Source organism: Artibeus jamaicensis, unplaced genomic scaffold (assembly GCF_021234435.1).
Source record: "Artibeus jamaicensis isolate MK-2021 breed Jamaican fruit bat unplaced genomic scaffold, CSHL_Jam_final contig_288, whole genome shotgun sequence".
NCBI lineage: Eukaryota > Metazoa > Chordata > Mammalia > Chiroptera > Phyllostomidae > Artibeus > Artibeus jamaicensis.
Window position 1 is genome coordinate 176,775 of NW_026521645.1, and position 1,153,433 is coordinate 1,330,207.

Below are 1,153,433 nucleotides of genomic sequence, written 5' to 3' on the forward strand. Positions count from 1 at the left end.
AAAGCAGTTCTTTTGAATTGAATATAATTTTGAAAAGATCTGATTCATGCCTTCCTGGTTCTTTCAACTTGTGCCTATGTTCTCCTCTTCCATGCTGTGCTCTGAAGATATGTGCACCATCCTCCCCAGCAAATGGTCCCCACCTGTAGAGGAGAGTGGTGCAGTATCCCAATATAGCTAGCTATCAGAGAGATGCAAAATAAAAGCACAGTGAGATACCACTTCTCCTGCTCCTTTGTGTATTGGAGTGGATGAAACTCCAAGTAATTGTTCACAGCTTTCTGTAATGATTCTTATCTATGGTGTCAGTCAAAGACATTTTTATGAAGTTTTGTTTATTTATTTGTCTTTTCTGCTTGGTATGTTACAAGAAGCTTCTAAATTTTAAACATTTTTTCAAAGAATTAGCACTTAGTTTTACTAGGCTTTTCTTTGTATCCCAATTGTATTTATTTGTACTCTGATATGTTACATTTATTCTTCTACATGAATTGTTTGTTACTTTGTCTGGTTTCTTCAAGAACAAATTGTAATGTGTTTTTCATATTTTCTCCTGTTGAAGTAGTCCTGAAAGCTATAAATTTTCTTCTATAAATGCTTTTGCTATCTCTTAGATTTAGTTAAGTTGTTTTTCTATTTTAATACATCTCACAGTAGATTCTATGTCATTTTTTTAGTACCTTTACTGGTTGTTTAAAAGAGTATTAGTTAATCTTCAATTACTTGTGTTGTTTATTTTCTTGATATTTGATGTCAAGTTTCTAACAATTAGGGTCAGATAAAATGGTAGAAATAATTTTATATTTTTTAAATTTATTGGGACTTGACTTGTCACCTAGTACCAGGTTTCTCTTTCTCTCCATGTACATAAAAATATGCATAAAATGTAGTTTTTCTTTAAATGGTCTATAAAGTTCAATAACAATCTGGTCCAATGTTGCAGATAGTCATTAGTATCATTTTAAATATTTTTTACTCTCAACTGAAAATATATTTTCATTCATTTTAATGAATAATGAAGGGAAACAGGAAGTTGGAGAAAGTGAGAGAGAGAGAGGGAGAGAGTTGAAGAGAAATATTGATATGAATGACAAGCATTAATCAATTCTTTCCTGTGTACCTTGAGTGGGGATCAAACCTGCAAAAGAGGTATATATCCTAACCAATTGAACTCACAATCTTTTGGTGCAACACTTAAACCAATTGGGCCACCTGGCCAAGGGGAGTACTTAAATGGCTAACAATACAGTAAAAATAAGAACTGTACTTGAAAGCAATAAAAAAGGTAAAAAAGTAAAAAAAATAAAATAACATTACTTTTAAAAAGCAACTCATACTACATTTAACTCTGATGGAGAACATTAGGTGACTTCACTTTGTGTGATGGGCACAATACAATATACATATGCCTTATTAAAGCATTATACACTTGAAATATTTATAATTTTAATAATGAATGCCACATCAATACATTTAACATTTGATTAAAAATGTTAAAAAATGACCTATTAAGGTAAGTTGTTGGGCGCCTCCCCGCCTCGTTTCAGGAGCTGTAACCGCCCCCACCCCCATGGCTAGGGCTGAGTAAGCAACCTTCAGACCATAAACCACTAAGGAGACAAAGCTTATCTGCCTGGCAGGAGCACTGCTTCTGCTCCTTTTTTCATAACTGGTCCTCAATGCTTGATCAGTTAGCCAATGATGGGTAAGATTCCCCAAGGGGGGAACAACCTAAGATATGCATGATCACATGGAGGCCCCAGGAAAGGACTTGGGGGCTATGGAGAAAGGGGATAATGAACCCTCGCCCCTTCACTTTGATGAAGTCTGACTCCCCTGAGTCTTCAAGAAGTCTCTGAAATTTCCTTGGCTCTTTTCCTCCTCTGCCTGACTTAAGCCTGAAATAATGACAAAGGGTGGTGCAGCCCTGTGCTGGAAAGGGCGGGCTCCCCAGGTGATCAGGCCTGAGAAAGGATATGTAAAATCCTGTGAGCCTGCTTTGCTAAGAATGCTCTTAGTTAAATTATAAAGGTCCAAGCAGGAAATGAGTTTGTTTCCCAAAGTTTTGTAGCCTTTTAGCTGATAGACCCTGACTCACAAGAAGCCCTAACAGTTCTTTGTATGCTATCTACTGTTTGATTCTTACTGTCTAGCAATGATTAATAAGCTGTACCTGTACTCCTGTGCAAATTAAACCCAACAAAAGCCTTTCTAGGCAAGGGTCAGCACACTCTCCCCTTGAGAGAGTGGCCAGACCCTTCTCAGGCGCTCCCCCCTGGAGGGAGTAACCATGCTTGGTAGTCCATGTGAATTTGTCTCATATCTCATCCATGACACTGCGGGCACTGCAGGCTGGTGTCCATGTGAGTAAGTGTTTTTTAATCATGTTCTTATATATGAGAATACAATCAACAAGTTTTCAACTTTAAGTTTTCATCCCTTATCAGGGGCAGGTTCAAGTTTGAATGTGCAGTTCTCTGCCTCATCAGTACTTCATATCTCCCAACAGTGTAGCAGTTAACTTCAAAGAGAGTAAAAAACACCCTGATAATAGGAAATAGGAAATGGGGTGTTCTCGTCAGGGTGCTCTCATCAATCTTTGCACACCTAACTGTGTGGAGCTCACTTCATAAATTCTGGCCATAAGTTCTCTGTATAGTATAGGTCAGTGATGGTAAATGTGAGAGTGAAGGGCAGCAGCACTAGGCTAACTGCTTCAGTGGGAAAGAAAAGAAGAGTGCACACCTTCACAATGGCTCAGATCAAGTGCAGGGTTATGCCAGGCCCTTCTCATGTACATTTATAAGCTCTTTCCCAAGCTAGCTTCTGTAGACATATGCAGAGTTTATTATGGATACAAAATCAATTAATTTTTTTACATCATCTTGTGATCCATCTTTTGGGTCAGTCAGCATTTGGAAATGCATCCAGATGCACAGAAGGCTATGAGGATACCATCTGTGACATGTAAAAAGGAGACTTCAATGATGTCTAAGGTGAATGACACTTTGACTAAAACTAGAGACCAGGGTTGTGTCCACTTGCTTCACTGAGTTATGATAAATGAGTCACAACATGTCTGGAGGTAGAAGGTGTATCATATGCATTCTTGCAAGAGGAATGAACCCAAATTTATCCCAAATATATGATTTGGCCTAGAGCTTCATTGCCACTTTCAGAGATTCCAAATTTGGCCACACATATAGGACAAGAGAGAGGACCCCATGGATGACATCTGAAAATACATATTGACAGGTTGCTTTCAATATGCATTTCCAGACTCAGAATGTCAACAAGCCTGTGAAGAAATAGACAGATGGCTTTTCAAGTGAGAGTAGAAATTCATGTACCTGCACAGTGACAGCAGATCCAATTGTTTCTTCTGGAGAACTAGACACTAGAGAAGTAACCTGACATAGCAGGTGTTATACTAGATTATTTACTAATGTCTCCTTTTCATATAAGCAAATTAAAGCCCATAGTGATGAGGGGATATTCCCAACACACAATCTGGAGGTGAGCAGAGTCAGTTTTTATTGAGAAGGTGTCCAGTGTTCACCTAGTAAAATGTTGCACTAAGATATGTTGAATGGTATTGAATGCTATATAGGTGATTAGCTAGCTAGTCATGTAAATAGTTCCACATTGAAACTCAGTACCAGAGACAATATGGAACACCTCTGGGGACTCTAGAGATAAGAACCCACCTTAGGGACAAGGAATTGTCATTTTCACACAGAATGAACCAGAGAGCAATCTATTGTAAGCAACATCACCATGAACCACCAAAGAATTAGCCTTTTGAGCTCACCCCAAAACTGACAGGCTTTCAGAACATGTGTGGGGGACTGGTTGGACACAAGGTTTAAAACATTGACTTTTAAATGTATAATTTGAGTTCAGTGGGTGGGGGAGGATAATCCAATTACGATTGTTGAAGAATTTTTTAAATGTATTAATAGCTTGTAATAAAAGCTTTGCCCCAAAAGTCTGCAACTAAACCAGTTTTCTAAGCTGTTCTTTTTTCTTTTTTTAAATATATTTTATTGATTATGCCATTACAGTTGTCCCATTTCCCTCCCTTCATTCCCTCCACCCTGTGCATGCCCTCCCCCACCATTCCCTCCCTTTAGTTTATGTCCATGTGTCACAAGTTCTTTAGATTCTTTGTTTCCCATACTATTCTTGCCCTCCCCACTGTTTATTTTCTACCTACTGTCTATGCTACTTATTCTCTGTACCTTCTCCCCCTTCTCCTCCTCCTACTCCCCTGTTGCTAACCCTCCATGTGATCTCCATTTCTATGGTTCCACTCCTGATCTAGCTGTCCTCTTAGTTTGCTTTTGTTTTAGGTATGGTTGTTAGTTACTGTGAGTCTGCTATCCATTCACTGTTCATATTTTTCACCTTCTTTTTCTTAGGTAAGTCCCTTTAACATTTCATATCATAAGGGCTTGGTGATGATGAACTCCTTGAATTTGATCTTCTCTGAGAAGCACTTTATCTGCCCTTCCATTCTAAATGAAAGCTTTGCTGGAGAGAGCAATCTTGGATGTAGGTCCTTGCCTTTCATGACTTGGAATACTTCTTTCCAGCCCCTTCTTGCCTTTAAGGTCCCTTTTGAGAAATAAGCTGACAGTCTGATGGGAACTCCTTTGTAGTTGACTGTCCCCTTATCTCTTGCTGCTTCTAGGGTTCTCTCCTTCATTTGAATTTTGGCTAATGTTATTATGATGTGCCTTGGTGTGTTCCTTCTTGGGTCCAACTTCTTTGGGACTCTCTGAGCTTCCTGGATTTCCTGGAAGTCTATTTCCTTTGCCAGATTGGGAAAGTTCTCCTTTATTATTTGTTCAAATAAGTTTTCCACTTGTTGCCCTCCCTCTTCCCCTTCTGGTACCCCTATAATTCGAATGTTGGGACGTTTACAGATGTCCTAGAGGTTCCTAAACCTCTTCTCATTTTTTTGATTTCTTGTTTCTTTATTCTTTTCTGTTTGGTAATTTTTTCCTTCCTTCTGGTCAACTTCTGGGACTTGATTTGAGTCTCAGTTTCCTTTCCATCACTATTGGTTTCCTGTGCATCTCCCTTCATTTCAATTAGTTTAGCCTTCATTTGTTCTTCTAATTTGTTATTAAAATTAACCAGTTCTGTGAGCATCCTGATCACCAGTGTTTTGAACTGTGCATCTGATAGGTTGGCTATCTCTTAGAAGCATTAGCTCTAGGGATTTGAGCTGTTCTTTTTGAGCCATAATGTTTTGGTCTGTTTGTGCCTGTTTTGTATGAGGGGCAGAGCCTTAAGTGTTCACCAGGGTGGGGTGACCCAGTAGCTGGGTTGTGACGCTGTATGTGGGGGCAGGGTCAGAGAGGGGCAATGGTGTTTGTTCCACTTTCTCTGGAATTTCGGTCCCCTCTGCTGCTCTCTGCAAGCAAACTGGGCCCGCCTGGTGCCAGTTCCCAGGTGTGTGGGCCTGTGCACCCTCCAGGACACTGTGGGTCTCTCCAGAAAACTCTCTGTGAGCCTGGGAACTTCTCCCAGCACCTCAACCCTGAAAGTTTTTCTAATTGGTGCTTTTAGGCTTTAATTCCTGTCACTGGGGCCCTGATTTGTGAGGTCTGACTCACTGCTCACTCCTCTGCCTGGTTTATCTGGGTGTGAATGTGTGACCGAGGTCAGCCACCCACTTTGCAGCCTCATTGGATCTGCCCATTGCCACCCCATGCCTGGGATCTGCCAACCACCACCTGTGTGCCTGGGTGGGTCTGGCCACTTTTTCCTGTGTGACCCCTCTCCACCAGCCACTGACTCCACCCCTCTACTGGTCTGGATGAATAGTTCGTTGTTGTCAGACTTCCATACAGTTCAATTTTCTGCGTTTTAGTTGCGTTGTTGTTGCTAAAACTTTGTTGTCTTTAACCTTGGATGTGCACATGAAGAGATGCTCAATATCGCTAGCTACCAGAGAGATGCAGATTAAAACCACAATGAGATACCACTTTACACCAGTCAGGTTGGCTATCATAAAAAGAACAACAAAAAACAAATGTTGGAGGGGATTGCAGTTCACTGTTGGTGGGATTGCAGACTGGTACAACTATTATGGAAAACAGTATGGAATTTTCTCAGAAAAATAAAAATCAACCTGCCTTTTGACCCAGCAATTCCACTGCTAGGATTATATCCTAAGAATCCTAGAACATCAATTTCAAAGAACCTATGCACTACAATGTTCATAGCAGAACAATTTACAATAGCCAAGAGTTGGAAGCAACCTAGGTGCCAGTCAGTAAATGAATGGATCCAAAAATTGTGGTACATATACACAATGGAATTCTATGCAGCAGAGAGAAAGAAGGAGCTACTACCCTTTGCAACAACATGGATGGAACTGGAAAGCATTATGCTGAGTGAAATAGGTCAGGCATTGAAAGACAAATACCTTATGATCTCACCTTTGACAGGAAGCTAAAGAATAAAACAAGCAAGCAAACAGAATAAAAACAAAGACACTGAAATAGAGAACAAGGGGACAGTGACCAGAGGGGAGAGGGAAGGGAATTTAAGAGGGAAAATGGGAGGGATTTAGAGGAACAAGTATAAAGGACACAGGGACAATAACTAAGGGGGGTGGAAAGGGGAGAGAGGTGGGGAGCATGGGGCAGGGTGGGCTGGGATGGGAGAAATAAACAGAAAACTGTACTTGAAAAATAACTAAATAAAAAATAACCTTGGATGTGCAAGGAGGCACAGTGTTTCACCTTTGTCTCCATCTTGGCTGGAAGTTTCTAAGCTGCTTTTGTTTCCTTGCTTTGTCTAGAGTCCTGGAAATTGCCTAGTAACACAATCATTGTTAACAGCGTGAGAATTTATATTTGTCATGAGAAATCCATTTGTTTTGTTATTCAGAACTTACAAAGGACATCTATTGTTTGGTGCTTAGAGTGCTATCAGAAAACCTGTGTGGCTTGGGGCTTAGCAACAATTATTGAGGAAATAAGGGGAAACATACCACATGGAGAAGAAAAACTTTTAGTGAAAATTTTTTCATGTGATGACTATACCTATCAGCTTGGTCTTGCTTTAAGATGTGTATTAAAGGATCCAATACAAGATATGTATTCCAGGATCCTAAAGCTTTACCCTCACTATAGACTTGCACACACACACACACACACACACACACACACCATCACACAAACTCAACTAACTGCATGTAGGTGGAAATAAGGATGCCCTTCTCATTTTAAATTTCAGGGTTTGGTAACTTTACAGCATGGACACTTAGAGCATAAAATTTTTTCTTATTGATGGATACTATTTGTAGTGTTAAAGTATCATTTCCCTTTGTGTATTTTTTTAGAAATGTTTTTCGCTGGTCCTGTAGCAAGGTGGATGAGAAGAAGTTTTCTAGGATCATCACAGTTTCTGCATAATGTCCCAGTGTGGGAAGGCAGAATTGTCTGGTACCCAGTTTTCACACTGACAACTCATAGGCTCTTGTAGCACCATTGCATGCAGAGTACAGAGCCTTGCAAAACCAGAACTGTGATGCCAGAGTACTGGTTCTGTGTAAGGATGTGCTTTTTCATTCTTTGTCAGAAAAAAAAAAAACTGTAAGTAAGAAGCTTCTTCAAACACCGCTCCAGTTGACAAATGGTTCAAATGATTTATCTCACTGCATAGCCTGTGTGTCCTGGACAGAATTCTTGCCCATGTCATTTCCTAAAGAACCCCAAAACAAAAACAATAAGGAAGAGAAAAGGAACTGCTGCAGCTAAAAATGAGTGAATTCTATAGGAAAAAATAAAAGGGAGAAAAATGATGAAAGCTGCTAAAAACCATCATTCTGTTGTTGTTGTCTGTTCATTTCTTTTGTTTAACACAGATGACAAAAGGATCCAAAACTTGCACCAAAAACCTCTAGTTTGCCCCTTCTGCTTTGCTCTGCATCTTGGGTGCTGTCTTTCTGCATCATATGTGAAATAAACACCAAAAGACACAAGTATCAGAAGAAATAAGAATCCATATCTATATCCTTTATCCATGCTGTGAGACAGAGGGAAATATATCAAAATTCTTATCTAGATATTTTTTAATATACAGCTTTTACACACTCCTTTTCAACTGGTAGCAAACTAGAGCATTTTTATCCAACTGGCTACAAGTGGATTTAACATTGTTTAATTAGAATGATAGCCAGTCACATTCCCCAGTATCTCTCTTGCACAGGTATTCCCTAATTGTTGTCTTAATGGCATCTCCTTTATTTATTCTATGGTACATAATTAAAGATACTTTTTCTTTTCTATCTCAGATACTTTAATTCAATATATAGGCAGCTATCCAGAGATTTCCTCTGTCTTCTGATGGTCATTTTTAAATACAAAAAAATTAACTACTGTGGCACAGACTGTTTCTAATTCAGAAATTTGATAGACTGTGCTTTCCATTCTATGGGTTTATTTAATTGCCTACAAGCATATCACACATAGTGGAAGTTATACTCACATTCAGTTAAGGAGTACAGAGAACAAACATATAGATTAGAATTTTCTCCTCTATATCTGAGGCTGAAAAAAGAGAAGAGGTCTTGATCCTGTTGATGTTGCCCTTACTTCTTAAATACAGAGAACACAAATACCAATGACAGTAGTTCACCTTCCAAATAAAGCACTGTTTAGGTTTTGGATCCAAATGAGAGATCTCAGAGAAACTGCCCCAATGTAAGTATGAACTAGCTTCATAATAATTAAACATAAATTATAACATATATAACAAAAATAAACTGTTTGCAATGTGGGGGTATTTTCCCACCACAAACACAAAATATGGCCAAAAAATGAGGTAATAAGGTTAACCAAAGGGGAAATGTGGAGCAGTGGATTCAGAGCAGTGTCTGTACTGGACTGAGGGTGAGTCCTAATTTGTTAAGCACACGCCAAATGTTGGACAGTGCACTACTATACTACAGATTTCTAAGTCCAAGTGGCAGATAAGTGAACCTTCTCAACACACACTTGAAAAATAGCAATGCATGTTTCTATTTCTCAAAACAGGAAATAAACCCCCAGGGGACTGGACAACCTCCATAAGTCCATAATACCTGAGTTTCTGAGAGGACTGGTGCTTTTCTCACTTAGGGTGGTTGTGGCTGATCAGAAGTGATTAGCCTGAGAAGCCCAGTGTGGGATACAAGGGAAATGCCTCCTCCCTGCTCATAGGTGGCAGAATTGTAGAAATTGACCTTGGAGATTTCTGACTTCAACTCATTGATGATGACACTTATTCTCAAGAGTTCCAGGCTTGATTTTTGTTTTTTGAAAGACTGTATATTTGGGGATAGCTATTTTAACCTCAGGTTTTGGTTTTTGAATTCCAGAACAAGAACCAAAGAAATATGTGGAGGAGTTTGTATTTATTTATTTATTTATTTATTTATTTATTTATTTATTTATTGTGTATTTAATTTATAGAGGTGATGTGGCATAATAAATCAATAAAGGTTTCAAGTGTATAATCTTATTAGACATTATTGATGTACATTGTTGTGTTTTCATTATCCAAATTGAAGTCTTTTTCTATCAATACTTATTTTTGCCTATTCTACCTGCTTCCCTTCATTGATCATCATACATTTCTTCTCCGTGAGGTTTTTTTCTTTCTAGTTTTTTTTCATTATTTATGAAGACTTTCAAACCCATCTCTTATGGTATCTATCAGTCTCTATTTAGTTTCTATGATCTACATTTTGCTTGTTTGTCTATGTTGTTCATTATATTATACTTATAAATGAATCTGTGTGGTCTTTTTCTTTCTCTATCTTATGTCAATTAGCATAATACACCCTACGCCCATTGGTGCCATTACCAAAGATTTCTTTTTTATGGTTGAGGAATATTGAATTGTGTAAATTTTTTCATATACCACCTTTTTAAAAGATTTTTAGTTACTTATTTTTAGACAGAGACCAGAGAGAGAGAAAGAGAAGGACAGAAACATCAATGTGTGGCTGCCTCTCATGCACCCCCACTAGGCTCATGGTTGGCAACCCAGATATGTACCAATACTGGGAATCAAACCACCAACCATTTGGTTTGCAGGTTCATGTTCAATCCACTGAGTCTCACCAGCCAGGGCCTCATGCACTATTTTGAGAATAAATATTACCGCAGAAACCATAGAAAACTCTAGGTAGTTTCTTCAAAATATTAAAAATTAAATTGCCAAATGACCCAGTATTTCCATTTTTAGAATTGAATCTGAAGAAACTCAAAACACTAATTAGAAAAAATATATGCCCCTTGATACAGATAGCTCTGATTAAGATAACTCAGACTATTGGGGAAGCAGAGAGGGGCTATAGTGGAAGTTTGCCTAGACAATTATGGGTAGTCTAGAATGGGATTGTCCAAGAAAACAAAAGCTTCTAGTGAGGGAAAAAAAAAAAAAAGCATACTGGCTCTCTCTAACTGGGACACTCTGGGACTCATTGAAACTCTCTGGCTCATGAGGTGGGGCTCACTGTCTTGTGCTTTCAGGCTCTTCTTCCAGAAGGAAGCCTGGATAGTTGTGCTGCAACTGCCCGAATTTCCCAATGGACTGAATTTTCTATGGGTAGGAACTTGGGGCAAAGCCTAGGGTCAGGCCGTCCTGGTAGAGGGTGGCAGGTTTATTTTTCAGTATTCTGCAGGGAAAGGATCTGAGGTAGTTGCCTGCCATTCTTCCATAATTGTGTGGGTTTTGTATATTATGTTGTTTTTATTGTGTAAGCTAACCCTATAGAAACAAGACAACCACTGAAACTAACAGGGAAAGGTAGAGTAACTCAGGTGTTAGAGTTTAGCCTTAATTGATGGGCTTAAGTGATTAAAGCTGTGACGTTGTAGACTTTAGTGTCTCCTTTTGAAAAGAGGCCTTTCCCTCTGACATTTTTGCCTCTGGAGAGTGGCAGTGGGCAGCAGAACCCACAGTACTGTTTAGTAACACCCCTATTTATTGCAGTAAGATTTACATTAGCCAAGATTTGTAGGCAGACTTAGAGCCCATCGGTATATGAATGGGAAAAAAGCCTGAGGAATTCTTTTTAAGTTATGCTCCTTCACTTATTTTGTTTACAATTTTGGACTTTCCCAGAAAACACAGTTTGTGGTAATAGTAATTAGTTTAAATTTTCCTTTTTTAATATAGCTGATTCTAGTTTCCTACAACTCTGGCCATTATTATCTTAGTAATATTTTTAAAACTCAGTACTTTAAGATAAAACTATTGTTATTTGACCATTTTAAATGCTCAAAACAGCCCTCTGAGATAAGTGCTTTTAAAATCACATTATTAGAGAAAAAATAGGCAAAATACAATTTCTGTCCTCTGTGGCAGTTTCCAGATTCTGCGGTGAAATTTTCAGCCACATTATCCCTCAATATCTTATTTAAACTGTAGCAGAAAAACTCAAAGAGTACAGAAAATGTAGGGAAAATAGGAGTATCCTTCTAAGTTATCTCATAGTGTTTTGTACAACTGTCTTTGTGGAGTAGAACTCCAGAGACTCTGGCCTCACAAACTGGTTGGTGCAGGCCAGTAATGAAGAATTTGTGTGCGAAGGGCATAAGAACAAAGCCATCAGCTGTGGTGAAAAGCATAAAAACACTGCACCCCATAAGATAGGTTTGGACAGAATCCAGAGTTTGGCTAGGACATCCTAACTCACAATGCAAGGCTTTTCTTTCCAACACATGCTCTGTGGTAACATGAGGTCCTTTTTCTAAAGTCAAAGCTTAATCATATTGTTAAATGTTCCTGTGATTCATCATTATAACCAGTGTTGGGAACATGCCTCCGGATTCATAAAAGGCTCTAAAGATACCATCTGTGCTACATGGACAAGAGCATTTTTTAGAGAGAATATGATGTGTATGTTCTCTAAATTTCTACTGAAACTGAAGCTCTGGAATTGTGTGAATTTTTTTCATAAGTTATGCTGTCTCACAGAAAGTGCCTGTAGCTAGTGTGTATATATATATGAATAAATAAACTCCATCCAATTATACCAGGTATCTGAGTTAGTCTGGGGCTTCTCTGCAGCTGCCAGAGACTCTTAATCTGTCACAACAAGGACAAAATGAATTACATATGCTAGAAAAGTAGCATATATAATTTCTTAACAGGTCGCTTTCCATGTGCTTTTCCAAACTCTGAATGACCACAGGCCAGTGAGGAAAAAGGCAGAAAACTTCTCATGAGAAAGTAGGAAGTTATAACTATGAAGAACCACCATAGTTCCATCAGTATATTTTGCACAGCAAAGCACTAGGTATGCACTGGCCATGGCTGATACAATTAATCCCACTAAAAATTACACAAACTTTATCTAACTCCCCTCTTTCAGAGAGGCAAAATGAGGCTCAAAGGGATGACGATTATTCCTAAGAAAGAAGCCAAAGGTAGACAAGGTCACCTTGTGCTGTGGAGAAAGCCAGTAATCACCTAGTGAAAAGCTGGTCCACAATATACTGAATGGTATTAAATGCCAGGTAGTTGAACAGCTAGGTAGTCATGTACATGGATGTTCTACATTGAATGGTTAGTACCACAGATACATGGGACACCTCTTTCTAATGCCTCCTGGACAGCCCTCAAGGTACAAGTTTCATTCACACATAAGCTGGTATTATCTTCACAGTAAGTAGAAAAGAGACATAATGCAGACAATATCCCTAGGAACCACCAAAAGAATCATGGTGTGAACACTGCCCAGGAACTCTGGGTTCTTTATGGACATGGGAGAAGGAATGGAGTTTTTTAACATAAAAATATTTTGAGCTATAAATGTACAAGTTCTGTTTGCTGGATTGAAAAAATACATAAAATTATTTCTTTCAGGACATTTTATTAGGTGAGGAACAGCAGATCTTCCCATAGCAATACTCTGTCTTAAGAGAATTGTCTCAGTGAATCTTCAAGAAACACCCTGAGTACAAAGACTAGAAGAGAGAAGCTTATGGATTTGAAAGGCTGCTCAAGCTCCATCAGGTCAGAACTGACAACCCTCTAAAACACATCTCTCCACATTCCCTCAAAGCTACTGAGGCTTGTCCCTGACATGAAGCAAAATGATCTACAAAGTGTCATATTTTTAAATTTGGAGACAGTGGAGGGGAAAGACGCATTATAATAACTTTAAAAATTTCAAGTAAGGGTGTTGATTGTTCTTCCTTTTGGAGTAAATCAAGTTTTCATATTCTCATCATGAACATTTTAGATTTAGCAAGAAGGTAATTGGACAATTTAGTTAGCAAGATAGTCCATTACAGGGAAAGAATTTGAGTCAATAACACAGGAATAGACAAGCCTTTATGTGGCCAATGAACATCTGATAAATCCTTATAGTGCCAATGAAACAAGGGGCTATGAAGGAGTATAGGAGACCATTCTGTGTGGTGTGGGTCCACCTCCCAGTGGAAAGCAAGGTCTGATGCACAGGACTCATGCCCACAGATAGGTTATCTTGTGAGAAATCAGGCCTGCACTGTACCTAGGCTGCTTTGAGACTTGCTTTTGCTAAAACTCCCTCTCTCTGAATTGAGGCAGAAGGGCCTACTGTAACTTCCTAAAGTCTGTGCTAAACCTCCCCAGAATGGAGTGTAACTAGTTCAACCACTTTTCCCTTTACATTTGCAAATATCCTTCTTCTGCAATGTGATTAGCGGCATCGTCTCCTTTGTTTTCTGTAAAAGGCAACCACCTAAAGTGAATCTGTGCATAGTAAACGAGGACCATCACATAATGTGCAGAGAAAAAGAAATAAAGGCCTGTCATGGCAGAGGCCAAGGTTTTTTCTCCCCTTGAGAAAAAACCATGCCATCCCCTTTCCTCCACAGGACTCAGTAGTCTGTGTGAATTTCTCGTGCCTCATCCACAATGTGGCAGACCCCACAAGTTGGGGTCTGCATCAAAGGAGCACTGAAGGATCATGAACAACCTGACACTGGGTAGGTTTAAAATAAAAGAACAATTATGCCTGCCTTGTGAGTCAGGTCCCCACAAAGGGGGTACACGAGAGGCAACCATTCATTGGTGTTTCTCTTTCTCTCTTTCTCCTTCTGTTCCCCTCTAAAAACAAAGAAATAAACCTTTAAAAAAAGAACTCAGAACCAGATGCATATTCTGGCCAAGACGGAGACATACGTAGAAACCCTTTGTTTCCTTGCACAACTAAAAAGAGGATAACAAACAATCTAAAATCAATAAACAACCAGAAGTGTCAGAAAATCAAACTACATGGAACTCCAACAACCAAGAAATTAAAGAAACAGTTAACCAGACCAACCAGACCAGTAAGATGGGCAGACAGAACACACAGTGAGGCTTTGGAATGCACATGTGCAGTGGGCTGACAGAAATCACAGTGCTGCAGCACTGATGTGGGTGGGGCTGGTTTAGTGGTAAACTGAGAATCAGAGTTGACTCTGGAGTATGGTGGGGTGTGTTGCAGTGGGTGAAACTCGAGGTCTCACACGAGGGTTTGTTGGAAAGTGGGCTAGAGCTGAGCAAGTGACCTGCACTCTTCCCTATCTGGCCCCTCCCCCACAGGGTGGAGGAGAAAACAGGGTCAGCCACAGTGGATAGGACTTATAGCAGGGCATTGGCTGCAGTACTGGGTCAGGTGAGGTGGTGGCTGGTGGAGTTGGTGGTCCCACATTTGCTTATGGATAAACCTGGAGGAACACCTGGGCAGTGAGACATACCATGCAACCCAGGGATCCAGCTTGATGAAATAAAGCCTCAAAACTTCTAACTGGTAAAAACCTGTGGGGAATGTGGTGCCAGGAGAAACTCTCAGACTCACAGGAGAGTCCAATGGGAAGACCCACAGGGTGTTGGAATGTACACAAAAACACCCACACAGAAATCAGCACTAGAATAGCCCAATTTGCTTGCGGGAAGCAAGGGAAGTGACAGAAAGCAGCTGAGAGTCAGGCAAGCATCACTGGTTCCTCTCACATCCCTCTCCAACATACAGCCCCACTACGTAGTAACCTGGGTTGTCCCTACCCTTGCAAATACCCAAGGCTCCACCCCTTACTACATAACAGGCACAGTTAGAAAAAAAATATGACCTGAATGAAAGAACAGATCAAAGCTCCAGAAAAAGTACAACTAGGCAGTGAAGAGATAGCCAACCTATCAGATACACAGTTGAAAACACTGGTAATCAGGATGCTTACGCAAATAGTTGAGTATGGTCCCAAAATAGAGGAAGAAGTGAAGGCTATGAAAATAAAGGAAAATATATAGGGAACAAACAGTGACAGAAAGGAAACCTGGACTGAAATCAATGATGTGGATCAAAAGAGAGAAATAAACTTTCAAAAAGAACAGAATGAAGAAACCAGAATTCAAAAAAGTGAGGAGAGGCTTAGGAACCTCTGGGAGAATTGTAAACATTCCAACATCTAAATCATAGGGATGCTAGAAGGAGAAGAGGAAGAGCAAGAAATGGAACATTTATTTGAAAACATAATGAAGGAGATGTCCCTAATTCAGCAAAGGAAATAGACTTCCCGGAAGTCCAGGAAGTTCAGAGTGTCCCAAGAAATCTGGACCCAAGGAAGCACACCCCAAGGCACATCATAATTACATGACCAAAGATAAGGAGAGATCAAAGATAAGGAGAGAACCTTAAAAGCAGCAAGAAAAAAGGAGACAGTAACCTATGCAGGAGTTCCCATAAAACTATCTGCAGATTTCTCAAAAGAAACCATACAGGCAAGAAGGGGCTGGATAGAATTCCATTGTGTATATGTACCACAATTTTTGGATCCATTCATTTACTGACTGGCACCTAGGTTGCTTTCAGCTCTTGGCTATTGTAAATTGTGCTGCTATGAACATTGTGGTGCATAGGTTCTTTGAAATTGATGTTTTGGAGAGAAAGAAGGAACTACTACCCTTTGCAACAACATGGATGGAACTGGAAAGCACTATGTTGAGTGAAATAAGCCAGGGGTTGAAAGACAAATACCATAGGATCTCACCTTTAATAGGAAGCTAAACAACAAAACAGACAAGCAAGCAAAATAAGGGCAAATACACTGAAAGAGAGAAGAGGGAGACAACGACCAGAGGAGAGAGGGGAGGGAATTTAAGGGAAAAAATGGGAGGGATTTAGAGGAACAGGTATAAAGGACAAAGGGACTAGAGCTAAGGGGGGTGGAAATGGGAGGGAGGTGGAGAGCACGGGGGAGGGGTAGGCTGGAATGGGAGAAATAAACAGAAAACTGTACTTGAAAAATAACTAAATAAAAATTTTAAAAAATAAGGGGCTGGAAAGAAGCATTCAAATTCATGAAAGTCAAGAACCTACAAGCTAGATTACTCTATCCAGCAAAGCTGAATTCCATTTAGAATGGAAGAGCAGATAAAGTGCTGCCCAGACAAGGTTAAGTTAAAGCAGTTCAACATTACCACATCCTTATTATATGAAATGGTAAAGGGACTTATCTAAGGAAAAGATTAAAAAAAACATGCACAGTAAACTGATAAACTCACAAGTAGCAACAACAGAACCTAAAACCAAAACTAAAATATGTACTAAGGAAACAAGTAGAAGAGAAACGAATTCACAGAGATGGAGATCATATTGAGGGCTATCAGTAGGGGATGGGTAGTGGGCAGAATGGAGGTAAAGGTGCAGGGACTGAGAAGCATAAATGGTAGGTCCAAAATAGGGAGAAGTTAAGAATAGTATAGGGAAAGAAGAAGCCAAAGAACTCATATGTATGACGCATGGACATGAACCAAGGTGGGGGAATGCTGGTGAGAGGTGGGGTACAGGGTAAAGGGAAATAATAGGGACAAAAAATGGTACAACTGTAATACCATAATCAATAATATATATTTTTATATATATTTATTACATATTTATATAATACATATTTATATATTATATTTATATAATATATTATATTTCTATATACATTTATATATATTTATATATATATATAAAACTGAAAAGGAAAATCTCAAAGGATGCCATGGGTTTAAAAAATCATGAAAAAACTTTATGAACACATAAAGGCATTTTATTTTTTTAGGCAATAAAATTTACACAGTGATTCTCATAGTAAATTGTTAATAAAAGCCTTTATTTTAAAAGATTGTGTTTATTTACCTTTGGACAGAGGGGAAGGAAGGGAGAAAGAAAGAGCGAGCAACGCAAATGTGTGAGGGAAACATTGATCGATCGCCTTTCAGGTGTTCCTCAAAGGAGACCTGGCATGCAACCCAGACATGTGCCAGTGACCTTTCAGTTCACAGGCCAACACTCAATTCTCTGAGCCACACTGGCTAGGACAATAAAATTCCTTATAAATATTTATGATGTCAAGTGTTTTAATATGACAGTTAAGACCATTATTTATAATTAATTTATTAACATAAGTATTATAATTGAAAATTACTGCTCTTTAAAAATTTCATTCCACCTTTATTACCACAAGGACATTTTCAGTCAAGTCCATTTAATTTCAGATAAAAAACACAAAAGGTAAGTTTTGTACGTTAAAATGACCAGCTATCTCTGGCAGTTCCAAAATTTTAGATTTGGAACTATGTACCTTTTTAGCTCTTCATATCCTCTATAAGTGTAGAAAAAAGAAACTCAAGGAGAGTTTGGATAAACCTGGAAAAAGAAATGGGCTTTGTCACCAGTGGTTCTAACCAGGTTTTGTACAAGTGACTCTGTGGAACTTGACTTTACAGGGTCTGGCCAAATGTCCTTTTATGGCACAAAACAATGATGGTGAAGGTATAGGTGATGGACACCAGACCAGGGCCAGCACCTGAAGTGAGATGAAATAGAAGAAGACATAAATCAAGATGAACTTGGAGCAAATCTAGGATTCTGCCATAACTCCTTCACTGACAAACTAATGCTCTTCAATTAAACCTATGTTTTGTAGAAACATGAGGTTTTCCTTCTGGACACAAAAATCACTCCCTTTGTATATGGTCCTGTGATCCATCCTGATCCATCCTGATCCATCCTTCTAGTTATCATTCAAAAAATGTCACCATATGCAACAAAGGCTATGAAAATACCATAAGTGACCTATGACAAGAGATTTCAAATAATGTCTTCTACAACTGTCTGCCTCTTCTAGTAAAACTGAGGTTAACAGATTTTGTTCTGCTTCCTCCACTAGTGTTGCAAGTTGTCTCAGAATGTGTCTGCATTATCAGGTGTATAATGTATAGTTTTATGAATAAAGTATATTCAAAATCATATGAAATATCAGTGGGCCTTGGGATTTTGCTGCCTGCCTGAATGCTTAATCTGGGCACCCCCAAACACAAACCAGGACCCCATAAATGGCATCATAAGCTCTTTAAATGTTGCTTTTCATGTAGTTTTAAAAACTCTTAATAGCCACAGGTAAATAAGGAAAAACATAAAAAAGTAGAAATTTATGAAATACAACAACCACAGCTGGGCCAGCTGCAGACTCTGCAGGAAGAAGCATCAGGGGGAAACCTGCCATGACTGATCCATTTAATCCATCTAAAATTACACAAGGTTTATTTTATACAACCCACTTTTCAGAGATGCAAACTGAGTCTCATACAGATGAGGGGATATTCACATCACGAAAACTAGATGTTGGCAGGATCACCTTGAGCCAGGGGGATGACCTAATGCCCACTTTCTGAAAAACAAGTCCAGAATGTGTTGTTTGGTGTTATGCCAGATAAGTGAGCAGGTAGGTAGTCATGTAAAGGATGGTTTTACATAGGAAGGCTGGTATCATACAACACATTATCTCAACAAATTCACTCAGAAATGGGGCTGCAGAAAGAAAGATAGTCATATGAAATATTTTTATATATTATAGCTATAACGTGATTCTAAACTGAATAGGCTGTAGCTGTCGTATTGTCATTATCTCTCTCTGATTTTACCTACTTTGTTGCAAACAGCCAGACTGTGAATTTATCATTCTTTTAAATGGAAACCACCCTCATGTTCTAGTCCTCAAATGTGTTTTTCCATTGGTCATTGATGAGCACTTGTTTTAATGATACTTTGAGGCACCTGTAAACTGCTTTCCCAGCAAAACTGATTTCTTCCATCCAAAGTCATCATACAGATTCTTTGTTGGAATGTGCTATTTCTCTTTCTGAACTCATTAAATATTTGCCATTTTTAGAAATTTGGAATCTTAATAATAGGAATATCAGAATTCAATTTAAAGTAAACTAAAAAGGACTCAGTATCTTCATTTGAGATCAAGAATGTTTTGTGTTGTTCCTGCACACTGTCTCTGATTGGGAAGGAAAGGCATTGTGCACAAATTTCCCTGCATTTCACAGGGAGATGAGGGTACAGAGCTCAAACAAAATGTAGCTCATCCAAACTTTATGGGGGTTATAGTTCTGGCCTGTAAGCCTTTGAAAAACAATTTGAAATTTTTAGGCCTCTCTTTTCTTTCCTTTTTTATTGTAGTCTTTCTACAATAAAAGTCTTTTCTTTTTTTCTAAGCCTTTTTTATTGTAGTCTTTATCTATTTACTTTTTATTTTATTCATTTCTTTATTGTTGTTCAAGTACAGTAGTCTTCTTATTTTTATAATCAGGTTGTTGGTGTTAGACTCACTGAGACAATGTTCTTAATACAGACTACCCATAAAGGGGAGCCGGTTATTCCTCAGCTAACAAAATACCTTGAAAACAATAACTGAATAATTTTCCTCACCATTAAACTCAAAGTATACAGTTACAGCTTCGAGATTTTTCATCTTGTGTACACCTGTCTTTGTGAAAACATCTTTGAAGTGCTGAGTGTTCCTAGGTACCTCTGGAAGTGTATACTTCTCCTTGTTAAACGTAATATGTCTGACATTGTATTCCTTTTTGTATCATTTATTGTGAGGATGACATCAGTTTGTCCCTGGATGAGGCTTGCACACTAAGGTCTCTCTGAAGGAATAATGCTGAAGTGCCCATACTGTCCATGGTACTAAACTTCACATATAGGACCTTCGTTTACATGACTACCTACTTTTTTTCCTTCTGACATTCAGCAACACCCAAAATAATCTGAACCAGTTTTTCACTAAGTGAGGACTGGCCAACTCCATGTCACATGGTGATGCTGCCCATTTCTAGGATGTCTTGGGGCTAAACCCTCATGTCTCTGAGCTTCAGTTTGCTTCTGTGAAAGTTGTTAGAAAATATATTTTATCTGAGTTTAGATAGATATTTTGGATCAGCCATGGCTGGTGTTTACCTGATACTTGGTTTTGCAGAATATATTGCTGCACCTACTATGCTTGTTGATCTTTATAAATTTTCACTCACTCATAAAAGGCCTTCTCCCTTCATGTTCACTTGCCTGTGGCCTTCCAAAGTTGGACAAAAATACCTAGAAAGCAACTGCCAAGGAGTTTCAGATGCCATTTATCTAGTATATGTTTTTGGTTTTGGTGTGGCCTGTTCAGAGATTTCTGGGGGTAGCTGAAAATCCCTAGATGCACTCAGATATTTGGTGTCATTTTGGATGCACTTTACTCCTTCAGCACTGTATCTTACATACCTCATTCAAGCAGGCCCACCCTGAAACACTTAACATAACTTGGAAGGAAGGAAGGAAGGAAGGAAGGAAGGAAGGAAGGAAGGAAGGAAGGAAGGAAGGAAGGAAGGAAGGAAGGAAGGAAGGAAGGAAGGAAGGAAGAAAGAAAGAAAGAAAGAAAGAAAGAAAGAAAGAAAGAAAGAAAGAAAGAAAGAAAGAAAGAGAAAGAGCAGACACAACTATTGATCTTCAGTTTGCATCAGAGGATCAGACAATCAAACCACACATCACTTGATGTCTCCTCCACATATGTCAGATATGGTATTTTCTTAGCATTCTTTGTATGTGGATGCATTTTTCAAATGTGGACTTCAGTGAAAGATCACAAGACATTAGATACAGGTTAGTGATCTTTCAGTCCAGAGAAAGCACCTCTCATTTTTACAGTACCTATCCTGAGGAGGAGATTACGGCATTATGGGTGAGAAGAACCTGCAAGTACCCTAGATTTGGTCTAAATCTTTTCTAAACTTGTTGCCACTTTGTTATTTTTTTACACTTCAACTGCTGGCCTATTCTTATGCCTTTGCATGATCAACTGTATCATCTTCATCCTGTGTCATATAGACAACCTGCAGCTAGACTCTGTGAACTTCAAACTCACAGTCAGTTGTACAATTACTGCTAAGAGCCCCTTGCTAGAGGCACCTAATTCTCACTCATCCATCTTGCTAATCTATGTAAACTTCCTTACTGTATTATTATGTGAAATGGATGGCTGGGGAAACAGACAGTTTATGGATGAAAATTAGAAATGGTATTAAGGTGTTGTGAATTTAAAGTAGCTAAAATGCCTTTTACTTTCCTTGTCTGTAATGCTGAGGTAAAATAGCATTCATTTCAAGGGTTCCTTTTGAGAATTAAATGTGATATTTAATGATTAAAGAAGAATAAGCTTATATTAAAACACGGTATTTTAAACAATTTTTAAAAATTAGACTAACTCCAAAACAGATATCCTTGATAGATATTTATAGACCATTGCATTTAAAAATGCGGGGTACACATTTTTTCTCTATTTCACATGGAAAACTTTTCAAAACAAATCTTGCACTAGGAGAAAAAACAACCCTCAATAAATTTAAAATTTTAAAGTTATTTAACCATATTTTCCTTTTCTTTTTCTAAAAGATTTTATTCATTTATTTTTAGAAAGAGTGTAGGGAAGGAAATAGTGAGGGGAAGGGGGAAATGAGAATTCACACCCTAGAGTGTGGAGAGCCATCATGCATGGGCAAGGCCAGCATTGGGTTCCAGCACCCAGAGGTGCCTGCCTGTAGACCAGGCAGACCACAGGGGGAAGTGTTCACTACTTAGATAGCCACACAACCTCCACAGGAGTTCTGGGCTTGGCCTCATGGGCCTATCCCCAGCTGTGCCTTGGTTTCCTCCCCTGTCAAGTGAGAGGGGATCACCTGCTTCCCAGGGAAAGAGAATCCATGCACCTGGACCCAGCAGTGCTACCCCACACCATCGCTCCTCTGCCCTACAAACACAGCTCCAGCCTTGTTGCATCACCAGGCTAGAACAGGGCCTGGCGTACAGCAGGCACTCCATGATTACACGGTGAATGTATGCGACCCCAGGAGCAGTTGGGCTGGGGCTCAGGGGATCTAACTTGCTGATATGGCACTGCTGCAGTTTATGGCCTTGTGCTAAGGGTACCACATCCCCTCTCACAGATGGGGAAGCTGATCCATAGAGAGGTCCAGCCACCTGCCTGAGGCCTCACAGCTACTGGCAGTGATTCAGAGTCAGAGTCCCGCAGCCTAGCCCCACCAGGCCTGGAGAGGGACCGTAGCACCTCCCTAGGGCAGCTGGGAGGATCTGCTCGGGGCGCGGGGGGGGGGGGGGGGGGACGCTTCAGTACAGACATCAGCAGATATGGTGGGAGAAGACAGAAGTCCAGGGCTTCATTCTGGAAGGGGTCAAAAGCAGCCGTTCCTAGCAGCCCAGTCAGGATTAGGGTCAGGACAGGACACAGTGCCCCCCATCTTGGAGTACCAGCCCTGGGAGAGAATGCCCCGGCCCCTCCCGCCCCACACGCCTTGGAGTCCCAAGCTCTGGGAAAGCTGACCTAGGGCTGGAGAAACCAACGGTTCTGGCTGCCCCCACCCCATGGACAGGCACAGGGTGCTGCTCCAGGCAAAGGGGTCCTGCCTTACACCTGGGGACACAGAAGCTGTTCCACTGGGCGAGGGGGAGCGTGCGGGAGGCCTTTGTACCCGATTTCCTGGATGGAAAGGTCCGGGCTTGGAGGCTGGAGACCGAGTCAGGGAGCACAGGCGGCCTGGTTGACGCAAGGTGTGCTTGGCGGACCCCCAGGGTTTGCAGCCGCAGTGGCACCACCACGCTTTCCTTCAAGGGGCTCCCGGCAGTTTGCGAAGTGGCCAGGATCTTGGCCTCATTTTACGGCTTAAAAGTGTCCGTGACGGGGAACGCGGAGGAGGACGTGCCTCCCCCTGGACCACCTGAGGCCAACGCTGAGAAGCCAGGAGGCAGCGCGGAGTCCCACTAAGTGGGAGTGCAGTTGTTAGTGTTTCCCTAGCAAGGCCTCCAGGGCCCAGACTAGCCGCGACTGGGGGCGGAGCCTAGGACCACAGCGCTGGGTCCCGGCGGCTTAGGCGTCCAAGGGCGGTCCCGGGCGGTCCGGGGGAGGGCCCGGGCGGGCGCGGTCCCGGGCCGAGCGCGTACCCTGGTGCCCGCGGGGAGGTACGGGTAGCGTGGTGCCTTAGAGTGAAGCGGTCCGGAGGCCGCGCCATGGACTCGGTCCCTGAAGAGTACGAGCTCAATGGCGACCTGCGCCCCGAATCGCCCCGATCCCCGGACGCCTCGGTAAGCCCTGCCCCGGCACCGCTGAACGATCCAGGCGCGTCCCCGCCCTCTACCTCTAAGGGCTTCGCGCCCAGTCTCCCGGGCACGATTGGGCTATGGCCAGCTGCGCACCGCCGACATGCTGTGTGGTGCCGGGGGTCGCAGCGCCCAGTGCGCCCTGCGCCTCACTCGCACCCTCAGGTGCCCGAATGGTGGCCCGGGCTCCAACCACTCCAGCCAGTGAGCGGGAACGCGGGACCAGGGCGCTGTCGGGCTGCCAGCTAGGCCCAGCTAGGTGGTGCTCACGCCTATCACACGGTCTTCCCCGCTCCCGCACTACCCTCTAACTTCCAGTCGCCGTATCTCCTCCCACTGTGCGCACTGGGTCGGCAGGGAGTACCCTAGCCTCCGGGCCCTAGGCCAGCAGCGGGTAGACAGTTACGTCACCCAGGGTGTCCTCGGGGACCGCACAGTCTGTTGCCTGCCTTGATGTGGAACTTGGGGCCACTGTGGTCCTGCCCCTCTCTCCTCCCGAAGCCCCCTGCAACCTGTTATCGTCTGCCCTATCGATCAAAGAGTGTGGTAGGCACCAGGCAAGCACTGGCAGTGGTCCTGCCCTCGCATTAGAGCCGGTGCCTTCCCGCTGCTGAGTCGGGTCCCGCTGCTGGGCGGGGCCTGAGCAGTGGTCTGCCACTTCAGAGGCCTAGCAGTCCCTGCTTGCGAAGCAGTCCTGGGCACAGCCCTCTGCTTGGTTGACTTAGGACATTCAGTTTCTGATCCCCTGGGGATGGGGGTAGAGCCAGTGGTGTCTCTTCAGTGTGAACCTGACTGGGGCAGAGATGATAATGCCCAGGTGTGAGTGACTAGACAGGCTATGTTGGGGTTGGGGGAAAGGGGAGTCTGATGTGGGGCAAGCAAGGTCCAAGGCAGCCTGGATAACCCTCCAGGGAGCCCCTGGTCCCACACAATAATCATCTCCATTCTTCTCCATAGTCATTCCAGGGCCCCAGCCACCTTGCTGGCCCTTTAGTAAAGCCTGACCACCCTGAGATTGCCCAGAATGTTTGTTCTGGGTTAAAGATCAGAAAACTGAGGACTGAGAGGAGCCCACATGTGTCCCTGCACTGACATGTGAACACTGGAACAGAGGGCTTGGTGTGCTTGGGGAGGCTGCCTCCCCTCACTGGGCCTTCTGTCCATGGTCTGAAAAGGAAGAACAAATGACCACTGCCTGCCTTCAGGGAGTGGGGGGAGCAGGTCAAATAACAAACAGGGCAGGTTAGTTGGAAGTTGGTTTGAAAAGGAGGGATCCTATTAACCTCCCAGCCTTGGCTACACCCTTCCCTCTAAACCTGTTCTGCTCACCTCATCCAGGGAGCACTGCATTGGCTCTGGGAAGGGATGGGGGGCTGGGAGGAAGAGACACTGCAACCTGCGAGCAGAGCAGACAGAGAAGCCTCTGCCAAAGCTGTGAACTCCCAGGGGCTGGGCGTAGTAGTCATGGGAATGTAACATCAGCTCTGGGCCTTGGAGGACTGGAGTGGGGTACAGGCATGGCCCTCCACCATGTGGGGAAGGGCATCTCAGGCAGAGGGAGCTGGGAGAGAAAGGCCCAGAGGCTGGGCCACCCAGCACATTGGGGCTAGAAAGGAGGTGTGATAAGAGTGTCATAGGTCAGGCCCTGCTAGGAGCCCATGTGAGTAAACACATTCATCCAGCAGTCTTCAGTCACAGGCAGGGAAACTCCTAGAGGGGTGGCCAGCCTCAAGGCCACTCAGCTTACCAGCCCCCTGGGAGTGAGTTGGTGTCTTTATTAAGTCAACTCACTTTTGCTGCTGGCAAGGGAATGCTTTTAATTTTATTGTGAAAGTGGCTCAGGGCTGTGTCATGCCCCAGATGTCTTGGTTTGGGAGCTCTGTTGGACCCTGCAGCAGATGCTGGGATTGTGGCCCCCTGAGGACACAGCACGGCGGAGGTGGTGGGACAGTGTAGGAACAAGGCTCTAGAGGCCACATCTGGGCCATGCACAGCCTGAGTTGTTGGGGGAACTTTGCTCTTCTCATTTTTGCTTTTCCAGCAGATCCCTAGGCTAACAGGGTCCTGGCCAAGTTCTAAAAGGTGACTCTTATGTGGCCACAAGGTCACTGACGGTCAGTGCTGAGCCCACAGGAAGTGGGTGTGCCCAGCGCATAGCCCAGCTGCCACCGGAAATACCCCATCCCCCATCCCCCACCAAACTTCCTGCATGGAGCAGGAGACTTTTTGGCTGGTCAAGTGGGGACAGTTCCTGGGTGTGGGCCTGTGTGGCCCCAGGCAGTGCCTTTGCACAGCCTGTGCAGTGGGTGCAATGGCAGCTCAAGCCCTGGTGGGTCAGACAAGGGACACTCAGTCCCTGCCAGAGCCAGTTTGTTCTCAGTTCCCACCCTGAAGGGAAGGACACCAGAGCCTCCACGTATACTGGTGCTGAGCCCAAGGTGGGGGTTCCCTGTGCAGGAGGGGCTTTGGTGTGCCAACAGCTGGAGCTGGACACCTATGTCCCCCCTGTGTCGTTTGGCTTGCACAGTCCTGTTCCCCAGGCTTGTTCTTTTTCTTCCTTGTTACAGGTTTGTTTTATGAAGTTATTTAACTGATGTTGTTCCTTTGGGAGACAGTCTTTGAAAGTTATGAGGGTTGGGTGGCAAGGAGGACTGTCTGGCCCTGCCCCAGCTGACTGTGCTCTAACTAGCCCCCAGGTCTCTTGAGCCCCTCCTTCAGTTCTCTGTCAGCTCAGTTTACAGATGTGAGGAAACTGAGGCACAGGGCAGTCACCCTCAGGTCTATGACATGGTGGGATGCAGGAATGATAGAGGGGAGATGCCAGTAGCAGCCTCACCTAGCTCCTAGCAAGCCAGCTGATGAACCTCATAGATTTGTTGGGACCCTTGGTCTCTCAGCAAACATGAAAATGGACTGTGGGAAGACAGGCGGGAATTCCCATGCTGTCTCCATGTTCCATACTATACTCAGGGTTTGGGGTCCATGGCAGAGTGGAGGTCAGGCAGGATTGATAGGAGTCAGTAACCAAACGTCTCAGGTCTGCAGGACTTCAGTGGGCCTCAGCCCTGGCCTGGCCTCCCAGGGGAACCAAGGGTGTGGGGGCTGGAGGCTCAGGTTGGGTCAGATAATCTGGGGCCAGCTGGTGCCCCAGGCAGCCCCCCATCTTTTCCCATTTGAGCCTGGGTTGGACCAGAGCATACTTTATACTGTGACCAGAACTGGGTGCCCAGGGTGCCACAGACCTGAGTTCAAATCCAGTCCTAATTCCCCTTCTCTCAACCTGAGGATGCCCACCAGTGTGTTTTTGGACGAAATGGCCTGGGTCCCTGCAAACTGCTTGCAAAGAGCAGCTATAAAACCCTTTGTCCACAGAAGGTGGGCAGCTCTGCATAGAGTCAGCTCCTTGTCTCCAAGGCTCCTTCCTGGCTTTTAGGGGGGAAAATCCAGTAGCCCAGCTCCTGGGACCATAGTTGACATTTTGGGAAGTTTTGTTGTCCCAAGAAACACAGGGTATCAAAGGCAGGGGTGTCCAGAGAAAGTTGCCAGACCACACTCTGGCAGGCAGTCACTGGTGGCACTTTCCAGTCTGAAATCAGTGTGCTGAGGTTATATTTATGTTTCCTTTCTCTCCCAGGACTTGATTTCTAGGGAGGTTCTTGCAGGGGCTGCACAGCCTTCTCTGGGCCTCTTGTTCTGTTAATAAGCACTTCCCTGTCAAGCCTCACCTGGGCCCACACCTGCAGGCCATCAGCCCCCACTTTCCTGCCCATTTCAGGAGGAAATCTGGGTGGGGACCTGGAATGGGCTCAGGCCTGCAGCACCTGCTTGCTCCCTGTGGCCAACCAGCTAACTGCCCCCTCCCCACAGCCACCCCGCTGGGGCAGGAGCCAGCCTATCAACGTGAACCATTATGCCAACAAGAAGAGTGCAGCAGAGAGCATGCTGGATATCGCGCTGCTGATGGCCAATGCCTCTCAGTTGAAGGCCGTCATCGACCAGGGCCCTAGCTTCGCCTTCTTTGTCCCTTTGGTGGTACTCATCTCCATCTCCCTTGTGCTGCAAATCTGCGTGGGCGTGCTGCTCATCTTCCTGGGTATGTGCTTAGACAGGTGCTAATGCTGAAAGGGCCATGCAGCTCTGCCCCATGCCTGGCTGATTCTGTTTGCAAACCTCCTGGGATAGGGTGCTTACCACCTGACACCCTCTGAGCATGGAGCTCTCACAGAACTGCACAAGGTAGGGTGGGACTCTTTACTTGATTATGAAGTCCAGGATGTGGCCCCCAGAGAGCCTCCCATGGCTCTGTCCTTCCAACCCCCCAAGCTGAGAATGCAGAAAAATATCATAACATACTGAGAGTTGACATGTATTGAGTGCCTACCATGTATGTGTCTAGTTCTTACAATGGTCTACAAAGACTAGATGGTGTTCCCAGGATCCCTGTCCCCCGAGTGAAGGTCAGGGCTAGGAGCAGTAAAGACTTCAGGGTTGCCTCCACCTCCTCCTGGCTGTGTAACCTCAGGTAGGTCACTTGACCTCCTGGCCTTGGTTTCCCTGCCTATAAAGTGGACATAAAGACAGGGCCTTGAGTAAATGTGAGGATCACTACATCACCACATACAAGACACTCATTAAATGTGCTTGTCTCTGTGTGCTCAGCACATTGTGCCTTGAAATCCAAACCTGGGCCTTGGGTTGGTGCCTCCCACTCTGTGTCCACAGGTGCCAAGCCCCTCTGAGGTCCCATCCAACCAATGTCACAGGCCATACCCACTGTCAGTAGGGCATTAGAGCAGACATGTCTCTCTGATGGACAGAGTGGGCCCTGCAGCATTCTTGGATCCAGTGCAGGTAGCCTGGGCAGTGTCCATACCTTCTCTCCCACAGTCAGATACGACCTCAACAACCCAGCCAAGCACGCCAAGCTGGACTTCCTCAACAACCTGGCCACTGGCCTGGTTTTCATCATCGTTGTGGTCAATATCTTCATTACTGCCTTTGGTGTCCAGAAGCCTGTACTGGATGTGGCACCACGGCAGTAGGGATCAGGTGAGTTGTGAGGGCCAACCTGGGCACTCCACCCCACAAGCCTGCCCCCAAACCCTGCTGGCCACTGACACATGAGCAGGGCTGAGGCTTGGGGCCTTTCATACAGAGCCCCCTTGACCTTATGTTTGCTCCTGCTCTGGCTTCATGGGGTGGGCATCCCAGCTGTACATTCCCATACCACACTCAGCCCTCACCCTTCCTCATAAAGGCTGAGTACCTTTAAAAGTCACCTCACTGGGGAGCAGGAGCCAAGGGAGGCCAGGTGACCCTTATAACATGCTCAACAAAGCAGCCCCTACTGTGTGGAACCAGTGAGTTCAGACACAGGCACCCTGAGTGTTGCGAAGGCAGATACAGAAGGTCAGCCGAATTCAACACTCTCCTGAGCTTGATGTCATCAACCAGGCCTTGGGGTACCAGTGTCTTGCAGTTGGGACCCTGGCCAGGGCTGCACACCACAGATCCATGTGACCTGTGGCCCAGTGATCATGCCACAGGCCTGCCCCAGAGACAACTGTTTATCCCCCAGGGATGTCCTATGTATGGCAGAATGGCAACCCCACCCAACCATCTGGATGCCAGTTTGTCCCCTCATTCTTGGCATGACAACCAAACCATTAATTGCTCAATGTATACCCCAAACACACCCTGACTTCCCAAGCATGTCCTTTTGGCATGATTCCCTTGCCAGTCCCTGCTCTCTGAGGTCACCCAGCAGAGTGTGCTAGTACCTAGCCACTAAATCTTCACAGTGACCCAAGAGGGAAAACTGAGACTTGCCTAGATCAGAATTGGGACCTTTTGGAGTCAGTGGTCCTGACACTTTATGGACTGATCACAGAACACATCACTAAGGCAGAGTCACCAGTATGGCACCGGGGCCCCACTGACCTGGGCTGCCCTCACACCTCTCCTCTCCTTTGCAGTGGCCTGGAAAGCCGTCTCACCCTTGAGGCCTTGCCTGCTTACATGCCGCGGTCCCTGGAAACACCAAAGCTGGGACTGGACTAGAGGACACTTGGGCCAGTGTGAGGCCTGCTCTGTGCTTGATTGCTCCTCCTCCTGGAACAGGGATAGTGAGGTCCAGCAAGGCCCAGCGGGCAGAATTGGAGAACCCCAAGAAAGGTCACAGCCAGCACAGACACACAGCAGGCCTGAGGAGGGGCAGCAAGCAGCCAGGGCCAGCCTTAGTCTCAGGATCTTCTCAGAGGGACCAGGAGATGCCCCCCTTAGCCAGTGTACCCTTGGGAGACCCATGGCCTCTGCTCTTCCTGACCCAGGCCCCAGCCATGGCTGTGAGCCCTGCATATACCTTCCACCAGTAGTAACTGGGTGAGGTCTGGGGCCTGAGCCCACTTTTCTAAGCACAAATGACCAATAAAATGGATGCGTCTTCTGTGCAGCTTCCAGCACCACTGTCCCTCCCCTGGGCCTGGCCTTCACTGCACCCTGAGCCCCAGCCTGGGCTAGCCTCCCTCCTGGCACTGAGCAGTCATGGAGACATGCTTTCATTTCTGGGCCTTCTCCAGAACTGTGAGCTTGGGCAGCTCCTTGGTGCCTGACGTCTTGGGTCCAATATTCAGGCTGAGACCAGGGTTTTGGGTCTCCAGTGTCCAGTGTCTTCTATTTTTTTACTTCAGAGCACAGAAGAATGGTTCCAGGAGCTTCCAGTAGCCCAGCCCAGAGGCTGCCTGGCAGAGAATCCCACCATGGCCATCATTTGCTGTATTGGGAGCCTGCCCGCAAGTGTCACTTCCCACCCAGCTGGGGCTCCAGTGAGTGGCACACACTGATGTTAAAAACTTCAGTTGCATCCTGCCATAAATGGGCTCACTGCCCTGAGCATACATGATGACCAGGTCAGAGGAACAGCCCGGACACAATGTTGCTGTCTACACAGCAGACTCATTCATGTGTCGCCAGGCTTCCCACTAGCTCATTTGTAGCAGGACAGAACAAAACCCCAAGGTCCCACCCCCTGCTCTGGTTCAGGGGCTCCCAGGAACTTCCTTGGATCTGGTTCAGGTGGGGCATTTTTAAGGTGACTGGCTCTGGGTGCCTGTGTCAGGGCTGGAGGTGGGCATGACTGATCCCCATGTCACCTTGGGGGTCAAGCCAAGACTGGACCCTCTGCAAGGTGTTAAGGGAAGAATGGCAGGCAGGATGAGCTATTGGGGAAACTCCCTCCATTGGCACCTCCAGATGTCACCCCTACTGTCCTCAGGGCACTTAGCCTGGTGAACCCTGACCAGACCCTCAGGAAAAATTCCAGCACTCTCACCATTTCCTGCAGCCCACATGCCACCTGTCTTCCCTCAACACCCACAGCCGTGACCCACCCTGATGTGGTGCCCAGCATTGCTTTTCAGTCATGCTTAGTGGGCCAAGGAGAGTAGGGCTGGTGCCAGGTAGGCTGAGACCCTACAGAGACCCCCAAGGGCCAGGTGCCATCTCTGGGGTTTGGCCCATCTTGAGGGTCTTCACCTCACCTGACTGGAATCCCCCCTTCCTCTATTCACCCCAGAGGCCTCCAGGACCTGAACCCCCCCCCCTCTCTGCCCCTTATCCCCTCCATCATGACCCTGCTGCCCCACCTCCTCATCTCCTTGAGGTGGCAGTCCTGGCCACATCTGGTACCCTCCAAGAGCCTGGGATACCTGGGAACCCCTGTGGGCTTTGCCCCTCCTCCTCTCCCCATTGCTTCTCTTCACACCCATCTGAGCCTGGGGTAACTCTGACACCCTGTTTCCTTAAGATGTTCAAGTGACCCTGCCATCTGATCTGTGGAGCCGAAAGATCAGCTTGGCACCACATGATGGATAAACATTAAGTGCTTGTGGGTGAGACATTCAGTCCTGGGCTTTGCTTTTAAATACTCCAGGAATAAGCATAGGAAATGATGAAAGAGTGTTAAGAAGTACTGGTGACTAGAGTTGGTGCCACAGGATGAGACCGCTCTGGTGAGTGAGTACCCCAAAAAGAGGGTTTTTAAAGGTGAGCCCATGAGGGATGAGGTCCAGGAAAAAGCAAGTGGGCAGTGGGTGGACACATTTCTGGCTAGTGGGGCAGGTATAAAGCTGTACGTGGGACCAGGCTCTGGAATGGTAAGGTTCTCAGACTCATGCCACTTCTCTTGCTATCACTGTGAGCCCACATTACCTTCCCCTCTTGCTTTTTGACAGGAAGCAGCAGGTGGTTAGGCTCCTAGCTATGAACTGCCCCAGCTTCTGGCCCTTGGCCCAACCTATTTGGTGTGCCTTGTTGCATCCCCTTTGCCCATGCTCCTAGCTATCGCAGTATGTCCAGAAGTGTCTGGGCCCATCCCCCCCCCAGGTCGAGCTCTACCCAGGGCCTGGCACAGGTGGACTCCACCTGCGCCTTGTTCCTGAAGTGGCCTGTGGTGTGGCTAGCCAGCAGCCACAAGGGAGAAATATCAACCTGTGTGCTGGTCTTATGAGGCAGCACCTCAGATGTGGCCAACAGATGGCTTGGCTCCTCCTTTAGCCATGATCAGGAGTTTGCCCAAACATAGTAGCCAGAAGGAGATAGCCCCAGGTGGCTGGACAGAGTACTGGACCACCAAACCAGCCTGGCTTCCACAGGTGCTTGTGGGCATTGGGGACAGGTCAGGGTGTGCTTCCCAGCCCCAACAGCCCCATCCTAAGGTGCCTTCACCAGGCACACATGATGACACTTCATCCCCTCCCACCCACTAGCTCCCAGGATCAAACCTCAACTGCCACTCTGGCACCCTGATCCCTCACTCCACATATATCCTCATGTTGGGACTTGAAATATTCTGCTACTTTCTGAAGATAGAGCTCAGCCCTTAGTTCCTTCCCATAGGCCCCCCAACTCCCCTCCCCTACTGGTCACTGTCACAGGGAGCCATTGGGGTTTACTTGGCTTTTAGTACTATGAGCTAGCCTCACTGACCACCATGCCCCCCTTGCCATTGTCTGAAGCCCACCCATCCTTGCCATGCTGGCCTAAGACCAGGGCTGTCCCCCACGAAGGAAGGTCCTGCCCACCAGTCTCCCCAAGGGCAGAGGGGTTCTGCCTGAAATGGGGGAGGTGGGCCCCATTCATGCCTGTGCTTCTGCATAGGACTTTGGTCTAGCCTGGGTCTTCCACCAGATGCCACCACCCATGGCCTGTGTCTAGCATACAGTAGGTACTCAGTAAGTGTCAACAGCATTTGCTCACTCATGCATGTGTGCTGAGGCCCAGGGTGGGTCAGAGCAAGGCCAGCCTCCCTGGTGTGACAACTCTCAGGAGCTTCTCCTGAGCCCTAACACCCTACTCCTGCCCTCCACCCTGTGCTCCCACCCTGAAGCTTTATCCTCCCAGGGGGACATCAGAGACCCTGAGAGTGAGCAAGGGACTTGAGGAGCAAGAAGATGCAAACGTGGAGATGGGGGGATGTCATGGAGGGACACACATAGAGAAGGGCATTTGGGGAAGTCTCAAGAATGATGCTTGATGTCTGATGACAGGATGGAACCTTGTGGAGGATAAGACCTGAAAGCTTGTGACCAGGGCCTGGATCTGAGCCTGGGCTGGTCAGGTGGGGGAGGGAGCTGTCATGTGAAGCTGGAGTGGGGTGGTAGGTGAGACATGGTGGGGAAATTGTATGCTTAACCTTCTTACTGTAAAAGATAGATGATGATGGATGAGTGGACCAAGAAATGATCAATTAATTGATTGGTAGGTAATTGATTGATGATAGATGAATGATAAGTGGATGGATATAGGGAGATACATAATTGAATACTTGATCAACAGAGAAAAGATAAATGGATAAATAAAGGAGAGATGATAGGTGGTAGATTGACAGATAAATGATAGATGATGGACAGATAGGAATAGGGGTGAGGAAGTAGCTATGTAACAGTTAAAATCCAGGCAGGGCCCCTCCATCCCTGGGGAGCTGGTATCTCCTCAGGCTCAGGTCCCCTACATACAACCCAAGACACCACAGTTTACTCCTGCCCAGTTCAAACCCTGGCTGTCCCCTAGGTGTGGGTCACTCTACAGGCTTCCCTCACCTGCCTCTTCATCCTCACCATCCACATTTGAGACCCTGGCCCACTTGACAGGTGCTGAGGAAGGAGAAAGGACAGGACAGGTCAGGTGATCCTCCTCACCCCAAGGAGGTGACAGCCACAGAAGGTGAAGCCAGTGGATTGAAAAGGTGACCATTTGCTTTCACATCTGCCACACTCACCTGCCTGTTTTCCTCCTCCTTCCCTCAGGTGCCTTCCAACTACCTTTAATTGATTTTAATGCTTTTTCCTCATGCCAATACTTTTAAAAATCAGGAAGCTAAATGTTTGAATTTTTTTCTTCTTTCTCAAGGATTTATTTCAGTAGTAAACTAAGTAAGCTTCTGGGTCTATGGGGCACAAGGAACTGCCCCAGGGCAGCAAGGCCCCTCCCTAGCCCCCAGCCCCTGTTCTTGGTGTCCTCTCAGTTGGGAGATAGGCTCAGTCTGCCTTCAGATAGGACAAAAATCAATTGTCCCAACTGCCACCTGGCCAGTGCTGAGGAAGGGCCACCAGTCCCTAAAATGGGTCCCCTACTTGCCCCTACATGTAACCTGACCTAAGCTCCAGCAGGCAGGCCTTGGAGCAGGACAGGCCCATCTAGATTTTCATCTCCTGAGCCCCCTCCAAGTCAAACCCCTCACAGATGCTCATCTGTGGGTCCCAGGGCCCTGGCCTAGGGCCTGGGGTTTGAGTAGAAATTTGGGCAGGGGGATACAGGCGAACATGGCTGGGCCGGGTTTACTCTGAACACTGCCTCAGAGTGCTGACTAGTGGAAACTATAAATACCACCCCCAATTCCAGCAGAGTCAGCGCCCCCTGCTTGGACCCCGTGCCTGCAGAGTCAACAGCACCCTCTTGCCAAGGGGAACCCTGAATTGTGCAAGATGCAGCTGCATTCCAGGCTCTGAAAACATGACCTCATGTCATACACAGCTCGTGACCATCTCTCTCCTGGGCAGGAGTAACTGGGACTCAAACTCCCTCCCTCACAGGCACAGTCATCAATCACATACATGCCCTCCTTCACAGTACCCTGCTCCCAACACACTCACCAACTCCCTGCCTAACCAACTCTTCACACTAGTGGGTCATGGTCATTGACATCAATTTAACACAAACAGGAATCCCCAATTTGGGGTGCAGTGTAGAAGTAAATGAAATTATTGAGTGCAAACAACTAAATTATCAAGAGTGGCTATGAGGCCCTGGGGAGGACAGCTCTGCTCTGCTCAACTCTGGTCTGGTGAGATATCTTGGGTGTTATATCTTTGGTGTTTCAACTCCAGGGAAAAGCAATCTTCAGTTGAAAGGGAAAGTGTAACCCAAGGGCAAGCTGACTATATATATATATATATGACAAAAGTCCCCACCACTGGTCCTTGATTGGTCTGTCTTCATTTAAATGAGGACTCCAAATCCTTGTAGTTTGATTGGCCCAAAGGCACTGTGCTAATTGGTGAGAATGGAACCTCTATGGTCAGTGAAGAAGGTGATAGGAATATAGGTGCACAGCTCCAACTGGATGAGGAAAGTCCCAGTCCAATTCATTGACACAGGATTCCAGGAACTCCTTTAGAAGGGTTCACTTCAATGGCAGAAACCCAGTGCTGGCAGGCAGATCAGTTTAAAGACTTTTCCACACAGTGTAGTTTGTGTGAGAGGTCCCATGTGGAAATGGCTGCTAGGCTCCATTTTTCATATTTGAGCCCAATTAGTCAACAGGAGTCCCTCTTAGCAGGTATCTTCTCTCAGAGTCCACAAGATCCTACTCACACACTCCCTCACACACCATCCCTCACAACTGTCATCACATTTCGCTTCACACACCCTCTCTCTGACACACACACCCAACTCCTTCCCTCACAAGTTCCCTTATATACTCCTTTCACACACCTCTTACCTGCTCACTCACATCCCTCATGCACCTCTTCCCCACCCCAGCAACCTCTCCAAGCCTCTGCTCAGCTTTGGAGGTGTCTACCAACACTGGAAGACACAATGAAGAACTACAGTCATGGGTCCCTTAAGGACAGGGACCCATTCTAAGAAATACCCCATTAAGTGATTTCATCATTGTGTGAACATCACAGAGTGCACTTACACAAACTTGGATGGTGCAACTTGCTACATACCTCAGCTGTATGGTATAGCCTATTGCCCCTGGGCTACATACCTGAACAGCTGTCACTGTGCTGAATACTGCTGACAACTGCAATACATGTAAGTACTTGTGTATGTGAACACAGAAAAGGTACAATAAAAACATGGTACACCTGTACAGGGCACTTCCCATGAATGGAGTTGTTCTGAGTGAGTTGGTGAGTGATAAGTGAAACTGTGTACACTACTGTATACTTTATAAACACTATACACCTAGGCTATACTAAGTTTATAAAAATACTTTTCTTCAATAATAAGTTAACCTTAGATTACCATAACTTTTTACTTTACATATGTTTTTTTAAATCCTTACCAGAGTATACTTCTTTCATCACTTTTAGAGAGGAAGAGAAAGAGAGAAACATCATTGTGAGAGAGAAGCAGGTACCCATAACATAGATATGTGCCCTTATCAGGAATCAAACCCTCAAGCAACCCTTTGGTTACAGGATGACACTCCAACTGAGCCACACTGGCCAGGGCTACTTTATACACTTTAAAAAGTTTTTTTAACTTTTTGACTCTTTTTAGCCTAAAACACACACACATTTCCCTGGCTGGTGTGGCTCAGTGGATTGAGTGCTGGCCTGCAAACCAAAGGGTGATGGGGTTTGATTCCCAGTCAGAGCACATGCCTGGGTTGCAGGCCAGGTCCCCAGTAGGGGGTGCATGAGAGGCAACCACACATTGAAGTTTCTCTCCCTCTTACTCCCGCTCTCTAAAAATAAGTAAAATCTTTAAAAAACACAAGTATATTGTACAGCTATACAAACTTCTTCTTTCTTTTTTTAAAATTTTAATTTTTTACTTTAGAGAGAGGGAGAACCAGGGAGGAGAGAACACTGATGTGAGACAAGAAACATCAACTGGCTGCCTTCAGTGTATCCCCTGACTGGGGACTGAACCTGTGCCCTGACTTCAAAAAGTGACCTTTCAGTTTGTGGGATGATGCCCAACCAACTGAGCCACACCAACTGAAGCCATTTTCTTTCTTTATATCCTTGTTCTATAAGCTCTTTTCTATTAAAAAATTTTAATATGTTTTATTTTTTAAACTTTTGTTTTGCTAAAAACTAAGACATAATAAACACATGCTACACTAGCCTAGGCCTACCTAGGATCAGGAACATCAATATTACAGTTTTCCCACTCTATATTTGTCCCATTGGAAGGTCTTCCGGGGCAGTAACACACGTGGGGCTGTCATTTCCTATGATAACAATTCTCCTGGAACACCTCCTGAAGGACCCATCTGAGGCTCTTCTAGAGGAGGTCATTCTTCAGAAATGTCAACGGTAGTGTACTTGGTTCCTTTCTTTTTCTCATCATAGATTTGCCTGTAAGCAGGTAATATACTATGGACATTCCTCTCTATTAATGAAAACCTTTCATTTTTGGGGTCCACATTTTCAAACTTTTTAAGGAGCATGCTGAGTTCTGAAAAAGCTTCTAAACTCTTACTTCTATCCTCACCTGAAGACATGCTTATTGATTTTAGAGAGAGGGAAAGGAAGAGAGAGGGAGGAGAGAAACATCGATGTAAAAGAGACACATTGATCAGTTGCCTCTTATACTCTCCCTGACCGGGAACCAAACCTACAACCTAGGCATGTGCCCTGACCAGGAATAAAAACTGTGATGTTTCTTCGGTTTACAAGACACACTCCAATCAACTGAGCCACAGTGAGAGAGAAGTGACCAGAGCTCTTCTAAACTCTGCATTGTGAATTTTCTTGGAGGGTTTTCTTCTTTTTCTTTCCCTGCAGTTTCCTTTTCTCTGGTTTCTTCTTCAGCTAGGTGTTCCTGTTTCAGTTCCAACCACTTCTTATTAGTCAGTTCCTCAGGAACCACCATGCGGAGTTCCTCAGTGTCATCCTCATAAACACCCAGGTTAATGCTGATTTCTGCATCCATCTTATGCACCCATCTTATCCTTGGCAAATCCGTTGAAGTCATGGATGAACCTTTTGAGTATCTTCTTCTGGATGACACTCATACACCCCTTGGTGACATCACCCCAAGTAAAGTTCTTGATGTTGTCATAGATGCTATAATATTTCCAGAATTGCATCAGTGTCTTCCTCAGCTGCAGCAATAGCCACGGCTAATAGTATGCTTTAAAAGCTGCTACAACTCCTTAATCCACTAGTTGAATTAAAGAGGTAGTATTTTGGAGGGATAAACACCACTTTGATCATTGAAATGAAGATCACCAACAAAAAAAGGATGTCCAGGAGCATTGTCAACTGTGGGGGCGACTACTTTCACAAGGTCCCCCTAGTGCCACGGACACAGGTGAATGAATAAATATGGCCAAGACATGCTGGATCTGTTTAGGGGATGGAGGAGTGGGCTGTGGCCAGTTTCTCTGGGGAGAAAGAGGCCAGCAGCAACCAATTTCTCCGAGGAGAAAAAGGTCTCGAGCACCTTTCTCCATAGCCTTTTATCGGATTGTAATACACAGGAATACAGGGCGGCAAGGATCAAATAGTTGATAACATTTCAAAGAGGTCTGAGGGTTTCAGTCTGAGTGTCAGGAAGAGAGTTGCAGAAACTTTGGGAGACATACTCATTTCCTCTTGAACCCTTATCATATGAATGAAAGCACTCTTAGCAGAGCAGATTTCACAGGTTTATCAGCAAGTCTTTGTGATGCCAGATTTTCCCCCAGGACACACTCTGGCCAGGCAAGGAGCTGCACCTCTCCCCATCAGGTATTCAGGCTTAAGGGGATTAGAGCCAGGAAGTACTTCTACTAGAGAACATGGGGACTCAGGCTTTGTCAAAGCCCACAGGCGAGAGTCCATTGCTCCTTATTACAGCCCCCCAAGTCCTTCCATGAAGGCCCCCAGGTGATCGAGTCTGGCTTAGATTGCCCCCCGCTGTGAGGGGTCTTACCCGTCATTGACTTCTGACCAAGCTCTGGGAGCAGGGAGAAGAACTGAGGCCGCATTTGCTACCAGAGACAGGCTTTGTCTCCTGTAACTGGCATTCCAGAGGTCATCTCTCACCCTTAGCCACAAGGGGTAGAGATACAATTCCTAAAATCAGGCAGAGCGGTCAACAACAGTCAACAACAAACAAAATCTTGCAAATTCTTATTCTCTAAACAGAACTTCTCCATTTCACTGGCACAGCAATGCAAGAGGACATCATGGAAGATGAGCTGAGTTATCATGACTTCTTATTGCTCCTGTAGTAATGTACTGGCGGTGTGTGCTTACTGACATGCTTGAAGGCTCTGGAGTTCTCACTGTGCCAGATCACAAGGGGCTTCAGTTTGTAGCCTGTGACACTGCCCTCAAGCAAGATTGTTAACTTGTCCTTAAAAGCCTTAAAACCTGGTATTGACTTGGCCTTCTTATAAATGAAAGTCCTTTTGGGCATTCATTTACAGAATATGGACATTTCATCCACATTGAATATTTTCTCTGGCAAGTAATTTTCCTCCACAATCAGCTTCTAGAGTTTCCAAAAATTCTTTAGCTGCCTTTCTATCAGCATCCTCAGACTACCAGTCATTTTTACATTATGTAATGAATAACAATTCTTGAATTGTTTAAACCACCCAGAGCTAGCAGTAAATTCAACATCATAGTAGATCCAGCCTTATCTTTCAACACCGCAACTTTTACCTTTGGCTGTGGTCATCACAGTGTGCACAGGGACCAGCCTCTGTCTGGTCTTGAATCCAGGTCATTAGAAGTTTCTCCATGTCTGATATGGGCTCTTCTTGAACTTCTCTTAGTCTCATTTCCTTCAGTGAAGCAGATCCTGTAATAGCTTCTGTCACTTTTTTCTTGTTGGTAAAGATTGTGGCTGTGGTGGAATGAGACATGCCTGACTGGCAAACAATAACCATCATGGGCTTACCATGTTCCTAGTCGTTATCACCTGATTTTATTTTCAGGTCAGTCATTGAATGTGGCCTCTTACTGGCAACATTAGCAGTGGATTGTATGTGTTTAGTGGCCATGATGAACAAAACAACACAAGATTAAATCAAGCATGAGGAAAAAATGATACAATCAAGAGACTTGGTAAACATGAGATGTATGAGGGTACTGGCAGGTTAACTTGGCATATTGTTTTATAGCAAACTTTTTATTTTATAAGTAGAAAGAGTATACTCTAAAGTAATGATAAAAATATAATATAGTAAATATATAAGCCAGTAGCAGTCATTTGTTATCATAATCAAATGCTGTACATAATTGCATGTGCTGTACTTTTATGACTGGCAGCACAGTAGGCCTGTTTACACCTGCATCACCATGAACATGTGAATAATGCATGGCACTATGATGTTACAACAGCTCTGACATCACTAGATGATAGCAATTTTGCAGCTCAGTTATAATCTTATGAGACCACTGTTTTATATGTGGTTTACTGATGACCAAAATGTTACGTGGTACAACTCTGCTCTTACTAGAATGTTAAGAAGGGCTTCCTGGAGGAGGAGGCATTTTCTCCAAGACCTGAAGTATGAGTAAATAGGGGGTTAGTAAGGAGTGTTCCAGCCAACAGGGAACAGCATGTTCAAAGGTGCTGAGGCTTGGATCATGAGCAGTTACCATCACTGGAGTGTGAAGGTGAGAAGCTGGGGACATTGAGGGCCTTGAGGGAAAAGTGTCAAGAGGGCCGTGGTCACCCATGTCCTGATGGACCTAATTCATTCTGGGTCACAAGCACTGACTGATCAGGTGGTGTGCAGGGTAGGGGCCTCATGAGAGGAAGTGCTGATCCTAGACAAAGCTGCCACATTTTCTTTCCTCCCCAAGTCCCAGCCTAGGAGAAAAGGCCTTTAAGAGAAGCCTGGACAGTGGTCTGAGCCATTGTAGATCTCAGCTCCAGGCACAGAGTCAAGGCAACATCAAGGAAGGGACCAACAAGGCAGAGTTGGGGAATGGTCCACAGCCTGGGCTTCAGTAGGTCATGGTGGAAAGAAGTCAGCAGTCATGGGCAGTAGCCTAGCCCAATCCAGGAGATAAGCACCCTGGACCATCACAGCTAACCAGACAGGTGCTGAGGCCCTGGGATAGGAACTGACCAGCCTCACTCAGGGATGTAACCTGCCACAAACCCTAAAGTCTCAGGTCTCTGTCACCTGAGACCTACATGGGCCCTAAAGACTTGTGGCCTTGTAGGTCTCAGGTGACAACTGGGCCCACTTGTCTGATGGACATTTCCTCAAAGGCACTGCCTTAGCCCATCCAAGCTGCTATAACCAAGTCCACAGTCTGGGCAGCTTATACAAAGGGCATTTATTTCTCACTCTGGAGCCTCCAAGTGTGAGGTAAAGAAGCATGCAGGTCTGGCAGGTCTGGCATCTGTCACTTTCACCTGAGTGTCTCCATCATCCTCACCCTGGCATCTGTCACCTTTACCTAGGAGTTTGTCACCTTCACACAGGCGTCTCATATCCATCACATTTCCCCGATGTCTGTTACCTTTTCCCAGCTGTCTCTCAAAGAGTAGGACAAGCATGGAGAGCACCGCAGGGCTCCTGCCCACAAGATATTTAGCTAGGAATCAGGATCTTGCCTAGTCATGGTGGCTGCAGGAGCTGCAGACTTGACAGAACATGCCAAGCTGAGCCACAGGAGTCAAATGACCTTGAGAACCTCTGCTGCACTCCCACCCCAAAGCTCAGAGCCCAGAGGAAGCACAGGGACTAGTATTCCAACTGGCTGCCAACCAGGAGGCAGCCTCCAGCCTCACCTCTGTAGCATGGGAGATGGTTCATATGGGGCTTGGATGGTTGCAAGGGATGTACAGCATCATGCATCCTCCCAGCCCTAGACAGGCCCCAGGGAAGGCCTGGAGGGGAGTGGTCAGATTCACATCCCTCACCTAGGACCCTATGAAAGGTCCAGAAGGCTTCCATGTGTGGCACAGCTGGCAGGCTCAGCCGGCCTAGCTCAGGGCAATAATTGGTCTTGCTGCACCAGAAGCCTGCATGAGTAACAACTTCCAGCCAAGTGGTCAATTAATGGAGCAGTTCCCAATCTGTGCTCAAGGAGCACACCCAGATTAGATGCTCATTGCACAGATGTGCAGCACCTGTAGCCCAGGGGTGGTGGACAGGTCAGCCACTGTCCTCAATGCGTGGCAGGCAGGAGGGCTCCTACATAGAGCTCTCTCTTACAGGCACCCTCATGTCTCTGAGGGGCACACAAATGAGTGCTATCCTGAGCTGGCCACATGGGGCCACACGGGGCCACACACCATATCCTGGAGCTGATTCCTCTGCTCCCATTTTGTTTGCCACTGCCTGTGCCCAGGCCCCATGGTGTTATTCCTGGGGTCAGCCTGCCTAGCATCTCCAGAAACCTCCGAGGAAAAATGCAAACTCATAATTTCAGGTTGACAAATATGCTTGTTTCCCTTAAAAGAGGCTGTAAGGTGGGGAGCTGACAGAGGGAGGCAATCAAAAGAGGAACCCACTGGGGGCCAGGCTGAAGCACAGAAGCATGTTCTTCATACATATGTACATGTGTACGGAAGAGCTATTTATGTGTACACATGTTTGCATGTGCACATGTGCATATGGCTGCCTGTGCATGTGCCTGTGAATATGTGAGGAGGGTGGGTGGAACTCTACTTTTGTCTGCTGTGTGGTCCTGGGCTCTGAGCCTCAGATACCTCACCTGTAAGGAGGGTGGTGACAGGGCACTGAAAAGGGAAAAGTACTGTTCAATTAGGTCTTCAGGAGAGCACCCCCCCCACCCAGGGGTCTGACATTGAAAATCAAGGGCAGCACCAGACCCTCTAGAACTTGCATCCTCACCCTCTTCTGTCCATGAGCAATATTTCCACAGCATGAGTCCAGCATGAGTCTAGCATGTCTCCTGCTGAGGCTTCTCTCAGCCTCAGCAGGAGACAGAGGGTTGTGAACAGCCTGGTCAAGTGGGGGCCCAGCACTAAGGTCAGAGGTTGGTGCTAACACACTGGTCCAAAGGGGGCATGCACTGAGGAGAAAGTAGAAAGGCTGCAGCCAAGCCCCAGGCAGAGATTGAGGAGCCAGAGCTCAGGACAAGGAAAGCACAATGATGCTTTTCATTCCAAATTTCTAGAATGTTCCTTGGGCTGTTGTCAGTCTGGCTTCCCTTTCTCCTGGGATCCCAGGAAACTTTATAATCAGTTCCAGGCTCTGAACTACTAAAGAACCTGTCATCAACTTCTGTGAGGGTGAAGGAAAGAAGAAGCTGTCACAGGGATGATCTTGTGTGATCAGGCAAGGGCCCCAGGAAGGGACAAAGGGCTGAGGGAGGATCTCCTGGGGACAGGTTATGGAACAGGAGAAAAATGTGGTTGGGCTCACACCCTCTCAAGTGCAGGGTTCCCCATTGTTGGCTGAATGACCTCCCACCTTGGCCTGTTTCCTCATGAGAAAAGCAGGGACAGCACGGGGGCCCCACAAGGTCCAGGAGGCAGAAGTGAAGGGCAGGGATGGGTGTGGGGAGGCGTGAGCTCTGGAGAGCTGTAGGAGAAGGCCATGGAAGGAGGGATGGAGGACATATAGCATGAGCAATGTGTTGGGGGTACTTTGGGGAACAGTGGGGTGGGAGGATATCTGGGTGCAGGAGCTACAGCAGGTAGCACAAGTGGAGGGGTGGGGCCCAGTCCCACAGTGACTGGGAGTATGGCCTGAACATGACCTGGCACCAGGCTGATAAGAAACTTCAGGGGTCCTCGGGGTCAGCCTCTGCTAGAGACATGTGCAGTTTCAAGTCAGAATTATTCAGAAAACACTCCTGACAGAAGGGAGAAGACTCCCACTTTTAATATCACTGACCACCATTGTAAGTAGTAGGTGAAGTGCTTCTTTGAGTAACTGTAAAGTGAGAACAGTAATTGTAAAGTGAAATATAAGCATTTAGAAAAGCAGTAGGACCCTGGATGGACAGAACAGCGGGGGCTCTTTGGTGTGAGTTGGGCAGCGGGGGTCCTGGTCCATCAAAGGCCTCCCAGGTTATCTGTCAGGAAGGCCAGCAGAAAGCGGCTGACGTGCCTGTCCACAATGATGGGGGTGAAGCCCAGGACACGCCGGGCCCTTGGCAGCACCTTGGAGTCTGGAACACAATGGGGATGGGGGCATGTCTCAGAACCCAGCAGAGATGCCTTCTCTCAGCCTCACAATATTTGCCAGCCCTGAACCTGAGTGGCATGGGGTCAGCACCCCCAGGGGGGGCCTGCCAGGCACCGACACCACATGACCTCAGCAATTTCAGCATGGTTGGAAAGGGACGGCAGGGATGCCATACTGGGCCTGGAGGGGGCCTCAGCCATGGGCTCCAGTCCACCCATCAGGGCCCTGACACTGGAGCAGACCTGAGACTGTGGGGGATGCTCTGCTCCAGGCAAGGCTTTCTAACCCAAGCCCTGCTGCACTCCTCCTCCCACAAGGGGCCACCATTCTCTGACCCCTGGGTTGGTGGTCACTGAGAGTCATATGTAGAAAATGATACCCACCATCACTGGGTTTGGTGGGCTCAAGTCCCACACTTCCTATTTCTCCTGAGCCCAGTCCCTGTCCCATTCCTGGTGAGCAAACTGAGGCATGGTGACACCAGGGACTCGTGCCTTCTTGCAGAGCTGAGTGGGCAATGTGCCCAATGTGCATGGGAACCACCTCTGCCCTGTGGTCTCATGTGGACTGGACTGAGGCTGAGCAACACCCACCTGAAGGGCAGCAGTAGATGAGGAGTGCCAGCCCTGCAGCCAGGCCGAGACAGGCCAGAAAGGCCATGGGTCCTGGGGGAGAAATAAGTATCAGCGGCTACTTGCACCTGAGGGTGGGGAGAGGTCCTCGGGCCACAAGCGACAGGCTAGAGCCCCACACTGGAGTCAGCTGGGTGAGGATATCCCCAATGAGCACTTTGGGTGGGGGGAAAGCTGTCCATGGGAAGCCAGGAACAGAGCCCAACTTAGAGTGGAGAAGACCCCAGGTAGAGATGGGGCCCTGGGTAGGGGGACAAAGGGGGAAGCAGAAGGCAGTTACCCCTGTCACTGAGCTCATGGCTTGCGGTGCCCGAGTCTAGCTCTGTGCAATCTGAGATCTCTGGAAACAAAATCACAGGGTGCAGTTAGTCGTGGGTGGGCCAGAGAAGAAAGTGGTTGCCTGCCCTCAGGGAACCAAGGGGGCTGACAAGGTCCCTCATTCCTGGTACCACCCAGTCCCTGGCTGAGCTGGACCAGACTGTGCTGTCACTGAGTATGCTGGCCCTGCTTGCTGGAGTAAGCACTGGGAAGGGGACCTTGCACAGTTTTTGGTCATCCCCTTTAGTCCACTTCCTGGTACCTTGAGGGTCATGGAGTAGGAGGAAGGCATTGTTCCCTGGTGGCCATGGGGCACCAAATGCAGTGGGAAAACCTGCCTGTCAAAATTCTGACACTGTCCATATGTCAGCAGGGTGCTTTATCTTTCCAGGACTTTCCAAGGAGCCACATGCCAGACAGCCCTTGAGGGCAGCTGTAAGCAGGGAAGGTGCTTGACTCCCAGCAGGGTGTGGGGCCATGAGGGCTAGTGTAACAGGATCATCCAGTGCCAGAGCTCAGAGGTAGTGCTTCAGGCCTGTCTTTGGGGTCAGAGACACCAGCCACAGGTCATGGCTGAGTGGCGTGGGTGAGCCACCCCATCCCTTGGGGCCTCTGGCCTCTTCTAAGAACTGGGAGAGAGCAGCCAATCCTCCTGGGGATCAGGGCACAGAAGCCTAAGACTGAACTGCCTGCACCTCCCCATCCTATTTCCAGCACATCATAGGGACCCTCCCATACCTCCTAGGCCCAAAGATGGGACCCTCTAAACTGAAACACACATACCCTGAGCTGGCTATCTAGGCCTGAGACCAGGCATCCACCTGGATGAAGGGTGGTCACGACATCAGTATCCAGCATGGGGGCTAGTTCACTCAGGCTGGTGTAACCGTGAGCCATTGCGATCATAAAGGGAAGAGTTTCCATAGTGCATTGGGTTAAAGATGGAAGAGGCAGATTCTACCTTTTGTGTAAAAGCTAGCACAAAAGAGACAGAGACACACAGACAGGAAGACAGAGATATCTGTGTTGCCAGAAATACTCTCTCTACTCTCTAGGGGCTACACAAGATGAGATGTGGCCAGAGGAGGTTAATGCTAAGCCCTGAAGACTGGGACATGCACTTACGCAAGGTGCGCCGGCTGGGCAGGCAGCGGTGCAGGGACTGGGCGTGGATGTATAGAGCTCGGTAGAACTCCTGGCAATCCCTCTCGTTGCTCCGTTGCAGGTGGCCCAGGAGGTCACAGAGCCGCACATGCAGGGATGCCTTGGGGTTCCGGAACTGGGGGCATAAGGGACACAAAGGAAGGTCAGTCTACAGAGGACTGGGCCAAAGGTGGCTGTGAGATGGGGATAGGTGGGCTCCAGGGTCAATTCCTCCATTCCTTCTGGCTCCAGCTTCCTCATGGAGGGTGGGGAGGGGTGATTCCATACAAGTGCTCCAAACACCCCTGAGGGAGTACTGGCTGTGAACCATGGCCTCATGGTGCCCAAGAATGTGCTGGGTTCACAGCACAGCTGCTAATCCTTGCATTCCACGTGAAGGTGGAAACAAGTCACCAAGAAAGGCAGCAGTGACATCATTGCAAGTGTGGAAATTTAGTAGCTTGCTGTGTGACTTCAGTAAGTCTCTTCACCCTCAAAGACTTGGTTTGTTCATTTGTAAAAAGGGAATAAGCCCATACTGTAGTGCTTATTGCAGGAAATCAATGTGATGGTGTGGTAACTTCCAGTAGCTTACAGTCTACAGGAATGTGATTCAAGTGCTTAAAAAATAAATCAAGGGTTAAGGAGAAAAGAATTGGCTCTTTCAATATGTCGGACGGAGAAATGCATGGTCCTAAAGGTCAGTGGACAGGGCACTTGGCATTCACCTCCAGGCCCTGGAGCATGTGGCCTGGTGCTGCCACCTAGTGGCAGCATACCATTCTACATGGAATCAGAATTCAGTACCCAGGAGGAAGGGACTGTGCTGGTCTAAGGGCAGCTGCTGAGGAGTTTCCTTTTTCTTGTACAAAACTCGAAAATGTTTCAAATTTATTTTACAATGAATATATTTTAGGCTTTTAATTACAACAGTAAGATACAAATTTGAGCTCCTACTTTGTAACTTCCTGTAATACTTTTATAAGCAATACCAGGTCCACGTGCATTCCTTTTGTCAGGGATCAACCTTACCTGTCCCCAAGACAGGCATGAACCCTCCAAACAGCCCTACATCTGGCACCATTTACCTGTGCCATGGCAGGAAGCTGCAGCTCTAAAAGGGCACTGGCAGTCACCTGTCTGGGAGGCAAGCCCTGAACCCCAAAGCCCTGGCTGGTCTCTGGAACCCATCCTCAGCCCCACACAAGAGCCAGAGAAGCAGTGTAGCAAGCCAATGTCACCCACTCTTACCCAGTGTCCACAAACAGGACAGACCAGATTACATCTAAGACATGTGCCCACCCTGGCTAGTACCTGGACAAGTAGCACCTGGATAGTATGGCTCAGTGGATTGAGCACCAACCTGTGAACTGAAAAGTTACAGATTCAATTCCCAGTCAGGGCACATGCCTGGGTTGTGGACCAGGTCCCCAGTGGGGGAGTGTGTAAGAGGCAACTGATCAATGTATCTCTGGCACATCAATGCTTCTCTCCCTCTCTTTCTCCCTCCCCTCCCCTGTCTCTAAAAATAAATAAAATCTTTAAAAAATAAAATAAAATTTTTGCCCATTTTGAACTTTTGTTAAAGTCAAAAAGAACTGTCTAGGACTGGCCAGTGCCCCTACACCCATCCCCTTGCACCACTCTCAGGCTTGTCACGTTGTGGGTTGTTGTCACATGTCTCCTGTGACACTCCTATCATTTCTGAAGGAGGCTAGTAAGCACAATGAGATATAAAAAGATTGAGACCGAGAGAGTTGGTGTTCTGGGCCCAAGGTCACGACAAAGAAGTAAGTTTTCACCTCTGAGCTCTCCTTCCTCCCGCTTTCTTCCAGCACTGAAAGGAAGGAAGAATAGTGATATGTCAGGCCCACCCCTCAGCACCTTTTCTGCATCCTTGTTACTGAGGATCTGGGGGTAGTAGCGGTTAAGCTGAAGGATGATCTTGTCCACCTGCTGCTCACTCAGGCACCCGTGGCCCATCAGGAAAGGTGTGTCCTGGACCAGCCGGTCACAGTAGGTCTGCTCTGAAACAGGCAGAGAACATGGGGGACATGAGCCAGCATGGCCAGAAGAGGGCAGCAGGTCTACCATGAAGACACAGCCTTGGCAAGAACTTCTCACAGCAATGGCCCCATGCCCATGGGACGCACACCAGCTATAAGCACCTGGACAACTATTGACATCCCAGCCCGCATGGGCCTCATGCACAGCCCAGAACCCTCCATGTCTTCAGAAGACGGGGCAGAGGGGTATGGTGAGAACTGTCCAGAGCGCTCAAAAACAGTACAGAGCCTCTGCTCCCTTTCTTCTATTAACATAAACTCTGAAGGGCTAAGAGTTTGCTGTTCATAGGACCATATAGGGTCCTCTAGAAATATCCAGGCCTAGGGAAGGGCATGGGCAGTTTGACCCACAGCTTCCACAGGCACCACTATCATGGGGACAGAAGGCTCAGGGTGGGCTGAGATGGCATGGCTGCAGGACCAAGCAAGCAGCAGGTGGACAGGATCACCCTTCACACTGTCTGCACAGCCCTAAGAAGTACCAACAGCAGACCGTTAAGTGTGCCTGCCCAGGGTGCAGGGAAAGGGTTTTTCTGTCTGTTCTTTAAGAATCAACATTAAAACGTCACTGTTGAACCTTCTTTTCCACTAAAAACATTCTTTAGAATGACAAGCCTTTACAGGAACTAGTATAAAGGACACATGAACAAAAACTAAGGGGGATGGAAATGGGAGAGAAGTGGGGAGCACTGGGGAGGTGGGCTATGATGGGAGTAAAAAACAGAAAACTGTACTTGAACAACAATTAAATAAATTAATTTTTTTAAAAAAGAATGACAAGCCTTTAAAGGTGAGGGGTAGGATAGAGGTAGGCAGGTGAGGGACACAGGGTATCCAAGGGAGGATCCTGAGTCCCTTTGGCACCAGCTGCCTGAATCAGTGCACCACCTTATTTACCTACCTGTGGCAGCTTGTCCTGTTTTCTGGTGGACACAGGGGTTAGGGGGCAGGCAGAGCTCTATAGGAGAAGAGTTTTTGTATGTGATTGGAGTTAAATTGGTATCAACTCAAATTTGATTGTTATAACTTTAGGAAGTTATGTATAATCTCATGTTAACCACAAAAAAATATCCACACAATATATTCAAAATGTGTTACTATAAAAACTCAACTAAACACAAAAGAAGGCAGTAAGGGAAGAGATGAAGGACAAAAACCTACAAGATATACAGAAAATAAACAGCAAAAGGTAAAAACATGTTTTTTCTATCAATAAATTAAATGAATTAAATTCTCCAATCAAAAGGCAGAAGTTGGCAGAATGAATCTGTGATGTGATTTATAAGAAATACATATTTGGTCTTCAGCCCACTTCCTGGCACACCAGTCCCTAATCCCTGGATATTCTTAACTGATGAATGATTAAGTCTTTTTTTACACATAACAAGCCCCTTTCAACATCACCTCAGTTTGTGTATTGAGATGACTTTTGGAAAGCTCCTGAAAAAGCAGAGGATGGGAGCTAGTTACCAGGAGAACCAACCAAGTGACTAGAGGGCTGCAACTTTCAGTCCCACCCCAACCATTGGGGGAGAGGAGAAGAGAGGTGCTGGAGGTTGAATCATTCGCTATTGGCCAATAATTTCATTAATCATGCCTATGTAATGAAGCCACTATAAAAACCCAAAGGATAAGGTTTGGAGAGCTTCTGAGGTGCTCGGAGGGTGGCCCATGCGGCAGGGGCATGGAAGTTCTACACCCCTTCCCACATGTGTTGCTCTATGTATCTCTTCCATCTGACTGTTCATTAGTATCCTTTGAAATATCCTTTGTAATAAGTTGGCAGTCATAAGTAAAATGTTTCCCAAGTCTTGTGAGTCACTCTAGCAAATGATCAAACCCAACAGGGGGTTGTGAGAAGTCTAATTTATAACCAGTTGGTCACAAGCCCAGGCGAAAACCTGGACATATGATTAGCATCTGAACTTGGAAAAGTCTTCTGGGACTGAGGCCTTAACCTGTGGGATCTGATACTATCTCCAGGTAGACTGTGTGGGAATTGAGTTAAATTGTAGGAAACCCAGTTCACGTCCACCAGACAACTGGACAATTGTTTGGGGATGAAGAGCAAACCCCACACATTTGGTAACCAGAAGTGTCAGAAGTATTAAGAAGTGGAGTGTTTTGGGTAGAAGTAGAGAAGAAACTGGTTTTCCCACAGGATTAAAAAATATATGGTATGACTCAATATATGATGTCTTCAAAAGACTCACATTAGACTTGTGTCACAAAAGACACAAATTGGATGAAAATGAAATGATGGGAGAAGACATTCCATGCAAATAGTAACCAAGAGAAATTAAGTGGCCATACTAGTATGAGGAAAAAAAACTTTAAGTCAAAAATTATTATATGAGACAAAGAAGCACATTTTATTTGGTTTTGGCCAAGATGGAGGTATAGGTACAAACCCTTCACTTCCTTGCACAACCAAAAGGAGGATAACGATGAACCTAAAAACAAGAAATAACTAGAAGTGCCAGAAAATCAAACTGCACAGAACTCTGACAACCCATGAATTAAAGAAACAGTCAACCAGACCAACCAGACTGGTAGGAGGGAGATAATGGAGACGGGGGCAGATGGGCTGATGGAGAGAACCTGCAGCAATTCGGTGGACCCGAACAGGAAACTGAGACTCAGAGCTGACAGTGGACTACAGCAAGTGTTGCCACAGTGGAAGAAACTCCCAGTCTCACAAGAGAGTTCATTGGAAAGTTGGGCTAGAGCCAAGCAAGCGAACTGCATTGTTCCCTCTCTGACCCCTTCTTCACAGGCAGCACCACAACACAGCAAAGAGGGTTGCCCTGCCCTGATGAATACCTAAGGCCCCCAACCCCTTACAACTTAACAGGTACACCAAGAAAAAGAAATATGGCCCAAATGAAAGAACAGAGCAAAACTCCAGAAAAAAGAGCTAAGCAATGAGGAAATAGCCAACCTATCTGATGAAAAGTTCAAAACACTCGTAATCAAAATGCTCACAGAACTAACTAAGCTTGGTCAAAAAATTAAAAAACAAATGAAGGATACCTAAAGTGAAATAAAGCAGAACATTCAGGGAACCAACAGTGGTAGGAAGGAAACCAGGACTCAAAGCAATGATTTGGAACAAAAGAAATAAACATCCAACTGGAACAGAATGAAGACACAAGAATTCAAAAAAAAATGAAGAGTCTTAGGAAACTCTGGGACAACTTTAAACATTCCAATATCTAAATTATAGGGGTGCTAGAAGGAGAACATGAGCAAGAAATTGAAAACTTATTTGAACAAATAATGAAGGAAAACTTTCCCAATCTGGCAAAGGAAATAAGACTTCCAGGAAGTCCAGAAGCCCAGAGAGGCCCAAGAAGTTGGACCCAAAGAGGAACACACCAAGGCACATCATCATTACATTACCCAGGATTACAGATAAAAAGGGAATCTTAAAAGCTGCAAGAGGAAAGGAGACAGTTACATACAAAGGAGTTCCCATAAGACTATCACCTGATTTCTCAAAAGGAACCTTACAGGCAAGAAGGGGCTAGAAAGAAATATTCCAAATCATGAAAGGCAAGGAACTACATTCAAGATTGCTCTATCCATTGAAAAGCTATCATTTAGAATGGAAGGGCAGACAAAGTGCTTCCCAGATAAGGTCAAGTTAAAGTAGTTCATCATCATCAAGCCCTTATTATATGAAATGGTAAAGGGACTTATCTTTAAGTCCCTTCAGTAAGAAATTGAATAAGATAAAAAACTATGAATAGTAAAATGACAACAAATTGACAACTATCAACAAGTAAACCTAAAAAAAAGAAAAACAACAAAAACAAAAACTATGCAAACAAGTGGAATGGGATCAGAATCACAGAAATGGATATCACTTAGAGGGTTTTCAGTGCAGAGGGGAAGGGGGAGGGATGGTGGGGGAAGGAATAGGAAGAATAATTGGTAGGCATAAAAAAATGAGAGGTTAAGAGTGGTATAGGAAACAGAGAATTCAAAGAACTTTTATATACAACCCATGGACATGAACTAAGGGGGAGGTAATGCTGGAGGGTTTAGGGGTGCAGGGCATAGGGGAAATATGGGGGGAATTGGGAAAACTGTAACAGCATAACCAATAAAATATACTTCAAAAGTAATCAGAACTTCATGAAAAAAAGCACATTATATAAAAGGGATAGTCACAAATATGATACAACAAACATATATGCACCAAATATCAGAGCCCCAAAATATATGAAGCAAACACTGGCAGAATTGATGGGAGAAATAAACAGCTTTATAATAATAGTTTGAGACTTTCAAATATACCACTTTCATTAAAAGATACAACAGACAGAAGATGAGGAACAAGAGAATGTAAACACCTCTATAAACCAACGATACCTAACAGACATATAAACAATACTGCACTAAACAATAACAGAATATACTTTCTTCTCAAGTGTATTTGGAACATTCTCTAACATAGACCTCAAAAGAAGTTTGGCCACAAAACAAGTCTTAATAGGCTTAAAAATATTAAAATTCTACAAGGGATCTTATCTGGAATTAAAGGAATAAAGCTAGAAATCAATAATAGAAGGAAAACTGAAAATTTCACAAGTATGCAAAAATTAAACAACCAACGGATTGTTTCTTCCAAGAAGAAATCACAAGGGAAATTAGAAAATACACTGAGACAAGTGAAAATAAAAACACAGCATATCAAAACTTAAGGTTTATAGCCCTGGCTGATGTGATTCAGTGGACTGAGCACTGGCATGTGGACCTAAGAGTTACTAATTCGATTCCCAGTCAAGGCACATTTCTGGGCTGCAGGCTGGGTCACCAGTTGGGGGTGCATGAGAGGCAACCAATTGATGTTTGATGTTTCTCTTGCACACTGATGTTTCCCTCCCTCTCTATCTCCCTCCTTTCCCCTCTCTCTAAAAATAAATCAATAAAATATCTTTTTTCATTTTAAAACCATGATGTGGTGAAAGCAGTACTAGAAGGGGAATTAATAGCTGTAAATGTGCATAATAAAATAGAAGGTCTTATATCAATAACATAAAGTTACACCTCAAGAAATCAGGAAAAGAGCAAACTAAACCCAAAGTGTCAAGAGCAAGTTGCCACTTTGTCCTTCCATAATATCCTTCCTTAATAGAGACTAGAGTCTTATCATGTCCTTCCATAATAGAGACTAGAGTGCAGGTAAATGAAATAAGAGGAAATAAAATTATCTGTTTGTAGATGACATGATCTTATTATAGAAAATCCCAAAGTAAAAAAAAAACTGTTAGAACTAATATAGTCACAGTAAAGTTGCAAGATACAAAATCAACAACACAAAAATCAACTGCATTTCTATACATTAACAATAAACAATCAAAAAAAGAAAAAATACAATCTCATTTACAGTAGCATAAAAAAGAATAAAATACTAAGGAATAAGTTTAACCAATGACGTGAAAGACTTGTACACTGAAAACTACAAAAAAGAAATTGTTGAAAGAAGTAAAATAAGACACAAATAAGTTGAAAGATATCCCATGTTCATGGATTGGAAGACTTAATGTTGGGAGGATGACATGTTACCCAAAGTGATCTACAAATTCAATATAATCCCTATCCACAACCTAATGATGATTTTTCCAGAAACAGAAAAAGCCATCCTAAAATTCATATATCAAGGAACATTCACAGCAAAAACAATCCTGAAAAAGGACAAAGTTGGAGCACTCACATTTCCTAATTTCAAAACTTCATACAAAGCTACAGGGATCAAAACAGTGTAGTCATAGCATAAGTTATAGAAATATAAACCAATGGACCAGGATAAAGAGTTCAGAATAAATATTATTTTGAGTGGAAAAAAAACCAGAGTGAAAAAACAACCCACAGAATAGGAGAATATATCTGCAAAACATATATCTAATAGGGGAATAATATTCAGAATATATAAAGAACTCCTACAACTCAACAACAAAAACCCACAAACAATTCAACTAAAAAATGGGCAAAGTACCTGAATAGGCATTTCTTCATTGATATACAAATGGCTACTACACACATGAAAAGATGTTCAATATTATTAGTCACTAAGGAAATGTAAACCACAATGAGATATCACTTCATACTCATTAGGGTGACTGTGTATGTGTGTATATATGTATATTACTACTAATGTGATTATTATATTGATGGATTTTCATATGTTGAAACATCCTTGCAGTCTAGAAATAAGTCCTTTTAATGTGCTGCTGAATTCATTTTGCTAGTAATATACAGGGCTCAGTAGAAGTAAGGCCTGCTTGGGTAGGGTAATAATACGGGTGTAATAATTTATATTTTTAATTTGAATATTTTACTTAAAATGTCATATGACATGCTTTAGTGTGATATTGTTATATGACAGAATTGCATGCTTATAATTTTGCAATAAAAGATTTTTAATAAAAAGGGGCATTATTTGTGCCAGACTATCTATCTATCTATCTATCTATCTATCTATCTACATACACACACACCTATATACATACACATATACAAAATACTGGAAATATATGTATATGAAGAATGATGATGTAAAAATTGGAACTCTCATGCATTGCAGGTGGGCATGTAAAATGGTGTACCCAGTATGGAAAAACAGTATGGTAGTTCCTCAAAAAGCTAAACAGAGTCATCATAAGATTGTACAATTCCACTTCTAGGTACACATCAAAAAGAATTGAAACAGGAACTAAGACAGATACTTGCACATCAATGTTCAGAGCAGCATTATTCACAACAGCCAAATGGTGGAAACAGTGATGGATGGATGAGTAAACCAAATGTGGTGTATACATACAAGGGAATGTTACTCAGCTTTAAAAGGAAAGGAAAGGAAATTCTGACACATGCTATAAACATAGGTGGACACTGAAAACAGTATGCTAAGTTTAAATCAGTCAGAAACAAAAGGACAAATATTGTATGATTCCACTTATAAGATATGTCCAAATTCTAGAAACGGAATTCTAGAAACAGGCAAATTCTAGAACAGGCCAATTCTAGAAACAGAAAGTAGAATGATGATTATCAGGAGCTGGGGGGATGAAAGAAAGAAGAGTTACTGTTTAATGGAGATAGGGTTTCTGTTTGGGATGATAAAAAAGTTCTGAAAATGGATAGTGGTAATGGTTTCACAACATTGTAAATGTATTTAATGCCACTGAAATAGTTAAAATGGTACCACACACACAAAAAAAGGTTAATGGATAATTAAACTGTAGTTGATGTATATGATAAAACATAATTCAGTGATAAAAAGACCTATGAAGTCACAAGACATGGAGGAAATTCAAATGCATATTTTTTATGTATTGATTTTAGACAGAGAGACAATTTTTTGTCCCACTTATTTATGTATTAGTTAGTTGATTCTTGTATGTGCTCTGACCAGATTTACAAACCTGATGTTTTGGGACGACACTTTAACCAACTGAACTACCTGGCCAGGGCTTAAATGCATATTTCTAAAAGTGAAAGATGCTTATCTAAAAAGGCTACATACTGCATGATCCAACAGAAAATGCAAAACTCTGGAGACAGTAAAAAGATCACTGGTTGTCAAGGGTTAGGGAAGAGGGAGGGTTGAATAGATGGAGCAAAGAATTTTTAGGACAGTGAAACTACTCTGTATGACACCATCATGGTGCATACAGGATATTATGTATTTTTCAAAACTCAAAGAATGTACAACACAAGGATTGAATGTAAACCATAATGTAAACTAGAGTTAGTACTACTCTATCAAATTGGTTTATCAAGTGCAACAAATGTACCACACTGATACAAGATGTCAATAATACTGAAAACTGAAGCAGTTATTTGAAGCAGTCCTAAGTTAATTTTAGGATTGTTTAAATGTAACTACACCTTAACTGTTAAGGAGTTGAAATTACATTCGGCCCTTTGAATTCAACTGTGAGACTGATGTGGCCCCCTGTGAAAATGAATTTGACACCCCTGTGACTTAAGTAAGATGAGGCTCCAGGTTACGCTGCACCCTGTGCTTCCTGTGGTCACTATAAACTGTGTGCGTAAACCACACCAGGCAGCCACTGAGAAGCACAAAAGGGCACAGGAAAAAAAAGAAACACTTTGGTCCCAGGTCCTGATAAGCAGTCCCAGATAGTTTTTACAGGATAAAGGAAGAAAAAATGCTCTGGTACAAAATCCAGCAGAACTTTGACAGTTCCCTTTGTTAACCCCTTCCTCCCTCACCTTTGTGCCCAGCTGGCACCAGACAACAGACTCAACCTGTTACCTGTGCCTGCACTAGTGGCCTTGTGGGAACCAGCCTCACCTGGCCTCACCTGACCCACCAGACCCCTAAGCCTTCCTACATGGCAGCCCCTAACTACACCACACTGCCCAGGACCCCCACCTCAGGCAAAGAGCACAGTCCCGGTGGTTTCCATCTGGCTAATTCATATTCAGCTTCCTGTCCTCCCCACAGGGGATTTCCTGAGTTCCCCTGGCCCCTCCCCCCACTGCAGTTCAGATGCTTGGGCCTCAATCTCTTCTTCTGAATGGAATCTCACAAAATTCCTTCCTATCTCAGAAGTGGACCTGACCTTGGGCATGGAAGAGCTGGGATTGCTCACTCTCCAGCACACCACAAGGCAGGGACTGGTTCCACAGCAACAGTAACAGCTGCAGTAACATCTGGCCAGTACCTGCCCTGTGCAGACACAGCAAGTCCCACACATTCACTCCACAACCCATCACAGAGGCCCCAGAACCAGCATGAGGCAGGCTTCTGTCAGTGACAGGGGCAATGAGCCCTGGATGACAGACCTACAGCCTGGCAGAGCTGTCCATTTGATCCTCTGGGGCAGTGCCCTCTGGGCCTCAGTTTCCCATCCCAAAATGAAGGGCTGTGCAGGGAGGGGTCTCTAGAAGTCCAGCATACAAAGATGGCAGGGAGAGAAGAGATCAGGGGACCTGGGACAGAACACAAGTCTAGTCCCAGCTCTGCCACTGACCACCAGAGGGGCTTGGAACTTGGTACCTGCCCCATCTGAGCTTTTGTTTCCTTATCTACACATAGATATGACATTCTATATGTCCCTACATGGTACTGCTGGATGGGAGGTGCCCACTGCTGGGCCAAAAGCATGTTAGGTCCTCGGAAATGATAGCCACAAATAAAAAGGGTTCAGAGAAATAACAGGGGAGCAGGTGGCAGCAGGGGTCTCTTCTGGCCTAGTTTGGGACACTGCTGTCCTGGAAGTCACCAGTTTCCAGCCCATGAAATCCTATGTGTGCAGGATCCATTCTGAGACTCCAGGGAGTTCTGGGGAAAAAAGGTCTGTGGCTTCCCTGACCCGCTGGTACACCATTAAATGCCTTCTGTCCTATAAGGCAGAAGAGTGGCTCCCTTAGGGATGAGGAGTAGCTTTTGGGAGCCCTCGCCTTCCCTGGCCTTTCTGCCCTGGGTCCATCACTGGTCTATCACCCTTGGGACTTCTCCAGCAGGGAAAGGTCCACAAAGCAGTGTGGCCCTGCTTGGTTAGGGTCAGGAGGGAGGTGAAAGCCCCAGTTCAGAGAGGCACTAGGGGGATTGCTGAGCTGGAAAATGAGTTGGAGTGGCTGAGGCAGACCACCGTGGAACACAAAGCCTTCGGGGGCTCAATCTGTGTCCCCAATTCCTCTGGGCCTGTCCTTGAGCTAGGAGTGCAATCCAGAGAGTTTCTGGGGTTGCAAACACAGCCCAAGAACGCAGCGCCTGTCTGGCCTCTTGGTCAGGTGGCTGTGAGGATGGTGTCTGTTTCTCCTACTGAAGGCACAGTAGGACCACAGTAATTCTCGCACCGTTTTTACTTTCACCTCCCACTCTGTCCGTTGTTACACTCACCCAAGAACAGATGCGCATCGGCCTTTGTTCCCCAGAGCCCTTTAGGGCCTGGCCACGCCCCCAGTTCGCTGAAGTCCCACCAACGGAGGAGGCGGACAAGGACATGCGGTTACGGACAAGGTCACTAGGCCAACACAGCCAGGAGCAGCCCTCCGGGGAGACATCGAGGTACCCCTGGGGACCAGCGGGGTCTCGTGCCTTTCCCGGGACTGCAGGCGCAACTGCAGCCAGGCCCACGCTCACCTGTCATGGCGACAGCACTGCGTGAATCCCGCTGATACAGGCCTGTCCCCTCAGCAGCTGACCTCCAGTCCCTAGGTTGGCCCTCCTCCGTCAGACCCTGGATAACCTCCGCCCACCTGCTCCGAGCGACTTGCCCCTCCCAGTCACCTCCGCAGCCCTAACCAGGCCCTCACTGATGCACTACATTCCCATTAGGACACTCCGTCAGTGCCTCTAAACCCTGCCCCCTACCGAGCCCTGCCTTCTCCAGTGTCAGCTACTGGGTCTCCGGTAGCCCTTAGCTCCGCCCCCAACTGAACAATGGCCCGGCAGTCCTGGGCCAGGATCCCTACTCTTTCCTCTAAGCCCCGCTCCCAGCTGGGCTACCAGAGCCCTGAAACCCGCCCCCCCCCCCGAGCTCCACCCTCACTGACGTCCCCAAGATCCTTGCCACTGTCCTGAGCTGCACCGTACGCTGAACCCGCCCTCGCCAGTTGCGAAACCTGCTGGAACTCGGTGCCGGGATCCAGCTCGCACAGGGCGTGGGGTCCTCACAGGCCCTCAGCCCCGCCTCTCCCTCTTGCCCCGCCCTCAGCTCAAAGGCAAGATTTGTCAGAGTGGTTTCGTGCCTTCCGGGCTCCGCCCTGCCCTCTTACTGGCTCGGTTTCGGTGTCGGTCCCTTCCTGGGCCCCACCCGGCCTGGCTGCAAGGCTAGGGTCCTGGGGGCTAAACGATGCCCAGCACGATCAGCCACCCAGGCCGGCGCCACTGTGCCCTACTTCCGAGTTGAGAAAACTAGGTCTCTGAGAGAGGAAATAGTTTGCCTAAGGTCATGTAGAAGGTCAGGTTGTTGTGGGGTACAGGGCCAGGCCTGGAGCAAAAGGTGGTGAGAGTCCACTACTCTAAAGGGATCAGTCAAAGGGGGCCCTGCATGCACAATGACGCTCACCAATCCAGAGAAGGAGTCGGACTCCACGGTGTAACCCGGATGGCCACACTCCTCTCCGGGGCCCTGTATGCAAAAGAGGGATACCAGCCTGCCAGTATGACCCTGACTAGGAGGTAATTTAAGTTGCCTGAACCTCAGTTTTCCAATCTGTAAAATGGGTCACCTTGGGTCCACTCCCCCTTCTGTCACAAGCTTGGGCTTCTAGCTCTGGCGCCTCTCCCGAGAAGCTCCCAGTCCCATGATATGCGAATGTGCAGGGCTCCCGTCACAAAATGGGGAAAGCAGTGCTTTAACAGTGGCTATTGAGGACAGGGTTTTGTTTTAATACCTGGTTCCTTCTCTGCTTGTACTGGCTGTTCCCCCATTAGCATGCTCAAATTTGAGATGCTGGGGCTGGACCAGGAGTCAGGACCCAAGCTCAGTATTCACTTCTTGGATACTACAAGCGATGCTTAGGTCCCCAAGTCAATGCAGTCCACACCCCAAGTCTGTGCCTCAGTTGTTCCCTGTAAAACAGAGCTGGGACCAATGATCAAAGGTTTGTGCAGGTGAGACATCCAGAGAATGGGTGCAGTTATCTCCTGGAAATTCCAAACCTCTCAGGCTGAGTGGTGGTGGTCACTACCTGAAAGACACCTCCTCCCCAAACACTGAGGGTGCACCTGGCTTCACTTCCCTGAAAGGCCCAGGCCAAGCCTTCCCTCCTTGGGAAGGCTGCACACGTCCTCCCAGGTGCCTCTGGGTCAGGCCTCTTGAGCATAGTAGAACTCAGCCTGAACCCCATTACTTCGCACTTTTTACCCAGTGTCGCAGCTCCTAACATTTACCTCTGGAAGTAATGGTAGTGCCATAATGGTGGGATCTGGATGGACAGGACACAGTAGGGTAGGGCAGGGGTTTCCAACCTTTTGGTGTCTCTGGGCCACACATTAAACACAAACACTAACAAAACTGATAAGCAGAAAAAAGGTCCATGCATAGTTTTCATGATATCTGCCACCACAGATAATCAAAAAAGTCCTCACATAATAACTCAAATTATGCAGCATCCCTTTTGATAATCTTTTAAAATTGTTGAGCACATCCCAAGTTTGTGATCACCAATACAGATAAACGTACATATCTAAGTAATAAAACTTGGTAATAAAATTAAGTAATGTTTTAAGTAAATTTACAGTTTTGTGTGGGGCCACATTCATAGCCATCGTGGGCGATGGCACGGGTTGGACACCCCTACAGTAGGGACAGCAAGGGGACTGGGAGTGAGGGCTCCCAGCCCCATTCACATCAGGGAGCCCACACCCCTTCCCAAGTGACCATCATTCCAACCTTCCAAGCTTCTGCCACAGAATGGAAAGTGAAACAGGTGTAGAGAGATGGAGTTCCTCACAGGACTGAACCTCCAGGTGCAGGATTCACTCCAAGGGCCCCAGAGCTGACTGATAGAGCCCAGTGTCCCCAGATGGGCACTCAAAGCCAGCAGTGGTGGAAGCCTGTGACACCGGCTAGGCTACCAGCCTGGATCCCTACCCCAGGTGGCAGGTAGGTACACACAGCACCCCCAGGGTCAAAGGGTGGTCCATAGTCACTTCTCTCCTTGGCTGAGGGGCACAAATCAGAGATCTCCCCTCTCACTTACTCACTGCTGCAGAAGTGAGTGCTTGGGTCTGGAGGCTCAGCCATTCACAGTGGGAGTGCAGGGGATCTTGGAAATTCTCACCTGCTTCACTAAGCACTGTGGGTCTTACACATGGAAGGGACTGGATCTCCCCTTGCACTGTGCAAACTGAGGTGGCTCACCACCTGACCCTGGATGTTATAGATGCACTGGCCCAGATCGCCCAACCCAGACAGCCTCCACCCGTCTTTTGTTTCTTTCATATTATGTAACTATGGCATGCTTTACCTGATCAAAAAGTAAATACAATTTTAAACCACCAGGAAAGATCATGCAACATGGTGTCTTCACTTGCTATTCCCCTGATTTTCTCAAAATTCCTTTTGTTATTGAGGCCTATTTTCAGTCTCCACTCCAACAGGTCATCAAAGTCAAATAGCAAAGAAGAAACCTGGGAAATGTTGGCAGCTCATCTCTCAAATTAATAAAGAGCTTCTGGAAATCAGAAAGAGAGAGGTCAACACTCCTGTGTTCAGAGAAAGAGGAAACCATACTAAGCTGCTCAATTCCATTCATAATAAGAATGTCATGTTTCATGGATCCATCTGGCACATATCCAAGGGCCTGATCAGACCCTGAGCAATACCCTGCCACAGGGCTTTACTCTAGGTTCCTGGTCCTGCCCTGGGCATTTCCTGCTATCTCTCTCCCCACCAGAGCATTAGCTCCCAAGGACGGGGCCACTGCGGGTCTCAGACTCCAAGATGGCCCCATGATCATCATATCTTAGGTCACACTTTTCTGTAGTCTTCTCCTGTGGCAGGCATGTCTGTGCAACTGGTGAAATGTGGCAGAGGTGATGGTGTGCAACTTCTGAAGCTGGGTCATAAAGGACATTGAGGCCACTACCTTTCTCTCCGGAGTGATTTGTTCTGGGGACCCTTTCATTTTGTCATGGGGAGAGCCCTGTTTAGGAAGGAGCCAGGGCCCCCAGCTGGCAGCCGGCATCAGCTGGCCATGAGGGAGGGAATCAGATGGGATGTGATTCACTGGGATCCACAGCCCCAGTCAAGCTTTCAGATGAAACCACAGCCTCAGGAGAGACCCCTCCAGCCAGAGCTATCCTGCCAAGCCTCACCCAAAACTGTGTGAGACAGTAAATTATTATTATTATTTTTTTAGCCACTACATTTGGGGGCAACTGGTTGCATGGCAATACATAATACAGTAGACATCTGAGCAGAGGCCTAGCTAAAGTGAGGGAGCAAGCCACATGATAGCTGGGGGAAGTTCTAGAGGAAACAATGCTCATAGGATTCTCAGGTATGCATGACCTTTCTGTATTTGAGGAACAGTCAGTTTGGCTGGAGTGGAGTGAGCAAGGGGATGAAGTCAGGTTATGATGAGTGGATGATGCAGGCCAAGCAGCCAGGAGCCCTAGTCTGAGGGCTTATGAGCTTAGGGGTGAACATGGTGATCTGCTCTGATTTGAAAGCAAGGTCTCAAAAAGATATTTGCACACCCATGGTCATAGCAGCACTATTCACAGTAGCCAAGAGGTGAGAACAACCCAAGTATCTATCAACAATGAATGGATAAACTGTGGTATAGCCATGCAATAAAATATTATTCAGCCTTGAAAAAGAAAAAACCTGACACATGCCTTAAGGATGACCTAAAGACATTATACCCAGTAATATAATCCAGTCAGAATAAGACAAATGCTATATGATTCCACACATATGAAGTTCCTAGAGTAATTGATTCATAGAAACAGAGAGTAGAATGCTGTTTGCAGGACCTGGGAGAGGGGGAATGGGGACGTAGTAGTTAATGGGCAGAGTTTCTGTTTGGGAGGATGAACAAGTTTCAAATGTTGGATGGTGGGGATAGTTGTACAATAATGAGAATGTGCTTAATGCCACTGAATTTTACACTTAAAAATGGTTACGATGGCAAGTTTTATGTTATGTATAGTTTACTACAATAAAAAAACTAAAGCTTTGTTAGCTGTATAGAAATTGCAGGGGAGGTGGAGCTTGAATGGAGACAGGGATACCAAGGGGAGACCAGGAGGAGGCTAACTACAATGGTCCAGGCAAGAGGAGACAGAGGCTGGAATCAGAGTGGTGGTTGTGGAGGAGGAGGGACTGGGTGGATTCCAGCTGAATTCTGAGGTTGAGCCAAAAAGACTGCTGCAAGATTATATATGGAGTCTGAGAGAAAGCAGAGTCAGGATTTTTGGCCTGAGAGAAGGGAAGGAGTTAGTTCTTCTCTGGCAAGCTGGCTTCAGAAGTCTGAGTGCATCCACATCTCTGACTGCTCAGACAGTAGGGTACTAGTCTGCGCTTAGGCCTTAGGAAGTCAATAGCACTCACTTTCTACTTCTTGGGACATTTACCCTTGAAGCCCAACCACCATACAGGAAAGATGTTCAAGCCACCTGTGGTTTCCTGCTGAGCACCCCAGCTGAGATCTCAGACAGCTAGTGTCTACTGCCAGACTTGTGAGTAGAGACGCCTATGGAAGATTCCACTCCAAGCTTCTGCCAACTGTACTCATGGAGGAAAAGTGCCAGCATGACAACATAGCTGCTGTGGTTTTAAGCCACTAAATCAGGGTGACTCACTATCTTGCAGTGAATAAATGGGGCACTTAGGTAACTAACTGCGAGGAATTAACTCATGAGGCACAATCTTTTCCAACCACTGTCTCCCAGCTGGGGATGTTCTGCCTGGTAATGAGGTCTTCTTTGTGACATCTTAGCCCTATCTGCTCAGCCTCATCTGGGGACAAGAATGACACTGCTTCAATACTTAAGGCTGACTGGTGTTTTCTCTGATAACCTAGTGGTCACATCTACTGAAAATCATGGGTCTCACTATCACCATATGTGAAAAAGCTATGCAGGACTCAGAGGATGACATAGCTGTAACAGTATTGCTCTCTCCTGGCTGTTTCCTCTTCCTTTCCACACCCAGGAGAGTTACCATCCTGTCCATAAGGTCAATGCAAGCAGTGCATTGCACCCACAAGTGAGGTATGTCCCCTCCAGATCAGATCATGCTGTTGCTGATGCAAGCCCTTGGGCAGGCCTTCCCCTCCCAGAAATCTTGGAGGTGTAACCGCATAGAAACTATATTTCTTTAGTATGACCTTTTCTCCTTTCTTTCCTTTAGATCCAAATTGGCCTCATCCAGCACCCTGACTCACCTGCTTCCTCCCTTTCATGTGCACTCCCTTAATCATTAAGCCCTCAGGACCATGAAGTTCTGACCAGCACCACATAATCTTAGGAACAAACCTAGGGTCTTTTGATTTCAGATATTGAGTTTGGTCAAACTAGAGATAACATTGAGGTCTCAATTGTGTTTCAGCTTCAGACCCAGAAAACACTGAAACCAGATGAAGTGATGCATAGCTGACATCAGGACCAGGTGCACTGATCAACTACCCTCTACCACAGCACCAACCAATCAGTGGAGACCACAACCCCAACCACCACCCTAGCTTCCTTAGTCACCATGACCAAGGGTCTCCTCCCTTTATAACACATCCCCTGGAAGCCATCAAGGGGAGCAAGGTCTTTGAGCATTCGTGGTCCTCTGGCTGTGGGCCACTTCCTAAAATTAACCCTTGCTTTCTTTGCTACAAACTCCTGTTCATGTATTATTGGGTTTTAGCATGCCCAAACAGACCCCTTTAGTCTAGTTACAGAGGCCTGTGTTGGAGTGGACTAGTCCATCAGCCTCCACTGAGCAGAGCCCCTGCCTATCACACTGGACACGAAAGAAATAAATGAAGTTGTTTGAACCTTTGAGACTGGTGGAGGGAAGGGTTTGTCATAGATTGAATGTGCAACCCCAAAATCCATGAAATCAAAGCCCTAACATCCCTTGTGGCTGTATTTGGAGATGAGTTTCTAAGGAAGTAATTAGGGTGTGATGTCTTAAGGGTGAGGCTCTCATTCCATAGGGTTCACGTCCTCATAAGAAGAGACATCAGAGTTCACTTTTGTCTTCTTCTCTTCTCTCTGTACATGAACCAAGAAAAGGCCATGTGAAGCCATAGGGAGAAGGAGGCCATCTGCAAGTCAGTAAGAGGGCCCTCACCAGAAACCAAATGGATCAGCACCTTGACATTGAATTTCTTGTCTTGAGAACTATGAGATAGAAATTGTTGTGACATTTGTTATGGCAGCTCAAGCTGACTGAGACAAGGGTTATTTGTTTCAGCAACATGACCTCACTGATCCTGAATGTTATAACAGCAAGAGAAGTTCATATATCTCAAGCTGAGAAGGAAAGTATACCAGTGAGCCATGTAGCCTGCAAGGGCAGTGTTGCAGGCAGAGGAACAGTAGGTGCTAAATCTTCTCGGTAAGGTAGGGTTTTCAAGAAACAGCAAGAAAAGGGGTTTCTCTCTTCTCAGTACAAGCTAGAATTGGTTTTAGGGGGAATTTGGGGCTGGCTCCCCTTCCCCCTTCTCATCAGCGGCCGGAGGAGGCCACTCTGCTCTGAAATGCCTGTGGGAAGGCATAGCTCTCTCTCTCTGCTCCTTGGTGGTTCACCTCTGAGTCTACCTGAGACCCCAGACCACAGCACAGCCAGGGGGCCAGCATGCTGCACTGCTGAGGTCTCTTGACTCCCAGCTATCCTGGGCAATGGCTCTGCATCCAGGCTGCACCCTCTGCTGCTGGGCACCACATCTTTTCCCTCCCTTCTGACTCCATACCCCTGCAGCCCCCTTGTGACTATCTGGATACCTGTCTCTGTAATTCTCAGCTTATGGGAGCTGGAGTGGGAGGGGGCTACCTCTTTTTGCCACTTCACCCCCAATCCACCTGTCTTCTGATTCAATAGCCCAGGGTCAATGACCTAGGGACAAAATACTGGCCTCCCCTTGAAGTCATCCCCAAATACAGCAGGCCTCTTGCCCCTCAGATTCCCACCACTTTCTCTTAATGAGGGCCGGGGCATGCAGGGCCTGGTAGGGCTGGCTCACACTGAGGACTGAAGATGAAGCCAACTCAGAGCCTTTTCTCATCAGTGCTGACCTTTGGCACAGTTGCTGAGCCCTGTAAGGAGCTGAGCAATTTATGACAGTTATGACACCTATCCATGCCACTCTGGCATGGGATTCATGCCAGAATCAAGAAGCAGAGCAGCTGTCCACCCCTGCCTGGTCCACAGGACCCTCATAAGCACATGGTAGAGGGGTCTCACTTACCACTCTGGGACAAGGCAGGGGAGCCAAGTCTGTTAAGACCTCAGGAACACTGCTTGCACTAGTTTAGGGTAGAGTCTGAGCTTTCCCACTTGGAGTCCCTGCTGGATCTGTCTCCCCAGGAGCCCAAGTAAAAACCACCACAGACCTAAGTGAGCACCATAGCCACCTTTTGGCCTCAGGATCCCACTCTGGAACCCACCCAGAACAACACCTTGCACCAAAATGAATGTCAGCACCAAGTGTAACAGTTGAAAATGTGGGAACATCCATCAACCCTTGCTGGGAGCTTCCTAATGTATCACAGGACAGAGAGACTACTCTGTGTAGTCTGTATCAGAACATGTATATAAGCGATGGAAAACATAACGGATGTGGCTTCACGGGCAGTGCAGGCTCCTTTGGGACTGCCTGCTTCTTTTCGGCAGACTCCCCTCCTCATAGCTCCAAAACAACTGCAGAGCCTCCAGACAGTGGCCTCTTGGGGGCCATTCTGAAAGTCAGCTCTCGTCAGTGCACATCCAGGCAGGAAATAGGGAAGAAATAGGAAGACAAACCTTAGCTAGTACCTGCGATGTCCAGACAGGTCACACTGCACATTGCAGAAGGCTAGAGGTCAGATTTTAACTGGCTTGGGACATGTGGGCTCTGCTGGTGAGAGAGATATGGAGGCTGGGGCCATTCAGAGCAGGTGGATGTACATTGAGCCCCACCTGAGAGCTCCCACCAACTATTATCCTTTGGGAACAGGGCTGAGGGGGGCGAAAAATATGGCATCTTTTTTATCTAACTGCTTTGACAGTGACAGGTTAGGGGACTGTGATGGCTCAAAGGTGTCGGCCCATGCCTGGTACTCTCCACCCAAGAGTGGGGTCTAACTGCCTCCCATGTTGATCTACAGTGGCCCAGTATAACTTCCTGGGGCCTGAAAGGGAAGGTTTGTACTTGGGATTCTCACTGTGAAAACCAGCTACCCTGTGCAAGGAGGCCCAGGCCATTCAATTTGCTACCACCCTGTGAAGTCTCTGACAGCCAGCAGCGACCTCCACATGTAAGCCAGCCCACCAGACTTCATATGACCCAAAGCTAGCCACCAGCTGACTACAGCCACCATGGGGAGGGCTCCCCATGAGAGGCTCCCTTGAGACCGGCCCTCCTGAGCCCTGGTTGCCAGAGGTCCTAGTGTTAATTCAAGGGACTGTAGTTTTAGACCCCTATGCTTGAGGTTTTGTTATGCAGGGACTGAAAACTGAGCCAGTGATTTTTACCTTTGCAATTTTCAGTATTAGAATTCTTTATTTCACAGCCTTCACCACAACTTTACAATTAATGGATAGAGCACTCAGCTAGGTTCCTTTGTGTGGGTAACTGGTCCTATGGAAGAAGATTCATGTCTGTGTTGCTAATAATGTTGAGAATTTGGTTGTCCTCTTCCTTTTTTGCTGTGCAAAACCAGACATGCTTAAAATGTCCCCAGTCTCTTTAAAGGTCCCTGGCTAGAGCAGGGCTGTAGTTAGATTTGTAAACCTCAGTGGTGTTTCAAGGAAGCCTATCTATAAAAGCTGCTACAGCTGAGCTCCCCAGGACAGGTCACTCCCAGCCTTCAGAATCAGGAAGGCATCCTGAGGAATTCCTAAACCCAGAAGCTTACTTCACTGTCCAATCTCAACTTGAACACATGTCAAGGTGTAGGCAGCCAGCTGAATGGTGGGCTTGGTCCTCTCAGTGTGGAGGGCATCTCTGGACTGGGCCTTAGTCATCCTGGGACATAGGCCATGGCCTGTCTGGGCATTTTAGTGGCAGGCAGGGTCTTCCCTGGGTTCAGTGTGTGCACCATCACCTGGGCCCAGGGTGAGCAGGCAAGGCTGCTGGGGGTCCAGTGGTCCTTGCCCATGCTGCAGGCTATATCAGCCAGCTCTCTGGTACTCTCACCAAGGTCTCTGCAGGGAAAAGACGTGTGAGCTGGGGGAAGAGCAAGGACCCCATTTAACTCCAACCCTGCTCCCCTGCCTGGCACCCAGGTCCCCAAGCCTAAGGAGGCCCTTCCATCAGTGCCTTGCCCTAAGCTGGAGTCCCAGGCCCAGGATTCAAGAGGCCCAGGACTTGGGGACCTTGCCTCCATAGGGCTGTTCCAAGGGTTGGGAGTGGGATGGTTCCCAGGGCTATGTCAAGGAAGAGAGCTTATTCAAAGTGTGTGAAAACCACAGAAGTCAGGCTGTCTCCCTGGGCCAGGACACTGAAGGACCATCCAAGGAGACACTTTGCCTCCTGCCAGGCTATCTTCTGGGGTCTGGTGGCTGGATCACCCACCTTCTACATCTTCAGTTCCCTGAGGCTACCCCACTCCTCAAACCACAAACTAAGACATTCTCCAGGCTGATCAGACCTTGGCCAGCTGACTCTGTCACCTGGCTCACCCTGCCTTCCCCCTACCTGCCTGAGAGAAGCCATGTTGTTCCACCTTGAGCCCTCTGCAGGGCTGCTCCCTCCCGTAAGATGCTGTCTCTCTCCTTTCCTGAAACTCAGGCTCTCCCAATCTGTTCATTTCAGGCATTACCTCCTCTAAGAAGCCTTCCTGATCTCTGTTCCCATCCACACCTAATTCTCAGAAAAGCTATAGGAAGTAGTAGGTTAAGAATAGTATAGGAAATGGAGAAGCTGAAAAACTTATATGTATGACTTATGGGCATGAACTAAGGGGAGGAAATGCTGGTGGGCAGGGGTTGCAGGGCAGAGGGGAATGAAAAGGGGGATGGGAGAACTGTAATAGGGTAATCAATAAAATATATTTTTAAAAAGATTTTATTTATTTATTTATTTTTGGACAAAAGGGAAAAAAAGGGAGAAAGAGAGGGAGACAAATGGCAATGTGTGGTTGCATCTCATACACCCCACACCGGGAAACCTGGCCTGCAACCCAGGCATGTGCCCTGACTGAGCCAGCGACTCTTTCATTTGCAGTCTGGTACTCGATCCATGGAGCCACACCAGCCAGGGTAAATATACTTTGTTTTAAAAAAGTGCTTACCACTAAGGTTAGAGCAGGGAATATCTGAAAGGGCTTGGAATAGCACCTGACATGTTTTGAGTCCTGAGAAGTATTTATGTAATAAATGCAAGGTCAAGGGGCAAACCATGTCTTGCTGATGACACCATTTGGTGGGAGAATAGAGGCACCTGGACCTTGCCTAGTATGACACATTCAGAGGCCTTGAGGACCTTGCCTCCTCCATCAAGCTGTGAAGCCCTGGGCAGAAGCCATCTTCTCTGGGTCCCCATTGAGCTGGGCTCACAGCTGGGGCCTAGGAGATGTATAGGAGAGCTCAGGGGCAGTGCTCTGACCCCAGTGTTCCCTCAGCCTCATCTTGTACTTTCTGCCTTGCACTGCTGACTAAAGCTTACTCTGGTGCCCCCAGGTTGTCCTCAGAGAAGCTGGCCACACATTTTTCTTCACAGTTCTGTGCTGGCCAACAGAGGGAGAGAGAACAAGCCCCCCAAGTTTAATAGAAGGTGTATATGGTGCAGACACAGGCCCACTGCTGTCCTTCTGGAAGATCCAGAGCCTCATTGCAGCTAATGAAGGCCCTGCAGCAGCTGTGTAGCCTCATCCAGGACTCCAGTTACTGGGACAGGCAGTAACTCTTTCCCTCATTCCACTGACATGCTTCCCAACTGAAACTCAGAACCATCTGACATAGGGCTATACTGAGGAGGGTCTGTCACCTTGCATGGGAAAAAGGGGCTACTTGGAAGGAAATCTGACTGTATAAAAAGGAAAGGCATGAGCAAGAGCACCATAACATGACTAAAACAAAAAGGAAAATACTTGCAGCCAGCTCTTGAATGAGGCTCATTTCCACACAGCATACAGAGCTCCTAGAATTTATTAGAAAAATGCCAGCAGGCTATTCAGCACAACAAACACAAAATGACTAAAACCAGGAATGCAACTGGTAAGTAAAGGGCTGAAGAAAATGCTCTTCTTCACTATTAATCATAGAAATGGAATGAAATACTGATGAAAACTACCTGTGAAAATGATACTTGCTAAGTCAATGAGTAGAACTCAGCACTAACACTCAGCGATGCACAGCTATGAAAATGTCGCCACTCACTTGTGCAGGGTCTCTGAAGAAAGAATTTGGTAATAAAAATATTGAGACTATTTGGTCTAAACAGTCTGTTCCTAGGATCACCCCAAAATTTCAAGAAAAGTAGCTTTAATCACCAACATTTACCAAAACCAGAGCATTTACCAAAACCAGAGTCAGGGAGGGTCTTACAAACACTGGAGCAAAACTCTGGGGCTCTCTGACCACCAGGGCAACATGACAGCCTGTCACATCACATGGAAAGGACATGAAGCAGCAGGCATGAAGCACCACCATGAGGCAGGCATATGTCTGATGCTTGAGAGAGTTGGGACCAGTTCCTCCCAAAGGGCATGCCCAGAGTGTCACAGGCAGACAGACATGAGACCAGATGGACCCACACCAAGCCCAAACAGGTCTCTACCTCCTCTATTTCCTCATCTGTGCAGCAGGGATAAGAGCAGAATTAATAGCGGCCGGCACTCACTAACCTTGCTCTAATCACTTCCTCAGGGCCAGGGGGTGAGCACTGCCAAGATCCTTACTGTACAAGTGAAAAAACTGAAGCTGGAACAAGTACCTGCCTCCCCAGGAAGTTTCCTGTGGGGACAGACCACCTGCCTCTGTGAGGCAGGCCCTGTTTCTGAATGCTGCCCTCCACCCAACTCCATGGAGGGGCAACCACCCAGGGCTGGGCAGAGAAAGCACTAGATGGGCTGGGATGTCTTGTGAGAGACAGGAATGAAAGGGGCATGAGTAGGGACCAGGACACCAGGACACCAGGTCACCAGCACCACCCACAACACCTGCAAAAGAAACACAGCCAAATACCAATGCCAGACAGTCTGAAATATGACCTCTGTAGAGGACTACTGGCCACCAAGACAAAAGCCTGTCCCCATTTATGTAGTCTAGAGATCTGGCTGCCAGTGCCACATGGAATCCTGAGTAAGAGAGTGCACGCTCAAAGCAGGTGTCTCTATGGGGATATGTACAATACCGCAATCCACATTCAGCCAGGATTAAATTCCGAGTCAGCAGTGGGTGCATAAGAAAAAATCCTGTGTTGAAAGGGAGAGAAAGGGAGATAGGAGGACTCAGTGAGCCTGTGTGCACACTGTGGAGACCTGCTGAGTCTACACAAGAGAATACTCATGTTCAAAAACTTTGCCCTATCCTCAGTTTGAATTCTAAAGATAAAGATGTGGGGTGGGTGGTGGCTCTGTGTGCTAAGGTGCAAGGTCAGGACTGGGTGGAGCAGGATCATTAGCCTGTCTTTGGGCCAGGATTTGAAGCCCAAATGAGCTTGCTCAGCATATCGGGCCAGCCAGTACCCCCAGGGTCCTGGTCTTTGGCACTGTCTTGACAAAACCAGGGATCCTTTCACACCCTGACCCCAGCTCTAGGCCTGTGCCCCTGTGGTAAAGCTGTGGTTGTCACACCCTTGGCCAGGCCAACTCCTAGACTCATAGTGGCCACTGTTGTTATTCAAGCCCTTGAGGCCCAGGTAGGTGGCCTGCACTGTCTCCCAATCTTCACTTCTCAGCTGGAGCCACAGCTGGGAAGTTCTGCAGAAAGATGCAGGAGGATATTCAGGTATACGAATGTCTAGGCTGCCCCCCCGCCCGAGCCTCTACAAGCCACACTGTGAGAATTTGGTGGCCCTGTTCCCACTCCTCAGCTCTGCCACCGGAGGGTGGAAGCAGTCACCAATGATCAGCAGCCAGAACACTCTACTTTCAAAGGCAGGCAGTGGAAAGTTCTAGAGATGGACTGACTCAATGGTAGCACAATACTGTGAATGGAACTAATGTCCTTGAATTCTACTCTTAAATATAATTTAAATGGTAAGTTTTATGTTATAAACATTTTACCACTATTTAAAAAATACTCCCTCAGAATACAATTTATAGTGAAAAAGCAGCTGGCCGTGGACCAGTCTCCACCTGCAGCCTATAGATAATTGCAACTCACCAGCCCTGCACACCCAACACAGCAGAGCACACACTGTGTGCAGACAGACTGTGCTACAGGATGACACAATCACCATACTTGCAGCTCATGTGCCCTCCATGACTGTAATGCTCAATGACCAGAATGCTAAGCTCCAACAGCAGTGGGGAGACCCTAACTGACCTCATCTGCAGCCAGTGTGGGCTGTCAGGGCAGCTCTTGGTAGGGTGATCCCATTCCTCATGCCCCCTGGACACCCTTACAAGGCCTAAAATGGCCTTGGGTGCTAGCACCCCTTGGGTAGTGCTGGGCCAGCTCCTGGCTCTGAGGAGTAGTCAGGGCTCAAAGTCATAGGCACACCTCCTGCAAGGATGCTGGGGCTACTGTACCTATCAAGGTGCTGCTGCTTAGTCCTCTTCAAACACTTCAGGAGGCAATAGGAAGACCATGGAAATGAGCAGGATGATGGCACAGCTGATGATGGAGGCGATCACAGCCACCCTGAATCCGAAGGTCTCATGATCTGTCACAGCTATGGGAGACAAGAACAGCTCCTAGGCATGGCTCACCCAGGCCCTGCAGTGGTTGCCCAGCCTGCCCTCAGTGAGCCCCATTCTGTAGGGGAAGCGGGGAGGTGTTGGCTGCTAAGGCTAAGATCTGTGCACATTGTCATAGGAGTGGGACTGTCAGAGAAGACTTCCTCCCAATAAAGGGGTGTTTGAGTAGAGTTTTGAAGGGTATATAAGAGTTCACAGTGGCACACTGGGAAAAGCTCTGACAGAGAGTTCAGTGAGGCCCCTCTGACTTTCACACACACTGCAGCCTGGGCTCTGAAGGCCAGATGATGGCAGAGAGTTCTCACTCTGCTTTCACAATGCCCCAAGCTGGCAAAGACCTTTAGGGACCCATCCCAAGAAGGCAAAAATCAAGAAAAATGCCCATCTTTGGGGACACAGCCTTTGCCATATATCAACTGTGTGACCTAGGCTATGGGCTAAGAACTAGTTCTATTATGTTCTAAAGGATATTCTGGGAAAACAAGGCCCAGAATCCTAATTTAAGAAATGCCAGCTACTCTCCCCTGCAGCACCGTTCACAACCCCAGCCCCTGGCACTAGCTGGACACTGGCCATTGAGACTGAGGACTACATTTCCCAGCCTCCTTTGCAGCTTCATGTGGTCAAATAACCATGTTCTAGCCAGTGGTTTACAAAAAGAAGGGGTGTGAGACAACTTCTAACACCCTTCTTTGCCCTGACCCTAAACCCATAACTACTGCCTGGAATACAGTTGACATTGCCTGGATCACAGAGTTGAAGTCACACCCAACATAGCCACATCATGGAAAGGGCCTGGGTCCCCACTGTGGGGTACCATATGAGCCTAGGACTGCCTAATCTGAGGGCTATGGATAAGAGAAAACTCCTATAGCTCCTGTTATTTTGGCTAACTCCTGTTATGTTGGGTTTTGTATCTCTAGGAATCTAATCCTAATAGATCCCCTCTTTCTCAGAGATTCACCTAGCACATGAGCATTTAAAGGCACTAAGAAGTCCTGCAGCCTATTAATGTGGCCTTTTCCAAACTGTTGATTACTGAGCCTTTTTTCTTGCATAACACACATGGCCTCCCCTTAAAAAATGCTGTGCTGGGTATTATCCTTTAACACCGTCCACAACAAATAAATAAAAAACCATCTTCTCCCCTAGACTGGGGATCCTGGGCCTGATACATCCTGGCCCTCAGTGTCCCCAGTTCTAGAATTCTTGGCATATGGAATATCTTACTAAGGTTTGCCATGTGCATGCTTAGAGAATAGATAAGTGCCAGCTCAGACAGCACAGGTAACCTCTTAAAAGTGACAGGCCAATTCAGTGACAGACCTAGGATTTGGAGCACCTACTAGAACTTGCATCCACACTGTGGATGTGGAGCCACCAAGGGCCACCAGCACCATGAGCAGGGCCTTACACAGAGGCCCAGCTGGGACTTGGCACTCACCACACCTTTTCTGTGGACACCACACTGTTCATGTGACAGCATCAGGCCCCTCCCACCCAGGGCAACAGCTGATTTGGGGATATCTCCAGGGATCAGGGCTCACACTTGCACACAGGGGCCCCTGAGGATCACTCAGCGATACTCCCCTTCCAAGTATAGGTGAGGAGGCTGGACCCCACCATCTGGTGTCCTGAGGGGCAGTGGAATACAATTACAGTCCACACAGAGGTGCCATCACCATGAAGGACTTGCAGGGTACCCCTTTTGGGTGGCTGCACTTGGGTGCACATACCTAGGGAGAAAGAGATGAGACAGCATGAGGACCCCACCCTGGAAAGTAGGGGCTTGGCAGGAGTCCCTACATGGGACAGGCACCACTGCCCCAATGGCTGTGTGATGCTCTGGAGCTGAACCAGCCACCCAGACCAGGAGTGGCAGCCACAGAGCCAGTGGCCTGGGAACAAATGCAAAACTAATCCCTATATTAAGTGAACGCTCAATATTCTGAGGTCCACAGTGTGGAAAACAGAAACATGCTAGAATATTATTCACCAATATAAACAGTAAAATCTTGCCACTTGCCACAACACTGATGGACCTAGAGGGGATTATAGTAAGGGATATAAGTTAGCTAGAGAAAGACAAATACCATATGATTTCACTTACATGTGGAATCTAAAACACAATACAAATTAATAAACAAAAACCAGAAACAGACCTATAGATACAGAGAAGAAGCTGATGGTGGCTAATAGGGAGGAGAGTTGGGGGATGGGTGAATTTTTGTTTTAAAGACAAACTGATATAAAAAAAAAAACAGAATTTTGAGCAGAGGGTCCTTAGAAAAAGAAGAAATATAACACAAACCTACAAATCAAAAGGTAGATTTTTAGGTATAGGAAAAAAGTAAAAAATAAAATGCATGTGCAAATCTTGGCACACAGGAAAAAATAAAAATAAAAATGTATCATGCATCAAGAGGCAATAAAAGCAAATAGACAATGATTACCCAAGTGTTAGGACAAGGATCTCAAGGTCTGGAAGTTTCTTACTAAATGCTATTCTAGCTATAAATGTTAAAAGATACAATATTTTGCAGACTATCTGTAAACAGAATGACTTTGACAGGAACCCAACCAGTACTGTTTATGTATGCAATGGCTAAGTCTCCCTTTGAGGAGACAGAGCTCTAGAATCTGGTCTCCTTTACTTGCTCCAAGTAAAATCTACCTTGCAACAAGACAGTCACATCTTGTTGTTACAGGTGGACAAGCCTGTACCCTCAGTTCTCGGGCTGGGCTGCAGCAGAGTGTTCTCCTGGAAATGGCTGAGCCTCCACAGCCACTGTCATGTGGTCTGAGGCCCCAAGGGCAGGGAAGCCATGGAGGGAGTAGAGTCAGGGGGAGTCTCCCCCACCAGCTGGGTTGGTGGTAGGGGAAGTTTTGTGGGTTTTTTTAAATTGTTGTTCAAGTACAGTTGTCTCTGTTTTCCTGCCACCAATGGTAGGGAGAGTTTCTTACACAGAGCACACCGAAACCTAGGAAGATAAATGGATGGGGCTCAGCACTACAGCACTAGGGGCTAAAAGGATGAATAGATAGGGCCCCAGCCCTTGGAAAGGTAGAAAGAAGAATGGATACGGAGAAAAGCCCTTGCCCTTGCTATTCTGGTATCAGATTGGGGGTAGGATCAGGGGAAGGCAGGCACATACAAGTCAGAAGGGCAGCAGGGAGTGGTGCTGAACTAAAGAGGCCTGCCAGTCTAGCCTAGAGAAAGAAGAGATTGGTTGGGAGATGGACATACCCAAAGCACAGGAAAGTTTAGGAAGTTAATTGGTCTTTCTGAAAAAGCACATGGCTGGTCCCACACCAGAAACAGATATTGCCCCAGGGGAACAGAGAAATGCATGTTCTCTCTTCCTCATTGCCTACTGCTTGAACCAGCTCTGCTCTTGCTTGTCACTCATTGCTCAGGCTAACTCTGCTCTTGCTCATCACTGGCTACTTGGGACCAGCTCTGCTGTTGCTCACCAGTTGCTGCTCCAGACCTGCACTAGGATAGTGCACTGGCCTGTCCTCTCCATGGGCCACATGATGTTAGCAGTCATGTTGCCCTCAGTATCCAAGAGGGAGTCTCTCTCTCTCTCTCTCCCTCTCTCTCTCTCTCTCTTTCCGTTCTGACCTGGTGAAGCATTCACTGGTATGTTCACATGCTCTCCCTTCCAGAAGCATGTGACTTTCTAGCCCCACAGCCACATGGTCATGGCCATGCCAGCTCCACACATAGCCTCCAGGAGGGAGCCTGAAGCCAGATGGCAGCTGAGAACAAGCTAAGCTACCTGGATGACCACTTAGCAGCTGCCTCAGGCTCCAAAGGATGGTACTTTAAAATGGAGCCGGAATTCTGAGCACTGCCTTTTGTTCTGGTCTTGCTGAGTATGGCAGAGTTTTGTCTGGGTTTTGCAGAGGAAATGAGATTTGAAACGGGGAGTCACCCATTCTCCAAGATGGCACAGCATCCAAATAAAACCTTTTTCCTTTTGAATCAGCACTCACCTCATGAGTTTGGCTTTTGTCGTAACAGACAATTGAACCCCCATTTTTTGCTCTGTAACATTGTTCTTGAGTACAGCAGCATGAGTAGAGCACCCCAAGCAGTGAACCCCTTGAATTTGTTAACACAAGCATAGCTCCAATAACAGAATCAAGAAATAAAAATGAGGGAGAGAGAGCAACAGATGTGATTGTATAAGAAGTAAAAAGCAGAAACCTTTGTTACACCTTAATAACTGAAAACAAATATAAATTTAGATGAAAAATTTTGAAAAAGACAGTTGGAGGATACAGGACAAAGATTCAAACCTTAGTTTATAAAGATATCTTATACATCCATAAAAGCTGAACATCCAAATAAAAAAGAACAGATTGATGTGTGGGCAAGCATTTTACAAAAGAGATAGTCAACACACATGGAAAAAAATCTTGCCCTCACAATAACTGAAGAAACACCAATTCAAATTAATGCAAATCTTTTACTCCTCAACTTGGCAAAAAGAAAAACAACAAGCCAAGTGCAGAGTTAGCAAGGTCCTGGGAACAACTTCTCTGGGACTTTGCTGATGGGTGCAGATCCAAACCTTCTGGATGGACTTTGGTAAATGTAAAAGCTAAAACTTTAAACCTTTTAGAAAAAAAGCATAGGGCTTGGATTAGGCCATGGTTTCTTATGAAAAACCAAATAACAATAACAGAAAATAAGCTGGGCTTCATTAAAGTTGAAAACATTTGTACTTAAAATAATGTGATCAAGAAAGTGAAAAGGAGGCTGTGGCCAGGTATCTCAGTTGGTTAGCACTTCCTCCTGATACACCAAGGTTGTGAGTTCAATCCCAGATCAGGGCACATGCAAGAATCAACCAACGAATGCATAAAAAGATGGAAAAACAAACTGATGTTCTGTTTGTCCCTTTCTCTCTCAAAGTTAATAAATAAAACTCAAAAAATAAAAGAATATTTTTTAAATATGAAAATGTTTACAGACTGGAAGAAAATATTTGCAAATCATATATCTCATAAGGGACTTGTATCTAGAATGTATAAATTATTACAACTGAATTCTAAAAGCACAAATAACCCAATTTAGAAACAGCCAAAGTTGCTAACTAGACATTTCTCTAAAGGTTTACTGATGGCCACCAATATGCACATAAAGAGATGCTCAACATCATCAGCTTCAAAGAAATGCAAACCAAATCCACAGAGCCTCTTTCACCTCCACTGAGTTGGCTGTACACAGAAAAGGCAGCTGTACTAAGACTGTGCAGAGACCTAGCTGTCACATGCTGCAGGGGGTGGAATGTAAACCCGGGCAGCTGCTTGGGCAATTTCTCCAACAGTTACATGGAGCATTACCATAGGAGGCAGCAACACCCTTCCTAGAAATATAAGCAAAAGAAATGAAAACACATGTCTACACATGAAGTTATATACAAATGTTCACAGCTCTATTAGTCACAGCAGCCAAGAAGCAGAAATAACTCAAATGTCCATCTACCAACAAATGGATAAATAAAATATGCCCCAACCATACAATGGAATATTATTTGGCAATATAAAAACATGAAGCTCTGACACACACTACAACGTGGAGGAACCTTCAAAACATTTTGCTCAGTGCATGAAGCCAGTCACAAAAGACCACATATCTTACTATTCCATTTACGTAAAATGTCCAGAAAAGGCAAATCCAGAGGCAGAAAGTAGATTAGTAGTTGCTGAGGGGTGGGGGAAGGAGAAGTGACTGTGCTGAGGGGCATGAATCTTCTTTCTGCAGTGATAACAATATCTTAAAATTGATGGTGGTGATTGATGGTTGCACATATCAATGAACGTACTAAAAGCCATTGAGCTGTACATATTTAATGTAAAATTTAAATGGGTGACTCATATGACATGTGATTTATACCTCCATAAAGTTGTTAGAAAAACTGAGGAAAAATATATATGGCAAGAAAATGTAAATTTGAAACCTAAAATACTGTTTTTGGTCTCTTAGCTTGTTCAGGATTAAAAAGACAAATAGCCCACCAGATTGGTAAGGGTCCAAGGGAGGAGTATATAACCCTGGGGTGGAGGGCAGGGAGGGCCTGAGAGGCTATCTCACCCTACAGAAGTAGGAGCGGGGTAGGGGGTGGCAGCTGAGCTGGGTGCCCCAGGCAAGCAAGCTAACTGAGAACTCCTGTGCCCCCATCTGGACATTTCCAGGAACCTGCCCTCACCCTCACTGTCCTGAGGGCCACCCACCACTCCACGGTATACTGGGATGCCAAATCTGAGCCTATTCTCTGGGCTCTTAATTAACCACCATGTCCTCACAGGGGCCAAAGCAGGAGTGAGTGAATGCATGCAAGAATGAATGAATATATGGATGGATGATCTAATAGATGAGAGCTATGATTAGTACTACCCCAAGAAGAACCTCCTTTCTTTTCCAGGATCTGTGGACTTGAACATGTGTTGTCCTTCTGACCAGGATGGTAGACATGGGTTTGGAACAGGGTAAACAAAGCAGGGCAGCCATAGGCTGGCCACGTGGTCCCTTTCCCAGGATTACCAGGAAGACAAAACTTTCCAGTCCTCAATTTAGAGCTGTAATTTCTCCATTTTTCTGTAGCTAAGCATCTTTTTTTTTAGTGTACATTTTTAATACAATCTTATATTGTTTTAATACAATCTTATATTGGTCTTATTAGTTTCAGAAATACAATATAGCAATTTGACATTTTTATACCTTACATGTGATCACCCCATTAATTAATTCCAGTAATTATCTGTCACTGTGCAAACTTACCACAGTATTATGGACTATATTCCCCTTCCCTTTTTCATCCATCCTCCCACCCCCTCCCTTCTGGAAACCATCCCTTTGGTCTGTTTCTATGAGTCTGTTTTTAGATTTGATATGTAAGTGAAATCATATGCTATTTGCCTTTCTCTGACTTATTTCATTTAGCATAATACCCTCTATATCCATCCATGTTGTTGCAAATGGCAAGATTTCATTTTTTTTCTAAGTCAAAATAATATTTATTCGATAATTACCAAGTATAGGCACTGCAGAGAAAAAACTGTTCCAAAAGATATAGAAAAGATTTTTTTCAAGTACAGTTTTTTGTCTATTTCTCCCATCCCAGCCTCCCCAACCCCGTGCTCCCCACCTCTCTCCCATTTCCACCCCCCTTAGTTCTCATCCCTGTGTCCTTCCTATTTGTTCCTCCAAATCCCTCCCCCCTTTTCCCCTTAAATTCCCTTCCCTCTCCCCTCTGGTCACTGACCCCTTGTTCTCTATTTCAATGTCTTTGTTTCTTTTTCTGCTTGCTTGTTTGTTTTGTTGTTTAGCTTCCTGTTAAAAGTAAGATCATATAGTATTTGTCTTTCAACACCTGGCCTATGCATACTCAGCATAATGCTTTCCAGTTCCATCCATGTTGTTGCAAAGGGTAGGAGCTCCTTCTTTCTCTCTGCTGCATGGAATTCCATTGTGTATATGTAGCACAATTTTTGGATCCAGTCATTTACTGATGGGCACCTAGGTTGCTTCCAACTCTTGGCTATTGTAAATTGTGCTGCTATGAACATTGTGGTGCATAGGTTCTTTGAAATTGATGTTTTAGGATTCTTAGGACATAATCCCAGCAGTGGAATTGCTGGGTCAAAAGGCAGGTCGATTTTTATTTTTCTGAGAAAATTCCATACTGTTTTCCATAATGGTTGTACCAGTCTACAATCCCACCAACAGTGAACTAAGGACCCCTTTTCCCCACACCCTCTCCAACATTTGTTGTTTGTTGCTTTGTTTATGGTAGCCATCCTGACCAATGTAAAGTGGTATCTCATTGTGGTTTTAATTTGCATCTCTCTGATGGCTAGCGATATTGAGCATCTCTTCATGTGTCTCTAGATGTTCTGTATGTCCTTCTTGGAGAAGTGTCTGTTCAAGTCCTTTGCCCATTTTTTAATTGGGTTGGTTGTCTTCTTAGAGTGGAGTCGTGTAAGTTCTTTGTATATTTTGGAGATTAAACCTTTGTCTGAGGTATCATTGGCAAATATGTTTTCCCATACAGTTGGTTGTCTTTTTAATTTAATACTGTTTTCTTTAGCCATGCAGAAGCTTTTTATTTTGATGAGATCCCATTTGTTTATTCTTTCCTTTATATTCCTTGCTCTAGGGGACATATTGGTAAAAATGTTGCTGCGTGGAATATCTGAGATTTTCTTGCCAATGTTCTCCTCTAGGACTTTAATGGTGTCACGGCTTATATTTAGGTCTTTTATCCACCTTGAATTTATTTTGGTATATGGTATCAGTTGGTGCTCAAGTTTCATTTTTTTGCACATAGCTGTCCAGTTCTTCCAACACCATTTCTTGAAGAGGCTATCTTTACTCCATTTTATCTTACTGCCCCCTTTGTCAAATATTAATTGACTGTAGAGAGTCGGGTTTATTTCTGGGCTCTCTGTTCTGTTCCATTGGTCTATGTGCCTGTTTTTGTGCTAGTACCAGGCTATTTTGATTACAGTGGCCTTGTAATACAGTTTGATATCAGGTATTGTGATCCCCCCTACTTTGTTCTTCTTTCTCAAAAGTGCAGCTGCTATTCAGGGTCGTTTATGGTTCCATATAAATTTTCAAAGTGTTTGTTCTATGTCTGTGAAATATGCCATTGGTACTTTAATAGGTATCGCATTGAATCTGTATATTGCTTTGGGTAGTATGGACATTTTGATGATGTTAATTCTTCCAATCCATGAACATGGTATATGTTTCCATTTGTTTGTGTCTTCCTTGATTTCTTTCTTCAGGGCTGTGTAGTTTTCTGCATACAGGTCTTTTACCTCCTCAGTTAGGTTTATTCCCAGATATTTTATTTTTCTTTTTGCTATATCGAATGGGATTTTTTCCTTGATTTCTGCTTCTGCTGATTCATTGTTTGTATACAAAAATGCCTTTGATTTCCGGATATTGACTTTGTATCCTGCTGTTTTGCCAAATTCATTCATTAGTTTGAGCAGTTTTTGAGTAGAGTCTATAGGATTTTCCATGTACACTATCATGTCATCTACAAACAGTGACAGTTTTGCTTCCTCCTTTCCTATTTGGATGCCTTTTATTTCCTTTTCTTGCCTGATCGCTGTGGCTAAAACTTCCAATACTATATTGAATAGAAGTGGTGAAAGTGGACATCCTTGTCTTGTTCCTGATCTTAGTGGAAAAGCTTTTAGTTTTTGCCCTTGAGTATGATGTTGGCTGTAGGTCTCTCATAAATGGCCTTTATTATATTGAGGAATGCTCCCTCTATTCCCACTTTGCTGAGTGTTTTGATCATAAATGGGTGTTGTACCTTAGCAAAAGCTTTTTCCACATCTATTGATATGATCATGTGGTTTTTGTCTTTGCTTTTGTTTATGTGATGAATTACATTTACTGTTTTGCGAATGTTGAACCATCCTTGCATCCCTGGGATGAATCCCAGTTGGTCATGGTGTATAATCTTTTGGATATATTGTTGGATGTGATTTGCCAATATTTTGTTGAGGATTTTAGTGTCTATGTTCATCAGTGATATTGGCCTGAAGTTTTCTTTCTTTGTTGTATCTCTATCTGGTTTTGGAATTAAGATGATGCAGGCTTCATAAAAAGAATTTGGGAGTTTTCCATCCTTCTGGATTTTTTGGAATAGTCTGTGGAGATTAGGGGTTAGGTTTTCCTTAAATGCTTTGTAGAATTCTCCTGTGAAACCATCTGGTCCAGGGCTTTTGTGTGATGGGAGTTTTTTGATTACTGCTTCAATTTCTTTTGCTGTTATTGGTGTGTTCAGAATTTCTGCTTCTTTTTCATTGAGTTTTGGAAGATTGTATTGTTCTAGAAATGTGTCCATTTCCCCTAGGTTTTCAAATTTCTTGGCATACAGTTCTTCATAGTAACTTCTTACAATCCCTTCTATTTTTGTGGTATCAGTTGTAATCTCTCCTGTTTCATTTCTGATTGTGTTTATTTGCGTCTGTTCCCTTCTTTTCCTGATGAGCCTACCTAAAGGCTCATCTATTTTGTTTATCTTTTCAAAGAACCAACTCCTGGATTCATTGATCCTTAGAATTGTGATTTTAGTCTCTATGTCATTTAGTTCTGCTCTGACCTTGGTTATTTCCTTCCTTCTACTTGCTCTGGGCTGTTTTTGCTGTTGTTCCGCGAGTTCTTGCAGTCATAGGGTAAGGTTGTTTGTTTGAAATGTTTCTATCTTCTTTAGGTAGGCCTGTATTGCTATAAACTTCCCTCTCAGGACTGCCTTCCCTGTGTCCCATTAGTTTTGGGTTGTGTGGTCATTTTCATTTGTTTCCAGAAACTTTTTTATTTCTTCCCTAATTTCATTCTTGACCCATTCATTGTTTAATAGCATACCATTCAGTCTTCATGATTTTGGATGCTTTGGGTTTTTTTCTTTGGGGTTGGTTTCCAATTTCAGTCCCTTGTGGTCAGAGAAGATGCTTGGTATGATCTCAATTTTCTTGAATTTTTTGAGGCTCGTTTTGTGTTCTATCATGTGATCTATCTTTGAAAATGTTCCATGTGCATTTGAAAAGAATGTGTATTTACCTTCTTTGGGATGAAGGGCTCTATATATATCAGTTAAGTCTATTTCATCTAGGGTGTTGTTTAATGCTGCAATATCTTTGTTGATAATTTGTTTGGAAGATCTGTCCATTTTTGATAGTGGGGTGTTAAAATCCCCTACTATAATTGTGTTGCTGTCAATATCTTTCTTGAAGTCCTCTAAGATTTTCTTGATATATTTGGGTGCCCCTATGTTTGGTGCATATATGTTTAAGATGTTAATGTCTTCTTGGTGGATTCTTCCCTTGAGTATAATAAAGTGACCTTCTGGGTCTTTCTTTATGGCCCTCTTTTTGAAGTCTATTTTGTCTGATATGAGAATTGGTACCCAGCTTTTTTTTCTTGTCCATTTGCTTGGAAAACTTGTTTCCAGCCTTTCACTTTTAGTCTGTGATGGTCTTTTGTCCTGAGGTGGGTCTCTTGTAGGCAGCATATGTGTGGGTCATGCTTTCTTATCCATTCAGCTATTCTCTGTCTTTTGATTGGAGCATTTAATCCATTTACCTTTAAGGTTACTATTCATAGGTACTTATTCATTGCCATTTTTGTACCTGTGTTCCTTTCTGTCTTCATCTTTTCCTTCCTTTCCTTAAAGCAGTCCTTTTAGTATTTCTTGTAGAGCTGGTTTGGTGGAGGCGTATTCTTTTAGGCTTCTTTTGTCTTGGCAGCTCTTTATTTGGCCTTCTATGTTGATTGAGAGCCTTGCTGGGTAAAGTAGCCTTGGTTGTAGGCCTCTGTTTCTCATTACTTGGAATATTTCTTGCCATTCTCTTCTTGCTTGAAGTGTTTCCATTGAGAAGTCAGTAGCTAACCTAATTGGGGCTCCCTTGTATGTTACTTCTTTTTTTCTCCCTTGCTGCCTTTAATGTTATCTCTTTGTCTTGGAATTTTGCCATTTTGATGATGATGTGTCTTGAAGTGGGCCTCCTTGGGTTCCTCTTGATTGGAACTCTCTGTGATTCCTGGATTTGTGTGACTTCATCTCATCAAATTAGGGAAATTTTCTCTCATTACTCTTTCAAATACATTTTCTATCCCTTGTTCTTCTTCTTCTCCTTCTGGTATTCCTATTATTCGGATATTATTACGTTTCATATTGTCTTGCATTTCTCTTAATCCCTCTTTATTCTTTCTGAGCCTCTTTTCATTTTCTTGCTCTTTCTGTGAGATGCTTTCTACTTTGTCCTCCAACTCACTAATCCTATCCTCCGCCTCATCTATCCTACTTTTGAAACTTTCCACTGTGTTTTTCAATTCGGAAATTGTATTCTTCATTTCCTCTTGTCCCTTGCTGATATTTCCTATTTCCTTTTTCATGTTGATGTAGTTTTCAGAGAGATCATTGTAGTTCCCCTGTAGGTTCTGATAGCTCATTGTGAGCTCTTTGAACTTCAGAATAACCAGTGCTTTGAATTCACTATCCTATAGTTAATTAGCCTGTATTTCATCTAAAATTCTTTCTGAAGTTTCTGCTTTTTCTTTCATTTGGGGATTGTTTCTTTGTCTTCCCATTGTTTGAGACTCTTCTTGTTAGTCTCAGCTTCTAAAATTGATCTGTTCTGACACCCTGGGTTTATGGTGTGAACTTCTGTGGTATGATACCTGTGAAGTTCAGTGGTGCAGACTCCTTCAAGTATCTTGATGTTCTCTGTCTCCACCTACTCTCATGCTCGTCCTCACGCTGGTCCCCGCGCTGGTTGCCTACCACTGCTGAGTGTCCCGGCTCCAGTAGCCAACTCCTCCAGCCGCCAGGCCTGTTTCTACGACAGCAGCACAGGGGCCAAGGATGTCCCCGCTCCCGTACCTGACTCCCCGGCTCCCAGGCCTGTTGCTATGGTGGCAGCACAGGGGCCACGTGTGTCCCAGCTCCCGTAGCTGACTCTGTGGCTTTCTGGTGTTTCAGCACTGGTCACAATTTCTGGTCTTTTAATTTCATAAATGCTGGGTAACCGATGGTTTATTGTGCTGTTTCTCTATAGATCTGCCAGGATTTTCACCCACGAGTACAGGAGCTAGAATTTGCTCCATCCTACTCTGTCTCCATCTTCCCAGCATCCAAGATTTCATTTTTTATTGCTATGGAATACTCCATTGTATATATGTTCCACCTCTTCTTTATCCACTCATCTATCAATGGGCACCTAGGTTTGCTTCCATATCTTGGCTATTGTAAATAATGATGCAATAACATAGTGGTGCATATATCTTTTCAAACTAGTGTTTTCATTTGGATAAACACCCATAATGAAATCACTGTGCCATATGTTTTATCAATCTTTTGTTTTTTGAGGAATATCCATACTGTTTTCCATTAGTGGCTGTACAAATTTACCACCCCACCAACAATGCATGAGGGTTTCTTTTTCTCCATGTCCTCACTTGTACTTGTCTGTTGATTTATGGCTGATAGCCATTCTGACTGGTGTGACATGATATCCCACTGTGTCTTCACTTGCATTTCTCTAATGATTAGTGATGTTAAACATCTTTTCATCTAGCCATTGGTCATCTGTGTGTCCTCTTTGGTGAAGTGTCTGTTCAGTTCCTCTGCCCATTTTTCAATCAGATTTTTTTGTTATTGAGTTGTATGACATATTGTGGATATCAACCCCTTATCAAACGTATCATTTGAAAATATATTTTCTCATTCAGTGGGTTGCCCTTTTGTTTTGTCGAAGGTCTTTTTTGCTGTAAGCACCTTCTTTCTTTCTTCCCAATCCTATGTGGCCCTCAGGGAGGGGAGGCCCCATGGAGGAAGTGGTTAGAAAGGGTGACAGTTCTGGTGGTGCTTGTGGCTGTCTGCCCAGGACCCACACTAGAGCCTGGTGAATGTAAGGAAGAAGGGATGAATTCATGTTCATCCTTTAAAGATACAATTAGCACTTCATCAAAAAAATAAGTAGTCTTGAGGGATGAACAAAGAGATGTGGTGAAGCAGGCCTAGTGACATGTTAAAGGTAGGATTGAGCTGGGGGAGGGAGGGGATGTGATTACAAATATGTTGGAGGAAGCCCAACCACTGACTAACTATGATGTCCATACCCACCAGGTCCAAGGTGGTGGCTGTCTTGCTCCTGGCCAGGGCAAGGCAGGATAGGGGCTCACCGAGATGATGTGCAGCCCAGCCCAGTGAGGAAACATTACTGTCATCTTAGAAAGAGTGCCTGGAGTGGGGCCCTCAAGGCAGTGGGGCCAGGACTGGCTGTCAATAGCCATGATGCTATAGGTGGTTTCACCACCCATGGAGGCCACTCATTGGAAAGGACAGAACTAACATTCCCTAAGATGCCTTGAGTCTGTCCTGCCTTTTGAAGGCCACCTCAAGACTAGAATCCTTTGGGAGCTGGGGATGGAGTCTCTCAGAAGTGCTGGAGGTGGGGGGGTTTGCTTCCAATGTGGTTTCACCCTATCTCCCTGTTTCTGCACTTCCAACAGAGGCAGGGAGCCCCTGCTCTGGGAAAAGTGTGAGAAGTGTGTTGTTTGAACTGGTCTTTCCAGAAAAAGGAAAATGGAAAGTCTGAGGAAATGACCCTTGTAAGGAAGGGTGGAGGGAGAGAGAAGCCCTTGTTCAGGGCCACCCTGTGGTGAATGTTACCTACTGGAGCCTTTTCCCACCTGGGAGAACAGAGCTATACCCCATTATGGCCAGTCTGCTCAGACCACCCCCTAACCTCCAGGCTCCATCACACAAGGTCTAACCCTGGCTCAAACACCTCCTGGCCACAAGTACTGGACCTGACCCTCACCTTACTCAGACTCAATTTTCCCAACTGCAAAATGGGGTGACCTGCTCCCTGAGGGTCACAGGAAGGGGGGAACAACCCCACAGAGACTTTAGAGCAGTGCCCAGAGCTCAAGAATGCTCCCCAGGAGGGGCCTTATGGCCACAGCATCCAGGAGACTTCTACCTGCTCCCGCCCCTCTGGCCCTGATGGGATTTTCTGAATCTCCTACCTGGACCTAGAAGGCCAACAAGAACTCCCCAGGGCTGAGCCAATTTTCCAGATAAGAAATTCATGCCCACAGACATGCCCAAAGTCTTGGATGTACCCTGATAGCACCCCCACCAGATCTTTCTACAGGACTCCTGATCCAAGTCATGATGAGCAAGGAGGTGCTGGGGACTGTAGGGGCTTCAGTCATGATCGCTACAATTCCCTAGAGACTTCAGAACACCTCTTACTTCCACCCTCCCCAGCCTGGAGTCACAGTCCTCTTGTTGCCCAACCCGCAGCCTGCAGACTTCAGCCCATCCCTCACTGAACCCCCAATAACCCTTGCTGCCCCTCCTCAGCCTGGGGATCCCTCAACTCCCAGACACTCCTCACTGGCTCCCAACAGCACCCCCACACACTTGGTGCCTAAGAAGCAAATCCCATCTCCTCCCTCCCCTGCTGGAAAAGCTTCATAGATACCCAGATGCCCTAGAACACCCCTCCTAGCTCCCCTACCCCCCAGCTTCACCCTGCCTGGAGCCAGGCCACCCACCTGCAGCCCCATGCAGCAGGACACCCTTAGCTATATTTTTCCTCAACACCCTGATGACCCCTCTTTTTTACTATGTGAAAATAAATCTTAACTGAGAGGAAGCAGAAAAAACAAAGGGAATATACTTGATGTAAACAAGAGACCAAAAACAACCCTATGGGCTCAATGAACAGTGAAGAGGGCAAACCTGCCCATCAGGGCAGCCTGTTGTGCCCAATGTCCCTTCTCACTCCCTAGCTCTCTCCCTCTATTCTTACCCCTCTTGTTCCCAGACCCAGCCTTCCCCAGCTGGCCTAGCCAGTGGGAGTGAGAACAAGTCTTGCCTGTTAATCTTTTATCTGGAAACCAGGACCACAACTCTGCTCCTCTCATCCTCCCTCCTGGAGCTCACAGAGTCCCCAAACCTTGACCTCACCATGTGCAGACCAGGTAAATAATTTATATTTTACACTGGCCATGGTAGGGGAGAGGCAGACCACTGGCCAGCTCACAGGGCTTGGTGCCTAGCCTGGTCCCTGTGAAACCAGCAAGTCACTTCCTCCCTCTGAATCTCAGTTTCCCCAAATGGAAAGGAGATCCTCAGGAGGAATTTCTCAGGCAGTTTGAAAGTATGAAAAGACCCTTGTAGTGGGGATAGCCACATGCAAAAGGCCCACAGCCCTGGTTGTGTGTTCTTAGGCAAGACATTGCCCTCTCTGAGCCTGTACTCCACCCATGGGGGAGGGGCATGGGGTTCAGAGCCACTACAGACCTGGACTATGGCCACAGCCAAGACCACCCAGGAATGGAACCAAGCTAATTACAAGCCAGGAAGAATGTGCCCCCAAATTTCTCAGGGGACAGCACTGAGGCTCCAGCAGCTGCCTTCCTCCAGCAGGTCTGCCTGTACCCTGATAGGAGGCCAGAGCCAGTCTTGAGGACACACACAATTCATCTGGATTACACTGCTCCCTCTGGGCCTCAGTGTCTCCTCCTTGAAATGGTCCCAGACCAGTTGTGTAGCAGGGCTGTGGGAGTAAAGCCAAGAGGATGCCAGAGCATGCCCTCACCAACTGGTGGTCCCCCTGCTGCTTCCTTTCCAGGCCCTTCCTCCAGCGTCCTTCCAGGGTACTGGGTATGCAGGGGTCATCCCTGGCCACTGGAACCCTGTGTTCCTCCTCCCATTAGGCCATGTTCCTGGATAATCTCCCAGATCAGGGAGTGCTAGAGCTGCCCTGAGAGTAGGGCCAGGTGCCTGTGGGCAGTGGTGGGGTGGTCTCTACAATGAGCTGAGCACCAAGGTCCTCCTAGTCAGCCATTCAACAAACATTTATACTTGCTTACACCCTGCTCTGAGCCAGCCTCCCCTCTGAGCCTTGTATGGGAGACGAGAGAAGGACATAGACCCCAAGACACCCCATCCATCTGGCTGGACTTTCAAGACAAGCAGAGTAATGCACCCATTTTACAGATTGCAGAAAAAACCACAAAGCCCATAGCTATGTTTCAGACAGTGCCAAACTGTCTCCAAAAGATTCCATCCCAACTGGAAAGCATTATGCTAAGCAAAATAAGCCAGGTGGTAAAAGACAAATACCATATAATCTCACCTTTAATAGGAACCTAAACAACAAAACAAACAAACAAGCAAAATATAACCAAAGACACTGAAATAGAGAACAGGCTGACAGGGACCAGAGGGGAAATGCGAGGGAATTTCAGGGGAAAAGGAGAAGGGTTTACAAGAACAAGTATAAAAGACACATGGACAAAAACTAGGGGGAGTGGAAATGGAAGGGAGGGGGGAGGGCTGGGATGGGAGTAAAAGACAGAAAACTACTTGAACAATTAAAATTTGAAAAAAGATTCCATTCCTTTACAACCACAGGAAGAGGTGGACTCCCATTTCACAGCTCAAGACACTGGGGCCACAGGTTAGGGGAGTGGTGGATTCCTAAGAATGGTGTTACCCCAGAGCAAAACAACCATAGCCAATGTGATGGCTCTATCTTGCCTGTCCAAGGGCCTGGGGGCAGGGAGACACTGCCTACCATTTAACAAACCTGGAGACTGAAATAAAGAAGCAGAGATGCTCCCTAGGAAAAAGTCAGGGTGGGGGGTAGTTCCAATCTCAAGTTTCAGGGAAGGGCTCATGGGTAGGACCCAAGGTCTCTCTCGTCTGCCAAAAAGCTAAGCTACAGCAAGTCATCAGGGCTGGGGCAAGGCTGGCAAGCCAGAGGTCAGAGACTGTTTTGCACTGTGCATCTGATAGGTTGACTATCTCTTGGGCACTTAGAGTTATTGGCTCTGGGGCTTTGAGTTCTTCTTGAGCCATAATGTTTTGGTCTGTTCCCACCTGTTACGTATGAGGGGCAGAGCTCTTGGTTTTCACGAGGGTGGGGCAACCCAGGTCACTGGGTTGTGACACTGTATGTGGGGGCGGGGTCAAAGAGGGGCAATAGCAGTCCCCTCTGCTGCTTCCCACCGCTGGGGCCTTCGTGGTCTGTCTCACTGCACGCTCCTTCGCTTGGTTTATCCGCGCTCAAATGTGTGACCACAGTCAGCCTGCCACCTTGCGCCCTCACTGGGTCTGCCCATTGCTACCCCACACATGGGATCTGCCAATGGCTGCCTGCACACCTGGGTTGGTCTGGTGGATCTTTCCTGCTGGACTCCACTCTGCCGCTGGCTCCGCCCCTCTTACCTCTGGAGCTGAATGGTTTATTGTTGTCGGACTTCCGTATCATTAAGTTTTCTGTGTTTTGGTTGTGTTTTTGTTACTAAAAATTTGTTGTCTTTAAACTTGGTTATGCAAGGAGGCACAGTGTTTCTACCTATGCCTCCATCTTGGCGGGAAGTCTGTTATTATTTTTTAATGATTTTATTTATTTATCTTTAGACGGAAAGAAAAGGAGAGAGGGAGAGAAATATCAATGTATGGTTGCCTCTCCTGCATCCCCTGCTGAAAACTGGCCTGCAACCCAGGCATGTGTCCTGACTGGGACTCGAACTGCAGTCTTTTGGTTCACAGGCCTGCACTCAATCCACTGAGCTACACTAGCCAGGGCCCATCCTTGCTTTCTTAAATCCTTCTTCAGTCCTCCCTGACACACCAGGTGCTTTTCTAAGGGTGTGCTTCACTTTACCATGCAGGTTAGAAACCCAGCGTGTCAACAACAGTATGCTCCTAGGGCTCTGCTGTGAGTGTGGGTGCCCAGTGTTCCCCAAAGCCAAGCTCCAGTTGCCTCCAGACCTAAGTTGCTTGATAACACACTTTCTGTATCAGTGTCCTGGGGCCACTACAACAAAGTACCACAATCCAGGGAGCTTAAAACAGCAGATAAATGTGTAGGGCTCCTGGGCCTGTAGCTGCCCATTGCAATTCCTGCCTCCAACATCACATCTCTATGTGTCCTCTCCTTCTTCTTATAAGGACACCAGTAACTAGATTTAGGGACCACCCTAATGCAGTATGAGCTTAACTAACTATACCTGCAGATACTTTATTTCCAAATAATGTCACATTCTGAATTCCAGGTGGACATGATTTTGGGGGGAACACTATTCTACCCACCACAATCTCCTCTCTATCCCCATCAAAAATCACTTTGGTCCCATGTTTAAAATACATCCCCCATCTCAACATCTCTCAAAGTCTTAACTCATTCCAAAAGGGAGAAAAATGGAAAGAATAGCTACTCCAAAGCAAGTATGAAACCCAACAGTGCTACTTTCGTTAGAGCTGAAGGCCTGAGAATCCTTTGTGGCTTGGTGTTCTGTTGCCTGGGTGCATGGTGGTGCCCTGCTCTTTCGGGCCTAGGCAGCAGCTGCAGCACCACCTTATCTGGTCTCTGCCTCTGCATGCATGGCTATGAACTTCAAGTTATTCTTCCTTTACTCCATTTATCTCTGTGTCCCTCAATCCAGGCTGGCAGGATTTCTACTGGAGTAACATTGTCAAAAACCTTGTTCGTCTCACCCTGGCCAGTGTGGTTCAGTGGCTTGGGCATCATTCCATACACTGAATGGTCATGGGTTTAATTCCAAGTCAGGGTACATGCCTAGGTTGTGGGTTCAGTCCCTGGTGGGGTTACATACAGGAGGCAACCAATCAGTTTCTCTCTCATCAATAAACAGATCCTCTTTAAAAAAAAAAGAAAGACCTTGTTGGTCTCCTGTATAATTCACAGGGGTTCACACCATCAATCCAGGGGTTTTCCTGGGTATCCTTATTTCTATTCCTTTATTCCACTAAGATGGTGGAGTGAACACACCTAATCTGCTTGGTAGTAGGTTCTCCCACGACACTTTTGCTGCTCTCTTCAGACCCCACTTTCTGAACAGTGACTTTTCTAATTTTAACAATCTGGACAGGCTAAGGATTTCCTAAATCATCAAGTCTTGGTTCCTTTTTACTTAATAGTTCCTTCCCCAATTTATTTCTTCTCAGATTTCACTACATTCAGCAAGGAGAATGCAGGCCACATTGTCCACACTTGGCTTAAAATTTCCTCAGCTAAATACTCATTCCTGAAAATTTCTATTTTCTGCTCAACCCTAGAACACAATTTAGCCATGTTTCTGCCACTTTACAACAAAAATGGTCTTTCTCCAGTTTCTAATAACCTGTTTCTCATTTTTCTCTGAAGCCTCACTGGAAGTACTTTTCATGTTCGTACTTCCACCAACATTCTGTTCATGACAATATATGTATTCTCTAAGACAACAGAAACTTCCTCTACACTCTCCTCACTTCTTTCTGTGCTCTCACCAGAATCACCTTTAACATTAATATTTCTGTCAACAGTCTTTTCAAAGAAATTTAGGCATTTTCAATCATGTGCCTCAAAACTGTTCTAGCACCTACACATCACCCAACTCTGGCTATTTCCACATTTTCCACATTTTTATAAATATTCTTTTTCCTAATACAAAATTTGTATCACCTTGCTAGGGCTACTCTACAAAGTTAACAGCTTAAAACAATAAGAAGTCAGCCTCTCATTACTTTGGATGCCCGGAGTCCAAAATTAAGGTGTTGGCAAGGCTGTAACCTCCCTCTGAAACCTCCAGGAAAGGATTCTCCCATGCCTCTTCCAGCTGCTGGCCACTCTCAGTGATCTTTGGTGTTCCTTAGCTCATAACTGACCATGCCAATCTCAGCCCCCATCATCAGTTGGCCTTCCCTATATGTCCTCTATTCTTATAAAGATGCCAGTCACTGGTTTGGGACCCACACTATCCCCAGTAACTAACTGCATATGCAAGGACCTTATTTCCAAATAACATCACATTCTGAGGTTTGAGGAGACATGAATGTTAGGGTTACACCATTCAACCCAGAAATGCTGTGTTGGTATTCTGCCCTTCTTTGCCTCACTCTCCACTAACCCTACTACTTTTCCTGGGCCACCTTCCAAATAAACTCCTTGCATTCAATACCTGTAGCAAGAGCTGCTACTGGTAATGGAAAAAAGGAGCTACTACCTTTTGCAACAACATGGATGGAACTGGAAAGCATTATGCTGAGTGAAATAGGCCAGGCATTGAAGGACAAATACCATATGATCTCACCTTTGACAGGAAGCTAAAGAATAAAACAAACAAGCAAACAGAATAAAAACAAAGACGCTGAAATAGAGAACAAGAGGGCAGCGACCAGAGGGGAGAGGGAAGGGAACTTAAGGAGAAAAAGGGGGAGGGATTTTGAGAAACAAGTATGAAAGACACAGAGATGAGGACTGGGGGGGGGGGGATGGGAGGGGGGAGACCGGGCGGGCGGGTGGGGTGGGATGGGAGAAATAGATAAAAAAAAAATGTACTTGAAAAGTAACTAAATAAAATTAAAAAAAAAAAAAGAGAGCTGCTACTGGGAAAACTTTACCTAAACACAGCCTCCTTCCTACTTTGAGCTACTGAAGAGCCACCTAAGAACAGACCCCCTGCACTAATCTACTAAAGACTCACCTAGACACAGGAGCCCCTCTCTGAGCTACTGGGAACCAACTTAAGGTATAATCCTCCTCTGAAATAGCGAAGATCCACCTAAAACACACACCCCTACTTTGAGCTACTGGAGACTCACTTAAGATGCTACCCTCCACTCAGAACTACTAGACGCACATAAGGCATGCCCCCTCCCCCTCTCTGAGTTACTGGATACCCACCAAAGACAAGAGCCCCTGCTCTAACCACTGGGGACCACTTCAGACATAAACCCCATGCTGTGGGCTACTAGGGAAACACCCAAAACACCATCTTTACTCTGAGCTTCTGGAAATGCACCTAAATATGGGCAACCCATACCGAACTTTGGGGACACATCTAAGACACACACTGTTTCTCTGAGCTACTAGGGACCTGCCTAATGAGGCAGGAAATAGAAAATCCTGAAACACTGCAGCTGTCATCAGTCAGCATCCTGATTGCTGAGAATTGCCTTCTGACACCTGATAACAATTAGCATTGTGGTTTTCCTCCAAGTGAGCAATCTAGGAAGATTATGGGAAATTGTATGTATAGAAGCTTAAGTAAAAACCCTATAAAACCTGTAGCTGTTTAATAGAAGAAAGCCATTCCCTGATCAGAAAAGACCCACTCTCTTATCTTTGGGTAATGAAGTGGAGAGAACCAAGGCTGAAGCCACTGTCCCTTTGGTTCCTGGAAGAAATGAAGATTTGTGAGTCAGGATGATTTTGACTTTGGAATTTGTAAGGTATATATTTACTTTGTAATTAAATATTTTGGTGTAACTTTCATTTCTGCACATAATCCTTAATTGTTAGGACTCAATTCTTGATATTTTCTGTATAATCAGAGTCCCTACTCCTTTTTCCTTTTTCTCTTATCTCTTGATTAAGCCAAGGGGCTGGAAGTAAGAAACAGATTAGCTACTAAGAGCAAAGAAAGAATGGACTTGGAACTTTTGAAATGATTTCTAACATACTGTAATGATGTGCTTTCTGCCTGGTGGTTATTCACCTTGGTTTGTTATGTTAAAACTGTAAATAGAACAGATCGTGGCTTCCCCTTTAACTGGCTTGGGTTTTTCCTGTCTTTGTGTCTGACCACTTCAGCTGCAGAAAGGTACAGGGCCATTTCAGGAGTTGGTCTCTCCCTAATTAAGTGGACCCTGATTGTCATTTTTTCCACTTACTTCCCGGGATATTTTGATGGTCAGTATCAGCTTTGATGGGTGTTCATGGTTTTAGACTTTCTCCTGTTTCTCAGAGGATTTATCAGTTATGATACCAGAAACTTTCTCTTACTTACCTCACTTATCTTTGTGTGCTCCATTAAATTCTTTGTTCATTACCACCAAGAGCCTGGATCCTGTCTCCATCTGAAGCATGTAAGACACAGTCCACCATCTTGAACACTGCAGACCCACCTGGTACAAGCCCCCCCACTCTTAGCTACTAGGGACCCACCTTAGACATAACCCCTTGCTCTGAGCTGTTGGGTTCCCGCCTAAGACAGAAGTCCCTTATTTTGAACTACTGGGGACGCACCTAAAACATAAACCTTCCGCATTCTAAGATTCTAAGGACCCCCTAAGAGAGTCCCTCTGTGTCTTACAGTCTTCCCCTCAGTAAGTCCAGGCCCCCCTTTTTTAAAGATTTTTGGGATGATAGAGGAGAAAACACTGTGGGACTCTGGGCTTAGGGCCACATAGTCATTGGCCACTCCTTTCCTCTGGGAAGTAGGGGCCTCGGAAATGACCCAATTATATTTTTCCTAGAAATGGACTGCTCAGTTATCATCAGTTTTCTGATTCCCCTTTGGGGGCATGTTATTTGGGGGGTGTCATTTGCTCTCTGAACTTTGGTAAGGCCCTGGGAAGCATAGCTCTGTGTCCAGGATGATTGCACAGAAAGTGTGTGCATATTTACAAACGCAAAGCTGAAGCCCTGAAGATTGGGCTCCCAGGCAAAGCCTGGCTCTGACAGTAAAGGTTATGGTATTGTCCCTCTTAGAGATACTGCCAGCCTGGATCAAGGTGGGGAGATAGCATCAAGGCAGGAACATTATGGAGGATGCAGGTTGATCCCTGCAAATGGTGTTTTGGGATGGTGTCAAGGCCACAGTGAACATGAAATCTGACTCCAAATATTCTTTATTCTCACATCCCTGCATAAGGTTAAGTCAAAGGTGGCTTTCTTTCTGCCTTTGCTCCCCTATCCTGGTTTGGGCCCACAGGGGGCCCTTCCATCTGGTTCCACGATGGCCTCTTGAGCACAGATGTGCTGGCTTGGTCTACCCACTGTGGCTGGGGGCTATCTTGGGTCATATGGGCAATCTGGACCAAACTTGGTTCAGGGAGTTGGAAAGTTGGCCAACAACCTGTGACACAGGAGGTTGAGGTGAGGTTCTTCTCTTTTTCAGGACCTCTGGGGCCTGGTGACTCACCCCAGCTGCCAGCTCCTCTCCTCTGCAAGACATTTCCCAGGCACAGCCTCATGTCTTTGCCCCTGATGGTCAGACAGGGCCAAGTCTAGCTAGAGGCCAGCACGGGGCAGGGATAGGGATGGTTAGGGAGGGATAGAGTGGGGTGTGGACATTGAGAGTGTGGGGAATGGCTAAGGGAAAAACATGGGTGTGCCACTCTCTCAAGGAGCCCTGAGATGCTCCCACCAGTGCTGCCACTGAGACACAGTAGTCAGGGGCATGAGCACACCTGGGCTTCAAGAGGAAGAAACCCAAAAGTCAGAAGGTGGCACAGGTGCTGAGAGACCATGCCTTCCCAGCTCAAGGGGCCTCCATCAGAACTTCGCACCTATAAGCAGGGCGCTGACACCAGGGTCAATCTGGTCAGAGATGAGGATGTGTGGCCAGGAAGACATGTGCAGAATGTGAGGTGGGGCTGTTCCCATGCCTACCTTGCTCCCTCCCATCTCCTGAACCATCCCTCACCCCCAACCTTCATATTTCCGCCTTGTAAATGGGAAAGCGGTCTTGGTGGGAGAGAGTGTAGAAAAGAAACAGCAGGTTTTTTCAGAACTACCTGGAGCCTCTCGGGATCACTTGGAACAACTTGGGATGATTTGGTGCCCCTCAAGGACTACCTGAAATCCCTTGGGATCATCTAGAGCCTCTCAAGGACCAACTGGAGCCTCTGGGGGCCACCTAGAATAGAACTCCCAGGGATCACCTGGGACCACCTGAAGCCCCTCAGGACTCACAGTTGGCAGCTGGCCCTCCCCAGAGGGATCATCCAGTAAAATCATGTCTGTAGACATGTTCCAAGCAGCTCTGGGGTAAAGCATGCCTTCCTTCCTCCCTCCCTGAATTCTCAGCATCAGGACTAGTTTCTCAAAGGAACTTGGATTTCCAGGCTTCATCAGACCCAAGGATTGGAGAGGCTCCTTGAACAGGGGTGAGGGTTTGAGCCCCAAGGCCTGGGTTCTAGGACTGCAGGTAAGTTGGGACTTGAGGGGACTCATCTTGCCACCTCACTTTGCATAGTGGTGACCTGCTAACCCCTGAGAGGGTTGTGAGTGGGCACAGCTGTAAGTTGAACCCAGCTGTGTCCAAATGCCCCTCTGCTAGTGTTCTGGGCCATGGCAGCCCCTCTGGGTCTCATTGTGCTGATCTCTGCAATGGGACCAGGTGTCTAAGGACGAACTGGCTCTGGGTCCCTGAGACTTGGGGACCTTAGGGGAGTCAAGAGAGCACTGGGCCTTTACAACCCCAGGCAGCCACCACTTCTCTCTGATCCTTAATTTCCCCATTTGTAATATGAGGATTCCAGACCCAAAGTGATTAGGGGCCACACAAGGCTGCTGGCAGATATTATCTGAGCATCTTCCACATGCCAGACACTGTTGTAGGTACTGCATCCTGCCCTCAGAACTATATGGGGAGATGTTAAACAAGAGGGAAAATACCCAAACACAAAGTAGAGAGACTGGGGTAAGGGCTATCTGTGGAGATGACACTGAGCAGTCTTGCAAAGACCTGCAGGAAGAGTGAAAGAACAGCATGTGCAAGGGCCCCAACATGGCAAGGAGCTAGTGTGTTCTGAAGGCCCACTGGCTGGAGCCCATGGGGAAAGAAGCAGGAGAAAATGGACTGGAAGTGTGGCGGGCCAGAGGCTACAGGGCTTCACCCAACCCTCCAGTCCACGAAATCCAAGGGATTGGCCTCCCAGTGCCTGCTGCGTGAACAAATAGATGAAGAGTGGACAAGTGATTCCTGCAGGGTCCCTAACTTACTGTGTCATCTCAGGCAATTGTATTTCCCTCTCTGTGCCTCAGTATCACTACTGCTAAGGTGCTCTCTGGGTCATAATTCTTTTTAGTGTGTGGCTGGGCCAGGTGCCTGGCTACAGTAGGTCTATGTGGAGGCTGGCTCCTTCCTTTTCCCAGGACTGAGGGGGCCATTACCAACACCTACTCTGGGACTAGTGGGGATATGTTTTACCCTGGTAGAGCAGTCAACAGCCCCTCTGGAACCCATGACAGAAGCCTGGGCTCCAACCACCATGTAGGAACTTCTGCCAAGAGCCACCACTCACCTACTACCTCATTTTCTCCTTTCTTTTATTTCTACTTTTGCCACTGTGTGGAAACTCTTCTGCTCAGGTGCACACCGTACTCCAACCACAGTCCCTGGATCTGTTACCAGGGTTACCTGTTCTACAGGCTGGGTAGGCAGCAGCCTCTGGGGGCACAAAAGGCCACTGCCTTAAGTCCCTGACTCCCACAAGTGCAGAATGAGTGAGAGCTGATAGGGTGGGCAGTGTGTTGAGCCCCAGGAAGGGAAGCCCACTCTTCACAGCACTTCCTGCCCAGTGGGAGTGGGACAAGGCAGATGTTTTCAACCAGAGATCCCTGGGGACAAATCCTAGGAAGGTCAGCCCCCAAAAGGGTGCAACACAGATCTCTATGTAAATGAATCCCTCCTCTGCCTCTCTGAGCGTCAGCTTCCACTTCTGGAAAAAGTGGAGACAGCCTGTGGCTAAAATGAACTCAGATCTTGGCTGTCCATGGGTCCAGGCCCTTGGGCTGAGTGTCCACTCTGGGGGCATGCCCTATCCCCACTTTCCAGCTGCCAAGTAGCTGCCCACCCCAAGATTTCAGATTTTGCAATATTTGCTAATATCTTTCAGGATATTTCATAGGAACATCTGGGTTTCTTTCATCTCTTGAAAAACTGGAAGCTCTAGCCACACAGGTCCTGACTGTGTGGAGACAGTTGGTGGGGAGTCCCCACATTGCCTTGGCTGCTGTTCTCTGGGTACCTGTTGCAGGGGTCTGCATCAACACCTGCTGAGGATATGGGACCCTGTCACCTCTCCACTCACTGCACCCACCCAAGCCTGGGTCACTGTGCCCTTCTGTCACCCTCATCCCCCATCCAACTACCAGAAGGCCCGCTTGGTGGGACCCTCCTTACACTGAGGTTGCGCTCACCTCATGGCTGCCAGCATTTATTTAAACAGATAAGCACTGCCCACTGCCCTCCAAGCCTTACTCTCAGGCATCCATGTGACACTGGGGGCCTCCCACTGAGTTTCCCAATGAGGTTGTCTCTCCTGGTTGGCCCAGGACCACTACTCGCCCTGTCCTGTGCATATGGGAAGGCAGTGTGGGGACAATGGGATGCTTGGTAGCCAGGAGTAGGCAGAAGAGGAGGTAGAGTCTGGGGACTGGTCACAGCTCAGCTCACATGCTGTTAATGATGTAGACAGGCAGACGGTGGCCTGGAGAGATGGCACGACTACAGATGTCCACCAGGTGTCCCTGGGCACCATTGATCCATAGATGATATTCTTCTTCCTTCAAAAGCCTCCCCACCCCACCAGACAGAGTTCACTTGACAGTTGCCCTGTATCCCTCTCTGAACCACATTGCTGGACCTGAGAGTGGAGGCTGGGCTCTTCTCTGAGACACGTTAGGTATCCCAGGACAGGTGACCACCCCTTTCTGTGCCTCAGTTTTCTTCTCTTGAAGCAGAGGCACCTTGCAGGGCCAAGTGTCCTGTGGCAGTTGGGGCACACTGTACCTCTGTATGTGGCCTCCACAGCCACCTCCCAGATGAGCACAGGCCCTGCTGTGATGGCTGTAGAGCTAGAGATCTGGCCAAGACTCAGCTCATAGGGCTGTTGGGGCCTGAGGCTTCAGGAGTCCTGAGCTAGCCCGGGGCAGAACCCCATGGTGATTGTGCTCAGAGCCTCCAACCACCACTGCTGCAGCTTGGTGGATGGGATACTTGAGCACAAGGACTGCTGGGCCTGCTGAAGCTGCCGAATGTGCCCAGCGCCTAACCTCTGTTCCAGGTTCGGTGCATTCACTGTGTAGCCAGAGAGGGAATGGTATATGGTGGCCCACCGTCCTGCAACAAAGGAGAGGAGAGTCAGCACCCCAGCCTCTGGAGTCCTGGCATCACCAAATAATGCCACCCACAAAAGAGCAGAGAAACAGTGATTTAAGGCGGCCAGGAAACTGAGGCCCCAAGGTTATGTGAGCCATCCATGAGAACTTGGTCCCAGGCAGCATAGTCTGGGCCCCTTCTAAGCATGTGGGCCTGAGGTCCTGGATTGTAGAAGCAGTCAGACTCTCAGCACAACACCAGTTCTAGGATATCCAATATGAGAACAGTGGTCCAAACCTTTATTCTAGGCCATGCCATCATCTGATACCCACAGAGGGCCACAGTGCAGGCTGGGCTGGGGTCCCACAGAGTCTGGCTTCTGGGGACATAGAGATTCGGTCAAATGCAGACTTTCTGTTGACATTACTCTCATGGAGGGTGCCAGGGCTGCCTCTAGAGACTGAAGTGGGAAGGAAAGATGAACTGGACTAGGACATGAGCAGCTAACCCTTCATAGGGTCACCTCAAGGATACTTGGATTAGGCTGTAGCCCCTGGGAAATGAAGCTACCACTTAGATCAAGACAGGTATATAATAAAACAAGAAAAAATAAAATAGCTAGGGTCAGAGCACAACTCACTGGGAAAGTTCTCTGACTCAGCTGTTCACACACACGAATTCACATACACACTGTGAACTCTGAGAAAGAAGACACCTACTAAGAAGAGATCCTGGTGGCTAACTGAGCTCAAATCAAAAATAATTTGGACTTCCGCCAAGATGGAGGTGTAAGTGGAAACACTTTGCTTCCTCTAACAACCAAATCTAAAAATAATCAAGTTTTAACAACAATAAACTCAACCAAACCACAGAAAATCGAACAATACGGAGTCCAAAAACAACGAACAGCTCAGCTAAACCGGTGAGAGGGGCGAAGCCAGCAGTGGAGTGGGTCAGGCAAAAAAGATCCCTGACCCGGGCAGCGCACAGGCAGCCAAGGGTGAGGATCCCAGGTGTGGGGTAGCTACAGGTGGACTGAGAGAAGGCGAGGCCTGGATGGCTGTCTGCAGTCATACATTTGCATGAAGATAAACCAATGAAGAGACGTGCATTGAGACAGACTGAGCAGGCCCCAGCTCAGGTTGGTGGGCTCGCACATTTGCGCTCAGATAAACAGGCGGGGGCGAGTGGTGAGGTGGACTGGGCGAGCAGAGAGGACTGCCATTTCTCCCTGTCTGACCCCGCCCCCACATACAGTGTCACAAACCAGCGCCCTGGGTGGCCCCACCCTGGTGAACACCTAGGGTGCCTCTCCTCATATGTAACAGGCACAAACAGATCAAAACATGGCTCAAGAACAACTCAGAGGCCCAGAGCCAATAAATCTAAGTGATAAAGAAATAGCCAAACTTTCAGATGCACAGTTCAAAACACTGGTGATCAGGATGCTCACAGAACTGGTTGATAACAGTCACAAATTAGAGGAACATATGAAGGCTAAACTAATTGAAATGAATGGAAATGCACAGGAAACCAATAGTGATGGAAAGGAAACTGGGACTCAAATCAAAGGAGTGGACCAGAAAGAGGGAAAAAAATGACCAAACAGAAATATATGAAGAAACAAGAATTCAAAAAAAAATGAAGAGAGGCTTAGGAACCTCCAGGACATCTTTAAACACTCCAACATCTGAACTATAGGGGTACCAGAAGGGGAAGAGGAACACCCACGAGTGGAAAACTTATTTGAATAAATAATAAAGGAGAACTTCCCCAATATGGCAAAGGAAATAGGCTTCCAGGAAATCCAGGAAGCTCAGAGAGTACCAAAGAAGTTGGACCCAAGAAGGAACACACCAAGGCACATCATCATTACATTAGCCAAGATTAAAATGAGGGAGAAAATTCTAGAAGCAGCAAGAGATAAGGGAACAGTCACCTACAAAGGAGTTCCTATCAGACTGTCAGCTGATTTCTCAAAAGAGACCTTACAGGCAAGAAGGGGCTGGAAAGAAGTATTCCAAGTAATGAAAACCAAAGACCTACAACCAAGATTGCTCTATCCAGCAAAGCTTTCATTTACAATGGAAGGACAGATAAAGTGCTTCTCAGAGAAGGTCAAATTCAAGGAGTTCATCATCACCAAGCTCTTATTATATGAAATGTTAAAGGGACTTACCTAAGAAAAAGAAGATAAAAAAGATGAACAGTGAAAGGACAGCAAACTCACAGTTATCAACAACCACACCTAAAACAAAAGCAAATTAAGAGGACAGCTAGATCAGGAGTGAACCATAGAAATGAAGATCATATGGAGGATTAGCAACAGGGGAGTGGGAGAAGGATAAGGAGGGAGAAGGTACAGAAAATAAGTAGCATAGACAGTAGATAGAAAATAGATAGGGGGGAGGGTAAGAATAGTAGGGGAAATATAGAATCTAAAGAACTTGAGACATGTGTTCATGAACTAAAGGGGGGGAATAGTGGGGGTGGGGTGTGCAGGGTGGAGGGGAATGAAGGGGGAAATAGAACAAATGTAATGGCATAATCAATAAAATAAAAAATATATTAAAAAATTATTTTTAAAGCCCTGACTGGCATAGCTCAGTGGATTGAGCTCGGGCCTGGGAACCAAGCAACCATGGTTCCATTCCCAGTCAGGGCAAATGTCTGGGTTGCAGGCTAGTTCCCAGCAGGGGACACATGGGAGGCAACTATACATTGATATTTCTCTCCCTCTCTCCTTCCCTTCCCCTCTAAAGATAAATAAAATATTTTAAAAATAATAATAATAATTTTTTAAAAAAGGATTAGTGGCCATTCCTATACAGGGGTCTCTGTCACAAAAGCCTGCACTGAAACTGCCTTCCTGCACTGCGTGGCCGTCTTCTGAGCAAGCCCTTACAAAGGAGTTCCTAGAATCCTATTCCAATCAATAGGACTGAGGCTTTCCCCACCCAGTCAGAGTTTCACTGTGCTGAACAAAACAAAGTAGCACCATCCTGACCAATCAGGACAGTGCCTTTGGGACCAATCAAACTGCAAAGATTTGGAGTCCTCATTTACATAGAGACAGACCAATCAGGGACCAGGAGCAGGGACTTCTTCCTCTATGTAAGCCAGCTGCCCTGTGGGTTGGAGAGTCTATGAATGCATTTTTCCTTTCCATCCAGGACTAAAACACCTGGTTGAGCTAAAACACTCAAGGTGTCTCACAGGATCAGAGTGGAGCAGACCAGCACAGGCCACAGTAGGCTGGTATAGAACAGAGCAGAGCTACCTAGTCAGGGGCCTGGAGTATAGCCATGTTGCATTCACAGCTGTGCTGTATCACAAGTGAGCTGTTCTATAGCCGTACTGGTTTCACAGCTGCACTTCTTTTTACAGCCCTGCTGTACCACAACTGAGCAGTTTGGCACTGAATAAAGTTTTCTTCTTCACTGCATCCATAATTGGGGATTCCTGTTAGCATTAAATTGACACCAGTGACCACTGGCTGACAACACACACACTCACACTCAAATACATGCATCCAGATACAAAGACATGCACACACACTCACTCGTATACACATCCACACATGCATACACACTCACACACACATAATCATATACAGTTACACATACACTCACATACCCACATGCATTCACATGCATGCACACACACTCACACTTAGACACATGAACATACATATGCACATGTGCATATGCCCACTCGCACTCACAAATACACATACACACTCACACACACTCATACACATGCTTACACATATACACACATTCACACTCACACATACATATGCACATCCACACATATTTGTGCACATACATACATGCTTATACTCACATATACACCAACACACACACACCATACACCACACACACTCCTCTCCCTCTCTGATATGTTTAGAGCAATGATGAACACAACTCCTGTGTCATTTGGAAGTACCCCAGACACAACTGGCAGAGCTGGTCCCTGCTGAGACTTGGGTCTTCCAAATTCTCAGTGTTTAAAGTACAGGGCCATAAGAGATGCTCCCCTGTTAATGTCATTCTTTATTTGGTTCTTGCAGCATCTGGGAAGGGAAGCCAAACTTATAAACCACTTCCCAGGAGACCCCAACATAAATCTGGCTTAGAACCATGGACTGTGTTATGCACAAAGAATGAAACAATGCATTTTTTTGAAAGCTACATTTTCTCTTTTTCATCTTTCCTGTCACTCCATAAAACAGGGACTGTGCCTTTGAAGGAGAACCACAAAGGCAGTGGCCATACTCAGAAGGGCAGGAAGTGAAGAGAAAGCTAGTACCCACCTTGCTCCTGGCCCTCAGTGGCTTCTGTGAGGCACAAGCAGCATCTCCCCTCCAGGCCTCCAATTGCAGGGACCGTGAGTGAAGATGACACTTGTTCCCATCTGCTATGGGCTGAATTGTGTGCCCCCAAATCCATGTGTTGCAGCCCTAACCCTCTATGTGAATATATTTGGAAATAAGGCCTTTTCCAAAGGGCTTTTAAGGAGGTAATTAAGTCAAAATGGGGTCACCAGTCTTTATGACTGGTGTCCTTATAAGGAGAGAAGATTAGGGCACAGATATACATGGTTCAACTGTGTGAAGGTTCAACCTTGAGAGGTTCAACTGTTGAGGACACAGGAAGAAGATAGCCATCTGCAAATGATGGAGAGGCCTCAGGAAAAACCAATGATGTCTACACCTTGACCTTAAACTTCCAGCCTCCAGGACTGTGAGACAATAAACTTCTGCTTGTAGGACTTGTTACACAGTTTGAGCTGACTAATAACCATATAACTCCTGAGTGCAAGTAGCTTTCAAGGCCTTGGCTGTGACCAGACCCTGAGAATCCCAACACACATAGGCATGATATTAGGAATTCCCTTGCTGGCTGCTCCAACAACCTGTGGGCCCCATGAAGCCAATTAATTCTGGTTCTAGGGAAGCCAGCAAAGCCTGCAAGGTTGCCAGTGTGGGAAACTCAGGTCTGGGAGGCTCCAGGATACCCACCTCCATGCTCTCCTTGGGTTCAGTGGGCCCCTCAGGGCTGGGGCTTGCAGTCACCACTGGCTGTGTCAGAAAACACTCTCGGCAAACTCGACTCTGCCTGCTATTCTCTGCCTTGAACTCGGAGCATTTCCCACAGATGACCTGCCAGATAGAGAGCACCTGTGACCCTACCTTCCAGGAACAAATGACTGTCCTGGAAGAGGCTAGAAGGGCCACAAGGCCAGGAGAGATGGAACACAGCAGGCAAACAGGAAGGGCTTCTCTGAAGCCCTTGGGGGCCTGGAACCTTGCTGGAGGGTAGAGACCCTGAGGCTGGAGGGCTCAGGGTCCAGGTATCTGTATGCACAGAAAGAAGACTGGGAGGAGGTACCATGAATGAGATGGCCCAGGACCAGCCTCCTCCTGCCCAGACTCACCACCCCACATGACTTGCAGTGGTGCCTCCTCTTCGTGATGGAGTTGAAGGTCTCACCACAGATCCTGCAGCTCTGTTTATCCTTGTCACGCCTGGTCTTAGAGGACCCTTTTCTGGGCTCAAGCTGTGGGGTCAAATGGTGGCAGTCAGCTTCTCAGCACATGGTGGGCAGCTGTGCGATACATGAACAGTACACACACAGGGCAAAAAAAGCCAGATGTAGAGCAGGGAGTAAAGCAAGAGTTCTGTGGGCCACTGTCTGCCTAGCATTTTCCCCAGAGGCTATCCTGCTGTCACACAGAGTAAGACTCTAAGTGTATCAGAACTATATGCTTGGGACAACTGGCCCTACATGGAGGCCAGTGACTTAACCTACTGTATCTGAAAAGATATCCACTGGAACACCTGCTGAGAGAGATAGTGCTTGTTCTGCCCAGGGGCCCAGAGTCAGGCACCCAGAGTATCTGGCTATGTGGCCCTCACTCCCATGCTCTGCTCTTCATGGGTCCCTGGAGCTTGAGACACACTCCTCACTGGGTACATGTGTGAGAGTGGTTTCCTGAGGCCAAGGAGCAAATTTCCAGCCTCCAGATCCGAGACGGGGTAAATGTCTGTGGTCTAGGTCACCTGGTCTGTGATATTTTGTTACAGAAGCTTGAGCTGACTAATACTGACATCTTGGTACAAATTCTGATCTGTATTTCCCAGGTGTGTGGGCTCCATTCACAAGCTCCCTATCCCCTCACCCCCACCCCATATGCCACACCACTGTGAGGCCTGAACCAGTCTGGAAGGAGGAACCCAGATGCAGGATGGCTACTCTGAGGGTGAGGGAGATGCTTGCTCTGCCCAAGGCCCCAGCTTCTCCTCTATGTCATGACTCCCTGCCCCCATGTAAGAGTCTTGAGGCTCCTCTCAATTTATCCCACAGAAGACCTGCCAAGGGGAGAATGGGCATCACAAAAACCATAAGCCATGTGTTCTCCCTGGGGTCACTTCTGGCCTTGGGCACCAGCCACACTGAAGCCCCTCAACCCACTCAAGCATCTTCCCTTGGAGACCATCTCTCAGGATTGCTGGGGGCCAGATGTGAATAGAGAGGAGAAGGGAGGGGTGTGAGGCCCAGAGAAGGAAAGAAGAGGAGAAAAAAAAGGCCATCCAAGGGACTGCTGTGGCTAGGCAGCCCCTGTCCTCCACTGGTGTCCAGGACAAATCCACTGACCCTGTTTTCCAGATGAGAACATGGGAGGCCAGGAGAAGGGAGTGGTTGGCAGTAGGGCGGCTAGACCTACTATCTTGCCTGTGAGCCCAGACATGCACCTTAGCCCAAAGGCAGAACCATAGCTCTCAGGCTCCTGTAGGCAGAACTGCATGTCTGCTGAGAACACAGGGAGGCCATGGGGGCCAACAGGGTGTCCCCAAGGGATGAAGTGTAGGGCCAACCCACCTGGGATGGAAAAGAAGCAGTTGTGGGCTGATGTATGGAGCCAGGATTGTGGCACCTGATGGCCAGCTAGGACAGAAGGACAGAAAGCAGCTCCCGGAGCAGGGTGGCTTGAGGATAGGGTCTGGAGAAGTGTTCCACCCAGTATCCTTTGCCAGGCAAGTTCTCCACCAACCAACAGAGCAGCTGACTTGAGTCAGGCACTCAGACAGGGTCCCAACTGGGTGCCAGCTTCCTTGGTGCTGAGCACCATGGCCCACCATCACAGACTCTTGAGGCCATTCCTGAAGACAGTTGTGACACCGAGGTCTTGCAGGATTATCAGATGGCTGGTGACTAAGTGGCTGAATGGCAGGGAGCCCAACAGCATCTCAGGCACATGTCTTCCTGGTCAACCCTACTTTCTTTTTGAGTGAGGATATCTGACAGTTTAGCCAAAGGGAGCAGCTCATATTTTCTGTTTGGATGTCAAGATAGAGAGAGGCATGGGCCAAGTCTTCTCAGAGAGGTGCAGCACTAGCTTCTGTGGTCACAGCCTAGTGAGTCCACACAGAACCCCCTAAATATGCCAGTATGAATCTGATTCACTCAGCATTTTATCTTCAAATTTGGTTACACAGCAGGGAGGTAGGAGTCACATTAGTAAGAATCAGATCCCAAAGGGCAGCCTTGATAGCCAGCACTGAGGATGGAGTCACATGGCTATCCTCTGGTCTCAGGCCTGGCCCTCTGCCCCTGCAGGCAGCTCCATCTAGGTGCCCTAGAGGGTAGGTGAGGAGTAGAGGGCAATGCAAGCTTTGTGCACACCCAGGTTATTCGAGGAGCTCCTTGTAGGAGCTCACTCAACTCCAAGGAGAGGTCCCTATGTCACCATGGAGAGTTTGGGCCCAGGAGGGAAGGGTAAAAAGGTGTTGCATTGTGATGTTTCTATGCTTCTGCAAAGAGCGACACAACTAGCAGAGTGGAAAGGATCTGGTTTGTGTAAGACCCCATTGCAGAACTCTCTGGGAAGGGTTTAGCCTCCCTTAGGAGAGAAGGGCTTATGGGGACTGTGTGTCTGAGAACACCAGGAAATCAAACCAGCACCCCATGAATGGGCTCAATTTTCCTCTCTAAATATGCTAAGAAAAAGCTTATATCTGACACATTGTAGCAAAGATCATTCATTTTGGTGTCAAAATTAAAGCCCACTTTTGGGTACCTTCCACAAACATCTACTGAGCACGTCTGAGTCTTGTCAAGCAAGGCAAGAGAGGTCGACCTGCATAGTTTTTCCAGGTCCACCAAAACCTCTGCTCACAGGAGACGCCAATAAAAAAACTAGGCCAGGCCATGTGAACCAGAATCCAAGCAAGTTGTCTGTTGCTCTTTGTTTGTACTGACTTTGTTTGTACTGACTTTACCCCAGACTTGGGATGGGTAAAGGGTCAAGGACAAGGAGACCTGAGCTTGAATTGTGATGTCGAGCATCCAGCAAGTCAGGGATGCTTCAGATCCCTTGGAAGGCTGAGCCCCAAGGCAGGAGAAGGCAGGGAGGCCTATGCATCCACCTGGATGAGTGTAGCCATTACCACCCAACAGCTCTGCTGACAAAAGCCTGGCCTGGGAAGACCCCCAAACTTCTCACCCATCAAAGGAGTTGAGTAACCAATTAAAGAAGCACCAGTGTAACCAGTAGGTACCGGAACAGCTTCTCTCTTATGTCCCTGCCCAGGGAAAGGTGTAGTCAAGGGGGAAATGGTGGGGTGGGGAGGATGACACTTGCTGAGGCCCTACTCTATAGGTTAAAACATTTAAAACACACCCTGGCTTGTGTGGCTCAGTGGACTGAGCAACTTCCTGTGAACCCAAAGGTTGCTGGTTCAATTTCAGGTGGGGGCACATGCCTGGGTTGCTGGCCAGGCCCCTGGTTGGTGGTGGTGGCATGTGAGAGGCAAGTGATTGATATTTCTTTTCCTCTCTTTCTTCCTCCCTTTCCCTCTATTTATAAAATCTTGGGGGGGGGGACATTTAAAACATGGCCTTAAGGTCTCTTTGAATATCTGAGGAGGCCTCACTTGCTCTGCCTACCACCCACCTCCTGCTCCTCTCCTCCTGCGTTGGGATTGGGTTCTCTCCAGCCTAGCTCCCCTGACCATGGATGGGCCCATGGGCTTCACTCCCATGAGCTTCACTCTGCATTCAGGACTCAAGCCCATCTCCAGCTGCCTGTGGACTCACCCTGGGAAGTGCACAACAAAGAACAGGGTCACACAATGGCTAGATGGTAAAGAGCCCAGCATGGGGTCCAGCTCAGCTCCCCAGCTGAGCTGCCCAAGTGTGGGTGGCAGGGGGGTTTACAGAGGTTGTAAGAGATGCCTGCCTTGGCAAAAGCAAAGGAGCAGTTAAAGAGTGCCTTATATACCTACATCTGAGGTGCAGAGGTCCCACCTGTGGTTTCCTCAGGGCAGTTACATGCTTGATGCTTGGGTGTGTGAGCTGCTTTTCATTATGTTCCTAGCTGTTCCACAATGAACCTGGCCATGCTTTTCCTGCCCACACTATACTGCCCAGGCTACAAGAACCCGAGCAGGCTCAGAACAGGGATCTTAGTTAGGCACAAACACCTCCTTGGACTCATCCTCCTGGGTAAGCATTGAAAGCTTCCCTCTATCCTCCAGAGTCCAACTGACTGGTAAGATGCTGCCTCCAGGAAGCCTTCCCTGATAGTACCCACGCAGGCTCTCCTAACAGGGCCCCTGGCTGCCTACCTGAATCCCCAGTCCACAGGGCCATTTAAGGCTGGGCACTGCCTTGATTCACATATATTCAGCATATTTCACATGAGCTGAAGAGTTTAGGTCTCCGGAACTCAGCTGGGACCTCCACCCACCTGAGGACATGGACATTTAGATCCCCCTGCCTTCTCCCTAGACCTTTACCAACAGGCCTCAGGGTCATCACTACGGGGACCTGTGTCACACAGGTCACCCTGGTCATACCTCACCCTCCAGGCTAGGCTTGTCTGACCCAACCCTCCTCCTTCTGCTTCTCCTGGCACATAACTCACCCCTGTGGCACTCCCTCTACTGTCCACTGCCATCGCAGGTTCCTCAGAGCTGGCACTCACCATCTGAAAGGGATAGAGACAGCTGGCATGAGTGGAGGTTCCATGGCCATATGCTAACATCCAGTGCAGTGTTGGGATGGCCCCAGACCTCCATCTGATTATCACAGCCCCACAGGGAGGCAGACCCAGTTCTTGCTCTGCCCTCAGGTATCATGTGGGGAACTTTGCACCTGCCTTCTACTTCCAGGCTTGGCCCCTGTGCTAACTTTAATCGCAGACACTGGGGGCGTGGGATTTGTTTCCAGGTCACCTCTGTTCAAGGCAGGGGATAGTACATTCCCTGTCCAGAAGTGATATAGTTTTCTTTCAAAATACTCCAGAAAGCAGAAAAAAGCAAGTAGATTTGATGCAAACATTAATTAGATAACAAGGTGCCCTCATTAAGCTGAAGACCCAGTTAAGCCATAAATAAGTCCAGCTAGGCCTGGCATCTGGGTCTCTGGCTGCTAGGCCAGGCTGAACTGGGCATCTGCCAGGTTCAGGGACATCTCTGATGAGGAGCATGGAATGAGGTAACCTCACTTGGAAGCCCAGACTGAGGAAGTGCCCCCAAGGAATAAGGGATGGCTACAGCCCTGACTCCCCTGCATTCCCTGCCCCAGGTGGCTCTGAATGGGGACCAGTGAACTGCCCTACTGATAAGATTACACTGTTCAGGTTCATGTGAGATGAAGAAACTCCTCATTTGGCAGTCTCACCTGGGCCCGTCCTTCATTCCTGAGCCTAAGTAACACCTGGCCTCAAAGCACACTGGTCCCCATGTGGGTACTCAGTAAAGAGTGGACAATAAGTGTACACCACCTGTCTGCCATCCTCCTGGTCCTAGGCATGAGGGTAATTTGGCATGAAGGCCCAGCTTCCCTCCCTGACACCAGCCCTTGTATAAAAGGTCTGTGTAGCTGTGGTGGGCACTGGCTCCCTGCAGCCATGAGCCCATCCAGGTGAAACTCATGAAGTAGGCAGGCGATCCCTCCCATAACTCCCAGGGATCTAGTTCTCACAGGTAGGTCTGAAGAGAGGGAGGGGTCCTCGTCCTGGCTGAAGGAGCAGCTGAAGGCCTTGAAGGTCTGGCTGTTATGTTTGTGCTTCTCAATGGTGGCCTCAATGACCTGAAATCAGACCACAGAGAACAAAGGCCCTCAGCATGTGTGCACTTAAGGGAAAACCAACATGGTGCCTCTGTCACTGAGGATGGGGGGGGGGGGTCCTGTGGTCACCATGGTAACCCTTGACTTTGCACATTGGCAAACCCCTCTAAGATGAGGAAATATATAAGGCCCAGGGACATGACCAAAGGCCAGGCAGGCCCCCACAGGTACTATCTCACAGGTACCAGTGCCACACCACAAGTGGCCAGGTTCCCTCTCTTGATGCTTCAGGCCATGGGTTGATGCTTTCTGGGAATGTGGATTTGAGTCTATGTTTCTATTTTCTATATCAGCATTTCCAGGTTCGTCAGCATCTCTGAATTTCTTTTTACTTCTCACCCAGATATCTGTTCTGTGCATTTTAGAAGTCACAGTCTCTCACAGTGTTTGGCCTACCCATGGTGAATCTGGGCTCCTTATGGCTTTAACACAGCCTGCTAACTTTTGCCCTCACAGGCTTGTCTGAACCCTGTATCCCCACTGTGGCCAGTCCTAAGCAAGTTTGCTCTGGCTGTTCCAGGACACTTCCTTCCTCCCTGCCCAGCCTGTCCCTGGAAGCATAGGCTCTATCCTGTAAGTCACAGTGTTAGTCCTGCTCGAACTGCTGGCCGTGAAGAGAGGATAACATGGGCTCTGTCTGAAACTGTAAGACAACAGAGATCCACCCCCGCGGGTGAGGGCACCTCCTTACCTGCCCACCTCTAGGCCCTTTATATTTATTTATTTACTAGGGGGCCAAACAAGCAAATGGCTTGGAAGGCTTGTGCCTAAAGTGGGCACTAAAGGTGCTTATAAACTTGGTTACTCCATCATTTCAAGGTAGACAGATAGGTACGGCAATGTCTAGAGATCATGGGGCTATTCAATTCCTTGTTCCAACAGGAAACAGCTACACTGCTTGAGAATTTTGTGGTTTTGTTCCTTTGAAACTTTAGGAGCTTCACCTGAATCCATTCTTTCTTCTCCTCTTCTGTCCTATGAAAAATGGAAGCAGTATGCTATTAATTCAGTCTTGGATACTGACTATAAACCACCAGACTCCTCTTAGCCCTGTAGCATATGCCTGAAGTGCTCACTGTGTTGAAGTGCAGTTCAAGGCTTAGAAGATTGGTACTGAAGGGCTCCAGAACACTGTGGCAATATGGAATCAGGGGCATCCAGGTGGGGTCAGGTGTGTTCAGGTAGAGTCATGTATGTCCAGGTGGGGTTAGTTGTGGCCAGGTGTGACCAGGTGGAGTCAGGTATAGACAGGTGGTCATGTGGCCAGGTAGGATCCAATGTGTTCAGGTTTATCCAGGTGACTCATGTGTGTCCAGGTATGGTCAGGTGTGGCCAGTGTCCATCCAGGTGTGTTCAAATGTCATCAGATTTAGCCATATGAGGTCATATATGGCCAGGTGGGGTCAGGTGTGACCAGATGCAGTTAGATATAGTTACATTGGGTCAAATGGGGTCAGGTGTGGCCAGATGAGGACAGGTATGTCTAGGTGCAGATAGGTGTGGTATGCAGAGCCCTCTTTCCTGGATGTAAATCAATGCCTCCCTTGGCCACAAGGGGTTATAACAAAGGTCCTTGGTAGAATTTAGAGGAGGGATCTCCCACATGTTGCCACTAGTCAGAGCCCAACCCTGGAGCTGCCTTACAGGGTATTTTGACAACAGCTACAAAAACTTAAAGCAGACATGCTACCCAATAGTCAGCAATTCTATTTCAGGAGTCCATCTGACAGATAGAATGCACATATGCATGAAACCTGGTGTGAAAATGTGACAAGACCCCAGAGGAGCCTAGGTGCATGTCAGTGAGAACTGATCAATGATCATAAGGAAGAATTATGCTACTTTAGGAAATGGTGCTCAGATTAAGATGATTTCAGATAAATTAAGTAAAAAAAGCTAGATGCAGAATAGGCTATACAGTAAATAAATAGTCATCTGTGATTTTACAAATAAATACATATGTACGAGCACAGAAATTTTGGAAGGATATTTAAGGGATGGTTAAGAATGTCCACTGTGGGGAGAAACAGGTAGGCAGAGATTTAACTTGTACTGACTTCCCCTTATTCTGTCACATTTTAAACCACAAATAAGTGAATACAATTAATAAATAAAAACACATAGCAAGGTTATCTGGTTTATAAAAAGAAGACATTTGCTAAAATTCTAGTTCAAAGATACTCAATTCACACTGCAACAGACACTAACACAGCTGGGCCTACCGGGTTTGTAGCTCCAGGGACCTTTTCCTTCCTGTTATGATGAATGTATGGGCTGAGTGTGGCTTGCTGATATCCTGCACCTAAAGGCACATGACGAAGGACAAAACAAAATAGCCAGTCACTTAGCATGCCCTGAGCTGTGACCTCATGCTCTCAGACATGGAGGTCTTTTCTGAGGAGGGGGCAGAGGTGTTTCAATGTATCTTCCGGGTGCCTGGCTCAAGGTCATGGTTGGGGGACAGCTGTTCTATGAGCAAGTCTGTAGGGGAGGGTGGACCATCCTGTGAAGGAGTACCTAGGACCTCTCATCTACCAAACCTGCCTGCCCTCTGGGATTCCTGGGAAATCAGAAGCCAGCCCCTGGACAAGTTGAGGATTTCTCTACCCAGGAACCCACAGGCATGACACCTGATCGAGGGATGGGACTCTTAGGAGAAGGGCCAGGATGATCTCCACTGCTCTGCAAGAATGAATACCTGAGCTCCATGCCTAGATGTTGCCCTTAGGCAGGTAGCTGTCAGAACCAGCACCTGCATGTGAGGTATATGGGCCTTGCCTGCTCTGGATCTTCATTGGGCCTCACAGAACTTTCCCAAAGAGCCCAAGACTGAGAAACTCTGCTTTAACACACCCAGTTAATTATACACACTGCCTTTTTTTTTTTTTTAACAGAGTAACACTAGAAAAGTGTTTCTTTAACTCTGGGACAGAACCTAGTTTTTCTCTAGTTAATCATTACTTTAATGGTATTTTAAAAACATGGATTCAGAGAATTGCAAGGTAAGAAGGGATTTTTTGTGTGTATCTCTAAGGAAAAACTTCACTTTTTAGAACTATTTAAATACTTTTATATAGCCATTATATTTTTGAGCACCTACTAATTCACATTCTTTCCCCAGAGGGGAAGGGACTGATTCCAGCTCCTGGAGCCCCCCCATGCCAGGAGACACTGACAGGCTCAGGGAACTGGGACAGTGAGGACAACAGGTTGTCTGGATCTCAGGCTCAGGCACCTGTAGAAACTTGTTTGGGCACAGAGGTGGTGCAGGAGTGGGGAGAGCATGGGTTGGGATCAGGCATTCATCCCATGCTTTGTCTTTAGGTCTGTAAATGGGGTCCTCAGTGCTGACCTCACAGGGCACAGGGGTCAGCCAAGGTCCTAGGCTCATCCTTCACCCTGTGAGCATAAAGCTCATAGTGCCCTGGCAGATGGGCAAAGAAGAAGGACAGGGCATCCTGCTCACCCAGCCCAGTATGACAGGTCAAGGCACCTTCAGAGACAGTCCAGCCATGCCTGGGTCACACTATAGAGCAGAGGCTCAGAGAAGTGGTCCAGCAGCCAGGTGTACAGCAGGGGCTGGAGACTGCATCCCCACCTCCCCACCCCTGGTGTGTGCCTTCCCAGGGAAGTGGGGAAGAAAGGAGGGGTTCACCCACCTGAAGGTCTGAAATGTCTATCTTCTCCCGGACGCTGAACTTCTGGCCCATGAGCCACAGTTTGGGCATACAGTAAAGGATCATACTGTTGAACTTTGACAGAAAAGGCAGGGTAAGGGTCAGGCAGGCTGCCGAACTACCCCATAAAGAAGGAATCCCAGGGAGGAGGTATGTAGTGGCTCTGGGGCTGGGCTGGTGTGGAGTTAGGCAGGCCTGATGGGGTGGGGCTCACCAGGAAGAGGTGGCGGTCCTGGGCTGTGCCATTCTTGGCGGATAGCTTCTGGATATGGCCCTCCTTGATCAGCTCATTGGCAGGGTTGACAATGTTCTCCTCCCCACCCAGTTGCTCATACACTTCCAAGAGCTTATGCATTTTCTCCTGCAAGAGACATAGGGCTCAGGCAGCTGTGTGGCCACTGAGACTGGAGGCCTGTGGGTCTGCTAGGGACCAGAGATGAGTGGAACCCTGCCATGCAAGCATGGTTCAAAACCAAGACAGGATAATGAGACTACTGATGGGGTAGGAGGAAAAACATGGGGTAACTAATGCTCAAGTTGAGTGCTGAAAGACAATTAGAAGTTCACAGTGCATAGAACAATAAATGACAACAATAGCTAATGCTGCTGCTATATGCCAGGCGGTGTTCCATGCACAATATAGGTATTAGCTTATGCAGTTTTAGCATTGACCCTGTTAAGTGGGTGCCATTATTATCCCCAACTTACAGATAAAAAACTAGGGCACAGAGAAGTCAGGTGGCATGCTGGAGGTGCAGCTGAACTGGACCTGGCCCTCTCAGCCTCTGCACTGCATGCCAGCTCCTTCTATGGGGCTTCTATGAAAGCTTTCAGGGAGACCCATCAGGAAGCTGCAACTTTTACCTCAAACAATCCTTCTTCTTCTGGTAGCCTTGCCTTGTTTCCTGCTCTACCAGGCCCATTATAAGACCAGACCTTTGCCAATCTGCAGCTTATCTCCCTTTGGACTCAGAAGTGGATGGGAGGTCACATGACCCACAAGTGCCCCTGGGGAGCAATGAGAGATAGTTAGCAGCTATGGCCCCAGCTCTGAGCCAAGAGGTCATGGGCCCTGACTTGTCACTGTTACCATCTGGGGCCTGAGCCAGGAGCAAAGGAGTGCATGCAGCAGAGGCTGAGCTGAGCCTGCAGGAACCCCAGCACAGTAATACAGAGCATTGACCCACCATGCTGCAACAGCTCCTGCCCTTGGACCTGGTCTCAGTCTGCACACTTCAGAGGCAGATTGGTTTGGCTGAGCCTTATGTTTTTGGTACAGAAATAGATGGTGCATGTGGGTGTGGCAGGGGGCAGGAAGAGAGCTGGCAATGAAAGTGAAGAGGACCAGAGGGCAGGACTGAAGGGCCTTGTATGTACCGGAGGGCTTGGAGAACACCTGGGGTGTACTAGGGGCCTGAGCATGCACCTGGTATGTACTAAGGGGGCTAGGTGTGCACCTGGTATGTATTGGAGTCCTTGGCATACATTTGGGATATACGGAGTATGGTGGGTGTGTACCTGGTGTTTACTTGGGGGGCTGGATGTGCATCTGGTGTGTACTGGGTAGGGGACTGTGTATCTGGCATTTACTTCGGAGGATGGGAGTATACCTGGTGTGTTCTGTGGGTCTGGGAGTGTACCTGGTATGTACTGGGTGGCCTGATGTGCACCTGGTATGTACTGGGGGGTAGGCATTCACCTGGTAAGTACTGGGTGGGCTCGGTGTGCATGTGGTATGTATTGGGTGAGCTGGTATACATCTGGCACGTTGTGAATGCTTGGTACACACATAGTGTGTACTGGGGGGCTGGGCATTCACCTGGTATGTAGGAGAGCTGGTTTGTACTTGGGAGGCAGTTGCAGTCCAGGAGGGTTCTGAACAAAAAATATTAAGATAGGTGCCCCTTAGAATCTCTGAGGTGGAGAAGGATGGATCAAAGACCAGGGAGACTGGTGGCTTGAGGAGGCTTGGAGAGATTGTAGAGGCTGAGATTGAGGGTAAGCCTCTATTCTAAGAGGCTTAGAATAGATGAAAGCATGAAGAGGCACCAGTAAGGACACACTGATAAATCCCTGGGGCTACCAACTGGGTTTTCATGGGGCCCTCCCACTGGAGCCTCCCACCTATCATTCCTAGCAGGCAGAGGCCTCACTGGACATGGTATAAGAACCACCTCGCAGCAGGTGTGCCACAAGTGGAACAGAAATCCAACAGAATGGAAGGCCGCAGGTCCTGTCCATCCCCTCAGTGATGTTGGCCTATGGAAGCTCCCCAACATGTCCACAGGCTCTATATGGGCTCATGACCATGGAATTCTGCAAAGCAGCTTTCCCTCCTTCACCATATTTAGTCTTGGGTGAGAAAAATGAGGGAAATTAGATTTTTAAAAGACCCAGAGTAAAATGTGGCCTGTTTAGGGTTGCCATGGGTACTCAACAGTGGACCTGACCTCAGGCCAGTCTGGTCTAGGGGCCCCAGACCCAGACCTGGGGACAGATAGGTAACGATGCTGGAAGTAGACCATACATAACAAGAGTTGTCCCAAAACAAGCTGTCTAATTCTCAATTTTCACTTTTGAGAAATGTGAGATTTAAAAAAATATTTTACTTTCTTTTTATCTAAAAAACAACGGTGCCCTACAGAATAATATTGAATGCAAACTGTAATTGGAAAAGAAAAAAACAGCATTTGTGTGAAGGTAAATAGCTCTCAGGACTGGGAGACAGACACCAGAGCTGGGTGGAAACTGCAGTGACCTGGAGAGCTGGACAGTGTGCAGGACAGAGCCACCTGAGTCACAGGGTATTGGGGTGGGCTCAAGGTTGTCTCATTACCCACAACCCCATTACACACAGGTATTAGATCCACAGGGAGACAAGTCTCTTCCACCTTTAGGCTGTATTTGGAGGTAGGGTCTTTGGAGGTAATTAAGTTTAGGTAAAGGCACAGTTGGGAAAACAGATCCTCATGATGGGATTAGAGCCTGATAAAAAGAGACCAGAAAGCTTTGTTGTTCTCTCTCACATATTGCCACTTGAAGACACAGTGAGAAGGCAGCTGCCTGCAAGCCAGGACTGAATCTGCTGGCACCTTGATCTGGGAATCTCAGCCTCCAGAACTCGTAGACTACATGTGTGTTGTTTAAGCTGCCCTGTCTGTGGTATTTTGTTATAGCCAACAGAGCTGACTGAAACAACTGGAATAAACGAATAAATGAAAAGGTGATGGGAACACTGAGAGCTAATATTGTGCCTGGTCCTGTTCCATTTTATGTAGAGTGATTTACTCCCCACAACAGTCCAATGAGACAGGTTCTGTCAGTAGCTGTGTTTTACAGATGGGGAAACAGAGGCACAGAGTACTAAATAACATACCAACAATCATCGAGCTAATATGAGGTAGGCCTGTCTGGTTCTCAACAGAGCCCCTGTTTGTCCTGTGGGACATGTGGGTGCATGTGCACACTGATGGAGCCCATCTGGGAACAGGTGGGAAGGTGTACACACCAGTGGAGCCAACTCAGGGACAGGTGTATATGTGCATGACGATGGAGCCCAACTGAAGACAGGTGGGTGAGCATGCACACTGATGGACATGTGTGTGAGTGTGTGTTTGTGTATGTGTGTGCATGTCGATAAAGCCTACCTGGAGACAAGTGGGTGGGTGTGCATGCAGAAGAAGCCTACCTGGGAACAGGTATTTGTGTGTGGTGTGTGTACATACTGATGGCTCCTGGCCCACTCCACACTCTTCCTTTGTCATACTATAGGTCCCTCAGATAACCTCCAGGAGTCACCTGCCCACTCACCATTTTCTGAATGGCAGCATTGGAGTGGTTAGCAGCAGTGGAGATGAGCTCCAAGGACCCTGCAGGAGGAAGATTTGGAGTTAGGCTACAGGATGCCTGGTGGCTCCATACACATGCTGGACCAGTGAGGCTAAGAATTATGTTCTGCCCTGCTCTCCCATTTCCCAGAATATTGGGGTTGCTTAAGAGGCTCAAGAGGCCTGACTAGTTGGGAGAAGGGGAAGTAACCCTACAAGCCATACCTCATTTGCTGGGCCTGGGGAACTAACACCAAATTTCATGGGTAGCCCCTGCACTGTACTGTGTGCTGGTCACTATTTTTGGGCCAGCAGTGACCCCTGCTACTCAGTGAGGTCCTTCCTGAGGCCTAAGCATTACCAACACTTAGTAGCTTCTCCCCAGAACCCGTGTCTGCCCTTCACACTGTAGCGGAAGCAGGGGCATCCTCCTCTGTTTCAGAGATGCTCAGTCACTTACCAAAATGTGTTTAAGGGACACTTGGAGCTCTCTCCCTCTCCCTCTCCCTCTCCCTCTCCCTCTCCCTCTCCCTCTCCCTCCCCCTCCCCCTCCCCCTCCCCCTCTCCCTCTCCCTCTGTCTCCATCTGTCTCTCTCTGTGTCTCTCTCTGTCTCTGTCTCTCTGCTTCTGTCTCTATTTTTCCATTTCTCTCCATCTCAGTCTCTCTATCTCCCTGTCTCCCCGTATATATTTCTGTTTCAATCTCTCTCTGTCTGTGTCTCTTTCTCTCTGTCTCCTTCTCAACATAGGTTTTAAGAGGTGCCCCTGCTCCCACTTCCCAGGAGCCTAATGGCCTAGTGGTGGCTCTGCTCACTTTCTGCATCCCTCCGGTCTGGGGCATCAGCTGGGAGACGCTTCACATAGTCCTTGAGCAGCAGTTCATAGCGGGGGACCCTCTGCACAGGCTCCAGCATGTGGTGCTGCAGTGTCAGGTTCCCGCATACCTCCTGCTTCTGTAGGGAAGATAGACAGTGCAAGCCACCTGTGGGCAAACGTGTGAACCTGGTCCCCACCCTTAGTTCAAGCCATCCAGGAGGCTGCCCTGAACCTGCTGACTGCAGACCACATACTGTGGAAGGGGGAACTATGCTTGAAAAGGCTGAGCAATGAAGCAAGGACAGAGAACCCAGATGGGCTGCTCTAGACCCAGTGCTGGCTCTTTTATATACATACTTGGGGGAGAAAATAAAAGCTTGGACAAAGACCATCTCCTTCCCTCATGAGAGACTTCCCCACTCACATTCACCCAGGGGCCTAAACTGAGCCTCTTTCTCACACTGGGAAGTCAGGAGATTCCCCAACACTCCCTACAGGGAATCCTTAGGGACCATGCCTAGACACTGCTCTAATGACATCAATTTCTTTCCTATGAACATGACAGTGAGTGTAGGGTAGGGTGACTGGCTGAGACCCTTCTGGTTGCCCCTGCCCAGCACTGCTCCCAGGCTCCTACCTTCTTTCTTAAACATAACCCTCCTTCTGGCCCTTTAGAACCTCCTCCAGACCAAATTGGGCATCTGCACTCCAGACCACATGTGCTGAACAGTGTCACCTGCCATCTCTGTGCTTACCCACCAGGGTCCCTGCCTGTGCTGCTCTCTCTTCCTCCACTGACGAATGTCCCAGCACCTGTGTCTTGGCTTATAGGCCTGCCTGCCTCATACAGAATCTATCCCGCCCCTGTGTCTACCTGGGGAATCACTGCAGTCATCCAGGTTTTCACACAAGCCATTTACCAACACCACCACCACCACCCCCGACCACCACACACACACACAGACCTGTCACCCTTGCCTAGCTCAGGGCCTGGAACAAAATGGCTTCCAGCTGAATTGAGCTCAGAATGCCTTGGACCTAGCAGGGCTGAAGAGCATTAGTCTGCAGCCACCAGCTGTTTCAGGCAAGATGTATCCAGCAGGATGAGGAACAGGGCATTATACCATCTCAAAGCATCTCCCTATAAGAAACTTATTAATAGGGAAAAATGTAACTTCACCCTGGAAAGGTCTGGCAGACATGCCCCAAATCAAATGAGCATCCCCCAGAAGTGGGACAACAGGAAGCATGGCATCTCATCAGATTGGGACACTGTGTGAATGTGAGGTTTGCAGCTGCTATATCAAGGAGGAACAGGTCCACAGAATATGCCCTCCTTCCTTCTGGAGTCTAAACAGTTGTTGTTGGCTGGTGAATGGGGAAGCACACCAAGTGAAACCTAATTTTGTCTTTTCTTCTCTTCATCCTCAAAACAACCAAATCAGATATCAATTGCCCAGTGCAAATTAGACAGATCTCAACTTCCTCAATTATAGTTATTATTATTATTGTTGTTGTTACTATTATTATTAAGAAGAAGAAAAGATGCAGGAGGAGAAAAGAAATGCAGGAAATATAACAAATGCAGGCATCTGTGCTGGGAAGGATAGTGCAGCCATGGGGAGTTTGGGTCTATAAGGCCCTTTGGGTGGGTCCACAGTTCCCCTTGAAAATCACAATGCCTCTCCAAGGACAGCAGTTAGCTTGACAGGGAACTCTAACAAAACCACACAGGTACACACTTCCTGGGGAAAGAGATGTTGCTATAATTTATGTCCAAGGAAATGGGGCTTTGTTCTCCATCTGTCAGCTTTGACAGGAGTGTGGAACTATGGCACTCATACCAGCCTAAACCTTTATTTTTAGGATGCCTTGCATGAGCCAACCCCAGTTAGCCCTGCTACTGGGTGACCAGCCCCTGAAGACTGGGACAGCATGAATGTCTGATCTCCAGTCACTCAGAGCTGTGGGTAAACCACATGTACAGCTCAGGGAGGCTGGAGGAAACTGTGTTGTGAGGAGAGCTGGGAGTTTCCAGAAACAAGTGAGGGGGTAAGGATTCATTGGGTGCAGGCAGAAGGGAGAAGGAAGAATTCAGTATCCGAACTGTTCTTTCTGGGGAGGGACAGGGATTCTGAGGGACACTAGGAAATCATCGCTGACCTGATGACAGAGGATTTGAGAAAATTTAGAAAGTTATGGAGGGGCCACCCCAAACCTAAGTCTGGTCTCTAAACCCTCAGCACAAAGGATCTCTGTACCCATTAACCCTCTAGGATACATTAAGGAATGTGTGTGTGTGTGTGTGTGTGTGTGTGTGTGTACTAGTGACATTGAGACAAATGGCTAACTTCACAAAAATAAAACTAGATTCTTACCTCATACCTGGAACATTCTCACAATATACAAGGAAACTACTCTGGAATAACATTTTTTATTTTTAATTTTTAAAATGAATCCATACATTAGAAGAAAACATAATTTCTATAACTTTGAGGGTGAGAAGTAAATTTTTTAAAGCATAACTTTATTTAAAAATGGGCAAATGTGGTTAATTAAAAACCAAAAATTTTGTATAAAAAAACAGCACCCTAGTCCTGGCTGGTGTAGCTCAGTGATTGAGTACAGGCCTGTGAAGCAAAGTGTTGCTGGTCTGATTCCCACTGAGGGCACATGCCTGGATTGGCCAGGTCCCCAGTGAGGGCCACATGAGAGGCAACCACACACTGATGTTTCTCTCCCTCTCTTTCTCCTTCCCGTCCCCCCTCTCTGAAAATAAATAAATAAAACATTTTTAAAAAAACATTTGAGTAACTAAAAACTGCTCACAGTTTTTAAAAAAACCAGCACCCTAAATAAAATTAAAAAACAAAAGTCAATAAGAAAAAATTATTTGTAACACATATGACAGACAACACTCTTAACATATAAAAATGTTGTGAATCAATAAGAAAAAGGGCAAGACAGCAGTAGATAACAGCAGCCAAATGTGAACAGGCTGTTTGTAGAAAAAGAAAGACCAATGTAACATCTGCCTAAGTGCCTGCTCTAGCCATTGAGGAACACTGTGGAGGAAGAACTGGCATTTGGATCCAGGTTCTGTCTACAGTAGTTTGTGACAACACAGATCACACAGCCTCTTTGAGCCATGGTTTCCCCACTGGTGAAAGAAAAATGATTTGTCTCTGAAAGTTATTTTAAGAATCAAAGCATCAATAGAGCACCTAGACACATCTCACACGGGTACCAATTTTCTCCACGTGAAAGCACCAATCTAGCGCTCTGCCCCTGAGGCCATGGTAGGACCCTACCTGGATGCTGTGGACGATGTCTCTGAACAGTGGTGAGCGCTGGGTCCAGGCACTCACCAGCTCCACAGCCCGATCAAAGTTTTTGACATATTCACCATACATCTTGAGGAAGGGGGCCAGCTTCTGCAGGATGTCTCCAAACCGAGGATTCATGTCCCTTTGTGGAGGAGTGAGATCATTAGAGAAACAACTCAGGTGGGGGGTCAGAATGGGACAGGGACTTCACCAGGGAGTTATGAGTGGATGGCCTGACTTGAAGCTCTTTGTGACAGTAGGCAAACTCGTCACCTTGTGTGAGCCTTAGTTTCCTTCCCTGTATCACATGGAGTAGAAAATAGTGTATTACTGCATGGCAAATGAGAGGATCATATAAAGCACTTCAGCAGTACAGAACCATTGCTCAAAACTAGGTGGTAGTAATGGAAAGCCACTCTCATGATGGGTCACAGTTATCAAAGAGAAGCAAAGAAACTCTGTTTTACTCCCTGAAATGAGAAAAGATTAGAAGCAGTGGGACAACCCAAAGTTGGCACCATCATGGAAGAGCAGTATACCACACTACTGATAATGATTTGGACAGGGATTTAGAAGTGTTTAGAAAAGCATAAAAATATATTGATACTCTTTGACCTTAGAACTGTGATGGGTATTTAACCTAAGAAAATTAACAAAAAGGAGAAAAAAGGCACACATGCAAGCTATCCACTGCAACGTCACTGGAAATGTGCACTTGGGATTTCATTCAAAGCTCCATCCCCCACCTGTGAAGAGAGCAGGCAGACACTGAACTCCTGCACCATATTGTATCAGGACTGCATGGGCAGTCAAGCACTAACAGTCTCTCCAAGGCCTGGAAGAGAAGACCCATTTAGAGCCATAAGGACTATGTCAGCCAGAAGACTAGTCCAGCCCTGAGCTTTAACCCCATGGCCTAGTGACACCTGCTCTATAGGTGGAGCCTGCCCCTCTAAAGAGCTACAAATTGACACAGGGTCTGGCTGAGCCTTACAGGTGAGGGGACAGCCTCTTCATCCAGCACTGGCTTGCCTCTCCCTGGCCTGGTTCTACCTTGGAGTGGGCAGGCTTCTGGTATTCCTGATGCTACAAGAGAACAGCACAGTGGCTCAGGCCAGGCCAGCAAAACAAAGCTGGAGCAGTACCCAGGACAGAGCAGAAATCACATGAGGTGGAAATGGCCAGGAGGGGGCCCTGCCTGTGATGTTTTATTATCATGACTTGCAGCTGAGCTAAGAATGAATGGAAGTGGCAGAGAAACAGAAGGACAGCCCCCAGGGACAGAGGAAGGATCCAAGGTGTACTATTGAGGGGGGAATCTAATTTTTAAAGCAAAAGTAGAGTATACCCTAGGAGGAAAAATGAATCGACTAGCACTGTTTGCTGGCTGTTTGGTGCTTGCAGATGTCTAAATCCATTTAAATCCCATGAAGCCCTAAGCAGGTATTAAAGTCCCTTTGGTCTGTAGATGAAGAAGCTAAGACTGGGAGATACTAAGAAGCAGTGGAGTTGGTAGGGTCAAGATTGGCCCAGGACCTTGTGGAGGAGCACAGAACACCATGAGATAAGTACCTGCCTGGCTTTAGATCATAAAAACTCCAGAAATAGAGGCCACTTGGCAAAGAAAATTAAAAAAAAAAAAAAAAAAAACACTGTGACAAAATCACCAGGACACTCAACTGTCAACTTTGTTGAAGCCAAACTCCCCTGGAGATGCTGGTCCCCCATTTCTCAGGTGCTGTGAGCCACACTCACCATTCTTCTGTGATCCTTGTCTGCAGCTCAGGCAGGAGGAACTGTCCGTGGAAGTGATAGATGGAAGAGATGTTAGAGAAGATGCCTGTGGTGACTTCCAGAGGGATTCCTGCTTCTGTCAGCTGGGTGCAGAAAACCTGGGCACATAATGGTCACTGAGTGTGGGTCACCATTGATAGGATCTTCCCATTTCATTGAAGTGGCTCAAACAACCTTATGGCCTTAAAGCAAGCTTACTTATGGCTAAGGATTGGGGACAAGGCAAGGACAGTCCCCTCCATATGGATATAAGCCATCTTTCCTCCATCAAACTTTCCTCCATCTTTCCTTCCCATCAAATTGGGAAATGGGAGTTCCCAATTTTCTTTCTTTGCTAGTGAGCAGCAAAGATTCCTTTGGAGTTACTTCCTGTGCTCATAAACACTATGTTGCTGCATGGACAGAGGAAGCGTCACCCACAGTCCCAATTATTTATGCAGAAAGATATCCAGAGGCCATTTACATGCTCATATAATGTGACTGCCAGGAATAAAGGCCTCCAAGGGCCTCCAAAGACCATACAAGACCTGTGTCATAGCTCTGAAAGAAAAAGTACAAGTTTCTGGAAGAGACTTAAATTTGTCTGAAATTTACTACAGTCATTTGTATTTTAAATGTAAGGACTAGCCAATGCTCAGATAGACAGTTTCCCTGTGAAACTGTCAACTGAAACTCTGGAAGTAGACAAAGGCATGCCCCAGCCAGAGGGCTACCTGGTCTAGCAGGTGCAGCCGCCTCACATAGGTCACCTCGGTGTGCAGAAGTTCCTGGGCAATGTGAAGCAGCTCTTGCGGCTTAGGGCACTGGGGAGAGAAAAGCCACAGGTCACCTGGGGAAAATGAGCCTTGGTGAGGCAGATCTGACAAGAGCTATCTGCTGTACATTAGGGAAAACTAGGGGTGCTGTGGGGCTAGAGGAGACTGCTAGAGTTGGAATGTGGGGCTCAGTTCTTGCAGATGGAATTTCCAGGGAAGTTTCTGGGGAAGGCACAATAGTTCCCACCAATCCCCCAAATCTTTTGCAGTCTAGAAACAACTCTACTTTCCTGGAGCTTTGAAGACAGAGCAGCTGCAGCAGCCACATCAAATACATTGTGTAGTGAGCCAGCAAGATGGCAATCTAGAAAGCTACAGGTCCTTCTTCCTTCATAAAGACATATATTTAACAGCAATATATGGACTAGAATACCTCTGTGAAAACTCTGGAGACCAGATGAGAAGCTACAGCTCCTAAGCCATCCTAAACCAAGAAGAGATTCTCATAAATGCAGTAGGAAACTGGCAGTATTTAGCATGCCCTTTCATGTCCCTTCCCACACAGCACAGCATGGCACAAGTGAAAGGAAACCCCCTTTATGGGGGCTCCTCCCTCAGGATGAAAATAAAAGAATTAAGTATGTATCCAATGTTCTGACCTATTTGAGGGCTGCTTGAGGGATTGGTTTCTCTCTTTTATGACTTGGAGAACTGACAAGACCAGCGCCAGGATTTGAAAACAAAGGCAAACAGCCCATCAGAACTGATATTCTTCAGGCAGGTGTCAGGGGAGTGAGAGATCAGAAAAGGATTAAAAAGATCCCAGGATTTTAGTCAGACTGATGGTGCTTTTGGCTTGTACAAAGACAGCAAGCAAAGTATGGAGAGGTGATTGTTTTCCAAATGCCCAAATTACAGCCAAAAATTACCAAAAAAGAGAGGAAAATGACTCAATCAGAGGAACAAAATAAAATTTCAGAAACCAACCCTAAAGAAACACAGATCTATTGTCTGCTTGACCAAAAAGAAAAAAAAAACAAAACCCTGTCATATAGATACTCAGTAAGCTAAAAGAAAACAGATAAACAACTGAACAAAATCACAAAAATGACGCTTGAGCAAAGTAAGAATATCAACACATGGGAACTATAAAAAAGTTCCAATTAAAAATCACAGAGATGAAAAATAAAACAAATAAACTTTTTTTAAAAACCTCATTAGAGGAGTTTAATACAAGATTTCGTCAGCCAGAAGAGTCAGCAAACTTGAAGATAGGTCATTTGAAATCATCAAGTAAGAGGAACAAAAAACAAAACAAACAAAAGAATGAATAAAAACAAAAAGTACCTAAGGAACTTATGGGGCACTAATAAGAAAACTAATACCTTATGGGAGTCCTAGGAGGAAAAGAGAACTTATTTGAGGAAATAATGGTTGAAAAATTCCCAAATCTGAGTTAAAAAAATGGACATACAAATTCAAGATGTTCCAGGAATTTCAACCAAAATAAATCTAAAAACAAACAAACAAACTTCCAGTCAAGATGGTGGCATAGGCAGACAGAGCTTGCCTCCATCCACAACCACATCAAAATTACAACTAAAATACAGTATAACCATCACACAGAACCATCAGAAATTGAGTTGAATGGAAGTAGATTTCTGTACTCGTTTCAAAACTGGATGGGACACACACACAGCATATCAGTAAGAAAACAGAGGACTTGTACAACACTAAAACCACAGGGACCCAACAGACATACACAGAACACAGCGGAACACACATTCTGCTCAAGTGCACATGACATGTTTTTCAGGAAAGAGCACATGTTAGGCCCCAGAACAGATATTAACAAATTCAAGAAGATTGAAATCATATAAAGTACCTTTGCTAATCCAAATAGAATAAAACTAAATTCATACAACAAGGAAAACTGGAAAAATCTATAGCTGTGTGAAAATAAGACAACATACATTTAAGAGTCAAAGAAGTCATAAAGGAAACTAGAAAATATATTGAGAAAAATGAAATTGAAAACACAATATACCAAATGATGGAATGCAGCATAAGCAGTGCTGAGATGAATATATATATAGCTGTAAATGCATACATGGACAAAGGATAAAGATCTTGAATCAGCAACCTAACTTGACACCGCAAGAAACTGGGAGAAAAAAAAACTCAACCTAAAGCAACCAAAAGGAAGGAAACAACAGAGATTAGAGCCAAGATAAATGAAACAGAGAATAGAAGAACAATAGAAAAATCAGCAACATTAAGAGTTGTTTTTTGAAAGATAAAATCAACAAAATTAATAAACCCTGAGTTCAACAAGGAAAAAAACAGAAGACTCAAATAACTAATATCAAAAATGAAAGAAAAATATGACAATTGATGCCACAGAAATAGAAAGTAGTATAAGAGAATATTATGATGGCCGTTCTCACCAGTGTAAAGTGGTATCTCATTGTGGTTTTAATTTGCATCTCTCTGATGGCTAGTAATGCAGAGCATCCTTTCATAAATCTCTGAGCCCTCTATATGTCCTCCTTGGAGAAGTGTCTGTTCAAGTCCTTTGCCCATTTTTTTCCGACCTGGGCAGGTTCATCCCTCCTTAGGCAACCTGGTGGCCCCCCGCTCCCAGGAGGTCACCATATTGATGCCAAACTTAGTGCAGACACCCGATTGGCATAGCACACTACAGCCCAGAACTCCTGGGCTCAAGCGATCCTCCTGCCTCAGCCTCCCAAGTAGCTGGGACTACAGGCGCACGCCACTGCATCCAGCTTTGCCCATTTTTTAATTAGGTTGTTTATCTTCCTGGAGTGGAATTATGTGAGTTTTTTATATATTTTGGTGACCAAAACAAATCAACAAAGAACAAGTGTTGGAAAGGTTGTGGAGAAAAGGGAACCCTAGTACACTGTTGGTGGGAATGCAGACTGGTGAAGCCACTGTGGAAAACAGTATGGAATTTTCTCAGAAAACTAAAAATGGAAATGCCTTTTGACTTAGCAATACCTTAAGAATTCGGAAACACCAATTCAAAAGAACCTGTGCACCCCAATTTACAGCACAATTTATAATAGTCAAGTGCTAAAAGCAACCTAAGTGCCCATCAGTAAATGACTGGATGAAAAAGTTGGTAATTTACACAAAGGGATATACAACCAGCAAGAAAGAAGGAGCTCCTACCCTTCATGACAGCATAGATGAAACTGGAAAGCATTATGCTAAGTGAAATAAGCCAAAGATTGAAATGGAAATACCATATGATATCGCTTATAAGTGGAACCTACTCAACAAAGCAAACAAGCAAGCAAAGTAGAACGAGAGACATTGAAATAAAGAACAAATTGACAGTAACCAGAGAGGAGGGGGAGAGGGATGATAGGGGAAAGGACATCAAAGAACATGTATAAAGGACACATGGACAAGATCAAAGGGGGTAGGTTTGAGAGTGAGAGGTGGGGATGGGTGGGGTGGGGGGTATGGGGGGGTAAAAATGGAGGCATCTGTACTTGAACAACAATAATTTTTTAAAAGATAATATTTTGAACAATTGGATACCATAGAATAAATGGACAAATTTCTGAAACATGCAACCTACCAAGACTGAATAAAAAAGAAACAGAAAATTTGAATGGACTTATAATAAGAAAGGAGATTGAATAAGCAATTAAAAATTTCCCAACAGAAAAAAACCCAGGGGATTTCATGAGAAAATTAATAATACTAGAGAATATTTTTCTCAGATGCTTCCAAAAAATTGAAGAGGATAGACTATTACCAAGATTACTTTATGAGTCCAGCACTACCCTGACACCAAAGCCAAAGAAGGATACAACAAGAAAAGAAAACTACAGGACAGACTTTCAGCCAAGATGAAAGCATAGGTAGATACACTTTGCCTCCTCGCACAACTAAAAGAGGATAACAACAACTATAAAAACAAAAATAACCAGAACTTCCAGAAAATCAAATTGTATGGAGGTCCAACAACCAAGGAGTTAAAGGAGAAACATTCATCCAAATGGGTAGGAGGGGCAGACACAGGCGGCTGGGGTGGAGAGGAATAACTGCAAGGCAGTGACTATCCAGTCACTGGGTGAGCAAGGCAGTGGCTGGTGGAGTAGGCAGTTGCACATTTGCCTCTGGATAAACCAGGAGGAACAACTGGGGAGTGAAACAGACCATGCAACCCAGGGTTCCAGCATGGGAAATAAAACCTCAAAACTTCTGACTGAAAAAACATGTGGGGGTTGAGGCAGCAGGAGAAACTTCCAGCCCCACAGCAGAGTTCGTTGGAGGGACTCATAGGGTCCTAGAACATACACAAACACCACCTGGGAATCAGCACCAGAAGGCCCAATTTGCTTGTGGGTAGCAAAGAAAGTGACTGAAAGAGAGGAGAGACCTGAGCAAGTGGCATTGTTCTCTCTCAGACCCCTTCCCCATATACACTGGCACATTGCAGGGATGTGGGTGGCCCTGCCCTGGCCAATACCTAAGGCTCCACCCCTTACTATATAATAGGCATGCTGAGACCAAAAAAAAAAAAAAACACAAAAACATGGCCCTAATGAAAGAACAGATCAAAGATACAGGGAAAAAAATGTACAACTAAGCAATGAAGAGATAGCTTACCTATCAGATGCAGAGTTCAAAACCCTGGGAAGCAGGATGCTTACACAAATGGTTGAGTATGGTTGAAAAATAGAGGTAAAAGTGAAGGTTATGAAAAGTGAAATAAAGAAAAATTTACAGGAAACCAACAGTAAAGGAATGGAAACTAGGACTCATATCAAGGATTTGGAGCAAAAGGAAGAAATAAACATTCAACCAAAACAGAATGAACAAACAAGAATTCGAAATAATGAGGAGAGTCTTAGGAACCTCTGGGACAACTTTAAACATTCCAACATCTGAATCGTAGGGGTGAGAAAAGGAGAAGAGGAAGAGCAAGAAACTGAAAATTTATTTGAACAAACAATGAAGAAGAACTTCCCTAATCTGGCAAAAGAAAGAGACTTCCAGGAATTCCAGGAAGCTCAGAGTCCCAAAGAAGTTGGACTCAAGGAAGCACAAATCAAGGCACATCATCATTCAGTTACCCAAGATCAAAGATGAGGAGAGACTCTTAAAAGCAGCAAGAGAAAAGGAGATAGTTACCTACAAAGGAGCTACCATAAGACTATTAGCTGGTTTATCAAAAGAAACCTAACAGGAAAGAAGGGGCTGGAAAGAAGTATTCAAAGTCATGACAGGCAAGGACCTACAACCTAGATGACTCTAACCAGCAAAGCTATCAGTTAGAATGGAAAAGCCGATAAAGTGCTTCCCAGATGAGGTCAAGTTAAAGGAGTTCATCATCACCAAGCCCTTATTTTATGAAACGTTAAGGGGACTTATCTAAGAAAAAGAAGATCAAAACTACAAACAGTAAAATTACAAACACAACTATCAACAACTGAACCTAAAAAAAATACAAAATCAAAAATGAAGTAAGCAAACAACTGCAATAGGAACAGATTCATAGAAACAGAGATCACATAGAAGGTTATCACTAGGGAGGGGAAGATAGAAGAATGGGGGAAAAGCTATAGGGAATAAGAAGCATAAATGGTAGGTATAAAATAGGGGAAGGTTAAGAATAGTATGGGAAATGGAGAAGCCAAAGAACTTACATGTATGACTGATGGACATGAACTAAGGTGGGAGAATGCTGGTGGGAGGGGAATGAAGGGCAGAGGGGAATAAAGGGGTAAAAAAATGGGACAACTTTAAATAGACTAATTAACAACACATATTTTTTTAAAAGAAAACTACCCTGATGGGGTAGGAAAATATCCCTGATGCAAAAGTCCTCAACAAAATATCAGCAAATTGAATTCAGTAGCATATTAAAAGGATCATACAAAGGGGAACCCCCCAAAAAACCAAATTGGAGTTGCCTTCTGGAGGGTGGGCCCCTTGTAGTGTAGGCTTTTCCCCCCTTGGTGAGTGTTCTAGAAACTCATCCGTATCAGTGTATCAGCTGGCATTGTCATGAGAGGCTGCATTTGGCTTTAGTGATTTTTTTGTAGACTTTTTTGTGCCCATTTAATGATGGGTAATTTGTTAGTATGCCTGTCCACACCATGCTGAGTGCTCAACAGATTTTTTTTTAAAAATTGCATGACCTATGTCCCCACCATCCCTATTCACCTAATCTCACCCCAAGCAACTTTTTTGTTGTTGTTGTTTCTCCAGATGAAAAACGTCCTCAAAGGGAAACATTTTTCCTATGTGGAAGAGGTGAAACGAAAAACAGCAGAAGCACTAAAAGTCGTCAAAATTGACTAGTTTAAAAATGATTCTGAGCATTTAAAAAGTCTTTATAGTGTATCGTGTCAAATAAAGAGTACTTTGAAAGTGACTGAAGTTTAAACATGTAAAATTGTGTATCGTGTCAAATAAAGAGTACTTTGAAGGTGACTGAAGTTTAAACATTAAAAATTGTGACTAAATCACAATTTTTCATAAATAAATTTCTAGTTTTGGGGGTCCCTTCTCATATACCATGACCAAGTGCAAATTATTTCTGGAATAGAAGAATTGTTCAATAGATGAGCATCAATCATATTATATACCACATTAACAGAATGAGGGGAAAATGCATGAGTATTTGAAATGACACACCAAAAGTATTTGATAATATTTAACATCCATTTGTGATAAGAACAGTCAACAAATTAGTATTAGAAGAAGAATATGAACTTCACATAATAAAGGCCAATTTGACATATGTGTACACCTGCATCATCTCCCCATGTCAGCATCCCTTTATTCTACATGGATAGGGAACATGAGGCAAAGGGTCCCTGGGCTCCTGGTTCAGAGCCTCACCCTGAGGGTGGGACCAGTGTCTGATAAAAGGCATTCTAACCACAATCCCATTACAGAAAACATAGACCCATTCCCACCAGTTGCAATGTAATATGATATTTTCATGTCACAAATACAGAGGTTTGAGCCTTCCCCAGCAAGCCTTAGGCCTCAGGAGCCCCACAGATTCTGTGGAGGCAGGATGGGGCCAGGCCTTGGGTCTGCACTTGCCCCCAGTATGTGGGATACTGGGGCTGTCAGCTTCCCTGGAATGCACCTTGAGAGTCACAGGTAGTAGTCAATACATCATTTATTTTTATTTTATGATGTTTTGACATCTTGGGGCATTGCTTACCCCAGAGGAATTATTCCTCCCAGGGATAGCTGATTCCTAGGAATATAAAAGACTAGCCTAGATGCACATCTTTCCTATGCAAACCAATCCATTCCTAACCCACACCCCAACCATCTCCTTCATATTTGCTATTCCCACTATCCCCCTACCCTAATCACCAAGGGACAGTTCTGTGCACAGAGCCCACTGGACTTAATCAAATTGGTGTCCTGAATGTAGTAGCTGCCTCACCTGTTCCTTTCCAAAGAAACTACAATAAAGGCTCTTGCCATCAATTCCCCTGACTGCCTCCTGACCAATCCTTATGCTTCCCCACAGGACCTCTGTGGTGTGGTGTGAGTAACAAACTATTTTTCAGTGGTTGTCATCTCTTGATCTATTGGCCTCACCATACTCAAATAATGATTAAAACATGACCCAGTTCATCTGCCAGAAATCTGGCTTTCATGTGTGTAGGCCCACAGCTGCCCTTTGCCTTCCCAGGCCTATCTCCTAGTGCTGCCACAAGAGCCAGCACCATAGTCATCAAGAGCCAGGAGGCCTAACCCCTCAAACACCACCTCACTTCTCTTTGGACACATTCACTTACAGCTTATTCATGCCATTTTCCCCATCCACAGGTGGTCTCCCCTAGGCAGGGGATACCTAATTTATTTCTATGTCCCCAAAAGTACCAGTATAGAGCACAGAGACCAAGATGCTAAAGGGACACCAAGGAGCTTTCTCTCAAAGCCAACCCATCACACTGTGGACACAGCTGCTCCCCAGGCCACCTACTCTGGGCTCCATACACGTGCACAGACTCCCTTTCCACTTCTGCCCCACCCTGTGGACTACTCTGGGGTTTCCCCCTTCACAAAACAGGTGACACTCATGCTGCCTTCCTCATGGGGGTTCTGCAAGGTGGCCAGCAAGCAGGGGCAAAGAGTGCTAGTGGTACGACTGTTCATACTAAGACTGATGGTCAGGTTATCCTGGGACAGGGTTCCTGTGCCACTGTGTATCTGTGGAAACCAGGCTCAAGAGTGAGGTTTTCATCCAAAGTGTCAGGGGAGGTTGCCTGTGTGGTACTTCCCCAAGACCTGCACACTGAGCCATTGAAGGGGACTCTCTGAACATGGTATCTGAGCAAGCACCCAACTACTAGCACCAAGTGTGGTTGATGCCACAAGCAAACCTCACACCCCCTTAGAATAACCCTACCACCCTGGTCAGGAGGGCAACCTACCTTGGCTGTGTCCGCATGGGCCCTTGGGGGGCTGTTCTTTGGCTTAGGCTCCTCGCTGCTGTCCCTGTCCACATCACTGTTGGCCTCCTTCTGGGGAGTCTTGCTGTCTGGTGCCATCACTGGGCACAGCCCCAGGATGGTAGAGCCCAGGCCTGCCTCATTGCCCTTATCACAGGGAAAGAGCTCACTGGCAATGCTGCAGGATGGGCTGTCAAACCCGCTGTCCCTGTTAGGGATCTTAGTGCTGTCTGGGAGGCTATTCCCCACAGCAGCCTGGCCACCAGGGTTCCTAGTGGCATGGTCCTCATGGTGGACTCCAGGCCCAATGGGAAGCACTTGGAGCTTCCCTGGGTCTGTGCTGGGCAGCTCCAGGGAGGAGCAGCCAGGCCCAGAGTCTGGCCTTCCTAGGGTGGCAACAGGGGCTGGAGCTGTTGATGCCCCCTCTCCTGATTCCATCCTCAAAGCTGTCTCCGAGCTCTATGGAGGGCCTGGCCAGGTGTAGGGCAAGATGGGGAGAGGTGAGCTTCCTGTAAGAGAGAAATGAGCACAGTCAATACCAGCAGGGCTGTGGACCACTTCTGGTGCAGCCCCCTGAAAGCAGCATCCAGATGTGTCTCCTGGAGAAAGTCAATAGGAGGGAAATGAGCTGGGCCTCGTTGAACTGAATAGCTGGCCAGCTTCAGCTGGCTCTATCTAAACAGGCTTTTGGGCAATGGCAAATAGAAAGCATTATATTTTGAAAATAAAATTTTACATAAAAAAGAAGAAAAGAGAGAGAAGAAGGGAGGAAGGGAGAGAGTAAGGAAGGAAGGGAGGAAGGAAGGAATCCTTTAGTATGAAGCTATCTGCTGCTCAATGAATTCAAAATATATGCACAAAGTAATAGCAACAACCATTTTGAGTATAGGGTATCAGGTCTACAATGTGCATTGCCACAGTGCTTTTTATGCTATGATGTGGCTCTGAGGTGAGGCAGGATCTCTGTCAAGATCCTGATTCACCACCACTACCAGGCACTTCCCGGAGACACCAGCACCTTCACATCCCAATGGTACACCTTGCCTGAAAGCCCTCACTCAGGAGAGGCAAGTTCAAGCATCATTCTAGGTGCACAGAGAATGTGTGCAAGTTCTGCCAAAGAGGGTCAAGTGTGAGACTCCACAAAAGTGAGACAGCCCTGGCTGGTGTGGCTCAGTGGACTGAGTGCTGGCCTGAGAACCAATAAATTACTAATTCAGTTCCCAGCCGGGGCACATGCCTAGGTTGTGGGCCAGGTCCCTGGTGGGGGGGCGTGTGAAATGCAACTACACATTGACGTTTCTCTCCTCTCCCTCCCTTCCCTTCTCTCTGGAAATAAACAAATAAAGTCTTTAAAAAAAAAGAATGAGATAGGCAGTTCATGAAATCTTCCTTTTAAACCTTCAGTGGTGTTGCAGAGGAGGACAGGAACCAGGAGCAACAATCCTTATCCCTGAGGGTCAGGCCACTTACCAAATGCCCAGAGACTTCAGGGGCAGTGCTGAGGATGGTGAGTGGATGCCTGCTCCCTGCTGGCCAAGTTCCGAGGGTCTAACCTTGCTGCTCAGGGCTGGGACAATTCACTGAAAGTCTTTTTCTTGCCCAGCAGGTTTGAAGTAGAGCAGTTCAGGAGGTTCTAAAGGAACATGAAAGGAAAATGAAAACCACCTCCACTGATGCTTGGAGTGGCCAGGGTGACAAGCCCAGTTCTAAATGGAGAGGATGGAAAGGCAGGCAGCTCCTTGTTATCACCCTACTTGGTGGACCACAGGCAGGTCACAGAGGCCCACAGGTAGTCAGAGCATGCTGCTTCTCTGGCTCTGAGCACCTGAGATAGTGACCCCTGTTGTAAGGCAGCTTCTAGGGCCCAGCTTGACACTCTCGGGTTAGAACTAAGTCTGTCCCTGGCCACATGAGGTCCACACCTGGGAGGCAGGGTGCCCTTAAGTGTGCAGAGCCCACCCAATGTGGAGAGCTGGTGGACACCACCACGTACCTTCCAGCCCATACCCTGAACACCTCGCTGACACACTCTCACTTGGCTGTGCTGCCAGGAGCTTCTTCAAACACTCTGCTCCTCACTCATTAAACAGTAAAGAGCCCTCAGTGAAGATGCAGGTCCCACACACACAACCAGGCAGGTGTCCCATAGTGTGCCCTTTGGCTGCTCACATGGCACAAATGTCTCTTGGCAGAGCTCAATGGGAAGTAAAGCATCAGCCCCAGTGGTTCAGCACCAACTCCAACCCTGCAACAACCCCCCTGCCTTCACATTCTCTTGTGGCCTCACTACTTCTGAGCAGACATTAAGTGACACCAAAACCAGTGGAGGGTGCACGTTTATCATCGGCCACTGACACATTCTTAACAAGCTAATCTAGGAGAAATATTAAGAGTTATAAACATAAAATATATGCTTTGCTGCATTCTTCTCATAGCACAAGAGGTAACCTCAAATTTCCAGAAACCAGACATGACACAACAGTAAAAATATGCCAGATGGAATCCAGGCCTGGCACTCAGCCACAGGATGTGCAGCTGCTGCCAGCTGGCACCAGGTGGAACCTGGCCCAATTCCACCACAGGGTCTCCTGCTTCCAGTCAAGATATAGTGACAGAAACAGCCCTTAACTTCTTGTCTGAAATCAGAAAAACCTGGATAAAACATGTGAAACAATGGTTGGACAGACACCCTACACCAGGCAGTGAAGCTCCATGCTCCTGAGATGCAGTAACTGGTACAGTGTAGCCCATGTCACCCCAGCTGCCTAGAGAAGGGGACCCCAGGTAGATGCCTGAGTGCAGAGATGGAGCTGGGAGTCTAGAAAGACCAGATGGCTGGGGGCCACAGGGTGGAGCACTGGAGAGGAGAGAGCAGCACAGAGAGAGGGAAAGTGAAGAGAGCCCTTGAGGAAGGCTCAGCACAGATGTGCGGAAACCATGAGGCTGGAGAAAGAATCTCCTGAGAAGGTGAAGGGAACAGTACCTGGCATTCAGCACCTGACTGAAAACCCCAAGATACAGGGCATTAGACAACTTGGAAGGGTCTTGTGTCAGTGTGGGGGACAGTTAACTCCACAGTGAGCTCTACTCAGGTCCTACCTAACAAATATTGATGAATCTTAACAGGAAGCCACTCTGTCTACAAGCAACTTAACTGCATCCCTGAACAGCACTCAAGAAAATTATAGGAACACAAACATAGCCAACACCCAGCAAGGTGAGATTCACAGTGTCTAGTCCCAATCCCAAAATTATGAGGCACACAGAGGACCGGAGTACACAACCCACAATGAATAGGAATAGTCAGTGAAGGAAAACTAACCCACAGTGGGTCCCAAGGTGAGAAATAGCAGACAAGATCATTAAGGCAGCTGAGGTGCCTGCATTCCATCATGTTCAACAAGTAAGCAGAGATGTGAAGGATACACAAGATGCACATTAAACTTCTGGAGGTGAACTCACAGATTGTGAGATTAAGATCGACTAGAAGGGTTCTTGATGGCAGATTAAACATTGTAGAAGAAAAAGTAGTGAATTTGAAGAGATAATATGTACTATCCAAAATGGAGAGAGAGGGAGGGAAGGAGGAAAGGAGAGAGAAGGAAAGTTAGCGAGATGTGGGGAAAACTTCAAGCAGCATAATATATGTGTGATAAGATTCTCCATATGTAATTAAAGTCTCAGAAAAGGAAAGAGCAGGAAGAATGTTTGAGGAAATGATAACCAAAGTTTCCCCCTATATGATGGAAACTATAAATCCACAGGCCTAAGAAACTCAGTAAACACCAAGCACAAAAAATATTTACATTTAAATATTTTTACACAGAGAAAACTCTAGGATTAGGTGGCTTCACTGGTGAATTCAATCAAGCATTTAAGGAAGAAATGGTGTCAGTTCTACATAAATCTTTTTCAGAACATTCAGGAAAGAAAGGATATTTCCCCACAACATGGATCAATCTAGAAATAACTGCTGAGTGAAAGGAGACAGACAAAAGAGAAAGTACATACTTGCTTTTCAATTTACATAGAATTTTAGAAAATGTACAGTAATCTGTGTTGTCAGACTGCAGACTGAGGGTTGCCTGGAAGGGGTGGTGGGTAAGGTGAGATGTGGGGGTTACAACAGAGCTTTTAAAGGGTAACAGACTGTGGTGATGGTTTCAAGGGTTTATATATATGTCAAAACATTGCATCATACACTTTAAACATGCAGTTCATTGTGTGTCAGTTGTAACTCATAGGTGAAGCCTCTGAGTTGTGCAAAGTAGACAAGTTGCTGACATTCCCAAGTGCCATTTTTCTTATCACAGAAGGGACCATGAATCATGCAGAAGATGGTGGTAAGGCAGGCATGGTGGTCTCATCCAAAGGAGAGGTGCACATCCTTCCAGTGGAGCCATGATCGTCTCATCTTCCAAGGACTTTTATGCAAAGGCAGCCAAACAGCCCTTGGGCAGACAAAAGAGCCCAGGGGTCAGGGAGAGGGCCTGGTGGGGAACAACCAAAACCACAACCAATCTGATTCAGGAAGCTGAGGTATGCAACCCATGGCCTCACTCAGCTAAGGATTGGCCTCCCGGAAGCCTTACCCAGGCCAAAGGAAGCACCAGAGCTGGTCAGGCCAGTTTCAGCCTCCCCTCCACACTGCCCAGGGGAGCCAGGGGGCTTTGGAGGAAGGGAGATACACATGCACATATGCCACACATACATACATACCTCCACAACACACATATATGCATGCATAGACACAGTTACACACACCCTGTGTCAGGAGCACTGTGTCAAGGACATGAGGATGATCCTGGCCACACATTGGTCTGGAGGTAAACAGCCCCCAGGACCTGGGCCCAGCAGACATCCTGTTCTGAACCTCAGGACTTGGTTCTGGGCTCATTCTGACACTCTCAAGGCAAGGAACATGTCACCACATAGGTAACAAAGAGCTGTTGTCAATTCTACCAGATCACTCAGCTCTCCCTTTAGAAACCCTCAGCTGCCTGAGCTGAGTGAGGCTGTCAACTGCCTACTCCAGGGAGTCCAGCCCAGATAAGTTACACACAGGTAAGCCAACCCGAGGTGAGCTGTGTATGCTGCAGAACTCAGCCAGGGCTGCTGTAGTAGACCGCTCTGCCTGATTTTAGGAATTGTATCCCTACCCCTTGTGGCTAAGGGCGAAAGATGTGACCTTTGGAATGCCAGCCGCAGGAGACAAAGCCTGTCTCTGGTAGCAAATGCTGCCTCAGTTCCTCTCCCTACCCCCATAGCTTGGTTGGAAGTCAATGACGGGTAAGACCCCCCACAACGGGGGGCAACCTAAGCCAGACTCGATCACCTGGGAGGCCTTCATGGAAGGACTCAGGGGGCTGCAACAGAGAGCAATGGACTCTCGCCCCCCTGCTTTGTCAAAGCCCGAGTCTCCATGTCTCCTGGGAGAAGCACTTCCTGGCTCTAATCCCCTTAAGCCTGAATACCTGATGGGGAGGGGTACAGCTCCTTGCCTGGCCAGAGTGTGTCCTGGGGGAAAATCTGGCACCACAAAGACTTGCTGATAAACCTGCGAAATTTGCTCTGCTAAGAGTGCTTTCATTCATATAATAAGCGTTCAAGAGGAAATGAGTATGTCTCCCAAAGTTTCTGCAACTCTCTTCCTAACACTCAGACTGAAACCCTCAGACCTCTTTGTAATGTTATCTACTGTTTGATCCTTGCCGCCCTGTATTCCTGTGTATTACAACCCAATAAAAGGCTATGGAAAAAGTCATTCAGGGCCTTTTTCTCCTCGGAGAAACTGGCCACAGCACACGCCTCCATCCCCAAACAGATCTCATCGCTTCTCGGCCATATTTATTCACTCACGCGTGTCCGTGGCACTGGGGGGATCTCTCGAAAGAGGTAGCATCAACAGGCTGCCATCACTCAGCATCTGGTTTCAACACTGGGACTGGGGAGGTATGAGGACTGCACAAGTATAGAGAAATTAAATTCATCCCACTCTCCAAGGGCTATGTGGATGCTTGCTGGAATTGGAATGAGAACAGGATGTCTGCTGGGCCCAGGTCCTGGGGGCTGTTTACCTCCAGACCGATGTGTGGCCAGGATCATCCTCATGTCCTTGACACAGTGCTCCTGACACATGGTGTGTGTAACTGTGTCTATGCATGCATATATGTGTGTGGACCATTTAAGTGGCTTCCTGCATAGCAGCAGGTGGAAGGGTAACATGAATGCTGTGGTCTCTCCCATATATAGGAGACCATTCTGCATAGCATGGGCAGAGTTCCCTGTCAGAGGACCCACACCCATGAATAGGTTCTCTCACACCTTCACTATACCTAGACTCCTATGAGACTTGCTTTCACTAAAACTCCCTCACCCTGAATTGAGGCAGAAAACATTTACTGCACACTAACTTCCTAAAATCCATGCTAAGCCTTCCATGGATGAGTGTAACTGGTTGGACCAATTTTCTCTTTTCATTTGCAAATATCCTTCTTCTGTGATGTGATTAGTGGCAGTGGCTCCTTTGTTTTCTGTAAAAGGTAACCCCTTAAAGCGAACCTGTGCATAGTAAATGAGGATCATCATGTAATGTGCTGAGAAACCCAATAAAGGCTGGTCGAGGCAAAGGTCATGGCTTTTTTTCCTCTTGAGAGAGAAACCATGCTGTCCCTTTTCCTCCACAGGACTCGGTAGTCTGTATAAATTTCTTGTGCGTCATCCACAATGTGGCAGACCCCACTAGCCGGGGTCCACATCACCCATATAGCTTGGTGCCTGCTGGAATTGGAATGGGATGATCCCAAAGATGGGTCATGAGACTGCCTACTGCCCCCCTGTACCTGCCGTCAGACATCTCCTTAGGAAACAGCACAGGAGCCCTGCTGAAACCATGACCACACCCATCTCATTTGTTCCTGTTACCTGGCACCCTAGAGGTCCTGAGAAGGCATAAAACTCCCCTCTCCAGTCACTGATGTGGCCCAGTGGCCTTGGCACATGGGACCCCAGCTGATGGCCCAGAGTAATCACCTGAGACAAGCCTTTGGAACTATCCCATCCCTGTTTGACAACAAGCCCAGTGAGAGATGCTCAGTTGCATCTTGCCAGCCCCATAATTTTGAGAGATGACAATGCTCAGTGGGATTTCTCTTTACTCCACCAAGTTCAGATGGTTGGTTACATGCAGGAGGTAATAATGAAAGTGCCAGGGGTGAACACCAGGAACCCCTGTGTGGCACACTTGCATGCAGGTCCATACACTGGGAGATAAGTCTGCAGAAACCACCAGGCCATAGCAGCAGTGTGAAAGGCCCAGCCGCACTAGCCATACAAACAGAACAACCTATGGCTGGTCACCCCATTATCCAGAACAGGGAACTTCACTCCAGGGTCTGGATCTGGAAGTGCTCTGGCTACAGCCAGCATGACCTGGGGTGTTTATCCTGTGTGCCTAGAACACAGAGATGGATGAGATGCATGAGGTGCCACATGCTTTGGCATGCAGTGGAGGCCAGTGGGACCTTGAGGAAAGAGGAGGCCAAAGGACACAATGAGCAAGGAAGATGCTCCCATGTGCTGCAGTTTGTCTTAGGGAAGCTGCCTTCATTTCAACACCAAGTTCCGACATGAACCCAACTGTATCCTCAAGGATGCATTTCTCCCAGAAAAATTGAAAACAGACACTTGAGCAGATATTTGCGCACCCATATTCACAGCAGCACTACTCACAGTAACCAAGAGGTAGAAGCAGCCCGAGTGCCCATTAACAATGAATGGATATAAATAAAATGTGGCAAGAACAAAGGAAGGGAATTCTGACACATGGTACAACATGGATGATCCTTGAGGACATTATGCTGAGTGAAATAATCCAGTCACAAAAGAACAAATACTATATGATTCCACTTATTTGAGGTCCCTAGAGTAGTCAAGTCATAGAGAGTAGGATGGTGGGTGCCACGGGCAGGGGCAAGAGGTATGGAGGGTTAGTGTTTAATGGGGTCAGAGTTTCAGTTTTACATGAGGAAGAGTTCTGGAGATGGATGGTGGTGAAGGTTGCACAATGATGTGAATGAATTTAATACCACTGAATTGGACACTTACAAGTGGTTTACATGGTAGATTTTATGTTACATGTCTTTTACAGCCATTTTTTAAAGTTTTATGCATTTCTCATCAGAAGTTCTCTGAATTAGTGCCAAGATGACAATGACTCAAAAGTACCTAAAATTTACTTTCTGCCCTGTAGCCCTATCACCCTAGGCCTCAACCCCTGGGCCTTTTTCTCTGCACTTCCACCTGGGAGACCCCTGGCCTGGCCTGGATCCAGCACTACTTATAAACCCCTCAGTCCATTGCTGATGCTCACTACCTGCACTGCCTGCCTTGCTCCTCAGGAAACAAGTCGGAGTGGGACTGCACACAGACCTGGGGTGGGGGCGGCAACTGTGGCCCACACTTGGTATGGGTCTGGCCTCTAGTTCTCCACCTGAAGAAGTAAGGCTCAGGGACAGCTTAGGGGCCAGCACAGAGTCTGGGTATCATTATGAGAGGCTCAGTAAATGATTTTTGGGAAAATACAGGATGATTTCTTGTATCAGTCTCAGGATGATTGCATTCTGAGAGAAAGCGGAGCAAGGGCCATTGTTCCCTCTCTGACCCCTCCCCCACATATAGCATCACAACCCAGCTACTGGGCTGACCCACCTTGGTGAACACCTAAGGCTCCGCCCCTCATACATAACAGGCGCAAACAGACCAAAAACTAAATATGCAACACCTCGTGGTTTCTCTGCTATAGGAGAGTGAACTTTGTCTCTCTGTTTCTACTGTTGAGATGCCCCCTCTTTAAGTCCCACTCTGGTCCTTTCACAGTTCCCAGTTGTTCGTGTCTCTTGTGGATAACAGAAAACGAAGCAACAAACAAACAAACGAAAAGGCAGGAGAAGGGAGGCAAAAGTGATGAGTTTGAGAGGAAAGGAAGAAGGACTAAAACAGGGAAAAAGAAAGGAGAGGAACAAAGTATAGAAAGATAAAGCAATAATAAAATTTAAAAATATCTAAGATTACTAAACAAATGCAAAAAAGATACTAAAAAAACAAAATAAAACAATAACAACAACAGCAGAAAAACCCTTCCCTTGTTGGTTTCAAACTGTCCAGACTGGTTTTTCTGGTTGCAGCAGGATCTCCTGTGGGCTGGGATGCCGTGCACACCAGCCAGGCTACCAGACTGGGGTGTGGGCGCCCGCACACTCGCCAAGTTGCTTGGGACCCACGGGTTCTGGTAGGGTCCTTCCCAGTCCTGTGGCGGGACTCAACCTCTTCTGCGCCTGTACACACTGGCCAGGTGAAACTGGCAAGGCTCTTCCCAGGCCTGTGGCGGGACCCAGAAGCCTCCACGCCTGTGCTCGCTCACACCAGGCTGTCTGGGACCCACAGAGCTGGCTAGGTGCCTCCTGGTCCCGTGGCAGGGACCTAGAATCCTCTGCTTTCTTCCTGGCTCACCGAAAAGCCAGGTGGGAACCAAGTCAAGCTGCCCTGGCAGGAGAACACCTCAGTCCACTTTCAAAAAAAAGAAAAAGAAAAAAAGAAACTCTCCAGACAGCCTGCCTCTCAGCCCAGCCCAGTCCCCAGCCAGACCAGTGAGGACAATGTGCTTCTCAAATCTCCCAGGCTGATGACCACAGAGTCTGCAGTTGCACATGGACCTCTGTCTTTGTAACCTTCCCTGATAATGCAAGCAGGCAAGCAGACAGGTCTCTGCCCAGTATTGTCCAGTTTTGCTTATATGGTGAGCGGGGGAGCTGCTGTCCCATGCTGGTGGCCACTGGGGCCACTGGGTGCCCAGACTCCAGTGGCAGACACCTCTGGTTGCTGGTCTCTGACTGACGGCTCTGGACTCTGACTGTAGAAGCAGCACCGGGGCCACCTGGCCAGGGCGCTGGCCCCCAGCCGCTGCTTTGTCTCCACTCCTGTCCCCAAGACCCCACTGACCTTCCCCTGTCTGGTGTTTCAGTGTCCATCACAATCTCTGTTCTTTTAATTTCACAAATGCTGGATAACCGATGGTTTAGTGTGCTGCTTCTCTATAGATCTGCCAGGATTTTGACCCAAAAGTACGGGAGCCAGAGTTCGCCCCATCCTACTCTGTCACCATCCTCCTCCAGTCCCAAAAACTAAATAAATAAATGGCTCAAATGGAAGAACAGATCAAAGCCCCAGAGTCAATACATCTAAGTGACCAAGAGATAGCAAACCTATCAGATGCACAGTTCAAAGCACTGGTGATCAGGATGCTCACAGAATTGGTTGATTCTGGTCGCAAATTAGATGAAAAAATGAAGGCTGCACTAAACAAAATGAAGGGAAATGCACAGGGAACCAATAGTGATGGGAAGAAAAATGGGACTCAAATCAATGGAGTGGACAAGAAGGAAGAAAGAAACAACCAAACAGAAAAGAATGAAGAAACAAGAATTCAAAAAAAAAATGAGGAGAGGCTGAGGAAACCCAGGATGTCTTTAAACATTCCAGCATCTGAATTATAGGGGTACCAGAAGGGGAAGAGGAAGAGCAACAAATGGAAAACTTATCTGAACAAATAATAAAGGAGAACTTCCCAGTCTGGCAAAGGAAATAGACTTCCAGGAAGTCCAGGAAGAAGTTGGACTCAAGGAGGAACACACCAAGGCACATCATAATTACATTAGCCAAGATTAAAATGAAGGAGCGAATTCTAGAAGCAGCAAGAGATAAAGGGACAGTCACCTACAAAGGAGTTCCCATCAGACTGTCAGCGGATTTCTCAAAAGAGACCTTACAGGCAAGAAGGGGCTGGAAAGAAGTATTCCAAGTCATGAAAGGCAAGGACTTACATCCAAGATTGTTCTATCCAGCAAAGCTTTCATTTACAATGGAAGAGCAGATAAAGCACTTCCCAGATAAGGTCAAGTTCAAGGAGTTCATCATCACCAAGCTCTTATTATATGAAATGTTAAAGGAACTTAGGCAAGAAAAAAAAGATAAAAATATGAACAGTAAAAAGGAAACTCACAGATATTGACCACACCTAAAACAAATGCAAACTAAGTAAACAACTAGAATGGGAACAGAACCACAGAAATGGAAATCACATGGAAAGTTAGCATCAAGGGAGTGGGAGAAGGAGAAGGGGGAGAATATACTAAGAATGAGTAGCATAGATGGTGGGGAGAAAATAGGGGGAGGGCAAGAGTAGCGTGGGAAATTTAGAAGCTAAAGAACTTATGACACATGGACATGAACTAAAGGGGGGAATGTGGGTGGAAGGGGGTGTGCAGGGTTGAGGGGAATGAAGTGAGGGAAATGGGACAACTGTTAAAGCATACTCAATAAAATATATTGAAAAAAAATAAAATCACACCCTGGCCAGGTGGCTTAGTTGGTTGGAACATTGTCCAGTGCACTCAGAGGTGGTGGGTTAGATTCTTTGTCAGGGTGTGTACATAGCTTGAGAGTTTGATCCCTGGTTGGGGTGCATACAGGAGTCAAAGTTTCTCACATCGATGTCTCTCTCTCTCTCTTCCCTTTCCCCCTCTCTAAAATCAATAAACATATCCTCAGGTGAGGATTAAAATAAAAAACTCTGCTGATATAAATAGCTGTTTATATTAAAAGATAATAATAATAAATAAAATCACAACCTTTAAATTAAACAAATCTTTACCTGTCCAGGTAGCTGGATGTGTGACAAAGCATATCAAAACTTGGGTGGATACTGCAAAATTGCTGGAGTTTTGCTGTATATTTGAAAATTTGTATAATAATGTTTTTGTATGAAACAGTTGACCCCTGCAGCACCTCATATGCCAGGTCCACACTTTGAGGCAATGGGGAGGGGGACTCCTCATTCCACTGTTTTTTTTGCTCACATTTTTTATTGTTGTTCAAGTACAGTTATTTCCATTTTCCCCCCACCACTCCATGAGTTCAGGCTGACTTCCTGATGGGCACCCTGGGCTCACTACATAATTCTCTCTACTTTTGATTATGTTGTAAATTTTTTTTGTTTTAAAAAGTAATGAGACAAAGCAAACAAGAATCTTCCAAAGGCTTCAATCAACACTGAAGTCCTTACACAGATGCAGCTCTGTGTAAGACGTAGCCCCTCTTTCAGTATTGTCCTGGCTCAGGCTTCTTAGATCACAGCCTGATCCACTACCTGCACCTGCCCTGCTCCCCAGGTATCCACAGATTCCCACTGTACTCCACACCAGGATATGACCACTGGAGGAAACAGGTGAAAAGATCACCTTTTTTACATGGTCCCAGCATAGTAAACAGGACCCAGTAAGCATTTTGGTAAATAAATGAATGGATGAATTGAATCAGCATTTCAAGCAGCCTTTATTTCTTTTCTAATATGTACTTTTATTTTTATTTATTTATTTATTTATTTACTTACTTACTTACTTACTTATGTACTTATTTATAGAGGGGAAGGAGAGAGGGAGAGAAACATCAATGTATGGTTGCCTTTTGTGCATCCCCTGCTGGAAACTGGCCTGCAGGGAAGCAGTCTGCAACCCAGGCATGTGCCCTGACTGGGAATCGAACCTTGATCCTTTGATTCACAGGCCTGCCCTCTATCCACTGAGCTACACCAGCCAGGTAATATGTACTTTTACATAAACATACAAAAATTCCCTCTGGCTAAGTCCAAATCTTGAAAATAAAAACTACAAATCAATATTGCAGAAGGTCACAGCCCACTTGCTATACCCTATCACTAGACCTGGCTCCTCTAGGATGCCTCACTTAACTTCACTGTCACTCAATCAGGTTATTTGCAGTAAAAGGACTGCCCAGATGGCAATTCACCCTTCCAAGCCACATGCCTGACCAGAAAGAACTCTGTGTCCTGAGCAATGATAGGCTCCACTTGGGCTTCTAAGATATTGGTGCTAACTTGTAAGGTTGGTCACCATCCACTAGAGACCTGGGTGACCAGTCTTACCACCACACATGGGGAGTCAGACAGAAGAAACTCCCAAACCAAGGGAACAGACAGAGGGAACAGTGTCCCAGGAAGAGGGAGCAGTGTCTCAGACACAGGAAAAAGTGTCCCAGTCAGAGAAAAAATTGTCCCAGACAGAGGAAACAGTGTCCTAGACAGAAGGAACAGAATCCCACAGAAAAGAAACTAGCGAACAGCATCTCAGACAGAAGGAACAGTATCTTGGAAGGAATCGTGTCCTAGACAGAGGAGCTGTACCTCAAACAGAAAAAATAACATCCCAGAGGGAACATATCCTATACAGAGGAAACAGTGTTCTAACAGAGGGAAGGGCACAAAGGCAAGTAAGATTGGACCAGACCATCTACAGAGCTAGTAGTGTGTTAGCAAGGGCCAAGTCCAGAGTGGGTGGAGGTGGGACCTAAACAGTGGAGCCAGGATGGATCTCACTGTGGTGGACAGACAGGGCCATGAAGGTGAATGACATTCCTTTCAGATCTGGGTTTCACCTCTGCCACTGTCAGTAATGCCCCAAGGTTGCACTTTGACTCCCAACCTCACCCTCTTTATGCTGGAGCCTCAGTTTCTTCAACTGTTGTTGGGGGCCATCAGAGCCCACCTGGGACAGATACAGAAGATACAGCAAGACAGGAACTCCCACTACTGTGGTTACTATCCTGGGGCTTAGGGCAGCAAAGCCCCACCTGTCCTCTGGTATCTCACTGAGCACTTCATGTCAGCTCTGACCTTAAAAAGACCAACTTCAATCCAGGCCTCTACCTGTGCAGTGTATATAGTCTTGTCCAGCTTCAGGAGCCACTGAACATGAGGAGGTGCTGGTCTTTGAGCATAGACAAATGTTAGCCTGGAGGAGCAGAACTAGGGCTTTGGGCCTCCTGCAACTGCACAACTGGGGACAAACCACTTCCTCCCTCTGCACCAGGCCCCACCCAGCCCTAGCAAGCTGTCAAGCACCAAGGTGTGGGTTTGGGGGATCTGGGGACAAGCTTGGGGCACAGTGTGTCTCAGTTTCCTTTCCTGCAAGAATGGCTGAGCTAGTGGGCCTTGGGTGCTATTGGGGACCATGCCCTGAGCACACCAGCCTTGGAGCTCTGTGCTCTGAGCAGGAGCCTGACACCACTTGGGCCCCACATCAGGAGAGCGAGACAGTCAGAGCAGTCAGAGCGGCAAGAGCAAGACAGTCAGAGCAGCTGCCCAAAGTCATGGAGCTGCAGCTGTGCACCTGGCGCTGCCCCACACTGTCTGGGTGCATCATGGGTCCTGAGGAGGTCCTGGTGGGACCTCCAGGAGGTCCTTGGCCCTCTTTCCCAGTAGCATTACCACAGACAAGCCCTGGCTGTCGGTATCAAAACTGCAGATTGCAGAGCAACCTTTTGGAGCCACATTGTGTGAAAAGACCTAGCCCCCTAGGGACTGTGTCTGGGACCATCCACCCCTCCTTGGCCCAGGTGAGGAAGACCCAAATAGCCCTGGGCCTGGCAACAGAAGAAGAGAAGCTGGGCATTTGGCCAGTGTGCTGGCCAGACTGAAGCAGGGATCCCCTCAACTGATCAGCCACTTGGACCCCGGCCCCTCCTGGGCTCAGGTTTAAGACTGAGATGCCCCAGATGACATCCAGCACTGTCCCAAACCTCTGCGTTTACAAAGGATTGCACAGTTGCCATTCCACAATAACCTGACTTTTAACAGCAGTATCAGAGGCACCACAGGAAGACCAAGGGACAAAAACAAGACACCATACAGTATCACCATGACAGCTTCCTGCCTTGAAGACAAGTCCCCAACAGTTCCTCCTCTGAATGTCCCCTGACCCAAAAGTGCCCCTTACAGGATGAATCCAGGCTCTCAGGGCTGCAGAGACCTGGGAGATAGCACCACTCACCTGCCCCTGAGGACACTCGAACTTCTCTCTGAGGCTGACTTTGGGCAACAGCAGAACATACTTCCTTTTGCTAGTTTTCGCAATATGGGTCACAAAATGATATGCATGTGCATTTCCGCATTGTCACACACCCAAGCTTGCTGGTGCTCCAGCTGAGTCATTTGTGAAAGCTCAGCCAAGACTGGTTGAAACCCAGGCTGTCTGAGACCTGGGCAGCAGCAGTCCACTGCAGCCTGCAGTAGCTTTAAGTTTAACAGGATGCTGTGGTGCCCCTGAGTGGTTCTGGGCTAGAGGAAGCAACCTCCACCGCAGTGGGCTTTTCTTAGCAAACCTGCACACACTCTCCATTAGAACTCTCAGAGAGGGGCATGTAGCAGACTTGAGAGGTGTGACTAGCCCCAGAACACAGGCGACAGCCCCCTGGGCTGAAATAAAGGTCCCAACCACCCTTTAACTCAGATGCTTTCATCTCAGGGCCTTCTTTGTCAGGAACAGTGAAAATGGCCACAGATGGTTAAAAAATTGAGAGACCCCACTGAAAATGGGTTATTTCAAGGTGTTCCCAGGGGTGAAGTCAGCCCTCCTCCCTAGAGAGACCTGCCCTGTGATGGCTGCTCCACCCATGGGGAGGGTTCTGTGTCTTTTAGGGAGAAAGTAAATATAGGAACAGGCAAAAGTGTGTTTACAGTTGTAATAGAAATAAATAATATAATAATTAATACATAATTATTTGAGTATACTGTGTTTTGCAGTATAGGTTCATAATTGTAAACCGACTTTTGCCAACCCCTTTACATGAAGACACAGAGGTCCAACAAGGCTTAGATCACAAATTCTGAACAAGTATAAATAATGGTTTCTTCATCCAACCCTGCGGGCTTTTTGAAAAACAAAGCCATTTCCCTGGGCATTGTTTTTCTTATTGTTATATGGGCTCATTGCAGCGTCCCCCTTGGGGATACCACCTCACACACAGGTAACTTGTGTGACAAATGAAATCTACAAGGGGCCACAGCTGATTCCTTCACCCCACACTGACCTCTCCTGGCATGTACCCTGAATGCACAGCCCTGTTTCTGCACAAGTTCCCAAGTGAGGCAGCTGGAGAGAAGACTTGTTCCCTCCCTCAGTTCCTCTAAATATTTACCAGTTGTTTGACAGAGGCAATAGGCTGAGAGATACTACCCACTTTCACCTCCAGATACACTTTCTTTCAACCCAAGATTTTAAAGATTCTACAAACAAGACTGATGAGCACACCATCACCTCCATAACAAATTGCCATGAGAGCCACCATGTGCTTGGCCCTGGGGGTTCTGCAGCCCCACATCATGCCTGGCTCCACACAGGTGCAACTCCTTCCAGGAGTCTACAGAACAAAGTGAGGACAAGTCTGGTTTTTCTGGCTACCACCATTGCTGAGGACTCAGAACCATCCCACCCAGCAGGTGACAGAGGATGGGTAGCCAGTCTCTCAGAGGCACTTGAGTTCACTTCCCAGCTCACAAGTTTTCAATTGTGCATATCACTGAGCCTCTTGGAGCCCCAGTTCTCATTTCGTTAAATAGCAAGAATACCAGATTCACAGTTGGAGTTTATGATGAACAATGGCCTGTCCTGCGGCAGGTAAACCATCCAAATGTTTCCAGCTCAGGTGGGGAAAAACAGCACCTGACACCATCCCCCAGCATAACCATTCCCCAACTGATGTCCGTGAGCCAGGAGACTGGTAACAGGACCCCATCAGGGCCTGGGGACCCAGGCCTGTGTCCCTGATAATCAGAAATTCTCTAAAAAGACAGAAGTGAATACTGGCAGCATGGCAGCTGGCCAGATGTAATGACCTGAAAGGTGATGGGTATTGGTGGGTGACTAACAGAAGAAGAAGTAGGGTAAGGGGCATGGCCAGAAAGCAGAATTGGAGTCTAAGAGTTCTATCATCCTGAAAGGTATTTCCACCAGGAAGGTGACACCCTCTAACAAGAAACATCCCTATGGCAGCTACTCCCAAGATGGCCCAGTGATGGTCACCTCATGGTGATCCTGAATCTGTGCAGCCATGTCCACCTTGCATAGGGTTGCCCTTATAACATAGCCAATAGGATACTGCAATAGGTGACTTCTAAAGCCAGGACATGTACCACATTGCAACTTCTGCTTTTCTCTCCTGAATCTCTTGCTCTGGAGAGCCAGCTGCCATGTCATGAAGAGAGCCCTATGTGGAAGGAGCCAGGGCCTCTAGTGGGTAACCAGCACTAGCTGTCCATGAAGGAATGAATCAAGTGGAAGTGGATCCTTAGCCCCAGTGAAGCCTTCAGATGAGACCACAAGTCCAGCCAACATTGGACCCCAGCCTCAAAAGAGACCCTGAGCCTAAGCCACTCTGCACCAAAATACCTGACCTACTCAAACTAACATAGTTGATAAGTGTTTGGGAATTGATATGCAGTGATAGATAGGTGATATAATATGGTTACCAGAAAAAAAAGAGGAAGGGGTGATCTAAGATTGGGCATCAGTCCACAATGGACAGATATCCACAAGGAATCAATGGCATATATTCCTATTTCTCTGTCCAATTATTTCACCAGTGACTCAATGGTCCAAACTGAGTCCTCAATCCTGAAGGATTTACTGCTGACCAATCTTAGATCACCCCTTCCTCTTCACCTGGTGACAGTGGTGAAGATTCATTTGTGCTGTTCACTCTGAATGGACCCAAATGCTACACACATCAGAGACTCTTCAGGAAAAGGCCTCATGACTCCCTCCCATCATCCTCCTGCCTGCCGAGGGTGGTGGAGTGGGGCTGCCTTCTCCTTCCCCAGGCAGCTTGCTGCATAGGAGGCAGCTCTGATGGGGATGTATTTCCCCAAGGATAGCCAGCAATGACTTGTGGACTGCCCATCTGCAAAAGGCAGAGGAAGCCTCAAATCCAGGTAGCCAAAAGTGTCTGTGTGGAACTAAATGCTGAAAAAATAGGTAAGCAGAGACCTTTGCACTAGGGGGAATGTCCATTTATTTCACTGAGGATGACCCAAAGGGAAAAGGCCCCAGACCAGGCAAGAAAAACTGGTCAGGGGAAGGCTGAACTTGGAAGAGCCCACATCCTGAGGGGAGACTCCTGCCCAGCTCAGACTCACAGAGATCATGGGGCCACCTCTAGGGAAAAAGACAAGCCAGCAAGGAACCAGAAAGGTCTGCATAAAGGGCCATAGACTGATGAAAGGGGCTGCATGTGTGGTGGAGTTCAGGGTGTACGGAGTCTCTCTGGGTAGTCCATTGTTTGTTTACCATTTACCATGGTCGTCCCTGGTTTACCATTCACTCTAAGAGCAGTTACAGCACCTGCCCTGTGGTCATCTTGACAACAGGTGTAGAGTACACTCCATGTATCACATTAGCCCTTCTGGTATTATTTGATCTAATCCTCATAAGAAATCCACCAATTTGGCATATTATCCCTATTCCAGATGAAGGACAGAAGCTCAGACAGATGAAGTTAACCTGTCCCAAACTGCGTAACTAGTGAGTAAAAGCGTTACGGCAGATCTGAGTCTAGGCTGAGTTCTGAAGGCCTCAGGCTACTCAGAGACTGGAGAAGAGAGACCTGCACACAGACTGTCCAGGTGCAAGAGTTCAGATGAGGAAGGGTATATGCACATGTGCGTGGGGCACAGAAGCAGACATGGTAGAGATGCCATTACAAATCGGGAAGGAAAGGATGGATCACTCAATAACTATGGAGAGGGATACAAACAAGATCACTGCCCCTCACCATTCATGAAAATAATTTCAGATGAATTAAAGACCAAATATGAGAAGCAAGAAAACCTGAAAACTTTTGGAACAAAGTATGTGGAAATGTCTTTATGACTTCAGGTTATAAAAATTTTAAAGCATAGACCATAAGTAAAAAGATTTGATATATTTGATGTGAAAATTTAGAATGTCTACATAGTAAGTAAGTAAATATATATATATATATATATATATATATATATATATATATATATATTTTAACTAAAGGGAGATGCTAGCAATGGTCTGAGAGGACTCCATCCAGGGGCCCAGTCATAGCTAGAACACAAGAGATGGTGCTAGATTTATAAATTCTCAGGATCATGAAGCAGCCTGGCATTTAAAGAGCTCTATGTAGCTGATCTTGGACAGGACATGATGGAGGGATTTAAGAAAAGTGATCCTGAAAGAGGCCAGGGGCTAAGTTCTAAGGACTTCTGGGCACATGTTACCTAGTCTGTGTGTCTTTAGGTAATTTTGGCTTTTCAAGTAGGATATGTTGTATAAGGCACACAGATCCCAAAAGTTTAAAGATTCTAAAGGCTGGTATGCCAGCCTCTCTTACCCTCTTTGGGAGTCCTGATTTGAGCCCCCTGCTATCATGCCAACTGGAGGCTTTGTGCAGTAGAGATAAGAAAACCCAAGTCATTTCTACCCTAGCCAACATCTGCCATCCCTGCCAGTTACATACCTGAGCTTGCAGTCACAGACTTACCTGAAAACAAAACTTTCCCATTGAAACACTGTTTGGCTAAGTGACCAGAGTTAGCAAATAAAAACACAGTATGCCCTATTATTCAAATTTTTGATAAATGAGGAATAATTTTTAAAATAAAATTATATTCCATGCAATATTTGGGACATTCTTATGTTTTCAAAAAAGGATTAATTATTCATCTGAAATTCTAATTTAACTGGGCATCCTGTATTTTATTGCTAATAATGCAGAATTACCCAGCCTATATGAGCCCAATAGACAGTTTATGGCAGCCACACCCAATCAGATGCACCCCCCCCCATTTTAGGTGACTATCCATCCCTTTGACACCAATGCCTTTCCCAGCCCTTCCCCACCCCACCCCCTGACCAGTTTGTGGCCACTCTAAGCCATGCTGTTAGCTCTGGACTCCTCTCTAGGTACAAACTTTAACTTCTCTGCAACATTAGCTAAAATCAGAGCAATGGACCCAGTGAACACAGCGGCACTGACCAGGTTCTGAAAAAAATCTCTCAAGTCCATTCGATGCTCTTATAACTCTGGCCATTTGAGAGAGGTGTTAACTTCAAAAAGCATCACCATTTTGATATCCTTTTGGGAAATGCTGCTGCACTCTTACAGGCATGACTCACTGGATTCCTCACAGGCAGTGGAGTGAAGAATGGTGTGTATTGACAGGCCACCTTGCAAAGCATCAGGACAATGGACACTGAAAACCACAGTGACAATTTCAACATCCTTTGTCAGTAATGAGTACTTTACTATATAAAATATTAAACTGTAAAATAGCACCTCTTAGTTGTTCTTTGTCTACACTTGTTTGAGTGCAACGAGTAGAGAACAGTAGTACTGCTCCCACCACCACTTCTTCTGAAAAGCTGAGTGACCCAGCAGGTCCTATTATTACACCCTGCCTTCCCTGGCAAGGAATGCAGAGCCATGTGACCCAGCATCAGACAATGGATGATGCTCCCCTCTAGGTCTGACCCCTCAAAATTTCCCAGCAATCTTCTAGGTCCCTCTTCCTAATGTGCAGGGCAAATGCATAGAAGACAGGCCAAGAGCCACCACATGAAAGGGATTGGGCCCCAAACCATGGATGGGCTGAGCTAGACCTACATGGCCCAGAACCTTTTTCCCCTGAGAATCTTAATTAGAGCTGGCCACATGGGAAGTTTTCTGGAGATCTGGGAGGTAGAAGCAAAGAGGTTCCTTTCTCTCTGAAAATCACTGTGTTTAGATGGAAGAGGCCCACACAGGTTCCAGCTTGTTCCCATTTATCTCTGCACTCTGCATCCTCTACAACAACCACTTTTAACCCAGGATCAACCCCAGGTACAAGGCCACAACTGTCCACGAGGGGCCCCACCAACTCCCTTCACAGTCAGTCTGCTGGTAGGCTACTGGACCCTTCCTTCCTAGCCTCTCATATGGTGGACAGTCTTGTTTCTACAACAAAACCTTTACTTGATATAGCCCTGCACTCTCCCATTGCCAGCACTGGGCCATGACCAAATTTCTGGACTGCTTCTAATAGCACCCAGCCCACCCTCACTGTTCCACCCACCTTCTCTTTTTTTTTAATGTTTTATTTATTTATTTTTAGAGAGAGAGAGAAAAAGGAAGAGAGAGAAACATGGTGTGTGAGAGAAACAGCAATTGGTTATCTCTCTCATGCCCCCAACCGGGGACCCAGCCTTTGAACCAGGCATGTGCCCTGACTGGGAATCAAACCAGTGACCTTGAGGTCGGCAGGCTGGCAGTCAATCCACTAAGTCACACCAGCCAGGGCTACCCACCTTCTTTCCCAGAGCTGTTACCAGTTTACCCTTTGTGGGGGGAGATGTCTTCCTGGCATCCAGAAGTAAGACCCTGCAAAACTGTTACTCATGGTGACTTTAGAGCCTTTCAATGGAAAGTTTTAGGAGAAAAGCAGCTGATATTTATAGTTGCCACCCCTTATCCTCAGGGGATACACTCCAATAACCCCAGTGGATTCCTGAAGCTGTAGATAATATCAAACCCTCAATACGCTATGTTTTTTTCCTATATACATATACCTATGATAAAGTCTAACTTATAAATTAGGCACATAAGATATCAACAACTATAACTACTAAAAAATAGAGCAATTACAACAATATCTTATAATAAAAGTTATGTGAATGCGGTGATTTGTTTCAGGGGGTCCCTTGCTGAAATCTTCATGTAGGCTCAGTGCTTTCTAGGGCAACACATTGATGTCAATTAGAACAAATTTTCTGTTCATATCACCCACACAAATTTAATATCTTTTCTAGTCTAAGTACTTATGCACTGTGGCCATAAGTTTTACAGTTTCAAGTACAATAGAAAAACTAGCATGAATTTCTTTTTAACATATAGAAAGTTTACTCTTATTATACACCTTAGCAACCTCAGCATAGAAATTTTCTTCTTATTAAGTAAAAAACTTTTGCTTTTTTACTTAGAGGATGCATTTTACAGCTTCTCTTTGACATACCCAAATCACCAGCATCACTGCTCTTGTGCTTTGGGGTCGTTACTAAGTAGAATAAAGGTGACTTGAACACAAGCACTGTGATACCTCAACAGTAGATTTGATAACCAAGATGGCTGCAGCTGAACAAAGAAATGGCTCACATTTAGGCACAACAGAGCAGGATGGAGATTTCATCATGCTACTCAGAATGATTTAATTTAAAACTTATGAATTGTCTATTTCTGGAATTATCCATTTAATATTTTTGGACTGTGTTGACTGCAGGTAAGTGAGATCACATAACATGAACCTACAGATAAGGGGGAACACTGTACTAAACATACATCTGAGCCAGATCCTGCTTGGGATGGATTTGTGGGGTAACTTGGCACCCACTGGGCTCACCCCAAGTGCTGCTCAGAATCAGATCACCCACCAGGGCCCATCCTCCAGGCATGGAGGGGTGTCTCTGGCTGTGGATATCTACTGGCTGCAGAATATTCAGAACCAGGAGTATGACCATGCTTCGCCGAGGTTCTCCTACACATGCAGAGGCCAGAGGGCAGCAAAAGTATTTAGTTACAGGTAAAAGTCATCTATCAACTGTAAAGCATTGAGCTTTGACATCTTAAATGAGCTGCCTCTAAAACTCTGAAGATGTTCAAGTTACCTCTCCATGGACACAATTCAGATTTTACTCATAGACCTGTGATACCCAAGTATCTCCTGGAAAAAAAGGGGGGCATAATCCACCCAAGTATGTTCTGGATAGTGCTCAGAGATCTCATGAAATCCTCTAGCCCTTGGTGGAGTGGGGAAACCAAGGTTCCTGAGGATGATGTTCCTTAACCCTGGTAAGTGGTGGGCTGGAGTAGACCAGTCTTCCTGCTCAGACTTGAGCTGACGTGGTCCCACTCTCCTGCAGTAGGTGACCAGCATCTCCTGAGAACACTCTTGTGAACCATTAGCATGAATGTTCTAGACCACAGACTTAGGGCAATCACTGCTTCAGCACTAGTTGGGTCAGGTGATATATAGAGTACACAACTTTCTGGATCTTCCAGGTGCTACCAGGACCCACCTGTCTTCTTTCAGAGCCACTCAGCACTGCTGGCTGACTCCACATATGTCCTTCCACCCATGGCCCCCTCTGTGTCTTTGGGGATTGTGGCAGAACTACACAGCTGACATCACTTCAGCATCCCTGATGGTGCATCCCTGCATGAATGCAATGACCTAGAACAAGTAGCAGCAAATACCTCCCAAGAGGCCAGGGAGAAGGCAACCCCCGCTACTCAGTAGTGCAGGACCAAGAAGATGGCCTACAAAATGGCCCTGACCAAAGGGAAAAGGTCAGGTTCCAACATTTTTAGAAATGTTTGTCAGAACAGTGAAAATTCTCTCATTGTTGCTATAAATATAGAGATGAAAAAATGGTAAAACCGACATTTATTCTAAGTAGGCTATGACTTAACACATTGAGAATTAAGGTGTTTTTCTTCTTTGTAAAAAATACTTATCAAGAGAACCTAAATTACTCTCCAGTCTTTTAATAAAATTCTGGGCACACACAACATTAAAATTCAATATTTACTAAACACGACATGACACCCCAGACTGGATGTTGGTGAAATCTGAGTAGTCTACAGTTTGCAGTAGTCTACCAATGCCAATTTCTTGACAAATAGAGCCAGTTATGTTAACATTGGAGTAAGCTGGGTGAAGGGTATACAGGAACTCTTTATATTTTTGCAACTTGTCTGTACATCTAAAATTATTCCAAAATAAAAGGTTTTTAAGTTCAAAATTAAATGTTTTAGTGAGATGGAACAGTTCTACTGGGGGGCTATGCACAAACTGGCTTTATTTCAAAATCTTTTCTCTCACAGACTTTCATGTTCTGAATAACTTCCTGGCTCATCTGTCAGTCACTGTGGTAGCATAAGGGACAGAAGAATGATTTTTAAAAATTACCAGATATAAAACAATTGGTCTGATGTTTATATGTGTGGAGTTAGCTCAGTTGATTCTACTTAACCCACATTTGGTTTATTGCAAAATGGTTCAGTTTTTAATTTTTTAATATTCAAATGGCTGAACCCCCATCACATGAGTCACCCTCCACCATTTAGTCTAGGTAAGAGGTGGAGCAGGAGCGGTCAGTAGAATAATCCAGAAACTGATAACTCTGAGCAAAGGTCAGGAACAAATAATTCACAGAAAAAAGGCAAGGAATAGACTGGGAGAAAATCTTTGCAAACTATGTATTCAATAAAGGACTACTTCATAATATATGTAAAGAACTCTTAAAAGTTAATAGTAAAGCAAAACAATCAAAATTGGAAAATGAGCAAAAGACACCAAGAGATATTTCATCAAACAGGATACACAGGTAGCAGAGAAGCACATGAAAAGATGTTCATCATGTTAGCCATCAGAGAAATACCAATTAAAGCCATGATGAGATATCACTCCTTTACTATCAGAATGGCTAAAACAACGATAGTGGCAACACCAAATGCTGGTGAGAATGTGCTGAAACTGGATCACTCACACACTGCTGGTGGGAATGTACAATGGGGCAGCCTCTCTAGAACACTGTTGGGCAGTGTTGGGCAGTTTCTTTTACAAAAGAGAACATGCAGCTGCTCTACCACACAGCAATTGTACTCCAGGGCATTTTTCCTAGAGGAATGAAGACCCATGTTCACACAGAAACCTGTTCATGAGTGTTCAGAGCAGCTTTATTCTTCATAGCTTCAAACAACCCACATGTTCTTTGAGGGCTGCATGACTGAGTTGTGGCACAGACAGTGCTCATCAGTAAAAGGAACAAACTCATGCAACAGTCTGGATGAATCTTCAAAATTAATGGTTAGTGAAAAATTTCCGTACTCTATGATCCATGTATAAAGTGATGTGTGCACCAGCCTGTGGTGCCCGTGGTGTCCTGGATGAGATATGAGACAAATTCACACAGACTACCGGAGGCCAGGCAGCAGGCAACACCCCCGCCCCCCTGCTATTCAGACTACCAAGTCCTGTGGAGGAAAAGGGACAGCATGGCTACTCCCTCAACGGGGGAGTGCTTCAGAGCAGCTTGGCCACCCTCTCAAGGGGAGAGCACTCTGACCCTTACCTAGACAGGCTTTTATTGGGTTTAATTTGCACAGGAATAAGCTGTACTATTACTAAGTACAGCTTAGTAATAATTGTCAGGCAGTAAGGATCAAGCGGTAGATAGCATACAAAGAACTATTAGGGCTTCTTGTGAGTCACGGTCTATCAGCTAAAAGGCTACAAAACTTTGGGAAACAAACTCATTTCCTGCTTGGACCTTTATCATTTAACTAAGAGCATTCTTTAGCAAAGCAGGCTTCACAGGATTCTACATATCCTTTTGCAGGCCTGATCACCCAGGGAGCCTGCCCTTTCCAGCACAGGGCTGCACCGCCCTTTGTCATTGTTTCAGGCTTAAGTCAGGCAGAGGAAGCAGATAGCCAAGGAAATTTTGGAGACTTCTTGAAGACTCAGGGGAGTCAGACTTCATCAAAGCCAAGGGGTGAGGGTTCATTATCCCCTTTCTCCATAGTCCCCCAAGTCCTTCCCTGGGGCCTTCACATGATTGTGCCTGTCTTAGGTCAATCCTCCCTTGAGGAATCTTACCCGTCATTAGCTAAGGGACCAAGAACTGGAAGCCAGTTATGGAAAAAGGAGCAGAAGTGGTGGTCCTGCCAGGGAGATAAGCTTTGCCTCCTTAGTGGCTTATGGTCCGAAGGTCACTCACTCAGCCTTAGCCATGGGAGGTTTACAGCTCCTGAAACCACACAGGGTGGTTCCCAACAATAAAGCATTCTTGAAATGACAAAATTTAGAAACAGACAGCAGATTAAAGGGTGTCAGGGAGGAGGGAATTAAGGGTAGTTATTAAAGAATATCAGGAAGGATTCTTAGAGATGGAAGGGTTCTGGATCTTAGCTCTGTCATTGCCAGCATCCTAGCTGTAGCCTGGCACTCTACAGTTCTGCAAGATGTCACTAGTGGGGGGGGGACTTCCGCCAAGATGGAGGCGTAGGTGGGAATACTTTTGGTCCTCGCACAACCAAATCTAAAAATAATAAAGTTTTAACAACAATAAACACAACCAAACCACACAGAAAATCAAATATGGACTCCAGAAACAACAGACCACTCAGCTAAACTGGTGAGAGGGGTGAAACCAGCAGCGGAGCCAGTCTGGCAAAAAAGTTCCAGGTGGTGCACAGGCAGCCAGGGCTGCGAATCCCAGCTGCGGGCTAGCTATGGGTGGAACCCAGGGAAGGGGCGCTGCTGGCTGTCTTCAGTTGGTCACGCATTTGCATGCAGATAAACCAGTGAAGAGGTGAGCATTGAGACAGATTTCACAGGCTCCAGTGACTGGTGAAGGGCCCCGGAGTCGCGCATTTGCGCTCGGATAAGCAGGCGGGGGCAAGCAGTGCTGTGGACTGGTCTCGTGGAGAGGACCAACATTGCTCCCTCTCTAGCCCCGCCCCCACATACAGTGTCACAAACCTGCGACCTGGGTGGCCCCGCCTTGGTAAACACCAAGGCACCTCTCCTTGTACCTAACAGGCACAAACAGATCAAAACATGGCTCAAGAACAACTCAGAGGCCCAGAGCCAATAAATCTAAGTGATGAAGAAATAGCCAAACTTTCAGATGCACAGTTCAAAACACTGGTGATCAGGATCCTCACAGAACTGGTTGATTACAGTCACAAATTAGAGGAATATATGAAGACTAAACTAATTGAAATGAATGGAAATGCACAGGAAACCAATAGTAATGGAAAGGAAACTGGGACTCAAATCAACTGAGTGGACCAGAAAGAGGAAAAAAAATGACCAAACAGAAAAGGATGAAGAAACAAGAATTCAAGAAAATGAGGAGAGAGACTTCCGCCAAGATGGAGGTTTAAGGTGGATGTGCCTTGCCTCCTCTCACAACCAAGTTTAAGGACAACTAAATATTAGCATCAGAAAACACAACCAGAACACGGAAAACTGAACTTTTCGGAAGTCCGCAAACAACAAATTCTTCAGCCCGACCGGTAAGGGCCGGTAAGGGGCGAAACCGGCGGCGGGTGAGGAGTTACAAAGGAGAACTCGATCGACCCGGGCGCGGGCGCGGAATCCAGACGCGCGAATCCAGTCGCACGCGTTCCAAACCCAGGATTGGACCTAGTGAGCAGCCCACCGGGTGAGCGACTACGGAGGAGTCAGCGGGGAGGCGGTGGTAGCGAGTTGACTGTGGGTGCCCGGATACCCGCGGGTGAGGGAGTGAGCGGTGGGACCGGCGGCGGCAGCGGCGGGGCCATTTTCCCCGCTCTGACCACGCCCCCACATACAGCATCACAACCCAGCGACCTGGGACTCCAAGGCGCCGCTTCTCTCACTTAAAGGGCCAGAACAGACCAAAAATGTCGCAGGGGGACCTCAAAGTCCCGGAGATAAATCTAAGGCGAAGAAATAGCAAATCTCTCAGACGCACAGTTTAAAACACTGGTCGTCAGCTTCCTCACAGATCTGGTGGACTATAGCCACAAATTAGAGAAACATATGAAGGCTAAATTAAGGGAAATGAATGGAATTCCACAGGAAACCCATAGAGATGAAAAAAAAACTGGACTCAACTCAATGGAGTGAACCAGAAGGAAGAAAAAAATGATCAGTCAGAAAGGAATGAAGAAATAAGAATTCAGAAAAATGAGGAGAAGCTTAGGAACTTCCAGGACATCTATAAACGCTCCAATATCCGAATTATAGGGGTACCAGAAGGGGGAAAGACAAAACCACCAGTGGAAAAACTATTTGAACAAATAATAAAAGAAAATTTCCCCAATCTGGCAAAGGAAACAGACTTCCAAGAAATCCAAGAAGCCCAGAGAGTACCAAAAAAGTTGGACTCAAGAAGAAACACACCAAGGCATATAATAATTACATTAGCCAAAATTAAAATGAAGGAGAGAATTCTAGAAGCAGCAAGAGATAAGGGGACAGTCACCTACAAAGGAGTCCCCATCAGACTGTCAGCAGATTTCTCAAAAGAGACCTTACAGGCAAGAAGGGGATGGAAAGAGGTATTCCAAGTCATGAAATCCAAAGACCTACAACCAAGATTGCTCTATCCAGCAAAGCTTTCATTTACAATGGAAGGACAGATAAAGTGCTTCTCAGAGAAGGAGTTCATCATCACCAAGCCCTTATTATATGAAATGTTAAAGGGACTTACCTAAGAAAAAGAAGACAAAAAAGATGAACAGTGAAAGGACAGCAAACTCACAGTTACTAACAACCACACCTAAAACAAAAGCAAACTAGGAGGACAGCTAGATCCGGAGCAGAACCATAGAAATGAATATCACATGGAGGGTTAGCAAAAGGGAAGTGGGAGAAGGAGAAGGGGGAGAAGGTACAGAAAATAAGTAGCATAGACAGTAGATAGAAAATAGATAGGGGGGAGGGTAAGAATAGTAGGGGAAATATAGAATCTAAAGAACTTGAGACATGTGTTCATGAACTAAAGGGGGGAGAATGGTGGGGGAGGGGTGTGCAGGGTGGAGGGGAATGAAGGGGGGAATTAGAACAAATGTAATGGCATAATCAATAAAAAGGTTAAAAAAAAGATGTCACTAGTGGGGGAGGCTGGGTAAAGGGTACCCAATATCTTGGCATTATGCCTTACAACTGCATGTGAAAGTTTAATTTAAGGAAAAGTACCAATGGCTGTTAAGAAAAACAATAAGTTATCAAGTGAAACATGGCAATTCCTGGAAACCTTGGTTAGTATTCCAGAGACAGAGGTGGTCGAAACCCAGGGCCCTCCTGAGCCATAGCCCTTGCCCCCTTTTTCCCACCTCTATAACTGCATTACCTGCCTCATATGGGTGTGGTCCTAAAATCCATGCACCCCAGCTAGTATCTCTCACCCACTCCCATTCAACTCAAGGGTGTAGGGTTGGTCATTCCTGCCCTGCAGGCATCTAGCTTGATTGCCTCTCCTTACAGTCATTTAGACCTGGTGTCAGTCATTCTCTGGCTGGACTGTAACCACCCCCCCCCCAAACATAGTGAATGATGGGCAACCTCAAAGCTACCCTCCATTTCCCTATTTCTAGAACAGAGAGTTGTGGTTCAGAAGGTGAAATAACTGCTAAGGCTATAGGGGTCTGAGAATTGCAGAGGGTGCAGCTGGCCACTAGGGACAGCTGAGGTACAGGGTACTGAGGAGGCTCAAGGGTAAGTGATAGCCCTGGAAGTAAGAACCACAGTACCAACCAGGCAACTGAGGGTCAGAAATGCCAGGTGCCTTTAAGTAGTCAATGACCTTTTATAGAGCAGCCATCAGGTATAAAAGAAGAGAGGCAGGCTCTGAAAGCAGGTCCCCAAAAAGGAGGTGACACTTGGTGCTGCCAGCTCCCCTAGGACAAGTCACCCCTGCACCTAGACTCCTTATCCTCACTTGTCAGCATCACAGCTGATCACAGAAGCCACACAGTCACTGGTCACTTGGGAATACCGTTTAAACCCCAAGGAGGGACAAGTGTCTAGAACTGGCATTCTCCTCTCCATGAGGCGAGAGCCACAGAAGTGCCAAACTAGCTAGGGTGGGGAATCCAAAGGGCTTTGAGTGTGGAGGGGGACACCTTTGTTGACTTTCAGGACCCAAGACAAATCTTAATGAACATTCCATCTAACAGTAGACAAGACACAGGAAAGGACAGCTGATATTGCCAGCTCTGGGTGGTGAGCTTCTGGGGATTTTCATTTTCCTCTTCATTCTTCTTGGTAATATATAACTTTCTGTAAAGAACACTCATTATATTTGTAATCAGGAGAAAAGCCAACCTATCGAACAGAGAATACAGCTTCTGTCTTGCTCATTTGAGACTGCAGTCCTCCAGCAATCACTGTCAGAGCCGACTGTCTCCATGTTGTTTATGTATAGGAAATTTAATCTCCACTTAGCTGTCCTGACTCTCTCCAAAAAAAAAAAAAAATGTGGTCAAGAAATAAAAAAGGGGTATTGAATGTAATTTTGCTTTCTGAAATCATTCTTTTGAAAAAATCCTCTAGATTGCTTTAAACTGAAACTGCATTTTGTTCAGACAGAAAATAGTTCCTAAACATGGGTACTGCCTTGAATTTCATCAGTCAGGTAGTGCCAGAGGGTAGACAGGCCAGCACCTGGAGCCCATGAGACCATACCCTCCCAGGTGACTGTGGGAGAGTACTTTGCTCCAACACCAGGCTCCCTGGGGGAATGCACATCAGATACAAGGTGTGAGCATTAAGAAGCTGATTTATCATCACTCACTTTACCACCTTCTGGTTAAAAAAAAGGGATCACTAAAATATTTGATGGTTTACTCAACTCAGCCAAAAGGAACCTCTGGCTGTGCACTGGAAAAGCAATCATACCTCAAACCCTTAGAAGTGGCATTTGAGAGCTTCCATACAGGACAGGATAATTACAGAGGCCCTAGCATGGGCTAGGAAGACATTTGAGAGGGAAGATAGAAAGGTGAGAGGGGAGACAGAGGGAGAGACAGGAGAAGGAAAGAGAAAGAAAGTGGGAGGTACAGGGGAAGAGCAGGAAAGAGGGAGAAAATGGAGTGCCTCTCACAGGGGTCCAAGGGACACATATTCAACATTAACAGTGCTGAGGACTCCCATGGGGCTTTACGTGTATTCATGACATTTTGACTTTTACAGTAATGTGTGTATGCATCCTTTTCCTAATTGAGAATACACATGGATGGGCTGGCCCCCAGTGCATGTAAGCCAGGAAGCCAGGGGCCATTCTCACAAAGCAACAAGCAGACTCAGGAGAAGCTATACCCTCCCTCCAATTATTTCTTAAGAAACATAGTTTGTTTTGTAGACACAATTTTTTGGAACATAGTTTAAAACAAAGAATCATGGGGCAAAATCAAAGGACCAGATAGATGCCCCCTTTACTGCTGAAGATCTTAGACTCAGATTGCACCTGCTCCAGATATCATCTGTTAGGGGCAAGGAGCAGCAGCTCCTGTCATTAGCAAGACTGCTACCTCCTCAGGTCCCTGCAGATCCCCCTGAACATGATAAAAACATACAGACACAGGCCAGGTCCCCATCAGGCCAGGGGTCATGACCAGTCAGTCACCCAGGACAAGAAGGGAACTCCCACCCTGCCCCAGACCCAGTCTGTGGAAAAGCAACACAGGCTTCTGAGAAGTCTCAGCCTGCTGACCAGGATACTTCTTATGTCAGCAGTTCATCTCATTCACAGTTTGCAGCCACAGCAGCAACAATGGAGAATCATTGGAACACAGATGTTTCAAGAAATAAGAACACAGGAGTGAACAGGGAAAAAATAAACATCAGCATGAGACAGCAATTTATTTTAGCATGTTACAAATGAAGCAAAAGATGCATTCGACAAAAAATATATAGCCATGTCTAGCTCTGTCCAGGTGGAATGTTCTGAGATATGAAATTATGTACCTGGAGAAGACAGGCTGGGAATTACTAGAAATTAATTACTGGAAAACAATAAGGCTTTTCTTACTTATCCATTTAAGCAAATAGCACTAGAAGCTCTTCATTTTAAAAGTTCCCATTAGATCTCTAGAAAGCCATTTGGAATTCCCCCCACATTCTTGAGCTCATGGACATGGCTCAAGAGTCTTAGGCTTGGAGCACAGCCTTCACCTCCCATCCAGGCAGACAAGCCAACTGTCTACCCCAATGCTGCCCCCTCTCCCTTGTTTGTGCAGGGGCAGGTACTGACAGCTGAGAGAACAGACCCTGAGGAGCAGCAGAAGTGGGTAGCCTGGGATGAACTAACCCTTGGGTGAGGACAACAGCTTCCCTGCTCTCTAGTCAGCATGAGTCCCAGGGGAAGAGGGGCAGCACTGTCTTCGAACAGCCTGAGGTTCCTGTTCCAAAGTTTCTTCTAAGTGGCTCTTTGTCTGTGTCTGGGTTTCTTTCTTTAGCGAGGTCACCAGGCGCTCACAAGCCCCAAAAGCTCACAAGGGCAGGCCTGGAGGTGGGGAGGGGCTTGAACTAATCTGGCCAACCTTGAACACATGGGTCAGAGCCCTCCCTTCCCTTGCCTTCACCCAGTGCGCTAGGCTCTCTAAGGGTCGACTCCCTATAAGTTCTGATAAATACAGTTGCTCTTATGCTGCATGTACCTGCTTCTCTTTACCTTGCATACATTAGCTGAACTAACCCTTTCTGGAACAAGGTAGAAAGGGAGAAAGGAAAGAGGAAGGAAAGCAGAGAGAGAGAGGGAAAAAGGAAGTGGGTCAGTTAGTTAATTGGTTAGTGGTTGGTTGGGAATCAGCAGCAGCTGCCTGGTCAGTTAGTCAAGCCCTAATGAGGATTCTGCCTCTGACTGGGTCCAGAGAGCTGAGACCCTCTCAGAGGTGGTGGTAGGAGGATGGGGGTGACCACACCTCTTGGCTGCACATTGGACAGGTGTTTGCTTGGGAGGGATGGATTGCTGCAAACACGATGTCCTGGAGAAGGTGTACACCCCCATAGTCTTCAGGGCTGATGTAGAACCAGTGCCCACAAGCCTGGAGAATGTGGCCCTGTGGCTGAGGTAGACACTTCAGTCAAATGAGCCACCCACACCACAATGTGTACCCCTTAGCTTCTTTCACTCACAGCAAGTCCAACTGGATAGCTGGGGAAACTGAGGCATTTGCCCAAGGTCACATGATAGGGGTGGAGTGGGACCACCCTCCTCCCATGGCAGGCAGAGGTGTCCTGCTCTGAGCCCCCAAGATGTGTGTGAGTCGGTCTGTTCTGTGTTCCAAAACATGATCAGGCCCCATGGCACTGGCTGAGGTCACTCTGCAGCCCACTGAAGGCTGGAGGATGAGCTGTCATGAACACTGTGCTGCAGATGAGAAAACTGAGGCCACAGTCCAAGGTCTGCTCAATGGGTCCTATACCCAAGAGACACAGGCCAGCCTCTCTCACCCATCACTGCATCACTAATTAGGTGGTAAAAGCTGGGACCCTAGCCTGTGGAACCCTGGACCTCAGAACCTTTAGCTGGCCTTCTGGAAACCTACCCACTGGCCTGACAACACAGGGGTATGGACAGAAAGACCACCCTCACCAAGATATGTTTAACTTTCCTGCACAGTACGAACTCTGTGGTAGCCTCTCTGGGGCTGAGTTGTGCAATAGTGTACAAAGTTGCCTCTATATGTATGTGTGCACATGACACAACCACACATTCATTCTTTTTTCACATCAAGCAGACTCTGGCAATGAAGCTGTGCTCCCTAGTTACCTTAGAAACCCACACATCAGCTAAGACATTCTCACTGTCCTGATTCACAGACACAGCATCAGGAACACACCACCAAAGAGCCAGGGACAGCCTGGCATCCTCAAGGACCCATCAATTTGCACCTTACTGCCTCTTTGAAGAAAAAATCCCCTTGCATTCATCCAAACACTTGCTTGTCCTACTAAACCTCACACTCCCATAGTAACAACAAAGCACCAGTTCTCACCTGGTTTTATTTACAAGACGTGACACTTAAGGGAAATGTTCAATGTAACACCAAAAAACTAAAAAACAAAATTAAGTTAGAAAGAAAAGAAGATAATCCCAGAAATTTAAATGTATCCTGAGAGAACCCAATCTGAAAAGGCTGCAGACTACGTGATCCCAGCTATAAGATGTTTTCAAAAAAGCAAATCTATGGGAACAGTAAAAGATCAGGGGTTACCTAGGGTTAGTGAGGAGGGGTGAAGAGGTGGAGCAGGAAGAGTTTTTAGGGCCATGAAACTATTCCATATGACACCTTAGTGGCGGATACATGCCATTACACATTTGTCCAAATGCACAGAATGCACAAGGCCAAGGGTGAGCCCTGAGAAACATTACAGACTTGGGTGACACTGATGCAGAAGTGCAGGTTCACCATGATGCTGGAGGATAGCGATTATGGGAGGCTATAAGGGTTGAGGGGCGAGAAATCTCTGTGCTCTCCTCAGTTTTCTGTGAACCTAAAACTTCTGTAAAAATAATTTATTTTCTTAAAAATGACAATCTTGACATCTGAAATGGGATCCCTGTTATCAGGACAACTTTGGGCAACAGTACTTCTAAAGCACACTTCATCCCTTCCTGTCCATTTAAAAAGACACAGGAAGAGGGGTGAGGATAGGGAAATTCAGTAATAAATCAGGTGCTGTTGCAGGTCCAACAGCCTACATTTGTTATAAAAATATTCTGGGCAATTCTGTTCGAGAGCCATGGACCTCAGATTCCTCAGGGGAGCCAGGGCAGGTCAGCAGCCAAGGGGCTGGTGGAATGCCTTTGCTGGAGAACAGGCAGGACCACACCCTTTAGTACTCCAACCTCCCCCTGAAACCTGGGTAAATCTCTCCATTTGCAGACACCAGTCTGCTCACCTCTGTCCCATGAAGGGAAAATCCATGAAACAAGCACACAGAGCCAGGAGGTCCCCATCATTATTCCTGCTGGGGCCACTTGTTGGAGGCAACTGCAGTGAGTCACCTAGGAGTGGAACTCAGCCCCAGAGTCCTGTGCTGTGCTTTGCTGTGGGCAGTAAGTCTAGGGTGAGGCCAGCAGGTTCCCCACCAGCCTGGAGCTAGACCAGAGTGGCAATTTCCTCCCTGTTAGGGAGGCCTGTCATGGGACTCCTGCAGCACCAATAGACAGTCCATTTTCTTCTTTGTTTGGCAACTGCAGGGAGACAAGAGCCCTGACAAAGCCCTCCTGCTCATCCTCAGCCACTGGGAGGGGTAAGGGGAGCACAGCCCTGGGATGCCCACTGTTGCCACAGCAGTGCAGGGTGGGGAGTGTCCTCAGCTGGTGGAGGCCAAGAAGGCTGGGAGGGTATTAGTCATTGTTCTGAATACCTCTGCGACCCATCCTCCCTCTTATAATCTTTTTTGGAGGTCCTGTGACAGGATCTGGGGTATTTTAAATACCTCATCACCCTAATGAACTACCTTCTGTTGGATGACTTTTGCAGCCATGAGCATATCTGCTTCCTTAGGCCCAGTGCTGAGAACTTGACACAGTCTTACCTGTTAAATCTCTGCTGCACACCTATAAGGTAAGTGCTATTATCACTGTGTTTTCAGCCAAGGGAGCCGAGGTACAGAAGATATCATTGTCCTACCAGGTCATTCCCTCTGCACATGAGGAGCGGAGACTGCCTGGCCACATCACACAATGTAAGTGCTGAGATCACAGCCTTGAACTGGCAGCTCTGGCAGACCAGCCTAGGCCAGCCCTCATATGTGCTTGAAGCTAAAGCACGGTGCCTCAGCTTCCCACCAGGCCCCGACTGCAGGAGTCTGAGTATCTGTCACCCTAATACCATTTGTCTCAGCCTAAGTCTTTGAAATGTATCAGGGAAGGCCTGAAAATACCCCACAATTTCCCTGGAAACAGTTTGAAACTCCAAAGCTCTAACTTCTCACTTTGTAATTATATATATATACATACATTATATGTATATATACATATATATGTATATTATATGTATATATACATATACATTATATGTATATATATACATATATTATACATATATATGTATATATACATACATATACATACATATATATACATACAATATATATATATACATACATTCCTGGTAGCATTGAAACACCTTGCAAAGAGGTTACACTAATAAATTACTTCTGAAATTAAAAATAAATGCAACAAAGACAGAACATTTTAAAGGAAAAAGACCCACTGTGGTCCCAAGGGCTAAGTGAATGGAGGCATCTATCCTGGTGCCTCTCTAACCTCCTACATTGTGTACAAATGTAGGGGAACCAGCAATCAAGTGATTTCTCCTTCTTCAGTGGGCACTTCTCCCCAGCACTGAACTGCAGACCTCACTCAGTACACCCTAACTACAGTCATAATGCGGTGAACAATGGACCATCTTACACTGTAACACAAACAGAGAAATTATTCTGAGGCCAAGATACCACTCCCTGCCCAGACTACATGGACCTAAATGGGGGGAACTCTGCCTACTTGGCCCCCCATCCACCACAGATGAGAATAAGTCTACCAAGAAATGATCTGCTTGGGGAGGAAAGGTGGCCAGTCTCTCAAAGGAGAAGGGCCAAGAGCCTTTTCCTCAATGGGCTTTTACTGGCTTCAGTTTGCACAGGAATGCAGGTAAAGCTCATCAATCATTGTCAAACAAAAGACAGCATACAAAGAACTACTAGGGCTTATTCTGAGTCAGGGTGAGTTAGCTAAAGGGCTATAAAACTTTGGGAAACAAACTCATTTCCTGCTCAGATGCTTATCAGAAAATTGAGGGCATTCTCAACAAATCAGGTTTCACAGGATTTTTTGTATTCTTTCTTAGGCCTGATTGCCCAGGGGAACCCACCCTTTCCACCACAGGGCTGTACCACCCTCTGTCATTGTTTCAGGCTTAAGTCAGGCAGGGGAAGTAAGGCAGCCAAGAGATTAGGAGACTTCTTGCAAACACAATGAGGACTCAGGCTATGTCAAAGCTGAGGGGTGAGGGTCCATCACCCCCATTTTTATATAGCCCCCCAAGTCCTTCCCTGGTTGCCCTCTGTGATCATGCCTGTCTTACTTAGGTCATCCCTCCCTTGAGGAATTTTACCTGTCATTGGCTAACTGGTCATGCACTGGGGGCCAGGCAGGGTGAAGTAAAGGGAGCAGAGGCAGAGCACCTGCCAGGGAGATAAGCTTTGTCTCCTTAGTGGCTTATGGGCCCAAGGTCTCTCACTCAGCTTTAGTCATGGGGGGTTACAGTTTCTGAAACCAGGCAGGGCAGTTCCCTGACCTAAGTAAGACAGGCATGATCACAGAGGGCAACCAGGGAAGGATTTGGGGGGGCTATATAAAATGGGGGTGATGTGAATCAAAGCCGAGAATCAAATCAATGATTTGAAACATAAGAAAGCAAAAAACAACCAATCAGAACAGCAAGAAGAAAAAAGAATCCAACAATATGAGAATAGTGTAGGAAGCCTCTGGGACAGCTACAAGCATTCCAATATTCACATTGTAGAAGTGCCAGAAGGAGAAACGAAAGAGCAAGGGACTGGCAATCTATTTGAAAAGATAATGAAATAAAACTTCCCTAATTTGGTGAAGGAAATAGACATGCAAGTCTGGAAAGTACAGAGAGTCCTATCAAGATGGATGCAAAAAGGCCCACTCTAAGACACATCATAATTAAAACACCAAAGGTTAAAAATAAGAGAGAACCTTAAAAGCAGCAAGAGAAGTTATTTACCTACAGGGTACTTCCCATAAAACTATCAGCTGATTTCTCAAAAGAAACTTTGCAGGCTAGAATTGGCAAGAAATATTCAAAGCCATGAAAAGTGGGGACCTACAGCCAAGACTACTCTACCAGCAAAGCTATTATTCATAATCGAAGAGCAGATAAGAAGCTTCTCAGATAAGAAAGAACTAAAGGAGTTCATCATCACCAAGCTATTACTAGATGAAATGTTAAGAAAAAGAAGATCAAAACTGTGAACAATAAAACATAAATGCATACCTATCAACCATTGAATCTGAAAAACAAACTAAGCAAACAAGAAGAATGGAGACAGAATCATGGATATATAGAAGGTTTTGAGAGTTGCCAGATGCCAGGGGTGGGGGTGGGTAGAAAAAAGGGTGAAGAAGTTAAGGCATTAATACAAATAGGTAGTTACAGAATAACCATGGGGATGTAAAGTACAGTGTAGGATATGAAGTAGCGAAAGAACTTACAGGCATGACCAATGCACATGACCAAAACGAGGGGATTGCCTGAGGTAGTGGGGTGGTGATGGATGAGTGGGGAGAGGAAAGGGGGAAATATTGGAACAACTGTAATAGCATAGTCAATAAAATATAATTTTTTTAAAAAGTTTACAGCCTTGGCTGGTGTGGCTCATTGGACTGAGTGCTGGCCTGTGAACCAAAGGGTCACTTATTTGATTCCCTGTCAAGGCACCTGCTTGGGTTGCAGGCCAGGTTCCCAATAGGGGGCACATGAGAGGCAACCACCCATTGATGTTTTTCTCCCTCTCTTTCTCCCTCCACTCCCCTCTCTCTAAAAATAAATAGATAAAATCTATTTTTAAAGAGCTTATAGTATAAGAGACAAAATAGGGAAGCAAAGCATAGCCTTGTTTGATCTCAGCTGGGAATGGGCACATCAATAACTCAGATTTCAGCCATCCTGAACATTTCTGTCAGTGACTAAGAAAGTGTCACAAATATTGACTTGAGGGCTACAAATAAATTTTGGCAAGTAAGTGGATACACAAATATTGCATCTGCAAATAATGAGGACTGGCTTTACATTGACTGAGTTTTGAGTGTTGACTCAACCTGCATTCCTGGGATATATCTAACTTGGTCACAGTGTATAATCCTTTAAATAGCTGCTGTATTTCTTTTGCTGGTTTTTTACTGAGAAATTTTGCATCTATATTTATAAGAGACATTGCTCTGCAGTTTTCTTTTCTTGTGATATTTTTAGTTTTTGTGTCAGGGAAATTTTGGCCTCACCAAGTGAGTTAAGAATCTTTCCTTCTTGTTCTATTTTGTGAAAGGTTTGTGGGGGATTAGTGTTAATTCTCCTTTAAATTTGTGGTAGCATTCACCAGTGAAGTCAACAGGTCTAGAGCTTTTCTCCATGGAAAGTTTTCATTACTAATTCAAGTCTCCCTACTTGTCACAGGTCTGTTGAGATTTTCTATTTCTCCTTGAGTCAGTTGTAGTAGATGGTGTCTTTCTAGGAATTGGTCTGCTTTATCCAGATTGTCCAGTATGCTAGGGTACAGCTGTTCACAGTATTATAGACCCTTAGAAGAAAGATTCAATCTGCTGAGATGGACTTTCCATGGTCAACCAAGGGCCAGAATTTTATGAATAATAAGAGTCTAGGGGCCATTTAATGACAGGGGCTCCTCATGTACCTTTTACACTGGAAAGGATCTCACACTGAGATCCTTAGCTTCCAGCCCTGTGCTGAGCTTCTTTATGCTGTCTGAGCCAACTAGAGCAGGGAAGAGTTCATCCTTCCACCAATGGACTGAGTCCTGCCTCATCCAATCAGAACTGCACAAATTGTATCCTTGTTTGCATTTATACCAACCAATTAGAACTGCATGATTTTGCAGTTCATATAAAATTGGGAACTTCAGTGGGAACTTTCTCTGTAAAAGGCAGCCCCTCTCCCTTTCATCAGTGGAGCACAATTTAGGTGACTACCTGAATCTGTGTCTCCTAGGCTGCAGCTCTTTTTTCTCAGATAAGTGCTTTTTATTCTTTACTACAGTCTAAAACTAATTTTGGATTATGATCTGCCTTTGTAATCATTTTTCCTTCTCTAAGATTGACAATAATGTCTCCTCTTTCATTTCTGTTTAAGTAATTTGATTTTTCTTTGTTTTTCTTAATCTAAAGATTTTATCTATTTTCCTGGTTACTTCAAAGAACAAACCTTTGGTTTCACCAATATTCTCTGCTGTTTTTCTATTCTCTATTTCTTATATTTCTGCTCTAATCTTTCTAAGTTCCTCCTTCTGCTTGCTTCCTGTTGAATGCTAATTTCTTAAAGTGGGCAGCGGGATGTTTTTAAAACACAGGAAACACCTCTCCTTTTCTCTCTCAAAACTTTGCTACAGTTCTCTCCTCACCCTGGCTGGTGTGGCTCGCTTGGTTGGAGCATCACCTGGTAACCAAATGTTGTGGATGTGATTTCTGTTCAGGACACACACCTAAAGTGTGGGTTAAATCTTGGGTCAGGGCACATACAAGAGGCAACCAATCAATGTTTTTCTCTTACATCAATGTTTCTCTTAATCTTTCTTTCCTGTCCTCTCTCTCTAAAAAAGCAAAAATGAAAAAATGTCCTCAGGTGAAGATTTTTTAAAAACTCTCCCTCATCATCATGGCCCACAAGAGCCTGAGTGACCTGGTCTCAGCCACTTCTCTCCTGGGAGTCACTTCACTCCTCCATTTTGTTCCAGTGATGTTGCTATCCTTAGTAGCCCCAACATGTTCTTACCTCAGGGTTTGAATGCCCACCTGCAGGTCATATGACATATGTCAACTCACTGCTATCTTCTCACAGAGGCCTCCCAGGATCACCCTGGTTCCCAACCACATGAAAATCCCAGCCTCATTACCTTTTTTTCTTCCTAGCATGAATCACCATCTGATCTAAGATTGCTTGTGTATTTGCTTTCTTCACAATCTGTTCCTCTTCTTGAGGGCAGCTACACTCACTCCTGCACCATGACCCACAGAAGGAAATAGAAGAAGCAAAGACCAGAGAACTTGGATATTATCCCACCACTAGGCAGAGGGAAAAGACCTTGAAGAAGGGCCACCTCTTTGGAAGCCAGAAGGCATTCCACAGGAAGATTGACTGCCTAGACTTTACAGTAAGTGTGAGGCAAGAACGTGGAGTAGATGATATGGAAGGATAAATAGTCATGATAAATGAAGGCACATAGAGGAATAGGAAGAGGAATCACCAACACCAATGCATGTGTGTGGAAAGGATATTAAATTACTAAGAAAAACGTTAAAATTGTAGTCCAAAATTTCAGCAGAGGAGAAAGTAAAACAAATATTAGGAAGTTTCATTTTGCTTTTTTTAAAATGATTAAAATCACACTGTAACATATTTTAGACTTTCACAGGAAAATGAGAGGTGATGCTCAAATTAGATATTACATAATTAAAATTCAATTTTATTTGACTTGAGGTAAAGTGAATAAAGTACATACCAATTTTACTTTTCCCCTTCAGTTTTTGATTTTAACAAGATAATCTTAAATCATATCCCACATTAAGCTAAAGAATTTAGGCTCAAAAGTTGGAGAAAAAGTAATAAGTGGCAAGGGTTAAGACTTAGGCCAAAGACAAAGAGAGAATGTGATACCACAAGAGGGGTGGAGAAGGATCATTCACACAGAAAGAAGAAACTTGTGGAGTGCCTACATTGCCCTCAACACACAGTCCTAAATATGAACTGTACACAATATACAAAGTGAATGAGATGTTGCTCTTTAATGGATTTACTAAAATGCTATATTTTTAACATAGAGCCTATTTTCTCATGAATCTAATGGGACATTTACACAATGGAATACTACTCGGCTGTAAAAATGAAGAAAGTTTTACTGTTTGAGACAGTATGGATGGACCTGAAAAACATTACGCTAAGTGAAATAAACCAGTTAGAGAAAGAAAAATACCATATAATTTTACTCGTATGTGAAATCTAAAGAACAAACTCAACTAACAAGCAAAATAGAGACAGACTCATAGATAGAGAGCAGGATGACAGCTAAGGGGGTGTGAGGGCTAAGGAGTAGAGGGGGTGAGTAAAAAGGAAAAAGGACTCATGGACATGAACAGCAGTGTGGGGGTTGTGGGGAGGAGGGATATAAGGGGACTAAATGGTAATGGAAAAAACATAATAAAAATATTTAGAGCAAAAAACTCTAATAAACATTTCTTTTATAACCATTCACAGTGTTTTTGTTGATTTCATAAGATCAAATTCTACTGGTTAGAAATAAGGGAATAAAAGCAAAGTCCAGTATAAAACCTAAATTACAAGATGACTTTAACTCTTACCAGTGTATTTTTAAAAATCCTACTCTATTACTTGTTACAAAAAGTCTAAAGTCCTAAACTTTTTACATCTGAATTTGGGGGTCCCCTAATGGGAAAAGGTCACCCGGGTCCTCCTTAAAACATGCTGGCCTTACAATAGCAACAAAACATGCTATTGACAAGACTAGGCAAGTTACCAACTTAGAGATTGTTTTTCTAGTAAGTTCTGTCAACAGTTCTTATTAAACTAAACATCCAGCATCTGAATTAAATTTTGTTTTGACCCACTAATACATTATTATTTTTATCAATATTTTTATTTGTTTGTTTATTTAGTTAGTATTCTATTTTTTTATTGTTGCTCAAGTACAGTTCTCTCCATTTTCACTCCCCACTCCACCTCACTCCAGCCATTCCCATCTCCCATCCCTGATCCCACACCCCTTGGGTTTTGTCCATGTGTCCTTTATAGTTGTTTCTAAAAACCCTTACCCCTTTTCCTCCCATTATTCCCTCATACCTCCCCTTGGTCACTATCAGTTTGTTTTAATCAATGTCTCTGGTTATTTTTTGCTTGCTTGCTTGTTTTGTTGATTAGGTTCCACTTACAGGTGAGATCATATGGTATTTGTCTTTCACCTCCTGGCTTATTTCACTTAATATAATACTCTCCAGTTCCATCCATGCTGTTGCAAAGGGTTGGAGCTCCTTTCTTCTTTCTACTGCATAGTATTCCATCATGTAAATGTAACATAGTTTTTTATTTAGCAAGTGGGACATCTTGAAAGCTCCTTCCTAATTAAAAGCATTGACCTTCTCTCTACTTTCCAAAGTCTAGGCAGAAAACGTAACTTGTAAAATGTAAAAACTAAGAAATTGGGAAAGAGAGAACAAGAAAGAAACAGTATCTACCACCCTAAAATGGTGTAACAAAGACTGCTTCTTTGATTTATTTTTGTTTCCCTATAATGTCTGTGGTCTTCAAAAATGAGTCATACTTTCACTGCATACATTAAAACCCACACAAAGACACTACATTTTATTCTAATTTACAAGTACCCACGTGGTTTGGAGTTTTAAAGTAATACAGGACCAAGTCCTACTTTCTCCCTCCACAATGCACTTCAGATCAGGTCCATGTAAGGTCAGCCATGTATACATCACACAAAACAAGCTTAATTATGGGAATGTTAGAGTTTGCATCTAGGAAATAAGATGCACATTACTACAGAATACATTTATAATTTTTCTATGGAAATTATACATTGAAAATGTGAGCTGTTATTCTGTAGAAAGATAATTTTCCAACCTATAAGTACTCAAAATTTATTTCCTACACTAATGTATGCAAAATCCTAATTTGAAACTTTCTTCTTGACGTTTTTAGGCATTTAAACAAAGATACTAAAGCTGTCAGATTTTTAAAACTGTATATAATTTTAAAACTAGGCTTAGCAGCTAGCCTTCTATATAGGTTTATATAAACATGTTTAAAAATAGAAAAAGAAAATGGTTTTTTAAAATGATATGAAAATTAAAGTTAAATTAAAATTAAGTGTCTAAAGAATAATTTCTGCTTCCAGGATAAAGTAACACAAAAACAGATAAAATATATAAAACAAAAATTTTTCTGACATTTATAAAGTGCTCCAACAGCAGAATATGCATTTTTTCAAGTGCACGTAGAACAATTACCATGACAGACCATATTCTGGGATGTAAAACAAGTCTCAATAAATTTAAAATAATTTAAATCATACAAAGCATGTTTTCTGATTATAATAGAATTACATTAAAAATAAATATTAAAAAGTATCTACAAAATAACCAAATCATTAGAAACTAAACAATGTACTTCTAAACAACTTGAGTCTCAAGAGAAAATAAAAAAGGAGAGTAAAATATTTTGAACTCAGTAGAAAAAACCCACAGTGTATTCAAATTTGAGGGGTACAGTACTCGGCAGTTTTCACAGAGTAATTTATAGTACTCCTCTTATAAGTAGAACAGACTAAAAAAATGACTTACCCAGCTTTCACCTTAAAAATAGAAATAGAGTAAAAGCAAATCAAGCACTAATTGTGCGGGAGGAAAATAATAAAAATAATAAATCTATAAGACATGAAACAATAGGAAAATAAAAGAAATAAAAAACTGGTCCTCTAAGATAAAATTGTAAAACCTCTGGCCATCCTAATTGGGAAGAAAAAGACAAATTATCAATACCAAGAATGAGTAGGCTGTAGTCTTATAGATTTGACAAATACTTTAAAGTAACAGAATTTTATAAAATACCTCATATCAATATATTTGACTACTTATGTGAAATAACACTACCAAAGGTTACTCAAGAAGAAATATATAATTGGAATAGCCCTATCATTATTAAAGAAGTGGATTTTTAATTAAAAACTTTCTTACTATAAAAACTGCAGGCTCATCCCTGGCTGGTGTGGCTCAGTGGATTGAGTGCACCCTGTGAACCAAAGGGTCACTGGTTCGATTCCCAGACAGGGCACGTGCCTAGGTTGCAGGCCAGGTCCCCAGTAGGAAGGCTGTGAGAGGCAACCACACACTGATGTTTCTTTCCCTCTCCTTCTCTCTCCCTTCCCCTCTCTCTAAATATAAATAAATACAAATCTTTAAAGATAATTTAAAAAACAAAAATATGGTATAGTTTTAATTTCAACATTTCACCTAAAATGTCATATGGTGTGCTTGAGTGTGATACTGTGGTTACAGAATCACATGCTTATGATTTTGTAATAAAAAGGGACATTATTTGTGCTGGACTCTGTATGTAGAGGTTAAAACATAGATTATATATATATAGTTTGGTACTATCCACAGTTTTAGGCATCCACTGAAGGGTCTTGGAATATATACCTCATGGATAAGGCAGGGGATGACTACATACATCACGGGTTTTTCTGAAAATGAGGAGGGAAATTCCCCGTCTCTTTAATGAGGCAATTAGTTTCCTGATACCAAAGCAAAATATATATATATAACTAGAAAATAAATTAGTTAATTTATTAACTAATTAATAAACTATGACCATATGAGAATTATCCTAGTATGATTTTAATATCTGAAAGATCAATTACTATAATATATAGGAATAGAATAAAATATATACACATTCATCTTAATTCATGCAAAAAATAAAACATTGGGGAAAATCCAACAAACATCCATGGAAAAAATGTTCATTGCAGTAAGAGTAGAAGGAAACTTCTTCAATTCCACAAAAGGTATCTACAAAAAATAAATCAACAGCTACCACCGTATTTAATGATGAAAGGCTGAATGTTTTCCTTCTAACGTTGGGAACAAATAAAGGAAATCATTTCATCATTGCTGTTCAACATAATACTGGAAGTTCTAGCCAACACAGAAAGATAATAAAATGAAAGGTATACATATGAGAAAGGAAGAAATAAAACTGTCCTTATCTGCAAATGACGTGATAGTCTACATAGAAAATACTATTTAATCTGCAAAAAAATTCTAGAACTGATAAATGAGTTCAGCAAAGTTGTAGGAAACAAAATTGATATATAAAAATCAATTGTATATCTGTATACTAGCAATTAACACACTGAAATCAAAATTTAAAAATAATACTATAGTTCAAAATGAGATAAATTATTTAGGTATAAATCTACAAAACATACACAATATTTCAATGCCCAAAATGATAAAATTCTGAAACTAATCAAATAAGATCTAAATAAATGATGACATACTGTGTTCATGTTTGGAAAACTCAATATAATAAAGCTGTTGATGGTGTCCAAAGTAATATACAGATTTAGTGCAATTTCTATCAAAATGTCAGCAAGAATGTTTTTGTATACAGACAAGATTATTCTAAATTTATGGAGAGGGGTGGCAAAGGAACAAGAAAACCTAATAAAATGTTGAAAATGAAGAATTAATTGGGAAGCAATCTGAAAAATTTTTACCAAAAAAAAAATTTGTCTCTGAAAACGGAAAAAACAAAAGAATTTTTACATAGGTATGGTAATCAAGACTGTATGATACTGGCAGCAACAGACACACACAAGATCTGTCCAGAAAGTACTCAGCCGTACCGTTATGTAAACAATTGATTTGTGTGTATTGATCTTGTATCCCACTACCTTGCTCAATTCACTTAATTCTAGTACTTTTTGTAGATTATGTAGGATGTTCTATATAGACAATCATGTGGACTGAAAATAAAGATAAGTTTACTTCTTCCTTTCCAATGTGGATACCTTTTATGTGGAGTAGAAGTCGTGAGAGCAATTTCCATATCATTTCTGATCTTAGGTAGAACATAAAATCTCTTAACATTAAATATGTTAATTGAACTTTTTCTTTTTTATGTCAGAAATAATAACATTTTTTAATTTTTTATTTTAATTTTTTAACTTTTAAATTGTATTGTTGTTCAAGTAGTTTTCTGCCTTTCCCCCCACCCCTCCCACCTCCCAAGTTATCCCCACCTCCCTCCCCTGCTTCCACCACCCCTTGTTTTTGTTCATGTGTCCTTTATAGTTGTCCCTGTAAACCCTTCACCCTTTCCCTCCCATTATTTTTCATCAATCCTGTTTCTCAGGTTGAGAAATTTCCCTTTTATTCCTAGTTTGCTGAAAAATTGCAACTTTCAGAAATAGATTTTGGCAAATGCTTTTTCTGCATCTACAGAGATGATTATATAGTTTTTATTTCTCAGTCTGTTAGTATAGTGAATTACAGTGATTGATTTTTTTAATGTTTAACCTGCATTTTTGGAAGAAATCTTACTTGATTATGATGTATAATCATTTTTAAATATATTATTTGATTCTCTAGAAGTTTGTTACAAGTTTTTGCATGGTGATCTGCAGTTTTCTTTTTTTTTAATAATGTTTCAGTATGGTTTAGGTGTCAGAATATTGATGGCCTCATGGCATGCATTAGTTCACCCATCTGGTCTGAAAGAGCTTGTATAGAACTGGTACTATGTATTTCTTCCTTAAATATTTGGTTAGGTTCCCCAGTGAAGTCATTTGGGCCTGCAGTTGTTTTTTGTTTTTTTGGTTTGGTTTTTTTTTAGATTTTTTTGTTGGTTTTTTTTTAAAGATTTGTGTTTTTTTAAAGATTTTATTTATTTATTTTTAGACAGAGGGGAAAAGAGAGAGAGAAAGAGAGGGAGAAAAACATCAATGTGTGGTTGCCTCTCCCACATCCCCTGCTGGGGACCTGGCTTGCAACTCAGGCATGTGCCCTGACTGGGAATCAAACCAACAGCACTTTGGTTCATCGGTCAGAGCTCATTCCACTGAACCACACCAACCAGGGCTATTATACCCATATTATTATCCTACCAACCACACTTGCGCAGGCGTTACTTCTGCCAGACTCAGTATATAACTTTTCACTTAAAGGAAGCATTTTGGGGCTCCCCTTCTGCATATCTGACCTACCAACATCACTAGTCTTGTGTGTAGGGGCTATTATTAAATAAAATAAGAATTGCTTGAATACAAGCACTGAGATACATCAAGAATTAATCTGATAATTGAGACAACTACTAAATGACTAATAGTCAAATGGTGCATACAGCGTAGAGACAATGGACTAAGAGATGATTCATGCCCTGTGTAGAATTGAGCAGGGTAGTGAAAGATTTTATCACACTACTCGGAATGGTACACAATTAAAAACTTATGAATTGTTTATTTCTGAAAATTTTTATTTATCATTTTCAGACTGTGGTTGACTGTGAAAGAAATTGCAGAAAGAAAAACTGCACTTAAGGAGGAACACTGTATTGTTATTATTATTATTATTACTTCTTCTTTAAATATTTGATAAAATCCACCAGAAAGGCCATCTGGGCCATGCTTTTCTTTATGGATTTTTTAAATTCCCAATTAAACTACTTTACTTTTTATCCTGATATTTTATTTCCTCTTGGGTCAATTTGTGTAATTTGCATCTAAGAATTTGTCTCTTTTAACTAAGTTATCTAATTTGTTGCCATAAATAGTTCAAATGATCTCTCACAATCATTTTTATTTCTATAATATCAATTATGAATCCACTTTTCACCTCCTGTTTTGATGATTTGTGTCTTTTGAATTAGTGTTTCAGGATTCTTAGGGTATATTCCCAACAGTGGAATCACTGGGTCAAAAGGTAGTTTCATTTTCAATTTTTTTAGGACATTCCATACTGTTTTCTACAGTTGCTGCACTGGTGGGAATGCACCAATTTGTATTCCCACCAACAGTGCACTAGGATTCCCTTTTCTCCACACCCTTGACAGCACTTGTTTATTGACTTATTAAAGATAGCCATTTTGGCAGGTGTGAAGTGATGTCTTATTGCGGTTTTAACTTGCATCTCACTGATGGCTAGTAATGTTGAACATTTTTCATATGTCTATGGGCCACCTGTATGTCCTCCTTGGAGAAGTGTCTATTCAGGTTGTTGTCCTATTTTTTTAAATTGGATTGTCTTCCTGGTGTTGAGTCACATGACTATATTCTCAGGGATCATTTCTGTAGTTTGTTACAGTGTTACAATGCTTCATGCATTGTTATGCATTTTAACTAAGTTAAGAGAATAAATGAGAAAAACATGCCATAGAATGTTTGATATTTACTTATGTATTTCTTCATTTATTCCTGTATATTAAAATTACTATCTGGTATAATTGTCTTTTAGCCTGAAGGACTTCTTTTAGTAATTTTTGTTAGGCCAATATACTAGTATCTCTTGATCTTTATTCATCTGGAAATAGCTTTATTTCATCTTTATTTTTAAATGATAATTTGGGGACCTGGCCTGCAACCCAGGCATGTACCCTAACTAGGAATTGAACCAGCAGCCCTTTGGTTCGCAGGCTGGCACTCAATCCACTGAGTCACACCAGCCAAGGCTGGATATAAAACTCTCGATTGGCAATTTTTTCCTTCAGCACTTTAAATGCCATTTTGATTACACTTTATGTTCTTCATTATTGCTGATGGTAAGTCATTTGTTAATTATATTATCATTTAAGTATATGTAATTTTCTTCTTGCTTTCAATATTTTCATTTTTTATTTGTCTTTCAACATTTGGGATATGAAGTGTCTATCTATGTATGGATCTTTTTGTGTTTATCCTTGTAGACATAGGTTGTTTTTCATTAAAGTTCTGAAATTTAGCCCATTACTGTATATCTTTGATTTTTCTGTCCTTTTCTTTATCTCCTTTTCTCTGGAACTCCCATTATACTTATGTTGGTACACTTGATGTTGTCTCAGAGATGACTAAAGCGGTCTTCATTTTTCTTGTTTTTTTCTCTTTGTTTTCAGATTGGACTTTTTTATTGATCTATTAAGTTGGCTGTTTCTTTATCTTGCCATGTTAATTCTTTATTTGAGCCCCTTTAGTAAAAAGTTTAATTTCAGTTATCATACTTTTTTATTACACAATTTCCATTTTGTTGTTTTGTATAAGGGGATAAAGCAGAAATTCTATATCATTACTTCTATATTATTACTGAGATTCTCTATTTGTTGAGTCAGTGCTGTATTACAGTTCTTTCATTATTTAAACATGTATTGCTTTAGCTCTTTTAACTTATTAATAATAGCTGCATTGAAGGTTTTGTCTGCTGAATCCAATAATCTGGGGATAGTCAGAGCCAATTGCTATTGACTCCCTTTTTTTTGAGTATGTGCCACACTTTCTTGTGCTTTGCAGGTCTTTTAATGTTTTGTTAAATAGTTAATATATAGTATCAACTCTGGATTCCAATTCCTCTTTATCATGAAATATTGTTTTCTTTCTTTTGTTTGTTTGTGAACTCTGTCCCTCCAGCAGTATATGGCCGTTAATGTTTCTGCTCAGTTGTTTGTTTATTTTTACTGTATGTTTAAGCACTGCATCCCAGGTATTGTCCCTGTGACTACATAGTTTAGCATTCAGCCAAGGGTTAGTAAGATTATGTTTAGATCCAATTAGGTTTTTTCACCTTCTGCTGATGGGTCTATTTGTGGGCAGGGAAGCACCTTCTAATCTCATGTGACTTTCAGATTTACCCTGGCCTTCACATTCCACTAGGATCTCTTACACCTTCTCTTCATACAAAGTCATACTCTCTGAAGTCATACTCTCTTGGCCAGAGGTGTGTGAGTGTCCTCAGCCTGCTCAAGTCTTTTCCACACACATTAATACCCTGTGGCATATGGAGCAATTTTATCAAGGTTCTATTGCTATCTCACCTGCTAGAACTCCCTAATAAATCCTCAACTTTTCTTCTAATCCATTGATTGCTCAAAACAGTTCTGAAATGCTAGAAAAGATGCTGGGCTTCTCTGAGCACTTGCCAATGAGATGTACTTTAAATGACAAAACTCCAAATCAAGTGAGATCACTCTGGTAGTGGAATCAAATCACTGAATTACAGGAATGAGAAGTGATTGCAGCTTCTTAAAGCAAGAACATCACAGACTCTTGCTGTTTGTAGCTGAATAAACACTTCCTAATTTTATGTGTGCATTTGGTGAATTTCCAAGCAATGAAATAGCTGTTTTGGACTGTCTTGATAGTTTTCTCCAGCTTTTATAGATGATTTTTTAGAAGAGGATTTGTAGACCTGGACTTGGATTTGTCATGTCAAAAATACAAATATCAAAAGAAATACAAATATCATTTTGTTGCAAGAATTCTCTTCTACAATACCATTGCAATGCTAGATATTGTCTATTTTCACTTGCCATATATTTCTACACCATTTATTCTTCCACCCTCTGTGTTGCAAGGTCTTGAAGGCTAAGAACTATATTTCTAAGAGACCTTTGCTCTAAGAGCTCTGGATTGATGAACTAGGGGTCTGCCAATAAGATATGATTGTATGAGATATGGAAGTCAGAGGAAGCAGGACACTATTCTTTTGGCAGTTGTGGCATGTGATATGCAGGCTCTAGCTGATGTAAAGTTTTTCAGTGGCTCAAGTCCATGTCCCACTGACTTTTCATCAAGCTTCATGGGCCTAGGCATCTGTGACCTTGGCAATGGTTTTCTGTAGCTTTTGATCTCTGGATTAGAGCTCCTATGACATGACTGTGAGGCCCAGTCATATAGCCCTACTAACATTGACTCTTTCCATCCTTCCCATGGTTTTGCAAGCAACGAATTCTCTGTATCAAGCCCCTTTCTGTTTGTAACATCTAGACTGATTTCTATTTCCTTATTTATACAACTATATCTTGGGAATTTAGAGGCGATTAAACTCTTCTTTTTACCAGTGGTCACTGTCCTTTGAGAAGCTGTATTAAAACCTGACTAAGATCACAAATCACCCATAGTTCCTGAACTAGGATGTGGCAAATACATGAGACTTGGGTTGTCTCCATTGGGCAGGGTTGATATATATTTTACATAGGCATGTGCATTATTTAAAATGCATGTATGGGAAATGGGTTGTGAGAAGTTGTTTGTTGAAATCTAAAATATATCAGTTCGGGTGCTCAGCCCCCAACTGCTCATATCCTGGGAGATGAGGATCTGACCCTTCACTGGGCTTCAATACTAGGAAGTTGACTCATCTTCCATCAAGACTCACATGATGCAGAAGACTCCCAATAGGGAAAGTTTCCAATCTTATGGGCTTTGAAATAGCACAATTCTTCACAGTGGAAATTTGGTTAAGAGCCTAAAAATATGGGAAGTCCACATAGAGCAAGTTGTGTTTAACACAGCCTTGGAAATCCAGCCAAAAACACCATGTTTGCTGGGGATCCAGGAGGACCCACACATGAGGTAAGACATAACAAATAGTTTAGGTTGTAGTAGAATGATGATGATGGGTGCAAAGGCTGCCCTCTCTTTCTTTCAGGGCTCAGGAGTTCAAATTCAAGGCTCTATTATTCTAACTCTGTACCCCAGGTTTTTTGTCTGAAAAATGGGGATATAACTAACCCATGAGGCTTTTGTAAGAGTTTAATAAGGTCAATGCTGGTAGTTTAAAGATAATCTAAAACAAAGTAGGTGTTCAACAAATGACAGCTAATTATTATGAAAATAGCAAAAGCAATAAAGTATCTATGTATGTGACCCATAGAATGGAGTCAGTGCATGTTGGAGTTAAACCACACTGGCTAAAAGAGCCCACTGTAAAATCTGTGGGAATGTTGGGACCTTGTGGCAGACTCCAGCCAGTAGAGTCCACCTGTTGTGGCTGATAACGAGAATGAATGCACAGGCAACAACAATCCTGTGGAGAAAAAGGGATTGGCACAACTACTCTCTCAAGGGGAGAGCGCCTATGGATGCCTCAGCCACTCCCTCAAGAGGAGAGTGCCCTTATGGCTTTTAAATACTCGACCTGTTCCTGTGGGTGCGGTGATTGCCAGAGAGAGAGCAAGGCTTCTGCTTACTAAAAAGAGTGCAGACTCAAGAGAGGGTGGCCTTGGAAAGATACTCTTTTTCCCTGAAATACAACACACCCTATGACCTCTGAAAAGCACTCGGGATCATCAGCCCTTACCTGGGCTATTGCACATGTTCCACCCCTGTTGGTGTGTTGACCACAACGATGGCTGATAGCTTTTGCGTCTCTGTTCCTGGGTGCCATATGTGGCGAACTCTGGCAGCAGAGTCTGCCTGTTGTGGCTGATGATGAGAATGAATGCACAGGTGACAACAATCCTGTGGAGACAAAGGGAACAGAACAGCTACTCTCTCAAGGGGAGAGAACCTACGGTTGCCTCAGCCACTCCCTCAAGAGCGGAGGGCCTCGACCCTTGCCTAGACAGCTTTTTATTGTTTTCTTCAGGTCTTACATCAGAGAAAGATTTATTACCTATTACATAGAAAATTATTGTCTACATTTCAGGTACAATCAAGGAAATGAAAATAACATGCAGAGGGGGATGGCAATGAGCTGATTAGCTTTGTCTTTAGGGAAGTTTATACAGGTTTTGGATATTATCTAGAGGATAGACAATACACATTTGTTTTAGACCAGGGTGATGGAGTTTTAGCAAGACCAAGCCATAACAATCTCTATGCATTTTCTAAGTCTGATTCCCACAGGAAAACTCAGTTTGAAGGTCTGGCTCCTGGCCACCACTTCACTTCTATAGGTTTTCCATATGGAGTTGAGTCACATTTGCCAGACTTAAACAAACCTGTCTGCTACAGGGCCTGTTATTAAACTCAGCCTCCATTAAACATTCAATTATATACATGTACAAATAAATAGATTGTGGTAAATGTACAAGATTCTTTGCTTCCAGTTACTTTGCTACATTTTACTATTACTGTGCTCTCAATGTTATTTATATCTATTTATTTGTGTGGGGAAATGTGGGGGCAACTTTGTCCGCAAGTTCCCCCATCTGCCATGGATGAAAATAATACTACCAAGACATGATCTGCTTGGGGAGGACAGGTGGTCAATCCCTCAAAGGAGAAAGACCAAGAACCTCTTCTTCAACGACTTTTATTAGGTTCAGAACACATAGGAATACAGGTAAAGCTCATCAATCAATGTCAAGTGGCAAGGATGAAACAGTAGATAACATTTCAAAGAAATCTGAGGGCTTAATCTGAGTCAGTGTGTGTCAGGTAAGGGGGCTGCAAAAACTTTGGGAGACATACTCATTTCATGCTTGGACCCTCATCATATGAATAAAAGCACTCTTAGTAAAGCAGGCTTCACAGGACTTTAGGAACTCTTTTTTATGCCCTATCACCCCAGAACCTGCCCTAGCCCGCAAAGGGATGTACCACATTCCCCATCGTAGGTTTTTAGGCTTAAGCGGATTAAAGCCAGGAAGTGCTTCTCCCAGATGAAAATAGGGACTCCGGCTATGCCAGAATAGCCTGGGGACGAGGGTCCATCACTCCCTTTGCTTCAGCCCCTCGAGTCCTTCCTTGAAGGCTTCCCAAGTGATCATGTCTGGCTTAGGTTTCCCCGCTCTAAGGGGTCTTACCCATCTCTGACTAACGGACCAAGCGTTGGGTGCAGGGGATAAAGCAGAAACAGCGCTGCTGCCAGAGACAAGCTTTTTCTCCTTAGTGGCTTGCAGCCCAGAGGTCTCTCACTCAGCCTTAGCCATGGGGGGCAGTTACAACTCCTGAAACCAGGTAGAGCAGTTCCTAAAAGGGCAATACTGTGGAATGGTTGTTCTGTGCATTTCTTCCCATGGCCATTCAGTATAGTTGCCATTGGTAACTTAAAATTGACTATTGGAGGATAAGAGTGGAGAAATCACAAAATTCTACAAATCAGGGTCTTTAAAAAAAACAGGTGAGCATATTGTTAGATATCTAACAACATACCTCTTGATATCCATTATTCTTGTTGCTCTGAATTGAATAGTGTGCCCCTAAAATTAACATGTTGAAGCCCTAACACCCAATATGACTTTATGTAGAGGTAGGGGCCTGTGAGGAGGTAATAGAGATTAACTGAGGATATTAGGGTATGGCTCTAAGCCATTAGTGTTAGTCCCTTCTAAGAAGAGGAAGAGACATCAGAGCTCTCTATATGTCTCTCCCTGTCATGTAAAGACACAGGGATAATGTGGCTGTCTGTAAGATAGGAAGAGAGCTCTCACCAGAACCCACATGCTGGCATCGTGCTCTTGGACTTCCAGTCTCTTGGACTATGAGAAATAAATGTCTATTGTTTATATCATCCAGTTTAGCCAGGCCCAGTAGCTCAGGTAGTTGGAGAGTCCTCCCATACACCAAAAGTTTGCAGATTCAATCACTAGTTATGGTGTTTATGGGAAGCAATGGATCAATGTTTCTGTCTCACATTGATGTTTCTCTCTCAATCAAATCAATAAACATATCCTCAGGTGAGAATTTAATTTTTTTAAGTAAGTAGGACTTCCCACAAAGATAGAGGGTTTGCTAGATGCACTTTGCCTCCTTCCACAACCAAAAGAAGGACAACAACAAATTTTAAAACAAAAAAATAACCAGAACTGCCAGAAAATCAAACTGAATGGAAGTCTGACAACCAAGGAGTTAAAGAAGAAATATTCATTCTGACTGGTAGGAGGGGTGATTATGGGCAGCTGGAATGGAGAGAAAGCATGGCAAGGAAGTGGCTGGTGTACTGGGAAGCCCCACATATAAATGCAGATAAACTGGATGGAACAACTGGGGAGCAACACAGACTGTACAACCAAGGGTTCCAGCATGGGGAAATAGATCCTCAACAGCTCTGACTGTAAAAATATGTGGGGTTTGTGGCAGTGGGAGAAACTCCTAGCCTCACAAGAGGGTTCATTGGAGAGACCCACAGGGTCCTAGAACACCCACAAATCCACCCACCCAGGAATCAGCACCAGAAGGGCCCAATTTGCTTGTGGGTAGCGGGGGAAGTGACTGAAAGTGGGGCAAGAACCAAGCAAGCAGCATTGTCCTGAGGAGGACTTCATCCTACAGACTCCCCTGACACTGAAGATGAAATAAAAATACCCAACACAAGATCTGCTTGGGGAGAGAATTCTGGCCAATCTCTCAGAGAAGGGCCTGGAGCACTTTCTTTCCTTGGTTTTTTATTGATTTTAGCTTACATAGGGATACATAGCATGCATGTAAAGCTCAACAATCAGTTTCAAACAGTAGTGATCAAAGAAAAAAGTTGTGGTTTAAAGATAACAATTGTGGGATCATGAGGGTCTTTTTGAGTTAGGGTCTGGTAGACTCAGTGATGCCAATTATCCATAAAATTTTGTCTGAAAAGGTTTTTTATGGTTGGACCCTTAACATTTAAATTGAGGATATTCTTAGCAAAGCAGGTTTTACAAGATTTTATGTGTTCTTTCTCAGGCCTAATTGCCCCCGGCAACTGTGCATTCAAGCACAGGGCTGTACCTGCCTCTGTCATTGTTTCAGGCTTGAGTCAGGTAGGGAAAGCAAGGCAGCCAAAAGATTAGGAGACTTCTGACAGATAGAATGAGGACTCAGGCCATGACAAAGCTGAGTGATGAGGGTCTCTTTGCCCCTTCTCTGTAGTCCCCTAAATCCTTCCCTGATGCCCCCTTTTAGACTATGCCCGTCTTAGGTTATTTCTTCCTTGAGGAATCTTACCCATCATTGGCTATCCAGCCATCCTCCAGGGCCAAGAAGGGTGAAGTAAAGGAAGAAGAGGCTGCACCTCTGCTGGGATAATAACTTTTGTCTCCTTAATGGCTTATGGTCCCCAGGTCTCTTTACTTAGCTCTAGCTGTGAGACCTTTTTGCCTGTGGGTGAGGCTACAGCTCCTGAAACCAGGCAGGACAGTTCCCAACATCATTCCCTCTCTGACCCCTTCCCTACATACAGCACCACAACAAGCAACCAGGGTTGAATCACTGTGAGTACATAAGGCTCCACCCCTTACAATGTACCAGACACACCCAGACAAAAACATATGCCCTAATGAAAGAACAGATCAGAGCTCCAAAAATAGAACTAAGTGATAAATAGCCAACCTGTCAGACACAGAGTTCAAAATGCTGGTAAGCAGAATGCTCACAGAAATGGTAGAGTATGGTCACAAAATGGAGGAAAAAGTGAAGGCTATGCAAAGTAAAAATGAACTAAAATGTACTCAAAACCAACAGTAAAGGAAAGAAAACTGGGACTAATATCAGTGCTTTGGACCAGAAGGAAGAAATAAACATTTGCCCAGAACAGAATGAACAAACAAGAATTCAAAATAATGAGGAGAGGCTTAGGAACCTCTGGGACAACTTCAAACATTCCAATATTTAAATCATAAGGGTGACAGAGGAGAAGAAAAGCAAGAAATGGAAAACTTATTTGAACAAATAGTGAAAAAGAACTTCCCTAATTTGGCAAAGAAAAGAGACTTCCAGGAAGTCCAGGAAGCTCAGAGAGTCCCAAGGAAGTTGGACTCAAGGAATCATGCACCAAGCCTCATCATAATTACATCACCCAAGATCAAAGATAAGGATAGAATCTTAAAAACAGCGAGAGAAAAGGAGACAGTTACCTATAATCAAGTGCCCATAAGACTATCAGCTGATTTCTGAAAAGAAAGATTGTAGGCAAGAAGGAGCTGGAAAGAAGTATTCAAAGTCATGAAAGGCAAGGACCTACATCCAAGATTACCCTGTCCAGCAAAGCTATCAGTTAGAATGGAAGGGCAGATAAAGTGCTTCTCAGATAAGGTCAAGTGAAAGGAATTCATCATCACCAGCTCTTATTATATGAAATATTAAAGGGACTTATCTAAGAAAAATAAAATGATTAAAACTATGAACGATAAAATGACAAGCTCACAACCATCAACAACTACAAAAATGAAAACAAACTAAGCAAACAACTAGAACAGGTACAGAATCACAGATATGGAGATAATATGGAAGGTTATCAGCAGAGAGGCAGAGAGGGGAGAATAGGGGAAGAGGTACAGGGAATAAGAAACACAAATGGTAGGTATAAAATAGACGGAGAGTGGTGGTTAAGAACAATATGTGAAATGGATAAACCAAAGAAGTTATATGTAGGACCCATGGAAATGAAGTAAGGTGGGAGGCACAGTGCAAAGCGGAGTAGAACAAAGAGGAAAAAATGGGACAACTGTAATAGCACAATCAATAAAATATACTTTAAAAATAAGTAAATAAGTAAGTAAGTAAGTAAGTAAGTAAATAAATAAATAAATAAATAAATAAATAAATAAATAAATAAAATCATCTACTCTATGGTTTTTGCTGTGGGATATTGACCTAAGATTCTTGGTGTTCCTGGTATGAGTATTAAAGTGCAGTGTCTGCATGGAGAATTTTTTCCTTTCTGTTCATCCTCTCTCTCTCTTTCTGGTCCCCTTCTTCTAATCACCTACTCCTCCTGTCTCCCAAACCTTTCCTACTCCTGTTCCTAGGTGGTAAAACTTCCCTCCAGACCCAGCTGTGGTCCTCAGGTGCAGAGCTGCAAGGGGCCAGCAGAGGATGCCAGAATGCCAGCCCCAGCAGTGGGCTGATAGTCTTGGAGGTTGACTTTCAAGTTAACCTGTGCTTAGAAAATGCTTGACATTTATTGCATATTAATTTTTTTCTCCCATTCTATTTTTTTAAGAATTCACACTTATTTATTTGTTTGTTTGTTTGTTTATTCTTTTAATTGTTGTTCAAGTACAGTTTTCTGCCTTTTCCCCCAACCTGAACACACCCCCCAAGCCCTCCCCACTTTCCTCTCATTCCCACCCCCTGCTGTGATTGTCCATACTTGTTCCTGCAAACCCTTCACTGTTTTCCCCCCAAATTCCCTGCCTTCTCCCTTCTGGTCACTGTCAGCCTGTTCTCACTTTCAGTGTCTTTGGTCATATTTTGCTTGTTTGTTTGTTTTGTTGATTATGTTCCTGCTAAAGGTGAGATCATATGGTATTTGTCTTTCACCATTTGGCTTATTTCACTTAGCATAATGCTCTTTAGTCCATCTATGTTCTCCCAAAGGGCAGGAGCTCCTTCTTTCTTTCTGCTACATAGAATTCCATTGTGTAAATGTACCATAGTTTTTTGATCCATTCATTTACTGATGGGCACCTATGTTGCTTCCAGCACTTGGCTATTGTAAATTGTGCTGCTATGAATATTGGGATGCATAGGTTCATTTGGATTGGTGTTTTAGGGTTCTTAGGATATAATCCTAGCAATGGAATTGCTAGGTCAAAAGACAGATGCATTTTTAGTTTTCTTAGAAAAATTCCATACTGTTTTCCACAGTGGTTGTACCATTAAACAAAATATCAACAAAGATATTGTTTGTTGCTTTTTTAATGATGGCCATTCTGACTGATGTAAACTCTTATCTCATTGTGGTTTTAATTTTCATCTTTCTGATAGCTAGTGATATTGAGCATCTTTTCATGTGTCTCTTGACCCTCTGTATATCCTCCTTGTAGAAGTGTTTGTTCAAGTCCTTTGCCCATTTTTTAATTGGGTTGCTTGTCTTCTTAGAGTGGAGTCATGTGAGTTCTTTATATATTTTGGAGATTAAGCCCTTCTCTGTGGTATCATTGGCAAATATATTTTCAACATGGTTGGTTCTTTTTTATTTTAATACTGTTTTCTTTAGCCATGCAGATGCTTTTTATTTTGATGAGATCCCATTTGTTTTTTCTTTCCTTTATGTCCCTTGCATTAGGGGACATATCAAGGAAAATACTGCTGCGTGGAATATCTGATATTTTCCCACCTATGTTCTCCTCTAGGACTTTAATGGTGTCACCACTTATATTTAAATCTTTTATTCACCTTGAATTTATTTTGTGTATGGTGTGAATTGGTGCTCATTTCATTTTTTTTTTTTGCATGTGGCTGTCAGTTCTCCCAACACCATTTGTTGAAGAAGCTATTTTTACTCCATTTTATGCTGTTGCACCCTTTGTCAAAAATTAATTGAGCATAGAAACTTGGGTTTATTTCTGGATTCTCTGTTATGTTCCACTGGCCCATGTGTCTAATTTTATGCCAGTGCCAGGCTGTTTTGATTACAGTTTGTAATACAGTTTGGTATCAGGTATTGTGGCCTTGTAATACAGTTTGGTATCAGGTATTGCGATCCCTCCTACTTTGCTCTTCTTTCTCAAAATTGCTGCAGCTATGTGGGGTCATTTATGTTCCACATAAATTTTTTAGGTGTTTGTTCTATATCTGTGAGATATGCCATTGGTACTTAAGTAGGTATTGCACTGAATCTGTAAATTGCTTTGGGTAGTATGGACATTTTGATGATGTTAATTCTTCCAATCAATGAATATAATATATGTTTCCATTAGTTTGTGTCTTCCTTGATTTCTTTCTTCAGTGTTGTGTAGTTTCCTGAATACAGGCCTTTTACCTCCTTGGTTAGGTTTATTCCTAGGTATTATATTTTTCTTGTTGCTAAAATAGGATTTTTTTTCTGAATTCTGGTTTTGATGTTTCATTGTTGGTATACAAAAATGCCTTTGATTTCTGGATATTGACTTTGTATCCCACTGTTTTCCCAAATTCATTAATTAGTTTGAGCAGTTTTTTAGTAGAGTCTATAGGATTTTCCATGTACACTATCATGTCATCTGCAAACAGTGACAGTTTTGCTTCCTCATTTCCAATTTGGATGCCTTTTATTTCCTTTTCTTACCTGATCGCTGGGGCTAAAACTTCCAATACTATATTGAATAGAAGTGGTGAAAGTGGATAACCTTGTCTTGTTTCTGATCTTAGTGGGAAAGTTTTTACTTTTTGCCCTTGAGTATGATGTTGGCTGCAGGTCTTTCATATATGGCCTTTATTATATAGAGGAATGCTCCCTCTATTCCCACTTTGCTGAGTGTTTTATCATAAATGGATGTTGTACCTTGTCAAATGCTTTTCCTGCATCTATTGAAGTGATCATGTGATTTTGTCTTTGCTTTTGTTTGTGTGATGTATTATGTTGATTGATTTTTGAATATTGTACCATCCTTGCATCCCTGGGATGACTCTCACTTGGTCATGGTGTATGATCTTTTTAATGTATTGCTGGATGCAGTTTGCCAATATTTTGTTGAGGATTTCAGTGTCTATGTTCATCCGCAATATTGGCCGGAAGTTTTCTTTCTTTGTCGTGTCTTTATCTGGTTTAGGGACTAGGATGATGCTGTCTTCATAAAAAAAGTTTTGAAGTTTTCCATCATTTTTGAATTTTTGGGATAATCTGTGAAGTATAGGGGTTAGTTCTTCCTTAAATGCTTTGTAGAATTCTCCTGTGAAACCATCTGGTCCAGGGCATTTGTGTGTCAGGAGTTTTTTTTATTACTGCTTCAATTTCATCTGCTGTTATTGGTCTGTTCAGGCCTTCTGCTTTTTCATTGAGTTTTGGGAGATTATATTTTTCTAGAAAATCACCTAGGTTTTTTAATTTCTTAGAATATAGTTCTTAGACTTCCGCCAAGATGGAGGTTTAGGTGGATGTGCCGTGCCTCCTCACACAACAAAGTTTAGGGACAACTAAATATTAGCATCAGAAAACACAACCAGAACACGGAAAACTGAACTTTTCGGAAGTCCGCTAACAACAAATTCTTCAGCCCGACCGGTAAGGGGCGAAACCAACGTCTGGTGAGGAGTCGCAAAGGAAGGCTAGGTCGACCCGGGCGCGGAATCCAGACGCTCGAATCCAGACGCACGGGTTCAAAACCCAGGATTGGACCTAGTGAGCGACCGAGCAACCCACCGGGTGAACGACTGCAGAGGAGACAGTGGGGAGGCGGTGCAGCGAGTTGACTGCGGTTGCCTAATTGCGCGCAAGCGAGGGAGTGGGCGGTTGGACCAGCCGCAGCGGGATACAGGGCGCGGCCATTTCCCCGCTCTGACCACGCCCCCACATACAGCGTCACAACCCAGCGACCTGGGAGTCCAAGGCGCAGTTTCTCACATTTAAAGGGCCAGAACAGACCAAAAATGTCGCAGGAAGACCTCAAAGCCCCAGAGATAAATCTAAGCGACGAAGAAATAGCAAAACTCTCAGACGCACAGTTTAAAACACTGGTCATCAGCTTCCTCACAGATCTGGTTGATTATAGCCACAAATTAGAGAAACATATGAAGGCTAAATTAAGGGAAATGAATGGAATTCCACAGGAAACCCATAGAGATGAAAAGGAAACTGGGACTCAAATCAATGGAGTGGACCAGAAGAAAGCAAATAATGGCCAAACAGAAAAGAGTCAAGGAGCAAGAATTCAAAGAAATGAGGAGAGTCTTAGGAACCTCCAGGACATCTTTAAATGCTCCAATATCCGAATTATAGGGGTACCAGAAGGGGGAAAGACACAACCACCAGTGGAAAAACTATTTGAACAAATAATAAAGGAAAATTTCCCCAATCTGGCAAAGGAAATAGACTTCCAAGAAATCCAAGAAGCCCAGAGAGTACCAAAAAAGTTGGACTCAAGAAGAAACACACCAAGGCACATCATCATTACATTAGCCAAAATTAAAATGAAGGAGAGAATCCTAGAAGCAGCAAGAGCTAAGGGGACAATCACCTACAAAGGAGTCCCCATCAGACTGTCAGCAGATTTCTCAAAAGAGACCTTACAGGCAAGAAGGGGCTGGAAAGAAATATTCCACGTCATGAAATCTAAAGACCTACAACCAAGATTGCTCTATGCAGCAAAACTTTCATTTAGAATGGAAGGACAGATAAGGTGCTTCTCAGATAAGACCAAATTCAAGGAGTTCATCATCACCAAGCCCTTATTATATGAAATGTTAAAGGGACTTATCTAAGAAAAAGAAGTTAAAGAAACATGAACAGTGAAAGGACAACAAGCTCACAGTTATTAACAACCACACCTAAAACGAAAGCAAACTAAAAGAACAGCTAGATCAGGAGTGGAAATATAGAAATGAAGATCTCAAGGAGGGTTAGCAACAGGGGAGTGGGAGGAGGAGATGGGGGGAGAAGGTACAGAAAATAAGTAGCATAGACAGTAGATAGAAAATAGATGGGGGGGCAAGAATAGCATGGGAAATATAGAACCTAAAGGACTTGAGACACATGGACATAAACTAAAGGGGGGTAATGGTGGGGTTGGGGGGGCAGGGTGGAGGGGAATGAAGGGGGGAATAGAACAACTGTAACAGCATAATCAATTTAAAAAAATAAATTAAAAAAAGAAAGAAAAGAATATAGTTCTTTGTAGTAATTTCTTACAATCCCTTCTATTTCTGTGGTATCAGTTGTAACCTCTCCTCTTTCATTTTTTATTGTGTTTATTTGGATTCTCTCTCTTTTTTCTTGATGAGTCTGTTTAAAGGTGTGTTCATTTTGTTTATCTTTTCAGAGAACCAGCTCCTATATTCATTGATCCTTAGAATTGTGCTTTTAGTCTCTATGTCATTTAATTCTGCTCTGATCTTGGTTATTCCTTCCTTCTACTTGGTCTGGGCTGTCTTTGTTGTTGTTTCTTGAGTTCATATAGGTATACGCTTCGGTTGTTTGTTTAAAATGTTTCTATCTTTTTTAGGTAGGCCTGTATTGCTGTGAACTTCCCCTCAGGACTGCCTTCGCTGTGTCCCATAAGTTTTGGGCTGTCATGAGTTCATTTTCATTTGTTTCCAGAAACTATTTGATTTCTCTCCTAATCTCATTCTTGACCCATTTGTTGTTTAATAGCATGATATTCAACCTTCATGAGTTTAAGTGCTTTGGGTTTTTTTTCCTCAGGGTTGGTTTCTAGTGTTAGTCCCTTCTGGTTGGAGAAAATGCTTGATGTAATTTCAATTTTCTTGAATTAATGGAGGCTTGTTTTGTGTTCTATCATGTGGTCTATCTTTGAAAATATTCCATGTGCATTTGAAAAGCATGTATATTTTGCTTCATTGGGATGAAAGTCTCTTCTATATATCTATCAGTTAAGTCCATTTTATCTAGGGCATTGTTCAATGCCACAATATCTTTGTTGATATTTTGTTTTGAAGATCTGCCCATTTTTTTACAGTGGGGTGTTAAAATCTCCTACTATAATTGTGTTGCTATCATTATCTTTCTGGAAGTCCTCCAAGATTTTCTTTACATATTTAGGTGTTCCTATGTTGGATGCACATGTATTTACAATGTTTATACATTCTTGGTGGATTCTTCCCTTGAGTATTATGAAGTGACCTTGTGGGTCACTCATTACAGTCTTTTTTTTAAGTCTATTTTGTCTGATATGAGTATTCCTACCCCAGATTTTTTTCATGTCCATTTGCTTGAAATATTTGTTTCCAGCCCTTCGCTTTCAGTCTGTATAGGTCTTTTGTCCTGAGATGGGTGTCTTGTAGGCAGCATATGTTTGGCTTATCCTTTCTTATCCATTCAGCTCTTCTATGTCTTTTGATTGGAGCATTTAATACATTTACTTTTAAGATCATTGTTGATAGGTGCTTATTCATTGCCATTTTTTTCATACTTGTGTTTCTCTCTCTCTCTTTTCCTTACTTTCCTTAAAGCAGTCCCTTTAGTATCTCTTGCAGAGCTGGTTTGGTGGAAGTGCATTCTTTTAGACTTCTTTTGTCTGGAAAACTCCTTATTTGGTCTTCTATTTTATTGAGAGCCTTGCCGGGTAAAGTAGCCTTGGTTGCAGGCCTCTGGTTCTCATTACTTGGAATATTTCTTGCCATTCTCTTTTGGCTTGGAGTGTTTTCATTGAAAAGTCAGTTGCTAGTCTTTTTGGGGCTCCCTTCTATGTTACTTCCTGTTTCTCCCTTGCAGACTTTAAGATTCTCTCTTTGTCTTGGAATTTTGCCATTTTGATTATGATGTGTTTTGAAGTAGGCCTCTTTGGGTTCTTCTTGATTAAGACTCTTTGTGTTTCCTGGATTTGTGTACGTTTTTCTCTCATCAAATTAGGAAATTTTTCCATCATTACTTTTTCAAACAGGTTTTCTGTCCCTTCCTCTTCTTTTTCTCCTTCTGATATCACTCTTATATGAATATCATTATGTTTCGTGCTGTGCTGCATTTCCCTTAACCTCTCTTTATTCCTTCTGAGCCTCTTTTTCTTTTGTTGCTCTTTCTGGTTGATTTTTGCTACCTTGTCCTTCAGCTCACTGATCCAATCCTCTGCTTCATCAAGCCTGCTTTTGATTCCTTCTACTGCGTTCTTCAGTTCAGAAATTGTATTCTTTATTTCCTCTTGGCCCTTGCTGATAGTTTCTATTTCCTTTTTCATGTTGAGATAGTTTGCAGTGAGTTCATTGTAATTCCCCTATAGTTTCTGGTAGCTCATTGTGAGCTCTTTGTACTTCCTGATAACCAGTGCTTTGAATTCAATATCTGATAGCTGACTTGCCTCTGTTTCATCTAGCATTCCTTCTGAGGCTTTCTCCTTTTCTTTAATTTGGGGATTGTTTGTTTGTCTTTCTATTGTTTGAGACTCTTCTCATTAGCCTCTGCTTCTTAAATCGATTTTTTCTGACTCCCTCAGTTTATGGTGTAAACTTCTATGTTAGAAGAGATGTGAGATTCAGTTGTGCAGTCTCCTTGATCTCCTGAGCTTGCTGGTCTTGTGTTGTCATTTAAATTGCCACTCTGTATGTCTTTGGGTTTTGATTGTTGTTGGGTCTTTCTTTGGTCTTTCCTTCCCTTCAGCTGGTTAACTGAGGATCACTCCATCCCCCACATCTTATATTCTCTTGTTCAGGTGTGGACAGGTTGTGTTGAAGCTGATTCTTCTGTGTATATAAGATTTTGAGGCTTCTCTCTCACTCTTGTTCAGTTGCTTGTTGTGGGTAATTTCTCCACCTTTTAGTTGTCTTTCCAGATAGGTCCTGGATTGAGGTTACTGTGACTTCCACTCTCTCCTTCACTTTCTTCCATTGTTATCTGTTGGTGGTTCCTTTGTTGGTGGGTTTCCTCTTCCAGCAGTGTACTGATGTTCACCGCTCCCACCTTGCAAGTTGTGTGGAGTAGCAAAGTGAAATTTGTTTCACTGTCTTTGTTGTTGGGATTACCCCTATTTGGGTCTAACTCTAGTCTTTTCTCCACTCCAGGTATTCCTGTGTCACCTGTGAGAAAATAAGGGAAAAAAGGGAAGGAAGAGGAGAAAAGAAAAAAATGGGAGAGAGAAGGAAAGGTAGAAGAAATTTTAAAAAAAGAAGAAAGGGAAAAGGAATAAAAAAAGAAGAACAGAAAGAAAGAAGGAATTTTTTTTAAAAAAAGCCTTCTCCCTTTAAACTGGTCAGGCCAGTTCTGCTGGTCTTCCTTGCTGTGTCAGATTGAGGAGGGAGGAGACTTCCACCAAGATGGAGGTTTGCTTCCTTGCACAACCAAATCTAAAAACAACAAAGTTTAGCAACAATAAACTCAACCAAACCACAGAAAATTGAACAATACGAAGCCTGAAAACAACACACAGCTCAGCTAAACTGGTAAGAGGGGCAAAGCCAGCTGCGGAGTGGGTCAGGCAAAAAAGGTCCCCCTACCCGGGCATTGTGCAGGCAGCTGAGGGCGCGGATCCCAGGTGCGGGGTAGCTACGGGCAGACCCAGGGAAGGCGTGGCGTGGCTGGCTGTCTGTGGTCGCACATTTGTGCGAAGATAAACCAGTGAAGAGACGTACACTGAGACAGACCCTGCAGGCCCCGGTGCAGGGCAGTGGGCTCCCACATTTGCGCTCAGATAAACAGGTGGGGGCAAGAGGTGGGGAGGCCCACGCAAGTGGACAGGACTGCCATTGCTCCCTCTCTGACCCTGCCCCCACATACAGCGTCAGAAACCAGCAACCTGGGTGGTCCCGCCCTGGTGAATAACTAAGGCAATTCTCCTCACATGTAACAGGCACAAACAGATCAAAACATGACTCAAGAACAACTCAGAGCCCTAGAGCCAATAAATCTAAGTGATAAAGAAATAGCCAAACTTTCAGATGCACAGTCCAAGACACTGGTGATCAGGATGCTCACAGAACTGGTTGATTTGAGTCACAAATTAGAGGAACATATGAAGGCTAAACTAATTGAAATGAATGGAAATACACAGGAAACCAATAGTAATGGAAAGGAAACTGGGACTCAAATCAAGGGAGTGGACCAGAAGGAAGAAAAAAATGACCAAACAGAAAAATATGAAGAAACAAGAATTTTTAAAAATGAGGAGAGGTTTAGGAACTTCCAGGACATCTTTAAATGTCCCAACATTCGAATTATAGGGGTACCAGAAGGGGAAGAGGAACACCCACGAGTGGAAAACTTAATGGAACAAATAATAATAAAAGAGAACTTCCCCATTTTGGCAAAGAAAATAGACTTCCAGGAAATCCAGGAGGCTCAGAGAGTCCCAAAGAAGTTGGACCCAAGAAGGAACACACCAAGGCACATCATCATTACATTAGCCAAGATTAAAATGGAGAGAATCCTACAAGCAGCAAGAGATAAGGGGACAGTCACCTACAAAGGAGTTCCCATCAGACTGTCAGCTGATTTCTCAAAAGGGACCTTACAGGCAAGAAGGGGCTGGAAAGAAGTATTCCAAGTCATGAAAACCAAAGACCTACATCCAAGATTGTTCTATCCAGCAAAGCTTTCATTTAGAATGGAAGGACAGATAAAGTGCTTCTCAGATAAGATCAAGTTCAAGGAATTCATCATCACCAAGCCCTTATTATATGAAATGTTAAAGGGACTTACCTAAGAAAAAGAAGATAAAAAAGATGAACAGTGAAAGGACAGCAAACTCACAGTTATTAACAACCACACCTAAAACAAAAGCAAACTAAGAGGACAGCTAGATCAGGAGTGAACCATAGAAATAGAGATCACATGGAGGGTTAGCAACAGGGGAGTGAGAGAAGAAGAAGGGGGGAGAAGGTACAGAAAATAAGTAGCATAGACAGTAGATAGAAAGTAGATAGGGGGAGGGTAAGAATAGTAGGGGAAATATAAAATCTAAAGAACCTATCATACGTGGACATAAACTAAAGGGGGGACTGGTGGGGGAGGGGTGTGTAGGATGGAGGGGAATGAAGGGGGGGAATAGAATAATTGTAATGGCATAATCAATAAAATAAAAAATATATATTAAAAAAAAGAATGAGGAGGGATTGGTTTCATTTTTCTACCTTCCTGAGCCATACTCTTCACAATCTTTGCTGTTGTCCAGCCTCCAACCCAGTTCCTCAGTGCTCTGCTGCGCCCAGCCTAGGCCTTCAGTCCACCAGTTGCACTGTCCTTGAGTTGCACCAATTAGGGGCAACTCATACCCCATCTTCTTGCTTTTTGCTGTCCTAGATGCCAAGGATTCTCAGGGTCCCTTCAGGGTAGTTCAGCGCCCCACTGAGTCAAGTCTTTCTGGGGACTGCAGCTACCCTCTTCAGGGCTTTTCTGCCTTCCTCCTAGAGAGCTGGTTGGCCTTGCAGGGCTCTGGGTGCCCCTGCCAGGTGGGAGGCACTCTGTGTCCCTGGTGCCTCCAGCACGAGCGTGGAAAGGCAGCTGCAGACCTCAGGCCACGTGCGCACAGTCCCTGGTGCTTCTGGAGTGGGTATGGGTGGGCAGCTGTCAGCTGTTGATCAGGTGCACACTGACCCAGAGACTGCAGAGGGAGGGGTGCAGGAGGCAGGTGATTGCTGTGGAGAATTCCCCAAACAGCCACGGAGTGCCTCTTTTTTCTCTTTCTCTTTTTGAAAAATTCCTCCTATTCAAATCCCCCAGTCTAAACAAGCACCTGGCCTCTCACACAGCCCTGCCTGGCTCTCTTCTAAGAATCTTGCAGTAGACCCCGCGGGCACTGGGCCTGGGGCTGCAGCTGCCTTGTGCCCGCGCTGGTCCCAGGGACCTTATTGTCCTTAAACACTCTCCTTACCATCTGATTTTTCAATGTCCTCTATAATTTTTGGTCTCCAATCTTCATATATCCTGGAATACCATTGGCTGTTTGCTCTGTTCCTCAGAAGATCAGCTAGGTGTTTCACCCGTGCTCAGGGGGAAGTGGACTCTGCTTTTCACCTACCTCGCTGCCATCTTTTCCCCATTTATTCTCTCCCATCCTATTTTTAATATTGTTTTTTGAAGCACAGATTTTAAAGTTGATTAAATTAGAAATATATGCATTCTTTTTGCCTGTGCTTTTGGTATATGTAAGAAACCATGCTTAATCCAAAGTCACTAAGATTTTTACATATGTTTTCTTCTAAGAGTTCTTTCATTTAGGTCTTTGATCCATTTTTGAGTTACTTTTGCATCTGGTGTGAGGTAGGGGTCCAATTTCATTCCTCTGTGTATGGACTTCCCATTATCCCAGGACATTTGCTGAAAGGTGTGGGTTAATTTCTGGACTCTTGATTCTACTATGTTTATTAGTTTCTGCAAAAAGAAAAAAGCCAGCTGCAATTTTTATGAAATTTTTTAAATCTATAGATCAATTTGAGAAATGTCAGAGCTTCAAAGGGCAAAGGGAGCCATATGGAGGAGTAAAGAATCTTGCAGACCACCTCAAAATTGGATGATTGTCCCAATTGGACTCCTCCTTCAGAACAGTCCTGGCTCAAGTAAGAGGATTCCTGCCACTGGACATTTAAGGACATAGGTGAGGTACTGGGAGGAAAGTCCAAGAAAAAGAGGTGTCCATTCATTAGTTGGAAGATAAATGGAGAAAGTTGCTCAAACCACCATCTCCCTTCCAGAAACAAGAGAACTATGAAATCTCAAAGATGATGGGCAGGGATATTTATCGCTTCACTAGTATATTTGTAAAAGACCAGAAACAATCTAAATGCTCATTGATGGAAAGGAAGTATGGCATATTTATGCCATGGTGTAAAATGCAGCCTAAAAACATGCTGATTGGAAACCATGTGTATCATACTATCATTTTTTCTAAATATTTTATTTATTTATTTTTAGAGAGAAGGGAATGGAGGGAGAAAGAGAGGAAGATAAACATAAATGTGTGGTTGCCTCTCATATGCCCTCTACTGGGGACCTACCCAGCAACCCAGCCATGTGCTCTGACTGGGAATTGAACCAGCAACCCTTTGGTTTGCAGACCTGTGTTCAATCCACTGAGCTACACCATCTAGGACCAAATATGTGTAACTTTAATATTATTAGTTTCTTTTATATCTGATATAAATGAGCATGTTGGGTTAAGGTCTTATTCATCAAATTAAAAGTCACATCATGTTTTCTCAGTTTATATTTATATTTCTCACAATAACTATAGTATAATATCACAACCAAGAAGCTTGTATGATGCAAGTCACCCATTTAATTCAGATCCCAGTAGGTTTACATGTACTTGTTGTGTCTTAATTCTGTGCAAGTTTATCATGTTTATAGTTAGGTTACACATCACAGCAGGATACAGAACATTTCTATGACCATAGGATTCCTCATATTGCCTTTTATACCCTCACACACCCTTCCTCACCCTAACCTCTGGAAACCAATAATGTGTTCTCCACCTCTTTAATTTTATAATTTCAAGAATAGTATATGCTCAACAATAAGAAAATGAACAACCTGATTAAAAATGGAAAGAACTCTGGCAGGTAGCACAGTTGGTTAAAGGGTCATCCTGATATGCCAAGGTGGTGGGATCAGTCAGAACACAAGGTTGTAGTCAGAGCACAGGAGTCGACCAATGAATGCATAAATAAGTGGAACAACAAATTGATGTTTTGCTCTCTCCCCCACTCTAAAAAACTAATAAATTTAAAAAATGGACAAAAGATCTGAAGAAACATCTTACTGAGAAGATATATAGATGGTAATTAAGCATATGAAAAGATGCTCTTCATCATATATCATTAGGGAATTGCACATTTAAACAATGAGATACTACTATACACTATACACTATACACTATATACTACTACACACTTTGTAACAGAATTGCCAAAATCCAAAACACTGACAACACTAAATGCTGGTGAAGATGTGGAGCAAAAGAAACTAATTCATTGTTGGTGGGAATGCACAATGGCACAAAGATGTTGGAAAACTGTTTGGCAGTTTCTTACAAAAATACTCTTACCATATGCCCCAGAGACAACACTTCTTGGTATTTATACAAATGAATTGAAAACTTATGACTACACAGAAACCTGCATATGAATGTTTTTAGCAGTTTCATTTATAAGCATATGCCCTTATAATTGGCCTCCCTTTGCAGATGGAAATTCTTCAAGTTCAATGCTGGAATACCTCAATTATTATGAAGACAGTTACCAAAAACATAAGACTATGTTTTTAGATTTAATTTTTTAAAATCCTCAGCTGAAGATATGTTTATTGATTTTGAGGAAGGGAGAGAGGGAAGGAGGAAAAGGGGGGGAGAGAGAGACAGAGAGAGAGAGAAGAGAGAAGGAAGGAAGAAAGGAAGGAAGGAAGGAAGGAAGGAAGGGAGGAAAGGAAGGAAGGAAGGGAAGAAAGAAGGAAGGAAAAGAAAGAGAAGAGAAAAAAAGAAAAGAAAAAATTGGCTGCCCTAACTGGGAATCAAACCTGAAACCTAGGTATATATCCTGACCAGGAATTGAACCTGCAGCCTTTTGGTGTAAAGGATGATGCTCCAACCAATTGAGCCAATCAGCCTGAGTTTTATTTTTCAGGTTTAAATACAATCTATCCTTTCAGAGACTACCCAGATGCACGCACAAACAGTGAAGATTCTTGGAATTGTGAGAGCATGGATGGGACCTCTTACTATATATATTACTCACAGTGGGAAAGAATACCTAAACCCCATGCCTCAGTGGGACATCAGAGTCTTGGAAAAAGTCTTAATAGCCCCTATCAACTCCTTTTAGCATCCAGCAAGTCAATGTCACGAATAATTATGAGGAGGAAAAAGAAAAAGTGCTCAGGATTTTATCTTTGTAAAACAAATATGCACAAAAAATAATCATTTGTTTTTTTATCCTTACCTGAGGACATTTTTTTCATTGATTTTAGAGAGAGAAGAAGGGAGAAGGAGAAAAAGAGAGAGAGAGAGAGAGAGAGAGAGAGAGAGATCAATTGGTTGCCTCCATCGTATTCTTTTTTTTTATTATGTACATCATTTTATTTTGTTTTTACAACTCTTTTATTTATTTTTTTTTATTTAGTTATTTTTCAAGTACAGTTTTCTGTTTATTTCTCCCATTCCCAGCCCACCCCGCCCCATGTGGGCGCCCCCGCCCCACCTCCCTCCCATTTCCACCCCCCTTAGTTTTTGTCCATGTGTCCCTTATACTTGTTTCTCTAAATCCCTCCCATTTTTCCCCTTAAATTCCCTCCCCTCTCCCCTCTGGTTGCCTCCATCATATTCTGATCAGGGATAGAACCTGCAACCTATGTATTTGACCTGACCAGGGATCAAACCTGCAACCTTTTGGTTTATGGGCGGATGCTCCACTCAACTGTTCCACACCAGGCAGTGCAGAAAATAAACATTTCTTAAAATATATTCTGGGTTAGTTTTGTAAAAAAGGGGAAAACAGGCCTAGAATTCTTTGCTAAGAGTTTTCAGCCACAATTGCAGGAGTCAAGCCAAACACAAATTATGCCTTCATAAGGTTTTTATTAGTGAAACTGGAGTTCTAATGTTTCATTGTAGGAATATTTAAGATATGAACCAGTTTAATTTTCCAGTGGAAATTTGCATCTACATATATTATCATCACTTTAACTTGTAACATGCAAAACACTGAATCTTCACAATTATTAATATACATGAAGGAAAAGGGAGTATATATCTGTCATGACAAGTGTAATTTGCATTTTTTCAGAATACATTTATTTATTTTTCTTATACAGTTTTTGTTTGGTCTCTATATTCTATTTGCAGATATCAGTTTTATGTAACATTTTGAAAATATTTTGGTAATTTTAGTAGTGAATTATGACCCAGTTTTTAAATTTAATTTGTATGGATAACCAATTATAAGTCACAAATGTGTTTTAATGTTACCTGGGTAATTCCTTCAGCTATATTAGTTATTTCTGGTTTTAAACATTTTCCTCATCTTTTTTGGATATCTTTTTCTATTTGGTATTCATTGTTCTATTTGTGTAGTAATTAAGCAAACACAGATAAAGTTGTCATAAAAAAGAATATTATATGAATGAAATCACACATAGAGTAACTTTGGGGGATTGTTTTTTTCACACAGCATAAATCCTTGGAGATTTGCTCAGCTTGTTGTGTCCATCAGAGTTTATCACTTTTATTGCTGAGTAGTATTGCATTGTATGGGACCACAGTTTGTTTTAACCATCAACTTGATAATAGATATTCTGGGTTATTTCCAGCTTGCAGATTTTTATGAATGAAGCTTCTATGAATATCTGTGTACATATTTTTATGTGAACACAAGTTCTCATTTCTCTGAGATAAATGTTCAGGAATGAAACTGCTAAGTTCTATAGTAATAGCAAGTTTAGTTTTGTAATAAAAAATCAAATAGCTTTTCAGGTCAGCTACACCATTTTACCTTCCCCAAAGCAGTGTATGAGTGGTTCTGTTTCTCTGCATCTTTGCCAGTATTTGTTGGTACTACTGTTTTATTTTTCTATTTTAGCTATTCTTTTTTAAAAAATATTTTACTTATTTATTTTTTAGAGAGAGGGGGAGGAAAGGAGAAAGAGAGGGAGAGAAACATCAATGTGTGATTGTCTCTCCCACACCCCCTGCTCGGGGCCCGGCTTGCAACCCAGGCATGTCCCCTGACTGGGAGTCAAACCAGCAGCACTTTGCTTCACAGGCCCATGCTCAATCTACTGAGCTACACCAGCCAGGGCACTATTTTAGCTATTCTGATAGGTGTATAGTTGTACATTCTTCTTTTAAACTGAAATTTTAAACATGTGCATATTACAAAAAACAATAACACTATCTTTTAAAGAAGAAAGTCAGATGGGAGTAAAAGATAGAAAACTGTACTTGAACAATTGAATAAATTAAAAATAAATAAATAAAGGTCAGGGATAAAAAAAAAGGAGAGAAAGTCAGGCAAGCAGGCACATGATAGCACCTGATAAATAGGATATCTATGGATTCATTAAAAATAGGTAAATCAGAAATCATGTCACTGGTCAGGTACTCTGTTCCTAGCAGGGACAGCCACCTAGAAGTCAAGTGGTGCTCAATGGCAGCCTGACACATTTCTGAACAGACAGGTAAATGATTTATTTTCCTTTTTAATGTGTTTATTGGAGTCACACTGGTTAAGAAGATTATACAGATTTCAAGTATAGCATCCTACAACACATCATCTCTGCACTGTATTGTGTGTTCATCACCATTTATCCCCCCATACACTCCTCCACCTCCCCCACTGCTCCAAGTAAATAATTTTTTAATCTGTCATCTCATGTTTTGTGAAGATAATGCCATTTACAATGGCATTAAAACATTTGAAAGTGTTTAATATTTCTTCAAAATAGACCCCAAAGTTAAGAGCATAATGTAACTGTGTGCATCCATACAGCTTCAAATGTAATCAACAACTTCTGCTTGTTTCATTATCCCCACCCCTCCTTTCATCTAGAGTATTTTAAAACACATACCAAACACCATGTCCTCCACTTGTAAATACTTCAGGGTGTGTTTATATTAACCCCTCCCACATTTTCTTACATAATTACACCTAAAATTAACAATAATTCCTCAGTAAACCAAACAATCGCGGTTTGATTCCCAGTCAGGGCACATGCCTGGGTTGCAGGCCAGTTCCCAGCAGGGGGCTCACGAGAGGCAACCACACATTGATATTTCTCTCTATCTCTCCTTCCTTTCCCCTCTAAAGATAAATAAATAAAATCTTTTAAAAAAACGATTTCCCATACTTCCACCACTATTCAAACCACAGTGATTCCACTTCTCTTCCTCCAGTTCTAGAGGAAGTGTGCAAGGTTAGTTTCCAGAGTTGCAAGCACAAGAACTCTCTCTCCTGTTTCTCCTTCTTCTTAACATGGTATCATGCTCAGTTCCATGTAGCCCCAACATCTTAACTACGGTAGTTGGATGATTTTCATATACTTTAAAAAATACCTTCCTTATGGACCATTTAGCCCTTATTAATATTGCTACAAAAGTTCTCAACAAAATACTAACCAACTAAAGTCTGCTGCTTATTCAGAGGATCATATATTACGACAAAATGGGATTTGTTTCCAAATTGCAAAGATGGTTCATCATATTAAAATTAACCAATGTAATATAACACATTAACATAATGAAGGGAGAAAATTGCCACATGATCATCTCAATTAATGTAGAAAAATTTGACAAAGTCCAACACCCTTTTATGATAAAAAACACTCAACAAACTAGAAGTGGAAGGAAACTTCCTCAACATGATAAAAGGCATATATGAAAACCCCACAGTTAACATCATACTCAATGGTGAAAGACTGAAAGCTCTACCTCTAAGATCAGAAACAAGACAAGAATGCCTGCTTTTGCCACTTTTATTGAACATAGTACTGGAAGTCCTAACCAGAGCAATTAGGCAAGAAGAATAAATAAAATGCATAGATATTAAAAAGGGAAAAATAAAATTATCTTTGTCCAGAGATGACACAATCTTATATGTAGAAAACTCTAAAGATTTCACATCAACCTCCTACACACAAAATAACCTACTAGAGCTAATAAACAAATTAAGCAAAGTTGTAGGATACAAAATTAACAGACAAAATTCAGTTGCATTTCTATAAACTAACAATAATCTGTAAAAGAATTAAGAAAACAATTCCATTTAAATAGGATAAAAATACTTAGGAATTAACTTAACCAAACATGCAAAAGACCTATAGATTGAAAATTGCAAAACAATGCTTGAAGAAATGAAAGAAGATATAAATATGGAAAGGCATTCTGTGTTCATAGACTGGAAGATGATATTGTTAAGATGACAATACTACTCAAAGCATTCTACAGATTTAATGCAATCCCTATCAAAATCCAAATAGCATTTTTTTTTTACAAAAATAGAAAAGCCTATGCTAAAACTCATATGCAATGTCAAGGGATCCTGAACAGTCAAAGCAATCTTGGAAAACGAACAAATTTGGAGGACTCACTCTTTCCTATTTCAAAACATACTACAAAACTACTGTAAGCAAAACAGTGTGGTGCTGGCATAAACATAGACATATAGACCAATGGAACAGAATAGGGAGCCCAGAGACAAATCTTCACACATAAGGTTAATTGATTTTTGAAAAGGGGTCAAGACTATTCCATGGGGGAAATGACAGTCTTTTCAACAAATGGCACTGGAAAAACTGGATATACAACATATACAAAAATTAGCTCAAAATGGTTCAAAGACCTCAATGTAAAAGCTAAAACTATAAAAGTCTTAGAAGAAAACCTAAGGGGAAATCTTCATGATATTGGATTTGGCAATGATTTCTTGGATATGACACTGAAAACTTAGGCAACAAAAAAAAAATACACAAACTGGACTTCATCAAAGTTAAAAATTTGGGGTATCAAGAGACACTTTCAAAAAGTGGAAAGACTCTTCAAGATAGAAGAATATTTGTACATCATACATCTGATAAGGGATTAATATCTGGAATATAGAAAGAACTACAACCCAACAACAAAAATATAACAACTCAATTCAAAAACTGGCAAAAACTTAATCACTTCTCTAAAGATGATATAAAAATGTCCAATGATGCAACATTGGTAGTCATTGTGGAAATGTAATAAAAATCACAATGATATGCCATGTCACACCCATTTGTTTGGCTGTTATTTCTAAAAACAGAAAATAACAAGTGTAGCTGAGGATGGAGAAAAACCGGAGCCCTTGCACATTGATTGTAGAAAAGTGAAATGGTACAGCCATTATGCAAAAACAGTTTGGCAGTTCTCCAAAAGGTTAAACATAGAGTTACCACATGATCCAGTTATGCCCTCCTAGGTATACACTCCAAACAATTGAAAGCAGGAACTCAAACAGGTATCTGTACACTAATGTACTGGTATATGGCAGCATTATTCATAATAACTGAAATGTGCAAACAACCCAAGTGTCCATTAGCAGATGAATGGATAAACAATTGTGGTATATCTATACAGTGAAATATTATTTAGCCATAAAATAGAACAAAGTTCTGGAACATGGTTACACCTTGACGTCATTGTGCTAAGAAAGAACAATCACTATTCTAGAACCTGTCCAAGCCGAGCTGACTGAAGCTCCTACATGGTAGGTGTGAACACTGAATGGGGCTTGCAGGTCTTGCTGAAGGCTACAGTGAAATTCAGCTTCTTCCCTGTCCCATCTTGCTACTTCCTTTTTTCTTCTACAGGCCTTGATCCCTAACAAACATCTTTCATCTCCAACTTTATCTCAGCAGTTATTTCCTGCTTTCCAGAGAATTAAAATGGTAACACCATAAGCTGGCCAACACCAGCTTGAAACTGATGAGGCAGATATTTGGCTACGACAGTTTTACAATCTGATGCTAATAGGTCCCCCTCATCACCTACTGATGCATGTATGTACATACTTTGTCATGCTCTGAATTCAACCCTTGCCCTCCCATCCCACCAAGCTGTGGGCCATGCTCATCCATTATTCCACTCTGGGATGCTCTTCTCCATCTTCTGTGCCTGAAAAGCACCTAAGTATCCTTCAAAACCCAACCCACTGCCATCCATTCTGTGATGTGTTTTGGGTCCTCCGGACACAGTGCTGCCTCTTGCTACTCTCAACTGCCCTGGGTGCATCAGCTGAGTTAGCTGGTTAACTGTTTCCCCCTGCAATGTGAACATCCAAGGGCTGTGTTCTGTTCCCCCCAGGGAAGGCTGGGAGCTAGGCTCTGGATTCATGAATACCTGGGTTCAGATTCTATGCTTCTCCCTTATAAGGTATGTGAACTCTTTGTGTCTCAGTTTCCTTTTCAATAAAATGAAAGCATTGACATCTGCCTTGTAATTTGTGAGGCTTTGAGAGATGGTGAGTGCATGCAAAGTATTTGGCATCAGGCTTGGAGCAGGGTAAATGCTCAGTAAGTACATTGGGGTCCACCTTCATCATTACTGTATCCGAACCCCCAGGGCCTGGCACAGAGAATTGTATTGAATGAAGAACATCTGGGCCAAAGACTCAGCCTACTGAATGTACAGTGAATATGTGGGGGACACCACACCATTTACTGTGCTGGCAACTGAGCTAAGTACACTTGGGTGGGCTGTCACCTAAGAGGCTTTGCAACTCAGCCCACAACAGATAGCCATGGGCAGAGAGGAGACAGGAATCCAGGAGAAGGGGCTCACTCTGGCACAAGGAGCTCACGACGACGTGGAGGAATGGAGTTGCAAAGCTACCAAAGTGCCCACACCCAGGCTAGGCCCCAGCCAGGACACCTGTGCACATGAGCATCCTGCCCCTTCCACCAGATTGGAAAGAGTGGGAGACTGGAGTTTTTGCTTACAAAGGCAGAGTAAATTTCTGGAATGATGTCATTTCCTTTTGTCCCCAGGCTAAAAGTCACCTAATCATTCTTGAGAGGACACTGCAGATATTTACTGGATCCTCCGATGCCAAGGTGTGGGCCCAGAAGTCTGGTCAAAGTCCCTGCTCTCCTGAAGCTGATATTCCAGAGGACACAAAGGTGCAAAGGTGAATAAACTACAGCATAAAGGAGGCATGGAGGGAGATGACTGTAGAAAGGGGAGCACAGCCTAGACCAGGGTGTCAAACTCATTTTCATCAGGGGCCACATCGGCCTTGCAGTTGCCTTCAAAGGGCTGAAGGTAATTTTAGGACTGTATAAATGTAACTACTCCGTAATAGATAAGTAAGAGCTCGGCACTGCCGCTGGGTAGAAACAAGGTGGAGAGCCAGATTCAGCCCTTGGGCCTTGTGTTTGCAACCTGTGACCTGAAGTGTAGGAGAGGGGAAGGAGACCAGGACAGGACTAACACCTGCATACTGGGCAGGGGCTTGGGGGCAGTGGCAATAATTAGGCTTTGCCTCTGGGAGGGGCTATGGTCTGAAGGTTTGTGCCCGCCCCCCAAATTCATATTTAAATCCTAACCCCCAAGGTGATGATGTTAGGATGCTCTTGGGAAGTAATGAGGTCATGACACTGGAGCCATCGTGATGGGATTAGCGACCTTATAAAAGAGACCTCTGAGACCCCTTTACCTCTCCTAGCATGTGAGGACGTGGGAAGTGGAAGTAGTTTCTCAACGGACCCTGAATCTTGTGGCACTATGATCTCATACTTCCAGCCTCAGAATCATGACAAATAAATGTTCAAAAGCTTCCCAGTCTGTATTATTTTTATAGTATCCTGAGTGTACTCAAAAGGTTTTGAGCAGAGGGGGTGTGACTTGTGTCTAAGGAACACTACTGCCCTGAGAGAAAAGACAGTTTGGGAGCTAGCTGAAGGTCAGTAGGAAGATGACTGCAATTGAACAGGAAGGAGGTGATGGGGCTCAGGCTACAGAGGGGCAGCCAAAATGGCAGGAGGCTGAGGCTGTGTCTATCCTTTGCTGTCAGATTGAGAAATCAGATGAGGATGTAAGAAGTTGAAGAGAGATACTGAGGATTTTGCCCTAAGTTTCCTCCTTTGTCAAAGAAAATAGCATAATACCCACCTCATGGGGTGATGTGAGGACTCAGTGAGATCATGTAGATCAAGTAACTATCCATGTTGGAGGCCCAAGCAGGGGTGACCCTGCTTCTTTTTTTAAAAATTATGTTTTACTGTTTATGCTATTATGGTTGTCTAAATTTCCCCTCCACCTAGCACCTCCACTCCCTCAGGCAATTCCTACATCTTTGTTCATGTTCATGAGTCCTGCATGTATGTTTTTCAGCTACTCTGTTCCCTATGCTGTACTTTACATCCCCATGACTATCCTGTGGCTATCAATTTGTACTTCTCAATCCCTTCACCTTTTTCATCCATCTCCCTGAACCCCCTTTCATCTGACAAACATCAAAATATTCTCTATATCTATGATTCTGTTTCTGTTTTGCTCGTTTTGTTCTTTAGATTCAATTGTTGATAGATATGCATTCATTGTCATTTTATAGTTCATATTTTTTATATTCTTCAAGAAGATCTGACCCTTTGGCTTCTGGCCAAGATGGAGGTGTAGGTGGAAACACTGTTCCTCCTCCCACAATCAAGTTTAAAGACAACAAAGATTTAGTAACAAAAATGCAACCAAAACACACAGAAAATTGAACTGTATGGAAGTCCAACAAGAACAAACCATTCAGCCAAACTGGTAAGAGGGGCAAAGTCAGTGGCTGGCAGAGACAGATTGGGCAGGAAAAAGTGGCCAGACCGACCCAGGCACGCAGGTGGCAGTTGGCAGATCCCAGGCATGGGGTGGCAATGGGCAGACCCAGTGAGGGTGCAAGGCAGCTGCTGATAGTGGTGACACATTCACACACAGATAAACCAAGAGCGAGCGGTAAGACAGATCACCCAAACCAGGGCCCCAGTGATGAGAATTAAAGCCTAAAAGCACCAATTGGAAAAACTTTTGGGGGCTGAGGTGACGGGAGAGGCTCCCGGGTTCACAGAGAGTTCATTGGAGAGACCCGCAGGGACCTGGAGGGTGCACAAGCCCACACACCTGGGAACCAGCACCAGAAGGGCCCAATTTGCTTGTGGAAAGCAGCAGAGGGGACCAAAATCTGAGAGAAAGAGTGTGGAACCAGTGCCATTGACCCTCTCTGACGCGCCACCCCCCACATATAGCATCACAACCCAGCAACTGGGTTGCCCCACCCTGGTGAACACCTAAGGCTCAGCCCCTAATACATAATAGGCACAATCTGACCAAAAAATTGTGGCTCAAGAAGAACAGCTCAAAGCCCCAGAGCCAATACTTTTAAGTGAACTGTGCATCTGACCTATCAGATAGGCAGTTCAAAATACTGGTGATCAGGATGCTCACAGAACTGGTTGATTGTCGTCACAAATTAGAGGAACAAATGAAGGCTACACTAAGTGAAATGAAGGGAAATTCACAGGAAAGCAATAGTGATGGAAAGGAAACAGGGACTCAAATCAAGGGAGTGGACCAGAAGGAAGAAAAAAATGACCAAACAGAAAAGAATGAAGAAACAAGAATTCAAAAAAATGAGGAGAGGTTTAGGTACCTCCAGGACATCTTTAAATGTTCCAACAACCAAATCATAATGGTACCAGAAGGGGAACAGGAAGAGCAACAAGTGGAAAATTCATTTGAACAAATAATAAAAGAGAACTTCCCCAACCTGGCAAAGGAAATAGACTTCCAGGAAATCCAGGAAGCTCAGAGAACCCAAAGAAGTTGGACCCAAGGAAGCACACACCAAGGCACATCATAATTACATTACACAAGATTAAAGATAAGGAGAGAATCTTAAAAGCAGCCAGAGAAAAGGAGACAGCTACCTACAAATGAGTGCCCATAAGACTGTCAGCTGATTTCTCAAAAGAAACCTTACGGGCAAGAAGGGGCTGGAAAGAAGTATTCCAAGTCATGAAAGGCAAAGACCTATATCCAAGATTGCTCTATCCAGCAAAACTTTCATTTAGAATGGAAGGACAGATAAAGTGCTTCTCAGATAAGGTCAAGTTGAAGGAATTCATCATCAACAAGCCCTTACTATATGAAATGTTAAAAGGACTTATCTAAGAAAAAGAAGATAAAAACTATGAACAATGAAAGGACAGCAAACTCAGTTATTAACAACCACACCTAAAACAAAAGCAAACTAAGCAGATGGCTAGATCAGGAGTGGAGCCACAGAAATGGAGATCGCATGGAGGGTTAGCAACAGGGAAGTGGGAGGAGGAGAGTGGGGAAGAAGGTACAGAAAATAAGTAGCATAGATGCTGGGAAGAAATAGGGGAGGGAAAGAGTAGTGTGAGAAATGTAGAACCTGAAGAACTTATGACACATGGACATGAACTAAAGGGGGGGAATGTGGGTGGGAGGGGATGTGCAGGGAGGGGAATGAAGGGGGGGGAATGGGACAACTGTAATGGCATAATCAATTAAATATATTTTTTAAATTTCACAAGTAAAATTATAACATTCTTTTCTTACAAATGAAACATTAAACCATTAAAAGGAATTAGGGTTCCTTGGAGAAATGGTTGATTCCAGATCTGTGACAAAGTACATGGCAAATCTGGAACAATTTGTGCTAGAAAGTAAGAAAGTGCTAAAAAAATTACGACTCACTGAAAGAAAAAAGAAGCCAGTTTGGAGCAGCCCCCACTGGCTAAATCTGCCATTTGAGCATCTAAGTAATTAAGAGTAACAATAAAACTCATTGAGTAAAGTAAGAATCCACTAGTCCATACCGCTAACGAATGAAATTAAATCCCTTCTCTAGAATACAAAGCTAGTAAATAGAGAAAGAATGATGGAAATAGAAAAGAAATAGAATGGTAGTAATTCGTTTGACAAGAAATATCAATGAATAGTAGTGGGTTAAAAGCTTGAGGAGTGAAGGGATATTGGCATAGAATCAAAGTATCTTCTCACAAGTAATAATTACAAAGGAAAACCCAGCATCAATCTGAGTGATGCAACTGAGTGCTGACAATTCAGCACCATATGCCAAAGTGCATCGCCTAATCTGATGTATACCTCTGTCCTGCGCGCCTCGAGATCAAGGTCATAAAGACAAAGAGGATCGAATAGTCAGTCTATCCCGGTTGGACGGGGAGTAAAGAGACACGACAGCAACGAGAAGCGTGATACACGGCTAGGGCCGTGCTGAGAGCGGCATCAGTGTTGGCTGTCCGGAATGGGATCACCGGACTGAACACGGAAATGTCTAATTATTAGGAAACAGGCCGGTAGCATTTCATAATTAGTTAGGGGTGAAGGCGCCCTCAATCAGCGTGCTTCATTTCCCTCAGAAGGCGGGTCTGGTTATCGGGCTTTACTAGAAACCTTAAACCGCGTGCTTGACCATTTCTCCCACTACACAACTGCTGGGCTAGGACCTCCTAGCCCGTACGTCCAAACTGGTTGCCATTCCCTAGACCCCTGAGGGGCTCGAGAGGTGGGGCCGATCCGACGCCAAGACTCAGCCCGGCAGCCCAGGACCACCCAGAGAACCACCGCCAGCCTCCAGCCTCGCGGGACTGGGGCTCCGGCACCGGAAAATAGCTTGCTTCCGGCTCTGTGACTGGGGGCCTTGCGGTCCAATGACGGCCAGGGACGGGCAGGCGCGGGGCATGGCGGGCCTTTTAGTCGGCGCGCCCTGGGGACTTAGGTACCCAAAATGTCTCCGGGGGAAGCAGCCCGGGCTTTGGAATTGGAGTGGGTGGAGGTCAATCGGCGTAAAGCCCAGGCCAATCGCGGGCTGGGGCAAGTGTGCTCCGGTTACAAAGGACCTTGCAGTCGTGCGGGTGGGACTACAGCACCCACATTGCCCCGCGCGGCGGGAAGCCTTCTGCGGCTGCGCGGCGGCCTAGGAGCCATGGGGCTGGGCGGTGGTCGGGTGGACGAAAACCGGGTTTGATACTGGTGGAAGTAACATGAGTCTGGCCATCGCTACCATGTCGACGCCGGCTGAGGAGGAGGAATACGCGCGGCTGGTGATGGAGGCGCAGCCCGAGTGGCTTCGCGCCGAGGTGAAGCGGTTGTCACACGAACTAGCGGAGACCACGCGCGAGAAGATCCAGGCGGCCGAATATGGGCTGGCGGTACTCGAGGAGAAACATCAGCTCAAGCTGCAGTTCGAGGAACTGGAGGTGGACTACGAGGCCATCCGCGGTGAAATGGAGCAGCTAAAGGAGGTGAGCGCGGACAGCCGCCGCCACACCCTCCGGCGTCTCCGCAGGGGCCCGGACCTCTTACATCTGAGCCTACCCCTTACCCCGGCCGGGCTGAGCTGACACTCGAGCGCATCCGTCACCCTCAGCTGTGCAGACTATGGAGTCGGCAGCCTCAGGGCTCCTGGGGTTGGTTTGCACGGCCGGCTGTCCTGCTTTGGACAGGGCTACAGTGAGGCCGCGTCGCCAGCTTGCCTGCTTCTGGTGGCAGGCCTCGGGAACAGTGGGGTGGTTTTCTCTGCAGTGTTTGGCTTCCCAGGTTGCGGGGTGGGGGAAGTGTGGGCATGGGATGGATGCAGAGAAAAGCCAGACCTGGTCCTGCGTCACCTACCTCCAGGCAGATCACTTCGTCAATTTCGGTGCAGTTGCCTTCAGCGGTTTCCGTGTTTCCCATGGGTGTTGTAAGGCCAGGAAAGGGCTGGAACTGGGGCTCACCTAGAATGTGGCTCTCATCACCGGCTGGGATCCCCCAGTATTTCTCCCAGAGACAGCTTTTTGACCATACCATGTAATGACTTCTCTGGGCTACTGTGCTTCTTCCACCCACTTCCAGTCTTGGATGCTCTCCCAGGCACTTCCCTGCAGACTGGTTACAGATCTGTGGGTACTTGTCCCAGAGAGAGCCTGTGTCTCCCGTGTGGTTTTCACCCTGGGATGAGGAGGTCAGGTCCCAGGGCAGCCCTGTGAAGTAGTTCTCAGTGATTTGAACAGCTCTTCTCCCAGCTCTGTCGTGGGGAGTGAGGAGAGAATTGTTGCTTTTTGGGTGGAACACCCAGGTTTGGACCCAGGCCCTATCCCTTGCTCATATGTAGCTGTGGGCAGGGGCCTTAGCTTCTTCTGGAACATTGCCCACCCAGAAGGTTTGTTATATTTGAAAAGGGTCTTATATTTGAAAAGGTGGGCATGGTGTCGGGTGTGGCCTCTCAGTTTCTGACAGTGTCCCTTCCCCACCTAACTATTCCCTTGTCTGGGTGGACTCTTGGCCCTGGGTCTTGGGATCTACCATACTAGTTGCTTTCCCTATCATACCCACTTCCTGGCACCATAGCTTCTAGTGGCCTTGGACAGGTTCAGAGCCTCCCTGCCTCACTGGGAGACCAGTGAGTCCTCTTTTGAAGGTGGAGGTAGGGAGAATGAATGAATCTATGACTGGTGCTTAAGTCTATGCCTGGCAGAGGAGGTGCTCAGTATTAGCATCAGTAAATAACTGAAATGGTGATGGTGGTGGAAGGCAGGTAGCAGCAGCACATTGACCAGAGGTTCTGACATCTCTCAGCAGGTGCTGTAGCCTCCTTTGAGCCAGGCTTGGCTGGCACTGGTTCTACAAAAGGGGTAACATGTGGCTTCTCTTACAAGAACCCCATTTTGGTGTGGCAGGATGTACCCATGATCTTACTGGGTGGGGCTTACCCCCTCTCCCACTTAAATCCCCTTTTGTGTTCATAGGCTTGGATTTGTGTTCCTATAAGAAGGGACTAGATCAACCAGCACAGAGGGAACTAGTCTTCATTCAAGCACCACTCAATTGTTAGCTCTTTACTGTTATGGACACAAACATTTTGGCCACTGCAAGAATCTTGGCTTCGTTAGGGGGTTTATCTGGAGGGTGGGTCCCAGGGGAATGAATCTGCGGGAAGGCTTGTCAGTCTGCAGTTATTCTTCAGGTGCTTGCTTAGTTTGTTGTCACATTCTGGCTCCTGCATGCACTGGCCACATGGCCTTGTACATGTTGTTTCACTGCCCTGAACTTGAGTATCCCTCATTGTAGATGGGAAGTACTGACAGAAGCTAGAGGAAAGTGCATCAGTCTCAGTAGATGTTACCAGAAAGGTTGCACCAGTTTACTCACACCCGTGGCAGTACAGGCTCTTGTCAACCTGTGTATTTTTGGCCAATTTCATATGTAGAAATACTCTTACTTAAAAAATCAAGATTTAACTAGACAATACAGGGTGGGGTAAAAGTAAGTTTACAATTGTGAGTACATGAAACAGTTTATTTTTATATTTATTAGTTGTATTATTTTCCATATGAACAACTATAAACCTGTTTTTGCCCCACCCTGTATTTGTTGGGTCTTTTTTTTTCTCCTGTAGGGAAGTGAACCATCTTCATTCTTTTAAATCTTTATTTCTTAAACTAAAGTGGGTTACTAGCAAATCATACTGCAAACCGAGTTGGCTGTGCTCCTGCCCAGCATTTGTAGATCATACTGCCTTTGAGGGTGGGAAGCTGGCTGGCCAGGCACAGGCCCTGTGTCCTCAGCTGCAGCTTTAAGAGTACAGGTATGCTGGCCTGGCAGCTCCATAAGTTGGTGGTTCTCATGGGTAGGGAAGTGAGGATTAGAGGGTATTCCTCAGGCCAGGGGTGGGTTCCTGATGCATTCTCAGCCCATCCTCTGTTGGCTCCCAGAGAGTAGGAATACAGGTCTGGACATCCTCTCTGCCTCTGTGTCACCTCAGGATCTTGAATGTGTGGTGTACGTACATTTTGGGGAAGGAATGGGTGTAATTTGGTGAGCTTTGGTGTGTTACCAGCTGCACATGGTTCCCAGCACACAGGAAGTGCTAAGTTAGTAAGTCTGCTGGCTGGTGTCCTCAGCTCCTTCTCTCCACTTGTCAGGTCTGGATCCCCTCCCTCTTATCCCCACAGCCACCTAGGCTCTGTTCCTTGGCCTGGTGTGGTCTTGAGTGGCCTCACTGCATCTCCCAGAGGGCAGGCCAAGCCTGCTGCCTGGGCCCCCCAGCCTGGCTTGCCTGCACTGCCTTTACCATCTGATGCTTCTAAACCTCAGCCACTGCCACTGGACTTGGCTGAGCCCAGCTCCCAACACTCAGGTGTCCCACCTGTCCTGCAGGCTCAGTGGCTACATGAAAGGCTGGGGCAGAGCTGGTAGAAGCAGTTACTCTGTCCCCTTTGCTCCCTCTCTCCCATTTGTTTTGTAATTTCTTCTCTCAGAGGATGGAGAGACTGAGGTAGAGATGGGTGGAGGCAACTAAAGAAGGCTTAGCAGCTCAGACAACATAGGAAGGGGTCCTTGGCACCAGGTTCCCCAGTCCATATGTTTTCCTAGAAGTCATGGCTAGGAGAGGTGGTGCTCCTGCCATAGCGTCCCTGTGCCGCACTGACTCCTGCATTTCCCACACCAGCCCTTAGGGCACCACCTTTTTTGTGTCCGTTGTACAGAAGGAGAAACTGAGGTGGAAGCAGAGAAGTTGTGTTTTTCTCAAGACTGCAAGCCTGGGCAGCCAGCCCCCAAAGGGCAGGTACCTGAGTAAAGGGCGATTGGAGGCCTTGGTGTGTGAGGCCCATCCTTGAGTGTTTGCTTCAGGTCAGGAAGAGTCCTGATTTTTGCTAAAGCCTGTAGGGATTCTCCTGCTCCTCTTGATACTACCCTCGAACTTGGAGCATAGAGTGGTTGGCGGCTAGGAGTCTTATGGCCCTTTGGAGTGGGAGCTGGGGTGTGCGTCGTTCTAGTGTTGGCATGAAGAGGTCAGACTTGGGGTAGAAGCTGTGGTCTGGGGATTCCTGGAGGTGCTGAGGTGGCTCTGCTGTCTCCTGGTTGACTGCCAGGAGAGGCAGCTACAGGCATCCAAAGGCCGACTCCAGGGCCCACTGTGGCTGTACTGCTGGGCACTCCCCACTGTCCCACAGGTAGAATGTGTGTCAGGTGGGGGGGTTGTGGATTGATCTTAAGGGGCTTTTTTACTTTTAAAGGTGTTGGAAACTGCTACGTCACCTGGGCCATTTACTTCTGCGGGACCGGGAGGTGAACAGCAGTGCACCTCAACATCTCCAGGGCATGTCTCTGGACTCAAGACTGGCATGCTGTGACAAAGCTGTTTTTGTAGGAAAGTAGGACAGGAGGAAGGCCAAACCCGGGACCAGGAACCTGTATCCCAAAAGTGCCCTACCCGGGCAGGCAAGAAGGAGCAGCATGTGGTGTCCAGGGCTGTGGTTTTCACACTGGCTTCAGGAAGGGCCTGGACCCTGCCTGGGATCCGGGACCCCTGCCCCCTTAGGCCCACTTTTCCACATCAGTACACTGAGTGAAGGGCCACTACATACACTGGGGTGTGAAGAAAGATTTGGTTTCTTAGACAGTGAGGTGAAGAGGATTAGTGGGTTCCAGGTGGCCAGGAACCTGCAGACTCTGACAAGTGTGGCCCTCTGGGGCCTCAGGCCCTGGGCCCTGGGCTCTGGGGCTCTGTGTTGTCAGGCATTTGGAGTGTGGCTTCTTGAGTCATTCCTCAGAGCAGAGGGCCCTATGTTGCTGCCCAGCTGCTGTCCTGGCCATTAAACCTAGCCATTCAGCTGGCCTCTACCATGGGAGGTAGACTGAGAGATGGGACTGCAAGGGTAGGGTGGGGTCTCAGAGTGGAGCAGCTAGTTCATGCTCAGGCAGGTGATGGCATTGAGGAGGATTAGGCTGCAGCTTCTGTTTTTAGAGTTTAATATATTTAAAAATTGTTTATTCACATTAAGAACAGAAGAAAGTAAAAATGAGCAGTGTCTCTGCAGGAATTACGAAGATGATGACCAGTGGAAAACAACTAGCTATTTCTACTTGTGGCATTTTCCTTCCTTTGTTTGTGTGTGAGATACAGTACCATAAAAAAATAAAAAATGCTTAGAGTATCTGTAACAGTTGCTTTTAAAAAGACACAGAGTTTGGTGTTAGCCTTTGAGTTGCTGAAAAGCAGGTTTCATTCAATAGTGGATAAAGACATGGAAGTTTCCATAGATTCAGAAGGTGTTGTGCATTTTCAGTCTGTTGTATTATGTGAAATAATTGTTGTGGTTTGCACTTCAAAGATTTGCTTTTTCAAAGGCAGTTTTTCTGCACTGTTTCCCTCATAAACAACTTCCACCTTCTTTAGGGGAAGTTTTAAGTATAACTAGAGCAGAGAGAATGGTTGGCCTCTGCGTTCTCCTGCCTGCTCTGGCAGTTAGTTCCCAGCTCTGGAAGCCTTCTCTTTTCCTCACTTCCTCTGTAAATACAGTGATGTATTATGCTGAGAAAATAACTTCTTTTTTTAAATAAAAAAAAAGATTTTTTAAAAAGATTTTATTTATTCTTAGAGAGGAGAAGGGAGGGAGAGAGGGAGAGAAACATCAGTGTGTGGTTGCCTCTCGAATGCCCCCTACTGGGGACCTGACCCAAAGCCTAGACTGGGAATTAAACCAGCAACCTTTGGTTCACAGGCTGGCAGTCAGTCCACTGACCCACACCAGCCAGGGCTTAAAGAAAATATTTATTTATTTATTTTTAGTGAGAAGGGAAGAGAGGGAGAGAAACATCGGATATGTGAGAGAAGTAGTTAATTAGCTAGCTGCCTCTCATGTGCGCCCCAACCTGGGACTGGGCTGCAACCCAGGCATGTGCCCTGAGTGGGAATTTAACCGGCGACCTTTCACTTTGTGGAACAATGCTCAATCAACTGAGCCACACAGGTTAGAGCAGTAACTCTATTTTATAAAACATAACCATAGGTGAATTTTCACACCTAACAAATTTGACAATGATTCCTTAATGCTGTTTCCTAATGAGTCATTGTTTGGATTTCCTGTTTTTGGCTCATAAATGTAGCTTTCTAGTTGCTTGGCTTGCATTGGGAGCCAAGCAGTATCCACTCCATGCAGAGGGCCTTGCTGCTGTACAAACAGAGCTGCATGTGTCCATCTGGTGGTTGCCCATTCTGCCTCCTTGCAGAAAACCTGGAGCTGCTCTCCTATCCCCATTTAGGGCTGGCACCCCTCTCTTACCTTTTCTTAACTTTTTCTTTTTAAAAAATTTGGCCAGAATGATTGTCTACAGCTGATATGTGGCCTGGCACTTGGATTGCTGGGTCACTGTCACCCATCCAGTCATTACACCAGCCGTTATCACACCCACTTGTTCCTGATGGGGCTCATGGCCACCTACTGAGTTTGTCTGGACTGTGATACTGAGAGCTGCCCAACTCTCTCTGAACCAGGAGGGGAGGCTCTTGTCTTTGTTCCACAGGTGGGGGTGACAGCCCATGCTGTGTCCTAGCAACGCTTGATGTGACCCCAAGCAGTCTCCTCCTTTGGCCTTGGTTTCCTTGGTTTAGGTCAGTGCATTCCTGAAGCCCTGTCAGTGGACCAGGACCCCATTTTGTAGACTCTTGTGGTTTGCTGCCTGGGATTGCCTGGGCATTTTCCTCCCTCCTTTCCCCTCATACTCCGCCATGCACACACTGGCAGGGGGCGGTGTCCAGGATTTTCCACAAGCATTGTAAACTGTGATCTGGGGTGGTTAAACGGGACACTGTCCCTGGAAGGGGGTGCACCAGGAAGGCTGTGTATAATCCTGAACCCAAAGCCTCACCTGCCATCACCATGTCACCTGGTGCAGGTGGCTGGGATTGCGAATGTTCTGCCCAATCCTGGAGGACAGACTCCTGCAGCAACCTTGGAGGAAGTCTGTATCCTTACCAGCACTTGCTCTGTTGTCATTGTGGCCAGTGTGCCGAGGGAGAAATGGTGGTTTGCAGGGGGTTGATTTATTTCTTCTTCTGTGAAGCAGTCAGTTCTGCTGTACAGAAAGTATAAGTTTTTTTCCAGAGTAGATAATGTTTGAGGGAACAGTGTGAACATAATGAAATTTTAGCATTGTGTGTGATTTTTGTCCCCAGAATGGACCAGGTGAACACAAAACCTGCATCCAGTGACCACCCACACAAATCTGGTGCATTTTGCCATCCCACTTCAAAGGCACACTTGCCTCACCAGAGACACCTCTCCCACTGGCAAACCACAGGACTTTGTCAAGATAAAGTGCCATGTATATTGTAGCATTTATGTCTTTTTAAAATTATTTGATGTGTAATGCTGTGCTGCCTTTTTTAGTTAATTTTTAAAATTAAGCTACGTTAGAAACGTTTTAGACTTACAGAAAAATTATGAAGCTAATAAAGAGTGCCAGTGTGCCCAGCGTGGTTTTCTCATGTTACTAACGTCTTACATTAGTGTGCCTTATTTGTTACAGTTGGTTAGCCAGTGTTGATGTACCCTTATAAACTAAAGTCTATACTTCATTTAGATTTTCTTAGTTTTTACCTGCTGTTCTTTTTCTACTCTGGTACGTCATCCATGATTTCACATGGCATTTAGTTGTCACATCTCCTGTTCTTGGTTATTATGGTTTCTAAGAATTTCATTGTACTTGGTGATTTAGAAAGTTTTCAGGAGCACTAGTTAGGTATTTTGTTTAATGTCCCTCATTTGGGATTTGTGTGATATTTTTGTCATAATTAGAATAGGGTTCTAGACCACAGAGGTGAAGACCACAGAGGCAAAGTGCCATTCTCCTTACACCCTATTAGGGGTCAGTGACTTTTCCTATTGGTATTGACTGAGGTGTTTGTCAGTTCTTACTCTGTAAAGGTATTCTTTCCCACTTTCCAAACTGTGAGTCCCTATGTAAGGGTCATACTTCCCTTCTTGAGGGAAGTCTACATACGTTATTTGGAATTTTTCTGCATGGGAGACCTGTCTCTTCTCAATCTCTCTCTCTCTCTCTCTCTCTCTCTCTCTCTCTCCCCCTCTCTCTCCCTCTCCCTCTCCCTCCCTCTCTCCCCCCTCCCCCTCTCCATCCATCCAACCATTTATATGGTGTGAGCTTATGTTTTTTGGGTTATGATCCAGTACTGCTTTATTTTGTTGCTCAACTTGTTCCAGATTTGGTCTTGGCGGCTCTTTCATTTGCCTCCTGTGCCCCATTGAGATGCCTGTCATGATTTTCCCCCCTCCCTTCCTTTCTTAGTGCCTCTTTGCTTTCCACTGCTATAACACTCTTCAGGCTCATTCTTTTTTTAAAGGTTCATTTGAGGTTAGTCTTTGGGGATTAATTAATTTTTGTTTATATTTTTAGTCCTCACCTGAGGACATGCTTACTGATTAGAGAGACAGACAGAGATCAATGTGACAGAGAAATACTGATCATTTGCCTCTCATATGTGCCCTTGACTGGGGATCAAACACACAGTCTTTTGGTACATAGCACAGTGCTTAATCAGCTGAGCCACCAGGCCAGGGCTTCAGGCTCATTCTCTCTGTCCCCTCCCCCCGTCTTGGAATCAGCTCCAAGGAGCCCTGACGTATCACTACTTTTAGGCCTTCTCAGCTGGCAGAGCTAGGAGAGAGATCTGTGTACTCTGGCCCATATATTCATGTACATATAAACATTTCTAGATGTAGCCAACTATATATATATATATATATATATATATATATATATATATATATATATAAAGCTGAACATGGATTCGTACTGACGTCTTCAGCTCTGATCCATCACCACATGGATTGTTCCCACCGCCTCCCCTTGCTTGTCTGTAATGTTCCTACAGCAGTGAGATACCTGGGTCTCCTGTGGGCCAGTTATGAAATCATTCCGTTCCAGCCAACATCATAGCAGTGTGAGAGGTGTTGACCTCAACACCCTTGTGGAATAATTTATCATCTGGAGTACAATCTTACATCCAGTTTCTTTTGCTTTGCTCTTATATATCCTATTTCCAAGTAAGTTACTTAATCAAGCACTTTATTCCCCATCCCCTTCAGTGAGGTGGTTTTATCTATTTGTAATGCAGTTAGATTGTTTTACCACATTCAACATTTCATCCTGGAATCCATTAACTTCCTAAGTGATTTTTTAAAATTTGTATACATTAATGTTCAGTCTTTGGACTATGAAGTTATCTGGGTTTTGACAAATGCACTGTTATTTATCTGCCGTTAAAGAATCATGCAGAATTGTTTTACTACCTTAAAAAAACCCTCTGTACTTCACCTACCTACTTGACACCCTGCCTCCAGGAACCCCTGATAGCCAATGATCTTTTATTTTCTCCATAGTTTTCCAGATTGTCATATAATTGGAATGATAGCATGTAGCCTTTTAACACTGCCTTCTTTCACTTAGCAATGTTCATTGAATTCATATATGTCTTATGTGATTTGATAGCTTAACTTTTCTTAAAATCACAGAATATTTCATTGTCTAGATGTACCACAGTTTATCTGTTCAAACTGGAAATCTTGGTTGCTTCCAATTTGGGGAATTATTAAGAAAGTTGCTATAAACATCCATTTGTAAAGGTTTGTTAGGACATAAGTTTTCAACCTATTTGGTTAAACACCAAGGAATGTGAATGCTGGATCGTTGGGTAAGAGTATGCTTAGTTTTGTATGAAACTGCCAAACGGTCTTCCAAAGTGGCTGCACCATTTTGCATTCCCATCAGCAATGAGTAAGAGTTCCTGTGGCTCCATATCCTTACCAGCATTTGGTGTTACTGTTTTGGATTTTAGCCATTCCAGTAGGTTTGTAGTGGTATATATTTTTTAAATATATTTTATTGATTATGCTATCACAGTTGTCCCATTTTTTCTCCCCTTTATTACCCTTCTACTTATACCCCCTCTAGCATTCCTCCCCCTTAATTCATGTTCATAGGTCATACATATAAGTTCTTTGGCTTCTCCATTTCCCACACTATTCTTAACCTCCCCCTGTCTATTTTGTACCTACCAATTATGCTTCTTATTCCCTGTACCGTTTTCCCCATTCTTCCCCCTCCCTGATGATAACCCTGCATATGATCTCCATTTCTGTGATTCTGTTTCTGTTCTAGTTGTTTGTTTAATTTGTTTTTATTTTTGTCTTTTTTTTTTTAGGTTCAGTTGTTGATAGTTGTGAGTTTGTTGTCATTTTAGTGTATATATTTCCTATCATCTTTTTTTTTTTTAGATAAGTCACTTTAACATTTCATAAAAATAAGGGCTTAGTAATGATGAACTCCTTTAACTTGACCTTATCTGGGAAGCATTTTATCTGACCTTCCATTCTAAATGGTAGCTTTGCTAGATAGGGTTATCTTGGATGTAGGTCCTTGCCTTTCATGACTTTGAATATTTTGTAGGCCCTTCTTGCCTACAAGGTTTCTATTGAGAAATGGGAACTCCTTTGTAGGTAACTGTCTCCTTTTCTCTTGCTGCTTTTAAGACTCTCTCCTTATCTTTGATCTTGGGTAATGTAATGATGATGTGCCTTGGTGTGTGCTTCCTTGAGTCCAACTTCTTTGGGACTCTCTGAGCTTCCTGGACTTCCTGGAAGTCTATTTCCTTTGCCAGATTGGGAAAGTTTTCCTTCATTATGTTTTGAAGCAAGTTTTCCATTTCTTGCTTTTCCTTTTCTCCTTCTGGCACCTTTATGATTAGGATGTTGAAATGTTTAAGTCCTGTTGGTCCATAAACCTTACCTCATTTTTAAAAATTCTTGTTTCTTCATTCTGTTCTGGTTGAATGTTTAGTTCTTCCTTCTGCTCCAAATCATTGATTTGAGGTCTGGTTTCCTTCCCTTCACTGTAGGTTCTGAGTACATTTCTCTTCATTTTACTTCGCATAGCCTTCACTTTTTTCTTTATTTTGTGACCATACTCTACCATTTCTGTGAGCATCCTGCTTACCAGTGTTTTGAACTCTGCATCTGATAGGTTGGCTACCTCTTTATTTCTTAGTTGTATTTTTGGAGCTTTGATCTGTTCTTTTATTTGGGCCTTAATTTTTTTATTTTTTATTTTTTCTGTCTCAGTATGCCTGTTACATTGTAAGGGGCGGAGCCTTAGGTATCTGCCAGGGTGGGACAAGTCACTTCTCTCTGTTGTGGTACTGGATGTGGGGGAGGGGGTCAGAGAGAGAAAATAGTGCTTCTTGCTTGGCTCTCTGCCAGCTTTCAGTCACTTCCCATGCTACCCAGAAGCAAACTGGGCTCTTCTGGTGCTGATTCGCAGGTTGACAGGCTCATGCATGTTTCAAGATCCTGTGGGTCTCTCCAAGGAACTCTTCTGTGAGGTTGGGAGTTTCTCTCACTGCTGCAACCCCTCCCAGGTTTTTACAGCCAGAGGTTTGAGGCTTTATTTCCCCATGCTGGAAACCTGGGTTGCATGGTATGTCTCATTCCCTAGTTGTTTCTCTCAGTTTATCTGCACGCAAATGTAGGACCACTCCATACCTTAGCTGCAGCCTTTACCTCAAGTCCTGTCCACCCCGTCTTCCTGTCTCCGAATCTCCTAGCAGTTTGAATGAATGTTTCTTCTTTAATCTTTGGTTGTTGTACTTCCATATAGTTAGATTTTCTGGCAGTTCTGGTTATTTTTTGTTTCTAAATTTATTGTTGTCCTTCTTTTGGGTGTGCAAGGAGGCAAAGTGTCAGTATCTTGTTTTAATTTGTGTTTCCCTGATGACATATGATGTTGAGCATCCTTTTATGTGTTTACTTGCCATCTGCATATCTTCTTTGATGAGGTGTCTGTTTTGATCTTTTGATAATTTTAAAATTGAGTTGTTTTCCTATTGTTGAGTTCTTGTCTATTTTGGATACAAGTTTTACTTTGCAAATGTTTTCTTGGCTTGTCTTTTCATTCTCTTAACAGTGTCTTTCACAGAGCAGAATTTTTTTATTTTAATACCATTCTGCATATCGTGCTTTTGGTATTAAGATTTTCATCACCAGCCCTGGCTAGTGTAGCTCAGTGGATTGAGCGCGGGCCTGTGAACTAGAGTATCGCAGTTCGATTCCCAGTCAGGGCACATGCCTGGGTTGCAGGCCAGTTCCCGGCAGGGGACACATGAGAGGCAACCACACATTGATGTTTCTCTCCCTTTCTTTCTCCTTCCCTTCCCCTCTCTTGAAAAATAAAGAAAATATTTAAAAAAAAAAAGATTTTCATCACCAAACTCAAGGTCACAGATACTTTTCCCATATTTTTATTTAGAAGTATTATAATTTTGCATTTTACATTTAGGTCTGTGTTTCATTTTGAGTAGTTTTTGTTAAAGGTTTAAGGTCTGTCCAGATTCATTTTTTTGCTTCCAAATGTCTAGTACCATTTATTGTAGAGGCTATACTTTTTCTATGAAATTGCTTTTGCTTCTTTGTCAGTAATCAGTTGGCTTTATGTGTGTGGGTCTGCTCCTGGCCCTGTGACCCAATTTTCTATCCTGTTGATCTGTGCAATTGTCCTCTTGCCAGTATCCTGCTGTATTGATTGTTCATTGTTGAATTTCTTTTTCCTGTGTCAATGACGAATCTTTCTCATCAGCTCTGTAGTTTTTACTGTGTGACTGCACACCTGCCTTGGGTCTGTGGCCCAAGACTTCAGGGTTGGTCCTAGTTACTGTCAGTTGATAATGCCCACCCCCTTTTTAAATCTTGCCAAAAAATAGTAGAATGCACATGGCTAAAAAGAAAAATCACATGTATAGTTGGTCAGATTCTCAATAGAGAACAAGTGTGAGGCTTCTCTCCTCCATGTCTGTTAAGGTGGTCCATGGGACCTTCCATTTTGGCTTAGCTCTGTCAGTGTTGACTGCTTCTGGTGAGCCACTAGCAAGCCGCTTAACTTATTACCTTGTGCATTTGACTCTGGCAGCATTTAGGGGAGGGGTGTGGTGGCAGCTACTGGTGAGACCTGAGATTGAGTCCCGCTTGGGCGTTCACTGGCTGCTTGCCCCACAGGTAGGGGCTGGCTGCTAGGTCCCTCCCTTGTGACCAAGGCCCCCTGTTTGGGTTGCAGTTGTCTCTGCTGTCATTTCAGGTGCCCACCATGCTCCAGGAGCACCTTTCTGTGTCTGGCTCCTTCTTTGGTACTAGATACCAGCTCAGCCTCTACCCATTCCTGCTCCTCCTCTTTAGTGGCTTCAGGCCAGCTGTGCAGGAACCCACTATCAGATTTATGGTTGGTATAGGTGGTGCATACCACTTTTCCCCATGCTGTCTTGGCATCAGTGTCTCGCCTGCACTGTGGCATGCCCTTCCATGCTAGCTGAAGTCTGGAATGCCACCATATTTCCAGGATCCAGATGGCACAGCAAGGCACAGAGAGGGACTGTGTCTGGGCCAAACATGTAAAGTGGTAGGTCAGGTCCTGACATCACACTTTCTTTGTCTGTAATTTGCATGATGGCTACCGCAAAGTTGATGCTATTGTGATTGGGCTGCTACATTGCCCTGGGCAGTCTCCGTGGATAGTGTTCAGGATGAGTCAGGAGTGGTGGGCCCTGGGCCCTCATGCTTATGCTATGGTGGAATGGACCATGTGTATGAACATGTCACAGATGGCACAGGAGGGATCCTGCAGGCCTTACCCCTCCAGCAACTTCCATGTGTTTGGGGTGGAGGGTTAAGGCTGGGAAGACTAGACACTTGGGTTTAGTTCGGGATCCTGGCTATCCTTCCCTGAGCCTCAGTTGTTTGCCTCTTTTCATAGTCAACATCCTCATTTTCTCGGGGTGTGGGAGCCCATTATGACAGGTGATAATCAGTTCCTCAGAGCACCTGGAACTGACACTGCCAGGGCGACTGTGAGAGAGTGCCAAATGTGGGGCACACTCAGTCCCTGAGACCCTTTCAGCCTGGCTGCTGCTGCCGACAGGTCCATCTGCCTTTAGAGCCTCTTGAGGCTCATGATCATCGAATGGTCACTGCAGCCACACCTGCCTTCCCCACAGGGTCCATTCTCATTCTGAGGCCAGGGAGCCCAGCCTGAGTCCTTCAAGGACATGACCTGAGTTAAGAGTCTTTGGGAACTTGTTAATCTTGAAGTTTGCTGATTGTCCCCTCCTAAAATGGACTAATAACTTGAGGGAATGTGCTGAGACTAGAGATGAAGTGAGGAAACCCAGCCACTCCAACTTGGCTGCTCTCCTGGTGTTCCCAGCCCAGCACAACCCCAGCTACTTTGCCCTAGTCATCCCTGAGGCCTGGGACATATGGGAGCTGGACAGCCGCTTCTTCTGCCCTGACTGCAGACTGTTGAGTAGAAGTTTATGTCAGGCAGCCAGCTGCTGTGGAAGAAGAGACCAGGATTGGCCTCTGTGTCTCTGGGTGGAAGAGACAGGATCTGTGGAGACTGCCACCAGCCATGGGGCTCAGCTGGCTAGAAGCCTATCTGTTGACACTGAAGCAATTAGGGTGTAATCTTTTCTAAATAGCACCTAATTCTGGCTAAATCCCTCCTGCCCAAGAGTGGATGCCAATTTTCTAAAAGCAGCTTAGTGTTTGGACACTGCCCAGGAGAGCTGGGGTGAGCAGTAGGCAATGGGACAGATTTAGGCATATGGGACAGACATGGTGGGGGTGGTGACAATTACCACAGCCCATTTTTTGACTCCCACAGCCAGTGTATAGGTGCTCTTGAGGGGAAACATGAGTCTGGACACCACATGATGGGAAGGGTGGGCTAGTGGAGAGGACAGATGTTACATATATGACCCTTTTGGGACTGGGATGGGTGTGGGCCTTTGGCACACTGGTCTGATGGATGAGGGCTGTCAGGTAGGGTGTGTGCAGTTGTGCCCACAGCCTGTCTTGCCCACCACACCCCCCATTTCCAGGAGGAGTTTGCCCATTTCTACAGGGACTTGATCAGTTTCCTGGGTTCCTCCCTGCCCTCCTGCCATATGAGGCTGTCGAGACTTCTTGGGGTCCAGCTGCACCCCTGACCCACTCTTTCTCTAGTGCACTGCAGCACCCTTCTCAGGATCTCCTCAGTTCTGGGAAGAGGAAATGTGGTTTTTGGGATGAGAAATCCTATGGTGCCAATCAGGCAAATTATCGGACATCGCTGAGCCTTGGTTTGCTCACCTGTGAAATGTAAGTGATGAAAGTTTCTACTTTACCGGCCTGTTGGGAAGATTCAATGAGATTGTTACCGAACAAAAAAGGGGTTTGTCTGCTTGCTGCCACAAAAGCCAAACTCATGAGGCAGGTGCTGGTGCTAAGCTGCACCACCTGGGAGAATGGTGAACTCTGTCTCAAAGACCATCTCCTTAACAAGACCAAAACAAAAGGCAGTGTCCAGAGTTCCTATTCCAATGTAAAATACAGTCCTTTGGAGCCTGCAGATGTCTGCTAACTGGTCATCCCTATAGCTTAGCTTCTTCCCAGCTGCTCTCTGTTTTAGGCTTCCTCCAGGAGTCCATGAGCCACGTGGCTGCTAGGGATATGAGGTCATGTACTCCTGGACAAGAGAGTACAACAATGCACCGGTCCTGCATCACTAGGTGGGTGAGAGAGTGATAGAGGCTTCTTCCTAAAAGCCATGGGTGCATAGCTCATGGAGAAAACAGGTGAGTACTCTGTGTGAGTCCAGGTCATGAGCAAGAGCACGAGAACATTCCTTTGTTCCCCTGGACTTACATTAGCTTGGGTATGGGACTAATCAACTTCCCAAACTTTTATGCACTCTGGTCCATCTCCCAACCAATCCCTTCTTTCCCCAGGCTAGATTGACAGGTGTCTTTGGTCCAGAACCTCCCCCGAGGCCAGGCTGGCTGTTGGGGGCAGACTCAGGGCTTTAACTGAGCCTTCACTGGTAACGATCATACCAACCTCACTAGCCAGGCCTTCCTAGGATGCCTGTAAACATGCCCAGGTACTTGTGGCCATGCCCATTACCACCTGAAGGAAAGAGTAGATCTGGGAGGGTCCTTCTTGGAGCTTCTCACCAGGTGGGAGAATGGGAAGAGCAGGCTGAGGGTGGTAAGCTGAGGTCTCTCCTGGAGTGGTTATGGAGGGTCCTTTGGGTAAGTTGGCAAGTCTCTGAGAACTTGTCTCTGGGTTTTTTGGCTGACTTGGGTTCCAATGAAAGCACCTGTAAAGTCAGTGTGATACTGCATTTTCTGCAGGTCAGGATCACCTGCTAAACTTTCAGGAATTCCAAAGCCTCCCCCCACCCCCCACTACCTATGCCCAGATGGATCAAATCAGTCCCAGGGTCGGCCATGAGCAGGATGAAGGAGGTGGGAGTGTTTGTGCTTCTAGAAGGAGCCCAGGGGAAAAATGAGTTTGGGAGCCCCATCCAGTCTCTGCAGCTTACCATGGGATCTGAAGACTCCCTGCCCATATGGTAGAGGGTCAGTCTGCATTTGTCAGCCCACTGGGGGCCCAGGAATGCTCCCAGCCCTTGTTGATGTGCTAGTTGGGAAGGCCTGCCTCTGTGTCTGCATTATCTTGGTAGGTCGGGGCCAGCAGCTGCCCTGAGCTGGGCCTGGAGAGAATTCCTTCCTGGAGGTGTACATGAGCGGACAGTAGACCTAGCTAGAGAGGAAAGGCTGGGGGCCATTCTGCCTCTGAGTCACTGGTAGTATGTCCTCTGCTGGCTAAGGGGAGCAGTAAAAAAGGGACATCTGTAATGCCTCTCCCCCAGAACCTGCATACCCCCAGCCTCCCCAGCAGACTTGGGGAAACACCTGTTGTTCCTACTGTCCACTTGTGCTATGGGCCTCTCAACCCCCTGCAGTGTCCCTACATCCTCCCTTGTCCTCCAGTTTGTCCACAAGTATTTTTTGAGCTCCTGTCACTTGCCAGGTATGGGTGCAGACTCAGTGCCAGACATGGGGTGCCCAGGTGTACCAGTGCTTGTGCTCCTCCTTGTGTGAGAAGCTACCTTGGCCCACACTGTGTGTTTGGGTGTTGGGCTTTGCCTCTCCCAGGCCCCACTCAGTAGGGGTCATCCTAATGCTCCTTCCAGTTCCATCTCCCCCTGGGGATGGGGCCTCGATATGGTGATCAGTTTTTGTTCTAGACTTCTGTGTTGAGGGCTGCATCCAGGTGACTTTTGTGTCTGGCTTTTTATGAGAGTCAACAGAGTTGTACATGTTGGTGGTAGTTTTCTTTGAGCACTATGCCTAAGTCACCAGTGCCTCCCATTAGTGGACATCGGGGTTGCCCGTGTCTGACTCAGGATCACAGTAACAACACCCATAATGTGAGGCTCTGTGTGGGCCTGAACTTTCACCTTTTTTGGCAATTCCAGTGAGGTGAGCCCATCTCCTCTTGTCCAGAATGGAAACACAGACAGCCACCCTGGTTCTCTGGGAAAAAAAGGCCAGCCTCGTCTTGGCCTCTGCCACTTCAGTTACCCAGACCTGGGGGTGGCCGGGCTGAGTGCCAGGAGGGAGAAAATCCCCATAAATCTGTGTGAAGTAGGTCTGGCTTTACTAACAGGCACTATCCCACTAAGCCAGATTGCAGACCCCAGAGCCCAAGATTGGGAAGGGCCAACTGGCAGGTATGCCTGCACCTGGGAATGGATGTTTCTGAATCCCTGGGTAATTCTGAGGCTTAGACAGCTGAACAGTGGGGCTTTCAACAAACTCTTCCGCCTCTTTCCTGTCTTTTCTGGTGGGTCCACTGGGAAACAATATGGATTTGTTTGTTTTCACAGTTCAGTTTCTCACCTGTGAAAGGAGATCCTTCCCAGGAGAGAAGTTAATGTACTCACCTAGGACTGTGAAGTGCATAGGCCTGGGTTATTGTCTGCCCTCCTGGGCCTCTCCCAGCTGTTCATCTTCTCGCTAGATCCCTTAGCGCTGGCAGGGTGCAGAGGGTTTGGTGGGGGCCTGGGAGCAGAAAGCAGAGTTGGTCCAGCTGAGCAGGGGTACTGGCTGGGCCTTGGAGCTGCTTTGTTTCTGGGTGCTGCAGGGTTTCCCATGGGGCCTTCTTTAGGACGGCTATCCTGAGTGCTTCTCCACTGGCTGGAGGCTCCAACCCTTCTTACACCCCTCTCCCCTACCTGTTTGTGCAGGTGTCTTGTAGGAGTGTAACTTGTTTCTCTCCAGTGACGCAAGGCTGTGTTCCTGTGTGGGTGATGGGAAGCATATGGGCTACAGTGGACCTATAGTTTGTTTCTTGTCCCCCTTCCTGCTGACTGGACTTTGAAATTTTTTTTTTGTATCCTCACCTGAGGACATGCTTTATAGAGGTGGGAAGGAGGGGGGAAAGAGGAGGGAAACATCTATCGTTTGCTTCCCTCACATACCCCAACCAGGGGCCAAATGCACAACTAGGCATGTGCCCTGACTAGGAATTGAACCCGTGACCTTTTGTGTTATGGGATGACACTCTAACCAACTGAGCCACACTGGCCAGGGAAGGACCTTATGTTCTTGTATCACATATTTGCTGAAGTGCATTTATGGGAAATTTATCTTTAATTTGTTTCTGGTGCCTCATCTATCTCGTCGGTAAGGAGTGATTGGGCTTCCTGGGGTATATTCAGGCTAGAGGTACATTCAGTTGGGTTTCACTGATCTTTTAGCTATAATTACATGCAGGGAAATGCACAGACTTTAACTGCGTGTACACACCATTTCTGGTCACACTTGCTGTTCTACTGCCTGTTTTTATCTCACAGCCAGTCTCTGAGTGTCTTGTCTCCTAGTATTATGCATTTGGATAGCCATTCAGATATGTCGTTTTTAATGGTTTGCTTCTATTTCAATATTCAGGTTTAGAAAGCATTTTATTTATTTACTTTTTATTGAGATGTAACTTACTGTTTATTTTTAAACCCTATTTTTAATAGTTTTGAAGATTGTCATATTGAACTCCTTTTTTCTTTAAATGAGCTTTTTTTTGTACTATAAGATAAATACAGAAAGTATGCAGATCATAATTATACAGCTTGATGGCCCCACATAGCCCCACAGATGGAACAGTGATGTTGTCAGCTTCCCAGTGACTGGTCCCTGTCTTTGTCCAGGGGTAATGGTGCTGGCTCTGAATTTCCCTATTTTTAATTTACTGTAGGCAGTCCCATGGCATGGTTTTTGTGTGTTTACTCACCTTTTTGTGTCATGAGGTGCTGTTGCCTGAATTTGCAGATTGTTGGCATTTGTTGCTAGCAGGGTTCTTGTAGACCTACTTTGCTTTCTTAGCCAAGGTTTGGGTTGCTGGAGTCTGTGCCACTGTGAGCATGCGTGTGGATGGCACCCGGGTGGAGCTGTCAGGTGAATGGAGGATACTCCGGTTCCAGGGAAGTTGCATTAGTAGTGTGGGTACTCCTGGCCTTCACCCTCCTCCCCACCCAAACTATCACTTTCTGTGTTAAATTCCAGCCCTTCTGATATTGTCTTAGTTGCCATCCTGATTCTGATTTGCATTTCCCCGCTTGGAGACTCTTGTAAAGGGCCTGTTCAGGACCTTGGCCAGTTTTCCTATGGAGTGTCTGCCTTTTCCTTACTGACATGTCAGACTTTGTTTACCCTGGGTATAGCTCCTCCTGCCCACTGCCAGTATTTCTGACACTAGTGCAGTGGAAGGAAATGGCGTGAGGGGTCTGGATGGCCCAGAGTTCCATATGTGCTTCTGCCTGAAATAGCTGATGCCTCGGCCTTTTGGAGCATTAGCTTCTTTGTCCATAAAATGGGAATGTCAGTTTTCCAGGCAACTTTGAGATAAATATTAAGTGAAATAATGTAATTACAGATAATGGTAAGAGTGGTAGCCATTATTATTACTAATACTAATTTTTTTTTTAATGGGAGGAAACCTCGCACCCACTAGATGGCTAAAATCAAAAGATAGATAATAACAAATGTTGATAAGGAAGTGGACAAATCAAAACTCACAGGTTGCTGGTGGAATGAAAAATGGTATTGCTGCTTTGGCAAATAATCTGTTGGTTCTTCAAAGTGTTAAATATAGAGTTGCCAAAAGACCCAGGTGTTTACTCCTGTGTATATGTCCAAGCGAACTGAAAGCATGTGTCCACACAAAAACGTACATATGTAAGTGTTCGCAGCAGCATTATTCATAACAGCCCCAAAGTGGAAATTACCATGTACATTAACAGATGGATGGTAAATGTGGTCCATTCATACAGTGGGGCAGTGTTTGGGGATAAGAGAAGCGAAGTGCTAGTGTCACTGATTAAGGGGTTCTTGCTCCCCTACAAGATAGAAATCAAGAGAGGAGGTGAAACAGATTCAAAAGGAGGTATACTGAAAACAAGGTAGCAGAAAAGGAGAAAGGGAGGGAGCTCAATTGCATTAAGGGAGCACATGCTAATGTAGAGTGTGGCTCCCTAGCTGCTGTCAGGGTCTGTCTTATGTAGGGCCAGGTTCTTCATGCAGATGCACAGTAGATTTCTCTGCTTTCTAGGTTCTCGCCATGAGCGGGCATCAACTGGCACAGGTGTGAGCAGAGCTCTTTGGGGAGTGTCTGAAGAGAAACTTTAAACTTATGCAGGAGAGGCTTAAAAAATAAGTGGAGAGCATTCCCATCCATTTAAGAGAGGCTCAGCCTGTCTTACTGATACATGCTGCACCATAGATGAACTTTGAAGTCATTATATTCAGTGAAAGAAGCCAGTCACAGATGATCACATATTGTGAGGTTCCCTTCATATGTAACATCCTGAGTAGGCAAATCCATAGAGACAGAAAATACATATTTATGGGTTTTAGGGTCTGGGGGTGGAGGAAGGGGAGCTGGTGAGTAACTAGTAATGGGGATAGGTCTTTCTGGGATGATGAAAACATGGAATTGAATAGTGGTGATGGTTGCACAAAGCTATACTAAAACCCACAGAATTGTACACACTGAAAGGGTGACTGTTAAGGGATGTGAATTATATCTTTACATTTTTTCAGTGGAGAGGAGGGGGAGAATCTCTTTGCTTCATAAATGTGCTAGATAAACTTTACTGTTACTATGAAGTAATCCTAGAGAATTTGGATAGCTTCCTTCAGGCATAGAGAGAGCTGTGTTGCCCATGTTTGGTGAGCTCCATGTAATGACTAAATTCAACCTTTTCATTAGCATATTTATCATTTCCTTTGAATAAGACTTGTGTTTCTAGTTAAAGTAATATTCTAGTGTTAATATGTTTTGATGCTGAGGTTATAAATATTGGTGGTTTTTAAAATTATTTATTCCTGACCTAATAATTTAGTTTGGGGGGATCAGAGATCTCTAAATAACCTTTTGGGGGTATTTCTTAGTGCATTTTCTTAGTTGAAATAATCACCTGCAAACAGTATGGAATTTATTCTTTTTTCTGTTCTTCTAGTCTCTATGAAGTGTGATGGGAAGTTTTCTTGCCTCAGCCTTTTAATTAAGGGGAGTGACACCAGTGCTTGTCCATTATTTATTAATGCATTCTGTTCTCTGTTAATGTTTGCTGTCATTTTCAGTCTGTTTGGGAGATTTACTATATAAATGCTCTTTTTATAACATTAAGAAAGTAAGTTACCACATATATTTTTCTAAAGCTTAAGTTGAAAAGTGAGGTCAGGTCATAGTGAATTCATCTTAGTGTAGATGGAATTCTTCCTTTCTAAATATTACTCTGTGGTTCCACTTCTGACACACTACATTGTATGGTTTACATATTGTACTTGGCCTATTTTGATTACTGGTAGGTGCTGAATCAATTTTTAAGTTGAATGGGTACCACTGGTTTTGTGTTTCTGGGGCACATGAGTGAATGATTCTCTGGGTGGATTGTTGTTTCTGTTTGCTGAGGTGCTACCTGAGGTTTTGTGTGCATGGTCACTGTGGATGTTCAAGAACCCCACTTTGAAGGGAGAATTTGTGGAGCTCCTGAAGGAGTTCTGGCATGTCCATTGAGCCGGAACTACTATCCTCCCTCCCCTTCCTCTGTTTTGTCTCCTGCTGTGAGTGGATGTGGCAGTAGACAAGAGAAGCCCTGGGTTCCAGCTCTGGTTCTACCATCCCTGGTTTAGTGACTTTGCACAGGTTGAGAAAGTATACTAACTTAGTTGCTTTGGCATTTTTCTTTAGTGTTGGGTTTTTGTTGTGTTAATTCCCCTTTGTGAGACTTGTTACCTTGTTCAGTTTCTGTATTTCTTTATCTTTAATGTGTATTTTTAGTGCAGCCCCTCCCTGAGCACATTACCACTTTGGCAGTGATTCTCACTTTCTGATGTACCGTGTTTCTATCTTTTGTTTATTCAACTTCCTGTTGTTGTTTTGTTCTTTATGCCCTCTCTGATACAGACATTGAAGAGATCAATTTCCATGTGTTTGGCTGCATGCTAATATATATTTAGTAGTTTTTTTAAAAGTACAGTTTTAGATGTACAGAAAACTTTTAAATATATATTTTTATTTTGTTATAACATGCGTGGATTTTCTTCCCTTTTTATATCACTGTAATGTTACTCCATTCCATCATGATATCATTTCCTTAGGGAAAATGTCTGGGAAAGGAGGCTGTGCCCTTCATCCTGCTGTTAATCTTCTCTGTGTTGTGTTGATGTTAATTCTGATTTATTTGCATATTGCCAAATGATTGCAATTGCTAAATGCCAGATCTCTAGTTGACACATTCTTTTTTTTTTTTTTGCAGTATATTTTTATTTTATTTTTTCTTTTTAAATTAATTTTATTTAGTTATTTTTCAAGTACAGTTTTTTGTCTATTTTTCCCATCCCAGCCTCCCCCGCCCCTTGCTCCCCACCTCCCTCCCATTTCCACCCCCCTTAGTTCTCATCCCGGTGTCCTTCCTATTTGTTCCTCCAAATCCCTCCCCCTTTTTCCCCTTAACTTCCCTTCCTTCTCCCCTCTGGTCACTATCCCCTTGTTCTCTATTTCAGTGTCTTTGTTTTTTTTTTTCTGCTTGCTTGTTTGTTTTGTTGTTTAGCTTCCTGTTAAAGGTGAGATCATATGGTATTTGTCTTTCAATGCCTGGCCTATTTCACTCGTCATAATGCTTTCCAGTTCCATCCATGTTGTTGCAAAAGGTAGTAGCTCCTTCTTTCTCTCTGCTGCATAGAATTCCATTGTGTATATGTACCACAATTTTTGGATCCATTCATTTACTGATGGGCACCTAGGTTGCTTCCAACTCTTGGCTATTGTAAATTGTGCTGCTATGAACATTGTGGTGCATAGGTTCTTTGATATTGATGTTTTAGGATTCTTAGGATATAATCCCAGCAGTGGAATTGCTGGGTCAAAAGGCAGGTCGATTTTTATTTTTCTGAGAAAATTCCATACTGTTTTCCATAATGGTTGTACCAGTCTGCAATCCCACCAACAGTGGACTAAGGACCCCTTTTCCCCACAACCTCTCTAACATTTGTTGTTTGTTGCTTTGTTTATGATAGCCATCCTGACTGGTGTAAAGTGGTATCTCATTGTGGTTTTAATTTGCATCTCTCTGATAGCTTAGGATATTGAGCATCTCTTCATGTGTCTCTGAATGTTCTGTATGTCCTCCTTGGAGAAGTGTTTGTTCAAGTCCTTTTCCCATTTTTTAATTGGGTTGGGTAGTTGACACATTCTTGAATGTGTGCCATTACTAAGTATTTTCTACTAAGCTGTTTGGGCCAGCGAATTCAGTGTTGATAGGTTTAATCAAAGACTTTAATCTCTTAATGGTATAAAATCTTTACTTCATAGTAATGTCATTGACCTTGTAGCTGTGTCTACTTCACAGGTGTGATTCCCTTCTTGAGTGTGATGAGTCTTTCGTGGAAATGGGGTTTTACAGGGCTGATGGGCTCTTGCAGAGGGAGTTGGCCACACAGAAATGTCCGAGTGTGGCCCCATGTGACAGGTAACCTCCACCATACTATGTGTTCTTTCCAATCCTCAGAGTTGCCAGATCTGCCTATGACTTTAGTGAATGGTGAAACCCTGTGGTTTGGGGGGAATCCATCAATATCTATTGATCCATCAATATTTATTGAGCACAAACTGGCAGGACAGCAAGGAGCTTGTGTTGCTTTTTCCTCTTCCTTGCCTAGTTCCATGCTCTTCTCTCCCTCAGGATAGAAGCAGTGAATTACTGCTTCAGCTAGTTAGGTGGGGCTGGCAGCAAGTCTGTTGGGTATAAGTGTGCCAGCAGATGGTGACTACATGGTGTGAGCCCTCCCTCCCTACCACCATCTGCCAGATGGCCTAGCTCTGCCTAAGCCAGTGTCCTGCCCAAGGTGGTGCACACTTGCTCTGAGAATCTGCTCCTGAGGGCAAGGATCTGGTAGGGATACCACTTTGAACTGGCAGAGGGACACCGGACACTTCAGGGCCTCCTCACTCTGGTTGGGGGATAGAGAGGCTGTGGTGCTGATAGTGATTGATCAATAGTCAAGACTATTGGTGAGCCGAGGTGGCAGTGATTCTGTTCATTTGGTAGATCCCCAGGATTCCAGGCTTTGGCCTGGTAAATAAAACAGTATGGAATTTTCTCAGAAAAATAAAAATTGACCTGCCTTTTGACCCAGCAATTCCACTGCTAGGATTATACCCCAAGAATCCTAAAACATCAATTTCAAAGAACCTTTGCACCACAATGTTCATAGCAGCACAATTTACAATAGCCAAGAGTTGGAAGCAACCTAGGTGCCCATCAGTAAACGAATGGATCAAAAAATTGTGGTACATATACACAATGGAATTCTATGCAGCAGAGAGAAAGAAGGAGCTACTACCTTTTGCAACAACATGGATGGAACTGGAAAGCATTATGCTGAGTGAAATAGGCCAGGCATTGAAGGACAAATACCATATGATCTCACCTTTGACAGAAAGCTAAAGAATAAAACAAACAAGCAAACAGAATAAAAACAAAGTCATTGAAATAGAGAACAAGTGGGCAGCAACCAGAGGGGAGAGGGAAGGGAAGTTAAGGGGAAAAGGGGGGAGGGATTTTGAGGAACAAGTATGAAAGACACAGAGATGAGGACTGGGGGGGGGGGAAATGGGAGGGAGGGGGGAGACTGGGCGGGGGGGTGGGGTGGGATGGGAGAAATAGATTTAAAAAAATGTACTTGAAAAGTAACTAAATAAAATTTAATATTAAAAAAATAATAATAAAATAAAATGTTAAGAAGCTCTGATCCAGAAAAAAAATAATACCCTGGAATATAATAATTGGTCTTATATATAAATAAAAAATTGAATTGAAAAATTAAAATGAAAGATTTTTTCCCTGAAAGTTTGGGCCAAAAACATGGGCGTGTGTTATACACAGGAGTGCATTATACACCACAAAGTACAGTATTTGCAGGCCTAGAGTAGTTGTGTCAGACTAAGTGTGAGCTTGGACTGGTGACCAGTGCTCATTGCAGAGATGCCCCAAGGCCATTTTCTTGAGCAAGGAAGAGCAGACACACCACTTCATGGGGGCCAAAGGGTCTGACCTGCATAGGTTCAGGGACAGAACTCACAGGGTTGCTCTTCAAGCCCTGGCACACTTCATAGTTATAACTAGGCCTGATGTGGCTTGTTTCACCTGTGCACCTGGGTCCATACAGCCTCCTCAGCACTGGGCTTTCCACACACACAGCCAGGCGCACTGAGTGGGAGGAACTTGCCTGGCTCATGGTTAGGATGGCTTCCCGGCAGCAGGTGCCATTGTGCTTCATACCTGCTCTTCTGCCTGCTGGGTGCTGGTATCTGCCACGACCAAGGAGGAAAGGGGCTTCTTGTGCAGGGCTCAGGCATGGGGTTTGGCCACACTCATACCTTCACCTAGATAAGCCCCATCCTTCCAGGTTGTGACCTGATGCGCGTTTCTGCCTCTGCAGTTGGCTTAGTGATACGTCTTTCCATCACACACTTAGTTTTTCTGTAGTGAACCACAGGAGGTTGATGCCATATGTTGTTGAGGTGCTGGCCCCTGCAGTCCATATCTGGCCCTCAGTCTGGTCTTGTGAAGAATGTTTTACTTAGTCTTGCACATGTCAGTGGCTGCTTTCAACCACAGCAACGGAACTGAGAGTTGTTAAGATAGACCCCAAGCTTGCACAGTGGTTAATTCTGTGTGTCCACTTGGCTGGATTGAGGGAGCCCAGCCAGCTGGTGAAGCATCATTCTGGGTGTGTCTGAAGGTGATTCTGGAAAGAGAGCAACATTTGATTCAGGACATGCCTCCCTGTGTGGGTGACATTGTCTACTCTCTTGGGGCCCAAATTGAACAAAAGGCAGAGTTCTGTCTCTTCTTGAGTTGGGACATCCATGTCCTGCCCTTGTGCATTGGAGCTACAAGATACATGTTTATATGTAGGTATCTCCATGTCCTCTTGGTTCTGTTTTTCTGGGGAACCATGACCAATATAGATTTTGGTACCAAGAGTATGGAGCCGCTTGGGCTCTCTCCCTGTTTGCCTCCCTGTTTCCACCCTCCCATCCTTGTCCTTGTCCTGGGCACCCCACCCAGAGGGGCATTCTGGCTCCTCCCTTAGTATTGGGGTAGGACTAGGGCCAGAACCACTACGGAGGGACTATCTCTCCCCAGAAGGCCTCTGCCCTAAAACACATGGTTAGGAAGAGGCAAATGGGGCCTTTTGCTTGGAAAGTCCACATATTCCTTGTGGACACCAGGTTCTCAGTCTCTATCAGGTTGCTGACTGACCCTGGTTTGGGCCTGAGAACCAGCAGACCTCACTTGAGCCCCAGCTGTTGTGCACAGGGACTCTAGCCAGTGGTCTCAGTATCACATTGGCCTGAATCAGCTTTCTCATTTAGCTGTATTACAGCAAACTACCTGCAGAACCAGGCTTGGGCCAGACATATCTGCAGGGCTGCAGCATCCTGACCCCTAATCTAGGAGTGCTTCTCCTCAGGTGGTCAACAGATACCCATTCCCTATAATTGTTATTTTTGCTTCTATGTCTGCTTCTGTCTCTGGATCTCAGCCTAATCGGGGCTGTAGTGGCTTGAGTGTCTGGTGGGGCCTTGGGCTTGGTACGATGTGCTTGTTAACCCCTTTCCTGGAGGGGCGTGTTTCTCAGCTTGTTGATTATGGTCAGAAGTGCTGGCTGGAGCAACGCTAGAGGCATTGGTTCCTCAGGAGGTGGGAGCGGGGACGGGGGTGGAGGGAGGGCGCTGCCCAGCCACTGGGTGAGCAGAGACTTGATGTGCTGCAAGAAGATCTTCATGACAGCTACATCCACATCAAGCCCTTGTCCTCATCAGTGATCTCAGTTGCTAACTCTGTTGTCTCCAGTTCAGCACATCTCTAGTTGGAACCATAGCCCAGGGCCCCTGTGCCTACTCTACTCCTGCTGTGTCCTGCTCTGTGGGCACCCTGAATACTGGGCCCCACTGCCCTTGGCATCTTGTCCAGGCTACTATGCCACCCACCTTGGGCTCTCCCAGAGGCAGCTGCTCCTGTTACACCACGCTGCATTGCTGGCGCCTTCCCTGAGATTTGGGAAGATTCACTCAGTCTGGACCTCTGCACAGTGTCCACCTTTGTGTGGATGAACTTGAAGGGGAGCCAGCTGTGACCTCACACCTGGGCTCACTGGGTGGTGTCAGGGCTTGCCCAGTCTGTGCAGCTTCACAGCAGTGGGTAGGGTGTGGGCTAGGAGTCTTTGTCACAAACAGCAATCAGCCTACCCACAGCCAGGGCAGCTCTGGGGGTGGTGGTGCTGGGGGGGAACATCACAGAGGGGGGGAACACCACCACCTGTTGAAGCCAAGACCAGTGTGCTGTATTCCAGTAGGTGTTGCCTTCCTTTGTCAGAGCATCTGGGGAAGTTTGTGGGCAGGACTAGGTTAGAGGGCCGGGCTGGATCCCTATCTGGAGACTCTCTGCCAGTCATATGGTAGATGTTATTTCTCTGAGTGCTTCACAGGATGGGTAGGCAGATTTCGAGATGGACTCAAGGTCACACAGGGTGGTGGGAGGTGGGAATGAGGATGCCTTGGTCAGAAATTGTTTAGACAGGTGGGCTGAGTGACCAAGAGCACAGTTTCCACCTGACTTTCAGCCTCCTGGCCTATGATTAGAGCAGTGAGCACAAGGATGGGGCTCTTAGGTTCACATTCTTCAGGTTGGGGTTAGGATGCTTCAAAAACATTCGAGTTCTTTTAGACAGCTTTATTGAAGTAGAATTGAAATGCAGTAAGTTGAATATGTTGAAAGTATTCCATTTGATCATGAGATCACCAACATAATAGAGATGATGAAGGTATCCATCACCCCATGTGTTCCCTAGATGCATTTGTAATCTCTTCCCTCTTCCTCTCCAGGAGAGCTCAATACATATTTATTTATATTTTCTGGTTTTCATATAAAGAAAATCATATAGCATGCCCTGGTGGTTGTTTTGGTTTTGGTTTGGCTTTCCCCTAAGCATAATTTGAGATGAATCTGTGTTGATATGGTTATCAATAGCTCCTCCCTTTTGATCACTGAGTACAAGCATACCTCAGAGGTATTTAGAGTTCGGTTCCAGACAACCGAAATAGAGTGGGTATATAAAGTGAGTTGTTGTCTTTTAGCTGGTGGAGGGTCTTATCTTCAGTTTGTAAAAAACACACACTGGTGAAGCACAATAAAGCAAAGTCCAACTAAATGAAGTGTGCCTGTAGTATTTTATAATGTGGCTGCCCCATGCTTTTTAAAAAAGCCCATTTTCCTATTGGTGGACATTGGGTTGTTTTCAGTTTTGTTTTGTTCTGTGAGTCTTTATATGGATATGTGCTTTCATTTTTTTCTTGGGTGAATACTATGGGGTGGTTGGCTATGCTATAATAGATCACATACATGCTTAAATTTCAAGAATCTGAAAACAATTTCAAATTGTTTTCCTAAGTGTTGTATCATTTTACATTCCCCACCAGCAGCATGTCCCAATTGCTCCACCTCGTGCCAACAGTTGGTAGGGTTAAGCATTTTAATTTTCAACATTCTTGTAGGTATGTAGTAGTATCTCATTGTAGTGGTCATTTTCCAGTTTTGAACATCTTTTCATGTTATCCTTTTCCATACGTACATCTTGGATGAAGTATCGTTCAGGGTTTTTTTGCTCATTTTTTACTGGTTTTTTTTTTTTTTCTTTTTTAAAAAAGATTTATTTTTAGACCCTGGCTGGTGTGTAGCTTAGTGGATTGAGCGCGGCCTGCGAACCAGACAATCGAGGTTCGATTCCCAGTCAGGGCACATGCCTGGGTTGCAGGCCGGTTCCCTGCAGGCCAGTTCCCAGCAGGGGACGCACGAAAGGCAACCACACATTGATGTTTCTCTCCCTCTCTCCGTCCCTTCCCCTCTAAAGATAAATAAATAAAATGTTAAAAAAATAAAAAAATATATTTAAAAAAAGATTTATTTTTAGAGAGAAGGGAAGAAGGGAGGGAGAAAGAGAAAGAGGAAACATCAGTGCAAGAAAGAAACATTGTTTGGTTGTCTCCTCTCTCGGAATCCACAAGCCAGGCAGTACCCTGACTGAGGATGGAACCAGTGACCTTTCGCTGCACAGGAGGGCACCCAACCAACTGAGCCACCCCAGTCAGGGATGGGTTGTTTTTCTTACTGAGTTTTGAGAGTTCTTATATTATGGATACACGTCCTTTATCATATGTGAGATTTGCAAAGACTTTATCCTAGTCTATAACTTGTCTTTTTATTCTCTTAACTGGTCTTTCATCTTAGTGTTGAAGTCCAAATTACCAATTTTTCCTTTTGGGTCTTGTCCCAGATCACAGATATTTTCTCTTGTTTTCCCCTAGAAGTCTTATACTTTTAATGTTTAAGCCTATGATTCCTTTTTAATTATTTACATATATGCTCTGAGGTATGGGTAGGTATACTTTTTCCAGCAAATTGCCTTGTATCTGTCAAATCAGTTGTCTATATGTGTAGGTCTATTTCTGGACTTTCTATTCTGATCAGGACTATTTATCAATCTTTATGCTGATACTATATTGTCTTACTATAGCTTTATAAATATTGAAATCAGATAGTGTTAGTCTTGCTACTTTTCTTTCAAAGTTATTTTTATTATTCTAAGTACTTTGAATTTCCAAATGAATTTTAGAATCAGATGGTCTATTTCTACTGAGAAATTGGCATTGTGATGAATTGAAAGATCAATTTGCAAAGAAATAGCATCTTAACAATACTGAGTCTTCTGGCCCATGAACATGATATAAGCTATGCGTGATGTATCTCTCCATGTATTTAATTTCCCCCAGCAATATTTTGTGACACTTAGTGGGTATGTCTTGTATGTCTTCTGTCAGATCTAAATATAAACATTTAATATTTTTGATGCTCTTATAAATAGCATTAATTTTTTGCCCTTTCTGATAGTTTATTCCTAGTGTATTGAAATAAGTTTGACTTTTGTATATTGATCTTGTATCTTGTAACGTAGCTGAAGTCACTTACTAGTTCTAGTGGCTCCTTTATAAAATAGATTCCTTTGGATTTTCTATGTATAGACTGTCGAGTGATGCATGATTAAAACACATCGCATGACAATTTTACTTCTTTCTTCCCAATCTGGATGACTGATTTTTCTTGCTTCCTTGCACTGTAGGCAACTCCAGAATGATGTTGAGCAGAAGTGGGAAGGCTCAGCTTTTTACCATTAAGTAATGTTAGCTATAAGGTTTTCGGAAGATGCCCTTTATCATGATGAGGAAGCTCCTTTCTGTTTGCTGAAAGTATCAGGGATGGATGTTGAATTCTGTCAGATTGCTTTCTGCATATTTTGAGGTCATACGAATTTTCCTTTTTGTCTGTTAATCTATTGAATCACAATTGCTTTTTTCCCTAATGTTAATCAATCCTACATTCTTTGACTAAGTTCCACTGTATCATGATTCCTTATCCTTTTTATATTTTGGTGGATTCTGTTTGACAGAATTTTGTGAAGACTTTTTTACATCTCTGTTTTTCTAGGACATCGGATTTTAGTTTTCTTTTCTTTGTGTGATGTCTTTGGTTTTGGTTTACAGGTTAATGCTGGTCTCACAAAACAAGTTGTAACGTATCTCTTCCTTTTCAGTTTTATGGAAGAGTTTGTGTACAGTTGAATTTCTTCCTTTCTTAAATGTTTTGTTGAATTCACCAGTAAAGCCATCTGAGCCCAGCATGTTCTCTGTAGGTTTTTAACAGTTACACATTCATTTCCAGGTTATCTATTTTTTTCTTGAGTGGATTTCAGTAGTTTGTCTCTCAAGGAATTTGTTCATTTTATCTAAGTTATCAAGATGGGGTGGGGGGAAAGAAATACTGATATGAGAGAAAAATTTGTTGGTTGTCTTCCATATGCACCCTGACCAGGGATCAAGCCCACAACCTAGGTGTGTGCCCTTACCAGGAATCAAACTCAATCTTTTGGTGTCTGGGACAATGCTCCAAATAACTGAGCCACACCAGCCAGGGCCCAGGCTTCTTTTGATGAGTATTGGCATGGTTTGTCTTTTTTTGTCCTTTACATTTTTAAAACAGCTATATTTTAACAGCTTTACTTATTTCAATACTTCACATACCACACAGTTCTCTTATTTTAAGTATACAACTCAGTGGCCTTTGGTGCATTCACAGAGTTGTGCAGCGGTCACCACAACCCATGTTAGATACCCTGCATCCCTCCCAACTCCAACCTCCCAACTCCATCTCTAGCTCAGGGCAACCACTAATCCATTTTGTCTCCATAGATGTGCCTGTTTTGGACATTTTATGTATAATAAATGGTATTATACAATAATAAATGGTCCTTCATGACTGTCTTTTTTTACTTAGAATGTTTTCAAAGTTCATGTATGCTGTATCATGTATTGGTGCTTCATTGCTTTTAATTACCAATTAGTACTCCATTTGATGGGTAGACATTTTATTTATCCATTCATCAGTTGATGGACATTTTGGATTGTTTCTACTTTTTGGCTATTATAAACATTTTTGTACAGTAAGTTTTTGTGTGGCTGTATATTTTTATTTCTCTTAGATCTGTGCCTAGGAGTGGAATTGCAGGATTATCTGGTCACTGTATGTTTAACTTTGTGAGGTACTTTTATTCTGTTTTCCACAGCAGCTTCACCCATGTATGGATTCCAGTTTTTCCAAATCTTCACCACCACTTACCTTCCATTTAAAAAAAATTATGGCCATCCTTGTGAGTATGAGGTGCTATCTCATTGTGGTTTTGACTTGCATTTCCCTAATGTCTACTAATATTGAACATCTTTTCATGTACTTTTTGCCATTTGTTTATATTTTTTTAGAAATATCTATTCAAGTTCTTGTCCCTTTTTTAATTGGATTGTTTATTCTTTCATCATTGAATTTTAGGAGTTCTTTATATGTTCTAGAAAGTAGACCCTTATCAGCTATAAGATTTAAAATAGTTTCTTCTAATGTGTGAATTATATTTTCACTTATAGTGTCCTCTGATACACAGAGTTTAAAAATTTTGAAGTCCAATTTATCTGTTTTTTTTTCATTGCTCATGCTTTTAGTGTCATGTGTAATAGCCCATTGCTCACACGGTCATGAAGATTTACCTGTTTTCTTCTGAGCATTGTTTTAGATCTCACATTTAGATCTTTGATCCATTTTAGTTAACTTTTGTATATGACATATGTGATCCAATTTCATTATTTTGCACGTGGATTTCCATTTGTCTCAGCAGCATTTGTTGAAAAATTCTTTCATCATTTAATTATCTTTGTGCCCTTTTCAAAATCAATTGATCACATACGTGAGGATTTATTTCTGGACTCTTTTGTTCCATTGGTCTCTATTGTCTATTCTTAATGCCAGTTCCACTCTGTTTTGATCACTGGAGCCTCATATAAGTTTCAAAGTCGAGAATTTCAGGCCTCTTACTTTGTTCTTTTCAAGTTTTCTTTTAGCTATTCATATTCCATATGGATTTCTATTTGTGCAAAAAAAGTGCCATTGGAATTTAGGTAGGGGTTGCACTGAATCTCCAGTTAATTGTCTTTTAAAGGGATTTAAATAATAAGAGAAAAACAAGTCTTATATTTACTCAATATAGTTACCATTTCTGGTCCTGCTTCCTCCTCCTCATAAATGTACATTTTCACCTGATATATATATATATATATATATATATATATATATATATATATATATATGTTTGGTTTTGCCCAAGAATTTTATTAACATCTTGTAATGCAGGTCTGCGGGTGATAAAAATTTTTTAGCTTTTTTATGTTTGAAGTCTTTATTTCACCTCTTTTGTAAAAGCAGTTTTCACTGCATGTAGCACTCTCGTTAATTGGCTTTTTGTTTTGTGTTTTCCAAGAGGTTGCTCTACTATCTCTAGGCTTATCAGAGAAACGTGCTGTAGTTCTGTTTGCTTCTTTATAAGGAATATTCTTTTTCCTGGGGCCGAGTTTAGTATTTTCTCTGCATCCCTTGTTTTAAACAGTTTTGTGGTATGGCTTGGTGCAGTTTTCTTTATATTTCTTGTCTTTGGGGTTGATGAGATGCTAGTGTTTGTGGATTTTATAGTTTTCATCAAATTGGGAAATTTTTCAGCCATTATTTCTTCAAGTATTTTTCTATCTTCACCCCTGCCCTGGGACTCTAGTTACCTGTGCATTAGTCTTCTTGAAATCCCACAGCTCACTCATGTTGTTTGGTATTTTCATCTTTTTTCTGAGTGTTTCATTTTGGGTAGCCTTTTTTTTACTATTTCTTCAGTTTTTTTTTTTTTTTTTTTATCTTTTCTTTTGTACCATGTATTCTGCTGTTAATCCCATCCAGTGCCCTTTTCATCTTACATGTCCCTCCCTCTTCTATACCTCTGCCTCCTGACCTTGTGCAGTCATTCCTGGCTAGTGTCCCTATCTGTTACTTTGTCTCAGGTACCCACATCCCTGCTGGGCCATTCCCTGCCCCCTTGGTGGGCTGTGTGACCTGTGATGGAATACTGGATTTTGACTGGGAGATGGTGCTGTTATTCCTGTGTGTATTCTCATACTTCATTGTGGGATATAACTCCCGGATCCTTTCAGGTTTTGCCCTTAAGTTTTGTTGGTTAGGACCAGAGAGGATTTACCTGGCTCTATTTTGGCCAGGGCTTATTGGAGTGATGGGATGATTCCTTCTGTCCTGCTGGTGGCTTTTTCTTACTCAGGCTTGCACAGACCATTCCCTGTGAAGACTCAGGGCTCCTCTGTCTGCAGGTCTGCTGCCATCACCGCCTGTCTACCTTCTTTCAGCACTGCCTCATCCTCTTAGACTAGCTCACTACCTTGTACTCTTTCTGTTCCATGGCTGGAGTTCCTTCTGAGAGGGGATGGGGTTGACCTGGAGCTTATATGTGTCCTGCCTCTCACTACCTGATGTCCAGTGACTTGAAAACCAGTGCTCAATCACATCAACTTCCTAGTTATTTTTAGTGTTTCCACATAGGACGTAGATCAGTCCCTGCCATGGCTTTGTGTTGATGGCAGGTGGGGGGAAGGGTGCAAGTCTTTCATATTTATAGTCTTTGGAAAGCTTCCTGGGTGCACAGGCTGTCTTCAGCAGGCCTGGACTCGTGTGTGTGTGTGTGTGTGTGTGTGTGTGTGTGTGTGTGCGTGTGTGCGTGCATTGCAGCATCGAGCCATTCCACTTCTGGACAGCCTCTGAGCGTGACTCAGTGCCTCATGGGATGTCTGCATTTTTGGCTTAAGGTTCGTGAGCGTGTTCTGCTCTGTCCACCCAGTTAGGCTTGTCTGGAGGTTTGGAAAGACACCATGAGCTTGATGCTTTCCTGCCCTCCTGGGAGCCTGGCAGGTTCTGGTGTGCAGCTGGGAGTCAGGTAGCCACCCAGGATGGGGCAGGTCCTGCATAGACACAATTTGTGCTCTGGGTTTTCCCTGACCTGGATGGAGGAGGAGGACAGCAACAGAAATCACAGGGTTGAGCTTACTTGGTTCGAAAATAAACTGAACGGCTGTGTCAGTGTCTGGGGGCAGATGAGCAAGACCCGCCAATGGGAGGGCAAGCTGTTAACCTAACCAGGCCCTGCTTTATTTAGGCAGTCCCCCAACTGCAGAGAAACAAGTCATTTTCTTGTGTTAGAAACACTCCTGCCTAGTAACATCTTATACATAGCTTTGCACATTTTCCCAAGTGTTTTCTTAGATTAAATTCCTAGGCTTATATTAATGTACTGTATTAGTCTGGTTGTATTGGCATATTAGCCTAGACACTCATAGGTAAGTGAGTGAAAATGTTCCTATTTCTGTCAAGAAATAAAGGCATCAGTTTTCTTGCTGTCCAGGAGCCCTGTCAAGGACAGGGTCTCTCTCAGATTTGCATGGGGCAGCCAGTGGGAAGCACACACTGAAGAGGACACACAAAATTGGTCTGTGGGGATCCTGTCTTGGTTGCTGGGATGTACAGGGCGGGGAGAAGGAGAAGCAGAGGTCCTTCCTGGGGGCCTGGCTCCTTGCTTCGGGGACAAGACATGATGGGAAGCCCCCGCTGGTCCAGGACTCTTGCCTTGTTGCTCTTTCCCATGGGGGCTTCTCCCTGTGCCCTTTTGCCTCTCAAAACCCAAAGCCCTCCTGGGTCCAGGGGTGACGGCTTGCTCTCTCCTGTCTGGCAGTTTTAGCTCCACACCCAGGTCCTGGGAGGGCAGGTGGAGTCTCTTGAATCAGGCACAAGTAGTGGCTTGGCAGCAGGCTCTGAGAGTCCTGGTTCAAACTGTGGTTCCCTCCCTCATGCAGGCCTGGGCTCCTTTGGGCATAGGTGTCACTAGGATGAGTGGACAGATCTGGAATCAGCTGCCCCCAGGTCCAGCTCTGTGCACACTTGGAAGAGTGCTGCTTGGCCCACTCTCTTGGTGTCTGTTCTCAGGCGTTTGGACAGGTGCATACGAACCACAGGAAGGTGGCTGCGGATGGTGAAAGCCGGGAGGAGAGTCTGATCCAGGAGTCGGCCTCCAAGGAGCAGTATTACATGCGCAAGGTGCTGGAGCTGCAGACGGAGCTGAAGCAGTTGCGCAACATGCTTACCAATGCACAGTCGGAGAGTGAGCGTCTAGCCTCTGTGGCACAGGAGCTGAAGGAGGTACTTCGGGCTGGGAAGGCTGCCCTATGGGTGAGGAGACAGTTCCCATGTGCCTGTGGAGGGTGGTGGTGTGGGGGCCACACCACTACCCATTCCACCTGCCCAGCTTCAGCCTCACCTCGTCCAGGGTCTGGTAATTGTCCTGGCTCTAGGTGTGAGTTGGTATGCATCCTGGGTCTCAAGGGAAGCTCATTCCTCTGGTAGAAAGTGGGACTATAGCCTCCATCTGCCAGCTCCTGACAGAGAAATCAGAAGGGGTTGCTGCAGACAACACCCAGGATCAGCCTGGCTCCTGACAGGGACCTAGCTATGAGAGGCCTGACTAAGTGGAGAACAGAGGGAAGTAGCTAGTGACCTCTCAGGGAGGTGGAAAGATGGGTCACTGACCCCAAAACAGAATTGGACAGGGATGGTGGGTGGAGCTAGAAGTCTTTATGAGCTGCAGTCCTAGCCATGGTTTGGGGGCTCCTGGTCCTCAGAGTCCCAGGGTTCTTAGGAAGGCAAAAGTCCATCTTTTGAGCCTCAAGAGAGGCACACCCTCTGTTCTGAGAGGAGGGCAGTGACAGGTGACCAGACAGGCAGGTGGTTCTGAGTGCTGATCAGCTCTGATGTCCACATCTCAAACATGATGGTCCCAGAGGGCTGGGAGGGGACACTGGCAAAGTTTGGGACAGAGTCCAGGGACTAGCAGTAGCAAGAGAGCAGTCACCCTTCCTGCTTGGGTTCATTTGGGGCAGAGATCATTGAAGCCTGTGGGCCTGGGAGGATTTTGGCTTGGATCTGAGGGTGGACTGAACTTCAAGGCCTACAGCCAGAATATGTGATCTCATTTCCTCTCACAGGATCACCCTGTGATCAGGATGGGGAGGAGAGCCTGTCAAAGTGAGGAGTTGACCTCCTCACTGCCCAGCCCAGGTTCATTCTGCACATACCTTCTCCCAGAAGGGCCTATCCTGGGCTGTGAGGAGAGTGCTGGGACCTGCTGACTCCTGGTTGTGCGTGCCAGGAAGTGAGCTCAACTAGTCCCACAGGATGTTAAAGAACAGGTCTGGTGGGGCGGGGATCCTTGCTGTTCCTGTTAGTGCTTCAGGAGAAAGTCTGCCATTCCTCATGCTTCCTCAGCTACCTCTTTCTCCCAAGGCAGAGCTTGCACCCCTGAAGTCCCTGTGAGGCAGGCCATGTGGAGCCTTCCTGGGTTTCCTGGTTAGGGAGGAGGTTCCCTACTGTCACCAGCTTCAACCAGATCCCTGGTCAACCCCCTCGGTTGCTGGCTGCATTTGTACCTCACTCCCATCCCTCTTCCCCTCCCTCTCCTGTGGCTCTTCCACCAGTCCTGCCCTGCTGTTTCTGTCCTGGCTGCCAAGCCAAGCTCCTCTGTAGCCTCTGGCATGGCTGTGTCTTTCATGCACGGGCATGCATAAGTCTCATGCCCAAGGCTCATACCTGGCTGAGGGCCCTGGACCATTAGGACATGATACCAAGCACTGTCCCCAATGAATACCAGCTTGGCTGCCTCAGGATAACCTAGCTGCACAAGCCTTTCAAGGTTACCCCCATGAGATGCCCCTTTCACAAGGAGTGTATCTGTGTCCCAATGCCCAGTCCTGACCTGTCACATTCAGTGACTGACGAGCCAGCCTGTTCATCCTCCTTGTACAACTAACTTAGAAGTTTGTACCCCCATGCCCAGCTCACCACATGGCCCTCTAGCCTTGGGTCCTAACCTCTATACTGTATGTTGTCTGGCCAGGTAGCTTCTGTCCTGGGATGTGGCCCTGAGATCCATTTTGTAGGTGGGGAAGTAGAGTCCCAGGAAGCCAGGCATGTCTGCAACTGGCTGGAAGCTGAGTCAGGGCCTATTCCTATGCTGGGGGCTACCGTTGAGAAATAGGCCTGCTGGTTGTAGAGGGGTCAGCCTCATCTGCCAAGGCGGGCACCCGGGTGATCTTGCTGTCCAGCTATATCCTGCTTTTCCTGTTCTAATGGACCCTTCATGTGTCAGGCCCTGTGCAGCCCCCACAGTGAGTGATAGGGATGCCCCAGTAGCAGTCCCCTCCAATCCAGGCCAGGAGCCAGGAGCCAGGAAAGAACTTATTTCCTTCTGTGGTGACAGCTGGGTTTCCAGGACTAGCTGGAGGGAAGCTGGGCATTTGGTCACAAGGTTGAGGTATCTGGGAGGTCAAGAGCAGCAGCATCAGGCACCAGGTAAGCTCTGCAGCATGGAGTGGACACCCATGTCCAGAACCAGGTGATGGGATTAGGGGGCTTGTCATGAAAGTGGACAGTCTGGGGGCAAGAGGGGGAGCCCTGGGTATGGAGGAAGCAGCACAGGTGGGGCCCAGCAGGGGTGGAGGAGCCATGGGGCTCTGATGGTTCTGAGGGAACAAACCCCATGAAGAAGCACACATTTCTCCAGGGAGCAGGGCTGGGCCTGAGTCACTAAGGTGTGACATCTAGCAACGTCTCACCAGGAGATCAGGGGAGTTGGTGAGGGAGGATCTGCAGGGGGCAGGGTGGACGCCCCTGCTTGGGCAGCCTACACAAGGTAAGCTCATTCCACTCTCAGCCTCTAGAATTACACATGAAAAACACTCATCTTCCCAGACACCCAGGAAGAGGTGCCCCTAGCCCCAGGCAGACACACCTGCTGCCTCCATCCTGCTCCCCATTCAGAGCCTGGTCTTTGCCAGGCAGCTGCAGCCATGGTCACTGGGACGTCCTAGGAGCTGAATTCTAGTTTATTACATTACTTAATTTTTATGAAGCACAACTGGTCATGCATGCCTTGTGGCTGCAGTGTGTACAGCAGAGCTATCAGACCTTCCATATCCCTGCAGAACCACATTCCTTGGCCTGTCCCAGGATTCTCTGGTCAGACTGGCTTCAGTGTCTGCTTCAGGATCACAAGTGCAGCCTGAGTGGTCATTCATCATCTAGTGGAACCTGTTGGAAGAATGGTAGCAGGAGGTGTGGCTGGGGACCCAGGCCTATGGGGCCACGAGGAGATAGCCCTCACCTGTGGAATCACAGCCCCAGCCCTGCATCACACTGCCTTGTCTGTCTAGCTTGCATGGTCATCATGGGCACCGGTGTGAGGCTGGTCCCCAGGTTCCCTTCTCTGATGCTCCCTCCTGTTCCTTGTGTCTTTGTTCCCCCCAAGTCCCTACCTTATCTGTCCCAAGGCCTAGCATGCCACTGTGGTTCTCAGTCCCTCCTGGGGTGGACAGGGAGAGTGGGTGGAGGTCTGGCCAGAGGACAAAGGCCTGGCTTGGTCTGGATCCTGCTCTTATGATCTGCTGGTGCATTCCCTAAAACCACTTCTCTTACGGTTCCAGGATGGCCATTCTCTCTGGTGTGTGTCCTCTCTGCACATTCTTCCATGGGCCTTTGCATGGTTTCCTCATTGAAGGGGGGGTGCCTTCCTTTCAGGAAACCTGAGGGGTCAAGGTGTGATTGTGCTGGGTAGACAGGGAAGGAGCTCCGAGGGGCATAGGAAAGGGTGACTGACATACCAGGTGCCTACTGGGCCCCTGAGGCTAGCATTGTAGTCACTTTTTTTTCTTAGGCCAACAAGTAACCTGAGGTCAGGGGTCCTTTGGAAAGGGGAGCTGAGATGAGACCCCCTACTAGCCCACCTTCTTCCTCCATCAGGGATGCCATTGACAGCTGTGAGAAGGTGCTTTCCTGGGGGAAAACCACACTCCATGGTGGCTAGTTGGAGCTTGTTTGAGCCCACGGATTTGGGGTGTGTGTTGGGTGGAGGTTCCTGAACCTGTAGTGTGGGGTGGGAGCTTGGTCACTGTGGAAATCAAGGTGCAGGCCTGCGAGTCCTGCAGTGTCACTAAATGGTACCTTCTGCTGCTGTGCGGTGTCCTAGGCCAGTTGTAACCTGGGTGTGCCTTGCCTCACTGCCCACAGGGCCCACTGTGGGCTTGGCAGTGGAGCAAGGCAGGACAAGGCTCTCGGGGCCCTGGGAGACCCGCACAGGCTCTGCCCCAGGCATGTCTGCCCCAGTACTGAGTTAGGAAGGTCAGGTCTGCCCCAGCCATATGGGAAGCTACACTTGAGTTTTTGTTTCCGCAGCCTAGAGGTCCTGTTGCAGAGATCTGTGGGGAGCTGGTGGGTTTTAGATCTTCCTGTTTCCACTCTGCTAGGTGGCTATGTTTGGTGATGCCACCTGTGTTTGGGCACTTCCTGCAGGTTAAGCATCCTGACTTAGCAAGGAAAGAGGGAGGATTTCACCAGAGGTTTTTGGCAGAGAGATAAGCAAGCCCCAGCTTGTGTGTTCACGGGAAGCTGGAGGCTCTGTGTGTGGAGGTGGTGGGCAGCGGCTTGGTACAGCAAAGGGCTCATGGCCACAGTCTGCTGAGAGCAGTGAGACCAGTGAGGGGCTCCAGCAGCATTTGAGCAGAGGAGAAACAATATAAGAGGAAAACCAGTTGTGTGAGAGCATCCCCTCTGACTGGAGGTGGGGAGACTAGTTCAAGCAGATGAGCTAGTTGTCACCTGCTGTGTGACCTACAGCAAGGTGGGATGGTGCATGGATGTTTGTGAAGGCTGAAGCTTCCCTGCCAGGTTTCCTCACCACACTCTTCACGATGGAGAAGAGGCCCTGAGAGGTGCACTATGCGGGGGCAGTGGCCCTCACAGGCTGCTCCCTGCCTCCTGTGTCCTCTTGGCAGCCCACCCAGGTCCTGGGCCCTGCTCCTATCTGAATCAGTTTGAGCTGTCACCACATCAGTCTCATTAAGGGGGCCACTTGGAGCAACAGGGTGAAGGGAGATGGTTTGTCTAGGGAACAGTTCTGTCCCAGGGACATTGGCCATATCTGGAGACATTTTCAGTTGTTAACAGCAGGGGAGGGGGCTGCTAAACATCCATCAACATGCAGAATGACCGTAGAATGTTCCAAAATCTGGGGCCCAGGGACTGAGGTTCTGGCACATGTTGCCAGGGGCAGCCTTCTCCCTGTAGGACATCTGAACCCTCAAGGCAACTTGAGTCAGGAAAAACTTTTTAACAGCTTTATTGAGATAGTTCATATTCTTATTGAGATAGTTCACGTTCTTACTTAAACTGTACAGTTGAATGGGTTTTAGTATATTTAGATTTATGTACCATCTCAAACCAGCTGTAGAACATTTCCTCACTCCAGAAAGCAGCCCAGTTAGCAGTCTCTGCCCACTCCTCCACTTAATCCCTCTGCCCCCCACAAACACTATTCTGCTTTCTATCTCTGGATTTGCCTTTTCTGGACATTTAATCTGTGTGGAATCACACAGTATGTGACCTCTTGTGTCTGATTTTTTCCAGTCATAACATTTTTGAGGTTCATGGTGTAACGTATGTCAGTTGTATGAATGTACCACATATGTTTATCTGTTCTTTAGTTTGTTTTAGTAATTTCTCAGGGTTGCACTCCAAGAAGCAGCATTGCCAGGTCTGGTGGTAACTGTGAAACTGTTGGAGCAGCTGCCACCTATTTCTACTGCACCGTACCACTGTAACCCATTTTGCAGATGAAGAAATGGAGTCAGACAGCTGAGGCCCTGTGCTGTTCACCTCTGCCTCACACTGCCCAGGGCCCCAGCTCCCCTCCAGCCAGCCACACTTGCCCTGACTGCACTGAGCCACTGAACTTTAAGGGTAGCAGGGCCAGCTGGGGCAGGCTGCTCACCTCACCTTCCTCCTGGCAGATCAATCAGAACGTGGAGCTCCAGCGGGGCCGCCTTCGGGACGACATCAAAGAATACAAGTTCCGGGAGACCCGCCTGTTGCAGGACTACTCAGAGCTGGAGGAGGAGAACATCAGCCTGCAGAAGCAGGTGTCTGTGCTCAGGCAGAACCAGGTGAGTGTCTGGCTGGGATGGGTGAGTTGTCTCTGGGTCATGGACCTCGCACCACCTCACTTTGCCATTTCACGTGGTCAAAAGACCACACACTGCTATGAACCAGGTGAGTGGTGGCAAGGTGTGGCTCCTCGATGACCATAAATGAGAACAAGGCCTCTGGCTTTAGTGTTGGCTGACATTAGCATGGCCAGTGTGTCCTGGCCAGCAAAAATGGGGGGAAATGCAGGAGCTGGTGAAGAAGTGATAGCAAAAACTCCAGGGGCTCGGTATCCAGCTCAGTCCCCTCTGAGGTGCTGACAGGAAGCCCAAGATACTCCATGCCCTGTGGGACCCTGGAACTGTTGGCATGCTTATCCCTCCTGCTGTCTCAAGTTTGCCAGTCCCCTTTGATTTTTTGTGGTCCTGGACCTTGAGGGGCCCTCTGGGTGAAGCCAGTGGGCCTTCCCTGAGGAGCAGTGTGGAGATGTTCAAGCTGTCAGCTCTTGCTCTTGAGTAATCTCAGCAATGGGTGGGACGAGGAGGGTCACCTTCACTTGTGTCAAGACAACAGGTAGTTTTGGACACTCAGGTCCCTCAATGCCTGTCCCTGTTACCTACCCCTCCACAGGGTAGGTACTAGGGAGACCTTTTTCCCAGTTTAAATTCTGCATAGGGAAGTGTGGACCCATTTGTTTACAGAACCTCTGTGTTTGCAAAAGCCAGCAGAGAATACACTTCTCCCCAAGAATGCAGGTACAGGAGCTGCACGGGAGGCCCACTGTGACACTGTGGGTCACACACAAGGGTCCCGAGGAGAAGGAGACCTCACCCTCAGGCAGCACATGGTAGAGTCAAGCCCCCTCCTAGGAATCCTCCTCCCCCAGCCTGCAACCATCAGAGATGTACTTACTCTGCCTCGGAGTGGCTTGTTCCTTATATTTTCTGCAAATGTTACAGAATAATTAGAATGTTTTGTTAAATTGCACATAGACTGATTCCCCCTATCAAGCACAGGTTTCTGCCTACTTCTTTGTCCATTTGCAAATACAGTTGTAGCAGGATTCTGCCTCTCCTATTCACTTGGGCATCTAGAGGTGGGGGTACTGAGTGGCTATGGCAAATCCCACTTCAGTGGGAACTGTAGTTTCTTTGTTTTGAAATATCCTTGGAATTCATGGTTATAGCACACATTTAGATACATATTTTGTATTAAAATATTTAGTTAACTGTTAATATTAGGTAATTTTGTAGAATTTAAGATCAGTATGCAGTTGGTAACATATTACATCATCTAACAAATTTGCAGTGTGGCTATTTCTGTTCTGGCTTTTGCATTGCTCACACAACATGCACACTTGTTCTGACTGTTAACACCTCATGCTCAGAACCACTACAGCAGCCACGGAGTCAGCACACTGATGTTTCCTCCTGATCACTCAGGCTCAAAAGAGTATCAACCCTTCTTTCTCAGGTGGAGTTTGAGGGCCTCAAGCATGAGATCAAGCGTCTGGAGGAGGAGACCGAGTACCTCAACAGCCAGCTGGAGGATGCCATTCGGCTCAAGGAGATCTCAGAGCGGCAGCTAGAGGAGGCACTGGAGACACTGAAGACGGAAAGGGAACAGAAAAACAGCCTGCGCAAGGAGCTGTCGCACTATATGAACATCAATGACTCCTTGTATACCAGCCACCTGCATGTTTCCCTGGAAGGTCTCAAACTCGATGATGCCGAGACCCTGGCTAATGGCTTTGAGCACAGCTGCCTGGCCAAGCTGCCGCTGGACAGTAAGACCTCCACACCCACCAAAGATGGCCTGGCCCCACCTTGTCCCAGCCTCGTGTCTGACCTCCTCAGTGAGCTCAATCTTTCTGAGATCCAGAAGCTGAAGCAACAGCTAATGCAGGTGAGTGGGTGGGTGTGTGGGTGGGGGTCCACCTCTATTTCTGCCCTCACAACCCACACTTTGTTGATATTACCCACCTTATCTTACATTTGTCTTAAACTCTGTTATATAAGTGGAACCACAGCATTACAGGTAGAAGGAACCCAGAGAAGTGGGTTCCTGTTTATGAGATTGAAGTCTCAGTGCTGCCCAAGGTTTTCTCATATCCCTCTGCATTGTCTACATGCAGTCTTCGTCTCTGTTTTGTGGACATGTCACATCTGGGTTTTGTGTCCCGACTGAATGGAATTCCAGGGTTTGTAATGTGTCCCCTCAGTTTGCATGTCTCTGAGGAGGAACCCACCTGGCCTCCCGAGCCTCTGTGCAGGGGAGGACCAACAGTGGCCCCACCCATTGCACCCCCACCTAGACATGTTACTGAACTCAAGAGGTCTGCCATTTGGGGTGTTCTGTTCAAAAAGATAGTTATATTTACTTATAGCAATTAAAGGAGACAGGATTCATATCCAAAGCTCTGCCTCCCTCCCAGAAGGGAAGCTTAGCTATTGCTTATATGCACTATTTGGTCAATTACACATTGATTTCTTCTTTGCAGACATTTACCCTATTCAATTACTGTCAAGCTCATCCTATTTATAGCGGGTTCTGAAAAATACTGTGCTACATTTTAACATATAGCAACAACAGCATTTAGTAAGAACTACCCAGACCCTGAGACACTTGTCCTAACAGTGTCACAGACTGGCCAACAGGAAGGTGGGTGGGGTCACTGCTGGGACTATCTGGGGGGTCCCTGCAGGCTTTTGACAGGCCCATCTCTGTGCCTTTGCAGGTGGAGAGGGAGAAGGCAGGCCTGCTAGCAACACTGCAGGATGCACAGAAGCAGTTGGAGCAGGCTCGGGGGACCCTGTCAGAGCAGCGTGAGGAGGTAAAACGCCTCACGGAGAGGCTGAGTGCTTTGCAGCACCTGCAGGCTGGCAAGGAGCGGCGCACAGCCCTGGACAGTGAGAAGGAGCACGACAGCCATGAGGATGGTGACTACTATGAGGTGGACATCAATGGGCCTGAGATTCTGGCCTGCAAGTATCACGTGGCTCTGGCAGAGGCTGGTGAGCTCCGGGAGCAGCTGAAGGCCCTACGTAGTGCACATGAAGCCAGCGAGGCTTGGCATGCTGAGGAGAAGGGCCGACATGAGGCAGAGAGCCAGGTGCTTACCGAGAAGGTTTCCCTGCTAGAGAAAGCCAGCTGCCAGGACCGTGAGCTGCTGGCCCGGCTGCAGACAGAGCTGCAGAAAGTCAGTGATGTCGCAGGTGAGACGCAGGGCAGCTTGAATGTGGCCCAGGATGAGCTGGTGACCTTTAGCGAGGAGCTAGCCAGCCTGTACCACCATGTGTGCATGTGCAACAATGAGACACCCACTCGTGTTGTGCTGGACTACTACCGTGAAGGTCCAGCTGGTGCTAGCCACTGCAGTCCTGAAGCATGTGGGCACCACTCACCTGTCCTGCCCAAGGGGCCACTGGCTGCAGAGGGCGGGGCTGGGGACAGCAGCCCCTCGCTGTCCTCACCCCTGAGTGACCCACGTCGGGAGCCCATGAACATCTACAACCTGATTGCCATCATCCGTGACCAAATCAGGCATCTACAGGCAGCTGTGGATCGTACCACAGAGTTGTCACGGCAGCGCCTGGCCTCACAGGAACTGGGCCCTGCCACAGACAAGGACCGGGAGGCACTCATGGAGGAGATCCTCAAGCTCAAGTCTCTGCTCAGCACCAAACGGGAGCAGATCACCACACTGCGTACAGTGCTGAAGGCCAATAAGCAGGTGTGTACTGTGCTTGGGCAGGTGGGAGGTTGATGGGGGTGCCTCACCCTCCTCAGCTTCTCAGGGTCTGCGTCATCACAGGTCAGCTCAAGCCTCAGGCTGTGGATAATGTTGGTCATGCTACTTGGGGTTAAAGCCTCAACTTAGTGTTGTGGGGAGGAGCTGGGTACTGAGGGGCCAGGCAGGTTGCAGTCTTGGCCTGTAATAGGCAGACCCTTCCCCCATTCCTTCTACCCATACGCCCTGTATGTCTTTGACCCCCAGACAGCTGAGGTGGCCCTTGCCAACCTGAAGAGCAAGTACGAGAACGAGAAAGCTATGGTCACTGAGACCATGATGAAACTGCGCAATGAGCTCAAGGCCCTCAAGGAGGACGCAGCTACCTTCTCCTCCCTGCGCGCCATGTTCGCCACCAGGTAACACTGACTTCCTGTCACTGCTCAACTAGTGGCCCAGTAGCTTAGTGCTGGGGAAAGTGCCATTCTTGCTGTTTGTGAAAATCTACAGGATACTGATTGTGTCCACTATATATGTAAGATGAAGCTGAAGGTCCCTAGTGGCCAGTCTGCTGGTGGGCAGGTTACACGAGGTAGATCTTGGGGCCAGTAAGTGACAAATGGGTTTGTCCCCCAGAACTTTGCTGGAAGTTTGTGAATTAAGCAAGGCTTTTCTTAGCACCAACCCTCCTCCCTCTCAGTGTCCCCTGTCTGACCCTGTCAGTCAGAGATTGGGGTAGGAGGAGTAGAAGTGGAGTGGGGGTGGTAGAGGCAAAGCTGCGGGCCTTGAGGGAAGTTCACAGCTTTGTGGTGTTTCTGCCACCCACTGGGGCATGGTGCCATCTGCTGACCTGTTTCAGGCAGGTCCTGGGGAATGGCCTGGACGGCCCCTAGACGGTACAAATGCATTATCAAGGGTGGGGAGGCTGAGGCTCCCCAGGTTAAGTAGGGTTGGAACTGAGCTCAAGGCCTGCTTTTCCTCATGCTGGGTGAGGTGGTGGGTGATCCCCACCTCCTGGAGGGTGAAGGGAAAAACAAAGTTAGTTCCAGGCTTCTCCGAAGCTTCCTCTCCTGGGCAGGGTGCTTGGGAAGGATCTGTTAGTAACCTCAGCACTGGTATGTTGACCCCCACTTCCTCAGCTTGTTTAAAAAACCTGACTTCTCCAATGGAGCTGAGATCACAAATGTTTTCATCTCAGGGCCAGAGCTAAAATTCACTGTTGGCCCTGGGCCCTAGGGAAGGGAGAGTTGTGAGGGGGGGGAAGCCCAATACCCCCCCTGCTCAGGCCCCACTCTGCCCCTCAGGGGACAAAGCCTGAGTGTGCATCTATCTCTCCCCTAGCTCCATATTCAGGTGGGGGGGGGGGTGGTCACATGTCAGTTAAGCAGAAGCCAAAATGGGCTATTCACTACACCCACCTGCACCCTTCCTAAGCTCTGGTTTGCCATTTGGTTCAGATTTACTAAACTCCTGTGTGGATATGCTAACCTGGGAACAAGCAAAGTCCTTTCCTTGGATTTATCCCCATACTCTTGAGAGCCAGGTGATGTCTTGCCTCTAACCAACTGCCGCTGGGTTACCTGAAGGCCTTGCCTCCCTCAGTGAAAACCAGCTTCACAGAATCCCTCCCAGAGAAAGCCAAACTGCTGAGGGGGCAGGGCCTCTTCTTCCAGCCTGATGAGCAGAGGGACTCCACTGAGGTCCTCTCACCAGTGCTCATGTTCCCCACCCGGGTCCTTCAGCCATGCTCTCACCTCTGATGTCCCCACAGGTGTGACGAGTACATCACACAGTTGGATGAGATGCAGCGGCAGCTGGCAGCTGCCGAGGATGAGAAGAAGACACTCAACTCATTGCTGCGCATGGCCATCCAGCAGAAGCTAGCACTGACCCAGCGGTTGGAGCTGCTAGAGCTGGACCATGAGCAGACCCGGCGGGGCCGTGCCAAGGCTACCCCCAAAGTCAAGCCCAGCACCCCTAGTGTAAGTCACGCCTGCGCCTGCGCCAGCGACAGGACCGAGGGCACTGGGCTTACTGCCCAGGTGCTCTGTGGTGAGAAGTATAACATTTGCTGTGATTAGGGCCTCAGGCTGCACACTGCAGCTAACCTATTGCTGCCACCTGTCCGCTTCACCTCAACTAACCCAGCAGCAGCGGGACCGCGGTACTAGGCTGGTCTTAACCATGACTAACGTACAGAGGGAAGGATTTAGTTAAGATGGTGTGCTGCTCCACCTGGACAGTGCAAGCTAGGTGTCTGCTTCTCATCCCTTGGGACCGACCACCTTTCACAGCAGCTGCTCTCTTGGTGGGGTAAGGGTTGGGGGTCATGGTGGGGTTGGAGCCATGACTTATTGAAAAAATGTGGCTTCCCAGGACCTGGGTGTCATCAGCTCTGCTGATGAAACTTGCATGTATCTAAAACAGATGTGCTGCTCCAGCACCCAGGGAGCACTGTTAGAGGTTCTAGCTGGGTTCTAGCTCCTTCATCAGAGGACAGAATTACTTTGTAGTTTGTACACCATTTCACTACAAATTCTGTTTGGGGAAAAGGGTAGAATTTCTCCCCTAAACCCAGAGAAAGAGAAGACCTGAGCTGAGTCCTCCAGCCCAGGCATACCCATGCTCCATGCGTCAGTCACACTTGTGCAGCTCAGTCACGCCTGGCTACGCCCCAAGATCAGAGCTTCAGCTTTTCTTTGAGATTTGCTCACTGGTCTGGTGGCCAGTGAGATGACATTTTAGAAGGCACAAAGCCTGGGGTTTTTCCAATGAGAAAAATCCCAAGTGCCCAACTAGACAGCTATCCTCGGGGGAAGCCTGTCCTTTGTATTTAGGAGTGCCTGGCTTTCAGAGCAAGTTTTTCCACCCTTTTTCCATAATCAAGCCTTCCTCCAAGAGGGGCTTTAGTTCTTAAGCAGCAGCAGTGCTCTGGAAACCCCCAGCTGCAGCTGGAGCCAAGCGCAGTGTGGTGAAGACTTGCCTGGGCCCAGTGTCAGTTGAGGATTCACTGAGGAGGGATGTGGTTCTTCCAAATCGCTGTAATTGCAGGGATGGTGACAGGAAGCAAAGGCAGCTGTGGGGTCCTCCTGTTTCCAGAAACTTCATCCATACCAGAGCTTTGGTACATTTGAAAGCAGGACTTTTCTCAGTATTTATCTCCCTTTTATCCCATGAGGCCCATAGGGTGTGAGGCTATAGTCCTCTCCCTGAAGGGCTGTCAGTGGCCTAGCAAGGAGGTTGCATTGCTCTCTCACATAGGTGTCTACTCCAACACTACTCTGCCCCTTGGTTCCTTAGTGTGTCTCAGTTTTCAGCAGACTCCAGATGCTACACAGACCACCTTGGGTTTTACAGACCACGGGAGTGGAGAGGTATGGGTAGAGCACACATGCATGCCTGCTTCTGGATGCCTGTCCCTGGCTCTGGGTTGCTGTGCTGATAGGATATTGGTCTTGGATCCCCTTCCCACTAGAGAAGGGGTCAGTCCTCCACTTACACCCGTGTAAGCAGGACTTTTGGAGAGTTAGGGTTCTACATTACCACTTCTGTTCCCCTTGCTGAGCCCAGCATGTGGCTTCCCTCTATGTCTTCATGAGGTACTTAGAGCTGGAGGTTCTCCTAACACATGCAGGTCTTTGCTGCTGACTAACACACTCATGCTTTCACAGCTCAGCAAGAACTGTAGTTGCCCGACAGGTGACTGGTTCTAACACTGTCTTGTTTTCTCCCGTTTTCAGCTGTAGATTAGCTGCCAGGAGAACTCAGCCACCGGCCCTGTCACACTGCAGCCCCTCCCCTCCCCTCCCCTCGGCCCACGCAGAGGAAGGAAGGGCAGCCTAAAAGTCCACTTAGAAACATTTTTGGATATGCCACTGCAATTCTTTTCAAAATAGCATTTGTGAGTTTTTAATGGCAGAGGGAAAAAGCTTTGATGTTCAGAAAGCTGGCAGCCACTGCTTGGAAAGGCCTTTGTACAAGCACTTGAAGAACCTGCTGGGACAGCAGCACCAAGCTCACTTAGGAACCCACTAGAATTGCTCACTACTGGGGTCTCCCTATTATAGATACTCCTTTTTCATTTGATCAACCTTTGCACTTTTAATATTTTTGATATTATATTTGCTTCCTTAATTCCTCACAGAGACAGTCTCCAATGTTGTGATCTGTCTTGTTCTGTAGCACCCCGTTCTTAGCTCCTGACATGCTGATTTGACATCAGCATGTGGCACAGATGTGTTCTAGTGTGCAGCTCTAGACTGTTTGATAAAGCCTTTGACCCGGCAAGGAGCTTGGCTAAACATCCATGCTGTGGTTCAGCAGCCTTTTAGATTTTACGGCATTGTAGTTCATGTTTGAAATTAACAGTTTTTAAATGCCATGTTCATTAAGAAATCCAGGGTTTTCTGATTCTGGGGTTTTTCATATTGTATTATTATTATTCTTAGGAATAGTTTGATGTAACAAGAAGAAAACTTGACCTTTGCTCTGGTTAAACAGTTATAGGCACTTGAGAACAAAAAAGATAAATTATTGAATGAGTAGTATTACCTACAAATACCAGAATTTTCTGGGTTTTAAGACGTTGTGAAGCATGACTGATTAACAGAATTTTATACAACTGTACCAATGAAATTCCAAATTGGAATTGTTTTGTTACTCTGGTTGTTGTGCCAAATTGTGGTACACTTAGAAAATTCTACAATTGTCAAATTTTAGGGTGTTCTATTTCAACACCTTTTAGTAATCATTGCCAGTTGTGCCTTCATCAGGTAAGGGAGGTGTCCCAGCATAGTTATTCTCTAAAATGGACAGTGAAGAGCTAGTTGGGAATGTTGAAGGCCAGTGTGGACCAACAGGTGTGAAATGCATAATATATCTTCACACTTGAACCTGGGCATCTTCATTGAGGGAAAGAAAACAGCAATTGTGTAAAATTCTGTTAGTCAGTGATTCTTTACTGTATAGATCCTTGGAAATTCAGGGGCTGAGAAATGGAAGTGAACACAGACCTTGAGTGTGCTTTGGGAACCAAATGGACTTTATGGGACAAGCTAAGCAAGTGGTGTGAGTAACATGCCATGTTTGTGAAGAGCCACTGGGTAGCAGGGGAGCTGTGCTGTCAGCGTCATGCAGTAGGGTGAAAGCTAGCCATAGTACTTTGCAAATATGAGAAAAAGATGTTATATATTCTCTTGCTTGGTGTAACTAATCACTGTTAATTTCAGGAAACAGAACTTGCCAAAACTCCTTAGCAAAAGAGGTCTGTCCAATTTGCTGAGTGAGGTTGTGCAAATGGTCAAATCGATACTCAAGGAGGAAGAACAAGTGTCCTTCCTCTCAAAAATAAAGGACAAATTATAATTAGTAAAAATAAAAGAGTTCTGTTTCCTGGAATAAGCATTTCTTATTCCTAGTTGTAGGGACCCCTATTTTTACTTTCTACTACAGTGTTGATTCATAAGAAATAATGTCACATTTATGATAATTTCATCTATATGGGTATTTATTTGCAATGATGTCTGAGTACTGTATTTTTTTCTATGCATTGCCTAGTGTCAAGAGTATTGTCTTTATTAAGATCATATGCATGTTTTCCTGCTAAGAAACCTTTACACAGACCCACACAAACAAATACACAAAAATGGTTTCAGATTCTGAGAAAATGAGGCAGAGAATGGAAAAGGAATTAGGAGAAGAAATCAGTTGACTTAGGACACAGATATGGCATGAAATGCCTGAAAGCCAGTGCATATAGGAACAGTGGGCCTGGGTGAGGGTCATGTTGGTAGGACCAATAAATAAAGAATGATACAAAGATAAAGCACAAGGCTTATTCTCTCTCATTGCTTTGATCCCCTGCCCTGGATGACTGGGTCTGGCAATGCACTGTAATTCCAGTACCTCAAACAAAACCCGCCTGTTGGGAATCTTGATGGTGGGAGCTGGAGGCAACCTTCAGCACAAATTGGTGGGGAGGGGGAGGTGTGCCTCCTGTAATGAGCATCAGGTGTCCTGAGTACCCAGCACTGTGGCAGTGAGAGCACATTGCCTTCACATTGTCCTGACCAGAAAGCAGAGAGATTTGGACAACACAGGACCCTTTGTTGTCCAAACCCTTGCTCACTGAACCGAGGAATGACTAGTTACAGGCAACAAGTTACTTGTTTGTTATCACAAAACCATATTCATCTGCAGGAATGTGTACAAGGCATGTTGACTCCATCTAATGATTGGTTATGGTTGGTGAGTATAGGGGAAACATCCTGGCTGAGGAAACAGAAAGTCCCTGGGATATTCTGCCACTCCAGGGCAGTCTCTTGCCCTGGCATGTCCCCAGGACCCCTCCCTTCCCCTTGGATTTCCCTTGGCCTCTAGGTCACTACGGGCTCCTTACTCTGATGATCCCTCATCCCTCTTTAGTTAGCAGTGGCCTGAACCTATCTTCAACTTGGAAGTTTCTTTTCAAGAGAGAAAGGTTTTCCTATCCTAACTCTGTAGCTTGAACCTATCTTCAACTTGGAAGTTTCTTTTCAAGAGAGAAAGGTTTTCCTATCCTAACTCTGTAGCTAGAAAAATCTTCCTTCCCTGCTGGCCCATGTTGTTACAACAGAACCCTGGAAGAGGGTGAGACTAGAATCTGCAACAGATCTGGAGGAACCTCTCCCTGCAAAGAGTGGACATTGGCAGTGGGCCAAGTAGGGCAGGACCCTTTCCAGGTGGGGATACCATCTGGCCCTTGGTTCCTACCACCTGTGTGGCGCATTTTGGCCCCGGCCCAGTCCCGTGTGTTGGAGTGTTTGATTTGCACAAGCAAAGATGTGCCAAGACCTTCCCTGTTCCCCCAGTGTGCTCTGGGTCCTTGTACATCTTGCTTTTCACTTCAGGGGTAGAGTGGCAGCCTCCCAAGTGGGGAGCATCTCAGGATGCTGTGCAAGAAGGGGCATATGGTGCTGACAGGAATACTCAATCTTCCCCTCCAACAGGGAATATCTTCATTTCCACCATCTCCTTCACCTTCCTATAGCAGTTTTCACCCCCACCTCTCAGAGCTGGAAACAATAGTGCCATGTTGGAGACCTTTAGGTGAATCATCCGTTTTTGGTAGCTGACTCATCCTTACTGACAATCTTACTCTGCCTCAGTTCTCCCCTATAGGTTGGAGACTGTATTTCTTTGCTATGAGGTTGCTATGAAGCTTCATTAAAACCTAGGTGCCCAGCATGCAGCAAATGCTTAATAGATGAATGTTGCTTATATGATTCTTGCTGCCACCGTCATTATTACCAAGATCTAGGATGCTAGGCTATGGAACTGGGCCTTGGTCCCATGGGGAGTGTGATTTTTAAGTCAGCTTTTTGCCAAAGCATAGTTTGCATTTAGGAAAGTGTGCATACTAATGTACAGACCAGATATGCATACAGGAAACACCTGTGTGACCAAAAAGTCACAAAGTTCCTAGGAGTCCTCCTTGGGACACATTAACAGAATGCCTCTGTCTACTGACCCTGGCGAGGTACTGGGAGAATAGATGTGCTAACATTCTGACATCACCTGGCATGGGATGATTTTGGTAGGAATGGGCTGCCATCAGGTTTGCCTCTGTGCTCAACTTTCAGCTGTGTCAAAAACAGCAGAGATATAAGGTCTACATCTTGTCATTTTTGTCAGGCTTCTTGTGGGCAAGTACACTGGCTCTTGTTAATTCACCTTGGTTCATCTAGGAGCCTACCTTTGTAAGACTGGGTCCATGGGGTGAAGTCCCCCACCCTGTGGTGGAGCTCCGTTCCCTAAGCAGGAAGAGGCAACACCTTATTTACCCTAAATTGTTTGTGAAGCATAGCACACATAATGTAAGAGTGCAAACAACTGTCCACTGGCTGGATTTTTGCAAAATGAACACACTGCAGCCACTATCCAAATGAAAAGCAAATGAGGGCAGCCCCCTCAAAGCCCTCATACTCTCTGCATCCAATCTTCCTCCCAGGGATAACTCAGAGTCTGTCAATTTAGGTAACTTGTACCTATTTCTGTACTTTATATAAATGAGAACAGAAAAGAGAGGCCTAGAGCTTTGGTAGTTTTTACTTCCCAAATCTCATTGATTGTTCACACCATTGTTGAACTGCGCATTTACCAGTGACTCATTAGATTCAATGATATAATATAAATTAATTGAATGTAAAGGCATGGAAAAATATACTCCCCACAAATAGTCAAAACAACAGGAATGATTATGCTAATAGATAAGTGAAAGTTGTTGAGACAAAGGACATTATATAATGATAAGAGTCAATTCACCAAGAAGATATAAAAATTATAAACATTTATGCACTAAGCAATAGAGCCCCAAAATACAACATACAAAACTGCCAGAATTGAAGGGAGAAATAGTTCGACAACAATAGAGACTTTAGTTATAGAACAAGGTAAAATATCAAGAAATAGAATACTTCAATAGGACCCTAACCCAAAATTACTTGAACAGAACTATAAGCCAAGCTTAACAACCAACAACAGCACAGTACATCTTTAATGTGTACAGAATTTTTTCCAGGGTGAACACACATTAAGCCACAAGTCTCAGTACATTAAAGATGACTGAAATTATACAAACATTATTGGCCAATGACAATGGAATAAAGTTAGGAATAATGTAGCAATTCAAAAATATGTGTAAATGATAAGACATACTTGTATTATTTTTTAATCCTTACCTGAGGACATGCTTATTGATTTTAGAGAGGCAGGGAGGGAGAGAGAGAGAGAGAACATTGATTGCCCCTGGTGAGTGCCCCAATTAGAGCCTGAACCTACAACCCTCTGATTTATGAGACAATGGTCCCACCAACTAAGCCATGGGCCAAAACAACACACTCCTTAATCACAGTGGGCCAAGGAAGATAATGAGAGGAAAGACAAATAGCTCTCAAATCAATAATCTAAATTCCCACCTTATGAAACTAGAAAAAGGACAACAAAGTAAGCCCAAAGGAAGGAGAGGAAATGAAATAAAGATAAGGTTAGAGATGATGAAATAGGAAATGGGGGGGATGGTGGAGATCAACAGAACCAAAAGTTATTTCCTTCACAACATGAGCAAAAATGACAAGACCTTTGCACACATGAAGATGTGGCAAAAAATTAGTTCCAGCCAAGATGGAGGCATAGGTAGAGACCCTTTGCTTCCTCACACAACCAAAGGAGGACAACAACCAATCTGAAATTGGTAAACCACCAAAAGCTCCAGAAAATCAAACTGCATGGAACTCCAACAACCAAGGATTAAAGAAAAGATCAACCACAAGAGCCAGAGCAGCCAACCAACTCAGAACAATTCTGAAAACAATGTCCACAACTCAAGGACATTGGGGGCGTGGCTGGCTGCCCAGCTCTGTGGGCTACGCAGGAAGGACTAACTACAGGGGGCTCAGAGGTGGCTGTGGGCTATGGCTAGGGTTGCCGGCAGTAGGAGAAGCTCCCAGTCTCAGGAGAGTCCCTTGAAAAGTACGCTAGAGATAAGCAGGCAAGCCACATCATTCCCTCTCTGGCCACTCCCCCACAGGCAGCAGCACTGCGTAGCAAAGAGGGTTGCCCCATCCCCTTATAACCTATCAGCTGCACCAAGGCAAAGAAATATGGCCCAAATGAAAGAACAGAGTAGAGCCTCAGAAAGAGAGCTTAGCAAGGAGATCGCCAACCTACCTGATGGAGAATTTAAAGCCCTGGTAATCAAAATGCTCACAGATCTGACTGAGCCTGGTCAAAAAAGGAAAACACAAATGAAGGATACCCAAAGTGAAATAAAGCGGAATGTTCAGGGAACCAACAGAGATGGGAAGGAAACCAGGACTCAGAGCAACGATTTGGAACAAAAGGAAAAAATAAACATCCATCCAGATCAAAATGAAGAAACAAGAATTCGAAAAAGTGAAGAGACTTATGAACCTCTGAGACAACCTGAAATGTTCCAATATCTGAATTACAGGGATGCCAAAAGGAGAAAAGGAAGACCAAGAAATTGAAAATTTATTTGAACAAATAAATAATAAAGGAAAACTTTCCCAATCTGGCAAAGGAAACAGACTTCCAGGAAGCCCAGAGAGTCCCAAGGAAGATCGACCCAAAGAAGAACACACCAAGGCACATCATCATTAAGTTACCCAAGATTAAAGACAAGGAATCTTAAAAGCTGCAAGAGAAAGGAAAGAGTTACCTGCAGAGGAGTTCCCAGAGAAATCGGCTATCAGCTGATTTCTCAAAAGAAACCTTGCAAGTAAAGGGGCTGGAAAGAAGTATTGTATTCCAAGTCATGAAAGGCACTGGACCTACATCCAAGATCACTCTATCCAGCAAAGCTTTCATTTAGAAGGGAAGGGCAGATAAAGTGCTTCCCAGATAAGGTCAAGTTAACAGAGTTCATCACCACCAAGCCATTATTATATGAAATGTTGAAGGGACTTATCTAAGAAAAAGAAGATAAAAAATATGAACAGTAAAATTATAGCAAACTCACAACTATCAACAAATTAACCTAAAATAAGAGAGAAACAACAGAAACAAAAACTAAGGAAACAACCAGAACAGGAATAGAATCAGAGAAATAGACATCACATGGAGGGATTTCAGTGGGGAGGGGGAAGGGAGGAATGGGCGAGGGGAGGTACAGGAAAGAAGCAGCAAGTTACTAGGCATGAGTTAGGGAGATATTAAAAATGGTATGGAAAACATAGGACTCAAAGAACTTATATGTACAACCCATGGACATGGACTAAGGTGGGAGGATGCTGGAAGGTTGGGGGGGAGGGCAGAGGGTGGATGGAGGGGGAAAATGGGGAAAACTGTAGTAGCATAATCAATAAAAATATTTTTTAAAGTTGAAGTGAAAATGGGAGAAATTATTACTGAATTTATAGAAATATCAAGGATTATAAGAGTACGGTGAATAATTCTACAGAAAAAAATTGGATAACCTAAATCCAAACTAAGCAAAAAGAAGGAAATAATAAAGATTAGAACAGAGATAAACAAAAGAGAAAATCAAGAAAATTAAAGGGAGTGTCTTAGAAAATTGACAAACCTTTAGCTAGACAAAAAACAGATGACTCAAATTACTGTAACTGGTAATGAGAATGGGGACACTACTAATGGCTTTACATAAATTAAGAGATTAGAATATTATAATGCCAACAAATAGGTGACTTTAATGAAGTAGTAAATCACTAGACTCACGCTACCAAAAGTGACACCAAAGGAAATATATTTTTAAAATCCTCACCCAAGATTATGTTTATTGATTTGAGAGAGAAAGAGAAAGTAGTACCAGTGTGAGAGAGAAACATTGATTGGTTGCCTCCTGCAGGGTGCCCTGGTTGGGGACTGAACCTGCAACCTTCCTGGGGACTGGATGATCTTCCAACCAACTGAGCCACCTAGCCAGGGCCAAAGGATAACCTTAACAGACTTATAACAAGAAATTGAATCAGTAATTTAAAATCTAACAACAGGATTTATGGTTTCTGGTCCAATGTGTAAGGAACTTAGAGCTCATGACTTTATCACAACAATAAGTAAAAAGCAGAACAAACTGAAAAAAAAACAACTCTTCTTGATCCATCATAAATGTGAGGATACAGGGTATACCACTGCCCCCAAAATTGTGGAGACAGATAGGTACAGAGAATTACAACTTTCCTGAACACTTATAACCAGTACCTGGGTAGGAAAACCTAAACTCTAATAGATAAATTGCTGGAGGCTCAGTGCAGACAAGTGTGAAAGCTCCAGGAGCTCTAGTAATGGATGGGAAACCTCCCACTTAAATGAGTTTTACCTCTAGGAGCTCTACCAGGTTCCCACAGTGAAGACTGGAGAAAAATCTTCTCAGGCTCCCAGCAACAGAAGGAAAAAGTGGCCATTTGAAAGACCGTACAGCATTCTGTTCTTAACTAGGTCTATTCTCAAGACAAACTACTTTACCACAGACCAATTTGTGGGAGAAGGAAAATATCTAACTCCAGACTTTTCTGGCCATACTTGACCACCTAAAGTGGTGAAAAGAACAAAAAAGTGTGAAGCATAAGGACACTAAAAACAAGTTAATCACAGTCCCACTGAATGCTTCCCCTCCCCCACCGTACCATTCTATTAACTAAAAGTTCCCTTTCTTTAGTATCATGTCTGGCTCTCAACAAGAATTTAGGCATAATAAAATGAAAGAACTCCCCCTCCCCCAACACACACACTTTGAAGACATAGAGCAAGCATTAGAACCAGACTTAAATATGGCAAGAATGTTACAAGTACCAGGCCAGGAATTTAAAATAACTGATTAATACATCAAGGGCAGTAATGGAAAAGAAAAAGTACCAGTAAGAACACACACAGAAAGACAGAATAATTAAGAAAGAATAAAAAACTGGAAATTAAAAGACGCTCTAAGAAATAAAAGAAGCCTGACCTGGCCAGTGTGGCTCAGTGGATGAGCATCATCCTACAAACCCAAAGGTCATGGTTTTGATTCCTGATCAGGGGACCGGCCTGAGTTGCGGGTTCTGTCCTCAGGGAACGTGCAGGAGGCAGCAGACTGATGTTTCTCTCTCAAAGATGTTTCTCTCCTTTTCTTTATCTCTCCCTTCCTCTGTCTCTAGAGTCAAAGAAAAAGAAATAAATAATTTTTTAAAAACACTAAAAAATGGAAAACAATATCCAAGAACTGTGAGACAACTACAAAAGATATAATAAGACACACAAATGGGAAAACCAGAGGAAAAAAGAACAAAAGAAGAATATTTGAAGGCAGTAGTGACTGAGAATTTCCTAAAATTGTCAGACACCAAGCCACAGATCCAAGAAGCTCAGAGAACACCAAGCAGGATAAATGCCCAAATAAAACTATACACAGGCATATGATATTCAAACTGCAGAAAATGAATCTTGAAGCACTGAGGGGTGGGTGGGTGGGGTGGGGGACAGGACACAAAGGCTTACTTATAGCAAAGCAAAGAATTACATACGACTTCTCAGAAACCAATCAAGCAAGAAGAAAGTGGGTGTGAAATATTTAAACTGGTGAGACCAAAACAAATAAACTAGAATTCTGTATCATATGAAATTATTCTTGAAGGTAAAGAATAAAGACTTGCTCAGGCAAACAAAAATGGAGGGAATTTGTTGCCAGTAGACCTTCCTTGCAATAAATGTTAAAGTTTTTCAGAGAGGAGAAAAGTTATATAGGACAGAAATTCAGATCAACATGAAAGGGCTAATATTGGAGAAGAAATAAAGGTAAAATAAAGACCTTTTATTATTACTTGATCTGACAGATAACTATTCAAAATAATAGATATAATGTGTTTAATAATTACAGATTATGTATAAGTGAAGTGAATGACGACAGTGATACAACAGGAGAATTAAGAATATTTTGTTACAAGTTACTTGCATTACCTGTGAAGTGGTATAGTATTATTTGAGAGTGGACTTGGTTAGCTGTAAATGTATTTTAGAAACTCTAGGGCAACCACTAAAAAAGTTTTTTAAAAAAAGACATAACTGATATGCCAGGAAAGGGAGAACACAAAAATAGGAAGAAAGAACAGGGCAATGATCACTTTAAACATTAGTGGTTTAAATACATCAATTAAGAGACACTGACAGACTGGACCAATAATAAAGACCCAACTATATTATATGTTGTCTCAAAAAAACCCACTTTAAATAAAAGACATATAACTTAAAAGTGAAGGGATGGAGAAAGATACACCATGCTAACACTAATGAAAAGAAAGTGGGTGGTGGCTATATTAATTTCAATTGTAACAAACTTCAGAGCAAGGAAAGTTTTCAGGGATAAAGAGGGGTATTACATAATAATAAAGGGGTTAATTTTCCAAGAAGATATAACAGTCCTTAATGAGTATGCACCCAACAGCAAAGCATATCTGAAAAAGCTGACAGAACTGCAAGGAGAAACAGATGATTTACTATTTCAGTTAGAGACCTGAACAACTTTCTATCAGAAATGGACAGATACAACAGTCAGAAAATCAGCAAGGGCATATCTGATGAACTCAACAGCACTATCAATCAATTGGATATAAATGACAACTGCAGACTATTCAATAACAGAATACAATTCTCAAGCTCACATGAAACACATTTCCCAAGACGGACCACATTCTGGGCCCTAAAATTAACAAACTTAAAAGAATAGAAATCATACAATGTCTGCTCTCAGACCACAGTAGAGCTTAACTAGAAATCAGTAACAGAAGGACAAAATACCCAAGTAGTTGTAGATTAAATAATACACTAATAAATGACATGTGGTTGAAAGAAATAACAGGAATTTTTAAATAATTTGAAGTAAATGAAAATACATCTTACCAAAATTAGCAGTATGCATTAAAGCATTGTTTTGAGGGAAATTTGTACCACTGAGTGTGTATATAGGAAAAACAAAGGATCTAAAACCAATAATCTAAGGTTCCACTTTAGGAGAGTAGAAAAAGAAGAGCACTGTAAGTCCAAAGTAAGGAGAAGGAAAAATAGTAATTAGAGCAGAAGCAATGAAATTGTAAATAAGAAAACGATAAAAAATATTAGGTAAAAGCTGATTGCTTGAAAAGATCAGTAAAACCGATGCTCTAACCAGGCTAAGGAAAAAGAGGATAAATTACTAATGTAAGAAATAAAAGGGGACATCACTACAGTTCTCTGAACATCAGAAGGATAATAGAGGAATACTATAAATAATTACGCCCACAAAATTAGCACTGAGCCGAGATGGGTTCACTGGTAAATTATACCAAACATTTAAGGAACAGATTATACCAATTATTTGTATTCTCTTCCGGAAGACAAAAGCAGGGAGAATACTGATTACTATAAAGCTACAATAATCAAGATGGTGGCGTAAGGGCAAAAACAAAAAAAAAAAAAAACAACAAAAAAACCCCAAACCAACAAAAAACCCCAAACAACAAAAAAATCAATGTATCAATACGGAACTGTACCGTAACCACTGGACATGTACTGGCAAAAAGTGAGTCCAGACGCCGACCTTACCCCCCACCTCCTGGGGAGCCTGGACTGCATCTCCCCGTGGGCTATCTCCAGGCCACCTGGACCTCCACCAGCGGTACGCCGGACTCCTTGCTTTCCGCCCCAAGCAGTCCAAGACGCAAGCGCAGGCTCCTAACTTCTCCCTCACTTCCGGCGCGGAGCTGGTAACGTCACTTCCGTTTTTCAGGACTTTGCGTCCGAAGGAGACACTGTGCCCGCACCAAAAATGGTCATTGGCTTTTTTTTTTTTTTTTTTTTTGTCGCTGTAGTCAATGGAGGAAAAGCGGACTCAAGCCCGGAAGTTGCCCGGTTCAGCAATGGCAGCTGCGGGGGCGTGGCTTCCGGCGGGGAGTGCTAGAGAATCAGGGTTGGCCGGCTCCGGCGTAGGCGGTGGCTGACAGGCGCTCCTCCGAAGACGACGGTGCGGCCGGTGCCCCGGAGGACTGGCGACCCCCAGCTCGCGGTCTTACGAGGCGCGAGGGCCGCACTGGGGGATGGACAAGGGCAAGATGGACGAGAATGAATGGGGATACCACGGCGAAGGCAACAAGAGCCTGGTTGTGGCCCACACGCAGGTAAGCGACAGACGGTCGGCTTGGTCCAGGACCCTCACCTTGCCCCGACTGGTTTCCGAGCCCCCACCCCCCTTCCCTACCCCTCAGTGCAGATCGGTTCCGCGTCCTGTCAGACCACCCCCCATCCCCGGGTCGTTTCCGCGTCCTCCAGTGTCATGCCCAGGTTAGTTCCGCGTCCCCACAGAGTGTCATAGACTTCCCCCGATCAGTTCTGTGTTTCCACAGTGTCACCCTCTCTCTCCCAGTCTGTTCTGTCTCTCCCCCAGGGTTACCCCCCTCTCGCAGAGTGAATGCCGCGTTACCGCAGTGTCACCACCCCTCTGTTCAGTTTCTTGTCCCCCAGGCTTCCACCTTGGCCTCCCGTCTGGTCTCTGGCCTCTCGGACTGCACAGTTGCTGTAGGGCAGAGGTTGCATTGGGAAGTCGCCAGCCTGGATGGAGGGTCCGGGCAGATCTGGAGGAAGGAGTGAAGTGCCCGGGATGCTCAGCACTAAGGGAATTCGGTCTCTGAGATGCCAGAATTGCTGTTCTTCCGCCGCTACTGCTCTTAATAACAATGGAGCATTGCCCATAGGTTGTTTTGAAGAATTGAGTTTCCCTTTCTTAATTCCCCTGTTCTTACTCCTCCCTTTCTTAAGTGAGGATGAGAATTTCAGAAAGTGCTATAAGGACTCCCAGGGAGATGATTCCAGAAAGAGAAGCTTGTGGATTTCTGTGAGGGCCCTGATCTCTTTGACATCCTGTCTGATACAAGTGACAGGAATGTGGTGGGCCGGAGGAGGGGTTAAGAGCATGGGAGTTGAGTCACACAGATCAGGGCAGAATCCCAGTTCTGCCACTGCCTGGCCCAGGTTCCATTTTTGTATCTGCAAAGAGAACTAGTAACAGAACCCCCTTTGTGGAATTGCTAGAAAGATGAGGTGAGCAGGAGCAGGACAAATTATACCTGGCAAGTGAGGTTAGCCCTGACCCAGTTCTAGAGCTCCTGTGGGATGGGGCAGGCCTTGGGTGGTGCCTTGCTGTGCCATTCCAGTGCTGGGTGTGTGGGTCAGGTGTAGGGTAAGTTGCAGTCACCCAGGTGGCCCCTATGTTCCACCTTTGCATATTAGCACAGTCAAGAAACTTAAGAACTGAGACCACAAGCTTTGCTCAAGATCTTTAGATGAATTAGTGATGGACAAGGCTTAACCTGAAACCATTCTTTTCTGTGCAGTCTGATGTTTCGAGGTCTGATGTTCATGCTGGAACATGGAATGTTCCAGCATGAGTCCCCTTTGAAGTTGTTGGGCTGTTGTGGTTGTAAGAAAATTTTCCTACCAAGTGAAAGCACTGAGTAAGAAAGGACTGTGCCCTTTGGGTATGGAAAAGCCTTTGTACTTTGCCTGGGTCATAAGGACCAGGAGAATGAGAGAGTCTTGGAAGATGGCCTTTTAGATCTGTGTTGTGCCCAGGGAGAGGCTGTGTGTGCGAGTGGGATAGAGAGAACATGGAGAAATGAACACAAGGTTTCCTTTGCCTGCAGGTGGACTCCCCAGACCCACCTCCTTTATTCTAAGGTAGAGAGCTGCCTTCACCACTTTTTTTTCCCAGATCAGGACACAGTCACTCTCTTGGAAGGGGCATCATTTACTTTCAAATTGAAAAGTCCATATAAAGTGACTAGTCCATACTCTATACTGTCCAGCTTCAGAACACTGCTTGCCTTCAGGCAGCCAGTCCTGGGGCCTGGCATCTTCACTGAAGGAACATGAGATGAGAGACAGCCTTCGAAGCTGGTGTTATCAGGAGCTTTGAGGAGCATGGGACTTGTAAAATGGAGCCTTGAGATGAAAGAGCTAAGTGCAGGCTGTGGCCTGGGAGTGTGCTCAGGGCTGAGCAGTAGGAAAGAACAGTGCGAGACCCTGACGGCAGACCAGTTTCTGGCAGGTTACTGTCAGCTTCCCCATGGTGCCTTTAGGCTTCCTGTGCCTGTCACCCTCAACCCTGATGCTCAGCACCCTTGGGTCCAGCAATGCAGTTTAACCCTTTCCCAGGCATTGGCCCATAGTCCTGGGGCTGACCTTCTTAGGTCCTCTAAGGCTATGGCCAGCTTGACGTTGTGCCCCAGTGGGTGTCTCTCCAGGCACTGACCTCAAGAAAGGTATTTGGCGAGGGCATTTCCCTTGTGGCAAAGTGAGGGTGCTCTCACTTGTTCTGGTGGCCAAGTCACACTACTGTTCACTCTGAGTGGTGCTTAGTGAAGCCTAGGGCTGCCCTCCTGGGTACTGCTAGGATTTCTGTCTGTGTGGTGTCAATGGCTTTCACATTTGCAGCTTATCCTTCACTTTGTCTTGTTGGCTTGGCTCAGTGTCCTGTCCTATGAAGGTCACTGTAAGTCAGGTTTGTAATTTGATCTCAAGTGTTCTCCAGTGGTGGGAGTTTGCAGGGTCAGGCCAGGCCAAGAGTCATCAACAGGCCTTGAACTGCCCTCCAATTGCCCTCATCTATGGGGTACAGGGCAAACAATGGCTCCTTCCCTTCATCACTCTAGTTGTGACAGATAATATGGAAGACCTGCCAACAAAGATCACTTATCAAAAACATGAAGGAAGCTGCTCACATCTCATCTTTCAGGTTTTATATCCTGTCTACGATTCTTTGGTGTTGGTGTTTCTGATGCGCTATGATGTTTCTCTGGGTCCTGAAGATGTGAGGTTCCGGTAGTCAGGGGCCACCTGACTGTTTCCTTCTTGTCTTGCGTTTTAGGATTTCTGGTTTGTACATCATGTATATGTTTGAAGCAAGTAAGACTTACTGTGTTCTGGGTTTGTTTGCTTTTTTTAAATCATCTTAATTCTTTTAAAATATTTATTTATTTTTAGATAGACAGGAAGGGGAAGAGATAGAGAGGGAGAGAAACATCAATGTGTGGTTGCCTATCACAGGCCCTTAACCAGGGACCTGGCCTGCAACCCAGGTATGTGCCCTGACTGGGAATCGAACCAGCGACCCTTTGGTTCTCAGGCCGGTGCTCAATCCATTGAGCCACACCAGCCAGGGCTATTTTTTTTAAATATGACTTTTACCAAGTCCTGGGACCCTCCCTTCTTTAATTTTCTCCTCAATCTAGTTGAACGAGTCTTTTTGTTGCCTCCAGTATTATTTTAAATAAGTAACTGATTCTGTATTTGAAATTTTTAATATTATCCATACAAGTTGATACAGCCGATGTTTCTTTCTTGGTAAGATCTCCTCGGAGAGCTCTGTGTGTAGTTCCCATCTCTTTATTCCCAGGATCACCTGCAGTTGAATAGCTGGAATTTGTTATTTCCCAGCTGAGTTTCCTTTAGTCATTTCCAGTCTTGGCAAGTGCTGAGCTCTTCCTTCCTAGTTTGCAAGGGTCTGCCTGCTAGGCCTGGTCTAGGTGCCTGGTCAAGGGTGCCATGGGTTCCCCTTCCTCCTCCTTTGTTCGAACTCAGCATAACAGTGGCCCCCTTTTATTAGTAAGGTAAGGAATGTTTCTGTGTCTGCAGGAGAAGGACAAGACTGCAACTCCATATCCCCCATTGCCATATGGTATGTGTTTGTATACCTGCTTCATGGCCCACATGTGGCTTGGGAGGGTGTGGAGCCTTGATAGCTCCTCAAAGATTCACTGTACATTTCAGGCACTTTGGTTTATCTTTACAAATCATCTGTTTCTCCTCTGGTTGTCACATTGTTTATCCCTTCAGGGACCACCCAAGCTTTTCTTCTGCTTCAGCCCAAGGATCCTTCCACATGTCACCTGGACTCACCCCTCCACTGTCCCATCCCCACCTCATGGGTTCTGCCTGCATCTGCTTCAGCTGTGCAGCAGATGTAGGTGCAGATGGGGTTACCAAAGCTTTGAGAAGGAAAGGGTCCTCCCTTCTGGCCTGCATGGGGAACTCCAGGCTTTCCTCTGCGAGACATCTTGTCTAACTCCTTTGTTTTGTCTGAGGCTATCCACCCATCACCATCTCTCACCCCGTATGCCATTCCTTGTGCCACCCCTTGTTTTCCAATCCCACTATGAGCCCTGGGGTGTGTTTCTGGTTGTGTCACCAAATGCAAGTGTCTTGCCCAGGTGTTGTTTCACAGGTGTTCTGATAGACAAGCTAGGCTGGGACCAATGGGTTGACTATAGAAGGCAGCCTTAACGAGAAGCATCCTGAGCCATTTCAGATGTCCAGGGCAGCACCTAAAGTTTGCCATCCCTTCTGCTGTTGTGTTTGTTTCTTTCTCCCTTTCCCTTGAAAGTTGCCTGATCATTGATTCCTTGGAGTCTTCTCAGGGCCCTGTTCTGGGTCGTTTCATCATCCTAATGGAAGATTAGGCCTGTTCTGCAGCAGGGAGGCTGTGAGACTACCAGTGCAGGGGTGTCCGCAGGTCATGGGTGACCTTCTCACTGGTCTTTGCCAGGAGGCCCTGAAGCCTTCAATTCCACCCACAGGTTCCCTCTCTCTGGCTTTAGGTGGGCAGGTATCCCTTTTAATATATTCACTTTCATGGTCTTTTTTTTTTTTTTAATTTAATGCCAGCTATAGTGTCCTCCTTCTGTTCCAGAAAATATAGACTATTAGAAGAAAGTAAAAAAGCACCCAATATTTCCACACTAAGGAAATAATTTTTGTTAACACTCTGGTGTACTTCCTTTCATCATATGATTTCATTGGGTACTTAAGAATACTATGTGTCTATTATTATTTTCTGCTTTTTCACTCTACCTTTCAGCCTAAATATGTAGCAAAGCCTTCACACACATCTCCAGGGCTGTAGAGCACTCAGGCGGCCAGGGTCCCTGATTCATGTGCTGTCAGACATTCCTGAGCTTGTGCTTTTAGAGCTATTTTGAGCCATTTGCCAAGCAAATGACTTGATGGATTCTCAGAGTGGATTAGAAGCACCTCTCTTGGGTACACCCCCACCCCACCACACCTGGGACCCTTGCAGTGCTAAATGCTTTTTGCTGCTTTTTATGGGTAACAAGTTGTACCCTTAACTCTGCATGTTTTGAGGTTGTTTAATGTGCATATGTTTATATGTTTCATTCCTGCATTCAGTCTTTTTCAGCTTATTAAAATAACTGATTCTCATCTACTGTTTTGAGGTGTAAAGAAGAGTGCCATGCTTCCCTGTCCTGCTGTGGAGATGAGCAGCCCAGCCTAGGCTATGCAGAAACCCTCATTAAGCTCCTGCCTTCTTAATCTCACCCCTTTCTCTTCACTTTCTTAGCATTTTGGCCTAGACATTAATAAGGAGGTACTAAAATGTACCTGCTTTCAGATATTCATATTAAAAGGAAAGTAGTTTCCTTCACAACTGGTTAAGATCTGGTGAGATAGCATAACACTTCTGATTACTAGGCAGTGCCGGCTCCTTCCTGGGCATCTTTTTATGGGTTTCCGAGGCAGTCCTGCCCTTTTGCTATGGGTGGCCCTTGGATTAATGATGTCTTTCTGCCAATGAAGACTGATAAGGTTGATTTCTCACCTTTCTCTGCTCTCTGTCTGAACGGGTGTTGCTGGCTCCACGGCTGGCATAGCCTGGGGCCACCAGCCCAGCCCAGTCAGGCTCTCATCAGGAACAGGTGGTACTTGTCTTCCAGAACAGACATACCAACCGAGTGCTTGTATTTGTGGGGTTTAGCTCTCAGGCTGACACTCAGCTCCCTGGGGAGGACAGTGGCTTCTGGTAAAAGTTTTTGGATAATAAATAGGTCAGAAGAGAGTGCAATTTTCCTGAAGCAGATTCAATATGGCACTCAGAATTTCTTGGTGGATCTTGAACAGAATGGTGGAGTCCAAGCAAGGAGTTAGTGCACTTTTGGGGACTAAGTTTCTGGAGAATTGCCTCGAATTAGTGTCTCTGCATATTACCTTCTGTTTTTCCTTGAATTCTGAATGGAATTGTAATTCCATGTAAAGAACCTTGGCTGGTTGATACCCATGATTGAGTGTTGATGTGTGCCTGGATGTGGCAGGATATGGTGACACCGGTATGCTGGTGACCTTGACTTCCCCTAAGTCTGGGTTTGGGGCCCAAGCCTGTATACAGGTGTCCCAGGTTTTGAGAGATCATGTGTTTTCTCCGAGTTGGGCAGGAGGTACTAGAAGGGGCTGTCATGCAGGCAGAAGGTTCTGGTGTCCATGGGGCATTCCTTGCTCTCAAATACATTTTGGTTTAGAAAGCTATACTTTCTGAGCCTCTTCAGTTGCCTCCCCAGGTTGCAGGGCTCCCATGTCTTCCTCCTCCTGTTGCTCATGACTTCTCTCTGGGCCCAGGCAAGCTCCCTGACTTCAGCCATCTGCTGTGTGTGTGCAGGACTGGTTTCCAAAGTCATCCAAATGGAGTGAGTCTGCCTGGTTACTGGGACTTCACAGCGTCTCCAGGTTATTTCCTTGGAGAATGGCAGCCTCAAAGGCTGTACTTCTTTAAAAAGTTATTTTTTCGGACTTCCGCCAAGATAGAGGCATAGGTGGAGACACGGTGCCTTCTCACACAACCAAGTTTAGAGACAACTAAATATTAGCAACAGAAAACACAGCCAGAACACAGAAAATTGAACTTTTCGGAAGTCTGTTAACAACAAATTCTTCAGCCTGACCGGTTATGGGCGAAACTAGCAGCTGGTGGAGCGGAGTTGCACAGGAAAACTCAGTCAGACGGACTCAGGCGCGTGGAATCCAGGTGCAGGGTTGGACCTACTGAGAGACCCAGCAAGCAACCGAGCGAGCGACCGTGGGGAAACAGCGAGGGAGCAGGGCTGCGTGTTGACTGTGGTCACGCATTTGTGTGCAGATAGACAAGCGAGGGAGTGGGCGATCAGACCGGGACCCAGCGGGTCCCCGCAGCAAGCGGCAGCGGAGGGCGCCGCCATTTCCTGGCTCTGACCCCACCTCCACATACAGCGTCATAACCCAGCGACTCTGAGTGGCCCGGCCCTGGTGAACCACCTAAGGCGCTGCTTATCACCCAGTGGCTCCAAAGAGCAGAGGGTGCGGCCATTTCCCCGCTCTGACCACGCCCCACATACAGCGTCACAACCCAGCGACCTGGGAGTCCAAGCCTCCGCTCCTCACATTTAAAGGGCACGAACAGACCAAAAATGGTGCAAGAAGATCTCAAAGCCCCAGAGCCTATAAATCTAAGTGATGAAGAAACAGCAAAACTCTCAGACACACAGTTTAAAACACTGGTGATCAGGATCCTCACAGAACTGGTTGATTATAGCCACAAATTAGACAAACATATGAAGGCGAAACTAATTGAAATGAATGGAATTGCACAGGAAACCAATAGCGATGAAAAGGAAACTGGGACTCAAATCAATGGAGTGGACCAGAAGAAAGCAAATAATGGCCAAACAGAAAAGAGTGAAGAAGCAAGAATTCAAAAAAAATGAGGAGAGTCTTAGGAACCTCCAGGACATCTTTAAACGCTCCAACATCCGAATTATAGGGGTACCAGAAGGGGGAAAGGCACAGCCACCAGTGGAAAACTTATTTGAACAAATAATAAAGGAGAATTTCCCCAATCTGGCAAAGGAAATAGACTTCCAGGAAATCCAGGAAGCTCAGAGAGTCCCAAAGAAGTTGGACCCAAGAAGAAACACACCAAGGCACATCATCATTATATTAGCCAAGATTAAAATGAAGGAGAGAATCCTAGAAACAGCAAGAGCTAAGGAGACAGTCACCTACAAAGGAGTCCCCATCAGACTGTCAGCAGATTTCTCAAAAGAGACCTTCCAGGCAAGAAGGGGCTGGAAAGAGGTATTCCAAGTCATGAAATCCAAAGACCTACAAAAAGATTGCTCTATCCAGCAAAACTTTCATTTAGAATGGAAGGCCAGATAAAGTGCTTCTCAGATAAGATCAAATTCAAGGAGTTCATCATCAGCAAGCCCTTATTATATGAAATGTTAAAGGGACTTATCTAAGAAAAAGAAGATAAAAAATATGAACAGTGAAAGGACAGCAAACTCACAGTTACTAACAACCACACCTAAAACAAAAGCAAACTAAAAGGACAGCTAGATCAGGAGCAGAACCATAGAAATGAAGATCTCATGGAGGGTTAGCAACAGGGGAGTGGGAGGAGGAGAAGGGGGAAGAAGGTACAGAAAATAAGTAGCATAGACAGTAGATAGAAAATAGATGGGGGGGCAAGAATAGTAGGGGAAATATAGAATCTAAAGAACTTGAGACACATGGTCATAAACTAAAGGGGGGTAATGGGGACGGGGAGGTAGGGTGGAGGGGAATGAAGGGGGGGAATAGAACAACTGTAATGGCATAATCAATAAAAAATAAATAAATTAATAAAAAAGAAAAAAAGGTAAAAAATAAAAATAAAAAGTTATTTTTTCATTCTTGTATATTATATGAACATTATAAAAATTGGGGAACCCAAATAATAAATAAGCAGAGCTTAAAAAGAAATTGTTGCCCTGGCTGGTGTGGCTCAGTTGTTTAGAGCATCATCCTGATGGGATGGTGCACTGAAAGGCTGTGGGTTTGATTCCCAGTCAGGGCACCTGTTTGGGTTGTAAGTTTGGTCCCTGATTGGAGTACATATGGAGGCAGCCAGTCAATGTTTCTCTCTTTCTTTCTTTCTCTCCCTTCCTCTTTCTCTAGTGTGGGGGTGTGTGTGCATGTGTATATCTTTAGAGGTCCTCAAAAGATAAACAACAAAGAGGTCAGTGCTTTAAAAAAAATTGTTGTCCCAATTTTTGCTACCTGGAAATGCTATTAACTGTGCTGAAGTCCTTTCAAGTGTTTTATACAAATGGAGTGTACACATACTATATATAAACATTTCTATTTTACATACTTTTAAGAATGCAGTGTAGTAAACCTATATAAAAGTGCTGAGATTAGCCCTGACTGGTGTAGCTCAGTGGATTGAGTGTGGACTGTGAACCAGGGGGTCGCTGGTTTGATTCCTGGTCAGGGCACATGCCTGGGTTGTGGGCCAGGTTCCCAGTGGGGGTCACATGAGGGGCAACCATGCATTGATGTTTCTCTAACTCTCTTTCTCCTTCCTTTCCCCTCTGTCTAAAAATAAATTAAAAAATTTTTTAAAGTTCTGAGATTTTAAGTGTATCTGTAGTTTGATTATTACAAAATTACATGGATCAATAATCCAGACCCTTCTGTAACCTTTCTCAGGGACCTTCCCACCTGCCTGAGGGGTGATCATCAACTTTGTCTTACCTATTTTTGAACATCACAGAAACAGAATTGTACCTGCACATTATTCTAATAAATATGAGATCTGTCCAGAAGGTATCCAGCCATGTATATGGAAAATAGAGACATTTATTGAAGAAGATGCAAGATTCAAGAAACATTGTACATAGGACAATGTTACCTCAATGCCCTTCAAAGTAGGCACCCTAGAACCTCACACAGTTCTGCCAGTTACCATCAGCTGCCCTGTCATATTGTCCTGAATCTCATCGATGGTCTGAAATCTCTTCCCTTTCAAAGGTGATATTAATTTTGGGAAAATACAGAGTCTGCAGGGTGCCAAATCTAGATTATAGGTGGGGGGCTGAGTCACCTGGGTGATTTGACATTTTGCTGAAAAAACTCTCCATGAGACGTGATGCACGAGCAGGCACATTGTTGTATGAAGTTGCTAATCACAAGTTGCCCAGAGCTGCGGCCTTCTGAATCATCTGAATAGTTTCTGTAGAGGAATGTTCAAGCTTAACGCAAAATTGGACACAGATTCGTAGCTCTACTCACTCAGCCATATTGTGATGGCCACCCAGTACACATAGTCACTCAATGGCATCTGCTGCCCCCACTGACTAGTACAGTGAAGTCATCATTATTCATGCATGTACATTCCAGTCCACTCTCTTTGGCTGACAGTTTACATCAATGTCACACAAACCATTGTCGTTATATTAACAAAGGCTGGAATTTTTCCAGACAGACCTCATCTCATATACACACACATGATGGTATATGCATATTTATATACACACATGTGTACATATTCACATTCATGCACATGTATAATTATGTATTTATTAAAATGGGCTTATTCTATAAGCCCTATTCTGCGACCTTTTTCATCTGTATCTGTAAATACAGAGCTTCCTATTTTCTTATCAGTGATAGCATGATATTCCATGGTTTGGGAGTGTCCCCCTGTATTTAACCATCTCACTACTGATGGACATTTAGGTTATTTACATTTTATTTAGGATTATAAATACTACTTTTATATGAGTAGCTAAAATCTTTGACATATTCTTAATTATTTCCGTAAGATGAATTCCAGGAAGTGCACTGGCTAGGTCACAGGGCACAGGTTTTTCTGGTTGTCCTGTGGCCCCAGTGTGTCCTCTGGTGTGTGACACAGTGCTGGGCCCCTCCCTGTGGGCACTGGGTATTCCAGGCCAATGGGCTGTCAATGGAGTTTGCAACCTCCCAGCTGCTGAGGAAAGTCCTCAAGTTGCCCCAGCCACTTCTCCACAGCCATCCACCCTTTTTCCCGGGCTTTGGGCTGGTACTAATCAGACTTTATTTTATCTTCCAATAGCGTTGTGTGGTACTACGTTTTCTGAAGTTTCCTCCCAACAGGAAGAAGGTAAGGTCTGTGCAGTTTGACACCCAGTCATTGAAACAATTACTTAAGAAAACTTTGGTTTTATTTCTGATGTAGAAGCATTAATGCGAACTGTAGAAATTTAAATATGACACAAGCATTCAGTGTAGAAAGTGGTGTGTCCCTGATTCCTGCAGGACCCAGTGCTTTGATTTGCTGGGGTCACTATGGGTTTCTATGGTGAGTCCCTGGGTACTGAGCGAGGAGTTACCTTGTTCAGTTCCAAGAGCCCTCCTGGTTAGCCAGGACCCCTAAGACCAGGTCTCAGTTTTCCTATGGTGATTTCCTTACACCCTACTGCCTCTTGGAATTGTATGTATGAGAATAAAGCCTGTGATGCTGCCCAGTAGACTGCGTTACAAGTCACAACAGACAGTTCAGGTGGAGCGTGGGTTTCTATTTGCTGAGTCATCCAAGCAAAGTACCGTGACACCTTCAGAAAGTTGTTGCTGTTTGGTAGCACACTGGCTGAGCACTGAGTTGCAGTGTCTGTCTTCCTGGAGTGGGATGTCACTGTAGTATTTATTTAAATCTCAGTAGTTGTAGAGGTCAGTAAAGAGAGCCTTCTGGAGCCCTTTTTTGTGGTTTTGGGGGTGAGGGAGGGAAGCACAGAAGGTGGTGTGAACTCTGCTCCAAAGCATAGGCTCTTATCTTAAAAAGCAGAGCAAAGGCAGGAGCAGGGTTGGGAGGGTCACAGTCCTCATGGGGGGATGGAGCACAGGTGGTTGGGTGGTAAGTGAAAATTGGGCAGAAGATTACAGCATAGGAGAGGTACATCACTGCTTCATTTGAGTTAAGGAGGGACAGCCAGAAAGGGAGAGGAGGTGACTGCTTATGGGCAGTGGTGGTAGCCAACAGTGGAAGTGAAGGGCACACTCAGGGGTTAGTTGCATAGAAAGAGAAGAGGTCCGTGGGAGAAAGTGAGGAAGGTGCTGCCATGAAATCTGGGGATGGTTTGGTCAGTGCAGAGAAGGATGGCAAAAGATGGGAGAGCATGAGTGGAGGGCTGCCCCTTCTCAGCTGCTAAAGAGAACTGTGCAGGGTGTTGTGTTTCTGTGGAATCCAAGTGGAAACTAGAACCACCTGGGAGGCTGCCTCCAGCTCTCTCCTTCCCCACGCAGCATCTGCAGAGTCCAGACTCAGTGAAGGGCCAGTGTTCCCTAGATGCCTCTGTCAGCTTTTCCTGTTTTGATTTATTGAGGCATTGTCTTCCAAGGCAACACTTTGCCTTTATTTATATGTAAATGGCATGGTGTGATACCAGCTGCATTACCAGTGGGAAATCATGTGGTAATTCCATCTTCAAGAAGAGCTTTTTGTTAGAAGCTCAGTGGCCACAGCTGTATGGAGCCACTGGGTGTGTTCTGGGCTTTTCTGTTAGGCTTCATTCTCATGCAGTGTCACTGTACGTGCCACAGGACGCTGGCTGTGGTCTGCACCTGTTATAGGTGCAGACGGCAGTTCAGTACAGGCCCTTTGTAGAGTTCAAGCCACGTGTCAAGCACCTCCTGATTTGTGTGTGATGAGAAGGGCCCTCTTGTCCCTTAGAGAGACCTGTGATAGACCCTTTGGACTTGTCGTCTTAGGTCAGAGGGAGGGACACAGGGCTGATTCTCTGTCTCACCCAAATCTTCACAGCTCGTTGGGTCCTTAGGAATATTGGATTTGGGATACAACATTTTATTCTCTATTTAGAGGCTGAAGAATAAAATCTAAATACCCGGTGATTTTTGGATAGGAGAGATTTTCAAAGTCCATGAAAGGTGTGCATGGGCTACTATTGGATCCCCAAGGGTTCCGGGTCAGGTAGGGGGTGGGCACTGGTGTGGGCCACATGGGCCTGGGTGGAAGGTGGAGGTGGGTCTGGGGAACTGAGGGCACAGAAGATCTAGTGAGTCCAGCAGTCTGTGGTGAGGCTTACCTTCCTCCAAGTCCAGGGCCACCATATTCTGTTTGTGGCCGCAGATGTGGCAGCCTTGTGAGTAAGGGGCTCTTGATGGTGTTAGAGTCCACTCCTTCCATACTTTCTTGGAGGTCTTGGTCACTAAGTTATGCTTGTGCTTCTTTTTTATAGACCTCGGAAGAAATATTTCAGCACCTACAGAACATAGTAGACTTTGGCAAAAATGTCATGAAGGAGTTTTTGGGGGAGAACTACGTTCATTGTGGGGTAAGTGATTTTTATTTACGTAGTAGTCTAAAATCATGGGAAAGATCTGTATCAATAATACCAACTTCTCAATTTTGGTTTGGAACTTTGTGTTTAAGGAAAACTACTCATATTAATGACAGAATTCCCAAGTGTTTGGTTTTTCTCATTTGCTGCATTGAGACATAGTAGAGCGGAAAGTATTTTCTCATTTTCTACCAGAAAAGCCTGAGGTTCAGAGAGACCATGTGAAACCCCTGCTTGCCAGGCTACCCAGTCTCCTCCACTCTGCCTTCATATAGACATCCAGCTTAGTGAGGGCTCTGGAGTGAGGTCCAGACAGAATCCCTGGTCCTAGTGCATGCGGGTAGTCTTCACTGCTGGCTTTCTCTGGTCTTGGTATTTGAGAGGAGTGCCTATCACAGATGAGGTCTGCAGCTTGGACAGTGGGGAGGGGCAGTGCAGGGAGTCACAGTGGCTACTGTCTACACCTGGGATGGCTGCTAGGCTTCTGCTGGGCTTTCCATTTGTCTTAGATTAGAGCCTTGGTCATACCAGTAGGTTTGTTGCTTTGAACACAGAGCACAATGCTTTTATTTTGCAAATACTGTACCTTGTGTCCACTCTGAAAAAAATGACACTAAGGAGGTCAAGGGAAAGGTTTTTTTGAAGCTTAAGGTTTGCTTGGTAAAGTAGAATTGAAATGGCTCTGACAGCAAAACATCCTCCAAGAAGGACCCTTTGACAAGCTTAGGATGTACTATTGATGGTGCTGCTGGGCACCTTCGGGGCTGCAGTCTCAGTTGAAGGCATCAGACCCCTTTTCAGGGCAGCCCAGCCATGCAGTAGTCAGGCTAGGCTCACCACAGCGCTCTGGATATCCTCGAGACAGCCCTGACTCCCCCCGCACTTCGTCTGAGAAATTACCTGGACCAGAGTTGTGTCTGTCATTTCCACAGTATCTGGTGGCTTTACAGGCCACCCTTAGGCAGTGTAGAAGGGACTACACAGTCACTAGAGTCATTTGGCCATCCTCCATGCTGGCACTACACTCAGTGAGGTCTTTAGCTGTTTAGTTGAATTGTTAAAGCCTTGTGTCTCTGAACTATCTGCTCTGGGTGTTGCCTGCTTCTTGGCCTGCATGGTATCGGAGTGAATGTGAGTAGGCCGATACATACTTCTCTCTATCATAGTGTTGGGGGCTCCAGACCTTTCCCCTGAAAAGGTCACAGTGGTAGGAGCTTGGGTCAACCAAGAATGGCCTGGCAAATGAGAGCAGCATCAAGATGTTTCCCTAGGGCACAGGGCATACATGCCCTGGTTTCAGGTTTGGTTCTTTTTGTCCACAGTAGATGAGGCTCTGGGCATGTGAGGTGAGCCACAAGGTCACATTCTGGGAATATTCATGCCATTGACATGCCTTCTCTACATGAAGACAACACCAAAGTGAATACAGCCTGCTTTTCCTCCAGGTGGGCGTGATATCCCCAGGGGGCTGCCACTGAGGCCCTGGCATGGTTGGAATGTGGCGTACAGAGCACATCTCTGATCCACATAAGACTATGCACAGGCAAAACTAGCATGTATAAATGCCATTGTTTTCTCTGATCACTTACATGAAGTAGGGCAGATTGGACCCCTGGTGAGCATTTTCCTCCTCTGTATGCTGGGATGAGATAACAGACCAGCCTAGTGGTGAGAGCAGGAGGCCCAGACACAGTGACAGACACACCTCTCATGCCCATGCTGCCTCTGGGCCTGCCTAACTGGTTTGGGGACTAGGCTGGTCCAATCTCCGAGTGAGCTGGAGGTTAGGAAATGGGGAAGAGGGTCTTTTTTCATGCCCACAGATGTTTGCTTCTTAAATACTGGGGATAGTTGAGATACTGATGGAATTTTAGAAGTTTACCTCACTTTTATGGACCTGGTCCTCCCAAGGTTGAATGCCCTTGGGTGGCCTTGACTTCTCACTTTATTTTTATTTAATATTTTATTTATTTATTTTTAGAGAGAGGGGAAGGGAGGGAGAAAGAGAAGGAGAGAAACATCAATATGAGAGAGCAACACTGATCACTTGCCTCCCAGGTATGCCCTGCATGGGTACTGAAGCTGCAACCCAAGCATGTGCCCTGACTAGGAATTTAACTGACAACCCTTCACTTTGCAGGATGATGCCCTACAAACTGAGCCACACTGGACAGGGCTTGACTTCCCACTTTAACTTGACATGATGGAAGTATTGGCCTGGCCACCGCACACGAGTGAGGAGATGCTGTTCTTCTGAGGGAGTTTTTACAAGACTGTAGACATGCTGCTTACCTGCCAGGCCCTGTCCAGTCTTGGTGGCCCTTCGTACTTTTCTGCAGCCATCACTTCATCCCTTTGAGGGCAGATGCTTGTCAGCAGGGAAGCTGGTGTGGCCACACCTTTCAAGTTAAACTTTCCTGAAATTTTGTGGTCTGAACTATAATTTTTCTTAAGTTAATACTTTGTGCAGGTGCTGGCCAAGTGCCCTGCTGAGTTCACCATTTTCCCAGGGTTCTGTAGGTGTTGTCTGTCCACCCATGGAGTGGTGTACATGATTCATGAGTCTGAATCAAAGGTTGGTAAATGTAACCAAATGTTAGAAAGGATGCCTACTCTGAACATTTTATTCTGACTTAAAACACAAATAGAACTCATTATAAAATCAGGAATTTAAAATTGCTTGAAGAAGTAGTTCTGTTTTTTACCTAGGTGACTAGATTTAGGCGGGGAAGCTCATAGATGCTGTGTCAAGAGTAGTTGAGCCACTTTTGGCTCCGAACTTGATCCTGTCTGCTCCTCTTCAAGTTTCTGTCAATGCATTGATGATTCCAGCATGGGCCATGACTTCCTTTCCCAGCTGGGGAGCGTCATGACTCCTGCTCTGTGGAGATCTGAGTCAGTGTGCTTGCCCTGACCTTCCTGCATTGCCTTCAGGATGTTCGGGGCTAGATGTTTCTTTGAGAGATGAACTGGATGCATTTTTTTACCTTCCCTGTGCAGCATCCCTTACCTGCCACCTGCCCGCTACATACCTTTGTTTTTTTCTGAAGTGGAGTGAGAACTTGGACTTTTGTGAGATGGTCTAAGTTTTTAATTTTCACATTTTTATAAGTCCCACTCTTTTTCATTGTTTCATCTTATCTAATTCAGAACTAAATTTTTAGCAACTCACTTTTTATCAGTTTATAGCATGTGTAGGTAAATGACAAAATCGTGGGTTAAGTTGGCATAGCAGACTAGGAAGTAAACAATTGACTGGACTAGGCTGACGGCAGAAGTGTGTCTGTAAGACAGGATGGCCTCAGGCCTGAAGGCAGGTCAGCCATGGACTGGTACTGATGCACAGGTGGGGCAGGGTAGGATGGAGAAGGTGTGGTGTGTCAGCATTTAGAGTCTTGGTGTTTATATTCTAGGCTGGTCTCTTGTGTCCCATTGGGACTTCTTCAGAAGTCATAAATCTACTACCCTGAAAACACAATGAAGATAGTGAGCAACATGGAATAAAAACTTATTTCAGGAAATTACAAGGAAATGGCAAATTGGAGAGAAGTTGCTCTTTGTTTTTTCCCTGAATGCATTGCATATTGGACCACCCTGAGTCTAGTGGCTAATCAGCACACTGAAAGTCTCACCTAGAGGTTAATACTCGATTAGAACCTTTCCCTTGAGCTGTTTCTCAAGGAAAAGGGAATGTGAGAAGCCTCAGGTTTTCTGCCCAGATACTTGGTGAGGAGTATTTGCGCTGGCATAGAACTGCCTCAGGCCTTGCTTTGCAGCCCATAGACACTGAGGACAGAGATAAGGTCTCAGTGAGGATAGAGGAGGTGCTTGGTGGAGACTGACTGTGGGTGCCAAGAGGCACGCTGCTGATCATCACCAGCGTGGACACCAGCTGCTTTGAATGCATGAAAAACATTAGTGTCTGTTTCATCTGGACAAGTCCTTAAAATAGAAGAGCAGCTTTATTCCTGAGGCCCACATCTGAGTATGTTTTTTAACGTGCGAAAATATGCATAGCATAAAGTGTACCATTTTAACCATCTTTAAGTGTGTGCTTCTGTGGCATTAAATGTGTTCACATTGTTGTGCAGCCAGACTGAGCATTTCATATTTATCCTTACAGGAAGTGGTTCAGCTGCCTTTAGATTTTGTGAAACAGCTTTGTTTAAAGATACAGTCTGAAAGACCAGGTAAGGGTTTTAACTTATAAGCTCTTTTTGTAATTTAAAATATCTCATGTGAAAGCGTTAGACATTGTTACTTACAATTCTTTTGCCAGAAAGTTTGATTATTGGAAGTAGAAATCTCAAGAGCTCACGGTTTTGGGCATCAGATATCCAGGTCACTGCAGAGAATATATGACCAAGAACTAATTAATAAAAACTTAGCTAAACAACAAAACAAACAAGCAAACAGAATAAAAACAAAGACACTGAAATAGAGAACAAGTGGGCAGTGACCAGAGGGGAGAGGGAAGGGAATTTAAGGGGAAAAATGGGGAGGGATTTTGAGGAACAAATAGGAAGGACACAGGGATGAGGACTGGGGGGGGGGGATGGGAGGGAGGTGGGGAGACGGGGCAGGGGGGGCTGGGATGGGAGAAACAGTCAAAAAACTGTACTTGAAAAATAACTAAATAAAAAAAAAAATAAAATAAATAAAAACAAATATACATTTGGGAGAGAGAGGAAGCTGAAGGAAGTAGGGGAGACAGGGTAGAGACAGTAGGCTATAGGGAAGCTTGGAGGAGGAGTCAAAATGAAAACCAAGGTAGACCCAAACCACAGAGGATGGGCCAGGCCCTAGCAGTTCTGCAGCTGGAGGACCTTCTCCCAGAGCTGAATCCACCCAACTTGCTGATCCCCCTAGGGGAAGATAGAAGATGTGGGCCATGCCAGCCCCCATCATCTCATGTATTTTTCACACCTCCTGTACTTCTCACATACTTACCCCCCATACACTGAATATCTTCACCATTTCACCTTGCATACTCTATGCCCATCACCTCACGTACCTCACCCCACCTTATATATCTCCATCCATTACCTCACGTGCCTTCCCTATCACCTCATGTACCTTCCTTGCACTTGGTTGTGGCTATAATGACAAAAACCATGTCAAAGCCTTTCCTTTCACACAAAGATGTAAAGTCCATGTTACTGAGGATGAATATGTCTCCTAAAGCGCAGCCAGGCAGTCCAGGTGTGTAGTTGGCCAATAGAAAATTCTTTCCTTACTTGGTTAGGAAAATTGAGGCACCATGAGTTGGAGACTCAGGTTTGAGGAGCACTGAGGAGCAGGGCTCTATGTGTTGAAATGGCTAATGAGGGAGAAGGGTGTTGTAGCCATGTTAAAGCCAGGACTGGGTCTTGACTCTGTTGTCCTCATCTATACTAAAACAGACTGAGACTTGTCTAGGGTTCTGCCATCTAGCTATAACAATGCTTAATATCATTATTTTGTTTTACAATTAGGAATTAAGTTTGTATTACTTAACAGTAATAAGAATTGTACCCCCATTGTAATAATGACTCATAATCAGGCTTGTTATGTGAAAGGAGGAAAGTCAACCCATGGGGTCTGGAGACCACATGGCTGTTCTGTGACTGTCCAGGTACAGCTTTTAGAGTCAGTGCTAAGGAAATAGTGGTGTTCGAGGATTCTAAAAGAACCAACAAGACGAAGGCAGAGGCTGGTTCCTCCTTCTACTCTGTGTTTCTGGGTTAAGGGACTCACAGAATTGGGAGGTGGTCCCCAAGACCACCCTCCCTTCTGATCAAAACTGAACCTTTTGGGGATCCCCAGGAACAAGTTTAGGATCTGATAATTTGCTGGAAGGATCCATAGAACTTACTGTTATCCTCATGGTTATGGCTTATCACAGCTAAGGGATAGAGATTAAGACCAGCTGATTGAAAAGGTGCTGAGGACAGGTCCAGGGAAACCAGCATGAACTTCCAGGTGTCCTTTCCCGTTAGAGTTGTGCGGATGGTGCTTACTTCTTCCAGCCACAGTATGTGACCACATGGAGGAATGCCAAGCACGGAGGCCACCCGAGCCTCAGTCTCAGGGCTTTTCTGGGGATTGGGCATGTAGACGCAGCTGAATAGCTGCCCTCAGTCTCCAGCCTTCTGGAGGTTGAGCTGATACTGTGAGACCCACACCCCCATCATGTATCACAGTGTTACACTCATGTGACTCAAATACCCCAGAACATTCCTCAGGTAGGACACCCCAAGGCTTAGAACTAGAGGCCAAGGCCAGCCCTTTTAGGCACAGCTGATCTTTCCCTCAACAGGAATTTGTGAATTATCATGGGATCATCTTGATCTCATACTAATCCTCAGTTAATTTTCTTACTGTTTTCTAGAATCTCGCTGTGACAAGGACCTGGACACTCTGAGTGGTTATGCTCTGTGCCTTCCCAATTTAGCCAGACTTCAGACCTACCATTTTGCTGAGCATCGGCCGATTCTGTGTGTAGAGATCAAGGTGAGTTTTGTCAAGGGGAAAGTGATGTGGGGAGAAGGGCAAGGTGTGTTCAGGTTGTAAATTCATGGTACCTGCCTAGAGTGCACTTTACCACAGAAGCTCCTGGTGTTCCTCACGCTGGGGCCCACAGCTCCTTCTCCGAGATCCCCAACTTCTAGGGACTCAGTTTGCTTCCTGCTACTTTCATGTATGCCACCTGGTTTCTCCCACCAGCCAGATCTGAGGGACATGGCTCCCCAGGCCCCCAGATTTAGGCTTATTCTCAGGTGCTTTGATGGGGAGCCAGCTAGGGACAAGTTCTGTCCAGGGTTCCACCCTCCCTGTTTTCTTTGGAGGGTACAGCTCACCAGTCCCCCTGACCTTCCCTGCCATGTCCTCTTGGCAACATGGTGACACTGCATGCTGTGTTCCAGGAGGCTAGTTTGAGGGTTGCCCTTCAGACTGGGTGGCACTCTGTTCTTTTGTTTCTGTCCTACTCAGTAGAGACCCTCCCCAGAGGCACAGGAACCTATGTGGCTCTCAAGGCCCTGGTTTGTTGTGGTCAGGACTCCCAAGTTGGGGTGACAAAGGGCATCATCACTCTACTAGTGGAGGGAAATGATTGCTGGATAAGGGCCAGGCCGCCAGCTTCAGCTCTGCTGTGCAGTGTTCAGTCTGGCTGCTCAGGTCTTTCTCCGGAAGCTTCCCAGATGTCCCAGGCCACTGTTTGTCTCCTTCCAAATCTCTGTGGTGGTGATTTTTGGGTCACACCCTTGGCTCTGAGCAACCTGTGTGCTCAGTGGGGCCTAATAATCTGTTTCCGCAACCAGAGGCATCTTAGGCATCACAAACAATTGTGGCATGTTCTTCATTGCCCCAGTGCTAAGAGCAGGTCTTACATGTTGTATGTGCCCAGAAACTGTGGCTTTTAAAAGACAACTGGGGTTTCAAACATTTTGGGAGCCTGGCAGCCATTAGATGGGCAACTTCCCATTCACAAATTCTTGTCAGAGGGAACAAGAGTCCTGCTTCTTACAGTTGGGAATGTGGGGGCAAATCTGAACTTTCCAATTTCCTTCTGTCTTGAAAAACACAAAGCAACTCTGTTGTATTTTTCAATCCAGCAACTGAGAAACCATCTTTTCCCAGTAGGAGTTCTGACTCTCTAACAGCAGAGAGATGTTAATACAATATGACAAGGGAAGTGTCAGTTTCCTTGCAGAACTAGAGAGAAAAGCAACTTTGGGAATACTTATCTAACATTTGCTGCTACTCCTCAGTGTTGCCTTGTAGTTAGTTATATCTGTTTAAAGGTTTGTGATTTCTCCGTAAGCAGTGTTTCTTCCTATTTATTTTGCAGCCAAAATGTGGGTTTATTCCTTTCTCCAGTAATGTTACACATGAGATGAAACATAAGGTGTGCCGTTACTGCATGCACCAGCACCTCAAGGTAAGGAGAGCCAACTAGCCCACATCCCTCCCTACAGAGCTGTGTGGAGGGTGGTTGGGCCTGAGGTGTGACCACATAGAGTTATCAAAAGAATGAAAGAAAATGTAGGTATTTATTATTTACTTTTTATTTCACAAGTACTTCATTGTTTACCTTTTTGTTTTGTTTTGTCTTAAATTGGGATAAAATTCACTTACCCTAAGGCTCACCCTTTTAAAGTATAATTTAGTATATTCACAGAGTTGTGCGACTATCACAGTCGTCTAATTCCAGAGCATTTTCATCACTTCAAAAAGAAATTTTGTGCCCAGAAGCAGTCCCTTTGAAATCCCCTGGACTGCCAGCCTCTGCCAGGCACCTGTCTATCAGGATTTGCCTGTTCTGAACGTTTCATAAATGAAATCATATAATATGTGGCCTTTTGTGACTTCTTTCACTCAGTATAATCATAGTGAGGTCCATCCATGTTTTGTATTGTATATCAGCACTTCAGTTCTTTTATGGCTGATTAATATTCCATTGTGTGGGAACATTTTGTTTGTCCATCTGCTGATGAACATGTGGCTTGTTTCCGCCTTTCAGTTGTTGTGAATAATGTTGCTGTAAACATGTGTGTTCATGTACTTGTTTGAATCCCTGTTTTCTCTTCTCTTAGGTAGATTCCTTGGAGTGGAATTACTAGGTTTCAGGGAAGTTCTGTGTTTAACTTTTCAAGAAAACATCAAACCATTTTTCCCAGCTGTTGCACTACTTTGTATTCCCACCAGCAACATATGAATGTTCTGATTTCTCCTCATCTTTGCCAACCCTTGTTGTCGCTGTTTGTGGTTATAGCCATCCTACTGAGTGTGCAGTGGTATCTCATTGTGGTTTTCATTTGTATATCTCTAACACTGATGTTAAGCATCTTTTCTTGTGCTTATTGTGCCATTTGAATATCTTTGGAGAAATATCTATTTTAATTCTTTGCCCACTCTAAATTACTTTGTTTTTCTGTTACAGAGTTTTATGTGTTTTTTATATATTCTGGATATTAATCTCTTATCAGATATGTGGTTTGCAAATATTTTTTCCTCCTCTGTTGCTTTTTTATTCTGATGATAGTTCCTTTGATGCACAAAGTTTTTACTTTTGATAAAGTACAATTTGTCTACTTTTTCTTTTGTTGCCTTTGCTTTTGGTGTCATATCTAAAAAAATCATTGCCTGATCCAAGGTCATGAAGCTTTTTTCCTGTTGTGTTCCTCTAAGAGTTTTATAGTTTTAGCTCTTACGTTTAGGTTTTTAATTCATTTTGAGTTAATTTTTGTGTATGATGTTAAGTAGGTATCGAACTTCGTTCTCTTGCATGTGGATGTTCAGTTTTTCCAGCACCATTTGTTGAAAAGACTATTCTTTCTTCATTGAATGGACTTGGTACCCTTATCAAAGATCTTTTGGACATATATGTGATGGATTATTTCTGGGCTCTCTATCCTATTTTATTGTTCTGTATATCTGTCCTTAATACTAATACTACACTCTTGATTGCTGTAGCTTTGTAGTAAGTTTTGAAATCGGAAAGTGTTAGTCCTCTAGCTTTGTTCTTTCTCAAGATTGTTTAGGCTATTTGGGGGCCCTATATAATTACTGTATTTGGCTGTGTGTGATGTACTCCCTTGTATAATGCACCCATGTTTTTGGCCCAAGCTTTCAGGAAAAAAATCTTTCACTTTAGTTTTTAAATTCAGTTATGTTTATTTATATTTAGATTCTTGCTTTGTATTACAAAGGAATTTTAGCATTTATTTTTTAACATATTATGGTACAAGAAATGTTCTGTAACAAATAATTACAAAGCACAAGAATGGATACAAGGGATTTCAGGCACTACCCATGTATAATGTGCATCCTTATTTTCCCCTCAAAAATTTGGGCAAAAAGTGTGTGTTATACATGGCAAAATATGGGCCATATGAATTTGAGGACTGGATTTTTCATTTTTGGAAAGCATGACTTGGAACTTTGACAGAAACTTCAGGAATCTGTAGATCAGTTTGAGTAGTATTGTTATCTTAACAGTATTGTGTTATAATCCATGAACACAGGCCGTCTTTCCACCTATTAAGGTTTTTTTTTAAATTTCTTTCAGCAATATTTTATAGTTTTTACTATACAAGTTTCTCACCACTTCCGTTAAGTTTATTTTTAGGTGTTTTATTGTTTTTATAATATTACAGATGTGATTATAAGTGGAACTGCTTTCTTAATTTCCTTTTGGGAGTGTTCATTGCTAGTGTATAGAAGCACAACTAAATTTTTTTGGTTTTTTTTATACCCCGCAACCTTGCTGAATTCATTCCTTCCTCCCTTCCTTCCTTCCTTCCTTCCTTCCTTCCTTCCTTCCTTCCTTCCTTCCTTCCTTTTAGAATTTATTTATTTATTTTTTAGAGAGGGGACAGGAATAAGAAAGGGAGGGACAGAAACATCAATGTGTGGTTGCCTCTCATGTGGCCTGCCACCTACGCATGTGCCCTGGACTGGGAATTGAACCCTCAACCCTTTGGTTTGCAGGCCCACGTTCAATCCACTGAGCTGTACCAGCCAGGGCCTTTGCTGAATTTCTTATTAGCTGTACTAGCTTTCTTGTAGATTCTTTGGAATTTTCTATGTACAGGATCATGTCATTTGTGAATAGAGAGTTTTATTTCCTTCTTTTCAATTTAGTTGCCTTTAACTTCTCAATTTCCTCAAAGAAGTCAGAAGGGATTTTTGATAGGGATCCCATTGAATTGCAGGTCAATTTGGGAGGTATTGCTATCTTAACAATATTATTAATACTCTGTGAACAACAGGTTGTTTTTTTGTTTATTTAGGTATTTAGTTTCCTTCATTGATGTTTTATACTATTGTTTACAGTGTGTAAGTCTTCTTTTGTTAAATTTATTCCTAAATATTTTTTGATGTCATTGTACATGGAATTTTCTTTTATTTCATTTTTAGATTTATTGTGTAGCAATGCAGTTGATTTTTTAAATTTATATATTTTAATTTTTTTTCAAGGATTTTTAAATTGATTTGAGAGAGGGAGAGAGAGACATCAATTTGTTGTTCCACATACTTATGCTTTCATTGGTTGTCATGTGTATGTGCCCTGACTGAGGACTGAACCCACAATCTTGGAGTATTGGGACGACACTGTAATCAACTGAAACTACCTGGCCAGGGCTCCAAAATGTATATATATTTTTAATGTACATATATTTAAATGTACATATATTTAGCTATGGTAAAATACTCAAAACATAAAATTCACCATCTTAACTACTACAGGTCACTTGCATTAAGTACATTTACCTGGTTGTGTAACCATCACCATTATCCATCTCTAGAACTTTTTCATCCTGCCAAACTGAAGCTCTATGCCCAGTCCCTGGGAACCACTATTGTAGTTTTTACCTCTGTGAATTTGACTACTGTTGGTACCCCATATCTGTGGAATTGTACAGTATTTGTCTGTACAATTTGCCAGTATTTGCCTGTTGTGACTGGCTTGTTTTCGCTTAGCATATGTCCTCAAGGTTTATCCATGCTGTACCAATTATCAGGATTTCTTTCCTTTTGAAGGATGAATTGTACTTGGGTTTTTTCCACCTTCTGGCTGTTGTGAATAATGCTGCTAGGAAGATGAGTGTACAGATCATTCTCAGTTTCTAAGTATGTACTCAGAAGTCAAATGGCTAGATCACATTGTAGTTCTCTCTTTCCTTATGAGGAGCTGCCATCCTCTTGTCCACAGTGACTGCACCATTTTATACTTCCCTCACAGTGCACAAGAGTTACAGTTTCCCCACATCCTCACTAAGACTCTTCTGTTTTTTATAGTTGTCATCCTAATGAAGTGAGAAATGCAACTAGTTTTTGCATATTGGTTTTTTTAAATGAAAAGAGGCTTATTTCTTAGGTATCGTGCACAATAACAAAAACTCACTGCCTGGTTAACCTGTGCCCTCATCCTCATCCTAGTGCAGGACACTTTCACAGTTGTGATATTGCCTTTCTTAATGTGGCTGTAGCTAGTGACCAATGTGATGTTAACAGCTCCTCTTAGCCTGTAGTCAGCTCCCAAAGTTCTGATGGAGGGCAGGGAATAGAGTGGAGATAGAACACCAACTCTAGTAACTCTTCCATGTGGCCAACTTGTGACTCAGCTCTTCTGAAGCATTTCTTCTGTTCCCTTCCATTGGAGCAGTTACTGGTCCAACTCCACAAAAGCCACGGTAGGGGCTGGACTTTCTTTTATGTTGCTCATTCACACTTAAGACCCAGTCAATCAGAAAAAAATGCAGTCTTGGTCATTGTTGACCCGACAACCTTATCTTGTATATTTTTTAGTGTTCCGTAGAAAAGTAGAAACAATTCTAGGCATTTTAAGCAGAAAAGGTTAAGACAGGAAATTGAGTGTTTTGAGATTCATTGGAAAGCTGGAGGAGTAAGCCATAGGTTGTTCTCCAGGAATCAGAACATCAGAGAACTGACCCAGCAGGGTAGTAGCTACAGCCTTTAGCACATCAGGAACGTGAGTAAGAATCAGGAGACAGATACTGAGTTCTAAAACATCCTGCATGGCTGTAGTTCAGGGATCAGGGAATCCCCATAGGCTCAACTGCCTCTGAAGAACCACAGAAGTAAAGATTGGACCCTCAACACCTGAAGGAAAAAAACCCTCACAGAATGATTACCTACTATGTGCTGCATATTATCTTTAACCCTGTTACTATTGATGAACTGGCTTAGTTGCTCTAATTTTTCTTGATGGTTTCCTAGGATTTTCTATATACATGATCAAATCACTTGCAAATAGAGATAGTTCTAGTTCTTTCTTTCCAACCTGAACACTTTTTTTTTTTTCCCTAGTTGCTCTAGTTAGAACTTATGGTACAGTATTCTATAGAAGTAGCAGGAGTCTTGTTCCTGATCACAGGGGGATAGCTTTTAGTGTTTCACCATTGAATGTCATGTTAGCTATGAGTTTGTCATAGACATTCTTCTTCAGTGTATTTTTTAAGTCACGAAAAGATGTTGGATTTTGTCAAGTACTTGTCCTACATTGAAATGATCATGAAGTGCTTTCCTCCCTCTATCAACATGGTGAATGACACTGATTTTCATATGTTGAACCACTTTTGTGTGTCTGGGATAAATCCCACTTGATTGTAGGTGGATAATCCCTTTAATATGCTGCTGAATTTGATTTGCTAAGGACTTTTTCTTAAATATTGGTCTATTTAACCACTCTGGAGACTGCCAGGGGCAGTCTTTTTTCACCATGGTTGGGGCTATTGGTTTTCAGGGTTCCCTTGGAACTAGAAAGGGGATGGGAATAGGGCGTTAAAAGTGCCACAAAGCTCAGTTCTTACTTAGACTGGGCTGTTTTTCTTTGATAAATGCTCCCCAGGTTGTTGGAAGACTGGTTAATTTTCAGAGTTATGAAAATTGTAATTGATTCTTCTAGTTTTTGCCAGTTTTCTCATTGCCCATATGGAGGAGAGATTTTCTAAAGGTTCTTACTGCACCATTTTTGCTGACTCAATTCCAATGCATTTAACTGATAAAATATGGAATTGTATGAATTAGGTCACCTGTCTTCCAGAGGTAACTCATGTTGTCAGTTTGTACATCCTTCCAGATTTCTTCCTGTGCCAACAAAAATAACATGGTATCCAGTGGAAATGAGGTGATGCCCGTCTCTATGCATATTCTAATGTGTGTTCATATGTGCATGTGTACACATTTCTAAAACAAATATGGGGTCTTGCCATATGTAATTGTTCTGCTAATTCTTTTTTTCACTTAAATAATCATTGAGGATTGTTTATCCTTCAAGAAGGTTTTTTCTTTGCATCTTTGGATATATACATAGTCTGCACATATTTTTTCTTTTTTTTAGCAAAAGTGACATCATATGTTTTGTTCTGTAAGTTGCTTTTTGACTTGAATAAATCTTGGTGATTTTAGCTCTACCTCTTTCCATTAGTAGCTGCATGTCATTTATTCATTCTTTCATTCAGCATGTGTCCTGCTGTGTTCACGCCCCTGAGAGCAGCTCTGCTGTGACTTACTTATTTGTTTCTAGGTCTTGCTGTTATAGTGAGGCAACGGTGAACATCCTTGACCCTGTAATTCCTTGTATATTTTCCAAGTCAGGGGACACCTACATTTTAAATTTTGATGAACACCAGCAAGTTGCTTTTCAAAAGGCAAGTTGCCTTTTCCATTTTTTATCTCACCGACGACATGAAATTTCTTATTAGCCACACCCTCCCCTTCCAAATCAGATTTGTTTATCTGATTACCAAAATGTAGTCATGTCACTTTTAATGCATCCCTGTTCATGTGGAGGGCTGGGCTGGCAGCCCCATGAGACTCTTACAGGAGGACCAAGGTTTCCTGGGGTTGGTGATGTGTATCCAGACATGGTGACATCTGCTGGAACCTTCATCATCTTAGTCACTTCAGCTGTTATGAGTTACAGTTAGCTCAATGCTGTTCTCAGTCCAATTGTTGATACAATGTGGTGGTTTCTTAACAGGTGGCAACTGGGAAGTGGAAGCAGATAAGTAAATACTGTCCCCTTGATCTCTACTCAGGGTAAGAGAACACTTCTACTTTGTCCCAGTGCCATCTTTCTTGGAGGTGGGGTGGTTGGGAGTGTTCTGTGAGGTGGGGTGATATTCTCTGATGGGGAGTTGGTGGGTGTTCTGTGAGATGTAGTTGGGGGTGTTCTGTGAGGAGGGAACCATGGGTGGGAAATTCTGTGAGGTGGAGTAATGTTATGTGAAGGGGAGTTTGTGGTATTCTGTGAGGTGAGGTTGATGGGTGTGTGTTCTGTGAGGTGAGGGAGGTATGGGTTTAGGGGTGGGGCAGGCATTCTGTGAGGTGGGGACTACTGGCCCCTATATAACCAGGGCCCTAGGCAGGGCTCAAGTTTTTGCCTGGGGTCAGGGTTGCCTCTACTGATTCCTGCAAGTAACCTGGCAGAGCCAGCAGCTGGGAAGGTGTTGCCATGAGAAGAGGGCTGAGAGCAGGGTGTAGATTAGGGGTAGTGATGGGGATGTCTCTGCATTAGGGCTGGGGACAGTGCAGCTCCTTAACTTGAAAAACTGGGAGACCTGGAGCAGGAGCTCCTGGGCTTATCCCCTGAGCCATGAGTTGGGAGCCACAGGCAGGTGAGTGCAAAGACTGCTTCTAATTCTATCAGTAACCCTTCCCCCTTTTAGGAATAAACAGAGAATGTACTTTGCCTTGAAAAGCTTGTTGCAGGAGGCACAGAACAACTTAAAGATATTTAAGGTAAGAGTTGCTTATATTTTATGGCTCTTTTAAGGGGGAGGCAGCAAGTGACTGGACTGAGCTGGGTGCACTCATGACACTCTTGTCTCTTTGACCTTGCAGATGAGGATGTCTGGGCTGGGTCTGCCTTGGCATAGTTTTTTGGGTCTATTTTCCAAGTCCCCTTCCATGAGCATGGCATCCTTTGATTCCTCTGTTGTGTGATGTTGACTCCTTGACCACCAGGTGACCTCAGGCTCTCCTGACACACAGACCTGACTGGTTCTTGGATGATGATGGCCCAGGCATGGCCAGGTTGTGTCTCAGGCATCCTTCTCTGTATCTCTGTGTCCTGTGTGGTTGAGGTGGCAGAAGCAACTAGGGTAGCACAGTGGCACAACCTAGAGGATGGCCACACCTGTGCATTTGCTTCCAATTATCTTAAGGAGCTTGTAATTTGAGAACCTCTTTGTCAGTGAGTATATTCTGTCCTGGCCTCACAGGTGGGGTGGTTCATCCATCACCCAGGCCGGACATCCTTGGCTTTCTCCTTGCCACCTGCAGCTGGCACCCTGATTGGGCTCGCTGAGGCCCTGTGGTAACCTGGCCTGCTGCTGGCAGGAATTGGGCCTCAGGGGTGGGTATGGGAAGGGGAGAGGAGGGCTTGCCCAGATCTGGAGGAGAACTACTTGTGACCTCTGTTGGAAATGTGTCCCCTGGGGTCTTCTTTGTCATCTCCTTTTCTCTTTGCCACTGACTGTCCTCAGTCCCAATTATGTCCTAATTAAGTGTGACACATGTGAGAGTTTGCAACAGGGTTGCAGGCATCACATCTGTGGAGAAGCAGGGCTGTTGGATCTGGACAGCTCGTGTCCTCTGTGTCCTGCTCTATGTGGACAGCTCTGTTCTGCACACTGTTGCCCCTCAGAAGGGTGCCGGGTTGGGTGGGGCTTTCCCCCACCTGACTCAGAAATTTGGTCAGAGTGAATTGACTTTATCCTGTTTGCCTCCACTCTCTCAATCTAGAAAAGGGGGACATACTCAAAATCAGTTTATATTTTTAACTTTTATGAGGAATTCAGGAATTTTATGTTTACATTCGGAAGATAAATTTCTTTTCATCTGGGGGTTTATTTAGAACCTATAGTAAGACTGACATTTTGTCTCCAGTGGACCCTTTTTTGACTGCCTGGCCTGGGCTGGACTGTCAAGCCCACAATTAGGCAGAGTGGTAGGTCTGGCTTGGCCCCTGGATAGTCTGCCTTGCCCTGGGCCCATGGCTTGGCTTTGAGAGCCTGGATGTCTGCTGCTTCTGTTGAAATCAGCATGGAAAAAAATTCATAGGTTGATATAATAGGTTCAAACGAATGGCTTTTAAAAATAATATCTGGAGCAACACAGTGCATTTTCATAAGTGCCATTACTTCTAATGAGCAAGCTCTGGTTCTGAATCTCAAGTCTTCCGTCATTGTGAAGTTCCGATGTCATGATCAGTGCTGGCATTATATTGTTTGTCCAAATGTTGTTCATAGACTCCAGGGCTGTGGCTCTCTCCAGCCCAACACTGGTCACTTGTGAAACTTGCAGGGGGACACATGGGATAAGTCATGGACCCTAGGTTGATTCCTCTCCTCCAAAGGTCACATGAGGTCCTTGAGCAACTGTACATGTAAAACTCCCGTTTATCTGGATTCCAGACACTGTGGAGAAGAGGCCTTCTGCTTCCAGGGATCACTCGGCCACTCATGGGCTGGAGGACCAGCTTCAAGATGGGCCAACAGTACAGCCCCATGATTCCTGGCTTTGTCTCGTACTTATTCTTGGCCTGTTTCCTCCTGGGAGCTACTGCCTTCCTTTTGCCTGGCATACCCTTCTCCCGCTATAAGGCTGATCTCAAGGGTCATTGTCTCTTGATGGTTTTCCCAGTCCTGTGGCTGACAGTGGACCTAGTTCTGTCCCTGTCATCCTGGACTCCCATAGTGTGAGCTCTGACAGTACAAAGAGAGGCTTTCTAGGGGTTGGTGCTGCTGAATCCCAGGACCTTGCTGAGGGAGAAATGCCGTTTCTTTTTTTTTTAAGTATATTTTATTGATTATACTATTACAGTTGTCCCATTTTTTCCCTCCCTTTTATTCCCCTCCACCTTACACTCCCCCTCCATCATCCCCTCACCTTCATTTCATGTCCATGGATCATATGGACATGAAATAAAATGGCTTCTCCATTTTCTATACTATTCTTAACCTTCCCTGGTCTATTTTGTGCTTATTCCCCACATTCGCCCCATCCCTGCTGTAACCCTCCATGTAATCTCCATTTTTTTTCTTTTTTAAAGGTTTTATTTATTTATTGTTAGGGAGGGGAAGAGAAGGAGAAAGAAAGGAAGAGAAACATCAGTGTGTGGTTGCCCTTCATGTATCTCCTATTGGGGACATGGCCTGCAACCCAGCAATGTTCCCTGACTGGGAATCCAACCAGCCACCTTTTGGTTTTCAGGCCAGCGCTCAATTCACTAAACCACACCTGGCTCCACACCAGCTAGGGTTTTTAACTTTTTTAAAGATTTATTTATTTTGTTTTAGAAAGAGGGGAAGGAAAGGAGGAAGAGTGGGAGAGAAGCACTGATGTGTGAGAGATACAGGGATTGGTTGTCTCTCACATGCCCCCAACAGGGGACCTAGCCTGCAACCCAGGTGTGTGCCCTGGTGCGGGATTGAACCAGTGACCTTTTGGTTCACAGACCGGCACTCCATCCACTGAGCCACACCAGGACTATGTGATTTCCATTTCTGTGATTCTGTTCCTGTTGTAGTTGTTTACTTGGGTTTGTTTTTGTGTTTTTTTTTAGGTTCAGTTGTTGATAGTTGTGAGTTTGTTGTTATTTTACTATTCATAGTTTTGGATCTTCATCTGTTTCTTAGATAAGTCCTTTTAACATTTCATATAATAAGGGCTTAGTGATGTTGAACTCTCTTAACTTGATCTTATCTGGGAAGCACTTTAACTGCCCTTCCATTCTAAATCATAGCTTTGCTGGATAGTCATCTAGGTTGTAGGTCATTGCTTTTCATGACTTTGAATACATCTTTCCAGCCCTTCTTGCCTGCAAGCTTACTTTTGAGAAATCAGCTGATAGTCTTACAGGAACTCCTTTGTAGGTAACACTCTCCTTTTCTCTTGCTGCTTTTAAGATTCTTTCCTTATCTTGAATTTTGGGTAATGTGATTCTGATGTGCCTTGGTGTGTTTCTCCTTGGATCCACCTTCTTTGGGATTCTGTGTGGTTCCCCGACTTGCATGTCTAATTCATTCACCAGATTGGGGAAATTTTCTTTCTGTATTTTTTTCCAAATAAGTTTTCAATTTCTTGCTCTTCCTCTTGTTCTGGCGTGCCTCTGTTTTGGATGTTGGAATGTTTAAAGTTGTCCTGGAGGTTCCAAAGCCTCTTCCTCATTGTTTTGAATTCTTGTTTCTTCATTCTGTTCTGGTTGAATGTTTATTTCTTCTCCTATTCCAAATCTTTGATTTGAATCCCATTTTCCTTCTCTTCACTTATGGTTCCCTGTATATTTTCCTTTGTATATTTTCAAATATCTCACTTTGTATGGCCTTCATGTCTTCCTTTATTTTGCGACTGTACTCAATCATGTCTATAAACATCCTGATTACCAGTGTTTTGAACTCTGCATCTGATAGGGTTGGCTCTCTCCTTGTTGCTTAGTTCTTTTTCTGGAGTTTTAATCTGTTTTTCATTTGGGCCATATTTCTTTTGTCTCAGCGCATCAGTTATGGGGTGGAGCCTTAGGTGCTCATCAGGGTGGGCCAACCCACTTGGCTGTGTTGTGGTGTTGAAGGTAGGGGAGGGGTCCGAGAAGGAACAATGCCTCTTGCTGGGGTCTCGGTCAGCTTTCAGTTACTTCCTCACTACCCACAAGCAAATTGGGCCCTGCTGGTACTGAATCCTAGGTAGGTTGGTTTGTGTACATTTTAGGACCCCATAGGCTCCTTCCACAGATTCTCCTATGAGGCTGGGAGTTTCTCCTGGCACCACCACTTCCACAGATTTTTATAGCTAGAGGTTTTGAGGCTTTATTTCTGTGCACTGGTACCCTTCGTTGCCCAGTCTGTCTTTCTCCCCAGTTGTTCCTCCTGTCTTATCCATGTGCAAATAGGGGACCACCTGGTTGGCCAGCCACCACCTTGTCATGCATCCTCTCCACCCTGGCTTCCTGTCTCTGTCCCTCCTACCAGTCTGGATGAATGTTTCTTCAACTCCTTGGCTGTCGGGCTTCCATACAGTTTAATTTTCTGGCAGTTCTGCTTGTTTTTGTTTTTTGTTTTTTTGTATTGGTTGTTATCCTTCTTTTAGTCGTGCAAGGAAGCGAAGCATATTTATCTATGCCTCCATCTTGGCCAGAAGGCCAACATTTCTTGTTGGATTGAGTTGACTCCCATCTGCTCCCTGGAGGAGAGCAGGAATCATCCTTATCAATATTATTTGCTGCTGCACAATAGCAGCAGATAATATTTATCTGCTTGTCACCTCATAGCTTCTGTGTCTGGCAACTGAGGAACAGTGTGCCTGGTTCTGGCCCAGGGTCTCTTTTGAGGCTGTATCCCACTGGAACACTTGGTTAGAGCCAGAGTCTGTGCTTCCAGGATGGTACCCTGACCTTGGCCTGGGCAGGAGACTTTGTTCTGGCCATGAGGGGTTCCATGGAGCTGCTTAACATGGTTGCCATGATCTGAGAACAGAGCAACCAAGATGGAAGCCACAATGTCTTTTATAACTTATTTTTGCTTGGGATGTGCTATCACTCTGCCCTTATTCTGTTGGTTACACAGACCAGACCTCTGCAGTATGGTGAGGACTACAGGGTATGAGTATCAAGTGATGGGGGCATTGGGTACCATCCTGGAGACTGTTGACCATACCATCTCATAGATGAGGCAAGAGGTTTTATACACTCCTGGGTTGGCTGCCACTCAGGGGTGTGGAGACTAGGGTTCTTTTAGGGGCTTTTCCACCAGACACCACAGAACCTGTACAGGTCATGGGGTTGGGCCCACTGGGCATTCCTGCCTGCAGCCCTGGGAACATTGGTGCCACAAGATGTCTTTTTGCTGCACTTGAATTTAGAAGGCAAAATGACCACTAAATGAAGGTTTCCACACTAGTAATGCTGAGGACTCACCCACCCTGGCAGGGGTCTGGCCCAGCCTTTCTGAGAGGACAGAAGTGCTCTGGAAAACTGGCCATCTGTAGATGTTCACACTGGCCTAGAAGCCTCCCTGCTCAGCGTCTGATTGATACTGTGTGTCTCTCAGGTACATGGGCATCACTCAGCCTTTTGAGTAATGGGCTGTCAGTGTGCTGTGTGTTCTGGTCTGAGGGCTTGTGTTTTACATCAGGACTTATTTTCACCTTTCAGTGGGATCTGCCTCTGGGTCAGTGACAGAGTGCATGAGAGAGGGTTTCTCTGCAGACTGCAGTGTGTAGGGACCCCACATGGGCATGTGGATGACATTAGGTCCCTTTGCCTGCCTGGGGATAAAGATGCTTTCCTACCCATCTCTTGGAGGTGATACTTCCCTGTTCTTTTTCCTTCCTGAAGAATGGGGAGCTGATTTATGGCTGCAAGGATGCCCGCAGCCCCACGGCCGACTGGAGTGAGTTGGCATATCACCTGAAACCTTTCTTCTTCCCGTCCAATGGTCTGGCCAGTGGGCCCCACTGCACAAGGGTTGTGATTCGAGAGCTGGTGCGCGTCATCACACGAGTGCTGCTTAGCGGCTCAGACAAGGGCTGGGCAAGTGCCCTGAGGCTGGGGCCAGGGTCGAAGGGCCCATGTGTCTGTGAAGCCAGCCCTTTCAGCAGGAGCCTGCCTCACCAAGGTAGGCTGGCTGGATGGTTGGGTGTGTGGGCAGAGCCTGGACACAGCCTGCTGGGGTCCTTCCTGGCCTCACAGAGCTTCTGCAAGAGCAACTTGTGCCCCAACAGGGATCCCCCATCTGGCCTCCCGGCCTCTCAGGCCTAGGTGGGGAGACTCCCTTTCTTATCTCCAATCGGAATTTGTAAATTGCATCACAGGTTTGGGCTGTATGGTTTTGCGTAAAACGTTGTCCCACAAGTCTCTGCATCCTCTGTGGTTTGCTGAGTGCTTTCTCTACATGCCCCTGTTTTATTCTCTCTGCAGACCTGTGGGGCTGGGGGGGGGGGGGGTTTCCTGGGCCTGTTTCTTACACGTGGAGAAATGAGGCACTGAAGTTGGAGTCTACAGTGCAAGCCCTTCTAGGTAGGGTTGGTCCCATCAGGCAGAACTTGGCAAACAAGTGTGAGCACAGGTATGTAGAGCTTGTGACTCTGGGCACCTCCTACTAGAGGACCCGTTCCTCATACATTCAACAGTAGCCAGCTGTGACTTGGTGGCATCTGGGCTTTAAGAAGATTAGTTTGGGTTTTGTCCTGAGTGTTTGTGGGCTCCTCATTTGCCCCTTTGTCACCTGTTAGCAGCTTTACTACATATTCTGGTCTGTGGCATGCAGTACTGTAGCCAGGAACTTACTTTGTAGGGCCAGCTAGGAAGACTGAGATTCTTCATTTTTTGTGTTAAGAGCTCTGTGGTCTCTTGGAGACCACTATGATGGCCACAGCGATGTGATGTAGGAAGACAGCAGCACTGCTCTGTGTGGCTTTTAGGTGTTCTGTGGTTGCCTAAGCACAACAGATCATGACCATCCTCAGTGTGGCACCTCTCTCTGCAAGTAGGCTGAGGATCTGGCCTTCACAGACATGCTCTTACAGATTTGGGGATGTTAATATGATCATTTTAAGTTTTGTGCCTTGCTTTATTTAGATTAAGGGTCATCTCTCGAAACTTAGATCTGAGCAGATGCAGAAGTAGAAGGGTGCCTAGAGGGAAGAGAGGCACAGAGCAGAATGTGGGTCACCTCCCTCTCTGTGCCTGGCCTTGTGCATGCTAGCAGCCCAGCAGTTTCCTGAGACTATGCAGCCTGTATCTGTCCCTTTATTAGTCCTTAACAATAACCTCTTTGTTTCCCTTGATGTTCTTGGTAGGAAAAAGCAGCCTAGAGCACGCGGGGTTACCGAAGGGCTGTCTTCTATATAAAACCCTTCAGGTGCAGATGTTGGACATGCTGGACATCGAAGGCCTCTACCCTCTGTATCGACGGGTTGAGAGGTACCTGGAGGAGTTTCCTGAGCAGAGGTGAGGCTGGGGCCTGTGGTGCCCCTGCCCATTCTGGTCCAATGTGGGGCCCCTGAGCAGCCCTGAGGGTGAGGTGAAGATGAGGGGAAGCGTTACTCCAATGCGAGGATAACACAGGCCTCTCAGGACGATGACCAACCCCTTTCACCTTTCCACCTTACCCTCAGGAGCCAGTTCTGCCCATGGACTCAGTGCTGTGTGAAGGACCAGGGTCCCTTAGATCAGTGGTCACTGGTCCATTCCTGCAAGGGAAGCACCTCCTGTGGATCTGACCGTTTTGAGTCAGGGTCAGGCCTGCAGGGGGCAGTGCTGCTCCACAGACAGTAGCTTCTGTGCCCGGCAGGCTCTGCGTTTTAGTAGGCTTTCCTGAGGGCTTCTTCCCCACTCTCCCTTCTCTAGGTTCTCTGACCTGGACACTGTCACAAACAGGTCATATTCAGCCTCAGCTCCCCAGGTTCTGGTCTTGAGAGTTCTTTTTAAAACTATGCTGCTTCAGGATAAAGTGTAGCACTGGGAAGAGGAGAATCCCTTATGTGTTCTTTAATACCAGATGTGTGATTATTAAACTGTAAACAGTCTAACAAACTATTTTTTGTCAGCTTTGTCATCTTGTTTTTTTGTGCCCTTTCCTTCAGAAAAACATTGCAAATAGACGGGCCTTATGATGAAGCATTTTACCAGAAGCTACTCGATCTTTCCACTGAGGATGATGGGACAGTGGCTTTTGCGCTGACAAAGGTGGGCAGACCTTTCCAGAAACACTGTGTGCTCTTTAGGCTCTTAACATTAACTTGAGGTTTTCCTGAGAAATATTTCCCAGTACCTACCTCTGACAGTTAAAGCAGAAAAACTAGGGATTAGAGAAGGAAGTAGCTAAAGTTTTCCCCAGATGGACTGGGCCTGGTGAGGATTTGTTCAGTTGGCTACAGTTTCCTCTGCTGGGCCCAATCTTTCTTCACTCCCTTCCTGGGGTCCAGGACCTGGGTCCACCTCTCTATGCTTCTTTCTGAGAAACCTTAGAAGGTTTGCACCAACCTTTCCTCTCACGGCCTTCACTGGGGGCCCAGGCCCTCACCTGTAACTGGATGGGGGCTTCCTTCCCCTAGAACTTAGGCCAAGGGAAAGAATCTCTTAGGGAAGAGGTCTAGTTCTGCTCTTTCTGGTTCTTTCAAATCAAGGAATTCAGAAGCTCCATGAAACTGGATAAGAAAAAAGTTACATCTTTTATTAAGCTCTAACTAAAATTCAGCATTTCATTCCATTACGAATTTAGCAACAACCACTGAAGGGTGAACAGGACCCGTGACTGCACCAGGAGAAATCATTCCTTTCATTTCACATTTCAGTTGTTGCAGAGGTCTCACAAAAGCTTTGTGATCATTATTTGAGAGGTTTGGTTGTATAGTTCTGTATAACACATTTGTTTTTAAAAAGTGTGGTATCTGATATGGTCACCTTCTGTTTTTTATTCTCTGCATTTAAAAATGTGAGATTCAGAGAGGGATCCATAGGCTTCACTGGGCTGACAAAGGTGTTGCTAGATGCTGAAATGGTTAAGGAACCATTTTCTTATAGGGGAGAGGTGACCTGAGTGACCTCCTTCTCTATGTGCCTCTGGGCAGCTGCCCTGGAGCCCTTGGCTTACCTGTCCTGGTACTGATGAAGTATCTATGGTTCCCACTTGTGAAAAGAGTCCTTACACCCTGACTGGGTCGCTTAGTAGGTTAGATGATACCAAAAGGTTGCAAGTTTGATCCCCGGTCAGAGCCCATATCTAGATTGCAGGTTCAATCACTGGTTGGGCCGTGTCCCAGAGGCAACTGATCCATGTTTTCTCTCACACTGATGTTTCTCTCTCTCTCCCTCTCTAAAATCAGTAAACATACGCTCTTTAAAAAAAAAAAAAAAGGAGTCCTCACTGTAGTCTCTGGCCAAGGAGGTCCTTCCTGAAGACAGTGCTGTCTTTGAGGTGGGGAGAGATCCAAAAGTGGGGTCTTGGCCTTAAATGAAGTGACAGAATCTGCCCTATGTTGTCTGGCACTTGAATACATTGATTTTGGAATAAATAACAGCATTTCTTGTTTCAAGAGAGAAAACGGGACCTTACTTTCTTTTTTATACATTTCTATATTTTTCAAAATGCCTACTAAATAAGCATGGATTACTTTTTAGAATTATTTCAGTTTTTTAACCTCATATGTAAACATAACCTCACTGTAATAGATTCAAGCAATCATTACATAACCATGAAAATGACCTTGGGAAAATACCAAATGCTGATGCAGAGAAAATGGGACACTCTTACACTGCTGATGGGATGAATAGTGGCACTGGCCACTTAGGAAACAGTCTGGCAGCTTTCTACTAAATTGAACAAGCAAAGAGCCTGTAACCCAACTGGGCAGTTCTCACAGAGAATGGAAGACTTCTGCTCACCCAAAACCTTGTGCAGGAGTACTCAGTTAGTCCTGTATGGAACAGCTAGAATGTGGACATAAATTGTCAGTGGGTGGCCTACAACAGGTTGTCCAGACTGGCATTGCTGAGCATGAAAAGGAACAAACTCTGGATACACATTGCACCCTGGGTGAATCTCCAGGGAATTCTGCTGATGAAAGCCAGTCACAAAAGGTCACCCTGTGTTTCTGGTTCGGTGACATTTTTGAAATGAGAGAGATGTGTCATTGCTGGGCTGGGGAGGAGGTAGGAGGAAAGTGAGTGTGATTATAAAAGGTTGACATGAGGGATCCTTGCAGTGATGGAACTGTATGTAACTTGACTGTGGTGGCGTATGCACAAACCCACATGTGTGATAAAATACACACAGGAGTACATGTAAAAGTTTGGAGATCAGGATAAAATTATGGAGTGTATTGATGTCACTCTCCTGGCTGTGATACTGTATTATACAGTTCTGCAAGATGATACATTTGGGGGAGGCTGAATAAAGGGCATTCAGGATCTCTGCTTTATTACTTCACAAGTGCATGTGAACTTACAATGATCTCTACACAATTTGATGAAAAGATGCAAGCGGTGAATATATTGTGTAAAATATGGCCATATTCCTGCCCAGGCAATAGATATCCATGGCTAACAGTATGTCAGTATGTTTTTAGAACTTCATATGCACACACAAACACACACTCTCACACTCACACCATTCAGGGGATTGTCCACATTATGTGTTGTTTACCAGTTTGAATTTAAATGTAACATGGCTTGAGGTCTCTTGGTGTTGGAATATAAGGGTCTGCCTCTTTTTGTCTTAAGGAGTTAGGTTCTGGTGGTTAGAATCAAAAGAGGGCTGCTATGGAATGGGAAACTGGGGCGTAGGTTGGGAACATTCCTTGGACACAGACTGTTAAAGTTCTTTCTCAAAAGCTCTTTATCTAATGTAACTCTGGTGAAATGAGAGAGGAGGGGATATTGTCTTTATTTCCATGCCCAGAAAATTGCAGCCCAGAGTGGTGACTCTTGCTTTCTGTCTGTTGTATAGTATTCTGTAGTGGGAGTCAGCAAACTTCATAAAGGGCCAGAGAGTAAATGCTTTAGAATTTGTAGGCCATGTGCTCTCTGTTGCATGTATTCAACTCCGCCATTGTAGCTTAGAATCAACCATAAACAAACATAAATGAGCACAGCTGTGTTCCAGTAAAACTTTATTTACAAAACAGGTGGCTGGCTAGATTTGGCTCCCAGCCTGTAGTTTGCTGACCTTTCTGTTTACTTTTGCCTGTTAGCTTTTATTTCTCATTTTTCTTAATTAGTTTGGAAATTACACATTGTTTTTGTTATTTTAGTGGTTACTTGTCCAATTTGACCATGCATATTTCAGGTCTAATGCTAAATGGTAATTTAATCAATCTCTAAACCTCCAACCCTGACCACACAAGTAATATAAGGAATTGGGATACTTTAATTCCAGTTATTTCTCCCAATACGTGCACTTCTATTGTCTTGTTCTTTTTTAAAATCACAGTTTACGATATTATTTTATACAGATGTTTGTTTAGATCTGTCACATGTTTGCCCATATCTTTATCCAACATTCTTGCATCTCAGATCTTTCCTTATTTCCTTTTTTTATAACAGCTTTTTTGAGGTATACCTTATATACCATACTATTTTACCCACTTAAAGTGTACAATTCAGTAGTTTTTACTAGATTCACAAATATGTGCAACCATCACCATAGTCAATTTTAGAGCATTTTCATCAACTTTAGAAGTCCCCTACCCTTTAGCTATTATCCCTTTATCTCTATCCCACTGCCCACTCCCAGGCCTCAGCAACCACTAATCTTTGTCATTATCTGCCTGTTCTAGCTATTACATATAAATGAAACCAATTTGTGGTACGTTATGACTGGCTTCTTTCACTTAGCATAATGTTTTCAAGGTTTATCTGTACTATGGAATATATCAATCCTCTATGGCTGAATAATATTGCACTGCATACATATACAGAACAGAAATTTTGTTTATTCATTCATTAGTTCGTGGGTATTGAGTTGTTTCCACCTTTTGGCCACTGTGAATAATGCTGCTATAAATATTTGTGTACAAATTTTTGTGTGGACATAGGCTTTTACTTTTCTTGGGTACATGCAAGAAAATGGGATTTCTGGGAATGGGATTTCTGGGTCAAACGGTAACTTACATTCCCACTGGCAGTGTAGGAGAGTTCTAATTTTTGCACATCTCTGACAATCCTTGTTATCTGTTCTTCTGCTTTTAGCCATCCTTTTGGGTGTGAAGTGGTACCTCGTTGTGGTTTTGATTTACATTTCCCTGAAGACTAAGCAATTTTTTGTGTGTTTTTGCTGCCCACTTGTGTATCTTCTTTGGAGAACTCTTCAGATCCTTTGCACACTTTTTAATTATGTTATTTGTCTTGTTAATGAGTTGTAATAATTCTGTATTTTGTGGACAGTAGGCCCTTCAGATATATGATTTGCAAATACTTTCTTCCATCCTTTCAGTTGTCTTTTCACTTTTTTGATACTGTCCTTTGATGCAAAAATGTTTTTAATTTTGATAAGGTCCAATTTATCTATTGTTACCTTTTACTTGCTTGTGCTTTTGGTTGTCATATCTGAGAAGCCATTGCTAAATCCAAGGTCATGAATATATTTCCCTTTTCTTCTAACATTTTTATAGTTTTAGGTCTTACATTTAGTTTTTTGATTCATTTTTATTCTTTTGTATATGATTTGAAGTAGAGATCCAACATCATTCTTTGCATGTGGATATCCAGTTGTTACTACCATTGGTTGAAGAGACATTGAATGGTCTCAGCACCCTTGTGTTCCATTGATCTATATTTATACTTATGCCCATATTTTGTCTTGATTTACTCTTGCTTTTTAATAAGTTTTGAAATTGCGAATTATAAATTCTCTAACTTTGTTCTTTTTTAAGATTGTTTTGACTCTTTGAAGGTCCTTATAACTCCATGTGAATTTTAGAATAAGCCTGCCAATTTCTCTAAAGAAGTCAGCTGAAATTATGATAGGGATTGTGGTGAATCTGTAGATTGCTCTGGGTAGTGGGTAGTATGGCCATCTTTACAATAGTAAGTCTTCCAGTTTTTTAACATGAGATGCTTTTCCATTTGGTTAGATCTTGGTTTTTCTTTCAATAATCTCTTATAGTTTTTAGAGCATACATTTTGTATTTTAGCTAATTCCTGAATGTTTTACTCTGTTTGATGCTGTTGTAAATGGAGTTGTTTTCCAAACTGTTTTCAGATTGATCATTGCAAGTTTATAGAAATAAATTTAAAAAAATTTTTTTATTGATTATGCTGTTACAGTTGTTCTATTCCCCCCTTCATTCCCCTCCACCCTAACCCCCCATCCCCACCATTACCCCTCCTTTAGTTTATGACCATGTGTCTCAAGTCCTTTAGATTCTATATTTCCCATGCTATTCTTGACCCCCCCATCTATTTTCTATCTACTGTCTATGCTACTTATTTTCTGTACCTTCTCCCCCCTTCTCCTCCTCCCACTCCCCTGTTGCTAACCCTCCTTGAGATCTTCATTTCTATGTTTCCACTCCTGATCTAGCTGTCCTTTTAGTTTGCTTTTGTTTTAGGTGTGGTTGTTGATAACTGTGAGTTTGCTGTCCTTTCACTGTTCATGTTTCTTTAACTTCTTTTTCTTCGATAAGTCCCTTTAACATTTCATATAATAAGGGCTTGCTGATGATGAACTCCTTGAATTTGATCTTATCTGAGAAGCACTTTATCTGTCCTTCCATTCTAAATGAAAGCTTTGCTGGATAGAGCAATCTTGGTCCTAGGTCTTTGGATTTCATGACTTGGAATACCTCTTTCCAGCCCCTTCTTGCCTGTAAGGTCTCTTTTGAGAAATCTGCTGACAGTCTGATGGGGACTCCTTTGTAGGTGACTGTCCCCTTAGCTCTTGCTGCTTCTAGGATTCTCTCCTTCATTTTAATTTTGGCTAATGTAATTATGATGTGCCTTGGTGTGTTTCTTCTTGGGTCCAACTTCTTTGGGACTCTCTGAGCTTCCTGGATTTCCTGGAAGTGTATTTCCTTTGCCAGATTGGGGAAATTCTCCTTTATTATTTGTTCAAATAAGTTTTCCACTGGTGGCTGTGCCTTTCCCCCTTCTGGTACCCCTATAATTCGGATGTTGGAGCGTTTAAAGATGTCCTGGAGGTTCCTAAGACTCTCCTCATTTCTTTGAATTCTTGCTTCCTGACTCTTTTCTGTTTGGCCATTATTTGCTTTCTTCTGGTCCACTCCATTGATTTGAGTCCCAGTTTCCTTTTCATTGCTATTGGTGTCCTGTGCAATTCCATTCATTTCAGTTAGTTTCGCCTTCATATATTGGTCTAATTTGTGGCTATAATCAACCAGTTCTGTGAGGATCCTGATCACCAGTGTTTTAAACTGTGCATCTGAGAGTTTTGCTATTTCTTCATCGCTTAGATCTACGGGCTCTGGGGCTTTGAGATCTTGCAACATTTTTGGTCTGTTCTGGCGCTTTAAGTGTGAGAAGCGGTGCCTTGAACTCCCTGGTGGCTGGGTTGTGATGCTGTTAGTGGGGGCGTGGTCAGAGCGGGGAAATGGCGGCTCCCTCCACTGCCGCTTGCCGCGGGGACCCGCCAGCCCCGGTCCAACCGCCCACTCCTTCGCCTGTCCACTCGCAGACAAATGGGCGACCACAGTCAACACGCAGCACTGCTTCCCTGCTGTCTCCTCCGCGGTCACTCGCCTGGTGGCTCGCTCGGTCGCTCACTAGGTCCAACCCTGCTCCTGGATTCCGCGCGTCTGGATTCCGTGCCTGAGTCCGTCTGACCGAGTCCTCCTGTGCCACCCCTCACCAGCCGCTGGTTTCGCCCCTTACCGATCAGGCTGAAGAATTTGTTGTTAACGGACTTCCGAAAAGTTCAATTTTCCGTGTTCTGGCTGTGTTTTCTGTTGCTAATATTTGGTTGTCTCTAAACTTGGTTGTGTGAGAAGGCACCGCACATCCACCTATGCCTCCATCTTGGCGGAAGTCTCTATAGAAATAAATTTGTTTTGTATATTGATCTTATCACTTGCAGCCTTGCTGAATTTATTAGTTCTAATAGTTTTTCAGTGGACTCCTTGGAATTCTTTCCATATAAGATAATTTGTGAATAGAGATAGTTTTAGTTCTTTTTTTTCCAAATTACATGCTTTTTATGTCTTTTTCTTTATTTTTTTAATTTATTTTTCTATTGATTATGCCATTACAGTTGTTCTATTCCCCCCCTTAATTCCCCTCCACCCTACCCCCGTCCCCACCATTACCCCCCTTTAGTTTATGACCATGTGTCTCAAGTCCTTTAGATTCTATATTTCCCATACTATTCTTGCCCCCCATCTATTTTCTATCTACTGTCTATGCTACTTATTTTCTGTACCTTCTCCACCCTTCTCCTCCTCCCACTCCCCTGTTGCTAACCCTCCTTGAGATCTTCATTTCTATGTTTCCACTCCTGATCTAGCTGTCCTTTTAGTTTGCTTTTGTTTTAGGTGTGGTTGTTGATAACTGTGAGTTTGCTGTCCTTTCACTGTTCATGTTTCTTTAACTTCTTTTTCTTCGATAAGTCCCTTTAACATTTCATATAATAAGGGCTTGCTGATGATGAACTCCTTGAATTTGATCTTATCTGAGAAGCACTTTATCTGCCCTTCCATTCTAAATGAAAGTTTTGCTGGATAGATCAATCTTGGATGTAGGTCTTTGGATTTCATGACTTGGAATACCTCTTTCCAGCCCCTTCTTGCCTGTAAGGTCTCTTTTGAGAAATCTGCTGACAGTCTGATGGGAGCTCCTTTGTAGGTGACTGTCCCCTTAGCTCTTGCTGCTTCTAGGATTCTCTCCTTCGTTTTAATCTTGGCTGATGTAATGATGATGTGCTTTGGTGTGTTTCTTCTTGGGTCCAACTTCTTTGGGACTCTCTGAGCTTCCTGGATTTCCTGGAAGTGTATTTCCTTTGCCAGATTGGGGAATTTCTCCTTTATTATTTGTTCAAATAAGGTTTCCACTGGTGGCTGTTCCTCTTCCCCTTCTGGTACCCCCATAATTCGGATGTTGGAGCATTTAAAGATGTCCTGGAGGTTCCTAAACCTCTCCTCATTTTTTTGAATTCTTGTTTCTTCATATTTTTCCATTTGGTTGTGTCTTTCTTCCTTCTGGTCCACTCCATTGATTTGAGTCCCAGTTTCCTTTCCATTACTATTGGTTTCCTGTGCATTTCCATTTATTTCAATTAGTTTAGCCTTCATATATTCCTCTAATTTGTGACTATAATCAACCAGTTCTGTGAGCATCCTGATCACCAGTGTTTTGAACTGTGCATCTGATAGTTTGGCTGTTTCTTCATTGCTTAGATTTATTGGCTCTGGGGCTCTGAGTTCTTCTTGAGCCATGTTTTGATCTGTTTGTGCCTGTTACATATGAGGAAAGGCACCCTAGGTGTTCACCAGGGCGGGGCCACCTAGGTTGCTGGTTTGTGACGCTGTATGTGGGAGCGGGGTCAGAGAGGGAGCAATGGGGGTCCTCTCTGCTCACCCCTCCGCCTCACCGCTTGCCCCCACCTGTTTATCTGAGCCCAAATGTGCAAGCCCGCCGCCCTGTGCCGGGGCCTGCGTGGTCCGTCTTAATGCACGTCTCTTCACTAGTTTATCTGTGTGCAAATGTGCAAAAGCGAGACAGCCGTGCCTCGCTACCCCACACCTGGGATCTGCACCCTTGCTGCCTGGGTCGGGGGATCGTTTTTGCCCGACTTGCTCCACTGCTGGCTTTACCCCTCTCACTGGTTTAGCTGAGCATTTCGTTGTTTTTGGACTCTGTACTGTTCGATTTTCTGTGGTTTGGTTATGTTTATTGTTGTTAAAACTTTGTTGTTTTTAGATTTGGTTATGTGAGGAAGCAGTGTTTCCCCCTACACCTCCATCTTGGCCAAAGTCCTCCTTACTCTCTTAATGGAGTCCTTCTAAGAAGGGAAGAGAGCTAAAGGCTATAAATAGGACAGAGAAGGACCCAAGAATTCCATTTCTGGGTATTTATTCAAAGACACTCAAAACACTCATTGAAAAATACATGCATCCCTATGTTCATTGCAGCCTTATTTACAATAGCCAAGATATGGAAACAACTAACAGATGAATGGATAAAGAAGATGTATGTATATACAATGGAATATTATTCAGCCATTAAAAAGTGTAAAATCTTGCCATCTGTACCAACGTGGATGGTTGTAGGAAATATTAGTGAAGTAAGTTAGAGAAAGACAAATACCGTATTATTTCACTTATATGAGGAATCTAAAAAACAAAATAAATAACATAATTGAGCTCACAAGTGCAGAACATTTTGATGAGTGCCAGATGAGGGAGTGGTTGAGGAATGGATAAAAGAGTATGGAATTACTAAGTACAAATTGGTAGTTATAATATAGTAAAGGGCATATAAAGTACAGCAAAGGGAATACAGTCAATAATATTGGCATGTATGGTGTTAGGTGGATACCAGGCTTATTGGGGTGATTACTTTGTAAGTTATATAAACGTCATATCACAGTATTGTACATTTAAAACTAATAATTTGTATGTCAACTGTAATTGAAAAATAAAAAAATACTTGTAGAAAAGAAGGGAAGTTCATAACTTTAAGGTAGTTTAGTTTACATCTTTTTTCTTTTTTAGTCTGTCTTGTCCTTTTATTTACCTTAAAGACCTATAGGTATTATATAAACCTTATTGCTTTGTCTCTCATGTTTGGTGGGTATCCATTTGCAATTGATTTTTGGTATAGCATGAGGAAAGATTTTACTTTTCAAATGGAGTTGTCCTGGTCACTGTAGAATCATAACAAGTCTTGATACCTAGTAGAATAAATTCTACCTTCTTCAAGAATGTCTCTTCTTTAATAAATACCTAACCTTTCTTGACATTTTGCTTGTCTGTATAAGTGTTAGAATCAACTTGTTCAGTTCCACAAGGAAAAGCTTAACAAATCTTGGGATTTATATTGGTTTGACATTAAAATAATGTGTGAGAGTTGACATCTATACAATATTGAGTCTTCCACCACAGGCATTTTTTTCCTTTTTTTTTTTTTTTTTGGTGTTATTTAAAATCTGAAAAAAACATTTTATGGCTGTCTTTAGAGAGGTCTTATGTTTTATTAGATTTATTCCCCAACATTTGATAGTTTTAGGTGTAAATACTATCATAAAATATTTTTATAGTGTTGTAGGTTGAAATTGTTTTTTTTATTTTGACCTTTTATCTGTCATTCTTGCTAAAACTCAGTAATTCTAACAATGTATTTATAGCTTCTTTTGGATTTTCATTATATGTAATCATATTGCATCTGATCTTGATTTTTTTCTATCCAACCCTCATACCATTACTTATTTTCTTTTGCTTAACTGCATTGCTTGCTGTAGATTATTTTGGGATTTCATTTTGTTTATTTTTTAAAGATAACCACTATCAGATTAAGGAAGTTCTTTTCTATTCCTGTCTTATTACAAGTAATTTTTTTATCCTCACCTGAGGACATTTTCTCATTGCTTTTTAGAGAGAGAGACAAAGACAGAGAGACAGAGACATCAATGTGAGAGAGAAACATCGATCACTTTCCTTGTTATACTAACCCTGACTGGGAATTGATCCTGCAACCTGGGTATGTGCCCTTACCAGGAATCAAAACTGCGACCTTTCGGTTTATGGGATGATGCTCCAACCAACTGAGCCACACCTGCCGGTGCCTGATTTGTTAAGAAATTTTTTAATCATAAGTGAATATATAATTTTATCAATGCCTTTTGTTTTCCTATTGAGATGATTACATGACTTTTCCCTTATTTTCTGTTAATGGAGTAATTATACAATCTGTAGTGATGTGTTTTTTCTATATTATATTTGCTTTGCTAATATTTTGCTAGGAGTCTTGCATGTATGTTAGTGATGTACATTTCTGTAATGTTTTGTTAGGTCTTGAGATCAAGTGTGATGCCTGTCATAAAATATTTCAGTAGTATCTGATTTTTTTTTTTTTTCTGGAAGAGGTGAGGTAAAACTTACATTATTTTTTCCTTAAGTATTTTGTAGAAACACAGGTGAAACCATCTGGGCCCATAGTTGTCTTTGTAGGGAAATTTTCAATTCTAATCTCAATTTCAGATTTTCTCTTTTGTCAGTTTTGCTAAGTTATATTTTCTAGAAACCTTTGTTTTAGCTAAAATTTTCAAAATTTTGGTATATACATTTTTTGTAATATTCTTATCTTTTAATATTTTATAACATCTGAAGAAAAGGCACTTCTATTCCTGACATATGCTATTTGTCTTCTAAATATATCCCAAGAGTTTATCAGTTTTATTTTGTAAAAACTAATTTCTGTTCTTTTCATACTGTATGATTTTCTATTTCTTTAGTTTCTGGTCTTATTTCCTTTTTAAAAGTTTCTTTGGATGATTTGTTCTTTCTATAACTTATTCCTGATAAATACTTACCTAATTAAGTTTTGGCTGCCTTTTTTCTAAACTAATATAATTAAAGCTATATGTGGGGTAGGGAAAAGTAAGTCTACAATTGGAAAATAGTGCTATAATTAAATAATACAAGAATAAACTCTGTTTTGTGTATTCACAACTGTAAATCTACAGTGGATTTGCCCACCCCTGTATTTTTCTGTAAACATGACTTTAGCTACATTCCACAAGCTGGATTTTCAATGTCATTCAGTAAAAGTATACTCTAATTGGTATCAAGGTTCTCCTTTGACCCTTGGAAGTAGTTTAGAATAATTAGTGTCAAACATGGGAATTCTATATATCTTTTTTCATATTGATTACTAGCAAAATTCCATTATAGTTAGAGAATATACTCTATATGGTCCTTTGAAATTTGTTGAAATTGGCTTTTTATAGTTTGAAATTTGTTGTGACTTGCTTTATTCCTTTTTTTAAAAAGTGCTTCTGTGTATATTTGAAAAGAAGGTGTCTTCTTAAATTGTTGGATACAGTGTTTTGTATTTGCCCATTAATTAATTTGCCAAATCAATTGTGTTGTTCAGAATGTGTATAACCTTACTGATTTTACTGTTTTGCCTGTTCCCTAAGGAAGATGTTTTGAAACTTTACATGATGATTATTGATTTTTTTCTTATTTATTTTGAGGCTTTATTGTTAGGTGCTTTACATTTTGAATTGTTACCTCTTCCTGGTAAATTGCATTTGTCATTTTCAAGTGTCATTTGTCATTTTCAGTATCTTTATCTGTAGTAATACTTTCTTAAAGTTTACTTCGTCTTATATTTGTGTAACTTCTCTAGATGATTTTGGTTAAAACTTGCACCTATATATTTTTTTCTCTTCTTTCATTTCAATCTTTGTATTTATGATATGGTTTGATTTTCTATCCATTCTAACATTATGTCTTTATCAACTAATGGGTGTTATTCTTGGGTTTAAATCTTTTAATTTTTCCCCTCTTGTTTTAGGTTTCTTTTTCTCTTAATTGTCTTTTGGATTGATTTTTTTTTTTAATCATGCCATTTCCCTACTTTTTGTTTGGAAGTTAATGAGTCTTGTATTTTAGTGTTTTATTATAGCAATTGCAGCAAGCAATAGACTTTTTAAGGTCTAATATTTAGTTCCTTTATTCTCTTGAACAATGAAAGTTCTTAGAGCACATTTTACTATTACTCCTAACTTATGTTGCTATTGTTGCAGTGTATGTTTTATACTATCAGTGTCCATTTACCCACGTTTTCACTTGCATTGCTTTTCATGCTGCCCAGCATTTCTTAGCTTGTATCTGGAATCATTTTGGTTTCTTTGATGAATAAAGAATACCATTTTGTATTCCCTTAGTGTGGGTCTGCTGGTGATTCATTCTTAGTTACTGTTTGATGATATGAGACTCTTCAGTTTCTTCTCATGCTATTACAATTACCTGTTGAATTCTTCTTAACAAATCATTAAAATTTTTTGCAGTCGCAGTTGATACACATTATGTTAGTTTCAGGTGTATTCCCCAATGATTAGACATTATATAATTTAGTAGTGATCATCCTGATAACTCTTGCACCCACCTGACACTATACATAGTTACTAGAATATTATTGACTGTACATTGTACTTCCTGTGTTTTACTTTACATCCCCATAACTATTCTATAAAAACCAATTACCTGTTGAATTCTTATTACTGATTTTTATAGTTTTTAGTTCTGAAATTTCCAAATGGTACACTTTTATAGTCTCCAGTTCTTTGAAGTTCTCTATTTTGTCTTTTATTCTTTGAGCAGAGCAGCACTTGTATCTGGTACTTCCAATAGCTAGAGTCCATGTTTATCTTTCTACTGTCGTGTTTTTTCTTCATTCACATCATCTTGTTTTGTACTTGGATTTTTTTGCTTGTATGTCAGAAATTCTATCTGTACAATTACTTGAGAAATAATTTCAGCCCTAGGATGATATCTTCCTCCAGAGAGAATTTTAAGTTTGCTTTGGCAAGCTAGGGTTATATTAATCCAGTTTTGGTGACTGAGATCACTGAAGCAAAGCTGCAATTCCTGGTAAGTCCTCTCAACTTCTGGCTCACTCATTCTTAAGATATGCAGCATTTTGGTTACCCTCCCAGAGTTCATCATGGTTATTGTCTCCATAGCCCTGGAGGTTGCATTTTTAAAGTGCCTCTTGGCCAACCTTCCCTTTCCTAGGCAAAAAAAGACCCAAATGTCTTTGTGTTGCCCCTGGTCCAGAAATTCTCTTTTGTCTTGTGACTCTGTCTTCACGCAGATGTTTAGGATAGTCTGTCTAGCTTTTTCTAGTTGACCTCAGTGTTGGGTTGGCCCCTGTTACATAGTCCAGCATCACTTGTGTAACTGTCACTCTTTCGTTCTGTGTCTGATATACACATATATTCTTATCCATCTGATGAGTGGAAATATTTCACTATTATAATTTGATATCCTTGGTTACTGTAAGGTTGAGCAATGTTTCGTATTTTATTGGCTATTTTAATTTATCTGGTCCGTATCTTTTTGGAGTACTTTTTTTAAAAAAAATTTAATTGTTGTTCAAGTACAGTTTTCTGTCTTTTACTGCCATCCTAGCCCACCCCACCAGTGCTCCCCACCTCCCTCCCATTTCCACCCCCCCTTAGTTGTTGTCCATGTGTCCTTTATACTAGTTCCTGTAAATCCTCCCCTTTTTCCCCTGAAATTCCCTCCCCTATCCCCTCTAGTCACTGTCCACCTGTTCTCTATTTCAGTGTCTTTGTTTACATTTTGATTGCTTGCTTGTTTTGTTGTTCAGCTTTCTTTTGAAGGTGAGATCATATGGTATTTGTCTTTCACCGCCTGGCTTATTTCACTCAGCAAAATGTTTTCCATTTCCATCCATGCTGTTGCAAACCGTAGGAGCACCTTCTTTCCTTCTGCTGCATAAAATTCCATTGTGTATATGTACCATAATTTTTTGATCCATTCTTTTACTGATGGGCATCTACGTTGCTTCCAACTCTTGGCTATTGTAAATTGTGCTGCTATGAACATTGGTGTTCATGGGTTCTTTTCGATTGGTGTTTTAGGGTTCTTAGGATATAATCCTAGCAGTAGAATTGCTGGGTCAAAAGGCATGTTCATTTTTATTTTTCTGAGAAAATTCCATACTGTTTTCCATAATGGTTGTACCAGTCTGCAATCCCACCAACAGTGAACTAGGGCCCCTTTTCCCCACAACCTCTCCAACATTTGTTGTTTGTTGCTTTGTTTATGATAGCCATTCTGACCATTATGATAGCCATTCTGATAGCTTTTAATTTTGATGAGATCCCATTTGCTTATTCTTTCCTTTATGTCCCTTGCTCTAGGGGACATATCAGTAAAAATGTTGCTGCGTGAAATATCTGAGATTTTTCTGCCAACATTCTCTACTAGGACTTTAATGGTGTCATGGCTTATATTTAAGTCTTTTATCCATCTTGAATTTATTTTGGTGTATAGTGTGAGTTGGTGCTCGAGTTTCATTTTTTTGGATATAGCTGTCCAGTTCTCCCACCACCATTTATTGAAGAGGCTATTATTAGTCCATTTTATGTTGCTGCCCCCTTTGTCAAACATTAATTGACCATAGAGACTTGGGCTTATTTCTGGGCACTCTGTTCTGTTCCATTGGTCTATGTGCCTGTTTTTATGCCAGTACCAGGCTGTTTTGATTACAGTGTCATTGTAATATAGTTTGGTATCAGGTATTGTGATCCCTTCTCTTTCTCAAAATTGCACCTGCTATTTGGGGTCGTTTATGGTCCCATGTAAATTTTTGAAGTGTTTGTTCTATATCTGTGAAGTATGCTATTGGACTTTAAAAGGTATTGCATTGAATCTATAAATTGCTTTGGGTAGTATGGACATTTTGATGATGTTAATTCTTCCAATCAATGAATATAATATATGTTTCCATTAGTTTGTGTCTTCCTTGATTTCTTTCTTCAGTGTTTTGTAGTTTTCTGCATACAGGTCTTTTACCTCCTTGGTTAGGTTTATTCCTAGGTGTTTTATTTTTCTTTTTGCTGTATTGAATGGGATTTTTTTTCTTGACTTCTGCTTCTGCTGTTTCATTGTTTGTATACAAAAATGCCTTTGATTTCTGGATATTGCCTTTGTATCCCACTGTTTTCCCAAATTCATTTATTAGGTTAAGCAGTTTTTGGGTAGAATCTATAGAATTTTCCATGTACACGATCATGTCATCTGCAAATAGTGACAATTTTGTATCCTCCTTTCCAATTTGGATGCCTTTTATTTCCTTTTCTTGTCTGATCACTGTGGCTAAAACTTCCAATACTATATTGAATAGGAGTGGTGAAAGTGGACAACCTTGTATTGTTCCCGATCTTAGTGGAAAAGATTTTAGTTTTTGCCCTTTGAGTATGATGTTGGCTGTAGGTCTCTCATATATGGCCTTTATTATATTGAGGAATGCTCCCTCTGTTCCCACTTTGCTGAGTGTTTTTTATCATAAATGGGTGTTGTGCCTTATCAAAAGCTTTTTCCACATCTATTGGTATGATATGTGATTTTTGTCTTTGCTTTTGTTTATATGATATATTACACTTACTGATTTGCGAATGTTGAACCATCCTTGCATCCCTGGGATGAATCCCACTTGGTCATGGTGTGTGATCTTTTTAATGTATTGTTGGATGTGGTTTGACAATATTTTGTTGAGGATTTAACATCTATGTTCATCAGAGATGTTGGCCCGAAGTTTTCTTTGTTTGTTGTATCTTTATCTGGTTTTGGGATTAGAATGATGCTGGCTTCATAAAAAGAGTTTGGGAATCTTCCATCATTTTGGGTTTTTTTGAATAGCGTGTGAAGAATAGGGGTTAGCTCTTCCTTAAATGCTTTGTAGAATTCTCCTGTGAAACCATCTGGTCCAGGGCTTTTGTGCTTCGGGAGATTTTTGATTACTCCTTCAATTTCATTTGCTGTTATTGGTCTATTCAGGCTGCTTCTTCTTCATTGAGTTTTGGAAGATTATATTTTTCTAGAAATTTGTCCATTTCACCTAAGTTTTCAAATTTCTTGGCATACAGTTCTTCATAGTAATTTCTTACAATCCTTTGCATTTCTGTGGTATCAGTTGTAATCTCTCCTGTTTCATTTCTGATTGTGTTTGTGTCCATTCCCTTCTTTTCTTGATGAGCCTACTTAAAGGCTTGTCAATTTTATTTATCATTTAGAAAAACTAGCTCCTGGGTGCACTGATCCTTAGAATTGTGCTTTTAGTCTCTATTTCATTTAATTCTGTTCTGATATTGGTTATTTCCTCACTTCTACTTGCTCTGGGCTGTCTTTGTTGTTGTTCATCAAGTTCTTGTAGGCGTAGGGTTAGGTTGTTTGTTTGAAATGTTTCTATCTTCTTTCAGTAGGCCTGTATAGCTTTGAACTTCTCTCTCAGGACTGCTTTCGCTGTGTCCCATAACTTTTGGGTTCTCGTAAGTTCATTTATGTTTGTTTCCAGAGACTTTTAAATTTCTTCCCTAATTTCATTCTCGACCCATTTGTTGTTGAATTGAATACTATTCAATCTTCATGATTTTGAATGTTTTGGGTCTTTTCTCTTGGGGTTGGTTCCCAGTTTTAGTCCCTTGTGATTGGAGAAAATGCTTGGGATGATTTCAGTTTTCTTGAATTTGTTGAGGCTTGTTTTGTATCCTATCATGTGGTCTATATTTGAAAATGTTCCATGTGCATTTGAAAAGAATGTGTATTTATCTTCTTTGGGATGAAGGGCTGTATATATACCAGTTAAGTCTATTTCATCTAGGATATTGTTCAATGCCGCAGTATCTTTGTTGATATTTTGTTTTGAAGATCTGTCCGTTTTTGACAGTGGGGTGTTAACATCCCCAGGTATAATTGTGTTGCTGTCAATATCTTCGTTGAAGTCCTCTAAGATTTTCTTGATATATTTTGCTGCTATGTTGGGTGCATCCATATTTACAATGTTTATATCTACTTGGTGGGTTCTTCCCTTGAGTATTACGAAGTGACCTTCTGGGTCTCTTTTTATGGCCCTTATTTTGAAGACTGTTTTGTCTGATGTGAGTATTGCTACCTTGGCTTTTTTTTTTTTTTTCTGGCCGTTTCCTTGCAAAATTTCTTTCCAGCCCTTCACTTTTAGTCTGTGTAGGTCTTTTTTCCTGAGATGGGTCTCTTGTAGGCAGCATATGTGTGGGTCATGCTTTTTTTATCCATTCAGCTATTCTGTGTCTTTTGATTGGAGCATTTAATCCATTTACGTTTAAAACTATTATTGATAGGTACTTGTTCATTGTCATTTTTATACCTGTGTTTCTCTTTGTCTTTTTCTTTTCCTTCCTTTCCTTTAGTATTTCTTGCAGAGCTGGTTTGGTGGAGGTGTATTCTTTTAGACTTTTTTTGCTTTGGAAACTCTTTATTTGGTCTTCTATCTTGATTGAGAGCTGTGCTGGGTAAAGTAACCTTGGTTGCAGGCCTCTGGTTCTCATTACTTGGAATATTTTTTGCCATTCTCTTCTTGCTTTGAGTATTTCCATTGAGAAGTCAGGAGCTAACCTTATTGGGGCTCCCTTCTATGTTACTTCCTTTTTCTCCCTTTCTGCCTTTAAGATTCTCTTTCTGTCTTGGAATTTTGCCATTTTAATGATGATGTGTCTTGAAGTGGGCCTCCATGGGTTCCTCTTGATTGGGACTCTCTGTGATTCCTGGATTTGTGTCACTTTTTCTCTCATCAAATTAGGGAAGTTTTCCATCATTACTTTTTCAAATAGATTTTCTATCCCTTGCTCTTCTTCTCCTTCTGGTATCCCTGTTATTCGGATATTATTATGTTTCATATTGTCTTGCATTTCTCTTAATCCCTCTTCATTCTTTCTGAGCCTCTTTTCCTTTCCTCACTCTTTCTGGGTGTTTTTTTCTACTTTTTCCTCCAACTCACTGATCTGATCTTCTGCTTCATCAATCCTGCTTTTGATTCTTTCCACTGTGTTCTTCAGTTCCAAAATTGTATTCTTCATTTTCTCTTGGCCCTTGCTGATAGTTTCTATTTCCTTTTTCATGTGGAGATAGTTTGCAGTGAGTTCATTGTAATTCCCCTGTAGTTTCTGGTAGCTTGTTGTGAGCTCTTTGAAATTCCTTATAACCAGTGCTTTGAATTCAATATCTGATAGCTGACTTGCCTCTATTTCATCTAGCACTCTTTCTGAGGCTTCCTCCTTTCCTTTCATTGGGGGATTGTTTCTTTGTCTTTCCATTGTTTGTGAGACTCTTCTTGTTAGCTTCAGCTTTTTAAACTGGTTTGTTCTGCCTTCCTGGATTTATGGTCTGAATTTCTGTGGTATAATACCTGTGAGATTCAGTGGTGTAGTCTTCTTGATCTCCCCAGCTCACTGGTCTTAGGCTGTCCTTTATGCTGGCTCTGAGTTTGTCTTTGGGTTTTTGTTTTGGGGGTCTTTTCTTTTTGTGGGCCCTTCTCACCAGCTGGTGAACTGATGGTCCCTCTCTCCACCACCCTTTTTAATTTGTTGTGCTGGTGAGGGCGGATTGTGTTATAGCTAGTTCTTCTGCATGTACAGGGTTGTGAGGATTCTCTTTTGCTCTTGTTCAGTTGTTTGCCCTGGGTAGTTTCTCCACTCTTCAGTTGTATTTCCAGATAGGTCTTGGGTTGAGGTTTGTGTGGTTTTCACCTTCTGTTGTTATATGTTGGTGGTTCCTTTGTTGTTGGATTTCCTCTTCCTGGAGTACTTTTCATCTTGGCCTTCTATCTTGATTAACACTTTATTAATACTTTCCCATATTAACACTTTATTCTTGGTGTTCATCTCTTATATGTTGCAAATAATTTCTCTCATTCTTTCACAGTCTTTTACATTTCAATTATGACTGTCATATTAAATATTTTAATTTTTAGGTATTCATATCTTTTAGTCTTTATGGCTTCTGGGTTTTGTCTTGCAGATTAGGACATAATAGATATTTTATATATTTTTTTTATATTTATGTCTCTGTAATTCTTTGGACTATTTTTTATGTATTTTGTGAAATAACTGATTTCTTTTCTAAATGAACAGTATAAGGAGAGGAGTTCCTGTTTCCTTGTACTTGTAAAGGTTTTTTTCACACTTGAAGAAGAGCAGCAGTCAAAGCTTTGGCCAGGTATCTCAGTTGGTTAGAGTGTTGTCCTGATATGCCAAGGTTGTAGGTTTGATCCCCAGCTAGGGCCCATATTACGAACCAACCAATAGCCCTCACTGGTGTGACTCAGTGGATTGAGTGCTGGCCTGCGAACCAAAGGGTTTCTGGTTTGATTCCCAGTCAGGCACATGCCTGGGTTGTGGGTCAGTTCAGGTCTTTGATAGGGGATGTGTGACAGGCAAACGCAGATTGCTGTTTCTGTCCTCTTCTTGTTCCCACCCTTCCCCTCTGTCTAAAAATAAATTAAAAATATTTTTAAAAAAGAACCAGCCAACGAATGTGTACATAGGTAGAACAGAACCGGAGATTGATGTTTCCCATTCTTTGTCTTTCAAATAAAAACTAAAAAAATAAAGAGTAGTCAGTAGTTCTGAGATAACTTGTATTTGGGGTTCTCCCTGTTCCTTCCCATACAGTCATATCTTGGGGAAAATAAAGCTTGGGTGTTTTCTTGGGGTAGGTTCTCCTGGCTGAGTGACATAGATGGGAATGACTAAAGGGGAGACAGGTTATGGTCTGTTATCAAATGTTGAGACTAGTGATAAAGTGTAAGGCCCACTTTCTTTTTTGTAACTAGTTTATTTTTATAAAAGAGAGCTATTCAATTTTTAAAACTTAACATAATATAGGAAAGTTCAAAGAAGAAAGGGGAAAGACTGCCCCAGATTCCATACAGTGGTGACCATCTTTTAGGATCTGTGTCTGTAGCACACATGTGAGCATACATAGACCTTTACAAGTTAAGATCCTATGAACCATGCTGTATGTCGCTTGAGTTGGCAACCCTAGTGGAAGCCATTCCAGGCCAGCAGGTGCAGATCTACCCATGCTTATAGCCCCAGGGCAAGAGCAAGAACTTCAGAGCCAGGACCCTTATGTTTGAGTCCAGCCCTGTCACCATTCAGAAGTGCAGACAGGATAGGTAGTTCTGTGTCTCAGTTTCCTCATCCATAAGCTTGGATGCTATCAGTGCCAGCCTATGAGGTCTTGGGACGAACTGACTGAACACACAGTGTGGTGACTCCACCGCCTGTAGCATCAATCTGGGTGGCTGCATGACATTCTGGGGTGTGATACAACCTGAGGTACGTCCTGTTGCTGTAGACCAGGAACTCCCCAACCCACTGAGCTGTCTGTTAGAAACTGGGGCAAGTGTCTCAAAGCATTGCTCACCTTACTGCCTGAGCTCTGCCTTCCCCATCCGTATCCCGTGGGGCGTCTGTGGGAAAATTGTCTTCCATAAAACTGGTCCCTGGTGCCAAAATATTTGGGGACTGCTGCTTTAAAAAGACCTTGGTGGATATCTTTGTGCCACCACCTTGAGGTTTGAAGTGATGTTTGCTCAACCCTTTCAATATGGCCAGCCTAGTGGTTGCTGAGGCAACCTTCTACTTTTTGTGCTGAGGCAGACTGTGGTTGCCTTGCTGAAGACAAATTCCAGGGTTTGGAATCAGGGTCCACACACTGCTAGCAGTGAGAAGCCAGAGGGCAGGCTGGCCTCTGAGGAACCTTTTGAACTTAGTGCTTCCTACCCAACCTCCACGTTCTGTGACTGGTTCCCAGGCTTCACTGGGAGAAAGTGTACATGTGGTGGCATGTTGCCTAGGGCTGACCTCTCCTTCTCTTACAGGTTCAGCAGTACCGGGTTGCCATGACTGCAAAGGATTGCTCCATCATGATCTCACTCTCCCCTTGTCTTCAGGATGAAAGGTGAGGTGTCCATGGCCTGCATCACATGTCTTTGGTCTAACAGGATTTTAGATAAAATCTTTTTGCATTGACAAGAGTAGGTTTCCCCATATTTACAGAGCCCCAGGTGGAATCACATTTTTTCAGAAGCTGATCGATCTCTAAGGCCTGCTGGGTATCCTGCTGTATACTAATTCTTGTGGTCTAGAAAGTTGTACAACCTGTCAAAAAGACATTCAGTCAAAAAGACATTTATGGAGAATAATTTTAAAAGATGGTTCTATTAAATTTAAGATTACCATTATTTTCTAAGAAAATACCCTAAGGACTTAGAAGCAGTTTGGCTAGTGTGGTGCAAATTCCATTTTTTTTCTTTTTTTAAAAAAGATTTTACTTATTTTTAGAGAGGGGAAGGGAGGGAGGAAGAAGAGACAAACATCAATGTGTAGTTGCCTCTCACATGCCTCCTACAGGGGATCTGGCTTACAACCCAGGCATGTGTGCTGACTAGGAATTGAACCAGCTACCCTTTGATTCATAGGCCAGCACTCAGTCCACTGAGCCACACCAGCCAGGGTACAAATTCTTTTCTTTCAAAGAAAGCCCCAAGTTCCTGTCAAGGATCTGAGTCCTGAGAAGCTGTAGGTTCCCATAGACCTGTTCCCCTGCCTCTACCAGGCCCTGAAATGTCCACCTTCAGAGTCATTTTGAAGCCTTTAAAACAACATGTGCATTGTTCTGCTGCCTGTTTGCCGTGTCTCTCCCTAGACACCATATTGTCAACCATCTTTTTTTAGGAATTCAGGATGAACCTGATAACATTCTCTTAGTAAATAGATGGCATCTTTAGCATTTATCTTCAGGGTGCAAAACCCCACACACAGTATTTATGGAATGTTCTGCATTCTTCTGACAAATGTTCTTGGGTCAGGGTGAACTTGTTACTGGCTTCTAATCATTCATTTTTTTGCTTTTGAACTAAGCATTTCCAGGAGTCCTGCTGCCTGGAAGGCATATAGAATTGTCCATTTTCTGATAGGAAACATGGAGGGACATTTATAGGGTACAAATGAAATAAAGAAAAAATATTCTACTTATTTGAAAACTCCTGTTATTCCCCTCCCCAAAATGCCCCCAGTGCTTGGTTATGATGAATCCATTTGCTGCATTAAGCTAGTGATGTTGGATGAGAGAAAATCACACAGATGTTATGATCTACCACCCTACCTGAAGCAAGGATGCAGCTGGGATGCAAAGACTGTACATAAATGTGAGGGGCTGAGGGCCCAGGGCCCAGGGCCCCAATACCCTAAAAAAACCCTTTAAAAACTGACACATAGGGATAGGAGCCAGGAAATGAATCCAGGAAGTTCTGAAACACATGGGTACCAGTCTTAGCCCCTGGGTGGCACAGAATTTAGGTGTCAGGGGTCACACACTGGGCACATGAGGAGCTTCTGGTTGACATTTTTGTAGGGGTGGCCCTCTGGCCATGCTCCCACCAGCTGTTGTGTGATGGATTCACATCATCTTGTTGGGTGCTGGCTGGTTCTAAAGTGAGAAATTGAGGTGTCCTTTAACATGTGTAGCCCTGTGAGGGCTGGAGACATGGACTCTCTGAAGCCCAGCTGAGCTGAGCTTGGGTGTTAGGCCCTGACAGGAAACTTTGAAGCAAGACCTTAATATGCAAGTGTGTTTGTTCTCTGCTGTTCAGAAGGAACTGGCTAGAAACCCAGCTGCTGAGCCCTGGTTTGTTTTTCTTGGCTGTATTTCAGAGCAGGAATCAAGTTAGAGTCTCGGCCTCGATTAGAATCAACATGTCTGTTAGCCTTCCTTCTCCCAGGCAGAAGCTTTTGAAATTGTTTTGTTTGATGTTTTTTTCTTGGTGATTTCTGAAAAGTAGTTAAAGCATGGGGAAAAAAGGACTCCTGACTGCTTCCCTTCAGCCACACTGAGCTCATCCAGTGCATGTGACCAGTCACCTGGCCCCAGACTGTGCACTGAGAATGCTGACAGTATTAGCACAAAATTCAGAATTAGTCTCAGTGTTTTTAAGTAAAAGTAATTGTTTATATATTGTTACAAGCATATAATTCTTCTGATATTTAGAAAAACCACACAAACAAGCCCCAAGAAACAAAATACAAAACACTGCAGATGCCATTTGAGAATTAAACATGAAACCAGACATGTGGGAGGTGTGTATGAAATCTGTTCTCGACATTTTATCCATTTGGCTGTTAAATAGCCAGATCAACTTTCTACTTTTCCTTAGCTTTTGTAATACTTGACCTATAATGCAGTATCTTTTTCAGCATTTACTTTTACCACTGGGATATGAGAAATGTCATAAGTATCTGAAGTAATTGGTTTGTCATCTTTCTTCACTTTAACCCTCTCTCACCTGGTGTGGTGGCAGGTTTCAGAGCAGGCACCTATTTGGCAGAAGCTTTAAACACAGGTGCACAAGGGAGAGAGATGGAGATTAGATGCACACAGATGTACAGAATGGGCGCTACTTGTGAGCCAGGATGAAAGGATTTTGGAAGGCTGAATCTTTTTATTTTACTTTCAGGTCTGATCAAAGGCCCATCGTCCCTTCATCAAGATCCAGGTTTGCCTTCTCCGTGTCTGTACTGGACCTTGACCTTAAACCCTATGAGAGCATCCCTCATCAGTATATACTGGATGGCAAGATAGTCAACTACTATTCAAAGACTGTACATGCCAAAGACACCACCATGATGTCGCCTAGGTTTAAGGAAAGTGAAGATTGTACATTAGTTCTCCATAAAGTCTAACTTTTTTCCTGTTGTCATTGAAACTTGAACATAAAATGTGAAGGTTGAACAATAGAGCTCTTTTCTCTTATGTTGGGTGACTTTGGCTGTAAATGGTTTTGTTTTCTGTTGTTCAGGTGGGACTGTTTCTGCGAGACACAGAATAGAAGAAACATCTTCCTGGACAAGGAATGTCAAATGTGAGACCTGTGGCATTCTCTGTCCCAGAGACCCCTCTGGACAGTTTTTCTTTTCCACCAAAGGGTCATGTCTAATCTCTAATGAAAAAAGCCTTATTTTAAGACCCGAGGTTTGGATCTTCTACAAGACTCCTAATGTAGAAAACTTGAATTGTGACATATATCTTATAATTTGGACTTTTAAGAAACTTTTAAGAAAACAGGGATACTACTGGAAATTTCCCAGCTGAGTTTCTTGGGCACTTTTTAATGCAAGCCACACATTATCACAAGTTTAGTGGTTCCCTGCTGCAGAGCAATGTGTTCTTGGTGCAGATGTCAGTTCTAAGCAGTGTGGACTCAGGGTTCCTGTGGAGGGGCCACCTCCACTGTTCTGTTCAGGATCAGCAAGGACCATGGGACTCAGATCAGGGGCAAACACCACTCATGCAAGTACTGACTTTCATGCTGTTCTTTCCTGAATGACTTTAACTTTAGGGGAGACAAGGCATTCTTTCTCACCTGAAGTTGCTGCTGTGGAAGCTGGAAGCAGAGCTGCATCACTGAGCTGCTAAACCTGGGGCGGCGCTGTTCCTCCCAGCTCTGTGTTCAGGGCATTTTGTGGGGTTTGGGGAATCTCAACCAATTCTGCCAGAGCCAGTCTTGAGTTCTCTTCCTCCCTGTACCTGTTTTTTCCTAGGGTTTCACAGAGACATGTACTGTTTGCAGCCTCGAGTGATGTGCTGGACCACTTTCCGGTCAGGGCTACGCAAGGCCCTGCTTATGCAAGATAGGTGACTCCTGGCTGGCACCAAGAGGGTTTGTGATAGGTTCACCAAAAGTGTGCCTCGCTGCTATGAAAATTGTTGGGAATCTTGGGCTTCAGTTTTTTATTCTATGGTAGGTTGTACAGATTTATTATTTATATCATCATTTTGAGGGATTAATGAAGGCTTATTGTAATATAATATTAGCGAAACCATGGAATTATATGAAAATAAGAATATTTTGCTGATTGTAAATTTTTGTGGGGGACATTTTCTGATCACTTGAGAATTACACTTGTTTGAATTAAGCCTGCTTTTCTAGAATTTATTCTTTAATTCTTTCCTAACATTTATTTCTTACTTCTATACTCAGAGGGTTAAAAAGATACTCAAATGACATATGTCTCTCATCCATGTCAGTGTGTTGGGGTCCAGAGGCTTTGGAAACTCCATCTATGGGGACATGAGTGGAGCTGTTTTTGCATGCAAGTCATAGAGTACGGGGAGGGAAGCAGTGGTCGTGTGGTTTTGGCTGGAGGTTTTTCCTTGTTGCTGGCATGGGACGGGGAGGGGGGCGGGACATGATAATGACACACAGTCTTGCCCGGCATCACCATGTGCATAGAACCCTGGGTCCCTGTGCATGGAATTCAGGAACCCCAGCCCCTTGAGGAGGTGAACTGGGCAGCCTCCTGGTTGCCTGTCCTGGTTGGCGTGGGCAGTCCGAAACTCAGGGGAAGAGGATACAGATGGACAGCCTCTGCTAGGAGGTCTTGGTGCAATGCTTTGCTCTATTCACTCCACCATAGCCTCTTCTTACCTGTGGTGTTCACTTGATTGAAACAGTGTTTTCAATAGTTCTAACATTTTAAATGGGTCACTGGGGTCAGTACAGCACTTAGACTCTTAGGGACTTAAATGAAAACCCAGTTTTTTCTGTGTGGAGGAATGGGTACTGAGATCTCCTGTGAAGGGACAATGCAAGCTTTGCTATCTTACTGCATTTTTTAAGCTCTTGCTCCACTTTTTTATGGATAACCAAGAAGAGAGACTGTTAGAGGAGTTGCTGAGAGGCACTGTAAATGCCTCCAAGTGCTGCTTTCCACAGCAGGGAGGTGAGAAGGGTGGTGTACGTCCCCCAGGGTATCTTGGGAATGTCTAAGCAATGACGCTTCAAGAGCCCCAGGTGGTGGGTGCCTGGCTCTGCCCTCAGACTGGGTGTTGGAAGGGTGCACAGCCACTCCCCACAGATCAGTGTTTAGCAGTTTCTATTTAAGTAGCTGTATTTATTTTTTCATGTCCTGACAGTTTATATATGTGTCATAACTGCACAGACACGTTCTGAGGGTATGGTTTCTAGGTGGAAAACAGCAAATGATTATATTCAATAAAAACACATGCTTCGTGGTGTAGCATCTGACTCCTAGGTGTTACTATTTGGGAATTAGTGGTTTTCCTCTGTGCAAAGCGATCTTATTAGGCTTTCTATAGCCACTTCAATGCCTAGCATGCCCAGCAAGGTTCGGAAGCTGAGAGGAGCAGTTTCTATTACTCCCTTCTTGTCCAACTCCAGGGCTGTAAAGAAAAAAACTGGGTAAGAAACTTCATCTAGACCCTTCCCTCCTCCCCAGTTGGCCAACCCATGTCATGGCTGTGAATGTAGCACTCACTGCATGCTAGAAGCAGAGACAGAAGCCCTACCTCTTGTGTACTCAGCCCAGGAGAGCCTTGGGGGAGCAGTCACCCTGCATGTGCTTTTTGATTGATCACTGATAAAAGCATTTCAAAAACTGATATAAAAACACAATAATGAGATTTTCAGTTTCTGATTGCCATGTAAAACCAGATGAAATAAGTAGATGTCTATGTTGAGCACATTAACAAGTTACCAGAACACTCTCACGGGACCCTTCCATACCTTGCTGCGGCACTTCAGTGAGAAGATCCAACTTCGGCAAAACCTTCCCTTCTTCATCTATTTGTATCCTCCAAACGATGACTAATTCAAACCTGAAAGAGGTAAGATCCATCACTAGGTGCCTGTAAAACCTAATTAAAACAATGAACTCTACCCCTTGCCTGGTGGCTCAGTTGGTTGCAGCATAGGCCCAATGCACCAAGGTCGTGGGTTGGATCCCTGGTCAGAGCACATATAAGAAGCAACCAATAGGATACTGGTTGGGGCTAAGGGCTGTATGGGTGAGCAGCCACTGTGGCTGCTCTGGCATAGGGCTTGTGGCTGGCCCCTCCTGTTTAGGCCTGTCTAGTTGGAGCAGACCCTGAAAACCAGCTTGGCAAGATGGGGTGGGCACTGTGGGGCTCTGAGAGGAGAGTGCTTACAGGGCTAATGAGTGATGTAGAAGCTGGTGGTGCCACTGTCTTCCCAGAACCGGGGGCTGTGATTTTGCTCAAGAAGTTTCCAATATGTGCTCCATGTGTGAGGACAAGAGTTCTTAAAGCCATGTGGATCAATAGAAGCTGATTAACATCCTTTTTTCCCCTTCCCCTTCCCCTTCCTGACTTTAAGCCCACATCTTTGAGTTCAGTGTGACAGACACCTTTCTGTGTTCTGGCCCCATTCAGGTACCTCCAAGAAGGTGGCCTAGGTAAACACAGCTCACCTCCTGTACAACCATATCAAAATTACAATTAAACTATAGGACAACCATCACTCAGAACCAGCAGAAATTGAGTAAATGGAGGTCTTGCAACCACGAATTCAAGAAACCACATCCATCCATCCAATCTGATAGGAGGACTGCAGATACAGAGACATGGAACAGGCTGCTCCCACACCCACCTGTAACAGATAAAAACCAGGAGGGATATCTCTGGAGCTATGGGTCCTAAGCCCATGTTAGGCCCCCTGGCCCAGGGTTCCAGTGCTGGGAAGATAAGTCCCTATGGCTTCTGGCTGTACAAATCAGTAGAGATTGAGTCAGCGGAAGAAACTGCTGGGTTCTCAGCCAGTCCTTCCTAAAGGGCCTGCACATGGACTTACTGAGATTCACTCCCACTAAACTGAGCACTGGGGAAGCAGCTTGAAAGGTACCAGAGGCATATGGGGAGAAACTGAAGTATCTGGAATCATGGTGAGAGCTGGGGGACAGCTTTCTCCAAGAAAAAACTGCTGTCAGAGGCCATGGTTCCTCTTCTGAGTCTTTCTCTCACAGAACCACAGAGTGTGGTGAGCACCATATATGAGACTCCATCAACTTGGCTAACACTGTTTGTCCCACCCTGGTGATGCTCTGATACTCCGTCCCACCAAACTCAAAATGGTTAACAATACCTTTTCCATAAAAATGTCTTGCACATGCTTCTGATCTTCATAAATCCTCAAGTAAGCAGCAGCTGGCCTTGGTTCATAGCTAGCCCTCACTAGGATACAAGAAGCATCCAGCTGTGGATTGCTTTATAGCTTATGCCAAGTGGCCCCACAAAACACAAGTGTGCACCAGGGCCCTGCTGAAGTAAGCCCTGCTCTGTGGACTGGGCTGCTGCACAGCTGATCCTCCACGGAGGGCAGAGGTTGGTGGTCACTGGTCACAGCCAGCCCTTGCAGCTGACTGGCCTGGGTAAGTCCCTTTCATTGACCTGCCAACAGCAACCAAGGCTCAACTACAAGAGGACTACCTGCTTTTCAATTGCTGCTTGTGAGATTCTGTCTTTAACCTTCAAGCAGGTAGTTAACCTTTAACCTTTAACCTTCAGCCCATATGCAGTACACACCTCCAGTACCCAGTTTGGGCAATAGGGGAGGCTGTGCTGCTAGAGCCCACAGGACACCTACTACATTAGGCCGTGCTACCACACCAGAGAGACTTAGCAGCTCTACCTAATACATAGAAACAAAGAGAAAGAGGCTGTGAAAATGAGGAGACAAAGAAACATGGCCCAAATGAACAACAAAGCTCCAGAAAAATAAACAAAATGGAGACGAGCAATCTACTAGATGCAGAGTTAAAAACACTGGTTATAAGGATACTCAAGGAAATTAGTAAGTACCTCCACAGCAAAAAAAGGTCTAGTCAGAAATGAAGCGTACACTAATTGAAATAATTTACAGGGAGTCAACAGTAGAGCTGATGCAAAAATTAACTAGCCAGAACAGCAAGAAGGAAAAGAATGGGGAAAAAAAATCAAAGATAGTATAAGGAATCTCTGGGAAAACATCAAGTGTACCAATATTTGCATTGTGGAGGTGCCTGAAGAAGACAAAGAGTTTAAAATTATAAATCTATTTGAAAAAATGACAGGAAACTTCCCTACCTTGGTGAAGGAAACAGACATGAAAGTTCAGGAAGCACAGAGGGTCTCAATCAAGATGACACAAATAGGCCAACACCGAGACACATCATAATCAAAATGCCAAAGGTTAAAGACAGAATCTCAAAAGCAGCAATAGAAAAGCAGGTAGTACTCTACAAGGGAGTTCCCATAAGACTGTCAACTGATTTCTCAAAAGAAACTTTCAGGCTAGAAGGGATTGGCAAAGAATAGTCAAAGTGATGAAAAGGAAGGACCCACACCCAAGATTACTCTACCCGGCAAAGCTATCATTTAGAATCCAAGGGCAGATAGAGAGCTTCCCAGACAAGAAAAAGCTAAAGGAGTTCATAATCACCAAAGCAGTAATATATGAAATGTTAAAGGATCTTGAAGAAGAAGATTAAAACTATGAACAATATAATAACAATAAATTCATATCTGTCAACAACTGAATCTAAAAGCCAAACAAGCAAAAACAGAAACAGAATCCTAGATGCAGAGAATGGATTGATGGCAGCCAGATGGATTGAGTGACTGAGGGAACAGGTGAAAAGGTGAACGGATTAAAAAGCACAAATTGGTAGTTACAGAATAGTCATGGTGATATAAAGTACAAAATAGAACCAGAGACAAGGAAATAAAGAACAAACTGACAGTAACCAGGGGGGAGGGGGATAAAGGGGAAGAGCTGTCAAGAAACGTGTAAAGGACACATAGACAAAGCCAAAGGCAGGTAGGATCGAGGGTGGGAGGTTGGGAGAAAATTAAGACAATTATACTTGATCTACATATATGTATCAACACATATATGTGTATACATACATATTTCTATATATATTATATATGTATATATATTTGTTTAAATGCAACTGTTCTAGGTAGGGGAAAGATGTATACATATTTGTGTGTGTATATGAAATGGAGAAGCCAAAGAACTTACATGCATGACCCATGGAAATGAACAAAGGTGTGGGGATTGCCTGGGGGGGGTGCTGGGTAGAGGGGGAGAATGGGAGAAAAATTGGGACAACTGTAATAGCACAAGCAATAAAATATAATTTAAAAAAAGAATCAACCAATAGATACGTAAATATGTGGAACAACAAATCTCTCTCTCTCAAAAAAAGTGAACACTCTGCAGTGGAAATAGGTCACCCACCCAGGCAGGAGCTCTGTTCTCCTCCAACCATCCTGGGCCTGTGCTCAGCTGACCCTGTTCCTAAAGAAATCCACCCACAGATGAAGAGTATGTATGGTTGGTTAGTCATGAACACATGTTCGTCATCATGAACAAACAGGAAAATGGAAACAGACCTAATTTTTAGTGTGACAGTACAAGTGAAGTACATGATGTAGAGTAACAGGAACTTAAAATATCCTATGGGAAATATAAATTGATAAACTACTTTGCATAGAATTTGGCAGTAACAGCTAAATCTACCCTATGACTCAGGAATTGCATTTCTAGGTATATACCCAAGAGAAGCTTGTTGATGAATAACCCAAATGCTCAAAACCTTAAGAATACAGAACTATGTATATACCATGCATGTGCGTGTGCACACACACACACACACTCCTAGTAGAGGATTAGCACTGAAAATGAATGGTCTGCAGCTACTGGTGCCATCAGAGGTGAATTTTGGAAATATTTTATTACTAAGGCAAGTCCCCGAAGTCTACATAATCATGACACTAGTTTAAGGCTTGAAAACAAACAAAACATATAGGCACTCCTGTGCAAGTTATCAAAGTACATTTACATACACATTCACGGGTGTCCATGACAGCAGAAAATAGACCCCATCCCTTCATTCCTCCTTCAGCACTTGCTGCTTCCTGAACTTTTCTGAAATAAGTTGAAAACAGCTCCACTACTTCCAGGCCTCCCCTCCTTGGTCCCCTGTAGGCCCCTGAAGTGAGAGCAGCACCTTCTGGACTTTTGCTCACCCACAGCTGTGCAGACATTTACTGTCCCTACATTCCACTCCTCCCTCACCCAGCAAAGCCCCTTTCCTATTATCTCACTTTCAGTTGCATATCTGTTATGGTACCACAGGCATTTCTCAACATGTCAGGTAGTTTATATTTGTCCTTTACTAATTATAATCCTTGTTTTAACAGGAAATCACCATCTGATTGCTGAGAAGAGACTTGGCCAGCAAGGAAGGTCCAGGATGCCATGGGGCACCTGCACTCACCCTGGGTGGCTGGTGCTCCGAATGCCCATGTAGCTGGAGGAGGCCCCCTCCAAGAGGTGCACAGCCTCTGGGTACTTTTCCTGTGGAGAGAAGGAAACTTATTATTTTTTAAATCATTCTGTTTTTCAACTAGGGTTGACAACAATATCATATTAGTTTCAGGTGTACACTTCAGTGATTAGACATTATATAACTTACTAAGTGATCAACAGAAAAATCTCATACCCATTTGACACCATACAGTTATTAGAATATTATTGTTGCCCTGGCTAGTGTAGTTCAGTGGATTGAGCACGGGCCTGCCAACCAAAGGTTTGTGGTTGGATTCCCAGTCAGGGCACATGCTTGGGTTGTAGGCCAGTTCCCAGCAGGGAACACACGAGAAGCAACCATACATTGATATTTCTCTCCCTCTCTCTTTCCCTTCCCCTCTAAAGATAAATAAATAAAATCTTGAAAAAAGAATACTATTGACTATATTTCCTATGCTGTACTTTATATCCCCATGACTATTCTGTAATAGCCAGTTTGTAATTCTTAATCCCTTTACTGTTGTCACTCCCAATTCCCCTCCCACTTGGCAACTGTCAAAATGTTTTCTGTATCTATGAGTCTGTTTCTGTTCTGCTCTGCTTGTTTTGTTTTTCAGATTCAATTGTTGATACGTATTTATTGCCATTTTATGGTTCATATTTTTTAGCTTCTTAAAGAAGACCCTTTAACATTTCATATACTGGTTTGGTGGTGATAAACTCCTTTAGCTTTTTCTTCTGTGGATAGATAGCTCTTTATATGCCCTTCAATTCTAAATGATAGCTTTGTTGGGTAATCTTGGGTTAGGCAGATCCTTGCTTTTCATCATTTGAATATTTCTTGTCAGTCCTTTCTAGCCTGCAAAGTTTGTTTGGAGAAATCAGCTGACAGTCTTATGGGACCTCCCTTGTCCCATAAGGGAGGTCCCATAAGACCTCCTGCCTTTAACTAACTGCAGTAACTAACTGCTTTTTCTCTTCCTGCCTTTAAGATTCATTTATTTGTCTTTAACCTTTGGCATTTGATTATGAGGTGTCTTGATTGGCCTCTTTGTGTTCATTTTGTTTAAGACTCTCTGCCCTTCTTGGACTTGTATGTCTATTTCCCTCACCAAGGTAGGGAAGCTTTCTGTCATTATTTTTTCAAATAGGTTATCAATTTCTTCTCCTTCTGGCTCCCCCATGATGCAAATGTTGGTACACATGAAGTTGTCCCAAAGGCTCCATACACCATCCTCATTTTCTTTTTTGCGTTCTTTATTTTCTTCTAGCTGTTCTGAGTGTGTGTTTTTCGCTTCTTTATATTCCAAATCATTGATTCTTGGCTTCATCCACTCTACTATTGACTCCCTGTAAATTGTTCTTTATTCCAATTAGTTTATAATTTATTTTTGACTGGGTCTTTTTTATGTTGTTGAGGTCCTCATTGATTTCCTTGAGTATCCTTATAACCAGTGTTTTGAACTCTGCATCTAGTAAATTGCTTGTCTCCATTTTGTTTAGTTATTTTTCTGAAGTTCTGTTCTTTCATTTGGGCCATATTTCTTTTTCTCCTCATTATGACAGCCTTTCTGTGTTTGTTTCTATGTATTTGGTAGAACTGCTATGTCTCTCTGGTGTGGTAGCATGGCCTAATGTAGTAGGTGTCCTATGGGCTCCAGTGGCACAGCTCCCCCTATTGCCCAAGCTGGGTACTCAAGGTGTATACTGCATGTGGGCTGAGTACAGTCTCCTCTTGTAGTTGAGGCTTGACTGCGGTTGGCACATCCAGGGTTAGCCACCGCCTGTGTCCAGGGCCACCTAGCATAAGCTACAAAGCAACTTGCAGCTGGCTTCTTGTGCTAGGCTTGGAGGTGCCCAGATGAGGCTAAGGCTGGCTGCTATTGGTGCCAGACCTTGGGCCACTTGACTAGATGTACAAGGCTTGCTGAGGACAGATGATGCTTGTTTCACAGATTTTAGGGAAGTGTAAAGCATGAACCAAGTCATTCTTTGGTATGGAAAAGCCACAGAGACAGCTTGGGTAGGCCTGAAAGTTGGGTCAGTCCTCAGTAAGTCATCAGGACAGGCTAAACAGTGTGACTCAGGTTCATGGAGACTGTGATGTTGTGCCCACTGGTCAGCTTTGTAGGTGGAGGACTCATCAGAGAGTGGCCTCTTTGATGGCCTCTGCCAGCACTTCCGTCTGGGAGAAAGCTGCCCCCAGTTCTGAGATCTCACCCTGATGCCAGACAATTCATTCCCTCCCTTGTGCCTCTGGTGTCTTTCAAGCTACTGCTCCAGTGTTGGAGCTCAGAGGGGGTGAGTCCCAGTAAGTGTGTGCATGGGTCCTTTAAGAGGAACACCTGGAACTCCAGAAGCCTCTGTCTCCTTCAGCCTCAATCTCTACTGGTTTTTACAGCCAGAAGTTATGGGAACTTGTCTCTGTGGCACTGGAACCTTGCTCCCTAGGTGAAACCTTTGAAGCCAAGACATCCCTCTCAAGTTTTATCTACCACATCTGGGTGTGAGTCCAGCCTGTTCAACATCTCCACCCCTCCTACCGGTCTCAATGTAGCTTCTTTAATTCCCTAGTTGTAGGACTTTCATTCAGCCAGATTTTAGGCAGTTCTGAATATTTGTTCTGTACCTCAGTTGCAATTTTGATATGATTGTGGGAGGATGCAAGAAAACTACATTCACCTATGTCACCATCTTGAGCAGAAGCACCCCCCCCCTTTTTTTTCCACATAGCAATTTGTAAGGCATAGGCACACTGATCCAGATGACTGGAAAGAAGTGAGAAAACCTTTTGAGGTGTCTCTCACATTCCCTGAAAGTCTAAGTTCCTGATGTGCCAGTCACTTGTCAGCATACAGCATCACGGTGCCCTGGCCACGGCCACCCACACTCTACCTTCGGTGCTCAGTGGCACTGCTGTTCTAGATCTTTCCACTGCCACAAGGTCCCAAGGCTGCCACACTATCAACTCCCCAATGTTAACATGTTACAGAACAAAGTTCATTCTGATTTTACCAGTTTGTCCACACAAGGTCCTGAAGCATCTGGCTGTCCTTTCTCCTTAAGTCCCCTCAGGTCTGAGGCAGCCTCTCTGTCTGTCCTTGAGGAGGCCAGTCAGGCATGCTGTGTAGTCTCCCTTAGGACAGAGAGTCTAGCTGACTCGGGTGATTCTGACCCTGATAACTGAGGTGAGGTGTTACGTGCCAGCTTCCTCACTGTAAGCCAACTATTAGCATTCAATTTTAGAAGGCTTTCAAACTAACACCTGTGGGCTAGCCTCTGCCACAGTGGGTGGCTCCTGCACTGTATGTCCTCACACTTGCCACCAAATCACCCTGGCCTGCCTGTTGATAACCATGGGCAAATGGCTCTCCTGCATAATGCAGGGGCTACTCGGAGCCTATTATCAATGTGGTCATCTTCCCTTCTGCACAGTTCTGGCTATCCTGGGAAATGGGATTTTGGAAAGCAGGCTCTGCAAAAAGTCGGCCTCATGATGAGCCTGTGTCATTTAAGAGTCAAAAGTATACTCTCTAAAACAGGGACATGAAATAGAATTTCATAAAGTTCTAGGCTTGCAAACTCTAAGGTAGAGTTAGTTGCCTTTCCTCCCATGTAATGCAATAATTCTGGAAAAATCTCTATTTCCTACTATTCACAGTAGATCCAGGGTAGGGCAAATGTAGGTTTACAGTTGTATGAGAAACACAGAGTTTATTCTTATACTATTACTTATTAATTATTATATGGTTTTCTATACAAACAACGTTAATCCACTTTGTCCCACCCTGTATATCAGAACTGACTCCACGACTTTTTATTTTACTATTAAAAACAAAGATTTTATTTATTTACTTTTAGAGAGAGGGGGAAGAGGGGGAAAGAGGGCAACAAACCCTGAAGTATGATAGAAACATAGATTGGTTGCCTCTCACCAGCCCCCCAACTGGGAACCTGGCCCATGACACAGTGCCCTGACTGGGAATCAAACTGTTGACATTTTGGTTTGAGGGAGGATGCCCAACCCACTGGGCCACACCAGTAAGGGCCTGACAGGTTAACTTAGATTTGACTTGTAGGCATTAACATGACAAAGTTTTGCAGGGATCTGAACAGAATGTTCCCCGTGGACAGACAGAGTTACATGTCTTTTTGTCTGCTCTTGTGAGAATGGATTGTGGGTTGGGGGTGATATAAGAGAGACTATTAAAGTAGGCCCCACAGTGAGACTTTGAGTTCCTAGGATCAGTTTTTGAAAGACACATTTCTCTGTTCTCACAACTCTTGATGCAGAGAGACACCTGAGCTGATGCTAAAGTTGGATGCAAGCCCCACTATGTTCCAAACCCAAACCCAGCCACTGGGGCCACTCCACCCATCAAGGAAGGACAGTGATGTGAAGCTTCATCTGAGAAATGCTCAGTCTAGAAGCCAGCCTCGAGGTGAGGGGCAGGGCTAAACTGTGGGTGTGCAGAACCTGTGGGCTTCAGAGGATGGGCTTTCCGGAGGCTACAGGTATTTGGTGGGCTGAATCAATTCTGTCAACTGAGGTCTGGTGGGGACAAAGATGGGTCAGAGCTTTTCAAGGACTAGCCCATATATCAGTGAGCTTGTTCCCAGTGTGTGAGATCAGTACTCCCAGATTCCTGTATATGAAAGATGCTGATGGGCCAAGAACATGTCCAAACACCAAGCTGTTCTGACCAAATGCTGGGTGGGCCTGGTTTAAGCTTACAGACCATTTCTAATTACAGCAAAACAGTTTTTATTGGGAAATTCATACCTCAGTGTTTAAAATGGAAAGTGCTGTTTGGTTTTTAAACCTCAAGCTCTTCTAAATGAGTGACAACTGTATAAAGAATGCAGAGGAGAACGTGTGGACGTGGCGTTACCTCTAGGCTTAGCCACTGCAGCATGTGGCCTGAGCTGGCTCCAGCATGGGGCCTAGGGCAGCACAGACTGGCTGCAGGCCCAGCCTCCAAAGCAGACCTCACAGCCTCTCTAGACCTTACCTCCAACACCCCTGCCCAATGAGCAAAAGGAGGGTTTAGATTAGAAGTTTTCGCTAAGAAAGAAATTGTACTCTCTTCAGTTTTTTTTTTTTTAAACACCAAAAATAGAAATGCTGACATTAGGAAAAGTCAGGCATTCAGTATGTGTTTCTAGGGAGTCTTTGTGAGGATTGTGTGGCCAGTTTTTCTTCACACAAGTGAATAATATTTCCCTGTTTGTCCAGCTTCATTCAGTTGCCTGGTGACCTCAAATATGTTCAGGGCACAACCACAGGAAGGAAGAAAGCAGCTAATGGCTAAGGAGCACCCAAACACCAAGAGCGGGTCTCATCAATAGAAATGCATGGGTGGCTTTCAGGGGAAGACAGAAAGTTGTGAAAAATGATACAACTGTAAATGCAAAGTGGGCTTCAGGTTACTTAATATAAGATTAGCACATCTCACCCTGGCTGGTGTAGCTCAGTGGAGTGAGTGCTGGCCTGTGAACCAAAGGGTCATAGGCTTGATTCCCACTTAGGACACATGCCTGGGTTGCAGGCCAGGTCCCCAATAGGGGGTGTGCAAGAGGCAACCACACACTGATGTTTCCCTCTCTTCCCTCCTCTCACTCCCTTTCCCTCTCTCTAAAAATAAATAAAATCTTAAAAAAATGGAAGGACAGATACAGTGCTTCTCAGATAAAATCAAATTCAAGGAGTTCATCATCACCAAGCCCTTATTATATGAAATGTTAAAGGGACTTATCGAAGAAAAAGAAGTTAAAAAAACATGAACAGTGAAAGGACAGCAAACTCACAGTTATTAACAACCACACCTAAAACAAAAGCAAACTAAAAGGACAGCTAGATCAGAAGCAGAACCATAGAAATGCAGATCACATGGAGGGTTAGCAATAGGGGAGTGGGAGGAGGAGAAGGGGAGAGAAGGTACAGAAGATAAGTAGCATAGACAGTAGATAGAAAATTGATGGGGGGGCAAGAATAGTATGGGAAATATAGAATCTAAAGAACTTGAGACATGTGGTCATAAACTAAAGGAGGGGTAATGGTGGGGATGGGGGGTAGGGTGGAGGGGAATGAAGGGGGGAATGGAACAACTGTAATGGCATAATCAATAAAAAATAAATTAAAAAAAAAAAGATTAGCCTATCTCATAGTGGCTGGGTGGCTCAGTTAGTTGGAGTGTTGTCAGTACACCAAAAAGTCGTGGATTGGATCTTCAGTCAGGGTGTGTATGGGAGGCAACTGATCAATGTTTCTCTCTCACATTGATGTTTCTCCCTCTCTCTTCCTTCCTCTCTCTCTAAGATCAATAAATGTATCCTTGGGTGAGGATGAAAAAAAACAGACATCTCAATAGCAACTGAAAGCTTTACATATTACTGTATTTGATGTTCATAACAAATAACTGATTATCAAGAAAGGGTTAAGGTGGATATACACTGATAAGGCAGAGATCTGGCTAATATGTTTTAGAATACTTTCCATGAAAAACAGCTGCACAGACGCAAAAAATTTAACTGGAAAATTATCAGCCTGATCTGGAAAGTGCCTCAGATATTTCACATACTGCCACCAATGAAGCTGAGACCCAGGTGTGTGCATAAGGGGTGTGGATGGGAGGCCTGTGCCCCTAGTGTCACTGGGAAGGCCAGGAAGAAGCTTCCTGAGATGGGTGCTTTGGCACATCGTGTCAGAAGGCCTGACACATCGTGGGCTCTTCAGGCTTCCACAGGAAGCTTGTTCTAAGCAGTGATTCAAAATGGGTGTTTATTCAGCTGCTGGCCATATGCTTGGAGTTTGCATCCAAAAACTTTCCTGGTGTTTATAATAAAAAAATTGTGGCCATGAGAATGATGGCAATCCAATATCCAGTCCCAGTTTTGAGCCTAAGACCCACTTTCTGTTGGAATGTCTGCTGGGTGCTGGTCCAAAGGGAACAAAATTTTTAACAGAGCTTTAGAGAAAACCAGGCTTATATACATTATCAGTCATTACATCCCAAGAGGAATGACCAGACCAACCTCTACCCTCTTCACTGTTAAATGAATGGGAAACCTTGAATCCTGAGTTTAATACCTTTGAGTGTCCACAGATATGTTAATTCATCTTGAGTTTTTAAAAAAGATTTTATATATTTTATTTTTAGACAGAGAGGAAAGGAGAGGGACAGGTGGAGAGAAACATCAATGTGTGGTTGCCTCATGTACGCCCCTCACTGGGGACCTGACCTGCAACCTAGGCATGTGCCTGGACTGGGAATCGAACCAGTGAGTCTGTGGTTTGAAGCCAGCACTCAATCCTCTGAGCCACACAAGCCAGGGCTCATCTTGATTTTAATTTTTTTTTCCAAAGACTATGACTGGCTGATTCAATGATTCTTTTAAAAACAATAGGATATAATTCACATTACAAAAGTTACTTCTTTGAAGTATATAAGTAGGTTTTAGAATATGCACAAGGTTATGTAACGAACACCACTTTCTAAATTCAGAACATTTTCATCACCACATAAAAAATTCCTGTACCCTTTAGCTACAGCCCCTTAACCCCCTCACCTCTACCCAGCCATAAGCAACCAGTAATCTACCTCTGTCTCTATAGATCTCCCTATTTTCCATGCTTCATATGAATGGAATCAGTCTCACAGTACGTGGTCTTTTGTGATTGGCTTCTTTCCCTCAGCATGTTTTCAAGGCTCACCCATGTAGCAGCAGGTGTGTCAGCACTTCATTCCCTGATATGTCACTCTATGTTTATCCATAAGCTAAGGGACACTTGGGTCGTTTCTACTTTTTGGCTATTGGGAAAAAGGCTATGAACATTTGTATACAAGTTTTTGCATGGACATGTTTTTATTTCTTTTGGTTATATACCTAGGAGTCAAAGAACTCAGTGTAACCACTAAAGGAACTGTTAAACTCTTTTCCAAAGTGGCTGTACCATTCTTAGAATTCCATCAGTAGGGTATGAGGGTTCGTTCTGATTTCTCTCCTTGCCAACCCTTATTTTTCTTAAAATTAAAAAAAATTGTAGCCACCCTAATAGGTGTGAGGTAGTACCTCACTGTGATTTTGTCTTGTGTTTCCCTAATGGTCAATGATGTTGAACATCTTTACATGTGCTTATTAACCATTTGTACTCCTTTGAAAAAATATCTGTTCAGATCCTTTGCCTATTTTGTAACTGGGTTATATGCCTGTTTATTACTGAGTTGTAATGGTTCTTTATATATTCCAGGTGTACATCACTCATCAGACATATGGTTTCCTTTCCTTTTAAAATTTCTTAAATTTATTCGGGTGGGGGGAGTGGTGGAGGGTAAAGTGCAGACACCTGTAGTTGAACAACAATAAAATAATTAAATATTTTCTAATTTATTGATTTGAGAAAAAGAGAGAGAAGCATCCATTTGGTGTTCCACTAATTGATGCACTCATTGTTTGCTTCTTATATATGTCCTGACTAGGAATTGAACCCACAATCTAGGTGCATTGGGATGATGCTCTAACCAAGTGACCTACCTAACCAGGGCCGAATATATGGTTTTTAAAAATATTCTTCCGCCCTGGCTGGCATAGCTCAGTGGATTGAGTGCAGGCCTATGAACCAAAGGATTGCGGTTCGATTCCCAGTCAGGGCACATGCCTGGGTTGCAGGCCAGTTCCCAGCAGGGGACACATGAGAGGCAACCATACATTGATATTTCTCTCCCTCTCTCCTTCCATTCCCCTCTAAAGATAAATAAATAAAAATAATAATAAAAATGTTCTTGCATTTTGTGGATTGTCTTTTTACTTCCTTAATGGTGTCACTTGTTTAAAGTTTTTAATTTTGATGAAGATCAATTTATTGATTTTTGTTCTTATTTGTTTGTGTTTTTGGGGTCACAGCTAAACAAAATTAATCCAAAGTCACAGAAATATACACCTATGTTTTCTCCTAAGAGTTTACATTTTTAGCTTTTAATATTGGGTCTTTGATCCATTTAGAGTTAGTTTTTCTTTATGGTATGAGGTAGAGGTCCAACTTCATTCTTTTGCCCATGAATATCCAGTTGTTCAAGCACCAGTTGTTCAAAAGACTGTTCCCTCCCTCATTTGTCTTGGGTGCAGTCACAGTTTAATAACATTTTGTAGTTTGAAGACAGCCTGGTCCAGAGATAATGTGAGATTAGTGAGGTCACACAATGGGACAAAACTCATCCCAGACTTCTCAACAAATGGTGCTGGGACAATTGGATATTTGTATGTAGAAAAATTAATCTCAATGCTTACCTTATAACATACATAAAAATTTACTCAAGATGAATCATAAATATAAATGTTAGAGATAAAAATATAAATCATCTCAAAGAAAACATCAGGAAAAAACACCTTTGTAATCCTGGGATAGCCAAAGGTCTTTCAAATACAACACAAAAAATCAGAATGCATTAAAAAAAATTGGGTAATTGATTAATTGAATTTATCATAATTAGAAACCACTGCTCTTAAAAGCCATTGTTAAGAATATGAAAACTGCCAGCCTCAGACTAAATGAAAATATTGGTAAAAAAACTATCCAGAATATGTAAAGAACACTTTATAACTCAGTAATAAGACAAACAACCCAAGTTTAAATAATCATTAAAAAAAGGATTTAATGGTCAAATAAGAGATGTGGAAGGGAAAAGAATATCACCACTTGTTAGGGAAATGCAGATTAAAACCACAATGAGATACTACCACAAACCTACCAGAATGTCTAATATCAAAAAGACTAACAATGCCATGTTTTGGTGAAGATGTGGAGCAACTGTACCAATTATACATTGCTGGTGGAAGTCAGATAAATCATAAATCTGGCAGCTTCTTATAAAGTTAGACATACACTCACCATGTGATCAAGCAGTCCTACTCCTAAGTACTTACCCAAGAAAAATGAAAACATATGTCCACACAAAGATTTGCATGCAACTGCTCATTACTAAGTACCCAAAACTAGAGACAGTGAGTGATCCTTTCTCCCCTAGTGGGTGTGGAAACAATGAGTTCCAAACACACAATGAGACGATGTTCAGCAACAATATCCACACAACAATATGGATAAACCTCAAAAGCAATGTGCCCAATGAAAGAAACCAGACACAAAAGACCACACACACTGTATGATTCCAGTTATGAGATTCTAGAAAAAAAGAGAACAGACTGGGAGTCACTAGGGGAAAAGACTAACTGCAAATACATCTGTCAGAACTCAGCAAACATTACAGTAAATAAAGTACATTTTATTATTTTTAAATCAGACCTCAATAAACCTGACTTTAAAGAGAGGCCACACCCCTGACTCATAGCTTGTTCCACAAGGAATGCTCCTCCTGTGTCTCAGATTAGAGCAGCCCTGCTCCCCCAGGTGAACAGCAGTTTTTGCAAAGGCTACTTTGTGCCAAGCATTGTTGTAGAAGTGCGGATCTAGTGGTGAGGAGCACATAGATATGTAGTGGTGAGTGCTGGGAGGTGAGTGGTCAGGGGGCCTCCTTGGGTAAGTGACACTCGAGTTCAGAGGTGAATGATGGGAAGACAAGGGGGTAGGAGGATTCCTGGCAAAGAACCAACAGCACAGAGCAAGCCCACAGCAGGAACAAGCTGGCTTGTTGAGACTGCATAAAGCAATACCAAGTGATAATACGGAGGTGGTAAAGCCAAGACATGCAGGCCAATAAACCAGCCCCCACACATGGTTTCACTTGCATTCTGAAAGGATCATGCTGACTGCCATATGGAGAGTAGAGGAGGTAAGGTGGGCAAAGCAAGGGGGCCTGTGGCCAGGACTGACAGATAGTGGCCTGGTTATGACAGCAGTATGTGTCCCAGAGGAAGAATGGACAGGGCTTGCTGGATGTGGGGATATGGAAGACTCAGGGTATAGGAGACAGTGGTGGGGAGAGGTGGTATGGTAGGAAGATGTGGGGCTCCTGGTGCCAGGTCAGTCTGTGCCCAGGAGGAAGTGCCCAGGGTATGGCAGGGATCACAGGCGAGGTTCTGGGAGGAAGGAGTCAGTGACCCTGTAGCTCTGTCATAGGGCGCAGGGCCTTGTCCTGGATTCCAGTGGGTGAAGAACCCAAGAAGAGGAGATGAGACCCAGGGCCAGGCAGTTTCCCAGGAAAATTGCTGCCAGGAGAGGCAGAGAGCTGGTGTGAGTTGGCAGCATGGGTGTGAGGTGTTACGCCTATGTGTGCTGACCAGAATGACCCAAGAAAGAGCATGCAGGAAGCCAACCATCAATCATTGCAGCACAGGGACAGACGGGGTGACATCAGCAGAGCAGAAAAAGGTTTGTAGATCCAGTTCCACAAAATGGAGGTGCCCCTGAGGCCCAGTTGCCCCTGAGGCCTGGCTCAGGGGACAGATCTGAACCTAAGTCATGGCACTGGAGAAAACAGGATCTGCTCTGTCTCCTGTGGTCCTTGTTAATGTTCCCAAACACTCCTCTCAGGTAGGGTGCTCCTTGCTTGCAAGGCACTAAAACCTGCAGTCTATGGACTATTTCCCTTAAATAAAAAAGACATCCAACTCATTACTAAATAGTGTTATTTCTGTCATTTGACACAGCACACAGACTCCAAAGAGATGGGTGCAGGAAGAGGAAGTGAGAGGCTGCCCACCTAGAGCCCAGGCATGGCCCACAGCAGCTCCATGTGTGGTGGGTGGGAGGGAGGCTGGGGGGTCCACTGGCAGAAGGCAAATGAAGTCCTGGGTATTGGGAAGAAGCTGGGCACCTGCCTGTGCTGCACCAGTATCCCAGAATTCTGAGATGAGTGTTCCAACTGACCCCAATGTCAGAAGGCTTAGAAATGCCTACCACATCCATACTTGGCAGAACAGTGATCTGCTGTCATTTTGGAAGATGAAACTAAAAATATTAAGTGGCTCCTCTGTGCCAGACATGGATACAGTTTCTTTACACCATTTTAGACCATATGGTCACAGATGCCATGTAATAGTCATGCTTCTATGTATGGTTCTGGGGTCTCCAGGGAAGCAGCTGTTCTGCTGGGTGGACCTTCTGTCACCTCCCTGCATGCTTACCCACAACCATGACATCCACTGTCACTTGTTTCTAGAGCCAGCTGAAGATACACCCTCATCCCTGGATACTCAGGGGGTATTTTCCCAAATGGGGCCATCTTCCTGCTTTACCAAAACAGCCATCCCAAGCAGAAAATGACCCTTTCAGATGTCCTCAGCTCCTCACTGTGCCCACTGCAGGACCCTTGCCCCCATCTGCCCTGCCTCCAGGCTCAGCAATGTGGAATGTGCAGACCTCTCAGGCTGTGCATGGGCCTTAGTTCACTTCTGCTATGCCAGAGCCCCACAGTCATCCTTTTCCCTCTGTAATTGGTGTTTCCAAGGGGAGATCCAGAGACTAGGCTGCTGTTTGGTTCCTTGCTATATGTGTATTCACAACACAATGGCCACCAAAGGGTGAGCTGAGCGTCCCTCATTCCTTCCACATCAGTGAGTGACTTTCCATTAGAAGAACGAGCCTCCTCTTCTGCCCTGTTAAGTTTGCATTAGCGTTGACTGAGGATACTACTTTATTCAATGGGAGTCAGCATTTCTCCTAGGAGTGAAGTGTCATGGCTTCTGGGGCTTTAGTGCTTCTAGGCCGTCTCAGGGGAAAGAGCTCAGAAAGATGGTGGTGTGACACTGGAACCCACACACATCATGGCCCTTCCCACATTCTCCTGTGCACACATATTAAATAAAAACAAAAGGCATGAGACCAACCCAGTACCTCAATCTATGACTCAGAGTCCAATAGCCTTTCTGGAGTGCTCAATGAATTTACTGGATGGGCCAATTTACAGTCTCCCAGAAGTCCCCCACACTGGCACCTCAGTGAGGGAAGAGACAACATGAACAACATACAATGTCCAACAGCACCGTAGGCACTCATGGCATTCACTGGAAAAGTTTCCCGGGTAACTGCTGGCTAGGGCTTTAACTGCTGGCCAGGGCTTCCTCTTGGCCAGAGGAGGGGCTATGGCTGTAAGGAGGGTCTCAGTCTGTCATCAGCTATCACAGGGAAGGGATGGCTATTCTAGGACAATTCTGAAGAGGAAATCCTTCACATCATCACCACTGTCTGATTAACAGAATCACTGGCTGAAGCATCAACCAGAAGAGGTGGAAGCTTCTCATTTCAACTAAGTGTACTCAGGACACACTAACCAAGTGAATTTTTAACAAAACCCCTCAGGCTACAAGACTGGATAATAGGAGTTCTACTTTTAAGTTTTGATTACGCGGAGGATGAGAAGACTCTGTGTGCACTTTATTTTCACCAGTTTTCCTAGACCATGTGGTTAAAGTAAACATTCCATGAAGTAAGATGAAGTGCTATGCTGTGGAATTACCTCTTGGAAACCACACTACCCCAGCTTTCCTGGACTTGATCCTAGGGATGAGACACAGACATAGTTCCACACATGTCTGCACATGAGAAGTTTTGGTTGGTAAAAATAAGACACAGCAGCAGCTTGCTAGGGTGGGGGCAGAGACCAGACTCATGGGTGGGTTAACAAAGTGTCCCCAACCTCTCTTAGATTCAGACTCCTGGAGGTCCATCCCTCACAAACTGTGCAAGAAATGATTGGGAAATGTTCAGTAGCTCTGTTAGGGATTTCTGATCCAGAGAGAGACAAAAAACAAATGTGTCCTAAAGGTTGCCAAGTAAAACAAACAACTGGAAAACCTGTACTCCAAGCCCATGGTGGCTCATAAACCCAGGAAAGACAGCAAGCTATTACAGTACTGACTGTGAATCATACACAAACCTCTGAGTATGACTTGTGGGCGTTTTCTGGTATTATGTCTCAGGAACCCCCAAGGGCCTGTCCAAATATTTTCCACTGCCCCAACCCAGCATGTGGCCTGCTCTGGCACCTTCTTCACCCCCAAGTCACTCCAGAACAGACCAACCACTTTACTCCATCCTCCCTTCACCCCCTTTTCTTGTTTTATGAGACTTGGGAAGAACCAGAAGATCTCAGGGACTCACTTTATCGGAAATATATTTCACTAGCATTTTTAAAGTAAAGACTTCCAGGGCTATAACTAACAGTTCCATCTGAACAGTTGCTGTGCCACTAGGAAGAGGAAGCATTGGAGCCAGGGTAGCAAACTTCAACTACTCCAGATTCTGTGGCCCTGAACAGTCTAGTGAATGTTCAGTATATTAAAGTAAAAAACTCCTCAAAAACCCTCAGTTACTTATTTTATAAGTACATGTTTAAATTTTATTTGTCATTTGCCTGTAATCTTTGGTAGTAATAGCAATTTCTGTCCCAGCAGACACAACTTGTTCAGAGTTGGCCTGTCACAGAGAATGCCCTGTCTTTTGACTTCACAACTAAAGCTGTTCAATGACAAGACCAATATTGCCTTTTCCAATGTCAGCATAACACTCTCCAAATACCCCGAATAAATTCAGGATGTATTACTTCTCCATCTAATTTCTCCATCCTGACCCAATCCCTACTCACAGGCACTCTGTTACCATAGTCAGAGGACCAGGGGAATCTCCACCCATCCCCCATCCACTATGATGGTGCAGGGGGAGTTTCTTAAGCTGAGCCCACAGAAAGCTAGAAATATGAATGGATAGAGCCCCCAGAACGCCAAAAGCTAGAAAGATAATTGTATTAGGAAAAAAGGCCCTCCCTTCCCTATCTCTATAAGAACTGCTGCCTGAGTAGAAAGAGGAGATGGTTTTTGAGACTAGAGTCCATCCATCATTGTCACAGGTTGCACAACACCTGAATAAAACCTCTTTCCTTTTGCACCAGCACCTGCCTCATGAGTTTGGCTTTTGTGATGGTAGGCAAACAACCCCCATTTCTGAACCTTCATCTTTGTTCAGTAATGTGTCCACAGTTAGTTTTCCCATGGGATTCCTCTACCTTTGCAGGACCCGTTACTTGAAAGCAGCTCTGAGGAGTAGGGATGACAGAGGTGGAGTGGGCATGAACTTGTGTCCTTACCCATTCCTTCCCAATCCCAGGGATCCATGGGAAGAGTGAGAGCAGTCCCTGCCTTGGCCAGCTCAGACTGGGCAGGCAGAAAACCATGTGACTCTTCAACACATCACATACTTGGAACTCCTCCTCAGCTACTTTTTAAAAAGCCCTCCAGAGCAAGCAGCACAGCCAGGAGTTGCTCATAGGAGAGATCACAACATGAAATACAACCTTGTCTACAAAATGGAATTGAAAGAAGGTAGATGGGGATGTGGGAATCTAAGAAAGGAATAGAGCTTATAAATGTAAGTCTTCTACACCTTACAGTTTCAGAATGAGAAGGGGAAAATCAAGCAAGCAAATCAGTCAGATGTACAGTGAAGGGACACATGCCCTGTAGTCAATCTGAAGGCAAATGCCATTAATTCACCCCAGATAAATCAACTTCTGGTCAAGACGGAGATGTAGGTAAACATGCCTCACCTCCTCATACAACTACAGCAAGAATTACAACTAGACTACAAAACAAATCTCACTCAGAACTGTCAGAAAATCAAGCTGTATGGACGTTCAACAACAATGCATTTAGAGAAACCACATTCATTCAGACAAGTTGAAGGAGTGGAAACTCGGGGATGGTCAGAGAGGTGAGGAGAGGCATGGAGATGTGGACTGGGCAGTCCTATATCCATATGTGGTGGATAAAAATCAGGAGGGATACCTCTGGAGCAAGGGATCCCAGCCCCAGACCAGACCACCCAGCCCAGGGTTCCAGCACCAGGAAGGGAAGTACCCATAACTTCCAGCTGTAAAAACCAGTGAGGGATGGTACAGCAGAAGAAACTGTGGGATTCTCCAGAGACTCCTCTTAAAGGGCCAGCAAAAGACTTAGGACTCATGCAGATACAACACTTCTGGGATTCAGCACCAGGGCAACAGCTGGAAGGGCACCAGTGGCATAAGGGGAGAAACTGAAGTCAATGCTTCCTGAGTGCCTGGAAACAGCTTCCTCCCAAGCAAAACTCCAGAGGCCAGGCAGCAGCACTGTCCCCTCTCCAAGCCCTTCCCCACACAGAGCCACAGAATGGTGACACAGGTTGTCCCACCCTGGAAATACTTAAGGCTTCACACCATACAACTTACAGGTGCACTTCCCACAGTGGGCCATGCTACTAAGACAGGGAATCAAAATGTAACAGTCAGAAACAAATACATGGAGGCTGCCAAGATGAGGAGACAGAGAAATATGGCCCAAATGAAAGAACAGAACAAAATTCCAGAAAAAGAATGAAATGAAATGGAGATAAGGAACATATAAGATGCAGAGTTCAAAACACTGGTGACCAGGATGCTCCAGGAACTCACTGGGTTCTTCAAAATATAAAAAAGACCCAGGCAGAAATAAAGTTGATATTAAGTGAAATAAATAAAAATCTACAGGGAATCAACAGTGGAGAGAATGAAGCCAAGAATGAAATCAACAATTTGAAACACATGGAAGAAAAAAGCATTCAATCGGAACAGCAAGAAGAAAAAATTCAAAAAAAACAAGTACAGACTAAGGAGCCTCTGGGACACCTCTACACGTACCAATATCTGAATCATAGGGGTGCCAGAAGAAGAAGAGGAAGAGCAAGAAATCAAAAACTTATTTAAAAAAAATGAAAGAAGACTTCTGTAATATGGTAAAGGAACTAGACATACAAGATCAGGAAGCACGGGCAGTCCCAAACAAGGTGGACCTGAACAGGACCACACCAAGACCCATCATAATTAAAATGCCAAAGGGTAGAAATAAAGAGAGAATCTTAAAAGCAGCAAGAGAAAAGCAGACAGTTACCTTTAAAGAAGCTCTCATAAGGCTATCAGCTGATTTCTCAAAAGAAATTTTGCAGGCTAGAAGGGACTGGCAAGAAGTATTCTAAGTGCTGAAAAGGAAGACCTACAACCTAGATTACCCTATCCCGTAACTTAGAATTGAAGGGTAGATAAAGTGTTTCCCAGACAAGATAATAACTAAAGGAGTTCATCATCATCAAGCCATTATTATATGAAAGGCTGAAGGGAATTATATAAGAAAAATTAGATCAAAATGATGAACACTGAAATGGCAATAAATTTACAACTATCAATAATTGAATCTAAATAACAAACTAAGCAAACAAGCAGAAGTGGAACAGAATCACAGCTATGGAGACCATTTGCAGTGTTTTCAGTTGGGAGGGGGAAGGAGGAAAATGGGAGAAAAGGTGTAGGGATTGAGAAGCACATATTGATAGGTACAAAACAGATGTTAAGACAGGGGATGTTAAGAAAAGTATAGGAAGTGAAGAAGTCAAAGAACTTATATGCATTGCCCATGGACATGAGCTAAGTGGGGGACTGTTGAAGGGAATGGGGGTAGTAGGATCAGAGGGGCAAAGGGACAAAATAGGGACATCTGAAATAGCATAATCAATAAAATATATTTTAAAAAACTCACCCCATTCAGATGACAAGAAACATAACATTGAGGTAGGGGGGGAGGGTGTAAATCCTAGCAGTAGTTCTGTTTTTAAGAGTGTCATTCTAAAGTAATCGGGTAGCACCCATGTGCTTTAAAAAGTACTTCTGTTCCCTCCTAGACTAATTAAAAAGGTTTGAGCCAAATTGGTTTCTTTTAAGAGTCAGAAATATAATTAAGAAGCTGGATAAATACAGACATATAAACAAACATATTAACCAATACTAGAAACTCTTCAAAGGTAAATTCACAATTTTCTCTTCATACAGTTATTTGTATATAATTATGCAAGCAAAATAGCAGATGATTAAAGTAATATTCCAGATATTGCTAGCAATTTTATCATTACTTCGGTTGGGTGTCCGACCCATGGCCCAAGGGCCGCATGCAGCCCAGGATGGCTATAAATGCAGCCCAACACAATATTATTAATTTACTTAAAACATTATGGAACTTTGCTGTTTTCATTAGTGTGTCTGTATTTAATGTGTGGCCCAAGACAACTCTTCTTCCAGTGTGGCCCAGAGATACCAAAATGTTGGACATTCCTGGCTCTCATTAGTTTGTAAATCTCAAAGGACTTTTGTCCAAAACATTGAAACTGATTACAATTTAAATTTATTATGGTTTCATTTACAATTCTTTCATGGAATCACAGACTGTAACTTTCAGGGTGTTGTGCTTCTTTTTTAAAAAGACAAATCATATACATACTGCCACATAAAACCTTTATAGGCCCTATGCCATCTAAATGCATTAGTTCACTCAACCCTCCCAGCAACTGAATGAATCATTGGTATAATCATTTAAATGAAATTGAGGCTGGAAAAATTAAGACACTTGCTCAAGATTATACATGTAAATTGATTGGCAATCATATTCCAAATCCTGAGCTTGTGAACATTCTACCATATAACATTTCTAAATTAAAATACAATTGTTGTACACAGGTCAAGTGTTATTAAAATCTACTTGCAACATAATTCATGTTGGCAACTGATTTTGATGGTAGCCACAAAAACATTTTTCTTGGGAAATATCACTGCTCCTAAAAGTTTGTTCATACTTTCCACATCCTGTGCCAGACATGAATAAGACCTAAGTTCCCAAGTGTAAAGGGTTCTTGATATAGTCAAAAAAACTTGCTGCGCCTTTTCAAAAAAAAATTAGAAGTCCTTGGTTTTTTCTCCTGTCAGGAGATTTCTTTTTCCTTCTCTCAGGGTGGGGATGGACTGACTCTTATGTAGACTTTCCACTAACTCTTCCCTAACCAAAGGCCTATTTTCAGAGTTTCCACAAAACAAATCAGCCTCCTTCAAGGTTTGGGTCTCAGTGTTCTCTGGTTTCTTCACCAAATACCACACTTTTACTTGCTTCCTGGGTTCTAGTACATTAACATATTGTGGCCTTCCTCCAGACCATTCTTAGCTTTATGTGCTGGTGTCTTTTAAAAACCTTTCTATTGTCATTTCAAAAAGGCAGCGTGCTCAAAAAAAGGCTATGTGTTTCAATATTCCATTTTTGCAGCCTGTCATGTTCAATAATATTTTAACCCATGGTCCAGCTCAGACCTGATCAGAGTGGAGCGAGGTCAGAGTGAATTCACCCTGAAACCAATTAACCTTATGCTTCAGGGAGCGTCTGTGCATGGGCTGCAAAAGCTCCTCTATTAAATTTTTTAAAACTCTATTTTGTAGAAAGCTTTAGATTGACAGAAAAATTGGGAAGATAGTACAGAGTTCCCATATTATTATTAACATCAGACACTGGTATGGCATATTTGTTTTTTGGGTTTTTTAAAAAGATTTTATTTATTCTTAGACAGGGAAAGGGAGAGAGAAACATTTATGTGTGGTTGCCTCTCGTGCCCCTTATTGGGGACTTGGCCCACAACCCAGGCATGTGTCCTAACTGGAAATCAAACCAGCAACCCTTTGGTTTGAAGGCCTGTGCTCAATTCACTGAGCTACATCAGCCAGGGCGATATATTTTTATAATTAAGGAACCAATATTGGTGTCTCACTTTTATTCATTTTTAAAATTTATTTATATAATTTTTAGAGACAGGGGAAGGGAGAGAAAAAGAGAAGAGAAACATTGATCGGCTGCCTCTTGTACCTGGTGACCTTTTGGTTTGCAGGACAAAGCCCAACCCACTGAGGCACAGCAGTCAGGGCAGTGCCTCACTATTATAACTAAATTCTATACTTTATTCAGCTTTCCCTAGTTTTAACTTAATGTCCTATTTCTGTTTTAGGATTCCCACAAGGGTCCCACATGACATTTGAGATTAGCAAGAAAGGGAGGAAAATTTACCTAGATGCTTATTCTATATAATCTCTTTTATGTCCTGCCACAGGTTGAAATATTATGCTTAGGTGTCTTAATAATGGGCTCCAATTTTTCACTTGAAGAATCTTAAGGAAAAATGCATAGTTGTTCTTTGGGTCCTGGAATAACACCTGTTGTTGTCTGGCCACAAACCACATAACTAGCCCCAACCCCAACCCCACTGTCACTACAGTCCTCCACTGCTGATGGGCAGGAGGGAGGGGCCAGCTGATCCTGGGCTTGATTTGAGACTCAAAACAGACACCAGGACAGTAGCAAACACTGAAAATGCTTGCATTTATTCATTTCTCTACAGACCATCTATGAATTGGCAAAATGGATGTTATAATGATTCACAGTTTTAGCATATCTGTTCTGCAGAGCAGTGGCAATAACATGTATTAAATACTGTGTACAGATGCTCTGGGATTTGGTAGAAAGAACACCATCTATTTTGTTTTCCCTGATGTTCCTGGATAAGACTAGCAATTTGAAAAACTGTTGATATGAAGGTATCTGAAATACTGTTTTGGGGAGCAGTCTCTATGCCTTTTCTTGGGTCATGGTTAATAAATAAGGGCATATTTGTCAATAGGTAGTTTTTGGATTTTTCCCCCCTGTTGCATGTGAGTTTGATTATTTTTCTGCATGCTCTGAAAGATGTTTTCAGTGCATTCCCATCCTTCTGATATTTCAAAATGTGGAAAGGCTTAAAGTTGTCATTAAAATATGGAGATTTTACTGTCAACTTCTTGGCTCATTTACACAAAAGTTCATTGCTTAACACTTCTCTGTCCTGAAAATACAGTTCACATGATTTTGTTCAACTAGAATTAGTTGTATCATGCTTGAAATAAATGAGCTACAGCTTATCAATCCTTGTTACATGAGCATTTTTTGCTATAAAGACATTTGTTTGCATGTCTGTGAGTTTCCTACTTATCTTTCATAATATCCTTCTATCAAGAATTCAGCTAACCTTTTAAGTTTCAATAATATTTGAAGAAACATACTAATTTCCAGAGGCCAAGGCTGACCAAAGAAATTTTAAAAAGCCTGCACAGTTCTTAGCTTTATTTGGAAACAGAGAGCTGCTGCTAAGTGCTGGAGAGGTACACAGGCCCCCAGTCTCCAGTGGTTTGCACAACTGTCCAAACTGGACTATGTAACTGGCAACCAGAGGATCTAGAAACAGAGCCAACAACATCAAGTTGGCCACCTTTATTTTTTTTTAATTTGTTTATTGATTTTAGAGAGAGAGGAAGAGAGAAAGAAAAAGAGACAGGGAGGGAAGAAACATCACTGTGAGAGAAAAACATCAATCAGCTTCCCATATGCAACTGGCCCAGGGTTGAACCTGCAACCTAGCTATGTGCCATGACCAGAATCAAACCTGCAATCTCTTCCTTAGAGCATAGGAAGGCACTCCAGCCAACTGAGCCACACTGCCTGGGGTAGGTAAGCTGTCCTTGTTTTTTTAAAAAAAGACAAAATGAGATTTCTGGCCAAGATGTCAGCATAGGTAGACATGCTTCGCCTCCTTGCACAACCATAAGAAGCTTCACAACTAACCTCAAAACAAAATACAACTAAAACGGCCAGATAACTGAACTGTATAAAAGTGTGACTACCAAGGATTTAAAGAAGAAACATTCATCTAGCCAGGCAGGAGGGGCAGAGAAGGGGAGCTGGGACAGGGAGGATGCAGAGTGCTGACAGTGAGGTGGTGGCAGCAGTCAGTGGAATGGGTGGTCCCACGTGTGGCAGATAAAAACCAGGAGGGACACCTTGGCAGCAAGTGATCCCAGCCCCAGGCCAGACCACACAGCCCAGGGTTCCAGGGCCAGGATAATAAAGGCTCATAAATTCTGGCTGTAAAAAACCAGTGGTGGTTGGGGTGGCAGAAGAAACTGCTGGTCACTCAAGAGAGTCTGTTTAAAGGACCTGCATGGCCCTAGAATATACACAAACCCACCCACTCTGGGATTCAGCACCAGGGCAGCAGCTAGAAGGGGGCTAGTCACATATGGGAAGTAAGGGAACTGACTAGAAATGGGGTGAGAGCCAAGCAAGTGGCATTGTTCCCTCTCTGACCTCTCTCCCACATACAGCTCCACAAAGCATCCAAGCAGGTTGCCCCACCCTGAATACTAAAGGTTCCGCCCCTTACAACGAAATAGGTGTGCCAAGATGGAATCACAGCAGCTCTACCTAATACATAGAAACAAACACAGAGAGGCTGCCAAATTGAGGAGACAAAGAAAAATAGCCTGAATGAAAGAACAGAACAAAACTCCAGAAAAAGAATTAAGCAAAATGGAGATAGCCGACCTATCAGATGCACAGTTCAAAACACTGGTGATAAAGATACTTTGAAATCTCATTGAGTGTGGCAAATGCATAAGGGAAGAAATGAAGACTACATTAAGTGAAATAAAGAAAAATTCACAGGGAACTAATACTGAAAGGAAGGAAGCTCAGGTTCAAACCAATGATTTGGAACATAAAGAAGAAATAAATAGTCAACCAGTACGGAATGAAGAAATAAGAATTCTGAAAAAACAGTGTGGCTTCATTGGTTAGAATGTCATACTGTAACTCAAAAGTTGAGGGTTCAATTCTTGGTCAGGGCAAATACCTAGGTAGTGGGTTTGATCCCAGGTCTGGGTGTGTATGATAACCTGTCCAGGTGCATTCCCTGTCTAGGTGCTGTTGGGAAGCAACCAATCAATGTTTCTTTCTCACATTGATGCTTCTTTCCCTGCTTTCTCCTTAAAAGCAATGAAAAATTTCCTCAGGTGAGGATAAAATTTTTTTTTAATTTAAGAAAGACAGAACAGCCAAAGGACAGATTCCAATTTCCTAAATGTCAAACTTCAGCCTTGGCAAATAAAGGTGGCACACTTTAAAAATCAAATACTTGCAAGCACAGTGTTTATATATTCATAACAGAGAAAAGCGTTCTTTACTTACAAGTGTCATAAGCAATGAATACTAATCAGATGTCTTTTACTGCCTCTTATAAAAGAAGAAAATTCACAGAGAAGAAAAACTAAAGTTTGAGTTTGAAAAAACTTTACAGTAAGTAGTCAACAACTTGTTATAGTAACAGAATTAGAAAACTTGAAAGCCCTTTGCCTTTACCCCCCACACAAACTTAGTGAACCTGCTCAACCAAGGCCCTCCTATTATTTACAAGAGCACTTACAAATATGTGGGCCTTTTTGTCCATACCTTTACATGTAAAAGTGATTATGAAGTTCCTAAATGACTGGCCTAAAGACTCTGACTTATGCAGACATGGTTAAGGTTCTGTGAAATCATTTAACTAATTATAAGAGGAAGTTGATTAGTTCAAACATGCTTCCCTTGAATAAATTACAAACTTTATGTCCTCAGGTTCTTGGGGATATATATATATATATATATATATCCCCAAGATATATATATATATATATATATATATATATATATATATATATCCCCTGAAGTTTGTGTTTATCAGAAAAATACTACTTTAAACACATTAAAAACCTCATAATCAAGGACTCAATAAAAACTGATAGAGTAAGAGCATCTGAACATATGATTGTTCTTTTCTTTTTATTCTCACATGAGGATATGCTTATTGATTTGAGAGAGAGGAAGGGAGGGAGAGAGAGAAGGAAGGAAGGAGGGAGGGGGAGGGGGAGAGGGAAGGAGGGGGGAGAAAATTATGAGAGAGAAAATTGATAGGTTACCCCCCTATGTGTCCTGACTGGGGAGCAATCCTGCAATCTTTTGGTGTATGGGGATGATGGTCCAAACAACTGAGCCACTTGGGCAGGGATGGCTATTCTTAATGTAAATCACAACTAAACTTTGTAAGATAAGGTAGTTTAGAAAGGCATTCAACAACAATTTGAATCATAAACAGTTTGAAATAGAGTAGTTCTATGTAAAAAGTAGATTTACAGGATGCTTAATATATTTTTGTTTGTTTTTCAATACTCAGTTGTGGATATGTTTATTGATTTTAGAGAGAGAGGAAGCGGGGAGAGAGGCAGACAGGGAAAGACAGAGGGAGAGGAGAGAGAGAGAGATCAGTGTGGGAGACAAACATTGATTAGTTAACTACCCTACGTGCCCCAACCAGGGACTGAACCCAGAACCTTCTGGTGTACAGGATGCTCCAACCAACTTAGCCACTCAGCCAGGGTGCAGGATGCTTAAGTTGAAATCACTTCTTACCCACTAGAATAGCTGTGATAAAGCAGACAGACAATAACAACTTTTTGTGCGAATGTGAAAAAATGGAACCCTCATAGATTGTTGGTAAGAATGTAAAATGGTATAGCTACTTTGTGAAAACAATTTGGCAGTTCCTTTTATTCTTCCCTTTTAAAAATATGTTAGGAAGAATTAGCATCATTAAAATGCCCATAATACCCAAAACAATATACAGATTCAATGCAATTTGTATCAAGATACCAATGGCATATTTCACAGAACTAGAACAAATATTCCAAAAATTTATACGGAAACACAAAAGACCTCAAATAGCCACAGCAATCTTGAGAAAGAACAACAAACATGGAGGCATCACACTACCTAATATCAAACTATACTACAAGGCCACAGTAATCATAAAAGGATGGTATTGGCATTAGCACAGATACAGAGATCAAAGGAACAAAATAGAGAACCCAGAAATAAACCCACACCTTTATAATCAATTAATATTTATCAAAAAAGTCAAAAACATACAATGGACTAACAATAGTCTATTCAATAAATGGTGTTGGGAAAACTGGATGGATACACAACAAAAAAATGAAACTAGACCACCTTCTTATACCACATACTAGAAGACAGTCAAAATGATTAAAGACTTAAATGTCAGACCTGAAACCACATAATTCTAGATGAAAACGTAGATAGTAAAATCTCGGACATTTCTTGTAGCAATATATTTTTCTGATATATACTCAGGCAAGGGAAACAAAAGAAAAAATAAACAAGTGGGGCTACGTCAAATTCAAATTTTTGCACAGAAAAGGAAATCATCAACAAAATGAAAGGACACCCCACTCAGTGGGAAACATAGTCACTGATACATCTGATAAGGGGTTAATACCCAAAATTTACAAAGAACTGATAAGACGAAGCACCAAAAAACAAACAAACCCCCCCAAAACAAACAAACAAAAAATCCAATTTAAAAATGGGCAAATGACCTGAACAACCACTTCTCCAAAGAGGACACACAGATGGCCAATAGATATATGAAAAGATGCTTGATGTCACTAATCATAAGAGAAATGCAAAATAAAACCACACTGAGATATCACCTCACACCTGTCAGAATGGTTACCATCAATAAATCAACAAACACGTGTGGGGAGGATGTGGAGAAAGGAGAACCCTCATGTACTGTTGGTGAGAATGCAGATTGGTGCTGATGGTACAAGAGGATATAGAGGGGTTAAATGGTAATGGGAAAATATATCTTTTATAAATTCTGATATGATACATACATGTATGGAGTTGTAATTGTTCCTTTAAATTTCTTAGTAATACATGTATCATGTTTCTTTCTGTAACCTCATACACATCCAATCCTCATGGGCCTTAGAATGCAGAATGGAAACTGACTGTCCTGACAAGGCGAATGTTCCTGTCTCTCCTTCCTATCCCCAGAACGTTGAGCCAGGATATTGGAACTTCCTTTCAGAGGCACAGCTAGAGGGATAAACAATTGAGGAACCTGACAAGGTAAGATTCTTTATAAATATAGTGTCTCATTCATTCTCTATATCTTGAACTCTTATTAGATTATGTTGAACCACTTCATCCCATATTTCTTAACTGAACTCATATTTTCCATTTCATTATCTTTCTGTTCTTTTGGATAATTTCTTGAAATAAATCTAACTTTCTCTTTAATGATATCTAACCTGTTTGATGTATCCCTGGCTTTTAAATTTTTAAAATTCTAATGACATTTTAAAAGACTTATTAGATGTGAATGTTTCTTTTTTGAATCAGGCTTTGTAAAAAATTGTCTCATATTTTTAATTAGGTTTGTATTTTAGAAATTTTTAGCTTTTTAGTTAGTAGTTTTTGTCCAGATTGTTCTAAAATTCTTAACAGAAATTTGTTTTTTCAATTAATGCATATTTTTTAAAGTGCACTTGCTTCTCCTGGGGTACTTTTCTTCTGTGAGTGTTCTGTGAGTGTTGGTATGAGAATTTCCCTCCAGGGCAGGTTCCCAGTGGCTTTTCTGAGAACCTGGGGAGTCCTTATGTCTGTAATTTACATTCCTTTCTGAACTTGGGCTTCTACTTAGATGGAATGGAGGCAGGGTATAATGATCCCTGTGTCTATGCCAGGGATCTGGAGAGGTAGGTTTCTCTACCAGCTAAGCTCCCTGTAGCTTCCAGGGCTGGTTGCAGTTATTCTCCTCCCCATTCAACCAACACAAGACTTTGAGGAGCAAGATATGGGAGGAGGACCCCTGCAGCTCCATAGGATGCAGTCCAGACTATCCTCCCATTTGCTGGCCGGAGCACACCAACCCCAGCCCAGGCCCAGATTTGCCTTGAGAGCTGTGGGCTGCCCAGCACCAGTGCCTACCCTGGCTTTGATTTTGCTTATTATTTATCGCTCCCAGGACATTTCTGTTGGGAAATGCCCTGTCTGGTTTCAGAAGCTGTAACCCCCCATAGCTAAGGCTCAGTGAGAAACATTGAGACCCTAAGCCACTAAGGAGACAAAGCTTATCTCCCTGGCAGGAGCACTGCCTCTGCTCATTTTACTTCAGCTGATGCAGACACCGGCCCACAGTGTCCACAGCATTATGAATGAGACGAGACAAATTAACATGGACCACCAAAGTCCTGAGGGGGAAAAGGGACAGCACAACCACTATCTCAAGGGGAGAGAGCCTCACAGAGTGCTTCTGCCACTCTCTCAAGAGGAAAGCAGGCTGACCCCTGCCTTCACAGGCCTTTATTGGCTTAATTTGCATAGGGAAACAACTCAAATATCCTTCAACTGGTGAGGTCCATCCATACCATGGACCCAAATACTGATATACACACATAACACCATGGCTGACTCAAATTATATTAAATAAAAAGACTCTAGACTGAAAAACCTACATATTTTATGAGTCTGGAAATGGCAAAATTATAGGTCAGAGATGAGTGGTTGCCAGGGGCTGAAGGAAGGGAGAAGGGTTGTCTACAAAGAGGCATGAGGGAATTTGTTGGGATGCTGGGAGTTCTGTATCTTGATTATGGTGGTGGCCACATGATAGTATGCATTGGTCAAAACTATTGTATGAATTCCATCTCTGACTTCCAGCCAAGATGGAGGTATAGGTGGAAACATTGTGCCTCCTTGCACAACCAAATTTAAAGACAACAAAGTTTTAGTAACAAAAACACAACCAAAACACAGAACATTGAACTATACAGAAGTCCAACAACGAACCTTTCAGCCAGACTGGTAAGAGGGGCGGAACCAGCGACTGGCAGAGCAGGGTTGTGCAGGAGAACTTGGCCAGACCAACCCAGGCGCACGGGGGGGCGGTTGGCAGATCCCAGGCATGGGGTTGTGATGGGCGGACCTAGTGAGGGCGCCAGGTGGCAGGCTAACCGTGGTCACAAATTTGCGCGCAGATGAACCAGGCTAAGGAGTGAGCAGTGAGACAGACAGCAAAGGCTCCAGCGGCAGGAAGCAGCAGAGGGGACCGCCATTGCTCCTCTTTGACCCCACCCCCACATACAGCGTCACAACCCAGCGACTGAGTTGCCCTGCCCTGGTGAACACCTAGAGCTTTACCCCTCATACGTAACAGGTGCGAACAGACCAAAATATTATGGCTCAAGAAGAAGAGCTCAAAGCCCCAGAGTCAATACTTCTAAGTGACCAAGAGATAGCCAACCTTTCAGATGCACAGTTCAAAACACTGGTGATCAGGATTCTCACAAAACTGGTTGATTTTAGTCACAAATTACAGGAACAAATGAAGGCTAAACTAATTGAAATGAAGGGAAATGCACAGGAAACCAATAGTGATGGAAAGGAAACTGGAACTCAAATCAAGGGAGTGGACCAGAAGGAAGAAAAAAATGACCAAACAGAAAGGATGAAGAAACAAGAATTCAAATAAATGAGGAGAGGCTTAGGAACATTCAGGACATCTTTAAACATTCCAACATCCGAATTATAGGGGTACCCTAAGGGGAAGAGGAACAGTCACGAGGGGAAACCTTATTTGAACAAATAATAAAAGAGAACTTCCCCATTCTGGCAAAGGCAATAGACTTCCAGGAAATCCAGGAAGCTCAGTGAGTCCCAAAGAAGTTGGATCCAAGAAGAAACACATCAAGGCACATCATCATTACATTAGCCAAGAGTAAAATGAAGGAGAGAATCCTAAAAGCAGCAAGAGATAAGGGGACTGTCACCTACAAAGGAGTTCCCATCAGACTGTCAGCAGATTTCTCAAAAGAGACCTTACAGGCAAGAAGGGGCTGGAAAGAGGTATTCCAAGTCATGAAAACCAAAGACCTACGACCAAGATTGCTCTACCCAGCAAAGCTTTCATTTAGAATGGAAGGGCAGATAAAGTGCTTCTCAGATAAGATCAAATTCAAGGAGTTCGTAATCACCAAGCCCTTATTATATGAAACATTTCAGGAACTTATCTATGAAGAAGAAGATAAAAAATATGAATAGTGAAAGGACAGCAAACTCACAGTTATAACAACCACACCTAAAACAAATGCAAACTAAGAGAACAACTACGTCAGGAGTGAAACCATAGAAATGAAGATCACATGGAGGGTTAGCAACAGGGAAGTGGGAGGAGGAGAAGGGGGGAGAAGGTACAGAGAATAAGTGGGATAGACAGTAGGTAGAAAATAGATGGGGGGCAAGAATAGTATGGGAAATATAGAATCTAAAGAACTGGAGACATGAGGGAGGAGGTGGCAGGGTGGAGGGAAATGAAGGGGGGGAATAGGACAACTGTAATGGCATAATCAATAAAATATATTTTAAAAAACTATTATATGAAAATTACACCTCAATTAAAAATACTCTGATACAAATATAATGAATAAAATCACACTGCGCCCACACTGTTTTTTCTTGATTTTCTCTGCCCAACAATGTATTGAAGAGCTTTTCCTGTGATGGCACCAAGTTGCTGAGTTCTTTTTAATGGCTAGGTAGGATTCCACTATGTATATTAATCAAGGGTATGTCAGCCCATGAGGGAAGAGAAGATTCTCAAAGGGGATGCTATTAGGAGGGAAAAGGTGTAGGTCACCAACCAACACGTGTTCCCCCTTTCTCTACCCCCACATGTACAGTGTTAAAGCCACCTTACAGAGCACAATGAGCAACCCCATTCAAGCTTGGACAGGAATGTCAGGACTGGTGGTGCTACCCATTACAAGAGGATGCAAAGAGATTTATTATTTACATGAAGAGTCTGGAAAGTGAAGGGCAGCTTCCAAGCTGTAAGAGAGCAGGGGTGGGTGACCAGCTCTGGCTAGGGCTTGTATAGTTTAAACTCAACAGAGCCAAGTAGGGAGTATGCAAGGTTTCTTATCAGCCTGCCCAAATGTAAACAAAGGAGAAGAAGGAAGGTATGGTTCAACAGCTGTCAGGAATCACATCTTAAAAATGGGGTCAACAGCTGTGAGAAACAGCAGAGGGTGCCGCCATTTCCCCGCTCTGACCATGCCCCCACATACAGCGTCACAACCCAGCCACCTGGGAGTCCAAGGCACCACTTCTCACACTTAAAGGGCCAGAACAGACCAAAAATGTCGCAAGATCTCAAAGCCCCAGAGCCCATAGATCTAAGCGATGAAGAAATAGCAAAACTCTCAGACGCACAGTTTAAAACACTGGTCATCAGGATCCTCACAGAATTGGTTGATTATAGCCACAAATTAGACAAATATATGAAGGCGAAACTAACTGAAATGAATGGAATTGCACAGGACACCAATAGCAATGAAAAGGAAACTGGGACTCAAATCAATGGAGTGGACCAGAAGAAAGCAAATAATGGCCAAACAGAAAAGAGTCAGGAAGCAAGAATTCAAAGAAATGAGGAGAGTCTTAGGAACCTCCAGGACATCTTTAAACGCTCCAACATCCGAATTATAGGGGTACCAGAAGGGGGAAAGGCACAGCCACCAGTGGAAAACTTATTTGAACAAATAATAAAGGAGAATTTCCCGAATCTGGCAAAGGAAATACACTTCCAGGAAATCCAGGAAGCTCAGAGAGTCCCAAAGAAGTTGGACCCAAGAAGGAACACACCAAGGCACATCATAATTACATTAGCCAAAATTAAAATGAAGGAGAGAATCCTAGAAGCAGCAAGAGCTAAGGGGACAGTCACCTACAAAGGAGTCCCCATCAGACTGTCAGCAGATTTCTCAAAAGAGACCTTACAGGCAAGAAGGGGCTCGAAAGAGGTATTCCAAGTCATGAAATCCAAAGACCTACAACCAAGATTGCTCTATCCAGCAAAACTTTCATTTAGAATGGAAGGACAGATAAGGTGCTTCTCAGATAAGATCAAATTCAAGGAGTTCATCATCAGCAAGCCCTTATTATATGAAATGTTAAAGGGACTTATCGAAGAAAAAGAAGTTAAAGAAACATGAACAGTGAAAGGACAACAAACTCACAGTTATTAACAACCACACCTAAAACGAAAGCAAACTAAAAGGACAGCTAGATCAGGAGTGGAAACATAGAAATGAAGATCTCAAGGAGGGTTAGCAACAGGGGAGTGGGAGGAGAAGAAGGGGGGAGAAGGTACAGAAAATAAATAGCATAGACAGTAGATAGAAAATAGAAGAGGGGGCAAGAATAGCATGGGAAATATACAATCTAAAGGACTTGAGACACATGGTCATAAACTAAAGGGGGGTAATGGTGGGGATGGGGGGTAGGGTGGAGGGGAATGAAAGGGGGAATAGAACAACTGTAACAGCATAGTCAATGAAAAAATTTTTTAAAATGGGGTCAAACTCTTTATTAGATATCATCCCTAATTTCTTGATTCTTTAAATATCATTCACACATCTCCAAAATTATCTTCCTAAAACATGAATGTTTTTATTTTCACTATTCTCAAAAACTTAGTGATTTTGTAGAGCCTAGAATAAAGGCTAAATTTCTAAAATGTGGCATTCCAGGCCCTCTGTGAAATTTCTCCAAACTTGTTCATAACCATTTTTTGGACTACATCACCCCCAGCCCATTGAATAACCTTCCTTCCAGAACTTATAAAAATTCATTAAAAATTATACTTTCTTTATAGTTTACATTATTATAGTTGTCCTAGTTTTTCATCCTCCCCCATTCCCCCAGCTACCTAATTCATGTTATTCACACATTGTTGTCCATGTCTATAGGTCAGTAATATGAGGGGGAACCCCCGAATACCCAGAATTATCTTCTGGAGGGTGGGCCCCTTGTAGCGGGCTTCCTCCACTAGGTGAGTGTTCCAGGAACCCATCTGTATCAGTGTACCAGCTGCTGTGTTGTGAGACGCTGTACTCAGCTTCACTGAATTTGTTTTGAAGAGTTCTTCAATGTGTTTGCCTATTTCACAATGGATGAGTTAAGAGCACACAGGCCCAGAACACCTTTAGTGTTCAGCAGTTTTTTACAAAGATTTTATTTATTCATTTTTAGAGAGGGAGGAAGAAAGGGAGAGAAACATCAATGTGTTGTTTCCTCTCACCCATCCTGCACTGGGGACCTGACCTGCAACCCAGGCATGTGCCACGAATGGGAATCGAACTGGTGACTCTTTGGTTCACAGGCTGGTGCTCAATCCACTGAGCCATTTTAGCCAGAGCTGTTCAGCAGTTTTTTACCAAAAATGCTGTGACTCCCATGCCCTACACTCCTTATTAACCTGATCTTGCCCTGAGTGTCTTTTTTCGTTTCCACAGAAGAAAAATCAATTAATTCAAAAAGCGTTGTGAACAGTGGGAAAAAAGTCTCAATAGGTGTATAACATCAAATGGAGACTATGTTGAAGGTGACTGATGTTTAAACATGTAAGAACACAGAATTATTTATAAATGAATTCTGTTTTTTGGGGTTCTTCTCCCCTCATATATGTTCTTACACCACTCTGTTCCCTATGCTGTATTTTACATCTCCATTACTATTCTGTAAGTACCAGTTTGTACTTCTTAATCCCTTCACCTCTTCGCTCATTACCCTAAAACCCCCTCCCATCTGGCAACCAACAAAACCCTCTTTGTATCCACAATTCTACCTCTGTTCTTATTTTCTTGGTTTGGTTTTTATATTCAGTTGTTTACAGATATGTATTTGTTACTATTTTATTTTTTATTATTTTGTAACGTTTCATATAATAATGGTTTGGTGATGTAGTTCTCCTTTAGATTTTCTTGTCTGTTTCTTCCACCAACTCAATACCCATTGGTTTGTGCAGGTAGAAGTTACAGGGATTTATCTTTCTGGCACTGGAACCCTAGGCTGGGGGTGACTTGTATTGGGCTGGGATTCCTTATACCCAAGATGTCCCTCCTATATTTTTATCTACTACATATGGATATGGAATCATTATGTTACAGGTCTCTGCCACTCCTACCAGTCTGGATGGATATGGTTTATTTAATTTCTTTGTTGTTGAATTTCCATTCAACTCGATTTCTGATAGTTCTGAGTGTTCTGTAATTTAGTTGAAATTCTGATGTGGATGTTCAAGGCGGTGAGCTGTGTTTATGTATGCCACCATGTAGACCTGAAGTGGATAAGTCTTTTTAAAAAAGGTTTTATTTATTTATTTTTAGAGAGAGGAGAAGGGAGGGAAAAAGAGGAAGAGAAACATCTATCATTTGCCTCCCCATCACCCCCAAAAGGGACCTGGCATGCAACCCAGGCATGTGCTCTGACAGAGAATCTAATCGGTGACCTTTTGGTCCACAAGCTGGCACCCAGTCTACTAAGCTACACCAGCCAGGGCAAGGTTCTTATTTTATTTATTTATTTATTTATTTATTTATTTATTTATTTATTTATTTATTTAATGCACACTGTTACGACAGCTGTCACAATACAATCTAAAAATTATTTTGAATGAAGTTAAAGACAACTAAGTGCTACTGGAGCCATATTATGGAAAAAAACAAATGAACTTTTTGCCAAGTCAATATTTTAAAATACTATAATTTATGCATAATATTAATCTCAACAGTGGTATGATTATGACCATAGTCTTCTTTACATTTTCTAGCAATTTCTTTTTTTAATGTATTTTATTCATTATACTATTACAGTTGTCTCATTCCTTTTTTCTCCCCTTTATCCCCCTCTGCCTGGAACCCTCATTCCCTCCAGCATTCCTTGCCACCTTAATTCATGTCCATGGGTTGTACATATAAGTTCTTTGGCTTCTCCATTTCCTATACTATTCTTAACCTCCCCCTGTCTATTTTGTATCTACCATGCTTCTTATTTCCTGTAGCTTTTCCCCCATTCTCCCTCTCCTTCTTCCCCACTGACAGCCTTCCATGAGATCTCCATTTCTGTGATCTGTTCCTGTTCTAGTTCTTTGCTTTATTTTTGTTTCTTCCTTAGATTAAGTTATTGATAGCTGTGTTTATTGCCATTCTACTGTTTATATTTTTGATCATCTGCTTTTTCTTAGATAAGTCCCTTTAACATTTCATATAAGGGCTTGGTGATGATGAACACCTTTAACTTGACCTTATCTGGGAAGTACTTTATCTGCCATTCTGTTCTAAATGATAATAACTTTGCTGGATAGAGCAATCTTGGATGTAGGTCCTTGCCTTTCATGACTTTGAATACTTCTTTCCAGCCCCTTCTTGCCTGCAAGTTTTCTTTTGGGAAATCAGCTGATATCCTTATGGGAACTCCTTTGTAGGTAACTGTTTCCTTTTCTCTTTCTGCTTTTCAGATTCTCTCCTTATCTTTCATCTTGGGTAATGTAATTATGATGTGTATTGTTGTGTTTTTCCTTGGATCCAATCTCTTTGTGACTTTCTGTGCTTCCTCGACTTGCACATGTATTTCCTTTGCCAAATTGGATAAGTTCTCTTTCATTATCTTTTCAAATAACTTTTCAATTTCTTTCTCTTCCTGTTCTTCTTCTAGCATCACTATGATTAGATGTTTTAATGTTTAAAGTTGTCCTAGAGGTTCTTAAGCCTGTCCTCATTTTTCTGAATTATTGTTTTTTCATTCTGTTGTCGTTGAATATTGATTTCTTGCTTATGTTCCAAATCATTGATCTGAATCTCAGTTTCCTTCCCTTCACTCTTGGTTACCTGTATATTTTGCTTTATTTCACTTTGTATACCCTTCACTTCTTCCTTTATTTTGCAGCCATACTCTATCATTTCTGTGAGATTCCTCATTACCAGTGTTTTGAACTCTGCATCTGATAGGTTGTCTATTTCCTCGTCACTTAGTTCCTTTTCTGGAATTTTGATCCATTCTTTCATTTGGGCTATATTTCTTTGTCTTGGTGCACCTGTTTCATTGTAAGGGGCAGAGCTGTAGGTATTTGCTAGGGTGGGGCAACCTACTTGGCTCCATTGTGGCACTGTATGTGAAGGAGAGTTCAGAAAGAGAACAATGCTAGTTGCTCAGGTCTTGCTCTGCTCTCAAGAGACTGGAAATTTCTCCCCCCACCACAACTCCAAAAGGCCTTATCTTGCCTGTGCTGGATCCCTGGGTTGCGTGGTCTATCTTACTCCCCAGTTGTTCCCCCTGGTTTTTCTGCACACAAATGTGGGACCATCCAGTCTACCAGCCACTGTAGCTGCTGCCTAGCCCACCTAGTCTGCCAGTCGCCCCTCTCTCTAAAAATATATATAAATACATTCTTTTTTTAAAAAGGATGTTGTGGATAGGCTCCACCATGATTCCTCTAAATTGCAGCCTACCATCGTTTAACACCTGGTGTCCAATGTCACTCTGTCAACACAATCAAGTCATTCAAGTATGTCATGAGTCCAAAAGGTTGGACACCTGGAAGGTGTGAATTCATATCCAAGACCAGACTGGTAAACTTAAGGGTCTCCTCCTGACCCATGAACAAGTTCATGAAGATGTTCTCTTTAGTCAACAGAGAACCTACTTGCATCTCACATGTTTATTTGCTGTACATTTTATATCCCTCCAAAAGATTATTTCAGAATAGTTTCCTTGATTTTTGTTATAATTATGATAGTGTTTCCCTTATCTGAAGAGCTAAGTTTATTTAAAAATATAGGGCATCACATGAACCTTCACATGTGTCTCAAGCACATCATTTTGGGGAGTTGAGCTGCAGCACAATAAGACTATCACATCCAAGTCCTTACCATATTCCTATAGAGTTCTCTACCCTAGAACACTGTGCTTACCACTCATGACACTTACTGGCTTCCAATCCTAGTCCTGGAAGACCTGGAAGAGAGGGAGTCTCTGAACTATGCTCCATGCTGCCTTCTTCTGGTCATTCCACTCCCCACTAAACAAGATGCCCACCAACCCTCTCACAGCAAGTGCATCCCCCTCAAGGTCATGTTCTGAGTACGTAACACCCAAGAGGTCCCTGCCTAAGTGGCCTTGTTTCTAGGACTGGCTCTGTGGCCCTGAGGAAACAACACAATGTTAGGTGAGCAAACCCTAGGCCCAAAGGGTTTGCTTGTATGGGGTTGAGGAGAAACTTGGAATCATGGGCTAGGTGCCAACACAAGCAGCTCATAGCTTGGGACAGTACACAGTATGGGGTAGAAGGGAGTAACTGCTCCTTCTGAGCCATTGTGTTTGATCCCAGATTTTCAGGTTATGATAAAGGATACTTGTCAAGATGAGATCATGGAACCCCAGGATATTTATTTAACTGTTTGCTAGCTTGATTAATAACTTGTGCACATGTGGAATATCATATGTGAACCTTCAAATGTACTCTTGCCTCAACACTTTCTTCCTTTCCAGCCTCCCAGACTGAATGTTCCTGCAACAGGACAAGAAATCAAACAAAGCTGAAATGAAGAAATGACAAGTCCCCAGGAACATATGCTATGTCAAATGTCATCTATTACACTTAATTCTCAAAAACTAGGAACTATACTACTTCACTAGATTGGTTCCTCTTATCAAGACTTCAGCACCCTGACATCTTCAAGTTACTCCATTTGTTCATTAGAGTTCATTTGTGCATTACCCAGGTGTAATGCAGAGGAGCCAATCGATGTGTCCACTGCCTGATATGCTCAGTGTGGAGATTCAGGGTCTGTTCCAGACATGTGGAACTTCAAGGGAGGGCTGTGGACTGGATAACCCATAGACAAAAGACCTGACGTAGAACCCACTTCTGACCATTTTAGTCCAAGTAGGCCATTTTACTAAGCCTTCCCCTGATCAAAACTTTGCTCAGAGTGTGAGAGAAGTTGTGCCCCACACCTGGCATACCTTACAGAGCCTAAATCGGGCAGCCAAATGTGAACAAGTCCTTGGTGTGCTTTCTTTTCCACTGCTTTATTGTTCATTTTTATGTCATCACCAAACTGTCTTAATTACTATGGTTTCCTATAATAAAAGTTAATATTTAAGACAGAAATTCCTTTAGGCTTGTTTTTTTTTTCTCTTTTTCTAGCAACGACTTGGCTATTCTCTGGCCTTTGTGTTTCCATATACGTTTAGAATTTGTCAAATTCCAGCAAAAAAACAATGTACAAACTGTTAGAATTTTTAAAAAGATTTTATTTATTTTTAGAGAGGAGACAACAGAAGGAGAAAAAGAGGTAGACAAACATTGATTAGCCACCTCTTGCACACCCCTAAGTGGTGACCCAGCCTACAACCCAGACATGTGCCCTGACCCGGAATTGAACCTGTGACCTTTCAGTTTTCGAGATGATGCCAAAGCCACTGAGCCATACCAATCAAGACTAAACTGTTAGAATTTTTATTGAAATTGCTATCAAGTTGGATCAATTTAAGCAGAAATGCTATCTTTGCAACCCTGAGCATTCCCTTCCCCTGTATAGTCTAATTTCGCTCAACATTTTCTCTTGTTATCTTGCTCATCTTTGGTTAGATTATTCCTATGCACTTGATGTATTTTTAAATATACTTAATACTTAAAATACATCTTTTCCTTGATTTCATTCTCTAACTGTAGAAAAATATAATTGATTTTTGTATATCAAAAAACTCTTTAGATGGTTTAATAATTTATCTGAAAGCTATTTCAGATTTTCTATATATACAACCATAAATGTAAGACTAGGAAAAATTTTAAATTTTGTTCTTACACTGTTTTTTTTTTTTCTTTTTCTTGCTTCACTGCACTGGCTAGAAGCTACTGTGGGTCTGCTTATCTTGTTCCCAGAAAGGGAAATATTTCAATATTTCACCACTGAGTATTTTTTAGTAACAGCCTTACTGAAATATAATACCATAAAGTTCACCCTTTTAAAGTATACGATTCAGGGGTCTTTAATGTATTCATACTTGAGAGCTATCACCACTAGCTATTTTGGGAACATTTTGATCACCCATAAAGAAACTCCATATCCATTAGCAGTAATACCCCATCCTGCTGCAACTGCCACCCGCCTCACCCAGCAAACACTCATCTGCTTTACTCCTCTGTAGATTTGCCTGTTCTGGACATTTCATAAATGGAATCATACAATATGTGGCTCCTTGTGACTGGCTTCTTGCACTGAGCATAATGCTTTTGAGGTTCATCCATGTTGTGGCATGTTTCAACACTTTATTGCTGAATAGTATTCTACATTTTATTTACCCATTTACCAGCTAATGAGCATTTGAGCTGCTATGAATAGTGTAGCTATAAAGTCCAAAATCTATGTACAAGTTTTCATGTGGATATGTTTCTACTTCTCTAGGGCCTATAGGTAGGAGTGGAAGAATGTTGTTTTCTGTAGATACTGTCAGACTTAAGAGTTCCCTTCTTATTCTAGTGTGGTAAAAGCCTGCCTGCCCTCTCTCCCTCCTTCCTCTATTCCCCTTTCTTCCTTCTTTAAACATTAAGATAATCATACAATGTTTGCATTTCATCCTTAAATCAACCAGGTATTTCTTGAATAAATCCAATGTAGTTATGATGCATTATCCTATGTATGTATAGTTGATTTGTTTTTTTAAAAATCTATGTTCATCAATGAGACTGAGCTATAATTTTCCTTTCTTGTAATGTCCTTAACAGTTTATAGGATAGTCACACTGGCCTTAATGAGGCAGGAGATAGTCAGAAGTGAGAAAACTCCGGAGGTGTTTGTACTAAGACAAGACATGGATACAGAACAGAAACCCTGTTCTAAGAGCAGTTCCTCAGGAATGAGAAAACTCCAGAGGTGCCCCAGTGTTAACACAAAGCACATCAATACAGGATAGGGACCCTATTCTAAGACCCATTGTCCCTGCTTTCTAGAAAAGCACTGAATCATGGTGAATCATGACTGTACCTCTGTGAAAAATGCTACATGATCCCCACTTCACTATAATAGCAAGGTAATAAATTAGCATTGTGGGACCCCCTCTCATGGTGGGCAATCAAGGAAAAGGATGGGAGACTGCATGTGCAATAGCTTAAAAGTAATATACCTTATTTTGTCATATATAATGTGTACTCTTTTGCCCACATTTTTGAGGGAAAACTAAGGACATGCATTATACATGGGTATAATAATTACATACCATGGGTTTAAAAATGGGTATAATAATCCCCTGTATAATGCACACAAAACATGGGAGTTTTTGTGCATGTACAAAATTTAGTGCATGTACAAAATTTATTGTGCATGTACAAAATTTAGTGCATGTACAAAATTTATTGTGCATGTACAAGTAGTTACCATAGTTTGCCAAACTATGGTAAACTATGGTAACTACTTGTACATGCACAATAAAAGTCCCCCAAAACTAGCCAGGAAATATCCTCCCTATAAGAATAGAATCCCTCCTGCCACTGAGGGTCAATCTCTGCTCAGAGTTGACCTGCTCCCATGTTCTGTAGAGTGTACTAATGCTTAGTAAGTCTGCTCTCTCTCTTTCCGCTATAAACTCTCTGTGTGTTCAGTTCCATTCATTGTTTGTGACCACTAAGAACCTGGTTACCTGTGCTCACCTGTGACAATAACAGATTCTTGATATAATTTGCTAATAAATAATATAGGCCTATGATATTCTTTGTGGAAAGGATTAAAATTATGAACTCAATTTCCTTAATAGTTAGAGATCATTCAGATTTTTTATTTTCTTCTTCTGACAGTTTTATTAAATTGTATTTTTCTAGAAATTATATCATATAAATTTTCTGGCACAGTTATTCATAATATCATCTTATTTTCTTTTAAATGTTTCAGAATGTGTAGTGAGCAAGTTTTCTAACCTGTGTTTTTTCCTACTCCCCCATATAAGTCTTGCTAAAATTTTAATTAGTTTTTTAAACCCAGCTTTTAGCCATGTTGATCTTGTCAGCTGTGTAAGGGTTTTCATTGATATTTTTGCTCTTTAATATTTCTAGTAAACACTCCCAGGGCAAAAAGCTCCTCATGGGCTCTCTCAGGTCGGGGCCCAGTAAGTTGTCCTTAATGATTTAAAAATATTTTTATAGTGATCCAACTTTTTTAGTTGTCTTTGATGAGAAGGCTGGTATAATAAACCAATTTGCCAATATTAGAAATAGAAAGCTGAATATTTTAACTGTGTACTTTAAAAACTTATGCAACTTAACATGTATTACCTATTCTAAAATATGAAAATAATCTAAAAAATAAAACGTCAGGGAAATGGACATTTTATGGTGGGAGTATATATTACTAGAATCTTTTTTAAAGCAATTGGGAAACATGAACCCAAACTCAAAAAGGGTATATAACCCAAATGTCTACTGATAGAGGGACGGCATATTTTATACATCAGTACTCCACTTAAATGTTAGTATTCCTTTAAGATGGCAAAGAAAGCAAATGCCATACTTCAGTGTGAATTAGCTGAAAGGAAGTTTGACTATCGCAAGAGGTAACGATTCAGGCAGAATATGTAAGACTCCCATTTCTGAGAGGCAGATTATGTAAGACTCCCATTTCTTAAAATTTCCAGAATGTGGCTTTACCTGGGTATTATCCACAGAGTTGTCATATGGAAAGCAACACACCCTTAAAAGAAAGCTAACTCCTGGGTGCTTTATACCACTGAGGTAAAGATACTTTACTTAAACACATTCTGGAGCTGAAACCTGCACTGGCTGCCTTGTGGCCTGGATACTGAGGACCTGCTCACATCCTGTTTGGTGACCGAAATAAACTCTGCAGAGATGCCAGAGCTGAGTTTCAGGACATAGCTACCTGTGTAATGTAATGTAATGTAATGTAATGTAATGTAATGTAATGTAATGTAATGTAATGTAAATGTAATGTAATGTAAATGTAATGTAATGTAATGTAATGTAATAAAATAAAATAAAATAAAATAAAATAAAATAAAATAAAATAAAAAAGGAGAACTCTAATACCAGCATTTTCCATGTACTACTTTTGTTAAAATAGTTTCTGAGGAAAAAGTCATGTAACAGTCCATTCAAACACAAAATTTTACAGCAGGGATCTCAAACTATACAATGTGACCCTCTGCAACCTTGTAAATCAGGGCATGGTGACTGCTGCTACTCCTCTATGCTGCTACTTTAACTTACTTTTTTTTCTAAATTTTTAATTTCCTTTAAAAAGTTACTAGTTTTCTGATCTGGTTATAAAAAGCTCAAAACATTATAAAAATATAGATTTACATAGTGAATTCCCCCCAAAATTCCATCACTAAGATAACCACTATTAACAGTTTGTTGTTTAATCCTTCCAACCCTTTTCTAGTAAGGTGCTAAATTGTATATATTAAAAGAAGGCAAGGTAATAGCACATGTACAGTTTGAAATTTCGTTTTTCCTCTTGGTATATTGTGGATAACTTTGCATGCATGTATAAGAGAGTTACTTCAGTCTCTCTCCATAGATTTATGGTAGCCCATTGTTCCATATGAATATACAACTGGGTGAATTCCTTTGTTTTTCCATGGTTACAATGCTTCAAAATGCTTTTGTATAAGCATACTTCTGCTGAGAAAAATATGTTTCTATAATGGATTCCTAGAAGTGGAAGGCTGGTATGCAGTATGACTGCTTTTAAGCTACCCTCAAAAAAATAAGAGTTTCTCTTTACCCTAAATACTGCATGTCTGCGACATTTTTTCCCTCCTCGAGAAATATATGTATTTTAAGTCAGGCCACATTTTCTAAATGCTATTTTATTAAAGACCAGTTTCATATTCACAGGAAAATTGAGAGGAAGGTACAGGGGTTTCTCATACATCTTTGGTTTCCCTTTTATCTCCAGTTTCTCCTCCAACCTTCCTCATTATCAATATCCCCCACCACCATAATGGTGCATTTATTACAACTGATGAACTGACACTGGCACATCATAATCACCCAAGTCCACAGTCACATTAAGGTTCACTCTGGGTATTATGCATTGTGTGGGTTTAGACAAGTGTATAATTACATGTACCTATCATTAAAATATTATACAGAATATTTTCACTGCCCTAAAAATCCTCTGTGCTCTACCTATCACCCCTCCCTCTCCCCAAACCCTGGGAATCTCTGATCTTTTTAATGTCTCCAATTTTTGCCTTTTCCAGAATGTCATACAGTTGGAACAGTATATATAGTCTTTTAAGGCTGGCTTCTTTCATTTAGGAATATGCAGTTCAGGTTCCTCCATGTCTTTTCATGGCTTGATAGCCCATTTCTTTTTAGCACTGAATAATATTTCATTTTCTGGATGTACGACAGTTTATCCATGTACCTACTGGAAGACACATTGATTGTTTCTAAGTTTTGGTGATTATAGATAAATCTGCTTTAAACATCTGTAAAGGTTTAAACCTGTGTACAGGTTTTTGTGTGGACATAAGTTTTGGTAAATACCAAGGAATGTGATTGGTGGGTTGTAGGGTAAGAGGATGTTTAGTTTTTTTGGAAATTGCCAATTTCTCTTCCAAAGTGGCTGCACTGTTTTCCATTCCCACCAGAAGTGAGTAACAGTTACTATTGTTTCACATTCTCACTAGCATTTGGTTTTGTAAGTGTTTTGGATTTCTATAATTCTAGTAGGTATGTACTGGCACCTCATTGTTGACTTAGTCTCCAACTAACATTGTAGAATACATTATAGAAACACATCTTTCTCAGCACAGGTATGCCTGTACAAAGGGATTTTGAAGCATTGTAACCATAAAATAAAGAGGGAATTCTTTCAGGTGTATATTCATTTAGTTCTTACCCTTTCTGATTGTGTGTATGTATTTTGGCAGGAAGAGGTAAGGGCGATTCTTATTTTCGATGTTGGATTCTTATTACTAAACATTTGGTAATACTGAGCTACCGCCTTATGATTGAGAGGGCAGGGTTAATACACTGACCAAAAGCTCTGAACAGGTGGGTGGAGATGGTCAACTTTGTGCTTGTACTGCATTGTACTATAGTGAGTTTGGTTTTTGAACACTGGGCCTTCCTGTTCCAGCAGCCACCTAAGAACAAGAGACTGAAAACATGGGTTCAATTTGGAGGCAAATACCTAATACTTGAAACAAATCATGGAGACACCAGAGACTTAGGGTCATTTGCCCTGCTATTCTTAATTGTAGTTTTCCAACAAATCTCACCATTCCTATGATCTATAATTTCTAAACCTGGAACACTCACAGACCTACCCTCTCCCACACGTGTTTTGGGCTGTAGTGTGGTCCATCAGAAAGAGCCTATGTGCCTTCAATCTTTAAGAAATTTGAGAGGCAAGATGGCAAAGGAGTGACTGGAAGTGACACTAACCTCCCCCAGGAACAATCTGGAATTACAATGAAAATGTAGAGAAATTACCCAGAACAAACAACTGAACAATACCGAGAGATAAGCCTTCTAACCTAGAACGGACAGAAGAATCAGCTTTGGCACAACCTGTCTGATAAGGAGTGTGGTGGAGACTCGAAAGAACCCACAGATGGCAGCACTGGAGGGATAATTAAGTGGCAGGTTGGATGCCCATAGAAGAATGGGGTCTAAACCTTAAGCTGGGATCCCCAGCCTAGAGCATCAGAGACCAAACAGTACACAGATAACAACCATCAGCAAAAAGAGGCAGGGTTGCTATCTTCCAGAGACAGATGGCTGGAGATGCAGAGCCTTTTAAAGGGCCAACACAGAGATTTTCATTTCCTGTCACTTACCTGGGATTCTGGCAAAAGTGGGCAGCAGAGTGGGCTGGAGACACCTGAGGAGAGACTGGGGAAAGAAGCTTTGGAGAGAGTGCAGAGAGAGGAGCCACAGGGAACCCAGTGCTGAGTCATCCACCCAAATGGTGGCAGCCATTGTGCTCAGGAAGAGCACTACTCTCTGAGCAGCAGCAGCAGCTTGAGTAGTAACAATAGCCCTAAACCCAGGAGGAATTCTGTCATGCACTATGGGGCTACAGTCTGACTGCTGAGTGCAAAGTAACTAATTAACAACTGAAGGAGACAACTACAGACAAAAGATCTCTGGCAGTCTCAGAGTAGGCTGCCTAAGGTCAGATGAGGTCAACATCTGACACCACCAGAGGCAGAACCAGAAAGAAAAAAAAAAACAGTGGTAAATACTAAAGGCTACCAAGAGGAAATCCACTGGGGTATTCTCCATGATTAGTGATATTTTCTTTCCTACAAAGCTTTTTAACATTCCTTTCTTGTTCAGCAAGTTGTGCATATTAAGTTACTAGAATATATACTATAGTTAATTTCTCTCCTTTCTTATAATAGTCTTAATCTCTTTACAATCTTTTTAACACTGGTTCATTTGCTGTTGATACTGAGATTGCCGGGGGCGGGGAGGGGGAGGTATTTTTGTGGATGTGCATTTGTTCCCTGGGCTTTCTTCTGGCAGCACCTGCACAACAGCATACCACACATGATGGGCAGAGTGACTCCCAGTCAACCACCTGGAGGGAAGGACCCACTAAAGAATCACCCAACAACAATCAAACCCAAATATACCCAAAGAGCCAACATAAAAGGTATCCCAAGAGCAGCAAGTTCAGGAGATCAAGGAGACCGTACCACTGAATCTCACAGGTCTCCTACCATAGACATTCACACTATAAACTCAGGGAGTCAGAACGGATCAATTTAAGAAGCAGAGGCTAACAACAAGGGTCTCACAAACAATGGAAAAACAAAGAAACAAACCCCAAAAGAAAGGAGGAAGCCTCAGAAAAAAAGCTAAATAAAACAGAGGCAAGTCAACTATCAGATATTGAGTTCAAAGCTATGGTCAGAAGAAAGCTCAATGAGCTCACTGAGAATTACCAAAAACTACAGGGAATCTAAGATGAACTCACTTCAAGCTATAGCAACATGTAAAAGGAAGTATAAACTATAAACAAGGGCCAAGAGGAAATGAAGAATACATCTCCTGAAGAACAAAGCAGAAGGTAACATAAGCAAGGTTGATAAAGCAGAGGACTGGATTATCGAGCTGGAGAACAAGGTAGAAAAAACACCCAGAAAGAACAAGAAAAGGAAAACAGACTCAGAAATAACAAAGAGGTGAAGAGAACTGCAAGACAACATGAAAAGTAAAAATATCCATACAATAGGGATACCAGAAGGAGAATAAGAGCAAGGATTAGAAAACATGTTTGAAAAAGTAATGATGGAAGAAAAAGTCACACAAATCTAGGAAACACAGAGGGTCCCAATCAAGAAAAACACAAAGAGGCCCACTCTAAAATACATCATAATTAAAATAGCAACATTCCACGAGAAGGAGAGAATCTTAAATGCAGCATGGGAGAAACAGAAAGTAACATACAAGGGAGCCCTGACAAGACTTGCAGCTGACTTCTCAATGGCAACGTTTCAAGCCAGAAGAGACTGGCAAGAAATATTCCAAGTAATGAAAACCAAAGGCCTGCAACCAAGACTATTCTATCCAATGAGACTGTCAATTAAAATGGAAGGTCAAATAAGGAGCTTCCCAGACAAAAGAAGGCTGAAAGAAAACACTTCCAACAAACCAGCATTGCAAGAGATGTCAGAGGGAGTGCTTTTAAAAAAGGAAGAAAAAGAGAGAAAAACACAGGTACAAAGGAAGTAAAAAGGCAATGAATGAGTACCTATCAATAATAAGATTAAATGTAAATGCTTTAAATGCTCCAATCATAAGACACAGAGTAGCTGAATGGATAAGGAATCATGACACACACATAATGCTGATTACAAGAGACCCATCTCAGGACAAAAGATCTATATAGACTAAAAGAGAAGGGCTGGAGAAAAATATTCCAAGCAAATGGAAGGGAAAAAAAGCTGAGGCAGCAATACTCACATCAGACAAATTAAACTTCAAAACCAGGGCCATAAAAAGAGACCCTTCATAATACTTAAGGGAAGAATCAATTAAGAAGACATAAACATTACAAATATATATGCACCCAACATAGGAGCATGCAAATATATAAGGAAAATTTTGGAGGACTTCACAAAAGATATTGAGAGCACCACAATTACAGTAGGGGATTTTAATACCCCAATGTCAAAAATGAATAGATCAGTCCTGGCTGGTATAGCTAGTAGATTGAGCACAGGCCTGTGAAGCAAAGGGTAGCTGGTTCCACTCCCAGTCAGGGCACATGCCTGGGTTGCAGGCCAGGTCCCCAGTAGGAGACACATAAGAGGCAACCACACATCGATGTTTCTCTCCCACTCTTTCTCCTTCCCTTCCCCTCTCTCTAAAAATAAACAAATAAAAAAAAATTAAAAACATAAAAAAAAGACCCTGGCTGGTATACCTCAGTGGATTGAGCGTGGGCATGTGAACCAGAAGATCGAGGTTCCATTCCCAGTCAGGGTATATGCCTGGGTTGCAGGCCAGTTCCCAGCAGGGGACTTACAAGAGGCAACCATACATTGATATTTCTCTCCTTCTCTCCTTCCCTTCCCCTCTAAAGATAAATAAATAAAATCTTTAAAAAATGAATAGATCTTCCAAACAAAATATCAACAATATTTCAGCATCGAACAGTATCCTAGATCAAATGGACTTAACTAATATGTATAGAACTGCTCATCCCAAAGAAGCAAAGTACACATTCTTTTCAAATGCACATGGAATATTTTCAAAGATAGATCACATGATAGAACACAAAACAAGCCTCAACAAATTTAAGAAAATTGAAATCACATCAAGCATTTTCTCTGACGACAAGGGACTGAAACTAGAAACCAACTTCAAGGAAAAAAACTCTGAAACACTCAAACTCATGGAGATTGAATAGCATGCTATTAAACAATGAATGAGTAAAGGATGAGATTAAGGAAGAAATTTAAAAGTTTCTGGAAACAAGTAAAAATGAACTCAAAACAGCCCCAAACTTATGGGACACAGCAAAAGCAGTCCTGAGAGGGAAGTTCATAGTTATACAGACCTACCTAAAAAAAGATAGAAACATTTCAAACAAACAACCTAACCCTACATCTATAAGAACTGGAGGAACAACAACAAAGACAGCCCAGAGCAAGTAGATGGAAGGAAATAACCAAGATCAGAGCAGAACTAAATGACACAGAGACTAAAAGCACAATTCTAAAATCAATGAATCCAGGAGCTGGTGTTTTGAAGACATAAACAAAATACACAAGCCTTTAAGCAAACTCGTCAAGAAAAAAAAAGAGGGCCCAAATAAACAATCAGAAAGGAAAGAGGAGAGATTACAACTGATACCACAGAAATACAAAGGACTGTAAGAAATTACTACAAAGAACAATATGCCAAGAAATTTGAAAACCTGGGTGAAAGGGACAAATTTCTAAAAAAAATATAATCTCCCAAAAGTGACTGAGGAAGAAGCAGAAAGCCTGAACAGACCAGTAACAGCTGATGAAATTGAAGCAGTAATCAAAAAACTCCCAACACACAAAAGCCGTGGACCAGATGGTTTCACAGGAGAATTCTACAAAGCATTTAAGGAAGATCTAACTCCTATCCTTCACAGACTATTCCAAAAAATTCAAAATGATGGAAGACTCCCAAACTCTTTTTATAAAGCCAGCATCATCCTAATCCCCAAACTGGATAAAGACACAACAAAGAAAGAAAACTTCACTCCAATATTGCTAATGAACATACACAGCAAAATTCTCACCAATATGTCCCCTCGAGCAATGGACATAAAGAAAAAAATAAACAAATGGGATCTCATCAAAATAAAAAGCTTCTTCATGGTTAAAGAAAATGGCATTAAAATGAAAAGAGAACCAACTGCATGGGGAAATGTATTTGCCAATGACACCTTGGACAAGAATTTGATCTCCAAAATATATAAAGAAATCATATGACTCCACTCCAGGAAGACAACCCAATTGAAAAATGGGCAAAGGACCTGAAGAGGCACTTCTACAAGGAGGATATACAGAGAGCCTAGACATATTTAAAAGGATGCTCAGCATCATTAGCCATCAGAGAGATGCAAATTGAAACCACAATGAGATACCACTTCACACGTATCAGAATGGCCATCATAAACAAATCAAAACACAAGTGTTGGAGAGGAAGTGGAGGAAATGAAACCCTAATGCACTGTTGGTGGGAATGCAGACTGATGCAGCCAATGTGGAAAATAGTATGGGATTTCCTTAGAAAACTGAAAATGTTTAGAAAAACAAAAGTTTTCTAAACAAAAGTTTAGAAAACTAAACTTTTGACCTGGCAATCCCACTGCTGGAATTATACCTTAAGAATCCTGAAACACCAATCCAAAAGAACCTATGCAACCCAATGTTCATAGCAGCACATTTACAACAGCCAAGTGCTGGAAGCAACCTAAATGCTCATTGCTAAGTGAATGGATGGAAAAATCTATGGTATATTTACACAATGGAATATTACGCAGCACAAAGAAAGAAGGAACATAATCGACAAAACCAACAAGCAAGCAAAATATAACCAGAGACATTGAAATTAAGAACAAACTGACAGTAAGCACAGGGGAGGTGGGAGTGCATAAAGGGGGAATACTGGGAAGGGTTATCAGGAACATCTATAAAGGACACATAGACAAAACCAAAGTGGGATAAGATCAAGAATGGGAAGTGGGATGGCTGGAGTTGGTGGGAGTGGTGGGAGAAAAATGGAGACGACTGTACTTGAACAATATAAAAAAAGTTAAAAAAAAGAAAGTTCTCAGAATTTCTTGTCTTCTAATAGTACTAATTATTTTGTAATGCAGTGTTACATTTTTTAAAACAAATGTACTTTGTGTTTTTTTTTAGGAATTTGGTTGATCAATGTGTTTAGTCACCATCTTGATTTGATCTCTCCAGACTATTTTAAAATTTGGGGAAAACAAAAATGTAGCTCTTACCTGTCAAATAATGGGAACCCTGAGGCAGAATAATCAGAAGTTTAAAAATAGATATTGGGAAGTGGCTATGGAATATGGAAGGGTACAGTCCATACTGGTTTCAGTCCTTCCTGGTTTCAGTCTTTTCATTGGGGGTAATTGATAGCTGTTTTAAAATATAGCACAGTACATAGGGAGTGACTCGTTATTTTAGAAATATAGCACAGTAATTAGGGGGCTGTTTTTCTACAGCCCAGGTTTTTACAGCCCAATGATTTGCCTTGTTTCTTCTAGCTTATCAACTACATACTGGAGATAATGAAAAGCCCTGCTTTCTGCTTCTGTAAATTGTCTCCTGCTTTGGTCTGAAGGACAGGCCTTCCCCCGCTCTATCCCCCTGCTCTATAAAATTAACTGCTTTCCCACTGTTCAGGGCCCAGAATTTGGAAATCAACTCCTCTGGGTCTGCACGTGTAAAAATAAAGTTCTACTCCGTACACCCGAAAAGTGGCTGAGTTGTTTTCTGTAACATTTCTAGTTTAAAACTGAGGAGGTCAGACCATGTTGCTATATGTGTGAAGCCTGAGGGTCGATAAAGGCATAGAAATCCACACACTTGCATTTCCTACAGTAGAGAGAGTAGCCTTTTCAGCATTTCTAGGTCCTTCTGCTTACGAGTGTGGTGGAAACTGATGAAGGGGCTGTATTGATGTCTTTGAAGGCACATCATCAAAATGCAGACTTGACTCCTGAGCAATATCCTGACCTGCGCGAAAAGAACCCGGAGTAGCAGCAGGACAACATGGCTGCTTCTCAGAGCCTCCTCTGCATTGTCTTTATCCTGGATCACTGAGGACATGAACAATTCTCACTATGAATTAATGACCTTCACTTACTGAGAATATACCTGTTCTAACAGATTAACCTGGGAAGGCACCCATGTCCAGCATCCCTGTTGAAATGGCTTCACAGGCTTGGGTATTGGTGAAAAAGGGAAATTTTACAAGAACCTTGGACTTCTGGCCAAGATAGAGGCATAGTTAGATACACTTTGCCTCCTCATACAACCAAAAGAAGGACAACAAAAAATTTAAAAACAAAAAAATAACCAGAACTGCAAGAAAATTGAACTGTATAGAAGTCTGACAACCAAGGAGTTAAACAAAAAAAACATTTATTCGGACTGGTAGGAGGGGCACAGATGGGCAGCCGAGGAAGAGAGGACTCATGGCAAGGCAGTGGCTATAGGACCAGGCAGACAAGGCAGCAGCTGGCAGAGCAGGCAGTCTCACGTTTGTGTGCAGATAAGCTGGGAGGAACATCTGGGGAGTAAGATGAACTGCGCAGCCTGTGGTTCCAGTGTGGGAAAAGAGTGTGTCAAAACCTCTGGTTGTGAAGGTCTTCAGGGACTGCCCCAGTGTCAGAGACTCCCAACCTCACAGGAGAGTTTGTTGGAGAGACCCACAGGGGTCTCCAACATAAACAAAATTACTGATCTAAGAATCAGCACGGGGGGGGGGGGTCCAATTTGCTTGTAGGTAGTAGGAGAAGTGACTGAAAGCTGGCTGAGAGCTGAGCAAGTGGCATTGTTCCCTCTTGGACCCATCTTCCATCCATATACAATGCCATAATGCAGCTACCTGGATTGTCCTTCCCTGGCAAATACCTAAGGCTCTGCTCCTTATAATGTAACAGGTATGATGAAACAAAGAAATATGGCCCAAATGAAAGAACAAATCAATTCCAAAAATAGAACTAAGTGATGAAGAGATAGCCAACCATCAGATGCAGAGTTCAAAACACTAGTAAGTAGGATGCTCAAAGAAATGTTTCAACACACTGGGACTTCTGCCAAGATGGAGGCATAGGTGGATGTGCCGTGCCTTCTCACACAACCAAGTTTAGAGACAACTAAATATTAGCAACAGAAAACAGAGCCAGAACACGGAAAATTGAACTTTTCGGAAGTCCGTTAACAACAAATTCTTCAGTCTGACCGGTAAGGGGAGAAACCAGCGGCTGGTGAAACGGGGTTGCACAGGAAAACTCGGTCGGAGGGACTCAAGTGCGCGGAATCCATATGCGCAGAATCCAGGCGCAGGATTGGACCTAGTGAGCGACCCAGGGAGCAACAAGGTGAGCGACCGCAGGGGAGACAGCGGGGAGTGGTGCTGCGTGTTGACTGTGGTCGTGCATTTGTGCGTGGGTGGACAGGCAAGGAAGTGGGCGGTTGGACCGGAGCCCGGTGGGTCCCCGCGGCAAGCGGCAGTGGAGGGTGCGGCCATTTCCCTGCTCTGACCCCACCTCCACATACAGCGTCATAACCCAGCGACTCTGAGTGGCCCGGCCCTGGTGAACCACTTATTGCGCTGATCCTCGCCCAGCTGTGAGAAACAGCAGAGGGGGTCGCCATTTCCCCGCTCTGACCACGCCCCCACATACAGCGTCACAACCCAGCGACCTGGGAGTCCAAGGGCTGCTTCTCACACTTAAAGGGCCAGAACAGACCAAAAATGTCGCAAGATCTCAAAGCCCCAGAGCCCATAGATCTAAGCGATGAAGAAATAGCAAAACTCTCAGACGCACAGTTTAAAACACTGGTCATCAGGATCCTCACAGAACTGGTTGATTATAGCCACAAATTAGACAAACATATGAAGGCGAAACTAATTGAAATGAATGGAATTGCACAGGACACCAATAGCAATGAAAAGGAAACTGGGACTCAAATCAATGGAGTGGACCAGAAGAAAGCAAATAATGGCCAAACAGAAAAGAGTCAGGAAGCAAGAATTCAAAGAAATGAGGAGAGTCTTAGGAACCTCCAGGACATCTTTAAACGCTCCAACATCCGAATTATAGGGGTACCAGAAGGGGGAAAAGCACAGCCACCAGTGGAAAACTTATTTGAACAAACAATAAAGGAGAATTTCCCGAATCTGGCAAAGGAAATACACTTCCAGGAAATCCAGGAAGCTCAGAGAGTCCCAAAGAAGTTGGACCCAAGAAGGAACACACCAAGGCACATCATAATTACATTAGCCAAAATTAAAATGAAGGAGAGAATCCTAGAAGCAGCAAGAGCTAAGGGGACAGTCACCTACAAAGGAGTCCCCATCAGACTGTCAGCAGATTTCTCAAAAGAGACCTTACAGGCAAGAAGGGGCTGGAAAGAGGTATTCCAAGTCATGAAATCCAAAGACCTACAACCAAGATTGCTCTATCCAGCAAAACTTTCATTTAGAATGGAAGGACAGATAAGGTGCTTCTCAGATAAGATCAAATTCAAGGAGTTCATCATCAGCAAGCCCTTATTATATGAAATGTTAAAGGGACTTATCGAAGAAAAAGAAGTTAAAGAAACATGAACAGTGAAAGGACAACAAACTCACAGTTATTAACAACCACACCTAAAACGAAAGCAAACTAAAAGGACAGCTAGATCAGGAGTGGAAACATAGAAATGAAGATCTCAAGGAGGGTTAGCAACAGGGGAGTGGGAGGAGGAGAAGGGGGGAGAAGGTACAGAAAATAAGTAGCATAGACAGTAGATAGAAAATAGATGGGGGGGGTGAAGAATAGCATGGGAAATATAGAATCTAAAGGACTTGAGACACATGGTCATAAACTAAAGGGGGGGTAATGGTGGGGATGGGGGGTAGGGTGGAGGGGAATGAAAGGGGGAATAGAACAACTGTAACAGCATAATCAATAAAAAAATTTTAAAAAAAAGAAATGTTTCAGTATAGTCTCAAAATAAAGCAAAAGTGAAGGCTATGAAAGGTGAAATAAAGGAAAATGTACACGGAATCAATGGTGATAGGTAGAAAACTGGGACTCAAATCAATGATTTGGAATAGAAGAAAGAAATAAATATTCAACCAGAACAGAATGAAGAAACAAGAATCCAGAAAAGTGAGGAGAGGTTTAGGGACCTCTGGGACAACTTTAAATGTTCCAACATTTGAATCACAGGGGTGTCAGAAAGAGAACAGGAAGAGCAAGAAATTGAAGTCATTCTTTCATTACCTGACAAAATAATGAAGGAAAACTTCCCTAATCTGGGAAAAGAAATAGACTTCAGGAAGTCCAGGAAGCTCAAAGAGTCTCAAAGAAGTTGGATTGAAGGAAGCATACACCAAGGCACATCATAATTACATTACTCAAGATGAAAGATAAGGAGAGAATCTTAAAAGCAGCAAGAGAAAAGGAGACCTACAAAGGAGTTTCCGTAAGACTGTCAGCTGATTTCTCAAAAGAAGCCTTGCAGGCAAGAAGGGCTGGAAAGAACTATTCCAAGTCATGAAAGGCAAGGACCTACATTCAAGATTACTCCATCTGGCAAAGCTTCCATTTACAATGGAAGGGCAGATAAAGTGCTTCCCAAATAAGGCCAAGTTCAAGGAGTTCATCATCACTAAGCCCTTATTATATGAAATGTTAAAGGGACTTATCTAGGAAAAAGAAGATAAAAAATATGATCAGTAAAATGACAACAAACTCACAACTATCAACAACTGTACCTAAAAAAAAAACAAAACCAAAACAAACTAAGCAAACAACTAGAACAGGAACAGAATCACAGAAATGGAGATCATGTGCAGAGTAATCAGCGGAGGTGGGAGAATAGGGGGAAATATACAGGGAATAAGTAGAATAAATGGTAGGTACAAAATAGACAGGGGGAGGTTAAGAACAGTTTGGGAAATAGAGAAGCCGAAGAACTTACATGTACCAGCTATGGACATGAACTAAGGTGGGGAAATACTGGTGGGAGGGGAGGTGTAGGGAGAAGGGGATTATAAGGGAGAAAAAGAAATGGGACAACTGTAATAACACAATCAATAAAATATACTTTAAAAATAAAAAAATAGATATTATGTCATTACCTAGTTTATGAAAGACACTTTATATGTTATTCATTTATTTGCACATAAATGTGAAAGGCAAGTATTATCATACCTGATGTACAAAAAAAAAACTTTAGAAACAGTAGTAGCTCACCCAAAGTCATATGTAAGCAATAATGTGAGCTTTGAACCCTGACCTGCCTCTAACCTGCTCACTTGCAGATGAAGAAAAGGGTGTAAAGTACATAATCAATTTGCCAGAGTAACCATGACCAGAAAACTCTCAGCTCCCTTACATATTTTTTCTGTTATTGCTTCCACGTGTAAAGTTACATAATTTCAATAACATTACTACCAGCTTTATGTTTTGTTAACAATACTGCATGTGAGATTCAGGTGGGCAGAGACAGAGATGATGGGAATTAATTAACATTACTCCAATTTAAGGCATTCCTGGAATGTTGACAACAATGGCATCTCAGTAATCTGATAAAACTCAAGTGGTATCCCTTAGGGTAACATAAATGTTAAGGATTTTTATGCAAATGGCCTATAAACACCATAGATTTCTTGATCAAATTTCATTTTTGTGCTTCCAACTTTGCCTTCTCAGCCTACAGACTAAAGTGACCTGTTTTCTCCCTTCACTGCTGCTTCCAATTTTTCTTGTGATTTAGAAAAACTTTCCCCTAGTAACCATTTTTCCTGGTTACTCTCTTGGCTGATTTTCTGCACAAAGAACTGAAAGGCATTTATCCCCTTGGGAAGCAGTTATTTTAGAGTTTACTAAGAAGTCAGTTAACATTTTTCAACATTCCCTTCTGTTCTTTGTTTTAAAGAAAGCTCTGGTTTTGTTTCATTTTCAGCTGGAGACTTAAATGACACCAAGCAAAGGCTACTTAGTTTAGATTTCCAGGTAAAAAAGTTTTAAATTTTAAGTTTCTACTAAAGCATGTGGAATGATTTTAATATTTGGGTGTTTTATGTTGTGTATATGTTTAACACTTGAGGAAATTAGCTGTTACTAATATATTTTTAAAGTTTAAAATGTTCATATTTTTCTGTTTATTTTTTCTCCTCATCGTGAAAAATTCCCATGTATTTCACACCTTACAGAATTGGGATTAAGTATATTTTTATATGTTTAAATAGAATTAAATGCTCAGTAGAACTATCAGATGGTTTGAAAATTTCTTTCTCTGTTTCGAAGTCCTAAAAGACCACAAAGGATTAATTAAAACTGTTTTTCATTTTAAGCCTGTTGAACGAAGTTAAAGGGATAACAGAAATCTCATGCCTTCATGTAGCAGTTCAAAATTCTAAATTTAATATTGTAAAAGGTTATTTATTAATGCTGATAAAAACTTTAAGGAAGCAGTAAATTAACCAAGATTTACAGGTGACATTTAATGTTGGGATAAACACAGTACATGTTAAAAGAAAAATTTACTTGATCAAAATATATTTACTATGATTAGAGTGCCACAAAATTTTACCTCTAGAAACATATTAACTCAATTGCAAAGTTGCTTATAAGACATTAAATGCAATGTAAAATTCTATAAATCTTTGGAAATAACAAAGGCTGAGGCATCAATTATAAAACTGGTACTGAGAGGCCCCTTGATAAAAGTTATTTAAATGTTTCAATGAGACTGTATAGATTATGATTTTGTTACAATAAGGTAGCTCTGCAACTTTATTTCTGTACATATCTATTTACATTTCTGGATTAGTAAAAGTAGGCTGATTTGTGGAGGGCGAAAGAAAAAGACAAAGGGAGCCAGTTTCCAGGATGGGGAAAACTGCAAGAGAGGTGAGCTCAGGTACCTTGTTAAGTGAGTGCTCACAGGAAGCACAGGGACAACCTTAGACCCTCATGAAGTTTATCTCCAGAACCCTTAATTCCAGGGCCCAGCTGCTCATAACGCTTTCCTACCACAGAAGCACCTACACATAATGACTGTCAAAGCAGGAACATTTCCATGTATGTTTAATGCACAGCATAGCATTTATGCTTTCCATCAGAACTCACTTGTCCTGCCACTCAGCTAAATTGTACTTCTAGCCTATCTCACAGTCCAACTTTTCATAAGCTTTCTCCTGTTGCAATTGCTATTCCTTTCTGATATAAGCTTGCTCTTTGAATTCACTTTAACAATTTTAGCTGCCAATCAGCTAAAGAGTTTGCTCTTTCCTTACATTTTGCATGTTAGTTTTTCTAAAAGTAGATTATAAAAAGTTGTTCCAATACAGTCAATAACCTACAATAAAGACTTCAAAATGCATGCAGTAACTAATGTACATACTGTATTTTGCAGTGTATAATGTGCTCCCATGTATATAAGCATCCACCTTTTTGTGTGCATTATATACAGGATTATTATACCCATTATTGTATCCCAGGTATGTAATGATTACATCCATGTATAATGGACATCCTTATTTTTCCATCAAAAATTTGGGCAAAAAGTACATATTTTACATGGCAAAATACGTTATATACTGAACCAAGATTGCAGTGCTGAGATTAGGTGACAAAGATACCTTAATGGGGGCAAGTCAGAATATGATCCAAAGGCAACCTAACTAAAGGAAAATGATTTTATTGGATAAAGTTATAAAAAGAACTATTGAGATTCAAGAGGGCAAACTGAGCAGATATCACACCTTCGTCTCTCACCAGATTCCTAGAAATAAGAGAAGATATATTACAAATACACACATGAATATATAGCTCCACTAGAAAATAAGAAGAACTGATGAGACAGAAATTGTGAGGAGTCCATCCAAGGCAGTAAAATGTGGGAATGAATTTACAGAGGGAAAATATAGTTGTAGCATGGGAGAGAACTAAGTCAAAGATGGCTTGTGGAAAAAGAAGTTGGTAGATTAAAAGATCCCAAGTAGGATGAATCACAAACACCCACATATACAACCCTGTACATTACAGTAAAACTTCTGAATATTAAAGATAAATTGAAAATATGAAAAACTTCTATAGAAAGAGGGAAAATGAAATTTCTCTAGAAGAAATGAAAATCAGATTCAAGTTAAACTTTTCACCAGTAACACTAGTTCAAAGAAAAACTGAAGAAATAATATCTGTAAAGTACTGAAGGAAAATAATTTTGAAATAATTCTATATCCAACCAAACAATATTTTCTGATATAAGAATTTAAATTTTTTACATCTCACAACATTTTCTTTTAGGAAGTGGCTATATTTCAACAGGAAATAAAATGAATCTGAGGGAACTTCTGCTTCTAATAATGGCAGGCTAGACAATTCATAATGATTGACCTGCTGAGAATAATTAGACAAAGTAATAACAGGACCAACATATGGGGTAGGACTGAAACCCAAAAAGCTTTGGAGTAGCATTTCTTCTAGAGGCTAAGAAGTTTAGTATATAGCTTTAAAACAGCCTCATTAGGCAAGAGAGAGACAAAATTTAAGGAAAAGGGCTAAACAAGCAGCAGGGCCAGCAGGGAAGAATAATGCTGGTGAAATCACCAGGCTTGGCTTAGGACACAAAGTGCTTCAAATCACTCAATTAGTAGTGCCACAGCCTTATATCCAAAGCAGATGTAAATCCTTTTGGGATAAAGAATACATTATCTTAGGCTCAAAGTATTTTCATCATTTTTCATATTCAATGTCTGGCAGTCAAGTAAAAGCCATTAGGCGTACAGATGGAATAACATGGTCTAAAACCTAAAGAAATACAGATTACAGACATATAGATGGTCCAGAATATGGAGTCTTCAGACACAAACTTTGTGACAAATATGTTCAAAAAAGTAAAATGCAAGATGGAAAATTTCAGTAGAGAGTCAGAAGCAATAAGAATAACACACTGAAAACTCATTTAAAAAACCCAACCCCACAAAAAAAACTAAGGAAGTCAATGAGTAGATTTAATAGCAGATAAAAAAAGATTGCAGTCGAAGAGCTAATTAGTGAACTGGAAATACATTAAAAGAATAACCAGGATGAATCACAAAGTCACACAAGAATGAAATATACAAGACGGGGAAAGAGACATTAAAGACATAATAAGAAATGAACAACACAGCCCTGGCTGGTGTAGCTCAGTGGATTGAGTACAGGCCTGCGAAGCAGAGGGTCACAGTTCAATTCCCAGTCAGGGCACATGCCTGGGTTGCAGGCCAGTTCCCAGCAGGGGGCACAAGAAAGGCAACCATACATCAATGTTTCTCTCCCTCTCTCCTTCCCCTCTAAGGATAAATAAATAAAATCTTGGAAAAACAACTTCAGAGGAGAATAGTTTATTGCAGATGTCATTAGATATAATTTTATGCAATTTGGCAGGTATTAAAAAATATGGTCAAGGTATTCTAACAAATTATTGTATTTAATAATAAATTGCTGGAAAAAAAGAAATGAACAACAGAACAGAAACAAACTCATAGATACAGAAAATAAACTGATGGCTATCAAATGGGAGGGAGGATTTGGAGAGTTGGGGGGCTGGGTGCAAAAGGTGAAGGGGTTAAGTGATACAAATTGGCACTTAAGAAACAGTCATAGGGATGTAAAGTACAGCATAGGGAATATAGTAACATTGTAATAACTATGTATAGTGTCAGATGGGTACCAGATATTAGAGGGATCACTTCATAAGTTAAAACAAAAACAAAAGAAGACTGGCATAGATATAACTGGTAGTTCTAAAAAGAAAAAGAAATGAGAAGCAAGAAAGTATTCTTTGAAGAGATAAGGGCTTAGAAGTTTCTAAATTTGATGAATCTGAGGCTATAGGTTCAAAACAGCTACAAATCTCAAGGAGGATAAAACTAAGAAAATCGTAAGTACAATAGAGTAAAATAGACCAAAGCTGAAGCCAAAGAGAATATCTTCAAAGCAGGCAGGAAAAAAGTTATTTTTAATACAGAAATTAGTTTACAGATGACTACTTAATAGAAATGACAGAAACAAGAAGACATTGAAATGAAACCTTCAAAAATGCTAAACAAAAACAATCTCAATCTAGAATTTTATATCCAGAGAATACAGCCTTTCAGAATAGACATAAAATATATTTTCAGATAACCAAAAAGAGAACTGGTCATCAGCATTGGTCATGCAAGAAGAAAGAAAGAGAAACAAGAAGGATAAGTGTTTAGGTAAATCTAAATTAGTGGTTCTCATCTGAGGGCAGGATGATTCCATTCATACCCTAGGAAACACTGGTAATGTCTGAAGACATTTTCGGTTGTCATAACTGAAGGAGCATCTACTGGCTTGACGTCAGGGATGCTACTAAGTATAGAAAGGCCAGTTGCCCAATAAAAAGAATTATCCAACTCAAATGTTAACAGTGCTGAGGCTGAGAGAGCCTAATATAAATGAACTTTGAGTATAAAACAATAATAATAATAATCTTTTGTGTGTTTAACATATATAAAGAAGTAAAATATATGACAAAGCAGCATACATGCTAGAATGAAGCTAAAGGTGTCCTGGTCCTTGCGCTGTGCAGGAAAAGGTAAAGGTACCGATTTGTATTAGATATCGTAAGTCTAGGATGTGTGGGGTAATCTGTACAAAGAACATAAATAATTGCCAATGTAATAATAAAAACTAAGTAATCATTTTAAAAAAAGCAAGCAAGAATAGAAACAAACACAGGCAGATCAAAAGAAAGCAAATAGTCAGAAAAAAAAATGTAAACTGAAATGTATCAGCTATTACATTAAATAACAAGAGACTAAATCTTCCAATTAAAAGACAAAGGTTGTTAGACTGCATTAAAAATGATATGCTGATAGAAAGTATACTGAGCCCTGGCCAGTGTGGCTCAATAGATTGAGGGCCAGACTATAAACTGAAAGGTCGCTGGTTCAAGTCCTGGTCAGGGCACATGCCTGGGTTGTGGGCCCAGTTCCGGGTTGGGGGCATGTAAGAAGCAACCAATAGCTGTATCTCTCCTTCTCTTTCTCTCTCCCTTAGTGTCTCTCTAAAAATAAATAAAATCTTAGAAAAAAGAAAGTATATTGAAAATATAAGACTATAGAAAATTTGAAAATAAAACAATACAAAAAATATGTTAAGCAGACATTAACCAAAACAAAGCAGCTACATTATTATACAAAGTAGATCTTATGACAAAAAGCGCTACTAGAGAAACACAAAGAACCTAATGATAAAAGCACCAGAAAAATATAACAATTATGAATTTTCATATACCTAACAGCCTCAAAATATGGTATTAAATATGAGCAAAATGATTTCTAAATATTAAACTATATCCAAAAATAAAACCAAAAGATAATATAGTTTAAAAACAATAAAGACTCTATTGTTAACCTTATTTGTAAATTAAAATTAAAACACAAAAATACTTCCAGAAGACATATGTACAAGAACGTTGATAATAGCAAAATATTAGACAAATTTTATATATATCAAATTATTTGTTAAATAACTCCTAAAATGAAAATAATGTATACAGACCTGATGGATTTATATACACTGACATACAGGGTAGAGCAAAAATAGGTTTACAGTTGTTCGTGTAGAAAATAATATAATAATTAACAAGTAATAATATAAGAATAAATTGTGTTTTACATACTCACAAATGTAAATCTACTTTTGCCATACCCTGTACATACCAATACATCCAAAATTTATTACTGAGCTTAAAGGAAATAGGATGCAGCGTAACATATATCAAAGAACTCTATTTGAGTATATATATATATATATTTTTTTTGTTGTTGTTGTTGTTGTTGTTTTGTTTAGAAGGGGTCATGAAAGATAAACTGAAAGAGGGGTTAGGAAGCTATGGTCCCCAGGCCAAATCCTGTTTTGGGGGGTTTTTGTTTTTGTTTTTGTTTTTGTTTTAAACAAAGTGCCATTAGAACAGTCATGCCCATCTATTTACCTATTCTTCCATGGCTACTTTTGGGCTACAATAATAGCAAAGCTGAGTAGTTTTGACACAGAGTATCAGCCAGTAAAGCCAAAATATTTACTCTCTGAACCTTGAAGAAAAAGTGTGCCAAACCTTGCACGAAACTATTAATTTTGGTTAAGGAGACTATGTTTTATACTTTATACATATGTGTATCATTTTGAATTTTAAAAAATATATACTATTTTATGACACTTAAACACATCTTTTCTATTTTTGACAGGGCAATGCTATTTTTATTCAACAATCTTATGAAAAGATATAATAACCAGAGTGTGTACACAGGAGAACTAGAAAGGACCTTAAAAAGAAATGCTAAAAAGAAAAGATTACAGACTTAGGAGAGAGTAACTGTGCCAATATGGCTTCTATCTTTAAATCTCTCATGGGCTATCATGTGGACTACAAATGGTAGCTCAACCTAAGGAAGAGTTTTCTCACAGAGCTGTCTAAACATAGAAGATAAAGAGCTCCCCATTACTGAAAAAGTACATGACTTTAAAGATTCATTCAAACTCTGAGTTCTATACAGTGAAGCACCATACATTATTAATGATGTAGAATGCTAGGAAAAATAGCATCACCTGAGCACAACAGAAACACAGACTATAAGTAGGATCACAAATCAAGGAATATGTAGTTCTGACTAAATAAGCATATGCATGAGACTCAGAAACAGATGAAAAGTAAAAACATCTTGAAATTAGAAAATCTTTGGAAAGAGATTACTATACAAAGTGATTTATTTATAAACCCATCTAGTTATAATTCACTAGATTCTATCTGTAAACAACATGTAACTGTTGTGATTAAAAACCTTCAGTAACTATTTCTCCAAACCAGAGTTCCTGGATCTTGGCACAAATGACTTTTTTTTTTTTTTTGCCGGCTAATTCTTTGCTGTGGAGGCCTATCCTAGACACTGTTAAGACATTTAGCAGCATCCCTGGCTTCTATACACTAAAAGTCTGTAGCACAACCCCTCACCAAGTGTGACTACTAAAAATGTATCCAGACATTTCTGAATGTATTAACTAGGGGTAAAATCATCCCCAGTGTAGAAGTATTGTTATAAACTATGCCTGGCAAACTTTTGCTACAAACTATTTTATATTTTAAAGGCTACATTGTTAAGTCTATATTGTAACTATGCAAATCTGCCATTGTAGTGCAAAAGTATAAGCAATATATAAATAAATTACTGTGGCTGTTCCAATAAAACTATGTATGGATATTAAAATTTTAATTTCATTTGGTTTAATCTGTCATAAACTATTCTTGTTTTAAATTTTAAAATCATTAAAATTTAAAAACCATTTTAAACACCCAGTAGGCTCAATTTGGCCTCCGGCCCCTAATTTCCTAATCCCTGATCTAAGATACTATCAAAGTCACAGCTTGGATCTCAAGGCCCTCCCTGATATCACTTCACTTCTGCCTTTGGAGAGGTCTGAGATCACACATCATTGCTAAGTAGCTCAGAGAAGTTGGGATTGTGAATTTTATTCATTACATGATTTAAATGTATGATTTCAAAGAACCACTCTCTTACTCTGAACATCAAAGTGGTAGCCAGTCAGAGAAAGACAAATACACTACAATTAATAGTCATATGTGAAAACAAATAAACAAACTGAACTAACAAGCAAAACAGAGACAGACTCACAGATGGAGAATAGATAACAGCTGGTGGGGGTGGGGGTGATTAGGGGGTGGAAGGATTAAACAAAAAAGAAAAAAGCACTCATGGACCTGGAGAACAGTGTGGTGATTGCTGGGGGGAAAGGGTGTAAAAGGACTAAATGGTAATGAAAAAATAAAGATTAAAAAATATTAAAATAAAAAAACTTTTCAATTACAGCTGACATTCAGCATCATTTTACTTTCAGGTACATAACAGAGTAATTAGACATTTTTATAACTTTCAAAGTGATCACCCAGGTAAGTCTTGGGTGATCTAATACCCACCTGACTATATTTCTTATGCTGTATTTTATATCCTTGCATTCCATATTTATTGATAACTTATTTCTTATTTTAAATTACAGTTGACACTCAATATTATTTTATATTTGTTTCAAGTGTACAGCATAGTGAATAGAAATTTATATATTTTATGAAGTGACTATCCTGCTGAATCTAGTACCCACTTGGCACCATACATAGTTATTACAATATTATTGACTATATTTATTCCATATGTTGTACTTTACATCCTCATGACTGTTTTGTAACCACCAATTTGTATTTGTTAATCCCTTACCCTTCTTATCCAGGCCCAAACCCCTCCCAATCTGGCAACCTTGAGTTTGTTCTCTGTATCTATGAGTCTGCTTCTGTTTGGTTTGTTCATTTATTTTGTTCTTCAGATTACATATAAAAGTAAAATGGTATGATATTTGTCTAAGTCTGTCTGACTTAGTTCACTTAGCATAATACCCTCTAGGTCCATACATGTTGTCACAAATGGTAAGATTTCATTATTTTTATGGCCAAGCGATATTCCACTGTATATATGTATAACATCTTCTTTACCCAATTGTCTATCAATGGCCATTCAGGTTCCTTCCACATCTTGTCTACTGTAAATAATACTTCAGATGAACACTGGCATGCAAGTATCTTTTCAAATTAAGTGTTATGAATTTCTTTGAATAAATACCCAGGAGTGGAATTGCTGGGTCACAAGATGGTTTTATTTTTAATTTTTTGATGAACCACACTGTTTTCCACGGTGGCTGTACTAATTTGCATTCCGACCCACAGCACTGGGGTTCCCTTTTTTCTACATACTCGTCAACACTTGTTTATTAATTGATGATAGCCATTCTGACAGTTATGAGTTGATATCTCATTGTATTTTTTTTTGCATTTCTCTGATGATTAGTGACTTTGAATATCTTTTCATATGTCTGTTGGCCATGTGTATGTCCTCTTTGGAGTCTGCTTCTGTTTGGTTTGTCTTCTGTTTGCTTTGGAGAAATGTCTATTCAGGTATTCTGTGCATTTCTATTGAATTGTTTAAATTTTTTTTGGTGTTGTGTATGTTCTTAAATTTCAGATATTAATCCCTTACTAGATATATAATCAACTAATACATTCTCCCAATCAGTAGGTTTCCTTTTTATTGATGGTTTCCTTTTTGTACAAAACCTTTTAGTTTGATGTAATCCCATGTTTACCTTTTCTTCTGTTTCCTTTTCCTAAGGAAATATATAAAACAATTTTTACTAAGAGCATATCAGGAAACATGCATGTTTCTTTTTAACTTTTATAGTTTAAGATCTTACATTTAAATGCTTAATCCATTTTGAGTTTATTGTTTTACATGGTGTAAGAAGGTAATCTAAGTGCATTTTTTTGCATGTATATGTCCAGTTTTGCCAGTACCTATTACTGAATATGCTATCTTTACTCCATTGTACATTCTTTGCCCTCTTTGTCATATACTAATTGACCATATAGGCATGAATTTATTTCTGAGATCTCTATTCTGTTCCACTGATCTATGTGATTACTTTTATGCCAGTACCATGATGTTTTTCAGCCATCTTGATACAGATTGCTTTGGGTAGTATGGACATTTTAACAATGCTAATTTTTCCAACCCATGCCCACAGTATGTACTTCAATTTAGTTGTATCTTCTTCAGCTTTTTTCTCCAATGTCTTTAATTTTATGAGTACAGGTCTTTGACATCCTCAGTTAAATTCATACTTAGGATTTTTTAAAATTTTAATTGTTGTTCAAGGACAGTTTTCTGTCTTTTACTCCCATCCCAGCCCACCGCTGTAGTCCTCCCCACCTCCCTCCCATTCTGACCCCCACTTAGCTTTTGTCCATGTGTCCTTTACACTTGTTCCTGTAAACCATTCCCCTTTTCCCCTGAAACTCACTCCCCTCTCCCCTCTGGTCACTGTCAGCCTGTTCTGGAGATTTCAGGGTCTTTGGTTACATTTTGCTTGTTTGTTTGTTTTGTTACTTAGGTTCCTCTTAAAGGTGAGATCATATGGTATTTGTATTTCACTGCCTGGCTTCTTTGCTTAGCATAATGCTTTCCAGTTCCACCCATGCTGTTGCAAAGGGCTGGAGCTCCTTCTTTTTTTCTGCTGCTTTGAATTCCATTGTGTAAATATACCATAGGTATTTTTGTTGTTTTTTATGGCTACATTTTTAAAATACATTTTATTGATTATGCTATTACAGTTGTCCCATTCCCCCTTTATTCCCCTCTGCACTGCACTCTCCCTCCCACCAACATGCCCTCCCCCCTTAGTTCATGTCCATGGGTCAAACATATAAGTTCTTTATCTTCTATATTTCCCATACTATTCTTGCCCTCCCCATGTCTATTTTCTACCTACCATCTATGCTACTTATTTTCTGTACTGTTTCCCTCCATCTCCCCCTCCTACTCCCCTGTTGATAACCCTCCATGAGATCTCCATTTCTGTGGTTCTGTTCCTGTTCTAGTTGTTTCCTTAGTTTGCTTTTCTTTTTGTTTTAGGTGTAGTTATTAATATCTGTGAGTTTGCTATCATTTTACTGATCATATATTTTACCTTCTTTTTCTTAGATAAACCTCTTTAATATTTCATTTAATAAGGGCTTGGTGATGATAAACTCCTTTAACTTAACTTTATCTGAGAAGCACTTTATATGCCCTTCCATTCTCAGTGAAAGCTTTGCTAGATAGAGTAATCTTGGATGTAGGTCCTTCCCTTTCATGACTTGGAATAGTTCTTTCCAGCCCCTCTTGCCAGTAAGGTCTCTTGAGAAATCAGCTGACAGTCTGATGGGAACTCCTTTGTAGGTAACTGTCTCCTTTTCTCCTGCTGCTTCTAAGATTCTCTCATTTTTAATGTTGGGTAAAGTAATTATGATGTGCCTTGGTGTGTTCCTCCTTGGTTCTAACTTCTTTGGGACTCTTTGAGCTTCCTGGACTTCCTGGAAATCTATTTCCTTTGCCAGATTGAGAAAGTTCTCCTTTATTATTTGTTCAAATAACTTTTCCACTTGTTGCTCTTCCTATTCTCCTCTGGTACCCCTATAATTCATATGTTAGAATGTTTAAAGATGTCCTGGATGTTCCTGAGCCTCTCCTCATTTAAAAAAATTCTTGTTTCTTCATTCTTTTCTGGTTGAATGTTTCTTTCTTTCTTCTTCTGGTCCACACTGTTCATTTGAGTCCCAGTTTCCTTCCCATCACTATTTTTTGTAAATATTTTATTTGTTTGTTTTTAGAGAAGGGAAGGGAAGGAAAAAGAGTGGGAGAGAAACATCAATGTGTGGTTGCCTCTCATGTGTCCCCTACTGGGGACCTGGCCTGTAACCCAGGCATGTGCCCTGACTGAAAATCAAACTGACGACCCTTTGCTTCACAGGCCTGTGCTCAATCCACTGAGCAACACCAACCAGGGCCCTTTCCATCACTATTAATTCCCTGTACATTTTACTTTACTTCACTTAGCGTAGCCTTCATTTTCTCATCTAATTTGCAACCAAATTCAACGAATTCTGTGAGCATCCTGATTACCAATGTTTTGGACTGTGATAGGTTGGCTATCTCTTCATCGCTTAGTTGTATTTTTTCTGAAGCTTTGATCTTTTCTTTCATTTGGGCCACTTTGTTTTTTTCTCAGTGTGCCTGATTTGTAGTGAGGGGCAGAGCCTTAGGTGTCTGCCCAGGTGGGGCCACCCAGTGGCTGTGTTGTGATGCTGTATGTGGGGAGGGATTTGAGAGGGAACAATGGAGCTTGATCTGCTCTCTGCCAGTTTTTAGTCACTTCCCCCCCACCCACAAGCAAAGTGGGCCCTTCTGATGCTGATTCCTGGGTGGGTGGGCTTGTGTATGTTCTAGGATCCTCTGGGTCCCTCCAACGAACTCCCCTGTGAGGCTGGGAGTTTCTCTTGCTGCTGACTCAACCCACACTGGTGTTTTTAATCAGTGGTATGAGGCTTTATTTCCCTGAGTTGGGACCCCAGGTTGCAAAGTCTGTCTTGCTCCCCAACTGTTGCTCTGGATTTATCAGCATGTGAATGTGGGACCAAAGGCTCCACTAGCTACTGCCAGGTCTGCCAACTGGTGACTTGCTGGACAGTGCTGCCTGCCACACTCCGCAATCCACAGCCTTGCTGGGTCTGCCAGCCACCACTTTGCCCACCCCAGACCTCCATCCACCACCTTGCTGTTAGTATTCTCTGCCTGGCCAGTCTCTGCCCCTCCTACCGGTGTGGATGAATGGGTTTTGTTTAACTCCTTGGTTATCAGACTTCCATACAGTTCCATTTTCTGGCAGTTCTGGTTGTTTTCTGTTTTTAAATTGCTGTTGTCCTTCTTTTGGTTGTGCAAGGAGGCACAGTGTGTCTACCTATGCCTCTATCTTGGCTGGAAGTTATCTACCAGTTTTTTTATCCACTACTTAACTGATGGGCAACTAGGTTGCTTCCAACACTTGGCTATTGTAAACTGTGCTGCTATGAATATCGGGGTGCATAGGTTCTTTTGGAATGGTGTTTCAGTGTTCTTAGGATATAATCCTAGCAGTGGAATTGCTGGGTCAAAAGGAAGATCCATTTTTAGGTTTCTGAAAAAATTCCATACTGCTTTCCATAGTGGTTGTACCAGTCTGCAATCCCACCAATAGTGCAGTAGGGTCCCCTTTTCTCCACAACTTCTCCAACAGTTTTTTGTTGCTTTGTGTATGATGGCCAGTTGAACCAGTGTGAGGTGGTATCTCACTGTGGTTTTAATTTGCATTTTTCTGAAGCTATCAATACTGAGCATCTTTTCATATGAGTTTGGAACCTTTCTATGACTTCCTTGGAGAAGTGTCTGTTCAAATCCTTTGCCCATTTTTTAACTGGGTTGCTTGTCTTGTTAGAGTGGAGTAGTGCAAGTTCTTTATATATTTTGGAGATTAAACCCTTGTCTGAGGTATCACTGGCAAATATGTTTTTTCCATACAGTTGGTGCTCTTTCTATTTTAATACTGTTTCCTTTAGCCATGCAGAAGCTTTTTATTTTGATGAGATCCCATTTGTTTATTCTTTCCTTTATATTCCTTGCTCTAGGGGACATATCAGTAAAAATGTTGCTGCATGAAATATCTGATATTTTCCTGCCTATGTTCTCCTCTAAGACTTTAATGGTGTCACTGCTTATATTTAAATCTTTTACCCACCTCAAATTAATTTTTGTGTGTAGTGTAAGTTGGTGCTTGAGTGTCATTTTTTTGCACATAGCTGTCCAGTTCTCCCAAAACCATTTGTTGAAGAGGCTATTTTTAGTCCATTTTGTGTTGCTGCCCCCTTTGTTGAATATTAATTGACTGTAGAGGGTTGGGTTGATTTCTGGGCTCTCTGTTCTGTTCCACTGGTCCATTTGTGCCAGTACCAGGCTGTTTTGATTACAGTGGCCTTGTAATACAGTTTGTCATCAAGTATTGTAATCCTCCTATTTTGCTCTTCTTTCTCAAAATTGCTGCAACTATTTGGGGTCATTTATGGTTCCATATAAATTTTTGAAGTGTTTGTTCTATGTCTGTGAAATATGCCATTGGTACTTTAATAGGTATTGCATTGAATCTGTAAATTGCTTTGGGTAGTATGGACATTTCGATGATGTTAATTCTTCCAGTCCATGAACAAGGTATATGTTTTCTTTTGTGTCTTCCTTCATTTCTTCTTTCCATGTTGTGTAGTTTTCTGAGTACAGGTCTTTAACCTCCTTGTTTAGGTTTATTCCTAGATATTTTATTTTTCTTTTTGCTATATTGAATGGATTTTTTTTCATGATTTCTGCTTCTGCTGTTTCATTGTTGGTACACAAAACTGCCTTTGATTTCTGAATATTGACTTTGTATCCCGTTGTTTTGCTAAATTCATTTATTAGGTCAAGCACTTTTTGGGTGGAGTCTATAGGATAGTGTACATAGAAAATGTACACTATCATGTCATCTGCAAACAATGACAGTTTTGTTTCCTCCTTTTCAATTTAAATGCCTTTTATTTCCTTTTTTATCTGATCTCTGTGACTAAAACTTTCAATACTATATTGCATAGAAATGGTGAAAGTGGACAACCTTGTCTTGCTCCTGATCTTAGTAGAAAATATTTTAGTTTTTGCCCATTGAGTATGATGTTAGCTGTAGATCTCTCATATATGGATGGCCTTTAGTACGTTGAGGAATGCTCCCTCTATTCCCACTTTGCTGAGTGTTTTTGTCACAAACGGGTCCTGTACCTTATCAAATGCTTTTTCCACATCTATTGATCATGTGATTTTTGTCTTTGCTTTGGTTTATGTGGTGTATTACATTTACTGATTTGCGAATACTGAACCATCCTTGCATCCCTGAGATGAATCCCACTTGGTCATGGTGTATGATCTTTTTAATGTATTGTTGGATGTGGTTTGCCAATATTTTGTTGAGGATTTTAGCGTCTATGTTCTTCAGTGGTATTGACCTGAAGTTTGTTGTGTCTTTATCCAGTTTGGGGATTAGGATGATGCTGGCTTTATAAAAAGTTTGGGAGTCTTGCATCATTTTGAATTTTTTGGAATAGTCTGTGAAGGACAGAATTTAGCTCTTTCTTAAATGCTTTGAAAAATTCTCCTGTGAAAGCATCTGGTCCACGGCTTTTGTGTGTCGGGAGTTTTTTGATTACTGCTTCATGTGCTGTTATTGGTGTGTTCAGGTTTTCTGCTTCTTCTTCATTGAATTTTGGAAGATTATATTTTTCTAGAAATTTGTCCACTTCACCTACGTTTTCGCATTTCTTGGCATACAGTTCTTCATACTAATTTCTTACAATCCTTTGTAATTCTGTGATGTCAGTTTTAATCTCTCCTCTTTCATTTCTGCTTGTGTTTATTTGGGTCCTCTCTCTTTTGTTCTTGATGAGCCTTCTTAAAGGCTTGTCAATTTTATCTTTTCAAAGACAAAAGCTCCTAGATTCACTGATCCTTCGAATTGTGCTTTTAATCTCTATGTCATTTCATTCTGCTCTGATCTTGGTTATTTCCTTCCTTCTTCTTGCTCTGGGCTGTCTTTGTTGTTGTTGTTCCTCAAGTTCTTGTAGGTGTGGGGTTAGGTTGTTGGAAATATTTCTATCTTATACCTAGGTATTTTTTGATGCAATGTAAATTAGATTGTTTTCTAAACTTCTCTTTCTGGTAAGTTATTGGTAAATAAAAATCCAATTTCTGAATGTTAATTTAGTGTCCTACTATAGTACTAAATTAATTTATCAGGTTTAATAGCTTTTTTTTTGGTGGGAACTGTAGGGTTCTATCTATACAATACCACGTCATCTACTAATAATGACAGGTTTACTTTTTCCTTTGTTTTTATATATTTTTTCTTTCTCTGATTGCTGTGCATAGAATTTCCAATGCTATTTTGAATAAAAAGTGATGGAAGTAAACATCCTTGTCTTTTTCCAGACCTTAAGGAAAACTGTTTTAGATTTTCCTGTTTAGTATGATGTTTACTGTGAGCTTGTCATATATGGTTTTTATTATTCTGAAGTATGTTCCCACTATTCCAACTTTGCTGAAAATTTTTATTATAAATGGATGCTGTGTTTTGTGCAATCTTTTCCTGCATTATTGATAGGATCATATGATTTTTATCCTTCATTTTGTTTATGTGTAGTATCACATTTATTGATTTGAGAATATTCAAGCAACATGGCATCCTAGAAATAAATACCAATTGATCACTGTATGTACTCTTTTTAAAACATTGCTAGATTCAGTTGCTAATATTTGAGGATTTTTGCATTTATGTTCATCAGGAATATTGGTATAGTATTTCCTTTTTTGGCAATATCTTTGTCTAGTTTTGGATCTAGGTAGCCTCATAAAATAAGCTTGAAAGCCTTCTCTCCTCTTGAATTTTTTGGAATAGTTTGTGAAAAATAGGTGTTCATTCTTCTTTGAATTATGGTAAAATTCATTTGTAAAGCCAAGCTGTCCTGGACTTTTGTTTTTTGCGTGTTTTTGATTAGTAATTTAATATCCTTGGTTGTAACTGGTCTGTTCAAATTTTCTCTTTCTTCTTTTGAAATTTCATTTCATTTAAAAAATTTTTATTGTATGTTTTCTTCTTAATTCAGTTCTGCAAGACTGTATGTTTCTAGGAATTAATGCATTTCTTCTAGACTGCCCAGTTTGTTGGCATATTTTGTTATAACCCTTTGTATTTCTGTGATGTCATTTGCAACTTTTCTCTTATTTCTGATTTTATTTGATTTTTTCTTTTTTAAATATATTTTATTAATTATGCCATTACAGTTGTTCTATTCTCCCCTTCATTCCCGTCCATCCTGCACACCCCCTCCCCCACCATTCCCCCCTTTAGTCTATGACCATGTGCCTCAAGTTTTCTAGATTCTATATTTCCCATACTATTCTTGCCCTCCTGTCTATCTATTTTCTACCTACCATCTATGCTACTTATTTTCTGTACCTTCTCCCCCCATCTCCTTCTCCCACTCCCCTGTTGCTAACCTTCCATGTGATCTTCATTTCTATGGTTCTGCTACTGATCTAGCTGTCCTCTTAGTTTGCTTTCGTTTTAGGTGTGGTTCTTAATAACTGTGAGTTTGATGTCCTTTCACTGTTCATCTTTTTTATCTTCTTTTTCTCAGCTAAGTCCCTTTAACATTTCATATAATAAGGGCTTGGTGATGATGAACTTCTTGAATTTGATCTTATCTGAGAAGCACCTTATCTGTCCTTCCATTCTAAATGAAAGTTTTGCTGGATAGAGTAATCTTGGTTGTAGGTCTTTGGATTTCATGACTTGGAATACCTTTTTCCAGCCCCTTCTTGCCTGGAAGGTCTCTTTTGAGAAATCAGCTGACAGTCTGATGGGAACTACTTTGTAGGTGACTGTCCCCTTAGCTCTTGCTGCTTCTGGGATTCTCTCCTTCATTTTAATTTTGGCTAATGTAATTATGATGTGCCTTGGTGTGTTTCTTCTTGGGTCCAACTTCTTTGGGACTCTCTGAGCTTCCTGGATTTCCTGGAAGTGTATTTCCTTTGCCAGATTGGGGAAATTCTCCTTTATTATTTGTTCAAATAAGTTTTCCACTGGTGGCTGTGCCTTTCCCCCTTCTGGTACCCCTATAATTCGGATGTTGGAGCGTTTAAAGATGTCCTGGAGGTTCCTAAGTCTCTTCTCATTTTTTAAAATTCTTGTTTCTTCATATTTTCCTGTTTGGCCATTATTTTCTTCCTTGTGGTTCACTCCCTTGATTTGAGTCCCAGTTTCCTCTTCATCACTATTGGTTTCCTGTGCATTTCCCTTCATTTCAATTAGTTTAGCCTTCATATGTTCCTCTAATTTGTGACTATAATCAACCAGTTCTGTGAGCATCCTGATCACCAGTGTTTTGAACTGTGTATCTGAAAGTTTTGCTATTTCTTTGTTGCTTAGATTTATGGGCTCTGGGGCTTTAAGATCTTCTTGAGCCATTTTTGGTCTGTTCATGCCCGTTAATTATGAGGAACGAAGCCTTAGACATTTACCAGGGCGGGGGGCGCCCAGGTCGCTGAGTTGCTAAGCTGTATGTGGGGGTGGGGTCAGAGTGGGGAAATTGCAATCCCCTCTGCTGCTTCTTGCCGCTGTGGCGTGCTCAGTCCGGTCGTCTCACCACCGTTTCCTTCGCTGGTTTATCTGCACACAAATGCGGGACCACAGTTAACCCGCCACCCTGCACCCTCACTGGGTACACCAGTCGCTCACTGGGTCTTCCCTTTGCAACCCCATGCCTGGGATCCGCGCGTCTGAGTCCATCTGACCGAGTTTTCCTGTGCAATCCTGCTCCGCCAGCTGCTGGCTTTGCCCCTCTTACTCGTCAGGCTGAAGAATTTGTTGTTATCAGACTTCCGAAAAGTTCAGTTTTCTGTATTCTGGTGCTAATATTTTGTTGTCTATCAACTTGATTGTGGGAGAAATCACAGCGTCTGCACCTATGCCTCCATCTTGGCGGAAGTCTCTCTCTTTTTTTTCTTGACGAGTCTGTTTATACTTAAAGGTTGATCGATCTTCTTTATTTTTTGAAAAACCCAGCTCATGGTTTCACTGATTTTTTATATTATTTTTCAGGCTGTTTTTCATTGATTTCTATTCTGATTTTTATCATTTCCTTCCTTCTACTAACTTTAGCTTTATTTGTTTTTCCTTTTCTTGTTCTATTAGGTGTAAGGTCAGATTGCTCACTTAAAATTTTTTATTGCTTTTTAAGATTGGCCTGCATTGTTATGCATTTCCCTCTAAGGTCTGCTTTTGCTGTGTCCCATAGATTTTTGGGTTGCTGTCCTATTTTTATTTGTCAGTTAATGAATGACATTTATACCTAGGCAGAGAATCCAGGGTGGCAACCCTGTTTTTTCTATATTCATTAAGGTTCCTAGTGGGAGAAGACCACAATATTTGGCTAGAGTAAAACACTGATCATCCCCATTTTGTATACATTTGGTTGGCAGGCACTATGATGAGGAAGGCTTATTTTAACCCCAGTACATGGTCTTCCATCCAGATGCTCTTGGAATTCCCATAGCTTACTCACAGGTTTTGAAACAGACCTGTAAGATAGTAGCATCTGGATGGTAACAGATCACTTTCAGACAGAAAGGCTGAATCAAAGGCTTAGAGGGTGTTTTGGCTATTTCCTAAGGTCTAAACAAAATTGTTGGTTGACAGTCTCTGGCTACTGTTGGTCCTTTGAGACTTCAAAGTCCCTTCTTTGCAGTTTGACGTTTGAATCTCTGTATGCAACATCACCTTGAACCTTAACCATTCCTGCTCATCACTAGCCAGAGTGGTCTTTCCTGCAATATAACAGCTCTGTTCTGGTTGACAGAGATGATCACGGTAGGTCTGTGAGGACTGGGATCATTTCTTCCCTGAACAAAGGTCCTTTAAAGATTCTGGTTCCTTAGGATCCCTTGAGTTTCATATTCTCTTCCATATACCCTGGCTGTGTGGAGAGGGCAGCTGATCTCACAAAATCATGACAATGAGGAAACCTGAGGGAAGAGCAGCAAGAGAAGGGCCACCAGGCAGTGGTGAGGATGGGGACACTGGCTCTAAGTTCAGAGGGGCAATGGATACTGTACAAACCTTCCATTCAAGGACTAACTGCAGGTCAGAGAGCATGGCTGGGTGATCCTTCAAGAATATGTGTGTATTAAGCTTTGAAGGGTTTCTCTTTACCTGTCCCTACTACTTGACTCTACAGTTCCTGGACCATCCTGTCGAACTACAATGCTACCACCAGAATTAGTCTTTCTCATCAAGAGTACTGAAATATTTCTCAAATGTTTTTTTCAGCTTTACTATGTGTAGGGCCCTGTGGTGCTCTTGAAAGCAGCTGATTAAGAGTTACTCTTTGTCGCTCTTACCTCTTTATAACTGATGGCAGTTTACTGTTATATTTATATACTGCAATCATGTCCCTTAACCTAACAAAGAAAATTACAAAGCTAGAGAATAAAAGAACAAAATAGAAGAACTGGGAAAATGAGTTGGATCAGTCACAAAATGACTTGGTAGACAGTTGGAAAGGAATCTCTTGAGTGACCTCTGAAAACCTACAAAACAATGGTACAGAGAAGCATTGGCAAACAATGGTCCAGGCACAATGGCCTATTTTTGTAAACAGATTTTTACTGGCATACAGCCATACTCACTTGTGTAATATTGTCTGCTTTTGTGCTATATAGGCTGATCTGAGTAGTTGTGACAGCAAACATGTGATCTGTAAAGCTTAAAATATTTACTATCTGGTCCTTTCTTAGAAAAAGTTGGCTCTTGCCGACTGGTCTAGAGATAAAGATATTAGAAATTCTTTGATTCTGACAGAAAAATTCTAAATTCTGATTTGGCAGTACTACTATACCATAGATCCCATAGGTCACATGTGTTATTTCTCAAAGATTTCGCTGCTGAGGAACAGAGGCATTATTACCCAGTTTTCAGAGGTAAAAACATAGTCACCATTAACTCAGAAATTGTTTCATTCTTATTCTAGAAACTGGATGGTGAAAAACCAGCATGAAGTTTGTAAGTTTGTTTTCACTTTTTCTGCTTATAATTTTGCAAACTGATTTTGGAGAAAATGAGGAAAATCCTAGGAAGCAAAGGAAGATGTATAACAGAAGACTGAAGAAAATTTCTTCCCCTGTGCACAGATCCAGTAGACAGCTTAGAATACAGCAAATAATGATGGTGACGCCAACAGCAAAACTTCCCATGGTTAACTTGGATTATAGCACAGAGAAGTTTGAATCCTTTTTAAGTTTTCTTGGAGTAGAATCAAGCTATAATGTACTACCAGGTAAGGAAACAGTACTAGAGATGGGCGGGGGGGAGAGAAAGAACCTCCATGAAGATAATTTTTTAAAAACTCAACTTATCTTTTGGTTTAATCTATGAAGATAAGTTTTCAATTGATTAAAAAAATCATTCATAGAATGCACTTATAAAATTATTGGAAAAAAGACAAACTAATTAATTTTCCTACAACTACACTTATAAAACCATAGTTACTATTTTGTTTTATTTATTTCTAGCCTGTTTAGTCTGTCATGTATTTTAAATAGCTGTAACCATAACATAGAAAACATATACATAAATTTGTAAACTGCCTTTTCACTTGTAATGATATGCCATTAGGTAATAGAAACAAACAATTTAGATGATTCTATGAACACATGGCTATTAAATATTTTCAATAAAAATTTTTCAACAAAAATGGAATTAAGTTATTTCATTTTATACAGACTAAATTACTAAATTTTTAACAGTTGAAGGAATTAAAAATTCTGCCAAATATTTCAACTAGGCATTTTTAAGAACTAGTATTTAATGGTCGACATTTTTGCAGACTTGGAAGGAAAAAGTAATTATACTATACATATGTTACCATTGCATAAAACTTTCAAAAGACAAAAGAAAATATCACCATATTATATTCCACTCAAGAATGAGTGGCCAATACTTCATGTATTGTCTCTAGAAAACGAATGCTTCTATATGATGGTAAGAGAAATAAATCTTCTCTATAAAGTTAAGGGAAATAAATTTTCTATGCAAATATACAACTAAGATCACATGCACAGCATAATTGTGAGAAAAGTCAGAGGCAGGAAAATCTGCTAAGAAGATATGATAATAGTGTACCCATAACTCCTAAAGAATAATGAAGTCAACTTTCCTAATTATTTGGAATGATATCCAAGCTGTAATAGGAAACAAAAAGGTTGAAAAGTAGTATGTATAATGTGATCTAAAATCTGTTTAAAAATATGTAATATAGGGAAGTGTGCATAAAAACACATAGCTGTATACTAAACATTTCTCAGTTGCCCTAAAATGTTTTCCAGTGGTCTTACAGCACTTTTAAAAAAATCATAGTAAAATACACTTAAAACAAAACTTACCATTTAACATTATAAAGTATATAAACCCTCACTGGTGTGGCTTAGTGGATTGAGTGTTGGCGAGCAAACCAAAGGGTAGCTGGTTTGATTCCCAGTCAAGGCACAAGCCTGGGTTTTGGGCCAGGCCACCAGTGGAGGTGTGTGCAAGACGCAGCTGGTCAATGACTCTCACATGTTGTTGTTTCTCTCCCTCTCTTTCTACCTCCTTTCCCCTCTCTCTAAAAATAAATAAATAAAATCTTAAAAAATTAATATTATAAAGTAAACAATTCAGTGGCATTTAGTACACTATGCTGTGTAACAATTATCACATATCTAGTTTCTGAACACTTTCTTCACCCCAAAAGGAAACTCCATACATATTAAGCAGTCACTCCCCATTTCTCCCTAACTCAGCCCCTGGCAACTACTAATCTGTCTCTAAAATATTCCTATTCTAGATGCATCATATTAAAGGAGTCATATAATGTACAGCCTTTCATATCTGGCTTCTGTCACTTAGAATAAAGACTTCAAGGGTCATCCATGTTGTAGCATGTCAGTACTTCATTTTTATGGCTGAATAATATTTTACTATACATTCATTTATTCATTCATCTGTTGATGGACATTTGTGTTGTTTCTAATTTTGGCTACACTGTAAATACCACAGCTATAAACACTTGTGAACAAGTTTCTATTTGAACTCCTGCGTTCAATTTTCTCAGGCATATACTTAGAAATGGAATATGGAGTACCTAGGAGCTGAGACATATGATCATTTTAACTTACTGAGGAACCACCAAGTGTTTTCTACAAAGGTGACAGATACCATTTTACATACTGACCAACAATATTCAAAGATTCCAACTTCTCTTCATCCTTGACATTTGTTATTTTTCATTTTTTAAAATGCAGTCATTCTTGTGAATGTAAAGTGGCATTTTAATGTACATTTCCCTAATGACTAATGATGTTGAACATCTTTTTATGTGTTTATTTCCCACTGTATATCATCTTCTGAGAAATATGTACTCAAGCCCTTTGCCTAGTTTTTAATTGGGTTGTTTGTCTTTCTGTTAAGTTATGAGTTCTGTATATATGATTTGCAAATATCTCTCCCATTGTGTACACTTTCCTTTTACTTTCTTGACATTATCCTTTGATGTATCAAAATTTTAATTTTGATAAAGTCCAATTTATTCTTTGCTGCTTGTGCTTTTGGAATCATATCTAAAAATTCAAGGTCATGGAGATTTACACCTATGTGTTTTTCTATGAGTACTGTAGTTTTACCTCTTCTATTTAGGTTTTTGATTCATTTTGAGTTTAATTCTTGTATTTGGTGTGAAGTAGTAGAAAACTTCATTCTTTTGCATGTGGATATCCAGTTGTCCCAGCACCATTTGGTGAAGAGACTATTTTTTTCCCCTTATTGAATGGTCTTCATACTCTGGTCAAAAATCATTTGCCCATATGTGCGGTTTATTTCTGGACTCTCACTATCCCATTAGTCTACATGCTTATCCTTATGCCACACTGCCATAAGCTGATTATTGCAGCTTTGTACTAATTTTTGAAAAAAGTGTGAGTGTTTCAATTTTGTTCTTTTTTTAAAGTTTGGTGGGGTTTTTTTTGGCAATTTGGGGCCCTTTGTAACTCCATATGAATTTGAGGATGAAATTTTACATTTCTGCACAAAAACAAAAAAGGCTGTTGGAATTTTGATAGAATCTTGTATTTTTGTAGTCAGGAAGAAAATTACACGAATCAATTTTTTTTCCTGGGGAGGAATTTGGTGCGCAGGATTAGTCTACGGCAAGTACCCAAATGAAAGCTGGGTAGGGCTGGCATTGGACTGACACAGTGATGGCAAAAAGGACAGGACAAATGTGTGAGCTCATTTGGAGTTATAATCTGGGGACAATAGCTCATCAGAGAGAAAGTTAATAGAAATGACGCTAGGATCAGAAGAAAAATGTTCCCTGTAATATTCAAATCAGCTGACTACTGGCCTGCTTAGCTGACATACTTATCCACACATCTTCTCCTGTAAAACTTAGCCACCCTGACAGATACAGGATGAAAGCGCAATTCACAGTCAAGTTACAATGAGGAGGTCACTCCAGAACCTAAGTGGAAGATGTTGAGAGCAGTGCACATGAAAGCATTTCAGAAGGTTACATTTATAAGATATTTTACCCCAAGCATGAATGCACACAGAATGCTATTCTTGTATGGTCCTAACCATTTGACTTCACATTGTGCTCATGTACATTCACAGGTGCTGGTAACCAGTCTCAGAATTTAAATGTCTTATGTTCTCTCCTAGGAAAGAAGGGACACTGTTTGGTAAATGGAATGATCATGTACAACAAAGCTGTATGGTCTCCTGAGCTCTGCACTACCTGCCTCTGCTCAAATGGAAGAGTGCTTTGTGATAAAACTATGTGCCATCCTCAGAGGTGCCCCAAAACAATTACACCTGAAGGAGAATGCTGCCCAGTCTGCTCTGATACTGGTATAAATATTTATATCACATGTAATTTAGTCCTTAAGTTCCACTTGTTTTTATTTTGTTACTTACCTTAAGTTTTAAAGTATGATGAATCAGTCATCAGGGTACTTAAAATATTTGCACAGTTATGATAAACATAGAAGTTACTGGGGAAAACTTATAATAGGGAACAGAAATAAATCTTGGCATTACAGTTGTAGCTCTAGCAGAATGAGTAAGCTTGGACTACATTACATCACACATTTGGCTCTCAGCTTTAGGAATGTAGTGATAGAATTTATATAGCCAATAGTCCCTGAGTTGTTAGTTTGCATAAGGGGCTCTGCTTGGCTCTTTAACTGCATTATCTCACTAATCCAACTCAGTGTGGGTACAATTATTATCCCAAACAAAGATGAGGAACTGATAGTGAACAAAAGAGGAATGGTTTGAATCTAGAGAGAATAAATCCCAACTCTCCAGTTTATTTGGAGCAACTGCTTTTCCTTATGGCACTGCTGTTTACAGGAAAGTCACGCTATGAGGTTTTGTTGGCTGCTCACTGTCCCCTTATCCTATGAGGCTCATACCTGATGGAGTTGGGAATCCTTAGGAGGAAGACTCAGGTCTCCTCCAAGAAAAGCGTAGCCCATGCCTTATGAAATAAGTTAAATAATTTATAGGAAGGGATTGGGATGTTTTCTCTTGTCTGTGATCAAGGGTGATCACAGGGTATCTACAAAAGTCCCTTGCTAGGAAGAACTTTAGAATATTTAGGAACTGTATTTTGGTGGATGGTACCAGTTATTTTACTACGGTATTTATGACTTTTAAAGTGTTAGAAAATAAAAGTATTTAATAAAACTGACTCCTTGGGGGTGAAAACCACAAGACTCATAAATGAAAGGTTCAGAAATTCTGAAACATTTTTCAAAGGACTGGAATTATTCTTAAAATGTTGTGGTTATTTTGAAAAAATAAACTTGGATATACAGGAAGTATTTTAGATGTTTTCTCCTTCTGTATTTTCTGCCAGAGATGTGAGAAAAATAACTTTATAATATATACTATATTGAAGTCTCAAATACTCCTTCAAATAATTATATTTTCTGAGTTCTTTGTGGATGATTTATATGTAGTATTAAATACAATATATAGCAAGGAGATAGGTGAGTCTGCAGTATGAAATAACTAAAAGACTTTACAATATACACTAAATTGAAATCTCAAGTAATTGTCCAAATAATTATATTTTCTGAGTTCTTTGTGAATGATTTATATATATTATTAAATACTATATAAAGCAAGGCAATAGGTAAGTCTGAAGTACGGTCTCAGTCACATCTTCCCGACTTTAGCCAAAGTATTAACAGCTAAATACAAATGTAGATGAACCTTCTACTACATACAGAGTTAGGCAAAAGAGGGTTTACAATTGTTTGTATGGAGAAAGATAAATAATACAAATAAATACTATAATAATTAATAAATAAATCAATAATATAACTCACAACTGTAACCTACTTTTTGTCTGCCCTATATTTATGCTCTTGTCATCATGGAATAACTAAAAAGCACCCTCATGCATATGTCTAGGTTAATTAAGTCCAGATGTTTTCTTTGAGTCTCAGGAAGCAAAAATGATTTAAGTAGAGTCTGGGAGAAAAGAAAAACTTTCTATCGAAGAATGCTTTTAGATTAACGGAGCTAAAAGAAAATTGGATAAAAATAATAATACTATAACCAAAAGCCAATTTCACTACCATAAATAAAATACGCATTTACTTTTTTATGTCCAACAGTGTACAATTTCTTGCATTATTAGTAACCCTTATTAACTAAACAGTATCTATTATAGAGGTGTCATATCTGACTATGTTGCAATCTCACAATAGGACTGCTTCCCCATTTTGCATCATGTGTGGTAATATTATTCCCTCTTTAGTTACCGAGTAGCATGATACTTCAGTACAAGTAAATAGTAAAATCTCAGGCAAAACAAATATTATCTACAATAGAATTTATAGAATAAGATTATAATTAAAACTACTTAAACAAAGATTTCAAGAAGCACTTCATGTTTAAAGTGCATACAAAAGTACCTGGAGGGAATAATATTTATTAACCTCATTTTTGCTGTGATTCTTCCTTTTATTAATATCACAATATGCCCCTGCTGCCTACTTCTTGCATGGTCAGTGTAGTCTCTTACCTGCTACTCAGTGATAGAGCATTAAATGACAGAACTGAATTTTCTGGTGATTCTTCAGAACAAAGAGAAACTACTAACTTACGCCATAAGCAACGACCACCATCTCAGGTGGAAATGGATCAAACATTGAGAAAAGAGGAACTTCAATTTGAGGAGTCTAAAGAAATGAACGAAAATGAACATAGAAAGCAAAAGATCCCTGGAACTGGAGATGGGGAGAGACTTACCACTGAGGGGCAGAGCAGAGAAGGGGAAGAGCAGAGACTTGCAGAGGATCGGAGGCAAGCTCATCATCATGGAAGCACAGAAAGACAGGAGAAGGAGGAGAAGGAAGAGGAGGACTACAAGGATGAGTATGAGACCATTACAGGAGATGTTTTCAGGATTCTGCCTCAACTCCCTGTCCCTGCTCCTCCCAGAGGCATGCCTCCTCTGCCAAGTGGGTGCTCTCTGTCCTACAGGACCATCAGCTGCAACAGTGCTGACCTCACACAGATACCACCACTAACAGCACCAGAGATAACAAGTCTAGAGCTCCCAGGTAAGAGATGCTGATGTCTGTTTTAGTTTATGTTTTAAAAGTACATAACTTTCTTTGCCCCATGAATGTTATATTTTAATTTCATAATATAAATTGACTCCAGACTATTTTCACAATCTTCAAACATACAAACTTTGCAGAAGAGGTAGGTGTTTACTACAATATAGCATAATTAGGTATAAAGCATATTCCTCCAAATAAAACCATGATTTCCCTTGGACTTTTTCTTAAAGTCATCTTTACTGAACTATAATTTATATGTAGTAAAACTTACTTTTAGCATGTTATTGAATTTTGACATAGGCAAACTAATTAATCAGGTAACTAATGCCACTATCAATATACAGAATATTTCCTCACCTCCCCCAATTCCCTCATGACCTTCCTCTCATCCTGGGCACCAGGATGTGTTCTGTGTCTATAGTTTTGCCTTTTCCAGTATGTCATAGAAATAGAATCATTCAGTACATAGCCTTTTCAGTTGGGCTTCTTTCACTTATTACACTGCTTTTAAAGGTCATACAGGTTGTTCCATTTATCAGTATCATGCTCCTCCATATTATTGAGCCATTATTTGAATGACCCACAGGTACCAGTTAAAAGACATGTGGATTATTTCTAGTTTGGGGCAATTATGTATACAGTTGTTATAAACATCCACATACAGATGTCTGTGAGGACCAAAGTTTTCTTTCCCCTACAAAACATATTCGGGAGTAGGGCCTCTGAGTTACACAATAAACACGTTTAACTCGGTGAGAAACTACTGAAGAGTCTCTAAAGAGGCTGTGGCATTCTTGCCAGCAATATCAGAGAGGCCCTGCCATTCTGCTTCTGGTCAGCTATTTTCCACCTCATGTCAGTCATTCTAATGGACATGGAGTGGTTCAAACCTTTTACTCATGTTTTTATAGGCCTACCTGGAAAGGTTCTGAGGAGAACAGCATGACCCAGTGTGTATGTGAGGCTGGCTGGCAGGGAGACTGGGCCAATGAACAAGGGTGGTATGGCTCTTGAGAGGTGGCCCTGCAGATGCAGGGCGACAGAATTTCAGTGGGGTTTCAGGTATGTCTTGGGGGAAATCATTTTAAAAACCCACCATCAAAATAATAAATTATCATATAACTACTCAATAGGAAAAGTCCAATACCTTTGTTCAGGATGGGAATCTGTGATGGGACACCACCAACGTCATGGTCTTCCTGACATGATGCTCTTGTAACCTCCAGTAGCATTTTTTCTTATACCCAGAGACTTGTGCTCCAGCAATGCCCCTTCCTCCTGTGGCCTGCATGCCAGATGTGGTCTGCCATAAGAAAGCTCAATTTGTGCCCTGGCTGGTGTAGCTCAGTGGATTGAGTGTGGGCCTGCAAACCAAAGGATCTTGGTTTGATTCCCAGTCGGGGCGCATGCCTGGGTTGGCCAGTTCCCAGCAGGGAATGCACAAGAGGCAACCATACATTGATATTTCTCTCCCTCTCTCCTTCCCTTCTCCTCTAAAAATAAATAAAATCTTAAAAAAAAAAAAAGAAAGCTCAATTTGTGAAAGTCTAAAGTTTTAGGAAAGATAAAAGATCTGTGCTCAGTCACACTATCTTGGTTTTACAAGAAGGCTACCATGTGGTTTATGTAGTACTGTTTCTGGTAAGCTCATTTTCTGAGTCTAAAATCACTGACTACTGTACTTAGCTGAATGTCAAAACAAAAAACCATAAATTTAAGGCATATAGGAACTTCTGTAGATTAAAGTCATAGAAGTAAAACATTAGATCTGGAGGTGATCTGAGAAATCATCTCCCCAAGCTGTTTATTTAGAAAAGAAAACTTTCGCTCAGAAAAGGTTAAGTGACATACCCAAGGTTTTATTAGTTAATAATAGTATCATATTTCTGAACTAAGTTGTCCAAAATATCAATGGGAAAATATGAAGAACTATAAAAATCAGTCTTCACATAAACTTCCAGAAACAAACTTTGTTATAAAATGCATAATAGTAACAGAATTGTTTAGCAAACTGCATTCTGGTTGTTTTAAACACTTTTTGTAAAACATGATGTACTAGAGCATGTCAGGTCTTTAGAGTGAAAATTTTGACTATGTGAAACAGTCCAGTCCCAGTCTGGTTATTTTTTTTAACGTACTTGCTTATATAACATATACTCTGTCCTTGTTATGAGTATTCCTTTCTCCTACAGATAAAACTCTCTTTTGCTATGTGTGCATGTGAACATGTATGTATGCATGCATGTGCATGTATTGGTACATAGGTCTAAAAATTAACTGCTCCATGTCCTAGGCAATTCCATCATCTCCATTCCAGATGAAGCATTTAATGGATTACCAAATTTGGAAAGGCTTGACTTGAGCAAAAATAATATCACCTCTTCAGGCATAGGTCCCAAAGCACTCAAGGTAAACACATTCTTTGATTTGGGAATAACAATTGATTTAGACAACTGACCCGTGACTTGTACTAGTGGTGAGTGGGTGGAGATGGGGAAGGGAGAAAAAGTTAAATGTTTTAACTGCTAATTTTCTCCTAAGTTAAACTTTCCTCCCCAATGTCCCTAAATTATATTCAAGTTTTATCTCAAATAGAGACTGTTTCACATGTTTCTGGCTGGTTTTTCTATACTTCATCCTTAAAGTACCAACAACAGCATCCATGATGAACAAATGTTTTAAATTCAGGAGTAGTTTTCCCCTAAGTAGCTGTAAAGATGTTGAAATATGGTCTCTTAGTGCAGGAGGTATCCCTGGAAATAAAGGATAGCTTTATCTGGAAACACTATGAATATTTTGAGGCCAGCAAGTCAGAGTTTCCCTATTTTGCGCCATGGCAACATCTGATGAAGGGATACTTTAGCAAAAAGGGGTTCTGAAAAAAATAAATAGACTCAGATGAAAACTGTCATGGGGATAGGTTGGAGAAAAAAGAGGGGGAAGCAGAGAAGATGGGGAATAGCACAGAATAAATTTCTGAAAGACTCAGATTTGACAATTTTTTTCTAAGAAGGAGAAAAGAGAAGATCAAGGAATTTCAGACTTTATACAAAGGCAGAAGCAAAAAAGGAGAGTTCTCTGTGTATAAGCAAATACTCATAAATACGTATGCTTTAAAAAGCCCAAGTAAAACATACTGTATCCCATTAGGTCAAACTTTATTCCCTTGGACAGTCTTCTGTCCACTCCTTAGACAAATTGCTGGTTTCCTATGCACCCAGTTCCTGGTTCTCATTCAGATTCTGGGCTGGCGAAGAGAAGTTCACATTCCTCAATGTCATAGACTGAGAGTACCTGCCTCATACTAGTCATCCTGGAAGTTGTACATTTACTGTGTGATTAAAAAGGAAGACACTGTAGGCAATTACCTTCCTTTTTTGTCTTGGGATTTTCTGTCCCATTCCTGAACTGCTGAAATTTGAATCTGACCACCACTGGAGTGAACCACTGGCATGGCTTCACTAAAACCTGCACAACTGCAGTACTCCACTTTGGCATTACAGGCTAGTTTGGCCAATTAGCACACAACCATAAATGTAGACATGTACTTCCCACACAGGTAAAACTGTTTGGGTAGCACATAGTAATAGCTTGTGAAATTTATATCATTTCATTTGAAGAATTTTTACTATAATTAGTGGTTATAATTCTCCTTCTACTTAATGAACATAGAAAACTGAGGTTTACAAGTTAGAAAGGATTCAAACTGTTGTCCTAATTTCAGCATCCATGACAGATTCAGGTCATTGAATGGTTTAATTAACTTTGTGTCTATTGCTGAGGTGAAAACCTAAGATCTAGCAAAATATAACTAATCCAGTGGCAATAGGAGCTTTCTCTTGCTTATGAAGACCACAATAATGTGTGACAAATAAATATGGGTGAGTGGAATACAAAATCATCAAATGTAGTTTGCTGAAAGTACCTGGGAATATATACCACTAACAGGATCAACCTATCTCTGGCAGGGACAATATGGGGATTCCCATCTAAACCTGAGTAAGTTCAGGTTTATAAGATGTGAGTAACTATGGCAAACTGAACCATTAAATGAAATACATTACTGTACATCTGTGACCAAATAAGAAAGTGATTTTGAGATTTGCTTTTTAAGCTTCTGAAGAAGTTAATGTACCTAAATATGGATGGAAACAATTTGGTAGAGATTCCTTCAGAACTACCATCTACATTAGAAGAACTTAAAATCAATGAGAACAATCTTCAGGCTATTAATGAAGAAAGTTTATCAGGTATTTATCAGCATGTGGTTTTATATGTGTCCTTATAACTTTCTTCTGTAGTCATGTAGGAATTTTAATTGCAGTATTGCCAAATAAGTAGCAAGGTTTTTAAGGTCACTTTATCATTGAAGTTGATAAAACTTATTTTGATAAAACTTATTTTAACTAGTGAAATTCTTAAAATATATTTTAAACTGCCTGTTGTCTGTAAAAGTACTATAAATACATATGAAACTCACAATGATTTCAGGTTCTCATCATTTACAATACATTGACTAAACTCCAAATCTTTAATATCCTGAGTTACATAACTTTGGACACAGCCATGTATTCTGGTGCTGTGTCTGTACTGATGTTTTTGGTGGTTAGTAGTGATAATGCTGTACCATGGCTGGTTGACTGGGTCTCCTTTATCAGTCTTAGATGCTCCATACACCACAGCCACATCTCCTGCTGCCTCCACAGTTTGCTATTTTAATTTATCATGTGTTGGCACATAAGAATTATATATCAAATATGAGTAAGTGGCCACTATATGTGAGGCCAAGGGGCTATCCTATAATCACTAACTATAGCACATGCACTCGATGCCAGAAACTTTGGCTTTGAAAGTCTTGTTCCCAAGGGTGTATGGCTGTCGCCATGACAGTCTGGCTTTCTTATGAATGAGCTTTAGTGAAGGTGCCCCATGTTCCACATATTTAATATACCTAGAATTGTATCCTTATAGTTGTTTCTAGACGAAGCTGGGGAACTAAAGTTGCCATATTATCAACTCTGTATAAAAGAGGCAGTATTACATTTAGCTTTTCATGAACTCTAGCTAATGTTTTTAATTAAATTATATTTTTCCTTAAAAAAAAGACCTAATTTTTTGTGTTTTATCTTTGAAACTGTCTAATGTAACTCTTGAGGTATAGTGCTCTACACTTTTGATTTTATTTGCAATATATTTATTATGCTAATGTTTATTACCCAAGCCTTCAAAGGATTAAAACAATTCAATTATTTCCTTTCGCTCCCAAAAAACTTCACAGGAAGAAAACACTTCTGGTAGTGGGGGAAAAAATAATAGTGAGAATGGCCAAATCTAAGGATTCTAGAGTTATGGAAATACCCCATTTTGAGGTGAATTTCAGGATACACAAGAAAACCAATAATAAATACAAATTTTGATGAGCTTCGTAATATGGAAAAGATATTAAAAAATTCAATTTCTAACTGCTAGAAATGGACTAAAAGAATATTTATTTTAAAAGAAGTGTACTACTAATGGGCTGTATGTGAACTACATCTGAGATCATGTTTCTCCTGTGTTATCAAATGACGTGTTAGAAAACTAAGTCCATATTTAGAAACTGCTCTCACACCTTCCTGCAACTGCTTCTATGCTCTTCCCCCTCACAAACAAATGTTTCCACAGCTCCAGAGGGTTGACTGTGGCCCAGAGTGAAATGGCCTCCTACATACTCCCTTCCTCTCTTCACAGTCCCAGTATTGCAGAGGCCTCAGACCTGTGCAGGTGGCCACTAAGAAGGCTTTCCACTCTCATCTTGCCCACAGAGCCCCCTGTACTCTGTGTGGTCTTGCTCTTTTTCTCTTTGGGGTACATTTTAGTCCTGCTCCAGTGCCAACCCCTCAGGTACTGGGATCTCTCTTTACTGCTGTAATCACTGAGGCTCCTCAGCTCCTGTGAGTCTTGTGGTCATAGATGATCAGGCTGACTGGCAGCAAGCAGGCTGAGCCTGAAGAAAGGCCAACATTAGTGCTGTGAGACTGATTTTTCAAGGTGGAAGCCCACTGCTTAGCCATCAGTGGCCTGTTGTTCTTCTATTATCTCTTGCGGCAGGTCTCCACCGATGACCTTTCAGGTTATGTATAGTTTTAGGGAAGTGGGAAAGAAACACACTTCAGGGAGAGAAGCAGCATGTACAAAAGCATGGAGAAACAAAACAATCTGGATGCCATAGGAAATACATGCAGTTCCAGTTCTGTGAGTCAGTCATTCTGGGTGTGATGAGCAGGAGATCTCATGAAGTGGTGGGCAGGGACCAGACAAAGAAGAGCTGTACCTGCTCTGCCCAGACACAGAGTTCACTAGGGATTTGCTGAGATTATGCAAATCTAGGGAGAAACCTACTAGGGAGAAATGAAGGGTCTTATAATTGAGGGAGAGGAGTGAAAGGAGGGACAGCAGAAGAAAACTGGATGTGCTTAAAAATGTCTACCCACATCTATAACCTGTCATGTCATTTTCCCAGCTCACCCAGAAATGACTTCACACTTGCTCTCTGCTAATAAATCCTCTTTCTACCCCAAGTCTAACCTATAAGAACCCTTTCAATCTTTTCTAACTCTATCTCATTTCCTGTTACATACAATAACACACATGTGTTTTCTACATGTATAATATACACATAAATGAGAGAATTGTAAAGTGATGTATAATATTGTGTATGTGAATTGTGTATTATGTTTCTTCTGAGTTCATGTAATAACCATTTGTGTACTTCTACTATCTACTATCTTAGAAATTTTCAATGGAAAACTTCTATTATGTTTCCAAACCTGAACTTTGTGCTAGATAAATATGCTGAATTCTCAGTATCTTCAGTTTTGGAAAAAGAGAATATGAGGAAATAAAATCACTTTTTAGAGTTTACAAGTTGGCCTCTCTAATTCCTGTCTCTCAGCACTTCAATTGATCCTAAACACCACCAGCTAAGCCATGCTCGCACTCCCATACCACTCAAATCTACACAGCTGTCTCCTCTATACCATCTTCCAGTGTCTATGATCTGCACTCTGGAGTCTTGCTTCTCTGATAGGCCTAGAAGGAAGAAATGAGTTACACTGAGCATTTAGGGCAATGCCTGTTGACTTGAGTTGAATATGAAAACATCTCCTATTCTGGAAATCTTGGCCACTGAACAAACTGCAAAGCTACACCCTGTATGTCTGACTCAGATACTTCTGGCAATCATCACTGCTGACCAGCCCATTCTTCTTTAAGTTTCCAATTAATTTGTATCATACCACTCCTGAGGCCAGTAGAAACAATTTGGAGAAAACTTGTTTGTATAAACGTCTTTTTTGGCAGGACACTCTGAATGCATGGAGAAATTTTGATAATTTTCCTTCCAAAACATTTACTTGGCTGTATTCTTTGCCAGGAAATGAACATTGTGATGGAAATTCAGTGCTGCATGTTCAAAAACTGAGAGTTTGCCAGGCAAAGAGCTCTCCTCCTTTGTCTTGGAAAAGGAATCGTTGCACTACACTCCTTATCTATCTCAAATTATGACCCCATTTAATACCCACCTGTCTTTAAAAATGCTTCAAATGACCTTCCACAACCTTCAACTTCTTGCACAACTGTGTTCCAAGTTCCTGCTTGGCCATCGCTGCCCCCTCCAACTGTCCCCCCATCCCTTAGAGTGTGTATTTTGATTACACAGCATTAACAATGGTTTCTCTTTAGGCCTGCCTCTCCATGGGACCATACATTCAGTATTCAGTCTGGGCTGAACTAAGCATTTAGAACAGGGGTGTCAAACTCATTTTCACCAGGGGCCACATCAGCCTTGTAGTTGTCTTCACAGGGCAGAAATAATTGTAGGACTATATAAATGTAACTACTCCTTAACTGTTAAGGAGTCAAAATTACATTTAGCCCTTCGAAGGCAACCACAAGGTTATGTGGTCCTGGTGAAAACAAATTTGACACCCCTGATTTAGAATGTGCAAAGTACTTGGAAAGAGGCTCTCTAGGGAGATACAAGAAAGAAACTACAATATCTGTCCTCCAAATAAACTGAACACTTCACACAACATTTTGAAAGGTTATAGAAACTGTACGGTTTTACAGTTACTATCCTAATACTCCAAATAATTCTTTTTTTTTTTTTGTAGATTTAAATCAATTGGTTACCTTAGAACTGGAAGGAAATGATCTCAGTGAAACCAATGTCGATCCTTTAGCTTTCAAACCTTTGAAGAGCCTATCTTACCTGCGTCTAGGAAGAAATAAATTTAGAATTATACCACAGGGTCTTCCTGCTTCTCTTGAGGTACCCATATCTTTCTGTGAATATTTTATATTTTAAATACAGTATGCTACGAAAATAAATATATTTAAGACATTATTGTGATGAATATTAAACTCAGTAGTTTTGATGCTGTATATGGAACTTGCTATAATTTGAATATTTTTCTCTTCATATGACATGAAGTTATGAATTAAAGTTATAATTATGAGCAGAGACTTTTTAAAAAGTAACAAATGGTCCTATTGACAGCTCCTCAGGAGAAACTGGGGAAATGCACTAAGAATTTAAACAGAAATTATGACTTGCAAAATAGTTTTAACTGTCCTAAATTGTGATGATCATCCCAGTCTGCTCCACCCAGAACCCCCCATGAACTAACAGTGACCCTACATGGATGGACAAAATCTACAGAGAAGGGTACCAACTGTGCCTACAGCCCCCTAATTTACTAGTTCTGACCAGCTCCTCCCAAAGGCCCAAGTGATGTTCTGTTTTCACCCTCTGCCGATGCCCCTGCTGCAGCGAAGTGTGGTCTCCTTTGCTTTGGCAAGGAACACACTTAACTAAAGAGGACTCCTGGTGGTCTTGCTACTAAGGGTACACCCCAAGTTCCTGAATCAAATACACAAAGGTCTAGCAAACCCAGCTGGAACCCAGGCCATCTCCTCTGAGCTCCATTTCTACCATACAGTAGATCACTCGACAAGAAGGAAGGACGAGGTTTTCCACAGCTATGGACCCAGCAGGCCAAGACGGGGCCATTGATCTCCATCTGATGCTCTTTCTGCCACAGTTACTACCCTTCCTCTTTCTCCTATTTGCAGATTAAGATGTAACATCAGAATTTATCAGAATAGTAAAGATCAAGATTCCAATACCAGGCTTATAATCATTATCACTTAGATTCTAAAGAAATACAGACTCCTGGACTTATTCCAGACATGCTAAATCAGGCTCTTTGTAGGGTGGAATTAGCAATTTGTAACTTTTAAAAAATTAAAGTTTTCAATACATAAAGTTTTCAATGCACACAGTAAAACACACAAATATATACATAGGTGTGTGAGCACACACCTTGAAAAATACAAAGAACAATGTGTCTCCACCCTATATCTAATCCTTCCACCCTTCCTTTCTCTTTCCAAAGGACTTTTCTCACTAACTTGAGAAGTGCTGTCCACACAGTCACTTGTGCTCTGAATCCATCCAAGGCACAGCTTCAGACCAGCAATTTCAATGTATGGATAACTGAGTTTTTACTGGGGTACATTTAGGTTGAAATTTATACTTTAAAAAGCTCACAAGTGCCCAGGTCAAGTGGCTCAGTTGGTTGGAGCATCATCCCATACCTCAAAAGGTTATGGCATTGATATCTGGTCGGGATTCCTGGTCAGGATCCTTGGTCAGGATACATGCAGGAGGCAACCAACTGATGTTTCTCTTTCATATTGATGTTTCTCACTATCTGTCTCCCTTCCTCTCTCTAAAAATCAGTAACTATATCCTTGGGTGTGGAATAAAAAATAAAAAAAAAATAAAGAGCTCACAAGTATTGTATTATACAAGGTTGTAAACCACTAATCTAGTTGACCTCTAAATACATATGAGGTAAATGAACTTATTTGGAAGAGCAGTAAAAGACTCTTTAGATAATACTAACGAGAATAGTTTGTAATACCACTTTAATTTCTGGAAAATTGAGTATATTCATCAACTAACAAGAAGAAAAATACATATTTTCTTTTAATTATAGGAATTATACCTAGAAAATAACCAAATTGAAGAAATAACTGAAATTTGTTTCAATCATACCAGAAGTATCAATGTCATTGTACTATGTTATAATAAAATTGAAGAAAACAGGATTGCTCCTTTGGCCTGGATAAACCAAGAGTAAGTATATGCTATAATTAGACTTTAGACAATTTCTTCCTTTTGCCATTATTAAAGAAGGTATGGCCATGGAGATATGAGGGAGGTGACAGTATCTTTTCTTAGTGACTCTCCCCCTCCCCCAAACTTAGGTACTTTCATGGAGTTCAGACCAATGATGATATGACTGGTGTTAGGATGACCACAATCACTGCTGTGGACACCTTACCACATGCAAGTGTTCTGCCAGCCACAACTGAGCCTGTGCAGTGGGACCTGGGGTCTAGCCACCATGACACTTTCACTCTGTTGACTTCACAGGGTACTCATGGAGTTTAAGTGAGATAACCCCCTGCAAAGGCTGAGGAAGGAAACTGCCCTTCTTCATTAACCCCCTTAAGTAAAAGCATAAGACTTCACTGTCCTACAACCATACTGTCTATTTCTCCAAACAATTTCTCTACCTCAAGTCTTACAAAATAGACTGGAGAATGCTTGGCCTGATAGCCCAGACACATAGCAAAGGCCATCTTCTGGAGAGAAATTTGTGGCCCCAGACTGCAGCCCTCACTGAAGGGGCCAGCATAGAGACTTTGCCAGGCAGGAGGTGAAGAATAAGCCACGTGGGAAAGCTAGATTGAGCCCTGTTAGCAGGTCCAGCCTGTGGCAAGGGAACAAGGGATCTGACTAGCACAGTGGGGAAAGGTTTCTTTTAGAAGCATCATGGAGATAAATGAAAAGTGTGGGTGGCCAACTGGGTTTATCAGTATGTGGTGGTGGAAGGTGACTAAGTCTTCATCAGGTACCAAGTCTTCATGGGTAGGCAGAGGCTGTAGGTGAGGCGCCTGAAACCAATCAGGTAGCTCATATTTCCTGATCTTCTGGGGCCAGTGAACAAGCTTTTCTAGACTCCTCAGTCTCACTCCATGTCCCAGGTGCCAGATCATTAGATCAAATTGGAATGAGAATACAAAAACTCTACAACATTGCCACTTCTTTGATAGGACTATCAAAGATTTTAGGAATAGGCAATATGATGTTGGCTAGAATTCTTGGGATTTCATTTCTGATCCAAGTTTGATCTTAGAAATATTTGGGGACCTCTTTGAGCCTCACCATTACCTCTAGGATACGAGTTTTTCTCTCTGAACTCTGGTGCTCCTCTCTGGTGGAACTACAGCAGGTGTGTGGTGCCCAGGTAAGAGCACACACCTTGAGTCAAGCTGTCACAGAGCCACTGTTGCACTGGGAATCATTACAGCACACCAAGTGCTGGCAGAAAATCAGAAAGTATCCTCAGTGGCTTCGTCAAAACTAGAGCTTACAGCCACTTCCCTGATGTTCTACCCTGTTTATTCTTTGCTTTGCTGCAGAAATCTAGAATCAATTGACCTTTCCTACAACAAGCTCTACCAGGTCCCCTCCTACCTCCCCAAGTCACTGCTGCACCTTGTGCTCTTGGGAAACAGGATTGAGCGCATCCCTGGCTACGTGTTTGGCCACATGCAGCCAGGCCTGGAATACCTGTATCTATCATTCAACAAACTCTCTGATGATGGCGTGGACCGAGTCTCCTTCTACGGGGCTTATCATTCTCTGAGAGAGCTGTTTCTGGATCACAATGACTTAAAATCTATACCACCAGGGGTCCGGGAAATGAAAGCACTACATTTCTTGAGGATGAACAACAACAAGATACGGTAAATTCTGGCTTTTTCAGGTATCCATTTACATTACTGTGATTGACAAAAATACATGATTAAATTACTATGACATGATGTCTGGGATTTACTGTAAGGAAGAAAGTGAGAAGAACTGCATTAAACAATATTGGTAAACATTAATAATTGTTGAAGCCAAAAGATAATAGGTACATAAAAATTCATAATGTTTCTCTACTTTTGTATATATTTGCATACTTCCATAGTAATTTTTTAAAACAGAGTACTATTACATAATACTTAAAACCTCAAAGACAGGCTGAAATGACGCATATCAAGGTATTAGATGACAGTGCTTCTCCCACCTTCACACATTATTATTATAAACACTCTAATTTGTAGAACCCAAAATCTAAATATATGCTAAAATTAAAACTGCTTCTATCTAAATTCTCCTGAAGGTAAAACTAAATAAGTTTATGGAGATTCACCTTCCCTCACTTGTCGAGACACAATTTTCTGCATGTTCTGTCTGCCCAGAAAGCATTAACAAGAGAGGCAGATCACTGAGCTCTGGGGCCTTGTCCATAAAGATTACATCCTTATTCTTTTCCCATTCTCTAAAATTCCACACACATTTAAACTCTCCCCAAAACACGACAGAGAAAGAGTTAAGGGTTTCTAAAAGTCCTGACAGAAGAAGTCAGGGATAGGTAGGGAGGTTCGGTAAGATTTGCTTTCAAAATATTTGGCTAAGATACTCCATAAGTCATCCTGTGTGCTTGCTTCCTATTACACTGCAACAGGATGCATGTGTGTGTTTGCACCACTTCTGGTGGGATTTAGGTGGTCATGGTCTAACATTTCCATTATAACCTTTCTCCTCCACCACTGAACCAATGGTTTCATTCACAGATCACTATTGCTTGAGTCTGCTCTTTTCTATTTCTCAAGTATATGTTATTGATCATGCAATTACACTTGTCCCAATTTTTGGCCCTTTGCCCCACTCCATCTAGTACCCACTTCCCTCCAGGAATCTGCCGCCCGTTCTTAGTTCATGTCTGTGGGTCATGCATATAAATTCTTTGGCTTGTCCATTTCCTATACCATTCTTAACATACCACTGTTTATTTTGTAGCTACCAAATTATGCTTCTTATTCCCTTTACCTTTCCCCCATTCTCTACTCTCTGCCTCCCCACTGATAACCCTTTATGTGATCTCTATTTCTGTGATTCTGTTCCTGTTCTAGTTGTTTCCTTAGTTTTTTGTTTTTGTTGTTTTTAGATTCAATTGTTGATAGATGTTTGTTGTCATTTTCCTGTTCATATTTTTGGTCATCTTCTTTTTTCTTGGAAAAGTCCCTTTAACATTTCATATTATAAGGGCTTGGTGATGATGAACTCCTTTAACATGACCTTATCTGGAAGCACTTTATCTGCCCTTCCATTCTAAATGATGGCTTTGCTGAATAGAGCAATCTTGGATGTAGGTCCTTGGCTTTTATGACTTGGAATACTTCTTTCCAGCTTCTCTTGCCTGCAACGTTTCTTTTGAGAAATCAACCAACATTCCTATGGGAACTCCTTTGTTGGTAACTCTCTCATTTTCTCTGGCTGCTTTTAAGATTCTCTTTGTCTTTAACCTTTGGCATTTTAATTATGATGTGTCTTGGGGTTTCTCTCTTTGGGTCCAACTTCTTTGGGCCTCTCTGTGCTTCCTGGACTTGTATGTCTATTTCCTTCACCAAATTAGGGAAGTTTCCGTCCATTATTTTTCAAATAAGTTTTTTATTTCTTGCTCTTCCTCTTCTCCTTCTGGCATCTCTATGATTCTGATCTTGGATATTTGGGGATGTCCCAGAGTCTTCTTATACTCTCATTTTTTTTTAAAATTCTTGTTTCTTCTTTCTGTTCTGGTTGATTGTTTATTTCTTCCTTATGTTCCAAATTGTTGATTTGACCCCCAGCTTCCTTCCCTTGACTGTTGGTTCCCTGTGGGTTTTTCTTTGTTTCACTTAGTATAGCTTTCATTTCTTTTCTTATATTTTTGCCATACTCAACAATTCCTCTGAGCATCCTTATCATCAGTGTTTTCAACTCTGCAACTGATAAATTGGCTATCTCCATTTTGCTTGGTTTTCTGGAGTTTTGATCTGTTCTTTTATTTGGGCCATATTTCTTTGTCTCCCAAACTTGGCAGTGTCTCTTTATTTCTGTGTATTAGGTAGAGCTGCTTTGATTCCCTAAGTACACCAGATAAATTATAAGGGGCAAAGCCTCAGGTATTTGCCACAGTGGGGCAACCTGCTTTATCACTTTGTAGCACTGTGTGTGGGGGGACGAGTTAGAGAGGGGACAATGGCACTGCCTGGCCCCTGTTAAAGTTATATGATTTGCCCCATTTCCAGTCACTTCAACCACTTTCCGTTTGCAACTGGCTCCCCTTTACCTGTTGCCCTGGTAATGACTCCCAGAGCGGGTAGAGGTGTGGGGACATTCTAGGACCCAGCAGGCCCTTTAAGTGGACTCTGTTGAAACCAGCAGTTTCTTCTGCTACCCCAATCCCCACTGGTTTCATAGTGAGACGTTATGAGGTTCTATGTTCCTGGCGCTGCAATGCTGGGCTATGGTGGTCTGGCCAAAGGGCCGGGATCATTCACAATCAAGGTATCCCTCCCGATTTTTATCTACCACACTCGAATGTGGGACTGTTGGTTGTGCTGTTTGTGCTGCACCATGTCCTCTCTGCCCTAGGTGCCTGTCTCCACCCCTTCTACCCATTTGGATGAATGTAGCTTCTTTAAATGCTTGGTTGTTGGATTTCCATACAGTTCACTTTTCTCAATATTTTTTGTTTTGAGGTTAGTTGTGATTCTTCTTGGGGTTGTGCAGGAAGGCAAAGTGAGTCTACCTATGCCTTCATCTTGACTGGAAGTCTCAAGTCTGTTATTTTCCTAAGGGTAACAAAATGCTAAGTTTCTATATTTGTCATTCTTTCCATATTTGACAGCTAGAATACCTCTGTAAAGAAATTTTTCTTATCAAGAAAGGCCACTTTTGTTACTCTGAAGTGTAGGATAATGATCAGTTATTTCCTTTAAGCTGCCAGAGTAAGAAGTTGGCTACAAATTTGTAACTGTGAGAGGTGATGGGTGTTAACTAAACTAATGGCAATCATTTCCCAATATATACATACATTGATTCATTATGCTGTACACCTTAAACTAATACAATAATTTATCTTTAGAAAATGAGGAAATTATATATATAAAAAAACATAAAATATATTAAAGTGTTAACAGTGGCTATCTTAGGGGAAAATGGTGATTGAGTGTTTTTGTTTTATTATTTTGCTTTTGGCTTGCTTTCTCTCTCTCTCTCTCTCTCTCTCTCTCTCTCTCTCTCTGGAGAAGCAACATGAACTTATGGTTTTACATGTTCAAAATGTTTCACTCAATTGCAGTTACTGCTCTTAAAGTGTCCCATCTTTGGCCAATGGTAGCCCTTCAAGCTGGCTCCCATGTCTTTAGACAGGCCTCCATTGATCTTAGCTCACTTTTACATTTCCTACTGGATACCTGTGCCAACCTTTCTCCAAAGAGCCTGAGCTCCTCTCACAGGGGAATAGTATTCAGAGGACCCAATCTGCATACCAGGCATGTTACCCCCAAATGTGTTATTACAGTATTGAAGAATTTTAGTGGACTGCTAGAAAACATGCATTTTTGTAAACAGGAAGAGTGATTTCATAATGACATTCCCAATTCTAACTTAACATTATAGAGTATTCCTTTTATTTTAAATTTATCTTACACTGAAAATCTAGGTTCTGAACAGTATTAACTTACATTTGTTATTATAATATATAAATAACAGTTTTAAAATGACGATACCATTATTACAACTAACAACAAAACAGTTTATGTTTTTGGTAGCTCCATTTGTCTTTGGAGTATGTTGTACAAAGGATGCATAGCTGAAATAAAGTGGTATTCTCTCTAATAATATGTCAACAACTTAATGCATACTCAGAAAAGGTCTCTTTCTTGGTTTTTAGGAATTGTTATGTTCTAGTTCATTAATATTATTTTTACTATGTTAAAGTTATACGATTTCAAAGTCAAAACTGCATAACAATGTATATTACAAGAAGTCTTTCTCTCCTATGTCTGTCTCTTACACTGTAATCCATCCTTCCCCACAGGTTGAATTTTTTAATTAACTTCTAGTTTAACCTTCCAGTATTTCTTTTTGCAAATATAAGCATGCATATATACTCATCCATATTCCCCCATCCCCTCCAACAATTGCTATACAAATATTACACAAAAGGACTTTTCCTCTTTGGAAAGAAAGCATGTGTTTATTTGCACTCTTTACTTTTTAAAATTAGCAGCATGTTACGGATATTATTTCCTAACAAAAAATGGAGAATTTCCTCATTCCTTTTTACAACTGAATAGTATTACACTTTACAGATATTTTATTCAACCAGTACCTTATTGATAGAAATTTGATTGTTTCTATTCTTTTATTACTACAAATAATGTCACATGCATAACTTTATTTTGTATTTTTCCAGTCTAACTTTGGGATAAATCCCTAAAAGTGAGATTGCTGGGTGAAAAAAGGAAAATGCACATGTAATTTTGCTAGCTACTGCAAAATTCCTTTTGATGGGACTATCTTCTTATGAACTCCTTTCATGGGTGCTTGGTCTTACACAGGCTCACTGTCAGAACATGTTGATGAGCTTTTGAACTCTTTTTGTAGAAAATCTGGTGACAATGGTCTGTCACTATACTTTGAATTTGTAGATTTCTGTTATCATGAATGAAATTGAGCATCTTTTCAGGATTATACATCATTTCATTTTTTTCTTTTGTGAACTAGTTATTTCATTCTTTTTCTTTTCTATTTTCATCTGCATTTTGAGGTCTTTATACATTATCCCTTTATCTATAAGTTGCAAATATTTTCTCCTAGTATGCCATTTGTCTTTTAACTTAATTTTTTAAAAATATATTTTATTGATTATGCTGTTACAGTTGTCTCATTTCCTCCCCTTCATTCCCCTCCACCCTACATACCCTCTCACTCACATTCCCCCACTTTAGTTCATGTCCATGTGTCATAAGTTCTTCAGCTTTCACATTTTCAATACTACTCTTGCCCACCCCTTGTCTATTTTCTACCTACCAGCTATGCTACCTATTCTCTACCTCTTCCCCCTCTTTCCTTCTCCCACTCCCCTGTTGCTAACCCTCCATGCTTTTAGGAATTTCAAAGTCAAAACTGCATAACAATGTATATTACATTAAGTTAGAATTGGGAATGTCATTATGAAATCACTCTTCCTGTTTACAAAAATGCATGTTTTCTAGCAGTCCACTAAAATTCTTCAATACTGTAATAACACATTCAAGGGTAACATGCCTGGTATGCAGATTGGGTCCTCTGAATACTATTCCCCAATTCTTTGATTCTGTTCGTGTTGTAGTTGTTTGTTTTTCTTTTTGTTTAGGTGTGGTTGTTAGTAATTGTGAGTTTGCTGTCATTTTATTATACATGTTTTTTATCTTCTTTTTCCTAGATGAGTCCCTTTAACATTTCATATAATAAGGGCTTGGTGATGATGAAATCCTTGAACTTGACCTTATCTGAGAAGCATTTTATCTGCCCTTCCATTCTAAATGAAAACTTTGCTGGGTAGAGCAATCTTGGTTGTAGGTCTTTGGTTTTCATGACTTGGAATACCTCTTTGCAGCCCCTTCTTGCCTGTAAGGTCTCTTTTAAGAAATCAGCTGACAGTCTGATGGGAATTCCTTTGTGGGTTACTGTCTCTTTATCTCTTGCTGCTTCTAGAATTCTCTCCTTCATTTTTAGCTTAGCTAATGCAATTATGATGAGCCTTGGTGTGTTCCTCCCTGAGTCCATCTTCTTTGGGACTCTCTGAGCTTCCTGGACTTCCTAGAAGTCTATTGCCTTTGCCAGATTGGGGAAGTTCTCCTTTATTATTTGTTCAGATAAGTTTTCCACTTGTTGCTGTTCTTCTTCCCCTTCTGGTACCCTATAATTTGGATACTGGAACGTTTAAAGATGTCCCAGAGATTCCTAAGCCTCTCCTCATCTTTTTGAATCCTTGTTTCTTCATTCTTTTCTGTTTGGTTGTTTTTTTCTTCCTTCTGGTCCACTCCATTGATTTGAGTCCCAGTTTTCTTCCCATCACTACTGGTTTCCTGTACATTTTCCTTCATTTCACTTAGTGTAGCGTTCATTTTTTCATCTAATTTGTGACCATATTCAACCAGTTTTGTGAGCATCCTGATCACCGGTGCTTTGAACTGTGTATCGGATAGGTTGGCTATCTCTTGATCGCTTAGTTGTATTTGCTGTGGAGCTTTGATCTGTTCTTCCGTTTGGGCCATTTTTTGTGTATGTGTTGTTATGCCTGTTATGTATGAGGTGCAGAACCTTAGATATTTGCCCAAGCTGGGCAACCAAGTGGCTGCATTGTGATGCTATATGTGGGGGCGGGGTCCAACAAGGAACAATGGCACTTCCTCCACTCTCTGTTGGATCTCAGTCCCCTCTGCCGCTTCCTCAAGCAAACTGGGTCTTTCTGGTGCTGATTCCCATGTGGGAGGGCTTGTATATGTTCTAACACCCTGTGGGTCTCTCCAACGAACTCTTCTGTGAGGCTAGGAGTCTTTCCTAGTACGTCAACTCCTACAGGTGTTTTCAATTTGTGCTTTCAGGCTTTCTTTCCCAGTGCTGGGACCCTGGGTTACACGGTCTGTCTAGTTCCCCACTTTCACCTGGTTTATCTGCATGTGAACACATGACCACCCAGTCAGCCACCTTGCCTGCAATGCCTCACTTCACAATTGCTGGCTTGCTGGGTCTGCCCATTGCCATCCTGTGCCCAGGGTCTACCGGCTGCTGCCTGCATACCCAGGTCCTGCCCACTGCCGTCTTGCGCACCCAAGGTGCCTTTAGCCCCCATTGACATCACTTTTTGTGCTGTGACCCCTCTACACCCACCTGCCCAACTCCGCCCTGCTTACCACTGTGGACGAATGTGTCTATTTTATGTCCTTGGTTGTCCAACTGCCATACAGTTCAATTTTCTGTCAGTTCTGGTTGTTATATTGTTTCTAAATTTTTGTTGTCCTTACTTTGGTTGTGCGAGGAGGCACAGTGTGTCTATCTACACCTCCATCCTGGCCGGAAGTATTTAATTTAATTTAAAAAAGAACATGTAGGGACTTCCGCCAAGATGGAGATGTAGGTGGAGGAACTACCTTGCCTCTGTGCACAACCAAATCTAAGAACAACTATTTTTAACAACAATCACAACCAAGCCACACGGAAAATCGACAATACGGAGTCCAAAGACAGCTAAATGCTCACCTAAACCAGTAAGAGGAGCGAAGCCAGCAGCAGAGCAGGTTAGCAAGAAAAAATTCCCGGGTGGTGCCCGGGTGCGCAAGCAGGCGAAGGCGCTGATCGCGGGCTAGCTACGGGAGCGCACAGGGAAGAGGCGCGGCAGGCTGTCTCGGTCGGTCACGCATCTGCGTCTGGAGAAACCAGTGAGAAGGGAAGCCTGCGCGGGGCAGCAGGCTCGCACAATTCCAATCGGATAAACAAGCCTGGGGTGAGAGGTGTGACTGGATGGACTGGGCTAGCGGAGAGGACAGCCATTGCTCCCTCTCTGACCACGCCCCCACACACAGCATCACAAACCAGAGACATGGGTCGCCCCGTCCTGATAAACAACTAAGGCTTCGCTCCGCTTACTTAACAGCACGAATAGACCAAAAATAGCTCTAGGACAACTCAGAGCCCCAGAACCGATAGATCTAAGTGATGAAGAAATAGCCAGTCTTTCAGATGCACAGTTCAAAACACTGGTTATCAGGATCCTTACAGAACTGGTTGATTTTAGTCACAAATTAGAGAAACATATGGAAGCTAAACTAATGGAAATGAATGGTAATACAAAGGAAACCAATAGTAATGGAAAGGAAATTGGGACTCAAATCAAGGGAGTGGACCAGAAGGAAAATAAAATGATCAAACAGAAAAGAATGAAGAAATAAGAATTCAGAAAAATAAGGAGAAGCTTAGGAACCTCCAGGACATCTTTAAACGTTCCAACATCCGAATTATAGGGGTACCAGAAGGGGGAAAGGCACAGCCACCAGTGGAAAACTTATTTGAACAAATAATAAAGGAAAATTTCCCCAATCTGGCAAAGGCAATAGACTTCCAGGAAATCCAGGAAGCTCAGAGAGTCCCAAAGAAGTTGGTCCCAAGAAGGCACACACCAAGGCACGTCATAATTACATTAGCATAGATTCAAATGAAGGAGAGAATCCTAGAAGCAGCAAGAGCTAAGGGGACAGTCACCCACAAAGTAGTTCCCATCAGACTGTCAGCTGATTTCTCAAAAGAGACCTTACAGGCAAGAAGGGGCTGCAAAGAGGTATTCCAAGTCATGAAAAAAAAAGACCTACAACCAAGATTGCTCTACCCAGCAAAGTGTTCATTTAGAATGGAAGGACAGATAAAGTGCTTCTCAGATAAGACCAAATTCAAGGAGTTCATCATCACCAAGCCCTTATTATATGAAATGTTAAAGGGACTTACCTAAGAAAAAGAAGATAAAAAAAGATGAACAGTGAAAGGACAGCAAACTCACAGTTAGTAACAACCACACCTAAAACAAAAGCAAACTAAGAGGACAGCTAGATCAGAAGCAGAACCATAGAAATGAAGATCTCATGGAGGGTTAGCAAAAGGGGAGTGGGAGGAGGAGAAGGGGGGAGAAGGTACAGAAAATAAGTAGCATAGACAGTAGATAGAAAATAGTTAAGGGGGAGGATAAGAATAGTAGGGGAAATACAGAATCTAAAGAATTTGAGACACGTGTTCATTAACTAAAGGCGGAAATGGTGGGGGAGGGGTATGCAGAGTGGAGGGGAATGGAGGGGGGGAATAGAGCAAATGTAATGGCATAATCAATAAAAAAAAAAAAAAAAAGAACATGTAGTCTCAGAGGCCTACAACCAAGGCTACTTTACCCAGGAAGGCTCTCAATCAAGATAGAAGGCCAAATAAAGAGCTTCTAAGACAAAAGAAGTATAAAAGAATACGCCTCCACCAAACCAGCTCTACAAGAAATACGAAAAGGACTGCTTTAAGGGAAGGAAGGAAAAGATGAAGACAGAAAGGAACACAGGTACAAAAACGGCAATGAATAAGTACCTATGAATAGTAACCTTAAAGGTAAATGGATTAAATGCTCCAATCAAAAGACACAGAATAGCTGCATGGATAAGAAAGCATGACCCACACATATGCTGCCTACAAGAGACCCACCTCAGGATAAAAGACCATTAGAGACTAAAAGTGAAAAGCTGGAAACACATTTTCCAAGCAAATGGACAGAAAAAAAAAGTTGGGGTAGCAATTCTCATATCGGACAAAATAGATTTCAATAAAAGGGCCATAAAGAGAGACCCAGAAGGTCACTTCATTATACTCAAGGGAAGAATCCACCAAGAAGACATTAACATCTTAAACATATATGCACCAAACATAGGGGCACCCAAATATATCAAGAAAATCTTAGAGCACTTCAAGAAAGATATTGACAGCAACACAATTATAGTAGGGGATTTTAACACCCCACTAACAAAAATTCACAGATCTTCCAAACAAAATATCAACAAAGATATTGCAGCATTAAACAACACCCTTAATGAAATGGACTTAACTAATATATACAGAGCCCTTCACCCCACAGAAGCTAAATACACATTCTTTTCAAATGCACGTGGAACATTTTCAAAAATAGACCACATGATAGGACACAAAACGAGCCTCAAAAAATTCAAGAAAAGTGAAATCATACCAAGCATCTTCTCTGACCACAAGGGACTGAAATTGGAAACCAACCCCAAAGAAAAAAACCCAAAACACCCAAAATCATGGAGACTGAATGGTATGCTATTAAACAATGAATGGGTCAAGAATGAAATTAGGGAAGAAATCAAAACGCTTCTGGAAACAAATGAAAATGATCTCACAACAACCCAAAACTTATGGGACACAGCAAAGGCAGTCCTGAGAGGGAAGTTTATAGCAATACAGGCCTACCTAAAGAAGATAGAAACATTTCAAACAAACAACCTAACCCTACGCCTGCAAGAACTTGAGGAACAACAACAAAGACAGCACAGAGCAAGCAGAAGGAAGGAAATAACCAAGATTAGAGAAAAATTAAATGACATAGAAACTAAAAGCACAATTCTAAGTATCAATGAATCCAGGAGTTGGTTCTTTGAGAAGATAAACAAAAGAGACAAGCCTTTAAGTAGGCTCATCAAGAAAAGAAGAGAGAAGACACAAGTAAACACAATCAGAAATGAAAGAGAAAAGATTACAACTGATACCATAGAAATAGAAGGGACTGTAAGAAATTACTATGAAGAACTGTATGCCAAGAAATTTGAAAACCTAGGAAAAATGGACACATTTCTGGAAAAATACAATCTTCCAAAACTCAATGAAAAAGAAGAAGAAAATCTAAACACGCCAATAACAGCAAATGAAATGGAAGCAGTAATCGAAAAACCCCCATCACAAAAAGCCCTGGACCAGATGGTTTCACAGGAGAATTCTACAAAGCATTTAAGGAAGAGCTAACCCCTATTCTCCACAGACTATTCCAAAAAATCCAGAAGGATGGAAAACTCCCAAATTCTTTTTATGAAGCCAGCATCACCCTAATTCCAAAACCAGGTAGAGACACAACAAAGAAAGAAAACTTCAGGCCAATATCACTGATGCTAAAATCCCCAACAAAATATTGGCAAATTGCATCCAACAATATATCAAAAAGATCACACACCATGTCCACGTGGGATTCATCCCAGGGATGCAAGGATGGTTCAATATTCGCAAATCAGTAAATGTAATACATCACATAAATAAAAGCAAAGACCACATGATCATATCAATAGACTCGGAAAAAACTTTTGATAAGGTACAACACCCATTTATGATAAAAACACTCAGCAAAGTGGGAATAGAGGGAGCATTCCTCAATATAATAAAGGCCATATATGAGAGACCTACAGCCAATATCATACTCAATGGTCAAAAACTAAAAGCTTTTCCACTAAGATCAGGAACAAGACAAGGATGTCCACTTTCACCACTTCTATTCAATATAGTATTGGAAGTTTTAGCCACAGCGATCAGGCAAGAAAAGGAAATAAAAGGCATTCAAATAGGAAAGGAAGAAGCAAAACTGTCACTGTTTGCAGATGACATGATAGTGCACATGGAAAATCCTATAGACTCTACCCAAAAACTGCTTGAACTAATTAATGAATTTGGCAAAACAGCAGGTTACAAAGTCAATATACGGAAATCAAAGTCATTTTTGTATACCAACAATGAATCAGCACAAGCAGAAATCAAGGAAAAAATCCCATTCGATATAGCAAAAAGAAAAATAAAATATCTGGGAATAAACCTAACTAAGGAGGTAAAAAACCTGTATGCAGAAAACTACACAGCCCTGAAGAAAGAAATCAAGGAAGACACAAACAAATGGAAACATATACCCTGTTCATGGATTGGAAGAATTAACACCATCAAAATGTCCATACTACCCAAAGCAATATACAGATTCAATGCAATACCTATTAAAGTACCAATGGCATATTTCACCGACATAGAACAAACACTTCGAAAATTTATATGGAACCATAAACAACCCGAAATAGCAGCTGCACTTTTGAGAAAGAAGAACAAAGTAGGGGGGATCACAATACCTGATATCAAACTGTAGTACAAGGCCACTGTAATCAAAATAGCCTGGTACTAGCACAAAAACAGGCACATAGACCAATGGATTAAAATGGAGAGCCCAGAAATAAACCCAACTCTCTGCAGTCGATTAGTATTCGACAAAGGGGGCAGTAACATAAAATGGAGTAAAGACAGCCTCTTCAACAAATGGTGTTGGGAGAACTGGACAGCTATGTGCAAAAAAATGATGCTTGAGCATCAACTTACACTATATACCAAAATAAATTCAAGGTGGATAAAAGACTTAAATGTAAGCTGTGACACCATTAAAGTCCTAGAGGAGAACATTGGCAAGAAAATCTCAGGTATTTCATGCAGCAACATTTTTACTGATATGTCCCCTAGAGCATGGAATATAAAAGAAAGAATAAACAAATGGGATCTCATCAAAATAAAAAGCTTCTGCATGGCTAAAGAAAACAGTATTAAATTTAAAAGACAACCAACTGTATGGGAAAACATATTTGCCAATGATACCTCAGACAAAGGTTTAATCCCCCAAATATACAAAGAACTTATACCACTCCACTCTAAGAAGACAACCAACCCAATTAAACAATGGGAAAAGGACTTGAACAGGCTCTTCTCCAAGGAGGACATACAGAACATCATGAAGAGATGCTGAATATCATTAGCTATCAGAGAGATGCAAATTAAAACCACAATGAGATACCACTTTATACCAGTCAGGATGGCTATCATAAACAAAGCAACAAACAACAAATGTTGGAGAGGGTGTGGGGAAAAGGGGACATTAGTTCATTGTTGGTGGGATTGCAGGCTGGTACAACCATTATGGAAAACAGTATGGAATTTTCCCCCCAAAATAAAAATTGACCTGCCTTTTGACCCAGCAATTCCACTGCTAGGATTATGTCCTAAGAATCCTAAAACATCAATTTCAAAGAACCTATGCACCACAATGTTCATAGCAGCACAATTTACAATAGCCAAGAGTTGGAAGCAACCTAGGTGCCCACCAGTAAATGAATGGATCCAAAAATTGTGGTAAATTTACACAATGGAATTCTATGCAGCAGAGAAAAAGAAGGAGCTCCTACCCTTTGCAACAACATGGATGGAACTGGAAAGCATTATGCTGAGTGAAATAGGCCAGGGGTTGAAAGACAAATACCATATGATCTCACCTTTAACAGGAAGCTAAACAACAAAACAAACAAGCAAGCAGAATAAAAACAAAGACACTGAAATAGAGAACAAGGGGATAGTGACCAGAGGGGAGAGGGAAGGGAATTTAAGGGGAAAAATGGGGAGGGATTTGGAGGAACAAATAGGAAGGGCACAGGGACGAGAACTAAGGGGGGTGGAAATGGGAGGGAGGTTGGGAGCACGAGTCGGGGGAGGCTGGGATGGGAGAATAGACAAAAAACACCTATTGAAAAATAACTAAATAAAAATTTTAAAAATCATGTAGTCTATTTATTAATCTAATCTCTTAATGCTTTTAGTTTTTAAATTACAAGTAGGAAGATTTTCCCCTGCTCCCACAGTGTGCTTTCTTTATTCTAATACATCTATGGCTTCATTTTTCACATTTAGATCTTTGACATATTTGGAACTTTTTTTGTATACAATATTAAAAAAGGATCAATTTTATTTCAAAACAATAGATTTTTAAAATAAATAAAAAATTTAACTCCTAAATTATGAAGGTAGAATATAGCTTCAACTATTTTGACTTTCATGTCTATTTTTCCTTAGGAATATTCTTCCAGAACAAATTTGCAGTACTGAAGAAAACGATGATTCAACACTGGAATATCTTCATCTTGAAAACAATTATATTAAAACAGGAGAAATATCACCCTATGCATTTTCATGCATAAGATCATATTCAAGTATCATTCTTAAGCCACAGAATATCAAGTAATTCTACATTTTCCTTTGTCATTTATAAACTGTATTTATATATTTGTTGTAGTAGTACTTATCATGAATGACAGATATCATGTCATGCTATACTCAGTATCATTATGCTAGCCTACCTGATTAATTAATCTAGAGATAAAAAACCAAAAATATATCTAGAAAGTTTAATGTTCTAGCACTTTTAGGTAAGTTTTTAGTTACATACTCCAGAAAGAAGCCATTTCATTGCAAAGTTTTTCACATGGGAATAAAGATGTTATATACTGCTGAGCGTGAGTGAAAGAGTCTGGAGCAAAATAAGCATGTCCTTTACAATTAACCTGTGAGTACTGTTGGGAACCCCTTAAGTACATTAAAAAGTTATGTATGCTATGGTTCCAGACTAAGAAATGAATGGCAGAAAAAAATTATACAAAGAATTCATGAATGGGTGTTATTATTCTAAAGTTAAAACAATAATTTATTAATTTTCTTTAAGAGATTATGCTACAATTAGTGGTATAAATAGACATAAATATTGAGTTAGCTTTAGTTCCTCCTATTAATTACATATGTGAAATTAAAATACTATTTTAATGTTAATTTTTGGTTTTGAAAATTGTACTTGGGGTATTTATGAGATTTTTAATATAGGGAAAGCTGAGAGAAGGGTACATGTGAGTTCTATCCTATTTTGAAAATTTTCTGTAAGTATAAAAAGAATAGCAGTATATTTAGATCACCCTCATTATTCTTTACTCATGATCAAAAGGTTTTATGGAAAGCAGTGGAGTTTGCTTAAAGTTAATTACCCTTAACTATACCCAAGCAAATATAAACCTATTGCATGAGCTTTTGAAAATTTTTGCTCCATTGGTCATTTTTAGCACCGATCTTCTTTACCCTGGTTTGCTCAAGTGTATATATTCTTTTACTCAGCTCAATAAAGCTATTAATATTTACTACATACTGGACACTACCACAACTATACATTAGAATTTTCATTACATAATGTTATTTTATCTATATTTTCAAAATAATTTATAATATACATATAGAGAAACTGTGTTGACTTCTCTTGTTACTATCAGTTTTGTGTCTTGAAAAGCACCGGACTAGGAACTTAAAGTCTCAGTCTGGGACTTAAGCCACCAGACTGCCCAACTTAAGGCATCATTGGGAAAGTTATGCTAATCTTTTGAACTTCAGTTGTTTAATCTTTTAATAGTTCACTCACCACCCTTGAAAACTTCCAGCCTTACAGGGCTGCTATGAGAACCACAAAATGAAAAGCATCTGGAAAATGTAGTATGCATTAGCGTACTTATTACTACCAACTTTTCGTGTAAACTTGAAAAAAACCAGCTCTCAAGTTTGATTATTATGGATAAGACTATTTCAAAAAGCACTAAAGACATGTGTAGCTTGGAATGATAAGGAAATAATTACACCAGGAATCAGGATACCTGAATGCCCATCTTGGTCAACCTGGTCAACTTGTGAAATTTTAATTTACCCATTTAAGCAGGTCATTTCTAAGCCCCCTCTCTTAATATCTAGGATTTTCAAGTTACAACATAAAGAAGAAAAATAATACAAGGAAGACTGTTAGAATCAAGAATCAAGGCTTAAACCAGATGGCTAAAAACAGAAAAAGATCTTATGGAAAAGTTGAGATTCATAACAATTTTCAGAATGTAGGAGCATCAGCTAACTTAAATTGGCCAAGTTGAATATAAAAGGTAAAAATAAGATATGGTTATTCACTAATTTAACAAGAAATTTTGTGCAGTTTTTCTTTCTGTGTGAATATAAATACATAAACCTAAATGATTTTAAAAAAGGATTTTTAACTGGTCTGCTGCAAAAATTTTTAAAACATGCAATAACTGACTAGTCATGGGTACTGACCTCTTTTTCCTTACACTGTCAAATTTTTTAAAAAATTACAAAAGCTAACACAACCACAGTCATCACATGTGAATGAATCAAAATTATACCTATTTTTTGTCAGATCAGCAAAAAATATTCTTTTGGTGTGCTGCAGAATTTTAGTAATTAGTGTTTTCCATGAGATGGAAAAGGTTGAAAACAGCAAGTTTCTGGCTATCTAAACAGTAAACAAAATCAGTGTTAGAGGGGACTCAAAATGAATAAAGTGATTCAACAGAATTAGCACCCTGGGACAACACACACAGATACTGAATCATTCCTGTATTCATTTTTTATTCTGACTTTAATCAACTGTATTCCAGATGCTGTTCTAGGGAGAGACAGGGATGAACAGATCAGATGAGGCCTCTACTATCAGGGAGTGCAAAGTGTGGTAGGGACAATAAGCAGGAAATTAAATAGACAGTCAAGTCAATAGGCAGATATAATGAAGTCAGTAGAACAAGATGGCAAAGCCAATGAACCACATTAGATCCTGAGCCCCTTCTCTCCATGGGTACCCCAAGTTCTCCATGCTCAAGAGTGTCCAGTTTTGATGAGTCCCAGGAAAACCCAGCCATTCCTAGCAACCTTGAAGAGATGCCAGGCCCAGGAGCATACTGATATACTACTGTGTGCTCAGGGACACCCTGTTGGGAGCAGAATCTTTAGGAAGGCTGAAAATCAGAATGACTGATGAAAGCTTTGTTCTTAAGTTGGAAGACGGTGTTATTTCAACTGATTTTATAATTTAAAATATAAAATGTCTAGCATTGAACTTTTTCAGTCTTGAAATTTCATTATGCTCCTGTTGAAAAAAAAAGTGATAGCCCTGGTCAGTGTGGCTCAGATGGTAAGAGCATTGTCCTGTAGACTGAAATGTCAGGCGTTTGATTCCTGGTCAAGGCACATGCCTAGGCTGCAGATTCAGTCTTCCACTGGGGTGCATGCAAGAGGCAACAGGTCAATGTTTCTCTCTCATGTTGATATTTCTCTCCCTCTCTCTTTCCCTTTCTCCCCCTCTCTAAAATCAGTGAACATGTCCTCAGGTAAGGATAAAAAAAGTGATTAATGTTCTTACAGCAAACATTTTTCAAAATACAATGTTAAAAACAAAGACATGCCCTGTCGACTTAAAAAATATGCTACAATTACTAACATATATGCATACAAAGGAAGTCCTGGTCTCGCCATGGTGTAAAAATATTAATGGTGTCATCTTTGCATATATGTACAAAGAATACTAACTATATTTTTATATTTTGAAATTTGGCTTATTGTAGGTAAAAAAAAAAGCACCAAAGATATATTATGGTGAAAAGGATATGAATAGCCTAGAATCATAAGGAAATCGATATAACTACATCAGGAACCAGGCTATCTAGGTGCCCATCTTGGTCCCTGATGACCAATTATGCAGTCATTTTACTTTTCTGGGATTCACTTAATTCAATTATTAAGTGATATGTTTGGAATAGATCAGTGGTTTTTAACCATGACTCAGCAGGGGTTCATGGAGCTCTGGAGTGGAAGTGTCCCTAAAGACTCTCCCTTTGAACAAAGTAGTCTTTGCTTCCATCAGAAAGGGCTACCTGTTGCTGCTCCTCCTTTTTCCCTTAAAACAAATGGAAAAGGTATGATCTATATCACACACTATGTTGTAAGATTCACAAAGAACATGTAAACAAAGCCCCTGGTCCTCCCCTCACCCTCTGCCTAGCAACCAGGTTGGAAAGCCTTGACTTGAGCAAATGCTTCTCAGGTGTACTGGTTACAGCTGCCTGGATGCAGCCAAACTCTGTGTATCTGAGCAAGAAAGTTTAGTTGGTGTGCCTGTTCCTTTAGAACTCTAGCACTATAGAGTGGGATCAGCCCTGAGCAGTTCTGCAATAACTAAAGATTGCTGACCTTTGACCTGAAAACCCCTGAAAGACAGTGAGCTGAATGCAGCTCTGCAGATGGCTTCAATATGCCATAGTCCTACAGGGCACACAGATGAGGCTCACACACCCTTCATCTCTGCCTGCCTTCATTACTCACTATGGGGCAGATAGGTTAGGACCCTGGGGCAAGGGTGGGCAAGTGAGTACAACTTGGAAGCAACAGAAAGAACATAGCTAGGTCTGGTCTTAACCAATATCTTCTGATTGAAGTGCACAGTGAAAAGCTTGGATGCCTGAGAATAGGCATGTTATACCTCTGAATCTGAAGGCACAAGGCACCTGGGGGAGCAGGTACTGCCAACAGGCTGAGGAAGATACAATAAGCCTCAATTGTCAAATGACTCCACCATCACTTTAAGACCTAAAGTTAATTGTTTCTTAAGAAAACTGATATTGACTGAAGATCTACAATGGCAGTGGAGTTGGTAGATGTTATTCTCACCTCCTCTCAGGACCAAACTGGGATTACAACTAAAATTTAGGACAGTCAACCTGACTATAACAACTGAAGACTAGCTGAGCAGAAACCTTATAGCCAAGGATTATAGAGGAAGCCACCATGAAAATGGTAAGAAGGGTGGAGACATGTAAAGGGCTGGCCCTGCACCTTTTGTGTAATAGTTGAGAATTCAGAGATATATATCAGATAGAAAGGTTCTCCCTTAGGAGTGAGACTGCTGCACTGGGCTCCCCAGCCTACAGCACCAGAGCTAGAAGGAGGTACCCACATAGCATCTGGCTGTGAAAACAGCAGGGATTCTATCTGTCAGAGAGAGACAGTGATCTGCTAGAAACCCAGGTCCCCTCTTAAAAGGCCAGTGCAGAAGATTTTATCCACAGCCACTCATACTGGGCTCCTGTGGAGGGAGAGCGGCTTGCAGTGAACTAGAGTTGTATGAGGAGATACTGGGTTGTGTGGCTCTGGAGAGACAGCTAAAGAAACAACCACCAGGTTTCCTGTACTGACTCCCTTTCCTATACTGCCAAGAGAGCACTCTCCTCCACAGAGCATGAACCTGGGGGAATAAGAGTCCCAACTTTCTAACTCCCTCTCACCTTGCCCTGTAGAGCTCCCACCCTGTGTTGGACTCAGCTGCCTGGACCAATTGAGTAGAGGTCCAGACAAATTCAGGGAGTGTCAGAGACTGAGTGGTGGGCTCAGAAGCCAAGGTAATTCACCCTCCTTCTTGTGAGGTTGCCAGACTGCCACTCAAAGGAAGATCTACTATCCATACAATCCTGACTCCCAACAGCTCTGCCCTGCTGAACTAGAGTTCTTGAGGAAGTCTGGCCAGGAAAGGGGACAGATTGAGCTGTGTGGTTCTAGAATAGGATCCATTTTCCCCTTGCAAACCCAACTAGTACAGAGCCCTGCCTTCATGGCTAAATCTTGTTCTGTTTGAGCCTGATAAATGCTGCTGGACTCTCCCTGATGACTTTCTGAGACCCCCACCACAAAGGTTTGCAGGTATGCTGTAGGTACCCAGCAGGTGGAAGCTGGCCTAGGTGTATCCTGGGACTTTTGCTGAGCTGTTTAGACCCAGCACTGCCACTAAGTATGAATCTGTATCAATCTAGGGAATACCACTTACCCAAACTTGGTAACTCACTAAGAACCTACTTCATGCAACTCATGTACCATCAAAGGCTCATTCAGTGGCTGTACCTAAGATGCAGCCATCAGGTAAAAACAAGCAGAGGTAATCTCAGGGAGCATTGGGTCTTTTGCTGACCTGCTCCTGGGTTCAGTGCTGGTCTGAAGCCCACCTTGGTGTGCAGTTTGGTCATTCCCACATAAACCCAGGCCCAACAGAGACAGCCACAAACTGTGGATCACTTGGTAGCTCCAAACAGGTTGCCCAGAACCAGTCAAAGGCAGTATATGACATTGATCTGCACTGGAGTCCCTCTCAAGGGTTCCCAGAACAAACACACACAGTGGCACGTTTCAGGTAACATCAGGGCAGGACCCAATTAGCTTCACAAGCAATATATCCAAAGGAAGATCTCATCAGGCACCAGACCCAGCTAAGCCAAATTCTACTTCGTATGGTCAGCACCTATAAAAACAGCTTATACACTGTAGTCAAAATCAAGCCTCAAGTCAGCAAGCCTGAGGAACAACTCCATGCATACAAGGGCCAAGAGTAATCAGATTTCATCGATAGCCCTGGTCAAGGGTTCAACTGGTTGGAGTATGAACATGTACACCAAAAGGTTGAGGATTTGATCCCTAGTCAGGGAACATATCTAGGTTGCAGGTTTAAACCCCAGCTGGGGCACATACAGGAGGCAACCGATTGATGTTTCTCTTCCACATGGATGTTTGTCCCTCTCTTCCTCTCTATCTAAAATCAATAAACATATCCTCAGGTGAGGATAAAAAAAAGACTCAACTATAACAGGAAGGCTCACATTACCCACACAAGTGACATTCCTTCAGCACCCAGGTCAGGTTAAAAGGGAGACTGCACCAATGGGTCCCAAGAACACCTACTACCATAAGCCCACCTTACCAAGACTGTGAGACATAGCATATCACCTAATACATAGAAACAATCATAGATAGGTAGCCAAAATGAAGACACAAGGAAACATGCACCAAATGAAAGAGCAGGAGGAATCCTCAGAAAAAGAACTAAATATAATAAAGACAAGCAATCTATCAGATACAGAGCTCAAAACAATGGTTATAAGGATGCTCAAGGAACACAGAATTTCAACGGCATAAAAAAAGGACACAGAAACCATAAAAAGGCAGTCAGAAACTACAAATACACTAGAAGAAATCAACAGATTAGACAAAGCAGAAGTGAATCACCTACTCAGAGCAGCAAAAGAAAAAAAAATTTTTTAAATAAGGAGAGTTTTATGGAGGAGAGTTTTGGGAAACCATGAAATGTAACAACATCCACTAGAGAGGAAAAGAAAGAGCAAGGGATTAAGAACCTATTTAAAGAAATAACGACTAAAAATTTAACTAACCTGGTGAAGCAAAATGACACTCAAGTCCCGAAGGCACAGAGAGTCCCAAACAAGAAGAACCCAAAGAGACCCACACCAAAACACAACATAATTAAAATGGCAAGGTTAAAGACAAAGAGAAAATCTTAAAAGCTGCAAGTGAAAAGGATTTATTCACATGGGAGCTCCCATTAGACTGTCAGCTGATTTCTCAACAAAAACATTTTAAGCCAGGAAAGACTGGCATGAAATATTCAAACATTAAAAGCAAGGACCCACAAGCAAGAGGACTCTACTTAACAAATGCTATAACTTTAAAGTTGTAAGAAAAATAAAGAGCTTCCCAGACAAGAAAAATTTAAAGGAGTTCATTACCAACAAATCGTATAAAAAGAAATGTTAGAGGGACTCCTTTAACAATAAGAAAACAAGAAAAAGAAAGAACATAGTTATAAAGAATAAAATGACAATAAATATGTACCCATCAATAAACATTTTAAATGTAAATGGCTGAAATGCTCCAATAAAAAGATAAAGGGTGCCTGAATGGATAATATAATAAGACACACCTGTATACTCCCTACATGAGACCCACCTTAGAATGAAACACAAAAACAGACTGAAGGTAAAGGTATGAAAAAAAATTCATGCATATGGAAATTTTAAAAAGTTGCACTACCAACAACTCTTAGAAAAAATAGACTTTAAGACTTCCGCCAAGATGGAGGCATAGGTGGATATGCCGTGCCGTCTCACAAAACCAAGTTTAGAGACAACTAGATATTAGCAACAGAAAACACAGCCAGAACACAGAAAATTGAACTTTTCGGAAGTCTGTTAACAACAAATTCTTCAGCCTGACTGGTAAGGGGTGAAACCAGCAGCTGGTGGAGCAAGGTTGCACAGGAAAACTCGGTCGGACAGACTCAGGTGTGCGGAATCCAGACGCAGGGTTGGACCTAGTGAGCGACTGAGTGAGTGACCTCGGGGGAAACACCAAGAGAGCAGGGCTGCTGGTTGACTGTGGTCGCGCATTTGTGCGCAGATAGGCAAGCGAGGGAGTGGGCGATTGGACTGGAACCCAGCGGGACCCCACAGCAAGCGGCAGGGAGGGCGTGGCCATTTCCCTGCTCTGACCCCACCTCCACAGACAGCGTCATAACCCAGCGACTCTGAGTGGCCCGCCCCTGGTGAACCACCTAAGGTGCTGCTCCTCACCCAGCGGCAGGAAACAGCAGACGGGGTCGCCATTTCCCCACTCTGACCACGCCCCAACATACAGCGTCACAACCCAGCCACCTGGGAGTCCAAGGCGCGGCTCCTCACACTTAAAGGGCGCGAACAGACCAAAAAATGGCTCAAGAAGATCTCAAAGCCCCAGAGCCTATAAATCTAAGTGATGAAGAAATAGCAAAACTCTCAGATGCACAGTTTAAAACACTGGTGATCAGGATCCTCAAAGAATTGGTTGATTATAGCCACAAATTAGACAAATATATGAAGGCGAAACTAATTGAAATGAATGGAATTGCACAGGGAACCAATAGCAATGAAAAGGAAACTGGGACTCAAATCAATGGAGTGGACCAGAAGAAAGCAAATAATGGCCAAACAGAAAAGAGTCAGGAAGCAAGAATTCAAAGAAATGAGGAGAGTCTTAGGAACCTCCAGGACATCTTTAAACGCTCCAACATCCGAATTATAGGGGTACCAGAAGGGGGAAAGGAACAGCCACCAGTGGAAAACTTATTTGAACAAATAATAAAGGAGAATTTCCCCAATCTGGCAAAGGAAATAGACTTCCAGGAAATCCAGGAAGCTCAGAGAGTCCCAAAGAAGTTGGTCCCAAGAAGGAACACACCAAGGCACATCATCATTACATTAGCCAAGATTCAAATGGAAGAGAGAATCCTAGAAGCAGCAAGAGATAAGGGGACAGTCACCTACAAAGGAGTTCCCATCAGACTGTCAGCAGATTTCTCAAAAGAGACCTTCCAGGCAAGAAGGGGCTGGAAAGAGGTATTCCAAGTCATGAAATCCAAAGACCTACAACCAAGACTGCTCTATCCAGCAAAACTTTCATTTAGAATGGAAGGCCAGATAAAGTGCTTCTCAGATAAGATCAAATTCAAGGAGTTCATCATCACCAAGCCCGTATTATATGAAATGTTAAAGGGACTTATCGAAGAAAAAGAAGTTAAAGAAACATGAACAGTGAAAGGACAACAAACTCACAGTTATTAACAACCACACCTAAAATGAAAGCAAACTAAAAGGACAGCTAGATTAGGAGTGGAAACATAGGAATGAAGATCTCAAGGAGGGTTAGCAAAAGGGGAGTAGGAGGAGGAGAAGGGGGGAGAAGGTACAGAAAATAAGTAGCATAGACAGTAGATAGAAAATAGAAGGGGGGGCAAGAATAGCATGGGAAATATAGAATCTAAAGGACTCGAGACACATGGTCATAAACTAAAGGGGGGGTAATGGTGGGGACGGGGGGTAGGGTGGAGGGGAATGAAGGGGGGAATAGAACAACTGTAACAGCATAATCAGTAAAAAATAAAAAAAGAAAAAATAGACTTTAAAATAAAATCTATAGTAACAGACAAACTACATAATAATAAAGAGAGCAATCCAATGAGAAGCTATAACCTTAATAAACATTTACATACCCAACATAGAAGCACCTAGACATAAAAAAAATATTGATGGACATAAAGGAAGAGATCAACAGTAACTGAATCATAGCGGAGGATTTTTAACACCCCACTGACAACAATGGACAAAAAAAAAAGAGACAAAAAGTGAACAACGATTGAGTGGCCCTAAATGACTTATGAAACCAGAGAGTTTTAATGACTATTTTCAGAGCTTTTCACCCCAAAGCAGCAGAATATATATCCTTTTCAAGTACACATGAAACATTTTTTAGGATAGACCACATGTTAAGAGATAAAACAAGTCTCAATAAATATAAGATTTAAATCATATCAAGCATCTTCTCTTAGTATATTGCTGTGAAATTAGGAATAAATTACAAGGAAAAAACTGAACTAAACACAGACACATGAAGGCTAAATAACAAGTTACTACACAATGAGAACATGAAGAAATGAAAATATACCTGGACACAAATAAAAATGGGAACACAACAACCCAAAAATCTATGCCACACAGTGAAAGTAGTCCTAATAGGGAAATTCACAATAAATCACAAATATCTCAAATAAAGAATCTAATGTTATACCTAAAGAAATTAGAAAAAGAATTAACTTACAAAGCCCAAAGTGAGTAGAAGAAAGGAAATAATAGGGTTAAGAGAGGAAATAAATGACATAGTTTAAAATAAAACACAAAAGACTGAAACCAAGAACTGATTCTTTGAAAGGATAAGTGAGATTGACAAACCTTTCACCACGCTCAAGAAAAAAAGAGAGAGAACCCAATAAATAAAATCAGAAACGAAAGGGAAGTAACAACTGATACAACAGAATTACAAAGCATTAAAGAACATAATTACAAACAGCTACATGCCATTAAATTAGACCACCAGGCCCAAATGGATTAATTCCTAGAAATTTACAATCTTCCCAAACTAAATCAGCAAGAACCAGGAAACCTGATTATACCAATTATAATTAATAAAATTATATATTGCAACAATAAAAAGAAAACTCCCAGGAAACAAAAGACTAAACTGGATGGCTTCACAGACAAATTTAATCAACATTTAAGCATTAACGCCTATCCTTCTGAAACTATTCCAAAAAAATTCAAGAGAAGAGAAGACTTGAAAGCTCTGTTTTTTACAAGGCCAGCATTATCCTAATTCCACAACGAGATAAACCACTACAAAGAAATAAATTAAAGGCTAATATCCTTGATGGATGCAAAAATCCTTAACAAAATATTAGCAAACCAAGTCTACCAATTCATTAAAATTGTCATACACCACAATCAAGTGGGATTTATTCCTGGGATGCAAGGTTAATATAAAACCTGCAAATCAATTAACATGACAGACCATGTAAACAAAATGAATGATAGAAATCATATGATTGTCTCAAAAGATGCAGAAAAAACATGACAAATCCAATACCCAAACTCTTGCTGAAGTGGAAGCAGGGGGAACATATCTCAATATAATAAAGGCCATGTGAAAAACTCACAATCAGTATCATACTCAATGGTGAAAACCTAAAGCATTTTCTTTAATATCAGGAACAAGACAGGGATGTAAAATCTCACCACTCTATTCAGCATAGTTCTGGAAGTCATAGGCACAGCAATGAGGCAAGAAGAAATAAAAAGCACCCAAATTGGAAAGTAAAACTGTCATTGTTTACAGATGACATATTATATGTAGAGAGCCCTAAAGATTCCATCAAAAAATTACTAGAGGAGGCTGGGAAGATGGAGACAGAGTAGGTCGGAGCAGATTCTAGCTCCTGTACTCGTGGGTGAAAATCCTGGCAGATCTCTAGAAAAACAGCACAATAAACCATCGGTGACCCAGCATTTATGAAATTAAAAGACCAGAGATTGTGACCAATGCTGAAACACCAGACAGTGGCAGAGTCAGCTACCGGAGCTGGGACACACGTGGCCCCTGTGCCGCTGCCATAGCAACAGGCCTGGGAGCTGGGAGTCAGGTACGAGAGCCGGGAGCCAGACACTCCAAGCTCGTGTGACAGGCCTCGGTGCCAGAGGAGTCAGCTACGGGAGCTGGGACACTCTCGGCCCCAGTGCCGCTGCCATAGTAATGGGCCTGGGCACTGGAGGAGTGGGCTACTGGACCTGGGACACTCAGCAGTGGTAGGTGACCAGCTCGAGGACAAGCAAGAGGAGCAGCGTGAGAGTAGGTGGAGATGGAGAACATCAAAATACTTGAAGGAGTCTGTACCACTGAACTTCACAAGTATCATACCACAGAAGTTCACACCATAAACACATGGTGTCAGAACAGATCAATTTTAGAAGCTGACACTACCAAGAAGAGTCTCAAAAAGTGGGAAAACAAAGAAACAATCCCCAAATGAAGCAGAAACTTCAGAAAGAATGTTAGATAAAATAGAAGCTAATCAACTATCAGATAGTGAATTCAAAGCACTGGTTATTATGAAGTTCAAAGAGCTCACAATGAGCTATCAGAAACTACAGGGGAACCATAATGATCTCTCTGAAAACTATATCAACTTGAAAAAGGAAATAGAAAATATCAGCAAGGAACAAGAGGAAATGAAGAATACAATTTCCGAATTGAAGAACACATTAGAAAGTTACAAAAGTAGGATAGATGAAGCTGAGGATAGGATTAGTGAGTTGGAGGACAAGGTAGAAGGCATCTCACAGAAAAAGCAACAAAAGAAAAAGAGTATCAGAATGAGGATGCATTAAGAAAAATGCAAGACAATATGAAACATAATAATATCCAAATAATAGGAATACCAGAAGGAGAAGAAGAAAAACAAGGGATAGAAAACCTAGTTGAAAGAATAATGATGGAAAATTTCCCTAATTTGATGACAGAAAAAGTAACACAAATCCTGGAATCACAGAGAGTCCCAATCAAGAGGAACCCAAGGAGGCCCACTTCAAGACACGTAATCATTAAAATGGCAAAATTCCAAGACAAAAAGAGAATCTTAAAGGCAGCAAGAGAGAAAAAGAAGTAACATACAAAGGAGCTCCAATAAGGTTAACTACTGACTTCTCAATGGAAACACTCCAAGCAAGAAGAGAATGGCAAGAAGTATTCCAAGTAGTGAGAACCAGAGGCCTACAACCAAGGCTACTTTACCCAGCAAGGCTCTCAATCAACATAGAAGGCCAAATAAAGAGCTTCCAAGGCAAAAGAAGCCTAAAAGAATATGCCTCCACCAAACCAATCCTACAAGAAATACTAAAAGGACTGCTTTGAGGAAAGGAAGGAAAAGAGAGAGACAGAGAGGAACACAGCTACAAAAATGCCAATGAATAAATACTTATCAATAATACCCTTAAATGTAAATGGTTGAATGCTCAATCAAAAGACATAGAATAGCCCAATGGAAAAGAAAGTATGACCCACACATATGATGCCTACAAGAAACCCACCTCAGGACAAAAGACCATCACAGAATAAAAGTGAAAGGCTTGAAGCAAGGTTTCCAAACAAACGGACAAAAAAAAAAAAAAAGGCTGGGGTAGCAATTCTCATATCGGACAAAATAGATTTCAAAAAAAGGGCCATAAAGAGAGACCCAGAAGGTCACTTCATTATACTCAAGGGAAGAATCCACCAAGAAGACATTAACATCTTAAACATATATGCACCAAACATAGGGGCACCCAAATATATCAAGAAAATCTTAGAGCACTTCAAGAAAGATATTGACAGCAACACAATTATAGTAGGGGATTTTAACACCCCACTAACAAAAATTCACAGATCTTCCAAACAAAATATCAACAAAGATATTGCAGCATTAAACAACACCCTTGATGAAATGGACTTAACTGACATATATAGAGCCCTTCATCCCAAAGAAGCTAAATACACGTTCTTTTCAAATGCCCATGGAATATTTTCAAAGATAGACCACATGATAGGACACAAAACGAGCCTCAAAAAATTCAAGAAAAGTGAAATCATACCAAGCATCTTCTCTGACCACAAGGGACTGAAATTGGAAATCAACCCCAAAGAAAAAAACCCAAAGCATCCAACATCATGGAGACTGAACATTATGCTATTAAACAATGAATGGGTCAAGAATGAAATTAGGGAAGAAATCAAAACGTTTTTAGAAACAAATGAAAATTAACTCACAACAATCCAAAACTTATGGGACACAGCAAAGGCAGTCCTGAGAGGGAAGTTTATAGCAATACAGGCCTACCTAAAGAAGATAGAAATATTTCAAACAAACAACCTAACCCTACACCTGCAAGAACTCGAGGAACAACAACAAAGACAGCACAGAGCAAGCAGAAGGAAGGAAATAACCAAGATTAGAGAAAAATTAAATGACATAGAAACTAAAAGCACAATTCTAAGTATCAATGAATCCAGGAGTTGGTTCTTTGAGAAGATAAACAAAAGAGACAAGCCTTTAAGTAGGCTCATCAAGAAAAGGAGAAGACACAAATAAACACAATCAGAAATGAAAGAGAAAAGATTACAACTGATACCATAGAAATAGAAGGGACTGTAAGAAATTACCATGAAGAACTGTATGCCAAGAAATTTGAAAACCTAGGAAAAATGGACACATTTCTGGAAAAATACAATCTTCCAAAACTCAATGAAAAAGAAGAAGAAAATCTAAACACGCCAATAACAGCAAATGAAATGGAAGCAGTAATCAAAAAATTCCCATCACAAAAAGCCCTGGACCAGATGGTTTCACAGGAGAATTCTACAAAGCATTTAAGGAAGAGCTAACCCCTATTCTCCACAGACTATTCCAAAAAATCCAGAAGGATGGAAAACTCCCAAATTCTTTTTATGAAGCCAGCATCACCCTAATTCCAAAACCAGGTAGAGACACAACAAAGAAAGAAAACTTCAGGCCAATATCACTGATGCTAAAATCCCCAACAAAATATTGGCAAATTGCATCCAACAATATATCAAAAAGATCACACACCATGTCCACGTGGGATTCATCCCAGGGATGCAAGGATGGTTCAATATTCGCAAATCAGTAAATGTAATACATCACATAAATAAAAGCAAAGACCACATGATCATATCAATAGACTCGGAAAAAACTTTTGATAAGGTACAACACCCATTTATGATAAAAACACTCAGCAAAGTGGGAATAGAGGGAGCATTCCTCAATATAATAAAGGCCATATATGAGAGACCTACAGCCAATATCATACTCAATGGTCAAAAACTAAAAGCTTTTCCACTAAGATCAGGAACAAGACAAGGATGTCCACTTTCACCACTTCTATTCAATATAGTATTGGAAGTTTTAGCCACAGCGATCAGGCAAGAAAAGGAAATAAAAGGCATTCAAATAGGAAAGGAAGAAGCAAAACTGTCACTGTTTGCAGATGACATGATAGTGCACATGGAAAATCCTATAGACTCTACCCAAAAACTGCTTGAACTAATTAATGAATTTGGCAAAACAGCAGGTTACAAAGTCAATATACGGAAATCAAAGTCATTTTTGTATACCAACAATGAATCAGCACAAGCAGAAATCAAGGAAAAAATCCCATTCGATATAGCAAAAAGAAAAATAAAATATCTGGGAATAAACCTAACTAAGGAGGTAAAAAACCTGTATGCAGAAAACTACACAGCCCTGAAGAAAGAAATCAAGGAAGACACAAACAAATGGAAACATATACCCTGTTCATGGATTGGAAGAATTAACACCATCAAAATGTCCATACTACCCAAAGCAATATACAGATTCAATGCAATACCTATTAAAGTACCAATGGCATATTTCACCGACATAGAACAAACACTTCGAAAATTTATATGGAACCATAAACAACCCGAAATAGCAGCTGCACTTTTGAGAAAGAAGAACAAAGTAGGGGGGATCACAATACCTGATATCAAACTGTAGTACAAGGCCACTGTAATCAAAATAGCCTGGTACTAGCACAAAAACAGGCACATAGACCAATGGATTAAAATGGAGAGCCCAGAAATAAACCCAACTCTCTGCAGTCGATTAGTATTCGACAAAGGGGGCAGTAACATAAAATGGAGTAAAGACAGCCTCTTCAACAAATGGTGTTGGGAGAACTGGACAGCTATGTGCAAAAAAATGATGCTTGAGCATCAACTTACACTATATACCAAAATAAATTCAAGGTGGATAAAAGACTTAAATGTAAGCTGTGACACCATTAAAGTCCTAGAGGAGAACATTGGCAAGAAAATCTCAGGTATTTCATGCAGCAACATTTTTACTGATATGTCCCCTAGAGCATGGAATATAAAAGAAAGAATAAACAAATGGGATCTCATCAAAATAAAAAGCTTCTGCATGGCTAAAGAAAACAGTATTAAATTTAAAAGACAACCAACTGTATGGGAAAACATATTTGCCAATGATACCTCAGACAAAGGTTTAATCCCCCAAATATACAAAGAACTTATACCACTCCACTCTAAGAAGACAACCAACCCAATTAAACAATGGGAAAAGGACTTGAACAGGCTCTTCTCCAAGGAGGACATACAGAACATCATGAAGAGATGCTGAATATCATTAGCTATCAGAGAGATGCAAATTAAAACCACAATGAGATACCACTTTATACCAGTCAGGATGGCTATCATAAACAAAGCAACAAACAACAAATGTTGGAGAGGGTGTGGGGAAAAGGGGACATTAGTTCATTGTTGGTGGGATTGCAGGCTGGTACAACCATTATGGAAAACAGTATGGAATTTTCCCCCCAAAATAAAAATTGACCTGCCTTTTGACCCAGCAATTCCACTGCTAGGATTATATCCTAAGAATCCTAAAACTTCAATTTCAAAGAACCTATGCACCACGATGTTCATAGCAGCACAATTTACAATAGCCAAGAGTTGGAAGCAACCTAGGTGCCCATCAGTAAATGAATGGATCCAAAAATTGTGGTACATATACACAATGGAATTCTATGCTGCAGAGAGAAAGAAGGAGCTACTACCCTTTGCAACAACATGGATGGAACTGGAAAGCATTATGCTGAGTGAAATAGGCCAGGGGTTGAAAGACAAATACCATATGATCTCACCTTTAACAGGAAGCTAAACAACAAAACAAACAAGCAAGCAGAATAAAAACAAAGACACTGAAATAGAGAACAAGGGGACAGTGACCAGAGGGGAGAGGGAAGGGAATTTAAGGGGAAAAAGGGGGAGGGATTTGGAGGAACAAATAGGAAGGGCACAGGGACGAGAATTAAGGGGGGTGGAAATGGGAGGGAGGTTGGGAGCACGGGGCAGGGGAGGCTGGGATGGGAGAAATAGACAAAAAACTGTACTTGAAAAATAACTAAATAAAATTTTAAAAAATTACTAGAACTGTTAAATTTAGAAAGTAACAGGATACAAAATAAATAAACATCCAGAAATCAATGCATTTTACACATCAATAATAAACTGGCAGAAAGTAAAATTAATAGATAATCTCATTTAAAATCGCAGTAAAACCGAGGAGGCCAAATAGCTGTTCTTAAAGCAAGAACATACAATGGGATAAAGGCAGTCTATTCAATAAATTGTGTTAGGAAAACTAGACAGATACATGCAAAAAAGTGAAACTGGAACACTTTCTTATGTAATATGTAAGAATAAACTCAAAATGAATTTAAAACTTAAAGTAAGACTTAAAAAACTAAAACTTGTAGGAGAAAACAATGGCATTAAAATCTCTTACATTTCTCTGATTAACGTCTTTTCTAATATATCTCCTCAGGCAAGAACTACAAAAGAAAATAAAGAACAAATGAAATTACATCAAAATAAAAAGTTTTTGCATAGGAAAGAAAACCATCAATAAAATGAAAAGACAACTGAATGAACTGGAGAACATATTCACCAATGATAAATCTAATAAGCAATTAATATCCAAATTTTATAAAGAATTCTAGAATTCAACACCCCAAAACCAAACAATCCAACTAAAAAATGGGCAAAGGACCTCAACAGAAACTTCTCCAAAAAGGACCTACAGATGGCCTATAGACATATATGATTCTCAATGTCCCTAATCATCAGAGAAATACAAATTAAAACCACAGTGAAATATTATTTCACAACTGTCAGAATAGCTATCTTTAATATATCAACAAACAAGTCTTGGATTGGACATGGAGAAAGGAGGACCCTTATGCATTGTTGGGGGGAATGCAGACTGGTATAGCCACTGTGGAAAACAGTATGGAGTGTCCTTGAAAAAATTAAGATGAAACTGTCTTATGACTCAGAAATTCAACTTCTGAGTACATATTCAGAAAAAAACCCAAAACATTAATCTGAAAGACTAATATGTACCCTATGTTCATTTGCAGCATTATTTACAACAGTGAAAATCTGGAAGCAACCCAAATGCCCATCAATAGATGAGTTGATAAAAAAGCTGTGGTATACACATATATACAATGGAATATTACTTGGCCATAAAAAATAAAATTCATTTGCAACAGCATGGATGGACCTAAAAGGTATAATGCTAAATGAAAAATAGAGAAAGACAAATACATTATTTCACTTACATGTGGACTCTAAAGAACAATATAAATGAACAACAAAAAAATAGAAAGAGACGCATAGAACAGACTAATGATTGCCACAAGGGAAAGGAGGTTCTGGGACTAGGTGAAAAAGGTGAATCGATTGAGAAGTACAGATTCGAAGTTACAAAATAGTCATGGGGATGTAAAGTACAGCATAGGAAATATAGTCAATAATATTGTAATAACTATGAATGGTGCCAGGTGGGTACTGAAAATATCGGGGGAACACTTTGTAAAGTATATGATTGTCTAACCACTATGCTGTACATCTGAAAATAATATATATTTTTAAAAATAACACCTTTTACTGAAGTGCTAAACACCACTCATAATATTAGTTGAAATGTGCCTATGTACAGTGTCCTCTGATCCATATGCACATTTCTAAGGCAGTGAGGTCAGGATGACTATCCAATTCACACACAGAATGTGACTATCCCAGTAACAGTTCAATTGTATGTAATGTAAACCTTTAAATTCATTGGAAGTGTTAGTAAATTATAATGCTTGTTTTAAGATAACTCTGTAAAAACAGATGACAGCTATATAACTAAAGAATAAACTCCCAAATTTTTACTGCTGGTAGACATTGTGTTAAGCATAGTACAGTGTGCCGTAGGCAGAATAGTTTTCCTAATTTGACAAATTTATTTCAGGAGTAACAAAGGAAGCCTGTGGTATAATATAGGAAATAATTAGCATTGACTCATATAATGCACATATGTAGTGTGAAGAAGGAAAAATCAACAGGCTTGACTGGAGCCTTGAAATAGGTTTGGGATCAATTGAGAGGGAGAGAATGATTAGTGAGAGGTGTGTATCTTGCCAAGTAAAGTTCACTGGTTAAAAGACAATGCAAGAAACAAGAGACCAGAAGGGCCTAGGAGGTCAAGAGATACCAGACTTATTGTCACTACATATGCAGAACATTATGGTCAACTCTGAAGGGAGAAACGTGCTATGAAAGCAATTGTTTAAGAAAAAAAAAGCCACCACAGAAACAACCTTGAAATAGTACATGGGGCCCACACAGCACGAATAGAGGAACAAGCAGAAGTAGAAACAGGACTTCTGGCTAAGATAGAGGTGTAGGCAGACACACTGTGCCTCCTCGCACAACCAAAAGAAGGACAAAAAATTTAAACACAAAAAACAACCAGAGCTGAAAGAAAATAGAACTGTATGGAAGTCTGAAAACCAAGGGGTTAAAGAAGAAACATTTGTCCAGACAGGCAAGAGGGGCAGAGACCAGCAGTTGGGTGGAGAGGACTCCAGGCAAGGCAGCTTGAGGACTGGCCGGTCCCCTATTCACGTGCAGATAAACCAGGAGGAACAAAACGGGGAGCGAGACAGACTGCACAACCCAGGGTTCCCGTGCAGGGAGATAAAGCCTCAAAGCCTTTAACTGAAAATACCTGTGGGGGTTGAGGTGACAGCAGGAGAAACTCTCAGCCTCACAGGAGAGTTCATTGGTGAGACTCAGAGGGTCCTAGATCATACACAAACCCACCCACCTGGGAATCAGCACTAGAGGGCCCAATTTAATTGTGGGTAGCGAGGAAAGTGACTGAAAACTGGCAGAGAGCAGAGCAAGAAGCACTGTACCCTCTCAGACCCCTCCCCACATACGGCAACACAATGCAGCAAAGTGGGTTTCCCTGTCCTAGTGAACACTTAAGGCTCTATCCCTTACTATATAACAGGCATGCGAGACCCCCCCCCAAAAAAAAATTGCCCAAATGAAAGAAGAGATAAAGCTCCACAGAAAATACAAATAAGCATTGAAGAGATAGCCAACCTATCAGATACACAGTTCAAAACACCACTAATCAGGATGCTCACACAAATGGTTGAATGTGGCTGCAAATTACAGGAAAAAATGAAGGTTATGAAAAATGAAATAAGGGAAAATGTACAGGAAACCAACAATGATGGGAAGGAAACTGGGACTTGAATCAAGGGTTTGGAGCAGAAGGAAGAAATAAACATTCAACCACAACAGAATGAAGAAACAAGAATTCAAAGAGGCTTAAGAACCTCTAGGACATCTTTAAATATTCCAACATCCTAATCATAGGGGTTCTAGAAAAAGAAAAGGAACAGCAAGAAATCAAAAACATATTTGAAAAAATAATGGAGACTTTCCCCACTCTGGCAAAGGAAATAGACTTCCAGGAAGTCCAGGGAGCTCAGAGAGTCCCAAAGAAGTTGGACCCAGGGAGGAACACACCAAGGAACATCATAATTACATTATCCAAGATTCAAGATAAGGAGAGAATATTAAAAGCAGTGAGAGAAAAGGAAACAGTTACCCATGAAGGAGTGCCCATTAGACTATCAGCTGATTTCTCAAAAGAAATTTTGCAGGCAAAAAGGGGCTGGAAAAAACTATTCAAAGTCATGAAAGGCAAGGTCCTACATTCAAGATTACTCTATCCAGCAAAGCTATCATTTAGATATTATTTAGAATGGAAAGGCAGATAAAGTGCTTCCTAGATAAGGTCAAGTTAAAGGAATGAAAAGAGTTCATCATTACCAAGCCCTTATTATATGAAATGTTAAAGGAACTTATCTAAGAAAAACATAAAAAATATGAACAGTAAAATGACAACAAATTCAGTTATTAACAATCAAACTTAAAATAAATAAATAAATAAATAAATAAATAAATAAATAAATAAATAAAACTAAGCAAACAACTAGAACAGGAACAGAATCACAGAAATGGAAATCACATGGAGGGTTATCAGTGAGGGAGCAGGAGGGAGAAGGGGGGGAAGGTACAGAGAATAAATAGCATAAATGGTAGGTAAAAAATAGGGGGAGGTTAAGAATAGTATAGGAAATGTAGAAGCCAAAGAACTTATATGTATGACCCACAGACATGAACTAAAGGGGGGGAATACAAGTGGGAGGGAATGTGCAGGGCCGAGGGGAATAAAAGGGGGGAAATGGGACAACTGTAATAGCACAATCAATAAATAATACTAAAAAAAATAAACAGACATGACAGGTATGTGGTTTATAGGTAAAGAAAATAAACAGGTATGACAGAGACTTCAAAAGAAATACCTGTGGGTAGAAGAGAAGGGAGCTCAAGAGAACTGCTCTCAGTCTCCGTGATGATGCAGAGATGCTGAGAGAAAGGCACAGTTTGAGCAAGATTGATTATGCTCAAGTTGGAGAGCTGCCATGGACTTCAGTCAGGATGGTGGGAGGAATAGGAAAGGCAGAAACGTGTGCAGTTCGAGTGGAACCCACAGACAAGAATGTAACTGAGGGTCATTTAAGGAGAAGGACAGGAGAGCAGGACTCTAATGGTCACCAGCCTCCAATGTCAAGCTAAGTGGAGTAGTCAAGTGCACTACAAGTTTCCGCCTGACCTGAGCTGTGGTCTGGTCTCACAGAGGTTCCCAGGGCACAAGACAAGCTGAGCCTAGAAGACGAGCTCACGGGGAAGTGCCCCTCTCCCCTTGGCATTCAGTGTATGTGCCACCACTTGGGTGACAGGAAGATCTGGTATTATGAGTTAGGTCTATATTGATTATTTCTTAGTGTAGGTGGGGTGTTGCACAGTAGACAGGTAGGAGGTAGACAGTAAGTCCTCATTAATGAAGTTGATGAGTTCTGTGACTTTAAACTATGTATAACAAAACCAATTTTATCATAAGCTAAGTGATATAAATGAGTTAAGTTTCTACACAATCTCATCAACATTGTAACAAAAAAAACACTGAATGAAAGGACATTATTTGAGGACCTGCCGTATCTTGTAATAGATTTACAAGATAGATTGTAACCATAGATTACAATCTATGCTGTAACCATAGATTACTAGGATCACAGATGCTGACATAAAATAATATAATACTCAGATTCCGCTGTTAAAGTGAAACTTCAAAGGGCCAAGTAAAACCTTGTATGATATCTATTCTACCACTTTCCCTTATTTAGAAAACAAAAAAGTTTCCTCATAGGAGAAGTATTTAAAGATTGATGATGATAACTACTTCTCTGTCCATAGTTGAATGTGAACTCAGATACTTGGTCAGCTTAAAATTCAAAAATAGTAAAAGTATCCATGAAGAGTCAGAAATTTCTGGCCACCGCTAAACAAGAGTAAGTATTGTGGTTCTGAACTGAAATTCTTAGTAGCTGTGGCCTTGGCCAAGGTCTATAGACTCTGATTTCCAGTTAGTCACCCATTGAATTGTGGGGAACAACACCTATTTCCCAAAGTTGCCGGGAAGGTTAAATGAGGTGATGTCCATGACAGTGCTAGGCACGGACTGAATGTTAGATAAGGTAAGTGTCCATTTTTTCATTGACAAGTGCTGGGAAACCAGCAGGCAAGAGGGTACAATGACTTGCTCAAGGCTACCAGGCCTCTTACTATGGCAGATATTAAATACTCAAGTAAACTGATTTCTTAAATTGTGAAATACAGTGGGAAAATAAGCAGGCCTTTCACACTAAGACAGGGATCAGGAAACACTCTCTGTAGAGGGCCAGGCTCCACTGGGACACTTCTACCATGTCAGCAGTGATCCCAAGCTCTTCCCAAGCAACCCATCGCACAGAGCAGGGTGAACCAGAGTAAAATGTGCTCCAGCAGGGGCTCCATAAATGCAAAGTGAAACTATAACACAGAGTCTGAACTACTTCCTGTCATGGACATGGAAGTAGTTTAGAAGCAGATTTTAAAAATTCTGATTATTAGATAGAAAAATGAATCTGACTTATAATAAATATGATTACTTTCAACACCTAAAACAGGTTAAAAACTGTATTTAAGGTAGCCAGATAAACCAGGCCCGGTGGCTCAGTTGATTGGAGTGTTGTCCTGTACACCAAAAGGTTGCATGTTTGATTGACAGTCAGGGTGAATACCTAGTTTGCATGTTCCATCCCCAGTCGGGGCACGTTTGGGAGGCAACTGATCTATGTTTCTCTTCTTTCTCTCTTTGCCTCTCTTTCTCTTTCCTTTCTTCCCTCTCTCCCCATAATCAATAAAACCATGTCCTCAGATGAGGATCTTTAATACATTAAGAAATAAACATAGCCAGCTAAACTAGAAGAGTATTTCATTAATAAACCTGCTCTGCAGATAAATTCCTACTTCTAAGATAACCCATGGGAATATAGAGGGATAGAGTGGCCTTGGCTTTCTTGTTCTGTAGCCAGGTGCAGCATGTTCTGGGCAGATGGTTTTCCTGGGGAGTTTAATTATTTCATTACTATCCCTGTGAACCTAATCCAACAGATTCACAGGCATTTAATTTTTTTCATAAAAAACTAAAATATAACCATAAATACTGTAGTTACTTGTTAGTACACATTCAATCCAATGTATCTTAAACAACAGTTCAGCATATTCTAACCTATTACTCATGTGCCTGCTTTAACATGCTGAGCAGGAAAAAACAAGCCATGCTGAAATTTGTTCTGTCACACAATTACTTGCAGAGAAGTGAATGTTTTTGACTTGGTAAACAGAGCTTAGTGTTAGTACACATTTTTATTTCTTTTTGTTACTGAGTTAGTACACATAACAAGTTAGTTTTATTTCTTTTTGTTACTAAAAATGTGTTACAACACATTATTTCTTTTTTGTTACTTGTTAGTACACATTTTTATTTCTTTTCATTACTAAGAAATAAAAGCATGACTATTTCTGCTTTGAAGTTTTTTCTAAATGAACATGAATAAAACAAAAACTTACAGTCTAGAATATTTTTCCTTTGCACAAAATGTGAAAAATGTGAGTCCAAACAAGGGAAAGCAATTTGTATTAAAAATGACACGTGACACTAAATATGTATTGAAAAAGAAATACATCATGTTATTAAAATGTCATTGTGTGTTCCTAAGTAACAGAATCTTTGTGGTCAAATAAATTCACATTAAACTATCAGCTGATACAAGCAAAAGTTTTTGTAAGTTAGAATCTGATGAGCGTTCATTTGTTTTGAGTAAGTTGAGATTATGTTCACAATTACCAAATATATATATGCACTATCTGATATGCAAATTTAACTAGTATTGTGATACTCAGAATACAGAATACACTATAAATTATAAAACTATTATGGGGCAATAGTTATTAACTATTTGAAGGATAAACCCTTTGAAGATATGATGAAAAATATGATGAACCTTCTTCTATACAGGAAAAAAAAACACATAAAAACACTTTGCATATATCAAAAAAATTCACATAACCTTTCCAAAATCCTCTAGGGATCATGTAACCTAGGTTAAGAGTGCCTTCTGGGTAACTCCTTAATTAACTAAAAATAAATTTTACACATAAATATTTAACTAGAATTAAGGATAAATCAAAGAGTTAAAATTAAGGCAAATGGCCTTATTTCCTTGACTTAGCATTTATTCCCCCATTTATTTAGAGACAGTTTTAAGGCCATAGAAAAGCTAAAAGAATGCAATGAACACCTATATACTCTTTATTGACATTCACCAAGTAATATTTCTTCACATTCATTTAATCTCTTTCTTTCTATACCCATATCTATCTATCTATCTATCTATCTATCTATCTATCTATCTATCTATCTATCCACACACATAGTACAGTGGAACCTTGGTTCTCAAAATTAATTTGTTCCAGAAAACTGTTTGAGGAGCAATTTCTTTGAAAACTGAATCTCATTTGCTTGTTGCCTGAGAGACATGTAACCAATCATAAAGATATCAGTACAATAGGGTTGAGGGCTGGAGAGAATTTAGACTCAAAGTTTTGTTAGACAATGAAGACATTTTTTCTGTGAACAACTTGGTTGAGAACCAAATTGTTCAAGAACCAAGATGTTTGAGAACCAAGGTTAGATTGTATTTGCAGAGAACAGTTCCATTGGAATGTAAGTTGCATATGCATAACATACCACTTCCCTATGAATCTTCTCTATGAATCTCTTTTTAAAAGACTCTTTTTAAAAGACTCTTACCCAAGAATATGTTTATTGATTTGAGAGAGAGGAAGAGGGGTGGGTGTTGGGCATGGAGAGAGAGAGAAACATTGATATGAGAGTAAGAAAAATACATAGATCAGTTACCACAACCTAGGTATGTGTCCTGAACAGGACTGAACTTGAAACCGTTTGTTATACAGGAAGATACTCCAACCAATTGAGCTATACTGGCAAGGGCTGCAAGGTAAGATTTTTGAATCTGTGTGAATATTTTGCCATCCAATAATCTTTTACTTAGTGGTTTTATCTTCCATTATCTCTGCCTAAATCAATCACTATACTGGAGGTTTCACAGTACTAGTTTTTTAACTCTAAAATTCCTTCTGTACTCATTGTTTGGCATTCTTCTATAGGAGAAGCTCTGACTCTTTTGACACTCTTACCTCTGTTACTATATAGAAAAGATTTTTCATTTGATCCATTATATAATTCATTCCCATCCTTATTCTTTCTACCTTCACATTGGTTTCTATGCTCTGTTCACACATCCACAGTACTTTCTGTACACTTTCATGCTTTTTGGTACGAGATGTTTCAGGCATACCTCATACTTCCCTGGCCCTTACCTGGTACCTCTAGTAGAAAATGACCCCTAAAAATGCATATAATGCATATCTGAAAGTTAGAGGCACTCTCTGTTTTCAAGTCTTTTCAGTGAAAAGTACTGGGATTGATTTAAAACAAAACCACTACTTGTACCTATTATTCAAAACACATGGACTTTTGAGGCATTATTTTAAAATATTTGACACCCACACAATATTATAAACTAAACTGTGTAAGTCCATTGTTTTCATAAACTTAATTCATTTTAAATGACAATTTATGACATAAACTTATTTTCCCAGAGAAATCTCCCTCAGCCCGCATGTCACAGAAGCAAGTCCTCAACAGCACTAGGGGTAGAGAAGGGAGAGGAAGCCCAGAACCAGGGACCAGAATCCCATTTGACAGAGATTGCTAAGAGCTTAGCCAATTGCTGGAACTAAACAGGAATTAAGAGCTGATTTTATCAGATTGATTTTTTTCTATATTTTTTATTGATTATGCTGTTACAGTTGTTCTATTCCCCCTTTCATTCCCCTCCACCCTACCCCCACATCCCCACCATTACCCCTCCTTTAGTTTATGGCCATGTGTCTCAAGTCCTTTAGATTCTATATTTCCCATGCTATTCTTGCCCCCCCATCTATTTTCTATCTACTGTCTATGCTACTTATTTTCTATACCTTCTCCCCCCTTCTCCTCCTCCCACTCCCCTGTTGCTAACCCTCCTTGAGATCTTCATTCCTATGTTTCCACTCTTGATCTAGCTGTCCTTTTAGTTTGCTTTCATTTTAGGTGTGGTTGTTAATAACTGTGAGTTTGTTGTCCTTTCACTGTTCATGTTTCTTTAACTTCTTTTTCTTAGATAAGTCCCTTTAACATTTCATATAATAAGGGTTTGGTGATGATGAACTCCTTGAATTTGATCTTATCTGAGAAGCACTTTATCTGGCCTTCCATTCTAAATGAAAGTTTTGCTGGATAAAGCAGTCTTGGTTGTAGGTCTTTGGATTTCATGACTTGGAATACCTCTTTCCAGCCCCTTCTTGCCTGTAAGGTCTCTTTTGAGAAATCTGCTGACAGTCTGATGGGGACTCCTTTGTAGGTGACTGTCCCCTTAGCTCTTGCTGCTTCTAGGATTCTCTCCTTCATTTTAATTTTGGCTAATGTAATTATGATGTGCCTTGGTGTGTTCCTTCTTGGGACCAACTTCTTTGGGACTCTCTGAGCTTCCTGGATTTCCTGGAAGTCTATTTCCTTTGCCAGATTGGGGAAATTCTCCTTTATTATTTGTTCAAATAAGTTTTCCACTGGTGGCTGTGTCTTTCCCCCTTCTGGTACCCCTATAATTCGGATGTTGGAGCGTTTAAAGATGTCCTGGAGGTTCCTAAGACTCTCCTCATTTCTTTGAATTCTTGCTTCTTGACTCTTTTCTGTTTGGCCATTATTTGCTTTTTTCTGGTCCACTCTCTTGATTTGAGTCCCAGTTTCCTTTTCATTGCTCTTGGTGCCCTGTGCAATTCCATTCATTTCAATTAGTTTCGCCTTCATATATTTGTCTAATTTGTGGCTATAATCAACCAGTTCTGTGAGGATCCTGATCGCCAGTGTTTTAAACTGTGCGTCTGAGAGTTTTGCTATTTCTTCATCGCTTAGATCTATAGGTTCTGGGGCTTTGAGATCTTTCTGCGCCATTTTTGGTCTGTTCTGGCCCTTTAAGTGTGAGAAGCGTGCCTTGGACTCCCAGGTCGCTGGGTTGTGACGCTGTATGTGGGGGCATGGTCAGAGCGGGGAAATGGCAGCGACCTCCACTGCCGCTTGCCGCGGGACCCGCCGATCCCCCAGTCCAACCGCCCTCTCCCTCGCCTGTCCACCGGCGCACAAATGCGCGACCACAGTCAACACGCAGCACCACTCCTCCGCTGTCTCCCCCTCAGTCGCTTGCCTGGTCGCTCGCTCAGTCGCTCACTAGGTCCAACCCTGCGCCTGGATTCCCCGCGCCTGAGTCCATCTGACCTCAGTCCGTCTGACCAAGTCCTCCTATGCAACCCCGCTTCACCAGCCGCTGGTTTCGCCCCTTACCAGTCAGGCTGAAGAATTTGTTATTAACGGACTTCCGAAAAGTTCAATTTTCCGTGTTCTGGCTGTGTTTTCTGTTGCTAATATTTAGTTGTCTCTAAACTTGGTTGTGTGAGAAGGCACGGCACATCCACCTATGCCTCCATCTTGGCGGAAGTCCCAGATTGATTTTTAAAGATACTCTGTATATGCTCGCTTAGGCAGCACATATACTAAAATTAAAGATATTTGTCAGCAGTGATATGAAATTTTCTGCTTTTTAAAAAATACTATATGCTCTAAAGAAAACACATCTATAGGCTAAAATACTACCCAAGGGTCATGACATACAGAATAAAGGCAATTCATTATAAAGCACAGAACCTAGTCCACCATTAGGGACACCTGAACATTCAAAACCATGAAATCACAACCATCCATTCCTTTCAGAAGTCTTGTGAATCCTTATTACATACAAACTTGATGTAATATATAAAGGACATACATCATCTATATCCTAGGACTCAATGGTCTAGGGCATTCTTAAACCAGGAATTTCTTTGCAAGACACCCTCCCACGCATCCCTCAGGGCTTCTCTAGTGACTGATCACTCTCATCCCCCCAATCTTGCTTTGCTCCATAGCACTTACACAATTCACTAAATGAAAAGATGGAACAACAGATTCCTTGTACCTACTGCTAGATGAGACCATTACATAATCCAAGTCACTCTCATTCCCCCAATCTTGCTTTGCTCCATAGCACTTACACAATTCACTGAATGAAAAGATGGATCAACAGATTCCTTGTAGCTACTGCTAGACGAGACCATTACATAATCCACTGCAATGTACTTAGAAGGTGAGGGCTAAAAAGATGATAAGGCACCAGATAATGGCTGCTCTAAACCACAAAACTGGATCACTTGAGTGGTACCTGAGCTCTGAAAGGCATCAATGTGGCCACAGTCATTCCTAATCCTTACTCCTGGGATTCTTAATTTGAACAACATGATTTCTAAGGTATTTTCCAGTTCTCACTTGTTAGGGTTTAGACCACTTCATTTCTAAAGTAGAAGGTAGTCAGGAAAATAGGAGATAGTCAAGAGGTAATAGGAGGTAAGTCAGGGTCTTAGAAATTATTCATGAGCTCAACTTAAGCAATTTATTTTTATCTTTACATGGTTAAAATATATCAAGCCATGCAAGAAATTCATCTTGAAGCTCCTTTTATAGCAATCCATGTCTCTGTTCATAAAATGGTAGTACAGAGAATATTACTTTTTCAGTTTTGTCATTTATTTTCTTGTTTACCATGTAGTAATGTGCTGCTTATTTATGATTCCTAGCAATATTATTTGATATAGTAAAACTAATTCCCCAATATTAACCTCATAGTTTTTAAAATATATTTTGATTATGCCATTACAGTTGTCCTATTCCCCCCCTTCATTCCACTCCACCCTGCACACCCCTCCCCCACCATTGCCCCCCTTTGGTTTATGTCCACGTGTCTCAAAGTTCTTTAGATTCTGTATTTCCCATACTATTCTTGCCCTCCCCCTATCTATTTTCTACCTACCATTTATGCTACTTATTTTCTGTACCTTCTCCCCCCTTCTCCTCCTCCCACTCCTGTTGCTAACTCTCCATGTGATCTTCATTTCTATGGTTTCACTCCTAATCTAGCTGTTCTCTTAGTTTGCTTTTGTTTTAGGTGTGGTTGTTAATAACTATGAGTTTGCTGTCCTTTCACTGTTCATATTTTTATCTTCTTTTTCTTAGAGAAGTCCCTTTAACATTTCATATAATAAGGGCTTGGTAATGATGAACTCCTTGAACTTGACCTTATCTGAGAAGCACTTTATCTGCCCTTCCATTCTAAATGAAAGCTTTGCTGGATAGATCAATCTTCGATGTAGGTCTTTGGATTTCATGACTTGGAATACCTCTTTCTAGCCCCTTCTTGCATGTAAGGTCTCTTTTGAGAAATCCGCTGACAGTCTGATGGGAACTCCTTTGTAGGTGACTGTCCCTTTATCTCTTGCTGCTTCTAGGATTCTCTCCTTCATATTAATCTTGGCTAATGTAATGATGATGTGCCTTGGTGTGTTCCTTCTTGGGTCCCACTTCTTTGGGACTCTTTGAGCTTCCTGGATTTCCTGGAAGTCTATTGCCTTTGCCAGATTGGGGAAGTTCTCCTTTATTATTTGTTCAAATAAGTTTTCCACTCCTGGCTGTTCCCCCTCCCCTTCTGGTACCCCTATAATTCAGATGTTGGAGCGTTTAAAGATGTCCTAAAGGTTCCTAAGCCTCTCCTCATTTTTTTGAATTCTTGTTTCTTCATTCTTTTCTGTTTGGTCATTTTTTTCTTCCTTCTGGTCCACTCTCTTGATTTGAGTCCCAGTTTCCTTTCCATCACTATTGGTTTCCTGTGCATTGCCCTTCATTTCACTTAGTTTAGCCTTCATTTGTTCCTGTAATTTGTGACGAAAATCAACCAGTTCTGTGAGCATCCTAATCACCAGTGTTTTGAACTGTGCATCTGAAAGGTTGGCTATTTCTTGGTCACTTAGAGTTATTGGCTCTGGGGTTTTGAGTTCTTCTTGAGCCATGCTTTGGTCTGTTCATGCCTGTTACGTATCAGGGGCAGAGCCCTACGTGTTCTCTAGGGTGGGGCAACTCAGTTGCTGGGTTGTGACATTGTATATGGGGGTGGGATCAGAGAGGGGCAATAGCAGTCCCCTCTGCTGCTTCCCACCTTAGGGGCCTGCACGGTCTGTCTCACTGCTCACTCCTTCGCCTGGTTTATCCATGCAGGAATGTGTGACTGTGGTCAGGCTGCCACCTTGTGCCCTCACTGGGTCTGCCCATCACAACCCCACACCTGGCAGCTGCCAACCACCGCCCGCATACCTGGGTCATTCTGGCCCAGTTTTCCTGCGCAACCCTGCTCCACCAGTTGCTGGCTTCACCCCTCACACCAGTCTGGCTGAACAGTTTATTGTTGTCGGACTTCCATATAGTTCAATTTTCTGTGTTTTGGTTGTGTTTTTGTTACTAAAACTTTGTTGTCTTTAAACTTGATTGTGCGAAGAGGCACAGTGTTTACACCTATGCCACCATCTTGGCCGGAAGTTCTTAACCTCATAATTTTTTAAATACAGCAATTTGTACCTAACAAAAATTCATACATGAGCATCAGATAATAAAGAATGTTCAAATGTTCATAGCTGTGCTACAAATGGGAATTAACCTAGTAGACTCTATATAAAATATATAATCTGTGGTGTATTAACAGAATACAATACAATAATGAAGATGAATATATTATTGTTAACCAAAAGGACTTAGATGGATCTCAAAAACATAAGGTTGAATGAAGAAAGCCAGACACAAAAGAGAATGTACTGTAAGAATGATCCATTTATGTGAAGTTCATAAAATAGGCTATGGTGATTGAGGTCAGGCAAGGTCCCCTCTGGAGAGAGTGATTATGGGGAGGGCTCTGGGAGCACAGGGATTACTTTAGTTTGTGAAAATTAATTGATTCTGGAGGAAGACAAGCTCAGGGCTCACAAGTAAGGAGAAGAGAAAGAGGCTACCTCACTTTTTGTGAGGTTTTTCTAAAGCGAGGGAAAAATTGCACTTGCTACATCATATGAACACACCTTTAGAAAAACATCAATTTTCTAAACCATAGGTTTTCCTAAAGGTATGTTCATATGATGTGTTCATATTTTTGTAATATATACTTCAATTAAAAGTTAAATAATGAAACATTGAGCAAAACAAATACAATTTTTCCCAAGAGCTTCCATTTACAATTGCTACTCTGATGAAACTCAGGTTAATAAAGTCCAGTTCAACTTTCAAGATGTCCCAGTTTATCAAGGTAACACATGTACCTTGTTTTGAACTAAACATAACTGAATAAATGAGAATGTGAGCATTCTAACCAAACAGGAGGACTGCCACCCTTTAGGTGCTGCAGGCCTGAAGTTTTTTGGGCCCAGTGTAGGAAACTGTCTACCTCTAATTCCAAGGAAGGGTATTTTATCTGGGTGGGGAATGGCCACCTGCCCATTTGAGGCACAGTACTCTCTCTATAGTTATGGCTGCCATTTCTCTGGGAGGAGGGAAAGGACAGTCAAAATATTTATGGCAGTAAAGAATAAGTCCTGCTGACTAAAAATGCACTCTGTAAAGAGGCTAGCCACAACATCTGAAAATCAGGAGACTCACTGGCATCACCTAGCACTAGTCAGTCTTTCTCACCAGACTTAGGAAAATGTCCTCTCTTGAAGGATGTCTTATTTGATGTAGGAATTGGGCATTCTCTCAGGAGTAAATGGGTAAGGGTATGCTAACAATGACTTCCTTCTCAGCAAATGGTGTCTTTCTGCTCCAGGGGTCCTCCCTAAAAACTGTGTGGTCACAGCTAATACTCTCTTGAAATGGGAAAGTCCAACCATGGCATATAGGCTGAGAAACCGGAGGCATTACATAGGGTCTGTTCCTCAGCTCCCCTACCATGCCTAGAGCAGGTCTAAAAACTTTTAAAAAATATATTGAGAAGCATGCTTTATGTAATAGCTTCAGTCACCAGAAGAAAACAACAGCATGGCTCCTGTCTCTGATACTTCTAGAGTTTGGATTTGTACTTCAATAACGTTCATACACTTTACTAAGAATGATAAATATTTTGTTGGTCTATATAAGGTGAATACTTTTTAAATTTATAATTTATAAGTATTCATTCATTTAAGAATTTCTTGAAGTATTTTTTCTAAGCAGGTATTTCTTGAATGACTATCACTGTATTTTCAATGGCCAGTTGCCATGTATTATTAAACACTTTTTTTCTTCAGAATCTTCCAGTAGACATCTAGAGTTTCGCTAGAAGTCTTGGCTACAATACAAACTGTGATGAAAAACACATGAGCAGCAACAAGTTTTAATCTTGCTTCTCAGTACAAACATGGGCTAATCTGTGGAAGCAGCTTATTCCAGTGTCACCAAGGGTGCAGCCACACAAGGCTCTGACGAAGAGTCCTTTTCTTTTAAATGTAACATCTTGTCTTTTCTTCTTAAAAAGTACCTGAGCACATTTACATTACAGATAAGCAGTACATGGTGGAAAATTCTACTTTCAAGAGGGCTTACTCTCTTCTTACAAGGTATGTTTTCATGTATTTTTTTCCTATGCCAGTATACATTTATTTTATAGTTAATATTATGGAGACATTATTATTGTTAATGTAAATGCTTATAAATTATATGATAAAGTTTAAAGTTGATCTGTATAATTTCTTTAAAAATCAGTACTTAATTACATATCAATCTAAAGTTACTACAGCTTTTTATATTTTATATATAAAAAATTTATTTTCAATATAATTGTGACTGTTTTGACAACTAAATAAAAGCCTGTCCTTATGCTTCACCAACAATGTTCACATGGCTGACTCTACAAATCATTTAAGCAAATATCTGTATCTTCTTTTAGGAAAATAACATTGTCTTAATAATTCGTGATTAGGAAGTATGAGAATATCACAAATACATTTTACCACAAATATTTTATTTACTATTTTATTAAATAAAACAGTAATATTTACTGTTTTATTAAATATTATTTACTGTTTTACTAAATAAAACAGTAAATAATTCTTTTGAAATGTAAAACTATGATTATTTTCTAATACATTTTTATATAGATGTATTCAAATGTCACTTTACTCATATTTGAATATTCCTATTTTCCCTTGATAAATGTCTTTCTTATTCTTCTGTAATGAAATGGCACTGCCCAGTTAGAATGGAAGTTATATAATGCCAAGAAAGAGTAATGCTCAGCAACAGTTTAGCTCTCTATTCAATATAAAAAATTAGGAACTTCTTTTCACAAAATCCATAAAGTCTGAATTTAAAACAAAGATTTCCTTTGTCTCATCCCAAAATAAAATTTTTATTAAATCTCAGATTTAAAAAATTAAGCAATGTATTTGATATTCTACTCCTTCCTAATTTGAATAGAGGAGAACATTCTTTCTTGTTCATCTATCAGATGTGTGACACCCATGAACTGTGGCCACATGTGTAGAATTAAATCATAAAGAAGTTTTAGGGTTCTATATGTCTCTCAAAATAAAGTACTTTCTACAGTTAATCCTACTGAGAATCACTGTTTAAAGAAAGAAATAAAAATAAATCAAAAGTGCATGTATACGTGAAAGTATCTTTTTATCTTGTTTGTTTTCAATATTTAGCAATATTGTATAGTGGTGGGCAGATGATGGAACTGCAGTTTTCTATTACAACTAACTACTGCTTATTAAAAAATATTAAAAAGGAATATTTGACACCTGATCTGAGATTTGAGGCAAGAGAGATTACTTTTATAAGCATAAGCCTTAAGGCACTATAGGAAACAGAGAAAAATGAAGAGGTAGGAGTTTTTGCTTTTTAAGACAGCAGGTAGATTGCTAGATGAACTGAAAAACTGATGAAGGACAAAAGAAAAGGCAGCCAGCAAGTTCTTTATTGAGATGCTATTTATACTTCTAAGATAAAGTTAATTATTTCTTTAAGAAAAGTATAATCTATAAAAAGTATCAGTTTCCATGACCAAAAGGTACTGTGAATAAGTTTCCAAATGCATGCCTAGATGTTAACCTTGTTCATTTATAAAGCCTCTGCCTTGATTACACCTGAATTTAATAGTCTGGATTCCATCTGTGAATGAACAGAATATGTTATATAACATTTATATACTGAAAACTACTGGCACTTGAGTACTGATAGAAATATTTCAGCCAAGGGGAAATGTTGCCAAACATGGAAGTTATAAGCACAGTGACTTATTTTCCTAATAATAGTGTCTAAGAGGAAATACCATTTCAGTTAGATAAATTTTCCACTCTAAGTTTGTGGAATGTTGAAGTGGAAAACAGGAGCTTATGCAAATTCATAAAGGCACTTCTTATCCTCATTTCCAGTCCTGAAAATAATGGGCAAACTTCTTACCCTGTGCTCTCTGAGGACAATTTGGCTACTATCTGGAAGTCACTGTGGGATGAGGACTTGGGAGGTGGCCACGCAGACAGTGCAGGGGTGAGGACGCTGGCCTCAGCTTCTTAAGATGTTAAAGAGGGCAATGGAAGAAAAGTCTCCAATATGCCATGGTTCAATCAATAACAGCATTAGTATCAAAGTAGTATTCCAAATATTATCCTGATTAAGAGAAACTTGAAACCAAAATCTACAGCTTTCCATGAATAAAAACCTTTGGCAACACTGGTCTAAACTGGGAAAATACTGAATCTTCCTGAGACCAAGACTTAAATACTGCCAAAATTAATCAAGTAAGAACTTGAGCCATATTAATACACTCAAAATTTAAAATAAGACAAACAACTAAAAGTTACATCATTTTAAATGAACTATTATTCTGTATATTCTTTCTGAAGATAGGGAAAAACCCATTACTATATAGTAATCTCTTCTGGAAATTTCAATATTTTTCTACTGGTTAAAAAAATTGCTAAAATAAAATAAGGTAAGGTTTGGGGTCTATAATCACTTGTACGTTATCAAGGGTTTATCATCTCAGATCAAGGGTATAAATGTTGAGTTCCTCATGGAATCAAGTTTCATCTGACTTCTCTTTTCAAGTAACCGGAATATGAGAATAAAAAATACAAGATTAATTTTACATAGCTAATAGAAGACAGAACTAGTAAGGAGAGATGAATATGCCAGAGGGCATTTTTGGTTTCAATATAAAGAATTTCCTATCAACCACTGATGGACAACAATGGAAACTGGATGCCTCTCCATGAGGTATGCTCCCTGATTCCTCTCACTGGAATTAAGCAAGCAGACAGTGAACGCACTCTCTGGTCCAGAGTGTTCTGGAGGAACCTCCAACACTAGAAGGAAGTTCAAACTAGATGACATTTCCTGCTTCCACAGGTCTCCTCCATCACTCACTAAGGGCTTGAGAAGGTATGACAAATCACTGCCTCCACCAGCCATCAACTGGAAAGCTTCCTAACTACCACATATGTGCCACTGTCTAAAGAGCAGGCCAGAGTCTCCACTTCATCTAAGGCAGGGAGGGTCTCACAAAACTATTTAGTGTAAAAAAAGAGTAGAGAAGGAAGAAAGGAAGAGAGGTGCCTCCTGACCCCATGGGTGAGCTGGTCAGAAGGAGGGGATATGGAAGAGAAACAACCCTACCCCAAAACACACAGCTTCTTTCTCCCTGCCCCTGTCATCTGTGCAACTGGCTTGTCTTTGTCCCTCCAGCTCTGCTCCTCTGTCATACCTACTCTGTTCCTTATCCTAGCCTGCATCCCATTCCAAGGCTCTCCTGGGTTACAGGACAACAAGACTACAGCAGGAAGCAAAAGGAAGGTAAGGTTTGCAGTGCTGAAGGCAAGTCCCTGTCTGCCGGGCCACAGGGAAAGCCTACGTGTTCTTGGTTTATTCCCATTTTGGCTAACACATTCTTCTTACATGTATTTTTAAAAGCTCTATGGTTTTATTAGGTCTGTATTTTCCCATATATAAGTGCTAAATACATTTTTCTGGTCTAGACTGGGAAACTACAACCCTTCAACCTCTAAGTTTCTACAAGAAAATACTGAAACTTAAACCACTAACCAACTCCAACAGTTTTTTTTGTTGTTGTTATCAAATTCCTCATCTCCCAGAGATTACAGTAAATGGGGTTAGGCCTCAGAAAATTGTAGTCCCAACCAATTTCCCAGATGGGTACTATTATTGGAATTTTGGGGGAACAGTAAGTGAAAAACCTTTAAATGCACTAAATGTCTCATGCTGTGTAAGTGGTAGAAAAAGGCCAAAATACAGGGAGGACCAAAGCAAATAGGAGGACCTATTTTTTTGCAGGCTAATATTAAAATATTTAGAAAGCAAGATAATTCTCCATTCATAATCCAACTACCCCTCTTTAATAGGTTTGTGTATTCTATTTCAATCTCTTTTTCACATGTGTCTACACTTGTTTTTTATAGATGTCTTTATTTCTACTGATCTCAAAGAGTAAGCTGAGGGCTATGAAGAGTAGACAGACTTATGGTGAAAATTTTACTTTCAGACTCAGAGAAGCACACATCTGGAGATTCCTCCAAGCTGATCCAATCACAGTTACACAGCACGGTTTACTTGTAGTTTAGTCCTATTTACTAACTTAAACATTTATTTTTTAGTTTTCCTATTAATTTACCTGACCAAGTATTAACTTTTATAAAGAGACTAGTACATTATGGGCTATGGCTTTGTTTTCTGAGCAGGGAAGAGTGCCCAGATGTGCTCCACTTCACAGATCCTAGTACCTGTCTGGTACACAGCAGGTAGATGATAGATGTCTACTGAAAAACTCCAGCAACCTCAAACAAAGCCAGAGATAGGATCTCAAATGACATTTCATTTAACAGCTTCTATGCCAAGATCAGAAAAGGTCAGGGCTGTCATGGCTCCAGAAAACATAGTTGAAATGCAGAACAATGTTAAAAATAATTTTTTTAAACATTGATATCAGGGATAAGCTTTGGTTTAGCTTCAAGGACTAAGAACTGAATTAGCTGAGAGTTTTGGGGGTCAAGGTAAAAACTAAGGACCAAGCATTTCTTGACCTTACACAAAGAAGTGTAAGGTCAAGAAACAATGTATAAAAGTTAGTCAGCCAAGAAGCAGAAATAATGTACCAGAGACAAAGTGATATTAGAAAAGAAGCCCAGCTGACACAAACTGCCAGCATTCCAGGAATACAGAATACTAACCTGCTTGTTTTCTGGTATGGCTGACAGAAGGTACTGGGCTTTGAGTTGCTAGCACAATCTCTCTTTGTACTATACAAATTTGACCACAGAACTACTCCCATTTCCACTCTCCCAATCCAAGCTATATGTGAGCCCCTTTCCGTATAGGTATGTACCAGAAAACAATGTGTAGACTGGCTGGAGGGAAAGATATGATAGAGTGTGCTTATGAGGCCACTAGATTTTGGAATAAAAGTAGAGTGCTCCCACATGGGCTGCATCAGAAAATACAGAGATTGGGTTGGGAAAAATGGACTCTAACTCGGGTTCCAATTTTCTTTGATCATGTGGTCTTAGGGAAGCCACTGAAGCTCTTTGCACAGCCCATTCCTCCAGATTAATGTAAGGGATGCATCTATAATAAATTCTGAACTGATACTTCCACAAGCCAATGCAGAGTTCTGAAATGGGATTTCAGAATAGAATTATTAAAATATAAAGAGTTTTTGCTATTCTCAGACATGTCCTATAATCTTCTTTCCTAGCACAACTGGGTGTGGGTTATCATAGGAAAACTTCATGTATTAATTAGGCTGATGACATCCAGCCACCCAGGTGGCAAAATGTTCATGTTGCCATTTAGAGTTCTAAGAATTAATGCTAACTCTCCTCTGGATTAAAAGACACACCACATATAAATAAATGTTTTAATTTAGTTATTTCACTTCTGATTCCTAAGTCCAGAAAAGGAGATGTTCAAGCTGATGTCTGGGTTCTGGGAAAGTATAAGCAGCTTGCATGACTCAAGGATGTGGGGGCCAGGTCTTTCTAAGGCTGGGCCAACTGCTGGCTAAGGTACTGTCTCTTGCTTAGGCATGGCAGGCCAGTGGCACTGCTGGGTGACCTGCCTGAGGACATCTGGGTGAGTGAATGAAAACAGGCATAAATCTTTTTTGGGTGATTTCATAAGCTTTAAAGTTTTGAAAATTACCAAGAATGTATGTTTTACAGGTAGCAGTTAAAAAATATGATAAGTAAACAAACTTGTGGGAATATCCACAATCAGATTAACAACAAAGCCATGTTCAGAAGGTTTTCTCTCATACATTCCAGTTTTGTATGAACTTTTAAAAATACAACTAAAAACAAATCTCCCCTATCAAGCCAAACAAACAGTATACAGTGGAAAGATGGGTAAGAAAGAATAGTCTGGACCTCAGGTGCTTTGGATCAGATATTAGATAATGGCACAGATTAGAGGAAGAAATTCAAATGACATTGTGGAAAAAATGACCAACCCTGAGACTGAGGCTGGGGGAGGGTGGTAGAAGACAGATTCATTAAAGAAAACTTCCAGATGTGTGCCAAGGGGACATGAAGATTTTACTTTGAAAATGACATAGATATTAAGGCCATGGAAGGATTTGGGAACAACCAGGTATGATGATCTGGTTTTATTTTTTAAAACATTTATTAGTTTCCTAAGTATAAAAGCTACACTTACTGCTCATTATAAAAGTTAAAAAAAAAAAGAAGACTCAAGAACTTATTCATTGTTCTACTACCCAGAGATTATAATCAATTAGGTATATTTGGGTCAGGGATTTTGTTTGTTCGGTATGTCTGAATTTTTTATATTTGTTTTTCATTTAAAAAAAATAACATTTTATATTTTTAAACATCTATGCAAATACCTGTGGGTTACAAAGTATTTCACGAATATACCCTATTTTAGTATTTCCACTTAACCACAACATTACCTTTAACTTTTTGCTATCATATATAATTCTATGATGAACATCTTTATGCACATCAGAATTATGTACTGTGACTAGATTCTAAAAAGTAATTACTACATGAAACAAAGATCATTTTAAAGCTTCTAATGCATACTGCTAAACTGCTTTTCAAAACGTTTTATAAATTTACTCTCACACTAGCAATGGAGAAGAATGACATTTCATTGTACTTTTGCCAGCTCTAAGAAATACGCAGTTGCAGAAATTGTATGTTTAATCCTTAATTTAATCTTCAATGTCTACTTAGTCATAGGACACAAGACAACATGAAGGAGTGTGTGCTCCTAGTATTCTTGGCTCTGTGCTCTGCCAAACCCTTATTTCGCCCTTCGTACATGATGCTGAAGAATATGATGCTGAAGGACATGGAAGATGAAGGTGATGCTGATGCTGATACTGACAACTCTCTTTTCCCAACCAGAGAGTCAATTAACCCTTTCTTCCCATTCAATCTGTTTCCAACCTGTCCGTTTGGATGCCAGTGCTACTCAAGAGTTGTACACTGTTCTGATCTAGGTAAGAACATGTCAACTTGTTGTGGAGAATAACATCATTCTGACAAAAATAAAAAGAAAAAGTCTTCATTGAAATTTCAAAAATCAACTCCATGAGTGTAAAAAAACCTTTTCATTTGAATTTCTGAAAGTATAACAAGCCCCAAAGTACATTCAAACTGATTTTAAAAATAATAGAAATTAGAGGAAAACAATGAGAATTTCATATATAGAACATTTCTTTCTCTTCCCAAAATTAAACCAAAGTGCTTCATTTTCATTTCCTTCAGAAAGAATGGATGTTATGGTAGTTTCTTCCCTCAGGATGTTAGCAGGAGGAGATTGTGTTTTTTAGTAAAATTCTACAATAACAAATTTAATCAACTGTTCAGGAGAATGAGTAAGTTATAGATTTATTGATGGTAGCCATTCTGGCAGGTGTGAGGTGATATCTCATTGTGGTTTTAATTAGCATTTCTCTGAGAATCAGTAATGTTGAGCATTTTCCCCCACATCTATGGGCCACCTGCATGTCATCTTTAGAGAAGTGTCTGGGTCCTTTGCCCATTTTTTAATCAGGTTATTTGTCTTCCTGAGATCATTAAAAACTTTTTAAAAATAGGTTACAGAGATGTGAAATCCCTAGTCTATGTATTTTAAAGACAATTCTCTATTTGAGTAATTTGAATTTAGAACTGTCTACAAAAGAAGTAAGTAAACTAAATTACTTTTTAAAATCTCTTAAAATGTGTAATTCTCTGCTGAGTATTTTATTTTTGAATACCTCTATTTAAGGTGTTTTCAAATAGAGGGACACACTTATAGCCTGCTCAAAAAGAGGATGTGTTGAAAATTTACATCAAGAGTAGCTATATTCACCTATTTCCAAAAGAGGGGATGACTCAAATCTGCCACATGGCAATAAACCAAGGTCTGACACAAATCTCCCATTCTGGAGCTGGTGGCCCATCAGGGCAACTTTCAGAGAGCACATGAGCATACAGTACCTCTGAAAGTTTTAGACTCACTTCCTACTGTTACAGAATTTGTGAAATTAGTGAAAGCTTGTTACAATACACTCTAGAGACAAAATGAGAGGGGTGAATAAAAAGCATTCAGGTAAAGATTATTAGATAAAATCAGTGGGAAAGTGTTAATGGAATATACAGGGCAGGAAAAAATGGGCTTTTAAGCCTTATTTTTGGCATTGGTGTGAACAAAAGATAAAGCAATACTTGAGAAAAGCTAGTTTGGAAGTGCATGGAGAATGAGTGTGGGAAGAGCAGCAGGAAGGAGAAATGAGGAAGCCGAGACAGACCCTAGTACAAGAAAAGGTTATAGTTAGGAAATATCAGAATGTACTGTCATTTCTAAGTTGCTTTCCAGGCAGGAAACAACTCTACCATCAGTTTGCAGAGTTAGACAAGTGAAAATACTTTGTAAAACTAAAACCACTACAAACATGTACATATGTACTTTGACACAGGTAGGTACGCATGAACGTGAGTAAGGAGAGGTTCATCTTTAGCACAGGCCATCCTTATGCGACGGCCTTCATATTTGCTCCAGAGCAAAGTTATCTGCCTCCACACAAAGATTTTGGAGAAATATTACATAGCTCTGCTCTAATACACAACTGTCATGAAAGAATTGAGAAAAACCAAACTATCTTATGATAGACAGCTGTTGTAAATCATGTTTTCCTGAATATTTATCTTATAAAATAACAATAGACTCAACAAAATATGTACTGATACATACCTTTAAATGATATCTCACCATGAGCAGTGTATACTGTACCTCCCCCATGACCACTGACAATGAAAAGGTTTGGATACTTGTTGCTCTTTCTCCCCAAGAAAAATAAAATTCTTTCCAGAGCACCTAATTTCACCAGGGGTAGGGAAAGTTTTATCAAAGTTTATGTTATCAGGCTCTTCTGAAGGACTTCCAGCTTCCTATGAGACCTTCCGCTTCATTTTCCAAAATAAAAACAATGTCCTAACAAAACTGCTACTGTTAGCCCATCAACTTACTAACCCCCTTTTCCTTTTACATATTCTATGGTAAAACTTCTCAAAAGAGTTGTCAGTCTTAAAGTATGGAGGGAAGGCTGTGAAGTATTGATAGCCACAGTATTTAGGCATGGAATTCTTCAACTGGGACTACTAAATATAACACTACTTTTAAGGAGTAAAGATGGCTCCACCAAAAGTGTGCCAATATCTGAAACTCACTTTAAAATGCATAAAAAAGATGAGATAATGGACAGTTCGTACAGTAAAATGTTGACGGTAGACAAAGAATATGGGTTTTCACTGTAAAATTATGCTTTTCTGAATGTCACATTAAAACAATAAAATATTGGGAGAAAACAAGGCCCCATACTCATCAAGCATTAACTATAGGGTGGGAAATCTGACAACAAGTAGGGGTGGGCATGTTCAGCCATCTAGAAAAAGCAAAAAAGGTAAGGAACAAATGGAGTATGTACAGATCATGGTAATTTTCTCCTTTTGTTTTTTTATTCAAGAGGAAAAAATATATTTAAGTCTTTTAAAATAAATTAATTAATATTTATTGAGTGCCTACACATAGAAGATGTAGTTGTACCTTAATTTAAGATGACAGAAAAGGAAACTATTCTTGTACCTGCAAAGAGGAATGGTGACTAATAGGTGGGCTCAGGTAACTTGAAACTGGAGCATATGGCTGAAAAAGAATCAAAGCTGTGGATGATAAATTCACTAAAGCTATACTTACTGCACACTTAGATATCAACAATAACTTATAGGTGAATAAGTTTTTGCAAATGAAATAAATAATTTACAACTTATTAGAGAAGTTCATTATTAAAGAAAATGGACAGTAAATTTTTGATAATATGTATGAGAATAATGTAATTCATCTATTTGTCTAAGCAAAATGTTATATATATTTGGCTTCTTAAAATGATCGAAGCCCACAGGCTCCAATTCAGTACCACAACACACTGAAAATGTACAAAGAACTTTAATGTTCATCAGCCAAAAGTGCATCAGCAGAAGCTGTGCCTCAGCTGTTGATCACTTTCTGCCAGTCCTAATTGCCAGGCTGCAGCTTACCTCTATTTCATGCCACCTGCAGCAGATGAACAGTGTTGGCTAGCCCCAGCTAAACACATTGTAAAAATAAAATACTGAAAAAGACCTTCAGGCCTTTCTAAAGAACAATACTTTTGTCATATGTTACATATTAAGTCATCTGCTACTGACTGATAACCATGAATTTTTAACAAATTCATATTTCTAACATATTTGATTCACCTCATCAGCATATAAAGCATGTGTAACATGTTTGTTTCTTTCTCAGGTTTGTCCTCCGTCCCAAGCAACATTCCATTTGATACTCGAATGGTTGACCTTCAAAACAATAAAATTAAGGAAATCAAAGAAAATGATTTTAAAGGACTCTCTTCACTTTATGTAAGAATATATGTTAATATTTTCAAATATTAAGTGAAAATCTCTATCACTACTAATAATTACTAGTAAGACTTGTTCAATTACTAGTAAGACTTGTTCCTGTAAACAAGTCTTACTAGTTCATGTAAACAAGTCTTACTTTTCTGTGTGTAAAGAATGACAAATGCCTGCCATTTGGGGTGTTCTAGTTAATAAACAATTATAGACTTAATTTAATTAATAATTTAATTCCATTCATGTTTATTGAATAATACCCGTGTGAAAGGCAGTGGGTCAAATTTAAGTAAATGGTCCTTAAATAAGCTTATGATCTATTTAGGTAATCATAGTCACTACTCAATAAAATGAGTCAGATTATGATTATTTACAAGAACTCATCATACAGATTTAAGAAAATCTGTACCTGAACCAAGTGATTTATCTTAAGGCACCACAAATGCCTAACAGTAGCACATGCAATATAGTAAACTGACTAATATATGCTTGTATGGCATTTTTTCTAGATTTTTAAAGATGAAAAATTTTTATTATATTTATTAATATTTTAATTTTTAAGATTTAAAAGATTACTGTTTCTTTTTAACATTTTGAGCCTCTAGATTTTAGCAAGTAAAATTTCTAATGTAATTTGGAATTAAGTTTGAGGGAGAGCCTGATTCCATACTGTCACAGCATTGGTGTCATCTCTTCCCTTCAGTGGGTTTAAGCCAGTACTGTTCTTTCAGCCACCCTCCACATTCTCATGCTATGCTGGAGAGAGGAAACACAAAAGCTGTCAACTGCAGTGAAGGGTTATCTGTAATAGGAGAAGGTAGAGACACCATGACCATCTTTCTTTTTTTTTATTTTTATTTAATTATTTTTCAAGTACAGTTCTGTCTATTACTCCCATCCCAGCCCACCCCACCATGTGCTCCCCACCTCCCTCCCATTTCCACCCTCCTTAGTTGTTGTCCATGTGTCCTTTATACTTGTTCCTCTAAATCCCTCCCCTATTTCCCCTGAAATTCCCTCCCCTCTCCTCTCTGGTCACTGTCCCCCTGTTTTCTATTTCAGTGTCTTTGTTTTTATTTTGCTTGCTTATTTGTTTTGTTGTTTAGCTTCCTGTTAAAGGTGAGATCATACGGTATTTGTCTTTCAACCCCTGGCTTATTTCACTCAGCATAATGCTCTCCAGTTCCATCCATGCTGTTGCAAAGGGTAGTAGTTCCTTCTTTCTCTCTGCTGCATAGAATTCCATTGTGTATATGTACCATAACTTTTTTTAAAACTTTTTTATTGATTATGCCATTATATTTGTTCTATTCCCCCCCTCCATTCCCCTCCACCCTGCACACCCCTCCCCCACCATTTCCCCCTTTAGTTCATGAACACGTGTCTCAAATTCTTTAGATTCTGTATTTCCCCTACTATTCTTACCCTCCCCCTATCTATTTTCTATCTACTATCTATGCTACTTATTTTCTGTACCTTCTCCCCCCTTCTCCTCCTCCCACTCCCCTATTGCTAACCCTTCATGTGATCTTCATTTCTATGGTTCTGCTACTGATCTAGCTGTCCTCTTAGTTTGCTTTTGTTTTAGGTGTGATTGTTACTAACTGAGTTTGCTGTCCTTTCACTGTTCATCTTTTTTATCTTCTTTTTCTTAGGTAAGTCCCTTTAACATTTCATATAATAAGGGCTTGGTGATGATGAACTCCTTGAATTTGGTCTTATCTGAGAAGCACTTTATCTGTCCTTCCATTCTAAATGAAAACTTTGCTGGGTAGAGCAATCTTGGTTGTAGGTCTTTGGATTTCATGACTTGGAATACCTCTTTGCAGCCCCTTCTTGCCTGTAAGGTCTCTTTTGAGAAATCAGCTAACAGTCTGATGGGAACTCCTTTGTAGGTGACTGTCCCCTTAGCTCTTGCTGCTTCTAGGATTCTCTCCTTCATTTTAATTTTGGCTAATGTAATTACGATGTGCTTTGGTGTGTTCCTTCTTGGGTCCAACTTCTTTGGGACTCTCTGAGCTTCCTGGATTTCCTGGAAGTCTATTTCCTTTGCCATCTTGGGGAAATTCTCCTTTATTATTTGTTCAAATAAGTTTTCCACTGGTGGCTGTGACTTTCCCCCTTCTGGTACCCCTATAATTCGGATGTTGGAACGTTTAAAGATGTCCTGGAGGTTCCTAAGCTTCTCCTCATTTTTCTGAATTCTTATTTCTTCATTCTTTTCTGTTTGATCATTTTTTTCTTCCTTCTGGTCCGCTCCCTTGATTTGAGTCCCAATTTCCTTTCCATTACTATTGGTTTCCTTTGTATTACCATTCATTTCAATTAGCTTAGCTTCCATATGTTTCTCTAATTTGTGACTAAAATCAACCAGTTCTGTAAGGATCCTGATAACCAGTGTTTTGAACTGTGCATCTGAAAGTTTGGCTATTTCTTCATCGCTTAGATCTATCGGTTCTGGGGCTCTGAGTTGTCCTAGAGCCATTTTTGGTCTATTCGTGCCATTAAGTAAGCGGAGCAAAGCCTTAGTTGTTTACCAGGATGGGGCGACCCAGGTCGCTGGTTTGTGACGCTGTGTGTGGGGGCGTGATCAGAGAGGGAGCAGTGGCGGTCCTCTCCGCTAGCCCAGTCCGTCCAGTCACACCACTCGCCCTGGGCCTGTTTATCCGATCAGAATTGTGCGAGCCTGCTGCCCCGCGCAGGCTTCCCCTCTCACTGGTTTATCTGCACGCAGATGCGCGACCGACCGACCGCAGACAGCCCGCTGCGCCTCTTCCCTGTGTGCTCCCGTAGCTAGCCCGCGATCAGCGCCTTCGGCTGTTTGCCCGCCGCGCACCACCCGGGGATTTTTTCTTGCCAACCTGCTCCGCTGCTGGCTTCACTTCTCTTACCAGTTTAGCTGAGCATTTAGTTGTCTTTGGACTCCGTATTGTCAATTTTCTGTGTGGCTTGGTTGTGTTTATTGTTGCTAAAAATAGTTGTTCTTAGATTTGGTTGTGCACAGAGGCAAGGTGGTTCCACCTACGTCTCCATCTTGGCGGAAGTCCATAATTTTTTGATCCATTCATTTACTGATGGGTACCTAGATTGCTTCTAACTCTTGGCTATTGTAAATTGTGCTGCTATGAACCTTGTGGTGCATAGGTTCTTTGAAATTGAAGTTTTAGGATTCTTAGGATATAATCCCAGCAGTGGAATTGCTGGGTCAAAAGGCAGGTCGAATTTTATTTTTCTGAGAAAATTCCATACTGTTTTCCATAATGGTTGTACCAGATTGCAATCCCACCAACAGTGAACTAGGGTCCCCTTTTCCCCACAACCTCTCCAACATTTGTTGTTTGTTGCTTTGTTTATGATAGACATTCTGATTGGTATAAAGTAGTATCTCATTGTAGTTTTAATTTGCATCTCTCTGATAGCTAGCGATATTGAGCATCTTTTTACGTGTCTCTGGATCCTCTGTATGACCACCTTTCTTGCTACCAGCCAAGTAGGCCTGTTATCTTTCTGAATCTAAAAGACTTGAGCCACCCTGCCTACCAGTTACCCTGGGGTCAGTGCATGGACCATACTGACTTATCCCAGCAGACAGGAAAAGGGGACTGTTGAGTCCCATTATGCAAACCAGTGTCTATGTGTCAGCTGGATGAGCAAGGACAATCAAGCTGATTGTGTTCTAGGCACCTGGAGGTATACTATTTCCTAGGCTCTCTAGCTCAGCCCTCTTGCCTGGAAAAGGTGGCCCCTGTGGGGAGCCAAGTCAGCCTCCCTGCAAAGCCATTCTCTTCTTTGCACTTCCAGGCATCTGGGCTCGTGGGACCCTGATTGCTCCCTTCCCTTTTAAATGTCCTATGTAGAGAGGTCAAATCTGGTTAAGCTCCATATATACCATAACACACACACACACACACACACACACACACACACAGGAAGAGAGCGAGAACCTGGAAGAGTATATACTTATTGCATAAGTGAGGACTCACTTAAATATTGAGATAATAGAAATATAAATAGCACAATGGATTCCTTCAAGGATCCATCCAGTCCACCCTATTCACTTCAGACCACAGAAACTTCTGGAGAATGGCAAGGCCATTATTCTAAACTTATAAGTTGGAAATATAACCTATGAGTGCTCCTACCACTTCTTCAATCTATATTCAGCTATATACCACAAGAATAATTAATGCCATATTTAATACCAAAATCATAAAAAAACTTTTTCATTTGTCACATCATTATTTATCACATGTCAGAAGTAATACAGGGACTTAGTCCACATGTAGTCCTGTTAATCATTGGTAAATAAAAATTGAGAAGATGACAGGAGCTGTCTTGGGCCTCCTTCATTTCCTTTTTAGTCCATTTCTATGTGGCACTGTACTGGAAGGTAAGGCTTCCACAGTCAGGCACGCCTGGCTCAGATCTGGGCTCCACCAAAAGTGCACTGGGGAATGTAGCTCACCTCTCTGAGCCCAACCTTTTTAGCTGTAAAAGGGCTGTAACAAAAGCAGTGAACTCAGAATGTTTATTTACACTAGATGAGTGAATACATATAAGGTGCCCAGCATGCAACCATTAACTATTATTGCCACCAGCCTAGTGTTTCTGGACTGGCCAATGTCTTAATGTAAAATACTTTAAAAAAAAGATTTTATTTCTTTATTTTTTAGAGAGGGGAAGGGAAGGGGAAAGAGAGGTAGAGAAACATCAACGTGTGGCTGCCTGTTGGGACCTGACCTGCAACCCGGGCATGTGCCCTGACTGGAATCGAACTGGTGACCCTTTGGTTTGCAGGCTGGCATTCAACCACTGAGTGGGCTAAAGTACTTTTTAAAGCACATACGTTATACTGGAATTGTGGGCATTTTGTATATTTCAAAACATTTATTTAATTATGTCATCAGTACCTGTCTTTAAAGAGAGTCAAAAATTTTTTTAGATACTCTATAAATTCTCTATATTATGTTTGAGCTGCTTGTTTACCATTGTGGTTCTTACACAAAGGACAATACAAGCATTAAAGAATGAGTGAGATCATTACACAAACATACACTCAAACAGTTCACTTCCAGCCCATTATTGATGGATGTTAAGCCATCTTCATCATATTGTCCTACTCCTGAAAGGCTATATTTTTCTCTCTGCAAGCCTCATATAGAACAACATTGTTTGGAGCTCTGTGACTGTCACTTTTGGAACTTTTATGTAAAAGCCAACACTAAAAAGTACAGCTTCACTGGAGAGAGTCTGCTCACCTAACTTGCTGAGGCAGTCTTTAATGACACTACATTAAAAACTCTTATCCCATTTTATAATACTCATACTTCCTTTTATGAAGCTCTGACAACTGCATGTCTTAATCAGAGGGGTAAAAAAGACCAACCCCAAACCCCAGACATGATGGTTGGCTCTACTGAGGCATACATTTCCTTTGGGGCCCTGCAGTTCCAGCCTACAGGAACTGCACGCAACAGGAAGAGCAAAGTGTGGAGGGTGGAGAGGCTGGGCCAGATAGGAGGCAAATCACTTTTCTTCACTTGTGTGCATTTCCTCATTACTAAAAGGAAAGAAACAATTCTTTTGTTATATTAACCTCATGGGGTTGAGTGAAGGTTCACCAATTTGTTATGCACACCCTGTCTCCACCCCCAACACTGAGTTCCACATTTCAGCATATCCAAAGGAAAGAAGAACTCTTAATTGGTATCAAAGATTCAGAAAGGAGTATATTTTACCATTTAGTAACTAAAATGTAGTTTTCACCTCTTCTCCCAGGCTTACCTTTTCCCAGGTAAAATTTTTAATAGTGGTGATATGTCTGAAAGAAGGGCAAGAAAAGGGAGAAGCAAAGTGCCTACAGGGAAATGAGTAAATATAATAGAGTTTAACTGCCAAAGCATTTTTTTGTATTTCTTCTGTGCAATAACAACATGAATGACACTGGAAAAGCATATTAACATAATGTGAAAACAAGGGGAAGATTGCTGTAGGATGGGACTGGGACAAAATTCATAAATGCAAAGAATCTAGAGCTGCTCCCTGATAGATTAGTAGGGAGAGATAAAAATCCTAAGGAAGCTAAGCCACCTGCCATCACCCTGGGGAAACATTTGCAAAATCTAGTAGTAAAACAAGGACTAAGCTATGTTCATTTTGCAATGAAAATAATTACTAGGGTGACTGACAAGTCCTGGTTGCCAAGAACTTTCCCAGTTTTGGTTCTGAAATTTACACATCCTAGGGGACCAAGAGTGTGGTAGTCAGCACCCTCATCAGGGCACAGAGGGTTTGACTGTCAGGAATGCAGAAGTCTGATGCTGTAAGTTTTCACTGTCAGGGCTGTTGTCACCTTTAAAAGGTGCTGCCACAACACACTGAGAAATAACCAGTAAAGTGAGGAAGGGTTGAGTCATTCTTCAAGTCTCACCACTGCTTCCCCAATGTTTTAAATATGTCTGAGGGCACTTTGTAGGAGTTTATTTTGACAGGTCTATATTCTAAGAAAAATGGCAAACATTAGGAAACATGAAAAAAATGTGGTTAAACTTAATTATGCAGAGTGAACAAACTTTAAGGTAAAATAAAAATAATACTACCAACCACTTCTATAAAAGGAAGTAGAAACAGAAGGGTGCCTCAACCATGAGAACATATCACCTACTCAAAGATAAACCAAAGGCACAAAAACAATCATTAAAGCTTTGCACTGTTCCAACTAAGTAGTAAAAAGGAAAAAAAATATATATATATAGAGAGAGAGAGAGTTTAGATTAGGCTGAGAAATTATTTAAATGATTAATCAAGTATACAAAATGACCTAACTTGCACTGATTTCCATGAGTGACTAATCACTGTATAATACTGGTAAATCAATCCACTTCCTAATATGGTATAACTTTTTATGCTTCATCTAGGCTTTGATCCTGAACAACAACAAGCTAACAAAGATTCACCCAAAAGCCTTTCTAACCACAAAAAAGTTGAGAAGACTATACTTGTCCCACAATCAACTAAATGAAATACCACTTAATCTTCCCAAATCATTAGCAGAACTCAGAATTCATGATAATAAAGTTAAGAAAATACAAAAGGAAACATTCAAAGGAATGAATGCTTTACATGTTCTGGGTAAGTTTTTGCAAATAAATGAGACATTCAGAAATTATAATTTATATACAGAGGTAGAGATTTTTTATCATCATTAACCACTTTTAAGACTGATAATTTCCAAAATTAATTATTTTTAAAAACCCTCACCTGATGACATGCTTATTAATTTTAGAGAGAGAGGAAGAGAGATGGATAAAAAGAGAGTGAGAGAGAGAAACTTTAATCAGTTGCCTCCAGAACATGCCCTGACCTGAGATTGAACCCATAATCTTTTGGTGCAGGGGAGTTCCAACTAACTGAGCAACCTGGCTGGGACCCCAAATTAAACTTTTGAACCTAATAATCTTTACTGAGATAAGCCATTTGCAAATCAATTAAAACATTAAAATTTATAGCACTAAAAGATGCCTTTTGTAATACACACACATATGAACTTTCAAGACTCCCCCCTCTTAAATATTTAGTGTAGTTTCTGGTTTCTGCCCCTTCATTGGATAAATCTGTTATTATTAAATTTAAAGGTAGTATTTTTAATGTATTGTACAAAGTACTCAAACACAATGTAGAAAATTAATTCAGATATTGTCTGGAATGTACACTTAACTTTTCATTATCTGCTTTAAGATTATTGAGCTAAAAATTCTTTTGTTGTATATGTTAAATTATACCCTATTTTACTTTTAACACTCATGGAATGCCATCTCCTCCAACAATATATATTCAAAATTCCTAACCAATATTCTCATTCATTTATTCATTTATTTAATTCAATCAGCATCAGTTACTGGCATTTCCTAAGTTTTATTTCTGTTAATAAGTAACAGTTTATATTGACTTATAATTTTAAAAGTTTAGGTAACAAATTAATGTATACTGGCAAATACAAATATTTTGAATTATATGTAGGATGATCTGTTTTTTTCTAATGTAATATTACAATGAATCCTTGAGCATGCTTATGGTTGGAAGAGAGTGATAATTTGTTAATTTAGTAATTCAAAGCAAAACAGTAAACCTGTTATCTTTGCCATCTTTTTCCAGGCTGACAAAAAGGTGAGTAAACATCGAAACAGAAATGAGTCTAAACAATTCTTCTGTTTTTTGGGATGTGTATCTCTCTGCATTGTGAGTTTCATTCTAGTAAAACATATGTATGCTAATTTATGTAATTCCCTCCTCCCCACAGAGATGAGTGCAAACCCTCTTGACAGCAATGGGATTGAGCCAGGGGCATTTGAAGGGGTGACAGTGTTGCATATCAGAATTGCAGAGGCAAAACTAACTTCAATTCCTAAAGGTTTGTGTTACTTTATTTAAGATAAAGTGTTTTTTTTTATTTCATCCTTAAATAACCATTAAATATAATGTTGTAAACTGTTTGCACTGTAAAAATCACACTATAATTAGAACCTTTTTTTACCAGTCTATCTGGTCAGTGTAGTGTGAAAGTGAGTGTTTTCTTATATACACTGTAAAGGGCCATATATAGTACTTTTTTTTTTGGTTAGTATGACACCAGTATCTTTTTTTCCCCCAAGTGAGAAGAAACATTAAGAAGAAATAAACCACTTATTTTCCTTCTCTTTCCTGATATTTACTCATCTATACTTTGTCATTCTTTGAAGTACCTATTACAGGTGAAAATTCTGTAGAGAAACAAAGGAAGATGCACAGGGCCACAAATTCTTGTCCCAGCCAAGCTGCAGTGGTTTGCCAGGGTTACCCCATTAGGCTAGATTGGGACAGAAGCCAGCTTTGGCAGGGATGAGTGTGAACTCGGGCCAAGGGGTTTGTTTGTTTGTTTCTTTTCAAAGTTGTGCAGATTAATGAGCCAATGCACAGAAAGGTCGGAGGACAATGTTGAGGACTTGGTAAACATCTTCTTGTGACTTAACTATTACCAGAATGAGTACCATACTCTCTATCATGTGACTTGAACCTGGCACCTAAAAGTAAATGTTTCTTAAGTTTGCAACTGGGCCAATTTCCTAATATATTACTCTAAGCTCCTGATCTGATGATTACCTACATAGGATTGCCTTTCTTAGGACCATGGTCATTCTTGCTTTCTCCTCCCTGATAAGGACATTCTCTCTCTCTCTCTGCTGTAATAACTACCTTGATCAGAAATAACCCCTATGGTAAATATTTTTCTTTCACACAGCTCTGCCATTCAGCATCCATAGTAAAAGCAGCAAATTAACCATAATCCCTTTTCTCCTAACCTCATTAGAAAATTAATAAGACAAATGTAACCGATCATTTTAAAGATGCAGCAGAGCTGCTATTATTAATGAAGTGATGATCTTTTTCTTGGCAGAAAAGTCAACTAAAGTAAAAAGGGAAAGAATTTTTTAATACAGAAAAGAATCAGTTTAATTCAGAACTACACAAATTAAAAACCAGTTTAATTTAGCTTTCAAAGAGGTGGCTGTTTTTCTAAAATGTTACATAGTTTACCTTCTTATCTTTAGAACAAGAAAAATATAAACTGTACCTAACAAGTTAAATATATACAGTCCCTTACATATGCTGTAAGCAACACTGGGAGAACAGTAATAGGGTAGGCCAAGCAGAGAGAGTAGACGGCTCTGCCCAAGAGCTGTGGGTCAGATGCACCCTGCAACTATCAGTGCTCTTTAGACTTGCAACAGCAGTCTTTCCTATATTGCAAAACATACTGACTCCAATTCTCTTCAAGTTTCAAAGAGTATCTTAAAAATGAAGGTTTAAATTCTCTAGTTTCTTGTAATACCTACAGGAAGATTTTATGTATTTAGAAATTCAAATTAAAATAAAATCTCTTTAACTTACATAACTATCCCTTCAAGATCCCTATGACATTCAAAATCCAGTTAAGTTTTTGTTTTTTTGTTTTGTTTTTTTTTTACAACTTATTTGCTAAAATGTAAAAGCCCTGACTTTTGGTCAAGATGAAGGCATAGGCAGATAGACTTAGCCTCCTCGCACAACCATAAGAAGGATCACAAGTAATCCCAAAGCAAAATATAACTAGAACTGCCAGAAAATCGAACTGTATGGAAATCTGAAAACTGAGGATTTGAAGAAGCCACATTCATCCAGATGGGTAGAAGGGGTGAAAATGAGGAGCTAGGTGGAGACGATTCTGTGTAGTGATGGTAGTGAGGCAGCAGCAGTGGTCAGCAGCAGAATGGGCAGTCCCACATTCACTTGTGGCAGATAAAACCCAGGAGGGACACCTGGGGAGTGAGACATTGCAGCCCCAGGCCACAATGCACAGCCCAGGGTTCCAGGGCCAGGATAATAAAGACTCATAACTTCTGGCCATAAAAACCAGTGGGGGTTGGGGCGGCAGCAGAAACTTCAGGTTCTTAAGGAGACTCCATTTAAAAGAACCACACAGCCCTAGAACATATGCAAACCTACCCACTCTGGGACTCAGCACCAGGGCAGCAGCTAGAAGGATGTCAGTTGCATACAGGAAGTAGAATAACTGACTGGAAACAGAGCAAAAGCAGAGCAAGTGGCATTGTTCCCTCACAAATCCCTCCCCTACATACTGAGCCACAAAGCTACAAAGCGGATTGCCCCACCCTGGCAATTACTTAAGGTTCTGCCCCCTACAACGTAACCGGTGTGCCAAGATGGAGTCAAGCAGCTCTATCCAATACTTAGAAGCAAACACAGAGAGGCTGCCAAATTGAGGAGACAAAGAAATATGGCCCAAATGAAAGAACAGATCAAAACTCTAGAAAAAAAGCTAAGCAAAAGAGATAAACAACATATCAGATGCAGAGTTCAAAACACTGGTGATAAGGATGCTTAGAATTCTCACTGAGTACAGAAAATGCACAAGGGAAACAATCAAGGCTACACTAAGTGAAATAAAGAAATAGCCAAAAGGAACCAACAGTGAAGGGAAGGAAGCCAGGGTTCAAAACAAAAATTTGGAACACATGGAAGAAATAAATAGTCAACCACTATGGAATGAAGAAATAAGACTTCAAAAAAAATTACAGTATAAGAAGGCTCTGGGACATCTCCAAGCATGCCAACATCCAAATCATATGGATGCCATAAAGAGAAAAGGAAGAGCAAGAAATGGAAAACTTAGTTGAAAAAACAATGAAAGAAAATCTCCCTAATTTGGCAAAGGAAATAAACACACAAGTCTAGGAAACACACAGAGTCCTAAATAAGTTAGACCCTAAGATGGCAACAACGAAACACATCAGAACTAAAATGCCAAATGTTAAAGATAAAGAGAAAATCTTTAAAGCAGCAAGGAGTTCCCATAAGACTGTCTGCTGATTTCTCAAAAGAAACCTTGCAGGAAAGAAGGGACTGGTGAGAAGTATTCAAAGTGATGAAAAGCAAGGATCTATAACCAAGATTACTCTATCCAGCAACAGTATAATTTAGAATGGAAGAGCAGATAAAGTGCTTCCTAGACAAAGGAAAACTAAAGGAGTTCATCAACACCAAGACATTATTATATGAAATGTTAAAGGAACTAAAGAAAAAGATAAAAACTATGAACATTAAAATGACAATAAACTTAAAACAATCAACAACTGAACCTAGAAATACAAAAACAAAAACAAACTTAGCAAACAACTAAAACAGGAACAAAATCATAGAAATGGAGATCACATGGAGGGTTATCAGCAGGGGCAAGGAATGGGGAAAAAGGTATAGAGATTAAAAAGCATAAATGGTAGGTACATAGTAGACAGAGGGAGGTTAAGAATAGCATAGGAAATGAGAAGTCTAAAACTTATGGACATGAACTAAGGGAGGGATTGCTGGAGGGAAGGGGGGGTACCAGGCAGAAAGGGGCAAAGGAAAAATCTTGGGACAACTGTAATAGCATAGTCAATAAAACATATTTTAGAAAAATAAGTTTGGGATCATAGCATGAATAAGCTTTTGAGGAACAGACCTACATATAACAGGTATATGTGGGGAAAAAAATGTAAAGGCTGGCTCCTTAAATGTTATAAAACAATGATTACTACACTTGGCAGGATGAATTAGGACCCAAGAGTCCTTACCAGACCTGACAAGTTAATATATAGAGAAAAATGTTTTCCTTCCTATCCATTTGGAAAATTCTACTTCATAACAGTGTTGTGTGGAGGTGGGAGAGAGATCTGTTTGAAGGTAGACTAGGAATAGAAATAGGTGTATAAAAGTATGAGAATACTTGTTGGCAGCCAGTGAGCTTCTACCAAAATCCAAATCTTTGCTCATTTGTCTCGCAAAGGCTACACTTTTGTGCAAAGGCCTTAGAGAGAAGTTCTGTCAAGTTTTACAAACCCAAAAAATTTTCTTGACTCCTCAACATGAACAGATACTTTTCTCTTCTTTGACTTGCTACAGCATATTCTAGAATAGGCTGGTAAACATTATGAAATGTTTCTAGTGATTTTTGTATGCATGATGGATTTGCTCAACTAATATAAAGGTCTTTGAAAAGAAAACCCTTTCTTTTACATATTGAAGTAAATATCTAGTCATTCTGTAAATGCAACTAGACTAATCGGAATTTAAGAAATTAGAACCTTATCAGCTTAGAATTATTTTTCTACTCTCCAGTTTATTTCTAAAATTCAAAGTAGACTCTGAAATCAACATAAGTTCAGTCATTAAGAATATGATATTTATAAGGATGCTTCAATTACCTTCATCAGTCTTTATCACTAATATAGGAAGGAAGAATGTTTTAGCAAGAGTTGAAAAAACAAAGAACACTTTCCTGAGCTAGTAAACTACAACCTTTGGTTGACAAATAACACTTTAAGTTTTCAATACTAGGTATTACATATACAGGTCCTATATAGGACTAAGAAAATGAAATCTGAGTAAATTTTCTAGTTAGTCTCTTATATTCCTGTTTCAGTTAATCTAGGGAGAATTGGGGGGTCAGAACATGCATGTGTAAGAAGAGAAGACACAAACATTCAAAGGGCACCTGGCATGTGCCAGGTGGTGCTGGCAAATTAAGGAATTAAGAAATGCCCTTTTAATTTATGCAACTACTACTAATTGAAAAGAATAAATTCTGCAATGAATTACATATCAAAAAGATTAAAAATCCATGTGTTCAGTGATATTTTTATAATGTTTTGTTTATACTGTTATTGTTGCCCCAGTTTTTTCCCCCTTCACCTGACTGCCCCCATTTCCACAGTCAATCCCCACACCATTGTCCATTTCTATGGGTCCTTCATACATGTTCCTTGACTAATCAATTCACCTTCTTTCAAACAGTACCCATCTCCACCCTCTTACCACTGTCAGTTCATTCCATGTTTCTATGCCTCTGGTTCTCTTTTGCTCATTATTTTATTTTAACATTTTTATTGATTATGCTATTACAGTTTTTCCAATTTTCCCCCTCTATTCTCCTTCCACCCTGCCCCAACCCTCCAGCATTCCGCCCCCTCCTTAGTTCACATCCATGGGTTGTACATAATTTCTTTGAATCCTCTGTTTCCCATACCATTTTTATCTCTTCCCATCTACCTTATGCCTACTAACCATGTTTCTTCTTCCCTGTACTTTTCCCCCTTATTCCTCCCTTCCCTCTCCCCAGTGAAATTCCTCTGTGTGATGTCCATTTCTCTGTTTCTGTTCCTGTTCTGGTTGTTTGATTAGTTTTTGTTTTCCTTTTCTTTTAGGTTCATTTGCTAATAGTTGTGAGTTTGTTGTCATTTTACTATTCATATTTTCAATCTTCTTTTTCTTGGATTAGTCCCTTTAACATTTCATATAATAAGGGCTTGGTGATGATGACCTCCTTGAACTTGACCTTACGTGGGAAGCACTTTATTTGCCCTTCCATTCTAAATGAAAGCTTTGCTGGATAAAGCAATCTTGGATGTAAGTCTTTGGGTTTCATGACTTGGAACACTTTTTTCCAGCCCCTTCTTGCCTATAAGATCTCTTTTGAGAAATCAGCTGATAGTCTAATGGGAACTCATTAGTAGGTAGCTCTCCCCTTTCTTCTTGCTTCTTTTAGGATTCTCTCCTTATCTTTAATCTCAGGTAGCTTCATGATGATGTGCCTTGGTGTGTTCCTTTTTGGAGCCAACTTCTTTGAAACTCTCTTGGGCTTCCTGGACTTCCTGGAAGTCTATTTCCTTTGTCAGACTGGGGAAGTTTTCCTTCATTATTTGTTCAAATAAGTTTTCAATTTCTTGGTCTTTGTCTTCTCCTTCTGTCACCCTTATAATTTGGATATTGGAACGTTTCAGGTTGTCCCAGAGGTTTGTAAGAGTCTCTCCACTTTTTTTAATTTCTTGTTTCTTCATTCTGATCCAGTTGAATATTTTTTCCTTTTGTTTCAAAAAAAAAAATACTGTTTGTTGCTTTGAGTCCTGGTTTCCTTCCTGTCACTGTTGGTTCCCTGAACATTCCGCTTTATTTCACTTTGAGTATCCTTCATTTGTGTTTTTGTTTTTTGACCAAGCTCAGTCAGATCTGTGAGCATTTTGATTAACAGGGCTTTAAATTCTCCATCAGATAGGCTGGCAATCTCCTCCTCCTTGGTTAGCTCTCTTTCTGAGGCTTTACTCTGTTCTTTCATTTGGGCCATATTTCTTTGCCTTGGCACACCTGATAGGTTGTGAGGGGGTAGAGCCATGGCAGGACAACCCTCTTTGCTGCACTGCAGCATTGCCTGTGGGGGAGGAGCGTGAGAGGGAACAGTGTGGCAGGACTGCTGGTCTCTAGTGCACTTTTCAAAGGACTCTCCTGTGAGACTGGAGCTTCTCCTACTGCCAGAAACCCCAGCCATTGCCCACAGCCACCTCTGAGTCCCCTTAAGTCAGCCCCTCCCATGCAGCCGACAGAGATCAGCAGTCAGCTCCGTCCCCAAGGTCTGCCCCAACACCAATGTTTTTCTGACTCAGCCCTTGTAGTCTGCTGCCTTACTGGTCTGGTTGTTCTGAATGATTTTTTTCTTTAATTCCTTTGTTGTCAGAGTTCCATGCAGTTTAATTTTTTAGTGCTTTTGGTTATTTATTGATTTCAGATTGGTTGTTATTCTCCTTTTGGTTGTGTGGGGAAGCAAAGGGTCTCTACCTACACCTCCATCTTGGCCAGAACTTGATGATTATTATTTTAGAGTATGGGACTTTATATCTGGGATTTCTGAGTATGGGATTTATATTTTAGAGTATGGGACTTTATACCTTCCCATCCAAAATACTGTGCATTGGAAAATGCAGGCAGCTGTAGCACAATCATCCAGGTATCCTTGAGGAGGGATGGAGGGAGAGATCATTAGTTTATTTTGTTCATGAGATTCCTCTTATAAGTGAGATCATATGGTATTTGTCTTTCAACAACTGGCTTATTTCATTTAGTATAATAGTCTCCAGTTCCATCCACACTGTCACAAAAGATAGGAATTCCTTTTTTCTGCTTCATAGTATTCCACTATATAATTGTATCACAGTTTTTTAATCCATTCATTTATTGATGGGCAGTTAGGCTGTTTCCAACACGTGGCTATTGTAAATAGTGCTGCTATGAACACAGGTGTGCACAAATTCTTTTGAATTGCTATTTCCAGATTCTTAGGGTATATTTCCAGCAGTGGAACCACTGGGTCAAAAAGTAGTTCCACTTTTAGTTTCTTGAGGAAATTCCATATTTTCCCCACAGTGTCTACACAATTCTGCATTCTGAACAATACTGTACTAGGGTTCCTTTTTCTCTACATCCTCACCAGTACTTGTTGTTTGGTCATTTATTAATGATAGTCATTTTGGAATGTGAGAAATCTCACTGTAGTTTTAATTTGCATCTCTCTGATGGATAGTGATGTTGAGCATTTTTTATGTCTTTTGGCAATCTGTAGGTCCTCTCTGAAAGTGTCATTCAGGTGTCAATAAGCCCATTTGTCTTCCTAATGTTGAGTCGTGTAAGTTCTTTATACATTTTGGAAATTAAAACCTTGTCTGATGTATCATTGGCAAGCATATTCTCCCATACAGTTGGTTCACTTTTCATTTTGATGATGTCTTCTTTAGCCACGCAGAAGCTTTTTAATTTGATAAAGTCAAATTTATTTTTTCCTTTATTTCCCTTGTCCTAGGAGATACATCGGCAAAAATACTGCTACGTAAGATATATAAAATTTTACTGCATTTTTCCCCAAGGATTTTTATGGTATCACAACTTATATTTCCCAGTCCAGTTTTTTTCAACACTTTTAATTGAAGAGATTGTCTTTACTTCGTTGTATGCCCATGTCACCTTTGTCAAATATTAATTGAACCATAAAGACATGGGTTTATTTCTCATCTTGATATTCTGTTCCATTTTTCTACATGTCTGTTCTTTTGCCAGTAGCAGACTCTTCTGATTACAGTGGCCTTGTAATACAAATTGATATCAGGTATTGTGATCCCTCTAAGTTTGTTCTTCTTTCTCAAGATGGCTATGGCTATTGGGGGTCTTTTATGGTTTCATATACATTTTTGGAATATTTGTTCCTAGATCCGTGAAATATGCCACTGGTATTTTAATAGGAATTGTACTGAATCAGTAGATTGCTTTGGGCAGTATGCACATTTGCCTGATATTAATTCTTCCCATCCATGAACAGGGTGAATGCTTCCATTTATTTGTATCTTCCTCAACTTCTTTCTTCAGTGTTCTATAGTTTTCCATTTACAGGTCTTTTATATCATGTTTAAATTTATTCTGAGGCACTTTATTATTACTTTTTGTTGCTATAGTAAATGAATTTTTCCTTAAGCTTCTCTTTCTCATAGTTCATTGTTAGTATACAAACATTTTGTCGATTTCTAAATAGTAACTTTGTATCCTGCTACTTTGTGGCATTCACCCATTAAGTCAAGTAGTTATGGAGTGGAGTCTTTAAGATTTTTTATGTACACTATTGTGTTGTCTCTGAATAATGTTTAACTTCCTCCTTTCCAGTTTGGATGTTTTTTATTTCTTCTTCTTGTCTGATTGCTATGGCTGGTATTTCCAGTACTATGTTAAATAAGAGTGGTGAAAGTGGATACCCTTGTCTTGTTCCTAGTCTTACAGGAAAAGCTTTTAGTATTTGCCCACTGAGTATGATGTTAGCAGTAGGCTTTAAGTACATGCCCTTTTTATGTTGAGGTATGCTCTCTCTCTTCCCACTTTGCTGAGTGTTTTCATCATAAATGTGTGCTGAATCTTAACAAATGCTTCTTGCATCTTTTGATAAGATCTTGTGCTTTTTTCATTTTGTTTATGTGATGTATCACATTTATTGATTCATGAATATTGTACCATCCTTGCATCCTGGAATAAATTACTCTTGATCATGGTGTATAATCTTTTCAATGTATTTCTGGTTCTTGGTTGCTGGTATTTTATTGAGGATTTTAGTATGTATATTCATAAGAGATATTGGCCTGTAATTTTCTTTGTTGTGTCTTTACCTGGTTTTAGGATTAGTATAATACTTGTAATTAGAGTTTGGGCCTTGTAATAAGAGTTTAGGAGTATTCCCTCTTCTTGAATGTTTTGGTATAGTTTAAGAAGGATAGGTGTTAGTACTCCTTTGAATGTTTGGTAAAATTCATCTGTGAAGCCATCTGGTCTATGCCTTTTGTTTGCCCAGGGTTGTTTTTTTTTGTCTGGAAGATAGGCCCATTGTTGACAGTAGGTAGTTAAAATCCACTACAATGACTGTATTGCTGTCAATCTCTTAAAGTATTCCAAGATTTTCTTTATATATTTAGGTGCTCCTCTATTGCGTACATATATGTTTACAACGGTTATATCCTCTTTTTGGAGCACTCTCCTAAGTATTATGTAGTGATCTTCTTTGTGTTTTATAATGGCAGTAGTTTTGTAGTTATTTTGTCTGATATAAGTATTGCTACCCCAGCTTTTTTTCATGTCCATTTGCATGCAGTATTTTTTTTTCTATCCATTCATATTGTCTGTATAAATCTTTTGTTCTGAGGTGGGTCTGTAGACAGCATATTTGCAGGTTTTGTTTACTTACTCATTTAGCTACCTTATGTCTTTTGATTGGAGCATTTAATGTATTTACATTTAAGGTTATTATTGATAGGTATTTATTCATTTCCATTTTCTCTCTTTGTACTTGTGTTTCAATATATATATTCTTTCCTTCTTAAAGCAGTCCCTTTCACATCTCTTGCAATGCCTGTTTGGTGGAAATGTATCCTTTTTAGTCTTTTTTCTTTTAATTGGGGAAACTCTTTTATTTAGCCTTCAATTTTAAATGAGAGTCTTGCTGGATAGTGCAGTCTTGGTTATAGGTCCTTGCTTTTCATTACTTGGAATATTTTGTGCCGGTCCCTTCAGGCTGTAGGGTTTCCATTTAGAAATTAGCTGATAGCCTTATAAACCCCCCCTTGTGTGTTACTAGCTGTTTCTCCCTTGCTGCCTTTAAGATTCTTTGCCTTTAAATTTTGCCATTTTGATTATAATGTGTCTTTTGAGTGGGCCTGTTTGGGTTCATTTTGATTGGGACTCTCTGTGCTTCCTGAATCTGCATAACTTTTTCCTTCACCAAATTAGGGAAGTTTTCTCTCATTATTTCTTCAAATAGGTTTTCTATCACTTCCTTTCTTCTCCTTCTGGTAGCCCTATGATGTGAATATTGTTATATTTCATGTTGTCCTAAAGCTCCCTTAAAGTAGTCTCATTCTTCTTGAGTCTTTTTTCAGTTTGTTGCTTTGACTGGGTGTTTTTTTTTTCTGCCTTGTCTTCCAACTCACTGATTCAATCCTCTGCTTTATTTAGCCTGATTTTAATACCTTCGTCTGCATTTTTCATTTCCACATGGTTCTTATACAGTTTCTATATCATGTTTTTAAAATTTCATTTAAAAATATTTTTATAGAGCAGGAAAGGGAGGGAGAAAGAGGAGATAAACATCAATGCACAAGAGAAACACTGACCAGTGCCTCTTGCATGTCCCTAACTGGTGACCTGGCCTGCAACCCAGGCATGTGCTGTGACTGGGACCTGAACTAGCAACTTTTCAGTTCGCAGGCTGGTGCTCAATCCACTGAGCCACAGCAGCCAGGGCTCTATGTCCTTTTTAAGGCTGATGTAGTTCCCACTAAATACTTTATAGCTCCCATAAAGTTCCTTGTAGTTCTCATTAAGTTCCTTGCACATCCTTATAACCATTATTTTAAACTACGTCTGATAAATTGCTTACTTCAATCTCACTTAGTTCTCTTCCTGGAGATTACGGATTTATTTTCAATTGGGGGTTCTTGTCTCCCCATTTTAGGTGACTCTTTTTGTTTGTTTCCACATATTAGATGAATCTGCTTTGACTCCCTGTGTTCATGCTGTGGCCTTCTACGGTAGGAGTCCTGTGGGACTCAGTGGTGCAGTCTCCTTGATCTCCTGAGCTGGATGTTCTAGGGATGCCTTTTATGAAGTTTATGTGGGCTCTCCTATTGTATTTGGGTTTTGATTATTTTTGGTTCATTATTGGTGGGTGCTCCCCTCCAACGGGCTGACGGAGAGTCAATCTCCACCATGTCTTGTATGCTGTTGTACAGGTGCTGACAGAACATTAACAAAAAAAGAAAAAAGAAAACACCCCCACACCAGCAACAATACCCTCCACCAACATTAATGTCAACAACAAAGGAGCAAAGATTAATAAAGGTAGAAAGAAAATAAAAATATTATGTGAAAGAAAAAAGAATATAAGATGACTAAAGGAAAGAAAAATGATTTGGAGAAGATACGGGGGAGAGAAATTCTAAGAGTAAGGAATAGAAACAAGGTGATGAATGGGAACAACTAAAATTTAAAATGAAATAACAAAGGGAAAGAAGATGTCAAAATGGAGTTAGAAAAGGAAATAGTAAAATATGAGATTTGAAATTAAAAATAGTGAAAAATAGCAAAATTAAAGAAACAGGAAAAAAGTTAAAAAGCTATGCGAAAGAAAAATAGCTCACATAATGGAGGAGATCAAGGTGAAGTTTGTCTCAGAAGAGTTTAGTGCTTGCCTGCTGGCTTGTCCTTCTGGATACACCTCTGGTGTCCTGAAGTTGTCCCTATCTAGCTGCAGGCAGCCTGTTAGAAGCTATAAGCTTTTCCACAGTTTGTAACATCTGCGGTCATCCTCACTGCTATGCACACCTGGCTTTTTAGCAGCACCAGGCCTAGACGTGGGTCAATTAACATCTGAAAGCACTGCAGGTACTGCTTCCACCTGCCTCTGCCTGTGATCCTGCTATTAGACTTAGTCTAGCTGCTGACCTGTTTCTAAGAGGGCTTCTGGTGGAATCAGTAGGATATGATGCCTGGATCTCCTATAGGAGGTGCTGTTCAGACTTCAGGGAAGATTGTGGTGTGTTCACATATCTGAGTCTGTCTCTGAGTATTTCCCTGAACTCAGCAGCACAAAGCCCCTAGAAGGGTAGGAGGTGGGGCTTCCAGAGCCCAGAGTTTGGGTCTGACAGTATTCTTAGGTTTTCCTGTGAGTTGGAAGCAGTCTGGTTCCTGGGAAGGTGTATATAATGGCAATGTCTTAAAGCCAGTTTCCAACACTCATCAGTCTGCCTATGTTCCTGTCTCCTTGGCAGGGGATAAGATGCAGGTCGGGGTAAAGTAAGAAAGAAGTTGAGTTGGGTAAGCAGGATTTCAAAGGATGAGAGTAGGGGGCTTCCAGAGGCTGGTGTGAGCAGTTTTCCCAAAGGATGGAATAATTGTTTTTCCCCTGCAAGGGTTTTGCTTTTCTAAAGAAAAGTGTCTGCTGCAGTATGGTGTTATATCCCAACACTAGGAACCCAGCAGCTGGTCTCCTAAGAACCTCCCCCAAGCCTTCTACTCTAGACTCTTCTCACATGACTGCAGACAGTGCTGCCCTCACTTCCCCAAGCCAAAGGTGAGTGGCCAGGGAAACTTCTGCAATGGCCCCTTAAAAGAAAAGAAAGGGAAAAAAAAGGTGGTTTTGTCTCAAGCAGGCTCCTAATTCCCCTAATGACCTCATATATATTGTTTTACAGTTGATTTGTTCAAGTCAGGATCCTAGTAAATTTTACAAATACATTTATTTGGTTCTTATATCTCTTAAAATTTGTTTTAAGCTGTAGTAAGTAATTTTTATTAATTTTGTTAGATGTGATACTGATATGATGGTTACATAAATAGAAGATGACTATATGAGTTAAAGACATCTAGTAAAGTCTTTACAGGTGAATTATCATTATGCATAGAATTTAATTTTAAATAGGCCAGCAAAAAACAAGTGAATAAACAAAAATCAACTGTTTTTAATAACAATAATCAGAGAAGGGGGATTTGTGGGCTGGGTGAAAAAGGTGAAGGGATTAAGCAAAAAAAAAAAAGAGAACAAAACTCATAGACACAGATGACAGTGGAGGAAAAAAGGCATGAGGGAAGGTAGGATACAATAAAGGGGACATAAATAATGAAAGGAGGAGACTTGACTTTGGGTGGTGAACATCATACAATATACAGATGTTGTATGATAGAACTGAATGATTGAAAGTGATATAATTTTATTAAGCAATGTCACCCCCCAAAATTTCTATTAAAAATCAATAATGAATAACTAATGGGGTAGATGAAAGAAAATTGGAAAAACTAAGACAATTATTAAGTTGGGCCAACAGCACGATGGTCAGAATTACTAGCTTCAATTTTGGTATGTGTTTGAAGTTTTCCATAATGAAATGTTTAATAAAAGCAGATCCCTAAAAATTTACCTAAGTCTATAATGTGAAACTTAACAAGTAAATCAACTGAGATTGATCTTACTTGATCTAACACACCTTTCTTTCCTTATCATTAGAACTACCATCAACTCTATTAGAGCTTCATTTAGATTTTAATAAAATTTCAACTGTGGAACTCGAGGATTTTAAACGATACAAAGATCTACAAAGGTAAAAGTTCCCCAAATCCTAACTTACAAGTGGTACTCTATATGATGAACATAATGAAATTTCTTGGAGAATATTATAGGGACCTAATCAAGATTGTATTGTTACTACTAGGAAAACTGGAAAGTACTGCTATTATTCCATTTCTATAATGGAAGAGGGTACCAAATAGAATGAATAAACAAAAGTTTTCAAATATTACATAAAGAATTTTCTGACAGTGTAGGAGAGGGCTGTTAACATACTGAAATAGGTTATTAAATAAAACCATGAAATACCTTTCTCTGAACACATATATTGGACAGGTTTATATTTCTAACTCAGTTATTTTCATCTAACTGTATCACTCCATCTTCTTAAGAGTTGATGAATTTTATATCACTTTTAGGCTGGGCCTAGGAAACAACAGAATCACAGATATCGAAAATGGAAGTCTTGCTAACATACCACGCATAAGAGAAATACACTTGGAAAACAATAAATTAAAAAAAATCCCTTCAGGATTACAAGAGTTGAAATACCTCCAGGTAAAACATTCTACTTGTGTTTTGTAGATATTAGTACTTTTATTTGTTCTTATGAGACCTCTTAACACCTGAGGCAAAGGCCAAGTAAGTTGTAAGGGTAAAGTGAGAGAGCATTAGGAGACTGGTTTCTATGGGAACGTCAGCTAAAATACTCAAGTATCCATGTCTATCCTTCCCTTTCTCTTACTAAAACTGCCAAGGCCATTATGGCATTGGCACTAGCTAATTTCAGGTCTCTGGGTGGCAGTGGCTATGTAAAGGCAGGACTGGTCAGGAGGAAATCAAGTAGGACTGCACTGGAAACACTTAATAAAGGCAAGCCCTGTAGACAACGTCCTAGGTATTCTCACTACTAATGCAGTGCTAAATTAGAAGTGTGTATGCTTTTTTAAAAACTCAGGCCAGAAAAATAAAATCAAAAGTCAGTATTTGAAACATAATACATTCACATTTCTTGTTCTAATTATTAAAAATCTTTTTCCTGTAATCTGGCAACTCCTGACTAGCTGGGAGGGGCCACATAATCCTTGGAGAATTGCATAAAGATCCTCCCAAGAACAAAAATGAAGACAAGCTTCTGCATATAATTTTGGAAATTTTACAGATCTCCTTGATTCTCATTTATAGGCCTCAAATTAAGAATCCATACTTAACCCCATTTCACCTTAGCCTATGTTTCTCATATGGGTATTTTGTTATACAATGTTCTCATCTTCCAAGAAGCAAAAACATACTGAGAACAAACCTGAGCTTAGAGCTACTTGCTTCTACATTTCTTTCCTATTTATTTTTAAAAGTTTTGTTAGCTACACTCTTTTGAGATCCAAGCCATCGAAATGGATGTGCTATATATAGGTGTTCATCTCAAAGTTACAACTTTTGCTTTGACTTTTTGAAGTGGTAGATTTAAATGTCTATTGTTAACCAGTGAGCAGGATCTGAGTCCTTTCTCTCTTGAGCTGTCCCATCTTTACATACTTAACTCCATGACTCTGGTCCCAGCTTCTGGACACTCTTAAATCTACCCATACTCTTGTTGGCATTTTAAAAAGATGAATAGAATTGTAACCCAAACAGAGACAAACACAAGTCATAAGGATATAATTCAACGAATGCCCATAAAGCAAACAGGATACATGTCCACAACTGTCTCCCATTCCCAGTGAGGTCAGTGCTATGATAAACTGTACCTTGCACTGACACTGAGCTGCTGGAAAATGCAGAGCAATCACAAAAGCATCTGTCACAAAATCCATAAGACAGAGGGCAGAGGGGGCTCACCAAACTTAAGGGTTTTAGTAATGCCTAGAATTCTCATGACTGGCTCAGATCAATCTCACCAAGACATAAGGCAGAATATAGAGTAACAGCCAGAACCAATATCTTAGCTTTGCCAGCAAGAGGGCCCAACTTTTTTAATATGCCAAAATGCTATCAGTTAAGTATATATTTTTTACTTCCCAGAAATCTCAGTTGCCAAAAAAGATCAAAAAAGGAATTTAAAGGGTTTAAAGGGAATGAAGGGAAGAGTTTATATTGTCCATCTCAATGATAATTTAATGTAAAGACATACTCAAAGCCTATAATATTTCATTTTCTGCACTGGTGCAAATAAAGATTCAACTGTTCATGCTGTATTACAGATATCTGTTCAAGTTGTCAACAGATATATTTTCCTACAAAACAGCTTACATAAAAGCAGCTCTACACGTCTCTCCCTTGATCACAGAAAATTCTACATAACAATTCTTCACATTTATATTGCAAACCTATTCTTCAAGCACTAAATTGCATTCTTCTGCTCATTTTTAATACTTTTAAAACTATTTGTTTATTTTAGACGGGGGGGGGGGAGGGATGAAGATAGGGAGAGAAACATCGATGTGAGAGAGAAACACAGATCAGTTGACTTCTGTACACACCCTGACAGGGGACTGGGGACCAAACCCACAATCCAGGCAAGTGCCCTGACCAGATTCAAATCGGTGAACTTTTGCTTTGCGGGACCAACTGAGCCACACCATTCAAGGCTCTAATACTAATAAAACACTCTTAAAATTATCATACATAAGGCACTGAAGTGATCACACGTACACACACATCTATATATGTGTAGAGAAGAAGAGTGGTACTGACTAGGCAGTGTGCTCTAGGGCTTGGCATGAGTCCTATACCATACTTCACACATACAGCACTTTTGTATATAACACCTGAGCCTGAGTTGCTGAATTAAGTACTTAACAGGCATATATCTTAAGTGAAATTTATTCAAATCAGTGTAAAGTAAACCTATAAATTATGAAGAGTATCTTCTTTTACATGTACTGTATACTTTAAATCCATTCTTTTTCCTACTACAACAGATAATCTTCCTTCACTCTAATTCAATTACAAAAGTGGGAGTGAATGACTTCTGCCCAACAGTGCCAAAGATGAAGAAATCATTATATAGTGCAATAAGTTTATTCAACAACCCAGTGAAGTACTGGGAAGTACAACCTGCAACATTTCGTTGTGTTTTGAGCAGAATGAGCGTTCAGCTTGGGAACTTCGGAGAGTAATAATTAGTAATTCCATTTAATGTAAAATTAAAAACTATTACATTTGGGATACTTGAACTCTATTAATAATGTTAGTATTATGCTCAAAAGTAAAAATCTATTCCCATGTGGTACATCCAGTGACTTATTTTAGGACAAAAATTGTACCGATTGCAGTTTTCTTTTTTATACAAATGATTTTGCATATATTTCATGTTTGAAAATTCCTTCTCAAAAAAAAGAAGACATTTCGTATTTAACACTTTGTTACCAAGTATATTTTAAAAAGAACTATACTGTAAATGGAATGTTTGACACTTAGTAATATCTGTGCTTTCATTTGCTGTTAAAAAAAACACAATTAACAAGGACAGTGACATGCAGAGTGTATTATACTATTCTTATTTTTTCTTTAATAACTCGGGCAGTACTGTAATATTTCTAAAAACGTTAAAGTATGGTTTGATAAAATCATTCAAATATTCAGGTCTTAGGGCCTGTCTTTATGTTTAAAACTAACTCTTTATAATAAAACCTTCAGTAAGTGTTATGACCAACTCCACAGATGCTATTCATAAGAGCTGGTTTTTGAGCTATAGCATGTGCTTTACTTTTTAAATTATTATTGTTCAATTATAAAATCTCTATAAATGCATAGTTGAGTGTTCATATAAAATTTGTAACTCACACCTTTTATTATCACAGTTATTATAAGCTTTTAATAGTATGTCAATTGGTAGGTAATGTAACATTGTCACCTCAGTGCTAAGGGATATTTTCAAGATGTTCCTTTATAAGGCCTTGTTTGGAAGAGCCTAGACACTCTAAATTCTACAGCAAATTATCTCCTAAAATGTGTACAGATTGGATAACTGAAAAACACAACTGGTATAAACATATAGGTGCAGCATTAAACAAAACACAAAAAACTAAAAGCTCTGAAAAAAGAGTATTTTATGTATTTTTCATTTGTATTCAACATTAAGTAAAAGTGGAAAATTAGGAAAACATTAAAACTTGGTTTGAAATAAAACAATTGTACTTTCGTTGAATTTTTCTTCTCCCATGCAGGAACTATATTTCATGAAATTCTAACTAATATATAACATTTTTAGCCTAGTATTTAAAAAAAATTTTATTTTTGTTCAATTACAGTTGTCTCCATTTCCTCCCATTACTCTCCCCTGCCTTGACCCACCCCCCACCTCCAACATTCAATCATGCCCCCCAGTTGTACATGCCCATGGGTCTTTATGTGTTCCTTGACCCTCCCCCTTCTTTCTCCAGTTATCCTCCTCCCCCTTCCTCTATGTTTATATGTTTATTGTCCATTTGTTCTTTATTTCCATGTCTCTGGTTCTATTTTGCTCACTTGTTTGTTTTACTGATTAGGTTCCACTTATCGGTGAGATCATACGGTATTTGTCTTTCACTGCCTAGCTTATTTCACTTAGCATAATACTCTCTAGTTGGATCCACACTGTAGCGAAGGGTAGGAGTTCCTTCTTTAATTCTGCTGTGTAGTATTTTATTGTGTAAACATACCACAAATTTTTGATTCACTCATTTACTGATGAGCAGTTGGGTTATTTCCAGCACTTGGCTGTTATAAATAACGCTAAGAACATTGGCATGCATAGGATCTTTTGAATTGGTATTTCAGGATTCTTAGAGTATAATAACAGCACTGGGTAAAAAGGCAGTTCCGTTTTGAGTTTTTTGAGGAAATTCCGTACTGTTTTCCATAGTGACTGCACCAGTCTATATTCCTACCAACAGTTCACTAGGGTTCCTTTTTCTCTCCAACCTTGCCACACTTCTCAATTGTTGATTTGGTTATGATGGCCATTCTGATCTGTGTGAAGTGCTATCTCATTGAGATTTTAATTTGCATCTCTCTGATGGCTAGTGATGCTGAACATCTTTTCATATGTCTCTGGGCCCTCTGTATGTCCTCCTTGGAGAAGTGTCTATTCAATTGTTTTGCCCATTTTTAAATTTTTTTTTGTCTTCCTGGAGTGGAGTTGTGTTGAGTTCTTTATATATTTCGGAGATCAAGCCCTTGTCTGAGGTATCATTGGCAAATATGCTTTCCAATACAGTTGGTTCTCTTTTCATTTTAATGTTGTTTTCTTTAGCTGGGCAGAGATTTTTATTTTGATGAGATCCCGTTTGTTTATACTTTCCTTTACCTGCCCTGCTCTAGGAAAAATATCAGTGAAAATATTGCTGCATGGCATATCTGAAATTTTCCTACCTATGTTTTCCTCTAGGACTTTTATGGTGTCATGACTTATATTTAAGGCTTTTATCCCTGTTGAGTTTATTTCTGTGTATGGCGTAAGTTGGTGGTCTAGTTTCATTTTCTTGCATGTACCTGACCAGATCTCCTAACACCACTGTTGAAGAGGCCATTTTTACTCCATTTTATGCTTCTTCCCCCTTTGTCAAATATTAACTGATCATAGAGACATGGGTGTTTATTAGTGGGCTCTCTATTCTGTTCCTTTGATCTTTGTGTTTGTTCTTATGCCAGTACCAGGCTGATTACTATGGCCTGGTAGCGTAGTTTGATATTAGATAGCATGATTCCTCCAACTTCGTTCTTTCTCAGGATCACTATTGCTAAGGTGATATGCTATCACCTTCTGTAGTTCCATATTAATATTTGGTCTAATTCTGTGAAATACGTCATTGGAATCTGAATAGGAACTGCACTGAATCTAAAAATTGCTTTGTGTAGTATGGACATTTTAATAATGTTCATTCTTCCAATTCATGAACACAGTATATGCTTCTATTTGTTTGTGTCTTCCTTAACTTCTTTCTTCAGAGTTCTGTAGTTTTCTGAGAACACGTCTTTTGCCTCCTTGGTTAGATTTTTTCCTAGATACTTTCTTTTTCTTGTTGGACTACTAAATGGGATTTTTTACATAGTTTCTATTTATGATATTCCATTGTTGGTGTATAAAGAGGTCTTTGATTTCTGGTCATTGACTTTGTATCCCGCTGTTTTGCCAAATTCACTTATTTGGTTGAGCAGCTTTTCTGGTGGAGTCTATAGGGTTTTCTATGTGCAGTATCTGCAAACAATGACAGTTTTATCTTCTCCTTTCCAATTTGGATGCCTTCTATTTCTTTTTCTTGTCTGATCACTGTGGCTAGAACTTCCAATACAATGTTGAACAGAAGTGGTAAAAGCAGACATCCTTGTCTTGTGCCTGGTCTTCAGTGGAAATCTTTTAGTTTTTGCACATTGAATATGATGTTAGCTATAGGTTTCTTGTATGTGGTCTTTGTTATGTTGAGGTACGCTTCCTCTACTACTACTTTGCTGAGTGTTTTTATCATAAATAAGTGCTGTACTTTATCAAATGCTTTTTCAGCATCTATTGATATGATTATGTGATTTTTTTTGTCTTTCGTATTGTTTATGTGGTATATTACATTTATTGATTTGCACATATTGTACCATACTTACATCCCTAGGTTGAATCCCACTGATTATAGTGTGTTATTTTTTTAAATGTATTGTTGGATCCAGTTTGGCAATATTTTGTTGAGGATTTTAGCATCTATGTTAATCAGAGATAATGGCCTGTAGTTTTCTTTATTCTGTCTTTATCTGATTTTGAGATTAGAATGGCAATGCCCTCATAAAAAGATTATGTGGTTCTAGAAATTTGTCCATTTCACCCAGGGTTTCAAATTTCTTGGCATATAGTGGTCTGCAGTAGTTTCTCACAATCCTTTGTTTTTCTGTGGTATTGGTTGTAATTTCTCCTCTTTCCTTTTTGATTTTGTTTGTTTAGGTTCTCTCTCTTTTTCTCTTGATGAGTCTGGTTAAAGCCTTGTCAATTTTGTTTATTTTTTCAAAGAACCAGCTCTTCAAATTTGCTGATCCTTTGAACTGTTCTTTTAATCTCTGTGTTATTTAATTCTGCTCTTATCTTGGTTATTTCCTTCCTTCTACTAGATCTGGGCTTTGCTTGTTGTTTTTCCTCCAGATCTTGTAGATGTAGGGTTAGGTTGTTTATTTGAAAATTTTCTACCTTTTCGTTCTCAGGACTGCCTTCACTGTGTCCCCATAGACTTTGGCTGTTTTGTGTTCATTTTCATTTGTTTCCAGGAACTTTTTGATTTCTTCCTTGATCTCATTCTTAACCCATATGTTGTTTAGTAACACATTATTCTGTCCCCATGAAAGAATGTCTTTGAATTTTTTCCTTGAGGTTGGTTTCTAATTTCAAGCCCCTGTGGTCCAAGAAAATGCTGATATAATTTTAATCTTCTCCTACATGTTGAAGCTGGTTTTGTATCATATCATGTGATCTGTCTTCAAAAATGTTCCATGCATTTGAAAAGAATGTGTACCTTGTTTCTCTGGGGTGAAATTTTCTATATTTATCAGTTAAGTCCATTTGATCTAGGACATTTTTTCAATACCACAATATCCTTGTTGATTCTTTGTTTAAAAGATCTATGCATTGTTGACAGTGAGGTATTAAAATCCCCTATTATCATTGTGTTGCTGTCAATATCTTTCTTGAAGTCCCCCAAGATTTTCCTTATATATTTTGGTGCTCCTATGTTAGGTGCATGTTTATAATGTTTATGTCTTCTTGATGAATTCTACCTTTGATTATTATAAAGTGTCCTTCCGTGTCTCTTTCTATGGCCTTTGTTTTGAAATCTATTTTGTCTGATATAAGTATTGCCACCCCGGCTTTTTCTTTTCTTGTACTTTTGCTTGGAATATTTTTCTCCAATCCTTTACTTTCAGTCTGTGCACGTGTTTTGTTCTGAGGTGGGTCTCCTGTAGGCAGAATGTGTGCGGATCATGTTTTCTTATCTATTCACTTACCCTACACCTTCTGATCAGAGCACTGAATCCATTTATGTTTAAGGTAATTATTTATAGGTATTTATTCACTTCCATTTTCCCTTTTGTACCTGTATTTCTTTCTCTCGTACTATCTTCCTCTTCTTAAAGCAGTCCCTTTAGCATATTCTGCAATGGTGATTTGGTGGAAGTGTATTCTTTCAGCCTTCTTTTGTCTGGGAAACTACTTATTTTGCTTTCATTTAAATTGAGAACCACACTGGGTAGCACAGTCTTGGTTGCAAGTCCTTGCCACTTGTTGCTTAGAATATTTTTTGCCGTTCCATTCTGATGTAGAGTGTTTCCATTGAGAAGACAGCTGCTAGTCTTATTGGGGCTCCCTGGTATGTTACTTATTGTTTCTCTCCTGCTGCCTTTAAGATTCTCTTTGTCTTGTAATTTTGCCATTTTAATTATGATGTATCTTGGAGAGTCTCTTTGGGTTCCACTTGATTGGGACTGTGCTTCCTGGATTTGTGTGACTTTTTCTCCCATCAAATTAGGGAAGTTTCCCGTCATTATTTTTTGAATCAGGTATTCTATCCCTTGATCATCTTCTTCTCCTTCTGATATCCCTATTATGTGTATATTATTACATTTAATGTTGTCCTGAAGCTCCCTTAACTCCTCTTTGTTCTTTTTGAGTCTTTTTTCCCTTTCTTGCTCTTCCTGACAACTTGCTTTTTTTGTAATTTGTCCTCCAACTTGCTGATTCAATTATCTGCTTCATCCTGCTTGCTTTTTTAAATTTTTAACTTAAAAAAAAGATATTTATTTCTAGAGAAAGGCAAAGGGAGGGATAAAACAGGCAAGAAACACCATTGTGTGGTTGCTTCTCGCACACCCCCGAGCAGGGACATGGCCCACAACCAGGTATATGACCTGACTGGAAATTGAACTGGCAATCCTTTGGTTTGCAGGCTGGCTCTCAATCTATTGAGCCACTGCAACCTTCTTTACTGCTTTTAATCCTTCTACTGTGTTCTTCAATTCAGAAATTGTATTCTTCATTTCCTCCTGGCTCTTATTGATAGGCTCTATGTCCTTCTTTATTCTGATGTAAATCACTGTAAGCTCCTTTCGGCTTCCCTGTAGTTCTTTGTTATTCTCACTCAGCTCACTGAGCTTCCTTATAACCATTGTTTTGAACTCAGTGTGTGATAGTTTACTTGCTTCTATCATTTAGCACTCTTTCTGAGCATTCTTCCTTTCCTTTTGGTTGGTGGTTGTTCCTTTGCCTTACCATTTTAAGGAAGTCTCTTCTTGTTTCTGTGTCTTAAATTGATCTGCTTTGATTCCCTGTCTTTGTGGTGTGACTTCTATGGTAGAAGACCTGTGGGATTCAGTAATGCTGTCTCCTTGATCTCCTCACCTTCATCTCTTGGAATGCCCTTTATGTCCTTTATCTTGGCTCTCTGGATATAACTGGGTTTTGATTGTTGCTGGGTCATTCTTTGGTGGATCCTTCACTCCAGCTTACTGACTAAGGGTCACTCCACCCACCACGTCTTGTACACGTTATGCAGGTGCTGCCAGAGCAAAATCATACAGCAAAGGAAACAAACCCATGTCCGCAAAAATAACTCCCACCTATAATCCCACTATCAACAGCAATTGAACTAGTATTAATAAGGGTGTAAAGAGATTAATATTATTATAAGAAAGGAGAAGCAAATATGAGATGACTAACTGAAAGAAAAATGATTTTGAGAGGGTAGAGGGAGGAGTACTAATAAGAGTAGGGCATTGGAGCAAAGCAATGCAAAGAAAAAGTAAAAATTACATTGTAAGTGAAAAAGGGAATGAAGAAGTCATAATGGAATAATAGAATGGAAGCATGTAATATCTGGTTTAAAAAGAAATTGAAAAATGAAGTGAGAGAAAGAAAAATGTAAAAAGTTTCTAAAAAAAGAAACCCAAGTGGAGAAAAAGATCCACCACAGTATTATGAACAACAAATGAGCTAAGATTAATACAGGTAAGATGGGAATAAGAGGGGAAAAAGAAAAAAAGAAAAGCTTAAGATGTCTAGAGGAAAGGGAATTGATTTTGAGATGATAGAGGGAGAGGGAATACTAACAGTGAGGAATGAAAACCAGGCTGAGACAGGGAAAAATATAAAATTGAGATGAATAAAAGAATGGGCAGGATGAAGGCAGAATGAAGTAGGAGAGAAGAATGGTAAAATATGATATTTGAAATATAAAAATAGTAAAGATCTAGAGATAAACTATAAAAAATTGCAGCAGCAACTACCCTATCCACAACCAATGAGCAAGGATTGATAAAGGTAGAGAGAGAATGCAGGTATGTTAAAAGTGGGAAAAGGTGAGATGACCACTGACAAGAAAATTGGTTTTTAGAGGCTGGACAGTGGAGAAATAGTAAGAATATGGAATGGAACCAAGTTGTAGCAAAGGAGAAAACAAAATTTAAAATGAAGATATTAAAAAGAAAGAAGAAGGTAAAGTGGAGTAAGAGAAGGGAGCAGCAAAATATAAAAAATATGGAGAATTGAAATAAACTATAATATAAAATCTAGTGACTTAATATACACACACCTGAAGGACAAGAAATGAATGTTAAAATGTTAAAAAAATATGCAGGAGAAAAAATATAACCAATTATGAGGAAGACCACGGTGGAATTTGTCTCAATAGCATCTAGTATTCAGCACTGTTTTTCATTTTTGGAGCTACCTCTGGTCATGTCAGATGATGTCTCAGTCTGGCCTCAGGCAACCTGTTTGAGGCTACCAGGGATCTACTGCCTGTGGCTGATTCCTTCGGTTATTATTCTAGTCACTCTGCAATCAGTAGTTAGGCTTTTGCTCAAGGGTGGGGCAGAGCAACTCTTGAGGTAAGACTATGGCTCCCCTTCAGGCTGATGCCACTTAAGAGGGGAACCCTCCCCCTGAGCAAAGTGGATCCTGCAGCATAGGGGATGACTCAGCACTGGGATCCTGGCAGCAGCTCTCTCAGTTCTCTGCTCAAAGTCACCGTCCCTAGTCTCTCCTCACGTGGCTCTAGTCTACTCAGTTCTCCTGCCCCGCCCACCCCTTTGCTGGAGCCCAAGGTAAGTGGCTGCAAATGAAAATTTATGCATTGGCCTTTTAACTGGCTCTATGAATCTCTGGCCATCCATCTTTGGCAGAGAGAAACCCTGCCAGTTTTCGCAGATGGGTGTTATGTGTGTACTTTTCTGGCTCTGGTGTTGTAGGCTGGGGAACCCAGCTTGTCATTTAGACCCCACACTCCTCAGGGGGATCCCACAGCTGCTAATAGATCCCTCTAACACTTCTGCTGCCATCCATGGGAGCCCAGCCAGCCCTCCTGAGTCTCCTCTGTACCAGTTATGTGCTGAAGCTGTTTCTCCTGTCTGTCCCTGATTAAAAGGCTTTTCTCCCACTATTGTTCAGTTGTTTATTCAGGATTTCTCTACAATTTAGTGGTTTTTCCATATTGGGAGATTAGTATAACTTCTATTCGCTCCACCATCTTGGATCATACCTAGCATAGTATTAACGTTTATTCTTTTAGTTTGGTTTTTAATTTAAATTTCATTTTCCAAATAAATTGTACACTCAATATTATTTTGTATTAGTTTCAGGTATACAGCCTAGTGATTAGACAATCATATAATTCATAAAGTAATCCACACATTATACCTAGTAACAGCCTGGCACCATACATAGTTATTACACTATTGACAGTATTCTCTATGCTGTACTTTATATCCCCATGACTATTTTGTAGTAATGGCACTGAAATACCCAACCATTGTGCCTGTTATATGAAAGAAAATCACCTTTATATTACACTACCTCAAAAAATTAGATTTTAAAGGGGGAAGATGGCGTCCGAGTAAGAGGGAGCGGATTCTAGCTCCCGCACTCGCGGGTGAAAATCCTGGCAGATCTATAGAAAAGCAGCGCACCAATCCATCAGTTATCCAGCATTTGTGAAACTAAAAGAACAGAGACTCTGTTGGACGCTGAAACACCAGAAAGCGGCAGGTCAGTGGGGCTTTGGGGACCCGTTTAAAGACAAAGCAGCGGCGGGGGCTGGTGCCCCAGGCCAGGTGGCCCCGGGTGCTGCATCTACAGCCGGGGTCCAGAAGCATCGGTCTGAGACCAACACCAGAGAGGTCTACCACAGGAGCTTGGGCACCCAGCGGCTCCAGTGGCCACCAGCGTGGGCCAGCAGCTCCCCTGCTTCATGTATAAGCAAAACTGGACAACACCGGGTAGAGACCTGTCTGCTTGCCGGCTTGCATTTTTGGGGAGGGGTACAAAGACACAGGGCCCGGTTCAACTGCAGACTCTGTGATTGCAAGCCTGGGAGGAATCCAGAGACGCATTAGCCTCACGGGTTTGGTTGGGGACTGAGAAGGAATGAGAGACAGGATGTCCGGAAAGTTTTGTTTTGTTTTGTTTTATTGAAAGTGGACTGAGGTGTTCTCCTGCCAAGGCAGATTGGCTTGTTTCCTATCCGGCCTGGCAGCGAGCCAGGGGAAAAGTGGAAGCTTTTGGGGACTAGCCACACAAATGGGAAGCGCCCTGCCGGTTACTCCGGGTCCCAGAAGGTCTGTTGGAAGCGGAGGCCTCTGAGCCAACTCCAGGGGACTGGGAAGCCCGCTGCCGCTGCCGGTTACGCCAGTCCCAGAAGGAGAGCTCGCAGGCGCGGAGAGTTCAGAGAGGCGCCGCAGGACAAAGACGCTCCCTGACGGTTTCCTGCTCGCACCCATAGACGGACTCTGGCGCGCACTGGCGCAGGGTTCTTTGAACCGGGGCTACTGGTCCTAGCGCCAGACGGTTTCGCGCGCGAGCGGGGGCGCAGAGAACTCTAGGCTGACGCCACTAGGGTCAAGAAGTGCTGGGGCCGGTGCGGACCGGGAAGGGTTCGGGGCCGGCGTGGGACCGGGAAGCGCTGGTTGCGCAGTCCCGGACAGCCCGGGAGTGTGCCCGAGGTTGGCCAGGGGACCCAGACAAACACAGGAGCAGAAGGGATACACACCACGCAGCGTGCCATGACGAGCACACAGAGTTTTTAGGTCTGCGCCCAGTCCTCAGATCGGCTCCCGGCTTCCAGTCTCCCCGCCTCAGACTATCTGGAAGCCCGGGACGCTGAGGGGTCCTGGGAAAAGAGCTGAGACCCTCAACCCCCTCCCTTTCCAGCCAAGCAAGGGGGGGGGCAGGAGAGACTTGTTTGATAGAGTTTACAGAGAGGGTGCGGAGGACAAAGGGCCCCAACCAAAGACTCTGTGGCTGCCAGCCCAGGAGAACTCAGAGGTGCAGCCTGGGGCACTGAATCCGGTAGACTCTGGGAAGGGAGCCCTGCGAGAAAGTCCTAGCTCCCCATTGTAGGGAGCTGGGGGAGAGGCGCCAAGTGTCTGGATCCTGAGAGGGGCTGGCTGAAAAAAAAAATCACGACAATCGACCCTCAGCCAACTGCAACCAGAAAAACCGGTTCGGCTAGTTTGAAGCCAACAAGTGACATTCCTTTTTCTGAGGGTTTTTTTTTTTGTTTTTTTTTTTGAGAGATTATTTTGGTGCGTTTTTTGGTTTTTTTTCTTTTCTTTTCTTTATTTTATTTTTATTCTTTCTTTTTTCTTTATTTACCTTTCTCCCCTCTCCATTCCTTTTCTTTATCTTTTTGCTTTTTTAAAGTAATCTGATATCTCTTTTAAACTTTATTACTGTTTCTTCTTTCCATACTTTTGACCTCTTTTCCCCGGATTTCCTGTTTTATTTCTTTTTCTTTTCTTTCTAAACTTATTGCTCTTACATTCCCCTACCATTTTTTTTCTTTCTTCCTTTTATTTCTTTCCTTATCATTTCTTTCTTTTACCCACAAGAGTCACAATCAACTTGAAAATATAAAAAGACCAGAGCTGGACCCATAGAAGAGGCCTCCCAATAGTAGAATCAGAGAGACAAATTGCACATTGTTCTAGGAGAGAAGCCACAAGTTGCTGCATATTTGAGTAGGTGGAAGCAGAGAACAACAGGATAACCAAAAGAGGCTGCACCATTGAAATTCACAGGCATTCCACCACAAAAGTTCATACCATAAACCCAGGGTGTCAAAACAGATTAATCTAAGAAGCTGAGGCTAACAAGAAGAGTCTCACAAACAATGGGAAGACAAAGAAACAATCCCCAAATGAAAGGAAAGGAGGAATCCTCAGAAAGAATGCTAGATGAAACAGAGGCAAGTCAACTATCAGATACTGAATTCAAAGCACTGGTGATCAGGAAGTTCAAAGAGCTCACAATCAGGTACCAGAAACTACAGGGAAGTTACAATGATCTCACTGTGAACTATATCAACATGAAAAAGGAAATGGAAATTATTAGCAAGGGCCAAGAGGAAATGAAGAATACAATTTCTGAATTAAAAAACACAGTGGAAAGCATTAAAAATAGGGTGGATGAAACAGAAGATCGGATTAGTGAATTGGAGGACAAAGTAGAAAGCATCTCACAGAAAGAACAGGAAAGGGAAAAGAGGCTCAGAAAGAATGAAGAGAGATTAAGAGAAATGCAAGACAATATGAAACGTAATAATATCCGAATAATAGGAATACCAGAAGGAGAAGAAGAAGAACAAGGGATAGAAAACATATTTGAAAGAGTAAAGAGAGAAAATTTCCCTAATTTGACAAAAGAAAAAGTCACACAAATCCAGGAATCTCACAGAGTCCCATTCAAGAGGAACCCAAAGAGGCCCACTTCAAGACACATCATCATTAAAATGGCAAACTTCCAAGACAAAGAGAGAATCTTAAAGGCAGCAAGGGAGAAAAAAGAAATAACATACAAGGGCATCCCAATAAGGTTAGCCACTGACTTCTCAATGGAAACACTCCAAGCAAGAAGAGATTGGCAAGAAATATTCCAAGTAATGAGAAACAGAGGCCTACAACCAAGGCTACTTTACCCAGCAAGGCTCTCAATCAAGATAGAAGGCCAAATAAAGAGCTTCCAAGACAAAAGAAGTCTAAAAGAATTTGCTGCCACCAAGCCAGCTCTACAAGAAATACTAAAAGGTCTGCTTTAAGGAAAGGAAGGAAAAGAGACAGACAGAGAGGAACACAGGTACAAAAATGGCAATGAATAAGTACCTATCAATAATATCCTTAAATGTAAATGGATTAAATGCTCCAATCAAAAGACACAGAATAGCGTCATGGATAAGAAAGTATGACCCACACATATGCTGCCTACAAGAGACCCACCTCAGGACAAAAGACCATCACAGACTAAAAATCAAAGGATGGAAACAAATTTTCCAAGCAAATGGACAAGAAAAAAAAGCTGGGGTAGCAATTCTCATATCAGACAAAATAGACTTCAAAAAAAGAGCCATAAAGAGTGACCCAGAAGGTCACTTCATAATACTCAAGGGAAGAATCCACCAAGAAGACATTAACATCATAAATATATACGCACCCAACATAGGAGCACCAAAATATATAAGGAAAATCTTAGAGGAATTCAAGAAAGATATAGACAGCAACACAATTATAGTGGGGGATTTTAACACCCCACTATCAAAAATGGACAGATCTTCCAAACAAAATATCAACAAAGACATTGCGGCATTAAACAACACCCTTGATGAAATGGACCTAACTGATATATACAGAGCTCTTCACCCCAAAGAAGCTAAATACACATTCTTTTCAAATGCACATGGTACATTCTCAAAGATAGATCACATGATAGGGCACAAAACAAGCCTCAACAAATTCAAGAATATTGAAATCATACCAAGCATTTTCTCTGACCATAAGGGACTGAAACTGGAAACCAACCCCAGAGGAAAAAACCCAAAACACCCAAAATCATGGAGACTGAATGGTATGCTATTAAACAATGAATGGGACAAGAATGAAATTAGGGAAGAAATCAAAAAGTTTCTGGAAACAAATGAAAATGATCTCACAACAACCCAAAACTTATGGGATACAGCCAAGGCAGTCCTGAGAGGGAAGTTTATAGCAATACAGACCTACCTAAAGAAAAAAGAAACATTTCAAACAAATGAACTTACTCTACACCTACAAGAACTCGAGGAACAACAACAAAAACAGCCCAAAGCAAGTAGAAGGAAGGAAATAACCAAGATCAGAGCAGAACTAAATGACATAGAGTCTAAAAGTACAATTCTAAAGATCAATGAATCCAGGAGTTGGTTCTTTGAAAAAATAAACAAACTAGACAAGCCTTTAAGTAGGCTCATCAAGAAAAGAAGGGAATGGACACAAATAAACACAATCAGAAATGAAAGAGGAGAGATTACAACTGACACCACAGAAATAGAGAGGATTGTAAGAAATTACTATGAAGAACTGTATGCCAAGAAATTTGAGAACCTAGGGGAAATGGACACATTTCTAGAAAAATATAATCTCCCAAAACTCAATGAAAAAGAAGTAGAACACCTGAATAGACCAATAACAGCAAAAGAAATTGAAGCAGTAATCAAAAAACTCCCATCACACAAAAGCCCTGGACCAGATGGATTCACAGGAGAATTCTACAAAGCATTTAAGGAAGACCTAACCCCCATTCTTCACAGACTATTCCAAAAAATACAAAAGGATGGAAAACTCCCTAACTCCTTTTATGAAGCCAGCATCATCCTAATTCCAAAACCAGATAGAGATACAACAAAGAAAGAAAACTTCAGGCCAATATCGCTGATGAACATAGATGCTAAAATCCTCAACAAAATATTAGCAAATCGCATCCAACAATATATCCAAAAGATTATACACCATGACCAAGTGGGATTCATCCCAGGGATGCAAGGATGGTTCAACATTCGCAAAACAGTAAATGTAATTCATCACATAAACAAAAGCAAAGACAAAAACCACATGATCATATCAATAGACGCAGAAAAAGCTTTCGATAAAGTACAACACCCATTTATGATAAAAACACTCAGCAAAATGGGAATAGTGGGAACATTCCTCAATATAATAAAGGCCATTTATGAGAAACCTACAGCCAATATCATACTCAATGGACAAAAACTAAAAGCTTTTCCACTAAGATCAGGAACAAGACAAGGATGTCCACTTTCACCACTCCTATTCAATATAGTATTAGAAGTTTTGGCCACAGCAATCAGGCAGGAAAAGGAAATAAAAGGCATCCAAATAAGAAAGGAGGAAACAAAATTGTCACTGTTTGCAGATGACATGATAGTGTACATGGAAAATCCTATAGACTCTACCCAAAAACTGCTCAAACTAATTAATGAATTTGGCAAAACAGCAGGATACAAAGTCAATATCCAGAAATCAAAGGCATTTTTGTATACAAACAACGAATCAGCAGAAGCAGAAATCAAGGAAAAAATCCCATTCGATATAGCAAAAAGAAAAATAAAATATCTGGGAATAAACCTAACCAAAGAGGTAAAAGACCTGTATGCAGAAAACTACACAGCACTGAAGAAAGAAATCAAGGAAGACACAAACAAATGGAAACATATACCGTGTTCATGGATTGGAAGAATTAACATCATCAAAATGTCCATACTACCCAAAGCAATATACAGATTCAATGCAATACCTATTAAAGTACCAATGGCGTATTTCACAGACATAGAACAAACACTTCAAAAATTTATATGGAATCATAAACGAGCCCGAATAGCAGCTGCTCTTTTGAGAAAGAAGAACAAAGTAGGAGGGATCACAATACCTGATATCAAACTGTATTACAAAGCCACTGTAATCAAAACAGCCTGGTACTGGCATAAAAACAGGCACATAGACCAGTGGAATAGAACAGAGAGCCCAGAAATCAAACCAACTCTCTACAGTCAATTAATATTTGACAAAGGGGGCAGTAACATAAAATGGAGTAAAGATAGCCTCTTCAGCAAATGGTGTTGGGAGAACTGGACAGCTACGTGCAAAAAAATGAAACTTGAGCACCAACTTACACCATACACCAAAATAAATTCAAGGTGGATAAAAGACTTAAATATAAGCCATGACACCATTAAAGTCCTAGAGGAGAACATTGGCAAGAAAATCTCAGATATTCCACGCAGCAACATTTTTACGGATATGTCCCCTAGAGCAAGGAATATAAAGGAAAGAATAAACAAATGGGATCTTATCAAAATAAAAAGCTTCTGCATGGCTAAAGAAAACAGTATTAAATTAAAAAGACAACCAACTGTATGGGAAAACCTATTTGCCAATGATACCTCAGACAAACGTTTAATCTCCAAAATATACAAAGAACTTACACGACTCCACTCTAGGAAGACATCGAACCCAATTGAAAAATGGGAAAAGGACTTGAACAGACACTTCTCTAAAGAGGACATACAGAATATCCAGAGACACATGAAGAGATGCTCAATATCATTAGCTATCAGAGAGATGCAAATTAAAACCACAATGAGATACCACTTTACACCAGTCAGGATGGGTATAATAGACAAAGCAACAAACAACAAATGTTGGAGAGGGTGTGGGGAAAAGGGGACCTTAGTTCACTGTTGGTGGGATTGTAGACTGGTACAACCATTATGGAAAACAGTATGGAATTTTCTCAGAAAAATAAAAATTGACCTGCCTTTTGACCCAGCAATTCCACTGCTAGGATTATACCCCAAGAATCCTAAAACATCAATTTCAAAGAACCTATGCACCACAATGTTCATAGCAGCACAATTTACAATAGCCAAGAGTTGGAAGCAACCTAGGTGCCCATCAGTAAATGAATGGATCCAAAAATTGTGGTACATATACACCATGGAATTTTATGCAACAGAGAGAAAGAAGGAGCTACTACCTTTTGCAACAACATGGATGGAACTGGAAAGCATTATGCTGAGTGAAATAGGCCAGGCATTGAAGGACAAATACCATATGATCTCACCTTTGACAGGAAGCTAAAGAATAAAACAAACAAGCAAACAGAATAAAAACAAAGACGCTGAAATAGAGAACAAGTGGGCAGCTACCAGAGGGGAGAGGGAAGGGAACTTAAGGGGAAAAAGGGGAAGGGATTTTGAGGAACAAGTATGAATGACACAGAGATGAGGACTGGGGGGGGGGGGGGGGGGAATGGGAGGGAGGGGGGAGACCGGGCGGGGGGGGGGGAAGAGAAAAAAAAATGTACTTGAAAAGTAACCAAATAAAATTTTAAAAAAAAAATTAGATTTTAAATAATTTTGGGAAAAGTAGAAAACATTTCAGGTAAATAAGAAGGGGTCTGGATATCCAGGTCAAGAATGGGTAAATAGGTCTTATTCTTCCTGATGAGGTTCCCCAACTTTGGTGATGATGACACTCTGGGGTGACCATTCTCAGTGAGGGGAGAGAAAGTATGCTGTCCTTTGCAGAATGTCTGACAGCTCACTGGTCTCTACTCATTAGAATGCCAGTTGCACCTGCAACCCTATCCCACTGTGCAACACTCGACAATTTCTAAGGACATTTGCCAATGGGTATTTGTGTTGGGGGAAGGAGAATAGGGCTGGCCAAGAACAACTGCTTTTTAAGAGATTTACTTATTTTCTAAAAACAGTTATATTTGTTTGGTAAAATTACAGTAATGTAACAGAAAGAGCCCAGGGATGTAGAACTCTGAGTTGGAAGAAAGTAACCAGAAATCCAGTTCCATTAGTAGTCTTAGGCAAATGACAATCTCATTGAAACTGCCTCCTTATCTCTAAAGGATAAGGATGACAATACTGATGAATAATAAAAAGGTATGTGAAAATACTCTGCAAACCATAAACATTCCTAAACCATGAGTGTTTATTATATTGAGTAATTATTGATTGACAAGAAAAACGACAGATTATGAAGTCATTAAAAATAAAAGAATACATCACAATGATGATCATTGTAAAATTCAAATATTCTGAAGTCCCGATGATTTTAATAAATAAAGTATATTTTTCTACAATATATAATAAAAATAAAATTGTGTAAGAATGTAAATAAAAATTGAATGTTCACTGACATTTTAAGAATCCAGTTCTTAAGATTAATAATTAAGTTAATAAGGTTAATGCTAAGGTTAAAATCACCTAACGAATAGATTAGTCTGTGATCTGAGTAGAGGAGCTTAGAGTGGCTAAGTTAATGTTTTTTCTAAAAAGACAGCAAAAAATTTTTGCGTGTCATCCTTGCGCAGGGGCCATGCTAATCTTCCCTGTATCGTTCCAATTTTAGTATATGTGCTGCCGAAGCGAGCACGCAAAAAATTTTTAAATACTAGAAATGATTCCTGAAATTACTGCAGTTAATTTCCTGCAGTTAATGTTTCTGTTTTTATTTCCACAGCTGTTATTCATTTTTGGTTGTAAGTTTACAAAAAATCACCAATAAAAATCATAAACAACTATAATTGCAATGAATTCTTCTGCTATAAATCCATTTTATGATAAATACAAAATACTACCCACTTGAAATTCATTAAAGTTTGGAAACAAAGGAAATACTAAAACTTACTAGACTAGAACTTCAAGACAGGGAAAAATCAAAGTGACCATCTATCTATCCTTATATCCTCTGAAATAATACAATAAAAATGATTATTTAATTCATGAAACAAACATCATACTTGTAGAAAATCACTTTAAGTCTTAAACCAAAGTTTTTACTTAAAAATCTATTTGCTCCTCATTAAACTACTGCATCATGTCTTACCTTGGTGTTAATTACCTCTCTACTCACATGGTTGCAAACACCGTAATTCTCCTAAATCTATTTTCCCAACATCATATTGTATGAATAATATTAAATAGCTAATGTTTAATACCATTTTTAGACATTCTTCCAAATGCCTTATCTTACTTGCATTAATTCATTTGCTACTCACAATAACCCGATGAGGCAGGTACCTTTCTACCTCTGTGTGTGTGTGTGTGTGTGTGTGTGTGTGTGTGTGTGTGTGTGTAAACTGGGCAATAATTTTTAAATAACTTGCGGCAGATCTAGGATTTGATCACAGCAGTCTATTTCCATGCTTTTTAAAAAGGATTTTATTTATTTATTGTTAGACAGAAGGAAGAGACAGGGAAAGAGAAGGAGAAAAACATCAATGTGTGGTTGCCTCTCACATGGCCCCTACTGGAGACCTGGCCTGCAACCCAGGCATGTGCCCTGGTTGGGAATAGAACCAGTAACCCTTTGGCTACCAGGCCGGCACTCAATCCACTGAGCCACACCAGTCAGGGCTACCTCCATGCTTTTAACTATGCTGACACACTTATTTTTTTAGGCAGTGATCATCACTGAAAAAATCTGTATACTGCTTCCTTCTAAAGACTCTTTACTTACTTGGCTTTCATATACATCTTTTGAGTTGCTCTTTAGTGGCTAGTTTTCCCAATATCCTTCTTTTGGCCTCGTCTCTCTGACTCCTGACAATCTTATCCATTTCTGCCCATTCAACCATAACCTCTAATGTGAGGTTACTGAAATTGACCTCTCAAACATGGCCCTCACTTGGAAGCAACAAACTCTTAAAAGCAAACCTGAACATTTGGATCCATTAAACTCTGTCAAAACCAACATCACAAACAATTTCCTTCAAACCTACATTGTCCCTCTTGATCTCTTCTTTCCCATAGCTGTTCAGATTTATTCCTGAAACTCTTGCTCCTTCACAGCTACCTGGCACCATATTCTGTCCTAACTCCCATACTGCTTGCATCCATTCCTGCATTTTCATTCTAATTCACTATATCACAATAACTTTACCCAATTACAGTATCAAAATCAGTTCCTGGACATGTTTTTCCAGTCCAGCTTTAACTGACCAACACAATAGATCTACATTCTGTCTGGATTGATTATTCATTGAAAGAGTGTAACAGTTCCCATTCATTGCTAAATTACAAAAACTTCTTAATCTACCCTTTAAGTCTATCTATGATCTACACTCACATAATGATTTTTCAGCTTTTCCTTTCATGCTTACATCTTTTTATGCTCCAGTTCAAGATTACTTTCTGTTTCTCAAATATACTCTGTGTTTTCTGGTTTCTCTGTTTTTGTTCACACATCTTTTGCACAAACAAAATCTTACCTCACTGCAAATGTCCATGTCAAAAGACATTTATATCCACTCATCTTCCTGATTTTCCCATTAAACAGATGTGGTTTCTCACCTCCTTCCTCCGGTTGTTCTTTTGCACTTATCATACCCTACCTTATTATAGCTATTTATACATTGGTCTTTAACCATCTCTAGAGGATCTGTAGACATTTCATTTGCAAGCAATGTGTTTTAGACATCTCTGCATCCTCTCTTTCTTCGCCTCATCGAAGACTACCACACTGCCTTGGCTCCACACAGGCATCTGAATTCAATCAATGAAGGGAAAGAATAAACTTTTCCTCACTCTAAGAATATGCGTTTTTATGTACTATACTGCTTCTTCCACCCTAGCAGCCCACCATGCTTTCCAGTTCTCCCACAGACTACATTCACCCTATGCAGACATACTGAGTCCTGAGCAATACTCAGAGGTAGTGCAAATGGCGTTTCCCTCCAATGATTCAGTGTTACTAAAAGGATTCTACAACAGATTCTCCCAACTTATCAGCTCTGACTAGTAACAAGGTAGGGATTCCCAGCAGTGATATCTCTTTCTTGGTGAAACAGTAACATGAACCAAAGAACTGCTTTAAAATGAGTCCTTCTGTAGACAGGACTTCTGTCTCCATCTTACAGACACTGGAGAGGGAAAAATACCAGAACAAATCAGGATAAGAGGCAAAAGCACGTACCATTCCTCCACTTTAAACACAGGACACAACCATTCATAAGGAGTTCTGATATTAAGACTTGTGGGTTAAGGGCCGGAAACTTCCTCTTTATTAAGGAAAATTTACCACAGAAGCTGAAGTAGACAAAATGATGTAATGAACCTCCTTGTACTTTTCACTCAGATTGAAAAATTATTAACTCACAGACAATTGTATTCATTTACACTCCCATTGCTATTATTTTAAAATTTTAAATTAATTTATTGTTGACATTGTTGCAATTTTTCCATTTCTCCCCTCTTTGTTTCCCTCTACCCATCTCCCACCCCACCCCTTCCCTCTGGTCATCCCCGGATTGCTGTCTGTATCTATGAGTTATGAATATATGTTCTTTGGCTAATCCATTTACCATTGCTATTATTTTTAGTAGCAGCATTATTGAGATATAATTCTCATACTGTACAATTCACCATTTAAAGTTCAATGCTTTTTAGTGTACTCAAGGTTAGCAACTATCACCAGTCAGTTTCAAAACATTCTCATCACTCAAAAAAGAAACCTTGTACTCATTAAAAGTTATACCTCATTTACTCTCACACTAGGTAGCCACAAATCCACTTTCTGTCTGCATGGATTTGCCTATTCTGGACATTTCATAAATGGTATCATTCCATGTGTGTTTTTTTGTTACTGGCTTCTTCTATGTAACATGTTTTCACGGTCCATTCATGTTGTATCTGTATCAGTACTTCATTCATTTTTACTGCCAAGTAACATTCCATTGTATAAATAAACCACCAGTTAGTAGACATATAAGTTCTTTCCACTTTTTGGCTGTTATGAATAATGATGTTATAAAATATTAGTCTGTAAGGCTTTGTGTGGACAGGTGACTTTACTTTTCTTGAATATATACTAAGAAGTAGAAGTGGTGGGTCAAATGGCAACTTTGTTTAACTTTTTCAAGAACTGCAGACTTACTCCAAAGTGACTATATATTCCTATTAGTAATATATGTAGATTCCATTTTTTCCACATCCTCACTAATACTTATATTGTTTATCTTTTTGGTCGCAGCCATCTTAAGAACGTGAGGTGGTGTTTGATTTGTGGTTTTGATTTGCATTTATATGATTACTAGTGACATTGGGTGTTTCCCATGTGCTTATTGACCCTTTACTATCTTCTTTGGAGAAATGTCTATTCAGATCACTTACTCATTTTTCAACTGGTTGTTATTATTATTATTGCGTTGTATGAATTCTTTATTCAAGACAGAAGTTGTTTATGAGATATATAATTTGCAAAACTTCTTCCATTATTTATGTTGTTTTTTCAGTTTCTTGATGGTATTCCTTGGTGCAGAAAAAATTAAAATTTTGAGGATATCCAATTTATCTATTTTTCTCTTTTGTTTGTTGTGCTTGTAGTGTCACATCTAAAAAACTGTTGCCTAATCCGAGGTCATAAAGACTGAAATCTACATTTTCTTTTAAAATTTAATAGTCTTAGCTTACACTTATGTCCTCGTTCCAATTTGACTTAAATTTTGCATATAGTATAATGTGGATATCCAGTTGTTTTAGCACCATTTGTTCAAAGCAAATCAATATATAAAAGATTTCCATCAACTGAGGAGGTTCTTCTATGCCACTTCCGGGTCTATAATTCCACTTCCCCTGCAAACATCCACTCATTTACTCAATCCACCAATTAGATATACTCCCCTGTGCCAGAACTTAGCCACCAGCAGTATAACCTTCTCCTCAAGTTTAAAAAAAATAGATTTTCTTAATTAACTGTTAACCTGAATAAACATAATGGCATTTTGCTTCCTGAATCATATATCTCACATTCACTCACAACAAAAAAGAGTATTTTCCTACTAATTTGGACAAGGGAAACATATCTTATCACCCTCCCCTGGGTCTAAAAATGCTATTGCTTAGTACTCAGTCCCAATCAATGCAAAAGAAACACTGTATGGATCTTGCAAACAAGTATTTTTTAACTGTACTTATTATCTTAGAACTTTGCTCTGTGAGTGTGGAGAGTACTGGGTGTTCCACGTGCCTTTGACTGCTCTCTTGCTTTCTCTACCTTCTATGGCTGGTAGTATGCTAGTCCTTTTAAATTGTTTTCTCTGCTCCTATTTATTTGATGAAATTTCTATGATTTCTGCTAGCTTTTTTCAGTGTCCTAGTGATGTGAAATGTACTTTTGTCTCATGCAGTTTATTTGGGAACCAACTGGGAAGAACACAAACCAACAATCCAGTTGTTTGGATACTAAAGAGACAGAGTATGTCTTTTTGAAATAAAGAGTTACCCAACTCAAAACACAACTAGGAAATAAAATGATCATTTGCATATGACCCATATATGTACATGAAGAACCCAAGAGAATCTACTGAAGAATGATATCTAAAACTAGTAAAAGATTGGTATCTACAATCCTAAGAAATCATTAAGAGATACTATAAAAATGGGCAAAAAAAATCACTGAGTAAACTTAGAAGAGAACATCCAAATGGTTGAAAAACATCTAAAAAGATGTTCAACCTCTTCAGTAATCATGAAAATAAAAATCAAAATCTCAGGCAATGTCATTATATACCTGTCAAATTGGGAGAAAAGTTGACTATTAAATATGAACGAGATCTAAAACAACTGCAGCCTTACCCATTTTCGACAGGTGTAACTACTTTAGAACACAATCTGCCATCTTACGAAATTAAAGGAAATGACCCCTAGGTTATGTATGCCCAATGAAACTATGCAAGTGTCCCCAAGAGACATGCTCAAGAATAGTATACCCTAAGAACCCTAAAACACCAATCCAAAAAAACCTATGTGCCCCAATGTTCACAGCAGCACAATTTACAATAGCCAAGGGCTGGAAGCAACCTAGATGCCCATCAGTAAATGAATGGATAAAAAAAATTATGGTACAGAGGATGCTGGGAAGATGGCAACAGAGTAGGACGGAGCGGATTCTAGCTCCCCTACTCGTGGGTGAAAATCCTAGCAGATCAACAGAGAAACAGGGCAATAAACAATCGGTTACCCAGCATTTATGAAATTAAAAGACCAGAGATTGTGACGGATGCTGAAACACCAGACAGTGGCAGGTCAGTGGGGTCTTGGGGACCAGAGTAAAGACAAAAGCGGCGGTGGGGGCTGGGACCACCAGAGGTGTCGGCCACAGGAGCCTGGGCACGCAGCAACCCTAGTGGGGGACCACCGCGGGCCAGCAGCTTCCCGGTTCTCTGTCTAAGCAAGGCTGGACAACACTGGGCAGAGACCTGTCTGCTTGCCTGCTTGCGTTCACAGTGAGGGTTACAAAGACAGAGGGCCGTGCTCAACTGCAGACTCTGTGGTTGCCAGACCCAGAGAATTGAGAGGCACATTGCTGTCACTGTTCTGGCTGTGGATTGGGCTGGGCTGAGAGGCAGGCTGTCTAGAGAGGGTTTTTTTTTTTTTTTTTGGAAAGTGGACTGAGGTGTTCTCCTGCCATGGCAGCTTGGCTTGTTTCCCACCCTGCCTTGCGGTGATCGAGTGGGAAAGTGGAGGCACTGGAGTCCCCACCACAAAACTGGGAAGCACCGTGCCAGTTTCACGCTACCCAGGCAGCATGGTGGGTGTGCACACGCACAGAAGCATCTGAGGCCCCGCCACAGAACTGCGAAGGACCCTGCCTAAACCTGTGGAACCCCAGCAGCCTGGCATGTGTGCGGGCGCCCACACATCAGTATGGTAGCCTGGCTGGTGAACGCGCTTGCACCGGCATCCCAGCCCACAAAGAGATCCTCCTGCAATCAGAAAAACCGGTCTGGACACTTTGAAACCAAAAAGGGAAGGGGTTTTTTCGTTATTGTTTTTTTTTCCCTTTTTTTAGGGACTTTTTTTTAGTAATCTTATGTATTGTTAAATTTTATTATTGCTTTATCTTTCTATACTTCGTTCTTCTCCTTTCTTTTTCCCTGTTTTAGTCCTTCTTCCTTTCCTCTCAAACATCGCTTTTGCCTCCCTAATCCTCCCTTTCTTTTGTTTGTTTCTTTGTTTGTTGCTTTGTTTTCTTTTACCCACAAGAGACACAAACAACTGGGAAGTGAGAAAAGACCAGAGTGTGACCCAAAGAGGGGACATCTCAACAGTAGAAATAGACAGACAAATTTCACTTTGCTATAACACAGAAGCCAAAAGTTACTGCATATTTTTTCATTATTCTCACGACTTTTATATTTTAATAGTATCTCTGTATTCCTCCTCTTTCTGTATAGGCTTCTTAGTCTTCGGTGCTTATATTGTATTACTAGACAGGTTTCCCCTGTTCTTTCTTTCACAGTGTTCTGCTAATCCTCTATATTCCATGCCACTTGTTTTCCTTTAGCACACTACCCAAAGCTCTATACCACCTACTCATACAGATCACATAGACTTTGTTATATGATTGCTGCTCTAATATTAGTGTAAATAATAGCTGTTCTATACAACTGTAAATACTTCACAACCCATCTCCCAGATCTTAGCCCATTATACAGGTCCCTGAATTCTATTACTGTAGTGATTAACTTTATTTGCTCACACACTATAACTATTCACAATTCTTTACTCTCACCTTACCTCAAATCTGACCACCCCGCAACCTCACTGTTTTCCAAATCCAACTCATAAGCCTTCCCTCCCCAATAAGAGACTTATCTTTTGTCCATCCTTTCCTAAAAGTGGCAAGTTGGGTTGAAGAGTACTGTTAACACTATGCATAGACTAAAGGTCTTCTATCTCTTCTCTACTAACTGTGACTGTCAATATCATAAAATACTCTTCTCCTGTCATGAACCATTTTGCCTCGCCCTCCAAATGATCACACACACACACACACACACGCACACACACAAAGGGAGTAGGTGGAAACGTAGAATATCGAGATAGCTGAAGGAGACTGCACCACTAAATTTCATAGGTACTCTAGCACAGAAGTTCACACCATAATCCCAGGGAGTCAGAACAGATAAATTGTAGAAGCTAAGGCCAACAAGAAGAGTCTCACAAACAATGGGAAGTCAAAGAAACAATCCCCAAATGAAAGAAAAGGAGGAAGTTTCAGAAAGAATGTTAGATAAAATAGAGGCAAATCAACTATCAGATATTGAATTCAAAGCGCTGATTATCAGGATATTCAAAGACATCACAATGAGCTACAAGAAACTACAGCGGAGCTACAGCGATCTCACCGCAAACTATATCAACATGCAAAAGGAAATAGAAATTATCAGCAAGGGACAAGAATAAATGAAGAATACAATTTCTGAATTGAACAACACAGTAGAAGGTATCAAAAGCAGGATCGATGAAGCAGAGAATCAGATTAGTGAGTTGGAGAACAAAGTAGAAAACATCTCACAGAAAGAGCAACAAAAGAAAAAGAGTATCAGAATGAGGATGCATTAAGAAAAATGCAAGACAATATGAAACATAATAATATCCAAATAATAGGAATACCAGAAGGAGAAGAAGAAAAACAAGGGATAGAAAACCTAGTTGAAAGAATAATGATGGAAAATTTCCCTAATGTGATGACAGAAAAAGTAACACAAATCCTGGAATCACAGAGAGTCCCAATCAAGAGGAACCCAAGGAGGCCCACTTCAAGACACGTAATCATTAAAATGGCAAAATTCCAAGACAAAAAGAGAATCTTAAAGGAAGCAAGAGAGAAAAAAGAAGTAACATACAAAGGAGCTCCAATAAGGTTAACTACTGACTTCTCAATGGAAACACTCCAAGCAAGAAGAGAATGGCAAGAAGTATTCCAAGTAGTGAGAACCAGAGGCCTACAACCAAGGCTACTTTACCCAGCAAGGCTCTCAATCAACATAGAAGGCCAAATAAAGAGCTTCCAAGGCAAAAGAAGCCTAAAAGAATATGCCTCCACCAAACCAATCCTACAAGAAATACTAAAAGAACTGCTTTGAGGAAAGGAAGGAAAAGAGAGAGACAGAGAGGAACACAGCTACAAAAATGCCAATGAATAAATACTTATCAATAATAACCTTAAATGTAAATGGTTGAATGCTCAATCAATAGACATAGAATAGCCCAATGGATAAGAAAGCATGACCCACACATATGCTGCCTACAAGAAACCCACCTCAGGACAAAAGACCATCACAGACTAAAAGTCAAAGGCTGGAAACAAATTTTCAAAGGAAACGGACAAGAAAAAAGCTGGGGTAGCAATTCTCATATCAGAAAAAATAGACTGCAAACAAAAGGGCCATAAAGAGAGACCCAGGAGGTCCCTTCATAATACTCAAGGGAAGAATCCACCAAGAAGACATTAACATCTTAAACACATATGCACCCAACATAGGAGCACCCAAATATATCAAGAAAATATTAGAGGCCTTCAGAAAAGATAATGACAGCAACACAATTATAGTAGGGGATTTTAACACCACACTGTCAAAAATGCACAGATGTTCCAAACAAAATATCAACAAAGAGATTACGGCATTAAACAACACCCTTGATGAAATGGACTAAACTGATGTATATAGAGCCCTTCAACCCAAAGAAGCTAAATACACAACCAAGTGCACATGAAACATTTTCAAAGATACATCACATGACAGGACACAAAATGAGCCTCAACAAATTCAAGAAAGTTGAAATCATACCAAGCATTTTTTCTAAACACAAGGGACTGAAATTGGAAACCAACCCCAAAGGAAAAAACCCAAAACACCCAAAATCATGGAGACTGAATGGTATGCTATTAAACAACAAATGGGTAAAGAAGGAAATAAGGGAAGAAATTAAGAACTTTCTGGAAACAAATGAAAATGAACTCACAACAACCCAAAACTTATGGGACACAGCAAAGGAAGTCCTGAGAGGGAAGTTCATAGCTATACAGGCTTACCTAAAGAAGATAGAAACATTTCAAACGAATAACCTAACCCTACACCTGCAAGAGCTCGAGAAACAACAACAAAGACAGCCCAAGCCCTGGCTGGTGTAGCTCAGTGGATTGAACACCGGCCTGCGAACCAGACAATCGCGGTTCAACTCCCAGTCAGGAAACATTCCTGGGTTGCAGGCCATTTCCCTGCAGGCCAATTCTCAGCAGGGGATGCACGAAAGGCAACCATACATTGATGTTTCTCTCCCCCTCTCCTTCCCTTTCCCTCTAAAGATAAATAAATAAAATCTTAAAAAAAAAAAAAAGACAGCCCAGAGCAAGTAGAAGGAAGGAAATAACCAAGATCAGAGCAAAACTAAATGACAGAGAGACTAAAAGCACAATTCTAAGGATCAACGAATCCAGGAGTTGGTTCCTTGAAAAGATAAATAAAATAGACAAGCCTTTAAGTAGGCGCATCAAGAAAGAAAGAGAGAGGACAGAAATAAACAAAATCAGAAATGAAAGAGGAGAGATTACATCTGATACCACAGAAATAGAAGAGACTGTAAAAAATTACTATAAAGAACTGTATGCCAGGAAATTTGAAAAGCAAGGTGAAATGGACAAATTTCTAGGAAAATATAATCTTCCAAAATTCAATAAAAAGAAGCAGAAAACCTGAACAGACTAATAACAGCATATGAAACTGAAGCAGTAATAAAAACAATCCCATCACACAAAAGCTCTGGACCAGATGGTTTCACAGGAGAATTCTACAAAGCATTTAAGGAAGAGCTAACCCTTGTTCTCTCCACAGACTATTCCAAAAAATCCAGAAGGATGGAAAACTCCCAAATTCTTTTTATGAAGCCAGCATCATCCTAATTCCAAAACCAGATAGAGACACAACAAAGAAAGGAAATTTCAGGCCAATATCGCTGATGAACATAGATGCTAAAATCCTCAACAAAATATTGGCAAATCGCATAAAACAATACATCAAAAAGATCATACACCATTACCAAGTGGGATTCATCCCAGGGATGCAAGGATGGTAAAATATGCGCAAATCCATAAATATAATACTTCACATAAACAGAAGCAAAGACAAAAACCACATGATCATATCAATAGACTCGGAAAAAGCTTCTCATAAGGTACAACACCCATTTATGATAAAAAGACTCAGCAAAGTGGGAATAGAGGGAACATTCCTCAATATAATAAAGACCATATATGAGAGACCTATAGCCAACATCATACTCAATGGGCAAAAATTAAGATCTTTTCCACTACGATCAGGAACAAGACAAGGTCGTCCACTCTCACCACTTCTATTCAATATAGTATTGGAAGTTTTAGCCACAGCAATCAGGCAAGAAAAGGAAATAAAAGGCATCCAAATAGGAAAGGAGGAAGCAAAACTTCACTGTTTGCAGATGACATGATAGTGTACATGGAAAATCTATAGACTCTACCAAAAAACTGCTCGAACTAATTAATGAATTTGGCAAAACAGCAGGTTACAAAGTCAATATCCAGAAATCAAAGGCATTTTTGTATACCAACAATGAATCAGCACAAGCAGAAATCAAGGAAAAAATCCCATTTGATATAGCAAAAAGAAAAGTAAAATATCTGGGAATAAACTTAACTGAGGAGGTAAAAGACCTGTAAGCAGAAAACTACACAGCCCTGAAGAAAGATATAAAGGAAGATGCAAACAAATGGAAACATATACTTTGTTCATGGATTGGAAGAATTAACATCAACAAAATGTCCATACTACCCAAAGCAATATACAGATTCAATGCAATACCTATTAATGTACCAAAGGCATATTTCACAGACATAGAACAAACACTTCAAAAATTTATATGGAACTATAAACAACCCTGAATAGCAGCTGCACTTTTGAGAAAGATGAACAAAGTAAGAGGGATCACAATACCTGATATCAAACTGTATTACAAAGCCACTGTAATAAAACAGCCCGGTACTGGCATAAAAACAGGCACATAGTCCAGTGGATCAGAAGGGAGAGCCCAGAAATAAACCCAACTCTCTACAGTAAATTAGTATTAGACAAAGGGGGCAGTAACATAAAATGGGGTAAAGATAGCCTTTATAAAAAATGGTGTTGGGAGTACTGGACAGCTACGTGCAAAAAAAGGAAACTTGAACACCAACTTACACCATACACCAAAATAAATTCAAGGTGGATAAAAGACTTAAATATAAGCCGTGACACCATTAAAGTCCTAGAGGAGAACATCGGCAAGAAAATCTCAGGTATTTCATGCAGCAGCATTTTTACTGATATGTCCCCTAGAGCAAGGAATATAAAAGAAAGAATTAACAAATGAGATCTCATCAAAATAAAAAGCTTCTGCGTGGCTAAGGAAAACAGTATTAAATTAAAAAGACAACCAACTTTATGGGAAAACATATTTGCCAATGATACCTGAGACCAAGGTTTAATCTCCAAAATATACAAAGACCTTACACGACTCTACTCTAAGAAGAAAACCAACCCAATTAAACAATGGGAAAAGGACTTGAACAGACACTTCTCCAAGGAGGACATACAGAACATTCAGAGACACATGAAGAGGTGCTCAATATCGTCAGCTATCAGAGAGATGCAAATTAAAACCACAATGAGATACCACTTTACACCAGTCAGGATGGCTATCATAAACAAAGCAACAAACAACAAATGTTGGAGAGGGTGTGGGGAAAAGGGGTCCTTAGTTTGCTGTTGGTGGGACTGCAGACTGGTACAACCATTATGGAAAACCGTATGAAATTTTCTCAGAAAAATAAAAATCAACCTGCCTTTTGACCCAGCAATTCCACTGCTAGGATTGTATCCTAAGAACCCTAAAACACCAATCCAAAAGAACTTATGCATCCCAGTTTTCATAGCAGCACAATTTACAATAGCCAAGAGCTGGAAACAACCTAGGTGCCTGTCAGTAATGAAGGATCAAAATATTGTGGTACATATACACAATGGAATTCTATGCAGCAGAGAGAAAGAAGGAACTACTACCCTTTGCAACAGCATGGATGGAACCGTACAGCATTATGCTGAGTGAAGTAAGCCAAGTGTTGAGGGACAAATACCAAATGATCTCACCTTTAACAGGAAGCTAAACAACAAAACAAACAAGCACGGAAAATAAAAACAAAGACACTGAAACAGAGAACAAGGGGAAACTGACCAGAGGGGTAGGGGAGGGAATTTCAGGTCAAAAAGGGGAAGGATTTATAGGAACTAGTATAAAGGACACATGGACAACAACTAAGGGGGGTGAAAATGGGAGGATGGTGGTGAGCACTGGGGGGGGGGGTGGGCTGGGATGGGAGTAAAAAACAAAACTCTACTTGAACAATAATTAAATAAATTTTTAAAAATCAATTAAATGTCAATCCCAACTGACAGATTTAAATGTAAAAAGTAAAAAATAAAGCCTCTAGAAAATTGTAAATAAAAAAAGTAATGAAATTATGTTTCATAACAGCCGAAATAGGGCAAAAATTTAAATATATTTTCATAGAAGAGAACAGATAAATGCTGGCATTTTCATACAATAGTATGAACAGTACACAAAAGTGAAATGATTGAGAGACAATATTGAAGGAAAAAAGCAAATTATACAAAAAGACCTATAGTAGTCTTTAAAGACATATATCATCTTTATAAAACTGAACAGCATAAATTAAGTACTACTTGGTTGGCAGATCCATATATATACAGCATATATGAGATACAAAAGAATATTAAACACATTACACAAAATAGTAATTCTCGCTGTCACAAAGAAGGATGGAAACAAATGAAGAGTCTTGATAAGCATTAATAATGTCCTGTTTCTTAAGCTGGATGGTAAGTACACATTTGCTTCATTAATCTTGGTATCTTATATATTCATATGTATTATTTCCATATATGAAGTATATCATTAATGGGTCTATCATACATAAAGTACTTAGTATGATCACGAACAGAAGTAAGGAGATTACCCACAAATAAAACAGATAACTTTAATACAAAAAATATTAAGGAAAAGGAAATATGTTGATCAAGTGAAATCAAACAAAGCAGCAGTAAGTGGAAACAGATAGGCAAACCCTAAAGAAAGATGCATGATCATGGGAACAAGTCCTCCCCGATATTCAAAAAGCTATAATAATTAAAGGTACATGGTGCTTGTGGGAGAGTTGACAGACAGCTGAAGGGAAAGATTGAAATGTTGAGAAACAATTCAGTAAGTTCATGGTGACAGCAGCAGGTCAGACTGGACAGAAGAAGGCAAGCATTCTCTTAATGCTGCTGGCCCATCCAGAAACCACCTGACAAAAACATTTAGGGCAATGATAACTCACTAGTTATAGTAAATTTTAAGAAGTCAGAAATTTAAGTACAAAGAAAATTAAACTATAATGATTCTAGAAGAAACTGAGGAAACCATGGGAGAATATTTTTCACAATGTGGAAGTGAGGAAGGTGGCAAAAGCCAGGAGGGCCTTAAACAGAAATGTATAAACAGAAGTTTTCATGGCAAAACTGAAAAACAAAGTCAAAGAAAAAAATGACAAACTGGAAAATAATAGTTATGAATCACAGCACATAGGCCTTATTTCCCCAAAAGTTGATCTGAAAAAGATCTACAACACAATAAAAAAATAGTAAAAGATACAGATATCTTCAGAAAAAGTGTACATAGCTGCAGAATAGAAGAAAATCAAACAGACTCACAGAGAAATGAAAACTCAAACTATAATACCACCTAACCTAGCAGATCTTCAAGGATAAAAACTTGATAAACTATAGCAACAAGGATGTAACAGATGCCCTTGGGCCCTCTGTGGAGAGCAATTCAGATGTGGATGACATGCCTATGGATTTACCTCTCAAATATACTTACTTACATGTGCAATGACATATAGAAAGTTATTAATTGGGTCAACATTTATACTAGGAAAATAATAGAAACATCTCAGATTTCCTGTAAGGATTCTCTTCAACAATAATAATTTTTAAATAAGCACGTTTGCTTTTAGATGAATAGAATATCTCTAGATTCACACACACAAAAAAATGACAGCACTGCATTCTACTAAAGGTCTGAACAGCAGTGAATGTGTCCCTTGGAGTCATGCAATGCGTTGGTCCTTAGCAAGGGCCACTGGTATGTGAACCAGAGGGACGGGGGAGAGAAGCTACAGAATGAGTTTTCGTGGTGTACCTTTGTGACATCAGAAATACATATTAATCTCTGCCTGCCCTGTTCCTTACACAGAACTCCTAAAATATACTTCACTGCATGGTAGGAGCACTAAGAGCTTCTTTTGTTCTGATATTTGGTCTTGGACCCCTTTGCTTAACACAGAGCTCATAACTCTTCTGGAACTTCCTGAGTGATAGGAGGGTTTTTGTTTTAAGGAGGCTACACTTAGTGGGCTCCTGGATAACTTCAAGATGGGAGCTGGTCACTAGAAAGACTAAGCCATAATTAGGAAACTGGAACTTTCAATCTTACCCATCATCCACCAGGGAAGTAGAGGGGATGAAGACTGAGTTTATGATTGATCATGCCTACATAATGAAGCCCCATAAAGACTCCTCATGCACAGGGTTCAGAGAGCCTCCAGGTTACTGAACACATCCAGGAGGAGGGTGACTTACTTCAACTCCATAGGTACAGAAGCTCCTACACTCAGAATCTTTCCAGACCTCACCATATGTAGCTCTTCATCTAGCTGTATATCTGTATCCTTTATCATATGCTTTATTATATAATAATTGGTAAACATATTAAGTGTTTCTCTGAGTTCTATTATGGCAAATTGCCTAATCTGAGGAGTGAGTCATGGGAGCCCCCTAATTTGTAGCCAAGTTGGACAGAAGTTGCCAGTGACCTGAAGACCTTCTACTTACAACTTGTGTTTAAAGTTGGTGTGGGACTGAGACTTTGATGCATTAGATATGACACTAACTCTAGGCAGACAGTGTCAGAATTGAATTAAACTGTAGGACATCTAGCTGGTGTCGGATAATTGACTGGGATGAGAAAAAACACAGACATCTATTGTCAGAAGTACTATGACTAGAAATAGAGGCAAAAATGTTTACCGTTTCAACCTTTGAGTCATTTAAACATAAAATTGGTGTGTTCCATCCAGATCCGAAGTTTCAGAACCTTCAAAGGTGATCCAGAAGCTGTGTTAAGGATAAGAACTACTCATTTCTTTGTTTCTGTTTTTCCGTAGACTTTAATAAACCAGTTCCCAACTGGTCTATTAAACCAGTTCTTTTCTCAGCATATCTGCATTTGTGTTTTTATTCTAACAAAAGTATTCTATGCAGGACATATGAAGTCCACCAATCAGCTGACCAGATGAAGTCAAGGAACCAACCACAAGAGAACATGCAGGAGGACTATCTCTGGGATGGCATGGGGCAGGTTTTTAGGGCCATGTTTCCTCCACCAAGCAAGAAGTGAGAAAGATATTCAAATATAGACAAGAGGGAGAATATTAGAAGGTACTGAATATTCATTCATTTATTCATCAAATAATATTTACTGAGCACACACAGATAGTTTGGGGACATGGCAGTCATAAGAGGGAGCCTAGGTGGAAAGGAGTAAACAGACAAATAATGGCACAACATTCCAAGAAAAGGCAAAGGCACATGCCAAGGCATTAGTGAGCAAGGAGCAGGGCAGCTTGATGGTTAGTGAGGATAGAACCCAAAAACATAAGTCAGCTGTCTAAGAATGGGCAGGTGGTAGGCTGTCAGAGCTTCCCTCAACATGAAGGTTGATTTAGAATTTATTGTAAAATATCACACACCACTGGAAAATTTTAAGCAGAAACTTTGTAAAATTCAAATTTATTTTTATGTAGATCATGGTGAAAATGGGTTGGAGAGGGAGATGTGTGAGCCCTGGGAGGACCAATCAAGATACTACAGAAAACATCTGGGTGACCTGGTCTCTGGAAAGACTGTGGCAGTGAATAACAAGAGGTACAAACACACTAAAAAGTTATTTAGGTGCTAGAACACAAAGGACTCAGGAATACAGTTTTGGATACAATCAGTGGTTTTTTCAAGTTTCACTGGAACACCTGGAACTCTTCTTAAAAATATAAGTTCCTGGACCCACACTCAGGGGTTCTAATTTTGTAGGTCTAGGGTATAAAGATGCTGGAGCCTGAATTTTTAAACCAGCATCCCTAGCAGTTCATATATTGATGAATCTCCCACGTTTGGGGATGGACTGATTTAGAGGACTCCCAAGATTCTGGCTTACATAAAGAGTGGGTTAGGCTGGAATGGAGTCACCACTTTATGGGAAGAGCAAATGATGAGGGAAATAGAAGCTAGTCATGTATTCGAGAGCATAAGCTCCTCATAGCCTTGTAGAGACAGATGCACAAAAGTGGACCATGTCTGCTGGGCAAAATAATCCAGGGTTTGGAGTATTTCTGTAGGGCTGCCTACATGGTCTTTCTGACAGAAGCAGCTCATCAACTAAGTGTCATATCTGCCTCCTAAACATAATTTGATTTAGAATGTTGGGAAGCTGAGACACCCAAGCATGTCAGAGGCATACACTGTTCTTGCTGGCCCCAGAAGCCTCTATGATGATAACCCTACACCTCCACCTAGATCATACCAAGTGAACATCACCACACATGGCATCTTTTGTCCCTCTTATATCAACTTGACTTGCTCCCTCACTATATGCAGGTCTTTGAAAAACTATTTAAAATAGTAACTCCCCTTTTTAAAACTTATTAATTTTTTAGAGACTTCATTTTTTAGAGCAGTTTTAGATTCACAGCAAAACCGAGCAGAAGTTACATAGATTTCCCATATCTCTTTCTTTCTTAGTACCTCCTTACTTTCCAGCACTGCAAAATGCTCCAGGCTCATCCTATGTATTCCCTGCTCCAGGCCTGAAATAAGACATTTCTCCATAGATCCCTGGTCTTTTTTATTGGAGAAGGTATTAGAGACCAAGATCTTGGTTGGTGCTAGGTGCTTGTTGCTGAGAGCATGCCACTGCTTCTAGGACCTCTCAGCCAGCAGTGCCAGGAGACAGATATGTATACTCAGGCCCATGTATCAACACACGCAAACATCTATAAAAATTTCTAGACATAGCCAACTGTATGTATATGAAGTTGAACATGAATTCGTACTGACATCGCCAGCTCTGATCCATCACCACATGGATTGTTCCCACCGCCTCCCCTTGCTTGTCTGTAACGTTCCTACAGCAGTGGGATACCTGGGTCTCCTGTGGGCCAGTTATGAAATCATTCCGTTCCAGCCAACATCACAGAAGTGTCAGAAGTGTTGATCTGAACGCCTGCGCTCATTTGTTTTTATCCATCTACCTTGCTTTATTCTTCTGTTGCACTTCACACCACTTAATATTTTTATTTTCTGTTTTCCTCCTCCATGACAACAGGGACTTTTACTGTTGGGTCCTTAGCCCCTAAAACTGCCTTGACAAAGGTGGTGCTCAGTAAATACAAACTAAATTATTAAAGAAATAAAAAATATTTATTCTTATTACCATAATTAAGCAGGTCTCAGTAGACTTTTCCTATCAAGTGATATGTTATTTAGGCTTGAGATACTGTATTGGCTTCCATCAAACTATAATTGCAGAATGTAATTTAGATTTTTTACCAATTCAAATAACTTCTCTACTCAACTGCTTCAATTACAAACACCTAACTAAAACAGTGCACTCTCACAATCACAGCTTCTACTTTTCTTCTAAGGCCTGACTTGAACCACCCTTCCCACCAATCTCCACCCGCCACACCCCCACTGCCAAACCTAAACCTCCTAGACACCGTCAATCCCATTTAAATTTCCTAGACACTTCAAGTTAAGCTATCTTGATAAATAACTATGAGGGCACTATAAAAAATAATTTTTGGATAAAGTACACAGATTTGCTCTCTGTTCCTTAGTGTGGAAGCTTAAGGTTTAAGAACAAAGACTAATAGAAAACATATGGAAAAGATCAGTAACAAGATGAAATCTTGGCCCAAGTATAGTCCGCCACATTTTGCATACCAGAGTCTAAAATAATAGAGATTTTTTTCTATATTGCCACAGCATCACTTGAAATACTGTAAGCTTTTTAAAAATCTGAAGTGTAACAAAATAAATAATGTGATTTTTTAAAAAATCTAATGGAAAACACAATTTTGAAGGGGAAAGAAAAGCAAAACAAATTCCAGGATTCACTTTACCTTATTAGTTTACACAAGCTTGAAAGAATCTCCCAAAGAATGAACTTAAAGTTTACTGCCAAGAGACACAAATTAACTCTCTGTTCAAAATATGAAAACTTTAGTATAAAAACATAGCATTTAGGCAGTCAATTGCTACTCTTCAGGAGAGACAGTTTAGAGAAATTAGAACATTTTCTGTAATAGTAATTGGTCAGCAGAAGTTCCTAATTCCATTTTATTCAATACTATGAAATAATTTTTTATACTACAAAAAACAGGCCAATCAGAGATATACCTTGTAAAAGTGAAACACAGAATTCTATAACAAAGAGATCTTTTTTTATTTCAAGCATTATTATAAGTCAATCTAATTAGTATATTTGGGAGGAAGGTGATAGCTGAGAGAAAAGAGGATATAATTCTTTGTATCGAAAAGTTATATATTTAATCTGTGTGACCAATGACAATCTACTTCATTTAAAAATTAACTAGATGTGAAATGCTATGTTTCTAATCCTAGTTCCCTGTCTTAATGAAAGGAAGCACTAGTATGAACACAGGGTATCAGACAAGCAAGATCTAAAATTACTGAGTTCCACCTTAAATTGCTGAGACTCTGAGCTCCATATTACAGTGGACCTTAATTTGAAGAATTCTTTTGGCACGAAAATGAAAATAAAAACAGTAATCAGTACATACTGTTTCATTTAGTTCAGTCTGCCTTTCATATTAGAGGAAATTCTTACAATACCTCAAAGCAAATTCAAGGGTTTGTAAAGAAAGAAGCAAGCCACAGAAATCTTACCAAGAACACAAGCATCTCAATTCAAATCCACAAAGCTTTGGATAATGAAAAGAAAAACATGATTTTAATTCAACCCAAGCATTTTCCAGGCAGATTATATTGCTACAGTGATTCAAGAGACAGCCCTATTTAAACACAGTTACTGAGGATTTTTAAGAGACTGAGTTAAAGAACTTAGGAATTTCTTATTCATTCACAGGATTGGCATATTCATCAACCCCTGAAAACTAAAGCAAACTCAAAAGGTATGGTGACAAAATAATTTTCAATTTTTTAGGAAAGTATTCCTACTCTTAAAAATAAAAAAAGTATATTTGATTTATTTAACATTAAAATAGATTTCAGCTATCATAAAATCACAATTTTTGGAAGCAGTATCTGGTAAAAGCTACATTAAAACTTTTATTAGCCAAATTATTTGGGAAAAAAGTATAAAAGTGAATTTAATTTTCTAACTTAAGATGTATCCAATAAATGATCTTTGTTTTATATATTTTTTGTTTTGAATTAAAGATTCTTAGGTTAATGAAATATTTTTCTGTTTCTTTCTGTCTCTCAACTTTAAATGACAAAAACCTGACAAATGCCTTTGAGCAATACATCAGAGCAGGGTTACAGACTGGGGCAGTAGGGAAGATGGGTATTTATACAAATTTCACTAGAAATTTTCTCAAAATTCTCCATTGATCAAATCCCTGGTATTTAGAACATTTTTCCCCCTCTTTCACAAAGGAAAGATATGAGGGTTCTATCTGGTACTAAAGCATCTATTTGCTTGGGTTTGGGTTAAGATTTAAATGTATTATGGCTAAAAATAATTTAGAGACTTTCATAGTTTTAATAGCAAAAGAATATTATTTCCTTAGGCCTTGGGTGTAGTAGTGACAGCATACTAACTTTACAAAGTTAAATTTAAAACTGCTTTAAAGAAATTCTGAATCATATACTAATTCTTGGTTTCTCATATTCTAGTTTCTGTGACATACTGAGAAAAAAATGAATATTTTAAAACAATAAAATGCTATGAGGCTTTCCAATTACTTTAAACTTTCGAGAAAAAAATATTTTAAAACAATAAAATGCTATGAGGCTTTCCAATTACTTTAAACTTTCGAGAACAAAATTCGATCTCATTTTAATTAATCATTTTAATCAGAACTTTCCTGATGAAAGCATGAGTGCTTTTTTCCAAGGCAGAGAAATGTTATGGCATAGAAACTTTTTTCTTTTTAAATATATTTTATTGATTATGTTATAAGAGTTGTCCATTTCCCCCCTTCATTTTCCTCCACCCTTCACACACTCTCCCTCCCACATTCCCCCCTTTAGTTCATGTCCATGTGTCTTAAGTTCTTTAGTTTTTACATTTCCCATACTATTCTTGCCTCCCCTATTTTATGCCTGCCATCTATGCTACTTATTCTCTGAACCTTTCCCCACCTCTCCCCCTGCCATTCCCCTGTTGCTAACACTCCATGTGATCTCCATTCTGTGGTTCTGTTCCTGTTCTACTTGTTCCCTTAGTTTGTTTTCATTTTAGGTGTGGTTGTTAGTAATTGGGAATTTGCTGTCATTTTAGTATACATGTTTTTTATTTTCTTTTTCTTGGATAAGTCCCTTTAACATTTCACATAATAAGGGCTTGGTGATGATGAACTCCTTGAACTTGACCTTAACTGAGAAGCACTTTATCTGCCCTTCCATTCTAAATGAAAGCTTTGCTGGATAGAGCAATCTTGGATGTAGGTCCTTATCTTTCATGACTTGGAATACTTTCCAGCCCCTCCTTGCCTGTAAGGTCTCTTTTGAGAAATCAGCTGACAGTCTGATGGGAATTCCTTTGTAAGTTACTGTCTCTTTATCTCTTGCTGCTCCTAGGATTCTCTCAATTTTTATCTTGGCTAATATAATTATAATGTGCTTTGGTGTGTTCCTCCTGGGATCCAACTTCTTTGGGACTCTCTGAGCTTCCTGGACTTCCTGGAAGTCTATTTCCTTTGCCAGACTGGGGAAGTTCTCCTTCAATATTTGTTCAAATACATTTTCAATTTCTTGCTCTTCCTCTTCTTGTACCCCTATAATTCAAATGTTGGAATGTTTAAAGATGTCCTGAAGGTTGCTAAGCCTCTCATCTTTTTGAATTCTTGTTTCTTCATTCTGTTCTGAATGAATGTTTCTTTCCTTCTTCTGGTCTACTACATTGATTTGAGTCCCAGTTTCTTTCCCAACACTATTGGTTCCCTGTGCATTTCCCTTCATTTCAATTAGTTTAGCCTTCATTTGTTCCTCTAATTTGTGACTAAAATCAGCCAGTTCTGTGAGCATACTGATCACCAGTGTTTTGAACTGTGCATCTGATAGGTTGGCTATCTCTTGGTCACTTGGAAGTATTGGCTCTGCGGCTTTGATTTGTTTTTCTGCTTGAGCCATAATGTTTTGGTCTGTTCGCACCTATTATGTATGAGAGGCGGAGCCTTAAGTGTTCACCAGGGTGGGGAAACCCAAGTTGCTCAGTTGTGACACTGTATATGAGGGTGGGGTCCAAGAGGGAAAAAAATGGTGCCTTGCTCAGCTCTCTGTTGTACGTCAGTCCCTTCCACCACTTCCCCCAAGCAAACTCGGCCTTTCTGGTGCTGATTCCCATGTGGGTGGACTTGTGTGAGTTCTAGGACCCTGTAGGTTTCTCCAACAAACTTTCCTATAAGGGTGGGAGCCTCTCCCTGTGACTGAACCCCCACAAGTGTTTTCAATTGGTGGTTTGAGGCTTTATTTCCCAGCGCTAAAACCCTAGGTTGCACAATCTGTCTCACCCAGTTATCTGCGTGCAAATAACTGCCGGGTCAGCCAGCCACCTTGCGCACAGTGCCCCGCTTCTCAATCACAGCCTCCCTGGGTTTGCCTGTTGCCACCCCATGCCCGGGGTCTGCCAGCCGCCGCCTGGGTGCCCAGGGTCTTCCTGGTGTCACCTTGGACACCTGGGGAGCCTTTGCACACCTGGTGTCACCGCTTCCTGTGCCGAGACCCCTCTCTGCTTGTCTGCCCAACTCTGCCTCGCCTACCAGTCTGGATGAATGTGTCTATTTTAACTCCTTGGTTGTCGGACTTTCATACAGTTCAATTTTCTTTCAGTTTTGGTTGTTACTTTATTTCTGAATTGTTGTTGTCCTTATTTTGGTTGTTCGAAGAGGCACAGTGTGTCTACCTATGCCACCATCTTGGCCAGCAGTCCTCGAAACTTTTATAGCTATAATATGAAAAATTCATATTAACAAATAATTTTTTAAAAGTGGTATTTTGTATTTTACTTTCTTGTTCATATTTGTTCTTTTTCTATTGCTCAATATAATAGGAAAATTAATAAGTATATTGTGATGGAGACATATTTAATAGACAAAAAGCTACATTCTTTGTGACCTATGTTCATTTAAAGAAAACACTGTGATGACATACACATATTCCTAGAAATATACAAACATTAATGTTATAAGTATCATTAATGAGAGGGAATCTATAATTTATTAAACTGATCATTCATCCAACAAAATTTTGATCCCTCATACAATGTGAATTGTACTAGGTTCTGTCAAAAATTAGAGGTCAGGAAATGAGATGATTGACAGTGAGTTATAATGTTTTTCTATGAGTTATTCTATTGGAAAGGCATAAATTGTAGAACATAAAATGTCTTATTAGCAAATCAAATTAGTAAGTACATAAGTAATCAAAACATACTTATTAGCAAATGGCTGGGAAGAGATTAGATGAATGAAAATTTGGATGAAAAGAAGTAAGACATGACTGTAATGAAAAATTATCATGGGTAAAGTTAAAGAGTAAGAGGAATAGAAAATAATGAACATATGGATGGAGATGAGACAGATTTCAGATCAGAAAGCTATCTACAGTAACAGGCAAAAGGGAGTAGGGCAAGGCGGAGATACAGGGCCATGGTACTCAAGGAATAAGGACAATGATGAGTTCAGACTTAGAAGAGAAACCTTGTTTCTTAGATAGCCAAAGAGACCAAAACAGACAAGAGAACCCCTTTATTTCCAGAGAGGCCCCATCATCACAAGGTCTTGATTCCAGGTTAAAGGTATGCAATTAAGTTCAGGATCAAAAGTATCATCTAGGTCTCCTTTTTGTTCTCAATAATTTATAATAATTACTGAACAGAGTTGTGACTTTAATCCTCAAATGTAACGTTACTAATTGATGATTGCTAATGAATGTTCTTAACACAAGAATAACATTCAGAGTTCTGATGAACACTCTTTTCAAAGTTCAACTGTGTAACAGTAAGCTTCTGAGACCCTCTTACATACCCTGACCACACCCAAATATATATCTCTGCCTCTGCTTCTACTTTTACCTTTCTGGGACACATCAAACTTATAGAACCCAAACTCTATGGTGTACTTCATACACAACATCTAGTATAAGTCGCTAACTACAACAGATGAAAGAGCACTTCCAATTAGACTCACCTGGGAGCTTCCTGCACCACCCTCCTCATCTAGATCAGCCATCAGTGCACTACCCTTTGGAATTAGACCACACTCCTTTACTTTTTCTCCTCCCAGGTCTCTCTCCTATTTCATGAATGAACATTGCTGTATGGAGACCACAGTTCAACTATATTAATACATTAAATTAGGTGTTTAGTCCTAGAGTGTAAATTCTTTATGTCAGAATTCAGGCCCTGGTAAGAAAGACTAGAGAAAATATAAGTGAAAGAAAAAAGATCAAGGGCCTCCGACTCTACTTGAATAACTACTTCAATTCCCAAATGCACACAATTTACATTCTTCCAATTTTTAATTTCTGATGAGGAAACACAAAACTGGAATGTTAGGGTCTAGGGCTGCTTTTCTGAAATGAGGTTCTGAAAATAATTACTTAAATTATTCAGTGAAAATAATTTAAGTAATTATTTTCTCAATTATCCCAATGAAAAAATAACAAGTACTATTCTAGATAAATAAAATATAACTCATTTTATTGCATACAATGTGTTAAGACATTCATTTTCTCCTGAAACCCTGGATGAGAAGAACAGAGAAAAATGGCCTCCGAAAAAAAGAGGTATGATTTTTTTTACAACATAATTATTACATTTGGATCATTTTAAACTTGCAAAGCACACTTAATGTGCATACTTCATATGACCCTAACAACTACCAGACAAGATAAACAGGCAAGCACTTATAATTCTTAATTTTACTTGTGAGGCAAGAGGCAAATAGGTTAAGTGACTTTATCATCATAAGTGACAGAATTTAAATGAAGATTTTCAGGCTCCTCATCCAGTACACAATCCACCATTTACTACAACCTCAAGTTTCAGCATGAGTGCTAATTGTCTGCCTTTCTCAAGCTGAGCACTCCCTCTACTACAAGCCCAACCCACACATACCCTTCTACTTAATGCATTACACATCTCTCTGATTCTCCACTAGACCTAAACTCCTGAGATACAACAGAGAATATTTTTAATATCTGTATATCAAGCTTAACTCAAAAATCTAAGTAGAAAGAAGAAAGTTAGGAAGATAATAAGCAAAATGTATAGCATAACCTATTAGAAACTAAAAAAAGTGGTAGAAAGTAAATATTGTATGTATTTTTGCAATTTGACTTCGTTATTCAAGCAGACTCAGAGATGAAATAATCGGATTTTGGAAACTGTTTCATGGGGAAAATCTGAAGTCATGGTTAGGCTTGGATAGAGAACACAAAGAGGAAACATGATAGCCATTTTTAATATCTCAAGCTCTCACATAAAAGGAAGTGTTTCATGTTCTCCCAAAGGGCAGAAAAGAGCATTACCAGTAAACAGAAGTTGAGTGGGAAACTTTTGGTTAATATTAATAAAGAAACGCTTAGATAAAAGCTCTCTAAGTAAAACATCGGGTCTCTCCTCTCATGGGTAGTGACCATTACCAAGGGACCAAATAGTCAATGAGAACACCCAGCATTTAGAGTAAAGGAAACATCAACTTTGTAGTTGAGACATCATGCTATCATTGAAAATCTATAGTCTAGGAAACTAGCAAGACAAGCTGAAATTCTTTTAAAAGAGGGTTATTTAGTCTGGTTCAATACAACATGTGACTTTAAAAGGAAAAAAAACCTCCTTACTATGACATAAACATTAATTTTGGCTTCAGTATTGCCCATTCATTCTGGACATTCTTTTTATGTTTCAATATACATATTGATATTATGTGTTTTGTGTAATTGTCAGTTTATGCAAAAAATTTTATAAATATCATTCACTTTTCTCACAATATATTTCCTTTCCTTCTTGAAATAGGACAAAAAGAGATGATGGGCTTTTTAAGTCCAGTATGTATACTTTTCTTCTTGCTCGGACTCAAAGTATATTGCCAGTATGAAAGTTATCAATGGGATGAAGATTATGACCAAGAGCCAGATGACGTTTACCAACCAGAATTCCATTTTCATCAAAATGTAGACTATGGAGTGCCTTTTCATCAGCATACTTTAGGCTGTGCCAGTGAGTGCTTCTGTCCACCTAACTTTCCATCATCAATGTACTGTGATAATCGCAAACTTCAGAGAATCCCAAGTATTCCAGCACACATTCAGCAAGTCTACCTCCAGTTCAATGAAATTGAGGCTGTGACTGCAGAGTCGTTCATCAATGCAACTCATCTTAAAGAAATCAATCTCAGTCACAACAAAATTAAATCTCAAAAGATTGATCACGGTGTTTTTGCTAAGTTGCCAAATCTACTACAACTTCACCTACAGCATAACCACTTAGAAGAATTTCCATTTCCTCTTCCAAAGTCTTTGGAGAGACTTCTTCTTGGTTACAATGAGATCTCCAGATTGCAGACAAATGCAGTGGATGGGCTAGTAAACCTGACTATGCTTGATCTCTGTTATAATCATCTTGATGATTCTATGTTACAAGAAAAAAACCTTGTCAAAATGGAAAAATTACTGCAGCTCAACCTATGTAACAACAGATTAGAATCAATGCCTCCTGGTTTGCCTTCTTCACTTATGTATTTGTCTTTAGAAAATAATTCAATTTCTTCTATCCCAGAAAATTACTTCAATGAACTTCCAAAACTTCATGCTCTAAGAATGTCACACAACAAACTACAAGATATCCCATATAATATTTTTAATCTTTCCAACCTTGTAGAGCTCAATGTTGGACACAATAAACTGAAGCAAGCATTCTATATTCCAAGAAATTTACAACACCTATACCTAGAAAATAATGAAATTGAAAGTATGTAAAATTTCATTATTTTTTTAAAGACAGAATATTTATTTACAAATCTATGCTTTATACATTGTTGAAAATAAGTTGCTTTGAAGATGGCCCCCAGAGAGGAGTACTATGAGGTTCATAGCCTTTCCTATTAAATTGTATCACTTTGAACACTGAGAAGTAGTACTACAGAGTATAGAGTATATGAAGAAATATGAGTATCTAGAGAAGTGTGGATAGAAAAATGCAAAAATTGGCCCCAGAGAAAGGTATAAAATTTACAGTTTTATATATTAAGCTTTATCACTTTGAACACTGAGGAACAGTACTTAGAATATATGAAGAAATATGAGTATTCTGAGCAGGGGGACTTTAGATGACTTTCATTTTTTCTTCTTGATGCTGTTTCTACTAAAATATATTACTTTAATAATACATTAATTAATTATTAAATTTTCAATGAAGCCATAATTTATTTTGATAATATAAAAGTCATTTAGTTTTATTTTCATTTTACGATTTGATTACTATAAAAATATTTAAACTGAATTCTACTTATATTCTAATTAATAAAACTATAGCTATATAAAATTGTAATAATATCCACTATACGATTATGTATATAGTATAGCAGGATTAATTTTTAATTTGTGTTTTTCAGATATCAATGTTACAGTCATGTGTCCATCGGTTGACCCACTATATTACCACCATTTAACATACATTCGTGTGGACCAAAATAAGCTAAGAGAGCCTATAAACTCATACATTTTCCTCTGCTTCCCTCATATACATAGTATTTATTATGGTGAACAAAGAAACATTAATGGCCAAACAATACAACTGAAGACCCAAGTTTCAGGGAGATTTCAAGATGATGCTGATAGTGAAGATCAGGATGATCGCCATGAAAGCTCAGAACAAGAAGGAACAGAAGAAAACATTGACACTCACTATTATGGAAATCAAGAATGGCAAGAACCTTCATAGATATATATTTCTTACTTCAAAAAACTTGTAGCTTACAACAATATATGAAGAATTGTGTGTGAGGATAAGATCAAAGACTTGAGTTTAAATTGTTGGTAACATCTGCATCATTACATAGGATGAGAATTTATTTTATCACAACCTGTATTTAGCAAATTTTAGCAACTGTCCAAAATGTCACAGCTTTTACTCTGTTCCATTTTAACTGCGGTAAATGCTTTTTATAGTAAATTCACTAGAGAACGGTTTCTTTATATTAGTTACATAAACATTTTCTAATAAATAACTGCTTTGTTATTCACAAGGTTAGTTAATGTTAGCACAAAAAAGTATATAAACATTATTAAACACTTCTATTTTTCTAGCACAATGAATTAGAAACATACATTACATCTGTCAATGTTTATAGTGTTAAAAGTTCCTTTAAAATATGAACAACACAGGTTTTGACATCCTTTTAAAAATCTTAAAATCACATATTTAATCTACCATTTTGAAGTATGTTAAGTATACCTTATAATAAAGACAATCTAACTGCTGTGATGAAACTTTCTTGATTTATCAGTCTAAACATTTTATAGAACTCCTCAGATAAGGAATAAACACAAATCTTGGGCTGCCTACACAGGGAACCCAAAAAACAAAAATAACAATTTGGATAATGTGCAAAGACAAGTAAAACTATTTTTTAATGTATTATATTGGTTATGCTATTATATTATTCCATTATTTTCTCCCCTTTATTCTCCTCCACCCTGCACTCCCTCCCTCCAGCATTCACCCCTTAGTTGATGTTCATAGGTCATACATATAAATGATTTGGCTGCTCCATTTCCTATACTATTCTTATACCCACCTGTCTATTTTCTACCTACCATTTGTGCTTAAAAAAAAATATTTGCTGCCAGTGTCTTTTATTTTTTAATTTTTTAAAATATATTTTATTGATTATGCCATTACAGTTGTCCTATTCCCCCCTTCATTAACCTCCACAATGCACAACCCTCACCCACCAACCCCCCTTTCGTTTATGTCCATGTGTCACAAGTTCTTTAGATTCGGTATTTCCCATACTATTCTTGCCCTCCCCCCTATCTATTTTCTACCTACTGTCTATGCTACTTACTCCCTGTACCTTCTCCCCCCCCCCGTCTCCTCCTCCCACTCCCATGTTGCTAACCCTCCATAAGATCTCCATTTCTATGGTTCCACTACTGAGCTAGCTGTCCTATTATTTGCTTTTGTTTTAGGTGTGGCTGTTAATAACTGTGAGTTTGCTGTTCTTTCACTGTTCATATTTTTTAATCTTCTTTTTCTTAGATAAGTCCCTTTAACATTTCATATAATAAGGGCTTGGTGATGATGAACTCCTTGAATTTGATCTTATCTGAGAAGTACTTTATCTGCCCTTCCATTCTAAATGAAAGCTTTGCTGGATAGATCAATCTTGGATGTCGGTATTTAATTTCATGATTTGGAATACCTCTTTCCAGACCCTTCTTGCCTATAAGGTCTCTTTTGAAAAATCAGCTGACAGTCTGATGGGAACTCCTTTGTAGGTGACTGTCCCCTTATCTTTTGCTGCTTCTAGGATTCTCTCCTTCATGTTAAGCTTGGCTAATGTAATGATGTGCCTTGGTGTGTTCCTTCCTGGGTCCACCTTCTTTGGAACTCTCTGAGCTTCCTGGAGTTCCTGGAAGTCTATTTCCTTTGCCAGATTGGGAAAGTTCTCTTTTATTATTTCTTCCAATAAGTTTCCCACTCGTGGCTGTTCCTCTTCCCCTTCTGGTACCCCTATAATTTGAATGTTGGAATGTTTAAAGATGTCCTGAAGGTTCCTAAGCCTCTTCTCATTTATTTGAATTCTTGTTTCTTCATTCTTTTCTGTTCGGTGTTTCATTCTTCTTTCTGGTCCACTCCCTTGATTTGAGTCCCAGTTTCCTTTCCATTACTGTTGGTTTCCTGTGCATTTCCCTTCATTTCAATTAGTTTAGCCTTCATTTGTTCCTCTAATTTATGACTGAAATCAACCAATTGTGTGAGCATCCTGATCACCAGTGTTTTGAACTGTGCACCTGAAAGGTTGGGTATCTCTTGGTCACGTAGAATTATAGGCTCTGGGGCTTTGAGCTGTTCTTGAGCCATAATGTTTTGGTCTGTTCCACCTGTTATGTATGACAGGGGCAGAGCCTTAAGCTTTCACCTGGGCAGGGCCACTCAGTTGCTGGGTTGTGATGTATGTGGAGGCAGGGTCAGAGAGGGACAATAGCATTTTTTTCTGCTCTCTCTTGGATTTTGGTCTTCTCTGCTGCTTCCCACAAGCAAATTGGGGCTTTCTGGTGCTTGTTCCCGGGTATGTGGACCTGTGCACCCTCCAGGACCATGTGGGTCTCTCCAACAAACTCTCTGTGAGCCTGGGAGCCTCTCCCAGCACCTCGACCCTGAAAGTCTTTCCAATTGGTGTTTTCAGGCTCTATTTCCCATCGCTGTGGTCCTAGCCTAGGCGGTCTGTCTCACTGTTTGCTCCTTCCCTTGGTTTATCTGCACGCAAATATGTGACCGTGGTCAGCCAGCCGCCCTGTGCCCTCACTGGGTGCACCTGCTGCCACCCCACACCGGGGATCCGGCAACCGCCACTTGCACTCCTGGCTTTCCTGTCGGACCCCACTCCGCCCCTCTTACAGTTCTGGCTGGATGGTTTATTGTTGTCGGACTTCCGTACAGTTCAATTTTCTGTGTTTTGGCTGCACTTTTGTTACTAAAACTTCGTTGTCTTTAAACTTAGTTGTGCGAGGAGGCACACTGTTTCCACCTACGCCTCCATCTTGGCCAGAAGTCTCTACCCACCATTTATGCTTGTTATTCCCTGTACCTTTTCTCCCATGCTCTCCCCTGCCTCTCCCCATTGATAACCCTCCATGTGATCTCCATTTCTGTGATTCTCTTCCTGCTCTAGTTGTTTGCTTAGGTGTTTTGTATTGTTTGTTTGTTTGTTTTAGGTTCAGTTGTTGGTGGTTGTGAGTTTGCTGTCATTTGACTATTCATATAGTTTTGTTCATCTTCTTCTTCTTAGATAAGTCCCTTTAACATTTTATATAATACAGACTTGTAAATGATGAACTCCTTTAACTTGACCTTCTCAGGGAAGCACTTTATCTGCCCTTCCATTCCAAATGTTAGCTTAGCTGGATAGAGTCATCTTGTATATAGGTCTTTGCCTTTCATAACTTTGAAGACTTCTTTCCAGCCCCTTCTTGCCTGTAAGGTTTCTCTTGAGAAATCAGCTGACAATCTTAGGCGCACTCCTTTGTAGGCAACTCTCTCCTTTTCTCTTGCTGCTTTTAAGATTCTCTCCTCATCTTTAATCTTGGGTAATATAATTACAATGTGCCTTGGTGTGTGCTTCCTTGGGTCCAACTATTTTGGGACTCTCTCAACTTCCTGGACTTCTTGGCAGTCTATTTCCTTTGCCAGATTGGGGAAGTTCTCCTTCATTATGTTTTCAAGTAAGTTTTCCATTTCTTGCTCTTCCTCTTCTCCCTCTGGTACCCCTATGATTAGGATGTTGAAGGGTTTACAGTTGTTCTAGAGGTTCCTAAGCCTCTCCTCATTGTTTCTGAATACTTGTTTCTTCATTCTGTTCTGAATGTTTATTTCTTCCTTCTGGTCCAAATTGCTGATTTGTTTCCCGGTTTCCTTCCCTTCACTCTTCGTTCCGTGTACATTTTTCTTTATTTTACTTTGCATAGCCTTCACTTTTCCCTCTATTTTGTGACCATACTCAACCATTTGGTGAGCGTGCTGATTACGAGTGCTTTGAAGTCTGCATCTGATTTGTTGGCTATCTCTTCATTGCTTGGTTCTGGTTTTGGAGCTTGGAACTGTTCTTTCATTTGTGCCATAATTTTTTTTTGTCTCAGTGCTGCTGTTATATTGTAAGGGGTGGAGTCTCAGGTATTCACCAGGACGTGGCATCCCACCTCATTGCGCTACGGTGCTATATGTGGGAGCAGGGTCAGAGAGGGAACAATGCAGCTTGCTCAGCTCCCAGTGGGCTTTCAGTTACCCCTGCTACCCACAAGCAAACTGGGCCCTTCTGGTGCTGATTCCTGGGTAGGTGGGTTTATGTACATTCTAGGACTCTGTGAGTCTCTCAAATGAACTCTCCTGTGAGGCTAGGAGTTTCTCCCTCCCCCACAATCCCCACATTTTTACAGCCAGAGGTTTTGAGGCTTTTTTTCCACATCCTGGAACTCTGGGTTACGTGGTCTGCCTTGCTCCCCAGTTGTTTTTCGTGGCTTATCTGCACACAAATGTGGAACTGCCTGGTCCACCAGTCACTGCCTCACCCATCCACTCCTCTAGCTATTTCCTTGCAGCACATCCTCTCCATACCTGGATGCCCATCTCTGCCTCTCCTACCAGTCTGAACGAATGTTCCTCTTTAACTACTTGGTTGTCAGACCAACATACAGTTCAATTTTCTTGCAGTTCTGGTTGTTTTTTGTTTTTAAGTTTGTTATTGTCCTTCTTTTGGTTGTGTGAGGATGTAAAGTATATTTAACTATTCCTCCACTTTTTTTTAAGATTTTATTTGTTTATCTTTAGAGGGGAAGGGGGGAAGGAGAGAGGGAGAGAAACATCAATGTATGGTTGCCTTTTGTGCATCCCCTGCTGGGAACTGGCCTGCAGGGAACTGGCCTGCAACCCAGGCATGTGCCCTGACTGGGAATCGAACCGTGATCGTGTGGTTCGCAGGCTCACGCTCAATCCACTGAGCTACACCAGCCAGGGCTCTATTCCTCCACTTTTGCCAGAAGCAAAAAGCTATATTTTAGAAGCAGTTTTCAAGTGGCAAGTCTATTTTTTCTAGAGATGAGATGGTTGAAAATGAAGCCTCTAATGCTCTTTATATCTTTAAGTTATTAGCATTTAACAGAAACAGTAGCCATGTCTCTATGGACAAGCTGAAGAATCCAAACTGAACACAGACAATATTCCATTCTTTTATTCAATTAACATTCATGAAGTCACTTGGGGTGTAGGGCTTAACAATTAGAGGTCAAGAAATGGAGTATCTATGTGCACCCGTGACACCATATGATATGGACACTGTCGGGGGTGGGGGAGTGGAAAAATACATAAAAAATGAGCATTAGGGACAAGAGGGGATGGGGGGATAGAGGGTAGTGGAAAAATACATTAAAAAGGAACCATTAAAAAATACCAAGTCTTAGCAAGGAGGTGGAAAAAGTTGAACCCTCATGTTCCACTGGTTGGGAGATAAAATGGTGCAACTGTTTTAGAAACCAGTCAGGAAGTTGTTCAAAAATTTAGAGTTACCAATGACATAATAGTTCCACTCCTTAAATATACCCAAGAGAAACACTCACATATGTTCACAGAAAAACATTTTCATAGCAGTATTATCCATTAACAGCCTTAAAGCATCCAAATGTCTATCAGCTGATAAGTAACCTGTGGTATATCCACACAAGAAAAATATTATTCTGCTAAAAGAAGCAATGAAGTAATGACATATAGGGCAGCATGAATGGACCAGGAAAATATTATACTAGTGAAAAGTCAATCAGAGAAGACCACAATATATCATTCATTTTACATGAAATGTCCAGAACAGGCAAATCTACAGAAACAGATAGATCATCAGCTGCCTAGGGCTAGAGGGAAGGGAAATAGAGAAGTGTGGAGTACTGACAATGGGTAGGAGTGTGGTAGGCATTTAGACAGCAGAACGAGGATGATGGGCCAGGCACAGAAGGTCACCAGGGCAGAAAGCCCGGGGTGTCTAGCAACAGGTAAAACTGAGAAAACAAGGACCTTGTTCCCAGGGTAATCTTTCTTCTCCTAGCATATCACACACAGGTTGTTGGTTTGGACCACCCTGACCTTTCATATGGTTAGTCATGTGGTTTCAATCACCTGAACTTTCCTACCTAAAGATAATGCTAGGCCTCAGTTGTGCTTCAGCTCCAGTCCCAGAAAAGCAACAAAACCAGACAAATTTGGCAATGGCTGCCTGCAGACAAGCTGCACTTACTAATGATCCCCATCATCCCCCTTCCCTCCCTGCACTGACCAATCAATAGAAGCCATGACCCTAAAAGGACATACCTGGAAATCGATGAATATTCTATTGAAATCCTTCCCTGAAACTGCTCCTAAAATTTGCACCTTAAAAGCCCTTAGGATGAAGAAGCCAGCAGGGGTCTCCCTTCTGAGAGCAGGACCAAGCCTTCCTCTCCTCTTCTCTTCTTCCTCCCCTTTCTCTTCCCAAGTGCTTTACCTTCCTCTCTCCTAAGCTCCAAAGGCCCTTCTTTTGCCTCTGTACCTTATTTCCTGAGCCCATTTCTTCCACCACCCATTTTTACCTCTCTGCCTTTCTAAATAATTTTTTTTCTTATAGTGTGAGTCTTAGCTCTGAATTCTTTCCTAGTCAAAACTTAAATGCCAAGGTTGCTGAACCAAGGTCTGGTTTGGACCCACCCATCTAATACCTGGTGCTGTTCTTGCCACCACTAACAGAAGGTTCCTTTTGGGGGTGATAAAAATATTCTAAAATTTATTGTGATGATGGTTGTATAAGCCTGAAAACATTAAAGTACATGTCTATATACATTAAAAGGGTGACTTGTATGAGATGTGAAATATCTCAATAAAGCTGTTATTAAAAATTTAAGGAAGACAAAACAATTCACTCTAACACATGGAGGAAAGAAATAAAATGTTAAAGTGGCAGAAACTATGAAAAGTTATGTGATTACAGATATCCTAAATTTACTTCTGGCCAGGATGTAGTGAAGTATTGAAGGCTTCACAAAAGATATGTGAGTAGGAACTGACTGGTAAGGGTAGAGAAAACATACTCCCAGAGCAAGATTAATATAGAAATGTGGCAATCACTTATTTCACCTCTTCATAGTTAAAAATAAAAATAAAACCCTACAATTTTCAGAATTTTAGAGCTTCTATTTTTTATCTCCTCCTAAACTGATAAAATAAATTTTAATCCTCAAAAAACAGCCTTATCTAAGAATACAGCTGCACAATTCAGTAATTCAGAACAAGGAATTTGAAATCAGATGTGCCTGCATAGAAGTCTAACTTCATACTTCTAATTAAGCTAGGTAACTTTCTAAGTTCATTAATTTATGGAAGCTTCTTTCTCCCCATTTCCATAAAAAAGGCATTTCTCACAGAGCTGTTAGAGGATAAAGAGAAACAGTGCACATTAACAAAAGTTTTAACAAGCCTATGACAGTCACAGGTATCCAACAAGCAGGAACCATTTCAGCATGCTCAGCCCAGCAACCTGTTGGATTTATATGCTCCCCAAATGTCAGCTGTGTCGTGCATACACTTCAGTGCTCTCTCAGAGAAACCGAAACAGAATCAGCAGTCTTTGGGATTCCTTCCAAGATTCTACTCATACAAAAGATCAGTAAACAAGAAAGACTTTACTAAAGGTTACATTAGGGAGAGAGAGGAGCGTGCTTAAATCATACATGGACAACAAACATAGTAGAAGTCATTATCTATCTGATAGTTCAGCTCAAAGACCTGCCAGGGGGCAGAGCATGGTTTCCTCCAACCCCTTACAGGGCACTCTGGCCAGTATAAGGGCAAATCCTTCAGTACATTAGGAAGAAGAAGTCAACTCTGCTCTGGCTCCTCCTTCCAAAGGCCCTCTAGCTATAGGGCCGAAAGAGAAGACAGGTTAACAACTATCTTTTGTTACTCAAAAATGCTCTAAAGAATCCTCCCCAAGTATTTCTCAATAAAAACAAAACAACAACCCCAATGCTTTCCCTGGGAGAAAGTGAAGAATAAAGTATTTCTTCAACTAGTACATCAAAATTGCAGGTATCTACCAGAGCTACTGATATAATCATTGATTTGATAGTTATAACAGGAAATAAAATGATGAAAATTCATCTATTTTTTTCGTTACACTTCAAAGTATTAGTTATATTAGCTATCAGGCTGAACCATGTGACCACTAACAAATAAATCCAAATCACACCATGAACCCAAGCTTAATTAATAAACATAAAAGTATAACATATATTTAGTTTATAGAAAGAAAATAAAAATAAATACTATTTCATAAATTTGCTGACAATAGTATTAGTTAAGAATTTTTGGTTTGGTTTAAATATTAATTGAAACACTATACATTTGCCATCATTCCTCAAACTGGAACCACTAAACTAGAATGCAGATGTGTATGTATCACGTGGAAACACCTAACACTTAAATTGGGCCTTTGGAGTGGTCCACAAGAACAAAAGAGAGGGAAGAAACCTTGTCTATTCTGTATACTTTTACTGTTGCAGGATGGCTAGAATTAAAACCCTGGATTCCTGATTCCAAATACATTTTTTTCCTAAATCTTAGAAATAAAGTATAACAGCAGCTGGATGCAAAATTAAATCACAGTGGCTAAAACCCCAAAATTTTTACATTCCAGTTGCCTAAATTAATATAACCATTCCTAGCAAGTAAATATCACAGAATCATGAACATGTCTGTCATTACAACCTAAACATGTTACAAATTCACTAAATGGAGGTTTATATACTATTCAGAAAAATTAAACTCACAAATATACATTTTTAACACAATCCCTCCCTTAGAGATGCTACCCTTTAGTTTGAGAGTTTCTCAGTTCTCATTTGTATTTCGCTTGACAAAATGACAGGTCTTCAGGCAAGAGCATGAGATGTGAGATGGAGATTCAAACCACAGACTTTCCACAAAATCCTAGAATGTTGTATTTAAAGAATCTATGAATACCTGGCAACTCAGTGGTTCTCAGTGGGGATGACTTTACCCTCAGGGTTCAATTGGCAATGTCTTGAGACAAATTTTGGTTGTCACTGTGGGGGTGGGTAGAAAGTGGGTTACTAGCCTCTAGTGGGCAGAGAGCAGGATGCTGCTAAATGTCCTATCGTGCACATAACAATCTCTATCCCAAGAAATATACAGTCCAAAATTTAATGGTGCTGAGGTTGCGAAACCATAGAAACTAGATTCTAGTCTAACAAATAAAGAAAATAAAGCCAGAACTAATGCTTATGTGTTCTGACTCCTAAGTTATATTACTTCCAGTAAAGTTAGAGGATAAAGAAAATTAAAAAAAAATTTTTTTAAATATTTTATTTATTTTATTTTTTTAATTTACTTTTTATTGATTATGCTGTTACAGTTGTTTTATTCCCCCCTTAAGTCCCCTCCACCCTACCCCTCCCGTCCCCACCATTACCCCCCTTTAGTTTATGACCATGTGTCTCAAGTTCTTTAGATTCTATATTTCCCATACTATTCTTGCCCCCCATCTATTTTCTATCTACTGTCTATGCTACTTATTTTCTGTACCTTCTCCCCCCTTCTCCTCCTCCCACTCCCCTGTTGCTAACCCTCCTTGAGATCTTCATTTCTATGTTTCCACTCCTAATCTAGTTGTCCTTTTAGTTTGCTTTTGTTTTAGGTGTGGCTGTTAATAACTGTGAGTTTGTTGTCCTTTCACTGTTCATGTTTTTTTAACTTCTTTTTCTTAGATAAGTCCCTTTAGCATTTCATATAATAAGGGCTTGGTGATGATGAACTCCTTGAATTTGATCTTATCTGAGAAGCACTTTATCTGCCCTTCCATTCTAAATGAAAGTTTTGCTGGATGGAGCAATCTTGGTTGTAGGTCTTTGCATTTCATGACTTGGAATACTTCTTTCGAGCCCCTTCTTGCCTGTAAGGTCTCTTTTGAGAAATCTGCTGACAGTCTGATGGGAACTCCTTTGTAGGTGACTGTCCCCTTATCTCTTGCTGCTTCTAGGATTCTCTCCTTCATTTTACTCTTGGCTAATGTAATGATGATGTGCCTTGGTATGTTTCTTCTTGGGTCCAACTTCTTTGGGACTCTCTGAGCTTCCTGGATTTCCTGGAAGTCTATTTCCTTTGCCAGATTGGGGAAATTCTCCTTTATTATTTGTTCAAATAAGTTTTCCACTGGTGGCTGTTCCTTTCCCCCTTCTGGTGCCCCTATAATTCAGATGTTGGAGCGTTTAAAGATGTCCTGGAGGTTCCTAAGACTCTCCTCATTTTTTTGAATTCTTGCTTCTTCACTCTTTTCTGTTTGGCCATTATTTGCTTTCTTCTGGTCCACTCCAATGATTTGAGTCCCAGTTTCCTTTTCATCACTATTGGTTTCCTGTGCAATTCCATTCATTTCAATTAGTTTCGCCTTCATATGTTTGTCTAATTTGTGGCTATAATCAACCAGTTCTGTGAGGATCCTGATCACCAGTGTTTTAAACTGCGCATCTGAGAGTTTTGCTATTTCTTCATCACTTAGATTTATAGGCTCTGGGGCTTTGAGATCTTCTTGAGCCATTTTTGGTCTGTTTGCTCCCGTTAAGTCTGAGGAGCTGAGCCTTGGACTCCCAGGTTGCTGGGTTGTGACTCTGTATGTGGAGGTGGGGTCAGAGCAGGGAAATGGCAGCCCCCTCTCCTGTTTCTCACAGCTGGGTGACGGGCAGAGCCTTAGGTTGTTCTGGGGCAGAGCCACTTAGGTCGCAGGATTATGACGCTGTATGTGGAGGCGGGGTTAGAGCGGGGAAATGGTGGTGCCCTCTGCTGCCCCTTGCTGCTGGGGCTGCTGGCTCTCGTCAAATCGCCCACTCCCTCGCTTGTCTATCCACACACGAATGCGCGACCACAGTCAACCTGCAGCTCTGCTCCCTCGCTGTTTCCCTGCGATTGCTTGCTGAGTTGCCCACCAGGTCCAACCCTGTGCCTGGATTCCGTGCGCCTGAGTCCGTCTCACCGAGTTTTCCTGTGCTACCCCACTCTGCCAGCTGCTGCTTTCGCCCCTCTTACCGGTCAGGCTGAAGAATTTGTTGTTATCAGACTTCCGAAAAGTTCAATTTTCTGTGTTCTGGCTGTGTTTTCTGTTGCTATTATTTAGTTTTCTCTAAACTTGGTTGTGTGAGGAAGCACGGCGTCTCCACCTATGCCACCATCTTGGCGGTAGTCTCCCCTCTTCGATAATTTTTAAATTATCTTTTAATTAAAAGATCAAAATTATCTTCTCGTTTGTAGCTTTTTGAAACTCAGTCTACTTATTAGTTACTTGTTGTTTGTCAGTAAAACTAAGCGTCCTTCTCCTCCAAAAAAATTAAAATTCTCCTGGAAAACCTTTCTTTCTTGACCAGAGTGGAGGAGGCAGATATCAGAGGAAAGAAGAGGAAGGGTGAAGGAACCTGTGTAAAGGACCCATGGACAAAGACAAAGGCGGGGTAAGGGGTACATGGAGGATGGTGGGTAGGGCAGGGGAGAGTAATGGGTGGGAAATGGGGACAACTTTAATCGAACAACAATTAAAAAAACCTTCTTTCCAACACTGAATTCTATTCAGCACATTTTTGGTTGCCTGATGCTGAGAGACAATTAAGAAGGTAGAATGTACAGCATGATGGGACACCTTCAAGAATACAAAATCCTACAAAGATACAAAGGATAATGCAGTAGGGTCACCAAAAAGCACTCCACAGAGAAAAGTCACTCAATTTTGGATAAATGCCTGCTCTTGGGCCTTAGACAACTTTCATCTTTTATTACTGTGCAGTAAAAGCCAAATAGCTTTCTACTAGGATGTAACAGTTCTTTGTAGAGTAGAAAACTACATAAATGTCAAACATATTTTCTTCTGGGAACGGCACAGTAAAGAAGTTTACCCCAAAGAGAGGTAACAAATATCTTTGTTCAGAACTGGAGTCATCACATCAAGATCTTAGGGTAAAACCAGTCATACAATGATAGTCTTAGGGTTGGGTTGGACATATCAGAAAGAGACAGCAAGACCATGTGACTTAGGATGGGGACTTTCAGTCATGCAGCATCAGTCGACCTGGATGCTGAGTTCAACCACATGGACACTTGATAAATGAAGCCTATATAATAAAGCCCCAATTTTAAAAAAACGAACAGCAAGGTTTGGTGACACTTTTTTGTTTGGCAAGGTGTGTTGTAACACATCAATGCCAGGAGGGTAATGCAATGAGAGAACAATGGAAGGTCTGCACTTTGAAACCCTTCCAGATTCTGCCCAAAGTATCTCTACTTGGCTGACATTTATGTGTATTCTTCACTAATAAACCATAACTACAGTGACTTTCAGTGAGTTCTATGAGTCCTTATAGCAAATTATCAAAAGTGTGGGTGATTTTGAGAACCCCCCCAAACTTGCAGATGGTATAAGAAGTGAGGATGGTCTTGGGGACTATGCCCTCAAACTGTGTTTGTCTAACTATGGGCAAAAAGATGGGTTTTTTAACCAGTGCAAATCTGAATATGTTTAGTATCTTGTGTTGTTTTTTCCCTTCAGAGTGGCTGTGACTTCTGACTTGCTTCTAAACAACAGAACACTGCAAAGGTGAGGTGGCATATATGTGATTATATGTGCATGATTGCTATAAAGGATATACTGTCCATCTCGCTAGAAGACTATTTCCCTTTGTAGCTGTCAAGAAGTAACCTGCCTTGTTAGGAGCTGCCTGATAGAAGAGGCCACACTGCAAGGAACTAGGGTGGCTTTTGGCCAACATCTGGCAAGACAATGAGGCCCTTAGTCCCACATTCTGCAAGGATCTATGGCCAACAACCACATGGGCTCACACACGGATCCTTTACTTAACTCTTGTAGTGAGGGTGCAGCCCTAGCCAACAACTGGATTACAGCTTTAAGGTAAGATCCTGAGACAGAGAACCCAGCAAAGCCATGCCTAGACTCCTGACCCACAGAAACTGTGAGATAATAAATGTATGTTATTTTAAGCCATTAATGAGTGTCAATAACCCATATGGTAGACAAATAGTAGTATTCTTTAGGAATGTGACATTAGTGAGATATTTCTAATATTAAAATAGAATCATATCACTACTGGCTACAAAAAAAAAATCTTTCAGTGCCCAAACACCTTAGCAAAGCAAAAACAATCCCCTTACTCTGACCTCTTGTCCTCTGTCTGATCTCTACTTTTGGGCCACTGCCTCACCACCTCTCTCCATCCCTTCAAGCTCTAGCCATATACAACTAATAAATTTTCTCAATTATTTACCCTCCCCACCTAGCTGATGCTCCCCTTCCTAGAACCTCACCCCCTGCCACCATCTCCACTTGTCACCCATTTTCTCTACATATGTCAGTGTGGTACAGCCTCTGCTCTCACCCTCTTTCAGGCTGTCACAGCCTGCACATTTCTGTGTAACAGGTCCCATTGTGCATTCTATGATTTGTTTGCTGCCCTTCCTGCTGATTTACTTAAAAGGGGAGAAACTGAACTTTTCTCATCTGTGATCATTTTGTCTGTAGTTCTGGCAGAAAAGTGGTGCTCAATAAACTTTTACTAAATGAATGAATGCCAATAGAACTATATTTCTGGTTATAACTTTTAAAAAAGGATATTATAATCCACAAAGTAATTTTTTGTAGTACAAAGTATCAAACTATATATACCATTAGTAAAACTATTAATCTCTAAGATTCTCTAAATCTGATATTTAATTCCTAGCCAGTTCACCTCTCTACATTCTGTTAAACCTGCCACACATGGTGAAAACAAATCAGTATCTTCTGTTCATAATTAGATATTTTCAATGACTTCAAAAAGTTTATTGTACCCTTAAAGCCATAAAATTGACAATTTATATCAACCAAACTCCCAAAATATCACAACTAAATTTTTAAAAATTCACATTCAAATAAAAGCATGAGTATTCAAGCCTTAGTTTATTCAAGCGTTAATTTGAAAGGACCTTAAACCAGTTTCTAATATAAAAAGAGAACAAATTAATATTCTTTCCTTTTCTATTTTTAAATATTTATCCATATTTACATTTACTGAATTTTTGGCTTAGAGGAGAAATATTACCCTGATTGCTAAAAGTACCAAAGCATGATAAAAATAAACTTAATATTAAATATTTATAGTTTCGTTCACTTAGGAAACAAAAATATCTTTTTATTATCATATCTAAAATATAAATCAAATCTACTTTTAAAAGGCTGATTCTGACACTTGGATTATTTTATACATAACTAGTACAAAGGGGAGGGAATCCCAAATGACTAAACTATAAAATAATTCGTGCTAAAAGTAATTTTTACATTGAATTATAGTATAAAACAATATTTTTACTACTAATAAAAGTGATCATAGACTATGCTTTGGTTTGCTGTATTATTTCATTTTAAAAATGTTTTTATCTCCTGTAGAAACATTAAAATAAAAAGCATAATTTTAGAAGTATGTGATCTTCATAAGCTAATATTCACAAAAACATTAGTGTTGATTTTATAAGGTGAAAATAACACAAACTTACAATAATTAGTAGAAACAGACTGAACACAACAATTACAAATATTTTAAGCACAGTTCCTTGTACAACACACTACATTTCACCCTAGAGAAAGAATGTTGTTGGCAAAGATCTCTACCCATATGGAAATTGCTTTTAAAGCTGTTAGGCCCTGAAATTCTACTCAGCAGTTTGAAATCAATCCATAGCTTTCCTCATTTACCCTCCCACTTGGGGTTTAAGCACAGATATGAACATGTACTAAAAAAAAACACAAGAAAATTTCAAAACAGCTAAAATGGTAGGCTCCCCCCATGACATATTATTTTAAATATCATTTACTAAGTTGTGACTCGTCTAACAAGTCTTAATAAAGGTTATCTCTATTTTTTAATGTTTTAGTTACCTTAAACAATTATTTTTAACAAGTACATTAGTATACATCATTGTGTAATTTTAATATCCATTACAGGCGAGAAAATAATGCTGCAAATGACACAAATCTTGTTATTCCTCATTTTTAACCATTGATTTTTTGATGAACTGGCATCTACAATGCAGTGCCAGGGACTGAGTGATTCTGTTTGAAATTACCTAAGAAAAAGTCTGAAATGTGCACTGCCAGATAATACCCATCGATAGCCTAAATCCTTCCCATCACGTTCCCCTAATCCTTTATTACATTTCTATATTTTTCTAGTCTGCAATACTATTTTTTATTTTTCATAGTTTAGATTTAAAAAGCAATTCTATTAATTAAAAATAGTGATGTCTATGAAGATAAAAAACCTACTAAGAAAATTAAAAGCATGGCTTTTCCCCTATTTCGTACCATCAAAAAGTATTAATGACTACTTTTCACAATGTTGGATTTAAAGTTTAAATTTTAAAACTTTTCTTGAAACTTGTTTTGTTTATACTAATAGAAATCAAGAGTTCTTATACAATAGCAAAGTTGAAATATGATATTTTAAACTCACAGGAGACAGGATCTTGGGTCTTCATTTTAACTATTTATACTGCAGGTATCCTAAGATTTCAAGCCCATAAAAGTACCTTTGTTCATAGCACATAATTATTAAGAAACTGAAATCATCAACATTGCTTGAATTTTCTTGATAAAAAAGATATAAAACCATTTTCTGTAAGTGTTTTTTAGAATACCACTGACACAAAAACTTTTAGCATCTAATTAAAGATCACTAAGGGTTAAATATTTGTTCTCTGGCCCCTACTGCGCACACCCTGCCAAAAAGTCCTCTAAGCTTTTAAACATTGCTTCGATGGTCTGCATTTCTACTTTCAGGGATAAAGGAGTACTGTTCTACAATCAGCAGGCCACTACTATCTTATTAACTTCCAGTCACCTTAATTTTTGTTAAAATGAAGATTCTGCAGTCTACACTTCTGTTGCTGTTTGTGCCTCTGATAAAGCCAGCACCACCAACTCAGCAGAACTCACACATCATCTTTGATTATGGAACAGATAATTTTGAAGAAATCTTACCTACCCAAGATTATAAGGATCAATACCTGGATGGACAAAATATCAAGGTACCTTATTTCTACTCTAAATTTAACTTCTTACAAAAGTCTAGCCCATTTAACTGCATGCTTTTGTTTTTTTCTCAATGTGTCTCATAACATAACAGGAAAGAAAAAGCACTTTAAGCAATTCAAAGAAATTGAAAATAAGTATCCCTAAGATTATACTTTTAAAGTATGTGTGTCTCTCAGATTATTAAATAATACCTATGGTAACTAAGCAATATTTATAGCAACTAACACAAAATTTAAGGAAAACTAAATTTTAAGGTGGTCCCTGACCAATTGAAATTTATATATTAAGTATTAGCATTATACAATCCTCTATATTTAAATATTATATTATCTCAAAATAAAATAGGAGATGTGTATTTGGAAAAATAAAGATGGACTACAAATTTAAGGTCTATTATTTTAAGAAGAATGGTTCAAGAAAATATATAGAAGAGTACCATTATTTTCATATATATAGTATTTCACAATAATTTATATATGTCCACTACAGTACCAAAAAAAAAGAAAAAGTACTTAATATGGGGCTTTCTTTTTAGGTCAGCATCAACAATTGAGACTCTATCAGTTTGTAGCAAGTAAATGTTAACTTTCACTAAACTAATACTCTATCACATCTTTCATACTCCACTTGTATGGGTTAAGTAACTACTTGTGGTTTTCTCGGCATACCGCTGGGTATGGAAAATGTTAATATAGCACATATCTTTTCCCTGCTTATAGTGGTGCACACACACACACAGAGAAAAATAAGAAATGCAGCCAAATATCTTACAATATCGACTTTTTCTAAGTTCTTCTCCACTACAAATAAGATGGCAAAGATTTTAAGAATGACTAGTTATGTTATAGTTGCTTCTCCCTCCCGCCCTCTTTTTCTTTCTTTCTCTCTCCCTCCTTCTCTCTCTCCCCCTCTCCCCCCCCTCTCCCCTCCTCTTTCCGCTCACCCTCTCTCTTTCTCCCTTTCTCCTTCTCTCTTTCCCTCCCTCTTTTTCTTTCTTACTTTTTCTTTTTCTCACTCTTTCTCTCTCACACAGATGAGCAAATGTTAACATCACATTTTCTTTTGATGAATTTAGTTAATATGCTAGCATTATTCTTGTTCAACACTAAGACAAAAAAAATAGGTATCACTAGTCATAGCTTCAGAAATAAAGGGCCCATCATAATAATAAGATATTGGCTCACATGGATGATTTTAAACTATCAATCAGTTAGAATACTTTCAAAATTCCTTGGTCCCAAAAATGTAGTAAGTCAAAGAAATTCTGTTTCTTTTGTTCATGTTGCTTTCTTTACAAGTCCATCTTAATATAAATGAAGTGGAGCAGAATTCAGTGGCACTTAATATACAGGCACAAAGTAGAAGGGACTGATCAACCAGAACACACATGAGAGAATGAAAGAGTTAAGACAGGCTGAAGATGAAAAATACTTCCAAAGGGCCCCACAAAATATACTTTAGCCTAATGGCATATTATGTTCTCTCCCAGAATATGAAAGACAGAGTAAATAATAAAGGCCTGAATTCTCCTAGAGCTAATAGCCTAGACCAGTGGGTCTGAGTGTGGTGGGTAGGCTGGAATAAAAAGACCTCAAGGGCCAGGGCTTAATGCAGGCATGTGGATAATTAAAGGTTGCTTCCAGAAGAGACAAAAAGAGCTTACTCAGTGCTTTACACATGACATGACTAGTGCTTTAGTTCTGTTCCACATGGCAGAATATGATATTAGGAACTCAGTTCAAATAAAAACCATAAAGAATAATTAAAAGACATAATTTACATAATGATCTTAAGACACTATTTTCATTCTAGGTTTTACCTAAAAAAAACTTTAATTCCAAGTGAGAGAATTCTGCCTTAGTTCCCATTTGGAATTTCAGTATGTTCAACATTTATGAAGCATGGAGTTTGGAGATGTAAAAATAAAAAAAAGACCTGGTTCTTCTGCTCAAGAAGCCCACAGTATAAAGGAAAAGCAAGCTAAACAAATATTTACACTACTTAATAATTTAACAAGTATATAAAATCCTAATAAAACATTAAAGAAATGCCATTAACTATGACTATGGAAAAATAGATGTTGTCCACGATCTCTCAGTTTTTATAGTCAATATTAGACTTTATCACACCTGATGATACATTTTTATCTTTCTAATAGGAAAGAGAATCTACAATAATATCTGATGAGGAAAGTCTTCATTTACAAAAAGATGAGAGTTTAACATCATTACCCTCTAAGAAAGAAAATGATGGTAAGTATGAATACTTATTATCTAATTTTATAAAGATTTTATTTATTTTATTGTTTTAGGGATAGGGGAAGGGAGGAAGAAGAAGAGAAACAACAATGTGCAAGAGAAACATCAACCAGTTACCACTCACACATCCCCAGCTGGGGACCTGGCCCACAACCAAGGCACTTACCCTAAATGGGAATTGAATCAGCAACCCTTTGGTTCCCAGGCTGGCACTAAACCCACTGAGCCACATGAACTAGGGCTTTTAAAGGACCTTTAAAAAACACCTTACAGTGGAACTAAATTCTTTATAGTAATAAAAATTGCCTCTGTACAGTAAACCCAAGCAGAATTCCATCTCCAACCATAAAGTCAAATAGGTATATTAGGAGTGCACATTATTTTCCATTTCACTTTATGAGAAACATGGAATAGGAACATTCAGGAACAACCAAGGCCCTGGCTGGTATAGCTCAGTGGATTGAGCGCGGGCCTGCGAACCACACCATCTCGGTTCGATTCCCAGTCAGGGCACATTGCCTGGGTTGCAGGCCAGGTCCCTGCAGGCCAGTTCCCAGCAGGGGACGCACAAAAGGCAACCATACATTGATGTTTCTCTCCCTCTCTCCTTCCCCCCTTCCCCTCTAAAGATAAATAAATAAAATCTTTAAAAAAAAAAGAACAACCAAAGCTTAATCCAAGTTTCACTCCTACAAAGTATGTCTCTTTGTCTATATAAAAATCAATTCAATAAAAGTTATTAAACACTGATTTGAAATTCAGCCTTTTGAAGTTGTGACCTGAGTTTTCAACTTTGTGATGGTTCCAAAGTGACATGCATAATAAATTACATAAGATATTCAACACTTTATTATAAAATAGGCTTTGTGTTAGATAATTTTGCCCAACTGTAGGCTAATGTAAGTGTTCTGAGCATGTTTAAGTTAGGCTAGGCTATGAGAGAGAAACATAGATTGGCTGCCTCTCGTACATGCCCTGACTGGGGATTGAATCACAACCTATGCATGCACTCTGACTGGGAATCAAACCTGCAACCTTTGGTGCACAGGATGACACTCCAATCAATTGCGCCACCAGGCTAAGGCAATGTACCATATTTTTACCTTATGATGGGTTTATTGGAAGTAACCCCATCATAAGTCGAGAAGCATATGTACTATTACAGTCTGAGGATAACATAAGTAAAATGTAATTCTTGCCTTCAAGAAACTCACAGATGAGGGAGAGGTGGCTATATAAACTGTCCTCAACTTACAATGGTTTGACATACATTTTTCAACTTTATGATGGTGAAAAAGCAATATTCATTCAGTAGAAACTGGCTAGGCTAAGATATTCGATGTATTAGGCATAATAAATGCATTTCCAACTTACAACATTTTCAAGTTTTTGTTAGTCAGGATGTAACTCCATTGTTAACTTGAGGAGCATCTATATATACCCATGTACTGCTTAATGATGGAGATACATTCTGAGAAATGCAACATTACGTGATTTTGTTATGCAAATAACAGTGTACTCACACAAATCAAGATGGTATAGTCTACTACATACCGATGGTTAGCCTATTGAACCTAGGCTATAAGTTGGTACAGAATGTTACTGTATAAAACAATACATCATTAAATAAAAAACAAGAGGAAATAATACAATCAAGAGACCCAGTAAACACAAGTGGTATGAGGCTGCTGCCCAATGTAACATACAATGCTGTTTTATAGTAAATGTTTTTAAAATAAGTATAAAGAATATGTACATTCTGAAATAATGATAAAAAATATAGTGTAACTTCTGACCAAGATGGAGGTATAGATAGATACACTTTGCCTCCTTGCTTAACCAAGAGAGAACAACAAATTTAAAAACAAAAAACAACCAGAACTGCCAGGAAATCGAACTGTATGGAAGTCCAACAACCAAGGAGTTAAAGAAGGAACATTCACCCAGACCAGTAGGAGGGGCAGAGAAGAGCAGCCAGGGTGGGGAGGATTTGCAGCAAAGCAGTGGCTGGAGGACCCAGTAGTCCCACATTTTCAGGAGGATAAACTGAGAGGAAAAACTGGGGAGCGAGACAGACCACACGACTTAGGGTTCCAATACAGTGAAATACAACCTCAAAACCTCTGACTGAAAAAAACTGATGGGAATTGCGGGGGTGGGAGAAACTCCTAGCCTCACAGGAGAGTTCATTTGAGAGACTCACAGAGTCCTAGAATGTACATAAACCCACCTACCCAGGAATCAGCACCAGAAGGGCCCAGTTTGCTTGTGGGTAGCAGGGGTAACTGAAAGCCCACTGGGAGCTGAGCAAGCTGCATTGTTCCCTCTCTGACCCTGCTCCCACATATAGCACCGTAGCGCAATGAGGTGGGATGCCACGTCCTGGTGAATACCTGAGACTCCACCCCTTACAATATAACAGCAGCACTGAGACAAAAAAAAATTATGGCACAAATGAAAGAACAGTTCCAAGCTCCAAAACCAGAACCAAGCAATGAAGAGATAGCCAACAAATCAGATGCAGACTTCAAAGCACTCGTAATCAGCACGCTCACCAAATGGTTGAGTATGGTCACAAAATAGAGGGAAAAGTGAAGGCTATGCAAAGTAAAATAAAGAAAAATGTACACGGAACGAAGAGTGAAGGGAAGGAAACCGGGAAACAAATCAGCAATTTGGACCAGAAGGAAGAAATAAACATTCAGAACAGAATGAAGAAACAAGTATTCAGAAACAATGAGGAGAGGCTTAGGAACCTCTAGAACAACTGTAAACCCTTCAACATCCTAATCATAGGGGTACCAGAGGGAGAAGAGGAAGAGCAAGAAATGGAAAACTTACTTGAAAACATAATGAAGGAGAACTTCCCCAATCTGGCAAAGGAAATAGACTGCCAAGAAGTCCAGGAAGTTGAGAGAGTCCCAAAATAGTTGGACCCAAGGAAGCACACACCAAGGCACATTGTAATTATATTACCCAAGATTAAAGATGAGGAGAGAATCTTAAAAGCAGCAAGAGAAAAGGAGAGAGTTGCCTACAAAGGAGTGCGCCTAAGATTGTCAGCTGATTTCTCAAGAGAAACCTTACAGGCAAGAAGGGGCTGGAAAGAAGTCTTCAAAGTTATGAAAGGCAAAGACCTATATACAAGATGACTCTATCCAGCTAAGCTAACATTTGGAATGGAAGGGCAGATAAAGTGCTTCCCTGAGAAGGTCAAGTTAAAGGAGTTCATCATTTACAAGTCTGTATTATATAAAATGTTAAAGGGACTTATCTAAGAAGAAGAAGATGAACAAAACTATATGAATAGTCAAATGACAGCAAACTCACAACCACCAACAACTGAACCTAAAACAAACAAACAAACAATACAAAACACCTAAGCAAACAACTAGAGCAGGAAGAGAATCACAGAAATGGAGATCACATGGAGGGTTATCAATGGGGAGGGGGAGAGGAGAGAATGTGGGAAAAGGTACAGGGAATAACAAGCATAAATGGTAGATAGAAAATAGAGAGGGGGGGAGGTGAAAATAGTATAGGAAATGGATCAGCCAAAAAACTTACATGTACGACCCATGGACATGAACTAAGGGAGGGGAGTGGGGATGGGAGGCGGGTGCAGGGGGGAGGGGAATAAGGGCTGAAATGGAACAACTGTAATAGCATAATTGATAAAATATATTTTAAAAACATATAGTGTAATTAACACATAAATCAATGACACATTAATTAATGATAATTATCAAGTGTGAACATAATTGTGTTAGTTACACTTTTATACTAGTAGTTCAGTAAGTTTAGTTACTCTAGCATCACCACAAATATGTAACGTATTGTGTTATGACATTATGAAGGCCACAACTTCATTAGATGATAGTTTTTCAGCACTATTACAATCTTATAAACTACCATTGTATATGTCATCCACCACTGACCACAAAATCATTAGGTGGTGCATGACTGTACAAAAGTAATTATAATGTACATTTCAATTAAGAGAATAGAAAACTTAAACTACAGTTCCTACCTGATTTATTCTTGTTCTATTACAGAACATTACTTCATATGACATGAAAAAAAGTCACGCACTAATTTCTATATTGCTACAATAAAATTAAAATGAACCAAAACAGATAATATATCTTAAGAAAACTGAAAAGTAAAAATAGATTTGAATAAGTAGAAAGACATTCTTGGTGCTCAGATAAAATGACTCACTATCATAAAGATGTCAGCTATCTCTAAATTTGTAACAAGAAACTTCTTTAAAGATCTGGTAAGGCTGATAATCTTAAGTTTGTATAGAAAAATCAATCTGCATGAACAGCCAGGGAAACACTGAAAAATGATAGGTATATGCAGGAATCAGATGTACCACACACAATAGAACACAGCTTAAAAATATTCCAGTTTGAAAAAGCATACCAGTGCATGACAAAATAGAAAGCCCAGAAACAGATAAAAATACAAGTAGAAATTTAGTATATGATAAAATCAGCATCTAAAATCACTGAAACAAAGGTAATGTTTTTTTTTTTTAAATTGTGCTTGGAAAACTGAGTAGCCAACTGAAAAGGGCTACAATTAGATTTATACCTTACACCAAAAATTAAACTCCAAATAAATTCAGGTCTAGCCCTGGCTCGTGTGGCTAAGTGAATTGAGTACCAGCCTGTGAACCAAAGGGTCACCAGTTCTATTCCCAGTCAGGGCACATGCCTAGGTTACAGCGCCAGGTCCCCAGTTGGGGGAGTGAGAGAGGCAACCACACACCGATATTTCTCTCGGCCTCTCTTTCTCCCTCCCTTCCCCTTTCTCAAAAATACACAAATAAAATCTTTAAAAAAAATAAATTTGAATCTAAATTTAAAAAGTGAAACCATACAAATACTAGACAATAACCTGGGTGTGAATTGCTTCCACATCCAGAGACAATAACAGAAAAGGTCAATAACTTCAACCCCATAAAATAAAATTTTGCATAGCAAAAAAAAAATCACAAATGAAGTCAAAGGCAACTAAAAATTGACAAAAATATTTGTAACTTATATAACTGATAAAGAGTTATTACCTCACCCTGTCCAGTGTGGTGGCTCAGTTGGTTGGAGCATTGTCCCATAGATTGATAGACAGCTCACAGGTTTGATTCCTGATCCAGGCACATGCTATGTTGCTGGTTCAGTCCCTGGTCAGAGAGAGTATTAGAGGCAATCAGCAGATGTTTCTCTCTCACATCTGTGTTTCTTTCCCTCTCTCTGTCTACCTACCCTGCTCTGTCAAAAATCAATAAGCATGTCCTTGGGTGAGGATTAAAATAGAAAAAGAGTTAATACCTCTAAATTCATATAATAAGTAAAAATTCCAGGAAAAGGAAATTAACTGAAAGCCCATTGGAAAAACAGGCAAAAGAGATGTACATATAATTCACTGATTTAAAAAAATGACCCTTCAACATATGAAAAGATGTTCAATCTCACACAAAAAGAAACACAACTTAAAATTACAATGAAATGCCACTTTTAACCTATTTGATTCAGAAAAATTTAAAGTGTCACAATATAGTACTATATTTTATTGGCAAGGGTATATGGGGTGTATAAGACAACCTCAAACATTACTGGTGGGAATGTTAACGGGCACGACACTTTCGGACACGAATTTGGCAATACCTAAATAAAACCAAATATGCATTTACTCTGTGACATAATCATCAACTTCTAAAAATATATCCTAAAGATAAATTTCTGAAAGTAAACTCATATGCAAAATCATTGAAGCATTACTTGCAATTGCAAAATACTGGCAACAATCTAACTGCCCATACATTGACTATTGTTTCAATAAAGTATGGTATATTCACAAAAAAAAATACTATGCAGTTGTAAAAAGAAATGAGGAAGATCTCAATGAACTAACATGAAATGATTTCCAGAATGTGTTATGTGAAAATACAAAGAAAAATTGTACCTACAGTTTGCTGCCTTTTGTCTCATAAAAAAGGGGATATAAGAACATATACAGGCATCAGCTCACTTGTTGCCCTGGTTGGTGTAGCTCAGTGGATTGAGCACCAGTCTGAGAACCAAAGAGTCACCATTTTGATTCCCAGTTCAGGGCACACACCTGGGTTGTGCACCAGGACCCCAGTTTGGGATGTGCAAGAGCCAAGTGATTGAGGTTTCTCTGACATACTGATGTTTCTCACCCTCTGTTCCCTCTCTCTCTAAAAAAATTAATAAAATCTTAAAAAAAAAACCTCAACAAGGGTATTAAAAAACTAAGACTAATAACCTACAGGCCAAATGGGAGAAAATCTAATCCAAGTCAACCTTAAATTCAATATTTTGACAGCACACCTTCAGGCTAAAATAAAAACAATAAATAAACACTAATATTCCAGTGAATGGATTTGTAGCAATAAGAAAACTACTTAATGCCTGTCCTAGGACTGAATAATGTGAAGTAAACACACTGTGGAAAAATGAGAGCTAGGTTTCTGTCAGAGAGGGTGCTACAATTATGAAAAGGGGAAAGGTTAGAATGAACACTGTAGAGCTAAACGGGAATGGAAGATATTATCATCAATTTATGGCTTGCACACAAAGATACAGAAACAGATATAGATGTGTTTATCTCTCTGTGTGAGCATGTATATGTCGTATATATATGCATATGTTGTTTTTATGTGTATATGGTGTGTATGCATATGTGTGTGTGTATATATAAAAGGTCTACCCAGAAAAAGTCCAGCCATTGTTAATATAATGAAAATGGTTTGCATGACATTGATGTAACCTAGAAGCCAAGGAGAATAAACAGGAAAGTGCATGAGTGACCAATGATGACTACACTGCTAATCAGTGGAGGCGGTAGATGCCATTAAGTGAGCATCTGTACTGAGTGGCCATTGCATTCAAAATGACTAAGCAAGTAGAGCAATAATTCTGCATTCAGTTTTGCATTAAGCCTAATAGTACTCCACAAAAACTATTGAGATGACTCAGGAGGCTTTCTGGGATAGATGCAGTGAGTGCAGTACAAATAAAAGTGTGGCACAAATGTTTCAAAGATGGTTGAGAAGCTGTTGAAAGTGATCCACATTCTGGAAGGCCTGCAACAAACAGAACACCTGATAATATTGAACGTGTATGGGCTACCATCACCAAAGATCGGTGACAGTGCAAGAACTAAAAAATGATCTGGGGATTCCAAAAACTAGTGGGTCTGAGATTTATGATGCAGGATCTTGGCATGAAACATGTCATGGCAAAATCTGTTCTATGGCTTTTGCTACCAGAGCAGAAGGAACATTGTGCTGCAGTTGCTAACAACTTGATTCAAACTGCTACCAATGAACCAGATTACGTCAAGTAGGTCATAATTAGAGATGAATGGTGGGTCTACAGCTATTACTGGCAAACAAAGGCCCAGGAATCCCAACTGAAGTCTCCTAGTTCTCTATGCCCACAGAAGGCACAGCAAAGTCGCAGCAAGATCAAGACCATGTTAACTGTGTTTTTTGATTGGGAAGGTATTGTCCATCACAAGTACACCCATCCAGGCCACACAATTAATAAGGACTACTACCCCAATGTTCTTCTTTGATTGAATGAGGCAGTACAATGAAAATGGCTACACCTATGGGAAAGTGGGGATTGGCAGCTTCATCACACAAAACGTGCCTGCTCATACATAACATTTCACGCAGAATTTTTTTGCAAAACATCAAACCACCCAGGTGACTCAGCCCTCCTACAGCTCAGAATTTGCACCCTGAAACTTCTGGCTTTCCTAAAACTACAATCATCTTCAAAAAGAAAGAGATTCCAGACCATTGATGAGATTCAGGAAAATATGATAAGGCAGCTGATGGCAATTACAACAAAGGATTCTGCAGCGTTTTGAACAGTGGAAGAGACACTAGGAGAACTATGTGAGGTCTCAAGGTGCCTACTTTGAAGGGGACTGAAGCATCATTGTCCTATGCGCAATGTTTCTTTTATCTTGTATCTTCTTCAATAAATGTCTCTATTCTCATATTACATCACTGATACTTTCTGGACAGACCTTGTATGTATGTGTGTATGTATATATGTACAGAGAGTACACATATATGTGTGTATGTATGTGTATTATTACATATGGGAACAGAGACAAATATACATGAATATATTTCCTGGCTTTCTCTACTGGAAAAGCCTAAAAGCAGTGAGACTCTGGTAGCAAGGAGACTATCCACATCCAAATCCTGGTTTCTAAATGCCATTCTCTGTTAAAAGTAACCAGTCCTCTTTGAAGAAGTAGCTGATTTCAGGCTTGGGGCAGGAAAAAGACAAGATTGGTCTCAGGCATCTTACCAAGCCAAAAAATCAGGAAGTTCTCAAAGAATAATGGCGACTTTTAACTTTTTAATAATTTTTCAAGATATAAAAAATACATAGGTATCAATTTATTAAAGATGTATTAAGACCTGTTCACTATAGTCTAGACAAAAATGCTGAAAAGAAATTTTAAAAGAATAAGCATATGGATAGATATATTATGTTCAATGACCAGAAAACTCAGTACTGTTAAGATACCAATTTTTCTCAAATTTACCTGTAGATTCAATGTAATTACAATTAAAATCCTAATGGGCTTTCTTTTCTGTTTTTTTTTTCTTTTAGGCTTTCTTTTTAAAAAAAAAGAAACAGGTATTCCAAAATTTATGTGGAAATGCAAAGAACCTAGAGCAGTCATTGCAACACTGAAAAAGAATAAAGTTGGAGGATTTATACAACCTAATATCAACACTTATTATAAAGCTTTAGAAATTAAGATACTGTGGTATTAGCATAAAAATAAACAGATCAATGGAAGAGAGTCTAGAAATAGACAAACAATATGGTAAACTGATTGTGTACAATGGTGCCAATACAATTCAGAGGAGAAAAGATGATCTTATCAAAAAAAATGCTGCTGAAAGAGTCCGATAGTTTTAGGAAAAGAAAAAAAGAAAACTTTAGCCCTTCCTTATACCACACATAAAAATTAACTCAAAATGAACCCCATTCCTCAATATAAAGAGTCTAAACTATACAACCTTTCAAAGAAAACATAGGATAAAAACTTAGTGGTTGGCAAAGATTTCTTAAATACAACACATACATGAACTATAGAGGAATCTACTGTTCTGCATTAAAATTTAAAATGTTTGCTCTTCAAAAGACACTGACACAAAAATAAGAAGACAAGCCACAAATTGGAGGAAAAAATTTACAAAACATAAATCTGATAAATTACTTATATTCATAATACATATTCTTATAAGTCAATAATAATAATACAAAAATAAATCATTTAAAAATAGGCAAAGAGATGAACAGACACTTCATCAGAGAAAATATGTGGATGACAAATGGTATATAAATAGATGCTCAGTTAGAAAAATATTTTAAAAAACATAAACAAAAAAATAGATGCTCAGCATCATTAGTCATTAGAGAAGTGCTAATTAAAAGATGAGATACCACAAGACACCTTTCCTAAATGGCTAAAATAAAAGGTTCAACCATACCAAAATGTTGGTGAGGATGTACAGCAACTGGAACAAACTCTCATGCAATGCTGATAGGAATATAAAATGACACAACCACTTTGGAAAATAGTTTGGGACTTTCTTCAAAAAGTAAACACACATCTCACCTACCAAGCCATTCTAGCCTTAGGTACTTAACCAAGAAAACTAATGCATTAAGTCCACACAACTTGCATGTAATTGTTTTTAGCTACTTTCTTTAAAATAGCCCCAAACTGGAAACAACTGAAATGTCCTGAAGAGATGATTATAAATTGTGTATACTGACACGGGAATATTACTCAATAACAAAAAAAAAAATGCACTACTGATAAAAGCAACAACAGATGACTCTCACAGTAACTATACAGAATGAAATAAGCCAGACAAGAGTATATAAAAAAATGATTCAAATAAATATGTGCAATTTCTTGTATGTCACATAACTACAAAAAAGCTGTGGCAGGATTAAGAGCTTAAAAGAGCCCCTACTGGCTAATCTGTGACAATTTGATTATGAAAATAAATATGATGGTAATGTGTTATGACCTCTAGAATAAGGAATTCATAAGTTCATAGTGGAATTAAGTAATTAATTAACTAATTAGAATAAAATGTTCCACCCAACTAACAAATATAGAAAGAATGATGGAATTAGAAAATCATTATTTGGCAACTATCCTAGTGATAAACAATTTATGTAAGAATCAATGGATGAAAAAAACAGTGGGTGGATGTTTAATAACAAATCAGATGTTTAAAACATCAAAATACTTCTCTCACAGATCCTTATTAATTACAAAGTGAAAAGTATTTACTCTACAGAGTGAGAAACATGGTGGACACCAAATGAACCAAATGACCAAAGATAGCATTGTCAGGAATGGGTCAAATAGATACCATGTGCTCCTTGTTTCATGGCGATGAGGACCCTGTATACTTTCCCTGGTATTCCTGACAAAAATGGGGACCCTCTACAAACCCTAATTAAAAGACATTCTGTAAAATATATGCCCTAAAAATAATTTTTAAAAACATTAAAATTTTTCAAAAAAGTAAAAGGTATAAAAAATAAAGACTAATAAGCTGTTCAAAGTAAAAAGGGATGAAAAGAGGCATGACAAGTAATACAATAATGATGGTAGAGTGAATGGAATCCCTACAGTTATTATGATGACTCTAATTTTCAAGTTAATACTTTGTTTATCTAACTAGTAGTCTCTAAACTCCTTAGCTGTCACCAGTACAAAATGTGTTTGTGCCAAACCAAGTAATAAGTCAAGCTCATGTTTACCTTAAGTCCTGCTTTTCAAATTTTTTGGTATTCAAATGAGGAAATACAATTGTTGATCAATGCAACAATTAAAGGATCAATAATAAAGCAGAGAATAAAAGAGACTGAATCACAGAATCAAAAATATGAATTATCACTTACAGTATAGGTGTCCAGCTACCATAACCATAGTATCTTTCCTATCACCTATAATTCTGTAAAATCTTTTCTAATCAGTAATTAAATTCACAATAGCAATAATTTTACTAGTAGGAGCCAAATATTTTTACATTGTTTATACTTTTGTAATTTTTTTTTCCCAATTAGAAATGCCCACGTGCCTGTTGTGTGTTTGTTTAAGTGGCTCTGTATACTGTGAAGAAGTTGACATTGATGTTGTACCACCCTTGCCAAAGGAATCAGCCTATCTTTATGCACGATTCAACAAAATTAAAAAGCTGACTGCCAAAGATTTTGCGGAAATCCGTAAGTTAGTTTTAAATAAGATATTAGCATTAACTCATGTTAGTATTAAACTCATATAAACACAAGATTCTAGATACTTGTGGCTTATCACATCAAAGGTAGTCACTATTGTTCTATTTAAGTACCTACCACATTGTACAAAAACCCACTGCTTTGTTAGTGAATTTCTTTTCCATTCAGATCTCCTCTGTCACCTTTCTTCACTGGTTACTTTGGTGTCTATGTTGATAGCCCATTTAACTTATAGGCTAACTATGTCTTCTCAATCCCAATACTTCAAGATCCATTTGCCTTAGCCAGTCAGTAGCCTCAATATTATCAAGATGCTTCTCCAATTACAATGTTTTATTTTCTACCTTCAATATAAAAGCATACAGACTGTTTTTCCTTACATAACTCATGGTTCTTATATCTGGCTGCATGAATTAAAATATCTGGGGAAACATTTAAAAAAATACTAATACCAGGCAGGCACTAAGTACCCAGAGGTTCTCACTGAGTTCTGGGGAGAGGCCCAGGAATCAGTATTAAACACAACCAAACTCTTCAGATGCTTCTAATATGATTAGAACTAGTGTCCCTCCTGAGTTATATATCTTGGACTTCTGCTGTCCTATCAAACCTTACAAAACCTTGCCACTAGGGCACCTCCAAGAGCACAGCAAATTCCCCATGGATGCAGTGCCTAGTCCCAGTCCTGAATCACTAATCCTTCATATTCCCAAGTCCTATGTTGTCAAGTGCTTCTGAAGAAAATCACACTAAGAAATGTACAATCACCCCACTATACATTTATAAGATTAACTGTACTGGATTCATGCTGCCTATAGAAGCTCCCTACTGACTGAAGTACAGTTGTTCCTCATTATATGTAGGTTCCATATTTTCAAACTTACCTACTTGCTAAAATTTATTTGTAAACTCCAAATGAATATTTGCAGTACTTTCCCAGTCATTTGTAGACATATACACAGTGGCAAAAAAAAAAAATTGAGTTAACCAGTCAACGTCAAACAAGGAAACACTCTGAACTTTTCCTTCTGCTTTTATACTGTCAACAACAGTCCTTTCAGTCTACTTAGTGCCACGTTTTTCACATTTTTGTGTTTTTTGTTGTTTAAAATGGTCCCCAAGAAGAGTGCTGAAATGCTGTCTACTCTTCCTAAAGGCAAAAAGGCCGTGATGTGCATTATGTAGAAAATAGATGTTAGGTAATTTTCATTCAAGTTTGAGTTACACTGCTAATGGCTGTTGAGTTCAATGTTAACGTACCAATAATATATACTAAATAAGATGTCTTTAAAAAGAATCATGCATAAAAGTATGTACTGATTAGCTGATGAGTATAACCAGAGGCTTGAAGGAACCTATCCCTGTATGTCCCTGAGAAGTAGTGGTTACATACTTACTAATTCAATGTTTAGAGCAATTTTATACATGACTAACTCAAATAATGAGAAGTAACTATATTTCCTAATAGTTGCAGATACATAATACACACATACACATGAACTTCTAAGAGAGAAATTCACACACTGAACTAGTCTGCATCACTTTAACAATTTTTGTCTGTTGTTAAGTAATAAGTGCTAGAAAGATTAAGAGAACAGATTAAGAGCACAATGACAATGGAACAAGCCAACAAAAAATCAAAAAATAATGTACATCATTCTGTTCAATCAAATGTACACAAATGAGATTTTTAACTTCTTATTTCTGTATTTTTTTTGTATTTTTCTGTGTTTTCCCTTTAAGCTAATTTAAGAAGACTTGATTTTACGGGAAATTTGATTGAAGATATAGAAGACAGTACTTTTTCAAAACTAGCTCTGTTAGAAGAACTTACACTAGCTGAAAATCAACTACTGAAACTTCCAGTTCTTCCTCCCAAGCTAATTTTATTTAATGCAAAATACAACAAAATCAAGAGTAGAGGAATCAAAGCAAATACATTCAAAGTAAGTATTTTATACTATGACTGAACACAGTCAGTTTTATATAGCCAGTGATAATAAAGGAAAGAGAAAATCTGGTCTAGAATTTGGTTTTACATTTTAAGACTATTTTAATTTAATAAATGAATTATTTACATAGTAAGCAGCCATACTGTTGGGTTCTTTCTAATTTTTGCCTGCACCTTACAAAATTATATAACCTTTATCTTGTTGCATGGACTAATTCATATCCCCATCTTTTTTAATTGTTTACACAGCAAATATTTATTTATATAGACATGGTTCACACCCTCATGGCACCAAGACTGTTCAAAACCTCAAAATGGGAGTTTTCCTGTCTTTTTCTTTAAATGTTAATTTACCAATGCCAGAAAAATTAAGTTCTTGAAGTAAAACACTGAATTTTACTTTTAATACTTAATGTGTTAGCCCATAAAATTCTGTAGTTAGCCTTTCTTTTGAATTCCATTTATGGCACCTAAAACAAAATTGTGTAGTGAAAATTAAATACATTTCTTAATTTAGTAATTCAGTAAAATATATGTATAGGAAAAGGGAAGGTGATCTATTGTGATTTAGATAGCCAACTTGTCTCTAAATGCACAAGAAGTAATCACCTCAGCTCAGTATTACTCATAATTCTGATACACGCATTCTAGTCCTGAAAGGACCCCAGATAAAAAGATGAGTAATCATGCTATTATTGGCAATAGATAACCTCATTCAAAAGGAAGATTCATAATGGTGATGATAAAAACCTAAAAATATCAAATATTCATTATTATAAAGTTTATGGTCATCACACGATGTACAATCTGTCCATAAACATACAATGTGTCAGAAAATGCAAAAATATTCCACTTTTCTTTTTTAAAATATATTTTATTGATTATGCCATTACAGTTGTCCTATTTCCCCCCTTCATTCCCCTCCACCCTGCACAACCCTCCCCCACCATTCTACCTTTTAGTTTATGACCACGTGTCTCAAGTCCTTTGGATTCTATATTTCCCATACTATTCTTGCCCTCCCCATCTATTTTCTATCTACCATCTATGCCACTTATTTTCTGTACCTTCTCCCCCCTTCTCCTCCCACTCCCCTGTTGCTAACCTTCCATGTGATCTTCATTTCTATGGTTTGCTCCTGAGCTAGCTGTCCTCATAGTGTGCTTTTGTTTTAGGTGTGGTTCTTAATAACTGTGAGTTTGCTGTCCTTTCACTGTTCGTCTTTTTTATCTTCTTTTTCTTAGGTAAGTCCCTTTAACATTTCATATAATAAGGGCTTGGTGATGATGAACTCCTTGAATTTGACCTTATCTGAGAAGCACTTTATCTGTCCTTCCCTTCTAAATGAAAGCTTTGCTGGATAGAGCAATCTTGGTTGTAGGTCTTTGGATTTCATGACTTGGAATACTTCTTTCCAGCCCCTTCTTGCCTGTAAGGTTTCTTTTAAGAAATCAGCTGACAGTCTGATAGGAACTCCTTTGTAGGTGACTGTCCCCTTATCTCTTGCTGCTTCTAGGGTTCTCTCCATTTTAATCTTGGCTAAAGTAATTATGTGCCTTGGTGTGTTCCTCCTGGGGTCCAACTTCTTTGGGACTCTCTGTGCTTCCTGGATTTTCTGGCAATTGCCTTTGCCAGATTGGGGAAGTTCTCTTTTATTATTTGTTCAAATAATATTTCCACTTGTTGATCTTCCTCTTCCCCTTCTGGTACCCCTATAATTCGGATGTTGGAATGTTTAAAGATGTCCTGAAGATTCCTAAGCCTCTCCTCATTTTCTTGAATTCTTGTTTCTTCATATTTTTCTGTTTGGTCATTTTTTTCTTCCTTCTGGTCCATTCCATTGATTTGAGTCCCGGTTTCCTTTCCATCACTATTGGTTTCCTGTGCATTTCCCTTCATTTCAATTAGTTTAGCCTTTATATGTTCCTCTAATTTGCAGCTAAAATCAACCAGTTCTATGAGCACCCTGATCACCAGTGTTTTGAACTCTGCCTCTGATAGGTTGGCAATTTCTTGTTTGCTTAGATTTATGGGCTCTGGGGCTCTAAGTTCTTCTTCAGCCATGTTTTGATCTGTTTGCGCCTGTTACATATGAGGAGCAGAGCCTTAAGTGTTCACCAGGGCGGGGCCACCTAGGTTGCTGGATTGTGATGCTGTATGTGGGGGCGGGGTCAGAGAGGGAGCAATATCAGTCCCCTCTGGTGCTTCTGGCTGCTGGGGCCTACTCAGTCTGTCTCACTGCTCGCTCCTTTGCTGGTTTATCTGCGCACAAATATGTGACCGCTGTCAGCAAGCCGCCTTGGGACTTCACTGGGTCTGCCTGTTGCTACCCCCACATCGGGGTCTGCCCTTGGCTGCCTGCCCGCCTGCGTAGGGGGATCTTTTTTGCCCGACCCACTCAGCTGCTGGCTCCGCCCCTCTTACCAGTCTGGCTGAGTGTTTTGTTACTGTCGGACTCCTGTTTTGTTCAATTTTCTGTGGTTTGGCTGCGTTTTTTGTTGCTAAAACTTTGTTGTTTTTAGACTTGGTTGTGTGAGAAGGCACAGTGTTTCCATCTACGCCTCCATCTTGGCAGAAGTCCCCCCATTTTTCTTTTCTGTGTACATTTAAGGAACCCTCCTTCAAATTTAAGGGACATTCTAGACATACATCCAAGTTGTGCAAAATTCAAGGGCCTTAGGAGGCCTTTAAAAACTAAACTCACTTAAAAAATACATAAAACAAAAGCCCTGTAATTTGAAAATCTATAATTCAAGCTGATAAGCCTTTGAGTAACTGGCATATTAAAGACCTATAGAAGATGATCAACATTTCACAAAAGGAATGTTTGAATATTTTGGATTTTACACATGCATTACAGAAGGGATTCATGACAAGTTGGCATGGAAACAATAAATTCAGGCACTTTCCAGTTTTGCACTTATGCTGCAAAAGCCACTGGTAAAGTCAAATTACTCTAACCCATGTAAAAAGGCCTACTGGGGAAGATATAAATTTGGGACCCCATATGGTGAATGTTTAAGAAAGGATTAACATACAAGCAAGTTAATCCTAAAAAAATATTAGCAAATTCTGCTACAGGATGCACATCAAATATAAGGAAGAAGGTTAATGTCAGGGGAAAGTACATACTGAAATCATATTATAAAATATTATATAACAATAGCTACTGATCATGAAGAGTAATCCAACATCTAACCCTTAGGTGAAAAAATTTCTACCTAAAATATGTTTAATAATTGTTTTGAGACACATCTTACTAAAAAAGCATATATATATATATATATATATATATATATATATATATATATATATGCTTCAATCCTGCACAGGGACCTTAATAGACACTCCTAGGACAAACTGAATGGGGTTGCAGGTGCTGGCATAAGGGCTCAACCAGGCATAGCTGGGTATTCAGAGATCATATAAGTGGACAGAAATGTGGGGATGCAGCAGGGCTCTTCCACCCTTCCCAAAGGACCAAAATATACCATTTGTGAAACAAAAGCCAAAAAATTCCCAAAGCCCAAATACTATCATAGCAAAGATAAATAGTATAGATGACTCTGAATCAGTATCTATATGTATATACATGTATATATATATGTACTTGTGTAATTTGAATCCTGTGAAGAAATGCAGTGACCTCACTGAAGAAAAAGTGCCTTTTCCTTACAGAAACTGAGTAACCTGTCCTTCCTCTATTTGGACCACAATGCACTGGAATCTGTGCCTCTTAATTTACCAGAAAGTCTACGTGTAATTCATCTTCAGGTATGAACTATTTCTTTCACAATATCTGACTTTAATTTAAATCACTAAGGGTCAATTTAGGAAACTCACATTTACAGGTAAATTTTGCCTATCGAAAAGTAGTAATAGTGAGCCCAATGCATTCTCCTGCCCAAGCCCCAGTTCTGTCCAGGACACAATGAAAAGACCAGAACCACTAGTTCTGAGATCTGCTCTCAGAGTGCTTTTTATCTCCAGCTGTGCAGTTAGTATCTCCTAGTTAATCAGGCCCATGGATTTGAAGTTAGGGACACTAAAAACCTGTGCTTTATGTTTCTTTTGTCCAAATAACAGTAGATTTTTCCTTCTGAAGACTTTCCAACTGATTTTATTGTCCAACATCAACTTGAGGTAAAGGAAAGTGAGCAGGGAATAAAAAACTAAAATTGATCTTTCAGCATACAGAAATTGTTATTTGTTTTATTAAACTTCTTTAAAGAATATTTAAGGACACAGTAGCATTCTGAGTTCAAACTAGACTAGGATACTTTTTCCAGCTACTATAATAGCAAGTAGTCTGGTCTTCCAAAGGCATGCTAGAGATTTAAAAATAAAAAGGCTGTGCCCCAGACAGTATAGCTCAGTTGGCTGGATTCCCAATCAGGGTACATGCCTGAGCTGCAGGTTGGGTCCCAGGTCCAGGTATGGTATGGAAGGAAGCCAATCGAAGTTTTCCTCCCTCTCTCTAAATAAAAAATCTTAATAAAAATGTTCAGATTGCACACAGAGGATGTTATTACCATGAGGATATACAGTATGTATTGTACAATAGTTTAAAAAATCACTCTTTAGAGCCGAGACAAAAAAAAAAAATGGCCCAAATGAAAGAACAGATCAAAGCTCCAGAAAAAATACTACTAAGCAATAAAGAGATAGCCAACCTATCAGATACATAGTTCAAAACACTGGTAAGCAAGCTGCTCACAACACTGGTTGAATATGGTTGTAAATTAGATGAAAAAAGGAAGGCTATGCAAAGTGAAATAAAGAAAAATGTACAGGGAACCAATAGTGATGGAAAGGAAACTAGGACTCAAATCACTGGTGTGAACCAGATGGAAGAAAGAAACATCCAAACAGAAAAGAATGAAGAAACAAGAATAAAAAAAGTGAGGAGAGGCTTAGGAACCAACAGGACATCTTTAAATGTCCCAAAATCTGAATTATAGGGATACCAGAAGGAAAAGAGGAAGAACAAAAAATTGAAAACTTATTTGAACAAATAATAAAGGAGAACTTCCCCAATAAGGCAAAGAAAATAGACTTCCAGGAAGTCCAGGAAGCTCAGAGAGTCCCAAAGAAGGTGGACCCAAGGAGAAACACACCAAGTTACACCATAATAACAGTACCCAAGATTAAAATGAAGGAGAGACTCTTAGAAGCAGCAAGAGATAAAGGGACAGTCACCTACAAAGAAGTTTCCATCAGACTGTCAGCTGATTTCTCAAAAGACACCTTACAGGCAAGAAGGGGCTGGAAAGAAGTATTCCAAGTCATGAAATCCAAAGACCTACATCCAAAGACTGCTCTATCCAGCAAAGCTTTCATTTAGAAGGGAAGGGCAGATAAAATGCTTCTCAGATAAGGTCAAGTTCAAGGAGTTCATCATTACCAAGCCCTTATTATATGAAATGTTAAAGGGACTTATCTAAGAAAAACGAGTTAAAAAATATGAACAGTGAAATGGCAACAAATTCACAATGATTAACAACCAAACCTAAAACAAAAACAAACTAAGCAGACAACTTAGAACAGGAACAGAATCACAGAAATGGAGTTCACATAGAGGGTTATCAGCAGGGTTGTGGGAGGGAGAGAATAGGGGAAAAGGTACAGAAAATAAGTAGCATAGCTGGTAGGTAGAAAACAGACAGGGGAAAGTTAAGAATAGTATAGGAAGTGTAGAAGCCAAAGAACTTACATGTATGACCCATAGACATGAACTAAGATTTTAGGTAAACAAAAATAAAAATAAAAATAAAAATCACTCTTAGATAAAATACTTTTAGATCCCATTACACAGCATACAAAACATTGATTTCAGACATCTGAACACTTTTTCCCTTTTATTTTACAGTTTAACAACATAACTTCGGTTACAGATGACACATTCTGCAAGGCTAATGACACCCGTTATATTCGGAACCTCATTGAAGAGATACGCTTGGAAGGAAATCCCATCATCCTGGGAAAGTATCCGAACAGTTTTATCTGCTTAAAAAGATTACCTGTAGGGTCATACTTTTAACCAGTATCAATCAATGCACCACATTAACTACAGTCCAAATGTACTTATAATCTGTCTTAACAATGTCTAAAGGAGCATTAATGTCTGATAAATGGTAGATTTGTTTCCCAATATGAAGAAATTTTATGTTTTCAGCAAATATATTCAAACGCTTACATATAACAAGTAAAAAGTAAGAGTAAATCTCTAAGTTCAAAACAAATTTTGTGAAAATATTTAAGCAGCAAAACAAAATCCTTATAGTTTATAGTAGAATGCTATTTTAAAAAGGTTATGTTTTATGTAAATATCTCAATTTGAGAAGCATTATTTCTATTACTAATGAAGTGAGAGAAGTTCAAGAAACTTTCAACCTTTTGTCTTTTCTAGACTTTACTGGATCCCTAAAGCATTTAAGATTGACGCTTCAAAACCTCTGAAAAGCTAAATATGTCCAGTGCTTTCCCATTTTTCTCTTATGATTCATACACTACTCATAATGAAGTAGAAACTCTTTTCTTTCTGTTAAGACTGCTATTATCTTTTTACTTAGCCTGAGAAATAGGATATAGTCACATACTTAAGCAAAACTTTTCAAATAAAGCATAATTTACTCTCTGATAAAGAGTTAATAATGTTCGACGTTATTCTGTTTTGCAGTCAGGCAGTTAAAGGTTTTACATTAGTATGAACTTCTCTTTTTTCTAAATATTAACATTCTAAATCCAGTATAAAACATTTTAAGAAGTCAAGCCAAAAATCAGCATGCTTATATTTAAAAAAAAAATGAAAGTCCACCCCATTTCTCAGAAAACAGCGATAATGTTCTCTATTGTAAAGGCCTGCAAATATGATAAATACTGTAAAATATTTTCATGTTACACTACAGGAATGAAAATCGTATTGATAAATCTGCCCAAATGTAAGACACAAAAACAAAATGAGTGGTATTATACAAACGCTGCCACCCATCCCTACACATCCATGTTTATGCCAACAGACTACATATGCACAAGAAAACTTCTGGGCAGCATTTTCTAAAGATCCATAATTAACCAATACATTTAATGGTGAGCATTCATCTTCAATCATATAGTGAAGATTTAGAATGACACAATGCTGCCAGATTAAACTTCCTAAAAGAACTTTTCACTTCTCCATACCTCACTCAAAAGCCTAGTCTGCATATTACTTTGGGATTACATACAAAATTATCAGTCCTTTAGAAACATAAATTTGAACTATGTATATAAAAATTACCAACATTGTTTCCAACATAAACTACACATTAGAATCAAGTTGGTCTCCATATATTATTCCCAGGACAAATACTTATTTCTTTTTTTAAGCATTTGCTTACTTGTTTTCCCTACCAAGAATGGCCTTTTTTCTTCAATTTTTCTCCAATTTGTCAAAGGTTGGCCCCCCGCAGAGAACTCTAGGCTGACGCCACTAGGGTCGGGAAGTGCTAGGGCCGGCGCGGTCCCGGGAAGTGCGCGGACCCGGGAAGTGCCCGGGACCGGCGCGGACCCGTGCCTGGGCCGGCGCGGACCGGCGCGGACCCGGGAAGTGCCCGGGACCGGCGCGGACCCGTGCCCGGGCCGGCGCGGACCGGCGCGGACCCGGGAAGTGCCCGGGACCGGCGCGGACCCGTGCCCGGGCCAGCGCGGACCGGCGCAGACCCAGGAAGTGCCCGGGACCAGCGCGGGCCGGCGCGGACCCGGGAAGTGCCCGGGCCCGGCGCGGTCCCGGGAGGCGCTGGTTGCACAGTCCCGGACAGCCCGGGAGTGTGCCCGGCAAGTGCGCAGGCACCCACACCCCAATCCGGTAGCCTGGCCAGTGCGCGCGGCGGGTGCACAGGCGCCCACACCCCAAGCTGGTAGCCCGGCTGATGCGCGCACTTGCGCCGGCATCCCAGCACACAGGGAGATCCTGCTACAACCGGTTTGGCTAGTTTGAAGCCAACAAGAGACATTCCTTTTTCTGAGGCTGTGTTTGAGAGATTATTTTGGTGCTTTTTTTTTTTTTTTTTACTTTATTTTATTTTTAGTCTTTCTTTTTTTATTTACCTTTCTCCCCTCTCCATTCCTTTTCTTTATCTTTTTGCTTTTTTAAAGTAATCTGTTATTTCTTTTAAACTTTATTACTGTTTCATCTTTCCATACTTTTGTCCTCTTTTCCCGGATTTTCTGTTTTATTTCTTTTTCTTTTCTTTCTAAACTTACTGCTATTTATTCCATTCCTCTACCATTTTTTTCTCTCTTCCTTTTATTTCTTCCCTTATCATTTCTTTTACCCACAAGAGTCACAATCAACTTGAAAATATAAAAAGACCAGAGCTGGACCCATAGAAGAGGCCTCCCAATAGTAGAATCAGAGAGACAAATTGCACATTGTTGTAGGAGAGAAGCCACAAGTTGCTGCATATTTGAGTAGGTGGAAGCAGAGAACAACAGGATAACCAAAAGAGGCTGCACCATTGAAATTCACAGGCATTCCACCACAAGTTCATACCATAAACCCAGGGTGTCAAAACAGATTAATCTAAGAAGCTGAGGCTAACAAGAAGAGTCTCACAAACAATGGGAAGACAAAGAAACAATCCCCAAATGAAAGGAAAGGAGGAAGCCTCAGAAAGAATGTTAGATGAAACAGAGGCAAGTCAACTATCAGATACTGAATTCAAAGCACTGGTGGTCAGGAAGTTCAAAGAGCTCACAATCAGCTGCCAGAAACTACAGGGAAGTTACAATGATCTCACTGTGAACTATATCAACATGAAAAAGGAAATGGAAATTATTAGCAAGGGCCAAGAGGAAATGAAGAATACAATTTCTGAATTAAAAAACACAGTGGAAAGCATTAAAAATAGGGTGGATGAAACAGAAGATCGGATTAGTGAATTGGAGGACAAAGTAGAAAGCATCTCACAGAAAGAACAGGAAAGGGAAAAGAGGCTCAGAAAGAATGAAGAGAGATTAAGAGAAATGCAAGACAATATGAAACGTAATAATATCCGAATAATAGGAATACCAGAAGGAGAAGAAGAAGAACAAGGGATAGAAAACATATTTGAAAGAGTAAAGAAAGAAAATTTCCCTAATTTGACAAAAGAAAAAGTCACACAAATCCAGGAATCTCACAGAGTCCCATTCAAGAGGAACCCAAAGAGGCCCACTTCAAGACACATCATCATTAAAATGGCAAACTTCCAAGACAAAGAGAGAATCTTAAAGGCAGCAAGGGAGAAAAAAGAAATAACATACAAGGGCATCCCAATAAGGTTAGCCACTGACTTCTCAATGGAAACACTCCAAGCAAGAAGAGATTGGCAAGAAATATTCCAAGTAATGAGAACCAGAGGCCTACAACCAAGGCTACTTTACCCAGCAAGGCTCTCAATCAAGATAGAAGGCCAAATAAAGAGCTTCCAAGACAAAAGAAGTCTAAAAGAATTTGCTGCCACCAAGCCAGCTCTACAAGAAATACTAAAAGGTCTGCTCTAAGGAAAGGAAGGAAAAGAGACAGACAGAGAGGAACACAGATACAAAAATGGCAATGAATAAGTACCTATCAATAATAACCTTAAATGTAAATGGATTAAATGCTCCAATCAAAAGACACAGAATAGCGTCATGGATAAGAAAGTATGATCCACACATATGCTGCCTACAAGAGACCCACCTCAGGACAAAAGACCATCACAGACTAAAAATCAAAGGCTGGAAACAAATTTTCCAAGCAAACGGACAAGAAAAAAAAGCCGGGGTAGCAATTCTCATATCAGACAAAATAGACTTCAAAAAAAGAGCCATTAAGAGTGACCCAGAAGGTCACTTCATAATACTCAAGGGAAAAATCCACCAAGAAGACATTAACATCATAAATATATATGCACCCAACATAGGAGCACCAAAATATATAAGGAAAATCTTAGAGGAATTCAAGAAAGATATAGACAGCAACACAATTATAGTGGGGGATTTTAACACCCCACTATCAAAAATGGACAGATCTTCCAAACAAAATATCAACAAAGACATTGTGGCATTAAACAACACCCTTGATGAAATGGACCTAACTGATATATACAGAGCTCTTCACCCCAAAGAAGCTAAATACACATTCTTTTCAAATGCACATGGAACATTCTCAAAGATAGATCACATGATAGGGCACAAAACAAGCCTCAACAAATTCAAGAATATTGAAATCATACCAAGCATTTTCTCTGACCATAAGGGACTGAAACTGGAAACCAACCCCAAAGGAAAAAACCCAAAACACCCAAAATCATGGAGACTGAACAGTATGCTATTAAACAATGAATGGGTCAAGAATGAAATTAGGGAAGAAATCAAAAAGTTTCTGGAAACAAATGAAAATGATCTCACAACAACCCAAAACTTATGGGATACAGCCAAGGCAGTCCTGAGAGGGAAGTTTATAGCAATACAGGCCTACCTTAAGAAAACAGAAACATTTCAAACAAATGAACTTACTCTACGCCTGCAAGAACTCGAGGAACAACAACAAAAACAGCCCAAAGCAAGTAGAAGGAAGGAAATAACTAAGATCAGAGCAGAACTAAATGACATAGAGACTAAAAGTACAATTCTAAAGATCAATGAATCCAGGAGTTGGTTCTTTGAAAAAATAAACAAAATAGACAAGCCTTTAAGTAGGCTCATCAAGAAAAGAAGGGAACGGACACAAATAAACACAATCAGAAATGAAAGAGGAGAGATTACAACTGATACCACAGAAATAGAGAGGATTGTAAGAAATTACTATGAAGAACTGTATGCCAAGAAATTTGAGAACCTAGGGGAAATGGACACATTTCTAGAAAAATATAATCTCCCAAAACTCAATGAAAAAGAAGTAGAACACCTGAATAGACCAATAACAGCAAAAGAAATTGAAGCAGTAATCAAAAAACTCCCATCACACAAAAGCCCTGGACCAGATGGATTCACAGGAGAATTCTACAAAGCATTTAAGGAAGACCTAACCCCCATTCTTCACAGACTATTCCAAAAAATACAAAAGGATGGAAAACTCCCTAACTCCTTTTATGAAGCCAGCATCATCCTAATTCCAAAACCAGATAGAGATACAACAAAGAAAGAAAACTACAGGCCAATATCGCTGATGAACATAGACGCTAAAATCCTCAACAAAATATTAGCAAATCGCATCCAACAATATATCCAAAAGATTATACACCCTGACCAAGTGGGATTCATCCCAGGGATGCAAGGATGGTTCAACATTCGCAAAACAGTAAATGTAATTCATCACATAAACAAAAGCAAAGACAAAAACCACATGATCATATCAATAGACGCAGAAAAAGCTTTCGATAAGGTACAACACCCATTTATGATAAAAACACTCAGCAAAATGGGAATAGAGGGAACATTCCTCAATATAATAAAGGCCATTTATGAGAAACCTACAGCCAATATCATACTCAATGGACAAAAACTAAAAGCTTTTCCACTAAGATCAGGAACAAGACAAGGATGTCCACTTTCACCACTCCTATTCAATATAGTATTAGAAGTTTTGGCCACAGCGATCAGGCAAGAAAAGGAAATAAAAGGCATCCAAATAGGAAAGGAGGAAACAAAATTGTCACTGTTTGCAGATGACATGATAGTGTACATGGAAAATCCTATAGACTCTACCCAAAAACTGCTCAAACTAATTAATGAGTTTGGCAAAACAGCAGGATACAAAGTCAATATCCAGAAATCAAAGGCATTTTTGTATACAAACAATGAATCAGCAGAAGCGGAAATCAGGGAAAAAATCCCATTCGACATAGCAAAAAGAAAAATAAAATATCTGGGAATAAACCTAACCAAAGAGGTAAAAGACCTGTATGCAGAAAACTACACAGCACTGAAGAAAGAAATCAAGGAAGACACAAACAAATGGAAACATATACCTTGTTCATAGATTGGAAGAATTAACATCATCAAAATGTCCATACTACCCAAAGCAATATACAGATTCAATGCAATACCTATTAAAGTACCAATGGCGTATTTCACAGACATAGAACAAACACTTCAAAAATTTATATGGAATCATAAACGAGCCCGAATAGCAGCTGCTCTTTTGAGAAAGAAGAACAAAGTAGGAGGGATCACAATACCTGATATCAAACTGTATTACAAGGCCACTGTAATCAAAACAGCCTGGTACTGGCATAAAAACAGGCACATAGACCAATGGAACAGAACAGAGAGCCCAGAAATCAACCCAACCCTCTACAGTCAATTAATATTCGACAAAGGGGGCAGTAACATAAAATGGAGTAAAGATAGCCTCTTCAGCAAATGGTGTTGGGAGAACTGGCCAGCTACGTGCAAAAAAATGAAACTTGAGCACCAACTTACACCATACACCAAAATAAATTCAAGGTGGATAAAAGACTTAAATATAAGCCATGACACCATTAAAGTCCTAGAGGAGAACATTGGCAAGAAAATCTCAGATATTCCACGCAGCAACATTTTTACGGATATGTGCCCTAGAGCAAGGAATATAAAGGAAAGAATAAACAAATGGGATCTCATCAAAATAAAAAGCTTCTGCATGGCTAAAGAAAACAGTATTAAATTAAAAAGACAACCAACTGTATGGGAAAACATATTTGCCAATGATACCTCAGACAAAGGTTTAATCTCCAAAATATACAAAGAACTTACACGACTCCACTCTAAGAAGACACCCAACCCAATTAAAAAATGGGAAAAGGACTTGAACAAACACTTCTCCAAGGAGGACATACAGAACATTCAGAGACACATGAAGAGATGCTCAATATCGTTAGCTATCAGAGAGATGCAAATTAAAACCACAATGAGATACCACTTTACACCAGTCAGGATGGCTATCATAAACAAAGCAACAAACAACAAATGTTGGAGAGGTTGTGGGGAAAAGGGGTCCTTAGTTCACTGTTGGTGGGATTGTAGACTGGTACAACCATTATGGAAAACAGTATGGAATTTTCTCAGAAAAATAAAAATTGACCTGCCTTTTGACCCAGCAATTCCACTGCTAGGATTATACCCCAAGAATCCTAAAACATCAATTTCAAAGAACCTATGCACCACAATGTTCATAGCAGCACAATTTACAATAGCCAAGAGTTGGAAGCAACCTAGGTGCCCATCAGTAAATGAATGGATCCAAAAATTGTGGTACATATACACCATGGAATTTTATGCAGCAGAGAGAAAGAAGGAGCTACTACCTTTTGCAACAACATGGATGGAACTGGAAAGCATTATGCTGAGTGAAATAGGCCAGGCATTGAAGGACAAATACCATATGATCTCACCTTTGACAGGAAGCTAAAGAATAAAACAAACAAGCAAACAGAATAAAAACAAAGATGATGAAATAGAGAACAAGTGGGCAGCGACCAGAGGGGAGAGGGAAGGGAACTTGAGGGGAAAAAGGGGGAGGGATTTTGAGGAACAAGTATGAAAGACACAGAGTTGAGGACTGGGGGTGGGGGGGGAATGGGAGGGAGGGGGGGGAAGGGAAAAAAAAAATGTACTTGAAAAGTAACTAAATAAAAAAAAAAAAAAAAAAGGTTGGCCCCCAAATGTAACTTTTTCACTAAACAATTTGTGATCTCCTAAAGCCACAATAATTACCCCATAACACTTATTAACTCATTCATTAATTCTATTTCAGTAACTGATAATCATGACTATTATACTGCTTTCTCATTATTTTGTGTGCATGCCTCATTTCTCTATCACTGAAGGCTCACTGAGTATACTAAATACATATACCCTTTATAATTTCAAAGTGTCTAGAACAATAGTGACCACATTTGAACTGAATATACAATAAACATGGCAAAATAAAATCTGTTTAAACACAACAGCTCTGCTGTATTTGGAAAAAAAAAAAAACCAGAATCTTGAAGCTATCATAATCTTGAACAAATAATGGAACTAAACTGTAACTTTATATGGAAAGATAAACTTGATAGGAGAGCTGAGTGGTAGAATGGAAACTGGAAAAAATAGTCAGAGGAGGGTTCTCTCACATTTCCCGAGGTCAGAAAAATAATGTATTATTATGTTCTTAATATAATTGACCTTAAGGAGAAAAAAATCAAAATAACTATCAAATTTTAGAAAATTTAAAAGCCAGTGGTTTAGATAAAATAATTAGGAAAGAGCACTGGTAAAAAAAAATCTGTTATAGAATAATCATTTGAAAATAATTTTGTGACTTCTAGATAAAAAAAAGTCATGAACCCAACAACCTTTTATGTACCCTTAAATCACAAATAAAACAGAGGCTTAAAAGTACTATTTTACTCTTACAAACATTCCTCAAAGAAACCAAAGAAATCATGCATAAATGGAAAGCAATCAGATATTCATGAACTGAAGAGGGAATAGTTAATATGTCAATATTAACTAAAGCAATCAGCAGATTCAATGCAATTCCATTCAAAGTCCCAATGACATTTTTTAAAGAAAATACCCAGTGTAAAATTCATATAAGACCTCAAAAAACTCTAAAAAGACAAAACGAATTCAAAAAGAATAACACTGGAGAACTCACATGTCCTTCTTTCAAAATGTCACTACAAAACAACTACAATAGAAAGTATTGTACTGGTATAAGGACATAGAGACCAACAGAATATAATAGAGAGCCCAGAAACAAACCTCCACACATATGGCCAGATGATTTTCAACAAAGGTGACAAGACCACTCAATATGGATAAGGGCAGTCTCTACCACAAACAGTGCTGGAAAACTTAATATGCTCAAGCAAAAGAATAAAGTTTGGTTCCTAACTTATAAACTAAATTAAACACCTAAGCTTAAGAGCGAAACTATAAAATTCTTAGGAGAAAAAAAGAAAAATCTTTATGACATTAAATTTGGCAATGATGTTTTTAGGTACGACATCAAAAGCACAAGCAGCAAAAAAATTGATAAATTGGCTTCATCAAAATTAAAAACTTTTGTGCATCAAGAGACATTACCAAGGGCCTTTGGTTGGTAGCTCAGTTGGTTGGAGCATTGTCCCATACACCAATAGGGTTGCAGGTTCGATTTCCAGTCAGGGCATATAACAAAGTTGTGGGTTTGATCCACGGTTGGAGCATGTAATGAAAGGCAACCAACTGATATTTTTCTCTCACCCTGATGTCCATCTCTCAGTCCCTCCCTTCCTCCCTAATCAATGAACATATACTTGGGTGAAAAAAGAAAATTAATTAATTTTTTAAAAAGATGCTATCAGGGAGGGGACTTCCGGCCAAGATGGAGGTGTAGGTGAAAATAATGTACCTCCTCACACAACCAAATTTAAGGACAACAAAGATTTAGAAACAAAAACACAACCAAAACAGACAGAAAACTGAACTATACCGAAGTCGTACAACAATGCACCATTCATCCAAACGGGTAAGAGGAGTGGAGTTGGCAGCCTGGGGAGAGGGGTCCTGGCAGGAAGAGCTGCTGGTTAGCAGAACCGGGTTTGGGGAGGAAATGAGCAAACCCAGTGAGATGTGCAAGGTGGTTGGCCGACCCCAGAGACACATTTGCACGCAGATAAACCAGGCCAAAATAAGGGCAGTGAGACAGACTATGCAACCCAGGGCCCCAGCCATGGGAAACAAAGCGTAAAAGCACCAATTAAAAAACCTTTTGGGGGTTGGAGGTGCTGGGAGAGGATCCCACCCTCACAGGAGAGTTCACTGGAGAGACCCACAGGGTCCTAGAATGTACACAAGCCCACCCACCCTGGAGCCAGCACCAGGAGGGCCCAATTTGCTCATGGGAAGCAGCAGAGAGGACCGAAATCCGAGAGAGAGCTGAACAAGCGCAATTCCTCCCTCTCTGACCCCAACCCCACATACAGCATCACAACCCAGCAACTGGGTTGCCTTGCCCTGGTGAACACCTAAGGCTCTGACCCTCACTACAAAACAGGAATGAACAGACCAAAACATTACGGCTCAAACAGAAGAACAAATCAAAGCCCCAAAACCAATACTTCTAAGCAGCCAAGAGATAGCCAACCTATCAGATGCACAATTCAAAACACTGGTGATCAGGATGCTCACAAAACTGGTTGATTTTGGTCCCAAATTAGATGAAAAAATGAAGGTTACACTAAGTGAAATGAAAAAAAATGCACAGAGAGCCAATAGTGATGGGAAGAAAACTGGGACTCAAATCAGTGGAGTGGACCAGAAGGAAGAAACAACCAAACAGAAAAGAATGAAGAAACAAGAATTCAAGAAAATGAGGAGAGGCTTAGGAACCTCCAGAACATCTTTAAACATTCCAACATCCTAATTATAGGGGTACTAGAAGGGGGAAAGGAACAGCCACCAGTGGAAAACTTATTTGAACAAATAATAAAGGAGAATTTCCCCAATCTGGCAAAGGCAATAGACTTCCAGGAAATCCAGAAAGCTCAGAGAGTCCCAAAGAAGTTGGACCCAAGAAGAAACACACCAAGGCACATCATCATTACATTAGCCAAGAGTAAAATGAAGGAGAGAATTCTAGAAGCAGCAAGAGATAAGGGGACAGTCACCTACAAAGGAGTTCCCATCAGACTGTCAGCTGATTTCTCAAAAGAGACCTTACAGGCAAGAAGGGGCTGGAAAGAGGTATTCCAAGTCATGAAATCCAAAGACCTACAACCAAGATTGCTCTATCCAGCAAAGCTTCATTTAGAATGGAAGGGCAGATAAAGTGCTTCTCAGATAAGGTCAAGTTCAAGTAGTTCATCATTACCAAGCCCTTATTATATGAAATGTTAAAGGGACTTGTCTAAGAAAAAGGAGTTAAGAAATATGAACAGTGAAAGGACAGCAAATTCACAGTTATTAACAACCACATCTAAAACAAAAGCAAACTAAGGAGACAGCTAGATCAGGAGTGGAGCCACAGAAATAGAGATCATATGGAGGGTTAGTAATAGGGGAGTGGGAGGAGGAGAAGGGGGTAGAAGATACAGAGAATAAGTAGCATACACAGTGGGGAGAAAATAGACAGGGGGAGGGCAAGAGTAGTGTGGGAAATGTAGAAGCTAAAAAACTTATGACACATGGACATGAACTAAAGGGGGGGAATGTGGGAGCAGGGGTTGTGCAGAGTGGAGGGAAATGAAGGGGTGGAAATGAGACAACTGTAATGGCATAATCAATTAAATATATTTTTTAAAAAGATGCTATTAAGAGGATGAAAGCCCTGGCTGGTGTAGCTCAGGGGATTGAGCGCAGGTCTGTGAACCAAAGGATCGCAGTTCAATTCCCAGTCAGGGCACATGCCTGAGTTGCTGGCCAGTTCCCAGCAGGGGACGCACTAGAGACAATTATAAACTGATGTTTCTCTACCTCTCTTCTTCCCCTCTAAAGATAAATAAAAATTTTTAAAAAGTTAAAAAAAAAAATGAAAAGACAGTCTAGGGAATGGGAGAAAATATTTGCCAATTATGTATTAGAAAAGGGATCGATATCTAGAATATACAAAGAACTCCTACAACTCAACAATAAAAACCCCAAATGATCTGATTCAATGTACACAGGACTTGCACAGATCTTTCTCCATAGAAGACATACAAATGGCCCATAAACATATAAAAAGATGCTCAAGAACACTTATCATTAAGAAAATGCAAATAAAAACCACAACAAGAATACCACTTTACACCCATTAGGCTGGCTCTGACAAAATAGAAAAAAACCCACCCAAAATAAAAAATGGATATAGAGAAATTGGAAGCCTTGTACATTGTTGTTGGAAATGTAAAATGGTGCAACTGCTATAGAAAAAAAAAAATGCCCTTCAAAAAATTAAACACAGACTTACCATACAATCCAGCAACTCCACTTACAGGTTATACTTAAGAGAACTGAAAGTAAGGACTGGGACTGATATAACAGATGTTGTATACCGTTCTTCACAGAAGCATTATTCATAATAACCAAAAGTTGGAAACAACCCAAGTGTCCATCCATAGAGAAATAGATACGTAAAATGTGACAAATACATAAAATGGAGTATTCCTTATAAAGGAATAAAATCATGACACATGCTATAACATAGATGAACCTTGAGGACATTATGCTATGTGAAATAAGCCAGGCAAAAGGGGTAAATTTTATGATCTGCTTAAATGAAGTACCTATAGTACTCCAATTCACGGAAGTAGAAGATAGAATGGTGGTTCCTACAAGTTGAGGGGAGTAGGAAACAGCATGTTACTATTTAATAGGGACAGAATTTCAGTTTGGAATGATGAAAAACTTCTAGAGCTATATATTGATGATAGTTGCATAACAATGTGACTGTTTCTTTCCATTCCAGTAATCTTGTCACCAGTAAAGACCAGCTCATAGACATGCTCTACAGTCTATAGGAAAAACACACAAATTATACTTCTACACCTGCCTTGAAAGCACCTGGAGGCAAACTGGCTTTGGAATGGGATAGCCCTCACATTTCCCACAACCCATTCAAATGTCTAAGTAAACAACCATATTAGGTGATTCATAACTGTAACTGCCAGCATATTCCTTAATCATTTCTGAAGAACAGTTATTTAATTGTTCTGGTACCAAGAGCATCTGCAAGTAAACAACATAACTGTGAGAACTACTCATGGGATTGATATACAGGTATAGTACAGGTAACTGGCATGTTTCATTCTAAAGAAAACCTTATGCCTGACAGATTTTATTAGCTCAACCAAACTGAATGCAAATAATAACAGTAATAATAGAATCCAAAATAAAGGAGAGTTAATCCCAGTTATAAAAACAAGAGTCATGACTCAAGTTAGGCACACCTGAACCTTGAGATGTTATTTATGTTGATTCTTTCAGAACTAGTCTTTCTGTGCATCACTGCTGTGAATAATTTGACACTATCCAACAGTTATGCCAGAAAACAAAAGGAATAAAAACAAGTCTTTGAAAGTATTGATATCTGACTTACAAGGCATTAACTGACAAGAATCAGGCTTCAGTATTTAAACTTAAATTTGATAGTTAAGAAGCTCAAAATACTGATCTAGCTCAAAACAACAATTATACTGCTATGTGATAAGCCTGCTATTACGTTCTTTATTAGTATTTGTCATTTTACTTTTAGTATGCTTGACAGATTAATTTTTCAAAATGTGTATTATAAAATAAATAAGAATATAACTATACTTCTTTCAAGATATTCCATCATATAAGATTCACTGATTTATACAGGAGCGTTCTTCCTTTATTTATTCCAAATAATTGCAAATTCCAAAAGCCAATGAAAACCTTTTTTGTTTAAAAACTTCAGGGAAAGAATGTAATGTTAAATCCCCAAATTAACATGAGCTTCACTTTTTCATATACTTAAAAAAAAAATTTATTTATTCATTTTAGGGAGAGAGAATGGGGGAAGGAAGGCAAGAAAGAAAGATGGAGGGATAGAGGGAGAGAGAGAAACATCAACTTGTCGTTCCATTTATTTATGAATTCACTGGTTGATTCCCGTATGTGCCCCATGTGGGGACTAATCTGGCAACCCTGGTGCATCTGGATGACACTACAACCAACTAAGCTACCCAGGCAGATCCATATATGTTTAAATTTAAAGACTTTAGACATTACCTTGAAATGTTTAAATGTGTGCTTACGATATTCACACCACTCCACAAAAAAGTGTAGGCTTCGAAAAAACATAAACAGATCTCTTCTTTCTTCTGCTCTGTAGAAATAAAAAATTTCTATGATTAATAAATATTACTAAATGAGAGGTCCAACCTGGCTTTACTGTTTGTTATACATCCTTCACTAAAGCTAAAAAAATATTTGATATATTTCTACATACTAAACTCTGCACTTTTTAGTATGTGTTTGCTAATACTACTTTCTCAGACTGGAATGCCCTTGTCCCCACCTCCAAATGTTTAAATCCTACCCATCTTTCAAGGCACCATATTGTGCTTGAAATTTTATTTGATAACTGTGGTATAATAAAGAATATATATCTTGCCCTGGCTGGTGTGGCTCAGTGGATTGAGCGCTGGCCTGGGAACCAGAGGGTCACTGGTTCAATTCCCAGTCAGGGCACATGCCTAGGTTGCAGGCCAGTTCCCAGCAAGGGACACACCAGAGGCAACCACACACTGATGTTTCTCTTCTTCTCTTTCTCCCTCCTCTCCCCTCTTGAAAAAGAAATAAAAACTTTTAGAAAAAGAATATATAGCTTGTCTTTATCTCCAGTTGTTGACATAAAATCTCAAAAACCCTTAAAAATCCTGAGTCACAAGAGCCCCTTTGTTATCTTAATAGTGACTCAAGGTGATCCCTAGATAATCTCGGAATAGGGACAAGTCACCAGAAAGACCAACCACTTGATTAAGGAGATTGGTACTTTGACCCAACCAGACCTCCAGGAAGAACAGGGAGGGGTGGGAAAAACCCAATCACACAGAAAATTATTTAATGATAGCCATGTAAGGAAACAACAATAAAGAATCTGGACAACAAAGCTTAGGGTAGCTTCCTGGTTGGTGAACACGTTGATGTGCTAGGAGGCTAATGTACATGGATTTCGCAAGAAAGGGCAAAAGCTCTATGTTCCTCTTCAAGACCCTACCCTCACCATGTCCCAGACCACAGTCTATTCATTCCTTCCATGTGGCTATTTCTATATTGTAACGTTTACAATGAAACTACAATTTTTAGCATAGCATCTTCAGTGACTTCTCTTGAGTTTTAGCAAATTAAAACATTTGAGGGGACTGTGCAAACACCCATATTATTGCTAAGTAGGTCAGATATGTAGGTGGCATATGACATAGAGCAGTCTTGTGGATGATTTTGCCCTTACCCTGTGGGTCTATGCTAAATCTGGGTAGTGTCAGGATTGAATCAAATTAAAGGACACCCAGTTGGTGTCAGAAAATTATTGAATGAACAATGCCCCCACCACATGTCCTATTCCAGAAATCACTAAAAATAATTTTATTCCTATGCCTATGAGCTTCCACAGGAATTTAATTTTCTTAATACTATGCCTATTGTTATATTGACACCCACAAACACAAGCAACTTTTAGGCAAGACATGTGTATTCATTTAATCATTTGTTTAATAAATATGGGAATAAAGTTCTCATTCTAGACATGATGGATTTAAAAGCACATTCCCCCCAAAGACTCCCATTAATTACAATTTCAAACCATTGGCTAAAAAATAAAGCAAGTATTGAAAAACTCTGAAACATGAAGAGAAGAAGGCAGAATGGGTGAAACTTCAGAAATTAAGGAATGATTGAGTGTTCATTTCCTTGGGTTTATTTTCACCTCCGGTATATACCAAATAAACACAAGAGGAGACTGCAACCCAGAAGGACTATAGGGTAGAATTAAAAAGTAACATAGAAGGCCCAGGGAAACATTGCTACTTTCTAGCCAACAGAGGTCAGGTAAGATGAGAGAGAAAGGACATTGGTCTTGATAATGATTGTTTTGATTTGACACCAAAAGTCAAAGCAACAAAAGCAAAATAAACAAGGGACTACATCAAACTAAAAAATTTCTGCAGAGCAAACAAAACCATCAACAGAATAAAAAGGCAACCTATCGAAGGGAAGAAAATATCTGCAAAGCATGTATCTGACAGGGTTAATATTCAAAATATATAAAAAACTCATACAATACAATAGCAACAAAAAAAAACCCCAAACAATTTACTTAAAAAATGGGCAGAGTACCTAAATAAACATTTTTCCGAAGAAGACATACAGATAGACAATAGGTTTGGAAAAAGGTGCTCAACATCATTAACCATCATGGAAATGCAAACCAAAACCTCAAAGAAATTATTAACTCACACCTGTCAAAATGGCTATTATCAGAGATAAGAAACAACAAGTGTCAATGAGAATGTAGAGAAAGCCAACTTTAAGCCAACATTCAGCACTTGATAATGTGGTAGTAGAATGAGCAGAGAAAAAAATGTTAAAACTACAATAGCAAAAATTTAAACACAAACACACTAAAGGAACTCAGCGAGAAGGAAAGAAAAAGACTGTTGTTACATAAATTTTTAGAAAGAACTTTATTTCAAAGTGGACTAACTGATCCCTGGCCAGGGGTCTCAGTTGGTTGAAGCATTGTTTTGTACACCAAAAGGTTGCAGGTGTGATCCCCAGGGAACTTGTGGGAAACAACAGATCAACGTTTCTCTCTCACAATATTTCTCTCCCTCTCCCCTCTCTCTCCTCTCCCTCCTCTCCCTCCCCTCCTCTCCTTCCTCCCTCTTTCCTTTTCCCTTCCTTCCCCCTTGTCCCCCCTTTCCTTTCTCTCTAAAATCAATAAACACATCCTCTAGTGAGAATTTCTTTTAAAAAGTAGGTCATTAAAAATAGTGGACTGAGTCTCATTCATATCTCCATAAAGTGTACTCAATTACAGTATATACAGCTTCCCATTATAGAAAGGTGTACCTCTAGCTGTATATGTAATTTATTTATGTTTCCCAAGCACAGTCCAAATGTTATTAATGCAAAACAGATGTTACAGATTTCTTTTACAAAATGCTAGCAGTGACACATGTCAATGTCAACTAATCAGAAACATAAAATAACCCCAAATGCCTCTTTCTTAATTATAAAGCAAAACAGAACTTCAAAATAAAAATTCTAAACTTTTATTTCAAAAACAAGTTCTGAGCAATATTAAGTCTACATCCAGGTGAATATCAAAAGTTAATTAACTAAAATATTATCGGTCACTTTCACGCATTGCTGGTGAAAGGGGTTGTGAAATGGTATGGTTGCTCTGACTAAGTTTGCAGTTTATTATAAATTTAAACATATACTTACTATATCACCCAGCAATCCTACTTCTGGTTATCTTCCTTAGAGAAAGAAAACTGACACACACACAAAAAACCTCTAACGAATGTTTACAGCAGCTCTATTAAGAAACATAAAAACCAATAATAACCAAATGTTTCCCAATGAGTAAATGAACAAACTGGTATACATACAATGGAATACTACTTTGAAGTGAAAAGATGGATGAATTTCAAAGGCATTATGCTAAGTAAAGCAGCTGGTCTCAAAAAGTTACACTGTGATTTCATTTATTTGACATTTTGTAAAAGGCAAAACTCTAGTACAAAGATGTGAGCATGTTTTGCCAGGCATTTACAGTGAAGGAGGCAGTGTGACTATAAAATGAGAAGATGAGAGATATATTCCTATTTATGGAATGGTTCAATATCTTCATTGTGGTGGTGAACACACAAAAAAAGCCCAATATAAATAAAATAAAAAGGGAAACAGGGAAAAAAATGACAGAGCCTCAGAAATATGTAGGGCAACAACCAAAAAGTTTTACATTTTTCTGATCAGAGACACAGCAGCAGAGGAGAAAAAGTATTGAGCAAAATATATTTTATATATATATACACACACACATATATATATACACACACACGCACACATGTATACACACACACATATACATATATATAATGAAATACTAAATGAAAAGCTTGCCAAATTTGGTAAAAAAGTCTTTTTTAAACATACAAATTGAGGATTTGGACTTCTGCCAAGATGGAGGCATAGGTGGATAAGCCATGCCTTCTCACACAACCAAGTTTAGAGACAACTAAATATTAGCAACAGAAAACACAGCCAGAACACAGAAAATTGAACTTTTCGGAAGTCTGTTAACAACAAATTCTTCAGCCTGACCGGTAAGGGGTGAAACCAGCAGCTGGTGGAGCAGGGTTGCACAGGAAAACTCGGTCAGATGGATTCAGGCGCGCAGAATCCAGGCGCAGGGTTGGACCTGGTGAGCGACGGAGCGAGCGAGTGAGCCACCAACAGAGCAACCTCGGGGAAACAGCGAGGGAGCAGGGCTGCAGGGTTGACTGTGGTCGTGCAGTGTTGCGCGGATAGATAAGTGAGGGAGTGGGCGATAGGACCAGGTCCCAGCTGTCCCCTCGGCAAGCGGCAGGGAGGGCGCCGCCATTTCCCAGCTCTGACCCCACCTCCACATAGAGCGTCATACCCAGCGACTCTGAGTGGCCCGGCCCAGGTGAACCACCTAAGCCTCTGCTCCTCACGCAGTGGAACAAAACAGCTGAGGGTGGCACCATTTCCCCGCTCTGACCACGCCCCCACATACAGCGTCACAACCCAGTGACCTGGGAGTCCAAGGCTCCGCTCATCACGCTTTGGCCCGAACAGACCAAAAATGGCTCAAGAAGATGTCAAAGCCCCAGAGCCTATAAATCTAAGCAATGAAGAAATAGCAAAACTCTCAGACGCACAGTTTAAAACACTGGTCATCAGGATCCTCACAGAACTGGTTGATTATAGGCACAAATTAGACAAATATATGAAGGTGAAACTAATTGAAATGAATGGAATTGCACAGGACACCAATAGCAATGAAAAGGAAACTGGGACTCAAATCAATGGAGTGGACCAGAAGAAAGCAAATAATGGCCAAACAGAAAAGAGTCAAGAAGCAAGAATTCAAAGAAATGAGGAGAGTCTTAGGAACCTCCAGGACATCTTTAAACGCTCCAACATCCGAATTATAGGGGTACCAGAAGGGGGAAAGGAACAGCCACCAGTGGAAAACTTATTTGAACAAATAATAAAGGAGAATTTCCCCAATCTGGCAAAGGCAATAGACTTCCAGGAAATCCAGGAAGCTCAGAGAGTCCCAAAGAAGTTGGACCCAAGAAGGAACACACCAAGGCACATCATCATTACATTAGCCAAAATTAAAATGAAGGAGAGAATCCTAGAAGCAGCAAGAGATAAGGGGACAGTCACCTACAAAGGAGTCCCCATCAGACTGTCAGCTGATTTCTCAAAAGAGACCTTACAGGCAAGAAGGGGCTAGAAAGAGGTATTCCAAGTCATGAAATCCAAAGACCTACAACCAAGATTGCTCTATCCAGCAAAGCTTCATTTAGAATGGAAGGACAGATAAAGTGCTTCTCAGAGAAGATCAAATTCAAGGAGTTCATCCTCACCAAGCCCTTATTATATGAAATGTTAAAGGGACTTATCAAAGAAAAAGAAGTTAAAGAAACACGAACAGTGAAAGGACAACAAACTCACAGTTATTAACAACCACACCTAAAACAAAAGCAAACTAAAAGGACAGCTAGATCAGGAGTGGAAACATAGAAATGAAGATCTCAAGGAGGATTAGCAACAGGGGAGTGGTAGGAGGAGAAGGGGGGAGAAGGTACAGAAAATAAGTAGCATAGACAGTAGATAGAAAATATGTGGCGGGGGGCAAGAATAGCATGGGAAATATAGAATCTAAAGAACTTGAGACACATGGACATAAAGTAAAGGGGCGGTAATGGTGGGGACGGGAGGGGTAGGGTGGAGGGGAATGAAGAGGGGGAATAGAACAACTGTAACAGCATAATCAATAAAAAAATAAAAAATAAATAAAGATACAAATTCAAGAAGCTCAGATAACCTCAGAGATGATAAACACAACCCATGCCTCAATAAATTATAATTAAAGGGCTGAAAAATTTTTTTAAATCCTGAAAGTAGCTAGACAAAAACAGACATATACTTCATGTAGGAAAACTTGGAATTCAAAGACAGTAGATTTCTTAACAGAAACGATAAAGGTCAGAAAAAATTAAAACATTTTCTATCAGTAGATAGAAAAGATACTTTTCTATCAGTAGATAGAAAAGATCTGTCAACCCAGAAACAAATATCCAGTGAAAATACTCTTCAGGAACAGAGGTCTCTGATGAAGGAAGACTAAAAGAATTTGTCTAGGGGGGAGGAAGATGGCGACGGAGTTGGATGGAACATACTCCAGCTCCCCCTACACGTGGGTGAAAAGCCTGGCCCAGCTACTGAGAAACAGTGTAATTAAGTAATAGATCCACAGCATTTATGAAGTTGGGAGAGCAGCGATTGTGATGGACGTTGAGATTCCAGTCAGCGGCAGGTTAGTGGCGCACAGGGGAGTTGAGGGGGGACAGGAAAGGTGGCGGGGCAGCGTCCAGGCTGCAGCGGGGCTGTGACCGGCGAGAGAGAGGCGTCCCTCTCAGGGGCAGGGGCACCAAGCCGCCCTGGTAGGCGACCGCCCCCTCGCCCCATTTGGGCAGCGCCAGGCAGAGGCCTGCGCCACTGAGTTCACACAAAGAACAGAGAGCAACTCCAGAACAAAGGGCCGAGCTCATCTTTGGACCCTGCTCTGTGGGGGTCGGGGCGCAGAGACATTGGCCTGGGACCGGTGCAGGAGACGCCCTCCTCGGGAGTGGGGGTAACAAGTGGCCCTGGTAGGCGACCAGCACAGGGGCAACAGTGTTCTCCGTGCCCCCCCCCACCATGGGCAGCACCAGACAGAGGCAAGTGTGACTGAGTTTACACAAAGAACACAGAGCAACAAAAACGAAGCGCCGTGTTCATCTGCAGACTCTATGGTTGCCACCCAGAAGAACTGAGAGGACTCTGTGGTTGCCAGTCATGAAGAATTAAGAGACCCATTGTTGCCACTAGTCTGGCTGGAGATTGGGCTGGGCGGAGAGGCAGGCTGTGTAGGGAGGCTTTTTTATTATCATTATATCCTTTTTGAAAGTTGACTAAGGTGCCCTCCTGCGACGGCTTGGCTTGCTTACCACCCAGCCTGGCAGCAAGGAAGTATTGCTCCAGAGAGCAAGGGAATCAGGCAGCCTGGCAGGAGAACGGGCGCCCGCATCCCAGAAAAACCGGTTTGGACAGTTTAAAACCAACAAGGGAAGTTTTTTGTTTTGTTTTGTGGGGTGTTTTCTTTTTTTTGGTATTCTCATTTATTTTGAATTTTATTATTGCTTTATCTTTCAATACTTCGATCCTCTTCTTTTCTTCTTCCTGTTTTAGTCTTCTTCCCTTCTTCCCAAACTTATCGTTTTTTCCTCCCTTCTCTTGCCTTTTTTTGTGTTTCCTTTTGTTTGTTGCAGCATACTTGTATTATTTTTCTTTCATTATTCTCACTTCTCTTATATTCTAACAGTATCCTCCTCCTGTATAGGCTTCTTAGTCTTGGCGGGTTATATTGTAGTATCTGACAGGTCTCCTCTGTTCTTTCCTCCACAATGTATTTCTAATTTTCTAGAACTTACACCTCTTGTTTTCCTTTAGCACACTACCCGAAGCTCTACACTCCCTATTCAGACTGATCTTACAGAGTTGGTCGCAGGATTGTTGCTCTAATAATACTGTAAATAATAGCTGTTCTATATAACGGTAAACACTTCACAACTAATCTCCCAGATCTTAGGCCACTTTACAAGTTCTTTAATTCTATTACTGGAGTAATTAACTCTATTTGCTCACCCAAAACACCTATCTACTATTCCTTACTCTCAACTTACCTCAAAATCTGACCGTCTGCAACCTCACTGTTCTAGTCTCAACTCACAAGCCCCCCCCCCCCGCCACGGGAAGCTTATCTTTTGTCCAGTCTTTCGTAAAAGTGGCACGTTGGGTTGAAGATTATGGCTAACATTATATACAGCCTAAAGATAGTCTATTTCTTCCCTACCAGATGTGATTGCAACTATTATAAAATACTCTTCTGCTGTCATAAACCATTCCGCCTTCCCCTCCAACTGATTACACACATACGAAAAAAGGAGTAGGTGGAAACGAAGAACAGCAAGATACCGGCAGGAGCCTGTACCACTGAAATTCACAGGTGTTCTACCACAGAAGTTCAAACCATAAACCCAGGGAGTCAGAACAGACCAATTTTAGAAGCTGAGGCTAACAAGAAGAGTCTCAAAACCAATGGGAAGACAAAGAAGCAATCCTCAAATGAAAGAAAAGAAGGAGCCCTCAGAAAGAATGTTAGATGAAATACAGGCAAATCAACTATCAGATACTGAATTCAAAGCACTGGTTATCAGGAATTTCAAAGAGCTCACAATGAGCTACCAGAAACTACAGGGCAACTACAATGAACTCACCGCAAAATATATCAACGTGTAAAAGGAAAGAGAAACTATCAGCCAGGGACAAGAGTAAATGAAGAATACAATTTCTGAATTGAACAGTAGAAAGTTTTAAAAATAGAATCAATGAAGCAGAAGATAGGATGAGCGAGTTGAAGAATAAAGTACAAATCATCTCCCAGAGAGAGCAAAAAAAGAAAAGAGGCTCAGAAAGAATGAAAAGGAATTAAGAGAAATGCAAAACAATATGAAATGTAACAATATCTGAATAATAGGAATACCAGAAGGAGAAGAAGAAGAACAAGGGATAGAAAACCTATTTGAAAGAGTAATGAGAGAAAATTTCCCTAATTTGATGACAGAAAAAGCCACACAAATCCAGGAAACACAGAGAGTGCAAATCAAGAGGAACCCGAACAGGCCCACTTCAAGACACATCATCATTAAAATGGCAAAATTCCAAGACAAAGAGAAAATCTTAAAGGCAGCAAGGGAGAAAAAAGAACATACAAGGGAGCCCCAATAAGGTTAGTTACTGACTTCTCAATGGAAACACTCCAAGCAAGAAGAGAATGGCAAGCAATATTCCAAGTAATGAGAATCAGAGGCCTACAACCAAGACTACTTTACCCAGCAAGGCTGTCAATCAACATAGAAGGCCAAATAAAGAGCTTCCAAGACAAAAGAAGCCTAAAAGAATACGCCTCCACCAAACCAGTACTACAAGAAATACTAAAAGGACTGCTTTCAGGAAAGGAAGGAAAAGAGAGAGACAGAGAGAAACACACTTACAAAAATGGCAATGAATAAGCACCTATCAATAATAACCTTAAATGTAAATGGATTAAATGTTCTAATCAAAAGACATAGAATAGCTGAATGGCTGAGAAAGCATGACCCACACATATGCTGCATACAAGAGACCCACCTCAGGACAAAAGATCACCACAGACTAAAACTCAAAGGCTGGAAACAAATTTTTCAAGCAAACGGACAAGAAAAAAAAGCTGGGGTAGCAATTCTCATAGTAGACTTCAGGAAAAGGGCCATAAGGAGAGACCCAGAAGGTCACTTCATAATACTCAAGAGAAGAATCCACCAAGAAGACATTAATATCGTAAATATATATGCACCCAACATAGGAGCAGCAAAATATATCAAGAAAATCTTAGAGCACTTCAAGAAAGATATTGACAGCAACACAATTATAGTAGGGGATTTTAACACCCCACTAACAAAAATGGACAGATTTCCAAACAAAATAACAACAAAGATATTGCGGCATTAAACAACACCCTAGATGAAATGGACTTAACTGATATATATAGAGCCCTTCATCCCAAAGAAGCTAAATACACATTCTTTTCAAATGCACATGGAACGTTTTCAAAAACAGACCACATGACAGGACATAAAACAAGCCTCGACAAATTCAAGAAAATTGAAATCATATAAAGCATTTTCTCTGACCACAAGAAACTGAAATTGGAAACCAACCCCAAAGGAAAAAACCCCAAACACCCAAAATCATGGAAACTGAATGATATGCTATTAAACAATGAATGGGTCAAGAATGAAATTAGGGAAGAAATCAAAAAGTTCCTGGAAAAAATGAAAACAAACTTACAACAACCCAAAATTTATGGGACACAGCAAAGGCAGTCCTCACAGGGAAGTTTTTAGCAATACAGGCCCACCTAAAGACGATAGAAACATTTCAAACAAACAAGCTAACACTATACCTGCAAGAACTTGAAGAACAACAACAAAAACAGCACAGAGAGCAAGTAGAAGGAAAGAAATAACCAAGATCAGAGCAGAATGAAATGACATAGAGACTAAAAGCACAATTCTAAGGATCAATGAATCCAGGAGTTGGTTCTTTGAAAAGATAAACAAAATAGACAAGCCTTTAAGTAGGTTCATCAAGAAAAGAAGAGAGAGGACACAAATAAACACAATCAGAAATGGAAGAAGAGAGATTACAACTGATACCACAGAAATAGAAGGGACTGTAAGAAATTACTATGAAGAACTGTATGTCAAGAAATTTGAGAACTTAGGGGAAATGGACACATTTCTAGAAAAATATAATCTTCCAAAACTCAATGAAAAAGCAGAAAACCTGAATAGACCAATAACAGCAAATGAAATTGAAGCAGTAATCAAAAAACTCCCATCACACAAAAGCCCCGGACCAGATGGGTTCACAGCAGAATTCTACAAAGCATTTAAGGAAGAGCTAACCCCTATTCTTCACAGACTATTCCAAAAAATCCAAAAGGATGGAAAACTCCCAAACTCCATTTATGAAGCCAGCATCATCCTAATTCCAAAACCAGATAGAGACACAACAAAGAAAAAAAACTTCAGGCCAATATCTCTGATGAACATAGATGCTAAAATCCTCAACAAAATATTGGCAAATCACATCCAACAATATATCAATAAGATCATACACCATGACCAAGTGGGATTCATCCCAGGGATGCAAGGATGGCTTAATATTCGGAAATCCGTAAATGTAATACATCACATAAACAGAAGCAAAGACAAAAACCACATGATCATATCAATAGACGCGAAAAATAGACCTATTTATGATAAAAACACTCAGCAAAATGGGAATAGAGGGAGCATTCCTCAATATAATAAAGGCCATATATGAAAGACCTACAGCCAACATCATACCAAATGGGCAAAAACTAAAAGCTTTTCCACTAAGATCAGGAACAAGACAAGGATGTCCACTCTCACCACTTCTATTCAATATAGTATTGGAAGTTTTAGCCACAGCAATCAGGCAAGAAAAGGAAATAAAAGGCATCCAAATCGGAAAGGAGGAAGCAAAACTGTCACTGTTTGCAGATGACATGATAGTGTACATGGAAAACCCTATAGACTCTACCCAACACTGCTCGAACTAATTAATGAACTTGGCAAAACAGCAGGTTACAAAGTCAATATCCAGAAATCAAAGGCATTTTTGTATACCAACAACGAAACAGCGGAAGCAGAAATCAAGGAAAAAATCACATTTGATATAGCAAAAACAAAAATAAAATATCTGGGAATAAACCTAACCAAGGAGTTAAAAGACCTGTATGCAGAAAACTACACATCACTGAAGAAAGAAATCAAGGAAGACACAAACAAATGGAAACATATACCTCGTTCATGGATTGGAATAATTAACATCATCAAAATGTCCATACTACCCAAAGCAATTTACAGATTCAATGCAATACCTATTAAAGTACCTATGGCATATGTCACAGATACAGAACAAACACTTCAAAAATTTATATGGAACCATAAACGAGCCCGAATAGCAGCTGCAATTTTGAGAATGAAGAATAAAGCAGGAGGGATCACAATACCTGATATCAAATTGTAGTACAAGGCCACTGTAATCAAAACAGCCTGGTACTGACATAAAAACAGGCACACAGACCAATGGAACAGAACAGAGAGCCCAGAAATCAACCCAACCCTCTACAGTCAATTAATATTCAACAAAGGGGGCAGTAACATAAAATGGAATAAAGACAGCCTCTTTAACAAGTGGTGTTGGGAGAACTGACCAGCTACGTGCAAAAAAAATGAAACTTGAGCACCGACTTACACCATACACCAAAATAAATTCAAGGTGGATGAAAGACTTAAATATAAGCCATGACACCATTAAAGTCCTAGAGGAGAACATTGGCAGGAAAATCTCAGATATTTCACACAGCAATATTTTCACTGATATGTCCCCTAGAGCAAGGAATATAAAGGAAAGAATAAACAAATGGGATCTCATCAAAATAAAAAGCTTCTGCATGGCTAAAGAAAACAGTATTAAATTAAAAAGGCAACCAACTATATGGGAAAACATATTTGCCAATGATACCTCAGACAAAGGTTTAATCTCCAAAATATACAAAGAACTTACACGACTCCACTCTAGGAAGACATCGAACCCAATGAAACAATGGGAAAAGGACTTGAACAGACACTTCTCCAAGGAGGACATACAGAGGATCCAGAGACACATGAAGAGATGCTCAGTATTGCTAGCCATCAGAGAGATGCAAATTAAAACCACAATGAGATACCACTTTACACCAGTCAGGATGGCTATCATAAAGCAACAAACAACAAATGTTGGAGAGGTTGTAGGGAAAAGGGAACCCTAGTTCACTGTTGGTAGGATTGCAGGCTGGTACAACCATTATGGAAAACAGTATGGAATTTTCTCAGAGAAATAAAAATCAACCTGCCTTTTGACCCAGCAATTCCACTGCTGGGATTATATCCTAAGAATCCTAAAACATCAATATCAAAGAACCTATGCACCACAATGTTCATAGCAGCACAATTTACAATAGCCAAGAGTTGGAAGCAACCTAGGTGCCCATCAGTAAATGAATGGATCAAAAAATTGTGGTACATATACACAATGGAATTCTATGCTGCAGAGAGAAAGAAGGAGCTACTACATTTTGCAACAACATGGATGGAACTGGAAAGCATTATGCTGAGTGAAATAGGCCAGGTGCTGAAAGACAAATACCATATGATCTCACCTTTAACAGGAAGCTAAACAACAAAACAAACAAGCAAGCAGAAAAAAAAAAAACAAAGACACTGAAATAGAGAACAAGGGGATAGTGACCAGAGGGGAGAAGGAAGGGAAGTTAAGGGGGAAAAAGGGGGGAGGGATTGGGAGGAAAAAATAGGAAGGACACGGGGAGGAGAACTAAGGGGGGTAGAAATGGGAGGGAGGGGGGGAGCAAGGGGCGGGGTAGGCTGGGATGGGAAAAATAGACAAAAAACTGTACTTGAAAAATAACTAAATAAAATTAAAAAATAAATTAAAAAAAGAAAAATAAGTAAATAAAAATTATTAAAAAATAGAATTTGTCTAAGTGAACCTACTCAAAAAGAAATACTAAAGAGAATTCTTCAGATGAAAAGAAAATGATACTGGAGGGTAACCTGGAATATCAGAAATGAATGAAGAGCAATCAAAAGTAGTAAAAATCTATATATTTATCAGACTATACTTCTCCTCTTAAGTTCCTTAAAATATGTAAAAATGAAGAAAATAAGAATTATAACATTATTTGATTGTTGTAAGATAGCTACAGAATAGCTGGAAACTCCCTTCTCTTGCTCCCAACCCCAAATTGGTTTTACACCCTAACTACAGAGCAACCCACTCGAAAATTCAGTTGTGTGTGTATGAGTGAGTATATGTGCAGGCCAGACATATGGGCATACATGCACGTGTTCGAATGCCTGCCCAACTGTGAGGGCACTCAGGTGCGGGCAGCCAAAGCTCTCTTGGTGAAGCCACTGCCACCATTACCACCCAGCCCAGCACTTCTTGCTGCACAAGTTTGAAATGGGAACCATTTTGTGGAATTTACAAAATCCTCCTGGGGACAAAGCCACAGGAGCAGCCTCAGCACCCAGCCATACCTCTGTGCCCTCTGCATGGGGCTAGGCCTCATACCCTGCCTTAGAAGTAATCCTGGACCCATGGACTGCAGTATTTGCCAGGGATGAGGCTGTTGCTTCCCCAACCCTGACCACTGGAACCAATCAGAGTCTAACTGAGGAGGCTGCAGGTCAGCCCAAGAGCTGGGCACACTAAGGGCGAAAAGAGGCAGCAGAGGTGGTGCTGGCTGCAGAAGCCTTGGTGGGAATGCAGCGGCATGTCCCAGGGGCTGAGACTCATTGGAGGAAGCCTACCACTGTCCTGAGTTGTACAGTTTTTCTGCTGGACTCTTCCTTGCTTTCCCCCACTCCATCAGGATGATACAAGACCTGAAAGAAAACAATACATACAGGATACATTCTACTGATTTGGGGGAAGAGAGAGGTAGATATTGGTGTAAGAGAAAAGAATTGATAGGCTGACTCTTGTATGTGCCCCACCTATGGATCCACCAACACTTAGAAGTCCTTTCAAGGCAGACGTGGCCATGATGGGGGTTGAGCCCCTTAGTCATCCAGATGGAAGAAAGTTCCCACCAATGAATGGGCCAAAATCCACCAGGATACAAGTACAAATGAAGAATCCACACAATCCACACAGGGGACATTCCTAGAGCATCCAAATCAAGAGATCAAAGAGGCTGTACCATGGGGGTTATCTCCACTGGGGAGAGACAAACTGCTGGAAACAGATCCACCTTCCTTTTTTTCCTTACATTTGTGGCTACACACCAAAGGCCCCAGCAAAGGATGGGTGGTGCATACTGGAGCAATGCAAAAAGTGTAACAATATCCGCATGACGGGAATACCAGAAGGAGAAGAGAATGACCAAGGCATCAAGAACCTATCTGAAAAAATGACTGAAAAGTCCCCTAATCTGGTGAAGGAAAATGTCATACAAGTCCAGGAAGCACAGAAAATCCCAATCAAGTTGCACCCAGAGAGGCCTACACAGAGACACATTTAAAATGACCAGGCTTAAAGACAAGGAGACATTCCAAAAGCCACAAAATAAAGCAGGTAGTTACCTACAAGAAAGCATCTATAAGACTGTCATTTGATTTCTCAACAGAAACATTTCAGGCCAGAAAGGAGTGGCATGAAATGCAAGGATCTACAACCAAGATTACTTTACCCAGCAAGGCTATCATTTATTTTTTTATTTAGTTATTTTTCAAGTATAGTTTTCTGTCTATTTCTCCCATCCAAGCCCACCCCGCCCCGTGAAGGCTATCATTTAAAGTCAAAGGAGAGATAAGGAGCTTCCCAGACCACAAAAAGTTAAAGGAATTTGTCAAGACCAAACCAGTACTGCCAAAAATTTTAAAGAGCTACCTTTAAGAAGAGAAAAAGAAAAAGAAAAAAATACAGAGGAAAATAGTGTAATAATAAAATGGCATTATACTTATCTATCAATGATACCCTTAAATGTAAATGCCTTAAATATTACAACCAAAAGACATAGGAGAGCTGAATGAATAAGAAAATAGGAATTACATATATGCTGCCTCAAGAGACCCATCTTAGATCAAAAGATACACACAGACTAAAAGCAAAGGACTGGAAAAAGATATTTCATGCAAATGGAAAGAAAAAAAATTTGGGTAACAGTACTTATATCCGACAAAATAGACACTAAAATCAATGCTATAGTAAGCGACAAAGAAGGTCACTACATAATGATAAAGGAAACAATCCAACAAGAGGATATAACCCCAGTAATAAGCATTTACGGACCCAACACAGGGACACCTAAATACCTTAAGCCTCAGATGGCAAACACAAAGCCCACAGGCTGAATCTGGCCCTCCACCTTGTTTTATCTGGCCCTGGCACCTTGTTTCTACCCGGCAGCAGCGCAGAGATCCTTGCCCCTATAAGAAGTAGTTACATTTATACAGTTCTAAAATTATACTTAGCCCTTTGAAGGCAACCTCGAGGCTGATGTGGCCCCCAGTGAAAATGAATTCGACACCCCTGCCTTAAGCAAATCATGATGGACATAAGGGAGAGATTGAAAGAAAAACAGTCATAGTTGGGGATTTTAACACCTCATTGACTTCAGTGGGTATATATTCCAGACAGAAAATATAAACAAAGAGACAATGGCCTTAAATGACACACTATATCAAATGGATTTAATTGATATCTTCAGAGCAGTTCATCCCAAAGCAGCAGGATTACATACTTTTCAAGTGTGTATGGAACATTTTTAGGATAGACCACATATTAGGACACAAAACAAGTCTCAATAAATTTAAGAAGATGGAAATCATATCAAGCATCTTCTCCAACCACAAAGTTATGAAACTAGAAAAATCAACACAAGAACAATGAAAAATATGCAAAGACATGGTAGCTAAATAACATGTTATTAAACAATGAATGGGTAAAAAATGAGCTCAAGGAAGAAATCAAAAGATACCTTGCTACAAATAAAAATGAGGATACATATCCAAAACCTGTGGGACAAAGGAAAAGAAACCTGAAGAAGGAAATTCATAGCATTACATGCCTATCCACAAAAAGAAAAGCTCAAATAAACCATCTAACTTTACATTTAAAGGAGCTTGAAAAAAAAAACAACAAACAAAGCCAAAGTAAGTAGAAGGAAGAAAATAATTAAGATCAGAGCAGAAAAAAGCTAAAAGGAGTCTAAAAAACTGATACAAAAGACCAACATAACCAAGAGCTGATTCTTAGAAAAGATAAACAAGATTGACAAACCCTTAACTAGACTCATAGGGACAAAAAAGAAGAGACCCAAATAAATAAAACCAGAAGTGAAAGGGAGATATAACAATTGACATACACACAAAAACAGACTTTTCATAAAAATATTATGAACTATATGCCAAAAAATTAAACAACCTGGACAAACTGGATAAAGTCCTAGAAACATACAATCTCCCAAAACTAAATCAGGAAGTCAGAGAATCTGAATAGACAGATTACACCGAATGAAACTGAAGCAGAAATTCTAAAACTCCCAACAAACAAATGCCCTGGAATGGATGGCTTCACAGGTGAATTTTACCAAATATCCCAAGAAGAACTAACACCTCTCCTTCTCAAAGTATTTCATAAAATTCAAGGGACAAGAAGGCTCCTTAAGTCATTTTACAAGGCTAGCATTATCTCAATCCCAAAACCACATAAAGACACTACAAAGAAAGAAAACTACAGGCCAATATCCCTGATGAACAAAGATGCTAAAATCCTCACAAAATATTAACAAACCTAATACAGCAATACATCAAAAAGATCATACAGCATAATCAAGTGGGATTTATTATGGGAATGCACACTCATAAATCAATTTAAATGTGATTCAACACAAAAATAGAATGAACATGAAGGATAAAAACCACACGATTATATCAACACATCCAGAATAAGCATTTGATAAAATCTAGCACCTATTTACAATAAAAATTATCAGCAAAGAGGGAATAGAGGGAACATACCTAAACATAATAAAGGCCATATATCAGAGGTGGTGACACAGGGCCCGCAGGCTAAATCCAGTCCTCCACCTTGTTTCTATCTGGCAGCAGTGACGAGCTCTCGCTTAACTGTTAAGCAGTAGTTACACATATGTAGCCCTAAAATTACATTCAGGACTTTGAAGTCAACTGAGAGGTTGATGTGAGCCCCAGTGAAAATGAGTTTAACACCCATGCCATATAAAATAAACTCACTGCCAGCATCATACCTAACGGGTAAAGACTATGAATGTTCCCTTTAAGATAGGGAACAAGACAGGGATGTCTGCTTTCACCTCTTATTCAGCATAGTACTGGAAGTCCTAGCCACAGCAATTAGATAAGAAGAAATAAAAGGCATCCAAGTGGAAAGAATGAAGTAAAACTGTCTTTATTTGCAGATGACATGATCCTGTCACAGAGAACCCCAGCAATTCCTCCAAGAAACTATTGGAACTGACGAATGAATTCAGCAACGTATCAGGATACAAAATTAATATCCAGAAATCAGTTGCATTTGTATATGCAAATAATGAACTAACTGAAAGGAAAATTAAGAAAACACTCCCATTCACAATTGCTACAAAAAGAATAAAATACCTAGAAATAAACCTAAGCAAGGATGTAAAAGACCTATAATCAGAAAATTATCAGTATTAGACATCGAAGAAAGAAACTGAAGAAAATACAAATTATTGGAAGCACATATGTCCATGGATAAGAATTAACATCACTAAAATGTCCAGGCTACCTAAAGCAATCTATAGGTTTAATTCAATTCCTTATCTAGATTTCAATGATGTATGTCACAGAACTAGAACAAATATTTCAAAAATTTATAGGGAACCACAAAAGGCTCCACATACCTATCGCAATCTTGAGAAAGAACAAAGCCAGAGAATTCACATTGCCTAATATCAAACTATACTGCATAGTAATCAAAACAGCATGATACTGGCGTAAGAACAGACACATAGATTGATGGAACAGAATAGAAAGCCCAGAAATCAACCCACACCTTCATGGTCAATATTCAACAGAGGAAGCAAGCACATACAATGGGCTAAAGATAGTCTATTCAAGAAATGGAGTTGGGAAAATTGGGCAGATAGCATGCAGAAAAATGAAACTAGAACACCTTCATACACCACACCAAAGAACAAATTCAAAATGGATCAAAGACTTAAGTATTAGACATGAAACCAGAGAAATCCTAAAAGAAAACATAGGCAGCAAAATCTCAGACATTACTCCTAGCAATATTTTATCGGTTATACTTCCACAAGCAAGGGAAACAAAAAAGTTAAATAAATAAACAAATGAGACTGCATCACACTAAAAAATTTTTTGCAGAGCAAAGGAAATCATCAACAAAATTAAAAGACAACCCACAGAATGGGAGAACATATTTACCAATACATCTGATAAGTGGCTAACGTACAAAATTTATAAACAACTTACAAAACTCAACACCATAGAAACAAACAACCCAATTAAAAAATGGGCAAAGACCTGAATAGACAAAAGTCCTCTTTTACTATCATAAAGAAGACATACAGAGGGCCCATAGACACATGAAAAAAATGCTCAACATTACTAATCATCAGAGAGATGCAAATTTGAAAGAACATAATGTTCACTGCAGCATTATTTACTAGTGCCAAGATATGGAAGCAGCCGAAGTGTCCATCAGTACATGGGTAGATAAAATAACTATGGGATATTTGAACAACGGAATACCACTCAGCTGTAACAAAAAAGAAACTTTAACCCTTTGCAAAAGTAAGGATGGACCTGTAGAACATTATGCTAAGTGAAATAAGCCAGTCAGAGAAAGACAAATACCATATAATTTCATTCATATGTGGAATCTAATGAACAAACTGGAACTAATGAGGAAAATGGGGACAGACTCATAGATAGAGAGTAGGATGACAGCTAGTGGGGGGATGTGAGAGGGTGGAGGGATTGAGCAAAAAGGAAAAAGCACTCATGGACATGGACAATGGTGTGGTAATTGCCCAGGTGAGGGTGGTACAAGAGTACTAAATGATAATAAAATAAAATATAATAAGATCTTATATTTATGAAATAAAAAGTAATATATTTCAGACAAACACTTGAAGATAAATAAAATGTGGCCCTGGCTAGTGTAGCTGATGGATTGAGCTTCTACTTAGGATGCAAAAAGCTGTAATGAAGGTCACTTTCAACCTACCACCAAGGAAAATCTCAATAATCTATGAAATTATTATCTTTCTTGAGCTAGTCAAAGACCTGAAGTCACACGACAACCAAGTAAATAAACATTTTTCTCCTTCAAAGAAGGACAGAACACATAAACTGTTCACCTTTGGTTAAACATACAGGAAGAAAGCAGCCACCATACTAGTGAATAAGAAGAAATCATTTAAATTTTTGACAAATTCTTAAAGGACAAATGTGAAGTAGAGTATCATTTAGAGCAGATGCAAACCTGAGACACACAGGGTCTCCATCAGAAAGACTGGAGTCACGTCAGCAACCTGTAGAGCTCCCCTCAGTGGCACAGGCATGAAGAGCCAATGCTGCACTGGGTTACAAAATGAAGCCAGAACTCTTTTATGTTAGGAAGCAAAAACTCTAAGCTGTTGAAGAAGCAGCAGGAAAGCAACTGGGGGCGAGGGTGGGAGGGGAGAATTCCCTTACTTCTGAGGGAGGAAGAAAAGTCATACCCATCTGACTCGGGAGAGGAGCAGTAAATACTTCTGCTACCAAGACAAAGATCCGTTGCTCTGGGAAGATGGGGAGAGGCAAAAACTTCTGGGAGGAGACCGGAAATTCACTGGGCCCAGGAACCTACATTAATACCAAGCCTATGTCTACCACAACTGCGGGAGGGACAAGACCATTCATAGACCCAGGCTGACTTTGATGGCACTGGAAAGAAGCAACAGAAACACTATCAAGAGCCCTAACCTCAAGGTGTGGGTCCAAAAGACCCATCCAATACTGGGGACAAACTACAAAAATGCAGAACTCCTTTAATTCTCACAATGAACCTAGCACCAAGTAATAGCATCAGTCTCTACCGCTAGTGACATATCAAGTGTACAGAGAAAGAGTCCCCTCTGAACAAACACATGGGGACTTGCTGAAAGCTGAGAGTGGAGCTGTAACACTGAGGAAAACACTCCAGCTTCCAAAACCCCATTTTAAGGATAAGAAAGAACTGAATTGAATTCACTAATAGAAGATATGGCAGGAAGCTTTCACACAAAATAACCCAGATATAGCACAAATTGTGGAAAAGAAAAATTAAGAGGAAGATTTGAAGGCAGCCAAAACAATATACACAAAATAACACTATACAGACTTTTTGTCACAACTTATAAAATCCAAAAGACACTGGAAAGATATCTTTAAAGATCAATCCAGTTATCAATTATCAACAACACATTCCTGGTTTTCCTCCTAACTCTCAGACAGTTCCTTTTCTAATTCCTTTGCAAGATCTTTCTTTTTCATTCAGCAGTACACTTTAGGATTCCTCATGGTTCAGGTTCAAGTCCTTTTCTATTTTCATATTGTGCTCACAATTGAATTCTATATTCTTTCATAGGCAGTCTCATTCCTTTTCCAGGCTTTAATTTCTACTTTCTAGCATATCACTCCAGGGTTGTATCTCCTACTTACACTGTTTCTGAGCTGCCTATTTCATATATTTACTTCAGTGTTTCACAGGCACTCAAGCTCAACACGTCCAAACTGAGGTTACAATCTCACGTGACTCGGTCTTCTTCTAACTTCCCCTATCTCAAGAAGTTATTGCCTGTTAATGGCTCCTGACCCCTCTTATTTACAACACCATGCCCATTCAATTGTGCTTCCTAAATATCTCCAAATCTACCCATCTCTCTACCTCAGCTGCCATTATTCTAGTCCAAACTACAAACTTCTGTCCTGGCTGGTATGGATCAGTGGACTGAGCACTGGCCTGCACATGCAAAGGTCACTGACTGGATTCCCAGTCAGGGCACATACCTGGGTTTCAGGTCAGGTCCCCAGTTGGGGTGTGTGAGAGGCAATTGATCTATTGATGTCTCTCTCACACATCAATGTTTCTCGTCCTCTCTCTCCCTCCCTCTCTAAAATAAAAAAAAAATTTAACAACAAAAATAAAAACTATAAACTTCTGTTGCATGAACATCTTACTGGCTAGTCATTTACCTTCCTGCAACTGCTACTGCACCCCTTCAATCCATTTTCCCTACAGCATACTGAATAAGTTCTTTACACAAAGGGTGTCACCCTTCTGCCTTCATTAGGCTCTGTTTAAAAGCTTCCAATAGCTTTACATGGGTCTTAGGTCTGTGATCAAACTCCTTACAACAAACTGCACATAATGTAGCTCTTTCATAATTTGCTTCATCTTGTACCACACTCCCTTGTTTTTTCGTTTTATAATAACTCTGGCCTCCTGTCAGCTGCCCACAGACACCATGCTCCCTCCTAGCACAGTGCCTCCCACAAGCTGTTCTGTCCAAGACCTATTTGCTTATGCCTACTCATTTTTCAAATATCAATTCAAGTTTCAGGAAATCATTCCATGTTATCCTCGAAAGTTAAATTCCTGATGTATGCTTCAACAGCATTACATAACTCTTCTCTGTAACATTTAACACAAGCACAATTTTAGATTTATCTCTGTGATTATTTAATACTTGACTTCTCCACTAGGCTATAAATTCCATGAGGATTAAGGCTTATATCTGCTTTTATTCAAACTTAATTTTAATGCCTGGTGCATAGTACATGTATAATAAATTTTTATTCAAAGAATGACATAGAGAATATAGGCTTAAATGTAAGCCATAATAATGACATGAAACTTTGAGATATTTTTATATTTACTTACCAAAAGAAAGAAAAAGTAAACTCATAGACTGAAAACAATAATTTAAAAAGATTTTTGTAAAATGTCTTACCTAGACACAAATTCACTTAGTTCTGAATATGCAGTGGGCTCCATTATTATGTTGAGGTCAGTAATAACAGAAGATAAGTTCTCCTGATTCTAAAATTTTAAAAAAGTTTATGTATGAGAGCACAGTAAACATTCAAATAAAATAAAGACAAAAATCATTTTAAAATTTATGCAAAATGAAATGCCACCAAGTAACCACAAGAGGTAATCTATAGAAGGTACTGAAAACATTGGTTATTTGTTAAAAGAATAAAATCAGATCCTTGCTCCATACCAAAAACCAAAATGACCTTCAAGTGAATTACTCACTTAAATGTTAACTAATTACTGAGCAAGAAAACACTTTCTACAAAACCGTAATTAAAAAAGCAAACAACCTGGCTGGTGTAGCTCAGTGGATTGAGTGCGGGCCTGCGAACCAGACAATCGGGGTTCGATTCCCAGTCAGGGCACATGCCTTGGTTGCAGACCAGTTCCCTGCAGGCCAATTCCCAGCAGGGGACGCACGAAAGGCAACCATACATTGATGTTTCTCTCCCTCTCTCCTTCCCTTCCCCTCTAAAGATAAATAAATAAAATTTTAAAAAAATAAAAAAAATTAAAAATAAAAAAGCAAACAAATTTGATAAAAACTCAATATCTATATAAAAATAACTTTATAACTAAAAGAGAAGCAATAAACTTAGGGAAAATTTTACCATAAACATAACAAAGAGGAAAACTGAAAAGAAAAAGGCAAGGTACATTAACAACTCAAAGGTGAAGGCAATTTACATGGAAAACAATGTTTACTCTCATTAATAACAAAATAAATAATAATTAAAACAATGAGATGAGATTTTTTTTTCTCTAACACCATTTGGGCAATGCATAACTTAAAATATTCAGTCTCTATCGCAACAATTTGATTTGAATCTGTCCTGACATAATAAAGAAATGAAGACAGAGACTTCTGGCTATTATAAAAAGGAGAAAGCAACTCAATATTCAACCATGGGATTGCTAAATGAACTTACATATTTTGAAATGCAATTCACATTTTCTTCTTTATTCTAGTAAATTTCCCTGTATTATATATTTGCCTATAATTTCTTTCACTTTTTTCTTCATTTTGAAAAAATCATATATTGACTCTCTGTTTTCTGTCTTCTACCTTTTTCTTCTTCTCAGTTCTTCTTAAACGTAATTTTTCTCAAGCCTGTCCTTTATATTATACTCCTGGCTACTTCTAATATAGTTTTCAGGACTATAATCATTATATCCCTCTATCTCTCCTTCCTTTCTTTCTATCATTACCTTCCCTCCCTCCCCTCTTCTTCCTTCGTGTCAACCCTGTTACTATTTTTCTTTTCTTTTTTTATCATCACCCAAGAACATGTCCACTGATTTTTTATTCTCATATTTCTTAGAGAGCAGAGAAGGAAAGGAGTGAGAGAGGGAGAGAAACATTGATGGGAGAGAGAAACATCAATTGTTTGCCCTTTGTATGCGCCTTGGCTGGGGACTGAACCTGCAACCCAGGTATGTACCCTGCCTGGAAATCAAACTGTGACCTTTCAGTCTGTGGGACAACACACCAACCAAGCCACACTGACCAGGGCCTCTGTGTTATTCTTATACAATTTTCTTTAAATACTTTCATTTGAGAGTTACAGCAATTTTATATAGCATGTTCTTGTATTTCCTGGATTAATCTTCCAAAGTGAACTCATCTCCATTTTCTTATTAATTTATCTCATGGTAGTATTTTTGGGTAGCTAATGATGCAAGAACTCTGCATCATTTTTGTGTTCTGAACTCTGTAGCTCCTATTTACTGACAGGAGTAAGTCTAGGAATTTTTGCTATTTCCTAGGAACAGAGTAGAGTGACTGGGTACCCCTTGATTCTTCTCCATTTGTTGGGGTACTATCTGACTTGTTTCTTTGTATTTGAGCTGCTGGAGAAATGGATATTGATGATTTATAATCTTTGTTTAGTTTTTCAGCTACTAAGGGGATAGTGGGGATTGTTAGTTTTAAATAGACATCCACCATTCTATATCTAATCAAAAACATACATTTCAGAGGCACAATTACAACTCAATAATAAAAAGACAACCCAATTAAGAACTGAGCAAAAGATCTCAACAGACATTTCTTCACAGATGATAAATGGCCAGCAAGCATATGAAAAGATGTTCAATATTAGATGTTCAGTTATCTAATAGTTCAATTTGACTCAGTAATTCTACCCTTAAGATATATATCCAGAAAAATTGAAAACATGTCAACTTAAAAACTTGTACATGAATGTTTATAGCAATACTCTTCATAACAGCCAAGAGTGAAAACAACTTCAAATGTCCATTGACTAATGAATGAATAAACAAAATGTGACATAACCTGAAATTGGATTATTCAGCCAAGAAAGAATAAAGTAATTATACATGCTACAACATGAATAAACCTTGAAAATATAAAATTAATCAGTTGAAAAGACCACGTATTATAATTCCATTCATATGAACTATCTGGACTAGGCAAATCCACAGAGAGAAAAGGGTTAGCTGTTGCTTAGATCTGGGCAGAAGGAGGGGGACTGAGTGGTGATAAAGAGTATGAAGTTTTTCTTTCTTTTGCTTTTCTTAAGATTTTATTTATTTATATTTAGAGAAAGTGGAAGGGAAGGAGAAAAAGGAGAGAAACATAAGTGTGAGAGAGAAACATCAATCAGTTGTCTGTCCTATGCATCCTGGCTGGGGACCAAACCCACAAGCAGGAATGTGCCCTGAAATCGAACTGAACCTTTGACTTACTGGGACAACATCCAACCAAGTGAGCCACCCAGTCATGGCTGGAGTTTCTTTCTGAGGTGATAATTTTCTAAAAATTGATGAAGTGATGGTTGTACAACTCTGAGTATACTAAAAACTACTCAGTGTACAAGTATATATTAAATGGATACATTATATGGTATATGAATTATATCTCAATAGAGCTGTTACAAAAAAGAAAAATCTGAGTCTTGTCTTTTGTTCGAGTATATGTGGGTGTATAGATTTTGGCCTTTCACTGATTGGGAGAGGGAAATAAATAATCCTGTCAGCATAAAGCCTATGATGTACTGGCCCTCTATTATTTATTTTTTGGGGGGATGGGCCAGTCTGGATTCTGTTCAGCCACTGAAAAGCTGACTTCAATATATAGTTTTCCCATCTCTCTCTGGCATGTCATACTGCTAATCAGGTCAACCTTCCCCAGTTGGTGAACAAGGGAAGGGAGCTTATAAACAAGCTGACTTCAAAGACACTGCGTGAGACTGAGCAGCACATTCCTTTCTACTACAGTCCATTTCACGTAAGTCCAAAGTTTTCACTCCTCTTCAACTTAAGAATTGTGAGTAAAATCATTCAGGAAATGGTCCCATTAATTTTGTAAAATTTATATACTGTTTATGAAGCACCCTATATCAAATTCCAGTATCTTCTTTCACTTGCATTTGAATGTGTTCGTATCAGGTACATTTTCTTTGGTTCGTGTGATATAGGAATTATTTTATTTTATTTTTTATTTTTGACTTTAGAGAGAGGGGAAGGGAGGAATGGAGAAAGAGAGAAAAAGAAACATTGATGTGAGAAAGAAACATTGATCAGTGCGTTCTGTACTTCTATATGTGCCCTGATGGGGGGGGGGGCAAACCTATAACCCAGACATGTGCCCCAACCAGGAATCCAACCAGCGACCTTTCATTTCACAGAATGACACCCAACCAACTGAGCCACACTGGCAGGGACAGGATTTTATTCTTTTAAATTAAAAAGTTTCTCTGTTTGGCCCTGACCGATGTGGCTCAGTTGGTTCAGTGTTATCCTGCAAAGTGAAGGGTTATCAGATTGATTCCCAAGCCAGGGCACATGTCTGGGTTGCAGGCCCAGTCCCCTAGTTGGAGTGCAAGAGAGAGGTAGAAGATGAATGTTTCTCTCACACATCAATGCTTCTCTCACTCTATTTCTCTGTTCCTACCCTTCCCTCTAAAAATAAATAAATAAAATGTTTTTTAAATAATAATAAAAATAAAAACTTCCCTCTTATTTAATCATTTTGTTCATTTCATTGGGCTTCAGGGAGAAAAGTTATGAAAACACTGTCAATCTGTCCCTTTCCCCCAAACTCCCACCCATTACATTTATTATGTTGCATGAACTATGAATGCTCACACTTGTTAATTCTTATGTTCTTGCAACTCTGTACAAACAGTACAGCACTAAAAATACCAGACAATAAATCTGGTGAACTGAGATAAATGTTCCAACCACCTATGACAACAACAGCTGTGTCAACATGGGTAATCGTTCAAATCCTTCACTATATTTCTGTTAAAAAATAAGAGGGTTGACCTAGATAATCTATAAGGTCACTTTTGATTCCAACATTCTATTATGATGTGAAGTCATTTTGGCTTCTAACATTGTATTACCATGATTTTATTACAACATTCTATGAAGACTGAAATTATTTAAATTTTCTGATAGCTAAACATCTCCCTCTAGTGGAAATTTTGTTAAAAAATGTTTTAGGACACAGAAAGTTGTGTCTTTATTGATTTTTTCTATTAGTCTCAATTACAAAAATCTGCTCAACATGTAAAATAGTAAAACCATTTTAAAAGGCAATGTGGTACTATCAATCAGAATTTACATATATATCTCCTTTAACTAGCATTCTACTAGAAATATATTTCTAAAAATATATTTTACTTATATGAGTAGGCCTAGAATTAGAGGATTTACCATTGAATAATAAAAATCTTAAAAAAACTTCCAGCCAAGATGGAGGCATAGGTGGAAACACTGTGCCTTTCGCACAACCAAGTTTAAAGACAACAAAGTTTTAGTAACAAAAACGCAGCCAAAACGCAGAAAATTGAATTGTACGAAAGTCTGACAACAACGAACCATTCATCCAGACGTGTAAGAGGGGCGGAGTCAGCGGCAGAGCCAGTTGGAAGATCAGCCAGACCCACCCAGGAGCTCAGGAGCGCAGGAGGTGGTTGGCGGATCCCAGGTGTGGGGTGGCAACGGGCAGACCCAGTGAGGGCGCAAGGTGGCTGGCTGACCGTGGTCACACATTCACACGCAGATAAACCAAGCTAAGGAGTAAAGGACAGAGCAGTGACATAGACTGCTCAGGCCAGGACCCCAGCCATGGGAATTAGAGCCTGAAAGCACCAATTGGAAAAACTTCCAGGGTCGAGGTGCTAGGAGAAGCTCCCAGGCTCACAGAGAAATTCATTGGAGAGACCCGCAAGGTCCTGGAGGGTGCACAAGCCCACATACCTGGGAACCAGCCCAAGAAGGAACACACCAAGGTGCATCATCATTATATTAGCCAAGATTAAAATGAAGGAGAGAATCCTAGAAGCAGCAAGAGATAAGGGGACAGTCACCTACAAAGGACTTCCCATCAGACTGCCAGCTGATTTCTCAAAAGAGACCTTACAGGCAAGAAGGGGCTGGAAACAGGTATTCCAAGTCATGAAACCAAAAGACCTACATCCAAGATTGCTCTATCCAGCAAAACTTTCATTTAGAATGGAAGGGCAGATAAAGTGCTTCTCAGAAAAGGTCAAGTTCAAGGAGTTCATCATCACCAAGCCCTTATTATATGAAATGTTAAAGGGACTTCTCTAAGAAAAAGAAGATAAAAATATGAACAGTGAAAGGACAGCAAACTCAGTTATTAACAACCACACCTAAAACAAAAGCAAACTAAGAGGACAGCTAGATCAGGAGCAGAACCATAGAAATGGAGATCACATGGAGGGTTAGCAACAGGGAAGTGAGAGAAGGAGAAGGGGGGAGAAGGTACAGAAAATAAGTGGCATAGATGGTAGATAAAAAATAGATAGGGGAAGGGCAAGAATAGTAGAGGAAATATAGAATCTAAAAAACTTGTGACACATGGACATAAATGAAAGGGGGGAAGGTGGGGGAGGGGTGTGTAGGATGGAGGGGAATGGGACAACTGCAATGGTATATCAACAAAATATATTTTAAAAATGGCTGCTATATTAGCTAACTACTGAGGGCATCCAGGACTGTTCCCATGACCTTAGGTCTTGCACTGGTAGCCCAGGAGCCTCTTGAACCTACCCTCCAATAAAGCACCTATATCCTTAGCAACAAAATGGTATATGCAGTTGTTGGGGTACAGTATTTATACTTTAAACATTTTTTGAAATTGTATCACTTTGCACAAATACACTACAAAAAGATCCTGGTTCATGAACTCCTCCTTCACTTGGCCACTGCTGGAAGCTGGGGGTGGGGGTGGAGATTTTTTATTTCAAAGAAACAGAATCTTTGTTATCACAACACACTCTTTAATTTACCTGAACTTCCAGAATCTGAAATTCAACTTGAAATGTAATCATGTGGCAATTTCCTGATAATTTGTGTCTCTGTAGAACTTTCTTTATACCTATCAGAAAAACAAATATTTTATTTGCAAATAACAATTTCCTTCAAATATCCATTAATTAATTTTATGTGAATGTGTTCAACATTCATGTTGGTATAGGTGTGAGGTATATGTTAATATTGGCATTGAAAATATTTAGAGTAATGTACACCAAACTGATTACTTCTGTAAAATAAAATTAAATCAACTTGTACTTTTTAGTTAGCAATTATACTAAAGATTACCATAAAGTACAAATATTTCTCATATGACCATTTCAGTAAGTCAAGATACAGAAATTTTAAAGTACCCCCTGAAGTTGCTTCATGCCCTTTCCCAGGCTATAGTCTACCCCCCTGCCCCAAATAACCACTATTCTGACTTTATCAACATCTAGATTTACTAATAAAGGTATTTTTAGAAGGGCACAATTCTACAAGGATAAAAAGAAAGAAAACAATGAAAGTAACATAATTTGGGAAGCTGAAAATCATGTGGATGAGCCAGATATCACATGGAAAAGTAGAATTTACTGGCAGACCCAGGAAAACTGAAACCTAAGCCGACAATAGGGAAAGCTCTGAATCAAACCCACTTACATAGCAAAATACCACAAAGGCATTCTGAATTGGTAGCACCAAGTACTTCAACAGATGGGGCTGAACTTGGAGCTCAAAATAGGAAGACTGAGATTTTGTACTAATAAAAATCTACCTGGCCTAACCTCACTCTCCATTTTCTCTGCATTCCAACTCCTTTTTTCAAGTACCAAAGTGTCTAAATACTCATTTCTATATGTAACTCAAACTTCCACTGAGGTGAGCTATTCAAGACTGAGGGTCACTCTCCTCTCCATGTCTAGAGGGTTATTTCAATGGGAGCCAAGAAGTATTTCCAAAAGTGATTCCTTCTTTAGGGAATGGTACTTCTGTCCAAACAAAGTTCCTGATATCCAATTGCACAGCTGAATTAGCCTCCACTTTCCTGTTAATGCATCACAGATCCGTGGCGATAAAACTTAGTTATTGAGACCAGAAACCCTCCTTGGGTAAACAGTCTAGCTGCTGAAACATTTACCTTAGCCACAGGCTACGTTTAATAAGAGTATAGCACTATATATGAGGCATCTCTTGTGTCAGTGGTGAACAAACTCCTAAGATCTACAAATTAACAGTGCTATTGTTCTTACAATCACTGATCTCTGTTACTTGACTATTAAGTTAATTAGTAAGACACTGTCTCCTTAATATGTACCCCAGGCAGCTTTTAAAAGAGTTATTAGGTATGTGGTGATGATCAAGACACCCTACAAAACAAGGCTTATCACAACCACACACTCAAATAGCTACCTTGCAGAATTCTAATTCAATGATATGCTACTAAATTTCCTATGCATAACAAGGTAAGGATCAATACTGCTTCTAGATAAAACTTAATACTTACTCTTTTCTGTCATCTCAGTGCTTGTTAGGTTCTTTATCTTCTTGGAGTAACTGATTATATTGATGCCAGTAAGTGTGCTTAGAAACAAAAGTTCTGATTCTAAATGTCCAAGATTACTTCTCAGATCTTTTAAAGATTTCCATTCTTCAGGATCAGATTGGCATATTTCTTGAAATAATTTCCTAAAAAAGAAATACTGAAAATAATTACTCCATAAAGAAACCATCTGCCCTGGCTGGCGTAGCTCAGTGGATTGAGCGCGGGCCTGCGAACCAGAGTATCGCGGTTCGATTCCCGGTCGGGGCACATGCCTGGGTTGCAGGCCAGTTCCCAGCAGGGGATGCATGAGAGGCAACCATACATTGATATTTCTCTCCTACTCTTTCTCCTTCCCTTCCCCTCTCTTGAAAAATAAATAAATAAAATATTTAAAAAAAAAAAAAAAAAGAAACCATCTAAGCCCTGGCCAGCGTGGCTCAGCTGGTTGAAGCATTGTCCAATAAAGCAAAAAGTCACAGGTTCAATCCCCAATCAGGACACATACCTAGGTTGCGGATTCAATCCCTGGTTGGGGAGTGTTGGGAACTGCCCTGCCTGGTTTCAGAAGCTGTAACCCACCCCCCCCCCCATGGCTAAGGCTGAGTAAGGGACCTTCGGACCATAAGCCACTAAGGACACAAAGCTTATCTCCCTGGCAAGGACACCGCCTCTGCTCCTTTTACTTCACCCTGCCTGGCCCCCAGTGCTCAATCGCGTAGCCAATGATGAGTAAGATTCCTCAGGGGAGGGATGACCTAAGACAAGCATGATCATGGGGGCCCCCAAAGAAGGACTTGGGGGCTACAGAATAAGAGGGTGATGGACCCTCGCCCCTCAGCTTTGACATAGCCTGAGTCCTCATTCTGTCTGCAAGAAGTCTCCTAATCTCTTGGCTGCCTTACTTCCACAGCCTGACTTAAGCCTGAATAATGCCAGTGGTGAGTGCTGCCCTGTGCTGGAAAGGGGGGATTCCCTAGGGTGATCAGGCCTAAGAAAGAAAGCATAAAATCCTGTGAAGCCAACATTGCTAATACCATCAATTTAAATAATAAGGGACCAAGCAGGAAGTGAGTTTGCTCCCCAAAGTTTTATGGCCCTTTAATTACCTGACCCTGACTCAGAATATGCCTTCAGAGTTCTTTGTTAACAATCTTTGATTGTTATCTATTGTTTAATCATTTCTGCCTGACAGTGATTGATGAGCTTTATTCCTACGCAAATTAGTAAAAGCCTGTCAAGGCAAGGGTTGGGGTGCACTTCTCTTAAGAGAGTGGTCAGGCCACTCTGAGGTGCTTCCCCCTTGAGAGAGTAGCTGTGCCATCCCTTTTCCTCCACAGGACTTGGTAGTCCATGTGAATGTCTCTTCTCATCCATACTGCCACGGACATTGTGGGCCAGTGTTCACATCAGGGGAGTAAAGAGGCAACCAGCTGATGATTCTCTCCCTTCCTCTCTCTGACACTTCCCCTCACTCTAAATTCAGTAAGCATGTCCTTGGGTGAAGATTAAAAAAGAAACCATCTAACATCTAAAAATTTCTTCAAACAGTTCCCAAGTTGTCCTTCTGAATCTTTTTCCATTAAAACCAACTCAAAACCAATGTGGCTTTACTGACACTGCAACCTTTTATCACAACAATAAAACAAACCTCACCAAATTATCCTACCATATTTCTATATATTCGAAGAAAGTATAAAAATATTACCACAGAGTATTTTAAAGAATTAAAATGTCCATTTAGGTAGGAATGTTTAAAATGCTCCAACCTAGATGTGTTATATAGTAAGACATCTCATATTATTTTAAGAGATGTCATGAAGTTAAAAACAAATGAGGAAGAATTCACTTCCAAAATAAGTATAATATCAGAGCATTGTGTGTTAAGAGATTCTCAGAAAATCTGAGAATACAGGGGGTAAAAATTCTGAAAAAATAAGAAATAGCATACTTTCCTTAACACCACATCAAATATTCTTAATTGAGAAGATGTAACTCTATTTTTTCAAAAAATAGTAAAATTTCAGCTAATAATCACACTGAATGCTACTTTACTTTCTGTCACACTATATTACCCTCATACTCTCTACCACATTCTACAGTGCTGACTTCTAGAAACCACGTTAAGAAACACATTCCTTCAATTCTGGGGCGTGACTATCCTAATTCTTATTTTACATCTTGGGTCCTCCAACTCTGTATTCTTCACATTGGAAATCAAAAACTTGTACAAAGTCTATAGTAATTTCTAAATGTTTTAATGCTAATTTAAAATATTAAATTAAGTATATTCTGAGAGACTACCACATGCTCTTTTGTATTTGCCACCGATTAATTATTTTAATAAAAAGTAGTAAGAATTACTTTATTACTTTAATTAAATTTATGGAAATTTATTACTTTGATAAAGTAGTAAAATTACTTTAAATATAGAAAACTGATAAAAAATGAGAGGCAATCTTCATATACAAATGTTGAGTTCCTTCTAAGTGAATAGCAAATAATGTCACAACAAACTATGAATGAGTATGAATGAAAAAGTCAAGGTACTTCTAATAGAGCAAAGCGATAAGAAAACTAAGTCATTATATTAAAGGATAGATATGCAAAACCCAAAAAAGAAGGAATCTATGACTGGAAAGGGAAGAATGTGGAATTATTTTTAATGGGTACAGACGGTCACTCTGGGTCAATGAAAAAGTTTTAAAGGAGGATAGTGATGATGGTTGCTTGATAGTGTGAAAGCAGTTAATGCCACTGAACTGTATACTTCAAATAAGTCACTGGTAAATTCATGCTAAGTTTTATCACAAAAAGACAACTAAATGTTCTCATTCATAGCAGGAATTTACTTGGAATAAAATGTCATCAGTCCATTTCAACTAATAACATTAGTTTGAATGATTTTGGGTTATGAGCTTTATTGGTTTTATAGTTTTACTTACTTATGAATTAGCATAATTTTTGGTCAAAAGAAGCTCACAAGAAACTTCTCTCTTTTTTTAAAATATTTTATTCACTTATTTTTAGAGAGCGGGAATGGGAAAGAGAAAGAGTGAGAGGGATACATCAATGTGTGGTTGCCTCTCCATGTGTCCCCTACTGGGGACCTGGCCTGCAACCCAGGCATGTGCCCTGACTGGGAATCGAACTGGCGACCCTTTGCTTCACAGGCCCGCCCTCAATCCAATGAGCTATACCAGGTAGGGTGAAACTTGTCTCTTTTAAAACAAATCTACATAAAACTTCAAGTTTAAAAGTCAATGAGCTAGTGTTCTGGGAAGATGGTGGAGTAGGAAGCACCAGGAAGCAATCTCCCCACCTAGACAGCAATTGCACTACAGAAGCAGTCTGATACAGATTATTATGTGATACACAAGATAAAAAGATGCAAATTGTGACATCCAAACATAACATGTGGGGTGGAGATATAAAAATGTGAAGCTTTAAAATGCATTCAAATGTAAATTGTTACCAATTTAAAACAGATGATTATAAATGTAACATGTTTTATGTAACCTTCATGATAACCACAGAGCAAAAACCTTTAGCACATATACAAATGAGAAAGAAATCTAAGCATACCACTGCAGAAAAGCATGAAATCACAAAAGGAAACAGCAAGCAAGAAAGAAAGGAACAGGGAATTACAAAACTACCAGAAAAGAGGGGACTTCTGGCCAGGATGGAGGTGTAGGTGGAAACACTGTGCCTCCTCACACAATCAAGTTTAAAGACAACGAAGTTTTAGTAACAAACATGCAACTAAAACACAGAAAATTGAACTGTACGGAAGTCCGACAACAACGAACCATTCAGCCACACCGTAAGAGGGGTGGAGTCAGCAGCTGGCAGAGTGGGGCCACACAGGAAAAAGCGTTCGGACTGACCCAGGCTCGCAGGCGGTGGTTGGCAGATCCCAGGCGCAGGGTGGCAATGGGCTGACTGAGTGGGAGTGCAAGGCGGCTGGCTGATCTCAGTCACATATTCACAGGCAAATAAATCGGGTGAAAAAACAAGCAGTGAGATAGACCACGCAGGCTAGGGCCCCAGAGCTGGGAATTAGAGCCTGAAAGCACCAATTGGAAAAACTTTCAGGGTCAAGGTGCCCAGAGAAGCTCCCAGGCTCACAGAGAGTTTGTTGGAGAGGCCCACAGGGTCTTGGAGGGTACACAGGCCCACACAACCAAGAGCCGGCACCAAGGGGGCCCAATTTGCTTGTGGGAAGCAGCAGAGAAGACTGAAATCCAACAGAGAGCAGAAAAAAACGCCATTGCCCCTGTCAGACCCTGCCCCCACATACAGCATCACAACCCAGGGACCGGGTTGCCCAACCCTGGTGAACACCTAAGGCTCCGCCCCTCATACATAACAGGTACGAACAGACCAAAACATTATGGCTCAAGAACAAGAGGTCAAAGCCCCAGAATCAATACTTCTAAGCAACCAAGAGATAGCCAACCTATCAGATGCACAGTTCAAAACACTGGTGATCAGGATGCTTACAGAACTGGTTGATTTTAGTCACAAATTAGAGGAACAAATGAAGGCTAAACTAAGTGAAATGAAGGGAAATGCATAGGAAACCAGTAGTGATGGAAAGGAAACTGGAACTCAAATCAATGGAGTGGACCAGAAAGAAGAAAAAAATGACCAAACAGAAAAGAATGAAGAAACAAGAATTCAAAAAAATGAAGAGAGGCTTAGGAACCTCCAGGACATCTTTAAATTCCAACATTCTTATAGGGGTACCAGAAGGGGAAGAGGAACAGTCACGAGTGGAAACCTTATTTGAACAAATAATAAAGGAGAACTTCCCCAATCTGGCAAAGGAAATAAGACTTCCACTAAGCTCAGAGAGTCCCAAAGAAGTTGGACCCAAGAAGAAACACACCAAGGCACATCATAATTACATTAGCCAAGAGTAAAATGAAGGAGAGAATCCTAGAAGCAGCAAGAGATAAGGGGACAGTCACCTACAAAGGACTTCCCATCAGACTGCCAGCTGATTTCTCAAAAGAGACCTTACAGGCAAGAAGGGGCTGGAAAGAGGTATTCCAAGTCATGAAATCCAAAGACCTACATCCAAGATTGCTCTGTCCAGCAAAACTTTCATTTAGAATGGAAGGGCAGATAAAGTGCTTCTCAGAGAAGATCAAATTCAAGGAGTTCATCATCACCAAGCCCTTATTATATGAAATGTTAACGGGACTTACCTAAGGAAAAGAAGATAAAGAAGATGAACAGTGAAAGGACAGCAAACTCACAGTTATTAAGAACACACCTAAAACAAGAGCAAACTAAGAGGACAGCTAGATCAGGAGTGAACCATAGAAATCAAGATCTCATGGAGAGTTAGCAACAGGGGAGTGGGAGGAGGAGAAGGGGGGAGAAGGTACAGAGAATAAATAGCATAGATGATAGGTAGAAAATAGATGGGGGGAGGACAAGAATAGTATGGGAAATATAGAATCTAAAGAACTTGAGACACGTGGACATAAAGTAAAGGGGGGAATGTGGGGGGAGAGGTGTGCAGGTTGAAGGGGAATGAAGGGGGAAATAGGACAACTGTAATGGCATAATCAATAAAATATATTTTTTAAAAAACTGAAGGAGAAATAAGGAGCTTATTTCTCGGACAAGCAAAATCGGAAGGAGTTTGTTAACACCAAACAAGTACTGCAAAAAAAGTTAAATGGCTTGCTTAAGAAAAAGAAAAGTGTGTGGGTGGGGGGGACAATAAAATGGAACTACATACAAATCTATCAATAATTACCTTAATGTAAATGGCTTAAATACTCTGACCAAAAGACAGAGGCAAGCTGAGTGGACAAGTAAACAAGACCCATATAAATGCTGCCTTCAAGAGACCCATCTCAGATCAAAAGATACACAGATTAAAAGCAAAGGATTGAAAGAAATAGCGAAAAAAAGAAGCTAGGGTAGCAGTACTAATAAACTTTAAAACCAAGGCTATAGTAAGAGACAAAGAAGAACACTACCTAATGATAAAAGGAATAATCCAACAAGAGCATATAACCCTAGTAAACATTATGCACCCAACGTAGGAGCACCTAAATATGTAAAGCAAACCCTAATGGACATAAAAGGTGATATCAACAGAAACACAGTCATAGGAATATTTAATACCCCACTGACTTCAATGGATAGATCTATCAGGCAGAAAATCAACAAGGAGACAGCAACCTTATATAACACACTGAATCAAATGGATTCAATTATTATCTTCACAGCATTTCATCCCAAAGTAGCAGAATATACATACTTTACAAGTGCACATAAAACATTTTCTAGGATACAACACAGGCTAGGACACAAAACAATTCTAAATAAATTTAAGAAGACTGAAATCATAACAAGCATCCTCTCTGACCACAGTGCTATGAAACTAGAAATCAATCAGAAGAAAAACACTGAAAAACACACAAAGACACGGAAGATAAATAAGATGTTATTAATCAATAAACAGGTCAACAACAAGATCAAGAAAAAAATCAAAAGATACCTTGAAACAAAGGAAAATGAAGACATAACAATCCAAAATCTATGGGACACTAAGAATGGCAATCCTAAGAGGGAAATTCATAGCATTACAGGGTTATCTCAAAAAAGACGAAAAAGCTCAAATAAACAAATCAACTTCACACTTAAAGGAACAACAAACAAAGCCCAAAGTGAGTAGAAGGAAGGAAATAATTAAAATCAGAGCCAAAATAAATGAAATAGAGTCTTAAAAAAATACAAAAGATCAGTGAATCCAAGAGCTGGTTCTCTGAAAAGATAAACAAGATTGACAAACTTTCAACCAGATACATCAAGAATAAAAGAGAAAGGATTCTAATAAATAAAAATGAGAAGTGAAATAAGAAATAACAACTGACATCAAAAAATACAAAGGATTGTAAGAAAATATTTTGAACAATGATATGTCAATAATTGGACAACCTGGATGAAATGGATAAATTCCTGATAAAACATGCAATCTTACAAAACTAAAACAGGAAGAATCAGAGAATCTGAGCAGACAGATTACACCTAGTGAAATTGAAGCACTCATCAAAAGACTCCCAACAAACAAAAGCCCTGAGCCAGATGGCTTCACAGGTAAATTTTACCAAACACTACAAGAAGAACTAACACCTGTGATTCTTAAACTACTTCATAAAAAACAAATGGAGGATAGGCTCCCAAATTCATTGTACAAGGCTAGCATTATTTTAATTTCAAAACCAGATAAAGACACTGCAAAGAAAGAAAATTATAGGCCAATAACCCTGTTAAACATAGAGACTAAGATCCTCAAATAGAATATTAGCAAACCAAATACAGCAATGCATCAAGAAGATCAATGCACCATGATCAAGTGGGATTTATTATGGGAATGCAAGGATGACATAACATTCATAAATCAATAAATGTGACTCACCACATAAAAGAAATGAATGGTAAAACCACATGATTATATCAACAGATGCAGAATAAGCTTTTGATAAAATCCAGCACCCATTTATGATAAAAAAAAACCCTCAGCAAAGTAGGAGTAGAGGGAACATATGTAAACATAATAAAGGCCATGTATGACAAACCCACTGGCATCATACCCAATGGGCAAAAACTACAAGTGTTCCCCTTAAGATCAGGAACAAGGTAGGGATGTCTGCTTCACCTCTCTTATTCACATAGTACTAGAGGTCCTAGCTGCAGCAATCCAACAAGTAGAAGAAATAAAATCATCCAAATTGGAAAGGAAAAAAGAAAACAGTCTATTTGCAGATGACATAATACTATTTTTAGAGAAACCCAGATATTCCACCAAGAAACTACTAGAACTGATAGATGAATTCAGAAAAGTGACAAATTAATGTTCAGAAATGAGCTGCATACTTACATGCCAATAATGAAAGGGAAATAAAGAAAACAATCCATTCACAATTGCTTCAAAAAGAATAAAATACCTAGAAATAAACCTAACGAAAGACGTAAAAGACCTGTACTCCAGCCCTGGCTGGTGTGGCTCAGTGGACTGAGTGCTGGCCTATAAACCAAAAGGTTGCCAGTTCAATTCCTGGTCAGGGCACATACCTAGGTTGGGGTCCAGGTTCCCCCTTGGAAAGGAAAAAAAAAAAAAAACGAGACCTGTACTACAAAAATTACCAGACACTGAAGAAAGAAACTGAAAAAGATACAAATATTTGGAAGAGCATACCATGTTCATGAATAGAAAGAATTAACATCATTAAAATGTCCATACTATCCAAAGCAATCTAGAAATTCAATGAAATTCCTATCTAGATTCCAATGATGTATTTCATAGAACTAGAACAAATATTTCAAAAATTTATAGGGAACCACAAAAGGCCCCACATATTAACAGCAATCCTGACAAAGAACAACAAAGTTGGAGGATTCATGTTACTTAATATCAAACTATACTACAAGACCCTAGTAATCAAAACAGCATCATACTGGCATAAAAACAGACAATTAGATCAATGGAACAGAACAGAAAGCCCAGAAATAAACCCACACCTTTATGGTCAATTAATACTCCACAGAGGAAGCAAGCACATACAATGGGCTAAAGATAGTCTAAAAAAATGGTGCTGGGAAAACTGGACAGATATGTGCAGAAAAATGAAACTAGAGCACCTTCTTACACCACACCATAAAACAAATTCAAAATGGATCAAAGTCTTAAATGTTAGACCCGAAACCATAAAAATCCTAAAAGAAAACATAGGCAGCAAAATCTCAGACATTACTCATAGCGATATTTTATTGCTTATGCCTTCCCAAGCAAGGGAAAAGAAAAATAAATAAACAAATGGGACTACATCAAACTAAAAAGGTTTTGCACAGCAAAGGAAAACAGCAACAAAACAGAAAGACAATCCCCAAAATGGGAGAACATACTCACCAATACATCTGATAAGGGGTTAATATACAAAATTTATAAAGAACTTACAAAACCCAACATTAAAGAAACAAACAACCCGATTAAAAAATGGCTAAGGGGCTGGCTGGTATAGCTCAGTGGCTTGAGCACAGGCCTGGGAACCAAACAACCATGGTTTGATTCCCAGTCAGGGCACATGCCTGGGTAGCAGGCCAGTTCCCAGCAGGGGACCCACAAGAGGCAACCATACATTGATATTTCTCTCCCTCTCTCCTTCCCTTCCCCTCTAAAGATAAATAAATAAAATCTTTGAAAAAAATGACTAAGGGTCTGAAGAGACACCTCTTCAAAGAAGACATACAGATGGCCAACAGACATATGAAAAGATGCTCAATGTCGCTAATCATCAGAGAACTGCAAATAAAAACCACAATGATGTCCTCACTGGTGTATCTCAGTGGACTGAGCACAGGCTGCATACCAAAGGGTTGCTGGTTCGATTTCCAGTCAGGGAACATGCCTGGGTTGTGGGCTGGGTCCCTAGTGGGGCCACATGAGAGGCAACCACACATTGATGTTTCGCTCCCTCTCTTTTGCCCTTCCTTCCCCTCTCTCTAAAAATAAATAAATAAATAATCTTTAAAAACCACAATGAGATACCATTTCACACCTGCCAGAATGGCTACAATCCATAAATCAACAAACAACAAGTGCTGAAAAGGATGTGGAGAAAGGGGAACCTTTTTACACTATTGGTGGGAATGCAGTTTGGTGCAGCCACCGTGGAAAGCAGTATGGAGATACCTCAAAAAATTAAAAATGGCCCTGGCTGGTGTAGCTCAGTGGATTGAGCATGGGCCTGTGAACCAAAGCATTGTGGTTCGATTCCCAGTCAGGGCACATGCCTGGGTAGCAGGCCAGTTCCCAGCAGGGGACGCACAAGAGGCAACCATACATTGATATTTCTCTCCCTCTCTCCTTCCCTTCCCCTCTAAAGATAAATAAGTAAAAATATTAAATAAATAAATAAATAAAATTAAAAATGGATCTGCCTTTTGACCCAGAGATCCCACTTCTGGGAATATATCCAAAGGAAGCCAAACACTAATTCAAAAGAACATAAGCACCCCTATGTTCACTGCAGCATTATTTATAATCACTAAGATATGGAAGCAGCCCAAGTGTCCATCAGTAGATGAGTGCATCAAACAACTAAGGGACAGTTACACAATGGAATTCTACTTGGCCAAAAAAAGAAGAAAATTTTACCCTTTTCAACATTATGAGTGAACTTATAAAACATTATGCTAAGTGAAATTAGCGAATCAGAAAAAGACAAATACCATATGATTTCACACTTATGTGGAATCTAATGAACTGAACTAACAAGCAAAACAGAGAGAGTCATAGATGGAGTACAGATAGTGGTTCAGGTGGGGTTAGAGGTAGAGGGTTGAGCAAAAACAAAAAAACAACTCATGGACAACAGTGTGGTGATTGTTGGGGGAAGGGTTGTATAAGGGGGCTTAAATGGTAATAAAAATATATATAATAAAGGTAAAATTAAAAATATTAAAATGCTGGTTTTTATCAAACTCCCCAAAATAAAAATAAAAATAAAATATCTAGGAATAAACTGAACAAAAGATGTAAAGGACTTCTATATGAAAAACTACACAGCATTATTAAAAGAGATTGAAAAAGATACAATGAAATGAAAAGATATTCCAAGTTCATGAATTGGAAGAATCAGCACAGTTAAAATGGCCTTATTTTTCCCAAAGGAACATACAGATTTAATGCAATCCCATGGAAATCCTAATGGCATTTTTTAAAACAAAATAAGAAGTCATCAGATTTGTATGCAACCATAAAAGACCCCCCCAAATCAAAAGCAATCCTGAGAAAAAAGAAATGAATCCAAGGTATCACATTCCATGACTTCAAATTATACTATAAAGCTATGATAATCAATACAGCATGGTATTGGAAAAGTAGACACACAGAACAATAGACAGAATTGAGAGCCCAGAATACAGCCACAGGAATAAGGGCAAATAATTTTTGATAAAGGAGCCAAAAACACACAATGGAGAACAGAAAGCATTGTCAAAAAATAGTGCTGGGAGAACTGGAAAGCTACAAGCAAAAGAATGAAACTAAATTACAAGTTGTCCCCTTGTACAAAGATTAAAATGGATCAAAGACCTAACTAAACATAAGATCTGAAACAATAAGATATATGGAAGAAAACATAGGTAATAAAGTTAGGGACCTTAGTTGATGAAACATTTTATGAATGTTTTTGGGGTCCTTTTGACCCCAAAAGGAAGAGAAGTAAAGGCAAAAATAAATGAATGGGACTATATCAAACTAAAAAGCTTCTGCACAGGACTTCCGCCAAGATGGAGACGTAGGTGGAGGAACCACCTCGCCTCTGTGCACAACCAAATCTAAGAACAACTATTTTTAACAGCAGTCACAACCAAGCCACACGGAAAATCAACAATACGGAGTCCAAAGTACAACTAGATACTCAGCTGGACCGGTAAGAGGAGTGAGGCCAGCAGCGGAGCAGGTTAGCAAGAAAAAATTCCCGGGTGGTGCGCAGTGCGCAGGCAACCGAGGGCGCTGATCGCGAGCGAGCTGGCTGCCGGAGCGCACAGGGAAGAGGCTCGGTGGGTCGGTCGCGCGCATTTACGTGCGGAGAAACCAGTGAGAAGGGAAACCCGCGCGGTGCAGCAGGCTCGCACAATTAGGATCGGATAAACAAGCCCGAGGCGTGTGAGTGACTGGATGCGCTGGGCTAGCGGAGAGGAACGCCATTGCTCCCTCTCTGACCACGCCCCCACACACAGCGTCACAAACAAGCGATCTGGGTCGCCCCGTCCTGGTAAACAACTAAGGCTTCCCTCCGCTCACTTAACAGCACGAATAGACCAAAAATGGCTCTAGGACAACTCAGAGCCCCAGAACCGATAGATCTAAGCGATGAAGAAATAGCCAAACTTTCAGATGCACAGTTCAAAACACTGGTTATCAGGATCCTTACAGAACTGGTTGATTTTAGTCACAAATTAGAGAAACATATGGAAGCTAAACTAATTGAAATGAATGGTGATACAAAGGATACCAATAGTAATGGAAAGAAAAGTGGGACAAATCAAGGGAGTGGACCAGAAGGAAGAAAAAAATGATCAAACAGAAAGGAATGAAGAAATAAGAATTCAGAAAAATGAGGAGAAGCTTAGGAACCTCCAGGACATCTTTAAACGTTCCAACATCCAAATTATAGGGGTACCAGAAGGGGGAAAGGAACAGCCACCAGTGGAAAACTTATTTGAACAAATAATAAAGGAGAATTTCCCCAAGATGGCAAAGGAAATAGACTTCCAAGAAATCCAGGAAGCACAGAGAGTCCCAAAGAAGTTGGACTCAAGAAGGAACACACCAAGGCACATCATAATTACATTAGCCAAGATTAAAATGAAGGAGAGAATCCTAGAGGCAGCAAGAGCTAAGGGGATAGTCACCTACAAAGGAGTTCCCATCAGACTGTCAGCTGATTTCTCAAAAGAGACCTTCCAGGCAAGAAGGGGCTGGAAAGAGGTATTCCAAGTCATGAAAACCAAAGATCTACAACCAAGATTGCTCTACCAAGCAAAACTTTCATTTAGAATGGAAGGACAGATAAAGTGCTTCTCAGAGAAGATCAAATTCAAGGAGTTCATCATCACCAAGCCCTTATTATATGAAATGTTAAAGGGACTTACCTAAGAAAAAGAAGATAAAAAAGATGAACAGTGAAAGGACAGCAAACTCACAGTTATTAAGAACCACACCTAAAACAAAAGCAAACTAAGAGGACAGCTAGATCAGGAGCAGAACCATAGAAATGAAGATCTCATGGAGGGTTAGCAACAGGGGAGTGGGAGGAGGGGAAGGGGGGAGAAGGTACAGAAAATAAGTAGCATAGACAGTAGATAGAAAATAGATAGAGGGGAGGGTAAGAATAGTAGGGGGAAATACAGAATCTAAAGAATTTGAGACACGTGTTCATGAACTAAAGGGGGAAATGGTGGGGGAGGGGTATGCAGGGTGGAGGGGAATGGAGGGGGGAATAGAGCAAATGTAATGGCATAATCAATAAAAAAAAGTTAAAAAAATAAAAAATAAAAAAAAATAAAAAGCTTCTGCACAGCAGAAGAAACTATCAACAACACAAAACAGCAACCAACCAAATGGCAGAAGGTATTTGCAAACAACAGTTCCAACAGGGTTAATCTCCAAAATATATAAAGAACTCATACAACTCAAACCAAACAAACAAACAATCAATTAAAAAATGGGCAGATGACCTGAACAGACACCTCTTCCAAGAGGACACACAAACAGGCATTAGATATAAGAAAATATGTTCAACTTTAGTAGCTATTTGGGAAATGCAAATCAAAACTATGAGATACCACCCCACACCTGTTAGAATGGCTATTGTCAACAACGTGGGTAATAACAAGTGTTGGAGAGGTTGTAGATGAGGAACCCTTTTTGCCACCAGTGGGAATATAAGTTGGTATAGCCACTAGTGAAAACAGTATGGCAGCTCCTCAAAGAACTAAAAATAGAGTTACTATATGACCCATCATCTCCTCTCTTGGGTATCTATCCAAAAAACTCAAAAACATTTATTTGCAAAAATATATGCATCCCTATGTCCACAGAAGCATTACTCACAGTGGCCAAAGTGTCATTTGACAGATGACTGCATAAAGAAGATACTATGGAAAACTATGAAGCCATAAGAAAAGATTCAATATTGCCAATTTCCAACAAGACCCTGAGACAGACCTCAGAATATTTTGGACAGACCCTGAGAATATTATGCTAAGTCATTTTTATTCCAAAATAAGTCAGAAGAAGCTAAGAGCCATATGATTCCACTCATGTGAAATACAGAACTGAATCTCATACACGCAGACAGACACCAGTATGCTGGTTACCAGAGGGAAGTGGGTAGGAGGGTAGTAAAGAGGGACAAATACATGGTGTAGGAAGATGATTTGACCTTGGGTGATGGGCACAGAATGCAATATACAAATCATGTATCACAGAAAAGTACACTTGAAACCTACATGATCATGTTAACCAATAAATTTAATAAATAAAAAATGTTTTAAGAATCAATCAATAAAATAGCCCTGGCTGGTATAGCTCAGTGGATGGAGTGCTGGCCCGAGAACCAAAGAGTTGCCAACTCAATTCCTAGTCAGGGCACATGCCTATGTTGTGGGCCCAGTCCTCCTCAGTTGGGGGCTTGTGAGATGCAACCACACATTGGTGTTTCTCTTCACACATCAATGTTTCTCTCCCTCTCTTTCTCCCTCTTTTACCCTCTCTCTAAAAATAATAAATAAAATAGAAATTTAATAAAATAGGTCCTTCATTAAAAATAAATAAAATAAAATAAAATAAAATAAAAACCTACCTGTAAACAAAAGTCCAGAACCAGGTGGCTTCTACCTGGCTTACTTTGGTGGATGGTAATTTCTACCAAACATCTGAAGAAGTAACACCATTCCCCAAGTTTCCAAAAACAAAGAGGAAGGAACACAAAACCAGAAATGGGCACTACAAAAAATGGAAGTTACAGGAAAATATCCCTCATGAACATTGATGCAAAAATTCTCAAGAAAATATTAGCAAACCGAATTCAGTAATATATTAGAAGAATCATACACTATAATTAAGTGCAATTTAGTCCATTAATGCAAGAATAAACATCTGCAAATCAAAATTATATATCACATTCACAAAATGAAGGATAAAAATGATATGATCATCTCAACTGCAGAAAAAAAGTATTTATAAAAATTCAACATTCAACAACATAATACAAACTCTCAACCGAGTATATAGGAAACAAAACTCAGCATTATAAAGGCCATATATGACAAGTCCATAGCTAACATCATAATCAATAGTAAAAAGCTAAGAGCTTTTAGTGTAACATCAAGAAGAAAGACAAGGATGCTCACTCTCACTATGTTTATTCAGCATAGTAATAGAACTCCAAGCCACAGCAATTAAGCAAGAAAAGAAAGCATCTGAGTGAGAAGTAAAATTATCTTTGTTTGCTACTGTACTGATATGATCCTATATGTAGAAAACCCTCCTGATTCCATCCACACACATACACATAAAAAACCTGTTAGAATATATGAATTCAGCAAGTAGAAAGATACAAAGTCACCACACAAAAATGAGATGCATTTCTACAAACCAATAATAAAGAATTTGAAAAAGAAGTTAAAAAACAATTCCAATTATGATAACACTGAAAGGACTGTAATACTTAGGAATTATATTTATCCAAGAAGGTAAAAGACTTGTACAATGAGAAATATAAAATATTACTGAAAGACAATAAAGAAGATATAAGTACATGGAAACCCATCTCACGTTCATGGATTGGAAGACTTAATGTTATTTAAAATATTAATAAAATTACCTAAAGCAATCTAAAGATTCAATGCAACCCCTACCAAAATTCCAATGAGATATTTTGCAGTACAAAAAGCCATGCTAAGACTTCCGCCAAGATGGAGGCATAGGTGGAGATGCCGTGCTTTCTCACATAACCAAGTTTAAAGACAACAAAAAGAAAACACAGCCAGAACACAGAAAATTGAACTTTTCAGAAGTCTGATAACAACAAATTCTTCAGGCTGATCGGTAAGAGGGTCGAAGCCAGCAGCTGGTGGAGCGGGGTTGCACAGGAACACTCGGTCAGACGAACTCAGGCGCGTGGATCCCAGGTGTGGGGTTGCAAGGGGCGGACCCAGTGAGCTACCCAGTGAGGGACCCAGTGAGCAACTGGTGGACCCAGCGAGGGTGCAGGGTGGCGGGTTGACTGTGGTTGAACATTCCTGCGCAGATAAACCAGTGAGGGAGTGGGCAGTGAGACGGGACCAACAGGCCCCAGTGGTGAGAGGCAGCATAGGCGGCCTCCACTTCCCCGTTCTGACCCCGCCCCCACATAAGCATCACAACCCAGCAACCTAGGCGGCCCCGCCCTGGTGAACACCTAAGGCTCCACACAGGCGTGAACAGACCAAAAATGGCTCAAGAAGATCTCAAAGCCCCAGAGCCCATAACTCTAAGTGACAAAGAAATAGCCAAACTTTCAGATGCACAGTTCAAAACACTGGTGATCAAGATGCTCACAGAACTAGTTGATTATAGTCACAAATTAGAGGAACACATGAAGGCGAAACTAATTGAAATAAATTGCACAGGAAACCAATAGTGATGAAAAGGAAACTGGGACTCAAATCAAGGGAGTGAACCAGAAGGAAGAAAATGGCCAAACAGGAAAATACGAAGAAACAAGAATTCAAAAAAATGAGGAGACTTAGGAACCTCCAGGACATCTTTAAACGCTCCAACATCCGAATTATTGGGGTACCAGAAGGGGGAAAGGAACAGCCACCAGTGGAAAACTTATTTGAATAAACAATAAAGGAGAATTTCCCTAATCTAGCAAAGGCAATAGACTTCCAGGAAATCCAGGAAGCACAGAGAGTCCCAAAGAAGTTGGACCCAAGAAGAAACATACCAAGGCACATCATCATTACATTAGCCAAAATTAAAATGAAGGAGAGATTCCTAGAAGCAGCAAGAGATAAGGGGACAGTCACCTACAAAGGAGTTCCCATCAGACTGTCAGCTGATTTCTCAAAGGAGACCTTACAGGCAAGAAGGGGCTGGAAAGAAGTATTCCAAGTCATGAAATCCAAAGACCTACATCCAAGATTGCTCTATCCAGCAAAGCTTTCATTTAGAATGGAAGGACAGATAAAGTACTTCTCAGAGAAGATCAAATTCAAGAAGTTCATCATCACCAAGCCCTTATTATATGAAATGTTAAAGGGACTTCTCTAAGAAAAAGAAGATAAAAATATGAACAGTGAAAGGACAGCAAACTCACAGTTATTAAGAACCACACCTAAAACGAAAGCAAACTAAGAGGACAGCTAAATCAGAAGCAGAACCATAGAAATGAAGATCACATGGAGGGTTAGCAACAGGGGAGTGGGAGAAGGGGAAGGGGGGAGAAGGTACAGAAAATAAGTAGCATAGATGGTAGGTAGAATATAGATGGGGGGAGGGCAAGAATAGTATGGGAAATATAGAATCTAAAGAACTTGTGACACATGGTCATAGACTAAAGGGGGGGAATGGTAGGGGAGGGGTGTGCAGGGTGGAAGAGAATGAGGGGGAAAATAGAACAACTGTAATGGCGTAATTAATAAAATATACTAATAAATAAATGGAAAAAAAGAAATGCAACAACATTTGAATCATAGGAATATCAGAAGAAGAAGAGGAACAAGGGATAGAAACCATGTTTGAAAAAATAATGACACATGGTCATAAACTAAAGGGGGGAAATGGTGGGGGGTGCAGAGTGGAGGGGAATGAAGGGGGAAATAGAACAACTGTAATGGCATAATCAATAAAATTTTTTAAAAAGCCATCCTAAAATTCATATGGAATCTCAAAGAATCCCAATAGCCAAAACAATCTTGAAAATAAACCTGAAGACCCTTCTTGTTTCAAAATTTACCTCAAAGCTACAGTAAACAATAGTGTGGTATTGGTATGAAGACAGACATATAGATCAAAGCAATAAACAAGAAAGCTGAAACTTCTGGCCAAGATGGAGATGTAAGTAGATACACTTGGCCTCCTTGCACAACAAAAAGGACAACGAATTTAAAACCAAAAATAACCAAACTTCCAGAAAATTGAACAGTATGGAAGTCCTTGACAACCAAGGAGTTAAAAGAAAAAAATTCATCCAGACAGGCTGGAGGGGCGGAGATGGACAATAGGGGTGAAGAGGACCTGTGGGAAGGTGGAGGCTGGCAGAGCAGGCACTCCCACATTTACATGCAGTTAAACCAGTAAAAACAACCAGGGAGCAAGACAGACCATGCAACCCAGCGTTCCGGGGTGGGGGGAGGGAATAAAGTCTCAAAATCTCTACTGAAAAAACCTGCAGGGGTCAAGTGGCAGGAGAAACTCTCAGCCTCATAGGAGAGTTCATTGGAGACACCCACAGGGTCCTAGAACATACAGAAAACCACCCAGAAATCAGCACCACAAGTGCTCAATTTGTTTGTGGGTAGTGAAAGACATGACTGAAAGCCAGCAGAGAGCAGGGTCTAGCAAGCAGCACTGTTTCCTCTCAGATGCCCCCCCACATTAGTGTCACAAGGCAGTGATGCGTGGGTTGCCCTGCCCAAGCAATACCTAAGGCTCCACCCATTACTATGTAACAGGTGGGCAAAGACAAAAAAAATATGGCCCAAATAAAAGAACAGATCAAAGCTCCAGAACCAAATACTACTAAGCAATGAAGAGATACATTGTGTCAGATGCAGAGTTCAAAACACTGGTAATCAGGATGCTCACACAAATGATTGAGTATCCTGGCAAAACAGAGGAAAAAGTAAACTCTATGCAAAGTGAAATAAAGGGAATTGTACAGGGCACCCACAGTGATGGAAAGGAAACCAAGATTCAAATCAATGGTTAGGACTAAAAGGAAGAAATAAACATTCAACCAGAACAGAATGAAGAAACAAAAATTCAAAATGAGGAGAGGCTTAGAAACCTTCGAAACAACTTTCGATGTTCTAACATTGGAATTATAAGGGTGCCAGAAGGAGAAGAAAAAGACCAAGAAATGGAAAACTTAGCTGAAAACATAATGAAGGAGAACTTCGCCAATCTGACAAAGGAAAGAGACTTCAGGACGTCCAAAAGTCCAAGAAGTTCAGAGAGTCCCAAAGAAGTTGGACCCAAGGAAGCACACACCAAGGCACATCATAATTACATTACCCAAGGTCAAGATAAGGAGAGAATCAAAAGTGGCAAGAGAAAAGGAAACAGTTACCTATGAAGGAGTGTGCATAAGATTGTCAGCTGATTTCTCAAAAGAAACCTTACAGGCAAGAAGGGGCTGGAAAGAAATATTCCAAGTTTTGAAAGGCAAGGACCTACACCCAAGATTACTCTATCCAGCAAAGCTTTCATTTAGAATAGAGGGGCAGATAAAGTGCTTCTCAGATAAGGCCCAGTTAAAGAAGTTCATCACGATGAAGCCCTTATTATATGAAATCTTAAAGAGACTTATCTAAGAAAAAGAAGATAAAAATATGAACAGTGAGAAGACAACAAACTCATAACTATCAACAACTGAACCTAAATAAAGAAAAACAAAAACAAACTAAGCAAACAACTAGAACAGGAACAGATTCACAGAAATAGAGATCACATGGAGAGTTATCAGCAGGGAGAAGAAGTGGGGAGAATGGGGGAAAACGCACAGGGAATAAGAAGCATAAATGGTAGGTACAAAATAGGCAGGGGGAGGTTAAGAATAGTACAGGAAATAGAGAAGCCAAACATCTTATATGTATGACCGAAGAACATGAACTAAGGTGGGGGAATGATGGTGGGAGGGGGGGTATAGGGTGGAGGGGAATAAAGGGGGAAAATGGGACAACTGTAATAGCATAATCAGTAAGATATATTAACACACACAAAAAAAGAAAGTTCAGAAATAGACCATTGCATATATAGTCAAATGATTTTTGACAAGTGTGCTAATACCATTCAATGATAGCGGGAAAACTGGATAGCCATATGCAAAAAATGAAGTTGAACTCCTCTCTAATATCATACACAAAAATTAACTCAAACTAGATCAAAGGTTTAAATGTAACACTAAAGCAATAAAGGTTTTCAAATAAAACACAGCTTTATAATATTGGATTTGTCAGTGATTTCTTAGATTTGACAGCCAAGGCATAGGTAACAAGAGAAAAAATAGACAAAAAATGTGGCCTTCAAGAAAAAACATTGTACACCAAAAGATACTATTGACACAGTAAAAAGCCAACCTACAGAACCGTAGAAAATACTTGCTAACTACATATCTGTTAAGAGATTAATATGAAAAATATAAAGAGAATTTTTAAAACTCAACAAAAATACCAAACCACCGGATTCAAAAATAGGCAAAGGATGTGATTAGACATTTCTCCAAAGGTAAGTGATCAATAAGCACATGAAAAAATGCTCAACCTCTCCAACCACTAGGGAAATGCAAAACAAAACTACAGTGAGCTACAACCTCATACCCATTAGAATTGCTATTTTAAAAAAATCACAAAACAGCCCTGGCTGGTGTGGCTCAGTGGACTGAGTGCTGGCCTGAAACCAAAAGGTCGCAGATTGGATCCCCAGTTTAGGTCATGAGCTTGGGTTACAGCCAGATCGCAGTAAAGGGCGCATGAGAGACAGCCACACATTAGTTTCTCTCCCTTTCTTCCCACTTCCCCTCTCTAAAAATAAATAAATAAAATCTTTAAAAAAAATCAAAGAAAGCAATGATCAATATGAAAAAAAAAAACAGAAAACAAGTGTTGGGGAGGATGTGGAATACCTGTAATCTTTGGGGACTACTAATGGGAATTTAAAATGGTACAACCACTGTGGAAAACACTAATCCGGGCATGCTCAAAAAGTTCAAAATAGAAATACCATATGATCCAGCAATTCCATGTCTCTGTGTATATCCAAAAGAATTAAAAGCAGGGTCCCAGAGATAATTCTACACTCAAATTCATACCAGCATTATTCCCAATAGCTACATGATAGTAACCCAAACTTCATCCATTGACAGAATAATAAGCAAAATGTATATACATATAATGATTTTTCAGCTTGAAAAAAGAAGGAAAGTCTGCCATATGCTATAATATGCATGGCCTTGAGGTTATTAAGCTAAGTGTAATAAGTCAGTCACACAAAGACAAACATGTATGATGCCATTTATATGAGGTACCTCGAAAAGAAATTCAGAGAAAGGAGAATAGTGGTTGTCAGAGGCTAAGGAAAGTGGGGAATATGGTTTGAAGTTTTACAAAATGAAAAATTATAGAGATGGATGGCAGAGATGATTGCACAATATTATGAATGTATGTAACATCACTGATCTGCCCACTTACAAATGGTTAAGGTGGTAAAATCAATGGTATTTCACCACAAATAAAAATAAAGAAACTTAGTACACAGGTCCCAATCTTCCTTCTCCACCATAGTGAAAAGAAACCTCACATTAAATTCGAACACCCTGAACTAATATTTAATGTCTTCCATAATTTCGACTCTTCCCACTTTCCCAACTTGATCATTGAGGAGGCCCAGATTACATTAATAGTCTACATACTTTTCTAATTTAATAATAACATCTTGTGGCCAGTTAAAGCAACAAATTTTTCCCTACGGTATAATGCAGCACTTCTCAAACTTTCAAATGTGCACAAAACAGTGTGGGGTGCACATTTTCTTAGAGTGCAAATTCTGACTTATTAGGAGGAGATGAAGCGAAATCTGTATTTCTGTCCAACTCCTAAGTAATACAACTGCTTCCCATCTGTGGAGCACCCCTGAAACAGCACCTGTACTTGTGGAGGAACATATCTGTTCCCTGTTCACCTGCTTTCCTCTCCCTTTCACCAGTCACAGCTTCTTCTACAACTTCATGATCTCATCCAACATGCATGCAAACCTCTTCTTTAGAACTCCTCATTTTCTTGCTCCGTTAGCTCAGGAAAACCTCATTCTCTTTGTACCTGTCAAATTAGTCCTGACTGAAAAAACGAAGGATGCCCCTGCTTTAGGGTAGCTTACAGGTTTGAGTCAATAGGTACATAGACCCATTCTCCCCTCCCCCAGCTAAACAAAGTGCCTGGGCTTTAAAGATAGACTCTTGGGTACTTTTTCGGAGACCTTGGGCAAGCACCTTAAGGAAACCTCACTGAGCCTCAGGTTCCTTAACTTTAAGACAGGATTAAAAATAGCACCTACCCTAGAGGATTGTCACAGGTACTAGAAGAGATGATGCACATAAAGATCTTTGCCTGCCTTTCTCAGTCTGGCACTCGTTTTAAGTAATCGATGGACCCTATTACTAAGTAACAAAGACGTTAAGATAGCACCGCTCTGTGACAGATACTTCTTTTCACTTATCCCTGCCTATTAGTGGCCCTGTTGTCCTTTAGACAGGCATTTCCCCTACTTCCCTTACAGCGGTGCAATTTAAGTAAGTTCACGTGTTACCACACGCTTACAACTGGGTCTCCACGCGAACTTATCATCATAGAACGTTATTACAGATTTGCGTTCCCGCTCACGTTTGACAATGTCAGCAGGGAGGTCCGGAACACTCGAGAGACTTTCCGAGGACCCACAGAATGAAGATCGTCACGTACCGGACTCTAGCGTTGTCCTCCGCCGGCGCCAGCAGCTCCTCCCACAATGGCTTCAAGGCCGCGACCTCCGCTTCTAAGGCGCGGACCTCCGCCTCCCTAGGGTCCATACCGCCGTGCAGACCGAAGTCGGCCCAACCGGGGGTGCCTGGCCCGGCACTTAAAGTGTCGCGCGCTCCTGGACGGACCCGCCCAGGAGGGTTGGACCATCTCTACGGGGAGGAGAGGGAATATAAGTATCGTCCGTGAGTACGACCATAGCTTGCAAAGTATCCCGAGCTCGTTTCTGTCACTTAACACGCTGCTAAGCTGTTCCTCAGCAGTCCCTATGCTTGGAGAGAGTAAGTTCGCTCCGACCCGAAGCCCAAGGGCACATCAGCCCAACCTGCACCTGTGAAGTTGGGACAGCCCGGATGCGTACGTCACAAAAGAGTAGCTTCCGGCACTGTGTGCCTGGTCGTGTAGTTTTCGGCTCACTTTCCCGGACCTAGTCTAGGAATAGATAAGTAACGATAACTAACCTTCTTAAGTAAGAATTATGGAATTATGGTTTGGATCCTTTTAGGACGTTCAATCGTGGAGGCATCGTAGTATCCTGGGCGAGAAAAAAAATAAAGAGCACTAAAGAACTGAACATGGTTACGGAACCCTAGGAGGCTGGGTTGGAAATCGAATAGGAAGAAATAGAGAGTACGCCTAGTGAGACACGTGACTAGAAGTTAGGGGTCGAAGCGGCGCTGGTGAAGAGACATCGTGGTGAGCAGTGCGTTTAGAGAATGGGAAGTAATGGGGCCATTTCTCTGTCCCTTCTTGTCTTTGGGTCTTCAGGGGGAAGAAGGCTGGGGTGGGAAGGTTGGGGGCAGAGGAGTCTACCAGGGAGATGTATTGTGTGCCTGATGCCAAGAACTCGAGCCGTGCATTAGGTTTCTGGGCGCTATATTGAGATGTAGAGTGGCAAGAATCTATCAGCTCTTTGGGAAAAGTAGGGCGTGATACTGAGCGCCTGTGAGTGCTAAACGGGATTAGAGATCTCTTAAAGGGCTTCAAAGTTTAGTTCCTCTGGAAGAGTTTTCCCGAGCCCCTTCTAATTCCCTTCCTGGTATAGATACGCATTAAAGATGCTGAAGTTAGACCTGGCTTATAATTCTGGTTTCGCTAATTCTCTGAATAACATTAGGAGAGTAACTTCATCTCTTCTTTTCATCTGAAAAATTAGATGCGGGCAAACTGTCATACAACGCTGGCACATAGTAAAAACAAACAAACACAAACAAGTCTGTATTAGCGATTATTTCAGTTGCTCTCTTTGCCTGAACAGCGTTTTGCAGGCACTCCTCTTGTGACAGTGCTGTAATTGCTTCTCACATGGCTGTGAGGACACCAGCATGGAGCACCTTCTTTTTTTCAATCCTTTAGCATATTGACCTGCCATATTCCCATTTCTGTCAGTATTTGTTAAAGTGAATAAATGAATAAAAGAAAAACGTCTAACAAGGTGGCTAAGTAAATGAATAATGTGCTCATTTGAGGGAAAGCATCAAAGCACCTGCCATACCTGTGTCTATCTGTAGAGGTGCTGTTCCAAAGTGGGTTCATGGAGAAAGAGCATGCAAAGCTTGACCATGATCTCCAGGGATAAAATTTAGAAACAATACAATAGTGAAAGTTCAGGCGACCAGTTAGCATAGAAGGTTCAAGGTAAAGAATTGTTTTGTTTTGTTTTGTTTTTTTTAGGTTTCAGAAGAACTAATGGAAAGAACTCTTCTCTGCAGATAGAAAATTCCTTTTCCTACTGCAGCACACTGTATGCCCAGCCTTTATGAAAGCCAACAGAGAAACAAAGCGCCTTTTTGTGGGTGGCCTTGGCCAGAACATTTCTGAGGTGGACCTACAAAATCAGTTTAGCAGATTTGGAGAAGTTTCCGATGTGGAGATCATTACTCGGAAAGATGACCAAGGTAACATTCTAGTCCTTCATGGATAGTTAAAAGCAGATCTAACTGGGTCAGTTATCACAAAATAAAGGAACTACAGGGATGAAGATTAGCCTAGAACATTAGAAGTGATTTGTGTATCATTGTAGGACACTGTCCTGCAAACCCTGCCCTATGCCCTGGAGGTAAAACTTACACTGTGGAACTTGCCCAGAATTACATTCCTGAAATCAAAAATACTCTAAATTCTAAAACATGCCATTTCTGAATGGAAAGTTACTGAACTGTAACTTTCAGTTTTCAGAGCTAATATCTAATATTCATTAAATGTTCTATTTAGTAGAATATCACTAACATGGAATCATAACATAACAACAACAACATAATAATAACATAATTAACTGACCACTTGACATTTTTTAACTCATTTCTTTGAAATATTTTGATAATCATATTTGGGAAAATGCAATTTTTGTGTCCAGTGAAAAATAAACAAGGTTTTTCTTTGAAAGAGTAGGTTTCCAAGAGCTCATTGTTTTTAACATTTAGAAACTTAATCATTTTTACATTGTTCTTTGGATCAAGGTTTAGATTAATTTATTTTTCTGTTTTTTTAGGAAACCCACAGAAAGTTTTTGCATATATCAACATCAGAGTAGCAGAAACAGACCTGAAAAAATGTAAGATGTTTTCTATATTATTGATCAGTTTATGTCACTGTAACTTGGAAAACTTCATTCCAAATCTAAACTTCAACAAACACTTTTTAAGTCATCCAGAGGGGCAACCATGATCAAGAGAATTCTGGTATCCTACAATATCCTGTATATTTTAAGCTATAAAAATATAGGCCTGTGTTATCTTTTTTTAACATAATCTTAATCTTGTGGCAATGTTGATCTTCCCCCCTTTTTTTGTATGAGTGTTTAGTACTATTTCAGAAAATAGCTGAACCACAGCCGTTTTAGTTTAATACCATTTGGTGTCAGCAGATACATGAGAGCACATTGGTAATGAGTTTGCTCAAAAATGGCATTCTAAAATATATTGGACAAGAGACGAAACTTTCATAGAAATTGCCTATTACATATATTCCACTGGATATTATGCCATACTCCCATCCCCTTCCCCAGTGTTTTTATTTCTTAGGGAGGTTATTTTCTTATGATTGAGTGCTGTTAGCAGAGGGCTGGATTTAGTGTATGCCCTTATAAGACCATATTTTTGAAATTATGAAATCTCAATGGATAAGTTTAGTAAAGCTGAGAGCAAACTGTGGTCTCTATTGAAATGAAAGGAGAGGTATTCCATACTGCCACTGATGTAGTAATGTATTCTAGTTATTTGGAAGCTGAGAAGTCAAGAGGTACTGCTAATAGAGAAAGAGGGCTATCATCCTTTTCATTTCGCTTGCAAGAAAACAAAAACAAAATTTTAATTCTGTTGTAAGTGAGGAAGTATATATAACAAATGAGTTATAGTTAAGAACACATCAGCTCTGACCTGTGGCAAGTTAATTTAAACTTCTAAGCCCCAGTTTGTTTATCTGATGTGTGACAAAGACATTGCTTTCCTCAGCATATTGCTGTGAAGGTTAAATTGAAAAGTACCTTTGTATTTTAAAATAGTACCTAACAACAATCTACTCTCCATTAGTAGTTATTACTAATGAGGTGGATAGCAAACACAGTTTAGTCACTTGGAGCTAATTTGTTTTGAAGTTACATAGTAATAAGTATATGAGGTCATTAATAAAGGTGAGGTATTACAGAATTTCAAGGTGTCCTCTAATTCCCCTTAGGAGAAAATTACATGAATATTTTATAGTTTTGGTGTGAGAAATGCTAAATGTTGATCATTCACTAGAAGCTTCTGACATTACTTTATAAATAAATAGCAAAATTTTTTTGCTTTATAGTTTATACATTTGGGTCATTTATATCTTCTAGTCACAAGGAGGTAGGCAATACAAGGGTTCTATTAGTAAGTGGTCAAAGTGAGATCAGGATCTAGGCCTTTTCACTCCATATCTCAAATTCCTTACTCTGTCTTCTCTGTATCTTTGTGATTAACAAGTCTACTTTTCTTGGTATGTACTAAGTAGAAAACCATATTCTGAAATGTGTTTTGCATTGCCATGTAATTGGGTAACAATTCTTTATTCTGTAGGTATGTCTGTTTTAAATAAATCAAAATGGAAAGGTGGAACACTACAAATTCAATTAGCAAAAGAAAGCTTTTTGCAAAGGTAAGATTTATTCTATGTGAATTGAAACTGTCTATTTTGTAAATGGTTTCATATATTCATTTATTTGATTGGAAAGTATTAAGTAATAAATTTATTACAGTATTAGCAAATTCAGACCACACAAGCAGAGCTAAAGTACCTCTCACCTTTGACTTTTCATAACCCCAGACTCCACCCAAAAAAGACAATTTGTATATTTTAAGCTATGAAAATATAGGCCTATGTTTTCTTTTTTTAACACAATTTTTTGTGGCAATGTTGATCTTCCCTCTTTTTTGTAATGAGTGTTTAGTACTATTTCAGAAAATAGCTGAACCACAGTGTAGGGGGCCATCCCCCACTGATGGACATTTAGATTGTTTTTCTATTTCATGATAATAGATAACCTGTGAGGATGGCTCCTGCATAATACAGAACTTCCTGTGGGGTTTGCGTCAGCCATAAGAGTTACTGTGTCTTGGAGTTATATATATTAAAATTTTAATAGATACTACTGTGTTGCTTATGTTATTTTTGACTCTTAGTGCTGGCATCATACAAAAATAAAGATAATAGGAAATCCTTGTGTGAGAGGCATAAGATTAGTTAGGCAAATGATTAAGATTAAGGCATTGTAATAAGTACTGGAGTATTTTAAAATCCTGAAGGTATTCTCAGGGAGGAAAGATTATATAAGTTTGGGAACTTTCAAAAGAGGAAACATTTTCGAAATATGCAGATGGAGTGATGATATCATTAATAAGATTGTTCAAGATAAAGAAAAATAAGGTCTAAGGCAAGTGACAAACAGGAGGCATGTTTTGAGGGAGTAGTCAGGTGAGGCAGATGAGAATTTGTTTTTGTTCTTCAGCTGGGAATATCTATGAACAGGTTAATAATGAGACTTTTATTCAGCTGTCTACAGAAACTGGGACCCCAGTCCTTAGCAGGGTGAGAACACAGTGCCACTGCTTTGAATCAGTGCCTGCAGCTAGCTGTGCCTGCAAAGCATAAATCTGATAGACATTTTGGATGGTGGAATGTTAAACAGACCAGAAGCAGAGAGTCCAGCAATGATTGATCAGCATAGTTGTTTAGGTGTAAATAAGGTGGTCAGTTTCAATCAGAAGTTTGAGATGGCATTCAGCATTCTCTTCATTATGAGGGTGGAAATAATCAAGACTAGTCAGATTGGGCTCTGAAAGACACCTCTTCCTTATGAGAAAGAGTGAAGGGATTGAGGAAGGATAAAATGGCCAGAAGTGCATAAGGTGAAAGGGAAAATTGAGAGACCCTAAATGATCACTCTAAAGTTAAATAGCATTATAGTATTAAAAAACAAAACAAGAAGCACCACTAATAATGTGGTTGTTTTCTTTATGTTTTTCTCTTTGATTCAGATTGGCCCAAGAGAGAGAAGAAGCAAAAGCAAAGAAGGAAAAGTCAACCATAGGAAACGCTAATTTGTTAGAAAAGATGGGAGTGGTGGATTTCCATATGAAAGCTGTGCCAGGGACAGAAGTACCAGGGCACAAAGTGAGTCTCTTCTGGTAGCTTGACTAGCCCAGAAACTGAATCCTAAGACCCCCCTAACTGATGGCATCATGTTCAAAGCAATTGCTTTTTAACATAGATGGTGCTTTATGATTTTCAAAGTGTATTTACTAATGTTGGGTAAGCACAGTTCTCCGTTTTACAGAGACAGAAGTCTAAACAAGTAGAGACAGGTCTCCATTATTCATATATTGCATTGTGTGCTCACCAACCCAAGTCTAGTCTCCTGTCACCATATTTTTTATTTCTATTTACCCTATTCATTCTCCAGCACCCTTCTTCCTCTTTGATAACCTTCATACTGTTGTCTGTGTTTATGAGTTTGTTTGCTTTGTTTGTTCATTTGTTGCTTTACTTTTATGTCCTATATATGAGTGAAATCATATAGTTCTTGATTTTTAGCATTTCATTTATTTCACTTAGTGTGATACTCTCAAGATATATCCATGGTTGTCCCAATTGCAATATTTCATTCTTTCTTATGGCTGAGCAGTATTCCATTGTATATCGTATATGTGTACCACATCTTATTCCAGTCACCCATTTAAGGATACATAGATTGTGTCCATGTCTTGGCTACAATGAATAATACTGCAATGAACATAGGGGTATATATATCTTTATTACACATGTTTTCAAATTTTTCAGATAGGTACTCAGAATAGGGATTGCAAGGTCATAAGATAGCTCTATTTCTAATGTTTCCCATAGTTGTTATACCAGTTTACATTCTCACAGCAGAAAATGAAGGTTCCTCTTTTTCCACGGCCTTTCTAGTACTGATTACTACTTGTCTTGTTGATAATAGCTATTCTAAGAGATGTGAAATGCTATCTCATTTTAGTTTTGATTTGCATTTCCCTAATAACTAATGAAGTTGAGCATCTTTTCATATGTCTGTTGGCTATTTGTATCTTTTTGGGAAATTGCCTGTTTAGGTCCTTTGCAGGTTTTTTTATTGTTATGTTTGTTTTCTTGTTGTTGAGTTCATTTATAATTTGGATATGAGCCCTTTATCAGATATATTGGGGCTTTTTAAATATATTTTACTAATTATGCCATTATAGTTGTCCCATTTTTCCTCCACTATTCCTCGCTGCCCTGCACTCCACCTACTACCCACATCCCCCGCCCCCCTTAGTTCATGTCCATGGGTCATACATATAAGTTCTTCAGCTTCTCCAATTCCTATACTATTCTTAACCTCCCCCTGTCTATTTTGTGCCTGCCATTTATGCTTCTTGTTCCCTGTACCTTTATCCCCATTATCCCCCTACCCCTTCCCACTGATGATTGTTGTCTTTTTACTTTTCATAGTTTTGATCATTTTTTAAAACTACCTTATTATAGTTTTTAGGATTTTATTTATTTATTTTTAGAGAGAGGAAGGGAAGAAGAAAGGGAAAGAAACGTCAGTGTGTGATTGCCTCTGGTGCGCCCCCTATTGGGGACCTGGCTCGCAACCCAGGCATGTGCCCTGGACTGGAAATCGAACTGGTGATGCTTTGGTTCTCAGGGCAGCACTCAATCCACTGAGCCACACCAGCCAGGGCCACCTTCTTCTTCTTAGATAAGTCTCTTTAACATTTTATCTAATAAGGGCTTGATGATGATGAACTGCTTTAACTTAACCTTATCTGGGAAGCACTTTGTGTGCCCTTCTATTCTAAATGATAGCTTTGCTGGATAGAGTCATCTAAGATGTAGGTCCTTGCCTTTCATGACTTGGAACACTTCTTTCCAGACCCTTCTTGCCTGTAAGGTTTCTTTTGAGAAATCAGCTGACAATCTTATGCACACTTCTTCGTAGGTAACTGTTACCTTTTCTCTTGCTGCTTTTAAGATTCTCTCCTTATCTTGAACTTGGGTTATGTAATTATGATGTGCCTTGGTGTGTGATTCCTTGGGTCCAACTTCTTTGGGATGCTGTGGACTTCCTGGAAATCCATTTCCTTTGCCAGATTGGTGAAGATCTCCTTCATTTTCTACTGTTTTTCATTTCTTGCTCTTCCTCTTCTCCTTCTGTCATCCCTGTGATTCAGATGTTAGAATGTTTGAAGTTGCCCAGAAGAGTCCTAAGCTTCTCATTGCTTTGAATTCTTGTTTCTTCATTCTGTTCCGGTTAAATGTTTATTTCTTCCTTTTAGTCCTAACTTGATTTGAGTCCCACTTTACTTCCCATCACTGTTGGTTCCCTGTCCATTTTCCTTTATTTTACTTTTCATAGCCTTTACTCTTCCCTCTATTCTGTGACATACTGAACCATTTCTATGAGCATCCTGCTTACTAGTGTTTTGAGCTCTGCATCTGATTTGTTGGCTGTCTGTTTATTGCTTAGTAGTATTTTTTTCTGGAGCTTTGATTTGTTCTTTCATTTGGGCCTTTTTTTTTTTTTTGGTCTGGGTGCAGCTGTTAAATACTAAGGGACAGAGCCTGAGGCATTTGCCTGGGCAGGGCCAACCGGCTTGCTGCTTTGTGGTGCTATATGTGGGGGAGGTGTCTGAGACCAAACAATGCTACTTGTTCAGCTCTCTGCCAGCTTCCAGCATCCCACAAGCAAATTGGGAACTTGTGTTGCTGATTCCTGGATGGGTAGGTTTATGTATGTTCTAGGACCTTGTTGCCATCTCCAATGAACTCTCCTGTGAGGCTGGGAGTTTCTCCTTCTATGCAACGTGTCTCTCCCCCCCCCCCCCAAGTTTTTTACTGCCAGAGATTTTGAGGCTTTATTTTCTGGTACTGGATCCCTTGTTTGTGCTGTCTCGGTAGCTCCCTAGTTGTTTTTCCTGGTTATTTACATGCAAATGGTTGGAGTGCCTGCTTTGTGAGCAGCTACCTTGCTTGCCCCAGTCTTCCAGCTTCCACCTTGCTGCTGGTCCTCTCCACCCTAACTGCTTGTTTCCGCCCTTCCTGTCAGTCTGGGTGAGTGTTTCTTCTTTAACTCCTTTGTTGTTAGACTTCAACACAGTTCAATTTTCTGGCAGTTCTGATTATTTTTTGTTTTTCATTTTGTCCTTTTGGTTGTAAGAGGAGGCAAAGGGTATCTACCTATGCCTCCATCTTGGCTGGAAGCTATCAGAGGTATTCTTTGCTCATATTTTCTCTTACTCATATGGTTGCCTTTTGGGGTTGGTTTTTTTTTTTTGATGTTTTTAATTTAATACAGTCCCAGTTACTCATTTTTCCATTTACTTCCCTTGCCTTTGGGGTCAAATTCACAAAATCTTTGAGACCAAGATCCATAAATTCAGTGCCTACAATTTTTTCAGTGTAATTTATTGTTTGGGGTGTTATATTTAAATCTTTATTTAGTTTTGAGATTTTTTTGTATATGTGGTCAAACAGCAGTATAGTTTTATAGTTTCATTCTCTTGCATGTGGCTTTCCAATTTTCCCAGCACCACTTATTGAAGAGGCTGTCCTTTATCCAAAATATGTTTGTGGCTCCTTTGTTGAAAATTGTTTGCCTATATACATGTGGGTTAATTTCTAGGCTGTCATCCTATTCCATTGGTCTGCTATCTTTTTTTTTTTTCCCCCAGTGCCATGCTATTATGATTGTAGCTTTGTAAAAGAATTTCAAGCCAGTGAATACGATACCTCCAGCTTTGTTCTTTTTTTTCTCAGGATTGCTTTTGCTATTCTGGGTCTTTAGTGTTTCCATAAATATTTGATGACTTTTTGTTCTCTGTCTTTATAAATTGCCATTGGGATTTTGATGTGGATTGCACTAAATTTGTATCTTGCTTTAATAGGGCAATTTCAACCAGGTTAAACGTATTCCACTATTCATGGAATACCTATAAATATCTTTGTGTTTTCTTTAATTTCTTTACCAATGTTTTATAGTTATTAGTGAATAGTTATTAAGTTATTAATAACTTTATTAAGTTATTCCTAGGTATTTTTCTATTTTTTGTAAATTCAAATTGAATTTTTTCATTTCTTTTAATGATATGTCATTGGTAGCATATGGTAGCATAATGGACTTTTCTGCATTGATGTTATATCCTGCAACTTTACTGTATTTGTATATTGTTTCTAATAGTTATTTGGTGGCATTTTTAGAGTTATCTATGTATGGAATAATGTCATTCACAAAAAGTGAAAATTTTATACCTCCATTTCCAATTTGGATGCCTTTGATAGCTTTCTTTTGCTTGATTTCTTTTTCTGGGACTTCCAGTACTTTGTTGAATAAGAGTGGTGAGAATGGACATTCTTATCTTTTCCTGATCTTACAGGAAAAGCTTTCAGTTTTTCACTATTCAGTGTGACATTAGCTGAGGATTTTGGCCTTTATTTAATGAGGTACTTTCCTTTTATTGAATGGTTTACACATAAATGGATGTTGTTTTCTTGTCAGATGCTTTTTCTGCATCTATGATATTATCTTAAGATTTTTACCCATCACTTGTTAATGTGGTGTATTACTTCATCAATTTGCATATGTCGAACCATCCTTAGGCCCCTGAATCGAACCCCACTTGATCATGATGTATGCATTATGTTTTTAATGTGCTGTTATGTTCTACTTGCTAGTATCTTGTTCAGGATATTTGGTCTGTAATTTTTGTGTGTGTGTTATCAGTGCCAAGATTTGGCATCAGGGTTATGATGGCCTCATGAAATGTGTTTGGAAGTGTTGCTTCTTCCTCAATATTTTGAAAGAGTTTGAAAAAGATAGGTATTAAATCTTCTTTGAATGGTAGAATTCACTAGTGAAGACATCTGGTCCTGGACTTTTATTTTGGGGGAGGTTTTTGGTGACTTTCAATTTTCTTAATGTTGATTGGTCTATTTAAATTTTCCAGTCCTCCTTCATCAGTTTAGGAAGGTTATATTTATTTTTAAGAAATATTCCATTTCTTCTAGGTTATTGTATGTGATGGTGTATAACCTATAATGTATTGTACTTCTTGGTGTCCAGTGTACCTTCTCAGTTTTCATTTCTCATTTTGAGTCTTCTCAAATATATATTGTATATATACATATACTATATATTCTTTTTAAAGAACTAGCTCTTTTTTGCATTATTTTTTCTATTGTTCTTTTTCTGTATTTTTTAAATTCTGCATTAATTTTTATAATTTCTTTTGTTCTGCTGACTTTAGGTTTTGTTCTCTTTTTTTTCTGTTTCCTTAAGGAGGAATGTTAGGTTGTTTATCTGAGATTTTTCTTATTTATTTATTTATTTATTTTTAAAGATTTTATTTATTTATCTTTAGAGGGGAAGGCAAGGAGAGAGGGAGAGAAACATCAGTGTATGGTTGCCTTTCGTGTATCCCCTGCTGGGAATTGGCCTGCAAGGAACTGGCCTGCAACCCAGGAATGTGCCCTGACCGGGAATCGAACCACGATTTTCTGGTTCGCAGGCCCGTGCTCAATCCACTGAACTACACCATCCAGGGCTAGATTTTTCTTATTTATTGAGGTGGGCTTATAAGTTTACCTGTTATTAGTACTTTTGCTGCATCCCCCAAATTTTGATATGTTGTATTGTCATTTTCATTTATTTCTATGTATCATTTGATCCCTGAATTTATCTTTTTCTTTGACTCCGCTGTTGTTTAGTAGCATGCTGTTTAATCTTCACGTTTGTAGTTTTTCAAGATTTTTCCAGTTGATTTATAATTTCAAAGCATTGTGGTCAGTGAATATGCTGAATGTGATTTTAATTTTATTATATTTTTTAAGGCTAGTTCTGTACACCAACATACGGACAATCCTTGAATATTCCATATGCTGTAGAGAAGAATGTGTTATCTGGTATTTGATATGGAAGCTCTATAAATACTGATAATGTCTATTTGGTCTAATGTTTCATTTAAGACTGATACTTCCTTGTTGATTTTTTGTTACTGTTTATGCTATTATAGTTGTTCCCATTATTGTTTTATTTCATTTTAAAGATTTTCTTTATTTATTTTTAGAGAGAGGGGAAAGGAAGGAGAAAGGGATACAAACATCAATGTGTGGTTGCTTCTTGAGCATCCCCTACTAGGGACTTGGTTGGTAACCCAGACATGTGCCCTGACTGGGACTCAAATTGACAGTGTTTTGGTTCGCAGGCGCATGCTTGATCCACCAGCCAGGGCTCATTATTAATATTTTTGTTTAGATGGTCTCTGTATTACTGTCAATACATATTTCTATTCCCTACTAGTATTTTTGTCAGTTTCTCCCTTTCTGTTAATTGCTTTATATATTTAGGTGCTCCTAGGTTGGATGCATATACTATATTTTGCTATGTAAAATGTGCATTTTTCTGCCCAAATTGTTGAGGGAATAAAGATGTGTATTATACATAGGTAGAATGATTATATACCATGGGTATAGTAATTGGTATATTAGTTCCTGTGGGTAATGTGTACAAAAACGTGGGTTTACATTATACACCAGAGCACATTATACATGGTAAAATGCAGCATATTGGTGTAATGTCTTTTTCTTAAATATATTTTATTGATTATGCTATTACAATTGACCCATTTCCCCTCCTTCATTCCCCTCCATCCTGCACACCCTCTCCCACCCACATTGCTCCCCTTTAGTTCATGTCCATGTGTCGTAATTTCTTTGGCTTCTACATTTCCCATGCTATTCTTGCCTTCCCCCTGTCTATTTTCTAACTGCCATCTATGCTACTTCTTCTGTGTACCTTTTCCCCCGTCTCTCCTCCTCCCACTCCCCTGTTGCTAACCCTCCATGTGATCTCCATTTCTGTGGCTCTGCTCCTGATCTAGCTGTCTGGTTAGTTTGCTTTTGTTTTAGATGTGGTTGTTAATAATTGCGAGTTTGCTGTCATTTTACTGTACATGTTTTTTATCTTCTTTTTCTTCGATAAGTCCCTTTAACATTTCATATAATAAGGGCTTGGTGATGATGAACTCCTTGAACTTGACTTTATCTAAGAGGCACTTGACCTGCCCTTCCATTACATATGAAAGCTTTGCTGGATAGAGCAGTCTTGGATATAGGTCTTTGGATTTCATGACTTGGAATACTTCTTTCCAGCTCCTTTTTGCCTGTAAGGTCTTTTGAGAAATCAGCTGACAGTCTGACGGGAACTCCTTCGTAGGTAACTGTTTCCTTAACTCTTGCTGCTTCTAGAATTCTCACCTCCATTTTATTCTTGGGTAATGTAATTATGATGTGCCTTGGTGTATTTCTCCTCTAGTCCAACTTCTTTGGGACTCTCTGAGCTTCCTGGACTTCCTGGAAGTCTATTTCTTTTGCCAAATTGGGGAAGTTCTCTTTTATTATTTGTTCAAATAAGTTTTCCGCTTGTTGCTCTTCCCCTTCCCCTTCTGGTATCCTTATAATTCAGATGTTGGAACATTTAAAGATGTCCTGGAGGTTCCTAAGCCTCTCCTCATTTTTTTGAATTCTTGTTTCTTCATTCTTTTCTGTTTGTTTCTTTCTTTTTTCTGTTCCCCTCCATTGATTCGAGTCCCAGTTTCCTTCCCATCACTATTGGTTCCTTGTACATTGCCCTTTATTTCACTTAGCATAACCTTTGTTTTTTCATCTAATTTGTGACAAAATTCAACCAATTCTGTGAGCATCCTGATCACCAGTGCTTTGAACTGTGCATCTGAGAGGTTGGCTGTCTCTTGGTCACTTAGTTGTATTTGCTGTGGAGCTTTGATCTATTCTTCCATTTGGGCCATTTTTTATTTTTTGGTCTTGTCCCGCCTGTTATGTATGAGGAGCAGAGCCTTAGGTGTTCACCAGGGTGGGGCAACCCAGTTACTGGGTTGTGATGCTGTATGTGGGGGTGGGTTCTAGAGGGAACAATGGTGTTTGCAGCCAGCCACCTGGCACCATTCCCCCCTTCACAATCGCAGCCTCACTGGGTCTTCTCGTTGCCACCCCTTGCCCGGGGTCTGCCAACTGCTGCCTGCTCGCCCAGGGTCCACATATTGCCGTCTTGCATACCAGGGGTTTGTCAGCTGTTGCTTTGTGCACCCAGTACCACCACTTTTTTTTGCCTCGATCCCTCTCCACCTGGCCACCCGACCCTGTCTCTCCTACCAGTCTGGATGAATGTGTCTATTTTAACTCCTTGGTTGTTGGACTTCCATACAATTCGATTTTCTGTCAGTTCTGGTTGTTATTTTGTTTCTAAATTGTTATTGTCCTTATTTTGGTTGTGCAAGGAGTCGCAGTGTGTCTACCTACGTCTCCATCTTGGCCAGAAGTCCCGGTGTTATGTCTTCTTGATGTATTGCCTCTTTTATCATTATAAAATGTCTCTCATTGTCTCTTGTTACCTTTTTTAATTTTGAAGTCTATTTTGTCTGTTTTAAGTATGGCTACACCAACTCTTCTGGGTATGCAACTTGCTTGGAATATCATATTTTACCTCTTCACCATCTTTGTCTTTGTAGCTGAGGTATGTCTCTTAAAGGTAGCAATGGCCATTTTCTCTTTTGGGTTTTTTTGTGGGGTTGTTTTTTTTGTCTTTGCTAATTTTCTCCCTTGTGTTTCTGTCTGTTATTTTAGTTTGATGGTATTTTATGATTTTTTCCTTTGTTTTCTTATTTTAAAAATGTTTATTGATTTTAGAGAGAGAGGGGGAGTTTGGGGGAAAGAGAGAAAGAAACAGAAACATCAGTTGGTTGCGTCCCATATACGCCCCAACCTGAGATTGAATCCCCAGCCTTTTGGTATATGGGATGACACTCCAACCAACTGAGGTACACCAGTCAAGGCTGTTTCCTTTTTCTTATGTTATTTGTCTCAGTTGTAGATTTTTGTTTTGGGGTGGTTACTATTAGGTTATACAAAAGAAAAAGTTTGATTATACAACAGTTTTTTTTTTTTCTGTGATTGTACCTCATCTCAGTTTACCTGTGCAAGATCAGTCCTTCCCCCATCCCCTCTTATGTTTCTTTTGTCACAGATTATCTTTTATGCTGTGTGTCCATTTCCCATTTCGGTACCTATTTATCTTATTTATTTTTACATGATTTTACCTCCTTTAACTTTTCTGACATTTAAATGTTTAATACCCTATTCTGAACAAGAATTGAAATGTTTTGCTTCTCTCTGTTAATCATCTTACTCAGTTTTATTTGTCTTTGTTTCGGGTAGAAGAGCACCTTTCACCATTTCTTGTAATGCTGGTCTTATGGGAAATTCCTTCAGCTTCTGTTTGTCTGGAAGAATGCCTATTTCTTTTTTATATGTAAAGGATAACTTTGCTAGATATATTAATCTTGCATAGTGATGTTTCTCTTTACATATTTTGAATATTAGATACCACTCTCTCCAAGTTTATAGAGTTTTTGCTGAAAAATTAGATGATAACCTAATAGAGTTTATTTCATAAAGACTTAGTATCTTTACCCTGGCAACCTTAAGCTTTGTTTCTTTTTTAACAAATTTTTGTCTGCCGTCATGTGCATTCAAGAAGGCCTTTTTGGTTTCAGAAAGTTAGGTGGTGTGTAAGCTTCTTAGATTGAATGTCCAGTTTTTCCCATAGGTATAGGAAGTTCTTGTTGGTTTTTCTTTTGAATAAGCTGATTGTTTCCTTTTCCCTTTCTTCTGGTCTGTCCATTGTTCTTACATTGCTCTCTCTAATGGAATTAGATTTTTTTGTGGAGTTCTTTAAATCTTTTTAAGATTTTATTTATTTTTAGGAAAAGGGGAAGGGAGGGAGAAAGAGAGGGAGAGAAACATCAATGTGTAGTTGCCTGTCACACACTCCCTAATGGGGATCTGGCCTGCAACCCAGTCATGTGCCCTGACCTGGAATCAAACTGGTGACCCTTTGGTTTGCAGGCTGACACTCAATCCACTGAGCCACACCAGCCAGGGTAAATCTTTAAATTTTTTTACTGTTCAATCTCTTCTTCCACCTGAGTCATTTCTAGATCTCTATCTTCAGTGTTACTAATTCATTCTTCATCTCTTTTATTGAACTCTTCAGCCAGAATTTGTTTGGTTTTCATTGAAAGTTTCAATTTTTTAGTAAAGTACTCACTTTGTTCATTGATTTCTATTCCTGAACTTGTCGAACTAATTTTTTGAAATTTCTTGTATCTTGTTGAATTTTTTCAGTACTGTAACCTTGAATTCTGTCATTTTAATCACTGTCTTCCTTGTCTTTAAGTATATTTTCTATATATTTTTCATTTTCTTTCTGAATTTTCTTATCTCCTTGGTTATTCATTTTGCATGATGCATTATTTCTCTTCCTGAACATTTGTGGAAATTTAATCCCTCTCTTTTTTAAGTATTGACTCTTTATTGTTCAGCACAGTGGCTTGTAACCATTTCTGTGTCATGGCACACATAAATAATTACTTAAATTCTCTGGCACACCAAAAAATACATTTTTTGCTGATTTGAGGAAAAAAATATGTATGATTTTGGTTTACAACAAAAATAATGGTAATTACCTACAGTTTTTGCTCCAATGTGACTTTTTAAATCACGTGCCTGGCCTTGGCTGGGTTTCTCAGTTGGTTGGAGTATTGTCTTGTGCACCAAAAAAGTTGCAGATTCAATTCCTGGTCAGTGCACACACCTAGCTTTCGGGTTGATCCCCAGTCAGAACAAGTATGAGAGGCAACCCGTCGATGTTTCTTTTCCTCTCTCTCCTCCTTACTTTCTCTCTAAAATCAATAAAAACATATCCTCAGGTGAAGATTAAAAAAAAAAATCTGGTGCCACCCTGGATCATGTGGCTCAGTGGGCTGAGCAGGAGCCTGCAAAACCAAAACATCTCTGGTTCTATATCCGGTCAGGGCACATGCCTGGGTTGAAGGCCAGGTGGCCAGTTGGGGATGTGCAAGAGGCAACTGAGTGTTTCTCCATCTGTCTAAAAATAAATAAAGAAAATCTTAAAAAGAAAATCAGGTGCCTATACTTGAAGATAAGGATATCTAGTACCAAGAATTAACCAATATAATGTAACTTTATTATTGCAACAATGCCCAATAAGATGAAACTTTGGGGCATTCATGTGGGACAGCTGTTGTTGTTTTACTGTTATTTATTTATTTTTTTGACAGTCTATGGGAAAAGAGGTCAGGGCCTCTGACTAAATAGTCAAGTATTGCATGTTTTTAAAATTCTTGCAGCACAGTAGTTGAAAAATCACTGGTTTCGCATGTTGGTGAGTGAAGGGTTTTTTTTTCTTTACCAGTAGGTTGTGCCGAAGCACAAGAGACTTTTGAAACACAAGTCTCTTACCTGTACTACTGGGACTTTCTTGATCTCTGTGGCTTGGTGGCCCCTCAGTTAGGGAAATCACCCCATATCCTACAAGGAGGTAGGCATCCTTTTTACAACCCAGTCTCCTCAGTCTCAGGACACCACTCCCATGGTGATATATAGCAGTCTGTAGCTCTGCTGGTCTGTGCCTTTCAGTGCCACTCTCCTGCAATCATAAGCCGTCAGCTGCACTGCTATATCTGCTGTCTCAGCCTATACCAGGCTCTGCCATGATAGATGGGTGAGGGGTGGGTGAACAGAAGAGGCTTCACATGTCTCAGACTTTTCTTTCCATTGGGTTAGGTTATAATGTATACAGACCTTTTAGTTTTTGAAAATTGCTTTTGCCTTTTCATGATCTGCCAAGTTCATGGGGGGTTTTAATGCTGGGCAGGCCACGGGATTGTTGGGGAGGGATTCCCATGACTGCTGCTTTCTTTTTCTGGTTGTTAGCAGCTTGTGGAATGCTACAACCCTTTGCACTGCTTCTCTGCTGTGACCCTGGGCACAGCCTCAGTGTGTACCTGCTACCCAGAGCCAATCACTGCCTCTGCCCCTCTATTCTTTCCACTTGTGGTGTCACAGTGGAAACCTACCCCTTCCTTGCTGTTGTGTCCGTTTTGTCCACAATGAGCACCAGACTGCATCTGCCACTTCTGTCTCTGTCCCCAACCCCTCTTCCCTCTTCCCCTGCTCATTCTGATGTGCCTACCTTCAGATGTCTCAATGCATAGATCCCTCTGAGGTGTTTGTGTCTTAAGTCCTTTGTTGAATTGTGGCTGTCCAACTTGTTATAACTTTAAGGGGAGGTCTTCTCATGCTGCCATGCTGCTGGTGTCATTAACAACTGGTGTTTTTTGTGAAGCATCCTACATGGTTTATATGAGATCGATAGTTACCCCAATTTTCCTTCTTTCTTTTTCTTCATATGTTTTTTTGAGAACTCATGTTTTGTTATCAGAAAACTAAAAGCCAACAGTAATCATGACTGATTGTGAGTTCAATTTTTTAAAGTTGTATTTATAAAAAGTGGTTAATCTTTTTCATTTGTAACATATATAGTAAATACTTTTTTTTTTTTTTTTTTTTAGAATTGGGTTGTGAGTAAATTTGGAAGAGTCTTACCCATTCTTCACCTAAAGAATCAGCATAAACGTAAAATATCCTTTGCAATTGGGTTTTCAGAGTAATTATTATTTAGTACAGTTTTGGCTAATTGTAAAAGTTTATATCCTACGTTTAGAATTTTTCTGCCTGTCAGGAAATCTCTAAATGTGTATTTAGGGGGTTTTTGTTCCGAACTTCTAGCCAAGGTGAGACCTTACTACCTAAAAGAATAAAACAATTAAGAACAATTAGAGAATGTAATGAGTTTTTATACAACTATGTGATATAAATGGTGATTGTCAAAGAAGCCTTTTCAGGTACTAATTTATAAACTCTTCCTCTCTTTGGCATGGGTTCAAAGGCATGTGAAAAAAGGTAAAATAGGGCAAAGGAACATAGGGTTGTTGTTAAATAAAGCTTCAGAGATAGTGGAGTAGGTTTCATATTACTAGAAAAATAATAGGAAAGAGTACAGGAGAGAGGAAAATAGTAAATTAAAATATGTAGACAAGTATGAGAATGGTGGATAGAGAAATAGTATAGAACCCAGAATCAGCAAATGCAGATGCCTGTTCCCTTGAGGAAATGCAGTCAGATTGTTTTAAGACCTCAAATTGCTAATGTTATGAACTTCTGGGCAGACGGTATAACTTGTGTATTCTTTAGCTTTTATAGTATGTGTCAGGGAAGCAGAAGCAATTCCACCTATTTCAAACAGAGAGGATGTAATATATCCAGTGTGTTTTAAATATCCTGGAGGATCTGCAAGCTGAATATCAGGCTGCCCAGAGATCAGTAACCCAAGCAAACAGCTACCTTCTGGAGTTAAAGAAGGAGAAAGGTGTGCCCTCAGTGCTTATGGCTAATGTGCCACTGAGGTCACTGAAGCCACAGCTACTGCTGTTTTCCTCCCTGCCAATGGCACAAAAATCAGGGAAATAGTGACTCTTTTCTTTCTCTTTGCCTTCTGGCTTCCTACCAATGGCAGCCACTAAGAGCAAAGAAGGGAATATTGAAAGAAAGTGGGAAGCTGAGAGACCATGGACACTTTTTCAGAGTGATAACTTAAAGCAATTTATTATTGCCTGTTCATATGTTTTAAGAAATCAGCAAATGTCAACAGTCATCATAGCACATTGACATTAACTAGAATCTTTCTGGATAACATTAGCAACAAAAACATGTTCTAATAAAGAATTATTACCTTTCTAATAAAAACTTATAAAACACTCCACAGAGAGTGAGTAGATGTAAAATGGATGTTATTGATGGAGGAGAATCAGAGCTAGGACAAGCCAGTATGAAGAAGGCAGAAATACCCTGCAAAAGTTGAGACCCAAGGTCATGCAGTGTCTAGCTGTGTCCCTTTGGGTGCCCCTCTATACTTTGCTTTATGGCAACAGCTCAGTGGGTAAATTTCTCAAATTTACAGAGAACAGTTTTGGGGTCTCTGCATCTAGAATATAATCTGAATTAGTTTGCTATAATGTCTACATTCAAGTAGATATTCTGCTGATTAATAGTGATGGTGTTTAATTTTACCTCCCAAGTAATTTTTTCCAGTTATTAGTGATGATGCTTTGTTTTAACTCTAGATAAAATGTTTAATTCCAGAGAACATAAAGTCACCTAGTGAAGTCCTCATTTTGTTGGGATAGGAAACTGAGAGTAAGATGAAAAAGTATTCCTTTTGTTCCACCAGATTGACAAGTTTTCCTAAAACCTAGAGCCTCTGTTTTGTTCCTTGACTTTTGGAAACATTATAAAGTATGATCCATCAAAATACTGCCACAACTTAAAAAAAATAGGGGAGGATTTCACAAATGCCATTCCTATATCCAGTCTCACTTGGGAGTTGGAAGGAGGGAATAATCCTACGAGTAAGAAACGACAAGGGAAATTTTCTGATTTTCACTGCCCTCCCAACAAGATAATAAAAGTGCAGAAGGATGAGAGCCCCTCTGCATCTCTGGCTATGAGATCAAGACACTGTAGAGTAATAATGAAGAATCCACACTTAATACTGCAACAGACTGCTCAAGAAATACACAGTGATCCCATTACTCCTAAATCACACCGTGTACCTGATTCTGATAGTCAAAAACTTAAAAGAAACAAAAATAGCTTATCTAATGATGGTATCAAATTTGAAGGTGGATTAAGACTAATGATTGCAAGAGAAGAAAACTTTGGGAGAACTTCATGTTCCTCAGTAAATGAATCTGAAAATGATCCCTTTGAAGTTGTAAGAAATGATTTCAAATCAGATGTTCACAAACGGTCTTTAACAGATTTAGTCATCAAAAATAATGTTTCTTGCCTTGATAGTGAAGATAATGTTGTGGGTAATAATTGTGACTATGATTCAGGAGATACAGATGATGTTGCAATAAAAAAAAAAGTCGGTAAAATCAAAAATAATATGGAATTTTCACAAATGGAAAAGTCTATGTATAAGAAAACTTCTTTGAAAGATAAAAAAAACTGTGAGCTTTCTGATCATTATATTAAAGTACAAAAAAGAGAAAACAACGTAGAACTAGCTATCAACAACAGAGTTAAACATCTTAGTTGTAAATCTCTGTCCAAGTCCATTAGCAGTGAGGATGCTGATTCTGTGTCAGAATCAGTGAACTTTGAGGAAGATGAGTATAACACCATGATGAAAAACTCTCTCCATGTGACTTTTACTTTAGCTGACTTGGGACAGTTGGCTGGCAGTGACCTGAAGGCTTCAAAAGAAGATACTAAGAGTGAGGGCTGGGAAACCAGCTCCAAGTCTGACAGAGCCTCTGAAAGCCACAGGACTTCTGGTAGCCTCCATAGAAGTAAACACTGTATTTATCCTGAAGCGATTGTGGCTTCCCTTTTAGAAGGAGAAGAGAATGCCCCTGGAAAACAGAAATCAAATGAAAACAACTTAAAGCTAAAATTCCAGCCATTCAAGGGAACAGGTTGTCTCTATGGGAAGGAATTGGTGAAAAAATCTATGAAAGAGAATGTTGCCTCTGGCAATATTAATAAAAATCAAACTTCCTCGAAACTTCAGGATCCCATTAGCATGTCCCTGGAAAATATCCCATTGGGAAAACTAACTCCTTTTCAATGTGCAAAGAAAGCAGATGATCCAAACCATATTCAGCCTCAAAAGAGACAGTTCATTTTTAAGAGCCAAAATTACAAAGTGGTGTCCCCCAGCAGTTTAGATAAGGGAAGTATAATTCCTAGTTGTAGTCTGTTGACATTAAAAGATAAGAAATCTGCAAGTCTTGGTGCAGAGACTCCCAGGAGAGGCTTTGAGGAAGACTGTTGCCACAGGCCCACAACAACAGGAGAGGGATCTGAAAAGGGGCCTGACCAGAGCAGCCATGTGGTCCTTGAGAAATCTCCAGAGGTTTCCTCCAGGATGGACACTCAGGGAAGTGAAACTGACTTCCCACTTTCTATTGGGGGTTCATCAGACATTAATGCTAAGGACAAGCAAGCTGAAGATAATCAGAAACGTTTGGCAGCCTTAGAGGCAAGGAAGAAAGCAAAAGAATTACAAAAGAAGCTGGTTCATAATGCCCTGGCAAATTTGGTGAGTATATTTTCAGTTTCTGGTTTAACAAGAACTCTAAAATTGTATCCTTTGCTTTCCATGAAGGTAGTTATGCCCCTTAAGAGGTCAGTATGTTAGCACCCAGCAGTTTCATGTTTTATGTCCATGAGTTAGAAATTTTTATCACCATATATTTTTAATATATCTTGACAGAAGTGAGATTAAACTATTAGGAAAACATTTTTTATTTGTTTTTTTCTAGTTTTTTTCATGGTTCACTCTATTTTAGAAAATAGAACTGGTATAGTTATGTGTCCTGATATGTCTGAAATTACTTCCCAAGTAATTTACTTCCCAGTTACTTGGGATGTAAATCACCTTCCAAGTAATTTATAACTTGCCAAGATTTACTATAATGAGCCTTTATTCTTTAACAACTGTTAAGTCCCTATGAAGTTTTAGGTCTTCACTGTAAGTATTACATTTATAGAAGAGTTCAAGAATCATGGTCCCTGTCTCGGGTGGTCATTAGCTCATAGTGTGGTGAGCAGAGGGCAGTTGAGTTCCACAGACTAAGTGAGAAGTGTGCCTGTATGTTCTGGAAGTGCCTAGGAGGCACCAAGTTGGTCCAGATGATGGTGGGTAGGGGGTTTCTTCAGCCTGAACCGAGTCTAGTAAGAAGATCAGTATAAACTGGTTAGGCAGAGGTGAAAGAGTAGCAAGGGAAAAGAAAGGTATTTCTGAAGAGGGAGCAAGTTATACATAAGGGAACATCTGCAGTCAGTATGACTGAAATGTATAGAGTATGAGGTGGAAGAAATGAGTCTAGAGAAATAAATACGGGTTGTGACGAGGCTACGGAGGCTGGGCTTTATTCTTAAGGCTGTGAAAAAACTGAAGAACTTTAAGCAAAGGAATGAAGATCAGTTGTGTATATATTAGAACAGGAGTTGACAAACTGCAGCTCACAGGCCATGTAGCCCATAGTCTATGTTGGTAGAGCCTCGAAGTTAAGAATGTTTTTTACATTTTTAAGGCATTTTTTTAAAAAGGAATTATAGGCCCTGGCTGGTGTAGCTCAGTGGATCGAGCGTGGGCCTGCGAATCAAAGGATTGTGGTTCGATTCTCAGTCGGGGCACACGCCTGGGTTGCAGGTTCCTATCAGGGGACACATGAGAGGCAACCATACATTGATATATCTCTTCCTCTCTTCTTCCCTTCCCCTCTAAAGATAGATAGATAGATAGATAGATAGATAGATAGATAGATAGATAGATAAAATAAGGAATTATAGGATGGAGACCACAAAGCCTAAAATAGTTACTCTCTGGCTCTTTACAGAAAAAGTGTGCCAAATTCCGTTTAGGCCATGATGAACAACAAATTGAATGAGACAAATCTGGAACCAGGGACAGCTTTTGGGAAGTTGTGAGCCAAGGCACTAACAGTGGGAAAAGATTTAAAAGATCAAGAAAGTCCAGTTGGTGGGACTAGGTGATCAACTGGATATGGAGAGAAAGAGAACTCATAAGTTACTGTCTTGGGAAAATAAGTGATTAATGGTGTTCACTAGATAAAAAAGAATGGGAAGTAGACTAGAGAAGGAATGGAGACAAGGGGTTGTCTTAAGATGTGATGCCTTTGATGACTGCTCTAGGACGATCATCCAGAGGACAAGCCAACGCACATCATCTTTGGTTCTGACAGTGGAAGTGAGACAGAGATGTCCACTTGGGAGCAAAGCTGTCTGATAGAGAAACCAGCAAAAGTAAGAAGTTCAGGGTGTCTTGTGTGGGTATTCCTCTATTTCTGCAGATCCATTTCTGTCATTTGCATACCAAGACCTCCATATAATGCCAGGCTCAGTATAAAATCCACTGGGAGCCACAGTGAAACTCAAGCCCCCCCAGTCCACCACATACAGACTGCAGGGACCTTGGAGATTCTCACATGAGCCTCGCCTTCATGTCATCTACACAGTGACATCAATATTAGTGAAATCCTGTTGAAACTGTTCACTCATATAACAGCTCTCCCCTTTTTCCTCACACCCCCTCAGGCCAGGCTGCACCAGGCATCTCTGCACTAGTGGCCCGAAAGACCAAGTAACACTGAGTCAAGAGTTTCCATTCTAACCACCATTTGCCCTTTCCTGGGAGATGCATCTGGGTTGTGGGTTCTTAAATGTGAGAGGCAAGATTACATAATAAAAACACTGATTGCCTCGGTTTTTAATAAATGCTTCTGTCTTCATCTGCATAACAGGAATTCTTGAATAGAGCATCTGGGAAGCTATTTGACAGTGATGAGAAGGAATATGATTCTGAAGATGACAGTAGTAGATTCAGAATTAAACCTCAGTTTGAGGGTAGAGCTGGAAAGAAGGTTAGTAAAGTTTGAAAATAATAGAACTTGCAACATGTCCTTATTTTTCAACATAGTCCTTAAATCGAGGTAAGTTCAGGAAGACCTTGATCTTCACTCCTGCATTTAAAAGTTTTTTTGACAGTAAATTCTCAACTACTTGTTCTGACTGCTTTGTGGGTGGGTGAGGTTATACAAACAATAACTGGAATTTCAGGGTGCAGGGAGTGCACTTGGAGGGTCTTCCTGAGAAGCAATTTCTTGAGAATATGGCTATCAATTGTGTATTTTGTCTTCATAGCTCATGGATTTGCAGTCTCACTTTGGCCCTGATGATAGATTTCGAATGGACTCCCGATTTCTAGAAAGTGACAGTGAAGAGGAACAGGAAGGTAAATGACTCATTGTCCAAATAGTGCTGATGTCAGAGTTGGCACACCCTAAGAAGTCATCTAGCTCTTTTGCTTAAGTCATGGAGAAACTCTTTACCCCAAGACATTGAATCGTGAAGCTTATAATACAATGCTTAGCTTACTCAGTACTCCTTGAGTTCATTTGTACATATTAATTTATTTACAAAATTCACAAGTACTTGAAGCTGACAGAAATGACAGGAATAAATACATAGCATCCACCAGAGGCATCATCTTCCTCTGTCTCATCTGTGGTGTAAGAGACAAGGGGCAGGATTACTCTCTGGCAGTAGATTGGAAGGTCCAGGTGAGGCCATGGATGGAAGATGGTTAAGTCACACTTGACTTTCTAAAATAGTATTCATCTTCACTCCTACGTATATTGGGTTCCTCTCGTTAAAAGGAAATGTGCTATTGAGTGCTGTTCTACTTAAATTCATCATAATCTGGGTGTATGTAACAGTGATGATGCTATCAGAAGCATCCAAATTCTACTCTTTTTGACCTCCTTTTGTGTTTTTCGTAGCAGCCGTTCTAAACTTTCTCTTATCCTTAAGTGAGCTCCCTGCTTCCTTCAGTCATTTCTGAACTTGTTTCTTTATATTCTTTCTCTTCTTCTTGAGTTAATCTAACCTGCATCTTAATCCCCCTATTCATACATCCTTCTCACGTGCTGCTTTATCCTTCTGTTTTCTTCTAGCTCTGATCCTGTTTCTGCAATGAAAGGTGTCATAGATCCAAAAGGCCATTCCTTCACCCCTGCCAGTTTTTGAGTTGCCACTCCCATCTTTTCTTTTTAGTTCTACACATGAAAAAATAAATTATATCTAATTAAGAACCAGTTGATGTTCTTGTTAATACAGTCGTTGATTTGACTATATCAATTCTTTGAGATGATTATTATGTGTGTTGTACATTTCCAGAAACCAGAGTTCAAAGAGTAAGTTCTCCAGGGCCAACATCAACTTATGTTTCAGAGCTTCTCACTCAAAATCCCTCCCATTTTGAAAACAGGAACGGAGAGAATATTAGGAATAGCCTACATTTAGAAGCTAAACATAGCCGAGGCTAATGTGGCTCAGCAGAGTGAGTTCTAGCCTTCAAATCAAAGGGTTGCTGGTTCAATTCCCAGTCTAGGGCACATGCCTGGGTTGTAGGCCAGGTCCCCAGTGTGGGGTGTGTGTGAAAGACAACCACACACTGATGTTTCTCTCCCTCTCTTTCTCCCTCCCTTCCCCTTCTCTAAAAATAAATAAAGTCTTTAAAAAAAAGATGCTACACATAGAGGTTACTTTCTTCTACCACTTTGATCTCCTTACAGGTCTTCTGGTACAGGTTTCCCCAAAGCTCAGAATAACCAGTTCACCAGATGTAGTGGTATTTTCTCCAACTTCACCATCTTCAGCCTGCCTGTAGCATTTGTCACTGTTTACAATTCCTCCTTAAAATGTTCTCTTCCCTTTCCTTCCATTTAAATTCCTTCACTCCTAATTTTCCCTTGTCTCTAGATGTAGGTTGTTCCCAAGGTTCTATAAGTTCCTATTCCTTCATCCTTCTTTTGTACATGGGCAATTTCCAAATTTGGGTCATCTTTGATCTGGCTGTTCTGCTGAGTTCATCCTTTTCTTGGTGTCTCATGGATATTTCTTACAGGTTTCTGGGCCCATATTAAAATTCAAATCCCAACTTGAATTCCTCTCTCTCAGGTCCTCCAGACCTTTCTGTTTCTGTTGATGGCACTGCCTCTGTGTTTTGATTTGTTTCTTCCCTACTTTAGAGGTTCAGTTTTTTGTGAATTGCAAAGACAGTCTTGCAAATAAGCACCACAGGCAGCCTGCAAACACCTTGATCCCTTTCGTGTTCTACTTCCTAGTAGTCATTGTTAGCTTAAAATTGAAATTGTGATTTTCAAAGTGAAAACTTCTTGAATATTAATAGTTTCATATGATTCAATCTAATGCAGTTAAAACTCTTTTGTACTTTTAAAAAAAATTTTTATTTTATTGATTATGCCATTACAGTTCTATTCCCCCCCTTCATTCCCCTCCACCCTGCATCCCCCACCATTTCCTCCCCTTTAGTTTATGACCATGTGTCTCAAGTTCTTTAGATTCTATATTTCCCATACTATTCTTGCCCCCCCTATCAATTTTCTACCTACTGTCTATGCCACTTATTTTCTGTACCTACTCCCCCTCCCACTCCCCTGTCGCTAACTCTCCATGAGATCTTCATTTCTATGTTTCCGCTCCTGATCTAGCTGTCCTTTTAGTTTGCTTTTGTTTTAGATGTGGTTCTTAATAACTGTGAGTTTGCTGTCCTTTCACTGTTCATCTTTTTTATCTTCTTTTTCTTAGGTAAGTCCCTTTAACATTTCATATAATAAGGGCTTGGTGATGATGAACTCCTTGAATTTGATCTTATCTGAGAAGCATTTTATCTGTCCTTCCATCGTAAATGAGAGTTTTGCTGGATAGAGTAATCTTGGTTGTAGGTCTTTGGATTTCATGACTTGGAATACTTCTTTCCAGCCCCTTCTTGCCTATAAGGTCTCTTTTGAGAAATCAGCTGACAGTCTAATGGGAACTCCTTTGTAGGTGACTGTCCCCTTATCTCTTGCTGCTTCTAGGATTCTCTCCTTCATTTTACTCTTGGCTAATGTAATGATGATGTGCCTTGGTGTGTTCCTTCTTGGGTCCAACTTCTTTGGGACTCTCTGAGCTTCCTGGATTTCATGGAAGTCTATTGCCTTTGCCAGATTAGGGAAATTCTCCTTTATTATTTGTTCAAATAAGTTTTCCACTGGTGGCTGTTCCTTTCCCCCTTCTGGTACTCCTATAATTCAGATGTTGGAGCGTTTAAAGATGTCCTGGAGGTTCCTAAGTCCCCCCTCAGTTTTTTGAAGTCTTGTTTCTTCCTATTTTCCTGTTTGGTCACTTTTTCCTTCCTTCTGGTTCACTCCCTTGATTTGAGTCCCAGTTTTCTTTCTATCACTGTTGGTTTCCTGTGCAATTCCCTTCATTTCGATTAGTTTAGCCTTCATGTGTTCCTCTAATTTGTGACTAAAATCAACCAGTTCTGTGAGCATCCTGATCACCAGTGTTTTGAACTGTGCATCTGATAGGTTGGCTATCTCTTAGAAGCATTGGCTCTGGGGCTTTAAGCTCTTCTTCTTGAGTCACAATGTTTTGATCTGTTCGCACCCATTAAGTATGAGGAGTGGAGCCTTAGGTGTTCACCAGGTCAGGGCCTCTCAGGTCGCTGGGTTGTGATGCTGTATGTGGGGGCGGGGTCAGAACAGGGAAATGGAGGCCGCCTATGCTGCCTCCCGCCGCTGGGTCCTGCTTGGTCCCATCTCACTGCCCACTCCCTGGCAGTCTATCTGTGCTCGAATGCTCTACCACAGTAAACCCGCCACCCTGCACCCTTGCTTAGTCCCCCGGTCACTCACTGGGTTGCTCACTGGATCACTCACTGGGTCCGCCCCTTGCAACCCCATGCCTGGGATTCGTGCGCCTGAGTCCGTCTGACCGAGTGTTCCTGTGCAACCCCGCTCCACCAGCTGCTGGCTTCGCCCCTCTTACCGGTCAGCCTGAAGAATTTGTTGTTATCAGACTTCCGAAAAGTTCAATTTTTTGTGTTCTGGCTGTGTTTTCTGTTGCTAATATTCTCTTGTCTCTAAACTTGGTTGTGTGAGAAAGCACGGTGTCTCCACCTATGCCTCCATTTTGGCGGAAGTCTCTTTTGTACTTTTTTAAATGTTTGTTTTGTTTTCCTATACCTGCCATGCTGTCCTCCCTTTCCTCCTGATTATATTCCATTTGGTTTCATTTAAACATAATCTATATGTCCTTTGAACCCTCAGAAACTTTTGGGGCATCTTTGTAGAGAACTTTTTAAAAATCAGTGTTGTGTTTTACTTTTTGTTTCTTGGTTTATATCATGTGAAAAGTGGATAAGGTTTTTAAGGCTTAGACTTATTCTGTACTTCTGTTTGTAATCCAAACTATCTGTTTAACTTTCTTCCCTGATATTTGTCTTTTTCTAGTAGTTGAGAATAACAGGTTATTCTGTACACCCAGTGTGTATGCCTGTTGCTCTCTTCCTGCAGTATTACTGCATCAAAGGCTGAAGTAACTGTCTACTAATGTATATTAGGTGTAAAATTACCATCTTTCACTTTTAGATTTATACGTAATTTAGATTATATCGTTAGAATGTTAATAAATTCAGTTTGGGATAACTTTAGGTTTGCAGTTAATATCTCTCTCTATACATTTGTTGGTCTTTATTTCAAAACTGTTATACTTGCCAATGAAATGCAGATTCAATTTTTATAATTACAAATAAAAATGAGACTTTTGTTTGCTGGTCATACAACTTCTGGATACATTGGCATTGAGGGTCTTGGAGATAGGCAGATTAGCAAAATGAGGTTAAGCTTTTCTTTTTATTTTAATGTGTTCAGGTGAATGGTAAATACTTGATGATTGAGACTTCTCAAGTTATATTTGCCAAGAGATTACTAATTGTCTTTTTCCCTCTAAGAGGTAAATGAAAAGAAAACTACTGAGGAAGAAGAGCTTGCTGCAGAAAAGTTGAAAGCCCTGAATATTATGCAGAGTATTTTGCATATCAGCTTAAGCAATTCTGCAAGCAAAGGATCAGTTGCTGCTAAGAGATTTAAGTATGGTTTATGTCTGTCTCATTCCACCTTATTTTCCTTTGCCATAAGTGCCTTCTTGAACTCAGTGTAAAACTAGGCCATTTCAAACTTCCTGAGTTGGGGCAGTGGCAGTATGTATTAAGACCCTTAAAAATATATTTACCTTTGACCCAGTGATTCAATGTCAGGAAACTAATCTTAAGTTATTTCTTAGATAGCATAGCAGCATTGCTTCCATTAGTCAAACAGACAGTGGTTTAAATGGTAATAAATATATTATAGAAAATTTTAAAAATGTAAGGTGGAGAAACTGATATTAATAATGCCTGTATACCAGCTTCTACAGTCACCAACATGTGACCAGTTTTCTTTTCTGTATCTTTATGCACTTGCTTCTACTTTCCCCCCTGAAATATTTTATGTAGATCCCAACAGTATATCATTTTATTTGTGTATACTTTAGTATGTTTAAAATAATTTTTAATATTAACAAAAATCCAGGGAAACTCAAAACTAGATAACTTAAAATATGATTATTTCTAATGAGGTTTTAATATTATATAACTTTGTCTTGCTCAAAAATCAGAATAGCTCCAATGTTGAATTACAGTTTGCTATTAACTTTTTGTATTAGTGTTTTGATTTATCTCTTCGAACTTACCACTCTTTTTTTTACATAGGGACATCATACACTATGATCCAACAAGACACGACCATGTCACTTATGAAAAAAAGAGAGATGATAAACCAAAAGAAAGGTAAATCAAGCTGGTTCTTTTAGTAGCAGGATCATATGAATTAATCTTATTTCAGACAATGAAAAAAGTAGATAGATAGTAACCAATATCCCATCCATTGGCCTCCACTGTATTTAGTTTAAGAGCAGAGGAGGAAAAAGTTAGTGTGGAGTTAATGGATATGGTGGAGAGAGCCGTACCTTTGACAAAGGAATCTCATGCATTTAAATTATGATAGGTGTTCCGACTTTAGTATGGTGCGTTGTACTTATATTAGTTTCTTATAGCAACTGTGATAGATTACCACAAACTTGGTAGCTTAAAATCACAAAAATTATTTTTTCACAGTTCAGGAGGCTAGAATTCTGAAATCAAGGGTATTGGAAGGCCTGCTTTTCTTCTGGAGATTCAGAGTAAAAATCCATTTCACATGTCTCTCAGCTTCAGGTGACTGTCAGCAATTCTTGGAATTCCTTGGCTTGTGGCTACGTTACTTCGATCTTTGCCTCCATCTTTACATGGCCTCCTCTCTTCTGTGTTTGTGTCATCTTATGTCTATTACAGGAATACTTGTGACTGCATTTAGAGCCTACCTAGATAATCCTGGGTAATCTCTTTGTTACAAGGTCCTAACCACTCTACAAAGACCTTTTTTCCAAATAAGGTAACATTTACAGGTTCTAGGAATTTGGGCCTGGACATAAATCTTTTGGGGGCATCCATTCAATCCACTACTTGACTCTGGTAGGAGCTTCTATTTCTTATAGATAAGCTGTCAGTTTGATAAATATGCCAAATATATGAAGCAAACAGTAATGTGACCTGGCTTAATTCCTTCATTTTTCCACTGTTACAGTCACTAAATATATGTGGTACCTTGAATTAGATCCTGGAACAAAAAAGACATTTGTGGAGAAACTGGTAAAATGAAAATAAAGTTTGTGTTTAGTTGCTAGTAACGTAACCATGTTAATCTTGCAGTTTTGAGAATTGTATCACATTTATATAAGACTCTACCATGAGAGGAAACCATGTGAAGTTTATTTAGGAATGCTGTACTTTCTTTGTAACTTTTTTGTAAGTCTAAAATAATTCTAAAATTAAAGGTTTCCTTTGAAAAGGATCACATATCAGACCAAAGTAGAACTAGCATAAATACTCCCTGCAATATAAAAACTTTTTATGTTATTTATGATAATCCACATTGCTACATAAGTGGAAGGTGTCTTGTATAATATATTAATTTTATTTACATCTGGGGTGTATTATCTATTGCCACATAACAAATTGTCCATAACTTAGCATGTTAAAACCACAAACATTTATTTCAAACCACAATATCTACCCCCTGGCTACAAATTGTGTACATTCCTACCACATATATAATATTCACTTTTACCCAAAACTCCCCAGAAGACTTAGCTCTCTACAGTATTCGTTCAGAATCCGGGTCATCCAAATCAGATCTAGGTGCATATGAGGCTTATCTGTTGTTCTTTGAATACAAAACCTTGAGTACAGTGTTCTTTTCTTTTTTTTTTTTATTTTGGGAGAGTGGGAAAGGAAGGGAGAGAAACACCAATCGGTTTTCTCTCACATGCCCCCAAATGCGGACATGGCCCACAACCGAAATATGTGCCCTGATTGAGAATCAAACCAGCGATTTTTCAGTTCGCAGGCCAGCACTCAATCCACTGAGGCACAGCCAGGGCGAGTGCAGTTTTTTCAATTAGAAGACCTATGAATGTGATGTGCTACAATCATAGACAAACCAATGTAAGCACTACTACCCAATGGAAGAAAACAGAAGACACGAAGGGGTCGTCACTGGTTTAGGAGTTCTGAAATAAATCTAGATAGCCAGATGTTGTGAGATCTTTTATTAGAACTGAGAGCCTGAGAGTAATTCTCCATAGTTCTTGACTCTGCCTTTTAAGGTCATCCTTGTGTTTTTAATACATATGTTTGCAGCTCAGTGATTGTCTCATCCAGTTTTGGGGTTTTAGGAATATGGGAGTTTGAAAGCCTGTACATGGTGGAATGTCTTTGTATTTATCAGTCCAAGCTAGGTGTGTTTCTGTTAATATTGATATAATTCTCTTAAAATATTTGTGAATCTCTTGTGAATATTCTTGGGGTTTATTGTATTAGACAAAGCCACACCAGAAATCATTTTGAGATCAGCCCATCTTACTGTGAGCTTCTGCTGAGATACATCAACTTTAAACGCCTTACAAGCCTTATTGTTTGACCAATTGTTCTTTCTGACCTATGTGTTATGTCTTAACAAAGGATTTTGTTTTATATGTAGACTGGAGCATACAGATTTTCTGCAAAAGGTCAGATGGTAAAACATTTGGCTTTGCAGGGAAGGTGGTCTGCTACAGTGACTTCACTTGGCCTCTGTAGCAAATGAGGGAGCCTGTGTTCCAATAAAACTATGAGCAGGACACTGACGTTTGTGTTACATAATTTCTGAATGTAATGAAATCATCTTTTACTTTTTTCCCCAACTATTTAAACTATAAAAATATTCTTTGTGGTGCATACATAAATATGTAGCAGCCTGGATTTGGCCCATTTGCTGTAGGTTGCCAACATCTACTTTAGACCATATTTTTCTGAGAGTCTAAGATTTGATCTTTTCTTAGAACCCATTTATTACATTTTATGTCATTTGTCTTCTGAAGATTAGGAGTCTTCCATACCATGAGATTCTGACTTTTTATAAATTTTTTTTCCACTGGTTTTATTGTCTCTGCTCACATTTTATGGTAAGCAGCAAGACAAGTAACAGCAAATACCTTCATCACCTTCCTGGATATCTCCCTAGTTAGATCACCTGTTGATTAGGCACATTTTCTGATTTCCACTGTAATAAAGATGACAGTGTGGCTAAACTTTCTGTTGCTACTTAGCAAGGATCCCCTTTCCTTCAGTTTCTAGTAGCATCACCTCACTTTTCTGCAAGCCCTCCTTATTGCATCCTCCTTACAGGCCATATAGTTTCTACTAACAGTTTCTTTAAGGCTCTTTATGCTTTTGCTAATTTCTGCCTATTGCTTGGCAGTATTCCTTGGCACTCCTACATTTAAGTTTATATTACACCCCACTAATGGGTCCCCAAATCTGTATAAATTACGTATTGCTGTATTAAAAATTGCCCCAAAATGCAACACATTGAAACTCAAACATTTATTAGGTTCCAGTTTCTCTAGGACAGGAATTTGGGAGTGCTTCTAGATAGTTCTAGTTCAGGGGGTCTCAAAAGGTTGCAGTCAAGATGTAAACTAGGGCCCTGGCTGGTGTAGCTCAGTGGATTGAGCGTGGGCCTGCAAACCAAAGGGTTGCCAGTTCAATTCCTAGTCAGGGCACCTGCCTAGGTTGTGGGCCAGGTCCTCAGTGGGGGCTGCGTGAGAGGAAACCACACGCTAATGTTTTTCTCTCTCTTTCTCCTTCCCTTCCCCTCTCTCTAATTAATTAATTAATTAATCAATTAATTAATATGTTTTTAAAGGATGTAAATTAGGGTTATAGTATCTGAAGGTTTGAGATCTATTTGCAAGATGGATCAGGCACAGGGTCATTGGCAGTAAGTCTCAGTTCCTTGCCCCGTTGGCCTGTCCACTTGGCAATTTGAGTACCCTTACAACATGGCAACTGCTTCCCCCAAAGCCAGTGATCTAGAAAAGGGAGAGAGTGTGGAGAAAACCAAACTTTATTCTATGACCCTAGTGTCAGTCGTTACACACCATCACATCTGCCTTATTCTATTGGTTAAAGAAATTAAGTCCAGCCCACACTCAAGGAATGGGATAATTCATCTTACCCCTTAGAGAAGGAAGTATCAAAGGATCTTTAGACCACTTTAAAACCACTACTACATGGATCAATGGTAGTCACTTGGAACTGTCTAAAGGACCCCATTTTTTATACACATTGCTTTCATAGGAGGCATAGTTCTTAAACCGTATCTAGGTTGGAAGTATTAAACCGTATCACAAATTTCTTACTGTGAGCCCTGGCTGGTGTAGCTCAGTAGACAGTGTGGGCTGTGAACCAAGGGAAAGCCAGTTCGATTCCCGGTCACGTCACATACCTGGGTTGTGACCAGGTCCCCAGTGGGGGACACACAGGAGGCAACCACACATTGGTGTTTCTCTCCCTCTCTTTCTCCTTCCCTTCTACTCTCTCTAAAAATAAGTAAATAAAAACTTAAAATTTTTTTCTTAATGTGAGATAGTCTCCACCACTTAGATGATCATTTAAGACATCTTGTTCACTTACTACTTAATACAGTTAAAATTCTAGCCCTGATACCTGGAGTCAATTCTAATAGTAAAATGGATTTTAATCTTTTATTAACTAAAAGCTTGATATTGAAAACTGCCATGTAACTCTTTATCAAAGATCAAAGAGAAAAGCATCTCTCCTAAATATAGAGCAGATTTATAGCACTATAAAAATTTCATTCCAAAACTAGACATAGCATATTTATAATTCATTTTTAAAGCAGAATTATAACTAAAGCCTTTTCTGCCAGTTTTGTAAACTCATCAGAATTTTCGAACTTTGGAAGGTTTTAGATTGATTTATCATGTTCATTTTGCAGGTAAGGAAACTGAGGTACATTGGGGTTAAGTGAGTCTTTTAACTCAAAGCTAGTATCTCAGGTTTAATTTCTGAATTGTAGTTCAGAGGATAAGAAACATGACTCATGTTTACTGGAGTTGTTTGAAATAGTTTTGTGTATAAAAAGCTTAATGGTCAAGATTCTGTTTTTATAAGCATAGTTTTATAAATGTGGATCCTGCTGGATTTTGAAAGGATGGAATTAAATTTAGTCATGTTATTGTCCTTTTTTGATTTTTGGAAATTGTCCAAACATTGACTGTTCCATTTTGGTGCACATGTTTATGTCAATGCAGCAAAGCAAAGCGAAAGAAGAAAAGAGAGGAAGCTGAGAAGCTACCTGTGGTGTCTAAAGAAATGTATTACAAAATTGCTATGGATTTAAAAGAAATATTCCAAGCTACAGAAGATACCAATGAAAAGGAAGGCGTGCTCTGGAATGAAGACTGTGATGGAGAGAAAGCCAAGGAAGTCCATGACCCTGCAGTTTTGAAGACTAGGGCCAAGCAGTCCAGCGGGTTCACATTTTCCTTTTTTGATTCAGACACTAAAGATATAAAGGAAGGTACTTTTATTTTTTAAACAATTTCATACTAGACAGTTGAAACTTAATTCACTGAGTCTACAGTAAGTGTAGTTATTTAACATTACCTGAAGAAAGGGGTTTTTTTTACACCTAGATAAACAACATGAAGTTCAATATCACATGATCATAAATGCAATGTTCCTGGAGCTGTGTTTAACAGAGCAAAACATTGTTTCTGCTTTAAGGGAGCAAACTTCTAGCCAGTTGAAGGGAAGCTGGAGAGTAATGTGCAGCATGTCTTCTATAGAGTAGAAAGAAATCATGAAGTACAGTTAGTCAAGTATTTAGTTTCATATCTTAAATGCATGTGGAGAAGCCATGACTTATGGAAAGCCACAACTACGAGTATATGGTAAAGTAAAGGAAGAAATAGATAACATTGGCTTGATGCAGATATGCTATTTCATCAATATGTCAGTTGTTTCGAACTTTGTCCTTGAAGAGTTGCCAGAATCTAAAGAAAAGTATCAAAAACAGTATGTATGTGTAGTTTTGCATTACATTTCAGAAGATTTACTTCTGAAGGCCAATATAGTACAAAAGTTAACAACGCTTGTTCTTAGGGGGCTACTCTTCACCTAGTAGTCAGAACGGAAGTTCAGCCTTTGTGGAACTTCACTGAAAAAACTACTATAGATCTATGTAGTAGAATACATGCACACCTAACTACAATGGTTTCTGCTTGAAAGATCAGCAGTTAAAAATGAGTATTAAGTCTCCTCAGCAACCTGGAAGGTGTGTTTTAAGTTGGGAAATTTGGGAGACTTTTGAGGTGACTGTCTACATCTTTTATCAGTACTTTTTTCAGCAGTTCTAGAAAGAGGTTTTGGAAATTGAAAATGTAAACATATATACCTTTTCTCATCTATGTAAAAGCAGGAGGGAAACCTGACTTCACTACATTGTGTTAGATTTCTCATGCTACCATAGGTGCCACGCTTATTTTGTTTGTTTTTTAAATTATGTTCCCCATTTATAAACCTTTATTTTTTTATATCTTTTTATGATATTACTATATTCCTTTTAAGATTACCCTAGCAATGCCAAAAATATGACAGTAGCTTCTCCCTGTTTAAAATCTTAAAAGTTACTACCTATTTTTAATGATTAAGATATTGTCAATATACAGAGATATGCTAACATGGTGAAAGTAATCAAATGGGTATGTTCAGAAATACTTGGTGATTAGTTTTAATCCTGTCATCTTTTATTATCATGACAATATAGAGACCTATAAAGTTGAGACAGTGAAACCTGGTAAGAATTCCTGGCAGGGAGCTTCTTATTTCAAAGATGGCAGTTCAGAAGAAGAAGATGTTTCTGAGGAAACAAATGACATAAAGCCCAGACCTGGGTAAGTAAATTGTTACTATATAGGTATACCTTATAATTTATAAAAGCTGAGTTAGACATGCTTTAGAAATATTCTAGAAGTATCTAAGCTTACCTTTCAAGACAACTTAATTTTCTTCTCTTAGATTCTTTAGAGAATTCTGTGGCCTTTTTGTAATGAGGAGCAAATTTCCTTTTCTTGAGATATGGATAGCACAGGGGGCAGGGATATGATGTGTACAGGGAAAGGAGAGTCACACTGTTCTAAAAGGAGGATTTTGCAGCTACCAGCTCATGGGAAACATTGGCAAACAAGGTGGCAATGGTAGGGGTGAGAGTATCAACAACTGTTGTGGGGAAGATAGCGCTTGTACTTAAAAAACTCTTCATCACCAAAGTATCAGATAAAAGAGAAGAATGTTGACTAGAAAGCATGAAGTCACTTTAATTCAGCAAAATAAGCAAAACACAAAGCATACTTAAAGAATAGTTTGTTTATATTTCCAATGTAAATATGGCTTCTCAAATATAGAAATTAATCAACCAATCTCTTTGTCTAGAGAAATATCATTACCTGAGAAAGAGACCACTAGATTTTTCTTTTTCTCCAAGAATGACGAAAGACTTCATGGTGAGTGCATTTTTTGATTAAATGGTATAGAACTGGTAGTAGTACAGCTTTCAGCACTGCATGTTCTGATCTAATAACATGCATCCAAGTAAGAACTGTTTGGCAAAAATTCTAACCCTTTGCATAATCATGTTGTTTAGCCCACTCTGTTAGACTGATACAGGTTGACTTATAAAGCTGAAAGGCTGAGAGCTCCACCTACTACCTCCCTCACTCTTTTATGATCCTTAACAAGAGCTTGTTTTGCTTGGGGGAATTCCTTAAACAGTAGAAAAAACAATCTTACATTTTTAGTACACAAGTTCATGTGAACACTCTGAGGTTGTTGGTGAACTTCTCATTTCTTAAATCCTAGCACAAAGATAAACCAAGTTACATAATAGTAAATTGTACATAAACAATAAAATCCTAGAAACTTTACATTTTCATCTTATAAGAAAACAAAATATTTATGAAAATTAGCATAAATCCTTACATCTGCAGTAAGGAAATCCGCACCCAGGGATTCCAGACAAATCTAGAACTACAGTTGTTTCCCCAGAGGAGCCCTAGATCATGCCTATTCATTCTGGACAAGAAGGCAGCATAGGTAACATGGTACTTGCCTCCTTCCACAACCACATCAAAAATATAACTAAACTACAGGACTTCTGGCCAAGATGGAGGTGTAGATAGATAACACTGTGCCTCTTCACACAACCAAAAGAAGGACAACAAATTTAAAAACAAAAAACCACCAGCAATCCCAGAAAATCTAACTGTATGGAAGTCTAATAACCAAGGAGTTAAAGAAACATTCATCCAGACGAGTAGAAGGGGTGAAGATGAGCAGCCGGGCAAAGCGGTCTCATGGCAAGGAGGAAGCTGGCAGAGCAGAAGGTCCCACATTCGTGTGCAGATAAACGAGGAGGAACAACTAGGGAGTGAGACAGACTCTTAACCCAGGGTTCCAGTGCAGGGAAATAAAGAAACATCTGATTGAAAACACCTGCGGGGGGTTGAGTTGGCAGCGGAAAAAACTCCCAGCATCAAAGGAGAGTTCATTGAAGAGACCCATGGGGTTCTAGAACATACACAAGCCCACCCACCTGGGAACCAGCACCAGAGGGGCCCAATTTGATTGTGGGAAGTGGGAGAAGTGACTGAAAACCCAGCAGAGAGCAGAGCAAGCAGCACTGTCCCCTCCCCCACAGAGAGCATCACAACTCAGCAACCTGGGTTGCCCTACCCTTGTGAACACCTAAGGCTCTGCCTGTTACTACGTAATAGGTACAACAAGACCAAAAAAAAAAAAAAAATGGCCCAAATGAAAGAACAGATCAAAGTTCCAGAAAAAATAGAGCTAAGTGACAAAGAGATAGCCAGCCTATCAGATTGGCTATCTGATAGGTTAGATACAGTTTAAAACACTGGTAATCAAGATGCTCACAGAATTGGTTGAATTTGGTCACGAATTACATGAAAAAATGAAGGCTATGCTAAATGAAATAAAGGAAAATGTACAGGGGACCAACAGTGATGAGAAGGAAACCAGAACTCAAATCAACGATGTTGACCAGAAGGAAGAAAGAAACATTCAACCAAAACAGAATGAATTGAATTTTTTCAATTCAACAAAAATGGAAAAAAATAAGGAGAGGCTTAGGAACCTCCAGGACATGTTTAAATGTTCCAACATCTGAATCATAGGGGTGCCAGAAGGAGAAGAGGAAGAGCAATAAATGGAAAACTTAAAATAATGAAGGAGAACTTCCCCAATCTGGCAAAGGAAATAGACTTCCAGGAAGTCCAGGAAGCTCAGAGAGTCCCAAAGAAGTTGGACCCAGGAAGGAACATACCAAGGCACATCATAATTACATTACCCAAGATTAAAATGAAGGAGAGAATTCTAGAAGCAGCAGGAGAAAAAGGGACAGTCACCTACAAAGGAGTTCCCATCAGACTATCAGCTGATTTCTCAAAAAAACCTTACAGGCAAGAAGGGGCTGGAAAGAAGTAATTCTACATCATGAGAGGCAAGGTCCTATACCCAAGATTACCCAGGAAAGCTATCATTTAGAATGGAAGGGCAAATAAAGTGCTTCCCAGATAAGGTCAAGTTAAAGGAATTCATCATCATTAAGCCTTTATTATATGAAATGTTGAAGGGATTTATCTAAGAAACGATAAAAAATATGAACGGTAAAATGACAACAAATTCAGTTATTAACAACCAAACCTGAAAGGAAAACAAACTAAGCAAACAACTAGAACAGGAAAAGAATCACAGAAATAGAGATCAAATGGAGGGATAGCAACAGGGGAGTGGGAGGAGGAGAGGGGGGAAAAGGTACAGAGGAGAAGTAGCATAGATGGTAGGTAGAAAATAGATGGGGGGGTAACAATAGTATGGGAAATACAGAAGCTAAAGAACTTATAAATATGACACATGGACATGAACTAAAGTGGGGGAATGTGGGTGGGAAGGGATGTTCAGGGCGGAGGCTAATAAAGGGGGAAAATAAGACAATTGCAATAGCATAATCAATATATATATATATATATATATATATATATATATATATATATGGTTTATGTGCTAGGATTGAAGAAATGAGAAGTTCAACAACAACCTCAGAGTTTTCACATGAACTTTTAGTGTACTAAAAATGTAGGATTGGTTTTTCTACCATTTAAGCAATTCCCCCAAACAAAACAAGCTCATTAAGGATCATAAAAGAGTGTGTGTGTGTGTGTGTGTGTGTGTGTGTGTGTGTGTGTGTGTGTAAACTACAGAACAATCATCATTCACAGCTACCTGAAACTGAGCTGAAGGGAAGTCCTACAGCTAAGGATATAAGAAAGGCACAAGACTGGTAGGGTTGGAGACATGGAACAGACTAGTCCAACACCTACATGTGGCAGATAATAATCGAGAAGAATATCTTAGCTGCAGAGGTGCCACCTGAGAGTGAAGTGTCACAGTCCCACACCAGGTTTCCCAGCCCAGAGTTCCAGTGACAGGAAGAGAAGTCCCTATGACTTCTAACTCTAAAAACTAGCAGGCAGCCCTGGCTGGTGTAGCTCAGTGGATTGAGTGCGGGCCTGTGAAGCAAAAGGTGGCCGGTTCGTTCAATCCCCAGTCAGGGCACATGCCTGGGTTGCAGCCAGGTCCCCAGTGGGGGACACATGAGAGGCAACCACACATTGATGTTTCTCTCCCTCTCTCCTTCCTGTCACCTCTCTCTAAGTAAATAAATACTAAAAAGAAAAAAACAGGCATTGTGGCTGGGTGAGATGAAGGGCTTCTGGAGTCCTAGGCAGGGCCTTCACATGGACTAACTTGGACTCACTCCCTCTGAGTTCCAACACTGGGACAGCAGCTTGAAAGGTACAAGAGACATATGGGGAGCAACTCTGTCTGGCATCTGGTCAAGAGCTGGAGGGTCAGCTTTCACCCAAGCAGAAGTGCTGGCATAGGTTATAGTGCCTTTACTGAGCCCTCTCCCAACTATAGAGTATACTCTATATACTCTGTATCTGAGTTTCCATCAACTTATCACTGTTTGCCCCACCTCAGTGATTCCCTGAGACCCCACACCACCAGTTTGCAGGCCCACCAAAGTTATTTTGCTGACTTGTCTATACCAATAGCATTTCTTGGCTCATGCTTCATACTTTCCTAAAACCTTTCAAATAAGTAGCATCTGGCCTTAGTGTTTTCTGTACCTCTCACTTAGGGGCCTCGTTCTGGCACTAGTAGCAGCCAGCCATAGTTCACAGCTTGGCATCTCCTGGGCACTTGTAATATGCAAAGTGATAAAAAGCAAGGACCTACAACCAAGACTACCCGGCAAGGCTATTGTTTAGACTCACTGGAGAAATAGCTTCTCAGACAAGAAAAACTGAAGGAATTCATCACCCTCAAACCAGTATTAAATGAAATGTTAAAGGGGCTTCTTTAAGAAGAAAAAAATATGAATCATGAAATGGACATATATATCCATTATATATTTTTGGATCTAAATAAAATATACAAGCAACAGAAACAAGACTTAGAGATACAGAGAACTTTTTGATGGTTGTCTGATGGAGGTGGATTGGGGGGATGGATGAAAAAAGTAAAGGGATTAAGAAGTTCAAATTTGTAGTTAGCATAGTTATGGAGATGTAAAGTATAACACAGAGAATATGGTCAATAATATTCTAATGTGTATGATGTCAGTGGATACAAGATTTCTCGGGATGATCACTTAGTAGATTCTATAATGTCTAATCACTGGCGCATACATCTGAAAATAATATAATATTGCATGTCAACTGTAATTAAAATTTTTTAAAGTAATAAAATTAGTATAAATTGAGGGTGTGGGGAGGTCCTAAGTAGAATTAAAGACCTTGATAATGTCAGCACTAGAACTTTATCCTCTTTGGTATTAATTTATTGCCTCATCTTTTTTTATTTTCCCTTGGTAGGTTCTGACTTATTCTGGAAAGGAATGGAAGGTAATGTCAATAGGAATTTTTGGGAGGCCAGAGCAAACAACTTGCGTAGGGTGAGTAATTGTATCTTCATTATCTCCATAAATAGATACAGTGTTATCTTTGTGTTAATATATGCCTTGTATAAGAATAAGGTAATAAGGTATGCAACTTAAGACAAAAAGGATGACAACTGACAGTGGTGGAAGGGAACGTTGACATTGTTTAATCCAACACACACAGTACAAGTGAAGAGACTGAAAACTGGATGAATTGAGTGTCTGGTCCGAGTTCCAGTCCTGTTCCTTAAATAACAGGAAATCATGAAACTTTTGAAAGACTGAGTTAGAGTTTCCATTGTAAACACTTAAACCCCAAAATCTAAATAGTTCCTGTTCATTCCAGGTGAGCACTTCTAAAATGGTTTCCACAACACTAATTAACCCTAAGCTTTACTTTATAGTTACTAAACTCCTTGATAATAACTTACATTTACTTTTAACTAAGGCTTTTTTGATTTTATGTTTTTATAGGATTGTCAGAAGAAACATAAAGATGCCAAAAGGAGAGTGAAACTAAAATAAAAAGTGTCATTATTGGTTTTGATACTGCTTGTTCAGAAGACTCGCCTATGGAAATTGGATGAACTAAAAAATAATTTTAGTTGACAAGAAATTGGAATGAAGGAATAGTCAAAATCTAACTTTTTAATGATGGGTATCATTCTGGTTGCTGTGGTTTTCTGTGGATTTTTCTCTGTTTATTCCTAGGTTCTTGAAAAAAAATTAATCCGAACATTTTTTATGAAGAACAATATAATCCCTCAAAAAGAAAATATTTTTTGTGTATAATCTCTTTACCCTCTATCATCAATAACTAATGGGCATCTTCCGATGCAAACTTTGCTTAAAGCCTTTTAAAACGCATGGGTCAGAGCACTTGTGTTTTACAAGTTATGTTTTTTGTGAAGTATAGACTACTTGAAATATTTCTTGCTGGTTGTATTAAATACATCTTATCTCCATTTTGTGTTTTTGGTTTAATGGGTTGAAGATAAGTCAGACTTGAGTTTTGTACTTGCTTCCTGTTGAATACCTAACTTAAATGTAGGACATTTCAGACCAACATCATAGGAGAGTTCTAGGAAGACCAGAAAAGGATACCAAATACAGTTTTCCTGTCCTTGGCCTCCAGGAATGGTAGAGGCCACCCATCAATCCTAAAATTCTAGTTAGACCAGAGATTTTTGAATAATACAAGTGTTTAAAAGGTCACAGTTAGGAGTCAGGACTCTGGGTCCCTATAGGGAAATAGATTTAATACCTTGTTAAATCATTTGGGCTAGGATGAATGACAGATAATCCTATCAAGCTAGCTTCTGTACAAGGTAGTATTATGTAAACAATCTCAAGAAGTTATTATGAAGCCATAATATGTACACAGTGATCCCTCACCTATCGTGGGAGTTACGTTCCTGACGTTCCTGAGACCCCCATGATAGGTGAAAATCCACAAAGTGGCGACGTTATATTTATTATATATATTTTTAAGGCTTTATAAACCCCACACTCCTATAAACCTTTCCCACTCTCTTATTAACCTTTCTCACACTCTTATAAACACTTGTTCATATGCTCTTAAATACTTTCTACACTCTTAAACCTACATAATTTTAACATAAAATTCTATCTGGGTACTCACCAGTGAAGTATACTACAACTTGAATGAAGATGAATTATGTAGCTGTGCAGTACTGATGATGAAGGTGATGATGATGAGATGAATGTACTGCACAGTCAAGAAGAGCATTACAGCTCATTTGAAGGCAGTGCTTCATCAGGTGTTGCAGTATCTTCACCCTGGGCGGTAACTTCTATTTCCACTAAAGGTATAGGTGTAACTGATCTCTTCGTACGAGTGATGAACATAGTTATGGGGAGTTGCTGGTGCTGCTCTTTATCCACAGAGGCAGCTTCTCCAGGCAGAGAAATGCTCTTGAGTCCAAAGTGTCTTGCTTCTGCGTTTTCATCCTCATCACCATTGTGGACATCTGTGTTTCTGTAAAGTATCATAAAGTTTCTTGGCCTTCATCTGGATGATGTTGGTATCCAGCAAGATACTCTTCTTCCTGCAGTCATTTATTCATAGGGCCAATGCAGACTCCATCCTCACAATGGCCTTATTGTGGGAAATGACCACCCTCCTTGCAGTCTTGTTAAAAGTCATTGTTGCAGTAGACCTAATATTCTTCTCATCTTTTTGTAGTGAACAGTACATTTGTTGATCCTGTAATGGTGGCCTACAGCTGTGTAGCTTTTTGCCTTTCACATGTTGAGAAGTTCCACCTTTTTGATGGTAAGCATATTCCTCTGGAGCTTGAGTTCACTGCCAGAAGCCTTAAGAGGTGCAGAACATTTGGGTGGCATCGTAGGGCTTGAAATAAATTCAGACTTTTACGAAATTTTCACAAAAACACGCCACAGAGCAACACTATGCACAGTGATCAGATGTTGATATGAAGTAGACGAGGAGAGGTGCTGAACATATGGGCACGGTGCGGGAGAGCAAAGAGACTGATACTATGTCACTGAGCCAATCAGCACCCAGGATACAGAACACAATGCTGTGGTTGGTCACCTTCCATTCTCAGCCAAATAGTGCGCCGTGTACAATCTCATGGCAAACTTTCTCAAGTGGTAGTGGCATAGTGCATTTCCATTGTGTACAGTACAGTATTCATCCACTGATGAAATACATAATGTATTTTATTTTGATTTAATATTATTTTAATGTTTGAATTAACGTTTTTAATATTGTTTTAATTTTTTAGGCAAATAATATATATAAACACCTGTATACCGCAAAATCCTGCAATATAGCGAAAACTCTGTAATATAGAATTAGATTTTTTTAAAAGGTGTTATCCACTTTATTTTTATTTTTATATTTTTTTTTAGAGAGAGGGGAAGGTAAGGAGAAAGAGTGGGAGACAGACATCAATGTGTGGTTGCCTCTCATGTGTCCCCTACTGGGGACCTGGCCTGCAACCCAGGCATGTGCACTGACTGGGAATCGAACCGGGGACCTTTTGCTTCACAGGCCAATGCTCAATCCACTGAGCTACACCAACCAGGGCAGAATTAGATACATATTTTAAAAGAAACTGCAACAGCCCTGGCTGGTGTGGGTCAGTGGATTGAGCATTGGCCTGTGAAGCAAAAGGTCCCCGGTTAGATTCCCACTCAGCACACTTGCCTGGGTTGCAGGCCAGGTCCCTAGTAAAGGCATGCAGGAGGCAACCACATATTGATGTTTCCTCTCTTTCTCCCTCCTTTCCCCTCTCTAAAAGTAAATAAAATCATAAAAAAAAAAAAAAAAAAAGAAAGAAAGAAAGAAACAGTAACAGTGAAACTGCAATATAGCAAAGGACCACTATATCTGAAATTAAGTATTAATTTATGTCTTGACTGAATATAAACAGGGGTGTCCTCTGGTTATCCATTTTGTCCCCACTACCTAGAAACATTTCCGGCACATAGTGGGTGCTCAGCACATAAGTTTTTTAGTAAATGGGGTCCAAGGAACTAAGTAACTGAAGAAGCATTCCTATAGTTCCAAGACTTCAAACTACTTCACAGAAAATGGAAACAACCACTCAGCAGGATAAATACAAATGTTCCACCTTCTCTTGATGTATATTACACTTATACTTTCTCATCTATTGCTGTATAACAACTCATCACATTAAGAACTACTTTGCTTACAAGTAATCAATTTGGTCAGGACTCATTGGGGACTGGTCATTTTTCTCCATGTAGTGTCATTGGAGTGGATCTGCTGGAATTAGTGAATCCACTTCTAAAATGGTCCATTCAGTGCCTATCCGTGCGTTCCCTTACAGCATTGCACCTAGGTTTTAGGATCAGGAATCAAATGCTGATAGTCTCTTAAGGCCTAGCCCAAAAATGGCCTGAGTCATTAATTACCACTATATTCTGTAGGTTCAAACAGAACACTGAGCTCAATTAGACTCAGTGAGAGGGTACAGACTGTCACCTCTCCGTGGAAGAAGTGTCAGTTTATGGCCATGTTTAAATCTGTCAACACCCTACATCTCCAAAATGAAAGTGCTATCACATAGCTTTGCCCACCCTGCAGATCCTGCTGCCCAGATAAAAGCATCTTCAACAATTTACTTCCTCTGAATTTATCTCCATATTTCTACCTGAAGTGCTTACTCTGTGATCTCTTGGTTTTTCAGTTTTAGACACCTGTTGACTTCCTACTCTGAAGATGGGGATTGATGATAATCCAAGTAGTGTATTTGGACCACATTTAACTTTTTCCTAGAATTTATTTTTTTTTACTTGCTTATCTTTTCTTATACTTAGCCTTCCTATATTTCCCACCAGTACCATAAAGTATTTCTTAATCCAATTTTGTCAGACCTGTCCTCCTCACCTTTTTTTTTTTTTTTTTTTTTTTTTTAATCTCTGGGAGCTCTCTGTATGTCCTGTTCCAATCTGGATTATCTGAATAGATGATGAACTGCACAAGATAGCAATTTGAATGCAAACACTTAAAAACACATTCCAAGTACTTCAAAATGTGTACTGAGTCGAGAATTACCCTTTTGAGGCAGGACATGAAACCCACCTTACTCTAATCCCTGACATTGTGTTCCTAGACATTCAGTGTCTGTTAAGTGAACACTACACAGATTATTAAAATGTTTTTAAAGTTACTAAGGAAGTGCTTTCTACATGTTCTTGGCCAGATCAACTTGTCCCTGTAATGGATACAATAAGCAGTCACATGCAGAATTACTCTCAATTTGTCAAGCCCTAAAATTTCTTTCCTATTCTCCAGTGCCAAAGCATGAAGTCGACTGTCCTTTGCATGGCTCTGGATTCTATTGCTTTAACCAGCAGATCTAGACATACTAGGCAGACGCATAGTAGATAGTAAATATGTAGTTGAGCAGATAAGGTAATTTTATTTTTATAACGAGAAACCATTTTAAAGTTGGTTATTAGACATTTCCTTTTTGTTTTATCTTTCCATATTACCATATAAAATTATTACCGTAACTTATGCAGTAAAATCCAGAATTCTGGAAGTGGCACTGAAGAACACAGGACTAGAGGGAAGGCTTCCTCGGAACACCAGCGACCGCGCGTGCTTCGGCTCCTTCCCGACACTGAGAACTCGGCGTTTTCTTGAGGATCAAATAGGTCAGGAATTTTAGTGTGCAGCTAGTTATCTAGGTGCCTGTTAAAATGTAGCTTCTTGTGACCCACCATCAGAGACAGTCTCAGCAGGCCTGCTATGTGGTTCAGGCATCTGCAATTTTTGCAAACTCCTGGGTGATTTTGGTGAATGTCTGCAACTAGACTGTAAAATAGTCCTAGCGCTAAGGCTGCTTCCTGTTACGGTTACCTAGGAAATTGGGACCACTTGCTCGCAGCCCCACACTACAATTACCGAAGCCACTGTTGTTAGATTTGATTGGTCTAACGTATAGAAAGGTAAACGAATGCACCTCTGCAACAACGTTCATCAGAACGCATAATTTCAGCCGCCATCAGTGCCTGTCCCAAGCAGTCCCTAGCCCAGAAACCACTTCAGAACCCTCCCACTATTACGCAAGCTGCTTGGAATCACCCAGCCAGCACGCAGGTTAGCAAGGAGGTGGGCGTGGTCAAACCCTTCAGCCAATCGCCGTTCTCTTTGTTCCCTGGTGCCTAGCCACGCACGCTGATTAGCTGGCGCAGAACGGCGTCCTCGCGTTACATCACCTTTCGTCGCCGGGCGGTAGCTTGCACGCGCTTCTTCAGTGGGGAGACGCATAGGGGCCGTCGGGTACTGCACCTCATGAACACGTTTTGCTGGAGGTTTGTTTAATGTCTGTAGGGCTGTGGGTTAGTTGCGTGCGTATCTATTTCCAAGGAGAAGATTGGGAGGGGCTGTAAGTGGGCTAGAGAACTCGGAACTGGATATGAATCAGTTCTCGCAGGATTTTGTAACCCTTGGAAGTTCCGTTACACACTGGAATCATGGTAACATTCCGTGCTTGTGGAATTTGATGTGATCGAGCTTACTGGAGAAGTGCGGAAGGTGGGCGAAATTAGAAATAACTTCGAAGTCGTTGTATTCATAAGAACAGGTCAAGTACTACGTTCCCGTGAAAGGTGGTCTTTGCCGGCTACCTGGGACTGGAGGGAAAGTAAGCACGGCCTTGTCCTGGGCCCTGGCAGTCTGACTAACGGTCGTGTCCTCGGAGGAGGAAGGAAGACCTGTTGGATTTCGAAGTGGGAGAAGACGGCTTCTGAGGAGCTGCGATAGGTTCGGGGCCTTGAAGATAATACTATAAGTGAATAAATAGTGAAGTATATATACGGGAGAGAAGGCAGCAAAGTGTAGATTTTATTCTTTAAATGTCTTTGGGAAGATGTAGTGGCTGGGCAGGAGCAATAGAATGGAATTTGTGGGCAAAGACATAATTGCTTAAATGGATGATATGTGATTGTGATCTGTAACAGCCGTTATTTCACTGATTAAGTTAGCATTGTGAATGTTTATGGCCTTTTTTTAAAACAAGTGACACAACTGAGGTTTAAAGGTTGAGTAACTTTTCCTGTAGCTCATGCTAAGTGGTGGCACCGAAACTGTCACATTTCAAAGCTATTGGGCCAGGAAGAGCCCATGGTGTGGTATAGATTGGGAAGGCAGGTAGGAGTATCACTGAGGAAACTTAAGGATGCTGACAAAGGGACACATTCAAACAAACGTTTTTTGAGCACTTAACCATATAAGCACGCAGTGTAGGTTAGATAGTAAGGTACTACTGGCAGCAACAAGTTTACAGTTGAATTGGAGAGTGTGAAACGTGAAATGCACATTAACTACTATATGTAGGAGAGCAGCAGATTCAGGGGAGGGAGGTATTCAGAAAACCAGGAATCTGAAAACCTGATAAAGAAGAGTCCATTTAAGCTAAGCGTTAGAGTATGCGGAGAAAGGGGCTTGATGGAAGAGAATGGTTTTGCTTAGCAGCAGTGACTAAGAGAGTGATGTAGCTGGACCTAGAGTTTTATAGGAGTGAATAAGTCAGGAGTAAGAGTAGTTAGTAGTTTAGGGTAAGAATAAGGTGGCCTTGAGTGTTCCATTGAAAAGTCTACAGAATGCTGTTGGCAGTGAGGAACCATTGGATTTCTTTTTAATACACAAATGTTACCTTCAGAGCTTTTCCATTGTGGAGGTTAATCTATACTGGTATGCAGGATTCAAAACAGTAGTATGAAGTGTTTAAAAAACTTTAACTTTACACTTGAGAGTCTTTTGTAAGTAAGATTTTATTGAGCCAAAACTGCTAGCCAGCTAGACTGGTCTAGGGGCCAGTAGCATGGCTAGGTAGAAAAGACAGCATGTCCATTGTTCCAGAGTTTGGCAAGTTTTATACTTTAAGTTAGAGGGAAGGGAGAAGAAAAAGAAGACTGAAAGTATGTACGATAGCTTTAGGCAAGGGGTAGTAGAAGGTGAAGTGTGGCAAGCTCTGGTATAAGGACAGAGTTTGATATAAAAATGTCCACTCCCATAAATTGGCTGGAGACAGCAATCAGGAAAGCCCATGTATAAACAAGTGGAAGTTCTGGTGTTGAATGGGGCTTGGCTGAACAACAAGTGGAAATAGCCACCTGGAAATTAATCCAAAGTTCCAACAGACAAAACAGGCATGTGAACAGTATTTTATTAGCTGCTCAGCAGCCATTAGCATACTAACATTGTTTTTTCACTCTCCGGCCTCTGTAATGTCATTTAACACATCAGAAACTATGTATGGTGTCAGGTGGGTACATGGTATTTTGGGATATCACTTAGTAGTTTATATACTGTCTATAGTCACTGTGGTGTACACTTGAAACTAACATAATCTGTATGTCAACTGTAATTGAAAAGTAAATAATTTCTTAAAAGATTTTATTTATTTTTGAGAGAGGGGAAGGGAGGAAGAAACAAAGGGAGAGCAACATCAATGTGTGTTTGCCTCTCATGCGCCCCTTACTGGGGACCTGTCTCATAACCCAGGCATGCGCCACTACTGAAAATCGAACAGGTGACTCCTTGGTTCTCAGGCTGGCACTGAATCCACTGAGCCACACCAGCCAAGGCTGAAAAATAAAAAATAATTTTTTAAAAATCAGATTTTCTTCTTGTCAGATCATATGAAAACATGTTCATTCATGCCTTCTCCTCCAGTCCTACTCCCTGATGGCATTCATAGTTAAATTTGGTGGGTTGCCTTCTAAATTTAAATACAAAGTTACTTAAATAGAGATTTAATGTATATGTTTTAAAAACCTCTGGAAAGTTATAATACACATAGTATAAATTGTTATTGCTATGACCTTTCTCAATATGCATAGGTAGTTTATGTATTTGATATATTAAGATTTGTTCTTTTTAATGCCAGCATGATATTGATGTACTGTAGTTTATTTGAGTCACCTGTATGGATATTTATTTTAGTATGTGTCTATAAAAACGGTGCTTTGGTTACTGTCTTTGTACAATAGGATATAACCAAACTGAGAAAAGGCTGGAGGTGGACTACCTCTGGGGTTCACTTTGACTCAGTGCAATGGGTTATAAAGAACAGTAGAAGCAAAATCCCTATGACTTGGTGATCAATCGGGTATAGGCATCATTTGTTGGTATTAAAGGTGGCTCAGAAATTTCAGTAACAGGAATGAATAGTGGAACTACAACTATGGTTGAAATAAAAGTGGGAGCAGGTATGACAAGGAGGATCATGAGATTTATTTTCTGAAATCTATTGAGGTAGAAGTCAAAGAGGGTATCAAGAAATTGCTGAACAGGAAGTTGAGCCTAAAGAGGTCTGAAGGAATTACAGAATTGGGAAGCTTGGAGACCTGGATGGTAGTAAGAAGGAAGAAGAAATTGCTTTCCTGAGCACAGCTTCAATGAAGTTAATTTTCCTTCTCTTTGTCACCCATAAGTGTCCTGTGGTTACTGGATGCTGTAGTGCAAGTACACTTTTTCAGTGGATGTGAGGAGCCAGAGCAAGCCTGTGATCTACACATGGAGCCTATTCTCTTCCATAGCAAGCACAGCCTTGTTACTGATAATATGCCTCTTCAAAGTAACGTGCATTGCCATTGCTTTGAGTCTTTGTATTTGGCATAATAATGCCGTGATTCTTAGTCTTTTGGGGAGTAGTGGCTCCCTAGAAATTTTTATGACAGTTATGAGCCATCTTCACAGAAAGCTTAAATCTCATTTTCTCAAAAAAAAAAAAAAGATAAAAAGTTTAGCTAGATAGTCCTGAATGTGCTCAGAATAGTTGCAGAGTAATGACGCACACTCTGATGTACATGGTAATCCCTTGGTCTTGTTAAAATGTAAGTACTGAGTCCTCATTCAGAGGTGGAATGGTAAGTCTACTCTTAAATGTTCCCACAGATCCTGGCAATTGTAGGACCAGCCATGAGGATTATTAAAAGCTACAGGAATAAATGTTGTTATCTAAAGATCCAGTCTTCCAATGTGATCCCATAAGTTTTAGTTGTCCTAGAATAAGGTAGTCCCTGAACCAGGAGGACCCCAATCCGTAAATGTGTAAACTAACACCTTTTTCTCACCCTGAAAGGCTGGAGGTTGCAAACAATAGCTGAAGATCCAAAATGCCATCAACTTTTGTTTAATACCATTTAATCAGAAATGGATAGTAGAGTTAATTAAACAATCCACCTGTTCCTTTCTTACTTTTTTCCTATATAAAACTCAAAAGCACTCTTGGATCTCAAAAATAAAGAAAAGAAGAGGAAAAGCAATGCTTATAACAAACTTTTTGTTTTCATGACTTGAGTCAATTACTGTGATTCAGCTTTGATGTTTTCAGAATTTCTAAAGTCATTTACTCCAGACTTTTATAGATTTAAGGTTTTCCATCTTCTGTGTTTGTTTTTTCATTTTCAGCAGTTCCTTCTAATCTGATGTTGACTTGGAAATCTGGTCACCAACCTAATTAGAATTATAAAGTAATACTAAGTAGGTTTTGAGGAGGAATGGACTTCAGGATGCTCACCAGATAGTTAAGCTGCCCTGGATGGATCAAATGATTATTAGCAAAACTATATAAGGATACTTTAAGACTTCTTTCACTAGGGATTAAATCAGAGAACTGTAAGGTTTGTCCATTCCAAAAATCATGAATAAGCAATTAAAAGATTCATGAATTTGCATGTCATCCTTGCACAGGGGCCATGCTAATCTTCTCTGTATGGTTCCAATTTTAGTATATGCGCTGCTGAAGTGAGCATTGAATAAGCAATTAAAAAGGATAAAACAGAAAATAAGAATGAGCTAGGAATTATGTGAATGTAAGATTTTCATCTTTTTAGCTTTAAATTTTCTTATTTAGGTCATGCTTGTCATTCCTCAGTATCAAATTACTGTTATTGAGGTTTAACATGAGGTTCAAGAGATGAGATTATTTCAACAGAAGTGGTTTTTGTTCTGTGGATATAGGTACTAATTCTCACCTATTTTTAGATTTTTTTCTTTTTAGATTGTTGAATTTTTATTGTCATTTGAGAGACTTCCCAAGATTTTTTTATATACATTTACAAGCATATCATCGGCGATTACTAAGTAATACATTGTAGTTGAAAAATAGGTGAAGAGTGTGATTTGAACACAAATTTTGCAGTAATTTAAAAAATAATTATCTCTATTTCACACTTGACGTAAAAATAATTCAAAATGGATCAACAGCCAAAATATTAAGAGCTAAATATTCATGGCCTTGTTTTAGGTTGTGGCTTTTTAGATATGTCACCAAAAGCTCAGGTAACAAAACAAAAAGATAAACTGTACTTCACCAGTTTAAAAGTATGTGCTTTAGATAACATGAAAATGAAAAAGATACAGTTTGGAAAAAAATTTGCTAATTATGTAACTGAGAAGCTTATATCTGGAAAGTATAAAGCACTCTTACAACTCAACAATAAAAAGACAACCAAATTATACATTGGGCAAAGGCATGAGCTCTGTAAGAAAACATAAAATTACTCAGTAAGCACATGCTCAGTATCACTAATCATTAAGGAAATGCAAATCAAAACCACAATGAGTTACCATTTCCTATCCACTAAGATTTCCTATAATTCAGTAATGGGTAATAAAGAGCGTGGACTTAGAAAAACTACTCTTCATTCATGCTGGAAGAATATTTTAAGGTGCAGCAGCTATGGGAAAAACTTTGGCAGTTTCTTAAAAAGGTAAACAGAATATGATCCAGCAATTCTACTCCTCGGGTATATATACCCAAGAGAACTAAAAACATGTATAACAGTTATACATGTATATTCATGGCATTGTTCAATAGCCAAAAAATGGAAATGGTCCTAATGTCCATGCACTGATTAATGAATAAACAAAACGTGGCATGTTTTTACAGTAAAATATCATTCAGTATTTAAAAAAATAATAAAATGTGAATACATATTACGACATGGATGAACCTTGAATACCTAATTCTAAACAAAAGCCAGACAAAATAGATTGTATATACATGATTCCACTAGGTAAAATGTACAGAGGGGAAAAAAAATCTATAGAAGCAGAAAGCAGATTAACAGGTTTTTAGAGGAGAGGGAGGGAGCAGTGATAAAGATATTCTGGAATTAAAGCATGGTGATGGTTATGCAATTTGTGAATATACTAAAAAACCCTAATTGTACACTTTAAAAAGGTGAATTTTGTAGTGCATGAACTTTACCTCAAAAAAGCTATAATTATTTTTTAAAGTGTCATGTACTGTCAGGGGTAGTAATGTATATATACTCATTTTAATGTATGATAATCTTTACTCCTAGACCCTTCTTTTGAAAATAATAAAGTTGGTTTCTCTTGCAGTGCCAAAATGATTCAAGTTCCAGAAAACATTGATTTCCCTGCTGAAGAAGAGAAAATCTTGAAGTTCTGGTCTGAATTTAATTGTTTTCAAGAATGCTTAAAGCAGTCAAAACATAGGCCAAAGTATGTGAATTTCTTTGGTAAAGATAGAGTCATTAAGAATAATCATTAGTTAGGCTGTGTTCCATTAAGGCAAGAACTCTGTGTTCACCTTTGCACTTCCAGAGTCTCCTAGGTCTATATAGTGGGTACTCTTAGTTGTAGATATGCAGTACATGGATGAGTTCTTAATAGATTAGATTCACTTTCTTTAAAAGATCTAAAAAAGATTGACTTGAATGTTTTAATAAAATTCCAGTGTTAAAAGCCTTTTAAAATTGAACTATTTTTAACTAGTGTGTACATAATCATCCTCTTCCTTTCCACTTTTCTCATTATCACCACCTCATTTAAGTACTTAAACTAGTTCTAGCCTTCTATTGGCATATCCCGCCTATACAGGTCTTCCATTCACCTAAAGACCAGTCCTTTTTTTTGGTCATGTGTTTCAAAAACTTTGGTTTGTGTGCCCAAAAACTTCATGAGATAGGCACTTGTTGCTTTATTGGACTGATAAGTAACTTAATTGTTCACTGTCAGGGTGAATAACTTGGGTTATGTTGTGGACTAAGCAGTGAAAACTGGGTGGCCCAATGGAGACCTCCCCAGCTCTCATTACTAGCTTTTTTGAAGCAGGGCTCTCATAAATAATCTAGTCAGTTATCTGAATTTCCTGGTCTCACTGCTTTTCTTCTTGAAGACTGCACTGTGCCAAGAGCCATCTATAGAAAAATGTCAAATTTTTCTGTTTTAAAGTTACTTAACATACTTTTATTATATCTGTTAGGTTTACTTTCTATGATGGGCCTCCTTTTGCAACTGGACTGCCTCATTATGGACATATACTTGCAGGGACAATTAAAGATATAGTTACAAGATATGCTCACCAGAGTGGATTTCATGTTGACAGAAGATTTGGATGGGATTGTCATGGCTTACCTGTGGTATGTGGGAGTTGCCAACCTTATGTTTTGATTTTTAAAAAGATTTTATTTATTTCATTGTAGAGAGAGGGGAAGGGAAGGAGAAAGAGAGGAAACATCAGTCAGTTGCCTCTCACACACCCCCAACTGGGGACCATGCCTGCAACCCAGGCATGTTACATGACTGGGAATCGAACTGGTAACCTCTTGGTTCATAGGCTGGCACTCAGTCCATTGAGCCACACCAGCCAGGGCTGATTTCTTTTTTTAATGAGCATTAAATGTTGTCATGTATATAAGTACGATGAATTTTTACTGTAATCAGACTGTTTCTTCTACTTCATTTCTATACTATTTATATTTCATTTTCTCTAGATTGTCTGAGAACTAATTTTTAAAAATATGTTTTATTTTTTAGAGTTGCTGAATTGCATTTGTTTTATAGGGCCAGGTTGTTAACAGTCTTATTGTCAATTTTCAGGAATATGAAATTGATAAGCTACTGGGGATCAGAGGACCAGAGGATGTAGCCAAAATGGGGATTATGGAATATAACAATCAGTGCCGAACCATTGTGATGAGATATTCTACCGAATGGAAGGTATGTTTGGTTATTTTCAGTAGAATGAACAAAAACTTCTAATTTAAATGGGAGTTGAAAATGGTTTATGGCCCTTTGTGCTTTTTTCTATGCTCCCAAAAGTATGGCTGTCTGTGTGAGGTTTTAACATGAAAGAGGTCAACCATCCTTTTTAAAGGAGTGTTTAGCTTCCACCTCCAACCCTAATGCTTGGACTGTAGCTTAAACTGAAGCCTCTTTTATTTCTATGTGCTTAATTAATCTTCTGTATTTAATCTTTTACCTGCCCACAGGAATCAGACGGTCCTAGCAAATAGATTAACTTGAATATTGTAATTTTTTAAAATCAGCAATTAAAATGAATTCTATTTCAGGCCCATTGTTAAATGAATTTTATTCCCATCTTGCCCATCCCTGTTAGCAGTAGAGCTCCCATATCTGGTACCTTTAGGTAACTGTGAAGTGCTGTCAGAGCTCCTACCCTTTCTTGTTTTTAAAGGCTTAGGAACAAAAGTTCTCAACTCCTTATTTCTTCCTTTGTTCTCAATTAATTATTGGGTCAGCCAAAAAGTTTGTGTGGTTTTCTTTCACAAAAATAAAAGACAAATTTTTCACTTTCACCAATAACTATTGACTTGGATATTTATGTCAGCTATCTCCCGCATGGTATAAGGTTGGTTGTTCTCAATGTCTCAATTGGATGGCTATCAATTTCAACTGGTCTGCTGGACTGTGGAGCATTCTCCATCAAGAAATCGCTACCAAGAGACTTCACAAACTACTTTTGACACCTTTGATAAGTCACAGTGCCTACTCCATACCCTGCACAAATCTATTTTTGCTTTTCTGTTGCTTTTTTTTTAAAGATTTTATTTATTTATCTTTAGAGGGGAAGGGAAGGAGAGAGGGAGAGAAATAGCATTGTGTGGTTGCCTCTCGTGCGTCCCCTGCTGGGAACTGGCATGCAATCCAGGCATGTGCCCTGACTGGGAATCAAACCACGATTTTTTGGTTCACGGGCCCGCACTCAATCCATTTAGCTACACCAGCCAGGGCTCTTCAGTTGCTTTTTTAAAAACCTTTCTTAAAATAATAAAGCTTTGTTATTGTTATTACTACTACTACTACTACTACTACTACTATTGTTATTACTATTTTATTAAAATGGCTACATAAAAATTCACCAATTTTGACAAGTTTTTTTTTTAAATTCACACTGATATGACAACTATCACAATATAGTCTAACAAATTGTTTTGATTAAAGTTAAAAGACAGCTAAGGTCTACTGTAGCCATCTTACAGAAAAAGACAAACAAACTTTTCAGTCAACCCAATTCTTTGTCTCTACAACTTAAAAAATGTCTGGCTTTTATTTTTTTCACCTTATCCATCTTCTTACCACTTTGACTTCTCAAAATTGCAGTTCTTCAGAATTCCCTATTCTGCTAATAGTATCACGCTTCAGATATTAATCCTCATGATCAAATCAAATGTCAAATTCCATCAAGTCTTTCTTCTTAGTATCTCTTATTTAGTCATTTATTTTCATTCCTACACCCTTTCCCTACCCTTTCACCTCTTTATTTCTGTAACAGTCTTCTAACTGGTCTCTTATTCATGTTCTTTTTGCCCACCCTGCCAGGTTATTTCTCTCACAAAATTCTGTTAATCTTGCTCTTCTCTGCTCAAAACATTGAATAACTTCTCCGTTGATGAATAAGAATTTTTTAATCAACTTGAAAAATCAAAGCTTTTAAGTTTTCCCCTTAATCTAACTTTTCTTTCCTGGTTGCCAGTAGGGAAAAATTCTGGTGATTATAATATGCATTTGGGTCTTTGTTTTCTTGTTTTTAAATTTTTCATTATGAGTTAATTCAGACTTACTAAAAATTGCAAAAGTAGGCCCTGGCTAGGTGGCTCAGTTGGTTAGAGCATCATTCTAATACACCAGCGTTGCAGGCTCAGTCTCCATGAGTGCACATACAAGAAGCAACTAATGAATGCATAAAAAGTGAAATAATAAATTGATGTTTCTCTCTCTTTCCCCCCTGCCTTCTTCTCTCTAAAATTAATAAATGTAGCCCTGGCTGGTGTAGCTCAGTGGATTGAACACGGGCCTGCAAACCAAACGATTGCAGTTCGATTCCCAGTCAGGACACATACCTGGGTTGCAGGCCAGTTCCCAGCAGGGGATGCACGAGACGCAACCATACATTGATGTTTCTCTCCCTCTCTCCTTCCCTTCCCCTCTAAAGATAAATAAATAAAATCTTAAAAAATAATAATAAATGTAAAAATATTGCAAAAGTAGTATGAAGAGTTCATCTATGTCCTTTACTGACCACCTAACACTGTCATAACCATAATATAATTATCAAAAGCAAATTATTAAAAACAAATTAACAATGATAAACTATGTGAAACTTTATTGAAATTTAACCAGTTCCACTAACTTTTATTTCTGATCTGTGATCCAACTCAGAAGCATACATTGCATTTACTTGTCGTACCTCCTTAGTCTCCTTAAATATGGAATATTGCCTCAATCTTTATTATTTATGACCTTGTCACTTTTAAATAGTACAAACCCGTTATTTTGTAGAAGTCCCTCGATGTCTAACTTCATGATTCAGTTTAGGTTTGGCATTTTTGGAAAAAATACTGAAGAAGTAACATCATACCCTTCTCAGTCTGTCATAATCGGGAGGCCTATGATAATGATGTCTCACTGGTAGTGTTAACTTTAGTCACTAAGGTGATCTGTGTCAGGTTTCTTCATTGTAAAGTCGGAGTTTTTCCTTTGTAATTAATCAGTATTCAATGAGGAGATTCTTTGCAAGTATTCTGTTTCTTATACTTTAACTCAGTAGTTTTAGTACCTATTAATGATTCTTTTTGTTTGTTTTTTATAAGATTTTATTAATTTATCTTTAGAGGGGAAGGGAAGGAGAGAGAGAGAGAAATATCAGTGTATGGGTGCCTCTTGTGGGTCCCCTGCTGGGAACTGGCCTGCAAACCAGGCATGTGCCCTGACTGGGAATCAAACTGTTATCCTTTGGTTCTCAGGCCCACACTCAATCCACTGAACTCCATCAGCCAGGGCTCTAGTAATGATTCTTGCCAGGAACACGTATACCTGTGGTGTTTGCCAGGTGGTAGTTTTGGTACACTTTAAAGGCATATTAATACTTGTAAATAACTATTTATATACAGGATGAATGCTGGAAAAAAGCAGGTTCTCAACCTTATATAGCATGTTGATTACAACATAGATTAACTTGAATCATTGATTGTTCTGTTTTCTCAAAATTATTGTATGTGGTGATAAAATAAAACACATTCGCCCATCTGGTTTGGTTCAGTGGGTTGAGCATCAGCCTGCAACAAAAAGGTTGTAGGTTCGATTCCCAAACAGGGCACATGCTGGGATTACAGGCCAGGTCTCTAGGTAGTGGCATGCAAGAGGCAGCTAATCAATGTATCTCTCACACACTGATGTTTCTCTGCCTCTCTCCCTCCCCTTCTCGCTAAAAATGAATAAATAAAATCTTTTTAAAAAAATAATACTTAAAGAGGAAGTAAAACACATTGGTGTGCAATAATAAAATAATCATTCTCTAATACCTAATATCTATATTTTTTTAGTCTACTGTTACCAGACTTGGCCGATGGATTGACTTTGACAATGACTATAAAACTCTGTATCCAGAATTCATGGAATCTGTGTGGTAGGTTTATTTGAAATTATAGATGTAATTCTACACAGGGGTGAGCAAAAGTAGATTTATAGTTGTTCAAATGGAAAATGCAACAATAAATAAATAATACAAGAATAAACTCTGTTTTGGAATAGCTTCTGGCCAAGATGGAGGCATAGGTAGACACACTGTACGTCCTCACACAACCAAAAGAAGGACAACAATTTTAAGAACCAAAAACAACCACACTGACAGATAATTGAACTATATGGAAGTCTGACAACCAAGGAGTTGAAGAGGCATCCATCCAGACCAGTAAGAGGGGTGGAAACGGGCAACTGGGTAGAGAGGACTCGTGGCAAAGTGGCAGTGGAGGACCGGGGTGGGCAAGGTGGCGGCTGTCAGACCCAGCTAGGCAGTGGATTGTGGAGGCAGGCATCCAAGGCAGCAGCTGGCATACCAGCAAGGTGGTGCAGGCAGTCCTACATCCACACACAGATAAACCAGGAGGAACAGCTGGGGAGCAAGACAGACCTTGCAACCTGGGGTCCCTGCAGTGGGAAACAAAGCCTCAAACCTCTGATTGAAACCAACGGTGGGGGATTGAGGTGGCAGCAGGAGAAACTTACAGTCTCACAGGAAAGTTCACTGGAAAGACCCATAGGGTCTGGGAAGGTACACAAGCCCACCCAACTGGAAACCAGCACCAGAAGGGCCCACTGTGCTTATGGATAGTGATAGTGGGGGAAGTGACTGAAATCTGGCAGAGAGCAGAGCAAGTGCCATTGGTCCCTCTTGACCCCTTCCCCACATACAGCGTCACAAAGCAGCGATGTGGGTTGTCAGCCCTGGTGAACACCTAAGGCTCTGCCCCTTATATGTAGCAGGTGTGCGGAGACAAAAAAAAAAAAAAAAAACTGGCCCAAATGAAAGAACAGATCAAAGCTCAAAAAAAACAACTAAGCTATAAAGAGATAGCCAGCCTATCAGATCACAGTACAAAACACTGGTAATCAGGATGCTCACAGGATTGGTTGAATATGGTCCCAAATTAGATGAAAAACTGAAGGCCGTGCTAAATGAAATAAAGGAAAATGTACAGGGAACCAATAGTGAAGGGAAGGAAACTGGGACTCTAATCAATGGTGTTGACCTGAAGGAAAAAAGAAACATCAACCATAACTGAATGAAGAAATTAGAATTCAAATAAATGAGGAGAGGCTTAGGAAACTCCAGGACATCTTTAAACGTTCCAACATCCAAATTATAGTGGTGCCAGAAGGGGAAGAGGCAGAGCAACAAATTGAAAACTTATTTGAACAAATAACGAAGGAGAACTTCCCCAATATGGCAAAGAAAATAGACTTCCAGAAAGTCCAGGAGCTCAGAGAGTCCCAAAGAAGTTGGACCCAAGGAGGAACACACCAAGGCACATCATAATTACATTACCCAAGATTAAAATGAAGGAGAGAATTATAGAAGCAGCTAGAGATAAGGAGACAGTTATTTACAAAGGAGTGCCCATCAGACTGTCGGCTGATTTCTCAAAAGGGACCTTACAGGCAAGAAGGGGCTGGAAAGAAGTGTTCCAAGTCATGAAAGGCAAGGTCCTACGTCTAAGACTGCTCTGTCCAGCAAAGCTTTCATTTAGAATAGAAGGGCAGGTAAAGTGCTTCTCAGATAAGGTCAAGTTCAAGGAGTTCATCATCACCAAGCCCTTATTATATGAAATGTTAAAGTGATTCATCTGAGAAAAAGAAGATAAAAAATATGAATGGTAAAATGACAGCAAACAAACAGTTATTAACAACCACATCTAAAACAAAAGCAAATGAAGCGAACAACTAGAATGAACAGAACCACAGAAATGGAGATCACATGGAGGGTTATCAACAGGAATGTGTGGGGAGAGAGGGGGAAAGGTACAGAGAGTAAGTAGCATAAATGGTAGGTAGAAAATAGATGGGGGGAGGTTAAGAGTAGTATAGGAAATGTAGAAGCCAAAGAACTTACGTGTATGATACATGGACATGAACTAAAGTGGAAGGATGTGGGTGGGAGGGGGTGTGCAAGGCAGAGGGAAATAAAGGGGGAGGATGGGACAATTTTAATAGCATATGCAATAAAATATATTTCAAAAAAAGACTTGCCCATACACCTGTAAACCTGCTTTTGCCCACCCCTGTATTAGCAGAGTGATGGTAAGTTGTTTTTTTGTTTTGTTTTTTAAGATGTAAAACTTCAGGGGTTTTTTAGAGCATTTTAAGGTTCACAGCAAAATTGAGAACAAGGTACAGGCATTTCCCATATGCCTTGTAACCCTACTTTCAACATCCCCCACCAGAATGGTATATTTGTTACAACTAAACCTTCATTGACACAATCACCCAAAGTCCATACTTTAAGGTTCACTATTGTTGAACATTCTGTGGTTTGGGGTAATGACATGTAACTATCAGTCTCATATTATATGGTTATTAAATTTTTTATTTTAGTTAATTTTGGATTCTAGATAGGTAATGAGATATTTATGTACATTGTCATATATAATGTCCCCAGAAGATTGAGCAGCAGGCCATAATCAAATACATTAGTGTTATTGCATCAGAACAAAGAATTGTTCACACTACATAGAATAAAGAATATAAATGGCCTGGTATCTATAAATCATACAATATCAGTAAATCACACAATTGTAGGCAAAGATATGGAGAAAAAGAATCCTCGTGCATTGTTGGTGGGATTGGAAATTGGTGCACCAGTATGGAAAAGAGCATTGAGGTTCCTTAGAAACATTAAAGATGGAACTGTCGTATGACCCAGCAATTCCCCTTCTGGATATTTATCAGAAGGAAATAAAACACTATTTCAGGAAGATACATGCACATCTCTGTTCACTGCAGCGTTATTAATAGCTAAGATGGTGAAGCAACCTCACTGTCCATTAATAGATGAATGGATAAAGAAGGTAGGATGCTTATATACAATGGCGTATTACTAAACCATAAAAATATAGAGTGAGATCTTATCATATGACAATCTGCAGGGACATAAAGGATATTATGCTAAATAAACAAACAAAGTCACAGATAAATGGGAAAAACTGGTTGCTAGATTGAAGGAGGTTAGGAGGCTGGTTAAAAAGGGCAAAGGGATTAAGGACAAATTGGTAATTATAAAATAGTCACAGAAATGTACAGTATAAAATAATGTTGAATGTCAACTGTTACTGAAAAGAAAGAATATGTTAAAGTATTTTTGTCAAATTGATTGGTATATAACTTAGGGAAACTGGTTTCGGGAACTTGTTTTAGAGAATTGAGTCTAACAGATTGTGTGCTTGAATTTTATACCAAGAGAAAAAGTATAGTGCAGTTACTGTTCTGTAACCATTTCAAAATGAGTTTTACTTATTTACTGTTAAAAGACAACTGTTGCTATGTCAGTCTTGATAGGTGATTTAACTTAAGCCTGCTATTATAGTCTGAAAATCATTACATATTATTGATGGGTAAAGAGACATCATTAAGGTTGTAAAATCCCTCTGTATATTACTCAGGTTAGTTATACATAATTACAGGCAAGTTGCAAAGCTGTTTTGTAGGAAGCACTTCACTGCATTGTAGGTACTTGTGGCTTATATTGTCTTCCTATCTGCCTGCTTTCATTTCTGTTAGTCAGGATCTGTTGCACATGCTTGGCACATACTCTTTGTCTTTGTGGAACAAGACACCTTGGACAGTTCTCAGACCATTTGACTCTGATGTGACCCTGTGGGTTCATCTCTAAACCCATGTACCCAAGGGTAGAAGCTGATCAGGTTTTCTGACGAGCCAGGGATTTTGAGAAGGCAGCTTCCCATTCAGTGAACAGCTGGGATTCTCATGATTAGAGCATCTAAAAACCAGGGTTTGTGTTAGACATGTGAAAGCTATATTTATGTTCTGGATTGGGGCTGTTGATCACTTAATTGTGGCTACCATGATCAAAAGGTTGAATTTCTAATTTTAATGAATTTAAATTTAAATGCGCACCTATGGGTACTATCTGTCTGCATGTTGGAAACTGCAGCTCTACATTCTACTTCTTGATTCACACAAAACATACTTGACTCAAGGGAAAATAGCTTTTGAAGTTTGTTGGTATTAAGATGTTAGATGTTAGTGTTCCTGAGGAACATCTTGGTATATAAGGCACATGGGCCTAGAGTAAATAAAAGAAATGTAGGTGATACCTTTAATAATGACAGCATTAGTAACAATGGTGATAATTTAGATTGAGTTGGTGATTTGAGTTTATAAAGTAGTTCCACATGGTCCTTCTGTCACTTACACTGCAGTGTTACCTGTAGTGGCCAAGCTGAGCACCACAACATCCACTCTGCAGACGTATATCAAGCAGACTGTTGCTGCTATTATTTCTTGATGGGAGAATGATAGTGAGAACATTGACCATTAATTTGATTGTGGTTGAAAGCCATGAATGAGTATTTAGCTCTTCACAGGGAGTAGAATAAGATGTGTCAGTGTTGTGGTCATTGGAGAAATTGATAAAACATTCTGTGCTTGATTTGGGGAATATTCAAGCAAAACCTCTATGAGCTCAGTAGTACACTGAAGAAGAATTCATGTGTAAATCTTTGTGCAGAAACTGATTATTCTGAGGATGATGTGTGGAATTTTTATTAGTGTAATTGTGCAATTTTGACTATTCATTTTACTTTGATAAATAAAATATTTTTACATTTTCTTGAATAAACTTTTTTTTTTTTTTTTGGCCTAAAAATGTAAAGTACTTCCATGTGAATTTTCCCACCTCATGTAAGAGCCCTCTGGATTGGGATAGGACCCTGTTTGAGATAAAGTGGTTGCGACTTACCTGAGATCATGCAGCTAGTTTTATTGCTCTTAGACTTAAAAACCGGGTCTTGCAAAAACTAATATAACACTCTGCAATCCCCTATGAGTGTTTTGCCTCAAAGTATATACTTTAAGATTGAGTTTAACATTGGGAAATTTATTATAAAACATCACTTTTTAAGCTTTAAGCCAGAGAATGCTGTAAAAATGTGGTTTTCATAAAAATTTATCGTAGCAAAGGGGAGGGGTTTTAATTCATTTATTGTGACAGCCACATAGGAATTCTACTATACAGAGAAATTTTAAAGTGGGAAAATTTCAGGATTCCTTTCAGTGGTATCCTAGCATCCATTTGGGAGAATTGAGCAGTCAGAGGAGAATCTGGGATGACTGTTAACTGACATTTGTAGTGTTGTATTGAATACATTTTGCTTAAAGCAACATTATTAAGTATTCAATAAAAGTAGGAGAAATAGATTCTAATCTTGGTGATGTAATACTGTCTATTACAATAAAATGTAAGCTGTAGGCAGTATACCAGAAAACTATTACAAATTAAAACTTAAATGTCAGACATAGTAGAAATCAGTTTTTCCAGCATTCATGAAAAAAATAAATATGTATATTGATTTGTATAGTTTCATATAATTGGTGCCTTATTATACAATATGGTGCCAGTTACTTTTCTCAGTCAACATTAAGTTATGAACATGTTTCCATGTCAACAGATAGTTAGTACTTTTATGTCTACATAACGTCTCATTCTGATCTGTTGTAATTTACCAGAGAATCTTCAGAGACATTGTGTTTTCACATCTTTGGTTGACACGAACTATAAACATAACCAGGCATAAATGTTTGCATTTGGGGAAACAGAGTTTAGGTTATATAACTATTCTAAAACTTTGTCTCTTTACTTGCTAGGTGGGTCTTCAAACAACTCTATGATAAAGGTCTTGTTTATAGAGGTGTGAAAGTGATGCCCTTTTCTACTGCATGCAACACTCCACTTTCCAACTTCGAATCTCACCAGAATTACAAGGTAAGTAGGACATCATTGGGCATTATGTACCTGGAAATTTAAATGGTTGTCATGATCAAGGTAACTAGTCTGAATGTGAAAGGCTGGCCCAACAAGTCTGGTCAGTGTGATTGTTAAAAATCACAGCACTACCAAGTGCTGGTAGTACTGCCGGTCACTGAACTAAGGTTTTGTTAAGATTGAAAGCAAGGGATTACCTTTTCCCTGTGAGATATGTGAATAATGTCTTAGTTAATGTGATAGGTTTTGTTTGTTTTCACCATATTTTCATGCCTCTGGTTTATAAGTTGAGCTCTGCCCTGTTTCCCTCCTGTTACTGTTTCATAAGTTGTTGGTTTGGGTGACCTTGATCCCTCACCTAAGATCTCATAGTTCATTTATTTGTTAATGGTATTTGGGAAAAATCTGATTGAGGGTTGGTGTACAGTATTATGATCTTTTTTCTAGTGAATAGAATATCCTGTCATTGGCTTGATAGAAGATTTTGGACATGTCTGATATTTATAAAATATACTACTTCAGACAGATAGTCAAGGTAATAAATCTTCTAAAACTATCTGTGAACTGTCTGTTCTCATGTGCGTGTATTCAAGAGGTTGTTTTCATTTCTGAAAATTTATCTAATCCTCTTTGTTTTTAAAGGACATTGATTTTGGGGGAGATTCTTACTTTATAGCTCAGATTTGGAAATACTATTAAGATTTGTATTTCGAAAGCACTTCTCATCTTATAGAATGCTTTTCTTCATATGTTCAGTTTTATCTTTGCAAATTCTGATGTGGGCATGATGATCCTGTTGTCTCCTAAATACCTGTGCTAGTGCTAATAATTAATTGGTTGTACTTTTTTTAATAAAATATTTTATGTACATACAAATGTAGAGAATTATATACTAAGTGCTATCATTTATTTTGTAACAATACCATGGTACCTTTTTTGCACCAGTCATCACTTTTAAATACTTTAAAATTCTTTAATTCCTTGATATCATTAGTGTTTCTCTTTGTCTCAAATATCATACCTTTGTCTCTCGTTATTTTTATTTTGGTTTTTTAGTCACATCTAAGAAAGGTTTATGCATGGTAATAACTGTCTTTTTGATCTGTATTAATCTGTAGGTCTCCTTTTCTCTTTCTATTCTTTTTCTTGCAAATTATTGTTTAGAAGACAGGTTTTGTCTTAGAAGGTTTCTACAATATAAGTGTTTTGCTTCTGTTTGCATGGTCTAATTTAACGCTTTCTTTGTCCTTTATATTTTTTATTAATTGGTACCTCATTTTTGTATTTGTTATTTCCTTCATGTATGTCATTAATAGAGGTCAGTATTTGCTTATGGTTTTGGGGGTGTTGTCAAGGCAGGGAGGTTAAAATTCATCAATAGTTAAATGTACAAATCTTAAGTGTACCATTTGATGATTTCCAGTAAGTGGCATCTCTTTTTTGTAAAAATACATAAAATGCTATAGATAATAGTTGATTAGTGTTGCTTCTTTTCACTTTGTGGAAGTGGAAAGAACCACTGTGTATTTTTTTATATCTAGCTTTTCACTCAGCATTATGTTTCTGATGGTGATCCATATAGTGATGGATTTTTTGTTCTAATTTTTGTGTGAGTGAATATACCACGATTTTTTTACAGCACTTTTCTACTTCCTTCCTTATATCCTTATAGGTAACTGTGGTGCTGGAATTGACATTTCCTTCCCATGCATATTTTTATACTTTTACTATCTGCAAAAATATCCATTAACGGTATTAGCATTGTTCTGCATGTTTTCAAATCTCACCACTGTACTTACTCTGCATCTTGTCTTTTATACTAAACAATATTTTTTAAAGCTTCTTCATCTTGATACATGTACTTTTAAGTTTATTTTAACTGCTTTGTAGTGTTTCATATAACAAATAGGTTACAATTTATTCATTTGGTAGACATTTGAGTGGTTTTGACGGACATAGCTCTGAACATTTTAAATATAAATCCTTGTATACTTATGCTGGGTTTCCTTTGGCACCAATTTTTAAATGTTAGACCTTCATAATAGCTTGTGAGCTCCTACAATTTTCAAAGGTTACTCTCTTTCATAAACATTCTCTTGTTGGGAAAGAGCAAGCTGTGCAAAAGTACACTGAGTTTCAGGAGAAAGGCCTTCCAACTGTTCCCAAAGGTAAACCAACTTGTAGTATATAAAGTATTTGTTATTTGTCTGAATTTTTAGTTTTTAGTAGTCTGGTTAGTTGGATTATTTTTTTTTAATATTTTATTTATTTATTTATAGAGAGGGGGGAAGAGAAGGAGAAAGAGTGGGACAGAAACACCAATGTGTGGATGTGTGGTTGCCTCTCATGTGTCCCCTACTGGGGACCTGGCCTGCAACCCAGGCACGTGCCCAGTAGTGGGCATGCCAGGGGTAACCACACATTGAAGTTTCCCTCTTTCTTTCCTTCTCTTCCTCTCTCTCTAAAAATAAATAAATACAAGTCTTTTTAAGAAAAAAAAAAAAAAACCCTATCAGCCTATCAGTAGTTCTCCCTTCTCCTGGTTCCTTAAGTTAGCCATGCACTTCTCACCCCTACTTCTAACTTCATTAATTCATTTGCTGATTCTAAGCTATATATAAATGGTTTCGTACAGTGTGTTTTTATTTGTGTGTGCCTGGCTTCTCTTGCTCAAGATTGTTTGAAAGTCATCCATGTTGTGTTTTATAGGTCACCATTTTAATTGTTATCTAGTATTTTATTTATTTATCCTAATATTGATGGGAATTTGGGCAGTTTTCAGTTTGTGTTTCTTATCAGTAGTGCTGCTCTGGACATTCCAGAACTTGTCTTTAGGAGAGCATATACTATATCTATGTCTTTTAGATACATAACCAGTAGGAGTGGAGTTGTTGAGTCAAAACATATACTTCTACTTAGTAGCTTCAGAACACAAGTTGGCAGTCTTTAAAGGGACACCTAGTAAAAATTTTAGGCTTTGTGAGCCAAATGGCCTATCTCAAGTACTCAGTTCTCTCAAAATCATTCTTTGCTCTTGAGATATATGAAAACAGGGTGCAGTCAGATTTGGCCTGTGAGCTGTGGGTTGATGCCTTTCACTGTAATATGTACTAGCATGAAGTGCCCCAAAGTGGTTGTACTGATTTATATTCCCACTAAACAGTTGTGATTATTCTGCATTCTCTCAACACTTAGCATTTTCTCTTTTTTACTTCAGCTATTCTGTAACAGAGGGATCTGATCAGACTGCTGGGGAACAGGGAAGAAATTCTGAGAGCCAGTACCTCCCCTCTGCCCCCAGAAGGGAGGGTTTACAGGAAGTAATGAGGGCAACTCAGGATTGAGACTCAGGATTGGGGTTTGATAGGCATGCATGCCCCAGAACAACTAATGCAAGAAGCACTAACCAGCATGCAATGCCCCAACAAGTGAGCAGCTCGTGACATAGGCAGCACAGAACCTAAGCCGTCTGTGTGGCCAAATGCCCCGCCTTGGGCTAAGACATTTGTGCCCCTGTTCACCACTGGGGAAACTTCTGCCCCTTTCTACAAAATGGCAGCCAGAAGAGGAGCAAAGACACTGGGAGCCTGACAAACATGGCAGGTGTTAGAGCACATAGGTTGAAAAGCCAGATGTTTCATTGTGCTTGGGTTTGTGGGCCAAGACATTAAAATAGATTACTGGGAAAAGCACTCTCTTCTCTTTGCCTTGTGCACCTGATTGGGGTGAGGTGTGGGGGCTGGTTATGGGATGGGCAGATGAAGAGCCCACTCAGGGCTTTTCGCCTGCAGGCAGAGTCCCACACCAAGATGTGTCTCAAATCACAGGCCCTTGAGATACATCTGCTCTGCACCTCAGGAGTCAGACTATGCCGTGTTCTTTTGCTGAGAACAACATATGGAGGCATGGGCTGGGAACACTCACCAGCTCTGAGACAAGAGTAACTCTTGTGAGCAGGGGTCCCACGGATGGAGATTCTCTTACATGACCAGTTGGAGTGATCTGGCAGTACACCCCAGGCTCTGGGGAAGAGAGAAGAAGCTGCATGAGACAATGGCAGCTCTGGAACCCTGAAGTGTGTGCACTCCGGAGCCAAAGAGCCTTAAAACTGAAGAGACAGAGAGTCTTAGTATCGCCTCCTTGGGTTCCAAAAGGATAAATGTGTATGATGGGTAACTTCTGGGCATCAATTTGGGTTCCTGTCTTTCTGGGAACAAGGGAATTTCTGTGTTTTGTGGAAGAGGTTGACTTGGAGCAGGGATGTTCCCAGTCCTCTCAAATTTGGTACCTGTTAATAAAAACCTCTTTCCTTCCTCACCTATTTCTGGGTTGTGTTTGTTCACAAATGCAGGCAGCCAGACTCCAAGCTTCTTGGTTACAATTCTCTGAATGTGTATTGGTTACCAGTAAGTTTGTTTTTTTCTTTATGAGCTGAATTATTATTTGCAGCCATGTTTAAGTTTCCACCCCTTGCCACACAACAAGGCAGTGAGTTGACTGACAAGGTGTTGGGGCAAGGAAAATGACTTTATTCAGAAAGCCATCAAGTCAAAAAGATGACAGACTAGCATCCTAAGAACCATATTTAAAAAGTGCAGGATGCAGCTTTTTATGTCAAGGGAAGAGGGAAACAGGAGGGGAAGAGGTGAAAGTTATTTTAAAATTGACATATTACTTTATGGTTGTATTATAAAATAGTTCATTGTAATAGTGAAACCTTCACTATACATATATATCCCTCTTGATACACTTAAAATGTGTTGTTTGTAACTACAGTCATGCTCCATTTAAGGGTCTATTAGGTGAATTTATCCTTGTGAGAACATCAGAGTGCACTGAACACAAACCTAGATGGAATAGCCTACTGCACAGCTATTGCTCTGTAGGGGAGGAAAAATAAATTCCCTTTACCTTCAGGCCTCTTGGCTAAGACATCCCTGTAATAAAAGACAGGTTTATAGGAAAAAAACCAAAGACATTTAATAGTATGTATAGCTCCTCTATATGTGGGAGGGACCCAGGAAAACAAAGTAACTTGAAAAAATGTAGAAGCCACCTTAAAATAACATCTTTTGCTCAAATTATGTAAGAGATATTAGGGGTGGCAGGAGTCAGTTATGGTAAGTTACCAGGAAAATCACAGAAAACAAAAGGTTGCTATGCAGGTTTAGGGACTTGTCATCTTTATTGATAAGGGTATCTAAAGATAAGGCCTTCCACTTCCTGGCACATGAAGAGGAGAAACTTACAGATGGAGACTTCCTTTACAAATGTAAATATCTTTTGCAAAAACAAGCTGCTACTTGTTTTCACAACTTCTCCCCTTTCTGCTCTTTCTTTAATTGACCTAAAGTAATCCTTATCCAAAATAGACATACTTTGGGATGGCATAACCCAAACGGTTATGTCAACAACATAATCTGTTGCCCTACAGCTCCTAGACTATAAATCTACGGTATGTTACTATACTGAATATTGTAGGCACTTGTAACACAGCGCTATTAAGACTATGTAATGCATTACCTTACAACCTAAGGAAAGCTATGGCATTACTAGCCTATCCTATAGGAATTTTTCAGCTCCCTTATAATCTTTATGGGACCACCATTGTATCTACAGTCCACTGACCAAGTGCCATTTTGTAGTGTGTAATTGTTAAAACGTTTAAAGTGTATTAAAGTATATATTGGTTTTCTTACTATTTTATTTTTGTAAACATATCAAGTGGTTTTTGAAAAGTTCAGTTTATTCTGAATATCAGTTTATTTTACTCTTTAGGATTAGTTTCTTTTCTTTCCATGTCTGTTATAAATTTTGTCTCATTTTATTTCAGGATGTTCAAGACCCTTCAATATTTGTAACCTTCCCTTTGGAGGAAGATGAAAATGTATCTTTGGTTGCTTGGACAAGTACTCCCTGGACTCTCCCTAGCAACCTTGCCCTCTGTGTTAATCCAGATTCACAGTATGTAAAGATTAAAGGTAAGTGTGAGCCTGATTACTTATGATTAATATGAATAAAATAATTTTAACATTTTGGGACAAAATGAAAGTTTCATTTTTTTGGAATAAAAATAGAAGTTTTTAGAAAGTGTTAGACTTAGTCAGAAAAATAACCTCTAAAAGAGGTTCGTTTTTTTCTAATCTGTTAAAGAACAAAATTCAGCCAAATAAATTTGAAGGTTTAATTGGCTTTATTAAGTGGACAGTATACCATTTAGCAACTAAAAGTATACTGCTAAAGGTTATGCAAAATTTAAGATTTTTTTTAGGAAGAGAGTGAGGCAAGGGGAGCTATTAGGAAAAGAAAAGAAAGGATTTATTTTAGACCAGGACATCTGAGTTTCAGGGGGGGCTGTTTTTTTTTTAAGATTTTATTTATTTATCTTTTAGAGAAAGAGAGGGGGAGAAACATCAATGTGTGCTTACCTGTTGTGTGCCCCGACCTGGGGACCTGGTCCACAATTTAGCAATTGAACAGGCGACCCTTTGGTTTGCAGGCCAGCTCTCTATCCACTGAGACACACTGGCCAGGGCTGTTTGTTTTTGTTTGGGGGGGAAGCTCACTGCAAATGTTTTTTTATTATGCAGATTGCCTCTTTTTTTCTGGTGTCAGGGTGGTGAGAACCTATTCCTCAGATTAACTCTTTGATGTTGACCAAATAAATATAGACTTTCTGGGAAAGATTGAAACAGCAATTAGGTCAAATAATAAACTTCGTTTTAGTATCATGGGCTTTTTAGAATGACTGAGGCCATTTTGGCTCTTGTTTTCTCTTCAACATATTGAAAATAAACACACAAAGTAGCATAGTACAAATATATAAAAAGTAAAAATTCCTTATAATTTTCAGATTTTAGTACACCTCTGTACATCATGCCCCTGTTATAAGTGAAGTTCCTGAGATTCAGAGAGGTGGCATTTCATCATTATTAGGAATCTCTCATGCATGTGTTTTTTAAAAGCACCAAGCAATTTAGTCAGTTCAGATACTAGCTATCTAGAATTAGCATCAGATCCCACACATTAAGGGCTCAGTCCTACAACACTGTCCCCACCACTGCACCCCCACTTTAGACTCCAGTTGCAAGTCCAGGTTGTTAACCAGTGCTTCTGACTGACCCATGATCTCAGGTTTGATTAATTTACTGAAGCGGCTCTCAGAACTCAGAGAAACATTGTATTTATTAGATTACCACTGTGTTATAAAAGGATATTATAAAGGGTACACATAAACAGCCATATGAAAAAGTTTACAGGGTGAGGTCTAAAGGGTCCCAAGCACAGTTTCTTTCCCCATGGAACTAGGGTAGGTTACAAGTCTCTCATCACTTAAGAAATTCTAAGCATTTTAACAGCTCTACCAGAACGGGGACTGAGACAAAATATGTGTTTATTATAAATTCTAACATTGCTGCTGATAGGTGTAGCTCTAGGTTTTTGGTAGTCCTGACCAATAAATTGGACTGAGTACACACACAAGGTTATGTGTAACATGCAAGGTTTATTAAAGAAAGTGTATCTCTTAACCAACAAAGTGAAGTGCAGTTAGCGTGATTTATAAAGTAAAGTATACTCCCGAGATAGGAGAGCGGGTCACCTCCTTTGCCAATAAGGAACTGACCCACTTCTTCCTAAGAGAGATTGGACAGGGGTTTTTCTGAATCTTTTTGTCTCCTTTTATGGGCTTTAGGCAGCACGAGAGGAAAAGGTGAATTCCGTTGTTTGATTTTTGTGGGCTTCTTACTACACATGCTTAATTAGTTACATAACCTTTAAGCTTGTGCTCTGGTACCTTTCCCACGATCTCCTTGATTGCCGTCTCCGGGATCAAGCAGCTGTGTTAATTCAGTAGAATAGCATAATAATTAGATTACTTTGCTGTGTATAATGCACATTTTTTTCCCGAATTTTTGAGGGAAAAATAAAGATGCACATTATATACGGGTAGTGCCTGGAATCTCTTGTATTTGTTCTTGTGTTTTATAATTATTTGTAACAGAAAATTTCTTGTACCACAATATGTTCAAAAATAAATGCTAAAATTTCTCTCTAATACAAAAATTAAGTATCTTAAAACAAACAAACAAACTCAAAAATTAAAATAAAAGTTTATTTTCCTGAAATTGGGCCAAAAACGTGGGTGCACATTAATACATGACAGTGCATTATACTCTGCAAAATATAGTTAGTGGGGTAAAATGGGTTAACTGTTAGGTAGTCAGTGACACGGGATGTGAAAGAGATCACAAAGAATAATGTGCAGAGAGTAAAGTATTTATTCACTCTCTCAGAAAGGAGAGGGGCATGGTATGGAGAGATACTCCAGAATTAAGAGGTAGGGGCTTTGAGCTTTTATTGGGTTAGAAAAGACCAGGTAAGCCCTGGCTGGTGTAGCTCAGTGGATTCAGCACGGGCCTGTGAACCAGACAATCACGGTTCGATTCCCAGTCAGGGCACATTCCTGGGTTGCAGGCCAGTTCCCTGCAGGCCAATTCCCAGCAGGGGATGCATGAAAGGCAACCATACATTGATGTTTCTCTCCCTTTCTCCTTCCCTTTCCCTCTAAAGATAAATAAATAAAATCTTTAAAAAAAAAGAAAAGAAAAAAAGAAAAGACCAGGTAGTTGCTGTTTTGTGCCTCCTGAGCTATTGGTGTAACCAAGCAAACTGGGACCTGTCCATGTGTCACCTTGGTGCATACCCAACCAATCAGTGTTGAAGGAGACAGGAAACTTACCTCGGGGTGGGCTGGGAGCATTCCTGCTCTGAGCCCTGTTCTGCCATGAGACCCAGCACTTTCCTTGCTCCCCATCAGGTAATGAGCCAAAAAAAATGCCCAAAATTCCCCATATCCTTATCTGTTCATAAGCCAGCTGTTCAAAGAATTCTCTATCTTCTCTGGCATGTGTGTGCACTTGTGTGTTTCATAGTCACCATCCTCTTGCAGCAGCTCTCTCCTTCAGGATCTAGCGTATGTTGTTCTTAGCCTCCATGTAGTAATAGTAGTCCAGGAAAACATGTGCCAGGTTACACTGATTCCTGGTGGACTCCTGGGAATCCCAAGACAGTGGCCTCTCCGTATGTCCTTCAGAGAAGCAGAAGTCAGCATTCTAGGCATCTGTTACGAATCCATGGTTGGTTCAGCAGGTTACCACCTAGCTCAGTCAGCTCTCTCCTTACACCCTTCTTCAGCCAGTGTGGCTGCTCCTCACTACCTTAGGCTGCATGGCAGGATCCTAACTCCTGGCCATCATGGCTTCTACCTTTCACACCAGCCTCATGGTTGACTGCTTCACTACAAACTGCATAGCTGCTTGCTGTTTTCTTTCTCAGACCTCGGCCATGAGTCTGAAGACTGAGAAAAATCTTCAGACTTTCTCATGGATGAAATTCCCCTCATGGCTGAAATTCCCCTGGACTCCTTCCTCATGGCTGCCAGTCACTACTGACCTCATGGCCAATTGGGCAGTTCTTCTCTACCCTTTGAAACCTCATGGCTGCTTCCCTTCCTTTCTCTGAGCCTGCTCTTATTTTTTAAATGCTGACCCAGAGTATCCTATGTGACCTCGTATCTGGCTCATCCTACAATGTGCTACTCTTGCCAGTTACCCCATATCTTTTACCTTCTTTCGGCTTCCATCTTCACTCACAGCAAGAGTACCCCATGACACAGGAGCCTGCCCTCCTACAGGCATTGTATAAGCTCCCCAGGCGAAGTCTGAAAGTCAAGTAGACCTTTTACCAGGGTTGGAAGCACAGCTATCAACTTGCCATCATTATGAAAAGTATCTTAACCTCCATATCACCCCCCACCCCCATCCTCCAACTTTGGAATGTGGGAAGTATTTCCAGTTTGCACCTCATTTCATTGGGGCATTGCAACATGAGACTACGGTGTGTTCCAGTATAATCTTATGCCCGTGACTGTGGGGAGCAGTTAGGTCTGTTCTTTCCAGTAATTTCCAGTCCTGGGGACAAGCTCAGAAGAGAAAAATGACAGTTATGTTTAACAAGGTCATAGGCCTGCTTGGCATATTGTGCCATGATAGCAAATGGCACAGACTTTATCCTTTCATTAACTACCAGTGAAGTTTTGTGCACAAGCATGGTCTCTACCTAGATACTAAAAGTCATTTTCTGGCAACCAGGACAGTAGACTGCAGCAACAGAAGTGCAGTCTCAGCGTTTCTCCTTTGCTATGCTGTCTCCTGCTTGAGTATCACAGAATTTGTATCAAAACTTGACTTTGCGTCTTTCATATATTCCCTGGTAGAGAGTTAACCACAGTCTCAATGAGGCCATTTCAAAGATACTTACATGAAAATAGAAGATTGGAACTTTCAGGGTTTTGATACTTTATGAGGGAAAGGGTGAAGCAAAAGTAGAAAAGAAAAACTGAGAAGAAAAAGGAAATCCACCTTACACGACAATCAGCATGACCCACAATAGCTTTTGTTGCCAAGAGAGAAATATTGATAAAGGAATAGAGAGGATTGGGGGTCAGAAAACAAGTAATTATTATTTACCTATGCTTTGGAAGTGGATAGGACCAAGATTTGGTTTCTTCCCCCCCCCCCCCCCCCCCAGTTAGGAATTTCTTTCTTTTTTTTTTTTTTTTTAAATTTTATTTATTTATCTTTAGAAGGGAAGGGAAGGAGAGAAATATCAATGTATGGTTGCTTCTGGTGCATCCCCTGCTGGGAACTGGCCCCTGCTGGGAACTGGCCTGCAACCCAGGCATGTGCCCTGTTGGGGAACTGAACCACGATCTTTTGGTTTGCAGGCCCGTGCTCAATCCACTGAGCTACACCAGCCAGGGCTCAAGATTTGGTTTCTTATGATATCTGCTGGGAAAGAGCTGTTTGCACACACAGCCTGGCTCTGTAGCTGCTTCTCCATTTAAGTTCCCTATTTCACCTATGAGACAGCCATTCTGTAGTGAGCCTGACAGTCTTAGGAGCCATCTGACTGAGATTTCGGTCATGTCACTCTGCCTGCCTCTTGTACTTGGTGGACTACGTATTCTGAGTTTGAGTTCAGAAAATGTAGACTCCACTTGTAATAAAGTTCCTGTGAGGTCAGGACTGGTGAGTGTCAAAATTATTTATAGCAGTCTGTCAATGAATTTCAAAGGCCTTCACGGAAATTAATATTCTCATTTTTCTGATGGTGAATTTTCATAGGCTCGAATAAATTCTTGGATATGTCATACTTTATAGGTGGGAGTTTTAAATTTTGTAAGGCAATTTTTCAGTATCTGTTAAATTTTAAATGTTTTAATAGATGTTCCATTTTTTTCTATTTTTAGGGTAAGGTCCTCCATTTCCAATAAGAATACAAAGAAACGTACTACAATACCCATTATCCCAATGTAAACAGTTCATAGTGTATTATGTGAAAATAAATTTTAAAACTATATTGAGTTACATTTTACAATTATTATTATTAGAAAGAGGGGAAGGTTGGGAGAAAGAGGAGAGAAACATCAGTGTCTGGTTGCCTTGCGTGCGCCTCCTGCTAGGAATCTGGCCCACATGTGATCGAACTGTTAACCCTTTGGTTTTGCAAGCTGGCACTCATTCCACTGAGCCACACCAGCCAGGGCCTACAATTATCTTTTAAAAGTCACCCATTGACATAATATGTATATTACTATATACATAGAAAAATATCTGGGGATATGCAGTCAAATATATGGTAAGTAGTACCTAAGGGTTGATAAGATTATAGGGGACTTTTATTTGTAAACTTCTTAGTTTGTTAATGACTTTGAATCAGTCACATATATATTACCTTTGGTAGGGGAAAATAAAGATCAGTTTACTACAAATGGGTAGAGGTGCAATTTACAACAATTCATGAGCTGCCTAACAGCTTTTGTTGTTTTTGTCTTTTTAGTATCCAGAAGGAAGTGTGTAGTGTTCTTTGTAGTGTTTCTCTGTGAGTGCTGAGCACACTGATCGTAGGTGATACAGGAACCACTGGAGGGAGAGCCGTGCTGATTCATGTCTTTAAGTGATATTCACAGTGTCAGTATCACTGAAGTCCACTTTTTCTATTGGTCTCATAGATGTTGTCAGAGGAAAATCACTCATTTTAATGGAAGCCAGATTATCAGCCCTCTTTAGATCGGAAAGTGACTATGAGATCCTGGAAAGGTAAATATACAAATTATTTATTTATGCATGTGTGTCTTTAGTTTAAAAAAAGAAGATAACTTTATTACCCAAAAGCTGTATAATTCCAGTTTAGCTTTTAGTTACTGATACCATTATTTGCATGTTTGGTAATGTGCCAACATTTATGACTAAGGAACACATAAATGAGTAAGGGAGTAGTGATTTCATGTGGCTCCAACCTAATTTCTTTGATAGCCTAAATATAATTGTAAGTTTGCCTTTCTCTTTTTTTTTCTAGGTTTCCAGGTACCTATCTCAAAGGGAAGAAATACAGGCCCCTGTTCAATTATTTTGTAAAGGTGAGCTTAGGGAGCCCTACCATGGTGGCTCTCCACAGCCCTTGTATTGTATTGATAATTGGAGTAGTATAATGGTAACCAAAGTGGTGTGCTCATTATATTGTTTGCATGAGTGTGCCTGAATCAAAAAGTCTAGTAGTAACAGAATTAAGGTGTTTTTTTTTTTTATGTCCTTGTTCCAAATCATTAACATCCTATAGGGACTTTAAAAATACTTTTCTCAAATTACATAAGAGATCACTTACTTTTGATAAGATATATGTCTATATATTTATTCATGCTTGTAATGTACATATCAGGAATATGAAGGATTGTTTGCGGGGGGGGGGGGGGTTCCCCTCCGACAAATTTAGGCTAGTATTCAAAACTGTGCAAAAAAAAGTAAACAGTTCAGTCCTGGCTGGTGTGATTCAGTGGATTGAGCGCCAACCTGGGAAGCAAAGGGTGGCCACTGTGATTCCCAGTCAGGGCACATGCCTGGGTTGCGGGTCAGGTCCCTGGTAGGGAGTATGGGAGAGGCAACCAGACATTAGTGTTTCTCCCTTTCTTTTTCTCCCTCCCTTCTCCTCTGTCTAAAAATAAATAAAATCTTTTAATAAAATAGACAATTCATTTAATGGAAATTGACCAGGTGGGTGTTTAAATCTGGATACTACAACAGAGCTCATTAATTTAGCAACTTTTCTTAGGAGTCATAAAGCTGGTTTATACAGTATTCATTTTCTGACAATGAATTTGCAGCTATAGTTGCAAACCCAACCACCAACAAAAGAACAAGGTCATCAGAAATTGGCCCTTATTTATCAGTCTTAGAGTATACTGATTCAGACCTGGCTTCACATATTATGTAAGAAATATACTCAGCTGGGCATATCGTTAGCCAGCAAAACCTTACATCAGAGCCCAGGATAAAACATTTCCTTACCCTCTGTTGTTTCAGTACAGTAACAGAGTTTGCTTAATTTAATGCAGATGACCTCTGCCATTTGGGCTCTGTCTACAATGTTGTTTACGTCTTTTCACTTTCATGCTCTTTGAGTGTTTCCCTGTTTCTAGTCTTCTAACTAGCGGCCCTTTCCCTCATTACGTGTTGCTGCTGATGAATATCCCTACTTGCTTCCTGGTTTGGTCCCTCCCTGAGAGCCTATAGATGTTTCGTTTGCCAGCACATTTTTCACTAGATGTTCTCCACTTGGCATGAGGCAGACCAGCTTCCTTGTCACATCACTTAACATATCTTTTGCTTCAGTCAAAAACCCATTCTCTTTCTTCCTCCCTGCCTTTGTTTTCATTAACTTTTTCTTCTGTTTAAAACATCCTTCACCTTTCTGTAATGTCATACCAGCTCAAGTTCAAGTCACTCTTCAAAGCTAAAGTTAGATGCCATCTGAAAAAGTGGTTTCTGAAATGCTTCTTTGGTTTCTCCTTCTGAAAAATGTTGTTACTACATTCTTCTCTCATGAATCTTAATTTGTTTTATGTTGTATGTGTTCTTGTCTTAAAACTCTTCCACTAGGTGAGTGATTCATAAACTTTGTGAATTATAGACTCTACTGAGAAGTTGAGGAAAGCTAAACCCTCTCAGAAAATGTACATAGACACGCTAGATAGGAATTTTGGGTTAAGTCGTTGGAACATGCACTTAGTACATAGAGTTAAGACGAATAAGACCTTCCATTCACTTAGCTTCCTGAAATTTCTGGAACCTTCTGTAAATTTTAGACAAATACTATAAATTCTTTGACTTAGGACAAAATCATTTGATGTGTACCTAAAATATACATGTTATGAAATACTAAATGAGAGCTATGAGAGTATGTGAGTACAGCATGTACTGTGGTGACCACTGACTAATCTCAGCCTCAGCGAGGCAGGATCCAGAGATAGGAGTGCAGTGTGGAGGTTCTCGCTTTAGTTATAAATAGGTACCTTTGTGTTCCCTACATCTGATTGTAAGAACATACATATTCTATCTCCATGTTTATATTGTTGAAGACACAGTACCCGCGATACCACACCAAAGACATTTACAGGTGATTTGGGTTACAGCAATTTAAAAATTTATGGTTATTTTTCATGTTTTAAGCATGTGCCAAACAATTAAAGAGTTGAAAATGCTACTGTATTTGGACCCAAGACAACCTTGTTTCAGGTCCAACTTGCTGTTTCTGTGATTTGCACAAGCCATTTTATCTTTGTTCTGAGTTCACTTGTGAAATTCACATGCAACTAGAATATCTTTAAAACTTGGAAGTACTAATGCCTTTTTTTTTTTCTTTCAGGATTATAGTTTTAGTTGTGAAATTCATTTCTGAAACTACTTTTTTGCAAAGGCAGATAAGAAAGCAAAGGGTTTTAGTTGGGCTAAAACAAAGGGTATGTGAAATGAAATGTTAAGAGATGACGGTGGAAAAAGTAGGCCTATAACCTAATATGTACTAACCTACCTTTATTGTTATTGCAAAGGAAATAAAATTGGAAACATTACCCATCAGGGTTACTTTAGGATAGAATATCTGTAGATAGAAATAATAGCTCTTGACTCCTCCATTCCACATCTTTCAAGTTTTGCCTTTTACAACTGAATAACTTGAACTGGACTTGAAGTGGAAAGAAAAGTTAAGTGTATGCAGTGATTGAAAATACAGTTGATGCTTGAACAAGATGCCAGTACATTTATACATGGATTTTATTTAACCGACCAGGGATAGAAAATATTTTTTTGCATTCCCAAGTGCATATTGAAAAAAATGGTAGGTTGGATTCAAGGATGGGAAGAGTGAATTGCAGAGTCAGAATTTAAACCCAGATTTTCACTGCATGGGGGTCAGTGCCTCTAACCCCTGCATTATTCAAGGGTGAGCTATATATTGGGAAGGAATAGTTTAAGGAGTATATTTTGTGAGACTATGTTTAAGGACATGCTGGGTGCTAGGATAGATTGGAGTGGGGGAATTAGTCTAGGAGAACTAATCAAAAGGCCCAGTGTTATACTAAAAAAAAATAGAAAATTTTCTCTGCAAGTCTGTAGATAATTATTTCATTTGTAAGTATTGAATCATTCATGAACTACTGTATAGAATTAGCATGTTTTCTTCCCATATGAATTATTGCTATTTCTGTTGCTGAAAAGAATTTCACATGTTAAAAGTTTTACAAGGTCTAAAAGCTGTTATCAAATTAATATTATGGTATGGTACAGTTTCATCCTTTAGTCCTACTAACGTTTTCTTTTCCAGTGTAAAGAGAATGGTGCTTTTACTGTGCTTGTTGACAGCTATGTGAGGGAAGAAGAAGGCACTGGGGTTGTACATCAAGCTCCTTACTTTGGCGCGGTGAGTAATACAAATCTTGAGATTATAATTATAAGAAGTCGATTTCAGTGGCCACTAAGTTATTTTCCTCATGTCTGTTCATGTGTGTATGTGTGTATGTTGATCACCACTCTTCTTACGCCATGGGATCAGCCTTTTTGGCTTATAAAATATGTCTGCAGTTTCTTTTCACCCTGAGCTGATTTCTAAAAAATGGTGGACTAAGGGCATTTAGTCTTTGTAAAAAGCAACCTGTGTTTTCATCCATTCATAATTTATGTACATTACATTTTGCTCTTTATGGTATGCAGTTTTAACAAAGGCACACTGTAGTGTAGTCACCATGATTAATCAGACTTCAGAAAGTTTCTGCTTTTTTTTTTTTTAATAATATATTTTATTGATTATGCCATTACAGTTGTCTCATTTCCTCCCCCTTTATTCCCCTCCACCCTGCACACACCCTCCCGCCCACATTCCCCACTTTAGTTCATGTCCACGCGTCATAAGTAGTTCTGTAGCTTCTACATTTCCCATACTACTCTTGCCCTCCCCCTATTTTCTCCCCACTGTCTATTGCTATTTATTCTCTGTACCTTCTCCCCACCTCTTCTCCTCCCATTCCCCTGTTGATAACCCTCCATGTGATCTCCATTTCTGTGGCTCCGCTCCTGATCTAGCTGTTTGCTTAGTTTGCTTTTGTTGGGTGTGGTTGCTAATAACTGTGAGTTTGCTGTCCTTTCACTTTTCATATTTTTTATCTTTTTCTTAGATAAGTCCCTTTAACATTTCATATAATAAGGGCTTGGTGATGATGAACTCCTTGAACTTGACCTTAACTGAGAAGCACTTTATCTGCCATTTCATTCTAAATGAAAGCTTTATTGGATAGATCAGTCTTGGATGTGGGTCCTTGCCTTTCATGACTTGGAACACTTCTTTCCAGCCCCTTCTTGCCTGTAAGGTCTCTTGAGAAATCAGCTGACAGTCTGATGGAAACACCTTTGTAGGTGACTGTCCCCTTATCTCTTGCTGCTTCTAGAATTCTCTCCTTCATCCTAATCTTGGCTAATTTATGATGTGCTTTGGTGTGTACCTCTTTGGGTCCACCTTCTTTGGGACTCTCTGAGCTTCCTGGACCTCCTAGAAGTCTATTTCCTTTTCCAGGTTGGGGAAGTTTTCCTTTATTATTTTTTTAAATAATTTTCCATTTGTTGCTCTTCCTTTTCCCATTCTGGTGCTCCTGTAATTCGGATGTTGAAACGTTTGAAGATGTCCTGGAGGTTCCTAAGCCTCTCCTCATTTTTTTAAATTCTTATTTCTTCATTCTTTTCTGTTTGGTTGGTTGTTTCTTCCTTCTGGTCCACTCCATTGATTTGAGTCCCAGTTTTCTTTCCATCACTATTGGTTCCCTGTGCATTTCCCTTCATTTCGCTTAGTTCAGCCTTCATTTGTTCATGTGATTTGCAACCAGAATTAGCCAGTTCAGTGAGCATCCTGATCACCAGTGTTTGAACTGTGCGTCTGATAGGTTGGCTATCTCTTGGTCACTTAAAAGTGTGGCTCTGGGGCTTTGATTTGTTCTTCTGTTTGAGCCATAATTTTTTGGTCAGGTCACTCCTATTACATATTAGTGCCAGAGCCTCAGGTGTTCACCAGACTGGGGCAACCCAGTTGCTGGGTTGTGATGCTTTGTGTGGAGGCGTGGTCAGAGAGGGACTAATGGCACTTACTCCACTCTCTCTTGGATTTCAGACCCCTCTGGAGCTTTCCTCCAAGCAAATTGTGCCATTCTGACGCTGGTTCTGGCTGTGTAGGCTTGTGTATGTTCTAGGTCCCTGTGGGTCTCCAGTGAATTCTGTGAGGCTAGGAGTCACTCTTGGCACCTTTTCAGTCCATACTTTTAGGCTTTATTTCCTGGTGCTGGAGCCCTGGGTTTCATGGTCTGTCTTGCTGCCCATTTTTGCCTAGTTTATCTGCGCACAAATGTGTGACCTTGGTCAGCCCCATGCCACCTGCGCTCCCAGGTCTGGCAGCCGCCATCTTTTTCTGCTGCAACCCCTCTCCACTGGCCACTGACTCTGCAACTCTTACCAGCCTGGTTGAATGGTTCAGGCTTCTATACAGTTTAATTTTCTGTCTGTTCTGGTTTTGTTTTTGTTTCTAAATCTCTGTTGTCCTTTATTTTGGTTGAGGAGGCACAGTGTTTCCACCTACACCTCTGTCTTGGCCGGAAGGCTCAGGTCTTGCTTTTTCTTGACTAAATACTGTGTGATTAGAAGGGAAAGGGGTGTGATAAATTTTATATTTTGCCCAAAGCTATTTTTCTGAAAATATCCTTTTAATATAATTTTATATGAATAAAACAGTAGAGTTTACAGGTTAAGGGTATGTGCTCCAAAGCTAACCAAATCTTTAAGTTGAAGCCCTGCAATAAAAGGCACTCCCTGGGTAAGTTACTTGGCCTGTCTCAATTTCTTTTTCCTTTTCTGTAACACATATAGTACCTGCCTATCTTGAGACCTGGAAGACTAAATGGAATCTTCTTCTATAAAGAGTGTTTAACAGAATGCATGATGCTACAGGAGTATACACAGTTACTACTGCCAGTGTAGCAGTTACTGGGGACCTACACATACCTCTCCACTTGATCATTTTATCAGTGATGGGGGTGATAAGCTCATCTTTTCCATTGGTCACTTTGTTTTCATACTTAAACTCTGTAGATATTTTTATTATGGAAATCTTCATTAAAAAATAAAAAATTATAATAAATCCATATGTTTATATCTTCCAGCTCCATCAATTAATCAGCATTTTGGGGATTCTGTTTTATCTATCTTAATCCTTCCCCTTCGTTCATGCTTTTATTTAAACTGGACTTTCTTGGAGCAAATCCTGAACATCATGTCCTTGTCTACAAATTCTTCTGTACATGTCTATGATTGATGAGAAATTTTATTTTTAATATAACTACCATGCTAATGTTAAAACCAGTAAAACTACCAATTTCTTATTATCATCAATCTGTTCACTATTCAAATTGGGTGGAACCTGTATTTACCTCCTCCCACAGGCACATCAAAACTACAACTAAAGTACAGAACAACCATCATTCAGAACCACCTGAAATCTTGTTGAATGGAAGTCCTACAACTACAGAATTGAGGAAACCACATCACTGAGACTGTTAGGAGGGGCAGAGACATAGAATGGGTGGGTCCCACAATCACCTGTGACAGATAAAAATCAGGAGGGATATCTCAGCTGCAGATGTTCTTCCTGACAAGGGAAGGGTCCTAGCTCCATACCAGGCCCCACCCTCAGATCAGGGTTCCAGTGTCAGGAAGACAAGTCCCCATAACTTCTGGCTGTGAACACCAGTGAAGGTTAAGGGTGAGGGAGACAGAGAGCTTCTGAAGTTCCAGGCCATTCCTGTTAAAGGGCCCATGCATGGAATTACTCAAACTCATTCTCTTTGAGCTGCTATGCTGGGGCAGTAGCTTGAAAAACACCAGGGACATACAGAAAGAAACAATTGTCTGACATCAAGATGAGAGCTAGAGGGGCACTTTCTCCCAGACAGAAGTGCTGACAGTTGAGCCCTCCTCTCATAGCAGGCAACATCTTTGAAACTCCATAAGCCTGGGTCACACAGCCCTGCTCTGGTGATTTCCTGAGGCCCTACCCCATCCAACTTTCAGATCCACCGAAGCTGTTTCCAGTGCCTTTTCCATGTAAATGACTTGTCCTAGCTTATGCTTCAGATTTTCCTAAAGATCTTTAAAGCAAGCAGTATCTGGGCCTTAGCATGCCCTATACATCTCATGTCCTGGCACAAGTGGCAGCCAGCCTTCCCTCACAGCTTGGTCTTCCCTGGGCACCTCCAAGCCCAGCACAAATAGCAGCCAGCTGTGGATTGGTTTGTAGCTTATGCCAGGTGGACCTGCACAAAATAGAGTCAGTTGCTGACCTTTGCCTGCACCTCCCAGGAGGCCAGCACACCTAGTAGATAGCTTCACAACCTGTTGAAGCATCACCACTGAACCACCTCAACAAGTGACACGCTTAAGGGGTAGACTCAGCGGGCACTGGAGCCCTGCTGAAGTAAGTCTGGCTCTCTGGGGTGGGGACCTGCACAGCTAGTCCTCCGTGGTGGTCAGTGGTCACTGCCAGTTCTTGGCAGGTGATTGGCCTGAGGGTAAATCCCTCGCATTGATGTGCCAAAGCATTCAGGGCTAAAGGAATACACCTCAAGTCCCAGCATGGGTGATTAGGGAGTCTATGCCACTTGATCCTAGAGAATATCTACTATACTAGGCTACTCTACAAAGCTTGAGAAACATAACAACTCAACCTAATATGTAGAAATGAATACTGGAAGGCTGCTAAAATGAGACATTCAAATGGAAGAACAGAACTCCAGAAAAATAAGTTAACAAAATGAAGACAAGCAATCTGCTAGATGTAGAATTTAAAACACTGGCTGTAACAATACTGAACTTAGCAAGAACCTCAAGAGCATAAAAAAGAACTAGTCTGAAAAGAAGAATGCACTAACTGAAATGAAAAATTTACAGGGAATCAGTAGAACAGATGAAGCTGAGAATCACATCAGCAATTTTGAATATAAGGAGCAAAAAACACCCAATTAGAACAGAAAATCCAAAAAAAATTAGCGTAGTATAAGAAGCTTCTGGGACAACTTCAGGTGTGGCAGACTCTGACCCGAAGAGTTTGCCTGTTGTGATTGAACATGAAAACGGTGCACAGGCTACAGCTATCCTTTGGAGAAAAAGGGATGGCACAGCCAGTCTCTCAAGAGGAGAGTGCATCGACCCTTGCCTGGACAGGCTTTTATTTTTTTCCTCAGGTTTTACATCAAAGAAGGATTTATTATCTATTATGTAGAATATTGTCTACATTTTAGGTATAATAAAGGAAATGAAAATAACAAATGCAGAAGGGAAAGGTGGCAAGCTGATTAGCTCCATCCTTGGCAAAATTCACACAAGCTTTGGAAACTACCTTAGAGATAGGCAATAAACATCTACAATACTGTTTTAGACCAGAGTGAGGGAGTTTTAGCAAGAGCAAAAGCCATAATAACAGTCTGTATGCATTATTTAGGCCTGATTCCCATGGGAAAATCCAGTTTGAGGGTCTGGCTCCTGCCCACCACATCACTTCTGTAGGTTTTCCATACAGAGCTGAGTCACATTTGCCAGACCAAAACAAAACGGTCCCCTGCATTCAGGCAGAACAACATTTGCATCATGGGGGTTCTAGAAGAAGAAGAGAAAATAAAATCCCGTTGTAAAAAATAATGACAGAAAACTTCCCCCAGCTGGTGATGGAAATAGACATACAAGGCCAGGAAGCACAGAAGGTCCCAAATGAGATGAACTCAAAAGAATCCCACATCACACCAAGTGATACCATAATTAGAATGTGAAAGACTAAAAATAGAATCTTAAAAGCAGTTACGTACATACCTATAAGGGAACTACCTCATATAAGATTGTCAGGTGGTTACTCAACAGTAACCTTGCAGGCCAGAATGGATTGGCATGAAATATTCAAATTGATGAAAAGCAATGACCTACAAACCAAAATTACACTACCAAGCAAAGATATTATTTAAAGTCAAAAATGACAGGTAAAAAGCTCCTTACAGAAGAAAGAGCAAAAAGAGCTCATCACCACCAAACCTATGTTATGCAATTTGTTAAGGGGTCTTTAAGAAGAAGGAAACTCAGAAATATGAATGAACAGACTTTATGCATCTTCATACCATTTGTTCTTTGTATTTCTGTCTCGCAGTTGCTGATAGCAAGATGACTTCAGGAAATGGTTAAATTGGGCACTGTGCAAAGCCATCAGCCTATGTTACTACAGAGGAAAATATGTTGTGTTTTTTACATTCTTGATTTTACCTTTGTGTGCCCCATGGATATCATTGCTTCCAGAGATTGGGTAGAAGAATTTAAGAAACAACTGCAAAGTGATTGGTGCTTGTGTGGCTTTTCCCTTCTATCATCTGGCATGGATCAGCTTACCCAAGAAATAGGAGGACCAGGATCCATGAACATTTCCTTGGTTTCAAACCTCAAGCGCACCATTGTTCAGCATGATGGTATCTCAAACATTGATAAAGGTATACCTTCCCAGATCAGCATGAACGACTTTATTATTGACAACTCTGATGATGAGAATTTGAGACTAGTTCGGGCTTACCAGTTTGCTAACAAACATGGATCCCAGCTGACTGGAACCCTGACAGTGATAACCTTCAAGCGTGATGTTCAGAAAAGCAAAGAATAACCTGGCTGGTGTAGCTCAGTGGATTGAGCATGGGCCTGCAAACCACCACGATCACGGTTCGATTCCCAGTCAGGGTACATGTCTGGGTTGCAGGCCGGTTCCCTGCAGGCCGGTTCCCTGCAGGCCAGTTCCCAGCAGGGGACGCACGAAAGGCAACCATACATTGATGTTTCTCTCCCTCTCTCCTTCCCCCCTTCCCCTCTAAAGATAAATTTAAAATCTTTAAAAAAAAAAAGATATATTCTTTTGGGAACCGGCCTGCAACCTAGGCATGTGCCCTGACTGGGAATCAAACTGCGATTATGTGGTTCGCAGGCCCTCGCTCAATCTACTGAGCTATACCAGCCAGGGCAAAAGAATATTTCTAAAAGCAGAAGTGAGCACTGGGTCATACAGCAGTGAACAGCCATGAGAACAAAACCCCTCTTTTACAATTGTGATGCATAAAACACAAGATCTGAGTTCTGGCCAAGGTGGAGGCATAGGTAGAAACTGTTAGCTTTCTGGCATAGCTGAAAGGAGGATAGCAACCAATCTAAAAACCATAAACAACCAGAAGTGCCAGAAAATCAAACTTCATAAAGCTCAAACAACCAAAAAGTTAAAAGAACATTCACCCAGAGTGGTAAGAAGGACAAAGGCAGTCGGGTGGACAGCGAAGACCCACAGCAAGGTTGCAGACCACGCAGGTGAAGCAGGGATGGCTGAACAGGAAACTAACTGTAAACTACCATGGGGGTTGCCACTGTAGGAGAAACTCCCAGTCTCACATGAGAGGTCATTGAAAAGTTGGGCTAGAGCCAAGCAAATGAGCTGCATTGTTCTCTCTCTGATGTCTCCCCCACATACAGTGCCACAATGCAGCAAAGAGGATTGCCCTGCCCTGGAGTATACCAAAGGTCCTGCCTCCTTACAACATAACAGGTGTCCTGAAACAAATATAGTCTAAAAACTGAACAGTAAAATGACAACAGACTTGTAAATATCAACAACTGAACAACAACAAAAAACAAGCAAATAACTAGAACAGGAACAGATTCACAGAAATAGAGATCACAATGAGCATTTTCAGTGGGGAAGTAGGGGGGAAGGTACAAGGAACAAGAAGCATAATTGGTAGGTACAAAATAGACGGGTGTGTTAAGAATAGTATAAGAACCAGTTCAAAGAACTTACATGTGCAATCCATAGCAATGAACTAAAGAGAGTAATGATGGAGAGTTGGTGGGTGCAGGGTGGAGGGGAGATGAAGAGGGAAAAACTGGGAAAACTAATAGCATAATCAATAAAAACATACTTTAAAAGACGTAAGATTTAGATGAGATGTGGTTTGGGACAGGGCAGGCCTTAACTGCAGGGTTTTGGGAGGCCAGCCTTGGCTGGTGGTGTCAGATGGGTACAGGATTTGGTGATCACTTAATAAGGTACGTAATGTCTAATCACTGTGATGTACACCTGAGACTAATATAATACTGTATGTCAACTGTAATTGAAAAAAATAAATTATTTAAAAATGGAGGAAAAATTGGGTAAAAGCACTCTTGATTAATACTATTTGAGTTAGAAACTACTCAAGTTTTAGTTAATTTAGGATAGTTTTAGGGTCAGCTGGTATCTTTGCTCCACTGATACTAAATTAAAAAGTACTGATTTTGAATTGTAGTTTAGGTTTTCTATTTATTTTTTTACTTTTTAATATATTTTATTGATTATGCTATTACAGTTGTCCCATTTTTCCTCCCTTTATTCTCCTCCACCCTGCACCCCACCTCCCACCATCATTCTCCCAGCTTAGTTCATGTCCATGTCATACATATAAGTTCCTTGGCTTCTCCATTTCCTATACTATTCTTAACCTCCCCCTGTCTATTTGTACCTACCATTTATGCTTCTTATTACCTGTACCTTTTACCCCATCTCTCCCTCCCCATTGATAACCCTCCATGTGATCTCTATTTTTGTGAATCTGTTCTTGTTCTAGTAGTTTGTTTACTTTATTTAAATTCAGTTATTGATAGTTGTGAGTTTGTTGTCATTCTACTGCTTATATTTTTGATCATTTTTTTCCTAAATGAGTCTCTTTAACATTTTATATAATAAGAGCTGATAGCTTCGTTGGGTAGAGTCATCTTGGATGTAGGTCCTTGTGTTTCATGACTTCTAATACTTATTTCCAGCCCCTTGCCTGCAAGATTTCTTTAGAGAAATCTGCTAAGTCTTATGGAAACTCTTTTGTAGGTAACTGTTGCTTACTCTTGCTACATTTAAGATTTTCTCCTCTTTAATCTTATCTAGTGTAACTATGATGTGCCTTGGTGTGTGCTTCCTTGGTCCAACGTTTTGGGGACTCTCTGAGCTTCCTGGACCTCCTGGAAGTCTATTTCCTTTGCCAGATTGGAGAAGTTCTCCTTCATTATGTTTTTAACTCAGTTTTCCATTTCTTGCTCTTCCTCTTCTCCTCCTGGCACCCCTATAATTTGGATGTTGGAACGTTTCAAGATGTCCTGGAGGTGCCTAAGCTTCTCCTCATTAATTTGAATTCTAATTTCTTCATTCTGTTATGGTTGAATGTTTCTTCCTTCTGGTCAACACCAGTGATTAGAGTCCCAGTTTCCTTCCCTTCACTATTGGTTCCCTGTACATTTTCCTTTATTTCACTTAGCACGGCCTTCAATTTTTCATCTAATTTGGGACCGTATTCAGCCAATCCTGTGAGCATCCTGATTACCAGTGTTTTGAATTCTGCATCAGATAGATTGGCAATATCTCTTCATTGCTTAGTTGTATTTTTGGAGCTTTGATCTGTTCTTCCAGTAGGGCCATATTTTTGTCTCATCGCATCTGTTAAGTAGTAAAGAGTGGAGTCTTAGGTATTTGTGCAGGCAGAGCAGCCCACATTGCTGCTGCTTGTTAGGCTCTGCTGTCTACTGGCTTTCAGTCACTTCTGCTGTCCTCAAGCAAATGGGCCCTTCTGGTACTGATTCCCAGGTAGGTGGGTTTGTGTACCTTCTAGGACCCTTTGGGTCTCTCCAACAAACTCTCATGTGAGGCTGGGTGATTTTCCTCCCACCTCAACCCCCACAGGTTTTTTCAGTCAGAGGTTTTGAGGCTCTATTTCCCTGCACTGGAAACCCTGGGTTGTGTTCCACCCAGTCTGCCAGCTGCTGCCTCACCTGCCTGGTCCTCCATCCACTGCCTTGCTGCCAGTCCTCTGTTCCTCCTATGAGTCTGGATGAATGTTTCTTCTTTAACTCGTTGGTTGTCAAGAGTTCCTACAGTGATTTTCTGGAAGTTCTAGGTACCTTCTTTTAATTTGTTGTCCTTTTGGTTGTGCGAGGAGGAAATGTGTTTCTACCTACACCTCCATCTTGGTTGGAAGCCCATGTTTTCAATTTAAAGTGTGAACATTTGTTATTTACTATCGCAATACCTCATGTATCTGTCCTGTATGCCAGGCAGGTTAAGGTAATAGAAGATCATATCTTTGAACTACAACCTTTAACGCCATTTGTTAGAAATTTTTCTGAAAGACCACTCACATTTCATTTTGTTAGGTGATACACTGTGGCCTCTGCAGAATCATACTTATGCATGATGGAGACCTGTCATGGCTCATTCAGGAATGCTGCACTCAACTAGTTTAAGTCGTGGGGCCATGTATTCTCCACTATATATTTCAAATTGCTGGGCTTTAGGGCTTGTCCTTTCTGTTGTGCAGGTATATTTTGAGGTCTTTCTTCATGGACAGGTACCCACACGTTGCATTATACCAGGCAGCCCCACAGCAAAGTGGGAGGTAAACACGGGCCCAGGTGGGAACATTGCCTTTCTGTCTTCGATTCAGACCAGAGTGTGGTTTCACTATCTAGCCTGTGATATTATTCCTTTAATTTTAGTTTTGGGAATCAAAGCATAGTAGTTAAGACTTGGACTCTAGAGCCAGGCTTTGGATTTTGAATATGAGCATTGCCACTTTGCAGTGAAGGATTTTTTTGTGCCACAGCCCCCTTATTTATTAAATTGGGATAGTTGTTGGGTTTTGCCAGGAGGACACATGGTAAAAAAAACCTAGTGCACCAGTCAGCCTTCCTCGCAGTGGTGAAGGATAAGTGATCTAAGTAGTAAAATATTCAGAGCAGTGTTTGATAAGCTTTACATAAGCATTTGGTCTAATTATAAATGCTGTTCAAAAAGTATTCTGAGCATTGTGGTATAATCTAGGAAAGGTATGCTCAGTTTTGCAGTCTCTGAGGTGATCCTTGACAGGATGCAAATCTATATGCATATCAAGCATCATGCAGTACTGAATAGGCTATGTCTAACTCCTAGATGTGCTTCTGCTTTTATCATACCTGTATGTGCATACATACTGATTTTATAAATCAAATTTGGTTTTGTTTTAATGCACTCATATAATTTTTTCTCTCTTAGTGGATGCCCTGATATATATAGGAGTCTATGAAATAATGGCTGCTTAAACCAGGGTAGATAATACAATCCCCTGTGCAACTATAAGACTGTTGTTCTCTGTGTGGTCTTGGAAGTAACTTCAGTGGAAAGGATTACTGTTGATTACATTTTATACATCACAATATTGAAAACTTACCCTATAAAACCTACCTCCTCATACCCTCCTCTCTTGCTCCATACACACATAAACTGTTTTATTCTTCCCTCCCTCTACCTTTTCCATTTTTCCCCAGGATGACTATCGAGTCTGTATGGACTTCAACATCATTCAGAAAGATTCTGTTCCTGTTTGCCCTGTGGATGCCTCAGGCTGTTTCACAGCAGAAGTGACAGATTTCATGGGACAGTATGTGAAGGTTTGTTTCCAAATGGCATAGAAATGTGTTGGTTTCATATTTTTTCATTAATCAGTTTTTATCAAATAGCTTCCTCATCTGGGATGTTTTTTTCCAGGAAATTGTTTCTGTTTTGGTTTTTTTGTTTGTTTGTTTCAGTACGTAAAATCACAAAAGATAGATCATGTTATCAGCTACTTTGTGGGGGGCTAGGACTAGTCTCTTCAGAGGAGGCACACTATAGTTTTAAGCATAAGTATTAAAAAAATTGGGCTCTGACTAGTGACTCATGAAGCATCTTTGTGACTTCGGAGTAACTATTGCTGATTCAAAACTTTAGTACCTTAATGGTGTGGAATATACTTAAAAAGTACATGAAGTTACAAGGTATCTAAAATATATATCAAGTCTTTCGTAGTACATTTGTTATTTGTGCTTTATACTCTTAATAAAAGTAACTAAATATCAGATTTTAATAATATACTTAATTTTATTGTGTTACTAAGTACTGTAGGACATTTTAATGGCTATATTTTAATTTTTTTAAACAGGATGCTGACAAAAATATCATCAGGACCCTGAAGGAACAAGGCCGACTTCTTCTTGCCAGCACCTTCACTCATAGCTATCCTTTCTGTTGGAGGTAAGGAGAAAAGAGTTTTGTAGTTAGAGTTTCAGATTTGTGCATTCACTTAACGTATGTGCCCATCCCATCAGTTTGTGGTTTCCATCTCAATTGTATTCTTTGGAGTTAGTGTTTGGAAACTGCCTTTTTGTTTCAAGGATTATTTATGAATGCGTACATTTACTTCTTCAGGCGTTGTCTGAAAAATATAGGCATGGACTGTAAAGAAAAAAAAAACAGTCTTTTCTCTACAGGAAAAAAAAATCCAGTTCTTCCCTACTGTTTCATTATCCTGTGAGTGTTCTTTACTATTCCCTTCATAAACTTCACTTCTGACACTTCTGAGTCACCAAAATAGTGAAGGCTTTTTCCTCCACACCAAGCAATTTTCTTTGACTCAACTGGATGTCCTATTATTTAATCGAATTCCAGCACTATTTACTCAGAGATTAAGGGGTCAGTCCCACAAGAATGGGACACAAACACATACTCACTCACTTACTCACTTCAGATGCCATTCACAAACCTAAGTTTTCCCTCTATCAATGGACTGGCTTGAGATCAGACATTCCAGCTGTCCCCTCCTTGGGTTCAATTAATTTGCAAGAGAACCTCACAAAACTCCTTAAAACACTTATATTTATTAAAGGATATACATGAACAGCCAGATGAGGGCATATATATAGGGATGGGTCTGGAAGGGTCCTGTGAGCAGGAGCATTTGTCCTGTGGAGGTAGGTTGCTCATCCTTCTAGTATGTGGATGTGTTCTTCAACCTGGGAACCCCCTACACTCCATACTTTTGGGATTTAATCAGGAAGATAGGTACAGGGCTGGAAATTCCAAGCTATTGGGTTTGGTCTTTCTAGTGACCAGCCCCCATCCAAGGAACACATATAGAGTCACCTCATTAGAACAAAAGACACTCCTGTCAACCAAAAAATTACAAGGGTTTTAGGAGCTTTATGTCAAGAACTAGTATCCAAGACCAAATATTAGAACTAAAGATGTTCCTAGTACTCTTATCTTCTAAGAAATTATAAGGGTTTCAGGACCTCTGTGCCAAGAACCAGGGACAAAGGCATATGTATGTACATGCACATATATGTGTACTTTCTGTTATCTCACATAGACAGATAGGTCTGTGTTGGGTTCACATTTCTTTAGGATAAGACAGACCTAACATTTTTTAATGGAATTTAGTGAGAGATATGCAATATACCATTTAAAGAAGATTGTAAATATGTGGGTGAATTAGAATGTTCAGTGGCATCATGTTTTGTCTTTGCTGAAGTTGATACCATTTTTTAGGCAGCTGTCACACACCAGCAGAACTATATGAGGACATTTTTTTTATATTGTTTTTTTGTTAACTTTTACCTTTCTTGGTATTGTATAGGGTATGTAGGGCCATGACCAATAGTAAAGACATAGACATTCGTTTTGCGGTATATATGAATGTTGGTAGAAGGCCAAGTTGATGGCAGTGGCATCAGAAACAAATGGTTGTTGCTGCCCTAAGCACCTGCACACCTCAGTCTCACCAGCCACACCTCCATTTCTGCTTCCTCAGGTCGGACACTCCCCTCATTTACAAAGCGGTGCCCAGCTGGTTTGTTCGGGTTGAACACATGGTAGACCAGCTGCTGAAGAACAATGATTTATGTTACTGGTGAGCAATAAGACATAAGTCTTAATAATGTCCTTTGTCATATAGTTAGTAAGTATTGGTTTATACTTCTCCCAATTATAACTTTAATAACCATCTAAGATATAACAAAGTAACATTCTTTTTATTATAAAGCCTATAGAGGAGTCTTTTTTTTTTTAACCCAATAGAAATGAGAAACTTGTTTATGCAAATTACAGAATAGAATGACTGGAAAATATCTGGCTGAACTTTCAGGGTAAACATTTAGTTATAAGTGTACCTACAAAATTCATTTATAACATCACTTGAACCTTGAACAATGCAGGGGTAAGAAGCTATAAACTCTGTACATTAAAAATTCATATATAACTACAGTCAACTTTCCACATCCATGGATTCCCAACATTGGAGTTGACCCTTTAACAACGTGGGTTTGAGATGCACAAGTTGATCAGTTGAAAAAAATTGCGTATAAGTGGACTCTGCCGTTCACGCATGTGTTATTCAAGGATCAGCTACTGCTTTTGATGCTCATTTAGTTCCTTGACTATGATGATGTCTTATGCAAGCTGGCTTCATTGATAAGCACTGCAGGGACAGAAGCATTGCTCTTCCCTAATAGCTGACCATGGAGAAGTGTTAGTTCAGCCAGTTAGAAAAATAAAATAAGATTGACTTCTACATATTGTAGAATAATGTTTTTCACCAAGAGTTTGGAGAGTGATTAGTATTTTTTACTTCTGTAAGAATTTAAAAGCTGCATTTAATTTTGAAAGAATGGGCAGAATCTCTAGGCATTAAAAACAAAAGGCTATAGCTTTGTCTTTTTTTCTAGCAAAGTGACCCTGATTTCTCAAGAAAAAGCAGTGTTTTTCTTTTTATACCTAAGGAGTTCTTTAGCTTTCCTAATGTATGATGGGCTTAATATAGAATGTTAGTATGAGAACCTTGTGGCATGGTATAGGCCTAAAATCTGGCATTTAGGATACAGGACTGAAGACAGAATGTTCAGGAGCCTAGGGTGCCCTAACTCAGCCTTAAGTTTGGGAAGGTTTTTTGCAAAGCCTCCCTCTGGAGGATAGGGAGTGATTTATCAATCAGAGGCAGTAGAAACTTGGGGGAGTGGTGGCTAATGTAGGGGCTGCTGGGTGAAGGTTATCAAAGTGGACAGATGGTACTGGTGAAAGCAGTGAGGTGAGAAGCTGAATCTGAGGGACTTGCCTCATTGCTGGAGCCTAACATGTAGTACCATGGGGACTGCAGGTGAACCTGGAGAAGCAGCTACCATGTAGCTACCAATAGCCTGCCTGTTCAGAGTTGTGCTTGTAGTAGTTACAGTAAACTTACAGAACTATTGCATGAAATACCCAGAAAGTAGATAGATATTAGTGGGACCAGGCTAGCTAGCATTGGTGACAAAAAACTGTGGCAGTCCTAATTGGGGAGTAGGATGGGGAAACATGGGTGATATCAGGTTTCCTATTAAAAAGCATCTTCACTGGGATTAATTTATGGCAGATACAGCCATTATGAGTCATCCGATGCTGTCCATGCAGAAAATAATCTCCCAGGAGGAGTGAGATCAGCCTTTCCAGAGTGTTTTATAGATGCCATTTACAAATTTACTTAGTACTGTTCTTAGGTGGATTGGGTTTCTGATCTGTTTATTGCAGGGTCCCAGAGTTTGTGCGAGAAAAGCGATTTGGGAATTGGCTGAGAGATGCACGTGACTGGGCAATTTCCAGAAACAGATACTGGGGCACCCCTATCCCACTGTGGGTCAGTGAGGACTTTGAGGAGGTGAGGCCGGCAGTATTTTTGTATGTTGACTTTTGTTGAGACCTTTTTTGTTTATTTCATCTCAATATGGGAGCAAAGGAATATGGTCTCTTTCTCCCCACCCCCCTTTTTTTCCTAATTTTTCTTTCCTTTAATCATAACTAAATAAGAATGTTAGCGAGGGGGGGGATTTTTTGGGGGTTTTTTGTTTTTTTAATTTTTTAAGATTTTATTTATTTATATTTTAGAGGGGAAGGGATGGAGGAGAGGGAGAGAAATATCAATGTGTGGGTTGCCTCTCGTGTGTACCTCTCTGGGAACTGGCCTGCAACCCAGGCATGTGCCCTAACTGGGAATCGAACCTCAGTCCTTTGGTTCACGGGCCCGCGCTCAATCCACTGAGCTACACCAGCCAGGGCAGAATGTTAGCGTTTTAGGTTTATTTTACTTTCATTTTCCTTGAATGCAATTTGTGTTTTTCTCTGGGAACACACATTAAATTGTTTGTGTTCCTCAGATCTTTTTTTATTCTTGTGAATTACTGATGAACAGAACAGACTCAATACCAGGGATATCAAACTCATTTTCACTGGGGGCCACATCAGCCTCAAGGTTGCCTTCAAAGGGCCGAATGTAATTTCAACTCCTTAACAGTTAAGGAGTGGTTAGATTTATACAGTCCTAAAATTATTTCAGACCTTTGAAGGCAACCACGAGGCTGATGTGGTCCCTGGTGAAAATGAGTTTGACACCCCTGCTCTATACCTTCACTTACAGCAATGAAAAAGGAAAACTAAAAAAATAGTAAAGCATTGCAGACTTTTAATTTGAAAATAAATGATTGTATGAGTGTATGTATACATAAATATTTATATAGGACTTTAGATGTATTCCCATGATGGGACCTCCTTTTCGTGTCTGTTGCTAAAAACTGAGAGTGTTAGAATTAGAGCGCATGAACCACAGTGACCCAGGGACACCAGTAAATTTTTCTGTATGAAGGGACCTGAAAGGCAACAGTAAAGTAATTCAATTGGAAGACTTTTCAGGACTGGTCAGGAAGATGCAGCGAAAGAAACCATGAGTATTCCCTAGGTAATAGACAATCCCTGGGTGAGAACTGATCTCAGTCCTTGTTAGTGCTGCCACATCAGATAATGCTTCGTGTTGTGAGTACCCCAGCTGGGCCCATCTCTCAGCCTCCTTACCTGGACATAATTCTAACATCTTGTTGTATGACTATGTGGATTCAGCACAGTAATTTAGTTCTAGCTTTGACTTGGGAAGATTTCAGCTTAATGAACTGAATTCAAGTGCCAGGAAGAAACTTAAGATGTATTAGTGTACAAGTCTAGCCATTTCACTTCCACTGGTTATTTTTGGCATAGATGTGGACATTAGAAACCCCCAAGAAATACTTGTTGAGATGATGGCTGCGAAAGCTTAAAATCTTTTCTGTAGAGGGAAATTAGGCAACCTGAGAAAGGACAGAGACGCTGAAAGGGGGCCGCCAAGGGAGCCTTGGCTTTTTTAATTTATTTATATTTTTTAAAAGATTTTAAGATTTTGTTCATTTATTTTTAGAGGGAAGGGAGGGAGGAAGGAGAGGGATACAAACATCAGTGTGCAGTTGCCTCTCACGTGCACTCCCCCGCCCCCGGGATCTGACCTGGATCCCAGACATGTGCCTTGACTGCTAATTGAACCAGCAACACTTTGGTTCACAGCCGGTACTCAATCCACTGAGCTACACCAGCCAAGGCTAGCTTCGGCTTTTATACAGAGCGGCCATCATCTCCAAGCAGGAAAGAGCTTACTTACCCTTCTACACAGATTAGCCCTTCACATGAAATGGACAGCTAATTCTTCAGAAACTGTTCACTACTGAAAATAATTTGGGATAGACTAAGATATGTGGTGCAGGGGTGGAGGAGCACACCCAACATCTTCCCTGAAATCTGATCAGCACCTCTTAGGGGAGATACATTGTAGGGCCTCTTTCTGGTATGAGGGAACATATCAAAGAAGTGAAGTATGTTCACCTCTTCAGACAGTCACCTGTAGTTTTTCATGAGGGTAAGCCATGTTGGTGATAACTATCCTGTAGATCAAAGGTTTCTAAACTTCATTGTCAACAGAAATTAACTCTGTGTGATCTTTGCCTCTCTGGCACTCCTGCTTTTTAACTTTGTTTTGACAGATAGTATGCATTGGGTCAATGGCAGAACTTGAAGAACTGTCAAGAGCAAAGATCTCAGATCTCCACAGAGAGAGGTCAGTTTCTGAATGCTTCATTCATGTCAGTTCTGTCATTCAGAGAGCATTGGGCTAGGTCCTGGCCTGTTAAGACATGGTCTCTGTAGTGGACCATGGAGCTACATACAGAAATCAAACACTCATTTGCTGAATTACATTGTTCTTGATGACTTGTGTCATAATGAGGAAAGGTGACTTCTGTTCTTGAGTTAGATGTCAAAGGACTTCTAGTTTGAGTGCCCATGGTGCTCTCTGTAAGCCTGTGATGACTGCTAATGTTTCTGTTCATAGATACATATGAAGAGTTTGTCAGGAATTATGTTTCCTGCTGGCATTTCAACTGCAAGTTTTGTTGTGCTTAAAATTAATGGAAATGGCTATATTTTTGTTTGTTAGCATTGACCATCTGACCATTCCTTCACGCTGTGGGAAGGGATTGCTGCACCGCATCCCTGAAGTGTTTGACTGTTGGTTTGAGAGTGGCAGCATGCCCTACGCTCAAGTTCATTATCCATTTGAAAACAAGAAGGAGTTTGAAGATGCATTTCCTGCAGATTTCATTGCCGAAGGCATTGACCAAACCAGAGGATGGTATGTTCCTGGTTCTTTCAAGTGTTTTGTTGATTTGATTTTATTTAGCAATTATATTACTGAGCACCTAGTATTTATCTGCTATGTGCTGGGAAGATTGTGTCAAGTGAGAGGGGCTCTGCTCCTTAGCACCAAGCAAGCCATTATTGTCTTTTAAGTGAGAATCTCTGTCTATGGTAGGGTGTAGTTTCAGAAATTTAATTATTTCACTGATATCTTAGAACATAGGGATTTGTTTTACTGGAAATTTAAATGATATAAAACACTTTATGTGGTCATAACTTGATCACTTCAAGTCATTTGTTCAGATGTCGAGTGGGTATTTACCTCGACAGATAATGTGTGGGGTACTACAAAAGTGAAGAGGATTACTTGGAAATATGCTCAGATGCTAGATTAGCCTTCCAAAATTAACATTTGAAAAAAATCTAGATTTAAAAGAAACTGGGGAGAGGGTTTTGACATTGGTTTTATCTGGTGCCTTATTTAAAGCAGTACTGTCATCTTCTTAATTATAAAAAGGTTAGTTATCTTCTTTTTGTGGATGAGCTTGATCGGCCCAGGTTCTAATTACATTTTCATTAGTAATGTTTCTACAGGGATATTTAAGGAATGTTGGTGGTGTTTTTGCTTTTGCAAATTGTGCTAGTCATCACAAACTGATTAAATTCTGGCCTTAATGCTTTGGAATGTGCTGTTTTCACTTTACAGTCCATTTACCTGTAAGAAGAGCTACCAGGCACAAATTCTTATATCTAAGGAGTTTCTCTGAGGAATGGTGACAGCTGACAACTAATAACAGTCCTTATATGGGTTCCCTGTGCACACTGCTTTCCTCCTCTTTAGTCAGTTGTGGGCTGCCTCTCCTAGGTACCAGAGTCCTCCTGACATACCTTAGAGGTCAGGTGTTCATGTTAGACATGGAGTGTGGTCTGTGACATCACCAGTTCATGTCTCATGATGGTCTTGGAGCACAAAATCAGGTTGGAGGTAACATAAGAGCCTCACTTAACTGGTACAGCTTATAGGAATGTGACACTAGCTAGCAAATAAATGACATATGTGATATCTGACAGAATAAAAACATTTTCTCTGCTCTCATACTTTATCTTTTGACTTTGGAATGAGTGCTTTTTGCCATTTTTGGACATGTGGGGTTGGGGAGGTCATCAAACTATCCCATATGACTTTGTGTTAATGGTGACATACATCTGATTTTCAGCCTTATGTTTTATGGGGAGGTCCTGAGAGGCCACCCATTGCTGCCCTGCTGTGCTCTGCCTTACGGCTGTTCAACTGGCTTCCCAAGAAGGGTGGTGGTACTATCCTCAGCTGGGGTCAGTACCTCGATCCAGGCCTTTATTTGCTTTGAGTCATGTTTTTTTCCTAATCGGAGGCTTAAATGTGATTGATGTGCATTGGGTCTTGTGTATAATTTTTCAACAATCCTGGCATGATTTTAATGTTACTGGAATTAAAATCTTTGCCTTAAGTGATTATCAAGAAGTGTAACAGATCAAAAATAGAAATTCAGTTCAATAAGTAAGCACAGTTTTATCCTATGTTAGACTTCTTTTGGGGGTATTGTTTTGCTGTTTGTTTTTTAACTTTCTTTGTGGAATTTTTTTCCCAGGTTTTATACCCTTCTGGTGCTGGCCACAGCTCTCTTTGGACAGCCACCCTTCAGGAATGTGATTGCGAATGGACTCATTCTTGCGAGGCAGGTGTACTCCTTTTTGTCGCGACAAGTTCCAGTTGCTGTCCCCTAATCACTCTTCATGAATAGAGGAATTTAGGAATGCCCCAGCTCTGTTCTTACTGCTTTTTCTTTTCTGCTTCTATACTTTTTGCTATCACTTTTGTATCTTTTGTGTTCTGTTTCCACACTTCCTCTGTCTTAGGGAGAAGAGTTGGATTGAAAGCTAATCATAATGGAATAGGCAAAAGGGCAGGACTTGCTTGGGATAATTCTAGTGATGAAATAACATTTGTCATTTTAGACTTATTTTAAAGTGCTTTTGGTTATAGCTCTTACTCAATCTTGTATACTGATCATTTATATAGATTTTTGGTTTTTTTAAATATATGAGGAAATTATGAGTTCTAGAGGTTTGTGGTTTTATATTGGAGTCCTGTGCTTATACTTCCTCAAGTTATTAAAAGTAAAACCTATACAAAAACAACTGAAAAATATTTACATAGATACCCAGCTTTATGTGCCGTGAGGGGGGAGGATGACAGTAGGCCTTTTGTGAACATTTACACATTTTTACTCACTTAATGCCAAGAACTATGTAAGGTGTGTTCTTTCATTACCCTGTTTTGACATTTGAGATACAGAAAAAGTAAGGTCATACAATAAGTGGTGAGCTCAAGTGTGTCATTTCAGGTATGTTATGTAAATGGAATCATACCATATATAATTTTGGGGGAGTGAATTTTTTGGGTCACTGTTACTCCCTGGGTGTTTCTCAGGTGCTCGTGCATCAGTGTTTCCTTCTCTTTGCTGTGTGGGTGACCCTGAGTTTGACTATTCACATGCTGAAGGACCCTGGGGTTGTTTCAAGTTTTTGCTGACAGTGAATAATTCTATGAACTTTGTTACAGGTTTTGCATAACTGACTTTTCATTTCTCTGGGATAAGTGCCTAGTCTGTAATTTTTACTGTTAAATTATGATGTCTTGCTACCTTTATCCTGAAGTTTCTTCATTGACTCAACACAGTATTTAAAAAACAAGCCTACAGATATTAACAAAACAACTTTATTGTTGTACCTTAACATTAACTTGTATGCCATTTGCATTTATGTATTCCAGTTGAAGATATCTATAACCATATATAAAGATACCGTAAGGTTGACATATTTGATATCTCCCTTTTATTTTTCAAGTGATGGCCAAAAAATGAGCAAACGAAAAAAGAATTATCCAGATCCACTTTCAATCATCCATAAATATGGTGCTGATGCCCTCAGGTACAAACCGGTGCTCTCCCTTATGTGTATTTGTCATTTCTTATATAAGCACTTCTCACCTCTCATTCTGTTAATCATATTCCTTGCATTTGGTTTATAATTAGCTTTTTAAAATGTATCTCTGTTTTAGGAGGAGTTAAATTTCTAAGGTGTTGACTTAAGCCCCCTTCCCCTACCCAAGGTGTTTTATTAAATAATGATGACATTTCCAAATCTAGAAATCTTTTGGAGGATAAGGACCTCTGTCTAAGTTTTTCCATCTTGTTGGTGTTACATCATTTATTTCTATTTTCTACTTACTCTTAAAAGAGTCATATGAAGTATGTTTATCCTAGAGCAAGTAAAAAATACTTGAAAACTTTTTAGAGAATGTGAGCTGCTGCTTGAAATAGTCAGTGTCATGAACATTAAGTGTTCAGGTTAAAAGCCTCTCTGTCCTGGCTCCTTGTGAGTCTCTGGTGCCTACGTGTGTCCTGGCTGCCTCTTGGTTCTGCCACACCCACCACCGATGGCCTGAGCTGAGACCAGCAGAGGGCATGCCTCTAGGTTGTTCCACTGCCGAATTTTGTTGTGGAAGCTACATCTCCTTTTATAATTTGCTGGGTCTCTTTTATGTAAAAATAAGAGCTTTGTCAGTTTTATACAGACCATGAGAAGACTACTCATAATTACCCACTTTTTAGAAGAAAGGATAATTTCGGTGTTACCCTATGAAAATGTCACATGATAATTGGTACCATCTACATTCCTTTTTTGTGTAAATTTTATTTTCCAGATTGTATCTGATTAACTCTCCTGTGGTAAGAGCAGAAAACCTCCGCTTTAAAGAGGAAGGTGTGCGTGATGTCCTGAAGGATGTGCTACTCCCTTGGTACAATGCCTATCGCTTCTTCATTCAGAACATCCTAAGGCTGCAGAAGGTGTGGACCAAAGTGCTGTGGTTTGAGCTGGATGTGGGCCAGGGTGCCTTCCCAGCTATGTTGAGCTGCATTTGCTCAGGCCCTATGTGTGGAAGCTCAGAGACACTTGGGAATCCATAGGTGAAGGTACCCGGGGTCCTTGCTCAGACAGGAGCATGAGTTGGAGCTAAGCCTTCTGGGCAGGCTCACCTATGCAGACACGGGAGCCTCACCTGTAGAAGAGTTGTGTTGGGTATACATTTAGCCACTTCCCCACTCCTTGTGGAACCAGTAGGGGTGGCATGGTGGAGCCAGTGAAGAGTCAGCTACTGTCTGAGATTGAATGGCCAGTAAAGGCTGCTACAAGTGGGTGGTCAGGGATGACCCTTTGATGGGGGTGTTTGGGCTGACACTCTGTACATAAGAGAAATTCTCATTGGGTTGTTAGGATTTAGAGTAATGATTGTGATGTTTTGGAAAGTTTCATTCTAGCAGTTACCCGTTGCCCACGAGGCATTCTCTGAGAAGCCACCTGCCCTGCCCCAATGACTGCCCTCAGGTCAGCAGGCTCATGTGCCTGTCTGCGCTAATTTTAGTATTCCACGTGGGGTCAGGGCCCAGAAACTATTCACCTTTTTACCTCAAGCACCTTATACGTAGAATTGCTTAGTAAATTACTGTGGACTAAATATGTGGTGTTATTCTTTCCTGAAAAACTGGCTGGAAAGCTGAGCTTTGAACAGCAGTCCAGTAGTCAGATCATTTGCTTCCTGCTTCCTCTGGTTTATGTAGGTCTGCTAATGAACCTTCTAGGAGGGATTTTTCCCTGTGGTTTGAGAAAGGCAGTCACCTTCCCAAGACCCCTAGTGTTCCTGGCTTTTCATTCCTACCACCTCTTTGGGCCAACAGTCCACTTTGTAGGCCACCTACTGGTTTGGAACTTCATCTGGACAAGGCAGCAAGATGTCAGCTCCACCCTCAGGCGCTTAAATCAGGGCAGGGATCAGCATGGCCATTCCATTGCCACTGGTGATGATGCTGTATGAGTAGGAATAGATGAGGTGGGCCTTCATGATTGAGGAAGATTTTTCAAAGGAAAAAGAATGGGTGAAATAGAGTATTCTAGGTAAAATGACTAATATAAGCTGAGACACTGCTGTATTTTTTGGACCATAATACACACCTAGGTTTTAGAGGAGGAAAATAGGAAAAAATATGTTGAAGCAAAAATGTAAAATATTTAATAACATAAATAACATAATATTCCACCAATGTAAATGTAAACAGAACTCAACAGCAGCATTAACAACCATTATTCCTCCAAAATGGGGAAGGAGGTGTGTGTCTTCTAGTCCAAAAAATACATAATTCATAGGGCTCATTTTCAATTTATAGTCAGTTATCTAGAGAGTGCCAGTTTTTCTGTCCTTTCTTCCTCAAATTTAAAATAACCAAAGCCCATACTTACAAGATTTTAGAATACTTCTCAATTCATAATCATTCTTTGGTACATAGGAATAATTTTTTCCCAAAATTCCCCTTACTTCACTCAAAAATGGAATTCACTAATTGAGGATCTAATGTCCCAAATGTAGAACTTATCCTGAAAATATTACTGAGAATTAGAACTGTAGATTAGTCTGGATTTTTCTGGGGGAAGGCAGGATGTGGCCATTAATTTCAGTTTAAGTGCTTTAAAGTATTCGTTTCTTTACATGAATTTCCCTCAAGCACGCAGAATGTTACAACAATTGTCCATTCCTAGGAGGAAAAAATGGAATTCCTCTACAATGAAAACATGGTTAAAGAAAGTGCCAACATCACAGACCGATGGGTCCTGTCCTTCATGCAGTCACTCATTGCGTTCTTTGAGACCGAAATGGCAGGTGCGTCTTTCTTTAGCTTTCCTCCCAGGACTACAGACTTTTCTCTATGATTGCCCTTTAGATATTACTTATTCTATATAAACATAGAGTAGATTTTGTACAAATTTTAAGAGATAGAGAAGAAACAAAGCAGTAGATAAATACTTGTTTCTTTTACCATGCAAATATAATTTTGTTAAGGCTTGTTAGTTGCAGAAAGGTGCTGGCCCAAGGAATTGTCTCAGGGGATGTCCAGGGACCTTCTCTCCCCACCAGACCACATGAGCCCATGGAACCATAGGCTTTGGTGTTGGATGGTTCTACTACCTTTTCCCTGGTGGAGCATTGCATAATCTATGAACCTTAATTTCTTTTTGTGAAAAATACCTTGTCAGAGTTAGTACAAGGCTCAAATAGAGATCATGTACATATGTGAGTGGTTCAAATAGAGATCATGTACATGAAGCTGACAGACAACAGGTACTCAAAAAGTAGTACTTGTTAATAGTTCATTTTTTTATTTTCAGATCTGCTTTATTACATAATTAGTCCTTGAACAATCTAGAAAAATTAGGAGTTATAGAAAAGCAATAATGAAGTAGACATTTCTCTATATTTCTGTTTCCTGACAACATGAATTGGGTTTTACATAGAGGTTGGAAAGGTAGGTTATGATGGTTTTCTCAAGGTTGGAGATAGAATAACCGTAAGTCAGGGAGAAATTTTCCAGAAATTACTGACTAGGATACCTGAGATGGGCGTTCCTTTTTCAGACATTGGGGGTTCCTTTTTCACACTCTAGCAAGTTTGATTTGCCTCCCTCAGCACCCTGTGGTTTCCAGGTGCTACTGTGCAGGTGCAGTACTCATCAGTTTGAGGGGCAGAGCCAACCTTTGTTGCTGACACAGATCTGCCTCTCTGCTGAAATAGGTGCCTCTACACCTGGATCAATAGGCCAGTTAGTCTAGGAACTTCCATGTGTTTATCAGTCACCCTGAAGGACTATATTCACCCCCTTATACATATGTAATTAGGATCATATGACTGTCAAGCTTTTGGAGATATTGTGAGTTCAGTTCCAGCTTACCACAATAAAACAGATAGCCAATAAAGAGAATATCACAATAAAGTGAGCCACATGAATTTTTTGGTTTAACAGTGGATATAGGTCTTATGTTTACACTAAGTCTGCAAAAGCATTGTGTCTAAAACAACGTGCATACTTATGTTTACTGATCATCTGAGCCTTCACTAGTCTTTTTGCTGGTGGATGTTCTTTCCTCAATCTTGATGTCTGCTGACTGATCACAGTGATGGTTGCTGAAGGTTTTGGTGGCTGTGACAGTTCCTTAAAATTAGACAATAATGAAGTTTGCTGCATCAGTTGACTCTTTCATGCACAGTGATACTATGTGATAGCATTTTATACCCTCAGTAGAACTCTTTCAAAATTGGAGTCAATCTCAAATCCTACTGCTGTTTTATCAAATAAGTTTGTTTAATATTCTAAATTCTTTGTTGTCATTTCAGCAATCTTCACAGCATCTTCACCAGGAATAGTTACGCAACTCTTCTTTCATTTGAACACTTATGGGCCATTGTGGATTTATTAATTGGCCTAATTTCAATGTCACTGTGTCTTAGGGAATAGGGAGGCCTGAGGAATGGAAGAGAAATGGTGAAATGGTCAGTCAGTAGAGCAGTTGGAACACTAATTTATCAATTAAGTTTATAGTCTTATTGTTATGATTCATGATACCCCAAAGCAATTGTAATAGTAACATCAAAGATCATAAATCACCATTACAAGTGTAATAACAAAAAAGTTTGAAATATTACATCACAGTTTGTCGATATTACAACAGTTTCCAAAATGAAACAAAAACAAAATGAGCAAATGATGTTGGGAGAATGGTGCCAGTAGACTTGTGAGGTTGCCAGAAATCTTCAATTTGTAAAAGAAAAAAAAATTTAAAAGAACAAAAAACACCAAATACCTTTCAAACACAATAAAGCAAAGTATAATAAAATGAGTTATCCCTGTATTTTTCCCCTTAGAAAGCCTGTTCTGTTTTATTCATAACTCTTGCTAAGTTTCTCAGTGGCAGCATGAAGGGTTGGGTGGTTCTTTGTGGTGAGGCTGGGCTGTGTGTTATACAAGGCTGAGCAGCAAGCATCACTTGTTTTTCTTGCCAGGTGCCAGGAGCACACACCTCCTCAGTTTTGACAACCAGAATGTTTCTCCAGACATTGCCAGTGCCCTCTGTGGGACAAACTTCCTCTGCTTGAAAAACATTGACCTATGTTATGTCTCTTAACATCTCATTAGACCTTTTTGTGTCAGTCTTAGTTGAGGAACAACTGCATAGTTGTAGTTTTATGTCAGCAGCATAGTAAAGGAAGTTGGGCTTTCGTAGTGCTGTAGCTTTGCATAGCTCCTGGGAAACATACTTCCTGGATTTATGTGATGGGCAATATTGGCCTCTGAGCCACACATTACGGGGTTTACATTTTCCTCACTGACAGGAGCTCACAGGATGGTGTGTGTGTGCCCCTAGACCCTTGATGATCATACTGTATGTCCTCAGTGAATGAGCCATTATGATTGCTTCACTTTGATTCTTTCTGTCCTTAACAAGCTTAGTGACTCTTGGATGACAGGGTGACTTGTTCTTATGCCCATCCTTTCCTCAACTACCCCAAGTGCTTAGTATATTCTTGCAACCTGATTGATTGGTCTTACTTTTAGCTTATAGGCTCTATACTGTGGTGCCTCGCCTGGTAAAGTTTGTCGATATTCTCACCAATTGGTATGTCAGAATGAACCGCCGAAGATTAAAGGTAAGTTTGGGCTGTTCTTCAGAAGATCAAAATGTGTAGGGAGTCTGAAAATACATACAGCCCAATGCCCTCAGTTTTTTAAGCAATTTTTTTTTTTACATTGAGTATTAGCTACATTTATCACCATTTGATGGATGGGGACCTGTAAGTTTTTAAAGTCATGGAGCGTGTTTTCACAACACAATTATGGACATGTCATTGGAAGGAGTCTCAAGGCTATGTAGGACTAATCTGAGCAGATCTCTTAGAACACAAAATAAAGTGATGTAAATGTTCTTTTATTTTTTTAAATGTATTTTATTGATTGTGCTATTACAGTTGTCCCATTTTTTTTCTCCAGGTTATTCCCCTCCACCTAACACTCCCCCCCACCAGCCTACCCCCCTTAGTTTATGTCCATGGCTTATACATACAAGTTCTTTGATTTCTCCATTTCCCATACTGTTCTTAACCTCCCACTGAGTATTTTGTACCTACCAGTTGTGCTTATAACCTGTAACTTTTCCTCTCTTCTCCCCCTTGCCCCTCCCTACTGATAACCCTCCATGTGATCTCCATTTCTGTGATTCTGTGCCTGTTCAAGTTTTTGCTTAGTTAGTTTTTGTTTGTATTTTTAGGTTCAGTTATTGATAGTTGTGAGTTTGTTGTCATTTTACTGTTCCTAGTTTTGCACATCATCTTTTTCTTAGATAAGTCTCTTTAACATTTTATATAATAAGAGCTTGATGATGCTGAACTCCTTTAACTTGACCTTATCTGGGAAGCACTTTATCTGCCCCTCTACTCTAAATGATAGCTTTGCTGCATAGAGTCATCTTGGATGTTGGTTCTTGCCTTTCATGACTTCAAGTACTTCTTTCCAGCCCCTTCTTGCCTGCAAGATTTCTTTAGAGAAATCTGATCGTCTTTGGGGGACTCATTAACTGTCTCCTTTTCTTTTGCTGCTTTTAAGAGTACCTCCTCTTTAATCTTATCTAGTGTAATTATTATGTTCCTTGATGTCTGCTTCCTTGGGTCCAACTTTTTGGGGACTCTCTGAGCTTCCTGGACTTCCTGGAAGTCTATTTCCTTTGCCAGATTGGGGAAGTTCTCCTTCATTATGTTTTTAACTCAGTTTTCCATTTCTTGCTCTTCCTCTTCTCCTCCTGGCACCCCTATAATTTGGATGTTGGAACGTTTCAAGATGTCCTGGAGGTGCCTAAGCCTCTCCTCATTAATTTGAATTCTAATTTCTTCATTCTGTTATGGTTGAATGTTTCTTTCTTCCTTCTGGTCAACACCAGTGATTAGAGTCCCAGTTTCCTTCCCTTCACTATTGGTTCCCTGTACATTTTCCTTTATTTCACTTAGCACAGCCTTCAATTTTTCATCTAATTTGGAACCATATTCAACCAATCCTGTGAGCATCCTGATTACCAGTGTTTTGAATTCTGCATCTGATAGATTGGCAATATCTCTTCATTGCTTAGTTGTATTTTTGGAGCTTTGATCTGTTCTTCCAGTAGGGCCATATTTTTGTCTCATCGCATCTGTTAAGTAGTAAAGAGTGGAGTCTTAGGTATTTGTGCAGGCAGAGCAGCCCACATTGCTGCTGCTTGTTAGGCTCTGCTGTCTACTGGCTTTCAGTCACTTCTGCTGTCCTCAAGCAAATGGGCCCTTCTGGTACTGATTCCCAGCTGGGTGGGTTTGTGTACCTTCTAGGACCCTTTGGGTCTCTCCAACAAACTCTCATGTGAGGCTGGGTGATTTTCCTCCCGCCTCAACCCCCACAGGTTTTTTTCAGTCAGAGGTTTTGAGGCTCTGTTTCCCTGCACTGGAAACCCTGGGTTGTGTTCCACCCAGTCTGCCAGCTGCTGCCTCACCTGCCTGGTCCTCCATCCACTGCCTTGCTGCCAGTCCTCTGTTCCTCCTATGATAAGTCTGGATGAATGTTTCTTCTTTAACTCATTGGTTGTCAGACTTCCATACGTTTTGATTTTCTGGCAGTTCTGGTTATTTATTGTTCTTAAACTTAATGTCCTTTTTGTTTGCTCAGAGGCAATATATATTCACCTATTCTTCCATCTTGGCTATAAATCTAAAGTTGTGTAAATGTTTTCAAATTTTATATACGACTCTGATCTCCAGGGTGGCTTCTACCTTTAAAAGGTCAGTTATTCATAGACAAAACTCTTTGAGCCTGTTGGAGATTTACAATGAGTGATGAATGGGTCCTGTATCAGGACTTAAGCCATGCATAAACAGTGATAGTATAAGACAGGAAGTGAGGGTCACTCATACTGAAGGTCAGTCGGCACCCATCAGTTTTTGCCTTTATATGTGTTAATGGTAAACGCCCATAATAGAACAGTAATTCATCTTTGTTAAAATATACACACATATATACATATGCATGTATGTACACACAATCTACAAGGATATGTGTTAAAATGTTTACAGTAGTTTTTTCTGGGTAACTTATTTATGATTAAATTTTTTTAATAATCTTTTTTTTTCTATAATGAATTAATATAACTATTTAAATACATGGCATATACATTTTTAATAAATAAGGAATGTTACGTAAAAAAGTACTTTAAATTTTGTATTGGCAACTACTTCTATCTATTGTGTGGGGATCCCACTATAAGCCTGCGGATTCTGTTGTTTTTCTTTACCTCACAGTCATAGAGCCATTCTCCATCAGCTTAGCCAGCCACAGAGGTGGGAGGGAGTAGGGGGCCCCATCTTGGCTCTCTGCACTGACCCTAGATCATGGTTGGTTGTGGTCACTTCTCCTGGCTCTGTCTGTCATGTCAGTACACCATGGGCTCCCTTTGGATTGCCTGTTTTTAATACTTACTTGGTTTTAACATTTCAGTGTGTTTCTTTTTTATTCACTAGGGTGAAAACGGGACAGAGGATTGTGTTATGGCCTTGGAGACCTTGTTTAGTGTTTTATTTTCTCTGTGCAGACTTATGGTAAGGTGCTTGGCCCCATTCTAAAAATACAGACCTATGGATTCTTTGCATTACCCTGTTGCTTCAGAGTCTCCTATCTATACCTATTTTGTATTTGTTATATCGGAAATAGAAATCAAGTTTTATAACAACTTAAATCTCTAGTTCATTTTAAGAAATCTTATTAGCTTACATGTGTCAAGCAAAGAACATTTGTTTCAAAGGGTAGATTTTTTTTTTCTTCTCACTGCTCACAGTAAATTTCAGGTCATGGTTCTTGCATCTAAATTGAATTGCCACAATTCCCTTGAATATCATTCCTCATCTTATGATGAGGGGATTCCTCTGCCACTTGAAATAATCAAATTATATACAAGTAAAGTTTTTATTTCTTTTAATGCCCATATCCTATTTCTGCTAGTCTGTTATAAATTATAAGCTTCCTTCTGTATATTTCCTAAACATACACAGAATTAGAACCTGTTTTGTATCAGGTCCTATGCCTGATTTAACAACATCTATCCTCACTTTTTTTTAAATATGATTTTATTTATTTGTTTGTTTGTTTTTAGAGAGGAGAAGGGGAGGGGTAAAGGGTGGGAGGCAAACATCAGTGTGTGGCTGCCCCATGCACACCCCCTATTGGGGACCTGGCTAGCAACCCAGGCATGTGCCTCGACTAGGAATTGAACTAGCAACCTTTTGGTTTACAGACCAGCACTGAATCCACTGAACCACACCAGCCAGGGCCTCACTCATTTTTATTCTGTGAAGCAAGTTGTGTTCCCCCAGTTTACAAATGAGGTTTCAGAGTTTGGAGGACATTGAGGTTTTTTTTTTATATTGACTTCGCTGGTATGTGGTCAGTAACTTGTTTGTTTGTTTTTTATTAATTTTCTTGGATGACATTGGTTAATAAAATTACATAGGTTTTAAGTGTGGTTCTATTACACATCATCTCTATATTGCATTGTATGCCTGCCATCCAAAGTCAATTTTTTATCTCCAGGTATTTGACACCCTTTAAACTTTACTATTCTTTTCACCCTCATTCCCTAGCAACAGTAATACTATTGTCTGTGTCTGTGAGTTTTCGTTTTTCATGTTTGTTCATTTGCTGTTTTTGATTTTATATCCCACATAAGAGTGAAAGCGTATGGTTCTAGTTTCTTCTGTCTGACTTGTTTTGCTTTGCATGATATTCTCACTATTCATGTTGTCACAGGTGGCAGTATTTCATTTTTTCTTATGGCTGAGTAATAGTTCATTATATATATAGATTTTTATATATAAAGATTTTTATTTATTTATCTTTAGAGGGGAAGGGAAGGAGAGAGGGAGAGAAATACCAATGTATGCTTGTCTCTTGTGCATCCCCTGCTGGGAACTGGCCTGCAACCCAAGCATATGCCTTGACTGGGAATCAAACCGCAATCCTTTGGTTTGCAGGCCTGCACTCAATCCACTGAGCTACACCAGATGGGGCCTTAGGAAGTTTTTGATGGTTTCAATTTTCTCACCCCTGTTCAGTCTTTTTAGATTTTCTAGTTCTTTGTGATTCAGTCTAGGAAGGTTACAGATTTCTAAAACTTACCTGTTTTTTCCCTATTATTGAATTTGGCGGCCTATAGTCTTTTAGAGTATTTTTAATTATCCTTTGTATTTTGGTCTTATCAGTGGTAACGTCTTCCCTTTTATTTCTCATTTTATTTACTGGAGTCTTTACTCCTTTTTTTTTTTTTTTAGTGAGTCTAGCTGGGTTTGTCAATTTAAGTACTAGTTCTTTGTTAAATTAATTTTTGTATAGTTTTTTTGTTGTTGTTGTTCTTTCATTCAATTCTACTCTAATTTTTACTATTTCCTTCTGCAGACTTTGGGCTGCTTTTTTCTTCTTTTTCTAGTTCTTTAAGATTAGTGTTAGGTTGTTTTCTTATGATTTTTCTTGAGATAAGCCAGTGACTCTTATCACTGGCTTAGCAGAAATCTTTCAGGATGCTTTGGGTTCTCGCTGTTCTCTTCTTTTGCTCCACAGGAAGTTCCTCTCGCCGAGTTGAAAATGAGGTCATTTCTCTTGCAGGGCATGTTTAGTCACCTCATGTGCACTTTTGTCCATATATCTTAGTATTTCTTTAAAATTTTTAGTTCCTATTTTCCCCTGTGAGGTCAGTTAATGATGGCTACATGTGAGTGACATGATGTCCTCTGTCCTTATATAGGCCCCCTATACACCTTTTCTTACTGAATTGATGTACCAGAATCTTAAGATGCTGATTGACCCCGTTTCTGTCCAGGACAAGGATACATGCAGCATCCACTACCTCATGCTGCCCCGTGTTCGGTAAGAATAAAATACATGTAAGCTTGACTGGGCCATGGGAAGGGAAGTTGTCAGAGATGTACTGGAGTGAGGGCCCTAGTCACTTTGTGTCCTGGTTCTCACCAGAGCTACTTCTCAGGTTACAGATTTGGGGGTAGGGGATGCTCAGTGTGGAACCACCTATAGTGCTGCATGCTTCCACATATCTGGAGTGTGAGCAGGTCTGTTGGTGTCACCTTGGGAACCTGCTGGGTATAGTGAGCAGGAGGCTCAGGCTTACTGCCTGCTCCTTGCCATATTCTCAAGGCCAGCTCATGTCGTTCTTCCCCAGGTGCTTCACTGGGAGACCTCACCACACCATCATATCTTTAACCTGACCATCTTCCTTCATTTAAGCATGGCTGTTATTTAGGATTTTTTTCCTTTTAAATCTAATGTCTTTTACATCCCTACCTCTTCTAATTAGAGAGGAATTAATTGACAAGAACATCGAGAGTGCAGTTTCTAGAATGCAGTCTGTCATTGAACTTGGGCGAGTGATTCGAGACCGCAAAACTATTCCAATAAAGGTTTGAGATCTTATTTATTTTACATTGCACAGTCCTAAATGTCTATGTCTGAGTATTTTCTTAGTACAGAGAACTTCCAGCAATGGCATAAATTTTCAATTCCTTTTACAGTAAAGGTATGAATGACTTAGTTCTAGTTGAACTTAATTTTGAGTCTTAGAACTTGACTTTCAGATAAAATATTTAATGTTCCATATTTTCTACAGTTTTGAGGATTGGCTGCTTAGTGAACTTTTTGTCTTTTCCTCCTAGTATCCTTTGAAAGAAATTGTCGTTATTCATCATGATCTGGAAGCTCTTAATGATATCAGGTCTCTGGAGAAGTATATCATTGAGGTAAGGCAGATGACTTACTTCTTTGGGTTTAAGTAGGATTCTTTTCAGAAGATTATTTCAATTAGGAAACTGCAATAAATTACACTTTGAGTATATAATTTATCCATTGTGTACATCTTTATATACATAAATTTAATTATCCATGAAATTTTACTCTCAGGATCATCATGAATTTTTACACTGTTATTGGAATTCTTTAAAAGTGATTTCATAATCAATGAGTTTCTTTAACTTAGTTGGGTCATTTATACCTTCATCTACTTTTCTTCTTCTTAGTACTTTGTGCTTAACAAAAAACTTTGTTCCTTCAAATTGTATAAGTAACGAGTGAACACATTAGTTGTGAACAGTTCAGCACTAGCATACAGTAAAAGGTGAGTCCCTTCTGTTCCATTCACCCCATGGAATCTCAACCCCTCCTGGGATGTTCCCTAGGGTAGTTCCTGCAAGGGTTCTTTCTAGCATTTTAGACACATATACACACACATCACTGGCTTTGTGCCTACAGAGGATTATGTATATAACTTGCTTTTCTTCACTTACAATTTCATAAAAGGTATCTTGTATTAAAAACATAAAGATCTACTTTATTCTTCTTACAGGTGCATAATGTTCACTTTTTGGCTGTATCATAATTTATTTAATGTATCTTGTGTTGTAGGAAATTTAGCTTTTTCATTGTAAACAAAAGGTTTGTGTGTAACTTTGTGTCTGTGCTATAGAATGGATATTGGATAGATTCCTAAAAGTAAAGCATGAGGTCAAAAGTTAAACTAGTGTCAGTTGTCCTCCCAAAATGCCTTATTCCATGATGTTTCAAAAACAAATGTACCATATTTCAAATTTCATTTATATTTTTACTGGTGATACTTAAATTTATTATTGTAAAAATATTAACTTCTGTGTTGGATTTAATTGCTTAAGTATTCCAGACAAATATTAGAACTAAAGAGCTATAAATTTTGTAATTGATGCTTATAGATATGGATAAAAATAGGATATTTTAAGTAGAATATCTTAATCACTGTGGAATCACCTAACACAGGTTAAGTGTAATGGCAAAACTAGGCACCTCCCTACAATTTGCTTTAGTTATATATCCTATCCTGTCATCAGTTACTGCTGCATTAGTAATTTTTTTTCAAAGATTGTGTTGATTTATTTTTAGAGAGAGGGGAAGGGAAGAAGAAAGAGAGGGAGAGAAACAGTGCGTGCTTGCCTCCCCTACTGGGGACTTGGCCCATAATTCAGGCATGTGCACTGACTGGGAATCAAGCCAATGACCCTTTGGTTCACCAGCCCTGGCTGGTGTAGCTCAATCCCCTGAGCAACACCAGCCAGGGCTGCATTAGTAATTTTTGACTAGTGTAATAGAGACCTGAAATGTTTTGATTAAGTTATTCTTCTGGATAGTTAGCCTTTTCTTACACTGAAATTACTTGACCAAACTTTATCCCTGAGATATGAAGTTCAGATTCCTAATTCTGAAGTCATTTTTAATTGAGTTATGTTCAACTCTCTTGACTGATCTAGGCAGGAAAGGTTTTTTATACCATGCAATTCAGTGGTTTTTAGTATTATTTATAGAGTTGTATAACCATTCAGCACCATTTTACATTTTCATCAGTGCATAAAGAAACCCTGTATCCTGTAATGCTCATGCACCCTTCCCCCTCAGGATCCCACCATCCCTATCAACCATGAATCTGTTTTCTGTCTCTGGGTACATCTACCTACTCTGGACATTTCACATGAATAGAATCATATGCTATATTGTCTTTTGTATCAGACATCTTCAACTTTATTCATGTTATAGCATGAATTATTACTTAATTTCTTTTTTTTAATTATGTTTTATTGATTATGCTGTTACAGTTGTCCTAACTTTTCCCCCTAGCCCCCCTCTATCTAGTACCCCCTACTCCCTCAGGCAATCCCCCCATCATTGTTCATGTCCACAGGTCATGTGTATGTTATTTGGCTACTCCATTTTCTATACTTGTACTTTACACCCTGGCTATGTTGTAACTACCTATTTGTATGTAGTTACTACCTCTATCTAGTACCCCCTACTCCCTCAGGCAATCCCCTCACCTCTAAACCCATTCTTATCCTCCCCACTCCCATCTGTGAACCATCTGGTAACTAACTCCTTCTTTTCTCTTGCTGCTTTCAAGAGTCTCTCTTTATCTGTAAGCTTTGGCTGTTAATTACGATGTGTCTTGGAATGGGCCTCTTTGCATCCATCATAATTGGGATTCTCCATGCTTCCTGGAATTGGCATGTCTATATCCTTCACCAAATTAGGGAAGTTTTCTTTTACTATTTTCTCAGAAAGATTTCCAATTTCTTGGTCTTTCTCTTGTCCTTCTGGCAACCCTCTGATGTGAATGTTGGACTTCTTTAAGTTGTCCCAGAGGCTGTTTATATTGTCCTTGTGTTTTTGGATCCTTTTTTCTTCTTGTTGTATGGTGTTTTTTGCTTCCTTGTATTTCACATCATTGATTGGTTCTCGGCTTTATTTACTCTTCTGTTGTCCCTGAAAGTTGTTCTTTAATTCAATTAGTGTATCCTTTGTTTCTCACTGGGTCTTTGTTGTGTGGCTGAGGTCCTCACTAAGTTCCTTGAGCATCCTTATAACCAGTGTTTTGAACTCTGCATCTGATCGATTGCTTATCTGCATTTTGTTTGGTTCTTTTTCTAGAGTTTTGATCTGTTCTTTCACTTGCGCCACATTTCATCTTCTCTTTTTGTTAGCGGCCCTGTGTTTGCTTCTGTATATTAGGTAGAGCTGCTTTGATTCTATGTCTTGGCGGTATGGCCTAATGTAGGTGTCCCATAGGATCCAGTGGCACAGCCTCCCCTCTCACCCAAGCTAGGTTCTCAAAGTGTGCCCTTCGTGTAGGCTTAGTACACGCTCTTATAGTTGAGCCTTGGTCGCTGTTGGCAGATCAATAGTAGGGATCTACCCAGGCCAGTCACCTACAAGGACTGGGTGTGACCACTTACTATCAACCTCTGCTCTCTATGGAGGATCAGCTGTGCAAGGCAGGGTGGTGGTGCTCCAACATGGTCTGTAGATGTCCACTGGGTCTGGGTTTTCCCAGGTGGTGCAGACCAGGGTTAGCCCTCACCTGTGTTTTCCCCAGGGCACCCTGCCTGAGCTATAAAACAATCTGAGATGGTCTCTACTTATGCTGGTCTTGGAGATTCCCAGGAAAAAACAAGCTGTGAATCCTGCTGCCACTGAGGCCCAAGAAGCCAACTGTTTCTTATTTGATAAGATTTAGGAACCAAGACCAGCCCATTCTTATGGAAAAGTAGCTTGGGTAGACCTGTAAGTTGGGTGGAACATAGCCTCTGGGGATCTAAAAGGCTGGTCAAACAATGTTGGCCAGGTTGATGAAGTCTCAAATATAGCACCAACTTGCAGTCACTGTAGGGGGAGGGTTTAGAAAAGGGACAGTGGTGCCTTCTCTTCTTCCTGCTAGGCACTTCAGTTTCTCCCTGTATTCCACTAATGCCCTTCAAGCTGCTGCCCTGGTGCTTGAGCTCAGAGGGAGTGAGTTGGAGTATGTTAGTCCTTTTGTAGGTTCTTTAAGAGGAACTGTGTGGGACTCCCAACAGTTTTTTCCAATGACTCAATCCTTGCTGGTTTTTATAGCCAGAAATTGTGGGGACTTATCCTCCTGGCATTGGAATTTCTGGGCTGGGGGGCCTGGTCTGTGTTTGGGACTCCTCACTCCCACGAAATGCCAGCCGAATTTTTATCTACATGGGTATGGGACCAGCCTGTTCCTCAACTACACTCCTCCTACCAGTCTGGATGGGTGTGGTTTCTTTAAATCCAAAGTTGTCAGACTTCCATTCAACTTAAATTCTTGGTTGTCATATTCCCATTCAGCTTGATTTCTTATGTTCCTGCGTGATGGTTGTTCTACATTTTAGTTGTAATTTTGATGTGGTCGTGTGAAGAGGCAAACCAAGTCTGCCTAAACCGCCATCTTTGCCAGAAGCCAGTGCTTCATTTTTTTTATATTGCTAAATAATAGTCCATTTTATAGACAGACTGTATCTTTTATCCATTCACAGCTGAACCTCTTTTTATTTATTTTGAATAATGTTGTAAGAACATTTGTGTGCAATATTTTTGTGGACACGTTTTCCTTTTTCTTATTTTCTTTCTATGTTGTCCACCAACCATAGGAATTGAATGTTCGAAAAGTTACACTGTCTACAGATAAAAACAAGTATGGTGTTCGCCTAAGGGCAGAACCCGATCACCTGATCCTAGGGAAACGTCTGAAGGGAGCCTTCAAGGTGGTGATGACATCCATCAAGCAGCTGAGCAGTGAGGAGCTGGAGCAGTTCCAGAAGAGTGGTGGGTATCAGTCTGATGGGAATCTGAGCCTAATGAGGCTTTTGACATTTATTATAACTTTTTCTTTCCAAAAACTCTCTTATCTATAAAAATGTTTATTAGATATAATTCTGATAAGTTAGAAAACCTTAAATAGGCAATAAAAATTATCCCTAAGCCATCACACATTCATTTAGTATAGGGTGAGTGCCTTCCTTCTGCTGGTTAATATGTTTGTTAGGTGCTGGGGCACTGTTAAAATTCTGATTCATTTTCTTTTAGTTACAAATATAGTCATATTATTGTCAAATATAGTCACATTATGAAACATCACACTATAATTTTAAATTTTGCTTTGTTTTCATTCATTTTAACATTTTGTTTTTCTTTTGCTTTTTTTTAATATTATGTGTTACTATGTGTTTATATTAAAATGCTATTTCAATAACTGTATACTTGCCTTCATATGGATACCCGATTATGGTTTTAATCAGTCTTTTATTGTTGGTACTTTAGCTTATTTCCATTCTTTTAATATTACAAGTAATATTTCACTGTATATTTTCATGTAAATGTTTTATGAAATTAATTTCTTTGGGCTGAATTTTTAGATAGAAATTACTGAAACAGATGGTTGGCCCTTAGGTTATCATTGAATTTAAAAAAGAAAAGATTTGGTGACTTTTGGAGGCATCAGAATGAACCCCGGGAAACATTCAGAAAAAAGATTCAAGTATTTTTAGAGAAAAAATTTAGCGTTGAGGTGTAGAACATTTTGTAAAAGAGAACTAGTTCAGAAATTATCACAGTTTCTCTTAAAATATATCGAATCCATATTTTGGTGTCTTAATTAGGCAAGGCTGGTTTTGTTCACTCAGCACATATTGTTTAAAGCCCTTCTATTTGAGTTTCATAAGACAGCCAATCCTCACCCTCACTGTGCTGGCAGAAATGGAAGATTTATGGAAGTAATCATAAGTTTTGTAACTGCTCTGAAGCAAATGTATAGGACATTATGAGGAAATAAGACTCAGCTCTCTCTTAACCCTCTGCTTTCCATGTGTCCACAAGTTCTCAGCGCTGTCTTGATTAGAATAATACTTGGTCTTATTGCTGCTTGACATTCTGCAGCTGTCCTGGGGCACAAGGTGTCTAATTGGTAGTACTCCCTCTGAAGTTGAAAATCATAAGCACAGAGGTGACATGAAAAGAGATTTAAAGACTCAAATCAGATGAGTGATTTTGAAAATTGGGAAAAGTTCCCCTAAGATTACTCAACTTGTTAGATAAAATTTATCTGACACACTTACATGAGTTGTTAGCAACTAAAACTTGAGTACATAACTAATTTCACTTGCCATAGTAAGTTAATAAAAATCTTTGATCAGCCTTTCAGTCACAAATCTAAGTTGTTTCACCAGGTAGCCAAAATATCAAAAATTTCTGAAATTCATCTTTTTTGAAACCAAAAGACAATAATTTTTAAACTGTATTTCCTGAATAGACTGTTCTGACCTGATGGAAGACAAAGATCATTTTCAGAACATAGTGCCATGATGTGAGAATGGCAGCCCACTGCTCAGAGACCAGGAACATCATTGTTGGTAATTACAGTGGGCTTCCTGAACAAGGGGGTTTTCCCACCCTGAGCTCTGTAAATTCTCTGCCTGTGGTGGATAGGCATGACCCTCAGAGTGTCACACTGTTCACCTTATTTAACCTGCACCCTGCTTACACATAATAAAACACCATAGTCCTACTCTCATTGAGTGGTGGGCCTGAGGCCAGTTTGACTCTACAGACTGCATTTTTCATTACATCATGAAGTGTGTATTTATGATGGGAATTCATGGCATCCTGGCACATGTCTTTGAATCGAAGTTTTTATACAACTGTAGACATTGGGTCAGGAGGACATGATATCTTAAAGCTTCTGTAGCTTAATACTATGAATTTTTTTTGTTAAAAGGTGGCACATTATACTTAAAGCAGGGCAGCTTGAGTAGGAGAAAGGACTAATTGAGTAACAGTGGCTATTGCTTCTCTAATAGGAACCATTTTTGTGGGAGGCCATGAATTACATGAAGAAGATATTCGTCTCATGTACACCTTTGATCAGGCAACAAGTGGGACAGCACAGTTCGAAGCACACTCAGATGCTCAGGTATTTTCTGTTCCCCTAGAGCATTTCTTTACCAGAAAGTAAGACATACTCCTTTCCTGAAATGTTGATAGCATGTCTCAGGATAAAGTAAAGCAGTTATTCATTTTAGATTGTCTTAATTAAACCCCTCTATTATATGCTTTTTACATATTCATTTCTTTAACCAATGCATAAATATATGTTTTGTATGTGAGTAATTGTCCCAAGTGTTGGATCACACTAAAATGAATAGGATGTAATGTAATCTCACCCTTCGAGTGGTAAGTCAGTTATGGAGACCAGAAAGTAAGCTAGTTGTTTTCTGCCTGATAAATTACCTGGTAGAAGTAAGTACTGAGAATACTTTCTTTCTAAAGTGTGGGGTAGAGCGCTGACTGGTATGACTCAGTGTGTTGGTTGAGTGTTGTCCCTCAAAGTAAGAAGTTGCTGGTTCAATTCCCAGTCAGGGCATATGCCTGGGTTGCAGGTCAGGTCCCTGTTTGAAGGCGTGCAAGAGGCAAGCAATTGATGATTCACTCTCACATCAGTGTTTCTCTTCCTCTCTTTCCCCCTACATCCCCTTGCTCTAAACATTAAGTAATTAAATAAAATCAAAGTGTGGGGTAGAGCTAAGGGTGTTTAGGGAGTGCTCTTTGAAGAATGTGTTCAAGCAGTTTTGTATTCTGGGGCCAGTATTTTTCATTGTGATGGAGCATAGCATCCCTTTTGGCTCCTGATCAGACTTTTCTGGGCAGATAGGTTCTAAGACCTCCAGTGTGGGAGTAGTGGGCTTGCTGGAGTCCCTCTGTACCTAACATTTCAAGATTCAGTGGGAGGTGGGAGTACCTTATGTGACCTGGCCAACCTCCTCGGGGCTTACATTAGGTGTAGTCTCTGTGTGGTGTGGGCAGACTGGTATAAGGAGCCAAAGGTGAGGAAGCTACAAAAGAAGGGAGAGGGAGTACAGGGAGGATGGTAAACACTGAGATGGTACAGTTCTTCCCAGCCCCAGTCAATGTAAGGGAGAGCCTGAAGAAGTGTTCTGCTTGACTTAAGGAAGTGTCATTATGGGCTGTGGTGGCGCTGCCCTGACTCATCCTCCATTTCCCATTCTGCTTTCTGTGCTTTCGTGAAGCTTAACTTCTCTGATTGACGTAAATGGTGATGTTACCTAATTTACTTGCTTATCCCCTTCTAATAGAAGTGAAACATACTATTAGTACATCATCATCACGATCTTCAGAACATATAAGATAGTAAAGTAGACAACGTTGACAAGAAGATGGTAAACTACTGTATTTTTCAGTCATAAGATGCACCTAGGTTTTAGAGGAAAATAGGAAAAAAATTTGAAGCAAAATATATGGTAAAATATTTAATAAAGTAAACAGTATAGTATTTCACCAATGCAAATGTAAACAGAACTCAACAGCAGCATTTACAACCATTATTCCTCCCAAATCGAGGGGGGGTGTTGGGGGTTGGGGGAGAGCATCTTATAGTCTGAAAAATACAGTAACTCGAAAAAAATACTGTGGTTCATTTCAGAAATTATTTTTTTAATCACACTAGTAAACCAGACAATAAAAAGGGATCTTGTTTTAAGACATAACAGGTGGCTGCCTTTAATCCACTTGTTTATTATGGGTCCATTGTGAAAAGCTGCTCTAAGGACTTCATGACCATTGACAAAAAGCAGAGTTGAAAGACCAACAAAAGCTGGTCTCAGGATCCTTTGTGAGCAGCACCCTACAGAAGAAAAATGGAAAGCTACACCTCAAAGGATGAAGCAGTCACTGATTACAAACAAGAACCCAAACTATGAAGAAACTAGATTACCTATGTTCTTGGCTCAGTTTTATGAATATATACTGCTGCATATTAGACTTCTCAGAATTTAGTTTTTAAAGCATTTTGCTGGGTTTGAAAGAACGTTTTTCCTTAAATGATTGTCACAGTGTGCTCTGTTTATTCCTATAGGCTTTGGTTCTCTTAGACATCACCCCTGACCAGTCATTGATGGATGAAGGAGTGGCTCGGGAAGTCATCAATCGCATCCAGAAACTTCGCAAAAAGGTTTGTCAGATTAAGAGCAAACTGCTGTTTTGGAATTTTGCTTAAGTTTTGGTTGTTGGGGAGGATGGGAGAGGTAGGCATTATAAACCATAGTAATCAGTTAATTAAAATTGGTAATGTATAATTCATTCAGATTATACTCTGCAAGAAAGTTAGGCCACTTTTCCTCTCTACTTATTCACTCCCAGGCTGGATGTAGGTACCTTTCTCTGGCTAGGAGCTTTCTGCCAGTCTGTGCCCCTTGTCCTCCTTTTGCCACTTTCCTGGGACTTTGACAGAATCGTCTTACGACTAGTGCAGAAGGTCATCAGAGGTGACAGTGGGTATCTGAAAAAGAATAGAGGTTCAGTCTAGTAAGTGTGGAAGGGCTTCTAGCTCAGGGGAGAGATTGTTTTGATCTGTATAGAAGAGGTGTTTCTTATTTGGGAGCTGGGAGCCAGGGCAGGTAGACAGAGACTATTGCCTGCTCCCACCAGGTAAGAGCTATGGAGCTCCTACTACTAGGAGGGCTCCCACCACCCCGTATCCTTAGGTCAGGTGTTTGAGATTTGGGGTTCACAGTCTCAGGAGGCCACTTCCTGCATACTGAGCTTTGTGAGTGGGTTCTCACTGTTTCACTCCTTTGTTTCAGCGGAGGATTGGGCAGAAGACTATACCTTCCCATAATGATTCAGCATGGGATTGTCAGCGCGTGTTCAACAGCACCTTACATTTTAATTAACAAAGTCCTTGCCTTTTAAATTTTCTGTATGTCCTTATAGTGCAATCTGGTTACAACTGATGAAATAACAGTGTATTACACAGCACAGTCTGAAGGAAATTATCTGAATGCCATTATTGAAAGCCACATGGAGTTCATATTTGCCACCATAAAGGCTCCCTTGAAACCATATCCAGTGCCTACATCAGATCAAATTCTTATTCAAGAAAAAATTCAGGTGAGTTCTGAGTTCTGTTGAACTATTAAGAGATATAGTATTAGATTTTATGTTACGTTTATGTACTAACCTCTTTTTTAAATCTAAGGGATTCTTTTTTTTTTTTTTAAGATTTTATTTATTTTTTAGAGAGAGGGAAAGGGAGGGAGAAAAAAGAGGGAGAGAAACATTGAAGTGAATGAGAAACATCAATTGGTTACCTCTCATACATACCCTGACCAGGAACTGAACCTGCAACCTGTTCATGTGCCTTGACCAGGAATCAAACCAGCGACCTTTTGTTTTGCAGGAACTATGCCCAACCAACTGAGCCATACCAATTGGGATGGTGTACTAACCTCTTGATATTCTGTTCCCTCAGTAGCAATTGGTTTAATATTTAGTTCTGAATTACTTTGGACAGTGGTATATAGGATCAGGAGATGATGTGCAGGATAGGAGAGAGGGAAGGAAGGGACTTCTGTTCTCCTAGCAGCTCTTTTGAGGAAGGTAGCCAGGAAGCATGTAAAAATTGCTAGTATCACATGGCTGTATGGGCCAATTATATCTAAAACTAGGGAAGTCCATAATGTGGATTCTAGGAATTATTGTTGAAGTTAAGTACAATTGACTTGAAAATAGTTAACTTTTAAAGTGGTAGGTTGTGTGTGTGTGTGTGTGTGTGTGTGTATATATATATATATATATATATATATATTCCTAAGGTTTTATTTCCTATTCATACATTTTACATATAACTTTGGAAATCTGATACTAAGACATGGCCAGAAGTTGGACATGTATAATAGGAGAAGAAAATCTATGTCAGCCACTCATTTATTCAATCATTTACTCCTTATCTGTTCCTATTTTATATGGGACAAATGAGGCAGACAAGCAAGGGCTGGAAGTGACTGTCTTTTTAGTGAGGACAATTTACAAGATAGTTTCATTTTCAAGTTTGTATATTCTTTCACCTATAGGTGGAATCTAATCAACAAAACAAATGAGCAAAATTGAATCAGAGACTTGGAAATAAAGAACAAACTGACAGTGCCCAGAGGGGAAGGGGGAGGGGAATAACAGGGGAAAGAAGGAGAAGGGGCAAGCAAAGGAACACAAAAGAGAGGACTCATGGGCATGGGCAATGGGGGAAATTGACTGTGGGAGTCAGGGGAGACAGGGTCAAGGTGAGCAGTGGAGAAAAAAGGCCAGACAAGTGTAACTGAACAACAATAAATTAAAAACAAAAAAAAAATTAAAAATAAAACAATTAGGGAAAAATCAAAGCCCTTTACTATTTTGCTGACGGGATTGAATATGATCTTAGAATTGTAGAAAGTTCTTTATCTTAGAAGAAGTTGTTCCCATGTTATTTGTGACACTGTGGTCAGTTGCTACAGTTACTTAATCATATATTCTTGTGTGCTCAGTTAAAGGGGTCTGACCTGGAGATTACACTCACCAGAGGATCATCCAAGCCTAGCCCTGCTTGTTCATATGTCAATCTTTACATTTGTGGAAATGGCAGTGAGCAAGGTATGAGTAACTGAATTCCATGGGGGTTTCTTTTGGGGGGGTTGTGTTTTTACTTAAACCTATGAATATCTTCGAAGCTATTATAAAAGAATTAGTAAAATAGGATAACTTTTTCTTTTTAATTGTTATCAAAATGAACCCACAAAACTAAATTTTTAGATTTACTCTATTAAGAAGATGGAGCAAAAGTATGAAAGACATACTTTCCCCTATTTCTCCCACAAAGTACAGCCAAATGCCCTGTACATTATATGTAAAAACCAACATGAGAAGACTATTTTGTACTGTTCTCAGTCCATCAATAACCAGTGGTATTGCTAGACCAGCCCTTTTGGTTCTTATGATTAAATACTCTTCAACAATTACCATCAGAAAACTGAAAGGTACAGGTTTCTTACTTACAAAACCTGGAAATTACACAACACACGTGGGGCCACCCAGCCAGGTTGGGGTTGGTTGCAGGCATGCACATGCATAGACCTGGATTATTGGTGAACTTAAAACATACGAGCAGGATTTCAAAGCATGCAAAGAGAAAACAAGAAGTAGCCAAGTTTTAGATATTGAAGTCAACCAAGAACTCTACAACAAAGGAGCCTCAGTATGAAGAGTTAGTTACTTCTGGCTCGTTGTCTAATCAAGTGGCTGGCAATGCGTTTATTGAAGGTAGCTGTGTTTGAAGTGCATGCCTAGGCAAACAAAGCTTGAATCAGTCACTTGTATTACAAAATAGTGGGGGGGGGGGTGAGTCCAAAAAACCAGGGCTTATATTTTCAGTATTCTTCAAGATGGAAGTAAGAAGGCAAGCTAGCTAGGGACCTTGGGATCAAGCAGCAAAACAGAACTGTGTTTCCTGAGATTTCTTTTTGCATCATGTATCCCAGACTTGGAGTTAAAGAAGCTGGCAATTTGGAAATGCCAGTGAGCATAGACAAAAACACCCCAACAAAATCCTGCTCTCTCTAGATGAAGGCTCAGTAGAGTGTAACCTTGACCAAGTCAGAAAACTTTTAGATAATAACTGTTCCCCTCCAGCCAACCACAAAAGAAAAAATATTATTACCTCACTACCACTGACACAAAGACCAAGTGGGGAGCCTAGAGTTCTGCCTTTCCCAGGCTAAGGAACTTCAAACCCCCACTGCCATGGTGGTTGTCAGAGAAGACCAAGTAGTAAGCTGGTACTTTTATTTTACCTAGTTGGTAGCTGGACCCTCTTCCCAGTAGTGGCAGTGTAGATCACATGGAGGGCCTGCACTTCTTCCCCACCAGCCAGTACTAAGGCATCTCTTCCCCTCACCATTCCCTGTGGTAATGAGGTAATTCAACACCCATCACCCTGGAGAAGTATCATTAAGGGCCACATGGGGAGCAGTAGGCAGGCAATTCAACTCTTTGAGGCCTAAAGAAAAGTTGGAACTCCCTCAGTCCATCACCAGCCCCCAATTTCCAGCAATGACAAGGAATGTCAATGATAGGGAACCTAGACATACCCTGTCATCAAGCAATAATGAAGCAATACCATCTTTCCCCACCAATGTGATGTCCAAGTCAGCTACAATGGATGGTTAAATTAAGAACCAGAGTCTCAGAAAACCTAGTTGAAAATTATTCATCTTACCAAGAAATCAGGAAGTTCTTAAACTAAATGAAATAGGGCATTCAATACATATGAACATTTAGATAACAGAAATTTTGAAATTACTCGACAGAATATAAAGTGGCCTTAATAAAAATGCTTCTGAGAATAATTACAAACACAGTAGAAACAAATTAAAAGTAGAAAGTCTCAGCAAAGAAATGGAAGTTATAAAATCACTTGAGAATTTTAGAAATGAGAAATATAACTGCAATACAAAAATCTCAGTAGATGGCTCAACAACAGAATAAAAGAGATGAGAAAACGTCTGTGGACAGGATAATACAATAGGAATTACTCGTTCTGAAGGACAAGAGTTAAAAATACTTGATTATTGTTTAAAAAAAAGACATTAAAAGAGATTTGTCTACGGGTGTGTGTGTATTCTTGTTCTTCTCTAATTCCCCAACACGGCATCTAAGACAATGCCACTGTATTTCCTCTAGTTCATCCAAGTTATGATAAACCCACCAGATCACACCATGGACTTTGGTAGGAGAGTAAATGATAAACACCAAAATGAAAGTATTTTAATGTGGTTTAATTATTTAACGTTCCTAAGTGGGGAAAATAACTGGGGGGAAAGGAACGGGGCCTCAAGGATCTGTAGGGTAATAAGAAAAGTTGTATATTCTTGTCCCTTAATTCTGATAGAAAGAGAAGACAGGACAGAACTTTAAAAAGTATTCAGAGAAATATGACCAATAACTTGTGATACTTGGCAAAAGACATTAATCTACAGATTCAAGAAGCCGAGGGAACTGCATACAGTAAAAACCCAAAAGAATCTACATAAAGAAAACACAGTCAAACTTAGTAGAACTTAAAACATCTTGAAAGCAGAGATGTGCAACACCTAACTTAGAGGAAGGAACATTTGAATAATGCTGGATTTCTCCTCAGAAACTATAAAGGCCAGAAGGTGAAAAGGACATTTCTGAGATGCTAAAATATGTGTAGTATCTACCCAGAATGATACCAAGCAAAACTTTCTTTCAGGATGAATAGAAAATAAAGGCATTCTCAAATAAAGGAAAAGTAAAAGAATTTGTTACTGGTTATATATGTATTATATTCGACCCACTGCAACCACTAAAGGAAAAAAAAGCCTATACCAAAAGGTACATACAGAAACATTAGACAAAAATGGAATGATATGTTCAGTTAAGCCACAGGAAGCTTAGGGAAAGAAAACCAAACAAATAGCAGAAAATAAGTTTTAAGACTTAAAGTTAACATCAGTAATTACACTAAATGTGGATGGTTTAAACTGACAGTAATGCAAACACATTACCAGCTGTAAATATAAAAATCATATAAAATGTATAAATATATATTTTTTTGCCAAATTGTGAGGCAGGTGATAGGCAAAAAGGAAAGGTTTATTCAGGTGCCATACAACCTGAAATAATGGTGGACTCCTGTCTCAAAGACCAATTGAATTCTCCAGTTAGCCCACAGTTTTTATAGGGATAGATAGGGGAGGGCTATGTTCCTAATCCAATTATCTTTCTAGCTTTTGACTTCCTTGGACACTATCCATGTTCATCTAGCTTTCAGCATGCTCAGGTCCTATCCACCTATCTTTTTAGCTTTCCATGTATGCTCAAGCCCTGCCCATTTATATCTATAGCATTTGACATGTTTAGTATAAAAACTTCCCCTTGCCACTGTCTTGACCAGTGGTCAGAGACTATCCTGGTGCTCCCACTGACTATTTTATGATAACTTTCCCCCTTCAATGCCCCCTCCCCCCTTTACAAGGGTACATTGTCAAAGATCTTACTCTTCTGTGGTTACTCCTTCCTGGCAGAGGACATAATCTTACTAATCTCTGGGTCCACAGATTCTTACTAACAAAGGAGTAAGGGAGTCAGGAATGGAGGGAATCCTTTACATGAGGGAGACAAATTGTTGTTTTTGGAAGGCAAGCATATGCAGTATCTTGGAACATGGCAGTGTTTCATGTTTCAAGAGGCAGTTTAGCAGATGGGCTTCCAAAAAGAGATCTGTTCTACAAACAGTCAAGTGAAGGGTGGGAAACTAGAGAGACTAAAGAATCCCCATGATCTAACCCTGGACAGGGCTTTGGCCAGAAACTTCCCACAGCTGAATAAATGTGCTGAAGAAACCACTATAAGAAGGAAAAGAGATAAAAAGTAACATTGTCACTTTATGCTGGGAGCCACTGTCCCTCTGAAAGAGGAATTTTAAATCATCTTCATGAGTATAGGTCCATCTTCCCCCTCCATATCAACAGCAGCTGCTGTTTTCCTCAGGCAGTGCCTACTTTATTTGTGTATGGTAGAGCCAAGGCTTGATTCCCTTGAGGTTTAAGAAAGAGAGTGGTATGAATAGGACATCATAGGCACCAGTCCATTGCTCAGCTAACTGCTCTTTAGGGTCTTGTCTTCCTGGTCTTTAGTAAGACTGTTTCCCAGCTGTAATGCATGTAAGGGACGGTCAGATGGGTAGATGGACCTGGAATGAGCAAACTTGTGCAAAATTGTTACTGTTTGCCCTACATGGTGTACATATTGTTTCACGCCCCTACATGGTGTACATTTTTTATTCACGCTCTAAATCTGAAGGGGGTGTTCCTAAAACAAATTTGCGTCTCCCATAAACTATTTGAAAAAGGCTTAACTTAAGCCCACTTTAGGGTGCAACCCTAATTCAGAGCAAGGCAGTAAAGAATGCCAGGTCCCATTTCAAATGTGTTGCCTGTCTTATATTTGCCTGGGTCTTCTTTACTGCTTTTTATTTTCTTAGTCTTTCCCATAGATTTGAGGTCTCCCAGATGCATGTAGCTTCCATTGCATCTGTAGTATCTTTCCTATCTTCTGGTAGACTTCCGAAGTGAAGAGTGGTCTATTGTCACTATTAATGCAGTGAGGAAGTCCAAACGAAGGATTATTTCTTTATGTAGAAGCTTTACTACCTCAGTTGCCTTTTTGGTTCTATTTGGGTATGCCTCCACCCATCCAAAAAAAGTGTCCACAAAAACTAATAAAAATTTAAAGTTCCCTCTGGTTTTTGGCATCTGTGTAAAGTCAACTTGTGAGTCTTTAAATGGGCAAATCTCTCTGTATTATACTTCCTTTTTCATTAGGGTAAGTTCTGTCTTAGGGCTGTTTTCGGCATATATCTGGCAGGCTTGGATAATTCTCTGGATGGTCCTTTGCAAATGAGGGCCCTTCAAGCATAGTCTGTTGAGGTCCATTAAAGCAGCTCTTTCATAATGGGATCCTTTGTGTAAGTGTTTGAGGATGGGATACACTAGAGCTTCAGGGAATAAGATCATACTATGAGTGTTGATCTTCTGTATTGAATTAGGGTCAGTATTAGAAAATCTCTATTCTCGGGCCCATTAATCGTCTTGTTGTGTGTGATGGGGTTTAAATTCTGACAAGTCCAGGTTGGGAATCACAGCCCCCTGAAAGTGGGCCTTGTCTTACTGCCTTATCTGCAGTTTCGTTTCTTTGACTTATTTGGGAACCGTTCTTCTGGTGTCCTGGGCTGTACATTAAGGCTATCTGGTTCAGTAGATTCACTGCCTCTAGTAATTGTAAAATTTCTTTTGTATGTTTTATGTCCTTGTTCTCCCAGGTTAAAAGCTGTATTTCTTTCCATCTTGCTTCATGGGCACGGACTGCCATGAAGGCATATTTAGAGTCAGTATAGATGTTAACATTCTTTTTCTGGGACAATTCTAAGTCTCTGATGGGGCTATCAGTTCAGCATTTTATGCTGAGGTTCCTAAAGCAAAGATTTGTGCTTCCATTACCTTATATATGGTGACTTACTTACACCTGGCTTATTGACCATTCCCTATGAAGTTGCTCCTATCTGTAAATAATTGCTGGTCAGGTTCTGTCAGTGGCTGGTCCAGTAGATCCAGTCTGCTGCAGTAAACTTTGTCTATGACATGCAAACATGCATGTCATGCTGTTTGCTCCAAGCAGACTTGCTGAAGGTTTGAACCTCTCTGTGAGTCTGGGAGTAGGCACATTGTATTAAAACTCAGAAATTAATGACAAAAAGAATTTGCAAGGCAGCCAGGGAAAACAGTAACTTATAAATGGAATCCCTTTAGTTTTCATCAAATTTCTCAGCAGAAACCCTACAGGCCAGGAGACAGTAGAATCAAATATTCTAACTACTAAAATAGAGAAATTACCAACCAAGAAAAATGTTTCAGCCAAGGTGTTCTTTATATATGAAGAAAAGATTAAAACTTTCAGAGCTCAGGTATTTGTCACTGGAAGACTTTATCTAAGGGTATTATTCTACCTGATACAAAGAATGAAAGGATACAGTACTATGAGTAAGATCACCGATAGTCAGGCAGAACCAGAATATTAGAACCCTTTTCCAGAATAGGATATTATACACTTAAATATCACTTAACAGTTAAAGGAGTTTAAAAAAAACACAATAAAGGAAGGAGACATTAACATAGAGGAAGCAGGCAATAGCTACTTGAACTCACAGCATAAGTAGGGTAAATTAGTGACAATAAAAACATGAAAAGGAAGATGGTAAAGTTCTGATTTTGCAAAGGGAGATGGAAATTGGATTCATTTGAAACAAAAAGGACTACTGTATAAATAAATCTTTTGCATAAGATTTATGTAAAATCTTCATTTTCTCCATAAGATGACTCTAGTAGCACTTAATAGTCTTCAAATTTTACCTAACAATCTACCTACTTGTAACCACACACACACCAACATTCAGAACTGAGACCCATAACTTAAAAAGGAAACAATAAAAAATTATAGAATACCATCAAACGAAAAATATCAAATGCAAACACAAGGGATAAGAAACAGTGGCAGCATGGAGGTACCAGAAAATCAAAGGTAAAATGTTTAATGAAAACCCTGATACTAAAATAATCATCCTGTATGTAAAAGGAAAGAAATCAACAATAAAAACATACAGAGAAGCAAATTGAATCCAAAAACAAAACCCAACCATATGCTGTCAAGAGACACAGCTGTGAAGTCAAATACAGACCCAAAAGAATGTAAAATGATTCTTGAAGCAAATGGCATCCAAAGAAAACTGGATATAGCCATACTTATATCTGATCAAATATATTTAAAAACAACAAAGATGATGAGACAAAGATGGACATTGTATATAACGATAAAGGATACATTATATCAGGAAGACATACACCTCTCATTACACCCAATCAGTCAGCACTAAAATATATAAACAAACAGAAACTCACTAAAACACAACTATAAAAGGGGACCTAAATACCTTATTGTAACTTAGAGGTAGATCATATGAGCATAAAATCAGTAAAGAAATATAGGCTTCAAATGAACACTAGGTCAAAGGGACATGATATTTACAAAGCTTTTCATCCCAGAATACCAGATTATACATTTTTCTGCATCGTACATGGAATATTCTCAGATAGACCATATGCTGGGACTCAAGAGAAGTCTCAAAAAAATTAGGATTGAAATTATACCAAGCATAATCTCAAACTATAATGATTTGAAATTAAATCAGTTGCAAAAAGAAAGAAGTCTTACAAATATGTGCAGATTAAACAATATGCTACTGAATCAAAGGACTGAATTGAAATAAAAGGTAAGATCAAAAGATATTCACAGACATGAGAATGATAATACAACATAAAACTTTGGGGATGCAGGAGAAGTGATAATGAGGAATTTTATATCACAGGCCTATCCAGATACGAGGAAAAAATCAAGTAACAATCTAACATTACATTGTAAAGCAGTAGAAAAAGAAAAGGAGAGCAGCCTAGAGCCAAGCCAGCAAAAGAAAGGGAATAATAAAAATAAGAGCAAAATTAAATGAAATAGCAATGATACTCAACCTTTGTTTACCTCAGTACACGCATAAACTACTAAATATCTGCAGCACACTAAAAAAGTTTCTTTTTTGAAATCTGACAAAATAGGTATAATTTTGATTCATTCTTATCAGACATCTATGTTGTGTTGGTTATGGTCATTTTTTATTTGATGATCTAAGGGAAAAAGGTCACTGCACCTGACTAAACAGTCAGATATTACAGCTTTTAAAAATTATTCCTGTACATTTGTTGAAAACCCTGAAATAAACAATAAAAAGACTACCATATTACTTGGACCATAAGATGCACCTAGGTTTTAGAGGAGAGAAATAGGAAAAAATTTTTTGAAGCAAAAAATGTGGTAAAATATTTCACCAATGTAAATGTAAAGCTACATTTGAACTATAAGACACATCATCCCCTTTCCTCCCGAATTTAGGGTGTGCGTCTTATAGTCTGAAAAAATACGGTGTACAACAAAGAGCTGGTTCTTTGAATAAATAATTGACAGACCTCTGGCTTTACTTACTAAGGACAAAAAGAGAAAAAGCTCAAACAAAATCAGAAATGAACAGAATTTACTAGACACTACAGAAATAAAAATGACCTCTAGCAAGAATGCTCTAAGAGACCATATACCACTAGATTTAATAACTGAGAAGAAATCAGTAAGTTCCTAGAAATGCATAAACTTTCTAGACTGAATCAGTGAGGAAATTGAAACACTCATCAAAAGCATCTGAAGAAGTAAAGTCGAAGACCTGATGGCTTCACTACTTAATTCTACTAAACGTTAAAAAAAAAAGTGATACCTTTCTCAAATTTCTCCCCAAATTTTAAGAGACAGTAATTGATAACACATTTTATGATGCCAACATGAACATGGTAACAAAATCTGGCTAGTATAACAGAAAAAGAACACCACAGACAAATATCTTTGATGAATACAGATGGAAAAGTTCTAAAAATACTGGTAAACTGAACACAACAATACAGTTTTAAAAGGATGCATCACATCAAGTGGGGTTCTTTCCAGGGGAAGACACGTATAGAGGAAGTACCTCAGCATGATAAAGGACATATATAAGAAACCTTCAGATAATATAATACTTAATGGTGAAAAACTGAAAGCTTTTCCTTTAATATCAATGGAATGAGACAAGAATATCCACTCTCATCATTCTTCATTCAACCTAGTACTAGAAGACATAGAGGTATCGGACAAGAGAAAGACATCCAAATTGGGAATGAAGAGGTAAATTGTCACTTTCTGCACATGACTATATTCTTTACGTAGAAAAACACCTTAAAGTCTTTACACAAAATCTACTATGAACAAAAAAGTACAATAAAGTTGCAGCATACATGATCAATATGCAAAAATTTATTGCATTACTGTATACTAACAAACAAACTCCTGAAAAAGAATTGGAAAAACAAAAACTTCCTTTTGCAGTTGCAAAAAAAGGAATAAAATACTTTGGAATAATTTTAACAAAGGATGTAAAGGACCTGTATGTTCAAAACTACAAGATATCATTTTTTAATATATTTTATGAATTATGCCATTACAGTTTTCCCATTTACCCCCTTCACTCCCCTCCACCCTGCACACCCCCCATTCCCCCCCTTTAGTTTATGACCATGTGTCTCAAGTTCTTTAGATTCTGTATTTCCCATACTATTCTTGCTCTCCCCCTATCTATTTTCTACCTACCATCTATGCTACTTATTTTCTGTACCTTCTCCCTTCTTCTTCTCCCACTCCCCTGTTCTTAACCCTCCACGTGATCTTCATTTCTATGGTTCTGCTCCTGACCTAGCTGTCCTCTTAGTTTTGCTTTTGTTTTAGGTGTGGTTGTTAATAACTGTGAGTTTGCTGTCCTTTCACTGTTCATCTTTTTTATCTTCTTTTTCTTAGGTAAGTCCCTTTAACATTTCATATAATAAGGGCTTGGTGATGATGAACTCCTGGAACTTGATCTTATCTGAGAAGCACTTTATCTACCCTTCCATTCTAAACGAAAGTTTTGCTGGATATAGTAACCTTGGTTGTAGGTGTTTGGATTTCATGACTTGGAATACTTCTTTCCAGCCCCTTCTTGCCTGTAAGATATCTTTTGAGGAATCTGCTGACAGTCTAATGGGAACTCCTTTGTAGGTGACTGTCCCCTTAGCTCTTGCTGCTTCTAGGATTCTCTCCTTCATTTTAACCTTGGCTAATGTAATGATGATGTACCTTGGTGTGTTCCTTCTTGGGTCCAACTTGTTTGGGACTCTCTGAGCTTCCTGGATTTCCTGGAAGTCTATTTCCTTTGCCAGATTAGGGAAATTCTCCTTTATTATTTGTTCCAATAAGTTTTCCACTGGTGGCTGTGCCTTTCCCCCTTCTGGTACCCCTATAATTCGCATGTTGGAGCGTTTAAAGATGTCCTAGAGGATCCTAAGTCTCCTTTTTTTTGAATTCTTATTTCTTCATATTTTCCTGTTTGGTCATTTTTTCCTTCCTTCTGGTCCACTCCCTTGATTTGAGTCCCAGTTTCCTTTCCATCACTATTGGTTTCCTGTGCATTTTCCTTCATTTCAGTTAGTTTAGCCTTTTTGTGTTCCTCTAATTTGTGACTAAAATCAACCAGTAATGTGAGTATCCTGATCACCAGTGTTTTGAACTGTGCATCTGAAAGTTTCGCTATTTCTTCATCACTTAGAGTTATGGGCTCTGGGGCTTTGAGATCTTCTTGAGCCATGTTTTGGTCTGTTTGCACCCATTAAGTATGAAGAGCAGAGCCTTAGGGGCGGGGCGGGGTCACTTGGTTGTGACACTTTATGTGGTGGCGGGGTCAGAGTGGGGAAATGGTGGCCCTCTCTGCTGCCTCCTGCCCCTGGGGCTTGCTTGGTCTCATCTCACTGCCCACTTCCTCACCGGTCTGTCTCACACAACCAAGTTTAGAGACAACAAAATATTAGCAATAGAAAACACAGCCAGAACACAGAAAATCGAACTTTTCAGATGTCTGATAACAAAGAATTCTTTAGCCTGGCCGGTAAGAGGGGCAAAGCCAGAAGCTGGCAGAGCGGGGTTACACAGGAAAACTCGGTCAGAGGAATGCGCCACCACAGTCAACCCTGCGCCCTCACTGGGTCCACCGGTCACTCACTGGGTCCGCCCTTTGCAACCCCACTCCTGTGATCCGCGTGCCTGAGTCCGTCTGACCCTCAGAAGGGGAAGAGGAACAGCCACCAGTGGAAAACTTATCGGAACAAATAATAAAGGAGAACTTCCTCAATCTGGCAAAGGAAATAGACTTCCAGGAAATCCAGGAAGCTCAGAGAGTCCCAAACAAGTTGGACCCAAGAAGGAACGCACCAAGGTACATCATCATTACATTAGCCAAGGTTAAAATGAAGGAGAGAATCCTAGAAGCATTAAGAGCTAAGGGGACAGTCACCAACAAAGGAGTTCCCATCAGACTGTCAGCAGATTCCTCAAAAGATATCTTACAGGCAAGAAGGGGCTGGAAAGAAGTATTCCAAGTCATGAAATCCAAAGACCTACAACCAAGATTGCTCTATCCAGCAAAGCTTTCATTTAGAATGGAAGGGCAGATAAAGTGCTTCTCGGATAAGATCAAATTCAAGGAGTTCATCATCACCATGCCCTTATTATATGAAATGTTAAAGGGACTTATATAAGAAAAAGATAAAAAAATACGAACAGTGAAAGGACAGCAAACTCACAGTTATTAACAACCACACCTAAAACAAAAGCAAAACTAAGAGGACAGCTAGATCAGGAGCAGAACCATAGAAATGCAGATCACATGGAGCGTTAGCAACAGGGGAGTGGGAAGAGGAGAAGGGGGGAGAAGGTACAGAAAATAAGTAGCATAGATGGTAGGTAGAAAATAGACAGGGAGGAGGGCATGAATAGTATGGGAAATATAAAATTAAATAATTTGTGACACCTGGACATAAACGAAATGGGGGGAATGGTGGGGGAGGGGTGTGGAGGGTGGAGAAGAAAGAAGGGGGAAATAGAACAACTAATGGCATAATCAATAAAATATATTTTTAAAAATAATAAAATATAAATAAATAGAAGAATGTGAAAAAAATTAAAAATCCTGCTATGCAAATGGTCCTATGTAAAGGATGAAAAAAGTTATAGACAGATTTTTCAAACCACTTAATTAACAAAAGCAACTAGAATATATAAAGAACTTTTTAAACTCAACAGCCTTAAAAAAAAACAGGAGAAAATTGGAAAGACCTAAATAAATGTTTACCAAGGAGACAATCAGATAACAGATAAGCACATGAAAATGTGCATCATCATTAGGCAAGTACAAATTAAAATTACAATGAGACATTACTACATGTCTATTGAAATAGGTAAAACAGAAAAACAACAATACCAGATGCTGGTGAAGGTATAGAGAAACTGGATCTCTTCATGTATTGCTGTTAGAAATGTAAAATGGACAACCAGTCTGGAAAAACATTTAGCAGTTTCTTTAAACATGCTTTCCACAGTGATCCAGCAGTTGCACTCCAGAGTATTTAGTCTAGATTAATGAAGGTTGAATTGTTCCCCAGAACACTTCTACACAAATGTTTTTATAGTAGGCACTTTCATAATAGCCCCAAGCTGGAAACAACCCAGATGTTCTTCACAGGTGATGGTGCACAAACTATTGTGCTATCACACCATGGAACTTGACTCAGCAATAAAAAGAAAGAAACCATTGGTTAACATAAGAACCTGGGTAGCCCTGGCTGGTGTAGCTCAGTGGATTGAGCACAGGCCTGCGAACCACACGATCGCAATTCAATTCCCAGTCAGGGCACATGTCTGGGTTGCAGGCCGATTCCCTGCAGGCCAGTTCCCAGTGGGGGACGCACAAGAGACAACCATACATTGATGTTTCTCTCCCTCTCTCCTTCCCTTCCCCTCTAAAGATAAATAAATAAAAATCTTTATAAAAATTTTTAAAAAGAACCTGGGTGAACCTTAGATTTATGCTGACTGAAAAAAGTCGCAAAAGGGTACACCTAACATATTATTTCATTTTTATAATTCTTGAAGTGATAAGTGACAGAAGTGGATAATAGATTGCACATTAGAGGTTAAGTAAGGAGCAGGGAGTTAAGGGATTAAGGGTAGATTTTAAAGGACAACACAAGAGATTCTGGTGATCAAATTGTTCTGTGTCTTTTTTTTTTTTTTCTTTTATCTTTAGAGGTAAAGGAGAGAGGGAGAGAAATATCAATGTACAGTTGCCTCTCATGCGTCCCCTGCTGGGAACTGGCCTGCAACCCAAGCCAGTCTTGTGCCCTGACTGGGAATCGAACCTCAATCCTCTGGTTCACAGACTCGAGCTCAAGCCACTGAGCTATACCAGCCAGGGCTTGTTCTGTGTCGATTGCCTGTGTCAGTACCCTGATTGTGGTACTGTACTATGTAGTTTTATGTTAGTTGTGGTAAACTGGGTACAGAGTCTAGGGTATCTCTATTACTATAGCTGCATGTGACTTATTAATTATCTCAAAATACTTAAATCAATAAAATGTGTAATTAAATCTAAGGTATACGAGTAATCAATATCAAGGACCGCTTGAGAGTATTATTTTTAAGTTAAATGGTATATTTGACCATTCTGTGTCCTAGGGATTTACAAATAGTGTGGAATGAAAAATGAGGGTCATAAAGACAAAAGTTTGAATCTAGAAAAACGTTGCCTGATGGAGTTCCATTTTTGGAACAAATCTACCCGTAATTGCCAAAGTACATACTAAGACTGCATATGCTTAAAAGGAAAGAAAGTCAAGCTTGCACACCCTGTTTTCCTTTACTTTTCATTCAAAGTTACCTTTTTCTTCAGTTTTACTTATATTTGTGCCTTTTTAGGTGGAGTATTGCTTCTGGAAAATCCAAAAGGTGATAATAGGTTAGACCTTTTAAAGCTGAAGAGTGTTGTTAATAGCATTTTCGGTGTGAAAAATACAGAGTTGGCTGTCTTCCATGGTGAAACAGGTATGTGCAAGTTATCTTTAATCTTTCACATAAGGTGGATTGTTAAAAATATGAGTCAGGCTGGACTGTTCAGCAGTACCTTCCTGAAATGTGCCTGTGTCTCCATTCTATGCATGAAAAACAAACACCATACTTATTAGGAGATGAAATCTCCCATCCTACCTTCTCACCGGTTTTTCATGTGATAGGTTCTGGGCTTCAGGGACTTCCCTGGAGAGTTTTAACTTTCTTAAACAATAGTACCTGTGTCTTGCTAAAGCCATAGGATAAGCTAAACTCAGTAAGATAAGCCTAAATAAATTTCTTTTTAAAATTGTAAGTACATTCTCTCCCACTGTCATGGGTTAAAATGTGAGACACAGCCTGCCCCACCCTCTACCCCCAAAATGCATTTCAAAGTAAAATATATTACTTTATCCATAGTACCACTGACCTTCTTTCTAAATAGGGTTGTTGGAGAGGTAATTAAGGTAATGTAAGGTGGGTCCTACTACAGTGTGACTGATATCTTTACATGAAGTTGGTGAAGACACAGAGGCACGTTGTGATGACAGGCATAGATTGGAATTATGCAGCTGCAAGCCAAGAAACACAAAAGATTGGTAGGGGCCTCCCCAAGCTAGGAAGAGAAAGGGAAGGATTCCCCACAGGTGTCAGAGGAAGCAAGGTCCTACTGATAGCTGGATTATAGACATCTTGCCTCCAGAACTATTTGGTTTTTTAAGCCCTTTAGTTTATGGTTCTTGTAGCACCTGTAAGGAAACGAATACACTCCGAATGCTTATTTTCAGAAACTTTTAAATAGCCTAAAAGAGAACATTTAAATGGTCAATAACTAAAGGCATACCTGCTGAACCTCAACAGTAAACACCACAGTGAGGTACTATTACTTGCCACCACATTGGCAAAAACTAGAAAAACTTCACAGATTTAATGTTTGTCGAGGGTATTGTGTAGTAGGAACTCACATTCACTGGACTGTAAATGGATAGAACCACAATGAAAAATCATGCAGTCCTATCTGTTCGAGACTGAAAAAGGGAAGCAAAAGTAATATGGAAAAAACCTGGTATTTCTAAAGGTGTGGATGAGAGTGGTTAGTTGGAGCATCTGAGAAAAATCTCTGACCAGTATCCACCAGGGGGTACTGATAAGTAAGTCAGCTGAAGGATTAGGTTTCCATCTGAAGTCACTGTAGGATGAGAAGTAGATGTAGTCAGGGACAGACTACAACTCATCTGTCTAGCCACTTCTAACAATGACAGTTTGGACCTGCAGAAGAAGCTCTGCAAGAGAGTTGCTCATGTGCTTGGCCCAGAAGTTGGAAGAATTGAAGCCTGTGAAAGCCGGGTGGTGCCTGCGCCCACATTGACTTAAGCGTAGTAGTTGTAACTAAACTGTCGTTTCAAATCCTGTGCACCTTTCTCTGGGAAACTTTTAGCTTAGCTAAGTTAGCAGAGTTAAGTCTTCCACAGTCTAGACCTTGTGGTATCTCCCCTGGCAGGCATCTATCCTGGCTGAGCAAGGCTGTGTTTTATTAGGACTTTATTTATATAAACAGGAAACCAGCCAGGAGTCATAGTCTCCGTATCCTGGTTTAAAGCATGAACGGTGTCTTGGAAGACAGTGTCACAGCCTTGTCATCTGTTGGCACCCATGTGGTACTAAAACTGAGATTTTTAAAAGGCTACTCCAATCGGACCTCGTCAAGTCAAAAAGCTTCTGCACGGCTAAAGAAAACAGCATTAAAATGAAAAGAGAACCAACTATATGGGAAAACATATTTGCCAGTGATACCTTGGACAAGGGTTTTATCTCCAAAATATATAAAGAACTCACACGACTCCACTCTAAGAAGACAAACAACCCAATTAAAAAATGGGCAAAGGACCTAAACAGACAATTCTCCAAGGAGGACATACAGAGGGCCCAGAGACATAAGAAAAGATGCTCAGCATCACTTGCCATCAGACAGGTGCAAAATAAAACCACAATGGGATACCACTTCACACTGTTCAGAATAGCTATCATAAATAAAGCAACAAACAAGTGTTGGAGAGGATGTGGAGAAAAGGGCACTGTTGGTGGGAATGAAGACTGGTGCAGCCAATGTGGAAAACAATATGGAATTTCCTCAGAAAACTAAAAATGGAATAGCCTTTTGACTCAGCAGTCCACTGCTAGGATTATATCCTAAGAACCCTGAAACACCCATCCTAAAGAACCTACTCACCCCAATGTTCATAGCAGCACAATTTACAGTAGCCAGGTGCTGGAAGCAACCTAAGTGCCCATCAGTAAACAAGTAGATCAAAAAGCAATGGTACATTACAGAATGGAATACAACCAGCAAAAGGAAAGAAGGAGCTGCTAGTCTTCACAACAGCATGGATGGAACTGGATAGCATTATACTAAGTGAAATAAGCCAGGTGGTAAAAGAAAACTGCCATATGATCTCACCTTTTAACTGGAATATAATCAACAAAACAAACAAGCAAAATATATAACCAGAGACACTGAAATTGAGAACAAACTGACAGTAACCAGAGGGGAGGTGGGAGGGAGGGTGTTTTCAGGAACAACTATAAAGGACACGTAGACAAAATCAAGGGTGGGGGTGGGACCAGGGGAGGGGGTGGGTTTGGCTCTGGTGAGGAGGGTAGTTGGTGAGGGGGGAAATTCAGACAACTGTAATTGAATAATAATAAAATATTTTTTTAAAAAGCCACCATTGTTCTAGACCAGCTGCTTCTTCTTGATGCAGAACGTAGTATGGCCAGGGAATTCCCTGAATATACACATCTTGCCATATCTCAAGTTCTTTAGTCAGAAGAAATACTGTGTAAGGTGCCGTAGGACACCTCAAATAGGACATTCCCAAAGTTCATGGATGATGGGTTTGATAGAAGCATTTCAGGCAACCAAGACTAACCCATACCTCCAACAAATGTCTATACCAGTAAGAATAAAGCACTACATTTTCCATGATGGAAGTGGCCCAGTTACCAATCTGTCATTGGGTTCTCTACTCATCATCTGGCAATAATGTGATATTGGGAGCTTAGTAATGGTCCTGATGTTAGCAGATATACTGTACCAACTACCAAAACCATTATTTAGAGTGAAATCCATGTTGCTAAGCCCATGTGAAATCTACCTAGCCAGAATGGACCCTTTGTTTAACTCTATTAGGAAAGAACAGGAGTGGTTGGAGAAAGGCAGACTGACTTCGACAAAACAGGTGACACTGTCCACCTGATTTTTAGGATCCTCATTCACGGTCTGCTCATTTGCAGCAGTCTTTCTACATACCTTTGCCCTGACTTCCTTGTCACCAGTTTTTGAGTTCTGTTCTTTCCAAGTCCATGGTCATTCCCAGTCAGTCAAACTATTAGCCATTGCCCATGGACGAGTGTAGATCCATTCCTCTGGCCATCCCACCTGAGTAAAATAAACAGCCGCCTTGAATGAACTTGTACCCACTAATTGGATTCCTGTCAACATTGTTCTTCAGGGTTACCCAGAGTCAGTGGGTATGCAGGACTGCAGTCATCTATCTGCAATAGTGCGGCACATTGTGCAGAGCCACTCACACAGCACACATGATATACTTTCTTTGTCAACTGGTGAATCCTCAGGAAGCCATAGGTGTGGGTCAGGAGAGGAGCCCTGTGGCTCCAGGCTGGTCATGAGCGTTTAACCACTAGGTAGAACAGGTCCTTGAGGGTCTTACCCAGTCTGGTTTCATATCCACCAGTTCCATTCCCCATCCTCAGTCACAGTCAATACCTGTCACTCATCTATGTTTACATTACTTAGCAGTGTTTAACTTTCTATAAATAAAATTATATTGCACGTGTTTTATGTGTCTTGCTATTTTCCACATATGTTCATGAGTCCAAAAACTTGTTTTCTTACTATGGTTATTATTCTTAGACACCTGGATCTTTTCATGGTGAAACCTGGGGTTCTCAGGAGGAAATTTTAAGAAAGCTACACTGTAATATACAGTTGACCCTTGAAAAATATGGGTTTTATGGATACTGATCCCCCCACCCCATCCCATGCTTCTGGTAAAAAATCTCAATAGAATTTGTGCAGTCAACCCTTCACCTTTACAGACTCAACCAACTATGGACGGAAAACAGTATTTTCCATCCAATTGGTAATACAAAACTACTGTTTTCAATACCCAGATGCAAAACCTACAGACACAAAAGACTGACTATATATTTTCAAATTTTTTAATGTAAGTTCGCCTAGTTCAAACCCATGTTGAGTTCAAGAGTCAGCTATACAGGGAAAGAATGAAAGAGGGATAGAAGAGTTGGCCTGTATTTTAGATGGTAAATATGCTGTTTTGCATCAATAGCATTGTCTATTAATTGCATGTCATTACAACCTGATTTTATAATAAAGGCAGCATCTTTTGATAAACATACAAAAATATCACAAAATACATGTATGTGGTAGTTTAAAAGATGAAAAGTAAATGACTTCAGCTCTGAAAGAATGATATCTTGTTACTCTTGTTACTTTTAGAAATACGAAATCAAACTAACTTACTGAATCTTAGTGGGAAAACACTGTGTGTGACTGCAGGATCAGCTCCCTCTCTGATTGACAGTCCTAATACTCTTCCCTGTCAGTATATCAACCTACAGCTTGTAAACGCAAACCCACAAGGTACGTGCCTCTCCTAGCTATGTATACCGTCCTCAGGTGAATTGTGGGGTTATGGGTGATAAAGTTTACTTTAATGTTCAACCTCTCTGACTTATGTGGATTTTACAGTTTGGCTTTAAGGTAATAATATAAGTGTAGATTCCCACCCTGCTTAAGGGTGCACACACAGGTTTATTTCATTTGATATATTTGTGTAGAAACAACTTTATCTATTAGACATGTTAAAGAAATGATATAAACTGGTTAGGTAAAAGTTAGAGCTAGATGAGGCTAAATTGTTTAAATGCTAAAACATTTTAATTTAGCCTTTTTTAGAAAAAATTTTTATTGATTTTTTAGAAGGTGGGGGAGCAGAGACATCAGTTTGTTGTTTCACTTTTACTTATTTTAATTTTAAATATTTTATGTTATTTTGTTGCAGTTATATCAGTTTTCCCCTTTAGTCTGCCTCCACCCAGCCCACCCTCTACTCCAGAGTCATTCCCTACCCTGTTGATCATACCCATGAGTCATTCATACATGGCCCTTGATTAGTCCCTCCTCCCTGGTTGCTATCAGTGTTCCATTTTTCCATGCTTCTGGTTCTATTTTGTGCATTTGTTTATTTTGTTCATTAGCTTCCTCTTACAAGTGATACCATATGGTATTTGTCTTTCATTGAATAGCTTATTTCGCTTATCATAATATTCTCCAGTTCTATCCACTCTGTCAGGAAGGGTAGGAGCGCCTTTATTTTCTGCTGTGTAGTATTTCATTGTGTAAATGTATCACCATTTTTTGATCCACTCATTTACTGATGGGCACTTAGGCTGTTTCTAGCATTTAGCTATTATAAACAGGGCCTCTATGAACATAGGGCACTATTTATAAGTTCTTTCAACTGCTGTTTAAGGATATTTAGGGTATATCCCTTGCAGTGGCATTGCTGAGTCAAACAGCAGTTCCATTTTTAGTTTTCTGAGGAAATTCCATACTCTTCTTTTCTACAGTGGTTGCACCAGTCTGCATTCCCACCAACACTGCAGTAGGGTTTCCTTTTCTCCACATCCTGGCCAGCACTTATTTGTTGATTTATTAATGAAGGCCATTCTGACAGGTGTGAAATGGTATCTCATTGTGGTTTTACTTTGCATCCCTCTGATGGATAGTGATATTGAACATTTTTTCATGTCTGGGTAATTTTCTTTGCCAAGTTAAGAAAATTTTCTGTCACTACTTTTTCAAACAAGTTTTCTATCCCTTGCTCCTCTTCTTTTTTTTTCTGGTATCCCTGTGATACGGATATTATTACATTTCATGCTGCCCTGCAATTCCCTTAAGCTATCTTCTTTCTTTTTGTGTCTTTCTTCATTTTGTTGCTGTTTTGGTGTTTTTTTTCTACCTTGTCTTCCAACTCTGATTCGATCCTCTGCTTTATCTAGCCTGCTTTTAATTCCTTCTAGTGTATTCTTCATTTCAGATACTGTATTCATTTTCTCCTGGCTCTTATTGATAGTTTCTATGCCCTTTTTTATGCTGATATAGTTCCCAGTAAGTTCCTTGTAGCTTCCATAGTGTTCCTTATAGTTCTCACTGAGCTACTGTAGCATCTTTATAACCATTATTTTGAACTGTATGTCTGTTAGATCACTTGCTTCAATTTCATATAGCAGTCTTTCTGGGGATTCCTCATTTCCTTTCAATTGGCATGTTTCTTCTTCTCCCCATTTTAGGTGACTCTTCTTGTTTATTTTCTGCAACTTAGATTGATCTGCTTTGACTCCTTGTCATGGGGTATTGTTCTATGGTAGGAGACTTTGGGACTCAGTAGTGCAGTCTCCTTGGATCTCCTGAGCTGGAAATTCTTTGGATGTCCTTTATGCCATTTATTTGTGCTCCCTTGTTGTAACTGGGTTTTGGTTGTTGTGTTGTTGTTTGGTGGGTATTTCCCTCTGGCTGTCTGACTTCTTGGCTGGCTGAGAGGCACACTGCCCACCATGTCTTATATGCTGGGCAAAACAAAACAAAACAACCCAGGATACAAAACCCACACCTGTAAAAAAAACCCATCCACAACCACACTATCATTAGCATATGAGCAAATATTTAAGAAAGATATAAGGAAATTAAGACTTATTTAAAAAATATGAGATGACTAAGTGAAAGAAAAATGATTTTGAGAGGGTAGAAGGAGGAGAAATAATAAGACTAGGGAATAGAAATAAGATGAAGAAAGCAAGAAAAAATATTTTTCAATGTAAATTAAAAAGGAGGTAAAGAAGGCAAAATGGATTAAGAAAAGAGTATAGTATGAGGTTTCTAAAAAAAAAAATTGTTTAATAGTGACTAAGAACCAAATTGAAAGAAAAGGTTCACCACAACAATATCCACCACAAATGAGGAAAGATTAATACAGGTGGAATAGGAATAAGATGGGGAAAAGGGAAAGAAAAAAAGCTTATGAGCTCTAAAGGAAAGAAAAGTGATTTTGACAGGTTAAAGTGTGAAGAAATACAAATGAGGAATGAGCACCAGGCTAAGAGGATAAAAGTAAAGTTTAAAACAAACAAACAAAAAAGGTAAGAGCAGGAGGAAGATAAAATGGAATAGGTGAGGGGAATGACAAAATTTGAGATTTGAAATATAAAAATAGTTAAGATCTAGGAATAAAATGGAATATATGCAGCAACCACTGTGTCAGAATCCAATCAGCAAAGATTTGTAATGGTGGAGAGAGAATAAAGGTATTTTAAGAACAGGAAAAAAGGATGTGAGTTGCCTAATGACATGAAAATGGTTTTCAGAGGCTGGAGACAGGAGAAATAATGAGAGTGTAGACTAGAAACCAGCTGTATCAAGAGAGAAAATAAAATTTAAAACAAAACTGATCAGAGGAAGGAAGAAGATGGAATGCAGTAAGAGAAGGGAGGTACAAATTACGAAATTTGAAGTAAACTAAATTTTTTTTTAAATGGTGAAATCATAGGAACAAACTTGAAGGACAAATAATATTAAAAAGCTGTGCAGGAGAAAGAATAATGCCAATAATGAGTAAGACTACAGTGCAGTTCATCTCAGCAGAGCCCAGTGTTTGCCACTGTCTTCTCTTTCTGGATCTGTTCCTGGTAATGTCTGACAGTGTCCTAATCTAACCCTAGGCAACCTGTTTGCCACTATAAGCAATCCACATTCTGTGGCTCTCTCCTTCAGGCTTGGGTGGCACCAGTGTCCTGCTCTGTAAACTTTCCATCAGCACAGGGCCCAGGAGTGGTTCCTTTAATGACCTGAGAGGGCTGCCAGTCCTTCCTCCACCTGGTTCCAGTGGGGACCTCTGGTGTTATTGGCAGGGTGGGAACCCTGGTCACCCCCAGGGGGTGCTGTTCATTCTTCAGGGAAGATGGTGGGAATGTTACCCCACCCCTTCACCACATGTCTTGGTGTGTCCCATATTCTTTCCAATAATGTATGGTTTCTGGTAAGTTAGCTGTCCGTTTCTTGTAAGGCATCAATATGTGTAAAGGAGGCAACTCTTTCCTGCTTGATGCAGACAGCAGCTCTAAGAGCTGGAGCTAAGTGGGGCCTTGAACACCTCTTGTGCCTATCTCTAATCTCTCTGCTGTGCTGCTTGCAGTTGATCAGGGCCGGAGGAACAGTGTTACTTTTAGTCTGGTAGAAAGGGCTATTTCAGATCTTTTCCTTTTTTTCCCCCTGTGGATATGCACCCAGTAAGGGGCTCCCTGAGCCTGGGCTTAACTGATCTGCAAAGCCTATAATCCCACAGGTGGGGGTTGGGTGGACCTGCTTGGCTGCAGCAAATCTCAGGTGTTCGGCTCATGGCTGTCCTGTCCCCAGCCTGCTTCTCTTACAGCAGACATGGGCCGAACTCCCTGTTCTGTACAGCTCCCTGCTCACTCACCAGCTCTTTTTGGTTGAGTTTCACAGTCGCTTCAGCATGACAGTATCACTCTGATTTCTTTGTTCACAAAGTCACTGCGTACACCCGCAAACACATGGTCCGGCCTCAGCTCCTCTTTTCAAAGAGGTTCTGTGTGGCCCCAAAAAAGCACAAAATTTCTCAGGGATGACCACAGCTCTGCCACTGCCTTGACAGTTTTAATGTTTCTTTCTGGATCTCTTCTGGATGGCGATGGCAGGGTGCTCTCACTGCTTCCTCCAGTGCATCTCAACCTCAGGCAGGCCTGCTCCCACTGCAGTGCCTCTGGAGCCAGCCCACCCTGGCTGTCTCTCTCAGCCCCTGAAGCTCAAGGCTCCTGAGTCAGATTGTAGTCACACGGTTACCGTGGTGCCTGGGGCCCGGGAGGCAACAGGCCCTCCACCGTAAGTATTGCAGTCTATGACATTCCCCAAAATGTCTCCCACCCCAGATCTCTACAGCTGGAAGTACCAGACTGGGCAACAGCTCTAGCAGCTGCTCTGCCAGGAACTGCCAGACTGCTAGTGTGCCCTGCAAACAGGCAGGCTCTTGCCCACTCACATACTCATGTGCGTACACACTCATGCATGCTCTCACTCACTCACTCTCAGCTGGATTTTTGAGTGGATTGCTCTGCAATTTCGCTGTAAGACTGGTTTGGATCTGGGAACAAGTGGATGGAGCTTCCAGCTACTCCACACACATGTTAGATCCTGTTGTTTCACTGTTTTTGCAGTCATTGGTTACCTCTTGTGTGTGTGCTGAAAAGGGATCTATACCACAACTTTGATGGATACGGACAACACTAATCAACAGAGCTTCCTGGCCAGGGCTCTTGAAAAATGTTTCCAAAACTTATTTTTTTTCCGGTTATTTTGGTGTTCTCATTATACACATTAGTTAGTGGAGCCTTTTGGGCTCTTCGTTGAAGTGTTTACTGATTATCTCTTTCCCAAGCTGCGGTTGTTTCCTGCTAGTTGATTCTTCTTTTTCTCCTTTCCTTTTTCCTTTGTGACATGTTTAAGACTCTTTCTGCAAAGTGTATAGCTATCCCGCTTGAGCTCTTGTACTTACTGCTGACTCTCCAAGCCAGCATCAGTCACTGCCTCCATTAGGAATCCAGTACTAGATGGTGTAAATTCTTGAGGTTTAATCCAGTTTGTTTTTTCTTCTGCAGAGTGTTTAATGGGAACAGTGGGTACTCTCCTGCTTGAAAACCCATTTGGACAGAATGGACTCACCTATGAAGGTCTTCTATATGAAGCAGCCAAGGTGTTTGGCCTTCGCAACAAGAAGTTAAAGCTATTTCAGGATGAGGCTCAAATGAATGGTGAGGAGATTGTACGACATAATACATTTTTGGTTTATTTTTTCTTTTGCTAGAAGTAGATGTGATACCAGTAACCAATTATAGTTAAATGTGAGAGATAGTACTTTTACCTCTTTTTTTCTCTTTCTCCAGAAATTTTCCATAATACAGTGTTTAAAAACTATTTAAGAGGGTGATTGCCTTTTGCTTTTGAGAGAATCTAAAAATTATATTGGTATGTTATTAAAAATACACATTAGGATAAAAGTAGATTTACAGTTATAAGTACACAAAACATTTTCTTATTTATTAATTATGGTATTATTTTCCATAAGAACAAGTGTAAACCTGTTTTGCCCTGTGTATGCTTCTAGGATAATTAGCATATTTGCTGATTCTAAATTGTTCTCTTCCCCTAGAGTCAAAATGATCACATTATTGTAAAATGACAGCATGAGGGAATCCTATAACTGACTTTGTCCCTCCTCCATTATAAAGCTTATAAAGCAGGCTTACATGCATTTTTTCGATGAGTTGCATCAGAATGAATCGCTAGGTCATCAGTCAACATATTTACCACCCAATAATTCAGAAAACAGAGGGTCAGTATGATGGCTTGCACAACACACAGGCTAGCGTCTTCAAGGATATGTTTTCTCTACATCTCACACTTACCTTTACATCATCCACTTCTACAATACCACTTCTCTGTCTGTGCTGACAACTTCTCTATTGACATCTTACCCTTCCCTCTATGTTCTGGTCTGAACCCCTTACACACTGGACATCATTTCCCTGAAAAGTTTACAGTGGGTTCTGGCTTTGTTTTGTTTTTTGTTTATTTGCTTAATATCTGTCTTTGTCATCCCAACTCAAAACTTTTTACCATTCCATCCTTTAATCTATATAGCCTCATAGCCTGAGATTTATTAGACTTTCTGAATCAGGATTTTTGTTGTGTCTTCTAGCATTGATGGAAAACTGGCAGACATTATCTTTCCCTCTTTAATTTTTCTGCAGAATGAATATGATATGCCTAGGTTTAGATTTTTTCATATAAGGCATTCTTCATTTCTGTTGCATTGTTTTGATTTCTAAAATTTTCTTTTAATTCTTTCTTAGTCTCTATTTGCTTATATTGCCCATCTGATTTTGCATGTTATCACTCTTCATTAGAGTCCTAGCATATTAATTCTATTTATTTTAAATTCCCAGTCTACTAATGGCAGAATGATGCTTACTTTTTCTCTTCCTACTGTTTTGCTGTTGGTAGTGGTGGTGTTGGGTTTGTTTTGTGGGGTGTTTCTTTTTTTTTTCAGTTTGGGGTTTTGTTGTTTTTGTCAGGGGCCAGTTATCTTTTAGAATGCCTGGGTGTATTTGTTGATTGTTCAACATGATGTACTAGGGAAATAGAACTGGGTTAAAGGGGACCTTTGCTGTTCTTTCAGTGGTAATCCAGTTGATCATATAGGAGGTCACATAATATCTTGGTAAGATATGGAAGGAGGGGGAATGGAAGGTCTTCTAGAGTTTTATCATTATGTGTCAGTCTTTAGAAGGTATGTGACCTGGGCCTGTGACCTTCACAGATGTTTCTCTGCATTTTAGTTTTCTTTTTTCTTAAAGTGAGAAAGGAAGGCTATAAGGGGCTACAGTTGGGTATTTTCCTTCCCCTGAGTAAATTAGACTCTGCTTAAAAGAGTAAAAATTCAAAAACATTACGGCCTAGGAAGGTCTTCAGCTATTTTGACGGATTCTTTTCTGAAAGTCATCTTTTTTTTCCCCTCATTTTCTTCATTCAGTGACATCTTTTGTGTTTAGCTGATTCTTTATAGTTTACTCTTTTGATTTTCCTTTGACTTCCTTTAGTGTGTTTTTTTAGGTATTTTCTTAGTGTTAACCACAGGGATTACAACTAACATTCTAATTTATAACCTAGTTTCAGTTGATACCAGTTTTACTTTTAATAGCTTACAAAAGTTCTGCTCTTATTCAGCTCTGCCCCCATTATATTCTTGTCAGAAAATATACTATACATAAATATAAATGTAATATTAATTGTTCTGTATGTTTATCTTTTAAATCATATAGAAAATAGAAAGCTGCCCTGGCTGATGTGGCTCAGTGGATTGAGCACCAGCCTGCAGATCCAAAGGTCACCAGTTTGATTCCCAGTCAGATCACATGCCTGGGTTGTGGGCCAGGTCCCCAGTTGGGGCATGTGAGAGGCAATCAACCTATCAATGTTTCTTTCTTCCCCTCTCTCCCTCCCTTCCCCTCTGTAAAATAAATAAAATTTTCTTAAAAAGAAAACAAAGCAGAGTTACAAACCAACAATGCAATAACCATACAACTGTGAGTCACTGTGTAGCATCCTTGAATTTCAAATAGAAGAACTTCCTTTATCATTTTGGGGGACACATTTAGCAATAATGAACTTACTCAGCTCTTCTTTATATTGGAATCTTTTAATTAGTCTTTAATTTTGAAGAATAGTGTTTGCCGATAGAGATTTCTGTGTGGATAGTTTTTCAGCACTTTAAATGTGTTATCCCACTGCTTTCTGGCTTCCGTGGTTTCTGACTAGCAATTGGCTGTTAATCTTATTGAATATTTCTTATTGTTTTTAGTATGTGGTCATTATTTCTTCAAATGTTCTATCTTTTTTTTCTCCTTCTGAAACTCCCATAATGTGTATTTTGGTCCACTTGACTGGATGATTTCAAATGTCCTATGTTCAAAATCACTCATTCTTCTGCCTGCTCAAATATGTTTAGTCCCTCTAGTGAATTTATTTTCAGTAGTTTTTCTCAACTCCAGAATCTCTATTTAGTTTTTTTCTACAATTTCTCTTTATTGATGTTTTTGAATTGTCGATGCATTGTTTTCTTGGATTTCTTTAATTCTTTGTGGTTTCTGTTGGCCTTTCCATTGGTTCATTGTTTTCCACATCATAAGAGTGTTGCTCTAGAGTATTTCTATGTGCAAATATTTGTGCTTTAAAGTACAGCTATTGTCAATTATTCTTTTCTCTGAATGAACTATAACGTTCCTGTTTCTTTGTATGCCTTGGGATATTTTTGTTGTTGAAAACTAGACATTTGAATACTGTATTGTGGTAACTCTGGAAATCAGGTTCGCCTCCTCACAAGGGTTTGCTGTTTCTGATTTTTGAAAGCTGTAATTGTTCATTTGTTTTATGACTTTGTCAAACTTCTATACACACACACACCCCAAGACTATATTCTTTGATATGTGTAGTCACTGAAGTCTGTTCCTTTAGCTTGGATTCTACTACTGTATGACAGAGATTTTCTTGACTTCCAGGAGCTAAAGGCTTAAAAACAAAATACCCACTTCTCCCAATTTTGGGGATTAGCTTGTGCTGGGGCACTCTCATTCATCATAGCCAGGCTATTTACAACCCTGCCTCAGCCTTCAATTTATGTTTTCACTGAGCCTGGAGAACAGCCAGATTTGGCCAGAAAAACCTTTTACCTTTTTCAGAATTGAAAGCTTTGGCTCTACTCGGGTCTCTTCTCTGTATACATTCTGGCCAAGATGTACATGTGGCTTTCTAAAATTACCCAAGATATATGGGCAATATTTAATGCCCCAATTATCCAAAGAAACTGTCTCCTGCTTCTCCTCCCAGTGTTAAGCAGTGTATGTTTCCATCATAATTTTTTGTTACACGTAGCTGTGGGCTTTTTTTTTTTTGCCTTTCAGTGTTTTTAAACAATACCTACAACTTCCTGCCCTGAGTTAGTTCCAAGTTAAATGAAACAAAGAGAAGCCTCTTATGTAAGTTTTTCAGATAGCCCCCAGACATGTTAGAACAAACAGGTTTTTTTTCTCTGTTCCTTCTAGAAATAGGTGCCAGGGTCTTACACTGGGAACACAGGCTGCTGTCTTCAAGCCCACCACCAAGCTAAGAGGGAGCTTGACACACATTCTTGTTTCTCATGCATTTTCACTGTATTTTTCCTCTGAAAATGGTTTTTTATAAAATTAATATTTTGGTAGATTAGAAGGATGACATAATGCTTACAGTTTGAAAAACTCACTGATGCCTTTTTGATTCTTCCACTAGATTCTAAACATCATCTTTACATCCTAGAGTTATCTATTAAGGAAGCAACTTCAGAGTATTTTTGCACCGAGAATTTTTTCGAGGATAAGAGTTATTTTTAGTGAAAGTTTATTCTTCCCTTTGAATTCAGATCTGACTAACTGCAAAGTTCCCTGAAGCAGGCAAAGAACTTTTAAAATATATTTTTCTCTCTCTTTTTGAGTTTTTATATATTCATTGTTAATCAATAGTGTTTGTGTTATACTTTGTATATTCAAATTTTTTATCTTTGGTCATATTGGCTCATATATTCTTTGACATGAACCCTTCATCTTTTTCTTTAATTATTTTCTGATATTTTAAGGTGTGTCCTAGGCTTACCACGTACTCTTCCCTAGATTTGGGAATAACTGTTCTTCATTGTGTTATAGGAAGCTAATATTTAGAAGCCACAAATCTAGACTACTGGCTTAGTTTTGCTCCAGCCTTTTCTGTAGATAGAGGAAATATCTTGTGGAGTGGTATGGAGGGCAGGGTATGGGGACATTTTGAACAACACCCAGAGTTAGTAGGTTGAGGGCACAGTCCTTCAAAACTTTAAACAAAGACTGGAACCCCAGACGTAAGAAGTTAGGGTTCAGCCCTGGCTGGTGTAGCTCAGTGGATTGAGCGCGGGCCTGTGAACCAAAAGATTGCAGTTCAATTCCCAGTCAGGGCACATGCCTTGGTTACAGGCCAGTTCCCTGCAAGGCACACACAAGAGGCAACCACACATTAATATTTCTCTCCTCTCCTTCCCTTCACCTCTAAAGATAAATAAATAAAATATTAAAATAAAAGAAGTTAGGCTTCAACTGAAACTCAGAGGGAGGGCTTCACACAAGACCACTGTTACTTCTGGCACCAAGTACAAGTTCAGAGGATTTCCCAAAACCATTCTCAAGTTTATTGATTTACTAGCAAGTTTCACAGAACTACATTTCTTATAGGACAAGGATAGAACCTTGAACCCCTCCTATATTTGGCCCTGCACATCCCAGGAAGAGATGTGCAGGGTCAAATATGGGAGGGGTCCAAACACAGAGTTTCAGTTGTCCTCCTTCAAGGAGTCATGGGCAGTGTTACCTCCTTCTGACACCAATGCCTGTTGGTACGTACACTTTAATTAATTGGAAAATTTCTCTGGGTAGTAACCATGACTTTCTCAGAAAGTTCTATGGGTTTAGAAGTTCCCCAGGAGCTGGGACAAATTCAGACCTCTGTTTAGGTTGAGGCCAAACTCATTGATTCTTAGCCAGTTAACACTTTAAAAATATTCAGAATAGGTAGAAAATTTATTTCTTTTTCTTGTTTTTATTCTAGAAATTACAGAAAAAATCCCCATGAAGACTTTGAACATGAAGACTGTGTATGTTTCTGTATTTCCCACATCATCTGACTTCTAACATTTTGTTATCATTGAGGTTCGGTTAACCTTTCCCTGGCATGTATCTGTTCCTACACACATACACACACACATATATACATGTAAATAGACATATATTGAAGATACTTCTTTCAGGTACATGGGTATAATATGCTGCTTTTGGCCTAAATTAGAAGTGGGATTGATTCATCGTGTAGCTTGAGAAGGTTACAATGTTACCACCGCACTAGAGTTTATTTCTATACTTGAATTCTTAGTTATAGAAGGTAGAAGTGACTACAATGGAATAATATATGTCATTCTGTGGTTTTTTAAAGCTTGTTGAAAGAATGAATAACTCTGCACTTTCCTGGGGAATTTCATGGAATATTTTATTCCACTAAAACAAAACAAAAAAAATAGCTTTCTCTCAGATGATAAATAAGTTAAAAGGAATTTATTCTTCTATATTTTAATGAAACTTGAAACTTATTGTCTTCAAAGGCCAGTTCAAAAACTTAATAGTGACTTCTATATTAAAACAGTGGACTGAACATCTTATTTTACTTCTGCCCAAAATCCTGTGTGTCACAGAAGCAGCAACCAAGACAAAATTGGATGTTCAAGATTTATTGGGGGAAACATACATGAAAAATAAAGGGGAAAGGGCGCAAGCATAGGTAGAGGGAACCTTTAGACTACAATTTAGGTTTGGCACCTGTGAAAAGTTAAGAGGGAAAAAGGGAAATTGATTAGAAAAAGCCAAGACTACTGTGCAACTCTCAGAAAATCTTGATCAGGCCAATTAAAGTCCCCAGGTAGGGATCCAAAAATGAAATAAAGAGTTTAGAGTTTGGTAGAAATAACTTGTCTTTGTATCCCTACATCATTTATTCCGTGGCTTGGAACAGCCCATGGTGGGCATGCTTTCAGCATAGATCTCTCAGTGGAATTGAAAGTGTAGTAACTGGAAACTATCAACCAGCTATGCTCCTTACATCAGATTTTCCTGAAGGAAGATCTGAATTTGTGTGACTCTGGCTGCTACAATAACTATTCAAATGCACAAATGTGGAATAAACAAGCAGAAAGTAAGTGTTGGCAAGGATGCAGAGAAGTTGTACCTTTATGCACTGTCTGTGGAAATATAAAATGGTGGTGGTGGGAATGTAAAATGTTGCATTCACTGTGGAAAACAATATGGAGATTTCCTCAAAAAATTTTTTAAAAAGTGTCATATGATCCAACAGTCCCACTTGGACATATTTTCCAAAGAATTGAAAGCAGGCTTTTGAAGAGATATTTGCAGACCCAAATTCATTACAGTATCATTCATGACATCAAAGAGGTGGAGCAAATGTGAAATGTACCTAATTTTAATAGTATCAGTTGTTCGTTGAAATCACAAAAAGGATGAATGCTGTATGAAGTACCTAGAGTAGTTAGACTCATTGAAACAAAATACAGTGATGGTTGCAAGGAACTGCAGGTATACAGAAATGGAGGGGAATGTCAAAATGGAATAGTTATTTTGCAGGTGGAGGAAGTTCTAGAAGTCATTTGCACAAAAGATGAATATAGTTAATGCTACTAAACTGCTTTAAAAATATTTAAGTTACTTTTTTGTAATTTTTGCTGCTTTTTTTTATCAAAGGAACAAAAGCCAACCAAAAATAGAAAAATTTGAAAAACAACAGCAAAAACTTAGTATTGGATTAAAATTCAAAGTATGGTATTGTTCTCCACGCATATTCTTATCTGCAGTTTTGCTTTTTTATGGTTTCAATTTATACAGTGAAAGTGGTTAACACAGTTTGAAAATATTAACTGGAAAATTTCAGAAATAAACAGTTCATAAAGTTTAATGAAATCTTGCCATCTGCAACACCATGGATGGACCTAGAAGATACTGTGCTAAGTTAAATAAGTTAGACACTGAAAGACAGTTTCTTATGATTTTATCTTAATTTGCTCTGTATAATGCACACTTTTTGCTCAGATTCTTGAGGGACAAATAAGGATGCGCATTATACATGGGTAGTCCTAGTTCCACATCTCTATAAATGTTTTTAATTGTTTCATTTGTGCTTATGCATTGAAAGTGTAACTCTAGCCCTGGCTGGTGTAGCTTAGTGGATTGAGCACAGGCCTGCGAACCAAAGGATCCCGATTCCATTCCTAGTCAGGGCACATGCCTGGGTTGCAGGCCAGTTCCTGGCAGAGGACACACCAGAGGCAACCATACATTGGTATTTCTCTCCCTCTCTCCTTTCCTTCCCCTCTAAAAATAAATAAATAAAATCTTTTTTAAAAAAGTATAACTCTAGAAAGCAATGACAATATCTGTATGCAAAATACTACCCTGGAATGCAATAATCTGTTTCATGTCTAATATAAATGAATGAATCAATCAAATTAATTTAAACAAGGTTTTCTTTCCTGAAAGTTTGGGCCCCAAACATGAGTGTGCATTATACACAGGAGTGCATTAAACACCATAAAGTACAGTATATTTGGAATCTGAAAAAGAATAAAACAGAAAGACTCAGATACAGGGGACATTTTGGAGGGCAGTTAGAGGAAATGGCAAAAAGATAAAGGGATTAAGACTTACAAACCAGTAGTTACAGAATAGTCACAGGGATTTAAAGTATATCATAGGAAATATAGTCTGTAATATTATAATACCTGTGTATGGTGCCAGGTTGGTGCTAGACTTCCAGGTAATCACCTCATAAGTTACATAAAGGTCTAATCACTGTGTTGTACACTTGAAATTAATATAATTGCAGTATGTCTATTATAATTGAAAACTAAAAATTACTTTTAAAAAACAAATTGTTTCAAATTGCACACCATCCTGAGTAGGATAATGAAATCTTGAGTCGTTCCCCTCTGTCCCTTCCAGTATGTGAGTCATCCCTTTATTCAGAATATCCATATATAGATGCTACCTGTCCATTAGAGGCCAGAAACAAGTGGCATGATGTTTTGTAGGTGGGTAAGGAAAAAAACCTCAAATGCAAATTTCCTATTTACTTCCATAATTAAGGGGTTATCAACACATTTTCAGACAATGGAAACCAATTTGTCACTAGAAGACCTAACACTAAAGATTGGCTAGAGGCAGTTATTCAAATAGAAAAGTATTAAAGAACCTTGAAAATAAAAAAGACCAAGAGGAAGAGCAAAAATGTGGGTACATAATAATGGGCTATCCTTTGTGAGTTTTATAAATCATTTAATGATTGAAACAATACACCATCTTATACTCAAGTGAACGATATTTAAAAGTGTGTAAATGGAAGTAAAGTTTTACTAAATTTATTCAAAGGGGTAGAATGTTCATACTTGACTGTGATATTATATATGTATATTGTAATACACAGCAACCAGGATACAATGAGATAAAGTCAGGCACTAGAATTAAATCAAGACGGGTATTTAAAATGTACAAGTACCCCACAGGCAATAAGAAAACAAATGAGAACTAGAGGAAACAAAAAAGTTGGTCAGACATAAGCACTAACCTATCATTAATTAACCTGAAGTGTAAATGATCAATATATGCTAATCAAAAGGATGGCAGAGTGGATTAAACACCATGATGCAAGTGTATGTTTACAGGAATCTCATTTCAGATTCACTTCAGCATATATGTAGATTGAAATTAAAAGAATGGAATAAATACCATGCAAACATTCTTTAAGAAATGAAAAAAGCCTCACTGGTATAGCACAGTGGGTTGGGTGCCATCTTGCAAACAGAAAGGCTGCCAGTTCAATTCCCAGTCAGGGCACATGCTTGGGTTATGGGCCAGGTTTCCAGATGGGGGCATGTAAGAAGCAACCAATGGATGTTTCTTTCACTTTTCTCCCTTCCCTTCTCACTAAAAATATTGTTTAAATTATAAAAGAAACAAATGGCTGTATTAGTACCTAATAACATAGACTAAAGGAAGTAAAAGTGCTAGACATGAAGAGGGACACTGATAATGAAGTCAAACTAGTGCAGGGGTATCAAACTCATTTTCACTAGGGGCCACATCAGCCTCGCAGTTGCCTTCAAAGGGCTAAATGTAATTTTAGGACTGTGTAAATGTAAGTACTCCTCAACTAGGGGCAAGGAATTTGGCGCTGCCTCCAGGAAGAAACAAAGGGGGCAGGCCAGATTAAACAAGGTAGAGGGCCAGATTCACCCTGTGGGCTTTGTGTTTGCCACCTGTGTCTTAGACATAATAAATCTAAATGTGTGTACATGAAATAACGACCTCAAAATGTTTGCAACAAAAGTGATGGAACATAATAGAAAGCCCAGAAATAAATCCCTGCCTTTATACTCAATATTTGATAAGTGAGTCAAAAACAATGGGCTAAAGGTAGTTTACTAAATAAATTGTAAAGTTGTACAGGCACATACAGAGAAAATGAAAGTAGATTACCTTATGCCACACATAATAATTAAAATATACTAAAGACTTAAATGTTAGATTCAAAACCATAAATATTCTAGAAGAAAACAGAAGTAGTGAAATCTCAGACATTTCTTGTTGCAATATTTTCTGGTATATCTGGCTCTTCAGACAAGAAACAAAAACAACTGGGACTACATAGAACTAAAAAGTTTTTGCACAGCAAAGGAAACCAACAAAATTAAAGACAACCCACTGAATGGGAGAACACATAGATATATCTGATAAGGGGTTAATATCCAAAATGTATTAAAAGTTTAGAAAATTCAACACCAAAAATTAAATTTACAAAAATGGGCTGAGGATCTGAATAAATACTTATCCAAAGAGAAAATACATATGTTGCCAGCAGACATGAAAAGATGCTCAATGTCACTTATCTGAGAAATCACCTCACCCCTGTCAGAATGGCTATCATAAATAAATCAAGTGTTGGTGAGGATGTGGAGAAAAGAGAACTCTGATGCAGATTTGTGCAGCCACTCAGGAAAGCAGTCTGGAGTTGCCTCAAAAAAATTAAAAATTGAACTGTTTTATGACCCAGTGATTCCACTTCTGATAATTTATCCAAAGAAACTCAAAACACTAATTTAAAACCATAGTTTCCTCAGAACACAGTGGAGTCAAAACTGGAAATCAGTATCAGAAAATAAAAAGCCCTAAACATCTGAAAAATTATGTACTTTTAAATAATTTGTGTCTCATGAAGAATTTTTAAAAGATATTTAACGTCACCCTATTTTGTACCTACCATTTATGCTTCTTATTCCCTGTACTTTTTTCTGCTGATAACCCTCCATGTGATGTCTATTTCTGTGAATCTATTCCTGTTCTAGTTGTTTCCTTAGTTCATTTTTTGCTTTTGTTTTTTTAAGTTGTTAATAGTTGTGATTTTAGACTTCCACCAAGATGGAGGCATAGGTGGATGTGCCGTGCCTTCTCACACAACCAAGTTTAGAGACAACTAAATATTAGCAACAGAAAACACAGCCAGAACACGGAAATTTGAACTTTTCGGAAGTCCGTTAACAACAAATTCTTCAGCCTGACCGGTAAGGGGCGAAACCAGCAGCTGGTGAGGGGTTGCACAGGAGGACTCGGTCAGGCGGAATCCAGGTGCAGGGTTGGACCTAGTGAGCGACCGAGCGAGCCACCAGGCGAGCGACAGCAGAGGAGAAAGCGGGGAAGCGGTGCTGCGTGTTGACTGTGGTCGCCCATCTGTGCGCGAGCAGACAGGCGAGGGAGTGGGCGGTTGGACCAGGCCCAGCGGTCCCCGTGGCAAGCGGCAGTAGAAGGCACCGCCATTTCCCCACTCTGACCATGCCCCCACATACAGCGTCACAACCCAGCGACCTGGGAGTCCAAGGTTCCCCTCCGCACACTTAAAGGGCCAGAACAGACCAAAAATAGCTCAAGAAGATCTCAAAGCCCCAGAGCCTATAAATCTAAGTGATGAAGAAAGCAAAACTCTCAGACGCACAGTTTAAAACACTGGTCATCAGGATCCTCACAGAACTGGTTGATTATACCAACAAATTAGACAAATATATGAAGGCGAAACTAATTGAAATGAATGGCATTGCACAGGATACCAATAGCAATGAAAAGGAAACTGGGACTCAAATCAATGGAGTGGACCAGAAGAAAGCAAATAATGGCCAAACAGAAAAGAGTCAGGAAGCAAGAATTCAAAGAAATGAGGAGAGTCTTGGGAACCTCCAGGACATCTTTAAATGCTCCAACATCCGAATTATAGGGGTACCAGAAGGGGGAAAGGCACAGCCACCAGTGGAAAACTTATTTGAACAAATAATAAAGGAGAATTTCCCCAATCTGGCAAAGGAAATACACTTCCAGGAAATCCAGGAAGCTCAGAGAGTCCCAAAGAAGTTGGACCCAAGAAGGAACACACCAAGGCACATCATAATTATATTAGCCAAAATTAAAATGAAGGAGAGAATCCTAGAAGCAGCAAGAGCTAAGGGGACAGTCACCTACAAAGGAGTCCCCATCAGACTGTCAGCAGATTTCTCAAAAGAGACCTTACAGGCAAGAAGGGGCTGGAAAGAGGTATTCCAAGTCATGAAAACCAAAGACCTACAACCAAGATTGCTCTATCCACCAAAACTTTCATTTAGAATGGAAGGACAGATAAGGTGCTTCTCAGATAAGATCAAATTCAAGGAGTTCATCATCAGCAAGCCCTTATTATATGAAATGTTAAAGGGACTTATCTAAGAAAAAGAAGTTAAAGAAACATGAACAGTGAAAGGACAGCAAACTCACAGTTATTAACAACCACACCTAGAACGAAAGCAAACTAAAAGGACAGCTAGATCAGGAGTGGAAACATAGAAATGAAGATCTCAAGGAGGGTTAGCAACAGGGGAGTGGGAGGAGGAGAAGGGGGGAGAAGGTACAGAAAATAAATAGCATAGACAGTAGATAGAAAATAGATGGGGCAAGAATAGCATGGGAAATATAGAATCTAAAGGACTTGAGACACATGGTCATAAACTAAAGGGAGGGGGATGGGGGGGTAGGGTGGAGGGGAATGAAGGGGGGAATAGAACAACTGTAACAGCATAATCAATAAAAAAATTAAAATAAAATAAATAGTTGTGATTTTGTTGTCATTTTACTGTTTGTACTTTTTATCTCTTTTTAGATAAATCCCTTTAACATTTTATATAACAAGAGTTTGGTGATGATGAGCTCCTTTAACTTGACCTTATCTGGGAAGCACCTTATCCACCTTTCCATTCTAAATGATAGCTTTGCTGGACAGAGTCATCTTGGATATAGGTCCTTGCCTTTAATGACTTTGAATACTTCTTTCCAGCCCTTCTTGCCTGTTAAGGTTTTTTTTGAGAAATATGCTGATAATCTTATGGGAACTCCTTTGTAGGTAACTGTTAATGATGATGTGCTTGGTGTGTGCTTCATGGGTCCAAGTTCTTTGTGATTCTCCAAGCTTCCTGGACTTCCTGGAAGTCTGTTTCCTTCGCCAGATTAAGGAAGTTCTTCATTATATTTTCAAGTAAGTTGTCCATTTCTTGTTCTTCCTCTTCTACTGAGGTCCCTATGATTCAGATGTTAGAGCATTTAAAGTTGTCCCAGAGGTCCCTAAGCCATTCCTCATTTTTTCGAATTTTTGTTTCTTCATTCTGTTGTAGTTGAATGTTTATTTCTTCTGCTCCAAATCATTGACTAGAGTCCTAGGTTCCTTTCCTTCACTGTTGGTTCATTGTACATTTTCCTTTATTTCACTTTTCATAGCTTTCACTTTTTCCTCTATTTTGTGACCATACTCAACCATTTGTGAGCATCCTGATTACCAGTGTTTTGAACTTTGCATCTGATAGGTTGGCTGTCTCTTCATCGCTTAGTTGTATTTTTTCTGGAGCTTTGATCTGTTCTTTTCACTTAGACCATATTTTTTTTTTGTCTTAGCATGCCTGTTTTTTAGTAAGAGTCAGAGCCTTAGGTATTCACCAGGGCAGGGCAACCCATGTTGCTGCACTGTGACACTGTATGTGGGGAAGGGTTCCAAGAGGGAACAATGTTGTTTTCTGGGCTTGGTCAGTTTTCAGTCATTTCCACCACTACCCACAAGCAAATTGGGCCCATCTGGTGCTGATTCCTGGGTGGGTAGTTTTGTGTATGTTCTAGGACCCTGTGGATCTCACCAGTGAAGTCTCCTGTGAGGCTGGGAGTTCTCTGCTGCTGCCTCAACCCCCATAGGTTTTTTTCAGCCAGAGGTTTTGAGGCTTTATTTCCTCCCACTGGAACCCTGGGTTGTGCGGTGTGTCTTCCTCCCTAGTAGTTAGCCCTTGTTTATCCGCACCCAAATGTGGGACCACTTGCCCCACCAGCCACCACCTTGCCTGCCACAATCCTCCATCTATTTCCTTACAGTCATTCCTCTCCACCCTGGCTGCTTGTCTCTTCCCATCCTACCGATCCAGGTGAATCTTCTTCACCTCCTTGATTATCAGACTTCCATACAGTTCAATTTTCTGTCAGTTCTGGGTTTTTTTGGTTTCTAAATTTATTGGCCTTTTGGATAGGAGGCAAAGTGTATCTACCTCCATCTCCATCTGGGCCAGAAGTCTCATGAGAAATTTTTTAAAGACATTAATATATGGACTAAATGAAAATACACAGAACAGTTCAAAATATGTGGTATGCAGGTAAACCAGAGCTCAGAGAAACAGCACTAAATATATTAGAAAGGACAGAATAATAAGCTACTATCTTAGGGGGGGAAAATGTACCAAAGACAAATAAGGACATTAGAAGAAAACAGGACAACATCCTGATAAATATGAATGCAAAAATTCTCAAAATTCTAGCAAACCCAAGTTAGCAAGCACATTAAATGATTATTCACCATGACCAAGTAGGATTTATCCCAGGATTACAAGGAGGATTAAACATCAATTTAGAAGTCAAGAAATGTGATAGATTATAAAATGAAAGCAAGGAAATCATGCAATTATCACAATAGATGCAGAAAAAGCATTTGAGAAAAGTCAACAAACATTCATGATAAAAAGACAGTTTTGTTATATAATAATGTACTTCATTAAAAAGACAACATACGACAAGCACAGGGTTAACATCATACTCAATGGTGAAAGGGTGAAAGCTTCTACTCTAAATTCAGGAACTTAGATGCACTCTATCATCATTTTTACTCAACATAGTACTAGAAATCTTAACCAGAAAAATCAGGCATTAAAAAAGAAAGAAACGGTGGGAGGAAAGGAAGGAAAGAAAGAGAAAGGAGGGGAAGGGAAATGGAAATGGAAGGAAAGAATAATTACCAGATCTTAATGGAAGGGATAAAATTGTCTTTCTTTGCAGGTGATATTTTGTGTATAGAAAACCCTAGTGACCACCAAAACATTGTTAAACCTAATCAGTGAATTCAGTAAAATTGCAGGATATAAAAATAACATACAAAAAGCAGTAGCATTTTTATAGACTAATGATAAATTATCCAAAATAACTGAATTATCCCATTTACAACTGTATCAAAAACAATATTTACTAGTAAATTTAACCAAGGAGCTGAAACAAAGAAACCCACGCTCCCTACTCTGCCTTCTCTGACACCATTCTAAGTACATACGGTTGGAATTGATTTGGAATAGCTTTTAACCTTAAGAGTGTAGAAGTCTGGACTTTGCTGGTATAGTGGACTGCAGCCACATTGATTTTTATAGTATGTAGCTGAAGTAAAGAGATTATTGTCTAAAAGTGTTATGTCTTGGTAGGCTTTTCCTTTTCTTTCATTTTTACTACAGCTTTTCTTGGTGGTTGGGGTGGCTTTTCTTTTTCTTTTTTTTTTTTTTTATTTTTTATTTGGAGGGGGTTGCACCTTCTGGTTGTTGGCTTTCAGCTTCAAGTCTGGGATATACAATGCCAAAAAGAAAGGGGGTCACATCAGAGGAATGTGGTATAAGAGATCCCCGTGGTCTCTACCCTTGAAGTTTCAACTATTTGAGCAGCTATCATTTAACAAAAAAGTGTCATGTTCAATGCACAAAAACATTGAAGACATTGGTACATTCAAATATCTGAAGGTGGGCAAGTGGAAGTGAACCAGGGAGGTGAGGAGGGACAATAGCTAAAATTAGACAAACATGGCCCACAGACTGGAGCTCAAGGTAGGGCTCACATTGGAGAGGGGAGGAATGAGGTTGCTACCAGTACTCCCTTCAGCATGAAGGAGAAATGAATTTCTGAGCACACTGATCAGTGTGGCTCAGTGTGTTGGGCATTGTTCTGCAAAGAGAAGGGTCACTGGTGTGATTCCCAGTCAGGGCACATGCCTAGGTTGCAGGCCAGGACCCTTGCTGGGAATGTATGAGGGGCAACTGATTGATGTTTCACACATTCTCTTCCTCTCTTTCTCCCTTCCCCTCTCTCTAAGAATAAATAAAATGATTTTTAAAAAATTTAGAATTCCTGAAGGGGGGGTAGACAGTAGACACTACAGCTGAGCCCACTGACTTAGGCAGGCATGAAGCATAGATGTGTAGCCATGGCTGTTTGGCAATTGGCATTCCAGACAAAGCAAAGCCATTGGGCCTGGCAACCTCACCTCACACTCCCAGAACTAGCAGACCCCAGAAGAAGCTGTAGCAGTGAGTGTTGGGGTACATAGCAGATTATCTGCAAATCTGATAACTGGTACCACAGAAACATTTCTTTTTACCTGAACATCAGTTACACTACAACTAAACCCAGGGTTTGGTGGAGACCAGAAGACAGTGCCACAAATATCCGCTACTCACAGTTACTGGGAAAGCAAAGCAACAAAGTGATCGAATTCCTCCATCTCACCCCACCCCCACACATTGCAGCTGCTCTGCTGGCAGGGTCTGGCTGCTGGGGACAGCAATGGGATTCAGATTTGAAACCCCTAAGTTCACCTCATTCCCCTGCAGGGTTTGGGAGTTTGTCCTCTGACACTAAAATGACCAAGGCCCAGAGAAGAGTCCCACCTTCCCAGGGAACACACCACTTTCTACCATCCTGCAAGGATCAGAAAAGCCAGAGAAGTGCTACAAATCTAAAATATTTGTGTTTCAGAATTATATACTAGAAAGCAATAGGAATACTTCTTGTCAATCTACTAGAGAAGTGCCACTCATAGATGCCTTGGCAGAGAAGGAATCCATCAAATACCATGAACAATGAAGGCAACAAAGCAGCTTAGAAAAAAATAAAAATTACCCAGAAAAATAAACAAACTTATACATGGAAATACATGATTTAAATGACAGAAAACTCAAGATTGCGGATCTCAAAAACTCAAGGAGATACAAGAAAACAGTTTAACAAACTCATAAAATCAACAAACAAGTACTTTGTCAAAGAAATTAAAAATTCTGGAGATGAGGAACTCAATGAAAAAAAAATGAAGAATGAATTAGCAAGCATAGGGAATGGGGCTGACCAGATGGAGGAAAGAATTAGTGATATCAAAGACAAAGCTAGAAATGAAGAGAGCATTGAACATAAGAAAACTGTGAGAACTATCTGACTCCATCAGAAAGACTAATATAAGGATATAGACAGAAGAGAAGAGGAAAGGGAGAACAGAACGAAGAGCCCTTTCAAACTCAAATCTTTGGAAAGAGAATCCATAGAGCAAACAGAACAGAACACTTACATCAATACAAAAAAGGCCTTCTCTAAAACATTATATTAAAACTGTCAAAAATTAGTGATGAGGCCCTGGCTGGATAGCTCAATTGGTTAGAGTGTCATCCTGAAGCACCAAGGTTGTAGGTTCAATCTCCGGTCAGGGCACATGCAAGAAGCAGCCAGTGAGTGTATAAATGAGTGCAATAACATTTTTCTCTCTCACTTTCTCCTCTCACTTTTAGATCAGTAAATAAAACTTTTTAAATTAATTATGAAAAGTAATTCTTATGGCAACCAGAATAAAGAAGAAAATAACTTATCTTTAAAAGACCCTTGAGGTTATCATTGGACTTCTCAGCAAAAAAACCCGCAAGATAAAAGAGTATAACCAAGTATTCGAATTACTGAAAGAGAAGTTAGTATACAAGAATAGTAATTACCACATTGTTATACTTTTCCAGACATAGAGAAGCTAAGGAAATTGACCACCAGAATTCTACTGCAGGCAATACTCAAGGGGTTATTTACCTGCAAGAAAGAACAAAACGTCACAGAACTATAAGCAAGATCACCAACAAACTTAGAGCATAAACATGATATATAACAACAAAAACAAAACAGGAGAGGGTAAAGGTCTGAAATTGCAAAGAAGGATGGAGATTAGATGCATCAAAATGAAAGAACTATATATATATATGAAAACTTTATTTTACATAAAGTAAATGGTAACCACAAACACACAAACCCAAAACACACATAATTTTAAAAAAAGAGAAAACAGATGGGAAGTAATATGAACTACCACTAAGCATATACAACAGATAAAAACAAAAAGGAAAAAACAAGTGGAGTCACAGCCACCAGAAAAAAGATAAAATGGCACTAGGAAATCCTTATACATCAATAATTACCCTAAATGTAAATGGACTGAATTTACCAGTAAAAGGCACAGAGTAGAAGACTGGATCAAAAAACAAAACCCAGGCGTATGCAGTTTTCAAGAGATACATCTAAGCTGCAATGACAAATACAGACAAACTGAAAGGGTGGAGAATTATACTCCAAGCAAATAACATCCACAGAAAAGAAGATGTGGTCATATTTATATCTGACAAAATGGATTTCAATATAACAAAAGTAACAAGAGACAAAGATGAAAATTTTATAAAGTGTGGGGGTGCTCTGCTCATCAGAGCTCTCCAGGCTGTAGCAGATGAAAAGAAAGGAATCATCCTGGACACAACCTGTCATTCCCTTGGGAAAGGGAGGGCAATTCCTTCTAGTGGAGAATGCCTCAATCCCATCTCCAAAATGGCTTTTATTGGGATCAGTGTGTGCAGGGGTATGCAGCATGCATGCATAGCTCATCAAACAATGCCTGAAAGCTGTAGTTAATAGAAAACATATGTATAGATAACAATTGAAGGAACACAGATCATCTCAGGTCCAGGTCTGGAAGATGTGCTGACACCACGTGGTTGTTGTGTTCATGGAATAAGGAGTTTACTCCTTATCCTTTGAACTCACACATCTGCCTTATACCAACAGGGCTATGGCTAGGCAGAGCAGGCTTTGAAGGATACAATGTATATTTCAGGTCTGATTTCCCACTGGAACCCTCAGTGTCAGTATCAGGTCACATCTGCCTCTCGCTTTCCTGGTTTTCCAGGGAGACCTACTGGCCTTTTCCAAGGGGTTGCTTGGTGGTGCTGTAGTCTCCAAAACCACACAGAGTGGTCCTCAACATCTCCCCCATTTTTGTTTCTTGTGTCAGACATGGTAGTAAGTCCGATGGAGCCTGCTACTTGCTCTTTGCATATACAATACCTGGAAAGCAATTTGCATATACATTTCAAGGCCCACAAGGCCACAGTGATTAGGAGGCATCCCATAGCCCCCATGATCCAGACACACAAATTTAGTCCTTCAAACCCAGTTTTTAGATTGAGCCATTGTAAGTTGTTTTGCAGGGTCTGAAAGACCTTTTGCTCAGTGAGTCTCTTAATTTCCTGAAGCTGTTTAACTAGCTCCATCTGGAGTTGACTGATTTGTCCCTTGAAATTGGAGAAAAAGGCACCTCTCAAGCGATTTTGGACCTCCTCCCATAAGTGCTGACTGGAGTTCCTCTTCAGCGGGTGACACACAGCTTAGAGATGCCTGGATCACAAGTGAGTTGTTGGCAAGTGACAAGAGCATCCTGTTCTTCCCTTGGTAATAAAAGGATTTCAGCTGCTTCCTGACTGTCAACCGTTTTTTAATTACTTCTTTACAGTCTATCAACAAAAATCTAAACAAGCCTCTGTCCCTCCTTGCCGAATATTAACGAAGGAGTCTGGCCCCCAGGCTTTAGCTTCCAGAACCATCTAGGGCATGGAAAGCAGCCTGGGAGTATTGGGAGAAATCCAGAGGGTCCACTTTTTCCTGCTCCCCAGTGGATTCATGTTGTTGGTTTCAGGAAGTATGTTAAGGTGGACTGGATTTTTTCTGTTGTTATTCTCAGCTGCTTGGCAGCGGCAGCAGCAGCTATTACTCTAAATGCCAGACCGTAAATTGGGTGAGTGTATTGACAGTCCCAGCTAAGCCTTTCCAATCACAAGGTGCCTTCCGATATCCTTCAGTGATGGCTGATAAGAGCCCCATAGTGTAGGGCAAGTGAAGTCTGTTGTCTTTAATACTCTTTTTTAAATCTTTGTCTATCTCAAAAAGCAAAGGCTCATGCATTGGCTGCCAGCACTGTTTAGTATCAATGAGGAAAGCAGACAGAGCTTTCCAATATTTGGCTTTGGCAGCCTCTTGGAGACATTGGTGCATAATGGTGGTGGTCTGGCAAGGGGCTGGAGGCGGATCCAACTGAGAAGGAGGGGTAAGGGTAGAGGGTGGATGTAAGTCCTGGAGCTGTATCCCCGAGCAGCAGCTGGAGCAGCTAGCTCAGTTGGTTGAGAGGGAGGTAGCAGATTCCTTTGGTGGCTGCTCCAGGGAGTTGTCCCATGGTGGGGACAAAGGGGAGCTAGCCATTTCCTCTGTTTGCGGTTGTGGACTTTTATTATTAGGTTCAGCAACTGTGCCCACCATCAACCCATAGGTCCCTCTTTTGTCTAAATTTTCCTTATCATGAGGATTTCTGGTGTGAATAGGGACAAGAACCGTCCTAACTAGGCTCCAGATTAATAAAGTCTGATGTCCTCTTGATGCCTGGTTCTCCTGATACCATTTCAATTTCTGCCCTACTTTTTCCCATACTTCTAAATCTAAAGAGCCTTGTTCTGGGAACCATGAACAGTAGCTCTTTACTGTCTTTAATAAACTTGTTAAATTCTATTTTTTAACCTGACATCTCTCAGGCTTCAGAGGCTGCTGAAGCAGTTGAGAATACTTCTCCTGCTCCTTAGAAAAGTCCTGAGCCTGTTTGTTGGCTGGGACAGTTTTTGTTGTTGTTTTAGGTTTTTTTACTTATTCACAATAAACTTTTATTTTTTTATTTTTTTAAATCTTTAAAATATATTTTATTGATTATGTTATTACAGGTGTCCCATTTTCCTCCTTCACTCCCCTCCACCCTGCACACCCTCTCCCACCCACATTTCCTCCTTTAGTTCATGTCCACGTGTCATAAGTTCTTAAGCTTCCACACTTCCCACACTATTCTTGGCCTCCCCCTGTCTATCTTCTTCCTACCATTTATGCCACTTATTCTCTGTACTTCTCTCCTCCTACTACTCCCCTGTTGCTAACCTTCCATGTAATCTCTATTTCTGTGGTTCTGTTCCTGTTCTAATTGTTTGCTTATTTGTATTTGTTTTAGGTGTGGTTGTTAATAATTGTGAATTTGCTGTCATTTTACTATATATGTTTTTTATCTTCTTTTTCTTAGAGAAGTCCCTTTAACATTTCATATAATAAGGGCTTGGTGATGATGAACTCATTGAACTTGACCTTAACTGAGAAGCACTTTATCTGCCCTTTCATTCTAAATGAAAGCTTTGCTGGATAGAGGAATCTTGGATGTAGGTCCTTGCATTTCATGACTTGCAATACTTCTTTCCAGCCCCTTCTTGCCTGCAAGGTCTCTTTTGAGAAATCAGCTGACAGTCTGATGGGAACTCCTTTGTAAATAACTGTCCCCTTATCTCTTGCTGCTTCTAGGATTGTCTCCTTCATTTTCATCTTGGCTAATGTAATTACAGTGTGCCTTGGTGTGATCTTTTTTGGGTCCACCTTCTTTGGGAGTCTCTGAGCTTCCTGGACTTCCTGGAAGTCTATTTCCTTTGCCAGAATGGGGGAAGTTCTTTATTATTTGCTCAAATATTTTTTCTACTTGTTGCTCTTTCTCTTCCCCTTCTGGTACCCCTATAATTCAGTTATTGGAACATTTAAAGATGTCCTAGAATTCCTAAGCTTCTCCTCATTTTTTAAAATTCTTGTTTCTTCATTATTTTCCATTTGGTTGTTTCTTTCTTCCTTCTGGTCCACTCCATTGATCTGAGTCCCAATTTCTTTTCCATCACCATTGGTTCCCTAGGCATTTTCTTTTATTTCACTTAGCATAACCTTCATTTTTTCATCTAATTTGCAACCAAATTCAACCAATTCTGTGAGAATCTTGATCACCAGTGTTTTGAACTGTGCATCTGATAGGTTGGCTATCTCTTTGTTGCTTAGTTGTATTTGTTCTGGAGCTTTGATCTGTTCTTTCATTTAAGCCATTTTTTTTGTCTTAATGCACATGTTATGTAATGGGGGCAGAGCCTTAGGTATTCACCAGGGTGGGGCAACCCACATGGCTATTATGACACTGTTGTGGGGAAGGGGTTCGAGAGGGAACCATGGTGCTTGCTCTGCTCTCTCTCGGGTTTCAGTCCCCTCTACTGCTTCCCACAACCAAATTTGGCCTTTCTGATTCTGGTTCCCAGGTGGGTGGGCTTGTGTACATTCTAGGACCCTGTGGGTCTCTCTAAAGAACTCTCCTGTGAGGCTGGGAGTCTTTCCTAGCCGCTCAACCCCCACAGGTCTTTTCAATTGGTGCTTTTAGGCTTTATTTCTCATCACTGGGGCCCTGGGTTGAGTGATGTGTCTCGCTGCCTGTTTTTGCCTCATTTATCTGTGTGCAAATGTGTAACCACAGTCAGCCAACCGCCTTTCGCGCCTCACTGGGTCTGCTCATTTCCTCCCCACATGTGCACCTGGGTCTGGCAGCCAGTGCCTTTTCCTACTGTGACCCCTCTCTGCTGATTTGCCCTTCTTGGCGGTCTGGATGAATGGTTGTCGGACTTCCATTCAGTTCAATTTTCTGTCTGTTCTGGTTGTGTTTTTGTTTCTAAATCTTTGTTGTCCTTAATTTTTGTTGTGCGAGGAGGCACAGTGTTTCCACTTATGCCTCTGTCTTGGCCAAATAAAATCTTAAAAAAAAAAAAAAAGAACTAAACAACCCTGGGCTGGTGTAGCACAGTGGATTGAGAGCAGGCCTGCAAACCAAAGGGTTGCTGGTTCAGTTCCCAGTCAAGACACATGACATGATTGCGGGGCAGTTCCCTAGTTGGGGATGCGCAAGAGTAAACCACACATTGCTTTCTCTCCCTCTCCATGTCCTTCCCTTCTCTTCTCTCTGAAAATAAATACATAAAATCTTTAAAAAAATAAAATAAAATTCCCCTCTCAGAAAGGGGAAAAAAGAACTGAACAAAAAAGAACAAAAGCAGCTTTTAAAGTCAGCAGAAGAAAGGAAATAATAAAAATTAAAACAGGATTGGAAGAAAAAGAGAACAAGAAATTATACAGAATAATAGAAACAAAGCTTGTTTTTAAAAAATAATAATAAAATTGACAAACCACTGCTTAGATTCACTAAGGAAAAAAAAGACAAACCAAATCAGAAATAAAAGAGGAGCAGTTACCACAGACATCTCAGAAATACAAAGAATCACACTAGAATACTAGAAAAGACTATGGGCCATAAAATTCAATAACCTAGAAGAAATGAGTAAGTTCCTAGAAATATATAACCTTCCAGACTGAATAATGAAGAATTGGAAAATCTAAATAAAACGATCAACAGTGAAGAAATCAAAACAGCCACCAAAAACATCATAGTAAGTAAATGGAAATTGACTAAGTACTGCATTGAAAAAACATAGGGTGACTGAATGGATTAAAAAACAAGATACCTATACTGTCTACATGAGACTCCAGATTGAAAAACACAGCAACTGAAATTAAAATGGAAAAAATATTTTATTAAAACAAATTTTATAAAGAAGCTGGGATAGCAATACATATATTACACAAATTAGACTTCATTGTTTTATTGTTGTTCAAGTACAGTTTTCTGCCTTTACCCCCACCCCTCCCCACCACTCCAGCCCTCCCCACCTCCTTCCCCTGTTTCCACCTCCACTTGTTATTGTCCACATGTCCTTTATCCTTGTTACTGTAAACCCTTCATGCATTCTCTCCATTATCCCCTCCCCTCTCCCTTCTGGTCACTGTCAGCCTGTTCTTAATTTCAATGCCTCTGGTTGTATTTTGCTTCCTTTGCTTCCTTTGTTTTGTTGATTAGGTTCCAGTTAAAAGTGAGATCATATGGTATTTGTCTTTCACTGCCTGGCTTATTTCACTTAGCATAATGCTCTCCAGTTCCATCCATGCTGTCACAAAGGGAAGGAGCTCCTTTCTTTCTGCTGAGCAGCACTCCATTGTGTAAATGTACCACAGTTTTTTGACCCATCATTTACTTATGGGCACCAAGGCTGTTTTTTGACCCAGCATTTACTTATGGGCACCAAGGCTGCTTCCAGCACTTGGCTATTGTGAATTGTGCTGCAGTGAACATTGGGGTGCATAGGTTCTTTTGGATTGGTGTTTCAGGACACTTAGGGTCAAAAGGTAGTTCTATTTCTAGTTTTCTGAGGAAATTCCATACTGTTTTCCACAGTGCTTGCACCAGTTTGCAATCCCACCAACAGTGCACTAGCGCTCCCTTTTCTCCACAATCTCTCCAACACTTGTTTATTGCTTTGTCTATGATGGCCGTTCTCAGCAGTGTGAAGTAGTATCTCATTGTGGTTTTAATTTGCATCTCTCTGATGGCTAGCAATATTAAGCATCTTTTCATATATCTCTGGACCCTCTGTAAGACAAAGTATACTTTAAAATGAAAGCTGTATACCAGACAAAGGAGGATCCAGTAATTGTACTTTTCTGGAGCTTATTTGAAGAAAATGACACATTTATTAAAAAACATATATGCACTTTTTGTTCACCATATCGCTATTTAAATAGCTAAGTTATTGAAGCAACCTAGGTGTTCTTTAATAGATGAATTGATAAAGGAGTGGGTATATATTCTACACACTGGAATATTAGCCATGAAAATAATAAAATCTTGGCATTTGTGACAACATGGATAAATACAGAGGTTATTATGCTAAGCGAAATAAGTCAGAGAAAGACAAATACTGTATCATTTCACTTATGTGTGGAATCTAAAAAACTAAAGAAATAATATGAACTGACTCAAATACAGAAAAATTGTAATTGTCAGAGTGTTGGAAGGTGGGGGTATGGGCAAAAAGTTGAAGGGAATTAAGAGATAAAAACTTATAAATAAGTCACAGGAATATAAGGTACAGCATAAGGAATAGCAATAATATCTCAATTACTTTGTATAGTGACAGAAAGATAGTGGACTTTTTGTGGTGATCACTTTGTCAGGTATGTATATGTAAAATCTCACTGTTTTTTTAAAAATTTTTATTGTATTGATTATGCCATTACAGTTCTATTCCCCCCCCTTTATTCTCCTCCACCCATTCCCCCCTTTAGTTTATGACCATGTGTCTCAAGTTCTTTGGATTCTATATTTCCCATACTATTCTTGCCCCCCCCATCTATTTTCTACCTACTGTCTATGCTGCTTATTTTCTGTGCCTTCTCCCACTCCCCTGTTGCTAACCCTCCATGAGATCTTCATTTCTATGGTTCTGCTCCTAAGAAAAAGAAGATAAAAAATATGAACAGTGAAAGGACAGCAAACTCACAGTTATTAACAACCACATCTAAAACAAGGGCAAACTAAAATCTCACTGTTATAGACTTGAAATTAGTATAACAATGTATATCAGCTGTACTTCAATTCACTAAAGGGCGGAAATGTGGGTGGGAGAGGGTGTGCAAAGTGGAGGGGAATGAAGGGGGGAAATGAGATAACTGCAATAGCATAATCAATAAAATATATTTTTAAAAGATCTTTACATTCCAGAATAAAAATTAGACATGAAATTACACCTCCCAAAAGTATAAATCCAGGATCAGATGGCTTCAATACTGAATTTTACTAAATATTTTTAAAAATGTAATACCAATCCTTCTCAAACTCTTCTAAAGAAATAAAGAAGAGGCAATACTTCCTAACATATTTTATCAGGCTAACATGACCTTGATACCTAAACCTGTCCAGGATAACATAGAAAAAGAATAGTACACACCAATATCTCTGATGAATATGGATAGAAAAATCCTAAACAAAATACTAGCAAATAAAGTACAATAATACATTTTTAAAAATTGTACAACAGATCCCTGGCTGGTGTAGCTCAGTGGATTGAGCGTGGGCCTGCAAACCAGACAATCGCGGTTCGATTCCCAGTCAGGGCACATACCAGGGTTGCAGGCTGGTTCCCAGCAGGGGATGCACAAAAAAAAGGCAACCATACAATGATGTTTCTCTCCCTCTCTCCTTTCCTTTCCCTCTAAAGATAAATAAAATCTTTTAAAAAATTGTACAACAGAGATTTTCCTGCCCATTAGTTTTTGCCTCCTTTAGGACTTTTATGGTGTCACAACATTTTTAAGTCTTGTATCCACCTTGAATTTATTGTTGTGTATGGTGTAAGATGGTGATCAAGTTTCATTTTTATGCATTTAGCTGTCCAGGTCTCCCAATACCATTTGTTGAAGATGCTATTTTCACTCCATTTTATGCTGCTGCCCCCTTTTTTGACTATTAATTGACCATAGAGACATGGATTTATTTCTGGGCTTTCTATTCTTGGTCTTTTCTATTGGTCTGTGTGTCTGTTCTTATGTCAGTACCAAGCTGTTTCGATTACCATGGCCTTTTAATGTAGTTTGATGGCAGGTATTGTGATCCCTCCTACATTGCTCTTCTTTCTGAAAATTGCTGAAGCTATTCAGGGTCATCTATGCATTTATATAAATTTTTCAAATGTTTGTTGTATATCTGTTAACTATGTCATTGGTACTTTAATAGGGATTGCATTGAATGTATAAATTGCTTTGGGTAGTATGGACATTATGATTATGTTAATTCTTCTGATCCATGAACACAGTACATGCTTCCATTTGTGTCTTTCTTAATTTCTTTCTTCATTGTTGTGCAGTTTTCTGAGTACAGGTCTTTTACCTTCTTAGTTGGGTTTAAAATCTCAGATATTCCACACAGCAGTTTTCACTGATATGTCGTCTATAGCAAGGGACATAAAGGAAAAAATAAACAAATGGGATCTCATCGAAATAAAAAGCTTCTGCACAGCTAAACTAAACAGCATTAAAATGAATAGAGAACCAACTATATGGAAAAACATATTTGCTAATGATACCTCGGACAAGGGTTTGATTTCCAAAATATATAATGAACTCACATGACTCCACTTCAGGAAGACAAACAACCCAATTAAAGAATGGGCAAAGGTCCTGAACAGACATTTCTCCAAGGAGGACATACAGAAGGCCCAGAGACATATGAGAAGATGCTTAGCATCTCCTGCCATCAGAGACATGCAAATTTAAACTACCATGAGATACCACTTCACACTGTTGAGAATGGCCTTCATAAACAAATCAACTAACAAGAAGTGTTGGAGAGATTGTGGAGAAAAGGGAGCGCTAGTGCACTGTTGGTGGGATTGCAAACTGGTGCAAGCACTGTGGAAAACAGTATGGAATTTCCTCAGAAAACTAGAAATAGAACTACCTTTTGACCCTAAGTGTCCTGAAACACCAATCCAAAAGAACCTATGCACCCCAATGTTCACTGCAGCACAATTCACAATAGCCAAGTGCTGGAAGCAGCCTTGGTGCCCATAAGTAAATGCTGGGTCAAAAAACAGCCTTGGTGCCCATAAGTAAATGATGGGTCAAAAAACTGTGGTACATTTACACAATGGAATGCTGCTCAGCAGAAAGAAAGGAGCTCCTTCCCTTTGTGACAGCATGGATGGAACTGGAGAGCATTATGCTAAGTGAAATAAGCCAGGCAGTGAAAGACAAATACCATATGATCTCACTTTTAACTGGAACCTAATCAACAAAACAAAGGAAGCAAAGGAAGCAAAATACAACCAGAGGCATTGAAATTAAGAACAAACTGACAGTAACCAGAGGGGAGATGGGGGAGGATAATGGAGAGAATGCATGAAGGGTTTACAGGAACAAGAATAGAGGACACATGAACCAAACCAAGGGGGATGGGATCAGAGGTGGGAGGTAGGGGTGGCTGTGCTGGGGGTTCATGGTGGGCAATGTAGAAAACTGTACTTGAGAACAATAAAAAATAGTAAAAAACAGTTGTACATTACAATCAAGTGGGATTCATTTCATGGGCATAGAAATGGTTCAACATATGCAAATCTATCAATGTAACATAGTAAGTTAACAAAATGAAAATGAAAATTATATGGTTTTATCAATAAATTCAGAAGATGTAATTGATAACATCCCTTTATGATTAAAACACTCAATAGAATAGGTATAGAGGGAAAGTACATCAGCATAATAAAGGCCATATAAAACAAACCTTCAGATGATATCATACTCAATTGTGAAAAGTGGCAATCTTTTCCTCTAAGATCAGGAATCAGGCAATGATGTGCACTCTCACCACTGTTATTCAACTTAGTACTGGAAGTCCTAGCCAGAACAATCAGGCAAGAGAAAGAAATAAAAGGCATCCAAATTGGGAATGAAGAAGTAAAAGTGTCACTTTTGCAGATGACATGAATCCTTATGTAGAACTCTAAAAGACTCAACTAAAAATTATAAGAAATATTAAAATTATTAAACTGGCAGAACAAAATCAATGTATAAATATCAATCGCATCATTATATGCTAACAATTAAATTTCAGAAAAAGTAATGTAAAAAACAATTTTTTTTGCTATTGCAATGAAAAGAATAAAATACTAGGAATTAACAAAGGGTATTAAAAAGCTCTATACTGCAAACTATAAAGCATTATTACAAGAGATTGAAAAAGATGAAATGCAAATATATTCTGTTGAGATCTGGGAAATTGAGAACATAGCCTGACCACAGCAAAACAGGAACAAGGAACAGCATGCAAACAAAGGCTGAGCAGACATCCTGCAGCATGTGAGTGCCCTACTTAGAGCAAGATAGGCAGATTGTAATCTGTTAATTTTGAATTTTGAAACCCCACCCTGTTCCCGCCTGCGGTCTCTGTCAGCAAATAGCTCACTGCCACATCTGCTTCTGATTATCAGCAGCTTGCTCGTCCCTATATAAGGACTTAGCTGTAAGCGCTCAGCGCGACTCTCATCTGCAGCCCTTTTGGGCACCGTGTCTCTGGACACCCTCAGAGTTTGCCCCTGCGCAGGTTAAGTTTGACCAATAAAATAAGATCAAAACCCTGAAAGGTCTTCGAAAATTATTCTCACGTCCGGTGGATATAACATTTGGAGGCCCCAGCGAGACCTCCCTCGGCGGAGTTTCGGTTCAGAGACTGGACAGGTAGCTCGAGCTGAGTATTTGGTGAGGATCCTCTTTCGGTTCTAGGCTCTGGAGCAATTAGCCCTGTGGTGGTAGGCGGGATGCTGCCAGTAGTCCACCCAGGGACTTTCAGAGGCGGGATGCCACCCCTGAAGTCTGGTTTCAGTGATCTGGAAAGTGACTGTTAGGGCCGGAATTATGTGTTAGGGCCGGAATTAGATAAAAGTAGCCAAAAGGAACCTGAGGCAGGCTCCAGACTGTCTCAGCAAAGAAGATAGAAAGTACAAAGAGTGCTGGACAAGATAAACCCCCTTGTGCTTGACCTTGTCCTTGCAGAAACTTATCCATTGTTGCAAGCAGGGAACATAGCCATGTGTGTTCTCTCGAGATAGCCAATTGCTAACAGCTACGTCTGCTTCTGTATTTGCTTGCTTGCTCACCCCAATAAAAACCCCAGGCTGTAAGCGCCAGGCACGACTCTCATCTACTGCCATTTTGGCACCCGTGTCTCCGGAGGCACCTTGAGAGTTCGCCCCTGCGCAGGTAAAACTTTGAAACTTTGGCCAATAAAGTTCCATCTTAAACTTCTGAAAGCTTCCGACATTTGCTCGCATTGGGGTATGTTACATGACCAGTCACATTAGGGTTTGCCCTGCGCTCTCACAGGAGCACAAATTGTCTGACATGTCGCTTGCATGCCAGGCACCTTGGACGGCTCGTGTATCTGTGGAATTGTGTTGTGTGTCTGGCTGGCTGTCTGTGTTACTGTTTGTGGGGAATCATTTCTTTTGAAATAAAAATGGGACAGCAGGAATCAGTACCCAGGTCCCCACTTGATTGCATTTTGAAAAATTTTTCTGATTATCAGCAGCGGGCCCGAGGCTACGGCAGACCATCGCCCGACCCTGAATTCTTATGAACCTTGAGCCAGCTAGAATAGCCCAGCGCTGCATCGAGGTGGGGCGCGGGAAATGTAGCATATGGAAGCCCCACTCCCCGGTGCCACTCGTGGGGGACCCAAGTCCTTCTGATCGAGGCCCAGCCCGCAGACGGTGTGAGGCTGGTAGCCCTCCCCCCCCCCCACCGGCCTGGGTCTTCCCAGAGTGGGTTGCTTGGGAATGCAGCCCAAAGCGGGTGGTAAACTCCATCTAAGGCTAAATACTGGCAGGAGACCGAGAATGATAGTCAACAAGTACCTTAAGGGAAAGTTGAAAAGGACTTAGAAGAGAGAGTTCAGGAGGGCGTGAAGCTGTTAAGAGGTAAAGGGGTGGGGTCCACACAGTCTGCCCGGAGGATTCAACCCCGCTGCGGGTCGGCCATGCTGGAGGCCCGGATCTTTCTCGCTTCCCCGTGCCTCCCGGTCCCCTCCCCCGCCCTTCCCCTACCCCCCCCCCCGCGGGTGTGTGGAGCCGGCGGTGGGGTTGGCGGCGGTGGGGTTGGCGACCAACCACCGCAGGGCGCATTTGCGCAGCTGCGGTGCACTTCAACCGGTGTCGGGACAGCTGGGAAGGCCGGCGTGGGGGGGACGCCCTCCCGGGGGTTACAGCCCCTCCCCTGCAGCAGCGCTCGCCGCGTCCTGGGGCCGAGGAAGCCGAGATCGTCCCCACGCAATCCCCCCTGCCGGCGCCCACCCCTGCGGGAGCTCCCCCGAGAGGGCGCCCTCTCCCGCGGGGGCGCGCACGTGTGTGTGGAGCGGGGCGGGCTGCCACTCCCACGGGGCGACCACTCTTCCACCCCCTCCCGCTCCCCCCCCCAGCGACCAAGTCAGGGGGCGGGGCCTGCACAGCTGTGGGCGGGGCAGACTGTTCCCAGTGGGCCGGGGCAGGTCGGGGCCCAGGGTAGAAACTCCGGGGCGGGGGTGACCCCTTCCCCCTCCCGAGCGGTCCACCCTGACATTTTGCCTCTGGCGGGAGGCACCGCCATTTTGCCCGTCAGGGAGGCCCCGCTGGCGCCAGATGCTCCTCCGAGGGCGCCTCCCCGTTTGATTTATGTCCCTTTTTCCACCAGTGATCTATATAATTGGAAACATCAGAATCCCCTGTTCTCTGAGAAACCCCAAGGGTTGATTTCCCTCCTCGAAACCATATTTAGAACTCATCAACTCACTTGGGATGACTGCCAACAGATTTTGCAGACCCTCTTCACTTCTGAAGAGAGAGACAGAATAATTAGAGAAGCCGCAAATGCAGTCTTGGGGGAGGAGGGAGAAACTATAGCTGGGAGGAGGGAAATAGAAGACATTCTCCCGTCTCAGCCCCGGGCCTGGGACCCTAACACTACTGGGGGAAGGGACTCGCTCCTCCAGTATTGCCGGGCTTTGCTAAGAGGACTCAAGGCAGCGGCCAGGAAACCCACTAATTTTAGCAAAGTTAGTGAAGTCATTCAGGGAAGGGAGGAATCCCCAGCAGCATTCCTAGAGAGGCTTATGGAGGCCTATAGAGTATATACTCCCCTTGACCCCGAGGCAGAAGAAAATAGGAGGCTCGTCAACATAGCTTTTGTCACTCAGGCAGCCTCAGATATTAGAAAGAAACTTCAGAAGATAGAAGGATTTGAAGGAGAAAATAGAAGCAAACTATTAGAGATAGCCCAGAAAGTATATGTGAACAGGGATGACCCAGAGGTCGGCAGGGCGAAGGAGGTTGCCAAAATTCTGATCGTTGCCCAGAAGCCCCCTGGTAAAGGAGAAAAATAATGAGGAAAGAAACCTCATTAAGGCTCTGAATCCAGGAAAAGGAAGGACTTGTTTATTCCTACAAGAAGAATATCGTTATGCTAAAACAAGCACTAGTGTTGTTTAGCATAAAAGGGGGGAATGATGTGGGAAGCTTTGGAAAACCTTTGTTCACCCAAAACCCCAGGCTCCCTGGGAGAGTGATAAGGCCATCTGGGAAGAGCAAACAGCAGGATAGTCACAAGGACTGGGGCTAGCCCCCCCCCATAGAACTAATTTTCACATTTAGCCTTTGTACTCTGCTTCTGCCCCATAGATAGACACCTAATTACTACATTCCACTTCTGTATCTCGCTTTGCTACGTAGACAGGAAGACCCCGTAGGCTATATAAACCCCAAGAATCCTTTGTTCGGGGCTCAGAATTTGGAGACTGACTGCTCTGGGCCCATGCACGTTAATAAACCCCATATTCCAGAATCCCTCAGTGTCTGGTTGCTTCATTTTCCTATAACATTTGGTTCCCTGACTGGGAAGCGACCTTATACAAATTCAGGCCAACTTGTCACCGACTGGATAAGCGGGGAGGCAGCCGGAGGTCCAAATGGGGAAGCGGGGGTGCACATGCCCTGAGATTTCTCAGGCCCCATCCGGTTGAAGTGATGGCTGCTGGCCTGCACTCCAGGCGGGAAGCAAGGGTTTTGGACTTACGACCTGACCCGAGACCAGAGGTGCCAAATCGGTAAGAGCTCCGGGGACTTGACCCAAGACTGGAGAGAGGCTGATCACCTCAAATCAGAAATTTGGGTCAGATTCATGCTGAGTCTGACCACTTGACCCTCACCTGGGGAGGGACCTGAATTTGGGTCAGATTCATGCTGAGTCCAACCACTTGACCCTCACTCGGGGAGGGATTGTTTAAACTCAGAGTGCTTGAGAGTGAAAGTGTGAATGACTGTGTTTGTGGCTCCATGGGCTGGTCCTATGGAGCAAGAGTGGGCCCCAACCTGCAGTTCCTGTGTCAGGTCATACGGCATAACGGTTGGCAGCTAACCCCGAATTCTGCTGGGGCAACCCTAGCCAAGACCGACTTCGTCCCGCGAGGGAGCAGGCCAGGCGGGCGAAATGAAACCACTTTCCCTTTGTTTGTGTGCGTCGTTCTGGGAGGATCACCATGGGTGGGGGATCTTCCACTGTGTTAGATTGCATGCTGCAAAACTCTGACTGATTCCAGGGCCAGGAACCGAGCATAGATGCCAGTCAGTTAGAGGTCTTTTGCACCTCTGAGTAGCCAACATTTGGAGTAGGCTGGCCCCCTGAAGGAACACTAAACTTAGGTATAATTAGGACATTCCACCTCATACTAACAGGCAGGCCAGGACACCCCAATCAGTATGTTTATATAGACTGCCAGCAGGAATTAGTGCAGGATGTGCTGTCAGGGTGCAGGTCAGAAGCCTAAGACAATGGGAAAGGCTGGTGGTAGGCGAAAAATGGTGCAATCCAGTGTTTTAGTCGCCCGGTCAAGAAGAACACGCAGCCCCCCCATTTTCAAAGGAGAGCCAGAGGAAGAGCCGCCTATCAGTCTGCCTCCCCTATATGCTCTGGCAATTCTTGGCCAGACCTGGGGAAGCAAAGACCCTCTTCTGCGACCAAGATTCCTGCTCCTGCTGGTCTCTCATGGCAGAGTAGAGACCCTGCTCAAAGGGGTTGGCCTCTCTAAAATATGCTCCAGTATAACAGAGCAGTGAGGCAGCAGGCAGTGACCCCCCCCCTCCGCTGGAGGGACAGGAGGTGGCTGAGGCCCACATGGCCCCCTGCACCTAGTCCTGCTAAGGGGGTTGCCAGGGAGACAAGCAGGGCTACCCCAGTCAAGCCCCGTGATTGAGCCAGGAGCAAGCTGTGAAGACCTCCTGGGCCTGTGCTGGCAGCCCTGGCAGTGGGTCCTTTAGGAAACCAGATACCTCCCAGGAGCAGGAAGCCACCAGATTGCCTAAGAAAAGAAATACACCAGCACACTGGAGCACAGAACGAGACCAGTGCGCCTACTGCAGAGAGAAGGGTACTAGAAAAGAGAGTGCCCCAAAAGGAAAGAAGAAAAGCCCACTGGTGGGCGACAAAGACCAGGGTTACAGGCGCCTATAGTCCTCAGGTTAGCTGGCTTAGACCCAGACCAGACTGCCACAGGGCTTCAGAACTCTCCCACTTCCCTAGGGGAGGCCCTAGCCAGAGATCTAAAATCATTTACCAAGAAGGAGACTGACCCAGTGTTATCGGTGTGTAGATAACCTCCTTTCAGCCACATCAACCCGAGACTGGTGCTGGGAGGGCCCTTGCCAGCTGTTTGAACTGCTAATGAAGACAGAGTGCCAGGTGTCCATGAAGAAGGGGCGCAGGTCGGGGCAGGGTGGGCACACTGCATGCTGACCCCAGAGCTCGGGAAGGATGCAGCGCATGGACTGGACTCTCGGGGAAGCTCTGGCTGGGTTCCACCGGAAGGCTAGACTGCCTTCAACTGATTTGCTGCCACTGGTGCTGCTTAGGGTTGGGAGTGCCCCTAGCTCTTCCCGCTGTGCCCCGTGTGGATTAGTCTTTGGGAAACCTCCTCCCATCCTCAGAATAGACAATTGGGGACCCCAGACAGCAGGAACTCTGGGTGGTGACACTGCTTTCTGGGGAGGTGAGGCCCACTATGGCTTCTCCCGCCCTGCAAGTGGGAGAAGTCTCCATCACGGATTTGCAGCCTCTGCAAGTGGGCTCTGCTCACCCACCGTAGCAGAGGTTGCCAGGAGCTGTTTTGGCTCCCGAAAATGGAGCCGCAGAGCCCCCACCTTCACAGGTGGGTGGAGCCTGCTCTCCACCTGCATTGGTGACTGCAGCCTCAGTGCACCACCCCAGTGGGTGGAGGGCAGCTCTGTGGTGCCCCCAGGCCTGTGGGTGGAAAGGGCCTTGGGGGCTTCCTGGGCTCCTGAAACCGGAGTCCTGAGACCTTCCCAGGTGAGTGGAACCAGAGTCGGGGTACTGCCGTTGTAGGTAAAATAGATGAGCCACATGAGTGCCCCACCTGGAGGACAGAGCATGCACGGGTGTTGCCATCTTGGACCTGGATAAGGCTTCTTTCAGATTATAGGCTGCATGTTACTGCTGTGTGGACACTGCAGCAGTCAGGTTCTCTGTGTAACTGGTTCTAATAGTAATGGCTCTGGTTTTGAAGGTCATGAACTGAGGTCCAAGAGTGACCACCTGATTTATAGGGTATTTACAACGTCTGAGCTTCAGAAAGGTGCAAAATGTCCCTGTGAATCTAGGGACTTCTAGCAGAAGATACCTAAAGTGCTAGGGATTTCCATCACGCTTTATATTTTTTTTTCTCCCTACCCGATCCCTCCAGAATTTGGCACTCTGAAGCAATGAGTAATGACATAAGGTTTCTTTGCATAAAACCAGTAAGACCAGTTATTAATAGTAGTTTTGTTAACCAGGACTTTGACTGGAATGTCGTGCCTGAAGGAGGCATATACAGGTTCTAGTTGTTACCAGAAAGCTCAAAGGAACTGGGATTGACCTGTGAAGCTACTGAAAGCCCATAAGAAAAGCCTGGTACTTTGGTTGGTTGTGCGGTTCATGCCAGTCTTTCTAGGGAAGGAACGAAGGTTACTTTCCTGAAAGATGGCTAAAAAGGAACCTGTAAGCACAATGGAGGCTCAAAGATTTGAGTAAACCAAGTAGTACAGGCGAAGCCAGTTGGCAGATATGTGACTCTGCTTCTGTGCCCTGAGGGGCGAACTGAGAAGTCAATCTAAGAGTTCCCTGTGTGAGTTCCAGCAAAGCAGACTTAAGGATCAAAAGTGATCCAGGCTGCTCTTAGTGTGTTTATGCAAATGAACAGCCAAAATCAAAAGCGGGACCCAAAATAATCCTTGTAATAACAGTGAGGGTAATCTTAAGGAGAAAAATTGTAGTTCAAAGAAAATCACAATGCTCAGTATTGGACATCAGAATGGTGCAGCTAACTGTCTTGAAAGTTCATTTTCATTAAAGAGTCGAAACCAGGTTTGTGATATCACTAAAGATGTACAATTTACAGGTGCAGAGGACCTTGCAATGGAATGTCTTCCCAAAAGACAGTCTCACAGGCTCAGAGACTGGTTTGGAGATTGTTGTGTGAATTAACCTGTATGTTCTTCTGTTTTCATAGGGCGTATGCCTATGACCTGCCTATGCCTATGAGTAATTAGTAGCAATATAAGCCTCACTTAAGAAGCCCATCTTTGTCATCACCCTCCTGAGAATCAATGGTTTGGTTAAATTAAGTAATGAAGTTAATAAAAGGTTAGAGCAGTCTGTAGACTTCACTTTAGAATTGATTTTCCCTTTTCTGTCTTGATAGCTTAGACAGAAAGGGCTCAGAAATCTGAAAGGAGGGAAATCTTAATGTATTCCCCTCAGCCTGAGTGAAGTATAGTGGGCCACAAGAGTCTTGGATAGGTATAGCATGCCTTGTACACCTTCCACTAGATAAGCCATTCTTTACTGAAGTCCCTGCCTTTGTCACTTAATAGTTATAATTTAATTGTGCTTCCAATTTCTTGCTTAATCTGTCACCTCCAGAATACAACCTGACCAGTATGCCAACAGTCCAGTAATGCCAGCCTTTGGACGCCAAGCCTGCGACTTCCTGGTGACAGCCAACTGACCAGGACCCTGTAAGGTCTTTCCCCTTACAGGAAGGACTCCCTCCGTGCTGCACCCCCCCCCTTTCAGAGCACCCCTGACCCTAGGGTAGGTAGGACAGCATCCATTTCCAGCTAGAAGCAGTTAAAAGAAGATGAGACCTTCATCCATTTTCCTTTATATGATTATAAAGTGGGTGTGAATCTGAAAGGAGGAATATTGATACAGGGTGCATGGGGGGGGCGGAAAGGATTTAGGATAGGGTCCACAGTTTGGGGTGTCCAAGAAATATTGAGATGTCTTCACCCCCCCCACCAGGGGGAAAGGACGAATGGAGCAGGGCCATTGAGAGCTGTTTTACATGGCAACAGTTTTGCAACTAACCTCTAGAGTGATTATTTGACATGTCTGTGGCCTTTGGCTAGTTTCATGGATGTGTTGAATAGTGTGGCCAGGCTTAAAGCTGGGGGAATGAAGTCACTTACCCAGGATGTAATTAGGAGCAGAGCCCCTAAGGGGGGAGGCCTGTATAAGAGCTTAGAAAAGATCGGCTCCAGGACATGAGAGGGTAACTACCCAGGTGAAAGAAGGAGCCACACGGTTTAAGGCAGAGTGAGGACCCCTGCAGCTTTAGTAGAAGAAGCCCACATGGTTTTAGGGTGCCCCCTTTGGCCGCGTGGCCTAGAAAACAAGAGAGACTTTGACTAGAACTTGGTACAAAAGAACTCTTGCCAGTAGAACATGAAAGAATGCCACGTAACTTTAGATTAACTAGAGATCCTGCCTGATACAACTGATAGTGCCAGTGACCTGAAACACAGATGTGTACTCTTTCCTGATTTACAGTACCCGGAGTTGGGACAGTGTGAGTAGGGAGCAAAGACATGAAAGTATTTTAGGTTAAAAAACTTGGTTTCTGACTGCTCTTTTACAATAATAGAACTAGAATTATAGGTGATAGCAAGGGAAATACCTAGTCTTTACACCATCTGTATTCTTTTTGTTCTGAATCTTTATTTGCTTTGTTAGAACTATGTAAGTAGTTCTACAAAGAAGTATATAATAGTCCAAAAGGAAAGAATAGAAACAGTTAAATTAATGGTACTTTCCCAACCATATACTATTCTCCCAGATGATGAAGAGTCAAGGATTTGACATACTCCCGAAGAAAATGGGGGAATGTTGAGATCTGGGAAATTGAGAACATAGCCTGACCACAGCAAAACAGGAACAAGGAACAGCATGCAAACAAAGGCTGAGTAGACATCCTGCAATATGTGAGTGCCCTACTTAGAGCAAGATAGGCAGATTGTAATCTGTTAATTTTGAATTTTGAAACCCCACCCTGTTCCTGCGTGCGGTCTCTGTCAGCAAATAGCTAACTGCCACATCTGCTTCTGTTCAACGCTTGCTTGCTCATCCCTATATAAGGACTTAGCTGTAAGCGCTCAGCGCGACTCTCATCTGCAGCCCTTTTGGGCACCGTGTCTCTGGACACCCCAAGAGTTTGCCCCTGCACAGGTTAAGTTTGACCAATAAAATAAGATCAAAACCCTGAAAAGTCTTCGAAAATTATTCTCGCATCTGGTGGATATAACAATTCCATATTTATAGATTGGAAGCATCAACATTTTTATAATGTCCATATTAACCAAAGCAACATATTCACTATATTCATTATATATATATATAAATATATATATATTTAATGCAATCACTATCAGAAGTATATATGTATATACTTACATATACATAAATATGTATATAGTTGATGCAGTTACTGTAAAAATCCCAATGACCTTTTTTAAAGAAATAGAACAAAAATTATCAGATTTGTATGACAGCACAAAATACCTGAATAACCAAAGTTATCCTGAGGAAAAAAAGGAATAGAATCAGAGGTCTCACAGTTTTTTACTTCAAAATATACTACAAAGCAATGATAGTGAAAACAGCATGGTATTGGCAGAGAAATAAACACATAAACTGCAACATAATTGAGGACTTAAAACTAAACCCACATGTTTATGGGAAAATATTTTTTTACACAAAGAAAACATACATTGGAGAAAAGAAATCCTCTTCAACATATATTGCTCAAAAAATTAGAAATCCACATGTAAAAGAATAAAACTAGACTGTTTCCCCCTATACAAAAATTAATTCAAAATGGGTCAAATACCTAAATATAACACCTGAAACAATAAAATACATAGATGAAAACATAGGCACTGAAATAATGGACCTTGGTCTTAGAGTTTTTATGAATCTGACCCCAAAGGAAAAAGTAAAATAATGGAACTATATCAAACTAAAAAGTTTCTGCACAGCTAAAGAAACCACCAACAGGCCCAACCAAATAAAAAATAACCAACTAAATGGGAGCAGATATTTGCAAACAACAGCTCTGACTATCCAAAATATATAAAGAACTCATACAACTAAACACCAAAGAAACCAACAATCTAGTTATAAAGTGGGCAGAAGACCAAAACAAACATTTCTCCCAAGAAGACATACAAATGGCCAACAGATATATGAAAAGATGCCCAACTTTACTATCTGTTAGAGAAATACAAAACTTTAATGAGACATCAGCTAATACCTGTTAGAATGGCTATTATCAACAAAGCAAGTGATAAGTGTTGGAGAGTCGTGGAAAAAAAGGAACCTTCATTCACTGCTGATGGAAATGTAAACTAATATAGCTACAATGGCAAACAGTATGGAGGTTTCTCAAAAATTAAGAATGAAGTTACCATATGCTCTAGCATCCCCTGTTTTGTGTATCTACCTAAAAACATTTAATTGCAAAGATATATGCACCCCTATGTTTATTGCAGCATTATTCACAGTGGACAAGTCATGGAAACAACCAAGAGTCCTTCAACAGATGATTGGATAAAGAAGAAGCTTGGAAAAGGATTACTTCAAAATTAAACAGTTTTGCTCATCAAAACACAATGTTAATTGAGTAAAAATGCAAATCACAGACTGGAAGAAAATATTTCAGTGCATACATTTGACAATGGATTTATATTCAGAATAGAATGGGTTCCTTTAAGTCAGAAATAACATAAAAGATGATCTAAAAAACATGTACAAGAGTGGAAAGCGGCCCAGTTGGTTGGGCGTTGTCTTGTAAAGCAAAAGGTCACCAGTTTGATTCCAGGTCAGGGTATATGCCTAAGTTTCTGGCCTGGTCCCTGGTTGGGGTGCATGTGAGAGCCAACAAATCATTGTTTCTCTTACAAATTGATGTTTCTCTTTCTCTCTTCCTTCCCCTCTCTCTAAAAATAAATAAATAAAATATTTTGTTTATTTTTTAAGATTTTATTTTTTTATATTTAGAGAGAGAGCGTAAAGAAGGGAGAGAAACAAGATTGTGAGAGAAACAGCAATTGGTTGCCTCTTTCATATCCCCAACTGGGGACCTGGCCTGCAAACCAGGCATGTGACCTAGGAATTAAATTGGTGACCTTTCGGTCTGCAGGCCAGTGCTCAGTGTACTGAGCCACACTAGCCAGGGCAAATAAATCTTTTAAAAAAGAAGAAGAAGAAGAAGAAGAAGAAGGAGGAGGAGGAGGAGGAGGAGGAGGAGGAGGAGGAGGAAGAGGAGGAGGAGGGAGAGGAGGAGGAGGAGGAGGAGGAGGAGGAGGAGGAGGAGGAGGAGGAGGAGGAGGAGGAGGAGGAGGAGGAGGAGGAGGAGGAGGAGGAGGAGGAGGAGGGAGGAGGAGGAGGAGGAGGAGGAGGAGAAGGAAGAAGAAGAAGAAGAAGAAGAAGAAGAAGAAGAAGAAGAAGAAGAAGAAGAAGAAGAAGAAGAAGAAGAAGAAGAAGAAGAAGAAGAGGCTGCATGGAGACTATGCAGGAACAACCACAGATAGACACAAGTAGGTGTAGGTCACTATCCAGGAAAAGCACCATCAAACCAACTCTGGCCTCAGGCTGATGTCATTCCAGACAGGCCAGAAGACATGGACCTGCAGGCCAAGAGGACAGGAAGATGAGCTTGTGAGGCACTTGTTAGAGCTCTTGAAGGCTTCAACACAGCATCTGCCACAAGGCATACCCTTTTCAGCCATTTGCCTTTGGGTTCTGATAAAATTTATTTATGTCAGTGTCACAGGTGAGCCACATAATTTCACATGCAACTAGTACTCCTAGACACTCCAAACCCCAATTAAAGTGACTGTAGCCTCTTCTAGTGAAAACAAAATGCCAGCCCTGCTACAGCTGTGTCTGCCCACACTGCCCATGCCTCATGTGCAGGGCACAGGCATGAATCTAGTCTCCTACAACTGGGGCTAATAGCACATAGGGGGATAAAATGAAATGCAAAATTATACTGTTGAAATGTGTTTCCAGGCTCAAAAAGAAGCAATGACCTGGCCCCAGAGTCTACTTTCCCAAGCCCCAGAGGCTCTCAGTAAGCTCCTGGGACCTGAGGTCCCTAAAGGTACACCACCTGCTGTGATTCTATGCTCCCCCAAAACACAGATGGGGATAAAACTGCACTGGGAACTTTGTGCACATTTTACCCCATGGCTCCAGTAAAATTTGCCTGCTTTAGCTCTAACTGCATTTTTTTCCCTACACAGTCCTTCATGTTATCCTTTAAGACTAATTATTTTACACAGGCCATAATAAAATCATCAGGACTCTTTTATACCACCAGCCCCCAGGCATCCAGAGTAGATTTGTGGCTTCCCACAGTCACACCCTGTTATACCACTTTCCTTGCTGCACTTAATGCTACATGAAATCACCTTTTTCAACTCTTTGTATATGTACATACTGTCTGTAACTCCCACCATAACATGAATATCTTTTCCTGTTCACTGGTTCTTGGTATGTGTAAGTGCACAATAAATATTTTCTGAACAAAGGAATTTGAGGGACGGAATACAAGGTAAGCAGGTATTTCTGTTTATTGTCTTAAGTGAAGCTGCCATATGGTCTCTAACATAGACACAGCTCATAATTCATTCAGCTACCCACACAGAAATAATGTGACCAAATTCTCATAAATCTATATATATAAAAATGGAGATTTCAAGAGAATCCAAGATGGTGGTGGAGCTGGTGGAAGTTACACTCACATCTGCCAGGACCAAATTGGAATTACAACTATAGGACAATCAACCTGAATAATGTAATGAACACTACCTGAACATAAATCTTATAACCAAGAATTTAAAGAAGCCACATTGAGACTAGTAGGAAGAACAAAGACATGAAAAAAAGCTGGACCTGCACCCACATGCAGTGGCTGAGAATCCAGAGAACTATCTTGGTTTCAAAGGTACCCCCTGAGGAGTGTGGGGTCACAACCTCATACCAGACTTCCCAAACCAGAGTACCAGAGCTTTAAAGAGGAGCCCTAATGACATCTGACAGTGAAAATCAGTGTGGGTTCTGTCTGCCAATGAGAGATGGGAATCTGCTAGAAGCCAAGGTGCCCTTTTAGAGGGCCATGGCACAAAATTTTGTTCACAGACACTCACCCTGGGATCCAATAGAAGGAGGGAGGGTCAAAGTAAACTAGAGTCCTGTGAGAAGAAACTGGATTGTGTGGCTCTGAGCACAGAGTTGAGGAAACAATCGAGCAGGTTCCCTGTGCTGAGTCCCTCTCCCATGTGGCTCACAGAACCCATTGTTCTTGGGTTCAGCACTCCCTTCCACATAGCATCAGCCTGGGGGAATGCAAGAAGTTCATCCTCCCAGCTCCCTGTGCCCCAACCACCCACCAAGGTTGTGTTCTGTGGAAGAGTCAGCTGCCTGGATCCATGGTGTAGAGGTCCAGGTGGATTCAGGGAATGTCAGAGATTCATTGTCTGACTTGGATGGGAGCCATTCTCCCCCTTTTTGAAAAGCCTGACCAAAGATGGCACCCAATGAGAGATCCACTAGCCCCACTACCCTGACTCTAGGTGACCTTGCCCTGCTGAGATAGAACTGTGAAGGAGGTCCAGCAAGAACTGAGAATAGATTGAGTTTGTGACTTTAAGGTAGGGGGATATTTTCCTTGCACACCCAACCAGTGCCACCATTCCTATGCAGAGTGCTCCCTTCACATGGTCAAATCTTGCTTTTTGGGGGCCTGATAAACTCTGGTGATGTCACCCTGACTACTCCCTGACCTCACCCCACTACAAATGACTGCAGGCATGCTAAAGGTCATGGCTGAAATTCATGTACCTTAGCACTTTTGCTAAGTATCCTCAAGTCCAAAATTAGTGCCGAGTTTTAATCTGTATCATTCTAGTGAACACCAATTGCCCAAACTTGATGACTCACTGAGAAACATGTCATGCAACCTGCTTTCCTCCAGAGGCTCTTTCAGTGGTAGAGCCTAACAGGAAGCTTGTAGGTGGAGGCAGGTAAGACAGGTGGAGGTGACTCTCAGGCTGCCCCAGGGCTAGATGTTGCAGAAGCTGGCCTTGGTGCAGGCCAAGAGGACACTGACATTTGTCACTCCCCCCCCCACACACACAGGACCAGCAGAGACAGCCAAAATCTGGATTGCTTTGTAGTTACAATCGGGAAGCCCAGGGCCACCCACAGGCAGTGCCTGACATTGACTGAACTGAAGTCCTTCCCAAGGCCTCAGAACAAACATAGCCAGTGGCTGGATTCAGACCACAACAAATCAAGAACCAATTAGCTCCACAAGTAACACACCTATAGGGAGATCTTGTTTAGCACCAGACCCAGCTGAAGCAAGTTTCCTTTCATGTAATCAGCACCCACACAGCAACCTCGTACACTGTGGTTTGTGTTTATGCTCACAATCAGACAATCTAAGAGTCAGTCCCAGTCACAAAAGGTCCAACAGCAATCAAGACTCAACTACATCAAGAGAGCTCACATAATTCACACAGGACATTCCTGGAGATCTTAGGTTGGGTGATAAAGGAAACTGTGCTACTGAGCCCCACAAGATACCTCCTACATAGGGCCACTATACCAAGACTGGTAGACAGAGTATCCCAGACTAACTTCAACAGCATAAAAAAGAAACAAAAACATAGAGGCCTGGCTGGTGTAACTCAGTGGATTGAGCACAGACCTGCAAACCAAAGGGTCACCAGTTCGATTCCCAGTCAGAGCACATGCCTGGGTTGCAGGCCAGGTCTCCAGTAGAAGATGCATGAGAGGCAACCACACACTGATGTTTCTCTCCCTATCTTCCCCCCCCCTTCTCTCTAAAAATAAATAAATAAATAAAATCTTGGAGAATGGGGAAGATGGCGGCAGAATAGGATTCCACTTCCCCCCACACATGGGAGAAAAACCTGGCTGATCTGTGGAAGAACACACCAAATAGGAAAATAAGAGTCCAGAAATTGTAGTGGACACTGAAAGACCTGATGGTGAGGAGACGGCTGCAGGTTAATAAGGTCTGAGGGACCAGTGCAGAGGCTGCAGGCTGCAGCTTCCAACTCTGTAGGGCCAGGGACCCCGGTTGGGTTTGCTGTGGACTCTTTGAGAGCCGAGGGCTGGCAGCAAGGTCCTTGTGAGAGAACACGGTCATCAGCTCCCTCCCTACAGGGCCGGGCGCAGTTTGAAAAATACCAGGAGAGACCTGTTTGCTTGAAGTGTCAGAGAGAGGAAGCAAATAAGGGGGCTTTGATCCCCTGTGGAGTCTGTGGTCACCAACTTGGGAGAATTGAGAGTCACCCTTGCGTTACCTGTGGCACTGGGAAAGGTTCATGTCCAAGCCTGCGGGGCCAGGGAAACCTGGCCGGGCACACGCGCCTGCACCCCAGCCCATGATAGTAACTCCCAGGGAAAGTGCTCTAGAAAGGACCTGGATTCCCTCATTGGGATGCTGGGGAGAGGTGCCGGTCTGGATCTTGGGAGAGTGCTCCTGAGACTGGCTGAATACATGGAGAAGGGAGAAAAGTCACACCAACTGCCCCCCAGGCTGCTGCAGCCAGTGAGACCAGAAAAACCAGTTTGGCCAGCTGGAACCCAATAAGAGGTGTTTCTTTTTCCTTTCTCTTTTTTTAAAAGTAATCTTTTACTTTTTTAACTTTATTATTGTTTTATCTTTCAATGCTGTTTCCTCTCTTTCCCTCTATCTTGTTTTATTCCTTCTTCCATTCTTTCCAAATGTATTGCTTTTTCCTCCCTTCTGCTGCCTTTTTTTCTTCCCCCCACAAATGAGACAAAAAACTTGTAACTGTGAAAAGACCAGAGTTGGACCCAAAGAGGGAGAATCCCAACAGTAGAGATAGAGAGACAAATTTCACTCTGCTATAGCAGAGAAACTACAAGTTACTGCATATTTGTATTATTATTTTTCGTTATTTTTCACTATTCTTACATGTTTTATTTTAATAATATTTTTGTAATCCTCCTCTTTCTGTATAGTCTTATTTACCTTGGCTGGATATATTATATCATTTGACAGGTTTCCCCTGTCCCCTCATTCATAGTCTATTGCTAATTTACTGTCCTTTACTTCACTTGTGCTCCATCAACACACTACTGGAGGTTCAATACTCCCTATTCTTGGTATCTCATAGATTCTGTCATATGATTGTTGCTCTAATATTATTGTAAATAATAGCTCTTTCATACTATTGTAAATACTACACAACACCCCTCCCAGATCTTAGCCCACTTCACTGTTTCCTGAACATTAGTTGTTAACTCTATTCTCTCTCACACTACACCTATTTACCATCCTTTATTCTCACCTTACCTCAGAATCTGACCTGCCACAACCTCACTGCTTTCTAGATACAACTTACAAACCTTCCCTCCCCAACAAGAGCCATGTCTCCCTTCCATTCTTTTTAAAAAGTGGCTAGTTGGGTTGAAGATTATGGTCATCACTATATATAGCCAAAGGATCTCCTATTTCTTCTATACCGGATGCTTCTGTAAATATCATAGAATACTCTCCTGCTGTCATAAACCAGTTTGCCTTCCCCTCCAACTGATCACAAAAAAAGAAAAGAGAGTAGATGGAAGTGGTGAACACCAGGATACCCACTGGAAGAGGAAACCCAACAACAAAGGAACCACCAACAGATCACAACAGAAGAAGGTGAAGGAGAGAGTGACACAAACCTCAATCCAAGACATATCTGTAAATACAACTAAACAGTGGAGAAAATACCCAGTGCAAACAACTGAACAGGAGCAAAAGAGAATCCTGAAAACCCTGTACACAAAGAAGAACTAGCTTCAACACAACCCGCCCTCACCAGCACAACAAATTAAAATGAGTAGTGGAGAAAGGGACCATCAGTTCACCAGCTAGTGGGAAGGACCCACAAGAGAAAGACCCAAAAACAACCGAAACTCAAAGACAAACTCAGAGCCAATGTAAAAAACAGCCCAAGATCAGTGAGCTTGGGAGATCAAGGAGACTACACCACTGAATCTCACAGGTATTATACCACAGAAGTTCACACCATAAACTCAGAAAGCCAGAACAAATCAATTTAAAAAGCTGTAGCTAACAAGAAGACACTCACAAACAATGGGAAGACAAAGAAACTGTCTCCAAGTGAAAGGAAAGGAGGAAGCCTCAGAAGGAATGCTAGATGAAACAGAGGCAAGTCAGCTTTCAGATATTGAATTCAAAGCACTGGTTATCAGGAATTTCAAAGAGCTCACAATGAGCTACCAGAAACTACAGGGGAATTACAATGAACTGACTGCAAACTATCTCAACATGAAAAAGAAATAGAAACTACCAGCATGGGCCAAGAGGAAATGAAGAATACAGTTTCTGGACTGAAGAACACAGTGGAAGGAATCAAAAGCAGGATCAATGAAACAGAAGATCAGATCAGTGAGTTAGAGGACAAAGTAGAAAAAAAAACTCCCAGAAAGAGCAAGAAAAGGAAAAGAGACTCAGAAAGACTGAAGAGGGATTAAGAAAAATGCAAGACATTATGAAACATAATAATATCTGAATAATAGGGATACCAGAAGGAGAAGACGAAGAGCAAGGGATAGAAAACCTATTTGAAAAAGTAATGATGGAAAACTTCCCTAATTTGTTGAGAGAAAAAGTCACACAAAACCAGGAAACAAAGAGAGTCCCAATCAAGAGGAACCCAAAGAGGCCCACTTCAAGACACATCATCATTAAAATGGCAAAATTCTAAGACAAAGAGAGAATCTTAAAGGCAACAAAGGAGAAAAAAGGAGGTAACATACAAGGGAGCCCCAATAAGGTTAGCTGCTGACTTTTCAAAAGAAACACTCCAATCAAGAAGAGAATGGCAAGCAATATTCCAAGTAATGAGAACCAGAGCCCTGCAACCAAGGCTACTTTATCCAGCAAGACTCTCAATCAAGATAGAGGGCCAAATACAGAGCCTCTAACACAAAAGAAATAAAAAAGAATACACCTCCACCAAACCATCTATGCAAGAGATTCTAAAAGGACCGCTTTAAGGAAAGGAAGGAAAAGAGAGAGATAAAGAGAAATACAAGTATAAAAATGACAATGAATAAGTACCTATCAATAATAACCTTAAGCATAAATGGATGAAATGCTCCAATCAAAAGACATAGAATAGGGGGGCTTTCAAGATGGCGATGGAGTAGAACAGAGCAGATACCAGTTCCTAGTACAACAGGGAGAGAAACCTGTCTGATCGGAGGAGGAGAAGCCAGCAAGCCAGCAGTTGCCAAGCATATATGAAAATAAGGGACCAGAAACCTCGACAGTCACAGAGGAACCAGACAGTAGGGAGACAGCAGCGGTACAGTAGACTCGAGAACGGAGCAAAAAGTAACAGCAGGGATCTCCGCTGGTGCATGGTTGGGGGTCCAGTGCCCAGGGGCGAGTGTCCAATGGCGCCTGGGCCAACGTTCAGCGTCCGGACGGCTCCCTCCCTGGAATTTTTCGGCCGGCCAAGTGACCCAGGCAAAGAGGAGTGGAAGGGATTTCAGACTGAACAAAGTTTGGAAGACTAAGTACCCAACCCGCAGTGTATCTGGGCAAGTGCCTGATGGCGCCTGGGCCAATGTTCAGTGCCCGGGAGGCTTCCTCCCTAGGATTTTTCGGCCAGGACCTACCAAATGGCCCAACCAGAGGGGAGCAGAGGGGATTTCAGTCGGTGCACAGTTCGGGGGTCCAGCGCCTGGTGCGCAGTGTGTCTGAGCGAGTACCTGATGGTGTCTGGGACAGTGTCCAGCGCCCAGATGGGTTCCCTGTACTGCTCCATCCCTAGGATTTTTTGGCTGAGGTTGGCTAGGGAACCCAGACAAACACAGGAGCAGAAGGGATTTCAGCCCACGGACAGTTTAGGGGATCAGTACACATCATACAGCGTGCCATGATGTGCACACAGAGTTTTTAGGTTGGCGCCTAGTCCTCAGATTGGCTCCTGGCTGCCAGTCCATCCCTCTCAGACTATCTGAAAACCCTGGGCGCTGAGGGGTCCTGGGAAAAGAGCTGAGACCCTCAACCCCACCCCACCCCTTTCTGGCCAAGCAAGGTGGGGTGCCAGGAGAGACTTGTTTGATAGAGTTTGCAGAGAGGGTGCTGAGGACAAAGGGCACCAACCAAGCACTCTGTGGTTGCCAGCCCAGGAGAACTGATAGGTACAGTGTGGGGTTCTGAATCCAATAGACACAACAGCCTGGTCTGCTCCACACCCAGCTTGGCAGCAAACCTGAGATTGGGCAGAGGGCCTAGAGATTTCCCACAGAACGGGGGCAGGTCTGTGCTCAATCCCGAGGGAACCAGGCAACTAGGCCAGCACAGGCACCCACAAGCACTGCAAACCAGCCCATGGCAGTAACCCCTGGGAGGAGAGTGCTGTGAGGAAGTCCTATTTCCCCATTGTAGGGAGCTGGGGAGAGGCCCCAAGTGTCTGGCTCCTGAGAAAGGCTGGCAGAAAAATTATAACAATTGACCCTCAGCCAACTGCAACCAGAAAAACCGGTTTGGCTAGTCTGAAACCAACAAGTGACCTTTCCTTTTGTTGTTGTTATTTTGTGTTTTTTCCCTCTTTATTTTACATTATTGTTTTATTTTTATTCTTTTTTTCTTTTTCTTTTTTTTCCATTCCTTTTGTTTATCTTTTTGCTTTTTTAAGTAATCTGTTTTTTTTTTAATTTTATTACTGTTTCATCTTTCGATACTTTTGTCCTCTTTTCTCGGATTTTCTATTTTATTCCTTCTTCTTTCTTTCTAAACTTATTGCTCTTTCTTCCATTCCCCTACCCTTTTTTTCCCTTCCTTTTATTTCTTTTCTGGTCTTTTCTTTCCTTTACCCACAAGAGTCAACATCAACTTGAAAATACGAAAAGACCAGAGCTGGACCAATAGAAGAGGCCTCCCAATACTAGAGTCAGAGAGACAAATTGCACTTTGCTGTAAGAGAGAAGCCACAAGTTGCTGCATATTTCAGTACATGGAAGCAGAGAACAACAGGATAACCAAAAGAGACTGCACCACTGAAATTCACAGGCATTCCACCACAGAAGTTCACACCATAAACACAGGGAATCTAAACAGATTAATCTAAGAAGCTGAGGCTAAAAAGAAGAGTCTCACAAAAAATGGGAAGACAAAGAACAAATCCCCAAATGAAAGGAAAGGAGGAACCCTCAGAAAGAATGTTAGATGAAATAGAGGCAAGTCAACTATCAACCCCAAATATATAAAGAAAATCTTAGAGGACTTCAAGAAAGATATAGACAGCAACACAATTACAGCAGGGGCTTTGAATTCAAAGCACTAGTTATCAGGAAGGTCAAAGAGCTCACAGTGATCTACCAGAAACTACAGGAAAGCTATAACGATCTCACCACGAACTATATCAACATGAAAAAGGAAATGGAAACTAATAGCAAGGGCCAAGAGGATATGAAGAATACAATTTCTGAATTGAAAAACACAGTAGAAAGCATTAAAAATAGGGTAGATGAGACAGAAGATCAGATCAGTGAGTTGGAGGACAAAGTAGAAAGCATCTCACAGAAAGAACAGGAAAGGGAAAAGTGACTCAGAAAGAATGAAAAGGGTTTAAGAAAAATGCAAGACAATATGAAACATAATAATATCTGAATAATAGGAATACCAGAAGCAGAAGATGAAGAACAAGGGATAGAAAATGTTTTCAAAGGAGTAATGAAAGAAAATTTTCCTAATTTTATGAGAGAAAAAGTCACACAAATCCAGGAATCACACAGAGTCCCATTCAAGAGGAACCCAATGAGACCCACCTCAAGACACATCATCATTAAAATGGCAAAATTCCAAGACAAAGAGAGAATCTTAAAGGCAGCAAGGGAGAAAAAAAAAGTAACATACAAGAAAGTCCCAATAAGGTTAGCTACTGATTTCTCAATGGAAACACTCCAATCAAGAAGAGAATAGCAAGAAATATTCCAAGTAATGAGAACCAGAGGCCTACAACTAAGGCTACTTTACCCAGCAAGGCTCTCAATCAAGATAGAAGGCCAAATAAAGAGCTTCCAAGACAAAAGAAGTCTAAAAGAATATGCCGCCACCAAGCCAGCTCTACAAGAAATACTAAAAGGACTGCTTTAAGGAAAGGAAGAAAAAGAGACAGACAGAGAGGAACACAGGTACAAAAATGGCAATGAATAAGTACCTATGAATAATAACCTTAAATGTAAATGGATTCAATGCTCCAATCAAAAGACACAGAATAGCTCAATGGATAAGAAAGCATGACCCACACATATGCTGCCTACAAGAAACCCACCTCAGGGCAAAAGACCATCACAGACTAAAAGTGAAAGGCTGGAAACAAGGTTTCCAAGCAAATGGACAAGAAAAAAAAAAAGCAATTCTCATATCTGACAAAATAGACTTCAAAAAAAGGGCCATAAAGAGAGACCCAGAAGGTCACTTCATAATACTCAAGGGAAGAATCCACCAAGAAGACATTAACATGGTAAACATATATGCACCCAACATAGGAGCACCCAAATATATAAAGAATATCTTAGAGGACTTCAAGAAAGATATAGACAGCAACACAATTATAGTAGGGGCTTTTAACACCCCACTGTCAAAAATAAATAGATCTTCCAAACAAAATATCAACAAAGACATTGCAGCATTAAACAACATCCTTGATGAAATGGACCTAACTGATATATACAAAGCCCTTCATCCCAAAGAAGCTAAATACACATTCTTTTCAAATGCACATGGAACATTTTCAAAGATAGACCACATGATAGGACACAAAACGAGCCTCAACAAATTCAAGAAAATTGAAATCATACCAAGCATTTTCTCTGAACACAAGGGACTGAACCTGGAAACCAACCCCAAAGGAAAAAACTCAAAACACCCAAAATCATGGAGACTGAATGGTATGCTATTAAATAAGGAATGGATCAAGAATGAAATTAGGGAAGAAATCAAAACGTTTCTGGAAACAAATAAAAATGAACTCACAACAACCCAAAACTTATGACACACAGGGAAGGCAGTCCTGAGAGGGAAGTTTGTAGCAATACAGGCCTACCTAAAGAAGATAGAAACATTTCAAACAAACAACCTTACTCTATGCCTGCAAGAACTTGAGGAACAACAACAAAAACAGCCCAAAGCAAATAGAAGGAAGGAAATGACCAAGATCAGAGCAGAACTAAATGACATAGAGACTAAAAGCACAATTCTAAGGATCAATGAATCCAAGAGTTGGTTCTTTGAAAAGATAAACAAATGGACAAGCCTTTAAGTAGGCTCATCAAGAAAAGAACGGAACAAATACAAATAAACACAATCAGAAATGAAAGAGGAGAGATTACAACTGATACCACAGAAATAGAAAGGATTGTAAGAAATTACTATGAAGAAATGTATGCCAGGAAATTTGAAAACCTAGGGGAAAAGGACACATTTCTAGAAAAATATAATCTCCCAAAACTCAATGAAAAAGAAGTAGAAATCCTGAATAGACCAATAACAGCAAAAGAAATTGAAGCAGTAATCAAAAAATTCCCATGACACAAAAGCCCTGGACCAGATGGTTTCACAGGAGAATTCTACAAAGCATTCAAGGAAGAGCTAACCCCTATTCTTCACAGACTATTCCAAAAAATCCAAAAGGATGGAAAACTCCCAAACTCCTTTTATGAAGCCAGCATCATCCTAATTCCAAAACCAGATAGAGATACAACAAAGAAAGAAAACTTCAGGCCAATATCACTGATGAACACAGACACTAAAATCCTCAACAAAATACTGCCAAATTGCATCCAACAATATATCAAAAGATTATACACCATGACCAAGTGGGATTCATCCCAGGGATGCAAGGATGGTTCAATATTTGCAAATCTGTAAACGTAATTCATCACATAAACAAAAGCAAAGACAAAAATCACATGATCATATCAATAGGTGTGAAAAAAGCTTTCGATAAGGTACAACACCCATTTATGATAAAAAACACTCAGCAAAGTGGGACTAGAGGGAGCATTCCTCAATATAATAAAGGCCATTTATGAGAGACCTACAGCCAACATCATACTCAAGGGCAAAAACTAAAAGCTTTTCCACTAAGATCAGGAACAAGACAAGGATGTCCGCTTTCACCACTTCTATTCAATATAGTATTGGAAGTTTTGGCCACAGCGATCAGGCAGAAAAAAGAAATAAAGGGCATCCAAATAGGAAAGGAGGAAACAAAACTGTGACTGTTTGCAGATGACATGATAGTGTACATGGAAAATCCTATAGACTCTACCAAAAAAACTGCTCAAACTAATTAATGAATTTGGCAAAACAGCAGGATACAAAATCAATATCCAGAAATCAAAGGCATTTTTGTATACTAACAATGAATCAGCAGAAGCAGATATCAAGAAAAAAATCCCAAAAAAAGAAAAATAAAATATTTTTATTTTTTATAAAATAGCAAAAAAAAAAAAAATATTTGGGAATAAACCTAACCAAGGAGGTAAAATACCTGTATGCAGAAAACTACACAGCACTGAAGAAAGAAATCAGGGAAGACACAAACAAATGGAAACATATACCATGGTCATGGATTGGAAAAATTAACATCATCAAAATGTCCATACTACCCAAAGCAATTTACAGATTCAATGCAATACCTATTAAAGTACCAATGATATACCTATTAAAGTACCAATGATATACTTCACAGACATAGAACAAACAGTTCAAAAATTTATATGGAACCATAAACAACCCCGAATAGCAGCTGCAATTTTGAGAAAGAAGAACAAAGTAGGAGGGATCACAATACCTGATACCAAACTTTGTTACAAGGCCACTGTAATCAAAATAGCTTGGTACTGGTATAAAAACAGGCACATAGACTAATGGAACAGAACAGAGAGCTCAGAAATAAACCCAACTCTCTAAAGTCAATTAATATTCAACAAAGGGGGCAGCAACATAAAATGGAGTAAAAAAGCCTCTTCAACAAATGGTGTTGGGAGAACTGGACAGCTACATGCAAAAAAAAAAAAAATGAAACTCGAGCACAAACTTACACCATACATCAAAATAAATTCAAGGTGGATAAAAGACTTAAATATGAGCCATGACACCATTGAAATCCTAGAAGAGAACATTGGCAAGAAAATCTCACATATTTCATGCAGCAACTCTTTTACTGATATGTCCCCTAGAGTAAGGGGCACAAAGGAAGGAATAAACAAATGGGATCTCATCAAAATTAAAAGCTTTTGCACAGCTAAAGAAAACAGTATAAAATAAAAAGATAACCAACTGTTTGGGAAAACATATTTGCCAATGATACCTCAGACAAGGGTTTAATCTCCAAAATATACAAAGAACTTACTCTAAGACTCCACTCTAAGAAAACAAGCAACCCAATTAAAAAGTGGGCAAAGGTCTTAAACAGCATTTCTCCCAGGAGGACATACAGAGGATCCAGAGACACATGAAAAGATGCTCAGTATCACTAGCTATCAGAGAGATGCAAATTAAAACCACGCTGAGATACTTCTCTACACCGGTCAGAATGTCCATCATAAACAAAGCAACAAACAACAAGTGTTGGAAAGGTTGTGGTGAAGAGGGGACCCTAATCCATTGTTGGTGGAATTGAAGACTGGTAAAATCACTATGGAAAACAGTATGGAATTTTCTAAGAAAACTAAAAATGAACATGACTTTTGACCCAGCAATTCCACTGCTAGGATTATATCCTAAGAACCCTCAAATACCAATCCAAAAGAACCTATGAACCCCAATGTTCATAGCAGCACAATAGCCAAGAGTTGGAAGCAACCTAGGTGCCCATCAGTAAATGAATGGATCCAAAAATTGTGGTACATATACACAATGGAATTCTATGCTGCAGAGAGAAAGAAGGAGCTCCTACCCTTTGCAACAGCATTATGGAACTGGAAAGCATTATGCTGAGTGAAATAAGCCAGGTGTTGAAAGACAAATACCATATGATCTCACCTTTAACAGGAACCTAAACAACAAACCAGACAAGGAAGCAAAATATAACTGAAGACACTGAATTGAAGAATGGGCTGACAATGAACAGAGGGGAGAGGGGAAGGAATTTCAGAGGAAAAAGGGAAGGGTTTACAGAAACAAGTATAAAGGACACATGGACAAGAACTAAGGGGGCTGGAAATGGGAGGGAGGTGGGGAGCACTGGGGGTGTGAGCTGGGATGGGAGTAAAAGAAAACTGTACTTGAACAACAATTAAATTAAAAAATAAATAAGTAAATAAATAAATAAATAAAATCTGAAAAAAAAAAACCCCATAGAAACCATAAAAGGTAATGAGTCAGAAAGGAAGAATACAATATTTTAAGTAAAGAATACACTAGAAGGAAACAAGAGAAGCTTAGATCAAACCAAATATCAAAACAGTGATAGAAAAGACAAGGTAGTACAAAATATGCAACTAAAAGAAAAAATATTTTGGAATTCTGGCCAAAATGGAGGCATAGGTAGACACACTGTGCCTCCTGGCACAACCAAACTAAGGACAACAAAAATTTATAAACAAAGTAACAACCAGAACTGATAGAAAATTGAGCTGTTGGAGAACCAAGGAGCTGAAATAGACACATTCATCCAGACCAGTAGGTGGGGTGGAGTCAGGTGGCTGAGAGGTGAGAGGTCGTAGCACAAGAAGCGGTGACACCGGGCGCACTAGGCACTCTGGGCATGCAAGATGGCAGCGGGCAGACCCTGGGCACCCAGGCAGCAGTTGGAAGACCCTGGGCACCAGGCAGCAACAAGCAGACCCAGTGAGAGGGCAAGTGTGAAGCAAGGCACTGCACTCAAGACAGCTGGCTTACCGGGAGGTACCTCATTTGCACGCATATAACTGGGGAGTGAAACAGACTGCGCAAACCAGGGTTCCAGCACCAGGAAATAAAACCTCAAAACACTAATTGAAAACACCTGTGGGGTTGACGTGTAGGGAGAGACTCCCACCCTCACAGAAGAGGTTGTTAGAGAGACCCACAGGGTTCTATAACATACACAAGCCCACCCACTCAGAACTCAGCACCCAAAGGGCCCCATTTGCTTGGAAGAGGTGGCAGAAGAGACTTAGGTCCAACAGATAGTGGAGTAAGCACCATTGTTCCCTCTTGGACCCCACCCCCACATACAGCATCTCAACCCAGCAACTGGGTTGCCCCGCCCTGGTGAACACCTAAGGCTCTGCCACTGACACAACAGGCACAAACAGACCAAAACCATATGGCCCAAATGAAAGAACAGAGCATAGCTCCAGAAATAATAAAACTTAGTGACAACGAGATAGCCAACTTATCAGATACGCAGTTCAAAATATTGGTGATCAGGATGCTCACTGAACTGGTTTATTTTGGTCTCAAATTAGATGAAAAAATGAAGGCTACACTAAGTGAAGTGAAGGAAAATTAACAGGGTACCAATAGTGATGGGAAGAAAACTGGGACTCAGATCAGTGGAGTGGACCAGAAGGAAGAAACAACCAAACAGAAAATAATAAAGAAACAAGAATTCAAAAAAAATGAGGACAGGCTTAGGAACCTTCAGGACATCTTTAAACATTCCAACATCCAAATTATAGGGTACCAGAAGGGGAAGAGGAAGTCCAACAAGTGGAAAAGTTATTTGAACAAATAATAAAGGAAAACTTCCCCATTCTGGCAAGGGAAATAGAATTCCAGGAAGTCCAGGAAGCTCAGAGAGTCCCAAAGAAGTTAGACCCCAGGAGGAACACACCAAGACACATCATAATTACATTAGCCAAGATTAAAATTAAGGAGAGACAATTCTAGAAGCAGCAAGAGATAAGGGGACAGTCACCTATGAAGGAGTTCTCATCAGACTGTCAGCTGATTTCTCAAAAGAGACCTTACAGGCAAGAAGGGGCTGGAAGGAAGAATTCCAAGTCATGAAATTCAAAGACTTACATCCAAGATTGCTCTATCCAGCAAACTTTCATTTAGAATGAAAGGGCATATAAAATGCTTGTCAGATAAAATCAAGTTCAAGGAGTTCATCATCACCACGCCCTTACTATATGAAATGTTAAAGGGACTTATCTAAGAAAAACAAGATAAAAATATGAACAGTAAAATGACAACAAACACAACTATCAACAACCTAGCCAAAAATAAACAAACAAATAAACAAAAAACTAAGCAGATAACTAGAACAGGAACAGAATCACAGAAATGGAGATCACATGGAGGGTTATCAGCAGGAAAGTGATGGGGGATGATGGGGTAAGAGTACAGGGAATAAGAAGCATAAATATAAGATACAAAATAGACAGGGGGTATTAAGAATAGCATAGGAATTGTAGAAGCCAAAGAACTTATATGTATGACCCATGGACATGAACTAAGGTGGGGTGGGTAATGCTGGTGGGAGAAGAGTGCCAAACAGAGGGGAATATAGTACAGAAAAGTGGGAGAACTGTAATAGCACAATCAATAAAATATATTTAAAAATAAATAAAAGGTAAACAATTTTGATAAGCTTTTAACCTGACTCATCAAGACTAAGAGAGAATCCAAACAAACATAATAAAAATGAAAATGGCCCCAAAGAAGCAAAATATATACTATTTTCAAATTCACATTCTTTTCATATACATTCAGTTTTTTAAAAAACTGAGTTATCCTAATAAAGAAGGATCCCAAAACCTATTGGACACTGATAAAGCAGTTCTGAAACAGAAGTCATGGCAACACAGGACTACCTAAAAAAAATAGAAACATTTCTAATGTACAAACTAACCCTACATCTACAAGAACTCTAAGAACAACAAACAAAACCCAGAGTGAATAGAATGAAGGAAATAATGAAGATCAGAGCAAATTAAATGGCATAGAGACTAAAAGAACAACTCAACAGGTCATTAAATTCAGGAGCTGGTTCTTTGAAGAGATAAACAAAATCAACAAGCTTTTAACCAGACTCATCAAGAAAAAAAGAGACAGGACCTAAATAAATAAAATCAGAAACAAAAGAGGAGAAATTACAACCAATACCACAGAAAAGGAAGGATTGTAAGGAAATGCTGTGAACATCTATATGCCAATAAATTTAAAAACCTGGATGGAATGAAAAAAATTATAGAACTATGTACCAAGAATAAGCAGAAATCCTGAACTGACCATTATGAAGCAGTAATCATAAACTCCCAGCACACCAGAGCCCTGAACCAAGCAGCCTCACAGGTGAATTTTATCAAACACTTAGGGAAGTGCTAATTCCTATTCTCAAACAATTCCAAAAATCCAAGAAGAGGGAAGAGTCCCAAACTATTTTTATGAGGCCAGAATAACCCTAATCCCCAAAATAGGTAAAACACAGCAAAGAAAGAAAACTACAGGCCAGTATTGCTGAGAAATATAGATGCTAAAATCCTCAATAAAATATTGTCAAACCAGATCCAGTAATACATTTAAAAAGCTCATAAACCGTATTCAAGTGGGATTCACTCTAGGAATTAAAGGATGGTACAATATTCATTAATCAATAAACATAATACATCACATAAACAAAAAAAGACAAAAATCTCATGATCATATCAATAGATGTGGAAAAAGCATTTGATAAATACAGTTCTCATTTATGATAAAAACACTCTGTAGTGTGGGAGTAGAGGGTGCACACCTACAGCCAACATTATACTCAAGGGATAAAAACTGAAAGCTTTCCCCCTAAGATAAGGAAGAAGACAAGGGTGTATGCCTTCACTAATTTATTCAACATAGTATTGGAAGTTCTGACCACAGTGGTCAGACAAGAAAAGGAAATAAAAGGCATCCAATTTGGAAAGGAGGAAGTAAAGCTGTCACTGTTTGCAGATGACATGTTATGTACATTGAAAACCAAATTGGTTCACCAAAAACTACTTGACCTATTAAGTGAATTTTGCAAAAAATCAGGATACAAAGTCAATATTCAGAAATCAAAGTCATTTTTGTAAACCAACAATGAAATACCAGAAACAAAGCAGGAAAATAATCCCATTTACTGTAGCAAGAAGAAAAATAAAGTACCTAGGAATAAACAACCAAGAATGTAAAAGATGTTTACTTGCATGACTACAGAACACTGAAGAAAGAAACTGAGGAAGACACAAATAAATGGAAGCATATACCGTGTCATGGATTAGAAAAATTAACATCATTAAAATTTGAATGTTACCAAAAGCAATCTATAGAGTCAATACAATCCCTACTAAAATACAAATGACATATTTCATAGATCAAGAACAAATATTTTAAAAATTTACATGGACCCTGGCTGGTGTAGCTCAGTGGATTGAGCACGGGCCTGCGAACCAGACAATCGCGGTTCGATTCCCAGTCAGGGCACATGCCTGGGTTGCAGACCAGTTCCCTGCAGGCCAGTTCCCAGCAGGGGACACACAAAAGGCAACCCATACATTGATGTTTCTCTCCCTCTCTCCTTCCTTTTCCCTCTAAAGATAAATAAATAAAATCTTAAAAAAAAATTTACATGGAACCATAAATGATCCCAAATAGCCTCAGCAATTTTGAGAAACAACAAAGTAGGAGTGATTACAATACCTGATATCAAACTATATTACCAAGCCACTGTAATCAAAATAGTCTGGTACTGGCCTAAGAACAAACACAAATTAGAGAGCCCAGAAAGAAACCCGTGTCTCTACGGTCAACTAAAATTTGACAAAGGGGGCAGGAGCATACAATAAAGTAAAAATAGCCTCTTCAATAAATTATTTTGGGAGATCAGGAAAGGTACATGCAAAACAAAGAAATTAGACCACCAACTTACACCATACATCAAAGAAACTCAAGATGGATAAAAGACTTAAAAATAAGCCATGCCATCATAAAAGTGCTAGAGGAAAACATAGGCAGTAAAATTTCAGATATCCCACACAGCAATATTTTTTCCAATACATTCCCTAGGACAAGGGATATAATGGAAAGAATAAACAAATGGGAGTACATCAAATTAAAAAGCTTCTGCATGGCTAAAGAAAACTCCAGCAGAATGAAAAGGAAACCTTTCAACTGTATGGGAAAACACACTTGAAAATGATACCTTGGACTAGAGTTTGATCTCCAAAATCTGTAAAGAACTAATACAACTCGAACAATCCAATTAAAAAATAGGCAAAGGACCTGAACAGACACTTCTCCAAGGAGGACATACTGACAGCATATGAAAGACATATGAAAGAATGCTCAGCATCACTAGCCATCACAGAAATGCAAATTAAAACCACTGTGGGGGGTGCTACACTCACAGAGTGAGTGAGTTACTTGAGTATTCTCCCCTCCCCCCGCTACAGATGAGTATAAGTCTACCAAGACATGATCTGATTGGGGGGGAAAGGTGTCCAATCTCTCAAAGGAGAAGGGCCTTGAGCCTGTTTCTCAATGGGGTTTTCTTGGGTTTAATTTGCATAGGAATACAGGTAAAGCTCATCAGTCAGTCAGGAAGTACTGATCAAACATCAGATAACATTCAAAGAACTATGAGGGCTTATTCTGAGTCAGGGTCAGATAGCAAATGGGCCATAAAACTTTGGGAAACAAACTCATTTTATGCTTGGACCCTTATCATTTAAATTGAGGGCATTTTTAGCAAAGGAGGTTACACAGTATTTTATGCATTCTTTTCTTAGGCCTGATCACACCAGGAAACCACCCATTCCAGCACAGGGCCATGCCCACCTCTGGCATTGTTTTAGGCTTAAATCAGGTGGGGGAAGTTAGGCAACCAAGAGATTAGGAGACTACTTACACACAGAATGAGGACTCAGGCTATGTTAAAGCCGAGGAGTGAGGGTTCATCACTCCCTTTTTCTATAGTCTCTCACATCCTTCCCTGATGGTCCCATTGTGACCGAAGCTGTCTTAGATCATCCCTCCCTTGAGGAATCTTACCCATCATTGGCTAACCAGTCATCTGCCCAGGGCCAAGCAGAGTGAAGTAAAAGGGGGCAGAGATGGTGCCCCTGCCCGAAAGATAAGCTTAGTCTCCTGAGTAGCTTATGGTCCCAAAGTCTCTTACTCAGCCTTAGCCATGGGTGTTTATAGCTTCTTAAACCAGGCAGGGTGGTTCCGAATAAACCACAATGAGACATCACCTGAGACCAGTCAGAATGACCATCATTAATAACTCAAACACATTTGGCAAGAATGTGGAGAACAGGGAACCCTAGTGCACAGTTGATGGGAATGCAGACTAGCACAGCCACTGTGGCAAACAGTATGGAATTTCCTCAGGAGCTTTATGATACAGTGATCCCACAGTTGGGATTATACCCAAGAGTCCTGAAACACAAATATAAAAGAACCTATGCACCCCAATGTTCATAGCAGCATTATATACAATAGTCAAGTGCTAGAAACTACCTAAGTGTCCATCAGTAAATGAGTGGATAAAAAAACTGTGGTACATTTATACAATGGAATACTTACAGCAGATAGAAAGAAGGAACTCCTATCCTTTGAGACAACATGATGGAATTGGAGAGTACTATGCCAAGTAAAATAAGCCAGGCAGCAGAAGACAAATTCCATATGATCTCACCTATAAGTGGAACCCAATCAACAAAAAAACCACAAATGAGCAAAATAGAACCAGAGGCATGGAAACAAGAAACAGGCTGACAGTGACCAGAGGGCAGGAGAAGGGGGATAATGGGGGAAAGAATGGGAAGGGTTTAGTCAAGGAACATGTATAAAGGACCCATGGACATAGACAACAGGTGGTGATTGACTATGGAGGGAAGTGTGTGGAGTAGGGGAGAGCAACTGGGGAAAATGTGGGACAACTTTAATAGAACAACAATTAAAGAAAAGAAAAAAATGAAAATGGTGAAATAACATCTAATACCACAGAAATACAAAATATTATAAGAAAATATTATGAATAAGTATATGTCAACAAACTGGACAGTTGGAAAGAAATAGATACATTTCTGCTCTGATTGGTGTAACTCAGTAGGTTGGGCATTTTCCCGCAAACAGAAAGGTTACCATTTGTATTCTGCTCGGGACACAGGCCTGGATTGTGGTCCTGGTCCCAGACTGTGTTTTTGCAAGAGGCAACCAATCAGTGTTTCTCTCACACATCATTGTTTTTCTCCCTCTTTTTCCCTCTACTTTTCCCTCTCTCTAAAAATAAATAAAATCTTAAAAAATAAACAATAAAGTTTTGCAAAAATGGACATTGTAATTTCCAACTGTTCTTGGGGTGACTGCCATTTAGAAAAATATACTGAGGAATTTGCATTATAGTAAGAAGGCATAGTTTTAGATAGAAATACCCCATACACACCACAAAAGTGGTTCTAAGAGTGGTGCTTGTGTGACCTGTGTCTCTGAGGCCACAGCCCTTGGTAGGAAAGAAATTGAATGCTGTCTTGTTATTAGAGGGCAAGCTTAAAAAATCAAGGCTCTAGCCATATCTTCTGAGCCTCAGCACCTGGTGAAAGTAAGAGGCAAAGATTTTTTGTTGTATTTACATAGAGGAAGGTAATGCTATGATCTAGAATCAGCATGTCTGAACTTCTGGCATGTCTGGGCTACACTGGAAGAAGAAGAGTTGTCTTTGGACACACATTAAATACACAAACGCTAATAGAAACTAATGAACACAAAAAAGAGGTTTTTTAAAATTATTATTTTGTTTTAGATTTTATTTATTTATCTTTAGAGGGGAAGGGAAGGAGAGAGGGAGAGAAACATCAATGTATGGTTGCCTTTCGTGCATCCCCTGCTGGGAATTGGCCTGCAGGGAACCGGCCTGCAACTCAGGCATGTGCCCTGACTAGGAATCGAACTGTAATCCTGTGGTTCACAGGCCCGCACTCAATCCACCGAGCTACACCAGCCAGGGCTTAAAAAAGAGGTTTTAAGTACATTTACAATTTTGTGTTGGGCTGCATTCATAGCCAGTCTGGGCCACATGTGGCCCACGGGCTGCTGGTTGGACACCCCTGATTGTGACCTCCCAAAATTTGTTGAAATTCACAGAGATGATTATATTAGGAAGTGGGACTTTGGAAGGTGTTTAAATTATGATGGTGGAATGCTCATGGAAGCAATTAGTGCCTTATAAAAGAGGTGCCAGAGAAACCTGCATCACCCATCCACTTTGCAAGGACATAGCAGAAAAAGTGCTGGCTAGAAACCAGGAAGAGAACCCTTACCAGAAGACAACCACCCTGGCACCTTTGACTTTTCAGCCTCCAGAACATTAGCAATGCATTTCTTTTATTTATAACCTGCCCACTCTTTGGTAATTATGGTCAAAGTGTTTCTGTCTTTCAGGGCTGTCCTCTTCCCTGCCTTTTGGCTGAAGAGAGCTACATTTTCTTGGGGGTAATTATGTGTACAGTCATTGGTGTTACAAGTTATATCTTCTTGGATGGTTGGCTCCTTTATCATTATGTAACACTCCTTCTTTATCCCTGATAATGTTATTATTCTGCTTTGTCTCAAATTAAAATAGCTACTCCAGCTTTCTTTTGACTAGCACTAGCATGCTATATACCACTCCATCACTTTCACTCTATCTGTCTCTTTATATACAAAGTGGGTTTCTTTATATATAAAATGGGTAGACAACATATAATTGACTTGAGTCTTGTTTTTTTCATTCACTTTAACACTATATGTCTTTTAATAGGTTGATTTAGACAATTGATGTTCAGAGTCATTATTGATATAGTTGGTCAATATCTGCCATATTTTTTTCTGTTTGTTGCTTTTGTTCTTTTTTTTTGCCTTCTACTTTTTCTGCTTTGTCTGGTTTAATTAACCTGTTTATATAATTCTATTTCTTTTTTAAAAAGATTTCATTAATTTATTTTTAGAGAGAGGGGACGGGATGGAGAAAGGGAGAGAAACATTGATGTTTGAGAGATATGTTGATCAGTTGCATGTCCCCAACAAGGGACCTGGCCTGCAACCCAGGCAGGTGTCCTGACCAGTGACCTTTCAGTTCACAGGCTGGTACTTAATCCACTGAGCCACAACAGGTGAAACTCCATTTCCTTTTTAGTGTATTAATTATACTTGTCTTTAAAGACAGTTTTTAGTGATTGCTTTGGGTTTGCAAAATGTATTTATGAGTAAATTGTCTTCTTTCGTATAACACAAAACCAGTTCAAAGATAGTGCAAGTACCTTATAAGAGAGTATTTCAATTTCTTCCTCTGTCCTTTATAACATTTCTATCACTCATTTCATTTATCCATAGGATATAATCACTAAATTTTTATTGCTATTATCATTTGGAAAAATGTACTGTCATTATCAGTTAAGAATAAGAAAGATATAAAGATGGTGGCAAGATAGTTGGGGGCAGAGTCCACTTCCCCCTATACATGGGAAGAACACCTAGCCGATCTTCTGAGGAACAGAGCAAACAGCCAACAGTATCCCAGCATAGATGAAGATTGGAAGCCAAAACTGTAGTGGACGTTGAAAAATTAGATGGTAAGGAGAGTGCTTCAGGACAATAAGTACCTGGGACCAGCGTGGGATAAGGTCAAGTTAAAGTAATTCATTATCACCAAGCTCTTATTATATGAAATGTTAAAGGGATTTATCGAAGGAATATAAGAAGATAAACAACTCTGAACAGAAAAACAACAACAAACTCACTACTATCAACAACTGAACCTAAAAAAAACAATGAAACCAAATACTAGCAAACAACTAGAACAGGAACAGAAACAGAGAAATGGACATCACATAGAGGGTTTTCAGTGGGGAAGGGGAGGGGAAGAATGGGGGAGGTAATGTACAGGGAATAAGAAGCATAATTGGTAGGCATAAAATACAAGAGGAGAGGTCAAAAATAGTAGGGAAACAGAGAACTCAAAGAACTGATATGTACAACCCATGAACATGAACTTATATATATATATATATATATATATATATATGGGGGAGGAATGCTGGAGGGATGGGGTGTGCAGGGAGGAGGGAGGAGTGGGGATAAAGGGTGGAAATTGGGACAACTGTAATAGCATAATGAATAAAATATACTTTAAAAACCTGCACATGGATATTTATAGCAGCTTTATTCATAATTGCCAAAACTTGAGAGCAACCAAAATGCCCTTCAGTAGGTGATGCATAAATAAGCTGTGGTGCATCCAGGCAATGAAATATTACTTGGTACTAAATAGAAGTAAGCTATCAAGACTTGAAATGAAATGGAGGAAACATAAACATATATTACTAAGTGAAAGAGGCCAAATGCTACATACTGTGATTTCAAGTATATGACATTCTGGAAAAGGCAAAAGAATGGAGGCTGAGAAAAGACCAGTCGTTGCCCCAGAGGATTTTCACAGAGTGTACCATACTAATGTCCAAATCCATAAAATGTACAATGCCAATAGTAAACCCTGATGTAAACTATGGACTTTCTGTGACTATGATATATCAATGTAGGTTATCAATTGTAAAATACAAAATTCCTGTGGAGAATGTATAACAATAGGGGGAAGACATACATGCATGAAATCTGGAATTACATGAGAAATTTCTGTACTTTCATTCTTGCTGTAAAACTGAAACTGCTAATAAATTTAATTCTTTTAAAACATTTGGGTTTTTTTGTCATTTAATATCCATGAAATCAGTACTAGGGTTCTCTTTTATTTCTCTTATAATATTGTCTGTGGCAGACTCTGCTGGTCTGTTGTGGCTGATGGCAAGAATGATGCACAGGCGACAACAACCCTGTGGAGAAAAAGGGAATGGCAGGGCTACTCTCTCAAGGGGAGAGTGCCTATGAATGCTTTGGCCACTCTCTCAAGGTGAGAGCGTGTCAACCATTGCCTCGACAGGCTTTTATTATTTTCCTCTGTCTTATATCAGTGCAAGATTTATTATTTATTACATAGAATATTATTTTTTAAGTAATATATTTTTGATTATGCCATTACAGTTGTTCTATTCCCCCGTTCATTCCCCTCTACCCTGCACATTCTTCCCCCACCATCCTTCTTTTAGTTTATGACCACGTGTGTCAAGTTCTTTAGATTCTATATTTCCCATACTATTCTTGTCCTCCCCCCTATCTATTTTCTACCTACCGTCTATGCTACTTATTTTCTGTACCTTCTCCCCCCTTCTCTTTCTCCCACTCCCCTGTTCTTAACCCTCCATGAGATCTTCATTTCTATGATTCTTCTCCTGATCTAGCTGTCCTCTTAGTTTGCTTTTGTTTTAGGTGTGGTTGTTAATAACTGTGAGTTTGCTGTCCTTTCACTGTTCATATTTTTTATCTTCTTTTTCTCAGCTAAGTGCCTTTAACATTTCATATAGTAAGGGCTTGATGATGATGAACTCCTTGAATTTGATTTTATCTGAGAAGCACTTTATCTGTCCTTCCATTCTAAATGAAAGTTTTGCTGCATGGAGCAATCTTGGATGTAGGTTTTTGGATTTCATGACTTGGAATACTTCTTTCTAGCCCCTTCTTGCCTGTAAGGTCTCTTTTGAGAAATCAGCTGACAGTCTGACGGGCACTTTTTTGTAGGTGACTGTCCCCTTATCTCTTGCTGCTTCTAGGATTCTCTCCTTCATTTTAATCTTGGCTACTGTAATTATGATGTACCTTGGTGTGTTCCTTCTTGGGTCCAACTTCTTTAGGAGTCTCTGAGCTTCCTGGATTTCCTGGAAGTCTATTTCCTCTGCCAGATTGGGGAAATTCTCCTTTATTATTTGTTCAAATAAGTTTTCCACTTGTTGCTCTTCCTCTTCCCCTTCTGGTACCCCTATAATTCAGATGTTGGAACATTTAAAGATGTCCTGAAGGTTCCTAAGCTTCTCCTCATTTATTTGAATTATTGTTTCTTTATCCTTTTCTGTTTGGTCATTTTTTTCCTTTCTTCTGGTCCACTCCCTTGATTTGAGTCCCAGTTTTCTTTCCATCACTATTGGTTTCTTGTGCATTTTTCTTCATTTCAATTAGTTTAGCCTTCATATGTTCCTCTAATTTGTGACTAACATCAACCAGTTCTGTGAGCATCCTGATCACTAGTGTTTTTAACTGTGCATCTGTAAGGTTGGCTATTTCTTGGTTGTTTAGAGTTATCAGCTCTGGGGCTTTGAGTTCTTCTTGAGCTATGTTTTGGTCTGTTTGCACCCATTACGTATGAAGAGCGGAGCCTTAGCCTGAGGTGTTCACCAGGGTGGGCCGCCCAAGTTGCTGGGTTGTAAGCTGTATGTGGGGGCGGGGTCAAAGAGGGGCAATAGTGGTCCCCTCTGCTGCTTCCCACCACTGGGGCCTGGGCGGTCTGACTTCACTGCTCACTCCTTTGCTGCTTTATCTGCACGTGAATGTGTGACCAAAGTCAGCCTGCTGTCTTGCGCCCTCACTGGGTCTGCCCCCACGCCTGGGATCTGCCAACTGATGCCGGCGCACCTGGGTCAGTCTGGTCAAGTTTTTCTGTGCAACCCTGCTCTGCCAGTCCCTGGCTCCACCCCTCTTAACAGTCTGCCTGAGGGGTTCGTTGTTGTCGGACTTCCGTATAGTTAAATTTTCTGTGTTTTGGCTGCATTTTTTGTAACTAAAACTTTGTTGTCTTTAAACTTGGTTGTGCAAGAAGGCACAGTGTTTCCACCTATGCCTCCATCTTGGCAGAAGTCCTCAATCTTTTAATGCACTTATTATCTAGAAGTGTGTTGGTAATTCTGAACACTTTTGGATTTCACACCTCATTTTCTGTTAATGATTTCCAGCTTAATTTCATTGTTGTCTGAAAACATACTTTGGTTTGTATTACTTTAAATTTGTTAAGACACGTTTAATTGCTTATAATGTGGTCTGTCTTGGTGAATGCTCCATGTGAGCTTAAGAGCAATGTGTATTCTGCTGTCATTGAATGAATGAATTTATAAATGTCAATTAGATCCAGTGGACTGATGATTACCAGTGTTTTGAGCTCTGCATCTGATAGGTTATTATTTCTTCATCACTTAGTCGTATTTTTTTCTGGAGCTTTGTTCTTTCCTTTGGGCATTTTTTTTTTTTTGTCTTGACACACCTGTTACATAGTAAGGGGCAGAGCCTTAGATATTCGCCAGGGCTGGGCAACCCACAGTGGTGCACTGTAGCACTTATGTTGGGGGGGGTGTAATAGGGAACAATGCTGTTTGCTTGGCTGTGCTGTCCGCTGGCTTTCAGTTTCTTCCCCCTACCCATAAGCAAAGTAGGCCCTTTTGGTGTTGATTCCTGGGTGACTGAGTTTGTGTACATTCTAGGAGCCTGTAGGTCTCTCCACCAAACTCTCCTGTGAGATTGGGAGTTTCTCCTGTCACAGCAACTCCTACAGGGTTTTACAGTTAAAGGTTTTGTGGCTTTATTTCCCCACCCTGGAACCCTGGGTTGTGCAGTCTATGTCACTCCCCAGTTGTTCCTCCCAGTTTATCTGCATACAAATGTGGGTTCTCTCAGTCCACCAGATGCCATCTTGCCACCCTGGTCATCCAGCTGCCACATTGCTGTGAGTCCTCACTGCCCCAGCTGCCCATCTTCACCCCTCCTACTAGTCTGGATGAATGTTTCTTCTTTAACTCCTTGGTTGTTTTACTTCATTACAGTTCAGTTTTCTGGCAGTTCTGGTTGGTCGTTTTTTGTGTGTTTTTAAATTTGTTGTTGTCCTTCTCTTGGTTTTTTGAGGAGGAAAAGTGTATCTACCTACACCTCCATCTTGGCCAGAAGTCCTTAGGTGCTTTCTAAAAGTCACCTCACTCACACAACAAAAGACATCTTTATTGTTCTCATCATTCAAGAAATTCTGAGGGTTTAGGATCTCTGTGCTAGGAATAGCCAAAAAAGACCAAATATATATTTCTTATTAAAAAATCAGATTATCACAGTTTTAGAATTGTTTATTGGAAGGACTATCCCTCCCCCATTGAATTGCTTTTGCATCTTTTTCAAAAATCAGTTGGCTGTTCTTGTGTACTATTTCTGAGTACTCTTTCTGAGAGGGTTAGACAGCGCTTTGAGCTGTCTATCCTTCTGCCTATCCACACTGTCTTGATTACTGTAGCTATATAATAAGTCTAAAATTGGGTCAAATGATTCATCCTACTTTATTCTTCTGTTTCAAGAATTTTTAAGTTGACTTGGTCTTCCAATGATGACAGAATAACAGTCATAGACAAAAAGAGGGCTACATACTAAACCTGACAAACTCAAGGGAAGGCCTTCATGGTGGGTCTTACAAAATAAGAGAGCAAACTAACCTCATAGAATGGTCTGAACATAAAAATTCCTAACCAAAAGTGAGTCATGGCAGGTTGTCACATCCTAGGCCTAGAGCTTGACAAAGGTCAATCTTTACCTTAACTAAGCTTATCTATTGTATTTTTGCATCAAAGATAACATACCTTTGGAATGTAAGAATAATCCCACATTTTTCAGAACTCTTAAGAGTAAGTACATACTGGCACAAGATCACCAGCCCACAGAACCCCTCATTATTATTTCATTCCTCAAATACCATCTCTATGTGCTCTAAATGTTAATTATTTACTGTTCTGTACAAAAAGTATGGGTTGCTCCACTTTGCTTTTTATCCAGTCCCTTGCTTTTCTTTCTCCTATCCTCTTAATCTATCACCAATGTAACCATCCTTACACCTCCTCCTTTGCATATAAAATAAGATGTAAAATGCCATTTTTTAGAGCATTTTCTCATTCCATTGAGATTTTGCCTTCTAGAAATTGCCATCAGTTTCATTCAAATAAAGTCATAAAAATTCTTTAGAAGTTTGGATGTTTCTTATGTTGCCAGAGTGGTGAGAGCAAACATATTTGTGGTGTTCCCACACTTAGAGGAAATGCAGTCAGACTTTCATAACTTAATTTAATGTTACCTGTAACATTTATAAAGTTACTAATTTACTTTTTATAAAGTTAAAAAGTTTACTTTTTCTAATTTGTGACAGTTAAAAATTATAATTGAGTGATTTTTATTAAATGTCTCATCTGTGTCAGTTGCTATGATCATGTTATATCTTAATATGATGGATTACATTAATTGATTACATTGATTTAACCTATTCTATATCTGGAATAAATACTACTTATTCATAGTATAGAATTATTTATATATATTTGTTAAAAATAGGACAAATTTTTTTTCAGATTTTATTTACTTATCTTTAGAGGGGAAGGGAAGGAGAGAGGGAGAGAAATATCAGTGTATGGCTGCCTCTTGTGCGTTCCCTGCTGGGAACTGGCCTGCAACCCAGGTATGTGCCCTCACTGGGAATCAAACCACAACCCTCTGGTTCACAGACCTGCACTCAATCCACTGAGCTATACCAGCCAGGGCCAGGACCAAAATTTTGAACCACTGCTGGACTTGGACTCTTAGACTTCAGGTTTGTTACCCTCTTATAGATTGATGTTGATAATGTTATGTCCATTATTAATCCTGCATGCATAATTGTGTGAATTAAACTGTGTTTAAAAGTATAGCATATTGATGTGTTCTCTGTGTCATTCTTTGGTGCTGGGGCAGTGGATACCACCGCAAGGTGGCTTTACTTATAGGAAAGACTATGTCAGAACACACAAAAGGTCCCATGGGCATAATCACTCAGTTTATTCACTGGAACTATGTAACAGTGGTGAAACAGGGTGGTTGGCTGTTCGAGACACTCTTCACTCCAAGCCCTTCCCTGCTTCTTGGAGACCAAATAAAACATTTTACTCTCTGCACTTTCTCATCTTTGTGAATTCTTTCACAGCCTGTATCACTAACCACCCTAACATTTTAAAAAAGATTTTATTTATTTATTTTTAGAGAGAGGGGAATGGAGGGAGAAAAAGAGGGACAGAAACATCAGCCTGTGGTTGCCTCTTGTGTGCCCCCACTGGGGACCTGGCCTACAACCCAGGCATGTGTCCTGACTGGGAATCAAACCTTTTGGTTCACAGGCTGGCACTCAAACCACTGAGCCACACCAGCCAGGGAATAACATTTTTGATTTGAGAATTTTCTTCCTTTCCAATGTAAGCTTTCAGCAGTATGAAATTTCCTTTCACCATTGCTTTAGCAGCATCCTATAAATTTTGATACATTGTGTTTTTACTTTCAGTCATTTGAATGCACTTTAAAATTTCCTTTAGACTTCCCCTTTGACCAATGAACTATTTACAGTTGTGTTGCTTAATTTCCAAGTGTTAATTTCCTGTTGTCTATTATTGATTTCTAGTTTGATTCTACTCTATTCAATGAATATACTCTGTATAATTTCAGTTCTATTAAAAGGCTAAGTTTGATAAGATTCATGTTTCAGTTTTTGGTATATCTTAGTACATACATATTCTGGTGTTTGGGGATTAGTGTTTTAAATTTTCTGATTAGATCTTGGTGGTTGATAGTGGTTTAAATCCAGGGAATCCACAGGGAAATACCTGAGGTGGTTTGGGGTTGAGGGCTGTAGTCGTTTCCTGGTTTAGTCTTAGGACCTCTACTCCACTTTTCCTCCTGACAACCCTCAGCAACAGTCTCCACATCACTTCAGTATGGCCACCCACAGCCCGAGTGACTGACAATATAGGCACTGCCACACTGGCGCCAAATCCAAGGAACACAGAGGGAAGTTTAGCCCCAGAACACCTGCTGCGCATGTGCACTTCAAAGAGGGGGGACCCTAAAGAAATCCCGCAGGAATCAGGAGGGATCAAAAAGACGGACTGGGTGCCATTCTAGTTATAGTGGCTTTAGTCTCCGTTTTAGGAAAGTGATCACTATCCTGCGAGATCCTAGGAGTGGAGCGGGTGAGTGCAGGGATAGGAGTATGCGGCCCTGATGAAGAAGCATCTTTAATTGCCTGCGATGAGCATTCAGGTCAGAGGTGGGGGCAGTCAGTTGATGGAGTAAAGAGGGTCGGTGTGCTTTTGATGTTGGGTCCCAGGAGGAGTGATGGGATTTGTGGGGTCAGTGGGGGAGGATAACTGTGGGGATAAGTAATCAGGGATCTGAAGGCTGAGTGGCGCTAAATATTAATTGATTTCCTCTCATACTTGTTTCTATTTATAATTATCATGGTATATTTTGCTAGAGAGTTAAAAATATATTGCCATGGGATTGCATATAAGTTTACATTTTTCTTATTTTGATCCCCTCCAAATCCAGATTAGAAACTACTTTCCTATTCAGATTATAATATTTCTGTGTTATTTCTCTTTCTCTTTTTATTAGGCACCTCTAAGTTTATTTTAGTCACCATTTTGAAGTAGCAGTTCTGTTTATACTCTCTACTCTTTTTATATTTTTTACTTTTGATTTTAGTTGTGATTCATTCCATTTTTCAGTTTTATACTGGGTACATTTAGAAGCATAAAGTTTTTTTCTAAATACAAATTTATATATGAAATATATAATTTCAATTTGATGTTACACTTTTTGTTTCATCTATTTTATTTATTTTTTAACATTTTTATTGTTGTTCAAGTAGTTTTCTACCTTCCCCACACCCCTCTCACCCCAGCCCTCTTCACTTCCTTCCCCTGTTTCCACCCCATCTTGTTATTGTCCATGTGTCCTTTATAGTTGTTCCTGTAAAGCCTTCACTCTTTTCCCCTATTATCCCCTCCCCCTGTCCCCTGTGGTCACTGTCAGCTTGTTCTCAGTTTTAATGTCTTCAGTTATATTTTGCTTGCTTATTCATTTTGTTGAGTAGGTTCTGGTTAAAGGTGAGGTTATATGGCATTTGTCTTTTACTGCCTGGCTTATTTCACTTAGCATAATGATCTCCAGTTCCATCCATGCTGTTGCAAAGGGTAGGAGAGCCTTCTTTCTCTCCACTGCATAGAATTCCATTGTGTAAATGTACCATATTTTTTGATCCGGCATTTACTGATGGCACTTGGGTTGCTTCCAGCACTTGGCTATTGTAAATTGTGCTGCAGTGAACATTGGGGTGCATAGGTTTTTTGGATTGGTGTTTCAGGATTCTTAGGATATAATCCTAGCAGTGGAATTGCCAAGTCAAAAGGCAGTTCCATTTTTACTTTTCCGAGGAAATTTCATACTGTTTTCCATACTGGTTGCACCAGTCTGCATTCCCACCAACAATGCACTAGGGTCCCCTTTTCTCCACCATCTCTCCAACACTCGTTGTTGCTTTGTTTATGATGTCCATTCTTAATGGTGTGGAGTGGTATCTCATTGCAGTGTTAGTTTGCATCTCTCTCTCTGATGGCTAGCGATATTAAACATCTTTTCATGTGTCTTTGGACCCTCTGTATGTCCTCCTTGTAGAAGTGTCTGTTCAAGTCCTTTGCCCATTTTTAATTTTTTTGTCTTCTTAGTGTGGAGTTATGTGAGTTCTTTATATATTTTGGCGGTCAAACCCTTGTCTGAGGTATCGTTGGCAAATATGTTTTTCCATATGGTTGGTTCTCTGTTCATTTTAATGTTATATTCTTTGGCCGTGCAGAAGCTTTTTATTTTGATGAGATCCCATTTGTTAATTCTTTCCTTTACAACCCTTGCTCTAGGGGACATATAAGTGAAAATATTGCTCCATGAAATATCTGAGATTTTCCTGCCTATATTCTCCTCTAGGAGTTTTATGGTGTTACAAATTATATTTGAATCTTTTATCCACCTCGAGTTTATTTTTGTGTATAGTGTAAGTTGGTACTTGAGTTTTTTTTGTTTGTTTGTTTGTTTTTTTTTTTTTGCATGTAGCAGTCCAGCTCTCCAGTTCTTCACCAGTGTTTTGAACTGTGCATCTGATAGGTTGGCTATCTCTTGGTTGCTTAGAAGTATTGGCTCTGGGGCTTTGATCTGTTCTTCTGCTTGAGCAATAATGTTTTGGTCTGTTCGCACCTGTTATGTATGAGGGGTGAAAGCTTAGGTGTTCACCAGGATGGGTCAGCTCAGTCACTGGGTTGTGACTGGAGGTGAGGTCAGAGAGGGAGAATGGCATTTGTTGGGCTTTCTCTCAGATTTCGGTCTTCTTTGCTGCTTCCCACAAGCAAATTGGGTTCTTCTGATGCTGGTTCCTGGATGGGTGGGCTTGTGTTTGTTCTAGGACCCTGTGTGTCTCCCTGTGAACTCTTCTGTGAGGCTAGGAGCCTTTCCCAGCACCTCAACCCCTCAAAGTTTTTCCAGTTGGTGCTTTTAATCTTTATTTCCCATCACTGGGGAAATATCTTGTTTCTGGGTTGCTTGGTCTGTCTAACTGACCATTTTTAAACCTTCCTGGTTTCTCTGGGCACAAATACATGTCTGCGGTCAGCCAGCCACCTTGAAACTCTTAACTGTTTTCTGTTCTGCATCCGCCTGGGTTGCCAATTACTGCCTCCTCCTGCCAGAACCCTTCTCTCTCGGCCGCCGACTCCGCCCCTCTTACCAGTTTGGATGAATGGTTCATTGTTGTCGGACGTCAGTATAGTTCAATTTTCTGTCTGTTTTCATTGTATTTGTATTTCTAAATCTTTGTTGTCCTTAAATTTGGTTGTGTGAGGAGGTACAGTATTTCCACCTATGCCTCCATCTTGCCTGGAAGTCCTGTATGATATTTTTCTTCGCCTAATTAGAAAAGTTTTCAGCTATTATTTTTTAAAGCAGGTTCTCTATCTCTTACCCATTCTCTTCTCTTGCTACGCTTATGGTGTGGATGTTTTTATGTTTGACGTTGTCCCAGAGTTCCCTTAGATTTTCCTCATTTCTCTTTATTCTCTTTTCTTTTTCTTCCTCTACTTGGGTGCTTACTGTTATCTTGTTCCTTAAATCACTGACTTGATTCTCTGCTTCATCTAACCTGTTCTTGATTCATTCTGTTTTATTCTTCATTTCAGATATTGCATTCTTCATTTCTGACTGGCTCCATTTATGGTTTCTATGTCTTTTCTAATGCTAACTATTTCTTTTTTTTTTTTTAAGTTCTCACTGAGGTACCCATTTTTGTTCTAAGGTCCTTGAACATTTTTATAAACATTTTTTTTATTTTTAAAAATATTTTTTCTATTTATTTTTAGAAAGAGGAGAAGGGGGGAGAAAGAGAGGAAGACAAATATTAATGTTTGGTTGCCTCTCACACGGCCCCCACTGGGGACCTGGCTGGCAATCCTGGCATGTGCCCTGACTGGGAATCGAACCAGCAACCCTTTGGTTCACAGGCCAGCACTCAATCCATTGAGCCACAGCAGCCATAGCTATAAACATTATTTTAAGCCCCGCATCTGTTATTATGGCTATTTCATTTCATTTATTTTTAAAATTCTCTTTCTGAACCAAAGGAAGGACAGCAAATTTAAAAACAAAAACCACCAGAACTAACAGAAAATTAAACTGTAATGAAGTTTGACAACTAGGGAATTAAAGAGGAAACATTCATCTAGACTCTTTGTGGAGTAGAGATGGGCAGCCAGGTGGAGAGGACTCATGGCAAGGCAGTGGCTGGCAGACCTGGTGAGGCTGTGGCTGGTGGTGTGGGTGGTCCCACATTTGTATGTGGGTAAACTGGGAGGAACAACTGGGGAGCAACACACATCACACAACCCAGGGTTCCAGTGGGGGAAAACAAAGCCTCAAAATCTCTGACTGAAAAAAATCTGTGGGGGTTGTGGCAGCAGAAGAAACTTTTAGCCTTACAGGAGAGTTCATTGGAGAGATCCACAAGGTCCTAGGATGTACACAGACCCACCTACCTAGGAATCAGCACTAGAAGGGCCCAACTTGCTTTTGGGTAGTGGAGGAAGTTGCTGAAAGCTGGCAGGGAGCCGAACAAGAGGCATTGTCTCCCCTCAGACCCCTCATCCATATACAGCACCACAAGGTAGTGACATGGGTCGCCCTGTCTTGGTGAACACCTCAGCTCTGCCCCTTACTATGTAATAGGTGCAACAAGACAAAAAATATATGGTCCAAATGAAAGAAGAGATCAAAGCCCTAGAAAACATACACTAAGCAATGAAGAGATTGCCAACCTATCAGATGCAAAGTTCAAAACACTGATAATCAGGATGCTCACAGAATTGTTTGAGTATGTCTGTAAAATAAAGGAAAAAATGAAGGCTATGAAAAGCGAAATACAGGAAAATGTACAGGGAACCAACAGTGGTGGGAAGGAAATCAAGACTCAAATCAATACTTTGGACCAGAAGGAAGAAACAAACATTCAACCAGAACAGAATGAAGAAACAAGAATTAAAAAACATGAGGAGATGCTTAGGAACCTCCAGGACAACTTTAAACATTCAAATCCTAGAGGAGCCAAAAGGAGAAGAGGAAGAGCAAAAAATATAAAACTTATTTGAAAATATAATGAAGGAGAACTTCGCCAATCTGGGAAAGGAAATACACTTCCAGGAAGTCCAGGAAGCTCAGAGAGTCCTATAGAAGTTGGACCCAAGGAAGCACATGCCATGGCACATTATAATTATATTACCCAAGATTAAAGAGGAGAGAATTTTAAAAGCAGCAAGAGAAAGGGAGACAACTTGCAAAGAAGGTCCCAGAAGACCCTCAGCTGATTTCTCAAAAGAAACCTTACAGGCAAGAAGGGGCTGGAAAGAAGCATTTGAAGTCTTCATTTCACAGGCCTGTCCTCAATCCACTGAGCTATACCAGCCAGGAGAAGTATTTGAAGTCTTGAAAGGCAAGGGCCTACATCTAAGATTGCTCTATGCAGCAATGCTCTCCATTTAGAATGGAAGGGCACATAAAGTGCTTCCCAGATAAGGTCAAATTAAAGGAGTTCATTATCACCAAGGCATTATTATGTGAAATGTTAAAGGGATTTATCTAAAAAAAAAGAAAGTAAAAAAATATGAACAGTAAAATTACAACAAACTCAGAACTATCAACAACTGAACGTAAAGTAAAAGCAAAAACAAGAACAAAAATGAACTAAGCAAACAACTAGAACAGAGACAGAATGACAGAAATGGAGATCACATGGAGGGTTATCAGTGGGGAATGGGAGAGAGAAAATGGGGGAAAAGGTACAGGAAATAAGAAGCATAAATGGTAGGTAGAAAATAGGGGGAGGTTAAGAATAGTATAAAAAAGGTAGAGGGCAAAGAAATATGACCCATGGACATGAACTAAGAGTGGGGGGATGCAGGTGGGAGGGGTTGTGCAGGGCAGAGGGGAATAAAGGTGGGGATGGGACAACTGTAATTGCATAATCATTAAAATATGTAAAAATATTCTGTTTCTTTGAATTTCTTCTGTTCTTTTGTTATGGCTTATTTTTGTCTCCCCATGTTGTATATGTGTATTAGGCAGACTGCTATGATTCCCAAACTTGTTTTGATGATTTTATGATGAAGGTATCTTACTGGGCTTGGTGACAGTTTTCAAGATCACCTGTTCTCTGTTTTCAAGGTGTTTTTTGTGGGTTATGTGCACAACCTTCTTGTAGTAGAGGCTTGAATACTGTAGGACCTTTCATGGGTGGCATTAATCCTTCAGGCTGCATGACAATATGGGTAATCCTGGACCATCATTTATGAGATACCATGCTAGGCTGTCCCTGATGCAGGGGTGTTCTGGTGCCTGCAGAAATCCCCCTTTGCATGTGCTTCTTGTGTGGCTACTTGGGTCAAGCTGTGGTGTGGTCTGAAGCCCACCACTGGTTGTGTTGGTTCTAGGTCCAGTTGGGTGGGGGTCAAGTATAGGTCACTGTCAGACATTGTGTATAACCAGCTAAAGACTCTAAGAAGTCTGTAGCTACTATGTTGTTCACTGTTTGTGTGTGTATCTACTAGATCTGAGTGTGGGGAGAGGGGCCAATCTGTGTAAAAGTGTCAGCTTTTTCCAGCCTACAACCAGGGGTTTGTAAAACGACTGAGGCCCCCTGATGTTCGTCTCCACCTGTCAGCTATTCCACTTTCCCCTGCAGTGGCCTGGTCTTCCTCCAGAGCCTTCCAAAGAGAGCATGCAGGATGAGCACAGGCTAGCCCCGATAAGGGTAGTGTGTCCTTTACTTGGGGATCATTCAGTCAGGCACTCAATTAGGGGGAAGTAGCCCCTGTAGCAAAGCCAAATCCCTCAATCCATTCCAGTCTCCAACTTTATTTCCCAGGTAGGAGGGCTCACTGCAAGTTCAGGTTGGGTTAGACAGCTATATTCTTTGCAGGAGCAAGCTCAGCTACCTCTGGGCTCATGGGAATAGATCAAAGGGGTCTCCCATTGGCAATTGTGGCAGCCCAGCTTGCAGTAGGGGGCTAAGTACTTCATCCTAATCACAGACAATAGCCTCCAAGGGCCTCATACTTTGAACATTCCTGCTTTGAGCTGCTGTCCCTTCTCTTTACAAAATTACACCCAACATGTGTATCTGTAATCTAGCAGGACTAATCCAGTCTCCCTTTGGGGGTGGTGTTTACAAGCCTGTAGGAGAGGACTGGGCACTTCTCCTTCCTGGAATAGTATGGGATGAACTTTCAGGGTGCTTGCATTTGTTTTCTTTGCAATGTAGCTACATAACTCAGCCCTTGCTTGCCTGGCTTCTGGACAAAATCCTTTCCAAAGGACAGTCCAAAAAATCCCACTTCTCTGGCTCTCTGGTCCCCTGTGCTGCTGAACCAAGCGGGATGAGGCTGAAGGTTAAGCATTATGTGCCACTTCAGTCTCTCCATGCAGCTGGCCTAAGCAGGGCAATGCCAAAAGTCCAAGGTCCATGCAGGCTTTGAACCTGGCAAGATGAAGTTGAAAGTTTCAGCCCTGAGCACCTTCCTTGTGCTTCCAAACTCAGCAGGACAGGGCAGGCCTAGTGGCTCAACAAGTGGAAAAAGGAGCATCATTTGTGTGCTGTAGGTAGGGGAAACTGGTTCTCTTTCCCAAACTGCACACTTTAGTCACTGTCTGGGTCTTTGCCAGAAGCCTCCCCAGAAAATAAAGTTACTGCTGGATGTAGCTGGGGGACCCCTACTTAGGAACCAATAATGGCAGCCTGGTCAACCTCAAACTGCTCCAGGCTTGTGCTTCCCTGGGAACATGCAGTTTGAGTCTACAGGGGAAACTAAATCCCCACTGTAGGGAATTCCCACTGCCAGATGCCACATGGGTTCCTCTTCCCATCTCTGTTGCTCTGGGTTGGGGAGCCCTGCGTCGAGTTTAGACCCTATGCTCCTAGGGGTAAGGAGTTTTGTATCTAGGATATACCTTCAGCTTCTCATCCACTGCAGCACCTGTGTGCAGGGGCTCTCTTTCTGCATCTCCACCTTTCTTACCAGTTTCTATGTAGTTTCTTCTATAATCCTTGGTTATAAAATTTCAGATCAGCTAGTCTCCAGTTGGCTTTTCAGTTTTATTACTCTGTAATTTAGCTGTACATTTGGTTTGGGGCTGGGAGCAAGTGGGTGCAACTTTCACTTGCTCTGGAGCCATATTGAAAAGCTGTGAGTTTCAGTTTTATATCTCACATCTGAGTGAAATCACATTGTTGTTAGCTTTTTTTCTGACTGACATTTCACTTAGCTTAATATTCTTAAGATACATTCACATTGTCCCAGATGGCAAGTATTTCACCTTTTCTTATGGCTGAGTAGTAGTACTCCATTGTATATATATATATCACATCTTCTTTACCCAGTCATCTATAGAATGCTTTGGTTGTTTCCATATCTTGGCCACTGTGAATAATGCTGCAGTGAACATAAGTGTGCATATATATTTGTGAATAAATAAATGTTTTCAAAATTTTTAGGAAGATACCTAGAAGAGGGGATGCTGGGTCATATGGCAACTCTGTTCTAAATTTTTCGAGGAGCTTCCATACTGTTTTCCATAGTGGCTATACCAGTTTACATTCCCACTAACAGTGAGTAAGGTTTCCTTTTTCTTCCCAACTATTAACACTATTATTACTCATTTTGTTGATAGTAGTCATTATAACAGGTATGAGTGGTATTTCACTGTAGTTTTGATTTGCATTTCCCTAATAGCTAGTGAGTTTCTGCATATTTTATATACCTGTTGGCCATTTATATTCTTGGGAGAAGTGTCTGTTCAGGTAGAGTCTGCCCAATTTTTAATTGGATTATTTGTTTGATATTGAGTTGTATGAGTTCTTTATATATTTTGGATATAAACCCCTTGTTGGAACTGTTTTTTGCAAATACCTTCTCCTATTTGATTGATTGCTTTTTTGTTTTATTGGTGGTTTATTTTGATGTGCAGAAGCTTCTTAGTTTGACATAGTACTATTCATTTATTTTTGCCTTTACTTCACTTGCGTTTGGAGTCAAATTTATAAAATCTCTAAGACTATAACCAAATTCAAGCCCAGAGGCCTGCTGCTATGAAAGCCAATACTAAAGTGGCAGGTATTGATGTAATGGAAAGTGGTTTATTTGCAGATGCTGTCCATCTGGAAGATGAAGCACTCACATCTCAAAGCCCATTTCCTGGAAGATGGGGGACTCATGTCACAAAGCTCATCTCTACCTCTCATTGGTGGTAGAGATTTTTATTACAAGGAGAGGGCTGAAGAATTCTCTATGTGAAGACTAGCACAGTCCATTCTAATAAGGCAAGTGATAGTTTGGTATGCATCAACCTAGTTTAGTCATAATGCATTCATATCAACTCCACTTAATGTCATCCTGGCTCCACGACTGAAGGTCAGCAATCTCCTGGACCTAAGATGCCTGAAGTTCAGGGTCTGTATCTTCTGAAGTTGGTTCCAAGGTTCTTATACAAACATGCTGCTCATCTACAGGCCACATATTAGTCAAAGCCAGAACTTAAAGAAACAATGTGAAAAGAATGGGGTGGGGGTTACAATTTTTTACTGTTACAAACCCCTGCTGTCCATTATCTTCCATTTCTATGTAAGTTAGAAGGTTGTAACCAAAACATTTTAGAAAATTAGAAAAATTCAATGTATAGTGTAGTTCATAAGTTAAAAAAAATTACAAATAATTCACTGACATAAAGTCTCATTTCCACAGTTACAGATCTATTGACATATAATTTTTTCCAAACATTGCCCTTGTTTTCATCAAAGAGCTAAATCAAGACTAATATATTTGCTCTGTTAAGTCCAGTTTTAACTCAGCCTGATTATTTGCATGAACAAAAGGATAGCAATTGATCATAGAGGCTTTCTTAAATTTACCATATTTTCTTGCGTGTAATAAGCACCTACATTTTTGGTTCAAATTTTCAGGAAAACAAACCTTTCATTTTAATTTTTGATTCAATTTTTTGAAATCGTATTTAGAAACAAAACCTATTATCATTTTTCAGGGTATTATTTTGCATACTGATATTGTTATTACTGTCTAAAGTTTCACTTGTAATGCATAAACATAAATAAAATAATTAAAAACATTTATATAGATACAGAATTAATGCTATCCATGTATAATGCACAACCTTATTTTTCCCTAAAAAATTTTGGGCAAAAAAGTGCACCTTATACATGGCAGAATATAATATTTTGTTGTAATGTTACAAGGAATTTTCAGATTGAACTTTAAGCAACTCCACAGGGTGGAGAAGTCAAGCCAATATTTGTCAAATTTTAACTGACCATATTAACATGGTTTGTTCCTGGACTCTCTGTTCTGTTCTGCTTGTCTATGTGTCTGTTCATATTCCAGTATTAGGCTGTTTGGATTACAGTGGCCTTGTAATATAGTTTGATATCAGGTATTGGGAATCCCTCCTATTTTGTTCTTCTTTTTCAAAAGTGCTGAGGCTATTCAGGGGCTCTTTGGGTTTGATATAAATTTTTGAAATATTTGTTCTATATCTGTGAAATGTATCATTGGTATTTAGATAGAGATTGCATTGAATCTATAAATTGCTTTGGGTAATATGGACATTTTGATGATGGTAATTCTTCTGATCCATGAACATGGTATATGTTTCCATTTGTTTGTGTCTTCCTTAATTTCCTCAGTGTTGTGTAGATTTCTGAGTACAGGTCTTTTACCTTCTTGGTTAGGTTTATTCCTAGGTACTTTACTTGTTGCTATAGCAAATGAAATTTTTTCCTGATATCTGTTGCTGATAGTTCATTGTTGGTGTACAAAAATGCCATTGATTTCTGAATATTGACTTTGTATCCCACTGTTTTGCCAAATTCATTTATCAGGTTGAGCAGTTTTTTGGTAGAGTCAGTAGGATTTTCTATGTACACTATCATATCATCTGCAAACAGTGACAGCTTTACTTCCTCATTTCAGATTTAGATATCTTTTATTTCTTTTTCTTGTCTGTTAGCTGTGGCTAGAACTTCCAATATTATGTTGAATAGAAGTGGTGAAAGGGGACATCCTTGTCTTGTTCTTCATCTTAGCAGGAAAGCCTGTAATTTTGGCTCATTGAGTATTATATTGGCTGTAGGTTTCATGTATATGGCTTTTATTATGTTGAGGGATGCTCCCTCTATTCCCAGTTTGCAGAGTGTTTTATCATATATGGGTGCTGTACCTTATCAAATGCTGCAATGCTATTTCCACATTTATTGATACAATCACGTGGTTTTTTTGTCTCTTGTATTGTTTATGTGGTATGGTATATTACATTTATTGATTTGTGCATATATATTTTTTAAAGATTTTATTTATTTATTTTTAGAAAGAAGAGAAGAGAGGGAGAGAAATAGCAATGTGTGGTTGCCTCTCATGTGTCCCTTACTGGGAACCTGGCCTGCAACCTAAGCATGTGCCCTCACTGCTAATCAAACCAGTGACCCTTTGTTTTGCAGGCCCACACTCAATCCACAGAGATACACCAGCCAGGGCTACAGGTCGTTTTAGTCTCTGTGTCATTTAATTATGATTTGATCTTAATTATTTCCTTCCTTCTACTTGCTCTGAGCTTTATTTATTGTTGTTACTCTAGTTTTTGTAGATGTAGGGTTAGGTCATTGATTTGAAATGTTTCTATCTTTATCAGGTAGTCCTATATTGCTATAAACTTCCCTCTCAGGAATGCCTTTGCTGTGTCCCAAAGGTTTTGGGTTGTTGTGTGCTTATTTTCATTTGTTTCCAGAAACTTTTTGAGTTCTTCCTTGATCTCATTGTTTACCCCTTCATTGTTTAATGCCATGTTTTTCAGTCTCTATGTATTTGAATGTTTTTGAGTTTTCTCCTTGAGGTTGGTATCTAGTTTCAGTCCCTTGTGGTCAGAGAAAATGATTGATATGGTTTCAGTTTTCTTGACTATGTTGAGGCTTGTTTTGTGTCCTATCATGTGGTCTATCTTTGAAAATGTTCCATGTACACTTGAAAAGAACATATATTTTGCTTCTTCGAGGTGAAATGATCTGTATATGTCCGTTAAGTTCATTTGATCTAGGGCATTGTTCAGGGCCACAATGTCCTTGTTAATTTTTTGTTTGGGAGATCTGTCCTTTGTTGACAATGGGGTATTCAAATCCGTACTATGAGTGTATTGCTGTCTATATCTTTCTTGAAGTCCTCCAAGATTTTCCTTGTATATTTGGGCACTCCTCTGTTGGGTGCATATATGTTTACTATGTTTATAGCTTCCTGGTGGATTATTCCCTTTAGAATTACGAAATTACTTTCTTTGTCTCTTTTCATGGCCTTTGTTTTGAAGTCACTTTTGTCTGTTATAAGTATTACTACTCCAGCTTTTTTTCCTGTCCAATTTGATTGGAAAAAATTTTTCCAACACTTCACTTTCAGTCTCTATAGGTCTTTCATTCTGAAGTGGGTCTCTTGTAGGCAGCATATGAATGGGTCATGTTTTCTTACTTATTCAGCTACTCTATGTTCTTTTGATCAGAGCATTTAATCCATTTACATTTAAGGTTACTATTGATAGGTATATATTTCTTGCTATTTTTTCCTTTTGCACATATGTTCCTCTCTCATTCTTTTCCTTCATCTTCTTATATCAGTCCCTTTAACATGTGTTGCAGAGCTGATTTGGAGGAGGTGTATTCTTTAGCCTTTTTTTGTCTGGGAAATCTCTTGTGTTACCTTCCATTTTAATTGAGAACCTTGCTGGATAGAGTGGTCTTGGTTGCCAGCCTTCACTTTTCACTATTGGAATATTTCTTGCCATTCCCTTCTGGCTTGTAGTGTTTCTGTTGAGAAATCTGCTGCTAGCATTATTGGGGCTCCCTTGTATGTTACTACCTGTTTCTCCCTTACTGCTTTTAAAATTGTCACTCTGTTTAAAAGTTGGCATTTTAATTGTGATGTGTCTTGGAGTAGGCTTCTTTGGGTTCCTCTTGATTGGGACCCTCTCTGTTTCCTGAATTTGCATGGCTTTTCCCCTCTCCAACTTGGGAAAGTTTTCTGTCTCTTCTTTAAAACAGGATCTATGCCTTGCTTCTTTTCTTCTCCTTCTGGTGTTCCTATAATGCAAATGTTGTTACATTTCATGTTGTCCTGAAGTTCCCATAAGCTATCCTCATACTTTTTGAGTCTTTTTTTAAAATTTTTTTAAAGATTTTATTTATTTATCTTTAGAGGGGAAGGGAAGGAGAGAGGAAGAGAAACATCAATGTGTGGTTGCCTTTTGTGCGTCCCCTGCTGGGAACTGGCTTGCAGGGAACCTGCCTGCAACCCTGGCATGTGCCCTGACTGGGAATCGAACCGTGATTGTCTGGTTCGCAGGCCTGCGCTCAATCCACTGAGCTACACCAGCCAGGGCCTTTTTGAGTCTTTTTTTATGTTGTTGCTTTACTTGGGTATTTCTTTCTACCTTGTCTACCAGGCTCACTGATTTGGTCTTCTGCTTTTCAGCCTCCTTGTGATTCCTTCTAGTGAATTTTTTATTTCAGATATTGTATTTTTCATTTCTTTCTGGTTCTTTTTTTTATAGTTTCTACTTTCTTTTTCATGCTGCTATATTTCCCACTCAATTCCTTGTAGTTGTCACTGAGTTCCTTGAGCACCCTTGTAACCATTTTATTGAGTTCTATGTCTGATAGATTACTTGCCTCAGTTTCATTTAGAACTTTTACTGGGGATTCTTCCTTTCCTTTTGGTTGGGTTTTTTTTTTCTTTGTCTCTCCATTTTAGGTGACTCCTCCCCCCCCCCCCCCCCCCCCCCCCCGTGTCTCAAGTTGCTCAGTTTTGCCTGCTTGTCTTTGTGGGGTTGACAACTGTCCTAGGAGTTCTGTATGTCTCACTGGTGTGGTCACTTTGACCTCCTAGTCTGGATGCTCTATGGTGGTCCTTTTTTCCATTTGTGTGGGCTCTGTTATTGTACCTGGGCTTTACTCGTTGGTGCCTTTTTTTTGTTGGTGTGCTCTCCCTTCTAGCAGACTTACTGTAGTCACAACTCTTGCCTCGCCTTGTATGCTGCTGTACAGGTGTTGGTTAGCAAAGCCGTATTATCAGAAACCAAACCTATGCTAGCAAAAGGAACTCTCCTACTATCAGCGATATCAACCACGACTGAGCAAAGATTAATGAAAATGAAGAGAGATTACAAATATTGTAAGATATGACAAAGGGAATATGAGATGGCTAAAAGAGGAGAAATGGTACTGAGTGGGAAGAGGGAGGATAACTGATAAGAGTAGGGATAGAATGGAGGTGGAGAAAGGGAAAGAACACAATTCAAAATGTGAGTAAAACATGGAAAGGTGATGATAACAAAGGGGTAAGAAAAGGAAGAGTAGAGTTCCAGCCAAGATGGAGGCATTGGTAGAAACCCTTCACTTCCTCGCACAACCAAAAGGAGGATAACAACCAATCTAAAATCAGTAAACAACCAGAAGTGCCAGAAAATCAAACGGCATGGAACTCTGACAACCAAGGAATTAAAGAAAAAAATCAGAACAACCAGACCAGTAAGGTGGTGGACCACGCTGGCTGATCAATGATGAAAAACTGTGGTCAACTGGTGGACCTTGGAGGTGAGGCTGGCTGTGGTGAGGCAGTGGGCTGCACAGCTACAAAGGTGGTGTTGACTTAAGGGGTAACTGAAACTCAGAGTTGATACATACAGCAGTTGCTACATTGGGAGAAACTTCCAGTCTCACACAAGAGTCTAACAGAAAGTGTGCTAGGAACAAGCAGGCAAGCTGCATTGTTCCCTCTCTGGTGCCTCCCCCACAGGCAGCACTGCAGCATAGCAAAGAGGGTTGCCCTGCCTGGGTGAATACCTAAGGCCCCACCTCCTTACAACTTATCAACTGCCTCAAGACAAAGAAATATGGCCCAAATGAAAGAACAGAGCATAACCTCAGAAAGAGAACTAAACAATGAGGACATAGCCAACCTATTTGATGAAGAATTTAAAGCCCTGGTAATCAAAATGCTCAAAGATCTGATTGAGCTTTGTTGAAAAATAAAAGATACCCAAAATTAAATAAAGTAAAATATTCAGGGAACCAACAGTGACAGGAAGGAAGCCAGGAATCAAAGCAACGATTTGGAACAAAAGGAAGAAATAAACAAACATCCAACTGGATCAGAACAATGAAACAAGAATTCAAAAAAGTGAAGAGAGTCTTACAAACCTCTGGGACAACCTGAAATGCTCCAATATCCAAATTATAGGGGTGCCAGAAGGAAAAGAACAATAGCAAGAAATCGAAAATTTAGTTGAACAAATGATGAAGGAAAACTTCCCCAATCTAGCAATGGAAATGGATTTCTAGGAAGTCCAGGAAGCCCAGAGAGTCCCAAAGAAGTTGGATCCAAAGAGGAACACACAAAGGCACATCGTCATTAAGTTACCCAAGATTAAATATAATGAGGAAATCTGAAAAGAAGCAAGGGGAAAGGAGACAGTTACTGTTAAGATGAACGGGGTAGGATAAAACGGCGCCCAGACTACAATCTGGAAAAGACGGCTGACGTCAAACCAGAGAGCCGAAATGGTGGGCTTTGCCAAAATGGATATCTGCGTAGCAACCTGAGTCCGAGGAAGAAACCACCAATGCTGTATTGCCGCTTTGTTCAGAGGGGACCAATCCCCAGCTCCCACAGGGAGCCAATGAAAATAAAACCCCACCATTTTCCCTATTCATGTGGTGACTTCCTCGATCCACTCTGCAGATCAGAGAACTTTGCCCAGGTGCACATACCCCAATAAAGCTCTATATTGCCTAACTTTGTGGCTGATTGGTATTTTTCCTTGGCGGAGCCTGATAAAACCTTTGAGTTACCTACAAAGGAGTGGCCACTAGGCTATCAGCTGATTTCTCAAAAGAAACCTTGTAGGCAAGAAGGGACTGGAAAGAAGTATTTGAAGTCATGAAAGGCAAGGACCTATATCCAAGAATATTCTACCCAGCAAAGCTTTCATTTAGAATAGAAGGGCAGAGAAAATGCTTCCAGATAAGGTCAAGTTAAAGGAGTTCATCATCACCAAGCCATTATTATATGAAATGTTGAAGGTAATTATCTAAGAAAATAAGATCAAAACTATGAACAGTAAAATAAACTCACAACTATCAACAAATGAACCTAAAAGAAAAGAAAAACAATGAAAACATAAACTAAAACAACTAGGACAGGAACAAAATCAGAACAATAAATATCACATGGAGGGATTTCAGTGGGGAGGGGGAAGGGAGGAATGGGGGGAAAGGTACAGGAAAGAAGAAGCATATTTAGTAGGCATAAAATAGATGGGGAGAGATAAAAATGGTATAGGAAACAGAGGACTCAAAGAACTTACATGTACAACCCATGGACATGAACTAAGGCAGGGGGAATGCTGGAGGGTTGGGGAGGTAGAGTGGAGGGAGGATATAAGGAGAATAATTTGGAAAACTGTAATAGTATAATCAATAAAAAATACATTAAAAAAACCACTAAGAAAAGGAAAAAGAAGAGTATACTATGGGGCTTGAAGTAACATTGAAAAGGTTTTGGACCTATGGGAGCAAAACTGCAAAAAAACCACAACAGGGTACCTAGCAACGACAGCTGAATGAAGTGTAAAAAAGGTGGGATGGGAATAAGAATATTGTACAAAAGCAAGCAGTGAACATGAGATGTCTACAATAAAGAAAATGATTTTGAGAGAATGAGGGAAGCAAACTAGTAAGGGTTAAGTAAAAGCCCCAGTTGAGAGAGGGGGAAAAAGTGAAATAAAATTCCTTAGTCAACTAATCCAGCTCAAGGGGAAGGCAAAATTGAGTAAGACGGGGAGAGTACTCAATTTAATTTAAAATACAAACAGTGAACAAATAGGAATTTCATTGGAGAAGTATAGCAGTAACCACATTTCATCCAACTAGGCACTGTTTATAAAAGGTATAAAGGAAATAGGATTGTTATAAGAGGGTAAAGGAATGTGAGCTGACTAAGAAATAAGAGGGTTTATGTGAGGTTAGATGGAGGAGAAATAGTGAGATTAAGAAATAGGAACATGACATAGTGTGAGAGGAAATAAAGTTTACAACAATAGTAATAATGCTCAGGAAGATGGCAAGATTGATTAAGACCAGGGAAGAGTGTGGTGTGGGGTTTGGAACATAATCAACAAAACAAACAAGTGAGCAAAATAGAACCACAGACATGGAAATAAAGAACAAACTTAGAGCAATCAGAGGGGAAGAGAGAGGAAGATAATAGGGAAAAGAGGGGGAAGGCTCAAGTTAAGGAACCTGTATAAAGGTCCCAAGGTCAAAGACAATGGGGCAGGGGGAGGATAAAATACAGTGTGGGTGGGGGCTGAGCAGGGCAGGGGAGACTAATGGGGAAAAATGGAGACAACCAATTGAACAACAATAAAAAATTAAGAAAAGCAGTAATATGATAAAATATATATAATCTGAATAAAAAGAATAAAAAGTGAAAGACCAAGAGTAGGAAGTTATTTGGAATAGGAGTGAAGTGGAAGAAAAAAATTAAAATGCAATTGAATGGGAGCAAAAACAAACAAACCTACAAATAAACAAACACACAAACAAAAGAAGCTAAAAAAACAAAAAGAAGAAAGAGAAATACATGAAAACATGCAAGTTCTGATGAAAAGCAAAGTAGAATTTTTCTCAGCTGTTAGTGTTCACCTTATGACTTCCTTCTGGATCTGTCTCTGATTTTCTCTAAGCTCCAGGTCTTACTATCTTACTCTTGGGGAGGGGGCTGGGGGAAAGCCCTCTGCTGGTTGTTAAGCCTGCTGGGCAGTTTTGCAAAACCTGGTTCCTGCAGGTAGTGGGGCATTGGGATTAGTTTTCGCTTTCCGGTGGTTCTGCCACAGAAGGGGGCTCTGTCTGGGCTACAATAGTCACAGGTGCCCAGTTTCCAGCCCACTGCCCTCAGTACTAAGCAGCCTGCACTTTACACTCTGCACAGTTGCACTGGGCTGGCACCAATAAACCACCTTGCTTTGCACCCCTTTGATCAATCTGTGAGGTGCACAAAGTGCGAGCAAATCATGCTCACATTCCTCCCTCCTTGTTGGCCAGGCAGCTGCCCAGTGTGCCTAAGTTCCCCTTTTGGAAAAAGTCTCTGTGGATGTCACTGCCACTCTGAGCCGCTGCCCAGCTTTCCACACATTCCAGCTCTCTGGCAAGTCCAGAGTCTATCTGTGTTATGGCCAGTCATGGCCCTCCACTTCTCCCAGCTCCAGATGTCTCCAGGATTCCCTCTACGTCACTCCCTGGCACTGCTGGTGGCTGCTGCCCCAACTTGGGTGCACTGCCAGCTCTGTCCGTGTGTGCTGCCTTTTCCCCCTCAGGTATGTTTAAGTCTCCCCTGGGGAAGGTCTGTGATTTCCCACCCTGAGAGAGGAGGGAGCCACTAGGCTGCTATCACTGGCACAGCTCTCCTCCAGTGCCATCCCCATGGCAGCCATGGTCTCCGAGCCACACCCAGGGACTTTTCTCATCTGCATATAAAATGCACCTTCTTACCACCGGCTTTGAAAAGTCTCCTGCACACTTTGGCCTCCAAACCTCCTACCAGCTAAGATTTTGCTGTATACCTTGTTTTTCAGATCAGCTAAGTGTTCCAGTTGGGTGCATAAGCAAGTGGTCTCAGCTCCCACCTACTTTGCCACCATCTTCTATTTTCCTTTCACTTAAAAAATATTTTTAGAGAGAAGGGAAGGGAGGGAGAAAGAGGGAAACATCAATGTGTGGTTGCCTCTTGCACACTCCCCACTAGGCACCCTGCCCTCATAACCCAGGCATGTGCTCTGACTGGGAATCGAAGCTATGACCTTTCAGTTGCAGGCTGGTGCTCAACCCACTGAGCCACATCAGCCAGGGCAATTTTCCTTTCATTTTTTTTCAATTTTCCTTTCATAATGTTCCTTTCACTTAATGCTAAAGCCTCTTGTTTCTCTACATCATTTCTAGATTTTTATCTTATATATCATTAATTCTGTCCTTAATTTGGTCAGCTCTATTTCATATGCTTGCTAATTCATTGTTTTTTTTCTTTTATTGTGTTTTCCATCTCCAGAATTTCTATTTGGTTCTTTTTTAAAGTTTCAGTCTTTTTGGTAAAGTACTCATTTTGTCCATTGATTTTGTTTCTGAGTTTATTAAACTGGACATCTGTTTTTTTCTTGCATGTCATTGAGTATTTCAGAACTGCAGTCTTAAATTCTCTATCATTTATATCATGTATTTCCATGTATTTAGGTTTATTTTCTGGAGATTTTAAAGTTGTTTTTTTATGAGCTGTGTCCTTACTGTGGTTATTCATGGTATTTGATGGATTCCTTTTCTGTCTAGGCATAAGAAGTCTTTCTATTGTTTCTAGTAGGTGGCATTGAATCACAATTTTTTTCGTTAAATTTTTTTTTACCACTTCTCTGGCTTTTTAGATCTCTGAGAGGTGGTAGGAAATGGTTTGAGTTCTCTGGGGAGGAGGAAGCCTCTCCTCTAATGCAGTGCCCAACTCCAATGGAACCAACCCTACAGAGCAACGCACTGGGTGAGGGGCTCCAAATCCATGAAATTCCAGTGCTGTCCCCTGCAGCTACACGTCCCCTATCTGGGCAGCTGTGATGTGTGGGGGTGAGGTGAGCTAGGGTAACCTGGATGACAACTTTGTTTCTCTGCCCTCTCAGCAATGGTAACCAGTGGACCTCCACCGAGTTTCCCCTGTGCCTCCATCCATTGCTGGGATTAGACAGAGTGTGTTTCTTGCTTAGGGAAAAAGTGTTTCTGTTATACCAGTTCTTGGGTTTGCAGATAATATGATATGCAACCTGACATAAAGAGTTGAGTGGCAATGAGCTCTGGGAGGTTGGGGGAGGTGACCAGGCTCCTTGGCCTTATTTCTCTGTTTGGCATGCTGACTTCTTGACAGCTATGGCTGAACTTCTGTGTTGTATTCCTGCCCAGGTCACTGGAGTCAACTGCAGCTTGTACTGCCAACTCCTGCAGCAATGCTCACTAAATCTCTTTGCTCCTCCTGGCTGAAGAGCGTGCTAGTTGCAACCTGATTTTTCTTCTCTGGGCTAAGCGTGGCAGTGAGTTCCAGGCTGCGGGGCTGCATTCATGGCTCTTCTCAGCTCTTTTCTCTTCTTGCCATTCCTGTTTGCTCCCGTTTCCCTGCCTCTAGATGTGGATCTCTCAGATGTGTTTGTGCATTGAGCAAGGAATCCTTTGTTGAGTTACAGCTGTTTAAATTGTTGAAATTTCAAGGGGAGAGACCAAGGGGGTCTATTGTGCCAGATATTGCTCTTCTTTTTATATTTCATGTTAAATTTACCATATATTTTTATAATAAAAGGGAAAACTTACTGGAAAGTCATGAAAATTGTGTTGAGGCACTGGGTTCTTTATATTGTTTTTCAGATTCTAGAAACCAGGTCACTTGATGGGCCTAAGTCAGGTAAAAAAATATTCAGAAGGAAAGCAAATCAAGGCCTGGGGAAAAAATTATTACACAAAAGAAAACAAAAAACAAAACACCAAGTTATCCCATAGGTGATTTGAGATATAAGCAGTCACTTATTCTTTCTCTAGGTACTTTTCTTTTGAGAAGGGCAGAATTGGGAAAATGGAAAAGATTAATGAAATGGTAATGTTTTCCCATACCTGCCTGACCAAATTTGAAATTACTCTCAGCTCCAGTCCCTACCCCAATGCCCAGAACACAAGCTGGGTGTTCTAAGACCTTCTCTCCAATTCCCAGTATCAGAGGAAAGTCCAGTGCGCTATGTGAGCAGGATTTTGACAGCAAGTGCTGGAGGGACAGGGTACACACCAAGCACATGTCCTGGAAGCAGCACAGAGTACTATACCCATACTACCACACACCGCAGGTGTGGCAAAGGGTCACAAACCACCTGAGGTATAACTGTACAATGTGCAGTCAAGAGGGGGGCCCCAAATAAAAATTTGTAATGGGTCAGAACTCAAGGTGTCCAGGAAATATTAGAAAAATATATAGGATGTCCTCACTCCCCTACAAGGCTGAACTGGGGGATGGGATACATGGAGCAGAGCCCTTGGGAGCTGTGTTGTATAGCAACAGCTTTGCAGCTAACCTCTGGCATAGTCATTTAACATATCTATAACCTTTAACCAGTTTCATAGATATGTTAAATAGCTGTGGCCATGATTTGAGCCAGGGGGATGGAAGTAACTTCCACCCAAGATGTAACTAGAAAGCAGCTCCCCCTGGTTACAGTGCCTGCATGAGGGCTTGGAGAAGATTGGCTCCATGCCACAGGGCCACACCAGCCCAGACTTACCATGTCAGCTCAGTAAAGCTGGAAGAGTATGGGAATGCTGGCAGGTGTAACTGATTGTAGGAGGAGTCAGAAATGGGGCTGCAGAGAAAGATTGGCATGGGGATTTAAACCTAGGCGCCATATGGGGACAGAACCACACAGCTTTGGCAGAGTGGGGACCTTGCACGTTGGGGTGCTCCCTTTTGCCACGTGGCTTAGGAAGCAGGAGAGACTTTGCCTAGAAGAAAAGGGGTGAAAGGACTGTTGCTGGTGGGCCATGAGAAGGTGCCACATGGCTTTGGATTAAGTGGAGATTGTGGCAGCCACACAGCTGATGGTGCCAGGAACCCAAATTACGGACTTCTACTTCTTTTCCTGAAATACGGTACCCAGGCTAGGGCAGAGAGAGAAGGAAGGACTGTATGTGTCTGTGGGCATTCTAAAGGACTTTAGTATTTTAATAAAGACATTAAGTCACTACTCTAAGTTTGTATAGCTTTTAAATAAATAATACCTTTCCTTTTCACAAGTCTCTGGCATTGAAAGATGTCTTTCTTTTGGTGGCAAGCATAGCGAGCCTAGTGGAGGGGTCCTTTTGGTAATAGCAAATCGTACCTGCCCCTTGGGTCTGTTCTGTAACATAACCAGCACCTGCCAGAGCTCATGGAGTCTCAATAACACACCTTGATTATGCCTTGCAGCAGCTGCCAGGACACCTCCACCTGTTATCCGGCCCTAAGAATCTGGAAGTCCCTGCTTTCAGCCTCCTCTGGGTCCTGTAGACAAGACCCAAACTGCCCTGGGGATCTGACATTCTTGTGCCCCAGAAACTAATTGAAATGAATAGAATTGCACATGAAACCAATAGCGATGAAAAGGAAACTGGGACTCAACAATGGAGTGGACCAGAAGAAAGCAAATAATGGCCAAACAGAAAAGAGTGAAGAAGCAAGAATTCAAAAAAATGAGGAGAGTCTTAGGAACCTCCAGGACATCTTTAAATGCTCCAACATCCGAATTATAGGGGTACCAGAAGGGGGAAAGGAACAGCCACCAGTGGAAAACTTATTTGAACAAATAATAAAGGAGTATTTCCCCAATCTGGCAAAGGAAATAGACTTCCAGGAAATCCAGGAAGCTCAGAGAGTCCCAAAGAAGTTGGACCCAAGAAGAAACACACCAAGGCACATCATCATTACATTAGCCAAAATTAAAATGAAGGAGAGAATCCTAGAAGCAGCAAGAGATAAGGGGACTGTCATCTACAAACGAGTTCCCATCAGACTGTCAGCAGATTTCTCAAAAGAGACCTTACAGGCAAGAAGGGGCTGCAAAGAGGTATTCCAAGTCATGAAATCCAAAGACCTACAACCAAGATTGCTCTATCCAGCAAAGTTTTCATTTAGAATGGAAGGACAGATAAAGTGCTTCTCAGATAAGATCAAATTCAAGGAGTTCATCATCACCAAGCCCTTATTACATGAAATGTTAAAGGGACTTACCTAAGAAAAAGAAGTTAAAAAAACATGAACAGTGAAAGGACAGCAAACTCACAGTTATTAACAACCACATCTAAAACAAAAGCAAACTAAAAGGACAGCTAGATCAGGAGTGGAAACGTAGAAATGAAGATCTCAAGGAGGGTTAGCAACAGGGGAGAGGGAGGAGGAGAAGGGGGGAGAAGGTACAGAAAATAAGTAGCATAGACAGTAGATAGAAAATAGATGGGGGGCAAGAATAGTATGGGAAATATAGAATCTAAAGGACTTGAGACACATGGTCATAAACTAAAGGGGGGGTAATGATGGGGACGGGGGGTAGGGTGGAGGGGAATGAAGGGGGGAATAGAACAACTGTAATGGCATAATCAATAAAAAAAAAAAGACAAATGCACCCCTATGTTCATTGCAGTATTGTCTACAATAGCCAATATATGGAAGCAACCTGTGTCCATTAGTAGATAAATGGATGAAGAAGATGTGTATGTGTGTGTGTTTGTATCTCAGCCATAATAATGGAATATTGCCATTTGAAACAATATGAGTATACCTAGAGAGTGTTACATTAAGTGAAACAAATTGGAGAAAGAGAAATACCTCATGATTTCACTTATATGTGGAATCTAAAAAACAAAACACACAAGCAAACAAAACAGAAACAAACTAATTGATATAAAGAGCAAACTTATGATTCCCTGGGGGGAGGGGGTCTGGGGGGAGAATGGATGAAAAAGGGGAAGAGGATTAAGAAGTAAAACTTCCAGCCCTGGCTGGTGTAGCTCAGTAGATTGAGCACGGGCCTGAGAACCAGAGTATCGTGGTTCGATTCCCAGTCAGGGCACATGCCTGGGTTGCAGGCCAGTTCCCAGCAGGGGACACATGAGGGGCAGCCATACACTGATATTTCTCTCCTTCTCTCCTTCCCTTCTCTGCTAAAGATAAATAAGTAAATATTTTTTAAAAAGAAGTAAAACTTCCAGTTATAAAATAAGTCATAGGGATGTAATGTACAGCACAGGTATTGAATATAAGCAATAATACTGTAATACTATATGTGGTGACAGATGGTAACCAGACTTACTATGGTGATCACTTCTTAAGGTATATAAGTGTCTAACCACTATGTTGTATACCTAAAACTAATAAATTATTGCATGTTGAATATAATTAAAAATGCATTTACAAGAAAAAGAAATAAAGGAAATAAATTATCTAAAGAAATAATGCAAGGATATTTTTGAGAATTGAGGTTATGGATTATCTGATGTAAAGGCCAATAAAAGCACTGGCTGGTGTAGTTCAGTGGATTGAGCATGGGCCTGAGAACCAAAGGATCGCAGTTTGATTCCCAGTCAGGGCACATGCCGGGGTTGTGGGCCAGGTCCCCAGTTGGGGGAGTGTGGGAGGCGACCATGCATTGATGTTTCTCTCCCTCTCTTTCTCCTTCCCTTCCTCTCTCTCTAAAAATAAATAAATAAAACCTTAAAGGCCAACAATGGCATACCAACACTGTGAATGAAAAACAATTCTCAACAAGTGATATCTTCCTGAACATTTAGAACCCAGGAATGTTAAAGAGAAGATTCTTAAAGCTTTCAGAGGAAAAGTGAAAGAATAGTATCAGATTTGTCACAGTCACATTGGAACCTAAAATATAATGAAGCAATGCCTTCTCAGTTGAGATGAAATCAATTCCAAGCTAGAATATTAATCTCAGCCAAACCATCAACAAGATGAGAATAGAATTTAATACAAAACTTGTTTCAAAAAGTTTACCTTTCATATACATTTTCTCAGGTAGCTATTGATTAATGTGTTTTGTTAAACAGAGATATAAGGCAAGAAAGACAGGGAATCCAGGAAACATGTTTGTTTCTCACACATGGAACTGGGAAGAAATTGCTCTGGAGGAAAGCTGCAGAGCAAGCCCAAAGAACATGTCCACAAAATGGTCAGGAAGGACATGTCTTAGAAAAAAATGACAAAACAGAAATTTCCTGGTGAGCTTCACCATATGGAGGGGTTTTACAGTTCTGTCAGAAAGTTTAGTAAGGAAGTTGTACCTAATATATATAGAAAACTGAGCTAAAAAATAAGGCATTAGTTACAATTGAGTCCTGTCTCAAAAACAAATAACATAACTACAATGTACCCTATGGCTCAGATGTGATTAATATATTTACATGGTCAGGTTACTGCAAATACTGAACATTTTTTAACCAAAAATCGTAATAGATCAATCTTGGGAGAATGGAGGAAGGGAAGTGTGGGCTGATGGTAGAAGGGGAAGAATGTAGAAGAAAGCCAAATGCTCATTTTTCCGTGAAACTGAGTACATCATACTTGAGAATAAAAAATAAAAATTTAGAAATATATACTTATTTTAAGTAAGCTGATTAAAGAGGTGAAAATGGCTGCTTCTGGGGAGCAATGCTTGAGGGCAGGTTGAGGTGAAACTGTAGACTTTGTACAAATGTTGCAGAACTATTTAAAAATTTTTAACTATATGCTAATGTTACTTTGTTAAAAATAAAAATCAAATTAAAAAAAACTCTGGGAGAAGATATTTCTTTTCTTGTTTTTAACTAAGACAGGAATATATTCTTTTTTAAAAAATATTTTATTGATTATGCCATTACAGTTGTCCTATTTCCCCCTTCACTCCCCTCCACCCTGCACACCCCTCCCCCACCATTCCTCCCTTTAGTTTATGCCGACGTGTCTCAAGTTCTTTACATTCTATATTTCACATACTATTCTTGCCCTCCCACTATTTTATTTTTTAATATATTTTTATTTTATTGATTATGCCATTACATTTGTTCTATTTCCCCCCTCCGTTCTCCTTCACCCTGCATACCCCTTCCCCACTGTTCCCCCCTTTTGGTTCATGAACACATGTCTCAAGTTCTTCAGATTCTATATTTCCCATACTATTCTTGCCCTCCCCCCTATCTATTTTCTACCTACCATCTATGCTACTTATTTTCTGTACCTTCTCCACCCTTCATCTTCTCCCACTCCCCTGTTGCTAACCCTCCATGTGATCTTCATTTCTATGGTTCTGCTCCTGATTTAGCTGTCATCTTAATTTGCTTTTGTTTTAGGTGTGGTTGTTAATAACTGTGAGTTTGCTGTCCTTTCACTGTTCATCTTTTTTATCTTCTTTTTCTTAGGTAAGTCCCTTTAACATTTCATATAAGGGCTTGGTGATGATAAACTCCTTGAATTTGATCTTATCTGAGAAGCACTTTATCTGTCCTTCCATTCTAAATGAAAACTTTGCTGGATAGAGCAATCTTGGTTGTAGGTCTTTGGTTTTCATGACTTGGAATACTTCTTTCCAGCCCCTTCTTGCCTGTAAGGTCTCTTTTGAGAAATCCGCTGACAGTCTAATGGGAAGTCTTTTTTTTTTTTTTAAAGATTTTATTTATTTATCTTTAGAGGGGAAGGGAAGGAGAGAAACATCAATGTATGGTTGCCTTTCGTGCAACCCCTGCTGAGAACTGGCCTGCAATTCAGACATGTGCCTTGACTGGGAATCGAACTGTGATCATGTGCTTCACAGGCCCACGCTCAATCCACTGAGCTACACCAGCCAGGGCTGATGGGAAATCTTTTGTAGGTGACTGCCCCCTTATCTCTTGCTGCTTCTAAAATTCTCTCCTGTATTTTAATCTTGGCTAATGTAATTATGATGTGTCTTGGTGTGTTCCTCCTGGGGTCCAACTTCTTTGGGACTCTCTGAGCTTCCTGGATTTCCTGGAAGTCTATTTCCTTTGCCAGATTGGGGAAGTTCTCCTTTATTATTTGTTCAAATAAGTTTTCCACTCTTGGCTCTTCCTCTTCCCCTTCTGGTACCTCTAAAATTCAGATGTTGGAACGTTTAAAGATGTCCTGAAGGTTTCTAAGCCTCGCCTCATTTTTTTGAACTCTTGTTTCTTCATATTTTTTTAATTTTTTTATTGGTTATGCTGTTACAGTTGTTTTATTCCCCCCTTCATTCCCCTCCACCCTACCCCCCCATCCCCACCATTACCCCTCCTTTAGTTTATGACCATGTGTCTCGAGTCCTTTAGATTCTATATTTCCCATGCTATTCTTGCCCCCCCCCCATCTATTTTCTATCTACTGTCTATGCTACTTATTTTCTGTACCTTCTTCCCTCATCTCCTCCTCCCACTCCCCTGTTGCTAACCCTCCTTGAGATCTTCATTTCTACGTTTCCACTCCTGATCTAGCTGTGCTTTTAGTTTGCTTTCATTTTAGGTGTGGTTGTTAATAACTGTGAGTTTGTTGGCCTTTCACTCTTCATATTTCTTTAACTTCTTTTTCTTTGATAAGTCCCTTTAACATTTCATAAAATAAGGGCTTGGTGATGATGAACTCCTTGAATTTTATCTTATCTGAGAAGCACCTTATCTGTCCTTCCATTCTAAATGAAAGTTTTGCTGGATAGAGCAATCTTGGTTGTAGGTCTTTGGATTTCATGACTTGGAATACCTCTTTGCAGCCCCTTCTTGCCTGTAAGGTCTCTTTTGAGAAATCTGCTGACAGTCTGATGGGGACTCCTTTGTAGGTGACTGTCCCCTTAGCTCTTGCTGCTTCTAGGATTCTCTCCTTCATTTTAATTTTGGCTAATGTAATGATGATGTGCCTTGGTGTGTTTCTTCTTGGGTCCAACTTCTTTGGTACTCTCTGAGCTTCCTGGATTTCCTGGAAGTCTATTTCCTTTGCCAGATTGGGGAAATACTCCTTTATTATTTGTTCAAATAAGTTTTCCACTGGCCGCTGTTCCTTTCCCCCTTCTGGTACCCCTATAATTCGGATGTTGGAGCATTTAAAGATGTCCTGGAGGTTCCTAAGACTCTCCTCATTTCTTTGAATTCTTGCTTCCTGACTCTTTTCTGTTTGGCCATTATTTGCTTTCTTCTGGTCCACTCCATTGATTTAAGTCCCAGTTTCCTTTTCATTGCTATTGGTGTCCTGTGCAATGCCATTCATTTCAATTAGTTTTGCCTTCATATAATTGTCTAATTTGTGGCTATAATCAACCAGTTCTGTAAGGATCCTGATGACCAGTGTTTTAAACTGTGCATCTGAGAGTTTTGCTATTTCTTCATTGCTTAGATCTATGGGCTCTGGCGCTTTGAGATCTTGTGACATTTTTGGTCTGTTCTGGCTCTTTAAGTGTGAGAAGCGGTGCCTTGGACTCCCAGGTCGCTGGGTTGTGACGCTGTATGTGGGGGCGTGGTCAGAGCGGGGAAATGGCGGCGCCCTTCAGGTACCCGCCGGGCCCCAGTCCAACCGCCCACTCCTTTGCCTGCCCGCTCACGCACAAATGGGCGACCACAGTCAACACGCAGCACCGCTTCCCCGCTTTCTCCTCCACGGTCGCTCACTAGGTCCAACCCTGGGCTTGGATTCTGAGCGTCTGGATTCCGCACCTGAGTCCGTCTGACCGAGTTCTCCTGTGCAACCCTGCTCTGCCAGCCGCTGGTTTCGCCCCTTACCGGTCAGGCTGAAGAATTTGTTGTTAACGGACTTCCGAAAAGTTCAATTTTCCGTGTTCTGGCTGTGTTTTCTGTTGCTAATATTTAGTTGTCCCTAAACTTGGTTGTGTGAGAAGGCACGGCCCATCCACCTATGCCTCCATCTTGGCGGAAGTCCCCCATATTTTTCTGTTTGGTCATTTTTTTCTTCCTTCTGATCTGCTCCCTTGATTTGAGCCCCAGTCTCCTTTCCATTACTATTGGTTTCCTGTGCATTACCATTCATTTCAATTAGTTTAGCCTTCATATGTTCCTCTAATTTGTGACTAAAATCAACCAGTTCTGTGAGCATCCTGATCACTAGTGTTTTGAACTGTGCATCTGAAAGTTTGGCTATTTCTTCATTGCTTAGATTTATAGGCTCTGGGGCTCTGAGTTGTTTTTGAGCCATGTTTTGATCTGTTTGTGCCTGTTACGTATGAGGAGAGGTGCCTTAGGTGTTCTCCAGGGCAGGGCCACCCAGGTTGCTGGTTTGTGATGCTGTATGTGGGGGTAGAGTCAGAGAGGGAGCAATGGCGGTCCTCTCTGCTCACTCAGTCTGCCTCACCACTCGCTCCTGCCTGTTTATCTGAGTGCAAATGTGCGAGCCCACTGCCCTGCTCCGCGGGGGCCTGTGCGATCTGTTTCAATGCTCGCCTCTTCACTGGTTTATCTGCATGCAAATGTGCGACCAACTACAGACAGCCAGCAGAGCCTCTTCCCTGGGTCCACCCATAGCTAGTCTGCACCTGGGATCCGCTCCCTCAGCTGCCTGTGCGCCGCCCGGGGGGGTTGAGCGATCTTTTTTGCCCTACCCGCTTCGCTGCTGGCTTTGCCCCTCACCGGTTTAGCTGAGCATTTTGTTGTTTTCAGACTCTGTATTGTTCAATTTTCTGTGTGGTTCGGTTGTGTTTATTGTTGTTAAAACTTTATTGTTTTCAGATTTGGTTGTGCAAGGATGCAAAGTGTTTCCACCTATGCCTCCATCTTGGTGGAAGTCCCCAGGAATATATTCTAAATATACCCAGACAAAAGGTGTTTTGATTCTTAAATAATTGCCAAGCAATAGTCAGATAACAGAACATTCACAAGCAATCTCGTCATATAATTATCCTTGCTGATATCCTAAACTCTCAAATTTTATAAATAAAATTGGCTATACTCAGAACCCCCTTAAGTGAACTTTTTTTTTCCACACTGGTGGAACAGCCAGATAAGAACAAGGAAGATTCAGGTGCTATGTCATGACAAAAAAGGAGAATGCTTTGTTCTAATATTGCTTATGATCAGAACAGAAAATAAGTCAGTGTACATTCATGTTGAATAGCACTTTTCCCTCTAACACCCTTTTTATGTAATATATACATAATGTGTATATATTTAATGTGAAATAATGACTAACTAAACAGGAAAGGACAAAGAAAATTTGGAACTACAGTTTTGATTTTTTAGTGTCTTGATATTATTTATCAAGAGTTTTAGCATGAAAATATTTGAAAATGTCCATTTTCACAAAATTCACTGTTTTTCGTATTAAAAAAAAAGCTTCTAATAGAAGGCTCTGCATTTGACCTAATCTTGAAAATGGCTGTATAAGACTGCCATCTACTGGCCAGTGCACTTTAGAAAACAATGACTAATTATTGCATAACAGCTTTTTAAAAAATAGTACCATTGATAGTAAAATTATAAATGTATCACACATAAACAAAACCAAGATAACCAAAATACCTTAATATTCTCCTTTTGAGATCACTTTTTAATCATTGTTGAGTTACAGTTATCCCGCCTCTTTCTGCATTGCTCACCTGCACGCTTCCCCCGCCCTCCCACAGTCAGTCCCCCCCATCATTGTATGTCCATGAGTCCTCTATTCATGTTCCTTTGCTTGCCCCTTCTCCTTTCCCCCGCTATGCCCCTCACCCCATCCTTCTGGTCACTGTCCATTTGTTCTTTATTTCCAAGTCTCTAGTTCTATTTTTTTCATTTGTTTTGTTGAATAGGTCCACTTATAAGTGAGATCATATGGTATTTGTCTTTTACTACCTGGCTTATTTCATTTAGCATAATGCTCTCCAGCTCCATCCATGTTGTCGTAAATGACAGGAGCTCCTTTCCTTTCTGCCGGGTAGTATTCCATTGTGTAAATGTTGCAGTTTTCTTGATCCACTCATTTACTGATGGGTACTTTAGTCTGTTTTCAGCACTTGTCTATTGTAGATAATGCTGCTATAAACATTGGGGTGCATAGGTTCTTTTGAGTTGGTGATTCAGGATTCCTAGGGTATAGTCCCAGCAGTGGGATCGCTGGATGGAAAGGCAGTAGCACCATCTTTAGATTTGTAAGGAAATTCCATATTGTTTTGCACAGTGGCTGCCAGCCTGCATTCCCAACAGTGCGGTAGGGTTCCCTTTTCTCCACAATCTCACCAGCACTTGTTGATTTATTAATGATGGCCATTCTGACTGGTGAGAAGTGGTATCTCATTGTGGTTTTAATTTTCATCTCTCTGATGGCTAATGATGTTGAGCATCCTTTCATATATCTCTGGGCTCCTGGTATGTCCTCCTTGGAGAAGAGTCTGTTCAGGTCCTATGAACACTTTTTTAAAAAGATTTTATTTATTTATTTTTAGAGAGAGGGGAAGGGTAGGAGAAAGAGAAACATCTACATGATAGAGGAACATTGATAGGCTGCCTCTTGTATTTGCCAGGACTGGGGACCACACCTACAACCCAGGCATGTGTCATGCCAGGAATCTGGAATCGAATGAATGACTGACTTTTTGCTTTTCAGGATGACGCACAACCAACTGAGCCGCACTGGCCAGGGGAAGAAAACTTTAAAAAAATTTAATAAGTTAGGATAAAGGAAGCTATTAAACACAACCAATCTAGAGAGAGCAACAGGAAGACCTAGTCAAGATGCCCACTCCCTGTGCATCAATCACAGAACTAGAAAGAAAAAAACAAAAGCAGCAAAAAGAATAAAATCCAAATTTCATATCTAGGTTAAAACAAGATAACCATCACCCTGGAAATGATAGAAAAGAATCAGAAACTGAAGTGGCTGAACCTCAAAGCCTGCTAAGTGCTGGATATCAGAGAAGGCACCTGCTCTGGGGAATAGAAGACTGGGTGGGGGTGGGAGTGTTCTCCGTAAGCTGCAGCCTCCTGTTAGGGCTTCTGACTCAGGAACTCCCAAAAGCTCTGCCCCTGAACCTATAATTTGAGCTGTGCACTGAACGGGAGGACTTTGGACCATGAGACCGAAGGACAGCAGACAGCCTACAAATCACTTAAAGACAGATGAAAATGACAATAAAAATGACAAAAATTAAATGGTAAATACGACGGCCATGTATTCAGTTCAGATAGCTTAAAAGGGTATGTGCTAAGGGACAGAAGGCATGTTATCTCATTTAGAAAGAACCAAGGCTGACAGTCCCAGCTAGTAAAGGGCAGTGGCCTGAAACTGTGTTGTGGGAAATACAGTCCGAGGCAAAGTAGAGCATCCAGGCTCTTCCAGGACAAAGGCTCCACCCAGCAGCCCTCCACTGTTTCCTTCCTAAACAGGGATTCTCCTCATTGATAAGGGAGGTGGACATCTGCTCCTTTCAGTGTCTTGTGTTGTGACTCTCCCCTGGGCCTGTATGTTCTCTAGATTATTGCTGTAAGTTCCCTCAGACCAGAGCTTAGACTTCTGGCTGCTCCTAGCTCCCAACTCAGTGTTCAGCCCATGAGTTAGTGCACCTCAAGCACCTGTCCTGCAGGTTCTCCAAGGTAGATGCTAAGAAGGCAGAGAGAAATGAGTAGACCCTACTCTGAACTCACAAATACAAGATGAGATTGAGAACAAATTTCCCTGTGCAGGATGAATCTTCAGTTTGTCATTTCTGCTTTGCAATCAAGAGAAGGAAAACATTAATCTTCTTCTGGAAGAGCAGGATGCATTTCTACAAGGCAGTCTTCTTCAGAATAGTACTATCTTCTATTCAGAAAGCAGAGTAAAGCTCCAAGTAGTAGAGGTTGTGTTGGGGACTGAATGATGGTGATTTCAATAGGATGGTCAGGGAAGGCATCATTAAAGGTGATCACAAATCTAAAGGTGAAGAAACACATCAAGTAGGAATTGGAAGGAGGGGGAACAACATGACAATGCCCCTGAGGTAGAAGCCAGCTTGGGGGATTTAGTGGTGGCCAAGAGTGGAAGGGGCCACATAGTTGGTGTGAGGACACCTGCAGTCTCTGGGACAATGTGAGGGGCCAGAGCTGTTAGGCCCATGACAAACAAAATCTGAAGCTTTTATCAGGATCCCTCTAGTTATTATGTGGAAAATACATAGAAAGGATTTGGAAGAACGAAGTTATAAGGGACACCATTGGCACAATAATCTACCATACAGCAGTTGCAAGGAATTAGAACATGTTCACCTTTTCCCAATGAAGGCCTTTTGCACTTCTAAAAAATCAGTTAGCCACACTCGTGTGAAGTTGTGCCTGGGTTTTTTGTTCTTTCTCTGTCCTTTATCTAAGACATTTTGATTACTGTAGCTGCAGAGTATTTCTTACCATGGGGTAGTATGATGCCCAATTTATTCTTTTTCAAAATTGTTGTACATACTGTCTTTCCATATAAATTTTAGAATCTGTCTGTATACATGGACAAAGATCCTGCTGGGATTTTATTAAGAATTACATTAAATCTCTTTATCAGTTTAAGGAAGTAACATCTTTACCTTGTTGACTATCTATTTAGGTTTGTCTCAACTTGTTTCATTAGTGTTTTGTAGCCTGCATACAGCTCTTGAATGTACTTTTCATATTTATAACTAATTTTCTTGGGGGGACTATTGTATATGTAAAATTTAAGTATATTTTGTTATTCCAGTTGTCCCAATTTTTCTTCCCTTTCCTCCCTCTGCCTGGTACACCCCTTCCATCCAGCAATCCCCACTGCCCCTTAGTTCATGTCCATGGGTTGTGCATATAAGTTCTGTGGCTTCTCCATTTCCCATACTATTTTTAACTCCCCCTGTCTATTTTCTACCTACCATTTATGCTTATTCTCTGTACCTTTTCCCCCTCTCTCCCAATCCCACTCCCCTGTTGATAACCCTCCATGTGATCTCCATTTCTGTGATTCTGTTCCTGTTGTTTGCTTAGTTTTTGTTCTTTAGGTTCAGCTGTGGATAGTTGTGAGTTGTGAGTTACTGTTCATATTGTTACAGAACAGAGGTCCATGGATGGGGGCAACATGTGGCCCACTCAGGGACACCAAAAACTGTTACAGAACAACAGCCTCCCCCCCGCCCCCCAAGAAAGTATACTAATACCGTCTGAACCACCTACTGGGCTCGGCTGTTCGTTGCCAGAGGAAAGATGTTTCTCAATACTAGATATTTATGAAAAGGAAAGGAAAGGTTTATTTAAAGCTGTACAGACTTAAAGTAGTGACCCATTATCCCCCATTACAATATCAAAGTCCTTTAGGATAACCACAGTCACCCATAATCCTTCCTTCTCCCGCTGCCCTGAGTCAAGGCACCATAACTCAGGAAAAGAAGTAAACGTTCGTGATTCAGGCCGCTGGCACTGTTTGGTAGGTCGCTGTCCAGGCAGGATCTCTAATTACTCCAAAGCCATGCGGCACCTTCTCATGGTCTTGGCAGAGTTTTTTCACCCTTCTTCCAGGCAAAGTCTCTTCTTTCCTTCACCAGAGCTGCAGAGAGGGTAGGGTCCCCACTCTGGCAAAGCTGTGTGGTTCTCCCCTTCACTTGGCCAAGAGGGGGTCTTCACTCTGCCAAAACTGCCTGGGTCTCTCAGTGGCTGCCATGTCTGGGTTTAAATCCCTGCGCCAATCTTCCTCTGTACCATTTCCGACTCCTCCCACAATCAGTTACACCTGCCAGCATTCCTGTATTATTCCAAGTTTACTGGGCTGCCATCATGAGTCTGGGAAGGTATGGCCCCCTGGTGTGGAGCCAGTCATCTCCAAGCTCTCATGCAGGCGCTGTAACTTAGGGGACCTGCCCCCAGTTACATCTTGGGTGGAAGTCACTTCCATCCCCCTGGCTCAGCACAGCCACAGCTATTTAACATATCTATGAAACCAGTTAAAAGCTATAACTGGTTCTAACATAAAGGATATGTTAAATGACCATTCTAGTGGTTATCTGAGAAACTGTTGGTATACAAAACAGCTCTCAATGGCCCTGCTCCATTTGTCCCTTCCCCCAACTGACACCTGTGTGTGTGGAGGGGGTAAGTGGTGAGGACATCTTATTTGTCTTTCTAATATTTCCTGAACACCCTGAGTTCTGGACCCTATTCCAAATTCCCTTTTGGGGACCCCCTCTTGGCTGCACCCTGTATCAATATTTTTGATCATCTTTTTCTTAGATAAGTACCTTTAACAATTCTTATAATAAGGGCTTGAAGGACTTATAATAAATGATGAACTCATTTAACTTGACCTTATCTGGGAAGCACTTTATCTGTCCTTCCATTCTAAATAAGAGCTTTGCTGGATAGAGTAGTCTTGGACGTACATCCTTGCCTTTCATGGATTTGAATACTTCTTTCCAGCTCCTTCTTGCCTGAAAGTTCTTTTGAGAAATCAGTGGAGTCTTATGGGAACTCCTTTGTAGGTAATTATCTCCTTTTCTCTTACTGTATTTAAGATTCTTTACTTCTCTTTAATCTTGGATATTGTAATTATGGTGTGCCTTGGTGTATGCTTCCTTGGGTCCAACTTTTTGGGGACTCTCTGAGCTTCCTGGAAGTCTATTTCCATTGCTAGATTGGGGGAGTTCTCCTTAATGATTTTTTCAAATACATTTTCTACTTCTTCCTCTTCTAGCACCCCTATGATTTGGATGTTGGGACATTTAAAGTTGTCCTGGAGGTTCCTAAGCCTCTCCTCATTGTTTGAATTGTGTCTTAATTTTGTTCAGGTTGAATGTTTATTTCTTCGTTCTCCAAATTGTTGATTTGAGTACCAGTTTCCTTCCCGTATCTGTTGGTTCCCTGCACATTTACCTTTATTTCACTCTTCACAGTCTTCACTTTTTTTCTCTGTTTTGTGACTATACTCAACCAATTCTATGAGAAGCCTGATTACCAGTGTTTTGAACTCTGCATCTGATAGATTGCCTCTCTTCATTGCTGTTTCACTTTTGGAGTTTGATGTGTTCTTTTATTTTGGCTACATTTCTTTGTCTCAGCACAGCTGTTACATTGTAAGGGTGGAATCTTAGGTATTTGCCAGGGTGAGGCAAGCCTCTTTGCTGCATTGTGGTGCTGTATGTGGGGGAGGGGACAGAGAAGGAACAATGTTACTTGCTCAGCTCTTAGCTGGCTTTCAGTAACTTTCCCTGCTACCTATAAGCAAATTGGGCCCTTCTGGTGTTGACTCCCAGGGGGTAGGTTTGTATGCGTTCTAGGCCCTGTGGGTCTCTTTAGTGAACTCTCACAGTAATACTAGGAGTTTCTTCCTCCATAGCAACCCCACAGAGTTTCACAGCAGAGGTTTTGAGTCTTGTTTCCCACACTGGAGAGTTGGTTTGCACAGTCTGTCTAGCTCCCCTGTCATTCTCCCTGGTTTATCTGCATGCAAATGTAGGACCACCAGCCATCACCTTGCCATCCTACCTTGCTGTACTTACTCTCCACCCAGGTTGTTCAATTACGCCCCTCCTATCAGTCTAGATGAGCATTTCTTCTTTAACATCTTGGTTGTTGAACTTCCATGCAGTTCAATTTTCTGTCAGTTCTGGTTGTTTTTTGTTTTTCAATTTGTTGTTGTCCTTTTAGCTGTGCGAGTAGGCAAAGTACCCACACCTCCATCTTGGCCAGAATTCCCCTCATTGTTATGTCAAGTAGGTTTTTAATTTCTTGTTCTTCCCCTTCCTCTCTGGCATCCCAATGATTTGGATGTCTGGCATGTTTGGCAATGCTACAGAGTCTTCCTATACTATCCACCCATTTTTGAATTCTTGTATATTCTTTCTGTTCTGGTTGAATGTTTAATTCTTTCTTATGTTCCAAATTGTTGATTTGAACCCCAGCTTCCTTCCTTTCACTGTTGCTTCCCTGCAGATTTTTCTTTATTTCACTTAATTTAACCATAATTTCTTCCTTTATGTTGTTGCCATACTCAATGAGTTCTTGAGCATTCTGATCACTAGTGTTTTGAATTCTACATCTAATACATTTGTTATCTCCTTTCATTTAGTTCTTTTTTCTGGGGTTTTGTTATATTCTTTCATTTGGGCCATGTTTTTGTCTCCTCAATTTGGCAGCCTCCCCATGTTTGTTTCTATGTATTAGGTAAAGCTCTTTCGAATCCTACCTTTTGGGTGGAAGTGTGGGTAAAAGGCATGTGCCTGGATGAATGTGGCTTCTTTAAGTCCTTGGTTGTTGGACTTCCACACAGTCTGATTTTCTGACAGTTCTGGGTGTTATTCATTTTGAGATGTAGTTGTAATTCTTTTTGTGGTTGTGTGAGAAGGCAAACTCTGTCTACCTGCACCTCCATCTTGACTGGAAGTCATAAGTAGAATTTTTATTTAATTTTTCCAATTGTTCATTGGTAGAATATAGAAATGTAATTCCCCCATTTAAATACAACTGTGCCATGAGACTTTCATGATACTTATCTGTAACCAGTTTCAAATTTTATAAGCTTTTATACTTCAACTATTTCAAATATTTTAACTACATAATTTTATGCAAAGAATTTAAATCAAGATAAAGGATTTATCTTTATAAAACCTTATATCTTTATAAAACCTAAAAACCTTAAAGGATGGGGATTATCAGGATGTAGTACCTGCTTTGCATGAGATGATACATAATGTGTCTCTCAAAGCCAGAATACAAGGGTTTGGGATTCAAAGGAAAAAAGTGAAGGCTACTGTTGCCATCATACCTACTAACCCATCTCTGCAACTTTGACAGCTTGTAGGGAGGTGTGTGGGTAATAGTGCCACAAAGTCAAACACACTGCACCAAAAGATTAAATTCCCACCCAGCCTCCTCAGGGACTGAGGCAAATGGGTTGCTGCCTATCAGTGAGGAAAGGAAGGCTACATGTGGAAAAGAGTTTGACAATCCTTCAAGTGGTTAAATGTAGAGTTCCCACATAGTCAGCAATTCCATCCACAGATGTAAACCTAGGAAGAATTAAAACCACGTTCACACAAAAATTTAGGACAAGAAAGTTCATAGCAGCATTATTAATGATAGCTTAATAGTAGAAACAACCCAAATGTTCATTGACATTTAAATAATAAATTATCAATTGATAAATGAATAAAAAAATGTAGTGTCATACAAAGGCATATTAGCCAGCTTTAAAAAGGAATACAATTTGACACATGATATAATGTAGATGAACACTTAAAACATGCTGAGTGAAGAAGCCTGACACAAAAGGTTACAAATATTAGATAATTCCATTATATGACAAGTCCAGAATAAGCAATTTCATAGACAGAAAGCATAGTATTCATTTCCAGGAGATGGGGATTGGGCTATTAATAGTGATTGCTCAAGGGTATGGGGTTTTTTTTGAAATGGCAGAAATGCTCTGGAATCAGATAGTGCTAGTAGCTGCACCCCTACGTGAAAAAGCTAAAAACCAGTGAACAGCACACTTTGGAATGGTGAAAATGGTGAATTTGATCTCAATTAAAAATCTTACCTAATTACAAAAAATAATGCCATTTGTTATAGTGAGTAAAGAAACCACAATTTTGATAAGCAGTGGTAAAGAACAAAGACGCTATCATACCATTTAAAAAATACTGGTAAGTTATACATTTTAATCATTTTAGAGAAGTTCTATGGCATTAAGCATATTCAAATTATGCAACCATCATCACCATCCATTTTCAGAACTTTTCTCATTTGTCCTGGGAGGTATGGCTCAGTGGACTGAGTGCTGGACTGCAAACCAGAGGTTGCTGGTTCAATTCCTGGGTGGGGCACATGCCTGAGTTGTAGGCTGAGTCTCCAGTGGGGGCGCCTGAGAGGCAAACAGATGTTGATCCTTCTCTTCCTCTTTTTCTCCCTCACTTTCTCTTTCTAAAAATAAATAAATAAAATCCTTTTAAAAAAGTACTTTTCTCAGCTTAACAAACTGAAACTCTACCAATTAAATAACTTCCCACTTACCCTTTCCCCTAGTCCTGGAAACCACTATTGTACTTTGTGTATGGCAAATTTGACTACATACTTCATAAAAGTGAAATCATACAGAATTTGTCCTCTTGTGATGGCTTAGTTCACTTAGCACAATGTCTTCAACGTTCACCCATGTTGTATGTAGCACATATCAATCAGGATTTCCTCCCTTTCTAAGGCTGAATAATATTCCACATTTTATGTATATACCATATTTTTTTTTATTCATTCACACAACAATGGACATTCGGGTTGCTTCCACCTTTTGGTTACTGTGAATAATGCTACTAATGAACACAGGTATACACATATGTGTCTTCCTAATGAAAAGCAGTGAAATGCCTTTTCATTTTTTAATTCTTACCTGAGGACACCTTTCCATTGCCTTTAGAGAGAGAGAAAGAGAGAGTAAAACATGGATGTGACAAACATCGACTGGTTGCCCTCTTGTATGTGCTAAGTAACTAGGTATGCTCCCTGACCAGAAATTCATCTCACAAACTTTTGGTCTCCAGGACAATACTCCAACCAACTGAGCCACACTAGCCAGGACAAGGTGTCCCTGCTTTTTAAAAAAGACAAAGGAAGTTTATGATCTGTTATTAAAGGGAGATTTTTGAAGAAAGTTTGCTAAAAATCAAACTTTTTGAAAAATACACATATATTTTGCATTAGCTTAAGGATTACCAATTTATTTTAGTTCAAAGCCACTGAAAAGAAAACACAATAATCATTGCTACTATTTGTTAAAAAAAAACACAACAAACACGAAACATAGATGTATCCATTACAAATTTATTATGCATTAGGAAGCTTAACTTAAAAACCAACAACATAGTAAAAAGATATGTCATTTCTGTTCATAGCAGAATAGGTTTCAAAATATATTTTCTTTTAAATGTATTCAGTCAATACATAATCCTTTATAAAAGTTGTATATATAATTTTTCTGTCAATACCTTCATTATATTTATAAATACAAGATTTATACAGCACTCCATCAAGAAAATTTAAAACTTCTTACAAATATCTACATATATTTCAAACCTATAAAACTTTTAGAGGACTGCTATGTTACAGGTAGACCTGTATTGAATGGCCCATTTATTGATTTAGCAAAATGCATATATATATATATCTGTAAAGTTTTCTTTGTCCTTAAAACATCTCAAAAAATTAGCAAGACACTTACTGTGAAACTGAGCTTCCTTAACCATCATATTTTAGAAATAAATTTGATGTACACATTCCCATAAGATTCAAAATTCAGATAAACTGATGGGAATAAAGATCTACTGAAAACAAATGCATACTACATAGAGCAGTTAAGGCAGGGGTGTGATGAATACGAAAAATTGAGAAGGACACTGGAGATGTGGGAAGGAACAAATAATAATTAATTATATGAGTCTGAACTTGGATATAAACTCCACTGGTATCCAGTTATTAATGCTCATTCTCACTTAGGAATGTTTGCATTGTTGAAAACATTCTTAGAAGCACCTTCCAAAAGAAGCACCCTCTGATTTCTATGTTGCTACCAGAATGTTTGATATGTGTTTTCTTCTGTAAAATCACCTTTGGATATGACCAAGACACTAGGTCAAAGAATCTGAATTACTATTTCTTAATGACTTAAATTTATAAGAAAAATTTTCTTCACTGGTAAAGAATATCACTGACCAATATTATTTAATATCCAGAGGTGTATATGCTGAATTTCATTTTAGCCAACAATAGTAAGAGACGAGGAAAAGAGATGAAGACTAGGGTTTTGTTTGACCTTTGAACAAAGGCAATAGATCCCCAATACTGAATCTACATGCAGCCACTCATAAACACTAATGAGTAAAGTGGGCACTTTTCAGAGAAACATGAAGGAAGAAAATCAGTAGGGATTCTTTACCATAAATCTGGCCAGAGATGGCAGGACCAACAAAATCCTACACTTTTACTGAAAGGACATGGAACACTGCTATTACCCTTAATCTGGAGGTGTTAAAGGAAAGCCATATTTTTTTTAGCAGATACGACATTTTCTATTTGAATTTCAAAGTCTGGACTCCAGATAACTTTGAGAGTTTCAATTATTTGCAGCAACATATTTCAAACTTTAACTTGTTCTAGGTACAAACAGAAAAAGAATGGAAGAAACAGGAGGAGGAAGAAGAGGGAGGCAAAGGGTTACTTATCAAACTTGGCCCTAAAGGATGCCACTAGCATCTCTCCTCCAGCACCAAAACGTGTGCATGTGGTGTGGCTCCCCAACAACTTCAGAGATGGTATCCGCAGAATTTCCTTTTCTGTAAAGTTTATAGTTCAGTGCACTGACTCCCAGGCTCCTTGAAGGAAGTGAGCTCCCAGATTCTGCTGTCTTGCAGCAGTGGTTCAATGTCCTCATCACTGACTGGTTCTGGTGCGTTGCTCAGGTTGCTGCTAATGCTGTTGCTATTTTTTTTAATCCCATTACTATATTCAGGGATGAATAAGGCAACCAGAAAAGACATAAGAACTATACAAGCCCCAAATAAAAATGGTGGGCCTGGGATGACAGCTCCCTAAAGGGTGTGGGAAACAAATGGAGATGAAGAATTTGGTTAGTCTATTCAATGAGAAATTAGTTCTGTATGATCTCAAAAAAACCATACCATCTTGAAGTGAATCATTTTCTCTTGAGCAAATGTTTCATTAAGTGTCAAGGCAAATTTTCCTTGACCCTAGAGTTTGGAATATGACAGAGGGCAACTAATTACTGATTTTTCACCACTTCTCAATAGTTTAATTAAACCTATAAGTAACAGTTGGTTATCTCTAATTTTATCCTATAACTTTAGATCATGCATTCTGTATATAAACATTAATTCCAATTTTGTGCAGAAATCTATATTAAATATTACTTAGAACAAAGGTGGGAAGATATACTAAATAAAAGAATAGGAAAAGAACTCTAGTTCAATTTCTACTTGGGATTTTATGTCATTTAATATTTTATTTAGCCTGGGCTTTACCAGAAGACAGCATTCTGATCAGTTATTGTGTGAGAACAGAATCTGACCAGAGTTAAAACAAATCTTTTATATAAGATATTAAATCACTGAAATGATCCTTCCCCAATCCCAGGAAGCACTTAACAAAACACTCACTACCGTCATATATAACAGTTAATATTATACAAATAAGGACTCTCTCCAAATTTAAGGTCAGAAGATTTTACTACAGTCACACATAACATTGCTATAAAACTAGATTTATCAACAAATTACCTGTAGAGCAGCATTGTTAGAATTCAATTCTGGTTCCAACTCAGTCAGTTCCACATGAAACATGTAGAATATGAAGCCATAAAGTGCTGGTCCCAGGCCATTACACAGTCCTCTTATTCCAGTTATGATCCCCTGAGCAACTCCTAAATCCAAACAAAGAAGGAAGCCAGTCTTCTCTGATAAGTATCTCAAGACTGGAGACTTAACCTAATTTTCTTACAAACTAAGATACACTGACTCAGTGGAATGGAGTAGTCCATGCTAAGGAAAGTAGGTTAGAGATTTCATCCATTATATTTCCATTCAGTGAACAAATGTATTCTTTATTTTACCATGTCCTTTTAATGTTATTACTCTGGGCCCTAATATCCATTGTCATCACATGACAGTGATGTTTCTAAACCCATTAGGGGATGAACTCCCCTCATAAACCTAGATATTCCTACAAATGGGGAATGATAAAATGAAAAACTTTAATATTCTCCATTTATAGACAATTTCCACTTTTTTGGTGGATTAAGATTTTCCTGTTCTACTTATTTAATGGTGCTTTTATCATGAAAATCTGCCTTCTGCCTCTTGTAGGCTTCTCCATGTGAGTGCACTACAGACCTGATGCTGTGTGGTCCCAGCCCCTCTGGACAGACTATGTTCATCAAAGTGACCGCCTCATCTCTGATGTATCTTTCTGCAGACCTGCACTGAGAAATCATGCAAGTGCCCATTTCTAGATGTATCTGATTTCCAACATGACAGGTAAAAAATTAGCTGGAATTGTATGAAATGCGTGTTTCTCTAAGTCAAAGATGGTCAAAGACAATTCAGCCTCATGCCATGTGTAGCAATAATTTTGTATGCGGATACTTAGAAACATCTTTATTAATATATATAAGCATAAAAAGAGCCGAAGAGAATTTATGATATGAAAACAGAACTGCGTCTGTCAGGCATCAAGCATACCCATCTTCAGATGGCACACTTTCACCACTTCAGTCCCAACACCTCTCCAGGGATGTGCAGCCAGCTGAGTTACCACAGCCAGGGACACACAGGATTTGTGGTCAAGTGAAACTACTTTAAAATGTGGATGTGAATAAAACGGCTAATTTCTGATGTGGAAAAATAGGTGTAGTAAATACATTATTTTTTCCTATAGTTTTTAATTGAAACTTTTGATTTCATCTTCACTGTATTTTTTCCATTACTATTTAGTCCCTTTATATCCCCCACCCTCCTGCAATCACCACGTTGTTGTCCATGAGTCCTTTTTCCTTTTTGCTCAGTACATCAATCCCTCCCCTCTCAGATGTCATTCTGTGCCCTGGCTGGTGTAGCTCAGATGTCATTCTGATTGTCAACAGATTGAGATGTCATTCTGTTTTCCATCTATGAATCTGTCCCCATTTTCCTTGTTAGTTCAGTTTGCTCATTAGATTCCCCTGTGAGCAAACTGAACTAACAGTGAAATCATATGGTATTCGTCTTTCTCTGACTGCCCTATTTCACTTATCATAATGTTCTCCAGGTCTATCCATATTATCGAAACTTTTTAAAGGGTACTAATCCATTTAAATTTTTTTCTTTCTAAAGTTTACTACTTCCTGACCACAGTAAGATGAATCATTAGAAGGTGACCAAGAAAAAGGATTAATTCTGATAGTAGGAACTGCATGATGGGGAAACCAGAGACACAAGAAACCTGAAGGAAGAGTCCACACACTTCTCTCCACGTAGTCTTGACTTAATCTCTCACTTTGCACCCAATTATCCACAACTATACAGATTAATTTTTTCCTTATCCTCTCAAAGACTCATTTTTTAAAATTAAGATGATAAACTTAGATTCCAAATTAAAGAAACTTTAATGATTATGATTAACTAAAGAGCTCACTGTTTTACTAACTAGTTTGTCATTATTTAATAGACATCTGTTAAAAATATGATTATAGCCTAGTTAATCTGATGGCATCACACTAAAGAGGAATCAAAAATCAAAAGGCAAAAACAGTTCTATTTATAACTCTTGGTATTCTGAACTGTTGAGCCCACATTTTACATGAGTATAACATGAAAGACACATAAGAGCAAGAAGGAAATCAGAACCTTCCTATTTGCAGAAGTAAATAGGTATAATCATTGAGAAGGGACCACATGAATGTGAAGAGGCTCAGAGCTGCTCATGTTGCTGGCAGGTACGTCTCAACTGAGGAGGAAAGCAGAGAAGTGATGGTAACCTCACCTTGCTGATCTGACTCTGCATTCTGAGAGACAAGGGCACTGACTGCTGGAAATGTGATGCTGGACATGGCTGCTACGGTCCCCGCTGCCCACATCATCCTGCAATGACATCACAGGCTGCAATCAGGTGACAACCAAGACCCAAGGAGCCTGCTGCTCAGAGTACAATCAGTGGTAAAAGCACAAAATACTTTGTTTTCTCATGTTAAGTTATATTTAATTTTTCCTCTATAATAATGAAATTTTTCAAACCTGAAAAGTTATATGTCACCTTTTACTATTGAACACTTCAAAGGCTGGGAAAGTTTCATTTCTTTTATTTTACTTCTTTTCAAAATCTGTTCTTCTTCCTGACTTCCTCATTGCCACCTTTATATGTAAGCTCACTCAATAAAGTTCAAAAAGCTTTCTTATTTCTATAAATACCACATTTTCCCCCACCAATTTTCCACCTTTTCTTTGTACTTCTCAAAGGTTCACCTTCACATTGCCCTTGAGTCACTGATTTTGCTACCCCTCAAGAAAATGTCATGTGTTACCAATGGAAAAAAAACAGAAACCCAAAGTGCAGGATGTGATCTTGCAGACTTCCAAGCCCGTTTCCTTTAGCGCAGGGGTGTCACACTCAGTTTCACCGGGGGCCACATTAGCCTCCTGGTTGCCTTCAAAAGGTGCCAAAATAATGTTAGGACTGTATAAACATAACTACTCCTTAACTATCAAGGAGTTGAAATTACATTTGACTTTTTAAATTACTTTATTGTTGTTCAATTACACTTCTCTGCATTTTATCCCCACCACTCCCCCCACCCAAGACAAACCCACCTCCTTCCCTTGCTTCCACCTTCCCCCTTGGTTTTGTCCCTGTATCCTTTAGAGTAGTTCCTAAAAACCTTTCTCCCCATTTTCCCCTATCCCCTCCCCTCTGGCTGTTGTTAGATTGTTCTTAATTTCAGTGTCTCTGGTTATATTGTTTTTTTGCTTTTTTCTTTTGTTGATTATGTTCCAGTTAAAGGTGAGATCATATGGTATTTGTCCCTAACCACCTGGCTTATTTCACTTAGCATAATGCTCTCCAGTTCCATTCATGCTGTCACAAAGGGTAGGAGCTGCTTCTTTCTCTCTGCTCTGTACAATTCCATTGTGTAAATATACCATAGTTTTTGGATCCACTCATTTGCTGATGTGTACTTAGACTGCTTCCAGCACTTGGCTGCTGTAAATTGTGCTGCTTGTGAACATTGGGTTATATAGATTCTTTTGGATTGGCGTTTCAGGGCTCTTAGGATATAATCCTGGCAGTGGAATTGCTGGGTCAAAAGGCAGTTCCATTTATAGTTTTCTGAGGAAATTCCACACTGTTTTTGACAGTGGCTGCACCAGTCTGCATTCCCACCAACAGTGCACTAGGGTTCCCTTTTCTCCGCATCCTCTTCCACACTTGTTTGTTGATTTGTTCATGAAGGCCATTCTGACTGGTGTGAGGTGGTATCTCATTGTGGTTTTAATTTGCATCTCTCTGATGGCTACCAATACTGATTGTCTGCTGATGCTTTCCTCTAGGACTTTTATGGACTCACAACTTATATTTCAATCTTTTATCCACCTTGAATTTATTTTTGTGTATAAGTTGGTAATCAAGTTTCATATTTTTGCATGTAGCTGTCCAGATCTCCCAACACCATTTGTACAAGAGGCTATTTGTACTCTTTTATGCTTCTTCCCCTTTGTCAAATATTGACCATAGAGACTTGGGTTTATTTCTGAGCTCTCTGTTCTATTCCATTGGTCTGTGTGCCTGTTTTTATGCCAGTACCAGGCTGTTTTGATTACAATAGCCTTGTATACAGTTTGGTATCAGTTATTGTAATCCCTCCAACTTTGCTCTTCTTTCTCAAAATTGCAGCTGTATTCAGGGTCGTTTATGGTTCCATAGATATTTCTGAAACGCCTGTTCTATATCTGTGAAATGTATCATTGGTACTTTAATAGAGATTGCATTGAATCTATAAATAGCTTTGAGTAGTATGGCCATTTTTATGATGTTAATTCTTCCAATCCATGAACATGGTACATACTTCCATTTGTTTGTGTCTTCCTTAATTTCTTTCTTCATTGTTGTGTAGTTTTCTGAGTACAGGTCTTTTACCTCCTTGGTTAGGTTTATTCCTAGGTACTTTATTTTTCTCCTTGCTGTATCAGCTGGGATTTTTCCCTGATTTCTGTTTCTAATATTTCATTGTTGGTGTATAAAAATGGCTTTGATTTCTGAATATTGATTTTCTACCCCCCCCCCCCATTTTGCTAAATTTGATTAGGTCAAGTAGTTTTTTAGTGGAGTCTATGTAGGAGTTTTGATGGATTTTCTATGTACACTATCTAGTCATCTGCAAACAATGACTATTTTACTTCCTCCTTTCCAATCTGGATACCTTTTATTGCCTCTTCTTGTCTAATTGCGATGGCTAGGAATTCCAGTACTATGTTGCATAGGAGTGGTGAAAGCGGGCATCCTTGTCTTGCTCCAGATTTTAGTGGGAAAGCTCTAAGTTTTTGTCCATTGAGTATGATGTTGTGTGTAGAGGAATGCTCCCTCTATTCCCACTTTGCTAAGTGTTATTATCATAAATGGGGTGTATTTCATCAAATGCTTTTTCCACACCTATTGATACGATCATGTAAAATTTGGCTTTACTTTTATTTATGTGGTGTATTATGTTTATTGATTTGGGAATATTGTACCATCATTGCATCCCTGGGATGAATCCCACTTGATCATGGTGTATGATCTTTTTAATGTATTGCTGGATGCAGTTTGCCAATATTTTGTTGAGGATTTTAGCATCTATGTTTATCAGTGATATTGGCTTGAAGTTTTATTTCTTTGTTGTTTCTCTATCTGGTTTTGGGATTAGAATGATGCTGGCTTCATAAAAAGAGTTTGGGAGTCTTCCATCTTGAATTTTTTGGAATAACCTGTGGAGGATGGGAGTTAGTTCTCCCTTAAATGCTTTGTAAAATTCTCCTGTGAAACCATCTGGTTCAGGGCTTTCATGTGTTGGAAGCTTTTCAATTACTGTTTCAATTTCTTTAGCTCTTATTGGTCTGTTCAGGCTTTCTGCTTCTTCTACATTGAGTTTCAGAAACTATGTTTTCAAATGTCTTGGCATATAGTTCTTCATAGTAATTTCTTACAATTCTTTGCATTTCTGTGGTATTAGTTGTAATCTCTCCTCTCTCCTTTCTGATTGTTTATTTGGGTCCTCTCTCTTTTTTTCTTGATGAGTCTACTTAAAGGCTTGTTGATTTTGTTTATCTTTTCAAGGAACCATCTCCTGGATTCTTTGATCCTTAGAATTGTGCTTTTGGTCTCTATGTCATCTAATTCTGCTTTGATCTTGGTTCTTTCCTTCCTTCTACTTGCTCTGGGCTGTCTTTGTTGTTGTTCCTTGAGTTCTTGTAGGTGTAGGGTTAGGCTGTTTATTTGAAATGTTTCTATCTTTTTTAGTTAGGACTGTATTGCTGTGAACTTCCCTCTCAGGACTGCCTTTGCTGTGTCCCATAAGTTCTGGATTGTTATGAGTTCATTTTCGTTTGTTTCCAGAAACTTTTTGATGTGTCCTTGATCTCATTCTTGACCCATTAATTGTTTAATAGCATGCTATTCAATCTCCATGAGTTTGAGTGTTTGGGTTTTTTTTTCCTTGAGATTGGTTTCTATTTTCAGTCCCTTGTGGTCAGAGAAAATGCTTGATATGGTTTCAATTTTCTTGAACTTGTTGAGGCTGGTTCTGTGTCCTATCATGTGGTCTGTGTTTGAAAATGTTCTATGTGCATTTGAGAAGCATGTGTATTTTCCTTCTTTGGGATGAAAGGCTCTATATAAATCAGTTAAGTCCATTTCATCTAGAGCATTTTTCACTGCCACAATATCTTTGTTGATATTTTGTTTGGAAGATCTGTCCATTTTTGACAGTGGGGTGTTAAAATCTCCTACTGTAATGGTGTTGCTATCAATTTCTTTCTTGAAGCCCTACAAGATTTCCTTCATATATGTTGGTGCTCCTATGTTGGGTGCATATATATTTATAATGTTTATGTCTTCTTAATGGATTTTTCCCTTGAGTATTATGGGTCTCTTTTTATGGTCCTTTCTTTGAAGTCTATTTTGTCTGATATGAGTATTGCTACTCTGGCTTTTTTCTTGTCCATTTGCTTGGAATATTTATTTCCAGCCCTTCACTTCCAGTCTGTGTGGGTCTTTTGTTCTGAAGTGGGTGTCTTGTAGGCAGCATATGTGTGGGTCATGTTTTTTTATCCATTCCACTATTCTGTGTCTTTTGATTGGGGCATTTAATCCATTTACATTTAAGGTTATTATTGATAGGTACTTATTCATTGCCATTTTTTCATACCTGTGTTCCTCTCTTTCACTGTTTTTCTTCCTTTTCTTAAAGCAAATCCTTTAGCATCCATCTCTTGCGGAGCTGGTTTGGAAGAGGCTATATTCTTTGAGGTTTCTTTTCCCTGGGAAGCTCCTTATTTGGCCTTCCATTTCAAGTGAGAGCATTGCTGGAGGCTCTGGGTTTGGTTGCAGGCCACTGTTTTCCATTACTTGGAACATTTCTTGCCATTCCCTTCCAGCCTGCAGTGTTTCCATTGAGAAGTCAGCTGCTGTTCTTATTGGGGCTCCCTCAAATTACTTCCTATTTTTTCCTTGCTGCCTATTAGATTCTCTCTTTATCTTGGAATTCTGTCATTTTAATTATGATGTGTCTTGAAGTGGGCCTCTTTGGGTTGCTCTTGATTGGGACTCTCTGTGTTTCCTGAATTTGTGTGACTTTTTCTCTCATTATATTAGGGAAGTTTTCCATTGTTACTTTTTCAAACAGGTTTTCTATCTCTTGCTCTTCTTCTACTCCTTCTAGTAACACTATTATATAGACATTATTATGTTTTATGTTGTCCTGCATTTCCCTTAACCCCTCTTCATTCTTTATGAGCCTCTTTTCTTTTCTTGCTCATTCTGGGTGTTTTTCCCTACCTTGTCCTCTAGCTCTCTGATCCAATCCTCTGCTTCATCTAGCCTGGTTTTGATTCCTCCTATTGTGTTCTTCAGTTCAGAAATTTTATTCTTCATTTCCTCTTGGCCCTTGTTGTTAGTTTCTATTTTTTGTTCGTGTTAATATATTTTGCAGTGAGTTCATTTTAGTTTCCCTGTAGTTTTTGGTAATTGTCTGTTTGCTCATTGAGCTTCCTTATAACTATTTCTCTGAACTTAATATCTGATAGCTGACTTGCCTCTATTTCATTTAGCATTCTTTCTGGGGCCTCCTCCTTTCCTTTAATTTGGGGATCATTTCTTTATCTTCCCAGTGTTTGTGAGACTGTTCTTGTTAGCCTCTGCTTCTTAAATTCATCTGTTCTGATTTCCTGGCTTTATGGTATGAACTTCTACGGTAGAAGAGATGTGAGATTCAGTGGTGCAGTCTCCTTGATCTCCTGAGCATGCTGGTCTTGGGCTGATGTTTATGTTGGCCCTCTGTATGTTTGGGTTTTGATTGTTGTTGGGTCTTTCTTTGGTGAGTCCTTCCCTCCAGCTGGTTAACTGAGAGTCACTCTGTTCACCACGTCCTGTATTCTGTTATGAAGGTGTGGGCAGGTTGTGTTGAAGCTGGTTCTTCCATGTGTACAAGGTTTCGAGGATTTTCTCTTGCTTTTCTTGTTTACTTGTTTGTTCTGAGTAATTTGTCCAGCATTTAGTTGTATTTCCAGATAGGTCCTGGGGTTGAGTTAGTGTCCCTTCCACTCCCTCCTTCACCTTCTTCTTTTGTTATCTGTTGGTGGTTCCTTTGTTGTTGGGTTTTCTCTTCCAGTGGGTATCCTGGTGCTCACAGCCTCCACCTACTTGTATAATTTTTCAATGTCCTCTACAATTTTTAGTCTCCAATCTTCACATATGCTGGGATACTGTTGGGTGTTGGCTCTGTTTCTCAGAAGACTGGCTAGGTGTTTCACCTGTGTGCATGGGGACATGGACTCCACTCCCACCTATCTTGCTGCCATCTTCTGAACTGAGCTTTATGTGCTGATTACAGGGCTTGGTCCTGGCTTTATAAATGAATTTCAGACCCCCAAAGTGGTTTTTCTTAGTGATATTATCCCAATCAGCATGAAAGTGTACTCTGCAACAGTGATGGACAGTAGCAGTTTTTTCAGGGCCTGCAGGGGACTACAGTGGTCCCGCCTTATCTATGGTTTCATACTCCGAGGTTTTAATTACTTCAGTTAACTTTTGTTGGGAAATATTACATGGAAAATTCCAGAAATAACCAATTCACATAAGTTTTAAACTGTGCACCATTCTGAGTAATGCAATAAAATTCCAAGACATCTGGTTCCTCTACATTCTGCCTTTTGGAGGCAACCACGAGGCTGATGCGGCCCTTGTTGAAAATGAGTTTGACACCCTTGCTTTAGATGTTTGTCCTTTTCTCAATAAAATGAATACAAGTGTGTATCAATTATCAGGCGTAAATGTGAGGAATATGAAGCCCCAAGTGGACTTAAAACCCTGCTTGGCCAGATTTCCTTGGGGATGGTGAATGTGCACATCCTTACTAAAAAGGAAAAAGGAAAAGGTTAACAAAATCTTTTTAACATAGCATGAGTTTGACTGATTCAGTTACTGAAACAAAGATCATAGGACTGAAATCTTAAAGAACAAGAATCATCTCTTAACCTCTAAAGCATTTATAGTTTCTATAAATTATGCCATGTATATAAAATGAGGACTAACTCTAATATTTGAAATAGAGATATGAACTCTGCTATTTGGTAATCAGGCACACAGAGAAACTTGCCACTTAACAAAACAACACTCAGGATTCCTTTTATTTCTTCTGATTCAAGGGTTTATTCTGACTTAGCTGTTTATGGGAATACAATATGTTAGCTGTAATAACTGCCTCAGAGTACACATGATTTTGGAAGAGCTACTAGGATTAATCTAATTAAATACTTTATGTTATAAAGGTTATGTCACTGCCTGAGGTCACTCTGCTAATTACAGTAATGAACTCCTATAATTTTTCCTTGACTTTTTGTTTTTTGAGTGATGTCCCGAAAAACTGACAAATGTGTTTAAAAGGTAGACATAAATTTTTTGAAGGGGTTAGAGGAGGAAGCATACACACTTACTTAAGTAACAACTCAACAAAAGACAATGAGGTAAAGACAATCTGTGCAAATAATCCTAAATTATATAACTGCACCCTTCCCCAAATTAAGTCTATACAGTTTTTGAAATGTTGAACACACCAAACCAGTAAAATAACCCTTGCTTCCTTCACACCACACTCAACCAACTCAAGACCTTTAAAAGATGTATCTTTCTGCTAGTTTATGAGAATCCATGTAAGAAGCTTACCAGGCCTTAGATCCAAAACCATACCAAGCTAACTGAAACATCTGGAAACCCAAGCCAAGGAGGACGGTATTCTTATTCCCTAATGATCTCATCAAGATGGTAAGAAAGACTGTCTGCAAAGCAAAGGAGATAATCCTGAGAAACCACATGAACACACAGATTTGATACAAGCAAGCTCTGTCAGAGAAGCCCAATAGTGATAACCAGGGACCACCTTGAAGACCATTTGGTACTAATATAGTTCTAAACAGTTGGAACTTCAGCAACTTTTACTGACCTGGGATTCAGTGCCTTCAGCCCCCTTCCCAAAAATCTGTTTTATCTGGTACTTTGCTAGCACTTTCCCCAAAAGGTAATCAGAGCCATTCACCAGTTATTATGATTGAGATGGACATGGCCTCAGTCTTTTCTGAGAAACACCAATTACTTACTGAATAATACCTAACACCACTGAATAGCAAGCCCCTGCTGAATATTTACAGAATATGTGTGATTTTGTTGGAGGTTAGCAGTTTCACAAAGTTGGACTGATAAAAAATTTGATTTAAATAAATATAGTTTGTTAAAAATCTAGTTGAGATAGGCTGAAAGGGCACAGGATAAAGGATGAGCTAATTGACTAACATAGTTAACATAAAAAAAAAACAAATCACAAGCAAATTGAAAGTTTAACATAATTTACATTTGCTGATACAGTTTAACAACAAAAAGGGCCTTTGCCTTGGTACATTCCTGTTAACCTTGTCAATTCTAATATTTACACAAAAACAGTTTTGCAGTCTTCTCATTTCTCCTTCACAGAAGAGTGCTACACTTGGACTACTTTAAAGCAGTAAGTAGCTGTTTTAGGAAACAGAAGTCCCATATGATATAGTGAATGCACCTAAAGTATATCAGTGAATTAATTAAAAGAACATATATTCTGCTGTTTGTGGTCCTATACTTGTAAGAGATGAGGAAATTTTTAATGCTCTTTATTTATTACCTATATTCTAATGCACTGATTTGCTATATTTCTTCAGTCCTGGGGATACCAGAGGTTGAAACTGTTGCTGATTTTCACTTCCACTTACTTCTCAACATTAAAATAATATTCTCCTGGTTAAGTATATTTTTTATATCCGCAGTTAGTTAAACTGTAGTTGGTAGTTATGAAAGCAAATTTTTGTTTGCTGAATAGACCCAGTAGAGGTAACAAGTATTCTAAAAAAATACTGAACGGTTGTATTAAATTAGTCCCAAATCCCAATCTTAATATTTTATTGAAAACAGAATGGTTCTGAGGATCATATACATGTCAGTTTACTGAGTCTGCAATTATATCATATATATATATATAATGATATAATGATATAATAATGATATAATGATATATATATATATACAAGATGTTACCATGGCAGGGGAATAGGTGGAACTAAGACAGGGGTGCAGGGGATATTTAAGAACATTTCTTTGTAGCTTCCTGTTATTTAAGAACCTAGTTATTTAAGAATAAAAATGTTAAAAAATGAGTAAAATGACACTCACCTGAGCCACAATAGACAGAATTCCTACCATAGCTATGAATGCTGCAATTTTAACAGATCCAAAACCTATGACCTGTGAAAATAGTGGCAGAGTGGGGGAGAAATACTATTGTTAATACAGATATTATAAAAATAAGAAATATAGCATCCTAGTAAAGCTATAGGACTAACCAGTTGAAAAAACTTCATAAAGCCTTGACAATGTCAAATTAAGACAGTGCTGAAAGTTGAACCTGTTTAACTAGTAATTTATGTCTAAATCTGATTTAAAAAAAAACAACAATACAAACTGGTACAACTTAACAGATATTTTAAAGATATTTTGTTATATGCCTATTTCTTGTTTCATATTCCTTCCCATCCCCAACCCACCAAAAAAACAAATATGTTATCAAGCATTAGAGAAAATATAAAGAAAACAATCTGACTTAATCTGACTTTTGATTCAGAATTTGGAATTCACTCAGTAGCAAATTCAGTGGCTCTCAGCTTGGCTGTACATTAAAATCATGTGGTACAAAGAAGCAGAAAGGAGGGGAGAGCTGAGGGGAGCAGTGAGACTTTGCAAACAGTTTGAGACCAAATAAATCAGATTCTATGGGTCCAGACAAACGTATGTTTCAAAAAGCTTTCATGGTGTGTCTAACAAGCAAGCAAAGTTAGCTGGCCATGATTTGTAAGCCCCTTAAACCTTAATTACCTCTGAAATTCCCAAAACTTTTAGTTTTAAATATCAAGCATTTAAAACATTATTCTTCCCCCCTTCATTAAAATTCTATAAAAGGACTTTAAATTTTTTCCAAATTTTTAAAGGACTTAAAAAATTCCCCCCTAAGAACTTATTTTAATATTTTTTAAAAATTAATTTTAAAAATTATTGTTCAAGTACAGTTTTCTGCCTTTTCCCCCCACCCCCATCATCCCATCCCTCCCCACCTCCCTCCCCCATTTTCACCCCCCTTGTTATTGTCGATATGTCCTTTATAATTGTTTCTGTAAACCCTTCACCCTTTTCCCCCATTATCCACTCTGCTCTCCCCTCCGATCACTGTCAGCCTGTTTCAATATCTACGGTACATTCACACAATGGAAAATTGACAAACCTTTAGTTAGAATAACCAAAGGAAAAAGAGAAGAGACTCACATAAATGATATCAGACATGAAAAAGGAGATTTTACAACTGATATCACACAAAGGTTTATAAGGGACTACAATAAACAATTTTATGTCAACAAAGTGGTCAGCCTAGAAATGGGTACATTCCTAGAACCATATAACTTACCAACACAGAATCACAATGAAATAATAAATCTGCACAGACTGATTACCAGCAAGGATCTTCAATCAAAAATCTCTCAAAAAATCAAAGTCTAGGACCAAATGGCTTCACTGGTAAATTCCATTAAACATTCAAAAAATAATTAATATCACTCCTTCTCAAACTCTTCCAAAATATAGTACAGAGGAGAATTCTTCAAACATTTTACAGGGCTAGCATTATCCTGTTACCAAAACCAGAGGATGCCACAAGAAAAGAAAATTACCAGGTATAGGGTAATATCTGTGGTGCAAAAAATTTCAACATAGTAGCAAACTGAATTAACAGTACATTAAAAAAAATCATATACCATGATCAAGCAAGATTTATACCACCAAGGAAAGGATGGATCATTCAACATCTGCAAATCAGTTAATGTTATACTATATTAACAAAATGAAGGATAAAGATCATATGATCATCTCAATAGAGGCAAAGCATTTGGTGAAATTCAATGTCCATTTATGATAAAAACACAACAAAGCAGGTATGGAGGGAAGGTACCCCAACATTATAAAAACCATGTATGACAAGTCCACAAAAACACCCACACAAACTCACACACAGCCTTTCTTCTAGGATTAGTAAAAAGACAAGGATGTCCACTCTTGCCACTATTATTCAAAATAGTATTGAAATCCTGGCAGCAGCAAAAAGGTAAGAAAATAGAAAAAAAAGCATCCACATTAGAAATGAAGAAGTAAAACTATCACTATTGGTAGATGACATAATAGTATACTTAAAAAATCCTAAAGACTCCATCAAAAAACCATTGGAACATATATAATCAATAAAGTTGAAAGATATAAAATATACAAAAATCTGTTGCCTTCCTATACAGTAACAACAAAGTATCAGAAACAGAAATGAAAATAAACAATCCCATTTACAATGAAAAAAAAAAAGAATATCTAAGAAAAGCCTTTACTTTTTTATTTTATTTTACTTTAATCCTCCCACCATCATTTGCCTACCTTAGTTCATGTCCATGGGTCATACATATAAATTCTTTGGCTTTTCCATTTCCTATACTATTCTTAACTTCCTCTATTTTCTACGTACCATTTATGATTCTAATTCCCTGTACTTTCCCCCCCATTCTCACCCCACCTGTTCCTTGTTGATAACCCCTCCATGTGATCTCCATTTCTGTGATTCTGTTCCTGTTCTGATTGTTTGCTTAGTTTGTTTTTTAAATTACAGTTGTTGATAGTATATGTTGTCATTTTAATATTTGTAACTTTATCTTCTTTTTCTTAGGTAACTCCCTTTAACATTTCATATAATAAGGGTTTGTTGATGATGAACTCCTTTAACTTGACCTTCTCAGGGAAGCACTTTATCTGCCCTTCCATTCTAAATGAAAGCTTTGCTGGATAAAGCAATCTTGGATGTAGGTCCTTGCCTTTCATGATTTGGAATACTTCTTTCCAACTCTGTCTTGCCTGCAAGGATTCTTTTGAGAAATCAGCTGATAGATAGTCTTATGGGAACTGCTTTGTAGGTAACTGTCTCCTTTTCTCCTGCTGCTTTTAACATTCTCTCCTTATCTTTAATCTTGGGTAATGTAATTATGATGTGCCTTAGTGTGTGCCTCCTAGAGTCCAACTTCTTTGGGACTCTCTGAGTGTCCTGGACTTCCTTGAAGTCTATTTCCTTTGCCAGATTGGGAAAGTTCTCCTTCATTGTTTTCCAATAAGTTTTCCATTTCTTGCTCTTCTTCTTTTCCTTCTGGAACCCCTATGATGTGGATGTTGGAACATTTAAAGTCGTCCTGGAGGTTCCTAAGACTCTCCTCATTATTTTTAATCCTTGTTTGTTCATTCTGTTCTGCTTGAATGTTTATTTCTTCCTTCCGCTCCAAATAATTGATTTGAGTCCTGGTTTCCTTCCCTTCATAGTTGGTTTCCTGTACATTTTCCTTTATTTCACTTTTCATAGCCTTCACTTATTCCTTTATTTTGTGACCGTACTCAATTATTTGTGTGGCATTCTGCTTACTGGTATTTTGAACTCTGAATCTGATAGGATGGCTATCCCATCATCACTTAGTTGTACTTTTTCTGGAGCTCTAATCTATTCTTTCATTTGGGCCATATTTTGTGTCTCAGCATATCTGTTACATAGTAAGGGGTGAAACCTTAGATATTTGCCAGGGTGGGGAAACTGTTGTGGCACAAGTTGTGGGGAGGCATCTGAGAGGGAACAATGCCACTTTTTCAACTCTCAGCTGACTTTCAGTCACTTCCTCTGCTACCCACAAGCAAATTGGGACCTTCTGGTGCTAATTCCCAGGTGAATGGGTTTGTATATGTTCTAGAACCCTGTGCGTTTTTCCAATGAACTCTCTTGTCAGGCTGGGAATTTCCACTGCTGCCTCAACCCACAAAGGTATTTTCAGTCAAAGGTTTTGAGGCTTTATTTCCCTGCACGGAACCCTGGGTTGTGTGATCTGTCTTGCTCCATGTTTATCCACATGAAAATGTGGGACCATCAACACCCACTGCTGCCTTTCCGAGAGTCCTCTCCACCCTGGCTGCCCTTCTCTGCCCCTCCTACTGGTCTGGATGAATGTTTCTTCTTTAACTCCTTGGATGCTGGACTTCTATACAGATTGATTTTCCAGTAGGTCTGGTTACTTTTTTGTTTTTAAATTTGTTGTCCTTTTGGTTGTCTGAGAAGGAAAAATATATTTACTGATGCCTCCATCTTGGCTGGAAGTCTGGAAAAGTCTTTAAAAAGGAGGTGAAGATTGTATTCTATGCTGTGAGAACTGTAAGACATTGTTGAATAAAACTGAAGACACAAAGAAATGGGAAGCTATTCCATGTTCTTTGATTGGAAGAATTAAGGTTTTTAAAATGGCCACATTACCAACATAAAACAATATATAGATTTAATGCAATATTTATCAAAGTTCCAATGGCATTTTTCACACAAATAGAACAAAAAAACCCTGTTACATTTGTATAGAACCACAAAAGACCCTGGAGAGCCAAAGCAATCCTGAGAAAAAAGAAAGTCGGACTTCAAATTATACTACAAAGCTACAATAATAATAACAACAGTACAGTACTGAAAGAGAACAGAATTGAAAGCCCAGAGATAAACTCACACCTATATGGGTAAATAGTTTTCAACAAAGGAGCCTAAAACATACAATGGAAAAAGGAAAGTCAAGTCTCCTCAATAAATGTTGTTGAGAAAACTGGAATTACACATACAACATAATGAAACTGGATTATTATCTGACATGATACCCAAACATAAACTCAAAATGGATTAAAGATGTCAAGATATCAAACAATAAAATATATAGCAGAAAACAAAAATAGGCACTAAACTTATGGGCCATGGTCTCAGAGAGGGTTTTTGTGAACTTGACCCTAAAGGCAAGGAAAGTAAAAAAAAAAATTTTTTTAATATTAAGAAAAATGAGACTATTTTAAACTGAAAAGGTAATGTACAGCAAAAAAACCATCAACAAAACAAAAGGCAAACAACTAAATGGAAAAATATAAATGCAAATGATACCTCTGATAAGGTGCTAATATTCAAAATATATAAAGAATTCATAAACACTATTTAAAAAAACCATAAAAAACAATTCAATTAGACTTCCGCCAAGATGGAGGCATAGGTGGAAGCGCTGGCCTTCTCACTACAACCAAGTTTAAAAACAACAAAGTTTTAGCAACGAAAACACAGCGAAACCACAGAAAATTGAACTACATAGAAGTCTGACAACAACAAACCCTTCAGCTGGGCTATTGAGAGGGGCAGAGCCAGTGGCGGAGTGGGGTCGGGCTGGAGGGATCCACCAGACCGACCTGGGGCACGCAACCTAGACCCACAACCCAGGCATGCTGGCAGCCGTGGGCGGATCCTAGGTGTGGAGTGGAGGGCGGACCCACTGAGGGCCAAGGTGGTGGACTCACTGAGGGCTGACCAAAGTCACACAGTCCAGTGCAGATAAACTGGTGAAGGAGCGAAGTGGTGACACAGACCATGCAGGCCCCAGTGGCGGAAAGTGGCAGAGGGGACCACCGTTGTCCCTCTCTGACCCCACCCCCACCTATAGCGTCACAAACCAGTGACCTGGGTGGCCTCTCTCTGACCCGCCCCCACATACAGCCTCACAAACCAGCAACTTGGGTGGCCCCGCCCTGGTGAACACCTCCTCGTAAGTAACAGACACAAACAGATCAAAACATGGCTCAAGAACAACTCAGAGCCCCAGAGCCGATAAATCTAAGCGATGAAGAAATAGCCAAACTTTCAGATGCACAGTTCAAAACACTGGTGATCAGGATCCTCACAGAACTGGTTGATTTTAGTCACAAATTAGAGAAACATATGAAGGCTAAACTAATTGAAATGAATGGTAATGCACAGGAAACCAATAGTAATGGAAAGGAAACTGGGACTCAAATGAAAGGAGTGGACCAGAAAGAGGAAAAAAATGACCAAACAGAAAAGGATGAAGAAACAAGAATTCAAAAAAATGAAAAGAGGTTTAGGAACCTTCAGGACATCTTTAAACGTTCCAACATCTGAATTATAGGGGTACCAGAAGGGGAAGAGGAAGAGCCACCAGTGGAAAACTTATTTGAACAAATAATAAAGGAGAATTTCCCCAATCTGGCAAAGGAAATAGACTTCCAGGAAATCCAGGAAGCTCAGAGAGTCACAAAGAAGTTGGACTCAAGGAGGAACACACCAAGGCACATCATAATTACATTAGTCAAAATTAAAATGAAGGAGAGAATCCTAGAAGCAGCAAGAGATAAGGGGACAGTCACCTACAAAGGAGTTCCCATCAGACTGTCAGCTGATTTCTTAAAAGAGACCTTACAGGCAAGAAGGGGCTGGAAAGAAGTATTCCAAGTCATGGAATCCAAAGACCTACAACCAAGGTTGCTCTATCCGGCAAAGTTTTCATTTAGAATGGAAGGACAGATAAAGTGCTTCTCAGATAAGACCAAATTCAAGGAGTTCATCATCACTAAGCCTTTATTATATGAAATGTTAAAGGGACTTACCTAAGAAAAAGTAGATAAAAAAGATGAACAGTGAAAGGACAGCAAACTCACAGTTATTAACAACCACACCTAAAACAAAAGCAAACTAAGAGGACAGCTAGATCAGGAGCAGAACCATAGAAATGAAGATCACAGGGAGAGTTAGCAACAGAGGAGTGGGAGAAGGAGAAGGGGGGAGAAGGTACAAAAAAATAAATAGCATTGATGGTAGGTAGAAAATAGACAGGGGGAGGGCAAGAATAGTAGGGGAGATATAGAATCTAAAGAACTTGAGACATGTGGTCACAAACTAAAGGGGGAATGGTGGGGGAGGGGGTCTGCTGGGTGGAGGGAAATGAAGGGGGAAATAGAACTGTAATGGCATAATCAATAAAATATATTAAAAAAACAATTCAATTAAAAATGGGCAAAGGATCTGAATAGACACTTTCTGGGCAAAGATATACCGATGGCCTACAGGTACATGAAAAAATGCTCAATATCACTCATTACAAGGGAAATGCTTATCAAAACCACAATGAGATACCACCTCAAAACTTTCAGAATGGTTATTACAAAAAAAATGAGCACTTTTGTGTACTCTTAGAGGGAATGTAAATTGTTGCAGCCACTATGGACAACAGTGTGATGGTTCCTTAAAAAATTAAGAACAGAACTACCATATTACCCAGCAATCCCTCTTCTGGGTCTCTACCTGAAAAATTAAAAAACACTTAGTCATAAAGATATACGTATCCCTATGTTCACTGCAGTATTTATTATTTACCATAGCCAAGACATGGAAACAACCTAAGTGTCCTTTGACTAATGACTGGATAGAGAAGATGTGGTACATATATAAAATAGAATAAAAAAGAAAAAATATTGTTTGGGACAACATAGATGGATCTTGAGGACACTGTGTTTAAATGAAATATGTAAGTCAGACAGAAAAGGGTAAGAACAGCATGACTTCACTCACATGTAGGATATAAGACAAAAAGCAACTAATGAACAATCAAGACAAACAAAAAACATCTCACAGATATGGACAACAGGATGGTGGTTACCAAAAGGGAATGGGGGTTGGGTAAAAGGGATCAAATACATAGTAACAAAAGAACATTAATCTTCAGGTGGTGAGCCCTATAAAATTGTACATCTGAAATGAATATAATATTATTAACAAACGGTACGCCAATAAGTTTAATAAAAATAATAAATAAATTTAAATACCCAAGGGAAAAGTCTGTTTTGTTTCTTTACACTAATATTGAACTACTAGAAAGATAAGTTAATTCCAATTTCAATAGCACCAAAATGAAATAAAATATATAGGAATAAATTTAACCAAGAAAAAAAGATTTGTACATTTAAGATGGTAATATATTAATGAATAAATTTGAAGAAGACATAAAGAAATGGAAAGATGGTCTTTTCAATAGTATTGGGGATGAAGAGTATTGGCAGCCAAGTAGGTAGAAACTGATTACAGTTGCTCTTGCACCCAAGTCGGACACTTGGCTGATTTTCCGAAAAATAAACTGAACATTCAACATAATTTTATGATACAAAGTTTGGGAGCAAAGGAGTACAGAAGACACTTCACAACAAGCAGTAAGGAGATTTTATAGATGGAAGGGAAAATACCTCATGTATGGTGCCTGTAGCCATGGAGAGCTTGGTCAGAGATGGAAACTTTGTGGCTCCCTCCTCTCCCAGGGCAGGGAATTGTCAGGTCCAGGCCAGGAGCGACTTGGATATACAAGGTCAGAGAGAGCCAGGGTGCACATACATAGGAAGTGGCACACTCATAGCTTCAGTGGCAAATGTGAACTGGGAAAGTGCCAGAGAGAGAGGGATACTATCTACACCTGGGTTAGGTGAAGGAGGCTGGATGCAGCCTGCTGTGATTGTGAGAGACTCTTGACTTTTTGGACAGGTGTGTGTATATGGAAAGCCAGACAGTGACTTAGAGCTGCAGAAGAAATGCCCAGAGAAACTCTTAAAGAGGAGCTGAGGTGTGCTGGGCAGGAACTTGGCACACAGCTGCCCTGCCAGCAAAGGGAAGGGACTGAGGGCACAGTATGCTCCCACTCAGTGCAGCTGGCAGATTAATCAGAGGGTGCAAAGCAAGCGGATCTCTGAGCACCAGTCCAGTGCAGTTGGAAGGGTGGCAGCTGTCCAGAGTGGAGAGTGCAGGCCTCTCTCTGCTGTGAGAGCAGTGGACTGGAAACTGGAAGCATGGAGGAGCTGTGCACCTGAGATTATTTAAATAAAGGCAGACAGAGCCTCCTTCCCTGACAGTAATTGAGCCTCTGGGAAGGGAAGGTCGCACCCAGCCCCCACTTCCTGCAGGTTGCATTTCTGCAAGGGAAAGACAGCAAGAAGAATGCCTAGAGGGACAATGTTCAACTTCTCTCAGGGAGACAAAATACACTGGTTCCTAGGGCCCTATTTCACTAAGGCCAGCAAAGCAGGAAGAGCAGAAAACAGTATAGCAAGGGGAAATCAGGACCCTATTTGGCCTTGCTCACACACAGAGCTGCCATCAACACCAAGCAGGAGAGAGCTAAACTTCTTACACAGATTGCCCCCCTGAGATAGATAGTTAATTAATCAGAAACTGCACATTATTGGAAATCAGCTGGTACAGACCAAGGCAGGTGGTGCAAGGGCAGGGGTAACACACCCACAATTCTCCTGAAGATTGAACGGTGTCTCCCAGGGGTAACTCAGAGGTCCCAACATCCTGATCACAACAGAAACAACCTCTAGAGGCAAATGAAGGTGATATGGATGGTGTTGGCTGAAGTTGGGACAACCCGCCACTGGACCTTTAGCTGATAAAAACCAGAGGCACATCCAGAAAGAGAAGTCAGAAGGGGAACAGCAAATGGCTGAGATGAATTTCACCTTACTCTTCTTCAGAATTTACACTTTTTTACTTTCACATAGCCTTTTAATATTTATTATTTATTCTTTTTCTTCAAGTGTAATTCAACTAATTTACTACTTTTTTATTCTTTTCATTTAGATTTTATATTTTTTTAATTTTATTTTTATTTCAAATCTGACATTGCATTCTTTCCATCTTGCTTCATTCTGCCTTCTTCCTGGCTTAATTACTTGTGTAGTAAGTTTTATTTTCTCCCAAGCTGTGCTTTTTTCCTATTCCTTACTCTTAATTATTTCTCCTCCCTCTATCCTCTCAAAGAAAGCATTCTTCCCCTTAGTCAGCTCACATTCTTTTCCCTGTTCTTATACTCTTATTTTCTTTCTACTTTTATGAAGTGTGGCTTGTTTGGCATGGATATTGCAGATACTGGTATTCTTAAACAGTGTTCCTATTTGTTCATTATTTTTTGTACTTTAAATCTCATAGGTTACTCTTTCCCTGTCTTACTCCATTTTGCATTCCTCCTACACCTGCTTATTTCACTTAAAAATTTAATTTTATTTTCCCTCTCTTAGCCTGGATTCTATTCCTTGTATTTTTTTTCTCCCTTACCCTCTCAAAATTATTTTTTACTGTATTTTTTTAACATTTTAAAAATTGATTATGCCATTGAATTTGTTCTATTTCCCCCTCGTTCCCCTCAACTCCCCTGCCCCACCATCCCCCCTTTGGTTCATGAACACGTGTCTCAAATTCTTTAGATTCTGTATTTCCCTACTATTCTTACCCTTCCCCATCTATTTTCTATCTACTGTCTATGCTACTTATTTTCTGTACCTTCTCCCCCCTTCTCCTCCTCCCTCTTCCCTGTTGCTTGCTAATCCTTCATGTGATCTTCATTTCTATGGTTCACTCCTGATCTAGCTGTCCTCTTAATTTGCTTTTGTTTTAGGTGTGGTTCTTAATAACTGTGAGTTTGCTGTCCTTTCACTGTTCATATTTTTAACTTCTTTTTCTTAGGTAAGTCCCTTTAACATTTCATGTAATAAGGGCTTGGTGATGATGAACTCCTTGAATTTGGTCTTATCTGAGAAGCACTTTATCTGCCCTTCCATTCTAAATGAAAACTTTGCTGGATAGAGCAATCTTGGATGTAGGTCTTTGGTTTTCATGACTTGGAATACCTCTTTCCAGCCCCTTCTTGCCTGTAAGGTCTCTTTTGAGAAATCAGCTGACAGTCTGATGGGAACTCCTTTGTAGGTGACTGTCCCCTTATCTCTTGCTGCTTCTAGGATTCTCTCCTTCATTTTAATCTTCGCCAATGTAATGATGATGTGCCTTGGTGTGTTTCTTCTTGGGTCCAACTTCTTTGTGACTCTCTGAGCTTCCTAGATTTCCTGGAAGTCTATTTCCTTTGCCATAATGGGGAAGTTCTCCTTTATTATTTGTTCAAATAAGTTTTCCACTGGTGGCTGTTCCTCTTCTCCTTCTGGTACCCCTATAATTCGAACATTGGAACATTTAAAGATGTCCTGGAGGTTCCTCATCCTCTCCTCCTTTTTTTGAATTCTTGTTTCTTCATTCTTTTCTGTCTGGTCATTTTTTCCTTCCTTTTGGTCTACTCCCTTGATTTGAGTCCCAGTCTCCTTTCCATTATTACTGGTTTCCTGTGCATTACCATTCATTTCAATTAGTTTAGCTTTCATATGTTTCTCTAATTTGTGACTAAAATCAACCAGTTCTGTGAGGATCCTGATCACCAGTGTTTTGAACTGTGCATCTGAAAGTTTGGCTATTTCTTCATCACTTAGATTTATAGGCTCTGGGGCTCTGAGTTGTTCTTGAGCCATTTTTGGTCTGTTTGCGCCCGTTAAGTATGAGGAGCGGAGCCTTAGCTGTTTACCAGGGCAGGGCCACCCAGGTTGCTGGTTTGTGACGCTGTATGTGGGGCGGGGTCAGAGAGGGAGCAATGGCGGTCCTCTCCGCTCACCCAGTCCATCCCACCACTTGTCCAGGCCTGTTTATCCGAGTGGAAACGTGCGAGCCTGCTGCCCTGCGCCCTGAATGCTCGCCTCTTTACTGGTTTGCACGCAAATGCTCAACCGACCACAGACAGCCAGCTGCACTTCTTCTCTGTGTCCGCCCGTAGCTAACCTGCACCTGGGATCCGTGCCTTCGGCTGCTTGCGCACCACCGTGGTTGAGGATCTTTTTGGCCAACCCGCTCCACTGCTGGCTTCGCCCCTCTTACTGGTTTAGCTGAGCATTTTGTTGTTTTTGGACTCTGTATTGTCGATTTTCTGTGTGGTTTGGTTGCGTTTATTGTTGTTAAAACTTTATTATTTTTAGATTTGGTTGTGCACGGACGCAAGGTGTTTCCACCTACGCCTCCACCTTGGCGGAAGTCTCTTTACTGTATTTACATCTCATATTATCTTTGTTCTTATGTATAATATTCTTATTCCTTTTCCACCTTTATTAATCTTTGCTCAGATGTTATTGTTATTGATCCTTCTGTGTTTTTTCTGCAATTTTGTTCCCTTTGACTCACTAACTTTATGATTTTATTTCAAATCTCAGAGTACACACTTTTTCTTTCTTACTTCATTTGGCCATTGCCCTTCTCTGTTTTACTTACATTTTTATATTTTATCCTCTCCCTTTTCACCTTGTTTATCTTCCCTTCTCATTATTTCTCCACTACTTCCCAATAAAAATCATTTTTCTCTCCTTTAGTCATCTCATAATCCACTTTCCAATGTTATAATATTCTTAATTTCTCTCCACCTTTATTAATACTTGCTCAGTTGCTGTTGATATTGCTGATTTTGCTAATTGCTAGTAATTACCATTGCTAATTGCTAGCAATTACCATTGCTTTGGTAAGGGGTTATTTTTGCCAGTATGGGTTTCAATATATGGTAATACTGCTTTATTAACCAACAGCTGTACAACAGCATACAAAATATGGCGGGACTTGAGACTTCAACTCAGCCAGCTGGAGGAGAAAACCCACCAATGAATGAGCCACCAAGAATCAAAGCCCAACTACAAGAAAACCCACATAAAATGAATATAAAGGGCACTCCCGAGGCCCCGAGATCTGGAGATCAAAGAGACTGCACCACTGAGTCCCAAAGAGCTCCAGCCACAGAAGTCAACCCCACGAAGACAGGCAGGCAAAGCAGAGCAACCTGAGAAGCAGAAAAAAACAAAAAGCAGAACTGAAAATAGGGAGACAAAGAACCACCACAATCAAAAGGAATGGAGGAATCCCCAGAAAAACAGCCAAATGAAACAGAGAGAATCAATCAACAGACACAGCATTCAAACTAATGGTTATAAGGATGCTCAAGGAACTCAGTGACAAATACAAGGAACTTAGTGGGAACTATAGCAGCATGAAAGAGGGCATAGAAACTATGAATAAAAACCAAGAGGAAGCCCTGGCTGGTGTAGCTGAGTGGATTGAGCATGGGTCTGCAAACCAAAAGATTGCAGTTCGATTCCCCATCAGGGCACATGCCTGGGTTGCAGGCCGGTTCCCAGCAGGGGATGCACCAGAAGCAACCATACATTGATATTTCTCTCCTTCTCTCCTTCCCTTCTCTTCTAAAGATAAATAAATAAAATAAAATAAAAAAGCAGGAGGAAATGAAGAATACAATATGTGAAATGGAAACTACACTAGAAGGAATTAAAATCAGGCTAGATGAAGCAGAGGATTGTTTCAGCAAGCTGGAAGACAAGGCAGAAAGAGATACCCAGTCAAAGCAAAAAAAAAAAAAAAAGAAAAAAAAAAGAAAAAACATTCAAAAGGAGTGAAGAAAGTTTAAGACAGCTTTTACACAACACGAGACATAACAACAGTTGCATCATAGGAATAGCAGAAGGAGAAGAAAAAGAGGGATTTTCTACCCCCAAAGGGATAGAAAATCTGTTGGAAAAAATAATGAGACAAAACTTCCCTAAATTTGTGAGAGAAATAGTAATACAAGTTCAGGAAGGACAGAGGGTCCTAGTAAAGATGAACCCAAAGAGGTATACTCCAAGACAAATAATAATTAAAATGGCAATTTTAAAGACAAAGAGAGCCCTGGCTGGTGTAGCTCAGTGGATTGAGCGTAGGCTTGCGAACCAAAGGATTGCGGTTTGATTCCCAGTCAGGGCACATGCCTGGGTTGCAGGCCACTTCCCAGCAGGGGACGCATGATAGGCAACCATACATCGATATTTCTCTCCCTCTCTCCTTCCCTTCCCCTCTAGAGATAAATAAACAAAATCTTAAAAAAAAAAAAAAGACAAAGAGAGAATCTTAAAGGCAGCAAGAGTCAAATACCAAGTAACACACAAGGAGCTCCAATAAGGTTAGCAACTGATTTCTCAATAGAAATACTACATGCCAGAAGGTACTGACACAAAATATCCCAGGTAATGAAAAGCAAAGACCTACAATAAAGAATACTCTATCCAGAAAGGCTCTATTTTAAACTGGGAGGAGCTTCAGACAAAAGAAGGCTAAAAGAGTACATCTCCACCAAGCCAGTACTGCAAGAGATTGTAGAAGGACTGCTATAAAAATGACAGGACAGAGAGAGAAATACAGAAAAAAATGGCAATAAATAAGTACCTATCAATAATAACCTTAAATGAGAATGGATTAAATACTCCAGTCAAAAGACATGTGGTTGCTGAATGGGAAAGAAAAGATGACCCAAACATATCCTGTCTACGAGAGACTCACCTCAGAACAAAATATCTACACAGTTTGAAATGAAGGGATAGAAAAAATATTCCAAGCAGACAGACATTAAAATAAAGCTGGAATAGCAATACTTATATCAGACAAAATAGACTTCAAAATAAAAGACATAAAAAGAGACAAAGTAGGTCACTATATACTATTTAAAAGACAATTCAACATCAGGGTAAACCCTTTATAAAAATATATGTACTCCACATAGGAACACCTTAATATATAAAAAAATCCTCGAGGACTTTAAGAAAAAATACTGACAACACAGTCATTGTAGGGGATTTTGACACCCTACTGTCAACAATAAATAGATCTTCCAAACAAAGAATCTGCAAGGATATTGTGGCACTGAACCATACTCTACATCAAATGGACTGAATTGATATGTACAGAACCTTTCACTGCAAAGTAGCAAAATATACATTCTTTTCAATGTACATGGAACATTTTCAAAAACAGACCAAAGAGTAGGACACACAACAAGCCTCAACAAATTCAAGAAAATTGAAATCATCTCAAGCATGTGCTCAGATCACAATAGACTGATATCCGTTGTGGATTAATGGGTTCTACCAAGATATAAACTCCCTGGTAGTCTGCCAAAGGGAGATTATAACATTCTTTTTTTTTTTAAACATTTGGGTTAGTGTGTTTAAAAAAAAACTTTTTAAGATTTTATTTATTTATCTTTAGAGGGGAAGAGAAGGAGAGAGGGAGAGAAATATCAACGTATGATGGCCTCTTGTGCATCCCCTGCCGGGAACTGGCCTGCAACCCAGGCATGTGCCCTGACTGGGAATTGAACCTTTGGTTCATAGGTCCATGTTCAATCCACTGAGCTACACCAGCCAGGTGATTATGACATTCTAAATGAGGAAAAAACTCAAATACATTCAAATATATGGAGACTGAATAATATGTTATTAAATAAAAAAGAGTTCAACAATGACATCAAGGAAGAAATAAAAAAAGTGTCTGGAAACAAATGAAAATGAACACACAACAACCCAAAACTTGTGGGACACAGCAATACAGGCCTACCTAAAGAAGCTAGAAAAAACACAAATAAACAACCTAACCCTACATCTAAAAGAACTGGAGTATCAACAACAACATCCAGAGAGAAGAAAAGGAAGGAAATAATCAAGATCAGGGCAGAGAACTAAATGACATAGAAACTAAAAGAACAATTTTGAAGATCAATAAATCGAGGACCTGGTTTTTTAAAGATACACAAAATTGACAAACCTTTTAATAGAATTCATCAAGAAAAAAGGAGGACCCATATAAATAAAATCAGAAATGACAGAGGAGAAGTTACAACTGATACCACAAAAATATAAATGATTGTAAGAAATTCCTATAAACAACGTTATGCCAAGAAATTGGACAACCTGGGCATAGTGAACAAATTTCTAGAAACATAATCTGCCAAACTGAATCCAGAAGAAGCAGAAAGCCTGTATTGACTGATAATAAGTACAACTGAAGTAGTTTTAAAAACTCATGGCACACAAACCATGCATCACATGGCTTCACAGGTGAATTTCAACGAATATTTAAGAAACTAACTCCTGCCCTCCTCAAACTATTCCAAAAAATTCAGGATGAAGGAAGACTCCCAAACTGTTTTTATGAGGGGGTATTATCCTAATTCCAAAACCAGGTTAGACATAAAATACAAAGAACACTATAGGCTAATAGCTCTCATGAACATACACACCAAAATCCTCAACAAAATACTGGCAATCTGGATTCAGAAATACATGAAAAAGATCATATACCATGATCAAGTGGGATTCATCCCCAGGATAGTAGGATGGTATAATATTCATAAATCAGTATAAGTTTTATACCACATAAACAAAATGAAGGACAAAAATCACACAATCATATCAATAGAACCTGAAAAAGCATTTTGTAAAAATCAAGCACCCATTTATGATAAAACACACAGGAAAGTAGGAATACGCAGAACATACCGCAACATATGAAGGCAATATATGAGAAACCTACAGTCAACATCATACTCAATGGACAAAAACTAAAAGTCCCCCCCCCCCCAAGATCAGGAACAAGACAAGGTTGTCCGCTCTCACCATTCTTATTCAACATAGTACTAGTCTCACCATTCTTACTCAACATAGTACTAGAAGTTCTAGCTATAGTGTTTACACAAGAAAAAGAAATAAAAGGCATCCAAATTAGAAAGGAGGAAGTAAAACTGTCACTGTTTACAGATTATATCATAGTGTACATAGAAATCCCTATAGTCTCCAACAGAAACACTACTTGAGCTAATAAATAAATCTGACAAAATAGCAGACTACAAACTCAGTACTCAGAAATTGAAGGCATTTTTGTACAACAATGAAATATTGGAAAGAGAAACTAGGAAAAAATTTCATTTACTACAGCAACAAGAAAAATAAACTACCTAGGAATAAATTTAACCAAGGAATTAAAAGATGTTACGCAGAAAACCACAGAACACTGAAGAAAGAAATTCATGAAGATACAAATAAAAGGATGTATACTTTATGTTCATGGATTAGAGGAACTGATATCATTAAAATGTCCACACTACCCAAAATTCTCTGTAGATTCAATCTAATCCTTATTAAAATACTAATGCCATATTTCACAGATCAAGAACAAATATTTCAAAAATTTATATGGAACCCAAAAAGACCCTGATTAGCCTCAGCAATCTTAACAATGAAGAACAACATAGTAGGGATCATAATACTTGATATCAAACTATACTATAGGGGCCACTGTAATGAAAACAGTATGCTAGTGGCATAAGAACAGACATATAGATCAATGAAACAGAACAGCAAGCCCAGAAATAAACCCATGTCTCTATGGTCAATTAATTTTTGACAAAGGGGCAGATGCATAAAATGGAGTAAAGAAAGCCTCTACACACAAAAAAAAACTGTACTTGAAAAATAACTAAATAAAAAAAAAAAAGAAAGCCTCTTCAATAAAACGTGTTGGGACAACTGGACTGGTACCTTCCATAAAATAACACCAGACCAGCAACTTTCACCATACACAAGAATAAACTCAAAATGGATTAAAGACTTAAACAAAAGCCGTGACACCGTAAAATCCACAGATGAAAACATATGCAGAAATATTTCAGATACCCCACATAGTAATATTTTTGCCAATATATCATCTAGGGCAATAGAAATAAATGACAAAATAAACAAATGGGATTACATCAAACTAAAAGCCTTCTGCACAGCTAAAGAAACCATCATCAAAATGAAAAGGAAACCAACTGTATGGGAGAACATATTTGCCAATGATCCACTAGACAAGGTTTAATCTCCAAAATATATAAGGAACCCACGCAACTCAACACCACAAAAACAAACAATCCAATTCAAAAATGGCCAAAGGATCTGAATAGATAATTCTCTAAGGAGGACATACAGATGGCCCATAAACATATGAAAAGATGCTCAATATACTAGCCACCAGAGAAATGAAATTAAAACCACAATGAGATACTACCTTACACTTGTGAGAATGGCCATCATTCATAAATCAACATAAAACAAGGGCTTGCAAGGATGCAGAGAAAAGGGAAACCTAGTTCACTGTTGGTGGGAATGCAAACTGGTGTAGCCACTGGGAAAAACAGTATGGAAATTCCATAAAAGCTATAGATGGGACTACCTTTTGACTCAGCAATTCCACTGTTGGGAAAATACCCTAAGAATTCTGAAGCACCAATTCAAAAGAAGTCATGCACTTCTATGTTCATAGCAAGGGTATTTATAACAGTCAAGTGTGGAAATAGCCTAAGTGCCCATCAGTAAATGGTGTATTAAAAAACTGTGGTACATTTACACAAAAGAATACTATGCAGAAGAAAGAAAGAAGGAATTTCTATCTTCTGCGACAGCATGGAACTAGAAAATATGCTAACTGAAATAATCCAATCGGCAAAAGACAAATACTATATGATTTTCCTATAAGTAAAATCTAATGAACAAAATAAACAAATAAAATAGAACTAGAGACATGGAAATAAAGAACAATCTGACGGTGACCAGAGGTGCGGGAGGAGGGAGATAATAGGGGAAAGAAGGCAAAGGGAGTAGACAAAGAACATGTATGAATGACCCATGAACGTGAACAACAGCGTGGGAATTGACTGTGGGAGTTGGGATGGAGATGGGCAGAGAAGGGCAGGGGAAAAATTGGGACACCTATAATAGAATAACAATAAAAAATGATTTCAAAAAAATAAGAGCTTGGAAGATGATGGTAAGGTAGGTGGGAACTGAACCCACTTGTTCCTGCACTTAACTGAGACACCAAGTTGATCTTCCAAAGAACAGAGTGAATAGCCAATGGAGTCCCAGCTTATATGAAGTTTGGAAGCCAAAGATAGCAGAGGATGTTTAAAATCAGATGATAAGAGTTTGTTGGCTGACAGGAAGGTCCCTGGGCCCTATGTGGAAGTCCATGGCTGCTGAGGTCCCTGGGCTTTGTGACAGGGACCACAGTTGCCTCAGAAGCTTTGAAGGATGGCCAGGTCACCAACTGGAACTTCACAGGTCCCTCCCCTCCCAGAGCAGAGAAGCCAGTCTCACACCAGAAGAGACCTGGATGCTTGAAGTCACTAGGGGAATAAAAATACCCATAGCAGTGGGAGACCCATAACAGGCAGCGTTCCTTGGTTGTGATTGTGGTCACTAGTTGGGATAGTACCAGAGAAACTGGGGAGCTGGGCGACAGCTTAGAGATGGGAGAAGAGTTGAGCCGTGACTGGTCAGAGCGTTGGCTTGTGTGAAAAGCCGAGTGCTTATTAGGTACTGTCACCCGCAGCCAAAGGGAATTTGTTAAAGAAAAAAGGCTCTCAGCCACTATGCAAGGTCATCTTGTGTACCTCCACTGGGCCAGCAAAGAGGAAAAGGGGTGTAATTTGCTCCAAATCAGGGTGCCTCATAGACTGATAAAAAGTGAGGTAGCAGCGGCTCAGAAAGGTAGCAGTCCCCAGAGAGACTTAATTTAAGAGGGGAACTAAACTGCCCTAAAGGAACTTTGCGGGAGCACAGCCCCTATGCCATCAAAGTGGGAGGAGGAGAGGTGAGAACTGCTCCCTCTAGGATCACCCCAAGGACTTATCAAAGTGTGGCACCACGAGGTGGATTAAAGGTGACAGACAGGGGCATATGGACAGTATGGGCTGTGCAACTCTGAAAGCTTGGGCAGAAAGCTGGGCACCTGTGAATATTGAAGCTCAGACCGAGCCACCCCGACTCCTGTTTTCCCAGAACCACAGGAAAGGGAAAAAACTTATCCCCATTCACTCTGCCTGCAGCATCCAGGAAGACCAGGAGAACCCACTGGGAGGGTTTAAAGTCAGCAGGGGGCTCATCAAATTAGGGAAGTTTTCCATCATTACTTTTTCAAACAGGTTTTCTATCCCTTGCTCTTCTTCTATTCCATCTGGTATCCCTACTATATGGACATCGAAATGTCCACATTACCCAAAGCAATTTATAGATTCAGTGCAATCCCTATTAAAGTACCAGTGACATATTTCTCAGATATAGAACAAACATTTCAGAAATTTATATGGAACCATAAACAAGCCCGAATAGCAGCTGCTATTTTGAGAAAGAAGAAAAAAGTAGGAGGGATCACAATACCTGATATCAAACTGTATTACAAGGCCACTGTAATCAAAACAGCCTGGTACTGGCATAAGAACAGACACACAGACCAATGAAATAGAACAGAGAGCCCATAAACAAGCCCAAGTCTCTATGGTCAATTAATATTCAACAAAGGGGACAGAAGCATAAATAGGAGTAAAAATAGCCTCTTCAACAAATGGTGTTGGGAGAGCTGGACAGCTAAATGCAAAAAAATGAAACTTGATCACCAACTTACACCATATGAAAACACAAATTCAAGGTGGATAAAAGATGTAAATGTAAGTCATGACACCATAAAGGTCCTTTAGGAGAACATAGGCAGGAATATCTCAGATATTCCACACAGCAGTATTTTCATTGATATGTCCCCTAGAGCAAAGGACATAAAAGAAAGAACAAACAAATGGGATGTCATCAAATTAAAAAGCTTCTGCATGGCTAAAGACAACAGCATTAAAATGAAAAGAGAACCAACTATATGGGAAAACATATTTGTTAATGATATCAGACAAGGGTTTGATCTCCCAAATATATATAGAAGTCACACGACTCCAGTTCAGGACACAAAAAACCCAATTAACCAATGGGCAAAAGACTTAAAGAGACACTTCTCCAAGGAGGACATACAGAGGGCCCAGAGATGTATGAAAGATGCTCAGCATCGGTAGTGATCAGAGAGATGCAAATTAAAACCACAATGAGATACCACCACACACCACTCAGAATGGATATCATAAACAAGTTAAGAAACAAGTGTTGGAGAGGATGTAGAGAAAAGGGAACCTTGGTGCACTGTTGGTAAGAAGGCAGACTGGTGCAGCCACTGTGGAAAACAGGATGGAATTTCCTCAGAAAACTATAAATGGAACTGCCTTTTGACCCAGCAATTCCACTGCTAGGATTATATCCTAAGAACCCTGAAACACCAATCCAAAAGAACCCATGTAACCCAATGTTCACAAGCAGCACAACTTACAACAGTCAAGTGCTGGAAGCAACCTAAGTGCCCATCAGTAAATGAGTGGATCAAAGAACATGGTGCATTTATACAATGAAATATTATGCAGCAGAGAGAAAGAAGGAGCTCCTGCCCTTTGCAACAGCATGGATGGATCTGGAGAACATTATGCTAAGTGAAATAAGCCAGGCGGTGAGGGACAAATACTACATGATCTCATCTTTAACTGGAACATAATCAACAAAAGAAAAAAGCAAGCAAAATATAACCAGAGACATTGAAATAAAGAACAAACTGACAGTAACCAGAGGGGAGGATGGGAGGGAAAGGGGGAAGGATTTTCAGGAACTACTATAAAGGCCACATGGAGAAAGCCAAAAAGTGTAGGTTCCAGGGTTGGAGGTAGGAAGGGGTGGGGCAGGTGGGATAACATGGAGACAAGTGTACTTGAACAAGAATAAATAAAAGATATTTGTTATAAAAAGAAGTTATAAGTGAAAAATAAATAAATAATGTTAGATAACTAGGACTGCCAAGTAAAAGAATGAAACTAATCAACCTTTTTACACCATATACAAAAATTAACGGAAAATAGGATAAGGACTTGAATGTAGGACCTAAAAGAAAAAACCGCCTAGAAGAAAATATAGGCAGTATACTCCTTGACATAGGTAGGTCTTGGCAATGATTTTGTGAATTTGACACCAAAATTAGCAGCAACAAAAACAAAAATAAACAAGTGGAACTATATCAAACTAAAAAGGAAATCATCCACAAAGGGAAAAAGCAAACTAATAGATGAGAGGAAATATGGATATTATATCTGACAAGGGGCTAATCTCCAAAATACATAAAGAATTCATAAAACTCAAAAGCACAAAAAAGGGTATAAAAGTGAACACAGTGAAGACATTTTTCTAGTGAAGACATGAAGATAGCCAACAAATACATGAAAAGATACTGATATCTGTAATCATTAGAGAAATGCAAGTCAAAACCACAATGATATCACCTTGTGCCAGTTAAAATGGATATTATCAAGAAGAGAAGAAACTACAAGTGTTGGAAAGGATGTGAAAAAAGAAATCCTCATGCACTGTTAGTGGGAACAGGAACTGTTACAACCATTATGAAAAACAGTATGGAAGGTTTCTCAAGCAATTAAAAATAGAACTACCATACAATCCAGCAATTCCACTTCTGGCCATTTATTTAAAAACCCAAAACGCTAACTTGAAAATATGTATGCACCCCCATGTTCACTGTAGTGTCATCTACTATAGCCAAGATAATATAACAACTTAAGTATTCACTGATGGATCAATGGATAAAAAATGTTATGTAAATAATGGAGTATTATTAATCCATAAAAAAGTGTTTATTGATGGGTAAATGGATAAAGGTGTGGTGTGCACACACATGCACACCCAGAGAAATATTATTAAAAGAGAATGATGCCCTGCCTGGTGTGGCTCAGTGGATTGACTGCCAACCTGAGAACCAAAGGGTCATTGATTTGATTCCTAGTCAGTGCACATGCCTGGGTTGCAGGCTAGGTCCCCTGTCCCCAGTTGGGGCACAACAGATGCAACCACACATTAATGTTTTTTTCCCCTCTCTTTCTCCCTTCCTGCCCTTCTAAAATTAAATAAATAAAATCTAAAAAAAAAAGAGAGAGAATGAGATCTTGCCGTTTGCAACAATATATATGGATCTCCACGAAATTATGCTTAAGTGAAATAAGTCAGAGAAAGGCAGATACAATGTATGGAATCTTAAATTAAAAAAAAAAAAGCTTATGGGGGGGTGGGCTGGGATGGGGGTAAAGGGCAGAAAACTGTACCTGAACAATAACTCAAATAAATAAATAAGTAAGTAAATAAGTAAGTAAGTAAATAAATAAATAGCTTATAAATACAGATAACTTACTGGTGGTTGCCAGAGGCAGGTGGGGGTGTGCAATAAGAAGTGGGTAAACACTTTTAAAGTTTAAATAAACTGAAAAGAAAATAAATACTTAAAGATGGAAAGGTCAAGGGCTAAATTGCATAAGCAGAAAAATAGAAAAAGAAAAATTATCCTTCTAAAAAATGCAGGTTAGAATAAAAGGCATTTTCAGACAAAAAGAGTGGGGTGGGGAGGATGGAAGGAAATCAGGAAGGCAGTGAGAGTCAGGCAGCTGATTAATTTTGTAAATGGCAGGTCTGCACTAAAGAAAATATGTTCTTTACATAGAATGAAAGCAATCTCAATGACTTATCATAATGAAGAGCCATTGAAATGGTAAATGTGTCAGTTTTACTTCAATAAAAAAGAAATGGTAAATATGTAAATAAATTTACATGGATTATATAAAACAACTGTCAAGCACTTGTTAACAGTTAAAATACCTGACACAGAAAACTTGACAAGAATATACAGGAGTGGGCAAAAGGGGCACAGTTGTGAGTACATGATAGTGTATTGGTGTTATTATTTATTATTGTTGTATAATAGTTTGTGCAACTGTAAACCTTTTTGCCCGTGTCATTGCTTTTGAGAAATAGTAACACTCCTTTGTATAAATATACCACATTTGTCCATCCATTTTATGAGTTGATATACAATACTGCAGGGGTGTCAAACTCATTTTCACCAGGGGTCACATCATACTTGTGTGGTTTCCTTGAAAGGTCCCAATATAATTTTAGGACTGTATAAATGTAACTACTCCTTACCTATGGGCAAGTAGCTCTACATTTGGCCCTTTGAAGGCAACTGTGAGATTGATGTGACTCCTGGTGAAAATGAGTTTGACACCCCTGCAATATCGAGTTGGCAAAAGAGTCCATTTAGGGTTTTTTTTTCTGTAAAATATAAGACATAGTTTTCATTTTCACCAATAACTGTTGATTTAAATATTTTGAGTATATTGGCTATGTCTAGCATGATATAATTTTGATTGTTCTGAATTACTGTCTCGATGTGATTACTATCATTTTTAACTGGTCTAGCCGACCGTGAAGTGTACTCCAGGGAGAAATCTCCAAGACAAAACTTCGCAAAGCACTTTTGACATGCTTGATAAGCAACAGCACCTTCTCCATATATTGCACAAATCTTTTTTGTGCATTTCAGTTGCGTTTCTACCATTCTTGAAATAATAAAGCATAATACGACAAAAATGTTGCGCATTTTCTTCCATCTTCAATATTAAAATGGCTACACAAAAATTCACCAATTTTGATTAATTTTTTAAAATGTATACTGATATGACAGCTGTCACAATATAATCTTAACAAAATTGTTTCAAATAAAGTTAAAGATGACTAAGTGCTACTAGAGCCATTTTACAGAAAAAAAAAAAAAAAAAGAAAGAACTTTTTGGTCAACCCAATAGGTTGTTTCTACTTTTAGGATGTGATGAATAATAGTTTGCATAGAAGGGTCTGTATAGACATGCTTTTTTTTTTTTTTTTTTTCCATTTCTCTTGGCTATATACCTAACAATAGGTTTGCTAGGAATTCTAGGTTGAATACTTCCAGGACCTTCTAATCTGTTTCTTACAGTGGCTACAGCATTTATATTCCCACTGGCATTATGAAGATCTCCACATCCTTGTCAGTTTTTTTTAAATTAAAGCCATTTAACAGGTGTAAAGTGGTATCTTGTTTTGATTTGCATTTCCTTAATGGCTAATGATGTTGAGCATCTTTTCATAGACTTTTGGTCTATTTGTATACCCTTCCTTGGAGAAACACCTATTTAAAATCCTATGCCTAATTTTTCAGTTGAGTTAGTTGTCTTTTTATTGAGTCATAAGACTTCTATGTATATACTGGAAATAAGATCCTTATCAGAGAAAAGATCTACAAATATCAAATATGACTTTAATTAAAATGTGTGTATTAACTTCTTTTAAGCAAGCACAAATACAGAATAACAGAATGATTCTAACCTGTTGTAATTATTGGTGGTCATGGTAGTGATAATAAGCATATGTATATAGGAAAAAAGGGTAGAAAAGTTATTCACAGTTGTTTATTATACACGTGAGTAGATAAGATTTTTCACCGTCTTCTTTTTGGGCTTTCCCCTTTTTCCTACATTAAAGGTATATTTAATTAAGTCAAGGCAAAATTAAACCATAACCACTCTTCCCTCTAAATATCTAGCATCCACAGAGCAAAATGAACAAAACATAACTGCTTGAAAAAAGTTTTACTTATATGCTGCCATGCAAAATATTAGTGTCATAATCTCAGTAAAAGTATTAAAATGGCAAATGTAATTAGTTTCATTTAAAAATATCTCCAAGGTATTTTTAAGGCCAAGATGGAGGCGTAGGTAGACACACTGTACCTCCTCACACAACCAAAATAGGGACAACAATTTAGAAATGAAAAAAAGACAGAAAATTGAATTGCATGGAAGTCCAACAACCAAGAAGTGAAAGTAGACACATTCATCCAGACCTATAGGAGGGGCCGGGTCGGGCGGCTAGGCTGAGAGGGGTCGTGTCAAAAAAAGTGGTGGCTGGTAGACCCTGGGCATGTGAGGCAGCAGTGGGCAGACACACCAAGACAGCAGATTGTGAAGGGTGTGGTGAGCAAGGCTGCTAGCATATTGGACAGTCCCATATTTGCATAGCTAAACCAGGCAAAACTGGGAAGCAAGCAGACTGAGCAACACAGGGTTGTAGCTCGGGAAAATAAAGTCTCAAAACACCAATTAAAAACACCTGTGAGCGTTGAGGCAGCACTGAGAGAAACCCCCAGCCTCACAGGAGAGTTAGTTGGAGGCACCGACAGGGTCCTAGAACATACACAAACCCATTCACATGAGAATCAGCACCAGGGGGGCCGACTTTGCTCAGGGGAAGTGGCAGAAGTGACTGAAATATGGCGGGGAGTGGAGCAAGTGCCATTGTTCCCTCTTGGACCCCTCCCAACAGACAGCTACACAACCCAGTGACTGGCTTGTCCCACCCCAGGGAACACCTAAGGCTCTATCCCTCACTATGTAACAGGTGCGTCAAGACAAAAAAATGGCCCAAATGAAAGAACAGATCAAAGCTCCAGAAAAAATACAACTAAGCAACAAAGAGATAGCCAACCTTACAGATGCACAGTTCAAAGTACTGGTGATCAGGATGCTCACAGAATTGGTTGAATTTGGTTGCAAATCAGATGAAAAAATGAAGGCTACACTAAGTGAAATAAAGGAAAATGTACAGGCAACCAATAGTGATGGGAAGGAAACTAGAACTCAAATCAATGGAGTAGACCAGAAGGAAGAAAGATACACCCAATCAGAAAATAATGAAGAAACAAGAATTTTAAAAAATGAGGAGAGGCTTAGGAACCTCCAGGACATCTTTAAAAGTTTCAACATCCGAATTATAGGGGTACCAGAAGGGGAAGAGGAACAGCCACCAGTGGAAACCTTATTTGAACAAATAATAAAGGAGAATTTCCCCAATCTGGGAAAGGCAATAGACTTCCAGGAAATCCAGGAAGCTCAGAGAGTTCCAAAGAAGTTGGACCCAAGAAGGAACACACCAAGGCACATCATAATTACATTAGCCAAGATTAAAATGAAGGAGAGAATCCTAGAAGCAGCAAGAGATAAGGGGACAGTCACCTATAAAGAAGTTCCCATCAGACTCAAGTTCCCATTGAGAAATCCCAGCTGATTTCTCAAAAGAGACCTTACAGGCAAGAAGGGGCTGGAAAGAAGTGTCCCAAATCATGAAATGCAAGGACCTACATCCAAGATTCCTCTATCCAGCAAAGCTTTGATTTAGAATGGAAAGGCAGATAAAGTGCTTCTCAGATAAGGTCAGGTTCAAGGGAGTTCATCATCACCAAGCCCTTATTATATGAAATATTAAAGGGACTTATCTAAGAAAAAGAAAATAAAAAACATGTACAGTAAAATGACAACAAACTCACAATGATTAACAATCACACCTAAAACAAAAACAAAAACTAAGTAAATAACTAGAACAGGAACAGAACCACAGAAATGAAGATCACATGGAGGGTTAGCAACAGCGGAGTAGGAGGAGAGAGGGGGGAAGAGGTGCAGAGGAGGAGCATAGATGGTAGTTAGAAAATAAGACAGGGGGAGGGTAAGAATAGTATGAGAAAAGCAGAAGCCAAGAACTTATAAGTATGACACATGGACATGAACTAAAGGGGGGATGTGTGTAGGAGAAGGTGTGCAGGGTGGAGGGGAGTGAAGGGGGAAAATGGGACAACTGTAATAGCATAATCAATAAAATATATTTAAAAATAAATAAATAAATACAAATATCTCCAAAATAGAGAGCTTTGGCTGGTGGGGCTCAGTGGATTGAGTGCCAGCCTGTGAAACAAACGGTCAATGGTTTGATTTCCAGTTAGGGCAGAGGCCTGGGCTGCAGCCTGGGTCCCCAGTTGGGGATGCTTGAGAGGCAACCACACACTGATGCTTCTCTCCCTCTTTTCTCCCTCCCTTCTCCTCTCTATAAAATAAATAAAATCTTTAAAAAATATATAAAAGCAAAAGTATCTCCAAAATAGAGGAATTTATTCAAGGAGGACTCCTCTGATAAGTAGAATAAACCATTAGGACTTCCAGTGAAATCAGTAAAAGAGCAAGGTTGGACTGCAACTGAAAGCGACTCAGATCTCAGCAATCTCAGAAACCTGAAAGAAAAGCTGGAAAGAAGAACTTAAAAAAAATTGTCCCAAGTCAGTTTCTTTTTGAGGGGACAAAGTAAAGTATAAATTTTTAAAGAGGAAAAAATTAGAGGAGACAAAAGATTACTTTGGTTATTGTTTGTGAGCTACCTTGGAATCCACAGCAACACTGAGCTGTGGCCTACTGAGGATAGCTCAGTAAACTGGCAGGGTACACTGAAGTAAACTTTCCCTCTCTGTAAAATTTAATGGATATTACAAAGATTTAAAACATTAGCCCTTATGGCTGTAGCTCAGTTGGTTGTGTGTCCTCCCACAGAACAAAAAGTCGCTGGTTCAATTCCTGGTCAGGGCATGTGCCTAGATGTGGGCCAGGTCCCCAGCTGAGGCATGTGTAAGAGGCAACCAATCAATGTTTCTCTCACACATCAATGTTTATTAGGCTCTCTTTCTCCCTCCCTTCTCCTCTAAGAATAAATAAACAAATACTAAAAATATGAAGATTTAAAACATTGTGATAAATTGTTTCTGCTAATTTTCTTTATGTATAATTCTCAAGGAATTTTTTTCCACAGTAAACATTTTACTATATTTTAAAACATCATTACATTAAAGGTTTCTTGCCTACTAATTATATCTCAGCACCTACCTTTGTAACTTGAAGCAAGAATTTTCCCCAAATACCTTTAGGCAGAAGCCAATCTTAATTTTCCTTATGTTCAAAAGCTACTAGGCACCCACTACCCACCTGCCTGAGATAGAGAAAAAAACTTGAATATTGTCCAGCTTCGGGAAGGTAAGAAAGAAACACGGTAATGCAGATCAGTAAGACAGTGGAATCTTTTCCGACTTTCTTCAGTGACTAAGAAAAAGCAAAAAGACATAAAAAGCAAACAACATAGTAAATATAGTCAATAATATTCTAATACCATGTATGGTGTCACAGGGGTAGAAAACATCAGGATGATCATTTAGTAAGTTATAAAATGTCTAATTACAGGGGTGTACACCTGAAACTAATAAAATATTGTATGTCAACTATAATTGAAAAAAATTTTAAAGCAATTAAAAACTAATGTCATTGATAGTCTGTGATAATGGCTTTATTGTTAAGGTGGATAATGAAGGTTGAATGGATTATAAAAGGAAAAAATTAATATTAAATATATTACCATCTCTCTGTGGAGATTACAATTTCTAATTTCTGCAGTATGTATTTCAAATATTACAGCTTAAGTGCATGCACATACACACGCTTGTTCATCTTTATTTAACAATACTGGCTCACATCCTGAAACAGATCCTGAACATCCTATGAATGGACCTGGAAATACTTCCAGAATCATTTAAGAAAATCCCATCTCTTTTTCATTCATAGCACAACTTCTTTAAAGCTATAAATATACAGGGGTTTCATTACATATAAGTTCACTCTATTTTTTAACATGTTAGTATTCAATTCGTCTGTAAGCTAGCTGACAAATTAGGTAAGAAGTCCGACCAGCTGTGGGTGGTATGCCTGGTTTCCTTCTCTCTCCATATGGCAAAAGAGGTGGGGCACAAACAGAATGGGCAGGGTCCCCAAGGAGGCACTTTTGAAAAGAATTTCTGATGAGTTAGTTTTCTCATCACATGTATTTTTCCTAAAAGGTAAACTTGGGAAATCAAAAGCAAAAATCAAATTTCTGGTTAATTTTTTTCTGAACATATTTTCTTCAAGAACAATTTCAACCAAGAGGGGAGAGATAAAATTCTTCTTCTAAGTACTTTTTGAGATGTTAATAAGATTCTCCCATGCCAAAAAAAATTTAAAACATTCTAGAAAACAAAAAATCCAATCTGTAAAACAAGTTCAGAGGCTTTGGCCTAAATGGATGTATTGCAACAACTTAGAAAATAAGGACTTTAGTCAGACCAAATACTTTTATCCTTTCTGAATTTCAGTGAATAAAAACAACTATTTCAAATAGCCACCTTCACATATTTTGTTTAAAAACCAATAAAAACCACCATGCAAACAAACAAACAACAACAAAAAACCTAAAACAAAACAAAAACCTTCTTTCCCTCCTCAGGGAGGGATTATATAGACAGTTTTTCTCTCTTCCATTGTGATAACCATCTGCTTGACTTAAGGAATATCAATTCTATATATTCCTTGGTGCACAGTCTACCTCAATCCCTTCCTTGTAATTATTATTACTTTCTTTTGTATTTTTACTGGAGACAGAAATGGATTAACAACTGCTAGGATGCTTGAGGTTGTACAAATGTTCTTTTATTTGCATGACTTAGAAAGATACTTAGAAAAGTGTTTCCATAATTTTATTTACCGCAAAAGGGTCTGCTTGTTTCCAAGTAATCTGAACTCCCCAGGACAGTGGTCTCATTTTCTCTGGGAAAGATTCTGGAACAGCCAATAAGATGAAGCAAATGTCCAGAAGAGCCACCACTGTGGCCACCAGTACAACAAGACTGTCTCCATAGCTGGACGAGAGGTATGCTCCAATGGCTGGACTGCTGACCAGACTGGCTGCAAAGGTGGCTGAGACCTGTGGAGAAAGCACACTCTCACCCAGGGTCCCCTGGGTGCATACCTATAGACATCCTTCCATTGGTTTTAAATAAGACAAAGAAATGCATTGTACAAAAATTTTAAAAAACAAAGAAAATTAAAGTAAATTTGTTCTAAGAATTTTTTCACCAGTACTACTAATTGGAGATATCCTGGAAAGCTACAAGAGTAAAATATAATAATGTTATTAAAAATAAAAATTGTGAAAACCTTCCCTATAAAAAAACAAAACATACATGCTTTAGTCTTCTTTAATTGAAAAATGGGGATGTGGGGAGAAAGGCATACAAAATGCCTGCAGAGCGTATGATAAGAACCTACAAATTACCCAGGGACTATCCTTGATTATTGTTTTCCAAAAATATGCATTGGTTGAGCTTTTGATCAAGATGGCAGAGTAGGAAAACATGTACTTACCTCCTCCAATGACCACATCAAAATTACAACTAAATTATAAACAAATCATTACTGAGAGCCTCCTGAAGACTAAACAGAAGTCTAATACTTAAGGATACAAAGAAGAAGCCACATGAAGACTGGCAGGAGGGGCAAATACACAGAATGGGCTGGTCCCGTACGCTCATGTGGTTGTTAAAATCAGGAGGAATATCTCAGCATCAGAGGTTTCCCTCAGAGGAGCAAGGGGTCCCAGTCCCAAACCAGGCCCCCAGCTCAGGATACTAGTGCAGAGAAGAGAAGTACCCATAACTTCTGTCTGTAAAAACCAGTAGGAATTATGGATGAGTGAGATAGATAGCTTCTGGAGTCCTGGGAGTTCCTCTTCAAAGACCCATGCATGAACTTACTCACTGACAGACTAACTCACTCTGAGCAGCAGCTTGAAACATACAGGGAAGAACTAACTTGTCTGACATCAGAGTGAGGGCTGGAGGGGCAGCTTTCTCCCAGACAGAAATGCTGGCAGAGGCCATTGTTCCTTTCCTGAGCCTTCCCCATTTAAGTGCAGATTGTGGAGACCCAAGCAAGATAACGCTTGCCAAAGGAGTTAGAAGCAGGCCTTGGGTTCAGCACAGCTGCCCTAGGCCATGTAAGACTGCCTAATAGATTATTGTAAGAAAAGAATGACTTGCCTGCTTGCTATATCAATGTACCAAGAAGGAGCAGCAAGTGTTCTTAAAAAATAAAATGTACCTAGCCTTGTGGTTTGTCTTTCTCATGCTTTGCTTCAAAGCTGGCTCAATATATACAGCCTGACTTCACCAATAAACAGTTCCCTCCTCTGCAACCTAGAGAAGGGACTCCACCTGACCCCACTTTGACTTTGTCTCTTTACTTCTCAACCCCTCATCGCCTTCCCTCAGGACCTGACCGATCTAGCTGCACAGGTGGTGGCACTGGTGAACACCATATCTGAGTCTCCATTACCTTGGCTAACACTGTTATCCCAGCCCTGGTGATTGCCTGATACTCTGTCCCACCCAACTTGCAGGCCCACTGATGCTACTTCAGTGTTGTTTACATACAAATGGCCAATCTTGGCTCATGCTATAGACTCTCCTAAATTCTCCCCAAGGTTCACAAACTTCCAACAAGCAGCATCTGGCCTCAACGCACCCTATACCTCCTGATAAGTGACCTCAGGCCCAGCACTAGTGGGCAGTGGCCCCCGTTCACAACTTGGCCTTGGTACCTCCACCCTAGCACAAGAGGCAACCATCTGCACAACTCCTTGTAACACATCTAGGTAGGACGCAGGCCATGGTTGACATTGGCCTACACCTCCTGGAAGGCCCCAGAGTCAGGCCACCTGTGGAAAACTTCAGACCACACCAAACCACAACCCAAAAACCTAGAATAAACGGATAAACCTTTAACCAGAATGATCAAGGTGAAAAGAGAGAGGACCTAAGTAAATAAAGTCAGAAACCAAAGAGAAGGAAATTGTGATGCAGGAAGAAGAAGGTAATAGAGACCATAATATGAGGAGCAGAAGGTGACCAAGGCCAAGTATCCTCCAGTCAGCTGGAAGTATCAGTAGGGATCATTCAGGGGATGTCTAGTTACATGCATGGGGAGATACTCTGGAAGAAGCATTGGAGCAATGTGCAGAGGCCATGTTTGGCTATGGGACAGATACTAGAACTGTGGAGGCCCTCCAAACACTAGAAGTAGAAACAAAAGAAGATGACTTACAGTCTCTTCTCCTTCAGTTTTGGATGACTGGTTTTATAAATTTAGAGCCAATGAATTCTTTATACTCTGGGAAGTAAAAGTACTTAGTATTTATCAAAGAAATTTCAAACTATGGTCAAATAGGTGGGGGAAAAAATCTCATTGTCCAAGACCCCTCAGGAAACTAAAGTCAAGGAATTAAAATATTTAGCAATGCAGGTCTAGAATGAAGAGAAGCCAGAAGTTTCTGTGATCACTGATATTTAATATACAATAAACAAAATAACTCCTATGAAAAAATTTTCCCTTTCTTTTGAAAAGATACCATGATACCACGATAAAAATTCTACTATATCTGATAATATATGATGATTTGCAAAAAATTTTTTACTTAAAGTGTAACTTTCACAAATAGAAAATCAAGGCACAGTCTTGGTCTCTATTAACCACATAATCAAATGTTAAAGAATTCTCCAGATGACAAGTATGGTTTTTCATTTTTCAATTCCCTGCCATAGCAGCAGGAGCAACATACCCTTCCAATGGAATGCCAGCCCTCTAGCTTGGTCCCAAAACAGATCATTAATGTAAGCAGAAGCCCGAGAGACTATGAAGGCTCCATGGTCTTATTGAATCCAGTCTGGGAAAAACATTATAATTTGAGAAACCCTACAATCAGGATTTTGCATTTCCTCCAAATTGGTAAAGACATATCTTTTCTAAGTGTATATTTAAAAAATGGCATTTTAGATTGCTGTGGAAAGAGTCATCCTGTATGGTAGTTGATTATCTTAGAAGAATAATTATAATTGAACATTAGAAGACTTAAAAAGAAAAAAGAAAGAAAAACCGGGAAGTGACAATGGACATGATAGAACTAGAAAAATTATTAAGTAATACTATAACTGGGGGGAGTTACAGCCAGGATGGAGGTATAGTTAGAAACCCTCTGGTTCCTAGCATAACCAAAAGGAAGATAACAACCAATCAAAAACAACAAACAACCAGAAGTGCCAGAAAATCAAACTGCATGAAATTCCAACAACTAAGGAATTAAAAAAACATTCGCCAGACCAGTAGGAGGGACGAACGGAGAGGGGCAGCTGGGCAGGAGGAGAGAACCTACATCACGGCTGCAGACTACACGAGTGAGTAGGGTCTGACTGAACAGTAAACTAAACACTCAAGCTAACTGTAAACTACTGTGGAGGTTGCTAGGGTGGGAGAAACTACCAGTCTCATGTGGCAGGGTCCGTTGGAAGGTGGGGCTAGTAAGTGCTGGAAGCAACCTAAATGCCTATCAGGAAATGAATGGATAAAAAACTATGGTACACTTACATGATGGAATACTACACAGCAGAAAGAAGGAGCTCCTATCCTTTGCAACAGCATGGAGGGAACTGGTGAGCATTATGCTAAGTGAAATATGCCAGGTGGTGAAAGACAAATACCATATGATCTCACCTACAAGTGTAACCTAATCAACAAAACAAACAAGCAGGCAAAATATAACCAGAGACATTGAAATTAAGAAAAAAATGACAGTAACCACAGGGGAGAAGATGTTAGCAAGAAAATGGGGCAGGCTATCAAGAACATCTATAAAAGGCATAAAACCAAAGTAGGGTAGGATTAAGGATGAGAAGTAGGGATGGTTGGGTTGGGGGAAGAGGGGATGGAAAATGGAGGTAACTGTATTTGAACAAGAATTTAAAAACTTTAAAAAAAAGAGGGGCTAGAGCCAAGCAAGTCACATGGTTCTCTATCTGACCCTTCTCCCACAGACAGCACCACAACAGAGCAAAGAGGATTGCTTCGGCTGGCTGAATACCTAATGTCCCCCCGGCCCCACAACACAATAGGTGCACTAAGACAAAGAAATATGGCCCACATGAAAGAACAGAGCAAAACTCCAGAAAAAGACCTAAGTGACAAGGAGATAGACAACCTATGTGATGCAGAGTTCAAAACACTGGTAATCAGAATGCTCAGAGAAATGATTTAGCTCAGTTCCAAAATGAAGGAACAAATGAAGGCTACCCAAAGTGAAATAAAGCAAAATATTAAGGGAGCCAACAGTGAAGGGAAGGAAACTGGGACTCAAATCAATGATTTAGAACAAAAGGAAGAACTAAACATCCAACTGGAACAGAATGAAGAAACAAGAATTAAAAAAAAAAAAATTAGAGAGGGTTAGGAAACTCTGGGACAACTTTAAATGTTCTAACATAAGAATCATAGGGGTGCCAGAATAAGAGGAAGAAGTTGAAAATTAATTTGAACAAATAATGAAGAAAAACTTCCCCAACCTGGCCAAGGAAACAGACTTCCAGGAAGTCCAGGGAGCTCAGAGAAGCTCAAATAAATTGGACCCAAAAAGGAACACACCAAGGCACATCATCATTAAATTACCTAAGATTAAAGATAAAGATAGAATCTTAAAAGCAGCAAGAGAAAAGGAGAGCTACCTACAAAGGAGTTCCCATAGACTCTCAGCTGATTTCCCAAAAGAAATGTTACAGTTAAGTAGGGGATGGAAAGAAGTATTTGAAGTCATGAAAGGCAAGGACCTACATCCAAGATGACTCTATCCAGCAAAGCTATAATTTAGAATGGAAAGCTAGATAAAGTGCTTCCCAGATAAGGTAAAGTTAAAGGAGTCCATTATCACAAAACTCTTATTATATGAAATGTTAAAGGAATTTATTGAAGGAACAGAAGATCAAGAACTACAAACAGTAAAAGGACAATGAACTCACAACTATTAACAACAACCTAAAAAAAAGAACATGTAAACTAAGCAAAAACTAGAACAGGAACAGAATCAAAGAAATGGACATCATATGGAGGGATTTCAGTGAGGAGAGGGAGAGGAAAAATGGACAGGAAAGGTACATGGAATAAGCATAATTGGTAGGTACAAAATAGATGGGGAGAGGTTAAGAATGGTATGGCAAACAAAGAAGTCAAAGAATTTATATGTACAACCCATGGACATGAGCTAAGGGGGAAGGAAATGTTTGAGGGTTGGGGGATGTAGGACCAAGGGAGAATAAAGGAGGAAAAGTTGGGAAAACTGTAATAGCATAATCAATAAAATATACTTAAAATAAATAAATTATACACAGTCTGTCCAGAAAAAGTCCAGCCATTGTCAATATATTGAGAATGGTTTGTGCAGCCCTGATGTAATGTGGCTGCCAAGGAAAGCGGACTGGAATGTGCATGCATGAACAATGATGACTGCATTGTAGTAGTCAGTGGGGGCAGTAGATGCCTTGTACTGTGTGGCTGTTGCATTCAAAATGACTCAGCATGTAGAGCAAGCAATGAATCTGCATTCAATTTTGTGTTAAGCTTGAACATTCCTCCACAGAAACTATTTAGATGATTCAGAAGGCCACAGCTATGGGTAACTGGTGATTGACAGCTTCATCATGACAATGCACCTGCTCTTGCATCGCACCTCATGCAGAGGTTTTTTTTGTGAAACATCAAATCACTTAGTTGATTTAAGACCGCTATAGCTTGGATTCAGTGCCCTGTGACTTCTGGCTTTTCCCCAAACTAACATCACCTTTGAAAGTGAAGATTTCACCATTGATGAGATTCAGGAAAATATGATGAAGCAGCTGATGGTGACTGGGAGAACTGTGTGAGGTCCCAAGGTGCCTACTTTTAAGGGGACTGAGGTATCATCACCTTTCACACAGTGTATCTTCTTCAATAAATGTCTCTATTTTTCATATTACATGGCTGGGTATCTTCTGGAAAGACCACATATATATTTTGGTACTGAGTTGTATGAGTTGTTTAAAATTTGTGGAGATCTGACTTCCGGCCAAGATGGAGGCGTAGAGGGAAACACTGTGCCTCCTCGCACAACCAAGTTTAAAAACAAAATTTTAGTAACAGAAAAAGCAGCCAAAACACAGAAAATTGAACTATATGGAAGTCTGACAACAACGAACTGTTCGGCCAAACCAGTAAGAGGAATGGAGCCAGTAACTGGCGTGTGGAGTTGCGCAGGAAAACTCTACTGGACCGACCCAGGCATGTGGGTGGTGGTTGGCAGATCCCAGGTGTGGGGTTGCCACATGCAGACCCAGTGAGGGTGCAAGGTGGCTGGCTGACCGTGGTCACACATTCGTGCGCAGATAAACCAGGCAAAGGAGTGAGCAGTGAGACGGACCAAGCAGGCCCCAGCATCGGGAAGCAGCAGAGGGGACTGCTATTGCCCCTTTCTGATCCTGCCCCCACATACAGCATCAAAACCCAGTGACCTGGGTGGCCCCACCCTGGTGAACACCTAGGGCTCTGCCCCTCATACATAACAGGTGTGAACAGATCAAAACATTATGGCTCAAGAAGAACTCTTGAGCGACCAAGAAATAACCAACCTATCAGATGCACAGTTCAAAACACTGGTGATCAGGATGCTCACAGAACTGGTTGATTTTAGTCACAAATTAGAGGAACACATGAGAGCTAAACTAATTGAAATGAATGGAAATGCACAGGAAACCAATAGTGATGGAAAGGAAACTGGGACTCAAATCAAAGGAGTGGACCAGAAAGAGGAAAAAAATGACCAAACAGAAAAGGATGAAGAAACAAGAATTCAAAAAAATGAAAAGAGGTTTAGGAACCTTCAGGACATCTTTAAACATTCCAATATCTGAATTATAGGGGTACCAGAAGGGGAAGAGGAAGAGCCACCAGTGGAAAACTTATTTGAACAAATAATAAAGGAGAATTTCCCCAATCTGGCAAAGGAAATAGACTTCCAGGAAATCCAGGAAGCACAGAGAGTTCCAAAGAAGTTGGACCCAAGAAGAAACACACCAAGGCACATCATCATTACATTAGCCAAAATTAAAACGAAGGAGAGAATCCTAGAAGCAGCAAGAGATAAGGGGACAGTCACCTATAAAGAAGTTCCCATCAGACTGTTAGCTCTTTTCTCAAAAGAGCTAAAGAGACCTTACAGGCAAGAAGGGGCTGGAAAGAAGTATTTCAAGTCATGAAATCCAAAGACCTACAACCAAGATTGCTCTATCCAGCAAAGCTTTCATTTAGAATGGAAAGGCAGATAAAGTGCTTCTCAGATAAGATCAAATTCAAGGAGTTCATCACCACCAAGCCCTTATTATATGAAACATTAAAGGAACTTACCTATGAAGAAGAAGATAAAAAATAGCAACAGTGAAAGGACAGCAAACTCACAGTTATTAACAACCACACCTGAAACAAAAGCAAACTAAGAGGACAGCTAGATCAGGAGTAGAACCACAGAAATGAAGATCACATGGAGGGTTAGCAATAGGGGAATGGGAGGAGGAGAAGGGGGAAGAAGGTACAGAGAATAAGTAGCATAGACGGTAGGTAGAAAATAGGGGGAGGGCAAGAATAGTATGGGAAATATAGAATCTAAAGAACTCGAAACACATAGACATAAACTAAAGTGGGGAGGGGCATGCAGGGTGGAGGGGAATGAAGGGGGAAATAGGACAACTGTAATGGTATAATCAATAAAATATATTAAAAAAATTTTTTAAAGAATAAAAAAAATGCATAAAAAATTGTGGAGGTCTACCCCTTATTGAATATATCATTGAAAGTTATCTTCTCCCATTCAGTGGGTTGTTTCTTCATTTTGTTGACAGTTTCCTTTGCTGTGCAAAAACTTTTTAGTTTGATATAGTGTCATTCACTCATTTTTTTTTTGTCCAAAAGATATATCAGAAAAATATTGTTAACAGAAATGTCCAAGATTCTACTGCCTATGTTTTAATCGAGGAGATTTATGGCTTCAAATCTCACATTTGTCTTTAATTCATTTTGGGTTTATTCTTGTATATGGTATAAATTGGTGATCATTAATTTTTTTGCATATTATCTGTCCAATTTTCCCAATACTATTTAATAGACGGTCTCTACCCCATTGTACATTCTTGCCTTCTTTGTCCAATATTAAAGGATCATAGAGGTGTGTATTTATTTCTGGGACCTCTATTCTATTCATCTGTGTCTGGTTTTATGCCAGTAACACAGTGCTTTGATTTCATGTAGTATACTTTGATATCAGGTAGTAATATGGCTTGAACTTCGTTCTTTTTTTTCCCAAGATTGCTGAGACTACTCGGGTTTTTTTGTGGTTCCATGTACATTTTTGAATTATTTGTTCTAGTTCTATGAAATATGCCATTAGGATTTTGATAAAAATTGTGTTGAATCTATTAATTGCTTTGGGTGGTGTAGACATTTTATGATGTTAATTCTTGCTACCTATGATATCCATATATACCATTTATTTTTCAATTTATTTGTATCTTACTCAATTTCTTTTTTCAGTAACTTAGAATTTTATGAGTACAAGTCTTTTACCTCCTTGGTTGAATTTTCTTTCCAGGTACTTTTCTTAAAATGAAATTTTAAATTTACTGTTTTCTTAAGTTTTTTCCCCCTTTTCCTGTTAGTTCACTATTAGTATATAAAATGGAATAGATTATTGGATATTTATTTTGTATCCTGCTATTTTACTGAATTGATCAGTTCTACTGGTTTTCTAGTGGAATCTAGGGTTCTCCATATACAGTATCATGGCATCTACAAATAATGACAGTTTTACTTTTTCCTTTCGAATTTGGATGCATTTTAGTTTTTCCTCTTATCTCTTTGCTCTGGCCATAGTACTTCCAGTACTATGCTGAATAATAGTGATGAAAGTGTGCATCCCTAGTTCCTGATTTTAAGGGAAACAGGTTTAGTTTTTACGATGGAGTATGATGTTGGCTATGGATTTGACATATATGGCTTTTATTATGTTGAGCTATGTCCCCTCTACTTTCATGTTGCTGAAAGTTTTTAGGATAAAAGGGGTCTGAATTTCATTAAATAGTTTTCTGTATCTATTGATATGATCATATAATTTTTCCCCTTCATTTTGTTTATGTGGTTTATCATATGAATTGATTTGTGGATATTGTAGCTTTTTGTTGCCTGGAATGGTCCTTAATTTACCTTCAGTTTTAAATGACAGCTTTGCTGCGTAAAGTAGTCTTCATTGCAGTTCCTTTTCATCACTTTGAATATTTCCTGCCAATCCCTTCTGGCTTGAAGTGTTTCTGTTGAGAAATCTGCTAACAATCTTATAGGAACTAACTAACTCTTTTTCTTGATGCTCTTAAGACTCTGTTTTTTAAGCTTTGTCATTTTAATTATGACGTATTTTGTTGTGGGCCCTTTTGGGTTCATATTGATTGGTACTTTCTCTGCTTCCTGAACAGGTATGTACTTTTCATTTACTAGGTTAGGGAAGTATTTAACCATTTTTCAAATAGTTTCTGAAATCCCTTGTATTCTCTCTTCTCTTGATACCCCTATGAATGAGATATTGTTATGCATGATGTCATTCACAAGGTCCCTTAGATCAGCGGTCCCCAACATTTTTGGCACCAGGGACTCACTTTGTGGAAGACAATTTTTCCATGGATTGGAGGTGGGGAGAGGGGATACAAAAAGTGGAGCTCAGGCAGTAATGTTAGCAAAGCTTTGCTTGCTCACCTACTACTCAGCTCCTGCTGTGTGGCCTGGTTGCTAACAGACCACAGACTGGTACCAGTCCACCACCCAGGGTTTGGGTACCCCTAACCCAGACTTCCATCATTTTTAAAAATTCTTTTTTTTGTTGTTGCTCTGCTTGGCTGTTTTCTGTTATCTTTTCCTCTAAATTGCTGATTCAATCTTCCGGATTCATCAACCTTGTTGTTTATTCCTTCTAGTGTGTTCTTCATTTCAGGTATTGTATTCTTAATTTCTGACAGATTCTTTTTTATGGTTTCTATGTCCCTTTAATACGTACTATCTCTTTACATTCTCGCTGAGTTCATCCATTGTCCTCCCAAGTTCCTGTGCATCTGTATACACATTGAACTGTGTAACTGGTAGAGTGCTTGCCTTGTCTTTATTTAGTGCTTTTTTTCTGGGGATTTCTCCTTTTCTTTGATTTGGGACATGTTTTCTCTGTTTCCCCATTTTGTCTGCCTTTTCATATTTGTCTCTGTATATTAGATACATCTTCTGTGTCTCCCAATGTTGGTATGGTGTTCTTATATAGTAGGTGTCTTATGGGACTCAGTGGCACAGTCTTCCTTATCACCTGAGCTGGTATTCCAGGAATGGGCTATATTAAGTCCTCTTGGGTGGGTTAGATAAGCCCTCCTATTGTAGTTGTGTCTTGACTGCTGTTGGCTCATTTGTGAGTGGGATAACACCCAGGCTCTGGCTGACCACAAGAATGAATTATGACCATTCATGACCACAGTATATGAATTGCCGTGCAAGACCTGCCCCCCCCTCCCCAAGCAGAGTTGGCCCCAGAGGGTCTGGTGCCTTCCAAGACCTTCCTTTGAATATGTCACTTGTGTGGTTAGTTGGTTGTGTTCTGGTGTGTTCTGAAACACACTCTGGGTTGTGCTGGTTCTGGATCCACTTGGGAGGGACTCTGGTGCAAGTCAATGTCAGATGCTGCTTGTAACCTGCCTTGGGATACGTGTTTAGAGCTGCCATGTAATTCGAATTTGTTGCTGCCTCTACTGGGCCTGGGTGTGTGGGGGAAAGGATAAGCCCTGTAAAAAGGTCAACTTCCAGTAGCTCCAAGTCTGAGGGCAGATTAGTAAAACACCTCAAGGCACCCTGAGATTGGCCTCTACCTTACAGGCTGTGGAACAGGGGCTGTTCCACAACCCCTTGAGTCTGTCTGTATTTCTGAAAGAGCCTTTCAAACAAAGTCTGTAAAGTGGGCCCAGGCTGGCCACAGCCCACAGACTCTTCCACAAGGTGAGAGCTCAGGCAAATAGGACTAGTGGATTTCCTATTTGAGGGTGGTATAGGTCAGGCACTAAGAGGGTCAAAAGTGGCTCCTAATCTAGAGCCACAGTACTCAGTCTCTGCCTGACTCTCTGATCAGAGCACCCTCAAAAATGCACACTGCAGGTCCAGGCTGGGTACAGCCAGCAGCTTTTTCTGCAGGGCATGAGCTAGCATAGTAGGGCCAATGGGAGTCAGAAGGACAAGGCTAGTGAGTCTCTTATTGGGGGATGGCAACAGTGGCATGGAGGGCGGTTGAGGGTAAACAGCTATCATTCTAAAGCCATACAATTCAGTGCCTGTCTTAGTCTCTGAAATAGTTTCCCAAGGAAAAGTACACCACAGGTACACACTGGGTACAGCCAGCAGATTTTTCTGCAGAACTTAAGCTCAGCAGGAGGGTCGTAGTGGGTCACCTGCTGGGAGAGAAGCACTAGTGGTATAGGGAGGGGAAGACGGCCCTTGCTCCAGAACCACATCACTCAGTGTCTGAGTCTCTGCCAAAATCTCCTCAAGAAAAAAAAATGCACTGAAGGTTCCATTGAGAGCAGCCTGCCAATGTGAGCTCAGCAGGGCAGGGTCACTGGATATCTGAAAGACAGGGCTCATGGGTCTTCTGTTGGCTGACAGCACCAACATTGTGCAGGGAGTGAAAAAAATGGCCCACTGCTCCAGAACTACACAATTCACTGAATGCCCATGCCACTATTACTTGGTTCTCTTGAATCTCCTTAATTGTTCCCCAAGGCAGAGTGCATGGTGCCCAAGCAGCAGCAGACCTTTCTGCAGGTTGTGAGCTCAGCCAGGTGGGCCTACAGAGAGTTGGAGAACCAGGCTAGTATACTCCTTCAGACTAGTGCTGTAAGGACAGAAGTGCTTGACCCAGGGAAGATGACATCTGTGGGCAGTTAGATGAAGTAGAGGGTCAAATAAGTGATTTGAAAACAGGGTGGCAGAAAACAATTAGAGTAGCAAAACAAAAATTATTTATTATTATTATTTATCCTTACCGGAGAATAAATTTTCATTGCTTTTAGAGAGAGAGAAAGGGCGAGTGAGAAAGAGACAGAGAAAGAGGGAGAAGGAGGGAGGGGGAGAGGGAGGGAAAAACATCAGTGTTGAGAGAGTATTATCCATTGACTGCCTTCTCATAGATGCCCTGACCAAAGATTGAACCCAACACCTGGGTATGTACCCTGACCAAGAATTGAACCTGTAACCTTTTGGTATATGGTATGATGTTCTAACCAAGTGAGCCACACCTGCCAGGGCCAGAAAAAAAATTTTTTACTATTATTTTCATCTCCATATTATTTATTTTATATTTTATTTATATTTTATTAATTATACTATTACAGTTGTCCAAATTTTCTCCCCTTTACCTTCCTCCACCCAGCAACCACCACTCTTTCAGGCAATACCAAAACCATTGTTCCTACAGAAATCACAGAAATCATTATTTATGATTAAAATTATGACTCCTGGTTGCAAATGACATCCTTCCTTATCACACCCCAACTTAATTTAGAAAAATATTGGTATACTAAAAATACGATAAGTCAAATACAATAATTTCTGGTGAACAAAGGAGGTATGCAGAATTCCAATCTGGGAAACAGAAACTCATTGACTGAATAGTTACTGAATATCCACTATGTACCAGATAAATAAGAATACAAAGTTCCTGTCTTTCAGGTTTCCCCACATTATCCAGGAAAACAAGGCAATCACATCAGTACATTATAAGTTGCAATGACATGCAAACAGCTAAGGGAGCATTGCTGCAGCATCTCATGTACTAAGGGAACACTTGCTGCAGTGTCCTCAGGTGCACAAAATATCTGTACAAATTGGGTCAATCATTCATTTATTCCTAAGTTTTCCATTATCTTGATCCTTTCCACACTTTGTATATAAATTGCAAAGATACTCTATTACACAAATAAACAGTAATAAAACTATTAATAACTACCTTAATTTCAAATAGATAACAGGAACTAGAAACCATTTTCCAATCTCTCAAATTATTTTTCCTACTAAAATGTACAGTCAGATCCACAGCTGCTAAATTTCAGGTGAAACTGCTTTTTGTAATCCCACGGCATTCTAAGTGTAAAGAACTTCAACTGTGGACCTACTCTTGCCCCACCCTGTGTGTATATCTCAATAGTGAGAAACAACAAGACTTTACTGAAAAAAAAAAATCTTTGCTTAATACTGAACTATATAATAGTGACTATTCTGGAAGTCCACTTAATCATGGAATATGAAAATAAAAGTAAAAAGGTAAAACACAAAATTTCAAATATCAGAAGGGAGTAGAGAGCTGCAGTAGTTTCCTAATAATTTTTGATCAGATATACTACTCTCAAACAATTGATGCTTAATAAGTATTTACTGGATGAATGAGCTTCTGGGATCAATGAATCCATGAAATTCTATGCTAAATGCTGTGTCTTTCTTAAAGCTTAAAGCAGCCTACATGCTTAGCCTGCCTGTATATTTATCTAAACCCCTCTTTCACTTAATGCTTAATATGACTCTGGTCAATAAATCTAAAGGATGACTTCACCACAGCAATCTCTCAACAAGCATTAGCTTAGTTAATACGACTATTCATTGCTGTGGCCCTGACAGTGACCACTTTCTTGGCTTATTGGAGGAGTTTCAGTAAGGAAAACTATACACATTATATATTCTTTCACAGATTCAAAACCTCAGCTTCTTAGAACCTCAGCTACACTTGGTCAACAATCCTGTAATTGGCAATAAATCCTCCTATATCTCTGAGACAGGTAAACTGAAAACTTTCTTTTTTCTCCTTTAGTTTTGTCATCTTAACACCTGAAATGCACAGGAGTAAATGTAAAGATTCTTGGAACTATTTTCCTTTTATGGTGTCTCACTCTAGACTTTGTGGAGTCAGACAGAACTTAGAATAAATCCCAGATCTAATACTTTGAGTCCTGGGATCTTTTACTAATTACATAACTTTTCCAAATCTCAATATCCTTCTCTATAAAATGATAAAAGTATTTGTATTATTGGGATGTTAAAAGTAAATTACAAGATATAAGTGGCAAAGTTCATGGAATATAGTAGTGCTCAAAAATATCAGTTTCCTCCATGCTCTTTGTTCTCTTCAGACTGATTGAATGAGAAACATTCATATTATGAAGCAGAGTCTGCAATTTGCTTTACCCCAAATTCACCAGTGTAAATGTTAATCTCATACAAAAATATTAGCTAAGATCCTGAGTCCTGTGACCAAACCCAGGCTGTCCTATACTTCTGCAGAGCACTTCTCTCAGTAACTTCTCCCAATACCTCTATGAGCAGGCATTATTTATAGATGAAGCACTGAGCTAGTGAGGGGAACTAAGTTCACTGATTCCAGATCTCTAAAATCTTTCCTCAAAGCCCTAATGCTCAGCCACAATAGCTTTGTAAGTTTTTTTTTTCTGCTGAAAGCTAGGACCAAAAATCTAGTAACATAGGAGGGAAATTAGTATCTCAACAGGTGTGTTCTGAAATGTAGAGATAGTCTGCATAACAAGTGTGATAAAAGAGGCTTTTGGCACCTCTAAACTCTCTGTAGCCCAACCTCCAAGGTCATCCTGAACACGATGCCTTCTTTGAAGCCTTCATACCAGATCCCTCTGTTCTCCATAATACTCTGGAGATGCCCTGGCTTTAGGACATGGTATGAGACATTTAGGGAAGGAGGGGAAAAGGAAGGGAGTAGAGAGAAGGTAACAGCTAGAGGGAAAGTAGGGTTGAAATGGAAGTTTTTAATTAAGACCTAAAAGACTTAGGAAAAGCTTTATACTTCTGCCTTTAACAGCCTAAAAGATTTACTAGTTAGGGAGGCTATACCAGAAAGACAGCTATTACCAAAGACACCTGTTTATATCAGAAAGACTTATCTGCATGAGATGGCAAGTATTTGTTTACCAATCATTTGCTCTTTTCATCTTTCTGTGAATTGTCTTCCTCCTCCTTTGAAACCCTAGAACCTTAGCTCATGATAGCATATAAGCCCCAACTGCCTAACTACCTTTGTGTTGCTTATGTTTTTTTGTGGGGCTCCTGTATATATAAAATTAAAATTTTTTCCTGTTGATCTGTGCCAATTTAATTATTAGGCCAGCTAAAGAACCTAGAAGGTAAGACAAAGAAATTTTTCTTCTTCAACAACACCCACATGCTACTACAGTTTCGTGCATTGAACACATACCCACATGCCCTCTTTTCCCCCTGAACAAGTTGGATAGCTCTCAGAGAGTGACACTCTGACATAAACAGTTTCGGCCTGTCATCTTCTAAAGTCTTTATTTGCCTACTTGACCACAATGCCATTCTCATGCCCAGGTAAATTAGAAATGATTATCTAATACTCAATTATCCCCCCAAAAGCTTTCTTTTAACTTTTGCAATGCATTCAACAATTATTTGTTGAATGAATGAGTGTAGTACTTTTTCTGCAGTACTATTTCCCAAATAACTCACAATCAGTAATATAACAATAGATTAACATGGCTGAGATTCTAACACCTTTTCAGTTCGAATTAGGTACACAGAGACTTCAAGATGTTTATGACTTGTCAACAGATCAGCTAACAAAAACAAATCAACTTTTAATATACTTTACAACTGAGAACTCACACACTCCTGATAATCTTCCAGTTCTAAAACCAGAGAATTAATAGCAATTTCTATCTTGCTATCTCTTAAATTTTTGTAAGTCTCCTATTTTATTTCATATACTTTAGATTTTCTTTTATGTAAGTCGATACTACTTATTTTAAATCTCACTTTTCAGTAAACTTTTAATAGAATGTTAATTATTTTTCTGGTTAAAAAACAAAATCTATTATCTTACCCATCCATAAGCAGTACTTCGTTCATGCTCCTGAGTGATATCAGCTACATAAGCAAATATCACAGAGAATGTGACTGAGAAGACTCCAGACATAGAAATCATTGCAAAATACCACCTAAAAAAAAAAAATCACTTCAATTACCCAGAAGACAGGTAGTGTATATACATCTTTATAAACAGAGTGAAAGATAACATGTAGATTATAAACCAAAAAATAAATAAAAAAATATGCATGCATAAAATATAAAGGACAACTAATAAAGTACGATCAACATAGAAATAAAGAAGCAGGAACATACTAATTTTGTCACTGTTAAAAAGGTGTCAGTATAAGTAGTTTCAATAAGTAAAGTTAGCTTTTAAGAATGCCAAAACAAGAGAAATAAAAACTCTAAATTTCCTAGCTTTAGTTAAGAAAAAGACAGCACAGGGGAAGACTTCCGCCAAGATGGAGGCATAGGTGGATATGCCGTGCCTTCTCACACAACCAAGTTTAGAGACAACTAAATATTAGCAACAAAAAACACAGCCAGGGACTTCCGCCAAGATGGAGGTATAGGTGGATGTGCCGTGCCTTCTCACACAACCAAGTTTAGGGACAACTAAATATTAGCATCAGGAAACACAACCAGAACACGGAAAACTGAACTTTTCGGAAGTCCGCTAACAACAAATTCTTCAGCCCCACCGGTAAGGGGCGAAACCGGCGTCTGGTGAGGAGTTGCAAAGGAGGGCTTGGTCGGACCTGGGCGCAGAATCCAGATGCGCAAATCCGGACGTGCGGGTTCCAGACGCAGGATTGGACCTGGTGAGCGACCGAGCGACCCACCGGGTGAGCGACTGCAGAGGAGACAGTGGGGAGGCGGTGCAGCGTGTTGACTGCGGTTGCCTGATTGCGTGCGAGCGAGGGAGTGGGAGGTTGGACCGGCCGCTGTGGCGATAGAGGGCGCCGCCATTTCCCCGCTCTGACCACGCCCCCACATACAGCGTCACAACCCAGCGACCTGGGAGTCCAAGGCGCCGCTTCTCACATTTAAAGGGCCAGAACAGACCAAAAATGTCGCAGGAAGACCTCAAAGCCCCAGAGATAAATCTAAGCGACGAAGAAATAGCAAAACTCTCAGACGCACAGTTTAAAACACTGGTCATCAGCTTCCTCACAGATCTGGTTGATTATAGCCACAAATTAGAGAAACATATGAAGGCTAAATTAAGGGAAATGAATGGAATTCCACAGGAAACCCATAGAGATGAAAAGGAAACTGGGACTCAAATCAATGGAGTGGACCAGAAGAAAGCAAATAATGGCCAAACAGAAAAGAGTCAAGAAGCAAGAATCAAAAAAATGAGGAGAGTCTTAGAAACCTCCAGGACATCTTTAAACACTCCAATATCCGAATTATAGGGGTACCAGAAGGGGGAAAGACACAACCACCAGTGGAAAAATTATTTGAACAAATAATAAAAGAAAATTTCCCCAATCTGGCAAAGGAAATAGACTTCCAAGAAATCCAAGAAGCCCAGAGAGTACCAAAAAAGTTGGACTCAAGAAGAAACACACCAAGGCATATCATAATTACATTAGCCAAAATTAAAATGAAGGAGAGAATCCTAGAAGCAGCAAGAGCTAAGGGGACAATCACCTACAAAGGAGTCCCCATCAGACTGTCAGCAGATTTCTCAAAAGAGACCTTACAGGCAAGAAGGGGCTGGAAAGAAATATTCCAAGTCATGAAATCTAAAGACCTACAACCAAGATTGCTCTATCCAGCAAAACTTTCATTTAGAATGGAAGGACAGATAAGGTGCTTCTCAGATAAGATCAAATTCAAGGAGTTCATCATCACCAAGCCCTTATTATATGAAATGTTAAAGGGACTTATCTAAGGAAAAGAAGTTAAAGAAACATGAACAGTGAAAGGACAACAAATTCACAGTTATTAACAACCACACCTAAAACGAAAGCAAACTAAAAGGACAGCTAGATCAGGAGTGGAAATATAGAAATGAAGATCTTAAGGAGGGTTAGCAACAGGGGAGTGGGAGGAGGAGATGGGGGGAGAAGGTACAGAAAATAAGTAGCATAGACAGTAGATAGAAAATAGATGGGGGGGGCAAGAATAGCACGGGAAATATAGAACCTAAAGGACTTGAGACACATGGACATAAACTAAAGGGGGGTAATGGTGGGGATGGGGGGCCAGGGTGGAGGGGAATGAAGGGGGGAATAGAACAACTGTAACAGCATAATCAATTAAAAAAAAAAACACAGCCACAACACAGAAAATTGAACTTTTCCGAAGTCTGTTAACAACAAATTCTTCAGCCTGACCAGTAAGGGGCAAAACCAGCAGCTGGTGGAGCGGGGTTGCAGAGGAAAACTCGGTCAGATGGACTCAGGCTGCAGAATCCAGGCGCAGGGTTGGACCTAGTGAGCAACCACGGGGAAACAGCGGGGGAGCAGGGCTGCGGGTTGACTGTGGTCATGCATTGGTGCGCTGATAGACAAGCGAGGGAGTGGGCGATTGGACCGGGACCCAGCAGGTCCCCGTGGCAAGCGGCAGGGAGGGTGCCGCCATTTCCCTGCTCTGATCCCACCTCCACATACAGCGTCATAACACGGCGACTCTGAGTGGCCTGGCCCTGGTGAACCACCTAAGCCTCTGCTCCTCGCCCAGCTGTGAGAAACAGCAGAGGGGGTCGCCATTTCCCCGCTCTGACCACGCCCCCACATACAGCCACAACCCAGCGACCTGAGAGTCCAAGGCTCCACTCCTCACACTTAAAGGGCGAGAACAGACCAAAAATGGCTCAAGAAGATCTCAAAGCCCCAGAGCCTATAAATCTAAGCGATGAAGAAATAGCAAAACTCTCAGACACACAGTTTAAAACACTGGTGATCAGGATACTCACAGAATTGGCTGATTATAGCCACAAATTAGACAAATATATGAAGGCGAAACTAATTGAAATGAATGGAATTGCACAGGACACCAATAGCAATGAAAAGAAAACTGGGATTCAAATCAATGGAGTGGACCAGAAGAAAGCAAATAATGGCCAAACAGAAAAGAGTCAAGAAGCAAGAATTCAAAGAAATGAGGAGAGTCTTAGGAACCTTCAGGATATCTTTAAACGCTCCAACATCCGAATTATAGGGGTACCAGAAGGGGGAAAGGAACAGCCACCAGTGGAAAACTTATTTGAACAAATAATAAAGGAGAATTTCCCCAATCTAGCAAAGGAAATAGACTTCCAGGAAATCCAGGAAGCTCAGAGAGTCCCAAAGAAGTTGGACCCAAGAAGAAACACACCAAAGCACATCATCATTACATTAGCCAAAATTAAAATGGAGAGAATCCTAGAAGCAGTAAGAGCTAAGGGGACAGTCACCTACAAAGGAGTTCCCATCAGACTGTCAGCGGATTTCTCAAAAGAGACCTTACAGGCAAGAAGGGGCTGGAAAGAGGTATTCCAAGTCATGAAATCCAAAGATCTACAACCAAGATTGCTCCATGCAGCAAAACTTTCATTTAGAATGGAAGGACAGATAAAGTCTTCTCAGAGAAGATCAAATTCAAGGAGTTCATCATCACCAAGCCCTTATTATATGAAATGTTAAAGGGACTTATCTAAGAAAAGAAGTTAAAGAAACATGAACAGTGAAAGGACAGCAAACTCACAGTTATTAACAACCACACCTAAAACAAAAGCAAACTAAAAGGACAGCTAGATCAGGAGTGGAAACAGAAATGAAGATCTCAAGGAGGGTTAGCAACAGGAGAGTGGGAGGAGGAGATGGGGGGAGAAGGTACAGAAAATAAGTAGCATAGACAGTAGATAGAAAATAGATGGGGGGGCAAGAATAGTATGGGAAATATAGAATCTAAAGAACTTTAGACACATGGATATAAACTAAAGGGGGGGTAATGGTGGGGACAGGGGGTAGGGTGGCGGGGAATAAAGGGGGGGAATAGAACAACTGTAACAGCATAATCAATAAAAAATTTTTTTAAAAAAAGAAAGAGACAGCACATAAGAAATAACTTTACAAGAGCTACACAAAAGATAACAAAAATATTAATGTAATTAAGTCCAAAGTTTTATCATATGCATAGATGCCTTAAAAAAACTGATTAGAACACTAGCAAACAATGTCACAGAACAAAAATGAGGATTTATCCCAGATATAATAAAGTTTCAATATTAGAAAAATATATTAATATAATTCATTATAATAACAAATGTACGGAGAAAAAGAATAAAATGATCTCCATTTTGCAATATGTCATCTTTTATTAATTTGACATCAAATGTTCATTTAAAAAAGAACATTTCTGGATAAAATAGAATGACTACTTTTCAATCTAAAAGCTAGTTATAAAAGCTAGGTTAACATTTAATGATAAAACTTTACAACACTTCCTTGATTATGAGAAAGATTAGTCCCCAATCATCACTTTCATTTAACATTAGTAGTTAAATAAGAGCAGCAAAAGCTACTCTTAGTCAATAAGAGTAGCAAAAGCAGCACCATGAAAAATGTAAGAGAATAAGTAAATAATTAAAAAATCTAAAAATAAAAAAATTAATGTATTCAGAGGACACTAAAAATAAAGCCCTAATTCATTGGAAAAACATGTTATGTTCTCTTGGGAATTATTCTGCCTGGTTTCAGGAGCTATAAATCCCATTGACAGGTGAAAGGCCCCATGGCTAGGGGACCTTGGGACCATAAGCTACTAAGGAGACAAAACGTATCTCCCAGCAGGGACACAGCCTCTGCCCCCTTTACATTACCCTGCTTGGCCCCTGGTGGATGGCTGGATAGTCAGTGATAGGTAAGATTCCTCAAGGGAGGAACAGCCTAAGGCAGGCACAGACACAAAGAGACCATCAGGGAAGGACTTAGGGGACTATAGAAAAGGGGTGATGGACCATTGTAACAGGGTGCAGCCAAAAGGGGGCCCCCAAACACGGATTTGGAATGGGGTCCAGAACTCAAGGTGTCCAGGAAATATTATATATATAGGATGTCCTCACCGTTCCCCCCACAGCACAGGTGTGAGTTGGGGGAAGGGACACATGGACCAGGGCCATTGAGAACTGTTTTGTACAGCAACAGCTTTGCAGCTAACCTCTGGCATGGTCATTTAACATATCTATAACCTTTAACTGGTTTCATAGATATGTTAAATAGCTGGGGCCATGCTTTTAGCTAGGGGAATGGAAGTGGCTTCCACCCAAGATGTAACTGGGAGGCAACTCCCCCTGGTTACAGCACCTGTGTGAGAGCTTAGAGATGACTGGCTCCACACCATGGGATCATGCCTGACCAGACTCACTATGGCAGCCCAGTAATGCTGGAAGGATATGGGAGTGTTGGCAAGTGTAGCTGATTGTGGCAGTAGTCGGAAATGGAGCTGCAGAGGATAGGCATGGGGTTTTAAACCCAGATACAGCAGCCATTGAGAAGAGAAAACCACGTGGCTTTGGCCAGAGCCACAGCCCTGTGAGGAAGAATCACCATGCAGCTTTAGCGGAGAACTGCCACTTAGCTTTGGCAGAGTGGCGACCAACCCCCCTACAGCTTTGCCAGGGAGAACCACGCAGCTTGATCCTGGCCAATGACACAGCTGATGGTGTCAGGAGCCTGAATCTACTTCTCTTCCTGAGATATGGTACCCCAAATTAGGGCAGAGGGAGAAGGAAGGATGATGTGCATCTGTAGGTATCCTAAAGGACTTTGATATTTTAATGAAGACACTAGGTCACTCTTTTAATTCTATATAGCTTTAAATAAACATTTTATTTCCTTTTCACAAATCTCTGGCATTAAGAGAGATCTTTCCTCTGGCAGTGGACAATGTGAACCTAGTGGGGAGTCCTTTCAGTAATACTATATTGCACTTGGCCCTGTTCTGTAACACCCTCACCCCTTGGCTTTGTTATAGCCTGAGTCCTCATTCTATCTGTAAAGTCTCCTAATCTCTCCGAAGCCCACACACTACAACTGACTTAAGCCTCAAACAATGCCAGAGGTGGGGGCAGTTCTGTGGCTCAATCAGGCCTGAGAAAGAATGCATAAAATCCTGTGAAACCTGCTTTGCTAAGAATGTCCTCAAATTAAATGTTAAGGGTCCAAGCACAAAATGAGTTTGTTTCCCAAAGTTTTATGGCCTTTTGGAGTCACTCTATCTGACCCTGACTAAGAATAAGCCCTTATAGTTTTTTGAATGTCATCTATTCCTTGATCATTACTGCCAGACAATGATTGATGAGCTTAACGTATATACCCTGTATTTCTATGCAAACTAAACCCAATAAAAAAGCCCATTGAGAAAGAGGCTTAATAACTTTCTCCTTTGAGAGACTGGTTAGCCTTTCCTCTGAAAGATCATGTCTTGATAGATTTATTCTCATCCGAGGTGACTGGGGAGCTCTGCTGGGTGGAGTATCCCCACAATGTTCTTAAACAGAAAGAATCAATATCAAAAAGTACTTAAAACAATTTTTCACCTGGTAAAAAGTAAAATGATCCATATGAGTACCCAACAAATTCACAATGTGACAAATGTTGACATTAAAAAATTCCTATCAAATAATCAAATGATGGCATTTTCACATAAGTCATAAAAAGAAAATCTATTAATTGCATTAAAAACAAAACACAAAACCTTCCCTTTTAAGGTGTGGTCCTTCACATTGCTGAGTTTAGCAACAGGAATTTTGGCCAAAATACCAACGTCTAGACTCTTACAGAAACAACTAAGTTACAGCTCTAGTGCAAATTCCAACTCATCTTGGTAACTAAATAGACTTGTTTACATGCTAAGTATGCTCTTCCTATTCATCACAAAAAATGAGAACATAGCCCTGGCTGGGTAGCTCAGTTAGTTAGAGCACTGTCCCAATACACCAAAGTTGTGGGTTTGATCTCTGTCTGGTCAGGGCACATACAAGAATCAACAAATGAATGCATAAATAAGTGGAACAACATGCTGATGTTTCTCTCTCTCTCTCTAAAAATCAATAAATAAAAATTTTAAAAAATTGCTTAGAATAGGTTACTGGTCTCACCACATTATACACAAAAGTGACCCCTGCCTATCGACATAGCTGTGTCATATCAGTGCTCTAAACAAATATAAGCTGACAAAAACAATACATTTACAAAGTCAACTGAGCCACAGCATTGAGTACAAAGATCCTCAGCTCCTTCCTGAGACCCAATGCAGTAACTCATCTCATGGCAACTACAGCTTTTATTTCTATTTCTTCACTTCAGATTTAATTCTGCAATCTCTTCATTTCCCTATTTATAACACTGGCAACATGGTAACTGACAAAACTGGCTTTCGCTATTACCAAAGAGATCATATGAAAACACATATAAAACTGCTTTGAAATGGTTAAGAAGTGCTCTTGCTGCTGTATTATTCATATGTGACCCAAGCAGTCATGATGATGAAAGGCTGAGTCACTCACCAAGGGCTGATCCTCATCAATGGAATTGGGAAGCAAGTAAAGAAGACAGTGCACAGGAGAAAGGGCTTCCTCCCCCAAACATCAGACAAAGCACCTATGAGCGGTGCACTCAGAAAAGAGAGCAGGCCCTGGAGAAGAAAACAGAAGCAATGGTCAGATTTATGATTCAATATTCCAATTACTTGTAACTCACATTTTCTAGATTTTTATTTACTTATTTTTAGAGAGGGGAAGGGAGAAAAAGAGGGAAACATCAATGTGTGGTTGACTCTCACATGGCCCCCACTGGGGACCTGGCCTGCAACCCAGTCATGTGCCCTGACTGGGAATCAAACCTGTGACCCTTTGGTTCACAGGACTGTACTCAATCCACTGAGCTATACTAGCCAGGCATAACTCGCATTTTCTAAATAAATTTTTAAATGCTGTAGTTCATTTTGTTGGTCCCAAAGCAGAATAACTTCAAACATGAAATACAAATTGCCATTTAAAACAGTATCTGATAAAATTCCTAAACATGCTGTAGAAAAAGAAGAAGAGCTTGTTTTCTAGGAGAAACTGGAAAAGAGAGGTGATATGAAATATATATATACACCCATAGTTAGCCCTTAAAACAAACATAAACCAAATGTGTAAGAGCCAGAATTTTTTAAATAAAGTTTTAAAAATATTTTATTTATTTATTTTTAGAGAGAGGGAAAGGGAGGGAGAATGAGAGGGGGAGAGAAACATCGATGTGTGGTTGCCTCTTGTGGACCCCCAACTGGGGACCTGGCACACAACCCAGGCATGCGCCCTGTCTGGGAATTGAACCAGTGGCCCTTGGGTTTGTAGGCTGGCACTCAATTCACTGAGCTAAACCAGCCAGGGCAGAAGCCGGAATCTTAATTCATTTTAATAAATATGTATACCATACCTATTCTATAAAAAGCTGTGGATTAACTGGTACAATAATACACCCAAATGAATATACACCTTCTACTCTCAAACCACCTATAAACTAATAGGGATAAATAGAACAAGCATGCATATACCAAATGTCCATAGGAGAAGTTGAAGTTCTATCTTCCTGCTGAATTTAGGAAGGAAATAATAAAACTTAACAGAGTTGAGGGTAAGGGGAAACTAGAGATGAGAACACCACACATACACAAAGGAAGAAACTCATGTTGACTATTTGTCAGGTACTCTGTTGGCTGCCTACTTTCCTATCAATTTCCTGTTTGACCTCTGGATCCTCTGAGCTGACCACAGGCCTGACCCTCAGGCCCTGCTGGTACCACAGTCCTCTCTTCATGTGCTCTGTCTGCACAATACAAACATATTTCCAATTTCTGTCTTCTGAGTTCCATGCTTATAGTCAAATGGACACAAGATATATACAGTCCCCCCATATATCCCAATGGCTGCCTGAAATGGCAGCCATTTCAATGGCTGTTACAGGTACATAAAATTTCTACCTTGTATCTCTGTTCTTGTGTTTTGTAATTATTTGTTACACAAAATTTCATATACTATAATACATTCAAAAGTAAATGCTAAAATTCCCTTATAACACAAAAAACAAGTATCTAAATGTAAATTAAAAATTGAATTAAAAACTTAAAATGAAAGATATTTTTCCTGAAAGGTTAGGCAAAAAATATGGGTGCAAATTATACATGGTAAAATATGTTTTTTTCCAATGTGTACATAACTATGATATAGTTTAATTTATAAACTACTGACAATAATAGCAAATAATACCTTATACTCTCTCTTTGTCATAATATCTAATTGCACTGTACACACAGTATAGATATTGTGGACAAAGGGATGTTCACGTGCCAGGTGAAATTGTGCAAGATTTCATCACTGTACTCAGAATGGTGTGCAATTTAAAACATATGAATTGTTTACTTTTGAGTTTTTCATTTAATATTTTGACTGCAGTTGACTACAGGTAACTGAAACTGAGGAAAGAAACTACAGCAGATGATGCTTCTATAAAATAGTCAGTCAGAACATGGGGGGGGGGGGCATTTCCCTCCACTGGCCAAGACTGTGGCAGGGGGAGATTCTTATGAGTATGTAGAAAGCTAGAAATATCAATGGATAGGGCTCTGAGCATTCAAAGAGCTACCAAGATAAATGGATAGAAAAAAAGCCCTCCCCAACCTATCCATATAAGAACTTAGGGCCTGGGCAGAATGCTGAGATGGTCTTTGACATAGGAGTGTCATTCTCCCAGGTGGCATAACACCTGAATAAAACCTCTCTTCTTTTGCATCAGCATCTGCCTCACGAGTTTGGCTTTTGTGGTGACAGGCAGCTGAATGTCCGTTTTTGTCTGGTTATAAGACAGGACAACTGCAAACCTGACCAGACACCCACACTTCACACCTTGGCTAAGAAGCCCTCCAAAGCTTCCTCCTACATCCCTCCACTCCCCAAGGCTATTGTTTAGACAATTCTCGCTTAAGGACCTCTCTACATACTTCCCTTGCTGTGACACACTTCAGCACTGTTTACATGAATTAAAATAAAGCCATCTTTCAGGTTGGAAGATGGCGATGGAGTAGGAGGGAGCAGATTCCACCTCCCCCTACGCACAGGAGAAAAACCTAGTTGATCTACAGAGGAACAGAGAAAACAGCCAACAGTACCCCAGCATTTATGAAAATAAGAGACCAGAAATTAAGAGACTGAAATGTCAGAAGGTAAGGAGACTACTGCAGGACAATAAGGTCCCAGGGAACAGCACGAGATGGAGCTGTAGCCCCAGGCCCAGAGCCTGGTGCTCGGCTCCCAGTGCTGTGTCTACAACAGACTCTTTGGGAGCTGCAGGCCTGCCACAGAGTCCTTGGGAGAGAGCTGGGTCAACTGCTCCTGCCCTCCCTGGCCAAGCGGGGTTTGAGCAGCACCAGGAGAGACCTTGTTGCTTGAAGTTGCAGAGAGGGGAATAAGGACAAAGAGGCAAAAACATGAGGGCTGTGATTACCCAGGGAGGCTGTGGTCACCTGCTTGGGAGAGTTGAGAGCCCCACAGTGACCAGCATTGACCCTGATAGTCACCAGTCTGGCTGGAGAATTAGGATATACTGAGCAGCAGGCTTGAGTAGAAGGAATTTCTCAAAAAGTAAAACTGTTTGGGGGATTCTCCTGTGACAGACGCTCAGCTTACTCCCCACCCAGTCGGGCAGCAATACCCAGGTTGCATGGAAGTCCCTGCATTTCCCCACAGCACTGGTAAGGGTTCACGCCCAAGCCCGCCAGACCCAGGCAGCCTGGCCAGCGTGCTCACCCACCCACACCCTAGCCCAAGGTGATGACCCCCGGGGAAAGGGCACTCTAAAGAACACATGGATCCCCTACCTGGGGCTCTGGGGAGAGGTGCCACACTAGCTCTTGGGAGAGTGCTTCCAAGACTCTCCCAAGACTCTCCCAAGACTCTTTCTTATGTGGACATAGGAAAGTCCATGCCAACTGCCCCTCAGTCTGCTGCAGCCAGCAAGACCAGAAAAACCAGTTTGGCCAGTTTAAAATCGACAAGAGGTTTCTTTTTGTCGATTACTTAAAAAGATTACTTTTTAAGTAATCTTTTATTTTTTTAATTTTTATTATTGTTTATCATTCAATACCTTTTTCCTCTCTTTCCTTCTTTCTTGTTTCATTCCTCCTTACATTCTTTCCAATTTTATCTCTTCTTCCTCCCTTCTCCTGCCTTTTCTTTCCCCAATACCCACAAGTGAGACAAAAAATTTACAACTGTAAAAGAACCAGAGTTAGACCCAAAAGAGGGGGCATCCTAACAGTTGAGACAGTGAGACAAATGTCACTTTGCTATTGCAGAGAAACTATAAGGTACTGCATATTTGTATTATTATTTTTCATTATTCTTACATATTTTAATAGTATTTTTGTATTCCTCTTCTTTCTGTATTGTCTAAGCTTGGCTGGTTATATTGTATCATTTGACAGGTCTCCCCATTCTCTCTTCCACAGTGTACTGCTAATTTACTATCCTTCACGTAACTTGTGTTCCTTTACCACACTATGCAAAGTTCTATACCCCTATTTACGTTATCCAGATTACACAGATTGTCATATGATTGTTGCTCTAATATTATTGTAAATAATACCTGTTCTACACAAGTGTTAATACTTCACATTACCCCTCCCGGATCAGCCCACTTCACAGTTTCCTGAACTCTATTACTGTAGTGGTTAACTATATTCTCTCACGCACTACACCTATTTACTATCCTTTACTCTCACCTTACCTTAGAATCTGACCTCCCACAATCTCAATGCTTTCTAAATCCAACTCAAAATCCTTCCCTCCCAATCAAGAGTCTTATCTTCTTTCCATCCTTTCTTAAAAGTGGCTAGTTGGGTTGAAGATCATGGTGAACACTAAACATAAAGATCTCCTATCTCTTCACTACCAACTGCTACTATAAAGATCATAGAATACTCTCCTGCTGTCATAAACCATTTGCCTTCCCCACCAACTAATCACAAAAATAAGAGGAAGTGAAAGAGGTGAACATGAGGATACTCACTGGAAGAGGAAATCCAACAACAAAGAAACTACCAACAGATAACAATAGAAGAAGGTGAAGGAGGGAGTAGAAACCATACAAACTTCATGCAGGACCTATCTGGAAATACAACTAAGTAGTGGAGAAACTACCCAGTACAAACAACCAAATAAGAACAAGTGGGAATCCTCAAAACATTGTACACATGGAAGACCAGCTTCAACACAACCTGCCATCATCAGCACAACAAATGACAAGAGGTGGTGGATAGAGTGACCATCAGTTAACCAACTGGTGGGAAGAACCCACACACACACAAAAAGACCCTAAAACAATCAAAACCAAAAGACAAACACCAAGCCAACTTAAAAGACATCCCAAGACCAGTAAGCCTGGGCAATCAAGGCAACCACACCGCTAAATCTAACAGGTATTCTACCACAATAGTTCACACCATAAATCCAGGGAGCTGGAAGAAATAAATTTAAGAAGCTGAAGCTAACAAGAAGAGTCTCACCAACACTGGGAAGACAAAAAAAAAAAACAAACCCAATGAAAGGAAAGGAGGAAGCCTCATAAAGAAGGCTAGATGAAATAGAGGCAAGTCAGCTATCAGATAATGAATTCAAAGCACTGGTTATCAGGAAGTTCAAAGAGCTCACCATGAGCTAGCAGAAACTACAGGGGAACTACAATGAACTCACTGCAAAATATATCAATATAAAAAAGAAAACAGAAGGTATTAACAAAGTTCAAGAAGAAATGCAGAATACAAATTCTGGCAGAAAACTGTACATGAACAAAAATTAAAAAATAATAATAATAAAAAATAGAAAATAAACAAAGAATCAAATAATAAATAAGACAGATTTCTCACACACACACACACACACACACACAGAATACAAATTCTGAACTGAAGAACACAGTAGAAAGAATCAAAAGCAGGATCGATGAAGCAAAAGTGAGTTGGAGCACAACGCAGAAAAAAAAAACCACCCTGAAAGAACAACAACAACAAAAAAGAGGCTCAGAAAGAATGAAGAGGAATTAAGAGAAATGCAAGACAATATGAAACGTAATAATATCTGAATAATAGGGATACCAGAAGGAGAAGAAAAAGAACAAGGAATAGAAAACCTATATGAAAAAGTAATGATGGAAAACTTCCCTAATTTGATGAGAGAAAAAGTCACACAAATCCAGAAAACACAGAGTTCCAATCAAGAGGAACACAAAGAGGCCCACTTCAAGACACATCATCACTAAAATGGTAAAATTCCAAGAGAAAGAGAGAATCTTAAAGGCAGCAAGAAAGAAACAGGAAGTAACATATAAGGAGACCCAATAAGGTTAGCTGCTGACTTCTCAATGGAAATACTCCAAGCAAGAAGAGAATGGCAAGAAATATTCCAAGTAATGAGAACCAAAGGCCTGCAACCAAGGCTACTTTACCCAGCAAGGCTCTCAATCACAATAGAGGGCCAAATAAAAAGCTTCCAAGACCAAAGAAGTTGAAAAGAATATACCTCCACCAAACCAGTTCTGCAAGAAATACTAAGAGGACTGCTTTAAGAAAGGAAAAAAATGAGAGACGGAGAGGAACACAGATACAAAAATGGCAATGAATAAGTACCTACCAATAATAACTTTAATAAACATAAATGGACGTTCCAATCAAAAGATACAGAATAGCTGAATGGATAAGAAAGCATGACCCACACATATGCTGCGTACAAGAGACCCACCTCAGGACAAAAGACCTACACAGATTAAAAGTGAAGGGCTGGAAACAAATTTTCCAAGCAAATGGATAGGAAAAAAAAAAGCCGAGGTAGCAATACTCATATTAGGTAAAACAGACTTCAAAAAAAGGACCATAAAAAAGAGACCCAGAAGATCACTTTATAATACTCATGGGAAGAATCCACCAAGGAGACATAAACATTGTAAATATATATGCACCTAAACATATAAAGAAAATCTAAGAGGACTTCAAGAAAGATATTGACAGCAACACAATTATAGTGGCGAACTTTAACACCCCACTGTCAAAAATGGACAGATCTTCCAAACAAAATATCAACAAAGATATTGTGGCACTGAACAATGTCCTAGATGAAATGGACTTAACTGATATATATATACAGCCGTTCATCCCAAAGAAGCTAAATACACACTCTTTTCAAATGCACATGGAACATTTTCAAAGACAGACCACATGATAGGACACAAAACGAGCCTCAACAAATTCAAGAAAACTGAAATCATATCAAGCATTTTTTTCTGGCCACAAGGGACTGAAACTAGAAAGCAAAACCAAAGGTAAAAACCCAAAACACTGAAAATCATGGAGACTGAATAGCATGTTATCAAACAATGAATGAGTCAAGAATGAAATTAGGGAGAAATCAAAAAGTTTCTGGAAACAAATGAAAATGAACTCACAACAACTGAAAATTTATGGGACACAGCACAGGCAGTCCTAAGAGGAAAGTTCATAGCAATACAGGCCTACCTAAAAAAGACAGAAACATTTCAAACAAACAGCCTAACCCTATGCCTACAAGAACTGCAGGATAAACAACAGACAGCCCAGAGCAAGTAGAAGGTAGAAAACACCAAGATCAGAGCAGAACTAAATGACATAGAGACTAAAAGCACAATTCTAAGTATCAATGAATCCAGAAGCTGGTTCTTTGAAAAGATAAAATTGACAAGCCTTTAAGTAGACTCATCAAGAAGAAAAGAGAGGGGACCCAAATAAACACAATCGGAAATGAAAGAGGGGAGATTACAACTGACCCAAACAAAGGACTGTAAGAAATTACTACAAAGAACAATATGCCAATGCGGGGGCAACTACTTCAGGAGGTCCTCCCAGTGCCACGGACATGTGTGAATGAGTAAATATGGCCGAGACAAGATGAGATCTGTTTGGAGAGGAGGAGTGGGCTGTGGCCAGTTTCTCAGGAGAGATAAAGGCCAGCAGCGGCTAGTTTCTCGGAGGAGAAAAAGGCCCCAAGTGCCTTTCCCCATAGTCTTTTATTGGGTTGTAATACACAGGAATACAGGGTGGCAAGGATCAAACAGTAGATAACATTACAAAGAGATTTGAGGGCTTCAGTCTGAGTGAGTGTCTGTCAGGAAGGGAATTTCAGAAACTTTGGGAGACCTACTCATTTCCTCTTGGACCTTTATCATATTAATGAGAGCACTCTTAGCAGAGCAGATTTCATAGGTTTATCAGCAAGTCTTTGTGGTGCCAGATTTTTCCCCAAGGCATGCTCTGGCCAGGCAAAGAGCTGCACCCCTCCCCAACAGGTATTCAGGCTTAAGGGGATTAGAGCCAGGAAGCGCTTCTCCCAAAGAACTTGGGGACTCGGGTTTGACAAAGCTGGGGGGCGAGAGTCCATTGCTCTCTCTTGCAGCCCCGAGATCTTCCATGAAGGCCTCCTAGGTGATCGAGTCTGTCTTAGGTTGCCCCCTGCTGTGAGGGGTCTTACCCGTCATTGACTTCCGACCAAGCTCTGGGGGCAGGGAGAGGAACTGAGGCAGCGTTTGCTATCAGAGACAGGCTTTGTCTCCTGTGGCTGGAAATCCAAAGGTTGTCTCTCTCCCTTAGCTACAAGGGGTAGATATACAATTCCTAAAATCAGGCAGAGCGGGCTACAACATGCTAAGACATTTGAAAACCCAGGTGAGAGGGACAAATTTCTAAAAAAATATAATGTCCCAAAAGTGACTGAAGAAGAAGCAGAAAGCCTGAACAGACCAGTAACAGCAGATGAAATTGAAGCAGTAGTCAAAAAACTCCCAACACACAAGAGCCCTGGACCAGATGGTTTCAAAGGAGAATTCTACAAAGCATTTAAGGAGAGCTAACCCCTATTCTTCACAGATTATTCCAAAAAATCCAGAAGGATGGAAAACTCCCCAATTTTTTTTATGAAGCCAGTATCATCCTAATTCGAAAACCAGATAGAGATACTACAAAGAAAGAGAACTTCAGGCCAATATCGCTGATGAACATAGACACCAAAATCCTCAACAAAATATTGGCAAATCGCATCCAACAATATATCAAAAAGATCATACACCATGACCAAGCGGGATTCATCTCAGGGATGCAAGGATGGTTCAATATTTGCAGATCAGTAATTGTAGTACATCACATAAACAAAAGCAAAATCAAAAATCACATGATCATATCAATAGATGCGGAAAAAGCTTTTGATAAGTTACAACACCGATTCATGATAAAAACACTCAGCAAAGTGGGAATAGAGGGAGCATTCCTCAGTATAATCAAGGCCATATATGACAGACCTACAGCCAACATCACAGTCAATGGGCAAAAAATAAAGCTTTTCCACTAAGATCAGGAAGAAGACAAGGTTGTCCACTTTCACCACTTCTATTCAATATAATATTGGAAGTTTTAGTCACAGCTTTAAGACAAGAAAAGGAAAAGAAGGGCATCCAAATAGGAAAGGAGGAAACAAAACTGTCATTGTTTGCAGATGACATGATAGTGTACATAGAAAATCCTATAAACTCCACCAAAAAACTACTCAACCTAATAAATGAATTTGGCAAAACAGCAGGAGGCAAAGTCAATATTCAGAAATCAAAGGCATTTTTGTATACCAACAATGAAATTTCTTTCATTGTTGGTATACAAAGAACCTAGAAGGTAAGACAAAGAAATTTCAACTTTAGTTGAACTAAAGTTGAAACATCAACTTTAAACATTCCAACATCTTTCCCATAATGGTGGCAGAAGGAGAAGAGGAAGAGCAGGAAATGGAAAACTTATTTGAAAACATAATGAAGAAATTCCCTAATCTGGTGAAGAAAATAAGATTTTCAGGAAGTCCAGGAAGCTAGGAGAATCCCAAAGAAGTTGGACCCGAGGAAGCACACACCAAGGCAATCATAATTACATTACCCAAGATTCAAGATAAGGAGAGAATCCTAAAAGCAGCAAGAGAAAAGGAGACAGTTACCTACAAAGGAGTTCCCATTAAACGATCAGCTTATTTCTCAAAAGAAACCTTTCAGGCAAGAAGGGGCTGGAAAGAAGTCATGAAAGGCCAGGACCTACATCCAAGATGACTCTATCCAGCAAAGCTCTCATTTAGAATGGAAGGGCAGAAAACATGCTTTCCAGATAAGTTCGAGTGAAAGAAGTTCACCATCACCAAGTCCTTATTACATGAAATGTTACAGGGAACTTACCTGAGGAAAATAAGAAGATGAAAACTATGAACAGTAAAATGACAACAAACTTATAACTATCAATAACCGATCCAAAAAAAAAACCCCCACAAACTAAGCAAAGAACTAGAATAGAAACAGAATTTCAGAAATGGAGATCACATGGAGGGGTATCAGTGGGGAGGAGAAGGAGAAGAATGGGGGAAAAGGTACAGGGAATAAGAATCATAAATAGTAGGTACAAAATAGACAGAAAATTAAGAATAGTATAGGAAATCTAGAAGCAAAAGAACTTATATGTACAACCAATGGATATGAGCTAAGGGTGGGGAGGGTGGGTGGGTGGTGCAGGGTGGAGGAGAATAAAGTGCATGAAAATGGGATAACTGTAATAGAATAATTAATAAAATTAAAAAATTTTTAATTAAATGAAGATAAGGAGAGAATTCTAGATGGAGCAAGAGATAAAGGGTCAGTCACCTACAAAGGGGTTCCCATCAGACTGTCAGCTGATTTCTCAAAAGAAAGCTTGCAGGCAAGAAGGGGCTGGAGAGAATTATTCAAAGTCATGAAAGGCAAGGACCTACATCAAAGATTACTCTATCCAGCAGAGCTATAATTTAGACTGGAAGGGCAGATAAGTGCTTCCGAGATAAGGACAAGTTAAAAGAGTTCATCACCACCAAGTCATTATTATATGAAATGTTGAAGGTAATTATCTAAGAAAAAGAAGATCAAAACTATGTAGTAAAATGACAACAAATTCACAGCTATCAACAACTGAACTTAAAAAGGAAAAACAAAAAACAAACTAAGCAAACTAGAACAGGAACAGAATCACAGAAATGGAAATCACATGGAAGGTTATCAGCAGAGAGACGGAGGTAGAGAATTTGGGAAAAGGTACAAGAAAAAGTAAGCCTATTTGGTAGGTACATGAGTTGCCACCCTTCAAGACTTTGCAGGTTTATCGTATTCATGCACAGAAAAATATACACAGAGCCGTTGGAATGTCTGGCATGCCTTTATTCATGGGTGGGTGAGCAATGAATGCTGCAAGCATGTCTCATGTCTTGGCCCCAGCTCCCTAGCATGGCACCCTTTATGGAACCTGTCCCCTTGCATGTCCCTCATCATCATTGCCCCAAGCAGGGAGTCCCTACCTGTTTAAGTACTAGAGGGGAACAAAGCTGGAAAACTGCCAGAACATTACATGACATAACATAATTCTGCACATGCGAGCCCACTTCATGTTATGGGAACAGTTTATCAAACACAGTCTCAGGGCTATGAGAACACTAGTTATCAGGCCCCTCCAAGGCTATGTATGGGAACACTGCTTTCCTTAGCTACCCAGATACCTGGGTGAGGAAGCCAGAATGCTTCCACTTACCCTACAGTACAAAAATGACAGGGGGAGGTTAAGAATAGTATAGAAAATATAGAGGCCAAAGAACTTATATGTATGACCCATGGACATGAACTAAGAGGGAGGAATGATGGTAGGAGAGGAAGCACAGGGTGGATGGGGATAAAGGGGATTAAAAAATTGAGACAACAGTAATAGCATAATCAATAAAATATACTTAAAAAAGACACAAGATATCAGGAAGCTCCCAAGCAGAGGGAAAAAAATGAGGAAAGTTCAAAGCACCTAAGGGACAACATAAAGCATAATAGCATCTGCAGCATACAGGTACCAGAAGGAAGAGACTGAGGAAGAGAGACAGAACTGGTTCAAAGAAATAATGGCTGAATACTTCCATAACATGAAGAAAGAAATCACACAAGCTCAGGAAACTCAGAGTCCTGATAAAGACGAACACAAAGGGTCTACACCAGGACACATCATAATTAAAATGGTAAAGGTTAAAGAAAAAGAGAGAATCTGGACTTCCGCCAAGATGGAGAAGTAGGTGGAGGATCCACCTCACCTCTGTGCACAACCAAATCTAAGAACAACTATTTTTAACAGCAGTCACAACCAAGCCACACGGAAAATCGACAATACGGAGTCCAAAGGACAACTAGATACTCGGCTGGACCAGTACGAGGAGCGAGGCCAGCAGCGGAGCAGGTTAGCAAGAAAAAATTCCCGGGGCGAGGGCGCTGATCTCCAGCGAGCTGGCTGCCGGAGCGCACAGGGAAGAGGCGTGGTGGGTCGGTCGGGCGCGCGCATTTACGTGCGGAGAAACCAGTGAGAAGGGAAACCTGCGCGGTGCAGCAGGCTCGCACAATTAGGATCGGATAAGCAAGCCCGAGGCGTGTGAGTGACTGGATGCGCTGGGCTAGCGGAGAGAAACGCCATTGCTCCCTCTCTGACCCCGCCCCCACACACAGCATCACAAACCAGCGACCTGGGTCGCCCCGTCCTGGTAAACAACTAAGGCTTCGCTCTGCTTACTTAATGGTGCGAACAGACTAAAAATGGCTCAAGAACAACTCAGAGCCCAAGAGCTGATCAATCTAAGCGATGAAGAAATAGCCGAACTTTCAGATGCACAGTTCAAAACACTGGTGATCAGGATGCTCACAGAACTGGTTGATTTTAGTCACAAATTAGAGAAACATATGAAGGCTAAACTAATTAAAATGAAGGGAAATGCACAGGAAGCCAATAGTGATGGAAAGGAAACTGGGACTCAAATCAAGGGAGCAGACCAGAAGGAAGAAATAAATGACCAAACAGAAAAATATGAAGAAACAAGAATTTAAAAAATGGAGGAGACTTAGGAACCTCCAGGACATATTTAAATGCTTCAACATCCGAATTATAGGGGTACCAGAAGGGGAAGAGAACAGCCACCAGTGGAAACCTTATTTGAACAAATAATAAAGGAGAACTTCCCCAATCTGGCAAAGGAAATAGACTTCCAGGAAATCCAGGAAGCTCAGAGAGTCCCAAAGAAGTTGGACCCAAGAAGAAACACACCAAGGCACATCATCATTACATTAGCCAAGATTCAAATGAAGGAGAGAATCCTAGAAGCAGCAAGAGATAAGGGGACAGTCACCTACAAAGGAGTTCCCATCAGACTGTCAGTGGATTTCTCAAAAGAGACCTTACAGGCAAGAAGGGGCTGGAAAGAGGTATTCCAAGTCATGAAATCCAAAGACCTACAACCAAGATTGCTCTATCCAGCAAAGCTTTCATTTAGAATGGAAGGACAGATAAAGTGCTTCTCAGATAAGATCAAATTAAAGGAGTTTATCATCACCGAGCCCTTATTATATGAAATATTAAAGGGACTTATCTAAGAAAAAGAAGATAAAAAATATGAACAGTGAAAGGACAGCAAACTCACAGTTATTAACAACCACACCTAAAACAAAAGCAAACTAAGAGGACAGTTAGATCAGAAGTGGAACCATAGAAATGAAGATCACATGGAGGGTTAGCAACAGGGGAGTGGAAGGAGGAGAAGGGGGGAGAAGGTACAGAAAATAAGTAGCATAGACAGTAGGTAGAAAATAGGGGGGAGGGCAAGAATAGTATGGGAAATATAGAATCTAAAGAAGTTGAGACACGTGGTCATAAACTAAAGGGGGGTAATGGTGGGGGAGGGCAGGTGCAAGTTGGAGGGGAATGGAGGGGGGAATAGAAGAACTGTAATGGCATAATCAATAAAATCAAATAAAATTTAAAAATTTTTTTAATTAAAAAAAATTAAAATAGAATATGATCCAAATATATGCTGTCTGCCAAAGACATACCTCAGAACAAAAGATGCGTACACTGGAAGTGATAGGACTAAAAAATATTCCATGCAAATGGAAACATGCAAAGAAAACTGGGGACTTCTGGTCAAGATGTAAGCACAGGTGAACATGGTTCATCTCCTTGTACAACCACAGCAAAAATTTCAACTAGACTACAAAACAACAATCATCCAGAAATGTCAGAAAATTGAGCTGCTTTGAAGTCCAACAACCAAAGATTAAAGAAGTAACATTCATCCAGACAGGTAGGAGGGGCAGAGATGTGGAGAAGCATGGAGAGGTTCAGAGATGAGGAATGGGCATACCCCCACCCACGTGTGGTGGATAAAAATCAGGAGTGCTACCTTGGGAGCAATTGGTTCCAGTCCCATGCCAGACCACCCAGCCCAGTGTTCGAGTGCCAAGAAGATAAGTCCCCATAACTTCTGGCTACAAAAACCAATTGGGCTTGGGTAACAGAAGAAACTGTGGAATTCTCAGGAGTCTTTTCTTAAAGAGCCTGTAATAAACTTAGGACTTAAGCAGACTCACTCCCTCTGGGCTCCAGTACTAGGGAAGAAACTGGAAGGGCAACAGTGGCATAAGGGGAGAAATTAAAGTGTCAAAGGAATACATATATGACTGTGAATGCTGGGGGACAGGTTCATCTTGGAAAAACCACCAGAGGCCTGGCAGCAGCACTGTCCCCTTTCAGAGCTCTCCAACAGAGCTATAGAGCCATCCATCAGCTTGGTTTACACAGCTTGCCACACCCTGGTGATAACCTAGGGCTCCACCCCATCCAACTTACTGGTGTACTTTTATACAATAGGCCAAGCTACTAAGACAGGGAGTCAAAGCAGCTCTACCTAATACACAGAAATAAACACAGGGAGACTGCCAAAATCAGGAGACAAGGAAATCTGGCAGAAATGAAAGAACAGAACAAAACTCCAGAAAAAGAACTAAATGAAAATAGAGATTAAGCAACCTATCAGGAGCAGAGTTCAAAATGCTGGTTATTAGGATAATCAAGGAACTCACTGGCTACTTCAACAGCATAAAAAAAGATCAAAAGAAAAAGATCAAAACTACAATTGCAATAAACTCACAACTATCAACAAATGAATCTAAAAAAAAACCAAACAAACTAAACAAACTAAGCAAACACACAAAACAGAATCAGAATCATAGATATACAGGTCATTTGGAGGGTTATTAGTTAGGAGCAGGAAAGGGGAGAATGGGGGTAAAGGTGCCAGGATTGAAGAGCACAAATTGGTAGGTACAGAACAGACAGGGGGATATTAAGAACAGTATAGGAAATGGACTAGGCAAAGGACTTATATGCATGACCCATGGACATGAAGTAAGACAGGACTGCCAGAGGGAATGGGGGTGCCAAGTGGAGGGAGGCAAAGAGGGAAAAATTGGGGACAACTGCAATAGCATAATCAATAAAATATATTTTAAAAAAATGTCAAGGTAGCAATACTTATATGACAAAAATAGATTTTAAAACAAGGCTATAGTAAGTGACAAAAAAGGGCACTACATAAGCATAAAAGAAACAATCCAACAAGAGGATATAAGTCTTGTAGACATTATGCACCCAACATACAAGCTCCTGAATATACAGAACAAATCCTAATGGACATAAAGAGAGGGGTCAACAGTAATACAGTCATAGTAGAAGATTTACTGCCCCGCGGACATCAAGGGCAGATCTTCCAGATAGAAAATTAACAAGGAAACAGCAGTGGTGAATGACACATTAGATCAGATAGTTTTCATTTATATCTTCAGAGCATTTCACCACAAAGCTGCAGAATATACATTCTTTTCATGAGCGCATGGAACATTCCCTAGGACAGACTACATGTTAGGACACATAAAAAAAAATCTCAATAAGTTTAAGATAGAAATCATATCAAGCATCTTCTCTAACCATAATGCTCTGAAATGAGAAATCAATCACAAGACAAAAAACTGAAAAACTCAAACACACAGACACAAAATAACATGTTATTAAACTATGAATGGTTAACAATGAGATCAAGGCAGAGATCAAAAGCTACCTGATCACAGATGAAAATGAATGTACAACAACTCCAAATCTATGGGACACAGTGAAAGCAGTCCTCAGAACAAAGTTCATAGCATTACAGGCCTAACAAAAGAAGAAAAATCTCAAACAATCTAATCCTGCACCTCAAAGAACAAGGAAAAAAAAAGCCAACAAAGTCCTGAGTCAATAAAAGCCAGGAAATAATGATATGAGCAGAAGAAAATGACACAGAGACTGTAAAAAACAACCCCAAAGATCAATGAAACTAACAACTGGTTCATTGAAAAGACTGACAAATCTTTAATGAGACTCATGGTGGGGGGGAAGAGGACCCAAATAAATAGAAGATTTGAAAGAGAAGTAACACAGAAGTACAAAGGACTGTAAGAAAATATTACAAACAACTATATACCAACAAATTGGAAACCTGGGTGAAATTAATAAATTTCTATAAACATACCATGTGCCAAGTCAGAAAAAATCAGAAAATCTGAATAGAACAATTACAACTAATGAAGTTTAAGCAGTAATTATAAAACTCCCAGCAAACAAACGTCCTGGACTGGATGGCTTCATAGACAAATTTTCTTGGCTTCATAGACAAACCTTCAAAGAAAAACTAACATTGATCCTCCTCAAACTATTTCAAAAATTCCAAGAGGGAAGACAAGTTCATTTTGTAAGGCCAGCACTATCCTAATTCTAAAACCTGATAAAGACACTGCAAAGAAGAAAATTACAGGCCAATATCCTCGATAAACAAAGATACTAAAATCCTCAACAAAATATTAGCAAACTGGATCCAGCAATGTAACAGTGGAAAATTGTAACCGTGGGAAATTATAACCCACCCCACAATCTTTTGGCATTTTTCTTAAATTGCTGACTCTAATACGTAACTTGTAAATGAACATGTTTGTATAAGAATCATAGGAACTCATTTCAAAAGATACAGATTGTGACCTTCAAGCATCTCAGTTCCAGGAGATTTGCTGACATTCAACTGTGGAGCCAGGATGATGTGAATCCATAACAACAAATCAGAATGACGCACAATGGACTTTGCTTACAGCAATAACTTAAAAAGCTCATACAGTATCAAATGATATTTATCCTGGGGATGTAAGGTTAATACAACAAATCAAAAATGTGATACATCACATAACATGAAGGGTCAGAATCACAAGACCACAGTAACTGAATGAGCATTTGATCATATCTAGCATCCATTTATGATAAAAACTATCAGCACAGTGGGATCATACCTCAATATAATATAGGCTGTATATGACAAGTCCATAGCTAATATCACACTCAATGGACAAAAACTAAAAAGCATTTCCCCTAAGATTAAGACAACAATGTCTGCTTTCAACACACTTATTCAACATAGCATTGGAAGTCATAGTCATAGCAATCAGATAAGAAAAAAAAAATAGACATCCAAATTGGAAAAGAGGAAGTAAAACTGTTATTATTCACAGATGACATACTAATGTACATAAAATACCCTAGGGCACAGGTGGCAAACACAAGAACTGTGTGGGCTGAATCTGGCCCTCCACGTTGTTTTATCCAGCCCATCACCTTGTTTCTCTCCAGTGAAACTGACGAGCTCCTTGCCCCTTGTTAAAAAGTAGGTGCATTTATACAGTCATAAAATTACATTCAGCCCTTTGAAGGCAATTGCAAGGCTGATGTGGTCCCCGGTGAAAATGAGTTTGTCACCCTTGCCCTAGAGATTCCATCAAAAACTACTAGAATAGATAAATTCAGTACAGTGGTGGGATACAAAATTAATATTAAGAAAACATTCTCATTGCAGCAAACCCCCCCAAAAAGATATCTACAAATATATTTAACAAAAAAGACCTATACTCAAAAAATTATTGGATACTGAATAAAGAAATTGAAGGAGATACAAGTAAGTGGAAGTATATACCATGTTCCTAATTATAGGAATAATGAACACCATTTAAATGTCCACATTACCCAAAGCAATCTACAGATTCAACACAATTCCTATTAAAATACTAATGGCATATTTCTAAGATCTAAAACAAATATTCTGAAAATCTATATGGAGAAAAAAAAAAAACCCAGAAAAACAAAACAACACACCGAATAGGGAATTTGTGGAGCAAAAGGGGAAAAATTAAAACAACTGTAATAGAATGACAGTAAAATATTTAATTTAAAAAAACCCGAGAGGGGGAAGATGGCAATGAGGTAGGAGGGAGCAACTTCCACTTCCCCCTATACATGGGAGAAAAACCTAGCCAATCTACATAGGAACAGAGCAAACAGTCAACAGTACCCCAGCATATATGAAAATAAGAGACCAAAAATTGTAGTGGACACTGAAAAACCAGATGGTAAGGACAGTGCTTCAGGACAATAAGGTCCCAGAGACCAGCTCGGTGACCAGGGTGGCAGAAGCCCCAGGCAGGGCACCCCATGCTGGGTCTACCACACAGTCCTTGGGAGAGAGCCGGGTCAACTGCTCCCTCCCTTCATCCCTGGCCAAACAAGGTTTAAGCAGCACCAGGAGAGGCGCAAGGTTGCTTGAAGTTGCAGAGAGGGAAATAAGGACAAAGGCAAACACACAGGGGCTATCTGTGATCACCCATGAAGTCTGCAGTCTCTCGTTTGGGAGAGTTGAGAGTCATGCAGTGACAGGCACTGACCCTGATGGTCACTAGTCTGGCTGGAGAATTGGACTGTTGAAGAGGCCAGGCCACTGTATGGAGCGGCAGTCTTGAGTAGGAGGAATTTCTCAAAAAGAAAAAGTGAAAAGAGAGACACTCTTTGGGGAATTCTACAGCAACTGATCCAGCCTCCCTGCCACCCAGTCGGACAGTGATCCCCAGTTTGCACAGAAGGTTGTGCGAAAGACCCTGAACACCCACATAGCACTGGGAAGGGGGCAAACTCATGGATCCAAGGAAGCCTGGTGGAGAGCGCATGCGTAACCTGCACCCGAGCCCACAATGGTAACCATGGGGAAAGTGTGTGCCCAGGAAGGCCTGGATCCTACACCCAAGGCAATGGGAAGAGGGGCCAAGCTAGCACCTTGAGAGTGTAAAGGCTGAATGCAGATCTGGAAGAAAGAAGAGCCATACCAATTGCTCCTCAGTCTCATGCAGCCACAAAGACCAGATAAACCAGTTTGGCCACTTTGAAACCAAAAATCTTTTAATTTAATTTATTTATTCATTAAAAATTTTTTTCTTTTTAATTTTTCTTATTTTTTTTATCTCAGTTCCGTTTTCCTCTCTTTCCTTCTTCCTTGTTTTATTCTCTCTTCCTTTCTTTTCAATTTTTTATCTTGTTCCTTCCTTCTGCTTTTTTAAAAATACCTACAAGTGAGAAAACAAACAAACAAACAAACAAACAAACAAAAAAACCCCAAACCTGGAACTGTGAAATGACCAGAGTTGGACCCAAAGAAGCGGCATTACAACAGCTGAGACAGTGAGACAAATTTCTCTTTGCTACTACAAACAACCTGCAAGTTACTGCATATTTGTATTATTATTTTTTCATTATTCTTACATCTTCTATTCTAATAGTATTTTTGTATTCCTTTTCTTTCTGTATAGTCTGTTTTGCTTGGCTGGCTATATTGTACCAGTTGAAAGGTTTCCCTTGATCTCTCTTTCATACTGTATTGCTAATTTACTGTCCTTCACTTCACTTGTGTTCCATTACCACACTAGTCAAGGTCCTATACTTCCTATTCTTGTTATCCAGATCACATAGATTCTGTCTTATGATTGTTACTCTAATATAAAAAATAGCTGTTCCATACAACTATAAATACTTCACAACACCCCACCCAGATCTTAGCCCACTTTCCAGTTCCCTGAAATCTATTACTGTAGTGATTAACTCTATTCTCTCATACACTACACCTATTTACTATCCTTTAGTCTCCCCATACCTGAGAATCTGACCTCCCACAACCTCACTGCTTTATAGACCCAACTCACAATCCTTCCCTCCCCAACAAGAGTCTTACCTTATTTCCATCCTCTCTATAAAGTGGCTAGTTGGGTTGAAGATCATGGTTAACACTATATACAGCCAAAGGACCCCTATCTCTTCTGGCTGCTATTGAAAATATCATAGAATACTCTCTTGCTGTCTTAAACCATTTTCCTTCCCATCCAACTGATCACGAAGAAGAGTAGGTGGAAAAGGTGAACACCACAACACCCACTGGAAGAGGAAACTCAACAACAAAGGAACCACCAACAGATAACAACAAAAGAAGGTGAAGAAGCAGTGGAAACCTCAATCAAGGACCTATCTAAAAATAAAACTAACTAGTGGAGAAACTACCCAGTATAGACAACTGAAAAGGAGCAAGTGAGAATCCTTAAAATCTTGTACACGTGGAAGAACCAGCTTCAACATAACCTGCTCTCATCAGTACAATAAATTACAAGAGGTGGTAGACAGAGTGACCCTCAGTTAACCAGCTGATGGGAAGGACCCACAAAAGAAAGACACAAAACCAATCAAAACCCAAAGACAAACACAGAGCCAACTTAAACGACATCCGAAGAACGGTTAGCTCAGGAGATCAAGGAGACTACACCACTGAATCTCACAGGTATCCTACCATTGTAGTTCATACCATAAACCCAGGGAGCCAGAACAGAGCAATTTAAAAAAGCTGAAGCTAAAAACAAGAGTCTCACAAACAATGGGAAGACAGAACTAATCCCCAAATGAAAAGAAAGGAGGAAGCCTCAGAAAGAATGCTAGATGAAGTACAGTCAACTCAGCTATCAGGTACTGAATTCAAGGAAAAGATTCTCAAGAAGTTCAATGAGTTTACAATGTGCTACCAGAAACTACAGGGGAACTACAATGAACTCACTGTAATTTATATCAACATGAAAAAGAAAATAGAAACTATCAGCAAGGGCCAAGACGAAATGAAGAATACAATTTCTGAACTGAGGAACACAGTGGAAGGAATCAAAAGCAGGATCGATGAAGCAGAAGATCGGATTAGCGAGCTATAGGACAAAGGCAAAACAAACAAACAAAAAACAGAAAGAGCAAGTAAAGAAACAGAGGCTTAGAAGGAATGAAGAGGCATTAGGAGAAATGCAACACAATACGAAACCTTATAATATCCGTATAATAGGGATACCAAAAAAAGAAGAAGAAGGGCCAGGGATAGAAAACCTATTTGAAAAAGTAATGATGGAAAACTTCCCTAATTTGATGAGAGAAAGTCACACAAAACCAGAAAACACAGAGAGTACCAATCAAGAGGAACCCAAAGAGGTCCACCTCAAGACATCATCATTAAAAAAACAAAATTCCAAGACAAGGAGAGAATGTTAAAGGCAACAAGGGAGAAAAAGGAAGCAACATACAAGGGAGCCTTCATAAGGTTAGCAGCTGACTTCTCAATGGAAACATTCCAAGGCAAAAGACAATAGCTTTTGGCCAAGGCCAAGACTCCAAGACCTCTTTGACTCCAAGGCCAAGAAATATTCCCAGTAATGAGAACCAAAGGCCTGCAACCAAGGCTACTTTACCCAGCAAGGCTCTCAATCAGCATAGAAGGCCAAATAAAGAGCTTCCGAAACAAAAGAACTCTAAAACAATACACCTCCATCAAAACAGCTCTGCAGGAGATGCTAAAGGAATTGCTTTGAGGAGAGGAAGGAAAAGAGATAGAGAAGAACACAGGTACAAAAATAGCAATGAGTAAGTACCTATCAATAATAACTTTAAATGTAAATGGATTAAATTCTTGAAACAAAAGACATAGAATAGCTGGATGGATAAGAAAGCATGACCCACACATATGCTGCATACAAGAGAACCACCTCAGGAAAAAAGACCTACACAGACTGAAAGGAAAGGGCTGAGAACAAATATTCCGAGCAAATGGACAGGAGAAAAAAAAAAGCTGGGGTAGCAATATTCATATCAGATAAAACAGACTTAAAAAAAAAAAAAGGCCATACTAAGAGACCCAGAAGGTCACTTCATAATACTCAAGAGAAGAATCAATCAAGAAGACATAAATTTTGTAAATATGTATGCACTGAATATAGGAGCACCAAAATATGTAAAGAATATCTTAGAGGACTTCAAGAAAGATATTGACAGCAACAAAATTATAGTGGGGGACTCTAACATCCAACTGTCAAAAATGAACAGATCTTTCAAACAAAATATCAACAAAGATATTGTGGCATTGAACAATGTCCTAGATGAAATGGACTTAACTGATATATATATATATATACAGCCGTTCATCCCAAAGAAGCTAAATACACACTCTTTTGAAATGCACATGGAACATTCTCAAAGATAGACCACAAGATAGGGCACAAAATGAGTCTCAACAAAGTCAAGAAAATTGAAACCATATCAAGCATTTTTTTTTTCTGACCACAAGGGACTGACTAGAAACCAACCCCAAGGGAAAAAACCCAAAACACCCAAAATCATGGAGACTGAATGGTATGCTATTAAACAATGAATGGGTCAAGAATGAAATTAGGGAAGAAATCAAAAAGTTTCTGGAAACAAATGAAAATGATCTCACAACAACCCAAAACTTATGGGACACAGTGAAGGCAGTCCTGAGAGGGAAGTTTATAGCAATACAGGCCTACCGAAAGAAAACAGAAACATTTCAAACAAACGACCTTACTCTACGCCTGTAAGAACTCGAGGAACAACAACAAAAACAGCCCAAAGCAAGTAGAAGGAAGGAAATAACTAAGATCAGAGCAGAACTAAATGACATAGAGACTAAAAGTACAATTCTAAGGATCAATGAATCCAGGAGTTGGTTCTTTGAAAAGATAAACAAAATAGACAAGCCTTTAAGTAGGCTCATCAATAACAGAAGGGAACAGACACAAATAAACACAATCAGAAATGAAAGAGGAGAGATTACAACTGATACCACAGAAATAGAAGGGGTTGTAAGAAATTACTATGAAGAACTGTATGCCAAGAAATTTGAGAACCTGGGGGAAATGGACACATTTCTAGAAAAATATAATCTCCCAAAACTCAATGAAAAAGAAGTAGAAAACCGGAATAGACCAATAACAGCAAAAGAAATTCAAGCAGTAATCAAAAAACTCCTGTCACACAAAAGCCCTGGACCAGATGCCCTGGACACAGGAACATTCTACAAAGAATTTAAAGAAGTGCTAACCCCTATCCTTCACACACTACTTAAAAAAAATTCAAAATGATGGAAGACTCCCAAACTCTTTTTATAAAAAGAGTTTCATAATTGGGATTAAGCTAGCATAATCCCAATCCCCAAACCAGGTAAACATACAACAAAGAAAGAAAACTTCAGGCCAATATTGCTGATGAACATAGATGCTAAAATCCTCAACAAAATATTGGCAAATCACACCCAACAATACATTAAAAAGATCATTCACCATGACAAAGTGGGATTCATCCCAGGGATGCAAGGATAGTTCAATATTCGTAAATCAGTACATGTAAAACATCACATAAATAAAAGCAAAGACAAAAATCACATGATCATATCAATTGATGCCGAAAAAGCATCTGATAAGGTATAGCACCCATTTATGACAAAAACACTCAACAAAGTGGGAAAAGAGGCAGCATTCCTCAACACAATAAAGGCCACATATGAGAGACCTGCAGCCAACACACTCAATGGGCAAAAGCTAAAATCTTTTCCACTAAGATCAGGAACAAGACAAGGTTGTCCACTTTCACTACTTCTATCCAATACAGAATTGGAAGTTTTAGCTACAGCAATCAGACAAGAAAAGGAGATAAAAGGGATCCAAATAAAAAAGAAGGGAACAAAACTGTCATTGTTTGCAGATGACATCATAGTGTACACAGAAAATCCTATAGACTTCTCTCAAGAACTGCTCAATGAATTGAATTGATTTGGTAAAACAGCGGGATATAAAGTCAATATCCGGAATTCAAAGGCATTTTTGTATATCAACAATGAAACAACAGAAGTAGAAATCAAGAAACAAATCACATTCAATATAGCAGAAAAAAAAAAAGAGCAAACCCCCCCCCAGGAATTAAAAAAAAAAACCACATAGGAATAAATAAAATAACCAAGGAGGTAAAAGACCTGTATGCACAAAACTACACAACACTGAAGAAAGAAATCAAGGAAGACACAAACAAATGGAAATATATACCATGTTCATGGATTGGAAGAATTAACATCATCAAAATGTCCATCCTACCCAAAGCAATTTACAGATTCAATGCAATACCTATTAAAGTACCAATGACATACTTCACAGACATAGAACAAACATTTCAAAAATTTATATGGAACCATAAACGACCCCAAATAGCAGCTGCAATTTTGAGAAAGAAGAACAAAGTAGGAGGGATCACAATACCTGATATCAAACTGTATTACAAGTCCACTGTAATCAAAACTGCCTGGTACTGCCATAAAAACAGGCACATAGACCAATGGATCAGAACGGAGAGCCCAGAAATAAACCCAACTCTCTATAGTCGATTAATATTCGACAAAGGAGGCAGTAACATGAAATGGAGTAAAGATAGCCTCTTCAACAAATGGTGTTGGGAGAACTGGATAATTAAATGCAAAAAAATAAAACTCGAGCAACAACTTACACCATACATCAAAATAAATTCAAGGTGGATCAAAGATTTCAATATAAGCCATGATGCCATTAAAGTCCTAGAGGAGAACATAGGCAGGAAAATCTCAGATATTTCACGCAGCAAGTTTTACTGATATGTCCCCTACAGCTAGGGACATAAAGGAAAGAATAAACAAATGGGATCTCATCAAAATAAAAAGTTTCTGCACAGCTAAATAAAACAGTATTAAAATGAAAAGAGAACCAACTGTATAAGAAAACATTTGCCAATGATACCTCAGACAAGGATTTAATCTCCAAAATATAATAAGAACTTACATGACTCCACGCTAAAGAAGACAAGCAACTTAATTAAAAAGTGGGCAAAGGAGTTGTACAGACACTTGTCCAAGGAGGACATACAGAGGATCCAGAGACACATAAAAAGATGCTCAATATCATTAGCTATCAGAGAGATGCAAATTAAAACTGCAATGAGATATCACTTCACCCCAGTCAGAATGGCCATCATAAACAAACCAACAAACAAGTGTTGGTGAGGTTGTGGAGAAAAGGGGACCCTAGTGCACTGTTGGTGGGATTGCAGACTGGTATAACCATTGTGGAAAACAGTATGGAATTTTCTCAGAAAACTAAAAATGCATCTGCCTTTTGACCCAGCAATTCCACTGCTAGGATTATATCCTAACAATCCTGAAATACCAAGCCAAAAGAACCTATGCACCCCAATGTTCATAGCAGCACAATTTACAATAGCCAAGAGTTGGAAGCAACCTTGGTGTCCACCAGTAAATAAATGGATCCAAAAGCTATGGTATATTTACACAATGGAATCTATGCAGTGGAAAGAAAGAAGGAGCTTCTATCCTTTGCAACAGCATCGATGGAACTGGAAAGCATTATACTGGGTGAAATGAGCCAGGCAGTGAAAGACAAATACCATATGATCTCACCTTTAACAGGAACCTAAAGGACAAAACAAAGAAGCAAACAAAATATAACCAAAGACACTAAAATAGAGAACAGGCTTACAGGCACCAGAGGTGAGAGGAGAGGGGATTTCAGGGGAAAAATGGAAGGGTTTTACAGGAACAAGTATAAAGGACACAGGGACAAAGACTAAGGGGGGTAGAAATGGGAGGGAGGTGGGGAGCACTGAAGGGCGTGGACTGGGATGGGAATAAAGGACAGAAAACTGTACCTGAACAGCAATTAAAATAAATTAAAAAAAATATAAACAACAACAAAAAAAACATGCCCTGGCTGGTGTGGCTCAGTGGGTTGGTTCACCATACTCTTAGCCACCAGTGGCCTGTGAACAAGAGTCACAGGTTCAATTCCCAGTTAGGGCACATGCCTGGGGTCCAGGCCAGGCCCTCAGCTGGGGTGTGTGAGAGGCAACCACACATTGATATTACTCTCCCTATCTCCCTTCCTTCCCCTCTCTTGAAACATAAAAAAATAAAATCTTGAAAAAAAAAAAAAAACCCAAATAGCCTCAGTAATCTTGAGAAAGAAGAATAGTGGGAGGTACCACAATACCTGGTATCACACCACTAGATATAACTCTATAAGACCTAGTACTGGCATAAGAACAGGTATACAGATCAATGGAACAGAACAGAGAGCTCAGAAATAAACTCACACATTTATGGTCAATTATATGTGACAAGGAATCAAGAATATACACTAGAATAAAGACAGTCTCTTCAATAAATGGACATGGAACTATTGAAGAGGTACATGCCCAAAAAATGAAACTAATTTATGCCATACACAAGAATAAACTCAAAATAGATAAAAGATTTAAACGTAAGTTTTGAAACTATAAAAATCCTACAATACTATGCGGTAAAATTTCAGACACCTCTAGTAGTGATATTTTTGCTTCTATATCTCATCTGAAAAGGGAAACAAAGGAAAAAATAAACAAATGGGACTATATACCCTAAAATGCATAGCAAAAGAAACCATCAACAAAATAAAAAGACAACCCACTGAATGGGAGAATATATTTGCCAATGATAGTTCTGATATGGGGTTAATTTCCAAAATATATAATGAACTTACCATACTTAACACTAAGACAAACAACCCAATTTAAAAATGATCAAAGGCACTAAATACACAAATGGACATTCAGATGGCCAATAGGCATGAGAAGATGCTCAATGTCATGAATCAGAGATTCAAATTAATACCACAATGAAATATGTCCTCATATTTGTTGGAAAGGCTATCATCAATAAATCAACATACTGGAGAAGTTGTGGAGAAAAGGGAACCCTAGTGCATTGTTGGTGGTAATGCAGACTGGTACAGTAGCCACTGTGGAAAAACTATGGAATTTCCTAAAAAAATTTTAAATGAACCCGTCTTTTGACACAGCAATCCCACTTCTGGGAATGTATGTGAAGAAAACTAAAACACTAATTTGAAAGAATATATGCACCACTGTGTTCACTGTAGCATTATTTACAATAGCCAAGATCCATAAACAATCTTAGTGCCCATCAGTAGATTAGTGGATAAAAAAGCCATGGGACATTTGCACCATGGAATCCTCCTTGGCCATAAAAAGAAGGAACTCTTACCTTTTTCAACAGAATGGATGGACCTGACATTATTATGGTAAGTGAAATAAGCCAGTCAGAGAAAGTTAAATACCATATGATTTCACTTATATGTGAAGTGTAATAAAATAATTTAGCAAACAAAATAGAAATAGAAGTACAGATACCTTAAACAGACTGACAGGTGTCAGATGGGAGAGGAACAGAGGCTGTTTGGATGGAATAAGCAAAACACATACATGGAAAACAGTATAGTGCCAGCCTGAGGTAAAAGGGGGCATAGGTGAAAGTGGGCAAAAGGGAGATAAATGGATGCAGAAAGAGACTTTACTTTGGGCTATGAGTGCACAATGCAGTATGCAGATGATGTTTTATCAAGTTGTACACTTAAAACCTATACGGTTTTATTAACCAATGTCACCCCAATAAATTCAATTAGAAAAAAAGAATAATAAAACATGAGAGAAAAAAAGCAGAGAAAGGGGACTAAGACTATTGAGAAGAGGACACATTATTTAAGATGGTAGTTAGTGAAAGCTTCACTGAAATTGACATGTGGATGAGGAGCTAGCTGAGAGTTAAAGAGTCTTGCCAGTTATGGCAGAGAAAGCAATCCAAGCAGCAAAACAGTAGCTACAATGCCTTCAGACTAAGGAGATTGTGGCTGCAGCAACATCGGCAAGAGTGTTGAGAAGATAACAGGGAGTCTGCCAGGGAAAAGGTGGGATTGGTTGTAGATTCCTTATTGAGAAGGAACCAGGTACTATTTTGATTATAGACCAATTTGGAAGGTAGCACCACAGAATTTGCTGATGGATTTATTGGAGAAATGAAATTGTTAAATGTGACAACATTACTGAGAGAGAGCGAGTGAGCACATGCACATGTGCACAAATACCAAGATAAAAGAAATTATTGTTCAAGGCTTGAGCCACCTATCTTTCAGTAGTCTAGGAGATATTGCTAGGCACATATACTACTAGTCAGAAACAGGGTTAGGAAGTAAGCTAATTTGAAAGCGTTAAAAAAAATCAAGTTACCACATGACCCAGCAATTGTAGTTCTAGGTATACAACAAGGATGAAGTGGAAACATGTCCACATGAAACCCTGTACACAGATGTTTATAGCAGCCAAAAAGTGGAAAAAAAAACAAATGTCCATCAACTGATGAATGAACTGTGGTATATCTATACAATGGAACAGTAGCTATAAAAAAAATAAAGAACTGAAGGATTCAGGCCAAGATGGAGGCATAGGTAGACACACTGTGCCTCCTCGCATGACCAAAATAAGGACAAAGAAACAAAAAACAACCAGTACAGACAGAAAATTGAACTGTATGGAATCCAACAACCAAGGAATTAAAGTAGACACATTTATCCAGACCGGTAGGAGGCATGGAGTCCGGCGGCCAGGTGGAGAGGGGTTATGGCAAAGTGGTGACTGGCAACTGGTGGACCTGGGCGCACAAGGCGGTGGCTGGTGGACCCAGTGAGGCAGCAGATTGTGGAGGAGTGCGGTGTGCAAGGCAGCTGGCAGACCAGGCAGTCCCACATTCGTGTGCAGATAAACCAGGTGAAACTGGGAGCGAGAGGGACCACGTAACCCAGGGTCCCAGCGAGGAAAAATAAAGCCTCAAAACACTGACTGAAAACACGTGTTGGGGTTGATGTGCTGGGAGAGACTCCCAGTCTCACAAGAGAGTTCGTTGGAGAGATCCACAGAGTCCTAGAACTCACACAAACCCACCCACCTGGAAATCAGTACCAGAGGGGCCCAGTTTGCTTGGGGGAAGCAGCAGAAGTAACTGAAATCTAGCAGAGGGCCAACCAAGTGCCATTGTTCCCTCTCGGACCCCTGCCCCACATACGGTGTCACAACCCAAAGACTGTGTTGCCTGGCCCTGGTGAACACCTAAGGCTCCGCCCCTCACAAATACAACAGTCATATCAAGACAAAAAAAAAAAAAGGCCCAAATGAAAGAACAGATAAAAGCTCCAGAAAAAATACAACTAAGCAACAAAGAAATAGCCAACCTATCAGACGCAAAGTTCAAAACATTGGTGATCAGGAGGCTCACAGAATTGGTTGAATTTGGTCACAAGTTAGATGAAAAAATGAAGACTACACTAAGTGAAATAAAGGAAAATGTACAGGAAACCAATACTGATGGGAAGGAAATTGGGACTCAAATCAATGGAGTGGACCAGAAGGAAGAAAGAAATATCCAATCAGAAAAGAATGAAGAAACAAGAATTCAAAAAAATGAGGAGAGGCTTAGGAACCTCTAAGACAGCTTTAAACATTTCAACATCTGAATTATAGGGTACCAGAAGCGGAAGAGGAAGAGCAAGAAACTGAAAACGTATTTGAACAAATAATAAAGGAGAACTTCCCCATTCTGGCAAAGGAAACAGACTTCTAGGAAATTCAGGAAGCTCAGAGAGTCCCAAAGAAGTTGGACCCAAGAAGAAACACACCAAGGCACATCATAATTACATTAGCCAAGATTAAAATGAAGGAGAGAATCCTAGAAGCATCAAGAGACAAGGGGACTGTCACCTACAAAGGAGTTCCCATTGGACTGTCGGCTGATTTCTCAAAAGAGACCTTACAGTCAAGAAAGGGCTGGAAAGAAGTATTCCAAGTCATGAAATGCAAGGACCTACATCCAAGATTGCTCTATCCAGCAAAAATTTCATTTAGAATGAAAGGGCAGATAAAGTGCTTCTCAGATAAGGTCAAGTTCAAGGAGTTCATCATCACCAAGCCCTTATTATATGAAATGTTAAAAGGACTTAGATAAGAAAAAGAAGATAAAAAACATGTATAGTAATAAAATTTAAAAAATAAAATTAAAAAAACATGTATAGTAAAATGACAGCAAACTCATAATTATTAACCACACCTAAAACAAAAACAAAAACAAACTAAGCAAACAACTAGAACAGGAAAAGAACCACAGAAATAGAGATCAAATGGAGGGTTAGCAACAGGGGAATGGGGGGAAGAAAGGGGGAAAAGATACAGAGGATAAGTAGCATTGATGGTAGGTGGAAAATAGGAAGGGGGAGGGTAAGAACAGTATGGGAAATGTAGAAGCTAAAGAACTTACGGCACATGGACATGAACTAAAGGGGAAAAATATGGGTGGAAGGGGGTGTGCAGGGTGGAGGGGAGTGAAGAGGGGAATGGGACAACTGTAATAGCATAATCAATAAAATATATGTTATTAAAAAATGAACTAATTAGAGGACTTCCGCCAAGATGGAGGTGTAGGTGGAACTACCTTGCTTCTGTGCACAACCAAATCTAAGAACAACTATTTTTAACAATAATAAACACAACCAAGCCACACAGAAAATCGACAATACGGAGTCCAAAGACAACGAAATGCTCAGCTAAACTGGTAAGAGCGAAGCCAGCAGCAGAGCAGGTTGGCAAAAAAAAATCCCCCAAAGGGTGGTGCGCAAGCAGCCGAAGGTGCAGATCGCGGGCTAGCTACTGGAGCACACAGGGAAGAGGCGTGGCTGTCTGTTTGTGGTAGGTCGAGTATCTGCGTGCAGATAAACCAGTGAAGAGGCCAGCAGGCGCAGGGCAGCAGGGTCGCACAATTCCGATCGAATAAACAGGCCAGGGCGAGTGGTGGGACTGGATGGACTAGGCTGGCGGAGAGGACCCGCCATTGCTCCCTCTCTGACCATGCTCCCACACACAGCGTCACAAACCAGCGACCTCGGTGGCCCCGTCCTGGTAAACAACTAAGGCTTCGCTCCGCTTACTTAATGGTGCGAACAGACCAAAAATGGCTCAAGAACAACTCAGAGCCCAAGAGCTGATCAATCTAAGCGATGAAGAAATAGCCAAACTTTCAGATGCACAGTTCAAAACACTGGTGATCAGGATGCTCACAGAACTGGTTGATTTTAGTCACAAATTAGAGAAACATATAGAAGCTAAACTAATTGAAATGAATGGTAATGCAAAGGAAACCAATAGTAATGGAAACAAGATTGGGACTCAAATCAATGGAGTGCACCAGAAGGAAGAAAAAATGATCAAACAGAAAAGAATGAAGAAACAAGAATTCAAAATAATCAGGAGAAGCTTAGGAACCTCCAGGACATCTTTAAACGTTCCAACATTCGAATTATAGGGGTACCAGAAGGGAAAGAGTCACGAGTGGAAACCTTATTTGAACAAATAATAAAAGAGAACTTCCCCATTCTGGCAGAGGAAATAGACTTCCAGGAAATCCAGGAAGCTCAGAGAGTCCCAAAGAAGTTGGACCCAAGAAGGAACACACCAAGGCACATCATCATTACATTAGCCAAGATTAAAATGAAGGAGAGAATCCTAGAAGCAGCAAGAGATAAGGGGACAGTCACCTACAAAGGAGTGTCCATAAGACTGTCAGCTGATTTCTCAAAAGAGACCTTACAGGCAAGAAGGGGCTGGAAAGAGGTATTCCAAGTCATGAAATCCAAAGACCTACAACCAAGATTGCTCTATCCAGCAAAGTTTTCATTTAGAATGGAAGGACAGATAAAGTGCTGCTCAGATAAGATCAAATTCAAGGAGTTCATCGTCACCAAGCCCTTATTATATGAAATGTTAAAGGGACTTACCTAAGAAAAAGAAGATAAAAAATATGAACAGTGAAAGGACAGCAAACTCATAGTTATTAAGAACCACACCTAAAACAAAAGCAAACTAAGAGGACAGCTAGATCAGGAGCAGAACCATAGAAAAGAAGATCACATGGAAGGTTAGCAACAGGGGAGTGGGAGAAGGAGAAGGGGGGAGAAGGTACAGAAAATAAATAGCATAGGCAGTAGATAGAAAATAGATGGGGGGAGGGTAAGAATAGTAGGGGAAATACAGAATCTAAAGAATTTGAGACACGTGTTCATGAACTAAAGGGGGAAATGGTGGGGGAGGGGTATGCAGGGTGGAGGGGAATGGAGGGGGGAATAGAACAAATGTAATGGCATAATCAAGAAAAAAGTTAAAAAAAAATAAACACCTTTGCTGAGGAAAAAAATGAACTAATTATGTGCTACAACACAGGTAAACCTTGAAAATTTTATGTTAAGTGAAAGAAGTCAGTCACAAAAGACTATTACCCAATATGATTCCATTTATATGAACTGTCCAGAACAAGCAAATTTATAGGGAAGAAAGTAGATTTGTGCTTCCCTAAGGATAAAGAGGTAAGGGAGAAATGAGGAGTGACTGCTAATGGGTACAGGATTACTTTGGGGGGTAATAAATGTTCTAAAATTGATTGTGTACTGATGACTGCATAAATGGGTGACTTGCATGGTATGTGAATTATATCTCAGTGAAGCTACTACCAAAAAAACAGAACAAAACAAAACATCCAAAACTAAAACCGGAGAACTGTTTTTACTCTTGTGTCCTTTCTTGATGCTCGTCCCAAATCTAAATTTTCTGTTTCATGCAGTATAACAGTGAACTTACAAAGTAAAAGTTAACTGTAAAAAAATTACACAGATGAACAACAGATATGAAATCGGAAACTAAAAATCATCCATAAATTCACACACTTTCAAACTTCAGGTGCTTCCTTTTTAATCCTCTCTCCAACCCCCCCACCCTCACTTATATACATGTATTTTGGGACTGAACAAAACTGAAACCATACTGTATAGTTTTATAACCTTTTGTTGTATGATGTTCTTCAAAAAATGTGTTCATTATGCCTGTATTAATTACATCATATGACTATACCACAATATATTTATTTTTTTAATTTTAAGGTATTTAATTATTTCCAAGTATACTATTATAATACTCTTTACTGGAATATCTGAATAACTCTATTTGATTAGAACAATTCTCTAGAAATAAAATTACACTGTTAAAATGTCAACATTTTTGACCCTGGCTGGTGTAGCTCAGTGGATTGAGTGCGGGCCTGCGAACCAGACAATTGCGGTTCGATTCCCAGTCAGGGCACATACCAGGGTTGCAGGCTGGTTCCCTGCAGGCCAGTTCCCAGCAGGGGATGCATGAAAGGCAACCATACATTGATGTTTCTCTCCCTCTCTCCTTCTCCCCTTCCCCTCTAAAGATAAATAAATAAAATCTTTAAAAAAAAAAAAAAAGGTCAACATTTTTAAAGATATGAAAATACTGCCTTTTGAAAATGCTACAGCACTTGATCTTCTCATTGACAATGCATGGGGGCCCAACTTGCATACAATGAACTAGTTCTTCAGTTTAAACTCTTTAACCAATACATTTGTGAAAAGATTACCATACTTATTTTGAGATTCACCACTTACTTGTAATAAACTCTTTTTTACACTGTTATCCTTCTATAGACTAACCAGCTTACATTCTTCTTTGCCTTTCTGGAATACAGTCATTTTCCTATGGGTTTACTCTGAGAACTCGATTATGTATTCCTCCTTCTATAGTATATATTGCAAGATTTTTGTCATTTTCTTTTAATTTTGATCATAATGATTTTTACTTACTAAAGATAAAATATTTATGTAAATAGCTCGATTTTTTCTTTCTAAATTCTTGTTCTTAAAAACAAAACAAAACAGTTGTTTCCTGAAATAACTAATGGTCACCAGATTTCCTTCTAATAGTTTTTGGTTTTTAATTTTTTAATTTGCAACATTTATTGACTATTTAGCACATGAAGATGCTTTGCTAATAACTTTATATACACAAACTCATTTAATCATCATAACCACCCTATTAGAAAGATCTTATCCTTCTCATTTCACGAATACTGAAACTGAGGTTAGGGAGGTTAAATTACATGACCAAGAATAATATAGGTGTAGAGCAGAGATTTAAAAGCTAATACCTAAAACAAAAGCAAAATAAGCAGACAGCTAGATCAGGAGTGGAGCCACAGAAATGGAGATCACCTGGAGGGTTAGCAACAGATGAGTGGGAGGAGAAGAAGTGGGGAGAAGGTAGAGAGAACAAGTAGCATGCATGGATGATGGGTAGAAAATAGACAGGGGGAAGGCAAGAATAGTATGGGAAATGTAGAAGCTAAAGAACTTGTGACACATGGACATGAACTAAAGGGGGGAATGTGGGGGGAGGGGTGTGCAGAAGGGAGGGGAATGAAGGGGGGAAATGGGACAACTGTAATAGCACAATCAATAAAATATATATTTTAAAAAAGTATCTACTGTAAGGACAAAATTACCTTATCATTTTGATCAATGGTCTCTCTCATATATTTATTTTTTTCTTTTTATCTACCCTGGTACTTAAATAACTAATGCCAGATTCTTGATAATATGCCTTTTGTTTTCAATGAGTATTAAAAACTTCTTGTTTCTACTTTTATTTTATTTATTTATTTATTTATATTTTATTCACTTATTTTTAGAGATGGGGGAGGGAAGGAGAAAGGGTGGGAGAGAAACATCAATGTGTGGTTACCTCCCATGTGTCCCCCACTGGGGACTCAGTGTGCACCCAGGCATATACCCTGACTGGGAATCGAACCAGCGACCCTTTGCTTCACAGGCCCATGCTCAATCCACTGAGCTACCCCAGCCAGGGCTCTACTATTATTTAAATTGTGTTGTTTTACTTATGTTGTCATAAACATTCTCAAATTATTTTTCAACATAGGCAAATAATAATAAATAGCATTTATTACAATTAATGCTGCTCAAAGCTGTGAATTCAGTCAATTCCTATGGCTGAATTCAGCAAATTATTAGGCCATAACTTTAAGTGTTCTATTCAACATAAAGTATAATGATGAAGATTTATATGTCCAAAACTGGGAAGGGCAAATTAAATGCTATACCTGTATACTTTACTATAAAGTAAAACTGGACAATAACATTATATTTTAACATTTCATTTAAATTAAAAAGTTACATATTTATAAGCTTTTCTGATATCACATTAAAATTTAAACAATAAATTAAGGATAATTAAGTTAAGAGGTTGGTAACTCAGAAAATTGTGGTTAGAGTACCAGCCTTGCCAAAAGACTATATGCCCAACTAAATCTTGACACTTTTTCTCAAAAGAAGGCAGTAAAATTTGCCCATGTTATTATATTGATAGGCAGAGAAATAAAAAGTTCAAAGAATTAAAGACTTCATAAACTGCATTGCACATGTTAATTTTTACAAAAGTACTTGTTTTATAAGTAAACCATTTTATGCATTATGTATTTGAATTATATTTTATTTAGACGTTGATAATCCAGCTAAAAATTTAGATTTAGGTCTCCCAAGCAAATAGTAATTGTTTTCCTAAACCCCATTTAAACTTGCAGAGTTAAACTAGAATTCTTGGCTTCCTTCACAATGAATCATACAAAAATCATACTTACCTTTACACCTTGAATGAGACCATTCATAAGGAATGTGTGTTGAGGAAATGTTTCATGTAGAACCTACAAAAGGCAAACAAATATCAAGACAAATTCAAAAGCAAATTATAGGGAGCGATTTCTGCTTCTGTTAATGGTAAGATGAAACCATTGTAATGAACAATTTTTAAGTTTCAATAAAATATGTTTTTCTCCCTTTCCTTCTCCCTCCCTTCCCCTCTCAGTAAAAAATAAATAAATAAAATCTTTTTAAAAAAGTTACTCCACTCAGTTGCTTTTGCTACAAAAGCACTTGCAGGGAAAAAAAAACAAAACATTAAATTAACTGCCCTCTCAAATCACCAATAATTTTAAGCAGGTACCACAAAGGTTTTTATTAACCCAGGTATGGGCCTGCAGCTCAGTTTTATGTCACCTAGGTAGTTCAAGAAACATTTAGCCTTAAATTTGGATCATAATGATTCCACACTGGTAGCACCTCCACATGTCTAACAGAAAAAATCTAAAATCACTGCTGGAAAGGCTATCATCTAGGATGCAAATCAAATACACATACATATTTTTTCAAATATATATATAATAAGTAGTACATAATCAAAGGTAATCAGATACAAAAGAAAGATACCATACACAAAAAATAGTAACAAACAAGCAAAAATACAAACAGAAACAGACTATCAAAGACTTAACATTTTGGAATTATTCAACACAGACTTTAAAATGACTGTGATTTCCATGTTTCAAGACATAGAAAATAAGCTTAATACTCTTGAACTAGACACTAAAGATCATAGCTGATTTTCCAGGATGGAATTTCTTTTTCTAGATAAATTTTTTCTATGTGTTAAAAATAAATCAATAAAGTTTTGGTGAAGAAGTTTCTTAAGTGAATTTTAAGAAAAAACTAACCAAAAGAAAAAATTAATACACTGAATTACATAAAAATTATAAATTTATTTATCAAAAGACACTATTAAAGAGAGTAAAATGCAACCCAAAGAGGGAGAAAAGATATTAGCAATAGATGTTTGTGTGTAAAGGCATAAAATACATGTTCATAAATGCCAAAAAATAACTTGTATCCAGGATATATGAAGAATTCCTACAAATGAGAAAAGAGCAGACCCACTTATTTAAAATGGATGAAACACCTGAACTGACAAAGTTCTTCACCAAGATAGCCATATGGCCAATAAATATATGTAAAAGGGGTTAACTTTATTGATCATGAGGACGATGCAAATTAAGACCATACTGTACCCATCAGGATGGCTAAAATGAAATACTAATTGCTTGTGAAGATGTGAAGCCTGGTTATTTGGAGGATAAATTGGTTCAAGTACTCTGGAAAACTTTCTGGCAGTGTATACTGAAGTTGAATGAAACTCTGCAATTTTACTTCTGGGTGTGTGTGGGTATGTGTGTATATGTGTATATATATATGTATATATGTATACACACACAACACACACATGCTCAGCAGAAAACATGTATAACATGTCAAGACAGCAATATTTATAATAGGCAAAAACTGGAAACCCAAACATCATCTATCAAGAATACAATGGAATAGGAACAAGTATAAAGGACACATGGACAAAAAACTAAGGGGGGTAGAAATCGGAGGGAGGTGGGAAACACTGAGGGGGTGGGCTGGGATAGGAGTAAAAGACACAAAACTGTTCTTGAACAACAATTAAAATAAATAAATTTAAAAAATAAAAAATATATACATGGTATAGTTAAAAAAATTAGAACAGAATAGATTCCAAGTGATTTGCTAAAAGTCAGCACTCAGAAACTGTTATACTCATAGTAACAATTATTTAGAGCAAAAGCATATAGCTTACAACTGCAAACTCACTCTTCTTGCCTGAAGTTCAGTGGCTTAATGAATAAATGTTTTCTAGTCTGTTGTATGTATTTGGTTGAATCCCAGAGCACTGAAATGGTTGTCTTTGACTGTTCTGCCCAGCTTTATTGGACAGAAGTTGACCTCTTTACGCTGTCATGCCACAAGTCAGTCAAAAGTCTAACAGTAATTTTTTTTAAAAAGAACATAAGAACCTCACCTCAGAGACCTGTGAGACATTATCAAGTGTAACATATGCATAATGAAAGTCCCAAAAGGAAAGCAGATATGGGGTAGCAAAAATATTTCAAATAATGGTACCAAACTTTCCAAATTTGGTATTAAAAATGTTAATGTACAGACCCCAAAAGCTGAGCAAACCCCAAGTAAAACTAACACAAATAGATCCACACTTAGACACATAACAGCATAGTCAAATTGTTGAAAAACAAAGAAAATCTCTAAAGCATCAAGAAAGAAAATGAATCACCATGTATTGCAGAACTAACAGCCTGTGAAGGGACATAGAGTAGTACATAGCAAACATTTTAGGGTACATGGTCTGTGTTGCAACTACTCAACTCTGCCAATGTAGCACAAAAGCACCCACATTCAGTAGGTATCATTGTGGTCCAACAAAATTTTATGTATTGAGACTTACATTTGAATTTCATATAGTTTTCATGCGTCACCAAATATTTCATAAGACTTTTCCTGAAACATTTAAAGATGTAAAAACTACTTTTAGTGCACAGACTACAGAAAAACAAGCAGTAGGCTAGATCAGGCCTGTGGACTACAATTTGCACCACCCTGACATGGAGAAAACAATACTCATTAACAACTGACTTTCCATTACGTACAATGCATGCCAGAAAAGCAATATAATAATGTATTAAAAGTGCTGGAAAATCTATTAAAAAATAATACTGCACTCCAAACATTTTCTATATCAAAGTTTAAGACAAGCAGACTCACCAATGGCTATCTTATGTTTCCATGTCAACTTTTCTAATAATTGTATTAAATTGGAAATCAGCGTAGTCTTTTTTAAAGCATTCATAAGTTTATTAATATACAGACTACAACATACCGAGGCAGGATAGTAAGAAGCTAAGAAAATTCCTTGGCAAGTGGAATGGGGAAACGGAGACAATAATTTAACACAGCCAAATAATCTGAACTATTTAAAGACAGCTGGTGAACTGCAAGGCCTTATCTCCCTTAATTGAGGACACTTGAGACAAATTCTCTGGTTAGGGAGAACCTCTCCTCCCTAACCAGAGAATAAACAGCTTAAATCACCCCAGTTGGGGAAATAAAGAACAGAGACCCAATCAATGCCATTTGTGCCAGGCAAAACCAAGGACTGATGTCAAAGGAACAACAAAAACCCGATTAGAACCAGACAGACCCAAGTTAAAAGTAAAGAAAGCAGTGGAGCTAACCAGAGAATAATCCCAAACTCCCCTATACGCTCACTTTGATGCATCAGCATATTAAAAACACACTACAACAACAACAAAAATTGAAATAAAAAAGACACCTAAACTGATAAATATTCTGCTTAAACCCTCCCCTAAGATTCTTGCCCACAGAAGAGAGACAAAAATCCCTCAAGACAAAGGATACCAGTGCAGGCTCTTTCTGGAGCATGCCCATTCCTTTTCTCAGCCATGAACTTTTTACTTTCTTTGTTCTAAACTCTAAGGGTCCCCATAAAACTTGTAACCAGGGGAAGAGTGGGCAGTGGCAGCTCATCTTGGGCTCACTTCTGTCACTGTGACTTTTACTTCCCAGTGAGCTACCATCAATCTTTCTGAGGCAGGAGACAGCATAGGAAGAACTCTGAGACTGCACTGCTGCTACTGCCCAGCATCTAGCATCCCGGTTGCCAGGAAATGCCTTTTACCGCTTAGGTAGAATAAATAGTAAAATGAGGTAGGGAAGAGGAAGGAGACATGTCTCACATGCCAACTTAGCAGTCCTGAGCCTGGTCTGATAATATTGCCAGGTGTTCTAACATCACGGGAAACACTATGTCAGCAAGAAAGAAGGGATGTCCTTGAAATTCTATGTAGCATTTCCACCATCCGGGAAAGAAAGCCTCGAAACTGTGCTTTCATTCTGGTGAAATTTACTGTTCTGGTACATTGGTCCAAACACCATTAAAAAACTATCAAAACTATGAGATGAGCCTGAAACATCTAGATTCCTGAAAGCAAGACAGCCTCCATGTGACTATAGTTAAAACTTTACTTCCTTTTCATGTAAAGAGCAAATCACCCAATGAAGTGTCTGTGTTACGCCAAAAATACCTGGCAAATAGTCCTTTCCCACCCCATCCACCTCAATTCCCAAGAGGAAAGAAACACTAATACAGTGAAAAAAAGTGAACAAATAATAGGCTGACAATACAGAATATATATTTGTTATAAATAAGCACATATTTTGACTATAAGGAAAAAGGGATAAAATAGGAAAATGAGTATGTCAGTAAAGTGTTTACTAAGCAATCTTTGAATTATTAGGTCACCGCATAAAGAGGACAGGATAGTAGGAACTCCTGAGTCCCAGAATCTCTAGCAGAATTTCAGGAAGTTCGCTTGCAAAAGAAATCAGCAAACTACAAGAATAAAAGTATATCTTTATTGAAATAAGTGCTCTACTTAAACACATCTGAAGACATTTAAGTTAATGTAGTCAAATTACAGGTATTTTATTTCCACTAAAATAAAATCAGGCTCTCAAGAGGATGTGCTTTTGACCTGAGGGTAGAATGTCAGCCATTTCATTTTCTTGTACAAACTACTACTACTAGAGGGTAAGGCTACTGTGCGAGATTAATTTTACAAATCTGCTTTACCATTTTAGGAATGGACACCTTCCTGAGAAGGCTTAATTAACAAACTACAGTTGTAATCCAGGACATGGCTATGTAAAACAGGAAACAAATCTCAGAAAAAAAATTACTAAGAATCGGTAAATTGTTCTACACTACTTCAGAGGATCCTAATGAATACTAAATGTAGATAGTCAGACTGAACAAAATATTAATATGCACCTGCTCTTCTTTATCTTCAAATTCTGATCTTAGAATTATTTTTCTCACCCTGATGGAAACAGGACAGAGTTCTGTTCACTAGCTATAGCAAGTTTAAAATTAAAAAAAAAAAAGAAAACACATAAGAACCACCACCATCCTACCAGTTAAACTATGGTTAAAATTGGTTGTGTGACAGATTCAGGATGCTAAGAACTAGAAACCTACAACATAAAGGATAGGCAGGATAAATGAATCCAGCTGTAATGACCTAATTCTGTCCTTTCCTTAACAAACCACCTATTATTATTCACTTCTTTTTCCAATCAAAAAAGGCAAAAAGTAAAATGGATATGCCAAAGGAAATTTTTTTTCCAAAAAAGAGAGTGAGCCATTTCTCTGCATGAAATAAAACAAACAAGAATTATTAGCAAACTGTGGCATAAAGGCTGAGGAAGATAGAAAAGTAAAGGAGGTCTGGCTTAATTTACTAACATCAAGACCTTAGAAAATAAGAATAAGCACATCTATTAACACAGCAACACTTCTGTGACACTACAGTGTCAAAGTGATACTAGCAACTCTGTGCTCCTCACAAATAAATGTTCACTTTAACCAAATCCTTGCAAACAGCACCACTGCTTAGAAACTGCAAAAAGACAGGAGCTGCCTAGGTCTAACAGGGGCACAAAAGAAAAAAATCTGCTGTGTACAAAAAGAAGGAAGGTGCATCAGTCCCTGGGGCATATTAAAATTAACTAGTTTAATTAAAATTAAAAGGGAGCTGACAATCTGGTTTAGAGTCAAAAGGGAGGCTGCAGAATTCCTGACAGGGCATCAAAAATATTAAACCGTTCTTCAATTCTATTTGAATTTTTAACAAATAAAGAATAACTACTGGATTACTTCTGCATTGAGAAACCTGCTGATTGACCACAACAGATTATAAGCAACTGGTTTCATCAGAAAAATACTATTTTGAAACTCTTAACTTTGTAACCTAGAAAAGCTGGAGAAAAAAACTGGGGCAAAAAATTAAATAACACAGCTTCTTAAATTAAGTGGACTGATGTCTCTATATTCGTACTAACAATATGTGTTAAAGAAACAATCACTTGGGTACATATATACATGTGTACCTGCAACACATATATTTGTTCAGAGAAAAACCATACTGAGTACTAACTCTGTTTGCCATATTGAGGCAAACTGTGATGAGCATAGCAGGCAAAATCTCATGAAACTTAAACTGGGGACTACTTATGTCCATTAGCTAATAACCAATTACCTTCTACATTAAAGCATTATGAAGAAAAAAAGTGCACAATGAGAAAGAATAAAACAGGATAAAAAGCAATGGCAATTTTTTCAACTGACTGCTCCACCCAAGTTGTAATTTTAATTAATCATATTTTATTTTTTATTTTTTAAACGTATTGATTATGCCATTACAGTTGTCCCATTTCCCCCCATTCCCCTCCACCCTGCACACCCACTCCCCTCATTCCCCCTCTTTAGTTCATGTCCACGTGTCACAAGTTCTTTAGATTCTATATTTCCCATACTGTTCTTGTCCTCCCCATCTATTTTCTACCTACCGTCTATGCTACTTATTCTCTGCACCTTTTCCTCCTCTCTCCTCCTACCACTTCCCTGTTGCTAACCCTCCATGTGATCTCTATTCCTGTAGTTCTATTCCTGTTCTAGTTGTTTGCTTAATTTCTTTTTTTGTTTTAGATGTGGTTGTTAATAACTGTGAGTTTGCTGTCCTTTCACTGTTCATGTTTCTTTATCTTCTTTTTCTTAGATAAGTCCTTTTAACATTTAATATAATAAGGGTTTGGTGATGATGAACTCCTTGAACTTGACCTTATCTGAGAAGCACTTTATCTGCCCTTCCATTCTAAATGAAAGCTTTGCTGGATAGAGCAATCTTGGTTGTGGGTCCTTGCATTTCATGACTTGGAACACTTCTTTCCAGCCCCTTCTTTCCTGTAAGGTCTCTTTTGAGAAGTCAGCTGACAGTCTGATGGGAACTCCTTTGTAGGTGACTGTCCCCGTATCTCTTGCTGCTTCTAGGATTCTCTCCTTCATTTTAATCTTGGCTAATGTAATGATGATGTGCCTTGGTATGTTCCTCCCTGGGTCCAACTTCTTTGGGACTCTCTGGGCTTCCTGGACTTCCTAGAAGTCTATTTCCTTTGCCATATTCAGGAAGTCCTCCTTCATTATTTGTTCAAATACGTTTTCAGTTTCTTGCTCTTCCTCTTCCGGTACCCCTATAATTCAGATGTTGGAATGTTTATAGCTGTCCTGGAGGTTCCTAAGCCTCTCCTCATATTTTTGAATTCTTATTTCTTCATCGTTTTCTATTTGGTCGTTTTTTCTTCCTTCTGGTCCACTTGATTGATGTAAGTCCCAGTTTGCTTCCCATCACTATTGTTTCCCTGTGCATTTTGCTTCATTTCACTTCATGCAGCCTTTGTTTGTTCATCTAATTTGTGACTAAAATCAACCAGTTCTGTGAGCATCACCAGTGTTTTGAACTGAGCACCCGATAGGTTGGCTGTCTCTTGGTTGCTTAGAAGTATTGGCTCTGGGGCTTTGAGCTATTCTTCTTCTTCAGCCATAATGTTTTAGTCAGTTTGCGCTTGTTATGTATGAGGGGCAGAGCCAGGTCGCTGGGTTGTGATGCTGTATGTGGAAGTGGGGTCAGAGGGGGCAATGGCATTTTTTCCTGCTCTCAGATTTTGGTCCCCTCTGCTGCTTCCCACAAGCAAATTGGGCCCTTCTGGTGCTGGTTCCCAGATGTGTGGGCTTGTGCACCCTCCAGAACCCTGTGGGTCTCTTCAACAAACTCTCTGTGAGTCTGGGAGCCTTTCCCAGCACCTCGACCTCCCGAAAGTTTTTCTAATTGGTGCTTTTAGGCTTTATTTCCAAGTGCTGGGGCCCTGGGTTGTGCAATCTATCTCACTGCTTGCTCCTTTGCCTGGTTTATCCGTGCAAATGTGTGACTGCGGTCAGCCAGCCGCTTTGCGCCCTCACGGGGTCTGCCCATTGCCATCCCACGCCTGGGATCTGCCAACCACTGCCTGTGTGCCCGGGTTGGTCTGGCTGCTTTTTCCTGTGTGACCCCTCTCTGCCAGCTGCTGACTCTGCCCCTTTTACTGGTCTGGATGAATGGTTCATTATTGTCGGACTTCGGTACAGTTTAATTTTCTGTTTTGGTTGCATTCTGGGTTTTAAATATTTGTTGTTCATAAACTTGGTTGTGTGAGGAGGTACAATGTTTCCACTTACGCCTCCATCTTGGCCAGAAGTCCCTCATATTGTATTTTAAATGTGCCACAAGAAGTTAAAACTTTTCCAAGTGTGTATAGCGAAATCTTATGTAAGACTAATAGACACACTCTTAACTTCTCTATTTCCAAACCTAATTGGAAACAAAGTTTATTTGTGTCCAAAGGGATTCTTTTGGGTAAGCTGAAATGGTGATTGGGAAGAGTTAATTGCAGTGATTTTTCAAGAGCAATTAAGGCAACTGAAATTTAAGCCAATTTCAAAATATCTTTATTAAAAGTAAGTGTTAAATAGTAACTAGGCACCTAAAATCTATACCCTAATCTTTTCTTAGCATCTCCCTTTCCTCTAACCCATATATCAAACATCTAAATTCTTTCTAAGGAATTCAACACAGCCTTTGCAAAGACACGGCTGAAGCCCTGACCAAGTGGCTAAGTAGGTTGGAGCACTGTCCTGTACACCAAAAGGGTGCAGACTCAATCCCCAGTTGAGATGTGTATGGGAGGCAACCAATCAATGTTTCTCTCTTACATTGATGTTTCTTGTTCTTTCTCTCTAAAATCAATAAACATGTATCTGGTGAGGATTAAAATATACATGTATCTGTAGGTAAGTTACCAGAAAGAGAAATTTGGACATTTTTACTATCAACACTTTCATTGTTACAAGATACTTACCAATCTCCTATTTACTATGTTCTTAAGTCGAAGACCATCATATCCATATAAAGTAATTTATAAACTTCAATGAAGGTTTGTGATAATTTCCTTTAAGCTATTTTAACTATCTTTTAATATGTATATATAGCTTATTCATTATGAACCAAGATTCTAGTTCAGGAGGAGTGTCTTGCTACAGGAATATTTACAAGCAGTCCAGGTGTTTTGTTGCTGGTGGTTCCATCTACACAGTGGAAACAACCCAATGTACTAAACAGTCCTAAACTATTGTCAAGAACTACTCTCTAATACATATTTAGACATATGGCCCTGTGAACATACATTTAAGCACTTCTCTTTTGCTCTTATAAACAAGGACTCAATTCAGCAATACTTACAGTTAACATTGGAGTTGTCAATAGACCCCATGCAAAGAATTCAAGGAAGATTACAATAGCAGCATGGTACACAGTTGGTCGGCCAAAGCCTTGAGGCTAAAAAATGAAGAAAGTTATTATGAAAAAGAGCAAAGTGATTTTTAAAATCCATTATCCTAAAGTGATGTCTAACACACACACACACACAGTATAAATTTTGAACCTATCTTTTAAGATATAACTTCATTCTGTGGTATCCCTGGTTCTTTCATCTTCCCTAATTATAGAAGGTACCAAGATTATAGACTTACTGCTCATTCTATAAATATAAATCACTGGAGTTTTGGTACAAAATCAACTGAGTCTTCAAGAGACTGAGGTTCTAGGACCTAACTATTTTCTTATGAATTATGTGTTCCTTAGCAACTTTTGGCCACTCTAAGCCTGAGTTTCCCTAGTTATTTAAGGATGGGTAGGTATTAGAGTCATATGCTCAAAAGCTTCAGGGAAGCATAGATGATTTAAATTAAGTGGTTGGAAGAAAAACAATAAAGATTAGGTCAAATCTGAAAACATACTCTGTAACTAAAAGTGTCAAAATCCAGCTTTCTGTTTCTGTTTTCAGACCATGCCTATTCAGCTATCTTTTGCAGTTGTAACTTCTGGAGATGGAATCTAAAATTCCTGTCAATTTAATGTTCTTTGATTCTGAAAATGCTTATGACAACAAGATCAGGGACTTTGCTAGCACTTGGTAGAACTGGAAGTAAACTTACAAAAGACTTTTTAAAACACACACACACTATTCCTATGTTTATATTTTTAAGTCTTCAAGAGGTAAAATTACATCTTTATGATTTAACTAGAATGTAATTAGGACAAAATGATCAGATAAATCCAGACTGTGGAACATTCAACAAAACAACTGGCCTGTTCTCCTTAAAAATCTCAATGTTATAAAAGACAAAAGTAAATGTAGGAAGATAAGAGTCATAACAATCAAACTAATGTCTTTTCTCTTGGCTTTTAAAAAGACCAAAACCCAGAATGTAGGAAAAAATTGAAAAAAGTGACTCAGTTTCTTCAGCAAAGAAATGATATAAAATAGGTAAATTTTAAAAAGGAGCAAAAACTATGTTAGTATATAGATTTAACAAAAAATTAAGAATGCCCTGTTAGTGTGGCTCAATGGATTGAGTGCTGGTCTGTGAACCAAAGGGTCATCAGTTCAATTCCCAGTCAGGGCAAATGCCTGGGTTTTGGGCTAGGTTCCCAGTATGGGGCAAGCGAGAAGCAACCACACACTGCTGTTTCTCTTCTTCTCTTTCTTCCTCCCTTCCCCTCTCTCTAAAAAAAAATAAATAAATGCACCCTATACTGCAAAACAACTGCTGCCAATCAGTCAACGAGTAGGGTGAATGTCAACAAACGGCCTACTCCTCTCAAATCATTTGTTTTATTTATCATTTATTTGTCTTATTTATTTATTTAAATAATTTTTATTAATCATTTTGTTTTATTTATATATTTTATATTATTTAAATACATGCACACAAGAATCTCAAAAAAATGAAAAACAGCTACAAGTAGAAAGAGTAGGAAGACTACCCTATTTTTCATTTGCAGCTTCTGTAGTTTAGTGCTCTTTCCAAGGAAATGAAGGTATATTTATGTAGACCACCAGGATAGAGACCCATGTGACTATAATGCTGATTTAATATTTTAAAAGATGCACACTTTATTCTGTGTGCATATATTTTTATGCTATTAACCCTTTGCAAAAAGCCAGACAATCCACTTTTTTGTTCACTTTATAGTTTTTTTAGTTTTTATAGTTTTTTAATTTAAATTTCTTCTAAAATGCAAATATTACATCACTCTCCTCTCTACACAAATTACTTTAATTGAACTATCAAGCATCCCTGGCTGGTAACAGTGAGAGGTGAGAAAAAAGCACCAGGCAGGTCTGGGTACAGTGGTAACTTTGTGTGGGCACCTGGATATAAGGTACAAAAATGAATGCCCCTTACTTTCAATTCTTTCTAAGTTCTTGGTAGCCAGTAGCTGAGAAAAAGTGTCACAGGTTTCTCTTTTAAATTATCTGAGCTAATTAGAAAGGCTTCATCAAAACTTAGCCAGTTATTTCCAGTTGAGCCTGATCTACTCTCACAATCAGTTCATTGTCTCCCATCTTTATTTTGTCCTTTTATAATTCAGTATGGAACATATTGAGATATTTAAAAGCAATGTGTCGTGATGCCTTTACTAAAACACATTATCATCTCTCCCACAGATAACTTCAATGGCCTTGTCTCACCTTGACTCCTCTTCCTTGTCCTCTTTCAAATCTTTCTTGACATTACACTCAAATGATAATTCTAAAATGCAAATTTCATCCTATCGCTCTTGCACAAGACTGCAAAAATGGGAGGAGTTCACCAAGTTCCAGTTCAGGAAGCTAGAAGTCCAAGATCAAATCTTGTCAAGATTTATTCCTCCAAGATGGAGGCATAGGTGGAAATGCTGTCCCTTCTTGCACAACCAAGTTTAAAAACAACAAAGTTTTAGCAACAAAAACGCAGCCAAACCACAGAAAATTGAACTATATGGAAGTCTGACAACAACAAAAACTTCAGCCAAACCGGTAAGAGGAGCAGAGCCAGCAACAGAGCTGAGTCAGGAAGGAAAGATCCAACGAACTGACCCAGTCTCGTGACCCAAGCGCGCAGGCAGCCGTGGGTGGATCCTAGGTGTGGAGTAACAGCGGGAGGACCCAGTGAGAGCTGACCATGGTCACAAATTCGCACGCAGATAAACCGGTGAAGGAGTGAGCAGTGAGATGGACCGCACAGGCTCCAGTGGTGGGAAGCAGCAGAGGGGACTGCCATTGTCCCACTCTGACCCCGCCGCCACATACAGCATCACAAACCAGCGATCTGGATGGGCCTGCCCTGGTGAACACCTAAGGCTCTGCTCCTCATCAGTAACAGGCGGGAACAGAGCAAAACATTATGGCTCAAGAACTGAAAGCCCCAGAGCCCATAAGAGCCCATAAGCTCTAAGTGACGAAGAAATAGCCAAACTTTCTGATGCAAAGTTCAAAACACTGGTGATCAAGATGCTCACAGAACTAGCTGATTTTAGTTACAAATTAGAGGAACATATGAAGGCTAAACTAATTGAAATGAAGGGAAATGCACAGGAAAGCAATAGTGATGGAAAGGAAACTGGGACTCAAATCAAAGGAGTGGACCAGAAAAAAAATATGACCAAAGAGAAAAGGATGAAGAAACAAGAATTCAAAAAAATGAGGAGAGGCTTAGGAACCTTCAGGACATCTTTAAATGCTCCAACATCGGAATTATAGGGGTACCAGAAGGGGAAAAGGAACAGGCACCAGTGGAAAACTTATTTGAACAAATAATAAAGGAGAATTTCCCCAATCTGGCAAAGGAAATAGACTTCCAGGAAGTTCAGGAAGCTCGGAGAGTCACAAAGAAGTTGGACCCAAGAAGAAACACACCAAGGCACATCATCATTACATTAGCCAACATTCAAATGAAGGAGAGAATCCTAGAAGCAGCAAGAGATAAGGGGACAGTCACCTACAAAGGAGTTCCCATCAGACTGTCAGCAGATTTCTCAAAAGAGACCTTACAGGCAAGAAGGGGCCTGAAAGAAGTATTCCAAGTCGTAAAAAGCAAAGACCTACAACCAAGATTGCTCTATCCAGCAAAGCTTTCATTTAGAATGGAAGGACAGATAAAGTGCTTCTCAGATAAGACCAAATTCAAGGAGTTCATCATCACCAAGCCCTTATTATATGAAATGTTAAAGGGACTTACCTAAGAAAAAGAAGATAAAAAAGATGAACAGTGAAAGGACAGCAAACTCACAGTTATTAAGAACCACACCTAAAACAAAAGCCAACTAAGAGGACAGCTAGATCAGGAGCAGAACCATAGAAATGAAGATCACATGGAGGGTTAGCAACAGGGGAGTGGAAGGAGAAAGGGGGAGAAGGTACAGAAAATAAGTAGCATAGACAGTGGGTAGAAAATAGGGGGAGGGCAAGAATAGTATGGGAAATATAGAATCTAGAGAACTTGAGACACGTGGTCATAAACTAAAGGGGGGAAATGGTGGAGGAGGGGGTTTGAAGGGTGGAGGGGAATGAAGGGGGGGAATAGAACAACTGTAATGGCATAATCAATAAAGTATATTTTAAAAATAAGACTGCAAAATGAGCCACAAGTTCCTCTTTTTCTGTACACACAACATTTTTGCAATATGACTGTGCTGCCAATTCCATCAATAGATACAGTCCATTTCTATGATTTCCTGGACTGGGGCTGGCTTAACAAACAGATGTCAGGTGAAGTGACAACGTGGACTTGAACCTGGGCCTTCAGAGGCCTTCAAGACCAAGTGGAGCCCTGGCTGGTGTGGCTCAGTGGTTGAGTGCCAGCCTGCAAATCAAAGGGTCACTGTTTCCATTTCCAGTCAACACTGATGTTTCTCTCCCTCTCTTTCTCCCTCCCTTCCCCTCTCTAAAAAATAAATAAAATCTTTAAAAAAACATAAAAGTGACAAAAGTTCTTAAGAAAAAAAGACCAAGTAGAGAAATCCCTTTTAGGAACAGGAAGATGAGAGTATTTGAACCCCTCCTAATGGATGCCCCTTAGACCAATCAGTGAACAGTCATCAACAACTCCCTGGCATAGGAGGAAATCATCCAATTCCATTTAAGCCTGCAGATGACTGTAGAAGTGTAACTGCAATCAAATCTAGAGAAGAGCCTCCAACTGAGCATAGCCCAAACTGCTAACCCCACAAATTATCACAAATGGTTGCTGCTTCAAGCCACTTACTTTTGAAGTAGTTTCTGATGCCCTCATAAGTTTAATTCTTAATACTGTTTTGAATTCCTTCTGTAGTTCTCTAATCTAATGTACAAAGAATAAGAAGCATAATTGATAGGCATACAGTAGACAGGGGGAGGTTAAGAATAGAATAGAAAAGCAGAGGCCGAAGAACTTAAATGTACAACCCACAGACATCAACTATGGGTGGGGGAATGCTGGAGGGTGGTGGGGTACAGGATGGAGGGGGAATAAAAGGGAGAAAAAAATTAGGAAAACTGCAATTGCATAATCAATAAAATATACTTAAGAAAAAGAAGTTAGCTTTTAGGTGAATAAATGGCAAGCTCCCTAGCATTCTGTTTAAAAGACTGTATACTACCCATCAAGGAAACTGTAAGATTTTCACTGATTTTTTTAAATTTGAGGAGTTAATATTGTATTGCTTGAGAAGAAAAGAAAATTCCAAATTTGCAGGGGAAGATGGTGGCGGAGTAGGACAAAGGATTCCGCTTCCCCCGCACGCACTGGAGAAAAATCTGGCTGATCTGCGGAGGAGTGCAGCAGATAGCCAACAGGGACTCAGTGTATGGGAAGATAGGACTCCAGAAATTGGAGCAGACACTGAATGACCAGACTGCGAGGAGACGACTGCAGGTCAATGAGGTCTGAGAGAACCAGCGCAGAGGCCCTCCGCCAGGGTGCAACAGGGCCCCAGCCGGTCCGCCTCGGTCTCTGGGAGCCAAGGGCTGGCAGCAAGGTCCTGGGAGAGAGCCGGTCATCAGCTCCCTCCCTACCCGGCTGGGTGCAGTTTGAAAATGCCAGAAAAGATCTGTTTACTTAAAGTGTCAGAGAAGGGAATAGACACGAGGAAGCAAACCAGAGGGCTTTGATCACCAGTGGAGTCTGTGGTCGCCAGCTTAGGAGAATTGAGAGTCGCCCTTGCGTTCCCACATAGCACTGGGAAAGGTTCTCGCCCAAGCCTGAGGGACCAGGGAAGCCTGGCCAGGAGTGCGTGCCCAAACCCCAGCCCAGGACTGTGAATCCTGGGGAAAGTCTGCTCTTAGTGGGGCACCGGTCCGGATCTCGTGAGACCAGCTGAATTCACCGAGAAGGGAGAAAGGCCACACCAATCGCCCCTCAGACTGCAGCAGCTAGTGTGACCAGAAAAAAAGGTTTGACCAGCTGAAATCCAACAAGAGGGTTTTTTTTTTAATACTCTTTTATTTGTTTTATCTTTCAATACTTTTACCCTCCTCTTCTTTCTTTTTTAATTCCTTCTTCCTCTCTTTCCAAACCTACCACTTTTTCCTCCCTTCTGCTGCTTTTTTTCTTTCTTTTCACTCCCATCCCCCCAAGTGAGACAAAAGACTTGGAACAATGAAAAGACCAGAGTTGGACTCAAAGAGGGGGCATCCCAACAGTAGAGACAGAGAGACAAAATTCACTTTGCTATGACAGAAAAACTACGTTACTGCTTATTTGTATTTTTTCATTATTCTTACATCTTTTATTTTAATAGTATCTCTGTATTCCTTCTCTTTCTGTATAGTCTTCTTTACCCTGGCTGGATATATTGTATCACTTGAAAGGTTTCCCCTCTCCCCTCAATCATATTGTATTGCTAATTTACTGTCCTTTACTTCCCCTTGCCCAATTAGCACAATACTGAAGGTTCAATACTCCCTAACCTTGGTATATCATAGATTCTGTCATATGATTGTTGCTCTAATATTATTGTAAATAATAGCTGCTACATACTATTGTAAATAGCCCACTTCATTGTTGCCTAAAGTATAATACTGTAGTGGTTAACTCTATTCTCTCTCACACTACACCTATTTACCATCCTTTATTGTCACCTTACCTCAGAATCTGACCTCCCTCAACCTCACTCCTTTCTAGATCCAAATCACAAACCTTCCCTCCCCAACAAGAGCCTTATCTTCTTTCCATCCTTTTTAAGAAGTGGCTAGTTGAGTTGAAGATTATGGTTATCGCTATACATAGCCAGGGGATCTCCTATCTCTACTCTACTGGCTGCTACTGTAATGTCATAGAATACTCTCCTGCAGTCATAAACCAGTTTGCCTTCCCCTCCAACTGATCACACACACACACACACACACACACACACACACACACACACACACACACACAAAGAGTAGGTGGAAGCAGTGAACACCAGGATACCCAAGGGAAGAGGAAACCCAACAACAAAGGAACCACCAACAGATAACAACGGAAGAACGTGAAGGAGGGAGTAGAGATACAAATCTCAACCCAAGACCTATCTGGAAATGCAACTAAACAGTGGAGAAACTATCCAGGGCAAACAACTGAGCAACAGCAAAAGAGAATCCTCAAAACCCTGTACACACAGAAGAACTAGCTTCAGTGCAACCTACCCTCACCAGCACAGCAAATTAAAATGGATAGTGAACAGAGAGACCATCAGTTCACCGCTGGTGGGAAGAATCCACACACACAATAAAAGACCCAGAAACAACAAAAACCCAAGACGAACTCAGAGCCAATGTAAAGAACAGCCCAAGACCAGCGATCTGGGGAGATCAAGGAGACCACACCACTGAATCTCACAGAAGTTTACACAATAAATTCAGGAAGCCAGACAAATCAATTTAAGAAGCTGAAGCTAACAAGAAGAGTCTCACAAACAATGGGAAGACAAAGAAACAATCCCCCAGTGAAAGGAAAGGAGGAAAACTCAGAAAGAAGGCTAGATGAAATAGAGGCAACTCAGCTATCAGGTACTGAATTCAAAGCACTGGTTACCAGGAAGTTCAAAGAGCTCACAATCAGCTACCAGAGACTACAGGGGAGCTAAAATGAACTCACTAAAAACTATATCAACATGAAAAAGGAAATAGAAACTATCAGCAAGGGTCAAGAGAAAATGAAGAATACAATTTCGGAGCTGAAGAACATAGTGGAAGGAATCAAAAGCAGGATCGATGAAGCAGAAAATCAGATCAGTGAGTTGGAGGACAAAGTAGAAAAAAACTCCCATAAAGAGAAAAGAAAAAAAAAAAGGCTCAGAAAAAATGAAGAGGGATTAAGAGAAATGCAAGACAATATGAAATGTAATAATATCCAAACAATAGGGATACCAGGAGAAGAAGAAGAGCAAGGGATAAAAAATCTATTTGAAAGAGTAATGAGGGAAAACTTCGCTAATTTGATGAGAGAAAAAGTCACACAAATCCAGGAATCACAGAGAGTCCCAATCAAGAAGAACCCAAAGAGGCCCACTTCAAGACACATCATCATTAAAATGGCAAAATTTCAAGACAAAGAGAGAATCTTAAAGGCAGCAAGAAAGAAAAAGGAAGTAACATACAAGGGAGCCCCGATAAGGTTAGCAATTGACTTCTCAATGGAAATGCTCCAAGCAAGAATAAAATGGCAAGAAATATCCCAAGTAATGAGAACCAGAGGCCTTCAACCAAGGTTCCTTTATTCATCAAGGCTCTCAATCAACATAGAAGGCCAAATAAAGAGCTTCCAAGACAAAAGAAGTCTAAAAGAATACACCTCCACCAAACCAGCTATGCAAGAAATGCTAAAAGGTCTGCTTTAAGGAAAGGAAGGAAAAGAGAGAGACAATGAGAAGCACATGTATAAAAATTACAATAAATAAGTACCTATCAATAATAACCCTAAGCATGAATGGATGAAATGCAACAATCAAAAGACATAGAATAGCTGAATGGATAAGAAAGCATGATCCACACATATGCTGCCTACAAGAGAACCACCTCAGGAAAAAAGACCTACACAGACTAAAAGTGACGGGCTAGAAACAAATTTTCCAAGCAAACGCCCAGAAAAAGAAAGCCAGAGTAGCAATACTCATATCAGAAAAAACAGTCTTCAAAATAAGGGCCATAAAAAGAGACTCAGAAGGTCACTTCATAATACTCAAGGGAAGAATCCACCAAGAAGACATAAATATTGTAAATATATATGCACTGAACATGGGAGCACCAAAATATGTAAAGAATATCTTAGAGGACTTCAAGAAAGATATTGACAGCAACGCAATTATAGTGGCAGACTTTAACACCCCACTGTCGAAAATAGACCAACCTTCTAAACAAAATATCAACAAAGATATTATGGCAGTGAACAACGTCCTAGATTTAATGGACTTAACTGATATATATAGAACCCTTCATCCCAAAGAAGCTAAATATACATTCTTTTCAAATGCGCATAGAACATTTTCAAAGAAAGACCACATGATAGGACACAAAACAAGCCTCAACAAATTTAAGAAAATTGAAACCATCCCGAGCATTTTCTCTGATCACAAAAGACTAAAAGTGGAAACCAAACACAAGAGAAAGGACCCAAAACATTCAAAATCGCGGAGATTGAATAGCATGCAATTAAACAACAAATGGGTCAAGAATGAAATTAGGGAGAAATAAAAAAGTTTCTGGAAACAAATGAAAATGAACTCACAACAACCCAAAACTTATGGGACATGGCAAAAGCAGTTCTGAGAGGGAAGTTCATAGCTATACAGGCCTACCTAAAAAAGATAGAAACATTTCAAACAACCTAACCCTATGCCTACAACAACTCAAGGAACAACAACAAAGATAGCCCAGAGCAAGTAGAAGGAAGGAAATAACCAAGATCAGAGCAGAACTAAATGACACAGAGACTAAAAGCACAATTCTAAAACCAATGAATCCAGGAGCTGGTGTTTTGAAGACATAAACAAAATACACAAGCCTTTAAGCAGGCTCATCAAGAAAAAAAGAGAGAGAACCCAAATAAACATAATCAGAAATGAAAGAGGAGAGATTACGACTGACCCCACAGAAATACAAAGGACTGTGAGAAATTACTATGAAGAACTGTATGCCAAGAAATTTGAAGACCTAGGTGAAATGGACAAATTTCTAAAAAAAAAAAAAAAAAAATCTTCCAAAACTCAATGAAGAAGAAGCAGAAAGCTTGAATAAACCAGTAACAGCTGATGAAACTGAAGCAGTAATCAAAAAACTCCTCTCACACAAAAGTCCTGGACCAGATGGTTTCACAGGAGAATTCTACAGAGCATTCAAGGAAGAGCTAACCCCTATTCTTCACAGACTATTCCAAAAATTCAAAATGATGGAAGAGTCCCAAATTATTTTTATGAAGCCAGCATCATCCCAATCAGAAAACTAGATAAAGATACAACGAAGAAAGAAAATTTCAGGCCAATATCGCTGCTGAACATAGATGCTAAAATCCTCAACAAAATATTGGCAAATCACATCCAACAATACATTAAAAACATACACCATGACCAAGTGGGATTCATCCCAAGGATGCGAGGATGGTAAAATATTCGCAAATCAGTAAATGTAATATATCACATAAATAAAAGCAAAGACAAAAACCACATGATCATACCAACAGATGCGGAAAAAGCTTTTGATAATGTACAACAGCCATTTATGATAAAAACACTCAACAAAGTAGGAATAGAGGGAGCATTCCTCAATATAATAAAGGCCATTTATGAGAGACCTACAGCCAACATCATACTCAACGGGCAAAAATTAAAAGCTTTTCCACTAAGATCAGGAACAAGACAAGGATATCTACTTTCACCACTTCTATTCAGTATAGTATTGGAAGTTTTAGCCACAGTGATCAGACAAGAAAAGGAGATAAAAGGCATCCAAATTGTAAAGGAGGAAACAAAACTGTCACTGTTTGCAGGTGACATGATAGGCTACATGGAAAATCCTATAGACTCTACCCAAAAACTGCTCAAACTAATTAATGAATTTGGCAAAACAGCAGGATACAAAGTCAATATCCAGAAATCAAAGGCATTTTTGTATACCAACATTGAAACAGCAGAAGCAGAAATCAGAAAAAAAGTCCCATTTGATATAGCAAAAAAAAAAAAACCCCAACAAAAAACAAAAAAACCCTAGGAATAAACCTAACCAAGGACCTGTATGCAGAAAACTACACAACATTGAAGAAAGAAATCAAGGAAGAAACAAACAAATGGAAACATATACCATGTTCATGGAATGGAAGAATTAACATCATCAAAATGTCTATACTACCCAAAGCAATTTACAGATTCAATGCAATACCTATTAAAGTACCAATGACATACTTCACAGACATAGAACAAACACTTCAAAAATTTATATGGAATCATAAACGACCCCAAATAGCAGCTGCAATTTTGAGAATGAAGAACAAAGCAGGAGGGATCACAATACCTGATACCAAACTGTATTACAAGGCCACTGTAATCAAAACAGCCTGGTACTGGTATAAAAACAGGAACATGGACCAATGGAACAGAACAGAGAGCCCAGAAATAACCCAAATCTCTACAGCCAATTAATATTTGACAAAGAGGGCAGCAACATAAAATGGAGTAAAAATAGCCTCTTCAGCAAATGGTGTTGGGAGAACTGGACAGCTACAATCAAAAAAATGAAACTTGAGCATGAACTTACACCATACACCAAAATAAATTCAAGGTGGATAAAAGACTTAAATATAAGCTGTGACACCATTAACGTCCTAGAAGAGAACAATGGCAAGAAAATCTCAAAAATTTCACGCAGCAACTTTTTACTGATATGTCCCCTAGAGTAAGGGGCATAAAGGAAAGAATAAACAAATGGGATCTCATCAAAATTAAAAGCTTTTGCACAACCTAAGAAAACAGTATTAAAATAAAAAGAGAACCAAATGTATGGGAAAACATATTTGACAACGATACCTCAGACAAGGGGTTAATCTCCAAAATATAAAAAGACCTTACACGACTCCACTCTAAGAAGACAAGCAACCCAATTAAAAAGTGGGCAAAGGACTTGAACAGACATTTCTCCCAGGAGGACATACAGAGAATCCAGAGACACATGAAAAGATGCTCAATATCACTAGCTATCAGAGAGATGCAAATGAAAACCCATCAGAATGGCCATCATAAACAAAGCAACAAACAACAAATGTTGGAGAGGTTGTGGAGAAGAGGGGACCCTAATCTATTGTTGGTGGGACTGCAGACTAGTACAACCACTGTGGAAAACACTATGGAATTTTCTCAGAAAACTAAAAATGGACCTGTCTTTTGACACAGCAATTTCACTGCTAGGATTATATCCTAAGAACCCTAAAACAGCAAGCCAAAAGAACCTATGCACCCCAATGTTCATAGCAGCACAATTTACAATAGCCAAGAGTTGGAAGCAACCTAGGTGCCCGTCAGTAAATTAATGGATCAAAAAATTGTGGTACATATACATAATGGAATTCTATGCAGCAGAGAGAAAGTAGGAGCTCCTACCCTTTGCAACAACATGGATGGAACTGGAAAGCATTATGCTGAGTGAAATAAGCCAGGTGTTGAAAGACAAATACCATATGATCTCACCTTTAACAGGAAGCTAAACAACAAAACAAACAGGCAAGCAAAATAAAACCAAAGACACTGAAATAGAGAATAGGGGGACAGTGACCAGAGGGGAGAGGGGAGGGAATTTCCGGTGAAAAGGGGAAGGATTTACAGGAACTAGTATAAAGGACACACGGAGAACAACTAAGGGGTGTGCAAATGTGCGGGAGATGGGGAGCACTGTGGGGATGGGCTGGGATGGGGGTAAAAGACAGAAAATTGTACTTGCACGATAATTAAATTAAAATAAAAAAGAAGAAAAAAAAAAGAAAAAAGAAACTTCCAGACTCAGCTCTGTTAACTAAAACTGTGATTCTCTCCTAAAGAGAGAGGTGACTAAAAAAAGTTTCACATCACTCTGGTTATACAGGAATTCATAATCTGTAATTAAAACAAATCACTGTGCAAAACTGCTATATTCTGGGATTTCATTCAAAGTAGTAGGACACAGCCACCAAACAATGAATCATTGTACAAATATCCCTAAAAATTTATGTTAGACCAGAACTAAAAAAAAAATTATACAAGACAATATTAAGGAAACTTCATACTAGGGTGCAGAATTTCTCTTCCACCTAATATTTTATAAAACAGTGAAAACAACAGAGTGCGTTGTGGTTTTGCATTATTTTGGCATGAAATACATATGCTTAAAAATTACAATTGCTACATAAAAATGAAAGCTGTAAAACCTTAAAGTAAGGAAATAAATGTTCTATTCTTCATGGGTAATAACAATGTTAGAAATTTGTTATATATTTTTATAAAGAGACATTCATAAGTAAAACATACTTTTACATTAACAGTAACAGAACATGTATATTGCCTTTTCTATTTTAATCTCTCTTTGCATATCATTGTCTGCAAATCCTCATTCTCTATAATAGCTACATATTATTACATTGTATAAATGTACCATAACATTAAGCATTTTACTACTGATGAATGTTAATGGAGTTTTCATTTTTTAAATGTTTTTGCAATTAGTAATTCTTAAACTTTTTGTTTCAACATTTTAAACCTACAGAAAAGTAAAAAAAACTAGTGCAGAGTTCCTGTATACCATTTACCCAGCTTCCCCAAATGTTATCATCTTATATAACTATGGTACAATTTTCCAAATGTGAAAATTAACATTGCTATACCACTTTAGCTAATTTACATGTTTCTTTTAAATTTCCCCTCTTTCCCACTATTTTATTTTTACTTTTTTCTGGTTTAGAGTCTAACCCAGGATTTCACATTGCATTTAGTTCCCATGTTTCCTTGGGTTCTTCTGATTTGAAAAGATAGTTTCTAAAACTTTAAATTTTTTTTTTGTTTTAAATCAAGCTTCTCCATTTCTCTCTTTTTAAAAAGATTTTATTTATTTATCTTTAGAGGGAAGGGAAGGAGAGAGAGAGAGAAATATCAATGTATGGTTGTCTCTCATAAGTCCCCTGCTGGGAACTGGCCTGCAACCCAGGCATGTGCCCTGACTGGGAATCAAACCACGATGGTGTGGTTCACAGGCCCACGCTCAATCCACTGAGCTATACCAGCCAGGGATAAAAACTTTTACTTTTTGCCTTCATGATCTTGACATCTGCTCTTACCAGTTGTTTTGTAGAATATCCTTCAATTTGAATTTGTCATGTGCTATAATACCTAGAGTGAATTGCTGGGACAATTAATATCCTTTTGTACACATATGTAACTATATAGTACTTCATGATAAATTCCTAGAAGTGGACTTGCAGAGACAAAATTATCACAGTTTAAAGTACAATCATTATGAACCAATTATAATAAAAAACTGTGCAAATGGGTGAAAAAATACTCTTATGTTAGCTAATTAACTAATCTCTAACATAAAATGCTTCCCAAAAAATTAAGAAAAAGGCTAACAACTCATAGAAAGATGGACAAGAGATATGAACAAACAGTTCACAGAATAAGGCACCAAAACTGCCCTTCAACAACCACATTCATAATTAGAAAAATGCAAAATTAAGATATATTCATATACAATTTTTAATATAAGAATGGCAAAAATTCAAAGGTTTGACAGTATGTTCTTATACTGGTAATGGGAATAAAAAAATGGTACATTGAGAAAACATCTAGCAAGCTTACTTGCATATTTATCCTCTGAAGCAACAATCCTACTTTAGGGATTTGTCCCACAGAAAAAAAATGACAAAAATATGATGTGTCACATGCACAAGGCTAGAGCAACACTATACTAGCCAAAAAAAGGAGTGGGATGGGGACTCTGTTCATTCAGTAAAGTACAATAAGTTCACACACTTGTATATTATACATCAGTAAAAAGGAGATCTCTACATATTGCTTTGGAGTAATGCCCAGGACATAATGCCAACTTAAAAAAAAATAGCAAGGTACAAAATACTGTGAAACATATAGTAGAGTTTTAATTTAAGAAAAGATGAAAGAATATGAATACTTTTACACACATATATATTTTATTGTATTTAAAAACAAAACACAAGATGGAAGAAAAAATAAGCATCCAATGAAAAGTAGTTACATACAGGAAAAAGGAAAAGGGGTGAAGGCAACAGAGATGGACGCTAACCCCCTGAGCTGAATCATCCCCCTGGCTAGTATATCCCTGATGTAGACACTACCTGCCCATTAATCATTTAGTAGCCATATCAATTATCAGATCAATTATGAGAGAGACCACATTTATATAACTTTTATTACAGTATATTGTTATAATTATTCTATTTTATTAACAGTTTATTACCATAGACAGAGGGCAGCTGGCTGGTCAAGTTGGAGGGAGAGGCCCCAGTGAGGGCTGAGCAGAGGACCCAGGTAGCAGCTCTCCCCATGTGCAGGGTCCCACAGCCCCTGTCCCCATTGACCCTGATACCCTTGAGAGTCAAGGAGCACCAAGAATTCTCCCCCATTAGCCAAGATCGTACGGGGGAGGTTGATACACTGGTACTCCAAAGGCTAGAAAGAAGAATGGACAGAACCCAACTCCCCACACCCAGAGAAAGAAAAATCAACAGGGCCTGAGCATGCCAAAAGCTAGAAAGATAAAGGGACAGAACTCAAATGCCCTGAAAACTAGAAAGATGAATAGATAGGGCTTGAGCATGCTAAAGGCTAGCAAGAAAATTGGATAGAAAAACAACTCTCTCCTCCCTATCTCTGTAAGAACCACACTTGAGCGGGAAGGAGAAATGGTCTTTGAGATGGGAGTCCAGAGAGTCCACTATTCTTCAAGGTGATGGCACCTGAATAAACCTCTTTCCTTTTGCACCAGCACATGTCACATGAGTCTGACTTTCACTGTGGCAGGCAGCCAAATCTAAGTTTTGGTTATACGTTATTGTTGTTAATCTCTTATTGTGCCTAATTTATAAATTAAACTTTATTATATAGAGGGAAAACACAGTATATACAGATTCAGTAGTATCTGCAGTTTCAGGCATCTACTGGGGTCTTGTAATGTATTCCCCATTAATAAAGAGGAACTACAGTAGAATACAGTAAATAGTAAGTTACTATGTTATTGTCACTAGGAAACAATTATTTTCTTTGTGACAGAAAAAGACACAAAGTAAAAAATTGAAATCCTAAATTTGATCTATAAATTTCAATGCATATTATGATTATATATTGCCTTAAAGAAAAATAGTTAGGGTTTCCTAGTTCTACCCATTGAAAATTCCCAGAAAAAATAGCAACCCTAAAGAAGTTAGCACCCGCAGGGCCCAGAACTGTGGCCTTCAAATATCATTTCCCACTAAAAGAAAATGGGGACTTCCGCCAAGATGGAGGCATAGGTGGATGTGCCGTGCCTTCTCACACAACCAAGTTTAGAGACAACCAAATATTAGCAACAGAAAACACAGCCAGAACACGGAAAATTGAACTTTTCTGAAGTCTGTTAAAAACAAATTCTTCAGCCTGACCAGTAAGGGGCGAAACCAACGGCTGGTGAGGGGTTGCACAGGAGGACTCGGTCAGACGGACTCAGGCGCGGAATCCAGGTGCAGGGTTGGACCTAGTGAGCGACCCAGCGAGCCACCAGGCGAGCGACCGTGGAGGAGACAGCGGGGAAGCGGTCCTGCGTGTTGACTATGGTCACCCATTTGTGCGCTAGCAGACAGGCGAGGGAGTGGGCAGTTGGACCGGGGCCGGCGGGTCCCGCGGCAAGCAGCTGTGGAGGGCGCCGCCATTTCCCTGCTCTGACCACGCCCCCACATACAGTGTCATAACCCAGCGACCTGGGAGTCCAAGGCACCGCTTCTCACACTTAAAGGGCCAGAACAGACCAAAAATGTCGCAAGATCTCAAAGCTCCAGAGCCCATAGATCTAAGCGATGAAGAAATAGCAAAACTCTCAGACGCACAGTTTAAAACACTGGTCATCAGGATCCTCACAGAACTGGTTGATTATACCAACAAATTAGACAAATATATGAAGGCGAAACTAATTGAAATGAATGGAATTGCACAGGACAACAATAGCAATGAAAAGGAAACTGGGACTCAAATCAATGGAGTGGGCCAGAAGAAAGCAAATAATGGCCAAACAGAAAAGAGTCAGGAAGCAAGAATTCAAAGAAATGAGGAGAGTCTTGGGAACCTCCAGGACATCTTTAAATGCTCCAACATCCGAATTATAGGGGTACCAGAAGGGGGAAAGGCACAGCCACCAGTGGAAAACTTATTTGAACAAATAATAAAGGAGAATTTCCCGAATCTGGCAAAGGAACTAGACTTCCAGGAAATCCAGGAAGCTCAGAGAGTCCCAAAGAAGTTGGACCCAAGAAGAAACACACCAAGGCACATCATAATTACATTAGCCAAGATTCAAATGAAGGAGAGAATCCTAGAAGCAGCAAGAGCTAAGGGGACAGTCACCTACAAAGGAGTCCCCATCAGACTGTCAGCAGATTTCTCAAAAGAGACCTTACAGGCAAGAAGGGGCTGGAAAGAAATATTCCAAGTCATGAAATCTAAAGACCTACAACCAAGATTGCTCTATCCAGCAAAACTTTCATTTAGAATGGAAGGACAGATAAGGTGCTTCTCAGATAAGATCAAATTCAAGGAGTTCATCATCACCAAGCCCTTATTATATGAAATGTTAAAGGGACTTATCTAAGAAAAAGAAGTTAAAGAAACATGAACAGTGAAAGGACAACAAATTCACAGTTATTAACAACCACACCTAAAACGAAAGCAAACTAAAAGGACAGCTAGATCAGGAGTGGAAACATAGAAATGAAGATCTCAAGGAGGGTTAGCAACAGGGGAGTGGGAGGAGGAGATGGGGGGAGAAGGTACAGAAAATAAGTAGCATAGACAGTAGATAGAAAATAGATGGGGGGTAAGAATAGCATGGGAAATATAGAATCTAAAGGACTTGAGACACATGGTCATAAACTAAAGGGGGGGGTAATGGTGGGGATGGGGGGGTAGGGTGTAGGGGAATGAAGGGGGGAATAGAACAACTATAACAGCATAATCAATAAAAAAATTTAAAAAAAAAGAAAAGAAAATGGGACTTTGTGTACAAACAGCTGATTCCAGGTCTGGGGTAAAATACACACACATGCATGCATGCTCCTGGAATTTACCGTATTTTGCCATGTATAATGTGTACCTTTTGCCCATATTTTTGAGGGAAAATTAAGGATGCACACTGTACATGGGTAGTACTAATTCTGTATCTATATACATGTTTTCAATTTATTTATGCTTATGTGTTAACAGTGTAACTCTAGAAAGCAATAACAATATATGTATGCAAAATAATACCCTGGAATACAATAATCAGTTTATAAATATAAATAAATCAATAAATAATTGAATTAAAAATGAAAACGAAAATTTTCTTTTCCTGAAAGTTTGGGCCAAAAACATGGGTACACACTATACATGAGAGCATATTATACATGGCAAAATACAGTATCTTGGCAAAAGCAAAGATACTATCAAAAGCTATAGTTGTATCAAGAGGGTTCAAGAGTCAAGCTGAAGGAACTACTGGGCAAAGACTTCAAATTTGTAAATCCATTAATCTTTGGAAGATATTAGAAAACCAAGTCATTATTTTTTTTAAATTTTTATTTATTTTTTTATTGATTATGCCATTACAGTTGTTCTATTCCCCCCCTTCATTCCCCTCCACCCTACCCCTGTCCCACCATTACCCCCCCTTTAGTTTATGACCATGTGTCTCAAGTTCTTTAGATTCTATATTTCCCATACTATTCTTGCTCCCCCCCCATCTATTTTCTATCTACTGTCTATGCTACTTATTTTCTGTACCTTCTGAAGAGGAAAGAAAGGAAGCATTTATTTTGATCTTCTATATCTGATTAGAGAAAGTTTAAGGATTTCAATGACTTTCAATTTCTGCTTGGAGGAGGTTTAGGTACAACTTTCGTCAACTCCCTAACCCAGGTTGATCCAACACCAGCTGTCTCCACAATGAGAACTTGGATCCCATGCTGCTGAAGTTCAACCCCAATGTACCTAAGGTACGCTGGGGGGAAAGTCAGTGCCATGTCTTCCCTGGCCCCCAAGATTGACCCCCTGGGTCTGTTTTCAACAAAGTCTGGTGAGGACTTGAAGATGGAGGGTGAGTAGGTACAAGCTGAGAAAGTGAAAGAACTGTGGGGTTTCACCCAGTCTGGTTAGTGAGTGGAAGGTTACAAATAACAGAGTTTGGGTCTGAGTCTCTTTTTTTTTTTAAATTTTATTTAGTTATTTTTCAAGTACATTTTTTGTCTATTTCTCCCATCCCACCCCCACCCCCCGCCCAGTCTCCCCCCTCCCTCCCATTCCCCCCCCCCAGTCCTTATCCCTGTGTCTTTCATACTTGTTCCTCAAAATCCCTCCCCATTTTTCCCCTTAAATTCCCTTCCCTCTCCCCTCTGGTCGCTGCCCACTTGTTCTCTATTTCAGTGTCTTTGTTTTTATTCTGTTTGCTTGTTTGTTTTATTCTTTAGCTTCCTGTTAAAGGTGAGATCATATGGTATTTGTCCTTCAATGCCTGGCCTATTTCTCTCAGCATAATGCTTTCCAGTTCCATCCATGTTGTTGCAAAGGGTAGTAGCTCCTTCTTCCTCTCTGCTGCATACAATTCCATTGTGTATATGTACCACAATTTTTTGATCCATTCGTTTACTGATGGACACCTAGGTTGCTTCCAACTCTTGGCTATTGTAAATTGCGCTGCTATGAACATTGTGGTGCATAGGTTCTTTGAAATTGATGTTTTAGGATTCTTGGGGTATAATCCTAGCAGTGGAATTGCTGGGTCAAAAGGCAGGTCAATTTTTATTTTTCTGAGAAAATTCCATACTGTTTTCCATAATGGTTGTACCAGTCTGCAATCCCACCAACAGTGAACTAAGGTCCCCTTTTCCCCACAACCTCTTCAACATTTGTTGTTTGTTGCTTTCTTTATTATAGCCATCCTAACTGGTGTAAAGTGGTATCTCATTGTGGTTTTAATTTGCATCTCTCTGATAGCTAATGATATTGAGCATCTCTTCATGTGTCTCTGGATATTCTGTATGTCCTCTTTGGAGAAGTGTCTGTTCAAGTCCTTTTCCCATTTTTTAATTGGGTTAAATGTCTTCCTAGAGTGGAGTCTTGTAAGTTCTTTGTATATTTTGGAGATTAAACCTTTGTCTGAGGTATCATTGGCAAATATGTTTTCCCATACAGTTGGTTGTCTTTTTTAATTTAATACTGTTTTCTTTAGCCATGCAGAAACTTTTTATTTTGATGAGATCCCATTTCTGGGAATAAACCTAACCAAGGAGGTAAAAGACCTGTATGCAGAAAACTACACAGCACTGAAAAAAGAAATCAGGGAAGACACAAACAAATGGAAACATATACCTTGTTCATGGATTGGAAGAATTAACATCATCAAAATATCCATACTACCCAAAGCAATATACAGATTCAATGCAATACCCATTAAAGTACCAATGGCATATTTCACAGACATAGAACAAACACTTCAAAAATTTATATGGAACCATAAACGAGCCCAAATAGCAGCTGCTCTTTTGAGAAAGAAGAACAAAGTAGGAGGGATCACAATACCTGATATCAAACTGTATTACAAAGCCACTGTAATGAAAACAGCCTGGTACTGGCATAAAAACAGGCACATAGACCAATGGAACAGAACAGAGAGCCCACAAATAAACCCAACTCTCTACAGTCAATTAATATTTAACAAAGGGAGCAGTAACATAAAATGGAGTAAAGATAGCCTCTTCAGCAAATGGTGTTGGGAGAACTGGACAGCTACGTGCAAAAAAAAGAAACTTGAGCACCAACTTACACCATACACCAAAATAAATTCAAGGTGGATAAAAGACTTAAATATGAGCCGTGACACCATTAAAGTCCTAGAGGAGAACATTGGCAAGAAAATCTCAGATATTCCAAGCAGCAACATTTTTACCGATATGTCCCCTAGAGCAAGGAATATAAAGGAAAGAATAAACAAATGGGTCTGAGTCTCTTGAGAGAGCAGTGGGTGGAGAGCTGAATGCCTCAGACTCTTCGCAGCCAGGCAGGTCCTCTCACACCACAGAGTACCAACCTCTGGGAAGAGGAAGGCATGCCCAACCCCCAGCTGCAGGACTGCAAACTGCACAGCAGTGAAGAAGAGGTTCAGGAACCCCCTGCGAGGTGCAGAACCACAGGGGAAAGAAAGAGAATCTCCAAAAGGGCCCTTTCTGAAATTTTACCTGGCACTGACAAGCTATGCAGGTTCCTAGGTCTCTATTTCACTGAAACCAGCAGAGCATGGAGATTATAAATTGACACAGCAAGGGATGTACAGAGTGTCGCCCACTCAAGTTGCCATAAGTGCCAAGCAGAAAAAACCTGACCCTTTCACACAAATTAGACCCTCACATGAAACAGACAGCTAATTCATCAGAAACTATACATTATTGGAAATAATCTGGGACAAACCAAGACATGGGGCACAGGTAGGGGAACACACCCACCATCTTTCCTGAGGACTTCGCAGCACCACCCAGTGGAGGCCCATGGATCACTCCCTGCCAATCACATCAGAAGTCCCCTCTAAAGGTGGCTGGAGGTGGTATATGCAGTGCTATAGGACATTAGATGAACCACTCCTGGGCCCTGTGTTCATAAAAAGCCAGCAGGGATGAATAGCAAGGATCAGCCAAGCCTGAAGGAGATACCCACCAAATGTGGATCACTTGTAGCTTCACACAGGCTGCCTAAAGCTAGACAGGGACACCATCTGACGTTATCAGACATGGATACAGAAGACAGTAGGCAAAACTCAATTCTGCTGAGATGAATTCCATGTCATTCTATTTCATTATGTGAGTTACTTTTCTTCCTTCATAGCATTTTAACATTTATTCTTTTTCTTCAATTTTGTTCTTATTATTTCAATTTTTTAAAATTTATTTGTTTTATTTCAAATCTCATATTTTGCTCTTCCCTTTTCTTATTCCATTTTGCCTTCTTCTTTCCCTTTTTTATTTCCATTTCAAATTTCATGTTTCCCTTTCTATGCCTTGTTTCTACTCTACACTGTTTCTCCTCCCTCCACTCTCTCAAAACCATTTTTCTTTCCATTAGCCACCTCACATTCTTTTTCCCTTTCGTACAATAATATCCTTATTCTTTCTACCTGACTAATCTTTGCTCATTTGTTGTTGATACTGTGATTGTTGCATTTGTTTGATTTTATTCCTAGATGCTCACAATTTTTTATTTCAAATCTTATTTTACTGTTTTTCTGTCCTATTCCATTTTGCCTTCCTCCTGCCCTTTCACGATTTCATTAATTTTTTTTTCATTCTTAAACTGGTTCTATTCCTTACTCTGATTATTTCTCCTCCATCTTCTAAAAATCTTTTTTCTTTCCTTTAAGCATCTAATAACCTTTTTCTTTCTTATACTATTCGTATTCTATTTCTACCTTTATTAATCTTTCTTCATTTGTTGTTGATACTCCAGCTGTGGTCGGGAGGCATTTTTGCTGGTGTGGGTTTTGTTTCCTAGGTTGTTTTGTCATGGTAGCACCTGTAGAATAGCATATAAGACGTGGTGGGGGTTGTGACTCTCACTCAGCCAGCCAGAGGGGAGAACCCTCCAATGAACAAGACAATGCCAGCCAAAACCTAATTACAAGAGAGCAACATAAACCACAAAAAGGACATCCTTGGAGCATCCAGCTCAGGAGATCAAGGAAACTTCACCAATGCATCCCGCAAGTCTACTACCACAGAAGGCCACTACACAAAAACAAGGAATCAAAGCAGATTAATCTAATATGCAGAAAGAGTCACTGAAAATGGGGAGAAAAAGAAACAAATCCCAATCAAAAGGAAAGGAGGTATCCCCAGAAAAAGTGCTAAATGAAACTGAGGCAAGCAATTTATCAGACATAGAATTTAAAGTAATGGCTATAGGGTGTTCAAGGAACTCCATGAGAATGACAAGGGAGTTTATGGGAGCTACAAGTAACTTAGAAGGAATTACATTAGCATGAAAAAGGACATAGAAACTATGAATAAGAACCAGAAGAAAGTACAAACACAATATCTGAAATGAATATTCTAGAAGGAATTAAAAGCAGGCTAGAGGAAGCAGAGGATTGAATCAATGAGTTTGGAAGACAAGAAAAAAAACACCCAACAAAATGAAAAAAGACTCAAAAACAACGAAGACAGTTTAAGAGAGCTGCAGGACAACTTCAACATAACAACATTCACATCAGGGATACCACAAGGCAAAGAAAATAAGCTAGGGATAGAAAACATGTTTGAAAAAATGACAGAAAACTTCCTTAATAGGGTGAGGGAAAAAGTGACACCAGTTCAGGAAGCAAAGAGGGGATCCTAGTAAGATGAACTCAAAGAAGCCCACTCTGAGACACACCATAATTAAAATCTAGGAGTGAATCTTAAAGGCAGCAAGTGAGAAACAACTATAACATAGAAGGGAGCTCTGATAAAGCTATTTGCTGATTTCTCAACAGATGAACTACAAGTTAGAAAAGAATGGCAGGAAATATTTTAAGTAATGAAAAGCAAAGACTTGCAACCTTAGACTACTCTACACAGCGAGGTTCTCAATTAAAAATGAAAGACAAAACAAGGAACATCCAGACAAAAAAGGCTAAAAAAAGTACATCTCCACCAAACAAGTGTTGCAAAAGATAAGATGATAAAGGGACTGCTTTTAGGAAGATGAAGAGCCCTGGCTGGTATAGCTCAGTGGATTGAGCACGGGCCTGTGAAGCAAAGGGTCACCGGTTCGATTTCCAGTTAGGACACATGCCTGGGTTGCAGGCCAGGTCCCCAGTACGGGACACATGAGAGGCAACCACACATTGATGTTTCTTTCCCACTCTTTCTCCTTCCTGTCCCCTCTGTCTAAAAATAAATAAATAAAATATTGAAGAAATCATACACCGTGATCAAATGGGATTCATCCCAGGAATGCAAGGACTGTAAAATATTCACAAATCGGTAAATGTATATACCACATAAACAAATTGAAGGACAAAAATCACATGATCATATTGATAGGAGCTGAAAAAGCATTTGATAAAATCCAGCACCCATTTAAGATAAAAAACACTTAGCAAAGTGGGTATAGAAGGAGCATACCTCAACATAATAAAGGCCATATATATGAGAAATCTATTGCTATCTATCATCATACTCAATGGGCAAAAACTAAAAGCTTTTACCCTAAGATCAGGAACAAAAGAAGTGTGTTGCTTTCACCACTCTTATTCAACATAGTACTAGATGTTCTAGGCATAATGTTTGGACAAGAAAAAGAAATAAAAGGCATCCAAACTGGAAAGGAGGAGATAAAACTGTCATTATTTGCAAAGGACATTTGGTATTACTATAATACCAGCCTCTTAAGAAGAGTGTCAGAGTCTTCCCTCTTCCTGAATTTTAATTTACAAAATTAAAACTCAAGTGTTAAGAGTTTAGCCTTACTGACAGGCTTAAGTGACTAATGCAAGTGAAAAGCTGTTATTCCAAAATTGTGAATATTTTCCATAAAAGGTCCTTTCATTTACCATCAAACCTTGCCTTGAGGGTGATGGTGGGCAGGGAGACCCCAACTGCTATTCAGTAACAGTGATACCATAAAAGTCCTAGTGGAAAACATAGTAAAATTTCTCCTAGGGCAAGAGAAACAAAGGAAAAAAATCAAATTAAAAAGCTTCTGCATGGCTAAAGAAACCATCATCAAAATGAAAAGGAAACCGACTGTATGGGAGAACATTATTTGCCAATGATATATAGCACAAAAGACTGATCTCTGTGTTGTGACCATTCGAGGCTGGGCAGGTCCATGGAACTCATGGAGATGGAAAATATTCACTGAGCCACTGCGATATCTGGCATGCCTTTATTCATGGGTGGGTGAGCCACACATGCTGCAAACTCTCTCTGTGTGGCACATGTCATGGCCCTTGATCCTCAGTGTGGTACCCATAGTGGCACCCAGCAGGGAGTTCCTACCTGTTTAAGTACTAGAGGCAAACAAAGTGGGAAAAATGCCAGAAAATTATATAACATAACATAATTCTGCATATGCAAGCCCATTGGACGTTATGGGAATAGTTTATTGGACCCAGTCTCAAGGTATGAGAATACTACTTATCAGGCTCCTCCAAGGCTACGGGAACACTGCTTCCCTTAGTTACCCAAACACCTGGGGGAGGAAGCCAGACTGTCTCCATTTACCCTACAATCTCCAAATATATAAAAAAACTCATGACTTAACACCAGGAAGACAGTTAAAAAATGGGGAAGGTACCTAAAACAGACACTTCTTCAAGGAGGACATACAGAAGCCCCATTGACATATGAAGGGATGTTCAACATTACTAGCCATCAGAGAGATACAAATTAAAACCACAACGATACCACTTCACACCACTCACAATGGCGATCATTAATATATCCACAAACGAGTGCTGGTGAGGATGTGGAGAAAAGGGAACCCTAGTGCACTGTTGGTGGGAATGAAGTCTGGTGCAGCCACTGTTGAAAATAGCATGGGACTACCTTAAAAAATTAAAAATACAACTGCCTTTTGACCCAGCAATTCCACTGCTGGGAATATACTCTAAAAATCCCAAAACACCCCAATTAAAAGATCTCATGCACCCCTATGTTGATAGAAGCACTATTTATAATAGCCAAGACCTGGAAATAGCCTAAGTATCCAGCAGTAGATGAGTGGATTAAAAACTGTGGTAAATTTACATGCTGAAATTCTATGTAGCAGGGGGAAAAAAAAGGAGCTCCTACCCTTTGTGACAGCATGGATGGGACTGGAGAGTATTATACAAAATGAAATAAGCCAGGCAGTGAGGGACAAATATCATATGATCTCACCTTTAACTGGAACGTAATCAAAAAAAGAAAAAAGCAAAAAAATATAACCAGAGACATTGAAATTAACAATTAACAATAACCAGAGGGGATGGGGAGGGGACAATGGAGGAAGGGTTTTCAGGAACTACTATAAAGGACACATGGACAAAACCAAGGGGGAGAGTGGAAGCAAGGTAGGGAGGTGGGTTTGGCTGGGGTGGGGGAGAGTGGAGGGGGAAAAATGCAGACAACTGTAATCGAACAACAATAAAATAATTGTTTAAAAGGTACAAATAGACAATTCAACAATAGTTGGAGAGTTCGATACTCACTTATAATGATTAGAACAGTTAGACAGGTGATCAACAATGAAACAGAATATTTCAGTAATCCTATACACAGACTAGACCTAACAGACACTTATTGAACACTCTACACAACTACAGCAGAACAAACATTCTTCTTCTGTGCACATGGGAAGTCCATAAAACAAATCTGAATTAATTTAAAAAAACTGTTACATCTATGTTCTTAACCACAGTGTAATAAAATTAGAAATCAATAACAGAAATTTTAGAAAATTCACAAACGGGTACATATTAAACAACATACTCCTAAATAACCATCGGTCAAAAAAGAAATGACAAGGAAAGTTACAAAACTCTCAGATGAACAAAAAGGAAAACACACATAGCTATTTTTTAAAAGATTTTATTTATTTATTTATTTATTTAGAAAGAGGAGAAGGAGGGAGGAGAAGTAGAGAAACATCAATGTGTGGTTGCCTGTCATGTGGTCCCCCACTGAGAATCTGGCCCTCAGCCCAGGCATGTGCCCTGACTGGGAGTCAAACCAGCAACCCTTTGGTTTGCAGGCCCAGCTCAATCCAGTGAGCTACACCAGCCTGAGCAATTAAAAGTTGATTTTATAAAAGTACCATAACATTCAAGTCTTTAGTGAAACGACCAAAAAAACCAGAAGACTTACATTATTAAAATTGGAAATGAAAAAGGGGTTGTAAGAGCAATTGTGGACAATTGTAAATCAACAGATTAGATAAACTAGATTAAATACACCAATTCCTAGAAACAAACAATCAACTAAGACTGAATCATGAAAAAAACAGAACTTCTTATGGGAACTCCTTTGTAGGTGACTGTCCCCTTAGCTCTTGCTGCTTCTAGGATTCTCTCCTTCATTTGAATCTTGGCTAATGTAATTATGACGTGCCTTGGTGTGTTTCTTCTTGGATTCAACTTCTTTGGGACTCTCTGTGCTTCTTGGATTTCCTGGAAGTCTATTGCCTTTGCCAGATTGGGGAAATTCTCTTTTATTATTTGTGCAAATAAGTTTTCCACTGGTGGCTGTTCCTTTCCCCCTTCTGGTACCCCTATAATTCGGATGTTGGAGCGTTTAAAGATGTCCTGGAGGTTCCTAAGACTCTCCTCCTTTCTTTGAATTCTTGTTTCTTCATATTTTCCTGTTTGGCCATTATTTTCTTCCTTCTGGTTCACTCCCTTGATCCAAGTCCCAGTTTCCTTTTCATCACTATTGGTTTCCTGTGCAATTCCCTTCATTTCAATTAGTTTCACCTTCATGTATTCCTCTAATTTGTGACTAAAATCAGCCAGTTCTGTGAGCATCCTGATCACCAGTGTTTTGAACTGTGCATCTGAAAGTTTTGCTATTTCTTCATCGCTTAGATTTATGGGCTCAGACTGTCAGCTGATTTCTCCAAAGAGACCTTACAGGCAAGAAGGGGCTGGAAAGAGGTATTCCAAGTCATGAAATCCAAAGACCTACAACCAAGATTACTCTATCCAGCAAAACTTTCATTTAGAATGGAAGGACAGATAAAGTGCTTCTCAGATAAGATCAAATTCAAGGAGTTCATCATCACCAAGCCCTTATTATATGAAATGTTAAGGGAACTTATCTAAGAAAAAGAAGATGAAAAATATGAATAGTGAAAGGACAGCAAAGTCACAGTTATTTATAACCACACCTAAAACAAAAACAAATTAAGAGGACAGCTAGATCAGGAGCAGAACCATAGAAATGAAGATCACATGGAGGGTTAGCAACAGGGGAGTGGGAGGAGGAGAAGGGGGGAGAAGGTATAGAAAATAAGTAGCATAGATGGTAGGTAGAAAATAGATGGGGGGGCAAGAATAGTATGGGAAATATAGAATCTAAAGGACTTGAGACACATGATCATGGACTAAAGGGGGGGAATGGTGGGAGGGGGGGATGTGCAAGGTGGAGAGGAATGAAGGAGGGGAATACAACAACTGTAATGGCATAATCAATAAAATAAAATTAAATTAAAATTTAAAAAAAACAGTACTTCTGAATAGACCTACTACTAACAAGGAAATTGAATCAGTGACCAAAAACCTCCCAACAAATAAAATAAGTCCTGAACTTGACAGTTTCACTGATAAAATCCTATCAAATATTTAAGGAAGAATTAACATCAATCTCTCTCAAAGTCATTTTAAAAACAGATTGGAGAGACTCAGCACATTCTGTGAAGGATCATTCATTACCTGTACCACAGCTAGACAAAGGCACTAAAAGAAAAGACAATGGCAGACTAAGTTCCCTTGTGCTATTGATGCAAAAATCCTTAACAAAAACTAAGAAACCAAATTTGGCAGCATATTGAAAGGGTTAACACCATGATATTTATTCCTGGAATGTAAGCATAGTTCACATATAAAACCAATCAATGGAACACCATGTTAAAATGAAGGGGGAAAAGAAGACATGATCATCTCAATTGATGGAGAAAAAAAAGCAATGGACAAAATGAACATCCTTTCATGATGAAGAAAAAATCCAAAAACTAGAATATAAAGAAACCACATATCTCAATATACTAAAGGCCACATATGAAAAGCCCACACTTAACACCACATTTATTAGTAAAAGGCTGAAAAACGTTTTCTCTGAGATTTGGAACGAGAAAAAAAATACCTGCTTTTACCACTTCTATACAACATAGTACTTAAGTTCTGGCCAGAGTAATTAGTAAAGAAAAAGAAATAAATAGCATGCAAATTGATCTTATATAGTAAAAAAATAAAAAAAAAACAAACCTCTGAAGGTTTTATACACACATACACAAACTATTAAGAGCTAATAAATAAAAATTCAGCAAAATTAATAGAGCTACCCACCATATGACCCAGCAATCGTCTTTTGATTATCTACTTGAAAAATATGAAAACATTTGTTTGTTAAGATGTTGTACATATCCCTGTTTATTGCAGCATTATTCACAGTAGCCAAGACACAGAAACAACCTAAAGGTCCTTTGATGAATGACCAGATAAATATGTGATATACATATACAATGAAATACTACTCAGCCATAAGAAAAGGTAAAATACTGCCATTTGTGACAGCATGGATGGATCCTGATACTATCATCCTAAGCGATGTAAGATAGATAGAAAAGGATAACCTGGTTGGTGTGGCTCAGTGGATTGAGTACCAGCCTGTGAACCAAACGGTTGCTGGTTCAATTCCCAGTCAGGGCACATGCCTGGGTTGCAGGCCAAGTCCCTGGTGCGGGGTGCACAAGAGGTAACTACACAGTGATGTTTCTCTCCCTCTTTTTCTCCCTCCTTCCCCCCTCTCTAAATACATAAATAAAATATTTTTTAAAAAAGATAAGAACCATATGATTTCAGTCATATGTGGAATATAAAATAGAAAGCAAAAAATAGCCCTGCCTGGTATGGCTCAGTGGTTGGGTACTGGCTTGTGAATAAAAGGTCACTGGTTCAATTCTATGTCACGGCACATGCCCGGATTGCAGCCCAGGTCTCCAGTTGGAATAGCAACTGAGCGGTGTTTCTTTCTCACACAATGTTTCTTTCTCACACTGACGTTTCTCTCCCTCTCTTCCCATCTCTCTAAATAAATAAATAAAATATTTAAGAAAAATAAAGAAAAAAAAAAAACCACGGCAAATAAACTCATAGAAACACACAACCGTATGGTGGTTACCAGAGGGGAAAGGGGCAAGGAAGAGACCGAAAAGGGTACAGGAGTCTAATACATGGTAATGAAAGACCAGACTTGGGGTGGCAAGCACACAATGCAATATATAGATTTACAGATTATGTATTATATACTGTATTGTGTGCTTGAAACATCTAATGCTATTAACCAATGCCATCCCAATAAATTTAACTTTTTAAAAAAGCACCTTGGTTTTTTATGTCACTGTTCAATTGCTAATGAACTAATCCTGAAACAGTCATGCTTCCACATTTCTTGTTAAATGAGTAAATAAATCCCCTAATTGTAAAACAATGGGGGGGGAGGTTGGGAATCTGAGCAGGCTCCTAAGCCAAAATGATAGATTGCAAATAAGCATATGAAAAGATGCTCAACATATCATTAAAAATGCAAATTAAAAAAAAAGAAATTGTTGGATGATGGATCTTAAATGCATGTTGCTAAATGAAAGAAACAAGTCTGGAAGGCTATATAGTGTATGATTCTATTTATATACATTCTTTAAAAGGCAAATCTATAGAGATGGTAAATGGATCAGTTATTGCTAGAAATTGAGGGTATACAGTTAAATAGATAAAGCACAAGGGAGTATTCTGTTTGAAACTGTAATGGTAGATAAATACATTTATCAAAACCCATAGACAGGGGCGGGCAGGGATGGGAGTAAAAGACAGAAAATTGTACTTGAACAACAATTAAAATAAATAAATAAATAACCCAAAACCCCACAGACCTTCAGAGCACAAAGAGGTCCTTAGTATGTGCTTACTAATTAAAATATTTAGGAGGAAGGAAATCTTAGCATGGAATACAGAATATGAAAGAGAAGCTACCTACATTACAAATTAATGAATCAATTTCATGGACAAGGGTAGGAAAAAGTTGGTAATCTAACTAACATTAGGAATTGGAATCTGTAAGCACTGTACAGCTCTAACTGATAAGGTCCTTCCCCTACAAGAATACAGATAACTATTCTGAAACCACTATACATATATACTGGAATTGAACAATCAAGCAAATGGTAGCAAATGGTGGGAATCAGTTTTCTCACCACTGGAATGGAAGGTTACAAATAAACAAGGGGAGGAAACCATGTCATAACTGGTTAGAGCTAAAGATGTCCTTATAAGCTTGCTTTAGCTTCACGCAGATAAAGATGGTCACATATAGAAATATTTATAGATATGTGTATATATACAGGGGTTGGAACACACACATACATTTTCTTGTTCTGTCATGTGAGAAAGCATAAAAGAACGACACCCCAATAGTCCAAAAGCAATAAACATCTAATGTCTAGGCCTTGGTTTCAAATACCATTCTCCAATAAAAGGAACCAGGGTCCCTTGGAGAAATGGCCAGTTCTAAAACTGGGGCAGGGAACATACAAGAGCATCTGAACATTTTGTAATGCTATACTATTAAATGCTCACACAAGCTGGGGTGGGGGCAGTGCTATTTCAAAGAGCTCCCAATGGCCAAAGCTGGAACAATTTGAGCAATGAAATAAAGCAGTATTACATTACAACACCAGTTATAAAGTAAGTATCTATGAGCCTATACTAATAAAAAGTTTTAATAAACAAATGGAGGCTCTCTGGCTGGTGTGGCTCAGTGGATCAAATGCCACTTGATGTGCCACTATACACCAATCAATGTTACTCTAGCTCTTTTTCTCCCTCTTTTCCCTTCCCCTTTCTCTGAAAATAAGAAAATGCTTTTTAAAAATACAAAATAAACAAATGGGGGAGAATAGACCAATCTGGACAAAAAAATTCCAAATAATTTGCACAGATACTCTGCCCTCAAGGAGATGGAATAAAACTTCCCATTTCTTAAATTGGGTTGCACATAGTGACTTCCTTCCAAAAACTACAGTATAAAAAGTGCCGCAGTCCGGCCGCAGCGGGTCTAAGGGTCCCCTCGAGGTGAAGGTAGGAGTCGGCGCAGAAATCAGGCAACTACGCAGCTAAAGGCAGGTGATGCTCTGAAGACCTTTATTGAAAGTAACGCTGAAGCTTTTATACTATTCTAGCTGGCAAGCGATTTCAGCTGGCAAGCGATTTCGGATTCGTTGGCTTTTGCAGTTACTGTTACTATGCTTCTTGGTCTGAACAGGAACTTGGTTGTCTGCCTTGGTTAGGCTTCGCAGGGGGCCTATTCTTATTCTGCATTTTAGATATGTCTAAAATTGACTCGGGGGGTAAACATGCCCTCCATGCCACGTCCACCATGTTGAAAAATACTTCTTTGAAGTCTTGAACCTCCCCTCCTGACTTTGTCAAGGAAGGGATCCAACTGTGGACGTGGCAAAAAAGTGTGGCAGTTGAGTGCGGGCCTGTGAACCAGACAATCGCGGTTCCATTCTCAGTCAGGGCACATGCCTGGGTTGCAGGCCAGTTCCCTGCAGGCCAGTTCCCAGCAGGGGACGCACGAAAGGCAACCATACATTGATGTTTCTTTCCCTCTCTCCTTCCCTTCCCCTCTAAAGATAAATAAATAAAATCTTTAAAAAAAAGTGTGGCAGGCAGTTAGACAGGCATGAGCACAGCAAGGACAATGGGTCACATACAGGTCACCAGGCAGAAAGCCCTAGGTGCCTAGCAACTGGCAAACAGGGAAAACAAAGATCTCATCCTCCAGGGTAACTGTTGAGGTCCAAAACAGATGTTGAAAAGGGACAATCCCAAACGAGCCCCGGATAAAGTTAGGCTGACCAGGAACTAAAGTTAGGCTGACCAGGAGCAGGGAAATTTTTAATTCCTAAAAGGGCTAACCACCAATTTCCCTAATAAGCCAGTGGCAATCAGCTGTTTAGAGCTAGCCAATAGCTAACAGCCACATCTGCTTCTGTTCAAAGCTTGCTTGCATACCCCCATATAAGGACATAGCTGTAAGCGCCAGGGCGCGGCTCTCATCTGCAGCTCTCCTGAGCATAGTGTCCTCGGACACTCAGAGAGCTCGCCCCTGCACAGGTAAAACTTGGCCAATAAAGTAACATCTTGAAAATTCTGAAAGTCTCCGAACCTCTGTTTCTCGTGACGGCAGATGCAACATAACCTTTCCTCCCCTAAGATATCAATGGGGTTTAGACCCTTTGACCCTTCATATCATGGGTCATGTGGCTTGGACCTTCCCTTGACCTTTCCTCCGCTAGCATGTCCCTAGTCATGTGGTAGACACCCTTAGAGGAGCAACAAGGGGCCAAAGAGTGGCCTCATGTGCCTCCCACGCAAGCCCTTGCATGGCCATTCCTTCAGCATCAGCCCCTAGGGATAACATCTGGGCCTCAGTTGTGTTTTAGCTCCAGGCCCAGAGAAGCAGTAAAACCAGACTAATGACACCATGGTTGACATGAGAACCAGCTGTGTTGACTAATGACCCCCTGCCCTGGCACCAACCAATCAGTAGAGACTAAGACCCTGAAAGGACACACCTGGAAAGCTGAGGAACAGTCTATTGAGATCCTCCCCTCAGACCTCCCCTGAAACCCCCACCCATTTGGAGAGGAGATAAAAGCTTCGAACACAACCCAGTGTGGCTCTCTATGGAGTATAACCCTGCCTTTCCCTACCCACTTTCCCCAGGGGTCTTTTCCTTGCCTCTTTTAAAAAAGATTTTATTTATTTTAAGAGAGAGGGGAAGGAAGGGAGAAAGAGAGGGACAGAAACATCAATGTGTGGTTGCATCTCATTCACCCTCAGCTGTAGAACTGGCCTGAACCCAGGCCTGTGTCCTGCCTAGGAATAGAATTGGTGACCCTTTGGTTCACAGGCCAGCACTCAATCCACTGAGCCACACTAGCCAGGGAGCTTCTTTCTTTCTCCTAAGCTCTGATGGCCCCTCCTTTGCCTCTGAAACTTGTTTCCTGAGCCTATTTCTTCTATTTCTGTGACTTTCTAAATAAACTTTCTCTTACAGTTTTGAGTTTTGGTTCTGAATTCTTTCTTAGCCAGAACTCAAGTACTGAGGTTGCTGAACCAAGACCTGGTCTGATACCACCAGCCTAATATCTGGTGCCATTTCTCTGCCAACGAAAGGGGAAAAAGGCACACTTTACAGTGGATACTAACAAATAAAGACTAACACAGATAGAAGGTTAACATCAACAGTGATACATATCCCTCGTACGATGTAGTAATTCAATTCTATGTGCTTCCTCGCCCAAACCTATAATCCCACTTTAATCACCAGGAAATCACCAGACGAATCCTAATTAGGGGCACTTCAACGAATTACCTAACTGGTACTTGTCAAAATCGTAAAGGTCATCAAAAAAAGAGGAAACCCTGAGAAACTACCACAGCCAAGAGGAACTTAAGGAGATATGACAAGTAAATGTAATAGAATACTGGAACAGAAAACATGCATTTGGTAAAACCCAAGAAAATCTGAATAAAGTATGGGCTTTAGATGATCATAATGTATGAATACTGGCTATTAATTTTAACAAATATAGTATACTAATGTAAGAAGCTAATAATAAGAGAGAAGATGGGTGTGAGACTCTATACTATCTTTGTAATTTTTCTGTAAATCTATTCTACAATAAACTAGTTTAAAAATAAGTGAATAAAAATATAAAACATCTTGAAGGAGGAAAAGGAAGGAGTAGGGGAAAAACTGGTGCCCTCAAATATTAGAGCAAGGGTTGGCAAACTACAGCGTACAGCCCAAATCCACTGCCAGTTTTTGCAAACTGTTTTACTGAAACTTATCACTCACTCATTTATGTATGCCTATGGCTGCTTTTGTGCTACATTGGTAGAGTTGAGTAGCTGCAGCAGAAACTATATGACTGCAAAGCCTAAAGTATTTACTGTCAGATTCTTCACATAACACGGTTTGCTGACCTCAATACGTATGTAAGTGGCATACAAAGTGGTGTTCATAAATATCAGTACAATAGTACAATAATATCTGAGAGCCGTTGACATTTCTTGTCCCTACCACATCCCTGTAGCCTCCTTTTCCATTTAACCTATCTTCCTCTTATACTACACAACACCTCTCAAAGGCTGGTAATACGCAGTATTTCTCTAAATACACTGTGAACTGAACAGATAGTAGTTTTTTGTGGCAGAAAAAGTTGACTTCATATACTGCCCAAGAGATATTTGCTAACAAATTCCCAACTGTGTCAATGTTTCAGCAACGGTATGCTTGAGCTAGAGTAGTCACCTCCTTAAGACTGCTGACTAGAGAGCTCTTCAGGTCCACAAGATGAATCCAAACTGATGAAGATAACTCGAAGATCTAAGTTAGGAATGAGCCATATGGCCCTAACATGACCAATGGAATATAGTAAAAATAAATGGGAAGGTTTATGGACCTATCTTCACTCTTCTAGGCACATAGAAAAAAATAACTGTTTCTAGTTTGGGAGCATTGTTGTGTAAGGATGTGATCATTGCTTTGTAAACCATCTTAAGACCAGAGGGGATCAATCCTAGAGACCAAAAGTCAATATACCTGGGAAGAGCAGAGCATATGAATGTAATGAGCCCACCAGGTCCTTGGTGATATTAAACTGCTAAACTAAGTACACTAGGCCCAGTTTTTCTATTATGTATAATTATAAAGCTCCTTCCTTATCATCAAGTACCTCATCACATCATGTACAATGTTAACTTATTAAAAATGAGATAGATATCTTAGTTCAAATTGTATGCATAAGCTAAGGAACCAAGATTATAACTGTGTAAACTGATGAATCCATTGTACTTCTAAGTGGAAGAAAAATCTTGTTTTGAGGTATTTTCTAATAAAAAACTAGTATTCATAATTGGAAACTGCTGTCACTAGATTCAGTCACTTTTAAGCTCTCACTACTTTAATAATTAGCACATTTGCTACTATTAACCTACATTATTATATCTATCCATTTAGTGAAAGACTTCAAAAAATAAAGCTTTCAGAAACCTTTTTAAATACATGCACAAGAACACAAAAATAAAAATCAAGTAAATGACTTCACCCGAAGGCTTTTCTTTTCTTTCTCCTAACAATCTTGACATGAAAGTAAGAAAAACAATTTTATTTATTTCTCCAGATAAAAAACCTTTTCATAAAAAACATAAATATTATCCAGCATAACATTAAGTAGTTGGATAAATGAGATGGTTATCATGGTGGACACACTAAAACATTCATTAAATATCTATAAAATAACTGCTTTTCTTTTTAACTTTTTAAAAAGATTTTATTTATTTATTTTACAGAGGGGAAGGGAGGAAAAAAGAGAGGGAGAGAAACATCATTGTGCGATTGCCTCTCATGTGCTCCTTGTTGGGGACCTTGCCTAAAACACATGTATTTGCCCTGACTGGGAATCAAACCTGCAACCCTTTGGTTCACAGGCTGGCATTCAATCCACTGAGCCACCCCAGCCAGGGATCTGTTTAATTTTTTAAATTTCTATTGTTTATACTTATAATGTTGTTCCCAGTTTTTCTTCTTTTCCTACCTCCACCCAGTCCCCACTCTCTACTATCCCCAAGTCAATCCCCATATTGTCCATCTCCATGGGTTGTGCATAAATATTCTTTGGTTAATCCCTTCACCATCTTTCATACCATCCCCATCCCACCTCCTTTCCAGAAGCTATCGGTCTTTTTTATGTCTATACTTCATTTACTATTTTGTTCATTAGTTTATTGTGTTCATTAGATTTCACACATAAGTGAGATCACGTGATATTTTTCTTTTTTTAACTGGCTTAATTCACTTAGCATAATTTTCTCCAGATTCACCCATGCTGTTACAAAATGTAAGAGTTTTACCTTTTTTAGTGCTGTGTAGAGTAAGACCACTGTAATAAAAACAGCCTGGTACTGGCCTAAGAACAAACATATAGATCAATGGAACAGAACAGGAAGCCTGGAATAAACCCGTACCTGTATGAGCAACTAATATTTCACAACAGTGGCAATAGCATACAATAGATCAAAGACAGCATCTTTAATATATGCTGTTAGGAGAATTGGACTGGTATATACAAAAAAATGAAACTAGACCACTAACTTATACCATACACAAAAATAAACTCAAAATGTACAAAAACTTAAATGTAAGTTGCAAAACTACAAAAATCATAGAAAAAGCATAGGTAGTAAATCTCAGATATCCAACGTAGCAATATTTTTGCTGATGTATCTCCTAAGGCACTGGAAACAAAGCAGAAAATAAACAAATGGGACTACATTGAATTAAAAAGCTTCTGCAGAGCTCAGGAAACCATCCACTAGACGATTAGGAAACCTACTCTATGGGAGGCCATTTTCACCAATGATACCTCTGATAAGGGTTTAATCTCTAAAATATGCAAAGAACTGATACAACTCAAGGCAAAGAGGACAATCCAATTAAAAAATGGGCAAAAGACCTGAAAAGATCCTTCTCCAAAGAGGACATACAGAGGAGCCATCGACATATGAAGAAATGCTCAACATCACTAATCATCAAAGAACTGCATATTAAAACCTCAATGAAATATCACCTTACCCCTGTCAGAATAGCTACATCAATAAATCAACAAACAACAGTGACGGCAAGGATGTGGGGAAAAGGGAACCCTAGCACACTGTTGGTTAGAATGTAGTCTGGTGCAGCCACTGTGGAAAACAGTATGGAATATCCTTAAACAACTCAAAGCGGAACTCCCTTTTGACCCAGTGATTCCACTTCTGGGAATATAGACAAAGAATCCTGAAACACCAACACACAAAAAAATAACTGCTTTTCACTCAACTTTTCAAATTCTTAATTTACCAACCACTACCCAATTTAAAAGATGCCAAGAACTATGTTTTCAATATTCCTGTCTCTATCGACATTCTTTAAGAATAAAAGTATTCAACTCCAACTGATTAACTCACTCAACACATACTTGCTGAGCTGTACAATACAGCGGTTGGTACTGGAAACAATGGTAGCAACAAAAGAAAATACCCCTGCTCTCATTTCATGGATGCAAAATTAAAAAGGGAAATAAACACTCTGAAGGACAAGGACAGTCTATTACAAAGAATCCTGAGCTATATCTAGGCAAAAATTATCCTGTAACAGCAACAACAGACACTGTGCCAAGCACTGGATCAAATCATATTATTCATACTACCACTTTATCCTCACCACGATCTTTTGAAAAAGGAACCATTATTATCCCCATTTTATGACAAAACTCAGATGAAGAGAATTTCAGTAACTCGCCCAACTCAAATGGCTAGTTAACTGCCTAAGCTGGTATTCCATCCAGAGTCACATACCTCCAGAGTGTGTGCTACTAACCACTGTATTACACTGTTATTCTTTGCCCAAATTTCTCCACAAACAGAATTAGCACACATATGTGGCAGATAGCCTGGACTGTAGCAACCTGAGTAAGAGGTAATAGGAGGCAAACATAGACAGCTCCTCAAGTAAAGTACAGTGCAGTCCTTTACTTACCCATCCACCTCTTTCCTAACACTAAAACATCTTGTCTGGCCAGTATGTACCTGGGCAAAAAGACAATTTCTATTAACCCTCTCACCTGCTTTCTCAACATGACCTGAACAGTTCAGATAAATTAGGACATACAACTTTTGTCAATCAGGTCATCTGTTTTGAATAGGAAAAAGGTTGAAAGTTACTCCCACTTGTTTCACACATGATCTCCAACCTAAAGATCACACTACCTAGTAAACATCAGTGACCTGCCTACATGGAAGCAAAAGACAGGCTGTCATATACACCAACTGAATAAAATTGAGAGTCCACAAACAAACCAATATATATACACACACACACCCCTACACATATACATATATATTTTAGTTGTCAATGATTTATTGATAATATTACGGTAGAAAGATTTAAATAGCTCCATGTGGTGTTTTGAAATTTATCCCAAATGTAGGGTATGTGACCTGTGGGTTGGACAGACTGCCAAAGTCCAAGAGCTTCAGCATCTCCTTAGTGTCAGGATCAACTCCAATGATCTGATCCAGGGCTGAGACCTTAGGAACATAATTATCTCTCCTCTCTCTCTCTCTTCCTGCAGCTTGAAGGAGAGGCCTCTCACGGGGACTCTCTGAATCCACTTTATCAGATGTGTGACATAGCCCACTATCTTGTTTCAGAGTTCTTGCTGGGGATAATGGTGATCTCCTCACACTCATGCTTGCTGGTGTAGAAGTCATTGCCCAAGCATGTTTAGTACTTCTCAATGATGACCCATGCCGCCTTCTTCACAGTCTTCATGCAAATGTGGCCGATCTTGACAGGTGAAAGAGGCTAAACCAATATATTTTATGTCCAGCCGATTTTTGGCTTAAGTGTCAAATCCATTCAATGAGGAAAGAACAGTTGCTTCAACAAAGAGTGCTGATACAACAGACTTTCTACATGTAAAGAATAAAGCTGAACTACTGGCTAAGATGGCAGCGTAGATAAACATGGCGCCCCTTCCCACACAACCATATTAAAATTATAACTAAACTACAGAGCAACTGTCATTCAGACTGCCAGGAATCAAGATAAATGGAAGTCCTACAACTACGAAATTAAGGAAGAAACCACATCAAGACTGGTAGTAGAGGCAGAGATGCAGACAGGCTGGTCCCACACCCACTTGTGGTAGATAACAATTGAGAGGGATTCTCAGGACTGAGGGGTCCTAGCCCCACACTAAGCCCCCCAGATCAGGGTTCCCATAAGTCTGAGAAGTCCCCATGGAAGATAAGTGCCAGGAAGATAAGTCCCCGTAACTTCTGACTGTAAAACCCAGAAGACATTGAGGCTATGGAAGACAGAAACTTCTGGAGTCCCTGGCAGTTACTCTTAAAGGGCCTGTGAATGGACTCTCTTAGACTCCCTCCCTCTGAGCTCAACCGCAGGGCAGCAGCTTGAAAGCCACCAGAGACATATGGGGAGGTGTTAGGCCCGGAATTAGATCAAAGTAGCCAAGAGGACCAAGGAACCCGAGGCAGGCTCCAGACTCAGCAAGGAAGATAGAAAATACAGAAAGTACAAAGAGTGCTGAACAAGATAACCACCTGTGCATGACCTTGTCTTTGCAGAAAAGTATCCATTGCTGCAAGCAGAGAGCATAGCCATGTGTGTTCCCTGAGATAGCCAATCACTAACAGCTACGTCTGCTTCTGTATTTGCTTGCTTGCTCACCCCAATAAAAACCCCAGGCTGTAAGCGCCAGGCGCGACTCTCATTTGCAGCCTTCTTGGCACCATGTCTCCGGACACCTCGAGAGTTCGCCCCTGCGCAGGTAAAGCTTGGGCCAATAAAGTTCCATCTTAAACTCCTGAAAGTTTCCGACCATTTGTTGCTCGCGTTGGTGGAGGCCACAGAGGAACTCAACTGTCTAACAGTAGACAGAGTAAGTGCTCGGGGTGTAGCTTTCTCCCAGTTCTGACAGAAGTGTGGGCAGAGGCCACTGTTCCTTTTTTGGGCCCTCTCCCCAAAGAGCGAGCAGGTAGGTGCCATGTATAAGATTTCATCAACCTAGCTCACAATGTCTGCCCCACCCTGGCAAGTACCTGAGGTGGTGCCCCATCCAACTACCTGGACCACCCAAACTGTTTCTTGTGGCTTTTCCATACAAATGCCTTGACTTCGCTCATGCTTCAGATTTTCCTAAATTCTCTCAAACAAGCACCATCTGGCCTCAGTGAGCCCTGTATCTCTTGCTAAGTGGCCCAAGGACTAGTACTAGCAGCAGTCAGCCTTGCCACACAGCTTGGCCTTGCCAGGGCACTTCCAAGCCCAGCACATGCAGCAGTCATCTGCAGATCCCTTTGTAGCTCATGCCAGGTCGCTGGACAGAACACAGGTGGTGGCTGACCTTGGAAGTGCCTACAGCAATCAAGGCTCAACTACAAGAGGACGGTGTACATAGCCCACATGGTGGGCACACCTCAAGTACCCAACTTGGGTGATAGCGGAGGTTGTGCCACTAGATCATACAGGACATTTACTGCATTAGGCAATTCTACCGCACCTGGGAGACACAGTAGCTCTACCTAATACATAGAAACAAACACAGGAAGGCTGCCAAAATGAGGTGACAAAGAAACATGATCAAAACGCCAGAAAAAGAACAGATCAAAATTCCAGAAAAAGAACTAAACAAAATGGAGACAAGCAATTCACTAGATGCAGAGTTCAAAACACTGGTTATAAAGATGCTCAATGAACTTAGTGAGAACCTCGCTAGCATAAAGGGATCCAGTCAGAAAAGAAGGATACACTAATTGAAATAAAGAACAATTTACAGGGAATCAATAGTAGAGTGGATGAAGCTGAGAATCAAATCAGTGATCTGGAATATAAGGAAGCAAAAGCACCCAATCAGAACAAGAAGGAAAAATAATCTTTAAAAAATGAGCATAGCATAAGGAGCCTCTGGAACAACTTTAAGTATACCAACATTCACATGATGGGGGTGCCAGAAGAAGACAGAGCAAGAAATTAAAAACCTATCTGAAAAAATAATAACCGAAAACTTCCCTAACATGGTGAAGGAAGGCATACAAGTTCAGAAAGTGCACAGTCTTAAACAAGATGAACCCAAAGAGAACCACACCAAGACACATCATAATTAAACTGCCAAAGATTAAAGACGAGGAGATAATCTTAAAAACAGAGAGAGAAAAGCAGTTAGTCATCCACAAGGGAGCTCCTGTAGACTATCAGCTGATTTCTTTTTTTTAAATTTCTTCTTTTTAAAAATACTTGTTTAACTACAGTTGTTCCTATTTTCTGCCCACCACTCTCCTCTGTCCCACCCATCCTACCTCCAACACTCAATCCTATCCCCACCCGACCTCCCCGTTGGCTTTGACCATGGGTCCTTTATACATGTTCCTGGACGACCCTTTCCCTTCTTTCTCCCGTTATCCCCCTCCCCCCTGGTTAATGTCAGTTTGTTGTTTATTTCAATGTCTCTGGTTATACTCTGCTTGCTTGTTTGTTTTGCTGATTAGGTTCTACTTATAGGTGAGATCATATGGTACCTGTCTTTCACTGCCTGGCTTATTTCACTTAGCATAATGCTTTCCAGTTCCATCCATTATCAGCTGATTTCTCAAAGTAAACTCTGCAGGCTAGAAGGGATTGACAAGAAATATTCAAAGTGATGAAAAACAAGAACCTACAACCAAGATTACTCTACCCAGCAAAGCCATCATTTAGAATGGAAGGGCAGATAAAGAGCTTCCTAGACAAGAAAGAGCTAAAGGAGTTCATCACTACCAACCCAGCATTATATAGAATGTTAAAGGGTCTTCTTTAAGAAGATCAAACATATGAACAGTAAAATGGCAATAAATACCTATTTATCAACAATTGAGTCTAAAAAACAAATAAACATACAAGCAAAATAGAAACAGAGTAAAAAAATGTTTTGATGGTTACCAGATAGGAGGGAGGGTCAGAGGGATGGGCAAAAAAGGTGAATGAATTAAAAAGTACAAATTGGTTGTTACAGAATAATCATGGAGATGTGAAGTACAACATAATGAATACAAGCTAAAGTATATATATATATATATATATATAGTCCATGGGCAATGTGTGGGGATTGCCCAAGGGAGTAGCGGAGGGGGACAAAGGGAGAAAAATCAGGACAACTGTAATAGCATTAACAATAAAATATAACTTAAATTAATAAATAAAAATAAAAGCAAGAGAAAAAGAATAAAGCTGGAACCCTACTTTACACCATAAAGTAACTCAAAATGGATAATGACCGCAGCTAAAACTCCTAGAACACAAAAATAAATCTTGCATTTAGAAATGGATTCTTAGACATGATTCTAAACTATAAGTGAAAAAGAAAAAACAGATACAGGCTTCAGCAAAATTACAAAGTTTAAATTGGTTTTTATCAAACTTTTAAATTTCTATAAATCAAAGTACATAATCAACAGTGAAAAGACAACCTGTGAAGAAAATATTTGTAAATCATGTATCTGATTTGCTAATATTCAGAATATATAAGAAACTTCTACAATTTGATAAGAAAAAACCCAAATAATCCAATTTAAAAATGAGCAAGGGACTTGAATAAACATTTCTCCATAAGATGATATACAAGTGGCCAACATGCATGTGAAAAGATGTTCAAAATCATTAATTGTTAGATGAATGCAAAATTAAATACATGATATGATCTTGTTGTGGACCACTCTGCCTGGTTGTAGGAATTGTAACTCTACCCACTGTGGCTAAGGAGGAGTCAGTGACCTCTGGAATGTGAGCCCCAGGAGACAAAGCTTGTCTCTGGTAGCAAATGCTGCCTCAGTGTCCTCCCTGCCCCCAAAGCATGGTCGATGTCCATGGCGGGTATGACCCCTCAGAGGAGGGCCAACCTAGGACAGACACCATCACTTGGGAAGCCATCATGGAAGAACTCGGGGGGCTGCAACAAAGAGCAATGGACTCTTGCCCCCCCCCCCAGCTTTGAGATACCCCTAGTCCCCATGACCTCTGGGAGAAGTGCTTCCTGGCTCTAATCCTCTTAAGCCTGAATACCTGATGGGGAGGGGTGCAGCTTCTTGCCTTGCTAGAGGTGTCTTGGGGGAAAATCTGGCAGCACAAAGACTTCCTGGCAAACCTATGAAATATGCTTTTCTAAGAGTGCTTTCATATGATAAAGGTCCGAGCAGGAAATTAGTTCTGCAACCCCTTTCTTGACAGACACTGATTCACACTAGGCCCTCAGATTTCTCTGAAATGTTATCTACTGTTAGATCCTCGCTGCCCAGTACTCCTGTGTATTATAGCCCAATAAAAGCTCTTGGAGGAAGGGGCTCAAGGCCCTTTTCCCCTGAGAAACTGGCCACCACTCAAGGCCTTTTTCTTCTGGGAAACTGGCCACCTCTCCTCCCCAAGCAGATCACATCATGTCTCAGTCATGTTTACTCTCATCCGTGGCACACAGGGGGACTTTTGAGGAAAGTCACCCCCACATTGCCTCACACCTATCAGGATGGCTACTATCAAAAACAACAACAACAACAAAAACAGGAAAATAAGAAGTTTGGTGAGGATGTGAAGAAATTATAACCCTAGTACCCCATAGGTGGGAATGTAAAATGCAGCCACAGGGGAAACAGTATGGTAATTCCTCAAATAATTCAAAACAGAATTACCCAGTTATTTTACAAATTCTACTTCTGGGTAGATATCCTGAAGAACTAAAAGCAAGATCTCAAAGGGATATTTGTAGTCATGTTCCAGCAGTATTATTCACAATAATAAAAAGATACAAGCAACCCAACTGATCATCCACAGACTAATGGAAAAATGAAAAGTCACATATGCAAAAAATGAAATATTATTCAGTCTTAAAGACAGAAAAGACATATGATATGCATGCCTTCAACAGTGAAGACAATATGTGTCAACAACCACCTTGAGGATATCATGTCAAAGTAAAATAAGCTAGTCACAAAAAAGACAAATAGTATACCTTTTCACTTACATGAGGTATCTGTAAGCAGTCAGACTCAGAAACTGAAAGCAGAATGGTGGTTACTAGGGGATTGGTAATGGAGTAAATGGGAGCCACTGTTTAGAGGACATAAAGTTTCAGTTTTACAAGCTAAAAAAGTTCTAGAGAGTGGTTATATGACAATATGAACATACTTAACACTGATGAATTCTACACCTGAAATGGTGAAATGGTAAATTTTGTTATGTGTATTTTATGGCAATTAAAAATATTTCTTAAATCAACTCTATTTCCATATACTGAAAACAAACAATTGAGAATTTAAACATCTTTTAAGAACTTACTTTCATATTACAGTTACATTACACCTACAACAGCATCAAACATATGAAATAGGTAATAATCTGGCAACTGTTATGAAAGAGTTGCCACTATACACTGAAAACTACAAAACACAGCTGAGAGATTAAAGAAAATATAAAACAAATGGAGAGATACCTCATTCATGAATGAGAACACTCAATATTGTTTTTAATTTTCCCCAAAACAGTGTTCAAGGTTAACACAATCCCAATGAAAATGCCAGCAGGCTTTTAATTTTTTTGTAGAAATTCATAAGCTGATTCTATAATTCTAAAATGCAGAGACCCCAGAAAGGCCACAACAATTTTAAAAGAGGACAAGTTCATAGTCTTGTTTCAAGTCTTATTATAACCCTCCAGTAACAGACACTGCATGGTACTGATATAAAGATAAACAGATAAAACAGAGAATCCAGAATAGATTGACACATATATGGACAGCTAAATTGTGAAAAAGTTACAAAGGCAACACAGTGAATAAAAAAAGTCTTTTCAACAAATGATGCAACAACTTGTTTTATACATGTGGAAAAAGAACTTCCATCCACGTGTTGCATATTTAAAAAAAAATTCACACCTCCCTTTTTCTGAAAGCAATAATTCCTTGGAGTAAATACTCAATTCCTTGTTATTATTCAGGTCAATACATATCTGCCAAAATCTTTTTCTGGTCAATACATCTCTTTGCAAAACAAAGAAGGAAAAAGTTGTCAGCCAATTCCTTATATACAGGCACTGTTTCCATAGAATATTAGTAACATCTAAGAACCTGAAGCCATAAAATGAAGCTATAAGAAAATTACAACACATTAAAATAAGATTAAGTCCTGAAGTCCTGGGAGCTGTAGAAAATAGCACCTGAAAGTGATATTAAACAGAAAATGCAAGCAGGTCCTGGCATATGACATGAACATACAGAATTAAAGACATTCACTGTTTTCACAGCCACCATACATTCCAAAAAGACCAGTGACCGGATTCTGCCACCTGTCCATGCTAGTTATTCCACAAGTATAGCAAGCACCAAGAAAACTCATTTTCAGTATTCACTGCAATTTATCAATACTGACTTTATATACCATTAGAGATGAGAAAAAAAATGGACAGGAAATCTACTTGTGCCCAAATAAGCATCAGAATTCACAGAAGGAATTTCAGAATAAATTGTCTGGGTTTCTTTAGGTAAACATCCCTCAAAAGTTCCTGTTATAAGCACACAATTAACAATTTTAATTTTTAGAGTGGGTTCTAGTTCCCATATAGATTAGTAAATAAGAGAGGACTGATATTTTTATTAGTTAGGGAATCCAGATTCGTTCTGACCAATCATTCATGCCAAAAATATTGAGAAATAAGAAAAATAACAGCTAATGTTTACTGAGGACTTACTAGATTCTGGGTTGCAGTAATCTTCACTCCTCTGATGTAAACATTATCATTAATTCAGAGAGGTTAAGTAACTTGCCCAAAATTACACAGTTAATAAATGGTGGGGACTGGGATTCCAAGCATATTCATCTAATCACCATGCTATAATGCTTCAACCTGTCAGGTTATTTTTCTACCCTGTAAGCCAGGGGAGACAATGAAAAAATCAAGGAGAGCAGTAATGATCATATTTACATGTTAGATTACACCGATATTGCAATATATACTGTTGAAGGTAGACTGATGGTGAGGTAAACAATGGTCTCAAGAGACAGTCAAAATCTAGGTCAAAAATGCTAAGGAACTGAATCACAGGAATGCAGAGAAGGATAAAACCTAAAATCTTTATCTGGTAAACCTAGCTAGACTTAGTAATGTATTTGAATGTTGTAGGTATGCAAAGTAATGAAGGATACTACCTCTTAGGCTACTATTTGGGTTACTGATCCATAATTATTGTGTATCAATTAAAAAAAAAAAAAAACAGGAGGAGGACCTGGCAGTTTGTTTTTTGTTTAGGGGACAGGAAGATGACCAGTCTACTTTTTACATAATCAGAAACAAAATTAGAAAAACCAATTATATAGAATTTCCTCCCTTACCAAGACAAATTTTCCACATTCCAGAAATATTATCTTTGAAATGAGGATTCCACCCGCCCATCCTTTTTCAATAAGAAGTCACTTTGGCAGGGAGGGGCCTTCAACATTACCTAGGCTTGTGTTTACAGATTAGGCTTTGAATATCAAGGCTGTGTCAGCACTCTGCCTGGTGTACACTGGTTTTTGCAGAACTAGGACTAGAAACCAGCTCTGCTGCCTCCATTCTACTTAGGACTCTTCCTACGTCACCTGTCCTCTCAGTTCTACTAATGGGAACTCACATGACTAAATACAATCATTTAGCATTCTTTAAAAGCAAATTTAGGTAGGTAAGCTAAGAATCTAAAGCCAATAATCATATATTTAACATTTTTTCTTTGATAAAACGTTTCTTTGGTGTTAAAGAGTTTCTGTTTATTGTGTTTATCTCCTGTTCTAAATAGACAAAAGAAAAAGAAAATGTCTTTTCTCTGTAAGAAGGGACAGACTGTACACTTAGTGTTCCACCACGGAAAACCATAGTGCCACTGACAAAACCTGTTCTGCTGAGCCCAGGCCAATTACGTCAGGGCTTTCAGATGCCATATGAACCTCATTTAAACTGGAAAAAGAGACCGACCTGAACATGTTCCTCTGCGGGGCCCTGGGATCCTCAGCTTCGTCCGAAATCCTGTTCCCCAAATGTTCCTGCGATTGCTTAGAAATCAAGGAGCATAAAGGGGCTGCCAGACTCCAACGCCAACTTCCCCTGGAGGGCCGAATGACGGTTCTAAAGGTTTCCCACACATTCGCTAAGCAGACTGGCCAGAAATTGTACCACAAAAAAAGGGTATCGACTAACTCATAAATGGAAAACTTAGAAAGAACCAGTTTATTTACATTCACGGTCCCGTCTGGCACCTTTTGAAACAATAATCAAAACAGTTTTGTCCAGCAATGAGTAGGGCTAGAAGTGCCTCCGGATGAATTAGGCAGGCTCACCCGGAACCGGTTTTCCAGGAGCCGAAGCTCCCGGCCGAGCCCAAGCGCCGTCTCGCTCCCGCCTCGGCGTCCGTGCCCAGCACCTAGGAAACTTCGGGTTTTGACCGGCATCTGGCCCAACCTCCCGTCCCCTGCTCGCGGCCTCGGTCTGGGCCACGCCGCGGAACCCACGCTCACCCAGCTGCCGACTGCGGCCTGCGCGCTCGCGCGCTTCTCAGACATGGTTGCGGCCTCGGGTTCCGACACTTCCTTCGCCTTCTGCTCCAAGCTCAGGCTACGGCCATGCCTTAGACGGCTGGGCGCGCTCCCACGGCACTGCAATGCCGCAAAAGCGGCGGGGGGACCCGCGCCCTCCTGGGCTCCGCGCCCGGCTGCCTGCGGATCTGGAGGCGGAGGCTGGAGGCGGGAAAGACCGGAGAGGGAGGAGAGTTGGTACTAACGACAGCCACCGGAGATAGCAGGCCGCCTACGCCTTAGTTCCCGCCACAAGGTCCCTGCGCCCCGCCCACCTCAAACCTTGCCTTTAAAGCTGCTCAGCGTAGAAAGTACGTACTTGCCCAGGGTCCTACCCCTACTTGGTTTTTCCTGAGAGAACCGATTGGTGCGAACTCAGAGTATTATGCAGGGTTTTCATAGTGACAGCACTTCTGGCCTTGGTTTCATAGTGACAGCACTCCTGGCCCATACCGCCCAGTAAAGGATGTCTCCCCGAAGTATATAGGTGACACTTTCTTAGTGGGAAAGAAAGCTGCCCCCAATCCATACCACTTACCCCTGTTCTGGAAGCCTCCATTGGGTAAGTACCAACGGACTATAACTACGATATTCTGATCCTCTCCAAAATCTAAAGAGTAACTGAAGAAGAGATTACTTGAGCTGTGAGATGTGTAGTGGGAGGGGCAGTTCTAGGAAACATACAGACCCCAGAGCTGCATACACGATCACAGTGAATGAGAGCTGATTACTCAGTCCACAACCCTCATTTGTAAAATGGGGACAGGAGCATACTTTAAGGTGATGAAATCAGCTAACAACACTAATCCTGGCTCCATGAGTATTGTTATAATTACTGCCTGGAAGGGACCTTGTGAGATACCACAGCCTATTTTGTAGATGCCAACCCAAGCTTTGAAAAGAAAGCGACTTGGCTAGAGCAGCAATTTTCAACTGGTGAGTCACTGGTGTGCCAGAAGAATTTTTAAAACATACAGTAACTGACTATTTAGTTAGGGACACTGATCTCTTTAAACTTAGATTGTCATATAAAAAAACGGCAACAGCCAGTACAACAATAGGCATCTGGTGTGAATGAATCAAAATTACACCTATTTTTTTTTTTGGTCAGGTTAGCAAAACATATTTTTTTGGTGAGCTGCAGAATTTTAGTAATTAGTGTATGCATGTCATAAAATGAAAAATTGGAAATCACCAGACTTGGGTAACAGGGCCTGCTCCACAAATTTGGAGTACAAATATAATCAGAATTTTTTTCCTACTAGGTATTTGAACTGTGGACCAAAAAAGGGTCACATACTAAATCTAATAAGTTCTGGTGAGGCTGGCATGGTGGGCCTTACAAACTTAGAGTCCCAAAGTAGACACATAAGATGATCTGAAATTAAAACATCTTAAATCTTTACCAGAAATGTCTCTATTGCCATATAACTTCTTTGTCCCTTATTGCTTTCTTATAATCCCAGGCTAAACTACCCTTGCTCTGGAATGCATCCACTTCTGCCTTCATGGGGGCCTTGGTTCACTCATTTTCCTCTCTCCTACAACTTTAAACTATTTTTTCTCCGTTAGCTCTTACTATATAACATAAAAATATACTTAAATTTTCTATCTTAAAATAAAAAATCCTAACAGCGTATCTTCCTTTAACTACTACCACATCTCTTAGCCAAGGAGTTGGGAAGAGAAGCCCTCACTTTTGATCTTCACTTTCTCCTCCTGTTTTACTCATTGTCTGCCATCCTGCTGGCACATATCCCCAATCATCTAGTTGCCATAGCAAATGGCATTTGTGGCCCTCCTGCCCTTTCAGCATTTGACTCTGTATGTATAAGGTGCCTACTGGCCAGGCACTGGGATAGGCACTGCTGTAAGAGAAACAAAAGGCGGATGTGATCCCTAACCTCATAAGACTCAACTGATCAATCATTTCTGGTATACTAATGTTCCTTGACTTCCATTGCTCACCTTAGCAGGCTTTACTGAAATGTCACTTGAATCTCCCTATTCTCCAAGTTTTCCTTTTTTCTTATTATACATATCTTCTCAAAGCAATCACTTCTATACCCATGGCTTTACTTTTTATATACGCTAAGGACAATACAATTTTAATGTTCTTATTTATTTTATTGTACATAGGATGCCTCATTTAATAAAACCATAGATTCCAAGTTACTCCATGAAAGTGATTACACAAAAAGGTGATATTCTTAGCATGTCAACTTTAAGAAATTTCCCTAGTTACTTTTTCTGGTTTGATCTAATGTGTGCTATTTTTGAAAATATAAGTTTGGATATCACAAAATGAACATATCAAACATGGTTTATATCCAGCTTTCAAACAGAGAGCTTCTTTTTTTTGCTTCATTTAACAGAGCCAAAAGTTTTTTTCCTGTGCAAACCTGTTTCTATTCCTGCGTGCTCTAAGAGAAAGTCCCAGCTATTTTACCCACTCCCCCAAGCCAGAAGTCTAGCAGAAATTTTTGCCTCACCTCTTCACTTCTCTCTCCATATCTAGTCACCAAGTAATTCTATTCTACTTCTCAGATGACCTCAACTCCTTTCCTTTATTCCAGTCACTGTCACTGCCTTTAATTTAAACCCTCATTTCTCCCCTAGATGAATGTAAAGTGTCTTAATTGGTCTTCTTGTGACTGGGTAGGTTGGAGCAGAGGTCCCTGGAAAACACGAGAGAATCCAGGTTCAGGGGAACCCCACCCCCAAGCAAAAAGGAGGGGTGGGGAGTAGCCTGCCCAGGCAGTAGATTGAAAATATCTTGACTTCTCCGAGGCAGACAGATGCTGATGGAGTGGAAGGTACAGTGTTTAAAGGCCATTTCGTAATAAAGACAGATTAATGCAGCCTTGCCTTCCTGAAGGGAGGCACTATGGATGGAGGCTGCCACCAGAGGCAAACTGTAAACAAAGACACATTGGCTGTGCCAACCTGCACCAGCATGGGCTTCATGTGGGGGTGGGCTCAGGTGCCCCACCCTGGATGAACAGATGCCTGTGGGCCTGTGTGTGACTGAGAAACTTGCCCCGACTAAAAATGGCACCTGAAGGAAGGTCAAAGACACTGGGGAGCTGACAAAAATGTCAGACACTGATGTACTACAGGAAAAGCTGGACACTCCCACTGGCTTCCTGCACACGTTAGATTTCGGGAGGGCCTTTTCAAAGAAGAGGTGCAAACTGGCTCTCTCCTTTGCTTTCTTTTGCTGGTTCATCGCTTGGTCCAGAGAAGTTGCTCTCTTGGTATGGGACTTTGAAACTTGGTTCAAGTTCTCTCCCTGGGCCATTGGCCTTTTGGATGTATTGAGCCTCTGGACCTTTGGCCCTGCTCACCGAATGGGCAGATGCCAGGCCCCACCAGGGGGTTAGACCCTGCCTGGATGGAAGCCCACTCCTGGAGGCAGGGTGACCACACTGAGACGTGCTTTCCTGGGCTCTAGCCTCTAAGACACTATGATCCATTGCAGCATGGCACATGGATCCTGGACTGCTACATAGAGACTGAGATCAGTGCATCTGATTCTGAAAGAGAGCTGCTGCAAGAGGATGGCAACTGTGAAACCTGACAGACCTAGGTAGACCTTGGACAAATGGAAAAATGACCAGGCAGGAAACTGTACTCTAGGAAACTGCCTGCCAACCTTATCCAGGACAAACAGATGCTCAGCTAAGATTGGGGTCTGGGGTCGGTCTATCTGTATAACAGGATACAGCTTTAACTTGAGCCCAACAAGGTGTATCAAGAACAATGGTCAGCAGAAATGGCACCCAGCAACCAGCTCTAGCCAATCAGACTCTGACACCCCAACCAGTTACCCTTCATGGGTTTTGCACTTAAAAACCCTGCCCTATAAACAACTGAGTGAGTCTTAACCTCCCTTGGTTGGCTTCACTTTCCCTCTCATTCCCTGCTAATAAGCCGTGCTCCTTAGCTCTCTGAGTCCTTTTGGTTTCTTGAGGGACTCCAACCTCATAAAACCCACAAGTGCACGTGCCAGAGAGGATGGAGATCTGTTTGTGTGACTGCCTTAAGGGAAGATAAGGAAATGGGGAACTTCTGGGCATGGTTTTGGGTTGTAGTCTTTTGGGGAATAAGACAAGTTCTGGGTCTTGTGGGAGAGAAGAGCTCTGAGCAGGAGTGCCCTGACCCCTCCCCTAAAGTTGGAACCCCTTCTAATAAAAACTTATTTCCTTCAACATAAATTGCTAGGTCATATATAAAAGAGCAATAAGCTGCTGAATCTCAGTATGCAAGATTACATTTTTGCTTCTTTTAATCTCCCTTATTGTCCTGAGTGAACTCTTTATTAAATATCTGATATGACTCCTCAACTTCACATCATTCAGTTGCTCTGTTTTCATGATAAAATTCAAACTCCTTACCCCAGCATCTACTTTGGGGTCAGACAGATCTAGATTTGACTCCAAGGATTTAGTATGTTCCAACAATGTGACCTCAGACAATTTGACTCTCTAAAACTTTGTTTTCTCATTTCCCTAGACTCATTGAGGGCAGGAGTGTTTCATACATACATATAGTGTTTGGCACATAGGGGAGACAATGTTGAATGAAGAAAAATTATTAAAAATCCAGATCAAAAATTGTTCTTTAAAAAAATTTTAAGAATAATGTCACTATCTTTCATGTTTTACTTCTACTTTTATTTTCTGATAATCATGACAAAGTGCCTGACCTGAACCCTGAACAAAACAATTATATAAGCTTGGAGTGTTACTTTACTCTTGCTTCTCAATTTCTTCTGTAAAATCTATAAAATGAAAATTGTTTTAGATGATTAATATCTCATTTGAAATGTTGGGTGCATAGTAAGTGCTTGCCAAATGTTAACTATCAGTATCATCTTTAGCAAATCAGTGAAATTCCAGGGCAGCCAAATCCAGAGTGCTTGCTGCCTGTCACTGCTGAGCCAAAAACCAGAGACAGGGATTGGATTAAATTGTGTTTTTTAAAGTATATTTTATTGACTATGTCATTACAGTTGTACCATTTACCCTCCTTAATTCCCCTCCACCCTGCATATCCCCTTCCCCCGCATTTCCCCCCTTTAGTTCATGTCCATGTGTCACAAGTTCTTTAGCTTCTACATTTCCCATAATATTCTTGCCCTCCCCCTGTCTATTTTCTACCCACCATCCATGCTACTTATTCTCTGTATCTTCTCTCCCCTTTTCCTCCCACTCCCCTGTTGCTAACCCTCCATTTCTGTGGCTCCCCTCCTGACCTAGCTGTCTGCTTAGTTTGCTTTTGTTTTAGGTGTGGTTGTTAGTAACTGTGAGTTTGCTGTTCTTTCACTGCTCATCTTTTTTATCTTCTTTTTCTTAGATAAGTCCCTTTAACATTTCATGTAATAAGGGCTTGGTGATGATTAACTCTTTGAACTTGACCTTATCTGAGAATCGCTTTATCTGCCCTTTCATTCTAAATGAGAGCTTTGCTGGACAGAGCAGTCTTGGATGTAGGTCTTTGGATTTCATGATGTGGAATACTTCTTTCCAGCCCCTTCTTGCCTGTAAGGTCTCTTTTGAGGAATCAGCTGACAGTCTGATGGGAAGTCCTTTGTAGGTGACTGTCCCCTTATCTCTTGCTGCTTCTAGAATTCTCTCCTTCATATTAATCTTGGCTAGTGCAATTATGATGTGCCTTGGTGTGTTCCTCCTCGGGTCCACCTTCTTTGGGATTCTCTGAGCTTCCTGGACTTCCTGGAAGTCTATTTCCTTTGCCAGATTGGGGGAGTTCTTCTTTATTATTTGTTCAATTTTTTCACTTGTTTCTCTTCCTCTTCCCCTTCTGGTACCCCTATAATTTGGATGTTGGAATGTTTAAAGATGTCCTGGAGGTTCCTAAGCCTCTCCTCATTTTTTTCGAATTCTTGTTTCTTCATTCTTTTTTGTTTGGTTGTTTCTTCCTTCCTTCCGATTCACTCCATTGATTTTAGTCCCAGTTTTGTTTCCATAACTATTGGTTCCCTGTGCATTTTGCTTCTTTTTACTTAGTGTAGCCTTCATTTTTTTTATCTAATTTGTGACTAAAATCAACCAGTTCTGTGAGCATCCTGATCACCAGTGTTTTGAACTGTTCATCTGATAAGTTGGCTATCTCTTGGTTGCTTAGAAGTATTGGCTCTGGGGCTTTGATCTGTTCTTCTGTTTGAGCCATAATGTTTTGATCTGTTTGCACATGTTATGTATGAGGGGCAGAGGCTTAGGCATTTACCAGGGCGGGTCTACCCCAGTCACTGGGTTGTGACTTAGGGTGGGGTCAGAGAGGGAGAAATGGCATTTGGTGGGCTCTCTCTCAGATTTTGGTCCCCTCTGCTGCTTCCCACAAGCAAATTGGGCCCTTCTAATGCTGGTTCCTGGGTGGGTGGGCTTGTGTACATTCTAGGACCCTGTGGGTATTCCCAGCAAACTCTCCTGTGAGGCTAGGAGCCTCTCTCAGCACCTCAACCCCTCAGTTTTTCCAATTGGTGCTTTTAGGCTTTATTTCCTGTTGGTGGGTCCCTGGGTTGAGCGGTCTGTCTCACTGACTGTTTTTAAACCTGCCTGGTTTCTCTGTGCACGAATGTGTGTCCGTGGTCAGCCAGCCACCTTGCAAGCCTTACTGGGTTTGCTTGATTTGTCCTTGCACCCAGTCTGCTAACCACTGCCTTTTCCTGCCAGGACCCTTCTCTGCCGGCCGCTGACTCCACCCCTCTTACCAGTCTTGATGGATGGTTTGTTGTTGTTGGACTTCAGTACAGTTCAATTTTCTGTCTGTTTTGGCTGTATTTTTGTTTCTAAATCTTTGTTGTCCTTAAATTTGGTTGTGCAAGAAGGTACAGTATTTCCACCTATGCCTCCATCTTGGCCAGAAGTCAAAATTGTGTTTTTATTAATATCAGACAAGAAGGTGGTGGGTTAAAACCCTAACATTCACCTTACCTTGAGCTTTCAGAAGCAAGTTTATCTACAGGGAAAGTTAGGAATTTGGGAGAGGAAAATTCCTAGAGGGAGCATATTTGTGCTGTTTCTCCAGGAGCCAGAACTAAAAGGGAAATCTTGCAGCCTCCTCCCAAGCAGGCTTCTTTGTTCTGGTGTTATCTCTCTATTTGCATTAGAATCCCTCTTCCTCTCTTCTCCAGAGGCCTGTGGTTTATGGGAAGGGTCATTATGTATTCTTTGTAAAGGTCTTCCACTCAGATATTTGGCTTTGTTTAATTTTCTTGTCTCAGTTTCCCCATTCCATGTGCCCAGAAATTTTCCTAGCTTCTTACTGTCTTGTTTTTGTCAAGAATGAGATACCCTCAATGTGTGGTTCTTCATATATGTGAAAAAAATCATTCTCTAAGCATTGTTGTTCATGGGAAAAAAAAAGAAATTTGGCAACTCCTGCTTTGGAAGAGAGAAACAGACAAGAGAAGCAAATTAGTGAATTGCTGCTTTACAAAAGTCACCCCAGAAATTTTGCAGTGGAGAGCATCCAGGCCTTCCCAGATGGTCTGGGCACCATGGACAGCCTTGCAATTAAGGTCAAGGATGATGGCTTGACAAGACTTTGAGTGTAAATTATCTCTTTGTTTTTACTTTCAACAGAATAAGTCAAATTGGGTTCTTTTGAGCTAAAAAGAAAATGTACCACATCCACATTTTTAAATTTAGTCTTTCATTTCTGAATGTGTCCAAACAAAACTTATGCTACCTAAACTTAAAACTTCATAATGGTGTCACGTTTGAAAGCCATACACAGTGATATATATGGCAAAGTAGAAGACCCTGTGTGGGGGAGGGGATGAAGGAGAACCTGGTGTTTAAGTTCTTGTTACCTGGCATCTTCTCAGTAAAAACTTACACCTTTGTTACTTAACTTTGGCAAGTGCTTCCTGGTTTTTATTCTGAGAATTTCACTTAGTTGGTAGGGCTAGAAAGTCACATGTCCTCTGAACAAAAATTATACTTTTAAATGTAATGCTACAAACTGATTTTCTTACATTTTGAGAAAAAATATGTTTTATTTTTCTCTGAATTGACCAAAATGCTAAATGTTCTATTTTATTAGAGAGGATAAGTACTGCTGTTGGTGTCATTTTTGATGCTTCTGTAATTGTTGGAGTCCCTTCTTCTCCTTTGGCTGGAGTTCTGTGGGAAGAGAAAAAGAAGAGAGGTGGAGGAGGGAAGCTGAGGAGAAATCTTACATTTGTATAGAACCTCCATGATGGCCAGAGTCAGAGTAGAAGATGCTTTTGTATTCAGTGTGAGCTGGTATTTACAGGCGACTTTGACAATAGTGGACATGTGTTCAGTGGTTTCTGAGCTAATTTTTTGTTATGTTTATATGAAGAAACATTTAAACTACTTCACCAAGTATATGTTTAATGTTGATAAATATTACTCTTCAGTTTTCAGCTATGGTACATTGTACCTGATTCTTCAAGATCTGCTAGACCAACGATAAGGTCTAGTTTTCATGTGTATAAGAAGAAAAATGTTATTCAGTTGGAGTCAGCAAGTACCTAAATTTTTCTAGGTAATAAACTCAACTGTAACCTTAACACAAATGTTTAAAACCACTGTTTAGTTCAGCTTTGATGAGGACAGAACAAATCATTCTCCACCATGGCATTTGAAATCACATGACAAGGGATAAAAGCAAACCAGTGTAATTGAAAGATTTTTTTTTGGCCCACATTTAACCAAAGAACAAGGGAAAAACAGACTATTTCTAATGTGTTTAGCAAACCACAGAATGTTATGTTATCCATCTGTGAAACATCTAGTAAACAATTGCATCTGTATTTTATTACTCAAGTTGATCTGGTACTAATAAATATGTGAATATATATTCACGTCTCCTTGCACTTCAGTAATTTTCATCATTTTCAAGCTCCAAATCTGCCTCCACATCAGAGGGCTGTTTCTTATATTAAAAACAACAAGAACAACAATTAGAATTAAATTTAAGACATTTTGAAGAACTGTGAAGGATAATAAAAATTCTTTTTAAAATATATTTTATTGATTATGTTATTACAGTTGTCCCATTTTCCCCCTTCACTCCCCTCCACACTGCACTCCCCCTGCCCCCACATTCCTCCTCTTTAGTTCATGTCCATATGTCATAAGTTCTTTAGCTTCTACCTTTCCCATACTATTCCTACCCTCCCCCTGTTTATTTTCTACCTACCGTCTATGCTACTTATTCTCTGTACCTTTTCCCCATCTCCTCCTCCCACTCCCTTGTTGCTAACCCCTCCATGTGTTATCCATTTCTGTGGTTCTGTTCCTGTTCTAGTTGTTTGCTTAGTTTGCTTTTGTTTTTGTTTTAGGTGTAGTTGTTAATAATTGTGAGTTTGTTGTCATTTTACTGTAAATGTTTTTTATCTTCTTTTTCTTAGATAAGTCCGTTTGACACTTCATGCAATAAGGGCTTGATGGTGATGAACTCCCTTGAACTTGACCTTATCTGAGAAGCACTTTATCTGCCTTTCCATTCTAAATGAAAGCTATGTTGAATCGAGCAGTCTTGGATGTAGGTCGTTGCATTTCATGACTTGGAACACTTCTTTCCAGCCCCTTCTTGCCTGTAAGGTCTCTTTTAAGAAATCAGCTGACAGTCTGATGGGAACTCCTTTGTAGGTGACTGTCTCCTCATCTCTTGCTACTACTAGGATTGTCTTCTTCATTTTAATCTTAGGTAATGCAATTATGATATGCCTTGGTGTGTTCCTCCTTGGGTCCTTCTTTTTTGGGACTCTCTGAGCTTCCTGGATTTCCTGGAAGTCTATTTCCTTTGCCAGACTGGGGAAGTTCTCCTTTATTATTTGTTCAAATAACTTTTCCACTTGTTGCTCTTTCTCTTTTCCTTCTCCTCCTGGCACCCCTATAATTTGGATGTTGGAATGTTTAAAGATGTCCTGGAGGTTCCTAAGCCTCTCCTCATTTTAAAAAATTCTTGTTTCTTCATACTTTTCTGCTTGGATGTTTCTTCCTTTTGATCCACTCCATTGATACAAGTTCCCATTTCCTTCCCATCTCTATTGGTTCCCTGTACATTTTCCTTTTTTTCACTTAGCATAGCCTTCATTTCTTCATCTAATTCGAGAACAAATTCAACCAATTCTGTGAGCATCCTGATTACCAGTAATTTAAACTGTGCATCTGATAGGTTGGCTATCTCTTTGTTGCTTAGTTGTATTTTTTCTGGAGCTTTTATCTGCTATTTTGTTTGGGCCACTTTTTTTTTTTTTTGTCTCAGTGCACCTGTTATGAGGGGTGGAGCCTTAGGTGTTCACCAGGGTTGCTGGGTTGTGACCCTGTGTGTGGGAAAGGGGTTGAGAGGAAACAGTGGCACTTGCTCCACTCTGCCAGATTTCACTCACTCCCCCACTTCTACAATCAAATTGGGCCCTTCTGGTGCTGATTCTCAAGTGGGTGGGTTTGTGTATGTTCTAGGACCCTGTGGGTCTCTCCAATGATCTCTTCTGTGAGCCCGGGAGTTTCTCTCAGCACCTCAACCCCTACAGGTGTTTTCAATAGGTGGTTTGAAGTTTTATTTCCCTGCTCTAGGACCCTGGGCTGTGAAGTCTGTCTCACTCCCCAGTTTCACCTGGTTTATCTGCACACGAATGTGGGACGGCTTGGTCTGCCAGCAGCTTTGTGTGCCGTACCCCTCCACAATCTGCCACCTGGCTGGGTCTGCTAGCTGCCAACTTGTGTGTATGGGGTCTGCCAGCCACCACTTTGCTGGGACCCCTCTCCACCTGGCTGCCCGACTCTGTCCCTCCTACTGTTGATGGAAATTGATAGCTATTTTAAGACACAACACAGTGACTAGAGAGTGATTGGTTTTTACAGCCCAGTGACTTGTTTTTCTTCTAGCTTTTTAAAACTGCTTATCATCTGCATGCCAAAGATAACGCTCTGCTTCTTCTGCTTCTGTAAGCAGCCTCCTGCTTTCACACCAGAGGTAATAGTCTGAAGGATGGGCCCTCCCTTGCTCTATAAAAATAACTGCTCCCCCGCTGCTCAGGGCTCAGAATTAGGAGACTGACTCCTCTGGGTCTGCATGCATAAAATAAAGTTCCACTCCGTACACCCGAAAGCAGGTGAGTTGTTTTCTGTAACATTTTGGTTCCCTGACCAGGAATGACACTCACGTGATCAGGCCTTTTTTTTTGCCTCCGGTGAAGGTGATGGGGAAGTGACCCAAAGGGAGCCTGGTGGCTGAAGGGAAGTGTGCGCCCCGGTGATTTCGGGTCCCGGATGCCCCGGATTCCGTAGAAGTCATCCTCTGGACCGCTCTTTGACCCAGGCAGGCAGGGTGCGCCTGAGAAGGCGCCTGGGGACCAGAGTCGGAGATCAGGCCCACTCCTTGTGGTGGAAGGAGAGACTGATCACCTTTCAGGCAGGCAATTAGCCATAAGTCCTCTGGAGACCAGTTGACCATCTAGAAGGGGAAACCTATCCCCACCTTGGCAGTCCTACTCGGGCGGGACTGTATAAACTCTTGGATGTTTGTCTGTGTGTTTGTAGGAGTGACTGTGTTTGTGGCTCCACGGGTGAAAAACCTATGGAGCAAGAGTGACCCCCCCCCCGGAGGGATGGGAGGCGGCTGAGGCCTGCATGGCCCCCTGCACCTGGTCCTGCTAAACGGGTCACCAAGGAGACAAGCAGGGCTACCCCAGCCAAGCCCCCTTGATTGAGCCAGGAGCGAGCTGTGAAGACCTCTAGGCCTGCACTGGCGGCCCTGGCAGTGGGTCCTTTAGGAAACCAGATACCTCCTAGGAGCAGGGAGCCACCAGATTGCCTAAGCAGAGGAGCCAAGAGTAAAAAGAATGATAGATAAATCTAGATAAGTAGAAATATGTATGAAGGATGTGAAAGTTTTAAACCTGGAGTAGAAGAAATATCAACTACTTGTTTTCTGGTTTTGTGGGAAAAGAGAAAATTTCTCACATGTGGTTCTGTTTCTGATCAGAAACCTGTATTGTAAGACCTAGGAAAGGTCACCTGTAGCAGGTTGGGAAGAATGCCTTTGCCACCCGGGACCCAGGAAGGGGCTTCAGTCTGAGGCAAAGCATCATGTCTCTGCCATGAGACTGGACCTGAAGGAGCATGTCTCTTCGAGGCGCCAGTGGATGCATTGGTGCAAGAGAATGCCTCTACCTGTGTATTGTTTTGGAACTCTGTGTTTCAGATTTTGCTCTGTATCTGCTCTGAAAAGGAAAAAGAAAAAGCCCGCTGGCAGGCGACAAAGACCAGTGTTACAGGTGCCTACAGTCCTCAGCCTAGCTGGCTTAGACCCAGACCAGACTGCCACAGGGCTTCAGAAACTCTCCCACTCCCCTCGGAGAGGCCCTGGCCAGAGATCTAAAATCATTCACCAAGAAGGAAACTGACCCAGTGTTACTGCGGTGTGTAGATGACCTCCTTTCATCCGCACCAACTGGAGATGGTTGCTGGGAGGGCCCTTGCCAGCTGTTTGAACTGCTAACCAAGACAGGGCACCGGGTGTTCTTAAAGAAGGGGCACAAATCGAAACAGAGTGGGCACACTGCATACTGACCCCAGAGCTTGGGAAAAGTGGAGTGCATGAACCGGACTCTCAAGGAAACTCTAGCTAAGTTCTACCAGGAGACTGGACTACCTTAGACTAATTTGCTGCCACCGGCACTACTTAGGGTTAGGGCTGCCCCTAACCCTTCAGGGTATACCCTGTATGAGTCAGTTTTGGGGAGACCTCCTCCCATCCTCAGAATAAATAAAGGGGGACCCCAGACAGCAGGAACTCCCGTGGTGACATTGCTTTCTAGGGAGGAGAGGCCCACTATGGCTTCTCCCACCCTGCAAGTGGGAGAAGTCTCCACCATGGATTCTCAGCTTCTGTGAGCAGGCTCTGCTCACCTGCTGCACCAAGGACCTCTGGGGCCTCCTTAGCTCTGGAGACTGGAGCCAGAGCCTCGAGGCTGCCAACGCAGGTAGGTGGAACCAGAGTTGGGGTGCTGCAATTTTGGGTAAAATGGATGAGCCACATGAATGCCCTACCATGGAGGACAGAGCATTCATGGGCGTTGCCATCTTGGAACTGACTAAGGCTTCTTTTCAGATTCTGAGCTGTATGCTGCTGCTGTGTGGACACTGCAGCAGTCAGGTTCTCTGTGTAACTGGTTCTGATAGGAATAGCTCTAGTTTTGAAGGTCATGAACTGAGGTCCAAGGCTGACCATCTGATTTATAGGGTGTTTGCAAGGTCTAAGCTTCAGAAAGGTGAAAAATGTCCCTGCAAATCTAGGGACTTTTAGTAGAAGATGCCTATAGTGCTAGGGACTTTTAGCTGCCAGATACTGAGTTTAAGTACAGTCCTTCTCAGTGTGGGAAAGGAACAGGGATTAAAAGTGAATTATGGATAAATCTGGATAGGTAAAAAGGTTATAGAAGGTTTGTGAATATTTCAGAAAGTCTGTGGGAAGTTATAAAATATATGGAAATGTAAAAGTTTTGGAAGGAAATTATGCAGTGTTAGTAATAGAAGGTATATGGCATGGAGATGCATCTTGATGGGTATTAGACGGAGAAAGATTTTCCTTCAAGTTCTGTGTTTTTCTCCCTACCTGATCCCTACAGAATTTGATATTCTGAAGGAATGAATGATGACGTAAGTTTTCTTTGCATAAAACCAATTAAGACCAGTCATTAACAGTGCTTTTGTTAACCAGGACTTTGACTGGAATGTCACACCTGAAGGAGGCATGTATGGGTTCTGGTCGTTACCAGAAAGCTCAGAGGAACTGGGATTGACCTGTGAAGCTAGCAAAAGCCCACGAGAAAAGCCTGGTACTTTGGTTACTTGTGCGGTTCCAGCCAGCCTTTCCAGGGAAGGAACGAAGGTTGCTTTCCTGAAAGATGGCTAAAAAGGAAACTGTGGGTATAATATAGGCTCAAGGATTTGAGTGAAAAGACTGGTACAGGCAAAGCCAGATTGCAGATGTGTGGCTCTGCTTCTATGCCCTGAGGGGTAGACTGAGAAGTCAATCTGAAGGTTCCCTGTGTGAGTTCCAGCAAAGTGGACTTAAGGATCATAAGTGATCCAGGCTGCTCTTGGTGTGTTTATGCAAATGAACAGTCAAAATCAAAACCGGGACCCAAAGTAGTCCCTGTAATAACAGTGAGGGTGATCTTAAGGAGAAAAATTATAGTTCAAGGAAAATCACAATGCTCAGTATTAGACATCAGAATGGCGCAGCTAACTGTCTTAGCTGTCTTAAAAGTTTATTTTCATTTAAGAGTTGAAACCAGGTTTGCGATGTCATCAAAAATGTACAATTTACAGGTGCAAAGGGCCTATCAAATTGCCACTGTTAAATGTCATTGCAGGAAGGACCTTGCAATGGAATGTCATCCCAAAAGACAGTCTCACAGGTGCAGTGACTGGTTTGGGGATCATTCTTTGAATTAGACTGCGTGTTCTTCTGTTTCCATAGGGCGTATGCCTATGACCTGCCTATGCCTATGGATGATTAGTTACAATATAGGCCTAACTTAAGGAGCCCATCTTCGTCATTGCCCCCCTGAGACTCAATGGTTTGATTGAACTAAGTAGTTAGGTTGATAAAGGGTTGGGGCAGTCTGTGGGCTTCACTTTAGAACTGATTTTCCCTTTTCTGTCTTGATAGCTTAGACAGAAAGGGCTCAGAAATCTGAAAGGAGGAAAATCCTAATGTATTCCCCTCAGCCCGATTAAAGTATAGTGGGCCACAAGAGTCTTGGATAGGTGTAGCATGTCTTGTACACCTTCCTTCAGATAAGCTATTCTTTACTGAAGTCCCTGCCTTTGTCATTTAATAGTTATGATTTAATTGTGCTTAGAATTTCTTGCCTAATCTGTCACCTCCAGAATATGACCTGACCAGAAGGCCAACAGTTCAGTAATGCCAGCCTTTGGACACCAAGCCTGCGACTTCCTGGTGACAGCCAACTGACCAGGACCCTGTAAGGTCCTTCCCCTTGCAGGAAGGACTTCCTCCATGTTGCACCTCCCCCTCTTTCAGGGTACCCCTGACCCAAGGGTAGGTAGGATGATGTCCATGTCCAGCCAGAAGTAGTTACAACAAGATGAGACCTTCGTCAATTGTCCTTTATATGATTCCAGAAGGAGAAAGGACTCTCAGAACACCTCCCTAATAGTAAATTACAGGAGGAGAAAAATGATGAGGAAAGAAACCTCATTAATACTTTGAATCCAGGGAAAGAAGGGGACCTGTACATTCCTAGGAGAGAAATGTTGCTACTATGTAAATCAGTCAGAGGTCATAGCAAAGAACATTGAAGAAATCAGAGAGAATATAAACTGCCACACCAAAGAAACAGAAAGTTAGAACTGGGGAATAAACCCTCAAGCCTGGCTCCAGTGGTTGCTCCCCTTCCTGGGACCCCTAATCATCATTTTCCTAGGCCTGAGTTTTGGCCCCTGTATGCTACGGACCATAGTCCAGACTCTAGAGACCACAGTGACTTGCAGAACAACCACCAAGATACTGTCCTTCCAGAGACATCATTATCAGAAGATACCCCAAGATTTATAGGCCAGCCTTATAGTGATGTTAGACCAGCTAACAGTGCTGTCAAGCATCAAAGGGAGGAATGTTGGGGGGAATTGATAGCTATTTTAAGACACAACACAGTGACTAGAGAGTGATTGGTTTTTACAGCCCAGTTTTTTTTTTTACAGCCCAGTGACTTGTTTCTCTTCTAGCTTTTTTTAAGCTGCTTATCATCTGCATGCCAGAGATAACGCTCTGCTTCTTCTGCTTCTGTAAGCAGCCTCCTGCTTTCGCACCAGAAGTAATAGTCTGAAGGATGGGCCCTCCCTTGCTCTATAAAAATAACTGCTCCCCCGCTGCTCAGGGCCCAGAATTAGGAGACTGACTCCTCTGGGTCTGCATGCATAAAATAAAGTTCCACTCAGTACATCTGAAAGCACCTGAGTTGTCTTCTGTAACACTACCGGTCTGGATGAATATGTCTACTTTAACTCCTTGGTTGTAGGACTTCCATACAGTTCAATTTTCTGTTGTTATTGCTTGTTTTTTGTTTCTAAATTGTTGTCCTTATTTTGGTTGTGCAAGGAGGCACAGTATGTCTACCTACACCTCCATTTTGGCCAGAAGTCCCCTATTTGGATAATAAAAATTCTTAAACATGATTATCTCCTTACCCTTGTCCTATTAATGAAGGTGACAGTGGTACAGGAGAAACAATTCCAAGACTAGCTCTTCTTTTCTGTTACTGGTTTAATCAAAGAATTGTTTTCACATCTCTTACAGATTTGCTTTAAAATATACTCTTGACTGTGGTTGTAGAAAGCTGTGTCCAGCTTTTAGGTCATTTACAAAGAAGGAAAATAAGAAAAAAACACATCATTTTGAATATGGGCAATTAAATCAACGATGTAGTAAGTGTTTGTAACTGAACATACTTGTGCCTACATTTCTCAAAGGGCTGTCACTAGAGAAGGTCTTCAACATCTAAAAAAGATTAAAATGTCTTTATCCCCAAATAGAAAAATCAACTACTTTATTCCGTATAAATCAGATTTGAAGAGTTTCATGATTATTCACTTTATTTAAAAGAGCAAAATAATCAAACCTAAAATAAACTACACGTGAACACCCCCTCAACACACACAAACACACTCATCCATTCTCCCATTCTATTCTCCATGCCTTGTCAGATGGACTAGAGAAGTGAGCTTTCCAGGACTCTGTTTTCATTGGCTTTTCTCCTCTTTAAGTCATGTATCAGTAATTTATCTGCTGGTTCTGTATATGACCCTGAATCACTCTTGCTTTAAATTTTGATTTGACTAATTATGTTCCATTTTTGTTTGTTATTTTTTGTGTATAATAGTTTTTGTTCTGATAGAAAGGAAACAAACAAGAAATTATAAGCATTACAAGCTGCACTGGGTAAGATCTAGAAGGCAGACCCCTTTTTCTGTCAACACTCCTGTGTTGCAGTTGGTGAGTTCATTGCTCTGGAGGTGTGAGAACCCTTTGTGTACAGATTGTGAAAAGCAGAAAGGCAGAGCTCTGGTGGAACAGGGGCTGCATCAGAATGGAAGAAGGAAGCCAAGGCTCAGGCCCAGAGAGAAGCCTGAAATACCCAGTACTGTGACAGAGAAGGAGCATAACGATCATTGCATGTGTCCTGCACTTACATGAGTACAGAGGATTCTCAGATGGGACTGTAACACAGAAAAATTGGATAGTCCATCACAGTAACTTTGAAAAACAGTATCACAAAGAACAACTGATCTTTTTTAAAATTAATTTTATTGATTATGCCATTACAGCTGTTTCATTTCCTCCCCTTCATTCCCCTCCATCCTGCACCCCCCTCTCCCACCATTCCCCCCCTTTAGTTTATGACCACATGTCTCAAGTTCTTTAGATTTTATATTTCCCATACTATTCTTGCCCTCCCCCTATTTTCTACCTACTGTCTATGCTACTTATTTTCTGTACCTTCTCCCCCTTTCTCCTTCTTCCACTCCCCTGTTGCTAACCCTCCATGTGATCTTCATTTCTATGCTTCTGCTCCTGATCTAGCTGTCCTCTTAGCCTGCTTTTGTTTTAGGTGTGGTTGTTAATAACTGTCAGTTTGCTGTCCTTTCATTGCTCATGTTTTTTATCTTCTTTTTCTTAGGTAAGTCCCTTTAACATTTCATATAATAAGGGCTTGGTGATGATGAACTCCTTGAATTTGATCTTATCTGAGAAGCACTGTATCTGTCCTTCCATTCTAAATTAAAGCTTTGCTGGATAGTGCAATCTTGGTTGTAGGTCTTTGGATTTTATGACTTGGAACACTTCTTTCCAGCCCCTTCTTGCCTGTAAGGTCTCTTTTGAGAAATCAGCTGACAGTCTGATGGGAACTCCTTTGTAGGTGACTGTCCCCTTATCTCTTGCTGCTTCTAGAATTCTCTCTTTCATTTTAATCTGGGCTAATATAATGATGATGTGCTTTGGTGTGTTTCTTCTTGGGTCCAACTTCTTTGGAACTCTGAGCTTCCTGGATTTCCTGGAAGTCTATTTCCTTTGCCAGATTGGGGAAATTCTCCTTTATTATTTATTCAAATAAGTTTTCTACTGGTGGCTGTTCCTCTTCCCCTTCTGGTACCCCTATAATTCGGATGTTGGAGAATTTAAAGATGTCCTGGAGGTTCCTAAGCCTCTCTCTCTTTTTTTTTTTAATTCTTGTTCTCATATTTTTCTGTTTGGTCATTTTTTTTCTTCCTTCTGGTCCACTCCTTTGATTTGAGTCCCAGTTTCCTTTCCATCACTATTGCTTTCCTGTGCATTTCCGTTCATTTCAATTAGTTTAGCCTTCATATGTTCCTCTAATTTGTGACTAAAATCAACTAATTCTGTGAGCATCCTGATGACCAGCATTTTGAACTGTGCATCTGAAAGTTTGGCTATTTCTTGGTCACTGAGAGTTGTTGGCTCTGGGGCTTTGAGTTCTTCTTGAGCCATGTTTTGGTCTGTTTGCGCCCATCAAGTATGAGGAGCAGAGCCTTAGGTGCTCACCAGGGTGGGGCTGCCCAGGTCACTGGGTTGTGATGGTGTACATGGGGGCAGGGTCAAAGAGGGGCAATAGCAGTCCCCTCTGCTGCTTCCCTATGCTGGGGCCTGCTAAGTCCATCTCACTGCTTGCTCCTTTGCCTGGTTTATCTGCATGCGAATGTGTGACCAAGGTCAGCCAGCCGCCTTGCACTCTCACTGGGTCTGCCTGTTGCAACCCCACACCTGGGATCTCCCCGCATGCTTGGGTCGGTCCGGTACAGTTTTCCTGCCCCACTCTGCTCCGCCAGTCGCTGGCTCCGCCCCTCTTACCAGTCTGGCTGAAAGGTTCATTGTTGTTGGACTTCAGTAGAGTTCAATTTTCTGTGTTTTGGCTGCGTTTTTTGTTACTAAGATTTTGTTTTCTTTAAACTTGGTTGTACGAGAAGGCACACTTTTTCCACCTATATCTCCATCTTGGAGGAAGTCCTTAAGAACAACTGGTCTTAAAAAACAAAGCCTTGTATTCTTGGCCCAGTTCTGACACCTATAGTTGTATGTCCTTTCTCATACACGTCATTTATTTTTAAACTCTTGGGGTTGTCTCCTTAAGCTCAAATTAAGCAACAACACTAAAGCATCACTAATTTGCCCTCTGGTAGTAAACAGATAAACATAGAGTTATGGTATTAAATAAGTAACTACAGCGATAAATGTAAAAACTTGAAATTTTCTGTTTTCATGCAGTCATGTGTCACTTAACAATGAGTTGCATTCCAGGAAGTATGTCAGTAGGTGATTTTATTATTATGTGAACATCACAAATTGCACTTCAACTCACCTAATGCACCCCTGGGCATTACGGAGCTTATTGCTCCTGGGCTATAAGTCTGTATAGCACATTACTGTACTTACCACTATAGGTGATTATAGCACAATGGTAAGTTTTAGTTTATTTAAATATATCTAAATATGAAAGTGTACATTCAATAACATTGGGATGTCAACTGTGCACTCAGAATTGAGGTGCTGTGAGAACAAATCTATTGCCAAACCCCACAGACACTGCTCCTTTCAGGGAAAAAAAAATTCCCAAGGAACCACAAATGTTTCCATTTATTGCAGGAACTTCAAATTCATTATAATTTTATGGAACTATCATTGTAAATGCAGTCCATTGTTCACATTGGTATGTGGTGTGTAACTCTATATCCATTGGAGTCATTTACTTATATTTCAGTACAAGAAAATCTAAGGAGCTCTCATGTTTTGTTAGTAAACCTGGAATTGCATTGCTTAAAATACCACTTCAGTCTGGGACCATCTGGGGCTGCCAACCTATCAAATGGAATCATTGGGTAGTAGTCAGTGTTTGTTTTGGTTTTACAATCTTTCTTATAATGGAACTGAAACTGTGGAATGCAGCACCAAAGCAGTTATCCTTTCTCAACCTAACAACCCATTCTCTGTCACCTTCTATGATAGCATTTTTCTCAACTGTATTGTGCAACAAATATGGTTTGGTCAATAGTGTAAGCTCTAGTATATAATAGTTTCAAGAGTAATTTTACCACTTCTGTTCACTGATTTAAGTTATACTCTATCCCTCTGTGTTTTCCTTACTATTTTGTAGTTATTAAGCCTCTTCCATAATTAATGCTGTGTAAGTAAATACTTTAAGCCTCAGAGACTGGTTTCAGGGATGAGAATCTTTGTGTTCCTCAGAATTGGACAATTTTTTTTTTCTGGCTTTAGTGTTACTGCCTGAGAAAGGAGACATATGTTGAGGTAATAAATATGAATAAGGTCAAATTCATAAAGTTATTGTACTCAAGCTAAGTTTGTAACCACAATGTTTTATTAACTGGCTCCAAAATGAGAAAATGTTAGTATTGATGTTAATTGGACACACATTCACAGCTTCTTGCACAAACATGGATAAGACACTTGGACATATGCAAGTGTAGAAACAAATGCTTTAGCAAAATGTTAAGCCTATGGTTGATCTAGTAAGAATTACAGAGACTTATTACAGTTCTGACTCCACCACTCTAGCCTTGGCTGGCACCACCCTAACTAATCTGGAGGTAGAAGGTGACTCACATCTCAGCTGCACTAAATATTCTACACAAAGGTAAATGGAAGAGGATGCCAGAACTTCATTACAGAGAAATATTAATAACACATTCCTCACCCAAATAATAATAGAATTCAGTAATCCCATCTTAAACTACAAAGGTAATGCCAGAATATTAAGACTTTATCACTGCTTTTTCTTTAAATCTAAAATGCTTAAAAATTCTGGGATTCTGCATACCAACACAAAACTATTTTTACCCTAGATTCTGTGAGCCCCTTAATAATAAAAAGTGTGTCTTATTTATCCATTGGATGGCACTCTGTATTAATTAAATTAACAAATATATATCAAAATTATGTGCACATCAATGCCTATGTTGGTTTTTAAATTAAAAAAAAAATTTCAAGAGACTTTTGCCAAGGTGGAGGCATAGGTGATAACACCTTGGGTCCTCCCACAACCAAATCTAAAAATAACAAAGTATTAACAATAATAAACACAACCAAACCACACAGAAAATTGACAATACAGAGTCCGAAAACAATGACATGCTCAGCTAAACCGGTAGGAGGGGCGAAGCCAGCAGAGAAGTGGGTTGGCCAAAAAGATCCCCAACTGCGGTGGTGCTCAGGAAGCCCAGGGCACGGATCCCAGGTGCGGGCTGGCTACGGGCGGAGCCCAGGGAAGAGGCACTGCTGATTGTCTGCGGTCAGTGGAGCATTAGCGTGTAGGTGAACCAGTGAAGAGGCGAGCATTGAGACTGCATGGAATTGAGACCCCACGGTGCAGGGCAGTGGGCTTGCACAATTCCGCTCAGATAAACAGGCGGGGGCAAGTGGTGGGACGGACTGGGTGAGTGGAGAGGACCGCCATTGCTCCCTCTCTGACCCTGCCCCCAGATTGAGTGTCACAAACCTGCGAACTGGGTGGCCCTGCCCTGGTAAACAACTAAGGCCCCACTCCTCATACATAACAGGCACAAACAGATCAAAACATGGCTCAAGAACAACTCAGAGCCCCAGAGCCAATAAATCTAAGTGATGAAGAAATAGCCAAACTTTCAGATGCACAGTTCAAAATGCTGGTCATCAGGATGCTCACAGAACTGGTTGATTTTAGTCACAAATTAAAGGAACATATGAAAGCTAAACTAATTGAAATGAATGGTAATGCACAGCAAACCAATAGTAATAGAAAGGAAACTGGGACTCAAATCAAGGGAGTAGACCAAAAGGAAGGAAAAAATGACCAAATAGAAAAGAATGAAGAAACAAGAATTCAAAAAAATGAGGAGAGGCTTAGGAACCTCCAGGACATCTTTAAACATTCCAACATTCGAATTATAGGGGTACCAGAAGGGGGAAGAGGAACAGCCATGAGTGGAAACCTTATTTGAACAAATAATAAAGGAGAATTTCCCCAATCTGGCAAAGGAAATAGACTTCCAGGAAATCCAGGAAGCTCAGAGAGTCCCAAAGAAGTTGGACCCAAGAAGGAACACACCAAAGCACATCATCATTATATTAGCCAAGATTAAAATGAAAGAGAGAATTCTAGAAGCAGCAAGAGATAAGGGGACAGTCAACTACAAAGGAGTTCCCATCAGACTGTCAGCTGACTTCTCAAAAGAGACCTTACAGGCAAGAAGGGGCTGGAAAGAAGTGTTCCAAGTCATGAAAACCAAAGACCTACAACCAAGATTGCTCTATCCAGCAAAGCTTTCATTTAGAATGGAAGGACAGATACAGTGCTTCTCAGATAAGATCAAATTCAAGGAGTTCATCATCACCAAGCCCTTATTATATGAAATGTTAAAGGGACTTACCTAAGAAAAAGAAGATAAAAAAGATGAACAGTGAAAGGACAGCAAACTCACAGTTAGTAACAACCACACCAAAAACAAAAAACAAAAGCAAATTAAGAGGACAGCTAGATCAGGAGTGAATCATAGAAATGAAGATCATGTGGAGGGTTAGCAACAGGGGAGTGGGAGAAGGAGAAGGGGTGAGAAGGTACAGAAAATAAGTAGCATAGACAGTAGATAGAAAATAGATAGGGGGAGGGCAAGAATAGTATGGGAAATATAGAATTTAAAGAACTTGAGACACGTGTTCATGATCTAAAGGGGGGAATGGTGGGGGAGGGGAGTGCAGGGTGGAGGGGAACAGGAGGGAAACAAATGTAATGGCATAATCAATAAAAAAACAAAGGAAAAATAAAATAAAAAATATTTCTATTACAGTAGTCCCCATTTTACCCCCATTACTCTCCTCTGTCCTACCCACCCCCAACGACACAACCTCATTCCTACTCCTCCACCTCTGTCTTGTTTTCATCTGCTGGTCCTTTATATGTGCTCCTTGACAACCCTTCCCTTTCTTTACCCTGTTATTCCCCTCCCCTCTCGTTACTGTCATCTTGTTCTTTATTCCAATGTTTCTGGTTATAATTCACTGCCTTGCTTATTTTGTTGATTAGGTTCCACATACAGCCGAGATTATGCTATTTTGTCTTTCACTGCCTGGCATATTTCACTTAATAAAATGCTCTCCAGTTCCATCCATGCTGTCAAGGTGCGGGAGTTCCTTCTTTCTTTCTGCTGCATAGTATTCCATTGTGTAAATGTACCATAGATTTTTGATTCACTCATTTACTGATGGGCACTTAGGTTGCTTCCAGCACTTGACTGCTGTAAATTATGCTGCTATGAACATTGGGGTGCATAAGTTCTTTTGAATTGGTGTTTCAGGATTCTTAGGGTATAATCTCAGCAGTAGAATTGCTGGGCCAAAAGACAGTTCTATTTTCAGTATTTTAGGAAAGTCCATACTGTTTTCCACAGTGACTGTACCAGTATGCATTTCTACCAACAGTGTACTAGGGTTTCCTTTTCTCCACAATCTTGCCAGAACTTGTTCTTTGTTGATTTGTTTATGCTGACCATTCTGACCCATGTGAAGTGGTATCACATTATGGTTTTATTTTGCATCTCTCTGATGGCTAATAATGCTGAGCATATTTTCATATGTCTTTGGGTTCTCTGTATGTCCTCTTTGGAGAAGAGTCTGTTCAGGTCCCTTGCCTATTTTTTCTTTGGATTGTTTGTCTTCCTGGAGTGGAGTCATTTGAGTTCTTTATTTTGGAGATCAAACCCTTGTCCGAGGTGTCATTTGCAAATATATTTTCCCATATGGTTGGATCCCTATTCATTTTGCTGATGTTTTCTTTAGCCAGGCAAAGGGTTTTTATTTTGATGAGACCCCATTTGTTTATTATTTTCTTTTTGTCCCTTACTCTTGAGGATATATATGTGAAAATATTGTTGCATGGGATATCTGAGAATTTTCCTCTCTATGTTCTCTAGGACTTTTATGGTGTTGGGACTTATAATTAAGTCTCTCATCCACATTGAGTTTATTTTTGTGTATGGTGTAAGTTGGTGATCAAGGTTCATTTTTTTTTTAGTGTAGTTGTCCACATCTCCCAACACCATTTGTTAAAGAGGCTATTTTTATTCCATTTATGCTTCTTTCTTCTTTGTCAAGTATTAATTGACCATAGAGACTTGGATTTATTTCTGGGCTCTTTAAAAAAATTTTTTTTAAGTTTAATTACAGTTGATGTACCATATTAGTTTCAAGTGTATAATATAGTGATCAGATATTGATATAATTTACATAACTTACAAAGTGATCATCCCAATAAGTCTAGTACCCATATAATAACACATAGTTATTAAAATATTATTGACTATATTTCCTATGCTGTGCTTTATATCCCTATTTTATAATGTGCAATTTGTACATCTTAATCCCTTCCTTTTTTCACCTCTTTCCCACCCCAAATTGCCCTCCCATCAGGCAACCATCAAAATATTCTCTGTATCTGTGAGTTTCTCTTTTGTTTGTTCATTTATTTTGTATTTTAGATTCCACGTATAAGTAAAATCATATGACATTGGCCTTTGTCTGACTTGTTTCACTTAGCATCATACCCTCTAGGTCCATCCATGTTGTTGCAAATGGCAAGATTTCTTTCTTTTTTAGGGTTGTATAATATTCCAGTGTATATAGTACTATTCTTCTTTTTTTTAAATATATTTTATTGATTATGTCATCGCAGTTCTATTCCCCCCTTCATTCCCCTCCATCCTGCACACCCCTCCCCCACTATTCCATTTAGTTTATGACCATGTGTCTCAAGTTCTTTAGATTCTATATTTCCCATACTATTCTTGCCCTCCCCCACCTATATTCTACCTACCATCTATGCTACTTATTTTCTGTACCTTCTCCCCCCTTCTCCTTCTCCCACTCCCCTGTTGCTAACCCTCCATGTGGTCTTCATTTCTATGGTTCCACTCCTGATCTAGCTGTCCTCTTAGTTTGCTTTTGTTTTAGGTGTGGTTGTTACTAACTGTGAGTTTGCTGTCCTTTCACTGTTCATCTTTTTTATCTTCTTTTTCTTAGGTAAGTCCCTTTAACATTTCATATAATAAGGACTTGGTGAGACTTCTGCCAAGATGGAGGTTTAGGTGGATGTGCTGTGCCTCCTCACACAACAAGTTTAGGGACAACTAAATATTAGCATCAGAAAACACAACCAGAACACGGAAAACTGAACTTTTCGGAAGTCTGCTAACAACAAATTCTTCAGCCCGACCGGTAAGGGGTGAAACCAGCGTCGGGTGAGGAGTTACAAAGGAGGGCTCGGTCGGACCCGGGCGCGGAATCCAGACGCGCGCGAATCCAGTCGCACGGGTTCCAAACCCAGGATTGGACCTAGTGAGCGACCGAGCAACCCACCGGGTGAGCGACTACAGAGGAGACAGTGGGGAGATGGTGGCAGCGAGTTGACTGTGGTTGCCTAAGTGCGCGCGAGTGAGGGAGTGAGTGGTTGGACCGGCCCGGCGGCGGCATTTCCCCGCTCTGACCACACCCCCACATACAGCGTCACAACCCAGCGACCTGGGACTCCAAGGCGCCGCTTCTCCCACTTAAAGGGCCAGAACAGACCAAAAATGTCGCAGGGAGAACTCAAAGCCCCAGAGATAAATCTAAGTGAAGAAGAAATAGCAAAACTCACAGACGCACAGTTTAAAACACTGTTCATCAGCTTCCTCACAGATCTGGTGGATTATAGCCACAAATTAGAGAAACATATGAAGGCTAAATTAAGGGAAATGAATGGAATTCCACAGGAAACCCATAGAGATGAAAAAAAAACTGGGACTCAAATCAATGGAGGGGACCAGAAGGAAGAAAAAAATGATCAAACAGAAAGGAATGAAGAAATAAGAATTCAGAAAAATGAGGAGAAGCTTAGGAACCTCCAGGACATCTTTAAACGCTCCAATATCCGAATTATAGGGGTACCAGAAGGGGGAAAGACACAACCACCAGTGGAAAAACTATTTGAACAAATAATAAAAGAAAATTTCCCCAATCTGGCAAAGGAAATAGACTTCCAAGAAATCCAAGAAGCCCAGAGAGTACCAAAAAAGTTGGACCCAAGAAGAAATACACCAAGGCATATCATAATTACATTAGCCAAAATTAAAATGAAGGAAAGAATCCTGGAAGCAGCAAGAGGTAAGGGGACAATCACCTACAAAGGAGTCCCCATCAGGCTGTCAGCAGATTTCTCAAAAGAGACCTTACAGGCAAGAAGGGGCTGGAAAGAAATATTCCAAGTCATGAAATCTAAAGACCTACAACCAAGATTGCTCTACCCAGCAAAACTTTCATTTAGAACGGAAGGACAGATAAGGTGCTTCTCAGATAAGACCAAATTCAAGGAGTTCATCATCACCAAGCCCTTATTATATGAAATGTTAAGGGGACTTATCTAAGAAAAAGAAGTTAAAGAAACATGAACAGTGAAAGGACAACAAACTCACAGTTATTAACAACCACACCTAAAACGAAAGCAAACTAAAAGGACAGCTAGATCAGGAGTGGAAACATAGAAATGAAGATCTCAAGGAGGGTTAGCAACAGGGGAGTGGGAGGAGGCGATGGGGGGAGAAGGTACAGAAAACAAGTAGCATAGACAGTAGATAGAAAATAGATGGGGGGGGGCAAGAATAGTATGGGAAATATAGAACCTAAAGGACTTGAGACACATGGACATAAACTAAAGGGGGGTAATGATGGGGTTGGGGGGGCAGGGTGGAGGGGAATGAAGGGGGGAATAGAACAACTGTAACAGCATAATCAATTCAAAAAAATAAATAAATTAAAAAAAATAAGGGCTTGGTGATGATGAACTCCTTGAATTTGATCTTATCTGAGAAGCACTGTATCTGTCCTTCCATTCTAAATGAAAGCTTTGCTGGATAGAGCAATCTTGGTTGTAGGTCTTTGGTTTTCATGACTTGGAACACTTCTTTCCAGCCCCTTCTTGCCTATAAGGTCTCTTTTGAGAAATCAGCTGACAGTCTGATGAGAACTCCTTTGTAGGTGACTGTCCCCTTATCTCTTGCTGCTTCTAGAATTCTCTCTTTCATTTTAATCTTGGCTAATATAATGATGATGTGCTTTGGTGTGTTCCTTCTTGGGTCCAACTTCTTTGGGACTCTCTGAGCTTCCTGGATTTCCTGGAAGTCTATTTCCTTTGCCAAATTGGGGATGTTCTCCTTTATTATTTGTTCCAATAAGTTTTCCACTGGTGGCTGTTCCTTTCCCCCTGCTGGTATGCCTATAATTCAGATGTTGGAGCATTTAAAGATGTCCTGGAGGTTCCTTAGTCTCTTCTCATTTTTTTGAATTCTTGTTTCTTCATTCTTTTCTGTTTGGTCATTTTTATCCTCCTTCTGGTCCACTCCTTTGATTTGAGTCCCAGTTTCCTTTCTATCACTATTGGTTTCCTGTGCATTGCCATTCATTTCAATTAGTTTAGCCTTCATATGTTCCTTTAATTTGTGACTAAAACCAACCAGTTCTGTGAGCATCCTGATGACCAGCATTTTGAACTGTGCATCTGAAAGTTTTGCTTTTTCTTTGTCATTTAGATTTATGGGCTCTGGGGCTTTGAGATCTTCTTGAGCCGTTTTTGGTCTGTTTGTGCTCATTAAGTATGAGGAGCAGAGCCTTAGGGGTGGGGCCGGGCCTCCAGGGTGGGGTCGCTGGATTGTGACACTGTATGTGGTGGCGGGGTCAGAGTGGGGAAATGGCATCTTCCTCTCCTGCTTCCCAAAGCCTGAGGTGTTCACCAGGGTGGGGCTGCCCAGGTGAGTGGGTTGTGATGGTGTATGTGGGGGCAGGGTCAAAGAGGGGCAATGGCGGTCCCCTCTGCTGCTTCCCAATGCTGGAGCCTACATGGTCTATCTCACTGCTTGTTCCTTTGCCTGGTTTATCTGCCTGCGAATGTGTGATCTCGGTCAGCCTCCTGCCCTGCGCCCTCAGTAGGTCCTCCCGTTGCGACCCCATGTATGGGATCTGCCAACTGCCACCCATGCACCTGGGTTGGTGTGGCCAAGTTTTCCTGCGAAACCCTGATCCGCCAGTCGCTGGCTCCGCCCCTCTTACTGGTCTGGCTGAAAGGTTTGTTGTTGTCCCACTTCCATATATTTCAATTTTCTGTGTTTTGGTTGCAATTTTTTTTACTAAAACTTTGTTGTCTTTAAACTTGGTTGTGCAAGGAGGTGCAGTGTTTCCACCTACGCCTCCATCTTGGCCGGAAGTCGCAAATTTTTTTTACTGCTCACTTTTCAGAGTGGCAAATTAATGCTCAAAGAAGTGACAAATATTCCCAAGATAGAAGCTGAATGTAGGCAAGTTCACCCTATGCTGTGAAAAAAGCCAGTACTCACCTAGTAAAAGGCTGGCCCAGGATATTCTGTGTTGTATTAATTGCAAGATAGTTGAACAGCTAGGTAATCATGTTCTAGGTAGGTTGTTGTACATTGAAAAGTTACTACCTTAGATACATGGGCTAATGCCTTCTTGTGCCTCCCAGATGGTACTCAAAAACCACCAACGGTCAAGGTGTTAATATCACCCAGGATTACTCAATGCTTTAGGGACATGAGTGAAAGAAAAAAGCTTTTAACATAAAAAATATTCTGAGCTATAAATGTGCTATTTGTGTTTGCTAGTTTGAATAAATACATAAAATTATTCCCTTCAGAGTATTTTGTTAGGTGAGGAAAAACAGAACTTCCTGTAGGAGTAGTCTGTCTTAAGAGCATGATACCAATGAGTCTGCAATGAAGAACCTGATCATAGTGGGAAGAATACAGAAGCTCGTGGATCTGAATGGCTGCTGATGCTCCCTCAGGTCAGAACTGACACCCCCCGAAAACACATCTCTCCACGTTCCCTCTGACCTACTGTGGCTTGCTCTCCCTCTGACATAGAGGAAAATTATCTGAAAAATGTCATTTCTTTCCAATTTAGAGACACTACAAATAAAAGAAACACTATAATAACTTTTAAAACTTCAAATAAGGGCATAGATTATTCTATTTTTACACTAAATCAAGTTTTTTAAAAGATTTTATTTATTTATCTTTAGAGGGGAAGGGAAGGAGAGGGGGAGAGAAATATCAATGTATGGTTGCTTCTTGTGTGTCCCCTGCTGGAAACTGGCCTGCAACCCAGGAATGTGCCCTGACTGGGAATCGAACCATGGTTGTTTGGTTCGCAGGCCCATGCTCAATCTACTGAGCTACACTAGCCAGGGCTAAATCAAGTTTTCATAGCTTTATTATGAACTTTTTAAATTTAGGAAAGGGGTAATTAATTACTTTAATGTTTCACTTAGGGAGACAGCCCATTACAGAAAATGAATTTGAGCAAACAACTCAGGGATAGGCAAATTTATGTGATCCATAAACAACTGACAAGTTACTCAAAGTATCAATGAAACAAAGCACCTATAAAGGAGCACTGAGAGAACAGGAACAACCTGACACTAGGTAGGTTTAAAATTAGAACAATAAATTCCAAGTCAGGCTGAGTGCACTGGAGCAGCCATGACCAAAGAGTGATGGTGGCAATGTCACTGCTACAGCCTTTTTGGTTTAGAATTTGCTGTTGTAGAGATAAGAAACATTAGATATTCCTATCCTTGTACCAATAGCACCATTCCTTTATGATACTTTTCTACCAAATTTAGCATATCTTAAAAGCTAAATTTTGTTCCATACATTCACAGTTTGAAGTCTAATGGCCTGTTAACTCTGTTCCTGTATTTGGATTGATAGTTTCTCAGAAATTAAAGTTAGTGAGATCATTGGGGTGGGTACAATCCTGCCAACATCCTAATCTCAAACTTGTAACATCCAGAACTGAAAAAATTAAATGTCTATGTTTTATACCAGCTAACATGTTGCAAAGTTTTGGTAGCCTAAGTAACTAATATCATCAATAAAGACACACTTTAGATGCCCCCAGCAGAACTGCTGATATGGCAACTGAATTAAATCACAATGTCTAAAGAATTGAAAATTTGCATCACTGTGGCCAATGGTCTCTTTATGATACATCATGAAACAAGTGAGGCAACAGCTCCTGACCTAGGGGTTCCAAGTGGCACAGTTAAAAAGTGGCACAGAAACCTGTAGCTTGATTTTTACTCCTCATTTCCCTGTAAACCTTTCTACTAAATGTGGTAGTGTGAACATATTGGAGAATGTTGGGACTTACAATGGAGCTGACTGCTATCTGGGGGAGGTAGTTCAAAAATCAATACAAAAGCAAAATCAGAAAATATATAACCTAGTGAGAAGTCAAACAACATGGTTTTTTGTCTAGCATTTCCACAGATATGTGAGGACTGAATTATATTTTTTCAAGTATTTTGTGGTGAAGAAAAATGGTGATTATGGGGGCGACTTTGCCAGCAAGTTCCCCTGTCTGGCACAGATAAAAGTGACACTACCAAGACAAGATATGCTTGGGGAGGAGAGGTGGCCAATCTCTCAGAAGAGGTAGGCCAAAGAGCCCCTTCCTCAACAGCTTTTATTGGGTTGTAGTACACAGGAATACAGGTAAAGCTCATCAATCAATGTCAGGTGGCAAGGATCAAACAGTAGATAACATTTCAAAGAAATTTGAGGGCTTAGTCTGAGTCAGTGTCTGTCAGGAAAGGGGGTTGCAGAAACTTTGGGAGACATACTCATTTCCTGCTGGAACCCTTATCATATGAATGAAAGCACTCAATAAAGCAGGCTTCACAGGACTTTTAAGAACTCTTTCTTATGCCTGATCACCCCAGACCCCACTCTAGCCAGGCAAGGGGCTTCACCACCTCCCCCATCACAGGTTTTCAGGCTTAAGTGGATTAGAGCCAGGAAGCACTTTTCCCAGAGGACGTGGGGACTCAGGCTATATCAAAATAGCCAGGGGGGCCAGGGTCCATCACTCCCTCTTTGTTGCAGCCCCCAAGTCATTCCATGATGGCCTCCCAAGTGATCTGGCTTAGGTTGCCACTCCTCTGAGAAATTGTACCCATTATCAACTATCAAACCATGCATTGGGGGTAGAGGGATGAAGCAGAAGCAGCGTTTGCTACCAGAGACAAGCTTTGTCTCCTTAGTGGCTTATATTTTGGAGGTTGCTCACTCAGTGTTAGCCATGGTGGGCAGTTACAACTCCTGAAACCAGGCAGAGTGGTTCCCAACAGGTGATTAACTTTTTGTGTGGAGTGGGCCAGTGAGAGACATTTTTGGGAAAGCCAGGAGATGCCCAAGTTGTACATACATTGCATTTGAAATCTGGGGTCCCCTGGTTCGTCTTAGATCTTGTGTCTGTCTTCATTTCCTTTCCAGTATTACCTACATAGCTGATTGAATCATATGCTTCTGTGTAACTGCAGTTCTGATGGCATGAAGAGAAATAACTACACTGAGTGCAGTGCGGTCCTTAATTTTATTTGTGTTCTACAGTATACAATGAAAGTGCACACTGCCAATAACTTTGCCTATATTATAACATTGTCAAGTATAGAAGTAACTAGAATTTTAGAATTCTGATCCATACTCAATCCTATACTGTTTTATTGAACAAAGCTTATATGTAAATAGATTTCAGCAAACATAGTTCTTGATTTATCAAACTTTCTTTTTGACACCATCAAATGTGTTAAAAAAAACATGTTTATCTTGCATAAAGGCAACATTGAACACCACATAATGACAGTTTGTATTTATGAATTGTAGTATCTGCCGATAAGCTTTCCCAAACCACACGCAGTATGCGTTAAACTTAACCATGTTCAAACACTGTGCTGTTGCTTTCCAAGAAAGAAAAGCAGGCAGAGAATGAGCAGTAGATTTTCCAACTTGTGTTTTCCATGAAAATATAAGCAACTTCCAGATTTCAAGTAATTTAAGACAGTACATTCACATTTCTTTGCTATAATGTATTTCTCTCCTTGAAACTGTAAGTTGTCTTAGCCCTAATCCTAGCTCAAACCCGACACTAACCGTAGCTCAGCCCTAACCTGAACACTAAACCTAGTCTTAATACTAACCCTTAACTTGATCCTAACCCTAAACTTAACCCTAGCCCTAATCCTAACACTAACCCAGGTCAAAATATAACCCAAAATTAAAACCTAACCTGAGTCCTAAAACTAAGCCTCAGCCTAACCCTAAACCTAGCCCAAGACCTAAACCAAAACCCAAATATAATCATAAACCTAACCTGAGCCCAAATCCTAATGCTAACCCTAGCCCTAGCCCTTACTCTAGCCCTAAACTTAACTGTAACCCTGACTCTAATGCTAGCTCTAAACCTAATGTTAAACCTAGCCCTAATCATAACACTAAACCCTAACCTATACTAGCATTAATCCTAAATCTAAACATAACTCTAGCCATAAACCTAACCCTAACCCAAACCTAAGCCTAGGCCTGGCCCTAGCACTAACCATAACCTAACCCTAAATCTAACCTTCATCCTAGCCCTAACCCTAGTCCTAGCTCTAGATATAGTCAGAACCCTAGTCCTAAACCTTGCCCTAGCCCTACACCTAACCCTAGCCCTTGCACTAACCCTAAACCTAACCCTATCCTTGCTCTAACACTAGCAATAGCCCTAGCCTTAGATCTTGTCCTAGTCTTAGCCCTAAACCTAGACTTAATCCTAACTGTAATCCTAGCCATAAATCTAACTGTAACCCTAACCTTACCCCTACCCCTAATTCTAATGCTAAACCTAGACCTAACCCAAATACTAAGCTTAACCCTAGCCATAAATCTAACCCTTACCCTAATCCTAGCCATAATCATAATACAAACCTAACTGCACTAGCCATAAACTTAACACTAAACCTAAACCTAACCCTAGACCTAGCCATAAACATATCCCTAACTGTAATCCTAGCCCAGGCCCTAACTATATGCTAATCCTAACCCCAACCCCAGCCCTAACCCTAACCCAAACACTAACACTAACACTATCCATAGCCCTGGACCGTCCCTAGACCTAGCCTTAAAACTAACCTGGCCCTGACCCTAACTCTAAACCAATCATAACCCTAAAACTCACCCTAATTCCTATCCCTAACCCTAACCCTACTCATATCTGATAACTGAAGAGATCTTTGTTTTTATGCATTTCACAACTGTAGAAGTAACAAAGTTACTACACAATCTAGAAAAACATAAGAGCACACCTTGAAATACATCACCCTACAAATGGTTGTTCCTGTCCTTCAAAATTGAATTCCAATTCTAAAATACAAGCTTGAGTTTGTATTTCAGAATTGTAGTCTCTGCTGATAATCACTCCCAAATCTTTCTTTTTTTCAGTTTATTTAGTTATTTTTCCAAGTACAGTTTTTTGTCTATTTCTACCATCCCAGCCCCCCCCCGCCCTGTGCTCCCCACCTCCCTCCCATTTCCACCTCCCTTAGTTCTTGTCCCTGTGTCCTTCATATTTGTTCTTCCAAATCCCTCCCCTTTTCCCCCCTTAAATTCCCTTCCCCCTCCCCTCTAGTCACTGTCCCCTTGTTCTCTATTTCAGTATCTTTGTTTTTATTCTGCTTCCTTGTTTGTTTTATTGTTTAGCTTTCTGTTAAAGGTGAGATCATATGGTATTTGTCTTTCAACGCCTGGCCTATTTCACTCAGCATAATGCTTTCCAGTTCCATCCAAGCTGTTGCAAAGGGTAGGAGCTCCTTCTTTCTCTCTGCTGCATAGAATTCCATTGTGTATATGTACCACAATTTTTGGATCCATTCATTTACTGACAAGCACCTAGGTTGCTTCCAACTCTTGGCTATTGTAAATTGTGCTGCTATGAACATTGTGGTGCACAGGTTCTTGAAATTGATGTTTTAGGATTCTTAGGATATAATCCTAGCAGGGAATTGCTGGGTCAAAAGGCAGGTTGATTTTTATTTTTCTGAGAAAATTCCATACTGTTCTCCATAATGGTTGTACCAGTCTGCAATCCCACCAACAGTGAACTAAGGAACCCTTTTCCCCACACCCTCTCCAACATTTGTTGTTTGTTGCTTTGTCTATTATAGCCATTCTGACTGGTGTAAAGTGGTATCTCATTGTGGTTTTAATTTGCATCTCACTGATAGCTAATGATATTGAGCATCTCTTCATATGTCTCTGGGTATTCTGTATGTCCTCCTTGGAGAAGTGTCTGTTCAAGTCCTTTGCCCATTGTTTAATTGGGTTAAATGTCTTCTTAGAGTGAAGTCATGTAAGTTATTTGTATATTTTGGAGATTAAACCTTTGTCTGAGGTATTATTGGCAAATATGTTTTTCCATAGAGTTGGTTGTCTTTTTAACTTAATACTGTTTTCTTTAGCCACGCGGAAGCTTTTTATTTTGATGAGATCCCATTTGTTTATTTTTTCCTTTTTATTCCATGCTCTAGGGGACATATCAGTAAAAATGTTGCTGTATGAAATACATGAGATTTTCTTGCCGATGTTCTCTAGGACTTTAATGGTGTCACGGATTATATTTAAGTCTTTTATCCACCTTGAATTTATTTTTGTATATGGTGTAAGTTTCTGCTCAAGTTTCATTTTTTTTTTTGCATGTAGCTGTCCAGTTCTCCCAACACCATTTGTTGAAGAGGCTATCTTTACACCAGGTTATGTTACTGCCCCCTTTGTCAAATATTAATTGACTGTAGAGAGTTGGGTTGATTTCTGGGCTCTCTGTTCTGTTCCATTGGTCTATGTGCCTGTTTTTATGCCAGTACCAGACTGTTTTGATTACAGTGGCCTTGTAATAGAGTTTGGTATCAGGTATTGTGATCCCTCCTACTTTGTTCTTCTTTCTCAAAAGTACAGCTGCTATTCACGGTTGTTTATGGTTCCATATAAATTTTTGAAGTGTTTTTTCTATGTCTGTGAAATATGCCATTGGTACTTCAATAGGTATTGCATTGAATCTGTAAATTGCTTTGGGTAGTGTGGACATTTTGATGATGTTAATTCTTCCTATTCATGAACACGGTATATGTTTCTATTTGTTTGTATCTTTTTTAATTTCTTTCTTCAATGTTGTGTAGTTTTCTGCATACAGGTCTTTTACCTTTTTGGTTAGGTGTATTCCCAGATATTTTATTTTTGTTTTTGCTGTATCGAATGGGATTTTTTTCTTGATTTCTGCTTCTGCTGATTCATTGTTAGTATACAAAAATGCCTTTGATTTCTGGATATTGACTTTGTAACCCACTGTTTTGCCAAATTTATTTATTAGTTCAAGCAGTTTTTGAGTAAAGTCTATAGGATTTTCCATGTACACTATCATGTCATCTGCAAACAATGACAGTTTTGCGTCCTCCTTTCCTATTTGGATGCATTTTATTTCCTTTTCTTGTCTGATCGCTGTGGCTAAAACTTCCAAAACTATATTGAATAGAAGTGGTGAAAGTGGATATCCTTGTCTTGTTCCTGATCTTAGTGGAAAAGCTTTTAGTTTTTGACCATTGAGTATGATGTAGGTCTCTCATATATGGCCTTTATTATATTGAGAAATACTCCCTCTATTCCCACTTTGTTGAGTGTTTTATCATAAATAGGTGTTGTACCTTATCAAAAGCTATTTCCACATCTATTTATATGATCATGTCATTTTGTTTTTGCTTTTGTTTATGTGATGTATTACATTTACTGATTTGCGAATGTTGAACCATCCTTGCATCCCTGGGATGAATCTCACTTGGTCATGGTGTATCATCTTTTTGATATATTGTTGGATGCGATTTGCCAATATTTTGTCGAGGATTTTAGCGTCTATGTTCATCAGTGATATTGGCCTGAAGTTCTCTTTCTTTGTTGTGTCTCTATCTGGTTTTAGAATTGGATGATGCTGGCTTCATAAAAGGAGTTTGGGAGATTTCCATCCTTTTGGATTTTTTGGAATAGTCTGTGAAGAATAGGGGTTAGCTCTTCCTTAAATGCTTTGTAGTATTCTCCTGTGAACCCATCTGGTCTGGGGCTTTTGTGTGTTGGGAGTATTTTAATTACTACTTCAATTTCATCTGCTGTTATTGGTCTGTTCAGGTTTTCTGCTTCTTCTTCATTGAGTTTTGGGAGATTATATTTTTCTAGAAATTTGTCCATTTCCCCCATGTTTTCAATTTTTTTGGCATACAGTTCTTCATAGTAATTTCTTATAACCCTTTCTATTTCTGTGGTATCAGTTGTAATCTCTCCTCTTTCATTATTGATTGTGTTTATTTGTGTCCTCTCTCTTCTTTTCTTGATGAGCCTACTTAAAGGCTTGTCTATTTTGTTTATCTTTTCAAAAAAACCAGCTCCTGGATTCATTGATCCTAAGAATTGTCCTTTTCATATCTATGTCATTTAATTCTGCTCTTATCTTGGTTATTTCCTTCCTTCTGCTTGCTCTGGGCTGTCTTTGTTGTTGTTCCTCGAGTTCTTGCAGGTGTAGGGTTAGGTTGTTTATTTGAAATGTTTCTATCTTCTCTAGGTAAGCTTGTATAGCTATGAACTTCCCTCTCAAGACTGTCTTCACTGTGTCACATAAGTTTTGTGTTGTTGTGTGTTCATTTTTATTTGTTTCCAGAAACTTTTTCATTTCCTACCTGATTTCATTCTTGACCCATTCGTTGTTTAATAGCATGCCATCCAATCTCCATGATTTTGAGTGTTTGGGTTTGTTACCTGAGGGTTGGTTTTCAGTTTCAGTCCCTTGTGGTTGAAGAAAATGCTTGGTATGATTTCAATATTCTTGAATTTGTTGAGGCTTGTTTTGTGTCCTATCATGTGCTCCATCTTTGAAAATGTTCTATGTGCATTTGAAAACAATGTGTATTTAGCTTCTTTGGGATGAAGTGGTCTATGTATATCAGTTAAGTTCATTTCATCTAGGGCATTGTTCAATGCCACGGTATCTTTGTTGATATTTTGTTTGGAAAATCTGTCCACTTTTGACAGTGGGATATTGAAATCTCCTACTATAATTGTTTTGCTGTCAATATCTTTCTTAAAATCCTCTAAGATTTTCTTTATAAATTTGGGTGCTACTGTGTTGGCTGGATATATATTTATGACATTTATGTCTTCGTGGTGGATTCTTTTCTTGCGTATTATAAAGTGACCTTCTGGGTTTCTCTTTATGGCCCCTTTTTTGAAGTCTATTTTGTCTGATATGAGTATTGCTACCCCGGCTTTTTTTTTTCTTGTCTGTTTGCTTGGAAGATTTGTTTCCCGCCCTTCACTTTTAGTCTGTGTAGGTCTTTTTTCCTCAGGTGGGTCTCTTGTAGGCAGCATATGTGCAGGTCATGCTTTCATATCCATTCAGCTATTCTATGTCTTTTGATTGGAGAATTTAATCTATTTACATTTAAGGTTATTATTGATAGGTACTTATTCATTGCCATTTTTTTCATACCTGTGTTTCTCTCAGCCTGTCTTTATGTTTCTTAAGGCAGTTCTTTTAGTATTACTTGTAGGACTGGTTTGGTGGAGGTGTATTCTTTTAGACGTCTTTTTTCTAGGAAGCTGTTTATTTCGCCTTCTACCTTGATTGAGAGCCTTTCTGGGTAAAGTAGCCTTGGTTGCAGTCCTCTGGATCTCATTGCTTGGAATATTTTTTGCCATTCTCTTCTTGCTTGGAGCGTTTCCATTGAGAAGTCGGTAGTTAACCTTATTGGCACTCTCTTGTACGTTACTTTCTTTTTCTCCCTTGCTGCCTTTAATATTCTCTCTTTATCTTGGAATTTTGCCTTTTTAATGATGATATGTTTTGACGCAGGCCTCTTTGTGTTCCTCTTGATTGGGACTCTTTGTGATTCCTAGATTTGTGTGACTTTTTCTATCATCAAAGTAGGGAAGTTTTACCTCATTATTGTTTCAAATAGGTTTTCTATCCCTTGTTCTTCTTCTTCTGGTATGCTTATTATTTGGATATTATTACATTTCATATTGTCTAGCATTTCCCTTAATCCATCCTCATTCTTTCTGAGCCTCTTTTCATTTTCTTGCTCTCTCTGGGAGTTCTTTCTACCTTGTCCTCCAACTCACTGATCCAATCTTCTGCTTCATCTATTCTACTTTTTATTCCTTCAACTGTTTTCTTCAATTCAGAAATTGTATTCTTCATTTCCTCTTGTCCTTTGCTGATAGTTTCTATTTTCTTTTTCATCATGATATAATTTGTGGTGAGATCATTGTAGCTCCCCTGTAGTTTCTGGTAGCTCATCGTGAGCTCTTTGAACTTCCTGACAACCAGTGCTTTGAATTCACTATCTGATAGTTGACTTGCCTCTATTTCATCTAACATTCTTTCTGAGGCTTCCTTCCTTTCATTTGGGGATTGTTTCTTTGTCCCCCCATTGTTTGTGAGAGTATTCTTGTTAGCCTCAGGTTCCTAAATTGATCTGTTCTTACTCTCTGGGTTTATGGTGTGAACTTATGTTGGAATGTATGTGAAATTCAGTGTTGCAGTCTCTTTTTGTTATGTTGGCATTCTCCACCTCCACCTACTCCTTTTGTGTGTGTGTGATCAGTTGGAGGGGGAGGAAAAATTGTTTATGACAGCGAGAGAGTATTATAATATTTACAGTCACAGCCAGTAAAGAAGACATAGAAGATCTTTAGGCTGTATATAGTGTTAACCATAATCTTGCCACTTTTAAGAGAGGATGGACACAAGAGAAGTCTCTTGTTGGAGAGGAAAGGCTAGGGAGTTGGATCTAGAAAGCAGTGAGGTTTCAGTTGGTCAGATTCAGGGGTAAGGTGAGAGTAAAGGATAGCAAATAGGTGTAGTGTATGAGCAAATAGAGTTAATTACTCCAGTAGTAGAATTCAGGAAACTGTGAAGTGGACTAAGATCCGGGAGATGTATTTTGAAGTATTTACAGTTGTATAGAACAGCTATTATTTACAATAATATTAGAGCAACAATCATATGACAGACTCTATATGTTCTTTCTAATAGGGGGTATGGAACTTTGGGTAGTATGCTGAAGGAATACAAGTGACATGAAGAATAAAAAATTAGCAATGCACTGTGTAAGAAAGAACAGGGGAAACCTGTCAAATGATACAATATAACCAGCCAAGGCAAAGAAGCCTATACAGACAGAAGAGGAAAACAAATATACTATTAAAATATAAAAGAAGCAAGAATAATGAAATAAATAATAGTTATGCAAATATGCAGCAACTTGTGGCTTCTCTGCTATAGAAAAGTGAAACTTGTCTCTCTGACTCTACTGTTGGGAAGCTTCTTCTTTGGGTCTAGCTCTAGTCTTTTCGCAGTTTCAAGTTGTTTGTGTCTCTTGTCGGTAAAAGAAAAAAAAAGAAAGAAAAAGAAAAAAAGGCAGGAGAATGGAAGGAAAAGTGATAGGTTTGGAAAGAAAGGAAGAAGGAATAAAACAGAAAAGACCAAAAAAGAGGGGAAAAGTGCTGAAAGATAAAACAAAAATAAAATAAAAATAAATAAAAGATTACTTAAAAAAACAAAAAAACCCAACCCCCATCCCCCCAAAAATACTAACAAAAAACATTTCTTGTTGCTTTCAAACTGGTCAAATTGGTTTTTCTGGCTGCAGCAGGCTGAGGGGTATCTACATGTTACCACATGATGGCACCATAAGTCTACCAATGTACCTCTTGTACCTTAGCAGCCAGAAAAAAAAATATGGAAGTCAACAAAAAGTCTATAGTTTCCTAAACATGGATAATAATATGTGCATGTGTGCCATGCATGTGTGAAAGAGAGACAGAAATTTTCTTTAAATAAATTTCCTTAGAACTCAAAATCAAAAACAAATTCATTTGCAATAAGGTAGAATCTCATAAATACTAAAGTAAAACCCCATTAACCTAGAATTTACTAAATTTCAATTCATATTATTATTAAGAGAGATGGCTTGCTAAAGCCTTCTTTTCTGATCAGCAGAAAGAAGATGATATGGTTAACTTGGATAGAGATGGTCCTAACTCTGACACTAGCTTTGGGATAGAACATTCATTTTCCTTATCAAGCAAACAGGTAAAACAACATGAGCCAGAGAAAGCTGTTTTGAGGTAAAAATCTTACATCCCCACTGATAAGGGATTCATAATTAATGTCCTTGGCACCCCTGTATTTGAAAGAATAGACTATTACCATATCCTGTAATATGGGGTTCTTTGCCAACCACTTATTAAGGAGCCACTTTCTATTAACTGTGAAACTCTCATAAAATACATACTCAGATATAAAAGTGCTAAGTTAAACATAAAGCTCTACACTATAAACTGAGCTTTTGGATAACAATATTTTATTTTCATTAAGAATCCATATTGTACTTGGTGGATGAAAGAACAAAGATTTTATTCATTTTGTTACTACAATAAAATATTTAAAATACTTAACAGAGCTAAAACTGGAAAGGACATGTCATTTTTCAGTCAATTACTTGTAGGTCTGAAATAAAAATATACTTGGACTTTATGAAGTGATATAACAATTTTTATGAATTTTGTATTTCATGGCTCTCATAATGACAGTAAACAAATGTGAGGAAGGTTATTCTCAAATATATTCCTTAGGCCAAATAAGTGGCTACTACCTTATCTCAAAAAATATGCATATTGTTTCCTCAAGTTGGCATGTGGTAAAATTTTTATAACATTTAGATAACAGCATTTAAGATGTGCTGATAACACCATGAGTCTGGTTCAGGGTGATTAATTTGCCAGGGTGAGCTGAAGATTGTAAATTCAGAATGGCATTAAGAACTTTTCTGTCTTTGATTAGGTGGTTGTTTGGTTTTGTGAAGGAAATTGAATTTGAAATTGTAACTTAGAGAAATATAGTTGGAGAAGGAGAGGTTACAAATGCACATAAAGAATAATCTAATCTTGATGGCATAAAAAGAGAGATTAAAATGTGAAGTACAAATTATATAGGCTTTGTGGATGGTAGAATTAAGAAAACAACTTATGACTTCAGTCTAGAGCATGACATCTGAGAAATAATATGAATTATGGAGTTATAAATGTGATTTTATATGTCATCATGTTTAGCATCAAATCATAGTGGAGTTTGAAACTCTAAGGTGACAATTTAGGACAAAGGGAAAAATCGTAACACAATGTGTTTTACAGTTGTGGGCCTTTCATATTTTAGAGGCCTATAGGAAAAGCTTAAACTATGCCAAGCAAATCATGAAGATTTATCTGTTAATATTACAAGGAGGTTTTCTACCTTTGCTCAGACAAAAGTCCAGGAAGTTTAGTGGGTGACAGGAGATGATTGCAGGTTAGGGGGTGGAAGGAGGGAGGGAGGAAGGAAAGAAAAGGTCTGGTATGTTCCCAATTTCTGTGAATTATTTTTCAATTCATCCATTTTAGAAATGTGAACCTGGACATGATTTCGCAATCTAGACACTTTATTTTGAAATAAGGTAATTGTGGTACAATAACATTTCCTGGCTTATTTCAAGCAAGTGTAAAAATTAGGCTGTCTGAAGTGGTTGAGATGTGCCAGGGTAATTTGATTCTCAGGACTCTGAGAGAGAGGGGAAGAATACACAGGATGATTTAACCCTTCAGGAACCTCTGAAAATCAGGGAGCAAAAAATAAAAAGAATGCTAGAGGTTAGTAGAGGGTATGCTATAGAAAGTTAGACTATAATAAAGAAACACTTTCTTTTTATTTTTTTAATTTTTAATTTTATTGTTGTTCAAGTACAGTTGTTTACCATTACCTCCTACTACCCTTTCTGCCCAACTCAGCCATCCCCACTTCTCTTCCTTGTTTCTATCTCCCCTTGGTTTTGTCCATGTGTACTTCATAGTTGTTCCTGAAAACCCTTCCCCCTTCCCCCCCCCATTATCCCCTCCCACCTCCCCTCTGTTTACTGTTCATTTTAATTTCAATGTCCTGGTTATATTTTGCTTGCTCATTTCTTTTGTTGATTAGGTTCCACTTAAAGGTGAGATCATACGGTATTTGTCTTTTACTGCCTGGCTTATTTCACTTAGCATAATGCTCTCCAGTTCCATCCATGAGGTCGCAAAGGGTAGGAGCTCCTTCTGTATTTCTGCTGTGTAGTATTCCATCATGTAAATGTAGCATAGTTTTTTTTTAATTGTTGTTCAAGTACAGTTTTCTGCTGCTTACCCCCATCCAAGCCCACCCTCCAGCCCTCTTGACCTCTCTCCCATCTTCATCCCCCCCCTTGTTATTGTCCATGTGTCCTTTATACTAGTTCCTTCAAACCATTCCTCACTTCCCCTGAAATTTCCTCCCCTCTCCCCTCTGGTCACTGTCAGCCTGTTCTTAATTTCAGTGTCTTTGGTTATATTTTGCATGTTTGTTTGTTATTTTGATCCATTCATTTACTGATGGGGACTTAGGTTGCAGCCATTGTAAATTGTGCTGTTATGAACCAATGACATATTTCACAGATATAGAAGAAACATTTCAAAAACTTATATGCAACCATAAATGACCCAGAATACCTGCAGCAATTTTGAGAAAGAAGAAGAAAGTAGGAGGGGTCACAATACCTGATAGCAAACTGTATTACAAGGCCACCATAATCAAAATAGCCTGGTACTGGTGTAAGAACAGAAACATAAGCCAATGGAATAGAATAGAGAGACCAGAAATAAATCCAAGTCTCTATGGTCAATTAATATTTGACAAAGGGGCAAGAAGCATAAAATGGAGTAAAAATAGCCTCTTCAACAAATGGTCTTGGGATATCTGGACAACTACTTTCTTTTCATTGAGCAAGTGTTGCATTAGTTTGTTGAAACTACTATAACACAGTACTGCAAAGTGAGTGGCCCAAAAAATACAATTTTATTGTCTCACAGTTCTAAAGTCTAGAAAATGAAGATCAAGATGTCAGGAGGGCCACATTCCCTCTGAAGGTCCTAGGGAAGGAGCTGTTCCAGACCTATTTCCAAGCTTCTGGTAGTTCTTGTGGCAACGTAACTCTAGTCTTCACATGATGTTTGCCCTGTGCAAGTGCATTTCCTAACTCTTTTTATAAGGACATCAGCTATATTAGATTAGGTGCCCACCCTACTCCAATAGGACTTCATCCTAACTGATTATACTTTGTCAGTGTAAGAAACATTCAAATGTGTAGAGAATTTTTGTGTTTATTTGAGCCAAACTGATGACAGTTGTCAGGAAACAAAACATTAATAGATTGAGTTTTGCTCTGACAAATGACAGTTTTGTACTTTACCTTATTCATTATAATCAAAGGAGCAGGTGTAAGAGTGTTATATGAAGTCCACTGGGGATAGATTAAGGAGGCAGGAGAAAGCAAAGTAGGGAAAACTCTGTAATTAGGTAAAAAGTAAAATGATAGACAAATACTTTTACATTGTTCCATACAGGATAGTTAACAGTCAACAATTAACACAATAATGATAACATTGAGGGGATTCGTAGTCTCCCAATGGTGTGGTTTCTGTGCTTGAGTGGTCCAGAAAAATCAAATTACTATGACATTTTAAAGATATGGTATCGTAGAAGCAAAAGGATAATAGGCTTAAGGTAGAGATTGAACTTTTATTAGGGAAGATTTGAGACTAGAGCATGACTACCTGCCATAAACAATTTTTAGTTAATAAGCTTTTAGTTAATATGTTTTAATTTCAGAGCATTCTTTGTGGTTATTTTAGGTCCCTGAGTAGTTGTTTTAGGCCTCCCCTGAACTTGTCATATTTGTATGTTGTTCGTTTCCTCCATACATTCAATGACCTTATTTCCAAATATAGTCTTATTCTGAGGTACTGTGGTCAGGGCTTCAACATAGGTATATTTGGGGGACTCAACCCCATAACAATGGTGGTTAAAGTTTTTTAAATGATGATGGATTTTCTGCATAACTTAGTCTCTCTAATTATGATGAGGTAATTTGTCTATACCTTATGTTTTGTTGTTCCATAGGGCTCCGTGCTTAATTCTTTTCTCATCCTATGTCCTTTTCCTGTAGAGTCCATCCATTTCCAAGGCTCAAATTGCTCTTTCTATTTTTATGCGTACCCAATCTCTATACCTAGGCCTTATCCCTCTCCTGAAATGTAAACCTGTTCAATTCACTGCCTGCTGGCATGTCACTGGTATCATCTGGACACACCCCTACTTTGGCACCAAACTTTACTTCTCCTTTTACAACCCTTTTACAGCTGAAGTAAGTTCCTATCCTACGAGCAAAGTGCATCTCTTGGGCCATCATCTGATCCTATACCTAGATGACATCTTGGTGCTTCCCTTACTCTGAACACTACATTCAGTGAGTCATTCAGTGTCACAAATTCAATTTCTTTCAGCTCTCTTAACTACTACTTTAAAAAAATCCCCATATTTAGTTCAGGTCTTCATTTTTTTCAGTGTGGCTAGACTCTCTGATTCTAGTTTCATTTTTGTCTTTATCCAATTTATCCTCAACACTGAGTCCAGATAAATACTTCTGAAATTCAAATCTAGTCATTTTAAACTCCTACTTGTCCCTATTTCCAGCTTCAACTCTTCCTTTACTTTTAGAGGTCATTCATTTTTAGAATATTTATTGAGAAATTGCAGTGTTCCATATACTATTCTAGGTATACATATGATATAAGGAAAGAATGAAAGACACATTCTAAAGTTATATGTAATTTTTCCAATTAGGAAAGTTTATTAAATTTTACACCCTCAGTCTTGTAAAAAAATGTGCTTTGCTAAAAATTAAAAGCAGTGGGAATTGAGTTATCTGGTAGGATGAGCTTAAGCTTTATTTATTTATTTATTTTAAGTATTTTTATTGATTATGCCATTACAGTTGTTCTATTTCCCCCCTTCATTCCCCTCCACCCTACACACCCCTCCCCCACTATTCCCCCCCTTTAGATCATGAACACGTGTCTCAAGTTCTTTAGATTCTATATTTCCCATACTATTCTTGCCCTCCCCCTATCTATTTTCTACCTACCGTCTATGCTACTTATTTTCTGTACCTTCTCACCCCTTCTCCACCTCCCACTCCTCTGTTGCTAACCCTCCATGTGATCTTCATTTCTATGGTTCTGCTCCTGATCTAGCTGTCCTCTTAGTTTGCTTTTATTTTAGAAGTGGTTCTTAATAACTGTGACTTTGCTGTCCTTTCACTGTTCATATTTTTTATCTTCTTCTTCTTAGATAAGTCCCTTTAACATTTCACATAATAAGGGCTTGGTGATGATGAACTCCTTAAATTTGACCTTTTCTGAGAAGCACTTTGTCTGTCCTTTCATTCTAAATGAAATCTTTGCTGGATAGAGCAATCTTGGTTGTAGGTCTTTGGATTTCATGACTTGGAATACTTCTTTCCAGCCCCTTCTTGCCTGTAAGGTCTCTTTTGAGAAATCTGCTGACAGTCTGATGGGAACTCCTTTGTAGGTGACTGTCCCCTTAGCTCTTGCTGCTTCTAGGATTCTCTCCTTCATTTTAATCTTGGCTAATGTAGTGATGATGTGCTTTGGTGTGTTCTTTCTTGGGTCCAACTTCTTTGGGACTCTCTGAGCTTCCTGGATTTCCTGGAAGTCTATTTCCTTTGCCAGACTGGGGAAATTCTCCTTTATTATTTGTTCAAATAAGTTTTCCACTGGTGGCTGTTCCTTTCCCCCTTCTGGTACCCCTATAATTCGGATGTTGGAATGTTTAAAATTTCCTGAAGGTTCCTAAGCCTCTCCTCATGTTTTTGAATTCTTGTTTCTTCATCCTTTTCTCTTTGGTCATATTTTTTTTCTGGTCCACTCCTTTGATTTGAGTCCCAGTTTCCTTTCCATTACTATTGGTTTCCTGTGCATTTCCCTTCATTTCAATTAGTTTAGCCTTCATTTGTTCCTCTAATTTGTGACTAAAATCAGCCAGTTCTGTGAGCGTCCTGATCAGCAGTGTTTTGAACTGTGCATTTGAAAGTTTGGCTATTTCTTCATCGCTTAGATTTATCGGCTCTGGTTCTCTGAGTTGTTCTTGAGCCATGTTTTGATCTGTTTGTGCCTGTTACATATGAGGAGAGGAGCCTTAGATGTTCACCAGGGCAGGGCCACCCAGGTCGCTGGTTTTTGATGCTGTATGTGGGGGTGGGGTCAGAGAGGTACAATAGCAGTCCCCTCTGCTGCTTCTCACCACTGGGGCCTGTGCAGTCCATCTCACTGCTTGCTCCTTCACCAGTTTATCTGCGCACGAATGTGTGACCATGGTCAGCCCTCAGTGGGTCTGCCTGCTACTCCACACCTGCGATCTGCCCATGGCTGCTGGTCCACCTGGGTCACGCTTCTGGGTTGGTCCAGTGGCTCTTTCCTGCCTGACCTAGCTCTGCTGCTGGCTCTGCCCCTCTTACCAGTTTGGCTGAAGGGTTCGTTGTCAGACTTCCGTATAGGTCAATTTTCTGTGGTTTGGCCGCATTTTTGTTGCTAAAATTTTGTTGTTTTTAAATTTGGTTGTGCGAGAAGGTACAGTGCTTCCACCTATGTCTCCATCTTGGCGGAAGTCCGAGCTTAAACTTTAGATTAAAAAATACTATTATCTTACAACTTCTTTTTTTTTTAAGAACACACACAAAAATAAATATTTTACTTTTTGTGCACAAAAAAATGAGTATGGCTGTTATGACATTGTATACACTTATTAACATACAGAAAATACATACACACAAATACACACATATATGTAACTTCTAAAATACTCGCACTGTTCAAAAACAAAAATCTGAAATAATATGTCCCTCTAGAAATAAAAAAAAAATTATTTAGTTATTTTTCAAGTACAGTTTTTTTGTCTATTTCTCCCATCCCAGTCTCCCCCACCCCTTGCTCCCCACCTCCCTCCCATTTCCACCCCCCTTAGTTCTCTTCCTTGTGTCCTTCCTATTTGTTCCTCCAAATCCCTCCCCGTTTATCTTACAACTTCTTTACTGAGAATATGTCTCCAAACAACTCAGCAAAATAGATGTATTTATATCTATGGACAATCAAGTTTCTTTTTTCTTCCTGATCCTGGAGCACTTGATCTTAAGGTAGCAATAATTAGAAAACAGAGTAATTAAAATTACAGTCTTTTAAAATATTTATTTATTATTTATCTTTTAGAGGGGAAGATAAGGAGAGAGGGAAAGAAATATCAGTGTATGGTCGTGTGCCTGTGTTGGGAACTGGCCTGCAACCTAGGCATGTGCCCTGACTGGGAATTGAATCATGATCTTTTGGTTCACAGACCCAAGTTCAATCCACTGGGCTATACCAGCCAGGGCTACAATTATAATCTTTAAAAAGCATGCAACCTGGCTCACATAACAAACATAAGGAAGATAGAGTCATAGATAAGATAAACTAATTGAAAATAAGTAAAGAGATAAAATATTATTTAGATAAATTAGGTGTCTTTAAAGTTTGCTGACCTGGTAACTTATCATGACACTAAAGGTAAGGGGCAAACTCTCTGAAGATGAAAAATCTTATTATAATTAATACATCAAAAACAAAGTACTTTATCAGCAAAATAATAATACTAGTAATAATACCTTATTTTATTGTTAATATTTAATAAAGTCACTTTAATTAGTAATGGGTTAATGAAGACTCTTTCAGGAGGTTTCTAGAAATTCTACCTTCATAATGTCTCTAGTTAGAATACCTCTAAGATCAAAACAAAACAGACAAGAGAGCAATCCTCAGGAATCTGACAATCTAAACTAGGTGATGTTATCACAATTTTGATAACGTCCAAATTTTCCCCTAAACATACTACATCTTGAGATGTTTTTAAGCAATATAGAATTTAGGCATGTTGACTTTTATATTAGAAATATGTTTGTGAAAAGAGTGTGTAAAACGAATTTTGTTTTTTATGCATAATGTTACTATAAAACATTCATATACATATGTTTTCATTTCTCTTGAGTACATATCTAGGAGTGGAATTGGGCATATGGTAAGTCATCATTTTGAGAAACTGATAAGTTATTTTCAAAGTAGCTGCACATTTCACATTTCTACCAGCAAAATATAAGGGTTCTAATTTTTCTACATGTTTTCAACACTTACTATTTTCTGTCTTTTTAGTATAACCACCTAGTGGAAGTGATGTATTCTCTTTTGTTGCATTTCTCTAATGACTAAAATTTTCATCAAATACTGAATGAATAAACAAAATTTAGTGTATTCCCACAATGGAATATTAGTCGGTAATGAAAAGGAATGAAGTACTGATACGTACTGCCACATGCATAAAACTCAAAGACATTATGCTCAGTGAAAGAAGCCAGTCAAAGCAGACCACATATTATATGAACTAATTTATATGAGATGTCCAGAACAGGCAAATCTTTAGAGACAGAAAGTAGATTATTGCCTATAGCTGGGACAAAAAGAATGTGTACAAAATTAGTTTTTGAGATGATGAAAATGTTCTAAATTTATACTATGATTATGGTTACACAACTATTTTTGGTTGTACAACTTTTAAAATATACAAGAATCCACCAAATTGTACATTTAAATGAGTGAACTTTGTGGTATGTACAATTATGTCTAGAAAAAGGTGTTAAAAAACAGCTATATGTAATAAAGCTGTGGTATTTTGCTAAAGTCAATAAACCTTTTATAGTATGAATAAATATCTAATAATGTGTTACTTTTTTTTAGATTTTTATTTATTTGGCTTTAGAGGGGAAGGGAAGGAGAGATGGAGAGAAATATCAATATATGGCTGCCTCTCGTGCGTCACCTACTGGGAACTGGCCCGCAACCCAGGCATGTGTCCAGACTGGGAATCGAATCACGGTTGTTTGGTCCGCAGGCCCGCACTCAATCCACTCAGCTACACTAGCTAGGGCCTAATAATGTGTTACTTTTGAAACAATCTGTTTAGAAATAACCAGTGACCATAAATTAGAGAATTTATTAAGTTCTTTCAAAAAATCACTTTTTTTTGCAATGGCAAACTTCTATTATTGTTTCTTTTATATTGTTGTTCGAGTACAGTCATCTCCATTTTCACCTCCACTCTGCCTCATCCCATCCATCTCCACCTCCCACCCTCAATCCTATCTGCTTTGTTTTTGTCCATGTGTCCTTTATATATGTTCATTGACAACCCTTCCCTATTTTCTCCCATTATCCCTGTCCCCATCACTTCTGGTTACTGTCAGGTTGTTCTTTATTTCAATATCTCTGGTTACATTTTGCTTGCTTGTTTGTTTACTTTTCAACAAGGTACCTCAATCTTTGTCAATTTGAAATTGAAACCAAGTGCCCATCAGTAAATGAGTAGATAAAAAAACTATGGTACATTTACACAGTGGAATACCATGCAGCAGAAAGAAAGAAGGAACTCCACCCTTCAAGACAGCATGGATGGAACTGGAGAGAATTATGCTAAGTGAAACAAACCAGGCAGTAAAAGAAATATACCATATGATCTCACCTGTAAGTGGAACTTATCAACAAAACAAACAAGCTAGCAAAATAGAACCAGAGACATAGAAATAATTAAAAAAACTGACAGTAACCAGAGGGGAGGGAAGAGGGTGGTAACAGGGGAAAGAAAGGGAAGGGTCCTCAAGGGGCATGTGTAAAGGGCCCATGGACAAAGACCATGGGAAGTGAGGGAGGATTGAATGTGGGATGTTGGGGTGGGTAAGGCAGAGGAGAGTAATAAGGAGGAAATAAGGACAATTGTAAATGAACAACAATAAAAAAGAACAAAAGGATAATAAAGGAATACTACAAATAAAAGAAACTGAGAGCAGAGTTTTAAACTTAAATTATTTAAATGTCCACTGTCCTGGACAAAAACAAGATTTAGATCTCAATTAGAAATTGTTCTAATTTGAGAGCTTACATATTAAATAATTAGTATCCAGGACAGAAAGTCCTGAATAATTCACTTTTCCCTTTTATTATGTAGTCCATGATTTCTTTGTCTGCTAGAGATAAAAATTCAAAATGGAAAACAGAATTTTGGGTTAAATTTATACTTTATACTAGTGAGATACACTCTAAAATTAACCCTAGGATGCATTTATCATATTTCAGTTTTCTTTTTCAGACCAATTTCACATGCATTTATCTTATTTGGCTTTGGGGAAAAAAGCTGTGTTAGGCATTAAAGTTATTATTAATTTTTTAAATTAAAGAGCTTTAATACCAAGACTTAGTACATAATTTGGAATTGGGTAGTGCCATTTTCATCATATTTCCCAATTTTCCTTCAGTAAAGAGAGAGTACACATATATAAAGAAAGCAAATGAGTAAACCAAAAACTAATACTTCACCTAGGGTAATGTGTGAATAAGAACTTATTCTTAGAATCAAAATAAATATATTTCAGGAACAAAAAAGTTTAAACCTCATGCTAATTTCATTAATTAATCATTTTAGGTATTTTAATTTAAGTTTGTTTGCATTTAAGATTCCTATTCTCAAAATGCTGATCTTCCAAAAATAACTTTTAGGGGCTTTCAGTTTTAGTACAAAGAGGATTGTTCATGTTCACCAATAAAGCCTTATCTTAAGATTTTGTTGGATGCTTAGCTCCAATGCTCATGAAGACTATCACAGAGATACTGTTTTTATTCACTTCTCCACAACTTCTTGCAATAATGAGTGGCTGATTTTAGAATTTGCAATTTAATAAAGCTATACTAATAAAATAAGTAGAAGTACAAGAAGATATCTTAACTTGATATATTGTTCACGTTTAATCCTTTCATGCTATGGGGCCAGTATGTATAGAAGTTTTTGTGAGGTTTCAGAAATTGCTGAAGATCCTTCAAAGCAAAATCAGTTTTACAAAAATCTCCTCCCCCCAACTCCTTTTAGTCACATGATCAGGTAATATGCTTGATGACTATAAATAGGTAATCCACCAGGCTGCACTCCAGGCAGTTAAGTGGCTTTAACATAAACTCTTATTGCAAAGGGGGAGAATGAAAGATAAAAGCATCATTTGTCTTTTGAGCACTTCTTGAAAATCTACCCATTATACAGTGCCTACCTAAATGAAGGCTGCTGGTGCCTTTTTGATGTGGAGGAATTTCCTTTCTCCTGTAAGGAGTCAATGACCCGGCTTTTCTCTCCTCCCCCCACCCCAGAAAAATGTGGGTATTTACTTGCTGCACATTCCAGGGCCTTGATAGATGGTCAAGCTGAACTTGGCCTGCACAAAGAGAAGGGGATCAACACTTGGACAGATTCTTTGTTCTGTCCCATGGTTGTCATCAACTTGCAGTAGTCAGTCAGTTCACTTAGGGCCTTTTAATGGGAGGACAGATACTATAGCTTACAGATAGAGCAACAAAAGTTTGTTCATAGTGTGGGGGCCTCCTCTAAAAAATAGCTTATTTTGTGTCAGGGTGTTTATCATATGCTCATGTCATCATTTCAGGGTTACTGTGGCAGTCCTACTTCAGACAGTACATGAAGCCTTTTATCTATGAATGTGAATATTACTTTGAAGCCTGGGCAAGGAATACATTACAGGTTTAGTGATACAGGAACTCAGATGGTTGAGTAAGAAGTGGAAAAGGTTGAAGAAAGACATAGAGCTGCTAATGGGAAAATGAGTGAAAAATAATCTAATTATTCTTTAGAGAAATAAATCCTTTGTTCCCCACCTAACTAAAACATCTCAAATATTTAAGGTCATGTAAATGTGGTTTCATCTTATTCCTCATTTGGTTTTATATTTGCAATAAAACAAATATTTCAAGACATTCAAGTTAACTAGATTATCTTTTTACTCAGAGTGTTAGAATTATAGTACCTTGGGTAAATAGAGATTATCTTGCCAACACTGCTTTCATAGAAACATATCTCTTAACTCAGATTCAAAATTTTATTTTGCTTTAGTACTCTTTGTTAAGAAAATACATGAAGCAGATAATTTTGAATTGTTTTAGTTTATTGAAGCTAAATTTCCTTGAATATTTTACTTCCCTAAACTGATTTTCCCTTCATTTGTATTTTTAGACTATTTACTCTTTTCCCCAAATCTTTCCTTATTGCACATATGGAAAAATCTTCATTTTGTTTTAATGAGCTAGATGTATAGAATAATCAATTAAACATTTTAAAGAACACTACAGTTTTAAAAAGAACTATGCTGGATTTCTGGCCAAGATGGAGGTGTAGATGGAAACATTGTGCCTCCTCGCACAAGTTTAAAGACAACGAAGTTTTAGTAACAAAAACACAGCCAAAACACAGAAAATTGAACTGTATGGAAGTCTGACAACAACCAACCATTCAGCCAGACCGGTAAGAGGGGCAGAGTCAGCGGCAGAGCAGGGTCAGGCAGGAAAGAGCATTGGGTCAGACAGATCCAGAAGTGCAAGTGGTGGTTGGCGAATCCTGGGTGTGGGGTGGCAACAGGCTGACCCAGTGAGGGCAAAAGGTGGCTGGTTGACCATGGTCACACATTTGCTTGCAGATAAACCAAGTGAAGGAGTAAACAGTGAGACCACTCAGGCTAGGGCCCTAGCGATAGGAATTAGAGCCTAAAAACACCAATTGGAAAGACTTTCAGGGTCAAGGTGCTGGGAGAGAATCCCAGGCTCACAGAGAGTTTGTTGGAGAGACCCACAGGGTCCTGGAGGGTACACAAGCCCACACACCCAGGAACCAGCACCAGAAGGGCCCAATTTGCTTTTGGGAAGCAGCAGAGGGGACAGAAATCTGAGAGAGAGGAACAAACGCCACTGCCCTTCTTTGACCCCACCCCCACATACAGCATCATAACCCAGTGATCTGGATTGGCCTGCCCTGGTGAACACCTAAGGCTCTGCCCTGCATACATAACAGGTGCAAACAGACCAAAATATTATAGCTCAAGAAAAGCCCAAAGCCCTAGAGCCAATAATTCTAAGCGACCAAGAGATAGTCAGCCATTCAGATGCACAGTTCAAAACACTGGTGATCGGGATGCTCACAGAACTGGTTGATTTTAGTCACAAATTAGAGAACAAATGAAGGCTAAACTAATTGAAATGAAGGGAAATGCACAGGAAACCAATAGTAATGGAAAGGAAACTGGGACTCAAATCAAAGGAGTGGACCAGAAGGAGGAAAAAAATGACCAAACAGAAAAGGATGAAGAAACAAGAATCCAGAAAAATGAGGAGAGGCTTAGGAACCTTCAGGACATCTTTAAACATTCCAACATCCGAATTATAGGGGTACCAGAAAGGGAAGAGGAACAGCCACGAGGGGAAAACTTATTTGAACAAGTAATAAAGGAGAACTTCCTCAATCTGGTAAAGGAAATCGACCTCCAGGAAATTCAGGAAGCTCAGAGAGTCCCAAAGAAGTTGGACCCAAGAAAGAACACACTAAGGCACAACATAATTATATTAGCCAACATTCAAATGAAGGAGAGAATCCTAGAAGCAGCAAAAGATAAGGGGACAGTCGCCTACAAAGAAGTTCCCATCAGACTGTCAGCAGATTTCTCAAAAGAGACTTTACAGGCAAGAAGGGGCTGGGAAGAAGTATTCCAAGTCATGAAAGGCAAGGACCTACAACCAAGATTGCTCTATCCAGCAAAGATGTCATTTAGAATGAAAGGGCAGATAAAGTGCTTCTCAGAAAAGGTCAAATTCAAGGAGTTCATCATCACCAAGCCCTTATTATATGAAATGTTAAGGGAACTTATCTAAGAAAAAGAAGATGAAAAATATGAATAGTGAAAGGACAGCAAAGTCACAGTTATTTATAACCACACCTAAAACAAAAGCAAATTAAGAGGACAGCTAGATCAGGAGCTGAACCATAGAAATAAAGATCACATGGAGGGTTAGCAACAGGGGAGTGGGAGGTGGAGAAGGGGAGAGAAGGTACAGAGAATAAATAGCATAGACAGTAAGTAGAAAATAGACAGTGAGAGGGCAAGTATAGTGTGGGAACTACAGAATCTAAAGAACTTGTGACACATAGACATAAATGAAAGGAGGGGAAATGGTGGGGGAGGAGGTGTGCAGGGTGGAGGGGAATGAAGGGGGGAATAGGACAAATGTAATGGCATAATCAGTAAAATATATTTAAAAAGAGAACTATGCTTTGTTTACCCTACGTATTCATATTATAGTCAGTTCTTAAAACCATTAATTTGTTCTTTTCGATAGTAATGTTTTTAAACATAAATGTAATATATATTCTGTTCTCAATAGCATAAAAATGTATTAGGACAAGGTGTATTAATTTTAATGTGTTCAAATGCAAGCAACATAAACCAGACTTACTGGCTCAAATCACATGATGTTTGTAATTTATTTGGCAAGTATTTTGGATGTAGGCAATTTCAAGGCTTTTCAGCTGTTTTGTTTCAGCATTCAAAATACTTTTTAAGGTTGATTTGATTTTTATTTAAAAGAAAGGGAGGGAGGCAAGATGGCGAGGAAGTAGGGCAGAGCAGATTCCAGTTCCTTGTACACAAGGGAGAGAAACCTGTGGGCGGAGAAGCCAGCAAGCCAGCAGTTGCCCAACATCTATGAAAATAAGGGACCAGAAATCTCCACAGTCACGGAGGAACCAGATGGTAGGGAGTCAGCAACAATACAGTAGAATCTCGGGGATGGAGCAAAGATAGGAACAGCAGGGAAACCCGGGGTGCACAGTCCGGGAACCAGTGCTGGGTGCACGGTGCCCTTTGATGAGCGCCCAGCATTCTGGACCAGTGACCTGTGCAAACCCCTATTTTGGATTCGTCCGGAGGCTGCGGCCTCACAAAACAAAGACAGGAGGTGAAGAGCTTTCGGCTGGTGCATGGTTGGGGGGCCAGCGCCCACGAACGGTGTATCTAGGCGATTGCGGTGGGCGCTTGGGCCAACTTCCCCTGCACTGCTCCCTCCCCAGGATTGCGCAGGCCGGGCCTGCCAGGGTACCCCAACAAAGACAGGAGCAGAAGGTGCACAGTTCAGGGGATCAGTCCACAACCTGCAGCGTGCCTTGACGTGGGAGCGCACAGCGTTTTGCCCAGCCCTCAGATTGGCTCCCAGCTTTCAGTTCATCTCCCTCAGACTATCTGGAAGCCACAGTCCTGCCAAGGGTCCTGGGGAAAGAGCTGAGATCCTCAACTCCCTCTTTTTCTGGCCAAGCAAGGTTGGGTGCCAGGAGAGACTTGTTTGCTAGAGTTTACAGAGAGGGTGCTGAGGACAAAGGGCCCCAGCCGAGGACTCTGTGCTTGCCAGCCCCAGAGATCTGATAGGTACAGTGGAGGTTCTGAATCCAATAGACACAACTGCCCGGTCGGCACCACATCCAACCTGGCAGCAAACCTGTGGCTGGGCAGAGGGCCTGGAACTTCCCCACAGAACAAGGTCAGGTCTGTGCTCTGTGCTCCATGAACTGGGAACCAAGCAACTTGGCCAGCGCAAGCACCTGCACACACCCTGCAACCCAACCCACAGCAGTAACCCCTGGGAAAAGAGCACTAGGATTTCCTGAGAGGAAATCCTAGTTCCCCATTGTAGGGAGTTCCAGAGAGGCGCCAATAGAAAAACCGGTTTGGCCAGTTTGAAACCAATAAGCAACATTCCCTTCTTTTTTTTGTTTCTCTCTTTTCTTTTTAAAAAATTTTATTTTACTCTATTTTATTTTTATTCTTTTTTAAACTTTGTTTTCTTTTTCTTTTCCTTTTCTTTATCTTTTTGCTTTTTAAAAGTAATCTGTTATTTCTTTTAAATTTTATTACTGTTTAATCTTTTAATACTTTTGTCCTTTATTTTCAAATTTTCTGCTTTATTTCTTCTTCCTTTCTTTCCAAACTTCTTGCTCTTTCCTCCATTCTCATACCTTCCTTCTTTCTCCCTTTTATTTATTTCCTTGTCATTTCTTTCTTTTACCCACAAGAGTCACAATCAATTTGAAAATATGAAAAGACCAGAGCTGGACCCATAGAAGAGGCCTCCCAATAGTAGAGTCAGAGAGACAAATTGCACATTGCTGTAGGAGAGAAGCCAAAAGTTGCTGCATATTTGAGTAGGTGGAAGCAGAGAATGACAAAATAACCAAAAGACACTGCACCACTGAAATTCACAGGCATTCCACCACAAAAGTTCACACCATAAACCCAGGGTGTCAAAACACATTAATCTAAGAAGTTGAGGCTAACAAGAAGAGTCTCACAAACAATGGGAAGACAAAGAAACAATCCCCAAATGAAAGAAAAGGAAGAACCCTCAGAAAGAATGTTAGATGAAATAGAGGCAAGTCAACTATCAGATAGTGAATTCAAAGCACTGGTTATCAGGAAGTTCAAAGAGCTCACAATCAGCTACCAGAAACTACAGGGGAGCTACAATGATCTCACTGCGAACTATATCAACATGAAAAAGGAAATGGAAATTAATAGCAAGGGCCGAGGGAAAATGACGAATACAATTCTGAATTAAAAAACACAGTAGAAAGCATTAAAAATAGGGTAGATGAAACAGAAGATCGGATTAGTGAATTGGAGGATAAAGTAGAAAGCATCTCACAGAAAGAACAGGAAAGGGAAAAGAGGCTCAGAAAGAATGAAGAGGGATTAAGAGAAATGCAAGACAATATGAAACGTAATAATATCCGAATAATAGGAATAACAGAGGGAGAAGAAGAAGATCAAGGGATAGAAAACATATTTGAAAGAGTAATGAGAGAAAACTTCCCTAATTTGATAAAAGAAAAAGTCACACAAATCCAGGAATCACACAGAGTCCCATTCAAGAGGAACCCAAGGAGGCCCACTTCAAGACACAACATCATTAAAATGGCAAAATTCCAAGACAAAGAGAGAATCGTAAAGGCAGCAAGGGAGAAAAAAGAAAAAAACATACAAGGGAGTCCCAATAAGGTTAGCCACTGACTTCTCAATGGAAACACTCCAAGCAAGAAGAGAATGGCAAGAAATATTCCAAGTAATGAGAAACAGAGGCCTACAACCAAGCCTACTTTACCCAGCAAGGCTCTCAATCAAGATAGAAGGCCAAATAAAGAGCTTCCAAGACAAAAGAAGTCTAAAAGAATTTGCTGCCACCAAGCCAGCTCTACAAGAAATACTAAAAGGTCTGCTTTAAGGAAAGGAAGGAAAAGAGACAGACAGAGAGGAACACAGGTACAAAAATGGCAATGAATAAGTACCTATGAATAATAACCTTAAATGTAAATGGATTAAATGCTCCAATCAAAAGACACAGAATAGCTGCATGGATAAGAAAGCATGACCCACACATATGCTGCCTACAAGAGACTCACATCAGGACAAAAGACCATCACAGACTAAAAGTGAAAGGCTGGAAACAAATTTTCCAAGCAAATGGACAAGAAAAAAAAGCTCGGGTAGCAATTCTCATATCAGACAAAATAGACTTCAAAAAAAGAGCCATAAAGAGTGACCCAGAAGGTCACTTCATAATACTCAAGGGAAGAATCCACCAAGAAGACATTAACATCATAAATATATGTGCACCCAACATAGGAGCACCCAAATATATAAAGAAAATCTTAGAGGAATTCAAGAAAGATATAGACAGCAACACAATGATAGTGGGGGATTTTATCACCCCACTATCAAAAATGGACAGATCTTCCAAACAAAATATCAACAAAGACATTGCGGCATTAAACAACACCTTTGATGAAATGGACCTAACTGATATATACAGAGCTCTTCACCCCAAAGAAGCTAAATACACATTCTTTTCAAATGCACATGGAACATTCTCAAAGATAGACCACATGATAGGACACAAAACAAGCCTCAGCAAATTCAAGAATATTGAAATCATACCAAGCATTTTCTCTGGCCACAAGGGACTGAAACTGGAAACCAACCCCAGAGGAAAAAACCCAAAACACCCAAAATCATGGAGACTGAATGGTATGCTATTAAACAATGAAGAGGGCAAGAATGAAATTAGGGAAGAAATCAAAAAGTTTCTGGAAACAAATGAAAATGATCTCACAACAACCCAAAACTTATGGGACACAGCCAAGGCAGTCCTGAGAGGGAAGTTTATAGCAATACAGGCCTACCTAAAGAAGATAGAAACATCTCAAACAAACAACCTTACTCTACGCCTGCAAGAACTCAAGGAACAACAACAAAAACACCCCAAAGCAAGTAGAAGGAAGGAAATAACTAAGATCAGAGCAGAACTAAAAGATGTAGAAACTAAAAGCACAATTCTAAGGATCAATGAATGCAGGAGATGGTTCTTTGAAAAGATAAACAAACTAGACAAGCCTTTAAGTAGGCTCATCAAGAAAAGAAGAGAGAGGACACAAATAAACACAATCAGAAATGAAAGAGGAGAGATTACAACTGATACCACAGAAATAGAAAGGATTGTAAGAAATTACTATGAAGAACTGTATGCCAAGAAATTTGAGAACCTAGGGGAAATGGACACATTTCTAGAAAAATATAATCTCCCAAAACTCAATGAAAAAGAAGTAGAACACCTGAATAGACCAATAACAGCAAAAGAAATTGAAGCAGTCATCAAAAAACTCCCATCACAAAAAAGCCTGGGACCAAATGGGTTCACAGGAGAATTCTACAAAGCATTTAAGAAAGAGCTAACCCCCATTCTTCACAGACTATTCCAAAAAATCAAAAAAGATGGAAAACTCCCAAACTCCTTTTATGAAGCCAGCATCATCCTAATCCCAAAACCAGATAGAGATACAACAAAGAAAGAATACTTCAGGCCAATATCGCTGATGAACATAGATGCTAAAATCCTCAACAAAATATTGGCAAATCGCATCCAACAATATATCCAAAAGATTATACACCATGACCAAGTGGGATTCATCTCAGGGATGCAAGGATGGTTCAACATTCGCAAATCAGTAAATGTAATACATCACATAAACAAAAGCAAAGACAAAACCACATGATCATATCAATAGATGTGGAAAAAGCTTTTGATAAGGTACAGCACCCATTTATGATAAAAACACTCAGCAAAGTGGGAATAGAGGGAGCATTCCTCAATATAATAAAGGCCATTTATGAGACACCTACAGCCAATGTCATACTCAATGGGCAAAAAATAAAAGCTTTTCCACTGAGATCAGGAAGAAGACAAGGATGTCCACTTTCACCACTTCCATTCAATATAGTATTGGAAGTTTTGGCTACAGTGATCAGGCAGGAAAAGGAAATAAAAGGCATCCAAATAGGAAAGGAGGAAACAAAACTGTCACTGTTTGCAGATGACATGATAGTGTACATATAAAATCCTATAGACTCTGCCCAAAAACTGCTCCAACTAATTAATGAATTTGGCAAAACAGCAGGATACAAAGTCAATATCAAGAAATCAAAGGCATTTTTGTATACTAATAATGAATCAGCAGAAGCAGAAATCAAGGAAAAAATCTCATTCGATATAGCAAAAAGAAAAATAAAATATCTGGGAATAAACCTAACCAAGGAGGTAAAAGACCTGTATGCAGAAAACTACACAGCCCTGAAGAAAGAAATCAGGGAAGACACAAACAAATGGAAACATATACCTTATTCATGGATTGGAAGAATTAACAACATCAAAATGTCCATACTACACAAAGCAATGTACAGATTCAACGCAATACCTATTAAAGTACCCATGGCATATTTCACAGACATAGAACAAACACTTCAAAAATTTATATGGAATCGTAAACCAGCTCAAATAGCAGCTGCTCTTTTGAGAAAAAAGAACAAAGTAGGAGGGATCACAATACCTGATACCAAACTCTATTACAAGGCCACTGTAATCAAAACAGTCTGGTACTGGCATAAAAACAGGCACATAGACCAATGGAACAGAACAGAGAGCCTGGAAACCAACCCAACTCTCTACAGTCAATTAATATTTGACAAAGGGGGCAGTAACATCAAGTGGAGTAAAGATAGCCTCTTCAGCAAATGGTGTTGGGAGAACTGGACAGCTACGTGCAAAAAAAAGAAACTTGAGCACCAACTTACACCATACACCAAAATAAATTCAAGGTGGATAAAAGACTTAAATATAATCCGTGACACCATTAAAGTCCTAGAGGAGAACATTGGCAAGAAAATATCAGATATTCCATGCAGCAACATTTTTACTGATATGACCCCTAGAGCAAGGGATATAAAGGAAAGAATAAACAAATGGGATCTCATCAAAATAGAAAGCTTCTACATGGCTAAAGAAAACAGTATTAAATTAAAAAGACAACCAACTGTATGGGAACACATATTTGCCAATGATACCTCAGACAAAGGTTTAATCTCCAAAATATACAAAGAACTTACATGACTCCACTCTAGGAACATATCTAACCCAATTAAAAAATGGGAAAAGTACTTGAACAGACACTTCTCTAAAGAGGACATATAGAATATCCAGAGACACATGAAGAGATGCTCAGTATTGTTAACTATCAGAGAGACGCAAATTAAAACCACAATGAGATACCACTTTACACCAGTCAGGATGGCTATAATAGATAAAGCAACAAACAACAAATGTTGGAGAGGTTGTGGGGAAAGGGGACCGTAATTCACTGTTGGTGGGATTGCAGACTGGTACAACCATTATGGAAAACAGTATGGAATTTTTTCAGAAAAATAAAAATTGACCTGCCTTTTGACCCAGCAATTCCACTGCTAGGATTATATCCCAAGAATCCTAAAACATCAATTTCAAAGAACCTATGCACCACAATGTTCATAGCAGCGCAATTTACAATAACCAAGAGTTGGAAGCAACCTAGGTGCCCATCGGTAAACGAATGGATCAAAAAATTGTGGTCCATATACACAATGCAATTCTATGCAGCAGAGAGAAAGAAGGAGCTACTACCCTTTGCAACAACATGGATGGAACTGGAAAGCATTATGCTGAGTGAAATAGGCCAGGCATTGAAGGACAAATACCATATGATCTCACCTTTGACAGGAAGCTAAAGAATAAAACAAACAAGCAAACAGAATAAAAACAAAGACACTGAAATAGAGAACAAGTGGGCAGCGACCAGAGGGGAGAGGGAAGGGAATTTAAGGGGACAAAGGGGGAGGGATTTTGAGGAACAAGTATGGAAGACACAGGGATGAGGACTTGGGGGGGGGGAATGGGAGGGAGGAGGGAGATGGGGCGGGGGGGGTGGGATGGGAGAAATAGATAAAAAAATGTACTTGAAAAATAACTAAATAAAAATTATTATAAAAAATAGATAGCTGTGTGAAATATCACAGTTAATGCTGTACTTACCCAAAGGGTCTCCTATCTCTTCTTTACTTGTTGGTACTTGAAATCCAATAGAATATTCTCCTGCTATTTCATCTATTTTGCCTACTTCCTGCCACTGATCACATACAAGATTAGGTGGGAGCTGTGAAAATTAGTACACCCGCCAGAGGAGAAAAGCCATCAACAAAGAAACCACCAAAATGTGAAAACCCAAGTGCAACAAGAGAGCCCACACAAACATAATAAAGGGCAAAATAAGAACATCCAGACAAGAAGATCAGAGACCACACCACTGCATCAGATAGAATTCCTACCTTTGAAGCTAGCCCTATGAAGACAACTAGCAAATAGAAACATCAGGAAGTGCAGAAACAAATAAAAAGAGTCACCTAAAATGGGGAGATAAAAAAGAACCTGCAATGAGAAGAAATGGAAGACTCCCCAATAAAAGAGCTAAATGAAATGGAGGCAAGCAGTATCAGCAATAGAATTCAAAGGAAGAGTTAGAAGAATGCTCAAGGAATTCACAGACAACTACAAGGAACCAAGTGAGAACTACAACAGTGTGAAAAAGGAAATAGAAACTATGAACAAGAACTAGAAAAAACTGAAAAATAAAATTTCAGAAATAAAAAGTACGTTAGAAGGAATTACAAAGAGGATGGATGAAGCAGAGGACTGAATTAGAGAGCTGAAGATAGGGTGGAAAGAAACACCCAGGGAGAGCAGTTGCACAGAAAAGAATAAAAAAAAATAAAGATAGCTTAAGGGAAATTCAAGATAATATGAAATGCAACAGGGACTTCCGCCAAGTTGGAGGCATAGGTGGAAGCACTTCGCCTTCTCACACAACCAAGTTTAAAAACAACAAAGTTTTAGCAATAAACACACAGCCAAACCACAGAAAACTGAACTACAGGGAAGTCTGACAACAACGAACCCTTCAGCCAAACCGGTAAGAGGGGCAGAGCCAGCAGGAGAGCGGGGTCGGGCAGGAAAGATCCACTGGACCGACCCGGGTGTGCAACCCAGGTGCCCCAGCAGCCGTGAACAGATCCCAGGTGTGGAGAAGTGGACGGCCACTGAGTACGCAAGGTGGTGGACCCACTGAGGGCAGACCGTGGTAACACATTTGCACGCAGATAAACCAGTGAAGGAGCTAGCGGTGGTGAGACAGACCTCACAGGCCTCAGCGGCAGAAAGTGGCAGAGAGAACAGCCATTGTCCCTCTCTGACCCCGCCCCCACATACCGCATCACAAACCAGCGAACTGAGTGGCCCCGCCCTGGTGAACAGCTAAGGCTCTGCTCCTCATATGTAACAGGTGTGAACAGATCAAGACATGGCTCAAGAACAACTCAAAGCCCCAGAGCCAATAACTCTAAGTGATCAAGAAATAGCTAAACTTTCAGATGCACAGTTCAAAGCACTGGTGATAAGGATGCTCACAGAACCGGTTGATTTCAGTCACAAATTAGAGAAACATATGGAAGCTAAACTAATTGAAACTAATGGAAATACACAGGAAACCAATAGTAATGGAAAGGAAACTGGGACTCAAATCAAAGGAGTGGACCAGAAGGAGGAAAAAAATAACCAAACATAAAAGCATGAAGAAACAAGAATTCAAAAAAACAGGAGAGGCTTAGGAACCTTCAGAACATCTTTAAACACTCCAACATCTGAATTATAGGGGTACCAGAAGTGGAAGAGGAACAGACACAAGTGGAAATCTTATTTGAACAATTAATAAAGGAGAAATTCCCCAATCTGGCAAAGGAAATATACTTCCAGGAAATCCAGGAAGCTCAGAGAGTCCCAAAGAAATTGGACCCAAGGAGGAACACACCAAAGCACATTACCATTACATTAGCCAAGATTCAAATGAAGGAGAGAATCCTAGAAGCAGCAAGAGATAAGGGGACAGTCACCTACAAAGGAGTTTCCATCAGGCTGTCAGCTGATTTCTCAAAAGAGACCTTACAGGCAAGAAGGGGCTGGAAAGAAGTATTCCAAGTCATGAAATTCAAAGACCTACAACCAAGATTGCTCTATCCAGCAAAGCTTTCATTTAGAATGAAAGGGCAGATAAAGTGCTTCTCAGAAAAGGTGAAATTCAAGGAGTTCATCACCACCGAGCCCTTATTATATGAAATGTTAAAGGGACTTATCTAAGAAAAAGAAGATTAAAAAGATGAACAGTGAAAGGACAGCAAACTCACAGTTGTTTATAACCACACCTAAACCAAAAGCAAACTAAGAGGACAGCTAGATCAGTAGCAGAACCATAGAAATGAAGATCACATGGAGGGTTAGCAACAGGGGAGTGGGAGAAGGAGAAGGGGGGAGAAGGTACAGGAAATAAGTAGCATAGATGGTAGGTAGAAAATAGATGGGGAGGGCAAGAATAGTAGGGGAAATATAGAATCTAAAGAACTTGAGACATGTGGTCATAAACTAAAGGGGGGAATGGTGGTGGGGGGTGTGCAGGGTGGACGGGAATGAGGGGGAAAATAGAACAACTGTAATGGCATAATTAATAAACTGTATTAAAATAAATAAATGAAAAAAAGAAATGCAACAACATTTGAATCATAGGAATACCAGAAGAAGAAGAGGAACAAGGGATAGAAACCATGTTTGAAAAAATAACGACAGAAAACTTTCCAAACCTGGTTAGGGAAATACTATAGAAGTTCAGGAAGCACAGAGATCACCTATCAAGATGCACCCAAAGAGACCAATTCCAAGACATATCATAATTAAAATGCTGAGTATTAAAGACAAAGAGAGAATCTTCAAAGGAACAAGGGAGAAAAAAGAAGTAACATACAAAGGGGGCTCCAATAAGGCTAGCAGCTGATTTTGCAACAGAAACACTGTAATCCAGAAGAGAATGGCAAGAGATATACCAAGTAATGAAAATCAAAGGCCTGCAACCAAGATTAATATACCCAGCAATGATCTCAATTAAAATAAAAGGTGAAATAAGGATTTTCCAGTCCAAAAAAAAAAAAAAAAAAGAAAGCTGAAAGAATACATCTCCGCCAAACCACCACTACGAGATTTACTAAAGGTAAAGAAAGGAGTGAAAAATAGAGAAAAACAGGTACAAAGGGGAAAATAAACACATATCTATCAATAATAACCTTTAATGTTAATTGAATAATGCTCCAATCTAAAGGCATAGAGTAGCTGAGTGAAGAAAACATGACCCACATATATGCTGCCTACAAGAGAGCCACCTCAGAAGAAAAGACCTCCACAGACTGAAAGTGAAGGGCTGGAAACAAATCTTCCAAACAAATGGACAAGGAAAAAAAGCCGGGGTAGCTATACTCACATCAGACAAAATAGACTTCAAAAAAGGGGCCAGAAAGAGAGAGACCCAGAAGGTCACTTCATAATATTCAGGAAAAAAATCCATCAAGAAGACATTAACATCGTAAACATATATGCACCCAACATAGGAGCACCCAAATACATAAGGAAAATCTTGGAGGACTTCAAGAAAGATATAGACAGCAACACAATTGTAGTAGGAGATTTCAATAACCCACTGTCGAAAATGGACAGATCTTCCAAACAAAATAGCAACAAAGATATTGTGGCATTGAATAATGCCCTAGATGAAATAAACTTAACTGATATATATAGAACCTTTCATCCCAAAGAAACTAAATACACACTCTTTTCAAATGCACATGGATTATTTTCAAAGATAGACCACATGATAGGACAAAAAATAAGCCTCAACAAATTCAAGAAAATTAAAATCATACCAAGCATTTTCATGGACCACGAGGGACTGAAACTGGAAACCAACTCCAAAGGAAACAACCTGAAACATATAAAATCATAGAGACTGAATAACATTTTATTAAACAATGAATGAGTCAATAATGAAATTAGGAAGAAATCAAAAAGTTTTTGGAAACAAATGAAAATGAACTCACAACAATCCAAAAATGATGAGACACAGCAAAGGCAGTCCTGAGAGGGAAGTACATAGTGATACAGGCCTGTAAAAAAGACAACTTATCCCTACACCTGGAAGAACTCAAGAAACAGCAACAAAGATAGCAACAGAGAAAGTAGAAGGAAGGAAGTATTTAAGACAGAATTAAATGACATACACTGAAAACATAAATCTAAGGACCAATAAATCCTAAAGCAGGTTCTTTGAAAATGTAAGGAAAATCAACAAGCCTTTAAGCAGGCTCATCAAGAAAAGAAGAGAGAACCCAAATAAATACAATCAGAAATGAAAAAAGGAGAGATTACAACTGATACCACAGAAATACAAAGGACTGTAAGAAATTACTATGAAGAACTATTTGCCAAGAAATTTGAAAATCTAGGTGAAATGGACAAATTTCTAGAAAATATAATCTTCAAAACCTGGAAGAAGAAGCAGAAATCCTGAACAGACCAATAACAGCTGACAAAATTGAAGCAGTAATCAAAAACTCCCAGCACACAAAAGCTATGGATTGAATGGTTTCCAGGAGAATTATACAAAGCACTTAAAGAAGAGATAACCCTTATTTTTCAAAGACTATTCCAAAAAATCCAAGAAGACAGAAGACTCCTAAATTCTTTTTATGAAGCCAGCATCATCCTAAACCCCAAAACAGATAAAGACACAATAAAGAAAGAAAACTTCAGGCCAATATCACTGAGAACTTAGACACTAAAAACCTCAACAAAATATTGGCAAACTGCATCCAACAATGCATTTAAAAAATCATATACTATAATCAACTGAAATTGATCCCAGGGATGCAAGGATGGTACAATATGTGCAAGTCAATAAACCTAACATATCACATAAACAAAAGGAAAGATAAAAATCACATGATCATACCAATAAATGCTGAAAATGCATTTGAGAAGGCAGCGCACCAATTTATGATTAAAACATTCAGCAAAGTGGGAATAAAGGGAACATTGCTCAACATAATAAAGGTCACACATAAGAGATCTATGGCCAACATCATACTCAACAGGCAAAAGCTAAAATCTTTCCCTGTAATTTTAGGAACAAGACAAGGTTATTCACTTTCACCACTTCTATTTAACATAGTATTGGAATTTCTAGCCACAGCAATCAGACAAGAAAAAGAAGTAAAAGTTATCGAAATTGGAAAGGAGGAAACAAAACTGTCATTGTTTGCAGATGACATGATAGTGTATATAGGAAATCCTATAGACTCCACCAAAAATATAATTGACCTAATAAATGAATTTGGCAAAACATCAGGATACAAAGTCAATATTCAGAAATCAAAGGCATGTTTCCATACCAACAACAAAGTTTCAGAAACTTTAAAGTTTCAGAAACAGAAATCAGGAAGAGAATCCCAATTTTAAACAGCAACAAGTAAAATAAAAGAGCTAGGAATAAACTGAACCAAGAAGGTAAAAGACCTATACTCAGAAAACTACACAATACTGAAGAAATTAAGGAAGACACAAACAAATGGAAGCATATACCACGTTCATGGTTTGGAAGAATTGACATCATCAAAATGGCCATACCACCCAAAGCAATAGATTCAATGGAACAGCTATTAGAGTACCAATGAAATATTTCACAGATATAGAACAAACACTTCAAAACTTTATATGGAATCATAAACAACCACGAGTAGCTGTAGCAATTTTGAGAAAGAAGAGCAAAGTAGGAGGGATCACAATATTTGATATCAAACAGTATTACAAGGCCACTGTAATTGAAACGGCCTGGAACTGGCATTTTCCCCATTTTCCTTACTTTATTGTTGTTTAAGTACAGTTGTCTCTCATTTCCCCATACGTCTTTTCCCGATCCCAACCATCTCCACCTTGCTCCTCTGATTTCACTCCCTCCTTGGTTTTGCCCATGTGTCCTTTATACTTGTTCCTAAAAACCTTCACCCATTTCTCCCATCTCCATAGCTGGTCTTATGCTTCCAACTTTTCTTCTTTGTTTACATTTGTACCCTTGGAGCTTCCATTTTACCATATGGCTACTAGTCTTCTCTGTAAGATGGTGAATCCCAATATTTATCTTCAGCTCAGGCTTCTCCCTTGAACTCCATCTCTTTTGCACATCTAAAGGGCAATCACCAGTTGCTCTCACAATGTTTTCTATTCTTATAAGTGACAATTGTGGCCTCTAGCTGGTCATCCATGACTTTCCCTAGGTTCCATTTCTCCTTTCATATCCCACTCTTAACCCACCTGCAAATTTCTTAAAGTCTTCCTTTAAGCATGGATATGAAAAGAAAAACTGATCACTTTTCATCACTTCCACAGTTACTCCCAGCTTTTTCCTGGATGCAGGTAAAGACCCCCAAACTGCCAGAGTTCAGTGGAGCAAATAATACCACACCTTTGCTTAAAACCTTTCAGTGTCTAATATCCCACAAAGTAATAGTTAAGGCTGTTGGAGGTCTGGGCCTGGCTCCTAGTCTTGAGTAGCCATGTCTATCCCACTCACTTCCTGGGTTTCCACTCCCCTTGCACATATCAGGACTGCATATAATTCACATGACTCCAGGCTTCACTCCCTTCAGATCCTGTCTAAAATATCAACTTCTTCCCTCATACACCCCCCCTTTTCTACTTTAATTTAATGTTTCATCACTTGCATGCAACTAATTTTTTAAAATGTATTTGTTGATTAAATATCATCTCCCTTTCTCTCCACCAGAGAAGTTTCAGTGGGCAGGAATTGTCAGTTTTGTTCTCTGCAGTCTGCCTGGCACCTAGAAGTATACCTCACTATCATATAACCCAAGGATTACTTGTTGAACAAATCAGAAGTACTAACACTGGGGAAATAATATAAAATAATATGTAAATAATATGACCTTGAATACATGTAAATTCATAAATAAAATGATTTACTTTATTTATTTGCTTTTGTTTGTGGGAGGGAGAAAGCTTTTAAGTTTTAGTCACTGCAGTTTTGATCTTGCTGATTGGCTGTGTACTCACTCAGGGAAAGCCCCCCACAAGAGCATTGGGGGCTGCTGGAACACTTGAATCCCTTATCACTCTGATTTACATTCTGACAAGTTCTCCCACAACCATCCAGGATAAGTATAGCGATTTTAATATCCAGGTGATCAATGCGAATCAGTTTAAATAATCTCTTTTAACTATGGAAGAACCCACTGGCATATCATTAAATTCTCAAATCAAATCACAATTTATTTAGATATAGCATAGAAATTACACAGCTAGAGAAAATATTTCTTTTGCATTTATCAGAGATTTTGGGGGGATTCTTTTGGCTCATATTTTATTAAAATGAGTCATGATATAGTCAGATAGAGTTAAAAACAAATTATTTTTATACCTGCTTCAAAAAAGAAATGAATTGTGTAGATGAGAATTAAATTATTTTTAGACATATTAGGGTCATAAATAGACAATATTCTCATTGACTTAAAAAGCATTCCTTTACTTTAACTTGGACATGAATAAATATACATGTGATTTCTACTGTTGCCTGTGTGTTCCTATATTTACTCCTACATAGATTTTTCTCACCTTAGGAATAGAGTAGATGCTCTTTTCTGCAACTTTCAAAACAGGTAGTTGTGTGTCCTAGTTAAATCCAAAAAAGGACATTTACATAGGTCAAGAATACAATAGAGGGTGGAGACTGGGTGGAGTTGGGCAAAGGGTGGGGAAATGAGGAATATCTGGAATAGTGTCAACAATAAAAAAATATAACAGGAGAGTGTGGCCTCTTCTCACCTCCTCTTTCAAACCTTTCACCCACTCCATTACACTCCAAGCCCCTTCCCCACCCACACATATATGGAAACACCCAATTCTCTGATGACCAAGCACACCTTATAACTGATAATGAAAAATATCAACACAATCACACTGATCATTAGTAACACAAGGACTTTATAATGCTTTTTTTCCTTTCTTAACCAAAATGATCAAACTGATCCTCTTTGCTGCTGCTTTCACCTAAACAGATTATTATTATTATTCAGGGACTTCAGCCAAGGAGAAACTCTAAAAAGAGGGTAAATATGAGAAAGTCAAAGCACAAAGATGATAAAAACTGTATGTTGAATTCAATTAACTGTTGACCATGCCTATACTCTACCAATCTAGATTTTTCTGCTTTATCAACTGCCATTTCATTCAGCTATTCTTGGTTTTATAAAAAATTTGTGTTATGGGAAATTAGAACAATTTTTACAATGGTTTTCATTGTCTACCCTCATGAACAAAGTGCAGTTTTCTCT

At 40.5% G+C, this 1,153,433-nt stretch overlaps 14 protein-coding genes, 1 long non-coding RNA gene, 3 other non-coding genes and 3 pseudogenes across 38 annotated transcripts; 12 read left to right on the forward strand and 9 right to left on the reverse strand.

The window, feature by feature from the left end:
• The first annotated feature begins 23,266 nt into the window (after nt 1-23,266).
• NINJ1 (ninjurin 1) lies at nt 23,267-29,921 on the forward strand. Its single transcript, XM_037157071.2, has 4 exons — nt 23,267-23,461; nt 27,344-27,569; nt 28,364-28,525; nt 29,452-29,921. The coding sequence occupies exons 1-3, from the start codon at nt 23,387-23,389 to the stop codon at nt 28,516-28,518; spliced, it is 456 nt and encodes a 151-aa protein (XP_037012966.1). The 5' UTR covers nt 23,267-23,386; the 3' UTR covers nt 28,519-28,525; nt 29,452-29,921.
• A 13,574-nt stretch (nt 29,922-43,495) lies between these two features.
• On the reverse strand, nt 43,496-58,488 carry CARD19 (caspase recruitment domain family member 19). 4 transcript variants are annotated; one of them, XM_037157075.2, is made up of 7 exons: nt 58,115-58,486; nt 48,890-48,946; nt 47,807-47,949; nt 45,905-46,058; nt 44,742-44,801; nt 44,423-44,494; nt 43,496-43,812 (listed from the first exon to the last, which is right to left on the reverse strand). In XM_037157075.2, the coding sequence occupies exons 1-7, from the start codon at nt 58,119-58,121 to the stop codon at nt 43,697-43,699; spliced, it is 609 nt and encodes a 202-aa protein (XP_037012970.2). In that variant the 5' UTR covers nt 58,122-58,486; the 3' UTR covers nt 43,496-43,696. The 4 variants fall into 4 exon arrangements, with proteins under 4 accessions (XP_037012970.2, XP_037012972.2, XP_037012971.1 ...); XM_037157077.2 differs by lacking the exon at nt 44,742-44,801 and having other exon boundaries at nt 58,115-58,488; XM_037157076.2 differs by lacking the exon at nt 48,890-48,946 and having other exon boundaries at nt 58,115-58,483.
• Nucleotides 58,489-67,642: 9,154 nt separating this feature from the next.
• On the reverse strand, nt 67,643-76,038 carry SUSD3 (sushi domain containing 3). Its single transcript, XM_053662799.1, is given in 5 exon segments — nt 67,643-67,826; nt 72,320-72,367; nt 72,369-72,462; nt 74,035-74,223; nt 76,002-76,038. Coding segments are annotated over 5 exon segments (552 nt in total).
• Nucleotides 76,039-98,984: 22,946 nt separating this feature from the next.
• FGD3 (FYVE, RhoGEF and PH domain containing 3) lies at nt 98,985-148,808 on the reverse strand. 3 transcript variants are annotated; one of them, XM_037157081.2, is made up of 17 exons: nt 148,593-148,806; nt 135,160-135,322; nt 133,669-134,195; nt 125,177-125,266; nt 124,425-124,465; nt 122,655-122,811; nt 119,342-119,480; nt 118,511-118,569; nt 114,915-115,061; nt 114,683-114,775; nt 113,246-113,325; nt 111,968-111,998; nt 110,877-110,984; nt 109,816-109,878; nt 105,324-105,446; nt 104,908-105,048; nt 98,985-99,905 (listed from the first exon to the last, which is right to left on the reverse strand). In XM_037157081.2, the coding sequence occupies exons 3-17, from the start codon at nt 134,122-134,124 to the stop codon at nt 99,861-99,863; spliced, it is 1,773 nt and encodes a 590-aa protein (XP_037012976.2). In that variant the 5' UTR covers nt 134,125-134,195; nt 135,160-135,322; nt 148,593-148,806; the 3' UTR covers nt 98,985-99,860. The 3 variants fall into 3 exon arrangements, with proteins under 3 accessions (XP_037012976.2, XP_037012974.2, XP_037012977.2); XM_037157079.2 differs by having other exon boundaries at nt 124,425-124,561; XM_037157082.2 differs by lacking the exon at nt 104,908-105,048 and having other exon boundaries at nt 124,425-124,561; nt 148,593-148,808.
• A 67,169-nt stretch (nt 148,809-215,977) lies between these two features.
• BICD2 (BICD cargo adaptor 2) lies at nt 215,978-277,162 on the forward strand. 4 transcript variants are annotated; one of them, XM_037157086.2, is made up of 8 exons: nt 215,980-216,485; nt 251,923-252,135; nt 257,832-257,984; nt 259,438-259,869; nt 260,702-261,697; nt 261,962-262,113; nt 263,466-263,676; nt 277,030-277,162. In XM_037157086.2, exons 1-8 carry the CDS (start codon nt 216,225-216,227, stop codon nt 277,156-277,158), a joined length of 2,547 nt encoding a protein of 848 aa, XP_037012981.2. In that variant the 5' UTR covers nt 215,980-216,224; the 3' UTR covers nt 277,159-277,162. The 4 variants fall into 4 exon arrangements, with proteins under 4 accessions (XP_053518775.1, XP_037012981.2, XP_037012982.2 ...); XM_037157088.2 differs by lacking the exon at nt 277,030-277,162 and adding an exon at nt 265,435-267,524 and having other exon boundaries at nt 215,982-216,485; XM_053662800.1 differs by lacking the exon at nt 251,923-252,135 and having other exon boundaries at nt 215,978-216,485.
• Nucleotides 252,092-276,870, reverse strand: LOC119058135 (uncharacterized). The gene is made up of 5 exons (XR_005084202.2): nt 276,712-276,870; nt 274,155-274,340; nt 254,956-255,078; nt 252,254-252,371; nt 252,092-252,159 (listed from the first exon to the last, which is right to left on the reverse strand). It is a non-coding gene; the product is annotated as an uncharacterized LOC119058135 (long non-coding RNA).
• On the forward strand, nt 277,162-337,406 carry IPPK (inositol-pentakisphosphate 2-kinase). Of its 2 annotated transcripts, none has more exons than XM_037157090.2 (13): nt 277,162-277,335; nt 287,895-287,942; nt 290,035-290,130; nt 294,260-294,326; nt 296,507-296,628; nt 297,968-298,057; nt 304,628-304,686; nt 305,316-305,388; nt 310,982-311,261; nt 312,445-312,595; nt 313,231-313,333; nt 334,493-334,572; nt 337,127-337,406. In XM_037157090.2, exons 1-13 carry the CDS (start codon nt 277,255-277,257, stop codon nt 337,350-337,352), a joined length of 1,476 nt encoding a protein of 491 aa, XP_037012985.2. In that variant the 5' UTR covers nt 277,162-277,254; the 3' UTR covers nt 337,353-337,406. The 2 variants fall into 2 exon arrangements, with proteins under 2 accessions (XP_037012985.2, XP_053518777.1); XM_053662802.1 differs by lacking the exon at nt 337,127-337,406 and adding an exon at nt 323,690-323,794 and having other exon boundaries at nt 277,167-277,335; nt 334,493-334,574.
• Nucleotides 337,407-337,494: 88 nt separating this feature from the next.
• Nucleotides 337,495-715,000, reverse strand: CENPP (centromere protein P). 3 transcript variants are annotated; one of them, XM_053662805.1, is made up of 11 exons: nt 714,700-715,000; nt 714,485-714,617; nt 711,101-712,142; nt 667,991-668,199; nt 645,692-645,873; nt 644,181-644,269; nt 637,811-637,899; nt 615,529-615,625; nt 344,751-344,830; nt 340,196-340,287; nt 337,495-339,852 (listed from the first exon to the last, which is right to left on the reverse strand). In XM_053662805.1, exons 4-11 carry the CDS (start codon nt 668,095-668,097, stop codon nt 339,722-339,724), a joined length of 867 nt encoding a protein of 288 aa, XP_053518780.1. In that variant the 5' UTR covers nt 668,098-668,199; nt 711,101-712,142; nt 714,485-714,617; nt 714,700-715,000; the 3' UTR covers nt 337,495-339,721. The 3 variants fall into 3 exon arrangements, with proteins under 3 accessions (XP_053518780.1, XP_037012993.2, XP_053518781.1); XM_053662806.1 differs by adding an exon at nt 339,979-340,067 and having other exon boundaries at nt 339,777-339,852; nt 714,485-715,000; XM_037157098.2 differs by lacking the exon at nt 711,101-712,142 and having other exon boundaries at nt 714,485-715,000.
• On the forward strand, nt 398,794-453,450 carry ECM2 (extracellular matrix protein 2). Its single transcript, XM_037157089.2, has 11 exons — nt 398,794-398,877; nt 418,952-419,257; nt 422,674-422,862; nt 425,109-425,591; nt 427,888-428,003; nt 429,709-429,844; nt 433,748-433,905; nt 435,638-435,777; nt 437,130-437,456; nt 451,030-451,194; nt 452,737-453,450. The coding sequence occupies exons 2-11, from the start codon at nt 418,975-418,977 to the stop codon at nt 452,768-452,770; spliced, it is 2,031 nt and encodes a 676-aa protein (XP_037012984.2). The 5' UTR covers nt 398,794-398,877; nt 418,952-418,974; the 3' UTR covers nt 452,771-453,450.
• Nucleotides 483,796-520,178, forward strand: ASPN (asporin). 4 transcript variants are annotated; one of them, XM_037157095.2, is made up of 9 exons: nt 483,799-484,038; nt 487,172-487,279; nt 490,696-490,964; nt 494,294-494,406; nt 501,318-501,531; nt 502,700-502,810; nt 516,332-516,425; nt 516,811-516,949; nt 519,313-520,178. In XM_037157095.2, exons 3-9 carry the CDS (start codon nt 490,715-490,717, stop codon nt 519,508-519,510), a joined length of 1,119 nt encoding a protein of 372 aa, XP_037012990.1. In that variant the 5' UTR covers nt 483,799-484,038; nt 487,172-487,279; nt 490,696-490,714; the 3' UTR covers nt 519,511-520,178. The 4 variants fall into 4 exon arrangements, with proteins under 4 accessions (XP_053518778.1, XP_037012990.1, XP_037012991.1 ...); XM_037157096.2 differs by having other exon boundaries at nt 487,212-487,279; XM_037157094.2 differs by lacking the exon at nt 487,172-487,279 and having other exon boundaries at nt 483,800-484,038.
• Nucleotides 536,512-536,614, reverse strand: LOC119058136 (U6 spliceosomal RNA). The gene has a single exon (XR_008391104.1). It is a non-coding gene; the product is annotated as a U6 spliceosomal RNA (small nuclear RNA).
• OMD (osteomodulin) lies at nt 553,038-564,909 on the forward strand. 2 transcript variants are annotated; one of them, XM_053662801.1, is made up of 4 exons: nt 553,038-553,082; nt 556,321-556,366; nt 562,438-563,391; nt 564,035-564,909. In XM_053662801.1, the coding sequence occupies exons 3-4, from the start codon at nt 562,449-562,451 to the stop codon at nt 564,361-564,363; spliced, it is 1,272 nt and encodes a 423-aa protein (XP_053518776.1). In that variant the 5' UTR covers nt 553,038-553,082; nt 556,321-556,366; nt 562,438-562,448; the 3' UTR covers nt 564,364-564,909. The 2 variants fall into 2 exon arrangements, with proteins under 2 accessions (XP_053518776.1, XP_037012988.2); XM_037157093.2 differs by lacking the exon at nt 553,038-553,082 and having other exon boundaries at nt 556,174-556,366.
• On the forward strand, nt 579,987-602,483 carry OGN (osteoglycin). The gene is made up of 6 exons (XM_053662804.1): nt 579,987-580,293; nt 582,459-582,552; nt 593,718-593,876; nt 595,632-595,834; nt 599,518-599,613; nt 601,709-602,483. The coding sequence occupies exons 1-6, from the start codon at nt 580,123-580,125 to the stop codon at nt 601,877-601,879; spliced, it is 894 nt and encodes a 297-aa protein (XP_053518779.1). The 5' UTR covers nt 579,987-580,122; the 3' UTR covers nt 601,880-602,483.
• NOL8 (nucleolar protein 8) lies at nt 668,445-710,423 on the forward strand. Its single transcript, XM_037157084.2, has 17 exons — nt 668,445-668,743; nt 669,722-669,945; nt 670,539-670,601; nt 672,091-672,169; nt 673,549-673,684; nt 686,020-686,088; nt 687,795-689,615; nt 691,235-691,345; nt 691,843-691,962; nt 692,243-692,333; nt 696,903-697,041; nt 697,701-697,778; nt 702,686-702,954; nt 704,203-704,329; nt 704,868-704,938; nt 709,394-709,473; nt 709,933-710,423. The coding sequence occupies exons 2-17, from the start codon at nt 669,807-669,809 to the stop codon at nt 709,981-709,983; spliced, it is 3,444 nt and encodes a 1,147-aa protein (XP_037012979.2). The 5' UTR covers nt 668,445-668,743; nt 669,722-669,806; the 3' UTR covers nt 709,984-710,423.
• Nucleotides 715,001-715,193: 193 nt separating the features above from the next.
• Nucleotides 715,194-824,663, forward strand: IARS1 (isoleucyl-tRNA synthetase 1). 4 transcript variants are annotated; one of them, XM_037157068.2, is made up of 34 exons: nt 715,194-715,293; nt 721,340-721,462; nt 722,226-722,382; nt 722,843-722,962; nt 726,589-726,671; nt 732,425-732,542; nt 738,376-738,523; nt 744,616-744,703; nt 744,963-745,023; nt 748,263-748,358; nt 759,365-759,487; nt 760,018-760,109; nt 761,665-761,763; nt 763,416-763,542; nt 765,722-765,795; nt 766,174-766,368; nt 768,002-768,088; nt 769,260-769,343; nt 770,119-770,263; nt 772,008-772,128; nt 774,857-774,948; nt 777,832-777,909; nt 780,105-780,226; nt 780,672-780,774; nt 781,027-781,110; nt 785,317-785,491; nt 787,522-787,634; nt 789,594-789,689; nt 790,451-790,627; nt 792,040-792,145; nt 805,538-805,663; nt 810,207-810,350; nt 815,441-815,593; nt 821,007-824,663. In XM_037157068.2, the coding sequence occupies exons 1-34, from the start codon at nt 715,274-715,276 to the stop codon at nt 821,087-821,089; spliced, it is 3,813 nt and encodes a 1,270-aa protein (XP_037012963.2). In that variant the 5' UTR covers nt 715,194-715,273; the 3' UTR covers nt 821,090-824,663. The 4 variants fall into 4 exon arrangements, with proteins under 4 accessions (XP_037012963.2, XP_053518769.1, XP_053518770.1 ...); XM_053662794.1 differs by having other exon boundaries at nt 780,180-780,226; XM_037157069.2 differs by lacking the exon at nt 715,194-715,293 and adding an exon at nt 715,324-715,516.
• LOC119058138 (small nucleolar RNA SNORA84) lies at nt 718,421-718,552 on the forward strand. Its single transcript, XR_005084204.2, has one exon. It is a non-coding gene; the product is annotated as a small nucleolar RNA SNORA84 (small nucleolar RNA).
• Nucleotides 719,636-719,740, reverse strand: LOC119058137 (U6 spliceosomal RNA). Its single transcript, XR_005084203.2, has one exon. It is a non-coding gene; the product is annotated as a U6 spliceosomal RNA (small nuclear RNA).
• LOC128627003 (U6 snRNA-associated Sm-like protein LSm8) lies at nt 730,678-731,241 on the forward strand (annotated as a pseudogene).
• A 100,148-nt stretch (nt 824,664-924,811) lies between the features above and the next one.
• Nucleotides 924,812-1,084,131, reverse strand: MFSD14B (major facilitator superfamily domain containing 14B). 3 transcript variants are annotated; one of them, XM_037157074.2, is made up of 12 exons: nt 1,083,830-1,084,130; nt 1,036,093-1,036,188; nt 1,026,838-1,026,900; nt 991,750-991,877; nt 984,262-984,376; nt 968,134-968,352; nt 966,549-966,662; nt 938,497-938,568; nt 936,967-937,079; nt 929,539-929,636; nt 927,300-927,442; nt 924,812-926,594 (listed from the first exon to the last, which is right to left on the reverse strand). In XM_037157074.2, exons 1-12 carry the CDS (start codon nt 1,083,872-1,083,874, stop codon nt 926,349-926,351), a joined length of 1,452 nt encoding a protein of 483 aa, XP_037012969.2. In that variant the 5' UTR covers nt 1,083,875-1,084,130; the 3' UTR covers nt 924,812-926,348. The 3 variants fall into 3 exon arrangements, with proteins under 3 accessions (XP_037012969.2, XP_053518771.1, XP_053518772.1); XM_053662796.1 differs by lacking the exon at nt 1,083,830-1,084,130 and adding an exon at nt 1,083,291-1,083,643; XM_053662797.1 differs by lacking the exons at nt 1,026,838-1,026,900; nt 1,036,093-1,036,188 and having other exon boundaries at nt 1,083,830-1,084,131.
• Nucleotides 968,667-970,775, forward strand: LOC119058125 (protein archease-like; annotated as a pseudogene).
• On the reverse strand, nt 1,074,683-1,083,763 carry LOC119058120 (40S ribosomal protein S17-like; annotated as a pseudogene).
• Nucleotides 1,084,132-1,153,433: the final 69,302 nt, after the last annotated feature.

Excerpts from the sequence above, each read along its gene's own strand:
- IPPK (XM_037157090.2), top strand. The coding sequence starts at position 277,255 with ATGGACAAGGGCAAGATGGACGAGAATGAATGGGGATACCACGGCGAA. Across the intron at positions 304,687-305,315 it reads CCCCTTGATCTCTACTCAGG|GAATAAACAGAGAATGTACT; the intron begins GTAAGAGAACAC and ends TCCCCCTTTTAG. Across the intron at positions 311,262-312,444 it reads CAGGAGCCTGCCTCACCAAG|GAAAAAGCAGCCTAGAGCAC; the intron begins GTAGGCTGGCTG and ends TGTTCTTGGTAG.
- ECM2 (XM_037157089.2), top strand. The coding sequence starts at position 418,975 with ATGAAGTTTGTAAGTTTGTTTTCACTTTTTCTGCTTATAATTTTGCAA. Across the intron at positions 429,845-433,747 it reads TAATGAAGAAAGTTTATCAG|ATTTAAATCAATTGGTTACC; the intron begins GTATTTATCAGC and ends TTTTTTTTGTAG. Across the intron at positions 437,457-451,029 it reads ATGAACAACAACAAGATACG|GAATATTCTTCCAGAACAAA; the intron begins GTAAATTCTGGC and ends ATTTTTCCTTAG.
- NINJ1 (XM_037157071.2), top strand. The coding sequence starts at position 23,387 with ATGGACTCGGTCCCTGAAGAGTACGAGCTCAATGGCGACCTGCGCCCC. Across the intron at positions 23,462-27,343 it reads CCCGATCCCCGGACGCCTCG|CCACCCCGCTGGGGCAGGAG; the intron begins GTAAGCCCTGCC and ends CCCTCCCCACAG. Across the intron at positions 27,570-28,363 it reads CGTGCTGCTCATCTTCCTGG|TCAGATACGACCTCAACAAC; the intron begins GTATGTGCTTAG and ends TCTCTCCCACAG.
- OMD (XM_053662801.1), top strand. The coding sequence starts at position 562,449 with ATGATGGGCTTTTTAAGTCCAGTATGTATACTTTTCTTCTTGCTCGGA. Across the intron at positions 563,392-564,034 it reads AGAAAATAATGAAATTGAAA|ATATCAATGTTACAGTCATG; the intron begins GTATGTAAAATT and ends TGTGTTTTTCAG.
- NOL8 (XM_037157084.2), top strand. The coding sequence starts at position 669,807 with ATGAAAGCCAACAGAGAAACAAAGCGCCTTTTTGTGGGTGGCCTTGGC. Across the intron at positions 672,170-673,548 it reads AAAGAAAGCTTTTTGCAAAG|ATTGGCCCAAGAGAGAGAAG; the intron begins GTAAGATTTATT and ends TCTTTGATTCAG. Across the intron at positions 673,685-686,019 it reads CAGAAGTACCAGGGCACAAA|AATTGGGTTGTGAGTAAATT; the intron begins GTGAGTCTCTTC and ends TTTTTTTTTTAG.
- BICD2 (XM_037157086.2), top strand. The coding sequence starts at position 216,225 with ATGAGTCTGGCCATCGCTACCATGTCGACGCCGGCTGAGGAGGAGGAA. Across the intron at positions 259,870-260,701 it reads TGAAGCAACAGCTAATGCAG|GTGGAGAGGGAGAAGGCAGG; the intron begins GTGAGTGGGTGG and ends GTGCCTTTGCAG. Across the intron at positions 263,677-277,029 it reads TCAAGCCCAGCACCCCTAGT|TCAATGGAGGAAAAGCGGAC; the intron begins GTAAGTCACGCC and ends TTGTCGCTGTAG.
- FGD3 (XM_037157079.2), bottom strand. The coding sequence starts at position 134,124 with ATGGAATCAGGAGAGGGGGCATCAACAGCTCCAGCCCCTGTTGCCACC. Across the intron at positions 114,776-114,914 it reads AGGACCGCCACCTCTTCCTG|TTCAACAGTATGATCCTTTA; the intron begins GTGAGCCCCACC and ends TTTCTGTCAAAG. Across the intron at positions 111,999-113,245 it reads TCCCTGGAGCTACAAACCCG|GACAGAAGAGGAGAAGAAAG; the intron begins GTAGGCCCAGCT and ends CATTTTTCATAG.
- CENPP (XM_053662805.1), bottom strand. The coding sequence starts at position 668,097 with ATGGACCCTAGGGAGGCGGAGGTCCGCGCCTTAGAAGCGGAGGTCGCG. Across the intron at positions 645,874-667,990 it reads GAGGACAACGCTAGAGTCCG|GAAATTATTTCAAGAAATAT; the intron begins GTACGTGACGAT and ends TTTCTTTTTTAG. Across the intron at positions 637,900-644,180 it reads TTCAGATTCTGGAAGTTCAG|AATCAGGAGAACTTATCTTC; the intron begins GTAAATTAAAGA and ends TTAAAATTTTAG.
- CARD19 (XM_037157075.2), bottom strand. Across the intron at positions 46,059-47,806 it reads GTAACAAGGATGCAGAAAAG|TTCCGGAACCCCAAGGCATC; the intron begins GTGCTGAGGGGT and ends TTATGCCCCCAG. Across the intron at positions 44,495-44,741 it reads CCATGAGCTCAGTGACAGGG|GACCCATGGCCTTTCTGGCC; the intron begins GTAACTGCCTTC and ends TTTCTCCCCCAG.
- IARS1 (XM_037157068.2), top strand. The coding sequence starts at position 715,274 with ATGAACACGTTTTGCTGGAG. Across the intron at positions 721,463-722,225 it reads CAGTCAAAACATAGGCCAAA|GTTTACTTTCTATGATGGGC; the intron begins GTATGTGAATTT and ends TATATCTGTTAG. Across the intron at positions 768,089-769,259 it reads AATGGACTCATTCTTGCGAG|TGATGGCCAAAAAATGAGCA; the intron begins GCAGGTGTACTC and ends TTATTTTTCAAG.
- OGN (XM_053662804.1), top strand. The coding sequence starts at position 580,123 with ATGAAGATTCTGCAGTCTACACTTCTGTTGCTGTTTGTGCCTCTGATA. Across the intron at positions 593,877-595,631 it reads CAAAGATTTTGCGGAAATCC|CTAATTTAAGAAGACTTGAT; the intron begins GTAAGTTAGTTT and ends TTTCCCTTTAAG. Across the intron at positions 595,835-599,517 it reads TCAAAGCAAATACATTCAAA|AAACTGAGTAACCTGTCCTT; the intron begins GTAAGTATTTTA and ends TTTTCCTTACAG.
- MFSD14B (XM_037157074.2), bottom strand. The coding sequence starts at position 1,083,874 with ATGTCTGAGAAGCGCGCGAGCGCGCAGGCCGCAGTCGGCAGCTGG. Across the intron at positions 991,878-1,026,837 it reads GTCTCATTCAAGGTGTAAAG|GGCCTGCTCTCTTTTCTGAG; the intron begins GTAAGTATGATT and ends TTTCTTCTCCAG. Across the intron at positions 929,637-936,966 it reads GGTTTTGGATCTAAGGCCTG|GATGATGTGGGCAGCGGGGA; the intron begins GTAAGCTTCTTA and ends ATGTCATTGCAG.
- ASPN (XM_037157094.2), top strand. The coding sequence starts at position 483,992 with ATGGTGGAAAATTCTACTTTCAAGAGGGCTTACTCTCTTCTTACAAG. Across the intron at positions 484,039-490,695 it reads GCTTACTCTCTTCTTACAAG|TCATAGGACACAAGACAACA; the intron begins GTATGTTTTCAT and ends ATGTCTACTTAG. Across the intron at positions 494,407-501,317 it reads AAGGACTCTCTTCACTTTAT|GCTTTGATCCTGAACAACAA; the intron begins GTAAGAATATAT and ends TGCTTCATCTAG.